Consider the following 1,072,500-nt stretch of genomic DNA (forward strand, 5'->3'; position numbering starts at 1 on the left):
GAACCCTAACCTAAACCTCAACTCCAACCCCAACCCAACCACCCCAATGGGTTGGGGTTTTGGGTTACAGTTGGACTTGGGGGTTAGTGTTCAGGTTCAAGTTGGGGTTAGGGGTTTAGGGATGGGGTATAGGGTTATGGCTTAGGGTTGAGTTTGAGGTTAGGGTCACATCAGGATGTGCCATTATGTGCTGGTGTGATAGGATGATGTGAACTGTTTTTCTGCAGCATACCTAAAAACTTAATTGTAAGTTGCACCCTGAGTCTTAACACCCAACCTAACCCTAACCTTAACATCGACAATCCTATGCTTAAGCCGTAATTGCACTCATACCAACACTGAAAACAATCGCCTTGAAACCTGAGAACACCTACCTCTAACCACAGATACCTAACAACCCAATTCCTTACACTAAGGCCCAGCCCAACCCCATACGTGACTTACCATCATTCTGCATTCTTGGAGGTAAGTGGCCTTCTTTCGTCAAACATGCTTAAGGGGTGTCCAAGGTTACAAAGAAATACACAGCACTCAATCCCCAACCCACACCCTCACATGTGTAGGCATAGCACGTGCAAGAACACAGTGAAAGCACAGCTGACCATTTATTCCAGTCTCCATTTTCACCCAAAGTTAGGCACACCAAGAACACACAATCATGAAAGACAAGGGAAGGACTCAGATCAAACATCCACACAAAAGCTGAAAGCCATCGGAGGGGCCTCACAAACATTATAAACAAGTTTGGAATTAGGAATGGTTAACATGTACGTCAAATGTAAAATGTATGGAGAAAAGAGAGAACAAAAGGAGCAGAAGGGAGGAAGTGGAGGAGGTGGGGGTGGAGGGGGCAGGGCGGAATAATGGGAGGCAGGGGCAGATAAGAGAAGAGACAAAGTTTTCAAATCAAAATGGGAAGGAAATCCCATTATATTTCATTCTACAGGTAAGTCTCTGGGTACTAAAACAAAACTAAAAAAGCTCCTTTTCAGGACCTGAGCTAGGTAGGGTGGCAAATTCAGGTAAACCCCACAGTTGCTAGGCTTGAGGCAGGAAGATTGAGAGTTCACAACCGGCCTGGTCTAATGTAGAAATACAATGTCTGCAGGAAAAAGAAAAAAAGATAGAAACGAGAAGGACGGGTAGGGAGGATGAGGAGGAGGGGAGGCACAAGAGGGGGAGGAGAGGGGTAGAGGAAAGGAGGGGAGTGGGACAAAGGGGAAGGGGGAGTAAGCTGAGGCAGTTTTCAAGTGAAAAGGGAAATGATATATGTTGTGATGTGACGTGACGTGATTTGAAGATGTGATGTGAAGATGTGACTTGTAATGTGCCATGATATCATGATGATATGATGGAATCCTGTGAGATGGTGACATGATGTGATGATGTGATGTGAAGTGACCTGGCGATATTAAGTAATAGTATGATATGATGTGATGTGATGATGGAACAACTGTATGTGAAGTGGTGATGTAAGGTGATGCAATGATGTGATGTGATAATGTGATGGGAAGATGTAACCTAATTTTCTGAGGCATAAATAAAAATTGTAACTCACACCATTACCTTTAACACCTTAACCATAGCCTTAATATCGACAACCCCATATCTGAGACATAATCGCAATCATACCAACACTGAAAAAAGGAGCCCTAAGACCAGAAACCCTGACCTCTAACCACAAATACCTAACAACCCAATTTGTTAAACGTAAGCACAACCGAAACCATTCCGTGACTTATCAGACAATGTTCTGCATCCTTGGTGGTTGGTGGCCTTTTTTTGTCAAGCATGCTTAAGGGGTTTCCAAATTTACAAAGATAGACAGCACTCGATCCCCCACCAATACCATTACATGTGTGGGCATAGCAGGTACATGAACACACTGAAACCACAGCTGACCATTTATTCAAGTCTCCATTATCACCCAAAGTTAGGTGAAGCGAGAGCACACCATCAAGCATGGTATGTCAAGCTCTCTGATCAAGCAACCCCACACAGCTGAAGGCCACACAGGCTTGGAATCATGAATACTAACAAGTACTTCAAACACATATCTGGAGAAAACAGAGAAGAGAAGAGAGGCAGATGGAAGGGGAGAGGAGAGCACAAAATGACAGGAGACGAGGAGAAGACAGAAGACACTTTTCAAATGAAAAGGGGGATGAAATCCCACACTATTTTATTCTAAAGTCTGTTCCTACTAAAACAGAACTAAATAAGTACATTTGCAAAATTTTAGATCATAAATTATACTTTATAAAAATGAACCAGATAGGGTGGCACATTCAGGTAAGAATGAAGTGATGTGATGTGAGGATGTGGAGTATTCTGAGGATGTAATAGTGTTACGTGATGTGGTGATGTGATGTCATAGTGTAAAGTGCTGTGCTGATGTAATGTGATCTATCTTTCTGCAGCATAACTAAACACTTGTCATTCACACCATGAGTATCGGTAACACCCAACCTTGACATCAACGACCCTACGCCTGAACGCTAATCAAAATCCTAACAACCCTAAACACAGTAGCCCTAAGAACTCTAACCCTTACCTCTAACCTCACACACCTAACACAATTCCTTAAAGCCCAACCATAACTGACTCCATGACTTACCAGACAGTGCTCCGCATGCTTGGAGGTACATAGCCTTATTTTGTCAAACATGCTTAACATGTGTCCAAGTTTACACAGAGATACACAGCACTCAATCCCTCACCCATACCCTCACGTGTTTGCAGAGCAGGTGCATAAACACAGTGAAAGCACAACTGACCATTTGCTCAAATCTCCATGGTCACCCATAATTAGGCACAGCCAGAGCACACCATCACGCATGGTAAGGCAAGGACTCTGATCAAACAACCCCACAACTGCTGAAGGTCATCGGAGTGGCCTGACACACATTCTGAACCACACGGGTTCGTAATCATGAATACTAACATGTGCCTCAAACATAAAATAACTTAAGAAAACAAGAGAAGAGAAGGAAGGGAGGGGAGGAAGCAGAGGATGCAGGGGCGGAGGGGGCAGGTTAGAGGCAGAAAGGAGAAAATAAAGTTTTCAAATGAAAACGGGAATGAAATCCCATTCTATTTTGTTCTACAGGTCTCTTGCTACTAAAACAGAACTAAATAAGTGCCTTTTCAGTAACTTGTACATCATAAATTAAGCAAGGAAGGGTGGCAAATTCAGTTAAGCTCCACAGTTACCAGGCTGAGGCAAGAAGACTGAAAGTTCAAAACCGGCCTGGTATAGTGTATAAATACAATGTCTGGAGGAAAGATAAAAGAGAAAGATGGGAGGGTGAGAGGAGGAATAAGAGGAGAAGGATGAAAAGAGGAGAAGGGGGAGTAGGAGGGAGAGAAGAAAAGGCAGTCTTCAACTGACAAGGGGAATGATGTGATGTGACAACATATGATGGTGTGATGTGACTATGTGCCGTGATATGTTCTTGTGATGTGATTTGAGGATGTCATGTGATACTGTGATGTGAAGATGTTAATTGATATGTGATAGAGTCCTGTAAATTGGTGACGTGATGTGATTTGACGTGACGTGATCTGCTGATATGAAGTGGTGTGACTTGTGATGGTGTGACCTGAAATTATAATGTGATGAGATGATATGGTATGATATAGTCTATTGTGAGGATGTGACGTGATGTGATGTGAGGTGATGTGACGTGATGTGACGTGATGTGATGTGACATGATGTGATGTGTTTCTCTGCAACATAACTACAAATTGTAATGCACACCCTGAGTCTACTTAACAACACACAACCTTAACCCTATCCTTAACATCTACAACCCTACACCTAAACCATAATCTCCAATCATACCAACCCTGAAAACAGTAGCACTAAGACCTGAAACCCCTACCTCCAACCCTAGACACCTAACAACACAATTGCTTAAATTAAAGCCAAACCCCAACCCACTCTGTGACATACCAAACAGTGTTCTGCATCCTTGGAGGTACCTAGCCTTATTTTCGCAAACATGCTTAAGGGATTTCCAAGTTTACACAGAGATACACAGCACTCAAACCCCCACCGATACACTCACGTGTGTGCAGAGCAGGTGCATGAACACAGTGAAAGCACAGCTGACCATTTTTTCATGTCTCCATTGTCACCCATAGTTAAGCGCAGCAGTAGCACACCTCAAGGCATGGTACGTCAAGGACTCTGATCAACAACCCACACAACTCCACAATTGCTGATGGCCATCAGATTGGCCTGACACACATTATGAACCACACGGACTAGGAATCATGAATGCAAACATATACCACAAGCATAAAACGTCTGGAAAAAAGAAAGAAGAGAAGGAGCGGAGAGGATGGAAGGAGGAAGAGGATGAGGAGTGAGAGGCGGGGAGGAGAAAATACCTTTTCCAAATGAAAAGAGGAATGAAATCACATTCTATTTTATTCTATAGGTAAATCTCTTACTACTGAAACAGAACTAAAAAAGTGCCTTTTCAAGAACTTTTGAATCACAAATTGAGCAAGGTAGCGTGGCAAATTCAGGTAAGCTCCACAGTTGGTAGGCAGAGGCAGGAAGATTGAGAGTACAGAACCCACCTGGGTATAATGTAGAAATACAATGTCTAGAGGACAAAGAAAAGATAGAAAAGAGAAAGATGAGACAATAGGAGGAAGAGGAGGAATGGAGAAGAAAGAGGAGAGTGGAGGAGGGCGAGGAGGGGGAGGAAGAAGGAGAGGAGATGGGGAGAAGGGAGGGGAATGGGAGAGCAGGAGAGGGGAGGAAGGAGCAGAGAGGACAGAGGCAGCTTTCAATTGACAAGGGGAAAGATGTGATGTACTGTGATTGATGGTATGATGTGACCTGTGGGATGGTGTGATATTATGTGACAAGATATGATGGTGTGATGTGACGATGTGACGTGATATATTGAGACGTGATGTGATGTGACATGATTTGAGGATGTGACATATTGTGATATGAAAAATTATGAGAAATGATGTGTTGAAGTGATGGATATAAAATGATGTGATGATTTGCCATGATATAAGGATGTAATCTAATATTCTGCAGCATGAATAAAAATGGTAATTCACACCCTGAGTATCCTAAACAACACCCAACCTTAACCCTAACCTTAATATCGACAATCCTACACCTGAACCCTAATCTCAATCATACTAAACCTGAAAACAGTAGTCCTAAGAACACCCCAGACACCTAACAACCCAATTCCTTAAACTAAACCCAAACCACTCCATTGCTTTTTAGTCTTCTGGATCCTGGAGGGAGGTGGCCTTGTTTTGTCAAACATGCTTAAGGGGTGTCGAAGTTTACACACAGACACACAGCACTCGATCCCCCACCCATAACCTCAGATGTGTGTGCAGAGCAGGTGCATGAACACAGTGAAAACAAAGATGACCGTTTATTCAAGTCTCCATTATCACACAAAGTTAGGCATAACAGGAGCACACAATCAAGCGTGGTAGAGCAAGGACTCTGATCAAACAACCTCACAACAGCTGAAGGACATCAGAGTGGCTTGACACACACTCTAAACCATGAATGGTAACATATAACTCAAACATAAAATGTCTGCAGAAAACAAGACAAGAGAAGGAGGGGAGGGGAGGAGAGGAAGTGGAGGAGGTGGGGGTGAAGGGGGCGGGGGCAGATGAGGGGGTAACGGCGACAGAGAGGAGAGGTGAGAATAAAGTTTTCAAATGAAATCCCATTCTATTTCAATCTTCCGGTTAAGGCTTGGTACTAAAACAGGACTAAAGAAGCGCCTTTTCAGTACCTTTTAGATAATAAAATTGAGCCAGGCAAGGTGGCAAATTCAGGTAAGCCCCAGAGTTGGTAGGCTGAGACAGGAAGATTGAGGGGCCTGGTCTAATGTAGAAATACAATGTCTAGAGGAAAGAGAAAAGACAGAAAGGAGAAGGATGGGAAGGGAGGGGGAGAAGGAGGAGAAACGGAGGAGGGGGAGGAGGGGGTAGAGGAAGGGAGGGGAATGGGAGAGCAGGGGAGGTAGGGAAGGAGCTGATAGGAGAGAGGCAGTTTTCAACTGAAAAAGGAAAAGTGATGTTTTATGATGACACGTGATGTAAGGGCGTGTTGTGAAGATGTGACTTGTTATGACGTGAGGTGATGTCATGATGATATGATGGAGTCCTGTGACTTGGTGACAAGACTTGATGATGTGACGTGATCTGGTTATGTGAAGTGATGGTGTGATGTGATAATGTGGTGTGATTATGTGGCATGTGTAATTATATGATGTGATAATGTGTTGTGAGGCGATACGTTGTGTGGTGATGTGATGATGTGATGTGAGGATTTAATCTAATTTTCTAAAGCATAGCCAAAAATTGTAATTCCACCGAGTATCCTTCATAACACCCAACCTAAACCCTATCCTTAACATCGACAACCCCATACCTGAACCCTAATCTCAATCATAACAACCCAGAAAACCCCAACCCACTCCATGACTTACTAGACAGTGTTCTGTATCCCTGGAGGTAGGTGGCCTTCTTCTCTCAAGCATGCTTAAGGAGTGTCCAAGTTTACACACAGAGATACAAAGCACTTGATTCCCCCACCCATACCCTAACATGTGTGGGCATAGCAGGTACATGAACAGAGTGAAAGCACAGCTGACCATTTTTTCATGTCTCCATTGTCACCCATAGTTAAGCGCAGCAGTAGCACACCATCAAACATGGTAAGTCAATCACTCTGATCAAGCAACCCCATAACAGCTGAAGGCCATCGAAGTGGCCTGACAAACATTGTGAAACATACAGATTTTGAATCATGAATACTAACAAGTACCTCAATCATAAAATGTCTGGGCAAAACAGAGAAGAGGGGCTGGGGATATGGCCTAGTGGCAAGAGCACTTGCCTCGTATACATGAGGCCATGGGTTCAATTCCCCAACACCACACAAACAGAAAATGGCCAGAAGTGGCGCTGTGGCTCAAGCGGCAGAGTGCTAGCCTTGAGCAAAAAGAAGCCAGGGACAGTGCTCAGACCCTGAGACCAAGCCCCAGGACTGGCCAAAAAACAGAAAAAAACCGGGGAGAGGAGAGGAGAGGAGAGGGTGAGGAGAGGATAGGATAAAAGGACAGAAGAAGAGATGGAGAAGAAGAGAGAATAAAGTTTTCAAATGAAAAGGGGAATTAAATCACATACTATTTTATTCTACAGGTCTCTTGCTCCTAAAACAGAACTAAAGAAGTGCCTTTTCAAGAACTAAATTTTAGGTCATAAAATTAAACCAGGTAGGGTAGCACATTCAGGTGAGGTTGGCGTGATGTGATGATGTGGCGTGATCTGAGGATGTGACGTGATAAGAGGATGTTATGCGGTCAGTTGATGGGATGATGGGATCTTTCTGGATCATAACCAAAAACTTAATTGTAATTCACACCTCAGTATCCTTAACACCAAACCTTAACCCTATCCTGAATATAGACAATCCTACACCTGAACACTAATCTCAATCATACCAACCCTGATAACAGTAGTCCTAAGAACTCCAACCGTTACCTCTAACCCCAGACACTAACAACCCAAGTACTTAAAGCCCAACCCACTCCATTTCTTAACAGTGTTCTGCATCCTTGGAGGTAGGTGGCCTTATTTTCTCAAACATGCTTAGGGGATTTCAAAGTTTACACACAGATACATAGCACTCGATCCCCCACCCATACCCTAACATGTGTATGCAGAGCAGGTGCATGAACACAGTGAAAGCACAGCTGACCATTTTTTCATGTCTCCATTGTCACCAAAGTTAGGCGCAGCAGGAGCAAACCATCAGGCATTGTATGTCAAGGACTCTGATCAACAACCCACACAACTCCACAACTGCTGATAGCCATCGGATTGGCCTGACACACATTATGAACCACACGGACTTGGAATCATGAATGCAAACATGAACCACAAGCATAAAATGTCTGGAGAAAAGAGAGAAGGAGCGGTGGGGAGGAAGAGGAAAAGGAGTTGGAGGCGGAGAGGAGAGAATACAGTTTCCAAAGGCAAATGGGAATGAAATCACATTCTATTTTATTCTATACGTAAGACTCTTGCTACTGAAGCAGAACTAAAAAAGTGCCTTTTCAAGAACTTTTAAATCATAAATTGAGCCAGGTAGGGTGGCAAATTCAGGTAAGCTCCACAGTTGGTAGGCAGAGGCAGGAAGATTGATAATTCAGACCCCGCATGGTCTAATGTAGAAATGCATCGTATGGAGGAAAAACAAAATAAAGAGAGAAGATAGAAAAGAAAAGGGAGAGAAGGAAGAGGAGGAATGGAAAAGGGGGAAGAGGGGAGGAGGGGGGAAGAGAGAGAGGAGACGAGGAGAGGAAGGGAGCAGAATGGGAGAGCAGGGGAGGGGAGGAGGGAGCAGAGATGAGAGGCAGTTTTCAAGTGACAAGGGGAATGATGTGATGTATTATGATGATGGAGGATATGATGTGACCTGAGGTGATGGTGTGATGTGAGGTGACAAGATATGATGGTGTATTATGAAGACGGGACGTATTGTATTGTGACGTGATGTGCTGTGACATGATTTGAGGATGTGATGTGATAGTGTGATGTTAAGATGTGACTTTATATGATTATGTTAAGTGATGTCATACGATGTGAGGGAGTCCTGTGGCTTGGTGATGTGATGTGATGATGTGACATGATGTGATGAAATGAAGTGATGGTGTGTCATGATGTGCTGTGACGTGAAATGATGATGTGATGAGATGATGTGATATATGATGTTATGTGAGGATGTGACCTGTTGTGATATGACAAGGTATGAGAAATGATGTGTTGTTGTGATGATTGCAGGTTATGAAATGATGTGATGATGTGACATGACGTATGTAATCTAATTTACTGCAACATGAATAAAAATTGGAACTCACGAGTATCCTTAACACCCAACCTTAACACTATCCTTAACATCGACAGCCCTACACCTGAACCCTAATCTCAATCATACCAATCCTGAAAAGAGTAACCGTAAGACCTGAAACCCCTACCTCTAACCACAGACACCTAACAACCCAATTCCTTACAAAAGAGCCCAACCCCAACCCACTCCGTGACTTAACAGTGTTCTACATTCTTGGAGGTAGGTGGCCTTCTTTTGTCAAGCATGCTTAAGGTGTGCCCAAATTTACAGAGATACACAGCACTCGATCCCCCACCCATACTCTCACGTTTGTAGGCATAGCAGGTGCATGAACACAGTGAAAGCACAGCTGACAATTTACTCAGGTCTACATTGTCACCCAAAGTTATGTGCAGCTAGAGCACACAATTCAGCATGGTAGGTCAAGCACCCTGATCAAGCAACCCCACAACAGCTGAAGGCCATTGGAGTGGCACGACATATTCTAAACCATACAGTTTTGGAATTATGAATACTAACATGTACCTCAAACATAAAATATATGGAGAAAACAGAGAAGAGAGAAGACAAGGAGAGGGGAGAGGAGAGGACAAAAAAGAGGAGAAGGACAAGAAGAGAGAATACACTTTTCAAATGAAATCCCATTCTGTTTTATTCTACAGGTAAGTCTGTAGCTACTGAAACAGAACTAAAAAAGTGCCTTTTCAAGAACTTTTCGATCATAAAATTGAGCCAGGTAGGATGGCACATTCAGATAAGGTTGGGGTGATGTGATGTGAAAATATGACATGATGTGATGACTTGATGGGATGATGTGATATATCTTTTGGAAGCCTAACTAAAAACTTAATTGTAATTCACACACTGAGTATCCTAAACAACACCCAACTTAACCCTATCCTTAACATCGACAACCATACACCAAAACCATAATCTCAATCATAAAAACCCTGAAAACGGTAGCTCTAAGAGCTCTTAACCACTGACACCTAAAAAACAAATACCTAAAAAAAAAATACCTAAAAAACAAATACCTAAAAAACAAATACAAAAAGTCCAACCCACGCCATTGCTTAGCAGTGTTATGCATGCTTGGAGGTAGGTGGCCTCCTTTAGTCAAGCATGCTTAAAGATTGTCCAAATTTAAACAAAGAGAGATACAACACTCGACCCCCCACCCATACCCTCACATGTGTGCAGAGCAGGTGAATGAACACAGTGAAAGCACAGCTGACCATTTACTCAAGTCTCCATTGTCACCCAAGTTAGCTACAGTGGAAACACACAATAAAGCATGGTAGAGCAAAGAATGTTTTCAAACAACCCCCACAACTGCTGAAGGCCATCGAGTAGCACAAGACACATTCTAATCTATACTGGTTTGGAATCATGAATAAACATGTACCTCAAACATAAAATGTCTGGAGAAAACAGAGAAGAGAGAAAACAAAGAGGAGAGGAAGGGCAGACGGGTGGGCAGAGGACAAAAGGACAGGAGAGGAGAAGAGAGAATAAAGTTTTCAAATGAGAAGGGGAATGAAATCCCATTCTATTTTATTCTTGCTACAAAAACAAAACTAAAAAAGTGCCGTTTCAAGAACTTAATTTTAGATCATGAACCAGCTAGGGTGGCACATTCAGGGAAACCCCACAGTTGGTAGGCTGAGGCAGGAAGATTGAGAGTGCAAAACAGGCCAGGCCAAATGTAGAAATACAAATACAATGTCTGGAAAAAAAGAAAGGAAACAGATAAAAGGAGGAGGGGGTAAGGGAGGGAGGAACAGTGACAGGAAGGGGAATGAAGAAGAGATGGAAAAAGAGAAATAGCGGAATAGGGAGGAGGAGAAATGGAAGAGGCGGGGTGGAGGTGGAGGGGAGGAAAAGCAGACAAAGTTTTCATATGAAAAGGGTACTGAAATCCCATTCGATTTTATTCTTCAGGTGTCTGTAGCTACTAAAACCGAAGTGAAAAAAGTGCTATTTCAAAAACTTTTAGGTCAAAAAATTGACACAGGTAGGGTGGCAAATTCACGTAAGCCCCACCGTTGATAGGCTGAGGCTGGAAGATTAAGAGTTCAAAACCGGCCTGGTCTTATATAGAAATACAATGTCTGGAGGAAAAAGAAAAGTAAGAGAAAAAATATAAAAGAAGGATGTGAGGCGAGGAGGAGGAGGAATGGAGGCGGAGGAGGGGGAGGAGAGGGAGAGGAAAGGAAGGAGCGGAGAGGAGAGAGGCAGTTTTCAAGTGAAAAGGGGAATGATGTGATGTGTTGTCATGATGTGACATGATGATATGAAGTAATCTGGTGATGTGATGGGAGCTGGTGATGTGATGGAATCTGGTGATGTGAAGTGATGACGTGATGTGATGACGTGATGTGATTATGTGACGTGTAATTATGTGACATACTGTGGGGATGTAATCTACTTTTCTGCAGCATAACTAAAAATTATAATTCAAACCAAGTATCCTTGACATCACCTTAACCCTATCCTGAACATCGACAACCCTATACCTGAACCCTACTCTCAATCATACCAATCCTGAAAACAGCCATAAGCCCTGAAACCCCCACCTCTAACCCCAGACACCTAACAACCCAATTCCTTAAAGTAAAGCCCTATCCCAACCCATTCCGTGACTTACCAATGTTCTGCATCCCTGGAGGTAGTTGGCCTTGTTTTTGTCAAACATGCTTAAGGGGTGTCCAAGTTTACACACAGTGACACAAAGCACTCGATTCCCCACCCATACCCTCACATGTGTAGGCAGAGCAGGTGCATGAACACAGTGAAAGCACAGCTGACCATTTATTCAAGTCTCCATTATCACACAAAGTTAGGCATAACAGGAGCACACAATCAAGCGTGGTAGAGCAAGGACTCTGATCAAACAACCCCACAACTGATGAATGCCATTGGAGTGGTATGGCACACATTCTATAACACATGGGTTTGGAATCATCAATAGTAACATGTACCGCAAACATGTCTGGAGAAAAGAGGAGAAAAAAAAGAAAAGAGAAGGAGGGCAGGGGGTGGAGGAGGCAGCGACATAAGAGGAGAGGAGGAAAGGAGAGAATAAAGTATTCAAATAAAAAGGGGAATGAAATCCCATTCTATTTTGTCCTACAGATAAGTCTCTGGTTACTTAAAATTGAGCCAGTTAAGGTGGCAAATTAAGGTAAGCCCCACTGTTGGTAGGCTGAGGCAAAAAGATTGAGAGTTCAAAACAGGCCTGCTCTAGTGTAGAAATACAATCTGGAGGGAAAAAAAAAGAGAAAAGATACAAAATAGAAGGATTGGAGGACGTAGAAGAGGAGAAGGATGAATGGAGGAGGAGGAGGAGGAGGAGAGGGGAGAGGAAGGGAGGAAGAAGAGGAGAGGAGGGGAAAGAGTAGAGGAGAGAGAGGTGGAGAGGTAGGAGCAGAGGGGGAGAGGAAGGGAGAAGTGGGAAAGCAGGGGAGGGGAGGATGGAGCAGAGAGCACAGAGGCAGTTTTCAAGTGACAAGTGGAATGATGTGATGGTTTGTGATATGAAGTGTCCGAATGTTGTGATGTGATGTACTGTAATGTGACAAGTTATGATGGTGTGATGTGATGATATGACATGATTTGAGGATGTGATGTGATAGTGTTATGTGAATATGTGACTAGATATGAGATGTGATGTCATATGATGATGTGATGGAGTCCTGTGACTTGATGACATGACGTGATGATGTGACGTGATCTGGTGATATGAAGTGATGGTATGACTTGAAGTGACGGTATGACGTGATATGATGACATGATGTGATGTGATAAGTGAGGGTGTGACATGTCATACAAGATAAAACATGTGTTGATGTGACATGATTGGAGGATGAGATGTGATGTGATGATGTGACGTTATGTGATGTGATGTGAGGATGTAATGTAATTTTCTGAAGCATAACTAAAAATTGTAATTCACACCCTGAGTATCCTTAAAAACACCCAGTCTTAACCATATCCTTAACATCAACAACCCTATACCTGAACCCTAGTATCAATCATACCAACCCTGAAAACAGTAGCTCTAAGAACTGAAAACACCTACCACTAACCACAGACACCTAACAACCCGATTCCTTAAACTAAAGCTCAACCCCAACGCACTCCATGACTTACCAGACAGTGTTATGCATCCTTGGACGTAGGTGGCCTTCTTTTGTCATGCATGTTTAAGGGGTGTCCAAGTTTAAACAGAGATACACAGCACTCGGTCCCTGCCCAAACACTCACATGTGTGTGCAGAGGGAGCACATCAGCCATGATGAGACAAGCACTGATCAAAGAATGCCCACAACAGCTGAAGGCTGTCAGAGACACATTCTAAACCACAGAGAAGAGAGAAAACAGAGAGAGGGGAGGGGAGAGGAGAAGACCAAAAAAAAGGAGAAGAGAAGGTAAAGAGAGAATGAAGTTTTCAAATAAAAAATACAATGAAATCCCACTGTGTTTTATTCTACAGCTAAGTCACTTGCTACTAAAACAGAACTAATAAAGTGCCACTTCAAGAACTTTTAGGTCATAAAATTGAGCCAGGTAGGGTTGCAAATTCAGTTAAGCCCCACAGTTGGTAGGCTGAGGCAAGAAGATTGAGAGATCAAAACTAGCTGGCTTTAATGTAGAAATACAAATACAATGTCTGCAGAAAAAAGAAAGTAATGAGAAAAGACAGAAAACAGGAGAATGGCAGGAAGGAGCACAGAGGAGGGGGGAAGGAGGAAGAGGAGGAGGAGAGGGGGAGGCAGAAGGTAGGGGGAGGAGGAAAAGGAGAAATGGAGGGGGCGGGGCAGAGGTAGAGAGGAGGAGAGGAGAAGGAGAGAAAGTTTTCAAATGAAAAGGGGAATGAGGGTCTAGGCATATGGCTTAGTGGCAAGAATGCTTGCCTTGCATACATGAGGCCCTGGGTTCAATTCCCCAGTACCACATATACAGAAAACGGCCAGACATGGCGCTGTGGCTCAAGTGGCAGAGTGCTAGCCTAGAGCAAAAAGAAGCCAAGGACAGTGCTCAGGACCTGAGTTCAAGGCCCAGGACTGGCCAAAAAAAAAATGGGGTGGAGGGAATGAAATCCCATTCTATTTTATTGTTCAGGTAAGTCTGCAGCTAGTACAAAGAACTAAAAATGTGCATTTTTGAGAACTTTTAGACCATAAAATTTAGCCAGGTAGGGTGGCACATTCAGGTGAGGTTGGCGTGATGTGAAGGGATGATATAACATGCTATGATGATGTGATATGGTGTGAGGATATGCCATGATGTAGTGCTTTGATGTGATTATGTGATGTTTTTCTGCAGCATAACTAAAAACTTAATTGTAATTAACACCCTGAGTATCCTTAAAAACACCCAGTCTTAACCATATCCTTAACATCAACAACCCTATACCTGAACCCTAATCTCAATCATACCAGCTAAAGCCTGAAAACCCTCCACCTGACCCCAGACACTTATCAACCCAATTCCTTAAACTAAAGCCCAACCCCAACCCACTCTGTGACTTCCCAGACAGTGTTCTGCATCCCTGGAGGTAGGTGGCCTTCTATTGTCAAGCATGCTTAAGGGGTGTCCAAGTTGACACACAGAGACACACAGCACAGGATCTCCCACCCATACCCTAACATGTGTATACCGAGCGGGTGCATGAACACAGTGAAAGCACAGCTGACCATTTTTTCAAGTCTCCATTGTCTCCCAAAGTTAAGCCCAGAAGGAGAACACCATCAGGGATGGAAGGTCAAGGACTCTGATCAACAACCCACACAACTGCTGAAGGCCATCGGATTGGCCTGACACACATTCTAAACCACACGGGTTTGTAATCATGAATGCTAACATACCGCAAACATAAAACGTCTGGAGAGTAGAGAAGGAGCAGAGGAGAGGAAGAGGAGTGGTCAGAGGTGGAGAGGAGAGAATACAGTTTGCAAATTAAAAGGGGAATGAAATCCCATTGTATAGGTAAGTCTCTTGCTACTGAAACAGAACCAAAAAAGTGCCTTTTCAAGAACTTTTAGATCATAAAATAGAGCCAGGTAGGATGGCAAATTCAGGTATGGTTGGTGTGAAGTAATGTTGTGGTGTGATCTGAGGTTGTGATGTGATTTGAGCACATGCCATGATGTGGTGATGTGATGGGATAATGTGATCAATTTTTCTGCAACAAAACTAAAAATTTAGTTATAATTCACAGCCTGAGTCTTCTTAACACCCAACCTTAAACCTATCCTTAACATTGACAACCCTACACCTGAACCCTAATCTGAATCATACCAATCCAGAAAACAGTAGCCCTAAGAACTCTACCCTTACCTGTAACCCCAGACACCTAACAACCCAATTCCTTAAACTAAAGCCCAACCCAACCACCTCCGTGACTTACCAGTATTCTGCATCCTTGGAGGTAGGTGGCCGTGTTTTGTCAAACATCCTTAAGGGGTGTCCAACGTTTACACACGGAGATGCACAGCACTCCATTCCCCACCCATACCCTCACATGTGTGTGCAGAGCAGGTGCATGAACACAGTGAAGGCACAGCTGACCATTTATTAACGTCTCCATTGTCACCCCAAGTTAGGCACAGTGGGAGCAGACCGTCAAGCATGGCAGGGCAAGGACTCTGATCAAACAACAATGTTGTTATGATCACAACAGCTGAAGGCAATTGGAGGGGCCTGACAACCCAATTCCTTAAACTAAAGCCCACCCAACCCACTCCATGACTTACCAGAATGTGCTCTGCATCCTTGGAGGTAAGTGGCCTTCTTTTGTCAAACACACTTAAGGGGTGTCCAAGTTTACACAGAGATACACAGCACTAGGTCCCCACCCATACCCTGACATGTGTGTGCAACATGAGCACGCCATCAGGCCTGGCAAGGAAAGGACTCTGATCAAACATGCCTAGGACTGATGAAGGACATAGAAGACACATTCTAAACCACACGGGTTTTTAATCATGAATGCTAACATGTGCCTCAAACATATAATGTTGGGAGAAAACAGAGAAGAAGAGGAGTGGAGAGGAGGAGGAGATGGAAGCAGGGGCCATAGAGGCGGGGGCAGGGTGGAGAGGTCAAGGAGAAGAGGGGAGAATACCTTTCAAATAAAAAGGGAAATGAAATCACATTTTGTTGTATTCTACAGCTAAGTCTCTAACTACAAAAACAGAACTAAAAAAGTGCCTATTTAAGAACTTTTAGATCATAAAATTGAGCCACGTAGGGTGGCAAATTCAGATAAGCCCCACAGTTGGTAGGCTGATTAGAATTCAAAACCGGCCGAGTCTAAAGTAGAAATACAAATACAATGTCTGGAGAAAAAAGAAAGAGGAAAGACAGAAAAGAGGAAGATGGGAGGGGAAGGAGGAGCAGGGAGGGGAGTGGGGAGGAGAAAGAGGAGGAGCAGGAGAGGAGGAGGCAGGGAGGGGCAGGAGAAGGAGGAGAAATGGAGGAGGGATTGGGGCAGAGGTGGAGGAGGGGAGAAAAGGAGAGTTATTAAAACAACTATAAAAGTGCCTTCTCAAGAACTTTCAGATCATAGAATTGCTTATGCTATTCATATGAGGAAATGCTATATCATGTGCTCCAATCATTAATGGCACTAATCAGTTTGCGAACCCTCCAATCATAATTGGTATAACTATAAAGAAAATTATAAAAAAATGCGTGGGCGGTGACAGCTACATTGTAGCTTTCATCATCCCCTAATGGAGCTCCTGGTTGACAAAGTTCAGCTTGGATGAGGATGCATAAACGCGCACCTACTCTTCTGGCTCATGCTCCGAATATAAAGTATAGGGTTCCAATTTCTTTATTGGTTGAAAATAATCAATGAATAATGAACATAATTATTGATAGAATGGCAGAGTAAGGAATTAGACTGTAAATCTAATTACAGGGGTAGACCACTTTTTATCATAGTCCGGAGGTGACATTTCATATTGAATTGCAAATTCAAAGGAGCAGCTTCAATCCTCCCGGGACTTCTCCTGCCTTTTTTCTTGGCGGGAGAAGTACATTGAAGCCAGATGATTTAGGGTATCTAGCTGTTAACTAGTATTTTGTAGGTTTGATACCTATCAATCTAGTGAGGATTTAGCTTAAGTGATTGGTTTGCATCCAGAAGATGTACTATTCGTTCTGCAGTGCTTAAAGACGGAAATTAAATTTGAGTGTTTACTTAGGGTCTTTGGTTGACCTAAATTTCTAAAATATTGAGTTCAATAATGGGGATGGGGGAGTGAAAATGAGGATAGAAAAAGAAGAGTCAGGATGGGTCATAAGCTTTTGTGATTATTTAGTCCTCATATGAATTTATTATTTGGAAGGGGAAATAATGTAAGTGCAGATGAATAGATAAGTCGAGGATAAAAGTAAAGGTTTACTATGGCTGATATGGCTATAAATATACTTGCTATAATATTTTTGTTTGACACTATTTCTTGGATAATAAACAATTTAGGTAGAAATCCTGTTAGTGGGGGTAGTCCTCCTAATGATATGTGTGACCAGCATAATTAAAGTAATTAATAGGATAGAATTTCATGCTATGGTTAGAGATGTAGTGTTATTAGCTGATAGAAAGTTAATTGATAGAATGTTAATTGTACATATGATATAAGTAAGTTAAGGGTTATTGTGGTGGGATTATAGATTGTTATTGCTGCTATCCATCCTACATGGGCGATGCATGAATATGCTAGGCTTTTTCATATTTGAGTCTGATTAAGACCTCCTCAACCACCAATAAGAATTGCTGATATAGCTATAAATATTACATTTGTATTTAGGTTGTTGGCCATTTGGTATATAATTGAGATTAGAGCCAGTTTTTGTCATGCCTTGAGTAACTTCTAATAATCAAAGGTGGAATGGGGCTAATCCAAGTTTTATGGCTAGGGCAATTGGTAGTATATATAGGTATAGGTTGTCTTTTAGGTCAACTATGTTTCTTTGTCCAGATGAATCAAGGTTATTGAGGATATCATATATAAGGATTATTGATGCTGTTGCTTGTGTTAGGAAATATTTTGTGGCGGCTTCTGTTGAACATGGGTTACTGTTGTAAATTATTATAGGAATAATTGCTCGTATGCTAATTTCTAGTCCTATTCATATGTATATTGACTGTGAGGTTGTGAGAAATAATATGGATCCTATAAAGATAGTAAATGTAACTAGTGAATTTACAACAATATTAATTAGTATGGGAGGGGTTAAAACCAACATTTTCAGAGTATGGGCCCGAGACCTTTAATTAGCTGACATTACTAGAATTTAGTATAATAGGTAGCACGAAGAATTTTGAGTTATTAGGTTGGGTTCGAGTCCTATAATTCTAGAAATAAAAGGAATATAACCTTTATATTTTACTCTATCCAAATAACTCTTTACTCAGACATATTTCTATATTAGCGGTGGTATGCTCGTCGTACATATAGGTAGTGAAATGTGCCACATACATAGAGCAGGGTTAGGGGAAGGAAGTTTTTCATAGAAAATGCATAAGTTGGTCATATCGAAAACGATCCATAGAAATGAAGAAGTTAAAATTAATACTTTTACAACTAGGTTTGAAGTTATCATTTCTGCACTGAGTGTTGAGTATGTTGGGCCAAAAGATAAAATAGCGGTTAATGAATTTATTAGGATAATATTTATATATTCTGCCATAAAGAATAAGGCATTCGGTCCTGTTGCATATTCAACGTTGAAGCCTGAAACTACTTCAGAGTCACCTTTGGTTAGGTCAAAGGGAGCTCGGTTTGTTTCAGCTAGTGTGTAGATAAATCATATTATAGCTAGGGGCCATGCTGGGAGAATTATTCAGATATATTCTTGAGACATTGATAGGGATAATATTGACAATGGTCCAGCTAATAGTATTATTGATAGGAGGATGATTGCTAGGCTTACTTCATATGAAATGGTTTGAGCTATGGCTCGTAATGCTCCAAATATAGCGTACTTTGAATTGGATGCTCAGCCTGATCATTAAATTGAATATACTGATATGCTTGATGCTGCTAAGATGAATAGGCTCTTTAATGAACAGTTTCATAGCATCCAAGAATGGTTGAAAAACACAGTATGGACAATGTTAAGACCTTTTCGTAATTGTATATAGCCTAGGATCTTGCGTTCCAGTAGGGTTAAGAAGGCTATTGCTAATAACATTGGAATAATAAATACAAGTAAATTTAAAATAAACAAGATGTTAGGAAGAGGAGTTGAACCTCTGATAATAAAGTTTTAAATCTTATGCAATTGCCGAGCTCTGCCATCCTAACAGTTCCTTATCCTGGAACTTATTTTGGGCATGCTAATTTAATGAAGAAATAAATCATTGATTAAGCATTAAGGCGCTTTGGGAAAAGTTGTCCTTATTTCTCTGTTCCTTTCGTACTACGAAAAATAGTAAATAGATAGAAAACGACATGGATTTCTCTGGTCTGAACTCAGATCACATAGGACTTTAATCGTTGAACAAACGAACCTCTAATAGCTGCTGCACCATTTGGATGTCCTGATCCAACATCGAGAGCATAAACCTCATTATCAATATGGACTATATCATGATATTGCACTGTTATCCCTAGGGTAACTTGGTCCATTGATCAGAAATTCTGGATCAAAGGTGACGTAGCTTAACTTTGACTTGTAAGTCCAGGTCTAGGTCTTTCGGGGGATTGTTTTTTCTCCGAGGTCACGTGACCCCAACCAAAATTTTCTTTCTAGCTTGTTATGGTTTACCTCTGCAAGAGTGAGTTTAAGTTTTTAATAGAAGTTAATTTAAGGTCCATAGGGTCTTCTTGTCTTATTAATTTCCGCCTCTTCACGGAAAGGTCAATTTCATGGGCTAAATGTAAGAGACAGTTAATCCCTCATTATGCCGTTCATACTAGTCCCTAATTAAGAAACAAGTGATTATGCTACCATTGCACGGTTAGGATACCACGGCCATTTAACATTAGTCACTGGGCAGGCGGTGCCTCTAATACTTGTGATGCTAGAGGTGATGTTTTCGGTACACAGGCGGGGCTTGTGTTTGCAGAGTTCCTTTTATAATTTTTAAATCTTTCTTTGGTAACATACCTGTGTTGGATTAACATTAGTTTGTATGGGTTTAAGATTAATATGGGGTTTTTAAAATGTTAATTTTAATTATCAGTGACTTATTCGGGTGGATATACACTTATGTCAGGAGAAATTATTCTTATTACTTATACTAACATTGGTGCATCTAATATAATTGCCCCACTGTATTTGTAGGAATTGTTATTGGTTTTAGTAATATTTATATTTAACTCATGTTGAGCTTGAACGCTTTCTTAATTGGTGGCTGCTTTTAGGCCAATTATGATTATTCATTCACTAGAAAAGGTTGAATCCTAATTCTGAAGAGCTGTAACTCTTTAGATTAACATTAAAATTTACATTTAATTTATTAATATTTTAGGTAAATTTTAAGTTGAACTAAAATTCTTTGGCTGGGCAACCAGCTATCATCAGGCTCGGTAGGCTTTTCACCTCTACCTTTAAATTATCTCACTATTTTGCGACATAGACGAGTTGGCTCTGGCTAGCCATTTAAAGGTAGTGCATCTGATTTTGGGGTGTTTGGTGAAAACACTTTTTGTTAAATTTATTCTAGTTAGTCCACTATGCAAAAGGTAGAAGGTTTTATCTTTGCTTTATTATACTTTAATTATATCTTTCATCTTTCCTTTGCAGTACTGTTTCTATAAGATCTAGTAATAAAATTTCTATCTCCTATACTAGTTTAGGGGTGAATGATTTAATTTATACATTAAGAATAATTTAGTTTATGGAAGGCTAGGCTAGCAATAGTTCAAAGCATTCAAGTATTTTGAAGTATTCTGACCATAAGTCACATGATTTATTTAAGCTATACTTTGATTAATCAAGGTGCACTTTCCAGTACGCTTAGCTTGTTAAGACTTAGGTTAAGACTTATCTCCTCTTAATTCTTGTAGTTAAAAGTTATGTACTTATCTGCATCGAATATTGAGGAGGGTGACGGGCGGTGTGTGTGTGTGCTTCATTGCTCTATTCAAGTAAACACTCTATTTTTAGTTTACTGCTAAATCATCCTTTATGTTGTCTATTCCAGACAAGGTTTCCTATGTTCTGGACCAGAAAATGTAGACCATTTCATCCCGAGTTACACCTTGACCTAACTTTTTTATAAAATATAATTGGGCTTACTTGAGGGCCTTTTTAGGGTTTTCTTAAGATGTTGGTATATAGACTGAATTAGCAAGAAATAGTGAGGTTTATTGGGGTTTATTGATTACAGAACAGGCTCCTCTACATGGATATAAAGCACTACCAAGTCCTTTCAGTTTTAAGCTGTGGCTAGTTCTCTGGTGAATATGCTTGTTTTAAACCTATTTATGTTTACAACTATACGTAGTGGGGTACATAATCCCAGTGTGTGTTATAGTTTTAGTGTTTTAATTACATAAAATTTCTTTCCACATTGTTTTTCATAAATGCTAGGACTTCTTACAGCTTAGCTGTACTTTAATTTTAATGGATATTTAATTCAACACTCGTTACGCCAAACTTTATTTGGGTCATTCGTATGACTGCAGTGGCTGGCACGATGTTTACCAACCCTATGTAAGTATAACTTAAGTCGAACTTTCGTTCATAGCTTAATTTTTATCCCTGCTGTAGCCCATGGGGATGTGGTTAAACATGGCATTATGAGCTTCAATTGTTATATTGAGAACTTAAAACCTACTCCTTTTATTCTAACTTAATTTTAGGGTAAAACTCACCAGCGTACAGATATTGGCATGTATAATTTTACTGACAGCAAATAAAAAGGCCAGGACCAAACCTTTGTGTTTATTGAATTAAACAATTACATTAACCCAGTGGCCTTAGGAGTTTTGAGTGTCCACTAAGTTTTTATTGAGTTCAGATTAGGACTATGTTGGTATTTGCATCTATTAATGTTTAGGGAAATGGGTGTTAACAAAGTGCTAATCTCCTAAGGGGGGAAGAATAAATATTATTTCTGTGTATGCATTAGAGTACTATTTTAGTATAAAATTTTTTCATGTCCTCGAGCATTCATTAATATGTCAATGGCTTGATAATTATGGGGTTGGAGAATGTTAGTTAATAAATCCAGCTACAGATCAATTGACTGCGTCCATGCCCTGACGGCTTAGCTGAGTCACAGCATGCAGAAAATTAAAAAATACCAGGGGTATGACAGTTATGTTGGTCAAGGGCTGATTAGTCACTAATCCATCAAGATGTCCTAAGGAGAACGTGTGGGTGATCTTAATTTTATGGCCCTGAGGTACAAACCAGATGTCAGGTATAGTTTCACAATAGCTATCCCCAAATTTTATGGGCCTGGAGCAAGAAGGGTAGGCCGAGTAGGCGGGTTCACGGAGGATGGTAGATTAAAAGACAACAAGTAGTAGAGGATATCCACGTGTTCAAGGAATAACAAAATTTAATGGACTAATGTGGGTATGCTATTACTGTTTACAAGCATTAACTTATTATGCTGTACAAAATTCATATTGTGGAGCATTTAATGTGGATATAACAGGATGTAAACGTACTTTATGGGGGTTATTACTTGCTTATAAGCATGTATGTATTAGTTTAATGTGGCATAAGCATTTTACAGTTTATGAACGATTAATCATAATATGCATGGTAATTTTTTTTTTGGGGGGGGGGAGAGTTTAAGATTAAGCCTGATGAAACAGTTTAAATTTATTAAGTCTCCCAAGTACAGGGAATACTTTAAGAATTCCAGCTTTGGGGGTTGGAAGTAGGATTGTATTCTTTCCCTGAATGCTTTAAGAAGATAAAATCTTCGTCTTAGGTTTACAAGACCTATATAATCCTTATACTATTAAAGCAGTCTTCATTTAAGTATTTTATTATCAATTAATCCGACAATTGAGAGAAAGAGAAGGATAATAGAAAAATAGACAATGGATGCGATTTGTCCAATAATGATAAAGGGTGGTTCTACTGATTTTCCTCCAATTCAGGTTAGAATAAATAAATAGAATAAATAGAATAAATAAATCTGGGACTAAAATTCAAAATAGGATTTGGCTAATAGGTCGGAATATTAATCCACATCGGTTAGATGTATGGAGGAGTGGGAATAGGGCAAGGACTAGGATTGATAGGATCAGGGCAATTACTCCTCCTAGATTATTTGGAATGGAGCGTAGAATAGCATAGGCAAATAGTAAATATCATTCTGGTTTAATATGAGCTGTTGTATTGAGTGGGTTAGCTGGTATATAATTATCTGGATCTCCTAAGGCATCTGTGAAGAATAAAATGATCATAAAGAAGAAGGCTAGCAATGCTACACCTCCTAATAGATCTTTGAACGAGTAGTAAGGATGGAATGGAATTTTATCTAAATCAGACAGGATGCCTAGTGGATTATTAGATCCTGTTTCGTGAAGAAATAAAAGATGAACTATGGACATTGCTGCAATAATAAATGGTAGAATGAAATAGAACGTGAAGAAACGAGTTAAAGTAGCTTTATCAACTGAAAACCCCCTCAAATTCACTCTTACTAGGTCTGAGCCAATGTAAGGGATTGCAGATAATACATTGGTAATTACAGTGACTCCTCAAAATGACATCTGTCTTCATGGAAGTACATATCCTATAAAGGCTGTAGCAATTACTAGAAATAGAAGAATAATTCCGATATGTCAGGTTTCTTTGTAGAGGTATGATCCGTAATAAATACCTCGTTCAATGTGCAGATAAAGGCAAATGAAGAATAATGATGCTCCATTAGAGTGTATACATCAGAGTAATCAACTATAGTTAACATCTCGGCAAATATGCGCGACTGAAGAAAATGCTGTATCAAATGTGGAGTGCATAGATAAGAATAGGCCAGTAGAAATTGGGGTAATTAAGCATACTCCAAAAATGGATCCAAAGTTTCATCATCCTGAGACGTTAGAGGGAGTTGGAAGGTCAATGAAAGCATGGTTTACTATTTTTATGAGAGGATGAGACTTTGATATGATTGTCATTACATAAAGTGTTTTTATAGTCCAATTAACGATTTTTCATGTCATTGGTAATGGTTTAAGTACATGTGAAAATCATGACAAATTTACTTTAACTTTAATCATAATAGTTTTAGGTTTTGTTAGGGTGGCTATTAAAGCTTCACCTATTTTCGCGGGTGTAGGATTGATTGCTAGTGGGGCTGTTGGGTGTGGTCTTAATAATTCCAAATGATAGCTCTTATACTGGTATGACTGTATTTTTTATTTATTTACGAGGGATGTTAGTAGTATTTGGTTATACAAGTGCTATATCAACTGATGAATATCCTGAAACTTGAGGCTCAAATTTATGACTCTGATTTTTACTATTATTAGGAATCTTACTAGAAGTTGTTTTAGTAATTACTGTTCTGCATTTTGAGGGGTTAGAAGGTGTAGGTGGATTATATAATTAAGACAATACTTTAGCATTTGGTGAAGACAATGTATTACTAGTTATGGGAGATTCACTTGGGGTGGCGGCTATTTACAGTTATGGGAGTTGAATTATAGTAGTTGGTGGTTAAACTCTATAGCTGTTTATCTTATTATTGAAATTACTCATGGCGTTTAGCTAATAATAACTAGAAGTAGGGTGGATAAGATGAATGATGAATACATTTTTAATAGGCCTATATGATATGACACAGAGCTAGAAACAGATGTATTCATGGTAGCTAGGGTTTTAGGTATAATTTTTTCATTTCATGTATAGTCTATAGTTGATGTTGCTAATTTTTTACTAAATCTGAGACCTATATTAGGAAGGAGTCTATGTGTGATGGTTGGAAAAAATCCTAGCAGGTTAGAGAAGTTGAATGAATAGGATTTTGGATTTAATTTTAAATAAGATGATATGTTTAGTTCTACTGCAGTAATAAACCCTATAATAATTACTGTTAGAGCTGATAATTTGATTATAATAGGCATAGTTATAGTTTGGGTGTTGGTAGGATTAATAAGGTTGGAAAATAGGAAACCAGCAAAGATGCATCCTATTAGAAGGCGTTTGATCGGATTAATTAGGCTTGAATTATTTTAATTGATGGAATTAATTGGCAAAAATTGTGGATGTCCTTTTAAAATGAAGAAAATAATTTGTGAGCTGTAGATAGCTGTAAAAGATGTTGCAATTAGGGTGATGATTAGGGCCCAAGAATTAGTATATGACAGATTTATTGCTTCATTGATTAGGCCTTTTGAGTAAAATCCTGTAAGGAAGGGTGTGCCAGTTAAAGCTAGGCTACTTACAATTAGAGCAGATGTTGTAAATGGTAGACATGGGGCGATTCCTCCTATATTTCAAATGTCTTGTTCATCATTTAAGTTGTGGATAATTGAGCCAGAACATATAAGTAACATAGCTTTGAAGAATGCATGTGTACAGATGTGAAGAAATGATAAATAAGGCTGATTAATGCCTAGAGTTACTATTATCAAACCTAGTTGGCTTAAGGTAGAGAATGCAATAATTTTTCTAATATCGTTTTGGGTCAGGGCACAGATTGCTGTGAATAAGGTTGTAATGGCCCCAATACATAGAATTAGTGATATAATATTTGGGAGATTAGCTATAAAGGGATAAAAATGAATTAGCAGAAAGATTCCTGCTACAACTATAGTACTAGAGTATAGTAGACCAGATACAGGTGTAGGACCTTCTATGGCAGATGGAAGCCATGGGTGTAAGCCGAATTGAGTGGATTTACCAGTAGCTGCTAGAATTAAACCAAGTAAGGGTAAGGCAGTTTCATTAATTAAAAAAATGTGTTGAAGTTCTCATGAATTACAGGTATTATAAAATCATGCTATAGATAGAGGTAGGTCATAAATCGGTTTAGGTTTGGATCTGAATGTATATATCATGTAGAAAATTCTATGATGGACCAAGTGAGGAATAGGGCTATAGATAAAAATAAATAAATAAATAACAGCATAAAGATCTAACTTAAAGCTTATGTATAATTCTGTGGAGTGAATAGTTATTCAGTGATAATTAGAGATGACTGTCTTTTTTTTATATTGATGAATAGGAATAGTGGAATCAGACTAATAATGAAGGCTCATTTTATAGATTTTATAGATTTAGTCATTTGATCAGGATACATTACTTTTATGTATGGGTGGAGGAGTTAGGAGCTCCTCTTTACTTTTTCCGGTAATTAAAAGAACTATAATTCTTTGTTTCTAGATTCACAGTCAATTGTTTTGTTTAAACTATAATGTAAACTAGAGTTTAAACTATAATTGCAGGGCCAAGAATAAGGCTTGGTGGAATTGTAAGAAGAATGATTGGCATTAAGTGAAGAAAAATTAAGGTATGTTCTCATGTTATCAATGGAGAGGAGGAGAGGAGAAGGCGGAGGAGGAAAAGAAGGAGGCAGGGACACAGAGGAGATAAGGAGAAGAGAAGAGGGAGAATAATGTTTTCAAATGAAAAGGGGAACAAAAACCCATTCTATTTTATTCTACAGGTAAGTCTGTTATTAAAACAGAACTAAAGAGTTCCTTTGGTGGGGGGGGGGGGGGCAGTCTTGGGGCTTGGACTCAGGGCCAGAGCACTGTCTCTGGGTTCTTTTTGCTCAAGGCTAACCCTCTGCCACTTAAGCCACAGCACCATGCCTGACCCTTTCTATATATGTCGTGCTGACATATAAGAGGCAATCACTCTTGCCACTAGGTCATATTCCCTGCCCCTAGAAGAGTCCTTTTTCAGGAAATTTTAGATCATAAAATTGAGCCAGGTAGGGTAGCAAATTCAGGTAAGCCCCACAGTTGGTAGAAGATTGAGAGTTCAAAATAAACTTGGTCTAATGTAGAAATACAACATCTAGGGGACAGAGAAAAGACAGAAAAGAGGAGGGGAAGAGGAGGAGAGAGGATGGAGGGGGAGGAGGAAGGGAGGAGGGGGGAAGGATAATATTGAGACTGGTAGGGTGGTAAATGCAGGTAACCACAACAGTTGGGAGGCTGAGGCAAGAAAACAAATTTGAGACCCCCCTGGTCTAATGCAGCAATACAATGTCTGGAGAAAGAAAAAAGAGGAGAGAAGGGGAGGAGAAAAGAGAGGGAAATAGGAGAGGAGAGAGCCACTTAAATGAGACACTACGTGGCACAAGTGCAGTTTTCTTCAGTGTACTAATTCGTAAAAGCTGCTGGTCTAGAAGAATCCAACATCAACTGTATTTTGCATGTTAACAATCCAACACTTACTAAAATAAAGCCAATCCTAGAAATAATGGAACACCAAAAATGTCCCTAAGAATCACCATCAACACAGGGGATTTGCACATATGAATCTGAAAAAGAATTAACAGTCATTTGTGCCACTGTTGAACAATCAATGACATACAATTTATGGAGATTCAACAGTTAGTTGCATCTCCTTCCCTGTTCACATGTTTGGACCATGTGTCTCTCAGGTTATTCAGTGGTCTGTTCTTTTGCTGTTGTCCATCAGGGGGTGTACTTGAGCCAGTGCCACTTCTGGTTTTCTGGAATTGAATTGGAGGTAAGGGTCTCAAGCACGTTCCTGCCAGGGCTGGCTTTGAGCCATGATCCTCAGATCTCAGCCTCCTGAGTAGCGAGGATCATTGGTGTGAGCCACTGGTGCCTGGCTCTCTTCTTGATTTATTGACACTCTGTACTTAGGAATTAATGGGTGCTTTGTCTGACGAGTTTTGCACCTTACGTTTGGAATCTTAGGAGGTTTGTACTGATTTCCTTTAAAGGATTTCAATTTATCGAACTTTTCTTTTAATGGCTTGTAGATTTTCTGTCACCCATGATAGAACCTACTAATCTCTGGGCTTCAGCTTTATCCAGCCCAAGCATCATGGTGGCCTTTCCAGCCTGAGTCTAAAATGCTCAGTGCATGCCTGGGACACCCCACTCTCTACCATCAAGCAACCCTGGTGTTGATCAAGTGAGGCCCATGCTTCTGTTGCTTTAACGGCAACAATGTCTGATCCTCAGATGTGCCTAAAGTGTCATCTCAAAACCCAACACTGGGGCTGAGAATGTAGCTTAGTGGTAGAGTGCTTGCCTAGCATGCATAAAGCCTTGAGTTCGACTCCTCAGTACCACATAAACAGAAAAGGCTGGAAATGGTGCTGTCATTAAAGTGGTAGAGTGCTAGCATTAAGCAAAAAGCTCAGGGACAGCTCCCAGGCCCAGAGTTCAAGTACCAGGAGTAAACAGCCAGTCCTCATGGCATGCTTTATGGCTAAAAAGTGTGTTCTGCCAAGTCTCATTCTGCATCCTGCCTCATAGAAGCAATTGAGGCCCCAAGTATCTGTGTGGCTACTTAGATGGAGTCCCTGTCTGGAACTGCACACTAATGAGCATAAGGAATAGCTGTCAGGGTCTGAGAGGCCATTTGCCTGGTGACACCATGGCACTTTCAAATCCCTCCATCGCCCAGTATTACCTTGGAGCAGGGCCAGCCAGGGTCTGGTTGCTTCAGTCCCAGCCACACTGGTTGCTCAGCTCTTAAACTAAACCCAGTGGCCATGTTTTCATACCAGATCCTTGTCACCTTCTCCCTGATGCCTCCTCATATGATTGTGATTCAATGATTAGAGGGTCTTAGAACTTTGACGGACAGTGATGACAACTTCAGAATGTTTTTGAACGGGTGTCACTTCTTCAGGGGAGAGAGTGTCATTCAAGCCACTTTTCTACATTGGGCCATACTTCCAGATACTACACTCAAAATTCCATGTGTATGTACTCCATGGTTTCTGCTGATACTAGACACATTTTGCCATCAAAGTACTTACAGGCAGAAGAAGTCAACAGGCAACAAAGAATGGGCATGCTGGAACTACTCCCCAGGGAAGCAGGATCCTATATAGGCAACAGGAGAAGAACAAAACAAAGTCACACAGGAGGTCCTTACTAGAAAACTTGAATAAAACCAGTATAAAGGAACTGACTGGGTTATATTAAAGGGGTGAGGTTCAGTGTTGAGTTGCTTGCCTAGGTTGTGGGAGGCCCTGAAACAATTTTACATTCACCAAAAAGAAACTTATATGCTTTGCTATGCTGAACAAAATGTAAGACCTATGTAATAAAAATAAAATATTTTCCGCACAGCCCCTCAGCCCCTAACTCACAATCACAGAGCAGGACATGACCAAAAGCAGAAATGAATACATAGCAAAGAGTCAGAGGCTTGGGCAGGGGCCTAAGGTCAGTGAAATAAATTGTTCTGATCAGCACCAATATATGAAGCAGTAAAAGATAAGCTTCCCTTCCTCACACATGCCTTCAGCTCCTTCTCCAGGCCCCAGGATGGATATGAAAGTATAAATGAAAACTTGATGCAGACTTGAACATAGGCCAGGGGCCTGGGCAAGGCATGATTTTTCCAGAGCAGGTTCTAATGGAGTCCATCCACACTGTTCTACCTTGGGCTATAGAGCCAGAACCTCTATTCAGGATTCCAAGCTTCCAGGCTCTACACATTTTATTCTGACACCCTGTGCATTTTCTCTCTGAAATGCCTACAAAGGCAGCATAAAAAGAACCAGGGCTAAGAGCTGAGGTACTTGCCTAGGTTGTGGAAGGCCCTGAAACACAATACCACTGGAAATCACTAAAAAGAAAGTGAAATAGTTTTGTATGACTAATAAAATGTGGCTCGCTCCTGTCATCCTAGCTACTCAGGAGGCTGAGACAATAGGATCCAGGTTCAAAGCCAGCTCAGGCAGGCAAGTTCATAAGACTGTTATCTCCAACAACCCACTAGAAAACCAGAAGTGGTGCTGTGGCTCAGGTGGTAGAGCACTAGACTTCAACGGAAGACCTCAAGGACAGAACCCAGGCACAGAATTCATACCCCACATTCGGCAAAGAAAAAAATTTTTAAATAAATTACAGTTTAAAAATAAATGTGTAGGCGCCAGCGACCACACAGGAAGACAGCAGAACAGAGTCCAAAATCCGTAATATTCATGTGTCTAGGTAACATTTGCCAGTCACCCATCGTAGAAGCAGTTTTCAGAAAACTTGTAGCAGACCAAAATGTTTCAGATAATTGGGCCATTGACAGCGGTGCTGTTTCGGACTGGAACGTGGGTCGTGCCCCAGATCCAAGAGCTATGAGCTGCCTAAGAAATCATGACATTAGCACAGCCCATAAGGCAAGACAGGTCACCAAAGACGAAGTAATCAAGTTAAAAACTGCAAAGCTAAAATTGAACTACTTGGGAGCTATGATCCACAAAAACAACTCATTATTGAAGATCCCTATTATGGAAACTACTCCGACTTCGAGGTGGTTTATCAGCAGTGCCTCCAGTGTTGCAAGGCCTTCCTAGAGAAGGCCCACTAGGTAGGTTAGCAATGCCCACAGCCAAGCCAACAACTCACCCACTAGTCCTGTGCCTAAGTGTAGAAGCTTTCCTTAGCCCCAGCCCCTGTTGTTTCTTCAGCTGACTTACTCTTAAACATAATTGTAGGTGACAAATTAGTTTTATTCAACCAAGAAGTTAAATGATTTTCTCATGATTACCAAACAGTGGTACAAGGAAATAGGGAAGAACAAAATACAACCCTGTGAAGTAATAATGACCTGAGCTCAGGAAGACCTGGACAGTATGGTCTACCTGGCATGTTGAATGCCTAGCACTGCCCAGTGCTACTGCTTAACTTGTACCTTGCTGACCTGGGCTCTAATAGAGTCACAATAGCTCTACTGATAGCAGCTCCTCTGCTCTCAGAAACGTTTTAACGCAGTTTACTCATGGAGCACACTTGTATGTTTGAGATAGAAGCAAGGAATGGTGGTGCCTGTAAATCCAGCACTAGGGAGGCTGAAGCAGAAGGCCAGCCTGGGCTATAACATGCCTCAAAATACAAAATAAAAACACAAAGTAAGAGGAAGACGGGTGGAATAAATCTTTAATATTCTTACTGTTGGGGATTATTATGGCCTGGGAAAGGCTGCCCTTCCACCAGCCTTGGGACAATAGAAGTCCCTCCCACCTTCTGGCCTCCACCCCTTGGGAGGTGAACACGTGCGTGCCACCATGATGGGGTTGTCCCGCCCACAAAGGGAAGTTTCGTGAGGTCACTTGATGAACGTGATCCCTAGCCTATGACTGGCCCTTTGGCCAGCCCCCTTTCTTTCCCGCCATTACCTCTATATAAGTGCCCTTCCATATTAAAGTCTTTGAGACGCTTTCCACCACTGCAGAGTGTCCCTGATGCCTTCCTTTTCGCCTCCGCCCTCGGTAACATGTGGGGGGACTTGCCCATGTGAGCACGCCTTTGGCCTTCCGCTGGCGGAGGGCCAGGCTGAGTGCTCTTTCATAGAGTTTGTGGTTACCATTCTCCCCGTAGGGGGAGAAAGGGATCGTCCAGATCCCAACACTTACTACTTGTTGATTTGTATTTAGTTTATTTCATGTGAGTCAGCTTATTTGCTCCAATTTAAGCCACTTTACCTTTAAGAATAGAATTCTAGGGGCTGGGGATATGGCCTAGTGGCAAGAGAGCTTGCCTCGTATACATAAGGCCCTGGGTTCGATTCTCCAGCACCACATATACAGAAAACAGCCAGAAGTGGCGCTGTGGCGCATGTGGCTAGCCTTGAGCAAAAGGAAGCCAGGGACAGTGCTCAGGCCCTGAGTCCAAGGCCCAGGACTGGCCAAAAAAAGAATTGAATTCTATATTAAAAGTACACTTGTATGCAGGTTACCTTCCGTCAGTGGAGAGAATGTTTTCCATACACATCAACTCAAGTGTCCAACCAAACTTGACCAGTCATGAAGTTTTAAAAATTGCAGGGTGCAGTCACCAACCTCTGCCCCAGATTCAGGGAGCCTCTTCTAGCCCCTGGCTCTCTCAGCAGTCCCGCTTCCCCCTCCTACCAAACCTTCCCACTGTGCAGCACAACCTGCCCATGCAAGCAGAGAGATCTTCTGCTGAAACCAGAGAGCTGAGGGAGGCCCTGCTAAAGATCTTCCCTGACTCCAAGCAGAGGCTGAAAATCGACCAGATCCCAGATCTTGGTGGACTATCCATACATGATAGATCTGAATATCATCAATGCCATGATGTTGGACTGAAGGTTGTGCTGAGAAGCTTGAGCTCAGGGCTCACTGATAACACTCAAGCTGACTGCCACCTGCGATGGGAAAAATAATGTGAAGAAACCTTTTCTCCGGTGTAAACATTGTTATATTGCACAGGGAAAAGAAAAAAAATGTTTTGTGTATACAAAAATATGGGTTTTCAAAGACAGCTTTTATATAAAATGCTATTACAGATTTAACATTTTCTATAAAAGGAAAGTATACATTTTCTGCCTGTTCAGAACTGTTTAATAGCAGTTACTCTTCAGCGTACTTACATTCTTATGTTTTTTAAACTATTTACCTTAAAGTTGAAGATATATTAGTAAATGGATATGGTAGCCTAAAATAATAGTCATTTTCTTAAAAAAAAATTACAGGGTGCCATTAGGTTGGTGTGCTATAATAATATGTTAGTAACTATTCTTTCATCAGCATTTAGAAACTTCCTGACAAACAGGCAATTCTGGTGTACCATCAATTAGCTCACCTCAAATTATAAGGATATTTCAGAAAATACTATTTTCAAAATAAACAACTGTGGAGTTATATAAGATAAAAAATAAATAAACGTGTGTAAGACCTATATGATAAAAATGAAAATCTTTTTTCGCAAATCCTACAGCTTGAAATAAGGGTCTAGGCACTGTCCCTGAGCTTCTTTTGCTCAAAGGTAGTACTCTACCACTTGAGCCACAGCACCACTTCCTGCTTTTTCTGTGTATGTGGTACTAAGGAATCAAACGTAGGGTTTCATGAATGCTAGGCGAGCACCCTACCACTAAAACACATTCCCACCCCCAAAAATCTTTTTGAGCTGGTCCTGGGGCTTGAACTCAGGCATGAGCACTCTACCACTTGAGACAGCTCTGCTTCTACTAGAGGTTTTTGTTGTTGTTGTTGATTGGTGATAAAGAGGCTCATGGACTTTCCTACTGCAATCAACAGATCTTGGCCTCCTGAGTAGATAGGATTACAGGCATGTGGAAAAAACATTTTCCACACATACCCTCCACCCTAACCTCTGTGCCCTATGCAAGACCTAGATTGAGGTGTATATTCTCCTAACCAAGATTTGTTGGGGTCCACTGGGCCCATCCTACATTGGAATGGACACCTGGATCCAACACCTACCATTACAATCCTCAACACTTAGGCCTCTCATCTGTTCAGTGGGATCAGAGCCATGGCTGATAGAAGGAAAAACAGGAAAAGGCCATTTAGACCACACTTTCTGCTCCTGCCTTCTGCTACCTCCCTCCAGCTCCTAATGGGACAAGTCTCAGGCCAGGCCTGGGGGCAGTGATGGGACACGACTCAGTATAAAGGTGCCGGCCTGGCTGGTGAGGCATGCTCCAAAAACTAGACAAAATACCTTGGTATGCCAAGTAAAATGTGGAATAAACAAGACAGGCAGGCTGAACTTCTCCACACACTTTCACAAATACCCCCACAACCATGTCCTGAGCCTGCCCAAACTTAAAACACCATCTAAAGTCTCTGCAGTGACTGGGAGCTGGATCTAGAAGCCTGGTTTGGACCTGTTATAATATAAATGATCAGAGAAACCACATTTTGAAGGATCCAATCTTGCAGTCTATTAAAATGCTAGCAGTCTATAGGCAGCCAATTGTTACAAAGGCCTGCTGCCCCCAAATATATTAATCACTGTTAGGAAACAGGCCAGAGAAGAAAGAAAAAACTAAAGCTATACTAACAAACCAACTGAGCTCCAAGCGCTGATTTGGGACACCATATTGACCAGAGATAAGCCAGGAGACAACACAGGATGCAAACACGGAGATGTGTGGTATGGTGTAATGGCACCTGTGCTTGTCTGGGCCTAAATAAGGAAAAGTCAGGGGACAGGGTAATAGGAAGCTCCTATTCCCAAGCCCTGGACTGACAGGTTCAGTCACCTATAAGGGAAGTGCTCACCCCTGTCTCCAGAAATTCAGGCACAACCATCACCTGGAGGTCAGAATTCCCTCCCTCTACTGTGAAGACAAGATGCCAGACCCTACAATTCAACATGTGTGTGACCAAGATGCGCCAGCCAGACCTGACTTGCCTCCTGCAGGGCTTGGGCACCCTGAAGCCACCACAAGAAGAGCACAAGCAAGCAAGCAGGGAGGCGGGCCACGCTCCTCCACACACACTGTCACACCCACCCCATGCCCACGCCCCGGGCCGCACCTGACAGGATGCTCCGCTTAGTTGGCTGTGCTTGGATAGTCTCCCGGAGTCGCCTCTAGATCGGCAGGAGGTGCTCCAGGCCACTCTCCATGGGCCTTGGCTCTGCTGACTTCGGCTCTCCTCCCACCCACAAGCTCGGCTGCCCGGCCTCCATTGTCCACAGGCCCGAAGCTCCGGCCTCCTCTGTATGCAGGCCCCTGCTCTCCTCTGGTCCTCCGTCCTCAAGCCCGGCCCTGCTCTCCTCTAGCCCGCAGGCCTGCCAGTCCAGCATGCAGCACTAGGCTATCGAGGCTGCAGTGTTCCCGAGCCTCAGGTCCCTTTCCCGGAAGTCCCACTCTGGCAGGGTAGAGGGGGAGGTTCAGGTCCCCTCCCCGTGGGGTGGGGCCTCTCCCAAGCTCTGCATTGGGGCGGGGCGGGGCACAGACAATGTCAGGGGTAAGGATCTCCACATTTGGGTCTAGGACTGTCGACCCTTGACCTGTGCAAATGCACTTGTCCTCACCATCCCCAAAACCATTGCCCTCAGGGCCGCGTGTTCGGGCCGGGCGCTCACCCCGCGTGGCCTTGCTACATTGGACTGGACACCTAGATCCAACACCTACCATTCCAATCCTCAGCAATTAGGCCTCTCCTCTGTTCAGTGGGATCAGAGCCATGGCTGATGGAAGGAAAAACAGGAAAAGGCCATTTAGACCACACTTTCTGCTCCTGCCTTCTGCTATCTCCATCCAGCTCCTAATGGGACAAGTCTCAGGCCAGGCCTGGGGGCAGTGATGGTCCACTGAGACCACCAGGGGACACGACTCAATATAAATGTGCTTGCCTGGCTGGCAAAGCATGCTCCAAAAACTACACAAAATACCTTGGTATGCCAAGTAAAATGTGCAATAAACAAGACAGGCAGGCTGAACTTCTCCACACACTTTCACAAATACTCCCACAAACATGCCCTGAGCCTGCTCAGACTGAAAGCACCATCTAAAGTCTCTGCAGTGACTGGGAGTTGGATCCAGAAGCCTGGTTTGGGCATGTTATAATGTAAATTATCAGAGAAACCACATTTTGAAGGATCAAATCTTGGAGTCTTTATAAGAATGCTAGCAGTCTATAGGCAGCCAATGGTTACAAAGGCCTGCTGCCCCCAAATATATTTATCACTGTTATCAAACAGGCCAGAGAAGAAAGAAAAAACAAAAACTATACTAACAAACCAACTGAGCTCCAAGAGCTGATTTGGGACACCATATTGACCAGAGATAAGCCAGGAGACAGAACACAGGATTCAACATGGAGATGTGTGGTATGGTGTAATAGCACCAGTGCCTGTCTGGGCCTAAATAAGGTAAAGTCAGGGGACAGGGTAATAGGAAGCTCCTATTCCCAAGCACTGGACTAACAGGTTCAGTAACCTGTAAGGGAAGTGCTCACCCCTGTCTCCAGGAATTCAGGCACAACCATCACCTGGGGATCAGAATTCCCTCCCTCTAACATGAAGAAGAGATGCCAGACCCTACAATTCAACATGTGTGTGGCCAAGATGGCGCCAGCCAGACCTGACCTCCTTAATTGAGGGCTTAGCCACCCTGAAGCCACTGTAGGAAGGACACAAATGAACAAACACGAAAGGAAGGCCACACTTCTCCACACACAATCACACCCCACACCCATGTTCTGGGCCTGAAAGTGCAAGCTAAAACCTCGACAATGACTACAGCCAGCTTCAGAGGCCTGATTTGGAGACTGGCCTCACCCAAACCACTTTAGGAGAAGCAAACCGTATTTCTCCACACTGTCCCTCACCTGTATCAGCCAGACCTGACCTCCTTACTTCAGGGCTTAGGCACCCTGAAGCCACTACAAGAAGGGCACAAATGAACAGACAAGAGAGGAAGGCCACACTTCTCCATACACAACCACAAACACCCCACACCCATGTTCTGGGCCTGCATAGACTGAAAGTGCCAGCTAAAAGCTTGACAATGGCTGGGAGCTGGCTCCAGAGGCCTGGTTTGGGGACTGGCCTCACCCAAGCCACTTCAGGAGAAGCAGACCGTATTTCTCCACATTGTCCCTCACCTGTATCCATGCCCTGAGCCTGCATAGACTGAAATTGCCAGCTAAAAGCCACCTACAGAAGCCTGGTTTGGGGACGGGCCTCACCAAAGCCACTTCAGGAAGGACACAAACAAACACAGAGGGTCAGGCATGCAATAAAAACCAACACCCATGCCATGGGACTGCCAAGAATGATAGCACTGGCTAAAAGCTCTGCACTGACTGGTAGCCAGATCCAGAAGACTGGTTTGAGTCCTAGACTCACTGAAGCCAACCAGGGAGGCAGGCTGCGCTCCTTCACACACCCCACAACCATGTCTGGGCCTGCCAAGACTGAAAGCCAGCTAAATGCTGGGCACTGACTGGAAGCCGGCTCTGGAGGTCTGGTTTGAGGCCTTAGGCTCACTGAAGCCACTTCAGGAAGGGCCCAAACGAGCAAACACGAGAGGCAGGCCATGCTTCTCCACACACTTTCACAGACACCCCACACCCAAGCCCTGGGACCCACATGCCAGGAAGCTCGGCTTAGCTCTGCTTGTCTTCCTGAGTTGCTTCAAAGTCAGCTTGGTGCATCTGGGTCAGGCCTTCACACACAAGCCACATCTGTGCACGGTCAGCGTTCCTCCAGACTTCCCCACACAGAAAAGCGGTTGGTGCCAGATGGAACGGGTGTATGGGAGCCCAGACCCACAACCAAACCACGCTGAGCCTGACCAGCTTTTTAGGCCCAAACCCAGACATGGGGGCTACTGGCAGAACTGCTAGTCCTGGGCAGAACTGACCTAAACCACTCCAGTGACAGGGCCACGCCCCTTGACTTCTCACTTCCTCCTGCTTTCCACACCCCTACCCTGCTGTGATGCCCCATAAGCACCACCCCTGCACCTCTCACTTCCTCCACCTTGCCCCTCCCTCTCATGCTCTGATGCCCCATAACCCCCACCCCTGCACCACTAGCTTCCTGCCTCTGGCCCCACCACTGTAGAACTGTGATGCCCAATAAGCCACACCCCTGCACCTCTCACTTCAGGGTCAGCATTCCTCCAGGCTTCCCCACAGACAAGCAGATGGTGCCTGATGGGACGGGTGTACAGAGGCCCAGACCCACCACCAAACCACAGGGAGCCTGACCAGCTTGTAGGTCCAAACCCAAAGATGGGAGCTACTGGCAGGACTGCCAGTCCCAGGCAGAACCGACATATACCAGTCCACTGCCAAGGCCACGCCCCTTGACGACTCACTTCCTCCTGCTTTCTCTGCCCCTCTTGTGCTGTATGGCCCCATAAGGCCCACCCATGCACCTCTAGCTTCCTTGCCCTTGCCCCTCCCATCTCCAGCTGTAATGCCCCATAAGCTCCAGGCCTGCACCTTAGCTTCCTGGCTCTTGCCCCGCCTCTCTTGTGCTCTGAAGCTCCATAAGCCTCGCCCCTGAACCTCTAGCTTCCTGACGCCCCACCTGCGAACCTGCTGCCCTGCCTGCCTAGCAGAAGGCCTTTGCTCAAAACAAGGGCCTGGTGCAGGACACTCCACAAGCCTTCAGGTTCTCTCCTGCACCTAGAACTATCGAACCCACTGACACAAGCAGGCTTAAGGGAACACCAGCTAGGGACAGCGGCTAGGGGCATCACATGGCCACTTCCATTCATCCCAGATTACTGTCACAATCAGACTTGGCAGATAAGGGGGCCAGGGGAGGGAGATCAGAGAGGAGGACAGACAAGACCAGAGATCAAAACAAAACAAGAAAAAAAAAAAAAAAAAAAGAATGAGCAGGCTGGGTTTTTATTGATGTTTACTTATTATTCTGTTTTCCAGGTAGAAGGGGAAAAACCTTCTTTATCACATGGGTCTCTGTTAGACCTTTACAGCAATCTACTTGGAGAAGGATGAATTTAAATTAAAACATTCAATCTTCTCCTGACTTCATCAACCAGTATTTCTTCCCAAAAATTTAAAACAAAGAGACAGCCAAACAGCCATGGAAAACAACAGCCAGGAATTCATAGGCAACAAGTGCTATCTTCACAAAAAGCTTCCATCCAAGATTAGTTTATTTGGAGCTTCATGCTCCCTCATAAACTACAAAAATGAATGAAAAACCTGGACTCTCCCTCTCCCTCCCCGCCTTCTTCCTTCCCTCATTCTGACCTCATCCCTGCTTGCCCAAATAATACTCTAGAAACAGAGTAGGGAGATCTTTAAAGATGAAATTCGTGCTGGAAAACAGAGACAAAATAACAAATAAACACACACACTTAGACAAAATTAAGCCAGAAAACAGGCTGTGGCTCAAGCAGTGCAGCACAATCTTAAGTAGAAAAGCTAAAGAACAGCACCCAAGACCTAAATTCAATCCCTATTAACAGCACACACACACACAGAATTTTAAAAAAAAAAAAAACACTGTTTCACAAATTTATATGTCATACCTGTCATTTCCCAAGTAAACAGCACAGGGCGTCCTAGCACTTGGGACAGCACCATAGAGCCCCACTGACTCTGTATGGACAATTTCCAAAGGTTCCTACTGATATCTTCTATTGGGTGCCTTCTCATTACCACAAGCAGTGCAGCACCCACACAGAGAATTAAGAGGGAAAAAAAAAAACCACTGTTCCACACCTGTTCACATGTCACACCTGTCATTTCCCAAGTAAACAGCAGAGGGCGCCCTAGCACTTGGGACAGCGCCATAGAGCCCCACTGTGACTCTGTATTGACAATTTCCACAGGTTCCTACTGATATTCTCTTAGGTGCCTTCTCATTGGAGCACTGAGGGAGTCACTGAGCATAGGGCAGAGTCCAACAATTGGGGAAAAACCAAAAGGCAGAACGAATGGATCACAGCATAAGATATGTTTTAATTGTACAATGGCTTCCCAAATTTTAGACTGAGAATGTAGAAATTAACAAAATATAAAAGTCATTCAAGAAGACTTGGCTTGGGGCTGGGGATATGGCCTAGTGGCAAGAGTGCCTGCCTCATATACATGAGGCCCTGGGTTCGATTCCCCAGCACCACATATACAGAAAATGGCCAGAAGTGGCGCTGTGGCTCAAGTGGCAGAGTGCTATCCTTGAGCAAAAAGAAGCCAGGGACAGTGCTCAGGCCCTGAGTCCAAGCCCCAGGACTGGCAAAAAAAAAAAGACTTGGCTAGCAAGTGAGTGGCCAAGATTCAATAGCCAACCCTAAAATGTGGTTTAGAATGTAGAAATGGTAGATGAACTTGGAGAACTTGGAGAACATGAGTTCTCCAGAGCAGGTTCTAATGGGGGCCATCACCACTGTTCTACTTAGGCCTATAGAGCCAGAACCTCTATTGATGATTCCAAGCTTCCAGGCTCTACACATTTTATCCAGACACTCTGTGCATTTTCTCTCCAAAATGCCTACAAAGGCTGGAAATCATGAAAACCAAAGGAGGCATAAAAACAACCAGGGCCAAGAGCTGAGGTACTTGCCTAGCTTGTGGAAGGCCCTGGAACACAATACCACTGGAACTCACAAAAAAAAAAGTGAAATACTTTTGTATGCCTAATAAAATGTGGCTCACTCCTGTCATCCTAGCTACTCATGAGGCTGAGACCAGAGGATCCAGGTTCAAAGCCAGCTCAGGCAGGAAAGTTCATAACACTCATCTCAATGATCCACCAGAAAACCAGAAGTGGCGCTGTGGCTCAAGTGATAGAGCACTAGCGTTATGCTGAGGAGCTCAAGGACAGCACCCAGGCCCAGAGTTCAAGCCCCACAGCCAGCAAAGAAAAATATTTTAAATAAATGTGTGTAATACCGATAAATATGATGATAAAATGAAAATTTGGGTTGTTGTTGTAGTTGTTTTTGCCAGTCATGGAGCTTGAACTCAGGGTCTGTGTACTGTTCCTGAGCTTCTTTTTCTGAAGGCTAATACTCTTACCACTAGAGCCACAGACCTACTTCCTGCTTTTTCTGTGTATGTGAACTGTGTATGTGTACTGAAGAATCAAACACAGGGTTTCATGAATGCTAGGCGAGCACCCTACCACTAAGCCACATTCTGAGCCCCACAAAATCTTTTGGGGTTGGTCCTGGGGCTTGCATGGGCAATCTACCACTTGAGCCACAGCTCTGCTTCTACTGGTTGTTTCTTTGTGGTTGTTGATTGTCGATAAAGAGCCTCATGGACTTTCCTACCTGGGTTGGATTAAAACTGCAATCAACAGATTTTGGCCTCCTGAGTACATAGGATTACAGGCATCTGGAAAAAAAAAAAAAAAAAAACATTTTCCACACATTCCCTCCACCCTAAACTCCATGCCCTATGCAAGACCTGGACTGGGGTCTATGTTCTCCAAACCAAGATTTGTTGGGGTCCACTGAGCCCATCCTACATTGGACTAGACACCTAGATCTACCTACCATTCCAATCCTCAGCACTTAGGCCTCTCCTCTGCTGAGTGCGATCAGAGCCATGGCTGATGGAAGGAAAAACAGGAAAAGGCCATTTAGACCACACTTTCTGCTCCTGCCTTCTCCTACCTCCACCCAGCTCCTAATGAGACAGATCTCACGCCAGGCCTGGGGGCAGTGATGGTCCACTGAGACCACCAGGGGACAAGACTCAGTATAAAGGTGCTTGCCTGGATGGTAAGGCATGCTCCAAAAACTACACAAAATACCTTGGTATGCCAAGTAAAATGTGGAATAACCAAGAGAGGCAGGCCAAACTTCTCCACACACTTTTACAAGTACCCCCACAACCATGCCCTGAGCCTGCCTAGACTGAAAGCACCATCTAAATTCTTTGTAGTGACTGGGAGCTGGATCCGGAAGCCTGGTTTGGGCCTGTTATAATGAAAATTATCAAAGAAACCACATTTTGAAGGATCCAATCTTGGAGTCTTTATAGGAATGCTAGCAGTCTATAGGCAGCCAATTGTTACAAAGGCCTGCTGCCCCCAAATATATTTATCACTGTTATCAAACAGGCCAGAGAAGAAAGAAAAAACAAAAACTATACTAACAAACCAATTCAGCTACAACAGCTGATTTGGGACACGATGTTGACCAGAGATAAGCCAGGAGACAGGACACAGGATGCAAACACGGAGATGTGTGGCATGGTGTAATGGCACCAGTGCTTGTCTGGGCATAAATAAGGTAAAGCCAGGGGACAGGGTAATAGGAAGCTCCTATTCCAAAGCACTGGACTGACAGGTTCAGTAACCTATAAGGGAAGTGCTCACACCTGTCTCCAGGAATTCAGACACAACCATCAATAGGGGGTCAGAATTCCCTCCCTCTACCATGAAGACGAGATGACAGACCCAACAATTCAACTACAAACACCCCACACCCATGTTCTGGGCCTGCATAGACTGAAAGTGCCAGCTAAAAGCTTGACAGTGACTGGGAGCTGGCCCCGGAGGCCTGGTTTGAGGACTGGCCTCACCCAAGCCACTTCAGGAGAAGCAGGCCTTATTTCTCCACACTGTCCCTCACCTGTATCCATGCCCTGGGCCTGCATAGACTGAAAGTGCCAACTAAAAGCCACCTCCGGAAGCTTGGTTTGGGGACTGGCCTCACCAAAGCCACTTCAGGAAGGACACAAACACAGAGAGGGTCAGGCATGCAATAAAAACCAACACCTATGCCATGGGCCTGCCAAGACTGAAAGCACTGGCTAAAAGCTCTGCACTGACTGGGAGCCAGCTCCAGAAGACCGGTTTGAGGCCTAGACTCACTGAAGCCAACAGGGAGGCAGGCTGCACTCCTTCACACACCCCACAACCATGGCCTGGGCCTGCCAAGACTGAAAGCCAGCTAAATGCTGGGCACTGACTAGAAGCCGGCTCTGGAGGCCTGGTTTGAGGCCTTAGGCTCACCGAGGCCACTTCAGGAAGGGCCCAAACGAGCAAGCACCAGAGGCAGGCCATGCTTCTCCACACACTTTCACAGACACCCCACAACCGTCGCCTGGGCCTGCCAAGACTGAAAGCCACAGCTAAAGGCTCGGCACTGACTGGAAGCTGGATCCAGAGGCCTAGTTTGAGGATTAGTTCACCAGAGCCACTTCAGGAAGGGCACAAACAAGCAAACAGAAGAGACAGGCCACGCTTCTCCACACACTTTCACAAACACCCCACCACCATGCACAGTGCCACACCTGGCAGGAAGCTTGGCTAGCTCTGCTTGTCTTCCAGAGTTGCCTCAAGATCAGCCCAGTGAACCTGGGTCTGGCCTTCTCCACACACAAGCAGCATCTACACAGGGTCAGCATTGCTCCAGGCTTCCCCACACAGAAAAGCTACTGGTGCCCAATGGGATGGGTGTATGGAAGCAAAGCCCAACCACCCACCATAGTAAGCCTGACCACCTTTGTACGCCCAAAGCCAAAGATGGGACTCCCAGAAAAAGGAGCTTCTGGCATGCCTGTTTGTTCCCCCCAGAAGTGACCTAAACCAGTTCAGTGCTCAGGCCACACCCCTTGACTTCTAACTTCCTCCTCCTTGCCCCTCCCCTTTTGTGCTGTGATGCCCCATAAGCACCTCTACCTTCCTGTCTCTTTCCCTTCCTCGCTCATGCTCGGATGCCCCATAAGCCTAGCTCCTTGACCTACTCCACTTTGCCCCTCCCCTCTCGTACTGTGATGCCCAAATAAGCCCTGCAACTCTACCTTCCTTAAAAAAGGTAAAGTCAGGGGGCAGGGTAATAGAAAGCTGCTATTCCCAAGCCCTGGACTGACCGGTTCATTCACCTATAAGGGAAGTGCTCACACCTGTCTCCAGGAACTCAGGCACAACCATCACCTGGGGGTCAGAATTCCCTCCCTCGTAAGATATCACAAGAAATGTACACACTGCCCTACTATGTAACTGTACCCTTTTTGCACAACACTTTGTCAAAAAAATTAGTGTGCAATTAATAAATAAATTAAATTTAAAAAAAAAATCCCTCCCTCTACCATGAAGACAAAATGCCAGACCCTACAATTCAACATGTGTGTGGCCAAGATGGCACCGGCCACACCTGACCTCCATTCTGTGGGGTTTGGGCACCCTGAAGCCACCACAGGAAGGTCACAAGCGAGCAAGCAGGGAGGCGGGCCGCGCTCCTCCACACACTGTCACACACACCCCATGCCCCTGCTCCGGGCCACACCTGACAGTAGGTTTCACTTCGTTGGCTGCGCTCTGATCGTCTCCCGGGGTCGCCTCAAGGTCGGCAGGCGTGGTGCTCCCGGGCTGCTCTCCGAGGGCCTTGGCTCCACAGACCTCGGCTCTCCTCCTGCCCACAGCACGGCCGCCCGGCCTCCATTCTCGGCAGGCCCCGGGCTCGGGCCTTCTCTGTCCGCAGGCCCCTGCTCACCTCCTGTCCTCCATCCTCAGGCCCAGGGGCTCTCTCTCCTCCCGCCCGTGGGCTTGCAAGTGGCGCCTGTGCCAGCTCAGCTGCAGGAGGCTCCCCAGGCTGTGGCTTTCCTGCGCCTCTACTCCCTCTCCCGGAAGTCCCGCCCTCCCAGGATGGAGGCGAAGGTTCTGGTCCCCTCCATGTGAGGCAGGGCCTCTCCCAGGCTCTGCAGCGGGGCGGGGCTGTGTCGAAGGCATAGGGCCGGGCTGTGACGCCATAAGGGGAGGGGCCGTGGCAATGGCATGGGGAGGGGCCGTGACGCCACCAGGAGCAGGGCCAGGAATATGGCATGGGGCGGAGCTGTGCGGGCACTGTGGGGCAGGGCTGAGACTGTCAGGGCAGGGATCTCCACATTTGGGGCTAGGACTTTCCACCCTTGACCTGTGCAAATGCACTTGTCCACGCCATCACCATCGCCATTGTCCTCAGGGCTGCAAGCTTGGGGCAGAGCGCTCACCACGTAGGGCCTTGCTCTCAGGCCGGGCCTGGCGCTCAGACCAGGCCTTCACTGTCCCTGGCCCCGCCAGTGAGCTGCAGCTGGTCTCTGGCCTACAGTGCGGGTGCATGCACGGGGAGGTGAGGACGGGCGCATGCGTTGGAGGCCGCGCTCCACCCACAACCAGTTCAGTGTTCCGCACTTGTCACAAAAGGGGCTGGTGACCTCACGGGTGGCACCTGCGGGGAGGCATGTGCATCAGCAACGTGCCAGCAGTGCCCTGACCCCTAACACAACCCCGCCACCCTCTGCAACACAATCCGACCCCAGACCGAGGCCCCAGGATGCACATGAAAGTATAAATGAAAACTTGATGCAGACTTGAACAGAGGCCAGGGGACTGGGCAAGGCATGAGTTCTCCAGAGCAGGTTCTAATGGGGGCCATCCACAATGTCCTACCTTGGTCTATAGAGACAGAACCTCTATTGATGATTCCAAGCTTCCAGTCTCTACACATTTTATCCAGACACTCTGTGCACTTTTTTTCTCTCCAAAATGCCTACAAAGTCTGGAAATCATGAAAACCAAAGGCGGCATAAAAAGAACCAAGGCTAAGAGCTAAGGTACTTGCCTAGCTTGTGGAAGGCCCTGGAACACAATACCACTGAAAATCACAAAGAAGAAAGTGAAATACTTTTGTATGCCTAATAAAATGTGGCTCACTCCTGTCATCCTAGCTACTCAGGAGGCTGAGACAAGACAATTCAGGTTCAAAGCCAGCTATGGCAGGAAAGTTCATAAGGCTTATCTCCAATGACCCACCAGAAAACCAGAAGGCTGAGGTGGTAAAGCACTAGTCCTCAGCTGAAGACCTCAAGGACAGAACCAAGGCAAAGTTCCCACATCCAACAAGGAAAAACATTTTAAATAAAGGTTTAAAAATAAATGTGTGTAAGACCTATATGAAAATCTATTTTTTGCCAATCCTGGAGCTTGAAGTCAGGGCCTATGCACCATCCCTGAACTTCTTTTGCTCAAGGCTAGTACTCTACCACTAGAGCCACAGCACCACTTCCTGCTTTTTCTGTGTATGTGGTGCTGAGGAATCAAATACAGGGTTTCATGAATGCTAGGGGAGCACCCTACCACTAAGCCACATTCCCACCCACAAAAATATTTTTGTGCTTGTCCTGAGGTTGAACTCAGGCATGAGCACTCTACCACTAGAGACACAGCTCAGCTTCTACTAGAGGTTTGTTGTTGTTGTTGATTGGTGATAAAGAGCCTCATGGACTTTCCTACCAGGGCTGGTTTCGAACTGCAATCAACAGATTTTGGCCTCCTAGGTACATAGGATTACAGGCATCTGGAAAAAGCATTTTGCACACATTCCCTCCACCCTAAACTCCGTGCCCTATGCAAGACCTGGACTGGGGTCTATGTTCTAAATAAGATTTGTTAGGGTCCACTGAGCCCATCCTACATTGGACTAGACACCTAGATCTACCTACCATTCCAATCCTCAGCACTTAGGCCTCTCCTCTGCTGAGTGCGATCAGAGCCATGGCTGATGGAAGGAAAAACAGGAAAAGGCCATTTAGACCACACTTTCTGCTCCTGCCTTCTCCTACCTCCACCCAGCTCCTAATGAGACAGATCTCATGCCAGGCCTGGGGGCAGTGATGGTCCACTGAGACCACCAGGGGACACGACTCAGTATAAAGGTGCTTGCCTGGATGGTAAGGCATGCTCCAAAAACTACACAAAATACCTTGGTATGCCAAGTAAAATGTGGAATAACCAAGAGAGGCAGGCCAAACTTCTCCACACACTTTTACAAGTACCCCCACAACCATGCCCTGAGCCTGCCTAGACTGAAAGCACCATCTAAATTCTTTGTAGTGACTGGGAGCTGGATCCAGAAGCCTGGTTTGGGCCTGTTATAATGAAAATTACCAGAGAAACCACATTTTGAAGGATCCAATCTTGGAGTCTTTATTAGAATGCTAGCAGTCTATAGGCAGCCAATTGTTACAAAGGCCTGCTGCCCCCAAATATATTTATCACTGTTATCAAACAGGCCAGAGAAGAAAGAAAAAACAAAAACTATACTAACAAACCAATTCAGCTACAACAGCTGATTTGGGACACGATGTTGACCAGAGGTAAGCCAGGAGACAGGATACCGGATTCAAACACAGAGATGTGTGGCATGGTGTAATGGCACCAGTGCTTGTCTGGGCCTAAATTAAGTTAAAGTCAGGGGGCGGGGTAATAAGAAGCTCCTATTCCCAAGCCCTGGGCTGACAGGTTCAGTAACCTATAAGGGAAGTGCTCACACCTGTCTCCAGGAATTCAGACACAACCATCAACAGGGGGTCATAATTCCCTCCCTCTATCATGAAGACGAGATGACAGACCCAACAATTCAACATGTGGCCAAGATGGCACCAGAGAGACCTGACCTCCTTACTTCAGGGCTTAGGCACCCTGAAGCCACTACAAGAAGGGCACAAATGAACAAACAAGAGAGGAAGGCCGCACTTCTCCATACACAACTACAAACACCCCACACCCATGTTCTGGGCCTGCATAGACAAAGTGCCAGCTAAAAGCTTGACTGTGACGGAGCCAGCTCCGGAGGCCTGGTTTGGGGACTGGCCTCACCCAAGCCACTTCAGGAGAAGCAGACCGTATTTCTCCACACTGTCCCTCACCTGTATCCATGCTCTGGGCCTGCCTAGATTGAAAGTGCCAACTAAAAGCCAGCTCCAGAAGCCTGGTTTGGGGACTGGCCTCACCAAAGCCACTTCAGGAAGGACATAAACCAACACAGAGGCAGGCAGGCAGGCAATAAAAACCCATACCCATGCCATGGGCCTGCCAAGACTGAAAGCACCGGCTACAAGCTCTGTCCTGACTGGGAGCCAGCTCCAGAAGACTGGTTTGAGGCCTAGACTCACCAAAGCCACTTCAGGAAGGGCACATACAAGCAAACAGGAGAGGCAGGCCACACTGCTCCACACACTTTCACAAACACCACACAACCATGGCCTGGACCTGCAAAAACTGAAAGCCCACTAAATGCTCAGCACTGGCGAAGCCAGCTCCAGAGGCCTGGTTTGAGGGCTAGCCTCAACAAAGCCACTTCAGAAAGGGTACAAAGAAGCAAACAGGGGAGGCAGGCTGTGCTTCTCTACACACTTTCACAAGCACACCACACCCATGCCCTGGGCCCCACCTAGCAGGAAGCTCAGCTTCGCTCTGCTGGTCTTCTGGAGTTGCCTCAAGGTCAGCTCAGTGCACCTGGGTCCAGCCTTCTCCACAGACAAGCTGCATCTGTGCACTGTCCTCCAGGCATGCCCACACAAAGAATCGGCTGCTACCTGAAGAGACGAGACCCACCACCAAACCACAGTGAGTCTGACCAGCTTTGTAGGCCCAAACACAACTAGAGGACCCTCAGAGAAAGGAGCTCTTCCTAGCTACCTGGCAGGTCTGCTTGTTCAAGGCAGAACCGATCTAAACCAGTCCATAGCCCAAGCCACGCCCCTTTACATCACTTCCCCTCCCTTCTTATTCTGTGTAGCCCCATAAGCCCTGCCCCTTCACCTCTCACTTCCTCACCTTACCCCTCCCCTCTTATGTAGTGATGCCCCATAAGCCCTGCCTGTGTAACTCAGGCCCCACTCCACACACTTTCACAGCCAACCACAACCATTGCCTGGGGCTGCCAAGGCTGAAAGCACCAGCTAAAGGCTCCGAACGCCTAGTTTGAGGCCAGCCTCACCAAAGCCACTTCAGGAAGGGCACAAACGAGCAAACACGAGAGGCAGGCCGCGCTCCTCCACACATTCACACCCACCCCACAACCGTGGCCTGGGACTGCCCCAGCTAAAGGTTTGGCACTGATAAAGACAGCTCCAGAGGCCTGGTTTGGGGCCTAGCCTTACCCAAGCCACTTCAGGAAGGACACAAACAAGCAAACAAGGAGGGGCAGGTCGAGCTTCTCCATACATTTTCACACCCACCCCACAACCATGCCCTGGGCCCCACCTGACAGGAAGCTTGACTTATCTCTGCTTGTCTTCCGGAGTTGACTCAAGGTGAGATCTGTGCACCTAGGTCCAGCCTTCTCCACAAACAAGCCCCATCAGTGCAGCATTCCTTCAGGCTTCCAGACACAGAAAATCGGCTGCTGCCTGGTGGGACGGGTGTACAGAAGCCCAGAACCAACACCAAACAAGGCTGAGCCTGACCAGCTTTGTAGGACAAAATAGGACCTCACAGTAGAGCTGAGTGACTGGCTTGTCCCAGGCAAAACCGACCTAAACCAGTCCAGTGCCAGGGCAACGCCCCTTGGCCAGTCACTTCCTCCGGATTCCCCACCCCTGTCCTGCTGTGACGCCCAATATGACCTGCCCCTGCACCTCTCACTCCCGGGCCCTTGCCCCTCCCCTCTCCTGCATTGAAGCCAAATAAGCAGCGCCCCTTCACCTCTACTTCCTTGCTTTTGCCCCACCTGTCTCCTGCTGTGACGCCCCATAAGCTAAACACCATAAGCCACCCCACAACCATGGACTGGGCCTGCCAAGACTGAAAGCACCGGCTAATGCTCAACACTGACTGGAAGCCTGCCTTGAAGGCATGGTTTGAGGCCTAGCCACAACCACCTAAGCCACTTCAGAAAGGACACAGCAAACGGGAGAGGCAGGCCTCGATTCCCCACCCACTCTCACAGGCACCCAACAACTGTGGCCTGGGCCTGCCAAGAGTAAAAGCACCAGCTAAAAGCTCTGCACTGACTCCAAACCGGCTCCAGAGGCCTAGCCTCACCAAAGACACATCAGGAAGAACAGAAACAAGCAAACAGGAGGGATAGGCCGCGCTCCACCACACACTTTCACAGCCACACCACACCCATGCCCTGGGCCCCACCTGCAAGGAAGCTCCGCTTACCTCTACTTGTGTTCCAGAGTTGCCTCAAAGTCAGCTTGGTGCACCTGGGTCAGGCCTTCTCCACACACAAGCCGCATCTGTGCAGGGTCAGTGTTCCTCCAGGCTTCCCCACACAGAAAAGTGGATGGTGCCTGATAGGACAGGTGTACAGAAGCTCAGACCCACCACAAAACTACAGTGAGTGTGACCAGCTTTGTAGGCCCAAACCAAAAAATGGGGGCTACTGGCAGGACTGCCAGGACCAGGCAGAACCGACATGTGGAAATTAACAAAATATAAAAGTCATTCAAGAAGACTTGGCTAGCACGTGTGAGTGGCCAGGATTCAATAGCCAACCCTAAAATATATTTTAGAATGTAGAAATGGTAGATGAAATCAGAACTACGGGGCAGTTTCCTTACTAATACCTAAAATACACTGTAGAGATTCAACAATTAGTTACATTTCTTTCCTTCCTTGTTCACATCTTTGGACTGTGTGTCTCTCAGGTTATTCAGTGGTTTATTATAAATGTATTGAATCTCTGTTCTTAGGAATTAACGGGTGCTTTGTCTCTGGAGAGTTTGGCAGCCTATCTTGGGTGCTTTGGAGATTTGGGGAGCTTCTCTTGGAAATCTTAGAAGGTTGTACTGTGGACCAGGACCACTTCCGGTGGTGGTCTGCGTTGTGGCCTAAGTACGGTGTTTGTCTTCGGGAACTCAGGATACCGCTCTACCCATGGCTGCTTGTCCTGCTGCCCAGGCCCTGGGATGGAAGGGGTCCCTCTCCTCTTTTAGGTCAAAACCTGGGATGTCTGGGACCAAGAGCTCTCCAAGGAAGCTGGGTCTTTATTTCTACTTCACTGCATCTGAGCAACCAGAACTTAGATAAGCTTATCACGTTATTCAGATGTGCACTACAGTAAGTTTACAACAAAGTTAAGCAGATTTACTGTAAATCCATTTTCTGAGCACCTACAACTGATAATATGAAACTTTGTTATTTAGGTAACTTGTGAAGTATTTACTTGCATGTAGGCTGAGGTTTGTGTGTATCATCAAGGCACTTATTTACTAGTATTTATGTCTGGCCCTGGCCCCTGGCCCCCTCGCCCTCATCCTAAAACCCTCACCAAAAAACTCTCAACACTCACACTCACCACCCTAACCTTCACCTTAACAACCCTAGCCCTAAAACCCTAGCTCTAAACCAAGTGATGTGGCTTAGTGAAAGAGTGCTAGCAAGTACAAGGCCCTGAGTTCAGTCCACAGCTCCGAAAATACTAAAAAATTACCTACTGGGCACTGATGGCTGATGCCTATGAACCTAGCTACTCTGAAGGTGAGCTGCGCTTCACGTGATACAGCAATAGACTGGTACAAAAAAGTTTAAGGATAGGACTAATACCCAGAGTTCAGTCATTAGAGATGGGGAGAAACAGATTAAGTTAAAATATATATACTTGGCAAAGAGAAGTGAAAATTGGCTCTGGTCGGGAACTGGTGTTGTTTACAAGTTAGTGTGCAAATTATGACAGACTTTGATGAGCTTTCTCATTTAATAAACCTGGTCCCTCTCCACATAAAAAAAAAAAAAAACTCTGGGCTGGGAATATGGCCAAGTGGCAAGAGTGCTTGTTGGATTCCCCAGCACCACATATATAGAAAACGGCCAGAAGTGGCACTGTGGCTCAAGTGGCAGAGTGCTAGCCTTGAGCAAAGAGAAGCCAGGGACAGTGCTCAGGCCCTAAGTTCAAGGCCCAGGAGTGGCAACAACAAAAAAAAGCCCTGCTATTTTCTGTGCCTTTTTGAATATAACACATAGGGAGTATAAAACAGGGATCTTGGAGGTGCTACAGTTTGAAGTTTGCTTCACACACATGCTTGGTTGGCACTACACCACTTGAGACATACCCCAACACTGCTTTTTACTATTGTTTTTAGTGAACAGTCTACCACAGCTGGATTCAAAACACCGTGCTCTGGATCTCAGTCTCCTGAGACAGAGCCAATTAACCATTTATGTCAACACTTACAAATGGCCAGAGAAAGCCATGAGCAGTTGGTGGTGCTAACTTACACATGTTTAGTACATACATGTACTATGGAGCCAGTTAACACGCAGCAATTGCAACTGCAACACCCAGTCACAATACCAAGTATTTCTTTTTATTTTTCATTGTGATTATCAAGGTGATGTACAGAGGGTTTACAGTTAAACAAGTCAGGTAAAGTGTACATTTATTTTCTGGTAATGTCACTTCCTTCCTAAGTTGCCCCTAGTCCACCCTCTCATCACCACCCACAAGTTGTATAGTGTTCATTTTCAACAGTATCTAGTGAGTGCCACTGCTACATTTGTTCACCCTTTTTCCCTCCATTTCTGTGCACTCCTTTACCTCCTCCTAACACAGACACACAATACAAAAGGGGGGGGGCAACAAGGAAAATAACCTGGCTTCCATTTCCTAGAGCTCATTTTCATAAACATTTTGTATTGTCAGAGGGACATAGGTATTGTGATTTTGTGTTTCTCTACTAAGAGTTTCCTTTGATCTCTGTATAAATGCCTACAGTAGCATAGAATTTATCATTTAATGATATATATTAGACCCAGCTTGCACATCAGAGAATACATGCACCATTTATCTCTGAGTTTAGATGATTTTTTCTAGGTACATCTGTGAACTATTCTGCTTGGATTAGCTTTGAGCCCCAATCCTCAAAGCTCAGCTTCCTGTATAGCCAGTAGCACCGGTATGAGTCAGTGGCACCTGGGCTTTCCTTTACTATGTATTCATTTACACACCAGTCTCTTTAGAGTTCCCACATTGTTTACACTGATAGTTTTTTTTCTCCAGCATCACTTTCAAATACCCAAACATAGCTGAGAAATCTAAAGGTTTTTCCGCACTATTTACATTCATAGGGTGCTTCTCCATTATGTGTTCTCTCATGGACATGGAATTGACTGTTATATCTGAAGGCTTTTCCACACTGTTTACATGCATAGGGCTTTTCTCCAGCATGAGATCTTTTATGTACTGGAAGACCATGAGAACTAGCCAAAGTTTTGCCACATTGTTTACATTCATAGGGATTATCACTATGTGTTCTCTCATGTTCTTGAAAGTAACTGGCTTGCCTGAAGGCTTTTCCACACTGTTTACATTCATAGGGTTTTCCTGCAATGTGATTTTTTTCATGTACTTTAAGAGAATTAGGACAACTGAGACTTTTGCCACATTGTTTACATTCATAGGGATTATCACTATGTGTTCTCTCATGTTCTCGAAGGTAACTGGCTTTTCTGAAGGCTTTTCCACACTGTTTACACTGGTAGGGTTTTTCTCCAGTATGAGATCTTTCATGTACTCGAAGATCACAAGAATTATACCAAGTTTTGCCACATTGTTTACATTCATAGGGTTTTTCTCCAGTATGAGTTTTTTCATGTCTTCTAAGAGACCCCAAAGTAGCAAAAACTTTACCACATCGTATACATTTAGAAGGACTTTCTCCAGTATGAGTTCTTTCATGTATTTGAAAGTAACTACACCTGACTATTTTGCCACATTGTTTACATGTGGATTTCACTTCAGTATGTTTCCTTTCATGGACTAGAAGGCCTCTGAGGTCCTTGAAAGTCTTCCTACACTGCTTACATCCATAGGCACCTAAGTTAGCATGAACACATTCATGTGCTCGAAGGTAACAGATATATTGGAAGGATTCACCACACTGTTTACATTCATAGGGCTTTTCTCCAGTATGAGATCTTTTATTTGCAGGTACTTTAAGAGCATTAGGACAACTGAGACTTTTCCCACACTGCTTCTGATTATTCTCGTACAGTTGAGGTGAACTATGACAAACAAAGAACTTCTTGCTTGGCTGGCATTTGTACTGTGATTCTGCTTGGTGCGTGTGACCATGTACCTGAACCGAACTGGAGGTATCAAAGGTTTTCAGACATACATTTATAAGGTCCAGTTACATTGTGAGATGCCATGTGTTGTTGAACACTTGTGTGAGACATAAATGTTTCCCACATTTTTTACATTTATATAGCTTGCCTCTGTATTCTTTATGCTCATATTTGTACCCAGATTGAGATATTACATACCTAATAAAAAAAATGAATTATACATGAAAAAATTTTTTTGTCAGTCATGGGGCTTGAGCTCAGGGCCTGATCTTTTTTGCTCTTTTGATCTTTTGCTCTTTTGATCTTTTTACCAATTTGAACAGCTTGTGGTTTTCTACTGGTTATTTAGACGTAAGAGTCTCACAGAATTTCCTACCAAGACTGACTTTGAACCATGATCCTCAGATCTCAACCGCCTCAGTAGCTAGAATTACAGGCGTGAGCCACCAGCACCAAGCCATGAAAATCTTCACAGTATTTTCACATGCTTTTACTCACATAGTCATCACTTATATTAAGACTCAGAATCAGTTGAAGTGTCTCCACACAAACTAGAGTCTATCTGCCATATAGCTTTTATAAAAAAATATAACAAGGGCTGGGGATATAGCCTAGTGGCAAGAGTGCCTGCCTCGGATACACGAACTTTCCTGCCAGGCTGGCTATCTATGAACCACAGTCCTCATATCTCAGCTTCCTAAGTAGATAAGATTACTGGAATAAGCCACCAATGCCTGTCTGAAAGGATGATATTCTTACCTATACAGCTGAAGTTGCTAAAGGTTTCCAGCATTACATCTCTGTAGAAACTCTTCTGAGAATGATCCAGCAAAGCCCACTCCTCCTTGGTAAATTTCACAGACACATCCTGGAAGCTGAAAGGCTCCTAAAACATTCCAAATACATGTACAGAACAGGTAAGGCTTACAGTTGTATAAATCTACAACAATTCATAAATGATTCTTTGGTCTCCAAATACTTATTGACTAGCTATTCCCACATAATTCTAGAGATAGAACCATTGAGGAATAAAGATGTAGAGGATACACATAATACATATGTAAAAAATGTCTAAAGATTTTCATGTATCTTGTCTTTTAAAGCACACATACTACCTCATATGGATACAAAGTATTATGTTCCTCTCATTAATAGTCCCAGTAAATAACATGTGCTGTTAACCCTAAATTCTTCATGGAGACGATCACTAGAACCTGTTATAACCAAGTCCTGCCACCTGAGGTGCATAAGAAAATTCCTATTAGCAGTCATGACACTGCCAGTCCTTACGAACTCATGCTCTACAAGTATGACCGTGGGGCTTGGATATTGGTGAGTGGCATAGTGCTTACCGCTGAGGAACATGACATGGACCTGTTTGGAGGGGGAAATAAGCAGGGAGGGGGAATGGAGAGGCACACTATTTATGTATAAAAACATACCACAATGAAGCCCAGCAAAAAGTTAAAAAGCAGAAGGTGGAGGGAAACTGTTAGGAAAAAATGCTGATGGGATGAATTTGATTAAAGAACATTGTATGTATGTTGTAAATACCATACGAGTATGAAGATCCTTTATACAATTAATTTAAACTAATAATTGTTTAAAAATAAATTTAAGTGGGCTGGGGATATGGCCTAGTGGCAAGAGAGCTTGCCTCGTATACATGAAGCCCTGGGTTCAATTCCCCAGCACCACATATACAGAAAATGGCCAGAAGTGGCGCTGTGGCTCAAGTGGCAGAGTGCTAGCCTTGAGCAAAGAGAAGCCAGGGACAGTGCTCAGGCCCTGAGTCCAAAGCCCAGGACTGGCAAATAAATAAATAAATAAATAAATAAATAAATAAATAAATTTAAGTACAGCAATGGAACTCACTAGTAACTATGTTAGAAATGAAGTACATAAAATGTGGGTAGGGACTAGAAGGAAAAACTAAGAGAAAACAAGGTAAGGGGTCACATTGTCCAAAAAAAAAAGGAATGTGGACACCAGTGACTCATGCACATAATCCTAGCTACTCAGGAGGGTAAGATCTGAGGATGTGATTCAGTGCCAGTCTAGGCAGGAAAGTATGTGAGACTCATATCCAATGAACCACCAGAAAACTGAAAGTGTTACTGTGGCTCTAGGTGATAGAGCACTAGCTTTAACCTGACATATGTAACTGTAAGTACTATATATCACCTTTATAATAACAATATTTTTTCCTTAAATAAAAAGAAAAAGGAAAAATTTTGCCAGGCTCTAGTGGCTCATGCCTGTAATCCAAACTACTAAGAAGGATGATTACAGTTAAAAGGCAACCCAAGGGGCTGGGGATATAGCCTAGTGGCAAGAGTGCCTGCCTCGGATACACGAGGCCCTAGGTTCGATTCCCCAGCAACACATGTACAGAAAAAACGGCCAGAAGCGGCGCTGTGGCTCACGTGGCAGAGTGCTAGCCTTGAGCGGGAAGAAGCCAGGGACAGTGCTCAGGCCCTGAGTCCAAGGCCCAGGACTGGCCAAAAAAAAAAAAAAAAAAGGCAACCCAAGCAGCAAGTTCAAGACACTGACCTTCAATTAAGCACCAAAAGGATGGAGGTAGAACTGTCACTCACATGGTAAGCGTGTCAGCCTTGAGCAACAGGGAAAACACCAGGTGCTGATTTCAAGTACCAGGAACTACACCAAAGCTTTTTTAAAAACAGAAAAGTTTTGATATCATACTTAGTAAGCAGTGGGGGGGTGGGGGGGTGGAACAGGACATAGTATTGGCTAATTTGGCTCACTCAGAATCTCAGGATAGCCACTGAGAATCTTAGGAGGAATACTTTCTCATTGATTAGTTTTATTTTAACATCAGGAAGAACAACAAGTAGAAAGAGAAAGCTACTAAATTGGACAAATCCTTTAATATGAAAAACATCCTGAAATACTATAAACTGACTCAATACAAGATAGGGGAGTGGAAATCAAGTAGGATTTCCAAACAACAGTGTAAAAATCACCCTTTGAGGGCTGGGATGTAGCTCAGTGGCAAAGCACTTGCCTAATAAGTGCAACATCCTGGGTTCAATTCCCAGTACAAAAAAAGAAAAGACAAAAAATAAAGTAAAATCACCCTTTGACATGGAATTTGAAGCCACAGGCAATCATTCCGGTTTAATTCTCCAACAGGGTCACTACTTAAGTTAATTCAGGCCACAGTACCACCCTCTACTAGTCTTCTCAACAATGCTTCACAAAACACAGCACCATTCTGAAACATCTGAACAAAACACTTAGCAGTCATATTTAACATGAAAATATATGTTGTCTTGTCATGTATTTCATGGATTGTAAGGTTTTCCTCCAGTTTTTAAAATTTACAGTTTTTTCTATGTGCAAGAGATACTTTCATTTTTAACTGGCACGTCATCTTTACACAAAAGATATTAGGAGACAAAGGAAATGCACTAAGTCAATTAAAACACATTCTCTTACAAAGCATGCTCTGTTTTACAGGAAACAAAAAGCTTGCCTTGAAATTTATGGTGAATGAAGAGCTCAAGGACAGTGACTAGGCCCACAGTTAAACCCCATGACCAACCAGATTTAAAAGAAAAAATATATTGAGATTGTAAAAAACTATATGAGAATTTTTCCCAGGACATTTTCCATTCAAGAAATGTCCACATTTCTTAAAACACAAAGTATCATCAGCTCCTGAAAAATGAGTGAATGTGGGACATCTATGTTATCACAGGGTAACAAGAGTATGTGACAAGCAGGGTGCTGGTGACTCACACCTGTAATCCTAGCCAGCCCAGCTAGGAAAGGAACCACAAAAAAACTACAGGTGAAGCTGTGGCTCAAGCCATGAGCACAAAAGCACAGGAACAGCACCAGACACTGAGTTCAAGCACCAGGACTGGTAGTGCGCACGTATGCACACACGCACGCACACACACACACACACAAAATCACAATGAAGCACATTACCCTACTAGTTAAACTAAGTGGTCAGTACAGAAAATGACAGAAGGACAACACAAAAATCCGCAACAATATATATATATTAGTTGTATTTGGGTGTGCTAACTAAATCCAAGCTTCTAAAAATAGAGCCAGATACTGGTGACTCATGCTTATAATCCTAGCTACTCAAAAGGCTGAGATCCGGGGCTGGGAATGTGGCTTAGGGAGAGTGCTTGCCTAGCATGCATGAAGCCCTGGGTTCCATTCCTCAGTACCACATACACAGAAAAAGCCAGAAGTGGCACTGTGGCTCAAATGCTAGAGTGCGAACCTTGAGCAAAAGCTCAGGGACAGTGCCCAGGCTTATCCCCAATAAACTACACAGAAGAAAAAGGCAGAAGTGGCATGGTGGTTCAAGTGGTAGAACCTACCATTGACCAAAAATGTGGCTCAGGGATAGAGCCTAGCCTATGAGTTCAAGCCACAAGACCAGCCAAAAAAAGGGGGAGGGGGAATTCTGCAGACCATAAATCAAAGCTTCATGAATTTAATGTATCCTATCAACATACTGAATAAAATGTTATCATTCAAAGAATTACAGAAAAATTATACCAACAGAGAAATGGGGGCCATTTACACATGAAAATAATCCCGGAAATGCTGATGGCAAACTAAAAATTGAAGGAACTAATTCAAATAAATTGGTAGCATATGAGACTGATATACAGAAATCCATCACTTTTGGCAGTCAGCAATTACTGCATATAAAATGTAAAGCCAAAAACCAAGAATATCAAGAAAGTATTATATATAAACCTAACAAGAATCAAAACATACACTTTCTAAAGAAATTGAAAAATCAACCTTAAAAATGGATATATCTTGATTGTGGATTATAAACTTCAAGGTTAAATTGCCAGGTGTCAACCTGAACAATGACTCAACAGTCACAATAAATAACCTGTAATCCTACATTTCTCAGGAGGCTGTGCTGAGGATCACCAGCACACCAGGAAAGTCAGTGGGACTCTCATCTCCAAAAGGCAAAGAAGTGGAGCAGCACCCACACCCTGAGTTCAAGCTCTATTGTCAGCACCAAAAATAAATAAATAAGAAAGAAAGCTGGGGCTAGGAATAAGGCCTAGTGGCAGAGTACTTGCCTTGTATACATGAAGCCTTGGGTTGGATTCCTCAGCACCACATATATAGAAAAAGCCAGAAGTGGTGTGGTGGCTCAAGTGGTAGAGTACCAGCGTAAGCCTGATAGCCCCCTCTCCCATAGCTTTAGCATGCTCCCTTCCTAAGCAACAATAGGCCCATGTGGTAAGGGCGGCAACCATGTAACCCCCGACCACCCCCCCAGAGGACACTCCTTTAGTACTTTTTACCACCATGTAAGGCAAATAGATCCCCTTAACAGTGACCTCCATGGTCAAGGCAGCTGCAGGATCCCTTGCCAGCAGCTATCAATTAGAGCCCAACACGGTAAAGCCCCTGGTCTGCAGGTCCACACCCAGGTCCCCACCTCCAATACCTCCTAGCTTATATAAGTCACCCCAGACAAGAGGGTACTTCTCACTCCTACCTAGTGAGGAGTCTTGCCAGTCCCTTTGCTGGCAATAAACCTTTCCTTTGTTCTTCTGTACCTGTATGTCTGTATGTCTATGTGGTTTCTGGCAGAGTTTGATACATATTCACACAGCTAGCCTTGAGCAATAAGAAGCCAGGGACAATGCTATGGCCCCGACTTCCAGCGTGAGAACTGGCCAAAAAAAAGCTAACAATTTGTGTTTTCAAAAGCAGAAAGGTGACTCTAAGATAGGGGGGGAGGGGGGGCACAGCACAGACAGACCAGAAAAACCAACAATACTGAAAAGTAACCAGTATAGAGAGCTACTTACAATAATCAAGACAATATATTTGAATGAACAAATAGAACTAAATAAAAAACCCAAAAATAGGGCTGGGAATATGGCCTAGTGGCAAGAGTGCGTGTGTACCTCGTGTACATGAACCCTGGGTTCAATTCCCCAGCACCACATATACAGAAAATGTCCACAAGTGGTGCTGAGGCTCAAGAGGCAGAGTGCTAGCCTTGAGCAAAAAGAAGCCAGGGACAGTGCTCAGGCCCTGAGTTCAAGCCCCAGGGCTGGAAAAAAAAAAAAAGAAAACCAAAAAAATAAGACAACAGAAATAGTACATTCATCATTGACCAAAAAAGCAAGGGAAACGCAATAATGAAAAAATGTGTGGTCTTCTCAACAAACGACAATGGGCCTCCTCCTGCCCATCTATACTCAACTTAATCTGGTCTCAAAATGGATCAGGAAGGCAGGTGTGGAATGTGCAATTCAGAATGTCTGAAAGGTAAGATAGACGACCTTGAGCTTGGCAGTACGTTTCGGACGCCACACCACACAAGAATGAGCTGCAAATGTGAAAAGTGACCAAGTAGATCTCACTGGAATCACAACTTTTTTTTTCTTTTTTTTTTTTTTGCCAGTCCTGGGTCTTTAACTGTAGGCCTGGGCGTAGACTCTGAGCTAGCTCTACATCCAGCGAGCCACTAAAAGCTTTTTGGTTTTCCTGCCCGGGCTGGCTCTGAACCGCGAGCCTCAGGTCTCAGCCTGCTGAGTAGCTAGGATTACAGACCCGTCTAGGAATTGAAGCTTCTCGTGCTCGGTAACACGGTGTGGAGAAAGGCGGAGGCGTGCGGGGACGCAGGGCCGCTCTGGCGACCGCGTGGAACACGCCGGAACTGAGAGCGGGGGCAGGGCGGGAAACAGGCAACCCCGGTCCTCCGGGACATCCGGTCGGCCACGTGCGCGGAGGCCCGTCGGGACGGAGAGCGGTGGGCCAGCTGTGGGCTGGGCGTGCGGAAACGGAGAGGCCCGGGCCGGCCTCCGCCGGTTCTGAGACCAGCCAGTCAACATCCGCCAACCTGGAAGCAGGGCCCCACTCACCATTTCTCGCGCTCCAGGGCATCTAAGGGCCTCCCCGGTCTTCTCGGCGGCACCGGCAGCGCCGGAGGACACAGCAGACGGAAGTTCACGGCGGAAAAGCGAGGCCCGCGGGGCGCGCGAGGCCAGAGAAAAAGACCCGGGGCGGGGAGCGCGGAGCCCCGCCCCTCGTGACGCACGAGCCCACGATTGGACAGCGGCGCCGCCGCCCGCCGCCCCCTTCAAGGTGGAGAAGGAGAGACTCGGGCCCGCCCGGCGTCTCCCTCCCGTAATCCCGGCTCCTCTGGAAGCTGAGATCCAGGATCTCGATCCCAAATCATCCATGGCAGTCCTTGACACTGTGGTCTCCGAGTAACCAGCAAAAAGCTGGAAGTGGAGCTGTGGCCAAAGCGGTAGAGAGCTAGCCTTAAGCACAAGAGCGCAAGGACAGCACCAGGGGTTATTTATAAACAAAGACATAAATACAGACATACATAAGCAAAGTCGATTGAGAGGACTGAAGAATTATAAAGCCTTTTATATAAGCACCACATTCTTCACTGCAGAATCAAAACAAACATAAGACGGAGGAAGAATGTTGGCTTGGGAGGGCTTCTCAGCACTATACTCTGCTCCAGAGATACAATGTAATTAATAAGGATTTAATGGTTCTGTGAAGGGGGATTAAGCAATATGTATGTGCACTTGGGAATGGAGATTATTTTAATCCACTTGCATTTGATGGGTATATGTTCTTTCAGTATTTTAATGAATGGGGATATGGGATTCCTTTTGTAATCGATTGAACTTTTTATGAGAGCACCTAAATCATTCCAAAGGAACTGTGTTCAGTTGCATTTGTCTGCATAGTATCCATAACTCATAAAGCTGTCCTTGAATGCAGCCTCTGGGCAGGAAAGTCGACTCTTATCTCCAGCTAATCACCAAAAAAGCTGGAACTGGAACCACGCTTCACATGCCAGCCTTAGGGGGGATGTTAAGGGAGAGTTGAATGAGGGCTCAGGCACAGAGTTCAAGCTTAGGACCAGCACATAAAAAGGTAAAATGTGTTGCTCTTGCTCACCTTACAGATATCCACAATGGGAAACACGCTTATTTAACACTGAATTAATTGTCTGAAGAACACTATTGTCTCTGTTCATTCTTTCACATTATTCATCCAATTATAACAAATAGGCTATCTTTTGTCCTCTTTTATTTTGGCCCTTTGACTGCATGATTCTACTTGTGAATTATATATGACATCCCATTTACTGATGTGCATATTATTTCCCCAACATCACTCATAATTCCTATACATTTATAGCAAGTATTACAGGGGGAAGCTGACTTCATCAACATGGTAATAACATTGTGTGCTAGTCTAGGTTACAACAGGTAAGCCTATAACGGGTCTGTGCCCCAGGGTAGCTTTTTTATTTTGCCAGTCCTGGGGCTTAGACTCAGGGCCTGAGCAATGTCCCTGGCTTCTTTTTGCTCAAGGCTAGTGCTCTACCACTTGAGCCACAGCGCTACTTCTGGATTTTTCTGTTTATGTGGTGCTGAGGAATCGATCCCAGGGCTTCGTGCAAGCTAGGCAAGCACTCTACCACTAGGCCACATTCCCAGCCCCTCCAGGTAGCATTTTGTGAACAAACCCTGCTTATATCTCAGCAGGTTATGTTTGGGTGGTGGAAAACTTTTATCCCCCCCCCCAACTAGAATATGAGCTTCATGAGGAATGAAACTTCATTCTCATGAACACACCCTGCTTATATCTCTGCAGGTTATGTTTGGCTGGTGTAAAACTTCCCCCCCCCCCAACTAGAATATGAGCTTCATGAGGAATGAAACTTCATTCTCCTGATTGTTATTTTTTTCTCTCTTATGTCTAGCATAAAAGCTACAATGTAGTAAGTGCTCAAGGAAATATTTTAGTTAAGTGAATGAATAAAGGAGTGAAATAAAAGACATGGAGAATAACCCACAAGAGACAGGACATAAAGGCACACAGTGAGAAGGCTTGGAAGGATGTTGTGTGCTTCCTGGATGAAGATGTATGAACGGTCCTTAAGAGCTCCATCTGTCTGCTCCAGGGCAAGTGCACTGCTGAATGCCTGTCCTATCCTGCTTGCCCTGTCCTGTCAAGCACATTCTTTCTCCAGATATCTTTGTAGCTTGTCTTCCCTAGGGATGGTGGAAACACAAGAGTTTGATGACAAACTTAGGCAGATGGGCACTGGTGGTTCATGCCTGTGATCCCAGCTACTCAGGAGGCTGAGATCTGAGGATCGCACTTCAAAGCCAGCCCAGGCAGAAAAGTTCCCATAAGACTCTTATCTCTAATTAATCCCTAAGAAACCAGAAATGCTGTGGCTCAAGTGGTAGAGTGCTAGCCTTGAGCATGAAAAGGCTCACAGACAGAACCCAGGACCTGAGTTCAGGCTCCACAACCAACAACAAAAAAGGTAGAAGTTAGTGCAGACCTGAAATACCAAAACTTGAGACGCAGAATTGTGAGTTCTAGAACAGCTTGGGACATTGTAAGGCTTTGTCTCACTAAATAAATAGCCTAGGTGCAGCAACAGACATCTACAATATCAGATACTTGGAAAGCATAGATAGGGAGAACTAAGGTAAGGAAGACACAAGCTCAACAAATTAGCTGGTCAAAGGTGGTACACACAGGCAATCCCAGGAGACATAAAGGGACAGCAGTAGAATGTAGGCCCTGGGCAAAAACACAAGACTATATCTGAGGCAAGCACTCTTGCCACTAGGCCATATTCCCAGCCACACAAGACCATATCTGAAAAAAAAAAAAATAAGCTGTAGCAAGAAAGGGTTGGAGGTTTGGGTCAAGTAGTGGAGCACTTGCCTATTAAGCACAAGGCCTTGACCTTAAGACCCTGGTGCCAGAAGAGAGACCAAACATACTGACAGAGAGGGAAGACAGAGAGAGAGAGGGAGGAGGGGGGAGGGGGAGAAGGAGGGAGTAGGAGGAGGAGGGAGGAGGAGGGGGAGGAGGAGGGGGAGGAGGAGGAGAAACGAGGGAGAAGGAAGGAGGCGAGGGCAAATACATGACATGATAGACGCACAGCTATAGACATCCATTAAATCCATCAGTCCACGGATACATGTAACGTACATGGAAGGTAGGAAGCAAACCAAAATGATTCCCACGGTACCACAATCCCTGCCCGACCCCACCACGCGGTAAACTCCCCCATCGTCTGACTTGTCTTCCTTTGACACAGCCTCAGCCAGGGGGCCGCGGAAAAGGTAGGTGCATCTCCACTACCTTAGCACTGGAAGGTATCTGGGGCTGGCATTCCCGCCCACGTGGCGCGCGGGCCCTCGGCCAGAGAACCGCAGGGACCGCCCTCAGGGCGGGGACTGGTGGGGGACTGGGGAGGCGCAGGTTATTGACGTCATCGGCCACCGCCGACCTGATTCCCGCGCGCGCACAGTAGACTCCCCCCAGCTTCGGGTTGACCCAGGTAGCGTGCACCTCTGCGGGTCTCCTGCACCGGGCGGCGGCGGCGCTGGCCGGCCCGGCTCCGGCGGCCCTCATGGCGAGATGGCGCTGGCTTGGAACGAGTCCGCCTAACCATGCATACGCCATGGAGCTCTTTCTGGGCAAAATCGAGCAGGTAATAGGGGCCTGAGTGGCCCTCGCTCTGTCTCCCTCCAGTTGACCTTAGCAGGCAAGACTGGGGCAACTTAGTACAGTGCCCAAACCTGCCGGACACACACCCTTGGCTCCGAGCGCCCTTAAACTCCAGGTTCCTCGTCCCACTGGAGCCTGATCTGGAAAAGTGGACTTCTGGGGATGGGGGAGGGGAGAGCATGGTCTTGCTATGTATCAAGGACTGTTCTTGAAAGCGGGATCCTCCTGCCCCAGCTATAGAGCACCACGTACGGCTTGCAGCTATTTCTTACCATGCTAATTTGAAACGAGGTGCCAGTTCAGGTCTGGAAATGTCCTCTTCGATTTCTGAACAGAGCTCACTCCTCTGGCACCTTGCAGGGAACTCTCAGGGCCTTCTGCAGCTTCACTGTGCCATTGTGATTCCTCAGAAATCTGGCTCCAGGGCTGGGGATATAGCCTAGTGGCAAGAGTGCCTGCCTCGGATACACGAGGCCCTAGGTTCGATTCCCCAGCACCACATATACAGAAAAAAACGGCCAGAAGCGGCGCTGTGGCTCAAGTGGCAGAGTGTTAGCCTTGAGCGGGAAGAAGCCAGGGACAGTGCTCAGGCCCTGAGTCCAAGGCCCAGGACTGGCCAAAAAAAAAAAAGAAATCTGGCTCCAAGGTTCCTTTCCAATACCAACCTTTTCCAAGGTTCCAGAATTCATCCTTTAGCAGACTATAAAGCACTTATACTGGGCTGGGAATATGGCTTAGTGCCAGCCTCATATGCATGAGGCCCTGGGTTCGATTCCTCAGCACCACACATATAGAAAAAGCCAGAAGTGGCTCTGTGGCTGAAGTAGTAGAGTGCTAGCCTTTGAGTAAAAAGAAGCCAGGGACAGAGCTCAAGCCTTCAGTCCCAAGCCTCAGGACTGGCAAAAAAATAAAAACGCATTCATACTTGCACAAGATTTGGGCCTTAGTTATTTCAGCTTTTTTTTTTTTTTTTTGGCCAGTCCTGGGCCTTGGACTCAGGGCCTGAGCACTGTCCCTGGCTTCTTCCCGCTCAAGGCTAGCACTCTGCCACTTGAGCCTCAGCGCCGCTTCTGGCCATTTTCTGTATATGTGGTGCTGGGGAATCGAACCTAGGGCCTCGTGTATCCGAGGCAGGCACTCTTGCCACTAGGCTATATCCCCAGCCCAGTTATTTCAGCTTTAAAATGGAGATAATGAGCCCGGCACCGGTGGCTCACACCTCCGGTCTGAGGATCGTGGTTCAAAGCCAGCACAGTCAGAAAAGTCCCTGAGAGACTCAAAAAATGGAAGTGGTGCTATGGCTCAAAGTGGTGGAGCACTTTTGCTCAAGAAAAGCACCCATGTACTGAGTTCAAGCCCCATCACCAAAAAGAGAGAGAGTGATGTGTTTGCCACACAAATATGTTGTAGAGCCAGAGTGAAATGTATAGTGCATACAAATCTTATGTGATGTACAGTTTAAAAAAATAATGGTGGCTTCTATACTTACTAGTTTTATGATCTTACTACTTTAATCTACAAAATAGAGTAAACACCATAGTTGCCAACACATGTGCTTCCTCCTTTCAACGTGGTGGAAATGTAGACTGCTTTTGTATTTTTTGTATTTATTTTATTTATTTTTTGGGCCAGTTCTGGAGCTTGAACTCAGGGCCTCTGCATTGTCCCTGACCTTTTTGGCTCAAGTGACATTTGAGCCACAGCTTCACTTTTGGCTTTTTGCTGGTTAATTGGAGATAAGAGTCTTTCCTGGGCTGGGAATATGGCCTAGTGCCAAGAGTGGTATACATGAAGCCCTGGGTTCAATTCCCCAGCACCACATATACGGAAAATGGCCAGAAGTGGTGCTGTGGCTCAAGTGGCAGAGTTCTAGCCTTGAGCAAAAAAATAAGCAAGGGACAGTGCTCAGGCCCTGAGTCTCAGCCCCATGACTGGCAAAAAAAAAAGGAATCTTTCACAAGGCTAACACCCTGCCACTTGAGCCACAGCGCCACTTACCGCTTTTTGTTCATTGTTATAACAGTCCTTTTTCTATGCAACCAGGATCTCCCTCTATCATTCTGGTACACATTAGGTGCCAGGATGCTTCTCATCTGGACTACCCATTGGTGCCAGAATCACCTTTCTCTCACACAGCCCATTGTCAAGGGCTAGCGCTCCAGTGAGGATACAAAGATGATTGTGGTGGGGATGGGTTGAGCCTCTGTGAATTCAGTGAAGGAAACAGGTTTGTTTTGAGGAGTATCACTCTTGTTTTCCTTCTTGACCACCTTGACTATTATATGCTAAAGGATAGAAGATTAAGTCAGCCCTGGGTTCAATTCCTCAGTACCACATACACAGAAAAAAGGTAGAAGTGGTGCTGTGGCTCAAGTGGCAGAGTGCTAGCCTTGAGCAAAATAAGTTTATGGACAGTGCCCCGGCCCTGGCTTTCAAGACCCAGGACTGGCAAAATAAATAATTAAATAAATACATACATAAATAAATAAAATTCTTTGTCTTAGGAGAGGAACACAAAGGTGTGTGTCTGTGTGTTCAAGCCCCAGGACTGGAAAAAAAATAAAAATAAGAAAAAGGAACCTATTGATAATAAATACATTTGAAGGACTCAAAATCTGGAGCGGAATTGTAGTGAAACTAGTCAGTTTAGTTCATTCCCATTGCCCCTGTCCCTCCCCTGACCCTGAGCCCTAGTGTGCCACCATCCCTCACTGTAGCACTTCTCACACTTTGGTAATAGCCACCTGTTATTAAGGAGGCCAAATCTGTCCCATGCTGTCATTTCCCTGTGTGCCATTTCTACACTGTTTTCACCTGATAAAGTCTATGCTTACCGTTCCATTCTCATTTGGGAAATCTATGTAAATTCATTATCAGATATTTTTGAAATATCTGCCCAAATAATTTGCCATCCTTTCAGTGGGGGTATTTTTATTGACTCATTAAACTTTTTTTGAGACAGGCTATGGTTATGTAGCCTAGGCTGTCCTGGGGCTCAGGATCCTTCTGCCTCAGGCTCCAGTGCAGGAATTATAAGCATGTATTTTTAAAATAAAGAGTTCTAATCCTGTTCCGCATTGAAAGCATTTTGTTTCTGCTTGTGGATTGTCTTTTTATAATTTTGTGGTATCATGTTGAACAGAAGGTAGTGATTTGCGGGGGGGGGTGACATTTGTGGGGTTTGAACTCTGGGTCTGGGTGCTACCCCTGAGATTTTTTGTTCAAGGCTAGTTAGTGCTCTAATACTTGAAGCCACAGTGCCACTTCTGTTTTTCCGGTGGTTACTTGGAGATAAGAATCTCACAGACTTTCTTTCCCTGGCTGGCTTAGAACTGCAATCCTCAAACCTCAGCAGCTAGGATTACAGGGATGAGCCACGGGCAACTGGCTGGCTAGTGATTTTAAATAGCCAAATGTATTATTCTTTTTCCTTATTATTCTTATTTCGGTCTTATTCAAGATGCCTTTCTTCTGGCATCATTAATATATTCTCCTGTATTATCTAAAGTTTACTTTTCAAAAGTAGATTTTTCTGGTGAAATGTAGATCAGATCATTGCAGTCAGGTTAGTGGCATTGTGTCAACCAGTGACTCACTGCAGTTTTCACAGATGTCTCCATGGGGTAAGCTGAGCAGTGGGAATGGAAGTGGGAGTACCCCACTCCTGCATACCAAACTTCTCAGCTTAAAGCAGGGTTTTCATCTGCCTGGAATTGATTTTCATGGATCCTGTTAGGAAACACTTGTCAAATCAGGAATAGAAACTGGGAGAGAGCAAGGGAAGGAGTGACATTATCCACAAAGAAATGTACTCTGCACCTGACTTACCTAGCTGTAACACCTTTGTGCATCGCCTTTATAATAACAATAAAAATTAAATTTAAAAAGCAGTAGAGTGGAAGGCCCTTAAATTGATAAATAACATCTATAAAACTCTCCCACCTGACATTAAGGGAGAAAGACTGAATTCACTGTGCAAGTGACCAAGACAAGGCAAGATGTCTGCTCTCATCACTCACAGAAAATAGTACTGCAAGTCCTTCCCAGCACAATATGGAAACAAAGGCACACAGGGAAAGAAATCATCTCCATTTGCAAGTGATACACTATGTAGAAAAATCCCATGGAAATGCTCATTTTAGCAGCACATATAATTGGAACAATACAAGATTTTCATGGACCCAAGATGAGAACAACATGCAAATTAATGAAGAACTCCATTTTTATTTTTATTTTTGTCAGTCATGGGGCTGTTGCCTGAGCCTTTTCACTCAAGGCTAGTGCTCTATCACTTTGAGCCACAGCACCACTTCTGGTTTTCTGATGATTAATTGAAGATAACAGTATCATGGACTTTCCTAACCAGGCTGGCTTTGAACCTGATACTCAGATCTTAGCCTCCTGAGCAACTAGGATTACAGCATGAGCTACAGGCACCCAGCTAGCATTCCATATTTTTTAAAAGAGTAAAAGGAACGGCTCAAAAATTTAAAAAATGTTTATAATGACACCATACAGGGGATGACTGCTTAATACCATACCAAATTGGAGATGTTTCATCAGTCATTCTCAAGAAGAAATCCAAGCCATGTTAGAATAAGTAAACAAAAATTTGCAAGAAGAAATCAATCCCAGCTGAAATCAATCCTAGCTACTCAGGAGGCTGAGATCTGATTATTGTGGTTCAAATCCAGCCACAGCAGGGAAGTCCGTAAGACTTTTATCTCCAATTAACCACAAGAAAACTGGAAGTGGCACTGTGGCTCAAGCGGTAGAGTGCTATTCTTGAGCTGAAGAGCTCAGGGATAGTGCCAAGGCCCCCAAATCACTACCACTACCACCACCACCAACAACAACAACAACAAATCAATCCCTTGGAATCCAGAGTTGGGATCAATCCAGCAAGTGTTAGCAAATTAGAAGGTTATGTACAAAATTTGTTAGCAACATAAACTTTGAAACTGATGAAAGTTAAGCATTATATAACACTTGTATGTGATGTCAGGGGTCTTTGGGCTTGAACTCAGGCCACTGTCTCTGAGCTTCTTTGTTCTAGGCTAGAACTCTACCACTTGAGCCATACCTCCACTCTGGGCTTTCAAGCCTGGGCTGCCTTCAAACCACAATCCTCAGATCTCAGCCTCCTGAATAGTTAGGATTACAGGCATGATCTTCCAGTGCCTAGCTTATCATACAAGTAAAATTTTGTTTAATCTGGACATGGCTTTAAATAATAATTTCTCTTCTTCAAATGACATGGAAAGGAAGCTTCTTTTTGTAAACTTTTCATTTAATGAAAACTTGCCTAATTTCCTATCTTATTTTATTTATTTATTTAGCCATTCCTGGAGCTTGAATTGAGGGCCCATGCAGTGTCTCTGAGCTTCTTTTGCCCAAGGTTAGCACTCTACCATATGAGCCACAGCACCACTCCTGGCTTTTTCTGTTTCTGTGGTACCAAGGAATCAGAACCAAGACTTCATTTATGCTGGGCAAATTCCCAGCCCTATATTTTTTAAATAATACATTATTCATCCTGTGTTTAACATAATGATTATATTGAGGTTAGGTTTTAGGCCATGTAATTAAAATTGTTTACGCAATCTTTACAAAAAAAGAAAGTTTGAGGAATTTCTTTAAAAAAAAAACCTCCTTAAATCTATAAATAAAAGCCAATCACTTCTTAATAAACCTTTCATTTTTATTTCATTTTTAGTACTTATTTTGGCAGGCAAGGCTTCATTTATTCATTTTTATGGGGCTGGGAATATGGCCTAGTGGTAGAGCGCTTGCCTTATATACATGAAGCCCTAGGTTTGTTTCCTCAGCACCATATATATAGGAAAAGACAGAAGTGGCACTGTGGCTCAGGTGGTAGAGTGCTAGCGTTGAGCAAAAAGAAGCCAGGGACAGTGCTCAGGCCCTGAGTTCAAGCACTGGGACTGGCAAAAACAAAAACAAAAAACCTCCTTAAACTTATAAATGAAAGCAAATCACTTCTTAATAAACCTTTCATTATTAATACTTCTTTTGTCAGGCAAAGTTTCATTTATTCATTTTGAAATATTACAAAAAGCTCTGCTAGAGCCCTGCCTTTTTAAAAAATTTAATGTTATTGTCAAGGTGATGTACAGAGGGGTTATAGTTACATACATATGTAAGGTAATGAGTACATTTTTTGTCGAACATTGTTACCACCCTCCCTTGTTTTTCTTCCACTTTCTCTCCCCCACCCCAACTCCATTTTTTATTTTAAAAAATATTCGAGAGTGTGAGAAATTTTGGGTTGCTGATAGCCACCTTTTCTTTGTCTCCATGGACTAAAGGAAAGCCAGTGTAGGTAAAGATGCCAAAATATAGCCAGACAAAAACTAGCAAAATTAAAAATTATTGAATCTTAAACCTCTAGAAACAAACAAAGGCTGGAAGAAAATAGTATTAGTGAGCTGGAGTTGCGAGGGTAGAAAGCCCTCTGAGGTAGTGGCAGCTGCCATTGAAATTCTTCCTGGGTCTTTTTTTTTTTCCTTTTCCCTTTTTCAACTTCCCTCCTAATGACAGCCAAATCCAGAAACATTGGAGGAACAATTCTACTAAACAGAGAACACCAAACAAGCTCACCATGGAGAAAAGGAAACACAGATCTGCAGCTGTGTTCCTAGAAGAAACCAGAGGACGGAAAGACACCTCCTGTTTTATCATAACTACCAAAAACTATTTACAACAATGCAATGCCAGTCAATATCCGAATGTCATTCTTCAAAAAATGGAAAAATCAGGATAGCACCTAGGCTAGAGTTCAAGCCACACAACTGACAAAGAAAAAAGAGGAAAAAGCATAACTAAATTCATACGAAAGCATGAAAAACACTAAATAACAAAAAGCAATCATGAGCAAAAAAGCGATACTGGAAGCATCTCTTAAAATTACACTACAGTACACAATACCACCATGATGGGGATACAAAAAAAGACACAAACACTGTCAGAATAAGAAAGACAGAAATAAAACCACACAGCTACAGCCGACTAATTTTTGACAAAGAAACAAACAAAAAAAAAAGAGCATCTTCAACTGTGATGCTGAGAAACTGGTTATCCAAAAACAGAAAAATGAAACTTGCTGTCTCTGTACAAAAATCAGCTCCAAATAGATCGATGATCTTAGAGTAAAACCTGAAAATTTAAAACAATTACAATGGAAACTGGAAGATATAATAGACATAGGTAATTTTGTAAAGTAAGATTCTAATTGCCTAAGAGCTAAGCACAAGAATTGACAAATTGAATAAAATCTAATTTAAAAGTTACTGCACATGAAAAGAAACAATTACCTGAACCAAGACAAAACCCATGGAATAGGAGAAATTTTTCAGCAGCTATACAAGGAATAAATGATCAATATCCAGAATACAAAGAGCTCCTAAAAGTAAACAGCAAAAGGACAAATAATCCAACAAATACATGGGTAAGTGAATCACACAGACAATTCTCAGAAGAAAAAATACAAACAGCTAATACATACATTCAGAAATATCCAAGTCAAAAGTACACTAAGGTTCCATCTTACCTGTGTCAGAATGGAAATCGTCAAGAAAACAAACTATATGTAAGCTAACAGAACTTCAGTGGAATTCAGTATAGAGGATGCTCAAAAAACTAAAAATATGACATACGCACACGCGTGCACACACACACATACTTGTACCATGGAATATTTCTCAGCCACTAAGGAAAATGAACTTTTGTCATAGCTATGTGACTTTTGGTGCAATGAAATGGAAGTGGAGATTCAGTAAGACCTGAAACCCATATTTACACTCATTTATGGAGTATAAATGGAAAATCAATGATGATGATGACAACAGTGATGATAATGATGATGATGTTAATGACAACAATAATTATGACAATGAGATGGTAATGGGACAATAATGTAAACAGAACTGTCTAGGAGGTTGATGAGTGGGAAGAGAAAGAAAAAGAATAGTGAGTGGTGAGGTAGATTATATTGAAGAATGTTACACACACACACACACACACACCTACCAAATGATGTTTGAAAAGGGGGTGAGGAGGGAGAATGCAAGGGATGAAAATGTGGTGGACAGGATGAAATTTCTTTAAAGTACACTGTATGGATGGATGGAAATATCACAGTCACAATGAACCTCCCATTACAAATACATGCTGATTCAAAAATAAAATAATAAAAATCTCTACATGAAGCAGTCCCTGATCCCTTGAAGATGGGGGAGGGTCCTGTGTCATACTCAGAGATGGCCTGGAATAAAACTGATTCCTTCCACCAACTTCTGTCTCTCAGGACTTTAGTAGAGTGGAGACCACCACAAACCTGAGGTTCTAATAACAATTTGACAGATGGCCTTTTGTGCCTAGCTTCTTTACATAGCATAATGTTTTCAAGGTAGAGGCATGTTAAAGTGTCTCAGGACTTGAATTTTTCTGACTGAATAATAGTCTATCTTATGAATAAATCACGCATTGCTAATCCTTTGATGGACATTGGGTTGTTTCCGTTCCTGATTACCGATAATATATTATGACTCCCATGTATTATGACATTTGTGTACAAGTTTTTGTGTGTCCTGAGCACATGCCTAGACATAGGCCAGATTCCCTCTGGTACCTGTTGGCTTATCAGCAAATCAGGACAAGTCTCCACAGTGCTGACAGCCCCCTTGGGCAAAAATACTCTCTTCTAGATTCCTAGCTGCCAGCACATGTGGCTTGGGACATGTGAACTCTCAGGACAAATGAGGATTCTTCCTACTAAAGAGGGGAACCCTATTTACTCAAATGTGGGTACTTCCAAATTGTCGTGGAAAAAATTATCACACCACTAAAACTCAAGAAGGCAAGACATTTTATTTTTATGGTTTTAAAGGGTAACTTTTCTGGGTATCCAGTCTTAATTACATATATATATATATATATATATATATATATATATATATATATATATATATTCTTTGTTGCAAATATGTTTTTAACTTTGTAAACCATTAAATTTCTGTGCTTTTGAAAAAGATCAGTCAAAATGAAGTTGATGTACAATTACAAATATTTCTGTCCATACATTTTAACTTTAAAATGTTAATACTAAAATGACATTTTATAAGCAAAAGCAAAAAAATAGACAAAAATTTGCTGAGGTCTGTTTCAGGCCAAAATTTCAGTATTGAATTTCTAAGTCACTTTTTCTTAAATAAATTAACACTTCTGTGTCATTGTAGTTATGAAAAGTAATCATTATAGCAAAACTATCTTATTAAGAAAAGAAAAACAGTTCCACACATGTTCACATGTCACACATGTGATTTCCCAAGTAAACAGCAGAGGGCGCCCTAGCACTTGGGACAGCGCCATAGAGCCCCACTGACTCCCTAAGGACAATTTGCACAGGTTCCTCCTGACATTCTCTTGGGTGCCTTCTCATTGAAGCACTGAGGGAGTCACTGAGCACAGAGCAGAGTCCAACGCACAGTCCAGGCACAACGAATGGATCACAGCATAAGACATCTGTTTTAATTCTACAATGGCTTCCCAAATTTTGGACTGAGAATGTGGAAATGAACTAAATGTAAAGGTCATTCAAGAAGACTTGGCTAAAGTCTGTGAATACTGTATATGTTCTTGATAGATTGTATATTGCATATATGTCAACCTGACCTAGACAAGGGATAGAAAAACAGGTCGTAAGATATCACAAGAAATGTACACACTGCCCTACTATGTAACTGCACCCTCTTTGCACAACACCTTGTAAAAAAAAATTTATGTCCAATTAATAAAAAGAAAAACACTTGGCTAGCACATGTGAGTGGCCAGCATTCAATAGCCAACCCTAAAATGTAGTTTAAAATGTAGAAATGATAGACAAACTCATAACTACTCTGCAGTTTCCTTACTAATATCTAGAATAAACTATGGAGTTTCAACAAGTACTTACATTTTTTTCCTTGTTCACATCTTTAGACTGTGTGCCTTTCAGGTCCTTCAGTGGTTTATTATACATTTATTGAATCTCCAAACTTAGGAATTAATGGGTGCTTTGTCTCTGGAGAATTTGGCAGCTTGTCTTGGAAATGTTAAGAGGTTTGTACTAGTTGAGGAAACAAAAAAAAAAAAGGTTTGTACTGATTTCCTTTGAAGCAGTTCAACTTATCAGACTTTTCTTTGATGGCTAGTGGATCTTCTGTCTCCCACCATAGCACCTACTAATCTCCAGGCTTCAGCTTTCTCCAGCCCAAACATCACAGTGACCTTTCCTGACAACTTCTGTTTAGCCTCTCAAGCTTCAGTGCTCAGTGGGTACTGGTAGAGTATACACACTCATGAATGCACTTGTGCAGGTTGTGCTCCAGATGGACAGCATCTCCTTAGAGCCAGATACTGTGAGCCTGCACCTCCATGTCTCCTGGGATGGATTTGGAGTTCCTCTCTCCACAAAGTCAGTCGCCCTCCAACACCAGTGGCTTCACACATGCCTTCATATACCCTAGCAACCCCACAGGTGAGCAGGACTCCACAATCAAGTTGCCCCATGCTCTATTGGTTGATTGCAGCCATCTGGTGTGCCTTGAAGATCATGAGTTCAAGGCCACACAGTGAAACCCTACCAACCCCCCCCCCCAAAAAAAGTAAAAACTCATTCAACATCATTAGCCATGAGGGAAATAAGAATCAAAACCACAAGACATCACTTCAGAAAAAGAAAAAACACATAAAAATGATCAAGTATTGGTGAGAAAATATAAAGAGGTGGACATTGTTCATAGAAATGCGAAATTGTGCAGCAGGTGTGGAAAACAGTTTGGCACATGTGAAACAAATGCTAACACTTGAATTTCCATACGATCCAGCAATTCCATTCTTACATAGACTGACACAAGTGTGAAAACATTCACACATAAATGTGTGAATATATAAATGTTTAGCAGCATCATGCACAACAGCAATTCGATGGAAACAAGCCAAGTATCTAGGACAAACAGACATTCAACATGGGCAGTGTGCATTACTAAAATGTTCAAGTCCTTCTGTATCATTTGATCTTTACTTCAATCTTTGAAAAAAATTGCATTTCCAGAATACTCTTAGGATGAATTCGCTTCCCATTGTTACTCATATCTGACAAAAATGAGATTATTTCTCCCTTTACAAATTATTGAACCAATAACAAAACCAAGAGCTGATTATGCAATGATAGAGAGTTTATATTTCAGCCAGAAAATAAGGAAAATCTGTGGGAGAAACAGAGCCCCGCTTCTCATCTAAGAGATGGGGTCCTTTTAAGACTAAGGTCAAAAGAGAGATTTTAACTGAGTAGGTTTATTCATAGCCTTTTTTCAAGGAAATGAGTAAACAGGCAGTCCACGTGGCATCCTTTATGGCTAAAATGTATGTTGCCACATCTCCTTCTGCATCCTGCCTCATGGGAGCAAAGGAGGCCACAGGTGTCTGTGTGGCTGCCTAGGTGGGGATCTTGTCTGAAACAGTGCACTGGCTAACACAGGATAACTCCTGGAAGTTAAGAATTAATTTGCCTGGTGACACCATGGTGCCTCCTCAGCATAGCTTCCAAGTCCCTCCACATCCCAGTGCTACCTGGAGCACGGCCAGCCAGAGTCTGCATTTTTTTGTGTCCCAGACACCTTCTTTACTCAGCTCCTAACATAAACCCAGTGACCATCTTTTCATACCAGGTCCTTGTCACCTTCTCCCTGATGCCTCCTCAGATGACTGTGATTACAGTGCTCAGTGTGTCTGACCTACAGTGATGCCAACTTCAGAATGGTTTTTGATGGTTGTCATCTCTCAATAAATGGAAATCAGTGTTCTCTCAGCACAAACTATGAGCAAGTGTCCTGCTCAAAAAAATAAAAATCTCACAACAACCCACTATGTGTGTTTAATCCCAGGTGTAGAAGGGAAGATGAAGTCCAGGTGAAGTGACCCCTGATCCTGTAATTGCATAGCCTCTGAGTGCGTCACACTCAGATTCCCACCCAGGGTCAGAACCCCAAGAACTACTTGGGGAATCTAACAGTCCAGTGAACATAAGCCCAGGCCATATGGGATGGGTGGGGGTACTACAGCTCTGGGGGTGTCATGTGTGTCTGGCCCTGAAGTGGCACAGATTCTGTGTGAAGCATCAGGAGCCTCACCAGCCAGCGGCTCCCAGTGGCTGGTCCCAGGAAGTGGATCCACACCAGTGTCTTATACTTGGTTACATATGAGGCTGCTTGCTCCTCTCTTCTGCCCATACCTCTCCCACTCCAGATGCTAAAGACCTATTCTGGGCATGCCTTGCTCCCACTGACCAGGATCTGGCCACTGAGGTTCACCAGGAAACTCTGTAGTCTCTGCAGATCACAAGAGCAATGCCTACCTCAGCTAGGAAAGGCTTTGGCCTTAGGGAGCCTGTAGGTGCAACTACTTTCTGCCCAGGTCACAGGGAAACTTGAAGCCCCAAGGAGGTATCCCAATGTCTCAGTGCCCAGAGACAGGCTTGTCCCTGGCACTCACTGAATTATCAGTGTATCATCCAAAGTTCAGTAGTCAGGGTCAGCATGGATCTGCCTGGGTGCCCAGGAAGGGAATTAAAGGTAGGGACCACCAGCAGTGGCACTGTAATGGGTGTGTGCCCTAAATTCGTATGTGGAAGTGCTCACCACTGAGTACCTATGAATATGACCATACACAGAAATGGGCTCTTGGCAGGTGTAGTTAGGGTCATCCCTAAGCCATTTTTTGTGTACAGTGTCTTCTGTTCCCTCACTCCCACTCCCTAAACCACTATTATTGTACCCCTTAAAAGGTGGAAACTGGGGCTGGGAGTATGGCCTAGTGGCAAGAGTGCTTTTCTCTTTTTTTTTTTTTTTTTTTTTTTGGCCAGTTCTGGGGCTTGGACTCAAGGTCAGACCACTGTCCCTGGCTTCTTTTTGCTCAAGGCTAGCACTCTGCCACTTGAGCCACAGCACCACTTCTGGATGTTTTCTGTATATGTGGTGCTGGGGAATCGAACCCAGGGCCTCATGTATATGAGGCAAAGGAGTGCTTTTCTCTTATAAATGAGGCCCTGGGTTCGATTCCTCAGCACCACATATATAGATAATGGCCAGAAGTGGCACTGTGGATCAAGTGGCAGAGTGCTATCCTTGAGCAAAAAGAAGCCAGGAACAGTGCTCAGGCCCTCAGTCCAAGGCCCAGGACTGGGGGAAAAAGTTGAAACACAGTCACAGAACTGCACACAGGGGAGTTACTCTACAAACTACACTATTCCTTCACGGGTTTAGAAACCTGGACATAACATGGAACACACCATGTCCTTGCACCTCCCAAGGGAATGTGGCCTATAATATACCTTGCTTTCACTGTTGAACCTTGTTCCACCTGTTGGACTTCAGAGCTGTGAAAGAAGATCTCCATAGCTCCCGGTGGGCAGTGCCTTGTCATAGCAACCCTAGGGAAATAACACATAAATGTTCTGTTCTGTCTACAGTCTCTCCAGACCATGGGTGCCTCTCTCAAGGTCACCCAATGTGGTTTGTGGGAAGCAGGGCCCTTCACAGGCCATGGCTGCTGCCAGGGGGTCGTTTCAGTCTGTCTGCCATCCCTGGCCTCAGCTCTCAATCTCAGGGGCAGTAGGAAAATTAAGACAAGTAAGAGGTATAACTTTCAGAATCTGGCGAGCCTCTACCCTGATGATGCTGCATCAGCAGGACACAGAGCTTGGTCATCTATACTTTGGAAGAGCCAAGGCATCCCTTGTAAACTCAGTTGGGAATGTGACTCAGGAAGATGCATGAAGAGGCTGTTCCACCTGGTCATGGCATCTCACCTGTGTCCACAGAGCCCGGGCTGGGCCTTTAAAGGGGGAAGCAAAGAACAGGATGTGTATCCACATCCTTCTCAGAGAGGCCTGTGGTGGAAAGGGTGGAAAGAGGCTGGGTGCCAGGATGTTAAGGGTAGGGACCCTTCCCCACAGAACTGAGGATTTATGAGGGGCTCCTACTCCATCAACATAAGGGCTTCTGTACAGTGTACAAGTGACCCTTCTCAAGAGGCCTAGGCCCACCAATACTCAGCCACAGGGCCATTAATCCACCTTCCTCAATGTGGACATGAAGCAGCTAGCCAGGTCAGAGTTCTGGAACTTTCAGGAGAGCCTGCTGCCTGCCCAGACTGGGAGAGAACAAATGCACATTGAGTCCTCAAGCAGTCTACACCTCTGACTGTGGCCAGCTTCCTCACAAGTAGCCCTTTGCTGGGTGTCTGGGCGCTGCTGGATATAGGAAAGACCACAGGCCTGGAATGGGCTTGAGGTTCTCCATGTTTTTAGATGGAACTCAGCACAGCAGCCTAAAATGCAGTAGTCACTGCTGCTTCCCTGACTCTCGAGGAGTCGGCTTGGTGGGAGAAAGGATCCAGTCCTCCTGGGGCAGGCAGACAGAGAGCTTCCCACCTCCCCTGCCCCCCCATACCTGCCCTCTGCTGCCAACACATCATCCTCTGGGCTCAGGAACCCCTGGGTGGGCAGGCCCAGTGCCTTCTTCCTCATCCAGGCCTGAGGACTACCATGGGTACACTACCATGGGTATAGGTAAGCAGTGTGCTGGCCTCCCAGGTTCCTGGCCAGGTGTCCCTGACAGGCTGTAGAGAGGCTCTATCGGCCCCTGCCCAAGCCTGAAGCAGATGACAGGGTGCAGGTAAGGATTCAGGCAGCATGCTGGGACCCACTCTGACAACAGCAGCTTGCTCTTCTCTAGGAAGCTCTTTTCATGTCCAAATCCACTGCTCAAGTATCATCAATACCCACAAGACTCTATATCCCCAAGATGTCAGCCTGGTCTCAGTCCAGGAACTGGAGTCCCTTCAAGTCCCTCTCTGCTCCCCAGCCCTAGCTCAGTAGTCTGTACCTGGGTGCAGTCATTTACAGGTGCCAAAGACAAGGAAGACCCCGGATGGAGAGCTGCCCACAGCCTTCAAGAAGCAGCAGAAGAGAGTGGATACCTATCCCACTATACACACAGGACAGGAAACAAAGTCAGGATCCTTCTGTGGGTGCACATGAGGCCATGCCACAACAAGGAAACTGGCTCCTCAGGGTACCAGCAACTCCACCAAATGTTCCTCACAGACCGAACCCTCCCTCACTGTACTGCTCTTAAGAGGTGATCCATACAGAACCAGACCACCCAAGGGTCTGATTCACCCTAGCAGGTGCCATATTACCATCGGGAAGACTACAGGGCCTTAAAACCCAATGACACAGTCCAGGGGCAATCACAATCCTATCCCTACAGCTTTGTCCTCAACTCTCTAGCTTCCTCATAGGTACATCTGCTGCCTTGAGAGAAGAGATGGACTTTGTCCAAAGCTATGACTCTTATCTTAAGCTTTAAATTGTGTATATGTACAACAGTTCTCCAAACTAGGCTTTGCCCAGAGAGGGCATGGATTTGTTTACATAATAAGCTGGAGACACAGTAGGAAAGGAATGTCCATGCCCACAGGGAGAAGACAAACTCTGGGACACCAGGCAGGAGGGCATGGGAAAAAGCAGGGCTAGTAGACCACAACCCTGTGAGGCTGCTCACAGACCCTAACCCTAAAACGTAACCCTAACCCGATATAGGACATGATTGAAAGCACAGCTGAAGGCTGTATAAACTCACACATGAGGCTCTAGGCATACTTGGACCTGAAATCACCAAAGGAATTATGGGTTGGGTACACCAATTCCAGGGAGTCCCTAGTCACTATTCCTATCTTTTTCACTCTCCACAACTCTCTCACACACACAACACCTGCGGTAGAGGAAGTCAAAGTGCAATCAAGGCTGTGCATCCTGCAGTCTCTCCACAGCTGAGAAGAATCCTGGGCACAGATGATAGACAAAGTCACAAAGTCAAAGCCCATTAGGCACCACCTTCTGCTTTCTAATGGGCATGCTGATTGGACAGTACATATCACTGTGGACCTTAAGCAATAATTAGTCTAGTGACATATGTAGGGGGCCTGGCTCAATTTTATACTTCATACATAGCTCATGGGAGGTCCTGGAACACAGTTTGCATTCAACAAACATGTATGAGACCTATGCACTCAAAAGTGAGTTTCCCATACAACCCTTTATCCTGCAAACCTCCATATCTTGGGTGGACAAGACTGATAGCACAGCTAAAAGCTCAATGCAGACTTTGTGCTGGTGTTGGGGACATGGGTTAAGAAAAGCTACTTCTGTTGTGTCCAAAGTACCAAACTGAAAAGTAGGCCATTGTCCTTCCATCCCTATACCTTGTGCATGACTGAAGGCTCGATGCTGACTCAGGGAGGGGATGACAGGGCTTGCTTGGGGCCTAGGTTCACCAGACCTAGTTAGGACAGAGTACATTGAAAAATTGATATAATTTGTTTTATAGGAACAAGCTGCCTTATAACACATAAAGGGGTGGTGCTCAGTATTGAGGTGCTCCATTTTATAAGTGAGCAGTAAATACCTTGTTGAGAATCCATCTAAGTCTGTGGTATTGGTAATACAACTTTTTAGAATGCTGCAACAGCTTTTGCCCTTCCTAAGGATGATTTCTAATTCACCTCTGGAGCCTCTTCAGGGATGATTCATGGACACGATCCAGGATGGAAGTTCTCTGCTCGATCACATGACTCTCAAGTCTAAACAGTTTCATACCCTCTTCATCTGCCTTCTGTCCAGCAAATCTCCATTCTTCGTCACTGGTGGTGTCTTATCCTTTTGGCCTTCCCCCTTGCCCAAGTCCCTGCTAATCTACCTGATTTCTCTTAGTACTCATAGGTTGCCCCACATAAAGATTTGATCACTCATTCCCAAAGTGTGGGCCTTGTGCTGCCCACGGAAGAACAAGATCATTTAACTCCATGAAACAATGGATAGCTTTATGGACAAGAGACCAAGGAGGTCAAGGTGACCACAGCCAAACAGCCCGTAAAGTTCACTCTAAATGTTAGGTCGTTATCAATATCTTAATCACAAACCCCAGCCTGGGCTGTCAGGTGTTTGGTAGGCACAAGGAAGGGCTCTTGGAATCCAGGCTCCATAACCACAGGGACAGAACCTGTCTGGACTATTAGGCATCAGGACCTCACTCTAGGTGGCCTGCTATCCCTGCACTTGCACTGTGTGCATTACAACCTCAGTGGACTTTAGGCTCTGTGGTAAAGGATATTTTCAGTTCTAATGATCTACTGCTCATTTATTTTATTGGCTGGGTTTACATAAAGTAATATAAAACAAGATAAGCACAGTACCATGGAAATAATCACAAACATAACAATTAACCTTGGTACCATATCTAATGGAAGTTTGAAGGCCAGGCGAGCTCTCTATATAAGGAATGATTGGTCTCTTTGAATGGAATGTTTCCATCTAGGGTCAATATTCCACCTGTGTTCTCTCTCTCTCTCTCTCTCTCTCTCTCTCTCTCTCTCTCTCTCTCTCTCTCTCTCTCTCTCTTTGCTTTTCCATTGTTTGAGGGTTAGGCTTTCAGGTGTACTTTGTTTCTGCCTTCAGAGATTGCTCAGTCTCCACAGGGACCTGATTGTTTTGGGTTTTTTATTTCAAGGTTTTTTTGAGGGGGGGTGTCTTTTTTTCTTTTCCTTTTTTTTAAGCAGGGCTGAGAACTAAATAACTCGAGGAAGTCCTAAGATTCAGTACTTGTCTAGTGAACAGTAAGGGTAACAAGTCTCCAGGAGACTGAGAAAAAGGAGCATTCTTGAAACAGCTTATGCAAGAGACACTTTACAAGGAAGGCGGACAAGCAAGTTAGGAAGGAATGTAGTGTAAGTTGGACCAATCCAATTCAAACACCCCTGTTTGTCTCTGTGTGCTTCCTGCACTTGCAGGTAGAAATTGAAGCTCAGGAAGGTTGACATACCCAGGAATAGTCTCCAAGTCTGTTGGCCTTTGTGCTGTGCATGGAAGTAGTGTTTCTCACCTGAAATAAGAGTCACAGCCCTGAGGTGTAGGGACCCAAGATGGGGGAGTACTTCAAGGGGTTCCCATATTGGTCTTTCCATTGTGATGCTAACCATTCCACATGGAGTATGGAGGACTCATTTTTATAACTCTGAATTTCTACTCCAAGAATGAGGGTGAAAGCTCATCAGCAACTAGGCAAGCTAGCTCCAGCTGTCTCTTGCCTTTTACATAACTATGGCTCTACCTTGGCATCTTTGTCCACAGCCTGCACCACCTCCTAACTTTCTGGGAGCAGCTGTCCTTGCCAGCCCCTACATTTCTTTTCATTCATCGTCCTTCTCTCACTGTATTGGGAGTGTCACACTCTGGTGATCTCCTAAAGATCAGGATCCGCACTTTGTAAGACAGCATATGTCACAAAGTCCAACATGGTACTATGTAGAGTGTGAGCCTCCCTGTTCCTTACTAAGGAGTTATCACCTGTACCAGTGGTTTGGTTTATTTCTCACTAAAGTACTACAACCATGTGGAAAGAAGTGGTCTTCACAAACTTCATAAAGACACCAATAAGTCTTTATGATTCAGGCTCTAGAGAAGAGGGGAAGAATGAGCCAAGCCCATGAACCTGGAGGGGACAAAGCCGAGACTTTTCCAAGAAGTGGCTGCATAATCATATCCAGGATGCGTGGGTCCAGAACTTCCCACTATGCCAAGCTCAGTGGGCCATGGACACCAGGAGTGACTGTGCCCAGCAACCACCCCAACACTACTATAAGACTCCAGTATAGGGACAGCAGCAGGTCTGTTAGCATTTCCCTAGTCTCAGGTCCTCAGCTCCTCCTACTAGCCCCCAGATCCACCCATACCTAATGAGCCATTCCTACTCACTACCTAACTACTTCCCCTTTACCCCCTGAGAGAGAAGCTGCCACCTGGATAAGGTGCAGACACCACGTAGCTCCCTCTCCCGTGGGAACTATGGCCCCACTAATAAACCTCCTTATGAACCTTCTCCTCCTGCCTGTGATTATCTCCGCATGGTCCTCTGGGATGGCCGATAACTATGCTTTCAATGTCCTTACATACTGTCAGAGTCAGATTGATTCAAAGAAAATAAAGATATGTGACATGTTTCTTCACCTGAGCATATAGTTATCTAAATTGAATGACAGCAAGTGGGCACCTCCTCACTGCTCACCACGTCCTTTAAGCTTCTGGATGTCAGCTTCTGCATGTTCCCCAGATGCACCACAAACTTACAGAAGGCTTTTCCTGGCCCTGTGGATGTTTTATCCTCCTCCAATGGTGAAACGGAAGAGGGCATGGAACAGGTTCATCCAAGGGCAGGACTGGAGCAATAGTCAATATTTGGCAATCAGAATTGTCCTGAACCATTTCTTGGTCCTTGCTGTCACTCTGTTGTACTCTGGGATTACTTTGAGGGCCTGAAATTATTCTGGAGGTATATCTTATTTCTGCATGTAATTACCAGGAAATTCTGCATATGGTGTTACTCAATGAGATCTCTCATATCCTGAGGGTATCTTTTTTTTTTTCTTAATCTGTACAATCCTGCAGTTACTATCCTGCAGTTACTCTGAGGGGGCTCCTGAAGTTACTCTATAGAACCCTGCAGTTATTCTGTGAGTATCTATTAATACTCTGTGGAATCCTGCTATTACCCTAAAGATTCCTGCTGTTACTCTGTAGATAGCTGTTGTTACTGTGTGAACTCCTGAAGATATCTGTGGGCTCCTGGGATAACTCTATAGACTTTACTTAGTTTGCAGATACATGGCCTCCTCACAATACAACCAGAGGAACAATTTCTAACAGAACAATGAAGAAGCTATAAAATTAGATTAAAATTAATATATAGGGTCCTCACCTTACAATGATTGACTTAGGCTATTTTGACCTTAGTAGGGCACAGAGACACATTCATACAACCATTCTTTTTTTCATTTTCAGTACATTTTTCAACATTCATGAGATATTCAACTGTTTATTATAAAATACAGTTAATCATTTTACCCACATATAGGTTCATATCAAATATTTTGAGCATGTGTAAGATATTTGGTAAGTTAGGTACATTAAGTAAACTTTTGACAATTGTCTGCATTTGTGGTGAGATCTTGCCTTGGCAATATGGACCAAAATTCCAGGGGCAGTTGATCTGCAGTTTAAGTTATATGTATCACTCATTTGCAAATACCTTTGCCCATTCAATAAACAAAAATACACGATCATTGGGTATTATTTAGAAAGGACTGCCTAAATTGGAGCTGAACATGTTTATTGCCTACTAACAGTCCATGGTATATGTTGACATTACTTTAGAAAAAGTACTTCAGTATTTAGCTAATTTAGTTCATAACACTTTTATTCCATGTGAAGGATCGGATATTTCCATCATTTCTCTTTGGCTACAATTTATATTGAGTTATATCTGTACGTTCTGGTAATCTGAAATCCTTAAAAATAGTCTAATTGCCTTGAGTGACCAACTTTTTTCTTTTAAAGCACAGATATAATTGCCTAATGTTCTGATGGGACGTAACACTTACTTTTATATAAAGAGACTGAATAAACATAGAAAAAGGTGAAAAAAAAGAAAAAAAATACTTCAGATTTACACAATAGAGCCAATTTAGAATAAGCACTTAATTTTCATGTGAAGTTATCATCATGCAATGTGTTCCAAATGTAAACAATCATTTAAAAACAGCAAATACTAGAACTGAGCATGCATATAGGCTTGCTACACCGCAGGCAGTTTAAAACGTTCTGCATATGTTAACTCACTTATGCCTACAGTCACCTGGCTGGCACGGTTCTGCTGGGCAGCCCCTCTGGACTGGAACCTGGCTGACCTGCAGACACTCTTCCACCCAAGGTGGTCCCGCCAGCCTTGGGCTCTTTCCCTCCCCGTCACTCCCACTGAGCCAACACTCTGGGCCCTGGAGGGTGCCTCCCAGATCATCCCCAGGAGTCTCGGGAGAACCGAGCGATAAGCTGCTGCTGAGAAACACCGGAGCCTTGGGAACGAGTGGGCCGGAGGACCGAGGTGGCTGGGCTCGAACACCAGGCAGTGGGGTGGGGAGATCTGATGGACCGCGGGGCGTGACAGCTCCGGGATGTCGTCCGGGATGTGAGGTTCTAAACGAGCGTCTGCGCGCGGGCCACAGGGCGCTTCCGCGTTGGCAGCCACAGTCCCGCCACCCCAGACCCGCAGGCTTCCGCCAGGCTCCTCCACACCCGGACCCGCGACGAGTCCCGGGCGGGAGACCGCCCCAAGGGCGCCGCCGGGGGCGCCCGGCGGGCGCCAAGGGGAACGCCTCCACTGCGCATGCGCTCATCCAGGCCGGGTAGCAACACGGCCACGCGGCGCCACGCCAGCCAATCAGCGAGGTCGGAGGCGGGGCTTTCCCTGGCGCGCCCCCTGGGGCGGCGGGCGACTTCCGGCAATAATCTACACCACCGGTCCGGGCGCGCGAGGCCTTTGCACTTCAAGTGGGGCCGACAGGTGAAAAGGGCCAGGTGAGAGGGGCCTCGGGCTGGCCAGGTGGGAGGCGTGGGCGGACGCTCCGGGTAGGGAGCAGCGGTGGGCCGGTAGTGGGGGCGGGCCGGGCCGTTCCGGCGAGGAGGGTAGTGGACGGCTACGGCCAGGCGCGGCGGTGGGCGTCCCGCTGGGGAAGGGGCAGCGGACCGCGGGTTCCGCGACGGGCCTGCCTGCTGCTGGTCACTTGGCCGGCCCCGGGGCCGCGGAGCCTCCGCCCGCCGAGGATCCGCGTCCCCGCCGCCCTCGCGCCGCCGCACCCTTCCCGTCGTCCCCGGGACTGCCCGCTGGCCGCGGTGAGCGCCTGCCCTGCCCTGCGCTTGCAGCGGGCACTGGGACGGGAATCCCCGCACGCACCGGAGGCTCACGCTGAGCCTTCTTCCAGCTGGGCCCCCCTCCATGTCGGGGCCTGCTCAAGCTTAAGTCCACCTGGGGAGTCCAGAGACCTGCCTGCCGGGTGACCCCAGTCAGAAACACCTGCCTTCCTTCGCTTCCCCTTTCCCACTCCATTTTCCTTCCCCCCTTGCATGTTTTTTCTTGCCCTTGAAACATCTGTGGCTATCTTCTTGAGCTCAGTCCCATTTCTGACTTCCAGCCTGCTACTGGAAATTTTTGATGTCCATTCCCCCGCACAAGTAAACACACAGTTTACGCTGTTGTTTAAGATACTGTAAATACTGTAAGAAAAGAGGAGCGACAAGGAAAAAATCATTGCTTATCAAATTGAAGACTGACAATTATTTCTTTTTCCAGACAAGGACATTTTTTCCCTTCAAAATTTATAATGGAAATAACAGGAGCATAAGGTCCTAGACAAACTTTTTTTTCTGAATTCGAAGCCTGCCCTGCCATTATTTTTGTTGTTTTGTTTTTATTATTATAGCTCTTGCTTTATACCCAGATTTTATTGTTTTGAAATTCAACTTTAACTATTAAGTGCTGTTTATTTCATTTCTTTTCATGTATCTTGAAAACGAATAGTCAGACACATATAAGGCAAAATAAAAATCCTTAAAGTTTTATGTCATTGTTTTAACAAGGTGTTCTATAAACATAGAAGTTGACATGTTCTATCAACATAGAAGTTAACAGCATAGATTCAGGAGTAAAAGTCCACACTCTGAATTTTCTAAACCTGCAAAAGGAGAATGGTATTTTGTACTTTGTAGGATAGTAGGCAGACCAAACCCATACTGGGCTCTGTTAAATGTTTGTCATTAGTATTATTGATAGTAATTAAAAGGTTAATGCAAGGTTACTTTAGGTTCTTTCATGGCCAGAAGTTTCATATTGAAAAGAATATCATAAAGCCCTTACATAGCACTCAGTAAGCCCTTCCTGCCATGCAGAGTAGAAACCAAGCAGTACATAGTTATAATGTAGTTCATATGCTCTTTGACATTAGTTTTAGCATGCAATGTGTCTTAAAATTTTACATTATAAAACCTATATAATAACTCACTGACTCCCCTTGAGTGTTAGCTTACACATTTATTAATTTTTAGCCGTGATTTTCCAGTACTTTGCACTTAAATTTTTGCAACAAAACTAATTTTAAAACAAAACATTCATAAAACACTAGGAAGTCATGTCTTTAAGCAGATAAATTCTTTTAAAATGTAGCAAGCCATCCTTCTGAAAGTTAGTAACATTGTTTTCTGATTTATAAAATCAGATACTCACTTTGGGACTTTTTTTTTTTAACTTGAGACAAGGGCCTTTTCAGTTGCAATTTTTTGGGTTGCTTGTTTGTTTTTTTTTTAACTTGGTTTGGTTTACTTTTTTGAAATAAGGTTTTTCAGTGTAGCCTAGGCTAGTCTTGAACTTTCCACTCTTGCTTTACCTTACTTTGTGCTAGGATCATAGCCATGTACCATCACACCTGATGCCAATGGCTTTTTAGTTAATTTTTGAATCTTCTCTTATGGTCTGTGCCATTGTTTATGGCTTATATTTTCAGACATATACAATTATGACCCCAGATCATTCCATGACAAGTCTATGAAATATACCCATTGGCACACCATCTTTTTCTCCTTGTAGAAATCCATCTGGGATGCTGGCTTATTTCCATGGTGCATTAGCATTGCATTCCTGCCAATCATTAAGCTATATCTTACCGAATCACTTATCTAAGACCCTTTTTGGATCCCTCCTTGCTCTCAGGATGAAGCCCAATTCCACCTCCTGCAGCCATTATACCTTCTCTCAGTCTGTGAATGACAGTCTGTGCTGACTGTCACTCATGCCAACTTAGTAGCATGGTTCAAATGGTGTTGCACCTGACTTCCAGCAGAGGGTGCACAGTTTGGGCTGGTATTCCTTTACCTTTGGCAGGTGTGAACTCAGGAGTCACCTAGGATGAGCCTGTCATGATAAATGCATGATTGAATTAGAAAATCCATCTTATCACTTTAGTACTGTGTAGCCAAAGTACAGTGTTATTGTCACTGTTTTGTCACAGTGGTTAGCCAACATAAAGTCACGAGTTAAATGTTAGGTAATAACTCGTTCTATCACTCCAAAATGAAACTCCTCTCTCTGTATGCACACACACACACACACACACACACACACACACAGCCCTTTTAATGTAAACTAACATTTTACAGGAGAACAATGCCATTTCTGGGTCAGGATTGGAGATCTCCTGGATGGAGCTGGATTAAAACTGAGGATGGTTGGAAAAGATGTGACTCCTGCAGCCCTGAGCTTGGAACCGAGAATAGACAGTATACTGTCAATCATAACATGTAAGTCCTGGCCAGGCAGAGCTACCACCTGCTTGCATAGCACTTGTAGTATTCTGCTTTTCAAGTCACAGCAGAGCTCTGTAACTTTTAATTTTGCTGAGAATTGCCCACACAGAAAGCTGGCATGAGAAAGTAAGTTATTTAGTTAAGGAATGAATGCAGATTGCTTGACATCTATATATGAATGCTCTTTCTTCTTTTTATTTAAAACATGTAATATTCACATAAGACAGGATTTACTATTAACTGAATGTGAGACAATTAAAACGTTTGTCAACAAGTGTGAAGGACATGATTGTGGATTACACAGGACCAAATTTTTGTTTTCTTTTCTATTCAGAATGTGTGTTGGTATAGTGATGTTGCTAGGGCCAACTGACACACTGCTATTCTGAGTCTGCAGCCTCATCTCCACAGCCCTAGCATTGTTACCCACCACATCTGCATTCTGATTGGTGGAGTAATTAAGGCATCTTTGTACTTTGTTAACACAACCTAGATTTAATGAACCATGACTGCCCTTACCTTGTTGGCTGGGGGTGCCAGGTACAAGAAGTAAGGCTGTGGTTTTCTTAAGTGTGGACATGTGTACTGTACTGATACAGTCTTGAGATGTCATGTGCACAGGAGTGGACAGCTCTAGTATAATTACCAGCAACTCTGCTCAGTATAGATAATGTGGAGGTTTACACCTGTCTAGGGTCATCATTCTCTGGAGTGTCATGGGTGTACTGATTGATTTTATTGTAAGATTTTATGAAGCATTTCATAAATGTGCATAACTCTGGCATTGGGTAGCTTTATACCAGAGACTAATTTTTGCAGAATTTAAAGAACAAAAGAGTTTTATATTAGGTCACAGTTAGGATGGGTTATAAAATAACAGTTTTAAAAGAAGCTTTAATTGAAATACAATGTTGCATCTAGTTCTATATTAAGGGATTTGTAGGGATTCCCGTTTTTCTCCTTGTAATCCCATCATCCTAAACATGTTTTCAATGTCGGAGAATATTTTCTTTTCCTCCACATAGGACTGGAGTATACAATCCAGACATGTTAGTAGCTCAGGGTCTCATGTTTCTTTGCTGAAAACTCATCCATCTTACAAATATTAGAAAACTACATATATTCAGATGGTAAAAATGTAAGCTTCCTTCATCTAGTTCCATTAAGTGCCTTAACTTATTTAATTGACAGTTATTTTGAAAAATGCTTAGGGTAGCAATATTAACCTTAAATTAAATCCTTGAAAATGTGGATGATCATGGAAATGTTGAAAATCAAATATTTATTACATTCTCTTAATAAAAGCCAAATGAAGTTCTCCATGGGAAAACTGGTTTATAAAAGTATGTCTTTATTTTAGTATATTAAATACTGGAGAAGAAATATTCAATAATGAAGAATGTGAATATGCATCCAAAAAAAGGAAAACGGACCATTTTGGAAATGATACAAATGCTCAAAGTAAGACCATTTTCATTAATAATCTTGTATTTTACTTGTGGAATATTTCAATATGCTAAATTGTTTTGCTAGTGCTATCTTACGATATTATAAAAGGTGATACAGGTATATAAACAAGTACTGGGTCCAGTGTTGCCCACTGTGTTAATGAGTTAATAAACCACTTGAGTTGGTAAGATGTTCACAAATAGGAGATGGCAAAGCCTACACAGAACAGTCAATTTGTCATTAAAGATTGGAACATGCAGGTAGAACGGCTCAGAGTCGGGGCTGTCACAGATGCCCACTGCAGTGTGGGCTAATAACATCTGAAAAGGTGTGAAGAGGGCAGGGTCATATGGAGAACTTTTGTGATCAGAGAAGCATGAACTCTCACAAAGGGAAGTAAAAGAGCAGAATTTTCTGTTAGAGCACATAGGATGCACACATCCATTTAATTGAATTTTCTGAGCATTTATGTTTTGATATGACTTTGGTCACTAAGAACACCAATTTTCTTCTAAGTTACTAAGGTATTTTTTAACTTAAAAAATTATCTTTGACTGGGAATGTGGCTTAGTGGTAGAGTGCTGCCCTAACATGCGTGAAGCCCTGGCTTCTATTCCTCAACACCACATAAACAGAAAAAAAGCCAAAAGCGGTGCTGTGGCTCAAAAGGTAGAGTGCTAGCCTTGAGCAAAAAGAAGCCAGGAACAGTGCTCAGGCCCTGAGTCCAAGCCCCAGGACTGGCAAAAAAAAAATTATCTTTAAGTTGCCTAAAGGAATTTCAATTCAGTGTGTCAGTTTGTGGAGTATGGTGCATTTTGATACTCCTTTCATTGTTCTCCCCCATCTCTCCCAACCACAAAGGACATGATATTTTCTTAAATCATTTTTTTTCATGGTAAAGTTTGGCAGCTCTTCTTTATTGATAGCAGGATATAGGCATTTCTTCTTACATTTAGCTAAGTAAGAGCATGTCTCATTGATAAAATGTTATAATTAGCATGTCCAATTATTAAAATTCCTTTCAGTTTTCATTGTGAAATGATTTGTCATCTTTTAAAAGTAGCTCACTTTTATTCTAGGTTTTTATCGTGAAAAATGGATCTATGTCCATAAAGAAAGCACAAAAGAAGTAAGTGCTTTTTTAAATAAGAGCATATTTAAATAAGAGTCTACTGTATTGTTTCTGTTGATTATATCATGTTAAGTCATTTCTTTTACAATATCAGATCAGTCAGTGTTCACATTGTAACAGATAAATATATGTAAGCACTTTTGAAGTAATGAGTTCAACTGTGATGGGCATGTGTTTGAGTGTGTGTTATATAGGCTGTGTGCATATGTGCAGTGTATGCTGTTGATTTTTGAAGTGTGGTATTTGTAACACTGGTATGTGTGCATGATGTGATACGTGTGTGTAGTATATAGTATGTGAGGTACTTGGCATCTGTAGTGTGTTTGTATAGGGATTTGTGCATGTATGCTGTATATGGCATGTAGTGTGTGATACATATGTGCATACACATGGCATGTTTGTGGTACATGCATATGCATGGTAAATGATATGTACATATATACTATTTGGTATCATATGTTTGCATATGTATATTGTAGCTGTTTTATTTTGTGTGTATGTGATGTGCATATGTATATGGTGTGTGTTAGGTGTGTAGTGAAGGCATTAGTATGACTGCCATGTGCGTGATATGCATGTGTGTGGTATGTGGTAGATGTATGTGTGGTCTGTGCTGTGTGCGTATGTGTGGTATGTACATGCATCCAGTATATTGTGTAGATGATGTGTTTGTGTGTGTGCATATGGCCAATGTGTAGGACACATGTTGTACATGTATGTGTACTGTATGACCCATATACATCTCTTGAGTCAGCAAGTCCACTTTAGTGTGCATTCCTAGGGGGGTGATGTGTGTCAATTAGCATGAGCTGGGCAGCTGTTGGTAGGGATTTACTTTACTTGGTTTCATGTATTTTAGGGATATGTCATATGTTTTGGAGGGTCATTGAGCTCCTAATTTCCTGTGGAGTGCGGGTTATAGGAGACTGTTTATTGAGGTTGTAACTGCCTACAGAGCAGTTTGAACTGTCTCTGTCATTGATTGCCCACCTGCTTAAAGCACTTTTTTGATATCTTTGGTGAAACAAACCACTCTGTTACCCACTTTTGTGTTTGGAATCAAGGAAACCTAAGTCTTTTTAAAAGCTATGAAACTTCACATTTGCAGCTGGGGAAAATAACTTAGGGAACAGTTGTTCAGTACATATTTTTTTGGTTAGGATAAGTTACATATTCCAGGAACATTAAGTTTATATCCTTAAAGTAGCCCACTTTTCTAGAAGGGATTAGATTCTGAGAAAGAAAACTAACTTAACCATAGTTGGTGATGCATAATATGGTGAATGCAGTATAACATTAATGTGATCCTTGACATACACTCTTAAATCACCATTGAAAGATTGACAAAACAGTGTATAAAAAGCTTGAGCTTATAAAAGACTGTTCACTACTTTATTCTATGTTGCCACACAGAATGGATGGTATAAACAACATAAGGAATTTGTTGAAAAACTGAAGGAATGTCCCATGGATCCTTGCTTGGGACAGAGCACTGATGGGCTCAGTCGAGACCTAGAACTAGTACTGGTTGCTGCAAAGTCTGCATTTAATCAGAGCCTTCTTGATTGCACTTGGTATAGACCAGCTGGCCAAGGAAGTCAGACACATTTGAGTGATACACTTTGATCAATGCAGTTCTCAATGTGAGATGGTGGCTGCCTTCACTGTTAGAGAAGAAGAAATTAAACTGAGTCTTGACTGGGATGGATTTCTGAGTACCTCGGTGTCCTTTGCTTTACCACAGATCAAGAAACACACCCTGCTCATAACAGTTGTTTACTGTTTATGTTGATGTTTCATGTGAGCATGTGATGTTTGTGTGTACATTAGGACTGTTCTTGAGGTTGGACATTAAGACCAGGAAGGTGTCCCTAGTGTCTCCATGGAGGCTAGGAGATGCACTGCCACCCTTCTCTCCCTAGCCAGCCCCACTTCTTCTTCTCTGGCACCTGTTCATTGTCCTACAGATCATCTATCCCTTCAACCCTACCTTGAAAATCTGTTTATAGAGTGAAGTATTTCAGGTGCAGAAGGTGGGTCCTGAGTCTGAAGGGAATTCTGCACAAACTGGTTACAGAACAGGGATATATTGTGAAAAGAACACCTCCAAGGTAGGACAGCGTAGTAGGAGACTGGGGAAAACAGTGTTTCATCTTGGGTCCTTGGACTTGTGCCTTTTATTACCAGCTATAATACAGACTCTCTGCAGAGAAATTCTGCCCCACTATAATATAACACCAGCATTCCTGGCCTTGTGTTCACTCCACATCACTGCAGCAGAAAAATAACTTGGAATACTTCTTTTTGTCATTACATCAGCAGTAGTATAAAAAAAAAACAAACCACTGAACCATGTCTCATTTACACATAAGTGGCTGAAATCTAGTGTTTCTATAATTTTACTGGCACAATCCGGAGTAGATCTTCAGAATGGAAACAGTTGCCCTTTGTCACAATTCTAAGAAGTGTCCACATAACCTAAATGATGTCGCTGTCGACTTTGAAGGCTCCTCTGCTTCCTTTCAGAGACATGGCTACTGTACCCTGGGAGAAGCCTTCAACCGGCTGGACTTCTCCAGTGCCATTCAGGATATCCGAAGGTTCACTTATGTAGTCAAAGTAAGTATTTTATTCAAAAACTGCTTTGAAGACTTGAGAAATGTTTGAAAATTACAAATGTGAGGTATTAAGGCAGCTGTATAGAGGCCATATAGTTAAACAAACTAACAAAAAAGAACAATCAGGAAACATGTAGGAGCTGGGACAATGGTATGCCCGACTGCAGACCTCCAGGAGAGTGAGCAATGCCTACCTTGGGCTCTGCAGGAGTTGATGGTACTATGAAATATCTCACCTGGGCACACTTCCAGTCTTCCTGGCTCACAATGTCCCATGGTCTTGCCCTGCATTTTTACCTGCATTATGCACTGAGGATGACTTTTATTGCATAGAGGAAGAAGAAGGTACTAGAGAAAAGCTGTTTTACATAAAGTAGAATACTCAAAAACACCTTGTTGCATTAATGATACAGTTTTTTTAAGGAAATTTATATTTTGAGCGACATTCAGAAGGAAAAGATTGTCACCAAAGGTGCCATTTATTATTTGCTTTTGTTTTCATGGAGACTAATCACTATGTATCTCATTGAATTGTGGGTAAAAGACAAGTCATAGTTTTCCAAACATATTTTGTTTCTAATGTTGTTCGGAGACACTGGGGAATATTTTCTCTTAATGTTTATAGGCATTAGTAAGTGTTGCTGGTCAGACAGAGATGTGGGTTTAAGTAGCTGTTGGTTTCTGCTGGTTTTCATGGACAGTACTCATGGATATCTGGGACGATAATACCATGGCTCTCCACATCCACCTACACATAGCTGTTGTAGGCTGGCTTCCCACTGTTTTCTGAGTTGTCATGGAGAAAGTTACAATGTCTCCTTAGGTACCTACTTTCTTGTAATAGAACTGAGACTTTACTCTGGCTAATTGAAATGTTAGGAGTTAATAGCTAGGAAAGACTCAGTCTTTCCTAATACTTCTCCACCAGGTCTTTGATAGTTGAGACCACACTTCAGTGCCTTTTCAGTAGTAGTTCTTGGTCATCTGTCTACATATACATAAAAGGATTTGATTCTTGAGACTAGGGTAGAGGAAGCCACTACTGCCAATCTCAAAGCCTCTATCTTCTTTGCTTACTGAGTAGAATGCCCAGGTATTCAGTGCTTTGAAGAGACCAGTCCAGCATGTTATCAATTCTAGTCAGTTGAACTACATGAGTATTTTTATTTTGCTTGCATGCTGCACACCATTATTATTTGTTAAGTAGCTTTCTTTAAAATTGACTTTAAAACTGAAATGACTACCTTAGCTTCATCTTAAACTGTGATAGATCTAGTAGCTATAGAATGCTAAATGCAGAGCTGGGAATGTGGCTTAGTGGTAGAGTGTTTGCCTAGCATGCACAAAGCCCTGGGTTTGATTCCTCAGCACCACATAAACAGAAAAAAAAGCTGGAAGTGGCACTATGGCTCAAGAGGTAGAGTGATAGCCTTGAGCAAAAAGAACTCAGGCCCTGAGTTCAAGACCCAGGACTAGTTAAAAAAAACACAAAAAAAAACCACTAACTATGTTGTTTTCTAAAATATGTACATCTTAGGGAAAAACAGGGTTTAAGAATTTTAAGTTTTATGTACCTTAATTTTGGTTATTTAGAAAATTAGCTCATCTTAAATGTGTTCTCTACTGCCCATGGGTGGTCAAGGAGACCTTATATCTGGTGTCAGTCAGGTACTCCAGGATGGTGTGGTTTGGTTAGCATCTAAGCCCTCCTTGCAACATCTAATTGTGTTTTTTTTCCTTGTGTCTCACTACAGTTGTGTTGGTTATTCTTGCCTTCAGTCAAAAGTTTTTGAAGGTATTTTTTTAGAATATTTTAGTTGTAGCTGGGCACTGGTAGCTCTTACCTATAATCCTTATCCTGCAATCAGGAGGCTAGAATCTAAGGATCATGGTTTGAAGCCAGCCTGGGCAGGAAAGTCTGTGAGACTCTTACCATCAATTAGCTACCAAAAAGCCAGAAGTAAAACTATGGCTCAGGTGGTAGAGTGCTACCCTTGAGTAAAAGAAGCTCAAGGACAAAAAAAAAAAAGGTCAAGGACAAAACCAAGGCTGTGTGTGTGTGTGTGCGTGCGTGCACGCACGCACGCGCGTGTATATTAGTTATAAAGGGGTTTTATTATGACAAAGCCTGTTTGTTGCCATTTATTTCATTTCTGGGCTTTACCATTGTTGGAACCCTTTCACCCTCGTGCGTGTTCCGTCCCATCCCACGGGTGGAAAAGCTGGAGTGCAGCCCAAAGTGCAAGCCTTCGTTGTGTGTAGACGCGAGAACGCCCACCCCTCCTCTTACGCGCTTAAAATGAGGACGCTGGACACATGGACGTTCTCGGGGAAAACTTCACAGAATTCCGGTTTATTCAGGGAAAAACAACCACATTTATAGCAGTAGTGACGGCAAGAATGGGAGGGATCTGGAGTGACTAGCTAGATGCTAAGACAGGCTACCTGGGCTGTTCTTCCAAAGGCGGCGCCTTAGGACCTCCTCCATGGGCTAACGTCACTCCCCCAGGACCGCCCCTTGGGGCTCCACCCAGCGCCCTGCTTGGCCTACATGTGCTCTTGAGACGGGTCGCGCTGGTCGGCTACCTTTCTGGTTCCGGACCCGGGAGGGGGATAGGAGTGGCTAACAGCCATGCAGCCCCAGGGCAGGAGAAGTGGCCTCTCAGGACCGCCCCGCTCAATGCCAAGCCAATGCCCAACATCTCCCCCTTCTTTTTTCTTTTGAACAGCAGGAGGCGCCCTACTCCAGAGTGCGCATGTCTTAGGCTGCCCCCCCCCCCCATAGGAGGTGTACCCGTCCTGGGCTAACACCCTAGCTCTTCAGGCACACCTACCTGCAGGGCCTGCCAGCCCGGTGAGAAAACTCGGGGAGAGTGGGATTGGCATTCGAAAGAAAGTCCTGTTAATTCTGCCTCATGCCTGCAAACCCCGGTAAGCAGCGGGTCCTGGTGGGCGTTCTGACCAACCTCATGGGATTCCCAAATGGCTAAAAGCCAAAGGCCACTGTTGGCTGGACAGCCCAAGCTCCTTGCCTAAAGTATAGGAGACCTATTTGTCTAGCAAAAAGCAATGCAAACATGATGCAAATGTGAACATAAGGCAGATATAAGCATAAGTAATTGTAACACAAGGCAGATGTAAACATAAGCAGATGTAGCACAGGGCAGATGTAAACATAAGCAATTATAACACAGGGCAGATGTAAACATAAGCACAAAGCAAATGGAGGGCCTCTCATCTGGCTCAGTTCAGAGAAGGTGGGAGTTTTAGTCCGTTTCTGTGCCACTCAAGATAACGTAGACAGCATTCCCCTTCCCTGACGGTGAGGTAGAAGCAGGTTCAATCTCTGGCGACTTTGGTGGTCCACAGCAGCCAAGGTGCTGGTAACTTAACACATGTGGTTAGTAAAACATTTTATCATAAACATTGAAGTAAGGTGCTAAACCCTTACGCCTATCTTATAAACATTTTATCATAAACATTGAGGCAAGGTGTCAAAAACCTCAACTCCTATTTCCTTCCAACTGGAACCCCTAAGTTTAGCAGCAGGGGAGAGACAAAAGGGAAATGACAATGTAATAGTCCTTTCCAGTTCTTTTGCAAAGTTGCAGGCAATATTGCCACCGCAAAACATTGCGCCACAGAGACGCCAAGATGGAGTCCAGGAAGCAAGCAGGGCTGGCGCTGGTCCACCGCTGATGTACGCAGGCAGGCTTTCCGTATTTCCATGGGAGAGCATGAAGAAATCCACCACGGTCTTTGTTTTCCTAGAGAGAACAAGGAGAAGACATTTCTCCAGAGCCAATGCTCTGGACTTAGTTTCCCAATCGGGTAAGGTACATGCAAGGCTCCTTCCCACACTGATTTGGGGAAATTTAAAATCTCTTTTTTTTGTGTGTGTAAATTTAAGATATTTAATGTAAGCATAGCTGTCCTTAACTGGTCATGGGGGCTGTTCCCCCCCCTTTTTGTTTTAATTAATGACAGGGGAGTATGGGCGGAGGTCATCTCTTCTGGAACTACTTCCTGCTGAAAGGGGGTGAAGTGGTCAGGGGCCCCTGATTTGTCATTTAGCCTGGTACCATCCAGTTTGGTTGGTAAAGGTCCTCATCATTACCACAAGAATAGTTATCAAGGCCAGAGGGTGTCATGGTCTCTTTTGGCCAGCTCCTGCAGCTTGGGCACATCAGGAAGCCCCTAGGGCTGGGGCCTCCAGGGTCCAGATCTGTGCTGGGCACAGAAGTGTAGAAAGATGATGGCCTTGAACTAAACCTAACAATGCCTAAATTACCTTTGTAGGCCTAGATATTAATAAAGACATTTTCAGATCCACAGGCTTTCTTTTCTGAATAAATATGCTAGCTCAAAATTTACTACCAGTTAGGACTTTGAGTAGATGCAGGGGTTGGGATTTTTAAACTATCCCCCATTTAACAAACTTAGCTTTATTACCTGCTATTACAGATGAATGGCAAGTTCCTGTCCAGTTACAAAGTAAATAGACATGGGTAATAAAAGGCATGCTTACGAACTATTTTTCTAGGACCTCCCGGCTCTGATTAACTTTTGAAAGGCCAAAAGGAGTGACTCTAGGATCTGACACCATCTCTGCCATCCAAGCAGTTGCTTACTGCCTCTGGATGCTCCATCCTTTTTGTCCCAGGAGTGACTTTTCCATGCTGGTGTAAATGCACCTTTGGCATTTCTCTTGGTCACTGGACTTGGACTCAGGGTCACTGCACTTGGACTTGGACTGAGTGCTGTCCTTCAGCTCTCCAGCTCAAGACTAGCACCCCTACCACTTTGAGCCTCAGAGTGACTCACGACTCTATTCCCAGCACTTATGCTGGCTAACTGGACATGAAGATTCTCCCAGGGACATTTCCCTGCCCGGGCTGGCTTTGAACTGCAGATTTTAGATCAACGAGTCTTACAAGAGGCCACTTTACTCCAATTAAAGCAACAAGGTGGTCCACACAGAAGTAGTCTTTAAGCATCTCTTACCTAGAACTTGGTAAGGGCCAATGTTACATCTTGACAAACTTGTAGGGATCAACTATCCTTCTCTGTGGGCCTGCTGGAAATTGTTACCAAAAAAACCTACAGACAGACGGGGATGGCAATTAAATACTCATTTTGGTTGCCATAATTTTCCTTTTCTCACTTTGCAACAATCATTTAGGACAATTTTTATTTTCAAATCTCATATCCAGAAATCCAATTTGTTTTAATTTAAAGTCTTTAATATTTACTCTTTAGCTCTCTGGCTGCTCAAATTCTTTATCTAGAAATTCATTCTTGATTTTCAAAGCCTTTTTACTAACCTCTGTTTTAACACTAACACTTTAGCTCTTATCTGCATTGGAAAAACTCTGAAGCTTACAGGCATTCTGAAACCAGGTACTGTCCTTTGCCTCCGGGCTGCATGTTTGAAAAGAACCATTTTTTTTTTCTTCAGTCCCAGCTACTGCACAACCCTTGAACCCAAATGACAATTTTTCCTTAATGCAAGAACTACAATTACAAAATTAGAAACACTCATCCATCCAGCTTTCCAATAAATTAGTGAGAAATGTTAGCCCATTTTGCCATTTCTTCCTACATAGAGTTAATGAGAGTTTGCTTTTATCCCCATTAGTTTAATATATATACTTTACAATACTTGCCTGATTATATATAACTTAAGATAGTTAGGAGTCTTACTCATAACATCACAGTATACACATAGAATTCAGCACCCGAATCACTAAACTGATATCCAAAACAATTGTATCAAAAGTACTTTTAACAGTGTTCACCAGAATTACAAACACAAGAAAATCCAGTCTTAGCATCTTTGCTTTTTCAATACATCCAAATTGCAAAAATAGCACAGGAATCAAATCACATCAGACAAATAAACTCTTTAACCATTTGAAAAAAACCTTCAATTCTCAGTATCTCTCAAGGGGCAGTTTTAGAAATTTCAGTCAAATCATTCATTTTTACTACCATGTTTTCAAAGTTCGCCTGAAAACAAGAGACAAAAGAAAGGCCTCCATTGGCCTGTCTTACCTAACAGCCTATCTCCATCCTACTCCTCAGAACTTGATGAACTGTCTTGGTGCTGGCTTGTCCTCTTCCGCCATGAATGGACGCCCCCTTATGGCTGTCCCGCCACATGGATTCCCTCCAGGGCCTGTGCCACCGCATGGGCTGGCTAAGCTGCACCTTTGCCGGATCACCCCTCATTTCTGAGGATAGGCACACAGGTCCGTCCTAGATTTTTTTTTTTCCTTTTTGTCCTTTCCTTATTGGCCTTTGACTGAGAAACCCAAGCAGTTTGGGAACAGACTGTGGAGGCTTCCTGCCACAGTCCACGCAGCTAGCACACATGTTGACCTGTATCCTATGAAGCAAAATGTTAATCTTGGGTCAGCAAATTCTGGGTTAATAGTTACATTTGTATAAAATGACTCTGATCCCTCGATCTTAAAGAGTTTATGAGAGCACAGGAGAGAAAAATGGAAAAGCAAAATCTTAGTCTATACCAAAGAATTGTCATGAACAGATGTACACTTGACTTTTAACATAAGGAATAACACACTGGTTTTACATTATTGTACTTATACCACATGTTGTATATTAGAACCTTTTGGAGTTTTTCTTAGACACATTTGCTTGCCCCCCAAACAATCCGTTATGGTTGAAAACCTGGGATTTTTCCTTGCTGTAACCCCACCTGCAGGCTGCAAGGGAAAGTCTAAAACAGAACTTAAGCAAGTTAATGCAGTGGTTAAAGAGGCAAGTAACTTTTAAACCATGATGCTAGATTTTACATATTTTACCCACAAACAGATAAGACAGACAGACACATACATGCAGACAAACGGCTGTGCACAAGCTTTGGGCGCGCTTAGAAAAATCTATGAATTGGCCATGTAAGTTTTCTGGAATTCCAGTGGCAAAATGGTATTATTTTTTACTTTTTTTTTTTTTTTTTTTTTTTTTTTTTGGCCAGTCCTGGGCCTTGGACTCAGGGCCTGAGCACTGTCCCTGGCTTCTTCTCGCTCAAGGCTAGCACTCTGCCACTTGAGCCACAGCGCCGCTTCTGGCCATTTTCTGTGTATGTGGTGCTGGGGAATCGAACCTAGGGCCTCGTGTATCCGAGGCAGGCACTCTTGCCACTAGGCTATATCCCCAGCCCCGCAAAATGGTATTATTTTGCCCATAATTTTAGAACCACGTGGTCGTTAAACGACTTTTCAAGGAAACAGATTTTCACAGATCCAGGCTCATGTTGCAGACTGCAGACAGGCTACAGGAGTCTCACAGCCCTGCCCAGCCTCCAGGAATGCGGCACCTGGGGTGAGGGCGGAAGGAGCCCACCGGCCAAAACCTCTCCTTTGTCCACCAAAAGCTTCCGAATTTAAGTGAATCCCCAAACTTTAAGAAACATCAATAACAAAAACCTAAAACCCTATTTTTTTTCTTTCAAAGCAGATTAGCCAGCAACGTGTTAGGTAGGCCAGTAAATTAGCAGGCCTCAGAGGTGGGGGGAGGGAGCAGGGGCAGGCTAGCCCAGAAAAACGCTGGCCGGGCCACAGCCGGCCTGAGTGCCGCCAAGGGGGGGGGGGGCTGTTGGGCGCCGGCCACGGCCCCCCCCACCCCCGCAGCGCCTCTCCGCCGCACCAGCCGCGGAACCTGCATCGTCCGGGACCCGCACGCGAGCTCATCCCCCCGGGCAGTGGAAAATCTGTTCCTCTCCCTAGCAGCCAGTTTAAAAAGGCCAGCAGCATGTTTTGAAATCCCTCAGCCCTTGGCCTGAGTGTCCCAAAAGTCCAATCCGGTATTTTGGAGCGTGAATCTACTTTGGCTCTGCCCCGTCTCCCTGCCAATGAGGGGACCACACACCCAGAAAACCATCCATGATCCAAGGGTTTACTGGTAGCTCAGAGTCTACGTTTCCTGTGAGCTTTTCGCCCCACGTTGGGCGTCATATGTGTGACCCTTTCACTCTTGCGCATGTTCTGCCCCGTCCCGCGGGGGGGAAAGCTGGAGTGCAGCCCAACGTGCAAGCCTTAGACTGTGTGTGGACGCGAGACACCCCTCCCCACACACGTAAGAACGAGGATGCAGGACACGTGGGCGTTCTCGGGAATAGCTTCTTGGAACTCCAGTTTATTCAGGGAAAAACAGCCACATTTATAGCAGTAGTGAAAGCAGGAAGGGGAGGGATCTGGAGTGACTAGCTAGACACTAAGACAGGCTACCTGGGCTGTACTTTCAAAGGCAGCGTCTTAGGACCTCCTCCACGGTTCTAAGTCACATCCCACAGGACCGCCCCTTGGGGATCAGCCTGGCGCCATTCTTGGCCTACATGTGCTCTGAGATGGGAGATGGGGCTGGTCGGCTACCCTTTCTGGTTCTGGACCCGGGAGGGGGGTAGGAGTGGATAACAGCCATGCAGCCCCAGGACGGGAGGAGAGGCGGCCTCTCAGAACCACCCCCCTCAATGCCAAGCCAATGCCCAACATACCATGATAGTTTACATGTGCATGTGTTATATTCCAGTCATAGTAACCTCTTTTGCTATCTCTTTTCCTATCCCACTACAGTCCAATTTAGTATCTTTCAGTGAGTTTCTTTATTCCACCTTTTTATGTAGATACCATGTATTTGAATACGTTATTCTGCCATCTCTTTTTCCCTCTCTCATTCATTCTCATCCACCAAACATAGTAAATGGTTTATACACTGCTTACCTCTTTCTGTCATCTTTCCTTTAAGCTACTACAGCTCATTGCAAAATCCCAGTTAACGTCATTAAGTGGTGTGGCACAGAAGAATTACTTCAACATTTTGGATAAAATCGTTCAAAAGGGTAAGATGATCACTGGAATTTTTACTAATTTAAATCTTAATTGGGGGGCTGGGGATATAGCCTAGTGGCAAGAGTGCCTGCCTCGGATACACGAGGCCCTAGGTTCGATTCCCCAGCACCACATATAAAGAAAACGGCCAGAAGCGGCGCTGTGGCTCACGTGGCCGAGTGCTAGCCTTGAGCGGGAAGAAGCCAGGGACAGTGCTTAGGCCCTGAGTCCAAGGCCCAGGACTGGCCAAAAAAAAAAAAAAAAAAAATCTTAATTGGAAATTTGGCTTATCTTCTCCACCCCTCCTTATCCTCCCAGTATATATGCAATCAAAAGTAATAATGTGAGTTGTGACCACAGGCTGGAAGATGGATCTTCCAGCTCCAGAGTCTTCATGTGTCTGCTCTTTACCTTTGCATGCAGAGAGCTCACCATGATAGGAGAGGGAGCCAATCCCAAAGCTACGCAGCCCTAAGAAGCCATTTTGCCAGTCACAGTTAATGCAGCTAGATAGTTCCATAATGTGCAAGATTATGGCTTATTCGCTTAAACATGCAGTAAACAAATTATTTAATTTAGCACAGTGGTGGTGGCTTATGTGTATCATTTCAACTATTTGTGAGGATGAGATTTGAGGCCAGCCCAGGTAGAAAAGTCTGAGTGATTCTACCTCTAAAATAGCCAACAGAAAGCAAAGCTGGAGACATTGGTAGCTCAAGTAGCAGAGCACCATCCAGGCAATCAAGCCATGTAAGTACAGGGCTCTGGATTCAAGTCCTGGTACTGTAGCAAAAAGAAAAAGAAAGAAATTAGTAAGCTTGCGTCAGTTAATAAGCGGCCATCAATAAAGTTAACTACATTTTTCACAATTAGCGGACATGCATGACAAGTTCAAACTAACCAATTTAAAGAAAAAACTGTAGATCCAAGTGAAATTTACTCAGGTAAAATTAATGTTTCAAAACCTCTCATTATTTGTAAAACCTAAAAAATAATGCCACTTTTTGGTTATAGTGAAATTAGATCTTTGGTTTTCATTGAGATCAAATAAATAAAACTCACCTTTACCTCTGTTTTTAAAACTATTATTATTATTATTATTATTGGCAGTCCTGGAATTTGAATTTAGGGCCTTGTACTTGCTATGAAAGTGCTGTACCACTTGAGCCCACCCCAAAATTTATCATTATCCCCAATGTAGATGTGTGTCATAATTCCCTTTTTAATACTCCATTATATGTAGGGATAGCATTTTGTTCATCTATCAATGGACACCTGTGAAACTCTTTCAAGCCACAGCTTCATTTTTCTTTATTCCAGTTCTTGATGACCACCAGAATCCTCGCCTAATAAAAGACCTTCTCCAAGACCTGAGCTCTACTCTCTGCATCCTTGTAAGAGGGGTAGGAAAGTCAGTGTTAGTGGGAAACATCAATATTTGGATTTGCCGCTTAGAAACTGTTCTTAGTTGGCAGCAACAGCTACAGAATCTTCAGATGACAAAGGTATGGATTTCTTTCTGTTTTCAAATACATTTTATATTCAGTCAGCATGTAGTAAATTGTACACACCTACCAGGGTATAGTGTGACAGTTCAGTATATAGTATTTAATACATCAGAGTAATTAGCATATCCATCAACTTGGACATTCATCATTTCTTTGTGTTAGGTACATTCAAAATCTTCTACTGTCTTTTTTGAAATATTAAATTAACTATCAACTATAGTTTTACTACTATACTATGCAACATTAGAAGTTATTACTCATGTCCAACTGCACCTCTGAGCCCATCAACCATCCCTCTTTATCCCCCTCTCTCCGTACCCTCCCCAGGCTCTGATAACTACTATTCTACTCTCTACTTTGAGATCATCTTTTTAGCATCTATATAAGTGAGCTAATGCTGTATTTGTGTTTGTGCCTTACCTCTCTCAATATAACACCAAAAGTAATTCTGAGTAAAAAAGAACACTGCTGGAGGTATAATACTGGACTTCAAATTATACTACAGAGCCATAGTAACAAAAATAAGTTAATATAAGCACAAAAATAGATCTAAAAACCAATGGAACAGTATAGAAGATCTAGTAATAAAACCACACATTTAGGATTACAGGTGTGAGCCACTGGCACCTTACGTATGAAACTGTAAACCTCTCTGTACATCACTTTGACAATAAATAAGAAAAAAAAGTTTATTCTTTTCCTGGTAGACAAATGCATTAATTGAAATCATTACTGGGGTACAACATAATGTTCTAACATCTGTATATGTTGTGTCATTTTAATCATTAAAATATATTATTTGACGCATTAAAAAAAAATAAAGCCACACATTTACAGTCAGCTAATTTTTGACAAATTATCCAAAAATTTGCAATGGAGAAAAGACATTTTCTTCAATAAATAGTTCTGGGAAAACTGAAATAGACTCCACTTGCAAGAGCCTAAAACTGGACCCCTATCTCTCACCCTGTACAAAAATAAACTCCAGGTAGATTGAATAATTCAAAGTAAAACCTGAAACTTTAAATCTAATATAGGGAAATGTAGAGAAAACCCTGGAATTCATAGCACAGGTAAATGGTTTCCGAATAGGACTACAATTACCCAGATGATGGTAGTAAGAGTGGGAATAATCAAAAGTTTTTATACAGCAGCCATCAGCAGAATGACAGCCCACAGAATGGGAGAAAGTCCTCACCAGCTATTCAACAGATAAAGGATAAATATACAAATATACAAAAAGCTCAAAAAATTATACAGCAAAGGAACAAATCCAATTAATAAATGGACAATCGATACTGTGTGTGAAACTCTTCTCCACTGAGAACGAGGAAGCTTGGTTTCAAAAGAAATTTCAAGTGGTGAACCAGTCTTGAGTTTCTTGCAAGTTTTATTGAAGATCAGTCACTGGTTCTGCTGTGATCTTTTCAGATTTCAATATAGGATTTAAAGCATATCACCATGCTCTAGGAAGACCTTCCTTAAGCAAGGCAGTAGGAGGAAGGTGATAAAGCGGATAACCCTATTGGTATAAACTAAGTATTTAGTTACCTGAGGTGACAGTGCATGTGAGGTAAGTTAAATGGGAGGGGGTAATAAGCCTATGATAGAAAGTAAAAGTTAAAAGGTACATAGTTTATAGAAAAGAAAAGCATACAGTTAAACTCATAAATCAATCAAAACAAAAACACAACTCACATAAAATATAAATTTTCCACTGTTCTCATATGCATACCAGTTTATACACAAATTTCTCTGTATGATGCAAGAGGCTGCTTTAGTTCTGGATGTGAGGTGTTTTTGTGTGTGTGTGTGTGTCGTTTTTTTTTTCCATCAGCAGATCTTGCATTGAGTCTGGGCAAGCCCTTCATAGTTATAGCTGCCACTGATAGCTAGTGTCTTTGAGACTGATGTCTCTATTGGTTGACACTTCAGGGTACCAAGACTGTTTCACTGACACTTTTCTGGAGAGGCTGCCTTTAATGACAGATTGTGCTGGGCTTTTTGGACTGCCACTTCCTTTTCTTCTGCTGCACCAACTATGGCCACCAGCCTAAGGTAGCTGAGTTTCAGTACTGGGCTTAATGAGGTGCTACCACCTAGGTGTGTGCTGTCTGGTTGGACAAGAACTCCCAATCCTCCATCTCCCAGCACTGCCTCCCAGCTTCTTACTTCTTAGCTGGCAGTGTAGCTTCCCACAGCTTCAGTTTTTCTGCTGGTCCCTGTTGGACCTCTGCCCTCTCCTTACATACCTCTTTTAATTGATGTTTTTAACCCAAGCTCTATGACATTTCACAGGACACTATGCAATGCTAAGTTGTGATTGTGCCTTGACTCAGGGATCCCAGAGAAACATCTTCACGATGAGGCCTCTGGCAGTCTCTGGGATACAGGAGAACACAGAATGTCTTAGTTCTCCAGTGCAGCCTCTCACAGCAAATTAAAATCACCGCCTCCTAGGCTCCTGTGCTAGGGACAAGACTTGTCGCTTGTATGGCTTTTCCTTCAGCCAAAGTTGGCAATCCCTCAGTTGGCCCAGCTGATTTTTACCTGGTGTTACCATATTTTGTTTCCCTGCCCAGAGAGCCAGGAGCCAGCTCCAAATTCCTCACAGCTTTTCTTCTGTGATTTTGTTTCTGTGATTTTCTGTCTCTCCACTATCTCCTCTATGGGTTCTCTTTTCTTCCACTTTATTTCCTCAGAATTTGGTCTCTCATGTCACTGGATTCTTCTCTTTCATCTTGTTAAAGTGACAGTTATTTCCTATCTACCATATTGCTCTGCCTCTGTAATCAGTGAACATTCTTCATCCCATGTTCTTACTGAAGATGCTATTCTATTCTGGTGGCCTATGTGTCTCTCTTAAGCCATGATTATGCTGTTTTGTTATTGTTGCCTTACTGTTCAGTTCAACTTGGAGTCTTACACAGCCTCACCTCACAACTCTTGCCTTGTCCTGGAGCATTCAACCTGTTTTCACTGAGGGCCTGACAAAGTGTGCTTGTTCTCTGGCTTGCATGAGGAAGGAATAGTGTATATGGCTGAAATCATTTCAGCCAGTAGCTAGGAGTCAGGGAAGTACTGATGAAGTATGTGTAGTCTCAGTTTTGTGAGCTGAATGGGGATAGAGGTAGAACTGTACACCTCATGGCTGTGATTAGCAGTGAGACATGGACTACTTCAGACATGCTGGGAGCAGATCTTACTGTGCATGGTGATGGATGTGTTACTAAACAGGGTGATGGTGATTATGTCACTGTGTGCATGAGTATCAGATGTGCTGCTGTACACCATAAATATGTGAAGCTTTTGTCAGTTACCATAATAGAAATTTAAATTAAAAATAAAATATGAAAATACATAAAACAAGTATACATATAAATAATATAAACATAGTTTAAATATGTAAACATGTTAAAATTGTGAGAATATTTAAAGATTAAAATTAAAAATAGATATGTCAAGCTGAAAGGACCTTGAAGATGAAGGCACCACCCCCCTACTACCCCAACTTTCCAAAACCTTGACCCTTCACCCCCCCCCCCCCAATTGGGCTGACACACAGTGGTCATGGTGTCATGTATCTGGTTATGAGGCTGGATCTGGGTCTCTTGCGTTGACCCAGTGGGACCCCATCCCATGACCTTCACTCACTATACGTGTCTTTATTGCCTTGATGAAACATGGCTGATTTTGTCAGCAGATCCAAATTTTAGAGCCCACCATTCTCCAGGTGTCTGTCTTTCTAAATACTATAGTACAGCTTTTGCCTCCTTGCATTGGAGTAGAGGTGGCATGTGTGTAGGTGTTCAGCCTTCCAAGCTTGGGCAAATTGACATGTATATGTAACCCTTGAGGTCAGGGCACCTTTACCGTCGCAACACTATGAAGCATCTGTTCCATCTGGCTATCAGGTGTCTGAGTGATCCACTACCTGTGTTTCCTTTCAGCAGGTGAATACTGGCCTCACACTCAGTGACCTGCCCTTGCACATGCTAAACAACATCTTGTACCGCTTCTCAGATGGGTGGGACATTGTCACTTTGGGCCAGGTAACACCTACCCTGTACATGCTCAGTGAGGACAGGAGGCTGTGGAAGAAGCTGTGTCAGTACCACTTTGCTGAGAAGCAGGTGAGTGCCCTGCAGTGCTCTTGGGTGCAGAGCTGATGGGTCTCATGAGTGCTCAAGACAGATGAGTGCTTCTTTTCCAGCGGCACAGATTAGTCTTATACTGCTGAGGTTGCTTCAGTTCTCTCTTCTCTTTTCTGAGAGCTGCAAAGCTTACTTTTCATATTCAGAAACAACTGTGATTCTAAAAATAGCCGAGAACCAATTAGCACAGCCAGAATGGAGTCCTGCCTCACCTCCTAGTGACAGGATTGCCAGGGTTCCTTTACTTGACAACTGAGTTCCAGCTCTTTTCTCTCTGCCAGTTGTGGTCCTGGAAGAGTCTAGCTCTGCAACCTTTGGCAGCACCATTTCCAGGGTCCTCCAGAGTATATGCTGCCCACCGGTGACTTTTCTGAGTCTGCTCTCTCCTCCTCGAAGGGGAGAAGCTGATGTCCTTGTTCTTCCTACTGCTTTGCAGAACCTGGATATCCCTGACCATGCTCAGGGACAGGGAGGGCAGGTGACATGTCACATACCTCATAGACATGGGTCTGGTTAATCAGTAGGAACACTGTGAAGATGTAGATGGAAGTGTTTCACTTCCATTGTGGGCATGGCCATGGACAGGTTTAGTCACAAAGAAAACATCCTTGGTGTGTAGAGGGGAATGAGGTAGACATTAAACCATGCCATCCTTGTCCTCATCTAATGAGCTCAAAAAGAGATAACAGTGCATTCAGAACCATGCACAACTTTAAATTTTTTTAAAATTGTTATTACTATTATAAAGGGGTTACAGGTACCTGTAATGAGCACATTTCTTTGTAGACAATGTCACCCTTTCCATTGCTCTCCCACTTTATCCCTCTATTGTGCAATTTTTAAAAGATCTTCTGATGCTGCTTAAGGAATAGACTGTCATGAGTACAAGGGGGCTCATGGAATACTGTGCCGAAAAGGAAGAACGATGGACAAGGAAATTCACAGGGTCAGCTAGGAAGACCAGAAGGAGCAGTAGGATCTGCCCAGGGAAGGGGGGCTGGGAAGAGGGCCTCAAGCAGATATACAGGGGGACACCTCCAAGGACCCAGAGCATGTATGTGAGAGCTTGGGGAGAAGAGGATCCCACAGGCTTACAGAATGGCCCTGTCAGAGGGATGGATGAAGAGGACAAAGGGTGCTTTTGATGGGGCTTTGCAGAAGCTAAGGCCTGAAGACTGGTCAGTGACCTTTTAAGAGAGAAGGGAAAGAATTAGGCTACTCATCTGAACAGGAAGTACCTTTCCAAATGCATTCCTGGACATGTTGGCCATCCTCTCTCCCCACACCCTTCCCTAGTGTCTGGTAACCATTATTTGATACTCTATCTCTGAGATGAACTATGTCACATTCTAAATTTGTATTGGAAATGGTAGATTTCCTTAATAATCTCTTGAAGGGAGGATGTAGAACTGAGGAAAAGGGGATAAATAAATGTTTGTCTGGGCTAGACCCCATGTATCACATATGCCTGGGACCTCCCTCCAAGGTTATCCACAGGGAGAGGTGCCAGGGCTGTGACTAATGTACTGAGCCCAGACTAGACTGTGTATGAAGTATGTATGCTAAACCCCGGTGGCATCTTAAGGATGTCCACTGATAACTCTGAAGTCTTGAAATTCCTTAAAGAAGCTAAATACTTGTTCTGCACCAATATTTTATGTCCCAATAGAAGTTAGGTTACAAGTTGGAATTAGCACTTACAGGTGCAAACTTTTTTTGGCTGAACTACAAAATAGCATTCAAAAGATAATAATAATCACCTGATTTTTTAGGGCTTGGTGAATAACAGACCCTAAATAAAAGAAGCATCTTAGAAACAACTTCTTTGGAAACTACACAGGTTAGGCAGCCTCTCACAGTGAAAGAACAAGCACCATCCACAGTCTAAACTGACACTGGAAGGGGGCCACTCATAAGACATGACTCAAACTCCTGGTGTAGATATGAGATTCCAGTTCAGAATGATCACAAATAGATATTTTGGAGAAAATCATTGATGTGTGAGCACTCCTTCAGGACAATGATGGGGGACAGACTTAAGATGGGGGAGCTAATGTCTCAGTGATGCTTGAAGGATATAGAAGTTTATACAGCCTAGGCTGTGGCTAGTCCTCTTTATTTATCTTTTCTTGAGTCCAAGACTGGACTCAAACTTTGTGCCTAGCACTTTTCCTCATTGGCTAGTGCTCTACCAGTTGAGCCACGCCTCTACTGCCAGGTCCTCTTGATTTTTCAGACTGTCCTCTTTTAAAATTTTATTTAAAACAAGAATTCCTCATAATTTCCAAACAAAGTCCTCAAAAGGCATGAATGAGTATGAGTGTTTTTAGTTATAAAATGCAAAGCACACTTGGCAGCAGCAACCCTCATCAAGGGCATCATTTTGCAAATAAGAAAGTTATGAAAACAGTTTGTGTCTGTGTATAACATACATAAGATTTACCTAGTTGTATACTTTGCTATCCCATCACCAGACCTTGTTGCACCTTAATACCGCCAAGTTTAGGGCAGGATTATTGCCTTACAAGGAACCCCATACCCTTCCCCAGTCCCTAATCTACTTTTCATCTCTGGGTTGCTGTGGTCTTGATGATTGACATGAGTCAAAAAGTAAACTCCACTTAAGATTTTATGACTGGTTTGTTGTTCCCCTTAGCATAATGTCCTTCAGGCTGGATGTGGTAATATGAAGGAGAATGCCATTCCTTTTAGGGCAAAATTAAATTCTGCTCTGTGGATAAACCATGTTTCATTTATCCATTCACCAGGCATTTGGTTTGCTTCCACTTTGCTTCTACCTGTTTTGTTTTTGTTACCGGGAGCATGCATTGATAACCTTGTAAATAGGTGCATTATCTTTTCTCTCAGGTGGTTTCCTAGGCCTGGAAATGCAGGTCAAATAGTGACTGTTTAGCCTTGGGATAAATTCCAGTCAGTTTCTCACAGTGGCTACATTATTTTGTACTTCCCCCAGCAGTACAAGGTCCCCATTCTCCATGCCCTCCCTTGCATGTGCTGTTGTCTGACTTTCTGGCTAGGTTTTTTTTTTTGTGTTTTTTTTTCCAGTCCTGGGGCATGGACTCAGGGCCTGAGCACTGTCCCTGGCTTCTTTTTGCTCAAGGCTAGCACTCTACCACTTGAGCCACAGTGCCCCTTCTGGATTTTTCTATATATGTGGTGCTAAGGAATTGAACCCAGGGCTTCATGTATGCGAGGCAAGCACTCTACCACTAGGCCATATTCCCAGCACTGTCTGACTTTCTGATTGCAGCCGTCCTCATGGTACAAAGTGGCATCTCAGCACCATCCCTAACAAGCAAAGTGGATCTTGGTATCCTCTCTGACAGACGGTTGTTGTCTCCTCATGAGGTCATTGGCTGTGTCTGTGTCTCATCTGAAGTACATTGCTACATAGTTTACACGAATCCTTTATCAGGCATATAATACCTGTTGGTTATTTTACATATCACAGACATTATTCCACTGTGAGTCTTAAGATTTGTCTCCGAGCTGCTTGCTATCACACAAGTACTCCATGATTTATTTCACTTAGTGACTTAATCCAAGTAACTTTAATTTCAAATAATAAATGCTTCATGTACTACACTGTCTTAAAAAAAAAACAAAACTAAGGCTGGGAATGTGGCTTAGTGGCCTAACATCCATGAAGCCCTGGGTTCAATTCCTCAATTCCTAGGGCTTTGAGCAAGCCCCAGGACTGGCAAAAAACAAAAACAAGTGCCTATTATGTGTTTTGAAAATTCTGATTCTAAACAGAATTTTGTTTGTTTAGTTTTGTAGACATTTGATCCTTTCAGAAAAAGGTCATATTGAATGGAAGTTGATGTATTTTACACTTCAGAAATACTACCCAACTAAAGAACAGTATGGAGACACTTTGCATTTCTGTCGGCACTGCAGCATTCTCTTTTGGAAGGTAATGTTTTTAAATATACTCTTGGAATTAGAGGATTGGAATGTGGGGAAACATACTTTTCACCTATATTTCAAGTGGAAAAAGAGGTAAGAATTGGAAAAAGTGTTTGTAATGAGAAACTTAGATACATTTTACCAAATCTAAGGAAAGGGAAGAGGGGGCCATAAAAACACATACTTGTGCTTTGGGTCAGCAGTGAGGAAAACTAGATGCTGTACTCCTTGTTGTAAATGTGGGTACTAAGACAGGAAGGCACAGGTGAGACTCCTGCCTGCTCCTGGGAAGAGCTCTGGGAGCCACAGACCCTCTTCTGTCACCAGAGGAAGACTCATTTCCTCATCTTCATATGCTTGACCTCCGGTAACCCATCTGGAACACGGGGCCGTCATCTAAAAGGGCCAGGACAAGCCTTGATCCTCTTTTTCTCAAAGCCAAGTTTTGTTTTGGTTTGGTTTTTAGAGCAAAAGGGTCATAAGGAAATATAGTCTTGAAGTGCTTTTCTCATTAGGGGATCAAAACATAACCAGACTTGGGAACTAGAGGATCACATCTGTAATCCTAGCTACTCAGAGGCTGAGATCTGAGAATCAAGGTTCAAAACCAGCCCAAGGAGACAAACTCTTGAGATTCTTATCTCCAATTAATAAGCAAAAAAGGCAGAAGTGGATGTGTGGCTCAGGTGGTAGAGCAACCTTGAAGAAAAAAGTCAAGCAGGAGTCAGAGGCCCTGTGTGCAAGCCCCAGTACCAGCATACATACCACTTACTGGTGCTATCATTACTTATTTGTAAGGTTGACCCTCTACTGAAAAACCTACAAGCATTGTCTTTAGCAGTGTTCTTCTCCAAAGGATAAATTGAGAGCCCTTTTCCCTGTCACTTGTTATGTTTCTGATCTCACCACCTACTCTGTCTCTGATGATCACATGCTTCCCATGGTCAAAGGAACCAAAGTATACCACTTGTTAGACAATTTATTTTGTGGGCACATTAATATGAATGTACCCTTGAATCTATTCCATGGTTTGCCTGACATTTGAGACCACACTATGGGAGAAATGTTGGCTGAGAATCTCTACCCACACTGCCACTGGGAAGGGCCCCTTCATGGCTGCCCCAACACCAGCGGAGGCTTAGTTTCTCAAGGAGCCAGCTTTCTCAGCTTCTAAGTTTGGGGACATGAAGCTTTTGCCAGGTAGGAAGCATAAGATATTTTGATCTCTGATTGTTTCTTTTGCTGTATATTCTTCTTAATTTGTCATCTGATGGGTCATAAGGCACACTATAGATTGTTGGAAATGAGACAACAGCTTTTCATACTTTTCATTTCAAATTCTAGCAAATTATAATAGTGTGACTTTTATTTTTAGGCTCCTAAGCAGATAACTGAAGATACTGAGGTTTTCTTGTTTTATCAGTACCAGTGTTAAGCAGCAATTGAAAATAGTAGGTGTTGGTACCTCCAGCAAAAAACAGCTTAGGAGACCATTTCTCATATCTGATTTATTGTTCTGTGCCAGAGTGTGGCCCTTATTTTTCCTCAAAATGTTTTAGGTATGTAAACTGTCTTTGCATCAGTAGGGCTGTTCTCCAGAATGCTCTCTCAAGATCAGGAACATCCATGTTCAGATTAATTCTAAGTTCTTCAGTGTGGTAATGGATAGATGCACAGAAGATGGCCTTCCTCTACTCTCAAAACACAGGTGCCTATGGACAGAAGAGGCTCCATGTGTGGAGCCAGCTCACACTCACTTTGATATCCATTCACTTGGGCTTAGGTTGCTTTCAGCAGCTCCTTTCAGGACTAGAACATAGGACATGTCTTCTGTTATAGAGTCAAAGCAGATGATATACTCTACTGTCTAGTTTTAATTAATACTTCTAAGCAGATTATTTTATAGAAAGCTTTCAGTTTTGTATGTAATGTAAATATTTTTCTTAGAACAATTCCCAAGAACATTGGAGCACTCTGTCTACTAAGTGAAAAAACACAAACACATACTTTCTCCTCAGTTTTTATGTTGCTTGGCAGTATAAGAATATGCTGCTGCTGAAGTCTCCATAAATAATGTAAGCTCTGATTTTTTAAAATAGAGATGTTGTTTTGTGCTTTTCTGAAGAATCAGCCTGAAAACTTTTATATTTAGTGACCCATTGTATGGTCATGTCATAAAAATCAGAACAAGTCCTTCCTGATGAAGAGTCTGCTGGTTCTAAGAAATACCTCTTTTGCCTGGAGGGTGAGTGGAGCTGCACATGGCAGGTGACCATGGCCACAGAGAGTCCACGTGGCACTGCTACTTCACCCACCAACCTACCTCTGTTTTAAGTGTAAAGAAGATTGCTTTCCTACCTTAATTCCTGAAGCACTCAGATACTTCCCCTCTGCCACATTTTGCCCCACGATGCTATTCAAGGGTAGCAGCCTATGTAGAAAGCACAGATATGAATCTGTCAAGCCCAAGCCATCACAGCCTCCTTGCCTCTGTAAATGATGTAGTGGGCCTCAGGAAAGTATCTAGTTTGCCTTCCAATATAGTGTGGGACCAAAAGGCAATCAAGCCTATGAAGAAGTGGATAAACAGTAGCTAGCTCTCACTGGCCCCAGTTGGGGTCGGGAGCCACAGTGTGGCTCTATTACCATCTTGGCTTGTGCTAGGCCTGTTGCTGTGTTTGACAGTGCCCACTTGTCCTTGTGGGGCTCCTTCATCTGCTCCAAAGCTGGTTTTGCTTCTGCTCCAGCTTCACTATATTGGAGTGCTTATTGTTAACTTCCTACCTGCCTCTAAATACCAGGTCCATGGCCCCCACGCAAGCCACTGGGCACTATAAGCCTCAATGTGTGCATGTTTCCATCCTAGTCCTTGATCTCCAACTATGCAAAACCTATCAGAACATCTCTGGATTCATAGGGTAAGCTAGGGAAGCCAGGGCTAAGACATAGGGTTTCCATGCCCCTTTCTTATCTTGGTAGATCAGTTGCTAAAAGAGAGGACTGGACACCTAGCAGTGATCCTGAGGGCCATGTAGGTGCCAGGAGCCAATGTGGCTTCCTGAGTTGTCTATTTGAGATAGTTAAAGGAAATAGGAATGTTTCTTCTGACTTGAGACCGTCTTCAAATCATAAAAGGATTTGGGGTATCTCATGGTGACATGTGTTGTCATTGTTTTATAGTGGCCAGACTTAGGTACCTGGGGTTTACTTACTTACTTTCACAGACTATACCTCAAACATAAATACCTAACTACATCTGGCTCTTTCTAATGGTGATTTTCCCTTTTTCCTCCATTGGCTGCATTACTTGCTGACTCTTTCTTCACGATCTCAAAGGACTACCACCTTGCTTGGTTGTTCAAGGTACTTCCTGTTGCCATGCATGCTGTTCCACCTTGTGCATTGTCCTTACCCTGAAGATAACAGTCTTGCATAGGTCACAGTGCCCACTGGCAATGGCAGACTTGTCCCTGAAAGCTGACATGGGAGTACACACAGCCTCACCATGGTCTGGAAGGGGCCAGCGAGAGCATGGCCCACTCAGCCTCCTGAGATGGTGTCAGTTCGTGTGTGTATGTGTGTGCGTGTGTGTGTGCGTGCATGCGTTTTCCTTTTTCACTGCTATAAAAATACCATTTCTGCTCCTTAATTGTGAGTATTCTACCAGCTCCCTCACACCTATGCTAGGGGCAGTGCTTATGGGGTCCCGTCTGTCCTGTCTCTAGACAGCCCCCCCCCCCCCCACACACACACACAATCCCTGAGTCTGTGCAACAAAGGAAAGCAGGTTATCTGGGGCCAGGAGGCAGGATGCAGAGGGGTGGATTCTAGGGATCCAGAGATCATAAACTCCCGCATTTCACATAGACTGCCTCGTGATGTTGCCTCCTGTTCCATCTCAGTAGGCCCCTGGGGGCTACTGCACACTGGGGCTGGCTGCGCTTGTAACTAGTCCCAGCTGAGACATCTGTGTAGTGTAGGCCAGGGTCCACTGAATAAAATGCTGGTGAACTCTAGAAACTTGACTGACAGGGATGACAATGCATCCTAACCTGCCTCCTTCCCTCCCCACAGGACTCAGGTCACCCCTGCACTGCTGCTGACCCTGACAGCTGCTTCACGCCTGTGTCCCCACAGCACTTCATCGACCTCTTCAAGTTTTAACAGCCACCCTCAGCCCTGTTGTCTTTGTCTGAACTTGTACTTTGTGTTTGCTGTACATAGCTGGTAGTAAGTGTTCTCTGTGGCCAACAGCAATGATGGAGTCTGTGTAGCAGCATCTTTGAGGTCTGTGCTTATAGAAAGAACCAGAAAGAAGATGGGAAATGTCCCTCAGTGACTGTGCAGTGAAAATGCACTATTGTACGTTTCCATCTTTCAAGAATTGAGACACTGCAAACCATTTGTACTTTCAGGAAATTTTTTTCTAAGCTTATTAAAATTTGCAATTTTGTATATTTATAGGTATGGATCAGAAAAAGATTTTGGATATTCAGTCCCATGTTCTGTGCTGAACTGACCCAAACAACCAAGAATATGCTTCCTAATTTTCAAGTTATAATATCTCATCTGAAAGTAATTGAGGTGGAGAACTAAGTAACTAACCTTGTAAATACATTGTGCAGAATATTTATTTTTCCTATGGTATATTTTCACAGCTGCATTAGCTGTACCCACATGTGCCCTCTTTGAGTTCAAAACAACTGTAGGGAAATGGCGGGCACATTCCAGTCACTTGGCTTGTGGATGACTGTACACCAGTGGTCCATAGTCAGCAGTGTCTGGTCTCTGTTCCTTCCAGGTGCCCTGCCATAGAGCTGGGCTGTGGGGCCCAAACCACAGTAGACCCTCTGCCAAGGAATTGGAAACCATCTAGGGAGGTCTAGGCCTGACTTGTGTAGGAAACACAATAGACCATGTTTATCTGTTGATTAATCTTCATCAGGTATGATTCTTAATGAAAATATGTGTTGTCTGTGAAATATTGTTTTATTTTTAAATAGTGCATGTCCATTTTAGATTTTGAAAATAAAGTTATATAAAATAAAATTAAAATCACACTTATTTCTGTCACACAGAGATAATACGCTTGCCAGAAAGGAAAAACTATCACTCAGTTGCCATAGTATTCAAATGTATACTTCTATTTTTAACCAGATGGGAAGACCTAACCATCATTAATATTTTCTTATACAAGCATATCAAAATTTGTAGCCACATATCTATAAATAAATAGGGCAAATATTTTGGATTTCCAGCCTCACATTCTGTGCAGACCTGACATAATGGCCATGACCAGCTCCTTATTGTCAAATTAGTTTCCTTGCAGACACAATGTACACACTTGGCCTCTTTATGCTTTGGACTCAGTTTTTCATAAAACCAGAAGCTTCATGTCTGTTGCTTGATAACCAGGAGCATTTGCCTACATCTTAAACACCATTTGAAAACAGCGTTGCAAAACTTTACCCTATCAGAGCAGCCTCAGCAAGCGTCTCCGCTTTTCTGGGGAGTATTAGTGGCTGAAGAGTGCCACGTGCATTCAGACTGCATGGTTCCATTTCAGTAAGTGAAGCTTAGACACAGGCTTATTGTGAGGTTCAACATGCTGTCTGTATGGCTGTATTTTATGCATCTTTGCTTTATTTTAGTTTTGTCTTTTTTTATATTTTCTTAAAAGTTAGCTACTCAGGAGGCTGGGATCTGAAGATCGTGGTTCAAAGCCAGTCTGGGCTAGAAAGTCCTTGAGACTTATTTCCTATAAACTGCCAAAAAGCCAGTTCAAGTGGTAGTGTGCTAGGCTTGAGGGAAAAAAAGGCCCAAAGTTCAAGCCCCAGGACTGGCATGCATGCACACAAACACACACACACAAAATCATATTGTCCTCCTGAAATTGCTGTTCTTTCTCCTAAGTAGTCATAACTGAATTGTTCTGATGCTATTTGTGCTGTACAGTCACAAATAAGTGCATTAATTCATAGAAATAGCACATTCTCTCGGAAAAAAACACACACACAACGATATTGACCATATTAGGGAGGATCCCAGTCATACCATTCCATTCCATAGGCACATTTTCAGACTCCAGCAGTTCCGACAAATCCTAAGTGTGTGTCGGTGTGCCTCTAAAGGTGAGTATCAGAGACACATGTGAGAAGGTTTACTTTATGTTGCCTGAGAGAGGAGGAAACAGGCTCTTAAAATTCAAGCAGCACTGGAGCATTGGGGGCTGTTTACAGAGGTCAGCTGGCCCACTCAAAGGCATGATTGAACATAGTTTGTTAAAGGGCCTTAAGAAAGCAGGGACAACCATTCTCGTTGGGACACACTCAACATTGATCCATTTATTTACTTGTCCTGAAGTGGAGTTAACCAGACATTGAGAAAAAGACCAGAAAGTGAGAAGCTCCCTACCTGCAGTGACTTTATGTGGGGCAGGAGATTGGTGACTGCTGTCACTTGTCCTGCCTCATGGAATCAATGAAGACATGTAAGTCAGAAGGCCAGGGGTCCTCTCTGCAGCACGTCAGGGTGGACTTAACTACCAGCTTACCACATGACACCCTGTATCTGAATATGCACGGTGTAGAGACGACTCAAGTCACATACACAAGCCAGGGTGGTATTTAAGAATCTGACTACATACTTTTTGGTTTATGTGCTTCTTTTAGAATCAAACTCTTAATTAATGATTTCTGAATTTTGACCTTGTATTCTACAATCTTGATGAAATTTCTGTAGATTCCTCAGGATTTGTGGTATACAAAACCTAGCCATTTTCAAGCAATTTCACTTCTCACTCTCAGTCTAGAGACCTGTTGCTGTTATTTTCTTAGTTTGACTTCTCTGGCCAGAACCTCAACCCTATGCTGGGTAGATATGTCGAGAGCTAACTCTTTGCATTGGCATATATTAGCTTTATGGAGGATTTTTCATGTGGCCTTTTGCTATTATGGTCACTTTCTCCTATTTCTGGTTTATTGAGAGCTTTTACTATGAAAGGGCGCAAAATTTCACCAATTTTTTTTTCCTATATCCAGTGATAAGGTCGCGTGATCTTTTTCTCAATTTTGTTAGTATAGTACAGTGTGTCACATCAATTGACTTGAGCATTTCAATGTATCTTCATGTCCTTGGGATAAATTAGTGTGATATTCAGTTTTGTTTGCTAGTATATAGTTGGATATTGTTTTATATATATATATATATATATATATATATATATATATATATATATATATATATATATCTTCACCAGGGACCTGAGTATGTACTTGTAATGTCTCCATCTGGTTGGGATGCCAGGATAATGCTAATTCCATGGAATGAATTTGGACGTATCCTCAAATTTTGTTAAAGTCTGAGGAGTTTCAGCTTATTTCTTTAAATGTCAACCTTTCCTTGTTTTTTTTTTTTTTTTTTTTTGGCCAGTCCTGGGCCTTGGACTCAGGGCCTGAGCACTGTCCCTGGCTTCTTCCTGCTCAAGGCTAGCACTCTGCCACTTGAGCCACAGCGCCGCTTCTGGCCGTTTTCTGTATATGTGGTGCTGGGGAATCGAACCTAGGGCCTCGTGTATCCGAGGCAGGCACTCTTGCCACTAGGCTATATCCCCAGCCCCAACCTTTCCTTGTTTGAAGGTCACAGGCTTGCTTTGGCTGTTACCTCATGATTCAGCCTTGAAAGGATGTATTTTTTTTTTTTTTTTGGCCAGTCCTGGGGCTTGGACTCGGGGCCTGAGCACTGTCCCTGGCTTCTTTGTGCTCAAGGCTAGCACTCTGCCACTTGAGCCACACCGCCACTTCTGGCCATTTTCTGTATATGTGGTGGTGGGGAATTGAACCCAGGGCCTCATGTATACGAGGCAAGCACTCTTGCCACTAGGCCATATCCCCAGCCCCCGAAAGGATGTATTTTTAGGGATTTTTGCCAGTGTCTGCTCATGGCACCTTTCCTCTTTTGATTTCTATGTAGTTGTTCTTACACCTTCTCCTAATTTTCATCATCTGAGTCTTTGTCATTCTAGCCAGAGGTTTATTGGTTTTGTTCATCTAAACATCAACTGTTGGAAGTGGCACTTTGGCTCAGAGTGGTAGAACACTAGCTTTGAGTGAAAAAGCTCAGGGACAGTGCCCAGGTTCAAGCCCCATGCCCTACAAAAGAAAAAAGATAAACATCACCTGTTGACTTTGGTTATATTTTCGCTTTTCCATGCTGTGATGCACATCTCTGCTCCCATCTGTAATAGTTCCTCTACTCTGCTGGCGTTAGGCTGTTCTTTAAGGCATGAATGTAGATAGATGATTTGAGATCTTTGAATCTACAGCAACTCCCCTTGGACCACTGCTTTCACAGCATCCCTTATCACTAGTCTCCCTAATTTCCCTTGCGATCTCTAATTCATTTGCTAAGAGGGTGTTAATTTCCAAGGACCTAGGGATTTTTCACTTTCCTTGATACTATTTATATCAACCCACTATGACCCCCAAAACCACATTATTTCAGTTTTTTGAAATGTCTTGAGACTTTTTGTGACCCAACATTGTCGTGCACACCTGAAAACAATACATAGTGTACCTCATGCCCAGAGTATGGTGCATGCTGGTTCCCAACAATTGTCTTCAAGGCAGAAAGCTCCCTGTCTCACTGTAAAACCATGTATTTCTCTCTTCAATTCTGTCAGCATTTTGGAGTGCTGTTTGGTGCACGTGTTACCCATCAGTGGGCTGGGGACCATTGTCACTGCCTAGATGAAGTCATGAGTAGGCAAGGAGGATGCTCTTCTAGTGGCTTTTTGTAATTCTCAGGTTGTGCAGCAGAGGGCAGCAAGCAATAGTCAATAGTGCTTTTCAGTGTTACAGCTCTTCGGTGGGTCCTAGATGCTGGGATCCTTAATGCTACAGTGACAAATATTATAGCTGTATGGCCTGAAATGTCTGAATGTTCAGCCCTTGATAGTGGCAGCTAGTGTTGCATCTGACCTCAGATGTTGGGAACCTTGGTGCTTGAGGCTTACCTGCTCCGCACAACTCTTCGAGCCACCAGAGCCAGCTTTTTCTATTCTCTCGCTCTTTTACAGCCTTCTCTCTTTCGTTAGCCTTGGCTCTGTCTTCTCATATCTTCTCTCTACTTCCACTACTCCTCATTGTCTTTGTTGCTTCTGTCCTCTCATGATTATTGTGGCCCTTTTCTGTAACTCTTCCCACTGCCTCTCACTATTACTGTTGCTGTCCCCGTCTTTTCATATTACCAGATTAGTTCACTCTAAAGTAGGCAAGAAAAAGAACAATTAAGAGAGACATTTTCATAGGCTTAATGTTCAATACCATGGGCAGCACAGATGGTAGCTCCTGGCTGGAAAAGGAGTGTGGCAAAGGTGTGTTCACCAGTCACTGTTTACACTGATCATATGCCTCCTGCTGGGCCACTGGGGGAAGTAATCTCCGCCCCCCGCCCCCAGTTTTGGTGGAAATGGATCTAGGTTCACTGAGTACACCACAGCTTCAGACCGCAAAGAGTCTAGCAGTCATAGCTGGAAATGTGCCTTCAGGAACCAGAGTGGTGCTCCAGTTTCAAGCAGCTGTATTTGCTGTAGAGCTTCTTCAAGGTGTCCATGAGCTGAAGTCAAAGCAGCTAGAACACCAGAGAAGGGTCTAATGCTCTCAGTTAAGGAGTTAAGCCACCCCAGCCCCTCACAGCTTGGCTTAAAGAAAAAATAAACACTACCAGGTGTCCTTAGGAAAAAGGTTTATTATTAATAGTGCTTAGCTGCTTGCTCAAGTACTCCAGGGAGAAATAGCCTTCTTTAATCTGCTTCATATGTGTATGATTTATTTTAAACATTTGTATTTAAGGACATGAAGGTGAAATTTATTTCATGTTGTTAAATAAAAGGCAACGTGTCATGGGATTGACTTCAACATAATTCAAACAGAGGACTTTTGAAACCCTATTTGTTAAAGGAGGAAGAACAAGAGTTGTCTTTTTTTTTTTTTAAGAAGTTACTTCTGGGGGCTGGGAATATGGCCTAGTGGCAAGAGTGCTTGCCTAGTATACATGAAGCCCTGGGTTTGATTCCTCAGCACCACATATATACAAAAGGGCAAGAAGTGGCGCTGTGACTCAGGTGGCAGAGTGCTAGCCTTAAGCAGAAAGAAGCCAGGGACAGTGCTCAGGCCCGAAGTTCAAGCCCCAGGACTGGCAAAAAAAAAAGTTACTTCTGTAAAAGAATTTTTTTCTTTTAAAGCAAGTAGTATTTCATTACCTCCACCCCATCCAGATTGTTCCAGTTTTCTTGAAAATTGTCTGAACTTTGTAGCTTTTGAAATTACAAAAACATTTTTTATAAAAATACAATATAAAATTAAACTTTGTAAGAAAATTTATGGTAAATATAATTCCAAAGGGACTATTATATCATTGAAAGAAAAAAGCTAAAATTGCTCCCCATTTTTTATCACTAATTGAAAATATCTCATTGTTAACTCTGAAAAGCATGGATGAAATAGACATTTTCAAGTATATAAATTTGTGCTTTGAAGCTGGTGCCTTCCAGAAGAGTCCTTCCCTGACCTGGAGCAGTGCATACCACCTCATACAGCACGATGTGGGGGAGACCCAGAGAGTGCAAGTCTCAAGGCGGTGGAAGACATCTATGTGCCTCTGGAAGATTCTAACCCCAGACAAGTGAGATAAAGATCCTATGCTTTCAGGGAGCACCCACCAGCAAGAGGCCTCCATCCCCAGTCAACCACTGGAGTAAGTGAAAGGGGTGAGCCAGCTGCAAGTTACCACCCAGCAGACCTCAGCAAGCTGCAGGGCAGGGCAGGCATTGCTCATGGGCCAGCAGGAGGCCTCCATCTGCCTGACAATCACTGGGGTAAGAGGAGGGGATGAACTGCAAGGTGCCATCCAGCAGAGCTCAGCAAGCTGGAGGGCAGGGCAGGCACTGTTCATGGGCCAGCAGGCCAGCCTGTCACTCCAGCAGACTCTGCACAGACTGCACAAATTCAACAGTGGAAAGCTGCAGCTGAAATGCCTTTTCTTAGCCACCTAGGTAGCTTTTACAGCTTCACCATCCTTCAGGGTCACAGATTCTTCCTCAAAGTCTTTTGAAAAAGCCCCACACTACACACAGAAAGCACACTCCAAAATTTCACTGTTGAGCCCTTCCACAGCAAGCATCATGGGCTGGGCTGGGCTGAGCTGAGTGGTCTCTGAGCACCACCACTGCTCCCTTCACTCCTCACATACTAACATAACTAACAACGGGCAGAAACTGCATTGTTGCATTCCTGCTATTAGCTGAAATTGTGACTTTTTTTTTTTATTCCAGTGTTATTCCTTCCATAGTGTGAGAATTCGGGTGCTTGGTAAGAGCAGAGTCCTTTTGGTGAACGGACTGGCATCCACCTGGCTTTCCCTAACAGCCACCACTAGCAGCAGAAGAGAAAGTGGCTCTGTCTAGGCCCTGGGCTTTGAGCAACATCAAAATTTCAGAGCCATAGGCCCAGGCAGCCAGCTTGAGGGCTGGGCAATAATGGACAATCATCAGGTAAGAACTGAGCAGCAGTTCTGTTAGGTTTTAGGAAACTAGGTTTTGATAGGCAACCTGCCCCAAACAAACCAAGTGCAACTAGCACTTCTGTGGCATTTCAGCTCCATAGTGTGAACATTCCTGGAGCCCCCACATCAACCTTGGGGAAAGACTCTCAGTGTGAACCAACCAGCCCTGGAACTGACATCAGTGACCTTGGCAGGGCACTGCTCCAACAGCAAAGGTATATGGTGGCCTCCCATCTTAGTTGGGCACTATGCATCGGGTCAGCTCTTCACACTGATTAAGCAACCTCAGGACTATTTTGAACATTTTTTAAGCTATCAGAATTGGAAAAATCACTTTCTATTGCATCTTTCTTTCTTTTTTGGTCATGGGGCTTGAACTCAGGGCCGAGGCACTAGCCCTGAGCTTTTGTGCTCCAGGCTAGCACTCTACCACTTTGAGCCACAGAGTCACTGGAAAAATCACTTTCTCCCTACACCAGTCATGTAATGCATCCACAAAATCAAATGTGAGCTGAGGCAATGGCTTCACGGGCAGACAGCACGTAAATGATGAGTTAACAGTTAAAAGCCCATTGGAAGAGAGAAGGACAGAAATGGCTGCTGCTAATGAGGACAGCAGGAAGCTGCTAAGACAAGTCCATCCATGAGGGCCTGAAGAGGTGGGCCTGTAGTATTATGCAGATCCAAGGAAGGGCATGGGGCAAGTCTGACTAGGACCAAGGAGAAGGTGAGTTGACACAGTGGGCCTGTGAAGAAGGGACCTTGTGGCCCAGTTCTCTTCCTCAAAGTATCTGTTCCCAGAAGGACGGGTCCACTTCCTACAGTTGTTGATGCTCTCTCAAGAGTCTACTGTCTCTCAAAAAGGCCTGTGTCCAAGAGGTGGATAGCTTTTTAAAAGATAGCAATTAGGGTGGAAGCCTGTCTGTGGCTCATGCCTGTAATCCTAGCTACTCAGGCTGAAAATTGGAGTGCAACTCAAAGTCTGTCAGCAGTCTGTGACATGAAATCTTCAATTAACCAGCAAATTGCTACACAGGAGGTACAGCTTAAAGGCTCTGAACTCAAGCAACAGCACCACCGCCCCAACAAAACTAACAATGGAGTAAAAAATATACGACGGTATGTTCTGGTTTCATGTTTCTCAGCTGAGGCTGAGGCTGAGGCTGAGGCTGAGGCTGAGGGAAACAACCTTCTTGCAGACTGAAGTTTGCAAAAACAGAGCCAGACCCAGGTATCTAGTGCATCCAGCCACCCACTCTGATAGCTAAGCTCTGGGGAGAAGTAGGCATGGCAGCAGTGATCCCTTGACCACAGCTCAGGAAGCAGCTTGAATAGGCAAAAGACACATGGGGACAACCTGAGGTGGAACCGTTTATTTATGAAAATGTAAATATATTCTCTGCATCTTAAAATGAGATTTACAAGGTCAGGAAAGTGCTACTAGCAAAGAGTGATAAGTTATTGAAAGCAGATGTCAGTAATCACACAAACTGGTAAAAAGACAGACACAGGGGCTGGGGATATAGCCTAGTGGCAAGAGTGCCTGCCTCGGATACACGAGGCCCTAGGTTCGATTCCCCAGCACCACATATACAGAAAACGGCCAGAAGCGGCGCTGTGGCTCAAGTGGCAGAGTGTTAGCCTTGAGCGGGAAGAAGCCAGGGACAGTGCTCAGGCCCTGAGTCCAAGGCCCAGGACTGGCCAAAAAAAAGACAGACACAGTACTTCCATCTTTTAATCCTCAAGTTTAAGAAGGAACCTGTCCCTCCTGAAGCCATCTGCATTCCTATGAGGACACAGAACATAGTGCACGATGCAGCCACAGAAACCCCATGTTCTCACCACTCATTCCAGCCACATCCAATAACTGTATGTGAACACAGTAAACTCACTTTGCTATCCTTTCAGAAAATTTCCCTTGGAAGCAAACCAATAAATATTTACACTAAAAACTAGTCATTTTAATCAAAACAGAAGAGTCAATTTTTCAGTAATATTGGTAGATGAAAAAAAATCCGATTTGCCATGCAGATCTTCTGGTTCTATTTTCTGGATTTGTGGGGGAAGGGGGAGGCTGGTCTTAGGGCTTGAATTCAGAGCCTGCTGCACACTGTCCTTCAATTTTGTTTTGTTTTCCCCCTCAAGTCTAGTACTCTACCACTTGAGCCACAGTGCCACTTCTTGGTGGCTAATTGGAGTTAAGAGTCACAGAAAGCCAGGCACTGGTGGCTCATGCCTGTGATCCTAGCTACCTCAGAAGGCTGAGCAACCTGAGAATCAAAGTTTAAGCCAGCCCAGGTAGAAAAGTCTATGATATTCTTATCTCCAATAAACTACTCAGAAAAAGCTAGAAATGGTTCTATAGCTCCAGTGGTAGAGTGCTAGCCCTCAGTTCAAGCCCCAGGACCAGCAAGAAAAAAAAAGGAGAAGAGGAAGAGGAGGAGGAGGAGGAAAGAAAGGAAAGAGAGGAAGGAAGGGAGGGAGGGAGGGAGGGAGGGAGGGAGGGAGGGGAAGGAAGGGAGGGAGGGAGGGAGGGAGGGAGGGAGGGAGGGAGGGAGGAAGGAAGGAAGGAAGGAAGGAAGGAAGGAACGAAGGAAGGAAGGAAGGAAGGAAGGAAAGAAGGAAAAGAAAGGAAAGAAAGAAACAAAGAAACGAAAGAAAGAAAGAAAGGAAGGAAGGAAGGAAGGAAGGAAGGAAGGAAGGAAGGAAGGAAGGAAGGAAGGAAGGAAGAAGGAAAGAGGGCTGGGAATATGGCCTAGTGGCAAGAGTGCTTGCCTCGTATACATGAAGCCCTGGGTTCGATTCCCCAGCACCACATATATGGAAAATGGCCAGAAGTGGCACTGTGGCTCAAGTGGCAGAGTGCTAGCCTTGAGCACAGAGAGGCCAGGGACAGTGCTCAGGCCCTGAGTCCAAGCCCAGGACAGGCCAAAAAACAAACAAACAAACAAAGAGAGTCTCAGAGACTTTCCTGCCTGGTCTGGCTTCAAACCATAGTCCTTAGAGCTCAGCCTTCTGATTAGCTAGGATTACAGACGTGAACCACCAGCACCCAGCCAGTTTGCTTTTGAGGGAACAGAGTGAGGACCTCTGCCATGGCACATGACGGCTGCACCTTGGTTGTTAGCACAGCACGCATAGGCACTCGGAACAGGCACAGCAAACAGTGGCCCCTGGTTCCCAGAGCTCCATCCACAGATGCACATGTAACCCTCCCCACCCTCCCCCTGTCTCGGCACCTTCATAGTAATGGCAGAGTGGACACCCCACTCCTGCTGGGAGATAGCATTGCCTCTTCTAGGAAGACTAAGGCCTGCAACCATGTATTCGATGTTTGCCTGAGGGTATATAGGACTCCCTGACTCAGTTACTGTGCCACCAATTACAAAAGAAAATCCACACAATTTCACAACTCCAAGCTCTAAAAAAATTTTTATTTGAACACCATTAAAAGCATGTCCCCCTCTCAACACTCAGTTCATGAACTGTTTGTTCTATTTTTAAAAGACAATGGATGCATTGAAGGACAGATAGATGGACAAAAGGAAAGGTGGATGGGTGGGCACATGGGTGGATGGATAAACAGATGGATACAGAGCTATGGATGACAAGTGAATTTGTCTGCTGCTCTGTTCTAGATATGTTTTGACCCACTATGTTGCATGTTTTACCCCCAGTAGAACCTCAGGGTTGGGGGAAACACAGAAAAGGGCACAGTGAACACACTGGAGAAGTCAAGGACAGGAGAGGTTTGCTTCTAGTTCCCCTGGGAGAGGGAATGCACAGCATCATCGGAGGCTTTTGTTTTTAAACAAAACAAAAATAATATGCCTCTTCTGTCAAGCCACCCTTACCAAAGAAGTATTTGCACCACCTGCCACTAAGCACCACCCTTCATTGGGCCTGACACACGGTATCACAATGCCAAGGATCTTTCTAGAGAAACAGGACAAGCAAGAGACAGTCAAGTAGACCTGAGTCCTGCCTGTGGGAGAAAAAGGACTTCTCACTAATCCAGCTTAAGGTCAATCACAAAATGGCATTTCACAGAGAAATTCTAAACACTTAGGAATAGAGGCACTTTAGTATTTTACATAGTTTTAACCCTGCAATGAATAAGCTAGTGGTGTCTTTAAATTTTTTAAATTATCAAGTAACTAAGATTTATCCTCATTTCATAGCATCTCTTTATAACATGTAAACTAAAGTAAGAGAGCAAATTGTTGGAAGAAAATAAAGGTCAGTGTCTAAAAGTTCAAGAAAGCAAAACTAAATCCCCACTAGAACCTTGCTACCACCACCAGGGCACAGGAGAAGTGGCTCCTCAGCAGCCCAGGACCAGGCCATGACGAGGGCCTGTTGCTGTACTGCACACAACCTTTGCTGCCCAGCATTTAATTGGTTTACATGTTCTCTCATAGGAAGAGTTTAACTTCTGGATTACACAGAATGAATGTGGCCTTGGAAAATCGTCTTATGCTCTGGCAACAGGAGAGGACTCCTCTGCCACCTCATTTGCAAGTCAAGCAGCATCTGTGTCACATGCAGGGAGAAGGCCATAGGTCCAAGGCCAGCTTCACTTTCTGGAGACACCAAGTCGTTTCTCTATTTCACTCGACAGCATAAAAGACACATATGCCCTGTTTCAGCAGATATGGACAGGACCAAGGTAAGGCAACCAAAGGCCACCAGGAGCCACAGCACATGTGGTTTCCAGTGTGACTCACAGGCACTCAGTGGGCTTCTGGAATGCAGGAAGGCTGGATAACTTAATGGTATGCTAGCAGAGGGCCATCAGGCCCAGCAAACCCTAAACTAAAGGCGAGACAAGAGTAACATGGCTCCTCCGCTCACTCCATGTCCTCCACCGTGTCCGTCAGTTGGCCCTTACTGTGCCGCCGAATGCTGACCAATTTCCCTGCCGACCGGAGACTCCAGCGGGAGCTGCTGGCTGAGCTGGACAGGCTGGTGTACTTGCTAGAGGCCTTGGTGTCACCCTCCCAGCCAGGCCAGGGTGAGTAGCTACTCCCCAAGTCAGGGTGAGCAGCATCCACATCAGCCACCACATCTTCAGAACCAAGTTGGGGGGGCTCCCAACCTTCCATCTCATCTGGTTTTCGAGACTGGTTGTTCTGTTTTAAAACCAAACTGTCCCAAAATCCAGACTTCTTTTCTGCCTTCAACTCTTCTTTTAGTCGTAAGTTAGTTCTGTAGGAAGTGAAAGAGTTTACTGCTGGTCATACTGTGATCTCATGAATGTGTCGATTTTATAAAGCTCTTTCCTACAACTTTTCATTGCTTAAAAACTAACATAAGCCTCTATGTACGTTTTCAATAAATGTTACAATTATTAGGAAAATAAGGAAAAATTAGCTACTACACTCAACTGCTTCACAATCCCACTCCCTATAAGCACAGGTCAGGTCTCAGGAGTTGACTACTTGTGGCCACAGGAAGGATGGCACCCACTGGTACTCAAGCAAACCGGACATGCATGGTTTTATTTTTCTATGCAGTATAAGCACATTTGTAATTGTGTCATGAATTCCAGTGCCCATTAATGTGTGGAAACTGACCATGATTGTGACTTTCAGGAGGCTGTGAAAATGTCATCAGTTTGTTTAGATACATCCATAAGTATAAATTAATACAGATATGAAAGGAGGGAAGGAAGGGAACATGATATGTAAACCTGGGATCTAGATTATATAATAAATGGAGGGACATTCACCAGGTAGCTTTTCTGTTGGATTACTTCTATATTAAGCTACTCTCAAGTATTTAGTAGTTAATTTGCTTTACAAATATAAGAATCTAGAATACTTCCTTTAAAAAGGAAATGACCAGAAAACATGCATGAGCCAGTGACCTATGCTAACTTCCCATGAACGTCACCCAGGATTTTGTTTGGGACACTGGGGTCTGGCTGACGACTGCTAGGTCACTCAGGAGCTGCAAAGACCACTTAAACCATCCTCCCAGACCAAGAGTGAAGACGAAGCCACAGGTCCCCACAGAACAGCACAGCACAGACATGTCACCACCAAGTCCACCTGAAAATAGTAGCAGGCAAGCAGGAAGAGTATAGTTCTAAATGCACATGTCAGTTTAGATCTATTTAATTTTAAAATATTTTAGTTTTCCAATAAATCCTTAGCAATTTTATTCTGTTCTTCTTGTTTTAGATGATGTAGACCAACCCTTGGGCTTCTCACATGATAGGCAATGGATGTTGTTGTACTTAGTGCACCCCTGGCCTTAATCCTTATCTTTAGCAATGCTTTATTTTGCTATGTTTTATATGTTTCTTTCTTTCTTTCTTTCTTTATTTTTTTTTGGCCAGTCCTGGGGCTTGGACTCAGGGCCTGAGCACTGTCCCTGGCTTCTTTTTGCTCAAGGCTAGCACCCTGCCACTTGAGCCACAGCGCCACTTCTGGCCATTTTCTGTATATGTGGTGCTGGGGAATCGAACCCAGGGCCTCATGTATATGAGGCAGGCACTCTTGCCACTAGGCCATATCCCCAGCCCCTATACGTTTCTTTAAATTTTTGAGCATGATAGACTGGTTTAAGGCTAAGAAGTTCAATGTACAATTTCAAGTTCTTTTTTACTTTTCTGTAGCATTAAAAAATGTATGTCACTTACATAGCCTTTCACCAAAAGTATGTTTTATTTTCTCTTGTCTCCAGGGCATCTCAGATATGTACTCACAGGGGAAGGAAACATGAGTAGTCACGTCTCACAGGCCCACTAAGCTCTGGAGCAGCAGAGGCCACTTTAGGGCAACAGGCTACCCTGCAGTTACCCTTCCAACATCCTCCACCACAGCTTCCTCTCCACTCCCCTCTTGAGACAGATGGCTTGTGACTTACACTTTGGATTTGGGAGATTTGCATCTCTCGAGCAGATGTTGTTCGTCGTCTTTACTAAACAGAGAAGTTACTTCTTTCCAGCCTCGGAAACCTGCTCCCTGAACCTAATGAAAGGTTAGAAGAAATGTCAAACTGGCATAATGAATCTACAGATTTACTACTCCACTTAATGATGAGGATGATAATTTGAGAGAGTCACTGTCAGGTGACTGTGCCTGAGTATGGACAGACTAGAGCACTGGCACATACCTCGATGGTGGAGTTTGTGACATATCCAAGCTAAGTGGTGAGCATGACAGAATGCCTACCTGGGTCTGGGTACACTGGTGTAAGCACAACACAGCACATTCATGAGCCAATGTTACAGTCACAATCACCACTATTACTATGTGCTAAACTTGGATAATGGAAACAGTGCCTCGGACCTGCCCGTACCAGACCACCACAGACAGGTGAGTAACACAATGTACCATGAGGTTGCCATGACGACAAGGCAGCAGCTGAAGGGAATTTTTCAGCTCCATTTCACTGACCAAGATGGCTTGGTATGGCACAGCACTGAGCTATTCATGCTCTTCACATCTGCACACAACCCCATCATAATCACCCATGCCTGCTGCTGAGGAATCACAGTCAGTCATCATGCTTTGCTGACAAAAAGTTGCAAAAAAAAAAATAAATAAAGGTTTCGATCTGATGAAGCTTCTGACACGAGTAGAAATCCATCTCTGACACATGGGATCCCAACCCCAGAGAAGGAAGCCACATCAGAGACATGGCTTCTTCCATCCAGAAGAGTATTCTCAGCACCACAGTGCAGCTTAGACTCAGCACTGCAGAGGCTGTAAACTTGGCCCTGACCTCCACAAGAACCAGGTTTTCAAAAGAATGTTGATGCTGACCACATGATTTAATTGATGTTTCATTTGAGACTTCACAATATTCTACAATTAATAGCACATGAGATTTGTTAAATATAGAAACAGGAGGAAACGGCCAAAGAAACAAACTGCTGGAAGTAGCTTTGTGACACCCACCCACCATCCTTGCTCGGTTGGTTTGGAACAGGGAACTATCATGGACAGCTATCTTAAAAGTATGTTGCAAAGTAAAAAAGAAATACAGAAGAAAACAGTTCTGAATATTAAATATCAAGACAGCAACGACATTGGATCCAATATGAAGCCCAGTGACAGGTCAAAGATATTCTTGAGAGAGAGCCAGAACGACAGGCCCCAAATTTCCCTCCTCAGGCAAGAGCCCTATCCACACATCTGGACAGAGGTATGTCCTCCAACAGGCTAGCCCTTCTCAAACCTGCTGGCATTAGGATCACAGACATTACAGCCATGCCAAAGACATCAGGGTACCAGACGGCACAGGAATTACTGCCCATCTGCCACACAGGTGCTGCAGGGAGCCCAAGTCAAGTAAGTGCATGTCTAACATATCAGTTGCTCTACGAGGACCTAACCAGTGATGCGAGTCTACGAAATGGTAGTGTAGATATCATACTTCTCCGTGGAAGGTTCTTTCTGAAGTCTCTGGTATTCTCCAGGTCCGGGGCATGTGACAGGCAGCAGCATCTCCATCCAACCACACTGGGCCAGCACCGCTGCTGGAGACCAGAGGTCTGCTCCCACTCCTGCCTTCTCCATCCAGTTGTATCCAACACTTGACCTTAAGGAAGGTCAAGTGGGAATTACCATAAGGAAATCTCTATTGGGAATTTTTCAGCATCTCATACAGACTCCCACAAGGTCTGGGAGACTTGGTTCCTCTCTCATCCCAAGCCCTTCTTCAGCAAGCAAATGCTCCTCCCACCAAGTTGGTTTGCATATCTCGTGTGAAATCAAATCTGCTTAGCTAGAAGGATTTCAGAGTTCATTAAATTTACATTCTGCTAGGTTTCGGTAACAGGAGGAACAGACCTCAGGCAATGAGGCCTGATGAATGCCCACAACCTACCTAGGAGCTAGGGCCTTGCCATGGGCACAGCCCCAGTGAGCATGAGGGTGGACCACTAATCTCTGACAGTGTTTCTAGGGGACAGTTGATTCTGAGACCCAAGCTCTCTTCTCCTTGAGTCTATCTACTAAAAACAGCTTAATTTTCTTCAAACCCCCAGGAACTGAGACACTGAGGGTACTCAAAAAACAAGGAGTGAATTCAGCCATAGATCCTAATGAGGACTAATTCTAAAAATAACCAAATCACAAAAAATCACAAAATCACCAAAGTACCACCAGCAGCCCTTTTGGTCCTGTTTTCTGACCCTCTGCAAGCACCCATGTGCTACCATATGAACTTAGAACACACAGTCTGAACCCTGTACATCCATATCAATGTTTCTGTGAGACGCAATAGCTTCACTTCCTCCCTCCTAACAAGTTCACAGCTGAGCTATGCCTGTACCTGGTCTTCTGGTGGTGTGGAAAGTTCAGGATGCATCTCAGAGCTTTAACAAGCTGCACTCCACTCTCCAGCCTTTATGGGACACTTCCATTTACAGAACTGTGTACCCTTTGCCCACTGCTGGAAGCAAGGCAACTCCTTCCCACCCACCTTGCCTTAATCTCCCCACAACTTGGCCCATAGCTCAGGGTCTCTAAATGATTCCCCAGCCAACATCATGTCCTGCAAGTTTGGGAATCTCCCTCATGGCAGCACAACCACGGGCTGTCCCTACAGCCCTATCAGAGCTGCAAGGAGCCAAGACCCCACTCAGCAGGCAGGTGCTGGGTCTGCCATGATGCTCCCTCAGAAATAAAAAGGTGAAAGGGGTTCTGGGTTATACTTTCTGCCACCCTCACCACCACCCTCAGTACAGGCTGACAGCCCAGTGCAGCCTGGTCAGCAGCAAGGAATGACAGTAGATGAGTGCCTCATGCCAGACCCTTCTCCTTCATATGCCCTCCCCCATGCCTTCCCCAGGCACACCTGGCAGATGTGGCTGAGCAGGAAGCAGATCCTGACAGTCCAGAGGTGTAGTGTACCCAAGGCAGGCAAGCCTTGGAGGGGTCACACCATGACTCATCCACATGTCTCTTCTTCTGGGGGCTCTGTTCTACAGATGTGCTTTAGGGAAAGTACATAAAACTCAAACACCATCCCGGGAGCACAGCAAAAACATCTGAAAAGTAGAAAGTGGTGCCAAATAAAGATAGCAATGGTGTGCGCCCCAAGGGGATAGGCCACAGAAGTGAGAAAATAAGTCCAGCACGGATGACATAAAACTGCTTTTCTGGTAACTCTTCAGTTGCAAAAAGGGCTTTGTGCTCTATATAGAAAGCCAGGTGCCAGGGGCTCATGCCTATAATCCTAGCTATGTAGGAGACCAGGATCTGAGGACTGAGCTTCAAAACCAGCCCAGGCAAAAAGGTCCAGAAGACTTACCTCCAATTAACCAGCAAAGAGCTGGAAGGGGAGGTAGGGCTTATGTGGCTAAATGTCAGTCTTGAGTTAAGAAGCCAAAGTGAGAGTGAAAGGCCCTAGAACTGAAACAAAAAGGAAGAGACACCGATGACATGCTGGGAAGGAAGCTAGGACCATACACAGCTCTGTAGATTGTTGGAGAGGTGGCACCAAGTGTCTGGTCTCATGTATACCCTTGCCTCACACACCCCATGTATACCCTAACTGCACACACTCCATGTACTCACTGTACACTCTTCATGTACACCCTCACCTCACACACCCCACATACACACCATACATAGCCCATGTATATCCTCGCTGTACACACCCCACGTATACCCTCTCCTCAATACCCCATTATACACACCTTACATATTTACACACCCTACATATACCCTCACTGGATGCACCCATGCACGCCCTCCCTGTACACCACCCCCACATACACTCACCATACATACCCCATGTACACTCTCGCTGCACACACCATATGCACACTGCACTGTACACACACACCCATATACACCCCACATACACTCTAACCATACACACACCTTGTATATCCATACCTCACACCCCCTACATATACCCTCACTGTACCTACTACCCACCACATATTAGTCACTTGGTCACTGTCACATGTCAGATTGACTGTCATGGTGTGATACTGCTCACCATCCAGTAACCTTTATTTTACTTAATAACAACCCCAAAGTACAAGTACCTTTTTATTTCTAAGGGAGCATCATGACAGACCCAGCACCTGCCTGCTGAGTGGAGTCTTGGCTCCTTGCAGCTCTGATAGGGCTGTAGGGACAGCACATGGTTATGCTGCCTTGAGGGAGATGAAAATTTATTACGTATGACTGTTGTTGTTTATCTCTTTTCTGATTTGCACTGTTTCTGTCATTGGTGTGTATGTACGAAAAAAGTGTGTGTAGGGTTTGGTGCTATCTATTTTTGAGGCATCCACTATGGATATTAGGGGATGAGTAAATAAAGGTTAAGAAGATGAAGGGACAATGAATGTATGCCCACTATCACTGCCAGTGTCCCATTCTTTAGCATGGACATGTTGCTGTGAGCCTGTCACTGCCAGTGTGCAGTTCTTCACATGGACAGGAGTGTCACTGAGAGCCTGTCACTGCCAGCACCCCATTTTTTAGCACGGACATGTCGCCGTGAGCCTGTCACTGCCAGAGTCCGGTTCTTCACATGGACATGAGTGTCACTGAGAGCCTGTCACTGCCAGAGTCCCATTCTTTAGCATGGACGTGAGTGTCGCTGTGAGCCTGTCACTGCCAGAGTCCAGTTCTTCACATGGACATGTCACTGAGAGCCTGTCACTGCCAGCGTGTTGTTCTTTAATATGGACATGAGTGTCACTGTGAGCCCATCACTGCTAGGCAACACCCAGGCCACAGGTAAGATGTACTGTGCTGCTGAGTAGTAGCCACACTGCATTTGAAAATGGTACAAAGAAAGGCAGGGAAGTATCTGTCCAAAAGCTCTGATAACCTTTCCTTTAATCTCTGGAGTTATTGAGAAACTGGTTATTGTGGAGAGATTTGGGCATCTAGGTCAACTGTGAAGCCAAATCCAAAGCACTTGTATAAGACTGACGTATCAAACTACTGAGAAATTGCTCATGAGACTTGTTCAGCTTGTTCACACACAAGTATAAAGGATGGCAGAGTAGTGTGTCCTACAACTGACCTCACAGAGCAAGGCTTGAAGGCAGAGCTGGACCCACACAGGAGTAACTGCCGCCTCCAGCTCCTGTCCACCAATAGGAACCATTGGAGACCCTGACACACACCACAATGTGTCCAAGATCAATTAATTTCTCTCTCCCTCTCCTCACCTCTCTACCTCTCACACATACAAGCACACAACCAACTATCACTGGACTACAAATCACATATACCCTCCATGTCCCGCATCTTACACATACACATCACTACTCAGGGACACACACACAAACACACACACACACACACACACACACACAGAGAGAGAGCAACCAGTTGAAAACCTTAGAAAAACACGGGGTTGTAGGTCCTGATGTGAAACCATGGAAAGACACATGATGTCCAACAGCCCTGGTGCCTAACAGTTCACACATGGTCCTATGTGTGCACAATGGGTCACATGTGTAGTTTCATCTGACACCTCCCATGTCCACAGTATCTATGGAAGGTAAGTAAGAGACTGCCTTACAGAGAAGATCTGAAGAACTTGGGAGTCAGAGGCAAGACCCACATTGTAATGCTCATGTGTGTGCACATCAAGCACAGCAGTAGCTACAGTGCTCTTACACAAGGCCTCCCAACAGCAGAAAGAGATGGCAGATGCTTTCTCAGTCCTCCTGACAGAAAAGAAAGATCATTTCCAGTGGTAGCCTTGGCTCAGGAACATCCACATCCCAATGTCAAAAGTGCCCAGAATACCTTCACCACCACATCACCAGGCACTCCTCCCTCAGCCACTCTGGAACTGCCAGTCTATCCTGAAATGATTCTGCACCTCAGGAAGGTCCTGGTGGGGATAAACACCCATAGCAGTGTGGAGAGAGGTAGATCTTGCTCATACAGAGGCAGAGGGAGGCCAGAGGACATGAGAAGGTGGGATATCACTGAACAGACATAAGTGGATCAGAATAGGACTACAGACAGTAATTGCAAGAGGGAAGAGCATAAGCAAAGAAGACCACAGCAGATCTCAGGGAAGAGACATGGCCCCAGCCTATCAGTCCAACAAGAAGGACAAGAATGGCTGGGGGCTAAAGACAGATGTGGAGTGTGCACAGAGGCATCGCCAAGACAGAACAAAAGGTTCTCCAAGACCCACACTGCCTTTGTGCTAGGGAAGGCAGGGGACAGGTAGAGGGGAGCCCCAAGGAGAGGAATACGAGGTGTCAGTGGATATCCCCTTGAAATGGAGCATGGCACTGGTGAAAATGAGTGTCTGGAATTCTGTTCTACAGGAAAGTGTAAAGGGAAAAATGCCAACAAAATGGGAACCATGTTTTTCCAGTTCCACCTCTGTAGAAAGTAGATCAATCTCTAATCCACAGAAAGCACTTGTCCAGAACCTCCATGTAGGAGTAGGCTACACATGGCAGAGACTGCAAAGAGATTTCCTTCTGTAGAATTATTAAACAGCAGTGCGCATGCAGAGTCCTTGTTCTGTGCATGCGGAATCTGGGGCTGCAGAGTCCAGCACTGTGTATGTGGTGTCTAGGTCTGCAGAGTCCAGCACTGTGTATGTGGTGTCTAGGTCTGCAGAGTCCAGCACTGTGCTCATGGTGTCCAGGTCTGCAGAGGTCACCACTGTGCTCATGGTGTCTTGGTCTGCAGAGGCCAGCACTGTGCTCATGGTGTCTAGGTCTTTAGAGTCCAGCACTGTGTACACGGTGTCCAGGTCTGCAGAGTCCAGCACTGTGCTCATGGTGTCTAGGTCTGCAGAGGCCAGCACTGTGCACACAGTGTCCAGATCCACAGAGACCAGCACTGTGCACATGGTGTCCAGATCCACAGAGGCCAGCACTGTGCTCATGGTGTCTAGGTCTGCAGAGGCCAGCACTGTGCACACGGAGCCTAGGGCTGCAGAGGCCAGCAACTGTGCACATGGCATCCGGGTCTGTAGAGTCTAATGCCATGCACAACATCCACTTCCTGTCCCCCTCCAGTTATGTGTGCAGCACTAACATATCCAACAGCCTATTTTTATAGTACCTAGCAAACATGGACAACATAGATCTATCAAGACTTCTTCCCTGAAGGTTCTGCTGTACAGAAAGTTTCCCCTACCATGTAGAAGCTGGCTGTCAGGGTCCCAGTTTTGTCACTAATGAGGTATACAGCCCCACCCTGCAGACCTGCTACATGACCCCTCATAGGTGTCTGCTCTCCCAAGACTCCTGTAACATATGGAGAAGGCTCCACTTCCTCCTTCATGCACATAGGTCCATGTGTACACTGAGATGATATTTTCTTCTTTTCCTTTATTTTTCTCTTGTTTAACAGGAATGCAGAAGCAAGATTTAGTGCATGAATTATGAAACAAGGGTGGGGGTGGGGGTAGGTAGGCACAGGAAGGGCAAGGGTCCCTAACAACTTAACTCAGCATACAAGATCCATAAGGGATCCGTTTACATGTTGTCCAGAGGAGCCTCTGGCTCTGCCACAGACCCTGCATCAGCACGCATCATTCCACCACCTAAACAACCTGTGGACCATGTCCTCAAGGCACCAAGAGAAGCCATTGATGCAGATGGACTGCCAGCTCACAGTCCGATTTAACTGACTTCTTCATTGCTATAACTTATCTCAAAGCAGTCAATGGACACTCCATTCACAAACAGCGACAAGACAATCACTAGGATAGGCAGACTTAGTTCTCTGCTTACATACCTGTTGGACTCAGACCCAACCAAGCCACAGCGTTTGAAAGTTCTCCTCTAAGTCATTTCCCATATTACAGAGCTCTGCCTTATGTCCTCTTGAAGTAAATGTATTTGAAAACTAAATGGCCAAATGCTATTAATAATGGCAATTATTTACGTGGAGTAGTGAGGAAAACTTATTTCACATATCTATTTTGTGTGTGTGTGTTTGGGGGAGGGGTGTAATGAGGCTTGAACTCAGGTTCTCTTGCTCTTGTTTGGCTTTGTGCTTTGCCAATTGAGCTACACCTCCACTTCTGGCTTTTTACAGGTTAACTGGAGATAGGAGTGTCATAAACTTTTCTTTGCTCAGTCTCCTGAATTTGCAGGTGTGAGCCACCAGTAATGGACAACATACCAATTTTTTAAACAAAACATTTTACTGAAATAAAAATTGACCTTGAGTTGTATTATGCTTTCTTAAAAACAAAAATTAACCTTTGTGTAGGTGCCTCCAGTGGCTCATGTCTTCAATCCTAGCTACTCAAGAGGCTGAGTGAGATCTTCTGAGGATCACCATTCCAAAACAGCTGAGGCAGGAAAGTCTGTGAGAGTCTTATATCTAAGTGATTATCAAAAAAGCCAGAATCACAGTTGGGGCTCAAGTGGTAGAGTGCTAGTCTTGAGCAAAAAAGCTCGGGGACAGCGCTCAGGGCTGAGTTCAAGCCCCAGTACTAGCACCAAGAACAACAAAAAACAGACAAAGAAAAATAACTCTTCATAATTAATGACTTAATACTCAATTTATGCAACCAATACATATTATAGACCCTCACATAATCTTGAATGCCTGGTGAAAACAAACATATTAATTAATTTGGACTTACTAATACAAATCTAAAACCATAGACTGCCTGCCAACTTAGCAAATGGATGTACACACCTGAAACAGCAGTACAGACATCTTTGTACAAATATTCTTTTGTTCAACAGGCAACTGAGACGGATTAATTGCAATAAGTACAATACCTACTCTGCATAGACCACACATAATACAGTCATGGAGCATTAAGTCCACTTTAATAGCCAGTTCATTATGCTGGCCCTCATGTAACGCTAGGCTGGAGAGGTTCTCCACAAGAATGTTTCCTTAAACTACTTAAAATAGTGACAATGCTTAAAATGCCTCTTATTTAAAAAAACAAAAAACAACAACTAGGAAAAGCAATCTCACTAAAGAGACCTACTCTATTACTTTTGCCAATCAAAATCTAAAGTACCCTCAGAATGAGCTGAAGTTAAGTTCTTAGAATTCCTTGATAGGAAATTTTACCCTTGAATTTTGTTGCTCTGTATGCTAAAAAATAAGTTGGGAGATGCTCCTAAGACCATGAGTCCATCTACTGCTTCCATTTCCGGGCCCTACCCATTCTTGTTGTGGGTCTCTGTCTTTCCTAGGCCATACCCACACTTCTTGTTAAGGGTTTCTGTCCTACGTAGGCTCTCGCCCTTCCTTCATTTTAAGGAGAAAAAAGTCATTGTTGCATATGTCTCTGTAGTTCCCAGCTGCCCTTTTGTGCATGTGTGGCATTCTTGGGGATTGAACTTGGGGTTTGGGCACTGTCTCTGATCTATTTTGCTCAAGGCTAGTGCTCTACCACTTGAGCCATAGCTCCACTTCCTGCAGCTGCCCTTTTGTAAGAAACAATTTTCACAGATAAAACAGTATTTTAAAAAACAAAAAACAAACACACTAGATGTAGGGGACAAGGTGAACCTAAATATCCAAAACCATCCACCTCCCCTGCTACATAGCATCTCTTCAATCACAGCCAAGGAATGGACAAACTACTACAAACCTACATGGTCAATAGTCAAGCCTTCACGAAGCTGTACTCAATGAATAGCCTCAGACCCAAACTCAAATTCTAGGTCTATGGACTTGGAGAAGGAGCAATGGCTGGAGGCAATCACAAGACATGTAGCCAGGACTCTCCTCTCTCCCTCCATGTTTGTTCCCTCCTCACACAAGTATCGGGTTCCCAGCTTTTCCACTCCCCTATGAGGCAGAAGGAGCAGATTCAGGCCAGAACTCAAGTAACTACTACTCCATATCTCCCCTAGTTGGTTGGGAAGGAAATGAAAATTGCTCTACAACACAATGATTTTTTTTTTTATATAATGGAGGGGTGGAGGGAGACCCAGAGCCAAAGACTTAGAACTTTGGCAACTTTTAGAAGCTTACGGAAGAAAGAAGCATACCTTGATGCCAGTCTAGTCACTTTCTTAATTATATGGGGACCCTTTGAAGACAGATGATAAAGGGGCACCAACATTCTCAGCAGCAACACAAGCTTCTCTCTCTCTCTCTCTCTCTCTCTCTCTCTCTCTCTCTCTCTCTCTGCAGCCTGAACCTGTGGTTCCCAGCTATTCTAACAACTGCAAAGGCCTTGTGACTGCCCCCTTAAAGTGATGTAGTGAAGAGATGAACAACAGCCTTGAGCAAAAAGCACTGAGAGAGACTGGGGCCCTGAGTTCAAGCACCATTTTACACATGCACACACACACACACACACACATACACACACACACAGTGAATGAAGCATCTTCAGGCCAACCTTATCAATTGTTCTCTTCTCTCCCAAGGCTAGCAAGACCAACTGCTTGGCAGGCACTGTGCAAGAGACAGGGCCTCCTGGCCACCAAAAACACAATGTTCGCTGGAACTGTACCACAGGCAAAAAAAAAAAAAAAGTAAAAATAAATAATAGCCCTCTATTGAATTTGATCCTTATATTTTGGGGGAGTCTACTTGTTATACAAATTATCGTCATGCCACCACATGAAACACAAACTCTAGGAAAAGACAGCCACATTTGATTGTAGGCAGGTTGGGCCAGGACTTGAGTGTCACCCAACTCTGTGAGTCCCAGGACTAGAGCAGAGCATCTGGATGAAAAAGAGGCACCACAGTGCACTGAGGCACAGAAGGCATGGGAAGAGGCACTGATGGCCACAGCCCCCATTGCCTGTCCCCCCTGGCCAATACAAGGCCAGCACTTCAGGCTCACTAACTTTCAGTGGTTACAAACAACATATGATAAACAAAAAGCATTATAGAAATAGGCCTGGCTGATGTCAGTAAAAGATAAAACCAAAGAGGAAAAAGGATCCAGTTTCCTGGGCTTAAAATAATAAATTGAAACTGCTGGAAGGTGATGGGTTAGAGGAAGCAAAAAGAGTACGTGGTATCTCAAAGGCAGAAGCAGAGAACAGGAGCATGGGACTCATGCAGGACAGCAGCTAAAGGGTATTAAAGGGTTAGAAAAGTACAGACAGAGGGAAAAGGCCATGAGCTCTCACCAGTAAACCCCTTCAAGAGCATCCTGGAGCCCAGAGCTACTGGCAGACCACAGCTCCTGATCCCCAAGGCCCAAGTCCTGCCATCCTGACACTCCTGGGCAGAGTGCTGCACTCAGCAGAGCCAACAAACAAGGCAGCCTCAGCTTCACACTATGCTCTTTAACCCATGGTTTCCTGTACTTCTCTGGTTTTAGCACATTTGTCTAAACATTACATTGAGGGCTTTCCTTAACAGAGTAAACCACACATTGGTTATTCCAAGCAGCAGTTCAAACACTTGGCCTCAGCAGAGCCTTCTCCTGCATATGATATATGATTACTTCATTTTCTTTGTTGTTTCCACATGAGTGGAACTGCACCACTCATGTTCAAAGACCATGCCCTACAGCCATGGGTAAGGGTTGTCCAACAACTCTACATAAGACAACACCTCTATGTGACAGGAACTGGCCCCTCACCAACACAGCTCTACCAAAAAGGAACAAGCCCCTCACCAACACATCTCTACCTGACAGGAACAGACCCCTCACCAACACATCTCCACTCGACAGGCACAGGCCCCTCACCAACACAGCTCTACCTGACAGGAACAGACCCCTCCCTCACCAACACAGCTCTACCTGACAGGAACAGACCCCTCCCTCACCAACACAGCTCTACCCGACAGGAACAGGCCCCTCCCTCACCAACACATCTCCACTCGACAGGCACAAGCCCCTCTCCAACACAGCTCTACCTGACAGGAACAGACCCCTCCCTCACCAACACAGCTTTACCTGACAGGAACAGACCCCTCACCAACACATCTCCACTCGACAGGCACAGGCCCCTCACCAACACAGCTCTACCTGACAGGAACAGACCCCTCCCTCACCAACACAGCTCTACCCGACAGGAACAGGCCCCTCCCTCACCAACACAGCTCCACTTGACAGGCACAAGCCCCTCTCCAACACAGCTCTACCCGACAGGAACAGGGCCCATCCTACATCCCAACATGCAAAGGACAGAGACAATCCTCAGTACAACTCTATAGGAACAGGAACAGACTTTATCCCCAACACAGTTATACACACGTGTGTATGCATGCACACATACACATACACACACAAACACAAACACACCAGAGGAAGACAGGGTGTTACCCTGGGCATTCCCACCATCCCTGAATGAACCTCCAGTGCCAACTAAGTGGTCCATTTCCTACCCAGCACAGTTGGCCTCCATGTTCCCAAAGCACTACTTTCTCCACTGACTCCCTTCTCAATAACAGTCCCAAGAGCCAGCTTACCTTCTTATCTGCTCCTCATCCAATATAAGTAAGAAGGGAAGGGTTGGGAGTGGCATAATGCTTTATTCTCATTATGCTCTAGTGCTAGCCATTCACTAACTCATTCACTAACTTTCATTGAATCATTTACCTCCCACACTAATATCAGTCAATATAGTCATTAATGCAAATTAAGCACAATAAAAATTTCAAATATACTGGGGCTGATAGTTCAACAGAGAACACTTAGCTAGCATGCAAAAGACTCTGGGCTCACTTCCCAGCAACACACATAAAAAACTATATCATGATGATTGTTACATTAGATGCTGTACCCAAAACATAGCTTTACCAGTGCTTTTTTTTTTTTTTTGGGGGGGGGCAGTCCTGGAGCTTGAACTCAGGGCCTGGGAAAATCTCTGAGCTTCTTTTGCTCAAGGCTAACACTCTACCACTTGAGTCACAATGCCACTTCTGGTTTCTTCCCTGTGTATGTAGTACTGAGGAATGGAACCCAGGGCTTCATGCATGCTAGGCAAGCACTCTAACACTAAGCCACATTCCCAGCTCCCTACCAGCTTTTGTAAGTCAATATTTGTTGAAGCCCTGTTTTTTTTTTTAATATGAAAAAAAGAATGTTGGAAAATGAAGATAAAGATTCAGAAATGTATAAACTGTAAGAAAAACTGATGCAGCAAGGAAATTCAAGAAAAAGTATATTCAAATTTCTGTCTGTAGCTATATAACTTCATAGTTATTTACTCTCTCTGCCTTTCTCTGTTGTACAATACATTTGATTTTCACTATATGAGGTAGTAGTTTTATTGCACAAAGTTTCCAATAGCCCTCATTGGAATCTAAACCATTGTACGACACCTCCTAGCTCTTCTTTTTTTTTTTTAAACATGCCTGGACAGTATGTCTGGACCTTCAAATTTTCCTTATAGTTAAAAAAATTACCTTTAAATAGTTATACAAAGGAGGTGCCACTCAACAAAGTACTTTATGAATACAGTGTGCCTCGATCAATTTCACCTCTTTCAACATGAAATCTTATTTAAAAACAAAACAAAACAAAAATTCACCAAGGTTGTTTCTAAAGCTATCAGTTTAAAGCTTACTAAATCCTGACATAGAGCTTAGAGGCAAGGGTGAGAAACAAACTGTGCCAAAGTGGGGTGAATCTGCAGCTCTTTCTCCATTATATACATAAAACACCAAGAAAGGGAGATTTCTGTTTTTATTGGTTGTTATTTTTTAATGGCTCAGTAATCCTTATTAAATACACTTTGACATATCCATTTAATAACATTAAATCCACATTTTTTTCAGCTGGTGACATCCAAGTGAGAAGTATTCCATGAGATAAGTGTCTAAGGGAATAATCTGAGGTACAGAGAGCTATCCCCAATGAGAAAGCAAATGTACTATGGACACACACACACACACACTCAATAATGCACTTCTTGGAATTGAGGAATGAAACTATAATCTAACATTTAACATCTAGTCATATTTTACCATAAGCATTAGAAGCTGAATTTGTTTTTCAGTACTGGGGATTGAACTCAGTTTTCTACTAGCCAGGCAAAGTGTTCTAACACTTGAACCATGTCCCCAGCCCTTTGTTTATGCAATAGAGATCTCCCTGACTGCTGACTTTCCTCCATCACTCTCTAAGCTGGAATTGCTACTTATATGTCACTAGGTCCCATAACAACTTAATTTTGTAAATTAAGTGTTAAACTCATTAAAACTTGTCTGGGCCTTCAAATGTTAAACAATTGCAACAAGTTGTTCTCCTTATAAATCTCATTGTTAGCCTGGCCCTGGTGGTTCACACCTATGATACTAGCCATTCAGGAGGCTGAAATCTGAGAACCAACATTCAAAGCCTGTCCCAGCCTGGGCAGACAAATCCAAAGACTCTTTTCTCCAATAAACCAGCAAATGACTGGAAGTTGGACGTGGCTCAAGTGGTAGAGGACCAGCCTTGAGCAGAAAAAGCCAAGTGAGAGTGTGAGGCCCTGAGTTCAAGCCTAGTACTAGCACAAAATAAATAATTAAAATAAACTTGTTATATTTTAATATAAAATAATATATTTGTACCCCAAAGGGCAACTGAGTAAAAAGCAGCATAAAGACATTTACCTCTCATTTGTCTAAAACTATTTTGGAAACAGTTAAGTGTCCTTTAGTTCTGAGTGCCTCACATTTCAAACTAATTAGAAGCTAATGTTAAACTAGTTCTTTAAAAATTTTGAAAGGAGATCATAGCTGAATGAACTGATGGTAAAGAAGAGGGCAGGATGGATATGAAGTACACTGCACAGTTTCTAGAATCAGCATGGCGCTCTCAGGCACCTTGCTGAGCACACTAAACCAACCCGCCAATTCTGCTTCAAGTAAGGAGAACAGAAAGACCAAAACTTAAAACAGATTTGAGAACTTCCTTCTAGTATGACAGAAAATCTAGCAGACTCATTCTGATCCCATACTGATTTCTACCTTTCTCAACTTTAAAATAAAATTTTGTAGCAGACTTGTCATGAAATTTAAAACTTAGTTCTAATAGAAGCAAATTTTGGGATAAAGATGGATGTGTCTTGTGAATTTTTTTTCTTTGCTTTGAGACAGCATCTCCTTACATCACACAGGCTGGCCTTGAACTTGCAGTTTTGCTGCCTCCATCTAGAAGCACCCCTTAGAGTATACAACCCACTAATTTTTATAGCAACATGTTTCAGCTCATTGTACTACAGAAATCCTTAGTAAAGTAACAAAAAAGTGAAAATCTCTACTAGAAAACCATATAGGAGAAAACCTACATGATCATAGGTATGGCAGTGAAACTTTAAATGTAATAAAACCAAAGGCATGATCTATGAAAGTAATTAATGTGTAAGCTGGGTATCTTTAAAATGAAAAACTTCTCTGTTGATGACACTGTCAAGAGAATTAGAACACAAGCCACAGGCTACTTGAGATGACACAGCACATTCTCACCATACGATTTAGTAGTCACATCCTTGCTATTTACCCAAATGAATTGAAAACGTATGCCTACACAGAAACCTGCACTGGATGTTTATAGCAGATTAACTTATAATTGTCAAAACTTAGATGTCCTCCAGAATTGAATGGATGAAGAGTGGTCCATCTAGACAATGGACTATTATTTACCCCTAAAAACAAACAAGCTACCAAATATGAAATGACATGAAGAATCTTAAAATCTATCATACTTGCTGAAAGAAGTCAATCTAAATGATTTGTCACATGCAAGTTCAGGTAGTAACTACATTTCACTGACTAAGATAAGCAACCCCAATTTCTGTGAGTTGGCAATGACCTTGAATTTACATAGTTTTGAACTATGTAAGTTGAACTATGACCTTGAACTTCACAGTTTTGCAAACACAAAACTGTGAAGATGGGAGTAAGATCAGTGAGGGGTGGATGCAGAGACTAGTAGGGCAGTGCAACTATGCTGTGTGATATTTAGTGGTGTGTAAAGGTCATTCTCCATTAGTCCTGCAGAAAGTACACCGCCACTAAGAGTGAAGTCTAATGTGGACTCTTAGGATATAAACATGTGGCTATGTAGGTACATCCTGTTCTGAAGTATCTTAACAACTGGGGAGACTAGAGGAAGCCAGGAGTATATGGGAGCTGCTTTTCACAGATCAGCTTATCTAAATCTGTGTACCTTCAAATATAATCTACTAAAATAACTTGGTTTTTTAGCTGGGTGCCAGTGGCTCACACCTATAGCCCTACGATATTCAGGAGGCGGCAGAGATGGGGAGGATCATGGCTCAAAGCCAGCCCAGATAGGAAAGTTGATGGGATTCTTATCTCCAAGTAACAACAAAAAAACTGGAAGTGAAGCAAGGGCTCAAGAGCACTAGCCTTGAGCAAAAAAGCTCAGGAACACTTCCCAGGCCCTGAATCCAAGCCCCAAGATCAGTACAAAAGAAAAAAAAATTAACTCACACACAGGTATAAAAAGTACAGATGACAATCTTGTAGATGAAAAATGAGAAGAAAAGCCATAACAAATGTGCCACCAATGCCCGAAGGTAGGTAGAGGTTGTGTGGTTATTCAATCTCCTGTTTATCTAATTTTCCCAGATGTTAGAAATTTTTCAAAATGAAAACTTAAAGGGAAAACGGGGATCTACTTAAAAAATTTAACAGTTCACCTGGAAACAATATTATGAATCAGCTTCTTCAGCTTAACTTTGTAACGATATGTAAATTCTTATGACTATAATAACTTAGTTTTGAGTAACTATAAAATTTTTGTGACTTTAAAAAAGTCACCACAAAAATCATTTAGTGGTAACTAAAGGCTATAACGAAGTAATTTCTCAAAGAAAAGTTCAGACAGTAACCTCATTTACATGATTAAGATAACCAACTCCACTTGCTAGGAGTCTAGAACGGCCCTGAACTCCAGTAAGGGAACTTCAGTCCCTAAGAGAAACTGCTTTGCTCCAAACGGTGAGGGAAGATCTCAGAACGAGTCCCAAGTCCTCAGAAGAAGGACAGAGCGAGCTCGCCGCTGGCTTCCACGATCGCTTTCCAAAGAGTTAACGCGGAAAGAAAGGTCTCGCTCCTCACTTTAAAAAACAAAAGAAGAAAGCTGAGTTTCTGACCTCAATTTCGCTGCACTTGAGAAGGCGCCCTGCCTTGGGGAAGGGAGGGGAAGGAGGGGGAGGGCTACGCAGGCATACAGGATCCACCTGGGATTCTTTTTAATTAAAAAATTCTAGACATTCCAAACATATCTCCACACTTGTCGGGCCCGGGCTTTCCCAGTTAAAGAGCGCTGCCTCCTTCCTCCAGAAAGTCAAACGCTTAGGAAAAGGAAATGCGTGTTGGGCGAGCACTCAGCCCGGTGAACGTTCCGCGGCGGTCACCGCAGCCTCGTCGGTGCCGGGCACCATGATTCAGGACTGCGCGGTCTTCGCCGGGAACCGAGCATCCGGCGCGGAGCGGCTGCCCGCGTCCCGGCAGGCCCAGGCCCACCGGGTCACCTTTGCAGACCAAGGGCGGCGCGGGCCTCGGTCGGGCGCCGGGTCCCTGGCCAGCGAGGGCCCCGCGCCCCGTCCTCAGGCCGCCGGAGGGCCCCGGAGGAAACCACCCCGCGCCCCGCCAGCGGCGGGTCCGGGGTTTGACTCTGCGCTCGGGATCTGACGGGCCGAACCGACCCCCGGCCGCCCGCCCTCCCGGCCGCCCGCACGGCCCGGCTCCCCGGCTGCCCCCTCGGCGCCCCGCCTCACCTGCGCGCCCGCTGCCCGCTCCTTCACCTGCTCCGGGGCGGCGGCAGTTGCGGGCGGCGGCGCCCCCCGCGGACCGTCTTCCTCCTCCGGGGGCTCGTCCAGAAGCACCCGGCTCCGGCTCAGCTTCCACATCGCGGCGGGTCGAAGGGGGACCGCGCGTCCTCCGGTCCACGCCGCTGACCACCGGCGGACGCGGGCCAGCGAGTCCTGCCAGACACCCGGGGGGGGGCGGGGACAGAGGCCTGCTCCTTCTTAACCCGGTCCCCCGCCTGGCCCCGCCCTCCCCTGGCCCCGCCCCCACTAGCCCCGCCCTCCCTGAGCTTGCTGCTCCTAACCTCCTCCTGCCTAGGCCTGCCCTCCACTCGCCCTCCCCTAGCCCCGCCCTCCACAGCCCCGTTCTCCCGCCTGGACCCGCCCACATCCTCCACGCCCCACCCACAGCCCCGCCCACACCCCCCCTGAGCTTTCCCCTCCATAACCCCGCCCTTCTCCCCTAGCCCCACCCCATCCCATATCCGCTACCATCCCGACTACACCCCTCCTATCCCCGCCCCAACCCCACCCTCCTACCTGAGCTTGCCCCTCCCTCTTGAAGCCCCTCTAGGAACCACGCCCTCCCAGGAGTTCCGCGCCTCTTGCCTCAACCCCCGCTTCCCAGGCCTGGCCCTCGCACCCTCATTTAGGGATCCCTCCAATCAGAAATATTTCTGCCCACGTTCCCATGATGACCCCTCACCCTGCCTGCCTCCGACACCTCGCTCTGGTCTGTGGATGTGGCTCTTCCGGGGTCACCAGGGCAGTGTTTTGGGGGAAGGCGTGTTGTGCTGGCCACTAGAGCCACAAGTCAGGTGGACATCAACACTGACTCTGAAAGGTCTGTACAATATTAGGAAACTGAGACACACAAGACGGGGCCTTAAGCCACTTGGCAGAAGGAGGCTAGAGCCCCGAGGAGGAGAGAACAAGGTCCCTGCCCAGTAGAGGTCACTTGCTGGTGCTAAGGCAAGGCTGCCCTGAGCCTGGATGGACAGATGATGGACGGTGATGTCCCATCAAAGGACAAAAGGGAAGTTCGTGGATATCCATCTCAGTGTCCTAGGCCTAAGAGAAAGGAGGTGGATCACAGTTGGCTAAACCTGTAGACCTACATGTGGCAATGGAGGTCAGTCCTGAACCTTGATGTTTGGTTTCCTGTAACTGTGGACCTTAAAGTTTCTGAGATTCTTTGAGGCCTTGCCAGCCTATCATAGACCATCTAGACAGGATGCACAGCTCCCTCCCCCTGCCTCCTCTTGCAGAATCTGGTGCCACTCAGCCTGAGGTAAGGCTCTGGATGGACCTAAGGGCTTTTCAATAATGGGTATGAGTCTGCCAATGTCACCAGTACCAGAAGCTTCACACATTCCAAAGGACAAAGGACTCAGGTCCAGTCTCAGAAAGGGGCCACTGGAAAATACCCAAAAGATGACAAGCTCACCTTAAATGGGAATTGCAAATTAGCTTTTCCCAGATATCTGCAAGCACAGTAAACATTGCCAAAGGCTGTACAAGTCCGGGCATTGCTAACTTTCACCTGCCACCAGGAGTTGTAGATGTGGTACAAACTTTTGTAAGGCGATTTATTAATCTTTTGTCAAAATTTCTATGTGCATACACTTGCCACCCAGCAAATTACCTTCTACAGAGATACTTGATATACTTCCTTACTGCTTACATTTTCACACCACATATCATTTAGAAAAAGATCAGAAACTGCAAAAGCTTTCTAAGCATTTTGACTCTACTTCTGTTTAAAATAATACTAAATAAAGCACACTTAGGGGTTTTCCAGAAGTGACCAGCCGCAAAACTCTTTTAATAAGGAGTCTTGAGTTATCTTTGAGGTCAAGTAGGTAATGACCTGGCCCAAGGCTTGGAGAGGATGGTCTCTGGAACCTGGGCACAAGATATGGGAAGAGGAGCTGGGAAAACAAATATAAATATCAGCAGGTAACCCACAGAACAGGCAGAGACAGCAACCCACCATTTCCTGAAAACGATCCTTCCTGAAAACAATCCGAATTCACTAAGCTCAACAGTATAAAGTCTAATTAAAGCACAGGATACATACTAAACACTGTCATCCAGTGCTGCTAAACTTAGGAATTTCTTCACATGCCATTTAAGAACACTCCAAGTTTACGTAGTGTATAGACACCTTTTCAAGCAAGTTCAGATAGGTCTGGCCTAGCTGGGGCAGCTTAGGGATTGTAGTCCACAATAAAAGGACAGCCACAGGGTGCTGATAAAATAAATACAGTGCAAGCACAAACAGGACACAAAACAAAGCCTGGGTCCAAACACAGCCCATTCAAAGATGCTGCAAGTAAAACATGGAAACTGGCCCAGAACATTCTGAAGAGCAATGTAGAGCCCCTTTCCTGGGCAAAGCAGCACAGAACTTTCTCTCCGTGCCACTCTTAGGCACTGTCAGAATCTGCACAGTCAGTAAACTAAGCAAATCTTGCAAATCTTGGCAAATGTGGAGAAAAACAAATCTTGGGAGACACAGAGGAAGGCTAGGCCTGCTACCTCAAAGAGCTAGATTCTAGAGTACCTTAAACACCAGTATGGTGTATTCTTCAGAGGAGGTTAGAACATAAACAGCATGAGGTGAAAGCCAGTAGCCTGCTTGCCTGATACAAAGATATAAGGAAGGACAGAAGGAGCTGGCAAGAAAGCTAAGATGGAATCCTATGAACAACTTCTCCCAGGTTTCACGAGTTTGATGTAGTTCATTTAGGCTCTTCTGTTTTACACGATTAAGTCATGTTATAGTTAAAGTTTATAAGAGGCATACTTTATCTAATTAAGTGGCATAAAAACACAAATCTGGGGCCTGAGAATGTGGCTTATCAGTAGAGTGCTTGCCTAGCATGCATGAAGCCCAGGGTTCTATTCCTCAGTACCACATACACAGAAAAGAAATCAGAAGTGGGGCTGTGGCTCAAGTAGTAGAGTGCTAGCCTTGAGCAAAAGGAAGCCAGGGACAGTGAGCACAAACCTTACCCATATAAACTCATTTCCGAATCCAGTCCTGGCCAAAGGAACTTTCCTTTCCTAAACCTTCAGAGGATGCTACTAATTTTAGGCTGAGCTTTACTTATTGGCTAATTTGGCCCTTGAAAATTTCACTGGGGCAGAAACATTACTCAATAAATGTTTCTCAACAATAATAAAATGTGTCATCTCTTTAAGAATTAAAAATTCAGAAGGCTCAACTTAGAGAAAACTTTAATGGCAAAATTAATTTTAAATGAGAGTAAGTTTTGGAGTTTCTAGATCTAAAGTTTCTGGATCCTTTCCTAAATGATATGTGGTATAAAAATATAAGCAGTAAGGGAGTATGTCAAGTAAACATTCGAGTGAGTTTCTAGCAACCAAAGCTCTTTCAACATGAAATGGTCTGTCTTTGGAACAGATTTCCATTCCTGGAGAGGAAGTCTGTGTCATGCTTCCTACTTCTGGCTCTTGTTATTCTAGCAACTTGGTCCTGCTAGACCTGGGGCACAATCCTGAACTCATGTGACCCAGGAGGGCAGGTGTCCCACAGGCATGAGCTCCCCTTTCATGTCCTCCCTCAAGTGAGGCTGATGCACAAGTGGTCTCCCCACTCATACGGTTCATTCATATTTCATGTTGAAAAGCAATAATGTGTGACATCTGGATGGAATGATATGTCAGCTTTAAGACCGATGCACTTAGTGACAAGACTTTATTCCCTGACAGTAAAATTTGTATTTAATATTCCCTCCCCCAAATTTGTCTCCATATTGCTCATTTGGTATAACCTTATATATGTTACATAGCTAGTATGCTTTATATAGCAATGTGCTCAAATGTGTTTTGAATTTTAAAGAAATTTGCTGCCCCATATAACAGAAATTGTATTTTGCAACACAAGAATTTACAACAAACTGAAATATGATTGGTGTGTTCTGATTTATTCCTCTGATTTTTCACATTAAAACCCCATTACAGGCTGGGAATGTGGCTTAGTGGTAGAGTGCTTGCCTAGCATGCACGAAGCCCTACGTTCAATTCCTCAGCACCACATAAATAGAAAAAGCGGGAAGTGGCGCTGTGTTTCCAGTGGTAGAATGCTAGCCTTGAGCAAAAAGAAGCCAGCGATAGTTAGTGTTCAGGTCCTGAGTTGAAGCCCCAGGACTGGCAAAAGAAAAAAAAAAAAAGAAAAAGAAAAAATCATTACAGCTGGGTGCTGGTGACTCACACCTGTAATCCTAGCTATTAAGGAGGCTGAGATCTGAGAGTCCTGGTTCAAAGCCAGCCTGGAAAAGTCCAGGAAATTCTTATCTCCAAGTAACCACCAGAAAACTGGAAGTGGAGCTATGGCTCTCTAGCCTTGAGCAATTACTCACAGAAAAAGCCAGAAATGGCCCTGTGGCTCAAGTGGTGGAGCACTATCCTTGAGCAAAAGGAGGCTAGGGACAGCACCCAGGCCCAGAGTTTAAGCCCTAGGACTGGGAAAAAAGTTACAACCTGCTGATATCCAAATATATACACAATGATAGTATATATAAGCTCATATTCATGCAATTTGAAATAATGTATACTCTATATTTTAATAACAACTGCTTCCAGATTTAAATAAAAATTGTTTCTACTTTTGCAGTTCAGTGATAGAGCACTTGGCTAGCATGAGGAGGAGGCCCTTGGCTCCATCCCTAGTTATCTGACAAATATGAAAGTTTTTCCCCTTTTCTACTATTTAAATTTCCTATAGTCAGAAATATTGAATGGAGAGTTTCAGAAATAAACAACCCATACCTTTACAATAACTTTTAGTATAGCATACCATGACTTTTTTTTCACTATTAGCTATTGTTAATTTCTGTCTATGCATGGTGTCTAATGTATAAATTAAACTGAATTGAAGGTATAATATTTAAGTAAATTAAATAATAATTACTAGATTGGATAGTACAATAGTAGTTAGACTAGGTTAGTCCAAAGTCCAGGAATTCACATTAGGACAGAGAAAAAAGATGTTATCCATAAGACCATGGAAGACAACACTCCAATACATCTTTAGCCATCTTGAAGATATTGGTCTTAGGTTAAACAGGGAGAAATGAGATAGGTGGTAAGAATGTGATGCACAGTTAAAACAGTCCCAAGTCACAGGTATGGCCTAGTTGACTATTAATAATCTCAGTCTTTGTCCTTAGAGAAGTTGTTATCCACTAGAGAAAAGGAGCAGGACTAAGCTTCCTGGAGGGTGGTCTCCTAAGCACTTGACTGTTTTCTTTAAGATGATAAAAAGATGACCTTGCTTGTTTGAGGACAAGTTTACCCTTGTTACAAGATGATTAATGGTGAATTTTGTTTTCCTGGAGCCCAGGATGATTCTACAGTGACTGCAACAGAGACTAGGCAGATCAAAGGGCACATATGGCAAGGTGCAGGTGAAGCTGAGTGTTCAGGTCTTAGTTAATTAAAAAGACTAAAAAAAAAAAATCTTTTAGTCAAGCATTTCTCTAACACACCTGAGGCTGTGGGTTCTTCCTCAGTACCAAATATAAACTAACAGTTTGTTTCATAGGTGTGTTCATACAGGAAAACATCTTTTACACAGGATTTGGTTCTATCAGTGATTTCAGACATCCCCTCCTTCATGGAACCAGTGAGGATAATTTTGCTCTATAATTTGCCAACTTCTTTCTTAGAGCGAGTCATTCCAGCCTGTATCATCCTGTGACTAGAGTTCTAGGCCAGTGGCCAACACCTGTCAGGTTCCATCACTCACCCCAAAACACTGAATAAAGAGAGTAGTGGCGGGCAGAGAAGATGGGGCTTGTTACATGCAATGGCAAGCCATAGAAAGAGGCAATGGAAGTGTCTCAGGCCTTCCTTTAGGGTATACAGACGTGAGTTTTAGTTTTAAACAGGAAAAGATTTGGTGCTGGGGATGAGAAGTATGCATAAACAGTCTCAGGCAAAATGTAGCCTTGTTGATCATTATCTCAGTTCTGGTTCTGTGAGGGGAAGGGTTAAAGAGAGGTTATGGCTGTCCTCCTTGAGGGAAACAATCTGGTTCCCATGAGGTGATTACTCTGCTCATGGACAGGACAGCCTCTTCTTTATAGGTGCATGTGCTCATCTGAGAGGTATTCTGTGCTTCTAAGCTCTGCTGTTCCTTTCCTTGAGGCAGACTCCCTGTGTCATAAAGATGTTGTCAGTCCTGTCCTTCCTAGAAACCAAGGTGATTTTCAGGCCTGAGTTAGAGACAGATACAAAATGAAAGCAGGGGGCCAAGCTTTTATCTTGTTTCTAATTTGAGGATCCAAGCAAAGACTAAGTGCTTTTTAGCAAAAGCAGAGTTCCAAGTACCTGTTATATTCCTAATTGAGGAATAATGCTTCATAGGGTTATAGCTGAGAAATAGGAAATTCTGAAATGCCTTCATTTTAATTACCCAAGGCCAGCCAGAAGACAGAAGAGCTAGAGAGAGGTTGGATGTGGTAAGCTGCATGTTCTTTGTGTTCTTGAAATGTAGGAGACTCAAGTTCTTTCTAGTCCTAAGCCCCCATTTTAGATGTAGCCCCAACCAGCCCAGAAGGCATGGTTGATTCTCCTTAGGGAAGGCTCCCCAATGCAAAGATGGCTAGCTTTGCATAAACACCATCCCTGTTATCTATTGCCAATGTAGGTTCCCATACTACATAAGGATTCAGTGGAAATTTCACACTGCTGCTGAGCCTTGTTAGGGAAGGTTGTAGGAACTCAACCCAGGTCCCATTTCCTTCTGGCTAGCATCCATTCCAGTTCAGTAAAGTCCTTTTATTTCAAGTATCTCTTTGTCTCAAGAAATTTGTCTTAACATAGCAGTAAGCTGATGATGACTCTAAGGAAAGTAAAATAATAGCTTATTCAGAGTAACCATGGCAGGGTAACAGTTGAGCTTGCCCTGAAATACATATTCCCTTGTGGAAGAGGTGACAGGAATTTCTACAATCACGGAACAAAAGAAAGTCAGTTACATTGGTGAGAAAGTCAGTTAGGCAGCTACAACTAGGTGATAAACCTAAGGGTTTAGATGTCAGAATTATAAGTGTGAGGGTTGGCAGAGGCTAGAGGTCTGCCGAGCTCAGTGAACTTTACCTCACAGTCACCAGAATGTTAAGACTGTAAAAAAGTCAAGACCAATAACTATTAAAGGACCTAAAACAGCCCAAGATAATTTTGGTTCTCAACATGTAACACTGTTGTAATAGAGCATCTCCACTATCCAAAATACATGCCACTTCTTCAGAAAACTTCAACTCACAAGGTCAAGGATAGATAGACACATCATCAGCACAGACATAATGTGAGTCTCCTATGTTGCATTGGGAAAGTTACTCATCCTCTCTGTGCCTCCATTTTTTTTCTCTTAGTTTTTACAGGAAACCTTTGTTACCTGTAGCACACCACAAGACAGCTTGTGACCAATAGGAGGGAGGTCTGCATCCTGTGATGCTCCTGGTGTCAGGAGCTCTGCGTAGTGAAAGAACAATAGGCAGGAAATCTGGACACAGCTTGATCCTTGTACAACAGCATTCACTCTTTACGCTCTGAAGACTAACAGTGTTCTGCAGCATTATAGGCCTTCCAGGACTGGTGTTGGAGGCTGGCAAAACCCTGTTGTAGCCAGCCTCCTCTTGTCCCCAGACTGATGTTCAGGGCCTCCTCATTATTTCCCCCTTCCTCCCCAGGAAGTATATGATTATAATAAAACACTAAGAAGAACAGTAAATACACATTTCCTTTCCCAGCAAAAGCTATTTTAAAACTCCTTTCTGTCTGGTGTCTCATATGGATAATTTCCAGAATCTTAATTTACATGTGTAATATCTATTTTATTCCCTTTAAAAACTATTATTAAAGGTATTAAAAATCATTACAAACACTTCACCACCACCCCCGCCCCCCAGTCCTGGGGCCCAGGCACTGTCCCTGAGTCTCTTTGTGCTCAAGGCTAGCACTCTACTACTTGAGACACAGTGCCTCTTCTGGCTTTTTTGAGTAGTTTATTGGAGATAAGAGTCTCATTGGGATTTTTCTGCCTGGGCTGGATTTGAACCATGATCCTTAGATCTCAGCCTCCTGAGTATCTGGGATTACAAGAGGGAGCTACTCACATTTGGCTTAAAGGCACTTATTAAAATAGTAAGGAAGACTTGTATTTGGGACATGTGTAAGGGCTATTGCAATGAGTACTCACGGGGAGGGGGAGGGGGATGGAAGGGGCTGAACCCAATCATAGTGAGGGCAGGTTGGGGTTTAAAGCCAGAAAGCAGGTGGGGTGAAAATCTTAGAAAGATGGAATAGGGGGTAGGGAGAAGATCCTGGAAGTTGACCAGGTACCCAAGGTGATCAGATGTCCAGGATCATGAGGATTCTCCTTCTCCTTCTCCTCCTCCTCCTCCTCCTCCTCCTCCTCTTCCTCCTCCTTCCTCTTCTTCTTCCTCCTCCTCCTCCTCCTCTTCCTCCTCCCCCTTCCTCCTCCTCTTCCTCCTCCTCCTCCCCCTTCCTCTTCCTCCTCTTCCTCCTCTCCCTTTTCCTCCTCCTCCTTCTTTTCTTCTTCCTCTTCCTCCTCTCCCTTTTCCTCCTCCTCCTCTTCTTTTCTTCTTCCTCCTCCTCCTCTTTTCTTCTTCCTCCTCCTCCTCTTCCTCCTCCTCCTCTTCCTCCTCTTCCTCCTCCTCCTCCTCCTCCTCCTCCTCTTCTTCCTCCTCCTCCTCCTCCTCTTCCCCTCCCCCCCCAATTTTGCCACTCCTGGGGCTTGGACTCAGGGTCTGGGAGCTGTCCCTGCGCTTTTTTGATCAAAGTTAGTGCTCTACCACTTGAGCTCCAGCTCCACTTTCAGCTTTATGGTGATTCACATAGAATTTCCTGTCCAGGCTCGCTTTGAACTGCCATTCTCAGCATCTGTTTCACCAGGATTCTTTTTTCTCCTGAGCCTTGTATATGCCAAACACAGGCTCAAAGGTGTACAACTCAAGTCCTATCTAGCTATGGCACCATCATTGTTAAATATGTATTCAATGACCCATGTTAAAGGTGATCAGACATGGTCGGGGGGCAGTAGGGGCAGACTGATAGATGGAAAAGGAAGTGTTGCTGAAAGCAGGGCAGATGAAGACATTGCTTGGCTGTGTGTGTGTGTGTGTGTGTGTGTGTGTGTGTGTGTGTGTGTGTGTGACATGGACAGCCTTATGTCTTTGAGTCCTTACTTCCTGAAGCAAGCTTCTGCACTACATATATGTTCATTAAACTTGCCAGCTTTCTTCTCCCTGATATGTCTTCTACTGTAGGGATCTCAGCAACGAACTCAGTGATGTACTTTGGTATAAATGTCTTCTCTGGAAAAGACTTCAATCCTACAGCTAGCAAGAACTCTGTCAAAACCTTCAAGGTCCCAGGAAGCCTGTAGGGAATGTGCAGCTACTAGAAAGGACCCTTGGTCATTTACCAGCACTGTGTCTCCCTCTCACCTGACAAAAACGGACCAGTAGAACTATAGCTGAAAGAGTCATGCTCTGTAAAATTCTCCTTGCCCCATTCCCAAAACACAAATTAAGTTAGGAGATGATGAAAACATGATTATTTATTTTTGTGCTGGTCCTAGGGCTTGAACTCAGGGCCTAGTACTGTCCCCAAGCTTCCTTCCACTTGTACTCTTATCACTTGAGCCACACTCTATTTCTGGCTTTTTGGTAGTTAATTGAAGGTAACAGTCTCAGACTTTCCTTCCTAGGCTGGCTTTGAACAGTGACCCTTAGATCTCAGCCTCCTGAGTAGCTAGGATTACAGTCATGAGCCACCAGTACCTGGCAAAAGCATGCACATTTTTATTCTTGCTCTTGATGAGAAGTCATACATGCTAATAATGGTGGTGCTCTTCTGCTCTTCTGCCTCTATGCACCAGTTGGGCACAGCCATGGTGTGTGCAGCATTGTGAATTGTAGGACCAGTATATCTGATGTGTCTGTGGTCTCCAGGTCTCCACTATTCTGATGACCAACAAAGGAAAAGAAAGGAAGCCTGAGGCTAGGGGATGGAGGCTTCTTAATTCTTCCCTCTCCATCAGTCAGGCATGAAACAAAAAGGTACAAAGACAAAATGAAAATAATAACAGAAACCAAACTCAGAGGAGATGTAAGTCTGGAGAGAGATAGAGGTAGGGCAGGAGTCAGTACCTGGGGTGGGAGCTGTGACTGCATCAAGGCAAGGAAAGCAGGTCATTGGCAGGCGGGACCAGCTGGCTGAGTCTAATCCCTTGCAAAGTTCCAGGCCCTGGGGTGGGAGCTGTGACTGAGTGCATCAAGGCACTGGCAGCCTGGAGAGCATTGTGTCAAGCCTTGGATACCCTGGCCTAGCTGGCTGGGTGGGCCCCCCTGCAAAGTTCCCGACCCTGGGAAGCAGGGTAGTGTCTGGAGGGGCCAGCTGCCAAAGATGTGTCTACCACTAGGAAGGGTGAGGCTTATAATCTTCCACTCAGCTCTCTGAAGGATAGGCAGGAGAGGCCAGAGAATTGAACTGTCCTTTTCTGGACCAGGAAACACGTACAAACATTTGCATTTGAGAATTCCAAAAAGAAATTAGGTTGTCTGAATCACTGTAAGTGACCCCCAAATACCTCCAAGAAACTTTCAGAACCTTGATCTCACAGGTCACCCAGGGGCCACAGACAGTGAGGAGCAGGAAGACAGATCCATCAGTCAGCATCCTGGCAGGAAATAAGTGACATGGGCAAACCAGCAACTGAGAAGGTGCAATCTTCTTAAGAAGAATAATAAAGGAGGGTAGTAACAAGAAAGCACAGTAGCGCTTGGGGAAGCAACAGGAGAAAACAGTGCCCTCACTGTCACCACCCCAGGTAGGCAGGGGGGGCACTTCCAAGGAGAGATTGGGGGGTGACTTTTCATCAGGACAGAGAAGCAAGCTTCAGAGGAGCAAGGAGCAGCCAGTGAGCCCTCATGTCCTCAGGTTTCTTATGCAGCAGTTTTGGGATTAAGTAGGCTGTTAGGATCATAGCTATTCAGAGGTGTGTGGCTCATTCTAAGCTTCCCTTCCTTGGTCATTGCCTGAGTGAGGAGACGTTTGTTGAGGCAGTTATTGGCTGAACCTAGGATGCAGCTGGTTGCTGGCTTCCTTAGCAAGAAGTCTGGGATGTGTCCAGGCAAAGGGAGAGGGGAGCTCAGGTTCGAACCATGCCATCCACTCACTTGGGATTCTATCTTTCCTTCTTTTTGTTGCCTTTACACACACTGTGCAAGGCTTTTAGTTGAACTTATGTTAGGAGCAGGGAAAAGTATGTTTTTTTTCACCTTCTTATGAGTGGAAGTCCTACAGATGGATTTTTGATAGAAGCAGCGCTGCCTCCCCTCAGTTACAGACCCTTTACTATTAAGTCTGATGGGAGTGACAGTCATCTTAAAAGAAGTATAAATATTTTTATTTTCTTATTTTTCCCAGTTCTGGGAACAAATCCAAAGCCCTGAACATGCAAAGCACATGCTTCCCTCCTGAGCCATATCCCAGCCCGCTTGTTTTTGTTTTTCTGTGTTCTGTAATCCGTATCTCTTCCCTTGACATAATTTTATACAAGTTCCTGATTTTTCCCCTACATTTTATGAGGTTTCACTTTAAATTCACGGGATAGTTTTTGCCTTGTGTTTCTGGTTTGCAAATAAAGAATGCTCAGTGTTCACATGGGCATTATTATGGCAGCCACATCAGACTCCAAACACACTTGGTGACTACTGAGTTCTGCTCTGTGCCCAGCTCAGGCCCACTCAGCTGATGCTTGGTAGGTTTTGATCCAAATGGAGTTGCAAATCTACTTGATTGGAACCTTTCCTCACCTCTGTAACTTTGGCAAGCTGTATCACCATCGTTTCTTTCTGCACAGGAAGTGGTAGAGCAAGAGCTGAAGCTGCTGTCCAATGTCAGAGCACTGAATATAATCAATTACATGTACTTTGACACAAAGGAACTCAAAATTTGTTACCTCATACATGCTACGTGGGTATATTGACTAGACTGAGCTAGAAGAACTTGAGAGCCAACTAATGCAGGATAAACTTTCCATCTCAACCACTCAATAAAGTATACGTTTTCCTTTTTGTAAAGGGCACTCGTGTGAACCAGACATTCACACTGCCCTGTGGATGGCAGTAGTTCTGAACATAAAGCCCTGCCATCTGGCCATTTCTTCGAGTCTCAGATCTTTGTGGGACATCATGCCTGCATAGATAAAAGGCTTTTCTATTTATCTATCTTATAACAACTAGATCCACAGACAACCTAAGACCTTAGACCAACATAAGGAAGCAAGTTTTCCTTCTCTAAAACCCTGCATTTCCATTTTATGAGTGTTTTCCCCACCCTAGCTGTTTCAAGATCTAGTACATATAAAGAAAGAAACTTCTTAAGGTGGTATGTGGCTGGCAAGGTGCTGGCTGAGGACAAGATTCTCTCTTCACTGTGACAGAATTAAAGGGGGAATCTAGACACCACATAATAAATAAGTATGAAGCTGCTCTGTGGCAGCTCAGCACTAGACTTCAGGAATCACACCACTACCCAAAGCACAGGGACTTCTTTTAATCTGTTTGGCTAAGTTTTTGTACATTATTTTTTTTGTTTATTTTATTTTATTATTATTTATTTTTTTTGCCAGTCCTGGGCCTTGGACTCAGGGCCTGAGCACTGTCCCTGGCTTCTTTTTGCTCAAGGCTAGCACTCTGCCACTTGAGCCGCAGCGCCACTTCTGGCCATTTTCTGTATATGTGGTGCTGGGGAATGGAACCGAGGGCTTCATGTATAAGAGGCAAGTGCTCTTGCCACTAGGCCATATCCCCAGCCCTAGATAGAGGCAGATTATTATTATTATTATTATTATTATTATTATTATTATTATTTTGGCCAGTCCTGGGGCCTGGACGCAGGGCCTGAGAACTGTCCCTGGCTTCTTTTTGCTCAAGGCTAGCACTCTGCCACTTGAGCCACAGTGCCACTTCTGGCCATTTTCTGTACATGTGGTGCTGGGGAATTGAACCCAGGGCCTCATATATAAGAGGCAAGCACTTTTGCCACTAGGCCATATCCCCAGCCCCTTATTAATTTTTTTAAACATAGGGCTCTATGGTCAAAACACCAATCTGAAAACCACTGAGACAGACAACTCCTCAATTTCTGTGGGGCTCTTGAAGGGCATGGTTATACTCAAGGTCACAAAGCCAGTGGTTTGGCAGAACCAGGGCTATCCCCTGTGGTATTCATTGGGGCATCTAGATCTTTGGGCTCCAGTTGTTCTTCAGTCCTGCAGACCAGATGACATAAGCCTCTTAGATCATATGGACCAAGATCACTCCGAGGTCAATATGACTACAGACCAGAAACCTGCTTAGCCCAATTAGTCCATGGCTACATAGGAAAATCAATCTTTAGAAGTACCTAGCAGCACCCACTCTGTCTGTACATCATACTTCTGAAGGAGAAGCAGTCACTTAGAGAAATCAAAGGGCATAATAGCCATGCACCGGTAGCTCATGCCTGCAGAATCCTAGCTATTCAGGTGTCGGGCTCAGTTCGCCTCCCCTGGCGCGGGGACTAAGGCTCTGCTACGCTTCTCACAGCTCCCTTTCTCACCCTCTCCTCTGGTCACCCGACCCGCAGGCTAGGCCAGGGTGGAGTGGGGGGCCCAGGAAAGACCACAGGTGCACACGGCCAAACGAGATCGCTTTGCCTCCCTCCTTACACGTGAAGAAAGCCAGGCGTACTCGGACCTCGGAGATGCTTCGTGAGCAGTCTGATTTATTAAGGCGGGGGCAAGGGCTAATGGTAGGAATGGACGAGAGAGGGCAGATCGGCCAGGACGCTGATAGGCTACGAGCTTGTCATATGACCCCCTCATGAGCTAACGTCACTCAGAAAGTGCCAGGCCAGGGGGAGACTGGGGGCGCATGGGCTGGCGAGAAAGTTTGGGGGCTGTTCGCAAAGCCGGTTCTTCTGGTTCCGGACCCAGAGAATTGTGGCCTGCTTCCGCATTCCCCAGGGCTGGGGGAAGGGCGGCGTCTCGGGAGCTCTCCCAATGCCCATCCCCCGTCAAGTCCAAAGGCTGGACCCCAACATTCAGGAAGCTGAGATATGAGGATATTGGCTCAAAGCTAGCCTGGGCAGACAAAACCTGGAGACACCGATCTCCTACTAACCATCAAAAAGCCAGAACTGGAGGCATGGGCTCAAGTGATAAGAGTGCCAGACATTATCAAAAAAGTTGAGTAAAAGCACAAGGCCCTGAGTTTAAGCCCCATTATAGGGACTCAACGCACAGACACACACCCACAGAAACACACCCACCCACCCCGCCCCCCCCACACACACAACAAGCCCAAAGCAAAGAAACAAGATAGCAGTTGACTAAACCTCCCATTGTACCTGGAACATTTGTAAACAACAGAAACTACTTTCCCTCATAAAATTCTGACTGGTAGATGCTACAAGAACATGTGAAGTCCTGCTCCATGTAGACTATGGACAGAAAAGCAGGCACGTGATGCTGTCTCTACTCATCTACACCTGTGCCTGAAGTGTGCTCTGATTGCTGATTTCACTTTGTGTATTACGGACAGTGCAAGGTAAATAGCTGCAATGTGCTTTCTCATATCCTTTATAACTTCTGCTCTGTCAAACATCTGTTATCATTTTACTATTGCTCCTCATGGAATGTATCCCTGGCATTCTACATGATAACAGAAAACTCAGTCCCTGGATGTACTGACACAGTGACAATTTCAAAACCCAACCCTTGTGTCCCCAAAGTACAGTCACACTTGAAAGACTGTGGGTTTTATTTAAACAAAACAAAAAGAACATTTTTATACTTATTTAATGATTACATAATTATATTCTTATTGTATAAAATAAAGAAAATTGTTAAAATAAAGAATAAAATCATAACAATCTATCAGTAGAGATAAGTTCAGACTAATTTTTTTCAAATATTTATACATGTAACTGACATTAGACTCAACATGGACAATAGTTTTGTATATTTAAAATAATAGCTTTTTTTGTTTTTTAATTAATTTATTTATTATCAAAGTGATATACAGAGGGGTTTATTTTTGAGACTACGTTTCCATAAACAGTTTTGTTTTAGAAAAATGGAGTACAAAATAAGAGTTCCCACATACCTTCTCTTTTCCTCCTGGTTTCCTGTTGATTACTTCTTGCATTGGTATAGTCGCTTGTTATGGCTGACGAGCCAGTGTTGATATATCATTGTTACTGAAGTCCTGGTTTCATGTGGGTAACTTTCTCTTGGTGCTATACTTTCTATAGGTTTGGCAAAAAGTATAATGATTGCATCCACCCTTACAAATTGCAGAGTAGTCCTGCTACCAGAAAATCCTCTGCTCCACCAGCTCTTTCCTTCCTCCCCACTGCCCCTACCCCCAAGCTTCCAGTCCCTGGTAACCACTGGCATCTTCATAGCTCCATAGTTACATGGCTGGAACCATGCAGTATGCTGCCTTTTCAGATTGGCTTCTTTCACTTAGTGGCATGTACATAAATTTCCTCTGTGCATTTTCATGGATGTCTCCTTCTTGTCTATTCAACCACACTCGTGCTGATGATGTTTAATGATGTCCCTCTCATGTATAGCACCATTGTATCTTCAGTAGAGTCTGTTGTCTAACTTCTGAAGTCTCCAGTATGCTTAACAATAACCACAAAGGACACCTTTGTTTTTCCAGTGATCACACTAATGATAAATGTCTCTATTGGTTTAATAAGCTCTTGAGAGTTTATTTTCCTATGTCAGTACAATATGTATCAATGCTGTGCATGTGTTTAAGAGCTGCCATCCAAAGGATAGTATACAAAAGGCTAGAATTCTCCTAACTAGTATGATTTGCTAGCTATGTAAATGTGATCAGACCCTAGACTGAAAATGCTGGTAAAACCCAGTAATCTCTTCTAGAACAGCTCCCAACAGTCCTTTGCCTGCAGGCCATCAACTCATTGCTTTCAAGGTGGAATAATATTTTATGTTTATACTGATCACAATTTACTTATCTATTTATCTACTGAAGGATATCTTGGTTGCTTTCAAGTTTTGCAATTATGAATAAGGTTTTTTTATATACAATCCCATGTAGGTATCATTTATGTGTGTGTGCACACACACACAGTTTTCAATTTGTTTTGGGAAACAAGGAGCTCAATTGCTACATTGTTTGGTAAAGAATATGCTTGCTTTTCTTTCAAATGTAAAACTTGCACTACCTTTTTGCATTTCCACAGTAAAAACAGAGTTCCTGTTGCCCCACAACCCCATCAGCATTTGATGTTGTCAGGATCCATGGTTAGGCCATTCCAGTAAATTTGTAGTAGTTTCTCACTGCTTAAAGATCTTAGGCTCCTCTTTCATTTTCTCAACAGGGTCTTTTTTATGGAGATGGAAGAAGCAGCCAGGCCTTGTTTTGGAGCAGCTTTGAGTAGCAGAGATAACCCTAGAAATGTCTTTGGAAACCTGCAGAAGTGATGGTGGCCCTGCAGCTGCCCCTCTGGCTCTCTCACCTCAGCCTCTTGGTCCCTTGCAGTGACGATGGACAGGGTGTGTGTGGCTAGTGATGGCCACTTCTCAGATGGAGAAGCTTTGCTGTGTCAGGAGCACTGATAAGCAGCAGTGGAGCAACCCACATGATTTCATGCCACTGAAAACAAAGCATATGTTGACACCTAATCCTTGGGTGAAGTAATGGCCTTGAGTTACTGTGGCAAGGTTAACAAATACAGGTGAGTTGCTAACTCCAAATACACCAGTGCTATCAATGGAAAGCTACCATTAGGTCAACTCTCACCTGAGATGCCCATAGTTCTTGAGTTATATAGCATGTTATGTTGTTCTCTATCCCTTACTTACTTGATGTGTGTATTTATTTGTTTGTTTGTTTGTATCAGTCTTGAGGCTTGAATTCAAGGCCTAGACACTGTCTTTGAGCTTTTGTGCTCAAGAATAACACTCTACCACTTGAGCCACAGCTCCACTTTGGCTGTGTGTGTGTGTGTGTGTGTGTATTTATTGGAGATAAGAGTCTTACAGACTTTATGGGCCAGGCTGACTTTGAACCATTATTCTCAGCTCTTAGTCTCCTAAGCAGCTAGACTTACAGAGATGAGCCACTAACATCTGGAAATTTTATTTATTTTTATTATAGTAAAATATATGTCTTAGTCAATACAAGAGTGCTATAACAAAATACTACAAATTAAGGGGCTGGCAAACTACAGACATTTATGTTTCACATTCTGGTAGTGAAAATGCAAGATGAAGGCACCAGTGGTCTCCTGTCTGGGGAAGGGTGCTTCCTGTGTTCTCACAGGAACATAGTGGTGGAAGGGTAATAGAGCTCTTGTGACCCCATTCTTAAGGGCACTCATCCCATCATGAGGTTCCACCCTGTGACTTCCCAAATCAACTCCCAAAGGCTCTACATCCGAATGCCTCACTTTGAGGATTAGGGCTCAACACATGAAGTTGGGAAGGATGCAACATAAGACTATACAATATATTTACTATAAAATTTGCTGTCACACTGTGATATGTTTTTGAAGTTTGTCCCCAGTTTCTGCTAATAATTCCCAAATCCCTTGTTATTACTAAATAACCAAATAATAAGCCTATCTTTTGATAAAGAATTTGCCTTTTGTCCTTGTTCTTAGAAACAGCTTTGGAAAAGCTTCAGAGTGATCAAGGTGAAAGGCAATGTTTTGTGCTAATGTTCAGTGTGTTAGGCCTCTAGAGCAGCTTCAGAAAGCAAAATCTGTCTCTTTGACCTCCTTTAATCTGCTTCTTTCTCTCTCCAAGGCAGGCTATAGAAATTAGAACTTCTTTCCCCAGTGCAGGTCATAGACACGAAAAACATACTCTATACTTCCCTTATCTTTCTGTCATGAAACTGGCCATTAAAATTTTTTCTGACTTGGCTTGTCTGATAGCAGATCAGAAGGCTCCTGCCCCATACCCAGGAGGAAGGAATGCAACACAGAGAGGCCAAGAATCTGGACAGACTGGCCTCACTGGGTTGGCCCATTGGTTTTAGGTCGTACCCTTTTTGTACAATCACTTTTCCACATGGCTGTGAATTACTTTTGTACAATCACCTTTCCATCTTTTAATCATTCCTGCACAATAACGTAGCCATAAAACCCCTTAAGTTAGAGGTCTTGGGAGCCTCAAGACACTTAAGCATGTGGAGGCTTCCAGGAGGTGAATAAACATAAATTACTGCCTGAAGATGTAAGCTACCATACTCAGGAGCCTTCCAGATCCACCCCTTACAATCTTCCTTATCTGTTTATTTGTACCATTCAAATATCCTTTATAATAAACTAGGCAAAGTTTCCCCAAATTCCACAAGCTACTCTACCCCAAATTACTCAAACCCAAAGAAGAGTATAGGAACCCTAACTAGTAGTTGTTAGGTAAGTTGTAGAGGCCTGCGCTGGCAATAGGACATGAAGTGGGACTGCCTCGGGACTTGAACCTCCCACCTGATGGGGACTACAACTGCCTTAGAGGCCACCAGCTACTGTCAGCTGCGGAATGATTACTTGGCTTGTCATGTGGGGGAAACACACACACTTGGCATCAGGAGCCTGTGGTGAGAGCTGTGGAAGGGATTTATTTTTCTTCTGTATCCTCAGATAACCTTAGCTATGTCTCAGTGCATCGTTCTGTGACATTATATATAACAATGCAACCATTATTAATTTCTAGGACCTCTTCATTTTCTAAACTGAAGCTCTGCCACCTGTGAACCTCTGCCTTCCACTCTCTCAGGCCCTGGAACCTATAGTTTACTTTCTATCTCTATGAGTTTGACAAGCAAAACCTCAGAGATCTCCTACCTCATACTTCTCCTTGGTGATTATTCTTTTCCTCTACGAATGGACTCAGGTACATTTCTATGAAGTGACTTGCTGGGACATATGTCCTAATGTTTTTAGGAAGATGTACTGAATTTCCTGCTTTGCCTGGGAGACAAGATGATTGCAAGGGTAAATCTACATCGATTATCAAATACTAACTGATTGCCTGTATAGCAAATAGTTTAAAAAAAATAAGACCATGTTAGATGCCTGGGAAGACTATTGTAGTGGATGGATGTAGAGTATGACATTTGTGTTTCCACTGAGCACTCCTTCAGAACTGTTTTCACAGTGAGCTTTCTGTAACTAAGTGGTTACCACTGAGAATGGACACCTTGAGTTTTAGTCAGTATCCCAAAAGCCTGGCCAAGGACTTGCAGACCCATGCACACGGGAGTCAAGATGATATACTGACCAGGACAGCTGCTCACATCATAGTGAAGGCCCTGGCCAGCAGCAGCACTGGGTGGTGCCCACCTATCACAGCATTTCTGGCTTCAGGTGAGTTCTTTTTCTCTCCCTGAACACAAGAAGAACAGATTTTGATTTCACCATATTCAACACTTTACATATAATGTTATTTTCTTCTCTTCTACAATAGACAAATGCTCTTTTTGTAAGGGATAAACACAGAACCTTAAGAGAGTAAAGTATTTATAAGGATAGGCAGGGCTGGGATTATAGCCTAGTGGTAGAGTGCTTGCCTTGTATACTTGAAGCCTTGGGTTCAATTCTGCAGCACCACATATATAGAAAAAGCCGGAAGTGGCGCTGTGACTCAAGTGGTAGAGTGCTAGCCTTGAGCAAAAAGAAGCCAGGGACAGTGCTCAGGCCCTGAGTTCAAGCCCCAGGACTGGAAAGGAAAAATAAAAGGATAGGCAGGATAAAAGATGTTTGCAGTGGAGACTAAGAAGAAAAACTTTAGTCTAAAAGAAATCAAGTTTGGTGTCGCTGCAGCCATGGTTCAGAATGTATCCCAGTGCCTGGGAGCCTAGGGAGACAAGCCCTGAGCACACCCACGGGGCATATTCACAAAATAGAAGAGGGAGTTGCCTTGATGAGGCAGAATGTTTGGAAGGGAAACACAGAGAGAACGTAATACAGAGTCAAGGTGTTGCTTCAGGAAGTGGCTGCACCGGCAGAGATTAGAGTGCTCCTGGGGTGATGTGACAAGGAGGACATGGTTAGAATGGTCATCACCAAGTGAGAGCAGAGGCCTCATCCATGGAAGTTCCACATTCTCAGTATGAAAACCCACCAGCTCCACATTCTGGCAAATGCCCCCAGGAAGGTGAACAGATTGAATCCCAGAGGTAGTAGGAATTCAATAACCTGGAAACCAATCAAATGGATTAAATGTGTGCTATCAAGTCCTTGACTAGATCAGAGGCACATACATGCTGCATAGAGCCTCTGATTAGATCTTGAGAGCTGATGCTTCAAATGAACTACCCAATAATTTTAGAGCCATGTGGCAGTCTAGATTTGACAAACTTCCACACAGGATACACCCAGCAGAAACCCTACCTCAAGAATGCCTCCTCACCACTTCATTAGACCTGTTTCTAGTTAGCATTGCTTTTCCCTTTTCTTTTGCAATAGATCCTCTTTGGGGGGTAGGGTGGGGTGGGAGGGTGGTCCTGAGGTTTGAACTGAGGGCTGGGGCACTATCCCTGAGCCTTTTTTACTCATGGCTAGTATTCTACCACTTTAGCCATAATTCCACTTACGGCTTTTTGGTGGTTAATTGGAGATAAGAATTTCACAGACTTTCAAAACCTGATGTTGAATGTTCCTCTATTGTTTTCCAGCTTTCTAGCTATCCAATTAAGCTATCCAACTTCTTCCCTCCCTTTCTTTCTCCCTCTGTCCTGTCCTCCCTCCCTTCCTTCTTCCTTTAAAAAATTTCTTTTCTTTTCTTTTCTTTTTGAATGCTGGCCTTACTAGTGTATACCATCACAACAGCCTGGGTTCCTTATTTCTTGAGCCGACATTAGGAAAATGGGAAGCACTGCAGAAGGATGATGATCATTGCTTCTGTAGAGCACTGGTCCTGGGCATCTAATGGGCATTGGTAATCCTATGGGAGAGCTCTGTCATCTCTACCTCACAGATGAGGCAGTGGAGAGATCAAATAACTTGACTCAGACACATAGATTACTGGACAGAACTAGGGATTCGCACAAGAGATTCTTAGCACATCTTTAAAAAAACCAGAAACATGGTTCTATGTTTTGACTCAACCTTTTATTTCCTAATTCTTCTCTGGTACCACTAACTCACAAGTCCCAGCTCCCTCAGGCCTGAAGCACAGACCCCATGGTCTCTTAGAACTTCTGTTTCAGCCGGGCTCTCACAAGCAACAGGAAAACCTGAAGGGCTAGGGAATGCCAGAAGGCCTGCCACTCTGATGATGCCTTTACCTTCATGTAGGTCAACTCTGTTAGAGAAATACATACCCACATCCCACATGTACAGGTGTGTTGGGGATTCAGCTTGGCCTTGAAGGGGGAAGGGCAATGAGAGCAATCCGGAGACGCTGCCCTTCCCCCAGCCCTGGGGCAATGTGGAAGTAAGCCACACCTATCTCCTTCTGGGTCCGGAACCAGAAGGGGTAGCTTTGAGACCATCCCCCCTCCATCCAGCTTCAACCGGAAGAGAAGCCCCTGCCCCTGGGGGCGAGCACATGTTGTCATCATGGCGGCCGGAGACCCCAGAGGCCCAGTCCTTGGGGGGCTGTGGTCTCTGCCCATAGAGTAAGCTTCGTGACATCACCTGATGGACAGCCCATTAGCCAATCGTTAAGACCCAGTTAGTCCCTCCTCTTCCTGCTCGCCATTACTGTTATATAAACCCCTCCCTTGAATAAAACCTTTTGAGGCTGGCAGTCCATCAGACCAGCTCTCCAAGATCCTTGTGTCTGGCATCTGCTCTTATACGTGAGAGGGATTGGGACCAGGGGTATCGGCAGCCCTACCTCAGCTTGGCTTAGCCCGACAGGGACACGCTCCACCCCTCCTGCTGGTGGGAGAAGCAGAGCCGAGTGTCCTTCACAATTTGGGGCTTGGCATCTCCCTGGGAAAAGAGGGGGGACGTGGAATTTAAGCCCCACACAGGTGGGGGAAATCTCTAGTTATAGTGCTTTCCTACTTGTGACCCTACAAAATTAACAAAGCCAAGGAAGACATTTTAGTACTATTTTACTATAAAGGGGATTCATATTCATCTCACATGTAGAACCATTCAGTTCCCTTTTCAGCTCTATAAAGCGATTACTCTCTACGTTTCATTCTACACTGTCATGTGTTTTATGCTTTCACCTGTACTTTGTGTATAGGAAAGATGTGACATGATCATGAGAGAGATGTGTGCTGCAGGAGGGTGCCATGCAGGATTGGTACAACATTGGTCCTGTTACCTCCAAGTGTGTTGTGCAGGATTGGCACAGTATTGGTCCTGTGTTACACAATACTGTCAAAACATTGGTCCTGTTGCTTCCAGTGTGCCATGCAAGGACGGCACAGTATTAGTTCTGTTACCTCAAGGGTGCCATATAGGACTGGGCAGCACTTGGTCCTATTACTTCCAGAGTGCTGTGCTGGATGACACAGTACCTGGTCCAACTGCATCCAGAGTACTGTGCTGGATGACACAGTACTGGCCCCACTGGCACCAGAAAGCAGACCAGGTGATGAGTCATTACAGCAGCACCACTGCTGACAGGTCATAGACCACAACCTTCTGCCCTAACTCAAGTTTAAGATCCTTGGGGACAGACAGCATTTTTTTTCCAATAGGACTGAAAATTTTCCTATTTCATTGGGCAGAAGCCAACAGAAACTTGAAGCAGGCCATTTTTTTTTTCAATATAGGAAACATATTTTTCTTAAAAATCTGTTTTGTTTCCACCAAGACTTCAAACAAGTTCCTCTAGGTTAGTGGGTATGCAGAGAGATATGATACTCAATAAATCACTCCAGAACTGATTGTTTCACACCTTTAGTCAAGCAAGGGTTTGCCTGAACTCTGTCCCTCAGAGAACAAACCATAATCAGCATGCCCAGCGCCATACTCAAGACTTGGACATCTGAACATGCTAGCCTCTTTTCACTGACCCTGACAAGTGAAGGCAGAGACTGAATCTTTACTCCCTAATTTTACATTGCAAACAATAGTACATTTTTGGAAAATGATTAAGAACTCCTTTTGCAAATTTCCTTTAATTCTTGTGATGGCAAAGTCTTCAGCTTGGTGTGGACCTACTTGTAATTACTGCCTGGACGTGTATCATTCACACCCTGTCCACTGTCCAGGATGCTTCTCACCAGTTGAATATATTAAACCATATCAACAGGGTATCATTTTCAAAATAAAGGTAAAAGAAATCCCCAAATTCCCTTGAGCAGTAATCTTGAGGAATCAAACAGGAAGCAAAGTTACATTCACAGTACAATTAAAACTCAGGAAGGCTTTCATTAGCTTCATGAAGAATAACACCTGGTACCCTAAAGTGTTTTGTGTTTTTTTTTGGCCAGTCCTGGGCCTTGGACTCAGGGCCTGAGCACTGTCCCTGGCTTCTTCCCGCTCAAGGCTAGCACTCTGCCACTTGAGCCACAGCGCCGCTTCTGGCCGTTTTCTGTATATGTGGTGCTGGGGAATCGAACCTAGGGCCTCGTGTATCTGAGGCAGGCACTCTTGCCACTAGGCTATATCCCCAGCCCCTGTTTTTTTTTTTTTTTTTTTTTTAAGGTTTCTCATTCTAAGTCTAGAAGATCTTCTTCCAAAGATTATTTAAATTATGGTACAATAATACAGCTGGATTAACTGCACACAGAGAAAGGCAAAAGTGTCATGTCTCAGCTTGTTTAACTCTCCACCCAGTGAGTGTGGCTCTTGTACATCCATCATTCCCTCTTTAACAGCCATGTGGAACATATGCCTGCCCCTCCTTAGGCTGCAGCCACCACTGTCATGCCAGGCATGAAGTGGGGTGCTTACTGGGCTATTATGCAACTTGACTGTCTCATGCTTGTGCATATGGAAGCCCATGCCTTAGCCGCAATTCTGTCCCTTCATTCCCCCTTTTCATTATAATTGGGATGTTTTCTGAAAGTGGTTGATATATACTCTGGTATATTCACACATTCAATGAACATTCTAGGGTACCTGACATAAAGGGAACTGTTGGAATACAACACTGTCCCTTCATTCCACCTTTTCATTTGTTAGGAAGCTGTACTTCCTGAAAATTCCTTTGATATTCATTCTGGTATATTCATGCCTACAAAGGACATTCTAAGGAATGCCATCTAGAAAGGGACTTGGAAGTCAGAGATGTGAAAAACAGTGTGCAGAACCAGTACTCCAATTGAGCTGTGTCTACTTGCCTGACATTGAATATGGCGCTCTGGCCTTCAGTCAGACACAAGGCTTACATTTTCCTTCACAGGCATGAAAACCTTTGTCCTCATTGCCGCTGGAGCCCATGAATATTTGTGTGGCACAAAGAGCCAAAGCTGTGGTGCTTCACATGCTACAGCTTTTCCTTACCATTTACACTTAATCCTAGGGCCCTGGTATGGGTTTCCTACTTATTCCCAGAGTCTTCTGGGAGTAAAGGAATCAAGAGGTAATATGTGTTCCTCCTCTATGAAGTGAGCAACATATCCAGCCTGATATCACAATACCTCTTCAGGTTAAGAGAGGACAGAGGCCTTTTATGCATAGGCTCAGCTCCTCCCAAGTAGAATAGGGTGAGTGCAGGTGGCTGTGGGCCCAAGCCCTCCTCTCTCATTCTCTGGCTGGTGGGCTGAGATCTCTTCATCTCTGTCTGGACCCTGTATATAAGTAAGTGGCTGCTGAACTAGAAGCAGGGCGCTCACTTGTTGGAACCCTGGAGCCATCTCACTTGTGGGAACCCTGGAGCCATCACCATTCTCCAGCCTCACCCCAAACTCATCCATGCCTCCCCTCATGGGAAAATCTGAGAAGAAAATGATATGGTTAGTTCTGGGAGTATCCCAGAAATGAGTAAAAAAAACCCCTGCATTTGATGGGGAGCTGGATTAGAGATGACCACTAGTGGCCACACAAATGTTAGAGCCCTTTGCTTGAGAACATTCTGGTGGTTTAAACACTCCAGAGGCTTTTTTTTTAAAGCAGGATCTTCTGGGCCCCTATTGGGGTTTCTCAGACAGGAGGCCATGTGGGAAGGAGGTCTGCCTCTTGTACAGAATAGAACAGAACAGGACAGGAAGCCCACCTACGGACCCCTCCCCCACAAGGAGAAACTCAGCTCTCAAGTCTGTCCTGGGAACCTGAGGCTTGTGGAAGTGGTGTTGTGGTTCAAAGTGGTAGGGTGCTACCCTTGAGTCAAAAAGCTCAGGGATGGCAATCAGGCCCTGAGTTCAAGCCCCACAACCAACCAACCAACAACAAAACCAGAAAAAAAAAAACAAAAAACAAAAAACAAAGAACAAAAAAGACATGGGACCTGAGGTTTGTAGGCTTTCTGGGTTCTCAGTGACCGTAAAGGTGTTTTATTTTCTCAGCTGTGTCCCAACTTCATGACAGAATGACCCAGGGACAAGGCAATCAGGAGGATAGAGAACCTATTCACTGATAGGATTTGAATATTTATTACTTTTAGTTCCCAGTGTAGTTTATGGTAGTTTTGACTCTCTTAATTATACAATCCAATAATATCCAACTTGAATAATAAGGAGGACTTCCTTTATGAGATGTAACTTTGATATAATTTGAGTTAAGATATGGATGACACTTTTATGAATGCCAAGTCTGCACTTTGGTGAGATGGCTGATCTGACTTCCTTGGCATAAGGCTGCTCTACTTAAAAATTTTCCTATCTCCAGCATGTAGTAACTCCAACATTAAGATGAATGCATGTTTTGCATGTACTTAAAGCAGGAACTATTACATCTTCCTTCAAATGCTTGACATTAGCTGTTTCTAAATGGAAGCCATTATAAAAAATTATCACAACCCAATTACTTTTTAGCAGGTGTTTAATTAAGACCTTCATGAACTATTATGATATTTAACCAGGAGAATTCCATGTTGTCTTGAATTATTACCATATTACAAGCTAAAATGACTAAGAATGAATTTGATATTGTATTTAAAATGCACCAATTAAATAAAGGAAAAAAATAGAATATTTTCTTTTACCTGCAGCAACTTTATCTATTCAGGTTATGCTAACAGTAAAAAACAAACAAACAAACAAAAAAACAACTATCATATCAAAAATTACAAGGAAAGCCCTGAAAAACCTTCAGATTTCATGAAGACTAAAATTTTCCTAAATTGACATTTAAGGAAATATTTAACTAGCTTTGGATGCTGCCTTTTCATTCTGAGGTAGGAGTAGGGTGAGGGAGGTATGTGCAGTAGCCTCTCAAGAACATACAGATTGTTAGCACAGCCAGGTCAAGTCTGGGTCTGATGGAGGCCACAGGGTACAGGCTAGAATGGGCAGTTTAAATCCTAGTCTTCATGAAGGACAAAACTTATCAGGAAAGAAAACAGGGCCCTTGAGTTTCTCTATTTTCTCTATGACCACTCAGGGACTTAAGAGGACAGATGCTTAGAGATGACACCAAGTAGGAAAGGTAGATTACTGATGCTATTAATAACAGTGCAGGCAATAAATTAACTCCGCAGATCACCTCCTAAGAACTGTCAGCACTGACCAGACTACACTCCCCAGAAGCTTTGAAGCTGAGCCTGGTTCCAAACACTGCTTTGCTGGGAACACAAGCCATGGAAGCAGTAAAGCCTCTTCTCCCCCAGAATCTGAGATGATTTTACACAGCAGATCACATAAGTCAACAGTTATGAAAGACACTTATGTGCTGGGCTTTGCTCTACCTCCATCTGTGTGGAGGTCCTGGGCTTCTCTGCCTCTTCCATGTGGTCCTCTAATCGCCCTCAATGCATCCCCTGGCCAGTAGGAATTAACTGTGGGAGCGAAGGCCATGTACAGCCTCGGTTAGCGTGTGGTCGCAGGACGCCCTGTCCCCTTCCCCATCCCAAGGAAGACACGGGCACGTGGGGTCCCAGAGAACCCTCTGAGTTTAATAAGGGAGGGGCTAACAGTCTTATACTAGTAATGATAGGCGAAGGAGAGGGACTGGCCAGGGGCCCACGATAGGCAAACGAGCGTATCCATCACGGTGATGTCACAGAACTTCCCGCAGAGGCGGAGACCTCTTGGCTCCACCTCTGGCTCAACCAGCGCTATCCTGACATACATGCCTGCCCCCAGGGGCGGGGGCTAGCCTGGCTTCTCTTCCGGCTTGGGTGAGACGGGCTAGAGCCTTAAAGGCATAGCCGTCCTCCACACTTATGGAGACATCTTGACTAGATCTCCTTGGTATAGAGACCCTTCAAAGATAAAGTTGATCACTGCATGGGGAACTATGATTAATCTGTGACCAGATTCAAGCAACAATTACCCTTTCAAAGAGAAACTGATGGTTGAAGGTCACCTGACCTGGTGATGATTTAACCCAAGGCTATGATGTGCCCTCAGACACAGCAGTCCAAGTTAGATACAACAGAATGCTGGCTCTACAGTGTGAGAGTCCTATAAAACGTGTACATATGACTTAGTCACAGAGGCCACACAGCACTGATTCTTCCATGCTCTTTGCTCAAAGAGTTTCTTCTTAGTTGGAAGGACAGAGAGCTTACCTCTCAATGGAGGACAGTCAAACAAATTATGGCCATTTTCCTTAAGCTACTGTAATACCTGGAGGACTAAAGGAGAATAAAATTGTTCTTTCAAAAGATTAAAAAAAGCTTCATATAGTAATGTTTAACTCATCTATGGAAAACATTCTGAGAAAATAATAAACAAGTAATAAAAAAATCAACCTTGTAAAAGGCAATAAACTCCATAACAGATATCAATATAGATAAAAGTTTAGACCAGGAATATGACAACAGTATCTGCTGTCATTGATACTATTGAGCATAATGCTTGCTGTTCTGCCCAAAGGTATAAGATATGAAAATAAAATAACAAGTGTAAAGACTGAAAGGGAAAAAATTCTGTTATTTGTGATTGGTAAGAACTTATGCATAAAGCTTTCCCTCAATCAAATGGCTATACTTTAGAACAGAAAATTCAGCAATGCCATCAGATATAATATAAGCCAACAAAAATCATGATTATTCCTCTACTCCAGCAATAAATTACTAGAAAATATTACATAATAAAAATTATTTGAAAATTAGGCTGGGTGCCAGTGGCTCACACCTGTAATTCTAATTACTCAGGAGGCTGAGATCTGAGGATCACAATTGGAAATCAGACCAGGCAACAAAGTCTGTGAGAATCTTATTTATAATTAACCACCCCTTAAAGTCAGAAGTGAAGCTTTTGCTAAGGTGGTAGAGCAGCAGCCTTGAGCCAAAAAGCTCAGAAAAACTGCTCAAGCCCTGAGTTTAAGCCCTAGGACTGGCACACACACACACATACAACACAACACACATAAACACACACACAATATATAGAATTTACAATGCTAACACTAAATTACCTTACACTCTATATGATTATACACTCAGGCACAATCTGTTCAAAATCACAAAATATTATGTATTACATTCACATAGAATCCTGTTCCCATGGGGGCTATGATGTACTTTTCTTTTAACATTGAATTCCAGTGTTTATAATGGTGAAAAGTACTTAATAAATGTACTAAAGACTTACAAATGAAGATTCAAGAATAAGCCTAAGAATGAACACAATAGGTATTTTTGAAGAAACATCGTAAATACTATTGGGAGACAAAAAAAGATATGGGAACACATGTGCTTATGGGATCATTTGACACTATAAAAATGGCAGTTTCGCCGTTTGTAGGGTATAATGGTATGAGAAGGATATTTGTTGGGCAAAGCTATAAGGCTAGAGGTGGCCGTATCCATGAGGTCATATGCTGTTAGAGAGAATGTAAATTAGTGCAATCAAAAATAGACCTACCTCATGACTCTGCTACAGCACACTCAATATATCTGAAGGAGAGTAAATAAATATATAAGAAACATATTTGCATACCTATGTTTATTAAGCATTGTTCATAATAGCCAAATAGTGGAAGCAGCTGAGGTACTCAAGATGAATGGATAGATATAATCTATCTATCTATCTATCTATCTATCTATCTATCTATCTATCTATCTATCTATCTAACATAGCCATAAATAAAAATTAAAACATGCCATTTGCAGGAAAATGGATGGAACTGGAGAACATCATCTTGAAAAGATAAGCCAAGCTCAAAGAGCTAAATATTTTATGTCTTTGCTCTTATGTTGAAACTAGACCTAAAGACATGCATGTTCATGGACGTTACATGTGCACACATACACAGACAGTATTCACTGAGGAAGGGACAGTCTCTTTAACCATGGTGTTGAGAACCTGGACATTCACAAGTAAAACAATAAGGTGGGATCCATCATCACACCATACACAAAAGTTAACTAAATGGATTAATGCTTAAGCATCAGAATTAAAACCATAAAACTCTTAGAATTAAACACAAGATAAAACCTTTATGGCATCAAGTTGGCAATAGTTTCTGAGACCTGAAGCATAAGCAAAATGCACAAAAACTGAGTAGATATGAATTAAAAATTTCAGTATATCAAAGGATACCACCAAGCGAATGAAAAAGCAAGCCTCAGAATTGGGCGGGAATATTTCTAGATCACATATTTTATAATCTGGTAATCTAATTCTGATATACTCAGAATATGGATAGAGTCAATGTTCTCTAAGAATATAGTACCAACAGTGGACACTTAAAAAACTTGACTACTTTGATGACAAGAAGAAAGCTAAAACAGGGAAAACAGGCTATTGACATTCTCAATGTAGAGAAGAAAAAAAATGAACTTAGCTATTTTCAAGCTATGTGAACTAGACTTTTTTTAATACCAATAAGGGGTGTGTGTGTGTGTGTGTGTGTGTGTGTGTGTGTGTGTGTGTGTATGCAGTTCTGGGGCTTGAATTCAGGGCCTGGATGCTGTCACTGAGCTTTTATTTGTTCATAGTTAGCACTCCTCCACTTGAATCACAGGTCTACTTCCACCATTTTTAATGTTTAATTGGAGATAAGAATGTCATGGACATTCCTTCCCAGGCTGGCTTTGATCAGGTATCCTGAGCTCTCAGCCTCCGAGTAGCTAGGATTACAGGCATAAACCACCAGTGCCTGGTTTCTACTAAGACATTCTTTTTCTTTTTTGGCCAGTCCTGGGCCTTGGACTCAGGGCCTGAGCACTGTCCCTGGCTTCTTCCCGCTCAAGGCTAGCACTCTGCCACTTGAGCCACAGCGCCGCTTCTGGCCGTTTTCTGTATATGTGGTGCTGGGGAATCGAACCTAGGGCCTTGTGTATCCGAGGCAGGCACTCTTGCCACTAGGCTATATCCCCAGCCCTACTAAGGCATTCTTAAAACAAACATTTTTTTTAAACCACAAGGTGATTTACAATTTTATAAAAATATATGACAAGTTCAAACTAGTTTATTTAACAGAATGTCAACTTCTGATTTTTACAAGAATAAAAAAATCAAGTTTTCTGTTGTAATTCTAGATAAACACACAGGTAAAAGTAAGTGAAAAAATTTAAATGTTACCCCAAATTCTCATTTAAATATTCAGAAGACATTTTACCCATTATATACAAACACAGGAATAAACAATGTATTAAATTCTACAGGATTTAAGCTTCAAAGAAAATATTGGAAACTTAATTTTCTTTGTACATAGAATAAGCTCTCAGTCCATTTCATATCTCGTTACATCTTCAATTACATATAGCTCTTCTTAAAGAGATACACTAATTTTGTTCACTGTTTTTCTCAGGAAAGATTTGTGTGATCCAGTAATTAAAGAAAGCTGAAATTACTTTAGCATGGTCTGGAAGGCAAAATAAAACACAAGATAAAATAAAACAACAATAAATAGATATATAATAGATGGTTATTTTATAGATATTACCCTTTGGGTCTACAGTAAGCCTTGTAGTAATCTAATAAAATGCAATCTTGGCATAAAAGTAGAGTGACAGTGATGTAATACAGTGTCCTCATCACACATGATGTCACAGATATGACAAAATGTTGGATAAGTTCTGACCCTCTGCATTCCCATGCAGGCCCTTAAGTTTTACTAGGCTCATATCTCATACCATCCCCACATTAATACTACAGGTTATAAATCTGAACTGAAAGACAAGCACATGCAAATTGAAATTAAAAGGAAATAGAAGTGTGAAAGGCAGAAAAAGTAGAATAGTAAGCAAGGTGATCCAAAAGTCACACAGCACTCAGCTTTCATGAAGCCAGTGCTGTGCCATGATAGCCAGAGCAAACGACCAAGGATAACAATGTGTCCCCCAAATCATCTGTCAAATCCCCATGGCTTCCTGAGGAATTATAGTTCTAAATCAAGAGTCTCTTCAAATGTCTGGCCTTATAACATCTGGAGATATCTGGATTTAGTTTAGGATGGGTCTACTACTTCTAAGGTCCTCAGCCACAGGGTGCAAAAACTAACTCTGAGGGGCCCATCCCCCAGATCTGGGCAGATTCAGCACTGTTCCTAGAGTTGATCCATGACTGCTGATATTGACACTTCATTTCCAGATTGGATCAGATCCAGAGAACTGGTGCAAGGAGACAGGGTCTGACCTCCTGCCAACTCCACAGAAGCCCTCCAATATCCTCCTGAGACTAACATTTTTCTGGTAAGACCAAGGTGCCAGATCTATGTAAAATGCCTTTCCTCACAGGATGATGACAGTAAATACTACAAAGGCTTATAGGAGAGCTGGACACAGAAATTCCTACAGCACCCTCAGTGCATGAATGTGAGAGTGTCCAGTGAATGGCAGCCCTGCCTCAGTAACACAGGTCTGTGGCACAATGTGACATCCAAGTGTGAGGTCCACATATTTCCAAGCACCAGCCTGGTCCTAACAACTTGAAAGTATTGAGTATGTGAGAGGGGTTTACAACCTACTCAAGTGGAATGTCTCAGATTTAGAAGAATTACTGAGGCAGTAGGAGAGAAGAAACAGGGAAGACAGCATTGTACTTTTCTTTAAACACATCTCACAGAGATGAGAGACACACTACCAGTTTGAATTCACAAGCTACTTTTATGAAGAAAACTTAACTCTAATGAGTTGTATGGGCCAAATCTTGTCACTAGCTCAATTGAAACTTGCCTAGTTCTTTTCTTGATGAGGCTTGTGTTCCACTTTGTGTCTGCAGGATTTAGTGTCTTTCATGGCATACGGTCCCACACATGGCATTGGTTAGGGCTAAGCATAGCTGACCCTGCACACTATAGTATGCATAGAGTAGTATCCAATAAAGACTGAAGTAAACAAAATAATGATCACTATAAAAATCCAATATTCTGTCCTTACAGTGATTTTTGAAGAAGGTATCAAAAAAAAATCTTTGAAGGACAGAAATATTTTTCCTTTTATCAACTCAGCAGAGGAAAGGGAAAACACAAATTTTTATACTCCTTTATTTATTTATTTATTTATTTATTTTTGGCCAGTCCTGGGCCTTGGACTCAGGGCCTAAGCACTGTCCCTGGCTTCTTCCTGCTCAAGGCTAGCACTCTGCCACTTGAGCCACAGCGCCGCTTCTGGCCGTTTTCTGTATATGTGGTGCTGGGGAATCAAACCTAGGGCCTCGGGTATCCGAGGCAGGCACTCTTGCCACTAGGCTATATCCCCAGCCCTATTTATTTTAATACTGGTTCTGGGCTTGAATTTAGGGCCTGGGTCCTGTCCCTGAACTTGTTTCTTCCTCAAGGCTAGCACTCTACTAATTGAGCCACAGCTCTACTTCCAGATTTTAAGGGGGTAATTGGAGATAATAGCCTAACGGACTTTTCTGCCTGGGCTGGCTTTGAACTGTGATCCTCCAATCTCAGCCTCATGAGTAGCTAGAATTACAGGCATGAGCCATCAGTGCCCTGCATGTACTTGTATTTTAACTTAGAAAAACTAAGAGTTGATAGTCTACAGTCTGGAAAGCTAGATGATACATACCTTTCTGCATACATCAGAAGGGCTTTTTTTTTTTTTAATATATCAAGCAGATGTATAAAAGCCCCATTTCTCTGTGGGACTCTACTCTTTTAGGCCATATGTGCATTGTTTTCTAATCCTTTGGTGCTTGGAAGAATTTTCAAAGTACTGTACTTACCAGAGGGCATCATGCAATGTTCTGGGAACATATCCAGAGCCCTCTTCAGTCGTTCAGTGTCTTGCAGAAGAAGCAGTGTTTTCATGTGGTCCAGAATGAATATATCTGAGGGAGGCATGCTATGAGACTCAAGGCAGTGTAGCAGTTCCTTGGTGGTTTCCATGCACACAGTTGAATCTGGGTCTTTGGAGATACCTAAAAGAAGTCAGCATCACACAGAGATGTCTGGGATATAAAAAGCTCCAGGAGAAAGAATGACAGCAGAACTCTAAAAAGTAAACCTAGGATGGGATGCCACTGTTTGATTAACAATGGAAACCTGGCCACTGTTTACATATCTGATATTTGAATACTTTCTAAGTGTGACACAGGATATGAAGTTAGGACAGCAGCAGGAAAAACTAGATAGTGAAATCAAATTCTTCATATGTGCTGTGTATCTTTTAAAACAGAGTAAGATAGCTGGGTTCTCTTGGGTATACTGAAGGTTCACCATTAGCTGAGGAGTTGTCTTCCCAAGACCAGCACCTCAATCACATGCTGCTTTTTAAGATTTGTTTCTTTATCTCTGGTTTTCAGCAGCTTGACTGTAATGTGCTCTGGAATGATGTTATCCATATTAATCCTGGTTGAGTCCACAGGATTTGGACCTATGATGTGTATCATTTATTAAGAAATAAAATGCAATCAGGGTAATACAGTGGTAAACCCACTAGTCTCTTATCATTTCAGAAGCCTACCTCCTTAGATAAAGCTCCTGCTCTGTTTCTTCTTCTTAGATTCCTGCTGAAAGAGTACCAGACCTTTTTTTTCTGGATCCATATTGGTTAGGATTTTTTCTTTATTTTTCATTCTTTAAATTTCTCTCTCTCTCTCTCTCTCTCTTTTTTTTTTTTTTAAAGAATACTCTCCAGGGGCTGGGGATATGGCCTAGTGGCTAGAGTGCTTGCCTTGTAGACATGAGGCCCTGGGTTCGATTCCCCAGCACCACATATACAGAAAACGGCCAGAAGTGGCGCTGTGGCTCAAGTGGCAGAGTGCTAGCCTTGAGCGGGAAGAAGCCAGGGACAGTGCTCAGGCCCTGAGTTCAAGGCCCAGGACTAGCCAAAAAAAAAAAAGAATACTCTCCTGGTCATGGAGGACTGAAGTTGCAGTTAAGATGCTGGCACGGCCATTCACATTCTGAAGCCTCTACAGGTCATCTATTCTTCAACTCTTTTAGCTTTCCATTCTTTTTCTTTTACCCTTCATCTGGGAACTTTACTTTGATCCATCTTTCCAGTTGCTGCCTTTCTTCTACACTGAATGTAATCTGATGTTTAGACTCATCTTGTGAGTTCTAAATTTCAGTTATATTTCTGAGTTCTAAATTTGATTGTTATAATAGACTGTCATTGTTCTCATCTTTCCTTTAAAAAATATATCTTACCTGTAGTGTTAAAAATCCCTTTCTGGCAGCATCATTGTCTTCTGCTTGTGTTGTTTCCTTTGTGGGATTTCTTATTATATATTCCTGTCTCTTGGAGTACATGAGAAATATCTATAAAATGTGTACAACTCACCCCCCACCAAAAAAAAAAGTCTTGGATGATGCTACTTTGCTGGCCTTTTGCCTTGCTAGGCAGAACTGGAAAAGTTAACTTCACTTTCAGGGGTAACGTCTAAAGCAGGGTGGGCTGCATGTCTGGCAAAGAGTTGCTCTACTTTGGCTTGTTCTCAAGGCAGTGGAGATGGAAAGGACCTCGCCTGCTTAGTTCCCAGGCTTCTATTATCAGAGACTTTTTACTTGGCTGTTGTTCCTTCAATTCTATTCTGTGGCCACCTTTCTATTAGCTCTGCACTCTACTTACACAAATACATTGCTGATCTGTTTGCCTTGTTTATTCTTCCTCAGATCTTCATGTAAGGTTCTATAACTAGGATTAGTAAACACCTGGAAGAAAAAAGTGGCCATAGAATGTTGGCTGTCCTGGCTATGGCATTCTAGAATTTTGTCTTATTAGAGATGATGTCCTCAGTAGCTCTTACATGTATTCTGGCTTTTCTAGTTATTTTATAGTCTTCTATCATTCACAGTTTAGAAAATATACTAAACTTTCTTGAATCCTACTTCTACTCTGCAGAGTATCAGCTATATTTCCCATCTGTGGCATTTGGTTATTGCCAGGTATGTTTAAATGTGTCATTGAGACATGCTGATAAGCACGCTAAAGAAGAAAGGGTAACTGAAGGTCACTTGTAAGCACGTTGTTGGTTAAACTGACAGATTAATGGTAGCTTTGTATCAGTGTTTAAATCAGTTATATTCTCTAATATTATAAAGCCAATGCTTCTTAGTTATATCAATAAAGATGTAAATAGGAAGGTATCTGGCTGACATCTGAATCCATTCCTTTACTCTGGATCTTCAGTGGGAAAGCATCCTGCTTGCTAGGAGTAACTTTTGCTGTGATCATGTGACCATGCTGGTTCCTGATGGATACTTGCTTCTTTCTAGTTCTCAGGTCAGTTGCTAATAAAGCAAGTGATGAAAGGATAAAGCTACTTTTATTTTTAATATCCTATATCTACAAATAATTATTAAAAATACTTTGCTTTACTGCCAATTTAAATCAGGAAGTTATATGTGGGAGAGCAAAGTAAACGTCTCACAAAAACAGCACTGTGTTTCTTTTAGCTTTCTAGTGGTTTATAAAAATGTAGAGGGTCAAATCCCTAACACAATTTATCTTTATTCAGAAATATAGCCCAGAACACTGATATACTCACTCTGAAGTCTGACTTTAGAGGAATAAAGAACATGAGCCCAAACTATGCAACCAGCATAGCACTGTCCACTGACTCATCTCAAAATGCACAAAGTGCACAAGGAGCCAGGTCCCAGTCCAGCTCTCTGATGGTAGAATTTAAATAGTTTGATATGTGCCTTGAAACTATTTACTTGAAATATTTTAAGATGTTTCATATTTTAAACATTTAAGTATTTTACTGTATTTGGAGAGTTTCCAAACATTAAGAAGACACAATTATCCAAAGAAAAAACTTACCATCATAAAAATATATTTCTTGTGTTGACTTCAGAAAGTTTAGGACACTATCTGCCTTGTGGGTAATGTCACCATATTCTTGAGAGGCATGTTTGGTTGTGCCCTCCTCGCTGAGGTCCTCCTCACCCTCCTCAAAGGGGTCTTGGGCTCCTCTCAGTTCTTCCTGATCACTGCTACTCTCTTCTGGTTGGTACAAGAAACTAACACCAGAAGCCTTCTTTACCAAACCAGCTTCTTTCTTCCTCCTCATTTGCTGTTTCTTTTTCAGCTTCCGCTTTTTATTTTTGCTCATTTTTGGCCCATCTGTGTGCTGTGACTGTAGTTTTTCTTGTAAAAGACTCTGCTGTTTTTCTAATTCTGCTTGTTCTTCTAATTCTGCTTGTTCTAAATGATCATTATTAGGATTTTTAAGTTTTTTCTTTGGTTTATGCTTTCTAATTCTTCTTCTCTTTGGTTGAACAAGAGGATCCTGATCTGCTTTAAAAATTCAAATACAACAATTTTCAGTGCAATGGGACTGTAACGGCACAGGCTAAATTTTCCATCAGAATCAGTTTGGTGATTATTCACTTTACCTTAAGCAACTGCACGATCAAAGACTCTAGAACTAACCATAATGACTGAATTTGCTCATCCTTCTTCCCTCCATTCATGTATCCTTCTTCTCATTGCCCTGCCCCCATCAAAATGTTTCAGTTTCCTGGTACTCATTTCCTTAAATGGTTTATTAGTTGTTCAAAGTAGTTACACTGTTACTCTTCCTCTAAGTAGACCATCCTTTAGTCAGCCTGTTGGTGTGTATATGCACATAATCCTGTATGTACATTTATGCATGTTTAATCTAACTTCTACATATGAGAGAAAACATGTGCCATTTGTTTCTGAACATGACTTCTTTCATCTAACATAATTTTCCTAGGTCCATCCATTTCCCTGCAAATGACAACATTATTCTTTGATGAGTAAAATTTCATTATATATATATATGTACCACATTTTCTTGATCCACTCATTTCTCGTAGGGCATCTGGGCTGTTCCTCTAGCTTGGCTATTGTGTTTTTGAAGGAGAGCTCTCAGCTTTCTCTGGATACACTTAGTGACTGCATCTATGAAACCTCCTGCTTTCTTGAACTTGGCACAAATCCACAAGTAGTCTTTATAAAATCATGATATAAAATTATGGTGTAGCTCATGATTAGTGTTTTTTTTTATGGCTTTCCTTGGCCACTAGTGGATTTCTGAATACAGTATGTTCCATTTCAAGTGTGAATTGATACCAAGGATCTGCTAAGTGTGGGTAACAAATCAATGCTGATTCCAAATACCCAAATAGCTGATTCTGAAGCTATCTATAAAATATTAATGTTCAAAAAATGGTCTATGAAAAAAAGGTCTATGTTTACGAAACTTTTTATTTTTCAAGTTGTTTTGAAAATTAAAAATTATCCTCATTGGTATGTATGTGTTTCACTTCATTAATTTGGAGGAAAGAATACATAGGTATTTTATCATCCCAAGGATCCCATCTGGGAGCTAGTGTAACAGGTCATAGGGATGGTGGGGACCTTAAACCACCCATCACTAGGACGAAAGCAGAATTCTTCATCTTCTCTTCAGATTCCTTGGGAGCACCTCCCCTGTGGACAGCTTCTACCAGGCCATCTAACTAATGGCCAACTTTATTCTCAGAAGTTTATTTCTCCTTCTCCATCTACTTTTATGTGAGTCCTGGGACTTAAACTCTGGGACTAGTCCGCTATCACTGGAGCCACAGCTCTATTTCTGGCTTCTTCCTTTTTTTTTTTTTTTACTTTATTTTTAAAAAATTTACTGTCAAATTGATGTACAAAGAGGTTACAGTTAGGCCTCTTCTTCCTTTTTAAAAAGATGGTTAACTGGAGATAAGAGTCTCATGGACTTTTCTGCTCAGGCTAGCTTTGAACTGCGATTCTCAGATCTAGGATTACAGACATGAGCCATGAGCTCCCAGCAGCCTCTCTCTCTCTCTCTCTCTCTCTCTCTCTCTCTCTCTCTCTCTCTCTCTCTCTCTCTCTCTCTCTCTCTCTCCTCTCCTCTCCTCTCCCCCCCACCCCGTCTCTCATCCTGGGGCTCAAACTCTGGGCCTGGGCCTGTGCACAGTCCTTGAGCTCCTTTTTGCTCAAGGCTAGCACTCTACCACTTGAGTTATAGCACCACTCCTGGATTTTTGTTGTGATTAATTAAAAGTAGGAGTCTCACTGGCTTTCCTGCCCAGACTGAGTGGACATTAGTGTCACTAGAGCACAAAGCTCATGTATCTTATAGGTGCTGATTTTATGTTCATTTGGATCTATGTATTTCTTTTTTTTTTTTTTTTTTTTTGGCCAGTCATGGGCCTTGGACTCAGAGCCTGAGCACTGTCCCTGGCTTCTTCCCGCTCAAGGCTAGCACTCTGCCACTTGAGCCACAGCGCCGCTTCTGGCCGTTTTCAGTATATGTGGTGCTGGGGAATCGAACCTAGGGCCTCGTGTATATGAGGCAGGCACTCTTGCCACTAGGCTATATCCCCAGCCCTGTATTTCTTATAATGATGCTTTTGTTGTGCAGTTCTCTGCTAAACCAGAAAACATTCCCTAAACTTTAGTTACAAACAAATCTATGTAGATGGAAAGATGTCCATTGATCAAGATTCTTTACTTGACCAAAATGCAGTCAGGACTTTGAACACACATTGGTGCACATATTCCAAAAATCCGGTCAGCCGGAACTCTGCTAAGCCAGTTTAGACATAACTCTTCCCTTCATAACTGATTACGGTGGATACCAGACTTATTTCCTCTGGGGAGCATCTTCCATACTCCCCAGGGGATGTCTGTTCACTTGTCATCGCCCTGCCTTCAGCAAGGATCCTGTCAAGTCATTTTAGTCAGGATCCCCTCCCTACCCCTAATGTGTTTATTCTGGGTGCCAGTCCTGAGATTTAAAATTGGGGCCTAGGCCCTGTCACTGAGCTATTTTTCTCAAGGCTAGAACCCTGACACTGGAGTCATACCTTCACTTCCAGATTTTTTTGATGTTAGTTAACTGGAGACAACTGGAGATGAGACTCTCTTGGACATTCCTACCTGGGCTAGCTTCTAACCCTGATCCTCAGATCTCAGCCTTCTAAGTAGACAGGATTACGTAAAGGCACGAGCCACTGGCTCTCAGCTCTAATGTATCTTTTTACAGTTTCCATCCACCACTGCACCTTCTCCTGGCTCTAAATCCCCACCTACCTTTACAGTGTTTAGGCCGAGTCTACTCTCTCTTCCCTGTGAAGATCCAGTACAGTAGTCCCTGTACCTAATGAGATGATCCTGAGTAAAAGCATGTCATGCTATTTTAATCAGTGCTATAAATATATATTTTCCTTAACACCCTGGTGTAACTCACAGTTACAACCCTATGGTATCCTCAAAGCCTCAGCAGAGGAAGCTGACTGGGATAATGACAGGATAATGACCAGAATTATACTTATCACCAACATAAGATATTGAGGACTGTAGTACAATTAACTTTTTAAAATGTCTGCAATATAATTTTTATTTCTAAACTGTGAGTTTCTTTTTGTTATTGTTGTTAGTTGTGGGGCTTGAACTCTGAGCCTGGGTGCCATCCCTGAGCTTTTCAGCTTAAGGCTAGCTCTCTACCACTTGAGCCACATTGTCACTTCTGGTGTTCTGGTGGTTAGCTGGAGATAAGAGTCTCACGGACTTTCCTACCTGGGCTGGCTTTGAACCTCGATCCTCAGATCTCAGTCTTCTGAGTAGCTAGGATTACAGGTGTGAGCCACTGGTGCCCGCTAACTGTTAGTTTCTTTTCTTTTTAAATTTCATTTTATTGTCAATGTGATGTAGAGGGTTACAGTTACAAATGTAAGATAGTGAGTACATTTCTTGTCATACTTGTTACCCGCTCCCTCATTGTTCTAAGTTTCTTTCTTTTTTTTTTTTTTTGGCCAGTCCTGGGCCTTGGACTCAGGGCCTGAGCACTGTCCCTGGCTTCTTTCCGCTCAAGGCTAGCACTCTGCCACTTGAGCCACAGCGCTGCTTCTGGCCGTTTTCTGTATATGTGGTGCTGGGGAATCGAACCTAGGGCCTCGTGTATCCGAGGCAGGCACTCTTGCCACTAGGCTATATCCCCAGTCCCTAAGTAAGTTTCTTAAACAAAGATGCAATGCATATGTTATAGGCAGAAATCTAGCATTTACTTGTTTCAGATTTCTGTGTAGATGTAAATAACTATGGATGAACTAATTACACATGGCAAAAACACTGGTTAGCCAGGGAAAGTATTGATCTAGTTCTTCTTTATATCCCAGTCTGATTAGAATTTTTTTCTTTTCTTTTTGGGTATAGTAAGGTTTGAATTCAGAGCTTTGTGCTTGCCAGGCATATGCTGTACCACTTGAGAAAGTCACCAGTCCTGAGAATGTTTTATTCATAAGTTAACATTTTTTATAATCTTTTTATGTTTCCATAAAAAGAATGGCCAGGCTACTCTGATCACGGAGCCTAAGGAGGAGACTAGGTCACAAGTTTGCCTCCTGGGCAGTCAGTGTCCTATAAAAAGTAAAACAGTACAAAGTACACTGCAGCAGGCTCTGAAGCTCAGGAATCTGTTTTCTAAGAGCAGGCATAGATGCTGCGGGTAAGAGGGCATGACAGACATATGGCCATGAAGGAAATGATGCATACTAACATCATGGCTGATGTCCACATGACTTGCTAGACCACCAGGCATGGGCTTAGCAGCCTTCCCTACCTCCCCAGCAGGCACTCCTGGGCAAACAAACATCTCAGCTCCTACAGTCCTCAGGCCCAATGCTTGTGTTCAACTGCCAGGATTGGCTGTGGCCTATGCTGATCATTCCTGTGATTACCATGTTAACTTCTCCTCAGCCCGGAACCCTACGTGCTTTAGTGACAGACTCTCCTTGGAAGTTTACTCCAATAGTCCTGTCCATCACATTCACATTACTGCATCTGCTGCACTTTGTTGCCAGCACCCCAACACAGCTTTTTCTCCCTCTATCCTGAAACCAACAAGACATTGCTGTCCGTTTTCAATGGGGAAGGTTCTTTATGGCAGCCACTGGAACAGACACACATGTATGCATTTCAAGTGTGGTTCCAGTGACATGGAGACCAAATATTAGATCTTACTTTACTCAACTAAAATGCAAGTGCAAGAGCCACAGTGTCCAAAGTCTGCTGTTCTGGGCAGTGTGGCAGGAGTGAAAGAAGGCCCCAGGAGGTTCATCCCTGTATGATGCCAGTGGGGAAACTCAGAACCAGGTCAAATGGCAAGGTTTAGAAAGATATGTGTTCCATTCGTCAAGAAATGCATCTTCCAGGGCTGGGGATATAGCCTAGTGGCAAGAGTGCCTGCCTCGGATACACGAGGCCCTAGGTTCGATTCCCCAGCACCACATATACAGAAAACAGCCAGAAGCGGCGCTGTGGCTCAAGTGGCAGAGTGCTAGCCTTGAGCGGGAAGAAGCCAGGACAGTGCTCAGGCCCTGAGTCCAAGGCCCAGGACTGGCCAAAAAAAAAAAAAAAAAAAAAAGAAATGCATCTTCCCATAGGCTCTACTCCAAAGTTACTTGAGCTGATCCAAAACTTCAGCAAAGTAGCAGGATATAAAATAAATCCTCAAAAACGAATGGCTTTTCTTTTTTTTTTTTTGGATTTAGAACTTTGTTTTATTTAAATGTGTTCTTCATGCTACAATGCAACCCTTTAAAATCAATCAAATACATAACATTAAAATGCTTTCTCAAAACTTATTGATTTAAATGACAACCCACAACCACAGCTTCTAAACTTCTACAAGTCAGCTTCAATATCCAAAAGAACACGTTATCATAACTGGAATGAAATCCCATCGCAATGCAAATTTAAGAAAACTGAAGAATATTATCAGACTACCAAAATTTATTTAATATGTCTACTTCTTAACTCTAAACTTGTTCCCCAACACTGGGAAAGTTTGTTTTTCTGATACCTGGGTTTAAACTCAGGGCCCCCTGATTACTTGGCCGGTGCTCTACCATTTGAGCTATGCCTCCAACTTGGCTATTTGCTGATTATTTTGGAGATGAGTCTCATAGACTTCCCTGCCCAGACTGGCTTTGAACCTCAATGTTCCAGATCTCAGACTCCGGAGTAGCTAGGATTACAGGTGTAAGCCACCTGTGTCCAGGCAAGAAAAGTTTGAAAACAGAAACTAGCATTTAGGCTCTGCCCCAAGTCAATTAGATCAGAATTTCTGGGACTATTTTTTCTCAAGACCTCTCCCAGCAATTCTTTCAGTTAAAGTTGGGAATCAGAACTCCCACAAAATAGGCTACAGTGTTGTGAACAGACTGTACACACCCTTTATTCTTTTGTGCTGGTACTAGGGCTTGACCTCCAGGCCTGGGTGCTGTCCTTGAGCTTTAAACACCCAATCTTTTATAAAGCAAAGACATACATAAAAATATAAAAAAGCACAGCCTAGGAAAAGTTGAGGGACACAGATAATAGGTTAAAAAGAATCAGAATCATTAGTTTTCTCACCAATGGCTTTTCTATACACCAACAACCTGAAGAGTGAGGGTGAAATCAGGAAAGCAACACCTTTTGCAGTAGCCTCAAAAAACATAGAATATTTAGGAATAACCTTCACCTAAGAAGTGATAGACCTCTATGATGAGAACTTTAAAAACCTGAAAAAGGAAATTAAGGCAGAACTAAGGAAATGGAAAAACCTCCCATAATCCTGGATTGGGAGGAATGACATTGTGAAAATGGCAATATTGCCAAAGGCTATCTACAAGGATACTTAATCTTTGATAAAGGAACTAAAAAAATAGGATGGAAGAAAGACAGGCTATTCAACAAATGGTGCTGGCAAAACTGGTTCAACACCTGTAACAAACTAAAACTAGATCCTTATATATCACCCTGCACCAAAATCAATTCCAAATGGATCAAATGTCGGGGTCTTTGGCCCCCAGCGCTCTCCTGACCTGCGGGAGAGATGGGAAAGCTCGCCCCGACCAGGGTGGGCCAAGAAAGGAGAAGGGTCGACGGACCGCCCGCATCCAGCCCCACCTCACCGGAGGACAATCAGAAGGCTAGGGAGTCAAGTCAGCGCAAGATTTATTGGGGAAGTACGTGCCACTAATATAAGGCACAGGAACCAATCAGGTCTAAGATCGGCAGGAAGGGGAGGGATGAGCTGTCCATCAAGGGCGGAAGAGCTGGGGCATCACAGCCCATAGAACCGCCTCCGGGTTATAACCAAAGACACTTGTAGCAGCTTCCCGTTGCTGTTAGGCACTGCCATCTTAGCCACATGTGGCCCCAAGACTGAGAAACAGGCGGGGCCAGCTAGTTGACTTCCAGGTGTGCCCACAATCAAAGACCTCAAAGTAAAATCAGATGCCCTGAAAACACTACAAGAAGGAATAGGGGAAACACTTGGGCTCCTTGGCACAGGATGAAACTTCCTTAATAAAGGCCCAGAAATGCAACAAATCAAAGAAAGGTTGGACAAATGGGACTGCATCAAACTGCAGAACTTCTGCACGGCAAAGGACATAGCTTGCAAAATAAACAGAAAGCCCACAGATTGGGAGAGCTGTACTGGCCATAAAACGGACAAAGGCCTCATATCTAAAATATAAGCAGAACTAAAAACATTAAATTTCTCCAAAACAAACCCTCAAAGAACCAATGGCCCCCTCAACAAATGGGCCAAAGACCTAAAAGGAGACTTCCCTGAAGAGGAAATGAGAATGGCTAAGAGACACATGAAGAAGTGCTCTACCTCATCGGCCATAAAAGAAATACAAATCAAAACAACACTGAGATTCTACCTCACCCCAGTAAGTATGTCCATTATCAGGAAAACTAATAATAACAAATAGTGGAGGGGATGTGGCCAAAAGGAAACCCTACTACATCATTGGCGGAATATAAAGTTGTTCAACCATTCTGGAAAGCAGTGTGGAGGTTCCTCAGAAGGCTAAACATAGACTTCCCCTATGATCCAGCAGTCCCACTTTTGGGCATCTACCCAAAAGATTACAAGCAAGACCACACTAAAGCCACCAGCACAACTATGTTCATTGCAGCACAATTTGTCATTGCTAAAATATGGAGCCAACCCAGATGCCCCACAGTAGATGAGTGGATCAAGAAAATGTGGTACACAACAGAATTCTACACCTCTATCAGAAAGAATACTGCCCCATTTTTAAGGAAATGGAAGGACTTGGAAAAAATCATACTAAGTGAAGTGACCCAAAGAAACATGAACTCTATGGTTTCCCTCATAGAAAATAATTAGTACATGCCTAGGATAGTCATAGCAAAAGATCACAATAGCTCAATAGCTATGCCTGTATGAACACATTAGATAATGCTAAGCAAAATGAACTCCAAGTTATGGAAATAAGTGGTACATCATTGTTGTAGTTATTTTCAACATACCATGTGAAACCATACGTTTTCTTTCTCTCGTATTCCCTTCCTGTGGTTTTATTCCTGCTATTATTGTAACCAATCTTAGTACCTTGGATACTGTATATATGTGTATTGGAACTAGGGAAGGGAAAGGGAATACCAAAATCGAGAGACAAAAGGTAAAAAGACAAACCATTGCAATAACAATACTTACAAAATCAATTGGTGTAAGCCATCTGTACAACTCATGAGGGGAGGAGGGAAGTGGGGAGGGGGGAGATGGGGAAAAATTAGGGAGGAGGTAACAAGTTAGATAAGAAATGTACTTGCCTTACATACGAAACTGTAAACCCTCTGTACTTCACTTTGACAATAAAGAAAGAAGAAAAAAAGAAATACACCCTATCAAACAGTTAAATACTATATAATTTTGAAAGCATATCCAAAACCAAGTAAAATCTGCTCAGTCAAAAGTTATAATGCAAACTTCCAGTCCATTGTCCCAGCTCTGGGCAATGAATGTGGTCAGTCCAGACCAATAGGACAGAAAAGTCAATATGGTCTCTGCCACCTCTTTCTTGCTGAGATTTCAGGTTTGTCTCTCCTTAGCCTGGCTATGCCTAAATATCTAGAATTCCCTTCTAAACCTTTCCCCACAGTCCCTAGTCATCAACCTTCTAACTCGCCACTAATAGCACTGTCCCACCAGCCCATACCACCCTCTTCCCCAACTCTAAGCTCTACCATTTATAATCACCCAAGGTTAATTACTGTGAAATACTTCTTTATCTGCCTGGCCACAGGGGAATCAGGTAACTTACTGTTCAAAGTAGACAGTGTCAAAAGTGTGAAAGACAGGGAGAAAGAATCGTTCACACTCAAGCAGACCAGAGCATGTGACAATGAGCTGCAGTATGGTCCCAAAGTTCCAGTACCTGCTTGACATGCTGCAGCCTCAGCTTTAGCTCCCCAACTAAGTGGGAAGAGTCATTGTTGGTCCTTGCAGTGGTCTTGTGAAGCTCAGTCTTGCAATGTTCTTGGCCTGAAGCCTGAGAATTACCAATTCATTGGGCAATACCTGACAGAGGTTCCTTGGAATCATTTACCAAGTCAACAGTTTTGTTGATTGGGATGAAAGGTGGAGGCACTTCCCCTCCTACCCCCTGGGGCAGACATTCCTGACCCCTTCCCCCAGCTGACTGAGATTTGCCAATGATTCATTAAGTCAAGAAGAAAAACAGGTAAGGTGTAGCTTTTCCAGTGTTTCAAGGGTCACAGCAGACACCATAGTCAAAAGGAAAATGACAAGAAACTTTACTCAACTTTGAAAGCCTTCACAGATTCTCCCCGTATGCTGTGGAAAAGATTCAGCCCTGTTGACCACATGAAGTGCCTCCAGCTTGCCTCCTCAAGCAGCTTGCTCCAAATATCCAATCACAGCCTGCCAAGAGGCCTAAATTGACTCCAGTGACATAAGGCAAAAAAGAAGCTATAGGAAAATGTCCACAAGGGAACCAGAAACCTGATTATTTATAATTTGATTGAAAATATGCAATTACCAAAGCATACCCTAGAGACATGCAAATTAAAAAAATAATCAATTTGTGAAATTCTCCGAGCACCTACATTCTGAACTGCTGAGCAAAACTGATACCAAAAACAGCCAACACCTTTGGATAATTCTGATTCTCACAGTTATACCAGGTTACATTAAAGTAGGCTTCAGTTACAAGAATACAGTTTAGCTTCTAATTCCCAAGGACACTTGGGAATCTCACCCATGAGAGTGAGACTGACTAGAATATATTGTAAGCATGTGTACAAATGTAACAGTATAACTCCTCCCTCTGTATAACTAATATAAACTAATGAAAAAATCCCAATTACCTAAAAAAATACACAGGACTTTAATATATCAAAATGCTAGATTAACACATAATAGTTTTTTGGGGCTGGGGATATGGCCTAGTGGCAAGAGTGCTTGCCTTGTATACATGAGGCCCTGGGTTCAATTCCCCAGCACCACATATACAGAAAACGGCCAGAAGTGGCACTGTGGCTCAAGTGGCAGAGTGCTAGCCTTGAGCAAGAAGAAGCCAGGGACAGTGCTCAGGCCCTGAGTCCAAGGCCCAGGACTGGCCAAAAAAACAAAACAAAACAAAACAAAACACACACACACTCACACACAAAAAAACACACAATAGTTTAAAAACCTTGCTCTACCTATCTATCCATCTATCTATTGCTTTACTGGAGTGTAAATTCAGAACTTCATGTTTGCAAAGCAGGTGCTCTACCACTTGAACCACTTCCCCAGACCTTTCAAAAATAGCATTTGCTATTTTTGAAATAGCATCTTACTTTATGCCTGGACCAGCCTGAACTATTAGTGCTTCTCCTCATTGCTGGAGTGACAAGTATATGCTACCACTGCTAAACAGTGATGACAAGCATGCTCTGTTATGACCAGCCATTAATTATGATGAAGTCTTGTGAACCTTTCCTTTTGTTCCTGCTGGTCTTGAACTGATTGTCCCAATCTCTGTCTTCCAAGTAGAGCCATCAGCCCAGTTGCATTTTTACAATTTTAAGTGTAGATGCCTGGTGGCCATCAAATATCACCCAAGGAAAGACTGACTTTTCTCTCATAAGGATAAACATACTTATCTATCACTAAACTAAATATTTTGTCATAAATACTTATTAACTGTGCCATTAAATATACATTCTTGTATTTATTTCTGAGTTCTTCCCTAAAAGATATTTTGACATTGAAATAATCTAACTTTTCTAGCTTAGATGTGTGTGTGTGTGTGTGTGTGTATGTGCGTGTTTGTGTATGTGTTTGTGTGTGTCCTGGGGCTTGAACCCAGGGCCTTTGCACTAGCCCTAAGGTTTGTTTTTTTCCATTGTGAATCACAGCTTCACTTCTGATTTTTTTTTTTATGGTAACTAGAATTACAGACATGAGTCACTGGAGCCGGGTTCTAGCTTAGTTTTACATAGGCTTAAAGAAAATGTTTATGTATTTCAGTCTTAAGAACTGACTAAGAGACCTTTGGTAACAGGGCAGTCAGGGCCTTACTCATAAAAAATACTAAGAGGTACTTTTCAAAACATTTAGTCAGATTCATTACCTACAAAAACTTTCTATAAAGTGACCAACAAAATGTTAAACATAAGCATAAAACATAAGCAATAAAGTGGCTAAAAAAATGCCCCAAAGTGCAAAATGTCTTAAATACAACTGTTACAATCATGAAGCAGGTGATTAAATTAAATCCAAAGTTGGATAAAGAAAAATTTTTTTAGTAGAACTAGAAATGTATTAAATAGCTTAAATGAGAAAAAGACATTAAAATTATTCCACACGTTAAGACTGTATATTCCCCGTGCAGTCCGTTAGTGGCCTGCTTCTGGGGGCCGCCGCAGCTTCCTTTAACCTTTGCCTTACTGTGGAAGTGAAAGGCTACCAGGATGGCTGGGTCACTACTTGGACCTGATTGCCAGAGAACTCTGGGCGACTTTCCTAATGTTAAATTATTTGAATATTCAAATTTGAGACAGTAATGTGTAAAACAAAATTTACACGACACAAGAAACAAAGTATTAGGGCTAAATTTAAGACTATTTGTATTTATCTCTTGCCTGTATCCAGTACACAAAAACTTAAATTCAAACAAGAATGGCTTACATCTTGGTACCACAATATATTATACAGTTTTACCCCCTCCCCCCCCCAAAAAAGGACTGTATATTCCTTAAATGAAGTTAACATAACCAAACTAAAGGAGAAAATGTTAAAGATGAGTTATTGCCTTTCCAGACAGGATGCAGCTCAACAGGGTGAAGCCCTCAAAGGGATGTTAGGTCTGAAGAATTCATCCTACTTAAAAAAAAGCCAGGCTACCTCTCTTGTCCCCAAAGACACTAATCAAAGAGTATGGCGTGGTGATCAATGTACCACTAATCCACAGAGGCTTTCAGGGCATTAGCAAAAGATGAGAGAACCAATATGAATGGCCAAAAGTTCCCAGAACTGGAAAAGGAAAGGAAAAAACCAAAGCTTTCTCAAGAGAATGTGGTTCTCTAAGGGTGAAGTTGTGTGGCTACCATGTTGGATCCCTCCCCAGTACTAGAGTACTGGAAGTGAAAACATAACCACAACATGTAATTTTGTTCTTGTTTGTCAAACCCATTCTTCTATTAGACTATGACTGGCTGGCTTTCACTATACCTTTTGCTGCTGATCATAATTAGTTATATGGCTATGGACCAGGCTTAAGTAATGGCACACTTAACCAAACAACTATGAGGTTCTGACTTCAAATACTGGCAATTGCCCAAAACTTGATATTTAGGGATAAAGTGCATCCTAGTGTGTTACTTATACTAGATGTTATACTAACAAACCAAATTTTTTGTCTTGTTCCTGGGAATACAGAGCCAAGTAATTAGTGTGAAATAATAGTCAATAAAAGCTGTTTTAATACCTGCCTATTGTGTCCCATTGTCTAGTTTTTGTATAGATGTCTGATACTAGTTAATTTCCTACATATATGGCTGTTATCTTCTCATATCTACCGTGGAGACTAGGTGCTTAGAAATTATTTCTATAAGTAGAAAATTCTTTTTGTTTCCTAACTATAACATCTTAATGCTATTTGGTTTGAAGACTTTTTTTTTGTCCTGGGCTTGGACTCAGGGCCTGAGCACTGTGCCTGGCTTCATTCTGCTCAAGGCTAGCACTCTGCCGCTTGAGCAATGGCACCACTTCTGGCCGTTTTCTATATATGTGGTGCTGGGGAATTGAACCCAGGGCTTCATATATACGAGGCAAGCACTCTTGCTGCTAGGCCATATTCCCAGCCCTGAAGACTTTTTAATTAATCTACTAAGACATGATTCAATATTTCTTTAAAAAATAGTACAATAGTGGGCTGGGGATATAGCCTAGTGGCAAGAGTGCCTGCCTCGGATACACGAGGCCCTAGGTTCGATTCCCCAGCACCACATATACAGAAAACGGCCAGAAGCGGCGCTGTGGCTCAAGTGGCAGAGTGCTAGCCTTGAGCGGGAAGAAGCCAGGGACAGTGCTCAGGCCCTGAGTCCAAGGCCCAGGACTGGCCAAAAAAAATAAAAACAAAAAAAAATAAAAATAAAAAATAGTACAATAGTAATACTAATATATAGTATTCAGATCATATAGAGATCCATGCAGTTTTTCCTTTCATGTTAAATAACATGTCCAGCAAAACCTGTAGTCCATGTCTCTTAGGAAATGTCTATGTATATGTGCACATTATTTTTTTAAATGTGCAGAATACAGCTATTTAGATGAGCTACATATCTAATGAACAAGATAATTTACAGTCATGAGGACAAAAGTTTAACCCCAAACACATCAGACCTTTCCTAATCATTTGTTCTCTCTTAAACTGTGTTCCTCTTGTTCACTAGCCAACTGTTACTTACCTGTTGAGCATCAGATCAAATTTCAAGCCCAAATTCCTCAGAGTCCGTTCTTTATGCTCTTGCTTCACATATATTAATGATAAAGTCTAGTTTTCCTAAGTACTGATCTGCTAGCTCTCCTGGAGTAAGGAATTTATTATAAACAAATTTGTGTTTCCAACATCTCAATAAAGAGCCTGGGTTTTGCATGAAGCAAAGACGACAGTGCAATCTAAAAGACAAGTTTTTGTACTCTGTCAAAACCAAAAGTTGCTTGCTTATTTTCTCGACAAATATGACACAACTCTCTTTTGGAGCCCAAAGCAGTAGTAACATGTGGTCCATTAAGCCTATTGGTTTAAATGTATTTTCACTTACATGCCGGTAACTGGAAGTTACTTCCTTTCCCAATCAAAACTATTAGTGAGTCTTTTGATAGAAATATTAGGCCCTTTTGAGTCTAACTGGGATTCCTTGAGTTTTCAGTGAGTTAATTTAGGTTATACAGTCAGTCCTTTGACACCAACAGGACAAAGCAAATCCTGAGATTATTAGAAACTGAGGAACTTTAAACCAAGGCGGGCAAGGGAGACATCTGGTGGAAGTAGAGTGTAAGGTCCTCTGAACACAGTAAATGAGTGAAAAATCCTTTCCACTGAAAACTGGTTTCCCTTCCCTTTCCCGCTTTCCTTTTCCTTTGTTTGCCAGTCTTGAGGCGTGTACTCAGGGCTTTTGCATCGTCCCCAAACTTTTATTTTTTGCTCAAGGATAGTGTTCTACCACTTGAGTCACAGCTCCACTTCTGGCTTTTTGGTGGTTAACTGAAGATAAGAGTCTCACAGACTTTTTAGCTGGAATTGGCTTCTAACCACAATCATCAGATCTCAGCCTCCTGAGTAGCTAGAATCACAGGCATGATCCACTGGCACTGGGCTAACAGTAGTATTTCTTGTTAAGAGTATGAATATCTTAAGATTAAAAACTGAAAAATAAACAAATGCAGTGGAATTTACATTTGAAGCTCTCAGACTTCCCTGTTTTCCTCTTTCAGAGTACACGAATCCTCATACAAGAGTCCTGTTTCAGTACTGTGTCCACAAAGATAACTGCACATACTTTTCCCATAACCAGTGCTCTTTCCTTCCAATATTTCATGGATAATTTATAAGAATGAAGCACAGATAGTGTTAAAAATCTGCACATATTTCATGGAAATCAAAATTCAGGAACCAAATTAATGTCCTTGTATTATGAGAGAATGGGTGGGCCTGGGAACAAACACACAAACCTTTCTGTTTCAGCAAATGTAAGTCTGAGGAGTAGGCTCCTCCTCAACAGCTGAGGAAAACTACCTACAGTGTGAGGTCAGATGACACTCCTGGAGCACAAAAGGCCACTAACTCTAAGCCTTTAGAATTCCAGGTGTGCTGAGAGGCACCCATCATTATCAAGTATCTTCTTGCTTCCACTAACTTCTAGAAGAAAGAGAGAGACACAACAAAGAGGAGGACCTTGTGGATTCTGTCTTCTGAGGCTCATAGCTTCTTGAATCTTCATGCAGCCACTACCAATAGCACCTGCTGGTAGAAGGTCTGAGCCTCCATTCTGCTTCTGTTACCAGCTTTTGTTCAGCTCTTCACTCTTTCTTATTTATTCTAATCTCCCTAGGAAGGCATTCTACTGAGAAAGTACCCTTTATTATTATTTATTTACTTATTATTATTACTCTGCTGTAAGCATGTGACTTTTGGCCTTGAGTTAGCTGTTTTCACATCACAGCATCATTGCTGAGGATTAAATACGATCCTCTATCTAACACTATCTTTCACACACAGACAGACAGACAGACAGACAGACAGACACACACACACACACACACACACAATCTTAAGCTGTCAGTCTTCTTGCCTCAGGCTCCCAGGTACTGGGATTACAGGTAAACAAACACCACCACCAGCTTTGGCTGGTTTTGTCTAGTTTGGTTATGATACTGGGGAATAGAACTAGTGAAGTAAGTGTCCTACTATTACTGTAGTCTTCTTTCCTAGTAGTATTTTATATAATAATTGATTAAAAGAAATTTAAATTTACCACATTTTAAAATAAGAAGGGAATTCAGCAAATTTTCTAGCTCTAACACTTCATTATGTAGATGACAAAAATAAGACCCAGAAGGTAAACAAGATGTAAAGACACTGGAATTCTGGCATCTTTTCTCACTTTACTCCATGTCTTTCCACAGGATGAATCTCTACTTAAATCACCAGCAATTCTGTAGACTGACAAGCATAACGACCTCAGATACAAGAGAGGCCATGTGTGTGGAAGGCTCTGAAATTGAGAAGTACTATATTCCTTTGTGACATGAAAGCATAACTTCTATGTTGAAATGTTAACTCAAAATCTACTCAGCTCTAGAGTTGTCAAATTGTACCATAGAGAAGGCCAGGAGTTTTCTCATTCTTCCCCTATGATGTTTGTTCTTCCTGTGTTTCCTTAGCATCTGCTGACCTCCCATGGGTCTGTATTCTATGATGGCAGGTTTTGCAACATCTTTCCATACCTGAATCTCTTTGCAGCTTTAGGCAATGTGCATATTATTATTATTATTTTATTTTGCCAGTCCTGGGGCTTGAACTCAGGCCCTGAGAACTATTGCTGGCTTCTTTTGCTCAAGGCTAGCACTCTACCACTTGAGCCACAGTGCCACTTCTGGCTTTTTCTATGTATGTGGTGCTGAGGAATCGAGCCCAGAGCTTCATGTATACGAAGCAAGCACTCTACCACTAGGCCATATTCCCAGCCCCTGCATATTATTTTTTAACTCACCCTTTATTACTCAGTTCTGAAAGTTCTGTTAGTTGAAGAAATATTAATAAATTAGTTGAATATGGCTCAGGTTGGCAGCAAAGATATAAAGCTGAACAGTGACCCAGACAGTGTCAAGAAGGCCTAAAACACTGCCTGCATTACAATAAAGCCTGATTCTGTCAAAACATATAAAGAATGGATGTGTCTTAGAGACACAGGAACACTGCATTTAGTTCATGCTTTCAAAACCCAAATGTTGACATCTACTTCCCCTGGTGCTATCGGAATCATAACATAACAGTTTCCATACAAATAACATCAAGTTAGTGACTCTGCTGCTAGTCTGAACACAAAGACAAAGCAATGCAGTCAAATATCCTTTTGATTATGAGCTGGGAGAGAACTGACATCTGACTTAGAGGCCATTTATATTAATACTCATTTAAGTCAGTTCGCCAAATGCTGACATAAGATGTAGGGACAGCAGTCCGTAGGCCAGAGTACCTCAGAGATGAAAAGTTGCCTATCCTCACATTTGCACATTTGACTGGCACCAATAAAGTGTGAAATTCTATTGGTTCAGGACTATTTCTCCATTAGGTAGACAAGGGCACTGAGGCCTGGAGAAGAGAAACAACACAGAGAAGGTGTACTTTGTTGTAGGGAGGTTGGGTGAAGAGGGCTGACTTAGGGAAATTGATAGTTCCACAGAGGGGAGTGAGGGGAGCCAAACTACATAAGGTTGGCACACAAGGAGAAGCATAGGAAGTAGAAAGTGCAGGGCGGGATTGGCAGGAACGAAGGAGGCAAGTTTGCTAAGAAGGGTACAGATGGTGCACTGAGTCTTAGAAAGCCACAATGGTCTCTCAGCTGAGGTCACATGGGCTAGTAGAAAAGAACCCCTAAACTTCTATTAAGCAGCTACAGAGCTAGGTGAAGGGCTAATTTGGCAGCACTTGGAATAGAGTGAGGGAGTCTAGGAGTCTGAGGGAGGTACAGGGGTCCTAGGGAGCTGATCTAATGTCTGCAAGTGGTGTAGGATTCATAGGAATGGTAGTGGAAGAGATCTGGAATAACTGAAGCAGAGATAATGAGCCCTCACCACTCTCCAGATGGTCTCATAGGAAAGGGACACAGGCCTGGGAACTATGCGGAGGCCAAGAAAGTCAGAGGCAGTTCCATCTCAGTGTCCAGACATTCTTTGGAATGTCTTTGGGAGGGGGACAGTGTAGGTCAACTCTCTTTGCCCCTATCCCAGAGAGCCTGTTGTGCTCACTGCTGAAAGTTAGCCTGGGTGAGGGGACAGTGTCTCCTATGCTACCACAGCTCCAGGATTGCTGTATGGGGTGGGTTACCTCATCATGAGTGGTAGTACTACTGGGAAGGCAAAATGGCCAGAACCAGAGACATACATATGTAGTTGTGGGTAGATGCTATTATTAAAATATTTAGTTATTAGAAATAATTTACAACCACAAAAATAAAGAAAACAGGATGGAAGGAGGGATGTGTATTGACTGGGGAGGAAAGATTGATGGGTGAGGGTAAATATGAGATACATTGGGGTGTCCAGAAAGTCTGACCAAGCTCCTTGTGATATGCTCAGTAGAATAAAGAAAAGGGAATGGCTTATTCATAGCTTTGCAAATTCTCGAAGAGAAGACCCACCATGAAGTGGCTGGCACAGTAAAGTTGGTAGTGAGCTCCAGCCTGTTTTGTGCATCCACATGGGTATCAGGCTCACCCCACAGCACAGTAAGGACAGGCAGGCATCCTACAGACACAGTGATGTGGAAGCTATAGGGCCTTCTCCACTGTAAAAGCCATGCAACAGAAAAGAGCTAGCTGTACCTTATGGAATTATTTTGTTCCTGCTGAAATTGCAGACACGAAGACAAGACTCAAGATGGCCAGCCTTCCCCTACTTTGGTATCTACAAATGGCTCAAAAATATGTCAAAATAATAAAAAAAGGTCAGTACCCTCCAGAAATACTCAAGAGATTACTGAAAAAGCCATACAGAAATATAGTTACTTAAGATATCAATTATAAGTTGTTGCCAATTTATAGATTGCCAATACTATTACTAAAGATACTGGAGGGTTTTTTTTGTGTTGTTGTGTTTGTTTTTGTTCTGTTTTTCTTTTTTTAAAAAGAAAAATAGATAAAAGAATGAGGGGACAGCATGAGATTCCTAGACTCTGGCCAGGCCTAGTTCCCTGAGGGCAGATGGTTGGCCTGGCACGACCCTACCTCTGTGGCATCTCAGTATGTTGTGTCATCAACTGGGATGTGATTTTGCCCTTAACTGAAGTAAAGTCCTGCTGGAGAGATTGTCTAGCCCCAAACACCAAGAGCACAGCTGTGGAGAAGCTTGTTCCAGAAAGAAAGAAAAGCAGAGAACAAGATACAGGATAAAGCAAACAAATCTGTAAAAATAATTTCTAAGTTCAATGATGGAAATGAGTAGATAATACAATAGAAGGGGGCTTAAAACAATAACAGAATTTTAAAAAAAAGATCAATCTATACTTTGTTTTTCCTATCAAAATGTATTCAATTTCATGTGAAATATATAAAAATAAAGCACCTAGGAAGATGTGTTATACATTTAACATCAGTGACTCCTACTTGAATTTTCAGAAATAGCAACTTCAATTTGGCTCATTCTAATGGGTAACAATTTTTTCCTTATTGATTTATAATATCATGTACTCTGCAAATATTTGTTTGGTTCCTCTGTTTTTCAACTTTGTTCATAGTTTCTTTTGCTATAAGGAGATTTTAAGTTTCCTCAGAGCTAAATCTGTCAGTCACAGATGCCAGGCGTCCATAGACGTCCTTAATGAGCATTTTTTTCATATAAATATTTAAGAGCTATATATGCAAACAATTTACTAAAGTAAAAGACTGAACTTGCTTAGGCTGACTCTAGGCACATGAATTGGGAGAGCTATCTGAAAGACCCTTTGTTAACATGTCTTAAAACAGGGAACCTATGTCTACTTCTACAAAATTACATTCAGAAGCTGATCAGACATGCGTGAGCTGGTATGAAGGAAGTTGTTCTTAAAATAGATATTCTCTCTTTCTCTCTCTCCTTTCCACCCCAACCCGTCTCTTTAGTGTTACTAGGCAGGCACTCTACAACTTATGCCACATCTCCAGGCCTCTTTGCTTTAGTTATTGTTTTCAGTTAAGATCTGTGCTTTTTGCTTAGATCAGTGTAAACCACAGATCTCCTACCTTTGCCTCTGGAATAGCTGGGATTACAAGTGTATCCCATTATGCTCAGCTTGTTTTGTTGAAATGGAGCTTTTTGCCTGTTTTTTTGCTTGAGTTGCTTCAAACCATGATCCTCCTGATCTCTTCCTCCATGGGAAGAGAAGCTGGGATTATGGACATTTGCCATGCCTAACTAGACATTATTATTATTATTATTATTGTGTTTATGTGTGTATGCTGGTCTTGGGACTTCAACTCAGGGCCTGGGTGCTCTCCCTGAACTTTTTTGCTCAAGGCTAGTTTTCTACCACTTGAGCTATAGCTCCAATTCCAGTTTTTTGGTGTTTCATTGGAGATGAGTCTCAAACTTTTCTGCCTAGACTGACTTCAAACAGCAATCCTCAGACATCAGCTTCCTGAATAGCTAGGAGGACAGGCATGAGTCACCAGTGCCTAGTGACTTAATAATTTTTGAGAAATGATATACTGACATATACTGCAAAGAAAAAACTTCCACAATAAATATTGAGAGCATAATGTAATGTATAAGATAATTCATGTGCAATTTTCATAAATTCTGTATGTGTATACATAATAGGCACAGGGAGAGATTTTTATAGATGCCTACTACAAAGTCTCACTTGAGCTGAAAATGTGGCTCTCAAATGGTAGAATGCTGTGTAGCAAGTGCAAGGCCCTGGGTTTAAATCATAGTTCCCACCCTCACCCCCCAAAAAAAAATAAAATAAAAAAATAAAAAAGGAAACAGCTGTGATCTAATGTCCTGAGGTGATGTTTTACTTCCTATGCATCTTCTCTAATGCTCGACTTCCCTTTAATTAGCACTTTTGTGATCAATAGGAACACGGCGCTTTTCATTTTAGGAGAAAAACTACCAAAGATCAGAGCATGTAGAAAAGGAAGAGTCTTATTCCTGAGGACTTGATTATTTGGGGGTTTAAATCAACTGAGATTATAGTTTGGGTGTCATTTGTAAAGGTGGGATTTTTATGCAGAGGTTTCTGGATTTGGTCCGGCCCCACCACAGGCAAGGCTTGTGTCCTTATTAGCTGACTGAAGCCACTGCTATGGAGACACACCACCTGACAAATACGTGAGAAGGATATCTGAAATAAGAAAAGAGAAAGGGAAGAAGTAGCTAATAAGAATATTTACTTTAATTGGGAAAAGGAGATTAAAGTGCAGAAAGTGGTAATCATGATAGGTGCATTGCAAATCAGGTGAATATATTCCAAACCTTAGTGAATCAAACATCACTAGTGTTTTCAATAATTCACATGCAAGACATCAGGTTCTACAATTGCCTGGGGTTCACTGGAGAGCTAGAATGAAAATCAAAGACCATAGTTACGACTCTGTTTCTAAGGAGACAGAGGGAGCATCAAGGCTTGTTGCTATCTGTTGCAAAACCGAATTCTTGGTTTGGCTACTCAAGTGTTTAACAAACGCAAGGCAGAGGAATCAGCATGAGAAAAGGAAACTGAGCCAAAAAGATACACACGTGAAAGATAAATTCAAACACTGTCACCTCCCATGAGACTTTCTGCCTCACAAGGTTAGAGCTATCTTCCCACTCACACAGGGAAACACTTAACCATTGTTGCTATCTTTCCTGCTCAAGAGTAAAAACCCTGGGGCTACCAAACCTCTCCTTACCCTCATCCTAGTAAAACATTGTCAAGCCTGATGGCTTCCATCTGGGAAACATCTCCAAGGCAGCACTGCATTTCCTCCACCACTCTCTGGCTCCTCATTCACTGCCTTCCTTGAGCATGTCTGGACCAGACATATGATCCTGCTGCTCTTGGACTCACAAGGAAGAATATTAAGCAGGGCTCCTCATGACACAAAATAAGTCCAGGCTTCTGACCAAAGATCTTGAAACTCTGCCTTGAAATTACCCTCACTACCTGCTCATCAATCGCACCAACTAGCTTAGTCTCCACGGTGGGAATAGATGTTGCTTATTATTCTTAAACACATGTCCTGTTTCTGCCTGTTGGCTGGTTAAGATTTGAAAATCACTCTGCTCCTATGCCCTGTACTCTGACTTCTCCAGCATACAGGCAGGCCCAGACTCCCTCCTCAGGCCTAAAGTATTACTTCTGTAGACACCTCCCCAGCTCACTACAGTAGCTTGCACATGAAATCATTCTAATCAGGATAAGGAAAGGGACTATTTGCCACCCTCCTATCACAGGGCCTAAGCAAACTGCCTAACACAAATCTCAAAAGACCTTTAATAAAGGGACTAGTTGCTGAACTCTGATTACTATGTGTACTTCTCTAAATGGTTATGACATAGCCTAGAAAATACAATGTTTTAAGGATTTAATCTAAAAAGAGTAAGAGGTATGAGAAGCCTAATGAAAAACAACTGCAATTAAATGTATCAATAAGAAGCTGGAAGTTGAGCTTCCTAGCAGCTAAAGCACAAAAGCATCAAGAATAAGACATCTCCACTAATGTATACTAACAAAGAACAACATGTATACCTTACTCAAGAAAAGCAGTATACAGTTCATAAGATCCAAATGTTTTTCTAGCACTAAAACTCCATAGGAATATTTCATGTGAATTTTCTGTAAACACCAGTGACTATACAGTATATGAAGAATAAGATTGTATATAGGTGTATGTGCGTAAGTGTGCTGGCACTGGGGCTTGAACTCCAGGCCAGGGCACTGTATCCTAGCTAGTGTTCTACCTTTTGAGCCATAGCTCTACTTCTGGCTGTTTTTTTGTTGTTCGTTTGTTGTTGTTGTTTTTGGAGGGGCAAGAATTAACTGGAGATAAGAGATTCATAAAATCTTCTGCTTAGACCCGCTTCAAACCATGGTTCTCAGATCTTAGCCTCCTGAGTAGCTAGCATTACAGTCATGAGCCACAGTCCCAGAATGAAAAATTAAGATGTTAACAGAAAGTTGTAGCAAAGAAAAAAAATCAAACCAAAACAAAACATGAAATACTCTCCATGTCTTTAATTAATCTGCAATAAAATATAAGCATAGAAATACAATTCTTGACAATATTTTTAGGAGAGGTGCAGTGATATGAACTGAGCATATGTCTGACATGATATAAAGCAAGCACTTGCAAAATCTAATGAACTAAGGGATTTGTGTTTTCCTGGAACCAGTTACCACCTCATGTGGCCTGTGATAGGAAGTAGACAGTCCAAAGACACATAAATTGATAGAAACCTAGAGAAAGGGCATGTTGGAACCACTGAATATTTTCTTGTAGAAATTAACTGGATAGACTTGTATCTTGTCCAGCTGTTCAAGGACTGGCTTTCTAGCCCCAGGAAGGATGCATACCCTCTAGTCAGTAACCATTATCTGTTGTGTGTCTCTACCAGGTATCACCTGAAGTCCCATAATTTTGTACTCATTTCACCTTGGAAGTAACTGTGATTCAATATATTCTGGGGACAAACATTATTTATGATCTCAGCAGCACCAAAGGAATTTTAATATCACTGCAGTAGATTATATAAATCCACACAGGGCAGCATCCTACGAATGTGCCACGTCAGAGCAAAGTGCCTCTTCCAGATAACACATAACCTCAATGACAGGAGGAGGAATGGTGCCCTGTGGCGGGGAAGAGCCTCTTCTTACCCAGTATTCTACCATGATTTCACCCATATCCAGGTGAGGAGAGCCTGGAACAAATCCTACATGATGCCTTTTAAGATAAAAATTTATATTTAACAATACCATTTCCCTTTCCTACAACTCCTACCTATTCCTAAAAGAAACTGTAATCTTGGAAAAATCCACTGTTTGTGTATATTATATGCAGAGTGGGATGGATGGCTGAACTGTGGGTTCTACTTATAGCTCCTGAGCACAGAACTCTCTTCATCACAAGTACACATAGGCCCTGTAACAAATTACTTGATTTAGTTAATAAGCATTGAATTCCAACTTCTCACAAGATGCTGGGCCAGGCACCAAGGGAAAAAGGTAAATGACAGTCCCAAGCTAATGGCCTCAGGGATGACAGTTCTAAAGAGAGTGCTAGTGACTCACAGATGGCTTCCTTAAGCATAAAGGAACTGAAGGATCAGCACTGTGAGCATCAGCAGGCTTCCAAACATAAATATGAATGCTACACCTGTTGCCTTGCCAGATGGTGGAGGCTAAGTAGTTGGTATGAGCCACCAACAGTACTGGTGCTTGCAGAACAGGACTGAGCAGAGCCCTGAGTGCTAACATGTGGGATGCAGTTGGCAGAGGAGTGCATGGTAGCAACAAAAGCAGGAAATAGCCAGACTTTGTTTCCTACAGCCTTCCGGAAGCTACTGTCCAACGAGTTAGTTGGTCCTGGAAATTTAAAATCAAAGTCGAGGACTTGAAGTTTGCTTTGAAAAGGTGGGTCAACATGACCTTTTCTTCTTTTCCATCTTTAGTCTTCATGTTCTTTACCTAAAATTGCAACTGAAAATATCTAGAAACTCCTTCTCTCCCTCTGAATCTGTCTATGCAATGTTCTGATTCACGCCTGACTCTTGTAGTTAGAAAAAAAGGGATGTCCTGGACCCTGCCTCAACCTCCCCTGGACTCTATAGACCCCTTGAGACCCTGTGATCAGGCACTAGCAATAGATCAATATTTTCCCAGGAGATACAAAACAAGTTATTTCTTGATCATAAAATTTTCAAAATTTTGAAAAACTTGAAAAGAACAAAAACCTCTAAACAAAAACAAGTTCTATTAATTTGATATATTTATTTAATTCTAGACTTCCTCTAATACACTAACAAATGTGGCTACTACCATACTCCAATGTTAAGTCCCCTATCTTAAGTACTACTTGTTATTACAAATTTTGATAATTTAATGGCTGTAAAATATGTAAATATGTAACCATGTATTGGCTATATGATACTTCCTTACACCTCTCATCATAAATTTAGATGGTTATTTGTAATGTAGAAAATAATGATTTATCTGTAAAGACAGTCACCTTTCCTCCCACTAGATTTTCTACCTTCTATGTCATCAGCACTGGCAACATTCTCAGAACTTGTGCACTTGGGCTCTGGTTCACAGGGAACATAACCCTCAGGAGGCAAACTCACAGTATAGAGCCGTTGTTTAGGATGGATCTTAATGTCACCATCTGTGAAGAAAAAAGGGAGATAACATGCATTGCTAAATAGTATATAATGTAACTAGACATATACGTGGCCTGATTATGCCAATATCCTTTCTCCATTGAAATTTCAAAATGACAAAAAATTTTAAGAACTCAATAAAACCAAACTACTAACATAAATACTTATTTTAATAATTTTTTTGCAGAATAGTGAGTCAGCCATATACCTAGCCAGAAAAAAGTAAACATATATAATTATTTAATTCCACATTAGGTTACTTATAATGTAAACTTCCAGGCTTTCATAATGTGATATTAAAAACATAACTAATTCATGAATATAATAATACAATTTAGCCCACACAGTATACCCTTTATTATCACACCATAAATCCTTCACCATTTCAGCCCAGTATTCCTGAAACTTTTTCTCCATATATACTAATAAATATATAAAGAATATATGTAACTACACACATGCATGTATACATATAGCCAGAAACAGCCACAGACACACAGATGAATGTACACACATACACACATATAGTGATGCACAGACCTATATGGATAAAGATACATTCATGCTTACACACAGGCATACACAGGTAGATGTATCTGCATGCATATGAATGCACCTTCACAGATATATACCTGAATGCACACATAAACATACAAAGACATACAGAGATATCTGCATACACAGAGACCGCAGACACACATGGATACACACATGAAGATACACACAGACACATGATCATGAACATGCAGACACAGCATACACATATATAGACAAAGAGACATAAAAATCTTAGTGAGATCATGCTACAAGTACTAAACATATACATTTTAGATATCTATCACTCAAAATTAAGTATATGATAAAGTAAATAATATATTAGAATAAACAGTATTTAATTCTTCATACTCTTTTAATAGCTACATGTATTCCATGCTATGGGAACATTGTGATTTATAATTTAACTACTTTCTTAAATTCTGTAGGTGGACACTGGCTTTGAATGGTTACTGTTACAAGCAGCTGTCATGACCCTCCTTGCTACATATTCCTTTGCATAGTATATTGGTCACTTTGTTCCTTCTGATAAATCCTTTTTTTTTTGGTCAGTCCGGGGGCTTGAACTCTGGGCCTTGATGCTGTCCCTGAGCTTTTGTGCTCAAGTCTAGGGGGGTGGTGGTGGTGTGTGTGTGTGTGTGTGTGTGTGTGTGTGTGTGTGTTTAATTGGAAATAAGAGCCTCATATACTTTCCTGCCCAGGTTGGCTTCCTACCTTGATTCTCAGATCTCAGTCTCTGAAGTAGCTAGGATTATAGGTGTGAGCCACTGGCACCAGGCCTCCTTCAGATACATCCTTAGAAATGTAATTGCTGGTTTGAAGGGTATAACCTTTTGGTGGCTTTTTATAAGGGTAACTGAAAGAAGAATGTTTTCTGCTACACTCTTTAATATTGAGTAGTATCAATATTTTAATTGTTATTTTCATTTAAAATGGCAAAATGATTCTTCTATGTGACAATACATGCATATCTCAATTAGTTTGCTACGGAATAATCAGTATTTTATTTTAAACAAATAATGACAAAGATTGAATAAAATCACTATACGTATGAAAAACATGTTTTAAGACATTTAAGAGTAAAAATATTAAATGTGAAAATCTTGAAGTATTTTCAACTTCCTCTGCTATGAAGATATTTCACTTTCTTAAAGCTAAGTTGCCAGAATTCTCCTTCTTAATTTTATTCATGACAGTATTCATGATTAATTATTATGTCATTCCCTGTAGAATCAATGGCAGATGGAGACAAGTTTCTAAGTATACTATCCCTATTGGGTAATATCAACATTTGATCATTTTTCACAGAATATTTTTGGAAGCTTTTAATTGGCTAAATCTTTCTTAATAAGAAAGTTAAATAGAATTTAGAAATATACTGTTCACTTAATTATTGGGATAAGGGTAGGAGGCATCGTGAAAGTAAAGAATGAGAGATGACTCATGCAATGGAAAACATAGACTCATCTAAGGAAAAAAAAAACTTTCAAAATGCAACATGCCAGATAAAATGGTCCTTACTGGTGAGAAATCACATGTTGACTTTACCACTGGGCTAGGCTCTCGAGATGCAAGGACAATACCGTCACAGTCAGACATGAGTCAGACATGGAGTCTATGATGGGAAAATACCACCCTGAGTCTGTAAGTAAAGGAGGCCAGATAATGTGTAATAACTTCCATTCTAAATTTCTGTATTCTTCTGAGTAAAATATGGTTTGTTAGGACAACACTGATCCTTCCAAAAGTTGGTTGTAACATTCCTTGCTGAGATGTAAGCAAGAAAAAGATGATCTACAGTTTATGGAGCAGTCAGCAGCCATGTGCTTCTCTACTTCATCTTCTTCACATGTGCATGCACAGCATGCTCGTTTGTAAACATAGCTCCCTGAGATCATCAATCTTCCTGAGGGAAAGGTGGAAATGTAGAGAAGTCAGGTGGGTGTTTGTTATCTGATAAAAGTTGCAAGCATCCATACCTCTAGGAAAATATGCAGGAAATCTGGAGAAGATATAAGTTTTGAAGTATTAAGGATTGACTTTGATCAGCATTATTTGCTTGGAAGCAATTACTCAGAAAGGTTGACTTAATACTTAAGAGTCACCTAGAATTAGAACCACATCCTACTGCTCCTACCTCATTCACTATCCCAACCCTCACTTTCTATTCTTCCAGTTGTAGTACTAAGGATCCTCTATTTATGTCCATAAAACTCAAAAGCTCCTTCTTGCTGGTAGTTCCAAGAGCTAAGGAGAATCCCTTAACTACTACCTGCATGCAAATCAAGTGCAGGACAGGCATCTTGCCATCTTTAGTGTTGCCTGAAAACATACTTGCTCTCTTTTCTTTGCAAGTTGCTTTGTCTGGCAAAGCCCTTGTTTCACCATAAAAATGTACCAAGACTTCCATATGTGCCTACTCACCACAGCAGCTATAATGTAACCTTCAAAAGACAAAGCACCCTCCAACTTGCTCCTGGCCAAAGTCAGCCTGTTCCTCTCCCAAAAGTCAGCACTCTAGCAGCTCTAATAACCCCCAACATAGTGCTTTTGCCTCAGTCATAGTATGTTCTACACCTTAAAAACTACAAAACCAATTGCTTCTTTATGTGATCAACAGTTAACTAAATTACCATTACTTTTTATCCTTTTTTTGTCAGTTGTGGGGCTTGAACTCAGGGCCTGAGCACTGTCTCTGAGCCTCTTTATGCTCAAGGTTAGTGCTCTACTACTTGGGCCACAGCACCACCTCCACTTTTTTTTTAACCAATTTTTGACCTCATTGTTCTCTCCAATCGTCTCTACCTCCTAGTCTAAGACAATTTTAGTTTTGCTAAAACACACTGATTATTTTCTTAGTTGGGGTCTATAGTTGGTCAAACTCTTAGCTCTTCAGGCATGAAAATACCTTCACTTGGCCCCTTTTAGATTTGTCTTTTCTACATTCACTTCTCTGGTAGTACAACTGCCCATTTAGACATATACAAGCCAGACAAGTCCCTTCCCATCTCTGTTCCAGACATGTGGCTTCCTTCCTAAAAAGCAGCAAATGCTTTTGTGTGCTGTGGATTCTTGAAGGACAATCAGTAAACTTGTAAACAAGGAAACATAGTGCTACTTCTTTTTTCTTTGCTTTGGCAAATCCAGTGGCACACTCATTGCCTCTTGCCTTTTCCACCTATTCTGTGTCTTGGTGGCCCATGAAGATAATCACATGTCTTCTGATGACCACATATGCTTCTAGGGGACTTATGAGCCTACCAGTGTAAAGTTAGACTTTTCACAATTTCTCTTTATTCTGAACAGTGTCATGATAAATACCCTTAAACCAGACCACTCCTAGTCCATGCAAGTTAATCCACACAATACCTTGCTGGAAGTAGAACTACTATGTGTAAGTAGATGGAGCAGGCCACATCCTTAGACAAACATTCCTGACATATGGCAGAGACAATGTGTTGACCTGTGATAGAATACCTGAATCTGTGATTCTAATATACTTTTAAAAGTTATATTTTGATTATATTTAAGTAGTTGTATAAAGGGGTTATATTTCAACATGTCAGTTTATGAGTACAATGCATCTTGACCAGCATCACTGCCTTCATCATTCAATATTGTCGGGGTCTCTAGCCCCCTGGCGCACTCCCCCAACCCGAGGGAGAGACAAGGAAGGCACGCCCCGACCTGGACGAGCCAAGCAAGGAAAGGGTGGGCAGGCAGCCCACACTCAGCCCTCCCTCACCGGAGGACAATCAGATGGCCTGGGAGTCAAGTCGGAGCAAGATCTCATTTATTGGGGAAGTACGTGCCACTAATATACGGCACAGGAGCCAATCAGGTCTAAGATCCATAGGAAGGGGAGGGATGAGCTGTCCATCAAGGGCGGAAGAGCCGGGGCATCACAGCCCACAGAACTGCCTCCGGGTTATCACCAAAGACACTTGCAGCAGCTGCACGTTGTTGTTAGGTGCCACCATCTTAACCACACGTGGCCCTAAGACTGAGAACAGGTGGGGCCAGCTAGTTGACTTCCAGGTGTGCCCCACACAATATAGTCTTGATTTGTGCTTATATTACCAGAGGCTGAGCCTCATTTAGTGTTGAGAGATTTGTCTACCTATTCTGTGAATTGTCTCCCATCTTGCTCTGCCCCTCCTCTCCTGAGCTACTTGTCATTTTCTTACTAACACCTAATTCTTTATATATTAAGAATATGAACCCTTTGTCTATACTAGTAGTTGTAATATTTTCTACTTTATTATTTACTTTCTATCTTTGGCTGTGTCATTTTGGCATGTGTTGGGGTCCATCTTTCTCGCCTTGATGGAAGGGGCTTGATGCACCTCCCCCAGCCATGGGGAATGCGGCCCTGCTACCCCCTCTAGATTGAAATCCAGAGAAACCGGTTGGGCAAATAGACCCCCGACTTAGCTGGCAGCCAGCCCGGCGCCTACCAGCCCCGCCCTGGTTCGGCGCGCTCAGAGTGACGGCAGCCCCTTGGGGGTCACGTGACAGCTCTTAGCCTATCGGAATCCTGGCCAACCCCCTTCCTTCAGAATCATCTCCCCTTGACCTTCCCTCAATAAAGTTAGTTCGCTCTCAGAAGCCTACTCCGTGGTCTATGTACGCTAGCTCCCAGGGAAGGATAGCGGTCACATTACCACGTAGGTCGCGTGCACGCCAGGCCGGAGTGACCCCTACGTCTCACTCTAACTTACCTGCAGGCCGAGGGTTAGGGGAGAGGACGATACGGAGGGTAATAAGAGAGAAAGAAATAAGCATCTGAGCCGGGTCAGAGAAAGAACCCCAACAGGCATGCACAATTTTGACTTCATAATTTAGAAGTAACAACTTTTTTATGACATTGGGTCATGAATGAACTCTGTGAAAGAGTTCTTCATTGGTTTCTTCTGGTAACTTTAGGGTTCCATGTCCAAATTTAAATTTTTACTTACTTTTTAATTTAGCAAAAGTAGCCTCAAATAAATTAGTATAGCTCTAATTCCATTGTTCTTAGCTATGTAAGTGGCCCCAACAAAATTATTAAATAACTCCATAGCCCCACTGTAGTCTATGGAATAGATTTCTAGTAGAATATGTTTCCATTTGAGAAATATTCTGTCCAATATCCCAGCCCCTAACCCAGGGAGGGAAGTAGGCATGTCTGACACAGTACTCATGTGACAGAAAACAGAACTCTAGATTTTAATTCAATAAAATCTAAACCGCCACACAATAGCCCTACCAGCCATAGCCAATGACTAACAATCAGAGCATAGGGAAGGTCAGAGTGGTATGTCAGGCTGTAAATTAAGACCTCGCCACTCCCTGACCTAGGTGGTAAATGTTGCTCACCCTTTCTCGCCCACTATGAACACTGCATTTCCTCTATTCAGTCTAGTACATCATGCTTCTCTGACCATGTATATGTAAACTGGTTCCTTAATAATGGTCCTAAGTTCATCTTCTCCCAAAAGGTCTGTTCCTAAACTTTCTCCTCAGTGAGCACTATTAAAAATGTTGTCTCCTTGCTGGTGGCTTATGCCTGTAATCCTAGATATTCAGGAGGCTGAGATCTGATGATCATGGTTCAAAGGCAGCCCAGGAAGAAAATTTGGTGAGATTCTTATCTCCAATAAACTGTTATCTCAGAAAAAGCCATAAGTGGTAATGTGGCTCAAGTGGTAGAGCACTAGCCTTGAGCAAAAGATGCTCAGGGACAGTGCTCAGGTCGTGGCTGAGTTCAAGTCTTAGGACAGGCACATATACATACATACATACACACACACACACGCGTTGTCTACTGTATTACAATGTCTCTTTAGTTTCTCAATGTCTCAGTAGATTCTGGAAATACCTGAAATTTACTATGTGCTGAGCATGGTTTTATTACCTATTTTATGTTTTGCAGTTATTTATTGACGAGTTTTATCAAGTTCCTGGATACAATATGAGCTTAAGATGGCAGAATTATGTTGTTTCACTTTCTATAACCACCAATCATCATCCAATAAGTTTAGTAGATTAATGGTTGTTAGCTTGTTAATTCCCAATGTTATATTGAGTTAGGTCACCTCCTTTCTTTGTTAAGTCATATATACATCCATTTATCCATGTTGGGCTGCTTTTATTCAAGGTGAACGTTAGAAATCTGGGTAATTTCAATCTGGATAACACTTTGTTGGATATGACAACCTCTGATCCCTGCAATTACAGAGCTGTAATCTACCCAGAATTTACAAGGCCAGGACCTGAAGCATCATTTTGGGAAGATGCTTCAGTTTCATCCATACTTAGTCTTCTCTTCTCTGAAAGGCAGGTAGAAAAATGGATGGCATCATTGGTATACTACACTAAACTTAGTCCCAAGGATAGTGCCCCCAGCTGTAGCCAGCACCAGGGAACATGCCTGCAGTTGGAGCAAGGACTACATCCTAGATCGAACCATCTACTTACCAGGCTTTGGCTGGAGTAGGTGACAAGCACCACATACACAACTACAGATAGCACCAAAGACCAGAGCCTGGACGCAGCCAGCACAGAGGACCAGGATCCTAGCTGTAAACAGTACCAAAGCCACACCTCTAGCTTAGAGACAGCACCAAGTATACCTTCTGCTAGGGAGAGCACTCACTGACTAGTTCTAAACATCAATGACAGTTCCCTGAGCTGACATCGGGTCAGTCAGGACTCCACTCCACAGACCTGACCTTCTGAAGAGACAAATGGAAAACAAGTAGATGGATGAATCCATGACCTACAAAGCAAGAAGGTGACCTGATAATCTAGCAGCAGAGGATGGACAGCACCTAAATGAGACAGACTCATTATGAGAAGGTAGCAATGCAAGTCGGGTCAGAATTCAAAACCTAAGTGGTAGTAGAATCTTGGGCATATATGGGTATCCTCATGTTTCAAGTACTGAGATCTATATAAACAGAGTTCACAAATCACAGCAATTTTTCCTGCAAAGGTAAAATTAGGTTGGAAAATCCTCAAGGATATGTGCCAAAAATATTGTTCAAGAAGAGCAATGGGCTATCTTCACTCTTGAGACAAATCTCACAGCAGTCCAAGCCACTCCTGCCCCAAGACACTGCATCACCATAAGCCTCTCTAATCTTTTGGAACTCATCACAACAGGTTCTCAGAAGAGAACTGCTTTTATCTTTCTTCATTGTCATCAGTCTTAAATGAACAGAATGAAGCTCCAACTTCTCAGAATATACAATAGTACACATATACAAAAATATAAGCATAATTTCACATGTTCATGCACACCCAGGTACTGCAACTAAAATGTCGTCAACATGCCCAACAATCTAAAGATTTCCTTCTCTTTATCTTCTACCTTTACAGTTTTGCATTTTACACTCAGGTATGGCATTTTTGAGTTAATATTGGGATGTGAGATTTCTGTCTCTGAATTTTTTTTTTTTATATGTCAATGTCTAGTTGTACCAGCACCATTTGATAAAAAGCCTGTTCTTTTCCCAATAGTTGTTTTTGCTCCCCTGTCTAGGATTAACTTAACTGTGTCTACTTCACTAATGTGTTTTGTCTATTCTTTTGGCAACACCAAACTATCTTGATTATTGTAACTTTATACTAAATCTTGAAGGTAAGTAGGTTCAAACTTTTTTCTTTGTTCTCCTCAGTCTTTTCAATCTTTTGCCTATCTATATGAACTTCAGAAACAATTTAATAATACAAAATTCTGGCTTTCTAACTAAGGTTACATTTAATCTAAGATCAAGTTGGGAAGAACTGATATCACAATAGTATTGAGTCATCTATGAATATTCATAAGATATCTCCTCATTTATGCAGTTATTTGATTAGGTTATATGAATTCTATAGTTTTCTTTTTGCCAGTCATTGGGGCTTGAACTCAGGGCCTGGGCACTGTCCCTGAACTTCTAGCTCAGTGCTAGTACTCTACTACTTGAGCTACAGGGCCACTTCCAGCTTTTTCTGTTTATGTGGTACTGAGGAATTGAACCCAGGGCTTCATGCATGTTAGGCAAGCACTCTACCACTAAGCCACATTCCCAGCCTGTAGTTTGCTTTTTTTTTTAAATAGAAAAGTTGTATAAACATTGTTAGATTTGTATATAAATATATTTGTGGATGTTAATAATGTTTTCAACTTGTTCATTACTGATATACAGAAAAGTGATTGACTTTTGGACTTTATTGTTGTTTCCTACAACCCTACAATAATCCCCTATTACACCCAGGAGTTTGTCAATTCTTTCATATTTTCATTACCTGACTTTTTAAACTTTATGTTGATTGAAAACACAAATGAATTTCTAATAAGTAGAACAGACATTGTATTAGTTTTCTAGGGCTGTCATTATAAAGCAGCACAGGTTAGATGAGTTAAACAATGGAAATGTATTATCTCACAGTTCAAGAAGCAAGTCCAAGTTGTTGGTTGTGTTGGTTCCTTCTGAAGGCTGAGAGGGAAAAATCTCTCCCAGGCCTCTCTGATTAGCTTATAGACGCAGTTGTCTTCTTGTGTCACCAAAGCTTTCCATCTATACTTCGTTCAAGGGAACTAATCACATCGGATTCTTATACTTTAATAACTTCATTTAGCTTTGATCACCTTTTTAAAAAATGGTACTGGGGTACTTAAACTTGTGCCAGTTCAAGTATGAACTCAAGGCCTAGGCATTGTCTCTTACCATTTTTACTCAAGGCTGGTATTCTACCACTTGGGCCACAGCTCCACTTTTGGCTCCACTTTGGTTAACTGGTTGTGAAAGTCTCACATACTTTCCTACTAGGCTGGCTTTGAACCTCAATCATCAGATCTCAATATCCTAAGTAGCTAGGATTACAAGGCATAAGCCACCAGTGTCAGACTTTAATAATCTTTTACATGACCTTATTTTGGCTGGGTATCAGTGGCTCATGCCACTCAAGAGGCTGAGATCTGAGATTCCTGGTTGTAGCCAGCCCAGGAAGATAAACCCACAAGACTCTTCTCTCCAAATACCCAACAAATAGCCAGAAGTAGAGGTATAGCTCAAGTAGTAGAGCAACTAGCCCATTGAAAAAGTCAAGTGAGCTAGAGGCCCAGAATTCAAGCCCCAGTACCAACACACATACACACACACACACACACACACACACACACACACACACACACCCCAAAACAACCAAATGAACCAATAGATTAAAATTTAAGAAGACCCTATCTCCAAATATATTCACATTCTAAACTTTTCAGGTTAAGATTTCACATATACTTTTAGGAGCATGTCAGCCAGCAATAGGTATATTTATTAAAAAGTTAAATGAAAATACATTCAAGTAGTCATTTAATTATAAAGATTGTCAGTACAGCAATATCTATCTATCTATCTATCTATCTATCTATCTATCTATCTATCTATTTCCTTCTTGCTTATCTTATATCAGTTGATATCTAAAACCAGAATCGTACCATAGGCATTCATTATATTTTGGGTCACATAGACTTATTGGGTTTACTTGGGAAATCTAGCTTCAACGTATAAGTTATTTCCCTGGCAAATATGTTTCAAGGAAGTGGAGATCTGACCTGTGGGGCAGGAGGGTGATACACAGGGCTGCTGGACCTGTATTTGTGATCCAATTAAGGGAGCATTATAATATAACATTTATATCAGGAACCGAATCTCTTTTCTCAAGGTTATTCAGCTGAATCTGCAACAGATCCAACAGCCTTAGAAACAGAATCATGTGGAGATGAAGATTGAGTGAGAAATCATTGCTAAAGAAGTAATGAAGAAGGGCTGGGAATATGGCCTAGTGGCAAGCATGTTTGCCTCATATACATGAGGCCCTGGGTTCAATTCCCCAGCACCACATATACAGAAAATGGCCAGAAGTGGCGCTGTGGCTCAAGTGGCAGAGTGCTAGCCTTGAGCAAAAAGAAGACAGGGACAGTGCTCAGGCCCTGAGTCTAAGCCCCAGGACTGGCCAAAAAAAAAAAAAAAGAAGTAAGGAAGAGTGAATGTTGTAGTGCATACAGGTTAGAAGGCCAGTGTGGGAGAGTTTAGCCAGGTTGGTTGTATAGTGAGACTGCCTCAAAAAGAGAAAGAGAACAGAATGGTAGAAACTTAAGTTTGACTCTATGTATTTATGTATCTACTGGGAAAAAAATAAAAGCAACTCTACTCACTATGCCTGTATGCTTTGTAGCCTAGTCACATGTCTCTCACATAGTAATCTCACTAAGTTAATGTTGCTACCCTGGCTTGAGAGATGTTAGTATAACTCTTCCTTTAGACATGGACAGATATCTGCTGAAGATCAATGCACAAGGAACAATAAGTGCTGTCCTTGAGTGGACAGAAGCCAAATGGTTTCAAGGAGGCCATTAGGAGTCAGTACTATGACTGTGAATAATGTGACAGAGTTTGAAACTACTGTTCTTATTCTGGCGGAAACAAACACCTGCCCACAGTCCAATCTCTTACCCCAAAACACAACATTCAAACAAACTGAACCAGAAAAACAAAGTAGTCTAGTGTATGTCTGAGAATACTAGCTTCCCTGAACAAGTTATCTCTTTATTCATCAGAGCTTGAATGTGGAAAGACACTTGCTCTAACCAATTAAGTTCTCAAGACTTGCAAAATTCATTCAACAAGCCAGGAGCCAGTGGATCACAATTGATATCCTAGTTACTTAGGAGGCTGAGATGGGGAGGATCGTGGTTTGAGGCCAGACCAGGCATATATGAGATAACCCTTCTCAACCCATTGCCGGGCAAGGTGGTACACCTCTGTCATCCCAGCTGCATGGGAGACTGGAATTCAATCTCAATGGGAAGAAGTTGTATGTGGTGATTCATGGCTGTGCCCAGGCAGAGAGAGAGACCTTATTTTAAAAATAACCAGAGGAAAAAAACAGACTGGAGGCACAGCTTTGTGGCAGAGCATCTTGTCTAGTAAGTATAAGGGCACGGGTTTGTTTTTTTTTTTTTTAAAGAGAGGTGTAAACCTAGCTTCTCAGGAGGCTGAGGTTTGAAGATTGTGGTTTGAAGCCAGCTTAGACAGTTAAGTCCATGAGATTCTTATCTCCAATTAACCACCAAAAAGCTAGAAGTAGAGCTGTGATTCATACAGTAGAGTGCTAGCCTTGAATGGAAAGCTAAGGGACAGTGCTCAGAACCTGAATTTAAGCCCCAGTGTTAGTAATCAATCAATCAAATTCAACAAAGAGAAGCCACAGGGCAAAAGGATAGATTTTCCAGTGAGTGTAGGTTCCTGGAGAAAACTGGATCCTTGTCATCTACCCTTACCTGTTAGATGATGAACATGCTTGTGTTTCCTTTTTTCAGAGTTCACTTTCTTAGGTGGTGTTTCGGAGGTCAGAATTTGGAGTGTCTCTTTTTCTTGCCCACTTGGAACATTAGGGAAAAGTCTCTTCAGCACTTTTTCAACAAACACTAAAAGGATTAACAAGAGAAAGAAGGAATGTCTTACTGCATTTATTTAGAACACATATGGCTTTCATTTAAAACCTGATAGCAATTGGCCCCCACAATGGTCATCATTCTACAAAGAACTTCTAGATATAGACTCTCAGGCCACTACCCCAACATTGCCCAGTAGACCTGTTCCTGATAACCTTCCTTATAGTCCCTACTCCACAGTAAACTCTCCAGACCTAGCTCCTTCAAGGATGCATACACTTTGGTGCCTGCTTGCTTTCTCTGGATAGGTCAGCGCGGTGGCTAGGCCCAAGCTGGTAGTACATTCTAGGGTGCACCAGCACTGTACTGACTGTCACCAAGGGTCTATCTCCTCCTGAATTTCTCCTACAGTGCAGTTCCTAACCATTGTAGGTTGAGTTTGGCCCTAGGTACCAGGTACTGGGTAGGCTGGAGAGCCTATGTGCAGGCCACACAATCCTTAATTCCATGTGTGACAAACTATGTCTGAGATTATGGTCAGGCAACACCATCTCTTGCCATCTGTCTCTCTTCTTTGAACTGAACTGGCTGACAACTGCAAGTAATCAAGGAAATAATTTTGTGTCGTTTACATGGCTTTAGCATGTATATGAGACACTACAGTTTATTTTAGTTTTTATTTTGCTTTTACTAAAGGATGAAAATTATCCTAATGAAGTAAATATTTCCATCCTCATTTAAGTGTGGTTTATAAATAGGTATGATCTTAAAACAGCATACTAGAAAAGGAGGAGAAAGGTTAATAAAAGGAGGGCTTTTTTTAGCCTCATTAAATTAAAAAAGATAAATAAATAGCTTCCAAGTTCTGTAGTAGAAATTAGAATGCCTAATACAAGTGCTTTAGTACTTTCAGGAAGATAATAGAAGATGTAGATTTAGTATAACCTTGGATAATATAATTATTTGTGACATGAAATCTGAATAGATACATTGAGATTGGCTCATAGGTGAATTAGAAATTTCCTTGGCCTTATATAGAAGAACTCTACCTAAAACATAGATCCTTCCTAATTCTATCATATTCTCAAATATTTGTGTTAGAAGTAACTACTTTAATATGTTTCAGCTATGAAGAACAGAATGAGAAATTATTAAAAAAGAAAATTAAAGGCTCTATCCTGATTGCTACAAGTTCCCCTGGTTTCTCAGCTCATCTACGAAAACATACACAGCACTCAGCAAGAGTAATAACAAGTGAGCACTAACATTACAAACAGAGCTACTCCTAAATGAATCTCCACAGCACAGTGGCCCCAAATGAATAAAAAGCCACCTTTCAGATGGAGTAAAAAAGAAAACTCTGGCTAAGTGGAAAATGTAAATTGTATTGATATCACATAAGAACACAGGACTGATGATGCCCTAGCAATAAGATATTTCCCATTCACTATTTTAAAATATTTTTAAAATTGTCATTGTGTAAGATCCTGACATATAAGTCTTACATAAGCTGTTGAGTTGAGCAGATTCCAAGATGACACCATGCAGAATGTACCTCAGAGCACACCACTAGTCAGGAAAAAATATCTTAGGTTATCTGGACAGACAATGACAGGCAACCTGGGCAACATTCCTAAAAATGTACTGTTGTGCTCAATGGTGTTGTATTCAAAAGGAAGCTTCAAATTTTCACATAAAAGTCAAATTGGCAAGCTAGGCAATTTTGGCTCACATCTATAATCCTAGCTACTCAGGAAGCTGATATCAGGGGACTGAAGCAGCTGGGTCACACAAATCCAAGATACTTATCTTCAATTAACCAGCAAAAAGCTACAAGTAGAGTTATGGTTCCAGTTGTAGAATATCAACCTTTAGCAAAAAAGATAAGGAAGTATGTGAGGCCCTAAGTTCAAGCCCCAGTTTTGGTACACACATACACTGCACTACACATATATACATACACAAAGTCAAACTGTCACAAGTATTTCTATTAAATGGTGAAGAAGAAAAAAACCTATTCCAAGTGACCATGGTGACAATTTTTAGAGGAAACAGAAGGCAAATAAAATGTACTTTATTACAAGCTATCAATGATTAAGAACTTTTCACAAACTAGAACAAATTTTAAGTGAAAATTGTAACCAGTCCCCCTATTTCACAGAGGAGGAGAAGGGGGAAGCTCAAGGCTTAAAATATTTGCTGAACAATAGCAGTGAATACAATCATCTAGCTAAAAATCACATCTATTCCACACCTTTCTGCATATACATATGCAGGTGTACAGGCCTGAATATACTATAAAGAAATACCAGATAATGATTCAGACTCAGCAATGCTAGGCAATCCTTGTGGCTGAGCAGCTTTCCCAGGGCAGAAGATACCACAGAAAACAATCACAAGAGAGAATAATAAGCAGGTCAAAGCCTTAGGAACCAAATTATTTGACAACAGACTTTATTTCATCAAAAAAATCCATGCTTAAAAAGAAAAGCTAAATAAAATGAGTTGGACGCTGGTGGCTCATGCTGGTAATCCTTAATAAAGGAGGCTGAGACCTGCACATCGAGGTTTGAATTCACCCTAGGCAAGAAAGTCTGTGAAAGTCTTACCTCCAATTAACTACCAGAAAGTCAAAAGTGGAGATGTGGACCAAATGGTAGTGCACAAGCCTTGGGCAAAAAATGCTAAAGGATAGCACCCGGGCCCTGAGTTCAAGACCTAGTACTAGCCAAAAATAAATTTAGAAAAGGAGAATGGAAGGAGGGAGGGAGGCTGGAAGGGAAGGAATGAGGGTCAGAAATAACCAGAAAAGCAGTATGTGCTGACAGATTGACCACTGGTAAACATTTCTTTGCTAAGTACAACCAAAATGAAATAGACTACATTGGAAATCATAATTACTGCATCTAGCTACAGACTTTTCTCTCAGAAGAGATGGAAAGTATCTCAGCACCACGTCCTACAGGATCCAAAAGTCAAGAGACAACTTGCCAACACCAAGGCACCTTCTAAGGCCTTTTGGATTCTCAGCTTACTATCTTTATCTTCTCCTATATAACTGCTTTTAAAGTTGACTGTACCTTGTCTAGAGGTTTAAGACAAATGGTTCCTCCTTCTAGGATAGCCCTGCTGTGCAGGTCACATAACACTAAAGGTACTACCCAGTGGCAGAAGTTTTCTGGGGCTTCTGTCCCTCTCTCCTCCCCTCCCTTTCTCACTGCTCTTCCATCCTATTTCCCTTGTATGTACTATACTTCTCTTCACCTGACTCCCTGATCCTCTTTCTACATGTTCTGCTTGGCTCATCTCATGTTTACACACGTTTTTTTTTTGTTTTGTTTTTTTTAACTAGTTCTTCCTGGTGTGAAATCATCTCCAGGCTGCCTACCTTGCTTGAGACTCTTATTTCTAACAACTTACAGACACATCTCAAAGTCCTCTTACTGGCTGGTATTTTAACAAACAGGAATGAACTCACCTTTTCTACCTCAAATCTCATACTTTCAAACCAGTACCTACTGGCCTGAGGTCTCCAGAGACCTCAACCCACACTGTTGCCCACATCTTTGTTTGAACCCCTCCATCCAACCTACCTAAGCTCTGTTTAGGATTTTGCTCTCTACCCTGACCACACACTCCCTGATGACATCTGACATCCACATTTTTTCTTTCACTTTCCAGTTCCTTATAACTTTGAACATATAGAAAGCTCCTGTTTACCTTTCAGAAGTGTCCCCAGGTCAACACTACATGTTATTAAACTAACTCTGGCATAACATGCTAACATAATGCCAGCTTGCCGAGTCTGCTTTTTATTTTACCCTGTCTCCAGGTCTCCTCCTTGTCCTTAAACTAGCATCTGTTATCTCATTTCCTAGCTCCTTATAATCTGAATACTTTTGAAGATTACTAAAAAATAATTACTTGGCGAAATCTTCCAAATTTGAGTTTGTCTGATATTTTCTCATGATTAGAATGAGGTTATTTTATTTATTTGCTTACTACTTTGTGCTGGTCCTGGGGCTCAAACTCAGAGCCTGTCCCTGAACTTTTGTGCTCAAGGCTAGTACTCTAGCAATTGAGTCATAGCTCCACTATTCTAGCAATTGAGTCATAGCTCCACTTTTGGGTTCTTGGTGTTTAATTGGAGATAAGAGTCTCATGGACTTTCCTGCCTGGGCTGCTTTGAACTGCAACCCTCAGATCTCAGCCTCCTTAGTATCTAGGATTATAGATGTAACCCACAGTGCCTGGCAAGACTCATGGTTACGAATTGGGCAAACCATCTTTTCAGCATACCACATCAGGGTTCAGAAAAGGTACCTGTCTTCTTTCTGCTGACAGTCACCATGGGCTGAGGTGATATCTACTTGTTTCTTCTTGCACCATTACAATTCTTTGGACTAGGTGTGATGGTACAGAAAGGCAGAAATGGAATGATGTGATTCAAAGCCAGCACAGGCAAAAAGTCGATGAAACTCTAACACAAAAAAGCCAGGTGGCAGGGCCTGGGTGGCTCATGCCTGTAATCCTAGCTACTAAGGAAGCTGAGGTCTGAGGATCACAGTTCAAAGCCAGTCCAAGCAGCAAAGTCCATGAGATTCTCATATCCAATTGACCACCAAAAAGCCAGGAGTGGAGCTGTGGCTCAGTTGGTAGAGTGCTAGCCTTGGGCACAAAAACTCAGGGACAGGGCCTAAGCCCCCAGTTCAAACTGTGACACACACACAGAGACTTAAAAAAACAAACAAAAAACACCAGATGTGGTGATGCATACTTGTAATTTCAGCTATACAGGAGGTGGAAGTAGGAGGTAAGATGATCATGGTCCCACACTAGCCCCTACCTGAAAAGTAAAATAAAATAAAAATGGCTGAGGTAGTGTTCAAGTGGTAGAACAAACATTAAGGCCCTGATTTTAAACCCTAGCTCCACCATATGTGGAAGCTAGAACTGATAAATGTACAAGTAAGCACAACTGGGTTGTATGCAAGTGTACTGACTGAAATAGGGAATTTTCAGAGGACAATTCAAATGGTGTAATTCCTTAGTAAAACAAACTCACAGTCCAATAAAATAAATACCAGGAAGCTGTCACCTTAAAGTTGGGGAGATGTCAAAGAGAGGGGGGTATACAAATAAGGAGAGGAAGTAGAAGAAGAATTTAGTCATAATATTCAATGTATACCTTATAAAATAAAGAAAACTGAAGATGGGGTTGGAAGGGAAGGGAGACAATAAAGAAAGGGTGATATCAATCAAGATGCATTATTCATAAAATGACTTGTTAAATGGTAGCTTCTTTGTACTATTACTTAAAGATAATAAAAATGCAATTTTAAAACTGTTACTATTTTTCCTTTAAAAATATCTTCGGTGAGAAACTTTGAGGACAACTCTTCCTCCTCCTCTATTTTATCTACTCCTTTTAGCATATATGGCTACGGCATGTATAGTGATTTTGAAGGTGATTTTGCTTCCCTCATTCCCATGTGGGATTTTTCTGTAAGGAAGCTGCTCCCATTTGTTCATGAACCATTATTACTCATGTATTAACTTCTTTATATTTCATTTATCCTGAGGGTTATACCCTGTGCTATTTTCACAATATTTTGTTGCTCAAATTTCCCCAGGGCTGGCCAATTACCTTCATCATGGACAGTGCTTCCCTTCCCTTCTGTAAGACATAGATGCATCTGGCCATATAAGATGCTACATCCAGTACTACATTTTCTCTACTCATGCCAAGAGCACCCTGTCCTCCAAAGTCCAGTATCTAGCTAGAAAATTGGGGGACACAGTTACTCACTGTTACTACTGCTATCCTTTCAACATAGATCTAATTTTGTCCATTCTTTGCTTAATAATCACCAACTACTGTGCAGAAATGAGCCTTGAAAACAGGAACATCTTGGCCATCCATAAATACAAATTAGAAATCTGACCACAGAGCCATCACAGATGGCTAAGTGCCTAAGAATGGCCATTCACACCATGCCAAACCCCATCCAGACAGTAAGATGACAAGACTGATATGCAGAATAATGAACTGGTCACCACAAGGACCATGCATTAACTTAAAAATAGTGCTTGGCCATGCACCAGTGGCTCACATCTGTAATCATAACTACCGAGGAGGCTGAGATCCAAGAATCACATTCAAAGCCAGATCAGGCAGGAAAGTCTGAGACTTCCTTTTTTTAAGAAAAATATTCTTGTTTCCATTTCCTGGAGTTCATTTTGATAAATATTATTTTATATGACCAGAAGCAAAGGCATTGCACCTTTGTGTTTCTCCCCTAAGAGTATTCTCCTTTGGAGTCTCTGAGATGCTCTCCAATTATCACCAAAAATCCAAAAGTGGAGCTATGGTTCAAGAGGTAGAGCAATAAACTGTGTAAAAAAGCTCAGGGGTAGTGCCCAGGCCTGAGTGCCCCAGGAGTGGCACCAACAAAACTAAACTAAAATAGTGCTTAAAGCCTTAAGTAAATGTAAATAAAATTTAAGTATAAAAGTTTCAAGTCTTGAAAGCTTAAATCACAAGTTTTTATATGGAAGGTGAGAATGGGAAGAATGCCATGTAAATTCAGATGTGTACTGTTATCATTTAAATACACGTAAACAGAATAAAAGAGAAAACCTTTCACTATTCAAGCTACATTGGTTTAAGCATCTTGTAAACCCAAGTGGCTGAGTTCCATCTTATAATAGTGGTCTAAAACTTCACAAGCACTTCTCTGGCATTGATCACTTCCTTGTAGAAGTAACATGTTCCATAAGTGGAATGCTCAAAAAGTTCATCCCTGCCTGTCCTACTGCTACATTCATACATAAAAATAAACACTTAATAAACAGTTTCTCTTTGACAGGATTCAAGGCATGACTTTGTTAATAAATATTGGCAGATGGTAGTTTTATGTTATACTAACCATGGCCATGTATTATTTATAAAGCAAGCTATGAACAGGCACAAGTGCAGATGGTCTCAAGTAGATGTCAAAATGGATCTCATTAGAAAGCAGGAGTTTTATCTTTAACAAGAATTTTCATAAATATTAATACAATTTAATCCTAGTACTTGAAGATCTAAAATAATTTTGCTGATAAATATACATGTCTAAATATTTTCAGCTACTACAATATAAAGTATAAAGTACTTTCAGAAAAAAAACAATTTTTAAGTTATTTTTTTTAAAAGCAAGCTTAAATATGACCAAGTTCTACCAACTGATATTGCTGAAAAATTCATTGATAAACTCTACTTCATTCTTGAACTCGAGATTACAGGAAAACCTTAAAAATGGAGTAAGGTTTTGGGGAATATTGTACCACTTGGACCTACTATCTGAAAAATTATGCAATGAAACAAAATAAACATTTGATGGCCTGCCATCATTTCTCTCTCCCTTCCTCTGTAATAGTTAAGAACCACAGGGAAGCAAATAGTCACTGTAGGAGCTGGGGATACGGCCTAGTGGCAAAGAGTGCTTGCCTCATATACATGAAGCCCTGGGTTCAATTCCCCAGCACCACATACACAGAAAACGACCAGAAGTGGCACAGTGGCTCAAGTGGCAGAGTGCTAGCCTTGAGCAGAAAGAAGCCAGGGACAACGCTCAGACCCAAGGACTGGCAAAAGAAAGAAAGAAAAAAAAAGCCAATAGTCACTGTATAAGTCAGATATACATTTGCAATGGCTAGAGACCACTGTAAACATAAAGTCCTGATATTTTCATAAAGGAGATGCACCCCTGCAATGGTTAAAGACCATGGTAAAAAGACAATCCTTCCATATGCATAAGGAGGAATGCAACCATAGTATATCCATATAGGCACAAAGAGCCTGTTGATGTAAGATGAAAAGGACTACTTACCTGTTACTATCAGTGTTCATGCTGTCAATTTAAAAACAAATAACCATTTAGGCCAAAACATCATATAATCACTTTAACCTTCATTGCTAACTTGAAATCTCTGATTTGAGTAAAATAATTAGTCTTATAAATTGCTTGATCATTTCCTACTACAGAAGACGTGTGTGTGTGTGTGTGTGTGTGTGTATGTGTGTGCACGTGCTGGTCTAGGGACTGGAACTCAGAGCCTGAGCACTGTCCCTGAGTTTTTTTTAATTAAGGCTAGCACTATCATTTGAGCCACAGCTCTACTTCCAGCTTTTTAAAAAGTAGCTTATTAGAGAGAAGAGTTTCATGGACTTTCCTATTTGGGCTGACTCTGAACCAAGATCCTCAGATCTCAGACTCCTAAATGGCTAGGATTATAGGCATGAGCCACTGGTGCCTGGCAGATTTTCTTTCTTTTCTTTTTTTTTTTTTTTTTTGGCCAGTCCTGGGCCTTGGACTCAGGGCTTGAGCACCGTGCCTGGCTTCTTCCCGCTCAAGGCTAGCACTCTGCCACCTGAGCCACAGTGCCCCTTCTGGCCATTTTCCATATATGTGGTGCTGGGGAATCAAAACGAGAGCTTCATGTGTAGGAGGCAAGCACTCTTGCCACTAGGCCATATTCCCAGCCCCCAGATTTTCTTTTTTTGAAAATATATAAAATATATCTTCTAACTGGTCAGTTCATTTTATGATTAATTTTTAAAAGAATGTAAATGAAGGCTGGCTTTTTTTTCTCAGGATACTAGGACATAATATGTAATTCCATAATATATTAAGTATAATTTTTTTAAGTGTCTGTGATTTGGGGGTTACTAAAATACTTTCTGACTGGTTTGCAGGTGTATATGTATTCACATACTAGAATTGTAGGACTGAAAACAAGCTGAAGGTTGTTTTCTTCTTTCATTTCTAACATGCTAAAAAACCCAAACTACAACAACAGAACTGGATGATGGGATCCTGGACATCAGGCTTTTGTCATAATACCCAGCTTTTAAAGGACAAAAAACAAAAACAAAAACAAATACCCTGAAGAATAGTTACTGCAAAGACTCTGACAACTCTAGCAGAAACCTGAAGCTAGCCTGTCTTCCCATTTTTTTTCACATCTCACTGGTATTCTCCTTTTCCAAAAGTGAGAACAAGTTCCAAATCAAAACTCTAATGTCTTGCAAAAAGCAATCATGGGAAATAAAATGGGTATCTCAAGCCAATGGAAGAGAAGGGGCTGTAGATAAACAAATACAATCACCAAGGGGATCAAGCAAACAGCATCTGGAAATGACGAAAAATATCTGAGTGAAGAAAAATATTGGAGTTAAAATCAATATTTTAATATCAATGAAATTCCATAAAGTGAATTAAGTTATTTTGATGTAATTTTCAGAAACATCTGACACCTACAGAAGCCAAATAAAAGTATAATATTTCAGCAAGGCACTGGTGGCTCACATCTAAAATCTTAACTTCTCAAGAGGCAGAGATTTTAGGATTGCAGTTCAAAGCAGTGTGGGCAGGAAAGTCTGTGAGACTCTTATCTCCAATTGAATCATAAAAAAGCCAAAAGTGGTGCTTTGAATCATAAAAAGCCAAAAGTGGTGCTATGGCTCCAGTGGTAGAGTGCTAGACTTGAGCAAAAAGAGTTCAAGGTCAGAACCAAGGCCCAGAGTACAATCCTCAGGACTGGCAAAAAACAGACAACAACAACAACAAAATTCCAGTACTATCTTTCCATAAAGCATTCTGAGGATATTATTTTTATTTCATTTTTATTGTTCAGTTACTGTTTATTAGTATACATTAATTGTACGAGGGGGTTTATTATGACATTTGCACACATTGTATACAAATATATCCTGATCAATCTCACCTCCTTCTCTCTCCCCAATTAACTCCCCCTTCTTAATACAATTTTGAAAGGTTTCACTGACCTATTTTCACATAAACTGTGTTGAGCATATGCATCCTCACTCACCTTTCCTTTTATCCCTATAATGCAGCAGGTTATTTAATCTTTGCCTATAATCTAAGACTAAAGGAATAAACTGATACTAGCATCTTATTTCTCAAGAAAAGTTTGATACAGTACATTAATTCATTGAATAAGTTCCATAACAGAATTAAAAAATAATTAGTAAGATTTAAGCAAGAGTTGCTAACTTTCTGAAATATTAGTGAAAAGAAATGGGCTGGGAATATGGCCTAGTGGCAAGAGTGCTTGCCTTTCATACACAAAGCCCACGGTTCAATTCCCAGCACCACATATATAGAAAAGCCAGAAGTAGCGCTGTGGCTCAAGTGGCAGAGTGCTAGCCTGAGCAAAAAGAAGCCAGGGACAGTGCTCAGGCCCTGAGTCCAAGACCCAGGACTGGCAGAAAAAAAAAGAAAAAAAAGAAAAATAGCTCACCAAATAAGATTCAAATAGAGCATGACTAGAATCTTAAACCATGCCTCATATGATGTGATATACTCATCTAAGAAGAAAGTGGATATTCATTTTCTACTAAACTTTAAGTACTTAAGTATTTCAAGAATACCTTGTCCTTTCACTCACAGCTTTTTTAGAGGCACTTATTTTATAATACATGAACATGCCTGTACTCACATACCTCCCCTCCCACCCCCAGCCCCCAAGAAGGCTTTAGGAACACTAGAACCAGCACCACAGAAAGTACAATTCCATTCTGCATGATACTGGCAACAATTTATTCCCTCAGTACACAGAAATAACAGAACATTGGGACACGGCATGCTAGAAGCTCAGCAAGAACTCTGCCAGTTAATTTCATCTAAAGAGAGTCTCAAGATAAAGGCCCATGGCACCTGCAGCTGTAGTTGTTCCAATCTACCTGCTACATATGTATCCTGGCCTATCCTCCAGCCTCCCCAAAGGGCATACACACCAGGAAGACCAAGCCTAGCTGTCCTGGAAGAAGTGGTCACAGGAATGAAGTCTTATCAACAGGCAATTAAACCACTATATTACAGCTTTGTTCTGCAACCTGATCATCTCTCTGGCCAGCCCATGAGGCTGAGTCCCAACAAAGAGAAGAGTGGTTCCAAACATAGGCTTTGGAGTCTTTTCTAAAGAAAGATAGCAAGAAGCTTCAAGCATTCATTCAGTGTTCCTTATGACACCAGGAGTCTAGAATCATTGGTCCCATTTCAGGCTGGATGGAGCGATAGCACAGTAATACTAGTAGGCCTACAGCTACCAGACTACAGCACCAAGAATGGGTCTGTGTCCAATAATTAGTGAGTCTTGGGAGGCAGAAGTGGGGCAGGGTCCACAGGCATTCTTCCTACTGTAGAACCCAGCTCAGGATAGCTTCACATTCTGGTTCTGTGCTCTCAACAATAAAACTATATCCAAGAGAAGTAAAAAGGTAAATTTTCTATGCTTCTTCATGACAACTCTGCTCCTTCCAAGGGTGCCTAAACAGTGGACTTGGATGCCAATGGGAAAGGAAGTGACAAGAGTGCTCAACTGAACAGGCACTAGATACAAACAAGTTACTAATTTCCAGTTAACTGAAGAGCTAGGAGACCAGCACACAGGAAGCAGGACCAGAATACAACTGAGTAGAGCTCCTTTCTCAAAGAACATATATCATCCAGGTGAACTGCAGCCCCTATTAGCTTTTCCATCCCACTGTGGCAGACTGCCATTCACAGCCCTGAGTTAGCAGGCAGTAGCATTTCAGACATCCACCAATCTCCCCAACTAGAAAGGAATCCATTTGAACCACATTTGAGGCCTATCATCCTTCAATCTGGAGGTAATTCATTGTCAGACTTGCACTGTGGCTCTTAGAGGTCTAAGAGATTCTCCAGCACCTTTTAGACATTTTTTTCCTAGCATAAAATAGAACACAAGTGAACATTTTTTGCTTCTTTAGTATTACTGCTCAGAAGTAAAACATTCTTCCCCCTAATACTGGAGAGTTTTGCTATAAGTTGTCATATAAGAAATTGATATGTTAGCAGGCAACTTTCAGAAGCAATCTACTTTCAGGAAAAAAGTGAACAAAATTACAAAATCTTAGAGACACCCTTTCATACTGTTCCCCTATTTCAAACTTTCTGTGCAGGTATAGATGATGGCTTGGTGTGATTTTCACTGGCCACTTCTCTTACTGAGCTGCTGGAGGACATTGAGGCCCAGAGGTGGGGAGAGATGATGTGGCCTATGTCTTTATGAAGGAGATGAACAAGGATGCTTCTCAACTCATATGTGCTTCACAAGAGCTTTAGCACATAAGAACACTCAGTATGTTCACTCAGCCAGTAAGGTTTTAGGGTGGTGGATATTTTGTTTATCTAGGGTTTTGTCTGTTATAGTTTGAACCCAGGGCCTCCAGCATGGAAGGAACATGAACATAAGAAGGAATGAAAGAAGATGAGCAGATTGTAGAATCAACCCAGAACAAAGGAGGTGGCTTTCCAGTCAATTCTATAAACCTTAACACTTAAACCAACAGAGTACTCACTCTCATCTAGTAAAAGGTTATAAAAAGGGTTGGTATTAATTAAAATATGTTAATGTCCATTTTGAAGCCTAACATCAGACTGTTCAGGAACTGTTAAGTCATTTCTAAGGTGAGATGGTCTGTTTTGTTTTTATTGATTTATTGTCAAAGGGGGTTACAGTTTCATACCTAAGGCAGTTACTATATTTCTTATCAAACTTGTTACCTCCTCCCTCATTTTTCTCCCACCTTCCCTGGTGGTTGTTTTTTTGTAACCAAGGAAATGGGAGTCAGAACTCCCTGGGACTTAGAGAAGAGGAAGCTTAGGGCAGTTCTTCTAAGCAGGAAAACACAAATGGGGACTGCAGTAATTTCTCCATCTTCTGGTTTACTAAAATTTGTTCTATTTTTTTAAACAAACACAACTACATTTGTCAAAAGCTTTCCACTTTATAAAGGCAGAAACATGTTTATAAAAATAAAAGGACACCTAGCCACTGTGAACATACTCCTAGAACCGGGAGCCTGTACACAAGCGGAGGTGCTCAGCAGCAGCACGCGGTCACCTATGCAGCAGCTTGGTCACTGCCCACGGTGCACTGGGAGCCACCAAGGCCTCCGCCCTGGGCGTCGGGCACCAGAACTCTGGGGGCTTCTTGGCCCTCGTGAGCGCCTCGCGGCCCCTCAGACGCCGGCACCCGACCCCAGGACTCCCGACGCCCCCTCAGACGCCGGCACCCGACCCCCCGGGTCCCCGACGTCCCCTCAGACGCCGGCACCCGACCCCAGGACTCCCGACGCCCCCTCAGACGCCGGCACCCGACCCCCCGGGTCCCCGACGCCCCCTCAGACGCCGGCACCCGACCCCGGGCTCCTCCTGCTCCTCTCGGCCCTCAGGAAACCTCAAAGCCCGTCCCCTCCCGTACTCCCTTCAAGCCTCAGGATTGCCTCGTGGCTCCTCACGTCCCCGTAGTGAGAGCACTCTCACCCCGACCCCTGCCTACCGTCCCTCCGTGTGGACATGCCCGCTCACGCGGCGATCCCGCGGCCCCGGGGCTCGAGATCCAGGAGAAGGCGCTTCCTTGTTCCGCCTCCGAGGCCCGCCCACTACAACAGCAGTGTCCAATGCAAACCTCACGGCCTAGGCCCGCCCACAACAACAGCAGTGTCCAATCCAGATCTGACGTCCCTGTGGGTGTCAATTATTCTCGTTGTAGCTGTGGGTTGGCTAAAACCGAGTCTGGGCGGGTCCTCAGCCTCCACCACCCAGCTCTGGGCGAGCAACTGCGGGTAGAGCAGGCGTGCCGTTTGGGGTAGAGGCCAGGAGGCCCTGCGGCTCCTGGACCCAGGGTAGGGACAAAACCCAGGGTCAGCACCTGCTCTGAACACTCCAGGCGCCAGAATGTCTTTTGCGGGAAGGAGAGAGGGCCAGACGCTTAAGGAGAGATGGGGTTCCGCTGGCCCACCGGGTCCCAGGCAAGGGTGTCTGCCCTAACGTCCCCACCCCGCACCTTGCCTGAAAGCAGCGAGTAACCGAGGACGCCCACCGCCAGCGCCTCCACCTCTGCAGACGCCCTCGGGCCTTCTTCCTTCCCAGCGAATTGCTTTCCAGACCAAACTGTGTCCGGGCTCCGAGATTCTTTAATTTGTCTAATGAGTGAGAAGCAAGACAAATCCCAATATCTCACGGACAGCGCTTTGGAGAGGGGAAAAAAAAATCAGAGACTCTGAGATGCCTTTGGTTAGTGAACGCCGTTGGATCCCAGGTGTAAGCAGGAAGCCTTAGCGGTAACGGAGTACAAGACACACGAAGGAAGACAGATTGCAATGCAAGGTGAATACCTGCCCGAGTGTATCTGGAGATCTCTGACCACCCTGCTTGCAGTCAGCAAAAGCAAAGGCCGGACTGCTGGCGAAGAACACGGAGGAAACATGTTAACTTGTCTAGTGAGAGATGGAAAATCATTGGCTTGTTATGAACATAGAACCGAGATGATCTGATCATTACAATTTAAAGAAGCGGTTTTAGCCGCTGGACTGAGACTAGATTTGAAGGGAAGTTTGCAAAGAGTAAATGGTGGTAATGTTGAAGGTTGTGAGAAGAGGTAGACTGTGCATATATGTTTGAAGGCAATTCAAAATAACTTTTTTTCTGACTGATCAAATTGGGTTATGACAAAAAATAGGAAGTTTAGAATGATTCCAAATTCTGTGTCTAGACATTGGAAAGTTGGAGTTCTTAATTTAGGTGGAGTCCCTTTGGTAGGACTTTCCTGGGAGGTGCCGTGCAGCTTTAGAAATAAAGTTTCAACACTCACAGGTGCATAAATTTAGGAGACTGTGAAAGGAATAGTATGGGCAGAGGTCCTAACCTTGAGGGCTTTAATGTTTGGGCAGATGAGCCCCTTGCTGTGGACCATGAGAGGGACTGGCTGGAGAGAAAGGGGAAGAGCAGAAATTCATCACAAAACCAAGACACAATGAGAGAGACCATAGAGTCTATGTTTCTTTGAGTCTGGCTCACTTCCCTTAGATTTTTTCCAAGTCCTTCCATTTCCTTATTCTTTCTGATGGAGGCATAGAATTCCATTGTGTATACATACCACATTCTCTTGATCCACTCATCTACCTAGGGGCATTTAAGTTGGTTCCATATTTTAGCGATGACAAATTGTGCTGCAATAAACATAGTTGTGCTGGTGGCTTTGGTATGGTCTTGCTTGTAATCTTTTGGGTAGACGCCCAAAAGTGGGGCTGCTTGGAGTACATGTCTAGGATAATCCTAGCACTTGAAGATCACAATAACTCAATAGCTATGTCCATATGAACACATAAGATGATACTAAGTGAAATGAACTCCAAGTTACAGAAACAAGTGATTTATCATTGTTGCTGTTATTTTCAACATACCATGTGAAATTGTGCTGTTTTTCTTTTGTCTTTCTTTCCTGTGGTTTTACCCCTGATGTCACTGTAACTCATTTTGGTACCCTGGATATTGTACATATGTGTATTGAAACTAGGGAAGGGAAAGGGAATATCAAAATCGAGAGACAAGGGATAAAAAGACAAACCAATAAAATAGAAATAATTACAAAACTATATGGTATAAACCAACTGTACAACTCATGGGGGAAATAGGGAGAGGGGGCGGTGGGGAAAAATGAGGGGGGATATAACAAGTTGGATAAGAAATGTATGCACTGCCTTACATATGAAACTGTAACCCCTCTGTACAGCACTTTGACAATAAAGAAATGAGAAAAAAAAAAGAAAAAACCCAACTCACAAAATGGATCATTTGTCTCAAATGTCATGGATAGGTCAGAATAAGGGGAAATCCTTACCCTGAATCTGTCAGGGGCAGATGACTTTGATTGCAGTCAATTCAGCTGGATGGTAGATGCAACATCTTGATGGAAAGTTCATACAAATAATTGCAGAAAAAAGAATAACACTGAATATAGACCAATCTGGTGAAACTAGGTAAATGAAGCAACAGCTAGAGGAGAATGTTTACTTTTTTTCCTCTGTGGCAATTCTAGGGATTGAACATAAGTGCTAGTTAAGCACTAACCTAAATTGAAACTTGCCCCAACCTAAGCTCTTTTAAAACACAAAATTTGTGTAGCAATTTCAGCTTACCAAATTTATATTAAAAATGAGTAGTACAAGCTGGGTGCTAGTGGCTTATGCCTGCAATGTTACCTACTCAGGAGGCTGAGATCTAAGGATTTTGATTAAAAGTAACCCTCAGCAGGAAAGTCCACGAGACTGATCTCTATTAGCTACCCCCCCCCAAAAAAAGTTGGAAGTTGAACTGTGGCTCAAGTGATACAGTGTTAGCTATCCTTGTGCAAAAAAGCTCAGGGATAACACTCAGGCCCTGAGTTCAAGCTCCAGGAGAGAGAGAGAGAGAGAGAGAGAGAGAGAGAGAGAGAGAGAGAGAGAGAGAGAGAGAGAGAGAGAGCGCACTAAGAGTGGAGAGGAGAGAAGGGAATGTGTGCTAGGACAATACCTTTGATTTGGCTACTTTTGAACCTGTCATTCTCACCTGCATCATTCTCATCACTATCCAAGCCTAGCTGACACTTCTACAGTTCTTCCCAGTGACCACATGTTTTCCTCTGGCCCTGCTTCTTTCACCTCTCAGACACAAAATTCTTGAGTGGACACAGTTGACACTTTGACTTCTTCATTTGACTCGTCTTCCTTCACTACTCCTCTTTGCTCTGCTACAGTCTGGAAAGAACTTTAAGTCATTAACATGTCATTTAAATCCAATTGAATTTACAGTTTTTCTCCCCTTTCGGATTTTCTTAGGTGGTCATGGGAAATTGCACTTGTAGAATGATTCTTGAGACATGGTCATTCTTGCATCACATTCATGTCAATCACTCCCTCCCTTCTGAGGGACTTACTCAACCCTAAGCTTCAAGGAAAGCTTGTGTGGGAGTGGAAATTATTGGTGTTCTCTGGCTTTCTTCCTGAGATGACCTGCTTTCATCTCTAAGAATGTCCTTCTAATGAACTTTCTATTCACAATTATGTACCTACTTTCCTAATTTCTCCTCTCACTGGATGCAAGAATTGAAATAGCCCACTCAACTTCTGGTAACAGAGCCAGTCCAAAAGGTTCTGTGAGTTGACACCAGCAAGATCACAGAAGTGAGGCTGCTGAAGCCTGTTGGAGTTCACATTACCACATCAGGTGTCCTGGACAGTATTCTTCCCTGCTGGGTTTCAGTCTTTCTTTGGTTCCATTACTCCTTTCTCTGCCCCTCTTTTGGAATAATGATGTTTCCTTCATGCCCATTGTATATTAAAAGTAGGTAATTTTCTTTTACATTTTACAAGGGCTCACAGTTAAGACTCTGCCTAAGTCAATTTGGGCTTTTGAATAATGTTGAATTTGTTAAGACTTTAGAGACTAGTGGAGATGGGCTAAATGAATCTTGCATTATGAGGCACGTTTGAACCTTTGGGGGCCCAGGGGTGGAATGTTAAGGCATAATATGTACTGTCCTCCATAGAAGCATGTGTTAAATGACTGGTTACTACCTAGGGAGAGATACTTTGTGGGGTATCTTGCCCATAATTCCTTCTTGTGTGGTTCTCTTTGCCTCTTGTCTGTCATGAGATGAAAATGCTTCTTTGCCACAGGCTCCTGCCACCATGATGTTTTATCCAAGCACATATCCAAACAACTAGGGATGTAATCATCTGAAACTATGAGCCAAAATAAACCCTTCCTCCTTTAAGTTGTTCTGTAGCATATATTGTCACAGTAACTCAAAATATTTGATGCAAAGACTTCACCGAGAATTCTTCTTAAGAATTCTTCCCTGATAGCACAATGTTATTTGCCTTTTATTCTCCAGTAACTGCCCATATCTTTCCTTCAGACAAGCAACTGTAATTCCTGATCACATAACACTACTTCACCTTCTAACATGCCTTCTTCTCTACACTGGAACTTTCACTTGAACAATGGTCTCTTTTTCTGTCTTGCTTATATATTCAGAGCACATTACAAACATTTAGTACATTTGTATTCCTTTTTGTTGTTGTTTTGCATGACAGAACAAATACAAGATGAAAACAATCATGGGTAAGAGATGAAAGGGAAAGAACAATTTAAAAATTGGCTTAGTGTTGAGTGCCAGTAGCTCTGTAATCCTGTAATCCTACCTACTCAGGTTGAGATCCAGAGGATGGGGGCTCAAAGCCATCTTGGGCAGAAAAGTCCAGAAATTTCATCTCCAAAATAACAAAAGGTGGGCTGGAGGTAGGTTAGTCTACTGACCAAGCATGAGGCCCTGAGTTTAAACCCCAGTACCAGCAAACCAAAACAAAGAAAAAGAAAAAAAATAGAATATAGATATTTTTTAGTTTTGGCAGAGAAAATAAATTGGAAGACATTAAAAATATTAAGAAAAACATGTGGCCACATTTCTTTGATTTACCTTTATATCCCACTCACTTATTTAGCAATTTGCTTTGAAAATAAATGCAATGGATTAATACTTGGTTGACTGACTGGATGAAAAACATTGTACAGACACTTCTTTTGTGCTGATACTGAGGCTAGTACTCCAGACTACATTGTTTTCTGCTAGTTAACTGGACAAAAAAAGTCTCACAGATTTGTCTGCCTTGGCCAGCTCCTGACCATGATGTTTAGATCTCAGCCTTCTGAGTAGCTAGGAGTATAAGCATGGGCCACCAGCAACTGGATGAGCCTTTTTTTTTTTTTTTTAACTTAAAGCTCTTAGAATTTCTGAAAAAGATTGATTTATCTCATTCCAAGAGTTTTATTTTTTATTATTCTTAAGTTATTGCATAAAGCGGTTTCAAGTCAACATGTCAGTTTTTAAGTACAATATAACTTGATAAATGTTACCCCTTTCATTATTCTCCATTGATTCTATCCCCTATTTTATTCCGTAGTTGTATTTATGTAAGTACAATAATTTGTATTCATGGTTTGAAGACTTTTCCACAGTACATACAAACATTGACTATAGAAGAAAAGAACTATGTAAAAGACATTTGTCATTCCAAGAATTAAAAAAAATATTTATTATTATCATTAAGGAGTTGCCATTCAACAAAGTAGTTTATGACTACAGGTCTTTATCAATACCATTCTAAGCATCTTTGATCCCCCAATTTCCTTTAATCGAAACTCCATTCATTTTACTCCAGACGTTCATTTCAGTCCTTCAACTTTTGTTACATTTAAAAAATCTCAATTTTCAACGACTCATTTAGAGTTGTGGAAACTTCCTTTTTGGCACTTGCATTAAAATTGGGCGGAGCGATGTTCCCAAGGTTAGGTGGTAGTTACAAATATCTCCAATAGCTTCTCTTCCAGATGGGCCTACTCCCTCCAGAAGGGCATTTCCACCATTGTCACTGCTGTCTATGCAGCATGCCAAATGTTGCTGAATTTTCCAACTCAACTTCTACTGGACAAATGTGTGGACGGATTCTTGGTTCTGCGGTCACATGCTGCAGCAGCAAACGGCAGGTGGAGGACACATCTCACCCCTCCCAGGGCGCCTGGGCCAGGTTTATTAATAAAAGAGTGCTGTTCGTGGGATCTAGTAGACGCCATTTGGAAACCCTTCTTTTCCTGAGTGGCACCCAGTAGTTCCCTAGCAGGGAAGAAGCCCCTTGGAAACAGCGGGGGGTGGGACTGTGCGTGTGGTGGTGGTGGGGGGGCGCTCCCCAGCGGACAGAGCCAGGCGGTTGGAATGCCTTGCAAACAAGTGAAGGGCAAATCTTGTCCTGTGCCCTCCCTCTTCCCCACGAACTGGGCTGGGCGTGGAGAGGACTCCGTTCCGCACTTGAGTCCCACTCAGGACGATGCTGGCAGATCCGCATGTGGGTTCGGCATGGGCGTTGAGCGGTCTGCTTGGATTCCTAGGTTAACTTCCAAGCGCGCTGAGCACCGGCGGCGCCCGACACCGCCAGCACGGTCGCGCCAGTCCCCGAGTGACCCGGCTTGCCGCGCAACAGTTGGGCTGGCGGTGCGGGGCCGCTGGGGCCGGCGGGCTGAGTGCGCGCTCCCGGACCGTGCGCGCCGGCGGCCAGGGACCCGGCCGCTCGGTGCCCGCCGCGCGGAGGCCTGGGCGCTCTCCCGGGGCGCGCGGGCGCCCGGCCCTTCCCCAGATGGAGTCGCGCGCCGGCCGCCCCCCAGTGCGCCGGTGCCTCCCCCGGGCGCAGAGTGCGCAGGCGCTGGCCGTGAAAACCGACCGTGCACGGGGCTGGAGCGCGGTCGGAGCGCGCAGCGGCAGTGGAGATAGCGGCAGACGGACAGACCACGACCGACGGACAGACAGACCCACAGAGCCTAGAGCCTAAGAGCTGGCTGCGGGGCCGCGCGCGCCTGCTGGCCTAAGGAGTGGCCACCTCGCCATGTCGCCCCGCACCTGGCTGAACTAGGAGCGCCTGAGGATGTCGGCACTGAGAAAGGTGAGAGCCGCCCGGGGCGCGGGGACCGACCGGGGCGCGGCGGCCGGGGCGGCGCAGCGAGAGCCGTCGGGGCAAGGAAGAGGGCGGCGCAGCGTGACCCACACGGGGAAGGGGGGCTCCAAGAGGGCGGCTGGGTTAAGAGCGGGGGTGGGCTGGGCACGCCTGGGCCGGGCGCGGGAGACCCTGGGGGCGGCTGTGCTCGGGGTGGGGGTCCGGCGCCGTGGTCTTCGCTGGGCTGTATCGTCGTGCCCACGGCCAGGGGCGCCAAGATCCCGGGGCTGGACTCGCCGGGCGAAGGACCCGGCGTGGAGCGAGGCGCCGCGGAGGTGTGAAATTCCCCGCTCCGCCCGGCGGGGAGGGGGCACAGCTGGCTGGCACCGGCGGGCCGGGGACTGGCTGCCGGCTCGCGGATCAGGCCGGTTGAGAGTGGGCCAGCAGCTAGTGACCTGCACGGTCCTCCCAAGCCCACGATGGACACGCGGACCCGACTGGGAATGAATGAAAGGTGAGAGAAGTCCGCGCGGTGCGCGAGGGTCCGGGGCGGGCGGGGCCCCTGATGCGGGGCGCCAGGTGCGGGGTCGCAGCCGCGGCCGCGCGGAGCCCGGCGGAGAGGTGCGCGCCCGCCGGGAGGGGGCGGCCGCCGCCCCGCTCTCCCGGGGAGCGCGGGGAGCACGGGGGCTTTTTTAGGGTGGTTGCTAAGCGAAGCGCTACCCAGCGCAGGGTTTTGTAACCAAGCCTCCCCCGGCAGCGGCTGTTGCTGCGCTCGGGCTCCTTCCCTAACGATCGCGGGAGAAATAATGAGGATGTGATTATTACAGCCTGGAGCGGCGAGGGGGTGGGGGGCGGCAGGCACTGGCTCTTCCGCCAGGCTCGGGCCAGGTGGGGCCGGCAGGGCGGGGGCGCCTCTCCCACTCGGCCGCCCTCCGCGCGCCGCACGGCACGGCTGGGCGGTGGGAGAGGCACCGGCTCCGGAAGCTCTGGAGCGTTAGGAGGGGGCGAGGGCGGCCGGGGGAGCGCCTCTGTGGACCTGAGGTCGCAGGGGCAGGGAGTGCCGGGAGCGCTCGGTGCCCCGTGGGTGCCCCGTGGGCGCCCCGCCATTCATACCTGAAACTCGAAGCACCCTGCGTGGCTCTTCCGCACTTCTTGGCGAACGTTGTGGCAGTCGCTTTCTCTCAAATGAATGGCAATTGTGGCCACGGTTAGAATCGGAATGAGTGACTTATCAACGGCAGCTCTCATATTGATTAAAAATAAAGCAAAGGACAGGGAATTCATCCTCCGCCTTGTGGGTGGTTTCGGAGCTAGATTTAAAGCCCAGTGGTTTTCCCTGAGCTCTTGGACTTGGAGGCTGGAGGCTGTGACTTGGGGCCTGGGGTTTGGCTCCCAGCGCCCAGCGCCCAGCGGGGCGTATCTTGTTGCAACAGTGTATGGACTGGAACCACGCGCCCTATTAATCTATCTGTAGGCTACAGAAAACTCATATTTGCAGAGGATAAATCCCATTTGTAATCAATTCCATCTCTAATTAGAAAACAACCTGGAATCTCAACATGGCCACAGGAGTCCAGGGCCCATTCAGTATTCCTCTCAAGTCTCAGGCAGACCTAACAGTGCCCCTCCCCACCCCCTCCTCTTCAAAAGAACATGCAAATTTGAGGTTGAAGTTCATGACAACGTGACTTTCATTTTACTTCTTCATAGTCTCTGCAGAAGGTAATAGATAGCCAAGGCAAAAAATGGCAAAATGATGGAAAAGTAGTGCTTTTTGGCAGGTCAAGTTGTTACTCTGGTGTTAGAGAAATGTCATTAATCAGGACTTTCCAGTAGCCAAATCATCTTGTGCAGGCAGCTGGGTGACTCACAGCTTTGGCTCCACTGGTGATTGTGAAGCGTGCATGGTGTGTCCTTTCCAATGCTCCAGTGGTGATTGTAGAGTGTGCATGCTGTGTCCTTTTCACTGATGTGCCTTTCCATGACTTGGAAGAGAGCAAATGAGAACTTCATATACCCCTCATCTGGCTGTAAGGCTCCCAGGCCAATCACTTCTGGACATAAAGAGAGAAAACAGGAAATAGTCCTGCCTCAGCCAACCTACCCCCTCTCCTATCACACCCCAGGTCTCATCCAGTAAATGTGGGATTTGATCTCAAACAAGACCCATCAGAGCTGTTTCTTTTCTTTCTTTCTTTCTTTCTTTCTTTCTTTCTTTCTTTCTTTCTTTCTTTCTTTCTTTCTCTCTCTTTCTTTCTCTCTCTCTTTCTTTCTTCCTTCCTTCCTTCCTTCCTTCCTTTCTTTCTTTCTTTCTTTCTTTCTTTCTTTCTTTCTTTCTTTCTTTCTCTCTCTCTCTCTCTCTTTCTTTCTTTCTTTCTTTCTTTCTTTCTTTCTTTCTTTCTCTCTCTCTCTCTCTTTCTTCCTTTCTTTCTTTCTTTCTTTCTTCTTCCCCATAGCTCCTTATCCCTTCTCTCCTTGTCTCTCATCCTTTCTTCCCTTCAGCTAAGGAATCTACAAACGTGAAATCCTCATGCTTTTGATCTATCATGTAAAAATGTATGTTGCGCTCCAGTTAAAGGGTAAGCATCTAAGCAAAGTGAGCACTATGTTAAATAATTCAAAGTGATTGCTCTCACCATGGTTGTTCACAGATAGGCACTCCTGGCCAGCTTTTCATAGTGCTGAACATTGTTGTGTCTCAAAAAACATGTTTTACTCTTTTTTCATTCATGTATCCTAATTGTACAAAGGGGCTTCATTGTGACATTCCCATGCATGCACATAATATCCATTGATCAAATTTATCCCCTCGGTTACGCATTCTCATTTCCTTCACCCATTTCAAATAGTTTTAATGGGATTTATTATTCTGTTTTTATGCATATATAGAAGTATTTCATCTTGTTCACCCCAACCTTTACCTTTCCTTTCACTGTCCACTCCTGCTGGCTCATACCCCAGACTGTCACTCCCAAAGAACTTTTCAGCCATAGTACAAATTTTACCGAGCTGTGCTGGTCAAGGAAGAAGGAAGTTTTGGTGTGCCCTTGGTTACGTTTTGTGGGTTAGGTGCATGAAAAACAATATTTTTATTTTTGTAGAATTCATTTTGCATAGTGCTATTTCTCTCCAAATGACATATGTATGTTCTTCTATGGCAATCTGTTGCTTCAGGGCCTGGAACATTGTTCCTGGGCTTTTTTTTTTTTTTTTTTGCTCAAGGCTAGTGCTCTACCACTTGAACCACCGTCCACTTCTAGCTTTTTGGTGGTTAATTGGAGATATGAGTTTCACAGACTTTCCTGCTTTGGCTGGCTTTGAGCTTCAATCCTTAGATCTCAGTCTCTAGTGTAGCTAAGATTGCAGGAATGAGCCACAGGCACCTGGGAGTCAACTTTATTTTTGACTTTGCTAGAAATTCCAAATGAATTATTAAAAGCAAAACTATGCTTCCTGGAATTTAAATTACAATGGGTTCCATTTACCCAGAACCTTACCAGTTCTGAATCTGAAGGATTTTAATATTTTGCTTGTTAGAAGATTTGTTGTTTCTACTTTTTTTTTTTTTGCCACTCCTGAGCCTTGGACTCAGGGCCTAAGCACTGTCCCTGGCTTCCTTTTGCTCAAGGCTAGCACTCTGCCACTTGAGCCACAGCGCCACTTCTGGCCGTTTTCTGTATATGTGGTGCTGGGGAATCGAACCCAGGGCCTCATGTATACGAGGCTAGCTCTCTTGCCACTAGGCCATATCCCCAGCCCTGTTGTTTCTACTTTTAACACATTATCTTCTGTAAGGATGAAATTGGATAACTAAGTCTTTTATAATTATTTGAGAAAAAAACTTCAGTTGTTAAGGTGTGAAATGTTTGTTCATAGATCTTACAAGAAGCTAATTAAATATACTATTTATTGACCTTTAGAATGGATATATCTGGTCATTCATTGGCTATCATAAAAATAACCATGATTCATCATTTTATCCAGATGGGAGTTGTATTTAGAGCATTGCAGCATGTTGGCTATAAAAGAATTAGAGCCTACCACACAGGAAGTTAGTGGGCAAAACATTTCATGCAGTTAAAATTACTCTTCACCAACCATACTTTTACCTAGTGATTAGTTTTCATAATATAAGCATACTGTCTCATTACCATCACCTAAATATGTTCATTTGCTTCTAGGTACTCTGTGTACAAACCTGAGCATGGTAATTGATACACATTCATGACAAAAAAAAGTTCCAATTTTCAGGAGCCAGCAACCAGGCTTGAGGTTGTAGTATGTTGGGACTCCATTGTAAATTCCAAAATTGTTCTTGGTCGCCTCTTCTTTCCAGAACTTTAGAGTGGTAGCAGAGAATAGAGAATTTTTTTTTAAATTCAGTTCAAACTGGAATTTGAACTTCAGAGTCTCATGCTTGCTAAGCAGATGCTCTACCAGTTGAGTCAAATCCCCAGCTCTTTTTGCTTTAGTTATTTTAAGAACAGGTTCTTGAGGTTTTGCCTGGCTGGTCTGACTCCACATCACTAGGCTAAGGTAGTAGTTGAGGTAGCGTGTCACTAGCTTTGCCTGGTTGCCTGCGCTCTTCCCAACATCTGCCAGACTAGCTGTGATTACCAGTGTGAGCCGTTTTGCCTAGCCAGACAGCAGGTTTGGATTCTGCATTAATTCTGGAAAAGGCAGTCAGAGTTCATATGTAAAACACTGACTTCTGTTCTTCTGCTGTTGTTCTTTCTGTGCACTGACTTCATCTGATCACCAGACCTCTTCTCCATCAGTAGCTCAGTGTTTCCTCAAACTATCTTTCATGTAGACCCACAAGAGTGGCTAACCAGCTACCGTTTCCTTTGCCTGTTTGTTCCCCATCTCTTTCCCAGAGGCCATGGGTGGCCATGGCTATTAAGAGCACACATTCCAATGCTGCTTCTGGCCAAGTGGCCTGCTGGACTTTAGAAACCAGTTCTTGAACAGAAGACATTTCTCATCTGACCTTCCAGTGAGGCTCCCTGAGGACTGTAGGATTTCCTGTGTAGCTGTCATGCAGTGTGAATGCATTCCCCCTACCTTTAGAGAAAGTCCCTCCCATACTCATCATTTGGCAGTGGTACACCCCTCCTTCACCAGTGAGCTCTGACTGGAAGTAGAAGTTATAGGGGCACATGTCGGTTATTGGAACACAGGACACTCTGCCTACGTTTTTAGATGCCTTATGAGGAAAGAAAAGCTCTAGGGTACTAGGGAAAAGATAGAGGACCCGTGGTTATTGCAGATACCTCACAGCACTGGGGAAATGGCCTGCCTGAAAAAAAAAAAGCCCTCATTAAACCAGGACCTGTTTGTACAGGAGAAAATGACTTTTTTTTTTTACTGTATTTTTTTTTTTGTCTTTTAGTTTTTGGTACTGGGATCGAACCCAGGACATTGCACTTGCTAGGCAAATGCTTTGCCACTGAGCTACCTCCCAGCCCTTAAAAAGGGCTATTTTAATGAGTGATTTTTCTCCATTGGGATAAATCATGAAAGAAATATTTCATAGTAGATCTTATATTTAAGAGTTGAGGCCATTTACTATATAGGAGTTGAATACAGAAGCATTTTTCCCATTGTGTCTTGTGGTGGACTTTAAAGGAAAAAAAACCCCACATACATAGGGTAGAATTACCTTTTATATTGGTGTGAGCAGGTGGTAAACAATGAAGCTGGATTTTCATATCTAAGCATGTTTAATAGGTCTACTACATCTTGGTTCTAAAATACATATGAGCTCATGATATATTTCCTGTGGACAACCAAAGTTTCTTGATTTTTAAGTAACAGAGTTCCTAATGTTGGTCTTGAAGTATGCAGTGAATCTATTTTAGGTTAATGTAAGTGACCATGTCCTCTTTAAGTGACTAGGTCATCTTAAATTTACAAATAATCTCTGACTTAAGATAAGGAACTCCCTGAAAACTCATCATTAATTGAAAATACTATTTAGTTATAAAAATATTAATATGAATATTACAGTTTAGCCTATCTTGTTTTAAACATTCTCTTAACAGTCAAATTAGTCTATAATTGGGCAAAACCATCAAATACAAAGCCAATTTTATAGTTCAAGGTTGAATATCATATGAATTATGAATTACTGAATACTGTATGGAAAGAGAAAAATGAAATAGCTATATGAGTATGCTTTTGTACCATCCTATAGTTGAAAAACTAAATCAAACTGTGATAAATCAGAGATCCTGACATTGTGTCTGGATGGTTTGACTTCCTCTCTGCTCTCTTCCCTCTTGCTTTTCTGGGAGAGCTCCTTTACCCAATTAGAGCTTAATGTTTGTCTTGGCAAATCTTCCCTGGCCTCAGAAGATTGAGTAGGGTAAATTTCTCTGTGTACTGTCATGTGGTGTTATTTATTCTGTACTGCTGCCATGCTTGCCTTGTCTTCCCCTTAGAAGGCAGTTGTGAAGAAGGGCCCTTTGTCCTGGTCACACTAAACGCCTAGCCCAGGAGGTCCTGTCTGACTATGAAGCACAGTGGATGAGTGCATGAGTTACATTATCCTCACCATGATGCTGAGATTCCTCCAGCTCTAGCCTGGTGTTTCTCCCTCCTCTTCTGTCACTCTTATCCTTCCATGGTGTTCTCTGTGCTCAATGCACGCTCTTCCCCTCACTTGTTGTTGCTCCTTGGCCTATAATTTGGCCACTCATCAGCAGGGCTCCATGCTTTTGTCTGTACTTAACAACTTTTTCTGTTTAATCTTTCTCCATTCTAATTATTCCAGATTAAGGTGAACATTACTTCCCTGTGGCATGTTTCCCAGGCCCAGGGCCAGATGAAGTCATCCTCACAGTCCTTGCTTTGTGATTTGGGAGGGCACAGACTGAGAAAGGCATGCTGTGCCTGGGCAGCCTCATACCTAAGGGCCAGGACCTGTCCTTGGGAGACAGCCGTGAAGGGGACAGAAGTGGAACTATGTGGTTCAACAAATGTAACAATGATAAGTAAATCTACAACACTGACTTCCTTATAAAGACCATTGAGGGCTGGGAATGTGGCTTAGTAGTAGAGTGCTTGCTTAGCATGCATGAAGCCCTGGGTTCAATTCCTCAGCACCACAAAAACAGTAAAAAGTGCTGTAGCTTAAGTGGTAGAGTGCTATCCTTGAGCAAAAATAAGCCAGGGAGAGTGCTCAGGCCCTGAGTCCAAGCCCCAGGACTAGCAAAACAAACCAAAACAAAACAAAAAACCAAACAAACCATTGCATCCTTATTCAGATCCCTATTGCCTTTCTAAGTTGTACGTACATGTAAAGCTTGTATGTATGTGTACAAGTAGGTTATAAAATCTGAAAACACATCATTGGATTTATATTTCTACTTTATTTGTCTTTAGTATGACACTTTCGGCTCTTCAAAAATAATTTCCAGCTGGGCACCAGTGACTCACACCTGTAATTTTAGCTACTCTGGAGGCTGAGATCTGAGGATTGTGGTTTGAAGCTAGTACAGGCAGGAAAGTCTGCGAGACTCTAATTTCCAATTAAATACCAAAAAGCTGGAAGTGGAGCTGTGGCTCAAGTATTTGAGGTCTAGCCTTAAGCAAAAAGTTAAGGGGCAGCTCCAAGGCTCTGAGTTCAAGCCCCAGTACCAGCACACAAGAGAATTTTATTTATGACATTCTTTGTATAGGAGTTTGACAGTTTCTGAACAAATTTGTGCACAACCTTTCTGTTAAAATGTATGCAATCTGTTGTGTAAATAATTTAAAACTTTTCATGAACAGTTAAAAGTTTCACCTTCAACATAAATTTTGTTGTGGTCGCTTTAATATCTAACATTTCTGGGTTTAAAACAAAATGTTCTGGATTGTCACTATAATTAGGTTCAAAGTTTTATTTTTGTTGTGAAAGATGGGCAACCAAACAATATATTTTTTTTTTTTTTGCCAGTCCTGGGGCTTGGACTCAAGGCCTGAGCACTGTCCCTGGCTTCTTTTTGCTCAAGGCTAGCACTCTGCCACTTGAGCCACAGCGCCACTTCTGGCCATTTTCTGTATATGTGGTGCTGGGGAATCGAACCCAGGGCCTCATGTATATGAGGCAGGCACTCTTGCCACTAGGCCATATCCCCAGCCCATTATTTCTTATTGTTCAGTTTGATCTACTCTCTGCTTCTTTAATGTGATGCTTAAGCATAGTGCTGAAGCAACAAGCAAAACAAAAGAAAACTTTCTTTGCCTATAACTAATCCTGGCAATTCATCTCTGAGAACTTATCATAAGGAAATAATAATGAATTGATAGGAAGTTAACTAAGCAAGTAATCATTCCAGCTTTGTTTCATAGTATAATATTGGAAAACAATGGTGGGAGGTTGAATAAACTTGGTATGAAACAGCCACATTGCAAAAAGTTACACATACATTGAAAAGGTGAAAGAAAAACATTTAATACCACAACAGGGTGTTCATGTCTTGTGAATTGAAGGAAATAGATTACAAGATGGTAAGCATTGTCTTCCATCTCTCTGAAGTTCTTGGAATTTAGCAGGCAGAGTGAGGATCCTGAAAGCCGGTCCTGTCCCATTGTAAAACCAGAGCCAAGGCAGCTGCCTGGATGATCTGCATGGCCCCGCACATCCTGTCTGTTCCCCTCCCTCCTTGCAGTGCGGCTTCCTTGCTTGTTCCCGTACTTCCAGCCATGTGCCAGGTCAGGGTCTTTACCCCAGTGGCTATATCTGGTAGACTACCTAATACATCTCGACTCCCTTTTATGCTCGATTCCCTAGATGTAGTGCAACTAAGCCATCCCATCACCCCTCTGCTCTCTTCCCCCTATCTCCTCATGTATGGTATGGTTTGCTTGTTTATTTTATTTTATTTATTTATTTATTTTTGCCAGTCCTGGGGCTTGAACTCAGGGCCTGAGCACTGTCCCTGGCTTCTTTTTGCTCAAGGCTAGCACTCTGCCACTTGAGCCACAGCGCCACTTCTGGCCATTTTCTGTATATGTGGTGCTGGGGAATCGAACCCAGGGCCTCATGTATACGAGGCAGGCACTCTTGCCACTAGGCCATATCCCCAGCCCTGCTTGTTTATTTTTAATGGCTCTCTAACAACAAGTAACATTATTGGGCTCTTACTCTGTGCTGGGCATTCTGATAAGCACTCATTAAATAAGTTACCCTTATTGATTCATTTAGTTCTTCAATAGCTGTGAGGTAAGCAAATCACTGCTACTCTTGGCATGTAGTGGAAGAATAAACTGAGGAAAAGAAGCTAGATGACTTGTCTGAGGTCTCAGGTGGTCTGGCAGAGCTTGGCAGGCTGCCAACCGACGGAGCTGGAATTCATACTTACTCCCTGGGTTCATTTTTGTCACTGGTATGCCCCAAGCACCAAAATCATTGCTGAGCAAGAAGCATGCAGTAAATGTGTGCTGAATGAATGATGAACTAATACAGATAAAAATCTGTATCTATGAATGCTAAGTCAGTAGTGGTTTTGTGTTTTTCCTTTTTTTTTTTTTTTTGGCCAGTCCTGGGCCTTGGACTCAGGGCCTGAGCACTGTCTCTGGTTTCTTTTTTGCTCAAGGCTAGCACTCTGCCACTTGAGCCACAGCGCCACTTCTGGCCATTTTCTATAAATGTGGTGCTGGGGAATCGAACCCAGGGCTTCATGTATAAGAGGCAAGCACTCTTGCCACTAGGCCATATTCCCAGCCCTGTTTTTCCTTTTTTTTTTTTTTTAAAAGAGTTTTTAACAAAATGTCCTTGACTTCATACAGAGAAAGTCCCATGAAAGGGATTTGGACAAGAATATCTGTCAGCTCCTGTAATAAAAGGTCAGATCACAGGGCTATCACCCAGGATCCAGGTTTTCCTGTTTGTCTCCTCTCTAGTCTCGTCTGTCTTGTGTACTAGAAGGTCTGATAACTGCCAGTAGCAGAAGGATTTTCTCTTTATGCTTTGCAAACCACTGGAACAAGCATCTGTGGTTCTACAATGCGTAAGTGATGCTCTGACTGTATTAGAGTTCAGAATAGTGTTCCTTTCTCCACCCAGGATGATTGTTTGGTATCCAGTTCTGGTTTCTGGTTGCTATGCCACTATCGGGAGGTTTTCATGGTCAGTCTGTATGTCTTCAACCAACAAGAGAAGAGAGAGCTTGGAAGATGGTGTGGGAGGGACTGTGGGCCCAGACTGCTACTCCTCCTCTGGCAGCCTTCCTCACTGCTACACTTAGCCACGAGTTCATTGGGGGTTTGCTCACCATTGTGACTAGGAAACCTTTCTGTTTCATCTTCTTAGTGATGAAACTTTCTGAAATTCTCCAGAAAACTTTACCTCACATCTCATCCTGTCCAAGCCAGGTACTGCTCACAGTGGGGCACTGGTTTGAGGCTCAGGCTAATCTTAACTTGCTGAGCTGTTCCTGGTTCTCCAGAGTCTGTGAGGAGGAGAAGGTTCTGGGAAAGTTGACCCCTCACAGACCTCAGGAGCAGGGCTGTTGTCCTCCACCAGCTCTACACTACTGCTCTGAGTTTACAATTACCTATAGCATATTATGCTTTTCTACTTTAGTAGAATCTCACCAGACACTTTTGTGTGTTAATCCAGTAAAGGGATTACAATGGTAGTATAAAGAGAACAGGAAACTCTGGAAGTCCATTAGTCCATTGTAACAATTTCATAGCTTTCCAGTTTTTTTGTATTAGCTAGCTTACACAATTGAATTCACTAGTTGTGTCAAACTAATGGTTCTCTGGCTAACATAGCAGCAGTGAAACACTTTGGAAGGACTCAGGCCAGTGACAGAACTGAGAAGCTAAAGCTCAGCTGAAGGAGGAAATGCAGCAGCCACTCCATTTCTGCCTTATTTTATCTACCACTGAACTGCAGAACTGGCTCAGCTCAGCAACAGGCTTTCTCCACTCAGCTGAGGAGTGCAGGGCTCTGGGTGGAGGGAGGAGAGCTCGCCAAGCCAAACGTGGACCAGGTAACATGCAGTTGCATCCTGAAACAGGAGAGTACCCTTCCCTGCTCTTTATTCTTCCCAGTAAAGCTTTGGGGTCTAAACCACAGCAGACACTTAAGACACCTATTTAGTATTACCTTACTGCATAGTTTAGTATTTTTAAAAGAATACTTGTATGTGTATCAGGTAAAATCCAGATCTTCAGTGTTAGGGGAAATTTACCTTATAACTAATTTCTCCTCAAGGTACTAATTATCTGAAGTATGTCCAGTTTATTCTTTTGGTTCTGCCTATGGGTATTTGCTCTGTTCCTTTTAAGCCTTTAGTCTATAGTATGTATAGGTTATTCTTTGAAATGCATTCAGTGTTTACTAAGGGAACAAGAATAGGCAAAACCCAGAGGTCAGTACTTCATTGTAAGACTTGGCAACTCATTTCCTTGGTACTAGATCTTTTCTTTCTGCTAACTTTGGTTATGCTGTTCATTTTTTCCAGACTCCTCTCTTGGGATGTATTTTATTTTCTCTCTTATCTGAGAGAGAAATTGGAGAACAGTTGGGCTTTTTCCATAATTTTTCTGATTATGTTTTCTAAATATTCAGAAATTATAGAGAAGCATAAACTAATATGCTAACAATCACCAATAATTCTGTGATCTAGAAATAGTCTGTTTCTTGTTGTACTTATTCTAGTCACCTTGATTTTTAAACCAAAGTTGGTAATTATACTGTTTTTATTTTTTATATCATTTTCTAAGAATATGACCACATATTCAATATATTTCTTGACTGTTATGCCAAGTCGTGAGACCACCACCAAGAAGACCACCCAGACTCAGACATTCCAAAATGCAATAGCAAGGCAAGACTTTATTCAAGCGGGGCCGCGGCTCGGGCCTTGTCCTACCCACCAACACAGCGGAGGTTAGGAGGCAGCCCCGAGCTATGATTACACAGGGCTTATAAAGGCAAAAAACAAAGTTACAACAATCAGGTGTTCAAGCAAGCAAGATTAGGACACAGGTACAAATCTGATTGGCTCAGGGTTCGAGGCATTCTAGGGGTGGTCAGAGTTAAGCATTCCCAGCGGTTAGAGTTCTAGACCAACTGGGCCCTAATGGGCTTGTCCCGGGTCTGCTCACAGGGCCTGCTTATCTCAGGTTCACATGGTAAAGTGGGATTCACGTGGCAAAGTGAGGTTCGCGTGGTAAAGTGGGGTTCACGTGGTAAAGTGGGACCTGACTTCAAAGTCTGGCACTTCATGACAAGTTTAATTGATCTAATATTCCAGTATGCAATGCATCAGAATTACCTCAGTGCTTAATATTGTTACTTTTTTGTTATTAATCTGTGATGAATATCCTTCTTGTTTGTGTAAAATTGGCAAAGGGTATAAGCAGGCAGTAATAAAGAAGTTACTATTTTGGTCAATAAGCATTTGAGAATGGTCCAGATTATTTAGGAATAGAGGAAAGGAGGTAAATTTAAATGCTACTTTTTCTGAACTCTCAAACAGGTTATTTTAATAGCCATGCACATTTGACATTTGATTTCCAAGCTGACTGGAGTTGGAGTACCCAGGCTCTGGTTGTGGTCTCTGCATCTGCCAAGCATGTACACTGCGCAGGCCCAGCTCCTCTCCTGTCTCCAGATGATCAGAGAACGCCATGTTCTGTTCTCTTAACGAGATGTAGACTTCCTCTTTAAAAGGCTTAATGGGATAGCTTTTTTAAAAGAATTTGAAATAGCTAAATTTAGCTTCTGAAAAGTGTCCAATGTGAAAATAGATCTGTTCTGAAATATCCTTCCCAGGCCCTGATCTCCTCTGGGGAAAGGTGCCCTGACAGATGGAGGCTGGGCATCCGTCTCCTTCCTCTCTTCTGCCAGCTAACAGGTGTCCTTGGCCATACTGATCTCAAGCTACTCCTGCCACTTGCTGTAATCTGCCGCTAGATGCTCCCAGGGGCAGTTTGCCGTAGAGCCCAGCTGGCTTGCGGTTCTCTCCACCATCCTTGCTGTCTTCATTTCGGGTATCACAGAAGGCCCTCAGGAGGTTCAGTAGGGCCTAGTCTCTTCTAAGTCGTTGGGTCTTTCTTCTTCCTTCTAATAAATTTTATTCTGACCCATCTGACTTTGTCTAGGCTTACTACTTCTTCTTTTTTCATTTTTTGAATTTATCTTTAAGTAGTTAAGCAGAGGGGTTTCAATTCAGTTTATTTCAGTTCCATTCATTTTATGAGTACAACACATCTTGGTCAATGCCACCCCTTCTGTCTTTCTCCCCTATCTGTCCTGATCCCTCATTATTTTTTCTTATTAAAGTACTAGCCATTTGCTATTAGGAGAAGAGGGCCAAATCCTAGATCTTGGTACATGGCATCAGGATAGATCCTGGATGCTCACTCCTCCACTGTTTATCTGCCTGCTTCTTTGAGGCTGGTCAGGCAGGGCACCTGTGCCTTGCCTCCAGCACTGGCATCCTTGACCTGTCATTGACCCAGCCCACTGTGGACAGGCCACTCTCTGGGTGCTGTTTCAGAGTGAAGAGGAAGAGCTGAGTCTCAGGTCATTCCTGACTCCTCTTGCCATCTTCAGAGTGATGGAACATGGGTGCTTTTGCTTTGAATTCATCCTTGCACTCCTTCAAGTGCCAAAGTGTCCAGATCAGGTCACACACAGATGCTTAAAAGATGACAGCCTCCACCCCTTCCCCACAGGCTCTACAGTCGTGCAAGAAGCAAAGCACAAATCGTTGTGTGTTGTACACCGAGAAGACTTTTGTGGAAGGGGCTCTGTGCCTGGGGGCCTGAATGGTGTTAAGGCTGGGCACACCTGTCTGGAGTGGCCCTGTGGGGTTCACAGGGAGGGTGGCTGTTCTTATGTGGGAGGCAGTGCAGCCTTGTCCTTTTGTATAAAATCCTGGGGACTGTTTTCTGCGTTGAATGCAGTGGGTTCTGCTGGGGAGGGAGAGGCTTGGATTCTCTTGAAATTTATAGATAGGGAGACATAAGCAGTGGTCAGTGTTATAATAAAGCACCCAAAAGCTTTGGGTTTTGTCCACTGAGAACCACTCACACAAGCAAATGCACACAAGGATGCTGCACATAAGGAAGGTGGGGCTCCTTGTGGAAACTGAGCTTGGGATCCTCTGAACTCTAGCTTCCTAAGAGAGGATGCATTTGTTGGTTTCTACGGGAAGATTTCTTTTTAAGTGTATTGTTCTGTTCCACTAACTACAGTCATGCTTATTCCTGTTCCCAAAAGTTATTTTTAGAAATATGGCAAACATACATATTGTAGTTATTTACCCTGTATCTTATTCTTAAATGAGCAAGCATTTTACAGACTGAAAGAGCATCTTCATCTATTATATGTGGGTCAGGTGTTAGCATGTCTCTCTGGCAACCATGAAAATAGGCAGATTAGTGAGGAACCCTTCTGAAAGGGCAGGGCATATGGCTGAATATTTTCACTTGGGTGCACATTGTCATGTGGACCTGGTTACTTCTCAAGAGAGAAATGTCAGTACCTATGTTCTGAGGTCTTGCTACTCTGTATTTTATAATACTACTAGTATAGCACTAGTAATACTACTAGTAGTATTAAGGAAGTTAGGAAGTCTTGGTTTCCTATGGCAAGTATGGCCATAATTTATTTATATGTTTGCTCCTGTAGGGAAATAGCATCAATCACCAGGAGGAATGTAAGCATCTAAATCATAACTGTATTGCTAACTCCACTTTGGGGAAGAATGGAGAGGAGTGCTGTCAGGTGGGGAGGCTCTGCCAGTCTGGAACCTAGAAGCCGCCTCTAGGAATGCCATGCTGCAGGGTGGTCATAGAGAGGCAGCACAGAGTTTGCGGAAATTGGAGGGAACCACAGAAGGAGAACAGAGTGAGAAGAATGCCAGTAGGCAGACTGAGGGCCAGCCTAGAAACTTCTTGATTTTGTGAAATTCATCTGTTCTAATATCATAGGTATGAGACATGTGCCAACTCACCAGATGGAACACCATTTATCTCTTGAACATAGTTGCATGGCCTTCTCTAAGATAATAAAATGAAATAAATAATCATCATTTTCCTTGAGCTGTTTAAAATCAAATCTACACAAAGAAAGCAGGTTGCATCTTACAGCTTGCCACAGTTATGTTGAGCGGCCAGTGTCAGTGTCCTAGGAGTTACAGGTGGGGCATCAAGCTGTGGGGATCACAGTGGTGGTGCTGATGGTACCATGGCAGGGTGGGGGCCCACGAACACAGCCTTAGGACCTGGAGTTTGTGCCATTTACCTCTCTCTGGGGATGTTGATTCCTTGAGTGAAATGAATTCAAGTTAAAACAGTGGCAGTAATATTGGTATCCTCTGTCACTTTGGAATAGGTTATTAAACATGTCAGAGACAGTAAGAAGGGTGTGTGTGTGAGAGAGAGGGAGGAGAGAGAGGGAGGAGGAGAGGAGAAAGAGAGAGAGAAAGAGAGAGAAAGGTGTATAAGTAAGTCATTTGTCCAGGATTTATATTCTTTATTCATCTGGTAAATTACTGTAGCAGTTTGTAATAATCTGTGTAACTCTACCCGAGTTTCTGGAAACTGTTCTGGATTGTTCTAATAGCATGGTCCTTTAGAAGACACCTTTGGTATGTTTCTGGAAGATATGAGAGAGGATATGAAAGGAGAAATTAATTAGATGTGTGTTACTGATGGGCCACTCATTTGCTTCATGTATGTATTTATGACTTTCTAACATGCCAGCAATTACAGCCTGGCTTCGGGTGGAAGAAAGACACTGTTTCTTGGCTTATGAATCAAAGAGAGATAAGTATTGAGTATATAAAAATAAATTGCTAAGATACTTTTTATAATCATAACTGCAGCTCAGCTTTGATGATGGCTATGAAAGAGATGTGTTGTTTACAGGATGGGTTGTGAGCTCCAGAGCTTGAGAGAGATGTGCTGAAAGCAGGATCTAACCAGCAGCCAGTTGGGAGCAGGTGAAAATAAATGCCTGCCAGGGAGAGGGCAGACGAGAGGGAAGAATGGGACCCTGGAACTGGGGTGTGGAATCTGGGATGTTGGAAGCTGCACTGGCATCCTGGGCAGCAGGAGCAGGCGGTGTTGCTGTGTGTGCTGGACCTCTGGTTTGGACCTCCTATCAGGTGATCATCTCTCTCGCACCACTGGTTTTGTAGGTGCTTTCAGTGGAAGTTGTGGTTCTGAACTCAAGCACAGCTTGTGGTAAAACTGGCATAGCAGGCTTGTGCACTGCTTCTGCTGCAGCGTGTCCCTGTGACCCTGGAGGAGGATCTACTCGGAAGAGCAACATGTCCACATCACACTGTAATCCCCAAATAAGAGGAAATCCAGGGAACATCAGCAAATGTGAGTCTGATGGAGTGTGTGAGATACTAATGGCATCCACTGTGAGTGTGGTGGAATTTGCGAATTAACATACATAAACTTACCTGGAGCTGGGCCTGGTCTGGAAGGTGCTGGGCTCATCCTGTGGTTTACTCCTTTTTGGGCTTGCAAAATTAGACAGATGCTCAACTACCGAAGGCTTTTCAGGTGTTGCATATGATGTGGCCTTTTATGCCATTTTTATTTGAGGCTGTTCCTAGTCTGGGTTGTGGTGCAGGTGTGTGTGTGTGTGTGTGTGTGTGTGTGTGTGTGTGTGTGGTGTAGAATGGGCAGCACTGAGGGCCCTTGGGGTGTGTGTGTGTGTGTGTGTGTGTGTGTGTGTGTGTGTGTGTGTGTGTGTGGTGTAGAATGGGCAGCACTGAGGGCCCTTGGCTTGAGCAGTGTCTGTAGTGGGTGATGCTATGAGATCTGGGGAGAGGGTGCTGGATTCACATGATTGACGAACTGGACTAGTCAGTACATGTTCATCCAGGGCACAGGGGCAGGGCAGGGGTCCCTGCAGGGCTCTGGTGGGAGGCAGTGGAGACCCATCTTCCGACTACTTGGGAATGTTCTCCAATCTGTTCTTATTTAGTCTGAGTGCAATTTTGTCTATCTGAGAAGATTTAAAGATGTAACAAAAATGTATAAACTTTAATTTGCCCAAGTAGATCTTGGTGTTTGGATGGAAAAGGTGGGATTTATTGTTTTTTTCTTCCTGATTTGCTATTCGCACATAGCTCACTGGTAGATCCTACCCAGCACCCCCAGAACAAGTTTTTTTTTTTTTGGCCAGTCCTGGGCCTTGGACTCAGGGCCTGAGCACTGTCCCTGGCTTCTTCCCGCTCAAGGCTAGCACTCTGCCACTTGAGCCACAGCGCCGCTTCTGGCCGTTTTCTGTATATGTGGTGCTGGGGAATCGAACCTAGGGCCTCGTGTATCCGAGGCAGGCACTCTTGCCACTAGGCTATATCCCCAGCCCCCCAGAACAAGTTTTTTGAGCCAGAAAGTTCCTAAGCCAGCCTCTTGTCTGGTCAAACCCTATATTTTACAGGTGGGGAAACTGAGGACAGGCCCCAGAATTCCTTGTTCCTCTTCCCCCAGGCTGTGTGCCGACCACACCTCCCCACACTGTGCTTGAATTAGGAGAACATTCTTTTAGCAGATCTCCCCGCCTCCAGTCTCTCTCGGCTTGAAACCATCCTACACACAGCTGCTGGATAATCTCTCTAAAGCCATTTTTATCGTGTCACTTCTCTGCACGCTGTTTCTGTTGCCTTTTGTCACATCCAGATTTCTCCTTTCTGGTTCTCAAGGCTTTCTGCAAAATTTCCTCTTTCCTGGGGCTTATTGGGCGTCTTTATGGGACATTTGCTCTGTAGAGGTTCTCTGTGTGGTTCCATGTATCCATTACATTATTTCCTACCACTGGGCCCTTTGTAATCCATGATACCCACTGGAGTATTCCTTCCATTTTCTCTTTCTCCTCTCCTCTCCTCTCCTTTCCTCTCCTCTCCTTCGTTGTCACTTTCCTTTGGTTTTCCTTTTCCCTTTCCCTTCCCTCCTCCCATCCCCTCCTCTCCCCTCTCCTGGAGTTTGAATGTAGGCCCTTGTGCTTGCTGGGCAAAGATGTCACCATTTGGACAATGTTTCCATCCCATTTTGCTTTTTAGTTATGTTTCAAGTAGGATTTCTTGCTTTGTGTCTGGGCTAGCCTTAGTATGCAGTCCTTTTGCCTATGCCTTCTGAGTGGCTGGGGTGACAGGTGTGTCAGCACGTATAAGTTGTTCTTTAAAGTAGAATTTCATTCACTTTTTTGCACAGTATGGCTTTGGACTGTACTTGGCTCTGGAATTTTCTTTATCAATTTGGGTCTTGTATTATGTTTCTTTACTGATCTATTTTTCTTTTCTGTTTAACCCACAGCCTCTTTCTTTCTTGAACTTGGTCCTATCAATTCCTTCTTTCCTCCAATTATAACCATTTCTTTACTTGTTGATCCCCTTTAGCAGTTATTGAATTATAACAGCTTGTCCTTAAAATTTCTTAACCCAGTAAACATGCTGTCCGATCATGATTAATTAGGTTTATGAAAGCATACTAAGTGGACACCACTATGAGGTTTCTTTAAAAATTAGCTTCTGTCATGATTTCCTGACACTTGATGTATTTCACCACATTTTAAGGAAGGCTGCTCTGTAGATTGTCTACACCAGCTGGCTGATGAGATGCTCACCAGAGTCCAGAGCACAGCACCTTGCTGTGGTTGTTCTTCAATCAGACCATGGTGCTGAGTCACTGCGAGTGGTCCACAGGAGGAGAAGGAGCTGGGAGTCAAACAGTTCTGCATCTGAGCTCAGATGGCTCTGATTTAAAGGTCATGTTTCTTTCATTTTCCTATTTTGGATTTGTGATTTCAGCAGAACTTGGGTGGTGGTGAAGCTGTTCATGAGCCCATCCAATTCCCTAGTGCACAGCAGGCTGGTTCCTGAGAAATCAAAGGCTGAGTCTGTCCCTGGTGTGTTTGTGACTATGCCAGGTATGAGGCCCAAGCTTCCATGAATACACCTTCTGCTCTTCCATACTTTTGTGAATGCAGGTGGCAAGTATGTGGGCTTGGCTGGGCAATGTCTCAGCCTCGGTTGTTTTATTTATTATTATTTTGACATGACTGGGGGTTGAAGTCAGTCTCACACTTGTTAGGCAGGTGCTCTATCCCTTGAGCCAGGCTTTTAGCCCCTTTTTGAATTGGTTATTTTTCACCTCAGTTCTCAATTTATGCTTGTGTGGGCCTGGAATGAGATTCTCTGACTTGTCCTGCCCCATATCACTAAAGATGACAGGTATGGGCCGTAGGGCCCAGCCATTGTGCTTTCCCTACAGCTGTGGCAACAGGTATGTACCACTATGCCGTTAAGATGGTGGTCCACAAATTTCTTATTTGTTTTATTTTTATTGCCGGTCCTGGGGCGTGGACTCAGGTCCTGAGCACTGTCCCTGGCTTCTTTTTGCTCAAGGCTAGCACTCTACCTCTTGAGCCACAGCTCCACTTCTGGCCACTTTCTATATATATGGTGCTGAGGAATCGAACCCAAGGCTTCATGTATATCAGGCGAGCACTTTACCACTAGGCCATATATATTCCCGGCCCACAAATTTCTTTTTGACCAGGTTGGCTTTAAACTATGATCTCTTAATCTGTGCCTCCTGATTAGCTAGAATTATTGGCTTAAGCCCCTGCCTCTGGTGAGGAGCTCTGTTGTTTTTGTCTGTAACACATATTGAAGTTGAGATGCTGAAGCCCAGGGCACTGGCCAGGAGGGTATGTGAAGACCAGCATGGCACAGTGCCCACACTCTGTAAGGGGCTCATTCTGAGTCTCAGTGGGTGGTCTCTCCTTCTGCCTTATTTGTAGACACCATGATGAGGCTTTTCAAGGTAGGAAAGACTGTATGAGATAATCTTGAAGATCTCTTGCCCATGACAAAGCAAATTTAACTTTCCAAATATATATATATATATATATATATATATATATATATATTTTTTTTTTTTTTTGGCCAGTCCTGGGCCTTGGACTCAGGGCCTGAGCACTGTCCCTGGCTTCTTCCCGCTCAAGGCTAGCACTCTGCCACTTGAGCCACAGCGCCGCTTCTGGCCGTTTTCTGTATATGTGGTGCTGGGGAATCGAACCTAGGGCCTCGTGTATCCGAGGCAGGCACTCTTGCCACTAGGCTATATCCCCAGCCCCCAAATATTTTTGTTTAAATTCAGAAACCTCTGTGAAAGACAGGTTCTTCTATTTTGTGGATCCTGAGTATTTTGTTATTAAACAAGTTTGAACTGCTACTACATATTGAGCAACTCTTCCAAAATGCTTGGGACAGAGGGATTTTTAAATTTCAGATTTTCTGTCAGATTTTTGGATATTTACATAATATATCATTGGATATTTACATAATACATAATGAGATTTTTGTGGAGATGGACTTGTATATCTTATGATTAAAGCCTGAAGGTGATTTTATACATTTTTTGGGCCACTGCCAGGGTTTGAACTCAGGGTGAGCTCGTGTGGCTTTTTTTTTTTTTTTTTACAATGCTAGTATTCTACCACTTGAGCCATGCCTCAGGTCTGGAATTTTGTTGGTTAGTTGGAGATGGAGTCTGGAGGACTTTCCCTCAGGCTGGATTCAAACCACCATCTTTCTAGACTCAGCATTCTGAATAGCTGTGATTATAGCCATGAACAACTGATGCCCAGCTACGGCTGCATTTTGACTGTGACTTGTAATTTAGATTAGAAATACAGATTTTGACACTAGAGTTATCCATTAACCTGAACACAGATTTGTTCAGGCACTTTCCAGAAAATGCACTGTTAGAAGTCTGTGTCCTTATTAGCACTGTGGTAAGGTGTCCCTGTCTGTCAACTTTGCTCTACAGGGTCCCTTCACTGTTCCACATTCATCTCATAGCACAAGCCAGTCTGGCATCTGTGTTCAAGGGTTTGACATCTTCCTTCCCCAGGTGCACGCTCAGCCAGTTCTGACCAAGGATGTGTGCTGCCCAGCCAAGTGCCCACTGCCTGTACCGCGTGCCTTCTGTCGACATTTCCCTGCGCCTTGCTGGCCATCCTCTATGTGGTCCACAGTTGCACAGCTTTCCTAACCAATGACTGTGCTCACTTGTGTTTTCCAGGAAGAAGCTACTTTATTAAAGTACACCCATCAATTAGTATGTGGAGGGCTGATTTAATATATACACTGACATTCACATTTCCTTTTAGGATGGCTTCTTCACTCAAAGAAACATTGCTATGTCAAGTTGGCCTCATTTCTGGGCTTTGGTTCCCAGGCTACAAGCAGATGGAATTAGACTAGATAGTGTCTACATTTACTCTCTCAGTTCTAATCAATGGTTTCTTTTCTGATGTATTTTTGGGGTTTAATTGTTCAGCAAAAGTTTCTCTGGTTTCCTTTATCTTGAGATGAGTTATTTCCAAATGCCATTCTATTTCCTAAGCAAGTACACAGGCTTTGGGCTGAATGCTGCATAGATGGTGACTTTGGTCCCCATCTCTGTGAGTGTGGTAGCCAGCCTGGATGGCAGATGAGGCCCCAACCCCAGAGCCCTGACTCTGGTCCTAGCTTCTCAGGTGCTCTGCTCCTCTGCCAGGAGGCCCTGGCATGGGAGGGTGGTGACAGGAAGGGTGCTGCCGCTAAGCACTCCTGTGGGCAGGCTCTCATCACTTCCTCCTCCCAGAAGAGCTACATTTGTGCTTTCTTCATCAACTTGGAAGATAAGACTCCCCTTCCTAGGCAGAGGATAAAGCCTAATTCTTGTTTCCTTATTACTGCTTCTCAGGCTTATTTGTATAAGAAATCAAAGACAAATCATATATATATATATATATATATATATACTATACCATATAATTGTTTACATAGTGCAGAAAGAATCACAGTAGAAGGCAACAGTGTCTTGCTCTGTCTTTCCCACCCCAAGGTGAGTAGTGCCACTTTAAAAAATAACTATTTCAGCAGATGCCGATGCCATATGCTGTTCAAAAAGCTCAGACCCAGAAGGCTGTGATTCTAATGCAGCTCAGGAAGAAAATTTCATGGTAAAAAGTTGGGCTGGAGATATGGTTCAAGTGGTAGAAGGCCAGCCAAACAAGCAAGTTGAGGAAGCATGAGGGCCTGAGTTAAAACCCCACTATCACAAATAAATAAATGATAGAATAAAATAAAAGGCTTTAGATCTCACATGTCTCTCTCTCCTCCCATCAGCAGCCGCCATACCAAAGGTCTGTTTGTTACAGCACTGAGCCTGCCACATCTGTTCTGCGCTGCTTAGAATCCGTGTGTGGGTTCTCAGCCGGGCTTGGGTATGGGCACAGGATGGGCACCCCCTCTCCCCGCAAGCTCATGCAAGTGGCCTCATTCCTGCCTCACAGGTGACTTTGTGCAGGTGACCACCATGCTTCATGCCAGTCAACCTGGGATACCATTAGCTGCTTGCCATGTCCTCCCTTCTCAGTGTGATGTGCTATTGCTTCTGCTTTCTTCCTTGGCTAACTCCTTGGCTTTGAACAATCAACACCACCTTTGCTTCCTATCCCACCAACTCCACAATGCCACCTGACAGCCTGCTTTATAGTACAGGGGTGTCAGGTCCACTAAGCTCACACACTTTCTCATTCCATTTCTACTACCCAGCATTATCAAGGTAGACACCATTTAAGTTCAGTTTAGTAATCATAGTTAACTTAGGTCCTTTTGCTATAGGCTGGAAATTCAGAAATAAGTACATTATGTTCACATTATCCACAGCAGTGCTGACTGATACACACATTGATTTTCTTCTTCTTTAAACAGCTTTTGTTCTTCCTGGAGTCCATAATGATGTTGCTCCCCTCTTCCTCCCAGTTTCCCCTTCTCCCCTCTCCTTCCTCCCAGCTCTCCCTTACCCTTCTCTCCCTCCCTCCCTCCCTCCCTCCCTCCCTCCCTCCCTCCCTCCCCTTCCCTCCCTCTCTTCCCCTCCTTTCCCTTCCTCTCCTTCCCCTTCTTCTTCCTCTCCTCCCCTCCTCTCTCCTCCTCTCCCCCCTTTCCTCTCTCTCCTGCTCTTCTCCTTCATTCCTTTAGGTAATACTGGGGTTTAGACTCAGAGTCGTGTGTTTTCTAGGCAGGCACTCTACTGTTTAAGCTGCACTGCTAGTCCCCTTTTTCCTTTTAGTTATTTTCAGACAGGGTCTTGCTTTTTCCCTGTGTCAGCCTTGGACTGAGATCATTCCACCCATAATCCCTGACAGCAGGGTTTACAGGTATTCACCACTACCTCTTGTACTTCTTTATTGCCTGTTCCAAAGGCTCAAGGGATAATAATCACTTTTCACATTCATGGCTTCAGATTTTTTCCCCTCACTGGATGACTGGCAGGTCTTGGATTTTAGGGATTTTCCTGTGAGACCTTTGCTCTGGATTCAGCACCAAGCCTCCTGAGGCCTAAGCTATAACCCAGGCTCTTTTCAGCGTTTTGATTTCTCTCCTGGTCATACCTCTCACTTATTGAGAGGTTTTTGTTTTTTTCTGCCTTCATTTCTGCCCTCACTTTGTTGATGCACCCTTTCCAATAATTTTCTCCCTAGATATTGCCTATCAGAAACTGTACTCTCCTGTGTTAGAAAGTTTGTCTGGGTACAGATTCTATGATCAGAGTAATATCATCTAGGGATTTTGAAGACATCTCCCTGTTTAGTTTCTTCCGTGGAGAGTCTGGTTGTTCATCATTGTTGCAACTGATTTTTTTGGACATTTTCAGTTTCTTCATTTGTTGTGGAGGATCGTCTACCTCTCCCTCAAGGCTGAGGCTGTGTGGGTACTTCTGTTTGAAGATACATAGACCTCTGTCTTGGTGAACTCTCACAGCTGTTTTTTTTGATACTTTCTGTTTTCTGTTGAGCTCTTTTCTGTTCTTATTTGGACACAGGACTTAGTCTATCAGTTCATTTATTTTGTTGCTACTGATTTGCACTCAAGAGCCCTGTGTTTGCTAGAGACATTTTGCCATTTAAGCCATGCTTCTAGTTCTTTTTGCTTTAGATTATTTCTCAGGTAAGGTCTTTTTGTTTACGCTGCAATCCCCTGGCCTATGCCTCCCATGTAGTTAAGATAACAGGCACGAACCACCATGTTTTGCTTGTTTGTTGATATAGGGTCTTGTTAACTTTCTGCTCAGCTGACCTTGAACCAAGATCTTCCTAATCAACCCCTGAGTAGCTGGGATTATAGGCATGAGCCATGTGCTAGGCCTTTAACTGACTTTTAGGCATATGTGTTTTCCTTCCTTTTCTTTTGAATCTTTTGTCCTCTGTTTTTCTAATTATCCTCAAATAGTTGTACAAAGAAATTTCAGTTTAACATGTTCATTTATGTACAATGAACTTGATCAGTGTCACCCCTTCTATCATTCTACCCCTCCTTACAGTCACATGGCTTTTCTGTTATGTACTCTGAGCGCTTATATTTGTTCTACTTCTTGGATAATTTTGTCAATACCATCTCTCGAGACTTCTTTTCTTTCTTTACATATATATGTAATATTATATATAGTTATTTCTATTGCCAAGGTGATGTACAAACTGATTACAGTTAGATAAGTCAGGTAATGAGTACCTTTTTTTTTTTTGAAGTGTCACCCCTTCCCTGATCTCTCAGTTTTTTCCTCTTGTCCTCACCCACAAGTTGCATAGTATATTTTCCACATTGTCTAGTGAGTACCATTGCTGAATTTGTTGACCCTTTGTTCCACCTTTTCTGTGCCTCTCCCTTACCCTCCCAAAGATAGATAAACTTACAAGACAAAACAAAAGGTAAGGAAAACAAAAACAACAACAAAGAAAAAAATCTTGTTTCCATTCCTTGAGCTCACTTTGATAAATATCATTTTATATGATTACATGCACATAGCTGTTGAGCCTTTGTGATCCTCTCTTAAGGCTCTATGGTTTCCCTCATTGGTAATAATTAGTACTTGTCTAGGATTGCCCTAGCAGAAGATCACAATAGCTCAATAGCCATGTACATATGAACACATAAGATGATGCTAAGCGAAATGAAATCCAAGTAATGGAAATACGTGGTTTATCATTGTTGTTATTTTCAATGTACCATGTGAAATTATACCTTTTTCTTTTGTTTTTCTTCCCCATGATATTACCCCTGATGTCACTGTAACTGATTTTGGTACCCTGGTTATTGTATATATGCTTATTGGAACTAGGGAAGGGAAGGGGAATATCAAAATGGATAGATAAAGGGTAAAAGGTGAACCAATGCAACAGCAATACTTACAAGACAATATGCTGTAAAACAACTGTACAACTTGGGGAGGGATGAAGGGAACCAAGAAGGAGGGAAGGGGGAAGAAAAATGAGGGAGGAGGTAACAAGTTAGGTAAGAAATGTACTCACTGCCTTATGTATGAAACTGTAACCCCTCTGTACATCATTTGACAATAAATAAATAAGTAAATAAATTAAAAAAATCCTTTGGACTCACTGTGTGAATGTCTAGAGTTCTGTATAATTTATCATGTCCCAGTATATTTTTCATCTTTTGCCATTCAGTGTGTTTACTTGTAGATTTATAGGCACTTTGTAGTTACTACAAATGAGAGAAACCACACAGCATGTTTCTCTGGGTCTGGCTTACTTTGCCTAATATAATTTTTTTTCAAGTCTTTCCATTTCCTTATCTTTGTGAATTTCCTCGCAAATGGTACAAAATCATTCTTTGTATGTACACACTTTTCTTTTTTTCTTTTTTTTTTTTTTTTGGCCAGTCCTGGGCCTTGGACTCAGGGCCTGAGCACTGTCCCTGGCTTCTTCCCGCTCAAGGCTAGCACTCTGCCACTTGAGCCACAGCGCCGCTTCTGGCCGTTTTCTGTATATGTGGTGCTGGGGAATCGAACCTAGGGCCTCGTGTATCCGAGGCAGGCACTCTTGCCACTAGGCTATATCCCCAGCCCCTGTACACACTTTTCTTGACCCATTCACTCACTGAGGGCACCTGTCTTCCACCTCTGTCCAGTGTCTTTGTACTGGGCCTGGGATGGCCATCTGGTGGACTACAGTGTTTGGGGATTGGGTCCAGAGCTTGGAAGCCCCCAAGGACTCCATGTGTAGCCTTTTGAAAATCAGGCAACTCTTGATTCTTTGTTTCCAACAAAACCGAAGGGGGATCTAATCAAATTGTCATTGGAGATGAACAATTAATATTTTGTATCCTTGAACAGTATCCATTTTCTCATTCAAATTCAAGGGAGCCAAAGGCCTGAGCAACATCACTTAAATTCATGTGTCCCTACATATATGAAAATGTTTAGCATAGTTATACATAGAAAACAAAATATAAGCTGGGTAGAATGGTGCATGTCTATCATTCTAGCACTTGGAAGAAAGACAGGAGAATGATGAGTTTCAGGCTGGCCTAGAACACATACACACACGGACACACATTTACACACACACATATACTTACATACATATGTGTATATATAACAAAACTGGGAAAGGGAAAAGGAATATCAAAATTGAGAGACAAAGGACAAAAAGACAAACCATTCCAAAAGCAATACTTACAAAACCATTTGGTGTAAACTCAACTGCACAACTCTTGGGGGGAGAAGGGGAAGGGGAGGGGGGTAGGAGAAGGAAAAATGAAGGAGGAGGTAACACGTTGAAAAGAAATGTACTCACTGCCTTACATAGGAATCTGTAACCCCTCTGTACCACCACTTTGACAATAAAGAAAAAAGTTTAATAAAAAAGAAAAAATGCAGTGCTAAAAATGATGTTGAATCTATGTCAGTCCAAGAAGAAGTAATATAATAAGTTTAAGAAACAAGTGCTGTCCTCACTGAGTGGCAATATTGACCTTATATTTAATTTATTAATGCAATATGGTATATCTGTATAAACTCTTAGAAGTCTAAGGCACAGGTACTTAAAATGTAGGTTTCATTAACGTGTGTGTCATTATTGCAGAAAAGTATAAAGTGATGGTCAGTAAACAAAATTGAATGTTTAATTTTGTGATGGAAATTCTTAAGAGGAAGAGAAAGGAAATTAAGAGTGAGAAGAGAATGAGAACATCAGTGTGTGTTTCTGACTGATTGGTTCACTTGGCTTAAGGACAAGCATTCAGAGTTACTGCTTCACCCAATCCCAAGGTCAGCATCTACTTTGCTGGACACAGTATGCTCTGCTACAACTCCATGTGGACGCAGTGTACTACAACCCCACAGAGACCACTGAGTGTATGTGGACACAGGGTGCTACAACCCCCCAGAGACCATTGAGTGCATGTGGATACAGTGTGCTACAACCCCACAGAGACCATTGAGTGCATGTGGATACAGTATGCTCTGCTACAACCCCACAGAGAGCATTGAGTGCATGTGGATACAGTGTGCTACAACCCTCCAGAGAGCACTGAGTGCATGTGGACTCAGTGTGCTACAACCCTACAGAGACCACTGAGTGCATATGGATACAGTATGATATAACACCCCAGAGAGCACTGAGTGTATGTGGACACAGTATGCTACAACACCCCAGAGACCACTGAGTGCATGTGGATGCAGTGTGCTACAACCCCCCAGAGACCATTGAGTGCATGTGGATACATTGTGCTACAACCCCACAGAGACCATTGAGTGCATGTGGATACAGTATGCTACAACCCCACAGAGACCATTGAGTGCATGTGGATACATTGTGCTACAACCCCACAGAGACCACTGAGTGCATGTGGACTCAGTGTGCTATAACCCCACAGAGACCACTGAGTGTATGTGGATACAGTGTGCTCTGCTACAACCCCACAGAGACCTCTGAGTGCATGTGGACACAGTATGCTACAGCACCCCAGAGACCAGTGAGTTCATGTGGATGCAGTGTGCTACAACCCCCAGAGACCAGTGAGTGCATGTGGATACAGTGTGCTACAGCACCCCAGAGACCATTGAGTGCATATGGATACAGTGTGCTATAACCCCACAGAGACCACTGAGTGCATGTGGACACAGTGTGCTACAACCCCCCAGAGACCATTGAGTGCATGTGGATACAGTGTGCTACAACCCCACAGAGACCACTGAGTGCATGTAGACTCAGTGTGCTATATAACCCCACAGAGAGCACTGAGTGTATGTGGATACAGTGTGCTCTGCTACAACCCCACAGAGACCATTGAGTGCATGTGGATACAGTATGCTACAGCACCCCAGAGACCAGTGAGTGCATGTGGATACAGTGTGCTACAACCCCACAGAGACCACTGAGTGCATGTGGATACAGTGTGCTCTGCTACAATCCCATAGAGACTGTTGGGTGCATTTAAATAAATGAAACAACTGTTTTCTTTAAAATGTCAGTAATTCCAATGATGAGGAACTAACCTATGTGAAATGCTTTACTGGCTGTTGGACTTTTCTGTCTGTCTATAAAACTGTAAATAGTAGAATGCGCATGAAAAGATTTCTTGAGATATGTCTGGGCACCAGTAGCTCATGCCTGTTATTCTCAGCCTGCTGAGATCTTGAGGATTATGATTTGAAGCCATGCCAGGAAGCACGGTCCTTGAGATTCCATCTACAAAAAAGTCAGCAAAATGTCTGGCTAGAGAGATACCTTAAGTGGTAGAGCACCAGTCAGGTGAGCAAACTGAACAAGTGCAAGGCTCTGAGTTCAAACCCCAGTTCTGGTAAAGCAGAGCAAAGGAACACACACACACACACACACACACACACACACACACACACACCAGACTAAGAGATATGGAGTCATAATTTGTAATGATGGAAATATGTAGTGAATTACAAAGACAGTTTGAGCAGAGGACAGATATCATAACCCAGGGGTGGCCAGAAGTGGAGCTTGCTACCAAAGGCAAATGCACCTCCAGAGAGTGTACCTTGTTCTACTCAGGGCAAGCGAGATGCTCACCAAGGAAAGAATTGACTGAATACACTGCTGTGTGCATGAATGTGCCAGAGGCATGAAGAACTCAATACATATTGATAAAGGAATGGAAAAATATAGAATATAAAATCCTTCTAGCTATGGTCTTAAGTATTAGCTGATGATTCATTATTTTAAATGTTATTTAGAATGATGCAAAAATGATCCCATCACAGAGTAAATGTAGTGATGTTTGGAATGCCTGGGGTTTTGCCATATTGGACTATACTTCCTGGATTTTAATTGGAATGCTTCATTTCTGGAGCTTAGTTTGTTCCAATGGCATATTTGTGTCTTATGGCTTCCTAATCTATAACCAGATTTAGTTTTGCAGTTTAAATGTGTTGGTGAGGTACTGAGTCATGATTCCTGTATGCATATGGTGTGATGTTCTGCCAGAGTGGAGCTCCAGGGTTCATCCGACTGCATGAGTCTGCCACCCATGTTATTTCATCATGCCAAGCAGTCCCAGGTAGAGATCACAGAGTAGCAGATAGACAGGTAGATAGGTAGGCAGCGGAGGCACACATTTTCACTTCAGTTCCAATTTAGAGAAATCACTTCTATTACCATCTTTCCAAAAACCATACTCAGTAATTTTCTTACTTTGTCTGAAAGAATCCATTTATGTGGAAAGAGAGATCAAAACGTACATAAATGCTTATTGTATATCTTGGCGATTTCAACCAACCAACTAATCAGCCTTCTTTCTTTCCCCTTTTGCCTTTTCATTTCCTCGTTCCCTTCTTCTTTCTTTTTCCCTTACCTTCTCTCCCTACTCTTCCTCCCCTCCTAGTTAATTACAAACGAAGTCTTGCAGACTTTTCTGCCTGGGCTGGCTTCAAACCTCTACCCTCCAGGTCTCAGCTTCCTGAGTAGGAGTATAGGAGTGAGCCACATACCTTGCTTTCATTTGGTATTATAACAAGAAGGATTAATAACTTCTGAAACATATTCAGTTTGTTAGACTTCCTCATTGCTTTGGGCCATGTTTAAGTTCTTATTGTGTTGTTTTGTTGCTCGTTAATAAAAATTGCTCCCATAGTATGGCCTGGTTAGAGTTTTTTAATTTAATTCAAGAGTAGCCTCATTGATAGTTTCGCAGAGTGACCTGGGATTGTACTGAGTGAAGGGTACACTATGTTCCAAGGAACTTAAAGCAGTGTCCTTCACAGATCTAAATAGGGTCTGGCAGAAAGCAGCAGTTCTGAACCAAATATTGACCACAGGACAACCTGCAAATCCAGCTATTTAACCTATTTGAAGCAAAGGGGAAAGATTCTTCTTGACCAGAATGGGCTTAGTGAGTCCATGGCCAAGAATGGTGTGACACCATGGCTATAACTGATGAAAGTCCAGTGAGGCTGTGGCCACAGTTGCTGTGTGTTCAGTGAAGCCGTGGCCGTGTCTGGTATGTGTCCAGTGAGTCCATGGCCATGTCTGGTGTGTGTCCAGTGAGGTCCTGGCCATGGCTGATGTGTGTGTCCAATGAGGCCGTGGCTGTGTCTGGCGTGTGTCCAGTGAGCCTGTGGCCGTGGCTGGCATGTGTCCAGTGAAGCTGTGGCGGTGTCTGGTGTGTGTCGAGTGAGGCTATGTCTGTGTCTGGTGTGTGTCCAGTGAAGGCGTGGCCATGGCTGGCGTGTGTCCAATGAGGCCGTGGCCGTGGATGGCGTGTGTCTAATGAGACAGTGGCCGTGGCTGGTGTGTGTCCAGTGAAGCTGTGGTGGTGTCTGGTGTGTGTCCAGTGAGGCTATGTCTGTGTCTGGTGTGTGTCCAGTGAAGGCGTGGCCATGGCTGGCATGTGTCCAGTGAGGTCCTGGCCATGGCTGATGTGTGTGTGTGTTCAGTGAAGCCATGGCTGTGTCTGACGTGTGTCCAGTGAGGCTGTGGAGGTGTCTGTTGTGTGTCCAGTGAAGCCATGGAGGTGTCTAGTTGTGTGTCCAGTGAGGCTGTGGCTCTGGCTGATGTGTGTCTAGTGAGGCTGTGGCTGATGTATTGGATAGTAGCTAGTGGTGGTGAGTACTTCTGACTAGAAAGTTCCAATAGGCATTAAGAGGATGTAATAAAAGTTGAGTTCTGCAGTATGAGCTTGGAGAATCAGAATCATAGATATAGGGCACTAGCCAGTTTCTGTCAGGATTTCAATTTGGCTTCTCTGCTTTTATGTACATTTCATACTGAGGTTGGGTACATGAGTGCATTTTTTAAAATTATAGTTTTATTATTAGTTGTGCAAAGTCAAGTTGTACAATCTTTTCGTCATTCTTCTTCTTCCTCCACCCTCCCTCAATTTAATTTCATAGGGTATACCTTGAGTAGCATGACTGCATTCTCCTCCCTTATTCTCTTCATCCCTCTCCCCTCTCCCTTGGCACTCTACTTGCACCTGCCAGTTTCCTAGTATTCATTTTGTTGGATTCTATGAGTGCATTTGAAACACAATTCCATTGCAAAAATATGGCCACATGAGTTGCGCAATTTTCAAGGATCTACTTGGACTGAAATGGTTTGATAATTGATAAAATTTAAGTACTACAATCTAGATCATCTTTCCTTTCTTTTCTATGCCTGTGGTGTGTGGAAAACATTCTGTAGGTCTGTTGTAATGTGACAGGAATTCTTCACTTAGCCATTCCTACAGTGTGGGTGCCACATGCTGGCCAAGGTAGTTCCTGATAATTTGTTGTGCTAGGAAAAAATACCTATTTGCCAAATACATAGCATTTGACTTAACTGTCTTAAGTGATATTAATACATACCAGCCTTTAGGGGAAGATCAGTACCAGTCTAGAGTTCATTCTGTGCAATGTCATCAAGTCAGGCCCTGAAATATAGTGACTTAAATGAACTTTTTTGTAATGTAGACCAGGGTCAGAGCGAGGACAGTAATGGTATGTGGGCCCTTTGCCATTGGACACTGGGCTTCTTTCTCTCATTGCTCTTCCACCCTGGACTGGCCTCTTCAGCTTCTTGGGTCAAGTGCATCAGAACTCATTCCAGGTGCACGGCTGCTCACGATTTTAACAGTGCTCATCAGGCCCCTAAGTAAACTGGTCTAGATTAAATATTTCAGAGTAGACGTAGAAGGGGGAGGGAGAGTTGTGAAGCAAAGCCAGGAGAACTCCTGCTTAGTTTTCCAACCCATTCATCCCAGTGTTGGGCTATGGAGGAGGGCCACAGGGCAGCAGTGTGAAGAGCATTGTTCCTTCGCAGCAGGGGTGGGAAGTGGGCAGGAGCTGGAAGGCACTGGGTGTCTCCAGGAGGCTTGTGTAGAGGGTGTATTCTGAGTTATGTTTGGAGTCCTCTCTGTGTCAGCTGCTGCAGGGGAGGCAACTCATCTCTCCATCAAGAAAGTGACATCAAGGCTGAGTAGTGTAAACTTTGTCATAGGCATTGGTGCATGGAGGGCTATGACTTAAATTGGAGTCTCTGAGTCCAGACTGGATGCTGTTCCTGTGACCTTGTACTTAACTATTCATTTTTTTCCAGTCCTGGGCCTTGAACTCAGGGCCTGAGCACTGTCTCTGGCTTCTTTTTGCTCAAGGCTAGCACTCTGCCACTTGAGCCACAGCGCCACTTCTGGCCGTTTTCTATATATGCAGTGCTGAGGAATCGAACCCAGGGCTTCATGTATAGAAGGCAAGCACTCTTGCCACTAGGCCATATTCCCAGCCCTTAACTATTCATTCTTTTTTTTTTCCATTTAAACTCAGCCAAATGCTTTATTTATATCTCAGTGCTTGAACCAAGGGAATCCAATTCAATATGTTTATGAATATAACACATCTTGATCAATATCACCCTTTTCATAATTTTTAATGTAAGAGTTTATAGATGTTACCTATATTACAGTCTAGAGACAGTAGCAACAATATTGTCTTCCAAGATTTCAACATATTATAGCCATACTGAGACATTTTCAGTCATGTCTGATTTACAGAACAAAAGAGCACTGGACCAGAGATCAGAATATTCTGGTCATAAACCAATTCTACTGAAAAGCATTCATATAATGGGAGCCTGGTTCCTACATGGGGTTCCTAGCCAACTGAGACTTCTGAACAAACACCCCAATCCTCCTTTTGTTCACTTTGGAGATGCCCATAGATTCAAGTTTTCTGTTAATTTCTGAAATGGAACAAATGCCCTTAGGTTATCTTTGGCTTGAGTTCATCTTTTAGTATGTATTGTTTAACTATTCATTCTTAAAGAGAAACCCTGATGTTTAGATTTTGGTTTGCCATTTTATTTCTTGTGTCTCTGTGTGTATGCACACATGTGCATGTGTGTTTCTGTGCTCATGCATGTATGTTAAATCTCTCTGCTACAAATATTATTAGAAGAATATAAGGGTGGTGATAGTAGTATATTGGGAAGATGCTCACAGCCACAGAATTGTGTACTTAAAACGGTATGATTCATATCATAGATATTTTACTTCAATGAAAGTACACAAGAAGACATAAAGTGCCTAAGTTACTGAATGATAGAGCATTTTGTGCTATGAAGGCCAACATAGTGAGGATCTCTCAGTCTTTCTTGTCCTCCTCATCTGTAACCATTGAATATTATTTTGAACACTAGTGCAGTTTTTAGGAATGATATGATTGGTATACCTTACTTTTTTCTTCTGTGCCTTAGATTTTAAATGTTTAAAGCACACAGTTGCTGATGTATTAGAGTTAAAAATGTGATTTTTGCAGTTTAGTAGTACATAGCCCATTTTAGGGGACTGAGCACCTCTCACAATCAAAACAAGCAGTTAAGTGTACCCTTTGTAGTCAGCTCTAATTTTTATATGACATATTGTATACATCAGATACTCTGAGTTTGCATCAGCACATAAGGCCTTAGGGGTTCTTGCCTGGCCTGGTTCATAGATACTACGCCCCCTTCTCCCTCACCAAAGCTGATGGGAGCAGACAGTGACCATGCATATGTGACTCAGCTGAGGTATGCAGTGCAGGGGTCTGACAGTTTTAGAGCATTGTGTTTAAAGGAGATGCCTGACAGTTCAGAAGACCATTTCTAACTTGAACCATTGATAACCACCTAGGATAGTTTTCAGTCAGAAAAGATGAACCACTGATAACCACCCAGGGTAGATTTTAGTCAGCAAAGACTAACCACTTCCTGTGACTAACCTCAGATCTCAGGTGAGATTTTGCCACAATGAAAACCCATCTCAGTTGTGTTTTTGCTACATTCTCTGCAGCAGTGGCAGGCGGCTTGCTTTCTCTGGAGGTCGCAGACAGCCATTGTTGTCTATGCCATCTCTGAGGCTTTTTATGCTTCATTACCTCCTCTGCGTTTCTTTCCTTTGATAGGAAGCCAGCTCTTCCTGTTGCTTCTCAGCAGGAATCTGCTTTGCTGTCTTCCAGGTGTGGGGCTTCCTGACTGGGACAGCCCTTCATGGGCTGTGTATGAGGCTTCTGTCTGCTGAGATTGGCACAGCTGTGAACATCCAATGGACAGTGGTGAAGGGGACATAAAATGCCTTTTGGAGCCAGGTGCCAATGGCTTCACTTGTACTTCTAGCTATTTGAAAGGCAGCAACCTGGAGAGCCAGCCCTGTTAGAAAAGTCAGTGAGCCTCCATTTCTAATCCAGAAAACTGCTGGACTGGAGGAGTGACGCAAGTGGTAAGCACCAGTTGTGATCAATAAAGCTGAGTGAGTGAGGCTTGAAGTTCAAGCCTGGGTACTGGCATAGAAATACATTTTTTTTTGTAGATCTACTAAATTATGTTTCTGTATCTGTTCAGCTTCCATAGCAAAATTCCTGAGTTTGGACAGATTAAATAGCAAATATTTATGTAGCACAGCTCTGGAAACTGGAAGCTTAAGGAGGAGGTGGCGGCTGGTCTGGTCTGGCTAGGGCTCTCATTTTGGCATGCAAATGGTCCTCTTTGCTGCATCCTCCCATGGAACGGGCTGAGCTTTGCTGCTTCTCATAGGGACTGGCTTCTGGGAGTAGGCCTCCATTCACCCTCTCTCACCTTGCTCCAGCAGAGCTGCATTAGGGACAAGGGTTGCAGCTTATGAATTTTAGGAGATATAAATGAGCCTATAGCATTATCTGCTGGGAAAGTGGGGGTGCTCTCCGGTTTCTAGAACCTCTTTCAACCCATATGTACCATCCAGCCATCTGCAGAGTCACTTCCCTGGATTATTTGGTCACTGGCAGGATCCAGTCTATACCAGGAACTCCGTTGCATCTGGTCCTTGCAAGGCTCATGGGACAGGGCTGTCTCTCTCTCTTTTTTTCCCTTTTATTATTTATCTTATTGGCAAATAGTAATTGTGTGTATATTATGGGGCACAATGTGATGTTTTGCTACATGTATGTACATTGTAGAAGGATCAAGTTAGGTTAATTAACATACCCATGACCTCACATAGTTGTTTCTCTGTGGTAAGAACGTTTCCAGTCCACTCTTTCAGCAGCTGTTTTGTTTTGCTCCAGAATGACAGATAATAATTATGTGCATTTATGTGGCATAGTGTGATGCTTTGATCTATGTGAACACCACAGAAAGAGTCAGTAAAGCCAATTAACATATCTGTCACCTCACCAACTTACTGTATGTCTGTGGTTAAAAAAACCAAACATACAACAACCCTAAAAACCTAGTCTTTTAGTAATTTTGAAGTATGTAATTTATTATTAACTGTGGTCATCATAATATAATTATTAAAACATATTCCTCCAGTCTATGAGCTTTCCTGTCTTTGGTCAATATCTCTTTTCCCACCTTCTTAGTTTATATTCTTTCCTTTTTATTTATTTATTTTTTTGCCTGTACTGGCACTGAATTGAATTTAGGGCCTGGGTGCTGTTCCTTAGCTTTTTTTGCTCAAGGCTGAAGCTGGAACCATAGCTCTATTTCCAGCTTTGCTGGTTAATTGGAAGAGTTTTGTGGATTAGTTTGCTTGCTCTGTCTTTGAACTATAGTCTTCAAATCTCAGCTTCCTGAGTAGCTAGCTAGACTTACAGAGGTGAGCCACTAGCACCAGACTCTTTCTTTTCCTTAAAGTTAAAAAAATTATTTTATTTGCCTTCTAGATTTCATTATGTAGCTAGGCCTTTGAATTCAAGATCATTTTTCTCAGCTTCCTTAGTGCTGAGATTACAGATGTCTGCCACATAATATATTTTTCTAAGGATTTAAAGGACTTTCCTTAGTGCTAAGATTACAGATGTGTGCCATGTAAAATCTTTTTCTAGGAGTTAAGGGACTCTCCTTAGTGCTGAGATTACAGATGTGTACCACACAAGATCTTTTTCTAAGGATTTAAGTAATTCTCCTTTGTGCCAGAGCAGAAATTATTAAAGAAATGAGAAATGTTTAAGATATATTCACCTACAGTAGAATTTTGTGTAAGGTAATGAGATAAAGCATATCTTTCTGTATAAGATTGTATAGTATTTTGTCATATTTCGAAAGCCCTTTACAGCTGTTTCAGCTCAGACATAAAAATGTACACAGAACACTTTTATTGTTGAATACCCTTTCTAATTTTTTTTTTGCCAGTCTTGGGGCTTGAACTCAGAGCCTGAGCACTGTCCCCAGCTTCTTTTTGCTCTAGGCCAGCACTCTGCCACTTGAGCTGCAGCGCCATTTCTGGCTTTTTCTATATATATGGTGTGGAGGAATCGAACCCTGGCTTCATGAATACGAAGCAAGCGCTCTTGCCACTAGGCTATATTCCCAGCCCCACTGAATACCCTTTCTTTATATAAGTCACAGATCTGTTAAGAATTTCTAGTATTTCTGTATATTAACGCTTCATAGAGAAAAAGAGGACAAACTAAGAAACAAATTTATTTGGGCTAATCAGAGCTATGTACGGTTTGGGAGACACAAGTCCAGGCAACTCTCACTTGAAGAATTTCTGTAAAGCAGGCCTCAGGAAGGAAAGGGGAGAGCTCAGAGGCTTTCTTGGGAACAGGAGTATATTAGGACATGGTGGCCAATTGTGAAACTGAGACTGTTATACTGTGAAAACCATGACTCTTGGATTCCAAATTTAGGGGTCCAGTTTGGGCATGGTTGGGGTTCAGTGTGTTCTGGGACACTGCACAAGGTCAGAGGTTTACCTGGAGGTGGACAAGACTTTTCCTCTTACCCTGGTTTTTTGGGGTGCCTCTTTGATTTTCAGTTTTCCTAAGTCTGATACAGTATATCCACAAATTTTAAGCAAATCCAATTAACTAGGTATGAAAATTTGTGTGCTTATTTTCACCATTAGTCATTACTCTTAGCATTGTTTTCTTATTATTTTTTGAATGTTGTTAATAATGAAGTTAGATTCCTAATGATACTCATAGAAGCATAAAGAACTTCAAAGAAAATAATTGATGTCACCTCAGGGTTTAAAAAAACTCACTTTAATTGCTTAAAAGTGCAAACAGTGAGTGAAAATATGAAGCACTTGGAGATGAGCTACAGCTGTGGTTAAATGCAATTAGGGTTCTTGTATTCAGAGTCGTATGACAGCAGAGCATCGCCCAGGCCCCATCAGCCCTGTGAGTGAGGACTACACTCCTCAGGAGGACCACTCTCCTTGAGAAGACCACACACCTCAGGAGGGCCAGGCCCCATCAGGCCTGTGAGTGCGGACCATACTCCTCTGGAGGACCATATACCCTGGGAGGACCACATACCTTGAGAAGACCAGGCCTGCTGGCACAGAGGAGAAAGGAACCAGTGTGATACACGTTGAGCTGGACACACAAACTGCATGATAAGGAATTCATTGACTGCTCAGTCATTCTACACCAAGCTGCTTGGAGGCTTGCAAGAGTGTTGCTATGGGAACCACAACTTCATTTCTTGATATAAGTTTGTTAGAATTTTCTCCAACAACAATTATTGAATCCAAGGTTTGTGCTATAATTTTTTCTTTTGTTAAAAAGAAAAAGAAAATTGGAATACCTTTAGGAGATAATACTGTTATCCTTCAAAAAGATGGAAAGGGAGGATTTCTGCTCTCTGGAATAAACAGTACCCTCACAGGATTCTACCTTCAAGTTTTCTTTTATAGCATGAAGCATTCAGTCTGTCTCTGGGATTATTGGCAAATTTTACTAACAAATGCTCTGTTGCTAGACTATCAATTATTTAAGAATACCTAAGTATTATAAAGCTAGTCTGTCACTTCATGAGTCAGTATTTTAAGGATAACCATTCTCAATTACCTGTCAATCTCTGCATGCTAATTATTTTTAATACTTCATAAGCTGTCTTCTGATTCTTTAATTTTTAATTTTATTATCTTTAAGTAGTTGTACAAAGGAGTTGCCATTTTACAAAGCAGTTTATGAATACAATGCATCATGATCAGTGTCACCCCTTTCTACATTCTTACTCTTCTCTCCTAACCCACACCCCTTTCTTCACTTTTCTTAATTTTGTAGCATATACATTGAATTCTCTTCCTTTTCTCTTTTACACTCATCCCTTTTTCTCCTTGATCTCACCCCACCCTTTCAAGTACCTGCTTCCAGGTGTTTTATTTTGTTGAGCACTGATTTTGCTTTTCTAAGGAATTTCATTGTTGGAGGTCTCCCTTGAATCTACCCTACTTCATTTAATACATTTGTATACACTTGCACACCACCCAGTGTACTTACTTACAAGTTTATAAGATAATTCTAGCTTCCATATATGAGGGAAAACATGTAACCATTGTTTCTCTGGGCCCGACTTACTTCATTTAACATAACTTTTTTCAGGTCTTTCTTTTCCTTAAAAATGATACAGTATCATTCTTTCTAATGGTTGGGTAAAATTCCATTGTGTATTTATACCACATTTTCTTGATCCATTCATCCATTGAGGGGCACCTGGGGCTGTTTGTGTACCTTGGCTATGGTAAATAGTATTGCATAGAACATGGTTGTGCTAGTAGCTTTACTGTAGCCTGTTTTGCAATCTTTTCAATACATGCCCAGTGAAATTGCTGGCTCATAGAGTAGATGCATGTCTAGTATTTTTTGTTGTTGTTTTCTGTTTTGTCAGTCGTGGATCTTGAACCCTGGGTCTGGGCACTGTCCCTGAGCTCTTCAGCTCAAGGCTAGTGCTCTACCACTTGAGCCACAGTGCCACTTTCGGTTTTCTGGTGGTTAACTGGAGATAAGAGTCCCACAGACTTTCCTGTCTGGGCTGACTTTGAACTGCGATCCTCAGATCTCAGCCTCCTTAGTAGCTAGGAATACCGGCATGAGCCACCAGCACCCGGCTTGCATGCTGCTTTCCAGAGTGGATGAACACACATTCCCACCAGCAGTGTTTTAAAGTTTTCTTTTGGCTACATCCCTGCTAGCATCTGTTATTGTTTGTATTCTTTTTTTTTGGCCAGTCCTGGGCCTTGGACTCAGGGCCTAAGCACTGTCCCTGGCTTCTTCCCGCTCAAGGCTAGCACTCTGCCAATTGAGCCACAGCGCCGCTTCTGGCCGTTTTCTGTATATGTGGTGCTGGGGAATCGAACCTAGGGCCTCGGGTATACCGAGGCAGGCACTCTTGCCACTAGGCTATATCCCCAGCCCCTATTGTTTGTATTCTTGATAATGTCCATTCTAGCTGCGCTGAGGTGGAATCTCAGATGTTGGGCATTTCTTCATGTGTCTATTGGCCATTTTTAAATCTTCTTTTGAGGAGATTCTTTAACCCATTAGCCCATTTGTTAATTGGATTGTTGGTTCTTTGAGGGTTTAAAAATTTTAAGCTCTCTGTATATTCTAGATACTGGGCCATTGCCTGATGTGTCTGATGCATAGCTTGCAAAAATCTCCTCCCATTCTGTAGGCTGTCTTTTTATTTTATTTTATTTTTTCAAATTTTTATTATCAAACTGATGTACAGAGAGGTTACAGTTTCATACGTTAGGCATTGGATACATTTCTTGTACTGTTTGTTACCTTGTCCCTCATACCCCTCCTCCCCCCTCCCCCTTACCCTTTCTTTTTAGCTTGTTGGCTATGTCCTTTGCTGTGCAGAAACTGTTTCATTGATGCAATTCCATTTAGTAGGTCTTTCTGTGACATGCTGTGCTTCAGGATCTTCACTCAGAAAGTTCTTTCCTGTGCCAAGGAGTCCTATTTCTCCTTACTCCTTCCTATAATAATTTCATGGTTTCAGGTCTCACATTGTGGTCTTTGATCCATTTAAAATTAATGCTAGTGCTTTCCAATTTCTTATGTCTTGTATTTCCTTCAAATTTTTATAGGTTTCACTATAGAGGTCCTTTACATCCTGATTAAGTAATTCCTACATTTTTTTGAGACTATTGCAAATGGAGTTGCTTTCTTGATTTCAGTCTCAATCTTCTCATTCTTGGTGTTCGGAAAAGCTATTGATTTTTGTGTGCTTATTTTATACCCTGCCATCTTACCAATGTAGTTACTCAGCTCTACTACCTTCTGGGGGAAGTCTATCGGTCATAGGCTTGAACTCAGGGCCTAAGTGCTGTCCCTGTGGTTTTCTGCTTAAGGCTAGCACTCTCCCATTTGAGCCATAGCTCTACTTCTGGTGGAGATAAGAATCTGAAGGACTTTTCTGCCTATGCTGGCTTTGAACTGAGGTCCTCAAATCTCAGCCTTCTAAGTCGCTAAAATTATAGGCATGAGCCACTGGCACTTGGCTGTTTTCTGATTTCTTGATAGAATCCTGAGAGTTGTTAAGCTATGTTGTCATGAAGGATATTCCAAATGATCATATGTGAAGAGAGTTGGTGACTTAGTTTTATGTTGGGTTGAGGTGCTGGAAGCCCCACTTGCCCATCCTTGAGTACCAGCTGTGTCTGGGGCTTGTCTCCATGGATATCTCTGGCTGTCTTGTACTGTTTGCAGTGTGCTGATGTACAATAATTAATCACCTGCCAATCCCATTCCTGACACATAGCATTTTAAGATATACAAATGTTATGTTGAGCCTGTCTCTGTGCAGATTGTTGGTGGAATTCACTTTGTGGTCAGAGGATAGGAGATGAGGTGCTCACCCCAGTGTGTGGCTGTGCAGCCTGACTCTGAAGAGAGTGAACAGAGCACTGTGCCTGGCATACTTGGTGGAAGAGGAACTCTTGTTAAAGGACTGAGAGGCTGTGTGGTTCCTAAGAATCTGCCTCTTGGAGACCATTTTACAAGGAGGGAATAATCCAACTGCTGCAGTTTAAACTCTGTTTGCAAACCTCCTCACCTCATGGGATGTCCTGACTGCTAGTGAAGCGTCTGTCTGTGCCGCTGCTTGTATTTGCTTGAACACACTGGAGAGGGCGGCTGGGATGCACTCTGTTCCCTTGGAAACTTGTTTTAGAGGGAGAACAAGGTTAAGAAATTAAAACACATGCTGACATTTCTTTCATTTGTCTTGGTTTAGTGTTTTGTCTCTATTTTGTAGAAGTAATCCTGCAATATTATGTACGTTGGAAAATAATGTATGACTATATTCCAATTTTTAAAAGCTAGGCATAAAAAGCAGATGTGGTATTCTTGCTATCTTGCATATGCAAATGACTTCTAATACTTAATTTAACATCTTTAAGAATTCCAGTGCTGGGAATATGGCTTAGCAGGAGAGTGGTTGCCTTTCATGCAAGAAGCTCTGGGTTTGATTCCTCAGCACCACATAAACAGAAAAGGTGGGAAGTGGCACTGTGGATCAAGTGGTAGAGTGTTAGCCTTGAGCATAAGAAGCCAGGGACAGTGCTCAGGCCCTGAGTTCAAGTACCAGGACTAACAAGAGGAAAAAAAAGAATTCCATATTTGGTTTCTTGATACTCTTAATCTTGCTGGAAATGAAGTAACTCAGCTGTGCCAGGCTCTGGTGGCTCACACCTACCTGTAATCCTAGCTACTCAGGAGCCTGAGATCTGAGGATTGTGGTTTGAGGCCAGCCCTAGCAGGAAACTCCATGAGACTGTTATCTCCAATTAACTACCAAAAAGCTGGAAGTGGAGCTGTGGCTCAAGTGGTAGAAATCTATCTTTTCAAAGAAAATATCAGGACAGTGCCCAGGCCCTGAGTTCAACCCCCCCTCCCCCACAACCCAAACAAACTCTGACAACAAAACAGTAATCCAACTGCTCTTTCTTTTTTTTCATTTAGTCTTCACTTTGGTTAATATTGTGGTTTTATTCATTTTATTTTATATTTGTATTCATTTTCAAAATCAGTGCCAAAATAAGAATAGAGGGTCACTCAAAATAGCAAGTGCCACAAGCTATATCTATCTGATTGGACCAAGACTGATGATCTGTTTCTTCTCTTTACTTTTTATAGTGTGCTTAGATTACCTACCTGGGAAATGGACTCATTCTGGGCTCTCGCCCTTTCCTCACTCTTTCCCCTGAAGACTGCCAAGTGAAAATGATTTAGTTTTAGAAAGATATTAAATATTCCAGTTAATTCACGATCTGATATTAATTTTTTAATCTTTAAATTTCTTTCTGAGCTGCTGTTGTTTGATGAGGTCATTGTCTCTGTGTGCCCAGGAGTGTGGTTAAATATCTGTGTGTGTTGCCAGCAGGTGTGTCAGGCGCGAGTTCGGCAGAATGTGGTCTCCATGAGTTCCTCATGTGTACCTCTCTCTAATGCTTGGTACGAAAACTAGCTCTGTTCTTCCTCAATCCTTTTCTATCACTGCAGGGCGTTGATACTCAAGTGCCACTTTGAATTTTATCAACCTTTTGCTTCCACTTTCATAAAGAATTGCTGTGTATTTTTTTAATTAAAATCCTAAAGTTACTAAAGAGATTTGATATACTTACATAGTTTTGTTAGATAGTTTACATAAGAGACATTTCATAAATCACCTCTTTATATTCAGTGTCCATTTTATTGTGCTGTCTTCTCACTGAATGTACTTCAGCTGTTTGCTGGAACCCTTGTATTTTTTAAGTATATAGATTGTAAGTATGTGCCAATTTTACTTTCCCTCTCTTATATTTATACTCTTTAATTTCATGCTTTAGAAAATACAGTATTAAATTCCATGTATATGTTACAGAGTTAAGAAAAGTGAGGGAAAGGATGGGTTAGGAGGTCTGGGTGAGATTGTTGAAAGTAGAGATGTTGATCCAGATGCATTGTATTCATGAAGTGCTTTGTTGAATGGCAACTCCTTTGTACAATCACTTAGAGATAATAAAAATATTTAAAAAACAAAATACAGTATAGTTTTGAATTCTAAAATTCACTATGTCATTCATTTTGTTTATAAACTAATAACATGTATCCTCAGTGGGAGGATACATAGTGTGAATGTCCTTTCATCGAATTAGAGACATATCACTTTAATATCAGTTTATAAATAATCATAAACACCAAGTGCTTATCCAGTATTTGCCTTCTGTAAGCTTTGAATGAAATTACAGGAACATTCTTTCATTTGGTGGCACTGGTGTGATTTTTAGCATGCAGTGCTAAATTCTGGTGTTCTACCAACACCTGTCTACTTTTTGATGGGGTGGAGTGTGCTGCATCCCCACAGTCTTGATTTTGTTTCTCCGTTTCTGTATTGACAAGAGCTCACTAGGGCCACCATACCCTCCTCCTGTGTGGAGATGGTGTGGACAGCTCTGTGTGTGGCAACACTGACTTGGGTTACACCGTACTTTCTATCTCCCTCTCTGTTTTCATGTTGCCAATTCTCCCATGTCTTTCTTCTTTTCTTCTCTTTCCATTTTGCTGATGACTGTCTTCCAGAGTCTCTTTGTTAACATTTGTGGGTGGGGAAGCCTTCCGCATCTTTGGATGTCTAAAACTGTGTTATTCCCACATGAAGTCTAATTTTACTGAGCTCTGGAATTTCAATTCACTGCCTTTTCCCTCAAAACCACAGCCACCTGCAGTCAGCCAGGCCGAGTCAGGGCTACCTCTAGCCTCAGTGTCTTTCCTTGTGGGCGGCCTGCCCTCCCTCCTCCCTCAGCTTCATCTGAGCCTGGCCTGGCTGGGGTTGCTGTGCACTGTTTGCCCCTTTCAGTTGCCTGCTCCAGCATGGATGCCTTGTGCCAGCACTGCTCATCTTCCTTCAGTTTTGAGAACTGTACTTGCACTGTGTCTTCTTTCTTCTTCTCTTCTGGCTTTTCTCTTCCAGAACCTATCAGATAGGCTACAGACCTTCCTGGATGTCTTCTTCTTGTGGTCAGGTTTGTATCTGTCACTTCTTGGCATTTTCTGTGATTTTCTGCCTGCATCCTTGATCTAGCTCTGCCTCTCACTGGTCTTTTTGTGTGCTTAGCACAACCGGTTCTCACCAGGGTAGTACGTTAACTCTCAGTACTTCTACATCACTCTTTCAGAGCCCAGGACAGCATTGTCTTGGCATATCTCACAGCCTCGTTTTGTGCCTGAGGTGTTTTCTATGGATAGACGGTTTTCTTTCTGATATTGAGTGTCCTGTTGGTTTCCTTCTGACATCATGTCAGCTTGTCTCTACTGAAATCCCAAGTGACTGCAGGGTGGTCGCAGTGAGGTGTTCTACAGCATGGCCTTCACAGGCACACAGGTAATGTCCAGTTGCTGGCAGCCACCCTGTCTGGAGCACATGCTGTGACTGCACAGCTCCCCTGTGTTAGGCCCAGCTCTGTGCACATCCAGGTCCATGTCCTCACATAGTCTTCTGGCTTTGGGCCGGCTTCACCGTGAAAACTAGTTATGATTTGGAAGGTTACAAGAATTCTGTTTAAAAACAGGAACAATACCTTTCAATTTTATGGTTGATTTATTAACTTCACATTCATGGCCAGCAGCACCCCCACACATGCTGGACGGCTAATTCAATGGGTTCTTTCTGTGGGGCCACCACAGCCCGGTGCCTGGGGACACAAACTATAATTTCTCCATGTTTTGGGCTGTCTGCATGCCTAGTGGTTCATCTGGTAATGAGGCATGCTCTGTAAAAGTGCATTTTGCTAATGATGCGTATCCAATAGTCAATATTAACTGTGAACTCACTGGGATTATTAAGAGGGCTTGATTACTGAGAATTAAGACAGCAATTACAGTGCTGGGGCGAGTGTGCCCACTTGTTGTAATTCAAGCTGCCGAGCTGCCCAGGCATCATAGAGCTCCCAATCTTATATGTCATCACAAACTTCTACTTTCCAAGAATCGTTGTGCTGATGTCTCTGTCTTCTGAGATCTGTGCAGATTTGCAAGCAGTGGTGTTTTCAGAAGGACTGGGTTGTTTGATGTTTGTTCAGCATCCTGTGTGAGGGAAAGCAGGTGTGTGTTCCCTGTGTGTCATGTGTGTAGATAATTGTAAAAGAAATCCAGGTGAGATGTTGCTGCCACATGGGGTCCTGGATTCCAGCTCTCAGGTCTCCGTGGAGCAGCTTCCCTCTGTGGAAATGGTCAGGGCCCCAGCAGCTTTGGAGACAGAGGTCGATAGGCAGAGCCTGGCTGATGTCTGCAGTAGGGAGCCCCATAGGTAAGGGTTGTGGGTCTTCCTGTGTTTGGTACAGGTGAGTACATGTAAGCAAGCACATTGTGTCAGTATCTGTGGATGCCTGCGTGTGTGTGTGTGTGTGTGTGTGTGTGTGTGTGTGTGCATGTGCACCTGCATGCACCTTCTATGTAGTTTTGCATAGGAAGGGGGAACAATGGTTGGAAGGAGGCTGGGATCTATGGCCCCATCTGCTCTGTGTTATTCTCTTTCTTCCATTGTGTGGCCAGTGGCCTTGCCTCCCCAGGGAGCTGTGTATCTTCCTGGTGGCCTTCCTTGTCACCTATCTGATGTCCTTCAAAGGTTTTTGTGTGCTATGTGTTTAGATAATCATAAAAGAAAGCCAGGTGAGATGATACCACTGCCAGGGGGTCCTGGATTCAAGCCAAGGATATGGCTTTCATGAATTCCTTTGCCATTTAGCCTTTTCCACATGGCCCCTTGCTACTTTAGTGTCTGTCCACATATCACACCATGAAAACAGCTTGTATCTGGTGATTAGAGTACCTCCTTTCTGTGTATTTTCTTCTCCTGTCATAGAATTGTGGCCATATGTTGATTGTAGTAGGCATGGTTTTGGGCCATTGTATGCAGCTGCAGAACAGTAATTTTGACATAATTTTACTGAATAATGACTTGTAACAAAATAAAAAAAGATAATGTGAAGAATATGTGAATGGCTCCTGTAGTCATTTCTGCACATGAGTTATCTCCTTTGTGTAGAGGAGCTGGGGGAAGCTCTGAGGTTTATAAGACCCCATGGGGCTTGGAGTTCAAGTACTGGATGCACAAATCTTCATTCAATACTTTAGGAGAACCTGTAGCTATGCATTAAGAAACGTGAGCAATACTGGGGTCACATGCCCCTGTGCTGCTGGTGTGAGTTCTTTCTGGAGAATGTGTGCTCTGGGTGCTCCTGAGGGCAGATTGTTGGAATGGGAAAATACACATCTGCTTCTCCCAAGGGGACAGATTGTCCTCGGTGCATAAAACTTTGGCTCATGTTGGGTAGAAATAATATTCCCAGTGGCTCATTTTGTCTTCTGGTTGTCAAATATGTGACATCCTCCACTGAGAGATCAGCAGATGGCCCAGGTTTCTATTTGCTCCCTCAGTACAGCATTCGTGATCTGCAGGGCAGCTAGAACATACCTCTCACCTAGCCTCCAGGCATGGGAGTTTCCCTGGTGGTAGACTGAGCGGAGCTGCTGATCTTTGATGTCACAGTCATTTTCTTCTACTGGCGTTTGCCCACTGTAGGCTTCTCCTTTTGTGCAGTTCACTTGCACTCTTGTTTTCCCCAGCTCTCAACCTAGACCCTGTTTGTTCAGAAGCCCTACTCCCTCTACCTACTCAGTTCCCCTCTCTCACCTGGAGCTTGCTGCAAATTGATTTCTGCTCTCTTCCTAGAATTTTGATGTTTTCCTTCTGCTAAAGTTATTCTATTTCATAGTGTTGACTGTAAACCCTATAAGAATTTGATATCTGGTTTATGTAACTTTGTTTGTGGGGCTGGTATGGAGCCTAGGAATGTACACATATTAGGGAGGTGCTCTATCAATGTCACCACGCCCGTCCCCAGAAATTGTTTTTGAAAATCTCACACTTATAATCTTTTTGTTTTGATCATGATTTCAATTTATACCTTTAGTTCAATGAGATTTACTTTAGACGGATTGCCACAAAAAACAAGGAATGACATGTTATCCCTATGATTTTAGCAATTCAGCACCAGCACTTAGAAATGGGTCTGATCTACTAGTTGCTCAGGAAATACTGGCCAAGAAGATATGAGCCAGAAAATGGAGAATGGTTATTCCTCTTTATAGACTCTTCCTTTGTGCTTGGTGGTTTGAGGCAGGAATCAGGTACTTCTGTTTTTGAGACAGAATTTGCTACATAGCCCAGGCTGGCTTCAAACTCAAAATCCTCTACCTCATTGGTGGGACTATATGTATGTACCACCATGTATGGCTCTGTATATGGGATCTCTCATCTGTACTAATTTTGTTTCTTGACTAAGTTTCACTGTGTATACTTGAGGTGTGCAATATAAGTCAAGGGATATAGTAGTTACTACAGAGAGAAGAGCCAACTACTATCTATCATCTCATCCTGTCACTTCTGTGAAGAGTATATTTGATAAGTCATTATACTTAGCAAAAGTCTCTGACACCATTTGGTGGTCATGGTTTAGAGTGTAGTGATGCCTGAGGCCATTCTTTTAGGGGAGCTTCTGTCCCTAGGAGCTGGGGTCTGGGACACAGTTGCCTGGGGCCACTTGGGGTCTGAGCAGATGCTCACAGAAGACCTTCAGACAGTCTTTAGCATGTGCCCAGTCAGAGATAAAAGTTTTTAAGCTAGCAGACAGCTCTTTTGTTTTGCAACACTGAATCCACAAGCTCCAGTGTGTATACATAGGCTCTTCAATCACCAGCCTTCCCTGGAAAGTACAAACATGGGCCAAAGGGACTGTGCTCTGTTTTAGCCAGAGAAATATATTGCCCCTTTAGTTTAACAATTCTTATGCTAAAATTATGAGCACAGTGAATGAGCACATTGAATTTTGATGCACTATTGATTATAAATTAACATTTTGCTAACACCAGGATGGAAATACAATTCAAGCACTTAGGCTTTCAAGAGAAATGTGATATCATATTGTGGATAAAAAGATGCACAGGCAAACTCCAGCCCCAACATGAGATTGAGGGCACTTTTCCTACTGGGATAAGTTAAGGCACATGTCATGAATTAAGTGGAAGCAAGGAGGTTGCCAGTTCAGAAGAGAAAAACACTGCACCCAGCCAAGAGGAGGCCACCAGAGAGGCTGTACTAGTGTCTGAGACTCCCTGGGGACAGAGCTGTCCAAAACAGTTGCTCAAAGTCTATTCTAGATGAATGATTCTGGGATTTTGAGGAGACATTTATTCTTTATCTTCTTAGGTGTTCTGTCTCCAGTCCTTGCTTCTGCTCGCATCTTGTTAGCCTAGGTGGGTGCTCTGCTGACAGAGCTGCCCAAGGCCTGTGCTATCCTTTTGCGGTTTTTGATGGTGAGCTGGGCTGGTCCTGGGGTAGCCTTGTGAGTCTCCAGGTTTATTTAGTGACAGACGAAATAGTTGATGTTTCTAGTTCTGCAGTTTCCAGTTTGTGCTCATTTGAAGAATTTAACAAAGTTTCAACTTTACCAGGAAAATTCTGAAATAAGAACATGGGGAAAAAAGAAGGTAATAATTTCTTCCCCATTCCCAAATGTATTTGAAATTTTCTTAGGAGTTTTTACTCTGACTCACCTATGTCAGTTAGAAAGAGTCCCAATATTGTACACAAATTTATGTAAACTCCTCTTCTTTATAGATAGGTTCAGGTCTTCCCTGAGCAGTTTGAATGGGGGTGATTTGGCCCTGGAACAAACTGTGTCTGACTAAAAGCTTCTTACACTTTAAAATACCAAGCATAATAAAGGTTAGACGTATTGGTGGGCTCTCTCCCACACGCCTAATCTTCTCTCATTTCCTTGGGGCAGTTTCTTCTTTCCTGGAAGCCATCTTTATGATTGCTGGTGAAGTGGTTTTGGTCTGTGCTGAGGGGCATCTTTGGGGATGGGACTCTTCTCCCACAGATCCTGGGCAGATACCATCACACTCCTACATGTGTCTTGGGCTCTTGTCACTATAAAGACTGTAACCCCTCTGTGGAAAAAAAAAGACTGCCTCCAGTGCTACAGCCACACCCATGAATGGGGTTCCCTGTGCTGAGGGTGTCCCCACAACGTCAGCCACACTGATGCCCATGGTTCCCTGTGCTGAGGGTGTCCCCACAACGTCAGCCACACTGATGCCCATGGTTCCCTGTGCTGAGGGTGTCCCCACAACTACGGTCACACTGATGCCCATGGTTCCCTGTGCTGAGGGTGTCCCCACAACTACGGCCACACTGATGCCCATGGTTGGGTGTCCCCACAACGTCAGCCACACTGATGCCCATGGTTCCCTGTGCTGAGGGTGTCCCCACAACTACGGCCACACTGATGCCCATGGTTGGGTGTCCCCACAACGTCAGCCCCATGGATGCTCATGGTTCCCTGTGCTCAGGGTATCCCCACAACGTCAGCCACACTGATGCCCATGGTTCCCTGCACTCAAGGTGTCCCCACAACGTCAGCCCCATGGATGCTCATGGTTCCCTGTGCTCAGGGTGTCCCCACAACATCAGCCCCATGGATGCTCATGGTTCCCTGTGCTCAGGGTGTCCCCACAACGTCAGCCCCATGGATGCTCATGGTTCCCTGTGCTCAGCATGTCCCCACAACGTCAGCCACACTGATGCCCATGGTTCCCTGTGCTGAGGGTGTCCCCACAATGTCAGCCACACTGATGCCCATGGTTCCCTGTGCTGAGGGTGTCCCCACAATGTCAGCCACACTGATGCCCATGGTTCCCTGCACTCAAGGTGTCCCCACAACTACAGCCACACTGATGCCCATGGTTCCCTGCGCTCAAGGTGTCCCCACAACTACGGCCACACTGATGCCTATGGTTCCCTGTGCTGAGGGTGTCCCCACAACGTCAGCCACACTGATGCCCATGGTTCCCTGTGCTCAAGGTGTCCCCACAACCATGGCCACACTGATGCCCATGGTTCCCTGCACTCAAGGTGTCCCCACAACGTCAGCCACACAGATGCTCATGGTTCCCTGTGCTCAGGGTGTCCCCACAACGTCAGCCACACTGATGCCCATGGTTCCCTGTGCTCAGGGTGTCCCCACAATGTCAGCCACACTGATGCCCATGGTTCCCTGCACTCAAGGTGTCCCCACAACTACAGCCACACTGATGCCCATGGTTCCCTGCGCTCAAGGTGTCCCCACAACGTCAGCCACACTGATGCTCATGGTTCCCTGTGCTCAGGGTGTCCCCACAACGTCAGCCACACTGATGTTCATGGTTCCCTGTGCTGAGGGTGTCCCCACAACGTCAGCCACACTGATGCCCATGGTACCTTGCACTCAAGGTGTCCCCACAACGTCAGCCACACTGATGCTCATGGTTCCCTGTGCTCAGGGTGTCCCCACAATGTCAGCCACACTGATGCCCATGGTTCCCTGTGCTCAGGGTGTCCCCACAACGTCAGCCACACTGATGCCCATGGTACCTTGCACTCAAGGTGTCCCCACAACGTCAGCCACACTGATGCTCATGGTTCCCTGTGCTCAGCATGTCCCCACAACGTCAGCCACACTGATGCTCGTGGTTCCCTGTGCTCAGGGTGTCCCCAAAACGTCAGCCACACTGATGCTCATGGTTCCCTGTGCTCAGCATGTCCCCACAACGTCAGCCACACTGATGTTCATGGTTCCCTGTGCTCAGGGTGTCCCCACAATGTCAGCCCCGTGGATGCTCATGGGTCCTTATGTTCAGGGCGACCCACAACGTCAGCCACACTGATGCCCATGGCTCCCTCTGCTCAGGGTGTCCTCAGAACTACAGTCGGTTGCTATGTGTTGCTGATTTCCTTTGTGTATGGTACTTGCCAAGATCAGTTGGAAGTCCCATGGAAAGTTGGGCATGGTGATACCATAGGACTTAAAGTAGTTTTGTGTTATTATCGTGTAATAGGATTATACCTTATTTGATTAGTTAGTCAGCTCAGCTCATTGTGTTGTATGAATACAGGTGGACTGTAGAAGCAGGGCTTGAGGGCTTAAGCAATGTTCTGCAGTCATGGAGGCTCTGTTCTTCCTGGGTCCCTGCTCCAATCCTTAGGCTTCTGCTACAAGGGAGCTGTGCTGGCTACAGCCCACAGTATTCTCATAGTTGGTCCTGTCTTTCCAGTGAAAGCCAGGCTACTCCTCTCCTTGGATCAACAGGCACTGTATACACTTGGACTGGTGGCCAGAGCCAGGAGATGGCACCCTGAGTTCTCGATTCCAGGTTGTGTGCATTTATGGAAGGAGAAACAGGTAGAGACAGACAGAAACAGTGAATGATGACAGATAGTTTCTTACCTATAAAATTTAGAATGAAATACTTTATCTAGATAAAACATGTAGATAGATAAAACAAATATACATGGATAGATAGAAAAAAACATTATATATAACATATAACCCTATATATTATATAATGCCAATCTCATGAGCCCAGATATTTCTAGGAAGGCCTTTTACTCAGTATGATACCATCTAGTTTAGGTGTTTGCTTCATAGTGTGACACTGGGAAAAATAAAATTATATCTGAAATGTTTTCTTTTTGTTGTATGTTAGAATCTGTCCTTCAATCTGAATCATTTTGGCTGAAATGAATGAAATGAAATGATGTGTTCCTGGGATTGAGTCCTTACTAAGGGATATGGCCATGACCAGGTTCCTGGGATCCTGTGTCCTTAGTGAGGGCTGATGGCCATGACTGTGTTCTTGGGATCCCCTATCCTTAGTGAGGGGTAACAGATGTGTCTGTGTTCCTGGGATCCCATGTTTTTGGTGAGGGGTGACAGCCTTTATTGATTACCTCACCCTCCCTGCTGCTGGAGTACCACGAGAGGTGTGGGACCTGGTATTTTCCTAGTGTCTGCAAGCTGTCACTCATCCTTCCTTGTCTGTCCTCTGTGGTCCTCTGCTGTGGAGTCTCTCTGAAGCACTATTTCCCGGCCCTCTGCTTTGACCCCATGCCCCTGGCTCAGATATGCTCTTGGTTCACCGCACCCTGGAGAGTCTTGAGTGCTGGTCAGTTCTGCTGTGGAGTGGTCCTGAGTCTGTTGATGGACTCCACAGCTGGAGGCTGGCATGGAGGCTCTGCTCAGAGCAGGGACATCCGTAGTAAATTTGAGTGTTGAGATGGATCTGTTCCCAGACCCCTCTCAGCAATCTGCTCACCTTCTGCAAGGCTCTATCAGGCCTACCTGTTGTCTTCTCTCTGTGGAATGCACAAACTTCCTACCAGACACATGATGACAGAGACGGACTCCACCTTCAGTCCTTGTAGCCCTCTTCCATCTTCATTTATTTCTTCTAGTTTTTCTGATTCTGGAAGCCCTTATAACTTAATATTATTCTAGTGAATTTTGTACTAAAATGCTGTTTATTATACTTTTCAGTCATTAATTAAAATAATAGGCAAAACATAGAGTAGTGTGTGGTACACACCATTGCACATCTATGCTAATGGCAATACAGTAATTATAAAACAATTGCAAATATGAAGTTGTGAATGTCTAATGTACTGGTAATTGGATTTCATGCAAAGCTCCTTAATACCTATTGCTTTTGAAGTATGTCTGTAAGTGAAACTTCATTGCCCTGTAAATTGTTTTTCTATAATTCTTATTTATGAAACATACCATGATATAATTTTTCCAACCTTTGTTTACTAAATTCTATTGATATTTTAATAGGGTAATCAAGTATAAAAAAGGGCACAGTTGAGTTTTCTTTTCTAATTTGTTTTTAACTGATTTTTGAAACTGAAGAAGGGAGAAGAAGAATAGTTGCCAGTGATTTGTGCATCAGTTTTCTCATGTTATCACCTAGCTTTTCTCATGGTGCCACCACATGCCAGAGCTCACTGCCCATCTGCAACACTTCCAGTCTTTGTTAGTGCTTGTGTTGCTTAGGGACATACATTTAAATGCAGAAAATGAGGTTTCTTTTTGTTAAAGTTTTTATTATAAAACACTACAGAGAGGTTACAGTTTCATACGTTAGGCATTGGATACATTTCTTGTACTGTTTGTTACCTTGTCCCTCATACCCTCCTCCCCCCTCCCCCTTACCCTTTCCCCCCCTGAGGTGTTCAGCTCACTTACACCAAACAGTTTTGCAAGTATTGCTTTTGTTGTTGTTTCTTTTTTTACCCTTTGTCTCTCAATTTTGGTATTCCCTTTCAATTCCCTAGTTCTAATACCAGTATACACGGTTTCCAATATACTCAGATAAGATTACAGAGATAGTGTAGATACAATCACAAGAAGGTGATACAAGAACATCATCAATAGTAGAAGCTACAGATACACATGGGATGTTGAAAGTAGTTACAACTGTGATATAACAATCATTTCCATAAAATGGAGTTCGAAAATGAGGTTTCTTTGTAAATGCTGACTTCTAGGTGAGGCCGTGCATGTGGTCTCTTGCTGCTATAAAGCATGTTGGAAAGACTGTCATCTTTATGGAGCAGGTGATTTTGAAACTGGTAAGTAGAATAGCTGTGACCGTCTTGCAAGTGGTCGTCCTGCCTCTGTGGTGGTTTGCCTGATTTCCTCTGGGTTTTCTGTAGCAGCACTACCAGAGCCCATGTGTGAGCAGGTAGGGGGGCACCCCTGGTGCAAGCCTTTGAGGCTGGAGAGAAGACATCTCCTTGCAGCTTCTGGAAATCATATTGCCTTTTTAGGAGACAGCAAGACTCCCTGGAAGTCTTGGCCATCCCTCTTTCCATTCTTGGGTACAGTCAACTTTCAGATGAAGCCTTGGTCCCAGAGGGAGAGATAGAGACAAACCAAACGACATCACTAAGTTGAAGAATCAAACTGTCCAGAGGCTCAGGACTTCATAATCATGGGATCTAATAAATCAACTTTGAGTTAAGCTCGCTTGGTTTTTTTTCATTGCTTTTCACAAACCCCAGAGTGATTTTTGCCAAGGGTCCTGATGGATCATGGGTGGCGTGTCCTTCAGTGTCTGCCAAAATCCATGTGAAATTTCTTCAGAGAAAGAGATTAGGGAGCTATCCATCCATTGCTGTGCCTCTCTTGAGAGAGGGAAAACAATGTGATTCCTTCTGAGGAGCAGGCTCATAGGTGCCATGTAAAAGACTGGAAAGGTGACTGAAACTTGGAAATAGTGCCTGTTGTCACAGGAAGCCTTGCCGTCTTGTTTTTTCCCTTAGCAATCAAAGACATCCTCCATCCAGGAAAGCCAGGTGCCGCTTGGGGCAGCAAAGGTGTTGTCACTGGAGAAGGTCTTATGGAGAATGATTCTCTTGGTGGTAATGAGAGGTTTATGACACTTCAATTAAACCTATAATTATAGATTAACATGCAGGCAGAAGCAGCTGGTGGAATCACATGGACTCTAGAGCCTGACCTTCATCAGGATGAGGTCACAATCAGAAGTCAGCAGAGGTGGAGTTTTTAAGCAGGGCTGAGAAGTCAGAGAACAATTAGGATGTTCACCTTTGGAGAAGAGGACAACCGAATGGAAGGTGCAGTAGTGATTAGGTGACAGGTCTGTAGTAAAATTCCTGGTTCACACAGTGTTCCTGAATGTGTGTGCATATGTTCAGACACTTTTATCTGAGCAGCTCTTCCCCTTGGAAATAGGAGCTCGCTACAGCCTAGGGGGGTGTCTAAGGTGGTGCTTGGGAGCCAGCACTGATCTGAGAGAAGGATGCCCCACTGCCCTTACCCAGGTCACACCGTAGACAGCCGCTCACCAAGGAAGAGTCAGAGAAATTTTGCATGAGGGACAAGGCAACAAACAGTACAAGAAATGTATCCAATGCCCAACGTATGATACTGTAACCTCTCTGTACGTCAGTTTGATAATAAAAATTTGAGAAAAAAAAAAGAAATTTCATCAGGCCTTAAGTTAATCTGCAGGAATTTTTTTTTCCAGGAAACTTGAAAATTCAGATGAAATGGTTAGTTTTCTTGGTGAATAAATAAATGAAGAGTAACAACAACAGTTAGAACACTTCACTGTACCAGTAATGGAGGAGGGAAGATTTCAGAGATCTGTCTTTTCTTTTTCTTTTTTGGGAGTCATGGGTCTAGAACTGGGGGCCTGGGCATTGTCAATGAACTTTTTGCTCAAGGTTAACGCTGTATTACTTCCAACCACCATATGACTTCCATTTTTTTTTGGTGGTTAATTGGAGTTGAGTCTTACAGACTTTCCTGCCTGGGCTGCTTAGAACCACAGAGCCTCAGATCTCAGGTCTCAGCCCCTGAGTAGCAAGGATTACACGTGTGAGCCATTGGTGCCTGGCCATAGATCTGTTTTTTATAGAAGTCATTAGCAGCTCTACACAACCCTTTAGGAACTAATAATGTTGTGGACAGTCCCAGAATGATAAATAGCATTGTATTTTAATGACTAGTTCTACAGATTGGTAACGCTGTACAAAAAAGGCTAATCTCACAGAAGGATGTAATTTTTCCGTAAAATAGATGAAATCCAAAGGCTGGAGGCATGGCTTGTGTGGTAGAGCAAAAGGCCTTGAGTTCAAACTTCCATACCATTAAAAAAAAATTCAATCTAGTAAGGTGTAAAATATCATCAAGTAGGCTTTGTTCTATAAATGCAACATTATTTTAATGAACAAATCCCTGTTCTAAGAAAGAGGAAATGCGATTCCATCAACAGATGTGGAAGAACTTGAGACAATATAGTAGCCATTTCTGATAGTATTTTAGGAGGAGGAGCCAGTAGGAGGCTCTTTTGTGGACAAGAGTCTGATAAAAAAAAAATGGACAGCACACACAGTGTGGCACTTAAGAGATATTAGGATTGTCAGTGCTTACTGTATATTTTAGGTCACAAATTGTTTTGGGAAAGCATATGAGAGAGAATAAAAAACCTTATTTTCAGTGGAAAATGGAAATGGCTATATGGTAAAAAGGAACATGGATAAATATAGGATCTGCAAGTGAAGTCATTAATAGTTTTTCTTGTTTTTGTTTTTTTGCCATTCTTAGGGCTTGAACTCAGAGCCTGAGTACTGTCCCTGGCTTCCTTTTGCTCAAGGCTAGCATTCTACCTGTTGAGCAACAGCACCACTTCTTGCCTTTTCTGTTTATGTGGTGCTGAGGACCCAGGGCTTCATGCATGCTAGGCAAGCACTCTACCACTAAGCCACATTCCCAGCCAATCACTAATAGTTTTGCATGAAACAAAGATATGAGAATTGGGGTCCTGTGATGAGGAACCATGAGCTCCACAAAATGCCTTGGAGTGAAATAGGAATGTAAGATTTGTAGGAAGAGAAATGGGAAGATACTTGGAAGGAGCATAAAACAAAGCCAATACTTGTTTTGAAGAGGTGCACAAATGGCAAATTAGGAAAGTGTGTCATTTCTGAAGGCTGGACATGCATATGTGTGTGTGAGGGTCTGTGTGCATGCTGTCTCTATGTGCACATGTCTGTGCATGTGTGTTGAATGCATTGTATAACCCTTTCCTGTTTGGAATGATAGTGAGGGTGGAACAAGGAGATGATTAAGGGAAAATAAAATTAACCTGCAAGAATACATTCACAGGATTGTTAAATAAACAGTTTTAAAGAAAATCTAAATGGTGGGTTCTATACTTGAAGAAACAGGCGACGAATCCCTCTGTGGACAAGTGCATTTATATGTTGCTCAGGAAGCAGTAGGCTAGCTCCACTTCTGCCTGCCTGATCAACTGACCATCTTGAGCCCCTCTGTGGCAGAGTCCTGCCCATGGAGAGGACAGAACAGGGAAGGACCATCTACCTGCCCAGTCTCCTTTGAAAGTCCCTGGAATCACAGATGTGTCATGGGGCCTCCTAAAACTGACCCCCACCGCCCCTACCATCCACCCACCTCACCAACCCCCGAGGAGTGAAGAAATCAGAAGAGCATGGAGAAAAACCTCCAACATCACTGCTTAGGATTATGTCAGCTTGAGACCCCACTCTGTCCCAACTTAGCCCTGATTGGGCCCCTACTGTGTGCATGGCTTTGAAAAGATCCAAAGATGAAAAATAAGGACAGGAAAATGCAATATTTGTTACTCAGGAAGATATGGATTGTTTGGTAAATTTGCTGGGATAATTGGTTTCCATTGGCGTTAGAATACCATTAATATCAGGTTCATCAATAAAAAAGCACATTAAATATGTAATCATTAAAATAGTGAAAGAATTTTTTAAAGATAATTTAACATATGCTTTTACTGGAGGACTCTTTTTCTTTTGCTGGTCCCGGGCACTGTCCGTGTGCTCAAGGTTAGCGTTCTTAACATATGCTTTTTTTTGGTAATTTATTTATTAATTAAAGAAAAGTTTTTTTGACAAGGTGTTATGCAAAAAGGGTACAGTTACATAGTGGGGCAGTGTGTACATTACTTGTGATATCTTACATCCTGTTTTTCTTTCCCTTCCCTAGGTCGGTAGACATATATACAATATACAATGTACTAAGAACATATACAATAGCCACGTGGCCTACACCGAAGAAAATTCGCCTAGGGCTTTAGATGTAATGTCGACAATAGACAATATGTCAACAATAGTCTTATATGAACGTACATACATAGCTTTTGAGCTATTGTGATCCACTGAGAGGTCAATTTTTGACCTTTATATGTTGAGTAGTTGTTTGGTTTTAGTTACATAGTATAGGGTCGCTGACCCAAACCTGTGGGAAATACCATTTGACAAGAAGTTTTTGGTTTCACAGACCTGGTCTCTACTGTCTCCCCCTCCCCCAACCTTAACAGTCATATATCAGGGAGATCATGCCCCTTTGTTTTCTGTGTTCTAGGCTTGTCTCGCTCAACATTATTTGTTCAAGATCTGACCATTTCCCTGCGAATACCAATATTTCACCATCTCTAATCACTATGTAGTATTCCATTGTGTATAGGTACCATATTTTTTGGATCCATTCATCTGTGGAGGGGCATCTGGGTTGTTTCCATATTTTGGCTATTGTGAATTGTGCAGCAATAAACATGGACGTTCAGATGTCTTTTTGATATCTTGGGACCTGCTGTTCAGGATAGATGCCTAGGAGTGGTATGGCTGGGTCATAGGGTAGGTCTATATTGAGCTTTTTGAGAAACCTCCATACTGTTTTCCAAAGTGGTTGTACTAATTTGCACTCCCACCAACAGTATTTGTTGTTGCCTGAGTTCAGAGTATAGGCCATTCTAACTGGAGTGAGGTCGTATCTCAGGGTGTTTTTTTAACATATTCTTTTTAAATTGTACAACTGAGACTTTTTAAACCCACAAATCCATTAAGAAAGTGATTGATAGATTTTTGACATCCTGCTAAATAGAAGTATTCAACTCTCAGTTTATCGACAGAAACCATTCATGGAGTGAGTGGATAAAACTGGGAGAAAACATGTGCAAGGGAAAGTACATTTGAGTGGCCTAAAGGTATCCTAGCTAGTAACTAAACATTATCCTCAGAGGAAAAACTGAAGAATATAGTTTCACAGAATAAAAAAAGGAATCAATAACCATATTGAAAGACCTTCAGACTCCATGAAAACAGCTGGAAACATTCCTTTCTGCCAAGAGCAAAACCACAGGCTAATGTATGTATCATGTACATTGTTGGTATACCGGGCTGATAATGTTCATATCTTTTCCCTCTTTCTAAACATTTACACAGCGTAAAACCGCCCCTGAGAAACATCCTGAAGTTTAGTGACAGGAAACTTGGACACAGCACAGTGCCCGACGCCATGGGATTTGTAGGGTTAGCTGTTATTCCTCAGCCCCAGGGCCCCCAGCAGGTGGTAGGTGGGTGCAGCCGGTGAGTGAAGAGTAGAGTAATCCTGATGAAGGGTGGAGGGCTCCAGGGTTCCACATCTAGAAATGAGTGCAGTTCAGGTGGACAGTATAGATGATTTGTGGTCACTGCTTGTAAGAATTGAGTGGGTGCATTGTTTTCTAATGAATATTCCTCAAATGTTCTTGCTAAAATAGAAGACCAATATTTTTACCTTCTTAGGGTTGCACATTTGAAAGTAATTATTTGGTACTGAGTAGTCTGTCATGAAACTGACACATTTTCAAAGTTTTTGGTGCTGCAACACAATTTTCAGAAGATATTATGTACTGACCAGCACTCATGAACTTCATGAAAATTAATGTGATGTGATCATGGCTTTTACAGGCCACATAAAATATATGTAGGGGAGTTTATTGACCATGCTGGCTCAGTAAGAGACAAATAATAGTGTACTTTCCAGTATGCTGTTGTGGCTTTTCTCAAACAAACCAGTGCCTTGTTTCATTTTGTTCATTTTGGGGGCAGTAAAAATTTCAGTTGTTAGCATACACTGAAAAAACAAAGCAAAACATTTTATAACTTGTCAAAATTTATGTTAGCACCCTTTTAAAAACTCAGTGCCACCCTCAATGTGTCTGGGACTAGAGACCTTGCTTCCCAGAAAGAACATTGGGCTACTATTTCGGGCTGTTTATTAGAGCCTGTATCTAAGTCCTTAGTAGAGCTACTACTCTCACAAGTACTGCTGTCATTCCCATCCTGTAAGGAATGAGAACTCCCTAGTCAGAATTTTGTTTTTATTGTTTTGCTATCTTTTAATATTTTGAGGCTGTTAAATATTTTTGTGGTGGTTGTAGGGATTGAACTCAGGGCCTGGGCTCTTTCCCTGAACTTTTTTGCTCAAGGCTAGTGCTCTACCACTTTGATTCACAGCTCCATTTCTGGTTTTTTTTTGTGATTAATTGGTGATAAAAGTCTCAGGGACTTTCCTTCCCAGGCTGGCTGGGAACCACGATCCTCAGATCTCAGCCTCCTGAGCAGCTAGGATTACAGGGGTGAGCCACCATTACCTGGCTGAAGCTGTTAAACCAGTTTATCATTTCAAGCCCTATTTTAAAATTGAGGAAAAACTTCATAATTATTTATACTATCTGCACATAGCATGCTGTTCTGAGGTCTTATTATATAAAAAATCTGGTGTTATTTTATACACAGGCCTCTCTGCCTGCTTAGCTCTCTCTGTATTGTTGTTTTCAAGGGAATTAATGATTGCTTACTCTCATATTTTTATGTGCACTCCATTGTTTCCCATGGGGGAGGTTGCTTACCCCTTTTATCACATTTTCCCCATTTCTGTCCATCCTCACCCTAGGCTTTCTCACCATTTGAGGCCCGGCCATAGCCCTGTGCAGTTTTCCACCAGCTGGCAACTTCTCCGCCTGCACCCACTCTGCCACAATGGGGACAGCTCAGGTACGGTGTGATCTCCTCCCTGTGTATGTTCACTCTAGAATATGTTTGCTTGCTGCCTGCTGCACTGGGGCCTCTGCCTCAGGTGGGGGACGTGGGGAGAGGGCTGTATTCAGCCGGAGGGGCCCAGGTGCTGGCGCGAGAGAGGCTGGAGGGCTGAGGTGGTGGGTAAGGAGGGTGTGTGCCACAGAAACCTCCAGCAGCCTCAGCATACTTTTCTAGTCACATAGAAGTGCATTTATCAAGGGCTTAAAATGCAGTGTCTGTTTGTGAAAACTGAGGGAGGGGCTCCCTGGAGTCTTCCTTGATGCTGCCCGCTGGGAACCTTGTTGGAGAGGGGCTGGAAGTGAGCCCTGGAGTACCCACAGGCTTTTCCAGCCATGTGCTGATGCAGGCTGGGGTGGTGTCCTGTGGAGGATGGAGTCTGTGTCTAGCTTGCTGGATTCGCTTCCCACCACCAGACGCTGGTCCTTCCTGTTGCCAGTGACCAGAGCACCAAGAGTCTGTGGTCACCTGATGAACACTATGCAGTGCTCAGCCAGCTTCAAACATTGTTGTCTTGGGATTCAAATGTTTTCTCAATGTGCTTTTGATGACACTGGGGTTAGAACTCAGGGCTTTGCACTTGTTGGGTATGACTTCCACTTGAGCCATGACAATGCCTCTTTCCTTTAGTAATTTTTTGGACCAGGTCTTATGTTTTCCCTGGGGTCTTAAACAGTGATCCAACTATCTGAGCATGGGGTGTACCTGGAGTCACAGATGTGTACTACTACATCTGATTGTCTGTTGAAATGAGGTCTCACTAACTCTCTGCCCCAGCTGGCCTTGAACCATAATCCTCCCAGTCTGTCTCCTTGAGTCACTGGGATTTCATATGAATTATTTCCCCTCCCTGGCAGTTGGCAACAGGAATTTTGAGGGATGTTGGCTTGTCTCCTTTGTGGTTTCCGTTGCCATGTCTTCCTCTGTGCATGAGTTCCTGGGCAGGATTCTCCCCACTTCCCCCATCCTGTAGGAATAGGTTTTCAGGGGAATTTTCAGCACCCACAGCAAACCTAGCCTGAGGGTCTGCCACCACGGTCTTGACTCCCTGCGACCACAGGCAGGTGCAGTGACCTTAAGTGCCTGCCTCAGGAGTCTGAGCCAGCTGCAGGCCTGCAGTCTGGCGGTAGTCAGGGAGTGACTGATAGCATTAGAGTCTTCTTTTGTGGTGGCACTGCCTGTGGGGAAGGTGGTAACACATCCTAATTTTTTCAGGGTAAGTCTTCTTCTATCCCAATGAGAAACACAGAGTTTCAACCTCCTTGGTATAAGATTATTCAAAACATGGCTTGGCTTGGCTCTGCTCTGCTCTACTCCCTGGGGCTTCTGTGCTGTCATCCCTGGCTATGTGTAGTGTTGGTCTTCTCTGCGCACATCACCCTGAAGTTCATGGCTTTAGCCATCTCATGAACCAGGGTTTGGTTTTCATTGATTTTTTTTTCACTCTTGTTTTCATATTCTCTGTTTCACTGATGTCTGTGCTGGCCTTTATTAGTTCCTTTCTTCTGCTTCCTGTGGTTTTAATTTGTTCTTCATTTTCAATTTTCTTAAAGGTCAAAGCTGAAGTAATTGACTTGAGACTTTTCCTCTCGAAAGTCAGCATTACATGCTGTGGGGTTCCCTTTCTACCTGCCTGGGTGCTGGATATTTTTGTGTTTCCAAAATTACTCTTGAGAGGCAGCCAGGCTGCTTGGGCACAGTTTTGTCTTTTTCCATGTTGCTGGGTAGAATCTGCTGGGAAGGCTCTTTGCTTGCCACACTCCCACTGGCCCTCTTTGCAGCTGCCCATCTGGGCTCTGGGCTGGGTCCACTTGATTACTATGACCCCGCCTGGCTTCTGTATCAGGAAACTTTACTGAGTGTGTTCTGATTTTTCCAGTGATGTTTGCGATTTAGTGTTGCCCTTAAGCCTTACTCCTTTTTGTGGATTTGAGAAAGGAGAGAGAACCTCGTTAATGTTTTCCTGCTTCAACCCACCCAATCTCTCTCATTACCTTTTTTTCTGAGAATGCTCCAGTGTTTCATAACAAGGGAAAAGTTTTCCACAATTTTCCCTTGGTTTCTCTGTTGGTGATTCTCACCCAGAACCAGTTCGGCACACAGATTACCCTGACTGTGTCTGAAGACACCTGTGGGTACCGCCCCAGTGCACCGTGGTGCTTTGTGGGTCAGGCCAGGGGTGCGGAGCACCGCCGAGGTGCCCAGGAGGCACTGAAGCCAAGGCTGCCCACATGTCAGAAAGGACAAGGTCAGGAACTTTGCTTTATTGTTATGGCCTAACCTTTCAATGGATTTAGGTGTAATTAAACTGACAGTTTAACCATGTTTTTCTGGGGGGTGGTCAGGAGTGAGGTGGATGAAGAGAGCGGGTGAGGGAACAGTCACAATGCTCATTGCACAAGTGTGAAAGTGTGGTAACTTGTGAGTAGGGGTGGGAGAGGTGGGGAACAGTGGAAAGGGTGATGTTGATCATGATGTATTGTACTCATAAACTGATGAGTTGAGATAAAACTCTTTATACAACCTAAAGAGTGTATATATATATATGCATATATGTGTATGTATGAAGATTTTATATACAAACATATGCATTCATATTTACATTTATGTATATATGTACAGAAAAAATGTAGAGATTTAACAAACTATCCTTTGTGAGGGATTTCATACTGGCACTGCAGATGGTAGCAGGTTTGTGTGTTGATTCACTTTTCTGCATTTGGACTTTTGAGCTGACAACAGTGTGTCTTGAAGACATTCCTCTGAACTTACTCGAGTAGCTTCTGTGTCCAGGTGTGAAGGTCTAGGCAGCTGCCCATGGCCCCTCCCGATTGGCCTGCAAGTCACAGGGAATTTGGGTCGATATTTGTACCATGCACAGAAAGGCTGCGTTTGGTATTTTGTCTCATTCAAAGTAGAGAAATTAGGTATATGTTGGGATCGGATTTTAAGGGGCGAACTGCTTCGCCGACTCTGGACTTGTCCCATCCTCTTACCTGGAGTGGGAGGACCACGTGTCTCAGGATTTCCAACCTGTTTTCGTCAGGGTCGGTCGGGAGCCGGGCTTCCTCTCGTGGATTCAGGAACCCACGTTGGGCGCCACAATGTTGGGCTCGTTAGCCTCTCCCGGCTCGGGTACTTACTTCATTCTTTCCACCCTCCCTTTCACGCCCTCTCCCCTAGTCATCCGACCCGCAGATAAGCTAGGGTGAAGCGGGGGAGTCAGCACCGACCTGTCGCGCACGAGGCCTGGACGAGAATGTATGCCCGTCTCCTTACCACGAAGCGAACTAACTGATATATATATATATACCACCTTTCCTTGATTCGTTCATCCATTGAGGAGCATTTGGGTTGATTGCATATCTTGGCTATGGTAAATAATGTTGCAATGAACATGGTTGTGCTGGTGGCTTTAGCACAGGCTGGTTTGTGGTCATTTAAGTAAATGCCCAGTAGTGGGGTTTCTGGGCCATAGGGTGGCTCTATGTTTAGTCTTTTGAGGAATTTCCATACTGCTTTTCAAAATGGTTGAACAAATTTACAAGTTTCCACCAATAGTGTAGTAGCATTCCCTTGTGGCTACATCCCCGCCAGCATCTGCTGTTATTAATTTTCTAAATAATGGCCATTCTAACTGGGGTGAGGTGGAGTCTCAATGTTGTTTTGATTTGCATTTCTTTTATGGCCAGATATGTCTAACATTTCTTCACATGTCTACTGGCCAAATCTTACTTCTTCTTCAGAGAAGTCTCTTCTAAGTCTTTAACCCATTTATTAATTGGGTTGTTGTTTCTCTGAGGATTTGTTTTGGGGAGGTTTAATTTTTTGATCTCAGAGTGTTTTTTAGATATGAAGACCTTGTCTGTAATATAGCTAGTAAAGATCATTACCTATTTTGTGAGCTTTCTATTTATCTTGCTAGCTATGTCCTTTGCCATGCAGAAGCTCTTCAGTTTGATGCAATCCCATTTATCTAGTCTTTTCTTGATTTGTTGTGATTCTGGATCTTTACTTAGGAAGTTTCTCCCTGTGCCAAGGAGTCCTAGTGTTGCCCCTACCCCTTCCTGTAATATTTTCAGGATATTTAGTCTTCCATTGAGATCTTTGCTCCATTCGGAAATGATTCTGGTTCAGGGTGGTATATATGGATATAACTTGTTTTCTACATGTGTATCGCCAATTCTGCCAGCACCATTGGTTGAACTGGCTGCCTTTCTTCCTTCCAATGATTTTGGATCCCTTATCAAATATTAGGTAGCTATAGGTCTGTGGGTCCATTTCTGGGTCTTCTATTTCATTGACCCTCAGGCCTATTCTTATGTTAGTCCCAATTTGTTTTTATTACTACAGCTTTACACAGTTTGAAGTTTGGTATTGATATTCCTCCAGCACTGTTCTTCAGTAACATTGCTCTCTTCATAAGGAAATGGAAAGACTTGGGAAAAATTATATTAAGTGGAGTAAGCCAGACCCAAAGAAACACAGGCTGCATGATTTCCCTCATTTTTAATAATTAGAATGTACCTATAAATCTACAAGTAAACCCAATGGATAGTAAAAGACAAATAATTGCACTTAGACATGATTGATTAAACAGCACTCTAAACATTCACGCAGTAAGAACAAAGGAGGATATTCTTAGGAGAGGATCACAAGGACTCTCAATAGTTATGTGCATACATATCAGATGATGCTTATCAAAATGAACTCCAAGAAGTATAAGCAAGAAGTTTTTTATTGTACTGTTTGTACTTTTTTCTTTTCCTTTCCTTTTTACTTTGGTTTATTCCTTTCTGTTGCTGTTTTTTTATTTCTGTACCATTTGTCTTGTATATAAGTTTATCTGATTTGTGGAGGGGAAGGGGATGCACAGAAACAGTGAGACGAAGGGTGAACCAATTCAGAAGTGATACCCACTAGACATTATGTTGGAAATGAACTATGCAACTTGAGGGGGAGGGAAGTCAGGAGGGGAAAACCTGGGAGAGAATGGGGGGGGGGTGACACTGTTCGAAAGGAAATGCACTTGTTACCTGACTTATGTAACCCTCTGTACATCACCTTCACCACAAAATTTTTTTTTAAAAATACAGAAATTACAGAAGGGCTCTGTGCCTTAGAGCCAGGTCAACCCACACTAATTCTGAATGTAGAAATTTAATTTATTTTGCAAAAGAAAATTCTCTTCTTCAAGATGTCTATGAATAGATCTGTGTTGCTCAGAGACAAAGACTACATAGGAAGGAAAACTAAACAGGACTGATTATTATCCTACATGTGATGGATTCAGATGGCAGAAAAGTAGAGCACATAGTCTGGCCTTGTTCATTTCCATTGGTCAACATTACTGGGTTTTAACTAGGGTTCATGTTTACCTTTGGTCACATGATTGTTTTTTTTTTGTTGTTGTTGTTAAATTCATGTTCATTTTGGCTGTGTGTACCCCACCTGGCTGAGCCAGGAGGGAACTAGAGAGCTCAACCCTACTTCTCAGCAGCAGAGGCCTTGTGAGCCAGTGCTGGCTGTGGACTGGTCAGGAAGCTGGCATCTGGAGTTTGAGGGGAGGCGGGTAGGACTCGCTGGGTAGCTGGAATCCTGGTTCTGATTTAGAGTTCTGGTGGCCCCTGTGGCCTCACAGCTGTGTTCTCTCACCTGGGTGGTGATTGTGAGCTGTGAGTCCCGCCATGGCCTTCAGTCCCCCTGCTGTCCTGCTGCAAGGACTTCTGGGTGGTGGAAGTGAGTCGTGGCTCCCACCATGGTCTTCAGTTTCCCTGCTGCCTTGCTGCAAGGACTTCTGGATGGTAGAAGTGAGCCATGACATCCACCATAGCCTTCAGTCCCCCTGCTGCCCTGCTGCAAGGACTTCTGGGTAGTGGAAGGAGAAACACTCACCACTTCAAAATTATTTTTAAAAAGTTGGCTGTTTATATGTTATGAAATTAAGAAAATTGAGGGAAGGGGTGAGGTTGGGAGGGGTGCAGGAGAATGATGGAAGGAGTGACATCGATCACAATGCTTTGTATTCACAAACTGATTTGTTGAATGTTGACCTCTTTTATAAGTACTTACAAATAATACCATATAATTAAAATATTTCATAAGCAGATTTTTAAAAAGCATTTTAATATCTTTAAATAGTTGTACAAAGGGGTTTCAATTCAGCATGTCAGTTTTTGTGTTCAGTGCGTCTTGTTCCATGTCATCCTCCATCATTCTCCCCTAGCTCCCATCCCTCTCATCCCCACATGGCCTCTCAAGGTCCTCAGCTCCATGTTCTTATCTGCCAGTACTGTGACTATATTCACATACCACTGCTCTCTCCATTCAGCAAGACACGTTTCAGCTCCCTGGCATCCATTTTGTTGAACTATGTTAGTTGAAGGGGTTAATTATACCATGGGAATTCACAGTCTTGTGATAAAATAATTCCAATGATTTTACTTTAGCAAATTAGGAAGTACATGAATTTAAAAAGAAAGTGTACAAATTAAGTGCGTAAGTACTCCCTGCCAGACTAATTCATAGACCTACTTTTTTTTTATTATGAAAAGCTTGAAAAGCTTGATACTGACACATGAACAGACCCGAGGACCCATGGCATAGAATAGAAGACCCAGCAATGAACCCATAAACCTACAGCCACCTAATATTTGTTAAAGGAGCCCAAATCATCATATCCTATCTTCAACCAATGGTCCTAGCAGAATTGGCTTTATAAATACAGAAAACTGAAGTTAGATCCTTTCATGTCACCCTGCACCAGAATCAATTCCAAATGGATCAAAGACCTGAATGTAAGACCAAATACCCTGAAAATATCACAGGAATGGGTAGGGGAAACACTAGGGCTCCTTGGCACAGGGAGAAACTTCCTATATAAAGATCCAGAAACACAAATCAAAGAAAGGTTGGATGGATGGGATTGCATTAAACTGCAGAGCTTCTGCATGGCAAAGAACATAGCTAGCAAGATAAATAGAAAGCCCGCAGATTGGGAGGAGATCTTCACTAGCTATACAACAGACAAGGGCCTCATATCAAAAATATACTTAGAGCTCTCAAAAAAATTAAACCTCCCAAAGACAAATCCTCAAAGAAACAACCACTCCATTAATAAGTGGGCTAATGAATTAAAAAGAGACTTCTCTGGAGAGGAAATAAGAATAGCCAATAGACACATTTCTGGCCATAAAATAAATTCAGATCTAAAACTACATTGAGATTCTGCCTCACTCCACTTAGAATGGCCATTATCAAGAAAATTAACAATGAAGGATGCTGGCGGGGATGTGGCCACAAGGGAATGCTACCACACTGTTGGTGGAAAAGTAAATTTGTTCAACCACTCTGGAATGCAGTATGGAGTGTCCTCAGAAGCCTGAACATAGAGCTCCTCTATCATCCAGCAATCCTACTCCTGGGTATTTATCCAAATGAACACAAACAAGGCCACACTAAAGCCACCGGTACAACCATGTTCATTGCAGCATTATTTTCCCTAGCTAAGATATGGAACCAACCCAGATGCCCCTCAGTAGATGAATGATCAAGAAAATTTGGTATATATACACAATGGAATTCTATGCTTCCATCAGAAGGAATGGCATTGCCCCATTCGTAAGGAAATGGAAAGACCTGGAAAAAATTAAGTGAAGTAAGCCAGACCCAAAGAAACATAGGCTCCTTGGTTTCCCTCATTTGTATATAATTAGTATATGCCTAGGATTGTCCTTGCAGAGTTCCACAGTAGTTCAATAGCTATATACATATGACCACATAAAATTATGTTAATAGAATTTATGTCCACCATATGGAAACAAGAGAGTTTCTTTGTGTGTTTTTTTAAAATACTTGTTTACAGTTATTTCTTTTGTCTTTCTTTTTTCCCCTCCTCTGGTTTATTCTCCATGGTCACTGTTTCTGATTTCAATACCCATATATATGTTTATCTGACATAGGGAAGGGAAATCACAGAAAAGCTGGGGCAAAGGGTGAACTGATGCAACAGCAATACTCACTAGAAACCATGTTGGAAATGAACTTTACAACTTGGGGAGAGGTAAGGCAAAGGGAGGAAAAGTAGAAGAAAATGAAAGAGGGGTAACACTGCTCAGAAAGATATGTACTTGTTATCTGACTTATGAAACTGTAACCCCTCTGTACATCATCTTTACAATAAAAACAATGAGTATACCAATTTTAAAGTTTGTTAGTATCTATTTCTGTATGTTTCTCAGAAATATGTACCTCTTTACCCTATCCAGATTTGCACTTAGCATTTTTCTTAGAATGTCTCTGTAACTCGAGCTTTTTCTGGGGTCCAGTGCTGGAGCTCCATCATGTTGAGGACAGTGCTGAGACTCAATGCTGGTGCCCCATCACATGGGTCAGTGCTAGGGCTCAGTGCAGGAGCTCCATCACGTGGAGCAGTGTTGGGACTCAGTGCTAGGGACTCTGCGGGAGCACCATCATGTAGGGGCAGTGCTGGGACTCAGTGTGGGTGCTCTGTTATGTGGGGCAGTACTGGAAGTGTGGCTCTTGTCCTCCTTGTGCCAATTTTATAGTTAGGCTTTTTACTCATTTCAGCACTGTTGGAAATGTTTGGTTCTCAGCCATTAGAGCTTACTTTATCTTTTTATACACTTAAAAGAAGTATCTGCCCTGTGTTCACTAAAAAAAATTCATACTAAGTGAAGTGAGCCAGACCCAAGGAAACATAAACTCTATGGTTTCCCTCATTGGTAGTAATTGGTACACATCTAGGATAGACCTAGCAGATGATCACAATAGCTCAATAGCTATGTACATATGATCACATAAGATGATGCTAAGTGAAACGAATTCCAAGACAGAAACAAGAGGTTTTTCACTGTTGTTGTTACTTTTAATGCACTATGTGAAATTATTTCTTTTTTCTTTAGTTTATCTTTCCTATGGTTTAGCCCCTGTTGTCACTGTATTTTATTTTGGTACCCTGGATATTGTATATATGTTTATCTGAATTAAGGAAGGGAAAAGAAACATCAAAATGAGGAGACAAAGGGTAAAAGGCAAACCAATGCAACAGCAATATTTACAAGACAATATGCTGTAAAACAGCTGTACAACTCGGGATGGGGAGATTGGGGAGGAGGAAAGGTGGGAGGAAAATGAGGGAGGAGGTAAGAAGTTTGACAAGAAATGTACTCACTACCTTACGTATGTATCTGTAACCCCCTCTGTACATCACCTTGACAATAAAAATTAAATTAAAAATTGTAAATTTTCACATAGCCAGGTTTCTGAATTGATTCCTTTATTACTTCTGACTTTAGAGCTTTATTTTAACCCCCCTCATTGCCAAAAGCCTGCAAATATATAAACACTTAATCATCACACTTTTGCTTCCTTAAGCTTGTGGGTTTAATTTGGATAGGTGCACAGGAGGTTGGTCCTTCACTGGCATCTGCCTCTACTTGTCAGCTCTCAGAATGTCACTTACGGAGAAGTGGTGCCATTTCACTGTGCTGTCTTTGTGTTTTAGAAAATCCTAGTTGGAGTGTACTCTTCCATCCTGTTTTCTTCTACCGATACTTTTTGAGTAAATGTTTTATGTATGCACCTGTCCCCTTTGCTTTAAAGCACCTGCCCAGGTAGTACAGCCATTGTGTTGTTCTGCATGCATATTTATGTGGCCACAGCTAGAGTCTGGTCAGCACCTTGGAAGGTCAGCCACAGGGTTGATCTAGGGCAGCTGTGGACCTGGGTCTCAGAGTTTCTTGAGTGACATGTGCAGGAGTTCCGGGAAGATCAAGGAAGCCACCATGTTTTCACATCCTCCTGGACTTGGTGAGCAGGGGCAGCTGCACAACTACTCTTCTGTGCCTGCGTCCCTGGCCACACAGCCTTCGTTGCTGACCATGACACAGGTCAGATCATTGACAGGCCAAACATGCTGTCCTGTGTTTGTAGGTGAGGACCTGAGGCTCCTGGGGTACAGTAGAGTGTCTGTGGGCTGTGTCTCTCTGGGGATTCTGGGATGCAGTGGGGCATCTGTGGGCTACGTCTCTTGGGATTCTGGGTGCAGCAGGTGTCTGTGGGCTGTGTCTCTGGGGATTCTGAGGTGCAGCGGGGTGCCTGTGGGCTGTGTCTCTTTGGAGTTTCTGGGGCACAATGGGAGGTCTATGGGCTTTCTCTCTCTGGGGCTCCTGGGGTGCAGTGGGGCTCTGTAGACTGCATCTCTATGGATTCTGGGGTACAGCAAGGGGCTGTGGGCTTCATCTCTCTGGGAATTCTGGGGTATAGTGGGGGGCTGTGGACTGTATCTTTCTGGGGCTCCAGGGAGGGTCCTGTCCCCTTTGAGCATCTTCCCTCTGGGGGAGTCACAGGAGAATGGTCATCTCCTCTAGTGTTGTTTCTCTGGGCCCTGGGGAAGAACCCCTTCAGCTCCATCTCATTGTGTGCTAGGTGAGGCCTCAGGCTCAGACATGCCATGGGTACCTTTAAGGTCATTCTGCTACCTTGAGGGTTTTTTCTCATCTAAATATCTTTGAGTATTTTATTTTCACCATCAGTTTAGCAAAACTTCTTAGTTTCCTAGAAAAATAGTTACAAAGTAAGTTTCCTATCCTCCTCTATATTTCAGAACATAATAGGTAGGATCAGCTCCTTTGCCAAACTCTTTTGTGAACTTCCTTGCTTCTGTCCTCATTCTGGTACAGCCAGGACAGAGCTCACCGATGCACACTAATCACATCGATATTCATGGACATCATCTAACTGGCGATATTCTGTGTGGCATAAATAGGCCCGCGTGGTGGCTCCCACTTTCCCCTGGCTCTTGCTGCCACATTGTCCTGTCAGATTCTCCTTAATGAGGGAAGAGGGCCCTTCTGTGGAAGCAGATGGAGGGCAAGACACTAATCAAGGCGAGCAGTGAGGGCTGTAGTGGAGACCCCACCAGGAGTGGGGTCTGCGGCTGCCAGCTGAGGGGCTGCTTCCAGCCCGCTTTGAGCAGAACTTCACAGCAGCCAGGGGCTCCACACACCCGCCTGCTCATGCATTTTGCGAAGTCAAGAAAGCCTGCCTTCCACCACAGCCAGGTGCTCTCAGGCCCCAGGACAAAAGACAGCATGTGCTGCTGAGGAGGTGGGTGCACTCCTGGGGTACACATTGGTTCAGCCACTGGGAAGCGGTGTGGAGACTCCCCTGCAACAAGGAATGGAATCACCACTTGACCCAGCAATCCCAGTGATCCGCTTGGTATGTGGAGAAGATGCAGCTCTGTCTCATCATTTCAGATAGGAGTTGTTTGCATGGAGACATTGCTTTGTCTATTTCATTATCACTTGGGACAGTTTATCAAAGAATGCCTTTATTTTCCCCCTATATTTAAAAGTCATCATTCTCTAAAGGTGACCAACTTACTTTTTGAAACTGTTGTTGTGGCTGGGTGTGGATATACACTGCTGTAATCGTGGCATTTAGGAGCCTGAGGCAGAAAGATCATGGCTTTGAACTTAGGTAGGTGCTCTACCACCTGAGCCACACCCCCAGCCCTACCTTGATTTAGTTATTTTTTTGGATAGAGTTTTATATTTTTGTCCATGGCTGGCCAAGACCATTCTATCAATGACTCCCACACAGCTGGAACCACAGATGAGTACCACCATTCTTGGCTTACTGGTTGAGATGGAGTCTTGTTAACTTTTTGCCTGAGCTGGCCTTGAACCCTGGTCCTCCTGGTCTCCCCCCAGTAGCTGTGATTATAGATGTGCTCAGCTCGTCAGTTTTTGCAGCCACTTGGGTTTTCCATGAAGATGTGCTTATATCCTGGGTCACTTGCTAGCTTAGCAACATGGGATCTTTTGATCCATGAACATGACATGTCTTTCCATCTATTTGATGTTTTGGGGAATACTGTGTAGATTTCAGATTTTAAGTTTTGCACTTTTAAAAAGTTTCTTCCTGGGTGTTCCATTGTTTAGGTACTATTACAAATAAAACTGTTTTCATGATTTCATTTCATATTATTTCTTGCAAGTATATAGAAGTAAGTACAATTGATTTTCCTGTATTCATCTTGTATCCTATAACCTTATTGCACCAGTTTATTCTAATATTTAAAAATAAAGCCTTATGGATTGTCTTTATTATGCCTCCTGCTAACAGAGAAGTTTTACTACTCCCTTTCCATGCATCCCCCATTTCTTCCTTTTCTCGCTTGCTTGTCCCAGGCAGAACCTCCATGGTAATGTTGAAAGAGAGTGGCCTCCATGCCTTGTTCCCTACATGAGTCTTTTATGGTCACTGCTGGAATTGTGGTTTTTGTCGGTGTTCTCTGAATCATGCAACCTTCCTGTTGAGTATTTTTAACATAAAGAGTGCTGAATTGTGCCAAATGTGACATTTTGTGTTTCCATTCAATGAGCATGTGATATTTTGTTCCTTACTCCATTGACAGAGTTTTTCCATTAATTTAACTTTGGATATTAAAAAAAGTTTGTATTCTGAAGGTACGTCTATGTGTTATCTTTGACTTACCTTTTCCTATCAGTATTTGCACATGCATCTGTGGTGCATTTAGCAGTTTGCTACTGCTCTGAACAGTACTTTTTGTGTTACTTGACCACATTGTATCCAGTCTCTTGTTGTTGAGACTTACTGAATCGGGCAGCTGACATTTTAGCTGACAATTTGATCTGGTGTTTGCTTATGTATATACATGCATTGGTACACATGTACAATATGTTTGCTGCTTGAATAACCTGGCTAAATGTTGGCATGCCTTATTTTACTTGCATTAAAAAAAACTAGTAAAAACTAACCTACATTACTGGGCTCATATATTTGGTATTTGTGTCTGTTTTCATGCCAATACCATCCATCCATTTGTCCATCTGTCTGTCTGTCTATCTTCTTATCTATCTATCTATCTATCTATCTCTCTATCTATCTATCTATCTACCAATCTATCTATATCTCTTCATATAGTTGTACAAAGGTGTGTCCATTCAACATGTCAATTTATGAGTACAACTTGAGGTTGGGTATTATGTTGCCTCCAGCATTACTGTTTTTGTTCAGGATTGCTTGAGCTATTTGGGACATTTTGAACTTCCATATGAATTTTAGGGTTTTTTTTAATTTGGGGGAAGAATATCATTGGAATTTTGATGGGGATACACATAACTTGTAGATTGCTTCTGCATATCTTCTTTTTTTGTAGCTCTGTTTCTCTTTCCTCCCTCACTTCTCTTCTTTCTTCCTCCTTTTCTTCTGTTTCACTTTGTTTTGTTTCAGTGATGAAGTAACACGGTGGCCTTGTTGAAAGGCAGCACACCCTTACAGGAGGTGGGGGGACAGACCAGGCACCGTCCATATAGCACTGTCATCCCACATGTCTGTGGCCTTGCCTCGCCGGTGGTCCCCTACTCTCTCGTATCAGGGTCTACTGTATGGCCATTCCCATAATGTTATTTCTACTAATCGCGTACACAGGAAGTCTTTCTATTTTCTATTGCCCTTACTAATCATTTTATTTGGTATCATAGTTGTCATTGTAAAAGTCTTTCACCTCCTGGGTTTGGTTATTTCTATGTATTTTGTTGAGGCTACTGTGACTGAAATTGTTTCTCTGATTTCTTTCTCGTGGAGATTATTATTAGTACATAGAAAGCTGCTTCTTTAGTGTAGATATTATATCCTGCTACTTTGCTGAAATTTTCAAGTCTCAGAGTCTTCTTGTGGTGTCCTTATGGTTTTCTAAGTATGGAATTATACCATCTGCTAATAGGGATGTTTTCATGTCTTCCCTCCCAGTGTATCTCTCATTATTTCTATGTGATGGCTCTGGCTAAGATTCTAAGTACTATACTGAATAAAAGTGGTGAGAGTGGGCCCCTTGCCTTATTCTTACTTCAGGAGAAATGTCTTCAGTGAGTCCTAATTCAGTGTGGTGTTGGTTAGCAATCTGTTGCACGTGGCCTTTGTGATGCTGAGATAGGGCCCTTCAGTTCCTCATGTCATCAAGAATTTTTGTTCTTAGTCATGCAGTAGTGTTGCATTTTGTCCAGGCCACTTCTGTATCTGTTGGGATGATCGTGTGGTTTTATACTTGGTTCTATTTATATTTATTGGTGTGAATATGCTGCACTGACTTTGGAGCCCTAGATTGAAATCTTCTAATAGTGTATGATTTTTCCTTTCAGTAATGGAGTTTGAACTCAGGGCCTTGTGCCAAGTTTGCAAGCATTCACCCCCTGGCCCCTTGCCCCCAGTCCTGTCTGCTTTAGGTTATTTTCCATATAGGGTCATACTTGCTGCTGATGCTGGCCTTGGGCATCCCTCCTACCTGTACCTCCTGCATAGTTGGGTGACAAGAAAAATTGCCACACTTGTCTTACTGACTGAAATGGAGTCTCACTGACTTTCTGACTGGGTTAGCCTCAACCTACAGCCCTCCTGATCTCTGCCTCCTGAGTGATGGGATTACAGATGCAATCCATGTGTCCTGCTAGGCTGCGATCTTCTAATGTGATGTGGAATTTGGTTTGTAATTATCTTATCAAGGATTTTTACATCTGTACTCACAAAAAATTGGTCTCTAATTTTCTTTCAGTTTTGGTAGTGAGCTTATCCTATTTTGGTATCAGGGTAATATCGACTTCATAAAATGAATTTGGAAGCATTCCTTTCCCTTCTATTTTATGGAATAGTGTGAGTAGTACTGGTGTTAGTTCTTCTTTAAAAGCCTGGGTAAATTCTTAACTATAAATTTTCACGAATTATGAGCTTGATTCTCTCAAGTTTCAGTGGCTCATTTTTGTCTTTCTCTTGACAGCTTAATTGTCTGATTGCAGTGAATAAGCAAATCGACATCTTTCAGCCTCTTAGGCTGTAGTATAAATTGCAGACATAGTATTATGTTCTAAGCAAACAGAGTTTGCATTGATTCTATTACTGAATATCATGTTAGCCTCTTGGCTACCTTAACATTTTTGCAAAAGCAAACATTTCTATCAAAGACTGGTGAGGCTTGCTCTCTGCTTGGGGAAACCACAGACCACAGTTTTGCTGGCGTAATGCAGATCTTTAGTTGTGGGTCAAGTTTTGCTCTGAGTGCACTGAGTGGTTCAGTTATTTGTGTGACTGATATGCATGAACATGTTGGCTGTGCGCTGGACATGGTACTTGGTGCTATTTTCACAGTTGGGTTAGCGGTGGTGCCTATAAATCTGGAGATGACCTGCTCATGGCACATTAAAGACAGAATCAAATTTTAAGCACCATTAACAGGAACTTCAGTATGAAGAGCTCATCACTGTCACCTCCCTGCAGTCCCAAGACTGCCTGCTCTAGTGGTATAGCTGAGGGTCCAGGGCTCAAGGCACCATCAGGTCATGCACAGGCCATGAACCTGAGGGAAGACAGCACAGGGAAGCTGAGGCCTGGAGAGGACAGCAGAGAGAAGCTGAGGCCTGGGGAGGACTGCAAGGAGAAGCTGAGGCCTGGGGAGGACAACAGGGAGAAGCTGATGCCTGGGGAAGAGAGCAGGGAGAAGCTGATGGTTGGGGAAGACAGCAGGGAGAAGCATCCTCTGTCCCTCTCTTTGCAGTCACATGCCATCTGTGTTCTCTAGTGTTGGGTGTCATCCATCAGGGAAGCTCATGGAGACCAGGCCCATAGGCAGTGCACTGGGCCTGGCCAGTGGGCACACCTGGCAGCTGAATGCCAGGCTCCAAGATATAGCAGATGGATGGCCTTGCACATGGATTGCACAAAGGATTTGTGCTCAGGAAGCCCCTTGTTGGTGAACATTCTCTCAAAATCCACTTCCCAGATGTCCCAAGGCCAGTGGCCAGCACTTGTTGAAGGGAATAGCCCAGGCTGCTGGCTCTTTTATCTACATCAGCTGCTCATGAAATTAAATCAGAGATGTACCAATCATCCATTCAAGAGAGTGCTATAAGCACTTGGTTCCTGTAGACATTTCCGGTGGTATTGTAGGTGTGACTGTAGTTGTCATAGACATTTCCATAAGTATTGTAGGTATTAGTGCAGTTGCTGCAGACATTTCTTTAGGTGTTGTAGGTGTTACTGTAGTTGTCACAGACATTTCTGTAGGTGTTGGTATAGTTACTGTAGACATTTGTGAAGGTATCCTGAGCACAAACTGAAGGCATATTGTACAATCAATATTTTGGGCACTTTTGTAAATGTTGAATGTTGCTGCAGGCGTTATAGGCATCGTTACTGGCATTGCTGTGCAGACATTTCTACATATTTTTCAGGCAGGGATGTAGGAATTATAGCAGCTATTGTAGACATGGCTGTATGTGTTTGGGGCCTTTCAGTAGGTATTGTAGTTGCGGCTGTAGGTGTTGCAGCATTGTTGCACTTACTGCAGACATTCCTGCAGGTATTGTAGACCTCACAGTAATTATATCAGGTATTGCTGTAGGGTGCCTAGGCAGAGATTCAGGCATTGGAGTGTGTTGTTTCAGGCATTTCTGTACATATTGTAGGAGATGCTGTAGGTACTGAATTACTATAGGTACTGGAGTCATTGATGTAGGTATTATACATATTGAGGCATTTTTGTAAACATTTTGTACATTTCTGTAGGAAGTGATATTCTTTTTTTTTTTTTTTTTTGGCCAGTCCTGGGCTTTGGACTCAGGGCCTGAGCACTGTCCCTGGCTTCTTCCCGCTCAAGGCTAGCACTCTGCCACTTGAGCCACAGCACCGCTTCTGGCCGTTTTCTGTATATGTGGTGCTGGGGAATCGAACCTAGGGCCTCGTGTATCCGAGGCAGGCACTCTTGCCGCTAGGCTATATCCCCAGCCCGGAAGTGATATTCTTAAATGAGAAAATAAGTTAAAAATATAATCAAGATGAATAATAAGTATCCCACTGCAACTATATAAAGATAAATATATAAATATAAAATCAGGATAAATAATAAACAATAGATTCAAATATAGTTATTATTTTAGGCACAAATTTTGTACTAGCACATTAGTGCTAGTACAAAACCAATACCACATTTGAACCAGCTTGTGCAATATGCAGAAGAACAATAAGGATGTGTCTGACAGCTAGGGTAGTCACTGTCATTCTGAGGTGCCAGGCCTGCCCAGGGTTCTGCTGGCCATAGTTGTCACAGTGGGACACAGCTGGCTTCCAGGAGCAACTGCATTTGCTGGTGGGTACTTTGTTGTTTCTGCCAAGAGGTAATTATTTGCTGATTATTCACATGGTATTTTATCCTTCAGATAACATGTGACTCAGTGTGAACAAATGCAAATGATCTTTTTATGAAATCACTAAAAATTGATTTCAAAATATCAGCTATGTAAAAATTCCCACCCTACCAGTGGTTCAGATTACATTTATCTTGAAAGAAATGCCAGCCTCTGTTTCAGTGTTTTCAAATTCTGAAATATACATATAAAATCCTTTCATGGTTTCAAGAACTCATCATGATTATGTCTCCAAGTAGACCCAACGATAATTGCATTTGAACTTTGCAGCCTGGCTCCATCAGCAGCACAGGAGAGGCTCCTGTGTGGGCAACAGATGCCGGGCCTCCTCTGGAGCAGGCTGAGTCTTCCCCCAGGAACTCTGGAAGAGCCAGGACAGCCCCGTGGCAGGATGTCTTGGACAGACTACTGCACAACCACCGAGATGACTCTGTGGTTTTGGGAAATTTTCTGGACTCTGTCTCAGCATCAGTTTCTCCACCTTGTAAATTATTGACTTGAAACAAGTCAGGTCAAAGGTCTCTGTGACACCATAGTTTTTTTTTTTAACCTTGCTTTTTAGTTTAATGTGGAAATGACTTGATGTGAAGCCCAAGCTTTAAATTTTAAATTTTTACTTATTTTGAATGGACACATTTATGGAGACATGATGACAATGGGTACGTGTGTTCACCAATGATTAGGTGGGAGAGTTGTCATACTCACTCTGTCTTCTGTTGTGAACATTCAAAAATCTCCACCAGCTCCATGAAATAGTAGATTAATTACTATCACCTGTAGTTACTACACTGTGGTGGGCTTGTTAGAAGTTGTCTTCCTATCCAGCTGTGGCTCAGCACCCCCTGCTGTCCCCTTCCTCTCTTTCCCTCCATAGCCTTTGGGCCCTGGGAGCCAGCCTTCTACTTCTGCTTCTGAGATCAGCACAGCTTCCATGTACAGGTGGAGGCCTCAGCTTTGGAAATATCGACTTCTGTAGCTCCTCAAAGTCTCGTGCCAGTTGAGGACTCTCATAGTGATAGGAGCTAGCCTTGGCATTATTTTATATTTTACTTATTAGTGTAGGTCATTTATCTGCAAAATATTGCTGTAAAGAGCTGAATTTCTGAATCAGCATCTGTTACCATCCAGAAATGGAGATGTGTGAGTTGTGGTAGACTGACTGAGGTATAGCTCTAGGTCTCCAGGTTCTGTGAGTCACTTGGACATGTACTGTGCAGCTCTGAGGCCTTGGGTTACTAATGATCACTTGTACACGCACCTTCCTGTTTGAGTGGGAGGAACATGAGCTGGTTGTTGGTATGTCTGAGTTGACTGGACTTAGACTCTCACCTGAGCAGTGTCCACTTTAATTCATGGAGTGGACATTAACTTGATGGTGGACACTGGGTGGAGTGGGCATTAACCTGAAGGTGGACACTGGGGGCAGTAGACATTAACCTGAGGGTGGACACTGGGTGGAATGGATATTAACCTGAGGGTGTACACTGGGTGGAGTGGGCATTAACCTGAGGGTAGACACTGGAGTTAGAACCCAGTCTGCACCAGGGCTGCCTAAGTGTGTGTTTGATACCAATAGCACAGTTTCTTATGGCTTCAATGGCCTAGTGCTTAAGTAGCCTTGCCATTGATTGAGTGCCTGATTGCACTGCATTCAATAGCGATTGAATTCCTGACATTTGAGGGCTGAGGTTTTAGGCTTGGGATGAAGACTGGTTCTCAGGTCTCCTTTCTGTGAGGACAGCCACAGTCTGTCAGGCTTTAGCACCTGGCTGGCATTGGAAACTCTCTGAATTAAGTTCTGATTTTCTGAAGTATCTTTTGGCCAGAAAATCTCCCATGGCTGAGCTGGAGCTCACAGGGGAGACTTGGTGGTATTTTAACTTCCCTCGGGGTAAGCGCTCCACATCCTGGGATTTAGAGCTACAGATACAGGATTCAGCAGTCTGCACACAGGGCTGCTTTCAGAAAGCCTGGCACATTCACGGAGGTGTGGTCTATGTTCCACAAGAAGCTGTGGACTGGATGGCAGGAGGCAGGAGGCAGGAGGCTGCAGTTGGTGCCAGCTCCTGCGTTAACCCTGGCAGGTTATTTTTATGAAGGGATCATTTAAAATATTAAACTTTATGAAATAACAATGCTCATACTGGTCAATATTCTTGTCATTTATGATGATGAAACCAATCAAACACCTCTTGTCTTCTTTGAAACATGTCATATGTATTCCTGGGTATACGAAAATTGGATAGAGGGTTTAGGAATCTCAAATATAAACTTGTTTCTAAATGGACTAAATCCGTCTGCACTCTCAAATCTGGTTTTCCAGGTTTAGTTACCAGGTGAGGCTTCTCCACATATCAAAACTGGGTATTTATGGTTCTCCCTGCTGCCCCTGTTGGAGCTGGTTAATGCAGAATGTCATGAAGGGGAGTTATTGCTTTTAAACGCTGATCTCCTGCTACAGGCTAATGCTTCGGTCTTGGCCCACGGTACAAGTGATTGATTCTGAGGTTGCACTGTAGAGCTGGACTTTTGGGGACTTGTCTTAATGTGCACAATTTCTTCTGCTTTCAAACCCCTTCCAAGCTTTGTGCTGTGCTCCAAGTGGCTCTGATTCTGTCTGAAGTGCACCTACACCAAGGTTGACTTGACCTCAGCAGCCTTGTGTGAGATCAAAATCTATAACTCCTTGCCTTCCACATGGCTTGTCTTCCTGCACATATGTGTTAACATGGTATTTACTTGATAGAACAATTATTTATTTGGTATTTACTTGCTACCATATGTATTTATATGGTATTTTTTGTCAGGGAAGATAAGGCTTACAGCTAAATATGTTTTTAAGATGGTGATGACCATGCACTGGGTATCTCTCTGACACTCTCAGCAACTGGTCTAGGACCTGCTGTGTCATCAGGAGTCATCAGGCCATGAATGCTAGACCAGATCTCTGCTGAGGTCTTTTCCATGGTAGGCTTTGTACTGCTGCAGAGCCGCTGATGAGCAGAGCTTTGTGGGTCCTGTGAGGGTGGCGGGGGGGGGGGGGGGGCGGCGCGGGATAGACAGCCCTGGTATGAGGCCATTGGAGATGGTGGCAGAAGCAGTGTGTTTGCCAGTCCATGTTTAATGCCTTGTTGTTCATGCTCTGTTCACGTAAGATATTCACTGTCCTCCACTTGCATGAAACTCACTTCACAAAGGTCTCATTCAGCTGTTTGTTCTGAGCAGGTGGGCAAGGGCAAGGCCATGGTGCTGAGGGTAGGTCCTTGTTCTGAGACTGGGACTGACTGCCAACGTGGCTTGTCCTGAAAACCTAACCAGCCAGCTGTGACTGTCCTTAGTGAGCTGGTGATAGTTGCTGGTGACTGTGGTTGTGATTTCTGGTGACTGTACTTGTGATTTGTGTTGTTGCTTGTGGTGATTGTGGTTGTGGTTTCTAAGTGTCTCACCTGGATGTCTTCCACAGGGAAATCAGGAAATGAATGTCATACTTTAAAAGAATTGATGTTTCTTTCTTACAACAAATCCAGTTAGAGCTGACTGTTAGTTCTCTGTTTATTGTTCCTTTGCTTGCTTCCCTGACCTCCATAAGAAGGGCTGGAGGTCTGCTCTTCCCTGGCCTCAGCACACTTAGATCAAAGTCGCCCTTTATAACAGTGATTTTTCTAAATTTTATTACCTGATAATTTTAGCTAGCAAACAAAAACTTTTTGCTCTAATTTCCCCAGTTTGATATAAGAAGAGGAAGACTAATTGGAGGAAGATGACTTAAAATCATGTGGAAGTTTCTAATAGGTCCTGAGTCCTTGTAGTACTCAAAGCTACCTAAGACCATTTGTCTTTGTATTGTTGCTTTTCCAACATAGACCTGAGTGGATGACCACAATCTCAAGTGTATTCACAAACGGCTATAGGGCTCTAGTTGGTGCTGCGATGACTATGAATTGCATACCTTGGTACTGGTTGCCATTTGGTGTCGTCATTGAACATGAGATGTGCCTATAACCCAGTCACATACCCTCACTGTTTGGTATCATCATTGAAAGTGCCATGCGCCTGTAGCTATCATATACCATCACTGTTTGGTGTCGTCATTGAATGTGAGCTGTGCCTGTAATCCCAGTCCTGTACCCTTACTATATTTGATGCTGTTTGAGTCTTCAGGTCCTATTTTCATAGACCTTAAGAGGAAGCTTTGAGGAGTTCTGTTTTAAATAAGGCTCAAGATTCTAGGGTGTGAGTACAGTTTTACTCAAATGGTTTGTGGACTCTAGCAATTGAGGTGAACTTACCTTCTCAGCTTACTGTGGCAAGTATACTAATTTTACACTCATTTCAATAAGATTGTTAACATCTCAGAGGATAGATGATTTTTCAAAAATTTCAGGCAAGTTCAATCTCTCACTACCCATTACTTCAACTCTAAATAATTATAATTTATGTGTAGATGTCAGCTCTCAAAATGGCTGTGTGTCTTAGTTTTAATCAGTTTTAAACCATGGTTTTGTATTTTCCCCTTTTCTCTTAGACTTTTTTGTTGTTCTTGCATTACTGTGTGGCTCTGACTGCTGGCCGCTGGTGTGCTGGGCTGTGTCTTGCTCCAGCCTATACTGGCATGTCCGTATTTGTGCCTGCTGCTACATTGTCTCCTAAAACCGTGTATTCCTGTCACTTTTTTTTCTATCCAGACAGTCTAGAATCTGGAAATCTACAGAGAACCACTATGTCTCTTGGCCATTATAAGGCTCAAAGGAAAGTATTTCCTTGTGATGAGGCTGCACAGTCATGCAGACAAGCTCTTCTACAGCTCATGGCCATACGACCCAGATCCTGAAATCTGCTGGAGAGAGAGATTTGTCACCAGAGGGAGACAATACAGAGAACCCATTCATATGCTTTTCCAGGGATTTTTTTTCTTTTGTGATATACTATGGTTTGAAGTGGCTTCTCACTAGCTAGGCAAGTGCTCTACTGATGAATTATGCCTACTACCCCTTTTTGCACTGGTTATTTTGAGATAGGATTTTGCTTTTTGCCCAGGCTTGTGCTTAGGCTATTTTACATTTCCTCCCTTCATTAGGATAACATATACACTACCACACCCAGTTGCTTCCATTGTATGGACTCTTGCAAGCTTCTTTTTGCCCAGGCTGAGCTGGAGTCTTGATCCTCAATCCTCCTGATTTTCAGCCTCCCAAGTTGCTAGCAACTATAGGCATGAGCCACCATTCTTGGCCTGGGGGCACATTTTAAAGAGCTCCTGTCATTTATCAATGAGTATCAGTCTCTGGCTACTCATCTCTTCCAGTAAAGGTAAGCCATGTGGTGCATCTTCAGTCCACTGTGTCACAGTCATGTGTCACGGGGACATGGTGTCCTCTGGGGGGACTGACCACCAGTCAAGACATGCCTCCACAGTCTAGCCATGGGGACTCAGGATGCTCGTAGCCTGGAGGGATAGGGCCTTTAGATTCTGTGGTTTACAGTCATAGATTCAGGTGTTTGAGGTCCTCAGTGATGGAGTTGACCTGTAAGAATGTAAGTCAGTGAATTGCTAGCTTAAGAAAACTCCTGCCCCTAAAAGAATACAACAGAGAGGGAATCTGGCCTGCAAAGACATTTCTGTCAGCCGGTCAAGTACGAACATGAGCAGGGGCCAAGGTAGCTATACCCCCTTACTCACCCTCTCTCTCCCCAGTCTAGGTTATTACTCACCCACTTCCCATTTAAGGATTTCACTCAAAATTTATGCACCTTCATGAGCAAAAGCAGCTTTATGTGCTTTGAGTCAGTTCATTAGACTCCCCTTTTGTGGCTCCTTAGTCACCCTAACAGTTCTGTGTATCTAGAAGCAATTAATGTACCTTTTATTCTTGCTTACTGGGTTTTGGCAATACAGAATTTCAATATGATTGGCTGAATTTCAGCTTTACATTCCAAGTAACCCGGTGTTGCTTCCATCGTGGGAGTGGCATCTTCCATTCAGATCCTGTCCTGTGAAAGACTTTTGTCCAGTTCTTTTCCACTAGCTGAGAGAATTGCAGCACATTTTTTGCTTATGTATAAATTTTGAGAACTTGAATGTAGAGTAATTAAAAATAGATGTGTTTAATTTTGATCTGTGGAAAATGATAGCTACTTGAAGTTAATTGGGAAGAGGGTGCATCTCAGTAAGCACAAGTACTTTAATTACCCAGAGACCTCTGACTCTTCTCAGGCCAGGCTGGATTGAATGGAACAGGATGAACATGGTAAGACAGACAACAAGCTCCTCCATCTTTTTAATGAATATGTACATGGTGCTGCTTTGAATCCAAGCAGGGACACTTAAGAACAGAGCAAGAGAGCCCTGGATATGGAGGTTTCCCCTGAGGCCAAGTCTTTGGGTCTGTGGTGCAGTCTCTGGGGCTCGGCAGTCAGAACAGCAGGTTCTGCTCCCTGAAGGAAACAAAGGATTCAAAGAAAGGATGTGATTGTAGCATTTCCTCAGGGAAGCAGAAAGGTCACAAGCAAGCTGAGAAGGGTATCATGAGTGATTTATTTTTTAAAAATGATTTGACATAAAATTCAAATTCTAGGACCATTTTTCTGCCTCGTATACATTTTGGTTATGTTGTATCCTAGAACTATTGATTTCTTAAAAATGATTTTTCTCATTCTGTTGCTAGTTCTTAGCCTTTTTTCTCCAAAGCAAGTATTTTTAAAACTTGAGTGATTTATGTTTCACAGACAGGTGGCCCCACTGTCTTTATCTTCACGGCCTCAGATTTCACCTTTCTGCAGACAGTGGTATATGTTTACATGTAGCCTGACCCCTGTCCAACTACAGCTTCCTATTGTGCCTCTAATCCACACATTTGCTGTCTCCTTCTGTTCTTCCACCTTAGCCTCTGGGACTCTTCATAAAGTTTCTACCCTCTTGTCTGTTGTAGTTGCCTGTGTCTGGCCATCACCTGCTTCATGTGAGATTTCCAGATACACTTAATGTGTCTAGCACTACAAATGAGACTCACTGAGGGTGTGTATTTCTGTGCGTGCTCACCCTGGCATCATGGAGTATCAGAGGCAGGCACTGGGGGGGGGGGCAAGAGGGCTAGCTGTAAATGATGGGTCTGGGGCCTGTTTCCCTGTGGGGAACCCACTGGAGTCTGAAAATGGTTGTGAAGAGGCCAGTGGGCCCCTGTAGTCAGCCTGTAGTCATCTGCCCAGTCCTGTGATGGAAGCAGGCCTCTGCACACCTGAGACCATCATGCTTCCTCCCCCGATTTTCAGGATGGCCACACAGATAACCTGTGAGAAGTTTCATGGCAGCAAATACTTGACTAGAAAAAGCCCGGTCTCTCACGGTCCAGCACCACTGCACATGTGTAACAGCCTTCGTGTCATTTTGCTGTCCAGGTCATAAACACTGCCTCCCTTCCTCACTGCAGCAGCAGTCAGATCTCCAGTCCAGTCACAGTGGCGTTGGATAGTGCAGAAGGATGATTCATGAGTTGGGGGGCAAGTGCAAGGTGGGGGTCTTCTGCAGCAGGCTGGGATATGCCCCTCTTCTATCCTCAAGTGCAGGGTGGGGGTCTTCTGCAGCAGGCTGGGACAGGCCCCTCTTCTGTCCTCATTTGGATTTTGGATGTGTCCTGGCCTCCATCCAGTGTGTCCTGGCACCAGTTTTGCAAGGATGGCATTATGGGGATGTCACAATAATGAAGTGAAGAACAGTCTGCTGTTGTGGTTTGTCCCAGTCAGTCCTGGCTGGTCATGGGTTTTGCTGTTTGAGGTCACGTGATGTCATGCCGTGACACTGTCCTCCACCCACCATGCAGCCTCTCCCTGTGTCTGTCTGTCCTGCCTTGCCAGCAGCATGGGGAGTCCTGGAAGTGGTAGGTTCTGGCCCAAATCTGAGTGGGATGCATGTTAAAAGCTGTGTAGGTTTTGTAGTTTTGCCTTTTGTGTTGGCACGTGCTATCTAAAATGTTTCCGAGAACCCAGGGGTATTTGGGTCTGACTAGTTTATGTCCTGAGTATAACAACAAATACAGGCTCCTGGGGTGGGGGACACCTGGTGTTGACTTAAGGCCTCTTTGCCCACCTGCCCCACATGGGGCAGGAGCTCCAGGTTTGCTTTGTTGTCCCAGGAAGCTCCCTTCCTCCATCCACACCACTGTTTAGAGATGCTTAATGCCTGAGCAGTGTCTTGTTTGTGGATGCCTTTCATTACTTCCACCATCTGCCTCTCTTGTCCTCGGCTCTCTCTAGGGGAGCCTTGGGTGTCATTACTCCTATACTTCCCCTCTTTCTCTATCCTAATCTGTTACTTTGTTTCTTAGCAACATCCCAACTGTAGATCATTTTCATAACTGACCTTCTCCACTTTGTGCCCAAAAGAGTTGATTGCTACTAAGAAAAAACATGGGTTTATGCAGCTGATGTTGACAAAAATAAAACTCAACAGACCAGCACCACTGATCATGTTACGAATCTTCAGTCTCTTTCCCTTTTTCTGATGCCTGGGATGGAGCCCAGGGCCTGGCCCATGGTGGGCATGTGTTACCTGTGGAGCTGGCCCATGAGTGCCATTGGTACCTAGACTTTCTCCTCTGTACTCCAACACATGCGCTCACCCTCCCCTGTCTTCTCTGTAGTGGAGTTTCATGCCATAACTGTTTCCGGAGCTCTTAGCTTCCTTACCCATTCTATCAGTGACCAGTGAGATCCCTGTTCCACACTGAAAGTGGTCCTTTGGGCATAGCTGGTGTCACTGCTCCTGGCTTTAGCTGTCTGTCCTTGGATCTGGTGAGGGTGGAGGGAGCTTCTCCCTTGTCATGTGCTGTGCCCAAGACCTGCGCCACTCCTCTTTCCATGCCATCCTTCCACTCTTGGATGCATGTCTGCTCCATTTTGTGTGAGTGATGTAAGTTGTTCCTCAGGAGAATGGCCCACCATCACACACAGCATTCTGCTTCCTGGCTCCTACAGCCAGCAGGTCCGCTCTGTGGCAGCGCCTACGACCTGCCAGGTGGGTAGAGTTCCAGGTACTCCCAGAGGGAGCAACTTTGCTCACTTGTGGATGAGCACAGGGCTCCCTTCTGCTGAGAAGGCCTCTCGCTACGGACGGTGCAGAGGCTCTTCCATGTGTTACCCTAAGGCTCAGAACTAGAACACTGTAAGGGTTGTGCTCTGCCTGGCTGAGTGCGTCACTTCATGCTGACACTGTTGCCAGAACTTCACACAGCCTCTTATGCTTGGGAGGTGCTCAGTTTGGGCATGATAAATAAGTGAATGAGATCTGCCTCTATTTCACAAAGCTAAAGTGACATTTACAAGACTCAGAAATTATCCACAGAATGTCTTATAGCAATAGATCTAATCTTTCATATTTTAAAGTGAAATGTTTCTTTTCAAAGCAATTCAGGAAAGTTATGCAACCTAGTGCAGGATTTTTTTCACATTTTGGAAAACTAAGCAACAACCTTTATTTGAGCTATAAAGTATGGAGTAGCACCGGATTTCTGTGAGCTGAGTTGGGCTGTGAATCTTCTTTCTCACTCAGCTTTGTATAAGACATTTTCCCTGTAATTCAGTGCTTGCAGGGTATCTTAACCAGAGGATCTGGTTCTTATTTTGTTATTATATTATATTATATTTTGGAAGCAGAGTTGTGATTTGAACAATTCAGAACCTCAATAAAAGTGAGTGAAGAGCATGGCTTCCTGCCTCATCTTGCTTTCTCATGGGCAGCATATGCGTTGTCCTTTACACTTCCAGCAATTAACTGTGGGATGGAACGTGGAAGTATTTCATCTTCCTCCCCCCAGTCTGGCTGAGTTAATTCAGTGGGTGAGTGCTCTTACAGACAGATACACAGTGCCATGCATCACGGGGGGAGGGACGAGTCCTCATTGTCTTGTGTCCTTTCATGATGTCATGGTCACCCAGCATTCCTTGCTGGCTGCCCTGGTGGAAGAGTCCTGGACAGAGTTAATAAGGCCTGAGTGAGGCATGCTGGGAACTGTGTTATCCCAGTCTCTACAATCCCTGTCTTGGGGTGCCCCCATGAGTCTGTCCTGGGAGCCCCTGTTCTTCATCCTTTGCCACCCCTTCTCTCTGTGAAGCTTGTGTCTCCCTGGACCCTTGCCCTCTGCCCCTGTGTCATTCACGTGGACTTCCAGTGCTGGGCGCTTTATTGTGCAGCATTTCTGCTTAGCAGTGGCCCATGGGTGATTGCTCAGGAGAGTGTGTCTGTGCAGAGCTGTGGGGACCTGTGCAGAGCTGTGGGGACCTGTGCAGAGCTGTGGGGACCTCTGCAGAGCTGTGGGGGACTGTAGAGACCTGTGCAGAGCTGTGGGGACCTGTGCAGAGATGGAGACGGGTGCTGTGTGGAGTGAGAAGGGGAGATGGAGATGGATGCTGTGAACTGTATGTGTCTCCTGCCATAAGCGAGTCTTCCACGGAGGCCATGTTTCCCCTGCTTGTGGTAAGGTGTGTGGTGGCTGTGTCCATGGCCTTGAGTGACCTCCATGGAGGCCATGCAGCCCATGATGACTGATAGTTCCCTTTTCAATGAGCTCAAGAAAGCTTGGAAATAATATTACTCTTATAATCTGAATTTTTTTTTTTTTTTGCCAGTCCTGGCCCTTGGACTCAGGGCCTGAGCACCATCCCTGGCTTCCTTTTGCTCAAGGCTAGCACTCTGCCACTTGAGCTACAGCACCACTTCTGGCCATTTTCTATATATGTGGTACTTGGGAATCGAACCCAGGGCTTCATGTATATGAAGCAAGCACTCTTGCCACTAGGCCATATTCCCAGCCCTGAATTTTTATTCTTTTGCAAATCTGTGTGGGAAAATAGCCTCTCAATGGATGCTTAATGTTGTCTGCCTGTGGTCACTGAAGTTTAGGGAAGGAGAACATGGGGCCACTTGTGTGAAGAGGCTGCTCTGAACACATTGCTGCCAGTTTCTGCCCTGTCTGAGTTCAGACAAGGGCGATGCAATGTGGTGAGAGGCCCAGGGGGCCTGGTGATCTGTCAGTGGCTGTGAGAAGGCCTGGGAATAGAGGGGAGCATGTTTCTGGCTAGAGAGTGGTTGCACTCATTCGGCACTGTGTGTGCCCCTGGGCAAGAGAATGGTTTCTGGGGGGAGGGTTCAGGACCCAGAAGCGGAGGAGGTGTTAGACCAGAGGTCATCTCAAGGCCATTGCTTCACTTACATCTGTGCTGGCCGTAGGCTCCTTGCAGGTGTGGGGTTTGAATTTCAGGCCTTGTACCCTCATGCTGCTTTTCTGCTCAATGTTGGTATTCTACCACATGAGCCACACTCCAGTTACAGATTTTTGTGGTTTAATTAGAGATAAAAGTATTGTGGATTTGTCTTCCCAGACTTACTTTGAACCACAGTCTTTGGATCTTGGTCTCCTGAGTAGGTAGGAGCATAGATGTGATCCACTAGCATCCGACTCCCTGTTGTGGTTTTATGACATAAATTCCTTAAATGTGTTATGCTCCCTGTCTCCAGATTTATGTATTGAAGTGCAACCCCCTGGGGGGATGCTGCTGCACCAAGGGAAACCTAAGGAAATGACCTTCACGAAGAGATTAGAGTCCTGCTGAGAGGAGGCAAAGGCCAGGGCCCGTCCTCCACACCGGAGGACACTGGGGGAGGCCAGGGCCCGTCCTCCACACCAGAGGACACCATGGGGAGGCCAGGGCCCGTCCTCCACACCAGAGGACACCGTGGGGAGGCCAGGGCCCGTCCTCCACACAGGAGGACACTGGGGGAGGCCAGGGCCCGTCCTCCACACCAGAGGACACCGTGGGGAGGCCAGGGCCCGTCCTCCACACCAGAGGACACCGTGGGGAGGCCAGGGCCCGTCCTCCACACCAGAGGACACCGTGGGGAGGCCAGGGCCCGTCCTCCACACCAGAGGACACCGTGAGGAGGCCAGGGCCCGTCCTCCACACCAGAGGACACCATGGGGAGGCCAGGGCCCGTCCTCCACACCAGAGGACACCATGGGGAGGCCAGGGCCCGTCCTCCACACCAGAGGACACCGTGAGGAGGCCAGGGCCCATCCTCCACACCAGAGGACACCGTGGGGAGGACAGGGCCCAGGCTCTAATGGGGGAGGCATCCAGGAGTTGCTGACTACACAATGGGAACAGAACCCTCAGTGCTGCTCTTGGACACTCAGCCGCTGGGTGGCCATCACCTGAGAATGAGTCTCATGAACTTTTATGCCCAGATTGGCCTCAAACCTCAGTCACCTAATCTCTGCCTCCTAAGTTGCTAGAAATATGACCTTGAGCCACCATGCTCACATTATTCTCCCGTTTCAGTCAACTTTTTGTATTTTTAAGTATAATTTTATTCTTAAGTCAAGCAATATACACTTCTTTGGGGTGCCCTCCCCCACTTTCCTTCACTTTCCTCCTCTTTGCATTTTTTCTGAACCTTCTGGGAAATGTCTTTGAATCTAGTTTCCAACTTACTTTTCTAAAAATAGGTTCTACTGGCTCTAATTTCTGAGCATTCTTTCTTGTTCTTTGGGTTTTGTGTTTATGAGGATAGCACCCTGTTCCTGAGTCACAGATAACTCTCACATTGCCAGACTCCAGGTAGTGGCACAGGCCTGTGATCCCACCAGAGGGGGAGAGTAGAGAAGTCAAGAGCAGCTTGGGCTGAAGAGCAAGACCTTGCCTTGAGCAAACGTTCAGAAATCTTAACAATCGTTTTAAAATGTCTCTTTTTTGTTGCAGCATTTCTTTTCTTCTTGTTTTGGGTTTGTATGGTTTCTTATGAAATTGGGCTTTCTTTAAATATCTGATGATCCTCAGATATCTGTCCTAAGTACAGTAGACTTTGGGTATCTGTGAGTATTTGGTTTGGAGGAGAACGCCATTGGGAAAAGCTGACAAATGCTTAGGGTGCAGAGATCAGTATTATGGGAAAGACGAATCAAACATCATAGATAGCAGTTTCCACCAATCACAAATTTCCTTTTATTACTTACATTAAGCACATTCTTACCCTGCTCTTGGACCTGGTTTGCTTTTTACAGTCAAGAAAGCCCTTTGGAGACCACAGAGCCATTGCAGTTGGGCTGATGGCATGTGCATGGGAGTTTTTAAAAATTGTTGAAGTTTCTTTTTTTTGTTTTTTTTTTGGCCAGTCCTGGGCCTTGGACTCAGGGCCTGAGCACTGTCCCTGGCTTCTTCCCGCTCAAGGCTAGCACTCTGCCACTTGAGCCACAGCGCCGCTTCTGGCCGTTTTCTGCATATGTGGTGCTGGGGAATCGAACCTAGGGCCTCGTGTATCCGAGGCAGGCACTCTTGCCACTAGGCTATATCCCCAGCCCCGAAAAATTGTTGAAATTTCTTGATGTTTACTTAGTATTTTTTGACTGCGCTTGGTCAAAAACCATAGGTAATAAATCCATGAATAAGGCAGACTTCCTGCTGGAGGTATGGAGAATGTATGGGAGTCTTTTGTGAGCAAGTAGCTCTATCACTGCTGGCAGCTTGGGTGGAAGGCTGGTGTTAGCAGGGGGTGATCTCTATTTAAAGTCATTCCACTGCACTCTGTTAGGGGAGGTCAACAGAGGAGGTGAAGAAAATAAGAGAATAAAACCAGCTGGAATTGTTTAAGGGGGCTAACCAAGAGTGCCAGAGGAAGTGGAGCTGATGGAGTGCATTGTGTGCGTGCATGGAAACGTCAGGACTCATTATTTCACAGAGAACTTGCCAGTCCATGCTTTTAGTGGGTAAAGACTAGTTGTACAAGCCTGACATTTAGTGGAAGTCCTCAGCCTGTGTTGTGTCGGCCACTCTTGCTCATTTCTGGAGTCATCGGCAGAGGGGTTAGTGCCTGGTGCAGGGAAGGACCTGAGGCCTCCCACCCTTGCCTTTGGGACACTGTGAGCCTCGGAGCTGGAGTCCTTGCTTAGATCCCCTCCAGAGACACTCAGGCCCACATTTCCAGCTCCTCTAAGTAGGCCTCACATTGAAAAATCATGTCAAGACTATGGTCTTAAAATTTCAAAGAGATGACTGTCTTTTATGTACTCAGGAATCCTGCCCTCTTTCTAGAGTCTACAGCCAGCCGCTCTGCCATCTGGGAATGGTTCTTCTGCAGTCAGAACTCCACAGAGATGCTCATGAAGTGCATGCTGGGCACCTGTGCCCCTGGAAGTGCTGTTCCCGGGCCCTACAAGCTCAGACGAGGTTCCTGAGGGGCATGGCCTCCCTGGACCCATCGCTTCAGTTGTGCTGGGGGGAAGGGGGATGAGGTTGGTGCCCATTGCAGTGCCACTACATCAACATCCAGAGGATAGGTACAAAGCCCCCAGTGTTCCCACAGAAGACGGTCTAGTCGACAACCTCACACCCTGCTCTGGGACTGGACTCTGGGGTCCTGGCATCCATGGTGGCCTAGGCATGCTCTTATGTGAGATGAGAGCTGTGAGATAGCCTGAAACCTAACCTGGGTCTCAGTGCTCAGTGCTGGCCTCCTCTGTATTCCACGGGGGACCTGGCCCTCAGTGCTGGCCTCCTCTGTACTCCACTGGGGACCTGGCCCTCAGTGCTGGCCTCCTCTGTATTCCACTGGGGACCTGGCCCTCAGTGCTGGCCTCCTCTGTACTCCACTGGGGACCTGTCCCTCAGTGCTGGCCTCCTCTGTACTCCACTGGGGACCTGTCCCTCAGTGCTGGCCTCCTCTGTACTCCACTGAGGAACTGGCCCTCAGTGCTGGTCTCCTCTGTACTCCATTGGGGACCTGGCCCTCAGTGCTGGCCTCCTCTGTACTCCACTGGGGACCTGGCCCTCAGTGCTGGCCTCCTCTCTATTCCACTGGGGACCTGGCCCTCAGTGCTGGCCTCCTCTGTATTCCATTAGGGACACGGCCCTCAGTGCTGGCCTCCTCTGTACTCCATTGGGGACCTGGCTCTCAGTGCTGGCCTCCTCTGTCTATTCTACTAGGGACATGGCCACGAGAGTTCTTATTGAGGGTCCTGGCATGGCTGAGCATTATGGAGGATAGACATGCCCAGGGTAGGCAAGTGCCTGGGAGCAGTGAGATGCGGGTTCTGGTCCAACTCTGTGTAGCTATGGGTCTGTGGTCTAGTCCTTGCATGCTGTCAGCACCTTAATGAGAGTAAAAAGGTAGAGAATTCCACAGGAGACCTAGAGATCAGTAACTTGAGGCATCCCAGAAATGAAGACGCTATGAAGTCTCTTTCATAAGAAACGTGTGGTGCCAGATTTCAAAGGAAGCAAACCTAAGGCAGTTTTTTCAAAGTTGAATCAGTTGGGAAGAATTAATGAATACTTTACTAATATTTTTGAAACTCCATAAAGAGTGTGTCTATGGTCCAGGGGCTCATGTGCTCTAAGAAGCATATTAAACTCTGTAATGTCACTTCCTATATTAAAAAGCATGTCATGTATATATCCTAAAATCCACAGAAAGTCTTGACTGTCAGGGACATACAGGAAGAGTGTCAAGCTGGCCAAGATGAGATCAGGGATGAAAGCCAATGAGAGAGATGGGAGAGGAAGGAGCACTGCTTCCTAAGAGCTTCACATTTGGAAATAGTTTCAAGTGTAAAAGTTATAAGAGATAACACAGGACTATGGAGACAGGATGGATGCTCTTTTCTTCTGTGGTGTCCTTTCTCAAGGCTGATGCCATCTTCCTTTACCTATGAGGTTAATTCTCATCATCTCTGTGCATTGCTCATCTCTCTGATGTGTAATTTCATTCTCTATTTGGTGGCTGTGTTTGGGGAATATATTAAGCCACAGAGACTCTTGCTCCTTGTCACCTTGCTTCCACACCAGGCAACTATGGGTGTCATCCAAATTTCATGCCCACGGTGCTGGATGTAAAGTGATCATGTTTAGCCTTTGACCTTAGCCAAGCAATACCCACATTCGCTACCATGAAAATAACTGAATCAACAGAGAAGCAGGAAATTGTCCTTGCAGAGGGATGCCACCAACGACAGAGAGCCCACCACTGCTCCAGTCCTCAGGAGGGAAGGGCCATGTTGAACTCCTAAACCAAGATAGCTGCTGAACATAAAGCACTGGCAGGAAAGATAACAATGGGGTAGCAGGAGCTGAGGAATTCATTACAGGGCTGAAATGGAGGGAACTTTGTAGAAATATAACAAGACAGAACTGTACAGCCAAAGTGGGCAGTGGAAAAAATTAGGTCCAGTCATTCCAACATCTGAACAACAGAAGTTCCAGTGAAAAGGAACATGTAATAAATACTCAGAGTTTCTGAGAATTGAAGGATGTGGATTTTTATTATCAAACATACATGTTCACAGTTTGGCAGTCTATATGGTCCCTAAAGGCTTTAATTGGGGAACAATAATTTCTTACCAGCCCCAGAACAAGTACAGTATTTGAGCTTCCTACAAAGAGAATTAATACACAGACTTCTTAATAAAAGGTGTGGAAGTAATCATTGTTTGGCAGAAAAGATTGCCTAAACATAAAGGAGGGGGTGGCAGAGCATGGTCACAGGTGTTAAGTGTTAAGCTGTTGTTGATCATGTGTGTACTAGACTGTGGCATGCCGGCGGGGTTCAGGGAAGAGACACACACACATAGAATGCTGCGCAGATGTGCAGGTGAGTGTTTGCAGGGACTTAGACTATTGGAAAAATTGAGGAGAGGGCTTAGTGATGGATCCAGCTAATGTGGAAGCATCTGATGTGTCAGGGCTATTAGCAAAGTCCTGGGTGCACGGTGCCATCTGTTTGCCTGCACAATGCCATGTAATGACCATAACATGCCATGTAGTATTCCTGTGAGCATCATGCCAAGTAGGTGCTCACACCGTGCCATGTAGTGTTCCCGTGAGCATCATGTCATATGGTGCTCACACCATGCCACATAGTGCCCACACTATGCCACATAGTGTTCCTGCGAGCATCATGCCACTTAGGTGTACAGCTCTGTCCTTAGCACCGGAGAAGAGGGTATGGTGAGGTCAGCGAGAGAAGGCTGTGTAGCAACCAGAACCCTAAACCTGTCCTGGCCCTGGTTCTTCCACCAGAGAAGTGAGGCTGGATTTGAGGTTTGCACCACCCAGTGCAGACCTCTGGGGCCAGGGTGACAGGGCACGTGAATCCAAAACTTTAGCTGATTTTCTTAATGCATGTTAGCAACGGCCAGTGGGTAACCATCATAGTGCAGCTTCAGAAGCTGGTCCTGGAAAAGGAATCCAGCCTCTTTGATCCCACTATTGATCAGAAAAGGCAAACCCCACGTAGACTGGCCCCGGCAGAGGAGGTGGGATTATAGCGGAGGGAGACTGTGAAGTCTTTGTTTCGGGGACAGATCCTCAGTGGGAATCATCTGGGCTTGGGATGCACAGAGGTGATAGACGTGGCCTTGGAGTGTGAGGCTGCCTGAGCTCCAAGTCCTCGGACGGTTGATGAGGACTCTGGAGACCTTTGAGTGTGCTCTGTGTCACTGGGCTGCTCCTGGTGAGCAGAGCACAATGTCTCCGATTATCCTCAGCAGTTAAACGCTCTCATAGAATAGGCAGGTTGAGTGGAATTGAACTTTTAAAAGTGCCTTTGGGCAGGAAGGGTAATTTCATTCTCCTTTGCAGCCTCTGTAAATCCTTCAGAGAGGAAAAATAAACCCATTACGGAGCTGCCTGGCTATTCCCCTCAGCCAGAGCCTCTGCAGCAGTGATGTGTGCTTAGCATTTGCAGAGGCTGTGGCTCCATTCAAGATTTAGCACAGGTGTCTTGCCCAGGTCCATGACTAGGAGGAAATTGTCAAGATTAGATATGGCATCATTTTTGAACACCAATTGTCTGTCTTTAAGAAAGGCAAGGCGAGTTCTACCATGGGATGTTTATGACTTCTTTTGGCTCCTTCTATTTTCCTGTTGGGGGCTGAATAAAGTGCTACCTTTCGTGTGTGAAAAAAATATTTGTTTTCCTGGTAGGAGGAAATGCGATTCTCATGGGTCCGTCAAAGCACCTTGGGTTGCACAGGTAGATTTGCTCCAACTGGGGGCAGCTCTGGAGGAGCTAGAAGCTAGAATAGAGGTCACCAGGGTCAGACATCCATAGCCCAGGCACTGAACCTAGAGAGCTGGCTCTAGGAGCAAGAGTGGCTGGTCCTTAAGACCCTGTGTCTGGTAATTACTCTAGAGATTTATAGCTCTGAGCAGTTCCTCCCCTCTGGATGTGGGCATAGGACGAGGCCCCAGGCAAGGATGCCCTCTGTGAGGCCCCTGCTGGTTATGGCTCACGCAGTAGGAAATGAGCCTTAAAGGGTTGCAGCATTGTGATCTCCACTGAAGTCAAGCCTGGTTCTCTGGTCTGTGTATCTTTGAGCTCCTTTTGCTCAGGGCTAGTGCTCTACCACTTGAGCCACAGCACCACTGCTGGCTTTTTCTGTGATTAATTGGAGATGAGTCTTATGGACTTTCCTGCCCAGGCTGGCTTCAAATTGTAACCCTCAGATCTTAGCCTCTTAGGATTATAAGTGAACCACCAGTGCCCAGCTTCTTTGCTTTTGTTAATGCTGAAATTATTCTGTTCAGTGGCAAATGTTCCATCTTCATTTACTTTTTATATAATTGTTGCATGCTAATAATATTTTTATTTGTATTTTTTCATGTGGTATCTTGTCTCTCCCTCCTTCCCTCCCTCCCCCCTTATCTTCCTTCCACTCAGGGCCTAAGACTTTCACTCAGCTTTTGTGATCATAGCTGGAACTCTCTTACTTGAGTCACACTTCTAGACTTGCATTTTGCTCGTCAGTTGGAGATGGAGTTTTTCAGACTTTTCTTCCAGGACTCAGGTCTCAGGTTTTCTTCAGGTCTCAGCTTTCTGAGTTGCTAGGATTACAGGCAAGAGCTGTGTGCCAGTGGCTCTTGCCTGTGAATGCTGTCCCCTCAGTAACACTCTGTTACGCCCTTCTCCAAAGCCTTGGATGCTTGTCCCACTTGACTTTCACCTGCATGAAACATGGCTCATGTTTTGGTGGAGTCATGCAGGAATAGCTCTGTATGTCAGGTCTGTGTCCTTGAGAGGGATCTTTGGATGGTTTCCTGTTAGACTTAAGGTGTGGAGGTGTCTCCTGATGTCCTAGAGATGGATCAGGGACCAGTTACAAGGGTTCTGAGTTGTCTCCGGATGTCCTGGGGACAGGATCAGGGACCAGTTACAAGGGTTCTGAGTTGTCTCCTGATGTCCTGAGGACAGGATCAGGGACCAGTTACAAGGGTTCTGAGTTGTCTCCTGATGTCCTGAGGACAGAATCAGGGACCAGTTACAAGGGTTCTGAGTTGTCTCCGGATGTCCTGGGGACAGGATCAGGGACCAGTTACAAGGGTTCTGAGTTGTCTCCGGATGTCCTGGGGACAGGATCAGGGACTAGTTACTAGAGGTTTGAGTTGGCTGCCAGCACTTTTCTCTCTGGACATTAGTAAGTGGTGGGAACCCAACAGAGTTTCTGGGTTTTGTAGGAGACTTTTGTGGAAATGAGGTTTTATTCTCCAATCTGGCCAGTGGGGTGCACTGTTTTGGATGCACTAAATATTTTGTGTCATCTGAGGAACACTGATGTGGACCTGCAGACCTGGTGGAAGCTATACCCCCGTGATGTACAGCTGGAGTCTCCCCACCGTGTGTGTGGAGGTCACTGCTCCTCTGGCAGTGTAGCACAGGCACTGCTAGGGAAAAGAGAGACAGGAACATCCTGGCTGATGAAGAGCAGCCCTGCTATCTAACGATGATGGCGTCCTGCTCTTAGCGCTCCGTGAACAGTGGTCTCACCAATATTCACTCACGCAGTCAGCTGGGTGTGAGTGAGGAATGAGATTTCAAAACCTTCACTGCATACTTTTTTTTCACAGTATTTATCAGATACTGATTTGCTTAGTGCTTTCTTTTGTTTTGTATTCCAATGAGAGTCAGTCAGAGCTAAAGGTTGCCAGTCTGTCTTGCTTGTGATTGGTTGTACTTAGGAGAGATTTATTCTTTCCTGAAGGCAGAATAGTTGGAGGGAGCTGGAGGAGAGAGCCATAGTTACTTCAGAGGAAAATGTGTTTTTATTCATGGTGTCCACTAGGCCCTGCTTCACCTGGGCTACCCTGTGAGTCCACTCAGGGCAGATGTTACCTGGGTGGTTTGGGGGTACATGGCCCTGGTGACTGGGTCTGGCTTCCAGGCTGCCACAGGGAGTGGCAATGGTGGCACTGGGCACACATGGAAATGGGTGAGGAGGGCTCATGTTTCTCTGTGGGAGCTCAGGAGGCAGAGGCATGATGTTCTACCTCAGATTCTCCAGCTGGAGATTTTCTCCCAGGCTGAGCTTCTTAGTTGCTTTACATTGAGGAATTCTCTTGAAAATCTGTTTGCTATATTATTTTCCCTTTTTCTTCACTAATCAAGAAGGTGCTTCCTTCCATTTGTACTCCAGAGTTCTGAATGGAAGCACAGCCTTCCCCAAGTTTTCATATGTCTCATCCCTGATGAGTGCCCTGTGTAACATTCCAGTGAGACGTCAGATTCGGGCTCTAATTGCATCCAGTATTGTAAAACCCATCATGAAAATTGGGAGTCTATTTACCTGCCTGCAGCCACCCCCGGGTGCTGCTTTCTGGGTATCCCAGGGCCCCTGGGGAGCGAGCCCCACACAGCAGCCCTGTCTCAGGAGCTGCACACACACCGGCGCACTCACCCGATTAACCTATTCGATGAAAAATGTGTGTCATCAACATTTGTCCGTAGTGTTTAATTTGTTAGACCATCCTGGGTGTGATGACTTTGTGCAGCACCAAGCGACCTTATTAGAAAAATCTTCACATCAGCTAATGAGATACCTTCCTCTGCATAATAACCAAGCACATTTTATTTATCTGTTTTGAAACAGGTTCTGCCTGGCATTCTGCAGAAGCATTGCTGTATCCTACCGGATAGGAACACAGGTAAAGTACCCACTTTCTTTGGTTTGAAACGACAAGTTGTGCATTGGTGCAGTTTACACATGTGATGTCTGAGTTAGATATTTTATAGTTCAATTTTTTTTTTTTAGTTCTAGTTAGCATGTTCATTGGAAGAAGCAAAAAACAAAGATGGACTATTCTGTTCTGCAGTGAGTTACAAGCTGAGCTCAGAGGTCTGTTTTTATTGATGAAGGAAATAGATTTAGTGATGGTTATGTTGGACTTTTAAGGGAACTTGTTTGTATTGTAAAACTGAATAACTTCATTTCAAAGTTGTTTCATTTACTTAGTATATTTCTTGCTAGCAAACAGCACCACTGTTGACCAGTGTGGAGTGTGTTTGGTCTCCAATGGTGACTCAGCCTTTCCTGTCCATCAGGAGGGGTGCTGTCCAGCCCCCACATTCCCAGTGTGTCACTGGGAGCTTGGCCTTTGTGCAGCAGAAGATTTAAAAAACTCTCTGGTATTGGTCGTGTTAACATTGCGGATAACAGAGAAAGTGTGGTGCATCATGTTACAGGTCTGTGATTCAGTTACTCTCTGCGGAGCTGCTAATGTGTTTTCACCAAAGACAGAAATCTCAGAGGAAGAGGTAGAAAACGTGGCATGCCTTCTGAAAAGGGCTTGTTATGTGTTCCTTGGTATTATTGTACTCTAGCTGGGTCCTGTCAGATTCGAGCATGTATTACCGAATATTTCTGTGAGGTATGAAACAAAGGTTTGTTGGCATTTCTTCGTTTGCTTTCTAGCTAAACAAATGGATGTTGACAGACTCTTTGTGATTATCATATGGGTTTGCTCTATTGAGATTTACTCATAACTCATTGAGATTTACTCATGACCCACAGCTGGGCATTGTGGTCACTGAGGGTCACTAAAGGAATTGCTTATGTATGCCTTTCAGTGTAAAGCATGAGTAGTATAAGACACGTATATGTAAAGAATATGATATGTAAAGAGTATGCGCCCTGCTGTGTTCTTTTCAAAATGTTCATGTCATGGTTCATGTTTCATTTTTACCCATCGGAGCCCATCTCAGCTACAAAGTGAAACTGCAAATGCTGAAGCACATTTATAACATGGTTGATGTTTTTTGAACCCCTGTTTAATTTCTCAAAATCTTGGCTAGTAGTACACACACACATACACACAACCCCCCCCCCCCACACACCACATGTGCTGAAACAAAGGATGCTGCCAACAGTCCCAGATGCTAACAGTGAGTCTAAGGCAGTTAAAGAAGGACCTACTGACCAGGCTGACCAACATGGTCCAGGTTAGTCGCCCCACAGAGTCTGAGAAGTGTCTAAAGCAATAATGAGCTGCATTCAAAGCCAGACACTACCCCTGAGGGTCTCGGGGGATTGTAAGCACCATGTCTCTGTGTCTGGAGACTGTTGGTTACATGCAAACCTTCAAGATAATTTGGAAGATACTGCCACCATGAGAACCTAGGTTGTCAGACCCAGGCCCGAGAAAACTGCCTCCACTGAAACTTGAGTCTTGGAGACATTGGCCTGGTCACCCCTTAAATTAACCTGTAAACTATATCATATTGTACCTTGAAGCTGTAAGGACCCAGGCTGTGGGATTGCATCAGGGGAAGGAGTATGAGTCTAGGATTGCAGCTCTGAGTGGTACACTTGTGAATGCAATTCAGATTTGCCATAGGATTAGGTCTATATGTGTTGCCTGCCTTTGTAGCTAGGAAATCTTGTTTGGAAACATGGTGCAGAATGCCTTTGCCTTTGAGGCATGTGCAGGTTCTTAGGAACAGTGTTCTTAGGAACACAAGTATGATTAGTATTTGCTCTGATGACTTCATACAATACTTTACACAATTTCTGATTGAAGAGCTCAACTTTGGGATCAGGGCTGGCTTCAGTTCAGAGAATGAAAACCATTCTGCAGATGGTTGTTGTTGGTGGTGTAACAATAATGTAAACACACTTAATGCATTGAATTGTGCACTTAACAACAGGGCGTGGGCTGCATGCTTTTTTTAAAACCATAATGAAAAAAGAGATCACCTTCACAATGAATGACCACTTTTGTTGTCTAGTTTTATTTGTCCTTATAAGTGTTGTATTTGCCATTAACTTTATATATGGTACTTGTTTCTAGATTAAACATAACTAGTTTAGAAAGATAAATGTAACACCACTTTTTCCTGTTGTTTTGATTGCTTATGGTAACTTTGGTCACTGAGGTAAAGAGGCAGAGTGAATTCATTGATTATTTCTTCCTACTACTTGGTTTGGGAATTTTCTCAGAACTGAGGTTTTGGGGAGAGTGTGTGTTTCTTTAGTGAAAGGGACATCTGGTCTTGGGGGCTGCTCCATTCAGAAAACAGAATTGTGAAAGCTGACGTGGCTTTTAAAGAAGACACTGGGGGAGGGGGTGCTGGTGGGGGGCTGGCACATGTGATGTCCTGGCTTTCACTCAGGTCCTACTTGGAATCATTCTTCCTTTTCTCATTTTGTTCCTAATTGTGTGACCCTTACAATGTATGTGCCTGGACAGCAAGGCTGTAGAGCTGCGTGCTTGAGACGTATGGCTGTGGGTCCAAGCAGAGTGGCTGGACAGGTCAGCTTCTGCTAGTGTGCAGGCTCTCGCTGCTGTCTCTGCCAGCTTCTATTAGAATGGATATCACTGTTTCCTTCCCTCCTTCATGCTCTTTCTGCCAACCAACATGGAGCTGGGCCTGCACCTGGAGGCAGGCTACTGTGTCGGTGGACTCAGGCCCATGGCTCGCCTAGGCCCATGTGGGTTTGTAAACCTCACAGACACCATTTCAACCTGTCTTACATTTTCATTGATGATTTTCCCCTGTAGACACAGGAGTCTCTTTAACTTGATGTTAACACTTTATATCCACAATGTTGTTGGTTGATTGCTTGGTATAAACATAGCATACAACGTAAATGATCAGTCTTCTAAGCTCCCTGTTTCATAACACATCTGTTCATCAGATTTGGATGTCATTTGCATATGAAGAATATCAGGGGGGCATCAGTGGCAGCTGTCCATGAAGAACAGGGAACATGCATGTATTTCACTGGTGAGATTTGAGCCATGACAACATTGGCCGTTGTTAGCTCGTAGGAGTCTGGATTTCTGTTCTGCATCATCAGCCGTTGGCTTCAGAATCTCCAAGGCCCCTGGGGGAACAGAGCTGGGCTCTGCAGCAAGCTCTTTCATGTGGGTTGCACAAGTGGTAAGGCTTCAGCTTTGAGCTTAGAGGCCTCAACAGCATTTATCTCATGCTAGTCATGAGATGGCCTGTGTCCCTGCTGGGAGTAATGGGGGAGAGGTTGGCCTTGAGATGTGGCAGGCAGATCAGGTGCCGCACCAGTGTGAGCTGATGGCAGTGGAGAGCGAGCCACAGAGGAAGAGAACGGGATGGGGAGGCGCATTGTACTTCCAGTCCACTGTGAGTACAGCATGGCTGTGGAGTACTTTGTCCATAGAAGTTAGTGGGGAGATTTTGAACCATGTCTGTGAGTTCTTAGGTCTGATTCTTGCTTGCTTTGTGGATATGTGATGGGACTCATGGGAAACACAAGCACCCCTGCCCGAGCTTGGGTCCTGCCCTGAGGTGCGGCCAGCTTTCGGTCCAGCCAGGTGGAGAGCAGTGTCTGAGTCTCAAGGTTTGCTAGTTCCACTGGTATCAAGTTGTGTATCAGCTGATTGAAATCTTGGAATGAAAATCTAATGCGTTTAATCGGGTGCTTGATTTTACAATATCCATGTAGACTGAGCAGATGCCTTTGCAGTTTATGTATAGATATTGAGTATGCACATTGCTCTGAGGACTTTAGTAGCCTTCAGGGCAGTAGCCCTAATTATACCTCATTAAATTGTCCAACAAGTAGGAGGGCCGTTGAATAGTAGCAGCTGCTAGGACGATTTCTTATTTTTTTTTTGGAGGACAGGAAACTCATAGCAATCTTAGACTCCTCTGTACAATTGTGAACCCAAGGTTTTCAGGGTCTGCTAGGTAAGGAGAAGCCAGTGAGCCAGCTTGCCTGTATTCATTGCCCAGACACCCCGCTGGAGGTGGCTGGTAGCAGGACACGACAGGAGCACATGGGAGTGCAGGACAAAGTTTGTTCCATACCTAGCTTGCACGTGACTCAAAGCATGACACTGAGCTGTTCCTAGCATTGTGTTTAAAGTCTGGTTTGATGGTGAGTGTTGTGTACTAAATTTCTACAGTGATTTCTTTAGGACATTCTCACGCCAATGCTGGCTACTCCTGCCTGAGGCAGGGTGGAGGGTGCCCTATTTTGCGGGAGAGGAAACAGACAGCAGGATGTTACATCGTACACAGCTGCTGAGCTCACACTTCCCGCTCCTTTCTGTGTGTGATGCTATGGCGATGTCAGTGGCCTAGACATGACTTCCTGCTTCCCACTGTGATACCATGGCTATGTCAGTGGCCTGCAAGTGGCTTCCCGCTCCCTCCTGTGTGTGATCCCATGGTGACACCAATGTGTCTCAATGTGTCTTCCCGCTCCCCCCACCCCCGTGTGTGATGCCATGGTGATGTCAGTGGCCTCAGTGTGGCTTCCCGCTCCCCCCGTGATGCCACAGTGATGTCAATGGCCTCAATGTGGCCTCCTACTCCCTCCTGTGTGTGATGCCAAGGCGATGTCAGTGGCCTTGACCGTCACGTGTGGCCTGCGGACCAAGGGCAGCGCAGGCCTGAGGGTGCAGACAAAGAATCGAACTCAGGTGGGAGGTGGGAGATAGTTAATGTCCCCTGCACTCCTGGGCCGCGTGAACAGCAGGTGGGCTGTGCTGAAGGCATACATGATTTTCCTCAAAATTGATATACAATTGTGTTGCTGTTGGTTTAAAAAATGCCAAATGATGGCATTTCAACATTCTAGGTTAGAGGTAAGATTTTACTTCTCTGAGAGACCGAATATTTCAAGCCAATTTGCTTTTGCCCAGATCCTGAAATTATACTACCTTTTCCCTTCCAAAAAGGATTGATACTGTGCAAATAGAATGTTTTATGACATTATTCATAAACTAAGAATCACAGAGGCACAGCAAGAGTTGAGGTAAAGGAAGGGAGAAAGCAAATGCCTAAGCCATAGAGATTGGTTTTCTTGGTAGCCAATCCCCTAACAATCTAATGCCAGTTTGAGTGGGCAGATGCCTGCGTTCTTGCTTTCTCTGTCAACCAATAGAGAGAGATGACTTTTCAAGTGCATCAAAGAATTTTACAAACTGAAAATGACTTTATCAGAAAATCAGCCATGTTATATAATTACTGCTAGTGAGGTGTTATGGATCCATAGGTTTAGAACAATGGCGTTATTCTGTGTGGCTGAGTTTTAACTCAGGGAGTCTCCTTGCAGCTTGGGTAACATCGTAATGACTGCTCTATGTCTAGTGTCAAACCAAGTAGGAAGCTTCACTGAGGGTGCACATCCCACCCTGGAGCAGCACCTCTGGGTGGGGCCCGGTGCAGCCATGCCCGCAGCCCTCCTGCTTCACTGGAGCTTCTTGCACTGTATCCTCGGGTTCATGGTTTGCAACAGCTTGGCCTAGAGACATGAAGAGGTTACACAGCCCAAGCCTGATTGTGCTGTGATTCTTCTCTTCTGAGAGGTTTCAGGACTGGCCCTGGAGTTTGACTGACCACACAAGGGGCTGGGCCATCCTACCTGGGCCACCACAGTGCTGTGGGGTTGGGGAGGGGCCTCCACGTGCTTTTTGAGGAGGTTTCTGGCTTTGTCTGTAGTTCATGCTCATTGCATGAACTACATGAAGGGTGGATTTCCAATAAATGTCCTCATCCTTCATTGCCCCTCAGGCTGAATGAAAACACCAGGATTTGGCATTTAACAGCACATGACATACTTAGCACTCACAAGGTCAAGGTCATAGCAGCACAGGACATGCGCCAAGTTGAGGCCCCCACTCATGCTGCTCCATATTTTCCTAAAGCTCTGTATAGACCAAGAACATTTGAAACCTTGTTGGGGCGTTCTTGAATTTGATACTGAAACCTGCTACTTTACGGAGTATTCTGAGGCCAACAAGGAATGCACCCTGTTGCCTCATCCCTCTCTCCCTCCCAGCCCACCCTGTGGCCACCCAGGGGGCCTCAGTGTGGATACCACACTCTAGAAAGCTGGACACATCCTGGGTGATGCTGTGGGGCTCAGCATTGCACTGCACAGCCGGCCTGCTCTCTGCGGCTCTGGAGTCAGCACTGCACTGCACAGCCCGCCTGCTCTCTGCGGCTCTGGACTCAGCACTGCACTGCACAGCCCGCCTGCTCTCTGCGGCTCCGGAGTCAGCACTGCACTGCACAGCCCGCCTGCTCTCTGCGGCTCCGGAGTCAGCACTGCACTGTACAGCCCGCCTGCTCTCTGCGGCTCCGGACTCAGCACTGCACTGCACAGCCCGCCTGCTCTCTGCGGCTCCGGAGTCAGCACTGCACTGCACAGCCCGCCTGCTCTCTGCGGCTCCGGAGTCAGCACTGCACTGCACAGCCCGCCTGCTCTCTGCGGCTCCGGAGTCAGCACTGCACTGCACAGCCCGCCTGCTCTCTGTGGCTCCGGAGTCAGCACTGCACTGCACAGCCGGCCTGCTCTCTGCGGCTCCGGAGTCAGCACTGCACTGCACAGCCGGCCTGCTCTCTGCGGCTCCGGAGTCAGCACTGCACTGCACAGCCCGCCTGCTCTCTGCGGCTCCGGAGTCAGCACTGCACTGCACAGCCCGCCTGCTCTCTGCGGCTCCGGAGTCAGCACTGCACTGCACAGCCCGCCTGCTCTCTGCGGCTCCGGAGTCAGCACTGCACTGCACAGCCGGCCTGCTCTCTGCGGCTCCGGAGTCAGCACTGCACTGCACAGCCCGCCTGCTCTCTGCGGCTCCGGAGTCAGCACTGCACTGCACAGCCGGCCTGCTCTCTGCGGCTCCGGAGTCAGCACTGCACTGCACAGCCCGCCTGCTCTCTGCGGCTCTGGACTCAGCACTGCACTGCACAGCCGGCCTGCTCTCTGCGGCTCCGGAGTCAGCACTGCACTGCACAGCCAGCCTGCTCTCTGCGGCTCCGGAGTCAGCACTGCACTGCACAGCCGGCCTGCTCTCTGCGGCTCCGGAGTCAGCACTGCACTGCACAGCCGGCCTGCTCTCTGCGGCTCCGGAGTCAGCACTGCACTGCACAGCCGGCCTGCTCTCTGCGGCTCCGGAGTCAGCACTGCACTGCACAGCCGGCCTGCTCTCTGCGGCTCCGGAGTCAGCACTGCACTGCACAGCCCGCCTGCTCTCTGCGGCTCTGGAGTCAGCACTGCACTGCACAGCCCGCCTGCTCTCTGCGGCTCCGGAGTCAGCACTGCACTGCACAGCCCGCCTGCTCTCTGCGGCTCCGGAGTCAGCACTGCACTGCACAGCCCGCCTGCTCTCTGCGGCTCTGGACTCAGCACTGCACTGCACAGCCCGCCTGCTCTCTGCGGCTCCGGAGTCAGCACTGCACTGCACAGCCGGCCTGCTCTCTGCGGCTCCGGAGTCAGCACTGCACTGCACAGCCCGCCTGCTCTCTGCGGCTCTGGACTCAGCACTGCACTGCACAGCCGGCCTGCTCTCTGCGGCTCCTGAGTCAGCACTGCACTGCACAGCCAGCCTGCTCTCTGCGGCTCTAGAGTCAGCACTGCACTGCACAGCCCGCCTGCTCTCTGCGGCTCCGGAGTCAGCACTGCACTGCACAGCCCGCCTGCTCTCTGCGGCTCCGGAGTCAGCACTGCACTGCACAGCCGGCCTGCTCTCTGCGGCTCCGGAGTCAGCACTGCACTGCACAGCCCGCATGCTCTCTGCGGCTCCGGAGTCAGCACTGCACTGCACAGCCCGCCTGCTCTCTGCGGCTCCGGAGTCAGCACTGCACTGCACAGCCCGCCTGCTCTCTGCGGCTCCGGAGTCAGCACTGCACTGCACAGCCGGCCTGCTCTCTGCGGCTCCGGAGTCAGCACTGCACTGCACAGCCCGCCTGCTCTCTGCGGCTCCGGAGTCAGCACTGCACTGCACAGCCCGCCTGCTCTCTGCGGCTCCGGAGTCAGCACTGCACTGCACAGCCCGCCTGCTCTCTGCGGCTCCGGAGTCAGCACTGCACTGCACAGCCGGCCTGCTCTCTGCGGCTCCGGAGTCAGCACTGCACTGCACAGCCCGCCTGCTCTCTGCGGCTCCGGAGTCAGCACTGCACTGCACAGCCGGCCTGCTCTCTGCGGCTCCGGAGTCAGCACTGCACTGCACAGCCCGCCTGCTCTCTGCGGCTCTGGACTCAGCACTGCACTGCACAGCCGGCCTGCTCTCTGCGGCTCCGGAGTCAGCACTGCACTGCACAGCCGGCCTGCTCTCTGCGGCTCCGGAGTCAGCACTGCACTGCACAGCCGGCCTGCTCTCTGCGGCTCTGGAGTCAGCACTGCACTGCACAGCCCGCCTGCTCTCTGCGGCTCCGGAGTCAGCACTGCACTGCACAGCCCGCCTGCTCTCTGCGGCTCCGGAGTCAGCACTGCACTGCACAGCCCGCCTGCTCTCTGCGGCTCTGGACTCAGCACTGCACTGCACAGCCGGCCTGCTCTCTGCGGCTCCGGAGTCAGCACTGCACTGCACAGCCGGCCTGCTCTCTGCGGCTCCGGAGTCAGCACTGCACTGCACAGCCCGCCTGCTCTCTGCGGCTCTGGACTCAGCACTGCACTGCACAGCTGGCCTGCTCTCTGCGGCTCCGGAGTCAGCACTGCACTGCACAGCCAGCCTGCTCTCTGTGGCTCTGGAGTCAGCACTGCACTGCACAGCCCGCCTGCTCTCTGCGGCTCCGGAGTCAGCACTGCACTGCACAGCCCGCCTGCTCTCTGCGGCTCCGGAGTCAGCACTGCACTGCACAGCCGGCCTGCTCTCTGCGGCTCTGGAGTCAGCACTGCACTGCACAGCCCGCATGCTCTCTGCGGCTCTGGAGTCAGCACTGTACTACACCACACAGCTTGCCTGCTGCCTGTGGCTCTGGGGTAACATAGTAGATCATTGTTAAGGGTGCATCAGAATGTGCTAGTCTTTCCTCTCTCTCTCTCTCTATCCATTCATCCATAGCTCTGTTCTTGGTGTTATCTGTCCACCTGATTATAGCTGTGTCTCACTGCTCTCCATCCACCTGTCCCATGGCAGTGTTCTAGGTGCTGTCCATCCACCTGTCTTCAGCTGTGTCTCATTGTTTTCCATCTGCCTATCCTGTGACTATGTTCTTGGTGCCCTCTGTCTGCCTGTCCTTTGACTGTGTCTTGTTTCCCTGTGGCTTCCTGTACTGTGGCTGTGTTCTTGGTGCCCTGTGTCTGCCTGTCCTGTGACTCTGCTTTTTGTGCCCTCTGTCTGTGCTATGATCTTGGTGTGCCAACCACATCTAATTTGCTGTATACTTCCTACTTTCCTTTTCCTGTTTGTCCCAGTTTTCCCATTTGCTTATGTTGTAAACTGCCTTAAACTCACTCTAGTTTAAGATGCACATGCATTCATACATGTATAAAATCAGTGAGCAATCACAGGTTAATATAACAGCAATGGATGATCACTAAGCATGAAGAGGGAGAGCTCTAAGTTGCCAGTTTCTCCCTATCACAAATTAAGACACTAGCTCTTTAGGGATTGTGGTAGTGAGGGCTGGGTTTGGGTTTGGGTGAGTCTGAGGCCTGGATTGAGTTCCTGGGTTGCTGGGTTGGGGTTAGAGTGCATGGGGAAGGGTTTGTTCACTCCCAGAAATGCCCTGGCCATTTTTCTTTACTGGGAACAATAAACTGGTTTCTTCTGGGCAGGATAAAAGAATGTGAGAAAGGGTGAGGACGTACAGGCTCGGTCTCCTCCTAGCTCTCCTTTGTTGAGTAAGAGAAGGAAGCACCTGTTCAGCGCCTGTTCAGAAGTGGAAACCTGGAGTGGCAGAGTAACTTCAAGTCTCCCCACTGAGCATGCTAGTGGGTTGGGCATGAGTGTGCTTTCTAGAGATATTCCTGAGCCCCCGTGGATATCCGATGGAGGGCACATGGTTTGGTGGGCCCAAGATGACCCTGGCTCTTGTGTGCTGAGCTCTGCAGCGGCTGCAGCCCTGGACAATCCTTACTGTCTCTGTTGTATGTCTGTTGGTGTGACGCTTGAGCTGTCAGGTGATTGGCCAGGCCCACAACTTCCGAATCATTCTCCAGAGGTGTGACCTGCTTGCAGTCAGCCGAGTTTTCTTGGGTGTGTGGAGTAAGAAACCATGAGCTTTTTGTAACTTTTCCCTCAGAGAGAGGAAGGATCTGTTTTACGATCCTGGCTTGGTCTTGGGACCCACTTTGTTTTGTAGAATGGGACACAAATGCGTCCATAGACCTGCTTTAGAAGGTCGTGAGGGATGGCCTGCCATTTGGAGTCAGGTTGCTGAGGATGCGAGGGACTTCCTGCTGTGTCCTGCACTTGGACAGGCTCTGGTGTCAGTTACTAGGCCTAACCCAGGTCCAGGCTAAGGAAATTTGCTCTCCTAGAACACATTAGTTCTCACCTTGATCCTTTGTTCTTCACAAAGTCTACATGGTTTGTGTACTTTGTGAGGCAAAGGTGACAAAAATGAATAAATACAGTTCAGGCAACAGTGTGAATATATCCTGACTTTATAAGGTACCTAATCTTAGCATGCAGAGACAATTTCTGAGACACAAGCCAAAGATGAGATGCTTGGCTCTGCCATTGGGAGTAACAGATTTAAAATATAAATTTCTCTGTTAGTTTGATAGCTTTCCCAACTCTTTAATCTTAATTTCTTCTGAATTCTGAAGGTATTTTGGTTGTTCTTGCTGTGTGTGTTTCCACTCCTATAAATTCACATATGCTTATTTGAAACTCAAGCATTTTAAATGTTAGGCCCATGGTTTTGAAAGTTCAGTATTTAGTTGTAGTCAGTTTAAATTCCTTAAAATAGTGTCAGCCATTTTTAAAATTGTTATTGTAAAGGTGATGTACAGAGGGGTTACAGTTACATAAGTCAGGTAAAGAGTACATTTCTTTTTGGGCAATGTCCCCCTTCCCTCCTCTTGCTCTCTCCCAGTTTTTCCCCTCCTGTGCCACCCATGAGTTGTATAGTTCATTTTCAACAGTGTCCAATGAGCACCACTCTGGCATTTGTTCACCCTTTGTCTCTCCATTTCTGTGTCTGTGTCTCCCTTTACACTCCCAAAGACAGATAAACTAGCATACAGAATAAAAAGGAAAGAAAGTAAAAACAGCAAAAAAGAAAAAAGTCTCTTGTTTCCATTTGGTGTTGGTGATTTTTTAAGCCTTTAGTGGAAAGTAGGGATTACCATTTGTATAGCAAATGTACATTTTTAGTGACCCACGTTGTGCAGTTGGGAGGAACCTGGCTACCAGGGGGCCGGTGTCCCGTACATCTCGCTCAATGGTGAGGGGTCTCCATGCCCACAGAGCTTTTCTGCAAGTGCAGGCTGGGCAGACTTAGAGTGACATTGCAATCTCTTGGTTTGTCCACAGCTTCACTTCTTACTTGAGGTAAGATTGCTCCATCTTCTATTATAGCTTTTAGATGACTAATATTTATGTTGATTCAGCCTATTTGAACAGAAGAGGCACTAATGCAGTGCTTTTGGGAGTTATCAAAAATTTTAAAGCACATTATTTAAAAACATATTAAAATCCATCTATCCACTAAGCATTTGATGCTACATTTTGGGAGTAAAGATGTTTGGTATCTAAAAATGCATTATAACAAATATGAAATTGATGGGGTTTGATATTGGATTTGAAATTAGCTTAATGTCTTAGCAAGAAACAATCCAAATAATAATAGAGCTAGAGTAGTCACACAGGACCTGTCTCAGGTCAGCTGCTGCTGGCCTTGACCCCTGGCCCTCAGACACTGGGCTTGGTGGAGTGTTTGTCTTCTGTCTTTGCTACCTGTGAGGGACTGGCCAGTAGGGGGAAGTAGAAGAGGAAACCAAGGCCAGCTGTGTCTTCTCACCCCATTGGGCTCATCCATTGTCACCATGTGATGTCTTGGCACAGGAGTTGTGGTGGGATGGTGGAATATGAGAACAAGAGCATGCTGGGACACTGGGTGAAGGCTGGGCTCTGTGAGGGTATCTGTGGCAGGTGGGTGGAAGCTGGGCTCTGTGCAGGCAGGTGGGAGCCAGGCTCTGCGGTGGGTGGGAATGACCTGTAGACAGGCTGGCTCTGCATGACTTTGCTTGCTTGGAACCTTAAGTAAGCCATGCACACTAGTAGGTTTTAATATCCTCACTCCAGAGTTAAACTACGCGGTTGTAAAGACAGTGATTGATCTTCCAGCTCAGGCTTGCTTATTTAGCAGTGCAATCTCATTGCTCAACAGGTTTTCAGGTGGCACAAAAATCACCTTGGAAACACTTGATTTATTACAGCCATTTCCTCAGATATGAGCTGGGGTTAATTTGTAGGGATATTAAGGAGGTGATATACAAATGAAAGAAAGAAGAGCAGGAAAAGCTGGGAAGTTGTGGAGTGTCCTGTGCCCTGGGCTGGGAATGGGTGGCTGCATCTCAGTGGAATGTGATGGTGTAGGAACTGTGTGATTGTTACGTGACACTGTTCAACCTGGAAACTGTCCATCTGCATCACAGAGGTGGTGAAGAACGTGGAGGGCTCAGCTGAGTGGTGTCAGGCTTTCTCTGTGTCAACTCCCGAGACCAGAACTGTCTGGAGTAAGCCCCTGGGGATGACCAGGGTGCACGACTGACATAAACAGGTTGTGAGTGTGTTGATGTTACTGTCAACTCTGTGGGATTACTCCTTAAGTCCCTCTATTTGTTGGTTCCAGAATAAAGCCTTTCCACTTTACGTCCTTGTTACAACTATTCAGGATATTTATTGATAAGAAAAAGTGACATTTAAACAGGATTCCTCAGGGCCTGGATATGCTTACTCATTTAGGTAACCTGCAGTGCTGGGTATATCAGAAGGGCAGTGGGTGAGTTCAACTGAGCTGAACTGTATAGTTCTTGTATACGAGCCCCAGAGCCTGCTGCTGGAGTAAACTGTAGGGAAAAGCATAATTAATTATGAGAAAGTGCCTCCAAGACTGGCTTTTAAAATAATGAAACAGCTGAAGCCTGCCAGAGGTCAGATGCACACCAAGTAAGGTTGGCCGGCAAAAATGGCCTCTGTGATTTTGGGGTCAGATCAAACAGACATTATTTTCTAAAGAGAGGGACATGTCCCAGAGTAAGTGAACAGTGTTGTTAACACTGCTTTGCATTCTGTAACAACCAGATTTGTCAAATAAGATCATAATCCACATGTTGGCACCTGAGATATGAGAATGAGAATAGGAAAAGGCACACATTTGGAAGGGAGACTCTGGCAAAGGATCTCTCTCCCGGTGTTTGGTTTGTGATCATGTAGGCAGGGCCTTTCTGAGGCCACATCAGGCCTTATGTTCACAGCCAGTGTGGTGCCCAGTGTGCTGGGGAGGCAGGAAGACAGGCAGTGCACTGTCTGTGTGCTGGGGAGGCAGGAAGACAGGCAGTGTGCTGTCTGTGTGCTGGGGAGTCAGAGAGACAGGCAGTGTGCTGTGTGCTGGGGAGGCAGGAAGACAGGCAATGCGCTGTCTGTGTGCTGGGCACTCTGTGGCCATGAAAGGACAGCGCATTGCTGTGCTAGGAGAGAGTGGAGACAGAACACAAGATGTTGGGGAAAAGACCTCCACAGTGACCTCACCTGCCGGGAGATGGGTGGGCAGGCCTGGACCCTCACATGGAGACGTGTGAGATGCAGACCAGAGGAATGCACTGAGTTTGCCTGCCTCCAAGGACCTCTGTGAGTCGATGTTGGGGCTGAGGACAGGCTCCACTGGTAGCTGTGTAGGAAGAAGAGCTCTGGGGGTTGAGAGTGAGAGACACGCAAGCTGCTTGTGATCCACGAGGACCATTGGATTAAACAGTGAGGCACTGCACAAGCTGCCCTGCCAGCAGAGAACACAGGAACCCAGAGGCCTGGTGTGGTGGGGATGGGGAGAGGCTCACGTGATCCTGGGCCATGCTTGTGCGCTCATTCTAGGATGTGGAGCTGGTTCTGGAACAGGAGGTGATAGAAATGGAGGAGCTGAAGGAAGGCAGAGGCCTATGGTCCAACCCTCCCTCCTTCCATGTTTCCTCAATCCCCAGGGAAGGTGGCTCTGTGACATTTCTGCCATGTGGCTCAGCTTCACGTTGGTCACAGTCCTTCTACCAGACCTGTGTCATGATCCTTAATGAGATACTTCTGTGTGATTCTTCAGTTGATCTTTGCTCAGTTGTGTCTTCCAACAGACTTTCCTGTGAACCCAGGGGCTGGTTTATACCCTCCCCATGCAGATTGTTTCTGGTGGGATGCAGGCAACATTTCATTTGTATACCCATCTGGATTGGCCTTTTCTTTTTAGGAGAATGAACATCTGTGTGTTTCTTCCAAGCTTGTTTTTAAGTATAACTGAGTTCATATTTGACTAATGAAATACAGCCGTGTAAGAGTAGGGAGCATTTTTAAAATTAATTAATTAATCGTCAGAGTGATGTACAGAGGGGTTACAGTTTCATGCATAAGGTGGTGAGTACATTTCTTATCCAACTTGTTACCTCCTCACTCATTTTTCTCCCACCTTCTCCCCTCCCCATTCCCACCCCCCCAAGTTGTACAGATGGTTTACAGCTATGGTTTTGTAAGTATTGCTGTTGCACTGGTGTCTAGGAAGTTAGAAACATGCTAAGAATCAGGGTAGGAGTTTCTGAAAACCAGGGCCCTGCCCACCCCAGCAAATGGGTGGGGGTCACATGGGAAGGTACCACATGTGCAGGGGGAACTGGGGTGGGGCAGCCATCAGTGACTAGTTGCCTGCAGCCCAGGAGAGTGACCCAGCCAGGGCTAATCTAATCCACGTTTGTGAATTAGAAAAGTTGAGGTTGAAATACATTTTGTCTATGCATGAAGATGGAAAACTCAATGAGAGCTGTTAAATGATAGTGGTAAAGGGACTATGGAAAGAGCAAAGGAAGATACTTATCAGAGTAAAATATAATATATGCATGTGTGAAATATCATAAGGAAACCCCTTTGTGCAGGAATTAATATGTAGGAAAATCAAATGGGGGAGAAGTTGAGAAGTATCCCTTGAGAGGTGACAAGAGTGAGAGGAGAAGGATGGAAAGGGAGAATGAGGCTGAATGCATGTGTGTGTGAAGGAGAGTGAACGAGGCTGGGTGCATGCGTGTGTGAAGGAGGGTGAATGAGGCTGGGTGCATGCATGTGTGCAGGAGAGTGAACGAGGCTGGATGCATGCGTGTGTGAAGGAGGGTGAATGAGGCTGAATGCACGTGTGTGTGCAGGAGAGTGAACGAGGCTGGGTGCATGCGTGTGTGAAGGAGGGTGAATGAGGCTGGATGTATGCGTGTGTGCAGGAGAGTGAATGAGGCTGAATGCATGTGTGTGTGAAGGAGAGTGAACGAGGCTGGGTGCATGTGTGTGTGAAGGAGAGTGAACGAGGCTGGGTGCATGCATGTGTGCAGGAGAGTGAACGAGGCTGGATGCATGTGTGTGTGAAGGAGAGTGAACGAGGCTGGGTGCATGCATGTGTGCAGGAGAGTGAACAAGGCTGGATGCATGCGTGTGTGAAGGAGAGTGAACGAGGCTGGATGCATGTGTGTGTGAAGGAGAGTGAACGAGGCTGGATGCATGTGTGTGTGAAGGAGGGTGAATGAGGCTGAATGCATGCGTGTGTGAAGGAGAGTGAACGAGGCTGGTTGTATGCTTGTGTGAAGGAGGGTGAATGAGGCTGAATGCATGTGTGTGTGAAGGAGAGTGAACGAGGCTGAATGCATGCGTGTGTGAAGGAGGGTGAATGAGGCTGAATGCACGCGTGTGTGCAGGAGAGTGAACGAGGCTGGGTGCATGTGTGTGAAGGAGAGTGAATGAGGCTGGATGCATGTGTGTGTGAAGGAGAGTGAACGAGGCTAGATGCATGTGTGTGTGAAGGAGGGTGAATGAGGGTGAATGCATGTGTGTGTGAAGGAGAGTGAATGAGGCTGGATGCATGTGTGTGTGAAGGAGGGTGAACAAGGCTGGTTGCATGCATGTGTGAAGGAGAGTGAATGAGGCTTGGATGCATGTGCTGTGTGTGAAGGAGGGAGAATGAAACTGGCTATATGTGTGATCTGTTAACAGTATTTTAAGAAGCAGTAAGAAGGGAAAGAGGGAGGGTGACAGAGGGGATAAGTTTGATCCAGGGACATTGAATTAATGTATAGAAATATTACAGTGAAACTCCCTGTAGGACCAACACACGCTCATAAAAATAATGCAATTTAAAGAACTGAAAATGGAAGTGGAGTGCAGGAGATAGATGGTTCTGAGCTCTTCCTCTGCCAGGGCTCTGGCTGCGGGGCTGGCTAGAGTGGGTGCAGGTCCCCTCTGACTTGCAGCAGCCTGCCACAGAGCCCAAACATGGGGTCTTCCGGTGGTTTTCATTTTCTCAGGGGTTAAGCTCTCAGAGCAGCCTAGTGGGGAGGGAGAAGGGTGCATCAGTGAATATCTGCCACTTCTTAGAAAAAGGCTGAGAACACATCTAATCAACTTTCTCACAGACCTTCCAACAAATACAGTACTGACCAAAGAAAGTGATTCCTGTGGTGTGAGAGAGGATTCTGATCAGATGTTCTCACCTTCCTGGCCTTTCTATAGAGCCCTCCACAGGAGGGACAACTTGATCAATACCACCCTTTCTAAAGGCCTGGATTGATTTAAAATTCTCCACAGACCTGCAGTCTCCAGAGCTGGGAGCAGAGGCTGAGTGCTATGGCCTGGAGGCCCTTTCTCCCAAACAGGGCAGTGCATTTGCACAGTGGGTGTTCTGCTGCCTCTAAAATCTTCTGGGGTATGCAGCTTTCCCAGCTTTCCCAAGTGCTGCTGCAGTGTGGCTGTCACTCCAGAGCCTGGGCTGGTGGAGGGGCTGCCATCACACATGGAGCTTTCTGTCTGGTTCTCGGCCACAGAGATGCTTGGAATGTAAAGGAAGGCTGCCAAGGCTGCAGAAAGACCCCGAGATTTGCAGGCTGGAGATACATCTTACTGTTTAAGTTCTTCTTTTATGACTCTTCTGACATTTACTTAGATTCCTGGAGTTTCTCTTTGACCTTTAAACTGGGGTAAGAACATTAGCCATATCTGATGATAGCCAAGCTGCACTCGTGGGAAAATGCATACAAGCCAGGTCCCGTGCTGCGAGGGGTGTGTGGAGGCTCGGGTCCTTTGCAGTGAGGGGTCTGTCTGAGAACAACACACTTGCATGTCACCCACCCGGGAGGTATTTGTTCTACCCTGTCTCATGGTAAGGAAGGGGGTGCAGAGCTCTGCTTTTCCCTGGGCCGCATGCTGTCGTAGGGTGAGGGCTGGTCTTGTGTAAAAGGCAGACAACCCATGAAGGCCCGGTATGAAACAGGGAGGAAAGGTGAAATAGCTGATCTTTCCTAACGCAGTTGTAAGATCATGTTGGCATGAATACTGGGGTCTCCAGCACTACTGCAGTATGTTTTTTGAGACACTGGGGTTGGAAATTAGGGCCTCACTGATGCACAGGCAAGGACTCCACCACTTGAGTCACACCTCAGCCCTTTTGAATTTAGGTTACTACTTAAACATATCTCACTTTTTGCCCGAGTCTGCCTTGGAATGCTTTCTGCAGAGCTGGGATTAGAGGTGTAACGAACATAGCCCGGCCACTGCAGCTTGATATTCCATAGAGGGACTCCAGGATTTAGCACAGAGTTGCATTCATGGCTGCAATTTATCATGGTGAAGGACCAGGAACACACCAGCAAATGGGATGAAGTCAGGCAAACCAGAGAGAAGGGTTCAGTACTCTCCCCAGGAGCCACTGGGATGGAGACCCCTCCCCAAGGAGCCACCGGGGTGGGGACCCCACCTCCAGCAGTCACCAGGGACACCTGCTTGTCCTGCATGGGTGGGGGCTGTGCGTGTGAAACACTGCCCACCACAAAGCGTGCGTGGACTGAAGGCAGGGTTTCCAAGGTCTGAGTATAATGTACCTAATTCTAAACTCTCAGAAGGAAGTACTGACCCCACCTTGTAATGTTTTGTAGTGCTTACATGCTGTGAGTTCTGTGCATCAAGTAGGAGGACCTTAGTCAGAGTGGGGAGCTTTGTCACCTGCTGGTGGCCTTTCTAAGCAGCGCCCACACCCCTTCCCTCACCCACTACACACCAGCTCTTTGTCTGCACAGGAGCTGGAATCATCCAGTTAAAGGAAGGAACTGAAGTTCGTCTTGGGAGTCCCAATGTCTCCCTCCTGAATTTGATTATCACCTTTAATTTATTCACCTGGACAGAGCCATTATTTCAGGAAAAGGTTCAATTCCAGGGCCAGCCCAGGGATGATAAGAGACTTATGGACTTTCTGGAATACCTGGGAGAAATTGGCATCCAAGCATGTAGCAGACAGCCCGCTGTTCCAGGCTCCCACGCCAGGCCCAGGCCCTGCTGCAGACAGCTCAGCATTCCAGGGCCCCATGCCAGGTGTAAACTCTGCATCTGACAACCCATGTTCTAGGTCCCCATGGCAGGAATAGGCTCTGCAGCAGATGGCCTAGTGTTCCAGGCTCATGCCAGGAGTAGACGCTACAGTAGACAGCCTAGTGTGCCAGGCCCCCAAGCCAGGCCCAGGGCCTGCAGCAGGCAGCCCAGCTTTCAAGGCCACCAAGCCAGGTGTAGGTCCTGCCGCTGACAACCCAGTGTTCCAGGCCTCCATACCTGGTTTAGGCCCAGTAGCGGACAGCCCAGCAATTCAGGCCCCCATTCAAGGCCCAGGCCCTTCAGCAGATGTCCCAGCATTCCAGGCCCCCATGCCTTGCCCAGGCCCTGCAGCAGACAGCCCAGTGTTGCAGGCCCCCATGCGGCATAGGCAGAGTGTCTCAGTTTAGCTGTGTTCTTCTAAGATGGATCATAGTGTGGGGTGCAGTTGCTTTTTGAATAATAAACTGCAAGGGAACATCAGGGTGGCTCAGATGGCTTGTGGATATTAGTGGACATGTCCCGTGGACATTAGTAGACAGTAGCCAGACTGGCACCTGTCCCGCTGCTCTCGTGGACACACCACAGCAGGCACCCTGGCTCTGCTGCAGTACTGTGTCCAGGTCCTATTTGTGAGGTAGTGTTGTCTCCTCATTTTAGTTTGGCATAGTGAGTGGTGAGATAGGAACAGCTCGTGGCTGATGATTTGGGCTTTAGTTTAGTAGAGTAGCAACAGACCTTGGGTTTAGGACACATCAGCTGTGGAGCTGAGCTGCAGCAGCCCTGGGCAGCCATGGCCAGTGCAATGTGACAAGCGAGGCTTTCCTGAATTCTTCTGCTCCACATTGCCCACCCAGAGTGTACAGCAAGCTAGAAAGCCATTAACTTCTAGGATTGGATACCTCATCTCACCAGAGTTCACTAACAAGTAGACACTACTTCTGAGAAGTCCAAAGGTACAGCATCCTCATCTGGAGACAACCTCTTTTTCTCTTTCTCATTTTTTTACAGAATAAACAGGAAAAAACAGGCCAGTACCATAGTTGTGGACATTTGTTCTACTTACAGTTCTCAAAGAGTTTAGATTTCAGTATGCCACCAATGGTATAAGGCAGAAAGTTATCTCTTTTATCTGTTCACAGGATTCCTTGCTTTGGGTGATCTTTCCAGTGCCTATGAACCACAAGCATATTGCATTTTACAGAAGTTTATAATCATGTATTTGGACTAAATGCCTACAAAATACATTTTAAAACCTCTCCCTATTTATCCATCCTTGTCAGTTTGTGCCAGTTCTAGCCTTGCCTCATACGTTAAAGTTAATGCAACTGAGAGTCTGGCATGAAGCAAGCCTTGTCTGTGGTGCTTTCATTCCTTTTTTTCCTTGATTTTATTTCTCCTTGTGCTTTTTTTTCTAATTCATAGGATTTATTCTTCATACATGGTGGAGAGCAGCACACACTTTGAACACCTATGACAGACCCAAAGCTGATACTGGAAGTATTTTGGGTCCTGTTCCTCCTGCTTAAAGGAGAGCACAAAATCCAAACAATCTCACACAGGCTCGTAAGAGCCCACAGGAGGATCTGGGCAGGGACTGCAGGAGCCAACTTCACGGGCTTGTAGTTATCATCTTAAGATTCATTGATGGCTTCTTCCTCTCACTTTGGATGGGGGCCCGGTTGCTGTTCAGTATGTGGACGAGATAAGGTTGCACCCCTTTCCCTTCACTCCACCTCTCCCTTCCTCACCCATCAGGCTGAAACTTGGCTTTTGGATAAAGGCCTAAGAAATGCCTGAGGGTTTGGCAGCAAAAGCGTTCTGGCCTGAGCCCCATGTGACATGACTTAGGATTAAAGCCGGGGCAACCAAAGTGGAAAGAGTCTACTCATTTACTGAGAGGAAAAGAAGCATTCAGAGTGGAGCTTTGGAGTGTGAGAAACTAGTGTGAGAAATGGCCTGTTGGATGCTGAAGCAGGGATGTCAGCCAGGTAATTGGACATAGTCCAGCATTCAAATAGAGGCTGTGCTGGAGACAGAGATTGGAGAGTTTCTAGTGTAGAAACCAGTAGACCCATGGTTAAGCAAGACCTCCAGAGGTGGTATGGACAAAGAAGGGAAGAGGAAGAGGCGGCTCAGGTCATGGGTACTTGGTTAAAAGATGGAGAGTGTGTACCAAAGAGATTAGAAGACACAGACCAAGACCAGTGTTTATACCTGATTGGACAAACACTTATGCATAGAATTACACATGTGTTTATGAACATACATGTACACATAATGCATGTATGAGTAAACACACATGCAACCATGCACACACATCAGCACAGATGCATGAATATGAGTATTTGCATATACATGCAATAGTAATACACATCAACACATACATGTGGTCACTACACACACAATGTAGATATGCACTAAGAATGCACACATAGGAGCTTGTACACTTGCACTAACACGGACTTTTGCACAATGCATATGTTCTCATGCATATGTGCACACATATACATGCACACGCAATGTAAGGCACCAGGTATGCATCCACAAGAGAACATATACACGTGTATGCTCACATATGTGTGTACAATGCATGCTATGTGCACAAATGTACACATGTGTGCACCCCTGCAGCACAAACCCTGCATGAATGTTAGTATGGGCAAGGGCAACCATATGCTAGTGCATAAATGAACACAAATGTATGTAATATATGTGTGCCCACATGTACCAAAAATACATGTCTTGAGAGTAAACCTACGTGTATGCATGAGCACTTATATGCTAGTGTTCACATTTGCACATGCATGGATGTGCACATTTATCCATGAACATGTACACTGTACACTAGGAGGGAGAGGGCAGCCCATGAGTTTTTCTGGAGCGTCACTGGTGGCGCCTGGAGAGCACTGTTCTGGATGAACTCTTCTGGAGGGTCATGGGAGGCATCTGGAGAGCAGTTCCCTGGAGGAGCTCTTCTGGGGGGGTCCCTAGAGACATCTGGAGAGGACTAACCTGGATATCTCAGTCCATTTGAACACTATGCTCTCCTTATAAGTGAAGATGAGTGAAAATATTTTCTGCTAGGAAAAAATAGAAACTGTTAAGATTCTCACCTGGCTAACAGGATTGAACATCTTTTAAGGCCCAGGCTCCCAGATCAGGATGGCTACATAATCCTGGAGCACATTCCCCCTGGCTTTCCAGAGGACCTCTTGTCTTAGTTGTGCTCATCTTTGAAGCTTCTGCCCAGTGTAACCAGAGGTCTAGGCTCTCTATGGCTGCAGCTGAAGTTACACAGAGCTGGAAATGGCCAAACCTTGTGTCAGTGTTGAGCTTCATGTCTCATGTGATTGCAACAGTTTCTGATAACATGATACTTTAAAAAAAATGATCTGAGGGGCTGGGGATATAGCCTAGTGGCAAGAGTGCCTGCCTCGGATACACGAGGCCCTAGGTTCGATTCCCCAGCACCACATATACAGAAAATGGCCAGAAGCGGCGCTGTGGCTCAAGTGGCAGAGTGCTAGCCTTGAGCGGGAAGAAGCCAGGGACGGTGCTCAGGCCCTGAGTCCAAGGCCCAGGACTGGCCAAAAAAAAAAAAAAAAAAAAAAAAAAGATCTGAAATATGGTGAATTCTTGTCCTTGTTGTTGAGTGTGGTGTAGCTTTACAGGGACGTATAGTGGTTTAACTCATGTAGAAGGTGACTGGCAGGATGACTGTAGTGATAAAATGCCTGCCTAGCAAGGGTGAGGCGATGAGTTCAAGCCTGTTACTTCCCTTCCCTCTAAAAGCCCTAGAACACGAACAATGTGTCATCAACTATGGAAACAGACATAACTACAGTATAAGTTCAGAAAGCAGTGCAAAATATGTACATCTGTGTGGTTGGTTTGAGACTCTCAGGAGCTCGCAGGAGCTTCCCATGAATAAAGAGATGAAATTTGGGATTCACATACCCTGCCTTGCTGTCCTCACAGCCTGTCACTCTTGGCTGCTCCAGGCCAGGTGAGTCTGGCACGCGATTTCAGGAGCACTGACAGGGTTTTCCAGAGAGGAAGAAGGAAGAAGACTCACTCGAAGAATCACCAGAAAGAGCTGTCTTCATTCAGACTGGAGGGACGGGCTCCTCTAAAGGGAGGGCCAGGGTTCCTGGTGGAGCCTGGTTGGGCAGTGCCCACAGTGGGGCAAAGAGGGAGGAGCTTCCACTCACTGTGGCCCAAGACCAGAGACCTGTGCTCAGGGCTCACCTGAGGAGCGGGAGGTGGGAGCCCCGCGGTGTGGTGTCCAGCGCCCTTTGTGCATGCCTGTTCTCCATAGAAGACCTGAAAACCCACAGTGTTCCGCCGGCCATGTAGAGTCAGTTTTTATTATCAGTAATGAAAATACCCAATTTCTCAGTCTTTCAAATGTGGATTTACCAATCTTTCAAGCATGCTTGTCATTCAGATATTTTTATATTTTCTTCCAGCAGTGAACATTTTTAAAGAAGGTGTAGGCTGGTAATTACATATGTCTAGTGCATTTTCTTATTAGTGGAGGAAATTATATACACGTAGATATATATTTTCAAAATAATTTTATTGTGGTAAAATATATGTTTTATAAGATTTTCCATCTTATCCATTTTAAAGCCCATAATTCAGTGACATTACATGTGCTCAGTGTGCAGCCATCACCACGCATTGCTCCTGGACTCCCCGCCTCCCACACAAACCCCGCCTTCCTGTGGCTGTGTGCCCATGGCTCCATTACCCTGGCAGCTGCTACTCCAACTTGGGTTCTATGTATTTTAAGCAGGGATTACACACTAGTGGTATGTTTGTTTGCCTTCTTTCGGTAGTGTAGCTTTTGCAAGGTTATTTTGTGTGGTGACATATGTCAGATGTCATTCCTTCTCATGGCTGAATCTATCCCTGGAATTTACACAAAACACCCTGGTTATCCACTCATCTGTCTGTCTGTGTTCACCTTTGGTTACGTAAATAAAACATCAACGGATGTTTGCATGTGTGAACATACATGAATCCCAATTCCTCTTCCTTTGGGTCCCTCGGTGCAGGCTTGGAGAGGAACCTGCCACTGCTCATTCCTCCATTTTCCTGGAGTCATACCTGGCAAACATTCCAGTTGTCAGGCAATTATTTGAACTAAACTAATAACTTCAGAGGACTTTTTTAAGGGTGTTGATGAGGAAAACCTAAAAAGAATTCAGTCACATAAGTAGCATCATGCTTTGGTGCCATGTTCAGGCACCTTTCTGTGTCCATTCTCCTGCTGAGATTGGAACAGGGGAAGGGGTCGTACCAGCAGGTGCGGAACACATGAGCCCCAGAGCAGCAGCCTGCACAGAAGACGCTTCGGCCTGCAGGGGCTTCCTGTGCCCACTGCGAGCTGTGCAGGAGAAGAACAGGTAGCTCAATGTGCTTTACTTTGCTAAATAAAATTTAAAAATAGATCCTCTGTGCAGGCTTTTAACATATTGGTGCTGCAGATTCTGTAGCAACAAGAAAAATAAAGGGCAGGTTCTGAAACTACGTGCACTATGTTATGGTTCTCCGGGGGGATGTTTATATGTAACCTAGATTCATTGATAACACATTGATTGCTAACATTCACTGTCAGGGAAATTGGATTAAAATTGCATTTTTCATCTGTATAAACTGCCTATCCGTCTCTGAAAAGATAGGTGCAAAGTGCTTGGTAGAGGTTGCTATTACATTTGTGCAGTGTCCTGCCTGAGGAGCTCTCGGGGCTTATTTCCTGAAGTCTTATGCAAATGCCACCCCTCGGGGCTGTTTCTCCTCCAAGGTAAATCTGGGATGCCTTGAAAGGCTTGTCAAGGTATGAGTGGACTGCAGAAAGTTAGGTCACGTCCCATATGTGTGCAGAGGTGGCCTGTGCTTGCTGTATGCAGCCTCCTCACCCTGATGCCCCAGCCCATCAAACTTCAAGAGTTGTCTTCCAGTTGTTATTAGTTTGAGGAGGTAAAAGATGTGCATGCTGCTGGGGTAAACACAAGCAACTTGTTTGTGCACTTCTTAATTTTACTTTACACTACAAATTAACCTATGAATGCATCCTCACTTGTAAAACCACAGGCTGATAAGAACAGTGATTTCCATATCAATGTGTTTGTATATATATCCTATATAAATTATATAAAATTTATTTGCGTGTGTGTGTGTGTGTGTGTGTGTGTGTGTGTGTGTGTGTGTGCATGTGCCGGTCCTGGGGCTTGAACTCAGGGCCTAGTCACTGTCCTCAAGCTTTTGTGCCTCAAGGCTAGCACTCTACCACTTGAGCCTCCGTTCCAATTCCAGCTTTTCTAGTGCTTTATTAGAGATCAGAGTATGGCAAACTTTCCTGCCTAGGCTGGATTTGAACCACAATTCTCAGATCTCAGCCTCCTAAGTAGCTGGGATTTTAGGCATGAGCCCTGGTGCCCAACTGTATTGGGTTTTATTTAATTGCAGTAAGTCAGACAGCAGAGTGACCAGGTCAGACAGGATTTAATCGTGCAGGAGGGAGTACCACAGTGAGATGGACAGTGGGGGGGGAGCACCATAGTGAGGTGGACGGTGGGGGGAGCACCACAGTGAGGTGGATGGTGGGGGGAGCACTACAGTGAGGTGGATGATGGGAGGGAGCACCACAGTGGGGTGGACGGTGGGGGGAGCACCACAGTGAGGTGGATGATGGGAGGGAGCACCACAGTGGGGTGGATGGTGGGGGGAGCACCACAGTGAGGTGGGCGGTGGGGGGAGCACCACAGTGAGGTGGATGGTGGGGGGGAGCACCACAGTGAGGTGGACGGTGGGAGGGAGCACCACAGTGAGGTGGACGGTGGGTAGGGAGCACCACAGTTAAATGGACGGTGGGGACGGAGCATCACAGTGAGGTGGACGGTGGGGGGAGCACCACAGTGAGGTGGATGATGGGAGGGAGCACCACAGTGAGGTGGACGGTGGGAGGGAGCACCACAGTGAGGTGGATGATGGGAGGGAGCACCACAGTGAGGTGGACGGTGGGAGGGAGCACCACAGTGAGGTGGACGGTGGGAGGGAGCACCACAGTGAGGTGGACGGTGGGGGGGAGCGCCACAGTGAGGTGGACGGTGGGGAGGGAGCACCACAGTTAGATGGACGGTGGAGAGGGAGCACCACAGTGAGGTGGACGGTGGGGAGGGAGCACCACAGTTAAATGGACGGTGGGGACGGAGCATCACAGTGAGGTGGACGGTGGGGGGAGCACCACAGTGAGGTGGACGATGGGAGGGAGCACCACAGTGAGGTGGACGGTGGGGAGGGAGCATTAAAGTGAGGTGGACAGTGGGAGGGAGCACTATAGTGAGGTGGTTGGTTGCGTAGTAAGCTAGTATTTGGGAACTGTCTGCACCATTCCTCTTAATAGATTTCTACTTAGACTGCAGCTGTAAGCACTGAAAGTGCCTGGCCCTAACATTTGTTCTCCTGAGTTACATTTCCAAGGTCAGCCTCATGCCACTTTCCTGGTTGTTAGAAACCACTCCATTCCTGTGTGGTCTGAGAAAGTCCTGCAGGCACTGCTGATGTATTTCTGCTGTGTTGGTGTCTTCAGGTGTTCCTCTGTGATTTCAGTTCTCTGGTGATTATTCATGGTCTAAACAGCTACCCTGTAAGAGCACTGGTATGTTGTGTGGAGGGCAGGTGTTTTCCTGATGGATGGGCCCCAGGGCTTGGACATAGGTTTGATTTGGGGTGTTCATAGACTCACAGTTTCCACCAGGGACTGTGCAGCCACTGATGTGTCCCAGCACTGGTGTTCTGACTTGGAAGGACTCCTGAAGTAATAACACATGGCCAAAGCAGTTCTGTGGGTGCCTCCTCCACCCACATGAGCCTCGGCCTCAGTGTCCCATGTGTTCTGTGGGTCCCACTGGTCACACACCAGCAAGCAGCAGTTAGTGACCACAGCCTTCTGGGGTGGTCCGCACCGGCCCCTCCGCACAGGTGAGGGTGCTCATCACATGACTAGCCACATAGCACAGGGTGAAGGTGTTTCTCACATGATGGCGTGCGGCTTTTCACAGGTACTGATCTGCCACATGTATGTGCTCACAAAAATGAACGCTAAAAGTCCATTTACTGGAGCTCCATTAAATTTCAATTCCATTCATTGAAGTCTGTGTTCTACCCACCTTGCTATGACAGAGTGAGTTTGTGTCTCCGGGACCTCAACTGAGGCTCTCCTGAGGTCCCGAGGTCCTGAGGTCTGGCCCTGCAGTGGTGACAGCTACTGTTAGGTTAAACGGGAGCTAGTGCAGATGCTGGTGCTGTTTCTCAGATGTTTCTTCTGAGTGTCACTTCTGTTGTCTTTACTGTCATTTGTTAAATGAGATTTTCCTTGTTTATACAAAAACATTTTGGCTTATTAACGGAACATTAGTGACAATGCTGTCTCTAGGTAACATAATAATATCCTTGCATTCTTTGAAAAAATTAAAATTTCTCAAGATTATGCAGAACATAGGAGAAACCTTCAAATTCTGATATTGTGAAAGTTACATATTTTGTGTACCTAATGTTTTTGTTTATTCTGAGAAGAAAGAAGTTTCTCACCGAAACTAAAAAATAAATACATAAAGCCAGTGGGTGTGGTCAAGACCCTTGGTGGCCTCCGTGACACCTGTAGATCTTCCCTGGCGTCACCACGCACACCGACAGCTCGCTGCCTGCCCAAGGGTTCGGCTGGCTAGAGATAAACAGTAGTTAGAAAGAGTACAATTAGATGTGCACGTTAATGAGATTTCTAAGTTTAACATTTGCAAAAAGCATTCCTTTGAATTCTAATTATAATAGTCACCATGATATTTATGCCCCCTGAAGGTTATTATCTTATAATTTGCATCAGCTTCTTTTCATAGGGTATTTTTACAAAATTCCATGGGACTAGCAGTGGTGATCAGGTGCCAGTGAGGCACTTTCAACTTGGATTGCAAAAGTACAGCTGTAAAGACAGTAGCAGTAGATAGAGAAGTAAACAAGGGGTCCCCCTCACACGACCCCAGAAAGCAGGACATCAGTGAAGACAAACCACTCATGTTGGTTGCACGTGGACTTTACCTCTGAAGGTGGTGAAGTTAGGGCCTGAGGCCAGGCCAGCAGTCAGCTTAGGAAATGTCTAGGAATTCTTCCCCTGCCCCTGGGTACGGTGAGCGTGTGCATGTGATCAGCTGTTCATGGAGCTGCCCTTGGGCTCCCAGCTTTCATGGAGCAGTCCCCCAACCTCCTCTCTCTTTATATGTACACACGTGTGCACATGCATGCACCCCAGAGCCCAGGCAGAACCAACCTCTTGTCTCTGTACATGTACATGCTTTATGTCTATTAATTTTATTATAGCTTTTACATGTATTTTCATATACACAATAACCATGTAGTTAGATGACAATATTTCCAAGTAACAATTTGATCATCCTCGCCATATTGTGAGCAAGTAATAACATCAGTTTTATCATTTAGACTAGACCTTTGCAGAAAGAAAATTAGAGCAGTAAAATCTGTGGTTGATGATCATTTCTCTCTATGAATTCATTTAACATTGTCTAGGTAACCAAAAATTCTCATTTGTTAACTTGATTTAATTTTATTTCAAGCTCTCAATGTCTTTTAAGGACCTTAGACATTATAGTGTGTGTTACAGAAGAGACAAAGCTATCAACATGAGACAAAACTATTAGCAACTATTAGATCCTGGCAGTAATGGCATTTAACGTTTGTGCAAAAATCATTGTCTCAGTACTAGTGCTCAAAGGAGCTATGCATTCATCTGCCCATCTTTGTTAAAGTTTGGAAGGTCTTGAAATCTTAATGGTCTTATCTTTGATAGAGCTTTACTTCTTCCCATGCACTTTTCACTATTTCCTGAATGAATTTTCTGTAACGATCATGCATTTTCTGTATAATTATAATACTTACATGACTAAAAAATACTTAATTAAGAAATCTGATGAACAAGCAACCCAAGACCAGATGGAAATACCTAGAATTGTTAACATGGCTACAAGAGCCTCATTTGATTTTTCTCCAAATTTACCTTAGATGTTGGTATGAAGTAGAAGTCTCCTGAGTGTTGTAAATATCCAATACCATGATATAGTGGGCTCTGTGCTGTGTCCAGTGCCGGGGCTGGGTTGTGTGCTGCAGAGCCTATGCATTACAACAGGCCCCTGATGTGATACACAAGTTGCTCAGGACCGTTGCTGCCACTTCTTGATGACACATATGTGGACACAGCTGAAAGTAAGTACTCTTAGAGACCACAAAAACACACAGGGTGAGTCACTGTCCCAATCGGACAGTGGCAGCAGATGCCGGAGCCACAGCTTATGGGAGAGGAGTACCAGTGGATGAGGCCACAGAATGTGGACTCCTGGAGAACCCAACCTGTGCCAGCTCTGTGTCCAGGGGAAGATCAGAGGAAAATACTCTCCTGCTTCATGTAACTAGAGCACCCATCCTCTGCATAACAAGGTCTGCTCTTTAACAGAAGTCTGCATAGCCAATCCTGACAGACATATAAGAGCGAAATGTGGACTTTCCCACACTGGAGAAAAAGCCAAGAAGTAGTCATGAAGGCCATGGGGCTTCCTTATAATACTGGGGCCTAGTCATAGCATTATGGAACCGTTCCCCTTCTCCACAGCCTCTGCCATATCAGTGCCACCATCTATTGACTGGACCCTAGAACTAATGCTATTACTGCTCATTCAGACCCTATTTAAGGAGGCATCTCTAGGAAAGCACAGAGATAACTAGAGGTAGAAAGAAGAACCTCAAAGATGACTTTGGTCTCTTAAACCTATAATTAACAACATAGATTAAACATAGCTTGACTTCTAGACAGACAGAATCACACATTACATCTACCATGCAATGAAAAATTACATGTCACACTGAGAGGGTAAAGCACACCTCAGGCCCTAAGTCAAGCATCAGAACTATACTTGGATATGGCAGAGACTTGGAACGGTGAGAAATGCTGAGGAATTCAATGGTAAACGGGGCAGAGCGGGAACAGGTGGGGGGTGTAAGGAGAGAAGTGGATGTTGTAAGGAAACATCAAAGGGAAATGCTGGAAAACCACCACAACAAAAGTGAAGGATGTCTTGGAAGCCCTCATCATTAATTGGATACAGAGAGGAAATTAATAAGAGTGGAGATTGCTAAGAGATACTTTCCAAAGTGGAAAGCAAGGAAAAAATGGGATAGAATGTCCAAGAGCTATGGCAGAATTACAAATGTAATTCTGGTTATTAGAATCCAAGAGGTGAGAAAGGAGAACAGAGGAGCAGGAAATGCAGTGAAAAATGTGAATTTCTAAAATTAATGGCAGGCACCAAACTACAGTTCAAGAAATAGAGAACCAACAGGACACTTATCAACAATGATATGTCACTTTTTCATGATCTAACTAAGGAATCAAAGGCAAAGTCTCAAAAGAGTCATAGAAGTAAAGCCACCAAATGCAAAGGAGTAAGGAAAATAATTACAAAATTCTTCTCTTCAGAATCATGCAAGTGGGAAGAAAGTGGATTGAAATTCTCAGTGTGGAAAGAAGTCTGCATCTGAAATACAAGTGGGACACAGGGTTTCTCTCCAATTCTCATGAAATGTTCACCAAAGTAGACAAAATTCTAGGCCACAAAACGTACCTAAACAAATGTGGAAGAGTCAAGATCATATAATGTCTGCCTCAAACATAAAGAGGCAGGTCAGCGGAGACAGGGCAGTCTTCATAAGTGCCTGCATCCACGTGTGGACAAGAATCCAGACACAAAACTTAAACCCCTTACACAAATGAACAGCACGCCTCAGTGTAAAGTGAGGAATGGTAATTCCTGCAAGACAACGAAGGGGAGCATGGAGAGGACTCTAGTGTGGCCACAACTCTTCAAACATACCCAGAAGACACACTGTGAAAGAGAAAGTTACAAGCTAAACTTTATTAAAATTGGAAAGTTCTACTCTGTTAAGGATAGGTTCTGAGAACAGAATGACAAGCAGCAGAGCAGGGGTGGGGGTGGATATTTATATTTCAGTTATCTGATAAAAGATTGCTATCTAAAATAGGCAAAGAGCTCTTAAACTCAATAATAAGAATAAAATTTTAAATCAGAAAATAGCCTAAGAATTATGTTTTTGAAGAAAACGGGTGGAAAATAAGCATGAGGAAAGACAGCCCATATCAGTCCTAAGGGAAACGCTAATTAGGATGAGATACCACCACAGGCCTGTTATCACGGCCAGAACACAGACAGCAACCCCACCCAAGCCTGGCAAAGCTGTGGCGAGAAAGGAGCACCCACTCACCACTTACGGGAATGCAAAGTAGCTCAGCTAGAAACTTTCTTCTAACACAAAATATTTTACCATATGATCTAGTAATCTCACACATTTTTACCCAAATGCATTAAAAATTTATGTCTACATAAAATCCTTCACACAAATGTCTATGGCAGCCTTACTGTAATTGTGACAACACAGATGCCCTTCAGTAGGTGAATGGACAGCCAACGGTGGCCCATCTAGACAGTGGACCCCATTCTGAGCTGAGAACAAATGCACTGTGGAGCCATCAAGGCCATGGAGGGGCATTAAACACACGCTGCCGTGTGAGCTCAGCCAAAGTGAAGAGATTGCATGTGTACGCTTCCAACTACATACCGTCTGGAAATGGCAAACAGGGAGTCTGCAACAAGATCAGTGGTTGCCAGGAGGAGGGGGAGGAGGAGGGGGAGAAGGACTCGAGAGGAGAGGGAGGAGGGGGAGGGAATGGATGAGAAACACAGGGCTTTGTTTTGATTAGGGATGGCCAGTGTACTTTATTGAAGCAGCCCAGTACAAAACTACGTAAAAATGAAGAACAGTGAATTAAATTACACCAAGCTGAACTTCATAGCCATCAGATTAAAAGCACCAACAGGATACACATATGTGAGAAACGGTGTCCCAGATGATATGTGTGAGGCAGATGCTTTGTGTGGAGGCTTCAGAGCAGCGAGGGGGCGCTGATGTTGCACGCTGAGCCCACAGGATCAAACCATGCACACTGTGAGCCCCAGTGTTGCCTGCAGACGGTAGCAGATAGGTCACCAGCAGCTCACCAACGGTGGTAAGTATTTTCCAGTAATGCGAGATGTGCCTGAGTGGAGGCTGTAGGGATGAGTGTCAGCGGGCATTTGGGAACTCTTTTTCCTGCTCAGGTTTTCTGTGAGCCTAAGACTGCTTTGTAAAACAAACAAAAATGTAACGAAGACTGAAGAGACATCCTGAAGAAGGTATGTAGATGGCAGTGAGCATCGGATATAGCTGCTCAGAACCATTGCTCCTGGAGGATGCAAGTCAAGGCCACCGTGAGATGCTACTTTATACCCACTTGGGTGGTTAAGAAGCAAACCAACCCAGACCATTGTAGTAGTTTTTTTTTTTTTTAAGTTGAAAGACTGGCATTGGTAATAATAGGGAGAAATTTAATCTGCTGCTTATTGCTGGTGGAAGTGTCACAAGGTTTAGCCTCTGTTGAGGACAGTTGGCATTTGCTCAGTATGTTAAACATTGAGTTACCACTCCTGGTGCACATCCAAGAGGGATGTGTCATGATGTGTGCATACACACTCTTGTGTCTTCATCTTTTGTGACAGCTAAGACCTATATAAAAGCCAGATGTTCACTAAGAGAACCATCCAACTGAAGTGAGACAGTGGTGTGTCACATGGAGTGAGATGTGTCAGTGGCATGTCACGTTGAGTGGGGCATGTCAATGGTGTGTCACGTGGAGTGTGGTATGTCAGCGGTGTGTCACGTGGAGTGGGGCGTGTCAGCAGTGTGTCACAGGGAGTGTGGTGTGTCATCGGTGTGTCACAGGGAGTAGGGTGTGTCAGTGGGGTGTCATGTGGAGTGAGGTGTGTTGGTGTCATGTCATATGGAGTGTGGTGTGTCAGCAGTGTGTCACATGGAGTGAGGTGTGTCAGTGGCATGTCACATGAAGTATGGTATGTCAGTGGTGTGTCACAGGGAGTGAGGTGTGTCAGCAGTGTGTCACATGGAGCGAGGTGTGTCAGTGGCATGTCACACAGAGTAGGGTGTGTCAGTGACAATGCACGTGGAATGAGAGGGAAGCCGGGATTACACAGCTGCCAGGACAAACCTGGAAGCCTCATGCTGAGCAAAGGAGGCCACGGGGCCCCACAGGTCCCCTTCCTTTACAACATCGCAATGGGATTCTTCCGTGTGATCAGTGCCACTGGGCAATGTATGGGGATTGGTGGCCGTGGGCTTCCTTGTGGAGTGATGAAAATGTCCTCATGTCTACACAACTCTGTGGACATGCGGAAAAAAAGCACTTATCACTTTCTATGATTTAGAATCATTTGCTGCTTCTGTATAAGGCTGCCAGCTTTTGACATGGGTGAGGAGCCAGGGTTATGAGTTGTTTGGTGAGAAACTTGGCTTTCTGCAGCAGTTTCCTCCCTTTCCTCCACTCCTGCCTGACCTGCAGATCCACAGTGATCTCTGCGAAGTGGAACCCTTGTGGCCAGGGCTGCTGGCTTGCCTCCGTCCTGTACCTAGCCTGGGTCAAGTCATCTAGAGAACAAAACCATTGGCTCCTTGGGACCTGTTCTGTGCTCAGCCCCTCTCCCGGGCAGCACACTCTTCTTTTGGCCGGTGGTGCATTTTTAGGAAGTGTCCAGGACCTGGTACTAGTTGAGCCCTCAGAGAAGGCACGAGGAGGCGATAAGCTGGGTCAGAGTGCCAGGCTCTCACAGAGCAGTCTTTCTCAGATGAATTGCACTACAGCTGCTGCTTCACACTGGGAGGAGTTAGGTTTTCTTTTGGATTTGTGCCTCCTGCTGGACTATTTCAGGAGCTGTAATGGGGCATATTTTAGCCCATGCCTCATCAACTGCAAAACTGTTTCTATTTGTGAAACATAGCATTTTACATAGATTTTATTAAGAGCGCCATTGCTCTTGGTGATGTGAAGGTGGTTCAGGATGGGTGGGGGGCCCAGGCCTTGGGCCCGGTCACAAACCAGCCAGTTCATTTATTTGTTTACTCTATCTTTGAGTAATTGTACAAAGGAGGTCCCATTTAGCAAAGCAGGCTCTGAATACAATGCATCTTGATCAATATTACCCCTTCCTACATTCTCACCCATCCCTCCCCTCCCCATCCCTTCCAGTTCGGTAAAGCTTTTAAAAGTGGGATAAAATCCCACTTTTTAAATAAGAAAGCCTTAGCAAATAGCCAAACGTTTTATATATTTGATAAAGGTGGGTTTATTTACATATTACATGATAAAAACAAGGTTGCTCCCAAATCCACATGGACAACTTCTTACAAAAATAGCTGTGCAGCTTTCTCCCTAGGGGTATTCAGTTTGCTGCTCCCTTGTGAATCACTGATGTGAATTCTTCACCGACGTGGACTGTGAAAGGTCCTCTCCCAGGAGCCGAGACATAGGCCAGCGTTCCCTCACTCCTCTGGCTCTGAAGGAGTCACTGACCACCCACCTGTCAGTTTAGAAAAAAATTAAATCTAGAAGTAATGACTGTTTGGGATCCATAAGAATTTAAGCATCATTGTAACCCTTCAAAAACAGTCACAGGACTCCCCCAAGCACCCTAATGACAAGTAGAATCTGGTCTAATGGGATTATAATGACAAAATAATAAAATCATTAAGCAAATGATGATTACAGCATTAAATATGCTGATATCCAAATAGTTTGGAAATGACTTTGCCACACGAGTGTCCCAGGGAAAACCTGCCTTTTCTCCTTCAGGCGGGGACTGTGAGTCTCAGCTCTCTCCCTGTGGAGGGGACCACGTGGCTCAGCTCCACAGAGGCACAGACACAGCAGTCTCTGGTTTTGTTATTGCCCTGGAAATACCAAGGTGATGTGGCAGTGCTGTCCCTGCCAGGTGCACTGGGGTGGGGACCCAATTTCAGGACCGGATGAGTGGGTGACACAGGGAAACGGTTGCTGGGTTTCCCAGTGTGGGCAGGGGAGAAATACCTGCCAATCATGCGGCATTGGTTCTTGTTGGAGAAATGCAGTCCTGCTTTGACACACAACCTATCTACCATGAGGACCTGGGTGCACTGATCTGTCCGAGGTATGGCTGCCACTCGGCCCACCCAGAAAGGCCACCGTCTTGAAGGCAGGCTTCTGTGGACGTCTTCCGAGGCAGGACTATGCTCCATGGTGGGGAGTAGGCCTGGTCCAGGGCCACCCGCACAGTGGACTCGCAGACATCATTGGTCATCTGGGGCTCCATCCTTTTGGAGGAGTCTGCAGGGCCCTCAGGCTGGCCATGAGTCTGGGCTCCATGTGGTGGCCCAGGAGGGAAAGAGGCCAGAGAGCAGACTGGGGGCAGGGATCAGGATGGTGGAGTCCCAGAAGGGCTGCAATGCTGGTAGTGGGGAAACAGCAGTGTCCTCATGGAACGCTAGAGCTGGCTCCAGAGGGGGAAGAGCAACTGAGGGACTGGTGGTCACAGGTAAAGCTGAGCTGGGGCTGCATATGCTGAGGCAGGGCTCCTGGAGTGGGAGCGGGCTCAGTCCACACGCGCTGAGGCAGGGCTCCTGGAGTGGGAGCGGGCTCAGTCCACACGCGCTGAGGCAGGGCTCCTGGAGTGGGAGCGGGCTCAGTCCACACGTGCTGAGGCAGGGCTCCCCATGTGGGAGCGGGCTCGGTCCACACGCGCTGAGGCAGGGCTCCCCATGTGGGAGCGGGCTCAGTCACACGCGCTGAGGCAGGGCTCCTCGAGTGGGGAGCGGGCTCAGTCCACACGCGCCGAGGCAGGGCTCCTAGAGTGGGAGCGGGCTCAGTCCACACGCGCCGAGGCAGGGCTCCTGGAGTGGGAGCGGGCTCAGTCCACACGCGCCGAGGCAGGGCTCCTGGAGTGGGAGCGGGCTCAGTCCACACGCGCTGAGGCAGGGCTCCTGGAGTGGGAGCGGGCTCAGTCACACACGCTGAGGCAGGGCTCCTGGAGTGGGAGCAGGCTCAGTCCACACGCGCTGAGGCAGGGCTCCTGGAGTGGGAGCGGGCTCAGTCCACACGCGCTGAGGCAGGGCTCCTGGAGTGGGAGCGGGCTCAGTCCACACGCGCTGAGGCAGGGCTCCTCGAGTGGGGAGCGGGCTCAGTCCACACGCGCCGAGGCAGGGCTCCTGGAGTGGGAGCGGGCTCAGTCCACACGCGCCGAGGCAGGGCTCCTGGAGTGGGAGCGGGCTCAGTCCACACGCGCCGAGGCAGGGCTCCTGGAGTGGGAGCGGGCTCAGTCCACACGCGCCGAGGCAGGGCTCCTGGAGTGGGAGCGGGCTCAGTCACACACGCTGAGGCAGGGCTCCTGGAGTGGGAGCAGGCTCAGTCCACACGCGCTGAGGCAGGGCTCCTGGAGTGGGAGCGGGCTCAGTCCACACGCGCTGAGGCAGGGCTCCTGGAGTGGGAGCGGGCTCAGTCCACACGCGCTGAGGCAGGGCTCCTGGAGTGGGAGCGGGCTCAGTCCACACGCGCTGAGGCAGGGCTCCTCGAGTGGGAGCGGGCTCAGTCCACACGTGCTGAGGCAGGGCTCCCCATGTGGGAGCGGGCTCGGTCCACACGCGCTGAGGCAGGGCTCCCCATGTGGGAGCGGGCTCAGTCACACGCGCTGAGGCAGGGCTCCTCGAGTGGGGAGCGGGCTCAGTCCACACGCGCCGAGGCAGGGCTCCTGGAGTGGGAGCGGGCTCAGTCCACACGCGCCGAGGCAGGGCTCCTGGAGTGGGAGCGGGCTCAGTCCACACGCGCCGAGGCAGGGCTCCTGGAGTGGGAGCGGGCTCAGTCCACACGCGCTGAGGCAGGGCTCCTGGAGTGGGAGCGGGCTCAGTCCACACGCGCTGAGGCAGGGCTCCTGGAGTGGGAGCGGGCTCAGTCACACATGCTGAGGCAGGGCTCCTGGAGTGGGAGCAGGCTCAGTCCACACGCGCTGAGGCAGGGCTCCTGGAGTGGGAGCGGGCTCAGTCACACGCGCTGAGGCAGGGCTCCTCGAGTGGGAGCGGGCTCAGTCCACACGCGCTGAGGCAGGGCTCCCCATGTGGGAGCGGGCTCGGTCCACACGCGCTGAGGCAGGGCTCCCCATGTGGGAGCGGGCTCGGTCCACACGCGCTGAGGCAGGGCTCCCCATGTGGGAGCGGGCTCAGTCCACACGCGCTGAGGCAGGGCTCCTGGAGTGGGAGCGGGCTCAGTCCACACGCGCTGAGGCAGGGCTCCTGGAGTGGGAGCGGGCTCAGTCACACGCGCTGAGGCAGGGCTCCTCGAGTGGGAGCGGGCTCAGTCCACACGCGCTGAGGCAGGGCTCCTCGAGTGGGAGCGTGCTCAGTCCACACGCGCCGAGGCAGGGCTCCTCGAGTGGGAGCGGGCTCAGTCCACACGTGCTGAGGCAGGGCTCCCCATGTGGGAGCGGGCTCGGTCCACACGCGCTGAGGCAGGGCTCCTCGAGTGGGAGCGGGCTCAGTCCACACGCGCCGAGGCAGGGCTCCTGGAGTGGGAGCGGGTTCAGTCCACACGCGCCGAGGCAGGGCTCCCCATGTGGGAACGGGCTCAGTCCACACGCGCTGAGACAGGGCTCCTGGAGTGGGAGCGGGTTCAGTCCACACGCGCTGAGGCAGGGCTCCTGGAGTGGGAGCGGGCTCAGTCCACACGCGCTGAGGCAGGGCTCCTGGAGTGGGAGCGGGCTCAGTCTACACGCGCTGAGGCTGGGCTCCTGGAGTGGGAGTGGGCTCAGTCCACACGCGCTGAGGCAGGGCTCCTGGAGTGGGGAGCAGGTCATGCACTGAGGCAGGGCTCCTGGAGCGGCAGCCGGCTCAGTCCCTATGCCGTGACTGGGGAGTGTCAGACCTCAGATGCTGACCCAGGATCCCTTTCCGTGTGGTGGCCGTGGGGAGGATGGGAGGCTGCACCCACAGCAGAGGACCAGAAGCGAGCAGAAGACCAAAGGGTTCTTTGGGCCTTTGTGCATTTGATTTGTCACTGGGCAGGCAGGTGTTTGGGGGCGGGGTGGCAGAGAATTACTAGTGAGTGTTATAGATGTTCTTAAAACTCACCCATGATGAGGCTAAACTAGAGTATTTATCCAGGGACACCAAATTATAAATCAGCACAGCCACAAGTCTTTACTTAGTTGAAAGGGAGGATAAAATAAACATCTGTGATAACCACTACTGTTGTTTTTTGCCAGTCCTGGAACTTGAACTCAGGGCCTGGCACTGTTCCTGAGCGGTTTTATTCAAGGCTAGCCCTCTACCACTTGAGCCACAGCTCCACTTCTGGCTTTTTTGTGGCTAATTGGAGATAAGAGTCTCATGAACTTTCCTGCCCAGGCTGGCTTGGAATTGGGATCCTCGGATCTCAGCCTCCTGAGTAGCTAGGATGACAGGGGTGAGCCACGGCGCTTAGCTTAACCACCACATTTCTAAGCAAAAGTTTTTGACAGTTTGACATAGGTTTCGATGTCAAGGTTAGATAGGGTGCCTTGTGACACTCTAAGCTCCAGGGAACTGGTCAGTGAACATTGCCCTGCAAGGCCGGGTTCATGGTATCCATCATACGATGCCAAAATTTGCACCAAACCATGTTCATTCATGGACCCCTGCCATAGAGACAAAGCAGCCACATTTCTACAGGTCAGAAAACGTGGCAAAAATCCCATGGTGCTAAGCACAGAGCTGGATTCCCCCTTCCAGAGAAGGAAGAGGGTCTCACCCTCGAGGGCTGGACTTTGGTCTGGTACTACAGAGAATGTTAAAGTATGATTGAAGGTGAACGTTCAAGGTCACATGAAGGAGCAATGTGAGATCATTCGATTGCAGTCAGGAAATCCCAGAGTTGTTAGGAGTGTTTCTGTTGTCACACACAGATACAGGCCACCTACCCTAATGTGTGGGGGTGGGGGTGGGGGTGGGGGAGCCAGCCCTGCTGACCTCTCCCACCCGTCTCTGTTGGAACTGTCCAGGAGCAGTTCACCATTCTCTAGGAAGAAACATGCATTAGCACTCCCAGCAGTAACTCCCTGAGGGGGATGGATACATTATTTCATCGACCATTTTTGGTTACAATATTTATCTGGTAACCAGTTATGACTCAAGCCCACAACTGATGTGTCTTCTACTTGTACCATGCCCTGCAGTATTCTGCAAAGATTGAATCCAAGAAATAGCCATTTCATCCATTGGGAAAGTACATAGTACCTTTGAAGAGCATTTAGAAGAGCATGCCTGTAAACACTGGATGGTCTCTACACAGTGGGAAAGCTGTCAACTAGATGTTTATTTTTTAGCTCGCTGGAATAACTTATTTTTCCTACTCTTCCAATATGAAAGAAATGATTTGAAGAGATTCAGATATTTAGTGAAAACTATCAGTGATCATATATTTTTATGTTTACTTTCAGGAAAAAGCTCACTGTTTACAAACCTATTTATCTTGTGATAAAGCATTTGTACCAGTAGATTAGCACTTGCAGTAATAGTTCATTCTTATGTAAAGTCTGCTTGGTACTAAGAATTTTAAACAAGGAGGCTAACTTAAAAAGAAGAAGGAGGATGTGAACCTGTGTTGGTGCCACTTAGCACCATGCCTGCGGGGCACTAGTGCTGGGTGAGGAGTGGCATGGGGAGATGCTCTAGGCAAGGCCACACTCATCCTTGGAGTCTTCTGCCCTCCGAGGGAGCCGTTGGCCCGGACATTCCAGCCTTGCTCGCACTGACCACTGCTAAGTGGGCACCACTTGTCTCTGTGCGTTTACATCAAACGCCATCTGCAGAATCACACTGAAGAATTAATTGCCCCTGTATCTAGCAGAAAACCAGCTTAAAGAAAGGAAAGTTGCTGGTTGTGGTAGTTCAGAGGGTCATAGAACAGTTGTGAAAGGCAGTGTGTGCTTTTGCTACTCAGGACAATGTATCATTCACCTGCTCTATCTGGAATTTCCTAATTCCTTCTTTAGGTGTTCCAGGTTGTCTTGGGGGCACTGCACGTATCTTCTGGTGTCTTCCACACAGATGGGAACCATGCCCCACTCGCCTGGCTGTCTCCTTGCTCGGTGCATGTGCCGTGGGGATATGCTCACCTGCGCATGCCCTCAGTGGTCTCTGTGTGGATACGTTGGTTATCTCACTGTGCCTCAGCTTCCTAACTCATGGTGAGGTGGTGGCAGAGGGCGGCTGTATAGATTAAGGAGTTGGTGCATGGCGACCCTTCGGGAACTGTGCTCCTCATGCTACGGTGGCTTTTACTCTTTCTATTTCCAGCTGGGATGAAGTGCTCTGGCATCTCACGGTTTCTTTTATCAGGTTCCTTCCCTTTGCTAAGAGGAGCTGCTTAGCAGTCAACCCAGACTTGGAATGACTGCTGTGCGCCTGGCACCATGCAGGGGTTTTCAGGAAAGAGCGAACGAAGAGGTTTTATGAAGTGACAAAAATAGTTTCTTTGTAGGGTAAAATACAGCCTTATAAAGAAAACTACCGATACTACTGATGGATGTGAAGGTAGGGAGGTTTAAGAAAGGATCCTTTGCTATAAAACTTATCAAATAAAACTTTGAGGGTTCCTCAGTGTAAGACAGACGTGAATGCAAAGGCCCAGGGCTGTTTCGATAAGGCATTTATCATGCCTGGTGTGGTGCTTAGCATACAGCCGCACCTTCCCACCCTGTCTGCCTGATGCAGTCGTGGCAGAAGAAGTTCCACACACCCAGAGATTGTGGCTTGGTCCTTTGGCTCAGAACACCAGTGGCTTCAAGAAGTGTCTGGAAAACAGTGTTTGTGTATCTGTTCCTAACTTGTAGATGGAAATCATTTTCAGGGCTCCCAACAATGTACATTAAAAAAGCCAAAATAAGTCCCTGGATTGAGACTTGGAAGTCCTGGCTTCTCACTCAGCTCTGCCAATAGCTGACCTAGGGTGGGTGACCACTTTGTCATCTGTTTTCTCAGAATTAAGTGAGGTGCTGGATAAGATGGTTGGAGCCTCCTGACTCTTCCTCTGTCCCCATGAAATCCAAGGTTGTACCTGATTTCATTTTTACTCCCTTCGCAAAACAGTATCAGTGTGTTGGGAATGCTTTCAACCCTGTACTCCAAGAAAATACAGAGTAGTTGTCCCCTGTGGGCTGCTCTGTGATGAGGTCATGTTTCCAGGAGGTGCTGTGGACTCAGTCCCCAGTGGGCTGATCTGTGGTGAGCTCTTATTCTTAGGAGGTGCTGTGGACTCACTCTTCACAGGGGCTGGCTCAATACCAGAGAGAAACTGCTATTCTTAGACTGCATCTTGCTTACAGAGCCTGGGCAGAAGGACCAAGAACCTTAGTAAAGCAAACCTTCACCTACACAAATGCACTCCGTTCTTCCCTGGTCATAAAGCAGGGAATGGCCTGGGTCTTCCTGTGCCTGCCTTTGTCATTATTGATCATCTTAATAAGACAGAGCTAGGCTAATAGGCCATGCCTCCAAATAATTGCTTCCTGTGTGTGTTTATCTAAACGTTAAGCTTAAACAGAACAGATGCCAAAAGTCTGAGATATACTTTCAGTAATTCCTAAGAGGAATGCCATGGCAAGCATTTGTAAAGAGACTCTGGTCTGCACAGTGTTTCTGCACATTCACGTCTTGACCCTGTGTGCCGATGATAACCTGATGTCTTGCTGGTCCTCCACCAGCGCCCTGTAGGCCACAAGCTGATGCAGCAGGAGGAGAATCTTGAGTGTGGTTCAGGGTCGGGAGCCTGGTGTGACTGTCATTTCACAGTCCATCCCTGGTGTGCTCTGAACTTTGTGGGTGCAGCGCTCCCTGCTGGCCTGATGGGTCCCAAGCCTCAGTTTCAGGCAGGGCAAGGGCTCTGAGCGAACTCTGGTCGGTAGATTGCTTATCTCAGCAGAGCCTGTGTGTCTACACCCGAGAGACAGGCATCAGCCTCAACACTGCACTGTTGTCAGGATTAAGTTCAACCCCACAGGAACTCACACTTAGGTGGTCTCAACCCGTTACTTCCCCTTCTCCACCAGTTATTTAGCATTTCAATGTGATTAATGGAGAAAAAACTCTACACACAGAGAGAAATGATTTTGAAGGCGAGAAGACCAATCTAATTTACATAGGATTTTTCGCAGCATCTTGAAAATGGAATTCCAAGACATCCATCAGTATCTGAAAACAGAGCATCCTGAAATGGTAGAACATTTTGCTTTTGTGAATCTTGTCCCCTACCCCCATCCCATGACAACTCTCTCCTCTGGCCCTTTCAGTACTGTATTTCTCCACATCTGTGGAGAAGGTGTTAGCTGTGTTGGACAGGGCCAGAGGGCAGTGGTCCACCCTGGATCACCCAATGCCAGCTTCAAGGACTGAGCACCCCAGTAAGGCTCTCCCGGCCTCTCCTCTCTGAGAGTCTGCCGAACAGCCAGCTCCACACAGAAGGTGCTCATTACAGCTGCCTGGGAACATCCCATCCAGCGAGCCAAATGCTGAGCCCAGCAGGAGAGGCACAGGCCTTTGGTCTTTCTGCTGGCTGGCTCCCGGTGGAGTTCTGTTTGTGCTAAGAGCAGTATGAATTTAACTTCATCTTGGATATTTTAGTACCTTAATTTGTGTGGTTCTCAATTGTTATCTAGTCTTAAATTCTGCATAAATGATTATTTCTCACTTAAAGAAGAGCATACAACTAAAACAAATGCTCACCTGCCAAGAGGCAGGGAAGGCTGTGTTCCCAGGCTAGCTGCAGCAGATTCTCCAGGAAGGGCAGAGCAGGAAATGAGCTAACCATGTTTACGGGGTGCTGGCTACTTGCCAAACACGCAGATATTTAACAGTGTGTCATTATGCAATTGCTGCCGTAATCATAATGCATCCTGGGTCATGTCACAAATGATGATGAACTCAGGGTCAAATTCTGATCTTTCCTGGTACACAAAAACATGTCTTCCTTACACTTCTTGGGGCATTTCCTGTTGCCCAGGATTTCTCTCTGTTACCCTTCTACCCAGGTGCTATGGCTGAGGTCGGTTTGTGGTGATGATGATGGCATGCAGCCTGTGCGTGCTCGGTGCCCTGGAAGAACCACGGAGGGTGGGCCCAGGCCCCCATAAGGATGGCCACCCATGCCAGGGCACAGAGGGCTGTGGGGAGTGCCCCTGGCTCTTGCTGCTCTCTGGGGGAAGGGGAAGGGCTATGCTGTGGCCCAGCTTGCACATCTGCAGCAGTCTTGTTGAGGAGCTCTGCCTGCTCAGCCCCCTTCCTGCAGAGGTTCTGATCAGCGAATGCACAAGGAAGAGAGAGGCTGCCCCACAGACTCGTTCACACTCTGTGTCCATTTTCCAGCATCTCTTGTTGAACTCTGGACTTGTGTGGTTGCCCTGGCAACACAGCCTGCAAACAAGCAGCACAGACTGTCTATCTGTTGTGGTGTTAGTTTTCCAGAGAGCTCACCCAGCTTGTGGTGTGTCCTTGAATTCTAACTTCAGCATTCTGCCAGGAGCTTGGTGCTCAGTTCACATGGAGGATAGGCTCCGGTCCATAGGTAATGCAGCCACTGGGTATTTGGATTTAATTTGCACTTCAGAGCACTCCTAAAACTGGTTTCTTTTCCAGCTTTCACCCAATAAATAATCAGTAGGTTCCTCTTAGTTTAACATTTTTAACAGTTGATCTTCATCTCAAGTAGGATTCTCTTCTTAGCATACACAGTCAGCAGTACTCTGCATATCTTGAAGGGGCTGTGTTTTACAGTGCCTTCTGTGGTACTCGAAGCGGAACATGTTTTTTTGAAGCCAGAGAAAAGAGTTAGTGAGATCCTGTCTCAAAGAGCAAGTTGGGCATGGTGGTACTTTCCATCTTCCCCCCTATACTGGAGGCATATGTGCGAGAATTTTGGGCTAGGCCAAAAGCACTCGGCCCTTTATGAAATATAGCCCAAATTGAAAGTGCTGAAGGCATGGCTGCAGTGGTAGAGCACTTGCCTAGCACACACAGGATCCTGAGTTCAAACTCCAGCACCTCCCCCAAAAGAAAAGAACATTTGGAGCTTTGGATGTGGCTTTCAGAATCACAGAACTTCTCCCACAAGCTGGTGTCCCTTCAGCAGAGCACATGTGCAGAGAGCTGGCCTTGGAGGCCTTCCCCTCTGTTCAGCACTCACATTTCTCCTGTGCTCTTCAGAGCTTCACACTGGCACACATCATGTGGCCTTCAATGGAATACAATTTTTCTCTGTAACTGTTCTCGTCAGCATTCACCGCAGGAACTAGTTCCCAAATCACTCTAGGATGCAAAATAGGGCTTTATGAGTATATACATTTAAGAAGTATATAGATTTTAGCTCAAAGCCACTGGAATCTGGAAACACCAACTAGAGCCCTATGGTCTCTCAGCCAAGTATAATTCTTCATCTTTTCTCCAAGGCTTCAGATGATGCTTGGCCTTCAGTTCTTTTTCCTTACATTCTTTTATTACCTGCCTAACTGAGTTTTGTTAGTTATTCATTTCACAGGAAGGACAAGAAGTAATTTAACACTTCTCTGGCAGTGGTGGACTAGGCAGAAATCCCTCCCACATCTCTGTGTTGACTTTGGTCTGCATCTTAAGGAGGTCTGTGGCCATCACTTCCCCGCTGAACCCCAGGCCTGGCCACATCATGGTGCTGTCCTGGGACTGGCTGGGTGTCTCTTCTGGCACTGATGGGTTCGTGCTTCAGCCCCATTCTCGCCAGATCTGAGGCTTGCCTCTAGTCTAATGAATGCTGGGAAACAGCTATTAATACAGTTACAATATTTAATGCATATCCCATGAAACTAGGAAAATTGAGAGGAGGCGTTGGGTTGGAGGGACGGGGGGAAAGATGAAAAGGTTGACACTGATCACAATATATTATACCTATAGACTGATTTGTGGAATGTTAACCCCTTGTTGCACCTACTTAAAGATAATAAAAATATAGTAATAAGTAGTTTTGAAATTAATTTAGATACTTAAAGCAGATTTCAAGTTTAGTTTAATCTTGAGAAACATGATGTTGGGTAGTTTAGGATTCAGAAAGAGCACCCACTTAGTCCCCCACCCCATCCCTATCCATGAAAGTTGGTATTTTAGGACTCAGAATACAACACCCTCTTGTCTCCCACCAATGCATGCCCACTGGTGGAGGAGGAAATCTCTCATGACACCAAGCTGCTTATGTGAGTTTATAATTTTATCCATTATTTTCTCACACTTTTCAGTTTTAATTTGTGTGCAGTAAGGCAGCACACATGTGCGGTTTGCTGGGTGTGGAGGAATGCATTGAGTTGTCATCAGAGAGCTCCTCTCACCCCCCCCCCCCCGCTCTCTCCCAGCTTGCCACCCACAGCATTGCTCTGGGCTGGTCTCCATGGACTGTTCTCTCTACTGTAGACCTTCGTGTACATGACTGCTGATGTCTGGCTTGGCATCCACCCTCTTCTGTTGGCCTAGTGGCTTAAGGTTCATGCTGCTTGTCATCGAGTGGTACTCACCATCTTGCCCTGCTGTATTGTACCATAGTTTTGGGCTGCCTTGGTGCCCTTGGCTTCCAGCCTTCTCAGGTCTGTGTATGAATCCCCTCAGTCTGTGTGACCCATGCTCTGCCTCCTGCTGCAGGAATCCTGGGTTTCCTCCTGCTCATCACTGCCCCAGGTCTGTTTCTCCTAGTGGTAACATCTGTGGGAGTCCTTTTTTACTTGGCTCCTTCATGGGAGAATTAACACTTCCCCTGGAGGATATGAGTGCATGTTCTTGCCTCTTGGGAACATTCTCTGTTGATACATCATAGCCAAAGGAAGGGTTTTCTTACTGTGGAACTCCAGACTTGATGAACCAGCAGTCAGCCATCGTTTGGCTGAGGGCTGTCCCATGCCTTGTGTGGCCTGGATCCCAGCAGCTCCAAGACTTTTAAACTATCATGTCAGGTTTAATTCTGGCCATTTCAAAACTTATCACCCTAAAAAGACCTGTGCATATTATAATTCCAGCTGCTTGAAGTCCTGACTTTGAATGACAGGTGTGGGACTGCCTGCTCTTGACGTGGGTGGTGGAGTGGCACATCTGTCTCCTCCAGCACCCCTTGGCATCTTCCCTCTGGGCTGCAGAGTACTTGCTGAGCACACCTGGCTTGGCCTCAGGATGGAACAGGTCCTATCTGCAAGACGCTGGTCATTAGGGACCAGTACTGGAGCCTGGTGTGGTGCTGGTAGGAATCATTCTGTCCTGGGCCTTCATCCAGTGAGTTGAATCTGTAGTTGTCTTAGAGACTCGTTTTCCAGGATTCTGTGAGCCTGAAGGACAGGGCCCCACAGGTTCATGTAGCCTTCACTTCCCTCACCCAAGGATGTTGTGTGGAGCATTGCTGCATGTAGCATTCCCACCCTGGCTGCAGCTCTGCAGTACAGACGTGGCACAGTACAGCACAGGTGGCATTGGCCTTGGGAGCCGGACGATGAGTCTTTCCGGCCACTGTGATGCTGAGGTAAGCCTCAACAGTGCAATCCAGTCATACATAAGAACATAGCAAGAAGACATTCTACTCCAGTCTCTAAAGGCCAGCCCATCCCATATTCGAATGGATTTTACTTTATTTATTTATTTTTATTATCAAACTGATGTACAGAGAGGTTACAGTTTCATACGTTAAGCACTGGATACATTTCTTGTACTGTTTGTTACCTCGTCCCTCATTCCCCCCCCCTCCCCTGGATTTTACTTTAATGACCTAGGAAATAGAACATCTAACTGCATGAGACCATGCTTTATTGGAACAGTGGTTTCACAAGATGGTGTATGTTAGCACTGGAAGTGCCTAGGAACCGACTCTCAGCATCTGGAAACAAAATTTTGTTCAATTCGATAATCTCAAAGTTCACAAATGTCTGTAAATGATTTGATAAGTGAAAGGGAACACAGCATTAAAATTTGCTATTTTTTATAGTCTTACATGTGCTTTTATTTGGGGGATATAGAGAATTCAGATTTACTCTTTGAAATACCTCAACACCTACTGGTAGTGAACAGATTCATGCTTGTATAAAGTTATCTTATCTTTGTTCACAGTTGTATGATGTCATCTTATCTTTGTTCACACTGGTATGAGTCATCTTTGTTCATACTTGTATGAGTTATCTCATCTTTTGTACAGTTTTAATTTAATTTAATTTTTTGCCAGTCCTGGGGCTTGAACTCAAAGCCTGAGCACTGTCCCTGGCTTTTTTTGCTCAAGGCTAGCAATCTGCCAACTTGAGCCCAACACCACTTCTGGCCTTTTCTGTATATGTGGTGCTGAGGAATTGAACCCAGGGCTTCATGTATACGAGGCTAGCATGCTTGCCGGTAGGCCATATTCCCAGCCCATGTTTTTTTTTTTTGCCAGTCCAGGGCCTTGAACTCAGGGCCTGAGCACTGTACCTGGCTTCTCCCCCCCCCCCCCCCAAGGCTAGCACTCTGCCACTTGAGCCACAGCGCCACTTCTGGCCATTTTCTATATATGTGGTGCTGAGGAATCAAACCCAGGGCTTCATGTGTACGAGGCAAGCCCTCTTGCCATTAGGCCATATTCCCAGCCCAGTTTTTTTTTTTAAAGAAATTAAAAGATAGGGGCTGGGAATATGGCCTAGTGGCAAGAGTGTTTGCCTCATATACCCTGGGTTCTATTCCCCAGCACCACATATATAGAAAATGGCCAGAAGTGGCGCTGTGGCTCAGGTGGCAGAGTGCTAGCCTTGAGCAAAAAGAAGCCAGGGACAGTGCTCAGGCCCTGAGTCCAAGGCCCAGGACTGGCAAAAAAAAAAACACAAACCAGAAATTAACATATAGCCATAATAATCTGCTAGAATTTCTTATTAGTTATCAATTACATTTCATAGAAATTTTGAAATTAAATATTTCATTTATTAGAAGATGTTTCATATTAACAATGATGCAATTTCACACAATTGAAACCAAATCTTTGTCTAATTGTCTAGTTTTTTTATAGTCTGCATTGCTGGATTGTAGCATTCCTACCATGTTGAAGCAGTTCTTTTAAATACCATTTTAACACCAATGATAGCCATGTGCTGCTTCCTTGCACTTCTATTCAAGACTGTGATGGCAGCTCTCACAGAACCACCCTGCAGGGCATTGCTTATAAAGCCGAGGAGAACACTGCACAAAGTGGAGCCTTCTGTAAAGGGCTCCAGCGAGTGACCCTGAGCCAGGCTCTCCCCAGTTTGAGGGAACTATAACAAGCAACTTGACACCCTTTATTTCTGGGGGTGTCACAGAGACAAGCAGCAGGCAGTATGTCTCCCATCAAGGAACAAATGTCAGGAGAAAGTTGGGACTTCAGATGTGGAAGATGCAGAAAGCCACGACAAAGGGAGGACTGGGGTGTCTCTTCCTGTGATCCAGGGACCCAACATCCCTCAGGACTCAACTCACTCTCACCTCTGCTGTTCCAGGCAGGAAGGGCAAAGCCACAGTCAGGTAACTACCTGGCATTAGTCCAGGAGAACTAGCCATGCTACCATGGGAGAAGGTTCTGGCTCTTCAGGCTGAGAGACCACTCACTGCTTCTTTTGATTCAGTGGGGATGGAGCCCCAAGCAGGCAGACAACTAGGGGTAGAGCTGAATCTTCTTTCCTCTCCTCTGCTGAGAGACAGAAGCTGTGCAGTGTTGGCTCTGGGAGATCATTCCTGTGGCTTCAGAAGGTCCGATGTTGCCTTGGGGATAAACAAGAAACAGGCCCGCTCCCCTGGCTTCCCTGGCTGGAGTTCAGAACAACAGCTTGTGAGATTGTCACCCCAGGATGGAGGAATGTTCTGCTAGGATGCAGCATCCAGAAGAATGGGATTCCTCCAGGAGGTGGATGTGGTTGTGTCCAGTCAGTGCATTGCATGAATCAGTGCGTTTTCAGTGAGTTCATCAATGAGAGGAAAATGAATTCTTTTATCACCCAGAAAGAAACAAGATAGTCCTGTGCAGAAGGTTTAACTGGTTCCCAACTCTTCTGAAAATAACCTGCCTTTCAACTGTTCCCAGGGTTGGAATTTCTGCATCCTGGGGTTTGTTTACCTCTAGGTTTAGTTCTGCACCAGTGTTGTCAGTGTAACCCACAATGAAGTGAAGCTGCCAGGCAGATGTCTAGAGGAGCGGATTCGCTGGTTTCTTTTGAAATTCACCCCATTTGCATGCGACCCACACATGCTGCTGCGCCCTTTCACCTCTACAGAGATGCCCTCTGGAGCTCTTGGTAGCAATCAATCTGAAGTTCACAGACTGCCAAAAGCTATGACCGAAGTTATTAATTACTATGCTCTCCAGAAGTGGGAGAACCGCTAAGGTGTAATAGACATGTGCCAAGCTATTTTATCCATCCTAGGAAAGGAGACTGAAAATCCAGGGCAGGTATGTCGATGCTAGTCCTATTACAATTCTGACTCAGCTTGAAGTTGGTATCCGCTTTACTCAGGAAGATGCTGTGGGGAGTTATTTTTCAGATGGGAAACTTGAGTCCCTATCAATTAACACACTAAGTGAATTGAATTACCAGAGTGGAACCAGAGTCTTAGGGCCACACTCCATGAGTTCTGCATGTCAGGTCAGGCCAGTCGCCTCTGTAAGCTCAATGAAGGGATGCTTTGAAGAACAGAAAATGGAGGGGGCCTGTGGGAAGAGGTGAGGGAGAGGTGAAGTGAGCAGCCATCTGCAATACAGATGGGACTACAGGATTTACAAAGAACTGAAGACACGAGAGAGGTATAATTACCAACAGTCCCAACCAACGCACAGTCAGATCTTTATTTCATCCCCTGTTGTCAAAGAGATGGGAAGAAGTTTTGGGGAAGGGAACAAGACAGGGTTGCCTGTGGATGATCTGTCCATTCAAAGCTCTTGTTCCTTAGGAGTCATTTTGGCCCCTGGTCATAAAGATGCTATTGATCAGCCCTGTCATTTCTGTGTTTCAAGGTGATTGCAAAGTGACTGCAGAGAGAATAGCTTGGAGCAGAGATGCGTACAGAAGGGAAGCAAGGATGCCAAATGCTTCCCCAGCTTTCTGTTAATTCTTGGGGCCCAGTCAGTAGCTGGTGCTTTTTAGCAAAAGCAGATTTTGAGCACTTCTTACAAAAGTATGCCACTAAAATCAACTTATTTAAAAATTTTAAAAATATATGCTTCAATATCTAGTAAATCTGGATATTTTTACTTGGTATTTCCCTTTTTAATTTTTAAGTCACTTTAAAAAATAACTGTAATATCCATTCAATGTTTAATTATTATAGAAAACCACAAAGGGACAACAGATGACCTCAACCTTCAGGCATCAGAGCACTACCACTGAGCATTAACTACCCACACCACTGAGTACCAACCTCGCTAAGAACCCCACTACTGAGTACCCTCACAGCGAGGGTTAGAAACACCTTAATGAGCATGGGAGTCTGTGCTTGGATTTTCCATAAACCATAAATTTCATGATTTCATTATAACCAAGCATATGTGGAATGATGGGTTGTGCTGTGCTTCACACAAATGTGTCCTCACTCCAGGTAGACCTAACTCCTTAAAAGGCCTCCTGAGAATAAAGGAAAGTGACAAAATTGCAAGGGCTTGAAATATGAGATTATTGGACATTCTCCTGAATTTTCTTCTCTAATACAAAAATGTGACATATATGCTTGCATGCATGGATACATGCATACATACACATGTGCACAAAAACATGGCACACATGCATGCATACACATCCATCCATCCATGTGCAGGCATAATGTACACATACCTATACTCACAGGTTTGTGCACACACACAAATATATGCACCCTACACAGGCATGTCTGCAAGTGTGTTGCTCCAGGCTGCTCCAGCACAGTAGCCTGATCCTAGCTGGGTTCACTTTAGTTACTTGGTTTACTATTAGTTCCCACCTCTCCTTTTACTGTGGCTTTTCCATTGCAACTTCTTCATTTTGATCACTTTGCTATTGGACGTTTGTTTTATGATTTCTTCCAGGATGAGCATGCTTGCCTTTTGCTCTTGTGCTCCAAGGGAAAGTTAGCTTCTTCTAAGTTTCTGGGTTGCACACCCTCCCCCCAGGGTCTGCACGGGGCCTCAGTGCAGCACTTAGTGCTATGACTTTCCATGCCTCTTGGCGTATTAGAATGGACTGTGGTGGTGCAGGTGTCTGTGGAAGGGGCACGGGGCTGCTGCCTGTGTGACTGTGTGGGAGCCACATCCTGTCCTCCAAGCCTGCGGGTAGGTCATCCTGGGCTCACCTCACCCAGGAAGCTACTGGGAGGAATCGTGTCTGTGGCTAGCGTCACCTCCTCCCTAAGCAACACGAGTGATGGAATGTTAAAGAGTAAAGCTTAAACCTGTGCTAATTATTCCCTGTAAGGGAGGCCATGGAGTCCATGTTTCTTTGGGTCTGGTTCACTTCACTTAGTATAACTTTTTCCAAGTCCTTCCATTTCCTTACAAATGGGGCAATGTCATTATTTCTGATAGAGGCATAAAATTCCATTGTGTATATGTACCACATTTTGCAACCCAATAGCTATTATACCCTTATGAACACATAATATGATGCTAAGTAAAATGAACTCCATGTTATGGAAATGATTGTTATATCACTGTTGTAACTACTTTCAACGTGCTATGTGTAACTGTAGCTTCTATTATTGATGATCTTCTTATATCCCCTTCCTGTGGTTGTATCTACACTATCTCTGTATCTTATCTGAATATATTGGAAACTGTGTATACTGGTATTAGAACTAGGAAATTGAAAGGGAATACCAAAATCAAGAGACACAGGGTAAAAAAAGACAAACAACTACAAAAGCAATACTTGCAAAACTGTTTGGTGTAAATGAACTGAACAACTCATAGGGGGAAAGGGAAAGGGGGAGGGAGGAATGAAGGATGAGGTAACAAACAGTACAAGAAATGTATCCAATGCCTAAGGTATGAAACTGTAACCTCTCTGTACATCAGTTTGATAATAATAAAAAAGAGTGGGCTGGGGATATAACCTAGTGGCAAGAGTGCCTGCCTCGGAAACACGAGGCCCTAGGTTCGATTCCCCAGCACCACATATACAGAAAATGGCCAGAAGCGGTGCTGTGGCTCAAGTGGCAGAGTGCTAGCCTTGAGCGGGAAGAAGCCAGGGACAGTGCTCAGGCCCTGAGTCCAAGGCCCAGGACTGGCCAAAAAATAAATAAATAAATAAATAAATAAAAAATAAAAAAAAATAAAAAAGAGTAAAGCTTAATTATGTGAATGGGACATTTCTTGATACCAGCTATTATATACAAAATGGTCTGGAATATACTGTATCCTTTTTTACCTATTGTTTTAATTCTTCATCTCAGTGATACTTCTTCCTGTAATACGTTGGGCATTTCACCTTCCATCTGCTTTGTTTCTGTTTTGTCTCATTGGTGCTATTTCTTCTGTAGGTATAGTGGTTGCCTGTCTTCCACTGTGGCTGCTAACTGTTGTGAACGTCTGTCTTATTTTTCCCTTGGCCTTTGGTGCAGCTGCCTGTCCTCCCCAGGGTTGTTTCCTCCCTGGGGCTTCCATCTGGGTGCTCACCTCCGTGGTGACACCATTCACTCCTCTGTGGTGACAGTGCCGCTGTGGCTCTTTCTTGGTGCCTCCTTTACTGTCTTGTCATCCACTGGATGGGGGCCCTTGTCCAGGGTGTTCTCTGGAGAAGAGAACTTGGGTGGTGCCCACGTTGTCCCTCCACACCAGCATCCAGGTTTGATTTCGCTAGCACTGTGTTCCCTTTACTCACCGATGCTCCGTTTCTGCTCTCCTGGGCTTTGCACTCGTCACTCTCCCTGATGTGATCAGTTCTTTCTGACATCTATTGTAACTCGTGGAGTTGGCCTCTCTCCACAGAGGAGCCACTGCTCAGGATGGAGGATGTAAAGCATCAGAGGAACAGGGCAGCCGTCCAGCGCTCTCTAGCAGAGTGATCAGTCATCTGCCGATGAGCATGGGGCAGATGCATGATGGGAGGGAGGGAGGGAAGGAGGGAGGGGAAAGCTTATGAGGGCTCCTGCTTTTCTGTTTAGTGTAAGTCTGCAGACTTTATATCATGAAAATGGCCCTGCGCCCTGTTCTGGGCTGGCAAGGAGCCAACTCTCCAATGGGCCTCAACTCAGCCTGGAGCCGTCCTGACCCAGTAATCTGCTCTTAATTTTTTTTCTTTTTTGCTGGTCCTATGGCCCAAACTCAGAGCCTGGGCTTTTGTGCTTGTGGCTAGCACTCTACCACTTGAACCACAGCTCCACTTTGGGTTTTTTTCCCCCTGTGGTTAATTGGAGATAGCTCCACTTTGGGTTTTTTTCCCCCTGTGGTTAATTGGAGATAAGAGTCTCATGGACTTTCCTGCCTAGGCTGGCATCAAATCACAATCCTCATATCTCAGCCTCTTGGACAGCTAGGTTTACAGACTGATGCTGGGCAGTCTGCTCTTTTAAAAGAGGAGTTGTCAAACAGTACAAGAAATGTATCCAACGCCCAACGTATGATACTGTAACCTCTCTGTACGTCAGTTTGAAAATAAAAATTTGAGAAAAAAAAAAAATAAAAGAGGAGTTGTTGCTGACAGAGGCAGATGTCAAGCTTTGTTCATGGTCATGTGACTCATCTCTGCTCCCTGTTCCTCTTAACCTTTGGGAGGAGGGGCCAACCTCACTGCTGCCCTTTTTCTACTCTGTTGGAAACTGAGTGACTTGGCTGCATCTCGGCCTGGAATCTGCTGGGCACTTGTTGAAAAGTAAACCATGCTTTTATGTAAATGCGGTATATTTTTTATTTCTGATTTTTATCTTTTGTGGGACTATCTTTCTTTCTTTTTTTTTTTCCCAGTCCTGGACCTTGGACTCAGGGCCTGAGCACTGTCCCTGGCTTTTTTTGCTCAAGGCTAGCATTCTGCCACTTGAGCCACAGCACCACTTCTGGCTTTTTCTATATATGTGGTGCTGAGAAATTGAACCCAGGGCTTCATGTATATGAGGCAAGCACTCTTGCCAGTAGGCCATATTCCCAGCCTGGGACTATCTTTCAAAAAATTTAATGTGCATTTCCAAATTTTCATCTAAAAATGTATTAAGGTATACTACCATTGTTAATGTAAGAAAATGGTTTGGGTATGAAACACTCTCAAATACTGAACAGTTGCAAGGTGACATTGTCCAAAACAAGTTGCACAGGCAGGAAGAGAAGAAGAAACTAAAAGGACAGAGTCTCAGCATGAAGCCCAGGCTGTCCTTGAACTTGTGACCTGCTACCTTAGTCTTCAGGTGCCAAGTGCTGGGATTCCAGGCATGTGCCACCACAGCTGGCATTGAGCTATTTATGAGTGCAAGCAGAGATTGTCTTTTGGAATTAATTGAAGTTTCACTGCTTTAGCCATGGAGTTCTGAGGAACACTGAAGCTTTGCGAGTCACTGAGGCTCGTGGGTTTGTCAGCTGCAATTTATCTTTTTCTGTATTGCTGTGGAGTGTTTACAAATCGAAATTTCTCCCAGGGTTCAGGTCACTACTTCAAATGACTCAGTAAAGGAGGAAACTCTGTAATTCACAACTTCATTGGTATTGCCTTGAAGGCTGGAAATTCAGCTCAGAGAATCTAAACAGGCTTGGTTTAGAAAGTGACAATGAAAATATGAGCCCAGTAGATTTTCTGGAAGGTTCTAATTGTCCTATGTAAAAATAGGGAATGTTTAACTGTCCATGAGTAATCAAGGCACTGCCATGCTTTGGGGAGTGTGTGAGCCTTTGCTTAGATTGTGATTTTCATCATATGTTTCAGGGGTTTTATCCTTGCCCCAAATGCAGATGAAGAAACATAGGTACCAGGGCAGAAGTCATTGCTGAGGGTCCTTCGGGGACCAGGGCAGAGGTCATCGCTGAGGGTCCTTCAGGGACCAGGGCAGAGGTCATTGCTGAGGGTCCTTCAGGTAGGAGGGCAGAGGTCATCGCTGAGACCCCCTGTGGGGAACAGGAAGACTTGCCTCTGGCAGTCAGGCCTAAGCCTCTGTTGTTGGTCACCATGTTTGATCTAAGATATTCCTACACAGACAAGACTTTTCCATCTGCTTTTCAAAGGAGCTTTTCATCCTGGTCCTATGACCCATTCTATAATTAAAGTGAAAGAAATCTCATTGAGATGGCCACATTTAACTTGCTTAACTAAATGCATGCTGAGAAAATTACCTTTGAGAAATGAACAATTTTTTATTAGAAAAAGAACCAATTTCTAAAAAAAAAAAAGGCTAGATCTTGATAGAGATATTCAGTACAGTGTGCTTCCGTGATTGTTTGGGCAAAACCACTCACACAGGGCACTGTACTGTGCTGGCAACAGCAGGGCACATGGAACAGAGTTTTATCTGCTGTACCTCTTGGGTTTCAGAGGGTGTGGGGAGCTGGATTCTCCCTCGGGGGCTGCACCTGGCAGGGGGATTCTGGACCAGTCTCCAGGGGACGGTCCCCTCCAGGCCTCTGCTGCATGCTACGCTGTGGTCTCACAGCCCTAATGGGGCAGGGCAAGTCTGCAAAGCTGCACCCAGCACCCACAGATCATGTGGGGTACAGAGGCACTGCTCTGTGTGTCACATCTATGCAATGGTGACTGAAATATCACAAGTGAACACAACATTTTTGTGATCAAATAGTTATAGTTAGCTGTAAGCAAATGGTGTCAACATTTCTAGCTGGAAATTCCAGCCACTGTTTACCAAGATCAGCCATGTGCTGATCTTGGCTCAGCATGGGGTCTTCTGCTCTGTGAAGTGTTGGAGTGGCCCTAGAGGACCTTCCTGTAGGATCTCTGTGTCTTCCTGTGGACCTGTAGCTATTTCCAGTTAAAAGTATTTACTGGAACATCTGTGAGGAGTTTGTAGCATGGAGTTGCCTGCTGAAATCCCAGGTAGGTGGGTTTTTCCTTCCACATTCTGAATGATATTGGCTTTTGTGCACAAGGTGGCTCTGAGCTTGTCCTGCTGCTGTGAGTCTGGCTTCCCCTTAGGCAGGGGCTCAGAATTCTTTGGAGAATATCCTAGAAACCACCTCAGTAGGATGGCTGTTCAAATCCTCTGTCCTTTCTGTTTCCTCTAGGCAAGCAACACTAGTTTACACGCCCTTGTGATGAGGCCCAGACCATAATCAGGACAAACCTCACATCATGCTCTAGTAACCCAGATCTGGGCATGCATTCTAGGTGCCCTGTGACAGCATCACTGGGCATGCGTTCTAGGAGCCTCATGACAGTATCACTGGGCATGCGTTCTAAGAGCCTCATGACAGTATTACTGGAACCAGCTTGCACTGGGGGACCATGAAATCAAAGGGACACTGTGCTAGAGAAAGCCGATGAGCAGTCTCCATCCCCACAGTCCGACATGTCCCTGGGTCTGTGTTGTCAGTTCCCGAACCATGAACTTGACTTCCTGGGGCCCCTGTTGCAGTGCTGGAGGCCTGTGTCCTGCGCCTCTACCTGTCCTCAATAGACAGCGAGGCAGGATGAGGGGAAAATGCGCTCTCCTGTTTTCTTAGGAGAGGCAGATCACGATCCACCCTCTGTGCTTTGGCGGCAGATGCAGACAACAGGAGAGGACACTTTTCCTGAAGGGAGCCTTGTTGGGGTCTGGACAACCCCTTTCTCCCCCCACGGGGAGAATGGTAACCACAAACTATATGAAAGAGCACTCAGCCTGGCCCTCCGCCAGCGGGAGTCCAAAGGCGTGCTCACATGGGCAAGCGCTAAGTTGAGGAATGGTTGCTGAAGCCTCCCCTCCCCCCATTCCTCTCACATGTTACCAAGGGCGGAGGCGAAAAGGAAGGCATCAGGGACACGCTGCGGTGGTGGGAAGCGTCTCAAAGACTTTAATATGGAAGGGCACTTATATAGAAGTAATGGCGGGAAAGAAAGGGGGCTGGCCAAAGGGCCAGTCATAGGCTAGGGATCACGTTCATCAAGTGACATCACGAAACTTCCCTTTGTGGGCGGGACAACCCCATCATGGTGGCACGCACGTGTTCACCTCCCAAGGGGTGGAGGCCAGAAGGTGGGAGGGACTTCCATTGTCCCAAAACTGGCGGAAGGGCAGCCTTCCCAAGGCCATAATAATCCCCAACAGAGCCTGACCTCCCAGGGCCCCATGGACCCTTGCGGCCAGGGACCCCTGCGTGCCAGGGAACCCACGCTGAGGAGCTGAGGTGAGGAGAGGCTCTGCTGACTGCTAGTTTGGGCAGTGGCCATGGAAATATCCATCGGTCATTGCAGACTGTGTCTGCAATGTGTGTCTGGGTAGGAAAGCAGCAGCAGATTCAGCCATGGGCGATATATGTTTTATGTGATAGCTGGATTTGTTGTGATCTTAGAGATAAGACTCTTGTTTAAATTTGAACCCAACAAAATAAGAATTTATGTTTCCCAGGTTTTATAGCATGGGAAGTTTTATTTTATTTTATCTTTTGGTGATATGAGGGCTTGAATTCAGAGTCTTGTGTCTGCTAGGGCAGCTGCTCTACCAGGTGAGCCATGCATGCAGCTCGACAAGGGCATCATAAAGCAGAGAGAAAAGACGTTCTGTAGCCTGGGAGGGAACAGAATCACCCATGTGGCTGATGATGGAGAGGCAGTGTCTTGCTGGTGAAAAATGCCTTCCAGGGGCCTCATGGATTCCGATGGGCCCTTTGCTGGGGGCACTAGAGAGGCCGTGAACCTACCCTTCTGGGCCATCCACTGAAAGTGGCAGCAGCTCTCCAGGCTAGAACAAGTTCCAGGCATCTTCTATTTTTCATCAAAATTGATGAATGATCCAAGATCATGATCTAGCTTGACACAGTGGACATAATTCATCTTTGAAATTAAGACCTATTTTAAGAATTAAGGGTTGAGATTTTGATTTAAAAATAAATGTCAATAATTATTACTTAGAACAGTTGCTAAGATGAAAAGGTCAATTAAAATTGAATTGCTATTTTTTTTTTACTAGGAAGGCAAATCATTTCAGTTTCTCACGCTCATTTATATCAAAGCTCATATTCACTAATGCACACGAAGCCACCAAACAGTGCAAACAGACCCTGATTGCATTGTGATTTTGAACACAACTGTAATAGGCAATTCAACTTGTTAAAAATAATTTTCTTTAAAATAGAATGAAGTGAATGGCAATAAAATCATATTATCTTCTGTATTATATGAGAGAATATCTATTAAAACAGTATTTTAAGCCCTATGTATGTTAATAAGTTAGACAAAGAAAGGGGCGGGGTGGAAGGGCTTGCTCTGTGTCAGCCAGCAGACCTGAGGACCTGGGATGCTGGGCTCTCTTCGGGCCTGCATCCTGCACCTCAGGCCTTCAGAGAGCACAGCAGGTGGTGAGCAGTGCTGTGGTAGTCCTCCCAGGGCTCTGGGTACTCACACCCTGTAGCCCACGTTGCCACTTCAGTGTCCTCGGGCCTCAGGGCCTGACTGGGCCACCAACACAGTTCTGTGTCTCCCAGTCTTCTTCCTCTCTCCCTGGGACCCAGGCCATGCAGGACAAGCATTTGGAATAGGCCTTCCTTTTCCTTCACAGGCCACAAAATAACACGGGATCATACCGGCTCTTTGCATAATGTCTCCTTTGGCCTAAGGAACAAATAATGGATTTGAGGATGTCTTAGATACTGGAAATTAGATTATTTTGTAGTTACTTCTACAGAGTACATCCTTAGCTTTGCTTTGACATTTTTTAGTATAAAAAACAAGGTCTAATTTCCAGATCCAAGTGAGGGCATCAGCTTTACACACTGGCTTTTTTTCAGTTCAAATAGTATTTAGAGGAAGTGTATGTAGTAAGACAATTATATCCCATGTCAGCAGACATAGAGCCTGTGACTGAAACTCAGCAAATATCAGCCTTTGTTCTCTAGAAATTTACATTTTGAAGAGCCATAAATTTCATTCAGCTTCAATTTAAAATTTTCTGTGTAAAATGGGCCATATCTCATCATTCTTCAAAGCTCTCAATCCTTACAGACTGCAAATCCTGCAAAGAAAAAAGTAGTTGTTTTGCAGATTATTATCTAAGCTAAGGAAATCTGGGTCTAGAGAAGGAGCTCAATGTGTAGAGAATTTGCCTAGCAAGTAGAAGGCCCTGTTTCCAAATGTTTAGGCAAATACACCAAGGGGATAATCAGTGTCAGAGACCCATTTATCTTGACAAACACATCTGAGGTTGTGTTTGAAGTAGGTTTGCACCAATCAGGTACTTATTTTTGTGCTTACTTTCATGCATCTGCCTGAGTGCTAGCACAATTCTTCTTACAGAGAGATGCCAGGCGGACCTTTATGTTAAGTAAAGCATTATTACTTCACTGCCATTGCACTGTGCTTGCTGCCAATGAGCTGAGTGCTTGCTCTTGTTTAATGAACTATTTTTAAATACCCCTTAATTGCTTATAGCAGGTGATTGCAAATACACACATATACATATAATACATGTATATATGTATGTATATATATCATGCATAAATACACAGTTTGAAAAGTCAACAGTAGATAGCTGTGGTGGCAACCCTCAACACTCTTGTGCTCTGACAATGCACTGGTTTGGATGGCAGTTAGCTGTGTAGTTGGAGTGTCCCCAAGGGCTCCTAGGGATGGCGGGATTGGTCCCCAGGGCTGGGAAGTGGTGAGGGATTTGTCTCCAGGGCTGGGAGGTGGCAGCATACCTCTTAGGGGTGGCCCCTGCAGTGCAGATTTGTGTCAGGCTGGCTTTGCCATGAATGGGCATTTGCACTCAGGGCCAACATCTAGGTTCACCTATTTCATTCGTTGGTTGTTGGGCACATGAGGCGATTCCATGGTGTGGCTGTTGCCCACAGAGCTACAATGAATGCAGGTATGCCAGCATCTTCCTAGTGTGTCACACGCCACTGGACACGTGGTATGGTGGTAAGGTAGTGCAGTTTAATGAGGTTTTTGAGGAACTTCCATACTGATTTCCATGTTGTTGCACTGATTATTTTGCAATACCAACAACACTGTATAAGGCTTCCTGTTTCCACATCCTTACTAACATTGTTATTTGTTTTCTTGATGATTGCCATTTTGACTGGGCTAAGATATTTGCACTTCCTTTATGGCTAAAGATGCTGAACATTTCTTTATGTATCTATTAGTCACTTGTATTTCGTCTTCTGAGAACTGTCCAATTTTTTTGCCCATTTACTAATTGGGTTGTTTCTTCTTTTGCTGTGTTTTTTTTTAGCTCTTTGTTCATTCTGGTTATTAATCCTTTATTTATTGAATAGCTGCTGAAGGTTTTATCCCATTCTGTGAGTTGTCTCTTGATTCTGGTAATTTTTTTCTTTAGATGTATTGGAGTTGGTTTTTTAAATTTGATGTAGTGTTGTTTGTCAATTCATACTCTTATTTGCTGAACAATTGGAGTCCTAGTCAGAGAATAATTACACATGCCTTTGTTTTCCTAAGGGTGCCTGGAAAAGACATCATGACAAACCAGAAAGGTCCTAGGTGGCTGGGGGCAGGAAGGGAACCTCACTCCTCAGAGCTGCAGGGGTTGAAAAGTGCCTGGCCTAGGTGCCATATGGATTGGGGTCATGTGGGGGTATGTGGACATGTGTCTTCCCAGCCAGCCCCTTGGGCACCTGTGACCTTTCTGGTAAGTGGCCACGTGTTCTCCTCAGCCAGCCCTTGGCCACTTGTGGACTTACTGGTGTGTGGCCATGTGTCCTACCAGCCAGGCCCCTGGCCACACTGTTGAAAGGACCAGGCTTCCAGTGATACTTGTGTCTGGGTAGTCAGAAGCTGTCTGTGGGAACAGCACTGCTCCAGCAGCTGCAGAGTTGCCTTCTTGGATTTTAGAAACCCACACTCAACCACATTTTGAAAATGTTAAATGGGGAAGATTCCAGAAATAAGCAGTGTGTAAGTTTTACACTGCATGCCATTTGGGTGAGTGTGGTGATTGCCTGTGCCTCCCGGCTCCGCCCCTCCTGCAGCATGAATCTCCTCTGTCTGTCACATCATGCTGCATGTGCTAGCCACAAGGAGACTGCCTAGAATCTGGCCCAGGTGTCCCATGGGCTGTAGTGGGTCACCAAAGTCTTGCTCAAAAGATTGTCCATTTCCTTAATGCCCGAAGCATAGGAGCAGTTATGAGCATTGTGTTACAGAATATTGTTATAACTCTAGTTTATAGGTTGTTTATTTTTTGGTGCCTAACATAAACTTTTTCATAAGTACCTGTATAGGAAAAACAGCTCAAACAGGGTTGGGTGCTGCTGTCTGTGGCTGCACGGAGGTACTGGAAAGCACCCTGGGGTGGAGCTGGCTACTGTGCTTTATGGAGCACCCGCCATGTACTGTCCTTGCCTACACTTTAATAGTGCTTAGAGCCAAAATTCTTAGGCTGCTGAGATCAAGCCAGTCAACTGTTGAAGGATGAGGGAATAAGAGAAAGGGTCCCGAGCAGGGGGCTTGTTGAGACTGATTCTGCAGAACCTGGGCAGGACAGAGCAGGGTCTGATACACAAAGAGACTTTCCAGGAAGGGCCCTGGTGGGACACACATAGGAAGTCTCCATGGGGCCAGCTGCCAGGCACACAGGTGGCGGGCCTTACCCACAGGACCAGGCCCACAGGGCACAGGCGGGGGGCGGAGAGCATGGGTCTGGGTCTCACCCATAGGACCAGGACGCAGGGCATGCAGGTGGAGGGCAGAGGGCCTCATGGACAGGCAGCAGGTGGCTGCCTGCCACAGGCCACTTGGTCAGAGCTGTATTCTCTCAACAGGGATTCAGGTTGATATTCTGTGTTCAGGTAACCTGAACTGCTGCCCATAGGACATCTTCTGTTCTGTACTAAGTCAGGAAGACCTGAAAACAGACTCATTTGGTCCTCATCAGTCATTTCTCTGCTTCTGGGTGCCCTGTGCATGTGTTCACTGTCAGATTCAGTTAGGCTCTCCTCACCAAGTGCAACCATGGTCTCAGCAGCTGTGGTGCCTGGCTCACTTGGCAAGGTGCAGCTGTGGTCTCTGCAGCTCCAGTTCCTGGCTCTCCTCTCCAGGTGCAGCCATGGTCTTGGCAGCTCCAGTGCCTCACCTTGAGGGGGGCAGCCTTGTCTCAGCAGCTCTGGTGCCCAGCTCTCCTTGCCGGGTGCAACATGGTCTCTGCAGCTCCAGTTCCGGGCTCTCCTCTCCACATGCAGCCATGGTCTTGGCAGCTCCAGTGCCTGGCTCACCTCAAGGGGTGCAGCCTGGTCTTGGCAGCTGCGGTGCCTGGAAACGGCAGTGGCTTTGCTCCAGTGTTCCACAGGTGGAGACTTAGCAGCATCCAAGTTAATTTGTCTTCATAATCAAGTTGATGTCTCCTAATTGAAGAACCTAAGATATTTAAGTGATGTTTGTAATTTTCACACTTCCTTGGCCACTTTATTCTAGGTCATGTTTCTTTTTAAAATTTTGTTATATTTATTGTTTTGTTTGTTTATTTATTTATCTTTTTATTTATTTGTTTATTTTCAAAGTGATGTACAGAGGGGGTTACAGTTTCATACATAAGGCAGTACGTACATTTCTTATCCAACTTGTTAACCTCCTCCCTCATTTTCCTCCAATCTTCCCCCTCCCCATGACCTTCCCCTCATGAGTTGTACAGTTTGTTTACGGCATATAGTTTTGTAAGGATTGCTGTTGCATTGGTTTGTCTTTTATCCTTTGTCTCTCCATTTTGATATTCCCCCTCCCTTCCCTAGTGCCAATACACGTATGTACAATACCCAGGGTACCAGAATTAGTTACAGTGACATCAGGGGTAAAACCATGGGGAGGAAACACAAAAAAGGCATAATTTCACATGGTGTATTGAAAATAACAACTACAATGATAAACCACTTGTTTCCATAACTTGGAGTTCATTTGTCATGTTTCTTATCAACTGGAAATATTTTTCTAATTCAAAGAGAACACATTTCAACTGTCACTTTAACTAAAAAGCATGTGCAACTTGAGATTTATTCCTTCTGGTCTGTAATAGTGGGTGCCTATTTCCACCCCTCAAATGCAATGCATCATTGACCAGCTGGTGCCATTGAAAAATGAGAGGAAAGGCTTGGACCCCGAGCTTGCCTGGGCTTGCTGACAGTGTGAGAACTCACCTGTCATTGAAGGGAGTCATCAGTGAAGGGTGAATTCCAGTACATGCATCCATGGACTGTCCCACCGGTCTCAGTGCATGCAAACCGCTGCCATGTCCTTCCCATTCGCATGGTGTAGGCATTCTTTTATAGTGAGCACAGCAGCTTTTCCTTCCTGGGAAATTCTCTGTATCCCACACTAGACATGCAGCATGTGCCACATGTGCATGGGGGTCAGGAAGAGCTTGCTGTTGCCTCTTGATGTGGGAGGCATCCCTGGTTCCAAAGATGGGCAGTTCCCATGGGAACACAGTGGCCTTGTGTGGGGACACTCGTTGGTTTTGTGTTGGGGCCTGTGGACGTCTCTCAGAGTCAGCCTTGTGAGCACGTTTATAGGTGAGTGGAGCTCACATTCTGTCAGATCCTCCTTCCCCAGCTGTGTCCGGGTCCCAATACTTCAGCTTTGCTAAGGACATGGTAACAGGGCAGGGTACAATGAAATGAGGGAAGTGTGGGCATGCAGAAGAGCCCTGCCTTCCTGCAGAAACAAACAACTCATTGAATGTGTGTGTGAATAAATTGTGGCACGAGGGGCAGAAGTCATTTGATCAAGAGTGCAACTAAATTACTCCAGGAATTCTCATCCAGCACTTGTCTAGTGTGAGTTTACTTGATGTTTTAACTGCCAATAATGCACATGTACTCAAGGAAGTAAACTCCATTTTAAAATCTAGTGATGACAAAACAGTCTTTGTAAAACAAGTCTGTTATCTTCAGGTAAAAGATAAATTGTGCAGTTATTGAAGAGTCTGTAGAGTGGAGCAACCCTTACTGATCAGCAGATCAGGAACTTATATGTTCTGGAAAGACAGGGAAGTGACCCTGCTGCTGCAAGGTTCTGAGCTCCAGGGGACAGCGCACAGTGATGGTGAGATGCGTTCTGAGTGACCATGAACTTCTAACACTGGAGACAGCCTGTAGGCACCCTCACTGCCCAGGCTCCTGGGAGCTTGAGTGAAGCTGAAGCCTCTGTGGAGCTCATAGAGGCCAGACAGTTCTAGTTCTCACAGCTTCCCCTGGGCCAGCACACTCCATTCCTTACTGGATCAAGGATGCGTAGGAGGTCTCGGGAATGTGAATGGGATTTGACTAAGCCAGGAATTGATGGAGATTATGCTGACCACACTGGGAGATGCAGTTCACTGATCTGAAGCTTGAAGGAACCAAAACCCAGGCAAATAACTCCAAACCCTCAGCTCAGTTCTTTGATGTCCAGAGAGCCATTCAGAGCTCTGGCCATAGACTGTGAATACAGAGTTGTCTCCTGAGCCCGGTGACTCAAGGGACTGGTCTCTGGGGATGGGCCAATATGCCGCAGGCCATCTCTCCTCTTGGTCATCCACCTGGTAGCTGACCTAGGTCTTTGAGAGCAAAGTGAGCAGTCAGCATCGTATGGCAGCAGACCAGCATGTTATGCATGTTTTGATGATGAAGAAACGAAGTGGAAAAGATCCCAAATGACCTCCCACAGACCTGCTTTTGAATGCCAGGTCTGGAATGGAAACCAAAGTGCTGGCTTAGCCTTGACTTCTGCGCAAATGGTCATGTTTGTGTCTAGAGCCCCCACTGTTGTGTCCATTCCTGGAATGAGAGATGTGGTAATGTATCCTGAGTGCCTCAGGGTGCTACTCTGAGTCTGCTCATAGCCTAGATCTCCTTTTTCCAGAGTGTAAAGCTCCTAAGCTGATGGATAGAAAACACAGGCATTTTAGGAACTCTTGAGAGGTGCACAGCTGACTGATGATGTCACAGCCCCAGAAGATGGGGGGGCCACTCATTTTTGCACAGAGCTACCAGAGCCCAGCTGGCCTCTGGGGGATGGCTGTTGGAGTGACGACTCCAATAGAGACGATCACATTGTGGACAGATAGAGTGTGTCTCAGCGGCCTTGAGCTTGGGTTGCTAGGGCCTGCATGGTGGTGTGACAGGACAGGGAGGAGCTGTCTGTCCATCATCATTGGAGATTGGGAATGGCTGAGGCCATCACACCCAGTCAACATGCCAAAATGTGGACAAAGCCAGCAACCATGGAGGAAGTGAGTGGCGCAAAGTCTTAGTGCCACCGTCCCACAAAGAATCCACAGGGGCTGCTGAAGGCTGACACTGAACACCAATGGGGCTTTTGTGGCTGCTCTCCTGGCATTCCAAGGGTGCTGTGCGATACTGGGCGTGGCCATGGTGTGTACAGGTCCCTGAACAGGAGGAAGGAAACAGCCCTGCAGAAATTCCAGCCCCTGAGGGTGCAGAAGCCATATTCATGAAGGACCCCTTCCTGCGTCAGCAGCATGGTTTCAGCTGACTGTGAGGATGCCCTGGTGTCCACAGGACCTGTGGGTCTGCACGTGTCCTCTGGTGTCCACAGGACCCGTGGGTCTGCTCCCATCCCCTGGTGTCCACAGGACCCGTGGGTCTGCATGTGTCCCCTGGTGTCCACAGGACCCGTGGGTCTGCACGTGTCCCCTGGTGTCCACAGGACCTGTGGGCCTGTGGGTGGTCTTTGTCTCACAGCTGGCACCCGCCTTTCTTGGAAAGACCATGCCACCATGCTCAGCAGCAGTGTTGAAGCTGCAGCTGCTCTGCCCCCGGGCTCAGCCAGCCCCACCCACCTTCACGTCCTTGTGAGGAAGAAGTGAGCAAGTCATAGAGTGAGTCAGGAGGGACGTCCCTCTTCTCCAGGCACTGCAGGGCAGGGTCCCCCTTAGGACAGGACAGGCAGTGACCATAGCCGGGCCTATCCTTCTCTCCTCAGAAACACTGGCCACATACAAAGTTTGCTCATGGTTCTCTTCTTTTCCTTTGTAGGTTGTCTTATAGGAAAAGAAGTTTCTTCACTTAATCTGCTATTGCATTAGTCTCTGGCTCTGGAAACAAACTAAATTCACAGTAGCAGAAGAAAACAGGGATTTTATTACTGTTTAAGTGTTTATCTTGTCAGTATGAATGGAAACTATTGATAACTGAAATTAAACACACATAAAATATTGAATATGACTCATAATTTTAACTCACACAAAACATGACTTTTAGATTATTCTGTACATTAGGCAAAGTAGTTCACAACTACCCAGAAGATTAATGACAAGCTTTAATGTGGTGTTATGACTAACTCCAATAAATGTGTTCTTTTCCTTGTATGATCTTTCTGAAGCTTGTTGAAAACCCACTTTGCATGTTGTGCTTAGATATTAGCCAAATAAGGGTCACACTTGAAAAGAAGATAGTTTAATTTAGTTAAGGTTTGTTTCTTCTTAAACTACTTCCTGGAAAGGCATACCACAGGGTGGGAAATGGGAGAAATCCTAGAAACTTACAAATTCAGCAAGTTGGTAAGTTGGTAAGGTAGGCCTTCCTTAACTCAGCAAGTGTTTACCTAACGGCTGCCTGACAGAATCTCTGAGGTGGACATGTTTGGGGTAGTGAGCTGCCCCAAACAGTTGGGTACAAAGTGGTGGATGTGTGAAGAGAAAAAGACCATGAGGTTCTGTGGTCAGGGCCGTGCCCGCTTCAGAGGAGGTAGAGCTCTGAGGGTGATGCTGTCCTGAGCGGCCAGTCCTTTGATCTGACTATGTGTGGAAGGATTAAACCAGTCATGAAAACCAGTCAGTAGAGCAAACTGTGGATTTTGTCAGACCTGAGCCACTAGGGGGCCTGGGGCCATCCTGGAGGAAGAGCAGGGTCTGTGCCCTCTGGCCCTCTCAGCCACCCAGAGCCTCCAACCACCGTTACTGTCCCTTAAGAGCCATCGTTTCAGAAAAGGCCACCTCCCTCCAGCTCTGTGTCCTGACTTGTATGCGTTGCCAGGGCACAGTGGATGCTGCGGCGGTGTGCAGGCTCTGTGTGTGTGTGTGTGTGTGTGTGTGTGTGTGTGTGTGTGCGTGCGCACACACACACGCATGATGGTGCACTGCCCCTGGCCTGGTGTGCGGCACCCTTGTGTCTTGCTGTAGATACTGGTTGTAGCTGGAGTGCAAGGACCCAGGCTGCAAGAGAGGAGGGACAGATGCTCAGCAGAGCCCCGGAGCAGCCACGGGGGCTGAGGTGACGGTGGCAGTGCACGCCAGCGTCTGCCAGGGTTACAGTGCTGTGTGCAGGCGCCGGGGGAGATGGCCAGACATCTTCCCTTCAGAAAGAAGCAGAGGTTCCTTGAGATAACCTGAGGCAAGAACCTCAAGGTCCCCTCAAAGAAGCATTCATGCTGAAGATAGAAACATTTCCATATTTCAAAGGATAATCTTACTGAGAAATCATTGCGACTCCTGTATTTCTCCAGTGCATTAAGCAGAATCCGTTTAAACGGGTCCTTTACAATTAGAAGTGCATCCGCTGGTGGCTATAGTTAGTGACACTTGACTGTGTTCTCAACTTTGGGTCTTCAGCCTTAAATAAGGTAGTTGTCCTTGGATTCCGTGTTCCCCCGCACAGGTCTTAGGTTCTATCCCTGTGCTCCTGAGCCGGGGTGCTCAGCCCACAGCCAGAGATGGTGAACGTGGTGAGCGGACCCGTGTGGCCCTCCGATGCCTGACCAACCACAAGCTGGTGGGTGCTACTGTCATCTTGTCCAGCTGTGGTTTGAGCCACGTGTGGGAATGGCCTGCCTGCTGGAGGCCATGGGCCCTTCACTGGGAGGGGAGCAGGGATGATACCCCTCACGGAAGCCTCAGACAGCAGTGTCTCCTGTGTGGGAAGAGTGGCAGCAGTGGCAGTGTCAGGGCCTCCGGGCAGTGTGGGAGTCTGGGGGTGGCAATGTCAGGGCCTTGAGGACAGTGCTGGGGTCTCAGGGCAGTGTCAGGGACAGTATGCAGGGGCCTTGGGGGAAGTATGGGGTCTCAGGGCCAGTGTCAGGGCCTCGGGGGCAGTGCCTGAGCCTAAGACCCTCTACCAGTCTGTAGGTCCCCAGGGCCCTCAAAGTGTTGGGTGTGGAAGCGATTGTGTCCTCTAGGGGGAGTGCTGTGCCTGCCTTGCAAAGTCCTGCCCCCAGGATCCCCGTGGCCAGTGTCCTCAGATTGCCCTGGCTGGCAGGAAGGCTGGACATGGAACTACAAACACAAACACGTCTGCAGCAGCCTGGTCCAGGGGAGCCCAGGGCCCGGAGGCCTAGTGCCCACAACTGCAGAGAGGTCTTGTCGGCCTGATGCTCTGCAGGGGTGGGGCAGGGGAGACCATATGCCTCCTGGGTGTGTGGGGTGAGATACCAGCTGCCCTTCCCCCGAGCAGGGGCCCCGCAGACGCAGTGTCAGGCTGGACTCTGGCCTGTTTCGGGGTCCTGAGGCATATGGCTAGCTCAGAGGCCCATCAGCAGTGCGGCCCGAGAGGTTGCAGAAAGACAGCCTGCAGTTCAGGCTGCACAGCACTTGATTTGTGGCCTTGGATCTGCCAAATAACTTTCTGTCTTGTAAAAGTGACCTCACAGCTGTGGGTATGGAATTGTGTCTCTCTCGGTGTGCATAGAAAGGCATGCAGAAAGGGCTGTGGGGCTCCACTTGGTGCAGTAGGGCTGTGCTTGTGGCACTCCTACTGAGCAAGGGCACAGGCCATCTCTAGGTGCTCACTGCCAGGTGAGTGAGCGATGCACAAGAAAATGTGTCTCTTTGCCACCGCTCTTGCCAGGATGTTAGAAAATGATTCTGCATGTGGAGATGTAGAGGTCCCACAACCATGTCGTCTAGCCTTTCCAGCAGCTCCCAAGGCGTGCTTATGTCAGCGTGGGATTAGACAGGCTGGCGGCAGCTTAGGGAGGGGATCACTGTGGGGAAGTCAGGGGTGGTCTAGCGATGGCCTTGGTGGGTCTGAGTGTGAGAGGAACTGCACCAGGCACAAGCAGAAGAGGAGGTGTTGCATGTGCCGAGATGGCCAGAACTCTGTGGAAGGCTCACTGGTGCCTCAGGACCAAGGGAAGGTTGAGAAAAAACACGTGATGATGAAATAGGAGAGGCAATAGAATGATATAGTATATAGTAACTGCATGCGGAGAGGCAGAGCTGCACAGATGCATGGTTTCTTTCTGTTTTGTTTTTGTTATTTTGCCAGTCCCGGGGCTTGAACTCTGGGCCTGGCACTGTCCCTGAGCTTCTTTTGCTCAAGGCTAGCACTCTGTCATTTGAGCCACAGCGCCACTTCCAGCTTTTTCTGTTTGTGTGGTACTGAGGAATTGAACCCAGGGCTTCATGCGTGCTAGGTAAGCACTCTACCACTAAGCCAGATCCCCAGCCCTGAGGTAATTTCCTCAGTACCACACAAGCCACCTTCCCAGCCAGATGCCTGGTTTCTTAACGGGAGCCACAGCAAAGGGAAGTCCTGAGGCCAGTGGGAGAGCAGCCAGCAGGACAAGGCCAGCGGCAGGCTTCACAGCTCCTTTGAAGCACAGGCACTTCCCAGAAGACAGGACTGGCCGTGGACCCCCTCAGAGCAGTAGCCTGCCATCCACGCTTCCAGCACCCCATCTCCTTTGCCTGCTGCTGTGGGGCTTGGCAAGCCTGATGTGCCTCTGGCCTTTGATGTTGCTCATGCCCTCCGTCCTGCACAGAGCCGCCTGAGCTTGCTGAGATGAAGAGGCCATCGCAAAACCTGGCAGTAGTGAGGTAATTGTCATTTGGTACCATCCTGGATATGCCAAGTGTATGAGGTTTTAGAGGGGCAGACGTGGCCCAGGGGAAAACATTGCTGTCTCTGGGTTTACTGTGTTCATGTAGCAAACTCCAGACCCATCCTTCTGCCTCCACCCTGCACACCTCACCCTTGGGGACATAGCTGGATATGAAGCAGTGGCACAGTGTGCTGGCTTCTCCCATTGTCCTGAGTGACCTGCAGCAGTGAGTGAACTGTACAACCAGGACATGGGAAGACACAATCCCACAGCCTGCATCTTGACTGTGAAACACCTATACAAAATTAAAAATATTATTAAAATCCTCAACTTTGAAATCCTGGAAGCCCAAATGGCCAAAGATGTTCTCCCCATGGAAAAAAGAGAATGTCAAAGGGGTGGAAGGGCTGAATGGTTCCCATCCTTTACAGCACACTGAGTCACGTACTACATGGAGAGGTTGCAGTGGATGGGGGACACACAGCACTGTGTGCACTCTCTCCATCCCCCTGAGTGTCCTGGACACGGGCAGTGCTGTGCGTCCTCTCTCCCCGTCCCCCTGAGTGTCCTGGACACGGGCAGTGCTGTGCGTCCTCTCTCCCCATCCCCCTGAGTGTCCTGGAAGTGGGCAGTGCTGTGCGTCCTCTCTCCCCATCCCCCATGAGTGTCCTGGACACGGGCAGTGCTGTGCGTCCTCTCTCCCCGTCCCCCTGAGTGTCCTGGACACGGGCAGTGCTGTGCGTCCTCTCTCCCCGTCCCCTGTGAGGCCTTGGACACGGGCAGTGCTCTGTGTCCTCTCTCCCCATCCCCCATGAGTGTCCTGGACACGGGCAGTGCTGTGCGTCCTCTCTCCCCGTCCCCCTGAGTGTCCTGGACACGGGCAGTGCTGTGCGTCCTCTCTCCCCGTCCCCTGTGAGGCCTTGGACACGGGCAGTGCTCTGTGTCCTCTCTCCCCATCCCCCATGAGTGTCCTGGACACGGGCAGTGCTGTGCGTCCTCTCTCCCCATCCCCCATGAGTGTCCTGGACGCGGGCAGTGCTGTGCGTCCTCTCTCCCCGTCCCCCATGAGTGTCCTGGACGCGGGCAGTGCTGTGCGTCCTCTCTCCCCATCCCCCTGAGTGTCCTGGACACGGGCAGTGCTGTGCGTCCTCTCTCCCCGTCCCCTGTGAGGCCTTGGACACGGGCAGTGCTCTGTGTCCTCTCTCCCCATCCCCCATGAGTGTCCTGGACACGGGCAGCGCTGTGCATCCTCTCTCCCCATCCCCTGTGAGGCCTTGGACATGGGGAACACTATGCGTCCACTCTCCCTGTCCCCTGTGATGCCCTGAACATATGTCCACTCTCCCCACCCCTGTGAGGCCCTGAATGTGGGCAGTGCCGTGTGTACATTCTCCCCGGCTCCTGTGAAGCCCTGGACATGTCTCCATTCTCCCTGTCCTCTGTGAGGCCTTGGACGCGGGTGGTGCCATGCATCCACTCTCTTTGTCCCTGTGAGTACAGGGACACTCTGCTTGGCACGCCCTGTGCAGGCATGTTCTGCTGACCTATTTGATTATGGGAAGAGCCCTAATAAGGGCTCTGTTGTGTTTTGATCTGTCTCTGAAGTAAACATCTATTTAAAACACAAATAAGTATCTTTTAAATAATTTAACATATTTGCCCAGAATTACATTTCTAGGATTTTTACTTTGGGGCTGTAGATGTGGGTGACTTTGAGCATTGGAGTTTTAGCATTCAGGAATGCACCTTTATGATTAGAGCCCAAACCTTTGGGTGGGATCCTGACCTGGTTTTCCCTCTCCTGCTCTGGGTCCAGTGCTCTGATCCCACCCACACCTGCGCCCTCTAAGGGACCTGCTTCTCCTTGGAATCAGGCCACAGGCAGGGAGTTTCTGTTCCGGGCTGTCCGGCCACACCATCTCCCTGCACCCCCCATGCCCTGCCCTGGCCAGCACAGTAGCCTCCCAGCCTAATGCCCTGCAAGTGGGGCGATCTACCTGCCTGTGGACCCGGGGCTGCACCAGCCTGCAGCACCCCACAGGAGGGTACTCCTTTCCATCTCTACCATGCTCTTGCCTCACCTGGTCTTCTTTCTTCCATCCTTCTCTTTAAAGGAGCTCCTGTCCTGCCCCTCACTCCTCCCTGTCATCCTTGACCTTGTGTCAGTTCAGCTCTGGCCACACAGTGCCATGAACCTGCTCCTCAGAATCATGGTGACCCTCCCATTCCCATGCACACGCCAGGTCCTGGTTCTTGGTGTGCCTTCCATTCACACCATGGACACAGCCAGGCCTGGAGCCCTCCAGGACGTCCTGTGGCTCTGTCCTCCTCCCCCCATGCCACTCTTGTCAGGCAAGCCCAGTTCCAAGGCCCTTGGCAGGCTCCACATTGGCCTTCTCTCCTCCTGTCTGCCTCGGTTCTCACTTGGTGCAATGTGCTCAGCACCAGGTCTCTGCCAGCCATCCTCTGTGCTCCTCTCTACCCCATCTCCCCTGGGTGCACGGGAGGCGGGCCGAACAAGCCTGGAAAGTCACCATCCGCTCACCAGCACACTAGCAGTACATAGAATACAGCAGGCTGTTATTAACAGAAACATTATTTTTGAAGTATAATGTGAGTTTAATTACCTTTATTTCCCCACTGCCTTTATTTGTTCTGCTGTGAGTGCTTTCGAATTCAGCATGATGGAACCTGGACATTACAAAGGCATTTGCTTTGTGGTTTGCTATTGAGAGCATGTGTTACAAGGTGCACATTTTACTCTGCCACTGGTTTCTTCTTTGATTTGAACTAGACACTTATACCCTACCCCTGTCCCAGCATGTGATTTTGCACATGCAGACATACATTTGATGGAAATGACCAATTCAAACCTCCTCTTCTGGGGAGTGGGGAGTTTTCAATGCTTTGTTTTCTTGGCAGTACTTAGATTTAAACTCAGGGCCTATTGTATACTAGGCACTAGGCAAGTGCTATTCTGCTAGGGTCATGCCCCAGACTTTCTTTTTAGTTATTTTCCAGATAGAGTCTCCTACTTTATGCCTGTGGCTGGGCTTAGACTGCAATCCTCCTTCCTACTTCTCTGCTTAGTGGGGGACCATGGCATGTACTGCTACATCTGACTTATGTGTTGAGATGGCTATGAATGAGCTAACTTTTTGCCTGGCATGGCTTGGAAATCTTGAGTAGCTGACATTAAACACCCTCTTTTGTGCTTTTCTACATGATAGATGTGTGTCCATCTCAGTAGCCTGGGAGGCTAACTGAGATGGGTAAGCATCTGTGGGTAAATGGATAACTAGACCAGCTCTCTATTGTCTTGTTTACACATGCATAGAGAGTGTTTCCTCCACCCAACTTCCAATTACAGAAGTGCTTGGCTCATTGAACTTACTGCTGTGTTTGGAGCTCACCCCAGTCCAGCCTGCTTTTGACTGTGTCCCTGGTACTGGCGACGCTGTCTTTAGGAAGCCAAAACAGCCCTGGGTTACACTCCCAGAGTTCTCCTGCTGTAGCTTGTAAATATGGGCCTACACCCCATTCTGAATTAATTTTTATATATGGTGTGAAATTAGGATCCAACTTACTTTATCCCAGGGTGGAATTCCAGTTGTGCCAGGAGTCACATTTTTTCCCTTCAAGGCCTCTTGGTGCCACCTTGGATTATTCAGGCTGCTGTAACAGACTGTAACAGGCTTGGTGGCTTGTAGAAAGTAGCCTTTTCCTTATTTGCAGAGGCAGGAAGTTCAAGCAGGGGCATGGCTGCCTCAGGGTCTGGCAGAGGCTGCCTCCTAGTGCATGTCTCCACCTGATGGGAGGACAAAGTTTTCTGCACTCTCTTTCATTTGTACACAACCCATTCATGCATGCTTGTGGCCTCATCACACCCGGAGGCCACACCTCCTAGTGCTGTGTCTTTGGCAGTTGGTTCTCAACATATAAATGGGGGAATAAACATCCAACACATGGCAGCACCCTTGCTGAAAACCAATTTCAGTGGCTTATCTCTGAGCTCTGCTGGTCTACATGTGGTCTGTGTGACGAGGTAGAACTTACTTCTTCCTTAAAAATTTTAGACTGGAGGCATCCAGGTTGCAGACTTTGGTCATGGACCCTACAGTGTGCAAGGTCTCAGGCAGCCTGCATTGGCTTCCAACCTAGCCAGAGGCTGACAGTGGGCACCTTATGTCCAGCCTCTTGTCCTTGGCCCTTACTCAGCTACGCAAGACATCCACGATAGAATCGGCGGGAAATTTAAATGCGAACTATATGAAGACAGACAACTGCACACATGGCTGCAGATACATAAATAGAGCCCATATACATACACAGACACATGAACATGGACACTACACACAATCAGGCCTGTGCATACACACTGACACAGGTACACATGGATGTAGACCACATCTACCTGATCTCAGAGGATCCATTATTGTCAAGGAAACATTGTTTCTCTTCCATCTCTTCTCTTCCCCATGCTTTCCTTCCTTTAGTTATTTCATCTTCCTTACCAAGAAGACTACAGACTTGTTTTTCCTAAGAATCATGTCAAGACCTGTGGGATGTTCACAGTTAAATAGCCTCTGACCTAGAACATAGTAGAAGAGAAATAACTTCTACAGACAATTTTAATGTGAGTCGGTGTGGGAAAGCTTGCTATCATATTTAGAGAAGGAAACGGAGAAGACATATTTTGAGTAATTTGAGTACTTTCTGTTGTCCAGGCATTGTGTAGAAGAGGTCATGTGACTGGTGGGGTGGTGAAATGGAGGAGGAGGAAGTGGATAAGGAGAAGGATGAGGAGGGGGCAGTAAAGGGAAGGAGCAGAAGGAGTTCCTCCTACAGGGTGAGAGCTTGGGCATTTCATCACCCAGTTTGGCCTCTTCTGATTGACCTGGTAACATAGCTCACCTATGTCACTACAGGGAAGGGTTTTCTAGGCTTTCTGAGTGGTTTATAATGCAGTAAGACTCATTCCAGGGAGGTTGTAGGCATTTCAAAGAGATAGCCTGTAAAGTGCTGTGAACAGCAGAAGGATCTGGAGGCAGACTGGAGCTGCTTGTAATTAATTCATAATTGCAATATTGAAACTCATTATCTTTCTCCAAATGCCTGTCTATATAGAAAACCAAACAGTAACCAGGTTAAACAAATATATTAGTCTACTACCAAGAGAAAAGTAAATGTACTCTTAATAATCAAATTGCTAACATTTCTTATTATTGTAGAGTTATATTATGTTCATGCCTCCACTTTAATTTTTATACATTTTTATAAACACAAGAAAGTTTACCTAATGTGCATTACCCTCTTTGCAGAGTGATACCATGGGTTTTATAATTGGGGTTACTCCGAAGAAGCAAGACAGAAAGCACGTGTTGTAGACCTGAATACACTTGAGCTGGAGTCTTCTCTCTCATTTGCCCATGAGCATGTCACTCCATGTCCCCTGCCCTGAGCTTTCTAGTCTGTGAATGCCTTCCCCACCGCAGCCTGTGGACGCTTATGAGGTTTGGGGCGCATGCAGAGCTGTATGTTCGGCATAGTGCATTGTAACTTGGGATGGGAAGAGCCTGGGAAAGGCCATCCACCACTGAGGAACAATGGTAAGGGTGAGGCTGTCCTACTGGGTTCAGCCACCTTGGATGGAGCCTCGAGGCCAACTGTATTAAAATGTGGAAAGTGGAATGTGTTCATGCAACTCATGGAGAAAAAGTCTCATGACAGATAAAGATTATCTTGAAAAATACTAAGCAGGTCCTAGTGGCCACAAGGAATTCAGTGGAGGTGCCAGGTGACGGGAAATAGCTTAATTCCTGTCAGGGGCCCATCAGCTCCCTGCCCGACATACAGGGTGCTAGCAGAATGTTACCATAGCAACCCAGGGAGTAGCTATATCAGGCTGCACAGCAGCAAGAAAGCATTATAATATGTAAGAATCAAAAGTTTAGTGTTTTATTTTCATGGCCACTCCTATGTTTTACCTTTCATAACAGTAGGTTTCTGTCTTGTTTATCGAAACTTGTTCTGCAATTTTTTAGAACAAGTGCTCCTGGGTTTATGTCTTCCAAAAGATGAAAAGGGTGCTTTTGAGGAATTTAACCTCCACGTGCATCTTCTGTGCAGAGGAATTTGTAATCAGTGCAACAAGAGGTTTGATGCTGTGCTTACTTGCTTGTTTTCCTGGGCAGGTTAACGCTGGCTAATGGGAGCTGTCCCTCACCAAAATTACTGGAGTGGACCTTGACAGGGGCCACGTCATATCTGGAATGTTCTCTAATCCATTTGTTCTGTGTTTTCTTGGCTGGGGCACACACTTAATCACACACATATGTGTGCACACATAAATATACACATACATGGCTCCCAGTATTAAAAAACAACTGTGTCACTCTTTCAGTGTCTATTAAATAACACCATCTCTATTTGTTCTCAACCAGATTTATAGCTAACTGTTACTATTAGGCTTTTTAAGTTTGGGGATAAAAGCACTATTATAATGGTCTAACTCACAATATACTAGAATATATTATACTTCTGTAACGTTTTATATCTCCTATGGCATTTTTCATAAACACAAACACTGAGTAGCACACACAGTTATCATCCCTTTCTAGTGTTTTATCCTCAGAAATGATAATCATTAAACGTTTAAGTAAAACAAAGCTATAGCTTGGGAAAAATTAAAATTATTTGAAATAATTGGATTTATGAGTTTTGCATTGAGTTGATATTCTGCTTTGTATTCACCCTTCATCAAGATAAAAAAACAACCTTGAAGTTATCCAGGTGCCGATGGTTCATGATGATAATTGTGACATTCAGGAGGCTGAGATCTGAGGATTGTGGTTCAAAGCCTGGGCAGGAAAGTCTGTGAAACTTTTATTTCCAATTAACCAGTTAAAGAACCAGCCAGAAATAAAGCTGTGGCTAAAGTGGTAGAGCACTAGCCTGAGTGAAAAAGCTCAGAGTCAGTGCGCAGTCCAAGCACCAGGATGGGCACACAAAAAAAGAGGGAAGCGGGAAACTGACCAGACATTGGTGGCTCATGCCCATAATCCTAGCTGATTAGGAGGCTGAGACTTGAAGGACTATGGCTGGAGGACAACACAGGCAAAAAAGTCCACAAGACTCCATTTCAAGCTATTGGCATTCTAGCTAACAGCCATGGAATAGAGACAGGACATAAGTGGTAGAGCAACAACCGTGAGCCAACCAGAGTGAGACCCAGGGCCCTGAGTTCAAGATTAGGTATCAGCAAGAAATGACTGAGATGAAGTTCCTATCAAATAATCAAAAACTATCACTTATCTAGAAAGATTTTTCATGAGTAATTAACACATAGAGATTTCAATGTAGTGTGCTCCTATCTCAGCAAGTGTTGAGGTCACATCCTCAGGAAAAAAAGCCAGCTATACATCATGGCCTGTGTTTCAAGTGTTTATGCATACCCACTTCCCCAAAGCATTTCACCGAGAACCACGTCTGTGGAGTAAACATTTTGGTACAAGTGCATGTTCTCGGTGTGTGGTGGGCTGTGAGATGCACATTAGTGCTGGGCTAGATTCACCTCCCCTGGTGAGGGGATGCTAAGCTTACTCCCTTATCAGTGCTCCCCTTTTCACCTTCTCCCCTGGGCGCCCGACCCGCGAGCGGCCAAGGTGGAGCGAGGGACACGGGCAAGCCTAAGGTGCACGTGGCCGAACGAGATCCCCTTTTCCTCCCTCCTTACCCACCAAGGAAGCCAGGCCCAGATGGATCTCGGAGACGCTGCGGAGAGCAATCTGATTTAATCGGGAGGGGCTCGCAGTAATATAGTGATGATGACGAGGATTGAGCAGGAGCTGGCGATAGGCTGGCGAGCTTGTCCGTCCAAGAGCAGCTCCCAAGGACCTCCCTCATGGGCTAACGTCACTTCCCATAGTACCGCCCTCTGGGCAAAGCCCGCTAAAAGGGGAGCACCTGTGCTCGCTGGTGCAAGGTGGGGGATGGTCTCAAAGCTACCCCTTCTGGTTCCGGACCCAGAAGGAGATAGGTGTGGCTCACTTCCACACTGCCCCAGGGCTGGGGGAAGGGCGGTCTCGGGCGCTCTCATCGCCCTTCCCCCCTCAAGGCCAAGCTGAATCCCCAACACATTAGGACAGACAGAGGTGATGAGTTCATTGTTGTGAAGGCAGATACAGCTCTCTTTCCTGCTGAACCAGGGGGTGGGGTGGGAACCCTGCGACTGCCTCGGGTCGTGTCTTTCTGCTCTAGGTGTTCAGGTGATGAACAGTATAAACTCTCCACTATGGCAGTGGGAGGACACTATCTGACTGAATGTCTGGATGAGAAATGTTTCTTTGCATTTAAATTCTCTTCTTATCACTTGCACAAGAGTTACACAGGGGTAATTTATTTACTAGTCTCATTGACAAATATGTTCCCCCCCAAATCTCAAAGCAAAGCCCACCTGTTTCTCACAATGCTAAGAACAGCCTTCTGGCCAGGCCTCAGCCACACCCCATGGCACCATCTCTGCCTGGCAGGCTCTATGGAGGAGGTCAGTCAGCTTGCTCCATGGAGGGAACTTGCTCAGAGGGAGAAGAGCTCTAGAGTTTGCCAAATTCACTTTGAATGTTGATGCTTGTTTGGATCTGGGCAACCTGACCTGTGGGCCCTCCACCACTCAGTCCTCAAATGTGAGGCAGGAATGCCTGCTTGGCTAAAGTGAGGAGAGGTTAGAAAGTTTGGATCTCATCACATTGATGAGCCTAGAGTGTGTGGGATGCACACAGGCACCAAGGCCTGGGAGATAGAGGCTTGACCAGGTAGAGCTATCTCAGGACTTAGGAAGCAGCAGGGGCTAGCCTTCTGCTGCATGACTTCCCACAGCAGTTGTGAGTTACTTGAGAGAGTTTTAAACATGATAATCCATGCTTATGAAGATCTATACATACTGGTTATAGATTCTGACACGTTGACCTCAAATGTTTGCAGTGGAAACACTATTCTGCGCATCCTATCTGGTCTCGCTCAGGCACCTGTGGTCCTGGAGCTATGAACTCCCACATGTGGTTTACTTGATTGTTTTGCACATGTGCAAAGGCCAGATGCCTCCAGCTCAGAATGCATCATTGCTCCAGCTTACCTTGGCTTCTCCTGGTACTCTCTCATCTTTTTATCAAGCTTATTTGAAAAGGCTTTACTGTGTTTTAAGGTGTATTGCAAGGCATCATTCTTTATTCTGTGGTTAGCTGTGCACTTGTTAAAGAAGGCTAGCAAGACCACAAAACCTGACTTGGGCAGCATGTGTCCTGAGCCTGAGTCCAGGCAAAATGGGCAGGAATGTGGTCTGCCTGCCACAGGACTTGGGCATGGAGCCAGAGCCGCCCCCCCCCTCTCCCCACAGGCTGCCAGAGCCACTCCAGAACCCACTTCTCGTAGACAGACCTCTTTCTTTTTCTCTCTTTCCTTTCTTTCTCTCTGTCTCTTTTTTTTTGAGTTCTAGAATGGGAATGCCACCATCCACATCAGGGCATTGTAGTGAATGAATACTATCATGTCCCGGAGATTGCTAAGAGCCTGGTAGATAGATGGATAAATACAAATTCCCACTTGACTGTCTTCATTTTCTCATAAATCACAAAAATAAACTTTCTTGAAGAACTAAAGAGGGACAATGGCTAGTGAGCCTGAGGATGTAAGATTCCATGCCCTGAGCCTGGCAGTCACTAACCTACCACCGTTCATGGGAAGGAAATGTCTGAGCTGTGGAGTTATTGTTGCTAGTTTATCTTTAAAACTTGCAAAAAGATTCAATGTAAGGACAATTTTGGTACTGAGACACATAAAGTTTTTATCCTGTACACATGGAGTTGTGATAAAGAGAGGTTAACCACTTGTATTAACGTAGCTTATTAGGCAACAGCAGTAAATTAAAATGTATTTTCATATCTGCAGGTAAAATTGGATTCCATAGAGTCCACATAAAAAAAGATTCAAATACCACATGCATTTTCAACTTTACTATGTTGTTAATCTTTTACTTGTCTGCAAACAAGGGTATAAATCCTTAATTGTCTAATTATCCATTCTTCCCTCTATAGATAAAATGGTGCTTTTCTAAGAACTCTGCAGTTTGTTATGGTGCCTATAATTTACAGGATGTGCTCTCTCTTGATTTCTATGACTATCTCTAAGAGAAGATGAGCAATCTCCATTGTGAACACCAGCATAGTCTTGCTGGAGGCCATCAGTCGGGATCAGGGGAAACAGAGACCCTCAGCTGCAGTTTGCTCTGGGTTGAGATTTATTTGCAAACAGCTTGTGGTCTTTCATCTTTGAGAATTATGACTATGTTCATTGATAGCAATACTAGAGGTTAAAATGTGTTCCTTGGAAAACAAGGGGAAGATAATCTTTAATTTAATATCACAAAACAAAGCACTTGTTGAGGCCTTGATGTTTAAGGCTTCAGAAATAAGAAATATGTTGACATTAAGTCTGTCCTGTTTACCAATCTGCAAATCCTTCCTTCTGGATTAGGAACCAGACACAGGCTTGTATAAAACATGAGCACATGCTTTGCTTTACTTGTGGTTTTGAATAATTCTATGATTGTAGAAAAAAAAGATATGTACTGGTACTGAGCTCCAGAGGACCAAATGGTTTTGAGGGTGATTGCTACAGGCTATGCTGTGTCCCCAAACAAGGGTCCTGTGGACCCATCGTATGCAGGGTGGCTCCGTGTGTGGCTTTGCGGGGTGGCTCCGTGTGTGGCTTTGTGGGGTGGCTCCGTGTGTGGCTTTGCGGGGTGGCTCCGTGTGTGGCTTTGCGGGGTGGCTCTGGTGGGTCCTGGGGAGCCATCGCGCACGGTTGGCTCCGTGTGTGGCTTTGCGGGGTGGCTCCGTGTGTGGCTTTGCGGGTGGCTCTGGTGGGTCCTGGGGAGCCATCGTGCACGGTTGGCTCTGTGTGTGGCTTTGTGGGGTAGCTACTGCTGGTCCTAGGGAGCCATCGCATGGGGGTGGCTCCTGTATGTGGCTTTGTGGGGTGCTCCAATGGGTTTTAGGGAGCCATCGTGTGTGCAGACTGGCGTACAGGTGGCTTCACTGAGTGTAGCGGCCTCATTTTTGCATATTGCTCCAGTTCCGCCCTTGTGGACTCAGAGGCCCCTTGGTTGCATCATAAGGAATTGTCTAAGAACAAGCTAGATTCCTGAACAAGCACATGCCTCATCCTTGTCAGTGTGGCAGGGGGCCTGTGTTACAGCATGAAGCGCCATAGAACCTAAGCTCTGAACTTTGCTCTGAACCATAAAAATCTGTCCATGTATTCACAGCCAGCTTCAGTATCTGCAGTCCTTAAACAGCCCATGTGCCAACCTTACCGAACTCTAAGCCCTGGTCCCTGACACTGCTGGTCACTCTCTGGCCTGTTTTCTGTGAAAGGCACAAAATGTACTCCTTAGATATAGGCTCCTGAGCCACTTCCTGGCCTGGATGGTCCAGTGCTCAGCTGTGCTTTTGTCTCTGCCTCTGTGAATGATGGTACGGACTCCACTGACCTCAGCCAACCCTGCCAGGGAACAGATGAATGAAAAACTTACTCTGTGGGGTCTCTGGGTACAAACTGTTTTCACAATTCACTGCTGTCCTCTCCCTGGAGGGACTGAGGGTCCATGAGAGGAGGCTGAACCCCCTCTGTGTACTCAGCACCAGTTGAGTTGATAGACGGCCCTTCCATGGCACACTGTCCTGGCTGCCCTCCTGTGGCACTGTGCCCCTAGCCTTGCTCTTCTATGGTGCCCTGCCTACCACCCTCCCAGGGAAGTGGTAGAGAATGCAGCAAACCGCCACCATGTAGGAATCTGAGTCTCTGGCTTGAAGAGTTTCTCTGTAGTGCAGTAGTAAAGGTTTAAGAATCAGCTCTGAACCAGAGTCAGCTTGTGGATGTGGTTCACAAAGCTACCATCACTAAGGCACAGGCCAGCAGTGAGCTCTCCTAGCTCTGCAGGCAGGAAGTTTGGACTCGAGCTCTCTGTGGGCTGACTTCCACTGGAGGTTCTGGGAGCACCCTCGCTCTGGTTGCTGGTGCCCCTGGCATTGGTCCTGTCTGTGCTGGCATTTTCATGTGTTCACTATAAGTTCACACCTTCCTTTTGGATACCTGCCATGTATTTATTTAGTCTCCCCTAAATCCTGATCTCATCTCGAGATCACTAGTTACATCCACAATCTGTATTATTTCTGAATAACACCATATTCTAAGGGTCCAGGAAGATGACATACCTGTTGGGGGACCTGTCCACTAGACTCCAGCGGCCCTGGTACTGTCCTCATACTTCCACATGTACTGGAAGGCAGCCTGCTTTCCAGCGAGAGATCGACGTTCCCTCAAAGTAGGGCTAAGTGCAAATCTTCTCAAAGTAGTGGGAGCCCAGTGCCCCTTTGCAGCCTGGATAATTGAGCTACAAGATAAGTTAGTCTTCCAGGACACTAGTCTAAGTCTGTGAGCTGAGCTTCAGCATACACCAGCCAGTCTCACAACTGCTGAGCTGTTCCTTGGAATCTGTCTTTTCCAAGTGAGCTGTTTGGGCCCCTGGAGTAGTTGGGGGAGTTTCCAGGGGTGTTAAGATGAATGTTACTGGGTGTCGGTGGATGCTCCCAGCTGCTTCCATGTGGCGGCCAGAGACCTTCCTCTTGCATGTGGATTCCACTAGCAGTTTTCTTTGTAGGCACAGTGATGAGGATCCACAATGTCTGCAAGTAAATCTCAGTTTTTGGGCAGTTCTGCAGGTTCATTGAGATGGTCGAAGTGAGGACTCAGGTCAACGACCCCATGGCCACAAATCAGCCCTGGAAGGCTCTCTCATGTGTCCCACTTTACATACCTCCCTCCATTGGCGAATCTTCTAGTAAGGTGTATGCAGCTTTGGCTAGAGCCTCTGTTCTTCAAAGGATCTTACAAGACACCATGTTGGAAATGAACTTTACAACTTATGGGGAGGGGGGTGAGGGAAGGGAAAGGGAGAAAATGAAGGAGGGGTAACACTGTTTGACAAGATATACCATACACAACTGTAACCCCTCTGTACATCACCTTTACAATTAAATTAAATTAAAACTTAAAAAATAGCGCCAATAACCTGATCTTCATCTGAGCAGAGAGTTCCTTGGTATTTTCTCCCAAAGGCTTCCAGCGGAGGCAGGCAGGCTCTGCTAAGCACCTGCAAGCTCTCAAATGATACCTGCACCTCTCCCCACACCTAGGTTGGCCTTCAGCCCCTCTGCTGCCAGGTGGCCCAGTGGAGGACTTGATTTTTCCTCTGCTACTTTTCAGACACCAGGGGCATGCGGCACTAGGGACAGAAGTGGCTCTGGGATGGCCTGGGTGGACAAGCACCCTGCCCACCTGGGGACAGGATGGTCTCTGTGCGCACCCTGCCCACCAGGGGAAGGCCTGGGTGGACGTGTACCCTCCTCACTGGGGGAAGGCCTGGGTGGGTGTACATCCTGTCCACAGGGGGACAGGACAGTCTTTGCAAGCACCCTGCCCACTGTGGGGACAGGACAGTCTCGGCGAGCACCCTGCCCACTGGGGGACAGGATGGTCTATGTGCGCACCCTGCCCACCAGGGGAAGGCCTGGGTGGGTGTACCTCCTGTCCACTGGGGGACAGGACAGTCTATGCAAGCACCCTGTCCACCGGGGGACAGGATAGTCTCTACAAGCACCCTGTCCACCGGGGGACAGGATGGGCTCTGAGTACACCCTGCCCACTGTGGGGACAGGACAGTCTCGGCGAGCACCCTGCCCACTGGGGGACAGGACTGTCCCTGAAAGTACCCTGCCCACTGGGGGGACAGGACGGTTTCTGCGAGCACCCTGCCCGCTGGCAGATGGGACAGTCTCTGCACACACCCTGCCCACTGGGGAGCAGGACAGTCTCAGTGCATCTGCCCACTGGGGTCAGGATGGTCTCTGAGTGCCCATTGGGGGACGGCCTTAGCGAGTGCCCTGCCCACTGGGGGATGGCCTACGCGTGCACCCTGCCCACTCACTTTTACGAAGACCTGTGTCGTAGCTGCCGACGCTCCCTAGGAAGTTGCCCATTTATGGCTACTAGAGCAAATGATCTCATCACAATAGGTGGCTCCCGTCTAAACAGGGATCGTTTGTGAAATGAGATTATAGGCATTTATCTGAGAAAAACAGGAGACAGAGCACCTGCTCTCTGTAATTGATGTCCCGGGGAATAATACTGCACACTAATCAAGGCGTCCATCTCCATGGCTAATTCTGTTACCAGCACCATGCCTGCCTTATCCACGCTGTTCCAGGCAGCCCCCACATCCACATGGAATCCACTCCAGATCCGTGTTTTCTATTACGCTTGAATATATGGGACATGCACCCTATGCCTGCCACTGTGCTGCAGTGTGCTTGTTTTGCAGAGTGCTGTCTGCCTAGTCAAAGCCCTGTGGATACTCACCCGGTCAACTGGCTCTCTTCCTTTGCAACGGGGCTGACGTGCGCTGGTGTGGACGGCTCCCTATCTGTCAGGAAGCCGCCTGTGCTTGCCTGTGGACACTGCAACCCGTGCAGTGGGAGTCTCGCCTCGGTAAGTCAGGGGTGGCCGGCCTCTCACATCCATGCCTTGGATGTAGACTTGGGACTGTGTCTGCAGGGAGAGTGTGTGAGCTCAGTAGCACTTGGCCAGTTCATCCCACAGCTGCTTGCCTCTCGGTACTTTGCAGCATGGTTTTTCATTGCTCTGTCTCACAGCCCTGGTTGGACTGCTTCTATCAGTAAAATACTCATCTTCTGATAGCGGCGGCAGCCAGAGATGAGTGTGCCTGCAATCCAGGCATCTTGCGTGCCAGGAAGGGTTTGGGGAAAAGCTTTTGCCCAGCAGGCTAGAACTACAGCACTGTGATTCTAAGAAGACTGTTCAGCCTCCAATTAGCCATCATTCCCATAATCACTGAATAATGGAAGCAATTTGTAATGCAAGAACTATTCTGCCCAGTTCTGGCTTTATTATATCGGGGTGGACGTGGCAGAGTGCTGGGTTCAGTATTCCTTAGGGAAGGAGGAAGCCTGGGGACCTGCAGCTATTCAACCCATGTTTTCACATGCGAGCGGTGGAGAGAGCAGCCTGGAGAGGGCTCCTTTGTGAGGGTAGTGCAGAGAGGGGCTCTGTGCCTCTGCGTCAGCTAGGATGAAAGGAGAGGGGGGGCGCGGGTGGAGATGCCTGCTGTGCTGCTTCCCCTGCTTGCCTGCCTGCCGGCATTGGGCTTGGAATCTGGAAGCCCTGTCCGAAGCAGCAGCAGATTCAGCCTTTCGTGCTGACCAGGTCAGTCCTCTGCCTTGTGGGAGGAGACAGCGTGTCAGCATCATGGGAACTGCTGAGGTTGGATGAAGCACCCTTTAGAGTGTGCGGTTGGCCAGTGGGTCCTGGGAGATGGGTGACTGGCTCACATCATGCAAGGGAGGCTTTGGCAATGGGAACTTTGTAGCTGGCGACTGGACTTGCGCACACGGAGGCAGCTTGGCTGCATGGCTGGCATAGTCTTTCCTTTTTGCTTCTCCCTGTGCTCTTCTGACAGGCTTTTTTTTTTCAAGTTTTGCTTTTCCTTGTGCAAAAGTCACGTACCTCTCCGGACAGAGGCAGCCTGTCTAGCCCCCTCCTAGTGGAGCTCAGGGTCCACAGAGGGGCTTGTGGCTGGCTTGCCTGTCTCGGGAATTGCTGTCTCCAGTTGTAAGGAGCCCGCTGCCTTGCGGGGACGGCATACGCGCTGCGGAGACACCAGCATGTCCAGAGCGCCACTGCCATTGGCTTCTCTGTCTCCAGGTGGATATTGACTACTTCATTCATAATTTTGTCCCCGGAGCTCAGGTGCATTCCCCTGCAAGGGCTTGCCTTAAGATCGGATATTTTGTGGCCTTACATCTAGTCACATAATGGAATAAGTCTGTGAGACTCTCCGGCAGTGTGAATCATACTCATGTCTAGCAACAAGTACGTTCTTACCCAGGAGCACTGAGCCCCAGCGCCACTCACCTGAGGGAGAGCGCCCAGGACTGCGATCCTGGAGCAAGGGGAGAGGTTGGCCTCCAGCAGAGCGTGTGGCCCAAGGCAGGGGGATTTGACCAGGAGAGCTGCGTAGATGAGGAGGGGTAGGTCAGGGCACAACCAGAGCCCTGCTGGGCAGGCAGGTGACAAGCCTTAATTCTTGTCCTTGATTGGTAGATGTCATTCAATACAGTGTCTCTGAGGGATGATATTGCCTTTTTAATTATCAAATCACTTTAATTTATAGTTAAAAGTAGCCCAAAGCAAGCGATTCATAGTAACAGTGCTCACCAGGAAAACATAAAAATATGGCCACAAGAGGTGTTCACAGTTCCTTAGCATGATGAATGACAGGCCTTCCCAAGAAACCAAAGTGCCACTTGGGGAAATTATTCATTTTCTGGATAAACTTTACATTTTCTCTCCCATGTTATTAAACTGGCATTGACTTTGAAGCCCAATGCAGTTTTGTTTTCTAAAACAATATCACTTACACTTAGATGACAGCTTTCTTTTTCTTCCAAGAGTGAGTTATGCATTAATGAATTAGACTGAATTCTCGGAAAGGTTCGATCCAAGCAGGCTGACTGTGGGCTCTGAGCCCCTGGGCAGCCGTCCGTCTTGTGTTAGAACACATGTTGTCCCTGGTGGGGTCGTCTTGCTGGGCTCCCAGCCCCGGCATCACACCTCAGGGGGAGCCCAGGCAAGACCAGGAGCTGCTGGCCATGGGAGGTGGCCAGGGAAAAGCCTGTAGATGTCGGAGAAGGTGAAAGGTAGATCGGGTGCTGGCATTTTGTTGGTGTTTGAGTCCTGAGATAAAGAAGACACCCCCACGCAATGTGTTTGCAAGCAGTGTACAGCATGCAGGTATTTCTGGATCAGTCACACCTCCACATGCTAATTGTGCACTTCCCCTGTGCAGTAGCCGTCTGAAACACGGTTATTCATCCTGGGCCCTGCGCACACCCCAGCACTCAGCAGCTCTGCGTCTCACACTCTGACTCAGGAAGTTGCTTACAGAGAGCAGCTGGTGCCAGGAATTTAATTATTGGGTCATTATTTTATTCATGACTATTTCAAGATAACAACGGGTAGTAAAATTAGCATTTTTCATATGACTAGCATCAAGAAAAATGTCATAACATTCCTATTTGGGGAATGTTTTTGTGAACTACTTTCCTGTACACATTTATTTATTAAAAGTATACTCTATTCAATAGATTGAAAGCAACATATTTATGTAGGAGCCTTTAGTTTCTGTCTTTTATCATAAAGCACTTTGGTTCTAATTTTGAGGGCGTTTTTGTTTTGTTGTTGTGGTTGTTTTACTCAAGGCTAGTTTCTACCACTTGAGCCATAGCTCCACTTCTGAATCTTTGCTAGTTAATTAGAGATAAAGAGTCTCACAGACTTTTCTCCTTGGGCTTGCTTCTAGCTGTGATCCTGAGATCTCAGCCTTCCGAGTAACTAGGATTACAGACATGAGCCACTGGTGACCAGCTGTGTGTTAGGAGTTTCACATATTTTAGGCCCGAGCTCTGAAAAGCAGTCACAAACCTTGAGTAGCTCCTCATGATTGGTTATGATGGACTGTTGGGTGCACGTGTGCTTCCTTACCTGGGGACTGTCGGAAGCATCTTGTCCTTCTTCTGCTTTGATACTGTCTCAGTATTCTGTGCTTTACGTCACCATTTCATCTACGTACATTCTTTGTCGATTGCAGAATAATTCCCAGATAGTTCTATGAGGAAGGTTCACCTGGATTGCTTGGGCTCCTAGAATCCAGGACATCATCTGAGTTCTTTATACTGCAGGCCTGGGAAATGGGGGTTACCTGTACTGCAGGCAGGGGGAGATGAGGTGATCTTGAGTCACCTGTACTGCAGGCCATGGGGGGCAGGGGGAGTGATCCTGGGTGCAGTGTGCCAGGGTGCAGGACAAGTCTTGTCTCTGCCATGGAAGCATGTGGTATGGTCAGTGGACTTCTGTGGGTGGGTACGGGTGTTGGGACGCCCTCAGTAAAGAGTCCTCACAGGGGCACAGTCTCAGTCACATTCTGAGATAGCTACCAGTGTCACTCATTGTTCTAGAAGACTTCTTGGACTTCGTGGCCACAACCAACAAGCCCCATCCTGGGCCTGAGCCCAGCTCTTCTGGGACCTGCATGGACATCTTGTTCTGTTTCTTCCTGTAGGTCTGTGGTTGGGAGATGTGTGCCTCTCACCCCTTGCTTAACATTGTGGTTGATGTGATCCCAGGCATGGTGGAGGGTACTAGATGGACCCTCCTGCCATTCTGCGGGGAGGGGGTCTGTAAGGCCACTTGTCATCTTCATATCCTGGTTGGACCGTGTGCCCTCGGATCCAGTCTGACCCCTGTCCCACAGCCACTCTTTCTTGAAAGAGTTTGAGAAGAGTCAGCACCCCTGAGGCTTGCTCTATGGGACGTGGCTTATCCTGGCCGTGGGAGGTTCTCCGACCTGCTGATGACCGGAAGTGCTGCAGGCCGGCAGGTGGTGAAAGGGGATCTTGAGGAAGAACCACCGGGAGGAGCAGCCATGGGGAGGGGTACAGCCATGGCAGGTCCTGCAGTGCCATGCTCTCTCCTATGCCCACACATGGACCTGTTTACACCCAAGATCCAGCTTGTTTCAGCCCCAGCTAATGGAGAGAACCTCAAGACTTACTTGAGTGACCCATAGTTCCCTTATTGCTTTTAGGACTTTATGTTTAGAGCATTTTTTTGCTCTAAAATTTCTGGCAAAACTAAGTAACAGATACAAAAATTCCCTACATCCTTATGTCCCTTTCTGGCCTCCACACCATGAACCTTCCCATGGAGATATGAATGAGAGATGTACAACACACACCATGGCAGATCAACCTACAACACATCACAATCTATAAAACTGCAACACATATCACATCGATAAAACTACAACTCATATTATGATTGACAAAACTACAGTACACATTAAAACTGATAAAACTGCAGCACACATCACCACCGGTAAAACTGCAACTCACATCCCTTCGCCACCACCCAGAAGCCATGGCTTACACCATAGTTGACTCCTGTGGTGTATGTTACATTGGCTTGGACACATACATCCCATTGTTGATCCTTAAGTATCACAGAGCAGTTTCTCTCCCCTAAAGCCACCTTTCTGTGGCCCAGATGCACAACATGTTTCACGTGGGGAAGCATGTGTTTGGTTTCATAGGAAGTTGCCACTCTCTTCTGTGATGGCAGTACCCCCTCCCATTCCCACAGACAATGAATGGTCTCCCTTACTGCATATCCTCGCCAGCATGTACATGTCAGATTCTGGATTAGGTCAGTCTATTGTGTGTGTAGTCATTTCTAAAGCTGGTTTCTCTTTCCGTGACCAATGGTATTTCTAAGTCCTGTGCTACTGTTTCCTTCTACTGAGGGAAGGGGAGTGGGGGTGACGGGGAAGAAAGGAACCAGAAATGGGTAGAGGACGGGGGTGGGGTGGCGGAGAGAAGACCTGGGGGAGGAGGTTCCAGAGGTGAAAGGACCCAGGGGGGAGAGGACCAGGGGGAGAGGACCCAGTGGGGAGAGGACCCACAGGGAATGGAGAGGACCCAGAGGAGAGTACCCTGGGGGAGAAAACCAGGGGGAGAGGACCCAGGGGAGAAGACCAGGGGGAGAGGACCCAGAGGAGAGGACCCTGGGGGAGAAGACCAGGGGGAGAGGACCCAGGTGGGAGAGGATCCTGGGGGAGAAGACCCATTTGCATTGACTTGGGGAAAGAAGGCCCAGGTCAACTCAGCAGCCTGGCCCAGAGGAGCCCTAGCGTCCAGCCCTGGGCAAGTTGGGCTGGGACCAGTGTCCTCTCTCCAGTGTCCTCCCCTTACTCGTGATGGTCTCCTCCCTCCTCCCACACTGATCTTCAAAGACAGTGCTCCAAGAATGCATATTTTTGCAGAAGAACATGAAGGACTGAAATGGGGCTGCCCCTGGGTATGTGGGCTTGAGATGGATATTTTTTGCTTTTGGCCATCAATACCTTCATAGGTCTAGACCTTGAGAGACTCCCAAGGATGCACCTGGTTGAAATAAAGTCCTGGTAACAAAACAACATTACAGACATCTGGCTGGAGTATGATGGATAGTGCCGCCCCGCACTGCGGACACACACATTTGTTGTAGCTGACATGGTGACAACATTTTTAGTTGCTGGAAGAATGATGTAGGCCAGACAAATCTTTGCAGAGGAGTGTTTGGTCCTAGATGCTATCTGCTAAGGCAGCCCTCCGGCAAGGACCGGGCCAGGCGGCCAGGGATGCGGGGAGCAGGCTCAGCAGGGCCCACAGAGTTCATGTGGTCTTGCCTGCACTGGTGTCTGCCTGCGCACTGACCTTTGGCCAGTTGGCACTGCTTGGGAGTGGAGGGCAGAGGCCTTGCTAGGGACCTCACGGATCCCCAATCAGCTCTTCCTGATCCTGTCCCACCAAGGCTTGGCCCGTGGTGTGTAGCACCACGGCTGGCTGCGTGGAAGGTGGTGTGGGAGCCTGGCTGTGGAGTGAGGCCCTGCAGGGCTCTGGAACGCCTGCGGGGATGGCAGCCAGCACGGAACACAGGGGATGCTGATTGCCTCCCAGTCCCACCATTGCTGCTGGAGGGACGGGAAGTGATTCCTCCTCATTTGGCTGCTGCACCATTCACAGACTTTCAGCTGTCACTCTGCAATCATCCTGTGAACATTCAACAAGTTTGAATCGTTGAAATCTTTCTTTGGTGTCCTCAGATGTCAGAATGATCTCGAAAATGGGAAGCAGGAGTGTCATGAAAAATATTCCTCGGACCTTGGTGTCTGTTTAATTTCACTGCGGACTTCTCCCGCGTGTGGTTCATTCTGGCTCAGCTCCTCTTGTTCTCGGGCATTCAGAGCTTGTTGACTGGAGTGCAGTGTGATTTGACCTTGTGTTCCCTTTTGTAAATTATCAGACCAGGCTCTCCTGGGAAAGATGTGATTCTTACTTAGGGATATTCCAAATGTACATGCTAGCAGGGCCTGTTTAGAGCAGAGAAATACAGTTTCTGATGTTTGCACATTGGAAGGCAACTCACACCAGCTTGCAGGTGCCAGAGCAGAGAGCTAAGAGCCTGTGTGTATGGTGGCATTGTGCACTTGCCAGGTGCTTCATGGTGGGCAGTGTGTCTGGAATGCTTTTCACCATGAACTGAAGGTAAAGCAGTTTCCTCAAGAGGGCTGTAAATATATTTAGGGAGCATCTTCATGATGCATCAGAGTTTTAACCCCCCATGAATACATACATGTGCACACACACCTACATATACACGCACATGCACACACACACATATATATACACGCACACCGATTGTCATGCCTTACACACCCCTCTGCCTGTACCATACCTCATTATGCCCATTAGAGAAAGCACTGAGGGAGAAGCCTACAGTCAAAGTCAAGTGCTCTCTGTCTCTTGAATGAACGCAGAGTCCTGTTTAAGGCGTGCTTTCAACCTTCCAGAACAGCTTCTCTCATAGATGTGATCACTGAGGAAACTGTGTGAGATTACCTTTGTCTCTTGCTTACAGAACACACCAGTTTATATTTCCTTCTTAAGTTTACCCTAAAGACTAAAAATTTTAAAGTGAATATACTACCTGTACTACATAACAGTGTACAGTTCCATGGCTGAGATGATGATTAAGAAATGGTCATTCTAGAATATGCTTCCCTCTGACAGTAGCAGAAGCCCTGAGATCTTTGTTGAAACCACCATGAAATGGTATTTTTGTTACAATATGGACAGGGGCATAAAATTTGTGGAAACACAAGTGTGAGGTCATACACTCAGCGTGACAAGCATGCAGCATAGGCCCCTTCAGGAAGATATTGGTCTGCCCAGAACCGACCTGGTGTCTTCATTCTGAAAGTGGAGATGGGTGTGGGGTGGGGTGGCCGGCTGTGCTCGGGCCTGCGAGGAGCTGCATGTGCGATTTGTGTGCTGACCTGAGCTTGTAGGCGGAATGGCCCCTGGCACAGTGCTTTTCAGCTCCTCCATTTCCATGTATGTGGTTAGACGAGTCCTTCCATGCAGGGGCAGTGGGACATGGGTAGCATGACAGAGTGGACCCCACCCCTCAGTCCCGCTGACCAGGCTGTGGCTCCTCTTCCTGCTTCCTCCCTGGCCTGAAGTGAGCTGCATGGCCTCTGAGCCCTGAGTGGAAGAGCTGCCCCTCAGAGCTGTCCAGCCATCCTAGTCCAAGTATGGACATTTCCGTCAGCCACAGACCTCCTCACCTGTCCCTGAGACAGTCGTAGAGCTGAGGATGCCCTCTGTCAGGGTGGCCACAGAACTGTCTCCTTGTATCATACCATCACACTCCCTAGTCTGTGGTGACGCTGGTGTGTGTGAGCCCCACACTCTGCCTAGCACATCTGAGCGCAGAGTGTGCTGCTGGGTCGACCCCCTGGTACTTGGTAATAAGTGACTCAGCCACAGGCTGCTCTGACATGAATTATACTGGTTCTTCAACTGGCAGTGTTGGAGTTTTGACTCAGTACTGAGTGCTTGCCAGGCAGGCGCTCTACTACTTAAGCTATGCTCCTAGTCCTTTGTGCTTTACTTTACTTTTCAAATGGGATCCCACACTTATGCCTGGGCCTGTACTGTGATCCTATTTATACACCAAATGCAGCTAGGTGGACAGGTGTGCACTACCACATCAGCTTTTATTGGTTGACATGAGGTCTTGTTGCCTGAGCTGGCCTGGAGCTGTGATCCTACTGACTTCAACCTTCCAAGTAGTTGGTATGACAAGTGTGACCCCACACCTGGTGATGTACTCATTTCATTGCATGCCTCCTACGTATAACCATCTGGAGTGTAGTTCCAGCAGCAGCCCCATGCATCTTACTTTAGTGCAAGTACATGCATTGATGTGCACATGATGATGTACACCAAGTGATGTATGCACAATGATGTGCATGCAGTGATATGTGCACAATGATGTAAACGCAATGATGTGCATGCAGTGATATACATGCAATGATGTACACATGATGATGTACATACAAAGGCCAGATTGCCTAGTCTTGAGGTGTGGTTTACTGCTCCAGTTTTGGGAATCCCAGTGCTAGTGCACAGAGGAAGGGTCCTTGGATTTGAAGATAAGAGATTTTCTTGTTTTTGATTGCCAAAATATGTTGGGCTTTTTGTTAAAATAATCCACCATTTCCCGGTTCCGGGCTGCACTTTCCAGGATGTGCAGTTCTGTGTGAACATAGGGTCTCCAAAGGCTGCAGGAACATGAGAATAACCAAGTAGCAACAACATGGGCTCATGCTGGCTTGTGGCTGGAGGTCACATTGTCCACTTGGGATTTTTTTTAATCTACTGATTGCCACACAACATATACTGGAAAATGTGCCGGAATTCCAGGTCAGGTGTGAATGTTGTCCTGAAGTTGGTTTACAAGTCGGAGACAGGGTCCACCCAGCTGCTCCTGAGAGGAACTGGCCTCTCGGCAGCTGCCTAGGGCTTGCTGTGATTTCCTGCAAAGCTGCACACATGGCCTTCAGTGCCTTCTCCTGAGCACTGGGAGGTCCAGCCATCTCCACACACAGTGAATGCACAGGATTACCAAGGCATCTGTGCACACAACCTTGCCAGTCCCCACTCAGTGTCTTCTGCACAGATCCCCTATGCTTCTGCCCCCATCCCTGGGGCACCACTGCTAGAGGACTGGTCTGCTTCCAGATTGAGGAGGAGGGCCTTGGGTCCCTATGGTACCCGGGGTGCATTTCTCTCCCATCTTCCCAGTTCCACCCCACCTAGCTTCCTCCATCTCTAGCCCAGCACACTTTATTTGCTTATGAGAAATAGTGGTTAACCCTTAAAATTAACAGGCTCAATGTTAAGGAAAGCTTTAGATTTATCAAGATTGAGCATTGAGCACACAGTTTTCCCACACTATTCTTTCCACATGCTTTCCTTGTTTTGGTTTTGTTCTTTACTGAGTCAGGGTCTCACTATGCAACCCATGCTAGCCTGGAATTGGCAACCCTGCCCTGGGATTACAGGCATGGGTCACCACATGTGGCTGACAGCGTTTTGTTGATAATACCTTGCCTTGGTGGGGTGTGTTTGTTAAAGCTGACACAGACAGCACTGGCACACTTGTTACTCTTGTTGAGCGGACAGTGTAATTACTGCAGCCCAGGGTTTCCACGAGCTCCTGCAGTAAACATATGGGGTTGGCTACCACCATTGCTGAAGACTCACCATGCCCATAAAAACATCCCTTTCCCCCCAGTTCCTGGATACCACTGATTTTTTAAAAATACTGTCTACTGCCTTTCCTACAATGTCACATAGCTGGAAACACAGTGGGCAGCCTTTCCAGATTGGTCTGTTTCACTTAGTTGTATGCATTTAAGACTCCTCTGTGCTCTTTCATGGATCTAGCATGCATTTCTTAGCATAGACATACCGTATGACCCAGCCATACTGCTCCTAGGCATCTATTCTGAGCAACACACATTTCTTTTTAGAGCTGAAATATACTCCACTGTCCAAGTCTACCACAGCTTGTTTTCCAATTTACCTACCAAAGGGCATTCTGGTTGCTGGTAATTTTTGATGATCGTGAAAATAGAGCTGCTACAACCATCTCTATGTAGGTGCATGGTGTGTGCATGGACAAGCCTGCTTGTGTAGGTTCCACAAAGCATGGTGGTTGGGTCATCTGGTAAGAGTATGCCTCGTTTTTAGAAAGTTGGCAACTGTCTTCCAAAGTGGGTAGCAGCATTTTCAGTACTTACAGCAACACAGGAACTTCTGGGAATTCTGCTGCTCCACTGGTCCTGGCCCTTGGTGCTACTGGAGCCTAGATTTTGGTTGTTCTAATGAGTGTGAGTAGGTCTCATCTTTGTCACAACTTGTGCTTCTCATTGGTAAATTTGTGACTTCTTTACTGAGATACCTGGTAATATATTTAATTGGATTGTTTGTTTCCCTACTATTGAGTTTTAATAATTCTTTTAATATTTTGCATATCCATTTTTTCTTTTTTGTACATGTTTTTTCTGACATTTGCTTTCAAATATAATATTTTTCTCTTATTTTTATTGTCATAATCACTATTTTAATATACTTTTTGTCACAGGGCTTGAACTCAGGGCCTGGGGACTGTCCCTGAGCTCTTTTGCTCAAGGCTAGCAGTCTACCATATTGAGCCATAGTTCTACTTCCGTACGTCTGGTGGCTTATTGGAGATAAGAGTCTCAAGGTCTTTTCTGCATGGGCTGGCTTTGAACCTCTATCCTTAGATCTCAGCCTCCTGAGTAGCTAGGATTACAGGTGTGAGCCACGAGCACCTGGCCGAAATACTTTCTTTAGTATTATTTTTTGAAACCACTAATTTATTGCTTGCCTGCTGAGAAATGGATGGTATATTAAACACACATTTAGCCTGTTGTTTTATTCATGGTTTTATTTTGCATGGCTCTGGTGGTCATGAATTTATCTTCAGAGTGCTTGTCGACTGTGAACCAGGGACAGGCTTTACCATAGCAGCAGGAGAGGTGAAGACAGTTAGAACATGACTTGGGAGCTGAAAGACGCTCTCCTCCAGGCAGGGAGAGCCTTGGACATGAACTCATAACAAGAGGAAGGAAAAGGTGCTGAGAGAGGGAGGAACAGAGCTTGGGCCGGAGTGTCCTGCCTGGTCTGAGGGTTTCTCTGCATGGGCTTGAAGTATAGCTGGCATATCTATGCAGAACCAGGAGAGGGTGATGGGAGCTAGAGACCACCGTTGGTGGTGGCCCTATGCATTTGGGATCTGAGCCGCATGTGAATGCGAAACAAACAGCCAGGCACTGTCCTTCACGTGGCTCACAGGCCTTGCTGCCAGATTCCACAGATAAATAAAAGGCCTGTACGAGGGCACCTGTGCACTGCAGGGCGTGAACGTGGCCGGGAGGGAGCACACTGCAGGGTGTGAGTGTGGACCCGAGCATGTGCCCAGGGGGCCTGTGAGAGTGAGTAAACTGTAGGGCATGAACATGGACCTGAGTGTGTGCCGAGAGCCTGGATGTGGATTTGCATTTGCAGCTGGGCAGCAGGCTCCACGTGAGTGCTCACGAGGGGCGAGGACAGTGAGCCTTTGCCAGGTGTGGAATTGCACAATACAAATCTTGTGCCTTAGCTTCCTACACAGCCCCTAGCTTGCAGTTGGGCACACAGGGGGCACCTATAGAATCTCCCATCCTGGGTGCTGCCCTGCCCATTCCGCCTTCTCCTGTGGGCTCTTCTCAAGTGCCCTGATAGAGCTCGGTGGCCACGTGCCCTTTGGGGCTCTCATGAAAACCGTGCTTCGTGGGGGTAAACTAGTGGTGCTTGGAAGAAGGCCCTTGGCCCAATGTGCAAACCTGGAGAAGCAGAGCTGTGCCCTCCGAGGCGGAAGCGGGGGACTGGGCTCTGTCCCTGGTGCTGATCACCCTGGCAGGAGGGCAGGGCAGGCTCTGTCCCTGGTGCTGAATGCAGTCCGTTTTTCAGAAGTGCTTTTGACTGGCAGCGTTCACAGTTCAGTGCAGCAAGACCAAGTAGCTCCTTCTGTCTAGCTGTGAGTCAGAGAAGCCAAGGAAAATTTAAACCAGATGAAATCAAATTATACAATGCTCTGAGGAATTGTCCAGTTAGGAGTTTTGGGGGGGGGAGTTGGTTGGTTTTTTTTATTATTATTATGGAAATTTACTTAATTAAATCTTACTTTAAATGAATAACATGTTGCCTGGAACTCTAAAAACCTAGAACTAAAAAATATTTTAATGGAGATGCTACCAATATCATATGGTTTAACAATATAACATTATGTGTACGTTATTTCAACCACATACAGAGGTGTTATGTTTTCTATATTAAGATTTAAAATAAGGAGTTGCTGTGGTTGCACATACCCATAATCTCAGCTACTCAGTAGGCTGAGGTAAGAGGTGCACAAGTTTAAGACAAGGGCAAACATTAGTCAGACCCTCTCACAAATAATTATTTGTAAGGCTGGGGTACTTGCTAACACATATGACGGTCTCAATATAATGTGTTGTACTTTCAAAATAAATAAACAGTAGCTTTATTCAGGTGCTGATTGTAAATACTAATTAATTATGTACTAACTTGTTTTCTGAGTTTTTAAACAATCAGAATAGTTAGATTTGAATCTACTGAATTCTAAATGTTTGCTAGTTTCTGAAATTCTAATAATGGTATAGAGCAAAGGAGGACCTTTTTTTACCAAGGGTATTTGGGAGTGTGTAACACTATTCACAGGCCTAGATTTCCTGAATCTGGCTTTGAAAAGGCTCCTTGATTTATGGAGTTTTGGGCCCCACTTGTGGTTCCATTGGCAGGGCCCAACCCAATTGTCCACAGCCCTTGTACAGCCTGGAGGTTGGATGTCCCCTCCCTGAGCAGAGGTCAGCGTAAGGCTCCCAGGTAAGGCTGAGCATGTAATGACTATAAACTATATGTGTGTTCCTACACACAAGAAATGCCCGGGAAGCACTCATTCTTACCTTTGTTCTCTATACTACAAAAGTGTTGCCTTATGATGAGTTAATATTTGAAGGGAAAATGATTGAATGAGTGTCCTCTCTTTGGGGGAATATTTCATCCACTCACTGCTGAGTTTCTCCTGCATTCAACCTTTGTAAGCTTGACAGTATTACTACATGTTCTAAATGTAATGCCACTGATAGTGTCAGAAGGGAGAAAGGGTATCGGGCCCTGCTGGTCTATGGATGGTACTCACAAGAGGCTGCTGTGTCTTATTTCTGGTCGTTGAATGCCTGATCAGATGACAGGATGCCTACAGTTCTGAGATAGAACCAGAAGCCAAGGACTAGATGATGCTGGACCCTGCGTCTCCTCTCTCGGTGAAGGCTGGGTGCCAGGCAGCACGCTCACCCTTAGACTTGGAGCTGCTTAGTGCCCCGCTCACCCAGCTGGTGCCCACACGTCACACAAACCCAGCCTGCTCCATAGGAAACTTGTCTTTTGGAGTTAACACTGAGGAGAGGAGGGCTAGGTTGAAAACCATATGTGAAATGTGTTGTGTTCATAACTCAGAAACAATTTTCTTAGACCTTTTATAAAAATAAGACAAAAATTTCCCCATGTTTTTTCTCTCTCCCTTTCCTTTCTAGCTGTTTATATGTCAATGTCCTCTGTCAGAGTGGGGCGGTGAATGGGTGTGGCTGGTCTGGCGTTGGCTTGGTGAGGGAGTCCAGAATGCCTGTGGCAAACGGGTCATGTGGGCACCGGGCATCATGGTGCCCCGAAGCAGAATAACCATGCACTCACGGGCAATTACACTCTGAAGGAGAAACACCTGCCCGAGAATGCGCTTGCCAAAGACCGGCTTGGCACCAGCAGGCTGAGGAAGCAGCGGCTGGCTGGTGTTTCTCTGTCTCCTTCAGCAGGCATCTCCCAGAGGGGTGGTGCTTTGTCTGAGGAGCATGTGAGGGGCATTTGTGCTCTCCATCTTACCTTGATCTCAGGGTTACAAGACCAAGTACCATGAGGAGCAAAGCAGTGTAGATCAGCAATGGTGACTAACTGGATTGGGGACAAGTAGATTCAAGTCAGTCTATTCCTGAAACCATTGAGTCAGGTAGGGTAGAATTGAAGGAATCCTTTCTGACCTTAATTGGTTATTTTTTTTTTGTTGGTAAACTCTATTTTTTTAAATTTTTTATTGAACATAAATTTTTTTACAAGGTGTTGTGCAAAAAGGGTGCAGTTACATAGTAGGGCAGTGTGTACATTTCTTGTGATATCTTACGACCTGTTTTTCTATCCCTTGTCTAGGTCAGGTAGACATACATGCAATATACAATGTATCAAGAACATATACAGTATTCACAGACTTGGTCTCTACTGTCTCTCCGTCTCCCTTTGTTAACAGTCATATATCAGGGAGATCATGCCCCTTTGTTTTCTGTGTTCTAGGCTTGTCTCACTCAACATTATTTGTTCGAGTTCTGACCATTTCCCTGCGAATAACAGTATTTCACCATTCCTAATCGCTATGTAGTATTCCATTGTGTATAAGTACCATATTTTTTGGATCCATTCGTCTGTGGAGGGTCATCTGGGTTGTTTCCATATTTTGGCTATTGTGAATTGTGCCGCGATAAACATGGAAGTACAAATGTCTTTTTGATATCTTGGGTTTTGCTGTTTAGGATAGATGCCTAGGAGTAGTATGGCTGGGTCATAGGGTAGGTCTATATCGAGCTTTTTGAGAAACCTCCATACTGTTCTCCAAAGTTGACCTTAATTGTTTATTGAAAGTATTTCATAGAAATTCTTTTACAAAGTGTCTGTTGTAAGCTTATAATAAACAACATTGAAATGTTTAAATATATGTTTAAAGTCATTAGCTGTGTTGATGAATCCCTTAGCTTTGACGTTTGACTCTGAATCTCTGAATTTGACAGTGGCCAGTGACAGACCTGCAGAGGAGAGAGAAGCATTTTTCCTTCAAGAGGAGCCAGTCTGGATAGGAGCATGCTGTTTAGAAAGAACTTGCCATATAGGACCCACATGGCGGGGGGGCGATGCTGGAGGACACAGGCATTGCTCTCTAGTGCAGGCACACTGGCTCCCAGTACTTGTGCCTTCTTCTGACTGGTTGGGGCATGGGTGGTGGCATCTTCTTGGCTCCGAGGTTCCTTCTTCACACCAAGTGCAGCCCCTGGGGGCACAGGGACATGCTACCATGGCACTGTGTCTGATTCTTCCTTGCTTTATTTAGGAAATGACAGATATCACTGGGGATGTTTAAGTCATTTGGATTTTTTAAATGTTTATTTTGTGTTTATGAAGTTCAAGTTGTTAATGAACTTTTATTTTTATGAAGTTCATATTTCTTGCTCAAATTCATGCATTGAATATTTTGAATTGTGTGTGTGTGTGTGTGTGTGTGTGTGTGTGTGTGTGTGAATATTTTAGGAATGAATTTGGCAATGATCTTTCTCTCCTAATAACACTGACATCGTGGACTGTTATGAATGAGGTATTAATGGTCAACTAAACTGGGTAGTTTAGGGTGTGCTGTTCTAAAGACAAACAGAGAGAGAACTCAAGCTAGGCAGTGGTGAGTAATTCCTGTAATCCTAGTTATTCAGGTGCCAAGATCCAAGGATCATGGCTCAAAGTCAGTTAAAAGCCAGAAGAAGAGCTGTGGCTCATGTGGTAGAGCCAAGTGAGAACAGAAGACCCTGAGTTCAAGCCCCAGTATGGCAACAGAGAGAGAGAGAGAGAGAGAAAGAGAGAGAGAGAGAGAGAGAGAGAGAGAGAGAGAGAGAGAGAGAGAGAGAGAAGAGAGAGAGAGAGACAGAGAGGGAAATTGAAGCGTGACATATTTTGTACTAGCATGATTTGGCATTTATGCAGACTTCCAAATGTTAAGTATCAAACTATGACTGTGCCTCTATGAGAAAAGAAATCCCTGTTTTTCCCCAGTGGATATTTTTCTCAATGTAGAATGTGACTCATGTGTCTAGGCCTGATAGAGGGCTGTGTTGGGTCCCTGGTTAAAGGCAAAACCATGACATTTGAAGGTCTCTCCTCTTAGTCATCCCAAGCATGATTTCAGCACATGGTGAAAGTATCTTGTTCAATTGTAAAGAAAGCATCAGTTCTGCTTTCATAAAATTTTCCTGAAACCACTAAGAATGTAAATGTCTATTAAAACCCATTTTCTTCAAGGCTGAGCACTGGTGGCTCATGCCTGCATCCTAGCTTCTGAGAAGGTGAAGTAGAAGTCCAGTATGGGCAAAAAGATGCATCTCTACAGGAAAAGCTGGGTGCAGTGGTATGTGCCTGTCATCCCAACTACGTGGGACACTGGTACTGGAGGACAGTGGTTCAAGGACAACTCTGGGCAAAAATGATCCTGAGACTCCAGCTCAATAGAAAACCATCCGGGTAGAACCTGCCATCCCAGCTGTGGCAGGCAGGGTAAACAGGAGGACTGAGGTCTGGGCTGTCCTAGATAAAGAGTGACACCCCTCTCTCAAAGACAATCACAGAAAACAAGTCTAGAGGCTCGGCTCAAGCAGCTGAGTGCCTACTTAGCAAATGCAAGTCCCTGAGTTGAATCCCCAATATTAAAAGAAAGATGGGTGGAAGAAGGAAAGGAAGGAAGGAGAGAAGGAGGGAGGGATAGATAAAGGGAGGAAGACAGGGAGGGAGGGAGGGAAGGAGAGGGGAGGGAGGGAAGGAAGGAAGGAAGGAAGGAAGGAAGGAAGGAAGGAAGGAAGGAAGGAAGGAAGGAAGGAAGGAAGGAAGGAAGGAAAGAAGTCAGTTTCCAGCACCTTACGTGCAGCCCTGACTACCCTGTCATGAACAAGAAGCCACTTGGTGGCCAGTGCTCCTTCCCAGAGTCACATAGCTCTCCTTCCCTCTGCACAGCCACCCTTACCTATTCCACCTGGGCCTTGTGAAGTAGTCCACCATGCATTCTCTGCCTCCACTTCACTTCCTGTGGGCCTCTTGTTGCAAAAAAATGCAAGAGCTGCTGCCCTGGAGTTCACAATCGGACTCTGCTCTCTGCTGTGTCTTCCCTTCTTGCCTACCCTGCAAAAGATGCAGACTGAGCTCTGCTGGGCAGACACTGTCCAGCACTGTCTCATTCACACAGACTCCTGCAGTGTTTGTGGATGGTTGACAAGGAATTCAGGGCATTCAGCTTGCTTGGAAAATTCTCTACCACCGGAGTCACCCCCCTCCCAGCCCCCATTTCTTTTGTTCTTTGCTTTGCAGATAGGATTTAGTGCTACCTAACTTACAGGTGTCTACCCCCACACCCCCATTCCTTGATTCCTTGGAAGGTTCTAGAGCTATAGCACATTGCTGCTCTGCTTTTGCCAGTGTGGGTATGGGGAAGGTTCGGGAAGACATGTAGGCCTAGAAGATCATGGAAGCAGCCTTTTTCTTTCTCTCTGTGGTGCTGGCTCATCCCCACCTGTGTGGAAGTCCAGTCGCCACACTGCCAGATGAAAGCAGAACATCAAGTCATTATAAATGTTTCCCATGCCTTTGAAATGCCTGGGGAGGCAGAGTTTCTCACCAGGTTTGCCTTGTCCCAGATGGCTGGAATGACGCTCCTGAGGTCCCTGGAGCAAGCAGGAAGAGGAGCCATGAGTGACCTCACCCCTCTCCTCTACTTGCCTTAGACCCCACAGTGTGCAGCCCAGTAAGCTCGTGCCGAAGCTAACATGACCACCCCCCTGCCTTCTTGGGAGTGGCATGCCCCGGGTAGGTCTCTGCAGGAAGATGGAAGATACTGGAGATGCCTGCAGGAGCCAGCTCCCTCTTCCTTGGGAGTGACACCTCTCTGGTAGCCACAGCCATCTCGGAGGGCCAGCAGTGTCTGCCTGGAGAAGAGTGGGCTCATCTGCCTCTCAGGCCTGCCATAGAGTGCCCAGCCCCTCCTCCTGGAAAGGGCTAAGAGCGCTAAGCCATTGCTCACAAGGTGGATTAGAAGGGAGTATTTTCATATAGGCTGAAAATTCATAGATTTGTGCTGACTTCCAGGCCAAGTAATATTGTTCTTATTAATGCTGAGCTAGTGAATCAAATGAGGAACAGAGAGGAGGCAAAGGGAAGATGTGTTAAGGATTTTACTGTTTATCAAGGCAGGCTAACAGACTATCTTTTTAAAAATGGGGTTGCCTTCCCCTGGGGGAACATTAAGAACACTGTGATAGTGTGAGTGCATCACATTCATTTGCCATCCATGGATCTCCCACCTCTTGGCTGGGCATTAGCTGTTGAGCACCTGGGGGTAGAAATGGTCACTGTCACTGCACTACCTGTTTCCTGTGTGTGGTTCTGGGCATACACCACACTGGAAGTGACAGAGAGGAGAAGGAAGGCGCTTTGGGACATGGGCTGCCCTGCCCCCTGAGTCTCCTTTTCCTTTGGCTCCCACCCAGCCCCAGGGCCCTCCATCCCAGTTCCAAGCAGAGGGGACCACATTTCCATAACAGCCTAGAAACCCCTTGCTGGGCAGCAGCAGTGCCAGCTGTTCCTGCAGGAAGGCCAAGCAGGCTGGGCCCTGCTCAGAAAGTCTCGGCAAATCCGAGCCCTGAGGTAAACGTGGGCTAGTATAAAGGTGGGCTAGGACAAAGAAGAGCTGGAACAAATGCAGGCTGGCCAGGATGTCATCACATGTCTGCTGACTTCGGGCCACCCTCAAAGCTTGTTGCTTCTAGGTTTTCCCAGTTATAGGTTTGTTTAGCTGGTTAGCTTTGTACAAATGTTGAAAGGAAGAAAGACAACTCTCTCTTGGAGAGTTTTCTTTAATGGGATTTTGGTGCATGTGTTCGCACTCATCATCTCAAAGTCATCGTCTATATTTTCTTCCATTTCAGTTAGCATTGGTGTCCAATGGCTGGGCTTCTGTCCAAGCCAGCCACCTTAGCAAGCTGCCTCTCTTTCCTTGGATTCATTCACTCAGATCCAGAACCCAGTGTTTATCAGTCCCCACTTGGCAGCTCAGCTGGCCTGTTTGTCGGCTCTGGCAGAACGTTGAGGATGCAAAATTATCTTGAGTCATGGTTAGCAGAAAGCAGGACCCAGTCCTCTTTTTCTGCCAGCTGGCTTCTCTGTGCCTGGCCTTGCAAAGTCACTTTTTGAAACTCTTATGGGCCAGTCCCCTTCCCCTGGGGCCACAGAGGCTCCAGTGTAAGTGTAGAGCAGAGGGAACTGAGTGGAGCCCAGCGCAGTATCTGGAGCAGGCAGAAACCCCAGGCCTGGCTTTGGATAGAGATGGGGAGCTCAACTTTTATTGGCAGTGACTTGTTCCTTTTCTTGATGAGGTACCAAGCTAATCATTTAGAAATCCGCTACCTTAGGCACTGACAAGTAAATGGGAAGTCACCTCTCCTTCATCACCCTGACTGCTGATATTTGGTGTACTCATTTGGTGTGCTCATGTGTACATATATGGACATGGGTATGTGTATATTTGTGTATGTATGCATGTGTGTGCCTGTGTGTGTGCATACATGCACATGCCAGTACCAGGCACTTGACCTCTGGGTGCTGTTCCTTAGTCTTTTCACTCCAGGCTCATTCATGTTCTACCATTTGAGTCACAGCTCCACGTCTGACTTTCTGATGGTTAATTGGAGATAGGAATCTCACAGGCTTTCCCGCTTGGGCTGCTTTGAGCTGTGATCCTCAGATCTCAGCACCTTAAGTAGGAAGAATTCAGCTATGATCCATTGGGGCCCAGCTCCCATGCTAATCTTTTAAAATGGAAGAACTGCCCTAACATTGCACATATGTGTCTTCCATGCACTGTGTTATCTTTCCATATAAAGTGAAGGTCTGCATGTAACCTTTCAGGATTCAGAGAATCCAGATGTGGAGCCAGCTCTGAGATGGATGTTCTGGGGTTTATGTGGTCCTGCTGTGGTTAGGGCTGAGATGCCTTTGTGGGCCTCTGGACCTTCCTCTCCAGCCTTCTCCCTCTTTCTCGTTTCTCCTTGCCCTCTTACTCCAGCCTTGGCCCTCTTCCATTGCCTTTTCCTAGCTCTTTCCCTTCCCTGAAGGCACAGATGGATGAGTCAGCTGCTCAGCCCCTCCTGTACATTTCTTTCACCATTTCTGTCCCCATTTTATCTTCTAGTTGTTCAAAAAGGACCAGGGACTGAAGTAGTCTTGGGAGTGATATGTCTGGCCACAGGTGTGTGGTCTGTGCTTTCAAGTCTCCGGCTTCCCCTTGAGATGGTGCACATGGCTTGGTCACAGACATGTCTCCAAGGCCACCTGTGCCAGCTCTGTTACTTTTGCTTTGTCCTTGACCCCTGGACAGGCCGTCCAGCAGTCGTGCTGGCAAGTTCCCGTATGTGTGTGGTAGAAGGATCTGCCATCACTGTCCTAACTGGGTACTCAGTATGTTCATCATGCTCTTCCTTGTGAGTCCACAGCCTGTCCATGTCTGGTGGCCACTGGAGCAGGTGGAGCCTCCTTGGGCCCCCAGGAGGATGTGTTTTATCTGGTGTGTGTTGCAGGGCACATGGGATTCCTGGGACTGAGCTGCTGGGCAGAGGCTCTGGCAGGAGGAAGGGATGTTCACACTCAAAGGTGGCTTTAGAGAAGCCCAGGGTCATGCGGGGTGTGTGGTGGGGGCCAGGCTCTCACCAGGACGGAGCCTGTGGAGTCACGTTGATTGACTCAGGGGCTAGGTTGCACATTGGAAGGCTGGGGAGCCCCAGGTCCACACAGCACTGGCTTTCCCAGAGAGGACAGCTGCTTCGACCTGTGGTACTCAGTCTAATCTACGGCAGGGCCAAGGGGCTGCAGAGACAGGCCATGTCCCACGCTGTCATCCACAGTTCCAGAACAGGGTGAGAGGAAGGTCTCAGGCCCAAGCCTTGTCACCAAAGGTGCCGGCAGATGCTGCTCGGTGTGGGGGAAAGTTTGTGTCTCTGACTAGGGGCTCATTGTAAGAATGGGATAGGAGTATTTCCAACATGATTAAAGCTTTTGACAACTGAAGGTCAACTAATCTTAGGCATTTTAACTTCATGCACCAAAAACAATTTTTTTTCTAAAACTCTAAAGAAGTGTGGAAGTTGTAGTGTGGTTCTATCATTAACTACAGACATGGAGAATCAAGTATTTGTGGTGAAACCAAAGGTTGCTAGTAGAGAGAAATGAATAATTAATTTTGTTTTTCTGGGTAAAAAGAAAAAAAATGCCCACCTTCAAGTGCTTCTCTGTTTTCTGCTGAGCCTTTCATTTTGTTAGCTCTGACAGTGTGTCACACCTTCCAATACATCCTGTTTCTATGGAGACGCCAATGGGCTGTGACTTGCACTCTGGCTCTGTACCATATAGGACTCGCCATGAGATTTCTGAAAAGCCCTTGAAAGCGTTCTCCTGTAGGGGTCTGTGGGGTGTGCGGGAGGGCGTGGCGGTCCTTGTGTACCATTCTCCAAAACCAGACGGCCAGGTCCTGCTCTGCACAGCCGTCATCAGGTGTGGTCTGGACATTAGGACACCAGACGCACAGGCTGTGCAGCCAGCGCCCTGAGGCTGGGGGGGGGGCGGTTCGTTCTGTCAGGGGCTTGGCACATGTGGTCACATGTGGTCTCTTCTGATGCCCTGGGGTCTGAGGCACCCAGGAGGTGATTTCTGCCTGGGCCAGGGTCGTGGGCCACCTCACCTCCTAGTAAAAGTGATGAGGAGCCACTATTCTGTTTCTCTAGTGTTCTTGGGGGCCCTGGGGTCCATGTGTCTCCTTCCCCATCAGACCCTTCCTGGAGGATCCAGTTCTGGTCCCTTGGCTGCTTGGTGCCTGAGTGGAGCTTCTGGAGGAGCAGTGGCTGGGAGCACCCTTCCTGCATGCCACCATGACTCCGACTTGCTGTCAGACCAGCAATGGGGAAGCAGGGCTGGCCTCCAGATACTGTGGGGTCAGAGGAAATGACACCCACCTAGGGCAGTGCTGGATGCCTGCAGGAAGATGAGACTCAGAGTTGTCAGCTTCCTCCAGTCTTGTATCCACATAGTACTGTGCTAAAGGAGGAAATCTAGCGGGGCTCAGGGTTTATCCCCTTTTGATATGAAAAACCAGATAACTCTAGAACAAAGAAGAAAGGCGAGAAGAAGCCCTTACACATATTGATTGGAGCTAATTCACCCTGGCTGTGAATGTTGAATGAATGCCAGTCTGCCATTCTCCATTGAGAGTGCTCCCACTGGTACGAACAGTGTCTGACAATTCTATGGAACTGTATTTTGAAAAAAAGATGAGCATTCACTTTTTAGTAATCAAGATCTAGATGCTAAAAGAAGAAAACACATTTTCCTAACTGTGGGCATGTCAACATTGCCTTGCAGCTGTTGTTAGCTCTGCCTTGTGGTTGACTTTCACTGGTTGGTGTTGATGTCTCCTGGACTCATGCATAGAGCCCAGGCAACTTGTGGAAGTCACACCTTGCTCTACCCTAGCCCGGAGCTTGGAGGTTCGTGGTGGGCCCAGAAACCCCAGTGTGTGACGCATGCTCTGGGTGTCTGGAGGCAGAAATGACTACAGAGGTGAGAGGAAGAGGCCCCTCCAGGAGGGAGCCACTTAGACCAGCGCACACCCCATCAGAATGGAGCTGAGCATCCTATCAAGGGCTTTCCGGACATGACGTTTCCACGATTAACAGACTGTGCCTGCCTCTCGGGGGTTGGCTCTGGCTCTACACTGGACTCTCCATGTTTGTGCTTCTTCTCTCTCACCTTGACCCGCTTGATCTGAGGATAAACCGCTAGTGAGAGGCATTCCTTTTGGAACAAAGCTCTGGCTTTTTCTTTTAATGGCCTGAGGCTTGAACTCTGGGCCTGGACAGGACTCCTGAGCTCTTTTGCTCAAGGCTAGTGCTCTACCACTTGGGGCCCAAGCTCCATTTCCAGTTTTTGAGAGGTTAATTGTAGATAAGAGTCTTCATGCCTGGGCTGGCTTTGAACTGTGATCCATGGATTACAGCCTCCTGAGCAGCTAGGATGGCAGGTGTGAGCTGCTGGCACCTGGCAGCTCCGGCTCCTTTCAACAAGAGCAGGTGCTCTTCTGAATTGCCCCTGGCCTGACACATGCCAGCCCGGGGCTGAACATGCAGCCGCCACACCGGCATTACAGAGATATAGCCACAAAGTACCCTCATCGTTGCAACAAACTCTGATATTCCAAAGTATCCTGACGAGAGAGAGAGACTGGATGGATGTGAAACAATAAATAGGGAGCCTGGGCTGCCTGTTCACGAGGTGTTCAGGACTGTGGGTGTGCAGGCCTCGACTTCCTTCTCAGCACGTGTCTCAGGTTAGGTCAGGATGCTGTTTCACAACTTTCTGGAGTGTTAGGGTATTTGCCAAAGCAAGGGTTGACTGGCCTCCTGAGACGGTCAAGGGTAGATAGGAGGCACATGTAGTAAAGATCATGTGGACATGTGGTCCTCAGTGCACCCTGGGCAGAAGTGCCCTTGTGCCTCCCAGACTTTGGAAATTAGATCATAGAAAGAGTTTCAACAAGCTACTATGTACCAGATGTGCAGCTGTAACTGAGTCTCACAGGTGGACAGGCAGGCTTTCCAACAGTTGTTTGTGTGGAGAGAGAGTCTCAGGGCTGGCTCCTGGAAGGCCAGGGAGCATTTTAGAAAATGCCATTATTATGTCATTTCAAAGATAGCCTTTGAAGGCAGAAACACTGAAACATGACCCAAGCCTAGGCATTGCTAACATTCTTCGCTGTGCTACCTCTGCGTTTTTACCTTGTCAGAACTTGTAGTAGCTGCTGTGGATTCTGGCAGCGTGCTTCTGGGAATTAACATTTCTGTTAGCAGTTCTGGAAAACTTCACAACAGAAAAGAAAGCAAGGGACAATTTCTGTGTTATGCAGAGATCTGAAGGTGAAGATGTGTGTTTGATCACCTCAGCAGCCATTTTTCAGTTGCCTGCAAGACACATTTGTGGCCAGGTCATCCGTGCCTGAGCTGTGCTAAGGGTCACTGGCAGGAGCCAGGAGCCAGACGACCCCTCCTGAGGCCACAGCACCCCCAGTGCACCTCAGTGGCCTCTTCACAATCTGGGAGCAGCTGTGTTCCTATGGAAGGGGGCCTCATGATGGATGAAGGCAGTAGCTGCACGTGGGGTCTGGATAGCCCTCCTTCCCCCCCTCCATCCCTGTGACCTCACCCCTCCTCACATTTGACTGGAAGCGGCAAAGGAGGAGAAGCTGTGCTACTGAGAAATTACATGCTGTATAGGAATAGATTTATTTTGAAAAATGAATTTAAATCTCTTATAGGTGATAGCACTAAAAAATCAATTTCTTAAAATAATTCATGTTACCCATAGCAGACCAATTGCTTTACAGTGGTCCAAGTGGAATTCCCTTCAGTCGTAAGCACAGTCGCTTCCACTGATTTCAGTGTGTGCTGAAATTTTCTGGGCAGGATCTTCCAAGGGGGCATTCTCTACTAGTACATGCAGGCCTGCTAACCCACCAGCAACTGGTCAGCAGCTCTGATTGCCTCCGTGGACACGGAAGATGCAAATGTGAGTGAAATCCAGCCTGGACCCTGTGCCCCGTGGGCCTGGAGGTGCTCCTTAGAAGGACAAGAGGAGGGGCTCCTTGGAGTCCAGAAAAGTCCACTTGAGGCCTCTGTGTTCAAGGCCTCTCCTTGGCCACTGCAATCACTCGGCTCTCACGGATCAGCTAGCACCCAAGCAAGTGCTCTATGATCAGGGATGTTCCTAACGAGGAGCTCTCATCGCTAAGCTTCGGGGAGGGTTTTTACCAAGCATGTCATACTACTAATGTTCAGAAGTGGTTTTGTTCATTTTTTCCTGCATGATCAGGAAGGAAAATGATGTCACCACTTAGATGGGTATTGTTTGTAAAGGACTTAATCTAGTATTTATTCCCCATTGACAATAGTTCACTAGAATCCAATTTCAAGGCATTAGAATAATTTATCAGATAATGGACTGATAGTCTTAACATAGCACATTCCTTTTACTATTTCTGCTCTAGATTGAGTTGAAAAGATCAAACAACATAAACAGGCAGACTTGACATAGCATGGAATATAATTTAGCCTTAAAAAGAAGGGAGACCCCACATACTGATTATTCCACGGGTGACCTGGAAGCAGTGTGTTGAGTGGAGTCTGTCAATCACCAAAGGACGAGAATGGGCTGGTCCTGTTTGCGGGATGTTCCCAGAGTGGCTCCAGAGACTGGGGGACAAGATTTGCTGTTTCAGGTGGACGGAGTCACAGTTCAGGCTGATGGGTGGGGTGGTAACAGTTACACAATAATGTGAACGTGCTCATCACTGCTGAGCTCTGCATCTGAGCATGACTAAAACCATGACTTCTCTGCTCTCTGTATTTTATGGCAAAAAGAAGTGTTCAAATTAAGAGTAACATCATATAATATAAATAAAAAATATATGTACTACAACATGAAATAATACACATATATTTTTTAGATATATATTACTTGTACATAGTGAGAGGTTTCATCATGACCATTCCATATATACAAATAATGTAGTTTAATTGAGTTCTGCACTGTTGGGGTTTTTTCTTGCCCTTCCCGGCTCGGACTCTTTCTTCCCTCTTCCTGCCCTCCGTAACGTCCTCTCCCCCAACTCCCGACCAGCAGGTAGATTAGAGTGAGACGTGGGGGTTCGGTCCGGCCTGGCGCGTGCGTGACCTACGTGGTAATGTGGCAGTTTCCTTAAGAAGCTAGAAAGTATCATATGATCCATCAGCTCTACTACTGGGTACGTAAGCAGAAATTAAGTCAGTATGTCAAAAGACATCTGTACCTTGTGTTTATTTCAGCTCTATTCACAACGGCAAGAAATGGAGCCAACCTAAGCGTCTGTCAACTGATGAATGGATAAAAAAGGTGACATGTACAAATCGAATACTATTCAGCCATCAAAAAGAAATGAAATCCTACCATTTGCAGCCGCTTGAATGAAACTAGAGAAGTAAGCCAGCACAGAAAGACAAATACTGCATGATCTTACTCGTGTAGAAAATAGAACAGACTTGTCAAACCAGAGCAGCAGCAGTTACCAGAGGCCAAGGAGAGACAGGGAAAGGTCAATCAATGGGTAGCTGGGAAGAATAAGTTCTGGTGTGAAATTGCACAGTGTGGTAACCACAGATAATTATAATGCTCTGTTTATTTTAGCAAGGGAGAAGAGAGGGTTTTGGAAGCTTTTACCATAAAGTAAAAGGGAATGTGTTTACCCTGGTTTAAAAAATCTGTAGTAAATGCAGGCATCAAAACATGAAAGCTAAAGGTGGTGGGACAGATATTCTCCTGGGAGCAATTGAGCCCTGGGGTTTGTGGCAAGCCAGAACCACACCAGGGACACACTGTCCCAAACACTAAAAAGAAAAACTGGCATGGTACTGACAAGTAAGTACAATTTTTATGTTGGCATATACAGATTAAGTTCTTGTTGAAGGGGATAGACAGTATTGAACAAGATACAGTGTATTCATAAACTGCTTTGCTAAATGGCAACTCCTTTGTATGACTGCTTACAGATAGCGATAATAAAAATACAAAGTATCACATGCAATATATAAGATGTGATTAAGTGCTATTCAAACATGAAATTAATAAGAACTGTATTAATAGTATTTTATACATGCACCAGTGCCAAGCCACACAGAGGAGCTGGTGAGCCAGTCAAGGGACTGGGAGAGAAATTACATCCTCCTGGATGAGAAATAAAGCCACTTCCAAGATTTCAGGGTGAATCTTGTCTGCTGGTATGCACATTCATGTTTGTAGATGTACATTCCTCAGAAGGCTTGTGATGAAGTAATCAGGAAATTAGGTGCCATGATACTTTATCTGTAGAGTCTGGAACTCAGAGTGGAAATTTTCAGTTAGGTAATTGAAGTCCTTAAATCCTAGGCTCTGTCTTCCACCATTTATCCAGAGTGAGGCTCACAGAGCCCATTAGTGATGTATATGGCCCTTGCTCGTGCCCTCTGCTTTTCCCCTCCTTCCCCGGGCTAGGTGTAGGTCACTGCAGAGCTTCTATTTATTGATAAGGAGTCAAGAATTGAAAAAAGCCCACAGTAATAATAATAAAATAACAGCTGAAAAGTCTTTCGGATGCTGACCTGACTGTGTACAGGTAGAGCTGGAGCCAGGAGGAGGCAAGGGGAGCTAGAAGCAGCCCAAGGTGGACTCATGTCTGGGTCCTGGGGCGAGTGGGGGCATGTATGTGCAGTCCCCGGCCTGTCCCTTGGGCATGCACCGTCAGTAGAAGCAGCTCCAGGCCCATTGAGTTGCTTTGCTTGGTGGTGTTTGGAGACTAAAGAATGGCCTTTACCTTCCATTGTGACCAGCACCGGTCACATTCATTTCCAGAACTCTGTGCCATACTTCTGACATGCAGAGCCCTGACCAGTGGTCTTTACTGGTTTCTACAAGGGGTTAAGACAAGGAGGCAGCTCTTGGGCTGGAAACACCATGTACTGCCGAACTTTCAGTGAGGCTGCAGCTGGGAGAGGACTCAAAAAATCCAGGAACAGAACCTGTATGGCTGGCTACAGAAGGCTTTCAGTTCATGAAAGTTACACAAGGGCAGACGGGCAAATTCCTTAGGAATGAGCTCTGCACAGGCAGTGTTTCAGGATTGTGTGTGGCAGTAGCCCCAAGCCCACAGAAGCCAGCGTCCCTGCTCCTGTTGTGGCAGAGACTTGTCAGATGTGGCCTTGGGGAGCACTGGTGCCTGCTGCTGGGTTAATTACCCTTAATTAGGCTGCAGCAGCTCCAGAGGGAGCTGCAGAGAGAACTTCCTGCATCTGCAGAGCCCCCAAGGGCTGGCAGCATTCTTGAGCAGAGAGCAGGGCCTGCTTGTCCCCAGCTGTGCTGGCCTGGTACCCGGTGTCTGGCCCACAGTCCACCTGGGAGCATTGGTGGTGCCGTGGGGTTGGGGGTCCTGTGACCTCCCAGCGTGAAGCATAGATAAGCAGCCGTGCCATGCTGTGGCACTGCCACATGCAGTGCTTACACCCAGTGACACTGGCTCATGGTGATCTCATGTCCACTCACCTTCCATGCCATGGTTGATCTGCTGTACACAGGAAGAAGCAGGTGCTTAGAGAGATGGCTATGGTGCCGGCAAGGATGAGAGTTTGGAAATAGAGACTGATCACTGGTGTCAGTCAGCACCGAGACTACCACTCAGTCTTGGGGGTCCAGAGGATAGCTCTAGAACCATGGGCAAGGAACATGAAGACAGTGACCGCCTTGCTGAGCAGAGTGCAATAGAGCATGAAGCTCTAGAGCTGGGACCACCTCCCCGGGTAGAGGCCCGGCATGGAGACCCACTGTGTGCTAGGGCCACTGAGGAAAACAAGAAAGTGGGTTTTGCAGTAAATCATTTTAAACACCCTTTCTACACCAAGCTGAAGCAAAGTGAGATTATATAAATATTGCATAAATATGTAAGACCCAGACCAGACATCAGCAGTGCTGATTTCCTGCACAGCACTTGGGGTATGCCTGGGTGGTAGGGGCTGTGTACCACCTGGTATACAGGCAGGGGATGGGGGCTGGAAGGATGCAGAGAGGCTCCTACATCTTGGTGAACCCACACTGAGGGACCAGTGAGGATGTAGTCCACAAAATGTTGCCTTTAGCCATAAGCCCCAGATGCATGGCCAGCATCATGAATTATCCTGAGTGTGTCTGAAGAAAGTCACCAGGCCAAGAGTGTGTTGGGATGTCTGTTCTTGTTTTGGAGGAAATGGTCCTGATTTCTGGGCTATCTTCGGCTGTGTTTGGGTGGATGCTGCCACCACGGGCCCTTTGCGGAGCCAGGGTTGTGCTTGGGAGGAAGGGTTTGTTGAACCTCTCCTTCTTCCTGGGACAGGGGCACATGCGTGACAGAAAGTCCTGCAGGCACCTGGGGTGCGAGGGGTGGGGTAACAGAAAGAAAGTGAGCTGGCTCTGAATCCCACCATGAAGACGTGAGGCAGAAGCTGAGGTGAGGCTCTTCCGTGGAGACAGCTCCTGCCGCATATGCCAGGGGACCTCAGAGTTCTTTCTGCCAAAGGAAAGCTGAGAAAGAAACCTAGGGCGTAGGCCTCAGATGAACATCTTTGCCATCCGGAAGTCTCCACGGGTTTCTAATGGGGTGCATATCACTTCACTTCACAAGTGTTTGGTTTCTGGAGGAGAGTCCAGAACCTCTGCTTTCCCTGTGCATGATCCAGGCCTATGTCCTAGGCTCAGGGCCCACAGTACCGCTGGGCTGGTTGTCTGTCCTTAGGCCTTCAGCATGACATCCCATCCTATGGATACCCCACACCGAGCTAGGAGAGGAAGTCCAGGTGGGAAATGTGGAGTGAATTAGGGTTGCCAAGCATTGTGCCAGGGAAAACCAGCACAGACACACACGGAGAAAGGTCAAAGAAGACACACACCGAAAGAGGACAAAGACACATGGGGAGAAAGGTCACAGAAGACACACATGGAGAAAGATCGCAGTGCCAGGAGTTGGGTGAGGACTCGGGGAGTGGAGAGCTCCTGCCGGGGAGCCTGTGAACCCAGTTTGATCTGAGAGGACTTCTGCCTCCCAGGGAGTGGCTGGGATTCAGCCTGTTCTTCAGGGATGGGATGTGGGTAAGACAGACCCCCAGGGACACTAGGGGGAGGGCCACCACCATTTTGGGATCATTCTTGGACTTAAAACCTTCCACCTTCACCAATGAGTAGAGTTTGTTCCCTGAGACTTGCTGTTTATTTTGCTTTAGAAAACCAGACTTATCAGCTAGGCAAGCATGGCAAACATTTAAAAACAATCATTGAATACATACTCTTTTCCAGCTGGAACATGCCAAGTGGAATTACCAAGCAAATGTTCTAATCTTGATAGACTGTGAGTTGTCTTAAGGATTAATTTGTTGGAGTGCTTTTTCCTAAGTGCTGGACACCCAACTCAGTAGCCCCAGCCAGCAGGCGGGGAGGGGGGGAGGGTCTCAGCTGCAATCCAAAAGGGCATCTATACCTTTTCCCAGAAGGAAAACACTACCAGCCTGTCCTGTCTGCAGACCCTGGGAACACTGTCCCCCAGAGTGCTCAAATCAGGGCTGGAGTGGTCAGAATACTTGTGGTGGCAGCAACCAGGGGCACAGCCCCCAGCCCACTGTGAGCACAGACTTGTGGACTGGTCTCTGCAGCATGCTGCTTCTCCTTGCCTCCTACACCAGCACTGGCCTGAAATTCATCCAGTGCCAAGGAAGCCAAAGCCTTTCCTGGGCTGGCTGATATTTTCAGTGGGCAAAGGCTTTCTGATCCTGAGTCGCTGTCAGGAAGAAAAGCTGATCCTGTCCCTGCAAGCAAGGGATATCATGTCTCTGGGATTCCTTTTGTCATTTAATCTGGACAGATGTAATTCTGAGTCACAAATGAAGTCCAGGAGCATCTGCTGAGACATGTATCAATGTTCAGAGTGACCTTCAAAATAACCGCTGTACCTGGGAATGGAGAAGACCCAGAGATACCTGTACATGTACATTAAGTAGGGAGGCCCCTTCCAATCTGAACTAATGTGAATGGAGGAACACAATCCTCATGTGAGCTCATTATGGTCATACTTGCTAGATGAAGTCTTCCAAGCAATTTGTTTCCTTGAAATGACACCAATATCTGTAGTATGCTGAGATTTATATAAATAGTTCCAGCTTGTAAGGAAGAAATCATTGATTGGGTGATATGATAATTATTTTATCTAAGCATAAATGGAACCCCCCCCCCGTGGTGCTACTATTCTTTAATAATGGTACAGAACAATCTGGATGGGGTGGTGTGTGCCATAGTCCCAGAATTCAGAAGGCTAATGAAGGATCATGAGTTCAAGGCTAGACTAGACTACATAGTGAGACTCTGTCTCAAAAAAAATTAAACAAAAAATGTGGAAACAATTTTAATACACAATAAATAATTTTTTTCCATAGCTAGTTACTTACCATTTAAAAATATGTGTGACTTCTTTCAATTAAGTACTAATTTTTCAAGTACAGGCTCCTCTGGCCTGGCTTGAAGCCCTTCCACTCCAGACTTTCACTGACCTGCAGCCTGTGACAGGTGCTAAGTGGCTCCTTGTCTTTGGGAGGATTTTTGTTTCAAGCCCATTTTTGAAGCAATACAAGGCTGTTGGTTCATGTAAAAAGAATGTTTGTGTCAGGGACGTTTCACTAGAGAAATCCGTATTCCTTGGCCCATGCGTGGGGTGGCAGCACGAAAGCCCTTCCACAGGACCAGGAGCACTTCTTCTTTTTGTGTAGGTGTACATCATTTATTTATACAAAGTGGTGTGTATTCGTGTGTTTGTAACAGGGTCATGCTCTGTAGCTCATTCTGGCCTTGAACTTGAGGTCCTCCTGTATCTGCCTATTGAGTGCTAGGACTATAGGCATCTAGTGCATACGTGGCTTCAAAATAATATTGGGCTATGACATTTCATGGTTATGTATAATGATTTCTTACTGCCTATGGTCTCCTTCTCCCTCCTTGACTTCCAAATCTTCAGTTGTTTTACTTCCATGTCCTTTGCTTCCAAAGCGCTACAACTAGAGAAATCATATAATTTTTGTCTTTGTGAGTTTGACTTATTTCACTTAACATGATGAGTTCCAGTTCTATCCACTCTCTACAAATAACATAATTTCATTCTTCTTCATAGCTGAATTATACTGGATAGTGCATATGTGCCATGTTTTCTTCATTTGTTCACTCACTGCTGAGCATGTGGCTGGTTCACACTTGTGAACAGTGCCATAGGAAGCATGGTCTACAGTGACCATAGATTTCTGCCTGGTTCCTTGATGTGCAGGCCCAGGAGTGGAACCACTGGCTCACATAGCCTTTGCATTGTAGCTCCTTTATGGAGACTCCATACTACCTCCCACAGTGGCTACACTAATTTACATTCTCATAAGCAGTGTATTCCTGTTGCTTTTTCCCTCATCCTCACCAGCATTTGTTGGTGTGTGTGTGTGTGTGTGTGTGTGTGTGTGTGTGTGTGTGTATGTGTGTGTGTGTGTGTGTGTGAGAGAGAGAGAGAGAGAGAGAGCCATTCTGACTGGGGTGAAATAGAATCTCAATGTTGTTTTCATTTGTATTTCCTTGGTGGTTAAAGATGTTGAAACTTTTTTTTGGCTGGTCCTAGGGATTGAACTCAGGCCCTGGGCACTGTCCCTGAGTCTCTGTGCTCAAGGCTAGCCCCTTAACACTTGAGCAACAGTGCCACTTCCAGTTTTTGCTGAGTAGTTAATTGGAGATGAGTCCCATGGACTTTTCTTCCCAGGCTAGCTTTGAACTGCAATCCTCAGATCTCAGCCCGTTGAGTAGCTAGGATTATAGGCATGAGCCACTAGGGACCCAGCTTGTTGAAACCTTTGAAAGTATTTATTGGCCATTTATACTTCATTTGGAAAAAAAGATCATTTTAGTTCATCTGTCCATTTATTGGCTGGATAATTTGTTCTCTTGGTGTCTAGTTATTTACTGTCTTTCTGCCTTCTGGATTTTAATCTCTTGTTAGATGATTAGCAGGAAAAGTCTTTCCCCCATTCTGCATGCTGTTTTGTAGCTGTCTTGATTGTTTCCGTTGCTGTACAGAGCTTTTTAATTTGATGCAATCTCATTTGTTAATCTTTGCTCTTATTTCCTGAGCTTGTACATTTTATTCAAAATGTCATTGTCTGTACCTAGGTCTTGAAGTATTTCCTCTATATTTTCCCATTGAAGTTTCAAAATTTCTTATCTTACACAGGTCATGATCCACTCAGGTTTTTTTTTCTAAGTTCTTTTAAAAAATTATCATTACATAAGTTTTTCAAAGGAGTTTTATTCAGCACAGCAGGTTATGAATACCATGTGTCTTGGTCAGTATGCTGGTCCGTTTTGAACTGATTCGTTGTGCATGGTGAGAGATAGAGATTTCATTTCAGTCTCCCACGGCTGGCTGTCTAGTTTCCTAGTACTGTGTGCTAGAAGCTGCCTTCTATGGTGTTTATCTCATGTATGTTTATCCAGAACCAGATGGTAGTGTGGGCTTATTTGGGGGTTTTCTGCCCTATTCTGTTGGTCTCTGTGTCTTTTCGTGAGGATCATTTCTAAGTGTGTCCACTAACTGGAGCAGACACCAACAGTCAACCCATTGCTTTGGAGTCCAGCTCTCTAATCTGCTCCACACACTGGGCTCAGCACTGGGCAGGACAGCAGCATGAGGAAATGTCGGTAGCCCCTGGTAATGAATCTGCTTGGTGGCACAGCGTTGTAGCATGTGGCATCATCATAGTACCCAATGACCTTCCCCTTGTGACTGGCTGAGAACAAGAACACATCACTAGGGAGAGTCACTGATGACACAATGCTAAGGTCTCCCTGGGCACTTCCAATGGCTTATGTCTTCTGAAGATTTCACCTTCGGTTGAGCAACACTGTCTCCATGGTTGGCAGAATCTGCAGGAGCTGATATTGCACCAGCCTTTCTCAGGAAGGTCATTGGCACCGAGGACTTACCTGAAGTGTGGTTGAAGTGTCATCCCAGGCTGGGGGCTTCTACTCAGCACTGCTCTTGCCTGGCACCCGACTCCTGCAGCGTTCTGGACAGATGCTCTGGAGATGGTTGAGGTGGGGTAGAAGGGCCTGTTCTCCAAGCACATGCAGGCTGCGAATGAGGCACCTGCCCAAGCCCTGCACCCTTAGACAATCCCCATCTACACCACAGGACGACACCCCTCTATACCACAGGACAACCTGCATCTACACCACAGGACGATCCCTGTCTACACCACAGGACGACACCCCTCTATACCACAGGACAACCTGCATCTACACCACAGGACGATCCCTGTCTACACCACAGGACGACACCCCTCTATACCACAGGACAACCTGCATCTACACCACAGGACGATCCCTGTCTACACCACAGGACGACACCCCTCTATACCACAGGACAACCTGCTTCTACACCACAGGACGATCCCCGTCTACACCACAGGACGACACCCCTCTATACCACAGGACAACCTGCTTCTACACCACAGGACGATCCCCGTCTACACCACAGGATGACACCTCTCTATATCAAAGGACAATCCCCGTCTACACCACAGGAGGATATCCCTCTGTACCATAGGATGACCCCCGTCTACACCACAGGACCATCCCCTTCTATACCACATAACGACACCCCTCTATACCACAGGACAACCCCCATCTACACCACAAGATGACACCCCTCTATACCACAGGATGACCCCTGTCTACACCACAAGATGACGACACCCCTCTATACCACAGGACGACCCCCATCTACACCACAGGACGATCCCCGTCTACACCACAGGACCATCCCCTTCTATACCACATAACGACACCCCTCTATACCACAGGACAACCCCCATCTACACCACAAGATGACACCCCTCTATACCACAGGACAACCCCCATCTACACCACAAGATGACACCCCTCTATATCACAGGATGACCCCCATCTACACCACAAGATGACACCCCTCTATACCACAGGACGACCCCCATCTACACCACAAGATGACACCCCTCTATACCACAGGACAACCTGCATCTACACCACAGGACGATCCCTGTCTACACCACAGGACGACACCCCTCTATACCATAGGATGACCCCCGTCTACACCACAGGACCATCCCCATCTACACCACAAGATGACGACACCCCTCTATACCACAGGACGACCCCCATCTACACCACAAGATGACACCCCTCTATACCACAGGATGACCCCTGTCTACACCACAGGATGATTTCTGTCTACACTACAGGATCACCTCCATCTATACCACAGGACAACCCTTGTCTATACCACTGCACAATCCCAACAAGGTTGAGATGGAATGGCTTGCATAGGCAGAGACTCCATGGCCTGTGCTGTTTGTACAAGCCCTCTGAGAGCCAGCCTGGGTTCTTCCCTGTCTCTTTTCTACTCTCCTCACAGGGGAGGCAGTTGTGGTTGTGTTGTTCGGGCCTGGGAGCAACTAGGGGAGATGAAGAATGCAATGCACACACATTAGGCATCGTACCTCTGTCTGACAGGCTTCTGCTCTTGACTAGGGGGACATGATGGGCATGCGACCTGCAGAGCCTGGGTCACCTCCAGCCCCACAGAAGCCTCATCATCTCCCAGTCCACTGGCAGCATCCAGTCCCCGCCTGGTCTCTGTAGAGCCCCAGGCACCAGCTAGGATCCCCTCCTAAGCACAAAGGAACTCAGGTCACTGACTCGTGTCCACAGCCCAGCTCATCTCCCAGTCCCACGGAGCCCAGAGCACAGGGTTCCCTCAAGCTCCTACATTTTCTGGGCCATCTCCTTAACCCTCAAGAGTCAGCTGCACACTCAGGATGATGCCCTCCTTGGGGCCAGTTCAGCTTTCTCGTGTGGTCACCAGGCTGCTGATGTGGAGCCTGGACCGTGATGACCTTCCCCAGTCAGCACCACGGTGACCTTCCCCAGGGTCAGGACCACAGTAACCTCTGCTCCCCCAGGTCAGGACCGAAATGACCTTCCCCCTGGCTCAAGACCAGGGTGACCTTGCCCCTGGGTCAGGACCACAGTGACCTTTCACAGAGGATTCTGCTTATGATGAGGATGAAATGAGATGTCCTTGGGCAAACCGTTGCTTTCCCTCCATTTAAGACTTCCAAGTTTTCCTGAAACATAGCTTGAGTACATCAGGTTCTAAGGTTGGGGCTCAAGGACCTTCGAGCTCTGGTGACAACAGAGATTTTAACCTTTCCCAGGACAGCCTGAGCTTCTCTGATGAGCTGTTTCAATAAGGTCTAACATCTAACAGAGGGTGTAGTCAACAGGAGAGAGCTTGAAGATCACATTCTTCCCCACATGGACTGCTTATTTGAATTGCAATTAAGAAAAAAATCTCATTTTCCTGACATCCAAAACAGCTTTATCCTATAAACATGCTTCCCTTTGGTGAATATATGTGTGTATGCTTTTCCTACCTCAAATATATAAACCTTATTTTTCAAAAATACCCAATTGTTTCCAACTCAAGTCAAAACTTAAGGAATCTTTTTGGAGGCAAGTCCTTTTCCCCATCCCTCCTTCCCTTTGTTCTTCTTTATGAGGAGCTCTCTTTCTAGGCCTTGTTCAATCTCCCAAACAGCCTTTCTCTGATTTCCCCTGACCGGCAGTTTCTCTCATATTTGGTGGTAAAGATTTGTCAGGTTCTAAATTGACTTGGATGAGCCCAGGGACGCATTCAGTACCAACTATTGAGAACATGGCTCCACGGGGAGCTTTCACTGAGGTTGGCAAGACAGATGTCGACCTGCAGATATGTTTAACATGATTCCATGCCTTAAAATCTTTATGCAAGCTGGGCTGGGGGTGGTGGTCACTAAATGTTCAAATGTTATTAAGTAACTATGCATAGTTTTCTGTCTGAGATGTCTCCTAGTTCAGGCGAGAAGGCATTGCTGGAAGCTTTGCATGATCACTTGTGACTGTTCTGTAAACTCCAAACTCAAAGGCATCTCCATTAATCTACTTCTACAGCCATTTCAATTCCACATGGCTTTTGCATTCCCTGGTGTGAAGAAAATAATACCAAACTGCAGTTTTTGTTGACGTAAGATTCACATGGTCACCCTTAAGTCTCTCCTATCAGTTCTCGTGAGGTGAGGTGGATGAGGTGAGGTTGCTGATGCACACGCTGTCTTACCCCTTGTGGCCCCCTGGCTGCCGGTCTGGCCCTGCGAGGCCCCTCACTGCCTGTCCCATCCTGTGCGGACCCTTGCTCTCAGGCGGAGCAGGCCTGTGTGCCACCAGTCTGGAATGTGTTCAGGAAAACCTCACTTCTCACACTGTGTCACACAGACAAACAGCACAGGAGATAACTTTTATCATCAGAAACAAGTAAGTATAAGTATTAACACAGATCCTAGCTGTTTGGGAGGCAGAGAGCAAATGGGTCATAATGTGATGTCAGCTCACACAAAAGGTTAGTGTAAGCAATCTCAGTCACCTAGGGACATGCCTGTGATCCCAGCCAGATGGAAAGCAAAGATAGATTGGGGGTCAGAGGCCAGCACTGGGAGAAAATGCAAGACCCTACTGATAAATAACCAAAGCCAAAATAGCGCTCTCCGTGTTCTCATAGCAAGTGGTACAATGTCTGCCTAGAAAACCCCAATGCAATCAGACAAAAAGAAAGAAGCAGACATTTAGACAGACATCTATGGAAACAATATGCATAACCCTGAGATGGCATTGGGAGAAATTGGTCCTGCTCCTCTTTGCCCTAAGGCAGAGATCAGAATGAAACAATGCAGCCTCTTTCTTCTTACATTTGTGTCTTTTGAGAAAAGACTAATAAAAAATTTAACATCTAGAGATTGGCTAAATACATCAGAAATCTTGACGTGCCAGAATCTAGTGACATTTTCCTATGGTCATTAAACACTGATCATGCCAAACCACCCTTCCATGCAGTGGCAAGGATTGGCAGGTTAAAGTGAGGAACAAATGGGTTAGATGTGCTGATGGACTGATGGGTTAGACTTGGCAGTGCACCCTGCAGTCTCTTCTGCACCGAAGGGGAAGATGGGGGGACTATGTTTGAGCCTGGGGGACAGTCAGTGGCACCTCATCTTGCACAGATGGTGCGTGTCTGTCATTCTTGCCACACAGGAGGTACAGGTAAGAAGATCATCGTCAGAGAGCTCTAGGCAAGACCACGAGGCCCAGAAGACAAGGCCCAAACAGTCCCAAGGCTGCAGGTCTGCCAGGAGCCTGCTGTCTGGTCACCTCCACCTCACACTGGGGCCTGGCCTCCCACAGGGGCCTCACCTCACACTGGGGTCTGGCCTCCGGCATGGCCTCGTCCTGCCTGCAGGTGGCACCCGCTCCAGAGGCACTTTGTTGGTAGCTGCGTGGATGGAGGTGAGCTCTGGACTCACCCGCCCCTTGGAGGGTATCAGAGCCTGCCTGTGCTGCAGCAGCCCTGTCACCTCTCCCTGCCCCAGGTCCTTAGCTGACCCTGTGACCGCTCCCTGAGGCATCATCCCACATGCTCCACATGTGGAGCCTCTGCCTGTGTGTTTGGGCAGGTTACAAGAATCCCATTCCTGATCTGACACTCAGTGAATGCTGCCAGGACCTCACTGAATTCTTGCTGTCTGCTGACAGCGATTTCCTCATGTCACAGATGTTCATAAGAAATGTTTCGAACTTTATGCTTTCTGGAAGACTCATTTCTCCTCCATTCATCAACGAGATAGGCACATTTCTGTCACCCTCTGTACTGGAGAGGGTCCTTAATATTCCACCGAGTTTGACTGACAAATACTGTGTTTAGGTTCTTTTGTGTCTTTCGTCAGACTTGGGTCACTGGAATCTGAGAGTATCCATGGTCAGTTATTACGTAGGATGGGCAGTGTTTAACTGTCAGCATTGGTCCTGCAGGATGGAAGGGATGTTCCCAGCAGTGCTGGCTGTTGGTACAGCAGCAGTATCTTATTAGGCATGGCTATTCACTTCTTCCTCACACAAGCTGATTATACCAACAAGCAAACATGACTTGTCTCAGAATAGAAAGCTTCTATAGCATCTAACAGAGATAAGGTTCAAAACTAAAATGTTTTTGACAGTTGGCTATGTTTTTTGGGTAGTGCTGGGTTTGAACTCAAGGCCTTGCACTTGTTAAGAATTGTATCATTTGAGCCATGCCTTCAACCTTTTTCACTTTGGTTACTTTTGCCTGGACAGGCCTGGACTGTAACCTTTCTACTTATATTCCTACTGGAGCTGATGACATGTATATCTACCACTCTCAGCTCCTAGTTCAAGGGAGAGCTCGGGAACCTTTCACCTGAGCTGAACCTTGAACTGTGATCTGCCCCTACCTCACCCCCTTTACAAGCTAGGACTATAAGTCTGAGCCAGCTGGCAATTGGCTCTGTGTGTGTGTGTGTGTGTGTGTGTGTGTGTGTGTGTGTGGTGTGCATGTACGCACGCGTACGCACGTGTGCACACACCAGTCCTGGGGCTTGAACTTAGGGCCTGGGCACTGGTCCGTGGGCTTTTTTACCTTTAATTTAAGGATCTGAGGATCTTTGAGGGTTTGGGAAGTTGCTAAATAGACTTCATGTTTGTTGACTGGATCACAAAATTAAGGTTGCATGGTGTTTCAACAGCTAATTGATGAGTTTTATACCAAGTTTTCCTTCTGTTTTGAAGAAGAAAGGCTGTACTTACATCTTGAGTTCCTCATAATTTTCAGTCTAATAAAACGCATTCACAGCTTAGGCAGCAAACCCCTTGGATCTAGAGCTTGACAAGAAAGTGATGAGATGAAATATCTGTGCAGAGAGAGAAAAAAGCACTTTGATAGATAAGTACTTGTGAATTATTTGGGGCTAGTGTAGAATGCCTTTTGTACAAGGACCATAAGAAGATAAGACGTGGCATTTCTACCTCTCAGAACTGAAAAGGGCAAATGTTAGGCCATGCTTTTCTCCCAGCTCTGGTGTAAAAGGACTTTGGGGTGAAGTGCAGCTTTTGAAGCAAGGCACACCGCACGCCATTGAAATCCGTCACCAGCAGGAGGGTAAGGAATGCCTAGACCATGGCGTCTGTGGGCTGGGGATGTGGGTATGGCAGCAGGCAGGATGCTGAAGAGGACAAAGGTCAGAGTCACAGGGCGGCGTTGTGAGTCAGGATGGTGCAGCTGTAGGGCTGGTTTCCTGATTCCAAGGGTGCCACGCATCATCATTCCCCTTCCCCGGCTCAACGAGGGCACACAGCGCTGACCTCCCACATCTGAGCCCACCAGTGCTCAGGTCCCACGCATTCATTCATTGGGCCCCTTAGTGCTCAGGGTTGCGTTAGGGAGCTGTTCCCCTCCGTACTCGGTGTCCATGCTCTGGGTCTCACCGTATGGCTGCGTCGGCTGGGCACTGGCTTCAGGGAGCTCCCAGGCCTGTCTCGTCCATGCTCTGGGTCTCACTGGAACACGGAGTCACTTCGGCCCTGGCTTCAGGGAGCTCCCAGGGTTCTGCATTAACCAGAACACTTGTCACAGGTCCCCTGTGCATCATTTATCAGGTTAAGAAAACATCTCTGTACTTCTTGTTGTGTTTCAAGTTTTTAATCATAAATTGAATGTCACCTAATGCATTTTCTTGTAAAGATAATTGTTTAATTTTTATTCTTTAATATAGTGCAGTATCGATTAATATTTTTGTGCCAGTACTGAGGCTTGAACTGAGGGCATCAAGCTCTCACATTGCTTTTTACTGTTTTTTCGTTTTTTTGCCCAAGGATAGCATCCCATCATTTGAGTCGTTCTTTCACTTCTGGCTTTTTTTGCTGGTTAGTTGGATTTGCTGCCTGGCTGGCTTCAAATCTCAATCCTGATTTTAGCTTCCTGAGTAACTAGGATTAGCACTGTTAGCCAGTGGTCTGGATCAATATCGGTTAATCTTTGAGTGATAAACAAATTTGCACTCCTGAAATACATACCCAGTGTTTTAGTACTATTATCCTGTTGCATGATTTCTGCTAATATTTTATTTAGTTCTTTGGCATGTCGCTAAGACTTCCTTGTTCCTTCCTTCAAGTCCCCAGTGTGGCTTGGAACGAAGTTGCTATGGCCTTAGAGCATTTGCAGGAAGCTGCTGTCCTCACTTAGAGAGTTTATATAATTAGGGCCATTCTTCTGGATGCAGACAAGTATTTCTGGGAAGCTGTCTGCTTCTTGTCATTCTCCATGTGAAGGTTCACACTTACACACTTACACACTGGATTCCTTGCTGGCCACTGAGAACTGTTATTTCCTTCCTGGGTCAGGTTTTATAAGGTGTGTTTATAAATTTGTAGTACAAAATAGCTGATCGTATCCTCTTAAATCCTTTATTCCCTCTTTCAGATCTGTAAGGTATTCACTCTACTTCTAAAATCAATGTTTTGTTGTTGGTGGTTAGTTTTTATAAGGATTTATCAACTGTATTAATCTTTCAAAGAACAATTTTTTGAGGCTTTCTTGATTTTTTTGTACAATGTTTTGCTAGTTATTTTCCACTTTATTTTTATTTTTTTTCAAATTTTTATTATCAAACTGATGTACAGAGAGGTTACAGTTTCATACGTTAGGCATTGGATACATTTCTTGTACTGTTTGTTACCTTGTCCCTCATGCTATTTTCCACTTTAATTTTTCCTATGTCTTCATCAGCTTGTCACTTTCTACTTGTTTTCTATTCTTACTCTAACTTTTCTGTGATTGACGTTGGCTTTTGTATTTTTTCATATATGCATTTAAACCTAAATTTTTTTCTTATGATCGCATTTAGCTACAACTCTACATTTCGATATGCAATGCTTTCATGAATGCTTTGTTCCTGAATCCAGTTCACTTCTACTGAGGTCTGGGAGTGTGCTCTGAACACCTTTGTGGTGAAGTGTGTCCGTTGGGCACATGCACACCAGCATGGAGGAAACCCTTCCTGCCAGGCAGCTGAGCTGTGTGTGCTTTGGCTGCTCGGTGTCATGCCTCTTGCGTAGATATTCTAAATTCTGTCCTGGCTTTTCTACTGCATCTGAGCAATCCATAAAGTGTAACTAGATTTATTTTTCTTTTGTCTTCGTCAGGTTTTGCTCTTAAGTTTTGAAGTCATGTTTTAGGATGTGTAAATTCATATTGTTACATCTTCTGAAAAAAATTATCTTACTACCCTTACTTTGCCTTGGACATTGGCTTTAAAATTTATTATGTCTAACACTATAAGGAGTCAGTTTTCTTTGGATTATCATTTATATAGTGTTTATTGTTCCATCACTTTACCTTCAAATTTCTTTGTTATAATATTTAGGCTAAATTCTTTATGCATATGATTCTTTGTTTTTATTTTAACATAGTCATGACATGTATTTTAAATGTAATTCTTCCTAATCCCATTATTTAAATCCACAATCTTATGAGTCACACTATATTTTCTGCCTATTTTATTCCACTGTTTTCCTTTCCTTTATGGGTTCCAGCCGTCTTCCATGGTGGTAGAAGCTCAGTTCAGCACACATCCCTGGCAGCTTTGTGCTCCTCCACACACTGTCCATAACTGTCATTATCCAGGCTGGCCTGCACTGGCTTAAGCTCAGCAACACACTTCTGTTGTGGCTCTGCAGCCCTGGCATTTGTGCAGGCTGTTTATCCTATGTCCACCTTTCAGCACTCTTCATTCATTCATTCCCTTGTTCAGATCCCCTTTTCCTCCCAAGTCTTGCTGCTGTGGATCTCTTAGCAGTCAGTCAGATCACTGTTGGTTTGCCTAGAATTATCTTTATTTTGACCCTCCTTTTAGAAAAGAATTTCTCAGGTAACAAGGTGTTTTCTTTTACCCTTTTAAAGAGGTGGCTCCCTCATCTTTCAGCGTCCTCCTCAGAAAGTCAGTGTTGACTACCATCGCTGAATTGCCAAGTTCCTCTGCTTAGGTTGGCATCGGATGTTTGCCTTTGGTTTTTGGAATCTACCAGCTGTTCTCAGGCATTGCTTTGAATAATCTGCGTAGGACAAAGCTGAGGACTCCTCTCATCTTGTCCAGTTAAATTCCCTTGTGGGCCAGAAACAGGGCTGGAGCCTCTGGTTCTCCAGGTCCCCAGAAGACCCAGGCTTCCAGAAGACCAAGGGGGCTGGCAGCCCGACGCTGGCCGTGCACAGTCAGCAGGCCCCATGCCACTCGACCAGGACATTCTCACTGGGAAAGGAGGATGAAGCTACGGATGCACTGACCCGGTCCTCTCTGAGTCGTTCCTGAGCCGGATGGAGGGCACGGTGGAAGACTCTACATCCCAGCACCCTGGTTCTAGGTTTTAAAATCCACAGCTAGCACTGCTGTGCCAATCTCCTTCGCACACAGGTCTTTGGCTTCACTTCTGTTTATTTCATTAGAATAAACTCTTTGAAGCAAACTTGTAGGGTCAGATGTTATGGGCATTTTCATAGTCTTGATATATAAAGGCTAATTTTGTGTTCATTGGAATAAATTTATATTCCCATGAGAAATTTGAGCAATTTCCTCCCTCTGACCTCACTGGCATTAAATTATAATTCATTTTTCATGTATCCCAAATTAAAAGGCAGTGATGTATCTTGTTTTAATTTGCATTTCTCTATATGCTAGAGGGGCATAGTGTACTACATTCAAGTGTTTACTTGCCCTTTATATCTTTGCAGATTTGGTCTGTAGGCACTTGTCCATGTTTCTTGGGAAGTCTAGTGATTTTTTTGCTTTCTAGGAATTCTCTGTACGTTGTTGATTCTAGCATTTCTCTTTTCCTTTAGAAATATGTTACCAGTTGGACTCTGGCTTTTATTATGTAAAAACTGTTTTGGCATGCATCCATTGTGGTATATTATTAACTTACCCTCTGGAACACAATATTCACTTGCTAAATACTCAGAATGCAGGGAACACATTCTGTCAATGAAATGACATTACATGTTCATATTCGATAAAATAATCCCAAAGCTATGAGGGACAGCATTATTTTGTTGGGCGGTTACCTGGTAATAGTGAAATTACAAACTATATATTAATCTTTCTGCTGAACATGACTTTTCAAATATCAAGCAAGGTCAGGTAAGGCTGATCTAGGGTTACCACTGAGGGCTTGGTACCTGGAGCTTCTCGGTGATGTAAGGGCTTCTTGAGGTACCTGCAAGCACTTCTCCCATGTGTCACATCCCCTCAGTGTCCCCATGTGTCACGTCCCCTCGGTGTCCCCATGTGTCACGTCCCCTCAGTGGCCCCATGTGTCAGGTCCCCTCAGTGTCCCCATGTGTCACGTCCCCTCAGTGTCCCTATGTGTCACGTCCCCTCAGTGTCCCTATGTGTCACGTCCCCTCAGTGGCCCCATGTGTCAGGTCCCCTCAGTGGCCCCATGTGTCACGTCCCCTCGGTGTCCCCATGTGTCACGTCCCCTCAGTGTTCCCATGTGTCACGTCCCCTCAGTGTCCCTATGTGTCACGTCCACTCAGTGGCCCCATGTGTCACCTCCCCTCAGTGTCCCTACGTGTCACGTCCCCTCGGTGTCCCCATGTGTCACGTCCCCTCGGTGTCCCTACGTGTCACTTCCCCTCAGTGGCCCCATGTGTCACTTCCCCTCAGTGGCCCCATGTGTCACTTCCCCTCAGTGGCCCCATGTGTCACGTCCCCTCAGTGGCTCCATGTATCACGTCCCCTCGGTGTCCCCATGTGTCACGTCCCCTCGGTGTCCCTATGTGTCACGTCCCCTCGGTGTCCCTACGTGTCACTTCCCCTCAGTGTCCCTACGTGTCACTTCCCCTCAGTGGCCCCATGTGTCACGTCCCCTCAGTGGCTCCATGTATCACGTCCCCTCGGTGTCCCCACGTGTCACTTCCCCTCGGTGTCCCTATGTGTCACGTCCCCTCGGTGTCCCTATGTGTCACTTCCCCTCAGTGTCCCTATGTGTCACGTCCACTCAGTGGCCCCATGTGTCACCTCCCCTCAGTGTCCCTACGTGTCACTTCCCCTCGGTGGCCCCACGTGTCACGTCCCCTCGGTGTCCCCATGTGTCACGTCCCCTCGGTGGCCCCACGTGTCACGTCCCCTCGGTGTCCCCATGTGTCACGTCCCCTCGGTGTCCCCATGTGTCACTTCCCCTCGGTGGCCCCACGTGTCACGTCCCCTCGGTGGCCCCACGTGTCACGTCCCCTCGGTGTCCCCATGTGTCACGTCCCCTCGGTGTCCCCATGTGTCACGTCCCCTCGGTGGCCCCACGTGTCACGTCCCCTCGGTGTCCCTATGTGTCACGTCCACTCAGTGGCCCCATGTGTCACGTCCCCTCAGTGGCTCCATGTGTCATGTCCCCTCAGTGTCCCTATGTGTCACGTCCACTCAGTGGCCCCCTGTGTCACCTCCTCTCAGTGTCCCTACGTGTCACTTCCCCTCGGTGGCCCCACGTGTCACGTCCCCTCAGTGGCCCCACGTGTCACGTCCCCTCGGTGTCCCCATGTGTCACGTCCCCTCAGTGTCCCCATGTGTCCCGTCCCTTCGGTGGCCCCTTGTGTCACGTCCCCTGGTATCTCCATGTGTCATGGCCCCACACATCATGCTGGCATTCAGTGAAGCCACCAGCAGCCTTCAGAAAAGGCCTCACCGTGTTGTTGATGGGAACTTCAGGGACGCATCAGGTAGACTTCCAGTGGGATGGTCCTCAGAGGATCTTCCCCGACCGTTCCCAGTGTTTTCAGATCTTTCGTTCTTCTTGCAGGAGGAGGCTGTGTCGTTATTGTCTAGAACCCAGGGCCATGTTTACAGACCCCATTTCAGTGATGGCTTCATCCATGCACTCAAGAGCCTTTGACGAAGCACCGGTGACGTGGGGACGGTGGAGCTCTGGAGGTGTGGGGATAGCAGGGCACAGGTGATGCAGGATGAATTCTGTCAGGCCACGCAAGGCCACTGTGGCTCACACATGCACACACACAGCTGGAGCCACACATGCAGACCCTCTGTTTCCTAGCCCTTTCTCCTTTTCTTTCCAATGCAATTTTGTTAAGGGAAAGTAATCAACAGGAAGAAGGGAAGAAACATGCAGAAAGGAGAAAGAAGGTTGTATACTGCGTGTTTACCTTGTATCAAAGCAAGGAGTATTTTAGATTTTGTGTATTTTAAGTTGCAGGGATCAGGAACTGTAAGACATGATTTTAGATGACTGTGAAAGTCATTTAAGAAAGGCAGAAGACACAAAACAAAGCAAACGGTGTCGATATTGGTTTCAGAGACAGTGTTTCACTGGAGGCTGAGTTCTTGACTTCCTATAACACAGAGACCTAAAGCCGAAGAGGGAGCTGGTAATTTCTTTTTCTTTTTCTTTTTTTTTTTTCAAATTTTTATTATCAAACTGATGTACAGAAAGGTTACAGTTTCATACGTTAGGCACTGGATACATTTCTTGTACAGTTTGTTACCTTGTCTGGTAATTTCTTTAGACACATTTACCAGAACATTTTTTATTTGTGTGCCGCTCTGTAGTGACTGACCAGGGAGCTGGCACCAGTCACTTCTAGTGTAAATAATTTTCATGGTAAGGTACTTCAAGTGTAAATAATCTGTGTCAAGAATCTCCCTTATTCATCGACAGAGCAGAGAAGATGAGTCAGAATAGCACCGTGCTACCCAGTGAAAGGCATTTTAAAGTTTTTTTTAATCTTTCTCTTCTTGCTGGCTTGCTTCTTTCTGTCCTTCATCACCATCAATAGCAGAGACAGAAATAGACTCACCAGCTCAGGAGCTCTCAGCAGCTGCTCACATGCCTGCACGCACACGGACGTTGCTCTTGTGATTGCAATTTGCTTTTAAATATGTGGTAATAACCTGCTGATTTTCAAACCCCAAGAAGCCAGTGCAATTTAATCCTATCCATTATTATTATTATCATCATTGAGAAATGCTCCTTTCTGTTGAGGGAGATAAACTAAGCTCAAAAAGCCAACTATCACATTTCACTCATATGTGAAACCTAGACTTAAAATGATAATAATAGCAATAATAATGGGGTATTAACCCCAAAGAGGACTGTCTGGGAGAGACAAGCCAGCAGGAGCATGCATGTATGTGCATGTGTTTGTGTGTGTATAGGAAACCCACTGGTTTCTGTTTGACTGAAAGGGGGAGGTGGGAGGGGCAAAGGAGTAGAATAGAGGGAGTGAATTTCATCACAGAACTTTGTATTCATCATTGGCAATATCACAATGAAACCCTTTTGTGCAATTAATTCACAGAAATAACAAATTTTAAAGGAAATTTCTACCTTAAATCCTAAGGCGGCATCTTTGGTATTTAAGTTTTGAACACAGTGTTTAGTTAGTCTGAACACGAGGCTTTATGTTATGAAAGGGAAGCAGTAACTCTGGGCCTGCAGGTGGAGGGGACAGGTCTCAGGAGTGACATGTCAGTTCCAGCCATCCCTTGGTCAGCTCCGGCCCCTTTCTCCCAGCTGGGTCTTGGGGCCAGGTCTCCAGGCCTGTGTGGTCTCGGCACCATGGTGCCTCTGGGACAGCAGGCCCAGGCCCATACCATGTATCCCTTCCCAGCCCGACGCCCAGCAGAGAGGCCTCGTCTCCCAAATCTCTGCCCTTAAAACATTTGTTTTGTGACCTGGTCCTGGGGGCCCTGGGTGCCGGTTCGTACTTGTCCCAGTCTTCCTTGAGGAGTGAGTGAGGGCACCTGCCAGCCCTAGGCACTGTGTGCACAGACTTGCGTACACCGGGATGCGGCCAGCCCTGCTGACCACAGTGTGCCAAGCTCTGAGACCCACATTTTCCTCCCCATGCCTCTGTTTCCTCCTCTTCTGAGGCTGGGCCATGGGAACTCTCATCTCCCACCCAGAACAGCAGGCCTATTGCAGGAGGAGAAGGAGAGGAGTTTTCAGTGCAGTTAGGAGACATTTGCTGACCCATCAAAATCACCCCCAATGACACTAAGAACAGTAAGGACAATAAGGTTGCGTTTTCTAGAAGCGTCTTTGGGAGGAGTGGCCTTGTCCTCGGGAGGAGACAGGTCTTCTACCAGTGCTTTCTGGAGCCAAGCCATCCCAGCCTCCTTCCTCCCTTAGGGGCTCTCAAGCCTTTCCCTTTAGGAGTAGTGCTGACAGGGGACAAGAGCTCCCTCCATGGCCCCACACGCCTGCCTCCCCCTCTGCCCTGGTCCAGTCCCCCGTTCTCTGGCCCTGCCCTGGGCTGAGCACAAGGCCTGGACCCCTTGCTGGCCCCAGGTCTGCTGTCAGAGCCCCTGTCAGAGCCGCTACCGTCCACAACACAGGCTGCTTTTCCACTTCTGGGAGTGTGTGACACTGCTGGTTCTGGGTGGGGCTGGCTTCGCCAGGGGCTTCCCCACCCCGTCCAGCAGGGTTGGCACGTGCTGAGCTTTCCACAAACTCTGCTTGAAGAAGTCTGTGGCCAGACGCTCAGGTCTCCTCTAGCCCCCCACCCTGTCAGCTCAGCCAGCCCCACCCATACTCCTGGGGAGTTGTTCCTCCTCCCCTCTCTGGAGAGTCTGCAGGCCGAGGGGCCCAGTCCGGCTGCGGAGTACAACACGAGGGAGCCATCCAGCTCACCAGCTTCCCGTGTTCACTTGGCAACCTCAAGAAGTTCATTCTAAAAATGTTCAACCGAACTTTCCAAAACAGCCTTCATGGCAGCCTGATATTTAAGGGCACAGATCCGAGAGGCAGTGTGGGCAGGTTGCTAGGCAACTGCGGCTCCTATAGGCCCAGCCTTGTACTGCTCGCCCAGACACAAGAAGAGCTGGGCCTGGTTGTGGGACCCCTCCCCCAGGTGGTGGTGGGGGGCATCTGATGTAAGGAGGGGGTTCTCAGTGTGCAGATAGTGAAAAGCCCCAGGCTGTAAATTTTCTCGGTTAGAAGTGATGCTCAACTTGAAAACTTTGGCTAGGTCCTTTGGGTTCTCTGCTGTAAAGAGCTTGAGAATTCACCATCATTCTGTGGACAGCATGCTGGCCCTGCCCACTGAAGGCTGTCGGTCTCCTCCGCTGTGTTCCTCCTTCCTGGCTTGAGTTCATCTCTGTGCCTGTTGCTGCTCTAGACCAGGTGCAGCATGGCCTCCAGTGCCCTCACCCACCCCCCTGTGACCCCTTCCCCCCCCACACCTCCTGGGAGAGTGCCTGGCTTTGGACAGACTTGGCCCTGTAGGAAGAGGACACAGAGCACCTACACCAGGACACCTGGGAGAAGATCAGCCAGGGACAATGAGCAGAGCTGTAGACATGGACAGCAGAGGGTCTCTGAGCGCTGGGCTCCCCACACCTCTCCCCAGTTCCCTCTGTCCTCTGGCTTGGCTCTTGTTTGTCCTGCTTGGCTCTTGACCCTAGCGTCAGTAACTAGAGAGGTCTCCTGTGGAAGTCCTCTGGGAAAGTCACTGCCTTCTTGTTGGCCTCCTCCTGCACTTCTGAGGCCCCTTTGCCTGCTAAGATTGTATGTGTGAGGGTGTGTGGTCTCTCTCCCTCCTTCCACCTCCCCTGGAGGGCAGTGCTTGGCCTACCCTCCCATGTCCACCTATTCTCCAGCTTTCTTATTGGCTCAGGTGGGCACCTTCACAGAACACTGAATTCCCAAGGCCACTTTAAATCTATCTTGCTAAGTTGCAGGTCATCCCATCTGAATCCTCATCAGAAAGGCTGGCCTTCCCTGCAGCCTGGGTCCTTCACACTGCCTTCTGCAGAGGCTGCTCCAGGGGCCTGTGCCACTGGCCCTGGGGTGTGGCTGTCCGGCATGGACTGTTCCACTGGCCCTCAGGGCATGGCTGCCCCACACACCTGTGCCACTGGCCCTGAGAGCCAGGGCATGGGCTGGGTCTCCTTCTAGCTGTTGGAAGACTGGGAAATTCTTTTGGTAAGGGTTAACTATTCTTATGAAGGCCTATGTTGGTTACTTGTTTCATTTGCCCTCTTAATTCTCTGTTTTCCGGCTCCTCTCGAGCCCAGCCTATGGCTGAATGGGGGCAGTAGCATGGGGTGGGGGGAGCTTCTGAGGAACTGAGTAGCATGCCACAGTCATTGGCATTCTGGTCCTTGTCACATGTACTTCGGCACCTTGGTTTTGGATGGGCCTCTGGGAGCTGCCCTGGCTCCCAGTGGCTAGAGAGCAGGCCTCTTTGGGGCCGTTCTCTGCCATACTTCTTCTTTGACAGATGTGTGCTGCAAGAATAAGGTTTAAAAATAATAGTTGTTTATAAAATTTGCTTTTCTTGATATGTAGCCCAGGCTGCCTTTAAATTTGAGATCTTCCTTCCTCTGCTTCTTGAGTGCTGGGGTTACAGGCATAGCCTCAACACCTGCTGGCAATAATGCCTTCTTAGTGAAAACAAAACAGGGCCAGGTATAGTGAATGCAACCAGTCAACATGTGCACAGCACATTTAAATCACATGGTTTCTTAGGTCATATTAACATTTGGTCTGAGAGGAAGGAAGAAGGACAGATGTCCCAGGGCTCAGCAGGTACCCAGTATCACGTTCCATTGAAAAAGAATTACCCGATCTGTGCAAAAGGTAGAGTCTCACTTGGTTCATGCTGAACAATACAGGAGGCAGATTCTAGTTTGTAGATTCTGAGTTCTATGAGAGGGAGATTTCCACTTTGTAGATGAGGGCAGTGATGTCAAGGACATCGAATCACTCTCCAAGCTCTTGGAGCTACGATGTGTGGCCTAGTCCATGCTGAGTTCACCGTCTTCTTGCTTTTTCCTGATGGGCAGTGCTGCCGACCATGAGTAGCCACCTACAGAAAGCTCCTGCAACTTCAACCACATTTGGTCAGCCAAAAGTTGCCCAACTATATAATTTACTTTGTGGCTACTACATAAATGTCTGAAATTTTTAAAAATAAAACAATGTAAAAAATTGACATTATCATGCTGCATTACACTGAGAGAAGAAGCAGACATCCCCATTATATATATATATATATATATGCATCCTGTGTGTATATATGCATATATGTATGTTGTATGTATATGTACATATATGTGATCTATCATTTCAATGATACGTGTGTTAAGATCGTTCATTTATTGTATTTGAGAATGCCAGCTTTTACTGTATACTTGGCTTGCAGTTAGTATGTCTTGACTTATTTTGAATGTTTAATCAAATGCGTAATTACACATTTCCGGGGGTGTGTATGAAGCGACTCTAAAAATGGTATGTCCATGTGAAGAAATTGCTCCCTTCCCATGACTTGGGACAGTGACAGCCCACGGCTGGCTTTACCAAGGAGCTCCTCTGTGTCGCCATGTTGTTACAACGACAGATTGTCACTTGTCTTCTCTGCCCTGCCCCACGTGGGTGAGGCCAGTTGCCCGTGGGGAGTGGCCCAGAGTGGACCGCCCCAGTGCCATGGCCCAGACTCATACAAACCCCCGTGTCTCTGTGCATGACTCGGCACCTCGACAACTCTGCTGCTTACATTCTTGTGTGTTAATCACTTTAGGGATCACTTTAGTGGGACCCTTGAATCTCATTTCCCAAAGGACATGTGTAGAAGGTTGTGACTGACCCATGGAACTGAGGCTGACTAAGCTCAAAGGGACCTTGCACGGACTGACTCTGTTCAAAGGTAGGCAACTGTCTGTGAATGTCGCTCCCCTTGTTTGTCTGTGCAAACCTGGAACACACACACATCAGTGCTGATGCCAAGGGCTCGCTCTGCGCAGTGCCCTCCTGTATCCCTCTACACCCCTCCCCTGGGGGTGCAGCCCCTTCCACCCACTTCACAGGGGCAGGGTCAGGGGAGGCCTGCCAGTGGACACTGTTAGGATTTTTTTTTTTTTATAAAAAGAGATCAAGTATAAAAAGTATACAGGAAAAATTGAGGGTCCTACATTTAGGTGAAACTTGAGGACTTTTGCATTTTCTAGTCTTATCTGTGGGATCAGGTTGCGATTTGACACGTCTCAGGAAACTCCTGCTCCCTCATGCTGTAAGGAGGTTGTTGCACTTGATGTGTGGACAGTGCTTGGAATAACAAAAGGTTCCTGCTTCTGGAATTCTCTGAGAGATCTGAAGCTGGCAGGTGCTGGGTTCCTGAGCCGAGCCCCTGTCTGCGGCTCCACGGGCACAGTCCCTGCCCGGTGCACAGAGCACCGGGATGGTTTCTACAAGACTCAGAGTTGTGAGTTACTTGAGTTTATAGTAAGTAGTCACCGACAATCCGCGAGCCAGTCTTCACCTCTGTGCGTTTATGTTCCGTGTCTAGATTTGTGTGAGAGATAAGAAATACCGCCTTTAATTGCAGCGCCTCACAGCAGGGGTGGTCAGAGCCAGCACGGCAGGTGGGGCTTGGGGTTCTGAGAGCTTGGTCACAGATGGAGTGCTCCAGGAACCAGGCACCCAGCTCTGTGGATACTGATGAGTTCCATGGACGAAGCTTGGCCCCAGGGGTGCCCATGAATCTCTGTAGATACTTTTGTCCCATACATGATAAGTGTCATCCGCGTTACTGCCCAGCCTACCGAAGATGGGGATGCATCACAGGGGCACCGAGCCTCAGAATGCTGGGAACACTTTAAGTGTCGAATGGCTTGGGTCAGCCCTACTCCTCCGACACTTCTGACAGCTGTGGTACAAAAGCCAGCCTTGGCCCTGGTCCCCTTAGGCAGCTCTCCTCTGGGGGCCCAAGCTCAGCAGGTGCTGAGCAACATGAGATGGAGGCTGTGGTTTCATCCAGAAAATGCTGGTGTGGAGGCTGTAGGTTCCACCCTGGGGCTCCACCTGCACTGGGGTTGTGGTGGCTTCTGGTGGCCCCCATGCAGCAGTCACACCCTCCAAGGGGACCACCCATAAGCCCCGGTTAGGAGGGAGCTGCCTTCTGCCTGCCAACTCTCTCTGTTGGAGAACGTGGAATTTTGTCTGTTCTCGGAGGGTTTTGATCAAGGAGATGTGTCTTTGTGGCCGTTTCTGAAGCTGTTTGAGAAAGATGAGGTGCATAGTTTTGCAACAGACATTTCTGTTTTATGCCTGTTTGTTTTGCAATTTCATGGTAACAGCTCAGCTCTTATGCAGAACCTGGAACTGCTTTCTCCACCTGGCACCACTAGTTTTTACTTAAATTTGTGGGCTCAATAAGGCTCACTGCAGAAGAAGGAGGATCATAAAGCCAGCGTGGTGCAAATTAAGCATCACAAAGCCCTGTGGAGCACGGGCTTCCCCACAGGGTCTCCAGGGGTGCCATTGTGGGCACAGTTCCTCCGCCATCTTGAAGACTCATTGTCACTGTGGTTGTATAGGTCATTTGAATCTAATCCTAGCAGTCAGGTAAGCGAAGATTACTACTATTTTTTTTTTCAGTGAATGAATTACTGGCTTTGTTGGTTCGTTTGCTTTCCTAGAGCTACAGCCAAAATAGCCAACCAACTATTGGTGAATATTCTGTAATTGTATAGTATATGAAAACATTGTTTTTTGTGCATTTTTTCCCAAAGTACTTAAAGAAATGGTAAATGTTGTGCATAGCCTGTTATGGTAGGTTTCATTTTATGACTGTTACTGTAACAAGTAAGGAAGGTCCTAATTATTAACAGTTTGCTTCTATAAGCAAACCCCTCTATGCCTCACTTGGCAGAGAGTTCATGGGCCGAGCCATCATTGGGATTTTAAGAATATAAACTGACCATCACCAGCCCAAGGCTGGACCTCGTGGGAACTTGCCAAGAACATAGGAGAGTAAAGAGTAGGTAGAAAATGAGTCTACATTTCCTCAGAGAGAGAGAGAAAGTGTAACTGGGCCTCCAACTTCCTCACCAAAGATGATGTTAGGCGAGGAGGATGCTCAAAGGCCTTCAAGTCCCCATGTCTCACCAGTGCCCTGGGTGTACTCCGTGCACAGGAGCTGGGCACATTCATGTAACGAAACCCAAGCTTTAGACCCGGGCCCCAAACTCCCAGCAGCCATGTGTCAGATCCAGCTGCTTGCTTCTGCACCCACCAAGTCCTGGTGAAGGGCAGAGGGAGGAGACCAGTCCATGTGATGGGCGGTCATGGGCAGAGGTGGAGTAAGCTCTGCAGCCCACGGTCAGCTGCCTTTGGGATGCAGACTCGAGCTCCAGTAGTTTTTCTAGACAAAGAACTGGAGCTTGGGGTGGGGGCGAATGAGATGTACATAGTCAGTGAACAGTCCCAGACAAAGTATGGCCCGATGGTCCATTATTTTAGTTATTTCAGAGGGGCCCCAGAGACGCGGTCACTGCAATGGTTGGTCAGGACAAGCGGGTCATCATTTCTGCTTTGAAAAGGCTCTGCTGTCCTTCGGGGCATTTGGGGTTCTTTGTCATAAAGATGTTATCTTCAGTCCTGTCCTTTCTGTATTCCAAGGTGATTGCAAAGTGACTGCAGAAAGACACACAAATTGAAGGCGGTGTGCCGGCTTTGCTCCTGCTTTTAGTGAATCATGGGCCCCCTAAGTAGGGACTGTCTTTCGGCAGAAGCAGCTTTCAAGCTCCTCTGCCATAACTTCTGTGTAAGGGCCTGGCTACCTGCGCTGGGCAAACCCGCTCACTTCTGCTGCATGGAACGAATTGTGCAGTGGTTCTGTACCAGCACCTGGAGCCCAGCAAGCTGTGGAGGCCGGGGAGATGTAGACGCTGTCCCATGGGCCACAGAGCCCTCTGCCTGCCCGTGGGGACGCCCGTGCCCTCTGCCTGCCCGTGGGGACGCCCGTGCCGTGCCCTCTGCCTGCCCGTGGGGACGCCCGTGCCCTCTGCCTGCCCGTGGGGACGCCCGTGCCGTGCCCTCTGCCTGCCCGTGGGGACGCCCGTGCCCTCTGCCTGCCCGTGGGGACGCCCGTGCCCTCTGCCTGCCCGTGGGGACGCCCGTGCCCTCTGCCTGCCCGTGGGGACGCCCGTGCCCTCTGCCTGCCCGTGGGGACGCCCGTGCCCTCTGCCTGCCCGTGGGGACGCCCGTGCCCTCTGCCTGCCCGTGGGGACGCCCGTGCCCTCTGTCTGCCCGTGGGGACGCCCGTGCCCTCTGCCTGCCCATGGGGACGCCCGTGCCGTGCCCTCTGCCTGCCCGTGGGGACGCCCGTGCCCTCTGTCTGCCCGTGGGGACGCCTGTGCCCTGCCTGCCCGTAGGGACGCCCGTGCCATGCCCTCTGTCTGCCCGTGGGGACGCCCGTGCCCTCTGCCTGCCCATGCGGGCATCTCTACAGTGGAATCCCTGCCCAGCTTTGTCCCTGGAGATGCTTACATGGGTAGACGCGTTGTCTCCTCCAAAGCCCTATTCTGGACCTGCCAGAGCACACGGCCGTCCACTAGATGTTTCTTTCCCAAGACTGGGAAAGCTAGAAGAAATAGGCCACATTACTAGTGCCTCAAATTGCCTTCTTTCGGCCCTCCGAAGGTAGCAGATGGCATCCTTCAGGGGAGACCCAGAGCCTGCCTGTGGCCCCAGGCCTGAGCTGGCTCTTCTGCACACTGGAGCTCACAGCAGGGGAGGGGAGGCTGGGCAAGGACGAAGCTCTTGAGCAGAAAGCACGGCAGTGATTCACCCATGGTGAATGAAGAGCACCCTCGCTTGTCTGCTCACTTAGCGAGAACTTGTGCACTATCCACGTATATGGCATCTGTGTAGGTTTGTCTAAATGCCTGAAATACAGCAGACACTGATGATGGAGATGTCTTAGACAGAAAGGAAGAACTTTTTTCTCCATAAAGCAAAGCAAATCAATTCTAGCAATCCACTTCCACCTGGAGAAAAACATACAGTTCACTCACTTGTGTCATTCGGAGCAGAGACCGTAGAATACAGAAAAACAACCAGGTTTTAGAAGTATGAGAATGTAAATGACATAATAATTTAGTAACATAAATGGCATTTTGCATACATAATCTGAGGTGAGAGTACACACATTTAAATCCTACATCAGGCCCCAGAAGGCTTACACTGATTCTTTGTGTGTGCACTTCTTTATTTGCTGATCTTGGGTCCATAATTCAGTTTAGGAGCCAGAGACCATGTGGAGTGGCTCAGGGGAGCAGGCTCAGAACTGGAGGCCAGCCTGCCCCTGTCTGCAGCCCCACCTTCAGCTGGGGGGCCGACTCAGACACGGCTGGTTCTTTACCTCTTGCTTTGATTTGCTTCTGCCTGTCAGAACTTTCTCTCTGATAATCAAGGGTGGAACCAACTTTTATTGGGGAACACTCAGTTTGACAGGTAGGGAGAGGTCCGATAATTTACTAATCCTAATTCAGAAAGTGAATTGCCAACCATGATGCTATTTTTATAGAAGAGCACTCTCTGCAGTTGGATGGTCTTTGTCCCTTAATTATTTTATCCTTTCTGATAACATTGAGTTTTCCATCAACATCAACTATTTATCTTTCAGATAAAAAATTCCACATTATAAACATATACCAAGTCATCACATTACACCTCATAAATACCTATTAGTTGTTAATTAAAAAATAAAATGTGGGGGCTGGGAATATGGCCTAGTGGCAAGAGTGCTTGCCTCCTACACATGAAGCTCTAGGTTCGATTCCCCAGCACCACATATATAAAAAACGCCCAGAAGGGGCGCTGTGGCTCAGGTGGCAGAGTGCTGGCCTTGAGCGGGAAGAAGCCAGGGATGCTGCTCAGGCCCTGAGTTCAAGGCCCAGGACTGGCCAAACAAAAACAAAAACAAACAAAAAATAAAATGTGGAAAATAAACTCATATACAAGACATATGCTGTTACCACTTTTTAAAAATATGGATAGTTCAGTAGTTTTCCATGAGTGGATAAGATACTGATATTTAAGTAGACCATGAGTTTTAAAGACAAAAAGGGAAAGAAGGGGAAAGAAAAAAAGCAGTGGGATCAAACGCATGAGAATAAATTACTCAAAGGCTTTGCTTTATGAGATTTATCACAAACCACTTGGTGAGAACAATTTCAAAGGGAGGAGAGCAGTGATTGGCTGGCTCCTCTCAGGTCAGATGGGCCCTGGGCAGACAGTGAGCTTCAACTGAAGTCACCATGCACGAAGGAGAGGCAGGAAGTGTCTCACTGTCAGGGCCGAGGCAGAGCAGGAGCCCTTCGCTGAGCAGGATTTGGTGTCAAACTCAGGATTCTGTGTCAATGGATAAAATTACAGTATGTCACATCATTGTTTCCTAATTAGAAGGTGCTTATAAATGGCATATATATCATATTTATCATGTAAAACTCATCAAATACATCCTAGCTTTATTTTAATGACTGTGACAGTGGACTGCTCTGGAGTCCACGGTGTGAAATCCAGTAGGAGATGGGATGGGAAGTTAATGAGAGGGTAGCGGCGCTGGGAATGCCTGACCGCTAGCCCCCAAGGCTGCTGTGGGAGTACAGGAGGGCTCCGCAGCACCGGTTGAGGCTTGAGCGTCAGTGGGCTCTGAATGGGGACTAGAGCACAAATACAGTTCAACCTTTCAGGAAAAGCCCCGTGCTCCTTTGATACCTTCTGTCTCCAGATCTGAGAGTGCCCATCTTGTTACATGTTGAATGTGTGCAGTGATGCTTGCTCGCTAGTAACCCCTGCCCTGAGAGCAGATGAGGTGCCTGGGCTTGGTTCTCTACAAGCTGAGGAGCGGTGCAGCATTGGCTCCGCTGAGTGTCTCACGAGGGAGTGCACGCGGTGAGTGTGAGCACAGGACTTGGCCTCCTCTGACACTCTGGGGCACTCTCACCCAAGAGACCACGAGGGTGAATCCCAGCAGCTATAAGGACAGTATCACAACCACATTTGTGAGCTAAAGTACTCTTCACTCATGAGAAGGAACTTTACTCTAAAAACCTTCACTTGATTACCTGATAGACCTGGACTGATAACAGTTATTTATCGTGTGACATGTAGTAAAGATGCTGTGTCCGTGTTAAGTGTGAGTCCGTTGAGATGGCATTGGTACTGGGATGTCTTTGAGAAGCTCAGGGGTCATTACAATAGATACGTCTCTCACATGGCACATTGGTTGAGTTTTATCAAACTTCAGGGGATGTGTGTTGTTAGAAGTTAGCACCTTTAAGAATGCAATTCAAGATTCCCTTGGTGTAAAGGAAGATCTAGATCTGCAACCATTTGCTCTGTGCCTTATCATAGAAGTAAATCTTAATAGTGGTTTGAGGCCACTGTCCAGTGAAAAGCACATGGACTTGGGCTTAAGGAAACAAACTGAGTGGGTTTCAACACTCATCCCGTGGCCACCCTTTCAGTGCCAAGTTCCCCCATGCATGTGAGGATGAGTCAGTCATTTGTGGAAGCCCTGGCATGGCATCAGTTACAGCTCAGCCACTCAGGAAAGCTATTTCAGTCTGTGTTCCTCCAGTGTTTGTGAGCCATCTTCCAGCTACACCCTAGACAACTCCCCCTGTTAATTAAAGGAGATGGGGAGCCATGACTAACACAGTTATCATTGCCACTGGGAAGGGTCCTTCTTAGAGATCTGGGTGCCCAGCTACAATCTGGGTAGTTATTCTGTGGCTGCATTCAGCTCAGGTTCCAGAAGCTTCTCGTGCAGGTGCCAGGAGGGAATTGAGACCTTGAAAGAGCAGGTGGGGCAAAAAAGCAGTTCAGCAGCTGGAGGTCCCCAAGGAGAGATAGCACCTCAGTTACCAAGTGCCCAGACTCTGCTCCAAGGAGCAAGTTGCCTCACCCCTGCAGGAAGCCTCTCCCTCCCCACTCTGCTCCAGGCAGGAAGTTGCCTCACCCCTGTAGTGTGAGCAAGGCATGGAATGACCCAGCAGGGAATGGGAGAGGGCTCAACCCTTCTAGGATCTGGGACAGGCCATGACAAGACTTGCTCATGAGTGTCAGTGTGGTGGACCCAATGTCTCTCAGGACAGAGCAGGCACTTAGCAATTCTCAGACCTCAGAAAATGGATATAAATCAAGATCTGAGTTCAGAAATCAGAAAATTATCTAAGCCCTAAACACCATTGTTAATATGACACTAATGTCTTCTGGATTTCCACCTTTCTTGATAAAAATCAATATAATCTAATCACCTATTGTCCATACCATTTGAGAGTCTCCCATTCTGAGTAGACAGCTGTGGCCAAGGATCCCCAGTAAAGAATTTTGAGGGGTGCCTTTAGACCCTTTCTCAAGCATACTGTGACTTTTCTTACAGTTGTGCTTTAGATTTTTTGCCAAAGCCACATGTTTACTTACGTTTTCTCTGTGTGTTTCTGGAAGATTTTGTGCTCAGGGGAGACATTGTATCATAAGCTTCATGTTTTATCAAGTTTTCCAGATTGAAAATGGCAAGGTCCCAGGATGGGACCCACCATCCATTCTCAGATCCTCCTGACTCTCCTGATCTTCTGTGCAAAGTGGAGTCAAGCAGGACACACGACCCACTTCTAGCACGGAGTCATCACTGTCTGATGTGGCCAGTATGCATTGCCTTGTCATAAAAATGCTACGTGTCTGTGTGTCATAGCTAACACTCACCTCTACAGTTCAGTCTCTAACAGAGAAAACAGACAAAGCCTGTTTTGTTTGGTTTTTTCCATCCAGGCTGCTCTCACAAAGTTCCTTTGGCAGGGTAACTCATAAATCGTGGACACCGCCGTGCACCCGCGTACTGTACCTGACACTATCTCCCGGCTGTGTCCTCATGGCGGAGGCTCAGGGAGCTCTCTGGGCCCCTTTGTGAGGGCCTGGCCACCATGCCACAGCCTCATCGCTGACTGGCAGCCTGGGGACCAGGCTTCAGCCTCTGGGTCTTGAGATGACGCAAGCATTGTGACCACAGAACCCTACAAGGCGCATAGTGACGTCTGGGGGACAAAGGCTGGGATCAGCATCCTCACAGAGCTGTGGCCCTGCTCACCTCCCTAGACTGAGCACATTGAGCCCACGGGGCTCAGTGTGGGGAGACCACGGGGCCCATGGCCTTGGGGGGAATTGCCAGGGCCCAGGGGCATTGACAGACTGATCTCAGGAGGCTATTTTTCACTCCAATGTGTGCAAGCAGGTTGTTTCTCGGTGGTGATTTATGAGTTAGCATTTTTCTTGCAGTTGGTAGTGAGGTGGGCAGGCTGCTGACTGTTTTTTCTCATTAGGAAGAAGTGTGTGTAGGCCAGTGGGGGTTTTCTTAAGGTTAGTATTAGCAATTTCAGGACCTGGGTCTCATCTCCATCCTCTACCATGCCTTTGCTAGAATAACTGACATTCTCATCCATGCAGCTAAACCTCAGCACCAGCCGTGCTGGTGGATACAGGGCTTGGCTGTCCGTGGGGTGTGATGTGGGGCTGGGCATTTCATTTGTTGCTCCTAAAGTAAACATAGCTGCCAGTCAGCTTCAACCCCCTTTGAGTAGTTCTGGGGAAAGCACAGGAAGTCAATGTTCTGGCAACTTTGGGTGTCTATTTGGTTGCACCTGGGAGTCATGCTGGTGACAGTTCTGTGTGGATTCCGGGGACAATCCCAGCTACCTCCTTCCGCCCTTGGCTTCCCCTCTGCTGTGGGGTTTGGCAGGAAGGCTTCATGGAGGGCCCAGCACCCTGTTAGTGATGAGCCCCTTCTGTTGTAAGCAAGAGGTGGCCAGCCACTTCCCTTGGCCCTTCCTCAGACACCATTGTTCTGCTCCTGGTTTAGAGACTGGTCTGACTTGGAGCCAACACCTGCCTGGGCCCCCATTTCATTTCACTCTCTTACCAGAGAAGCTTATCTGCTTGCACCATGAGAGCCCAGATTCTTTGAGGAGTTAAGTTTTATGCACTGCATGAGCATGTGCGTGTACAGGTGTGCATACACACACACACTTTTCCACTGATTTAACTAAGGTGGCTTTCCCCTGTAGTCTTTACTCAGGAGGCAGAGACCAGGAGCTCATGGTTTAAGGACCAGTGTTTGTAAGGTCCCATCTCATCCCAGAACAGCAGGGTGGTTTGCATCAGTCAGCCCAGCCATGCAGGAAGTTTAGATGGAGATATGGTGGCCTATGATGGAGGCCAGCCTGGGCATAATTGTGAGACTTTATTTAAAAGTAACTAAAACAAAAAGGGCTGGAACCATGGCTCAGAAGGCAGAGTTACTGACTTTGTAAGTGCAACGTGCTCCAACCCCAATCCTGTCAAGAAAAAAAAGAAGGAATAGTGATTTTCTACACCTCGGGGTAATGTGCGAGAGCCAAGAGCGGTTTATGGACTTAATCTCTGTGGTCCTCCAAGCACCCACAGAAAGTCAGGGCGACGTGTGTTGTGGAGCTTTGCAGACTGTGGAGGCTCAGAGCTGGCTCAGTGTGAGACACAGAGGCTGAGACAAGCCGCCGGCACGGCCCGGGCTCCTGCAGGCTGTGCCCAGGGAGAGTATGCCAGGGAAGATGGTGAGGACCAGAGAGCCTGCCGAGGCAGAGCTGCACCTGCATCTTCCTGGGTGAGGGAGGAGGTGAAGATGCCTGTGTTTCCCACGTTCCACGAAGACTCCACACTTTATTTTCACACCTCCCCTAGAAGCCCAACTGGGACCTTCCAAGCCTGGCTGCTAACCACAGGCCTGGTGCCTAGCGAGTTTCTTCCAAGTTTCTTCTTACTCAGGAAGGTGAAATAAATATGTGATTGCATCATTAGATGAACTTCAAGTTGCTTGTGCAGCATAGCTGTAAGTAAAGCTGTTCTATGTTTTCTACAATCACCATTTATGTTTAAAAATATATTAAATGACACCGGCACATCAGGCACTACGTCAATATACATATACACACCTAAAATGTTATCATACCTTTACATTTATGCCCAATTATTGCCAAGCATATATCAGAAAATCAATATGCAATAGGCGGAATGCACAAGTAACTATGAAAGCAAAATGACTAGTAGATGGAAAATTAAACCATTCCCTTAGATACAAACTGCAATCTCGTTTGAATAGATGCAATTAAAGTTTAAAGTATCTGGTGTTGTATACTAGCCAATTAAAATGAAAACCTAATCTAATTTGTTTTCATTTGAATGGAGGAATGCTTGCAAAGGGTCACAGGGTGCTCATCTTATGTTCATATCAGTTCCACAAAAGTGAATAAACAAATCAAAACTGAGGCATCTCTGCGGTGACACCAGTTCTTCCTCCATTTTTTCCAAACCACTGGTGACCTGTGTTACAGGTAGCCCACAACACTGACTCTGCCAAGTCCAGCCCTTCCTGCAGCCCTTCCTGGGCTACCAGAGCCATCTTCTGAGTTCTGTGTGCATAGAGGAACCAGCTTGTGCCTTGATTTACCATAAGTGATATGCGTGGCAGGAGTCTGTGGTGTCTGCTGTGGTCTGTAAGGAAATAGCATTGAAGCTGGTCATACTGGTAGACTCTTAGCAAGGGAAATACCTGAATGCACAATACTGAAGCAAAAACAAAGCCCGTGCAACTCAAAGTGTCATGAACAGCTTCAGGAGGGCAGACGCCCCACAGGGCCTCTAGTCTCCCAGGACACTTTTGCCAAGTACGTTCCATGTATTCCCTATGCATTTTAAAAATCAAGGCTGACGGTGATAGGATTCCGTGCCTGCTTGGTATTTGTCATGGGGTGTCGGGATGCAGATACCAGAACAAATGGGGACCTGTTTGTGGCTGTGTGTCCACCTAGGTGAGACACTGGCTCACTGAATCGAGGGGCAGAACTGGGGATGTCTGCTGAGAACACGGCACTACAGACAGCCCTCTGGCTGGCTTCCTGAACACACCAGGGATGCACTGGGAAGAAGCGATAGAATTCCAAAAGTATGGGAGCAAGGGACACTGTGGGTCAGGAGCACCACAGAGGAGCAGAGGGGCTCGAAGGTGGAGGGTGTGAGGGGCAGGAAGGGAGGGCTCTGGAGTTACTGTATGTTCCAGGAGAAATAGCTGCAAGGAAAGACAGCAAGTATGTGAGCCTAGGAACTACTTATTTTTTGGTGATAGGTTTGGCAGCACTTTGAATGTGCCCATACTTGCTAATGTTGATATCTGATTCAGTGGGATGACATCACAGTCTGCAGTGCACATGGCTCAAGGCAGCTGTGGTGCCTGTCTGCCAGGAAGGCTCCTGCCCTGGGCTCGTCTTCTCTCACAGTGCAGATAACCCAGAAACCTCCTAGCAGATGCCCCCAGCTGCATACGAAGACTGAGGCACAGAGGGCTACAGGCTCTCAAGCTGAAGGCAGTACATTGGTGCAGGAGGTGGTGCATTGGAGCCAGAGGTGGTGCGTTGGAGCCAGAGGTGGTGTTTTGGAGCTGAGGGTGGCATGTTGGAGCTGGAGGTGGTACGTTGGAGCCAGGGGTGGTGTGTTAGAGCTGGAGGGCTGCAGATGTAGACATTGGGCTCCCTGAGTCCCAGTCCTCATTTGTGTGAATGCAACTCCCATTGCTTCTTTATGAATGACGTTTGCTCTTTTAGAGTTGTAATTACAAACACAGCACAGAATCGTTTGCAGAGCCCTGCCTCTGCCATTCAGTGTACTTGTACCTTGGATAAATTGCTGAATATTTCTGAACCCCCATTCACTTGCTCATAAAATAGAAATAATAATGACTAACTTGTATTATTTTGGGATCATTAAATATGTACGTGGAGAATATTTGGTGTGTAAAAAGATTTCTTTAGATTTCAGTTGTTAGTATGAGCATTCTCACAATTAAGACTCAGACACCGAAACCCTCTGGAAGTCCTACAGGCTTGCATTTTGCTTGCATCTCACAGCTGTCTTCTGGGCGGTCCCCTCTGATCAGCTGCCCAGTGCTCAGTGTTCCAAACCTTCCCCACAGCATTCTGTTTTAAACTTAAGATGCACTGGGAAGGACATGGCAGAGCAGGTGTAAGGCACACGTGGCTCTCTGTTTTTTGTGCAATTGGCAGGAAGTACATGTGGTAAATGTAAGTTGGACTGTGGAGCTCTACCATATCTGGATGGAATGATTATAGCCTAACAACTCACTTTCTTAAAGTAATGACTGAATATGGGACACGCTGGAGAAAGATGCAGGAAGTTGAGGTCTTTGTCCCTCTGAACCTGGGGACTCAAGACCCTTCTCCAAGTGGTGGAGGGAATCAGGTGGCCCACCTGCATCTTGAAATGTAAAGGAGTTTCTAGGAAGATTCCAGGCTGGGGATGGGCAGGCAGCACAGTGTGGTGAGCACTGGGCGCTGGACAGGAAGCATAATAGAACAGCACTGTGTGCTATGAGTCGCATGGGGGATGTGTGCAAAGCAGGGCCACGGGCAGCACAACTGAATGTGCAGGGTGCTAGGTGAGCTTCTGGGCCAGCACAGAGCTACCACATGTCCACAGGGAGGTGTCCCAGCACAGAACCACTGAACTACCAAGTGTCCACGGGGAGGCCTCCCAGCACAGAACCACAGAGCTGCCACGTGTCCACAGGAAGACATCGCAGCACAGAACCACAGAACTGCCACGTGTCCACAGGAAGACATCGCAGCACAGAACCACAGAACTGCCACGTGTCCACAGGAAGACATCGCAGCACAGAACCACAGAACTGCCATGTGTCCACGGTGAGGCCTCCCAGCACAGAACCACAGAACTTCCATGTGTCCACAGGGAGGCCTCCCAGCACAGAACCACAGAACTTCCATGTGTCCACGGGGAGGCCTCCAAGCACAGAACCACAGAACCACCACGTGTCCACGGTGAGGCCTCCCAGCACAGAACCACAGAACCACCATGTGTCCACGGTGAGGCCTCCCAGCACAGAACCACAGAACTGCCAAAAGACCATGGGGAAGCACCCAAGCACAGAACCACAGAACTTCCAGGGGTGCACAGGGAGGCCTCCCAGCACAGGTCATTTGGGAGCTAGAAAGGTCACCTCCATTTACCACATTGTGTGAAAGTGATGGGCTTCAAACCTCTGAGCTCGGATCCCTCAGCTGCTCCTGGCTTCCATAGCCTCCTGGTCAGAGCTCTTCCTGGAGCTGCCCAGATGTGCTGTGGCAGGAGAGAGAACATGCTCTCGGGGCACAGCGTGAGGGCTGCAGAGAGGCTGCCGGAAGGCCCGTGTCCAGGACTCCCCTGGGGTGACTCAGCAGGCACTGCCGAGGGACGGCTCCTGGCCGTGTCCACTGTTTGGCATGGTCCTAGAAGAGGAGGGCCTCCTTTCTTGTTAGCTCAGCAGGCAGAGCTGTGAGGCCTTCCTGCCGCGGTGGAGGCCTGAGCCCCTGGTCATGGACAGTGCACTTGATGACATTGTTCACAGTGGCTTGGGAAAAGGGGCTCATGTTAGAATCATCACTGTGCTGACCTCCGAAGGGCGCACCCCCAGCCCGCCCCAGGACCCTTCTCCTGCAGCTGCCTTGACTTCTGCCACTTGGCTTGTTTTCCCACCATCCTCTGGTAATGCTCATCTTCCCACCGTGGCCCCATTGTCGGAGATTGTCAAAATCCACCCTGAATGCACATGGCGTTGGAGAAGGGTTGGTGGTGAGGAGAGGCCTGGTGCCTCATTCATTCCTCGTGCTCCCAACCAGATGGGAATCCAGGACCCCCAAGACTGACACAGGGGTCCCCCCGAGTCCCGCATCGAGGAGGGGCTCTTCCAGCTGCCCATGAGGGGGCAGGACCTGCTCAGCCCCACAGATGCCTTGGTGTTACCAGAATAGCATGGGCTGTGCCGACTGTAATATAAAAATAGGCATAATAACAGCCTCGCTGGGATGTACGTAGTGTTTTTCCTCAAGAAATCTCACAGCGCTTCCCACCGGCATGGTGACTCACCGGCGAGCAGTCTCTAGGGAGTGAAGCAGATGCTGCTTCCATTTTGGGCAGGTGGCTGGACCGTTATCTTCGTCAGCACAGAGGCTGAGGCCCTGTATCTGGAAACACCCCCCATTTCCATGGAAGAGGTGCACAGGCCAGCTTCCCTTCATCCTCGGGAGGTGATGTCCTGGAGCTAACTGGCTGCTCCAGATGCCAGGAGAGACAGCGGCTCCCAAGATGGGTGACAACACACGCCTTCAGTACCCGGTTCACCCGGCTTCTCTCCAGAACAGGTCTAGCTGTGCAGATAAACCTGACTTGTGCTCAAACCCAGCTAGTGTTTTCCTAATCTGCACTGAAAACAAGGACAACACATCACAAAACCAACCTGATTGCAAAGAAAGACCGTAGTGCCGATTCTGACCTGCGGGTGGAGGAGGAAGACGGTGGCCCTTCCATGAGAATGGCCCACGGAGGCCCTCACCCCTACAGCGCACGAGGTCTCCCACAGAGGAGACCCCTCCCCGGCATGGCAACCCTGCCTCCTCCTGCCTGGCAGCTGGGCCTCCCATGGCATGGTGCCCGGGGCCTCATGCTTGGGCCTCGCCTCCTTGAAGTCACCCCGCCCCCCTGAGGGGGGCTGTGTCTCACTCATCTGCGTTTAATCTCCTACAGCTTCAGGGGTCACACCTAGCACACAGTGGTTCATAGGTCAAAGTTATTATATATGTGGCCTCTAGCCTAGCAGTAGGACAGAGGTAGGGACAGCAAGACAGAGGGACAGAGGAACAGTGAGACAGAGGGCCAATGGGGCAGAGGGCCAGTGGGACAGAGGGCAGGCGGGGCAGAGGGCCAGTGGGACAGAGGGCAGGCGGGGCAGAGGGCAGGTGGGGCAGAGGGCAGGTGGGACAGAGGGCCGGTGGGGCAGAGGGACAGTGGGACAGAGGGACAGTGGGAGAGAGGGCAGGCGGGGCAGAGGGCCAGTGGGACAGAGGGCCAGTGGGGCAGAGGGCCGGTGGGACAGAGGGCCGGTGGGGCAGAGGGCCGGTGGGGCAGAGGGACAATGGGACAGAGGGCAGGCGGGGCAGAGGGACAATGGGACAGAGGGCCGGTGGGGCAGAGGGACAATAGGACAGAGGGCAGGCAGGGCAGAGGGCTGGTGGGGCAGAGGGCCAGTGGGACAGAGGGACAATGGGACAGAGGGACGGTGGGGTAGAGGGCCGGTGGGACAGAGGGCCGGTGGGACAGAGGGATGGTGGGATAGAGGAACGGTGGGGTAGAGGGACGGTGGGACAGAGGGACGGTGGGACAGAGGGCAGGTGGGATAGAGGGACGGTGGGATAGAGGGAGAGTGGGGTAGAGGGACAGTGGGACAGAGGGACGGTGGGACAGAGGGACGGTGGGGTAGAGGGACGGTGGGGTAGAGGGACGGTGGGACAGAGGGCCAGTGGGGTAGAGGGACGGTGGGGTAGAGGGATGGTGGGGTAGAGGGACAGTGGGACAGAGGGACGGTGGGGTAGAGGGACAGTGGGGTAGAGGGACAGTGGGGTAGAGGGACAGTGGGACAGAGGGACGGTGGGACAGAGGGACGGTGGGGTAGAGGGACGGTGGGGTAGAGGGACAGTGGGGTAGAGGGATGGTGGGAAAGAGGGATGGTCAGACAGGAAGGACCCCAGGGGTTGGGGGGGCCACAGTTGCCGTTTCCCAGCTGCGCACTCAGCCCTGAGGCATCTCATGTGGGACACTTCTCCCTGCTAGCCTGGCAGGCAGCCCAGAGCACAGGAGGTGCTGGACGGCTGGGGAGCACAGGTCACCTGCTTTCCAGAGCGCACGTGCAGGAAGAGACAGCAACGCCTGGCTCTGGGTGTCCTCGGTGGGGGAGAGAACAGAGAGTCCACGCAGCCTTAACAGGGAAGGAAATCTTGCTCTTTGTGACAATGTGGACTTAGAGGACATTGCACTGTGTGCAAGATAAGGACTGAAAAATGTTGCTGATATGTGGAGTCCACACAGCCAACTCTGAGGACAGGCTGGAATGGGAACGGGGTGCCAGGAGACGGGCGGGGGGGGTGCTGGGCAGAGCGCACCAACGGGAACAGGCCAACACATTCTGTACGGCGTGGCGAGGGGACATTCTGTTCTTGAAAATTGCGGGGAGTAGATTTCAAGTGTTCTCCCCACGAAAGGACAAAAATGTGTGACGGTGTGTATATAGGAAAATTGATTTACTCATGACACAATATGTGTTTCAAAACATCACGTGGTGTGGAGTAAATATATAAATTCTTATTTATCAATTTAAAAGATAATGGGTGTGTCAGTCCTGTGACAATGGGGTGACACCTCGCTGGCTCAGTTGGCTTCTGGGAAACGGCGGCTTCAGGGCCGTGGCTGGCCACAGCCGCGCTTGGCCGCCGTCGGCAGCTCTGACCTTGGCCCCCAGGTCACAGCCCCCCCCCAGGAAGGAAGGGGAAGCACACTCAAGCAGTGCAGGGCGGAGCGGGGGGCCCTGCACACAAGCCAGCTGCAGCCACAGAGCCTCCAGACGTCCTCACGCCCGCGGATGGCGAGGGGCAGACAGGGCAGCTGCTGAGCCGCAAGAGAGCAGGAGGAGACAGGCTGCCGTCAAGGTCCACTCAAGTTCAAGGTGCACCCCGGTGACGGCCGTGCTGTGAGCGGGTGGGTGGCCCCTCCTGCGACCCGTTTGTGTGCACTCCGTCTTTAGATGACGCTGGGATCGTGAGCATGGTGCCGGGGGGGGGGGGGGGAGGGAGGGGAGCTCACAATCATGTGTGATTTGAAATGGCTAAGGGTTTGTCCACTAGAGCATGAGTGGGAGTGTTTCAAGCACAATGCCATTGCACCTTATCGCGCCTTTGAGCAAACCATTGAAACAGGGTGGTTACGGTGCTAGGAAAGTGGAGGAAATGTGCCTGTCATAGGAACCGCTTCTGTTCAGGAAGCTTCCAGGATGGAAGAGACCTAGAAATGAACTCACACCTCACGGAACCTGTGGTAATTAGATCAGTCTGCAGGGCAGCGCATCTTCTCTGGCTCTGCTGGCTGCATCTGTCTGGAGACGGCATTCATGTTGTTAGGTCTGTTTTGTAAGATATCAAATCTTCCTGTATATAGACACGTTGCTTTTGTGTGCATGCATACAAATCTAGCTACACAGATTTCTGTGGACCAGAAATCTCTCGAGACTATCCATGGTGAAGTACTGTTGTGTTTAGTTCTGTCCGCTGCATATGCGCATATGTGTGTCATGTCTGTACGCACAAGCACACACACACACTCCAGGGGGGACTAGGTCACAGCCACGGAAGCAGCGTATTCTATGTAGTGCTGGCTTTACATCATCCAGTGAAGCAGTTGAGCAAGGAAATAAGGACAGCAATGACTGTGAGCATCTGTGCAGCAGGTCAGCCTGGCCGTGGTTCTGTGGCTCTGTGGTTCCAGCTGAAGCTCAGGACTTAGAGTTGTGTGTTCTGGGTACCCACGTTTGAGATTGGCCTGTGAGATGCCAGGCAGGCAGCCCCCCACTTCTGTGGCCGGTGGTGCTGCTGCGCCCCTCTGGGGTGGCTGTGACAATCACTATCGGGGAATGGAGTGCAGAGCAGGGTCAGGGTGCCCGGGCATGGGAGACTCTCCAGCCCTCTTCCTCACTCACTCTGCCTTGTGGGAGGGGAGGCACTGAGGTTGTTCAAACCTCAGGATTTCACACTTGCCTTACCATTGGAGCCATGCTCCCATTTTTGCTTTAGTTGTTCTGGGGCTGGGTCTTGGACTTTTGCCTGGGCCAGCCTCACTGCATTTTAAACTGGGAGTACAGACGTACACCACCCCACCTAGCTTGGTCTTGAGCAGGGTCTCACTAACTTTGCTTAGGCTGGCTCAAACCACCATCCTTGTAATCTCCACTTCCCTTGTAGCTAGGAGTATAGGTGTGTGCCAGGGTCCCTGCCTGAATCTTGCCGTCTTGTGTCCACCAGTACACTGGTTGCATCTCACTTCCAGTTCTTGACACAAGAACAACCACCACCGCAGTCCATCTGATAAGGTCTGGATTGACGACTTTTCAGCTGTCTGATAGAAACACATTCACATATGTAAAGTTCAGCTTGCTCACTATTGAATCCTGCAAAAATAATCTTAATTAGAGGCCCACCTATTCCATCTGGATGAGTCAATCAATTAATGTCAACAAATCAATTGAAGTTTACATGGAAATTACTCTGGTGGCCACCGAGGGCACTGGGGAATTCTAGCAGAGCTGGTTGTTAACACACAGTCAGCAGAGTGAGCGTAAGTGTAGGAGCGGTGACAGTAGGCTTGAGGAGGCCCTCACGTCAGCATGCATGCACACGCACATTCACACACATGCACATACATACATGCACACATGCATACACACACACACACGTTCACACATGTGCCCACACAGTCAGTGGATTGAGTGTAAGTACAGGAGTGGTGACAGTAGGCTTGAGGAGGCCCTCACGTCAGCATGCATGCACACGCACATTCACACACATGCACATACATACATGCACACATGCATACACACACACACGTTCACACATGTGCCCACACAGTCAGTGGATTGAGTGTAAGTACAGGAGTGGTGACAGTAGGCTTGATGGTGGTCTCACATCAGCATGCATGCACATACATGCACACACATGTGCACATGCACGCACATACATACACACACAAGCCAAAAGAGCTAAAAATGCTGGATATTAAATAACATCACAGAACTGTAACTGTGATATCTTCACCTTACGTGAGAGTAATTGAAAGCCTGGCTGCATAGCTATCATTTAGGAATTCACTTTAATGAATAAATAAGTATGTTGTAAGATTCAAGCAGATTTAGCTTTTCTCTTGTAATACAGTTTGGCTATCAATTTGTACAGCAATTTCCTTTTTCATGCTATTAGGAAGAAAGATTCTAGGGCTACAGAGTGAGTACACATTAGTAGATGTGTAGACATGCTGGCCTTTTGGTTGAAGGAGAGGTTTGAGACAGGAGTTGGGGGTGCACTCTGGCATGATGGTCAGGGTAAGGAGGGGAACCCTCAGGAAAACACCTGCTCCAGCTTGGTCGGGGTTTCTGTGGCTGGCTTCAGAGAGGATTGAGATAGTGCCCGTGGCCACACAACGCTCCTATGAGGTCAGCCCCTGGGTGTGGTGGCCATGCGTCACCACAGAGAATGCCAATTCCTGTGCATGCCTGAGAGCTCTAGTAGGTGAAGAGCTTGCATCTAGAGCGCCTCGGCTCCGGAACTCTGTAGGCACTGAGAACATGCACGGGTGCAAAGTAAATTATCATGGTAAACACACTGGTGGAGAGATACCTCAGAGTCACACCTGGCTCTACCAATCACTACCCAAAGGCCAGCCTGGAAGGTGCTGTCTGCCTGCGCAGGTCTTAGTTTTGTGCTACAGGGGAGGCTCCATTAACTGGAATAAACATGGAGAGGTAGAGGTGACCCTGAGGGGAGCAGTGTAATGACTTACAAGGTCCTTGGTCCTGGTGAGGAAAGTAAGGGCTGGGACATGGGAAGGGAATGGACATGCTGACCAGTGCTGACCGGTACTAATGGTTCTCTGGTGTGTCAAGGGACAGACTGGCTTGAATTGGCCTTCATTCTCAGTTCTCTGCCACAGTCCCTTGTTTTAATTTCCTCTTTGGGTATTTCGGTGCCTTCCTTTTGTATGCCTCAGATCCAAGGAGGATTTATTCTTGTCTCTAGCCTCTTGCTCTGGATTCTGCATGCCCTTTTATCATTGAGCACAGCCCCGGGCCTTGTCCCTGGCTCTCCTTTACTGCCTTCAGACCTTGTGAGAACTCTGCTGCCATTTTATCTCCTCAAGGACAGTCTCTAACAGTTGTTTGAAAATGATTTATGGCATTTCCATCTGAGCTGCAGTGCGTATTCATCATCAAAATGTTCGTCTAGGTTTTTGTTCCTTGGGGTGGGGGGGGGGGGTGATGTCCACAGGACGGTGGAATTGTCCTGAGCTCTCTTGCTGACTTTGTGCTGCTGCCTCCTCTGGCACTGGGGAGAGCAGCCCTGCCCTGGCCCAGCCCTGGCCCAGCCCTGGCCTCTCCCACCCCTGCCCTCATGTCATTCCACAGGGACCCTCGGTGGCATGAGCCAAGTTGACAGAGCCTGAGAAGAGCCCTGATCTGTGCAAGCCAATCCTACGATTTGATGAAACTGTAAACAGAGCAAAACGCAGGAGTTGTGCTCAGATCCACAGAGCTTTTGCTTGTATCTGCAGCAGCTGGTTTGACTAGATGAGCCTAGGGAAGAGCTGAGCATGCCGTGGCATTGCTTTTCTGTTCATTGGGGTTGAGTAATGACCACTTTTGGTTCTCAATTGTTATTCCTATTGCGTCCCATCCATAGACCATGCGGCTGTCAGCTCAGTGGTTGTACTGAGCTCTGGTGCTGTGTGATTGTCCACATCTGTACCTGTCTCTGCTTGAGAAGGGAGGGGGAGAAGGAGACAGTAGTCAGAGCCCAGTGGAGGCACAGACCCTAAAGGAAGACTCTGTTGTCCAGGGCTGTTCTGATGGTAGAGATGCATGTATGGGTACATGCAGGTACATATGTGTGCATGCATGTGCCTGTGTACACGTGTTAAGGAAGAATCGACAGCAGGACAGAGGCTTGGCATGTCTTGGAATTTGGTGCAAATTGTACCACTTCAGGGTGAGGCTCAGGCAATGTTGTATCTGAAAGCCATTCAGAGGAGTCACTCTGTGCTGTTCAGGAAAGGGAAGCCTTGTGTCTGTTCACAGCTCTGTCAGGTTCCACAGCTCTCATTCAGCAATGCAGCCCGCTGCATGGAGGGCACTCCAGCTCACATCCCATGAACTCCAGTCAGCACAGTTTTATCAGCTGATCAGTATGCATCTTGGCTTCTTAGAGACACTCTATTTAATATCCATTGCTGATTCCCTGGCATTGAACTCAGCACCAACACTACCATAACCCATGCTCAAGGAAGCCTCTTCGGCCCCCTGCTTTCTCCACAAGGCTCGCTGCACTCTTCTTATGTGTAGGAACACTGCGTGGGGCCGCTAGTGAAAGTGGCCAGCCGAGGCAAGGAGCACCAGGCGTGGAGCAGAGTAGCCAACGATGGCATGTGTACTGTGGGGCTGGGCCAGGGCGGAGCACTCAGGTTCCCCGGAGTGTGGCCTCGGGCCCACAGGAACCCACCACCACGGGAGCAGAGGCCTAAGTGCAAGTGGAGGCTAGTTAGCAGCACATTTATAAAGACAGAATCTGCAACTGAGGAGGCCCAGTTTACAGGTGAACATAGTGAGTGTGTCACAGAGAGCTAGACAGTGCAGGAGAGCAGGGCATGGACTGCGTGGTGGCAACATGGTATGTGCAGGGGAAGTGTACCTTGCACCAAGTGTGAACACCTGCTAGACACTCAGCATCATCAGAGCCTGGACAAGTGAGTCCTAGTGTGGGAAAACCAGGCATGAGAGGCTCCAACCCTCACCCTACAGGCCTGGGATCAAGCCCTGGCTGCAAGTCCTAAGGTGAATGCACACATATGTGTATGTCTGTGCATGTGTGTCTCTGTGTGTACACATATATGTGTTTCCCTGCACTGTACACGTGTCCCTGTCCCTACACATGTGCATATGCATGCACGTATATGTGTGCACACACATGCCCCTGTGCTTGTGCCTGTGTGCATGTGTGTATATGTGTGTCCCTGTGTGTAAGTTCATGCATGTGTGTGTCCCTGTCCCTACACATGCATGTGTGCATGTGTGTGCTCACATGTTCCTGTGCATATACGTGCATATGTGTATATGTGCACACATGTATGTCCCTCTCCCTGTGTGTATTATGTTCCTGTGTCTACATGTGCACACATAAGTGTGCATGTGTTCCTGTGTGCATGTGTGTGCATGTGCCCTTGGGTGGACATGAGCTAGGGAAACACAGTCACGTCCTATGGGTTTTTTGCTGCCTCACTGTCAGTCATCTTGCTGGAGGGGAGTGCCAACTTTGCACACATTTGTGAGGGCATTGCTGTGGCTATACAGGCCCAGCTCCTGGGCTGGGCAAGTGCAGTGAACACTCCCCCTTCACTCTGCCCAGCTCTCTGGACTCAATGTCCCCTTGCTGCTGGCCTGACCTAGAGCTCCCTCTCCAGTGTCACCTGGGCAGAGTGCTAGCCCCTGAATTCCAGATTCACCCTCCAATGGCAAGGGCGTGTATCCTGCAGACCTGCAGACACAGTCCTATCCTGATCTGTCTGTCTCGATCTGACCCCAGGAGCACAGCAGTTGGCGCGAGGTGCTCAGAGCAGGCTCTTCCCCCACAGAGACCCTGTTTAACCAGCCAAAGATGATGGGGGCACACTTGTGTAAGCATGGAGATCATTGAACCTTTATCTGCCCTTGCTGACTTGCAGACAAGATGCCTAGAATAAAATTCAAGCTGAAGTGGGCAACAAGCTTTCTGAGAAATAGCCAAAAAGCTGTCACCTGGTTTGTTCAGGGAGCATTTGCTGCCACAGCTATAGAATAGAAATGAGCACCGAAGAGTCAGTTGTGCCAGGACGACCTCCCTTCTCTCCCTTAGAAGGCCCAGAGCCAGTTGCATGCAGGGCCTCCCTTCTCCAGTAGCATTAAATACAAGTAAGCTCCAGCTGGTCGAATGTGTTGGGAAGGGCAGGGTCTCCAGGAACAGGTCATTTGGGGTTTCCTTTCTGAAGCCATCCCCAGGGAGAAGTGCTGAGTGAGGGGCTCGGCCCTCCCTCCCCCGTCCTCCCTCCTTTCCTCCCTTCTTCTTCCCTCCCTTGTTCTCTCCATCCTTCTGTAGTAGTCACCCCTCCTTCATTCCATGGCGGCCACCCCTCCTTCTCCTCCCTGGCTCTGTGCTGGTCGCCCTGGCCACCTCTGGCAATGGCGTTAGTGTCTGGTTTCTCCTGACATCACTCTTCACTGTGCAGCACACTGCTCAGGGCACACGTGGAACAAGAGCGTCTCTTTCTCTGGCCCCTCGGGCACCGGCACTCTCTGTCTCTGCGCCTGGTTGCTGGGCTGCCCGTTCCTCTGGGCTGCCCATCAGGGCCTTCGGAACCATCTCAGTCCCCTCCCCTGTGGCACTGGCAGACCCCAGAGGCGGGCTCTCTTCCTGGCTTCCTTCCTCCACTGATGCGGCTCACTGTGCACCCCAGTCCTGTGTGAGGCCCAGGCAGGTGCTTCCTGTGACAGCGAGCAAGGATTTTGACCCAGGATGTGGGTGTACTGTTGTGTGGACATTTTCGCTTTCATTCTGAAAGGTATAATTTCATCTTCCTTCCTGAATTATGGATGGATTTTAAGACACACTGTATTTTAGGGGTGTCTGTAATGGCTGATTATAACATCATAATCATTAACTCACCCACCTCCTGCAACTAATGAGCTACATATTTTATATCCTCATTAATCAGATGTGGTTTAGCGAAATCAGAACCTGAATCAAACGCAGTGCTGAGGTACTTCTGAGGGAGGGGGCCGCGTGCTGCCGCGCCTGGCTCATCGCAAAGCTTAGGCAGCGTTCTCCCTTCCCAAGGCCAGGCCTGAGCGTCCGGGAAGCCAAGGGACAAAGCTGACTGGATGCGCAGCACGGAGGCCCAGTCCAGTGATGGAGGAAAGGGGATTGATTTCCTGCCCTTGTGCTCAGCTCTGAGTCACTGTGCTGAGCACTGGGATGTGGGAATGGCATCCTAAGATGCTCTTCAGGAACTGAGACTCATCCCCGAGTCCTAAGTCCTGGAGAAGGGTTTGGGATGCCCATGCTGCCCCCCATATCTCTGTGCTCCCAGAGGGCCCTGGACAGTACTTGTCACACAGCAGCACCTTGCTGGCTGTTGCAGTGAGTCTCCAGATCACCACCAGGAGTGGCCTGCAGGCCTTGGGGCCACAGGACACACAGGCCTGGTTCTCCTGTGTCTGTGGTGTGTAGATCTGAATTGGACTGAGCATGGCCTCACTCTTCCTCTCACTGCAGAGTCTCAGATCAGAGTGCTGGGAGCAGATGGCTTGAGGAGCTGCCCTGCCCTGCCCAGGTGCCCAGGTGCCCAGGTCCAGGGGCAGCTGAGGCTACATCTGGGGTACCCCAGACTCTGTCACTGAAAGCCTACAGGGGAGCAGCCTTTCATACCCACCCGAGGGAAGGGCCAGATCCTTTTCAGGTTTGTCTTTCCTTGGTGAGTCTCGACACATGGGGAGATCCAGACACTGGAGGAGACGTGGTTCTGGGCTTCCAGCTGAGTTCCTCAGGTCTAGGGAAAAGCCAGGACGCAGCAGGCACACCACACCCAGGCCTTCTCCTGCAGTGGGGGAGACCCACTTGGGTGCCACGGGGTGCTTTGGTGCTGGTTGCCTGATCAGTGAAGGACATGTGAGCTGGGTGGTGTGGGGTTCAGGTGTGGGTGGTCTGGTGTGATTGGGGTGGTGTGGGGTTCGGGGTGTGGATGGTCCTGGTGTGATTGGGGTGGTGTGGGGTTCAGGGTGTGGATGGTCCTGGTGTGATTGGGGTGGCGTGGGGTGTGAGGTGTGGGTGGTCCTGGTGTGATTGGGGTGGTGTGGGGTTCAGGGTATGGATGGTCCTGGTGTGATTGGGGTGGTGTGGGGTTCGGGGTGTGGATGGTCCTGGTATGATTGGGATGGTGTGGGGTGTGGGTGGTCCTGGTGTGATTGGGGTGGTGTGGGGTTCGGGGTGTGGGTGGTCCTGGTGTGATTGGGGTGGTGTGGGGTTCGGGATGTGGATGGTCCTGGTGTGATTGGGATGGTGTGGGGTGTGGGTGGTCCTGGTGTGATTGGGGTGGCGTGGGGTGTGAGGTATGGGTGGTCCTGGTGTGATTGGGATGGTGTGGGGTGTGGGGTGTGGGTGGTCCTGGTGTGATTGGGATGGTGTGGGGTGTGGGTGGTCCTGGTGTGATTGGGATGGTGTGGGGTGTGGGTGGTCCTGGTGTGATTGGGATGGTGTGGGGTGTGGGTGGTCCTGGTGTGATTGGGATGGTGTGGGGAGTGGGGTGTGGGTGGTCCTGGTTCTGATGGGGGTGGCATGGGGTGCAGGATGTGGCAGTCCTGGTCCTAATGTGGGGAGTGCGGGGTACAAGGCATGAGGTGTCCTGGATGTCCTCAGCCTCTGCTGACCATTCAGTTTGTAACCCAATGTCAGGCAGCATGATCTGGAGGGTGCAGTGGGAGGAAGCCACTGTTTCTCAAGCACTGACATTCATCTCACCCACAGGAACTGTGTATGTGCACACACGTGTGTGTATGGGCCCGGGTAGGTCTGTGCATGTGTGTGTACGGCTCTGGGTTGGTCTGTGTACCTGTGTGTATGCACATGTGTATCTTGCAGTGATGCAGCCATATGCCATGGTAATGAAGCTGTCAGATTTATCCCGAGGGTTCCGGCATTCGCGCGGGAGGCCTCGCTGTGGCCTCTTCCTGCCTGAGCTCACCCCGGTGGGACCTGGCTCCGTTCTCCCCATGCTGCCAGTCCTGGTGCACTTTCATCCCAGAGCCTCCCTGATCTTTCTGTGACTTTCATGTTCTCATTTGAAAGCACACCTTGCATGTAAGGAGAATTGTATTCATATCAAAGAAGGAAAGAGTAACAGAGCTAAGAGTTAAGACTATATAAAATAAAAAACTTATTTTTGGCCATGTTCCCAACTACATCTACAAATTATCTTTGTTCTCATGTCACAGTGATAAAATACATGTTATTCTCACATAGCCTAAGAGTTGTCTTCTCAGCATGTCACCAGGCATGTCTCTGGGGGAACCACAGACTGGCGTGAGGTGCTCTCCGCGGGTGGGGGGTGGGGGCCCGTGCCCTCCTCTCTGGCAGCGGCAGGTGTGTCTGTTTCCCCTGCCTGGGGAAAGGTCTGGTCTCAAAGGCCTCCCTATGTCTATGCTTCTTGGGCCTGGTGTGCCGCGGACGGGCTTGGGGCAGAGCCTGTCCGGTGGGCCCAGTGTGGCCACAGGCTCTGCATCTTGAGCCAGTACCTGGTTGATGACAGTGCTGTGGCCCACAGACCAGATTCCAAACCGGGAGGAGCTGATGACGCCACCTAGATCAACATGCTCAGCAAGCCTCCCCATGTGCCACGTGCCGTGCCACACGCAGTAGGAATACACAACAAGGTGTGGAACCTCCACCTCTGTGGGCAGAGGTCCCCCGGAGAGAGCAGCTCAGATGGGGAAGGGACGCAGGTCTGGGGACCGAATCAGTGATGGCAGTGGTGCTGGGCCCTTGAAGATGAAACGTTCCTTACCCGGCAGCTTTGAGGACAGAATATGTGGAAATACGTGGGGCCTGTGTCATGTACTGGATGGAAATGAAGCTCCTTCAAGGGCAGTTTATCTCTCCATTTCTGTCTCCTTGATACAGATCGTTACATCTGCTCAGGAACATGGGGACCGTGGAGGATGAGGTGGGGGAGAGAGAAAGCAGTTGAAGTGGGAGTGGGAATGAGAATGAGGGGCTCCTGTGGCAAGAGAATGCAGAGAGAAATAACTGTAGATTTATGAGGCTGAGCTGAGTTGTGAATGACCCTGAATGTCAGCCTGCTCCTCAGGCTGGACTTGGTCTGTGTTTGCCTGGAACAGGAGCAACAGACGCAAAGGGAGGATTAATCCCACAAGGTGGCAGGTCCAGCGTCGTCTGGTTGTTTGTTTCTTAAATGAAGTCATAATTGCAGTCATTAGGTCTGTGATGCATCATGGGGCTTCAGACTTCCTCCGACTCACGTGTTCCCTGGTCCGTCCTGGCGAGAGCGAGATCGGCGCTTCCACTTGCATGCTCCCTCTGTCCTGGAAAGAGGCTTTGGCCGTGGGGCATGGCTGCTCCTCCTAAGATGGGCACCCTGTATCTTTGTTTTTAAACGGGTGCTGTAGAAGTCAATTCCCTGCCATCGGCCTGGCCTTGAAGTTGACATGGGTGCGTCCACAGCAGAGCCGATGCAGCAGAGTTGGGCACAGGACTGTCATCAGCCTCTGGCCTCCTGGGGAAGGCACAGCCCAGGGTTGGGCTGGGAGGAGCACCTCCTGGGGACGGCACAGCCTAGTCCAGATGAAAGAGACCCTCGGAGGCCCCACGACCTCCCAGAGACCCTGTGGAATCCCAGAGCCGTTGCTGGCATGCAAACACCATTGAGCCCGGGAACCTGGTGAGCCCGCTCTCACACCATCAGAGAGGCTGGGGGCCCAGGGGACAGGAGCCCTGGTCTTCACAGTTTTTTCAGTGTCGCCATTTCCAAGTAGTTTCCACTGTTCTGGGTGGGCATGGAATCCAGGGGCCTCACTAAGCCAGCAAAGGATAAATAAAATCCTGGGCAGATATTCTTTTCTCTTCAGAAACACAGGAAGATCTTGGAACTTCGTCAACAATGTAAGCAAGCCGATGAGTCCTCCTCAATCACGTTTTCCACCGCAGTTTTTAACCTCCTCTAGGCCACTGTCCTTGCAGAGTGTGTTGGTTTGAGTCTCTATGGCTCACAGCAGGGAGATGTGTCCTGCAGATGACTCCATGGGGGTGAGGACCCCTGTCTTGCTGAAGCATCTCAGGCAGCACTTTGGGCCCCTTGCTGAGTGACACTGGGTCGAGCTGTGCGTTCACCTCTGTGCCCACCCGTGTCCCTGCTCTGGCTCAGCTGCAGCTGTTCCTCCCTCTCCAGCTCGGGCTCGTGTTGGTCTTGGCCAGATGAACCCTGGACACCTGGCCTACCACCTGTCCTGGAACACCACAGGCTATGCCAGTTCCAACTTCTTCCTTGCCTGTCCCAACATTCCTCACTCTTGCCAGCATCATCACCAGCATCACCAGCCTAGCCTTCCTTGTTCCTCTCCAAACAGAGCTCAGCACCCAGCCGCACCACGGCTTCTTCTACTGTCAGACTTGCCCTTGGTTCATTCATGGGCTTGGTTATTTCCTTATTGGCTCCTTCCCGACCCAAAGTTCAAATTCTGAAGAGACAAGTGGACTGTCATCAAATTCTGAAGAGATAAGGCTGACTGTCTATTCCTCATGGTATACAGCACCCAGTCCTGTGCTTGGCCCATGGCAAGCAGATATTTAGCCAGTGTTTCTCTGATGAGGATCTTGGTGAATTCAGGTCGCCAGGGCATTTCTGTAGGGCTTGGTGAGCCCCTCTGTGAAGCCAGACCCCACTGCAAGGTGCTGGGAGGGAATGTGGGCAGGGATACGTTAAATGAGACCCTAAGGGTGGGTGCCTGCGCCATCCGTCCATCAGGGGAGAGGCTGGAGAGCAGGGCACAGCAAGAAGTCATTTGTCCACGCCCAGGAAGTGAGCCCTCACCTGAGTCCGGACTGGTGGTCCTGACCTCAGACGCAGCCTCCAGAGCCGTGGATGTCTGGTGTCTAAGACATGTAGCCTATGGTAGTTGTATTTCACCTAACTCACACAAAGAAGCAGTGGGAAATGCAGGTAGGTGACAACCATTGCAAGCCTCTCAGTCCCAGAACCCACTTCCCCCAAGCCCTCATGGCTCCATCTTCCCAAAGATCATTTGCCACGGGCATTGTGTCTGTAAGTCTAGTGTGCCTTATTGATCTTATGATTTATAAAAAACAGCACCCTGACACAGACAGGCATATGGAACTGACATTCCTAATTCAAAATTGTCTTTCTGAAGTTCACCCATATTTTGCATCTAAGACCATGTTTCCTTTCTAATCTCTTATTATTTGTGCCTATTTTCTATTGGTTTTACCCCGACTTTGTAATTGTAATTTCAAATATGGAGCCTTTGATGTTGGTGTTGCTTTATCCTATATTTTAGTTTTCTACTTTATTTGTTAACCTCTAGTCAGTGCTACATCCCCAGGCCAGTGTCAGAGTAGCATTGCCCAGACAAGGGGGCAGGTGCAGGGGCCAGGGAGGGAGCTGTCCTCAGAGCTGAAGGTCCAGGGACCAAGGAGGGGGGAGCTGTCCTCAGAGCTGGAGGTCCAGGGGCCAGGGGAGAGCCTTCCTCAGAGCTGGAGGCTCGGGGGCTGGGGTAGAGAGCTGTCCTCAGAGCTGAAGGCCCAGGGACCAGGGGAGAGCTATCCTCAGAGCTGGAGGCCCAGGGGCCACAGGGAGTGGGGATCTGTCCTCAGAGCTGAGGCCTGGAAGTCCTTTCTGAAAGGCATCTCAGCTCTGATGGAGTCTGTCCACTCCCATGGCTGGCTGGCCTCTACCTTGGCCTTTCATGTGCTCATGAGCTGGTGTCAGCAGACCCCTGACTGGACCCATGAGGCCCTGGACATCCAGCAGAGCATAGGAGGTGAAGAAATCTAGACACCACTTAAGTAATTGAGAAAATTTCAGGACAACTCACTTTTTTTTTTTTTTTGGCCAGTCCTAGGCCGTGAACTCAGCGCCTGAGCACTGTCCCTGGCTTCTTTTTTGCTCAAGGCTAGCACTCTACCACTTGAGCCACAGCACCACTTCTGGCCATTTTCTGTATATGTGGTGCTGAGGAATCAAACCCAGGGCCTCATGTATAGGAGGCAAGCACTCTTGCCACTAGGCCATATCCCCAGCCCCAGGACAACTCACTTTTGTGGTTTTTTTTTTTTTTTTGGCCAGTCCTGGTCCTTGGACTCAGGGCCTGAGCACTGTCCCTGACTTCTTATTGCTCAAGGCTAGCACTCTGCCACTTGAGCCACAGCTCCACTTCTGGCCGTTTTCTGTATATGTGGTGCTGGGGAATCGAACCCAGGGCCTCATGTATACAAGGCAAGCTCTCTTGCCACTAGGCCATATCCCCAGCCCCAGGACAACTCACTTTTAATCCCTACCCCAGTAACACAGGACCTTAGAAATTTTTACTTATAATTCTTCCCTCCTGGCCAGATAACTTAGTTCAGCTTTTACAGCCTATTGTCAGTTTAATGTCCTTATTCTTTTTATAGTAACTTTGATTCCAAAATCACCTACTGAGTTTCCATGTCCTTTCTCCATCTTTTCTTGAATCTCAGGCTGTCCTTCCTGAGGCCCATTCTTTCCAACTCCTGCAGCAAAAGTCCCTTGCTGGTACAAATGCTCGTTTAGTTTACACAGAAATAATTACAACTTATTCTCTTCTTCCTCTTCTTCTTCTTTTGGCCAATCCTTGGGCTTGAACTCTGGGACTGAGAGCTGTCCCTGAGCCTCTTTGGGCTGAAGGTTAGAGCTCTACCCCTTAAGCCACAGCACCACTTCCAGCTTTTGCTGAGTAGTTTATTGGAGATAAGAATCTCACAGACTTTTCTGCCTGAACTGGCTTCACACCACGATCCTCAGATCTCAGCCTCCCAAGTAGCCAGGATTAGAGCGTGAGCCACAGGCACCTGGCTTCATCCCCAGTTTTAAGAGATTTCTTCTTCTGGGTGCTTCTCTCTGGGTTGGCCTTTATTTTCCCCTCAATATTTTAAAGACAACAGTTTATCATGTTTGGGTGTTGGTGGCTGCTGTAGGGGTTTGGACAGACTAGTGTGCGTGTGTGTGTGTGTGTGTGTGTGTGTCTTATATGTGTGTCTTATATGTGTGTCTATGCATGTGTGTGTGTGTGTGCTGGTACTGGGGTTTGAACTTAGAGCCTAGGCACTGTTTTTTAGCTTTTTTGTTCAAGGCTTGCCCTCCAGTTCTGGCTTCTAGGTGATCAGTTGGAGGTTAGACTTGCCTTCCCTGACCGACTTCAAACTGCAACCCTCAGATCTCAGCCTCTGAGGAGCAAGGATTACAGGTGTGAGCTACTAGTGCCACCTGCCAGTCCCCAGTTGTGTTCTTTATAAAGGTGAGGTCTTTCAATAGGAGTCTTTCCCACTGCTTTGTTACTAAGGTCTGCATGTGTAATTATTTCTGCTTTTCCATTTGGTAAAAAATTCTGCTTCTCCAGATGGGGAACTTCTGTCTTTCAAAGGTTCTGAAAATTTCTGGGATATTTTTTCTTAACTATGAAGCCTTCAGGACATTTCCACTCTCCTATAAGGACCTTGATTGGATTTCCATTAGGTCTTTTCATTCTATTCAAAGTGTATTTTAATATCTCCTTTATTCACCAGGCATTTCTGGGCTGCATTTTTCATGTTCTTTAAATCTCCTGACTCTAATTCTTTCTCCAGCTGTGTCTAACGGATGCCCACAATCTGTATGAACTTCACATTCCATTACTAAAAAGTCCACACACATAAACCTACTTCCACTGCAAACATTTTTTAAATTATTTTGAGCAGATTCTTTTCCTTAACCACTGCTGAATCTGTTTTATTGATTACACATCTCATTTCTAATTATTTACATTCACTTTCTTATTATTATTCTAGTAGCTGAAGTCCAGAATTCGAAATCAGGTGCTTTAGGTGCAACTGGATTTTACTTTGGGTGGACTTATTTTATCGTATATTTGTCATTGCAACTTTTTGCATTATTTTGATACATGAGGATTCTAAGATCCTAAATTTGGGTTTGGGGATATCTGCTTGCCTGCTTGCCCAGCCCATGTGGGGGACGGGGAGAGGAGGGCTAGGGCGGGGCACCCTGGGGAATGATAGCCGTAGCACCGGGACCGGAGGCAGGAGGGCCTCCCCAGAGGCTGCAGGTGCAACCATCAATTTTGTTTTCTTTTAACTTATTCTCGCCATTCCTTCTTCCCTTTGTGACCAGGTATGTGGTCATTGTAATGCTCAGCATTCTGAGCAATGCTTCAGGACACACCTCTCCTCACAGTTCTGGCCATGGAAAGAGTTTGTCCTTAAAACACCTTGCCTCTAGGCAAGGGCAGGCAGCACGGTGCTTCTCACGTGGGCCCCTGAGATAGTGCAGGCAGTACCAGGCTTCTCACGTGGCACTCTGCAACACCCTGAGACAGTGCAGGCAGCAACAGAACTGCAGCCCACCCTGGCCGGCTGCCTGGAACTTAGGTGAATGATTTCCAGGGAAGGCAGATAGATGGCCTGTTCTCCGTGCTGGGCCATGGAGGAAGTCAGGATAGAGAATGCAGCCTGGGCCTTGGGCTATGCTCAGAAGACAAAGGCCCCTGTCTGCTGCTGTGGCCGCCAGGGCGGGGTGACTCTGGCTTCCTCCCAGTCTCCAGGCCCCTCCCACAGAGGCAGTGCGCTTTGCAGAGCCCTGGCCTGGGGTCATATGACCACAGGATGGCACAGGGCCCGCCCATTGAACTGATGACAGTCCAGAAAGGATGAAGGGCTGAAACTGGACATACCTCATTCCGAGATCAGTAAGGCGCATGTGCGCAGGTTAAGTGCCATGTAGGGCTGCTGTGATTTTGGGTTCCCCATGAGGCCCTTTCTGGGGTGTGCACATGGGCTAGGGTGACCCTGGCTGAGAGCCAGGGTTCCCATTGGAGCTCTGTGGCATGATGGGTAGTTGAATTGTGGGAAGAGGATTGGGCCACATCTGCAGCCTTCCTTTTCCTATCTGGGCGGACTCAGAGCTCCCACCTGGCTGTCTGCTCACGCTGTGAGCACCTTCTTCTAAAGAGTTTTCACAAGTCAACTCATGAGTGAAACAGACAGGCCTATCACTCAGGAAATCCCTGAGTCCTTCCATCAGTGGGGGGCCAGCACAGCAGTCTACAGCGCTGGTGGCTAAGCCTTGCGGGTCCGCGTCTCTACAGTTCTGGAGGCAGCACTCGGCCAAGACCAGCGTGGTGGCTGGATTGTCCTAGGCCAGCTTCCTTGGCATGGTCACCCCATTCTGTGTCTTCTTCCTTGCCTGTATGCGCACTGCCTCCTCTTCCTCTTCTTTTTTTTTTTTTTTTTTTTTTGCTGGTCCTGGGGTTTAAACTCTGGGCCTGGAAGCTGTCCCAGAGCTCTTTTTTCTCAAGGCTAGCGCTCTACCACTTGAGCCACAGCCCTACGTCTGGCTTCTCCTGTGATTAATTGGAGATAAGAGTCTCACAGACTTTTCTGCCCAGGGTGGCTTGGAACCATGATCCTCAGGTCTCAGCCTCCTGAGTATCTAGGATGACAGGTGTGAGCCACTAGCACCTGGCTTAGATGAAGTATTTTTATAATCAAAGGAAAGCATTTCCAATATTTTCCCAGAGGTGAGCTGTTCAGCACATTTACTTTGCACAGTGTTGACGATCTGGTTCCTTGGCTCCGGAGTGGTCAGGGTGCACTGGGATGTCCTTCATGTGAGAGTGTGCCACGCCACGCAGGGTGTGCAGCTTTCCCAGTTTGGGCCCCTGCCGAGCTCCGCCGGGCCTGTCCATGCCTCTGTGCATGGGAACATGCACTTAAGCAGGTAGCACAGCCCAGCTCACTCCGTTCTCAACGTCTCATGGAAATTGCAATCATAACAAAATGAAGAGGAGGGGAAATCCAGCAAAAAACATCAAATTTAGAACTTTGAGGCATTAACACAACATGATGCAAAACATGAACTTGTAGGTAGGGAGTCATTACTGAAGATTGTGTTTTAGAAAACTATCATAAATTGAGTTGAAACATGAGATGAAGGATTTGTGAGTAGGAAGGGGGAAATTCAAATGACAATTGCGTATAGTTCTGTCTGTGCGGGACCGGATGGGAGGTCATTTGTGCGTGGACATGCTGCCTGGGGACAGGTCCTGGGCAGAGCCTGGAGGAGGCTGCGTGCTGTCCCGTCCCCTCTCACGGGGAGGGTCGGCCACCCTTTCTCCTGTGGGAAGAGCATGCTCGGGGGAAGAGGGGTGCGCCTGAATCTCCAGGGAACTAGCGTAGCAGCTGAGCGACCCCGGTTACAGGGCAGATGACCAATGCAAAGTCTCCTTCACCCCTTGCGGAGGTGAGGTGACTGCCACAGTGTCCCCTCCTCCCCACGTCCTCGCCCTCTGCGTCCGGTGTCCTTGCCTGTGTGAGTTAGGCTTGCACCCTAGTTCTGGTTGTTGGTTTAGAGACAGAGTCGTAGCAGAAGAGGCCAGGCTGGCCTTGGATTCCTTTTGTTGCCCTGTCTTTGAATTCTGGGCACCCTAATTGTTCTTCTTTTAGCTACCAGTGTTGCTCATTAACTTTCTCCTCCAACTGTACTTCACAAACGTTGTTATCACACAGTCAGTCGCCTTCTTTCTCCTTGCTGGGTGTATGCTGGCCTCCTCTCTCACCAAAATCGTATTGTTCTGAACTTGATGAAAAGTAGTGGTGTTATTAAAGAATACATACTATTCTGTCTCAGTTGACAGGAAGTTATTTTAAAAAATCGAAGTAAATAGCAGGTCTTGATCGCACATGGTACAGTGAAATGACATGGAGTGGCACTTCTTCATTTTTAACCAGCGACTATTCCAAAGAATTACTTCCACTCAATTAGTGGGTGGATGACATTTCTCTTTCCTCTTCAAGATGACTAAAAGTTTTAAAAAATTAAAGAAAAAAACCCATTACATAAGAAGGGCTGCTCTACGTGGCTTAAATGCCTGAGACAGGCAGAGAGATGAGGCACTGGTATTTTGGGGTTACCCCAATAAGTTTACAGAAGTAGAAAAAGTTGTTTTGCATATAAGTCCCAAAGGTTAAATGACCCCCAACCTTCTTTCTGGGGTTTTTTGTAAGATGCTTGTTTTCTCCAAGTAGAACAGAAAAACAGTTCGCTCACCTGCGGAGGGTGAGAGGCTGACTGAGCCCAGCACGCTCCTGCTTGCACTGGTTCACATCTTCCCCAGCACGCTCCTGCTTGCACGCTTGTTCACATCTTCCCCAGCACGCTCCTGCTTGCACGCTTGTTCACATCTTCCCCAGCACGCTCCTGCTTGCACTGGTTCACATCTTCCCCAGCACGCTCCTGCTTGCACGCTTGTTCACATCTTCCCCAGCACGCTCCTGCTTGCATGCTTGTTCACATCTTCCCCAGCACGCTCCTGCTTGCATGCTTGTTCACATCTTCCCCAGCACGCTCCTGCTTGCATGCTTGTTCACATCTTCCCCAGCACGCTCCTGCTTGCACTGGTTCACATCTTCCCCAGCACGCTCCTGCTTGCACGCTTGTTCACATCTTCCCCAGCACGCTCCTGCTTGCATGCTTGTTCACATCTTCCCCAGCACGCTCCTGCTTGCATGCTTGTTCACATCTGCCCCAGCACGCTCCTGCTTGCACGCTTGTTCACATCTTCCCCAGCACGCTCCTGCTTGCACACTTGTTCACATCTGCTCGGTGCTCAGCAGCCAGCCCTGAGTGAGATAGCCAAAAAAACCCACGAATGCAGAGGTGGGCTTTAAGATGCAAATGGCATGGGCTTCTGGGGGCCACGCTCAGGAGTTTCTGAGGCCCTCCCAATCTCTGTCAACATCGTGGCACTTTCCTTGGTCGGTGCACGTCTGCCACGGGTCTGAGTACTTCACACAACTCCTAATCCCACTTACTCTTTTGAATGTCTTTACTGAAAGACATATCATGTGATCTGACTTGCCTGTTTAGAATGTTCAAGGCAATGGATTCTAGTGTATTCAGCATTCTGCAGCCATTACCACAATCTAATTTCAGAGCATGTCAATACCTTCAGAAGAGGCCTTCTGTCCACTGACCCCGTCTCAGGACCTCACTCCTGGGTCTCTCTGTCTCTGTGGCATCACCACGTGGACATGGATGCACGTAGGCTGTGCGGTGCAGTGGTTCCATGGCTGGCGTCTCACTCCACAGCTCGCCGGCCACCCCTGAGTGGCATGTGCCGGCACGTTGGGCACACTGCGCCGTCTTGTGCAGTGAAGGTGTGCAAGGTTCCATTTATCTGTGCTGGCTGGTGGACCTGAGACCATTTCTACCTTTTGATGAGTTGTGCCGCTGTGGCTGCTAAGCACTTCGTACCTGCCGAGATGAAGCAGGTCTCCACTGTGCTCTGAGCACCAGCAGGCTCCTGTGTAGAGAGAGGCTTTGATGTATGAACTCTGTCAATGACAGACCTGGTGCCTCTCAATCCATTCTCTGAACAGCACAGGGAAATATAAACATGGGAACACAAGGCTCCCACAAGGAGCCCTCTGTGGTTTTAGACATATAGGGTCTGCTTAAATAACTCAGGAAGACGTGAAAGTGACGTGGGATACTTGTCTTCCATGCTGAATGCTGCGCCTGCATGCCTGTGTGGATGATGACGATCATAACAAGTGCATGTGTGCGTGGATGATGACGATTATGACAAGTGTGTGTGCATGCCTGTGTGGATGATGACGATCATAACAAGTGCCTATGTGCGTGCATGGATGATGACGATTATAACAAGTGCATATGTGTGTGCATGGATGATGACGATTATAACAAGTGCATATGTGCGTGCATGGATGATGACGATTATAACAAGTGTGTGCATCTGTGTGTTCACAATTATAACAAGTGCATGCATGGATGATGACGATCATAACAAGTGCATGTGTGCGTGGATGATGACGATTATGACAAGTGTGTGTGTGCATGCCTGTGTGGATGATGACGATTATAACAAGTGCAGGTGTGCGTGGATGATGACGATTATGACAAGTGTGTGTGTGCATGCCTGTGTGGATGATGACGATTATAACAAGTGCAGGTGTGCGTGGATGATGACGATTATGACAAGTGTGTGTATGCATGCCTGTGTGGATGATGATGATCATAACAAGTGCATATGTGCGTGCATGGATGATGATGATCATAACAAGTGCATATGTGCGTGCATGGATGATGATCATAACAAGTGCATATGTGCGTGCATGGATGATGACGATTATAACAAGTGTGTGTGTATGCCTGTGTGGATGATGATGATCATAACAAGTGCATGTGTGCGTGCATGGATGATGACGATTATAACGAGTGTGTGTATGCATGCCTGTGTAGATGATGATGATCATAACAAGTGCATATGTGCGTGCATGGATGATGACAATCATAACAAGTGCATATGTGCGTGCATGGATGATGACGATTATAACAAGTGTGTGCATCTGTGTGTTCACAATTATAACAAGTGCATGCATGGATGATGACAATCATAACAAGTGCGTGCGTGTGTGCGTGTGTGTGTATGATTATAACAAGTGCATGTGTGCGTGCATGGATGATGACGATTAAAACAAATGTGTGCATCTGTGTGTTCACGATTATAACAAGTGCATGTGTGGATGATGACGATTATAACAAGTGTGTGCGTGCATGCGTGTGTGGATGATGACGATCATAACAAGTGCATGCATGCGTGTGTGGAGAGGTAACCATTATGAGACTGGTGGTGTAGAAGAGCTTCCTGTATGACAGGATGGAGGGTCTGTGCCATTAGAGGGATCTCTGCAGCTACTAAGTCTCGAAGTATTTCACATTTTAGGCTGAAACTTTAAAGCATCCTTCATGACTGCCTCACTGTGGGAAAGGCCTTGAGACACCCCGAGTTTCTCCTGCAGGGAGGCCTCCTCTCATCCTGCAGCACTGAGATGCTCATGCTCTTAAGTCTGAGGAGTCAATGTCGCAAGGAGAAACAGAAAGAACACAGTGCTGCCTGCTAACGTGGCACTGCTGACAGATCTCCTGGAAGGCCTCATAGGACCAGTGCATACATAGATCATACACACCATCTCTTCCTGAGATGAGGCTATGTCTGGGGGCGACTTCAGAAGACTCCATCCAGACAGTTTGTGTGATTGGCATTTCTGTGTAATTTGGCCTAATGGGACTTAATTTGTTTGTAAATAAACTTTTCTAAAGGGAACATCACAAGCTTGTCGCTTGTCACTTACATAAGGAATTGAAAATTAATTAACTCGGGAGCTCTAATTAGTTTATCCAATTTGCAGTGCTGTGGGAGTGCATAAGGTTGGGGGGAGGGCTGGAGATCAGGGGTGGAGATCAACATAGGTGGGGCTGTGCTAGGTGTCCCAAGCAGCCGCTCGGCCTCTCCCACCTAGGAGACCCATGCCCAGGCCTGGGGCTCTTCGCCTAGGGCCCCCTGTGCCCAGGAAACTTGAGACACCCGGCGTTTCTCCTGCACGGAGGCCTCCTCTCATCCTGCAGCACTGAGATGCTCATGCTCTTAAGTCTGAGGAGTCAATGTCGCAAGGAGAAACAGAAAGAACACGGTGGTGCCTGCTAACGTGACACTGCTAACAGATCTCCTGGAAGGTGTTTCCTCCCCATTTTCCGTGCCCTGTTTTATCCTGTTCTCCTTTTCCTGTCTCTTGGATGTTCTTCTCTCGGGGAGGTGTGCAGAGCACACACCAAGGTCAAGGCAGTAGGTGCCCAGACGCTGAGGCCCTGTGAAAGCCAGAAGGGAGGGTGGGCCAGAGATCCTCTGGCTCAGCTCCTCCCTCCATGGTCCAGCTTCCCCTGGGAAGCCTTTCCCAGCAGAGCTTGTGCCAAGCGTGCAATTCTATTCTTCTATGTCCTGGCACCCCTGTATGTGAACACTATGTTGTGCCTACACACACAAATGCATACCAGTGCACTGTGGCTGTTTACTGTGCTTATCCCTGATCTCTGAACTTCTGCCCTAGAAGGCTTGAGACCATAAACCCAGATGGTGGGGCCCAGCTGCTCTTAGATCTAGGCTGAGGGGGCGTTTCCAGATGGTGTGGTCACCTGGCCTGGCCTCTTCAAAGAGAAAGGCCAGGGCTTTGGCAGTGGGGAACCGCCATGTCCTGAGGCAGAGCTCTCTAGCCTTATCATCCCGTCCCCAGAAAGACTATGGTTATCTTGTGTTTATTTAAGACAGAGTCTCTCTACAGAGCCCAGGCTGCCCTGACTCTGTCCACCTTCCTGTTCCAGATGCCCAGGCGCTGAGATTACATGCATGCACAGTGTGATCAGCGTGATGGGTCTCTTATTTGGCATTCGTTTGCTTTGAAAAGACTTGCTGGACAGGATTGTCCTGTGCGTGTGTGTGCACACGCGTGCACATTCTGTGCGCGCGTGTGTGTGCTCGCATGTGCACTCTCATCCCACTCATTCCAGCAATCATGTTCTTTTATCCTCATAACCTTTTATTTTTCTTCTCTCTTGACAAATTGTGAAGTTATTCATTTTCTATTTATTTGCTTATTTTGCAAACCAGAATAATTGAGTCGCTCTTTGAATTTTCTTTGCATGCGCTTCTCTGTTTTAAAACCAATTTACATGCCGTGTCTCCCGCCTGCCTGGAGATTGTCCATTCCCACAGTCGTGGCCAAGGTCACCCCAAGGCCTTATGCTGAAATCATCTCACCTGCTCCTCTCTTGGGCCCCATTGCCTGTCCCATCCTGCTTAATTAAGCCACACTGCTGGACATTGATTTTTGTTTAAACACACTGACCCCACCCTGCAGGCTTCTCACCCAGCACTGCATTGCACCACCCACGCTGGGTGCTGGGGTGTGGTGAGGAGTATATGTATTATGTATGTGTGCATACCTGTCTATCCTCCAGATAGCACGTGTCCGTTCATGCCTCAGCCCTGCAGCAGCCCGTGGGGCTCTAGCTGCGCAGGCAGGAGCTAGCAGATGAGAGAGGCACTGCGACCCATCTTGAGTCTCATGTGACTGAAAGGCAGCAGACACACACAGATAGAATCTCTTGGGGGAGAAAGACTTAGAAATATGATGCAATAAAATTTTATTGTAAAAAGTGCTGCAGGAATATAATGTATCACAGTGGAGTTAGAGATGACTTTCTGAAAGAAGTGGTTTTAAAAACAAATCTTAAGGAACGGATAGGAGTTGAACCAATTGTGTTGGGACCACTGGAAAGCTACATGCAAGTGAATGAAGCACAACGGCTGTCTCCTGCCATGCACAAAATGAACTCACAATGGCAGAGGACACAAGCCTAAGGGTGGAGAGGAGGGGTCTCAAAGGCTTTAATCTCTGTGGCCCTCCAGTGAGTCCTGGTTTCTTAGTTTTGAGACCAAAAGTGTAAGTAACGAAGGGAAATCATAAACCAACTGATCTCAAAGTAAGACTTTGGTGTTTGTGTTTACCATCAACAAAATGAGATAAAACCCCGTAGAATGAGGAAAATTTTTCAAATCGTGTGTCTACAGAAGTTTTATACCTAGAGATTCCCAAGTATTCCTGTAACTGTCGATCATAAAAAGACAACAAGTGAGCAGAAGGTTTCAGCTGGTGTTCCTCCAAATAGGGCACAAGCATGGTTTATTGTGAGGGTGCGGGATGCAGCTGGCTGTGAGGGTGCGGGATGCAGCGGGCTGTCAGGAAAACGAGGGTGGGAGCCCACATTTCTCATCTCACTCACACCGCACAGCAGGACAGTCACACTGTGAGTGCAGGTCACCAACACAGAGAAGGGCAGAGAAGGGCACCTGTGTGGCCGGCGGGAGGACTTCGCAGCAGGGCGGCCTCAGAGCCGGGCCAGGAGGGGGAGGAAGAGCCCCCAGTCCCTGGCCTGTGGTCCCTGACCCTCCATCTGCAGTAAGAAGGAAGGCTTTGTCTTTGAGGATGCAGCTCCATTGACACGATGGAAGCAAGGGGGAGTCAGCACTTCCACTCCTATGGGAACCTTGCCTGAGAACTGGCTTACTAAGAATCAGAAAGGTGTCATGACTCCTTAAAGATGTAGCACTCCCTCCTGTGGGCATCTTCCACACACTTTGTCACTACCCCAGAGCACGTGGTCAACTTCATATTCAACATGAGAATAACTTGCCCAATAACTGTTGAATTCAAGAGAAACTCTCCACAGCTGTGGAATCAAACCTGGCCTTACACTGTGCCCAGGGCCACTCAGAGAACTCAAAGGCACTATGTCTTTGAGCACATTAACAGCGCCACCCCACCCCACACTTCCTGGGTCTTTCCACTCCCCGATGGTGGCTGCAGAATCCTGGGGATCCCCACCAGTTTCTTGCCAGCTCCTCTCTCAAGGGCAGCACAGCAGAACCCCCAAATTTAGGGATCAGGTTGCAAGATGAAGCATGTTTTCAGGAGTCTGTGTTTTTAATTACTGTCAGCTTTCACTATAGCTCTATTTCTGGCTCCATGTGGAATATTTTGTACCATCTAGAGCCATTGCAAAAACTCTAAAACATTAATTCAAAATTGTTTCAAAAACTCGACCCTTTCTCAAAGAGGTTTAACTGCTATTCATGTTTATGCTCTGCCTACTTGTGCCAGAAATGCAACAAGAAAGGTTGCAGTAGGTTAAGAAATAGAAAATACCAATTCAAGTGAAATTGAAGGATGACAGCCACCGCCTGGTGAGTGCTGCTTTAACTTTGTCTGCAAGAGCCTCTGACGAGCCCGGAGCCTGACAGATAAATAACAGCTGCCTCGCAGGACACTCCGTCGCGTGGGGTCCCCATCCGGTGAGCCCGGCTGTAATAAATGAGTACCTTGTCACAACCGAGAAAGAGGCTTAGGAATAAGTGGTGTTTTGCTGACACTGTGGAACAAGTGAAGGACACACTGACGTCAGGAAGGGCGCCGGGGCCGATCCGGGAGAAAGGTGGCTCTGGGACGTGAAATGATCAGAGTGTCTCTCAGGCTCCTTTCCTCCAGGCTGGCCAGGGCTGGCCCGGCTCACAGCAGGCAGTCTCCTTGGTGCTTCTCACAAGTCTCCCTTTTCTGACAAAATAGGAGAATTAGGTCCAGTCTCCGGCATGTGATCAGATAGAGACGTGAAAATAACAGAACATCTTTATAAAGCACAAACACTGACACGTTGTGAATGCCCCATCCATGTCGGGGGGCACTCTGCATACCCACACGTTTTGTTTTTATCTGTGCACACATCTGTATCTGTGCCAGTCTGCTTCAGGCATGTAGGAGAATGTTACATGTGTATGTGTTTGCACCTATGTCCACTACATGTTTATATATGCGTATCAACAGACAACATGGCACACACAGAACACATGCGTAAACCTGCTATGTGGCTGCCTGCACACCCGTGTTTCCACACATGCCTATTGGTAGGATTCAGATGAGCGACGAGCGCCTGTGAGCGTCTTTGGGACAGCACAAAGTGCAGGTGCCCTGCCAGCATTCTAGCACCCAATGAGCAGACAGGAGCTGGCTGTGGTAAGCCTACGTATGTTCAGTGGGTACTTCTTCCTGAACAGGAGACTCCTCTTATGCAAACGTGTCTGCAGTGCTGAGTCTGCCTGGCAGAAGGGCCCAGCCTGTCCTTGGCACATCCATTGGAAGGGTGGGGACCCTTTATCCTCTGGCCACAGTCCGGCAAATCATAGGACCCGTCCATCTTGAGCACAGCCCACCCTGTCCCACTGAGCACTGCAGCTGTGGCCCAGCCCGCATCCTGTGTGTCTCCCTATCCTGACTCTACCTCGTGCCAGTATCCCAGAGTTCCTTTAATGGATGCTCTGCCTGGTTGGGTGTTGGAAAATTCAGCACTCACAAATGGTGGGGGATCCAGGTATTTGTGGCCATGTGAAGTTTGTGAGTTGGGGGTGAGAAGTGAGTGTTCTGGGTTCATGTAACACACATTTATGCAGGTCTCAGATCCGAAGCAGAAAGGTATTGCCCGCAAGGCCTGGGTTCTCACAAAGCTCCTCCCCTACAGTGCCAGCTCATTCGAACAAACACATAAAACACTCAACCGGAAATATAAGGTACAAATCGTTCATGGTGGCAGGCTGAGTGTGAGATGGAGAGAAGGGATAGCAAAGAAGAGAGGTTGGTGCAGGACAGTTTTCCATTGAAGAGAAAGATGCTGAATCAAGCATCTGGGGAGGAGCAGCAAGCACAGATCCTCTCCAAAGGGAGAGCCTGAGGCTTCTCTGCTGGGTCCACTGAGACACAGGCCCTGCAGGTACAAATCCATGGCTCATGGCATCATGGAGCACCAGCCAGCTGGTCCAACACTGGAAGGAGGAAGGGCCCAGGCATGCAGATTCCTGACCACAGTGTTTAGGGCACCTCCCTGGCCACGACACCAGCTGACAGTGGGGCCCAGGCATGTGGCGCTTCCCGATGTGATTCTTATGTGATCTCCTCATGGCTCTGACCTCTCTGGAAAGTGGGAACACAAGTCCCTTGAGTTTTACTCGTTTTCTTATTTCAGTGTGTCAAAGAGAACTTTTCCATAAACATATCTCCCCAAGAAGACGATGCTTACCTGCCTTGCACACCTACCAGCCCCCCGGGGCTCAGCCCATGCCCTCACGCCTGCCGCTCACAAACCCAGCCCCACCCAGTGCCACCAGAAGGTGCCGGGCTCAAGCTCCTGCAGGCCACTGCGGTCCTAGTGAGTCCTCGTTGCATTGTTCTATCTCTCCCATCATCTCTGCCAAGTCGAGTGAATTATCTTTAGAGTCATAGTGAACGAAAGCCATATTTAGATTGAGAACATGTGCCAGTTGGTCAGGATGTGTTAAGTTTGCTACAGAGACGCTTACATGATTATCTAGTCCTGGAATGACTCTCTGGGCAAAATCTATTTCTATTCCTTAGGTAATAAAATTAAGTTTTCTTTTTATTTTGAAATTAGAACAAAGTAAATCGGGATGGTGGTGATATTGGCAGCCAATACTTGCTTTGTTCCAGAAATACTTTTCCTTTGTACATAAACTATGTGCAGCATAAAATTGCTTTTCAAATTAAGAATTAACATATGTTTACTGGAATTTTCACCTCATTTTCAGTTTCTCCTAATGATTCATGTTCCCCTTCATACTGTTATGGCCATTCCTTCCTAGAAATAAGTCCTCACCCCTCCTGCTTATCATGCTAGGCCCTTGCTTATGCATCTATGAATATACATCACCCGGTATCCTAATGCAGCATTAGCAAATGCGCCCCTAGCACAATGCCCAGCTCTCTGTAAATATTTATTGCGTCAACATGAAAGAGTACCTGCGTGCAATGAAAGTCAGATGCAGTGTTCTGCATCTGAATTTTGTGTTCTGATTTGCTCTTTCTCTGTATTTTAATGTCTGATGTGTTTCCATTTGGACTCAGGAGATTTCCAGGCAGTGTGAACTATGATTTATTTAATTCCCCCCAGCTGTGAACAGCCAGGGTCTTGACCTGTTGCATCAAGTTATGTGGTTGCAGTCACATGTTGTCATGTGCTCAAACTACCGTGCCATGCCACAGCCATTGTGTGCCTTCCTATTGAACGGTCCTGCTGCTGGGTTGTCTGCCATACAGCCGCGTTGCCAGCTGGACGCATTGTGTGCTTGATGTGGCACGCGCCATGCCGTCCCATGCTCATTGTGGTATGCTTGTCTTGGGTGGTCCTGCTGACATAAAACCACATGCCCGACAGCTTTCCTGTGGCCACACGCCACGCTGTCTGTGACTGCATGGGCAGCGATGCCTGTCCCATCTCCGCAAAGGCTGCCTGGTTGTAGAGCACTGGTGATGCCACTGGCCTGGGCCCAATGGCGCCAGCACAGCCCCTGGCTCCTGGTCAGAGCTGGCTTGGTCTGTGCTGCTGTTGGTTGGAGATGCCGCCAGGGGTGAGCAGATGGCTATGCTTGAGGATCAGAGTGATACAGGGCCTTCCGGGCTGCTGCGAGGCAGGGGAGGGAGGAGGCACTGGGTGCTGCAGGGGGCGGGGAGGTGGGGGATGGTGGATTCGTGCCATGGTCCCACAGTTCAGGGCAGGCCTCACACATCATGCCTTGCAAACCTCTCCGATGTCTCACTCCTGGTGCCTCTGCCTTGAGACACCTGTGCAGACCAGCACAGGGCTTCCTCTGCATGCCACCGGGCCAATGGAGCCTCAGGAACACGGCTCCCTCCTGGTGTTCCAGGTTGGACTGGCCACAGCCCCGGCACTGCCTCTGCCGAGGCTTCTCATGTACAGCCCAGGGGAGCTGCCTCCTCACTCTCCCCTTCGCTGCCACCACCCGAACCCTCCTGGTCCTTGGCTGGAAGACAGTGCCGGGCTGTCACCAGGACAGAGCAGGACCTGGCCTCCCGTACAGAGGAGTACTGTATATGCCCTTGTGCTCAGTCCCTCCATAGACAGATGCTTGGAGGTTCATGTTGAAAGTGGCCGCCCCTCCTTCCAGAGATCAGAATGTGACGTGGCCTGTGTGCCACAGAGGAACGGGTTCCGTGTGGCTGTGGGGATGAGCGGCTACTGTGGACCTGCGCCTGGTGCTCCGTGCACTATACACGTCTGCGCCCTCAGGGATTCCTCTGTCCTGAATCAATTAGCACATCCGTGTCCTACCTCCTACGTCACACAGAAGGCTACACTGGAGCTCAGGAGCCGCAGGGGTCCTGGTCAATGCTGCACACTTCAATGAAGTTCCTTCCCAAGGAGCAAAGTGGTGACGGGCCAAACCCTGTCCTGCTGGTTCCGAGGCTGGGACAAAGCAGAGTCCACGTCAAGCTGCCATTGACTCATGCCAGTACCATGCTGAGCACCGTGTCTCACTCAGTTCTGCATTCATAGCTCCGGGGAGAATTAGAGGTTGGAATCAAGTGGAGAGGGCTCAGCATCGCTAAAGTTTGGGTTTATGGCTGTGTGTTTGCTGCTTGGGTGCTCTACCACTCGAACCACCCCCTTGATACTTCAGTTATTTTTTAAAAATAAGTACTCATTTATTTTCTGGGCTGGGCTAGAATTCAATCCTCCTATTTTACACTTCCTGCCCAGCTGAATAGCAAAGGTGTACTGCCACGCCCGGCTGTTTCTGTTGAGATGGGGTCTTCTGGACATTTTTGCAAGGCTTGCTTGGAATTGATATCCCCCCGGATAGCCAGGATAATGGGCACAGTCATGGGGCCAGGTTGGGTTCATCATCAGGATCTCATAATCTATTGGGAAGCTGGGAACCTCAGTCTTTGAGTGGCCAGTGTCTTGTCCTCTTGCTACAAGTTCATAAGCAGCATGCTCCCAGTATTTACTTCCCCAGTAGGTCACAACAGAAGCAGACTCACAGTACGACTGTCAGAGCTGACGCTGTGTGTGCATTCTGTGGACACTGGGCCCCAGCCTTCCTTCCTGGTCAGGAGGCTGCACCGGCCCCTTTCACCTCTCTCACAGTCCTCCATCTCAAACCCCAGGCCTTCTCAGGGCCCCTAGGACTTGGGATGTCATGTGACAAAATAGCTGTGATCTTCAGCTTCAAAAGGAGAGATTTGGGCTGGGAAGGTGGCTTAGCAGTAGAGTGCTTGCCTAGCCGGTACGAAGCCCTGGGTTCGATTCCCCAGCACCACATACACAGAAAAAGCCGGAAGTGGGGCTGGGAATATGGCCTAGTGGCAAGAGTGCTTGCCTCCTACACATGAAGCCCTCGGTTCGATTCCCCAGCACCACATATATGGAAAACGGCCAGAAGGGGCGCTGTGGCTCAGGTGGCAGAGTACTAGCCTTGAGCAGGAAGAAAAAGCCGGAAGTGGTGCTGTGGCTCAAGAGGTAGAGTGCTATCCTTGAGCAAAAAGAAGCCAAGGACTGTGCTCAGGCCCTGAGTTCAAGCCCCAGGACTGGCAAAATAAAAAGAGAAAGGGGTTTGATTTTGGCTCCTAGATTCAAATGTTTCAGTCTGTGGTCACTTTGGTAGGACCTGTGGCAACCCAGGACGCCATGGAAGAAGCATGGGGTAGAGGAAACTGCCCACTGCATGGTGGCTGGAGTCAGAGAGAATCAGGAAGGGGCCAGGACCCCCACTGTTCCTTCAAGGAGAGTTACTGACTGATGCTGATCTGACCTCTTCCCCCTCTGGCCCGCCCCTGGAAACTCTGCCTCCATCAGACCACACCCTCAACATGGGTGGGGGGTACACTTGGGGGTCACGTCTGGTCAGACCACGCCCCCCTGTCCTCCTGCATCCGTCTTACAGCCATGGAAGGTTCTCCTCACCCATATCCAGAACCCTCTCCTGTGATGACCAGGGCTTCCCCATTTGGGGGTGCTCCAGAGTTGTCATTTGGTGCTGGGCTTAGGGCCTGGGTATCCTGCCTTTCCTGTGGCTCTTCCTGGGCGACCCCTCCTCCTCCCAGCTAGCAAGAGCAGGGACCAGTCAAGGAATGAAACAGTGTGAATTCTCAGAAGATTCTCAGTGGATGGCTTTAGAGAACAGCTTGCTTTCTGGGGCTCCTGTCATAACCCCTCTCCCATGGCCCCTCTTCCCGCTGCTGGGGCCTGTGAGGTGCTCTCTGCTCATTCCTCTGCCAGCAGCCTGCCTGGCTCCCTCTGGCCTCAGGGTGACCCCTGTAGAGCGTGAGACGCCACTCCTCGCACTTAATCCTCACCAGAGGGGACACCTTGGCATCCAGCTCCTTCTTGGGCCACCCGGGCATCCTGGATGCTCACACAATAGCCTCTTCCTTCTCAGGGCTGTCTCCAAAAGCCCACTCTCCTCCCTCCTCAGCCAAGATGGCTCTGTCCCTGGGGTCATGTAGTCCTCTCCTAGGCTCCTGCCACCCTGCCCACCCCTGCCATTGTAAGAGCATAGGGGCCAGGTCCACTGGCCAAAGCCCCCCCAGCTGAGGGGCCAGTGGCTTGCGCAGAGCCCAGGTCTACCTGGCCCAATGCCTGGATTGTTTGCCAAGCACGCCTGGCAGGGTGTCTCCCCATAACTCCTCTGCATGCCACAAGGTTGCAGAGGCCATTGTCCTCTACCCTCTCCCATCTGCAGAGCCATGTGCAGAGTCACAGGTCTCATGCAAGAGTCTGTAGGCCCTGATGTTTCTCTAAATCGTAATCCACTTTTGCTTGTACTTTATTGTGCCTGAAGGAGATGTAACAGAGTAGTAGCCAATGTAAAGTTTTAAGTACTAAAATTAAGTGATAAACAACTCTTATTTTGTCTAAGTACCTTGAACGTGTTGAGCCAAACATAATTATGAAAAAGTATCTGATGTGTGTCTGTGCATATGACAAAACAGAGATCATTATTTCAACAGACTGTACTATGTAAGGCATTTACCAGTGGTATTTTTAAGCGAAGCACTGAAGGGCAAAGTCAGCTGGCTGTAAGCTCTATGGGCTGTGGACAGGCTGTAGCTACAGCCCTTGCTGTTGTCTGTTTGCAGTACCACCCGCATCCAGGGACCGACTGACGCCTCTCTCTGTATCTTCTGTTTTCAGAATCGCAGTGCACCCTCTGTGGAGAGCCGGAAGGTGAGTACTCGCTTTCCTCAGGCCGGCCCGCATGGGTGGCCTACGGGTTCCATTGATGGCTACAGACGGCGGGAGAATGCTGCAGAGTGGGAAAGTTGAAAGTGTATACTTTATGGTGTTTGATGGAAAAAAAAGTGAGGAAAAGTAATGTGAGCATTGAGAGGAGGAGTTCATCTCTAAAGAGAAATTGCAACCAAATTGCAATATTGGCTCTTGCTTTTGTTTTGGATTTATAAAATTTAGCCAGCTTTCAACAGATGATAGATATCAATACATATCTACTGGTTTTAAATGTATTACCCAAAGGTGCCAATAAACTTCACATTAAATGACACCTGGAAAAACTATTCCTATTTGTTAGTAACTGGACATCAAAAGATGCATAGGAAGGTCTGGCTGGCCTCAGTGAGAGTAAGTAGCCCTTAATAATTTAGATTCCAGAACAAGCCTCCTCTCTAAGTCACATTTAGAAGTAGAACTCCAGAGTGGAGCTCTGTTACTACATTTCAAAATAGTTGCAGCCAAAGTGACAAGTTGTAAGAAGCACAGAGGAGAGCTAAGAGCGTGGGTCCCATCAGCTGGGACTCGGGAGGCCGGGTTTTGATTATGTGGCTTGCTTTCATGAACCATTTGACTAGAAAACCAGCTAGCCTCAGAGTCTGGGAAGCCAGCCCAGCCCAGTGGCCGCTTTGGGGTAAGAGGGCAGCTTGTCCTGCCTCCCTGGCGCTGGATACCCGCATGAGTCAATTCCTGGGCCTGGGTGTGAGCGATGTGAGTCCACACTCACTGCTGCCACACCGTCCCTGGCATAGTCACCCCAAACTGGACCGCAGTGACCACAAGGCAACTGGAAAATTCCATCAAGCACTCGGTCTCCTTGCTTTGGTAGTAGGCTGGGGTGGTTGGGCTAAGTTTCCTGAATTTGTTCTGTCACTGGGTAAGTGTCGTGCATAGATGGAACCACTTCGATGGTGAAGTCTTGAGCTTTACGGTCCTGTGGAGCATCCGGCTCTGGCCCTGCTGTTTTAGGGGCAGAAGGAAGGTCTGTCTTGCTGAGGGTGTGGGAAATGTTCTCCTCACATGAAGGTCCTTGCCCTGGGTGCTGAGGTTGCCACCCCGGCGGTCCCCTGACTCGCCTTGTGTCCTTCAGGGATGATTTGCTTTCCGGTGCTGCTCCCATTCTGGCACGGTCCTGTGTGCCTGGGCTTTATGTTCACTGTCTCTGTGCCCCCGTCCATTGGGGGTTTCTAGTGTGCCGTGCAGAGAATTTGTGGAATATAAACCTTGTGCAGTGTTTGAAAAGATCCACCACGTTTCCTGTCTCCTTGTTTCTGTATCAGCTGTCTGTTTTCTGCGAAGGACCATGCACTGGCTGAAGCTGCCACCAGCTGCTGGTGCCATGGGCAGTCCGGCTGAGCTGGAGGAGGAGGAGGGCTGGGTGGGGGTGGCCAGCAGCTGGTTGGTTACCTATGGATGGATGCCAGCCCTTCCTGTGAATGTCCTGCTCAATGGTAGTGGGCCTAGGAGAGGCCCAGGTAGATCAGACCCACTTGAAATGGCCATGGTTTCTGCGTGGTGATTGGGGTGCCCGCACCCACACATGGTGGCCTCAGGTCAGAGCCCTTGGAGTCCTGGAGGCCCGAGAGTTCTCTCCACACAGCCTTTGTGAAGTTCCACATGACGAAGGCCAGCCCGTTTAGATATGGCAAAGGAGAGGGAAGGAGCAGGGTGGTCACTGCTCCAGAGGAAGGAACATCCTGTAGACAATAAACCCGGGCGGCAGGGCTCTGGGCAAGAGTCCCCCGAGCTGTGCAGCCAGAGGATAGGCTGAGGCTGGAAGGACTTCCCAGGGAGCTGTGGCGGGTGGTCTGTGGTTGCTGGGTGTGAGGTGAGAGTGCAGGGTGGAAGGGGAAGAGGGGAGGGGAGGGAAGAGGAGGGAAGGAACAGGAGTGGGATGGGCTGGTCTTCCTTCCCCCTCCACTCCAGGTTCTCTGATTCGGATATGCAAGGGGAACTGCTTCAAAAGACAGAGGAGGGGAAAGGCTGGTACCAGGTCTCAGCTGTGCTTTATTTGTTAGAAGCACCAGCATATGAATATTCATACATTTTTAAATCATTTAAGTAATTAGTCTAAGTGAGAGCTGGCAGGGTGCAGTGAGTGGAATCTGAAATCAGCATTTTTGTTCAGTAATTTCTTTGGCAGCATCTATGCGTTAACTCATAAATGCCACTGCACCGCAGTGCTCAGGGCCTGGGGCGAGGCTGCTTGGGTGCTGTGGAGTCCAGCCCCACACCCCTCCACGCCCCCTCCACGCCCCCTCCACACCAGACACACCTCCCTGGCGCAGCCAGGCCAACCACCCCACGACCCTTGTAGCTTCTTGACGCCCCCTCCACGCCCCCTCCACACCAGACACACCTCCCTGGCGCAGCCAGGCCAACCACCCCACCACTCTTGTAGCTTCTTGCTCTTGTCTGAAGGCTGTTAACAACCTCCCGTCGCTAAATCGGTGGGGTGGGGAGCACCTGTTTATCTGCTGGTGGTTAGCTCTCTTAGAGAGAGCAGCTTTGGATACAGATGGAGTAATTAGCATCATCTCAGACAATAATATCTGTCGAGCAAATGAAACTAGCTGCAAAGGTTACCAGGACCAAAGACCTTGGAATCCTACAGCTGTGTGTCCCTGTAATTGCATGGCCTGTTTTTCAGAGAGCCTGAAATTTTAATTGTCTATAAAATGTACATCATAACCCCTCCGTGAAAATTGCCCTCTCAGTCTATATCATGAGCTCCTGGGAACAGAGCCCAATGTACTCATGAGGGGGAACTAGTGGCATGGCCGCATCTGTGACATCTAGAGAGACCCCAGCGTGGCCTGCCGGGGCTCCTGGGGACAGGGTCTCTCACCCGTCACCTGTCCTGCACAAGAGGGAAGTCACTGCAGACTTCTACTGCATAGAGAACGTTCCTAGAACAAGTAACAAATTCACCAAAAGCAATCCATTGGCATAATAACTTGCCAACTTATGCCAAAATTGCTCAATCGGTATTCTTTTCTTAGGAGGCCAACTACCTTTAGACAGCCGAAGTGCCTGATAGTGGGAGCACCAATTCTAGTTCATCTTGACATAGCAACAATGCCTGCATGAAGTAAGCTGTCAACTTCAGATAGGAAAATAATTAAGACTGTATCATCCTTTTTAAACTTTGTTGACCGATACATGATGTTATTTTCTTTATAACAAGAGCTCAGGGGAAAAAATATACAGATATTGGGTGGGGCTGCAGATGCTGGTTCATGGATTTGTCTATTTGTTTACAATCTGCAGTTCGATTTGCCCTCATAGTACATAGATCTTCTGATGTGGGAAGATGGATAGCCATGCTGGCTGAGAGGATAACCGTTTAGAAATCCACTGGAATTTGCTAGCAGTGTCCTAGCTCTGGGCTGCTTAGACCAATTAAAACAAATGAAAAGGAGCTATTATGACAGGAATTTGGCTTGCAGGAATACCATCACAATGTACTAGGGCACATTTGACATGGAACACGTTCACCCCCAAAAGGAATCTTGGTATTATAACCCTAAGAGGCAATGAGCATTGGTAGTGGCATAAACTCATATTTGGGAAATATTGCTTGTAGAAATGCCAATCAAAAGGCAAAATTCAAGTTGAAAGAAATCATTTAAAGTATAAAGCAAAAAATTTTTCTCTCTAAATCTTTTTCTTTCCTTAACTTGTATCATCCAAACACAAACTTCATGATGCTTGGGACAACTAGACAGACAGAATCTTGTATTTTATTAAAAATAGGGAGAATCTGAAGAACCTCTTCTGTAACAAGATGATGTTCTTGTTCTTAGTTGATTATGTTCTTGGTGTTTTTAGAACAAGAAATTTAAGATTTTCTCCAGAAGTGACTCTGAACAATGAAATATCTCCCCACGGCTTTGTGCATATTCAGTGTGTGTCATCTGGAAATTTTAAGACCTCTAAATCTTGTAGGGGGGGCAATGGAGCAGATATTCACCAAATGAATGCAGAACCCTTTCTATCCACCCACAGCGGTACCTGGCCTGCCTCTGTCTGGAGACACAGGGCATGGCTGCCATATGCTCTGGTTGAGAATATGCCTTTTAATTGTGTGCCATGGATAATGGCAGCCTTTGCTGATTGTTGTTCTTGTATGGTGAGTGGAAGATAACCAGCTTTGATTAAGTTCTCCACATGCGCTGGACACTCCAGAAAAAATAATGTTGCCTAGGAGCTATACCTAGGCTCAGCCAACCTGTCTTCCTGGAGTTGGGAAGGCTTGTATTTAGTGGGAACATGACAGAGTCCTCTTGGGTGAGAGAGGATTCTGTCCCTAGTAAAATTTTATGATGGAGATGAAGTCTAAAATGGTGCAGACACTCTTTATCTTCCCAGGAAACCACATAAAAGTGTTGTAGAGTAGTTCATGAAACTCGTTACAATGCATGCCTGTGCTTAAGTGGAAAAGGAAAAAGAAGAGGAAAGGAAGTAAAGGAAGAAGGAAAGAAGGGAGGGAGGGAGAGAGGGAGAGAGGGAGAGAGGGAGGGAGGAAAAAGTAATTATCTTGAACCCAAGAATAAGAATAAAATTAAGGCTGAGGAAAGAAATGCAGAGAGGCCCAAGTGGGGCTGGGATTTCAGTGCTGGAGCAGATGGGAGGTTGTCTTGCGCCTTGTGAGACTGGATGTTGGAGACAGCAGAACTGAGCTTCTCAAATTAAAACCAGACAGTTGGCAAACTTCTCCATCTATGAGGAAAGAGGTAGGAAACCACTGACTAGGCACAGATAGAGACCACAAGCCCAGGATCATGGGTAAAACACATCACCCATGGCAAACACGCAGCCCAGGCATGGACAGGGTGGGACCCAGCACCTTCCTTTGGAGGAAGGACAGGGAAGTTCATGTGGAAATAGCTAAGGCCCTGTCAGGACCTGAGTGCTCTGCAGGCGAGACCAGATGCCATCCACACTGAATCCCTGACACACCAGGGCTGCTCTGCCCTTACACAAATACACAGACCACAGGACCATAACCCATAGAAGGAAAGCTCAAAGGAATGGGAAGATAGGAGGGGAGAACAGTGAAGAGCAAAGCACCAAGAACTGCAGACCTGCATGTATACTGTGTATGTTAAAATTATTCAGTAGATTTTCAAAGGGAAAAGGAACCCTAATGTAAGAAATAGCAGTGTGAAAAATACAGGTTAAAAACAAATGGAGGGAGGAGTTAGAAACATTTAATTGGTTTAGAAAATGGTATAGATGGGGCTGGAAGGAGCATTAGCAATCCAGAAAACAGGTCGGAGGACAATTTCTTCTAGAAGCATAGGGATTCTATTCACTGTGACTCTGGATGAAGAGCTGGGACAGGGACACTACATGTGTCTGCAATCACATGACAAGTTGAGATGAATGGGAAGAGGAAGGAGGCAAAGGAGCCAGGACAGATCTGAAGATCCAACAGAGCTGAAGGACCTCAGGACTGAGACCAAGTGAGGGGAACAAATCCATACCTGGAAGAGCAAAATCACACCTCCAAGAGCAAACTCACACCTCAGAAAAGAGCAGAATCACACCTCAAAGAGAAAATGCACACCTCCAAGATCAAATCAACACTTGGAAGAGCAAATCTACACCTCGAAGAACAAAATCACAACTTTAAGACCAAATCAACACCTGGAAGAGCAAACCTGTAGAATGCAGTGGATATTCACACCTCAAAGAGATGAAACATATTCACACCTCAAAACACATTCCCACCTTGAAGAACTGAAACATATCCACAGCTCAAAGAGCAAATTCACACCTCAAAACTCAAATCCACACCTGGAAGAGCAAAGCTGTAGAATGCGGTGCAGACAGGCAGTCTTGGCATAACGTAGCCAGGCAGCAGGCACCAGCAGGGGCCCTGCAGGGCCATGATTCCTGGGGAATCTTGTCACCAGCCCACTGCCAGAGAACACCGAGTGGAGTCGAAAGCTTGCGGGACAGTGAGAGCTTAATAAAGGCTTGATTGATTGATTGATTGATTGATTTTTTAGTGGTGGTAGGATTGAATTGAGGGCCTCACATTTGCTAGGTGGAAGTGCTATACTACTTAAGCCACATCCCCAGCCTCAGGCTTGATTTTTGATCAAAGTAGAGGCTGTGGCAGTTGGACAATTTACGATAGACTCAATAGCACAAGAGAGAATTACGTGGAAAAGAAAGACAAATCTGAAGTTCCTATGGGATGCCCCCTGAGGGCACGGGGCCTCAGGGAGGGAGCTGGCGACCAGAGCAGAGGCGGGTGATCTGCAGACTTCCTGCCCAGCCTTCCAGCCCTCAGTCCACGCAGGGACACGTGCTAGGTCCAGGCACTCCAGTTTTCTGCTAGGCATCACTCTTTATACTTGAGGGTCATGTGAGATTAGCAAGTGACCAAGCCATCACCCTTATACTGAAAATGTTTGCAAAGACTCAGGCTGCACGGCTTCCACATGAACTCAGGCTCCCTGGAGGGCACTCTCATGGCAAGGGGGAGGCGGCATCTTCGCTGCCCCCTCCCTCTGCCCTCACCCTGGCCTCTGTGGCCAGCTCGGAGTCATTACCACTGATGGCCACTTCCCTCCTCGAGGAGAGTCGTGGTCTTCATCATCCGTGGGATCACAGCCACAATACCGCATGCCCAGGGCCCTGGCCGTGGTGTGGTGGCGTGGCTCCTGGGCGCAGCCTCCACGTCACAGCTTCAGCGATGAAGCAACCAGAATGCAGGCCATTAGGATACCTGGTAATTTTGTAAATTTGTAAATGCTACAGTTTGAATTTGAGGTAAAGCCTTAGGGATTAAATATAAGATGGTGAAAGCAGAGATGAATTACACACACCATCTGGTGTCTGAAGCTGGGACAATTATGCATTTATGCAAAATGACATAAACCACTCAAATGAGCTCTAACTTGCAAGTTTCTTTCTGTTAAATGTGATACCCAGGCTGGGAATATGGCCTAGTGGTAGAGTGCTTGCCTCGTATACATGAAGCCCTGGGTTCAATTCCTCAGCACCACATATATACAAAAAGGCCAGAAGTGGTGCTGTGGCTCAAGTGGCAGAGTGCCAGCCTTAAGCAAAAAAGAAAAAAAAAGTGATACCCAATATCTGAGAGTCAGGCATTTAGCTGGCATTGTTTTACTAAGAGATAAATACTTAATTTTTGGTCTCTAGGTAATTTAAATATGAAGTATCAGGTTTAATGTGCTTAAGGGACTGTCTAGCTTTTTGTTGCTAAAGTTACATTTATTTGTTGCATTTTGAAGCATATTTCAAAAATAAGCAAACAGACATGGTTGAATACTGAGGAAGATTAATGTTAGATTTACTTTCAGATATTCAGAATAAGCTCCTTTATAATATTGTAAACAATGATCCAAGCGAGAAGCAGGTTAACCGCTGGAACATCTGCCTGCCTGCCTGCCAGAGGTCCCACTTTGAAGGAACTGTCACCTGTATCAGACAGAGTCCACGAGGGGCCTTGCTGGAGAGATGGAGGCACGGGAAGAGCCTGAAGTGACAGAGACAATGAGAAGTTTCTAGAAACTGAAGGTAAAACAGTGTACAATATGAGCGTGGAGCTGGGTGCCGGTGGCTCACACTGTGATCCTAGCTACTCAGGAGGCTAAGAGCTGAGGATTGCAGTTCAAAGGCAGCCTACGCAGGAATGTCTGTGAGACGCTTATCTTCAATTAACCAGCAGAAAAAAGGAGCTGAACAGCTCCTTGAGCTGAACAGCGGAAGGACAGTGCCCAGGCCCAGAGTTCAAGCCCCATGACTGACAAAAATAACAAGAGTATGAGCAAGGAAAGTCTGAACGTGATTACAGAGAATCTCCTATCTCTTCTTGATATCCACGGTCATCGCCTTCCTAGGAGGAAACATAGGCTTTGTGTCTGTGGAGAGAGGTGGGTGAGGAGCTGGGCTGGCGTTCCAGCTTCTCTTCATTCTCTAGAAGAGGGGGCTTTGGTGAAAGCACTCTGGACCTCATTTTCTTATCTCGGCATTTCTAGCCAAGATTTTTCTATGCATTTATGTATCCACAGGGCTTTGAGGATTGGGGGAATGTTTTTCTTATTGTTTATTCCTTTGTTTATTTACTTTTGAGGCAGAATTTTGCTATGTAGCTGAGGCTGGCCACAGACTTGCTGTATGATTCGTGCTGGTCTTATATTTGCAATCTTCCTGCTTCAGCCTCTGAGTGTGCATTTCTTTATTTACTTCTGTGTTTTGCATGGGTATAAATCCATGGCATGATGCACTACTGACTTGGTCTTTAGGAAACCTGTATCTTATGATCAGACATGCGACAGAGGGGGCCAGCAGGAGATGACTTTCTGAATTCTAAATTACATTGCATTGAAGGGTGACTCATTCCTATGATTCCAGTTCATGGGATTTGCCATGACATTGATGGTAGTTAACTTTGAAAGGTTAGCCACTACCAAAGGGGTAACTTATTAATCAAATAAACAAACTCATAAATCCACAAAACATAAACTATGTGAATGTGGAAAAAGAGTGGGAGATCTGGCACAAACCCCAGCCTTCGCCTTCCCTACCTGTATAGTTGGGGGCCAGTTCTGTGACTTGGCCAACACGGAAGTCCTCTCCAGGTGGGCCACGGAACTGGGGGCCATGGCTCTCAGGGCAGGGCTGGTCCTTGAGGCCTGCCATGTCTGGGCCTCCCCTTCTACATACTCCTTTCTTGTTTCTTGTCCATCTAGTTGCTGTATTGTCATTAAGTCTGTTTTTCAGGCATTATTCTAGATGATAGAGGAAAACAGAGATGAATGAAATAGTTTATTCATCTGTATCTATAAATCTATAAATCAATTGGAATAAAAAGCCATCAGTGACTTTCCAGCCTCCAACTCTACTTTAATGTTTCTAATACGCTATTGTTGCATTGTTTTTCTGTTTTATAGACCGTTTTTGTTTGCTTTAAGTGTAGTGTTTACTGCAAATATAGAGTTGTTCCATTGATAGAGTTTTTATTGGTAAAAATTGTGTCTCTTAGATTGCAAGGAAACAATTTTCTCACCAAAATTAAAAAGATTAAGTGTTTTGTTTTATGGCTTTCCACACTATAGTGGAGTTTTCAGTTTTCCTTTCATAAGGAGGAGTGAATGTACTTGTCATTGTGTCTTAACTCACATCTTCCCTTGTCATCTTCACTGCTGTCCTGTTTGTGGATTGTAAACTCCATTCCACAGCACCACAGAATCTTCTGGAAGTCACTTTTAGTGATTATGCATTATTTCACTATGGGCATCTCCTGTGAGTTATTAAATTAATCCCCTTTTAATAAAAATACAAGCTGATTCCAATCTTTTAGCTAGTATAAGTTTTACCTTTATGAATATATTCATGGCGTTATCTGTGCGCACACCTGTGATTGTTTCCCTAGGCTAAGTTCTAGAGATCTCAGGAATGTGGTTGTTTAGGTGACCTGTGCTGCTTTTCTGATGAATTCCCAGCACAGCCAGTGCTTTGGGCTCTTCCTGAAGACAAGGTGGGTCTGTCAACCTGTGGCCACCCCTGTGGGTGTGGGAGCCCTGGCCCCAGGTTCTATTATGTCAAACACCTCTAAACAGCTCACTTTGCATAGGCTGTGCAAGAGCATAGCAACAAAGAAATAGGAAATGCATGTTTGGATGCCTAGGGAGAAGAGTAGGAGAAAGGAAGTACATGCGGTAGTGGGTGTGTGCGGTCAGAGGGAGCAACCAGGGTTACCAGAAGGCAGCTGCACGAGAAAGCAATTGCACCAGGGGCCACGCTTGAGCTGGGCCTGGTGTCTGCAGGTCAGGAAGCCCTCGCCCCTAGTGAGCAGCCAGCAGGGCATGATTATGGTGGCCACCCCTGACCAGCAGCGGGGCCCAGTCTCCCACAGTGGATGGCCCTCCACAAACCAATTTGACCAATTTGACCTCTCCATCTGCCCTATGTGGTGGTGTGAATAATGTGTGTGGGGCATTAAAAAGAGGTGTTCTGTGTACACACCCACCTTGGGGAAGTCCCTGCATACTCAGCTGATTTAGCCTAGCTCTGGAGGCACAAGGCAAGGGTGGGAGATAGTTCATTACATTGCCTATTGCCCAACAATAACTTCTCAATGCTGGAACAAGATCCAGGACTGAGGACTGCTCAGACAGAACATGAATGTGGGTCAGAAGAGCTGTATGGTGTTTCTTCCTCTGCAAAGAGCTGGGAAGACTGGATTCGCCACTTAGGCCTTGAGTTCTCGATTTATGCGCAGGAGAGGAGAAAGAGGAAAACGTAAATTCTGCCTGCAGTCTGGGGAACAGAACTGAAGGGGAACCCTGGGGCCCCAGGCCACAGCCTTCGGTGGCTCTTACATCATTTGCATAATTTCACACATCAGTGGGTGTGTCTTTCAGGTCATTTGCATAATCTTGTAATCCACGCTCAGTTACTTTTCTTATTGGATGAAGGAATGGTTGCCAGAAGAATAAAGTAACTCCAGATCGACCAAATTTTTATGCTCACTTTAAAAACGTAACACCATCATATTTGATACCAGAGTTATGACTTGATGAATCTTTAAAACTCATGTTTGATAAAAGTCAGGCTTTAATTTTCCAGTGAAACCAAGGTTTATTGAGCAGGGCGACCCTGAGCAGAGGCTTGTTTGGGGACGGCCCTGTCTGTGCGCTACAGAATGAGAGGTCTGACCACATCTTGGTGTTTGTGTACATGCAGTTATAGCATCAGTGTCCCGTGTGCCTGGGGTTATGGCACTGGGTAAGTGGATTGGAGATGAAGACCCTGGAACAATAAAGCCGAAAGCCAGGTACCCTGCGCGTCTCAAGCCACCAGGAACACAAGGGCACATGCTGGTCTTTCTGGGGAGAGGAAGCTGAGTGTGCAAGTCCCCAGCTGTTGTCTGGCTCCACATGAATGAGAAGAAATGAATGTTTGCTCCAAGAGGGAGTGGCGTTCCTGTGTGAACGGGCCTTTGTCAGCTCTCTCCTTGTGTGGCTGCTGTTCTCTCTCCATCACTGCTTTCTGTTCATCCAAAAATAACCATTCTCCAATCCCTCCGCATTCTTCACCAGATCCGTTTTCATTCATCTTTTGTCTTACCATGTTCTAAGGGCTCAGCAAACAGCTAACCACCAGGGCCTTGCCTACATTCTGCTAGAACCTTGCCTGATGGAGTTGTTCTTGTGATAAGCTGTGTATAGTACAGATTCTAGAAGGTTTTATTTATAATTGAGTGCCATGAGGAACTGGATAGCTGGAGTTGGCACATGCTCCTATTTGGTGGGCAGGGTTCTCTGTGGTGGAGTATGAATCTTCATAGATACCAAAACCCATACATGGCAGTTTGCCACCATTCACTGCGGAGAAAATAGGACATTTACAAAGGTCTGATTCATTCTTCTCAATAACCCCAATCATACTTCAGAGCAGACATTAACAGATGTATCCAGCATTATGCATACAGCATAATCTTAGAAGGTATCTGAAGGAATGTGCCTGGAAATAGAAGTTGTCCCCAAGGTGAGGTAAGGCTCACCCTCCCTCGACTGCACAGGATGGGGGGGGGCTTGTGCTGCAGGCTCTAAGCCCCTGCGACCCCGGTGGTGACAATGAGACCACCCTAGGAGGGGGAGAGTCTGTCCAGGAACACAAAAATGACTATGTTTCAAGCAGAGGAAAGTATCTTGCAAACAGAGATTTATTTATTATTTGTTTATTTTTGGTGTGAGTCCTGGGACTTGAACTCCAGGAAAGCCTGGGCTCTGTCCCTGAGCACATTTCTGTGCCTAAGGCTAGCACTCTACCACTTGAGCTACCACTCCACTTCTGGATTTTTGGTGGTTAATTGGAGATAGGAGCCTCACAGACTTTCCTGCCTGGGCTGGCTTCAAACCACAATCCTCAGATCTCAGCTCCCTGATTAGCTAGGATTACAGGTGTGAACCACTGGCACCCAGCTAACAGGTTTTTGTTTATTAATGAAGTGATAAGTCATAAGCATGTTTTAACATGCCCAATTTGGCTTGTCCACCCACACTTTTAAAATAATTTACCAACAAACATAAGACATAGAAATCAAAATGGGAAGAGAGTTTCAGAAGGAGACACAGGCTCAACATGAAGCTGGGCTTGCTTTCTCTTGCTTTGTAAAATGAGATGATAGCACATGCCGAGCTTGAACTGTGCCTGGACAAAGACCTCCGCCACGGGCGTCCTCCGCCACGGGAGACCTCCGTCACGGGCGTCCTCCGCCACGGGAGACCTCCTCCATGGGCGACCTCCGCCACGGGAGACCTCCGTCACGGGCGTCCTCCGCCACGGGAGACCTCCTCCATGGGCGACCTCCACCACGGGAGACCTCCACCACGGGCGTCCTCTGCCACGGGAGACCTCCTCCATGGGCGACCTCTGCCACGGGCGACCTCCGCCACGGGAGACCTCCGCCACGGGTGACCTCCGCCACGGGAGACCTCCACCACGGGAGACCTCCATCACGGGAGACCTCCTCCATGGGCGACCTCCTCCATGGGCGACCTCCTCCATGGGCGACCTCTGCCACGGGTGACCTCCGCCACGGGAGACCTCCACCACGGGCGTCCTCCGCCACGGGCGACCTCCTCCATGGGCGACCTCCTCCATGGGCGACCTCTGCCATGGGAGACCTCCGCCACGGGCGTCCTCCGCCATGGGCGACCTCCGCCACGGGAGACCTCCGCCACGGGTGACCTCTGCCACGGGAGACCTCCGCCACGGGAGACCTCTGCCACGGGAGACCTCCAACATGGGCGACCTCTGCCACGGGCGTCCTCCGCCACAGGAGACCACCAACATGGGCGACCTCTGCCACAGGAGACCTCCGCCACGGGCATCCTCCGCCACGGGAGACCTCCGCCACGGGAGACCTCCGCCACGGGAGACCTCAACATGGGCGACCTCCACCACGGGAGACCTCAACATGGGCGACCTCCACCATGGGCAACCTCTGCCACGGGCGGTCTCCACCACGGGCGACCTCCACCATGGGAGACCTCCGCCACGGGAGACCTCCACCACAGGCACCCCTGCCTGAGAGGACTGAGCTCTCGTGGAAGGCTGCCCTGCGTTCCTCTCTCCTTCCCTGAGCTCCTCTCCCCTGCTCTCCTCTCCCCTGCCCTGAGCTCCTCTCCCCTGCGCTGCGCTCCGCTCCCCTGCCCTGAGCTCCACTCCCCTGCCCTGAGCTCCTCTCCCCTGCCCTGAGCTCCTCTCCCCTGCCCTGAGCTCCTCTCCCCTGCCCTGAGCTCCTCTCCCCTGCACTGTGCTCCGCTCCCCTGAGCTCCGCTCCCCTGCCCTGAACTCCTCTCCCCTGCCCTGCTCTCCTCTCCCCTGCCCTGAGCTCCTCTCCCCTGCCCTGAGCTCCTCTCCCCTGCCCTGAGCTCCTCTCCCCTTCACTGCTCTCCTCTCCCCTGCCCTGAGCTCCTCTCCCCTTCCCTGAGCTCCTCTTCCCTGCCCTGAGCTCCTCTCCCCTGCCCTGAGCTCCTCTCCCCTGCCCTGAGCTCCTCTCCCCTGCGCTGCTCTCCGCTCCCCTGCCCTCCATCTCTCTGGTTGGAGGAGAGTCACATGTTTCAATTATGCTCCATCCCAGTCTGAGGACTAAATCTGTGATCCACACAAGTGACTCCCCAGGGGCCTCTGAGGACCAGACTCTGTCCCTGAGGAAGTGGGCCTCCTAGACACTGCTGGAAAGTGCCAGAACCTGCCAAGTGCATTTGGGGAGAAAACCTACTTCAAGCATGATGAAGATGTTAACTATTTCGCCATAGTGCTTCTGTTCAAATTGAGAACCATAATTGGACTCAGTTAATTATCTTCTAGAGAGAAAAAGGCCAGTTGTATAATTTCATCCACACATGGAGGCAGGGGAGCCCAAAGGAGCATTTTCCAACCCACCCGTATCTTGGCACATCTGTCCGTGTCTCTCTCCTTTCCTCTCTTTCTGTTTCTGTCTTTCCCATGTCAGCCACAGCCTCTCTACCTCCATCCCTCTCACACACGTGCCCACACACCTCCCTCCACGTCACGTGAGGACTCGATTCAGGGATGCAGTGCTCCTACCTATGCCCTGTTCTCTGTGGGAGCATATGAACAGTGCTTGCTCCTCGGTATTCTTCTGCTTTGTTCTCTTTTTGTGACACTCAAGTTGAACTCGGGGCCTTATGCCCTTGAGATGCCCTGCGCTGTGAGCCCATCTCAGCCCGTTTTGCTTGGGCCTCACATTTGTGTTCAGGGCCAGCCTGGGACTGTGGTCCCCTGAAGTTAGCCTCCTATGGAGTTGGGACCTGGAATTAGAGGCATGCACGGCTGAGCCACATCTCTCTTCTACCGTTGTGCAGTTCAGCAGTTTATCTTCGTGGCATTTGTGTTATCAGAAATCTTCCCATTTTCTTCCTTTGGCTGTAGAGTTATTCCTGAAACAATCTATGCATTTTTCCACTTCATTGTGTGCTAAAATTTATCTGTCGCTTCCTCAGCCACTAACCTCCAATTTGAACTGAAAATAATCCTCGGGCAGGCTGTCTCTGGAATTTCTGACAAAGAGGAGAGCTGAGGGCCAGCCACTGGCCGCCCCCTCCCCCTCCAGGCAGCAGTGGCAGGTGCCAGGGTGGCTCACCATCTCCATCCCCTTCGTCCAGGGACGCCTCACTGGGCACTGCCCATACTTCACCCTGCAGGTGGTGTTGGCCAGCGTGTCCTTAGATAGTTTATTCCTGCAGAAACAGATTCACAAGGACCTGAATCTGACCAATACTGATACACAAACACCAGGCCAAGAAGCTGTGAAGTCCATGCAGGGCTGGCCCAGGCTTGGGTCCTGAGGACAGTGGGTACCCAGGGCTTCTTTGTGGACAAAGGGAGATTTCATGGTCCCACCACACAGGAGAGCAAGCCCTGCTTGTGGAAGAGCACTTCATGTTCAAGTCAGAACTCCGCAGAAGCCCGACTGGCTCACGTTCCCTGTGCTGCCAAAGTGAAGAAGCAAGAGTCTTGAGAGAGTTCAGACCTCACGCCAAGTGTATCCACTGTCACCCCTCAGCATCCTGTTTCGAATGCACACAGCCTCACGAGACCGTGTGCACCCTGGTGCACAGGGCCTGTGTCCTCCCCCTGTGGTTGGAGTGGGCTGGGCTTGTGAAACCAAGAGCAAGCTGGGGTGGCTGGGTGTAGGACCCCACCTGGCATGGGAGGAGGCTGGGCATGACGCCCAGCATGCAGGAATAAGGCAAGAAAGGAAGCTGCAAGGGAGCGGCAGGAAGACAAAACAGCGAAGAAGCTATCTACTACCTGTTACTGAATTTGCAATGTAGACAGCCCACCACCTGATGCAGTGCTGGGCAGGGAGAGTAAGAGAGATGGTGGAAGCTTATTTTTATTTTAAGTTACTGAGTTTAGGGGTAATTTGCTATTTAGTAGCATCTACTAAAGATAATAAAATAATGAATAGCATTTACTAGATATAAAACAAATCAAGATTTTTTTTTTTCCATGAGAGACTTAGCCTAATCCATCGGAGGAAGAACAGAAGGCAGATAAAATCGGTAAATGGAAGCCGATGAAAAAGAAAGGCAAACCTCAAGCAGCCAGGGGGATGAGCGCCAACTGCCCTCATATGGTATGGCCAGCACAGCCTGACAGTAAACACCGGATTCAGCTCTGCCTCTCCCCTGTCACCCACGTTCAGCTCTGTCCCTCAGCCCCATCACCCATGTTCATCTCTGCCTCTCCCCTGTCACCCACGTTCATCTCTGCCCCTCCCCCCGTCACCCACATTCAGCTCTGCCCCTCCCCCCGTCACCCACATTCAGCTCTGCCCCTCCCCCCGTCACCCACATTCAGCTCTGCCCCTCGCCCCGTCACCCACGTTCAGCCCTGTCCCTCAGCCCCATCACCCACGTTCATCTCTGCCCCTCCCCCCGTCACCCACGTTCAGCTCTGTCCCTCAGCCCCGTCACCCACATTCGGCTCTGGGCCTCAGCTCCCATTGTCCTTATACTCTTCGGTCTTGTTGGATTCTTCCTAGACCTTCAGTGTTAAATTTATAACTTTATAAATAAATGGAGTGTGCTTTAAAGAGATTTTCATAGTGCCTTTAATCTCCTATAGAATATCTGATTGCTCCTCCTTCGTGAGCCCACAAAACAAGACTTCCCATGAGAGTCAGGATCAAGTGAAGGCACTAGCATTTGGCATCTTGCTGGCACTTTGGGAAGTCTTGGGGAAGGAGCCTGCACTAATCTACCACGCCCCGTCTTGACAGCATTCTTGCTGTTAAGTCCTCAGAGAGTCTACATAAATATGCATTAGCCTGGAGCAGCACAGAAGCAGCATCTAATCTGAGTGAATTCTGAATCTGGACAAAACCTGTGAAGAACAAATATCATCTTCTGTTCTCCTTTAAATGGAAAAATGAGAGTAAGGAAGAAATGTGTTGCAGAGGAGATGGAGTGGAGGGGTGGGCGTGTGGTGTTATGGAGAGATGGAGTGGAGGGGTGAGGGGTAAGCCTCTCAGTGCCACACTGGGATGGGATTCACCGGCACCTAGGGACACTGAGCCCCAGGCTCTGCCTAGACTCCGCAGGGTTGGTAGATGCTGTAGCGGGTGTCCAGGTGGAGTGTCGCCCTGTCTGGCTGCAGTGTCAAGACCACCAGGGCAGCAGAGGGATGAAGCAAAAGGAGCCCGTGCAGGACACTGTTTGCAAGATAGCACATCCCTCCCTCCATCCTGAGTGAGTTCAAGGAGAAAGAGATACTTTAACAGGAAGGCAAAAGGAAGAACCCACAGGAGCTAGAGCCCCAGGCACCTATAGTAGCTAGAAGCTCCTGAACGTGTCTGTCCAGTGAAAGGAAAGCTTTGCACCCACAGCCATCTTTACTCTTACAGATGAGCAGATGACAGGAAACTCATCCCAGGTGGAGGGTGAGGACATTCTGGGATCAGCTTCAGTCTAAGGGTCAGTCCGGGGTATCCTAAATCTCAAGTGGCACTCAGGGAAAGTATGGTGTGGATTGGTGGACACATGGAGACCCAATGCTAATGAGACCCTCAGGGATCATTTTATGTCAACATCTTTATAAATATTGAAGAAGAAATAATATAGTCTTAAGTTCCTAAATCCTAAATTTGCCAAGTCAGGTCTCCGCTCATCCTGGGGTTGATTTCCCCCTTCCCCCTCTCCCTCCCTCCCTTCTTCCCACCACTTCCCCTCCCTTGCTCTCTCCCTGTCCTCTGTTCTTCTCTGACTCTCCCTCCCCATGCCCTCCTTCTTCTCTCTTGCCGTTTCCCTCTACTCCACGCCCCCCCACCACAGTGCCTTGTCCTCTGATGTGCAGTTCTGCAGAAAATCCTGTCTTGAACTGTGTTAAAGTGAAGATCCAGGAAACCAGAATTAGTCATGAAAATATTCTATAGGAAAGGCAGACAGGGAGACAGAGAGGAGGGAACTGAGCACAGGGGGTGCTGATTCCCTCCTGCAGGAGGAGGGAATGGAGACCATCTGTGTCTGCATAGGAGCAATTCCTGGATCTGTAGGGTGTTCTGCCCCAATCCGTTATTTGTGGTCCTGTGGGGCAATCCGCCCCACCCTCTGTTTGCGGGCCCATAGGACAGTCAACCCCAGTCCACTGTTTGTGGATCTGTGGGGCAGCCCACCTGATTTATTTTTTGTAGGCCTGTGGGGAAGTCTGCCCTGATTTATGGTTTGTGGGCCCACGGGACAGTCTACCCCGATCCACAGGTCATACTGGGGAGCTCAGGCCCAGTAGGGTACAGCTGACTCCAGAAGGGCCAGGGGAGCAAAGTGGGCTGGGAAATGCTTGGGCTGTCAGCAGAGAGAGGGCATGTGGCCAGTGACAACTGTACATTTTCCAGTAGCTATACATAGGAACAGCATAAAGTAATAGACAGACCAAGTTGAGTTTTGAGTAGCCACCCAGCGTGGCAGATAGCCACCTTATTGAACATCACAGCTCTACATGATGTATGGCCACAGGTCAGTGAACCATGCCCCCCCAGACGCCTGTGGGCACTGCAGGCCCACCCCTACCCCCACAGTTCACAGGGCACCTACTGTGGCTCTGTGGGGTCCCAGCCTGTACCTCACTTCAAGGAAGCCATGTGGGAGCTGAGGTGGTGACTTCCAATGTGTGGCTTTCATCTAGTGTTCTGTGAAAGTGCAATGAGGCTTCATAATGCTCCCTTCTGGTAATCTCCAACGCACAAAGGTAGACAAGTTTAACATAAAAGCAGGTGGGAAACATTCCATAACCACACCAACCATGGCAGGAAATAGCCTGCGCCTCCATTAAGACTCACAGGTTACTTGATGCCACAACAGGCACTGTAAGAGCTACCTCTGATCTCGGTAGCAAATTAGAAGTAATAATGCTCTTCCCTGCCTGATGTTTTAAATTATGTTTGAAAAAGTGCCATGTGCTCCTCTGAAGAAAAGTGCAGCACAAAACCAAAGCAGCACCGTGATGGCTCCATGCCAGACCCTGCTGGACTGCACTGCACAGCAGGTCAGGAGCTGACCCCAGTAACTTCCAGGTGTGAGGGAAGTTCTAGAGAACTGAACCTTTTCCCATCCCACTGGGACAAGCAGGAGAAACCCTAGACTGAGGGCTTCAGCAACAGGAACGGATTACCTACCATTGTGGAGAATGGATGCTCAGATCAGAGGGCAGCGTGTACCCAGGACTGTCAGAAGAGAGCAGAGGGCAGCGTGTACCCAGGACCGTCAGAAGGGAGCAGAGGTCAGCGTGTACCCAGGACCGTCAGAAGGGAGCAGAGGTCAGCGTGTACCCAGGACCGTCAGAAGGGAGCAGAGGTCAGCGTGTACCCAGGACAGTCAGAAGGGAGCAGAGGTCAGCGTGTACCCAGGACAGTCAGAAGGGAGCAGAGGTCAGCGTGTACCCAGGACCTTCAGAAGGGAGCAGAGGTCAGCGTGTACCCAGGACAGTCAGAAGGGAGCAGAGGACAGTGTGTACCCAGGACAGCCGGAAGGGAGCAGAGGTCAGTGTGTACCCAGGACAGTCAGAAGGGAGCAGAGGACAGTGTGTAACCAGGACAGTCAGAAGGGGTCAGAGGTCAGCGTGTACCCAGGACAGTCAGAAGGGAGCAGAGGTCAGCGTGTACCCAGGACAGTCAGAAGGGAGCAGAGGACAGCATGTACCCAGGACAGTCAGAAGGGAGCAGAGGACAGCGTGTACCCAGGACAGTCAGAAGGGAGCAGAGGACAGTGTGTACCCAGGACAGTCAGAAGGGAGCAGAGGACAGTGTGTACCCAGGACAGTCAGAAGGGGTCAGAGGTCAGCATGTACCCAGGACAGCCAGAAGGGAGCAGAGGTCAGTGTGTACCCAGGACAGTCAGAAGGGAGCAGAGGTCAGCGTGTACCCAGGACAGTCAGAAGGGAGCAGAGGACAGTGTGTAACCAGGACAGTCAGAAGGGGTCAGAGGTCAGCGTGTACCCAGGACAGTCAGAAGGGAGCAGAGGTCAGCATGTACCCAGGACAGTCAGAAGGGAGCAGAGGTCAGCGTGTACCCAGGACAGTCAGAAGGGAACAGAGGTCAGCGTGTACCCAGAACAGTCAGAAGGGAGCAGAGGTCAGCGTGTACCCAAGACAGTCAGAAGGGAACAGAGGTCAGCGTGTACCCAGAACAGTCAGAAGGGAGCAGAGGTCAGCGTGTACCCAGGGCATTCAGAAGGGAGCAGAGGTCAGCGTGTACCCAGGACATTCAGAAGGGGTCAGAGGGCAGTGTGTACCCAGGACCGTCAGAAAGGAGCAGAGGGCATTGTGTACCGAGGACAGTCAGAAGGGGTCAGAGGTCAGCATGTACCCAGGACAGTCAGAAGGGAGGGGAGGTCAGCGTGTACCCAGGACAGTCAGAAGGGGTCAGAAGTCAGCGTGTACCCAGGACAGTCAGAAGGGAGCAGAGGTCAGCGTCTACCCAGGATAGTCAGAACTCTCTGTGGTCTCGTCTTCCTGTCTGACCAAGGCAGCTCATATAAACTCACTTCTTTACTTGGGACTTATGTTTGAAGTTAGCCCATAGCAACATTCAGCACCAGTTACAGGCAGCACATGCTGCTGGAATGGACAGTATTTGGCCCCTTCAGGCAACCTAGAGAAAAAGTGTGAAAGGGACTGGGCTGGATTTTCCGCCTGGACACTCTTGCCCTGTAACTGGCACTGGTTCCAGTTCCTGCCTCCTCTGTACCAGATACACAACCTAACTTTAGCCAGCCTACCACTGCTGAACGTCTGGAAAACACAGAGCCATTCCACCCGCCTCTGTCCTGACCATCCAGTGACATCATACATCAGATTCCTCTCTTGTTGTTGCCTGAAACCACAAAAATCAAAGATGGGGAGATCAGAAGTAATTTCTTTCTGAGAAACAGAGACCAGCTTGTGATACCTCTGCCTCCATCCAGCATGTCCCGCTGGCTGAACCATGAGGCAGAGGGCCCGTGGGGGTGGAGGAGGCTGTGTGCCAGGGAGGCCTGGAGGTGGCTGTGCACGAGTTCGAGTGTGAGGGGAGCCACTGCCCCAATGATGGGACACCTGGGTCCGTGTGGCAGAATCTCTGCCCAGACTGAGCCAGGAGGAAGCTAGGCTCCATGGCGTTCACTGAGGACTAAAAGTAATACCAGCTGCACATGAGCCATAGAAAGATCATAGTTCATGGCCAGACCCAAGCAAAAACACAAGATCCTGTCAGAAAAGAAGCAGAAAAGGGCTTGTGGTATGGCTTTCAAGGAGCAGAGAACCTTCATACCAATTGTGAGGACTTAGGTCCAAGTTCTAGTAATACCAAGAGAGAGACAAGCAGGAGAAGGAGAAAGACATGGAGGGAGAGAGGAAGGAAGGAGGGCACAAAAATCACTGGTACTAGTTCCATCCTTGCATGACTGTCTTCAAAGATAGATGAAATGTAAGGCATTCAGAAGCGCACTTAGATAGAATAGAGCAAGACAAGTGTGGAAGTCAGCAAGAGACCGACCGATGGAGAGCCAAAATCGCTGTAAGCCTCAAGGAGCCCATGGGCAGAGCCTTTGCAAATGACAGTCACTGCAGACTGACTTCCACTCACACCTTACACCACAGTGCAGACGGTGGTCACTGGAGACTGACCTCTACCAGACACTTGCCTAGCAGGGGGAAGACCCTGGGTTCAATCTCGAGCCCCACAGATAAATAAGGAACAAGAATAAAATACTTGGGAATAAACGTACTAAGGAGAAAAGGCATGACTTGTAGGCTTGTTCTCCAAAAACAATACAACTTCGCTGTGAGAAATCCAAAGAGACATCGCACATGGACACCTGTGTTGACTGGAAGATGATCTTGTTAAAAATGTCCCGGCTACCCAAAGCTATCTATATGTTCACTCAAAATCCTAATGGCATTTTCTTTAGGAAAGCCATTCTCAATTCACATGAGCTCTCAAGAGATCTCACCAGACAAAGCGGTCTTACAGAAGAGCACAATTGGAGTCTCTCGCTCCCTCATGGCAAAGCTCAGCACAGGGCTGTGGTGACCAGGCAGCAACCACTGTGTGGGAGGACGGGGGAGAGCTCCTGAGAGAGGCTCTCGGAGTAGGAGCCATCCAAGGACCGTCGTTTCAGTACGGAATCCTGGGGAAACTGCCTCCACAGGAAATGATGAATCTGGCCCTGGCTTTATGGATTTGGCAATGGCTTCTTGAAAATAAAAAGGTACATGAAAATTAAAAATGGTTAAACTTTACGCATGACAGGACATTGTCAACGTAGTGAAAAATCATGGAGTGGGAGAAAATATAAATCAACCTGAATGGACTGGTATACAGAATCTGTAAGAAATGCAATTCAACAACAAAACTAATAGCTAATTCAACAGTAGGCCAAGACTTGAATAGATATTTTTTTCAAAGAAGTTTTACCAATGTCCAATAAAGATGTGAAAAATACTCAACATCACATGTCATTCATGTGTTTTAAAGATACCAATTCACACACATAAGAATAGCTTTGTGAAACAAAAGCAATTAAAAAAACAGAAAATAGGAAGTTGGCAAGGAAAGGATAAGGAGAAATTAAAACACTGGTGTATTTCTGTATGAAGGTGTATGAGTATGGAATACAAGTTGGCTGTTCTATGAAAGAAAAAATTAAGACCTAAATGATGTCTGATGTAGCCATACAACTTCTGGGCCTATCAAAGGCAGTGAAGGCAGAGATTCAGCAATATAATTGTAGCCCCATGTCCAAAGCAAGGAGGAAAAGCCTGCAGAGACCAGCAGAAAGACATACTATATTCAGACGAACGAAAAGCAAAGGGAAACTCCTGACAGCCGCAGGCCAGAAGGTCCTCACCAAAGGCAAGCTACCTCTGGCAAAATTCTCCCTCCAGCTGAAGAGAAATGAACATATTCCAGATAAGCAGAAAACAAGCCCCGTCCTGTAGGACATGCTCCGGGGAGTGGGGCCCCAATCTTGAAGGAAGCAGTCCAGGCAGGGGAGGGACAGTTGTCTTCCTGATGCGTGCACACTGCCGGTGGGAAACCAACACTCCTGTGCTTTTTGTTAGCGGCTCTCTTTCCATTGCTATGGGAATTAACAAGACAAATGCATAACAGGCTATGATAAATCTATTGCTCAGCATTCAGGGTGTTATGCCATGAACACTGAAAACAGAAAAGGAGAAATGGAGCTATGTGGGAGCTGAGTCCTTATGCTGCTGAAGTTAAGTCTCATGACATGAAAGAAAAATGGAAACAGTTCACTACAAAGCAACCACCAAACACAGTAAGGCAGCATTTGTTATATTGCATTATTATTAGAAAAGGCATTTATTCAGGAAGGAGGATTGAAACCACCAAGAAGAGGAGTCATTGTAAGTCTCTATGCACCAAACAACCTAAAAATGTGTGCATTAAGTATTGAGAAGAGGACAGAATGGATTGGTCTGTGGTGACTGCTTTTGAGACTGGAGGGGCATCCGGACCAGGGCCAACAGAGAGACGGAGGCCAGGCCCTCACCGAGCCCCTGTGGGCTGGGTCCCTGTGGGCCATGGGCCGGGCCCTCACTGAGCCCCTGTGTGCTGTGGCCTGGATTGAACTCTGTCCTTTCCAGACCAGAGAATCTCTCCAGGGCCGCCAACTCCTCCAGGATTGCCTGCATGCCCAGCAAATCACCGCTCGGTGTACGCTGAAGATGGAAGACACACAATGAAACAGAGCTAGAAGTCAGTAAGAGGAAACGGAAATGCCTAAGTGTGTAGAAGTTAACACTGTGGCAGGTGGGAAACTGGAAAATTGACTAGTGAGAGAACAAATCACAAGGGACACTGAAAATACTTAGAAATGGATGAAAACAGAACATAACATACCAAAACAAAGACTGTTACAAAGGCTGTGCTCAGAGGAAAAAAATGACTAACCTACATTAAAAGGGAAGAAAGATCACAAATAAATAACCTAACTTTATACCCTAGGTAATTAGAAGATGAAACTAGCAGAAGAAAGTCCTAAAAAACAAAGCAGGCACCGGTAGTATATACCATACAGAAATAAAACATATGAAGACAATATTATGGACACTTTGTAAATAACACACATTGTAATGGCATAAATGAGTACCAAGGTTAAAATGATCAGGATTACTTTGTACAACTATTTAAAAAATTATCAAAAAAGAAAGAAACCTGTTAAACCAGGAAGTGGAGAGTGACAGACAGGATTAGTTTTATAAAGATACATTCTGTAGGGCTGAGAATGTGGCTTAGTGGTAGAGTGCTTGCCTAGTGTGCGTGAAGCCCTGGGTTTGATTTCTCAGTACCACATAAACAGAAACAGCTGGAAGTGGCCCTGTGGCTCAAGTAGTAGGGTGCTAGCCTTGAGCAAAACAAGCTCAAAAGAAGCTCAGGGACAGTGCCCAGGCCCTGAGTTCAAACTCCAGGACTGGCAAAAAGAAAAAAATGCATTGCATACACATGAGGAAATGTCACACGAAACCCCCTCCTTGCACAGCTAATGTATGCTTGTTAAAAAAGAATATTTGGAGTTCAAATTTATTAGAAGTTTTTACCTTGGGGGCTGAGGATGTAGCTCAAGTGGAAGACCACTTGCTTAGAAGTGTGTATGCCTTCAGTTTGAGCCTCAGTACTCAGCACTCAGTACTCAGCACTCAGTACTCAGCAACTAAAAATAAAATAAATTACCTTGTTCAGACCAAAAAAATTTAGTTAAGATTTCACAGGCAACTTTTTTATTCACCCTGCCCACTATAGATGCTTGATGTGGAGGCTCACAAGCCACAAAGGAAAAATGTTGATGCAAATTTTAAAGTGCATTCTACCATTATTAGTCTGAGCAGGAGAACCAATGTTATCTTGAAGAACAAAGCTCTCCCACAAGACAGTATCAGCCAACCAGCACTACTTTTGCCATTGACCACACTTTCACTGTCATTAATTGTCACTGTCATTAATGGTTTTCTGCTGATTGCGAAGTTCCAAATAAATGATGAAGAATTGTAAAAAAAAAAAAAAATTATCAGGATTACTAAAGAAGCAAAAGAAGTGGTGGCAGGAAGCTGGGGACCTGGCAGCCTCACTGGTTGAATTCACCTGGCAAACCAAGAGTAAAGGCTAGTCCTTCTCAGACTCTCCCAAGAGAGCAGAGCAGATAGGGGCCCTTTCTAGCACATTCTGGGAGGCCAGCATCACCCTTACTAAAGCCAGAAAGCAGGCTACGGGACGCATTCTGCAGTCCTCAACAGAGCATTAGCAGACCTACTCCAGCTGTGCCTTAGTAGGGGTGGATTGTGGCCTTTCCCCAGCAGTGCAGAGATTCGGTGTGAGCAGCCATGCATCAACACCACAATCGAAGGTGAGAAAGAACACCTGAGCTGCTGAAAGACAAGCATGCCATGCCTTTCTCGGGAAGTCAGTAGAAGGAAAAACTCCTCGTTGTGCTGAAGGGTGTGAACGTGAAAGCCGCAGCTGAGAGCTCCGTTCTCAGGCCCAGCATCACACAGTGACAAGGATCAAGAGAACATGGGGATGGCCATGCTGGAGGTCAGAGGTCACCATGCATAAAGAAAAGCTACAGGAGGTAAAGAGAAGTGACCAAGTCCTACCGAGGCTCGAGGCCACCGTGCCCTGCGCCGAAGTGCGAGATGTCCTGACACGCACCCCGGGGCTTGAAGGACTTCTGCAGACAGTGCCACTCCGAACTGCGAGCTTACATCTTGCTCAGACTCACCAGGAGAGACCTCAGCCCAGCCAACAGTCCAGACACAGCTAAAGACAAACTCAAAGTGGATCCAGGCACACACGTACATACAAACCTCACAGCTTAGCAAAGAATCCAGGTGCTTTCAGGACGGACCATGTCTGCTTTTTCTTTTTTCACACAACACAAGAGATGACACAGGGAAGAAAGCTTGGGCCAACTGAATTTCATTACATTTAGCATCTTGCATGCAGTGAAATAAATGCACTCTTAGGAGAATGAAATGGCAAGCTGCAGACTTGACCGAACCATGTAGCCAACAAGGGACTGGCACCAAGACGTGTGAAGAGGTCAAACTCAGCAGGCAAAGATGACTGCAGAGCTGGAGGGAGAGGCCTGAGTGTGTGGGGCAGGAGCTGTGCCCGGTCCTCACGGTGTCTTCCCAACATGCAGCTGGTGGGAACGGGGTGAGGTGGGGCAGCCTTGCGGGGGCATTTAGTGCCATTGCTTTCTCACTCAAAATGGGCCGTGGAGTCTTACCTTACTCCCATTTTACTAAATACAACATATGGACAAAGAGTAAAATGAAAGCGTGCGGCTTTTGCCCTGACTTGCTAGCTTGGAATTTCCTCTGTCACAGCACACACACTCTCCAGGAGTGGAGCCCCTTCTCACAGGCGGGTTTACAGGAACGGAAGACAGGATAAGAGCAAAGTCCAGCTGTAGGGAAATGACCACTGGGCTCTGTGTCTGTCCAGTCGATGCCTGCGGCGCCCAGGGAGCCTGGGCACAGCCACCGACCTCACACTTGAGAAGAGCCAGAGGCAGGCTCGCCCTCCCCCTCCTTAGGTACAAACAGGGCAGAGGCCAGTCCCGGGGTGTGGTACCCTGGGTTTCCTGCAGGAGCCTCCAAGGCCAAATGCTGAATGTTACCCTGGAGATATTTGTATGCACAGAGCCTGTGCAGAGAACTCTGAGAATGAGACGCCCCAGCCAGGCCTGAAAGTGCCCGGTGATGTTGTATGAGGAAAGCAGTTTCTGTTTCTTTCAGATGCGCTGTGCGTTCTTAATGTTTACTTAACAGGGAGGCAAGGAGCCAGCACTTTAGAATAAGATATAATTGACTCCTCGGGACTCCATGAATAGGTAAATATAAAACCACTCATCAGGCCTGGTGTAGTGGCACATGCCTGTAATTCCAGCATTCAGGAAGCAGACGCAGAAGATCTTGCATTTAAGGCCAGCCTGTACTACACCACAGAAAAACCTGGTCTCAAAAGAAAAAAGAATAAATAAATAAATCTCCCAAAACAAAATCTCTCACTCTCCAGGCAGCTGCAGCTGCCAGGACCCAGCCTGGACTGGGAAGAATCATAGGCCCAAAGTTAATAAAAATATTTTGTGGAAAATGAGGAGGGAGCAGAGAGTGGTGAGACTAGATCTCCTGGGAAAGCTCTGTTTCTCGAAACACTGGGGTCCAGGCAGGAATCGCTCCCCATCCACCCTGTCACTCCCGAGCCCCCACTTCAGTCCCAGGCCAATCACACAGATCCTGTCAACCAGAGAAAAAAGAGGTTAGTTTTTTTTTTTTTTAAGAAGAAGAGTATAAGGCTGGGTCATGTGGGCGGTGGGTGATGTCCAGCAGAGCAAAGGATGAGACCCAGCTTTGGTGATCCTCTCTCCCACATCCAGTAGACACCATAGACCACGGGTTCAAATTCACCCCCCTTCCAAAACATACCAACAGCTGGCTTTGCACATAAGATAACCAAGTTGACTGCCAGCTTTTAGATTGTGGAAATGAAATCACACCTGTGGAAGTGTGGGATGGAGCCACGTTGTCTGCTTGGCATCTGTTAGCCTTTGCAGCAGCTGCCATCTGAATCCAGTCACTGCCTAGCTGGTTCACTGGCAATGCCCTTGCTGGGTGGGGTTTCTTCCTCCTCGGAGGCGGGGTGCACAGAGCCGCTCTCCATGGGGTCACTGCAGGAGCAAGGAAATTAAAGCCATTCAGCATTTTCAGAATCCATTAAGGTAATCGCCCCGTGGACCTGTCTGTCTGAGCCTGTGGGGAATTCTCCATCGGGCTCCATCTTCGGTGATGCAGCCTTCCCTGCTGCCCTTCTGTGCACTTTTCCTCGTTGACTTGGCTCTTAGTTTGCACCACTGCCTCCAGCATTACATTGAGGGAGACCGTGAGTGCATGCGTGTGTGCGTGTGTGCAAATGTGTGTGCGTGCGTGTGCGTAGGAGAGGCTTCACCTGCCTGAGCCCCGGCTGCTTGAGAACCCCTGCCTGTACTGACCACCGTCCCACCTCCTTCCCTCCCTGAGTTCTGGAGGCTGCCCCGCTAGCTCTGCGGAGGACATTCGAGATGGGACCTGTTGTCCCCGCTGACTGTTTCCTGCAGTTTCCCGGTAACTTCTGAACCTTCTGCTCTCGGTGCTTCCGGCCGCATCTCCACATTCCGCTGAGCCTGGTGCTAGGCACCTGCTGGAAGGAAAGGGCAGCAGGCAGCCAGGGACGCTGCTCTCAGACATTAACGGGACTGCTCAACATCGCTTCATGATGACGTCTCCTACGTAATCCTTTATTTTCTCAAAACCACAGCACAGAGGAGAAAGATTGGCGTGTAGGTTGTTACGTGAGCATAAGACGCTATCGCTTCTGCATTACTCTTGCGGGTTTGCATCAAACACATTTTGATATTTTGTTTTCCCCTGGTATGACCCATCCATTGCGTATGTCTGGCACACTGAATCGCTGGTGACCTTTCATCCCTGTGGCTGGCACGGGTCCCTTGGCAGAATGGCAGCAGTCCGTGTCTGGTCAGACCCCAAAGCCGAGCTCATGGAGGATAGGGGGCCGCTGAGCCCTGGCGGGTGTGCAGGAGGTCCCTCCTGGCCCCAACGCAGGCTCCGAGCTGTCAACGAAGCCCTGCAGAGCAACACGTAGACTTGACAGATGAAGCCCTATGGCTAGGTGGATGCCCCCTGTAAAACCATGCCTTTGAGCTACATCAGCATGTGGATGAGCAGAGGGCAGTGGGAGGCGGAGAGGGGCTTGCCTGCTTATGTGTGCTTCCACATATCCCACACTAAACGTTCTAATTACTGCCCATCAATCTGATCTGAACTCTCCATGCTGATCCTAGCTAGACACCGAGGAAGCTGCTGTGACCAGGGTGGTGCTATGGTGAACTCTCTGCTCTCTCTCTGGGCTGTGTGTGTGGGGTGAGTAGCTGTGACCAGGGGTGGTGTCATGGTGAACTCTCTGCTCTCTCTCTGGGCTGTGTGTGTGAGGTGAGTAGCTGTGACCAGGGGTGGTGTCGTGGTGAACTCTCTGCTCTCTCTCTGGGCTGTGTGTGTGAGGTGAGTAGCTGTGACCAGGGGTGGTGTCATGGTGAACTCTCCCCTCTGGCTCTGGGCTGTGTGTGATGTGAGTAGCTGTGACCAGGGGTGGTGTCGTGGTGAACTCTCTGCTCTCTCTCTGGGCTGTGTGTGTGAGGTGAGTAGCTGTGACCCAGGGGTGGTGTCATGGTGAACTCTCCCCTCTGGCTCTGGGCTGTGTGTGTGTGGTGAGTTGCTGTGACCAGGGGTGGTGTCATGGTGAACTCTCTGTTCTGGCTCTGGGCTGTGTGTGTGGTGAGTTGCTGTGACCAGGGGTGGTGTCATGGTGAACTCTCCGCTCTGGCTCTCGGTGTGTGGTGAGTAGCTGTGACCAGGGGTGGTGTCATGGTGAACTCTCTGCTCTGGCTCTGGGTGTGTGTGTGTGGTGAGTAGCTGTGACCAGGGGTGGTGTCATGGTGAACTCTCTGCTCTCTCTCTGGGCTGTGTGTGTGTGGTGAGTAGCTGTGAAGGGGTGGTGTCATGGTGAACTCTCCCCTCTGGCTCTGGGCTGTGTGTGTGAGGTGAGTAGCTGTGACCAGGGGTGGTGTCGTGGTGAACTCTCTGCTCTGGCTCTGGGCTGTGTGTGTGAGGTGAGTAGCTGTGAAGGGGTGGTGTCATGGTGAACTCTCCGCTCTCTCTCTGGGCTGTGTGTGTGAGGTGAGTAGCTGTGACCCAGGGGTGGTGTCATGGTGAACTCTCCGCTCTCTCTCTGGGCTGTGTGTGTGAGGTGAGTAGCTGTGACCCAGGGGTGGTGTCATGGTGAACTCTCTGCTCTCTCTCTGGGCTGTGTGTGTGTGGTGAGTAGCTGTGAAGGGGTGGTGTCATGGTGAACTCTCCCCTCTGGCTCTGGGCTGTGTGTGTGAGGTGAGTAGCTGTGACCAGGGGTGGTGTCGTGGTGAACTCTCTGCTCTGGCTCTGGGCTGTGTGTGTGAGGTGAGTAGCTGTGAAGGGGTGGTGTCATGGTGAACTCTCCGCTCTCTCTCTGGGCTGTGTGTGTGAGGTGAGTAGCTGTGACCCAGGGGTGGTGTCATGGTGAACTCTCCGCTCTCTCTCTGGGCTGTGTGTGTGAGGTGAGTAGCTGTGACCCAGGGGTGGTGTCATGGTGAACTTTCCCCTCTGGCTCTCGGTGTGTGGTGAGTAGGTTTTGCACATTCACCTGTGGGATTATGGCAGGAATGGCTGGCTCTTTGCAGAAAGATTAAAAACATAGATGAAGTAACCGTTTCTCTGTGATGCAGTGGCTCATCTCTAGCATTCCAAATGTAGTGATTCCCTGATGTAATGCTGGGGTGGAGAGTGCAATTATTCTTGCTTATGGTTGACTTTGGTTCTTTATTTCAATTAGTAGAATTAATTTTCTCAGTCCCATTTTTAATTTTCATAGCTGCTGCTCAAACAATGTGATAAATACAGGCATCATAATTTTATTTTATAAGGACTAGCGTAAACCCTGAGCCATACTTAATTCCATAAATTACACTTTATAATGTCTGGTGGGTTCCATCTTTGAGTCAGCCTCGTGGCTGGCTGGGACCCCAGCTAACATGATACCAACTGTAACAACTAAAGGCCTGACTTTAATAGTCGGGGCACACTCAGTTTTTCACCATTAAGTATTTAACATGGGCAATATGTAACAGAAATTTAGACTGCTTCATATTTTCTAAAACATTTTTGGTAAAAGATAGATATATTGAAAGTTTAGAAATGTTAAACTTGAAGTGTTTTTTTTTTTACTATGACAAATACAACCAAGCTAGATGAAGAACCTTAATTATGAAGAAATGTCCTGCAGAAATACTGTGCTCGCTCAGCATGCTGGGCAGTGGGCGCTGGGATTGCACAAGCTCTTCCCTCAACCGAGCAGTTCCCACCTCTGCCCTGAGAATACGATGGGTCCTGCCTTGCTGCCCTGACCGGCCATGGAATCCCTCCCTCTTCAGCTTTCAACCCGTGCACACGCGCCTGCCCTAGCTTCCCCGGGCACCCCGGGCAGGGGCCCCTTCCCCCGGCACCCTGGGCAGGCACCCTCATCTCCCTGTGCACCCCGGGCAGGTGCCCTCACTTCCCCCACGCAGCCTGAATATGCTGTGGGTTCTACACCGATGCATTCACTTTCATCTGGCACCTAAAGAGTGGGTCCGTTATGTGCCCCACGGGAAGGTCAGGAGGGTGCCTTTGATTATTTGGCTCCTCGGCTTAATTAAGAGGTGGTTATTGAGGAAGGAAGAATTCAACTCATCTCTGTAGTTTAAGCAGCTGCTGTTTGCTGTCCGAGCATTGTTTAACCTATTCTAAGTTAGGACAAACCTGACTCAGTAACTAGGTTGGATGAGTTGGAGGTCTCGTTCCAGAGAATGCTGGGGAGCCCCTCCTGACACTCCCAATGGCTCCTCCTCCCCGGCTCTCTCTTTAGGGAACTGCAGGCAGTCACCTTGAGGGGAAAGTTGCCCTTTTACTACTGGATATAATGCTACACCTACAGTATTGTCTACGTAGCATGTCCTGGCATACTCTAGTACTTGTGGCAGATATGTTCTCCTGATATAATCGAATCACGAGCTTATTGTGTCAATTTTCTGTAAATGTTTTATACAAGTTTCATGATGTGAGTAACAGGTATCAAAAGTTCCAGTGGACCAGGATTCATCTTGCTGCCTTCCCGGCTGTTGGTCAGCGCTTTCACTCCTGAGGGTTTAATACACACGGCTGCTCAGGCAGGCCTCTGCGGTCCACTCTCTCAAATGCTGGAGAGGTTGGAGCGATGGTGACACCAGTGTGCTTCCGTCTCCAGAGAGCAGTGTGTGCAGAGCCATTCTCAGAGATACTGCTGATCCGTCCCCTGCTGGACAAGGGGTGCTGGATTCGCAAGTGCAGGAGACTGTGCTGCTCTCTGTGGGCGAATGGCCAGGTGTGCCCCTCGGCTTCCCCTGAAGTTTCCTGGAGCGCCGTGTCCTCCACAGTGCTCATACCTCCTCACATTCCATTCTCAGTGTAAAACTTCTCCTCAGAGACCCACGCTCCAGGCCTCCATCTCAGCCTTCAGCCAGACCACCTTCACATGCTTGCAATGCATGCAGGTGTCTGTTCAGGTGCATTGGAGCCATCCGTGTCGACATCCTCATCGCCTCTCTTCCCTTGTTTTAGTGATTCTCTGTAAGTGTGTGAAGAATTGATCTACAGAACTTGAACTTGACCTTTTTAATCAGTCTCCTAGTGGTGGAAAGAAATGAGAAGAGAAACAGAAGGACCTTTAACAGACGTATCCTCGAACACTTAGAGAAGCCACGTGTGTGCATACATGTGTGTATATAGCCCCAGAGATACTCTGTGTGCACACACATGTGTATACAGCCCCAGAGATGTTGCGTGTGCACACACATGCATATACACCCCCAGGGATACCATGTGTGCATGCAGATACAACCCCAGAGATGCCGCGTGCGCACACACACATATACAGCCCCAGAGAAGCTGTGTGTGCACACACATGTATATACAGCCCCAGAGAAGCAGTGTGTGCACATACATGCTTGTATACAGCCCCAGAGATGCTGTGTGTGTGTGTACACTTGTATTTGCAGTGTGAACTCGTCCCGGTCCCACAGCCAGCTACAGTCTCTGTGTCCTTGCTGCTGGGTGCAGGAGTGTGCCCAGGGGGTGCAGATAGCCTGCACTGCGTGTGGCCCATGTCTGGCCTAGCACGTCCCACACGCGAGGGGTGGTGTCCCTGCTGGCCATGCTGGGTGGTTTGGGGCAGTCAGGTTTCTCACTCAAGGGTTACATGGCGTGTTTGGAACCCGGTGTGGCAACCTGATGGACTTGAGAGAGGCCAGAACCTTCTATTACCTCTGGGAAGAAATTCTCCATTCTCAACATGAGGAAGTACAGGAAATACATGTTTCAGTAAATTCTAGTAACTACAAGGCAAGCCAAATATAGAATAAAATTGATTCCTGCATGATAGCTTTAGGCAAAACAAAATTATCGGTGGGAGACAGAAAAGAAAATCACAATGAATCTGAATGGGTGTTTCTGCATGTTCTGCAGTGCTCTGTAATCTACGGTGTCACACACACAGGGAGATAACGCACTGGGTACTAGCGGGATGTCACGCACATGCTGCTGGTGAAGGCAGGGGTTTCTCTGCACTGGAACACCATCTTTGCATTTTGTGGGAACCGGCTTGGACCTTTTATGAGAACCAGGAAGCGGGGGCTTTCGCATGTGAGTTGGTCCCAAGATGCATTTGCCTCACTGTAGTGTGAGGGGATGTTGTATTGAATGACAGCTGTGGCTGGAGTCTTCACTGTGACAATCTGCCATCCACACTCCTAGGCAGAGTCCAGATGCTAATGACGGGCCCAGGACAGGCGGGGAGTCAGGCTGGGCAGGCCCTGTGGCCTGAAGCTTGTGCTGTGCAAAAAAAGGCACACAAAGGCACTTTGCTATGTCTGATGCTTGGTGGCTGCTGTCTTGAAATTCTTGGTTTTGGACACCAGGGCTTGCATGTAACTGTTCACTGAGCTCTGAAAATGAGGGCCAGTGTGCAGACAGGTGCAGTCCAACCAGACGACTGTTACAGTTTTAATTTTTGAAGGAATGAGACTCCTGGTCATGTGTATACTGCTTATATAATTGCATACTTGTAAATCCATTTCCATTCACTAACTCTGGCTGATTCCTCCTTGGGGCCCCACAGGGTGGGGACAGGCAGCCTCAGGCTCTGGGGAAAGCCATGCTACTTGCACAAGAGGAAGTCTGTGGTCTACCGGGGTGTCAGACATAGACACAGACACTGCACACACATTGCTGTGATTTGCCCATTCTCTGAAGGGTGTGATGGAATCTCCAGGAAGCTCATGAGTGTCTGCCTCTCCCAGTATCAGCAGGTGCAGTTGGCAGCCTTATAGAAAACAAGAGGAAGCCAAGAGCAGGGGAAGGAGGGAGGGGGAAGGAGAGACAGGAGGAAGGGTGGGGGCAGAGGGGAGAAAGGGGCAGGGGAAGGAGGACCTCTGGGAGGCCAGTGTGTTTCTCTGATATCTTGGTCAAGCATATAATCACAAGAAGTCAATCAACTTGGACAAATATGCAATGACAGGAAGGGAGAAAAGTCCAGACTGGTATAACAAAATACAGTGAGGACCTGGCTGGCAGATGTGCAAACAGGGCTTTATCAGCATGAGGCCACTGGAGACTGTTGAGAAACCACTGTGGATCAAAAGGAGTTTTCCATCTGACCAAGGCAGGGATGTCCGGCATGCTTCCCTCCAAGGTTCTGGCCATTGGGACCAAGTGACAGTTCATTTAGAATCCACAGGTACTCGCTGTGTTTCACCTGTTTAGATTAAGCCATACATATTTTTGAAAGGTCATTCTAGAACAAAACACAATGATGATTTCTGAAAGTTGATGTTTCTGTCCTTCCTAAATTGTTTCATTTGTGTATATATGTTTAAAGAGCAAGTAAATTCTAGTTTGGACATTTGGGGAAATTCAGTTCTGGGCAAGGCCCTGGGGAGACAGCTGCTCTGCGGTGGTAACTTCTGTTCCCTCCTGGGCTCTGTGAGTGCAAGTCTGCCCTCTGCAGTACTCCCCCCGGGGCTGTACTAAGACATTGCACCAGCAGAGAGATGTCGGGGGGTCTCTCACAGTGGTTTTTGCATCCCTGACACCCTAAGCAACACTGAACTTTGTACCTGAAATTCAGCTTAAGTAAATTTAAGCAGCGTCACCTCAGTGAGTTCTAAGACAGGTCAGCGGCACCGGCCATGGCCATTTAGGAGGCTCAGACAGGATGTCTAAAGAGCAGGGAAAGGTTGGGCATGATGTAAAGTGGTTGCACACTGGCTTCAGGCCTGAGCTGCTAAAGCTGAGAAGCCAGGCTGATGGATTGTAAGGCCTTCATACCTTGGGCTCCAAAGGCCTTCCCACCACCCTGGCTCCAGCCTTCTTCTGCTCATCCCTTCCTCAAGGCAAACCCGCCACGGAGCCCGGGAACTTCTTCCCCCGGCACACTATGCTGTGATTTCTCATTTTTATTTCATTGTTGGACTACATCTTTAAAAGCCGACCGTCCTGTTCATAAAGCTGCTCCCGGTGAAGAAAGCTCCAGTCTGAGTGTGCTGGCGTTTCTGCCCTCCCTTCGCCCCAGTACACCAGAGAGCAGGCCATGCACCACACGGTGAGCCGACAGCAGGACCGTGCAGTGTTTGGCTCCAGATCAAGGTTTCCACAGCAACCTCGCCGCTGCAGCAATTTCCCTTGCTGTCCATAGGCAGGGCTATAAAATAGAAGATATGCTGACAAGGTGGAAGGAAAGGCCACCGCCTCACCTCGCGAGCCCACGCTGTCTGGCCCCGGTGGTGCCTGGCGCCTCCACGCTCCTCCTGCCCCAGCTCCCCACACTGCTGCAGGGCTGGGTGCTACCCCGAGACAGGACCCCGGCCCAGAGCTCTGCAGGGCTTTGATGAGCTGTGGAGATACAGGCCTCCACATGTGGCCAGGTGAACTGTGACCAGAGCCAGCTGTGGGCAGCTCGGAAGCCAGCAGAGGCTGGAAGAGCAGAGGCCGGCAGGAACAGCTGGGCTCCATGGTGTCTGCAGATGCCCATGAGACGAGCTGAGACGCTGCTGCCCAGAGAAGGAGGGACAGTTGCCCCTGTGCTAATCACGGCCTGAAATAAGAGCGTTTAGAAACTCTTGGAGGAAGCAGTGGCCAGGAACATGGACCCTTGGGGTGGTAGCTTCAGTAAAGTACCGTGCTGGGCTCAGAACACGCGTCTGTATCACAACCTCTGCTGGCCACACACAGCGGGCATGGCTGGCTCTGAAGGTCCACGATGGGTGAACCACGATGCTGCCTCTGCCTGGAGGGGAGACGAAGACCTCAGTGACCACAGGATACGACGGCACGGCAGATGACAAGGTGGTGTGAGGCGACCGGAAAGGAGCAGAGCAAGGACCATGGAGACATCGGTCTGTGTGGATGAGGAGTGTCTCCCGGCTGGAGAAAGAGCTGACCTCAGTCCAGAAAGGAGACAGGCTGTGGTGAAGAGTGCACAGATTCAGGCCTTACTTGTTCCAGAAGGATGTATTAGGATACAAGCAAACAAGCCTCAAATGACCAGGAACACTCAGGCGGGCCACAGGAAAGCACCGTGGCTCGCAGTGCCTGGACTCCTTCGGGGCTGGGCCTCTGTGTGGCTTCTCCAGTGCCATTCCGGTTTCTTGGCAGAGCCTGAGATGTAGCAAGCACACAGCAAGGATTGACAGATGACTTACGCCCCCCACTCCCATGGGCGGGCAGCATCTCCTGGAGGAGAACACTCACTTCATCACAAGATTTACAGCCCTTACAGAGGAAAGAAAGACTTGCTAAGACAATGTAAACTGAGGAAGAGAAGGAAGCCCTGTGTTCTGGCTCAGCCATGTGACAGCACAGTCAGCATCTCTGTGGAGCCTCAGGACACTGGGCCCCAGACAGCCACAGTGCCCCCCGCAACGCCCCCCCCCCAGCAAGCCCCCACGGGCCCCTAATACCGACTGCCATGCTGACTGTGGATCTGTTTTCACAGTAGCCTGGGGATTCCATGAGCGGTGTTGGATACCGTTATTTGTATCCGCTAGATTGAAAAGGGAGTGAATCCTGAGGTCTGAGATGCTTGGTGGCTCGTGGAAGGAGAACTAGGGAGAAGGAGAGGGAGCCAGGTGAAAGTGAGGGAGAGACGTCTGGAGGAGAAACAGCAAAGAGGAGCAGAGGCCCCGGAGTGCCGAGGCCCCAGGGACTCAGGGACAGAGGGCCAGCTCCCTTCTCCCCTGTCTTCAGGGACATGTGTTAGGGTGGTTTTCTATTGGCCACTCAAACAGCATCCATTGCTCCGATGCTTCCTACCTTCAGGCTGCCCAGGGAGGCCGCAGTTCAGCTTGGCCCATCCCCACGAGCCTTCCTCCCACATCGGCATCACCTCTCCCTAGGACTTCTCCTCCAACACCCTTCTTTCCCACCCCTGTCCTGCCTCCAGCAGGCCCTCCGGGCATAGCGAGCGGCAGTGATGGTCCTGGCCCTGGCCCAGAAGGCGAGCTGCGGCCCAGGGACCACATCACATGTGCCCAGGAAGAGATGGCACTGCCTGTCCCCATGTCTCTGGGGTTCCTTGTGCCCCGCGCTCATCTCCCTCTCCCTGGGGTTCCGCGTCATCCGTGGTGTCCCCCACTTGTCTCCCTGGGGTTCCACGTTGTTCCTGGTGTCCCCTGCTTGTCCTCCCACTGATTCTGCCTTTGATGACTGACCGTGATGACTCTCAGGGTCACTCTCAGCTGGAACGCTGAGGGATTCTAAGAGACTCTGCAGGGGACAGAGCTGGTCAGTGTCTTGTTCCCACCACCATGCTGAGCGACCCCATCCTGACTTCTGAGGCAGCAGGAGGGTCACGCACATTCTCGGGGCTTTCCCTACACTCTTGGCAGCAGGAATGGCATCACCTCCTCAAGATGCTGGCAAGCCTGGACTAAAGGAGGCACATCTGCTAGTCATTAGTTCATTAAATAGGGATGGCAACATACATGCACACACACATGCATACACACACACACACACACACACACACACACACACACACACAACTTTTACCTACCTGGATTTTCTGTCCTAAACTCTCTAAAACCTAGATTTAAACACATCACAGATATAATCAGTGTGGATGCTATACTTCTTTATGTTCTTGAATATATTTATGCAAGAAATAAGAATCCAAAGCTCTGATGTGTATCTGTTTATGAGTAATTCAGCATAAGAATCAAAGGGGTTCCACTTCATAGTGCAAGCAAAAATTAACTCAAAACAGATCAGAGCCCAGGCACAAGAGATACAACAATAAAACTCTACATGAAAAGAGGTGGAAATCTCCAGGACCTTGAAACACCAATGGTTTCTTAGATGTGATATCAAAAGAGCAAGCAACACAAGGAAAAATAACAGACAAATTGGCTTCATTACCTTTTGTTCTTCAAAGGAAACAGTGTACCTGGTGAGAAGACAGCACTGCGTGGGGAGGAGTTCTTGCACATCATGTATTTGGTGAAAGTCGGGTCTGTTGTCCTAAGTATATGATGAACTCTTACAGCTGTACAAGGAAAACTAATTAAAAATGTATGTTGCTGGCAGGAAAATAAAATGGTGCAGTCACTTTGGGAAAACAGTCCTGCAGTTGTTCAAAGAGTTAAACATAAAATAATGGTGTGACCAGAAATTTGACTCAGGTCTGTGCCCACGAGAAGTGAGGATATGTGTCCACACAGAATCTTGCAACAAATGTCATCAGTAGTAACCTCCTAGCTCTGTGGAGAAGGCTCCTGTAGAAGTGCCGGTAACAGACAAAGGTCACACCGGTCGTCCTGCATCTGGGGTCCTCAGAGCTGGGCCGCTGTGCAGAGGGGCACACCATGCACATACGTGTTCCACTCCCCTCCTCTGTTCAAAACATGAAGTGCATTTTACATCTGCCAGCATTTCCCACTGAGCTGTGTTTAATTCTTTGAACACTCTTTCTTTTCATAAAACGTTTAATTGTGTTAGCTCGTCCTTGCCCAGAAGTACTTAGTAGCCAGATTGCAACAGAGCGTTGTCTCCGTGCCTCACCCCTGAGCGCAGGAGGTCTCTGACAGAGCCGTTTGCTCAGCCGCTCTGCCCACCGTTGGGCCTGCTGCGCTAGCTGAGGCGATGTCTTGGAAAAATCAAAGATGGGAGAGGTAGATTCTGCCGAGTTTGTACAAAACTTGCTCTGCCTGCTCTTCCACAGGAGAGGTGAGCTTGCAAGCTGACCTGGAGTCCACTAGTGTGGGGGCCCAGGGCAGGTGAGGCATGGGCCTGTGTTGCCACCTTGCTGCCTCCCCAGGGCGGTGCACCACACACAGAGTGCCACAGGACACTCACTAGCCCAGCACGTGCCACGAGAATTTGCCACAAGACCATTCGCTAAACTAGCACGTGCCACAGGACCACTCACTTACCCAGCATGTGCCACGGAAACACTCACTGACCCAGCACGTGCCACGGGAACACTCACTGACCCAGCACGTGCCACGGGACCACTCACTGACCCAGCACGTGCCACGGGAACACTCACTGACCCAGCACGTGCCACAGGAACACTCACTGACCCAGCACATGCCAGTGCCACAGGACACTAAATGACCCATCACGTGCCACAGGGCCACTACTATCCCAGCACATGCCACGGGAACACTCACTGACCCAGCACGTGCCACGGGAACACTCACTGACCCAGCACGTGCCACGGGACCACTCACTGACCTAGCCCGTGCCACGGGACCACTCACTGACCCAGCACGTGCCACGGGACCACTCACTGACCCAGCACGTGCCACGGGAACACTCACTGACCCAGCACGTGCCACGGGAACACTCACTGACCCAGCACGTGCCACGGGAACACTCACTGACCCAGCACGTGCCATGGGAACACTCACTGACCTAGCCTGTGCCACGGGAACACTCACTGACCTAGCCTGTGCCACGGGACCACTCACTGACCCAGCACGTGCCACGGGACCACTCACTGACCCAGCACGTGCCACGGGAACACTCACTGACCCAGCACGTGCCACGGGACCACTCACTGACCCAGCACGTGCCACGGGAACACTCACTGACCCAGCACGTGCCACGGGAACACTCACTGACCCAGCACGTGCCACGGGAACACTCACTGACCCAGCACGTGCCATGGGAACACTCACTGACCTAGCCTGTGCCACGGGAACACTCACTGACCCAGCACATGCCAGTGCCACAGGACACTAACTGACCCATCACGTGCCACAGGGCCACTACTATCACAGCATGTGCCATGACCACATGCTGACCCGGCACATGTTATAGGAGACTCATTGACCCAGCATGCACCACGTAACTACTTGCTAACCCAGCATGTGCCACGGGCCACTCGCTGACCCCAGCATGCATGCTATTCCCAGGGGCGCTCCCATGGTGGTCCTGAATGTGGCTGGTGTCATGGGCTGCAGGAAGCAGGCATTGTGTTGTCATTATTTATGGCAGACCTAAAATCAGTGGGCAGACCCAGAAGTCTCACCGGATGGGAGGCCACTTCTTCCACTGTGCCCAAGGCTAGATTGCAAAATTCCTAACCTGAGCATTCCTTCTACCCATTCAGCAAATTGCTATGCACCAAAACTGATGAGTTTAATGAATGTCAAGTCGTAAGACATCTGGTTTTGCTCAAAGGGTAAAAAGTGAGTAGCATGAGTGAGGGCTGAACTACACTGTTGCCTTGAACTGGTGTGGAGTACACTTGACACCCATGGGGTAGGAGGCCGCAGGTGATGTTAGCTTGGGAAATATCTCTCCTGTCATACCTGCTCACTTGGCTTTCATAACCTGGAAACAGCTATGCGATGCGTAAGTGAACCAGCAGAACTGGCTACCAACGAAATTTAATTTAAAAATAACAAATAGTGTTCCACATTTGGCTTATAGGATGTCACGATTTGCCCACCTCTAATAGGAAGGCTTACTGTATAAAGGTCATCTATATTGTTGCATTATAAATATACTGTGATGTGTTGTGTGTGTAGGGTCAGAAATGGACCATATTAAATATTTCCTGCCCAACAAAGTGGAAGAATAATATTATTAGATAGGCAGCTTCAAGTTTTCATTTTGATACATTCAAAAGAAAAAAAAACACCTGAAGGGAACTTTTAGTTCAGGGTCAGCTGTGTGTGTATTTTATGGGTGAACAAGCAAGTGTTGCTTGGTCATTAGTAATGCTCACACTAATAAAACCTTTACACTTCCTTTAGTTGTACCTCAATCTATCATGACATATGTTTGAATTCTCTATTGTAAGGACCCACTGCCCATCAGATACTGTCTATCAAACCATATTCCTATTAACAGGTAGTGCTTGCGGTTAGCCCACATCAGCCAAGCACACTGCCAGAGGCATAGAAAAGGCAGAGCTTACGGGGGGTTGGGGGGGAACCCCAGCTGTCTGTCCTGGCATGCAGCAGAGAGCCCTCAAGAAGAGGAGGCTTTCTGGGCTGGTGGGTATCCCCTGAGCAGCTGAGCAGCTGTGCATATCCAGCCGGGCCCTTGCCAAGGTCTCAGCGGCCCTGCTCAGGCCAGGTCGTGGGATGCCTTTCAGGAGGAGAGACACACAATGGAGACATGAATGAGGAAATGGTATGAAACCACTGCCACAAAGCAGATAAGACAGGAAAGGGAGCCTGAAATGGGCAAGTTTCAGGAAGGCCTGAGGGTAGCCTGGACATGGGAGAGTCACAGCAGAACAGCGACAGTGCCCAGAGCCATGCAGAGGAGAGAGAGGAGAGAGCCATGTGAGGAGAAATGGAGAGGGTGGGCAAGGGTTTGAGGTAGCATGACCAAGGAGGAGGGTCCACCAGGCTGGTTTGATGCCGGCCACCTCTGATGCAAGGGACACTTGAATCGGGTAACACTGGGTCCTGAGGACCAGAAGGTGCAGAATGAGACTGGCCGGCGACAGAGGCCATCTGAAGGCTGGCTTGTCATGCATGGGCCTCAGCGTGCAGGTGTGTATTCCCAACATGCCCATGTACAGAAAGATGCATTTGCGAGCAGTGCTGGAATTGCAGCAGGAGCCTCACTTACAAATGCCAGATTTCTGATGAGCCTCTCACCTCTAGCTTTACATCCTCCTCTTAACATTAATTGAAAGTGACTAAAGAGAACTTCAGAATGAAAATTAATGAACTTGTAAAGTATGGCATATTTGTCAAAATGCCAGGTAGAGTCATGTGCCGTGTATTTGGCATTTTCCCTCCATTGACTAAGGTAACACAATATTTTTAAATACCTCGTCACAATGCTTTCCCTTACTTTCTACAGAAAACCTAAGCTGCTTTCTGTGACCCTAGCTAGACAAGTGAGTGTGAACCTGAGCGGAGGGCCAGCCTCTTCCTTTGCCTTAGAGTGAGGCTCTGGGAGATGGCGAGGTGGAGCTGAGAGTGTTGGAAAATCGCCTCCTGCCACATTTACTGTTCTTCTGCGTGCAGAAGCATAAGGGGTGAGGGCATGGCTCAAGTGGTAGAGAGCCTGTCTAGCAAGCATATGACCCTGAGTTCAACCCCAGTATCACCAAAATTTAAAAAAGAGGATGGCAATGTTATGGGTGGAAGTGTCTATTCATATCTTATTATTTATTGTAAAGGTGATGAACAGGGCCTTTACAGTTATATCAGTAAAGTGATGAGTACATTTCTTTTTGAACACTGTTGCTCCCTCCCTCATTCCCCGCCCTTCCCCTCCTCGCTCCCCTTCCCCCCTAACTTGTAGAGTTTATTGCCAGCATAGTGTCTAGTATCATTGTTGCATTAATGATTTGTCCTGCTGTTTCTGTGATTCCTTTCCCTTCTGTGGATCAGGTAAATTTATTTATGTACAAGACAAAGGGTACAGAAAACTAAAAAATAAAATAGAAATAACTACAAAAAGTCTATATTAAAAACTTCTTGCTTCCAATTCTTGAAGTTCATTTTGATATGCTTTATTACCTATGGTCATATGCACCTAGTGATTGGGTTATTGTGATCCCCTGTGAAGAACATCATAGACATATTCTAGTTATTACAAATGAGGGAAACCATGCAGCCTACATTTCTTTGGGCTTGGACTGCTTCAATTAATATGATTTTTTTCCGGGTCTATCTCCCATGTCATTTTTTTTCACATGGAAGCATAGAATTCCATTGTGCATATATACCACATTTTCTTGATCCACTCCATCTTGGTTGGTTCTATAGCTTAGCTATGGTAAATAACAATGACCACAAACAAGGCCATACTAAAGCTACCTGCACAACCATTCATAGTTTAAATGAATAAAAACAAAGTAGAAAGTAGGTCACATTTTTATAAAAATGATTATGGCACGGACAGAGAGCCTGTGTTGTAGTGTATCAGGTATGGACCCAAAGGGTCTTGTCTCTATGTTAGGAGAGTCATTTTGTTTAAGCATATATAATATTTAAAATGAAAAGAGGTGGTTGTGCTAAATGGCTTTTCATCACTGAAAAATACCCAAGAGAAATAATTTTGGAAAAGGAAGGATTTCTTTAAACTCCTGGCTTTAACGTTTTCAATCCAGGGTTGGCTGGATCCATTGCTTTGTGCCTGAGGCAAGGCAGAGCAAGGCTTTGGGAGTGGGAAGAGGAGACTGCTCACCTTGTAGAGGCACAGAAGCTGAGATATGGAGAAGGAGGGGAGAGGGGGAATTGGGAGGGAGGAGGAGAGTAACAGAGGAGGAAGGAGATGGAGAGGAAGCAGAGAGATGGAGAGGGAGGGGAGAGGGGAAGAAGGGGGTGGAGGAGTGAGGAGAAGGGGAGAGAGGAGGACAGAGATTGGGAGGAAGCAGGGGCAAAGGTGTGTTCCAGTGAGCCACTGCCTCACACTAGACTCTGCCTGGTCCGTGACTGACACGGCTCTGGTGGCTTCTCCCGGGAGCTCTGGGTCCTTCCACAGTGGAAAGCTTCTTCACTGTGTGGACAGCCACCAGCTGTCAGCTGTCAGTTTGAATTTTTACCAACAGTAAAATTCTCTTTTCCTAGATTTGGAAACTTTATTATATTCAGAATATTACCACCCCCCCTAAAAAAAAAACCACAAAGAACCAGCCACAATAAAAAGCAAATGAGCATTTGAAGCCATGTCTTCAGGGACCTGGGCTGAGGGACTCCGGTTCTGCATCGGGCTGTGCTGGGGCCACAGCGCCCACTCTCCACCTGGCTGTGGTTCCCAGCACAGCAAGGAAGGGAGGCACGCAGCCAGGCGTGTTAGGAGCCACGGCAGGACAGACGCTCTTACAGAGCATCACCAAATGAAGGTGCCATGCCATGCCACGCCGCAGCACTGAGACCACCGAAGGATGGTGCCACGTGACACGGTAGCGCCAAGGCCAGCACGATGACAGATCTTATATTTAGGGTGAATTCATGTCCACAGCCCCTCATCTACACCTTGCTCAGAGAGCTCCTTTGATGATGGCTCTTCACCGTGTGGCGTCACAGGGATGCTGGGGCTCCTCACAGCTGGACCACGCCCAGACTCCACTGGGAGAAATATAATGATTTCCAGATTCGTTCTCTCTATAGAGTTTGATCCTCTGACATTAAAAGCAATGAACAATCTCAAATAGCACAGAGTACTCCACGCTCAGAAACATTCTCTGTTTTCCATTTAGTGGCCTCAAGGCCAAGACATCACCAGGCCCTGCCTGGATCTTGTGTGGTTGGTGGTCCTGGCCTAGACCTGGGTGTCCAGGCGTGGGGGCCGCAGCCCTCCTGGGAGGATGTCCCCAGGACACCTGTGTCCCTTTCAGGACAAGGCACTGGGCACGTGTGCCACCATTCATCCACAACACCAAATTCACAAAGTAAGGAAGGAGTCTTCAGTGTGACGTTTCCATACACGCACACAATGTATTTTATCATCGTCACCTGCTCTGTTAGTCCTTATTACCTTCCCTCCCCATTCTTACAATGTAAAATAATTTCCTTATGACATTGCCATCCACACATGATGGTCCCGACCTCTCCTTTCACTGGGTGCTGTGCATTAGTCCCGGTGAGGTCCGGCACCCCGTGGGGCACCGCTACCACCACCGCGCTGGCCAAGGTGTGGGAGTGAAGCAAGGCAAGACTCTTGTGCCGTGGACCCATGCACCCTGGCATGCCTTCTCAGAAAGCACACTTGATAAACTCGTGCCCCTGCAAAATAACTGGAAGGGAAACTCTCAGGCTCAGCCCCTCCCAGCTCGTGCAGCCCGCTGGCCTTTCCAGCAGTTCCCAGAGCATCTCCTGCACACCAGTGGGCACCAGAGGGACTGTGTGCCCTTTGTGGTGATCCTTCCTCCACTCACCACCCATCTTCTCAAGAGCTTTGTAAGGATCTGTGGAGCCCCAGATGCTAGCCTTCCTGGAAACCACAGTGAATGGTCAGAAGTTTCTAGAAGCTACTTACCCAAGTACTGTGTGCACAGAAGATGCCTGCCCGGGGTCAGGCTGGCCAGGAGAACAAGGGCGTTGTCGGGTCGCCTACACCCCAAGTACAGTGAGATCCACCATAGGGGCCAGGTGAAGCCTCGGGACTCCATACTTCTATAAGGGCATTTCATTGGAATATATTTATTGTGTGCAATAACATGTCCTTAGATCAATCTTATGAGTATCCAGGATTACAGGATTGTGTAGCCGATCGCTGGTGTGTCCTCTAACTCTCTCAGATCTCTTATTTCTCAGATGGGTGGCTTGGGAAGCCATCATCATCTTCCTCTTGCCCTGGACGTCCGTGCCACCCTGGTCCCGCTCTCAGACCTTGTCCCGCCCCATCCGTTGCATCGCCCACCTGTGTCCAGATGCTGCTGGACGTCTCCCCAGGACTCTGTAACGGTGGTAGGAAGAAGCCCCCAGTGAAGCAAGCAGCACTGCAGTCAGGATCACACTCAACAGAGGCCTTACCCTGGGACTCACTGAGCAAGATGTGTGTGGCCTTTCTGCAAGTGCCCAACACCCAAGTGTAGACCAGCTGTGGAAAGGCAGCTGACGCTGAGGACAGTACAGCCCCTCCTGTCAGCTGACATCCCGCCTCCCCCACAGCGCCAGGAGCACCACGCGATCTTCGCTCAGCCAACACCCCCAAACCACATTATGCTATATATATATAGCACATTTATTGTAGAGGCTTACAAAAGAGAAAACAAATGGAAATAGACGTGTGGCCTTTAGAAATTACTTTTATCTCTATGTTTCCCCTTTGTCATTTCAGAATTAATTTTAGCACCCGACCTTTGTCGTCCGATGTGGTCGTCAGATGTCTGGTGCTATGGAGATGCATGGATGTTACTTCAGGTTCCTTCTGTCACAACCACTTTAGGTGAATGGCATTGAATGAATTATTTTATTTGGCTTGATATACTCCTGACTTGCTACATCATTCAAGTAGAAATGAGAATCGGTTTAGACGCTGCCTGTGGCTGAATATTCTTTCTGTGGACTCTCAGCATCTGCTTTTGCATCAGTAGTAGCTGAGCTGTAGGAATGGAGACCATGATTCAGTTGGCAAGCATATTTCTCCCCAAAAAGATCTAGTGCAAGACAGGATATTCTCCCAGGATTTGCCTCCTGAAATAAAAAGCCCATGTGTTATTTCAAGAGGCACTCCCTGTGGAAGTGTGAGTCCAGGCTGGGCATCTGTTCTGTTTTTTTGTGGATTTCCCTTCGTGAGCCTGCAGTCCCTGGTCTGTTCTGCCTCAGGTCCTGTGGGAATCAGAGGAGGGTGGATCCTAGGTGGACAACTGAGCAATTTAGGTTGGAACTAGGAGAGGGAGGAGAAGCCCTACGTCAAGATGAAGTCAGGATTATGGTGGCTAAGTTTGACTACATCCAGGTGTGTTTCTGAATGTTCTGATGGGCGTGTGGCTGGCCAGGAGCCCAGCGCTCAGCCGGTGGTGAGCAATAACCCTGACGAGGCATACATCTGTGGTGGAGCAGATCCCACCACAGGAAATGTGACCCTGTCCCGGATCTCAGAGACGGCCAGGGAGGTGTGGCCGCCTTCACCACCTGGGGTCATCCACACCACTGCTCTGAGCTGCCTGTGTTCTCCTGTCTTGAAGGCTGGAACAATCCTGATCCTCCTTCCTGTCCTGAGGAGGTAGGCGAGGGGCAGTGCAGGACCCATGTCATGTGTAGGACATTATTGGACACCGATCCCGGTGCAGGGCCCGTGTTTAGGAGCTGAGGGGCCTGAATCCCTGTGAATCTCCTCTGTACTGGTCACTGAGGGAGCCCTGGCTGGAGCGTCTCTCTCGTGCGAGCCCTAGGGTGGTCACAGTGGTGACCTTTGACACTGAAGGAATTCACCTCAGTTCCCTATCAACTTATGTTTTAATTAGGAAAGCAAAGGCCCTAGGTTCGATCAACAACATCCATTTCCTCCCTGATTTTTGTGCATGACTTTACAAAATTCAGAGCTTCTTGTAGCTTAGCATGACGTTGCAGAGTACGTAGCTTCTCCTGCCTCTGCCCCTTCCTCTTGCTTCTGGAATCTTCTTTGCTGTGCTAGCTTCCTCTGACTTGAGGATTTGGGGACCCCCACCAGCAGGCGAGCGACAGGTAGAAGGAGCCCACCCACACTGCAACCTCACCTCCCAGCACACCCGGCATCTCCAGATTCTACAAAACTCAAAGGAAGCCAAAAATCTGGATTCTGTGCGGAGTGTTCTCATTTTTAGATTTTGGCAAGTAATGAAGAAAAGAGAAAAGAAAGAAAACACATGGGTCTAAATCCATCCACAGGCAGAACTGGTTGCCAGCCTAGATGTTTCCAACCTTTCTCTGCAGAAGGGGAGATGAGACTGAAAGCATCCAACCCGAGGCCACCCAGGAAGTCCCGCCTATGCCTGCTCCTGTCACCACCTTGTTTGTCTAAAGCCAAGGTCAAGGCAGAGCATCTCAGAGCCCGGCCCTGCTCTCTGCCTAGACGACCTTCCTCTGCTGCCTGCGGCTACCTAGGATACACACGGTCCTGTGCAGACTCAGTTGCTTTATCCCACCAAGCCAGCCGAAGGACATCAACCCTGTCAGGAGAGGCTTGGCCAGGCCTGGGAAGAACAAGGGGACTCCAGGGTCGGTTGCTCCATCCCTTGTGTGTCATGGTCTGTGCTGGCCAGGTGAGGGAAGCTTATCCTGAGCCAGGGAAGACGGATGGGAGGAAGGAGCCTCCCTGAGGGACCTCTAAGAGTGCTTCTTGCAGGGCTGCTGGCAGGGCCTTGTGTGGGCTCCAAGGCCTGCGAGGTGCACTGGCCTGGCCGCACCCTACTTCTGCAGTGCCCGGGGCTCTGCCCCCACCAATGGAAGAGACTTGTCCTGAGACTGGATGAGAACTGGGCCCTGATGGGAGCCCTGCAAGGAGGCCTCCCTGCCCCAGGAGTCCAGGAACACCTGCACCTGCCTGCTGACCCTCCAGCACGAGGTTTCTCCTTGGGCAGGGCACCAGCAGAAGCCTGTAAAGGAAGGCCACCTTCAGTCAGAGCAGGAGACAGGTTACACGGGCCCGCTGGGGCTGGCCCTCGGCTAAACAGTCGCCTGTGACCAGGTGAGGATGGCGCTGGATGAAGGTGAACACATAAGGAAGACGATGTTCCAGACTGTCGCCACAGGAGATTGGGCAGACCTGAGTGGGCCCAGCTTGTCACAGCATTCACCATGGGGGCCGAGTGGGGGGGCACAGGGCATGTAGGCGAGAGGCCTGGCCCAAGGGCATTAGCTGTCCAATACCATGACTGGAGTCGCCTCACCACCTGGAGAAGAGAATGAGGACCACAGGGACCTCTCCCTCAGTGGGTGGCTCTGGTCTTCAGAGACCCCAGGTTGCATGGGACCAAGAGCCCAGGGGCATCTCACATCTGTGAGGACCAGAGGAAAAATGTCAAGGACAATATTGTGTTCCAAGCAAGGGAGGCAGCCAGCCAGGAAGATGACCTGGTTGGGTCCGGTGCCACTGCCAGTGTGCTTCTAACAGACGCTCCGGAGCCTCTATCCTCAGGGCAGGAGGTCTGGGTGCAGGTGGGGAGGCCTGGGGGACTGGAGGGCACATCAGGCATCCGAGCCTTGTATGGCCACAGGGACCCTGGTGCTGGGAAGCAGCTGGCCCTAGGGGGCACCTGGGCAGTTAGGGGACACACGCTGACCCCTGTGCCTGCAGCATTTCCGTCCGAGGAGGAGGTGGGTGGAGCTGGTTGGCAGCCATCTGCTTCTTCACAAAGCAGAAAGCACGTTACTGAGAAGATGCTTTGCCAGCATCCAAGGCCGGTGCGTCAGAGCACAAGTGCGTTTAGCTTGGGAAGTTTGCTCACTCAGATAAAATAATTCTTGCTACACTAAAAGCTGCTGCCTGAATGTCCTCCAGCTATTAACGGCATTGACCTGTCTCCAAAACCAACTATCCATGCAGCCAAGCCCAGCAAAATCAATCTCCGTTCCCTGCAGACGGAACCGCGTGGCCAGTGCTGCTGAATTTCTCCTGGAGCTGGAAGGCACGAGGAAGGAGGAGCCTGCAGAGAGGCCCCAGAGGACACCAGGGAGCAGAAGTGGGGCACGGGGCTCAGATATAAATGTGCATGCCACTTTCCTCTCAGTGCCCAGAACAAATGTTTGCCCCCGAGGAAAAATAGGTGGCAGCAGGCCACGCTGGCTGGTGCTTAGCGTCTCCTGCACCCGGAGCTTGTCCAGCGCTGTGCCCTTGTGGGTCCCTGCCCACCTGGGTGGTGCTAGCCCCCCACACTGAGGCCCACCCAAAGGCACAGGGCCAGATTCTGTGCCAGGACTTCATCATGTTTTATGGCTTCAGTATTTCTTTTCTTCCCCTCCTTTTCCCCTTAGAAAGAATTTGGGCTGTTGTCTGGATTGTCAATACCTGTGCATGTGTTCCTTCATATGGTAGAAATGGCCACACCCTGCCAGACCCAGGGCCAAGAGTGGAGCTATAGGTGAAGAAGATAGATTTCCTGTCCGCTGGGGGTTCCTAGGCTAGCAGGGGCCACCCTGAGAGAGCCAGGGCATAATTCTGCCAGAGCACCCAAGGGAGCCGGGTCACAGTTCTGCAGGGTGTCCCAGGCCCATGCAGCTGCAGAGGTGAAGCTCTGGAGGCCAGTCTGCAGGAAGAGCATCCAGGAAGGCCTCACAGGAGAAGAGCCCCACCTGAAGCAGGGGACAGACAGAGGCTGGCCATGGGCAGGGTGGAGCAGAGACAGGACACAGAGTCTCAAGGGGTGGGCACAGACCACAGGAAAGAGCAGAGTGGGAGGGAGGAGGAGACAGAGGGACGTGGCTGGTCTCCAGGAGGGCGGCTGCATTGTGTGGGCCTGACAGTGCGCCAGGAGCCAGAATCCCCGGGGGCATGCAGGGAAGGAGGTGGGGAGGCCCCGGAGGGCAGCCAGGGCAGGGCGGGGCCCCAGAGCAAAGGTGAGCATGCCTCCTGAGCTCTGGGTTTCCTTGCACATTTTCTCAAAATGCAAAAGGAGTAACCAGCAAGGGCGAGTAAGCTTTCGAGAGGGAAGACATTCTGAGTCAGTGGCTGTGTTGACGTCCATGTGTCCTGTGCACACAGTTGACCATGGACCCTAGTTATCAGTGGAGTTTGTCAAATACAGGCCCATTTGGAGGAGGGCTCACCATGGAGTGAAGCACCAGCGTGGAAACAAAAACCAAAGGACTGGGACCATTCTTGGTGGCTGTGTACCCATCACTAGGCAATACAGTGCAGAGTTTATTTAAAACGTCCCCTGTAGGAGTTCCAGTCTATAGGCTACGCCAGGATTCTCTTCTGCATGCTTTAAGAATCCAGCAAAGAGATGAGGAAACTCACAGATCAGCAAGCACACAGACACTAGCGCACCCTCTGTGGCTTCCAGAGCCCAGATGTGCCAACTCCTGGGGGAGCAGTGGGCTGCGCAGAGCAAGACCTCTGCCCCCTCCCCAGAGCCGTCCTTGTGGTCCTGACAAGTCACAAAAGGCACAGCACTCCCTGGGCTGAAGAAAAGCATCTCGGAAGGTAATTCTGGTTGCTATGCTCTATCTTAGTCTTGTAAGAGGGAATGTAATGCATGTCTCATTTAACACTGCTTTTTAAAAATAGGCTTGCTATTATGTGTACATTCTTCACTGTGATTCAGAAAATTACTCGGTTGTACAAGTGCTTACAGTGTATTTGGATTAAATGTCACATTTTGATCAGAAATAGTAACTTGCTTGCTGAGGCTGTGTTCAGATGTGACGCACACATAAACCAGCAAGAAAGGAAAGAGGGGGCGGCAACCCCAGAGGCACAGACCACGCGTGGGCACAGGGCTGGGGGGTCTCAGGAGTGACAGGTCATGACCTCTGGGAGCCGTGACCTCTGGGGAGCTGTGACCTCTGGGGAGCCGTGAATTCTGGGAACAACCCCCACCTCCACTCCAGGAGTGACAGCCTCTATTTAGAGAAGTTATTGATTGAGAACAAGTAAATGCAAGTCTCTCGAGATGAGTAATATGTTCACAGGTCTGCTCATTTTTCTGATGCCAAATGCCAATTTTTGTGTTTACTTTTGGCATAAACCAAGTGATATGTGATGGCATCATCTCATCATTGAGTGATAACAGTCAGTGAGTAACCATGCAGCTGCACAGACCACCAGAATGTTCCAGAAACTAACAACTGCTCGTCACAGATGCCTAAATATTCCAGTAACCCACGCCTGCTCCTCACAGACCCTACAGCACTCCCGAGGCCCACGCCTGCTCCCCACAAACCCCACAGCACTCCCGAGACCCACGCCTGCTCCCCACACACCCCACAGCACTCCCGAGACCCACGCCTGCTCCCCACAAACCCCACAACACTCCCGAGACCCACGCCTGCTCCCCACACCCCCCACAGCACTCCAATAACCCACGCCTGCTCCCCACACCCCCCACAGCACTCCCAAGGCCCACGCCTGCTCCCCACACCCCCCACAACACTCCCGAGGCCCACGCCTGCTCGCCAGTGTTTAGCTGAACTTTTCCTCTGAATGTAACCAGAGACCTAGACCATGGGCCCATCTCCAACGGCTGGGCTGGGAAGGTCTATTCGGGCAGAACTGAAGCCTGGGAGAGGTGGCAGGCTGTCCCTGCCAGCTGTGGGGTATGGATTTATGGGAGAACGGGGTCACAGGCCAGGCAAGGTGGGACCTGGTTGTTCAGAATCTCAGCTCTGGTTCAGCAGGAGTTCTGGAGAAGTCATTGTTCTGTCCAGCCAGGCTCCCGAGATGACTCCTGCTTGACTGCAGCCTCCTCCTTGCAGGCAGTTGTCCTGTTTGGCCTGCTCTGCTGACTTCCCTTGAGCTTCGTGTCAGCTCTGCTTACGAAGCTGTTAGGGCCAGTCCAGTTCTTCCTGAGACTTAGAGTGAAGGAGACAGAGGTGAAATGCAGGCAGGTATGCCACACGTTTGTCCTGCTCATGATTCATGGGCACAAGCAAGGAGCTAGTGCTTTTTAGTAAAAGCACTTTTCTAAGCACCTGTTGTAAAGACTCATATATTCCTAGCGACTTACAATGCAAGGCTGAATCACTACCTTCCGTGGCTGCAGTGACCTCTTCCCAGATATATCATCCATTCATTTCCCAAATGCTGTCTGCCTCATCCTGTGTCACCACAGCCCAGTGGCAGTGTCCCTGGGATGCCCAGAGTCAGTGTGAAAGCACAGATGCTCTCCTGTGCACCGCATAGCTCATTGTACAGTGCTCTCCTGTGCACCGCATAGCTCCTTGTACAGTGTTCTCCTGTGTACCACATAGCTCCTTGCACAGGTGCTCTTCTGTGCACTATATAGCTGCTTGTACAGGTGCTCCCCTATGCACCCAGTGGCTCCTTGCACAGGTGCTCCCCTGTGTACCCAGTGACTCCTTGCACAGGTGCTCCCCTGTGTACCCAGTGGCTCCTTGCACAGGTGTTCCTCTATGCACCTAGTGGCTCCTTGCACAGGTGCTCCCCTGTGTACCCAGTGGCTCCTTGCACAGGTGCTCCCCTGTGTACCCAGTGGCTCCTTGCACAGGTGCTCCCCTGTGTACCCAGTGGCTCCTTGCACAGGTGCTCCCCTATGCACCCAGTGGCTCCTTGCACAGGTGCTCCCCTGTGTACCCAGTGGCTCCTTGCACAGGTGCTCCCCTGTGTACCCAGTGGCTCCTTGCACAGGTGCTCCTCTATGCACCTAGTGGCCCCTTGGACAGGTTCTCCTCTGTGCACCACATAGCTCCTTGTACAGTGCTCTTGTATGCACTACATAGCTCCTTGCACAGGTGCTCCCCTGTGCACCCAGTGGCTCCTTGCACAGTGCTCTCCTATGCACCGTGGGTATGACCCTGACGGGACCAGCCACACCTCCTGCTGGCACGGCCCCTTGGCTTCTTGGGTGCCTTTGGCCCTGCAGCAGTCACAGCCACAGGGTGAGAGCTTTGCACCTCCCTTCATGAGCCCCTGGGGCGGGGACTGGCTGCTGCTTTGCTCTTCTTTGGGCTCTCAGCTCTGCCACTGCCATCTTGAACTTGGCCCAGCTACAAGATGGCATGAAGAGAACACTGTGGAGGATCTCTGTGCAGGCCTGGCGTGCGAATCACTTCTGGAATTAAAGGGGGTCTCCAGACTCTGCTCAGATACTTCAAATGTTCTATCTCAACTACTCACCTGTGTTAGTTTCCATCACTATGGCAGAATACCCAAGAAAGGCAAAAGAGGAGAGGTGAGCTGGGTTCCAGAGGTGTCCGTCTGTGGTTGCTAGTTCCATCTCTCTGACCCTGAGGCGAGGCCAAGCATCACTGCCTGAGAAGCAGATGACAGAGGAGGGCAGGACCTCCCAGGGCAGTGGAGGAGGCTGGGACTTCCAGGGGGAGAAGAGGCTGGGACCCTACAAGCACATCATGGCAGCCAGGAAGTACAGAAAGCATTCTGGAAGAGGCCAGAACAAGCTGCAGCCTCCAAAGGTGTTCCCCATTACCTACTCTTCCACTAAGCCCTACCTGTGAGCGCACTCAGCTGTGAATAATGCAATGACAACACAGCCCCGGGGTCTAATACCGCTCACAAGCCATCAGCCAGCAACCCGGCCTTTGGGGGAGCACCTTAATCCACGCCATAACAACATCATCCCTCTGAAGTGATAGCTACTGAGCATGAAATGGAACCAAGGCAAAGCTGCTTGGGGAAAAAAACATGACTGTGTTCCGAACATCTTAAGTGAAATTCCAGGGGGATTACAACTTTAAAGTTAATAAAATAAAGGAAAGACAATGTGGGACTTGTCACCTTGGGCTTATCAGGACATCTCAAGTGTTATTCCAGAGGCAAAAGAGGCTATTATCCTTGAGCTAATAAATAATACTAATGAAATAGAGGCTATTATACTCAGTGAACAAAATAATGCTAATGAAAGACTTTCTCATCAAAACCAGATTTAAAAGACAAATACAAGAGCCATTAGCACATATTGGGGAAGAGTTGTTTTCTTAACCTGAAGACGGTGGGAAGGGAGCAGACAGAGCAGTGGTAGTTCACCACAATCCACTGAAAATGAGCATGCACAGCCGAGGTTCTGAGAAAGACAATCAGCTTCTCTACAGATTACAGCTGCTCACCACAATGAGGTTCTATTGTTTGCCTATCAGACTGGCAAAGACTAATAATAGACAGTGTTAGCAGTCATAGGAAAATGAGCTGTCTTATAGTTAATGTGTATGTATTAAACATGCCTGCAAGTCACTTGGGCCGTTTAAACTGAGCCATAACTTCTCGAGAAGTGTATTATGGATGGTTTGATATATGTGTGCTTATTGTGATGGCCACACTCAAGTTGATTAACTCTTCCATCACTGCGCCTCTGTCCCATTCACCCCAGACTTGTCCTGCTTGTGTCTGGCAGTCAGGCCCTTCCCACCCTGGCTTTCTGTGCCTGGCTTCCTTCACTTGGTCCTCCAGGTCTGTCCAGGTGGTTGCGGGTGGCAGGCTTTCCCTTTCTTATGGCTGAATGATAGTACACTGTAGACACTGGCATTCACGTGAGCATTACTCTCCATGTAGGAATCCCACTTCAACAGGTTTATCCTGTGAACCTCTGAGGCACACACTTCTGCAGTACCCAAAGTCAGCACTCAGAAAACCGAAAGACAGAGCAGAGTCATCATGGAAAAATGATACGCATAGATGCATGTGCAGAAATAGGTACAATGAATGTTCACAACTGCAAAAAATCAGGGGCCACAGGTAATGTTTTATGAATAAGACCTGGTTAAATAAAATTAATGGAGCTCCATAGGCAATTTAAACATGCAGGAGGTGTGTGTGTGTGTGTGTGTGTGTGTGTGTGTGTGTGTGTGTACACACACTGAACAAGGTATTGCCCTTGACGTGCCGTGCTGACTAACCAATGACAGGCGTAACAGGCTGTGCTGATCAAGTGGCAAAGGGCAGACCTGGTGTCAGGTTTGGCAAAGCATGAGCCCAAGCACCCACGCAGGACAGGAACACATCGAGAACCACAAGAGGCATGAAGGCAGGAGCTCATCCAACCGGAACCCTGTCCCATCTGGGTTAGGAGATCCTACAGGCCACAGCCGCCATTTATTATAGCAGATTTAAAATGGCATAACTGTCAATCTTGTAACCTTAAAATAAACTATTTTGATTTTGAAAAAAATTAGTGCTTTTTGAGTTATCCTCAGGTACTTAAAATTCTCAGCTCTGGAAAAGGTGTGTTAGGAAGTCTGTTGCCACGTGTGCTAGATGCAACAACACACCGGGTGTGAGCAACAAGGACAAGCTTGTGTGAGCCCCAGGCCTTTGGTGCCTACGCTGCCCCTGCCTCCCCTCGGAGCCAGGGCGCCGATGGCCCAGTGAGTGGGGCGGTGTGGGACGTGAAGCGGCCCCAGAGGGCGTGGCTTGCCTGCGTTCACGGAGCTGCTCCGAAAGCTAAGCGCTGCCTGCTAGTCATCGCTGAAATCTGGTTTCTGCCCCCCGTGGGCGCTGCACTCCTGGGCCCGCTCGGGGCAGGCTCTCTTAAACGTGGGCACGACGTTTATCTGGTCCACCGGAGCCCTGCTAACCGTGTAGGGATTGCGAGTGTGAGTTAAACCCCAGTCAGAGGACGGCTGGCGGCTCCCAGCCACCATTTCCAGCTGAGTGAACTGATACACCGGTTGACCCTCGTGGCTGGCAGAGCCCATGAGCCGCAGACGCTTTGGGCAGTGGCATCTGCGGGACAAACGGTCACTCTCGTCCTGCTCTCCTCCGGTGTGTGTGTTCTGAAGGAAGAGTCCTTGTCCCACCCGAGATGCCAAGTCTACAGCTAGTGGTAAAATAGAGGCTGCCTGTGTGGAGGGGCTTTCACCACTCAGTGGCTCATTCAAACGTTGAGTAAGAATATAGTCTTATTTAAGCCTCCATTGGTAAAAGATCGGATACTAAAACATGAAGTCCAGTGCTGAGTCCACTAGACTGGTGTTCTAATTCTGTGTGCAGCACCGGAGGTTACTGCAGAGAAGGACTCACGGAAGAGAGCTGTGCTGGGCTCTCCGAGGAAGATCTTCTTTCCTGGGGCAGGACGGTGACCGAGCTGCACTGTGCTTCCTGCAGACGGTGGAGCTGAGCGATGGAGTCACCTGCACCGGCTGCACAGCGGGCCCACTGCGCTCCGCTAGCCGGAGCCACTGTGATACCCGAGACCTCTTGTTCCTTGACGAGATTATAAAGATAATAATCCCAACTATTTCCAGGCAAAAACTCCTAGAAATTAAATATGTGATTGCAAAACAGTATGTTTAACTCACGTACAACTAGGAGATAAAACTGGAAGTCAAAAACGGTCCACCCAGGTAGGGGGAAGATGGAAACAGGAACTAGGGCAAATGATGGTGGGCTTCTGGTGACTTTTCAAGACCTCATACAACTCAAAAGCTCTCAGAAGCAGAGCAGAAAGTCATTATAACCAAGTCTAGAACTATCACCAGAGCGGCCACGCGGAGGGTTCTAGAGGGCCAGGCACATCCGACGTGCCAGCAGGTCCCCAGGCCGCTGCCCACAGCACCGGGAGAGGAGTGTCAGGCGCGAGCCTGGCTGGCGGCAGGCCTTCCCCAGCCGCTGCAGAACTCAGAAACAGTGAGGCCAGAGGGCCACTCGACACCCCCGAGCAGGCGTGGGCAGAGGTCAGCCCGGGGTGCCTTCCGGAACTCCCCGTCTCAGGAAGACCAGACGACGTGCTGACCCAGTCGTGAGAGAGGAAGACAGAAAGAGGAAGACGGGGGGGGGGGTGGGGGACAGGGCACCGTCCCCACAGGTGAGAGGCAGAGGCCAGCCCAGATGCAGGGGACCCACACGGCAGGATGGAGGGACAGACGTAGACCGCACGTGGTTATGACCGTGCTGAGAATTTTGGAGAGGATCAATAACAGGACCCCAGAGGCGACACACAATAGTAAGTAAATCATATCTCAGAGGGAGCAAGGTTGCATAAGAAAGAAAGTATAACAATCGCCAATGGCATGAATTTGCAGTGAGCAGTATTTACCTAGAAATAATCTTAGACATCACTTTAGTACTCCACATTAATTTTAACAAGTGCCAGGCTCTTTGGCAAGTTTCAGATGGCGGGAAATTGGGATAAGTATGCATTGCAAGGGTAAACTCTCAAATTCATCAGTACCAGAATGTTGGTACAATCACAGTCCTAAGAGGTAAAGTAGAGGAAAAAACAGGAATTGGAGAAAATGGCTGCCAGTCCCTGATTCAGTCTCGTGGGGAGGCTGAGACACATGGACTGTTGATTTTTTTTTTAACAAACCTTCTATTATTACATTTCTATAAAAGGCTACACATGAAAAATAGGATAAAACTAAAAATAATCGTTTCAAACGAGGTGGTAGAGTTGGAGGCATGGCTGACATGGTACAACAGCAGCCAGCCAGGCAAGCCAGGCGAACACAAGAACCAGAGTTCAAACCCCACATCCTCAAACTAAGTTTTTAAAGTAATAATAGACGTTTTGCTGAGCACTGGTAGCTCATGCACTTAATCCTATCTGCTCAAGGGGCTGAGATCCAGAGGGCTACAGTTTGAAGACAGAAAAACTGGAGGCATGTCTCGGCAGGACAAACAAAATGAGCAAGTGTGAGGCCTAACGTTCAACCCTCAGCCCCAGAAAGAGGGAGGAGAGAGTGTGCTGGGGGAGAGGGCGCGCGTGCATGAGTGAGTTTGGAGGCGGTGGCTGCAGGCTGCCGTGGAGGGGTGGGTTCGTATCGGGAAGATGGACGCTGGGAAATCTGTCGGTGTCGGGGCCCATGATGCAGTGGTGCAGCGTGCTCCTCGAGGAGACGGGAATGTTCTGGAGACACACAGTTGTCATGGGGGCATCCAGTGTGATGTGCTTATGCCAGTGAACACTTACAAGTGGCTGGAACCGTGAATTTGGGGTTCTTGATGCTTTACCACACATGAGGAAATTTGCCTCGGGAGAGAGCAGAGGCGCAGAGCTGGGTGTGCGCTGAGCGTGGCTCCTTGGCGTGGCAGGAGGTTGAGAAGCCTCAGGCTGTGCGGGTGGGGCAGCATGAAGACAGGCCACTTAAAATGAAGCCGATGGCTGTGGTGCACCCACAGAATCAGGGTGAGCCCCAGGGCCGCACTTGGGAGACCCGATCCCGCCTGGTGCACCGTGCTCACACCAGCGCCCGGTTTGCTTGAGGTATGGACGTCTTCCCTGTAATCATGGCCTCACCACCTCCCCTTGACCTGGACACATTCGGCTGCATCAGAGGCTCTGTGTGGAGAGCAGAGAGAGCAGGGCTGAGTGTGGAGAGCAGAGAGAGCAGGGCTGAGTGTGGAGAGCAGGGCTGAGTGTGGAGAGCAGGGCCGAGCATGGAGAGCAGGGCTGAGCGTGGAGAGCAGGGCTGAGTGTGGACAGCAGGGCTGAGTGTGGAGAGCAGGGCTGAGTGTGGAGAGCAAGGCTGAGTGTGGAGAGCAGGGCTGAGCGTGGAGAGCAGGGCCGAGTGTGGACAGCAGGGCCGAGTGTGGACAGCAGGGCCGAGTGTGGAGAGCAGGGCTGGGCGTGGAGAGCAGGGCTGAGTGTGGAGAGCATGGCCGGGCGTGGAGAGCAGGGCTGAGTGTGGAGAGCAGGGCCGAGTGTGGAGAGCAGGGCCGAGTGTGGAGAGCAGGGCTGAGTGTGGAGAGCAGGGCTGAGTGTGGAGAGCAGGAAGAGCAGGGCCGAGCGTGGAGAGCAGGGCTGAGTGTGGAGAGCAGGGCTGAGTGTGGAGAGCAGGAAGAGCAGGGCCGAGCGTGGAGAGCAGGGCTGAGTGTGGAGAGCAGGAAGAGCAGGGCCGAGCGTGGAGAGCAGGGCTGAGTGTGGAGAGCAGGGCCGAGTGTGGAGAGCATGGCTGAGCGTGGAGAGCAGGGCTGAGCGTGGAGAGAAGGGCCATGCGTGGAGAGCAGGGCTGAGTGTGGAGAGCAAGAAGAGCAGGGCCAAGCGTGGAGAGCAGGGCTGAGTGTGGAGAGCAGGGCTGAGCGTGGAGAGCATGGCCGGGCGTGGAGAGCAGGACTGAGTGTGGAGAGCAGGGCCAGGCGTGGAGAGCAGGGCCGGGGGTGGAGAGCAGGGCTGAGTGTGGAGAGCAGGGCCAGGCGTGGAGAGCAGGGCCGGGCGTGGAGAGCAGGGCTGTGTGTGGAGAGCAGGGCTGAGTGTGGAGAGCATGGCCGGGCGTGGAGAGCAGGGCTGAGCGTGGAGAGCAGGGCCGAGCGTGGAGAGCAGGGCTGAGTGTGGACAGCAGGGCTGAGCATGGCGAGCAGGGCTGGGCGTGGAGAGCAGGGCCGAGTGTGGAGAGCAGGGCCGGGCGTGGAGAGCAGGGCTGAGTGTGGAGAGCAGGGCTGAGTGTGGCGAGCAGGGCCGGGCGTGGAGAGCAGGGCCGAGCGTGGAGAGCAGGGCTGTGTATGGAGAGCAGGGCCGAGCATGGAGAGCAGGGCCGAGCATGGAGAGCAGGGCTGAGTGTGGAGAGCAGGGCCGGGCGTGGAGAGCAGGGCCGGGCGTGGAGAGCAGGGCCGGGCGTGGAGAGCAGGGCCGGGTGTGGAGAGCAGGGCTGAGTGTGGAGAGCAGGGCCAGGTGTGGAGAGCAGGGCTGAGTGTGGCGAGCAGGGCTGTGTGTGGAGAGCAGGGCTGAGTGTGGAGAGCAGGGCCAGGTGTGGAGAGCAGGGCTGAGTGTGGACAGCAGGGCCGAGTGTGGAGAGCAGGGCCGAGCGTGGAGAGCAGGGCTGAGCATGGAGAGCAGGGCTGAGTGTGGAGAGCAGGGCTGAGTGTGGAGAGCAGGGCCGGGCGTGGAGAGCAGGGCTGAGCATGGCGAGCAGGGCTGTGTATGCAGAGCAGGGCTGTGTATGGAGAGCAGGGCCGAGCGTGGAGAGCAGGGCTGTGTATGGAGAGCAGGGCCGAGCATGGAGAGCAGGGCCAGGCGTGGAGAGCAGGGCTGAGTGTGGAGAGCAGGGCTGAGTGTGGCGAGCAGGGCTGAGTGTGGAGAGCAGGGCTGAGTGTGGAGAGCAGGGCTGAGTGTGGCGAGCAGGGCTGAGTGTGGACAGCAGGGCTGAGTGTGGAGAGCAGGGCCGAGTGTGGAGAGCAGGGCTGAGCGTGGAGAGCAGGGCTGAGCGTGGAGAGCAGGGCTGAGTGTGGAGAGCAGGGCTGAGCGTGGAGAGCAGGGCCGAGTATGGACAGCAGGGCCGAGTGTGGAGAGCAGGGCCGAGCGTGGAGAGCATGGCCGGGCGTGGAGAGCAGGGCTGAGTGTGGAGAGCAGGGCTGAGTGTGGAGAGCAGGGCTGAGTGTGGAGAGCAGGAAGAGCAGGGCCGAGCGTGGAGAGCAGGGCTGAGTGTGGAGAGCAGGGCTGAGTGTGGAGAGCAGGAAGAGCAGGGCCGAGCGTGGAGAGCAGGGCTGAGTGTGGAGAGCAGGAAGAGCAGGGCCGAGCATGGAGAGCAGGGCTGAGTGTGGACAGCAGGGCCGAGTGTGGAGAGCAGGGCCGAGCGTGGAGAGCATGGCCGGGCGTGGAGAGCAGGGCTGAGTGTGGAGAGCAGGGCCGGGCGTGGAGAGCAGGGCTGTGTGTGGAGAGCAGGGCCGGGCGTGGAGAGCAGGGCTGAGGCTCTCCGTACAGGACCCCAGGGAGGCCTGAGCACAGAGCTCCCGTGTGGCATTGGTATCCACACCGTAGTGCACAGAGGCAGCCCAGAGGCTGTGGGTCCTGTGCTGTGGGAGGTCGAAGGTCCTCACAGGAAACCAGGGCGGGGGCCTGTGGCAGGTTCAGACCGAAGTCACCGGCAGAGCTGCCCGTGGTGGTGAGGCCGGCGGGCCCGGGCAGGGCGGTGCCTGGCAGGACCCACGGGCAGGGCGGTGCCTGGCAGGACCCACGGGCAGGGCGGTGCCTGGCAGGACCCACGGGCAGGGCGGTGCCTGGCAGGACCCACGGGCAGGGCTGTGCACCGGAGCACCGTTGGGCCCCGGCAGGGCGGCATCCACACCGTTTTCTTCTCTGAGTGTGTGGGATCCTACAGGACGGTCTTTCCCTGCCTGGCCCTCCCTCCAGGCCTGGCGTCCCTCAGTGCCGCCATGACGTGACAGACAGCAGAGCTCCCCCTCTAAGGGCTGGGTGGCGTCATGCGAGCGCCACGCGCTCTTTGTCCACTTGTCTGTGGGTGGCAGTTAGGTCATTTCTGCACCTTGGCTGAAGCCAGAGGCCGGCGGGCGGGAGATGGATGCCTTGAACGCCGATTTCGGCCCTCTGGGTTCACGGTGGGAAGCAGGTTGGGGGATGCGTGCTCTGCTCTTTATTCATTTGGGGTCCTCCACGCTGTCTCCCGTGATGGTTGCCCTCATTCATAGCCCACCCACAGTGCTCCCCATGGCCTGGAGCTCTGCCATCCCTGACCCTGAAAGGCCCAGAGGTGAGGAGTTACTGCAGGGCCAAGATGGTCTCCACGGAAGCCGCTCTCTCGAGCTGTAGGGCTAGACGACTGTGCCTTCCTGGCGTGGGCTCCGTGCAAGCAGGCCAGTGAGGAGCCGCTCCAGTGGCAGGCATGGATCTCGTGGCCTGGACCGGGACCTGGCCGGGGCCACCTGCCCTGTATCCTTGGAGAAAGGCTCCTCCATGTTCCTGAAAGCACGCAGAAGCGCTTGGGAGACTCTCTGCTGGAGCCAGCCTCCCTCTGCTGGGCCCTGGCACCACACGCTGCTCTAGCATCCAGGAGGTCTGCTTTTATGTGTCACTTCCCAGCTAGGCTCCGGCCCGTTGTGAGGTGATAGAGTGAGAACAAACCAAAACCAGTCTTGTCCGGAATTGCCTGAGGTATGCCGGTTATTTTCATATTAGCTTTGGCTTTTAATTGTGACCTTCCACATTTGTGGAAACCAACTGGGAGTCACGCAGGCTTGCTAATGAACTGCTAAGTCCTCCGGACTCTCGGGAGCCTCTCAGCAAAGCCTGGTCAGCACACCTCCCTCATGGCACACGTCCACGTGAGCAGGGTAGCTGTACAGTACGAGCCTCCTGCTCCCTGCTCTGTCTTGTGGATAATTGCAGTTGGAGCCACGGGGCAAACTGACTCTGCCAGGGCATATGTCTGTGTGTGTGCGTAGTGGCACATGCTCCTTTGTTAAATATGACTCTACTTTCTACAACACTTCTCCAGTAGGCACTGTGTTTCCAAACAGATAACAAAAAGGCCCAGCTACACGGGTGCATTGTTCAGTGAAAACTAGGTGACTTGTCTGGAAATAGCCCTACAACCTCCCTCATGTTGCTGTGTTGCAGGAATTCATTGGGGATTCTGCAAAGCTGGAGGCAGCCAAGAGAAAGTAGGCACTTCACGGCTGGAGTTCTACACTGTCTGTTGAGAGAAAGATAGAGGCAAAGAAAAGATGGAAATCAAGGGTGGACCTGGCTTTGCTCCAAGGCAGGGTTCTGAGCTTGCAGTTGGAGGTGGTGCTCTTCAGTCATCAACACAATCAAAAGATAGTGCACCTTCCAAAACTCAGAGCCAGAGTCAGGTCAGGTGTCATAGAGTCAGGTCTGGTGTCATAGAGTCAGGTCAGATGTCATAGGGTCAGGTCAGGTGTCATAGAGTCAGATCAGGTGTCATAGAGTCAGATCAGGTGTCATAGAGTCTAGTCAGGTATCATAGAGTCAGACCAGACATCATAGGGTCAGGTAAGGCATCATAGAGTCAGACCAGACATCATAGGGTCAGGTAAGGCATCATTGAGTCAGATCAGGTGTCATAGAGTCAGGTCAGGCATCATAGGTCCAGGCCTGGTGTCACTGAGTCGGGTCAGGTCAGACATCAGAGGGTCAGGTCAGACATCAGGGGGTCAGGTCAGGCATCAGAGGGTCAGGTCAGGTATCAGGTGGTCAGGTCAGGTATCAGGGAGTCAGGTCAGACATCAGAGGGTCAGGTCAGACATCAGGGGGTCAGGTCAGACATCAGAGGGTCAGGTCAGACATCAGAGGGTCAGGTCAGACATGAGGGGGTCAGGTCAGGTATCAGGGGTTCAGGTCAGACATCAGAGGGTCAGGTCAGACATCAGGGTGTCAGGTCAGACATGAGGGGGTCAGGTCAGACATGAGGGGGTCAGGTCAGGTATCAGGGGTTCAGGTCAGACATCAGAGGGTCAGGTCAGACATCAGGGGGTCAGGTCAGACATCAGAGGGTCAGGTCAGACATCAGGGGGTCAGGTCAGGTATCAGGGGTTCAGGTCAGACATCAGAGGGTCAGGTCAGACATCAGGGGGTCAGGTCAGACATCAGGGGGTCAGGTCAGGTATCAGGGGGTCAGGTCAGGTATCAGGGGTTCAGGTCAGACATCAGAGGGTCAGGTCAGACATCAGGGGGTCAGGTCAGACATCAGGGGGTCAGGTCAGGTATCAGGGGGTCAGGTCAGACATCAGAGGGTCTGGTCAGACATCAGGGGGTCAGGTCAGACATGAGGGGGTCAGGTCAGGTATCAGGGGGTCAGGTCAGACATCAGAGGGTCAGGTTAGACATCAGGGGGTCAGGTCAGACATCAGAGGGTCAGGTTAGACATCAGGGGGTCAGGTCAGACATCAGGGGGTCAGGTCAGGTATCAGGGGGTCAGGTCAGACATCAGAGGGTCTGGTCAGACATCAGGGGGTCAGGTCAGACATCAGGGGGTCAGGTCAGACATCAGGGGGTCAGGTCAGGTATCAGGGGGTCAGGTCAGACATCAGAGGGTCAGGTCAGACATCAGAGGGTCAGGTCAGACATCAGGGGGTCAGGTCAGGTATCAGAGGGTCAGGTCAGGTATCAGGGGTTCAGGTCAGACATCAGAGGGTCAGGTCAGACATCAGGGGGTCAGGTCAGACATCAGGGGGTCAGGTCAGACATGAGGGGTTCAGGTCAGGTATCAGGGGTTCAGGTCAGACATCAGAGGGTCAGGTCAGACATCAGGGGGTCAGGTCAGACATCAGGGGGTCAGGTCAGACATCAGGGGGTCAGGTCAGGTATCAGGGGTTCAGGTCAGACATCAGAGGGTCAGGTCAGACATCAGGGGGTCAGGTCAGACATCAGGGGGTCAGGTCAGGTATCAGGGGGTCAGGTCAGGTATCAGGGGTTCAGGTCAGACATCAGAGGGTCAGGTCAGACATCAGGGGGTCAGGTCAGACATCAGGGGGTCAGGTCAGGTATCAGGGGGTCAGGTCAGACATCAGAGGGTCTGGTCAGACATCAGGGGGTCAGGTCAGACATGAGGGGGTCAGGTCAGGTATCAGGGGGTCAGGTCAGACATCAGAGGGTCAGGTTAGACATCAGGGGGTCAGGTCAGACATCAGAGGGTCAGGTCAGACATCAGGGGGTCAGGTCAGACATCAGAGGGTCAGGTCAGACATCAGGGGGTCAGGTCAGGTATCAGGGGTTCAGGTCAGACATCAGAGGGTCAGGTCAGACATCAGGGGGTCAGGTCAGACATCAGAGGGTCAGGTTAGACATCAGGGGGTCAGGTCAGGTATCAGGGGGTCAGGTCAGACATCAGAGGGTCAGGTCAGACATCAGAGGGTCAGGTCAGACATCAGGGGGTCAGGTCAGGTATCAGGGGGTCAGGTCAGACATCAGAGGGTCAGGTCAGACATCAGGGGGTCAGGTCAGACATCAGGGGGTCAGGTCAGGTATCAGGGGGTCAGGTCAGACATCAGAGGGACAGGTCAGACATGAGGGGGTCAGGTCAGACATGAGGGGTTCAGGTCAGGTATCAGGGGGTCAGGTCAGACATCAGGGGGTCAGGTCAGGTGTCAGGGGGTCAGGTCAGGTGTCAGGGGGTCAGGTCAGGCATCAGAGGGTCAGATCAGGTATCAGGGGGTCAGGTCAGGCATCAGGAGGGTCAGGTCAGGCATCAGGGGGTCAGGTCAGTCATCAGGGGGTCAGGTCAGACATCAGGGGGTCAGGTCAGGCATCACAGGGTCAGGTCAGGCATCATTAAGTCCAGTCAGGCTCCACAGAGCCCACCAAGGTTGACAACAACCATAGAAGGATAGTGCAGGTCCGGTTGGACAGCCTTGGCCCACAGTGGTAACTATTAATTGATGTCTTATCAGGATTTCCGTTATTTATTCAAGTCCCAATGGCCTTGCTCTCAGGAGAGCTTGACTCAAAGTCACTACACAACTGTGAAACAATCACTATGATTCTTGATTACTGTGTCTATTTGGTTATGGTGTGTGCGTGTGCACATGTTTGAATGCGCATGTGTGCGCACATATGCATGAATGTGAGTAAACATGTTTGTGGGGGGGAATGTGAGTGTGGGAATGTATGCACAGGTGTCAATGTGTGTGCATGTGTGATTGCACACGTGTGGGCAAGCATGTGTGTGTACATACGTGTGATCTGTGTGTACACAGGTGATCACGGGACTGAGTCACGTCATCTGTACCTCACTCTCCGATCATATCTTTAGCACAGGCAGTCATAAATTGGTTCTAAGATACTTAACTTCCGTTTATTTTTTCATTTTTAATGCTCTTCTATGGCTTTTTCTTTCTCTGGTTGTTTAAGAGAGTAATTTAATAAAAAAAAATAATGCTTGAAAGATTTCTATAAACTGAGTTTGTAGACGGGAAAAAGAAATGTGGTAAAAACTGAGTGCCAGATTGACAGGGCCAAAACTTCAGAAGAACTTGAGGTTTTTTGATGATGGAAATAGAAGGAATCTTTCATAATGTATGTCAGGAGTGCTAGCAATACTTTTGAGAATCTTCTAGATGCTCACTTTGAATGTCACCACTCCGTTGTCCCCAGTCTTCCCTCACTGCCGACAGCAGACGCAGTCGGCTGTCTACACGGCTGTTGTGAGAGGGCCTCTGCCGGATGTGGTGGGCCTGGGAAGCCAGTTCAAACAGAAGTCTACCCTTTGTGAAAACTGTTGGTATGAATGCTTAGTGAAGAGAGGAAGGGCGGCTTGCGTTCCAAGCACTGACAGGTCCACCCGCTTAGAAAGCCTCGGGTCTGCAGTGCTGCAAGGCTCCTGGCCCCCAGGCCTGCGCAAACATGCGAGGCCTGAGAGCAGGGACTCATGGCCTCGGTCTTGGCTTTCACTGCTCACGAGCCTGCCACCACTGACCCTGGTCTCAGCTAGCTCCTTGGTGACAGCCTTTGCTTTTTGGGGAGCCGGGGTGGCTCCCTGCCTTGGTGACAGCCCTTGCTTTTTGGGGAGCCGGGGTGGCTCCCTGCCTTGGTGACAGCCCTTGCTTTTTGGGGAGCTGGGGTGGCTCCCTGCCTTGGTGAAAGCCCTTGCTTTTTGGGGAGCCGGGGTGGCTCCCTGCCTTGGTGGCAGCCCTTGCTTTTTGGGGAGCCGGGGTGGCTCCCTGCCTTGGTGGCAGCCCTTGCTTTTGCGGGGAGCCGGGGTGGCTCCCTGCCTTGGTGGCAGCCCTTGCTTTTGCGGGGAGCCGGGGTGGCTCCCTGCCATCTGGATCTCCCAGAGCAAGTCCTGTCATTCAGACTCCGCACTGCCAGTACTGTAGGCATGATCCAAATCTTTTCCGTTTTGTATCCTGGCATTTTAACGTCTGTTGGAATGCCGTGGCAGATGTCAGCTTCCCAAACAGACGTCTGCTCCACTCACCGCTGTGCCTCTTCCAGGGGAGAGACAAGCAGCAATACAACGCTGCCTGTGGAGAAAACGGACATCACTCCAAGAAGGGGCAAGTTGAAAATCATAGAAACAACCTATTCAAAAAAATGCTTCTCAGATATTTGGAATCCTACCTAGTCATTTTCCCTGAAAGCAACCTGGCGTCTGAGCTTGTCTGAGCTGGGTGTGAGGCCTGTTATAACCTCTGAGCGGCACCTGCCTTCTCTCCCCTTTCGCTTGTGTGGCCCATGCTTTTTTAACCTGAAAAGCATGCATACGTGTCCCGCATGCACTAGAATCGCGCGTCAGTGTTTTGAATAATGTTGGCAGTGACTCATCAATCAGCATCGAGTCCTGGGGCTCCCAGGATGACAACACCTCAGCCAGCCACACGGCCACAGTGGGCAGACACCTGAGCCTACAGGACCGGCGTCAGGTTCTTCACCAGGACGCTAGTAACACTCGTGAGCGGTGTGCTGCGGCATGTATCCCGCGGGGAACGTTTCTTAGGGTGACTGCAGCTGGGGTTTGGCCGCGTGGGCCTTGTGTAGGGTGGAGCGCACTGGGCTTGGTGAGCTCCTGATGCCGGTTCCTCCGGTTCCTCCTGGCTCCCTGCTCACTGGTGAGCAGCCCCCTGCGTGAGGATGGACACAGTGCCCACTTGTGCGGAAATGATGGGAGGTTTAGAGAAGAATGCAAAGAGGCATGGCTGTGACGAGGGCATGCTTCCTGGACAAGCTCCCAGGACAAGCCGGGAATGCCCCCCACCCCCACCCCCCACACACCCCAGGGAGGGAGGGAGGCTCTGGGAGGGAGGCCATTGGGAAAGGAATCAGGCAAGTTCCCTTGCAAGGCTTAGGGAAGGGAGGCTCCCTGCTGTGGAAATGCAGAGCAGTGGAGCAGGCTCAGCTCTCCATGGGGAGGCTCTGGGGGGGAGGCCCTGGGGGACCAGCCAGGCCACCCGCACCTGAGGCAGAGCCTGGGGCGGGCTGAGGAGGAAACATCTCTGCAACGTCCAGACTGCCCTACAAGGAGTCCTGGCTCCATCCGCCAGCCGCCACACACCGAGCTTCTCAGCAGCGCCCACAGCCCCCGCGCTGCAGCCGCCACACAACTGAAACCAGCCATTTTCCTAATTAAAACATTTCCCGTCGACTTCCTAGCCATCTTCTGCCAAGGAGAGAGTCCCTTTGTTTTATCCTCTTCTTTTTGTATTGTGGGAACTGAAAGCCCGAGTACCAGGTTTTTTTTTATTGCTAAAGCATTTGTTGTTGTCTTTTATTTTTTGCATAAAGTGAGTCGCCTTTTGTCTCCTTTTCTGATCATGTCAGTTAAATGCGCTGTTGTACGCTTTATTATGACAGGAAATGCAAACTCTAATTCCCACTGGAGTAGCTGGGAAGTGGAGCCCCATCCGCACGGGGCGCTCACTGGAAAAGCAGTGCGCGCCCGACTCCAGGGTTGAGTGAGGACACACATCCACGCCCCGGGGACTCAGGCTGCAGAGGCGGGGTGCACGCTGGGCCCCAGGGATGGGCGGAGCTGAGCCCCCATCCTCAGTCCTCCTCCTCCAGCCTCTGTCCTCCTCCTCCTCCCACCCCATCTGAGAGGATGACCCCTGATGACTTTTCACGGCCTCGTTTGTAGTGCGTCAGTGCAAGTGCTATTCCTTCGTTTGTAGTGCGTCAGCGCAAGCGCTGTTCCTAACGTGAATGTGAGGCCCTGACCCAGAGGCGGCGGAGGAGCCCCTGGCAATGAGGACCACCTGAAGGTCTTGGGGGACTCTGCTTTAGGGTGGAGAATGACTCAGGAAGCCTCGGCCACTAGAGCAGGCGGCCCTGGAGGCTTCCCCTCCGTCTTGGAGCCTGGCCCAGATGAGTTTCGTGTCTTCGTGGACACGTGAGTGTACAGTGTGTGTAACTGCTGGTTAACCCTGGGTCTCTGCTTTCCTGTCTTTCGTCAGGGCTACCCAGGGAGGGCGTGGTGACCCCGTGGCCACCCAGGCGAGCCCTAGGTAGGGTCCGTCACAGCCGCTGCCTGCTCCGTCTCGCCGTGGCTCTCCTGCGCCTCCTGTGGCCTGTCCAGGCCCTGCAGCTCTCAGGCCTTGCCCTGGCCCTGAGCTGCCCGGGAGCTCAGCCCTCCGAGTGACTGATCGTAATCTGGGGTGGTTGACCGGAGAGACCTGCTTCCCTCTCATCGAACACTCAGGAAAATCGAGTTCAAGTGGCCATAAATATTGCCAGCAAGTACACAGGAAACATTCAGAGGGAAGGAGGCGCGGGTGGGGAGACTCTGAGGGGGACCGGCTGCAGCAGCCACCAGCCATGTTCTGTGCAGCTGCCTGTGACTGACAGACCGACGGACTGTGCAGATTCTCCCCCTCCCCCTCCCTTCACCCCTCCCACACGGGCACGCATGCACGCACCTGCGTGCACACGCACAAGCACGCGCGGGCACGCACTTCTTATGCGTGCATCTCCTAGAGGCAGGACGTTAGGAAGCAGAAATACAGCGGGCAGCACTGGGAACACATGCTTGTGATGCACACACGATCTGAGCGAGGTTTGTGGGAACGGCGACTGAGCAATCCCACGTTCCCCTGCCTCAGCCAGTGGGCCGAGGCTGCCCTTTATTCATACCAGGCATCACCACCAATGTCCTTGTTGATTGACGGGGTTTCTGTCTCCAGAAAGGATGCTTGAGGGCAGCCTGCAGACATGTCTTTCTTTTGTCCACACTGAGAGACTTCTGGAAGGGCTGAGCACTGGCAGAGAGAAGAAGAGGTACTGTGCCAACAAGGGTGTCTTCTCTAAGCTATGTGCCCTGAGTCAAGGAGACAAAGTCTCTTGAACACGTGTGCCCAGTTCCAGTATGTGTAGGACCCTCGCTAGACACTCGGTCTTCTTTTCATACACCCAGAGGTCTATTTTTTTTCTTCTCTGTGGTGCTGGGTTGGAGCCCAGGCCCCTGAGCCAGGAATGCCCACCACTGAGCTACATCCAACAGCCCTGGCAGCACAGACAGACACTCAAGACGTGGAGGAAGTGCCATTGCAATACCTAACTGAAGCCTCAGCGTTGACCTAGTGGTGAATTCGACCTTACACTGACTCTGGTCGCAAGGTCACCACGGGAGCGTGGGTGGGACCAGGCCAGGAGTCCTACAGTGCAAGGTCCTGAGAGTAAGTCACGTATCAGTAGCATAAGAAAGAGGGGGGGAAGAGAGAAAGTGAAAAATGAGAAATCAAGGAATTTGAGACCACTGACCTTGAGACTCAAGCAGCCCACTGGGCCTTGGCGCAATCAATGTCTACGTGATGGAAATTACAAGTTTCCCAGTAGAACAGAACCGAAAAACATAAAGAAAGGCATCCTATGGAGCCATAACTAAAAGAAGGGAAAAGGCTGAGGAGAGATGGCAGAGATGGAGAGAGAAGCAGCTTCCGGGCAGCACAGCAGGAAGGAGCTCGGGTGTCCTCCTACATGAGGATAAAAATGCCCAGCCAAGGCCTAGGAGGACCTGAAGATCATCAGAAATGGGAAGAAGCCTCCGGCAGCCGTGGGCTGAAAGATTTGTATCCACAGAGGGCCGGGAGCTGGCCAGCCACAAATTTTTCCCAGCAAGGCTCAAGTAAGAAGAGTACCAGGAAACAGCTCCCAAGGGCTGTAAAACAAACGTCTTACTTAAGAGTTTATGTCTGAGTGAAAAATCAGTTATTGGAGAGAAATTCAGGGTCAGGTTTACAGAAATTCAACCTTTAATATACTTGAAAAACTGCTAACATGCATATTTTAGCAAGAAGAAAGTAAAATGGGAATGTAAGAAACTATGAACAGAGAAATCAGTGAAAATATTTGATAAGTAGAATTACAGAGAATTAAACATTAACTTTCTGTGTATCTGAATAAATGAAGTGACATGAAGGCATGAAAGATATTTTTAAAAGCATAGGAAGAGAGAAGAAATATAAAAGAGAAAACAGAGAACATGAACAGACATGCCTCTTGAAATACTGTAAATACTGTAATAAAGGGAAAGTGATATATGGATAATTGCATGTTTTAATATATTTTCTCAGATGCAAATATCTCTAAAAATACAAAAATAATGAGATGCTTTGGAAAAGTCAATAACAAATATATGACAACTTCATATCAGGAAACACAGAATGAGTGTTGCATGAGGTGTTCACAGAGGCAAGGTAAAAATGACTTGGTTGGACCGGAACGTCTTAGTCAGAGGGTAGTCAGCAGCTGCTGGTTGCCAGAGCCCCAAGTCAGAGGGTGGTTGGCGGTTTGCCATTGTCAGAGACCCTGCTTGGGGGTGGTTGGAGATTTCTGGTTGTCAGAGAGATATTGGTGGTTTCTGGTTTCCCTTTGGCTGTGATTCCTTGGTGAGCATCCCACACTCCGGAGACTCCCCTGCCAAATGCATCTGAGTAACATTTCCAAGCCATGGCAGTATGGTGTCTCTCACCATGGTGGTCTCCTGGGCTGAGACGATCTGTCACTGCTTTCTGTCAGGCCAGGCCCACTACTGAAGACAGATGGTACCCAACGAATGCCTGGGGAAGGAAGTCACATTAACTAATTGACAACCTTGAACTCAAACAACTCAATGGTGAGAAACCCTGCCCTTATGGGAAATCCTCAGAAAAAAAAACAACAAAAAACCTTTCTTAAGACAAATTCCTAAAGGCAATCTTAAAGCATGCAAACAGCCCGTTTGTCCAGAGCCGTCCCACCGTGGTGGAGAGGGGGGAGCCGGCGGTCAGGCCGCACGGTATCTTGTAGTCAGCCCTCTTTATGATTTCCAGAGACACGGGACAGCCCTGCTGCCGACGCCGCAGACAGCCACGGGAAGATGTAATTCGTTTTTAATGAGAACAGTTATACTACAGTAGGCAAAACAAACCACACAATGGAACTTTGCCTTTTGGGGAAATGTTATAGCTCATTAAGACATTTCGGTGCTCACTTTAAAAATGACATTCTTGGCAAAAAAGATTTTAATCCGTATACATTATCAATGATCTGTGATTCTTTTGGTTAGATTTTAATTTAGATTCTAAATAAGCTTCTGAAATCGTCCTTCCTGAAAATGAGAAGGAAATAATAATGCGGATTAAAGGTGAAGAGGCTCGTTCCTGCCAGCAGAGGCCCTGATGGCACTCGTCCCTGCCTTGCATGCCAGCCTTCGTGTGTGAGGTCACGGGAATGGCCAGCAGACACGTTCCCCGAGGCCACCTTGCATTCGTGAGGCCTGGGACTGGATTGGAGGGCAGCATTCCGGTGGACAGAACCTGGACCGACCGGCCGGTGCTCAGGAAACCTGGGTCTGTGTGCCTCGAAGACAGCTGTGGTTGCTGGCCTGTTACTTGCGGGCCCCGTGTCCCTGTGGTGAGCATTCTCCCGCAGAACGCGGTGTAGAGTTCCTCTTCCCTAGACATGAGGAAGACTGTGATCAGCCTCCCCTAGCTGCCAAAGAAACACTGCATTCATCATTCAAAGTGTATTTCTCTATTATTATAGTTCACATCTATGCAGAAATGGTTTTTAATTGCAAGATCCAGTAATGAACAATAATGGTTTTTCAATGGCTCTTTGTTGTTCTTTCACATGAAAAGCAGTGAACCACGGCTGGAATGTCAACTTCTTGCACTCTGGATGAGGGGACTAGCAAGCGGAGGGTGGCCTCAGTTCTGGTTGTCACTGCTGGCTGGGCTCAGGGCTGAGCAAGTCTCCGTGTTTCCCGTGGCTGCTACCACAGTATTACACATCAGTATCAGTGCGTTCCTCAGCCTCTGGGCAACGGGGGAAGGAGAAGCAAGGGAGGAGGCGCCTGACCCCCCTCGGCGCCCCCAGGCCCACCCTATGCGGGGCTCAGCAATGGCCTCGCCCCCTGAGCCTGTCCGTGGTCACCCAGCCCTCTGGCCTGTTCAGAGCCGAGAAGTCAGGGCCAGCAGGGAAAGCTCCAGTCGGATGGCTGAGGGAGAAGTTCTAGAGAATGTGGGCCCATTTGTGCAACCTTTCTCTCTTGGCATGGTATCTGCAAAATGAAGATACTGTGACACTCACCCCAAGGGCCGTCCACGACCAGCTGACCACACCAACACCACTGACCACCAAGCTCCGGACAGGACTGGCACAGAAGCTGCCAGTGAGCCGGTCAGCTCTGCGTGGAGGGAACTCCAGCCAGCACGCTGGTCCCTCGCAGGCTGGCCATGGCGCAGGCGCACTTTGGCATAGTCTCTCTGACTCCCCGTGTTCCCTTGGCATAGATAGTTTGCAAAGGCCCGCTTCAGGATGAAGACTGTAGCATTTGGCCATTCTTCATTGATTTGTTTTGCTTTCTTTACAAAAGCAGCTGCCAAATTTAGTCTGAGAAATGCCCTTTGCATTCAAGAACTGCTACAAGACTCAAACACACACACACACACACACACACACACACACACACACACAAAACAAAACAAAACAAAACAAAACAAAAAAAACCAACCCACCAAGCAGACAGTCTGACACATCTGCTTAATTCCACGGGCCAGAGTCCAGGGCTCCCATCTAGGAGGCCGGCCTTGTCTAAGTGTTTATGTTCACCTGTCTCATGGAGGTGTGTGGGTCCAATCACAAGGTGGACAGTGAGGGTGAACTTGTGACATCACACCCCTCTTTTCTTCCCATGTCTAGAACTTCAGGGACATTATCATTATGGAGAACACAGAAGTGATCACCTCCAACACACTTGAACTATACACGTGAACCAGGCCGTTCTTTTCTGTGTCTGCCAGGCTGCCATGTTATGGACTTTGGAGGGGTGGTCAGGGCTGGGCACTGCAGTGATGGGGGAGGGGTGGTGAGGGATGGACACTGCATTGATGGGGGAGGGGGTGGTCAGGGCTGGGCACTGCAGTGATGGGGGAGGGGTGGTGAGGGATGGACACTGCATTGATGGGGGAGGGGGTGGTCAGGGCTGGACACTGCAGTGATGGGGGAGGGGTGGTGAGGGATGGACACTGCATTGATGGGGGAGGGGGTGGTCAGGGCTGGGCACTGCAGTGATGGGGGAGGGGGTGGTCAGGGCTGGGCACTGCAGTGATGGGGAGGGGGTGGTCAGGGCTGGGCACTGAAGTGATGGGGAGGGATGGTCGGGGCTGGGCACTGCAGTGATGGGGGAGGGGTGGTCAGGGCTGGGCACTGCAGTGATGGGGGAGGGGGTGGTCAGGGCTGGGCACTGCAGTGATGGGGGAGGGGGTGGTCAGGGCTGGGCACTGCAGTGATGGGGGAGGGGGTGGTCAGGGCTGGGCACTGCAGTGATGGGGGAGGGGGTGGTGAGGGATGGACACTGCAGTGATCGGGGAGGGGTGATGAGGGATGGACACTGCAGTGATGGGGAAGGGGGTGGTGAGGGATGGACACTGCAGTGATCGGGGAGGGGTGATGAGGGATGGACACTGCAGTGATGGGGGAGGGGTGGTCAGGGATGGACACTACAGTGATGGGGGAGGGGTGGTCAGGGATGGACACTACAGTGATGGGGAGGGGTGGTGAGGGATGGACACTGCAGTGATGGGGGAGGGGTGGTGAGGGATGGACACTGCAGTGATGGGGAGGGGTGATCAGGGATGGACACTGCAGTGATGAGGGAGGGGTGGTCAGGGATGGACACTGCAGTGATGGGGAGGGGTGATCAGGGATGGACACTACAGTGATGGGGGAGGGGTGGTGAGGGATGGACACTGCAGTGCTGGGGAAGGGGGTGGTCAGGGCTAGGCACTGCAGTGATGGGGGAGGGGTGGTCAGGGCTGGGCACTGCAGTGATGGGGAGGGGTGGTGAGGGATGGACACTGCAGTGCTGGGGAAGGGGGTGGTCAGGGCTAGGCACTGCAGTGATGGGGGAGGGGTGGTCAGGGCTGGGCACTGCAGTGATGGGGAGGGGTGGTGAGGGATGGACACTGCAGTGGTGGGGAAGGGGATGGTCAGGGCTGGGCACTGCAGTGATGGGGGAGGGGTGGTGAGGGATGGACACTGCAGTGATGGGGGAGGGGTGGTCAGGGCTGGGCACTGCAGTGATGGGGAGGGGGTGGTCAGGGCTGGGCACTGCAGTGATGGGGAGGGGTGGTGAGGGATGGACACTGCAGTGATGGGGAGGGGGTGGTCAGGGCTGGGCACTGCAGTGATGGGGAGGGGGTGGTCAGGGCTAGGCACTGCAGTGATGGGGAGGGGGTGGTCAGGGCTAGGCACTGCAGTGATGGGGAGGGGGTGGTCAGGGCTGGGCACTGCAGTGATGGGGAGGGGGTGGTCAGGGCTGGGCACTGCAGTGATGGGGAGGGATGGTCAGGGCTGGGCACTGCAGTGATGGGGGAGGGGTGGTGAGGGATGGACACTGCAGTGATGGGGGAGGGGTGGTCAGGGCTGGGCACTGCAGTGATGGGGAGGGGGTGGTCAGGGCTGGGCACTGCAGTGATGGGGAGGGGTGGTGAGGGATGGACACTGCAGTGATGGGGGAGGGGGTGGTCAGGGCTGGACACTGAAGTGATGGGGAGGGGGTGGTCAGGGCTAGGCACTGCAGTGATGGGGGAGGGGTGGCCAGGGCTGGGCACTGCAGTGATGGGGAGGGGGTGGTCAGGGCTGGGCACTGAAGTGAAGGGGAGGGATGATCGGGGCTGGGCACTGCAGTGATGGGGGAGGGGTGGTGAGGGATGGACACTGCAGTGATGGGGAAGGGGATGGTCGGGGCTGGACACTGCTGTGATGAGAACAGAGGGGACAGTCAGGGTTTGGTTCTTTGTCCTGGGTCTTCAGATGTTTCCACTGTAGTGAGCAGAACAAGTCACACTTGTAAGAACCAGGCTCGTGTTTGTGTGTGCCAGAACATAAACTCGGAGTCTCACACCTTTTGCTCAGCTTTCTGGCTCATGGCTAGAATTCTACCGCTTGAGCCATACCTCCAGGCTGGCGCTTTGCTAGTTAATTGGAGACGGGGTCTCTCAGACTTTTCTTCCTGGGCTGGCTTTTGAGCTGTAGGTCTCTGGGTCTCAGCCACATGAGTAACTGGGATTGTAGGCATGAGACCATAGGGGTCTGCTCAGGGATCCAGATTTTATCACATTCTATGAACACTTGTGCGCTTGCTTTCTCCACAGTCTAATCTAGTCTTTTCTCCCTTCCCTGGAGGGGCTGAGACTCTTAAAACCTGCGGGCACAAACCAAGATCCATCATGCAAACACTGTTGGAGATTAATGTTGAACTGGGAACTCATCAAGCTCTTCTGTTTCTTTCAACAAATGGTCTCACAGACAGTTGGTGCAGCAGCCCCTGACTAGGACTTGGTGCCAGAATGCTGGTCTGGCTTTGAGTATCAACCGTTCACAGCCCTGAGGAGCTTGCCTGGAGCAGGGACAGCCCCTGCAGGAGGCCTGAGAAGGCCGACTCCATCCGCGGGCAGCCTCAGTCCCCAGAGTGGGCAGGGGAGACCCGGATAGACACCCCAAGACCTGCGAAGTTGAAAGGCAAGCTTTCTACCTGCCCAGTTGTCCCTGTTCTGGAAGAGGGGCTCATGATCCATCCCCCGCCCACCACAAGCTGTGCAAACACCGCCCAGGACGGTGAGGCACCGTGGAGATGCTCTGGAAACGTGGCCTGCGTGTGCAGCCCTCACCTGCCCACCCTCGTCTTTGTGTAATCAGGTGATTCCTAGTGGGCACATGGACCCCGGCGTCCCCTCCACCCAGGCCACCGCAGCCAGGTTCTCTGCGCTGTGCCTGCCCAGCACACACACAGCATGCTCCCTCTTCCTTCTGAAACTGTAGTTTTGCCAACAGTTCGACATCCACATTGAGCTCATCTTCCCCATTGCTGTGGGACGCTTGGGTCTTTCCAATCTGGACTGCTGCGTCCTTCAGGCCTGGGTTAGGGCTCTGTCTTCCATACTGAGGGAGGAGTTCGCTGTGGGCAGTAAGGCTTCGGCTTCAGTGTCTTTGTTAGCTGTGCGTCTTACACCAGCTACATGGATTTGGGGTCACAGAGCAGTGTGGAAGGCACCGCCTGCTCTACAATGCACAGGGCTTAGGTAAGCAGTCTCTAAAATCGGTGCTGTTCATACTGATTCCTTCTGATGAGAAATAGAATCCCTCAGTGTCATAGCAGAGGTCTCTGTCTTAGTGCCACACTGAGTTACCAAGTTTCTGTGCAGGTTCAGAACAGACTAGACCCAACTAATCAGAATTCTCTTAGGTCATGGGGCCTGGCACCCTAGCAGACAGACTCCACTCTGGGCCTGGACTCGCTTTGCAGTTCCTGATTATTTGAGGAAAGATTACTTCATTCCCATCAACTTTTCCTATGAACAAGCACCTAGTTTATACATTAAAAGTGAGTATTAGAGGGCTGAGAATATGGTCCAGTGGTAAAGTGCTTGCCTTGCATACATGAAGCCCTGGGTTCGATTCCTCAGCACCACATCTATAGGAAAAAGCCAGAAGTGGCGCTGTGGCTCAGGTGGTAGAGTGCTAGCCTTGAGCAAAAAGAAGCCAGGGACGGTGCTAGGGCCCTGAGTTCAAGCCCCAGGACTGGAAAAATAAAAAACAAAAACAAATAAAAGTGAGTAGTATTGCCATGAATGGAGACCGTGACTGTGAAAACACTACTGTGTGTGGAAGATTTGTCAAATTGCAGATGACTCCACTAAGACACCAGAGCTCTCTCTCCCAGTCATGGCCTCCTTCACACACCCTGGGCCATGACGGGAATTTGGTTCCAACTAGAGGCGTGGTCAGGAGCTGAACCCCCCGCCCCCCCACCCCGCCCCCGAACAGTGCCCTCAGGCCATTGAGTTCCACACTTCCTCCTCTCCGTCCTCCTGGGTCCCACCTGAGAAAGGGGGCTAGCCTTTCCATTTCCGGGAAATTAAGTGAGCTCTCGGCCTCCTCCTCCTACCAGATCTGCTGTAGAAATCGGGGCCATTTTAATGGGTTGCTAAGGAGTTGGGTGTTTTTTTTTTTTCCTTTTCTTTTTTTCCCCTGCCAGTCCTGGGGCTTGAACTCAGGGCCTGAGCACTGTCCCTGGCTTCTTTTTCTCAAGGCCAGCACTCTAGCACTTGAACCACAGCGCCACTTCTGGCTTTTTCTGTTTATGTGGTACTGAGGAATTGAACTGAGGGTTTCATGCATGCGAGGCAAGCACTCTACCACTAAGCCACATTCCCAGCCCCAGTTCTGTGGTTTTTGGGTTTTTTTAAAGAATAAAACCATTGATCTAACTTAACAATAACAAGACCCAAAGAGCCATAGGCTGTTAGGAAACCTAGAGTCCATATGTAAATGGTGACTCACCATTAGCTTTTGACTAAGAATTTTTATTTTTTTTAAAGAATTAATCATGTCTAAAACATTTTAGGGAAAATAGCAAAGGAGGAAATGAAAAATGTATTTTCATGGGGAACAAAAATGGCAATGCTACCCAGAGCTTTAGCTCAAAGGGTATGGACACCTCACAAAACAAGCTTCTTCAGAAAATCACGTCTCCGGGTGTGGACCTCGAAAACAATGGGTCCCTCCCGATGCAAGGCACAGCATCCTCTAAGGATGCATGCTTGTTGCCATGGGAACTGTGTTCACAGCCGCCTGCGCTGAGTCTGGCTGGATCTGAATGGGGCCCAATACCAATATCCTGGTATTAATGGCCTCCCAGGCATTTTTATTAAAAAATAACTTCATTTTCGTAATTATTAGACATAAGCATGAAAATAGGAATGCTTTGTTAAAATGTGCTTGGCCATTTGAACATGGCTTTTAGTTACAAAGAAATCACAGCTTCAGTTTAGAGTTAATGAGTGCGAATGGGTGAAATGGGGAATTACGGCCCAAGCTAATCTTAAAACTTAGCAGCTTCGTCTCCTGTAATAATTTATTATGCCTCAGCAGAGTGTGGCTAGGTAGAATTTAAACAAATACATGTAAAAGTGAACTGTGCACAGGTTGTGCCCCGGAGAGCCGGGGCGCCCAGCAGTAGGAGAGGATGGCACTGGATAGCAGCGCGCAGCACCGTGTCTGCAATAGAGGGGCCGGGGGGTGCAGAGACTTGGGTTGGGGCCACTGCGGTGTCGTGCGGGTGACGCTGGTGGCGTGGCATGTTCAGTGCCTGTGCTGCCTGCGGCCCTCCGGATCCAATTCCCCTCTCTTCACAGCTGTTGGGTGCCATTGCCTCTCCTCACAGAGGAGGCACCGGATACAGTGGGCTTCAGCCCCTTGCTCGGGGCCACACAGGCGTTATATCATCAGTGGGTCCAAAGCAGGCCTGTTTTCAAGAGTCCTTTAGGACGCTTTCTCTGAGAGAGTGCAGGACCAGCGCAGGCAGAAGAATGGCACAAGGCAGGCCTGGGAGCGTGGCGCAGCACAGGTGGGTTCTGGCTGCAAGGGCTGCCCTTCTGAGATGGCTCTGGACTTGATGCCCATCATGCACCACAGCCTGGATGTGTGTGTGTGCAGGGAAGGAGGCTGGGGCCGGCGCTGGGGGGTGGAGCTGGGAAGAGCGTGAGGCTGTGTGCCGCTCTCCATCAAGGGCCAGGAATTCCAAGTTGGTCGTGTGTGGGATGGATTATTCTTGAATGTGAGCAAATCACTTCTCTGAGTGCTTGATAGACCTTAACCTCTCCTCACCCATACTTGTACCACCTCAATGATTACTCCCAAGTCAGAGGGGGCTGGGGCCTGGAGAGGCCAGCCATGCTCAGAGCCAGGGGGCACCAGTTGGTGACAGAGGGTTCTTAGAAGGATGAGGTGACTCTGCTCACAGCCATGTGGTGGGAAGTGGAAATGTGGAGCTTCTCTTCGGTGAGCTATAACAGTGTTAGAGGCCAAGGGCAGAGGCCTGGGCGCAAATGCCAAGCACAGACAGGGTCCAAAATGCAACATAAATTAGGTGCCTATTTTTTTTTTTTTGGCCAGTCCTGGGGCTTGGACTCTGGGCCTGAGCACTGTCCCTGGCTTCTTTTTGCTCAAGGCCAGCACTCTGCCACTTGAGCCACAGCACCACTTCTGGCCATTTTTTTTCTGTATATGTGGTGCTGGGGAATCGAACCCAGGGCCTCATGTATATGAGGCAGGCACTCTTGCCACTAGGCCATATCCCCAGCCCCCTATTTTTTTATTTTAGCATCCTTTTCAATTCTGAGCATTAAAGTTTGTTGAATTTAACTTTAAAATGGACTGAATGTTGAATGCATTGAACTTCGCATGAAAATTGACTTTTCAAAAATAAACAGACCACATATGCTAAGCCCAGACACCTAAAGCACAGGACTCTGGGCAGGAACAGGCCTGCCCAATGCCTGGTGGAGAATCACTCCACGCTGTTCATCCAGCAGAAGGAATACAAGGTGTGCCTGGGAGAAAACAGTTAACTTTACACCCACAGCATGATGCACCAATGCCAAGAACATGTAGATGGAGCAGGAGGAAATAGCAGAGCCTTGGGGGACCTGGGGGGCCCTGAGGCCCACAGGCCAATGATGGCCTGCTACTCCTTTACACGGTCCTCCCAGTGGTGGCCCTGTGCCTGTCAGCTTTCTGTCACTTGGAACTGCCTGTGGGGAAAAGGTTGGCTGCACTCAGACTGGAGCGTCAGCTCGTGGCCAGTTGATCCCAGTGCTCTGGGCCTGATGGAGCACAATGGCTTCCAAACCCATTACTTGTGTCACTTGCAGAAAATGGATGGGTGGGACTGGAGACTATCAGGTTAAGCAAAGTAAGCCCAGCTCACAAAGACAAAAACCATGTGTTTTCTCTCATATGCAGAAAATAGTTTAAGAAACCAGACAGGAAAGCCAAAGTGGGAGTGTCTAGAAGGAGGAAGTGATTAGTAGGAAAGGAAGTGGCCCAAGGAAGGAAGGAAGGGGATAATGCGGCCAAAGGCAATTGGGCGCATGTATAAATTTTCACAATGTAACCCATTATTTTGCACAGTAGGCATTTATGATTTTTTTTTTGCCAGTCCTGGGTCTTGAACTCAGGGCCCTAGCACTGTCCCTGGCTTCTTTTGGCTCAAGGCTAGCACTCTACCACTTGAGCCACAGCGCCCTTCTGGCCTTTTCTATATATGTGGTGCTGAGGAATGGAACCCAGGGCTTCATGTATGCAAGGCGAGCACTTTACCACTAGGCCATATTCCCAGCCCCCACTTATGATTTCTTTTACAAATAAAGAAACAGACCTAAAGCTGGGGTTTTATAATCTCATAATGGCCTAATGTCCTCTCCTTAGGCCACGCCTCCCTGACAACTTCCTCCCATTAGACCATGCCTCTTCTGACCTAGCTAACTCCATTAGGCCACACCCCCAGTGAACTACCCCGTTCCCAGTAAGCTATGGCCTTCCCACAGCGTGGAGCTGGGAGGGAGCATTTTCCATGGTGGCCTCTGGGACACTTCAGTTCCTATCAGAGGCCATCACAGGTTCCTGGTGCACTTTCCTGTCTGTCCACACCGCAGTGGCTCTGACCATGAGGGCAGGAGGCAGCTGAGCCAGCAACCACAGATCAGGTGGTAGGATTCTATCACTTCACACTGACAAAAGACTCTGATTTTTATGACTGAGGAATTCATTGCCGTGCCAGTACTATTCTATAACAGTTTTTTAAAACAACTTTCACTTAATTACTCATCTAAACTGCTAGTTCTGTGCTCAGTTTGTAGGGCCACTTTCTGTCTAGAGTATCTATGAAGTCCAAAATGTCCTAAAAGCACCTAAGACTACATCAAACCCTGGGATTTTCTAACCAAATGGGTGCAACTTAGGAGACAGATGAAATAAACACAGGGGTTATGGTTTAAAAAATATATAGTATATTCATAAACTGCTTTGTTAAATGGCAACTCCTTTGTACAACTACTTAAAGATAATAATAAAAATAAATTGTTTTTAAAAGTAAAAGCCTCTGAAAAGGGACGTATATTAGCAATGCAATCCCAGAGTCAAACGAGGCTCGAGGAAATGCCATTCTAAGGGAGGAATGTTAAATGAAGAGCTGTACTAATAAAATTGATAAGTAATGTTTATTCAGCATTAATCTCTTCATTAAAATGTATTCTGGGTTTTTGTAGAGTCTGGAAGATTTAATTATGTATGCACTATTTATAATTGTATTTAAAATTTGCATAAAATGACATTAGTTATGTCTATGCTTATTAAATAATGGAAATGTCTTCGAGCCTGTGCTTTTGTTAAATGTTCGCTCTTTCAGAGATTTGTTAACTTAAGATACCACTTAGAGTAGAAGTGTTCAGGTCCCTGTTCTGATTGCAATTTTTTTCCCCAAACGCATAGCACATGGCCACCATAGGCCCAGTTTCCACAGACAGCTGTCCCCAGAGCAGATAGATACACAGGCTATGAAATCTGGAGCTGTTAAGTGAGCATGTAAACACAGGATCAGCCCATGGCTCTGGGCCAGGGACCCAGAACCCTGGCACTCAACTGAATACTCCTACCTGCACTGGTCGACTTGTGGGAACAAGGGTCTTACTTGCATATTTGCTTGGGGAGGTTGCCCAAGTTGTTGCGATTTAAAATTAACTTCCTTTATCATTCGCTTAACGTTTAATGAATTTCGCGTTGTTGGACAACCATTAATTATATGATCATTCTAATAAAACAAATGTATGGGTAGCTCTAGTGTGTAGTTTAAAAGTAACTTAAAGCACTTTTCATAAGCTTCACAGAAAAGCTTAGTGAGCATAGGTGAACATGAAAAGACGTGAAAATAGACTCCCAAAGATAATCGGAGTTCCCACGGGATGTTGAAGCCACCCCTCCTCCCTCTGACCTCTGTTTACAGTCCCCCTCCTCCTTCCAGTCTGTGGTCACCACTTTGTGCTCGATGGCAGTCTTTTCGTGTCACTAAGCCTTTTTCCTGCAACATAGGGAAGTATGTCTGCAATATTCAGATTACTTGGGAGTGGAACTGATAAAAATCGAAATACATCTTGATTGTTTGGGATTTTAAAATAATTTGGTTTTTATCATCTTTCAGTCATTGTGAAACGGCCTTTTAATTCTAATTTATGAGCACAGTGCATCTTGATCAGAGTCACTCCTCCATCCTTCTCCCACTCAGGCCCTCTATCCCACCCATCCACCCTCTCAAGTTTCACGTTTGTATAGGGAGTCTTCCGGCTGTATTCTCCCTGTCTCGATCGCTTTAAACATGAGTTTTCGTTCTAGAACAAAGCAGCTGGAGCTGTGGCTTAGGCTGAGTGATTGACTGCTCTGTGACTTTCACACTTTCCTCCACGCACACTAAAAGCCAAGACCCTCTCTGCCTCCCTCTGCCCTGACCTCCAGGGCCCCTCTAAGCACCACAACACACAGTGGGCTGTGTTAACCAAGACTACATGATGGGGTAACCATTAGCACCATCCATGAGGGTCTTTTTGCTGTGGAAGGATGCAGGCCTCGTTGTTGGATGGGGTGACAACACTGTCCATGCAGGTCTCATTGTTGGATAGGGTGACAACACTGTCCATGCAGGTCTTGTTGCTATAGATGGGGTAATCATTAGCACTATGGAAGGTTGACTGTCTATGCAGGTCTCATTGCTGTGGATGAGGTAACAACACTGTCTATGCTGGTCTCGTTGCTGTGGATGGGGTAAAAACACCATCTATGTGGGTCTCATTGCTGTGGATGGGGTAAAACACCGTCTATGTGGGTCTTGTTGCTATGGATGGGGTAACAACACCATCTGTACCGGACTCATTGTTAACTGGGGTAACAACATTGTCTATGTGGGTCTTGTTGCTTGTGGAAGGGTGACAACACAGTCTATGTGGGTCTTGTTGGATGGGGTAACAGTACCAACTATGGGGGTCTCGTTGCTGTGGATGGATTGGCTGTCAGCACTGTCTATGTGGGTTTCAGCACTGTCTATGAGAATCTCATTGGTTTTGTGGAGGGGGTAACTGACTTTCAGCACTGTTGGTGTGGGTCTCATTGGTGCTGTGGATGGGGAGACTGTCAGCACTGTCTATGTGGGTCTCGTTGTGGATGGGGTGACTGTCAGCACTGTCTATGTGGGTCTCATTGGTGTTGTGGATGGGGTGGCTGTCGGCACTGTCTATGTGGGTCTCATTGGTGTTGTGGATGGGGTGGCTGTCGGCACTGTCTATGTGGGTCTCATTGGTGTTGTGGATGGGGTGGCTGTTGGCACTGTCTATGTGGGTCTCATTGGTGTTGTGGATGGGGTGACTGTCGGCACTGTCTATGTGGGTCTCATTGGTGTTGTGGATGGGGTGACTGTCAGCACTGTCTATGTGGGTCTCGTTGTGGATGGGGTGACTGTCAGCACTGTCTATGTGGGTCTCGTTGTGGATGGGGTGACTGTCAGCACTATGTGGGTCTCGTTGTGGATGGGTGACTGTCAGCACTGTCTATGTGGGTCTCGTTGTGGATGGGGTGACTGTCAGCACTATGTGGGTCTCGTTGTGGATGGCGTGACTGTCAGCACTGTCTATGTGGGTCTCGTTGTGGATGGGGTGACTGTCGGCACTGTCTATGTGGGTCTCGTTGTGGATGGGTGACTGTCGGCACTGTCTATGTGGGTCTCATTGGTGTTGTGGATGGGGTGACTGTCAGCACTGTCTATGTGGGTCTCGTTGTGGATGGGGTGACTGTCAGCACTGTCTATGTGGGTCTCATTGGTGTTGTGGATGGGGTGGCTGTCGGCAATGTCTATGTGGGTCTCATTGGTGTTGTGGATGGGGTGACTGTCGGCACTGTCTATGTGGGTCTCGTTGGTGTTGTGGATGGGGTGACTGTCAGCACTGTCTATGTGGGTCTTGTTGTGGATGGGGTGACTGTCAGCACTGTCTATGTGGGTCTCATTGGTGTTGTGGATGGGGTGGCTGTCGGCACTGTCTATGTGGGTCTCATTGGTGTTGTGGATGGGGTGACTGTCAGCACTGTCTATGTGGGTCTCATTGGTGTTGTGGATGGGGTGGCTGTCGGCACTGTCTATGTGGGTCTCATTGGTGTTGTGGATGGGGTGACTGTCGGCACTGTCTATGTGGGTCTCATTGTGGATGGGGGTGACTGTCGGCACTGTCTATGTGGGTCTCGTTGTGGATGGGGTGACTGTCAGCACTGTCTATGTGGGTCTCGTTGTGGATGGGGTGACTGTCGGCACTGTCTATGTGGGTCTCGTTGTGGATGGGGTGACTGTCGGCACTGTCTATGTGGGTCTCATTGGTGCTGTGGATGGGGTGACTGTCGGCACTGTCTATGTGGGTCTCATTGGTGTTGTGGATGGGGTGGCTGTCGGCACTGTCTATGTGGGTCTCGTTGTGGATGGGGTGACTGTCAGCACTGTCTATGTGGGTCTCGTTGTGGATGGGGTGGCTGTCAGCACTATGTGGGTCTCGTTGTGGATGGGGTGACTGTCAGCACTGTCTATGTGGGTCTCGTTGTGGATGGGGTGACTGTCGGCACTGTCTATGTGGGTCTCGTTGTGGATGGGGTGACTGTCGGCACTGTCTATGTGGGTCTCGTTGTGGATGGGGTGACTGTCGGCACTGTCTATGTGGGTCTCATTGGTGTTGTGGATGGGGTGGCTGTCGGCACTGTCTATGTGGGTCTCATTGGTGTTGTGGATGGGGTGGCTGTCGGCACTGTCTATGTGGGTCTCATTGGTGTTGTGGATGGGGTGACTGTCGGCACTGTCTATGTGGGTCTCGTTGTGGATGGGGTGACTGTCAGCACTGTCTATGTGGGTCTCGTTGTGGATGGGGTGACTGTCGGCACTGTCTATGTGGGTCTCGTTGTGGATGGGGTGACTGTCAGCACTGTCTATGTGGGTCTCGTTGTGGATGGGGTGACTGTCAGCACTGTCTATGTGGGTCTCGTTGTGGATGGGGTGGCTGTCGGCACTGTCTATGTGGGTCTCATTGGTGTTGTGGATGGGGTGACTGTCGGCACTGTCTATGTGGGTCTCATTGGTGTTGTGGATGGGGTGGCTGTCGGCACTGTCTATGTGGGTCTCGTTGTGGATGGGGTGACTGTCAGCACTATGTGGGTCTCGTTGTGGATGGGGTGACTGTCGGCACTGTCTATGTGGGTCTCGTTGTGGATGGGGTGACTGTCAGCACTGTCTATGTGGGTCTCGTTGTGGATGGGGTGACTGTCGGCACTGTCTATGTGGGTCTCGTTGTGGATGGGGTGACTGTCAGCACTGTCTATGTGGGTCTCGTTGTGGATGGGGTGACTGTCGGCACTGTCTATGTGGGTCTCGTTGTGGATGGGGTGACTGTCGGCACTGTCTATGTGGGTCTCGTTGTGGATGGGGTGACTGTCGGCACTGTCTATGTGGGTCTCATTGGTGCTGTGGATGGGGTGACTGTCGGCACTGTCTATGTGGGTCTCATTGGTGTTGTGGATGGGGTGGCTGTCGGCACTGTCTATGTGGGTCTCGTTGTGGATGGGGTGACTGTCAGCACTGTCTATGTGGGTCTCGTTGTGGATGGGGTGGCTGTCAGCACTATGTGGGTCTCGTTGTGGATGGGGTGACTGTCAGCACTGTCTATGTGGGTCTCGTTGTGGATGGGGTGACTGTCGGCACTGTCTATGTGGGTCTCGTTGTGGATGGGGTGACTGTCGGCACTGTCTATGTGGGTCTCGTTGTGGATGGGGTGACTGTCGGCACTGTCTATGTGGGTCTCATTGGTGTTGTGGATGGGGTGGCTGTCGGCACTGTCTATGTGGGTCTCATTGGTGTTGTGGATGGGGTGACTGTCGGCACTGTCTATGTGGGTCTCGTTGTGGATGGGGTGACTGTCGGCACTGTCTATGTGGGTCTCGTTGTGGATGGGGTGGCTGTCAGCACTATGTGGGTCTCGTTGTGGATGGGGTGACTGTCAGCACTGTCTATGTGGGTCTCGTTGTGGATGGGGTGACTGTCGGCACTGTCTATGTGGGTCTCATTGGTGTTGTGGATGGGGTGGCTGTCGGCACTGTCCATGTGGGTCTCGTTGTGGATGGGGTGACTGTCAGCACTATGTGGGTCTCGTTGTGGATGGGGTGACTGTCGGCACTGTCTATGTGGGTCTCGTTGTGGATGGGGTGACTGTCGGCACTGTCTATGTGGGTCTCGTTGTGGATGGGGTGACTGTCGGCACTGTCTATGTGGGTCTCGTTGTGGATGGGGTGGCTGTCAGCACTATGTGGGTCTCGTTGTGGATGGGGTGACTGTCAGCACTGTCTATGTGGGTCTCATTGGTGTTGTGGATGGGGTGGCTGTCGGCACTGTCTATGTGGGTCTCGTTGTGGATGGGGTGACTGTCAGCACTATGTGGGTCTCGTTGTGGATGGGGTGACTGTCGGCACTGTCTATGTGGGTCTCGTTGTGGATGGGGTGACTGTCGGCACTGTCTATGTGGGTCTCGTTGTGGATGGGGTGACTGTCAGCACTGTCTATGTGGGTCTCGTTGTGGATGGGGTGACTGTCGGCACTGTCTATGTGGGTCTTGTTGTGGATGGGGTGACTGTCGGCACTGTCTATGTGGGTCTTGTTGTGGATGGGGTGACTGTCGGCACTGTCTATGTGGGTCTCATTGGTGTTGTGGATGGGGTGGCTGTCGGCACTGTCTATGTGGGTCTCATTGGTGTTGTGGATGGGGTGGCTGTCGGCACTGTCTATGTGGGTCTCGTTGTGGATGGGGTGACTGTCGGCACTGTCTATGTGGGTCTCGTTGTGGATGGGGTGACTGTCAGCACTGTCTATGTGGGTCTCGTTGTGGATGGGGTGACTGTCGGCACTGTCTATGTGGGTCTCGTTGTGGATGGGGTGACTGTCAGCACTGTCTATGTGGGTCTCGTTGTGGATGGGGTGACTGTCGGCACTGTCTATGTGGGTCTCGTTGTGGATGGGGTGACTGTCAGCACTGTCTATGTGGGTCTCGTTGTGGATGGGGTGACTGTCAGCACTGTCTATGTGGGTCTCGTTGTGGATGGGGTGGCTGTCGGCACTGTCTATGTGGGTCTCATTGGTGTTGCGGATGGGGTGACTGTCGGCACTGTCTATGTGGGTCTCATTGGTGTTGTGGATGGGGTGACTGTCGGCACTGTCTATGTGGGTCTCATTGGTGTTGTGGATGGGGTGGCTGTCGGCACTGTCTATGTGGGTCTCGTTGTGGATGGGGTGACTGTCAGCACTATGTGGGTCTCGTTGTGGATGGGGTGACTGTCGGCACTGTCTATGTGGGTCTCGTTGTGGATGGGGTGACTGTCGGCACTGTCTATGTGGGTCTCGTTGTGGATGGGGTGACTGTCAGCACTGTCTATGTGGGTCTCGTTGTGGATGGGGTGACTGTCGGCACTGTCTATGTGGGTCTCGTTGTGGATGGGGTGACTGTCGGCACTGTCTATGTGGGTCTCATTGGTGCTGTGGATGGGGTGACTGTCGGCACTGTCTATGTGGGTCTCATTGGTGTTGTGGATGGGGTGGCTGTCGGCACTGTCTATGTGGGTCTCGTTGTGGATGGGGTGACTGTCAGCACTGTCTATGTGGGTCTCGTTGTGGATGGGGTGGCTGTCAGCACTATGTGGGTCTCGTTGTGGATGGGGTGACTGTCAGCACTGTCTATGTGGGTCTCGTTGTGGATGGGGTGACTGTCGGCACTGTCTATGTGGGTCTCGTTGTGGATGGGGTGACTGTCGGCACTGTCTATGTGGGTCTCGTTGTGGATGGGGTGACTGTCGGCACTGTCTATGTGGGTCTCGTTGTGGATGGGGTGACTGTCGGCACTGTCTATGTGGGTCTCGTTGTGGATGGGGTGGCTGTCAGCACTATGTGGGTCTCGTTGTGGATGGGGTGACTGTCAGCACTGTCTATGTGGGTCTCATTGGTGTTGTGGATGGGGTGGCTGTCGGCACTGTCTATGTGGGTCTCATTGGTGTTGTGGATGGGGTGGCTGTCGGCACTGTCTATGTGGGTCTCGTTGTGGATGGGGTGACTGTCGGCACTGTCTATGTGGGTCTCGTTGTGGATGGGGGTGACTGTCGGCACTGTCTATGTGGGTCTCGTTGTGGATGGGGTGACTGTCAGCACTGTCTATGTGGGTCTCGTTGTGGATGGGGTGACTGTCGGCACTGTCTATGTGGGTCTCATTGGTGTTGTGGATGGGGTGGCTGTCGGCACTGTCTATGTGGGTCTCGTTGTGGATGGGGTGACTGTCAGCACTATGTGGGTCTCGTTGTGGATGGGGTGACTGTCGGCACTGTCTATGTGGGTCTCGTTGTGGATGGGGTGACTGTCGGCACTGTCTATGTGGGTCTCGTTGTGGATGGGGTGACTGTCAGCACTGTCTATGTGGGTCTCGTTGTGGATGGGGTGACTGTCGGCACTGTCTATGTGGGTCTCGTTGTGGATGGGGTGACTGTCGGCACTGTCTATGTGGGTCTCGTTGTGGATGGGGTGACTGTCAGCACTGTCTATGTGGGTCTCGTTGTGGATGGGGTGACTGTCGGCACTGTCTATGTGGGTCTTGTTGTGGATGGGGTGACTGTCGGCACTGTCTATGTGGGTCTTGTTGTGGATGGGGTGACTGTCGGCACTGTCTATGTGGGTCTCATTGGTGTTGTGGATGGGGTGGCTGTCAGCACTGTCTATGTGGGTCTCGTTGTGGATGGGGTGACTGTCAGCACTGTCTATGTGGGTCTCGTTGTGGATGGGGTGACTGTCGGCACTGTCTATGTGGGTCTCGTTGTGGATGGGGTGACTGTCGGCACTGTCTATGTGGGTCTCGTTGTGGATGGGGTGGCTGTCAGCACTATGTGGGTCTCGTTGTGGATGGGGTGACTGTCAGCACTGTCTATGTGGGTCTCGTTGTGGATGGGGTGACTGTCGGCACTGTCTATGTGGGTCTCGTTGTGGATGGGGTGACTGTCGGCACTGTCTATGTGGGTCTCGTTGTGGATGGGGTGGCTGTCAGCACCATCTATGGTAGTCTCATTGTTTTTATGGATGAGGTGACCGGGCCTGTTCTCCCGGGAAGAGACTGTCACATGTTTCACAACTACTATCATCCTCAATTTAATCTTTAATGTCTGTCTTTCTTCTGGTATCATGTACAGGGTGGTACTCTGTATTTCTTATAAAACTAGCAAGAGAAAGCCTCAGGGACCCAGTCTCCACGCTATCTCCTCAGGCTCCATCTCTTCCTCCTCACACCCTTTTCTGATGGGTAGGCATTGTTTTGTAATCACATGACCACCTCCAACTAGGGGGACTCACACATGGTCACCTGTGCCCTGTGAGGACTTACCCAACGTAAGTACTCAGAATGGAGTGGGCAGATAAATACAGCACTGCTAGTCTTGTGTCATGAGAACTATAGTCTTTCTTGGCTATTCTCTTGCATGTGAGACTCCATCTTCCTTTGGCTTTGCTGCTCTCTCAGGCTGAGCCTGACAGGGATGTAGCTTGAGCAAGGCTCAGCAAAGCTGGGTCCCTGTGCTGGCTGACTTCCTGGCTGTCCCTGGTGTTCGCTACAGGCCAAGCCTGGGGTTCCTGCCCGTTGTCCAGGGAACGGTCTGTGTCCTCTCATGCTGCTTGGTTAGGAGGGGACCCACCTTCAGACCACAGACAAGGTCTAGCTCTGCAGCACAGGACCCAGCTTTTCCAGATGGTTTGCTGTGGTGCTGACTGTGCAGAGCTCGCCCTTCTGCCTTCTCAGAATCCTGTGATTGGGCAAGAAACTCACGGGGTCACCTGACTGTCATCAGCCAGGGTTCACTCTGAGGCCCTCTGACAGTCAGTGCTCACGTCTACCCTGGCGTCTTCCTCATGCCCACCATGTCTGAGGACATCTGGGGACTTCCTCTGTCTGTCTTTCCCATAGTCCCCCTTTTGTTCTTTCCAAACTTCCTCCTCCACCACCAGTCCCAGTGCTGTAATTATTGGACAACATGGCTCTGAATAATAGATGTGCCGAGTGCTGTAGGAGGAGAGGGTGCCAGCTGTCCCTGTGCTGAATGGCAGCGGATTTCTCTCATCTGATGTTTGTGTCTCTTGCTCAAATGCCTGAGAGACAGAAAAGTGCTGTTTGGCAGTTTCTGAGAGGAGAGAGTCTGGCAGAACCTGTGAAGTACCAAAGAAAGTGTTTATTCCAAAAGAGACTGTAGCAAGCAGTCCTTTCAAAGTTGCTTAGCAACACATTTTCATGACTTTTAATTTAAAGGACTGATTTATACTTGTGTAATTAATATCTGTATATGAAATCCTACCCTGCCTTCACGTTATTAATGTTGAGTTTCCATGGATCTGGGGCCCTCCTTGGTCTCCTTGGCGCTCGAGATGCATGCCTGTGTAGCCTCGCCCAGAGCTGGGCACTGTGAGCGAAGTCGACGTTTGCACCGGTCCTTCTGTCCACAAACACGTGTGTGCTTGCGAAGAGATCCCGGGAGCTGCAGGTGGGCGCTCGGCGGGCGTGCTCCACCCCACGTGGGGCTTTACACATGTGACAGCACACGATGGTCCCCGGGAAGACGAGGGCGGCTCACAAAGGACCCACCAGCACTCCAGCAACAAGTTGTGTGCTAGGGAAGAGGTGCGAGGCAGTGCGATGACAACCAGGCTCACATAAAGCTGCAGCCTCAACAACGGGCACAGGAGCCTCACCTCCCTGACTAGAACCTGACCTGTGGTGGGGCAACGGGAGGGCGGCCGGCTGCGCGGGCAGATGCGCTGGCGGATAGACAGCGAGAGGGCAGCCGGCTGCGCTGGCGGTTGCATTGGTGCATAGATGGCGAGAGGGCAGCCGGCTGCGCGGGCGGATGCGCTGGCGGATAGACAGCGAGAGGGCGGCCGGCTGCCGGCTCTTAAGTGGGAGCCCCACCACACTGGGAAGCACCCGTGGCATTGCTTTCCCCAACACTGGAGCTGTGTAACTGCCTTGTCTGTGTTGGAGTTGCCTCCTGCCTCCTTCTGCCCCCCCCCCCCCGCTGTGGGCTGTCAAGAGGGTGCCCCAGCACCCCGATGCCTGCATCCCTCGTGTCCACGTGTGGAAGGCCTCTGCTTGTGTACGTGGAGAGGCAGTTCTTGCCACTGCTGACTCCTGGGAAGGAGATGAAGACAGACAGACCCAAGGTGGAAGGACCCTCCTCTGTCCTTCCAGTGCCACAAGCCACAGCTGAGGCATTGGACCCAGCAGCTGATGCCAGCAACCTCAGCCCGACCTCTCAGCCCAGAGCTGTGGAAGTTGCCTTCGGGAGCTGCTAGAGCGGGGTCCCCATGGACAGCAGCAGCTACCCGCCTGGGCCCCTGCCACACGGTCTGTGAGGTTCCGCCCAGGGCCTCTGGGAGCTCTGGGCGCCCTAAACCTCCAGGTCACATGCGTTCCTCCCTCGAGAGGAACTGCCGCACCTCACTCGGCCCCAGTTCCCATTTTAAAAGCACCTACGGTGCAGTGGTCAGTGAGCGGTTAAGTGTTACATGCATGAGAAGGAAGGAAAAGATTCACACTTCAAGATTGCAGGCCACAGGTCTGGACAGTAGGACTCAGCGAGGCAGTGAGAGGCAGGGCCAGGTGCGCATGGATGTGCAGAGCTGGGACTTGCGTCTTAACCGTGCTCAGAATGGCCCCCCAACTCCAGGCTGGAAAGGGCTGGCTGCTCTAGGGCTCTGTGGCATTCATTCTGTGTCTCTGTGATGGTACCCCATGGAGCAGGACTGATCTGAGGGTGGTGCTGAGTGTCCTGGTCCTCACCTGACATCCTGGGGCCTCCTGGGGCCGTGGGGCTGCTTATCCTCCTGCCGTGCACCTCCTTTATGCCTCCAGCCACCACTGCGAGCAGGCAGAGCACCAGCGTCTCCAGGCTGCTCCCGCTGCACCCCACACCCGCCCTGCACACGGAGGCAGAGAGGACCCAGGGCTTTGTCCTGGATGGGTGGAGATGCTGGATCCCTTGGGAAGACGAAGAACTCTTCATTTGCACAGCAGGATTGTAAGTGAGGAACGAACTGCAGTGTTAATTATTTTTAGAGTGTTGTTTATTCAAATGTGGGTAAATAGAACCGTTAGGTATCCTCTCCGCGTTGTATAAGTGTCGTTATACTCTTTCACCCATCACAAAACTAAGGAGGTCGGCATTCATAGACCCGTGAAGCAGCAGTTCGTCCCTCTTGTAAAGCTGAGGTCAGAAATAACCAAGCAAAGCTGGGGACTCACAGGTGCATAGCTATGTGATGAGGGCCCCCCAGCGCAGTCACCAAAAAGAGGCCCCCCAACAGCGCACAGTCACATGACAGAAGCCCCCTCTTCTCCCCCAGGACACAGTCATGTGATGAGCTCGCCTCCCAGGGGGAGGGGGCTGCTGTCCCCACATGCCACAGCCCTGCCCCGGGATGGGGTCAGCCCTGGGTCCCGCTGCCCACCCATCTGGAGAGGAGGCGGCCTTCTCCCCCTCTCAGCTGGGAGATCTGCAGCGATGTGGGCTTTGACTCTGCGTGGGCCTCAGCCTCTCACCTTCACAGCATGGGTAAATCACATGGAACCCACAAAACCTGGGTTCTGCTTCCATGGCCTTGAGTGCGGCTGAGGAGACACAGGTCTAGCAGATTCCATCTCTAGCCCTTCAGGAATGCTGGCTCACAAACTACGCGTTGTGCCTGTTTTATGGTGTTTTTTTTTTTTTCCAAAACCTAAATCCAGCCAGCTGCAGAACCAAGGATAGACTAATTGTTCCTAGCTCATCACCAAGCAATGAGGCCAGAACCCTCCTCTGCCTCTTCTATCACCTTGTAACAGCATAGACAGGAGCCCTTTTGTAGTGCCCGAGCCTTTGTTCACCTCACCCTATCATTCCATCATTCCAGATCTCCTCACCCTCTCCATCATTCCAGATCTCCTCACCCCCTCCATCATTCCAGATGTCCTAAACGCCATCATTCCAGATCACCTCAAATCCATCATTCCAGATCTCCTCACCCCCTCCATCATTCCAGATCTCCTCACCTCTATCATTCTGCCTCAGGGATCTGAAGTGAGGGCATACTGGGCAGAGAGGCAAGGGAAGCCAATGACCTAAGAACAGAGGCTACCGCTAGTCACTCTGGGCTGGAAGTCAGAGCACTGTTGGGGCAGAGGAGAAGCCGAGGGGAGGGGAACGGAGCACCAGCTAGGGGAGAGGCTCTTGGTCCCCGTCCCACTGAGCTCGGCATAAGGACAGCCTTCCACTTCTCACAAGTATCTCGAGAGCAGCCGTAATGAAATTTACTTTTCTAACTAGGTTATTGTCAGGGTCAATTCAATTCCTCCATGCACAAGTGACAAAATTGAGTGTATGCCAGTGTTCATGGGTTGTTTTGAGGATCATTATGTATTCTGAATGGAGCGCCCAGAGATTAAGTGGATTATTCTTGACTGCAGTCATTTGCGAACTGAATTTGGTGACATCTTACAAAACATCTCTCAAGCCCCTTGAAAGAAGTAAGCATAATTTAATCTGTGCTGACTCTCCACCCTGACTCGCACAGCGTCCAGGAGGCGTGAATGTGGGAAGGCCTCCTCGGAGTGCCCGAGCTTGGAACCAGAGCCTATCTGTGTAATCAGAGGGTCACCAGGGCTACAGCAGTGGGCATTAGCTGTCATCGACTGTCCTCATTTCAATACATGATTTCATATTAGCAAAGTGTGTTTGGAATAATAACTAGCAGGCATTTCAACATACTTTAGAACTGAGGCATCCGGCAGGAATTCTGGAAACAAGAAAGCCTCTCATCTGATAGTCTGCTTTGATTCAGTCTCCATAGAAACGGGATATTCGGATGCATGGAGATATTTTGGTCTTTGGAATCATAGCAGGTCTTGGAATTTGAACCTGTGAGTGTGCAGAGAAGAAGCCAGATGCTGCATACAGCATATGAGATGCCAGTGAGACCAGCCCGGTCCCAGGCAATGGAGTTCGTTCGCCCCAGAGCAGAACCAGATTCAAAAGCGGGATTGTGAGGGAGGAAACGCACGGAAACTTCCAGAGGACAGACTGCACAGACTGTGGGGTCTCCTCCCATGGGCCAGAATCCCTCTGCCCTGGGCAGGGGGAGGGGGTGGGGACAGAGTTTGACTTTTCTCTGTGAAATGTTTATTCTTTGACCCTAGGGAGACCTGTTCCCCTTAGCGTGTGTACAGCCAGATAGAGGATCCGTCTGTCCTCAAAAGCGATTCCTTACTCGCATTGATGGACAGTGGCTGCGGGCTGCTGTCCCTGCAGGAGGCTCCGCTCGCCATCCTCACGGGCTGTTTGGAGAACACGGGCCCGAATCCCACCTAGACAAGAAACAGCTTCACAGTTCATTCTCATAGCTGGAAGGGGGCAGAGGTTGAGAGCTGGGAAAGTGAGGGAAAAGGAAGTCTAGCTCAGATCCCTCCTCCTGAGCTCCGCCCCAGGGCTGCGGGGGAGCAGGTGCAGTGTGGGGCTCCCACGCTCACCGTCCGGCATTGACCCACTCCCCTCCGTGTTCGGAAGGAGAGCACGGCGTTCTCAGACAGCCTCTTCAGTCGTGGGAAAGAGTGGAACCAACCCAGGGGGACTGCGGCTGTCCCTGCGGTGTGCCAGGGGCTCCGGTGCCCACTGCAGCTGGTGTCGGTTGAAGAGATGGTGTAGACGAGGTGGGAAGATCGTGTGGACTGAGTGGTGTGTCTGGACTCGGCCCTCTGCGCCAGTGAGACACAGAGCCGCCAGCCTTCCTCTCCCCAGGGCGCCACTGAGGCACTGAGGCAGGATGAACTCTGTCCTCTGATGACACCCCTGCAGCCTCCCCACAGGCCTCCCAGAAGCACAGGTGGGGCCTTCCTCTGAAATCCAAAGGCCTCTCTCTCCTGCCCCTGTTCTCAACTGAATGAGGCTCCCTTCCCAGGGCCTCTCCTGTGTGATCCAGGCCCACCAAGAGCTGGTGAAGGCAGGGGTCCTGCTCATTCACGGTGACAGCCAGACTGGTCTGAGGTCAGTACTTATGGCTGAGAACTTCAACTCGGGTTTCCACGCCTGTTGGCAGCCCGTCATCTCCTCTTCAGAAAGAGCCATGCGTGTGTGGATACTAACCGCTATGGTACTTCCTGCCTTCGTTCCGACGAATCTTATTGACTGCCTTGTAGGATTTATTTACTAGTGTTTCTGATGAACAAAACCCCTATCTCCAGTTTGCACTTACTTTAGAAGTGACCTTCTTGCTGGCATTTTGAGCATCCTCTTTCCTAAGAGAGCGGACACTGCTGTATTTTCTAGGCAGGAAGCTTTCTGCTCTCTTTGAGCCTTAGTGCTCAGCCTCTGGCATCGCTGAAGGACGTGTCTTTTAATCGGTGTGGAGTGACTGGGCGGCCACTCTGCTGAGCTGTGCGCTGTCTGTGTCCGCTGCATCCGCTACATCCTCTTAATGAGGACTGAGGTTCTGTCAGTGCTGCTAAAGAGGGGCACACATGGGTCAGCGCAGTCAGGACTCTTCCATCAGCTGTGATGGCTCTTTGGCTGCTGGCAATGGAGGACTCGTGGGGTTGGTGGTCTCAGAAACCACCAATTTAATGGCTGAACCATTTTTTAAATCTTTAAATGCTTTTAAATGGGTCACCTTTTGCAGCAAACCAAGGTTTTTAATCACAAAACGTGGCACCAAAGAAACACCGTGTGCATCCATTAAAAAACAAACACAAGACAGATTGTTGATGAATTATCTTGAATGCTTATGTGCTTAATAAATGCCAAGTCCTGAATGTTTATAATTGAGCTCCGGGGAACTGTTGTTGGAGAAATTGCTTTTAAAAGGGGCCCTGTGTGAGGCTGATGAGCCTGATTCTGCATACAGGTCCAGGAAGCTGGGGTGACACACCCCACAGAGAATTAACCAGCACTTCCCTACAGGCTGCAGTGAGTCCTCCTGAGCTCAGGGGGCAGTGCACCCTGGACCCTGGCTTTATCAGACGGGCTCTTTGATGTTCCTGCGCCCTGCCTATTCCATCCGTTGGTACTGTAAGATGTTTTGAAGGCATTCAGGCAGACTGAACACATTTAATTAGGTGGTACTGTGAATCCTTTCCCTTCGTTTTATCTTTTTTTGCTTATTTAAATTTTTTAACAAGCTCTAAGTTGGAATGCTTGTTCCTAATAGTCACAGACTATAAACACATTCCCTGACTGACAACCACAAAAATAATTGCAGATAGGAAATCAGAAAGTCAGTTCAAGTTTTTACAATATTTCTATCCAGAAATGGTACTCCAAACTTCCATGGAGGCTGTGTATACCCTGAGAAAAGATTTAATGAGAAATGTATGCTGCCCATCTCCTAGCAACATGGTTTCTATCCTTAATTAGTAGCTCTAACATTCATTTTCAAGACTTAATGAGACAAGCCAGTGGCACCAAATCAAAACTTAAATTCTGATGAGACAGGTGGTCCCTTACAATGACAGTTTAAACCCACTTCGTTTGTAGGAAAACTGGTGTCTGATAGTTACCAAAGATGACATGTTGTAGGCAGTGCTACTCCTTTTCTGCCCGTGTGCTTCTACTGCTCTAGCTCCCCACCCCTAGGTAACTCCCCTCCCCTAGGTGGAAGCAGAAGCTCAGAGACCCCACTGTGTGTTTGCTTCACTATTCCTAGGTGGGGTTTGTTGTTCTGTTGTTGGAGGTGGGGAAGAATACGCATTTCTGCAGCTTATAAAACTGCTTCAAACTGTGGTGCAGGGAAGTCAGGAGAGCAGAGTTCTTGTAAATTGTATTCATCCTCTGGACTTAATGAACGTATGTACTGTCTCCCCATCATGTGTCTGGAAAATGAATTTTTTTTGAATTTTTAGTAACTCAGCCATTTAGGTGAAGTGAATGCTTTCACAGGCTAGCCATTTCCCCACACTACGAATCAAGCCTTTTACCGGGTTTTGTGACTTCAGGTAAAGGTTGTTTCGATGCATCTGTACCTTTCTCTTTTTCTATATACACTGAACCAGATGCCGTGATTGGTCTTTCCTTGTCCTTGACCTCCAGAAACCATGGCGGTGTGTCCTTTCACCTGATCCATGTAGACCAGGGCTGCTCCTGGCATTGTGGACGGCAGCTGGGCTTCAGGGAGCTGAGAATCCCCGCAGAGCTGTGTGGTGAGCCTGGGCACTCCTCGTCTCGGAGGTCTCTGCCTCACTGGAGTGTGCCAGAACGCCACCTGGGCTGCACATCTCCCAGGGACCCTGCGGCAAGGCAGAGCTGTCACCTGTCACTTGGCCTTAAGGGTGTAGCCCAGAGGCTTGGGGTTGGCAAAGGAGAGTGTTCGGGGTCCGGAGGTGTGAATGAGAGAAGCCTGAAAAGGGCCAGGACAAAGCCCAGGATCTCTTGCAGTGCCTAAGTGCTCTGCGTGGCACAAGCACAGCCCTGTGGTGCAGACTGCCCTCCTAGGACCTTGATATCCGAACACCGAGGTGATGGTGACTTCCGGATTCTCTTGCAGCCCCGATGTTGCCTGTGATCACCATGGCAGCCGAGGAGTGCTTGAAAGATGCTGCTTTCATTCTGTGGTGTACTTGTTTATCACTGTCAGGAAAACCTTAAATGAGCTTGAAGTCATATCTTCCTCAAATTAACTGCAATGCCAGGCATGCCTAGCCTGTAAGAGTGATTAATTACATGTGCACATGAAATACGAGCCAGCCAAGGCAGTGACGAAACCTGCCAGTCTGTCTCACTAACGGCCTCTCTCTTCTGGCATTTCGCAATTCCGTTGTCTTTCTGGGAGCACAGTGGGTGGCCAGAGGTCAGCGCTGGGAGACCCGTGTGTGGTTAGAGGAATGGAGTCAGCAAAGGCGCCCACCCCGTGGCGTTGCTGCGGGGACCCAGCTCTGCCTCCTGATCCCACTCCTGTCTCCTTTGAGCAAGGAGCTCAAACTTAAGAAGGGAGTCTTGTCATTTGAGATCTGTGTGACACTCAAGGCCACTCATAACTCACCAATCATTTTCCCTGTGCCCCACTGGCTTCCTTCTGAACTCCCAGTCTTGTCATGAAATGTTTTGATTAACTATGAGCAAACTCAACTACTAATTCTTATTTGTTTATATTTTTTATTGGTGGCGCCTCCGTGTAAACTCAGGACCACAAGCGCCTGCTCTACCCCTTGAGTCACGCTTCTGGTTCTTTTATCGCCATGTCAGAAACTTTCTGGTCTTCTGTCATCTTCCTGCACAGCGACCCTTGAAAAGCACAGTGGCTCACTGACAGAGCCACGAAGGACCAGCAGCGTTAAGTGGCCTGCCTTGCAAGTGCCACAGCTGCAGGGCCCTGTGTCATGACAGGACTGAGAGCCTCTCCTCCTGCAAGCCGTGGCTCCGGAGCCACCGTGGCTCCATAGTCATCTCCTTAAGGTTTGTACAGCAGAGCTTTAGTGTTAAGGAATGTGTTAAGCCACATTTGACTGTTTTTACTGATGCTGCCTTCTGTAGATAATTTTGTGGGCATTTCTCAATACGTTAGATCGGGACAATGTTTCCTCAACTTTCAAGAGAGAGATCTCCTAGCTTCCTGTGTTTTTAGGCTCTTCGGGAAATCTGAGGTGGGAGTGGGGTGACGTGTGACTACTTTGTGAGTGAAGATTCTGACGTCCTCACGCAGGACCCGCCTCCCCCGCCACGCTGTGCCCAGCACAGCTGCCTCTGAACCTCTCCACACTGCCAGCCTTGAGTTGACAGGAATGCAGAGAGCGGAGCTCCAGTTGCGCAAGCGGTTAGCGCGCAGTCCCTACAAGAAATGCAGAGAGCGCATCCTCTGTGGAGCACCAGCAGCAGGATGAGATGGGGAGAAACCAGGCTTGGACAATGAGTCTGGGTTTTCAGTCTCATAAACCCAAATAACTGGTAGCTGTGGGCCTGAGGGTCCTGCTGTAGATGAGGCTCGGTGGAGGAGGGACGGTGTGGGCCTTGGGAAGAACAAGACCAAGATGTCCCTGGGGCTGCGGCGGGGCAGCAGGTGGGAGGGCGTCCCCGGGCCCTCCTGTTCAGCACACTGTCACTGGGCTCCGAGGCTCACGTTGCCTGGCAACAGTGGCTGGGAGGAGGAGGAGGCCCGATGAGCCATAGCCAGCCACGGTGCTGGCTGTGTTCCGAGGAGGCCTCACCTCTGTGGAACGTCCACGTGCAGTGGCGTGGTGTGAGGTACCTGGGGTTCATGAAAACAATGTGACCTCTCTGATGGCTCGTCATCCCCCCGAGAGACATCTTAGTCAGTGTCCAGCTGTGACCCGGGCAGAGGGTGGCCTTCAATGTCTGATCTATTTGTTCCAGTAACAGACATAGGTCTGTATGTTGAAGTGGCTGTCTGTGCTTCTCGAGAAAGCCTCCCAGGGCCCCCTGCTCCGGTTCAGCATCCTGTGCCGTTCTACGTGTGGGTTCTGCAGCCTCCCAAGGGCTTGTGCCCGCTAGGGGTCTGCAGACACCGCTGTGTGGTGCCAGGCCCGATGCAGCTCTAGGGTGGGCTGGGCGAGGTCTGTGGCCCCAGAGACAAGCATGACGTCACAGCATCAAGTCCTGCCAAGTTCTCTTGGAAACAGACTTGCTGAGCAGGCGCCAGCAGCACTGCCCATGGTGTGAGCACTGGCCGTAGGACTTCATTAAGAGCAGCTCTGCCAGGGTGGCCAGGCCCACGGGGATGGGCACGCCGGAGACGGGGCCAGCTGTGGTTCCAGTGGTGCTGTGTGAGTTGCTGCAATCTGGTCTTGGGCTTTCCTTCTGTTTGCGCTCTAGGGACCTCAAGAAGCTACCAAGACTTCCCAGGACATTGGGTAGTTTTAGGAATTGTTGTGAGAGAATTTTTAAAGGAAAACTTTCTGGCTGCATTCTAATAGGGGAAAAAGCCAAAATCCTATAGGAAGAGTCCGCACTGACGCACCCAATCTGTGAACTTCCCACGAGGGCAGGCGAACACCAGCCACGCAGGGCCCTGTCCCCGGATAGAGAAGAATAGGAGTGCCAGGTAGGGCCCAGGGCTTCTAGAAAAAAAACACCCCATTTCCCTTTGCTGCAAAAACTCATGTGCTCTGTTCCTAGTACTTTGTGGGCCTCTGGAGAGAGAGTGAGGCCTAGCAAGGCCCCTAGAGTCTCATACTCGGAGCTGAGCAATAATTCCAGTGGAGACAGTGAATCACTCTTTCAGCAATTAAAACAAAAATCAGTGTCCTCATGCTTATATGCACTGGCTTGAGATACATTTCCAGCAATGGATGAGCCCTCTTCAACTGTGTTGGGATTTAAGCTAGCATGCATTCTGTGAGCCATATGGAAAGTAGGCAGAGGGTCAATTCGATAGTAAAAAATACATCACAGATGTGTTTGTATACTAATTCACAGAATGGCCTTTACCATCTTGACTTGAGTAGTTTACAATAACGACCATGATGCAAACAGCTAACTCCATCAGTAACAAAGCTGGGCTTGGCCTGGCTTCCAGTGTAGTAACCTGGGTAGGGAGATAGCACCTTACTCTCCACCAGAGATGGGCCATTCAAGCTCTGCCATCTGACCCTGTGGCTGTAACAGGCCCAAGATGCAGTGGCTCATAAGGATTTTTTTTGGCATAATTGATCATAAACCAGGGAATTACAGCTCAAAATTGGCTTTTTCCTGCCCAGTGTCTGATGAAATCTTTGTTTTGATACTTTCCAGAATGTGGCACTGAAACAGAGTGATAACATTTCAAATTCATGAGCCCCTGTTCTTTCTGTTGATTTGTGTCTGTGCTGGATGGAGAAGCTGCAAATGACAGGGATGCATCAATGAGAGGAAAAAGCCGCCATATCTCACAGAAAAACAGTGACCAACGGCCAGCTTAGGCACCGTAGTAATTGCTGTTTTCCCTAATGCGGTCATAGTCCCCTAGCACAAGCCTGATACTAGAGGAAGAAAAGCCATCTCATGTCTGGCTTCTGATTTCTTTTTAAATTACAGTCTAAACCTCTGTTTTAGAAATTATTTTGAAATAGAGCTGATTACGGAAATGGCTTTTAGACTTTTCTAAAAAGTAGCTGAAAGGTTAAAATGTCTTAAGTTTCAATAAGCTAATGCTGTACTCTGCTGGCAGTGAGGGTATCCCTGGGTCTGAAGTGAGGTCACTGGGAGCAGAGCCCCCTCCCCCTGACAGGCTGTGGGGGGAAGGGGGTGGGCAGAGGCTGCGGGGGGGGGGGCAGAGGCTGCGGGGGCCAGAGGCTGCGGGAGCCTCCCCCCTGCCCCCCCCATAGTAGGCACACCTTGCCAAACACATACACACACACACACACACACACGCACGCGCGCGCACGCTGCACCAGTGGCCTTCCCATGCTACGCTTGTTTTTCAGAGCGATCTAAGGGAATGACCTGGGCTGGGAGCTCTCACCGCACAACTGTCTTTCCTCTCGGTTCTGAAAATCCAACAGCCAAGTGTTGGCAGACTGTGGCCCGAGCGGCCCGAGCGTGCTGAGGCGTCTCTCCTCCCACCGCCTCTCTGCGCTCCAGGCAAACGTTGCGTCTCCTTGGCTATGCACCCGTCCCCCACCCCTGTCTCCTTGTGCGGACCCTGCCACTGTACGAGGGCCCCCCCTGCCGTGTGCCCCCTCATCTGGACTCCATTTCTGCTTGTCCACCCCACAAGAGAGGCAAATGAGGCTGCAGGGTGAGGCCCGCCCAGGCCGGCCTGCGCATCCTCTGGTCGAGCTCCAGTCCTCGCTGCAGCGGACATCTGCCTGCTGACAGCCAGCAGCTGCTGGCTCCCACGAATCGAGTGCCCTCCGCTCTCTGCACAGGGTGCCCGGAGAGCCTGTCCAGGTGGCATAGTTCCAGTCCTGCAGGCAGGACTGCGGAGCCGCGCCACCTTCCCGCAGCCTCACCCTGGCCATTCAGACAGGCGTTGTCTCCATTCGGAAGGGTGTTTGGGGTTCGGTTTTAATCTGCACGTGGATGGGACTGATCAGAGACAAGAGCCCACTGCTGAGGCTTTCTCCTGGCCTCTCACGGCCAGTGCGCCTGGCTCGGATGAGCCTGACTGGCTTGCTGGAGCCGTCATGTGCAGACTCCACTGCCTGCCCATGGCGGCCTCCAAGGTCAGAACGCCTGCAGTGTGTGGCCTGGACGATCTTTACCGCCCTAAAGAAAACTAACCCAGTGCCGGGCCTCACAGAAGAGGCCCAGGTCTGAGGGAGCTCACCAAATGATCGGTGCTGGCCCTCCCCACCCACTGTCGGCCCTGCAGGGTTCTGTCTCCACGAGTTGCGTAAGAACCCCACAGTACTCAACCATGGTCAGTGTTGCTCATGCCTGTGTTGCAGACATGGACCCCAGCTGGCAGATTTCCTGTCCCCCACGCCCCTCCTCCAATGGCAGTCTGGAAGGGGCCTTGCCAGGCCAGGCAGGGACTGGTCTCTCTCTAGCGGGGATGGGAGTTGGAATTCATCCCACAAGCTAACACTGTGGCATCACAGTTGACAAATACTTTTAATATCAACTCTGCTGAGATGACGCTCTGTGTCACAGGCTCCCTTCTTGGTGCTTTCACGGAGAACTGCAGCCTCATGTGTTGGACTTGCGGCACTTTCCCTTCAATATTTGATGTGCAAGTAAATCCCAAGCCACTGGGTGATAGAGTTTAGCAGAATAAATGTGGGAGTGATGGATGGTCAGCCAGTGCCTCCCAAACACTTGGTGAGCTGTCTGTCCCACCCACACTCATGCTCTAGGAGAAGGACCGCCTCCTGACCATCCTTCCCCTCTCCCGCTCCTTGACCAGACTGAACGGATGCCAACGTCGGCACTGTCATCGGCACAGCCTACTGTGCCAGGCCCACATTCACCTCAGGGCCACCTGGCACCTCCTGTTGGCAGCATTCCCCATCCTCCCTTCCCTCTGTCTCTAACAAAGGAACCTGAGATGACCTCCACAGACCCTGCCAGAGCCTATCCTTCAAGGTCCTGCAGTGACCTCCTACAAGGACTGCCTCTTTCTCTTCCTGGAGACCAGGAAGGGATCTGTGCGTATCAGCTAGATGTGGCAGTGACAGGCCACTGCCTGGCATCTCCTCCCAGGAACCAACACTGTGGTCCAACACTACATGGGCTTAGCTCAGTATCCATGTCTTGCTCCTCTTCTGACCTGTGCGCTGCTGTGATGTCAAGTCAGGTTGTATGCACCCTTCCACTTCTGAGTGGCTCTGATCTCAGCCTTGGTTGTGTCCAGTACCAGCTTACTTAGCAAATGCACCTTCAGCAGCCGCCTCTATGTACGGGAGTGAGTCAGACCGGATGAGCCGTGTGCACCCCGTGTCTGTGGAATGTGCTGGCCGTGGGCGTGAGGGGCCTCAGCCAGGTGACTAGGCAGCCACTGCCAAGGCCCAGGGACTCTTAGATCTTAGCAAGCATAACCCAGGCAGAGGATGTGGCAGAGGTGAGGGGTAGACCGGGGCAACAGATCAGAGGTGAGGGAAGATCCTGAGCTGGATGTAAGAGGAGATGCGTTGATGGTGAAGGGTGGGAAGAGATGGGATGATGAGACAGAGGTGAGGAGAGATGGAGTGAGAGGAGACAAGAGGAAGGGGTGAGTGGAAAGGGGCATGATGGGGGGGTGGGGGGATAATAGAATGATTAAGAGCTTGCTGACTTCTTTCCTCTGAGGCTATTTTTACTCCTCATGGCACCTTACAGGCCAGGAGGTTGTTTGGTATTAGGGGGAGGTTTATGTGACTTCACTTGACTGTCACGATCCGACATATTCCATCAGACTCACTCGCGAGTGAATAAGAACAGTAGCTGGAGGAAGTCAGGAGGAAAACAGGTAGGAAACGGTGGAGTCTTATCTAAAAGTGTCATCTGCTGGGGCACTGACAGGCAGCCAGAGGGCGGCCAGGGTGGGGGAGGCCGTGGTGAGGGCGGCCGTGGCAGAGGGGAGCCGTGGCGGAGGGAGGCTGTGGCGGAGGGCGGCTGTGGTGAGGGAGGCCGTGGTGAGGGAGGCCGTGGTGAGGGAGGCCGTGGCAGAGGGGAGCCGTGGCGGAGGGAGGCCGTGGCGGAGGGCGGCCATGGTGGAGGGAGGCCATGGCGGAGGGAGGCTCTGGTGGGGGAGGTCATGGCGGAGGGAGGCCGTGGCGGGGGAGGCTGTGGCAGAGGACGGCATGGCAAGGGGAGGCCATGGTGGGGGAGGCCGTGGCAGAGGGAGGCCATGGCAAGGGAGGAAGTGGTGGGGGAGGCCGTGGCAGGAGGTGAGCAGAGAAGGGAACCAGAGGAGTGGCTGCTCAATTTCATGACAGCCGATTCAGACTCCACAAGCTCCTCTCCTCGCGAGGCCCAGGAAAGCAGTCAAGGGCCCAAGCAGAACATGGAACCTGTTGTGACTGGAATTGGAAGAGCAGACCCTGCTGGGCACTGCCAAGAGTGGCCAGCGAGTGCCAGGGAATGCGGAATGAAAACCGCTTCACAAGTGGATTGGTATGGCTAAGAAGGCACAGGGCCCAGCATCCCATTCCTGATGCCAATTCTCCATAACTGGAAATGGATGGCCACACCACCCCCTTTATCCAAACGCTCACAACCATTCTAGTCACAGCAGCAGCAACAACGACAAACAGTGCAATACCTTCCGTGGGTGAGTGAGAGACCAAACGTGGTGTGTCCCCTCCCCCACAGGACACTCCTTGGAGTAAGAGTGAGCCATGGACCCAGTGGACATGGGATAGAACCAGACTGGAAATCTGGGTGCTGTGCTGTCCTGGCTTACATTCTCAACAAGATAGAGCCAAAGTAATGAAATCTGTGTGGCTTCTGGGGCCTGGAGTTCAATCCAGAGGAGCTCAGGGAGACTTCTGGGCAGCCTCCACAGTGATGTGGTTACACAGCCACATGCATGGGTTCAAATCTCATCACCCCTGGGGCTGAGAAGGACCCGTGTGCTCGGGCGTAGAGGAAGCACACAAGAAGTCCTTGTCTTGTCACCTAGGCCACAGCTCCAGCTCACAGTGGGAGCTGGCCGTCATGGGCTCTAGGGTGGCCACAGGACCCATGTCTGGGTAACATTCTCTTTCCTGATACCTCACCTGAGATCTGCTGCCACCGCCGTATGAATTTGGTTTCCTCTACCGAGCTGTAAGCCACAGCTGCCTGCTGGCCTGCTTGTCCAGGCCCCTGCTCTGCTGTGCCCAAGCTACGCCTCTGACACAACAGCAGCTGTGTGTAAATCAGACAGCGGAGCCCTGTGTGTGAAAAACGGTGTGCCATGGTGATCATGAGTGACATGAGAGGACTTTGTTCCCAACACTTTGCTCTGTTGTTCCATCACCTCTGAGGACCCACAAAGGGCCAGATGAGGCATCCTTCGTGTGGCTGGGTTCATCATCACTCCACGTTACAAGGTTGCTGCCCCACAGAGCAAAGCCAGGGCCAAGGGGACCAGAGCCTCCCATGGCCTCAGCCTCAGCCTTGGGCCCAGGTGAGGTGGGGCAGAATGCAGGTGGCCCTCCCACATGGAATGACCCTCCTGGAGCGTGGCCCGTGGCCCTCCCACATGGAATGACCCGGAGCGTGGCCTGTGGCCCTCCCACATGGAATGACCCTCCCGGAGCGTGGCCCTCCCCCATGGAATGACCCTCCCGGAGCGTGGCCCGTGGCCCTCCCACATGGAATGACCCTCCCGGAGCGTGGCCCTTGGCCCTCCCACATGGAATGACCCTCCCGGAGCGTGGCCCGTGGCCCTCCCACATGGAATGACCCGGAGCGTGGCTCGTGGCCCTCCCACATGGAATGACCCTCCCGGAGCGTGGCCCGTAGCCCTCCCACATGGAATGACCCGGAGCGTGGCTCGTGGCCCTCCCACATGGAATGACCCTCCCAGAGCGTGGCCCTTGGCCCTCCCACATGGAATGACCCTCCTGGAGTGTGGCCCGTGGCCCTCCCACATGGAATGACCCTCCCGGAGTGTGGCCCGTGGCCCTCCCACATGGAATGACCCTCCCGGAGTGTGGCCCGTGGCCCTCCCACATGGAATGACCCTCCCGGAGCGTGGCCTGTGGCCCTCCCACATGGAATGACCTGGAGCGTGGCCTGTGGCCCTCCCACATGGAATGACCTGGAGCGTGGCCCGTGGCCCTCCCACATGGAATGACCCTCCCGGAGCGTGGCTCGTGGCCCTCCCACATGGAATGACCCGGAGCGTGGCCTGTGGCCCTCCAACATGGAATGACCTGGAACGTGGCCCGTGGCCCTCCCACATGGAATGACCCTCCCGGAGCGTGGCTCGTGGCCCTCCCACATGGAATGACCCTCCCGGAGCATGGCCTGTGGCCCTCCCACATGGAATGACCTGGAGCGTGGCCCGTGGCCCTCCCACATGGAATGACCCTCCCGGAGCGTGGCTCGTGGCCCTCCCACATGGAATGACCCGGAGCGTGGCCTGTGGCCCTCCCACATGGAATGACCTGGAACGTGGCCCGTGGCCCTCCCACATGGAATGACCCTCCCGGAGCGTGGCTCGTGGCCCTCCCACATGGAATGACCCTCCCGGAGCGTGGCTCGTGGCCCTCCCACATGGAATGACCTGGAGCGTGGCCTGTGGCCCTCCCACATGGAATGACCTGGAGCGTGGCCCGTGGCCCTCCCACATGGAATGACCCTCCCGGAGCGTGGCTCGTGGCCCTCCCACATGGAATGACCCGGAGCGTGGCCCGTGGCCCTCCCACATGGAATGACCCTCCTGGAGCGTGGCCCGTGGCCCTCCCACATGGAATGACCTGGAGCGTGGCCCATGGCCCTCCCACATGGAATGACCCTCCTGGAGCGTGGCCCGTGGCCCTCTTCCACTCTTCAAACCAAGAAGAAGGATTGGATTTTTACGTTTCCTCTGTGTACATTTTTTCTGTACCTTTTACTCATTTAAAAAGAAAAGCATTTTACAGCTGTTCTTCCTATGTGTGATCTCTGCAGGAGGAAGGGCTGGCTGGCTCTCCTTTAGAGAAAGGAAATATGAATCTGGGGGGTGAGTATCCTTTCAAAGAAGCCGCGACTGGGATGGAGCTTAGCAGAAAAGTGTTTGCCCAGCAAGTGCCGTGCCCTGGGTTCAATTTCTACTTCCAAAGAGGAAAAGACACACACAAAGAGCCTGCCGCGCCGTTGGGATTAGCGGAAGTGACTGGAGAGCAGCACCGAGTGAGAAGCTGCCGCTCGCTGTCATGTGGAAATCGAGGCAAACGACAAACTTTGGGAGTGAAGGTGCTTTGGGGCTGATGGCTGTCCTGAGTCTTAGCTTTGTGTCCAGTTCCAGTAGCTCCTTGAAGAGGTCCTCGAACGCGGCTTTAAAATCTCTCCAGAGCCGAGGCACAAAGCCGTGTGCCATCCTAGTTGCTCACAGGATGTGGATGGCACCCTCTCTCCCTCTGCTCCCGGACGCGGCACCGATCTATTCCCCTATGTTCTCACTCATCTTCTATAGTTCGGCTGAGCACAGCATGTGTATTATGAGCTGAGTCAAGCTAATTTCCGCCGAGAGCAGCTTGGGTATTTTCACTGCATATTTCCTCCATTGCAAATTTTAGTGAGTGGTATTGTTCTCACCCCATGACATTCCTAAGCAGCTGGTGTCCGCCCTTGGTAACATCCTCCTCACCGTGCCCCTGTGGCCCTCACCCACATAGCACCCTGAACTCAGCTGGCCATCCACCATGCTCTGGGGACCTGCGCATCTGTGAGGATAGGCCTCCCTGCGGTCATTCCACTGCAGACTGCACTGCCCATCTAGACAGATCCTTTGTTTCTGGAGACTTCCCCGGGGAACCTGAGAGGTGGATGCATGCTGAATGGACCACAGAGAGAGGCGCAAGGAACACCTGTCCTCCCGTAGCCCAGGGCTGGGCAAATGCAGGTCTCAAGGTGAAGCCATGGTCTTTGGTTAAGTGCCGGCAGGTCAGGCTTGTGAGACAGTTGCCTGGAGGGATGGAGTAAATATGACCTGGCCACATGTTGGCAACAGAGCTTCCCGGCAAGCTGCTCACCCCGTGTGCAAAGCAGCCAGGCTGCTGGGCTTCTGAGAGTGCTTTCCCTCTCCCTCCAGATCTCTACCCACTCACCCTGGCCCCGAGCAAGAAAACTGGCTCCAGTGAGTTCCATGAGGGCTCTTCCTCCCGTGCTGAAATCCTGGTTCTCGGACATGTTCAGCCTCCTGGGAGCTGTGATTCCTGTTCTTGCTCCTCAGAGCGTCTGTCTCCCGTCACCTGTCTGCGGTGGCGGTGAGCAGCACCCGCCACCATCTGCTCTGAGGAAGGTGTATTCCAAAGCTGCTAGCTATTTTCTTTCCCGACATTTATTTCCTCATGTTTAAACATATGGATTATTACAGGTTCAAAGACTCAGAGTCCACAAGAAATTAAATTACATGGCCCAGAATATTTCAAAATGTAGAAAGGAAACACAATGCCAAGTGAAATGATAAACAAACCAGTTGAGTAAACCTGGCTCAGGACACAGCTATCAGAGAGCGGGCCAGCCCTCGGGAATCTTGAGCTGGTATCAGCTTTGGTAGTTCGCCTCTGTTGGTGTGGTTTTGTTATTTTCGTTCCTGTCTATGTAAAAGGCTAAGGTGACCTTCAGAAACCACCCGCATTCTTCCTTCCTCATCAGTTTGTCTTTCACTATAACCCGCATGATTTAGCCTGTTACTGACAATGGCAGTGGCCACTTGCAGGGGACCCACGTGGAGGCTCACCAGAGATCTTCTGTGTTTGACGGCTGCTGGGACCTCCAGTCTGAGGAAGTGGCGGAGGCTCTGGCCTGCTGTCTCACTGGAATCTGCTGCTACTCTACAGATCAGACTGGACAAGCTGTGGTAACCCAAGAAATTCAACACTTGGTTTTCCAAAACCCATGTTAATAGCTTGACACAGCCTCCAATGCTGTGCGTTCAGCTCCCCTCTCTCTTCTTCACATTGACATCTGTTTATTTTCCTCCATTTGCCTCATCAAAGAGCAACCTACTTCCCTTGCTTATTTCTTCTTTACATTGAGACCTCTGGGTGTCACCTGCACACTTTCTGCCATTTCTTCTGGAAATTTGTACCCAACGGGACAAATGGGCATCAGAGAGTACGGGGACTTCCCGACTCACATGAAGAGAGTGGAGTTGGCATGGCTGGTTTCCAGAATCTTCTGCTGGATTTCCCCTGTGATCACAGCTGCCCCATGCCTACCCACTCTGGGCCTCATGGACATCCTGGTTGTGTCTACTGACACTGCCGCTTGTCTGTGGCTGGCCTAGCTCTTCCATGCAGGAGCCGGTGTTGTTTGGTCTGGAATTCAGAAGGTGATGTATGGAGGGCTGATACTAGCACCTGAGCCTTGATGACAGTTGCTCAGTACGTGGCACAAAGGGAGAAGGGACAGGCCATAGCACAGGCAGGGGAGGAGCCAGCATGGAGCAGAACAAACCAGGAAGGTTCCAGCATGCCCTTTCTCAGCCACAGAAAACAGTATTAGTCATTAGAACAGTAGTAAGCCATTAACGTGCCATGAAGGGTACTGACACTCTTCGATTGGATAAAGAAGGGTGGCAGTGCCACAGGGCAGCACAAAGAGCTCCAACTGGAGAGACACAAGGGGACCCTCGCCGGGACCCTGAGCACGGCACACAGGAGGAACTTCCAGGTCTTCTCCATAGGATAAGCATTATCCTCTGCTTGGTTGGGAACAAAGTGAGCTTTGTGTATTTTACAAGAGGAAGCTTGTGTATTTTTACAAGAGGAGAACCTGAAAATTGGACTCATTTCTAAGAGGAACAAGATACAGGTGTTTACTTGACAAAAGACCTTTGGAAAAGGAAAAGAAAAGACTGAACATTTCATCTCCTGTTACCTATTGATTCTTGAATGTAGTGAATGGTACAGTCCTGTTTCATTTTGGTAAGTCATTGATTTCTCTCTTCCCTATCATTCCTATTATGCAAAGGGTTTGCCAACTCCATGGTGGAGAAAACAGTTAAATTTGAGATCGTCTTTTCCCTGGCATCATCAAAAGCCCCCCCACCCCCCGTGGTCTGTGCTGGTTGTTAATTTTTTGGTATCTGTACTCCACACTGCTTTTCAACAAAGCAATATGAATAGCAAGCAGAATTTTGGCACGAAGGTTGTGTTGGGATGGAAAATTTGAATGCTATAATTATTTACCCAGTAGGATTTATTGTGAAAACATCTCAGTTTTGTATCTAAATTGGGTTGTGCTGGTATGCCTTCAATATTTGTAAGAGCCCCAGCCTCTGCTGTACATATTCTGCATGTTAATCTCACAAGAATGTTATAAGACAGGTGTAAAGATTACTGTCCTTACTGAGAGACAAGTGGGTGCCCAGAGGGGATGACAACTCCCCAGGCTCTGGAGATCCAGTTGAGTTGGTCCCTGTGGTTGGCTGTGGGGACTGGGCCCTGTGATTGGCTGTGGGAACTGCCCTGTGGTTGGTCTTATGATTGGCTGTGGGAACTGGGCTGTGGGAACTGGGCCCTGTGGTTGGCTGTGGGGACTGGGCCCTGTGGTTGGCTGTGGGAACTGGGCCCTGTGGTTGGCTGTGGGGACTGCCCTGTGGTTGGTCTTATGATTGGCTGTGGGAACTGGGCTGTGGGAACTGGGCCCTGTGGTTGGCTGTGGGGACTGGGCCCTGTGGTTGGCTGTGGGAACTGGGCCCTGTGGTTGGCTGTGGGGACTGCCCTGTGGTTGGTCTTATGATTGGCTGTGGGAACTGGGCCCTGTGGTTGGCTGTGGGGACTGCCCTGTGGTTGGTCTTATGATTGGCTGTGGGAACTGGACCCTGTGGTTGGCTGTGGGGACTGGGTCCTGTGGTTGGCTGTGGGAACTGGGCCCTGTGGTTGGCTGTGGGAACTGGGCCCTGTGGTTGGCTGTGGGGACTGCCCTGTGGTTGGTCTTATGATTGGCTGTGGGAACTGGACCCTGTGGTTGGCTGTGGGGACTGGACCCTGTGGTTGGCTGTGGGGACTGTGCCTTTAACCACGGTCATCCTCGCCACCCCCTCTACTGCCTAATTTTTGATAGGGACCCATTCCCTGGAATCTCCAGGTGCCAGCTCCATGCCTCCTCTCTGCAGAGCCCACCAGGACTGGGGATCATTTCCCTCTGGGTTCCTGGAGGCTGGAGAGGATGGGCCCAGGGTCAGATCCAGGCTGGTTCAGTCCAATGCGAGGTCAAGATCGTCTTTTCACTCAGCAGTGATTGTGCAGAATACCAGGCCATATGTGTACAAACCTTTGTATTTAAAGACTACTTAAACTTAGAACGAGAAATCACATTTGAGTAAATAGCCAAGATTTGCCAGTCCTTTCACTTGTTCATTAAATTATTTGAACATGATTTCCCAAAATAAAGTATAAGTTAACAAAAGGAAGGCAGGCTGAAGAATGTGTTTAAAGTCTTCAGGAGTTAGTTGTATGTTCTTCACAGTGACTGATACACAGAGTCGTGAAATGGGCACTGTCTGACCACTGAGAGACAAGGACCTGTGGCAGAGAAAAGTCATGGTTTCTTTCTGTAAAAATCTTAGGAAGCTCGAGGCCTGTAATCCCAGTGACGCCAAAGGCTGAGATCTGAGGACCGTAGTTGGAAGGCATTCTAGTCAGGAAAGTTCACGAGAGTCCAATTAACCAGCAAAAAGCTGGAAATAGAGCTGTGGCTCAAGTGCTAACCTTGAGCAAAAAAATTCAGAAACAGTGCCTAAGTCCTGAGTTCAAGCCCCAGAACCAGAAAATACATATGGCAGACAAGCTAGAGATACTTTACAAAGGAAAGAGAAATTAGAAATCCAGTTGGTTAGAGCTACAGCCAGAAGGTTTTTCCCGGAAGCCGTATCAGGTAGCTTTGGGGTCATTTTGTGGCACCTTAATGTTGGAGTTAGGAGGGAAGAATTCTTTCATGACGGTCCAGAGACCCAGAGGAGAAAGTTTCAGGAGGTGCGAAGGGTCTGGAGCCACCCACAGGGGTGAACTGGCCGAGACTAGAGCTGTGAGCTGGAGAGGGATTTCTGGTCAAAGTGGCTGTGGTACCTGACAGGAGAAAGAGTTTGTGGTTTTCGTCCATAACTCTTACAGGAGATGTGGGAACTATTCCGCCAATCTGAAGTTGCCTGACGTTGGCAGAGATGTAGAGTGTGGTTCCTCCCGCTCTCCCTGAGACCGGGCTGCACTGAGGTCCTCCCTGGGGCGGGGCCCACAGCAGCCATTTTTGTCCCCGTGGCTACAGGATCACACGGAGACAGCACCCCACCTTCTCAAGAGAGTGAACACACTGAGGGTGAAAATGCACGGTGAACACGGGCATTTCTCACAGAGCTGGAGAGAATTGTGTAGACACTCAGGGATACACCTTGACGGAGAGTTTCAGAAACAAGCTGGAAATTGGAATGACTTCAGTGCCCTGCCTGTCATTTTTCTGTGAAATTATTTTTGCCTTCCTTTCCTCTCTTCTTGCAAGATAATTACAATAAGTTTTCTTGTATAATTGAGATGAGGTTGATTGGCCAGACCTGTTCTCCACTAATAAACACAGTTAATGAATTGCGGATTTTTTTATATCACTTTCCCACCTTAGAGGCCAGCAGGCTGTATCTGTTATTCAAATGCAGAAAATGTTTTTGAGAGTGATTGTGCATCGTCACTGTTAGACCCAGATGCCAAGACCCTGTGTTTGAAGAAGAGGCGGGCAGGCAGGCACATTTTTAAGTAACCCGTCCCAAGAGCGAAGGTCCATGGTGCTCACAGCCGGTGGCACGTGGCAGAGGCGGTGGCCTCCCATCAGGGTGCTCTGAGGGCTCTTCTTAGAGCTCAGGAATGGAGCTCTGGGCCGCTGGAAAGAGTTCACTGTGCTTTGAGCTCTCTTACCATGGGGCAGGGCGGCCCTCAGGCCAGGGTTGGAGCAGATTGGTCATGGGCATCGTGTGTTGCCCAGACCTTGGTCCCACATGCTCAGCCCCTCGCTTTCTGTCTCAGGGGCCACATCCCTGGCCAAGGCCAGCAGTGCTGTGGAGCCCAGGAAGGTGTGGTAAGCAGTGGAACTCTGGGAGCATCCCAGACCCGGGAAGTCCGGATGGGGAGGAGGGAATCCTGCACCACATGTGTGCCAGATGTGCAGGTCTGCCAAAGCCACCTCCGTTTCCCTCACTTTGTCTTCAAAGCCCTGTGACATGCATGGTATTGCTCCATTTTACTGTGATGACAATTACAGGTTAGGTCACTTGCCTCAATCACACAGCTGGTACTTCCTGCTCCTGGATTTGAGCTCATGGCAGGCAGGACCCTGTGCCCATCTCCTGCTGTCGGAGCACCAGAGGCCACTGTGAGGACAGGCACAGCAGGGTGTCCTGGAGGCTGCAGGGGTGGGAGCTGAGCCCTGTGCTCTGTGACAGCTCTACGCACCACGACACTGCACGTGGCCTGCTGCACCCCAGACGACTCCAGGAGAGAGAGGGTGACAGGCTGCGGAAGGTCTGCCTGCCTGACACACTCGGGATCAGGACTGGGGAAGGACTGCCTGCCTGACACACTCGGGATCAGGACTGGGGAAGGACTGAGCGCCTGCCTGACACACTCGGGATCAGGACTGCGGAAGGTCTGCCTGCCTGACACACTCGGGATCAGGACTGGGGAAGGACTGAGAGCCTGCCTGACACACTCGGGATCAGGACTGGGGAAGGACTGCCTGCCTGACACACTCGGGATCAGGACTGGGGAAGGACTGAGCGCCTGCCTGACACACTCGGGATCAGGACTGGGGAAGGACTGAGCGCCTGCCTGACACACTCGGGATCAGGACTGCGGAAGGTCTGCCTGCCTGACACACTCGGGATCAGGACTGGGGAAGGACTGCCTGCCTGACACACTCGGGATCAGGACTGGGGAAGGACTGAGCGCCTGCCTGACACACTCGGGATCAGGACTGCGGAAGGTCTGCCTGCCTGACACACTCGGGATCAGGACTGGGGAAGGACTGAGAGCCTGCCTGACACACTCGGGATCAGGACTGGGGAAGGACTGCCTGCCTGACACACTCGGGATCAGGACTGGGGAAGGACTGAGCGCCTGCCTGACACACTCGGGATCAGGACTGGGGAAGGACTGAGAGCCTGACACACTCGGGATCAGGACTGGGGAAGGACTGAGCGCCTGCCTGACACACTCGGGATCAGGACTGGGGAAGGACTGAGCGCCTGCCTGACACACTCGGGATCAGGACTGCGGAAAGTCTGCCTGCCTGACACACTCAGGATCAGGACTGGGGAAGAACTGAGCGCCTGCCTGACACACTCGGGATCAGGACTGGGGAAGGACTGCCTGCCTGACACACTCGGGATCAGGACTAGGGAAGGACTGAGCGCCTGCCTGACACACTCGGGATCAGGACTGCGGAAGGTCTGCCTGCCTGACACACTCGGGATCAGGACTGGGGAAGGACTGAGCGCCTGCCTGACACACTCGGGATCAGGACTGGGGAAGGTCTGCCTGCCTGACACACTCAGGATCAGGACTGGGGAAGGACTGAGCGCCTGCCTGACACACTCGGGATCAGGACTGGGGAAGGACTGCCTGCCTGACACACTCGGAATCAGGACTGGGGAAGGACTGAGTGCCTGCCTGACACACTCGGGATCAGGACTGGGGAAGGACTGAGCGCCTGCCTGACACACTCGGGATCAGGACTGCGGAAAGTCTGCCTGCCTAACACACTCAGGATCAGGACTGGGGAAGAACTGAGCGCCTGCCTGACACACTCGGGATCAGGACTGGGGAAGGACTGCCTGCCTGACACACTCGGGATCAGGACTGCGGAAGGACTGAGCGCCTGCCTGACACACTCGGGATCAGGACTGGGGAAGGACTGCCTGCCTGACACACTCGGGATCAGGACTGGGGAAGGACTGCCTGCCTGACACACTCGGGATCGGGACTGGGGAAGGATTGCCTGCCTGACACACTCGGGATCAGGACTGGGGAAGGACTGCCTGCCTGACACACTCGGGATCAGGACTGGGGAAGGACTGAGCGCCTGCCTGACACACTCGGGATCAGGACTGGGGAAGGACTGAGCGCCTGCCTGACACACTCGGGATCAGGACTGGGGAAGGACTGAGCGCCTGCCTGACACACTCGGGATCAGGACTGGGGAAGGACTGCCTGCCTGACACACTCGGGATCAGGACTGGGGAAGGACTGCCTGCCTGACACACTCGGGATCAGGACTGGGGAAGGACTGCCTGCCTGACACACTCGGGATCGGGACTAGGGAAGGACTGAGTGCCTGCCTATCACACTCGGGATCAGGACTGGGGAAGGACTGTCTGCCTGACACACTCGGGATCGGGACTGGGGAAGGACTGAGCGCCTGCCTGACACACTCAGGATCAGGACTGCGGAAGGACTGAGCGCCTGCCTGACACACTCGGGATCAGGACTGGGGAAGGACTGCCTGCCTGACACACTCGGGATCAGGACTGGGGAAGGACTGAGCGCCTGCCTGACACACTCGGGATCAGGACTGGGGAAGGACTGCCTGCCTGACACACTCGGGATCAGGACTGGGGAAGGACTGCCTGCCTGACACACTCGGGATCGGGACTGGGGAAGGACTGAGAGCCTGCCTGACACACTCGGGCCCAGCTCCCATACCTGGGCTCACCAGGTGTGGGGTTTCTCTTCTGCTCTTGCAGCTCTGAGCACCCTCTGACAGCCTCTCGCCCAATGGGGTGAACTTGCCAGCGTTTCCCAGTGTGGAACGCAGGAGCTGGGAAAGGTGTGGCGATTGCTGGTGAACGTGTCCGTGTCAGTGCCACCCATGTGTCGTCACCGTGTGCCAACAGAAAGCATCTCTGTGTTGGGCAGCCAGGCTCCAAGGCCCAGGAGGTGGCCTGCAGGCCCAGCCTCCTCCTCCGTCATTCATCTTCCCTATTCCCTGATGTGAGGTGACCCGCCAGACCAGCCACGGGGGAGGCTGACAAAGATCGCGCTGGCCGCACAGTCTCTTTTGGTTTAGTTTCAGGTCAAGAAGTACTACATTTGCTAAACTGAAATCAATCCGGAATCTAAGGACTTTAAAAATGAGTTGCTACCTCAGAGCTGCTATAAAACCTTGTACTTATTTGGTTTCCTGCAAGTCAACTTGTGTGTGAGGTATTTTTTTTAAAGGAAGAAGAATGATGCCTTAGGCATGATTTGCCAATGAATAATAGGGAACCAGTTTCGCCTGTCATTTGTTAACAAATGTTATTCCCTTTATTAATATCCAAAGTGAAATAGATGAATAATGGCTCGGCCTGGGGGTATAGATCAAAATTCAGCTTTACAAACTAAGCAGCACTGAGAATGGACATTTATGAAGATTTGGGGCATGGCCCGCCTGCCACAAATCACATTTCTGAAGTTGCTTTCTTTAAAAAAAAAAGAGACAAAATAGAAAGATTTTCACTAAGAACTAATTTAATGTCAAGATTCCTACATTGAATTCCGTGTGTAATTGAGTAAGTTCATTCAGTTCTGTATAACTGAGTGTGTTTTTAGATGAGTGCTCTAAAGTTGAATGCATAGCTTTAAAACCAGTTCACTCCAGGGGGCATCAACCTGCCCTAGATAACACAAAGGCTCCAGTGATCAGGTCCAGGTAAGGTAAGGTCAGGGGGAGACCCCACCTGGGTGCCAGGCTCTGACGAGTCACAGAGGAGAGTCAGGGGAGATGGCCCCCACCACTGGGTGCCAGGCTGTGATGTGTCACAGAGGAGAGTCAGGGGAGACAATGAGCGTGCCAAGCTTGTGACATCACAGAGGAGAGTCAGGGGACAGTCCCCACCTTGGTGCTAGTCTGTGACATCACAGAGGAGACTCAGGAGGAGTGGGCCCCCACTGGGTGCCAGGCTTGTGACATCACAGAGGAGAGTCAGGGGACAGTCCCCACCTAGGTGCCTGGCTGTGACATCAGAGAGGAGAGTCCTGGAACACTGAGCAATGGCTGGATGAGCAGGATGAGCAGGGCAAAGCAGAGGACAATGCACCAGGCTTGGGGTGCAGGCACATGAGGGAAGGCACACAAAGTGTTCCAACCTCAGAGTACTGATGCTAGCTGAACCAAAGTGGTGGTGCTTTTCATTCCCTGCCAGGGCATCTCTGTCCCCTCGGGTCAGCTGCTCCTGCCACCCTAGCCTCCTGTCATCATTACAGGTTCTGCCTGGAGGCGGGAAGCCCGAGAAGATGGTCAGCTCACAGTCCCTGCAGCAGGAGTGGTGAGACTTGCAATGACATTTGCGATTAAACTCGGGGGTGAACCAGGCAGTCTGTGTGCTTGACTGCTGGGGCTCAGCACCTTGAAAGCAAGGCTAGGGGAAGGAGAGGTCACCCTTTGCTTTTCAGTGAGGAAGCACAATGCTTAGAGAAGAGGGAGCACTGGGCTGTTCTTCTATACGCAGGTTGAGTGTTCAGATTGTGTTTGTTTCTGGGTTCCTGGCTCCCTGTCCTTACTCTGACTTGATTCATGCCGAGGGTGAATGGACCTCACTGTTCAGAAATCACCTGAGGAGCCCTGGAAAAGAGACTGTAGGAACACTTTCCCTTCCCCAACTGCCATAACAGGTCCTGTGCCACATTTGGTCCCTAAGGCTGTAGCTCCCGTGGTAGAGGCCCGGTATTGAGCAACAAAGCTAAGGGACAGGGCTGTAGGCCTGAGTTCACATTCCAGAACTGGCATGAGAAAAAAGGCTATGGGTACCTGAAAAGAATGAGAAAGAGAAGGCAGAGCAGCTGCAGGTCCACCTGTTCCTCCCACCATCTGTCAAGAAAGGGACTTGCCAGGGCCCTGTGTGGCCTACGTGGCAGCCACCCTGCTGGGAATATCAGGTCCCCAAGTGGCCCGCGTGGCTGCAGTAGTGCTAGGAATGCCAGGTCCCCGCGTGGTCCCGTGGCCACAGCAGTGCCAGCCGTGCGGAGCCATGAATGCGGGCTGCAGCTCAGGAACAAGTGTAGCTTGGAGCCAGAGAGAACTGTAGGGCCGGGTTCTCATCTCAATCTGCTGGGCAGCCGTGGGAGTTTAGGCCGACGGCAGCTCGGAAATACACTTTCCTTACTTGCCACTGAATGCCATACTGTGTCTTTCAGAAAATGCAGTTCTCTTCTCTAAGGTTAGGTAGCTGAAATTCATGGCAGGAAGTAGAGGAGGCCTGAGGGCCAAGACTGAGGGGGAGGTCAGTGGGGCCCAGAGTGCCATCACCACCTAGCACCTCCTCCCCTGTCATGGCTCTAGGAAGGCTCCTGGTAGGTAGGCTCCTGCTGCCAGGCCCTCTGCCCAGTGCTCTGAAGGCGCTGACCCCCCACACTGACCTCAGCCCCCCTCGTCCCTTCCTGTAGGTGACTCCCCCCGTGTCCTGAAGACCGAGATCTTCAAGCGGGAGCCGCCCGGCTGAGTGGCTGGTGTCCCGGGGGAAAGGGCGGGACAGGGGACGGCCGAGGTCCTGCCGAGTCTGCGCCGGGCCCTCGTGGGCCACACCCGCAGCACCAGCACCCGGCACCGCGGGAGCAGCAGCTTCCGAGAGGGCTTTCTCGCTCTGTCTCGTCTCCGTCACTAACTGCCTAGAGGAGGAGGCAAACAACCACCATCTTTGCTGGAAGGAGGAGAAACCACAATTTACCACAATCTGCTTTCACCCCAGGCCATCAGATTCCAACAGCAAGGACACTTCAGATGGGGTGTTACAGGCAACTGTTGAGCCCAAGTGTTTTATAACTTACTGTGCACTTTGTGAGAGGTACACAGGCTAGTTGCAGAAATTTTGGAAATCACAAAATGCTGAAAGGGAAAAATAAAATTTCCACAACCAGACACAATTGCTGCCAGCACCTTGGTAAACTGCCTACAGTTTTCTTTTAAAAGAAAAGCGTAGATCCTGAAGTACACAGAGTTCGCCCTGCTTGCTTCATATTACACTAGGAATTTCTGAAATGCTTAAAAGCTCTAAATTGTTTTAATATTTTATTGTCATTATAAAGATGATGTAAAGAGTGTTACAGTTTCACAAAGTCAGGTAATGAGTGCCTTTCTTTTTGGACAATGTCACCCCTTCCTTTGCTCTATCCCAGTTTTTCCGTCCTGCCCAAAAATTCTAAATTATATACTACAATCATACCATAATTTATTTAACCACTCTTCTATAATTGGGCCTTTGAAAATCAAGGCTTATCACTGATCTTAAAGAAAAACAAATGGAGCATTACAAACGCATTGTCACACAATCCAGGGAGATGGACCGGCAGAGCCCTGGGTACTGCCCCACGCCTGCACCCAGCCCAGCCTGGACCGGCAGAGCCCTGGGTACTGCCCCACGCCTGCACCCAGCCCGGCCTGGATGTCATCCTGGGAGAGAAAGCAGCAGGGTAGATGCCAGACATTCATCGGGTAGAAAACGAAGTCAACATGTCAAATGAAGAATTTAAAAGGTTTCAGACCCATTTCGATCAGAATGTTCTAAACTTTGATTAGTTACTTTTTGTTAGAGGTTTAAAGTTAGCATTGCTGTTTCTTGTGTTACCGTGCCTGAGCAATTGCTGCCCGGATAGTGTGCTGTGCATCACAGAACCTGAGGGGCCCCTGGCAGGCAGACTAGCACCTGCTTTCCACACAAGGCTGGTCACTCCAGGGAGGGCTGGCATGGCCGACAGCACCTGACTCAATGCAGGCAGCCAGCACCGCCCTCCAGGGCGCCTGAACACCCAAGGCGGGGAGGGACAAAGGAGGAGAGGCACTACCCTAGCCTGCCCTGAGGCAGAAATTCTGCAGACGGCAAAAGGAGGACTTCAGTTGACAGACATCTTGGTTCATGGCACAGGGCTGACCGCTCTTCTGGCCCATGCTTGGAACCCTGAAAGGTGTAGCCTGGTTCCCCTGGGGAGAGGCAGAGGCCCCTCATCTGCATGGTCCCAGAGGAGACAAGCTAGGTTTAACAATCACAAGTACAGGGTGCCTAGGTGCATTTGAACTTTAGAAAACGGTTGGCGTCGGTGATAGGAACATCCCAAAACCATTCCCAGTGCCTCTGAGACACAACATAACCGGAGGCCCACGCAGCCTGGCTGCCGAGCCGGGGTGTCCTGAGGTGCGGGAAGCTGCACCCGGAGCCGGCTCCCTCGGTGCCGCTCGCTGTGTCCGGAGACCTGAGCGTGGCATCGGGGTCCTGTGAGCAGCCTGGTTTGGAAGGCCAGGTTTTCAGACTCTTCATCTTCAGGGTGGGATTTCCTGTGCAAACATCAGCTGACACCGCTAGGGTGGCTTTAGTCGAAAACTTTATTAAATGCCAATGATAGTGCAAAGGATTTAGAGCTGTGTGCATGTGGAATTCAGATGTAAAACATGTTATATAAAATATAATTGTGTCACTTTTCTACTGAATAATGTTCAAATTTAACTGTAGACAGATATAATCTTGTTTCAAAGCTTTAGACATTTAAATAAGAAACAGTCTGCTTTTTCTCTTCAGTACTTTTTAAGTTTTAGTCCAAAGACATTCAAAATGAAGTACATGTTTCTGGAATAAAATTCTCTTAAAAAAAAGCTAGGCCCTCGTGGTCCACACCTGTCATCATGGCCACTCTGGAGGCTGGAGACGGGAGGTGAGAGGGTGGCAGGAACTAACGGGACGATCACGGCAGGCATCCAGCAAGAGGTGCGATCCCATCTCCTATCTCCAGAAAACGGAAGACATGGTTCTGTGGCTCCAGTGGTAGAGCACTGGCCTTGAGCATAAAGAGGCTCAGAGACAGTGCCCAGGCCCTGAGTTCAAACCTCAGGACTGGCAAAAACAAAGTGTAAAAAAAGGGTTCGGTGATAGTGCCTAGTTACTGTGAGGCCCTGAGTTCAAATCCCAGTGCCACAAAAGAAAAGGTTCTTTTGGAAGAATGTGGATGCACACTGGTGACATCGACTTGATTTGAAGCTGGGAATCTGGAGGGAGGATTTGATCACACATCAGTGGGCAGGCAGGCACTGGGCCCACATGGACAGTGGCTACCATGGGGGCCAGGAGAGGCCACTGGTCAGAAACCTCAGTGGAGGGGCCAGCCTCATTGGGGCCTTGTCCACTTTGCTTCGCCTGGTTTAGATGACATTGAAGTACTGGTGAAATTCTGCAGACTTTAGGGGCAGTTTCTGCTGAGACACAGTCCTTGGTCCAAAATAGAATTATGAGCATCTCTGTGTTTTCAAAGGAAAGCCACCAGTTCTGATTAGAGCTGTGGCTGACTGCAGGCTGGTGGAACAGCTGTGGCTGAAACCGGAGAGGAAGCCAGCATTAAGACTCATCAGTCCCATTGTCCTAGCTAGCGACATGAATCCTTAATTTAAGCAGCCTTCAATCCTGTCATTAGAGCAGCAGCCAGAATGTAGACTGCATGTGCTTTCTTTAGAGGAAGCTTCTAAAGAATGCAGAGAAGGTGCAAAGAAGGGACTCACAGCACAGAATTTGTTGGAAGATGAAGCAATCAGGGCTCCAGTGTCTATGCAAGCCCTGAGCCCATTGCAGTGGATACCAATGACCAGCAGGGTGCAATGACCAGGACAGGAAGCCTCCACACCACCCCCACCCCCACCCCCACCACCCCCCGGCATGGTGCAGTGACAGGACACGAAGCCTATCCTCTACCTCCTGCATGGTGCAGTGACCAGGACACAAAGACCCCTGCAGCGTACAGTAATCACGACATGAAGCCTCACCCCTGCAGGTGATCTCCCAGAGAACCGCCCCCCCCAAAGGCTCCCATAGACCACAGAGGGCCTCGGAAGTCTGACCACCGATGCGGGTGGCCTTGCTGTGTGCAGAGCGTCTCCAGCACCCTCCCTCCCAGGCTCCCCGTGCCCTTGGAGAGCTAGGTGCACAGGTGACCAAGGGTGGCAGCTAGCCACTGGTCAGTCACCCAGGAAGGGCTGGAAGAGGCACCTAGCCCTCATTCCCACACCTCTCATAGGAGAACCTTTGGCCTTGGGGTCAGAGGCTGAGCTCCACTGAGACCACAGGGAAGTCACTTGACCCCTGAGACTTCCATTTCTGCCTCCGTGGGAGAAGAGAGAAAAATTCCTAGTGTGACTGTGGAGAGCTTGGGCCACAAATGAAGTCATGTGCAAATGGGTGCATGGTTGAACTCATGGACACCTTGTTCGCTGACCCTCCAAAAGTGCTGAGCTGTAATAGTCAGCTTTCTGTGGTTGTGTCAAAATACCCGAGAGAGACCAGAGAGGAAGGCTTTGTCTGGCTCCATTTCAGTTTTCAGGCTATGGCCAGCTGGCTCCATTGCTGTGGCTCTGTAACCAGGCAGAGGACCACGGCCGGGGAGAGAGGGGAGGGAGAAGGAGGGGCTGGCACGCGTGGCAGCCCCCCGTGTGGGGTATCATCGGGCGTGTTCTGCCTGAGAGGCTCGTGCTCTGGTGCAGCCTTGTGTTCTGTGTGCGCTGTCTGTCCACATCCTCCGTAACGTTGTCATCTGAGCACCTGTGATTAGAACCATGTAAGGTGAACCCAAGCTCAAAGGCACTGCTTACACCTTGTGTGTGCATAGTGTGTTTGTCTGAGGGCAACGGTTTGGCCTGCCCTTGGATTCAGGTCGCTGTGTGGTGGAGGCCACTTCTAACACACCCAAATGAACCCCAGGGGCGGAGGCTCTCGGACGGTGCTGCCCACGCTGGTGCCCAGATGGAGATGAACCTGCCGGGGTCACGCGCAGGTCATGGGCACAACATGCTTCTCTCGTTGCAGTGACATTGGGATGGATGCCGGGTGTCGAGTGTGGGAGCCCCACTGGCAGCCGCGTGTCCCGCAAGTGTGACATCTTCCGCCGCTGCACAGGACCTGTACTAAGAATGGCTTTGTTTCTGTCTTGCAGAGGAAGAAGGTGGAGACTTGGCCCAGCCGGGCCTCAGCTTCTCGGGGCCGGCAGACGAGGACCTAGGTAGAGTATGGATGAGCACGGGTCTCAGGGCCCAGCCACAGCCCGGAGCCTCCAGGAGCCGGGACAAGCATGCTCACATGAAGATAATGGCCTGGGGCCGGGGGGGGGGGGGGGCAAGTGAACTGGGGCCATATTTTCCCAAGGATGATAGCTGAGGCACTTCGCAAAGCTCTCATGACAAAGGCCACTCCCCCAGCACCCCACAAGCAGTGCACTGGCTGGCATGAGAGACACAGTGTCCACAGGCCCTCAGAATGGCCCGCCCTCGCCCTGGCTGGGATTGCACTCAGCCTGACCGTGCAGGGGTGAGGGGGTGGCCCTGAGGGTGCAGGGGTGAGGGGGACCGTCAGCTGCATTTTCCCACAATGCTCTGTACTTGAGGCAGAGCAGCTGACACCCTCCCTCACCCCTCCCCCCCCCACACCCGGGGCTGGTCCCGCCCCCTGACCTGAGCCTGGGCCGCGGTGAACGATCCCTGCCCACAGAGGCTCCGTGACTGTCACCATCGCCCTCCAGTGCGGGCTGGCGTCCTGTGGGAGTGGCAGTGGCAGGCAGCCCCAGGCATGAGTGACACACGAGGCTGGAGTCACTCGGTGTGGTGGCGTTCTGCGGGCACACAGGAGGGTACACTCTGTGCCGGTGACGTGAACGCTGGGCAGATCCACCCAGGAGCAGGGGCGGATGAGGCTCTGTGTGTGGACGTGGGGTCCTCCTCAGCATGCCCCCCACTGCAGACGGTGCCAACAGCCTTAGGATGTGAGGCGCTGGTTGGTTCTTGTTTATTTCAGACCTTGGTGAGCAATGGATTCATTTCTCACTAGAAATAGTGAGAATTAAAGGGGCATTCTGCATATAACCATGGTTTTTTTAAGGAATGTCATAACGTAAATGAGTTTGGAATGGTGAGGAGGGTGGAGTCTGAAGGCTCTGGGGTCACCTCATCCCCAGCCACGGGTGCACAACGATCTCCCGCCTGGTGCATGTCCCAGCCTCGTTCCCTGGGAAACGTGCACAGGTCAGCATCTCCCTCCTGTCAAGGGTATGTGGATGGAGGACTTAGTGTCCGCGTGTCCACCGCACATGTGTGTTGGGGTGCTGTGCGGGACCTGCTGTAAGCAGTGGTCTGTGAGCTTGCACTGTCTGCACTTGGGAGAAGAGTACATGCACCTCTTGTGGGAAGGAATAATGTCCATCCCATTTAAATAACTGCATACCTTTAGAACGTGAACATTTCTCTGCAGAATTCTCTGGCACTGTAACTACTTGCACCAGGCAAACATCGTGACTCATAAGCTTTGCCCAGTGCACCGTGCTGTCCAGTGTCTGAAAGTGGTTCTAAGGTCATGCCATCTCTCTGTGGCAGTGTTAGAGTAAGGGATGCAGACCAGATGGAAACCGTCCACCCAAAGCCAGGCTCGGAGGCCCCAGGAGCCCGGAGATCGGCAGCGGTCTCCACAGGCCACCCCCCCCACAGGCTGCAGGTCTTCATGGACACTTCCTCACTTGGACCTCAGCTACGGGGTCCTCTCCAGATGACCCACCGCTCCTGGGCACAGCTAGTGCCACAATGCTGAAATCTTAGAAGGACAACCAAGGCATGGCTGCCATGACTGGGAGAAAACAAGCCACAGAGCATAGGCAGCCCTCTCTGCAGTGCAACCAGAAATCAAGTTAGAGCAAGCAGAGTACACTGCCCGCAGAGAGGCTGCAGAGGCAGGGCCAGGGATGAGCAGGGCCCTGCAGGAGCAGCCAGATGCCCCAGCCCCACCGGGGCCGCACCTGCAGAGGCAGACCAGGGATGAGGGACGGGCCTGTTCTGCATGGACAGGCATGGGGAGGGTGACGTGAACATCCAGAGCATCACTCAAGTCCTGACAGCCCACAGTGTGCAGACAGCCTCAGACATGGAAGAAGGAATTCAGAAGAAGCAGGCACTGGTTACAGTGTGAACAAATTCAGAAGAAGCAGGCACTGGTTACAGTATATCTGTGAACCTGTCAGAAGAAGCAGGCACTGGTTACAGTGTGAACAAATTCAGAAGAAGCAGGCACTGGTTACAGTGAGAACAAATTCAGAAGAAGCAGGCACTGGTTACAGTGAGAACGAATTCAGAAGAAGCAGGCACTGGTTACAGTGTATCTGTGAGCCTGCCGCCAGCCCCTTGGGAAGGAGAGAGCTGACCAGATGCTGCCCAGGCCCCGCTGGGGTCCTGCAAGCCGGAGCTGAGCAGGTGGCCACGTGCACGCTGCACTCCAGGACAGACAGGCCGGGCAGAGGTGTGTGACTCGTCGGGTTTTCCTCGGCACCAGCCAGACGTACTCTCCTCTCTCAGGCTCAAGCGAATGAAGAGAGAAACAAACTCCTTCTGTGAGTCTCCTGGAGACCTCTCAGAAGACTTAGGAATGAAGTGCTCCAGCGGGAAAAGGCTACGCGCTTCAAGTGGAGAAGTGCTGACAGGTTTGATAAGCAGAACCAAGGAGTCCACAGAGCAGCGATGATATCTGAGTCACTGTCCTCAAAGGCAGCGAGGCAGGGAGGAGACAGAAGGGCGTACAGGGGCTCACTGGGCTCAGGGTGCCCCGCAGAGTCTCCGGCAGACAGGCGGCTTGGGTCCTCACCACATAGTCTCAGAGGACCCATCATCACCAGCTGAGAACCAGACATACTTCCAACATTCCCCCCACCCCATTGAGGGCAAGGCCACCTGGCTCGACAGTTTCCATGCTGTCCCCGCAACTCCTACGAAAATTGGGGGAAGGTCCTGTCCAAGAAAAATTCACAGGAGACAAAGGAGATGAATTAACACGCACGATTCTGTTTTCATTTTTTAAACTTTGACCAAAAAAAGGTTTCAAGTAAAATATCAAAGTACTGACCGAGAGGTAGCTGGAGAAATGAATGGCTGTGGTTAGGGTCCCGGCTTGTCTGAGCTCCGTGGAGGCTGGATCTGGACACAGGGTCAGCGGGTGCCGCAGGGAGGGACCAGGAGCTGTGGAGAGGTGCTCGGGTGGCCAGCTGCTGGGGTCTGTGGGCTGCAGGTGGGGACAGCAGGGCACTGCCCCTCCCGGCAGGTGTCAGCCCTGGGACCCGCCTTCCTTAGGGGCCGGGGGCTGTGCCAGAGGGGTCTCCACACAGGGTGTCTGCCTTCTCACATCTGAGGTGCCGCTCCCTGCTCTCCTGACCGGTGCAACCTGGGTGGACAGAGCCACAAGTTTCTGAACACTGACTCCAAGTCCCAAGCCACATGCTCTGATGTCTGTCTCCTCTGCCCAAGGCCTCGCCACGGGAAAGGCACCTATCCCGGAGGAAGACCGATGCACGTGTATGTGCAGCTGTTCACGCACGAGCACACACACATGCATACACACACACTGGGCAGATGTGCACGTAGGTGTAGCTGTGCACACACAGGAATCTAAACCTGCTAAACCTGTTATCTCACGTTTCAAGCATGATCTTCCAGAAATGGCTCTGTGCCTACCCTCGTGAGTCTAACTGGCAACCTCTGAAACAAATGGTTTTTACACTGGTGAACTGATCTTGGTCAGAAACAAGGGACAGCAGGAAATGCTGCTTATGTGCTTGTTTGATAAGCGACACTGCCTATATCACTAATTTCCTCCCTAACTCAGAAAGTAGTTTTCATTTCACTTTACTCTTCTGTGTTTTATATTTTTATGGCTTAGAATACTAACTTTTAAACTCTTGGTGGCAGCTCATGAATGGACCATGAATTCTTGTTACTGGTCATTTGCAGCATCATTTTAAGTGGGAAAAGGAATAAGATGGGGGAGGTAGCAGGCCCACGGTGTGCGAGTGCACCACACACAGGAAGGGCAGGCCCTGTCTCTGCGAGTGGGCCTGGGGTCTGACATGGAAGGCATATCGTAGTGTGGAACACCGTCGGGAGGTGTGCAAAGCCCCTGGCGGACAGCGTGTCCCGAACACAGGCCCCACGGCTGCAGTTCTCAAGCTTCCCAGCGACTCGCAGGAACAAGCGGTCCTGTCCGGCGGGACGGTGAAGGCGATGCCTCTGAGGGCGCAGACCTCAGGACGAGGCGTGCCCCGCAGCCTCAGGCGAGTGCCAGCGGCCACCCCGGGGCGCCACCGTCCTCTCCGCGGCCCCCGTGCAGGTGCACGGCCGTCAGAGCCACGGGAAGGGGAACGGCCCACCGTGGGGAGCATGCCCACCGTGCTTCCGACAGACGTGAGCTTCACGCGGCATCACTTCTGAACAGGATCTCCATGGCAACCGGTCCATTTGCAAATTGCAGCTACTGAAAAGGAGACTTCCAAGATTGGATTTAGATTCCGCAGACCTCTGTGGCCAGCTGCTCGTCCCCTGGCGGCGTGCATGGAGACCATCAGCAGGCTCCGGTGTAGGTGGGCATCTTAGCCTGATCCCAGATTCTGCGGGGAGGCTCTGTGCATGGATGCAGACGGCTGCCTCCAGAGGCCAGTGGCTTCGGTCTCCTGCGTGAAGCCTTCGTGTGCTTGGAAGGGAGGCTTTTGGGCCCAGAGAAGGAAAGGTCACCCACCAAGGGAGGACGTTGGGATTAACCACCAAAGGATAGGCATACAAGGGACCTTGGGGTTGGAGGAAAAGAAGAGACAGGCTACCCTGATGCTGAGTCTGGGGTGTGGGAGCCTGTTCTACCTCTGCTGCTTACACCCTCCAGGACGGTACTGTGCACGCACAGCAGAGCCAAGCTCATGCAGGAGAACCGCCAGCAGCATACTCAGTCTTGGACACGCGTGAGGACAGAGTGTTCCCTCCCAGGAACGTGGACAGGGCTGGAGTGAGGACCAAGGGTTCCCTCCCAGAGGCACGGACAGGGCTGGAGCACAGGAGCTTGGCAGATCCACCCACAGTCAGCACCGGATGAGTGGCAGTTCCACCTGTGACTAAGCCAGGCCCTGTGTTCTCCCCTCGTACCTGCTGCTTCTCCAGGAAACCAAAGAACGGCCCCCCTGGGTCCAGCATATCCAACTTATGTACAAAACGCAAATATTATGCTAAATGAAATGATGTGTTCCGTAACTAAGAAGAACTTGTAGCTGAACAGCCAAACAGAACTGACATGCACGCTTGCATATGTTTGCTTGCTTAATTGATTTGGCACACCCCTGTGAGCTACATTTGACTTCTCCACATAAATCTGTCAGGACACCTCATCTTCTCAGTCAACATGTATGCTCTCTCCGAGCTTTCTCCTAATACAAGTGTCACCATTTTCTTTGCTGTCATGTAGCTGGGAGATAACTTTTCCCTATGGATGGCTGCCTTTCAAGAAACAAGAGCCCACATCCATGACCATCGATGTCACAGAGACAAAATGAAACCCAGCTCTGTTTAGGAACTGAAAAGAGAAACATTAGACTCCAGGTTTCTTCAAAGCATGATGAAAACCATGCACATTTTATGGAAACATCACTACCAAGCCCCACACTTGGTATGAGATTGAGCATTTAATAATTAAATGCATTAATGAAGCATTTAACTCACATCTTTAAAGTGTCTCCCTGCGCTCAGAGCCCTCAGGCTGGCTGAGTGTCAGCCGCAGTCAGGGCCCGGGTCTCCATTTCCTCCTGATGCACGTCGCGGGGCCAGAAACACTGAGGGAGCAACTGGCAGAATGTCTGGGGGCCGATGGACTTGGTGGCCTCGTGGCAGGATCTGCCTGCTGCACACAGCTGCAAATTGAATAATAGAAGCCTTCACCGTGGATTTTGCTACACCTACGTGACAACACAGTCATAAGCAAAACACCACCAGTTAAATGTCAACGATCACACTGCACTGGACAAGGTACCAGCCCGTGAGGGGCGGGGTGTTGCATGACTCGGCACTGAGCATTTAGGCTGTGCCATGTCCCTTGACACTTTCCCGAAGGCTAATGGGTAATGCAAAGCCCCTGAGCCCTCAAGTGGCACTCTGAGTTGTGCATACTCGTGGGTGAGGCTGTAGCACGCAGCAGTGTATCAAGACAGCAAAAACCCCACACCAATGTTATTTAAAGAAAATCACATAGCAACTGGTATCGCCAGGCACTTCTCTTCTGTTCTAACCATGGAGGCCTGCACAGCTGAACTCTCTTCTCTGTGCATGATGTAGAGACCTCAGTAAGCTCCACCACCCTGGAGCCTGGAGGGAAGCAGACAGAGGTGGACTGTCAGCGATGTTTTATGAAGAGAAGTCAACATCCTCAACTGGCTCCCAACGACCTGAATCTTGACAGTGGGACCTGGGAAGTACATGCTTGGCCATCGTGCATTCTCTGGGGTGTGCTGGCATTCCAGAGACACAGCACAGTCCAGCATCCCAGGCCCCACCTGGAGCACACAGGAGCAAGCATCTGCAGCTCCCAGCCAAGCAGGTGAAGACCATGGGGTCCTTGGAGCACCAGTGGTCTGTGTGCCACTGGCCACGCCAGTCTCTCAGAGAGGGACATGGACTGGAAACTGACAAAGTAAAACTCCTGGAGCAAGGATCAAGGTAAGAGCAGTGCAGACTCATGTATTAAGGTCTGCATAACAGATTGTGTACAAAGGCCACCCCATCAGCCACAGATCAGATCTGGTCATGCCTGATCACCCACCAGAATAGCACAGGGTTCGTCCAGAGAGCATGGAGTCACATACTACAAGCACTGAAGGAGAATAACTGCCAACCAACAAGGTTATCCTTCCAAATCAGAGGAGAAATAAAGTCCTTCCATGTAAAGCTTTATGACCACGAAGCTACCAGCAAGGCAGAAGATGCATAAAAGAAACCCTGCACACAGAAAGAAAGGTAAACATAACCATGAAAGTATGAGAAAGAATAAATCTCACTGAAAGAATAGAAAGCAATTAGAGATTAAGAAAGAATCAAACATTAACAAAAATGGGGAAAATGCCAGGAATTGCAACGTAACTTGCAATACTTACCCTGAATGTTAACAGCCTCAATTCTCCAAAGACATAGACAGGAAGACTGGGCTAGAAACCTAAGACCAAAGTATTTGCTGCCTGCAAAAAAGGAGCCTAACAGACAACACCATCCACAGACTGAAAGTGAAAGGAAGGAAAAAGCAAAGGGAAACCAGAGCACATGGCAGCGCCAGGACTCACAGCTGACAAAGCAGACTTCAGAGCAAAATGAGTCAGAAGAGACAAAGAGGGCCACTCCACTCTGATAAAGGGAATCATCCATCAGGATGACATGACAGTTGTAAACATCGATACCCAACATCATTGCAGCCAGAGTCAGAGTCACAAAACACGCTGCTGAACAAAAGGTCTCAGATGGATGCAATAGGTGTGTAACTTCACGGACACACTCCACCAACAGACAAAAAATCAAGAAAGAAGCCACAGTTCAATGAAAAGGTATATCAAAAGGACTTAATAATCATCTGCAGATTATTCCATCCAACAGTTATGGAATATTCCTTTTTAGCATCTAATGAGCCTTTCTCCAAAGTAGATTCTATTTTAGGACATTAAGTAAATTTAAATCAATACAAGAAAGTTTAAATCACTTTTTGTATTCATCAGATCAGTCAAGTAACACTGGAAAGCAAGAGCAAGAGAAGCAACAGAATATCATAACTACATGGAAACTGAGAGATTCTCTTTTGAATGATCACTGGGGTCACCATACAAATTAGAGGGGCTCACAAACTTCTAGAATCAAATGAAAATGAAAACTCCTAGCCAAACTAACCGAGAGAGACAGAGACAGAGACAGAGAGACAGAGACAGAGAGAGGGAGAGAGAGAGATGACACTTAGGAAATTTAAGATAGAAAATGTGGCATTATAACAGAAACCACCAAAATCCAGAGGATCACAAGGAAATGCTTTGGAATTTAGAATCCAATCATTTGGAAACCCTAGATGAAATTGTTCATTTCCCCTCAAGTACCTCCACAGAAGGCTCTGGGAGTGTGGCGTTCTAGGGACTGGATGATGTGGTGGCACAAGGCCAGTGCAATGAGGCCCTGGCCACCACTGTGTGACAATTATCTGTCTCCAGATGATGGCTGTTTTGGCCTTTGGTGCATTTTGTCTGGCCTGTGCAATATTCTTTACACCACCAATTGAGAAAAGGTGCAAGGAACCTTCTTTGGCATCCGGGATTCCTGGCTTCCTGGGAAGAGGCAGGAGCTAGTGGCATTGAGGGCCATCCCTAACAAAGGCTGTGGCCTCTCCTGGGGTGGACACCAGAGCCGCTGTGGCCTCTCCTGGGATGGATGCTTGAGCCCCCCCGACATGAACCACGTCACGAGGAAGGAAGGAAGGAAGGAAGGAGGGAGGGAGGGAGGGAGGGAGGGAGGGAGGGAGGGAGGGAGGGAAGGAAGGAGGGAAGGAAGGAAGGAAGGAAGAAAGGAAGGAAGGAAGGAAGGAAGGAAGGAAGGAAGGAAGGAAGGAAGGAAGGGCCACCTACCAGCACAGGTCCAAAGACAAATGAGACAAATGACAGACCCCAGTGTTCTGCCTGTAAGGAGAATCAGGACAGTAGAGGAATTCTCAGTCTGGAGGTGGATGAAGCAGTTGTGAGGTCTAGAGGCAGAAGGAACCACTCCAGAGTGGCCTTGGCGCAGGGCAGGGACAGGAGAGAGGACCCAGTGCCACCCGGAGTGCAGGGGATGTGGAGCCGCAGCCGCACAGTGCCTCCGTGGGACATGGGTCCCTCTTTCTGTGTTTTTTGTGTCTACAGCTGTGCTCTTCCGTGGGCCTTCCACCCCCTGCAGCCCTGACTCCACAGCCTTCCTTTGTGTCTAAGCCTGTGTCATCCCAAAAGGAGAGAGGGGGAGAGGAGCCACTGGTCTTTGGGAAGCTACTGACAAGCTCTTGTCTCCATCAGTGCCCTCCCTGTCCACTATTAAGGGACCCCCTCAAGGCAAACACCTGCACGTACCTGCTAAAATCACTACGATCTAACATAGATCACTGCATCTGCCTGGACGTGACGGCTTTTGCTGCAGCAGAAGACTCTTGGGCAGGACATGGGAGGTACACTTAGAGTTTTGGTGTCAGAAAAAATAGGTTCAATATTGATATCCTGCTGGTGATTGAACCCAAAGTAGCATAAAGGAAATGTGTGTTTACTTTTTGAAAACAAGACTCCAGTGGTATTCAGTGGTGTCTATGATATTCATGGTGGTGTGTGACATTAGGTGGCGTCTGAGGCATTCATGGTGATCTGTGGTATCTGTGGTATTTGTGTCATTTGGTGGTACCTGTGGTATTGTGGCATTCAGTGGTATCAGTGGCATTCGTGGTGGTGTGTGGCATTAGATGGTACCTGTGGTGTTCTGTGATGTTCAGTGGCCATTCAGAGCACTTGACACCTGGGAAGTTGTAGACAGAATGCCCACCCAGTGTAACAATACAGTAACTGAATTTCACCCAAGGCAGATTTGCAGGCTCTTTTGCTGAAGTGGCGTCTGTAGGGAAATTTAAAAGTGATTCATCTGGGAGCCTGGGTGGGCAGTAGAGCCTGGCACATCTCAGATGGCCCTGATTGGGACCAGCCCTGCAGTGCTCCTGGGTCATGGAGCACTGTGCTCTTGCGTTACGAGATTTGTCAGTACCATTTAGCCTTCCAATTAGGCACAAAATTGGATTTGCTAGTGTTCAGTCCTCACTGGAATGCTCTCTGTTCCCAGACTGCATTTCTATCATAATGAGATCCGTCTGCCTCACCCTTCTTGGTGTGGGGACACAGCATGTGGGCCCCCTCCTGGGTGAGGTGCAGTGTGGGGGCCCCCTCCTGGGTGAGGTGCAGTGTGGGGGCCCCCTCCTGGGTGAGGTGCAGTGTGGGGGCCCCCTCCTGGGTGAGGTGCAGTGTGGGGGCCCCCTCCTGGGTGAGGTGCAGTGTGGGGGCCCCCTCCTGGGTGAGGTGCAGTGTGGGGGCCCCCTCCTGGGTGAGGTGCAGTGTGGGGGCCCCTCCTGGGTGAGGTGCAGTGTGGGGGCCCCCTCCTGGGTGAGGTGCAGTGTGGGGGCCCCCTCCTGGGTGAGGTGCAGTGTGGGGGCCCCCTCCTGGGTGAGGTGCAGTATGGGGGCCCCTCCTGGGTGAGGTGCAGTGTGGGGGCCCCCTCCTGGGTGAGGTGCAGTGTGGCCCCCTCCTCGATGGGGGAACACAGAGTGTGGGCTCCTCCTTGCTGGGGCACAGCGTATGAGCTCTGGGGAGTTGGCTTGTTGGGGCGTCCTTGTCTGGCCTCTGGTAGACTGGATCTGATTTTTAAATGGACTTTTAAGTATAGATTACAAAAATCAAGTTGCCATGTACACGTTTGGGGGTAGCAGGTTAGACGAGGCAGGAAGACCAGAGCTTTCGTTGATGAACACTCATGCACTGTGACAGCACAGGCACACTCATTAACCTCATTTTAGATAGACACTGAATCTCAAATGAAGGTTGGACTGACTTGTCAAACATCCATCAGCTAATAAATAACTGTGCTAGGATTCACATCCAGGTCCGACAGCTGCTTTGGTGTTTGTCATGAATTTGAGCTCAAATCATGCATACTTCTTTCCTCTATGCCATTTACCACCGTTGTTATTAAGTAAATTATTGAATCTAATACTTGCGTCCTCTCTGAATACTGTCTCAATATCCTAATTGTATAATGATTCTGGAGAATCAAGTTAGACCCACATTAGATATTTCTCCTTTAGTTATTGTCATTGGCCATTAGAAATAATTCTAAGGAATTACACACACACATATATATATATATATACATACATATACATATATACCCATCCATACGTGTGTACATACATGTATGCTGACCATGTGGGTGGTGAGTGAACTCTGGTTGAGATGAATTCCCACCCAGCACCCATGGCTTCCTCGTTTCTCTAAGAAAGGGGTGGCTCAGGTGGTCTCTGTGCCTGAAGCCATACTACGTCATCCTATATCTGAAGGAGGAAAATTCATACACTATTTGTCTATATGGAAATTCTTTTTAAATCAGACACATTGTACTCCAAAGCTCCAGGTTTTCTTTCTGCCTGAATTTAGGTCTTTATATATAACAAGTATGTTGTATCTCCCATATATTGATTTACACTCCTTCAAATATTTACCCAAATTGGTATATAGAAGTCACAGAGTCGGTCTATTTTTAAGTTTTTGAGGACCCTCCATACTCATTTCCATGGTGGTTACACTAATGACAGCCTCACCAGTCATGTAAAAGGGCTTCTTTGTCTTCAAAGCCTTACCAGTTGTCTAGTTTTTATGATGATGGCCATTCTGACATGGAAATGGAATCTCAGGGTAACTTTGATTTGCATTTCTTTATGACTAAGAATATTTAACATTTCTTCATTATTTATTAGCCATTTGTACTTCTGAAAATTGCTCAATTAGTTGGCTCATTTATTAATTAGGTTACTGTTTTTGCCATTTAATTTTTGAGCTATTCGATATCCATTGCATAGCAGGCAAAGATTTTCTTCCATCTGTGAATTGTCTCTTGATTCTAGTAATTGTTTCTGTTGAAGTGCAGAAACATCTTAATTTGATTTGTCAATTGTTGCTCTTATTTCCTGCGCAATTAGAGTCCTATTCAAAACTAACCATTCCTCTGTCTTCTAGAGTTTTCTCCATGCATACCTGAAGTAGTTTCAAAGTTTCAGATCTTACATTAAGAACTTAGATGCATCTGGAATTGGTTTGTGGATGGAGCAAGAGACAGGGCTCTGGTGTCGGCCTCCTGCACTCTGAGGACTATTTTCGGGGCACCACTTAGTTGAAGAAGCTGTTTTCTCTCCAGTGTCTGGTGTTGGCTCTCTGGTTAAAGGTCAGGTGGCTGTAGGTAACTGGTGTGGGTTCTGGATCTTCAAATCTCTTCTCTTGGTCTTCATGCCTGTTTCAGGTACCTTGACTGCGGCACAGTGTGAAGTATGGATCGTGACATTTACCACACGGTTCTTCTCAGTGTGGCATGTATGCTGTCAGTTACTTCCTGTGCCGACATTCACCTGACCTTCACCACGCCCCTGTGACCCTGAAAGGCAGGAAGTGAGAGGACTCTGCCAGACCACCAGCCCACAGCATCTGCCTCTCAGATTCCCAGAGGGAATTAAAATGTCCTACCTTAAGTGAATTTTTTAGAATTGCATTTTGATATTTTTTCACTTGCTGCAACTGTCTATTTGAGAGACTTTTAACTGATTTTAGAAAATTACATTTACCAATTTTTGTGCACATATAATCAGTATTTTAAGCAACATAGGCAGATCTTCTTTGGAAGCAAAATCATGTAGCAATGGGAACATTTCCAAATTTCCCTTTACAAAGAGCCCTTTCCCACACACAGGCATATTTATGAGTCACAGTGACTTTGTTGCATAAGCTTCGCCTTCACCTCAATGGAGAAGGCACTGTAGGCCTAAAATCTGCTAGTGTATGTGCTCTCGAAGACTCCCAGAAACTCAACTCCTAACTCTTCCCTTTGGAACAGGACAATACACAACCCATCTTCACGTTCAAGTCTGCTTTTAGGTATTTCAAAATGCCTTTTCTTTTTATTGTAAAGATGGTGTACAGAGGGGTTACACTTACATAAGGAAATGAATACAATTCTTGCTGAACATTGTCACCCACTCCCTGGTTTCTCCTCTTTTCCCTCCCCCCACCCACCCACCCCCCCTCCCCAAGTTGTAAAGTTCATTTCCAGCATAGTGTCTGGTGAATGTCATTGTTCCATTGGTTCACCCTTTGTCCTTTGTCACACCATTTCTGTGGTTCTCCTTCCCAACCCCAAGTCAGATAAACTTATATACAAGACACAACTTATATACAATGACAACAGGGGTATACCAAAGGGAAAAATTAAACACGAAAAGAAGAAATAACTGCATACAGTACACTAAAAAAAACCCTCATTTCCATATCTTGGTGTTCATTTTGCTTAGCATCATCTTATGTGACCATATGTACATAGCTATTGAGCTATGGTGCTCCTCTGTATATGTCTATCCTAGACATATACTGTTTATTACAAGTGAGGGAAACTGTGGAGTCTATGTTTCTTTGGGTCTGGCTCTCTTCACTTAGTATTTATTCCATTTCTTTATGAATGGGGAATGGGTGATGTCATTCTTTCTTATTGAAGCGTTGAGTCCCATTGTGTATAGTGCACACACTTCCCATGGGCGTTTTCTGGATGCTGACAATGCTTCAGCTTAACAGTAGCCTTCCTAACATCTCTTGCAATGTCCAGGGCAGAAGGCTTGGCTCCCTCTGGGCTGTCCTCCCGTGTGGATGCCAGATGACCTGTTCAGACCCAGAGAGACCCTCAGAGGCACCCCCTCCATGTTCACCCATAGGACACAGACTCCTGCCAAGTCTCCTTCTGGGGCCTGCTGGCTCGGCTGAGGCCAGATCAATGGTGATCATAGCCTAGGCCTGGAGTGGGTAGGAAGTGCCCCGCCCCTCCAGCCCAGGGTCCAAAATGCTGCAGTGGTGAGGGTGAGGAAGGTAGTGGAGCTGTCCTGAGCTCTGGGCCCAGTCAGTGTATGGGAAAGTCCTGTCCACCCCGTCCTGCCCCTCTCAGCATGCTCTCCTCCCAGCCTGGCCACAGCAACCAAATCTGGAACCGGAGAGCCTCCAGGAGCCACCGGCCCTTCCAGGTGAGTTTGAGAGCAAGGGCTTTGCAGCTGGACCCTCACCAACCTGACCCCCCCCCCGCAACTCCCCCTACAGCTTTGCCATTCCCTGCTGTTAATGTGTAAAGCACTGCTGAAGTTATATTCAGTGGGCACTTACCAATGTTCTGACGGGCTCTGGAGAGACTTGAGTATAATTATGAGAGAAGAGGCAACTGTGAGGTCTCTGGGTGGTTGGTTTGTATCTGAAAACTGCCCCGAGAGGCAAAAAGGTGGGAATTCAAGGGGCTAAGATTTCCAGCAAGTGCTAGCAGTGTGAGCACTTAAAATGAATGGAAGCTAAGTGTATATGGTATGAAAAAATGGTGATTAATTGCTATTTGGACAGATCGTAGAAATTTCCAATACCTGCTGTGCAGTCTGAGACCACTCATGGCTCTTGCAATAATCAAGGATTTGAAGCACACATTCTTTCTCCAGTCCAATGTGAGGATTGGGCGGAGCAGTGGGAAGGTCAGCAGAGGGGAATACCCTCAGCTAGAGATCCACTAGGCTGAAGGTCCAACTTCAAGAAACTTTTATGAATTTCAAATATGATTCACTAGGTACAAAAACCTTATCTGCTTTGTTTTTAAAAAGAAAACACTGCTTACATTCAAACTTTATTTCAAATGTTTGTGTTTAATAAAGTTTGAACGATCAAGTTTATTCTGCACTCTGTCCTCGGTGCGTTAAAACTTGAAGTTTTTTTCAGTTCATTATTGAAGCAGTTTCAGTTCATCCCCATAGCCCTCCTCTACCACCACACACCACCACCCCCCCAAAAAAACCCAAAACAGGCAAAGCCGTATTCAGCACTAAGAAGCCATCAGACAATAGGGATGTGCATTCTCAGCCTAGGTCAATTTTACAAAATATAATGATCAGATTAGAACTTTTTCCAGGTGAAATAGTTTTGCAAAAGGATGAGTCACTCTGAAAGGCACACCATTTTATTGTGTGTCTTGCTAATAGGGCTGGATTTTTTCATGTACTCATTGGTAATTTGTATTTCCATGTCTATGAAATCGTTTTTGTTTTATTTATTAACTTTTTCAAGGAAAAAGTTTGTCTTTTTTCTTTTTACCTTTAAGTATCTGTACAAAGGAGTTGCCATTGGGCAAAGCGGTTTATGAATACAATACGTCTTGATCAATGTCACCTCTTTCAACATTCTCCCCAGTCCTCCCAACCCCACTTCTTTCCTGGAGTTCCTTAATCTAGTAGAATATACACTGTACTACATTCTCCCCCTTCCTCTCTTCATTCATCCATCTCCCTCTCCATGGTTCCATCCCCCACTTTCAAGTACCTTATTCCCGATGTTCTTCTTATTCTCCTGACTTTCTTACATGTTAAAGATACTGCAGTGTGGCATGGGTCTTTCCTTTATCTGCACTTTCCTGTTCTCTAAGTGGGAAATTCCCTTCTGGCTTGGAGATGGCATTTCCTGACCCCGTTGATATGAGGCTCCGGGCTGGGGTCTCACCTTTCCTCCTGGCTGTGGACAGATGAGGGTCACCTGGGAATTGCAGCTGAGGATTCCCCTCCCCCACTCCACTGCTGCTTTCTCTGGCTTTAACATGAAAACACTTAAATGCTAAAGTCTATCTTAATTTCTTAGTTGTATTTGCAATATCAGTTTAAATCCTTCCTTTTGTAATGTGCTGGTAAATAAACAGATAAGTAACAGAAGATTGCTTTCCTAACATTACCAGCAACATCTTGTGCAAAAGAGCTTTCTTCAATTAGGAACATTTTTTGTGTAGAATTTTCTAATTGTCTTGCCAAGGGCAGGAACGTTTTTATGACCACTAAGACTGTGCCTAATTTATTTCCCAGGTCACACTAATTTATACATGCCCTCCAGGAATGAGAGATTCGAGCTTTTGCACAGACTGACCATGCAGCACATTTTAATTTTAATAGGTCCATTTGATTCCAAGAAATGTGCAGAAATAGTTTTACCGCAATTTACAGTTGAACATTTTTCAAAGCGTAGACAAGAGAGACTGGTTCACAGAACCTCTCTGGCTCCTCCAGATGGGTTGAGCGGCTCTTCTATGTTTCGCTGTTTTGGAGCATTTCCAAGGTGTCTAACGCACAAGGGGTCTTCCTAGTAGGGGATCACAAGTCACGCCCAGAGCACTGGGCCCGTACCTTATAAGCATAAGTGCCCGTGTGATTTCCCGTCCAACCCCTCTGCACACAGCGCCCCTATGCCCAGGTCTGCCTCGCTGAGGCCCTGAGGAGGTTGCTTTGTGCTCTGCCCTCCCTGTTTTCCACATAAATTATTTGCAGACGAGTTATTCAAATTAATAGGCCTGATTTAAAGATTCCCAAGTGAGGTGTTACCACCCACAGAAGTTTTCTGTGTTAAAGTATTTGGTTAGTGATCAATACCAAGAGAACTAAGATTAATCCAGAAGTAGGTACCTTGCACTGTCTGGCGACCACCAGGCTTGGCAGAGAGCTGCCTGTCCACAAGTGAACATCTGGCTGCGTAGGCCGGCAGCTGGGATTTTACTTTTAGTTTAGCTTACTTTCTACTGCTTTGGTTATTTTTAATATATTTTATTACCTTTAAGCAGTTTTTTGAAGGGATTCCAATTCAGCGTATCAATTTATGGGTACTATGAATCTTGACCAGTGTCACCCCTTCTGGAGTTCTCCCTCAAATCTCCCAACCCCATTCACCCCTAAATTTCTGGGTCCCATCTCCACACATGCACACTGGATATTACCACACGTACTCCCCTGTTCTACTTCTCTCCATGTGCCTCTGTCCTCTCTCCTCTTTGAGCCCCTCACTCTTGCCAGTTTCAGCTTCCTGGTATTCATTTTGTTCCAGCAGTTTCATCCCTGCAATCCTCCCGTGAATACCACACTTCAGTCAATATGCTTATGTATATATGCATCTGACCCTATAAATGTTTGCAAATGATTATAATTTAAATCTAACTTCCACATAGGAGAGAAAACACGTGCCCTTTGTTCCCCTGAGCCTGGCTTACTTCACTTAACATGTTCACCCCACTCATCTATCCCTTTCCCTGAAAATTGCATGTTATTCTTCCTGATGAATAAGTAACATTCTATGATTTATGTGTAGAACATTTTCTTGGTCCACTCATCTGTTTTAGGGCGTGTGGGCTGTTTCAATATCTTCTTGGCTAATTGAGTGTGGATATGCAAGAGTCTTTACTATATTCCGACTTGTAATGTCCTGTCTAGATGCCCAAAAGTAGTGTGACTGGATTACAGGGTCATTCTGTGTTTAGTTTTCTGAGGAATCTCTAAACTGTCTTCCATAGTCAGCGGCTGCACCAGTTTACATTCCCACCAGCAGCGTATTAAGGTTCTTTTCCCCACACATCCCTGCATGTATTTGTTACTATTTAAATTCTTTGGTTTTCCCCCATTTCCTGGAGTTTGTTAAAATTCTTAATGGTGACAATTCTTGCTGGGGTGAAATGGAATCTCAGTGTTACTTTGATTTTCATTTCCTTTATGACCAGAAATTGAGCATTTCTTCCTGTGTCTATTGGCTATTTTCACTACTTCTGAGAAGTCTCTGTTTAGCACCTTTGCCCATCTGTTAGTTGGGTTATTGATTCTTTGGGGATTTCATTTTTTTTAGCTCTTTGTATGTCAGGATATTAGGCCCTTGTCAGACATACAGCTAGCAAAGATCTCCCATTCTGTAAACTGTCTTTTTAGCTTAGTAACTATGTCTTTTGCTATACAGAAACTTTTTAGCTTGACAAAATGCCATTTATCAATTCTCTCCTATTTGCTGAGTCCCTGAAATTCTACTCAGGAAGTTCCTGCCTGTACCAGTAAGTTCCAGTGTTTCTCCTATGCCTTCCAATTGTAGGTTCCTGGCTTCTGGTCTTATACTGACACTGGGCCATTACAGTGGTCTCTGGAAGGATGACATGGATCAAGATGCAATGTATGAAGAAGCTGCTTTATTACATGGCAACCTCTCAGTACAACTACTTAAAGATAATAAAAAGTACACTTTAGGGGCTGAGAATGTGGCTTAGTGGTAGAGTGCTTGCCTTGCATGCATCAAGTCCTGGGTTCAATTCCTCAGCACACCATAAACAGAAAAGGCTGGAAGTGGTGCTGTGGCTCAAGTGGTAGAGTGTTTATTCTTGGGAAAAAAGAATCTAGGGATGGTGCTCAGGCCCTGAGTTCAAGCCCCAGGACTGGCAAAAAAAGTACATTTTAAAAACAGTCTTTGGTCCATTTTGAATTGAACTCAGTACAAGGTGACAGACAGGGATCCAGTTTCAGTCTTCTTCACATGGATGTCCAGTTTCCCCAATACCATTTGTTGAAGAATCTGTCCTTTTCCCAGCATATATTTTTAGCTCCCTTGTCAAATACCAGATGGCTGTAGGTATATGGGCTTATTTCTGGGTCTTCTACCCTGTTCCACTGGACTTCCAGCCTATTTTTGTGCTGGTACCAAGCTGTTTTTGTGACTATAGCTCTGTAGTAAAATTTGAAGTCTGGAATTGTGATATCTCCAGCATTGCTTTTTTTTTGCCTAGGATTGCTTTGGCAAATAGAGGCTTTTTACAGTTCCATATGACTTTTAGGTGGTTTTCTCTGTGTCTGTGAAGAATGACATTGGGATTTTGATGGGTATTGCATTGCATTTGTGGAATGCCTTTGGCAATATGGCCATTTTCAAGATATTAATTCGGCTGAGCCAAGAACCTTGGAGGTCTTTTCACTTCCTGTTTAATTCTTCAATTTCTTTCTTCAGAGAGTCAATTTTTATTATAGAAGTCCTTCACTTCCTTGGTTAGAGTCGTGCCTAGGATTTGTTGTTGCTGTTGGCTGGAGTTTTTGTAGGCCATTGCAAACAGAATTGCTTTCTTGATGTCCCTCTCTCTCTGGTCATTATTGGTATATAGGAAAGCTGCTGATTTTTTTGTGGGTTGATTTTATATCCTGGCTGGTCTGGATTTAAAACCATGCTGTTTACACTGGATAGTATGGTGTGTCTGCCACTTTGAAATTTTAAATTAATTTAGTTTTCTTAAAATGTGAAATTTATAAAATGAGAAAGTCACTACCTACACAAATTATAACAATTCTCAAGAGACAAATGTCAATAGAATATGCATTTTTGTCAAAAACAGACATATAAGATAATCATCAAAACCATGTCAAAGAAAAGAGAAGACTGATTTAAATTAGGAGGCTCTGGTTTGTATCAAAGAGTATTCAGGTAGAAAAATGTTTGGAAAACAATTATAATTACTTTTGTGAAGCTACAGTTACATTTTATAGAGTAGATTTTCTAGTACAGAGAGAATAGGTCACGACCTTTTGGCCTCAAGAATAATGGGAGCAGGTTTATAGCTAATGGCAATTCTCCTTTGTGATTTAGAAGCAATTGTGTTTGAATGTTGCAATAAAGTCTGTTTAAAAGCTATTTATTAAGCCCATAGTAAGATGTCATTTGGTAATTAAGTGCAATTTTAAGGTGAAAATATGGTCAAGATACTGCTTAATAGAAAATATAATGAAACTCAGAAAAAGCAAACTCGTTGAGTTCACTACTTGTGACCAAGAGGCATCCATGTGCAATTCTTTAAATTGTGGTTTAAGCATTGGATAGACTCTGTAGGGATTTTCAAAAGCTCCTCATGTAACTTATAAATTATGAATAATGTTGTTGAACCTGTAGGTCAAAGAACCAAGGTAAGAGTTGTTTTGTTGGGCGAAGGTATGTACATAGATACAGATATAGGTAGGTTGGTAGGTAGGTAGATAGGCAGGCAGATAGATAATGCATGGTACACTATTGCATGAATGGGAAGGGTTAATGAAATCCTGTTAGCTGAGATTATGTTGGGTGGATGAACTTTCCCCAGAGTGGCAAGGGCTCACTCTGCTGAGGCATGTGGCTCTTGTCTCCCCAGCAGGCACTTCCCAAGCTCTTTCTGGCTGTAGACAGCGCTACCTCAGGTGCTGTCAGTAAGCAATGTACCACAGCTACTCGGGAAGAATGGGAGAGCCAGGCCTGTCTGCAGGGTGCCTGGCTGCCTGGGAGAAGTTCAGAGCATCCTTGATGTCTTGCAGTGGACGTATAGAGACATTGTCGGCCAAGGACCTAGCTGCTGAGCCCTCTCTTGGCCCTGAGGACAACTACCATGGCCCTGGGATTGGCCCTAGGCCTTTGCTGGCCAGCCAACAATTCTTCCTCAGTATGCCTGAGTTTACATTGCCAAAGGAAGGAGTACAACTCCTTCCCTTCCACCAGCACACAGAGTGTAGCTTGTTCTGTGTCAATGGCACAGGACACTAACCCCCCAGCCCTGAACGTGGGCCTGGTGTGGACCAGAATCCCAGCATCTCAGAGCTATGCATGCCTGGGCATGGCTTGATAGAAATGGGCATGGTTGGGGGGATTTGTAACCAATCTGGTATCATCAAAAACAAGCAATTTAGTGTGAGGCCTGCATCACACACAGTTCTGACGTGAGTTTATAGAGGGAGAATCTCGGCCACCTGGGCAAGATGAGCCCAGCCAACAAGGGGAGAGCTCTGACCCAAGTCTCCACCCACTCATGGAGTTGCGGTGTGCCCAAGGCCAGGACATGCCAGGCCTTGCAAGGCGCTGGGAACCGTGTGGCTGGCCCAGGGTGCATGGAGCAGGGGAGGGTCTGGGAGTTCTTGGGGAGGAAAACAAGCAGTGACACAAGATGTGGCTATGCACCCTGTGTTAGGCAAAGCAATTCTCACGATCTGCACCCGGCTCTGTGCATCTGCTAGGAGAGGCAGAGGTGCTCATGGGGGTGGCTTCGGCCATGGTGTAGCCACTGAAGCCCTCGAACCTTTGCTGGGAGCCAGGTCAGTAGGACAAGCGAGCTCTCCAGGAATCAGGAACCCTGCTCCCTGCACTGCCCGGCCTAGGCTGGAGCAGGCAGGGCTCACATTGCTCAGATAGCTGATGGGAGACATGACAGGGGAAAGCCAGACTGCAACAGAGATCTCTGAAAACTGGGAGCGCGCTGACCACAGCCCCCAGTTCTGATGCCCTATGACCTCATGAGAAGACAATAGAAAGCAAGGCTCCAGCTAAAGGCACCCTGATGCCATTCCCTCCAGACTGTGCCAGTATCAGAAGTGCCTGTGCCCACCAGGAGGGTGACCTGGAGCAATCTTGACCATGCTGTGAGACCCTCAGGCTTTGAGAAACATGGAATATGGCTCCCCCAAGCTAGCTGTGTGAAGATTGTTCCACTACTGAATGTCTGGTCCCTGGACTTAGCGCCAGATTACAAATAATGAGAGACAGGTGTGCAGAACAAGGAAATAAAGGTCCATTAACTACTTTTCCAGGCAAAAGAAGCTGGCAACCAGGTGCTGGTGGTTCACACCTGTCATCCTGACTACTCAGGAGGCTGAGGTCCAAGGATTGCAGTCCGAAGCCAGCTTGGACAGAAAGGTCCATGAGACTCTTATCGCCACTGAAAGTGGGGCTGTGACACAAAGTGGTAGATCACCAGCCTTGAGCATAGAAGCTCAGGGATGGTGCCCAAGCCCTGAGTTAAAGCCCCTTAACTGACAAAAAAAAAAGATGGTGAGGTCCAGTCTCAATGTCTGCTCTTGTGGCCCAGACAAAACGTTGGGCTTTTCAGGGAATGAAGAAGAGTTCAAATGCAGGGTAGGGGTCAGAGTGCATGTCCCAGACCGTGGTGGCATGGCCCTTCTTGTCTCCTGCTTATGGCTGCTGCATCTCTTGGCAGAGGGAGGGAGCTGGGGAGTAGGGGAACAGGTTTTTATTCATCTTGAGCTTCCCAACATGGAGAAGAAAGAAAACAAAATGTCCATTTGAATCCCTGAATGTACTTCATAGTGAAAGGCAAACTGGTTGCAAATGGAAGTGGTTTGCTGAAGTTCTGGTTCCCCAGGGCTGAGTTTCTAAAGTAGCCATCAAGGGCAGAAAGCATGGGAAAGGGTCAACACCAGACAATCTCCTCTTGTGGGTCACAGTTTGAAGCCAGCAATAGGCTTCTGCTGCCCCTGGGAAGCTGGGCCAGGCCAAGGCGAAGTAGAACCTGAATAGTTCCGACCTGGGGGTTTGGGAGTTCCCAGCGAAGTCTGGCCTGAATGCTTGGGGGTTCTCAGGGAGCTCCAGCCTGAGTGCTTGGGGTTCTCAGAAGATTCCAGCCTCAGTGCTTAGGCAGTCCTCATTACGTTCCAGCCTGAGGGTTGAGAGGTTCTCAGTAGGCTCCAGAATGAGGTTGGGGGGATTCTCGGGGTTCTTGCCTGAGGGTTGGAGAGGTTCTCAGCAGGCTCTAGCATGAGGGTTGGGGGATTCTCAGGGGGTTCCAGCCTGAAGGTTTGGGGTTTCTCAGGTGGTTCTGGCATTAAGGTTCAGGATTGGTTCTCAGGGGGGTCCAGTCTGAAGGTTTGGGGGTTTTCAGGTGGTTCTGGCATGAGGATTGGGGCTTGGTTCTCAGCGGGCTCCAACCTGAGGGTTGGGGGCTCCAGCATGACCTTTCTTGTGAATTCTTGGGGAAAGTCTTTATACAGGAACATATCCTATGAGTATAGAGGTGTTCCTGAACCACCCAGGCCTTTCCCAGTCCCCCAGCCCCAGCCCAACCCCAACGCCAGCCAGCCATGCTCCGGCCCTGGGCGTCAGCCTGTTCTAGATACTCGGCTAATGTTATCACGTCTCTGGTCCTGTGTAACAAGCTTCTTCCACTCATCATCTTTTGAAGATCCATAGCATAGTGTGCTTCTACATTGAATTGATTTTTATTGCTGAATCGTATTCCATTGTGTAGGTGTAACCTCTGATGCCTCTCATTCATCACTTGGAGAGTGTTAAGAGGTTGTTTCCACTTTCTGAGGGCTGTGAGTAATGCTACAGTGGACATCTGAATACCGGATTCTATGTGCCTGTGTTTTCATTTCTTTGGAGTGCCTACCTAGAAATAGACTTCCTGGTTCCAAGGTGACTCTGCCTATCTGAGAAATGTCCTGGCCATTTGCCAATGTGTCTGTGCCGTTTCCACTCCCAGCAGAGCTGGAAGTTCCAGGCTGTGTGTCTTCTTGGTCCTGCTAGCTTGTCTATTCTAGCCATCTTAGGGCAGACGTGGGCTTGGCCAGACTTGCTGTGGGGTTCATCAGCACTTTTCTAATGGCATCTTTTCATGCACCTGTTGACCAGCTATCTACCTCCTGGAAGGAAACTCTCTCGCCTCTGTGGTGAACTGTACTCCTTGTAGCTAATTCTTTGGATGTTATTACGAATGGAATTGTTTTCTTAATTTCCTTTGGGGACTGTTCATTGCTGTGTACAGGAATGCAGCTGTTCTTCAAGTTTTGATCTCTGTACCCTGCAATCTGATGAATTCCTTTATCGGCTATAGTAGATTTTTTGTGAATTCTTGGGGAAATTCTTTATACAGGAATATATCCTATGAGTATAAAGGCATTCCTGAATCTCCCTTTCTAATTTAGATGAGAATTATTTCCTCTTCTTGTCTAATTGCTAATATTCCAGTGTTGAATGAAATGGTCTGTGTGGTCCTTCTTGCCCTGTACTGTTCTTGAGGAAACTTCCTTTGCTACTGAGTATATTAGCTGTGGGATTTTCTAAATACCCATTTTCATGCTCAGGCAACCTTCCCCATTGGTAATTTCTGATTGCTTTCATCATTTAAAAAAAAAGTGTAGTGCAAGGTGTGCCAGTCGCTCACACCTGTAGTCCCAGCTCCAGGAGGCTGAGATCTGAGGATTGCAGTTCAAAGCCACACTTGGCAGTGAAGTCCACGAGACTCTCATCTCCAATTAACCACCAGAAAGCCAGAAGTAGAGCTGTTGCTCCAGTGGTAAAGCACTAGCCTTGTGCACCAACGCTTCCGGACAGGGCCCAGGCCCTGAGTTCAAGCCCCAGCACTGGGACACACACACACATTAATATATATATACATATATATGTGTGTGTATGTATATATATGTATGTATATATGTATATATATGATATACTTCGTCCAGTGTCTTTTATCTACCAATTGATATGAGCCTGTAGCTCTTCTTCCTTTCATTGTGTTTTTTGTTTTTGTTTTTGTTTTTGTTTTTTTTGTTTTTTCGGCCAGTCCTGGGGCTTGGACTCAGGGGCCTGAGCACTGTCCCTGGCTTCTTTTTGCTCAAGGCTAGCACTCTGCCACTTGAGCCACAGCACCACTTCTGGCCATTTTCTGTATATGTGGTGCTGGGGAATCGAACCCAGGGCCTCATGTATATGAGGCAAGCACTCTTGCCACTAGGCCATATCCCCAGCCCCTTCCTTTCATTGTGATGTATTACATTTCTTGATTTTCTTACGCTGACCTACCCTTGCATTCCTGAGATGTGTGATAGTGTGTAACTCATTTACCATGCTATGCTATTAGTTTTGGTTCATGAATGCTTTCTCGAGTACTTCTTCATCTATGCTCATAAGGTAATTTTCATGTCTTTCTTCTGGCTTTGGCCCAGGGCTGGACCGTTAGCACCGCTGTGGAGCCGACTTCAGTGCTCTCCTCTTGTGTGTCTGAGAAGGACGGGTACTGCATCCTCTGTCCTTGTCTGGTAAAATCCCCCTGTGAACCCATCTGGTCTTGGGCTTTTCTTCACTCAGTTGCCTTGATTTTTCACTCTGTTGAGGTTTTGTATTGTTCTTGAATTCATTTGTGTGTTTCTGTGAATTTGTCCCTTTCTTCTGGGTTATCCACTTTATCGGCATGCAATTGTCCATGATACTCTCCTATAATCTTATTTGTGCAGGGGTGAAACACTTTTATTTCTGATTTGGGGAACTGAATTGTCACTCTGTTTTTCAGTCTATCATACTTATTCTTCTGATTTTTTTCAAAATATGAACTTCTGGTTTTGTTTTCCGCTCTGCTATTTCTTTTCTCCATTTATGTCTGCTTTAATCTTTATTTTTTCCTGCCTTCTGCTAGCATTGGATTTAGTTTTAGTTTTCTGCTCACGTGAATTTTCAGAGTAGGTGTTTGCTTTTGTTCTATTTAACTTCCTGCTAACCTTGTAGGGGTTGTGTGGAGTCTGGAACCATTAGGGGTGTTCTGTCTTAACCTTGTGAGTTTGGGTGTCCTACTTGTGTTGTCAGGGGTTTCCTTGAACTGTGTTTGGAGCTCTCCAGATACTGACTTTGAAACTTTGTGTGAGATGCTGAGGATGTTTTATGTGTGGCTACAACAGAATCTTTTGGTCCATGGTGGCCCACCTTCACACCTTCCCAGAGACTTCAGGACAGCTTCACACCAGTGCCCAGCATGTCTGAGTACCGCACTGAGGAAGACAAGAGCTGCACAATCCAAGAGTCCTAGGAGAGGTCAGCCACCAGGCCCTGCCTGAGGACGGGAGGGGCAGGCCCTGGAGGACCAGGAGAGGTCAGCCACCAGGCTCTGCCTGAGGACAGGGGAGGGGTCAGGCCCTGGAGGACCAGGAGAGGTCAGCCACCAGGCTCTGCCTGAGGACAGGGGAGGGGTCAGGCCCTGGAGGACCAGGAGAGGTCAGCCACCAGGCTCTGCCTGAGGACAGGGGAGGGGTCAGGCCCTGGAGGAGCAGAGAAAGAGGGTGTGTGCGTCCCCAGTGACCAGTCAGTACTTCTGAAGAAATGTTGGTAAGTGTTGTTTGTGGGTGCTTGTGCCACTTCCCCTCAGACCTGATCCCCACAGCCTGTGATGAGGAGATTAACCTGGTACCTGGAAGAGCTGTGATGTGGTCAGGAGACACCAGGGGAGGCCGCGCACACAACCGGGAGGCACCACGTGCTCCCCATGCCAGAGCAGCATGGCAAAGGTTCTGTACCCCCACCCACAGAATGCATTAGCACGGGCAAGGCCTTGGTCTCACAACCCAACTGTACAAGGTACTTTTACATTTCATTTTGAACTTGGAGAGACAGTCATATATTAGTTTGTTAGTGAATAACAACCCCATTTGTTATTCTTCTCTTAATAACACAAATATTGTTATGAGGGCTGGAAACTACAAAACTAAGATGCTTTCCACAGCTATTTTCACAAAGAAGTTACTGGCTCATGCATTTTTATATGTTGCCATGCATTTTCACGTGGCCATTATTTGCGGGGTGTCATTGTCTCACTCGTTACTATGACACTGTAAAGAGATGGTGTGAGTTACCTTGCATACTTCAGGAAATTCCATCCTCTTCATTGGGAGTCAGATTGTGCTCCTGACTTGTTGCGTGATCAAATTTAATTGCTTCAGCTAATTTTTTATCGCACACACTGCTCTCTTGCATAGCTACATTCATAACACAATGCTCCAGCCAAACATAAGGCAGAAATAGGGTATGTGACTGGAGCAATAATGTGCTTGCTTCTTAATATGAAGGAAGATTAGAACTGTATTAAATTACATATTAATGGAAAAAACAAAGCAAAAGATAATAGGATGACAACTTTGGGTTGCTATTAAGCCTGGATTACAGAATATCGTTTTGCATTTATCAGTTGAATATTTAATTTCCTTTGAAAACTTACTCTTAATTACATTAAGAGTGATAGATTTTACTGTTTCCTCCTGATGTATTAGTACATGTGGCTGAACCTCGGCCATAAGGAGGGGGGCCATGGCTGAGGTCTGGCCATGGAGGGGGGGGGCACAGGAGGGGGGTTATGGCTGGGGTCTGGCCATGGAGGGGGGCACAGGAGGGGGGCCATGGCTGAGGTCTGGCCATGGAGGGGGGCCATGGCTGAGGTCTGGCCACGGAGGGGGTCATGGCTGAGGTCTGGCCATGGAGGGGGGGCACAGGAGGGGGGTCATGGCTGAGGTCTGGCCATGGAGGGGGGGGCACAGGAGGGGGGCCATGGCTGAGGTCTGGCCATGGAGGGGGGCACAGGAGGGGGGCCATGGCTGAGGTCTGGCCATGGAGGGGGGCACCGGAGGGGGGCCATGGCTGAGGTCTGGCCATGGAGGGGGGCCATGGCTGAGGTCTGGCCATGGAGGGGGGTCATGGCTGAGGTCTGGCCATGGAGGGGGGCACAGGAGGGGGGCTATGGCTGAGGTCTGGCCATGGAGGGGGGGCACAGGAGGGGGGTCATGGCTGAGGTCTGGCCATAGAGGGGGGCACAGGAGGGGGGTCATGGCTGAGGTCTGGCCATGGAGGGGGGCACAGGAGGGGGGTCATGGCTGAGGTCTGGCCATGGAGGTGGGCCATGGCTGAGGTCTAGCGATGGAGGGGGGCCATGGCTGAGGTCTGGCCATGGAGGGGGGCACAGGAGGGGGGCCATGGCTGAGGTCTAGCCATGGAGGGGGGCCACGGCTGAGGTCTAGCCATGGAGGAGGGCCATGGCTGAGGTCTGGCCATGGAGGGGGGCACAGGAGGGGGGTCATGGCTGAGGTCTGGCCATGGAGGGGGGCACAGGAGGGGGGCCATGGCTGAGGTCTGGCCATGGAGGGGGGCACAGGAGGGGGGTCATGGCTGAGGTCTGGCCATGGAGGGGGGCACAGGAGGGGGGCCATGGCTGAGGTCTGGCCATGGAGGGGGGCACAGGAGGGGGGTCATGGCTGAGGTCTGGCCATGAAGGAGGGCACAGGAGGGGGGGTCATGGCTGAGGTCTGGCCATGGAGGGGGGCACAGGAGGGGGGTCATGGCTGAGGTCTGGCCATGGAGGGGGGCACAGGAGGGGGGCTATGGCTGAGGTCTGGCCATGGAAGGGGGCACAGGAGGGGGGTCATGGCTGAGGTCTGGCCATGGAAGGGGGCACAGGAGGGGGGTCATGGCTGAGGTCTGGCCATGGAGGGGGGCACAGGAGGGGGGTCATGGCTGAGGTCTGGCCATGGAGGGGGGCCATGGCTGAGGTCTAGCCATGGAGGGGGGCCATGGCTGAGGTCTGGCCATGGAGGGGGGCACAGGAGGGGGGCCATGGCTGAGGTCTGGCCATGGAGGGGGGCACAGGAGGGGGGCCATGGCTGAGGTCTGGCCATGGAGGGGGGCACAGGAGGGGGGCCATGCGATGGGAGGCCAGACGGGGGTGGCCGAGGCTGAGGCTGTGGTGCCTGTTATACACTGCTGCTTTCCGCACAGCGTTAACACCTCAGGCCACAACAAGGAGGCTCTCTTTGCAGTTTACACACTACTCATCCTTGAGCTGGAGGCTGCCTGTCACACAGCGGTAGAAGCAGGAGCAGCCGTGGGCCCCTCTCTGTGTCCATCCCTTAACACTCCCCAGGAATGGCAGCCCTGCCGGTACAACGCTGGCCCTAACTCTGGGGGATCGTGACTTTATACCTCTTCTTTGTCACACATCCATGTTGTGTGTGCCTGGACACCAGCAAAGCCCAACAAGGGACGAAGCCCAACAAGGGCTGCCGCTCGTGCCCTTTCCTGGTCACTCAGACAGCATCTCAAGGTGGTGGTGTTCTCACCGCGGGGGCTTCTGCAGGAGGCTGGACACAGGCAAGAATCTCCCTGCTCTCTTACTTGGTGTCCACATGCACACTTTGGGGCCCAGGCCTACACACCCCAGCGGTTAATGGCAAGCCCAGAATCACTTCCAGCTGGGGAAGAGTGGTTTGAGAAAGGTCAGTGAGGAAGAGGAACTGGCAGGGTTCCTGAGTCCCTTTACATGGGTGAGGAGGGTGGGGAGGCACCCGCTGCAGGCGGGCCTGGCCCCTGTGGTCCCCCTCCCGCGGGGTGCCCGAGCACCCTTTCCCATTCTTGAAAACCCGGGTGGAGATCGGCGTCACAGCCCCCGTGGGGAGGCTGGCTACTAGATGTGTTTCTAACGTGAGTGCCGTGCTGCATGCACCCACACAGACAAAGCAAATGTCTGAAATAGAAAGACACCACGTATTCACCGTTTCCATCGGTGCCCACAAGGATCTTGCCTCCACCGGCAGCCTTTCTCTCCATGACCCCAAAGTCCCCCCACAGGAAGGGGGCTGGGGAAGCCACCTCCACCGCGCTTACCTGCAGGTGACATTAAGCAAATGACCCCATAATCAGTACATCAGTTGTAATGCACCAGCTCACCAGGCAATGCTACTGATTAAATACCAGGTGCTATTTTTCAAGCTTCTTCAGCTGAACCAAAATACTGAAATCAATCAGAAGTACTGCTAAGCTTAACAAACAAACAAAAAAAAAACAGACAAGAACTGGGTGAGAAGGGAGCAAGGAGAAAGCAGTGGATGAATGGAGAGGAGGAGAGGCGGGTAGGCCGCCAGTACTTCCAAGGGTGTCCTACAAAATCAAGGGGAGGGAGGGAGGGAGGGAGGAGTGAGCCTGTTGAAAGAATGACACGGATCACGATGCATTGTATGCATAACCTGCTTTGTTAAATTGCAATTCCTTTGTACAGCTACCTGAAGATAATTTATAAAAAGAGAAAACTGCCGCGGAACTTTCCCCCATGGAAACAAACAGCCTGTGTGTTGAGCGACCATGCCCCCCCCAGACCCTCCCAGTGGTCTGTGCAGCCACCCGGGGGAGTGCCAGTGTCCGCCCCCCGTGCGCGGCCTGATCCTCTGTGTCCGCCGAGCAGCGGCCGCGCGGGGCGCGCAGGCTCCGGGGCTCACGGTCTCTCTGTTCTGCCCGCAGACCCGCCGTGCGCATGGACGCCCACGCCGCACTTCAATGAGGACCGGTACTCGCCCGCGCCCCGCAGCATGAAGGGGTTACCCGCCGGCCGGAGCCAGACCCCGCTATGCGCGGGCCACACCTGCGGCCTGGCGCCCCCCGACGACTGCGAGCTGGCCCACGACCACCTGCACCACGGGCCGGACCCCCGGCAGCCCTACCTGCTGGGCCCCGTGGAGGGCTGCGCGCTGGACCACCGCCGCTGCTCGCCCCGGAGCTCGGTGCGCTCCGAGTGCGCGCCGGCGCCCGCGGGGCCCGGGGAGCCCATGTCCAGCAGCACCTTCCCCCGCATGCACTACAGCTCCCACTGCGACCCCCGGGACTGTGACCCCCGGGACTACGACCCGCGGGACTACGAGGGCGGCGGGGGCCGCTCGGGCGCGCGCCGCATCCCCGCCAACCTCCTGGACCAGCTGGAGAAGCAGCTGCCGCTGCACCGCGACGGCTTCCACACGCTGCAGTACCAGCGGGCCTCGGCGGCCGAGCCTCGCGGCGGGAGCCCGGGCCGCATCCGCCACCTGGTGCACTCCGTGCAGAGGCTCTTCGCCAAGTCGCACTCGCTGGAGGGCGCGTCCAAGAACGGCGTCAACGGCGGCGGCGCGCGGGGCGACGACCACCACCACGGCCACCACCCCAAGCACGGCAAGCGGAGCAAGAGCAAGGAGCGCAAGCCGGAGAGCAAGCACCGGCCCGGCCTGAGCAGCTGGTGGAGCTCCGACGACAACCTGGACAGCGACAGCACCTACCGGACGCCCAGCGTGGTCACCAGGCACCCGCTGGACCCCGGCCCCCACTGCTACCCCGACGCCCTGCAGAGCCCCTTCGGGGACCTCTCCCTGAAGACCTCCAAGAGCAACAGCGACGTGAAGTGCGCGGCCTGCGAGGGCCTGGCGCTCACGCCCGACCCCCGGTACCTGAAGCGCAGCTCCTGGTCCGCGCTCACCGTGAGCCAGGCCAAGGAGGCCTACCGCAAGAGCTCGCTGAACCTGGACAAGCCCCTGGCCCACCCGGAGATCAAGCCTGCCCTGCGGCCCTGCCACTACCTCCAGGTAAGCTCGCGTGTGCGGTGGGCAGGGGCGAGTTCTGCCCCAGAAAGGGAGGCGCGCGTTTCCGTGTGGGCTCGGGCAGAACCCAGATCCACTCTCCTGACGCTCTCTCCTGCCGACATCGTAATGTGTGCATCTTGATGGGCGTGGCTGGGGTCACATGATGTAGGCACACGTGTGTGACAAGTGGTCACTTGATGCATGTGCACGCGTGTGATGAGTGGTCACTTGATGCATGCACACGTGTGTGACAAGTGGTCATTGATGTATGCACACACGTGTGACAAGTGATCACACGTGTGATGAGTGATGATGCATGTGCACACACGTGTGATGAGCGGTCACTTGATGCATGCACACATGTGTGACACATGGCCATTGATATATGCACACACGTGTGACGAGCGGTCACTTGATATATGCGCACACGTGTGATGAGTGGAGCAGGGTAGTAAGCCCTTTTGTCTCCTCTCACTTTAATCATTTATGGGACATTCAAGCGCTTCTTTTCTAGGTATTCTGATACGTAGATCATTTTAACTAGTAGTTACCTACGGTAGTGTGTAAGCGTGCAATATGTGGTTTTTAACTACAGCCACCATGTGATACAGTAGATCTCTGGGACTTACCTGGTCTAACTGCAATGTAGTCTAGCTGAAAGCTTGTAAACTTTGGCCAACATCTCCCGACCCCCGTGCCAGCCCCGGTAACCACCTCTTCTCTCTCGTGGGTTCAGCACTTTCAGTTTCTGTGTGTGAGAGACTGAGTATTCTCCTGGTTCGTGCAGGTTTTTGCAGGTGGCAGGATGTCAGCTGTCTGGAGGGGGAACAGAATTCCATGGTGCAGAAGCACACGTTTCCTTTACCTGCTCCTCTGTTGATGGACTCTTAGGTGGATGCCCAGGTGTTGGCGGTGGTGAGCAGAGCTGGAATGACCCCACCACAGAGTCTGCAGGCAATCCCCTGCGATGGCTTTGGCCTTGGCGCCATCTAATTCCTCCAGGGAGCCATCTCCATACACAAGATCGGCCAACACCAAACATCTCCAAGGCTGGGGGATTTAGCAACAGCAACTGAAATGTTCTTGCCCACACAGATGCTTGAGCGTATGCAACTCCCGGTGACAGAGGACCTGCGCTTTCGAAGGGGGGCGGGCCTCACACCCAAGAGCGGTGTCTGAGCTGCATGGCAGGGGAGGTCTGTCTGGAAGTGCACCTGTTTCCCTGAGACTCAGATAAGATGAATTCACTAAGGCAAAAACAAACACCTTGCACACCCTGCTTTCAAGAGCTGGCGTGCTGTGGAGCTATGCGTTGTATATAACTCCCCTCTCCCTCCTACCCATGTAATCACTGAGGGAGGGAGGAAGCCAGGGGATGGATCCCTGTCAGAAAATGGGTGCAGGCCCGCAGAAGCCAGCCATAGGGCCCAGGAAATCCTGAAAGTCTCTGGTTTTTCTTTAATGTATATGTGTGTTTCGATGTAAACTCACCTCTTCTCTCCTGGTGGGGGGGGTCAAGGCACACGTGGGCTCTCCAAAATCCTCCTGGCACAGAGCACAAGGGACTAAATGTTGGCTGAGTCACCAGGCAGCCAATTAATGGAACCGATAAACAACTGGGAATCTTATCCGAAGCAAGGGGGTGGCAGAGACTTTTAGCAGAGCCAGTGCCTCCTGGTTCCTCATCCGAGACTCGATAGCTCCTTTCCACAGTCAGTGCTAAGCAAACAGCTTAGAGACAGATTTATCTGAGAAGATAAATCGCTAGTCAGATAAAGTTTTATTTTTATAGCAGTGGAAGAGATTTAAATTTTGCTTGTAGTTGGCAAACCTTAACCGTATCCAAGAACTAATGCTCACTCTGATTTCATCTTTGTTATCGATAGAAGCAAAACTCTAGGGTTGTACCTGGGAGGTCTGTAGAATGCTTGCAACCACGCTACGACTGAGGTGCTCTGTCTGCCCAGAGCCCTCTGACTCAAAAGCCGCCCTCCACCGGTGCTCCCAGCCATTCCTGTGGGCAGCAGCCTGTGTCCCCCAGGGCACGGGCTGCTCATGCTACCATGTGCGCTCCCTTCTCATGGCGCGTGCTCCTCTCTCATGGAGCACGCGCCTCCCTCACACCGTGCGTGCTCCTCTCTCTGATGATGCGTACTCCTCTCTCTGATGATGCGTGCTCCTCTCTCACAGTGTGGGCCCCCCCCGGCCCTCCCACCCACCAACATGCACATCTCATATCCTTCTTGGGAAGGACCCCGCGGAGTGATGAGGACTGAAGGAACACAGACACAATGTGCAATCTGACTTGAGCACACAGAGACTCTTCAAGGTTTTCAGATATCTAGCCACTGCTCACATTGCCCTCACAGACTCCAGCTTGTCTCAGAAGTTCATTTGAGTCTGGACCCATATAAGAGGGTACCATCGCAACAGGCGTGCTTGTGTCCTAAACATCTTTCAGTCTACAGGTTTATCCATCCTGTCTTGTTCCATCTTCACCACCCTTCCCCCTTCAGTCTTCTGTCAACGTCTTGGTTTGGAAGCAGTGCTGCCTTGTAGGCTCTGCCCTGGGCCTGTCACTCACATCATCTCTGGGGGCCCATCGTCTCCGGGGATCCTGTCCTCATGTTTCTGCAAGTCCAGAGCTGGCCACCTGCTTCCTGGCTTCGCTGGGTCTTCTTGACATCTGCCTTGGTCACCCTGTATTTTACAGCTACTCCTCAGCTAGCCGGGAGGAGCTGCAAGGGTAGGAACCCGGCCAGGCCACCCCTGCCTGTAACAGGCAGGCATAGCATGAGCACAGGTCAGGGCCCAGGCCGGTGATGTGGGTCAGGCCAACTGTGGTCTTCGCAACGTTTTCCAGACTTCAAAGCACCAAGTCTTTATGGGAAGGTGGGGAATCACAGTCTTAGCATGATGTTGTGCAGAGGTGTGGTTCACTGGGATACAACTGTAAGGTGAACCCTGGGACTGCACAGGGCCCCTGAGGACGAGAAGAAGAAGCCGCCGTGGGCCTCCCGCCTTGTCAGCACTGTCCACTCCAGGGGCCAGTGTGAGCACTGGATGGCCCTTCTACGCGCAGAACCTGCCTCAGGCACAGCCTTTTAGTGCTCAGCCTGGAAACGGAACCTGGACAGTATTCTCCTGAGGTCAGGTGGGAGGGAGGAACTCCGGGGAGCAGTGACCGCATTCCTGGGGCCTGCACCCCAATCTCACCCAGCAGGGCCTCCCTCCCACGGTACAGCAAGCTCCTTCTGCACCCACCTCAGAATGAAAGGCCCTGGCTCAGGAGGCCGGCAGCAGCCCCGGCCCCCCCCCCATCCTCCCCACCCTCCAGGGGTCGTCCTGCCCATCCTGACGTGCGTCCTCCAGCCGTCATGCCGCCTCGGTCATGGGAAGATTTATGGAGACAAATTGCAAGCGCGAGCGTGACCATGTCTCCTCTGGCTGTGTTTGTCCCCAGATTCAGCTGAATTGATCTCCAGTATTTTCAAAGACGTCCTCCTCAGGACTGTCCTGTGTCTTGATTGCATTAAACCGTCCGGTGGAAAGACACAGGATGCTAGGGTCTCGTGAGCCTAGAGCCCTTCACAGCCAGCAGACTAGAAATAAAAAAGTGCCTTAGGAGCTTGTGTAAGAATAGACCCGAAAGAGAAGGAGGGAGACGTAAGTGTCCGTAGATGCCATTCCTTTTTCTTCAAACCAAAATGAGAGGTCTGCAAGGCAAAAGGGTTCCTTTGATTCCCACTTTTGGCTTGTGCAGAATAGGTCATAAACATTCAAGGAAAACTCCTAATTTCAAAACAGATGATGAATAGAGTTGAAAGATAGCTCTGGCCCACATTCTTCTTGTTTAAGCAAGCAGTAAGCTCTTTGCTCCTATTTTCTGCAACAGCAGACAAACTAGTCACAAAGTTTGAGTGCACATCGTGGAGTGTGAGTCACGGTTCACTGGGCTTCACCTGGGCTCAAAGGGCTCCAAATCCCAGAGGACAGAGAGCGCTAGGGCCTTCCCAGGAGGGAGAGATGCTGTCCCTGAGTGTGATGGACAGCTCTGCCCATGGAAGACATGCCTGCGAACCCCAGCTATGTGCAGACCTAGACTGCTGCCCGCAGTCACGTGTGCCCACCTTCTTTGTCCCAACCTCATAACACAGGTATACAAGTTTATTCTTTTTGTTTCTATGTTAGGTATTATGACTGTGCTATGCTCTCTTGATTACTACCATTCTGTAGGATGTATGTTTTGAGATAAGATATTTTTCTACCTCCAGCCTTGTTTTTGGTGTTTTTTTTTTTTGCCAGTCCTGGGCCTTGGACTCAGGGCCTGAGCACTGTCCCTGGCTTCTTTTTTGCTCAAGGCTAGCACTCTGCCACTTGAGCCACAGCGCCGCTTCTGGCCGTTTTCTGTATATGTGGTGCTGGGAATTGAACCCAGGGCCTCATGTATATGAGGCAAGCACTCTTGCCACTAGGCCATATCCCCAGCCCTCCAGCCTTGTTTTTTATACTCAAGATAGCTTGGAGCATTCAAGGACTATTTTGCATCTGTAAATTTTTGGAATTCTTTTGTTCTCATGAAGAATGTCATGTATACTTTGATTAAATTCCATATACTTTGATTAAATTGATTAAATTCCGTCTTATAAATGCTTTGGACAGTATAGGATATTCATTTTAGCAATATTAATTCCTCCAATCTAAGAACATGAAAAGTCTTTTCATGTCTCTATGTATATGCTCAATTTCTTTCATCAATATTTTGTAATTTGCACAGTAGAGTTAATTCACCTTCTTCACATTTACTTTCTTGTAGCTATTGTGGATGGGATGGCTTTTTTTGTTTTGTCCTCGGGAAGCTGCTCTATTTTTTAATGTAGGTTTTATTGATACAAATTTCTATTTCAAAACTACTCTGCTATGTCCTATAGATATTTTGTGTTTCTGTTTTCATTTGCTTCTAGAAATTGTGTGTGTGTGTGTGTGTGTGTGTGTGTGTGTGTGTGTGTGTGTGTGTCCTGGAGCTTGAACTTAAGGACTTGTACACTCACTCAAATGTTTTGCTCATGACTGGTGCTCAACCATTTGAGCCATATCACCAGTTCTAGCTTTTTGCTGGTTAATTGATGATAGGTTCTCAAAGATTGTTCTATTCAAACTGACTTAGAGCCATGTTGCTTAGATCTCAACCTCCTGAGCGGCTAGGATTGCTGCTGTGATACAGAAACTTTTAAGTTCTTTTTGGTCTATTTGTTGACTGATTATTTAGTGGAAGTTGTCTAGCTGCCACATGCTTGTGTAAATTCTAAGGTGCCTCTCACTTTACATGATAATGATTTCAGGTTTTTTAATTGGGGTTTGTTTTGGCTCCTAACCTGTGGTCTATCCTAGAGAACATTCCATGTGCTTCTGAGAAAGGTGTATGGAAGCATGCTGGTGGGCACGTGCTGTAAATGTTCTGTAAGTGTCTATTTAACCATAGTGTAGGTGACTCTGGTGTTTCTTTGTTGATTTGTTCACTGTATGACCTGTCCCTTGCTGATTGTACTCTCCCCGTTTAGGTGTAGCCATGCTTGCTCCATATAAACACACACACACACACACACACACACACACACACACACACACACACACACATGCACCTTCCTTTTGAATGGATTCTTTCATCATTATATGGTTATTTTGTCTCTCCACAATTTTTAACCTAAGATCTTTTTTTAATGATACAATATGACTACAGTCTCCTTCACTTCTGGCCTGTGTGACCTTTTATTATTGAAGTAAGTTCCAAGGAGCAGCATGTCATTGGAGCTTTTTCAAAAAAAATTATTCAGCTGGTCTTCCAACTCAGGAATTTAATCTGTTTGTAGTCAATTTATTATTGATTTACAAGACTTGCCTGTCTCTTTTTTTGGTAGCTTTGTATGTCCTTTGTTCCTTTTCTCCTCTCTCATTTGTTTCTGTGGTGTTGTGATTTTCCATTTCTATAGGTGTTGAGTATTTTCTATACTCAACTGAGTTTTGTACAATTACAGTCCTTTTCCATGTCTACACATAGAACTCAGTCAGACATTCATGGTAAAGTGTTGACTTTCCTCAGTTATTGCTTGTCTTTGAAATGCTATTTTTCTTTCCTCTCCTAATGCCAGATTTGCTGGTTTTAGTGTTCTTAGTTGGCAGATTACCTTCTCCTTTCAGTGCAACGAACATCGCATCCAGTTCTCTCTTGGCCTGGAAAGTTCCTGCCGAGAAATCTACTGTTAGTCTAATGGGGCTTCCCCTAAATGTGAGATTTCCCTTTTACCTGCTGTTCTCAGAACTATTTCTTTGTCATGTGCCTTTTGACATTATGTCTCTTAATGGGTCTTTTTCAGTCATCTCTATTTGTGGTTCTTGGAGCCTCCTGGACCTGTACAGCTATGCAGTTGCTGATATCTGTGGACTTTTGTAACCTGTGATCTTGTTAAATATGTTTTGTATGCCTTGTCCTACTAATCTTCTTCTGGAACAGCCATAATAGAAATATCGCTTAGTGGTGCTCCGAAGTCTTGCAAGTTTTCTTCATACTTTCTGGTTCTTTTTATTTCAAAGAACTATCAATTCCTCATTCCTGTTTGATATAGCCTACTGTTGAGGATCTCAGGTGCATTTTTTATTTCATATGTCAAGTTCTTCAAGACTTCTGTTTTCTGCTTTTTTAATGATCTCTGTCTCTTTGCTGAACTCTTTATTCAAATCATGAATTGTTTTCCTAAGGTCATTAAATTATCTCTCTGTATGCTCTGTATCTCATTGCATTTCCTGAGAATTATTATTTGTCATTCTTTTTCAGGAAATCTCTGGTTTCCTTTCTCAGAGGTCTTTTGTCAGTCATGGCTCTCATTTTGTGGTGTTGATGGTTGTTCTCATTCATACTTTCTTTGTCCCTTTTTATATTTGCACATGTGGGAAATCTGTTGTCTAGAGTCATGTTACAGGATGCCTTTCATCAGAGCATTTCACCTGGTGATTGTCCTTCTGCCAGGCCCTGCTGGCTTTGGCTGGGTGGACCTGGTTCTGCCACCTCTGCACTGTGTTTGCAGCTGTAGGCAGTGGCTTTGGGCAGGTGATGGTGGGGTCAGAGAGCCCATCAGTTCTCGAGAGCTGTGCCAGGATGAGGGGCAGTGCGAATCTTGAGGCAGGCTGACTCAGACGTCCACAGCCTCTCTGAGGCCCAGAGGGGCAGGGGCTGCAGCACCAGGGTGGGCCGGAGGGTGAGGAGCCCCGGCCCAGTCAGCTTCCAGGGTTCTTGCACTTCCAGAAAGGTTGGAGCTGTAGCACACCAGAACCAGTACCCAAAGAGACAGACAGGGAGCCAAGGAAAGGGAGGAAAGAAAAATGGCACTGCGGTGTAAAGCTGTGACCGTGCTGGTCAAGAAGCTGACATCATTTTCCAAGAACTGGGCTGCCTACTTCAGGCTCCAGTGTGGGCATGGAACTGAGAGCAGAGTTGCGACACACATCTCGGAAGGCAGAGGTGGGCTGGACACGGGCCTGCCCTTCGACTGGCCTTTGTCCATTCTGCTTCTCAGCCCTCTTGGCAGCCCACCTGGTCCAGGAGACCTCCCGGCCTTCTCCTCCAGGCTGGCCAGCATCCAGCAGCTGCCCGGCCACCTGTCCACATCGCCACCTGCCCAGCAGGTGAGCCAGCGGGGCTGGGGAGGGTCTCTCATGATCAGTCCTTGGGTGCTCACACCCAGAGCAGGGCCTGTGCGCCCTACAGGATACTTGGGCTTATACCACAGTTACACGCCATCCCCTCTGCCCTCCTGCCCATACAGCAGGCTCTAAACTTCCCTGAGGGCCTGATTCATGGCCGATGCTTCCCAGTGTCTCCTATGTGTTCCAGAAGGAAATTCATATGTGACTCGCCTGCATACTCACCAGTTAGGAAGTACCCCACATGTAAACACCTGTGTACGTGCATGTGTATGTAAGTATGTGTATGCATGTATATGTAAGTATGCATGGATATGACCTAAACTCTAGCACAGCAGAGACATTTAAAAAGTAGGTTTTCACTAGCAATCTCCTAACATTAAAATGCCAATGCATGGAGCAGAGCTCCACTGAGCGGAGTGTTCGGAGGCTCCTTTCTGGGTGAAGGATCGCCATAATTGGAGACCATCAATTAGACAATAGAGGAGAATGGTAATGAGGACTCAGACACCACAAGAGACTTTGCCAACCCCAGGGGATTTCAGAAAGGGTAAACAATTCTTGGTACAGTGCCAACAAAACGAAATCCTCTCTTCCGATTTGCACGGTAGTTATGTTCCTGGAAAATCACTGCTCATTAAAACTGCAAAAGAAATGAAACAAAAGGCATTGGTTTTCATGCAAAGCAGGGTCCAGTTCAAAGCTCCAGATAGAAGTCAGGAAGAATGACTTTCCGAATCCCACAGGACGTGAACAGTTTTTTCTCGGTCCAGACTTCTGCATCCTGGAGGCAAAAATGCCCCCAGCACCATGGCGAGGGAGCTGTCCAGACAGATGCAAGGGGGCCAAGGACTGGGGGACACCCGGCTGAGACCCACAGACTCTCCACCACTGACCACAAGTGTGGCAGGTGGAGCCAGCAGACGCAGTGCTAACCCTGTTTCTGTGGAGTTAATAGGCACTTAACATGCATGCAGCTTTGCACATGCGCGCTTCTGCATGGGCACATACACACACCTGCGTGCACACATCCACCTGTGCACACACGCACCTCTGCATGGGCACATACACACACCTGCGTGCACACACACCCCTGTGCACACACGTACCTCTGCATGGGCACATACATACCTGCATGCGCACATCCACCTGTGCACACACGCACCTCTGCATAGGCACATACACACACCTGCGTGCACACATCCACCTGTGCACACACGCACCTCTGCATGGGCACATACACACACCTGCGTGCACACACACCCCTGTGCACACACGTACCTCTGCATGGGCACATACATACCTGCATGCACACATCCATACCTGCATGCACACATCCACCTGTGCACACACGTACCTCTGCATGGGCACATACATACCTGCATGCACACATCCACCTGTGCACACACGCACCTCTGCATAGGCACATACACACACCTGCGTGCACACACACCCCTGTGCACACACGTACCTCTGCATGTGCACATACATACCTGCATGCACACATCCACCTGTGCACACACGCACCTCTGCATGTGCACATACATACATACCTGCATGCACACATCCACCTGTGCACACACGCACCTCTGCATGTGCACACCTCTACATGCATGCACACACGCACGCACATACACATGTGCACACTATGGAGGATGAAGAAAAGATTTCCCAAGGAAGAGCACAGCTCTGGACTATATTTCTTTCCCTTCCTTGGTTTTGGCACACAAAAGAGAACGTTATTGTAAAGTCTGGCCCCTCTCACCTGGACCTTGCCACTTGAAGAAAAGAAAACATATTTTAACATGCAGTGTGGAGCCATCTGTAAAGCAAGATGCCTTGATGTGCGCTGGTGTCAGCCTCAGGAATTGCCCTTTTCCAGAAATGATGAGTGCTGCTCGCCCCCGCACATGGGTGGGCAATCAAGAGGATTGATCACACCGATGCAGCAGAAGCTGCGAGCACGTGGACCCGCAGAGGCTGGACGGACTCAGAGGAGACACCACCCTGCCGTGGCTTCTCCCCGTGGTGCGCGGCTGCCCCGGCGCAGCTGCACAGGACCAGCGGGGTTATTGACTGCGACACAGAAGTTCCCAGTATCCATCCTCCGTCCTCAGAGTCTTGAGACATATGCTTGGAATTGCTACTTAGTACTTGAATTCAGGCTCTGGTTTACAGCTCTTCTTGCACTGAATTTTTTTCTGTCAAAAGCTGTGATATTAGCTCCTTAAATCAGAAACCAGAAGTGTACAAGCTGGCCTCATTTGATAGTTAATTTGCAGACTGCTGAAAAAAATCTGTTTTCTTTATGGAAACAAATATATCCCAGATACCTGCAAAGTGAGGGGCTCCTTCGCTGGCCTCCGCCCATCTGTCATCTCCGATGTTCCCAGGGTGCCCGAGGGACTCGAGCTTCCCTGGCCAGTGCCCTGTCTGCTGTCTCTACTGCTGCTCCTTTCAGACTATAGCATCCAGGCATCACCTCCAGGAGGCCCTCCCAGGCTGGGTGTTCACACTGCTGGAGCCCTCGTGGACACCCTGCTAACCTCTGTACTCTCTTCTTTCACCCTCACTGCCCCAGTAATCATCTCACCTCTGCTCCCTTTCTCTCTTAAGACAGCACCATTGAAGACTGTGACTTTGTGAAATTAAGAAAAGTGCTTTTGCCAGGCACAGTCGCTCACCCTTGTAGTCTCAGCTACTCAGGAGGTAGGACAGTTCAAGGCCAGTGCAGGCCAGAGAGAGAGAGAGAGAGAGAGAGAGAGAGAGAGAGAGAGAGAGAGAGAGAGAGAGGCCCCCATCTCCACAAGTAGAGCTGTGTGCGGTGGGAAGTGACCCAGCTCTGCAGAACTAACACACAGGACAATTGTGAAGCCGTTGGCCAGTTGTGGGCTGGTCTTCTGATGAAGTACCCCCAAAGGCAGGACGCATCTTCTGCCCACTACCTGGGGGAGATGCTGCAGGAAAGCTTCCCCATGCCCCTCTGCCTCCTCCTTCTTGTGCGTGATTATTGAAAATGCCTCTAGCTAAGACGATACAGATAAGAAATGTCACATGTCCAGAGAAGTCCATTCTTCATTCATTATTCGTCATTTTTCCCCCAGAGCTCAGACGTACTTGCTGTCGGGAAATCATGTCTCTCGTGAAACTGAGCTACTCAGTGGGCGAATTGATGCCCATTTTCTCAATTGCTAATTTCTTGTTGAAGAGCCCTCTGGGTGCACCAGACTTCCAAACCATTCTGCCTGCATCTTCAGCTGCTCTGTGATGTGATCGGTATGACTTTGGCTTTGACCAGGTCATTAATATTTCATAACGCCCCTTCTGCATGGTTGTTATTCCTCCTCCAGCTCTGTAGTGTCTAGCTCAGAGACAGCATGAAGATTTTAGAACCACCCATCTGGAAGGGCCTGCAGTTAGCACCCAGCCCCTTGGGCGAGAGGGACTGCGGTCAGCACCCAGGTGGGCCATCTTCTCAACCTGGCCTACGCTTGCAGTGCCACACATTGGGTAAATCCCTGTGCCTTACCCAACTCGAGGAAGTGCTGCTTTAAAACCAACGTGGTAAATATCTCCCACCTAAGTCATACCTGCCTGTAGTTAGGCACCTGCCTGGTGCCCAGAGGTTAGGTTACTAAGCAGAGTGCCACCTGACCAGGCCACAAGTGCAGAGTGGGTAAGGAAGGTGGTCAGAGCACTTCCCTCCTCCCTTGGCCCCTGCCCCGGCTGCAACATGAGAGACTCAGGTCTGCCAAGCAGTGCACAGCAGGCTGCTAACGTGGGATCCCTGTTAGAGGTGCTAGACCAGCTGGCTCCAGTCTAAACCAGCAGGCTTCAGGCACTGTCAGGGCTGGAACGGTAGCAGCATCTTCTTTGGAGGAACAAACCTGAAACTCTACCCGTTTTATGATGAAGACACCAAGTCTGAAGACCTTCTCGGCCTGGGACTCTGCCACCTCCTTCTCTGTCGCCAGCCCAGTGCCCTCCCTTCCCTGCTCAGAGCAGGCCATGTGGGCAGAACTCCACGTGCAGGGCAGTGTTGGGAGTTCTCTGCACTCACTGTTCTGTTCTGTGAATGTGAGTTTGGCATATGGAATCCACTTTATCCATGTTGAGCCGGTAGGAGAGGAAACCAGCACCTGAGTTCACCAAGCCAGCCTTCAGTCCTGGAAACACGTCGCTCTCGGTGGCTTTGTGTGTGTCGTGGAGAAGGCATCCCAGACTCCCTGCATGGAAGGTGAACACTGGAATGTTGACCTGCAGTGGAATTAACCTAAGAATACTCTTGAAGGCGGCCATCGGGCCAGGAGGGCAGCAGAGAAGCCTGCGGAGGCCTCGCCCCGCTGCCGTGGCACAGGGCACCCAGGAGTACAGCTCCACTCCTTCTGCTAGGGCAGAGGCCTTGCCCAGGTGATAGCAATCGGCACCCAGAATGAAGCCCCCATGCTTCTATGAGCTGGAAAATAAAGGGGGGTCACAGTAAGACGATGGTCTTCTCTCCGCTTCCCTTTCTTCTTCAACTTTCTCAAGTTTCCTTTTTAAGTTCCTTTTATACCCAAAGGAACTAAGTCTACGTGATTGTAATGTTTTTTTTTCTTTTCCTGGCTGCTGAGGGTGGGAGGGGCCTTTTCCTAGCCTTTTCTTCCTTTTCCCGTCATGTCCGTCACTTTGGCGGTGAGACGGGCCTGGTGGTGCTGCACCGAGGTGCTCTGCCCTCGCGCCTGCCGCCTTGATTCTGCCTGGCCTGGGCCCAGGGAGCGCTGACGGCTGTTTCTGCCCCTCAGGTGCCTCAGGACGAGTGGGGCGGGTACCCCACGGGCGGCAAGGACGAGGAGATTCCCTGCCGGAGGATGAGGAGCGGCAGCTACATCAAAGCCATGGGGGATGAGGAGAGCGCAGAGTCTGACTCCAGCCCCAAGACGCCCCCGACGGCCCCCCTCCGCCCCGAGCCCCTGCTGAAGTCTCTGGCGGCCAGGCCCCTAGGGGACCTCCAGAGGTAAGACGCCTCTGCCTCCACCCTCTCCTCGCTTCTCGCCTCTGCCCTCCCAGAGCCACATGGCCCTAGGGAACCCTCTGCGGGCCTCGTGCCGTGGAGCCAAACTCAGTGGGAAACGCTGGGCCCTGTGGCTGCTTGGGCCTTTGGTTATTTGTCCGTTGTGTTCGTTCCGTGTTGGGGTGTGGCTTAGTCCGGGTGGCATTGGGTATTCTGCAGCACATCCGGCCATTTCATCCAGGAGGACCAGGGCTCCTGTGAGCCTGTGTGCTTACGCACTGGACAGGGGCCGCCCAAGGGCCTTGCGTGTACTGCAAGCGTTGCTAGAGACTGCAGGCCTGCCTGGCCGTGTGGAGGGATGAGTCCTAGCTTTACAAACTAAGATCCAAGTCTGCTTTGCTTATTTCTCGTAAGACACCACCTTGATCAGCTTGACTTCCTGAAGGGGAGATAAGACTGTTTGGGAAATGGGTTGTTAAGAACTGAGAGTGTGAGGACTGTGGCCAGCATCCCGGTCGATGGCAGTGCTGAGCTGAGCCCGGTCCTGCTTGGGCATCTGTGCCAAGAGCACCCTGTCCCTTCCTGCTGCCCATGGCTCTGCCAGCCCCTGTGAGTGGCGCGTGGCAGGGAAGTGGCTGCTCTGTAGACCACCTGATTGTCTAGAGCCACTGCTGCAATAACAGTGGCTTTGTGACCACGTCACGTGCTCACAAAGCCACCTTTGGGTCACCTCCTGCTCGCCTGTGCTCATCAAATCCATTACCTGGTGGACATTAGGTTGCAGGACAAAGAATAAAAATGGTGACTTGTAACGGATCTTAGCTGCGGAAGCTGGGCAGCCTGGGGTGCCCTGGAGACGAGAGGCGTCCTTGGAGCCCCTAGAATGAGCCTTTCCCCTGGCCGTCCTGCCACATGGGCTGTGTGGGGCCCTCGGGGTTCGCAGCCCACACGGTGGTGAAGCAAGGTGCAGGAACTATGTGACTCAACCTTTTCCAGTAAACTATGTACATGGACCCCGTCATCCTGGAGTTTGTTTTACACTCCAGGAGTTTTTTACGCAAAATCGATGGTTCTGAAGTGCTCCGTGAGGCGTGGCTGGGAGTGACGGCCTGAGCCTGGCTCTGAGGTCGCCGTTGCCCCCGTGAAGACCTCCTGGGATGCGGCGGTGCCGGCGACAGGACGGGAAGGAGAGCCGCTCGTGTGCATGAGCACCCCCGTCAGCGGGGCTCGGTGACAGAGGTGACGCCCGGGAGCTGGCGTGGTGACTTGGGAGGGGGGGTCCGCGTCTTGTCTTCGGCCACTGCAGCACAGCCACGTGGCCACGTCACACAGGCCTGCCACGCACCGCGGATCACAGTGGAGGCTGTTGCATCCGCCTGGCTGCGAGAGACAGGGACTGGGACTGTTGTTATCAGTCCTTTTCTCCAGCCGTGTAATGGAAACCCTCTGCGAGAGCTGCAGATCTTCTGCTTTGGAGAGCTCAACCTCTTGGACCCATGCCAGAACCCTTCTGCTGAAAGCTGTCTTGCCCCCAGCAAGGGGAGGGGAGGAGGGGAGGAGGGGGGGAGGGGAGGAGGGGAGGAGGGGAGGAGGGGAGGAGGGGAGGAGGGGAGGAGGGGAGGCGCTATCAGGACTTCCCAGAGAGAATGTCAGAGCCTTTCAAAGCAGCTGCAGGAGTTCAGAAATCATCTGGGAAGATGAATCACCAGTGTCTCCGGGCCAGTGCCCACAGGCCGCGGCTCTTTGTCTCTCCAGCCTCTGCCTGCCTTGGGGCTGAGCCCCCCAGAGCTCTCAGCCACCCCAGCCTGCAGATGCCCCAGCAGGCTTCTGAGTCACAGGCCTCTCCCTCGGGGCTGCCACTCGCTCAGCAGAGCCCGCTGGGAGTTGAGACCACAGGCGCCATGCTGCATTCCCAGGCCTCCTCTGGAAGGCAGCTCTGACGCACCCTCGCTCCGGCTCACCCTGCGGCACCCTTCCTCCAGAGGCCTCATGGGTCCAGACCCCGTGGTCTGTTCCCTGGTGCCCACCTCCTGCCACCCACGGTCTGCTGCCCTGAGAGGCCACAGGCCGGCGGTGCTGCCTCCCCCACGCAGGCCCTCGGTGCAGAGTGTTACGGGCACTCCCCACACCTTGAATAAATCTAATCCCGGTGAACCACTCAGGGTCAGTGCTAGTGAACCTAACAAGTGACACCTAAGATAATCTTTCTTACAGACTGAACAGATTAACCTACGATGCAAAAAGGGAGGAGAAAGCTGCTTTCCACCGGCCCCAGGTCCTAAGCTCTTCCAGCTCAGTGGGAGAGGAGCCTGAGCCTCACCTCCCAGAGAACACACTCACCGGAACTGTGCACGTTTCCAGTTAATGGAAACCATGCTCCCCAGAGGAGGTGTCCTGTCCCACAGGCTCCAGGACCCTCGGAGGGCAGGCGGCTTCCAATCCCATCATTTCTCTTGGAGGAGACAAGAGGAGTGTTTCAGTGCCAGGCTGAGAAGCTGTTGCCAGTACTAGAATGTGTATTTGCAGCTTGGTGTCCCCTTCCATGTCAGGCAGCTGGCAATGTCCCCAGCAGGGACACGACATCAGGACGGAAGGTGCCAGGCACCTGGCATGGTCCCTTAGGCTCCCACCATCAAGAAGCCATGCCTCGGGGCTGGGGATATAGCCTAGTGGCAAGAGTGCCTGCCTCGGATACACGAGGCCCTAGGTTCGATTCCCCAGCACCACATATACAGAAAACGGCCAGAAGTGGCGCTGTGGCTCAAGTGGCAGAGTGCTAGCCTTGAGCGGGAAGAAGCCAGGGACAGTGCTTAGGCCCTGAGTCCAAGGCCCAGGACTGGCAAAAAAAATAAAAAAGAAGAAGCCATGCCTCCACACAGCCATAGGCCACATTTGTCTGTAAGCAGTTAGCATGTAGGTGGGCAGGCGCATCGGTGGTCATGGCACAGGTGGCTGTAGATATGGGTACTCATGTGTGTAGGTAGGTGGTTGTGAGTGTTGGTGATCATGGGTGCCAGTAGTTGTGTGCAAAGTGGTGGTAATGTCTCGTGGTGGTGTGCATAGGTGTCTGTGGGCATCAGCAATTATGTGGTGGGTATCATTGTTGTGTGCTACATGGCTGTGGCATCCATGGTTCTGTGGTAGGTAGTGTGGCTGTGTGCCACATGGCTGTGGCACCCATGGTTCTGTGGTAGGTAGCGTGGTTGCGTGTCACATGACTGTGGCATGTAGCGTGGTTGCGTGTCACATGACTGTGGCACCCATGGTTCTGTGGTAGGTAGCGTAGCTGTGTGCCACATGGCTGTGGCACCCATGGTTCTGTGGCATGTAGCGTGGTTGCGTGTCACATGACTGTGGCACCCATGGTTCTGTGGTAGGTAGAGTGGCTGTGTGCCACATGGCTGTGGCACCCATGGTTCTGTGGTAGGTAGTGTGGCTGTGTGTTACATGGCTGTGGCACCCATGGTTCTGTGGTAGGTAGCGTGGTTGCATGTCACATGACTGTGGCATGTAGCGTGGTTGTGTGTTACATGACGGTGGCATCCATGGTTCTGTGGAAGGTAGCATGGTGTGGCATAGGTGGCCATGGGTATATGTGCCAGTGGTTGCATGTGTAAGTGCCATTGTTTCAGAAGTCTTAGGAAAACCAGGTCTTCTCTGAGATCTTTAGCCTATTCATCAGGCTCTCCAGGGGAAACAGAAGCGCCAAGAATAGGATGTGTGTACATGTGCGTGCATGTGCTCATGGAGGCACGTGCAGAAGTGTTTCAAGCATGAGGTAGAGTCCACCTAAGACAAGAGCCTAGAATTTAGTTCAGTGTCTTCTATGCCCGCTAGTATGTTTTTTAATAACCACACCTTGTTTAGAAGTGGATCGGTCATTTCTGCTGTAGAGTGGCCTTAGTGCAGATTTGGTGTCAACCACAAGGGTGCAGGTGCAATTTTAAGCCTGTCCATTAAAGACACAGAAGTAAGATTTGTTCCATGCACTGTGTCCCCAAGACCACTGTGTGGAGGACACGAGGTGTGTCCCCCGGGTGAGGTGGGGTGAATTCTGGAGGGCGGCGCAGGTGACGCTCCCAGGTAGCTGTGCACACTGTGGGGGCAGCCATGCGGGGTTCCTGGGACTGTGGGCATGGCACCCACGCGGGGCGTCTCACAGAGGGCCGGGGCCGGGTGTGCCGCACCATGCTTTGTCCCAGCACCCCAGGTGAGTCCCGTGCAGCAATGATTCTCAGACTCGAGAAGCCTTGTCTTTTCCAGCTGCCAGGGCTGAGGCCTGGCACCCAACCTGAGTGCCCTTGTCTGTGACCCTAGTTCCTGTGTCTGGCCCTCGTGCCCAGAGGGATGCCACCCTACAGGCCGTGAGCTCGCCTCACCGTGACCAGCCCCCGACACAGCTGGCCCCTGCAGTTCTGGGGTGACACCGCGCGACTCCTAGGCGCACACATGGTGATGGGAGCTGACAGTAGCCACCCCGCTGCCTGGGTTCGTCAGCCCCCCTTGCCTTCCCCTGCTGGGATCCGTGGCCACACCCACAGAAGTGATTCCCCAGCCCAGCGCCTGTGCCCCGTGCCGGTCAGCTACTGTGGGAGTCTTTCGCTCAGGAGAAATCCTTCTTTTCTCCTGAACTTGTTTGTCTTCCCGTTCGTTGAGTTATTGCTTATGATTCATCATGGAAACACACAGCTTCAGCTGCCTAAAGCTAAGAGAGATTAATATTCCACCCAGAAGTGCTACTTTAATTTCATAATTAATTGAGTTTATAATGATCCGCCCCCACCCCTGAAATTTGGCCGCCTGGCACCTTGTTCTGCCATCTGCCATCCTCACATAGAAATGGGAACGGGGCTGCTCCGTCCCGGGCGCTGGGGGCAGGCACTCCTCCCTGCCCCTCTGGTTACTCCACCCAACCCAACATCCAACCAGCTGCGTGCCTGGATCCCTCACCCCAGCCCTTCGACATGGCTACTGTTCCTGTCAGTCTGTTTTCAAGTCTTCCGGACCTGGCCTCAGTGTTGGGAAAGGATCAGCCAAGGCAGATGCCGGCTACCCCCGGGGTGACTCCAGGCCCGCACCAGGGGAGGGCAGAAACAAGAAGGTGTTTTGCACACACTTGCCGACGGAGCCTGGGGCCTCCCTGGCCCCACAGCGTGGCACTACGACCACGGCACAGCACTGCCCTGTCCGGACTGGCTGGCATCCATCAAGCTTCATTCTCGTTCCCGGCTCCCAGCTCTTTCCGTTGCCCCCTCTGGGGCAGCCGCGTTGGAATGGGATGCCAAGGCAGAGGAAGTGCCGCCTGGCCAGATGGAGGTGCTCCCACTAGTGGTCACTGCTGTCGTCTGCACCCCCTCCTTCCTCTGGAAGCCCCCCCTCCTTCCTCCCCTTCCTCTGCGTCTTCCCTCACACGCCATCCCCACTGTTCCACTCTGGAAAGGCTGCCCATTTGCCCACTGTGCCTCTCCACCATGGTCTCCTGAAGCAACGGCATCTGGCTCAGAAGGAGGGACACTTAGCACCTGTGCCCAGAAGTCGGTGCTTATCCACCTCTGAACTCCCTTCCTGGGCCCATTTCATTTCCAATCACCAGGCCTTTCCTAGTGAGGTTTACTCTCTGTTGTCACTCTCAGGTGTCTCTGCAAACTGATTATAACTTGGGGGGAGGGGCTTGGGGTGGGTCTTGTAATGCTCTTTGAGACAATACCTCACTAAATAGCCCAGGGGGACCTGGAAACTCCCTCTCCTTCTGTCTCCGAGTGCTGGGCATGGAGGCTGCACCACTGAGCCCAGACAGTTATTTTTTGTCTCCAATGGTTTTCTTTACTCCTTGATTCTATTACGAATGGGTCAGATGGAAGGACAGCGTACACTCTTATCTTTTTATTAACCCACGGTAGTCATTGTGCTGTGACATTTGGTGGACATTGCTAACTGACTAGAGTATCTTTATTGTTCTGCATGATACACTGTTATTTTAGCTTCAAAGGCACGCATGGCATACTAATGCATACTTCATTAGCTACAGTCAAAATCAGATGATAGATCTGCCTTTCTATTGATCCTTACATGTCTATTATAGACCACTCAAATTACTTATTAAACTCAGCATTTGTCATTAAATGTCGCAACAGTAAATAGACTCTTTCGGAGAGTCACAGCAGCAAATGAATGGAGCGGGGATACCCTGGCTGCCTTTTCCACAGACAGCCAATCTGGCAATAATGTTTGTGAGACATCTAGAAAGTCGTTGAGGGTTTGCGGAGGCCCTGGCAAATGTAAAGTGAGACTCGGAAGATGGCAGGAAAGGGTCCTGGCGTCCCCAGCCCACTGCAGAGCCCCCTGGCTTCGTGGGAGAGAAGAGGGTGGGGAGGGCCAGCATATCTGCCTCCCTGGCTTTCCCCACAGGGCCACGGAGGGCTGGTTTCTGACCTATAAGCTTTCTGTGGAGCTCAGAATGGCCTGCACAGCGTGGCTGCCTGAGGTGGGTGGACGGTGGCTTGGGCGGGCACTACGGCCTCCCTGCTCATCACAGAGCCACAGGACACCCAACACCAGGCTCTGCGGGTGCCCCGATGGCCAGCATCCACCTCCAGTCCTGGGGCTTTGATGAATCCACTGCAACCAGCCACCCGGGGAGCAGAGATGACCAGCAGAGAGCAAGCAGGATACGGCTGCCTGGTGGAGACCCTCAGCATGTCCAGCCTGCCTGGCCAGTGGTGACCATTCCATGAAGACTGGGCAACATCCCATTTCTCTAATACGCAGACATGAGCACAGAAAGTCCAATGAGATGCGAAATCAGGCAAAGATTCCCAACAGTGGAAGCAGACACATCTGCAGAAGCCAGCCCCACTGAGGGAGCGCCATGTGTGTGATCTGACAGAGAATTCCACGTGATTGTCAGAAAGATGCTCCTCACACTCAAGAGAGTGACAGGTCATCCAGGTGGGGAGCTCCAGCAAGGTGAGAGGTCCTGAGAAAGAAACTACATGCCAGTGGGAATTATAAAGAATGCAGTAACTCATGAAAAAGTGTAAGGGTCCAATCACAGTCCATCGGGAAGCCCAAGGACAAGGCTGTGGATCCAGTGGTACAGTGCTACCTTGAGCAGAAGAGCTCCGGGACAGCACCAGTCTGAGTTCAAGCCCACGAGTGACAGAAAAAGAAAAATGAAATCAGCAAAACACAAAGGGACACAGAAGGAGAGAAAAAGACAAGCAAAGGATCAGCAAACAACAAAATGTCAGCAACAGTTCTTTCCTTGAACTAATTAATAATATAGGTGGCCAAATTCCAGATCAGGAGATAGAAGGGGCCTGAGTGGTTGAAAGATGCATGAGCAAGGCCAGCCCTGAGCCTTCTATGGGATCCACTCCAGTTCCAGGAGGCGTGAGCAAGGCCAGCCCTGGGCCTTCTACGGGATCCACTCCAGTTCCGGGACGCATGAGCAAGGCCAGCCCTGGGCCTTCTACGGGATCCCCTCCAGTTCCGGGACGCGTGAGCAAGTCCAGCCCTGGGCCTTCTATGGGATCCACTCTAGTTCCGGGATGCATGAGCAAGGCCAGCCCTGGGCCTTCTACGGGATCCACTCCAGTTCCGGGATGCATGAGCAAGGCCAGCCCTGGGCCTTCTACGGGATCCACTCCAGTTCCGGGAGGCTTGAGCAAGGCCAGCCCTGGGCCTTCTACGGGATCCACTCCAGTTCCGGGATGCATGAGCAAGGCCAGCCCTGGGCCTTCTACGGGATCCACTCCAGTTCCGGGAGGCTTGAGCAAGGCCAGCCCTGGGCCTTCTACGGGATCCACTCCAGTTCCGGGAGGCTTGAGCAAGGCCAGCCCTGGGCCTTCTACGGGATCCACTCCAGTTCCAGGAGGCGTGAGCAAGGCCAGCCCTGGGCCTTCTACGGGATCCACTCCAGTTCCGGGAGGCATGAGCAAGGCCAGCCCTGGGCCTTCTACGGGATCCACTCCAGTTCCGGGAGGCATGAGCAAGGCCAGCCCTGGGCCTTCTACGGGATCCACTCCAGTTCCGGGAGGCATGAGCAAGGCCAGCCCTGGGCCTTCTACGGGATCCACTCCAGTTCCGGGAGGCATGAGCAAGGCCAGCCCTGGGCCTTCTACGGGATCCACTCCAGTTCCGGGAGGCATGAGCAAGGCCAGCCCTGGGCCTTCTACGGGATCCACTCCAGTTCCGGGAGGCTTGAGCAAGGCCAGCCCTGGGCCTTCTACGGGATCCACTCCAGTTCCGGGAGGCTTGAGCAAGGCCAGCCCTGGGCCTTCTACGGGATCCACTCCAGTTCTGGGAGGCTTGAGCAAGGCCAGCCCTGGGCCTTCTACGGGATCCACTCCAGTTCCGGGAGGCATGAGCAAGTCCAGCCCTGGGCCTTCTACGGGATCCACTCCAGTTCCAGGAGGCGTGAGCAAGGCCAGCCCTGGGCCTTCTACGGGATCCACTCCAGTTCCAGGAGGCGTGAGCAAGGCCAGCCCTGGGCCTTCTACGGGATCCACTCCAGTTCTGGGACGCATGAGCAAGTCCAGCCCTGGGCCTTCTATGGGATCCACTCTAGTTCCAGGATGCATGAGCAAGGCCAGCCCTGGGCCTTCTATGGGATCCACTCTAGTTCCGGGATGCATGAGCAAGGCCAGCCCTGGGCCTTCTACGGGATCCACTCCAGTTCCGGGAGGCATGAGCAAGTCCAGCCCTGGGCCTTCTACGGGATCCACTCCAGTTCCAGGAGGCGTGAGCAAGGCCAGCCCTGGGCCTTCTACGGGATCCACTCCAGTTCCAGGAGGCGTGAGCAAGGCCAGCCCTGGGCCTTCTACGGGATCCACTCCAGTTCCAGGAGGCATGAGCAAGTCCAGCCCTGGGCCTTCTATGGGATCCACTCTAGTTCCGGGATGCATGAGCAAGGCCAGCCCTGGGCCTTCTATGGGATCCACTCTAGTTCCGGGATGCATGAGCAAGGCCAGCCCTGGGCCTTCTATGGGATCCACTCCAGTTCCGGGAGGCATGAGCAAGGCCAGCCCTGGGCCTTCTACGGGATCCACTCCAGTTCTGGGAGGCTTGAGCAAGGCCAGCCCTGGGCCTTCTACGGGATCCATTCCAGTTCCGGGACGCATGAGCAAGTCCAGCCCTGGGCCTTCTATGGGATCCACTCTAGTTCCGGGATGCATGAGCAAGGCCAGCCCTGGGCCTTCTACGGGATCCACTCCAGTTCCAGGACGCACAGGCTAAAGACAGAAAAGCACAGTCCCTGTCCATGGGACCCAGAGCGAGTGAGGACGACTGGTTGTCATCGTATGATTTTGTCTTTTGCTTCCTTGCTCCCTGTCCTTCCAGGCTGTGTTCCTGACTGCTGCTTTGTTGTTGGTGGTGCTTTCCACTCTTAGTTGTTTTTACTTGAGTGTAGATGCAGAGCCTTGTGTTACCAGGCAGGTGCTCTACCACTTGAGCCACAGCTCCACATCAGGCTTTTTGATAGTTAATTGGAAATAAGAGTCTGATGGACGTTCCTGCCCAGGCTTGCCGCTGTGATCCTCAGATCTCAGCCTCCTCAGCAGCTCGGGTTGCAGGTAGGAGCCATAAGTGCCTGGTTTGTTTTCCATCCTTTGGTGGATAAGGTCTCACATTTTGCCCCTGCTGCCTGTAAAGTCTGTGTGGCCCTGGACCTCCGGCATCCACGTGATCTTTAGCTCTTCTGGGCCTCTGAGAACCACACTCCCACCCTGGTGGCCTGACTGTCACAACCTGAGACCTGCCTGGGTGCAGGATGATGGCTGCCCAGTGAATCACTGGCACCCGGTGGGACTTGTCCACTCCTGCACCAGGACCAGAGCAGAGACAGTCCTGGTCCCTGGGGCTCCTTGCACTGAGGGGGCCCCGGTCCTTGAGGCTGGACAGCAAATGCGTCCTGTCCTCTGGAGTCTAAGGGGCCAGCTCAGAGAGGAAATGGGATGTGTTGGGACCTGAGAAATGTCTTCATCTCTACATCTTCCCATGAGTTCTCCTGTCAGGAAACTGCTGTTCAATATTTGACCATTTAATATTTGATGAGATTCTGTGCAACTTATTAAATTGGGGTTGCCGTGGAGTGCAGTTGTTTCTGAGTTCTCTGACTCCACACCAGCGTAATTGGGTGCCCCCACCTCACCTGGCTCAGGCTCTCCGACATCTGTCCTGCCCCACCCAGTGTGCTGGAGCCAGAGCCGGCCAGGGCCTGTCACACGTGGGGTCACGTGTCATTTGTCCCGTCATGTCAGTGGCCCTCCTGTCTGTAACCTGTAACTCTGAGACCCACCATCCCCCACTAAAGGTAGGAAGTAGGGTGAGACACTACCGCAGGCCGCTCCATAAACAGACCACTCACTATCTCTGTGTTCCTCTCAATGACTGCTTTACCAAGCGGTCATGATCACCCATGATAAATATGTAAAACGTGGCATTGTGGCGGCTTGTGCTGATGTGGAAGCTGTGGTCTTTGTGCTGGGATTTCATCTCCACTGTGTGCTTGGGCCCGGACACCTCTGGGTCACGGGGGTCCCCCGAGCCCCACGGAACCAGAACTTCTCGTGTGGCTGTGCCTGTATCCAGGCAGTCAGAAGGGCGGCATGCCGTGGAGGGAGAGTTGCCATGGTTCCCAGTGGTCAGGACACCTCCCTGTGTCTGGCAGATGCTGGACTGAAGGTACCAGTGGGACCTAGCATGTTGCTGCTGCAGGGGTCAGTGGGACGGGATGTGGGCCTCGCCCTGCACACGGCGCTGGGAAGCAACATGGCTGTTGAACTGTTCACAAATGGCGTGAAGGCGAATGGAGCAGTGCTTGGAGTGGGCAGCCTTGTCCCCCACGTGACGGTCAAGGACATTGGACCAATGGACTACCTCCTTGGGTTGATGGGCTGCCCTGTGCAAGTCAACACTGATCACAGTAAAAATGGACCCAAGGGAGCCTCTTGGAGAACCAGTGGCAGAAGGCAGGACTCGGGTAGCGTAGTGCGTGTAGCAGCTACCTCCTGCAGTATCTGTTCTCTGAGGAACCAACCATCCTCGCACACGGGCCCTGAGGACCACACTCGCGTACTGCCAGGCTCTAAGCAGACTGAAAACAGGCGTGCGTAGGAGACGGTTGTGGAAGGACACAGGGCTGGAGACCGACTTTGGGGGGCTCTGCACCCAGAGGGCCGTGTGGGGAGGTTCTGGAAACCCAGAGAGGAGACTCAGATGGAGGAAGTAGTTCTGTGGGTCAGGGCCTGGGAGCACCTTGTGCCCTTCCTGTCTTTTTGTGGGGAGGGGGGTAGGGGGGATTAGCATTAAGCAATCCATCAGTCAGCCAGTCAATCCATATATAAAGGTAAAGGAAAAGGTCCTTCCGTTATTTCACATGACTTTGATTAGCATGTATCCTTATAGATGCAAATGGGACCCCGTGTGATATGTCACTGTATTTGCAGTATATTCACACTGTATGCACACCACCCCTCCTGAGTCCAGCAGCCACGGCTCTGTCTTCAGTCCCACTGGTTTGTGGTCATCCACATACCACACAGCACTTGTATTTCTCTTCCTCTGTGTGGCTTATTTTGCTTAACATAATGTCTCCTAGGCCCTTTGGTTTTGCTGAAAATGACGGGATTTAATGCCCTGTAGCAGACTAATTCTCAATTGTGTATCTATGCCAGTGTTTGCGTCCACTCATGTGTAGATAAAAGCGCCTAGGTCAATTGTGTGTCTTAGCTCTTGTGGGTCATGCCATCACAAGCATGGTCTACGGGCATGCATTCGGCCTGCTCGTTTCATTTCCTTTGGATGTGATGGACACATGGAAGTGGGGCAGGCACAGAATGTGATCATTTTGCAGATGTTTTTAAGGCACCTGCGTGTTCCCGCCTGCATGGATGGGCTCATTCACATCCTTGCAGACTGTGAACACCTTCTACCTGTATCTCATGGCATCTGTTGACGTTCACTTTCTCTGCCACAGTCAATGTGGTTTGGATTTGCATTCTCCAAATGGCTAATGATATTTCTCATGTATTTCTTGACCATCTGTACCTCTTCTTTCAAGAAGAAACACAGACCCTGTACCTACTCTTCACTGGACTGGTGTTGAGTTCCTGCCATGTCCAGATCCTGACCCTTCATCAGAGGAATGCTTGGCAGACGCTTTCCTCTATTCTGTAGGCTGTGTTCTTTGCTGAGTAGCATTTCAGTTCTATGTAATCCCTTCTGTCTCCCCTTTCCTGCCCATTTAAGGTCATAACAAAAAAGAATCTCCTGCCACAAATGTCTTCAAGTGTCTTTATGTTTTCTCCTTGTCGTTTCAGCGCTTGGGCCTCATGTGCAGATCTCTGACTCGCCCTGCCTTCCCCCTGTACCAGGCCTGGGCCTCTCCCCCCCTCCTCCAGCGCCAGGCCTGGGCCTCTCCCCCATCTCTCTTCTTCTCTCTCTCTCCTCCTCTTTCTTCCCCCCGCCTCTCTCCTTCTCTTCCTCTCTCTCTCTCTCTCTCTCTCTCTCTCTCTCTCTCTCTCTCTCTCTCTCTCTCGCTCTCCCTTTCTCTCTCTCCTCCTGTCTATTTTGAAGGGTAGTGTGTTATATATTTTCTTTTTAACAGAAATAATTTAATAATTACCAGACTTGACTTGATTGCCTTTGTAAAGTGTATTTTTCCCTCTAGCATCTCCTTCATAAAGAAGGAGGTAAAAATCAAGGCGTGCTGAGAGTGGACTGTGAGAAGATGACGTCACGCTCACCAATGGACAGGTCCCGTGTGCTTATACATAGGCTGAGGCTCAACAGGAAACCCTGCACCCTGAGCCCAAACACATTGTTCCTGTTTCTGACTGAAAAGGAAGTGAACTTTTTTTACTGCTTTTTGGAAAGATTGTCAGCAGAACTTGAAAGGAAAGGCTCCCGTTTGCTCTCGAGGTTCCCCTCCCTTGGCTCTCACCAGGCAGCCAGGGGAGCCGGAGCAGTGGGTTCCTGTCGGGAAACCGGAAATGGGGGTGCAGGGGCTGTGGTGGCCAGGGCCGACCTCCTCAGCTGTTCCTCGTGCCAGGATTGGGCAATCTGCTTGCTTTTTTCATCTAAAAAATTATTTGTTTCTTTATTGCTCACGTTTTAATAAGTGAAAACTGCAGTGGAACGTGTATCCGAATGCGTGGAGTTGCAGAAAAGCTAGCCTGCTTTCTTACGACGCTTGCACTGGAGCTGAGTTGGTATGGTGGGGTCTGAGCTGTGAGCAGTCCTGAGCTCAGCACCATGGCAGAATCAGGCTACGCAGAGATCCTGCACACAGCCGCCCCACTGCCTTCGATAAAATTCACAGCCATCGATGCAAACTTCACAATGTTTGCAAAGACGAAGTTGTCCATCAGAGACCCACATTCCCGTGGCAACCCACCCCCAGCCTCTGAGCCTGGGTTTGAACCATCGTCCTCTCCCCCAGTCCTTCCAGGAACTCACACATCACCTTTGTGCCTCCTTCTTTGTAGCCAGAGCTACCTGCAAGCTGCAAGCGAGATGCCCCTGCCCCACAGCCTGGACCCCTCTGCCAGCTACAACTCCCCGAAGTTCCGCTCCAGGAACCAGAGCTACATGCGGGCTGTGAGCACCCTGAGTCAAGCCAGCTGTGTGAGCCAGGTGGGCCCCCCCCCCCAGATCTACCATCATGCCCTGCCGGCAAGGACTGTGGGCTTAGCTCTCCAGATCAACGCCACGGCACCTCAGTCCTGAACAGATGGGAGGGCGACCACTAGGCACCCATACCTAGGCCGCCCTCCCAGCAAAGCAAACCAGGGACCAGTGTACCTGGCCTCGGGTTCACCACCATGGGTCATTTCAACCCTCACAGCCCCTAAACACCCTGCTGCAGTTAACCAGGGGGGGAAAATAAAGCTCTCTCCATGGTGGGGAGAAACTGAGAAGTGGGAAGAAGAGGGAGAGGAGGAGGGGAGAGAGGGTGATAGGAAGGAATCAGCTTTGAAGTGATAGCCACTACAAAGAGAGCAGCAAGCATTGCCCACAGAACTTCCCAGTGCTCCTGAGTGCAGATGCACCATTAGGCATGAGAGCCATTAGGCATGAGTGCCACTCGATGTGATAGAGTCACCCCTGTGTGCACATGTCACACTTGTGTGCACATGGCACCCCTGTGTGCATGGGTCATGCCTGTGTGAATAGGATCACCCCTGTGTGCATGGGTTACCCCTGTGTACATGGGTCATGCCTGTGTGACTAGGATCACCCCTATGTGGACGGGTCACCCCTGTGTGCAGGGGCTCACCCCTATGTGCACAGGTCATCCCGGTGTGCACGGATCTCCCCTGTGTGTACAGAGCATCCCTGTGTGCACAATCACCCCAGTGTGCACGGGTCACCCCAGTGTGCAAGGTCACCCCTGTGTGCATGGGTCTCCCCTGTGTGCATGGTTCTCCCCTGTGTGTACAGAGCATCCCTGTGTGCACAATCACCCCAGTGTGCACGGGTCACCCCAGTGTGCAAGGTCACCCCTGTGTGCATGGGTCTCCCCTGTGTGCATGGTTCTCCCCTGTGTGTACAGAGCATCCCTGTGTGCACAATCACCCCAGTTTGCACGGGTCACCCCAGTGTGCAAGGTCACCCCTGTGTGCATGGGCCTCCCCTATGTGCACGGGTCTCCCCTGTGTGCACGGGTCTCCCCTGTGTGTACAGAGCATCCCTGTGTGCATGATCACCCCAGTGTGCACGATCACCCCAGTATGCACGGATCACCCCAGTGTGCAAGGTCACCCCTGTGTGCATGGGTCTCCCGTGTGCATGGTTCTCCCCTGTGTGTACAGAGCATCCCTGTGTGCACAATCACCACAGTGTGCACGGGTCACCCCAGTGTGCAAGGTCACCCCTGTGTGCATGGGTCTCCCCTGTGTGCACGGGTCTCCCCTGTGTGTACAGAGCATCCCTGTGTGCACGATCACCCCAGTGTGCACGATCACCCCAGTGTGCATGGGTCACCCCAGTGTGCAAGGTCACCCCTGTGTGCATGGGTCACCCCTATGTGCAGGGGCTCACACCTATGTGCACAGGTCATCCCAGTGTGCATGGGTCTCCCCTGTGTGCATGGGTCACCCCTGTATTCATGGATCACCTCTGTATTCATGGATCACCTCTGTGTACATGGATCACCCTTATGTGCATGGGTCACCCCTGTGTGCAGGTGATCACCCCAGTGTGCAAGGTCACTCCTGTGTACATGGTTCTCCCCTGTGTGTACAGAGCATCCCTGTGTGCATGATCACCCCAGCGTGCACGGGTCACCCCAGTGTGCAAGGTCACCCCTGTGTGCATGGGTCACCCCTATGTGCAGGGGCTCACACCTATGTGCACAGATCATCTCAGTGTGCATGGGTCACCCCAGTGTGCAAGATCACCCCAGTGTGCATGGATCTCCCCTGTGTGCATGGTTCTCCCCTGTGTGTACAGAGCATCCCGGTGTGCACGATCACCCCAGTGTGCATGATCACCCCAGTGTGCACGGGTCACCCCAGTGTGCAAGGTCACCCCTGTGTGCATGGGTCACCCCTATGTGCAGGGGCTCACACCTATGTGCACAGATCATCTCGGTGTGCACAGGTCACCCCTGTGTTCATGGATCACCTCTGTGTACATGGATCACCCCTGTGTGCAGGTGATCACCCTAGTGTGCAAGGTCACCCCTGTGTGCATGGTTCTCCCCTGTGTGTACAGAGCACCCCTGTGTGCATGATCACCCCAGTGTGCACGGGTCACCCCAGTGTGCAAGGTCACCCCTGTGTGCAAGGTCTCCCCTGTGTGCATGGGTCACCCCTATGTGCAGGGGCTCACACCTATGTGCACAGATCATCTCGGTGTGCACAGGTCACCCCTGTGTTCATGGATCACCTCTGTGTACATGGATCACCCTAGTGTGCAAGGTCACCCCTGTGTGCATGGGTCTCCCCTGTGTGTACGGAGCACCCCTGTGTGCACGGGTCTCCCCTGTGTGCACTTCCAAAAGTGTCTTGAGGTGTTGGCAGAAGGAAAGGTGGGGAAAATCCTGCAGAGAGGGAAGAGCATGTTCAACTCCACAACAAGGAAGAGGGGTGGGTTGGAAGTTGCTTTCATTGGCATGACCTGAGCATGTGGTTGTCTTCAGCGGTGGAGAGGGGAGTCTACGTGGAGCTGTGGCTGGCTCCCAGACAGCCATCCTGGGGAATCTGTTCTGAGCCCAAAGGCTGGGGCTGGAGGAAATCATAGCACAGGAAAGAATATTCCAGGTGCTGAACAGGGACAGAGACACCTGGTTGCGGGCAGCTGTACAGCGGTGGCAGAAGGAAGAAGGTCAAGGTGAGGCAGGGTGGCTGGTGGTGTGGCTGGCCCACAGGACCGGCCCCAGAGTCCTGACCTTAGCCCTCGTGTCGGCCACAGCGGCAGGGGCCACAGAGGCTGGTGGCGGGCATGGGGGACACTGTTCCTTTCCACTCCCTGAGTTCTGCTCCACGTCTGGAGCTCCTGTACATCCTCAGCCCTGCTCCTCGATGCTGGTCTAGGTGTGCTGATGCAGCAAGACATGCCCATGGAGATACCCACAGGGAGGGGCTGGAGGGTCGTTTTCCAAGCTCTGGCTAAGCCCCAGCCTGTGCCCCCCCCCCCCCCCCGCTCACCTGGGACAAAATCCCAAGTCACCAGCCCCATTTCTGCTTCTTGTGTGCTTGGGACCTTCGTGCCCCTCCTACTCCCCTTTCCTGTTTTAGTTCTGCAGTTTGCTTTATTGGATTTCCACTTAAAATCTCTGCCTTGGGCTCAGGGACAGAGCACAGGTGTCACCATCAGGACACTTCAGGAAAGGCCTGGCTGTCCCCCTGAGCAGCCTGGCCTCCTACCTCAGAACGAGCATGTCCGTCACTGTATCTGCTGCACGTCTGCATGACGGCAGTCCGCTCACCACGCGCAGTGGGGGCCGGCCCTGGGCTTCAGGCTGATGCATCTTGATCCATGCAGACAGACACTGAAGTCCAGGCAGGCGTTGCTTTTCCACCAGAAGGTGGCTGTGCCGCTGTGGCACAGCAAGAAGGGCAGGAGCTGGGTTTCCATGACGATGAGCCACCACAGATTGCCATGCCCTGAAAATGAGCTAAAAGTACCTTGCGCACTTAAGTGAGTGCTCAGCCCCGTCCCCAGAGCCGCGCGAATGGCGGGAGGCTGGGGACGGCGACCGGCAGCTGGGAGCGGTGCAGACGCTGGCTCTGCACCGGGGGCTTCGCGAAGCCACCACAGGCGCCATGTCCTCGCGTGATGGCCCACAGCTCTCTCCGGTGAGCGTTCCTCGTCTTCTGCGTCCAGTGTCCCGCCAACTCCTGGAGTGGGCAGACTCCCCGCCGCTCTGTAAGAAATAGCCCCATTGGCTGTTTCTCAAGCTTCAAACTAGCTGTGCTGAAGAGCTGAGACTGTGGGTGAGCGCGGTGGGAGGCAGCCAGCTGGGGTAACTGCTCTGCTCTTGCTCGTCACAGATGAGCGAGGCCGAGGTCAATGGGCAGTTCGAGTCGGTGTGTGAGTCTGTCTTCAGCGAAGTGGAGTCTCAGGCCATGGATGCCCTGGACCTGCCCGGATGCTTCCGCACGAGGAGCCACAGTTACCTGCGAGCCATCCAAGCTGGCTACTCCCAGGACGATGAGTGTGTTCCCGTGATGACGCCCGCCAACGTGGCCGCAGCCATCCGGTCTACGGCAGGTAAGAGGTGGCTTTCCCGTGGCCCACGTGGGCTGACCGGGGGCAGGCATGCCTTCGGTGCAGGTGCATCTTACTCTGTGACATCTGGTAACTTCTCCCCAAGTGCTTGTTATACGGTCGCATGTGCAGCTGTGTGGGTTGCACACTGACATTCTGAAGAATTCCTCTCACAGGTAGTCTTTCTCTTATCTCAGAACAATGTCTACAAGGTGTCAAATTTCCCTAAGATAATCCAGTATAACCCTGGTCCCAGAGAATGGAAGTCTGGCTTTGCTGTTGTGAGGTGATTGTGTTGGAGTGTTGTGGCGGAGGTGCAGTGACCTGCCCTGCAGGGCTCAGCCTCATCTCTGCCGAGCAGGAACCACAGCCATGATTCACTACCCTAGAGCAAATCAATCGTTGATGCCAATTCCCTAATTGACTTGGTGCTGGCAGGATTCGGTGTCACGGATTCCTTCAGTTCTTGTGACAAACCACAGGCATCCCTTTGAAAATTTACCACCTAAGCCAAATATCACTGCCTAAGACTTTACTGCACTGTTATTATTTATGTAACACCATGAATATGCATGACCTGGAGAAACCCATAAAGCACAGGGAACAGTGGAAGTTTGACCCAGTACAGATGGAGGCTGAGGAGAGAGGCTGTGAAATATGTCAGTGTTAGGGTGAGATGTCCTAAATAGCCCACTGTCAGAATGCCGCATTGATATCAAAGGGATTCAAAATATGTGTTCCTAGGAGAAATAGAACAAACTTGGTTTCTGGTAAGTAGCCAGGAGGCAGGAAGGAGAGTTGGGGGGAGGAACAGAGGCATCCAGAAAGAGGCAGCCAGGGAGACCATGGTGGTTCTCATGGGCGGGGGACTTTAGAAAGCTTGCACACTGCAGATCAACAGCTGTGGGAATCTGTGTGCAGAGCCCCCCGCACCCATGGCCGTCCATCGGGGGCTGTGCTTGAAGGAGCTCGCTCCAGGCTTGCTTTGTCGCCTCCTTGGCTTTTGTGGATGTTTTTGAGGTGTTCAAAACAAGCAATATCCATGAGTCATGAAGAAAATTTGGTGAATGCTGTCCCAAGAATGCCACAGTCTTCAAAAGTGCTTTGAAACAATAATTGCCTAGTAGAAAATGACTTTTCTGTTTTTAGAGCTATCATTGTGGAGAGAATAGAAATAAAACACATTTCAAAAAGATAATACAAAAACTAAACAGAGGTTGAAATTCCAATTTATGTCCACAGTACGTCATTTCTAACCATGCACTGCATATTCCAAAATCTACACAGCAAATACATCTTTAAATGTTTCTAGTCTATGTTCACTGGGTCTTTTTTTTTTTTTTTGGCCAGTCCTGGGGCTTGGACTCAGGGCCTGAGCACTGTCCCTGGCTTCTTTTTGCTCAAGGCTAGCACTCTGCCAACTTCTGGCCGTTTTCTGTATATGTGGTGCTGGGGAATTGAATCCAGGGCTTCATGTATATGAGGCAAGCACTCTTGCCACTAGGCCATATCCCCAGCCTGTTCACTGGGTCTTGATCCAGCTACAGAGTTAGATCTCTAGCAGGGAGCGTCAGCACTGGGGTGGGGGGGATCTGTGAGTCTAATCAGCTCAGGAAGGAAAGCCAGGCACACAGCCCCAGGGGCTGTACACACTGCAGATTAACTACAATACCCCGCTGTAGTGATCATGAGACTCCACCCTTGTGACCACAAGATGTTGCCACGATAGCCACAAGACCCTGCCGCAGTGACCATGAGACCTTGCCACAGTGGCAAGACCTCACCATGATAGCCATGAGACTCTGCCTCAGCGACCACAAGGCCTCTCCACAAGAGCCAGGAGACCCTGCCACAGTCACCACGAGACTCTGCCTCAGCGACCACAAGACCTCTCCACAAGAGCCAGGAGACCCTGCCACAGTCACCACGAGACTCTGCCTCAGCAACCACAAGACCTCTCCACAAGAGCCAGGAGACCCTGCCACAGTCACCACGAGATGCCACCATCCACAGCTCACAAGTCCCCATCATGGGTACCGTGAGACCCCACCATGGTGGCCACAAGACCCTGCCACCATTACTCTGAGGATGGCCAGCAAATCATCACCATCTTTCTTCACTAAGTGCAAGTTAGATGGCACGTAACACAGCCTATTAAATGAGATTAAGAAAAATACCAAAGGAATTAAATGCCCCAACTGGAAAAGCAAGTATGAAGGGAACCCACCCAAACACATGAATGACAATGCCAGTGATGTCATGACTGGACTTCAGATTTCATCCAGAGCTGTGCCAGTGAAGCGAGCGGGATTCGGGCGTTCTGCACATGAATACTTCTTACGCTATAAAGTGAGAGTGTGTGTGTGAGTGTGTGAGTATGTGTGTATAGACAGAAGAATCAGTTTGGAAAATTGATTTTCTTTTATGGCTTTAAAAGTAGTTATCTTATGCAGTTCCAATAATATTTCATGCAAGGAAACACTTGGAAACAAATCCAAAATGTTATTTTCAAAAACATCCCAAAGTGATTGTTTTGAAGAATAAGACTCATTTAAACACATTTCTCTATGCAGGCTAGAAATGAAAGTTGGCATTATTATTAGATTGCCTTACCTTGTAACAATATACAAACATAACTTTAATGCTTATATAATAAATTAAATATCAGATGTGTGCAGAAAAGATTTACCCAGAATTCCTAGATGGGCATTAGAGAGCGTGCCCTAAACACCGCAGGTAAATGCTTCCGGCAGATGCCCCCCGCCCCCGGGGCCGAGTCTCTCAGCACCCTGCAGGGCCCCCTGGGTTGCGGCTGAGGAAGAAGCCTGTTCCTCTGCCCTCCAGGAAGCCCAGACAGGGCAGGCCACAAGACTGGACAGACAGCTGTGCGCCTCATCCCTGCTCCCCCACTGCTCCCCTCATTATGCAACGCAGTTCTCTTGATTAGTGTCCTTTCCTTCAATGAACTGGTCTAGAAAACATCTAACTTTCATTTCACACTTGGATTCCTTCTCATCTGTGGAATGATTTATCGAGTAGATTTACTTGTCTAAATATGCACTTTGCCCAATTTTTCAGGGGAAGGAATATTGATACTGTGAAGGAAACTATATAAGATTAGAATATAATGACTTTTCTCAGAGCCAGACACCCTCTCAATGTGTCACAGCTGATTCCAGACGTAAGCAAAGCACAGGGACAGTGCAGGGTGACAGGAGCCAGCGCAGACTTGCTTCCATCACGTTACCCCTATTTCCCTACTACTATATCTTTCTGGGGTGTAACCCTGTGCCCAAGACATGTCTTTGCTAACACACGCAAGATAGGTATCTCTCCAATCATGGAAGGGTCTTTAAATTTCACTTCTTTGCCAGGCTTTTCATCATTTCCCCACTAGGGCTTTACAGACCTGCACAATTGCTGGCCAAGGAGTTGTTGGTTAGGATCTGGGGAACCAGTCAAAACTCCCACAAAGATGTAGGTCACGGGGGGCCACAAACTCCCCACAAAGGTAAAGGAGAGATGTCAGCGTCTGAGTCACAGAAATCAACAAACAACATTAACAACAACAACAATTACGTGTGGATACTTCCCACTTAAGATATTAAAAAACAGCACAGAGCAAAAGCATCTTGCCAACCAAATTAAGAGCTGGAGTTCTATTTGAGCTGTGAGCCTCTGTAAGTGTTTGCTGTTTGCAGATGGCTGCACAGGCGCCTGACCCCTGCATCCTCGTCTTTGGCCTCAGACCCAGTGTCTGGTGAAGGCAGACGGAGGCTCGGGAGGCCAGAGCAGCTTCCAGAGTCCTGAAGATGCCATGAGGCCCGGCAGGACTAGCTGGTTTAGGGGGCCTGGCTCTGGCTCTGGAGGGAAAGGCAGGGACAGGGAAGGAGCCCAGCCGGCAGCTCAGGTCTGCACAGCTGGGAGCCCACCCGAGGACTTGAGACAGAATGGGGCATCACGGACTGGAGTCCCCTAGAATTCCTGTACCGAAGTCTTAAACTAACTTCCCGGTGCTTCCAGTGCGGCTTCCTGGGAACGAAGCCTTTCCAGAGGAGATGAAGGTAAACACCATCGCCCACTGGCCCTCGTCCTGCACTGGGGCCTGGGAGGAAGAGGGCTGCAGAGTGAGGACCACCAGGCAGTGGGGGGCGGGGCCCTCAGGAGGAGGCTGGAACCCGGTCTCCGAGCTCCAGCTTCCAGGGTTGCGAGAGAGGGAACAGCCTTCATCCGAGCCCCAGACTGCAGTCCCGAACCCGCTAAGCACAGAAGGTCTCATCTGCCTGCTGCTGGAGAAACTTGGCCCTGCTCCACCAAGGACCACCGGGGCCTGGTGCCTCGGCGCAGGCGACGAGGGTCAGGAGGATGGCTGGCTGGTGTGGACAGGCTAGACGGCTTTCAGAGGAAGTTCAGCGACTGAGTGGAATCCAGGGTGTCCTGAGGAGGCACAAGGAGCTGGAGGGCCGGGGTGGGGTGGACCATGCCATCAGGTGTCCCGGCAGGCAGGCCTGGGCACATTGGCCCGAGGAGCCACTGTGGAAAGCAAGAGGGCGGCAGAGAAACAACCCCGGGCCCGCAGCCTGTCTGTTCTACTTCTCTGCTCTGTCTTCAAGTCCTGATACCTGGTTTTGACTCCATGTGTTTTATTTCCTATGCTTCCAGCTGTGTTTTATAATAGGGAGCTTCCCAGCTCCTTACTAACATAATCGCTCACATCCTGCATTTTCTTCTTTTGATCTTGCTTTTTGTCCACTTCCCTTGGAATTCTTCTGGTTGTTCACAGACCTGTTCTTTCATTTGTGCTTTTATCTTGCTGGCCATTTCTCTCAGCATTGCATTAGTGATTCCTCTTCACACTCATTGGCACGCTCCTCTGTGCTGTTGATGGTTTCTGAGAGTGGCAAGTTGCCTTCTTTGCTCATGACTTTTGTGCTCTTTCACTGTGATTTACACAGCTGGGTCCAGGGCTTGTAAAGACGATTCAGTGTAGGAATTGAGTCCCGTTGTGTCAAGTTCTGTCGTGATTGAGAGCTTAACCATGGTGTTGGTGTCGCATGGCCCTGCAGCACTCTCCCTGGGGTCCCCTGCTGGCCTACTTCCTGGGGAGAGGGGAACATGGAGACCCTTTGCTAGCTGCTCCCTGCTGCCCTCGGAGAGTGGTGGGTCACAGGCCGTGGGAACTAGGCACTGTTTACATCAGGTTCTCCATTATTTTCCAGTCCTCTGAGCCTTCAGACCCAAATTGTTGCCCTTTATTGCTTTGCTGGGAAATCCTCAGGATTTTAGTTGTGTGAGCAGAAGGCCATGTGGTCAGCCCTCTGTCACCCTAATGTGCTGTGAAGATACACACTACATGGGACCACATACTCTATGAAACCACACACTGAAGATACACACACCCTGAAAAAACACACTGAGGACACGATGTAATGAAGTCAAACACCCTGTGAAAACACACATGACCTGAGAACATACGTGACCTGAAAATAGACATGATGCAAGAACACACATGACCTAAGAACACTCATGACCTGAGAACATATGTGACCTGAAAATAGACAAGACACAAGAGCACGCATGATCTGAGAACACACATGACCTGAGAACACACACTGGAAGACACAAATCATCAGAAGGCAGACATACGGTGACGAGATCCATGCTGTGAAGACAAACACTTACAAAGATGTGCACAAACGTGACATACAAATGTGAACAAGCACATGATTTTCAATACACTGTGAAATGTGCATGCTATCTTATAAAATGATATTTATCAAAATTAACTCCAAGAAATGGAAACAAGAGGTTTGTTGCTTGTTGTTTGGGTGTTTTCTCCTTTGTCACTGTTTTTGATTTCTGTACCTCTTGCCTTGGGTGTGAGTTTATCTGTTTGGGGAGGGGAAGGGGGCACAGAAATGGTGGGACAAGGGGTGAACAAATACCGCAGTGATACTCACTAGGCACTATGTAGAAAATAAACTACACCACTTGTGGGGAAAGGGGGACCAGGAGGGAAAAACTGGGAGAAAAGGAGGGAAGAGGTGACCTTGTTCCAGAGGAAATAAATCATGACCTGACTTATGTAACTGAAACCCTGTGCATCACCTTCACAATAACAATAGAAGTAAAGCCACCGTGGGGACATGCCCGCATACGTGCAAACACACACCTCACGATGACAGACCTGAAGTCGCACGACCAACGACTGTTCCCACGCTTAGGAGTGAGGCACCCTGAAGACACACGTACTTTGAGAGGCTCCCTCTGAGGACACGAGAAGGCTGCGTAGAGATGAGTGGGCTCACACTGCAAAGAGAACACACTGAGGGCACACACTCCAGGGACACGCAGGAGTTGTGAAGACACATGCGAGTGAAAACACACACGTTGTTAAAACAAACACAGTATGAGGGCACCTCCCCCCTGCCCCCCCCCCCCGCAGAATGCCCTTCTGTGACGACACACTGAAGACATGGCACATGGAGAATCTCACAGGGAGGGGTGCGTGTGCAAGGGTAGAGGGCCAGGGATGCAAGGGGTGGTGCCGATCACAGCTTGCTCTATTCCTAAGTTGACATGTTGAGTTGTAATGCCTTTGTATTACTATGTAACAAAGAAATGTTTCTAAAGAAATTTACATTGTAATACAAATACTATACTCTTTGTGTAAAACACCCCATTCTTAAAGAACTGGGGGGAAAGCTGTGTTAGCTTCTGGGCAGAATCCCCTGTGCGTGCTCCGGCAGCGCCGCCTGGGGCACTGAGCTGCTGCAAGTTCAGAGTTCTGCCCTCGGAACTTTCCATATGTAAAAGTTGGTTGGTTTTCCATTTTTCTCAGGAAAATACAAGCTCTTACTGTAGTCTGTGATCTTTAAATGTTCTGAGATGAAAATAGAAAGTGTCTCAGAGTAAAACAGCTGTCAGCACTTTATTTCACTGACTACAAGACACTAAATGGTAGTTAGACCAAAATTTCTTGCTAATTAACACATTCCAAATAGTCACTTCTGCTGCTAACCCTCAACGTGGCCTTAGAACTTGTGTGGCCACATCATGTTTTGTAACTTTGGGGAACCATTGTGTGTATGCCTGTGGAGTGTGATTTTTCTGTCCCTTTTGATTTACACTTATGTTTGGAGACTAAGATTTAATTAAAGTATCAACATGTCTGCAGTCTTTTATGTTGAGTCTTTTGCCTTCCAAGCTTGCTTTCTCTAGTGCTTGCTGTCTCATTTAGGCATTCACAGGCTTGATTACTGTAATTCCTTTTACACTGCCATCCTTGAAGTTCTAACTAAGAGAGGGCAACAGATTGGAGCACCGCTCTTACACTCCAGGAGAATAGCAGCGCTTGCCATTCAAAGTGTATTCACTCTTGATTATGTATTTGTGCTTGGTGCCACAGAAATGTCAATTTTTAAATCTGCTTGTTGGGTGGAAACTCGCATGGCCCCGGGGATGGCAGGTGCAGACTGCACATCTGCAGTCACCATCGGGGCCTGCATTGGCCAGGCAGCGGCACGTCCCGCGAGCCCTGCTCAGGGCCCGTGGAGGCAGAGACCCGGGCGGCTCCTTCCATTTCGCACACACTAACACAGTCCCTGGGAAACGTGTGGCTCCAGACTCTCCCACGGCGTCTTCGCTAAGCCCGTGCTGCGAGGACCTGAAGAACATCCCGTGGCCTCTCACTCTTCTTTCCACGCTGACCAGGCCGACGGTGAACCTGTACCATGGTGGCTGCACACACCAACCCTGGGTGTGGAGCTACCGGGGACTAAGACGCCTGACCACTGACGGAGCCAAAGGGGAGCTGAGCACTGACTGTGTCTTACAGATGCAGATATTTGATATGCGGGCTGGCATGTGTGGCGTGCTCACTGAGCCCGCGAAGGCCCAGAGCTACCAAGCGTGGGTGTACACTGAAGCACTTGGAGGCCCAGAGCCACCACCAAGCGCCCAAACCCACCAAGCGCCCAAACCCACCAAGCAGCCAAACCCACCAAGCGCCCAAACCCACCAAGCGCCCAAACCCATCAAGCCGCCAAACCCACCAAGCAGCCAAACCCACCAAGCAGCCAAACCCACCAAGCGCCCAAACCCACCAAGTGCCCAAACCCACCAAGCAGCCAAACCCACCAAGCGCCCAAACCCACCAAGCGCCCAAACCCATCAAGCCGCCAAACCCACCAAGCAGCCAAACCCACCAAGCAGCCAAACCCACCAAGCGCCCAAACCCACCAAGTGCCCAAACCCACCAAGCAGCCAAACCCACCAAGCAGCCTGAGATGCTGCCAACCCCAGGCTGTCTGCTTCACCTCTGGTGGAAAGACCCTGCTCTGTCAAGAAGCCCCCATCCACTCTGCCTCTCAAGATAAGGACAAGAATGGGCCAAGCTGGGAAGCCACTACCAGGGAGCCCAGTTCCACCGCTGCAGGGACGAGAGAAAACCCCAGACCCCTGACAGCAGCAAGACCCCAGAGATGGGCAGGACTCGCCTCTCCACAGATGGACAGGGCTCGCCTCTCCACAGATGGGAAGGACTCACCTCTCCAGAGGCGGGCTTCCTTTCCCTAACAATTGTGCAGCCATTGTGTGGACCCAGGTTCTGGGGCATGGCTGTTGCTGGCCCAGAGTGAGGCTGGTCAGTCCTGAGGCACATGGACGTGGCACTAAGTGTCACGATAGGTACCTCACACACACCAAGCAGGAGAGCTCTTGACCTTGGATGGTCGGCCCAGGAGGTCATCTTCCATGGCCTGTGGGTCAGGAGTGCCCTATTACATGTCACAGGACATTCTGTCCAGGCCAGCAGTGCGGGACGTGCTTCCTCCTCCACACGGGCCATCAGCCCAGCCCTCAGCTGTCCGCCCAGACCCAGGGTGCTGTCTGTCCTGTGGGACCTACATTGCTTATTGTGTCTCCGTGGCTGAATCGGGGGGGCTTTCATAATGTTTCCTGTTATAAATATTTCTGCGTCGTTGTCTTTGAATGTGAAATACTTAGCCCATGTCTCACGTTTTTTCTTAGGCCGGAGGTCCAGGAGTCACTGTTGAGTGGTTTGGTCATGCTGAGCCGTGGGCTCTGGGCAGGGAGTCACACGGCCTGGGTGGGGGCCAGGGAGCTCACTGCTGACCTGTCACCTCTCGCTTCCAGCCGCCACCTACGCCAACTACAAGAAGACGCCCCCACCCGTGCCCCCGCGGACCACCTCAAAGCCGCTGATCTCAGTGACGGCGCAGAGCAGCACCGAGTCCACGCAGGACGCCTACCAGGACAGCCGTGCTCAGCGGATGTCCCCGTGGCCCCAGGACGGCCGCGGCCTGTACAACTCCACAGACAGTTTGGACAGCAACAAGGCCATGAGCCTGGCTCTGGAAACGGCTGCGGCCCAGCGCCACGCCGCAGACAGCCAGGGCGGTGCCACCCGGACCAGCGACAAGGCCATCCTGGCCTCCAAGGCTGAGGAGCTGCTCAAGAGTCGCTGCTCCTCCATTGGGGTCCAGGTAACCTCCTCCCGCCACCTGCCCCGCATAGAAAGGGTCAGACCTCGAGCCACGGCCCTGGTGGGGTGCCGGGCAGGGCTCACCCCACATGGAACGAGTCAGACCTCGAGCCACGGCCCTGGTGGGGTGCCGGGCAGGGCTCACCCCACATGGAACGAGTCAGACCTCGAGCCACGGCCCTGGTGGGGTGCCGGGCAGGGCTCACCCCACATGGAACGAGTCAGACCTCGAGCCACGGCCCTGGTGGGGTGCCGGGCAGGGCTCACCCCACATGGAACGAGTCAGACCTCGAGCCACGGCCCTGGTGGGGTGCTGGGCAGGGCTCACCCCACATGGAACGAGTCAGACCTCGAGCCACGGCCCTGGGGGGTGCTGGGCACATGCCCACTTCCAGCCTGCAGAAGCCCCCCGGGTGAGATGGACCCTCACCTGACGGGGAGCCCTGGCTGACACCCAGAGGCGCCCTCTGGGATGCGCGCCCATACTGCAGCGAGAGGACGCTATCTGGGTGCACCACCGTGGGGTTGGTTTTGTTGGGTTTATTTTGTTTGTTTTTTTAGCTCTTTGGTTCCTAAAGGGGTTCTGCGGTCTGAGCTGAGGTGGGCACAGCTGGGGCAGACACTTCATGATTGCAGAGCCAGGGAGGCCGCTGTCTGGTTAGGCCCTGGACATCGATGCGTGGAGACCTGCCATGAAGCTCCCTCCTGCACACAGCAGCTGTTGGTCATGGCTCCTTTCTGTCTCCATGAACCCGCTTTAAAAGCAAGAAGTGCACTCAGTCCAGCGCCACCCCCACCCCCACCCCGTGCCATCCGCACAAGCCCTCATGGCCGGGGTTTGCGGGGCCATTCATCGAGGCCGAGGCCGGCACGGCCACCTCTTGCTCTCTCTGCTCCTCCACTCAGCTCATGTGCAGTGGGTGTTAGACGTCAGAACCCTTTGCCCCGCGGGGAGGAGGTGCCCAGAGCTGGCCCTGAGCACGGTGCACAAGGCCCCACGGGGACAGACGGTGGGGGGCATTGGCCCACTGGCCTGCGTCCCCAACCAGGTCTCCACTGTGGCTTCATTGTTTTGTTTAGGATTCTGAGTACCCAGAGCATCAGCCATACCCAAGGTCAGATGTAAGTACCAACCATCTCGAAGCCACGTGCGCATGACATCCATCCACTCCCTTCCTGGGTTCTTCGTCCAACTGCTCGGTCCACTCTGTCCCATCGCTATGTGCCAGGTTCGCTGCTGGGTGCATCGCCCTGCTGCCCAGACCCGGGTATCGCTGAGAATGCCAGTCAGCCCAGTGGAGGAGGAGAAGCCGGCACACACCCACACACGGCCCAGGGCATGCAGAGTTCTCCTTCCCAAGAAGGGAGGGGGCAGGCATCAGACACCCCTGCCCCGTCCCCCACCCCACCCCAGACCTGACGCCAGACACCCCTGCCCCCTCTCCCACCCCACACCTGAGCCCAGACGCCCCTGCCCCCTCCCCCACCCCACACCTGAGCCCAGACACCCCTGTCCCCTCCCCCACCCCACCCCACACCTGAGCCCAGACATCCCTGCCCCCTCCCCCACCCCACCCCAGACCTGAGCCCAGACACCCCTGCCCCCTCCCCCACCCCACACCTGAGCCCAGATGCCACTGCCCCCTCCCCCCACCTCCCCATCAGCTTCTGCCCCAGCCCCAGGCCCACACCTTCTCTTTCTCGCCGTCCTGTGTCTGGCCAGTACCTCCCACCCCGTGACCTGCAAAGGCCAGCATGTGCCTGGGCCTCTTTCCACCCCAGCACCTAGCACAGCACCTGGCACATAGTGAGTACATGCTCAGTACATGTTGCGTACGTGTGTAGGTGGCTGTGGGAGTGCTGAGGGTGTGGTGGAGACTCCTCTGAGTGCAAGGACACATGGGGTTCCTTATTCCGCCATCTTTAACAGTGGTTTGTTATTTGAACTCACAACCTCACAACTGTCAACATGAAGGCAGAGGAAAAGCGGGAAACAAAACGTAATTTTTTTTAAGTAGCGGAAGAAGTTAGGCAGCACTGAGAAGCTCTGTTCTTAAAGCGTGGAGAAGGAAGCCCGGTGTGAAACGGACTTTGCGGGGGACGGGCCCACAGCCCCGAGGACGGCGTGGGGCTCCCCAGACGCGGGCAGAAGGAGGCGGTGGATACGGGCGAGTGTGGCCCGGCGCGCGTCCCGCTTGCTCCGACGGGTCCCGTCCTCCCTCGCGGCGTCCCTGCGCACCGCGTACTGTTCCTGACCCGTGTGCCGGAGAGAGGGGCTCCGGAGTCGGTGCTCACCTGCTGCACAGCCGCTGGAGCCAAAGCGATGGCGGGCGGCCCGGAGGCGGCAGCTTCTGCCCTTGCTGTCCTGCTTTCTGAAGTTGCAGAGCCAGCGGTGCCCCGAGCCGGCCTGGTATCCTCAGACCCAGCAAGGAGGGAGCCCTGGCACATGCTCCATCCTGTAGCTTGAGGAGGACGGCCAGCCACTGCCCGGTGCAGCAGGACGGCTTCCTATCCAGCCGTGGCCCCTGGCCAGTGCCCATGACACGCCTCCCCGGCCGTCTCGGTGGAGCAGGGCAGGCTACGCCTACTGCTGAACACGCCCTGTGAGCCCGTGGCCCCAGGCCCCACTGGGGTGAACAAGATGTGTCGTGTAGCCTTCACCGGCTGGACTTGAATCCAGAGCAGAACCAAGCCTGCTCCGCTCGGTCCCGCATGGGGCCCAATGAGGGTCACACCTGGCCACACAGCCACCCACCTCCCTCCCTGCCCAGCCTAGACCGGTGCCGTGGGCCTCTGGTGGCCCGGCACCCGAGCCCAGCTCTGGGGAGACACATGCGGGTTCCTCGGTGCACTGTCCTTACAGGCTGCCTCTTCCTGGGAGACTAGCGGCCATGCTGGGCCCACTGGCCCGGCCCACAACCGGGAATCACAGGCACCGTCTGGTCTGACCAGAGCCACGGTGCACTGTTCATCTTGACAGAGCCACTCGGTTCTCCCCTTGGTGTGTGTGTGTGAGTGTGTATGGGGACGTGGCTTCTGTCATGGGGCAGCTCCGTTACTGTGCAGGTGTGTGTGTGTGTGTGTGTGTGTTTTATGAGGACATGGGTTCTGCTGTGGGGACAGCCCCGTTACTGTGCGGCTGTGTGTGTTGGTGAAACGGTACCCACGCCAGTTGGCCTGGTGGTAGGTTCACGGCCTGCGCACCACTCGGCAGTGAGTACAGTCGCCATGAGCTCCCAGGCAGGCTGTGCCTTGAGAAGGCTCGGGAAGCTGTGTGAGGATTTCCTGCTGAGAGGCAGACCCCACAGCCCCAAACGGCCACACCCCCAGACCCGCTCTCCTGCTAGAGCCCCAAGCCCGTTGGGCAAAGGACCCACAAAGCATACTTAACGCGTGGTCATGGACTGTGTCCCCACAGGAAACGGGGAAGTTTATCAGAAGTGCCCTGCCTGCCTTGTGCCGTTGGGGGCCATGAGACGGGCTTGTGTGGAGAGCCAAGATTTCAGACCAGCGCTTGGTTGAGGCTAGTGGGGAGTCCAACTGCTGGCCCCCGATTCACCCCTCGACCTCCTGTAAAAAGCCAGGCTCAGCTCAGGCCCCTCTGGGAACCTGGCCCATGGCTAGGATGGAACCAGGGTGCAGAGATGGCCTGTCCAGCCCTAGCTCCAACCCCATCCATGTCACCCCAAGAGTGCAGGGCCACACACCCCAGGCACCCCAAATTCCTTGTTTCCTAAACAGACTTCACAAAAGCCTCCCCACTGGTCCTCACCGCTCCAGCCCCAAAGGAGCTGCGCCACCTTCTTGCAGGGCTCTTCTGCACCTGCTGGCCTCCCCAGAACTGCTTGCTTGTGTCCGTGCCCCTCAAACTCAGCTCCGGCTTCTCAAAGGGCTCATTCGCAGTGCTCACATGGCTTCCCACACACAGTAAGCTCCGAGACATAAGTGACTGTCAAAGCTCCTAAAATCTGTCCATGCTGGTAGCCAGAATTTCCTTCAGGAAGCTCCCCGGGGCTCTGTTTCTTCGGCACAAAGCTTATTATTCTCTTAGTCCTACATTTGCTTGCTTTCCCCCTCATAGAAGACTTCTCTTCTCCAAGAATCTCTGAGATTAACAAATATTTAGCTCCTTCTGGCCACATGGAGACATGGTTTCTCACATGGAAAACTTCATTTTTCTCTGAAAAGTTCTGTCTTACAACCCTTGTAAAGCTGGCAAAACCTATCAAATGTGCTCCATTTACCATGCTTTAATGTACCTGTGCTCCCACTCACCTTGCATACGTCTACCTGTGCTCCCATTTACCTTGCATACGTGTACCTGTGCTCCCACTCACCTTGCATACGTCTACCTGTGCTCCCACTCACCATGCATTCGTGTACCTGTGCTCCCACTCACCATGCATACGTGTACCTGTGCTCCCACTCACCATGCATACGTGTACCTGTGCTCCCATTTACCTTGCATATGTGTACCTGTGCTCCCACTCACCATGCATTCGTGTACCTGTGCTCCCACTCACCATGCATACGTGTACCTGTGCTCCCATTTACCTTGCATATGTGTACCTGTGCTCCCATTTACCATGCATACGTGTACCTGTGCTCCCACTCACCATGCATACGTGTACCTGTGCTCCCACTCACCATGCATACGTGTACCTGTGCTCCCACTTACCTTGCATACATGTACCTGTGCTCCCATTTACCATGCATACGTGTACCTGTGTTCCCATTTACCATGCATACATGTACCTGTGCTCCCATTTACCTTGAGTACATGCACCTGTGCTCCCATTTACCATGCATTCGTGTACCTGTGCTCCCACTCACCATGTATACGTGTACCTGTGTTCCCATTTACCTTGCATTCGTGTACCTGTGCTCCCATTTACCTTGCATACGTGTACCTGTGCTCCCATTTACCTTGCATATGTGTACCTGTGCTCCCATTTACCATGCATACGTGTACCTGTGCTCCCATTTACCATGCATACGTGTACCTGTGCTCCCATTTACCTTGCATATGTGTACCTGTGCTCCCATTTACCTTGCATACGTGTACCTGTGCTCCCATTTACCTTGCATTCGTGTACCTGTGTTCCCATTTACCTTGCATTCGTGTACCTGTGCTCCCATTTACCATGCATTCATGTACCTGTGCTCCCATTTACCATGCATTCATGTACCTGTGTTCCCATTTACCATGCATACGTGTACCTGTGCTCCCATTTACCATGCATTCGTGTACCTGTGCTCCCATTTACCATGCATTCGTGTACCTGTGCTCCCATTCACCTTGCATACGTGTATCTGTGTTCCTATTTACCATGCATATGTGTACCTGTGCGCCCATTTACCTTGTATACGTGTACCTGTGCTCCCATTTACCTTGCATACGTGTACCTGTGCTCCCGCTCACCTTGCATACGTCTACCTGTGCTCCCACTCACCATGCATACATGTACCTGTGCTCCCATTTACCTTGCATATGTGTACCTGTGCTCCCATTTACCTTGCATACGTGTACCTGTGCTCCCATTTACCTTGCATACGTATACCTGTGCTCTCATTTACCATGCATTTGTGTACCTGTGCTCCCATTTACCATGTATTCATGTAGTTGTGCTCCCATTTACCATGCACACGTGTACCTGTGCTCCCATTTACCTTGCATACATGTACCTGTGCTCCCATTTACCTTCCATTCGTGTACCTGTGCTCCCATTTACCATGCATACGTGTACCTGTGTTCCCATTTACCATGCATACGTGTACCTGTGCTCCCATTTACCTTGAGTACATGCACCTGTGCTCCCATTTACCTTCCATTCGTGTACCTGTGCTCCCATTTACCATGCATACGTGTACCTGTGTTCCCATTTACCATGCATACGTGTACCTGTGCTCCCATTTACCTTGAGTACATGCACCTGTGCTCCCATTTACCATGCATACGTGTTCCTGTGCTCCCACTCACCATGCATACGTGTACCTGTGCTCCTATTCACCTTGCATTCGTGTACCTGTGCTCCCATTCACCTTGCATATGTGTACCTGTGCCCCCACTTACCTTGCATACGTGTACCTGTGTTCCCATTTACCATGCATTCATGTACCTGTGTTCCCATTTACCATGCATACGTGTACCTGTGTTCCCATTTACCATGCATTCATGTACCTGTGTTCCCATTTACCATGAATACGTGTACCTGTGTTCCCATTTACCTTGCATTCGTGTACCTGTGCTCCCATTTACCATGCATTCATGTACCTGTGTTCCCATTTACCATGCATTCGTGTATCTGTGTTCCCATTTACCATGCATACGTGTACCTGTGCTCCCATTTACCTTGCATACGTGTACCTGTGCTCCCATTTACCTTGCATATGTGTACCTGTGCTCCCATTTACCTTGCATACGTGTACCTGTGCTCCCATTTACCTTGCATTCGTGTACCTGTGCTTCCATTTACCATGCATTCATGTACCTGTGCTCCCATTTACCATGCATTCGTGTATCTGTGTTCCTATTTACCATGCATACGTGTACCTGTGCTCCCATTTACCTTGCATACGTGTACCTGTGCTCCCATTTACCTTGCATATGTGTACCTGTGCTCCCATTCACCTTGCATATGTGTACCTGTGCTCCCATTTACCTTGCATACGTGTACCTGTGCTCCCACTCACCATGCATTCATGTACCTGTGTTCCCATTTACCTTGCATACGTGTACCTGTGCTCCCATTTACCTTGCATACGTGTACTTGTGCTCTCATTTACCATGCATTTGTGTACCTGTGCTCCCATTTATCATGCATTCATGTAGCTGTGCTCCCGTTTACCTTGCATTCATGTAGCTGTGCTCTTATTTACCGTGCATGTGTGGCCATGATTCTCCTGAAGATGCTCAGAATGGGGAAGAAAGGGAAGGAAAATTGCATTTGCTGCAGCCAGCCCTACCTGGCCAGTCCCAGGATGTACCTTTGCTGTTTTTCCATTGACCAATCATGCAATAACATTTAAGAACTTTTCTTCTCATCATTCTACTGGCATGGAGCAGAGCCTGATGGGCCCCAAAGCTATATTCTTCTAATTCACTAGAAAAATAGAAAAAGTGTATTAGAGACCATTTGAAGACCAAAGCAAAAAGGGTTGTTATGTTTTCCTCAGCTTCTTTAGTCACTAACTTAGGGTGACACTGTCTGTGGGCATACGTGTTCATGTTCGGGAGTGATTATGCAAGGTTTCCGTGTCAGGATAAATCACCATCGAGTATGTGTTCCAGCCCTGTGTACCAACACTTTACACACGTGTCCAAATGTAAGACTCTTCCTTTAGTCTACTTTTTTACACCAGAACAAGGCCCACATCTTCAACATGTTTATACCAAACATGTTTGCTCGCTCTCTCATTAAAAGTATGCACGTGAATTGGAATTGCCCACATCATACAACCAGAGCAATACAACACGGTCACCTTTGCCAGGCTGTGTAGACGGATCGTGCACCAATACAGATATAGAGAGGAGTATGTTCACAAGTTGGCACATAAATACACGTATGGTTGTGTGTTTATAGCAGCATCAAATGACAGGAAACCAGAAGTCATCAAATCACCCCTCCACTGATGGCTGATTGATTGATCTACATGGATTACACATAATCGTGTGCAGTTAGAACACCACAAGGCAGCTCCATGTGTCCTGGCAGGGAATTTTAAATATATTGATCTTTAGAGTGATCTTCTGGTGGGAAGTATGACTAACCTCCATGTTCAAGACACAATATGCAAAGGCCAGGGCTCACTTAAACCAGAGGAGATAGTGACTCCCCTCCCCCAGGGAGCTAGGACCGCCTCTGTGGACCAATGTCCCAGATCACTACCTCGGAGCTCCCTCCCAGATCACCACCTTGAACCTTCCTGCTACATCACCACCTCGGACCTTCCTCCCAAATCCCCAACTTGGGCCTCCCTCCTGAATCACCACCTTGGACCTCCCTCCTACATCACCACCTCGGACCTTCCTCCCAAATCCCCAACTTGGGCCTCCCTCCTACATCACCACCTCACACCTCCCTCCCAGATCACCACCTCAGACCTCCCTCCCAGATCACCACCTCAGACCTCCCTCCCAGATCACCACCTCAGACCTCCCTCCTACATCACCACCTCACACCTCCCTCCCAGATCACCACCTCAGACCTCCCTCCTACATCACCACCTCAGGCCTCCCTCCTACATCACCACCTCGGACCTCCCTCCTACATCACCACCTCGGACCTCCCTCCTACATCACCACCTCGGACCTCCCTCCTACATCACCACCTCAGGCCTCCCTCCTACATCACCACCTCAGGCCTCCCTCCTACATCACCACCTCAGGCCTCCCTCCTACATCACCACCTCAGACCTCCCTCCCAGATCATCACCTCGGACCTCCCTCCTACATCACCACCTCAGACCTCCCTCCCAGATCACCACCTCAGACCTCCCTCCTACATCACCACCTCAGACCTCCCTCCTACATCACCACCTCAGACCTCCCTCCCAGATCACCACCTCAGACCTCCCTCCCAGATCACCACCTCAGACCTCCCTCCCAGATCATCACTTCGGACCTCCCTCCTACATCACCACCTCACACCTCCCTCCTACATCACCACCTCAGACCTCCCTCCTACATCACCACCTCGGACCTCCCTCCCAGATCACCACCTCGGGCCTCCCTCCCAGATCACCACCTCGGACCTCCCTCCCAGATCACCACCTCGGGCCTCCCTCCCAGATCCCACCCCTCCCAGACAGCCATCTCAGACCTCCCTCCCACCTCTGGCTGTCCAGCAAGCACCACTGATCACCCCAGCTCCATTTGTCTTTAGAACTACACCAGAGGACATGCGGTGAGGGGGTAAGAGCTCTGGGTCTTCTGTGGCCCACAGGGGTGGCAAAGAGCAGGAGTCTCTTGCTAGGGAACCTGGCAAGAATCCTGGCACAGCCCCCCAAAAGCTGGGTGCCCTTGGAAAAGTTAGGCACCTCCTCTGGTCCCCATGCTGTTAGCGAAGCTGGGCACACTGTGGGTTTGCTGTGCGGGTGGCAGCAGCATGTGTGGGGCAGCGCCAGGGCCGTGGGGCCTGCCACGCCACGTGAGAACCGCTGAGACCATCGTGACTAGGACTGTGTACACACCACACGCAGCCCAGGAGGCCGCACCCCTGCCAACACCGGAAGCACCACGCCCACCAGGCTTGCTTACTGCTTTGCAATGAGTGCCCATTCTTAATAAAGAAAAAGTGTTTGAAAACTTAGGGCGGGGGGGGGAGGAACTCACGCGGTAGAGTGCAGCAAGTGCAAGTACTGAATTCAAATCCCAGAACCACAAAAACGTAAGTTAGACTAAATTAAAAATGAGACTTTGCTATGATTTCAGTTTGGAATCAAAGTCCTGCACATAGCTTAGGCGAGATTTTTGCGGATGGAGAAAGAAGAAAGAACAGCTTTGCTGAGCTTGATTTCAGAGCCTGCCTCCAGAGACTCTTGAGGGGTTGTTTGTTTTGTTCTGTTTTGCTTCGTTTGGAAACTGTCCTACGCTAGCACTTCCTTGTGTGGGGACTTTGCATGACATGATCATTAGTGCCTTCGGATGGAGTTGGGGGGCCTTTGGGCCGACAGTGCCCCAGGGAGGGGTCTGTGGGATGGCTGGCGTCCTGCCCACCTGCCACCTGCAGGCCGTCCGGCGTCTGTGAGAGGCCCCGGGGCAGGGCTGGCCTCGGTGGCAGTGAAGGCTTCACCCTCCCGTCTCCGTCCTTGGATGCCGCCATCCATCTGTTTTCTGTGTCACGAGCTGTGCCTGGTTCCCCCTCCACTTCTCCTCCACTGTCGAGTGTGATAAGAGCTTTTACGTCCTGTGGTAATGCAGCCCGACACCGCCAGCTCCTGCCGGAGCTGAACTAGGCCACTCAATTTGCATATGTCCAAAAGGCTGGAGTCAGTCTTGAGTTCAAGTAGTTCTGTGATTTTTGACAATGCCCAGTAGCAATATACGTACACAGCTGGAGTGCATCTCCCACCCTCCCCACCCCCCCACTATCCGGACCAGGTACGACCACCATCCACTAGACAAACGCATCATTATAGCAAAAGAACACATGAGATAACACTTCCGTGCCCCTGTCCCGCATTTCACTTCTAAGCCGAGACTTTCTGTGTTGAATTAGGTGGAAACAGCCACTGATTCGGACACTGAGAGCAGAGGACTACGGGAGTACCACTCGGTCGGCGTGCAAGTGGAAGACGAAAAGCGGTAACTCACCCCCTTCCACGCGGGCAGAGCTGCTTGTGTAGATGCCCATCATTCACACCAGGGGGAGGGACAGGCCATAGGTCCACACTTTCCATTTGTATGGATCAAGCATGTCTTGTTGCAAGAGGCCAGGGAATGATTCTCCCTTAATAATTTACCACCTGGGAAAGCAGCGCAGCTCCCAGGCCTGGAAGTCCTGTCCTCCATCCAAAGGAGAAAACAGTCCAGAGGCAGAGAAACACATGCGCCTGCCTTCTAATCTAAAAGCAAAGAGGCAGACGTAGAGCCAGAGCCAGAGAGAGAGAGAGGAAAGTGAGCAAAGCGGCATTGGCTAGTTCATGGAGATGTCCTGCTTCAAAGGCAATACCTAAAAATATGAAAGACAGACCTCCATTGCAGCAGTGGTTTTCTAAGAAGGGCAGAACAGTTATTTTAGTTTGTATTTGAGGAATGCATACTACCAACCGCATAAACCAATGTCACTGAGAGTTCTGCGTCACGAGCTGCATGTGGCCCACAGGACAGCCCTCCCAAGGGTTTCAGGACCCCCGCGTCCCAAGTGACAGCCCCCCAAAGGGTTTCAGGGCTCCCGTGGCCCCCAGGGAGCCCCCTCGAAGGGATTCAGGACCCAAGTGGCCCCCAGTAAACCCCTCGGGAGGGTTTCAGGGCCCAATCTGCAAATGTGTGGATTGCAGAGACAGTCAGAACATGAGCTTACTGCTTCCCCAGGTTGCCAGGAACCTGGAAACCCCCTGCCCAGGCTCCTCGCCACTCCCTCCTGCCCGACAGCTGCACCTGTTTGTGGGTACAATGAATACAGAGCCATGAATGCAGCCATGAGCACCTCAAAACAGACACATCCACACGCGTACAACCACACAGATGCACACGGATGTGCCTGCACCTTGTACGCACGTTCCCCATCCATAGAGACGTGCCCATGTGCAGTCACCACACACATTCATGCATTTGTACACTCACTCCCTGTCCACACACACACACACATGCCCACGTGCATTCACCACGGACACTCATGTACCCTGTAGAGATGCACCACCACACACGACAGGTGGACTGTGTACACAGGCATGCTCACAGCCGCTGTGTTCCACTCGTGCACACGCACCTGCCACACGCGCACCTTAGATCACCTGCGCCCTGTGTGAGCACACATGTACACCGACGGCACACACCACACGCTTCCCACATCGAGCATGACACGTGAGCGGACACACAGGTGCCCGATGCAGGGACGCTCACAGGCACGCACTCGCTGCCCACACCTCACTCAGCACTGTCCTTGGGTCATCTCCGTGACCGACCCTGTGGGAGTGGCTGGCATTTTAATGCGTGCCATGGAAGTGTTCTAACACCTGCGGGATCAGATAACTCACCAACCTGAAGCGTGTGTCTGGAGGAAGGGCAGCTGTTGGACTTGTGACTGGTGGCTCACTCGGTGCTCAGGAACCCTTCGCGGGCGGTATCTAGACCCGACACTGAGTGTGCCATCATCTGCAGCTCCAGCCGAGTGAGGAGCGAGGAGCTGGTCCTGGGGGTTGGGGGGGGGGGGCAGGTGTGGTCCTCCTGCAGCTCCAGCCGAGTGAGGAGCGAGGAGCTGGTCCTGGGGGTTGGGGGGGGGGGGCAGGTGTGGTCCTCCTGCAGCTCCAGCCGAGTGAGGAGCGAGGAGCTGGTCCTGGGGGGCTGGGGGGGCAGGTGTGGCCCTCCTGAGCTCCTCTTCCCTCCTTTCCCAGGCACGGGCGCTTTAAGCGCTCCAACAGCGTCACGGCTGCCGTCCAGGCCGACCTGGAGCTGGAGGGCCCCCAGGACCACGTCACCATGGAAGACAAGGGCCTGCAGTTTGGCTCCTCCTTCCAGCGGCACTCAGAGCCCAGCACCCCGACGCAGTATGGAGCGGTGCGGACTGTGCGGACCCAGGGCCTCTTCAGCTACCGGGAGGACTATAGGACGCAGGTGGACGCCTCCGCCCTGCCCCCGCCCGAGCCCTGGCTGGAGCCGTCCTTGGAGCCCGGGGAAACGGGGAGACTGTCTCCGTGCCGCAGGGACGGCTCCTGGTTCTTGAAGCTCCTGCACACGGAGACGAAGAGGATGGAAGGCTGGTGCAAAGAGATGGAGAGGGAAGCAGAGGAGAACGATCTCACAGAAGAAAGTAAGCTGCTTGCGAAAGAAAACAGGCTGTCCCGTGACGCTTTTGGTGGTGATTTCCCAGAAAGGCAGATAAGCAAAGGGCAGTGTGAGCAGGGAAGACTTCGATGCGTGGTGGGAGACGCTTTCCCTCCATCTCGTGCTTTGTTTTGCTCCATTAGGTAGGGTGGCTGGGAGACTCACCGTGCTAAAGCCTTTCTTAGAAGCAGAATTCTCTCACATTCTACTTACCAAGTCTCTTGAAGTATGGCAATAACTTATTTGGGGCATTTTGACTTTGTGTCCTGTGTTTATAAAACACAGGTCTTGGTGTTGTGGCAAAGGAAAATGGCACAGACAGGAGTTGCCCAGTCAGTGGCACGCTTGTACACACACTTCCCATGCATGTGCCCTTCCCAGCCCGGGGTCCGGGGTCCTTGTGCAGACCTTCTCAGATCCTGTACGGCTGCCTCACAGGGTCTCTGCTGTTCCACAGAGAGGGGCAGTGGCTCGTGCCCCACCTGCCTTTCCTCTGCCTGAGGAAACCCACAGAGGGGAGGGAGGGAGTGAGGGAGGAAGGGGGCAGGTGGGAGAGAGAGGGAAAGAGGAAGGAAAGGCTGAGAGATTGGCTGATTCGGGGGGGGGGAGTGCTATTTGCTAGATCTCGACACCATGGCGTGTCTATAATATTTCGTTCTGACATTAAGTGAATTTATACCATTCAGACACATGCTGGTCTTCCTTGGGTAGTAAAAGTATTGAAACTCTTGTTGCTGTACTATAACACACAGAGATATTTGTGTCGTTATCATCCATATTCCATGTGTACTTTGCTTTTCATAAGGATTATGGTTCTTGAGGAACTGAGTCCTTTGCTAGCTCCATTGATGGAGGGAGGACTGTGAAAAACTCAAGGCTGCCTTAACTGAACGCTTACTATATGCTGGGTCTCTGCTAACTGCTCTACACTTGTGATTTGCCTCTCACAATTCTGAGATGGGTTACTGCCATTGTCATCAAAGCTGCTGTGGGGGTAGAGTGCTTTCCTGCTATGCACAGGGCCCTTGTTTCCATCCCCGACACCACAAAACAATCACGGAAACACTTAAGAAGGAAAGAGAAGAAACAGAGGTATGGAGAATTTAATGTCTTTCCCCACACACACAAAGCACACCAATGGGGCCAGGATTCCCTGTTGAGGGCCTGGCTGAAGGCCAAACACCTGAGCCTCACCTCTGAAGTGACTGGGAGCAAAGGGCCCAGTGCGTGGCTCCCTCCCGCGTGGCTCCCTCCCCGCGTGGCTCCCTCCTGCATGCTCACACGCCTCTTCCACTGTGGTATCCAGGGCTGACTCCCTGTCCCAAGCCACTTACTTCTGGGTCTAGTGCAGCTGGGACATCGTTCCAATTGGAGAACCCCGGCCGACAGGATGCACACTTGTGTTCCTGCGCCACGATGGCAGAATTCAGAAGTGAAAGGAAGCAATCAATTCCTTCTCCAACTAAGGAAAGGCTTCGATCCTGAAAAGTTGTCATAAATCACAATTATCTTCTCTTCAGGACTATCTGAGGAAACTCTAGAAACTGCGCCAGGTAAGTGCTGTGTGCACGTTCTCGTGTGAAGTGTGTGCTGTGTGCACATTCTCGTGTGAAGTGTGTAGGCCCTTGCCTCACCATCATCACACATCGAGGGAGCACGGCACCGTTCTTAGCCAGAAGTCAGCTGTTGCCGCCTCCAAGCTGTAGTCCCCGACGATGGCTTCTAACCTTTCTGAACCTTTGGGATCATGTTCTGGACTTTTCTACTGAGGCACACACTCAACGACCATTTACTGAGGACTTGCTCAGGGCAGACCGCTACCATCTGTAGACTCCATCTACAGACGTCTGTGGTGCACAGGAAGAAGGCACAGCACAGAACCTGTGACGGGAAAGCTGGGGCCCAGAAACCTTGCATGGGAAGCAGGGATGCCGGCAGCATGGAGAAAGGCCAGGAAGTGCTGCGGAAGGCACATGGACAAGGACGGGAAGACGTGGACAAGGCCGGGAAGACGTGGACAAGGCCGGGAAGTGCTGCGGAAGGCTTCAGCCGAGAAGACGTGGACAAGGCCGGGAAGCCGTGGACAAGGACGGGAAGCCGTGGACAAGGACGGGAAGTGCTGCGGAAGGCTTCAGCCGAGAAGACGTGGACAAGGCCGGGAAGACGTGGACAAGGACGGGAAGACGTGGACAAGGACGGGAAGTGCTGCGGAACACAAAGGCCGTGGTGGCTTCATGAAATGAGTGGATTTATGCTGTGTTCTCATGGTCCAGCCACTGGGCAAGTGGGAAGGAGGAGTCGACTCAAGGCTCAGAGCCACTGTGTCCGGCTTCTCTCTTGGAAGACAGTTGTTCAGACTTCACCCTTCACCCCAGCTTTTGGAGAAAGGCTGGCCCCGTCTCAGTTCCCGACCTGGCTCCATCACTCTCCCTTCCTGTGGGAACAGATGTTTCTCAAAGGGCAGGACAGTCCTGTCACTCCTCTTTTGCTGTCATGGGAGATCTGGGGCTCCTAGAATAGAGTGATCACATTTAATGTTTATCCCACCAATGGTGCTTGATACATTGCCTGGCACTGCTTACTCTGCAAGCAAGAGCAGGGAGGGCGGAAGAAGAGGTGGGCAACATTAATGAAGATCTCTGTACGCCTCCTCTCTGGGGCTGGGGAGCCACGGCTGTCTCCTCCGTGGCCGTCGGCCACGTTGCCTTCACTTGCAGACTTCCATTCTGCAGCTTTCAACCCCCAAGCCTAAGGGCCCAGCAGAGTAGCAGGGTACAAGGCATGTGAGCCAAAGGCACTTGGTATTCACAGGTGTCCTTAATGTATTGCGTCTCCCAGATACCTTCATCCTCTTGCTAGCAGAGGTGACAAGACTCCCAATAGGTTCTTCATCAGCACACTGTGTGCAAAACCTCACACAATATTGAGTTCAGATAGTTCCCTAATAATGCTTAAAAGGTAGCCTCCAAATCTAGTCCTAATTTTTTGCAAGAGCTAAAGTCACTGATGTCTGCACTTTTAAGAATAAAGATTAAATTTAATGGTTTATTAAGCCAAAACCCTGAGCTCTAAATACTGAAATTTCTATTACATGAAATAATTTTTGTCTAAACTGTAATTTTATAATCACAGTCCACTGAACTGATTGAACGAACCTACGCTTATTTGATTCTCTGTGGTTAATGAAAATTATCATGAGCCAAATGCAAACCGGTTCGTGGTAAGTCACACTGTGCAAGCTCCCTTCTCTCCACCAAAAGTGGAATATCCAGGAGGTGCTGTGAACCGTGGTGGGACTAGAGTTCAGGAATTTTTGTATTAATGATGTTAAGCCAAGTGGTTAAGGCATACGATGAATCCAAAGCTTAGACCAGCTCCTGAAACCAACAAATGAAGCATTGCAAAGCTGCAAAGACTTTTATTCTGTAAATGCACTGGGCCACAGCCTCAGGGAGACCTCGGCCAGGGAAGACATCCACAGACAGACCTTCAGACTGGTGTGGGGAGTGCTGGCCTGCACAGCCCCCCGCCTCAAACAGCTAACAGTCCCTGTGCACCAGGAGGCTAGAAGGAGCCTCAAAACTCCCACACCTGAGAGTCCCTCCCCAGGCAGGCTGAACCTGTGCCCTGAGTCACATCAGCACAGCAGGTGGGGTCAGCAGTGTGGCATTGGCCCTCTGGGGCCAGCGCCTGTGACGAGACATGGTCACCCTGGATTGATCGGGGCATTCCACTGGAGGGGTGCTCACACAGAGCCGGCGGCAGAGGCCAGGGTGACCCGAGAAGCGACAGGACACAGGCAGGCCAGGAGCACAAGACCACCGAGAAGCTGCCCCTCATGTCCAGTGGCTCAGGCCATCTCAGGTCGGAAGGAAAAAGACTGAGGAGTCAGAAATGAGGGTGACATCTGAGCAGGTGGATTGCTATGTGCAGCTGCAGAGCCCGGGGTGTCTGAACCTGTGAGGATCGTGGAGTGTCCCCTGCCTGCACAACTGTGACAGGAACCAGCCCAGGAACTGTCTCCAGTGCACGGCCCAACCGATAAAGCCCCCAGATGGCCCCTAGTTGTTGCTAAGAACCCAAGGAGTACCACGAAGATACTCCACCCATCTCACCCCACAGAGGAAGGGCCATGTGCTCAAAACCCATGCCAGCTCTGCGGAATTAATCACGGAGGAATCCCAAGCTTGCAAACATCCCGATGACCATTTCAAACCTGTGAATTCCGTAACAGCCCCCTTCGAATTCCAAAATATCAGAGTAGTGTAAATGCTCTCCTGGTACTTAGTAATAAAAAAAACTACAGAGTTGGAAATTATAGGAGATGCATGAGAAATAAATTAATAGAGCCAAGTAAGCTAATCAATTTTCTTTATACATCAAAGGCCAGAATTCTATCAGGTTCTTTGTAATTTTGCATTCTGATGAGCACCAGTCCTTATCTGCAGCTCTGGAGAGGAAAACCATCTAAGCTATGACAAAATTAGGGGAGTGAAGAGAATAAATTGAATTTTCACTTCACATTCCCTGCAATTATGGAAAGCTATTTACACTAGGTATCAGACAGCACCATCTCCATTCACTCAGCGGAAGAATTCTTCTGCCATTAGCCAGCATGTCAGAGCTATACTCTTTGAGATTCTTTATCTGTCCCTGACACTTTTCAATTTATAGCCTTTATAATAGCTCTCCACTACATTAAATCAATACCCAGCTTGGCCCATGTATTCATGTGTGCTAAAGATTCTAACTGAAGTCCTTTTTATTAATACTTCGGCAGAATTCCCCTTTAAGAAAAATATTAAAATTGAAAAACATTAAAATGAGGCATTAAAACTTCACATTTTATAAAAACAGATTGGGTTTTAATTAAAGCTTAAAGAAACTGTAAAATAAGTGCATCTATTCACTGTTCTTATATTTTTGCAGCAACACATTGATTAAAACAAGCCCCTTAAATATTCCTACCAGTTACTCAGGTAAAGACTAGAAAAGAAACAGGAACTCAACATTTCAGAAGCAAAGGCAGTCCCTCCCCTGGGCACCGGGGGACTGAACGCCCACCCGCCCTCCACTGGTGATGTGGGCACCCCAGCAGCTCATGTCCCTTTCTCTGCCTTCTCTTGCCACACACCCTAGCTGGGGGCTCCCTTTGGCCGCTCCCCCTCCCTGGCTCCCATCCTTCTTCCCTCTGGCTGCGTAGCTGAGCTGTGCCATGCAGGTATTGTGCTCCTAATCTGAAAACGTAAATGCCGCAAAAGTCAACATGCCGCACCAGGAAAGTCCCATGCCTTGATGCCACGTGACAGGCCCCCAAGATACCCAGCAAACTCTGGGACACGCATTCCCTCAGCCTCCACCACGCTCCGGGATGTGGTGGACCGGAGCCTGTGCTGCCGCGTTCCAGCAAACCTGGAACTATGGGAGAAACAAAAAGCCTGGCATCTCTCTGCTGTAGGGTAGTGATCTGTGCTCTGCCAAAACTCCTGAGGGGAATCCAAAGAGAGAAACTGAGCGGGCGGCTGGGTAGGCCATGCGGGGGCAGAGCCAGAGCTGAGCCGCTAGAGCAGGCCATGCTCCGCGGACAGGGCGGGCTGGCCTGTGAGTTCCTCCCGACACCCAGATGGATGAAGCGTGGGAGGCTGAGCTCTGCATGTCCTGCCACAGGCGCATCTCAGCCCATCAGCGACCAAGGGACGGAGAGTCGGGCAACCAATGAAACTCCACAGAAGCCAGGGAAAGAAATGTGGCCTTCGGGCCAGCCACGAGAAAGGAGTTGGTCAACTCCGGGGGGATTCTGAGCATGGGGTCCACAAACCTGCTGCTTCCAGTCGCTGTGTTCACAGCGGACTCAGAATGGGGCAGATCAGGGAGGGATGAGGAAAACTTCAAGAATGCTTGGAGAAAGAAGGCTTTCCTCTCCATTTCTTGGACCACCTTTCAGTGACCCAGTCTAACTCCAGAAGTGGCGTGCCTCTCTTTGCTCTGCTAGGTCTTTTGCATAATAAAAGTATAGTTGACTGCTTTTAAGTTTACTGTCTGATTCACAAAATAAACCACGACTCAGGAGTCTGCACCTGGAACTGAGTCTGCACACCTCATCTATGGGTGGCATGGCTGTCCATGGAAAACTCGAGTTACCAATCAGCATGAGCAACCGGACAGCCAGAGACCTACTGCAGTGGGAGCCTGCTGCAAGACTCTCCCCTGTCCTGAGATGGGAGCCTCCTCTTGTCGGTCACCTCCAGCCTCTGTGTGGCCCCCTCTGCATCAGAGATGCCTTCATCCAAGTGCTTTTCTCAAGTTCATAAATGAACATCTGAATCAAGTTCAGTAGGCCTCAGGAAGTCTGTGAAAATCCAGGAAGTGGATACCTGTGACTCACCATGCTTCCTGCCTTTCACACCTGAACAAAGCCCAGAAGGAGGAGCACCTTACAGACCAGCCACCTTCTGGGCTGACTGTTGCTGGTGCCCACACCGCTGGCCTTGGGTCCTCTGAGTGTCCTCGAGATCTGGGAATGAAGCTGAGGGAGATCAGCCCACCCATGAAGCTGTGTACGCCCCTCCTGCCTCCCCCCACTCCAGGAGAAGGGCTGGAGGGAGGGATGCTGGCCAACACTGTGTGGTGGCTCCCTTGAGATGGGGAGGGTCTGCTTCTGCCTGAGCCGCCCCCGTCCTGAGCCCCTCGGTCCTGAGCCTGTCCTCTTCTGTCTCACAGTTCTCGGGAAGATCAGAAGTGCCGTGGGGAGTGCCCAGCTGCTCATGTCCCAGAAGTTCCAGCAGTTTTATTGGCTCTGCCAGCAAAACATGGTAAGTGAACCTGCAGACCTGGTCATCCTGAAAGCCCCGTGGTGCCCACTGCAGCCTCCCACTGTGTCTCCAGTGGCTGACGGCCGTGCACAGGAAGATCTTGGGCAAGTTCACAAGAGTGGGGCCCCACCCCTGGCCCCGGAGGCCCGGGGCCTATAACTCCAGTCCCCAGGCCCCACAGGCCTGACCCCCAAGACTTACAGGAATGGCTCCCTGGAGAGGAAAGCCTAGCCTCCAAAGGATCCAGTCTAGACCCCAAGACCCCAGCCCGGGCCCCCAGGAGGAGACCCTCACCATGGCTCAATGAGCAATGGACTGAGGCTAGAGGGGGTGGGGGCTGAAAGGAGGGCCGCATTCTGGAGAGCAAGGAGAAGCAGGGCCTCTGCTACTGGATAGTCTCCCCCAACACCTCCAACGAGGCCAAGGTCACAAGTAAGCAAAATGATCTGCGGCAGTGCAGAACAGAGAGACGCGGACCACTCCGCGGAAGGAGATGAGGACGTTTAGAAATAATCTAGGCTGGGCTGGGAATATGGTCTAGTGGTAGAGTGCTTGCCTCACATGCATGAAGCCCTGGGTTGGATACCTCAGCACCCAGGCCCCGAGTTCAAGGCCCAGGACTGGCGCACACACAAACTCCCCTATTCATCTTTGCCTGGCTGGAGCTTTCTGCTACTTCCTTTTTCTATTGGCCTCTCTCTGGGGGAACACGGGGTGGGGGGGAGACAGGCCAGGCAGGAGAGGCTGCGGGAAGCAGAGCCAGTGCCTTGCCTCAAGCCAGACCTCCGCAGCGCGCAGGACACCGGGCAGCGAGCGGCGCGCTTTCCGCAGGTGGCTGAGCTGGAAGCCCAGGGCAGGGCCCCGGCAAACGCCGGAGGGGAGGCGGCCTGGGGGGCTCGCCAAGTCCCGCGCCGCTTCCCCCCCTCCAGCTCTCGGGGCTGCCGGGGACCCCACCGTCCAGCCCGGCCCGGCCCGGCCCGCGGGAAGGCCCGGCGGCGGCGGCACGGGGCGAGGCTGCCCCCCGGCGGCGCGCGGCGGAACTGCGCGTCCCGCGGCCGGGCGGCGCGCGCAGGGCCGGTGCGGAGCCGGGGGCCGGGGACCGGGCCCCACGCGGATGCCGGCCGAGGCGGAAGGGCTGGAAAGCCAAACACAGGCTGGCATCGCGGCCGGTGAGGGCCTCTGAGCCCGGACTGCCAACCCGGCGGGCCCAGGCGCACGGCCGGGGGCCATCCGCGGCCGCCGCGACTCGGGGCGGGAACCGGCGGGGCGGGGCCGGGCGGGGCGGGGCCGGCGGGCGGCAGCTGTGCCCCGCCCCCCCGCCAGGGCCCCGCCCACTCCCCTGCTGGCCCCGCCCCGGCGCTCGCGCGTCCCCTGAGCGTGCCGCGCACGCGCCGTGTGTGTGTCTGTGTATCTCCGCAGGACCCCGGCGCCCTGCCCCGGCCGACGCCCCAGGACCTGGCCGGCTACTGGGACATGCTGCAGCTCTCCGTGGAGGACGTCAGCATGAAGTTCGACGAGCTGCACCAGCTGAAGCTCAGCGACTGGAAAGTGATGGACTCGCCCGAGAGAAAGGTAACGCCGCCGCCGGCCGGCCGGCAGCTCCCAGCCCCGCTGCAGACCCGGGCGGCTCCAGGCGCCGCCGCGGGCGCCGGCGTCCGGCCGCTCCGGCCCGGGGCGCGCTGGGCATGCGCGGACAGCCAGGTGCGCGTGCGCGTGCGCGGAGGGGTGGCCGGCGTGCGCCCCTGCGTGGGTGCGCGCTCACCGCCGACCCGGGCGGAAGCCGCACGTGTGTCCACCTGGCTCCGGGACGCCGGCCCGTGTGTCCGGTGCTGAGGGCGCTCCCTTCCCTTCCCTTCCCTTCCCGGGGACCTCTGGCTCAGCCTGAAGGAGGCCGTGAGTGTGCACCGCGTCCCAGCCCTGGCTCCCCACTCGAGGCCGTGCCGCCCTCCACAGAGCTAGAGGGACAGCAGCGCGCGCGCATTGGGAGGCACGATCGCCGTTGTGTTCCTAAGCAGACATTATCCCGCACAGGGCAGGTGCAAGGCGGATTTAACATGTAGACAAGGATGGATGATGGGAAAGAAAGCCGGTGTGGATTGTTGCCATCCGCGCCTCCTAAAAGGTGCCATTGGCAGCTGCTAGGGCTGCGGGTCAGCAGCCATGGATGCCACCACGGAGGGCAGAGTGACGATGGGGAGCAGGGTGGAGAGGCGCAGGAGAAAGGACGCCTCAAAGGAGACAGAAGCACAGCTCCCTGGGCCACCAGCCCGTGTGTGCTATCTTCAGTGATTAGAGACTTGCAACCCCAGAGTTAGAGGCTAAGCTCACAGCTTTGGTGAGATGCCAGGGCCCCCGTGGCTGCCTGGTCCTGGCGGCCCTGACCGGGGTAAGATGGGGTAAGAATGAAGGAGAGGGTGGGAATGCGGGCAGACGTCCTTCAGGAACATGGCTGCAGTAACAGCAGTTACCGGATTGATTTCCTTATTTGTAAACATCACCCCAGTCTCCTCAGCCTCTTTTGGAGAATTTGGGGGACTTAAGAAAGTCATGCAGGGGCTGGGGATATAGCCTAGTGGCAAGAGTGCCTGCCTCGGATACACGAGGCCCTAGGTTCGATTCCCCAGCACCACATATACAGAAAACGGCCAGAAGTGGCGCTGTGGCTCAAGTGGCAGAGTGCTAGCCTTGAGCGGGAAGAAGCCAGGGACAGTGCTCAGGCCCTGAGTACAAGGCCCAGGACTAGCCAAAAAAAAAAAAAAAGAAGAAGAAAGTCATGCACCACGTAAAAGGCCAAGCTGTCAGGAGCCAGAGGGACTTAGTAGAAAATGATAGGGACCTCCAGCACCAGAGGTCTTGAGCAGGGTCTGGTGGGCGCTCGTTCTGACCTCCACTCTGACTTGTGATGCTTTACAGGAAGAAAGGAAGGTCCCCCCTCCGATACCAAAGAAGCCCCCCAAGGGGAAATTTCCCATCACGAGAGAGAAGTCCCTGGACCTACCCGACCGACAGCGCCAAGAAGCCAGGAGACGGCTCATGGCTGCCAAGAGGGCAGCCTCCTTCCGCCAGAATTCCACCACGGAGAGAGCAGACAGCATTGAGATCTACATCCCGGAGGCCCAGACCCGGCTCTGAGAACAGTGTGGGCCGCACGGCTGGCTTTGTTCTTTTTCACAGGACGCTTGTACAGTTTGTTGCCTTCCTGGTAGTTTTTGTCTCATTCCCTCCACCAAATACGCCCTGGCCCCGTGTTCTCTGCACGTCGGGCACTGTGGATGCTCCGGATCTCCTCCACGTGCGGGGCGGACTCGTGCCATGCGGACTCGCAGCCAGCCAGACAGTCAGGCTCCCCTCCTCATCCTCAGAGGACCACAGCAACGCCTCTTCAGATGGACCCCAGCTGACACTTTGTTATTTATATTTTTATAAATTGTGAGATAACTAGAGGTAAGAATAACAAATAACTACAAACGGGTGCATCTCACCACTCCCAAGAGGCATTAGACAACCCAAGTGGAAGGTGCTACAACCTGAAGGGCAGGGAAGACAGACCCATTGCTCCACAGACCTCCAGCCTCCCTCCGCCAAGTCCAGCTGGCCCTGCCGCCCATCCTGGCCCTCCATGTTGCCGCAGGAAGCACCTGGTTCCTTGTGGGGAGCTCGTGGCGATGAGAAGGGGACTCGGTAACCTTCAGATTGCCCCTCGATGGTTCTCCAAGCCGAGGAGATGGCAAGGCTCCAAAATCACCCAACACAGCATCTGCTCTTGGAAAAAGGATCTGAGAGTTCCCGCAAAGACTGATGCCTGGGAAGAATCATCTGGAACCTCAGAAAGCCTCGAGCTCAAATGTAGATGGAGAAGTTGTCCACTTCCATGAAAAAAGTCATTGCTTTTTGTGATCCCTCTGTGAGTTAAAACATCACACATAGCATTTTCTTTAAATTCTTCATTTTTGTGCTCCATGTAATTTTTCGTTTGTTTTGCCTACATTCTCAAACTGCTTTATCAGTTGACTTTTCAGGGTATCCTCCTATAAAAAAAAAAAGAGAAAGGGTTGCTTGTTGAAAATGACAGTTGTGATGTTATAAAAGTATAAGAAATATGAATGCGAGTGGTAAGTATATCTCAGTTGAAATGGTAAAGAAGATAATGTAGTTTATACCTGTATTTTTCCAGAATTATTTTGTCCTATGCAGTACTGCTAAAGTTAATATATTTCCTGCCTGGGTTAGACATGCAGGAGGGAAACACGGTCACATCTGGTGATTTCCAGCTGTGGAATGTGCAAAGGTACTTAGTGCTCGTGACTCTGGAGGCCAGCAGGGCAAGGGGAAGCTACCCTGAAGCCTGCAAAGGAAGAGGCTATGTGGTTCCCGCTGCTCCTGGCCCCAGAGTTCTCCGCCTCCCTGCAGCTCTGGCAGGTTCAGAGGTGTTCTTTCTGTACCAGGTCTTCCTTCTTGCTGCTTTAAGGAACATGATGTGCGTAGCCATGGGCGGGAAGCTCTCCACAGCCCCCTAGCACTTTGTTTTCTCTCTAGATTCGCACTTTAAGATGGGCCTGGGATGGGACAGGACATCTGGACGCTGCACTGCCCTTCCTCATAGCTGTATTCCACCACGCATGGGGCTCCCGGGGACACAGTTGATGTTGATATTGCAGCATGTCGAGCTTCGAAGTTTTACTTTTTTAAAGCTGAGTAGTTACGATTTCCCTGTTACAATAAATCCCTATAAATTGAGCCTCATACCTGGTATATATTTTACCAAACAGCCTTAAAGTATATTGGAAGCAAAAATCATACGAATGTATATCCTTAAAAAATGCAAAAAAAAAATCCCCTGAATTATTCTTCTATAACTGAATCCTATTTCCCCAGAGTGTTCAAATCATTTTTCTACCTGAATAAACACCTAAATCCTGAACAATGTACAATATGACACTTCTGTACTCACTCCACTGTGTTGAAAGCTAGTATATGTATAAGTATTGACATTTTAGACTTTGAAGTGACAAAGGAACTCCTATTTAGAACAGCCACAGGCAAGCAGAACCCATGTTAATTATAGATAAAGAAATGCAAAGTGCACATGTACGCTGGCCAAGAGATCATATGGGCTTCCTGGCAGCCGATGTGTTTATCTTGTTTCCTCAGACTTACACAAAACACACAGAAGCAAGTTATAAAATGAGACAGTAATTATTTGTCTTAGACCCCAGACTCTATAATCCAACTTGAATGAAATAGCCACTGGATTTGAATTAATTCTTTATGCTTTATATGCTCAGTTTTGTTGGTTGGTTGGTTTATAGTCCTCGGAAGTCTTGGCCTGAGCCATCCACCCCCCCCCCCACCTCCCCCCCCCCCCCCCCCCCCGTGAGCACATTCGCTTGCTAAGCACTAAGTTGCTCCGTAGGTTCTGACTTGCAGTGGAGAATGTGCTCCTGTCCTCACTAAGTTCCAAAGAAGATTGCTTCAGGGCGGACAGCTGCTGCTGCACGCAGCGGCATGTGGCCTGCACGGGCTCCTCTGTCGGGGCTCAGGCGGTGACACTGCCGCGGATGGCAGGAGCAGCCGTGTTGGCCGGTCACGCGCGTGTCGCGTGTGCTCCGGCGCTGCCGCTCCCTCCCGCTGGCTTGGCATCACACTCAGAAGTGGGGCGCGGAGTGGGGCTCTCCCGGCCTCCTCTCCACACGTCGAAACGACGCTTGAATCAAGTCCTGCGAGTAGACTTGAGAACTGGCCGGACGTGGCGGTGAGAGTCCGGTAGAGAGCGCCGTGCTGCTGGCACTGAGGCTGGTGACCGCAGAGACGAGCCGCCAGCCGCCTCTGGGACACCTTCTCTCAGGCGCTCCGCCGGCTCTCGGTGTGAAACGGGTCTCCCAGGCAGGGCCAGGTGGGGGGCCACCCTTGCCGGCCTCCCTGGGGTAGCTGCCCACCTGCTGCTGTGGGGTCTGTCGTCTGTAGTGACTGTGGCCTCATTTCTCCCCACACATCAGTATCACCGTCCTCGAACGGTGTAGAAAGCCCTCAGCTGCCATATGCCAAAAAAACAAACCCCCAAAAACTAACCACACTTTGCTTGAGGGGACAAGCGGCCCATGTTCTCAGCTCCAAACTAATCCCGAAGACTTCGAGCATTTCACAGAAAGGTTTATTCCTAGAAAAAGTAGGAATTACATTTCAAGTTGCCTCTCCAACAAAACCCACACGTAAGTAGCTGCAGAGTGAAGGGCCTCCCCCTTCTGGCTTGGATGAACCTGGCCAGATTTACGATTAGCAGACGATGTTAGAGCAACAAGCGCGTGGGCTTGGACCCTCTTGCGGGTCGATGTCTTTGTTGCCCTGTCTTGATTTTTGCCTTTTTGATTAAACCGCTGCCTTTTGTGTATTCGCTCCTCTGCTGCTGCCAGGGTCCTGCCGGGCACCCCGCCGCAGGGCGGCTCTCTGGAAAGTACACTGATACTGTAGACACGCGGTCCAAGTGCCTGTGGTAGGCGGGGGACAGCTGCCTTGGACGGGGCCTTTGGGAAGCAAGGAGGGTAGGAGAGACCAGCGCTAGTCTGCACCGGGGGTCTCCCGCCAGCCGCAGGAGGATGGCAGGCTTCAGCCAGCCCTCTGGAGCCCCCAAAGAGGCAGAGGCCGTTTCAGGGAGACACAGGTTGTGAGCAAGGTCAGCCTTGAGTTCTGATGGGTGCCCTGGGCTCCCAGGAGCAGGTGCCGCCACACTGGGCCCACGTGGCAGGTCAGCAGGATCGACCCCACGTCCTGGAGCAGGGTCGGAAAGCGCCTGAGAGGAGGTGTGCACCACCACTATGGCTGCCCGGAACAGCATGGCGTGGAGACACACCAGGCACCTCACCACAGTCCTGAAGCCCGTGGCGGCCAGCCACCGCCTGAACAGCCAAGTGCTCCTTGCCACGTGAACTCATCTCCCAGCCTTCTCCTGAGGACTGAACTTGGCTTCGCACCTCCAATGTCAACATACCAATACAGTATGTTAAGACAAACTACCTTAGCAGCTGTTTCCATGGTCTCTTCAGTTCTGAGAGTACGTGTCCTTGGATCTCCCGTAGCATTCCCTTGCTTATACCCGTGTCTTTGTGAGTCCCTCATGGTAGGTGTGTGTCACACACAGGGCTCCAAAGCTTGAAAGTTGTAAGGGAATCACGGCTCAGGAGGGCTGTTTCTGACTGGTTGGCGTCTCCGGCGCTGCTGATGGCTCTACCTCACACTTCTGTGGGATCTGCCCAGGCAGGCCTCCGCGTCTGTGTAGCATCAGGTTGTCGGCCACGCTCCCAGGTGGAAAGTGACAGTAAGCTGTGGCCAGCAAAGGCTCAGCAGGTCCTCTCTCCCATTAGGCTGGCCACCCACAGCACACAACGACTGCATGGCACTGGAGGGATTGGTGACAGGTGGCCGAGACGCCCTAGGAGGTGGACTACCCGTGTCACGCGTGCATCCACCGTCGGAGCTCCTGTCCTCCTCCCATCCCTCCCCCTCTTGTCCCCACTCTTGTCCCTCCTCTTGACCCCCTCCTGTCCTGCTCAGACACAGTGAGAGGAGTAAAGACCTACTGGCCCTGCATCTTTGCACTCCAATGTGTATGGTAAAAGTCTGTGTTGCCGTTAAAGGTTACAGTGGGCCTTGTCTCCCCCCCACACGCCCCAAATGTTGTATCGCCCCTCCCCACCACAAATGTCATCTTCCCCCCACATGTGGCACAGTGGCAGAAGTGGAGGCGGGACGTGGATGTCGCCAAGACAGGCTGGCTAGGGAGAGAGGCAGGGGGACTGGCTCTGGGGGGTCCCATCCGGCCAGGCAAGAGCTCAAACCCAGGTTCCCGGGGGCCTGGAGATGCGGTGACGGCCAGGCGGCCTCCTCTCCGGCTGTGTGTGACTTCAGTCTCCAGATGTTTCTAAGAACAAGCACCAAACCAACTAGGCGGCATTTTTGCCATCACAGCAGGTCTTGGACGAAACACGGATGTTAAAACTTCTAGGTAAAGAAGGAAGAGATCTACTCCAGAAGCAGAAGGCTGCGGGCATGGACGGCTGTCGGCACGGATGGACGGGGCTGGGCGCACCGGCTGCTGTTGCTGTTGTGACTGCCGTGGCTCCCCATCCTCCTCAGTCACGGCGTCCGGGGCCCCCGGACTCTGAGAAGTGACCCTCTTGTCATTCTGCCTCGTGGAAGGAGGCCACGGTCTCATGAGTCACTGGCTTACCCCTGGCATTTTCTTCTGGAATGAAGAGAAATCATTTCATGTTCCAGTCTAAACATCTGACGGATGATTTCTTTGCAGAGGACATATTCGTTACCTTCTATAAAACTACTAATTTTTAAAAGATTTTGTATAGCCCTAAACCAAGGTAACAGGAGTTTACCTCCCTCCTTTCTTAGGTTTCTAAGTGACTCTTCATCATTGGTGCTTTCTCTGAACCTGAAGGACTGGGTCTCCACACCTGCAGGCGAAGCGATGATGAGAGCAGGGTCTGTACGCCTTTATCTCCTTCCAGCAGCCTGTGGTCCCCATGAAGAATGCTGTGGCCCATGTCTGAATGCGGTGAAGGAATCCCGTTGGTTTGGAAAGCTGATGGAAGCCACTTGTCATGTCCTGATTTACCCAACTTAGCACCACCCATCCCGGTCTTAAAAACTCAGTCGTGTCACCTTAAAAGGGCTCTGCATGAACGTCTCCCTCACTCTACTTCAGATGGGCTGGATGGATTCAAAACGGTTTCCTCTGACAAGCAATGGGAATCGGGCTACTCTAGATTGCTTTTTTACAAATGGTTAGCCACTTCCTCCAGTACAAGCCCTTCCTGTAGGCAGGACCCTCCACCCTACTACCCCACCACCCACCCCACCCCACCACCCACACACCAAATTCCCAGGTGTGGCCTGAGGATTAAGTCAAATGCCTCCTCTATGAATTCAAGGAATGCTAGAACAGGAACCTAGCTGTTTAGTTAACAGTTAAAACAAAATTATACACATATATAAATAAATATAAATCAATATACATATGAAATTGTATCCACACTGAGGACAGAGTGCCAAAAAACTTACCCTCTGTACAGAATTACCGCCAGCAGAACCCAACTATTTTATGTAGTTCTCTTTCTCATGCTTTTATGGTTCTTTTGATAAATTCTCCTTAGTAGCATGCAGAACACCTACTCTGAATGTACAGTACGCTAAATGTCACCACTCCCAACTCCCAGGATGTTGGTCATTCTTTTAGAGCGTTTAAGGATTGCTTGGGGTTTGAGGTTGTTCGCTTTGCTTTTGGTTTGGGTTTTTTGGCGTTTTGTCTCATCACTTTTTCACTCCCAATTTGTTGTAAGAAACACATGCTCACCGTTCGCTCCAGAGCTCTCCATGTCACAGACCTCACCTCTCTCTTTCGATTTCTGTACTGCTGATGTTCACCTCCTGTAAATAGTTCTGCGATTAAATTTTTTGAGAAAAGTAATGGCTACTTTTTATTGGAGTGAATTCTTTGTGTTTTTATAAATGAAGAAAACACATCAACGCCTATGAACCGTCTCTACAAGTTTCGATGTGTTTGAAAATCATCTGACAAAGATAGCCAAAGGAAAAACTTGCCCAACCCAGGTTATTTTTAAAATATGATAGAAATTGAACCATGGGGACTCCAGGGAGCCTTAAGCAATGTTCTTTAAAACCCTGTGTAATAGCAGCTCACACTTATAATCCTACCTGTGAGGCTCTGGGACCAAGCTGTGAGGCCAGGGAAGGGTTAAGAGGCTAGAAAACTGTATCCTGTGAAGATCAAACTGACTAGCCAAAACAGATGTGGCGCTGTTTGAACATCAAAAGGCTTGAGACCTTGGGTAAGGGAATGCTTACCCTAGTCTCTGCCCACACCTGCCGTCACACCCTATACTAATCTCATGTGGCCCCTGTCTCCTTGCTCAGACCCTATAAAGCCTTTGATTCCAACTCCTCCCCCACCCCAACACAAACCTCCAAACCTGAGGGAAGGTCTGTGCCCCTCACTGGCAATAAATAGTCTCACCTGCTAACATTGAGTCCAGCCTCTTTCCTTCCTTTCTCCTCCATTTTTCTAACACTGCCTACTAGGAGGACTGCAGTTTGAAGCCACCCTGGGCAGAAAAGTCCGCAAGACCCTGGTTCCAATTAGCTGGAAAAACATACTGGAAGCATGGCTCAAATGGTAGAGCTCCCACTGTAAGAGGACAAAGCTAAAGAAGAGCATGAACTCTGAGTTCAGGCCTCTACTACACTCAAGTACCTAGTAAACCACACCAGAAAAATGAAAACCAAGATAATATTTTTTTAAGGAACCAAGTAGAAGTTCTAGTGAGAACACTTGTGCAGGTAAAAGTAAGCACTCAGAAGCCAGTTACACATTGTGGGAGGGGATGGAGCGCGTGTGTAGTAGTTAATCTGTACCAAAGGTTGCGAAATAGTAAAATATGGAAGTTAACCAAAGACAGAAATGCAGGAACAAGGGTGAACAACACAGGAGCCCCCAGGGCCTTTCTGGACCACCACCCCTCTTCTCCCTGCCCCCTTCCGCCCCCCCCCCAAAAAAATGGCTAACCCAAACCAAGATTCAGACAAATACAGTGGGCCTCCAGCTTTACCAACAAGAGTGCCAGGAGATACTGTGTTGTGAAAAACTAGTGGGACTCATTACCCTGCTGTGATGGAAAGCACTAGGTAAGAGACAGACCCTGAGAATGGGGAGTGCTAGACACTGCCAGCTCTGACCGGATGGCGGAGAAGCCATCTTGAAAGCACACTACGAAATAGAGAATGGTCACCATCAACATTTGGGCTAGAAGTTGTTCTCCATGTGTTCAGTTTTACAGATGCTCGGCGTTCCTTTCCATGGCTGGGAGTCAGAGCTTGTATCTAGGAGTCACATCAGGAGTGGCTAATGGTAAAAATAAGGTGCATGTCAACCATGCTAGCAACGCGTGCCCCTGTAGAACAGTACAGAAGTGGGGGTCACAGAAACAGAATTGGTGAGGAGGGAGGGAAATCAGACGCCACGTTAAGAACTAAAGGGTGGCTGGGCACTGGTGGCTCATACCTGTAATCCCAGCTACTCGGGAGGCTGAGATCTGAGGATCAAGGTTGGAAGCCAGCCTGGGAAGAAAAGTCTGTGAGACCCTTTTCTCCCAAATAACCACCAAAAAGCCAAAAGTAGAGCTGTGATTCAAGTAGCAGAGCACCAGCCTTGAGTGAAAAAGTTAAGAGACACCACTGGGCTTTGAGTTCAAGCCCTATTACAAGTACACATACACAAAATAAATAATCCAAGTAATTCAAGTGTGATGTAGCCTTGAACAATTATAGTATACTAATTTGATAAGTAAATACTGCAAAAGACACTGCCCTTTCACTTCTGCTTTCTAGACTTTGTGCAAATTCCTCTTCTTTCCAGCAGACGGTTGACCTGTTTGGGGAAGGGAAGTTTGAGAGAGATCATTTCAGGTCAGCAAAGCTGACCCAGGACAAACCACCATGAGAAGACAAGGAGGAGTCATCCTGACCACTCGAGGCAGTCACTCTGACAGAGCAGGGGGATGAGGTACCTGTGAAGGGGGACAGAGATGGCCGCCCCCCACCAGGGATGAGGAGGGAAATGCCGGTGCAGCCTGGCTGTGAGACACAGAAGTGACCCTGAAGGAATGAACCACAGGGCAGTGTGCCTGGGGCCACAGCACACTGCCGCAGCGACCACGGGCCAGCACTGGGCAGCCCCTCGTGCAGACAGGACAAGTGCTCCCAGGAGCTGGTCCTGGACCTTCCACTAGGTGATGGGGAGCACAGAAAGCAGGCACGGCACGAGGGCTGTGTGCAGCATGCATGCTTCCCGAGGAGAAGCCCAGGGCCCTATGGGGAGCGGACACCATGTATACCGCCCAGTGGACCGGACCTAGAGATGGACTGCACCGAGTGCTGTGCCCCTAGGTGCCCTGTGGCCCTCAACACTGACCTCGACCAGGGGCTGCAAGGACAATAAACATCTTCCCCAACGTGTGATCTCCTGGGCACCAACCTGGCAGGCTGTGAGCGCTTCGTGAGTTAGGGGGAGCAGCTTCAGGGTGGGCAGACAAACTTCTCCAGTCTTCTGCTCCCCTCTGAAGGTGGGTGTGTGGGTGCAGGCGAGGGAACAGCTTGGTCCTTGGTGCTGGCTTTGGGCGCCGGGAGGAGATGGCAACCTGGAGAGGCTGGGGGAAGACTTCAGCTTGCTGGGCGACATTCTCCCCCCTTGCCTGCCCAGCTTACTGACCGCCACTTCTGCAAGGTGTGTTCTGGGACAGAAGCAAGGCCAGGGCCAAGTGTGTAGGCTGTGGTCACCTGTTTTTCTTTTTCTTTCACTTTAGTGTATTTTGATGGATGCAGGTGTTTAGATCTTTAGTCTTGGATACTTCATATTAAAATAATATTTTTTATTCTCCCTTTAGGCCCTAGAGGTGGGGAACTTGTTTTCTTCCAGGAGCTATGTGGAGATTTGTAACATCACTGGGGACCCTGTGAAATTCTCGATATGGGCTCATGGCCACAGGGTGCCAACAAGATGCACGCAGTCCGCGAACGTGCCTGCCTTGTCGTGTCCCCAGCAATCTCATGGGCCTTCATGGCAGTGGGCCAGAGGTTCCCCTCTGCTCCTCAGGCTGGAGATGTAGCTCGGCTCTAGAGCATGCGCTCAGCATGTGCCAAGCACTGGGGTTGATTCCAAGAAACAAAAGATGTACAAACCCTTCCTACAAACCAAAGCCAAGATCAACATCTGCTCTGCCTGAATCCTGAGACTGCCGACACCGACGGGGGTGACAGCACTGGGCGCCTGTGCGTCCGCTGGCTTCCCCAGTCCCCAAGCCCTGAGCAGTCTCCCAGTGGGTGCCGCCTGCTCACCAGAGAGCTCCTGAGGGAATTTTCCCTTTGTCTTCTCAACTGTCACCGCTGTCAGAGGCCCGGGACTGAGTGAAGCCTGCAGAAACAGCCTCCAGGACGAGAGTTCGGCGGCGTAGCCAGGGGGCGCACTTCCTGCCATGTCATCGGCATTGCCAGGGAGGTAGGATAAAGAGACTGCTCTTGCTGAGTCCCCAGGGCTCGCACCTGCAATCCTAGCTACTCGGGAGGCAGAGGGATGAGGGTCACAGTTAGAATCCAGCCGAGACAGGAAAATGCTTATCTCCAACAAACTACCTAATAAAAAGCTGGGAGTGGAGGTGCGGCTCAAGTGGTAGAGTGCCAGCCTTGAGCAAAATACTCAGGGACAGCGCCCGGGTTCTGTGTTCAAGATCCAGGACTGGTACCAAACAACAACAAAAATTAGATTGCTGTGTGCCCTTGCATCAAACCTTCTAACCGATTGAATGCAGGGTCCAAGCGGACTCCAGACATTCTCACTCTCTTCCCAGTTTGCTTTTATCCTGAGCGTGGCATCTTTCCTACACAAATGGAGAGAAATACCAAGAAAATAAGGCTGCCAAGGCAAAAGTGCAAGAAAGGAAAGAAAGCACTAAGAGTCCAACAACCATGTTCCTCAACGTTTAACTAAGACACGTTGTATAGCACGTTAAGTCAAAACCTTTTGTGCAACTATTTGAAGATAGTAACAAGGAGGATGGGGTAGGCTGTATATCTTTCTTCCAATGTGCTCGATAGCACAGCTTCCAGGTGGCTCCTGTCCCAGGTCCATAGGAGTCAGCGCTAGGCCTCTGCACACAGGATTTAATTTATAAGAACTTTCACGGTAACGTGTCAAATTTACAAGTAACATTTCAGCATTAGGCAGGAAGACAGGAAACCCTCACAGGCCTTATCTATTCTTCTTCTCAATTATTTTTAATTATGCACTTCAGTTAAGAACTTAATTACTTCCACATTAACCTTCCTTCTACCCTTTTAATATAAAACACACAAAGACTGAGTATCCAATCTTCTGTAAAAACAAGAAGACGAAGAACAGCAAGCGCACATAATACACTTAGCAGTGACAGGCAGCAGGGCTCCGAGCCCTGGGTGGCGGGAGGTGGGCTCTGGGGAAAGGGCTCTTTATGAACTGGGGATACTTAACAACCAAGGACAGCCATGCTAGCACTGTTCCCCGAATTCTAGCCACCCCCCTGTTGACTTAGATCAGCTCTGTTATAAAGAAAGCTGGGCTCACACCTGTAATCCCAGCTACTCAGGAGGCTGCGATCTGAGAGTTTCAGTTCAAAGCCAGCCTGGGAAGTAAAGCTGGAGATCCTTACCCCCAACCCACCTGCAAAAAGCCAGAAATGGGTGTGTGGCTCAAGTGGTAGAGTGCCAGCTTTGAGTGAAAAGAACTAAGCAAAAGGACAAGGCCTTGACTTCAAGGCCCAGTATTACACACACAAGCTGCACAGGTGGTTTCCTATGGCCAACAGCCTAACACCACAGTCGGTAAGCTTCAAAGCAACGTTTATTTCAGCTTGACTTTCTGCCTGTGCGCCTGCCTCCTGCCTGTGTCTGCCGGTCCTTCTTCTCCTTATAAACCAGTCAGTGTTCGAGCACAGGGCCCCTGGCTGACAGCCGTGTCTAATCCTGGCCTCCTGCTGGAAGTCCCCCCTCTGACACTGTAGTGTTTCCCTACCTGGGACCTCACTACGGGGAAGAAATGTGAAGACACTGGGATCACACCCAACCACTGCAAGAGGAAGGGAGACACTGACATCCCCAGTGTGCCGGGGGCTCCCCCAGGCCACGGTGCATCGGGGTGGGGAGGGCAGGGCCTGGCTTCACACTCCCTCGAACCCTCACCCTCACCTCACGCACACTCCCCTCCCCCCCCCCACGCCCAGGCTTCCGAGCTCAGGGCTGCCGCTGCGGGGGGAGGGGCAGCAGAGGGCAGCCCCTCACCTCCCAGGCATGTGTGTCCCCATGAGAGCCAAGTGCGGCTGAGGTGTTAGTGCTGAATTCATGCCAGGTCTGAATGTGTGCCCCGCCCCCCAATTCGTGCCAAGTCTGAATGCCTGTGTCCCCTACACCTAAGTGGAAATCCTCACCCCAAGGCGACGCTGTCTACAGGCGAGGCCCCCAGGAGGCGATGGGGTCAGGAGAAGACAGCTTCGTCGTGGGCTATGGTCCTGTACGGAGGCCTAGAGCGCCCGGTCCTCTGCCCCCGGCAGGACCGAGGAGGGAGGCTCGCCAGCCTCCGGAGCCGTGAGCAGCATCGGAGGCGACCGTCCGCTCCATCCAAGTTCTTCTCACAGCAGCCTGTATGGACTACCCGCTCCCGTGGTCAACGTGGTCGAGCTGAATCTGGGTTCACCTCCTCTCCCTCGTGGCTTCCCTTCCTCTTTCTCACGGCCCTCACTCTCTCTCTCTCTCTCTCTCTCTCATGGCTCTCGCTTCCTCTCATTTGTGGTCCTCGCCCGCCCCCCCTCTTGTGGCCCTCACCTCTTCTGGCCACTGGCTGTCACCTCTCCTCACTCGTGGCCCCCTCTCCTCTCCACAGGGAAGTGGGATGCTGTCTTCCTTCCCATCCCCCCCACCGCCCGCCCTTGGTCTAGCGCTGCTCCTGCGGGGGACGCAGGGGCAGTGAACACAGTTCTCCCGTGCACTGTGCTGCTGCTGCTCCTCCTGCCTGCTGCGAGCCACAGGAGGGCGTGTGTCTCCTCAGCAAGGGCTCCCTTCCAGCCTCTCCGTGCAGATTCACTGCACCCGTGGTTTGTCTAGGAGCTGGGCAGCGCCTGCCCACCGGGGCCTCCCAGCCCCTGTGTCCTCTGACAGGCAGAAGTGAGGGTGGGACAGCCACCATCTTCGCGTGGAAACCCCACCAGGTTGCTGCTGCCGGGCAGAGGCTGCTTCCCAGTGTTGCCTGCTGCAGGACTGTGCAGGGAGCAGGGCCAGCCAGGGACCCAGGCTCCTTGTGCAGGACACTGCGTGTCTCTACCACAGGCTTCCCGCGAGTCCTTCCACTCCCCCCAATGTCGCCAGCTGCAGGACTGTGCAGGGAGCAGGGCCAGCCAGGGACCCAGGCTCCTTGTGCAGGACACTCTGCGGTGTCTCTACCACAGGCTTCCCGCGAGTCCTTCCACTCCCCCCAGTGTCGCCAGCTGCAGGACTGTGCAGGGAGCAGGGCCAGCCAGGGACCCAGGCTCCTTGTGCAGGACACTCTGCAGTGTCTCTACCACAGGCTTCCCGCGAGTCCTTCCACTCCCCCCAGTGTCGCCTGCTGCAGGACTGTGCAGGGAGCAGGGCCAGCCAGGGACCCAGGCTCCTTGTGCAGGACACTGTGTGTCTCTACCACAGGCTTCCCGCGAGTCCTTCCACTCCCCCCAGTGTCGCCTGCTGCAGGACTGTGCAGGAAGCAGGGCCAGCCAGGGACCCAGGCTCCTTGTGCAGGACTCTGCGTGTCTCTACCACAGGCTTCGCGCGAGTCCTTCCACTCCCCCCAGCAAAGGCTCATTATCCAATTTAGACGATGAGGCACACAAAATGTCACAGCGATGAGTCTAGGCACTTTTTTAAAATAACCAAAGTGTCATTCCTGACATTCCATGGCATACAACGTCGTCCACGGCACCTTGTAAATACAAAGGTTTTTGTTGACAGTGGCAGGGAAGTTCGGTTTTTAGAGGGTTTGGGGTGGGTTTTTTTTTTTTTTTGCCTTTGTTTTACTTTTCATGCATTTTTTTAAGGCCTGGAGGTGTGAAGTGTGAGCTCCAGCGGACCACTTCTTTTGTGCAGGCGTAGAGCGAACTACAGTGAAGGAAGAGGTCACTGCTCCCTGACTGAAGCAGGATAAGTTGAGGGAAGTGAGGCCTGGTGAAGGCAGCTCGGAAACCTGCTGCTCAGAATCATAAGCTACAGGAGGCGTTCCTTGAGAGATGCATTTCTCACCCCAAGAATGCACACTTTTTCTAAGAGAAATGCTGCCCCCAAACGTAAGCAACCTCCTACTCCAGATGTAGACAACAAGATTCTTTCCTTATCTCAAGGATGAGTATCGGTTTTATGACCGGATGCTTTTTACCTGGAATAAATGCCCAAAACATCCAGAAACTCAGAAAGCGTAACACCAGGAGTGACTAGAGCAAAGATAAAACCCCTATCTTTGTATAACGTTGAAGCCAGACCCCTCCTTTACCACACAAATGCCCCGGGTGCAAGGAGCAGAGCACCCATACTCGGTTAGAGGGTGCCTCTGCTTTATTGCTTGTGTATTTGTCTGCTTTGGGTCTGCTTGCTTGCTTACTCACATTTTCTTACCAAAGTGACTGGTCTAGAAATTCTTATTCTGCAACTGCAGTCAAGTGTTAGATCTGCCGGGGAAAGCCAAGCTTTCTCCATGCCAGTTTCTCTGCGGCCACATCGTGGACCGCCATGGTCACACATCCTCCCGCCTCTTCTTACTTAAACTCGAACCCTTCCCCGGGGTCTGCCCCTGGTCTCTCTGCAGACCCTCAGTGCAGGTGGGCCAGCATTTAGAACCCTGAGTGAAGAGTCCCTACGTTTAAAGGGGAACTTCACAAGGCTTTCACCTGAATCTGGAGACAGGATCACCTGGGAAAAGGACACCACACTGATCTAGTACACCATGGCATAGGGCACCACACCACACAATACAATGCCACACCTACCCAGAACCACACAGCACAGCACACTGCACCACACCACACCACACCGTTCAGGAAGCGCCCAGGCCAGCGGGGAGCAAACAGCTTCCACCTGGTTCCTGTTTGTTTTTCTTGCCAGTCCTGGGGCTTGAACGCAGGGCCTGGGCAATGTCACTGAGCTGCTTTTGCTCAAGGCTAGCACTCTACCACTTGAGCCACAGCACCACCTCTGATTTTTACTGTGTATGTGGTACTGAGGCATTGAACCCAGGGCTTCATGCATGCTGGGCAAGCACTCTACCACCAAGCCACATTCCCAGTCTCTTTCACACAGTTTCTGCAGAAAGAAGTGGGCAGGGACCAGCTGGCTAGGTCTGGATTGGCCATTTGGCAGAGGTTCAGTAGCTCCTGGAGGGAGAAGGAAGGGGTGCCTCCCAGGTGGAAGAGCCAGATAAACAAGGTAGGCCTGTGGCCCTGGCTTGGTCCTGAGTCCTAGCTATCTCCACAAGTCTGCTAGTCTGGAAGGGGCAGCCAGGCTCCAGGATGTGAAAGCAGAATAACACATGAAAACCACACTCAGGAGTGCACAGATATCCATAAACACAGAGCTTTAAACCAAAATGGTTTCCTTAGTGAAGACCTTGTGATCTCCACGCCTACTCACTCACCCGAACTCCTCCAGAGCGCACACCCAAGGTAATGTTGATGGGACTTACAGTATCAGCTAGAAGAGCTTATGCATTTGCTCATTGTTGTCTGCTGGTATCTTAACTCGGAGAGAAAAGCTTTTCTATCAAGGTGTGCTGTTTAAAGGTTCCTGCTTTCACCTGGTGGCTTGACTCTTGTTAAGGAAAAGAGGGCTACTTTGGGATAAGGAAGGGTTTTCAGAATGTGAAGTTTTGTCTTAAACTGGTTTCTTGTCAAAATGGAATTAAGACACACCCCAGACTGTTCTAGAAAGAGAAAAGGGTGTGTGTATATTTTGAGATTGCCTGTGTACTGTCAATCTTATTTAAAAGTGACTTTATGTAAATAAGTACATTTTAATCCTATTCAAACTAGCCAATCGGGCAGATTGTGAACCTGAGCTCAACCAATGGGAGCAGAGGGGTGGGGCTTGCTGCACAGGGATCAAAGCTGGCAGGACAGGAAAGCCTGTGAGACTCTTACCACTAACTAACTACAAAAAAGCCAGAAATGGAGCTGTGGCTCAAGGGTGGAGCACTAGCCTTGAGCAACAAAGCCCTGGAACAGGAAAAAAAAAAAAAAAAGAAGGTTCCTGGGATTCTCAAGTTGCTTATAAAGCCAGTGAAAGGCTGGAAGCCAAATGTCCTTGGACAGAACAAAAGCAGAGCGATAGAAAGGGCTGGCCTAGGGGGCTGTGGCAAGCTTGTGGCGAGGGTCAGGGCCTTCCGCTGGACGAGGCACCTGGACGGCATGACCTGACTCCCTCCTTACCTCATCCAGCTTACACAAGAACAGGTCTGACAACCGGGCTTGGCGCGGCCTCTCATGCCCCTGGCAGACACCAGTGATGCCCATTTCCGGTTGGGTGAGTCAAGCCTATCCTGTGATCTGGGTCCTACTCAGTCATTATTAGGATGAATGAGATGTGTAGTGACCTGGTTCCCAGCGTCAAGGGTACAGAGGGGGAGCCTCATCCCTTCCCTGCCTGACAGGCTGGAGGACTGGAATGTCACTGAGTCCTCAGCCCCGCAGGTGCCTTCTCCTGGGGTGCTCCAAAGTTAGATACCCGGGTGTCCAAATCTAAAGGGAATGCAGTGCCTGCGAGGAAAGCCAGCTCTTAGGTAACTCAGTGTGCTATTTGGTGGGTTTGTGGGCTTCACAACATTTTACTTGACACATTTAAACACTAAGTTCCATTAAATTTCTGCTATGTGCTTATTTGGTTCATGTCACTCTTATATGGAATTTGCTCAGGAGTTACAAAGAAGCCACCTTTTGAGAGGTGGATTTGGGAGTCTTTATTAGAAAGCCAGGGGCTGCAGGTGGACTCCTGTCCCAAAGACTTGCAGCCCAGAATGCTGTGAGCACAAAGCTTATAAAGGCAAAAACACACATGACTGAGGTGGGTAGTAAAGGCCAACAAAAAATGTTATACATAAGCAAAGCAAACCATCTAGGGCAACAATCTGGGCGAGCACGCCTTCCTGGGGCTGAAGAACATGACACATCCACATATTCTCTGGAGCAAACCTTCCTGGTGTTCAACAGCATGACACATCTGCAATTCCAAGAGTGGCCTCTCTCACCTCAAGGCCTTTCAGAACAGGGTGAAAAGCTAGTGGTCAGTATGGTAGCGAGGAAAAGAAACTGTTACTTAGACCCAGTATCCCTATTTCATCACCAAAGAGAAAGAGCTATCTATGAACCTAAAATTTTCTTCCTAAAATAGGGGTAACCAGTTTGAAAAGTGAATCCAGGCAGCTACCTATAACTGTGGAAATGGACTAGGAATTTCTTGAAGTCATTTCACTCTGGGAATGAGGGCACATGCCTGTGGTCTCAGGCATTTGGGAAACTGCGGAAGGAGGGTTACTTGAACCCACAAGTTTTAGGCCAGCCTGGGTAACACCAAGAACCCATCTCAAAACAATAAATGTATACATTACTTTGTGTAAGGCCAAGGGTGTGGCTCAGTGGCTGACTGATTGTCTAGCATAAGCCCTGGGTTTGGTTCCTAGCACCAAAAAAGGAGAAAGAAAAAAAAAAGAGGGAGCTCAAAAATTTCTAGGTCACTGAGTCCCAGCTGTCATCCTTCTAACTTGTGCCTGTGGGACAGCCTGAGGCCTGTCAGGCCCAGCGCTGCCCCTGACGCAGCAGATGCAGGCGTTTCCTCTTCCTGGCTGAGGTCTTCTCACTCTGGAATGCTGATGCTCCCGGCTGAGGTCCCTGCTGCAGGCTGACCTGGAGCTGGGGGGCCTCGTCGGCTGCTGCAGCGTCCCACCTTCCCCAGGAGTTAAGGACAGGTGTCCCCCAGGAGGGACAGTCTCCTCCCAGCAGGACTTGCCTGGAGGCAGAAACACAAAGCTGCCTCTGGACCTCTCACTTTGCTTTGTTCTTGTCAGGGTTTGCAACCCACTGGCCAACCTGGATTGAAGCCTATCTGCGGATCAGCCATTAGCTTCAGGCCACTCAGCTTTCCTGTCCTCTGCCTCTTACAGGTGTGGCTCAGGTTGGAAGCCAGCCTGGGCAGAAAAGTCTGCAGACTCCACTTCCAACCAGCAAATAGCAGGGCTGGGGGGTGGGGATGGTTCCAGGGGTACAGTTTCAGCCTTAAGCAGATCAAGCCTTAAACAAGCAAATCCAGTGCAAGTGCCAGTACCGGCACAAGTTAAGAAAGGAAAATACAAGAAAGTGGAGCAGAAGAGAGGGGAAGAGTCAAGAAGGAAAGGAGGGGTGGGGGGATTGAGCATTTTAGTCCAGCTCCAGGATACTGACATAAGTTGCAGGTGTTATAATGGGAAGAACTGAGGTGGAGGGGGTACATTGTCGAGTGTGGTCTGACCCTTATTCCAGCACTGGTTTTACAGTGGCCCAAAGAAGTCCTTATTGCCTGAGGGCCCAGTGATAAGCTGAATTATCCCAGATTGGAGGGTGGTGTGTCTATGAGGCTGACTGTTCCTGGAGTTCAAGGTGACTGCACATTTGGGCCATGACTGGGGACTGCCTGTCGGGCTTCTATCTTCCCAGGAGTCAGAGGACAGGTATGGAGGCAGGACGTTTCAGAGCGGACAGGATGCCTCTGTTGCTCTCTGCTTTGTGCCCTTCGCCTCCGGAACGGGTTCGGTATCACCAGTGTTGAGATGCACGGTCCTGGAAGGGTCCGCATGCCCGCGTGCAGCACTGAGATGGAAGCTGCCTGACAGCCTGGGCGGCGCCCACCGCCGGGGCCCCAGCTTCAGGAAGCCCGGGCAGGGGGACCCCAGTCCGGGCGCGCAGACCCCCCGAGCCACCGAAAACCTGGGCTGGGCCTGTGGCCCCGGCCACCTCAGGGCTCTGAGTTCAAACCCCCGCGCCACCCAGACCCGAACCGCGCAGGGCCGCTCGGAGGCCTTCAGGGCCCCGGGAGGCCGTGCGCACGCGCAGTCCCGCCCGCCGGGGAGCGGCGCCCGGCTCCCGGGAGCCGGAGGGGAGGGGGCTGGCCCGGTGGTGACGAGCCGGCTGGGGCCTGAGGACCGCAGGGGCGGGAAGGAGGCCGCCGTCGGGGCCGAGTCTCCCGCCCTCCCGGTCACTGTCAGCCGCAAGCCCGCCGGAGGCCCCAGGCTGGGCTCCCGCGGGGACGGCCGGCTGAGCTGCCCCGGCCGAGCCCGCCCGGCGGAGCGCCCGGCCCGGGTATGCTCGACGTGGGGGGACAGGCCCCGGCCGGGGCTCGAGACCGACGCTTTCCTCCCGGCCCGGCCCGGTCCTCCCAGCTCCCGCCCCCGCGCCCCGCGTGCCCCCGGCGCTGCCTGTCCGCGGGAGGCAGGAAACAGACCCCCAGACCGAACCCCCCGACGCCCAGTTGAGACGAGGAACTACCGCGGCGACCGCGCGGCGCGTCTGGAGGTGGGGGCGAGGCTCCCGGCCGGCTCCGCGGGCCGCGAGGGGCGCAGGCCCGGGCCGGCGCGGATGGTGCAGCCCGGCGTCCCCCCCCCCCCCCCCCCCGCGCCTCCCGACTTGGTCGCGCCCGCGCGGGGTGGGCGGTGCGCACGCGCGGCCCGGCGCGCGACCCGGCCGTAGGGGACGCCTGCGCCCTGCGAGGGGAGGGCGGGGCCGGGAGGGCGGGGCCCCGCTGTCCTCGGCGCCCGGCCCCGGCGGACGCGCGAGCCCGGGCCGCGTCCTGCCGTCCCGGCTGCGTGGAGCGGGCGGACGGGTCCTCGCACCGACGGCGTCCGCCACTGACCGCGACTTGGCCCGGGCCCGCCGGGGTCGAGCCGGAGGCCGGCAGAGCTGCTGTCCCAGCCCGCTGGGAGGCCACGGTGCGGGGCCCGGTCAGACCAGGTGCCGGGACGGGGCCGGGTGCGGGGCCGGGTCAGGGTCATCAGGTGCCGGGCCGGGGCCGGGTTCGGGGCCGGGTCAGGGTCATCAGGTGCCGGGCCGGGGCCGGGTCTGTATCATCAGGTGCTAGGTCGCGGGGCCTGGTACTGGGCCGGGTCAGGGTCATCAGGTGCCGGGCCGGGGCCGGGTTCGGGGCCGGGTCAGTGTCATCAGGTGCCGGGCCGGGGCCGGGTTCGGGGCCGGGTCAGTGTCATCAGGTGCCGGGCCGGGGCCGGGTTCGGGGCCGGGTCAGGGTCATCAGGTGCTAGGACTGGGCCGGGTTCTGGGCCGGGTCTGTATCATCAGGTGCCGGGCCGGGGCCGGGTCAGGGTCATCAGGTGCTAGGACTGGGCCGGGTTCTGGGCCGGGTCAGTGTCATCAGGTGCCGGGCCGGGGCCGGGTTCGGGGCCGGGTCAGGGTCATCAGGTGCCGGGCCGGGGCCGGGTCTGTATCATCAGGTGCTAGGTCGCGGGGCCTGGTACTGGGCCGGGTCAGGTGCTAGGACGGGGCGGGGTAATGAGCCCAGGCAGACCAGGAGGGGGCCGGTACGGGACCAGGTCAGTATCAGGGGTCAGGACCGGCCGAGTCCTCGGGTGGGTTAGACTTGCATGTAGACTCAGCTTTAACCCGCTTCCCAGTAGCAGATAAGAAGCACCTGTTGGAATCTGCCAGGGGTGTGAAAGCTGAAATCTGTGTCTGTTGCTCATTGTCTCCCCTCCATCCCTGTTGTTTTCATCTTAAGCTTCCCGGGAAGATCTGGGGAATGAATGCCCAGGCAGTGGTGAAGGGAAGAACACTGGACCCCCTGCCCTCTGGCTTCCAGGCCCTGGGATTGGGGAAGCTACCCGGTAGACTGGCTCTCCTGTTTCAGGCCCCAGCCAGGGACAAGCTCCCTGGACATCCATTGTCCCTGGAAAGAGCTAGAATCACAGGTTCCTGTGGAGGAGGAGGACAGAGAAGTGCAACAGCTTGTTGCAAAGGAAAGGAGCTGGCCTCTGGTAGACTTAGTTCCCTTCTTACAACAGAAAGGAAAGATTTGTATGAAGAAAATGATTTACTCAGCAGGCACTAAAAACCAGTGATGGTGCTTAGAGCTGGTTGGGTAGCAAGGTTTTACTGCTCTATTTTCATGTTTTTGTTCATTGAACATGTGTTTTTACTCTGGAAAAAAATATTTTGACCAGCTGTCCATGCATAATTCTCAAAATGTTAGAGGTATAACTCCCATGCCAGCAGCCCTCTAGCATTACATTTAACTTACCAATGAAAAACCCAGCAAAATGTGAATGCCAGTTCATGAGAGAAAACACAAATGTAGGGTTTCTGTTGTGAGTGAATAGAAGGAATGGTGAGTAAGATTATGTGTTAGACACAGAGTGGAGTGTCTGAGTGTGTGGGAAGGAAATGTGGAACTTTATCAGCCTCCTGTAGGTTAACCTCTGACTTTGCAAGTTGCAGGGTGTCTGGGCCCCATTACTGGTAAATAGACTGGTTTCTCCTGGGAAATCATGCAATCCTAGGCCTTTCTGAAACAGCCATCAGGGTTGATGAAACGGAAAGCATGCAGCCAGTATGTTTGACTTTATTGCGGGTTTGGGGTAGATGATCTAACCACAGAAAGGCTGATACCCCCAGTGAGCAACTCCTGGTCAGGTGGCATGACCACGCTGCAGCAGGACTGACGATTCTTGTTAGTTTGTTTCCGTCCCATCTTTTACAAGGCCTACCTCAGTGCAGCAGAACACTGAAACGACTGCTTGGTCCAGGAGAAAGAGTAAGGTGGATCTGGAGAGCATTTTTCTCAGAGCAAATGAAGACCTGTAGTTGTGGTGGGCCCTGGCCGGGCAGAGATGAGCGGCTGGCGTGTCCAGTGGCTGTGTGTGTGTGTGTGTGTGTGTGTGTGTGTGTGTGTGTGTGTGGCCAGGCTGGGTTTTATGTGATACCACATGCAGCAGGGGAACAGGTAAGGGGTAGAAATGGATGCAGAGGATGAGCTGGAGCTCACCTCGTCACTCAGCCACACCTCCGCGGGCGCCCACCAGCTGACTCAGGGAGAGCCATGGCTTTCCTGCAGTGACACTGCAGAGAGGCCCACAGGGCTTTGTGGGGCTTTGGGAAGGATGGCCAGTTGGCTTCCAGCACCTTCCATCTGAGTCTAGATGGCCAGCTACCCTCGAGCCTCAGGAAGTTGAATTTCTCTCATTCCCGCGTCCCCAGGTAAAGGATGCGTAGGCTAGTTCCGCTCTGCTACTGCCGGAGTACAAGTCCTGGGTTTCTCATCTGTTGCTTCTGTGCCTGGATTGCCCACGGGTGTGCCAGGCCTCCTCTCTGGCTCCCTCGCCTCTGTGTCAGTGTCTGACTAAGCTATCTGCCATGGTCCCTGTTGGTTGAGCCTATCTCTGAAAAGTGCCAGAAGGACTAAAGACCTGGACCATTCTTTTTTGTAAACGTTCAGCAAACCAGTTGAGCATCCTGGGACATGGTAGGTGCTGATCTGTATTTCTTACCCCTGCAATGAGAGAGACACCAAGGCCCAATATGCTTAAGAAGAAAACTTACTAACTCCTACGTAGTGAAACCAATGTGAGAACCACTAAGCTGGGCTTTTCCCCTTTGTTTAGGACTGGGGTTGTAACTCGAGGCTTTCTTGTTGCTGTTATTATAGTAATTTTCAGATGGCATCTCCTATGCCTACACAGAGCTGGGATTCTAGGCATCTGGCCCTTGGGCTGCTCTTGATTCTCTGGTTCTGGTGCCCTGGAGGCCCTCCCCACCCACTGGACTATAACCTTCCTGAACAGCACTGTGCTCCTCATGGTCTTCAGTCAGGGCCCGCCCTGGAGGAGGCCAGGCCTCACAGAAGCCAAGTTGTTTGGCCACGGTGCGCTGATACAATCTGGGTAAAGTGGAACAGCAGTTGGGTCTGGTGACTGTGTACAGTTTAGTGTGTCTTTCCGGAGAAGTCTGTATGCTAGCAATCTGCTGCTTTTGTGCATGAGGCCCCTGGTTTCTCACACTGAGATCACTCTCCTCTCCCAGCCCTGCACTTGGCTTTGAAGCGGCTCTGTACCTAGAACCTGGGTTCGGAGGTAAGGTGTAGGAAGGCCAGGTGTTCCTGCCAGTCCCTTGGCACAGTGTTGAACTTGGTATGAACAGAGTGATTTTCAGTGAATCTGGAGACGGGCACAGAAACTGGAGCCTCACCATGATCTCATCAGAGGTGAGAACCACGAAGGTGGGTTGTAGATGGAGCAGCCTACTGGCCATCAGAGACAACTTCCATGTGTGCCAAGAGCACACACCAGGGCAGTCACTTGGAGCCACCAGAACAGAGTGAATAGAGACGTGGTCTTTCCTTCCCCCAGTCAGCACAAGTGTTCGAAAGAGAGGAAGTCACTTCCCCGACTTGCCCTTGAGCATGTGACCACCATGGGATCCGGGAGGTTAGGGCCGTGCCTGTTTTCTCTCATTACATTACTTCTGTGTCAGAAGGAACCCTGGTCGCAGGCTTGGGAGAGCTGGAGCATGCGGTGGTCCGGCGGCCTCGCAGGCTGTGGATGGATTCTTGTAGACAGCTGGTGTGCACTGTAGAGGGCGGGCAGGGCCCTGCTCTCCCGGCCCATCCCCGAGGAAGCGCGTGCCGTGCCGGGGCACTCTGCACACTGGGACTGGGAGAACTGGCCTGCTCGCCTGCTCCTCTCCCTCTCCCCTGGGTTCCTTCCTTGCCTTATTTTTATTAGCATACGTTATCGTACAAGGAAGCCGCAATCGTCATGTGCTCATACATGCATGACACATTCCCCAGTCACACTCATCCTCAGTCAGGGCGTACCAGCACTGTGACTCGATCCCCATGCGTGACTGTGTCTTCCAGTCTTGGGATCTTGAGATCTGGTTTCCATGCTTTCACAGAGCAGCCCCAAACAGATCCATTACACCACCTGAGTGAGTGCAGTTTAGAATCTGTGTTCAGCCAGTATTTTGGGAGTGCCTGCTTCAGGCCAGGCGTTGTCAGGCCCAGCCAGTGAGGATGTGGAAGTGGACGGGGCAGGCCAGGGGCCTGTCCAGTGGTGCGCCAAGGTGGGGATGGACGTGTGTGCCAGAGGCCTGTTCAATAGTGCACTGAGGTGAGGGTGGACAGGTGTGCCAGAGGCCTGGGCAGTAGTGCACCGAGGTGTGGGTGGACAAGGTGTGTTGTTTGGCCACATGCTGGAGTACCAGGTGGTGCTTTTGTCTTGGGCCCTAGAAGCCTGGTGCTTTATGAAGTATATTGCAGGGCATGTTTAGATGCATTTTACCTCACGACCTCTGTGAATTGTGTAGCTGCTGACAGCCACAAAAGCTACAGCCTGGCTGTGCAACTCCATGTTAAAGAATTCTCAGAATCCCTGACTATTCCCGTTTGTATCTCTCCCCCTTCCTGTTTGTGATGGTGCCTCTCCACCTTCCATTCAATCTTTTACTCTCCTTTTGTTTCCTATACTTTCACTAGGTATTGCCTTGCTCCACTGATAAGTCTTTGTAAGTGCATGAGAGCAAGTCACAGAACTGAAAACATTCCCTCTGTATCTGCCTTGCTGGAACGGCGGTGTCTGTTTCTGTGAGGCCGTGGAAGGTGACTTCTCCTTTCTTCCTTAGGATGGATGTGTGAAGACCTGGAGACCGTTGGCTAGGACCAGACACAGCGGTGTGGCGCCAGCCCCAGGCTGCCCTGGTGACCCGTGCAGGAAGATGACTCCTGTGAGTGACAGGGCCATGTCGGAGAGCATCTTTGACCTGGACTATGCCTCCTGGGAAATCCGCTCCACACTGGTGGTGGCGGGCTTTGTCTTCTACCTGGGTGTCTTTGTGGTCTGCCACCAGCTCTCATCCTCTCTGAACACCACCTACCGCTCCCTGGCAGCCCGAGAGAAGGTCTTTTGGGACCTGGCAGCCACGCGTGCGGTGTTTGGCGTGCAGAGCACGGCCGCGGGCCTGTGGGCTCTGCTGGGGGACCCTGTGCTTCAGGCTGACAGAGCACTGGCCCAACAGAACTGGTGTTGGCTCCACATCACCACGGCCACCGGCTTCTTCTTCTTCGAAAATGTGGCCGTTCACCTGTCCAGCCTGTGCTTCCGCACCTTCGACCTCTTCCTGGTTGTCCATCACCTCTTTGCTTTCCTTGGATTTCTTGGCTTAGTGGTCAATCTCCGAGCGGGCCACTATCTGGCCATGTCCACCTTGCTCCTGGAGGTGAGCACCCCCTTCACCTGCGTTTCCTGGATGCTCCTAAAGGTGAGTTTCCCGGGGAAGACTGGTACTGGCGATTGTGTGCGTGCAGACCAGGGACACGGAGGGTCCTCGTTCTGTCCCCTGTGCTGTTTGTTACCCCGGGCTGGCGTGCCTCGGAGCCTGCTGCCCACCAGCAGCAGCTGACGGCCTTGTCCAGGTGGGGAGGGCTCCGGGCCCAGTGTCCTGCGTTCTGCGTCTCTTAGATGGCCTGAGAGAGGATGTGGTGCATCTTAGGACTTAGCAGATGGCCGTGTGTCCTAGAAAATGCAGTCTTCTCTCTCTTTCTATATACTTGGGAACGTTTTGAAATAAGACATTTACATACATGCTCTTTTTTCTTTTAAAATTTTTATTGTTATTGTAAAAGTGATGTACAGAGAGGTTACAGTTACATAAGTCAGGTAAAGCGTGTTTCCTTGTGGATAGTGTGACCCCTCCCCTCAGTCCATGCATTTCTAGTGTTTTTTGTTTTGATAAGGTGGGAGCGAGCATGCCCTACTCACCTCATTCCCTTCCCTCCCCAGGCACACAGTTCCCCATCCGCCATCTTACTGATGACCGGAGTGCTGGCACCTACCATCGTGATTGGTCTAAACTTTGCTTTTGTGTTAGAATTTTGTTGTTGTTGGTGGTGGTGGTGGTCAGCCTGGGTGCTGTCCCTGAGCTCTTCAGCTCAAGGCTAGAGGCTCTACCACTTGGGCCATAGCACCACTCTGGTTTTCTGGTGGTTAATTGGAGATGAGAGTCTTACAGACTATTCTGCCTGGGCTGGCTTTGAACCATGATCCTCAGATCCTGAGTAGCTAGGATTATAGGCATGAGCCACCAGTGTCCAGCTAGAAATGTTTTATAAATGTCCTCCACATACAATCATGACTCACTTTGATGTCAGAATTTCCTTTGTTATGTTTGTTGTTGTTGTTGTTTTTTGGTAGCAGCCGTGGAGCTTGAACTCAGGGCCTGGCTGCTGTCCCTGAACTTTATTTTTCCTTTCTCAAGGCTAGTGCACTACCACTTGAGCCATAGCTCCACTACGGTTAACTGGAGATGAGAGTTTCATGTACTTTCCTGCCCATGCTGGCTTCAAACCTTGATCCTCAGGTCTCAGCCTCCTGAGTAGCTAGAATCACAGGTGTGAGTCACTGGTGCCCAGCTATGTTAAACTTTTTATTTTTTTTTCTTTCCCAGCTCTATTCACACATAGAACATGGTAGCAAGAGGGCATAGGTATGGAGGGTGTGGGTGTAGAGGGTGTGGGTATGGAGAGTGGAGGTATGGAGAGTATAGGTGTGGAGGGTGTAGGTATGGAGGGTATAGGTATGGAGGGTGTGGGTGTGGAGGGTGTGGGTGTGGAGGGTATAGGTATGGAGGGTGTAGGTACGGAGGGTGGAGGTATGGAAGGTATATATATGGATGGTATAGGTATGGATGGTGTATGTATGGAGGGTATAGGTATGGAGGGTGTAGGTACGGAGGGTGGAGGTATGGAAGGTATATATATGGATGGTATAGGTATGGATGGTGTATGTATGGAGGGTATAGATATGGATGGTGTAGTTATGGAGTGTGTAGGTATGGAGGGTGTAGGTATGGAGGGTGTAGGTATGAGGGTGTAGGTATTTAGGGTATAGGTACGGAGGGTATAGATATGGAGTGTATAGGTATGGAGGGTGTAGGTATGGAGGGTATAGGTATGGAGGGTGGAGCTATGGAGGGTATAGGTATGGAGGGTGTAGGTACAGAGGGTGTTGCTACGGAGGGTATAGGTATGGTTGGTGTAGGTATGGATGGTATAGGTATGGAGGGTGTAGTTATGGAGCGTAGAGCTATGGAGGGTATAGGTGTGGAGGGTGTAGATATGGAGGGTGGAGATATGGAGAGTCGATGTATGGAGGGTGTAGGTATGGAGGATATATGTACGGAGGGTATAGGTATGGAGGGTGTAGATATGGAGGATGGAGGTGTGGAGGGTGGAGATATGGAGGGTGGAGATATGGAGAGTCGATGTATGGAGGGTGTAGGTATGGAGGATATATGTACGGAGGGTATAGGTATGGAGAGTGTAGATATGGAGGATGGAGGTGTAGAGGGTGTAGATATGGAGGGTGTAGGTATGGAGCGAGTGGGTAGGGAGGGTGTGGGTATGGAGGGGTTAGATATTGAGGGGGTAGTTATGAGAGGATATACTGTGGCAGCTTGGCTTGCATTATGTCTTGTATTAGATCAGTAGAGCCTGTTAGCTCTTGTTTGCAAATTCAGGATAAAAAGGTGGGGAAAGGATTGAATTTTGCTTTAGGAAGCAGACATCAAGGACAGGACCATCTCTCTTGCTGGCAACTCACCAGCTCTGGGCCATTCAGAAGTGATGGTCTTCTCTCACCACTGGGCTGGGGAGACCACAGCCCTGGCGAGAACGTGTGTTGCGGGGATGTGAGTTTCAAGTTGGGAGTTGAGTGTGGGGATGGCTCTTGTCCTAGGCCCGCTGGCCCAAGGCCTGCTCTGGAGTGGGAAGGCTGTGCACTGTCCACCCACTGACCGCACTTGTCTTGTCCCTAGGCCGGCTGGTCCGAGACGCTGCTCTGGAAGCTCAACCAGTGGCTGATGGTGCACATGTTCCACTGCCGTATGGTCCTCACCTACCACATGTGGTGGGTGTGTTTTTGGCACTGGGACAGTCTGGTCAGCAGCCTATACCTGCCACACTTTGCACTCTTCCTTGTTGGGCTGGCTTTGCTCACACTAATCCTTAATCCCTATTGGACCCACAAGAAGACGCAGCAGCTTCTCAACCCTGTGGACTGGAACTTTGCACAGACAGAAGCCAAGAGCAGCCCTCCAGAAAGGACCTGTGGTCAGGGGCTATGGAAAAAGAGGCTGTAGCCCCCAGGCCCTGGCCAGCCTCCATGCCGGAGGACGGAGGCACAGGGCTCTGGGAAGCTGGGAAAGTAATGACTTTCCTTACCCACAAGGTGGTAACTGAGAATCGCTGGGAGATTCTGACTCTGCTCATTAGTATTAATTCTGAAGTAGCCTCAAAGTATTATGAAGACCTTGGTTCACTTTAGGAGCATATCTTTGCCATGCAGTTTCCTTGACTGTTGTGGTGTGTTTCCACAGGAGCTGTGCTGGCCAGGTTAGCATGCAGCACCCAGTGGGTGCTGGATGCAGGCTGCGGTGAGGAGGGAAATCTGAATACTTGAAGGGACTTCCTTGTGAAGTCCCCATGTGGGTGTGGTGGGGTCCACACGCTTACACTCTGTGTGTGTCTTACTCAGAAGTCGTGTTCTTTTCACTGATAAAGAATCAGCCTAAGGAGCTTGTGGCTGGTCGCTCTGGCCTGTAATCCGAGTCTCTCAGCTACTGAGATTTGAGGATTGAGGTTCAAAAACAACCCAGGCAGAAAAGGCTGGCATGCTCCGTCACTAATTAACTATCAAAAAGCAGGACTGGAGGCATGCCTCAGGCGGGGGAAAACTCAGCCAACCAGAGCGCAAGTCACTCAGTTCATGCCTCAGAACTGGCCAAAAAAAAAAAGAAAAAGATTTTTTTTAACCCTCTTCAAAATTTCTTAGTACATACAGATACTAAATTCAGTTGCAGCACTGCCATCTGGTGGCAAGTGGCATCAAGATGGAAGGTCGTGTGGCCTTGGTGCAGACCTCCCTGCTCAGCAACCCCATGGGGGCCTGGAGACTAGTACTGCTTTTCCCGCCAGTGAAGGAATCTATTCTGTAGAATATAGATACAGCATATATGCTGTATGCTGTTTTTATTTTGTTGTGAGTGTGCTGGTACTAGGGCTTGGACTCAGGGCCTGGGCTCTGTCCCAAGCCTAGTGTTCTTAACACTTGAATGACAGTTCCATTTCCAAGAAATCTATTTTAAAATGAGAAGTTTTTATTGACATTACATTGCTTAGTTGACAAAATATGGGTAGTATTTTATCAGTCTTAATGGTCCATATTTTAGAACCATTTTAGGGCTGGCGATATGGCCTAGTGGCAAGAATGCTTGACTCATATACATGAAGCCCTGGGTTCAATTCCCCAGCACCACATATATAGAAAACGGCCAGAAGAGGCGCTGTAGCTCAAGTGGCAGAGTGCCAACTTTGAGCAAAGAGAAGCCAGGGACAGATCTCAGGCCCTGAGTCCAAGGCCCAGGACTGGCACAAAAAAAGACAAAAAAACAAAACAACAACAACAAAAAAGAACCATTTTAATTGAATGACTTACCCATAGGTTCTCAGACTGGACCCCATCTTTGGCTGGTGTCTTCTAGATTTTTTTTTTTTTTTTTGGCCAGTCCTGGGCCTTGGACTCAGGGCCTGAGCACTGTCCCTGGCTTCTTCCCGCTCAAGGCTAGCACTCTGCCACTTGAGCCACAGCGCCGCTTCTGGCTGTTTTCTGTATATGTGGTGCTGGGGAATCGAACCTAGGGCCTCGTGTATCCGAGGCAGGCACTCTTGCCGCTAGGCTATATCCCCAGCCCTGTCTTCTAGATTTTGCAGACTTTGTCCTTGTGAGCTGTGGTGTCACCTTGGACCTAGAGATGCTCAACATGGCCCTGTGGCTCCAGAACAGACCCTCAGTAGCCCCGTGCAGTGACTGCCTGTGGTTAGGTCCCCCGGCACGTCCTATCCCAGGATCTATACACCAATGTAGCGGTCATATTGACAGACACAGAATTTTCATTTGCCACAAGTGTTTAGTTAAAATTCAAAGTTTTTTTTTTATAATGGGAATTTGAACTCAGGGCCTTGCACTTGCTGGGCTGGCACTTTACCACTTGAGCCACGCCTCCAGTCCTGCTTTTCAGGGATTATTTTTGAGACAGGGTCTCACCTCTGGTTCTGGCTGGCCCCTGAGCTGTGACCCACCTGCTGTGGTCCTTCTGTCGTTGCTGGGATGCACCTGTGCGCTGCACTGCCTCCAGCTTCTCTCCGTGGAGGTGGTGACTCCTGGACTTTCCTGCCTGGGCTGGTTAGCCTGAAACTTCCATCCTCCTGATCTCAGCCTCTCAAGTGGCCAGAATCACAGGCATGAACCACTGGTACATGGCTCAAGGTTTATTTTCATCAAGAGTACCTTTGAGAAAGCACTGAAAACTATTGCCCCTGAAAATCATGTGTGACTGCTTATGATGTACCATGGAGCTTCCTGAAGAGCTATTTTGATGATCATGCTTTAACTTTATTGAATGTTTTTAGATGGTGGCACATAGTATTCAATTATCTCATTTTAGAAACTATTTAAACCGTGTCCCTGCTAACATGGCTGGCTCCTCCGGAGCCCTGCAGTGCCCTTCCCGTGGGCTGCCAGAGGCCGTGGTCTCAGCAGAGCAGGCATCTAATAAAGTAAGCACCCTTCACAGAACCTGGGTGATGTCAGTTCCTGTGGCTTGAAGCAGCGCCACCTCCGTCCTCACCCCCGGGAGTGCCTGTGCCTAAGAAATGCACACCAAAACTCTGGATCTCACTGTCTCTAAAAGTGATAGCAAGATTCAGCTGGTTTTCATCTGGGCTGCCCCAGGACTTTGACCCGAGTTCAGGCTTTACTTCCTCGTTCTTAATGGACCTTCCATCCCATGCCATAACAGGGAACCCTGCCTGCTTACTGTGCATGAGGTCCAGGGTTCGATACCCAGCACCACAGAAGGAAGGAGTTAGAGCACATGTCAACTGAGTTCACTTAAGTCGGGAGTTTGGAGTCACTGGAGTTGAGGGACTGGATAGGATTAGGCCCTAAACCTGCAGCTGATGGGCTGGTATCCCAGGTGGACAGTGGCTCTGCCCTGGGGCACAGGCTGGCTGTCTCCATGGAGGTCCTGTCCCTTAGCACTGCATTTGTTTCAGTGGAGAAAGATTTCTCTGTACCCATGTTTTATTCAAAATTGAAGGGGTTTCTATGTCCTGGCCCTCCGTGCTGAGGTGACAACAGCTGAAATGATGTCCCTGATACAGAGCAGGGTTGGCTGCTCCCCGCCCTGGAGGCCCGTGAGCAAGGAGGCAGGGTGGTCAGTGTTGGGATGGTCCAGTATCTCCTTCCAGATGGCCATTGCTGTGTCCTCATGGCAGGAGGGATGGGGGAAAGACCTAAACTAGCTCCAGCTGGTTTCTTAGAGGGCACCATCCTCTGATGAGAGGCATTCCACAGGTCAGCGACAGGTCAGCGTGCAGGGGACACGCAAACCCCACGGGGTCAGTGACGTGTCAGCATGTCCATCCAGGGGACATGTGAACCCCACGGGGTCAGTGACGTGTCAGCATGCAGGGGACACGCGAACCCCACGGGGTCAGTGATGTGTCAGCATGTCCATCCAGGGGACATGTGAACCCCACGGGGCCAGTGACGTGTCAGCGTGCAGGGGACACTCAAACTCCACAGAGTCAGTGACGTGTCAGCGTGCAGGGGACACGCGAACCCCACGGGGTCAGCGATGTGTCAGCATGCAGGGGACACTCAAACTCCACAGTCAGTGACGTGTCAGCATGCAGGGGACAATCAAACCCCACAGGGTCAGCGACAAGTCAGCGTGCAGGGGACAATCAAACCCCACAGGGTCAGCGACAAGTCAGCGTGCAGGGGACACGCGAACCCCACAGGGTCAGTGACGTGTCAGCGTGCAGGGGACAATCAAACCCCACAGGGTCAGTGACGTGTCAGCATGCAGGGGACACGCGAACCCCATGGGGTCAGTGATGTGTCAGTGTGCAGGGGACACGCAAACCCCACAGAGTCAGTGACGTGTCAGCGTGCAGGGGACACGCAAACCCCACAGGGTCAGCGACAAGTCAGCGTGCAGGGGACACGCAAACCCCATGGGGTCAGCGATGTGTCAGCATGTCCATCCAGGGGACATGTGAACCTCACGGGGTCAGTGACGTGTCAGCATGTCCATCCAGGGGACATGTGAACCCCACGGGGTCAGTGACGTGTCAGCATGCAGGGGACACTTGAACCCCACGGGGTCAGCGACGTGTCAGCATGTCCATCCAGGGGACACGCAAACCCCAAGGGGTCAGTGATGTGCCAGCATGTAGAGGATACATGTCAGTGACATGTCAGCATGGCCATTCAGGGGACACAAACCCCACAGGGTCAGCGATGTGTCAGCATGTCCATCCAGGGGACACGCAAACCCCATGGGGTCACTGACATGTCAGCATGTCCATATAGGGGACACGTGAACCCCATGGGTCAGCGATGTGTCAGCATGTCCATCCAGGGGACACATGAACCCCATGGGGTCAGCGATGTGTCAGCATGTCCGTGCAGGGGACACAAACCCCACGGGGTCAGCGATGTGTCAGCATGTCCATCCAGGGGACACACAAACCCCATGGGGTCAGTGACATGTCAGCATGTCCACGCAGGGGACACGCGAACCCCACGGGGTTAGCGACGTGTCAGCGTGGGCCATGCAGGGGGCACGTGAACCCCATGGAGTCAATGACGTGTCAGCATGCCGGTGACATGGGAACCCCATGGGATCAGTGACGTGTCAGCATAGCTGTGCAAGGGACGCGAGAACCCCAGTACCAGGTGAGTGATGGGCACCTTCTATGCTGGTAGGATTCCAGGAACTCCAGGTTGTTGGGTTCAAATCGTACCTCTTCCCTGATACCCCAGATGCCTGTCGTGCCCAGCCTAAGACAGCCACCTACGAAATGGGAGAATGAATGGCTCATCTCCACTCACCAAAGCGTGGAGTCCTGTGATGCCAAGCAGGGTCCTGTCAGAAGACAGCCCAGTGGGTCCACCAAGGTTGCCTGCCAGGGGTGTGTATCACACGGGGTACCTGGCAAGACCAGAAGTGGTGGGCAGTGCTCAGCAGAGACGGTGGGCTGAACGCTGGCCCTGCCAGAGGGGCTGGGGACACCCTGGCAAGCAGGAGGCCTGTGTGGCTCTGCCAGGCCACTGGGGTGCGGGTGCCAGCGTGCCTCTGACCCACGAACTGATTCAGGCAAGGGAAACATTTTGTCTGCTGACTGTGCCTTAGTCTTCTATGTGTGTGCCTCTGCGTGGACATCGTCTTCCAGACCAGGGAAATGGAGACTCCGTTGTGGCAGCCTTGTACGCTCACTGTGTACACCTCACCTCTTTGACATGAGCCAGGGGCTCAGCTGCTCATGATCCCCAACCCCACGGTAGCCAGAGCAAGAAGGTTGCTCCTGCCACCCGGGAGATGATGACAGGCAGGCAGGAAGGGCAGAGTCCGGACGTCCTCGGCTGCCTGTGGTGCCTGGAGGGTGACTCCAGAGGTCTGGTGCCTAAGGAGAGGCTGGGCTGGCAAGAGGTCTTCCCTCTGAGGTCAGAATACCGGGGAGCTCCAGGCTGCTGACACTATCCTGGGACTTCCTGACAGTCTGGCTTTCTGTTTAGGCCTTTGGCCTCATTCTGTGGTGCAGAATGCAGTGCTGGCCTTGGATGGTTTGCGGGGGGGGGGGGGGGGCATGGCGCGGGAGAGGGAAGGCTGAGGATGGCAGCATCCATACCCCTGTGTCTGCTCAGCTTTTCACAAGATGTGAGATCTGCACTCACCTAAGAGGAATGCAACACGATCAGCCTACTTGTCGCTCATGTACGCTGGTGCTGCTGTCCAAGCCTCTCCATCTATAATTTTCTTTTTTTTTTTTTTTTTGCCAGTCCTGGGCCTTGAACTCAGGGCCTGGGCACTGTCCTTGAGCCTCTTTATGCTCAAGGCTAGCACTCTACTACTTGAGCTACAGCTCCACTTCTGGCTTTTTCTGAGTGGTTTATTGGAGATAAGAGTCTCATGGACTTTCCTGCCCAGGCTGGCTTCGAACCATGATCCTCAGATCTCAGCCTCTTGAGAAGCTAGGATTACAGGCATGGGCCACCAATGCCCAGCTCTCTAACTTTCTTTTTTTTGGCCTGTCCTGGGCCTTGGACTCAGGGCCTGAGCACTGTCCCTGGCTTCTTCCCGCTCAAGGCTAGCACTCTGCCACTTGAGCCACAGCGCCGCTTCTGGCCGTTTTCTGTATATGTGGTGCTGGGGAATCGAACCTAGGGCCTCGTGTATCCGAGGCAGGCACTCTTGCCACTAGGCTATATCCCCAGCCCCTCTCTAACTTTCTTTATGCATTGTCCTAACAGGGGAGCTTACAGGTTCAGTGTTCCTCCTTCTGGAAAAAAAATATTAGACGTTTTAAATAACATGTTACTGAAAAGTAACACATGGAGTTCATATGTAACATAAACCATGCAATTAATAACAAAAGGCCACCTGACAGTTACTTGAAATGCAGTGATATGAAAAACATCTTTTTTTGTTCTTTCTGATGACTCAACTCCTGGCTGCTGCTGCTGTGTCTGGAGCCTGGCAGCCTTCCGTGCAGCGTCCGGAGGGAAGGGCCCTGCCCTGCCGACTTCCCTCACCCTCCCACAATTAGCCCAGAGTTACTGAAATCTTCATCGTTACAGAAGGTGATCAGGCGTCGTATTTGGAGCTGAGACGTCCCTGCCGACCACTCACACAGAAGACTGCCAGCCCGGTGAGTCTCATGCTTGCTGGTTGTTTTTCACAAGTGATGCAACATCCCAGGTGGAACACAGCAGAAGTTTCTTTTTCTTCTGTCACGGGGGACGGGTCTGCACCCTCTTTCTCCCAGACCTTGTTTCCACACAAGCAGACCGAGGGGGCAGGAAGCAGCTGCCCCACCCGAGCCCCTCTGCCATGTCTCTCTTAGCCTGTGGTTACCTAAAATGCCACATACGTGTTCTCTGGAAAGTGAATGGTGGAAAAGCTCGTTCACTCCAGGGCTGATTTTCATTCTGCTCTGGAGCAAGCGGTGGGGACCTCTGGCCAGCTCACCCTGTGCAGCACATTCCAGGCTCTGGGAGCCCTGGCGGCCACGCGTGGCCGTGCTGGCTGCAAGTGTGGAGGGGCCCCTGCGTGGTGCGCTCCCTTCACAGAGGGAGCCGAGCTTGAGAGTGGAGAGCCCCCTTCTTCCTCCATCATTTTTGCCTGAATGCAGTCAGCATGTCTGCGTGGCCACCTACTTTTGTCAGCCCAGGGGCAGGCATGAGGACCAGGGCGGGGCAGGAACAGGGTGCAGGCCTGGGCTCTGGTCTTGAGAAGGCAAACTGAGAAGAGCAACTAGAGGTGCTGACCCGGCCGGTGGCCTCTTCTATGCTGCCCAGCCGGCACCAAGCTCAGTGCAACCGATGAGCTATCCATGAGAATCGCTTCCAGTGAGGTCTGTGGACCTTTCACACCAGCTGCATGGTAAGCCAGAACCCTCGCAAGCCTTTGTGAGGACCAGCGCATTTCACCTACAATGCTGGCTTCTCAATCCCAACGTTTTGTGTTAGTCACAAATAATAACTCTATCAGTTGATAAATTATTTAACACTAGTCCTTGATGAAATCTGTTTGGCAAACTTATACCAGAGCAAGGCTCAGTGAGTGAGGCCTTGGAGGACCAGGCATACTGTAAAGAATTTCCAAAGCCAACAGCAGAACAGATGGGTCTTATCTCATGCTAGGACTTTCTGGGAAACTAAGGTTAAGATTCAGGTTTGGCATGCAGATAAAACCAAGACTGCTTTCTCGGGGGGCTGTGGTGAGGTTGGCCCGGTGGTCCTGGGTACAGGTATGGGCTGTGTGCTGGCTACGTGCACTATAGAGGAGTTATTAGATTTGTGGGTTCTGAATTTTTCTATGTGTATGTTTCATTTCACAGTAACCTAGGACATTATTTTTTAAAACTGAGCAAAGTTGGCTGGGAATATGGCCTGGTGGCAAGAGTGCTCGCCTCGTATACGTGAAGCCCTGGGTTCGATTCCTCAGCACCACCTATACAGAAAAAAGCCAGAAGCGGCGCTGTGGCTCAAGTGGCAGCGTGCTAGCCTTGAGCAAAAAGAAGCCAGGGACAGTGCTCAGGCCCGGAGTTCAAGGCCCAGGACTGGCAAAAAATAAAAAATAAAAAAAACCAATAACTAAGCAAAGTTAAGGACAAGCAGAGTATGATATCCTTGAAATTAAAAAAAAAAAGTTATGGTTCCTTAGGTGGATTTTTTATTGTGACTCTGATACTATAAATCCCCAAACGAGTGAGAGTTAGAAAGGACCACTGCTGCCTCACCTGCTAAGGCAAAAGACAAACCCTGTGAGGGTCTAGAGGGGGCCCACTGAGGAAGGACGCTCAGGGAGGCTACCGGTGTAATCATTAATTAATCAGCATTATGGAACTTCATTTTGGGAAAGTGGATCGTGTGTGTGTGTGTGTGTGTGTGTATGTGTGTTTGAACTCACACTTGCTAGGCAAGTGCTCTTTACTTGAGCCACACCCATGCCCATTTGCATTTGTCTCTCCCTTTGCCTCCCTCACTGTTGGGATTAGAGAGGGGAGAGACACCGGGCCTAGTTGGAGTGTTTTTGATCATGAATAGAGATACAGTTCCTGCTTGCACTCTGGGCACAAGATGGGGATGGGGAGGATGCTGACCCAGGCAGGTGCCGTGTGCCCCTGTGAGGTCAGAGGTCAGAGAGAGAGGCCCACCTGTGCCACCCCGGCCTTGCCTTAAGCCCCACAGGACTCGGGGACCTGACCTCTGGAAATCTCCCCTTCTTGCCCCTCCTCCTGAAAGGCCCAAAGTCCCTGACACTGGTCTGGTGCATATGAAATGGTAGGGTGCCCCAAGGGTGTGAGCCCAGAGGGCACGCTGGGACAGGGCTTCGGGGGTCACCTCCCGAGCCACAGGGAACTGGGGGTGATGGCAGGAAAGCTGCGTCTAGCAGTCCATGCACACACTGGGGAAAGGCATCTGCCTCAGTGCCGCTGGCGCCACGGCTGGGTCAGCCGCGCGAGCTCTGCCCTGCTCCAGGACTGGGTGCTCGTTCAACTCAGGATTCTCCCCTCCGCTGGCATTCCTTCCCACCCCAGCCGGGGAGGGGGAAGGGGGGTACGGGGGAGGCTGTGAGGACAGGGCAGGGTTAACATGTATGGGGGGGCTGCGCGGGAGGGGGGCAGCCCTCACGGAGGGGCCGGCCTCCTGGGCCTCCAGCAGTCGCTGCCGGTGGGAGTTCAGATGGAAACATGTCACCTGCCTGCCTGTCCCCAGTGGGAACTCATCTGGTGTGGAGAGTTGCCGTGTCTCAGACTTCAGCCTCTGCTTCTCCCTCCCATTTTGAGACCCGGCAAAGCAAGAAAACCAACACAGTTGTTGCCAGAGCTCTGGGAACAAAAAGCCACTGTTTCCTGGGGGAACAATGCGTCCTTCTGTCACTGGATTGGACAGATCGCTGACAGAGCGGCACGAGTCCTCTCTTCCTTATCTTTGCTGAGTTCCAAAGCCTCTCCTCTGTGTCTTGACTCTCTATCTCCTCCCTTTGCCTTCTGGCTGGCACCCACCCAGGGTCTTGGGTGGTAGCAGGGTGAGAAACGCATTTGGGGCTAGGAATGCCAAGGCATGGCCTGGAAAGCAGCAGTCCACACACAGCATCACCCTGGGAAAGGATTTGCAGAGGAGGGGACAGGCCTGGGCCCCAGGGGCACTGAACATGGTGGGCAGAGGTGAGGAAGACGCATTTCCAGGACCAGCTGGCACGGCCAGCTGTGTGGTGTGGAGAGGCCATTCATACAACTCCACATGGAGTCCCCTTGGTCAGGCCTAATGCTTGCTCTGCAGGAACTGCACTGTAGGTGGAGTGCCAGCCCTGCCCCATCCCCAGAAGGTCCTGCGATGGCATTGGGACACCCCATCTTACCCAGGAGACGTGGAGGTAGTGACCTGCTCTGTCTCCCAACCCTCAAGGCAGCCATGACATCTGTTCACTTGCTCTACCACAAGACAGCTCAGCGTTCCTGGATCAAGTCTGTGGGCCAGCGTGCAGAGAAACAGCCAGCAGGAGACAGGAGGCAAGAGCATTGTAGTGAGCACCAGCTGCCGTGGGTGGTGGCTACCGCAGCCTCTGGAGGGAGGCTGGGACATCGTCCAGGCTGCCCTGTCCTGCATAGTGGATGCCCTCATTCCTCGGAGTGACTGTGTAGAGGAATTCTCAGTCACCAGACCCGCTGCCCTGCACCACCACCAAACTGCGGCCAGGCTGAGGACTGGAGCCTGTTCACACGCATGCATACCAGCCAGCACCCCCCCAGAGACGGCAGGATGGAGGCCAGTACCCCTGAGCTACCGCAGGTTCTGCCCTCAGATAGCCCTGGGGCCCTGTGAAGGCTGTGCTTGGGGAAGCCCCCTGTGGGAAGCCGTCAGTCCTGGTTTCAGCAAGGAGGAATGGGAACACAGGACAGTCTGTGACAGCTGAGGTCATCAGCTAGTGATGGTGATGACAGAGTCACCCAAGGTCTGTCTCAGAAGAGAGCCCCCCCATCCCCCCACCCCCCCGCCCAGCCCTATGCCCCTTCTAGCCCCCATATGGACCTGAGGGCTGAAGCCAGTCCCCAGCGCCTCCTGATCTCCTGACCCCTCGTAGTGTGCACACATCTTGCAGGTCACTTAGTTTGTAATTAACAGTGACAGTTCATCCAATTAGTAATCATTTTAAGTGTCAGCTCAGCTTTTAACACTTGTTTTTATCAGTCATTTTTAGTCTGTTCCTACCGCTCTAACAAGCACCTTGAACTGGTTAGTGTGTGGTAGGTAAGAAACTTATTTCTCGGCATCTTCGAAGTTCCAAAGTCAAGGTGGCTTATGTGGGCCACTCTACCTACCTGTCAGAGCCTTGAACCTGTGTCCTCGGTGCCAGGAGGGAAGGAAAGTCAGAGAGGGCAGGAGGAGCTGGGCCAGTTCATGTGGGATCAGGAGCTCACCTTCAAACCCTCTGGAAGACTCTTCCTCTTAATGGCTCTGCTGGCAATGAAGCTTCAACAGGTGGATTTTGGAGAACCCTTCACACCTTAGCAGTAGCTCATGGAGTAGCTGGTTCTTGTGTTCAGCCGGGTAACACTTTATAAAGTGAACCCCTCTATGTGTCTACACACAGTCATTTTCATGACCCCCCTGATTCTTTTATGTCCTTTCCCAGTCAATCCCTGCTGCCCCGTCCCCTCCCCCCCATGCCATGTCTACCATTGCTCTATTTCCTGTTGTCATAGGCAACTTTGGCTCATCCTCATTTCCATACAACCCTGGCTCTAAGATGTGCCATTGCTCGGTTCCTTCCTGTTACCGACCGGCTGCCTGTGCTGTGGCCCTTACCCGCTACCCGCTGCTGGCACACTGAAGGTTCCGTTTTGACCTCTTTGAACCGTCTGGTCTGTTATGAACTAGCAGGTCTTGTAAAGATTTCCTTAGGGGCTTTCGTTTTTATTTATCCTGGGAGTGGGATTTTGAGGAGCTGCGCACGGTTGTGAGTAGCTGTCAGTGGGTACCCCCAAACACAGAGGGTGGGTACCCCAGCCCCAGCAGGCAGCAGTCTTGAGTCTCCACATCCTAAGCAGTGCTTGTACGGCTTCAATTTCAGGCATTCCCCTGGGGATACAGTAGCAATTCACTGTCGTTTTAATTCGGATTTTCTTGAAAATAATATGGAGCATAATTGCCTGTTTATACTGGCCATCAGTGAGCCTTTTGTAAAGTACTTTTCTATCCTTTGTTCATCTTTTCATTGTTTACCTGCAAGAGTTCTTATAAACGGTGTATGTACAAATGAAAATAAGTACACGTACAGATAAAGTACAAGTGAAGTTCATGTGTTGGAAACTTGATACCAGTACAGAGATACTGGGAGGCAGGGCCCAGTTCAGTCTTGGTCTTTGGGGAGGGGGGTGGTAGAGGGGCACTGCCCTCACTGGTGGACTCAGGCCACAGTCTCCTTAATACAGGCAAAAGGTGGGTGCTTCATAGGGCAAGTTTGGCCCTTTGGAGAATGCACACTGTCTTCCCTCAGGACTGTGAGAAATAACCATGAGAAAGAAATGTCTGTCCATTATCAACTTTCCAGTCTCAGATATTCTGCGAGAGCAGCACAAAATAGACCAAGACAACAAATCTTTTGTTGGATACTTGCTACTAACAATGTCTTCTCAGTCTGTGGCTTGCTTTTTCATTTTAATCATGTCACCAGATAAGTAGAAATTTTATTTTTGTGAAGGTCATTTAATCATTATTAAATGGTTAGTGCATTTTGGGTCATGTCTGAAGACATTTTCTTTTCTTTTAGAAACTTTGGTTTCTTACACTTAAATCTATGCTCCACCTCAGACTCCATTTTGAGTTTATTTGTAGATTGCTTTGGGTTTTGTTTTTTTTTGGTTCTGCAACTTTTAAAAAATTTATTTATTGTCAAAGTGATGTACAGAGGAGTTACAATTTCATTCGTAAGGCAGTGAGTAAATTTCTCATCCAACTTGTTACCTCCTCCCTCATTTTTCTCCCATACATATGCAATCACATTGACTCTGAGTAATCACAGCTCTTTCTTATTTTCTTAATTTCTTTTGCTAGTTAGATCCTCAGTATAATATGAATAGGTAGGGATAGTGGAGAATTTTGTACATAGCTCTCAAAACAAGCAGATAAAAACTACTAGTCTTGGGTATGACTTGACATACACAACATGGCATCGATGAGCATCAAGTGCTCCTAGAACTCTTACAAAACAGGATTCTAGATCTCAAAGCTAGTCTGCATGGATTTGAAAAGGCTGAGATTAGAAAGATTATATCCCCAGGTCACAATGGAATTGAGCTTTATTTACAATAAAAAGAAAACCGGAAAGTCCCTTTTTGATGATTAAACCTAACTTTCTCGATATCCTGTGGGCCAGAAAGGGAGTGGATGGAAACTCCCAGGAGGAGGCAGAGGAGTGGGCTGGAGCTGAGCAGGGAGTCCTACCTGAGGCCCTGCCATGGCAGGGCTTTCCCACTGTCAGTCCTCGGTCAGGAGGCCTGGGCAGAGCCTGGAAGGAAATTGTGCTTCATTCCACACAGTGCTAACTTCCTAGGCTCTCTGGCTCATTTACCAGGAAACATTTCCTGTCCTGAAGTAAACAAGTTGTGGGCCAGCCTAAAGAAGGGTCCTCGTTGTCACTTGAGGAATCACCTTTTCAACTGATTCTTAGTGTGGTTCTTCGTGTTAGGAGTTAACTCAGTCCAGTCCCATAACGTTAGCAAATGTTACTATTCTAAAAATCACCTTACCTACTGTCGTTTTCTAATCACTGCTGTCTTTATACGTTAGGTACAACTTTTGCAGTCAAAAAATTCAGAAGGTAACATTACAGAGCACACGAGGCTTAAAGGCACTATATGTTTTGTGACACAGACTTGCCAAATAGCTCTTGGTACTGACTCGTGAGTGAGTGGGATTCGACATCTCTAAGAAATTTGGCACTTGTGAAATTTTGACCTGTAGATTTGAGAGTCTGGGGCAGGCGGTAGTGGAGCTTAGTGATGGGACACCATCACCTGCACACGTTGGCTAATGGCCAGGGAGCAGGCAGCATTCCTCAGTCGTTGTGGTTTGAAATGTTTTGCCTCCTCTTCATCTCCAGTCGTAACCCTAACAACTTACTTCTCATTTAAAATTATAAAGAAGATGGGTGCTCAGGACCCGCTCTTCCTGCAGCACCCACCAAGCCCTTCCGAATTCCTCTAGGGCCTTTCTGCTCAGCTGGGGTCCCTGTGGGGTGATCCCCACTACCCACCAGGCCTCAGGCGCAGGGCTTGCACAGCTGAGCTCGGAGCTTCCCGTCCAGAGCTGCGGGACCATCTCCATGGGTTACATCAGGGACCCCCGCCCCCCCAACCCAGTTCTGCAGGCCATCAATTAGGGGGTGAGAGGTGGGATGTGGGGGTGGGGGTGAGGGCCTGGGATGGGGTGTGGGGTGAGAGGTTGGGTGGGGGTCCGGGGTGGGAACGTTGGGCGTCGGCATGGGGTGGACCCCGCTGGGATCTGCTGAGGGGGTGCTGAGGCCCAGTGGCCCCGGAGGGTGGGGACCTCAATCAGCGCGTCTGCAAGGCGGGGACGACGCGGGAGGCGGGGCCGCACATCAGCTCCACACCCCCCGACCCGAGAGACGGGCGGGTGGGGCCGGCGGGGACCTTGGGGCCCGCGGCCGGCAGGTCGCCCCCCGACTCTCCTCACCTGCGGCGGGGCGCGGCCCGCGGCGCCCGCTGCGCGCGCAGCCCCAGCCGGCGTGGGGCGAGGGGGGCGCGGGCAGCCACGTGGCCTCGCAGGAATGCGCGGGCGCGGGGCGGGGCCGAGACGCGGGCAGGCGGCCCCGCCAATAGGCTCAGGGCACGGCCCGCTCTGGCCAATCCCGTCGAGGTGGGCGGAGCCCAGCCAGCGCGGGTGGGGCCGGCGCGCCGCGGGCGGCGGCGCGGGACGGACGGCGGGTGCGGACGGGGGCCCCGGTCGGTGGGTGAGTGTGGCGGCGGGGCGCCGGGCGGCGAGGGCGGAGGGCGGCGGTCCCGGGCCGGCCGGGCGCGCGGCCTTCTCGCTTCTTTAAAACTCGCCGTTTGTCCGCGCCCCAAGTCGTGGCGCCGCCCCCGGCTCCGCGGTGCCCGGACGCCGACGAGGCGGTCGGTCGCCCCCGGCGCTAGCGGGGCCCGGCTTCTGGGGCCGCCCGGTCCCAGGCATCCCTGTCCTGAGGGTGGCTGCCAGGGCCGAGGCTTGCGGGGTCGGGGTGTGAGGAGACCCGGGGTGTGCGGGGTCGGGATGTGCGGTGCGTGGAGACCCGGGGTGTGCGGGGTGTGTGGTGGGAGGAGACCCGGGTGTGCAGGGCCGCGGGCTCCTAGGGTCTGGAGGCAGACTCCCCCTCCCAGCTCTCCTACATTAAGAGATGCCTAGGCGTCTAAGGGTGGTGCCAGGGCCCTGGGGCCCCCCGGGGTGGGAGGGCATTGCGGGGTGGGAGGGCATTGCATGGTCTTGCAGCCCATCACCCTAGGAAGATTGGAGCAAATCTGATCAGATCTGCCTCCATGGCCAGGTGACTTGCGTGTCCACTTAGCCCCACTCCTCCGTGAGACCCTAGGTGTTAGGGTCATAATGTAAGATGTCTGGGCATTTAGGAGGACAAGCTTGGCGCCCATTTGGTAACTGGGAGGTAGGGAAGCACAACCACCCACCACCTCCAACCACAGGGGCTTTCACCAGCTTCTGCCCTAAGGCCTGGGGGTAAACTGTGGAGTTTTCAGTGCTTAGCTTCTGTTCTGGGAGCTCCCTAACTGCCCTGTCTGTGCATGATACATCGGCCTGGTAACATTTTCATAGCTTGCTTTTCTTGTGGTGGTGCTGGGGATTGAACTCAGGGCTATGTACAAGGCTTACCATCTATCTGCAGTGCTGTGCCACTGAGCTACAACCTGAATGTTACTATTGGAAAGTGTCTTAGAGACCCAGAACAAATCAATTTGTTAAGTGAGGTGAGCCAAGCTTAGAGAGACAGTTTCCTCTCCTATAGGGAAGCTAGGTCTGAAATATACTGGGACATGACAAACTGTACGTGTCTAGTCATTCACACACAGTGAGACCAGCCGAGGATACTCTTAGGAGAGGACCAAAAGGCACAAAACCTATGTGCATCTGATCATACACAACAGTATTTATTGAAATGAACTTCAGGAAATGGGAATAAGAGTCTTTTCTTTGTTATTGATTTTGTGTTTTCTTTTTGTCTTGTGTGTCTTTGGGAGGGTAAGGATGCCACAGAAATGGAGGGACAAAGGGTGAACAGAAGCAGCAATGATACTCACTGACACTATGTGGAAAATGAACTATACAACTTGTGGGTGGGGTTGGGAGGGAAAAACTGGGAGAGAGTGAGAGAAGAGGTGACATTGTCCATAAAAAGTATATTCTTTACCTGACTTATATAACTGTAACTTCTCTGTACATCACCTTTACAATAACAGTAAAAAAGTATTTAACCAACAAACGTGTCTTGGGCTAGACATCTGCCACTTAGCTATTTAGGAGGCTGAAAGCTGAGGAATGAGGTTAGAAGCAGACAGGGCAGGAAAGTCCCAAGAGACTCATCTCCAATTAACCATCAAAAGTCAGAACTAGCAGCGTGGTTTAAGTGGTAGAATGCCAACTATGAGTAAAAAGGCCAAGTGTGAGGCCCTGAGTTCAAGCCTCAGTTGTTCTATCTGTCTGTCTATCTCCATCCATCCATCCAGATAGATAGATGTAGATACAGATACATCTTCAAACAAAACCCCAAATAGGGCAGGGCATAGTGGTGTATGCCTGTAATCCCATACTTGGGAGGTGAATGTAGGAGGGTTGAGAAACCGTACTAGGAAAACAGATTGAAAGCAAAAGGACTAGGGGTGTTGTTCAAGTGGTGCATTGCTCAGTTAGTGAGCTCAGTGTCTGGAACCCCAGCTCCTTGAGATTAGAGATGAGGACTGCAGTTTGAGGCCAGCCTGGACAAAAAGTGGTATTTCATCTCAACTAGTAAAGCTGGCTGTGGTAATATGTAACTATCATTCTAGCTTTGCTGGAGGCATAAATGTTGGCCAGCCCATATAAAAAATATAAGACCTTATTTGAAAAACAACTAAAGTAAAAAAGAACTCGGAAGTGGTTCAAAAGCATGAAGCACTGGGTTCAATCTCCAGTACTGAAAAGCAATAAATAAACCTGGACACCTGTTTTAGGGATATTTTGTCTCTCCAAACAGCGTCTGTTTGATTGCCTTCAGTGACTACACTGATGTCCACAGTCAGATAAGAAAGACAGTCACGACTTGTCCGAAGAGTCACTTGTAGAGGTGCTGTTTGTTGTTGCTGAGTCTCTTCATTACAGACCAGTTATTGTCAAAGGGGTTATACACAGGACGGCTAACAGTGAAATTCAGTTACTCAAATTAGCTGTCGTCTCTACCCCCTTGGCTGTGGGTAGAGCACCCCAAGCTTGCATGTGCTAAACTATATTGCCAGCCAGAATATCAGCTTGTCTTTTAAAGCTTGACTTCGTACATTTATCCTTTTGCATTTTGACCTCTTGTAAAGTTCAAAGGCAAACTCTGGGGGCTCCAGGTGGCATGGTGATGTTGTGGTGGGAAGTTGGTCTGTGGTGTCTGCCCAGCCCTCATACTGCTTGCTTGGGAACCTGGGAGGCAAGTGTCCAGCCTGCCAGAGCACAAAGCAAACACAGAAACAGTGGTTGCATTATCTGTAAATATCGGACGAAAACATTATCTTGATAAAAAAAAAAAAAAAGCAAGAGACTCACTAGGCACTGGTGGCTCCTGCCTGTAATCCTGTCTACTCAGCAGGTTGAGATCTGAGGATTATGGTTTGAAGCCAGCTTGTGCAAGAAAGTCTTTGAGACTCTTATCTCCAGTAATCACAAGAAAACCAGAGTGGAACTGTGGCTCAAAGTGATTGAGCACTAGCCTTGAGCAAAAAGCTCAGAGACAGCACCCAAAGTTCAAACCCCAGAGCTCCTGTTTATGCTTCCTGATAGAGTTAGGATGACAGGTGTGTGCCACTTCCTGCAAATATGTTAAAGGTATTTGGTTTAGTATCTCTTTCTTCTGTGTGTCACCTTCAGATACAGGAAATGATACTAGACTATAAAATATTGGTCACATGCCATGCTAAAAGCTGAGTGTGATCCTAGCATTTGAGAAACTAAGGCAAGAGGATCACGAATCTAAGGGTAGCCTAGGCTCCATAGTGAGATATTGTCTCAAGAAAAAAAAGTAACTGTGGGCTGGGAACGTGGCTTAGCGATAGAGTGCTTGCCTAGCATGCAGGAAGCCCTGGGTTCGATTCCTCAGCACCACGTAAACAGAAAAGGCCAGAAGTGATACTGTGGCTCAAGAGGTAGAGTGCTATCCTTGAGCAAAAAAAAAAAAAGATGCTAGGGAAAGTGCTTAGGCCCTAAGTCCAAGCCCCAGGACTGGCAAAAAGAAAAAAAACCTCCGTCATACGGTGGCCTTCTGAGACAACCACAAGCAAGTGTGCTAGTCTCTTTGCCACTGCAGGTAGCACTTTGGTTCTGCCACAGAGCGTAGACCTCACCTGTGCTCCAACAGATATGAAGTGCTGCTTGACTGCCTGGCTTCATAGTCCTAAACCCAGTCACAAGGTGTCCTGAGCTAGAGCTCTGCTGACTAGAATGAGGACCACACTACCCAGACATTCTGCCTAGGCCGGAGGAGCACTCAGTCCAGGAGGCCACAATCCACAAAGCCATAAGTTGTTTTTTGTGCTGACATTTGGGTCTGTGTTCTCTTCATGGCTAGTGTGTATTGTCTAGTTGTTGCTAACCTTGGAGATGTTTTTTCAAAAAAGCAATTTGGACAGTCCCTTTGTGACATAGTACCAAGAAGGAAACTTCAATCACATATCTAGCTGTTTTTTGAGCCTAGGTTGTCTCTCACTGGTGTGGGTAACTAAGATCTGACTATAAACAGGAAAGGTCAAGGAAGTGTACCAGGTGTGTGTGTATGCGTATGTAGGGATTGAACCCAAGGACTGGTGCCTTCGTGTACACTAAACCAAGTTACATCCCCTGCTCAGGCTTATATTCTGATAAAAATGGACTATGCATATTAGGCATGCTGATATGCATAGTTGATATGCAGTGTTGATTTGAGCAGAAGTTCAAAGCTAAGGGCTAACATGCAGTTGGGTTCCAGAAGTGGGCTGGTCCCATTAAGGCTGTTCAGCCTTTAACAGCAGTGGCCCTGAGATGGCTGGAAAACGTTGAGCATTCACTGGGTGGCCTGTGTGGACCACAGCCCAGGGATTCCAGAGCTGATAGCAGTCACCTCCCAGAAGCCCCAGGTTGTATGGGACTGTGGGCTGTGTGCAGACCTGAACCTAGCTAGGTCAGGCCACCCAGGTGGGATGCTAGGAGGCCCTGCTGTGGTCCTGGTGTGTGGGCCTGGCCAGCTTCCTTTCTTCCCACTCAGAGCCCTGCCCTGGCCGGCCCCCCAGCTAAAGAAGTGATAAGAAAGTTGGTTCATGATTTTTTTTTTCTCAAGCACTTGACTCAGCAGGTTTAGGAAGCAGCCCACCTGGGACACAGCCTGAGCTGCCTCATGCCAGGAACACCCTGATGTCCTCTGTGTGGACCTGAACCCAGCCACGGATACCCTTCTGCGGAACCATTGGGGAAGATGCTGGCTCTGTCTCTGGAGCCCAGTCTCAGGCTACTTTTTAGTTGAAGCTCAGGTTCAAACTCGTGCATAGGTTCTCAGGGCACACAGTTGCTCTGCATTCATGGTCCAGAATCCAGGGTGTGAAGTGGAGGAAAGTGTAGTGAAGCATCTGGCACCTGTGCGATGTGGCAGACCCTCTGCCCTGGGAATAACGTTCAGACAAGCACACCTCTCCATGACTTCATAGGAAAGAATGAAAGGTGCAGCGCTTTGCCAGGCAACACAGGCAGTTGGGAAAGTAATCATAGGTGGTTGTGGCAAGGGGGAGAGCCTTGTGTTTTCCAGGATGTGCGGTCTCTGTGGTGACTGAGCCAGCAGTGGAGAGCTGGAGGCAGCTCTTACTCCACTGTCTGGCCATAGAGGGCACAAGGACTACCAGTGACCTTGGCAGCAGAAGAGAAAGGGAGGGTATATGTGGGCTCACCTTAACTCCCAGTTTCTTATCCACCCAAGTCCGTTTGCAGATGGCTCGGGCAGTTGTCACTGGTGGGTGGTTTGCTTGGGTGCCAGCTGGCCTGTACCTAGCTGCAAAGAGCCCTGGGGAGCTCTACCTGTGCTCTTGAAGTGTTTTTCCCACATGAAAACAGATTTTCTGTCATTATTCTCATGTCTTTTTTTTTTTTTTTTGGTCAGTCAGGGAGCTTAAACTCAGGGCCTGGGCACTGACCCTGAGCTCTTTCTCTCAAGACTCGTGCTCTACCACTTTGAGCCACAGTGCTATTTCTGGAGATAAGAGTCCCATGGAGTTTCCTACTCAGGCTGGCTTTGAACAACAATTCTCAGATCTCAGCCTCCTGAGTAGCTAGGATTACAGATGTGAGCCACCAGTGCCCAGATTGTTTTCATGTCTTAATGATAACTTCCAATAGGAAGGAACACCTTTTCTCAAGTGGAGAAACTTGCGAGGTCACATAGAAGAGCAGTGGCAGAGTCTGGTGACTGTGGACTCTATGTGGCTCCTGGTGGATGCTGAGCCTGAGGAGGTGAGTAGCGTGGGCTGGAGCCCTTCTCCTGGAACCATGGAAAGCAAGCAGAATTTATGGTGCCCATGATCATGCAAGGGCTGAGAAAGAAGAGATAGGTACAAAGCAAGAAGGTCCCAGGGAAGAGACTTGCAGGTTAAATTGAGGGGCCAGGTAAGCACGCTAAAGGAATAATTGTGTGGAGAGCTAAAGGGAGGGAAGGAATAGATTGAGCTGATAGGTGAGGCTGAAGGACCAGCACTGTGTGCCAGGGAGGCCCAGTAACGGGGAGAAGGCCACTGAGCAGAGTGCAGTAGGCATGGGTGCCCAGGTGCTTGCTGGGCAGCAGAAATGAAAACCCATGAGTGACTGAAGTACACAGAGAGTCAGGGTGATGAGTTCGTAAGGGACAGTAACAGCATTTTTAACTATTAAACTTCTTTATCATAAAGGTAATATACAGAGGAGTTACTGTTTCATAAGTCAGGTGATGAGTACGTTTCTTTTTGGACAATGTCACGCCTTCCTTTACTGCCTCCCAGTTTTTCCCTCCCATCCCTGCCCATGACAGCATTGAGGGCCAGGGTGGCAGTGTAGGGACAGGGTGACAGAGGTCCCGGTGACAACTTGGAGTGAAAGGGAGATCTGCAGGTGACTCTCAGGGTTTATTTTGTTGTGAGTGAATGGAAGAATGAGGCACGTAAGGTGCTGATACCAGCTGCCCAGTCTGAGGTGTAGAGTGCTTGTAGGGCATCTTCTGGGTGTAGAGAAGGCAGTTGTGTTTGGGAGCATAGGTGCACAGGCAGCACCACCTTTGCTGGTTGTTTCTCAGGCCTGTGTGTGGAACGTGACTGGATTCAGGGGGAGAGCTAGTATAGACTGGCCAGCAGCCAGCTCAGGTCTGGCTGGAGACAGCTTTGGCTGTGTCTGTACTAACTGACTTCATCCTTTGCTTCTCCATGTGGAGTTTGTGAGCAGGTGCAAGGTGCATTTCTGGGGTTTTATTCCTTACATAGTACCAGAACAACTGGTACTAGTTTTCTGCCTTTGTAGAGATGCAGATTTGGATGACAGTATTAGCTGGAGCTTCCTGCATTGCTCTTTTGGAGCTGGTCATGCAGTGTGTAGTGCTTTTCGGGAGCATTGGGTACCCACGGCACGGATCACACCTGACTTGGGTGGAGTGGTGGGGTTCCATCCTTAGTCCTCCTCTCTGGCTTTGTGTCCACTCTATGCTATGGGCCATGGGTTTGGGGGGGGGGCACAGGGAGCAGGCAGATCAGTACTGATGAGAGCATCTCAGCTGTCCTGAGCGCTGGAAGGGCATATGTGGGTGAGTGATGTGACTCAGCCCTGAGGAGGTACTGGGCCCCCAGAGAAGGGCCAGGGCATTCTGGGAGTACAGCTGCGCAGAGGCCTGGGGCTGCAGAGCTGGGATTTTAGGTGCCTCAGCATAAGTAGCAGCCAGAAGCCAGGACACTTTCCCATGTGTCCTGGTCCATGTCACCTCCCCCACTCCCCCACGGGACAGGAAGCCTTCCCACGTGTCCTAGCCCATGGCCTTCTGGGTGTTCTCGTTTTGTGGCTTCCCTCCAGGGGTCGAAGCTACCATCCTGGGACTCATACCAGTGTCTGCCAGCTCTGTTCCTTTAGCCTTTCTTGGCTTGTGAGGATCAGTGCCACCCCTCCTTCCCGGACCTGCCATCCTCACCCCCTTGTCCTTAGTTGACTCACCTGGAAAACGGCAAGGGTTTTGTCTTCAGGGCCCATGATCTAGGCCTTATTCCTAGGAATTACCATGACTACTTTCATGTCACCAGGCCTTCCTGAGAAATGTAGACATTGCCTCACAGCTAGAAGCAGAGAACTGGAAGAGGCAGGGGAGAGACAGACACAGTAATGAACCTGGAGCATGGTTGGCACGCTGAGAAGGTTCTGCCAAGCATGCACTTGTACAGATGTGCAGCAGAGGCAGTGCTGGCCTGTCATGGGCACTGCCAGTCGCAGGGCTATGAGCTGTGTGTTCCTTCCAGGGCAGTTTCAGGAGGTGGTTCCACTCCGGTTGGCCAAACGTGGGGACTAGGAGTTGATGATCTGTGTACTTGTTCCATGTTAACAGCTGGCTCATCATGGTATGTGTCACAGGGCTCCCAGCCCTGAGGACTCCAGAGATTGTATAGCTACAAACCTGGCCATGGTGTCTCGTTCCTGTCCTGGCTTCCTGGTTTCTGGACTCTGGGGCCCCATTGTTTCCCGCCTAGAGGACAGTGGGCCCTCTGCCTCATGTGAATCCCTGCTGACACTCTAGATCAGGCCTTCTGGGGAGTGCTGGGTGCCAACTGCCTTAGATCTCTTTGTCAGGGACCACAGTACTATCTCACTGGCCTGATCTGGCATGCACTCAGGTTGATCCTGGCTGCCTCATCTCTGCAGGGCCTGGAGACTAGAGGGGCATTGGGAAACCCAGCATGAATCTCAGGACCCACAAGCCCCATGCTTCACATGAATACAGCTGAGCAAAAAGTGGAGGAGGAAATGCCCCCCACAGGTACCTCCTGCTAGCCCTGACCAGGTCCTCCTGGGGGCCTAGTCCCCCAAGCCCCAGGGCAGCTGCCAGAGGAACTATTGCTGTCCTTTTCTTCTCTCAGTTACAGTGGCATACACAGAGGCAACACAGGTTCAATGGGGGTGTACCAAAAAGGGATTCACTAAGATGGGCCCTGTGTCCAAGCTGACTTACCTTGTGCATTACACTTTTCATCGTGGCATCCTGCCTTCCTCATACCCAGAAGCTCAGAGTTTGTGCAGGAGTGTGAAGGAGGCTCCTCTCCAGTTTCCACGGGGTCCTTCCCTGTTCTACGAGCTGTTCCCAGCTTTCTTGGCAAATCCAGCCACATGATGTCACCGGAGTGAAGATGAGGATATATCTCCAGGGTGCTATGACCATGTTCCACCCCATGTGCTCTGTGATGGAGCTTGTGCATCTCTTCTGCACTCCGTGTAGTGTGAGACAGAGCTTGTGTATCCATAATGCACTTGGTGCATTGTTGAAATGGAGGTTGCGCATTCATGCTGCACTCAGTGTGTTGTGACATGGAGCTTGTGTGTCCATGTTATACTCGGTATGTTGTGAGATGGAGCTTGTATGTCCATGCTGCACATGGTGTGTTGTGTGATTGAGTTTGTGCATCCAAGCACACATTGAAGCAGCCTTTTAGTGCTCACTGTCTGGGTTTCCTTGACTGAATGTGTCATCTATTGTTTAAAACCACAGTCTAAGTGCACAATGAGATCTTTCATTATGATGCTTAAATTGGAAGATGACAGCAATGATACAAACAATGTCTGCACCCCAGGCTGCTATTATCCCATGCTACATGTCAGATCGCATGGCATTTTGAATACAGACTTTCAGGCTCTGCCTCAGGTCAGTTCTACTGTGTCTGGCAGGTAAGCTGCTATGCCAGGTGGGCCTTGAGAATGGCTTCTCCAGAATGTAGCTGAGTCGTGCCAGGCAGTGGGCATGTGGGGTGATCCTGGAGAGTACATAGAAGCCCCAGACTCCAGGCAGTAGGATACTCTGATGCAAGGCCCACCAGTGCAGGTGTGTGACCTGACCTCGGTTCTCAGAGGACCCTTGTGTGGGGCCGACAGAGGGGCTTTACAGTGGACTGAGAAGTATAGATTTGAGGGCCTCTGAGAAGACAGGAAGCAAAAGCATGTGTCTCTGCTCCCCAGAAAGTATCCTGCTCAGGATGCTACTTTCCAGGTCACTGAGTTAGACACTGTCCAGGGGCACAGCCCAGAGCCACACCCAGCCTGTGACCTTTTATTGGGCTCCCTCTTGGTTCCTAGGGAGGAACAGTGAGGATCTTTCTCTCTGGAAGTGCTGTGCTGGTTAAGTTGGATCTTGGATTTGAAGCCCTGGGACAGTTTGTGGGTGGTACTTTGAGCAAGAGCCAGCCAGTATGACCTCACAGGTCGGCTGTTGCTGGAGAGTTGAGGCAGAACTGTATTGTTTCCTTTTGTTTTGTGCTGGTTTGGCAGTGGGAAGGTGGGGAGTCAATTGGACTCTCATGTTAACCATTTTGAGACCCATTCAGAACACTGGCAACTGAGGACAAATGTGAACATCCAGGCTCAAAAGCTACCGGTCACGGGATATAGCGTGCCAACATGGGTGTGTCTGTTCTTGAACAAATTCCAGGCCCTGAGTTCCAGCCCCAGGACCAGCATACACACACACACACACACACACACACACACACACACACACACACACACACACACAAAATGTTAATTGACAGAAAAGAAAGCAAAGGCATTTTATTTATGTTTTGATTTCTCCCCTTAGAAGATGGCATGAAATTAAGCATAGGCTTTTTGGGGTTGAGATGGGTCTGGCTGTTATAAAATAAACTCTGGACTGTAATTCGAGGTGAAATCCAGGCCACACTGAGAACTTTAGTTTCATTTGCTCCTATATTTCCAGGGAGATTCACAAATATTTGCAACTAATAAGTGGCAAGTGCTTTACTCACAGCTGTGTGTGACTGACCTTTTGTTGTTGCAGGATTATTACTAGAAAGTCCTGTCTGCTGAAAGGAGAGGGCAATGCCCCTGCCAGTGGTGGCCCCTGTACCCTGCTCAACCTGAGCACCTGCCAGGGCTAAGCATGGACCAGAGAGAGCTGCTCCCTCCTGCTCCCACAGGTAGTACTCTCGCCGCTGTCCTGGGATCTGTGGTGGCTCAGGCCATGCTTCTCAGACCACTACACTGTGGTGCCGAGGTGCTCATTACGGAGAAAGATGAACTTGTTGTTAATGCTCAGAGGGGATTCGAGCTTTGAGTGGCTCCCTGGTTCTTGGGGTGACTGGTGAGACCCGTGTATCTCATGCTGACCTGTGCCCAGCGTCTGGTCCCCAGGAGGTTTCTTTCTCCTGGCTCAATCAGACTCACATCTGAAGGGGAGGTGCTCAAGAGGGGCCTTTGTACTGGAGGCCACATCCAGCCTTGAGCCCTGCCTGTAAGGGTAGTGGTCTGTCATGAGTCACCCAGTCTCTCCTGGTGCCCTGAGTAGTGCTCACGCTGTTTCCTTCCTGCTTCCTTTCCCTGTGGGCAGCGCAGGGATGAACTGGACTTCTTACCCATCTGCTCAGTCGACAGAAGCGGTGTGAAGTGAAGGGCCTTCAGTCCATTTTCACTTCATCAGAGTTAGGTCACTCCCAAAAGGCCCTGTAAAGGCTGGTCTCTGCCTGACAGTGAGCAGGTAGTTCATTTTCACAACACTTCTTTAGTGGGTCTTTTTCAGGCTTTCCTGTGGCTCTTGAGAAATGTGAACTTGTTCACAGAGTGTGCACTAGGGCTGTGGAGAGGGAATCATACGGGCAAGAATTATAGGGCTCCACTGGTCTGGGTGTTGTTCTGTGTCTAGGACATAGCAGGCAGGGGATAGAAGGGTCTGGCCTTTGTGCCTGTGGTGTTGGTCCTCCTATCCTGTCCTTGGAAGCTGGGCCTGAACTACAGGTAGTAGCTATAGGTACAGATGTTTCCTCAGTAAGTCAGGAATGGAAAGATGTCATAATCATGCTGTGAAGAGCGTACAGGTGAATAAAGCCCAGTGTGATATGAAGTGAGAACTCAGAAAGCCTGTCTATGGGGGTTAAGATAAGAATGAAGATCAGAAACCAGAACAAGGGTTCTGTTCCTGTTTCTGCTTCTGCATGTGGCTTTGGCCAGCTCTTTACCTTGAATCCCAGGTCTTTTCAGCCATGGTACATATGATGGGAGATATAATCATGGTGCTTTGAAGTGCTGAGATGTTAGGGAGAACATTAAAAATTAAAAAGCAGTTGGGTTCTGGCAATTCACACTTTAAACAACTTTTACAAAGAATGGCCCTCAAAGCCAAAGACATACAATGGAAAAAACAGCCTTTTCAACCACTGGTGCTGGGAAAACTGGGCAGCCACACGCGGAAAACTCAAAGTGGAACCTAGCCTGTCACCATGCACTAACATCAATTCAAAATGGATTAAAGACCTCAGCATCAGACCTGAAACTCTGAATCTACTGCAGGACAGAGTAGGAGAGACACTAGAACTTATAGGCACCAGATTGGAGAGAGACTTGACAAATGGGACTACATTAAAATAAAAGGTTTCTGCACAGCTAAAGACATAGATACTAAACTAGAAAGATAGCCAACCAGTTGGGAAAATGCAATAGACAAAGGCATAATATCTATCATATACAGGAAGCTCAAGAAACTAATTTCTCCCAAACCTAATAAACCAATCACTAAATGGGCAAGGGAGCTTTAAAGAGAGAAGAAGTAAAAATAGCAAAGAAACAAACACATGAGGAATGTTCAGCATCCTTGGCAGTAAAGGAAATGCAAATACAAACAACCCTGAGATACCACCTTACCCCAGCCAGAATAGCTATACTCTGAACTCAGGCAACAACAAATTCTGGAGTGGATATGGAGAAAGAGGAACCCTAATGCACTGCTGGTGGGAATGTAAACTAGTATAACCACTCTGAAAAGAAGTCTGGAGGTTCCTCAAAAAACTAAACATAGACATACCCTATGATCCAGCCATACTGCTCCTAGACATATACCCTGAGCAACAGGATCCAGGATATGACAATGACACCTGCAATTCCATGTTCATTGCTGCACTGTTCACAATAGCCATGATATGGAAACAACCCAGATGCCTCACTACAGATGAATGGATCAAAAAAATATTTTACCTGTATACAATGGAATTCTACACAGCTACTAGAAATGATAAAATAATGGCATTCACAGGGAAATGGACAGGACTAGAACAAATCATGTTGAGTGAGATGAGCCAAGAACAGAGACAAATGGTGCATGGTCTCCCTGATATGTGGGGCATTAGAATTAAATAGCAAAGAGACATGACAAAGAAAACAGGTCCCAAGATACCAATTCCCAGAGAGACCAAAAAAAAGGACAGTCTTGGGAGAAATGTACCAAAAAGTAAGACCCAAGCACTCCTTCCTATGTACCTAAAATAATATTCAGACTGAAAAGGACTCCAGAGATAAGAAAGCAAAGGACCTCTTCTTAGTCTTATAGTTTTTACAGGACCCTATATTCTTTACCTCACATAGGGTGTATACATGTGCACATCTGAGGGAAGCTGGGAGGAGGGCACAGAATGAGTGGAAAACAGGTAGGAAAAAATAGTATAGTAGAGGAGGCCCAATAGCTGCAACGGACATGGATGAAAGCAAACTAAGCAACTCAAGGGCAGCCGGGGAGAGGGAACAAATGAGAGAAAAAGAAGGAACAGATTGCACTAAGCAAAAGGAAAGAAATGTGCATATCACCTGACCTGGAAGGAATTGTTTTATTGTTAATATTCATTGAGTTCATAAGCTTTGTAGGCTAGAATGATGATGTCCATCATTAGGAAAGTTTAAAAAAATGATGAAAGTAGTGTGGGTAGGTGGATTGGGGGCAGGGAAGTTGGGAGAAAAATGAGGAAGGGGTAACAAGTATGACAAGAAATGTATTTACTAAAGTGAATACCTCTGTACATCGCTTGTCAATAAAAAAAAGAATGACCCTCAAATAATTGAGTACATAATATTACACAGAATGTACACCATTGTGTATAATGTATACCATTATACAGAACATAAATCATTCTAGTTCTTAAAAACAAATGATGGGTTTTTCCTTTTCCATGTCTGCACAAGAATTGTACTTGTTCATTCATTCACTCATTCATTCTGGGGATGGAACCCAGGGCATCACATGTGCTAGGCAGATGCCATACCACTGAGCTATACACCCCGTTCCAAATATATGTTGTAAATGTTTTTTTTTGTTTTTGCCAGTCCTGGGCCTTGGACTCAGGGCCTGAGCACTGTCCCTGGCTTCTTTTTGCTCCTAGCACTCTGCCACTTGAGTCACAGCGCCACTTCTGGCCATTTTCTGTATATGTGGTGTTGGGGAATGGAACCCAGGGCTTCAAGTATATGAGGCAAGCGCTCTTGCCACTAGGCCATATCCCCAGCCCCATTGTTTTAATTCAGCAATTTTTGTACCCCTTTCTCCTCCACCTCCAAAAAACCCCAAAAACCTCTTGGAAGGAATTCTCACTGCCAGTAAGCATCCTGCTTGCTGCAGCGTGGTGTGAGGCGCATGGTGCCAGGCACACCGGTGGTGAGCAGCACTATGATGGGGAAAGCACATGTGTCTTTCGCCTACTTACTGTGTTCTTTTTTTTTTTTTTTTTTTTTTTGGCCAGTCCTGGGCCTTGGACTCAGGGCCTGAGCACTGTCCCTGGCTTCTTTTTGCTCAAGGCTACCACTTGAGCCACAGCGCCACTTCTGGCCTTTTTGTGTATATGTGGTGCTGAGGAATCGAACCCAGGGCCTCATGTATACAAGGCAAGCACTCTTGCACTAGGCCATGCTCCCAGCCCCCTTACTGTGTTCTTAAGACCCAACTTCTCCCAGTCTATGGCATAGCTACTACTACTACTTTAAAAAAAACGAATTGACAATACTGGGCCTTGAGCTCAGGTCTGGTATTTGCAAGGCAGGCATTCCACCACATGAGCTATGCTGTAGTACTTTTTTGCTTTTAGTTTTCAGAATATCTCCAGCCATTTGCCGGGAGCTGCCCTTGGAAGGGGATCCTCCTTCTGATTCCACTTCAGATGTGAAAACATGCTTCTCGGGCTGGGGATATGGCCTAGTGGCAAGAATGCCTGCCTCATATACATGAGGCCCTGGGTTCGATTCCCGAGCACCACATATACAGAAAATGGCCAGAAGTGGCGCTGTGGCTCAAGTGGCAGAGTGCTAGCCTTGAGCAAAAGGAAGCCAGTGACGGTGCTCAGGCCCTGAGTCCAAGCCCAGGACTGGCCAAAAAAAAAAAACCATGCTTCTCCTCCTTCTTGTCTTTTCTTGTTTTTGTTTTCTTTTCCAGAGTTGTAGGATAGTTAAAAGGGAAACGGAAGGCTGCCTGCTGGTTTAGAGAGAGCTTCTGGCTCAGTGCCCATCTTTTATGTTCTTTGAGTTTATCTTTGTATAGGAAGGTACAAATGTGTTAGCAACAGACGTTAACCCTATAGTTCATATTTTCTTAAACGTTAGAAAATGAAGTGAAATATGATCCTAATAACAATGAAGAGGAAGAGGGAGAACAGTTCGATTTTGACAGTGGAGATGAAGTTCCAGAAGCTGATCGGCAGGCCCTGTCTGCCCCTGAGGCTGGAGGAGCAGAAACAGGAGGAGCTGCTGTTCCCTCAGGTGAGACCTGCTGGCCATGGTGCCTTAGTGCCTGGCTGCCTCTGCCTGCCTAGCTGATGCTTCTAGTTTCTGGGACCAGGGGCCGTGGCATCACTGTGATGTATCTGGGCATCACAGTATACCTCAGCTTTGGCTAAATTTCTTCTGTTAATCTGTACTTTCCCCCTACAATTTCCAATCTTGTCACTTTACATTCCTGCTTATGTTTTAAAGATAAAAAGATTTTCTATGTCTAATAAAAACCGCTTTGTCATTATAATACTATATTGCGTAGACTGTTAAAATCTCTATGCCATTTGAGATGAATTAACTGTAAAGGCTTATATTTTCAAATCTAGAGGTAGTTCTGAAGCTTGTTCTCACTAACCAGGTGGATTGTTTAGACATAGTTGTGGTTGAAGTGATGTCAGCTTTTCTCCTCCCCTGCCTTGCAAGGCACAGCCTATCTGTGGCTGTTTGGCTCATCTTATTGAATAAATTTCCGAGACCTGATAGGCAATGTCTGTTTCATCTGTGCCCAGAGGTGCACATGTGCCCCCACTCCACCTTGTGCTGTGAAGAGAGGGTATGGAACCCCTGAGTCTTTCCTGGCTGTAGTAGTGAGGAACCTGTGCATGCACTTGATGCTCTGTCAACAAGTGTCTTTCTGTCCTGCAGAAGGTGAAGAGACTGTCACTGTGGCTGGACCAGCCACAATTGCTGTTCCTCCGAAAGTGAACCCGTATTCTGTCATTGACATCACACCATTCCAGGAGGCCCAGCCCTCGACCCCTGATTCACATGTAGAGGAGGAGGAGGTGGGCCTGCATGTGCCCAGTGGGTACTCAGTGCCTGTGCCCTGTGGCTATGCTGTCCCATCCAGCCTCCCACTACTGCTGCCACCGGCCTACTCCAGCCCTGTCATCATCCGCACTGAGTCTGTGGAGGAGGAAGGTACATGGCTCTGTTTCCTCTCATGCTGCGGGACACCCTGGTTCCATACGTTTGGGTATAATCTTTTCCTTATTCACCCTCCAGGGTTTGGTCTGCAAGGTAGGAAAGGGGGCTAGTATTAATATTCTTGTATTGCAGGGATGCGGTTGAGGAAAGGCTTAGTGTCTGTTTTCTGACCTGTAAATTTTCTCTCCATAGTAGGGGGGACTCCATGGCCTTTACCCCCATGTTTACCAGCCCCTCCATCTCCCTGATAGTTTCTCACTGTTCAGGAGAATGATGTCACCTGTCCTAAGCCACCTGCTGTCCTCCATGTACCTCATCTCTCTTCAAAGGATCACAAGACAGACAGACTTGTTCCCATTTTTAGAACTTGCAGTAGGGCATATTACCATATAGTTGTTGTTTTTTTTAATTGGCTTTTGCCTATAGTAAAGGAAAGAAAAAGGAAATTCTTTTAAAGTCATACTAAGTTTTAAATAATGTTTAATCATTTTAGGGCTGGGAATATGGCCTAGAGGCAAGAGTACTTGCCTCTTATACATGAACCTCTGGGTTCGATTCCCCAGCACCACATATATAGAAAATGGCCAGAAGTGGCGCTGTGGCACAAGTGGCAGAGTGCTGGCCTTGAGCAAAAAGAAGCCAGGGACAGTGCTCAGGCCCTGAGTCCAAGCCCCAGGACTGGCAAAAAAAAATATAAATAAATAAATAAATAAAGTTTAATCATTTTAAATAACCAAATAAACTTAAAAAAATTAATAATAAGCAACTACCTTTAAAATGAATATATTTTCCTTAAGCACAAGACCACAAAACCTCTGTAGTCTATTCTTCCCTAACTGGCAGAGGATCCTTGCTCTGTGTTTCCTGATAAGGACAGCATAGTAAATTATGGTACAAAAAAATCTATGCAGTTAATATGAGATGTGTGAGAAAATCTACTCTAAAAACTATGAATCAAGATGAGGGGTTTTTTTTTAAGATTTTTTTCCTTGCTATTTTAACTGGAAAGAAAAGAACCTTTTACTGAACTTTTCACATCAATATAAATTACAATTCTGCCCTGAGCTGTACTTGTGTGTAGCTCTTCTTAGTAAAGGAAGTGTTTCTCACATCTGGGGAATGCCTCCCATGTGCCTGGGCACTATCCCTGTGTCCCTTGAGCCACAGCTCCGCTTTGGGCTCTTTGTTAGTTAATTGGAGATAAGAGTCTCATGATTTTCTTGTCCGGGCTGGCTTGTAACTACAGTCCTCAGAGCTCAGCTTTCTAAATAGCTGGGATTACAGGTGTGAGCTGCCAGCACACAGCAGCAAATCTGTTCTTGAAAGTTCTTTATGGACAGCTTTGTGTGCCTAGTGCATAGCATCCAGCCACAGGATGAGAATCATCCACTTACTCCTCAGTGGTTCCCAGTTCTGTCCCTGCTGATGGGCAGGGCCAGGCCATCTGAGGATTGGCAGGTCACACAAAAGCATGCCGTCTCCTGTCGACCACTGTCCTCCCTCTCAGTGCCCATTCCTTAGGATGTTCTTTGACTACTCATTGTCTTCCTTTGTGAAGCATGCATGCAGACTGAAGAAGGGGCTTTGTCATGTTCTCAGCAACTGTAAACTACAAGTAGGGGAATTGCAGTTAGACCCAAGGATGCCTGAGATAGCCTGTGAGCTTGAGAATGGGTGAGTAAAGGTTTGGCTGTGTTACATAGATTTCTCCCTTGGAAATCAGCAAAGTAGATAATGAATTACCATGTAGACTAAAAAATGGAATAGGTAGTGCTTCTCTAATTGTGGCCTGATATATCTTTGTGTCCGTGACTTTTATTTTTAGTTCATGTTATAAGACCATAGAATTTCACATTTTACTTCATTATACTCATTTATTGAATATATCTTATCTAAAAGGTAAGCACTTTTAAATCTGTCAATCCTTATGATAACAGCCTATTGAGACAAAAAGAAAAATATGAAATTATTTGAAGGATAAAGTCAGCTGCATAAACATTTTGTTAGATATAAGACAATAATATCACTTCTTTTCTCTTAGCAGAAACACCAGAAGTCACAGAAGATGGCCAGTTTACTTCTGTGAGTTCTGAGGGGCCTGCACACAGGTATCTTCATTAGTCAGTTGTGCGATATATTCTGAATCAGTGTCTTCCTCCTGGACCTTGGGACTTGCTATGCTCTCATCCCCATCCAAGCTTCCCTCACGTGCCCTCCCCCTGCTGCTGTCGCAGGCCTCTCTCTGTTGCCAGTCTTGCAGGTGTGGCCAGCTCCCTTCCACCAAGTCCCTTGGTCACTAGGTGTGCCCTTGGGGACTGCAGGGCCCGCACCAGCCTTGAGAAGGGCATGGAAGCCACGTCCTTTTGTTTTCATACCTCCTTGCTGTCTTCCCCATAGTCATTCGGGATTATAGTGTTCCGGTTGTGAAATGCTCCAGAAAAAAAGTGAGATTTCTGGAGATAGCTATTTACTTGCCACAAATTTTCCCTCCAGTGGAAACACTGAAGGAGATCACAGACCGGGTCTTCCATTATCCTTTATTAGCAACAGCAATTCTGTGCATAATTTAAAAGGTTAGTGTTTGCTGGGTATAGTGAGCCCATCTGAAATCTAGCACTCAGAAGTCTGAGATAGGAAGATTGTAAGTTTGAAGCCAGCTTGAGCCACATAGTAAGTCCCTTTCTTAAAAAAATCCAAAGAAAACAAAAGTTAACTATTGACATATTGTCATTGACCATCTAAAATTCACTGTGAAAAATAAGTCCATTGGAAGGATGAAGTTTATTTGAGGAAAATAATTTAAAATAGGGTCTGCTGATGCCTGCAATTCTAGATGCTCAGAAGACTGAGATCTGAGGATCATGGTTTGATCCAGCCTGGGCAGGAATTACCTTTAATTAGCCACCAAAATCAAGCTAGAAGTGGAGCTGTGGCTCAAGTAGTAGCGTGATACTCTTGAGTAAAAAGGCTCAGGGACAGTGCCCATACCCTCAGTTCAAGCCTAGGATATTCTCTCTCTCTCTCTCTCTCTCTCTCTCTCTCTCTCTCTCTCTCTCTCTTTTGCTTTCTTTCTTTCTCTCTCTCTGTCATTCACACAGACACACACACACACACACACACACACACACACTACAGCACATCCTACTTCATTCTCTTTTCCTCCCCATGGGTTCCTTCACACGGCTCTGAGGCCCAGCAGAACAAGTGCATCCTGGGGCCCAGTCACTCTGCATCCCTCTGTCCAGTGAATCTGTCTGGTTGTTCTGAAGAAAGCATCGTGGTGGCTTCCTTTTGCTTAGGACAGCATCTAGGTCTGTGTCTGGTTGTGACTGCAGCACTGTGGGCCAGTGTAGCCTTGTGTCTCATCCTACCAGTCTGCGCTGGAGGCAGAGAAGGCCCAAGCCTTGTACCACCAGCCTAGCATCGTGTGTGACACATTAGGGGAGATAGGAAAACAATGGAGACCTTTCAGTGCATGGACAGCAGCATTTACACTGTGCTATGGCAGCAGACAGTGTAGCATGCCTGGAGGCAAGCAAAAGCACTTGTGGGCAGAGTTGTAAATGGAAGTTTGAACTTGTGATTCTGTAGACTTATCTGGGAAAATAGACCGCTAGCAGGCTCAGTGTGCACACATGCGTAGGATAGGGCCCTTGGTTCCATGCAGTGATCGGTGTGCCTCTCCATTGTCCCATTTCATGATGTGTTTCCTTCTAGTGGTGATCATGGCAATCGAGAGGGCAGTGCCCTGGCCCAGTGGGCAGCCGACCCCGCCAACACTGCATGGATGGAAAGTGAGTACCTTTCACCAGGGGCCTGGGTCCCCATGAACTCCCATGGGCCTTGCCAGTAGGTGGCAGCAGGTTTCCTTCTCTTCCAAACTAGATCAGGTGGAAGCTTTAAGGCATAGTCACATATTAATAAAAACGGATGTGTGAGCCAGAGGCTGGTGAGTCACACTTTATAATCCTATCTACTTTAGGAACTGAGAATTCACATACTTAAACATACTAATTTTTTTTAGCTGATGTGTGGAAATTTTCCTTGGGACTCTGAGGCCATCATTTTGTTTCCCATGAATTATCCGATCACAGCCCTGCATCTGAGCCCATATACTTTCTGATTGTTTCTTTCTAGGACACATTTGGTTTTGTTGCAGGTTATATAGATTGGGAACTAATGCATTGACTTGGGTTCCCTGGTCAGCTGGTCTCTTGAGACACTGCAGAACTTCTGGTTTTTGATTCCTCATGAGACTCTTTATCATGGACTATTGTTGATGGCAGTGGGTAGGTGGTTCAGCACTCCCCAAAAATAACCAGAGCAAGAAAAGGGCTGGGATATGGCTCAAGGATTTGAGTACTTGCATAATAGACATGAAACCCTAAGCTCAAGACCAAGTTCCCTCAAAAAAAAATTGCTAGTGAGAGAGCCATATAGAAATGTGCTATTGAACAAAATCATAGAATATATTGACCTGAACTCTCAAACGGTTGGTGATACTTCACGTCCTTTATTCTGGCAATAGTGACATCCCTTGTTCTGAGAGAAATATCCTTCCCTTAAAATAAAGCTCATGCTTTAGTGAGGCTCTAGATAGTTACAGTCACAGGAACCCAGCTCTGTGAAGTTTAGACTGTACTTGGTCAGTTCTCATCAGTTTTTGGTGTTTTTTTTTTTTTTTAACAATTCTTCTCTTTAATTGCAGATCCAGAGGAAGCAATTTATGATGATGTTCCAAGGGAAAATTCGGATTCTGAACCAGGTTGGGTCTCATTTGAGACAATAGTGTGGCAGTTTTTCATCCTGCATGCAGAGTGCCCAGTGTGTATGCGTGTTCCCTGGGTGCAGAGTGCCCAGTGTGTACTCATGATCCCTGCATGCCGAGAGCCCAGTGTTTATACATGGTCCCTACATGCAGAGTGCCCCATGTGTACCTGTGGTCCCAGTGTGCAGAGTACTAGGTGTATCCACGGCGTCCTTGGTTCAGCATGCATGTTTCCATCTGCATTCCTGTGATGTGGTACAAGATTAGTGTGTGTGTGAACTACATAACACTTGAAGTAGAAAGAGGGACAGAGGACAATAAGAATAAAGAGGTAAGAAATTGGAAGGCTGCTGGGTGCTGGTGGCTCATACCTATAATCCTAGCTACTCAAAAGGCTGAGATCTGAAGATTGTGGTTCAAAGCCAGCCTGGGCAGGAAAGTCCATGAGATCCTTACCTCCAGTTAGTCACCAGAAAACCGGAAGTGGCACTGTAGCTCAAAGTGGTAGAGCATTAGCCTTGAGCAAAAGAACTCATACAGAGCCTAGGCCCTGAGTTCAAGTCCCACAGCTGACAAAACAATAAATAAAATAAATAGGCTGAGAAGTACCAATTTATGCCTACAAATTATATAAATAGGAATGTATGCAGAGTCAGGTAAGATAATATTCAAAGAAAGAGTTACTAAAATTTTTCTATAATTAAAGGAAGACATAAATTCTCAGGTTAAAGAAACAAAACTCAAAGCAGCATTTGTTAAGCATCAGTCCAGACCTAGGTAAGTGCAACTGGAACTGCAGAGCACCATGTCCATATGAAATTCTTAGAGCAGTAAGAGAAAACAAAACAACAACAACAAAAAAAAACACCAGGAAAAGCTCCTCAGTAGCTACAGGAGAGAGACTTCCTGACTGGCTGTGTTCTCAGAATGAGGAAGGAAGGTGGTGCTACCTCACCCAGATTTTTATATTCAGGACTCTATGTGAGTATATTCCTTGAAAAGGGGAAAAGACAAGCTGGGGCTTGGTAGTGTGCACCTGTAATGTTGACACTCACAAGTCTGAACCAAGAGAACTGATTGTTCATGGCCATAGTGAGACTCTGAATCAAAACAACAAAAATAAATTTGTAAAAAGGCTACCAGGCAAAGATTGGGTGATTTACCTTTGTAGGCTCTGAAAAAGTATTTGATACTATATACTCCAAGAAGCAGTGGAAACAAGAAAGAGAAGTAGGTCTCCCATGCAAAGGTCAAGATTAACTTGGGCTGAATTTGCTGTGATGTGCCCCTTTCCATACAAGCCCACATTTTCAGGAGGCTGTGGAAGTTGATTTGTTGTGCTTTATGGGTTTATTTGGCTATGACAGATTTTTTGCTAGGAGAATAGAAATATATTTAACTCTGAAACCAATAGAGCAAAACCCAACTTGTCCAAAACTAGAAAATATAAATTAAAAGAGAATGGCAAATACTATGAGAAGGAACTTCAACGTTATCTAAATACATTGGTCCTTATAGTAAACATAAATTGGATCCAACTGACAGTGAAAGCAATTCTCAGATTGCAAAACTAGTTATATTATACATTCCTTTTTGTTGTTGTTAGTGGTGGTCATCGTAGGGCTTGAACTTGGGGCCTGGGCACTGACCCTGAGCTCTTCAGCTCGAGGCTAGTGTTCTTCCACTTTGAGACACAGTGCCACTTCCAGTTTTTCCAGTGGTTAATTGGAGATAAGAGTCTCACAGACTTTCCTGCCTGGGCTGACTTTGAACTGCAATCCTCAGATCTCATCTCCTGAGTAGCTAGGATTACAGGCATGGGCCATTGGTGCCCAGCTGTATAATATATTCTTATGGAAGTACAGAATAATTCTTTAGGTAGAACAAGAAATGTAAGTCTAATTTTAACTCTAGTTGTAGCCATTTGTAGCTATAATAATAAAAGGTGTTAAGCTATAGAGCATTATTGGTAGAGCTAAGGAGTAATTGATAAGGGGGGGGGACAGGACTGTTGCACACACATCTTACTTGTGCTAGTACTTCATGATCTCTCTCCTCTGTCTGTTTAGAGAGCATCCATCCATCAGTCATAGTCCTACCATTCCTCTACCTATCATCTATTTATTATACAGCTGTGTCTATCTGCCTGTCTGCTGTCTATCTGTGTAACCTTTATTACAATGTATTTACTTATATCAAGAAAAATTTTCCTTCATGGAAGGGTACTGTTGCTCACACATTATTTGGCATAAATTTGGTGGATTCTATGACCAGTGTCCTTAGGCTGTGTTGGGGCTGAGACTTGCTGGATTATATGACAAACTTCTTCAGACCCACACCTCACTCCCCACTTTGTGGGGGGAGGGGGTTTCCTAAGCACCTGGTACCTTTCCAAGGTACATGCCCATGTACTGGCCATATCACTCTTCTGAACTACTCTGAGATTCCTCCACCTCTATACTTAAGTCAAAACAAGAAGCAAGCACGCGAACTGTGTATTGTCATTTCATCTTGGTATTTGTGCATTTAGATGAAATGATTTATGACGACGTGGAGAATGGAGATGATGGTGGAAACAGTTCTTTGGAGTATGGATGGAGTTCAAGTGAATTTGAAAGCTATGAAGAACAAAGTGACTCAGAGTGTAAGAATGGAATTCCCAGGTCTTTCCTGCGAGGCAGCCACAAAAAGCAAGTACGTGTGCAGTCTGTGCATACAGAGGGCAAGTGTTCTGTTAACTCAGAAGTAGGACAGTGAAATGTGATTTTGATTCTCACAAATCTTAAAAATTTTAAGATAATGAAAAAATCTGAAATGTGTAACATTGACAAAGGAAAAGTGTCTCTTATTTCTTGTAGTATAATCATGGAGGATTAGGTTAGATTCCAGTAACCCAATTCACTTGGAGGCTATAAGTAGACTCCTCCTGGACAATGTCAGAAGATAGGTGACCCCTCGGAATGCTAAAGAGCATGTGCAGTTACTGTTCTCTGCGTGTGCTGTTGAGCAAGGAACAGGTTCTTCATGTGATGTCTTGAACTTGAGCTCTGCACAAGAGCAGAAAGGTGGGAAAATAGGAGGGCTTGAGATGATGCTGAAGCACACCAATCCTTGGCTGCCCCAGGCTTCTTTCCCTACAAGGAACTTTTCTACTGCTTTGGTGGAAAACTTCTCAGATCAGGATCCAGGCAGGAAGGCAGAGCCGTGGAGGATGAATTCTAGCCTGGGTGGTGCAGAACTTGCCTGGTGCCGTCTCACTGGGTTGGGTCATAAAGGGGGTCGTCCAGGTGGCATCCAGGCCAGGCAATCTGTTGGAGGGTTTCTTCTGTGTAAAGAGGGATTGGCTGGTCCTCGCGTGTGTACTCACAGCAGTTCTGGCAGTGGTTGTCTTCTACTGTGTACCGAGGGATTGGCTGGTCCTTGTGTGTGTACTCCGGCAGTGACTGTGAGTGGCACTTCCTGTGGAGCAGAGTATGGTCCGTGTTTGGGATGGTCACTTAGAGCCAATGCCTCTCACTTGATATTTGGCCATAACCAGTTTTTCCCACCTGCCTCCTAGTGGTCCTCAGGAACCAGAAACCACTTTCGACCTAGTTCCCATGTTGCTAGAGTGGACAGCATGTTACAGGTTGCTTAGAATTTTCATAATCTCTAAAGTCATTTTATGATACCCAGGAAGCAGCTACAAGTTCACATGGTCAGTGCAATGTCTCAGTGTTATAAATGGGCTTTTTCTGGAATGTAGGTTTTTGTGTATAGGTACTGGTACTAGGGCCATTACTTGGCTTTTTTGCTCCTAGCTATGCTCCACCACTTGAGCCATATTTCTTGCTTTGCTGGCTAGTTGGAAATAAGAGTCTTTCAAATTAGTCTGTTTTGGCTGGCTTCGAACTGCAAACCTTAGATCTCAGCCTTCCAAGTAGCCAGAATTACAGGCATGAGCCACATGTGCCTGACAGGATTATAGATTGTTTCAGGGATTTAAGTACAGCTGTAGTTAGCAGAGCTAGTAACAAAGACTTGACAGTTTCTGGCACTCCTGACACTCTGAGGCCCTTAAGGAGTTCCTTCCACACAGAGTATTAAGGGCTGCCAGGTATTGTGTTGAGACAGTCTTCAGTTCCTGCCGGGCTAGATTTACCTCCCCTGGTGCGGGGATGCTAAGCGTACTCCCTTATCAGTGCTCCCCTTTTCACCCTCTCCCCTGGGCGCCCGACCCGCGGGAGGCCAAGGTGGAGCGAAGGGACACGGGCAAGCCTAAAGTGCACGCGGCCGAACGAGATCCCCTTTTCCTCCCTCCTTACCCACCAAGGAAGCCAGGCGCAGACGGATCTTGGAGACGCTTGGAGAGCAATCCGGTTTAATCGGGAGAGACTTACAGTAATATAATGATGAGGAGGAGGCTTGAGCAGGAGCTGGCGATAGGCTGGCGAGCTTGTCCGTCCAAGAGCAGCTCCCAAGGACCTCCCTAATTGGCTAATGTCACTTCCCATAGTACTGCCCTCTGGGCAAAGCCCTCGAAAAGGGAGCACATGTGCTCACTGGTGCAAGGTGGGGGATGGTCTCAAAGCTATCCCTTCTGGTTCCGGATCCAGAAGGAGATAGGTGTGGCTCACTTCCACACTGCCCCAGGGCTGGGGGAAGGGCAGCGTCTCCCGAGCGCTGTCATTGCCCTTCCCCTTTAAGGCCAAGATGGATCCCCAACAAGTTCTATCCTCAGGATTGAATGGGGACCAGGCATGGGTGGGGCCATGCCAGGCTATGGGTAGTTTTTCTGCCTTCCTTGCTGTCACAGTGGACCTGTATACCCCCTCAGGGTCAGGCCTCCAAAATGCCGGTGACAATGCCATATGCCTCAACAGCCACTCTCTGCGGGGAAAAGCCTGAGAACAGCCAGCAGGAAGTGGTATGTCAATGTGCAGAGCCTGAAGCCAGAGTCTTCTGCCAGGAGGATAGATTGGGTGCGTGCACGGAGGAGTATATACCCCATGGGGTGTGTACATGGTGGAAGTGTGACCAGATTAGGCTGTTATTAAATGCTGTTTAGAATGCTAGTGTTATGGTTGATGGGAGAAATGCTTCCAGGGGGACAGTGGGCTTGGTTGTACACAGCTGAGGCAGAGGTAGCTGTGGGAAAGATGGCCCAGGAAACCTCAGCCAGCCTGTCATCAAGAGCTGGTGTCATGTCACTCAGCTGCCTGTCATTAGGAGAGGGTGTTGCCTCACTCAGCTACCCTGTCATTAGGAGAAGGTGTCGCATCAGTTTGGAGATTAGCTTTTCCTAGCAAAGCTGCACTCCTGATTATAGATATCTTCCCCAAGATGCTGACATAAGAATATCAAGTGTGTCTTGTATGTTTGAAGATCCTGATCTCATCCAGATGGCACAGAGGATCTTACACAGATGTTTCTGCCTGTGTACTTGCTCAGCCTTGGCCTGTAGGAGCCTGTGGCTGCATGCATTTGCCCTGGATTGATGGGGTTGGCCATAGGGTCCTGTATCACCAGGGCCTCAAGAACCCAGCCCAGGAGGCCATTGTCATTCATGTAATGTAAGATTGCTTCTTGGTACCCAGAAGAGCGTGTTTTGAAAAGCTTTTGTCTCTTTGTACTTTAGCTCTCTCATGACCTAACCCGCTTAAAGGCGCACTGTGAGGAAAAGATGAGAGGCTTGATGGCCAGCACGGTGGGAGCCGTGGAGGTGCGGAGGCCAAGGCGAAGGCGGGAGCGGAAGGTAGTGTGGGGTCCGCCCTGTGTGTTGAACTGCCTGTGCACAGCAGGCCACTCGGAACAGTGGCAGGCAGCTGTATTGGTCACTTATGCTGGAACAGTGGTTCTCACAGTGTAGCCAGGGATCCAGGGGCCTCCTAGGTGCTTTCGGAGTTCATTCGACTCTGAGCCAGTCATTTCCCTTTTCCAGAAGCTGGTGGTGCGTGGTGTCACACCCTGTGGAGTGCAGAGCCCATTGTGTCAGAGTTCTGAACGTGCATGGCAGCAGCATTGGTTTTGTTTTGAAAATATTAATATTTAATATTAAAATTTTGAAAACTTTGTTTTAACTGAGAAATTATACATTAATAAAATTGGTTAATAAGCCTATAGATCAGTAAAACTGATAAAAGCTAATACTCAGGGGTCAAATGATTTGTAAGAGGTAGGGCATGTGCTTGGTATGCATGAGGCCTGGGTTTGATCCCCAGCACGCAATACGATTTTTAAGACTACGGGGTACTCCTAGGCTAAAATGTTTGAGAACTGCTGAGTTTGACTGTTGTGATCATCAGTTTTTGGAGATATGTATTTAAAGGGTTTTAAACACACACATTTAAAAAGGTTTAAAAGGGCACTGTCAAGTACTTTTCACCTCAGTCTGGTCTCTCTGTCCCTTGATGTGAGGTAGCTTTGGATTTTCCAAAAGCTTCTCCCTCTCTGAGGCAGGGGCTATGCCGCACAAGAGGCCATCTCATTCTAGCTTGGAAATGCACAGACCGATGGCAGCCAGTGATGAGGCCAAAGGGGCATGGCCATGTATTGGAGCAAGAGAAAAGATAGATTGGGTTCAGGATGGGCTAGACAGACAACCTTCATCGGGATGAGGCCTAGGTGGAGGATTTCATGAATGTAGCTTGTGTTGGCATCCTGTGGAGGCAGGGCATGTGCAGCCCTCCAGTTCTCACAGCCTCGCACGAGTCTCCAGTCCTCTGATTGTCACGGCCTCATGTGGAGGTGGGGCTTCCGGCCTGACTCTGCCGTCCTCCGGGGCTTGGAGCCTGAATGTACAGTCCTCTGGTTGTCACAACAAGGTCAGACTGGGCCACTGTGTAGACGCCCAGGTCTGGGGTTAGAATACAGTCAAACTTGGAAAATAGGATGTCAGAAGGAAACGAACTGGATACCTGCTCTTAAGAAGAAGATGCTCAGCAGGAGTTGGAACCAGAAGCCTGGTGGTGGGAAGATTGGTGGTGAAAGTGGCTCTGCTGCTTTTGATGTGGGGAGCGAATATCCATGCAAGGCATGGATGCTGGAACTGGGGTGAAGCTTAGATATCCATGTGAGATGGGGATGCTGGAATTGGGGTAAAGGTTTAATTCTGGTTCTTTTGAGAAGGTGGTGTGTATAGGCACTGGGACGTAAGAACAAAAGGAATGGTCAGAGCTCGAGTAAGGAATGTCTGCTGTAGTCTGAAAGCCCCTAAAGCAAGGAGCTGGGGCATCCATCGTAGGTGAGGAGGCCAAAGCTGGGAGCCTATGTGTGTCAGAGTGCACTCTTTGAGTTCCGCGTGGTAGGCTGCTGCTATCTCTTTATAGACTATTTGGATTTTTCTCTGAAAGAAGACACTGTCCACTGGCCAACATCTCAGATGTCAGGTTTTTAAGGATAAGAAATATGAGGTTGGTACGTGCTGTCTGAAGCTCTCCAGTTTCATGTACTTGTAAGTGCCCAGCTGAAGGGCACCAGGGTCAGTGATCTCCCAGCCCATGAGAAGTGCTCTTCTGAGGAGTGGCGGTAGCTGGCTCCATCTCACTCAGGCTCAACTCTGTGTGGTCTTCAGCCCCTGTGTTCTGGGCTGGCTCTGGTGATCATTGGTACCTTTCAGTTGATCATACCCATGCCTGGGGCATGTCAGGAGGGGAAGGGGCCCACAGAGAACACTCAGAGCTCTGTCAGCCCCACGACTCTACGATTAGCCACTTTGCTGTGTGACATTGTGCCCTTGATGCCAGTTATCTTACAAAACTCTTCATGTTTGTGGTTATAGTAAAGACTCCCGCATGTAGCAGTAAACTTTGTTTATATAGCCGCCCTGCTTCCTCCAACACACATAAAATATCCATGAAAGCCTCCCACATCTAAAAGCCAATTTAATTTCAGGTAATGTTTTAAGCTTAAATACTTGACAGTATTCTTTTAAAATAAACAGATTTGAATTATTAGAATCTTACTGAACATAATTCTCACTTGCTTCCTTCTGTTTGGCAGATGCAAAAGCTAATGAAGGCGGCCAAGGAGGGCACCAGAGATGGGCTTGAGAAAACCAAAGCTGCTGTGAAAAGAGGCCGCTCGTTCATCAGGACCAAGTCTTTCATTCCTCAAGGTCTGTGTGCATTCCCATGTGACAGGAGCCTCCTTCGTGGTGGCTCCTGATGGGGCTGGCAGCATGCGGGGTTCTTCTGCTGTGTGGTGGTGGGAGGGACTGGCCCCACCTAGCTGACCTGGGTTTCTGGGCAGTCACTGTTTTTGGCCAAGGGCCCCTAAGTATCTGTGATATTTATAAAGGGACATGCCCAGTGTAAGTGGAAAATTAAAGGAGTTCTCATAGGCAGCTGACCTCTTCCCACTGTCTCCATTTAGCAGCCTGATCCTTGGGCCTCTACCCGGTAGCCTTTCAAGTGCTGACCCAGGTCAGCATGGATTTATAGCTGCTTCATCCACCTTAAGCTAGGCCTGTAGGTGACATTGACTCTGTGTTAGTTCTCTATCTCTCTGCTGTCACCCTGCCAGGACTAGGGTCCTAAGTCAGGAGGTGGTCATTTAAACAGAGGTTCTAGAGATCTTTTCCCTATAGAGGGAGGGTCTGCAATGGAATTAGGATGTTCCACCTTTCCTAAATTTCACTGAGACATGGTAGACCTGTGCAGCTCAAGTATAAGAAACTATCTGAGGATGTTTGGTGTGGTCAACAATCTGTGGATGCAGGATTGGTTAAGGTTGGAGGAATCTGATGAATCTCCTTGCACCTCCAGGTTAGCACCCAGTTGTGAGGACAGTGGGTAAGAATTGCAGCTCCACCTGGTATTTGCAAAAGCCTCATTTCTTCCTTGTTTCTGATGTGCATGTTCAGTGTGGATAGTATTCACCGTGTATACATGAGAAAATACATTACAATCCTGGGTTTCTGCAGGGGATAGCCTGGGAGCACTGTATGTCACTGGAGCTAAAACTAACCCGGGCCCATACTTCCCCATGCCGATAACATCCTGAGCATTGGAGGAGGCTGTTGGGACCCCAGAGAATTTCCTTGGTGAGGCAGATGAAAGCATACTTTCTAATGACAAGTGGAATAAAACCTTTGCCTTAGTTGAGGTGGGCACTACATGAGAACAGCAGGGACTTGGGGCCATGTTCTTTGGATCCCTAGCTTGGAGTTAAGTCTGCCTCTAGCCATAGTACCACTGAAAAGGTCCTGGACTCTGAGAGCCAGTCTGAAATGCCCACTATGAGCCCTTAACCCCAGTCTTCAACTGGGACCCACTGCTGGCAAGGCCTCCAGGCTGAGTGCAGCTGTGGGAGTTGGTCAGGGTGTATCTCTGGCTTTGAATGGTTTCCATGGTTACCTGGAGAGGTACAACAATCTGTCACACAAGTCCCTAAGTCACCCCCCATCTCTATTCCCAGCACTGTAAAATGAGTGGATTAGACAAGGCTGGTGCTCGGGTCCTGGCTGTCCCAGAATTACCTGGAAACCTCCCTAAAAGTGCATTGTGCCCAGAACCGCTTTGCAAGCCAGAAATATGGGCACTGGTAGGATTTTATGTCCATGACTGTGCCTCCAGTGTTTGGGGGCAAAACTCCAGTTTCTGTTACTTGAGAATTAACTTCTTGGTTTTTGGAGAATCCTGCTTTTTGATCCTTCCAATGAGAGGCAAAGCCAAGAAATGTAGAGGTCCCATCTAAGTTTTTTCTGGTTATTTTTTCTCACCATTCCTAGCTGAATTCTTTGTGTCCTGTTGGTGGTGGTATGTAGGATAAGAAACAGAAGTATTCATTTTTCTTTCATCATCTAGCAGTCCAGTGATACTTCTGCCTTTTAATGTTGTATTTGAAGACTTTGCCATATTTGTCTTGTGGGAAGGTATTTTGTTGAGTTTGTTAAGATTTCAATTAATAGCTGAGCAGAGGATAAACTTATAAAATTAAACTTTCTGCACAAAAAGATTTATTTGGAAGCTGTTTTGCTGAGTGGTAATGTTTATAAATGTAGAATATAAAAAATGAAACTTGTTCATTCTGGATTTTTTTTCCCTTTAAGATCACAGATCTTGTCTTGAAGAAGACCAAAATGTGTTTATAGAGGTTGACTGTAAGCACCCAGAGGCTATCCTGACTCCCATGCCTGAGGGCTTGTCTCAGCAGCAGGTATGGTGAGCAGCTAATAGTCTCAACATTCAGGTGCTCGCTACTGAGGTAGCCTGGTTAGTTTCAAAACACTTGGAGGTTTTCTTGCTGTATATGTTGTCCCAAACTCCGTCCATTATCCGTGATGTCACTGTTATCTGTCCGTTAAATTGAAAAGTTACTCCGGGCTGGGAATATGGCCTAGTGGCAAGAGTGCTTGCCTCTATACATGAAGCCCTGGGTTCGATTCCCTAGCACCACATATATACAAAATGGTCAGAAGTGGCACTGTGACTCAAGTGGTAGAGTGCTAAGTAGCCTTGAGCAAAAAGAAGCCAGGGACAGCGCTCAGGCCCTGAGTCCAAGGCCTAGGACTGGCAAAAAAGTTACTCCAGGGAACAGTGGAGGTGAGGGAGGGGGTCAGTGTCTTAACTGTGATCTTAGCTCAGGCCATTCTGGGATTAACTTGAGCATACTGACCATTTGGGTTCCTTCATGTCTATAAAACCCCCATTTGTGTGAGATGAAGGTATTAATGAATAGTGCATGATACTTTGACACCATAATGAGAATTGAGTGAATTTACTGTAAACTAACAAGATGGGAACCAGGGTCTTGACTTCGCCTGTATTTAGGACTTGTGTATCCTTTCATACAGCCTTTGCCTTTTCACAATCCTAATTCACATTATTTTTTTTTCTGGCTGGAAACTGCATTTTCCGTAGGAATTTTATCTTCAAAGGTTGAACTGGTGCTGTTAATGCTTTTAGAATTCTTTTTTTCTTCCAAAATGCAAAGACATAGCTAATTAGAAGGCTATGCCTTGAGTATTCTTTTCCTGGCTTAGTTTGGAAGGGGACAAAAGACCCTACTTTGTCATTTCGTGGGGCCTGTTACTGTCTGCTCCCTCGGCAAAGGGTGCAGGCAGGGTTGACGGGGGAACCGTCTGAAGGCTCCTCTGGCCTGTTCTGGCCATAGTAAGAACTGCTCTCTTTTCCTGCCTTGGCATCTCCAGTAGACCACAGTTACCTCCTCCCTCCCTTTGTTTCCTTGGAGTGTTGGCAGAAAAGTAACCATTTGGGGTTGAATTCTCCTTCATAACCTTGACCTGTGACCTTGGATTTTATAGTCTTACCCTCTCTGGTTATGCTACTTAATATGTCAATGTTAACTGCTTGAACACACTGACCTCTTCTGCAGTAGCTATGGAATCTAGAAGGCTGGTTTCAGTTTTGTGTTTTAAATTGTCTTTCATCAGTTTTAAGGCTTGTGCCCTAAATATTAATTATTATCATTCCTATGTTTGTGACTCAGGAACCTCGTAGTGCTGTCTGGATACTGAATTTTGGGAAAATACTGTCTAGATTGGCCAAGGGGTGTGGAGGTTATTTTAAGGTGAAAAGTCTGTGCTCAGCCTACTACTGAGAACCCAGCCAAGGTCATGTAAATAACACTCAGGGGCTGTGGCTTCCTGGGTTCTGTGCCTGCAGTTTAATAACTCCAGCCACACTTTTTTTTTTCCTGTGCCATTCCTGGGGCTTGAACTCAGAACCTGGGTGCTGTCACTGTGTTCTTTCACTTAAGGCTAGTGCTCTACCACTTCGAGCTACAGCTCCACTTCCAGTTTTCTGGTAGTTAATTGGAGATAAGAGTCTCATGGATTGTCTTGCCTAGGCTGGCTTTGAATTGTGATCCTCTGATCTCAGCCTTCTGAGTAACTAGGAATACAAGTGTGAGCTCCTTTTACTCAAGGCTAGCACCCCACCACTTGACCTACAACTCTACATCTGGCTTTTTCTGAGTAGTTTACTGGGGATAAGAGTTTCGTAGACTTTCTTGCCTGGGCTGGCTTGCAAACTGCAATCCTCAGATCTCAGCCTCCTGAGTAGTTAGGATCACAGACATGAGCCACCGGCTACATACACACATATATATATATATATATATATTTTTTTTTTTTGGCCAGTCCTGGGCCTTGGACTCAGGGCCTGAGCACTGTCCCTGGCTTCCTTTTGCTCAAGGCTAGCACTCTGCCACTTGAGCCACAGCGCCACTTCTGGCCGTTTTCTGTATATGTGGTGCTGGGGAATCGAACCCAGGGCCTCATGTATACGAGGCAAGCTCTCTTGCCACTAGGCCATATCCCCAGCCCCCACACATATATTTTTTAAGACCTCTGTCCTTTGGGTATCTGAGAAGGGTTTTTTTGTTATAGTTTGTGAATTAAATATGTGGCCCTATTAGTAAAGAGTATGTAAAGAATGATATTTTATAAGTAGTAGTTTCTGAGCAATCTACTTAACTGTTTCCTCTGTAGAACATACTCTTTGCCACTAGGTGGCATTGCAGGGTCCTAAAATAGTGTTACCTACCAAGTCATTGCCTAGAACTGTTGGGTGTATGCATTTGTCTACCTGCATATTTGTGGTATGTTAGGGCCTTCTGTTTTGTGTTCATGTGTATGTACATGTGTGCTTGTGTATGTATGAGCTGGTTTAGAAGAAGTTGTTGCAGTATTATGCTTTATTTTCCATTTATTGACAGATGGATGTCTCAGGTATCTTAGAGCTACAAGTTGGGTTTTTTTTTGTGTGGTGGTGGTGGTGGTGGTGGTGGTGGTGGTATGTGTGTGTGTGTGTGTGTGTGTGTGTGTGTGTATACCTCTCATGGGGCTTGAACTCAGGGCCTGGGTGATTTTCTTGAGCTTCTTTGCTCAAGGTTAGCTCTCTCCCACTTGAGCCACAGCCCCACTTCTAGCTTTTTTCATGGTTAATTGTAGACAAGAGTTTCTGGGACTTTTCCTGTGTGGGCTGGCTTCAAACCTTCATCCTCAGATCTCAGCTTCCTGAGTAGCTAGGATTACAGGCGTGAGCCACCGGTGCCCAGCTTCACAGCTTATGCTTTATGTACTTCAGCAACACTGAACAAAATCAGAGTGGTTTTTTTTTTGTTTTTTTTTTTTTTGCCAGTCCTGGGGACTGGACTCAGGGCCTGAGCACTGTCCCTGGCTTCTTTTTGCTCAAGGCTAGCACTCTGCCACTTGAGCCACAGCGCCACTTCTGACTGTTTTCTATGTATGTGGTGCTAGGGAATTGAACCCAGGGCTTCATGTATAGGAGGCAAGCACTCTTGCCACTAGGCCATACTCCCAGCCCGAAATCAGAGTGTTTTAAATGCAACATCTCAGACATGGTGGTTTTTGTACCTTTAAATGATGAGAGATTTCACTCCTGCATCTGAGCTCTGAGCTTGGTGTGTGGATCTTTGCATGATCACAGATATTTGCAAAAAGGTCATCAAATCTTTTCCTCTACTTTTGATGAGCTTTCTGTTTTTCTATAGCAATGAATGGGAAAAAGTCTCACTAATAGCTTTCTTTGGTCAAAACTAGAACTGCAGGGGCTGGGGATATAGCCTAGTGGCAAGAGTGCCTGCCTCGGATACACGAGGCCCTAGGTTCGATTCCCCAGCACCACATATACGGAAAACGGCCAGAAGCGGCGCTGTGGCTCAAGTGGCAGAGTGCTAGCCTTGAGCGGGAAGAAGCCAGGGACAGTGCTCGGACCCTGAGTCCAAGGCCCAGGACTGGCCAAAAAAAAAAAAAAAAAAAAAAAAAAAAACTAGAACTGCTTCCTTGGACTTCTTTACTCATGAAATATCATCTGACTTCTTGCTGGTCACATAAAATATGATTGGTTAATTTCATTCATTATTTTTGCATAAATGAATTATCTTAGTGCTATAATTTTATTTTTTTCTGATATGGTTTGCAACCTGAGGTTTAACAATAATGTAATTGTATTAATGAGAGAAGTATGTATTACATCTTTATGTCAGTTTCAGTTAATTCACACACCACTTAAAACATTTTCCAGGCCTTTGGAGATTTCCTACATTTTTTGGAAGTGCTGGGATTTGAATCCAGGGCCTCGTTCTTGGTAGACAGTGCTTTACTACTTGAGTCTTACTCCTACCCACTTCCTCTGGAGGTTTCCTTTACCTACTGTTTAAAAACTGTTTGGTCAAGTCTTGACATAGAAGCTTTATCAAAGTAAAGTTTAACTATTCTATCTATTTTAAATTTCCAACAGGTTGTAAGAAGATATATACTAGGTTCAGTCGTGGAAAGTGAAAAGAACTACGCGGATGCTCTTAGGAGGCTTTTGGAGGTACCTAAATGTATTACATGTACTTGTGGCTGTTCTTTTTCATATTTATGTTTTTATTATTATATGTTCTATGTGCCTATATTTTAAATCTAAAATGCACAATTTGGAAAAATTCTCAAAGCAATATAAGTGCAGTGCCTGTATAGCGACATCAAAAGTCATATTATTTGTTTTGAAATGAATATAATTAGGTAAATGGATACGTACTCTGACATGGCTGAACTGTCTTGTTTCTGGTTCAGCAATATGAGAAGCCACTGTCTGAGATGGAGCCTCGTATTCTGAGTGAGAGGAAGCTGAAGATGGTGTTTTACCGTGTCAAGGAGATCCTGCAGTGCCACTCCATGTTCCAGATTGCCCTTGCCAGCCGTGTGTCTGAGTGGGATGCTGTGGAAACAATTGGTGACGTGTTTGTAGCTTCGGTAATCTGGCTGACACCTGAAGCTCTGTGGGCTCAGTGTGGTGCAAGGCCTTTGTTCCTCTTACAAGCCATTGTTTCTTTTGTGGGTAGATGGTGACTTCACATGGTACTAGAGTTGCTTTGCAGCCCACATCCCCACCTGCCTGTGATTCCGAAGTGATAGAGCTTTCCTGCCTGCGCTCTCAGGGAAGGGCCAGGGGAGCATTCCAGGAGACCCGGGGTCATACCTGGAAGCCCAAAGCATGTGATATATCCAGAGAGATTTAAAGGCAGGTGCTGTGTGTCCTGATGCACCATTCTATAACTTGTTAATACCTTTGTTGGTGAACTTTGGGCCCTGTCCTCCTGACCCAGGCTCCCTTTCTGTGTGTAAAATCTGTGCTTAGGAATGGTGGGAAAAGGTCTGGATGTTTTCCTCAAGCTTGCACTCTTGGACATGCAATTTTTTATTGTGTGACCAGGCTTGGGCCCTGCTCTGTGACACAGAGATACAATGTTTCCACAGCTTGCTCATGTTTTCTGGTAATAGAAGAGGCTGCCTGGAAACCCTGAGCCCGAAGTACCTTTGAGTTATTTCTGCTCTGCTCCATGTACAAGTTTTCCCTTTGGTTAGATAAATGTTTCAGTGTAGAAGATTATGATGAAACATATTTGTTGTATAATTATTTAAGGTTATCCTAGGGGTTTATAGGCTTAAAAGTTTTTTAAATAAGAGGCTCATATAATTAGATAGATACTATTTAATAGGAAACCTTTATTTTTTTGTTTGCATATTTATTTAGAGATGGGATCTTCCTGTGTAGCTCACTCTGGCCTCAAACTTGAGATCTTCCTGTGCAACCTCTAAAGTGCTGCGGTTATGGGAGTGAACTAATACATCTGCCTGAAATGTTTTCTACATAACTTGCAGAGTACTTGATAGAGTGGAGCATATGAATGGCAGGAGGCTTTCAAGCTAATGTGGGACCAACATTTTTGCTAAAATATTTACATAATATACCCCACAGGTCCTTAGGAAAAACAGAAGAAATATCAGCTATTTATTTTGCTTGCACATTTTTTTTCTGTGTTATATGTTAGCTTCACAGTATTTATCTTGGGAATGTGTTTTAAAATGGAATTCCATTTTAATTTAAGGTGTTTGCATGCCCCGGTTGGCAGCAGGCACACAGGGCTCTGCTGTGTGTGTTGTAACTGTGCTCAAGGACATACAGGTCCTCTATAGGTGAGCAAGGTCTAGCGTGTGCTCAGGAGCACGTGCCCCTGCCTCTGGAAACCTTTACGCTTTTAGGAATGTAGGTCAATAAACACACATGCCCTTGGACCTCGGCCCGACAAGTACTGTTAGTCTCTTGCCCTGCCTGTGTGGGGATGGTGATGCTGGTATCTCTAGGTATTGGAGTCCCCATGTAATGATCATTTTTGGACCCAGAGGTTGCATCCACCAGGGGAGGTTTGGCAGGAACTGAAAAGACAGTTGCAGGTCATCATTACGTTTGTATGTAGTTAGTGTCTTTCTTCAGTGGAACCTAAGTTAACAGTTTTAACCAGGACTCCTAAAAGTTCATTAGGATCTTTAAACTGAGATTCAGCCATCCTAGAGCACATCCCAGCAAGCTTGCAGTCAGAACCACCCATGCCCCCACTGGATTATTGTGTTGATGTCACAGACTGGAGTGACACTTCTAGGTCAGGTTCTGGTCTCCTGTTTTAGATTAGGAAAGGGAATGTTTATACTTACACCATTTCTCTCCATCTCCTTGTTTCAGTTTTCCAAATCCATGGTGCTGGATGCGTATAGCGAGTATGTGAATAATTTCAGCACGGCCGTGGCAATCCTCAAGAAAACATGTGCCACTAAGCCTGCTTTTCTTGAATTTTTAAAGGTAAGTCCATTTTTTTAGTTTAACATTTTCTTGATACCATTTCCATGACAAAGCACATAATAATGAAACTTGACCAAACCTTGCCTCTAAATTACTGACATTACTTCTAATAACAACTTCAGCACCAGCAGACCCTAGGTACTGGCATAGGCTTGAAATGAATATGAATTTTAGTTTTTTGAAAATAACTTTTATTTGCCCATCGTTTTTAAGTGGACAGAATGTGAGATCAGACCCAGATAACCTCCCTGCCCTCAGCTTGAGAATAAGGGAAGGCCTTATTCTAGATTCTGAGGGTCAGAGTAGTTGGCAAGGCATTGGAAATCAGACCCCTGGGTAGAGCGAGCCCTGCTGGCTGCTGGCTTTGTAGCATTACAACCATTCCCCTGGTGGATGCTGGTTTGGGGGCAAATCTCAGCCCGGGTGTTGCTGCAGGTGGAGCCCCATTGAACCCCCCTTTCAAAGCTCTGTCTTCCCCGCTCAATCTCGTTTGTATTATAAAACCTCATGGCAGTGTTGTGTTCTTGTTACTTGGACCATGTTTCTGGGAACTTCTGCTACCTGGGGTGAAATAATACAGGGCAAGCACTCCTGCCAACAGCGAGTTTTATTTAAGCTGGAATCTTCCCTCCTCCTCTCCTGTTGAGCATAGTGGTCCCTGCTGTTCCTTGGCAATGAAATCTCCATCCCGGCACTCTTGAGCACTCACAGTACTCTGTATCCTTTTGCTGCCACAGCATCTCTGTCTAGGGAGATGGAAAGCATGACAGAATTCAAGTTTTGTTCTGAAGTTGCCGAACATGTCACATGTAGCACAATGGAGACCACAGCTTCCTCGGATCAGCTTCCAAGACTGAGGTAGCTTTGGCCCAGTGCAGGTGTAATCCAGCCATGCTATTCCCTTTGCAGTGCCTTTGGCCATGCCCCAGCTGATGCTCGAGGCTGTCAGTGGTCTAGGCCAGGGACGAGCCTGGTCCTACAAGGCTGTGTAGCTAGGATGACCTGTGAGGGCCAAAAGGACCTTCTGCAGCTGTGGGGTGGCCAGCCCCTCTGGGGGCATACTGGTTGATTCAGCTACTCAGGAGTCTGCCTTGCTCAGTAGGGCCGGGGTAGCTAGGATTAGGAAGATATGTAGTCCTCCTCAGGGCAAATGGTCAAGTAAAAGGTGTTTCCCAGACACTTGCTAGTGCTTGCTTCTTGGTGGATCTGAAGGCAAGGTGTAGGTCTTGAGTAGTAGTCACTGACACCCTTGTCCTGTGTGTGGTGACAACAGGCTTGACCTGGCTATGACCCCAAGTGACCAAACATGCTTTCCCACAGCAGAGCCAGGAGTGCAGCCCTGACCGTGCCACCCTCTACAGCCTCATGATGAAGCCCATTCAGCGGTTCCCCCAGATCATCCTCCTGCTCCAGGTGTGTCTCTGCTCTGTGGCCTCGGGCAGGCCCTGCCACCGCTTCACTGCTGGAGGGTGACGGAAGGCCAGGAACTGACTAGACAGGTGTCCTGCAGGGGTTTTGCCCCTCCCTGGAGGCAGCTGCAGAGCCTCTGTGCCCCCACTAGTAGACAGACCTCACCCATGTGACAGCAGGACAGTCATCAGCTTGCACATGTGTGACTTCCCTCATAAGACCCAGCAGAGTTTGGTCTAGAAGTGTGTGGGACATGGTTTGTTCCCTGTGTCAGGAGGGCATGGCCAGTCTTAGAAAGTCAGGAACAGATTTAAGCAAATTGTGCCAGTCCTTCATTTATTCAGCAAGATACCTGGGGACTAGGGACTCCAAGATGATTAAATATGCTTTCCAGTGGATCCTGTGTTCCTGGTAGACCAAGACTTCTCGATGCACCCGTCACCTGATGCAGACCGCCTGCTCCACTTTATGTGGGGTGCTGGCACACTGCTGGCTCCTGGCCCCACCCTGAGCCCAGGTACCAAGCCACCTCTAAGTGCCTTAGCACTCACCCTGTCCACCAGGGACTTGTGTTCAAAAGGGCATTTGCAGGCCGGGGGTGCAGCTCAATGGGTGTTGCCGAGCATGGCAGGTTCAGTCCCTAACACTGCAAAAAGAAAAAAAAAGCATTTCAGAAGAATCCTCGCTGGCCTGGCCTTTACTTGCTGAGTCCCCGGTGCTGGCATGATTGGAATGGGTCACTGCCTGGCTTGCGGACTCAAAGCTGGTAGCATTGTTGCTAGGAAGGAGTTCTACTAGGCCCTCTTCCAATGTAGGAAGCTAAAATGTGCTTCTGAACAAACAGTAGTCATAAAAGCATGAAAAAAGAGTACCACTAAACTGCTAACATTGGGTATTTCTTGATTAGACTTATAAATAAACCCTTTTTGTTTTATGTTGTTTTATCTTAGTTTTCTAATATATGTACACTTACCCTGTTTTAGAATATTGATAATGCAAGCTATTGTTCACTGAATACTAAAGTTCCCAGAAAATGTGTTTTTCCCTTTTTCTTTTTCTTTATTTGTGCTGTGCTGAGGATTGAACTCATAAACTTCACACTTGCAAGGCAAGTATTTTTTACCTGCTGAGCCACACCACCACTACTCTTTGCCCATTTTGCTCCCCCACTCTTAGTTCATTTCCAAGAAGGGTCTTAAGCTAATTTTACCTATGCTTACCCAAGACCACAGGAATGAACCTTCACGCCCACCTTGTGTTTTGGATAGAGTCTCTAACTTTTGCTCAGATTAGCTTTGAACCACCATCTTCCTATTACTGTCTTCTGAGTAGCTGGGATTGCAGGCTTACACCACCATGCCAGCCTGCAGTTTAGCTTTCAGTTGGCAAATGTTTGTAACATGTTGGAACATTGTTAATTTGTAAGAGGTCAAAGTCATCATTCACATTCCCCCACATTGCAGCAGTCATCTTGCAGTGTCCCCACTTAGAGAAGTCACTGTGCACCTGCCACTCCCACATCACAGCAGTCATCCTGCACCTGTCCCCACATCACAGCCGTCACCGTGCACCTGTCCCCACATCACAGAAGTCACCGTGCACCTGTCCCCACATCACAGCAGTCACCGTGCACCTGTCCCCACATCACAGAAGTCACCATGCACCTGTCCCCACATCACAGAAGTCACCGTGCACCTGTCCCCACATCACAGAAGTCATCCTGCACCTGTCCCCACATCACAGAAGTCATCCTGCACCTGTCCCCACATCACAGCCGTCACCGTGCACCTGTCCCCACATCACAGCCGTCACTGTGCACCTGTCCCCACATCACAGCAGTCACCGTGCACCTGTCCCCACATCACAGAAGTCACCATGCACCTGTCCCCACATCACAGCAGTCACCGTGCACCTGTCCCCACATCACAGAAGTCACCATGCACCTGTCCCCACATCACAGAAGTCACCGTGCACCTGTCCCCACATCACAGAAGTCATCCTGCACCTGTCCCCACATCACAGAAGTCATCCTGCACCTGTCCCCACATCACAGCCGTCACCGTGCACCTGTCCCCACATCACAGCCGTCACTGTGCACCTGTCCCCACATCACAGAAGTCACCGTGCACCTGTCCCCACATCACAGCAGTCACCGTGCACCTGTCCCCACATCACAGAAGTCACCATGCACCTGTCCCCACATCACAGAAGTCACCGTGCACCTGTCCCCACATCACAGAAGTCATCCTGCACCTGTCCCCACATCACAGCAGTCACCATGCACCTGTCCCCACATCACAGAAGTCACCGTGCACCTGTCCCCACATCACAGCAGTCACCGTGCACCTGTCCCCACATCACAGAAGTCATCCTGCACCTGTCCCCACATCACAGCCGTCACCGTGCACCTGTCCCCACATCACAGAAGTCACCGTGCACCTGTCCCCACATCACAGAAGTCACCATGCACCTGTCCCCACATCACAGAAGTCACCGTGCACCTGTCCCCACATCACAGCAGTCACCGTGCACCTGTCCCCACATCACAGCCGTCACCGTGCACCTGTCCCCACATCACAGAAGTCACCGTGCACCTGTCCCCACATCACAGCAGTCACCGTGCACCTGTCCCCACATCACAGAAGTCACCATGCACCTGTCCCCACATCACAGAAGTCACCGTGCACCTGTCCCCACATCACAGAAGTCATCCTGCACCTGTCCCCACATCACAGAAGTCATCCTGCACCTGTCCCCACATCACAGCCGTCACCGTGCACCTGTCCCCACATCACAGCCGTCACTGTGCACCTGTCCCCACATCACAGCAGTCACCATGCACCTGTCCCCACATCACAGAAGTCACCATGCACCTGTCCCCACATCACAGAAGTCACCGTGCACCTGTCCCCACATCACAGAAGTCACCGTGCACCTGTCCCCACATCACAGCAGTCACCGTGCACCTGTCCCCACATCACAGAAGTCATCCTGCACCTGTCCCCACATCACAGAAGTCATCCTGCACCTGTCCCCACATCACAGAAGTCATCCTGCACCTGTCCCCACATCACAGCCGTCACCGTGCACCTGTCCCCACATCACAGCCGTCACTGTGCACCTGTCCCCACATCACAGCAGTCACCATGCACCTGTCCCCACATCACAGAAGTCACCATGCACCTGTCCCCACATCACAGAAGTCACCGTGCACCTGTCCCCACATCACAGAAGTCACCGTGCACCTGTCCCCACATCACAGCCGTCACCGTGCACCTGTCCCCACATCACAGAAGTCATCCTGCACCTGTCCCCACATCACAGAAGTCACCGTGCACCTGTCCCCCACATCACAGCCGTCACCGTGCACCTGTCCCCACATCACAGAAGTCATCCTGCACCTGTCCCCACATCACAGCCGTCACCGTGCACCTGTCCCCACATCACAGCCGTCACCGTGCACCTGTCCCCACATCACAGAAGTCACCGTGCACCTGTCCCCACATCACAGCAGTCACCATGCACCTGTCCCCACATCACAGAAGTCACCGTGCACCTGTCCCCACATCACAGCCGTCACCGTGCACCTGTCCCCACATCACAGAAGTCACCGTGCACCTGTCCCCACATCACAGAAGTCATCCTGCACCTGTCCCCACATCACAGAAGTCATCCTGCACCTGTCCCCACATCACAGCAGTCACCGTGCACCTGTCCCCACATCACAGCAGTCACCGTGCACCTGTCCCCACATCACAGCCGTCACCGTGCACCTGTCCCCACATCACAGAAGTCACCGTGCACCTGTCCCCACATCACAGCCGTCACCGTGCACCTGTCCCCACATCACAGAAGTCACCGTGCACCTGTCCCCACATCACAGAAGTCACCGTGCACCTGTCCCCACATCACAGCAGTCACCGTGCACCTGTCCCCACATCACAGAAGTCACCGTGCACCTGTCCCCACATCACAGCAGTCATCCTGCACCTGTCCCCACATCACAGCTGTCACCGTGCACCTGTCCCCACATCACAGCAGTCACCATGCACCTGTCCCCACATCACAGCAGTCATCGTGCACCTGTCCCCACATCACAGAAGTCATCCTGCATCTGTCCCCACATCACAGCCGTCACCGTGCACCTGTCCCCACATCACAGCCATCACCTTGCACCTGTCCCCACATCACAGCAGTCACCATGCACCTGTCCCCACATCACAGCAGTCATCGTGCACCTGTCCCCACATCACAGCAGTCATCATGCACGTGTCCTGCCCCCCTCCCTACATTATAGCACCAGCTGGGTGAAGAAGGCAGCTACCACAGCTCTTAGACTGTTGTCATTTAACCAAGTTGCTGAACTCCTCACAGCCTAGTCAGAGGGATTTGCATGTCTTACATGGGTGTGGGTTATGTATGGTGGCCCAAACAGTTACAAGGCTGACACTGAAGATCTCTGGTCCTAGACTCCTATAGCAGATAAAATCCTAATGAGAGATTTGAAATATTTCAATATTGACAGAATGTGATGCAGAGTCTGGAAGTAAGCACTAGCAGTACCTTCTGAGTACAGGTTGCTCGGGGCTCTGTGAAAGACTGTGCGAAGCACAGCAGAGCAAAGTAGAGTACATGTGTGCATATTGGTGTACATTGCACCGAGGTGGGTCCAAGGTGGCCCAGGTGTCAGGGGAGGGCACCAAGGCCGGTCTGTGTGGCAAGGAGGGTGCTGAGGTGCGTTTGCATGTCAGGGGAGAGCACCAAGGTGGCTGGTGTGTCAGGGAAGGCACCGAGATGTCTCACATGTCAGTGGAGGGCACTGAGGTGGACCGCATGGTGTGGGAGGGCACCAAGTTGGGTTCATATATCGGGAGGGCTCCAAGGTGGCTCATGTGTCAGGGGAGGGCACCCTCCCCTGAAGGTCCACATAATGGGATGGCACTGAGGTGGGCCCATGTGTCAGGGGAGGGCATCAAGGCTGACTCATGTGTCAGGAGAGGGCACCGAGGAGGACCACACAATGTTGAAGGGCACTGAAATGGGCCCACGTGTCAGGGAAGGGCATCAGGGTTGATTCATGTGTCAGGGAGGACACCAAAGAGGACCGGTTGGTATAAAATGGCACCTAGGTAGGCCTGTGTGTCATGGGAGGGCACTGAGATACACCACATGGTGTGAGGTGTCATAGAGGGGCCTGCGTGTCAGTAGAGGGCACCAAGGTGGCAGGTATGTCAGGGAAGGGCACTGAGGTGTCCCTCAGGGTGCAGGATGGCACGAGATCGGCCTGCAAGTTGGAAGGGCACTGAGGTGTATCTGAACTCAAATGAGTGATCTGTTAACCTGTGTGGTAACCACCATGCTCTGCTCTTGGCTCCCAGGACATGTTAAAGAACACCTCCAAAGGACATCCTGACCGACTGCCCCTTCAGATGGCATTAACAGAGCTCGAAACCTTAGCAGAGAAGTTAAACGAAAGAAAAAGAGATGCCGACCAACGCTGTGAGATCAAACAGATAGCAAAAGCCATAAATGAAAGATACCTGAACAAGGTTGACAGAGATTTGTTTCAACCCTACAGTCAAGTTATTTTTGCTTTGTACTAATCAGCCACTTACTACTGCTCATTTTGTTTAATGCATTTGGCCCAGAGATCACCTGGGGTGAATGAGTTCAGGGAGGCTGCTGGGGTTTGCTCCTAGCCCTAGCAGGCTGGTGCCCTTTCACGGGAAGGAACCAGGTAGCATGCCTCAGTTCCTCAGATGGATGTAGAAAGGCTTAGACCAACTCTTTGAGCTTGCCTTTGTGTCCAGAATGCCACCTCCCATTTTAGGCACTGCTCGGTTTGTACCCACCTGTGTGTGTCTAAGTTGTGTTTATCATGAAGAATCAATGCAGAACAAACAGGAAGAAAGCAGTCCTTTGCCAGCTTTGTATTAGTAAAAAATGGTTTTCTTACAGCAGCCTGCTGATGTGTGTGGGCTTACCATATTCATGTAAGGCCTAGTCATAGGGTGTGTTCCTCATTATGAGCATGTTAAATGATTGCATTCAATGTTCATTGTTGCTAAGATCTAATTTCTTTTTCTCAGTAGGAGGTATTTCCTACTTTGAGAACTTTGTGGTAATACATTTTCCAAATGGGGTATGTGGAGATTTTGTTAACTGAGGATTAGTCAGTTATGTTCTTACTGTGGATGTGGCACCTAAAGCTGTGCTTCCCTCCGTGTTTGAAGGCTTGGAAGCAGCCAGGTGTGGTGTATTGGACAGATGTGTAGGCCAGGAAAGCACTGCCCTAAGGCTGGTGTCCAGCTTATTAGTGCCAGGGCTGGCAGGCAGTGGACATTTAGGATCAGAAGTGCTTGGCCATCCAGGCTGAGGAAGCTGCATTTCCTCGTGGGTTACATTACTCTGAGCATGATGTGCCATAGCATTTTCTTTTCCTAGGAACTGGTGGTGTCCTTGTGGCTCAGGGAAACAGCATGGCAGACATACGTTTAGGTGCTGCTGATGTGCTTGCTGGTGCTGGCTTTGGGAAAGTCATTTGCAAAATAGTTCTCCAAGTGCTCATGGTTGGCTGTGTAGTGAGTGAAGGAAGGTGTGTGTTCAGAGCAACAGAGCAACAAGAGGTGAGCAGGAAGGAGCATTCTTGCCCTCTGCCCTCTGAGCAGCTCTAGGAAAACCCTATGTACAGGAGTCTTAGATCCTTCCTTGCTTAGGACAGATGCAGATGCTAATGTCTGTAAGGCATGGAGTTTACAGTTAAGTTCTGAGTCCACATTGCCTGTGCATGAAATGTGAGCTGGAACATGCAGGTTCTCCTTAGTGAAAATAATATATAAAATTTGATGCTGTAACTGATATTTTTGTTAACTTCCCTCGTCTCCACTTTGCATTTTTGGTGGGGATTGTTGGTGTTGTTTTCCTTTCAGCTCCTTGGCAGTGGAAGCCGGTACCTCATTCGCTCTGATGATGTGATAGAAACAGTTTACAATGACAGGGGAGAAATTATCAAGACCAAAGAACGCAGGCTCTTCATGTTGAATGATGTACTGATGTGTGCCACTGTCAGCTCCCGGTAAGAACAGACCTGTGGGCTGTATTAACCTCAAAGCAAGGTCCATGTGTGTCTAAGGACAAGGGAGACTTTGTTCAGGTTTCCACTCAAATTGTGCTGATCTGATGCTAAGCTTAGTTCCATAACCTAGGGAGCAAGAAAATTTATTTAAAAAAACAAACAAACTGGGGTTGGGTCTCTGAGTCTGCTGGTAGAAATTTGGTCCCTACATGTGGACTTACTTAAAACCAGGCTGGTGTGGTCCAGCTTGTGAGTTCTTCTGTCACCCAAATCAATCTTGTCCTTTTTGTTTTGTTTTGTTTTTTTAAGCTACTTCTTTGCATTTTGTTAAGTGTTTTACTTACACACACACACACACACATATATATATATTCATATTTAGTGTAAACCAAGAAAACAGTCAGTGCCCCACTGATTCTTTCACTTAACATAATTTTACCTCAAACTTGTTCTCTAGCACATAAAGACAGTAGCAAGCTGAGGATATCTGAGAGGTTAGGTATTCAAATATAGCTCGTGCATAAGTAATTTGGTTTAAAATTAAATGTGGTGTTCTTGCTGCTAACTGAAATAGTACAAATGAACTAAAGTAGAGAGCTCCTAATAGTTTTCAACTGTCAGTTGTTAGACTTCTCTGGAGGTTTGGAAGCCACTTGCCCTAGTCTTCAGACTCTTTAAGTGATTTGTGGGAGAGTGTTTACACCATGGAAGTTGGATGCAGGCCCTTTTCTGGGGAGCAGACTGGGAAACATTCCCATACACCACTGTCATGTGACCTGTCTTTCATGTCACCCTCCTTGCCCCTACTGGTAGAATCTGAGCAGAGAGGAGGCAGCCTGGTGACGTTTGGCAGTTGACACTTTGGGGATCCAATTCTGCAGTGTTGATTTCTAGCTTCGTTCCAGGCACTCCCCTCACTAGTCCCTAGAATTCTCATCTATAAGCTAAAAGGAAGGATGATGGTTCTAAAGTGACTGTAATGATGAAAAGACTGCTGGCTAAGAGCCCACAACCACAATACCCACACCTTACTGCCCACGGTGGTCATGCAGTGCCTGCAAGCATGCTACCCGCACCATCTGCCCGCGGTGGTCAGCCCTTCTGCTTCTCAGCATCTTCCTTGTTTGTAGCAGCTACAAAAATTCTGCAAAATGTACCTCTCTTTCAGTGGTCCTCCACTTTAATGAACAGGGCTTAGCTGTTACCACAGTGGCCATGGCCAAGCTCTGGGTACTGTGTGTTTTTCACTCTTGTCTGAATGTGTAGAAAGAAGTCAGTGAGGTGGACTGGGAATGTGGCCTAGTGGTAGAGTGTTTGCCTAGCATGCATGAAGCCCTGGGTTCGATTCCTCAGCACCACATATACAGAAAAAGCTGAAAGTGGTGCCTGTGGTTCAAGAGGTAGAGTGCTAGCCTTGAGCAAAAGAAGGCAGGGATAGTGCTCAGGCCCTGAGTCCAAGCTCCAGGACTGGGTTGGTGGGGGGGTGGGGAGAGATTAGATAAAAACAGAAGTCAGTGACTTTCTGGTTTGGAGAGATGACTTTTGAATGTTTCTTTGCATTGTGCTCCATATTATAATTAAAGCACATATATACAACATTTTATTCATTTAATTTCTATATACTCAGTAAATATTTTAACCATGGAGTATAATGGTATGGTTTAATTCTGTTAAAGTAATTATAATGTAAGTATATAGGAGAGAAGAACCGATTTTGCAATTAACATTACGAAGCAATCAGTATTTCTGTCTACATGGAATATTTTTCCTACTTGTTTATTTCTTCAGATTTCCTGAGTCAGGGTCCTCAGTGGTCAGTGTCAGCTCCTCTCTGAGTTTCCATTGGGAGGCCTCCTAGACACCGGCTACTGGGCACCAGTCACCAGATACTCACCGGGAACAGGGGGATACTGGTCACTGAGCTCTCTGGGGACACCTGTCACCGAGGTCTCCCAGGGGTCTGAGGACACTGGCCACCAAGTTCTCTGGGGACTTTGGTCTCCCAAGTTTTCCCCCGGGTGTCTGGGGACACCGGTCACTTGAGTTCCCCTGGGGAGTCTGGGGTCACTGGTCACCAAGTTCTGGCACATTGATCAAGTTCTCCTGGAACACTGCTCACCTAGTTTTGGGACACTGGTCATTGAGTTCTCCTGGAATACTGGTCACCAAGTTTTCTGGGGTTCCCAAGTTCTCTGGGGTCCCCAAGTTCTCTGGGGATGCTGGTCACAGAATTCTCCTAGGGGTCTGGGGATACCAGTCACTAAGTCCTCTGGGGATGCCGGTCACCAAGTTCTTCCAAGACACTGGTCACTGAGTTCTCCCAAGGGGTCTGTTGTCACTGAGTTCTATTGGGGTGTCTGGGTGAGGAGGCCCCCATGCATATTCAGCTGGAGGCCCCACTATGGAGCCCAGGCAGCCACATATAAGGAAGTCAGGGGTGCCAACTCCACAGTTGGGGTGTATCTCAGTGGCTGGGGGAAGGGTGGAAAGTGCCATTCACAAAGTCATAGACTTCTGGTTATTTCAGCACCTTGCACGAAAACCACATTGTGACCAGCCAGAGGTACCTGCTCAAGTGGAGTGTCCCTCTGGGACACGTGACTGTGATTGAGTACGGCAGCAACCCCAGCACAGGCGAGCATAGCCGATACCCCTCTGTGCACTCTCCTGAAAGCCTGGCTGTGGTGGCGAACGCGAAGCCTCGTAAGTGACCCTGTGTTAATGCTCTCACAGACCTGGCCTCTGATAGATTTGTTGGCACAGCGAGACCCAGAGCCATTTTTGCTGCCAACTGATGTGCCTAAGTCAGTCCTTATTTTGAAATAAGGACTGTTGTATAGCCTCTTTCTCAGCTGCCATCTAAGCGCTGTGCTTCACACTGACCAGGCTGGGACTCAGGGGATGTCTCTGGTCAGTGCTGAACCGCACCAATGTACAGGTGAGCATTCTGCGGTGAGTGAGATAAGTAAGAGAGATGGCAAGGTGTTTCACATTGCAGCAAATACTTTGCTCAAGGTTAGCACTCTACCATTTGAACTACAGCTCCACTCTGGATTTTTCCTGGTTCATTGGAGACAAGAGTCTCACAGCCTTTCCTGCCGGGCTGGCTTTGAACTGCAATCCTCAGACCTCAGCCTCCTGAGTAGCTAGGTTACCAGGCGTGAGCCACTGGTGCCTGGTTACATTCACGTTTTCTAAGTACTGAATCTACCCAAGGGGGAGATCTTCATCTGTCTCCTCATCAGGGATCATGCAAAGGGATGAGAGTAGTGGAGACGTGATTCTATTAGCCTTATTTGCCTTTGAAACAACTTTTATGGTGAGTTTCAGTGATCATTTCAAGCTAATTTTATTTTTTTCTGAGAAAAATGTAAAACAGATGGAAAGTCTTATTTTAATATTCTCTGACAAAATTGCCTTCTCTTGTTCTTTTAAAGAAAGCTACTCAATAAAATGATTACAGGGAGGGAGGGGATGGGGGAAGAAACGTAAGAGAAGGTCGAGGGAGATGGATATGTTTAAGGTGTGAAATCACATGTATGAAAACGTTGGAACCAGAGTTTAGACTCCCGGGCCCGACTGCACGTTTAAGGCTAGCTGTTTGCTCCTGTAAATCTGGATTTTGCACTTGAGACCTGGATGCCCCTATGAGCTTTCCATAGGAGCAGCGCCAGAGGCACCTGAGTGTGGCATAGTTCTCATCGTCTGCTGGAAGACATAGGCCGCCCGGAGAAGTGCCACTTTGGAAGTGCCAATCAGACAAATAGGCGCACAGGGAAGCAAGGCCATTGGGTGCCTGAGTCTGGGGCTCAAGGTGAAACAACCGGAGTTCCTGAGCACTTATACGGCAGGTGAAGCAAAGGCCCACATATTCCCCTGGTCCCTTGTCTCATGCCCACAATGACCCGTGGGGATCTTGGGACCTCGAATCTCTGCCTATACGCTGGGAATCAGCGGTAGATTGAGGAATGTGGAATATGTGGTCTTTATTAATATTTTTTAATTTATTTATTAATTAAGCAAAAATTTTTGACAAGGTGTTGTGCACAAGGGGTACAGTTACATAGTAGGGCAGTGTGTACATTTCTTGTGATATCTTACACCCTGTTTTTCTTTCCCTTCCCTAGGTCAGGTAGACATATATACAATACACAGTGTACCATTAATATTTTAAAATAAAATATTTTTGAAAATAAAGCATTTTTCTGGGAATGGTTTAGTTGAAATTTGCTAATTCCTGGAGGATAGAACCCAAGCCTAAGTTTTCTGGGGCTTCCCCCAGCCCACAAGAACAGGCAGTGCCCACTGGCATTTAGAATTGGTCAAGCGATGGGCTGTTTATAAGGATGAGGACATTAATGCATATACTGCACGTACCGTCCTTGCATGCAGTGGGGTCCACATCCGGCTGGCAGCTCCCTCTGTACTGCAGGTAGACCTGGGTCCACCTACAGCTCACAGGACTGCAGCCTTGCCTGTGTTCCCTCAGTCTGTACAGCCAGATCCCATTCCCCCTCAGTGCTCTGGTGCTCTTTCCCTTGCACTTGTCATGCCAGAATCATTTTGAGAAGCTAGCTAGAAGTTCCTGTTCTTGCTGTATGTTCATGTGACTTTTCTGTTGTTTGAATGACAATAACATTTGGTTTCGGAAGCGAGGGTCTGTTGCCTGGTGTTGGAGGCAGGGTGTGGGCGTCACTGCCTAGCAACCCAGCAAGTGCCACTGGGGGAGGCTGGGCTCAGCCTGAGGAATCAGCGGGGGCGGGGCCTGCAGAGTTCCTTGCTCCAGAGCAGGGTTTGGGGTCTGGTGTGCTGTGTGCATCCGCCTTTGCTGAGTTACAGCCTAAACTGTGCTCCCTTCCCAGGGCTGGGGAATGGGTGACCTGTGACCCTCCAGGGGACCTATGGGTTGGCTAAAGCTTCCAGAGCCCCTAAAGTTAATTTTGGGAAATAATTTCTATTTTGTGAATTTCACTGACTGTGAGCCATCTTGGTCCTGGTCTGGTGAGTGGCGCTGTCACTTGTTGTGTCTGTACTCCATCTTAGGGTAATGTTTTCTTCCTGCAGTCTTCCTGAAAATCCTCAAGCCTTTATTTTCAGTAAATAAACAGCACAGCACCCCTGCCTTGTAAGTTTTCTAAGCAGGGACCCCAGGGGAGACTGAGACATGTCTCAGCCTCTCTAGATAGCTAGTATTACAGATATGAGCCACTGATACCTGACTCTTTTCTCTCTCTTTCTCTCTTCTCCTCTTTCCCCTCCCCCCTTTAAGATAGAGTCTTTCTATGTGGCCTAAGCTGGCTTTAGAATTGGCTCTGGGATTACAAGCAGACACCACCATTTGTAGCCTTGCTTCAAAGTCCTTGTTTTCACCCCCTTTCTGTCCTGCAGATACCTCTGGCCCCCCCCCCCCGTGCCCCTCAGCTAGCAGAGAAGACCCTTCAAGGGTCACTGAGGGTTGCCTTGCCTCTCTGGGTCGTGGAGCTCCTGGGATGCGTGAGAACATGCGCCATCCTGGGTGCTGCAGGTGGTGTTTCTGTTGACTTGACCCCACGACCCCTTCCCCATTTGTCACATCCAATTCTATTCAGCTGACACCCTGGATTTTCCAGGCAATTGCAAGAATTTCCATGGAAACGGGCAGTGTTGGAGGGAAAAGCCAGAGAGAGATGTGGAGTCATTGTGTGCCAGCCTTGCAACAGAAAACCTGACTCATGGAATTTAAAACAATTTAAGTTGGCAACTATGTGCCTGTAAATGAGCTCTATCAAACTTTTTTTGTTTGCTTTTGGTGGTGCAAGGGTTTGAATCCAGCCTTGTATTTACCTAGGGGGTGACCTACCATGAGCCACACCCCCAACCCTGGCTTTTGCTGGTTATTTTTGAGATAGGGTCTGGATTCTTTGCCTGAGCACTTACTTGTGTGAGCACCATCCTCCCATAATGGGCTTGCCATTATGCCTAAGGTAACAGGCACACATCACCCATTTCTCCCCCGTCTCTCCCCGAACTATGTGCTCCTTCATTAGCTGGCTTGGGACGACCGTTTTCCTAATTTCAGCTGTTCAAGTAACTAGGGATACGCACATGAGCCTCTCAAATAATTAGGAATATATGGCACCCAGTTCTAACAAACATTTTGATTGCAAATTTTTTGATCATCAGTAGGTTTTTTGGGAGGGCAAAAACACCCAACACCAACTGGAATTTATTTTAGTGTTTCCCAAGCATTGAAGTAAATAGCTTTTGGTCTTTATTCTTTTCTTTCTTTTTCCTTATTTTTAGACAAAGTTTACTTGGGGCCAGGACAGTTATATCAAGATCTGCAAGACCTGCTGCATGATCTCAATGTGGTTGGTCAGATCGCTCAGCTAATAGGAAACCTTAAAGGAAACTATCAGGTAATGGCCAAAGCTTTTCCTCCTAACTCTGTGTGAGCCTATGATTAAATCTTTAAGCTTTATGAGAGGTAAGAATTCAGATGCCTTTAAGAATTGCTCTGGTGGTGGTACCTTCTTTTGCTTTGGTTAAGATGAAACTATTTCATTGTAGCTTTTCTTCATTTTCCAAATACTCTGGAGTGCCATTCTTGACTGAGAAATGTCTTGATTATATGCTGGGCACTGGTGCCTCATGCCTACAATCCTAGCTTCTCAGGAGCCTGAGATCTTAGGATCACAGTTTGAAGCCACCCTAGGTAGGAAAGTCTATGAGATCTTTACCTTCAATTAACCTACACCAGTGGCTCACACCCTTAATCCTAGCTACTCAGGAAGCTGAGATCTGAGAATTGTGGTTTGAAGCCAGCCCAGACAGGAAAGTCTTCAAGACACTTATCTCCAATTAACCACCAAAAAGCCGGAAGTGGAGCTGTGGCTCAGGTGGTAGCCAAGTGAAAGCATGAAGCCCTTAATTTAAGCCCTAGTATTGATCAGAAAGAAGGAAATATCTTGGCCAGGCATGGTGAGCCTGACCCGTAAGTGTTTCTTTTTATCATCAGATAGGAGTATTTTTGGATCTTCCTGAATTTTTCATGTTACAATTTTGCTATTTCTCCTCCTTAATGTTTTCATAAGCACTTAAATATGAATATGCATTTCTTTCGTAGAACTTAAACCAATCATTAGCCCATGATTGGACATCAGGTTTACAGAGACTGATTTTGAAGAAGGAAGATGAAATTAGAGCTGCTGATCGCTGTAGAATTCAGTTACAGCTCCCAGGGAAGCAGGACAAGTCAGTAACTTAGTGCTGTCGTGATGTGTCTTCTTCTGTTGGTGATTATATTGGGTTGCATGGCTTCTGGTGTGACTGAAGAGCACAGGCGTGGGTCCTGAAAGTTGTGGTCCTGGTCAGGAGCTCAAGGCCCTGATAGGGTCGATCTCCAGGGCACTCAGGTCACTGTGCATCTCAGCCTGTGTGCCCACCTCCTGTGGTCCCACTGTGGGGATAGGTGACTGTGTTGTAATTGTGGGATAGGCACAGTTTGTAAAATGAACGCTTGTCTATTGTTTCTGGCAGGTCTGGGAGACCGACATTTTTTACAGCTGTGTTCAACACATTCACCCCTGCTATCAAAGAGTCCTGGATCAACAACTTACAGATGGCCAAGCTTGCCCTGGGTAAGATATAGTCTGTTCAAGGTAACAGGTGCACTTCGGGATGCAGAATCCTTGGAGAGAGCTTTCTCTACATGAGGACATGGGTCCCTGTGAGGGCAAATGGGAGGCCATGTCCATTGCAGCATCCTCAGAGAGCTTTCTTCATGTGAGGATGTGGGTACCTGTAAGGGCCAAATCAAGGCTAAGGAGAAAACCCAGAATGATTCCTCCCTTCACTCATTGGAATGTTTTATTACCCTTAGTGCAAGCTTCTGAAAGTAGCTAATTTCAGCCTTGCTCTCTGCATGTCTTCACAGAGGAGGAGAACCACCTGGGCTGGTTCTGTGTGGATGATGATGGGAACCAGACTAAGAAGGAGACGCACCCTCTCCTTGTGGGACACATGCCTGTGATCGTTGCCAAGCAGCCCGAGTTCAAGGTGAGGGGCCCAAGGCAGCACCTGCTCTCTGCGTGTCTGGGGCCAAGTTACAATCTTGCCTTTCCAAAGAGTCATAGTGACAATTTTTGGAGAAGAAAACAGTTTAGGACTATTCAGGGTTGCTGCTGTCTGAAGCCCAAGGGGAGACTCCGAAGCTCCCCGATGCCTACAGGAGGCTCAGACCCTTTCTGACACCCAGGGGGGTGGCTACTATAGTTGGTGTGGCTGCAGTTCTCTGTGGTTCTACCACAGACTGGCCACACTTAAGGCAAGCTCAGCTCAGTCGCCTCTGTCATGCTTGGCCTCGACATCTGTTTCCACAAACAGGCCTCCATGCCTGGCTCTGCCTGGCACAGCATGTACACTTGGCCAAAGTGACTCCCATCTCCAGGGTGTCCTCTGTATGTCCCCAGAGCTTCCCTCTTCCTTCCTTCCTTCCTCCCTCCCTCTCTCCCTCCTTCCTTCCTTCTTTCCTTTCCCTCCCTCCCTTCCTTCCTTCCTTCCTTCCTTCCTATCCCTCCCTTCCTTTCCCTTCCTTTCTTCCTTCTTTCCTTTCTCTTCCTTCCTTCTTTCCTTCTCTTCTATCCTTCCTTCCTTCCTTCCTTCCTTCCTTCCTTCCTTCCTTCCCTCCTTCCTTCCTTCCTTCCTTCCTTCCTTCCTCTCTCCCTTCCTATTTTAGTCTGTGTTGGGCTGATACCTGAAATTTCTGGCTATATGTTAGAAACATCATTCCTTTAGGATGTTATGTAGTGTTCAAGCCCAAGTTCCATTTTATATGTGAATATTTTCTGTTTTAGATTGAATGTGCTGCTTACAATCCCGAGCCTTACATAAGTAATGATAGTCAACCAGATTCGTTTTCTGTGGCACGTGGCTTCCTGTGGGTAAGATTCTTTGCTTGCTTTTAGGGCAGGTTCACAAAGAATCGATCTGCCCTGGCAATTTCCTGATTGATTTCTGAACAGGAAACCTTCCGGTGAAAGGAAGCTGAGCACCTTTAGAAAAGGTGTGGGAAATGTTTGTGTTCTTTCTCATTGAAAACTTTTACAGATTGAATTGATTCTGAAAATGACTAACCTAACCAATATGAAGATTTTTGGAATAGTAAAGTCATATAGACTTTCCCTCTTCTGGACAGTGCTGGCTTTTTACATTGAAAACAAAAAGGGGTGCTACTAGCAGATTAACATTTTCCAAGTGTATTGATTCTCACATGAAAATCAAGTTGTGGGGGGCATGCATGTAGTCATTGTGTTTTTCTCCTCTTAACCTGTTGATTCAGATTGGAAGTTGTAGCAGTCAAATGGGCCAGATTGCCATCGTGTCATTTCACAATTCCAACCCCAAAGTCATCGAATGCTTCAATGTGGAGTCGCGCATCCTCTGCATGGTGTACATCCCCGTGGAGCAGCCCCCGGAGCATCGCGCAAGCCCAAACTCTGAGGCCACAGCCACCAGGCCTTCCGACGTGCCCACCATCTGTCTGGGCACAGAAGAAGGAAGGTAGAACATTTTCTGTGTGCCAGGGATCTCTGCCAAATCCAAAGCCACACACCCATAGAAGCAGGCAGTCCATGTGGGAATACAAGATGTTAGTGGGGGTTTAGGGTCCTCAGGCTCAGAATGATCACTTCATCCAGGCCACGGGAATTATTTCAGGAAGCCCCATGCTGTTGCTCCCAAAATGATTCACTTTTTTTTTACTGCTTCTTAAAAGTACATATTCTGCCCGACACCCATGGCTCATGCTTGTAATCTTAGTTACTCAGGAGGCTGAGATCTAATGATTATGGTTTGAAGCCAGCCTGATTACGGAAATCCCTGAGCCTCTCTTATCACCAATTGAGTACTAAAAAAGTCAGAAGTGGCGCTGTGGCTCAAATGATAGAGCACTAATCATGAGCAAAACAGCTCAGGGACAAGGCCTTGAGTTTAAGCCCCAGGACCAGCATGCACACACGAAAGTGCATTCTTTCTCAAAGCCCAGGAAACGTAGCCATTTCTATTTGATACACATGATAAAACATTGACTATTTAAAGGAAAGTTAAGGTGTTCCAGGACATATAGGAAAAACTTTTTTTATAACTCAAAATTTCTATTTAAAATATAAGAATATTCTGGGTGCTGATGACTCACAACTGTAATCCTAGCTCTAGCCCATTTGGGGGTGGGGGGCAGATCTGGAGGAGGATTGTGGTTTGTGACTATCACAGGTAGGAAGTTCCATGGATTCTAAAAGTGAAAAGCCAGGCTAGAGGTGTGGCCCATGTGCTGAGCAAGCACAAGGCCCTGAGATCAAACCCAGTACAGTAACCCCTCCAACAACAGAGAAGAAATCAGAATGGCTGCAGATATCTTTTAATATATGCAAGCATGTGTCAGAGTGGGAAAAGGAGGAGCAAGGAGAGAAGTAGGGTAAACTTTGAGTACACTGAAGACACGCTGGTCTATTCAGTGAGCAAGTGCACTGGTTAACTTATATTTTTCTTTTAAAGCATTTCCATTTATAAAAGCAGCCAAGGCTCCAAGAAAGTGAGACTTCAGCACTTTTTCACTCCTGAGAAGTCCACAGTCATGAGCTTGGCCTGCTCACCACAGGGCCTGTATGCTGGCTTGGTCAATGGGTCGGTGGTCAGCTACACCAAGGCTGCAGGTAACCGGCTGTTTCTGAGGCATGGGTGGTGTGGGTGTCAGTGTCTCCTCCTCTTAGCACTGGTTACCCAGGTTCCAGGCCTGTGTAACTTTCTCCTTCCCCAGAGCACAGGAAGTGACTTCCAGAGTCGGTCTCTAAGGACTTTACAAGGACTGAATGTTAGGCAAACTTAGCTCTGAATCTTTGGCTCTCACCCTCTTGGCCCTCTACATACTCATATGCAATCTCACTCTGCCACAGCCCTCATTGCCTTTCTCTCCCTGTGACCACCCCCCCCCCCAAACACCCTCAAGGCTTTTCTGCCCTGTTCAGAGGGGCCTGATGGCCATGACGGGCAGCTTGCCTTTGAGTTGTGCTTTATGTGGTGCAGCATGTACCAGCCTGTCCCTCCTGGGCACAATTTTCCTGAACATCTTTGCCCCCCGCCCCCCTCCGTGTAAAACAGCTCATCGCTCTTTCCAGTCCTCTCTTCACACTACCATGTATGTCTAACTGGCCATCCCAATGGCTTTCCTGATGCCAAGACTTTGTGGGCTATAGACATACAGCCTGTAGACCTGCTGTGGTGTCTCCCTGGGTTTACTCCCAGCCATGGCTCGCTGCTTCCTATCTGGTTGTCCTAGTACAGATATGGAGGCTCAGGCTGCTTGCTGTCTCTCATTGGTTGTCACAGACATGGAGGAGCTGCAGTGGTGGTGGTGGGACACTGCTGTTCTCAGTTCTTTCTTTCTTTCTTGTGAGTTTCAGTAGCCCTGCTTTGTGGATGTTTCCTTCCAGGGTCCGTCTTTCCTACTTCACGGCTGGTGGCTGCGTCTCCCCTTGTAGCTCCTCCCTGCAGATGTACTCACTGGTGACATGGGGCAGCCCCTTCTCCTGTGCATCTGACCCCTCCCCCTCGCACAGTGCTCCTCATGGGATTGCCTCAGGCCCAGCCTTACATGACTCTCACTGCCCTGAGTAGCCTAAGGCATCCTTGTGTCCTGGCTTTCAGAATGGAGTATAAAGTCATCCACCCCCCTCCTGCCACCCTCCCCTGTCATAGGAGACACGCTGCTGGGCCTCCAGGCCCCCAAGTCTATCAGCACTTTATTGTTCCCTGCTCCCATTGTTACCCCTGCCCCAATCACTCCCTCCTGCCACTAACATCTGTAATGCCCACATTTATTTCCTCTTTGCATTCCCATCTTTTCTAGCGTTCACCTTCCCCGTGAACCACCAAAGTGGCCTAAAGCAAAATCCTGTCTCCCCTGAAGCCTCTCTATCTATGCCCAGTTCACATGAATGCACCCTCTTGAGAGGTCTGTGCAGCTTACCCTTCAACCTACAGGTGCCTCTCACCCTGGACCTCCTAACCATTGAGGGCCTTCTGTACCCCTCCACAAAAGTGGCCCTGTCTTCCTCCTGGTTGTATTTCCATGGCCCTGGGAGGGACCAGGGCTTGCTCCCCACCCGGCCCCACGTGCAGCCTGTGGAAGCGTTCACACTTCCCTCTGGTCCTGATGGTCCCTAGCACTAGTGGGGATGTGTCGCTGCTTCTCTCTGTCCATCACAGGTGCCTTAGGTGTCCTGGACTTCACCTGGGCTTCGCACCCCCTTTTGCTTTACCACCTTTGCTGTTCTCTGTGGCTGGTCTTGGCTGCAGACCTCCCGTTCCAGTGGGTTATTTCTATTTACCTATTTTCAAGCCCCTTCCAACGTGCCAGCTCCCTGTGCCAGTGGCTGGTTTGTGTGAATGTCCACACACACCTCAGTGAGCAGGAGCCCCCCTCTCCTCTGTTCCTCATTCACTGTGGCTCCTGTGCATGACTCCTCACTGGACACTGTCTTACATAGTCCTTTTCCCAGGCCTAAGTTCTCACGTTTGTGGCTGGAGAGTTTCAGCACTTTCCTGGTCAGATTATATTTTAGCCAAGTGTCTTCTGACCACCCAGGGAAGAAAAGCACTCTCATTTCAAGCTTTGGGTTTTTTTCCCTTAATTTTTTGTTGTTATTGTAAAGGTGATATACACAGGGTTTACAGTTACATTTTAAGCCCTGTTAGGAACCTGGAACATTTACCTAACATATTCAGTGTGTGAGGCAAAGAGCTGGACCTCCCCTCTCTAAGCTCTTGGCCAGGCCAGGTGGATGTAGTTTCCGGACCATTCCTTCCAGGGACCCTGCAGTGCAGTCAGCTCGGGGTCTCTGTGCCGGATAGCGGGTGGCCATAGCCTAGTCCATATTAGTGTTTCTGACTGCCAGCTCCTCCCAGGTGACCCTAGTCAGTGGGGGCCAGACTGTGACCCAGACCTTGAGCAGACTGTTTATGAAAGCAGGCATCAAGATGCTCAGAAAGGCAGCCTGGAGACCTGCTCATGGACTAGGAGGTCAAAGAATTCAGTACTAGGTTTGACTTTAAGGCCTCATGTTTGCTGGTCTACCGCTCTACCACCACATCTTTTTAGGTGAGTTACTTTTCAAGCAGGGTCTCACACTTTTACCCAGGATAGCCTAGACCATGAGGCTCCTACTTATGTCTCCTGTAAAGCAGGGAATATAGGCATGTACCACCATGCTTAGCTTTTTTGTTGAGATATGGTCCTGTAACTTTTTCCCAACTTGTCTCCTTTCAGATCTTTCCCTTTTCAGTGACTTGGATTTCAGGCATGTGCCACTGAGCCTGGCCCACCAAGGACCTCATGTTTTAGAGTTTTTTGGTATACATGCACATGTGTGTATACAGATGTGTCGGTGTGTATGATAAAACCCAGGGCCTTGGTGCATGCTGAAAAAGTGCTGTATTCCTGAGCTACAACCCAGGCCCCTCAGGTCAGAGACTTAACAGACGGTTATGCGGCGTCTAGAGTCTGAGCATCTGTTGTCCTACCAAGGCAGAAAAGGGACAGGACGAAGCACACCGGAGTTCTGAATGGAGGCAGAGGCTTCTGTCCAAGAGAGAACACAGGGCAGGACATGGCAGAAGTTTCACCCCCAGCACACGGGGATATGCAGTTTGAAAACTTTGAAGGGATGAATCCACTGCAATCTGGCAAGTCGCCAAAGCAGATTCACACACCGACATCTGTTTCTGCCATTGCTATGTATGGGTTTACATGGATTTTAAGTTCTCTTTGGTGTAGTTTGCCTGAGTTGGATTAATGTTTTCATTTATCAAAGTTTAACTAGAACATATTTGTTTTAAAAAGAACTCCCAAATAGTCACCACCAGTCATTTCATTTCTTATTCCTTGTGTTTTTAATGATTTCTACATTTATTTCCTTGATTAAACTAGAAAGAATATGTACAAGCATTTTCATATAATCTGGATTTTTTTCTATTTTTCTATCTTCACGTTTATGCTCTCCCATTTATGATACCCTTTCTTTGGGGAGTGTTGCCTTTTTATTTATTTTGAGACAGCATCTCACTATGTAGATAGGCTTAGCCTTGAACTCAAAATCCTTCAGCCTCTGCCTTCCAAATGGTGGGTCAGCCACCAAACCTGGTTTCTTCTTCGGTGTTTCAGGTGATTATTTTTCAGTCTCTTGCTTAGGCAGCTCTTGCTCTACCCAGCTTTAGACCCAAATTTTCATGCCACACTGTGCCCTTAGGATCGTGCAACTGTCAAAGGAAACTTGCACATCTTTTTTCTTTTCCAAATTTTTATTATCAAACTGATGTACAGAGAGGTGACAGTTTCATACCTTAGGCATTGGATACATTTCTTGTACTGTTTGTTACCTCCTCCCTCATACCCCCCTCCCTCCTCCCTCTTTCCCTTTCCCCCATGAGTTGTTCAGTTCACTTACACCAAACAGTTTTGCAAGTATTGCTTTTGTAGTTGTTTATCTTTTTTTACCCTGTGTCTCTCAATTTTTGTATTCCCTTTCAATTTCCTAGTTCTAATACCAGTATACATGGTTTCCAATATACTCAGAAAGATTACAGAGATAGTAAAACTTGCACATCTTGAGCCTGTGCATTCCCATCACGATGGAGGCTACAGGAAGGCAAAGGGCTTTGAGAGCCAGAGGAAAGCTTCGGGTGTGTCTACATCCACACGCATGTGACTGTGAGGATGTGTGTATGTGTGTGTAGGCATGACCCTGTGTGCACATGTGTAGGTGTGCATGAAGGTATGTGTTTGTGCTTGCACTCATGTGTATATTTCTGCACGTGCATGTGTGCACATGCTTGACCCCATCATGATAAAGTAAACTCGGTGTCGATACTACGTGAAAAGCTGGTTGATGTCCATTGTGGCTGTAACATTGTTTGGCCTGATTATAACACAAAATCCCTACTAAAACTGAATTATACTGAATGACATGATTGCATTCGTTCACCATTCTCCCTTTTCTGCGCTTTCCTCTTTTCCTCCCTTGAAGAAAAAAACTGAATTAAAACCAGAAGCTTGCCACAATAGTCAAAGCTTGTAGAATGCTTTTTGGTGACTGCACATTTCCGGTTTGATTGTTCAGAAATATCTTTGTGATTCAAAACTCCAGTGTTTTCCCCCTCCTCACTTTGAGTATAGAGTATTTATTTCCACTAAGTCCATGGCTTTGGAATTCTGGTGGTCATGTTATCTTGTTAAGCATGGTAGCTGAAATAATGGTTAACTGACAGTTTGAGATTGAGTAGTTTTAGAATAATTATACTAGTTACTTTAAAATGTGTATTGGATCTTTAATTTTTGTGGTATCAAAGCTATTGACTCATACTTCATATAAAGTGATATATGTTATCGTTGTTCCTTGACAGTCTATTTAGACTATAATATTCTGTTGCTTCTTGAGTTCAAGGGAGGCAATAAGCATCAGAAGAGGAAAGAGGGAGCCTTTTCTCCAGTCTTGACTGTCACATTCCGGGAAGATATATTCCCTCCTCTCCCCCTGCCCTAGGCTGTGATCCCTAGGGGAGGTGGGCCTCCCGGCTGCCATTGTTGTATTATTGCCATGCTAGACCAACATGTTGAAATGGGATCCATTCTTTGGACCCCGTGTATGTGCACCATCAGGCTTAAGCACCAAAATTGCAGTTGATATTTTGGTTTCAATTATTTAAAGTGATCCATGATCCTGTTTCTTTGTGCATGGTTAAATGAGATTAAATTAAAAGAAATACTCTCTTTTAAGATGGATCCTGGAATGCAGAACCTCAGAAAGTGATCAAACTTGGTGTCCTGCCAGTCAGAAGTCTCCTCCTGATGGAGGACACGCTGTGGGCAGCTTCTGGAGGCCAGGTGTTCATGATCAGCTTGGAGAACCATGCCATTGAAGTAAGTCGCTTCAGGTGGCTACTTGGATTAGAGAACATGCATTTCAGAAGCAGCTGTAACCTGTGCTCTTCACCTGGAAAGTAAAGTGCCACTTTCCTCGGGTTGAGCAAAAGAGAACTACTAGGTTTACCAGAAAAATTCAGTGCAGGGTGGTCCAGCTCCTTATTTCTGGGAATCATTGCTCACTATTTGCCTAACTAGAAACACTGGAAACACTGCTTTAAGAATGGATTCATCGTGCACATAGAATCCTGAAGAACATAAGGACAATTAGCGCTTGACTGAAGTGTCGTTTCACATTATCCAGTGAGGACTCAGGAGAGGACTGGCTAGCCATTGGAAGTCCAGCGCCGCCCGCCCCCCCTTGCCCCAGGGACACTGCAGCATGGTGCGCTGAGGACATGTGGCCTTGGGTTTGGGGAAGGGCTGGTGGAATGTACCCAGAGTCACGGGGAAGAGTGGCTTCCTCCCCAGTGCCGGTGCTCCTCTTCCTCCTGCCATACTGTCTAGTGCTGTCTCCTGTGGACACTAGCTCAGCAGTCAGCTTGTAATGGGCCCCCCACACACATTTCCTCAGCTCAAAGGATAGTCGGCTGTGACAACAGCTACCATGAGTTCTGAAAACATTGATCTGTTCCAGGAGACCGTGAGGACAGTGATGCTGTGTCCTTTCCGTTCTAGAGCAGTGGCCTTGGTCCTGCTCTGCTCCCGGAGCTGGGCTTCTGCTGGACACCACGGTCCTCAGCGCAGTCTTCTGTGGCTTATCAGTCTTTGCACACAGTGCCGTGGGTGCCAGCTGTGCCTTGATGCCCCATGGCCCTCTCTTCACCCCAGAACCAGCTGGAGGCCCACCAGGAAGAAGGGATGGTCATCTCCCACATGGCAGTGGCTGGCGTTGGGATCTGGATTGCCTTCACCTCGGGCTCCACCCTCCGTCTCTTCCACACGGAAACGCTGAAGCACCTGCAGGACATCAACATTGCCGCCCCTGTGCACAGCCTGCTGCCAGGGACAGGTATGGGGGGAGCACAGCCTGTGGTCAGGGACAGGTGGGAGGAGCACAGCCTGTGGTCAGGGACAGGTATGGGGGGAGCACAGCCTGCTGCCAGGGACAGGTGGGAGGAGCACAGCCTGCTGTCAGGTATGGGGGGAGCACAGCCTGCTGCCAGGGACAGGTATTGGGGGAGCACAGCCTGTGGTCAGGGACAGGTGGGAGGAGCACAGCCTGCTGTCAGGTATGGGGGGAGCACAGCCTGCTGCCAGGGACAGGTATGGGGGGAGCACAGCCTGCTGCCAGGGACAGGTATTGGGGGAGCACAGCCTGCTGCCAGGGACAGGTATTGGGGGAGCACAGCCTGTGGTCAGGGACAGGTGGGAGGAGCACAGCCTGCTGTCAGGTATGGGGGGAGCACAGCCTGCTGCCAGGGACAGGTATGGGGGGAGCACAGCCTGCTGCCAGGGACAGGTATTGGGGGAGCACAGCCTGTGGTCAGGGACAGGTGGGAGGAGCACAGCCTGCTGTCAGGTATGGGGGGAGCACAGCCTGCTGCCAGGGACAGGTGGGAGGAGCACAGCCTGTGGTCAGGGACAGGTGGGGGGAGCACAGCCTGCTGCCAGGGACAGGTGGGAGGAGCACAGCCTGCTGTCGGGTATGGGGGGAGCACAGCCTGCTGTCAGGTCCTGGTGGAGGGAGCACAGCCTGCTGTCGGGTATGGGTGGGGGGAGCACAGCTTGCCGCTGGGTGTAGAACAAGAGGCCTACATCAGAGATGGCGTTGGCGCAGGTGCCTGGCATGCCTCTGGAGGACAGCCAGAGCAGTCTGATCACGATTGTTTCTCAGTGTCCGTCCAGTGGGGTCCTGGGGAACAAGGCTTGGCTAGACGAGTGCAGCCCAGGAGGAGGCCCCGGGGTGGGAGAGCCTGAAGGACACTGTGTGTTGGTTGGAGTTCACCAGTGGCAGGGAGGCTGCAGAGGATAGAAACAGAGATAGGGGAGGGGAAAGGATAGAGAGGACAGGAGTGGGGGGAGGGGAAGGGGTGCAGAGGATAAAAGTGGAGGTGGGGGAGGGGAAGGAGGGACAGTCCTGGCTGTTGGGTTCAGGTTGTGTCACAGGATTTCCCACAGCCTGGTCTCACCTTATTGGGGCCCAGTGCACTGGTGTGCCCGGCATGGGGGGGTCGCCCAGTCTGGGCCTGCAGGTTTGGGACAGTGGTGCAGTGGGGGCATTTCCAGACAGGAGGCCCAGCCTCCTGCTGCCCACACCCCCTTCCCTCTGCTCCGCCCCTAGGACACCAGAGGCTGTCTGTGACCAGCTTGCTTGTCTGCCATGGCTTGCTGATGGTGGGTACCAGCCTGGGTGTGGTCGTAGCCCTGCCCGTCCCTCGACTGCAGGGGATCCCCAAAGTGACAGGTGAGTGACTCGGTGGCAGGGTGACTTCCCCTGGAGCGGTTTGTGTTTGAAGTATTTGGGTGGTTTGGTTTTTTGGTTTTGTTTTTTTTTTTACTATACTACAAATCTTAGTAGAGAATGCTTATTGAATTTGAACTGTCAATTCATACTTCTTTTTTTCTGTTTCGTATATGGGTGATCTCAGGTGAATCTCATTTTGAGATTTTCTTTGTCACTTTCACTCTTGCCCGTTAGTTTCCATCAGTAGAGATGGGATTTTCCTTTGCTGCCATTGAGAGGGGGGACTCAGCTGGGCCCTCCTGGGCAGGGGCACCCTGCTGGTCTCAGCCAAAGCCATGCACCTGCAATCAGAATGTGATTGCCTTGTTCACCAGAGAGCTATCTCAAGAAGCAGCCCAATTTAGCCGCAGGCATCGTATGGAAGGGAGCTAGCCGTAGTGCCTTACAGCCTGAGACTAGAAATAGCCTGAGTGTTCAACGTTAGAGGTGGGAAGGGGCTTTAGAAGATGGTCGTAGTTCATGCCTATAATCCTAGCTACTCAGGAGGCTGAGATCTGAGGATTGCAGTTTGAAGCTAGCCTAGGCAGGAAAGTCCATTTAACCACCAAAGGCTGAAAGTGGAGCTGTGGCAAATGGTAGAGCGATAGCCTCAAGCAAAACACTCAAGGACAGCGCCCAGACCCTGAGTTCAAGCCCTAGGACTAGCCCACATGCACGTACATACTTTGTTTTTATTTTCTTTCTTCCTTTCTTCCTCTCTCTCTCTCTCTCTCTCTCTCTCTCTCTCTCTCTCCTCTCTCTCTCTCTCTCTCTCTCTCTCTCTCTCTCTCTCTCTCTCTCTCTCTCTCTCTCTCTCTCTCTCTCTCTCTCTCTCTCTCTCTCCTCTCTCTCTCTCTCTCTCTTTCCCAGTCCTGGTCCTTGTACTCAGGGCCTGAGCACTGTCCCTGGCTTTTTTTTTTTTTTTGCTCAAGGCTAGCACTCTGCCACTTGAGCCACAGCGCCACTTTTGACCGTTTTCTATATATGTGATGCTGGGGAATCAAACCCAGGGCTTCATGTATACAAGGCAGTCACTTTACCGCTAGGCTCTATTCCCAGCCCTCGTTGTGAATTTTATACAAATTATTTAGTATATTTACTGATCAGCCTTCGAATTTTCTTTCTTGCTTGCTTGCTTTTTGCCAGTCTTGGGCCTTGGACTTAGGACCTGAGCACTGTCCCTGGCTTTTTTTTTGCTCAAGGCCAGCACTCTGCCACTTGAGCCACAGCGCCACTTCTGGCCGTTGTCTGTATATGTGGTGCTGGGGAATCGAACCTAGGGCTTCATGTGTGGGAGGCCAGCGCTCTTGCCACTAGGCCATATTCCCAGCCCTCCATACTTTGTTTTCAGTAGGGAGAAGCAGGCAATCGACCAGTGCAGGAGAACCTTAAATGGCATTGACTGTGACCTTCAATCCCAGTGAGTCTCTGTCAGCTGGGAGAACACAAACAGAGATCAGGATCTGTGGGAATCTGGGCAACATGTGGGTGGGCGCATTCCCATTGCTCCCTGAGAGAACACGTCAGAACCCGGCTTTGTCTCAGCTGCTAAAAAATGACTTTTATAACTCCAGAAGCGTGGTAATGGGTACTAGAACTCACTCCTGCCGAGGAGTACATGATCACATGATCACCTTTAGGTTTTGTCGTTGTTTGTTTTTATGGCATTGGAGCACTGAGTTCAGGTCCTCACACTTACTGGTCAGGCAGCCTACCACTGACCTTTTGGCCTCAGTTATTTTATAGGGTTCCAGATTTTTGCCTGGGGCAGCCTAAGATTGCAGTCCTACCTCTGCTTTTTTTTTTAGCTGGGATTACAGGAACCACCATGCGTAGTTTGTGCTCGAGGTGTATGTGTGTGACAGGGATGGGGAGTCTTGTCTTACTTTTTTCCCCAGGATTGGCCTCAAACCTCACTCTTCAGTCTCTTCCAACTGAGTACCGGGATTATAGGCACACAAACAACCATGCTTGGCTCATGAATAATGGTTTTTAGGCCTTCTTCAAGTCAGCTGCACTCTCACAGGAGAGTTACATAGAGGTGGTATAGGTCCTAATGCTGCTGACATTGCCGCCACCCAGTTGGGCTGATGCTGGGCTTACGTCCTGTGCTTTCTACTCTTTCCGCAATATCGTCTGTTCTAAAGGACACTGTTGGCCCTCTCCTCAGGAAGAGGCATGGTCTCCTACCATGCGCATCACGGTCCGGTCAAGTTCATTGTCATGGCCACGGCTTCGCATCAGAGGGACAAAGACAGAGCCAGAGATGGCCCAGCCCCGGGCCTGGAGGCTCAGGATGAAGACCAGAATGCTCTTCCAGATGAGGGGCCCACGCCCTACCCTAGCCAGGGTGGCCCGGACACAGCCACAGCTGTTTGGTTGGGAGAGTCCCCAGGGTTGGTGACTCAGAAGAGCGACCTGTCCTCCTCCTCAGGGTCCCTGAGCCTGTCCCACGGCTCTGGCTCCCTGGAGCACAGGTCTGAGGACAGCAGCGCCTGCGACCTCCTGAGGGACGCTGCCACCTCTCTCCGGAGCGGGGTGCAGTGGTCCAAGAAGGCCAAGGCCAGCTCGGCCCTAGTGGTGTGCGGGGGCCAGGGCCACCGCCGTGTGCACAGGAAGTCCCGGCAACCCCAGGAGGAGCTGGTGTCCTCCGTGATGGTCTGGCAGATCCCGCTGCTGAGCGCGTAGGGAAAGTCGAGGAGCAGCCCCCACCCCACCCGCTGGCATCCAAGTGTGACATGAGGGGACCCTGCCTCTCAGCAGGGCACAGGCCCAAGCTGCCGAGCCCGCAGCACCGACCACCGCAACCTGTGCTTGAGGAAGAAATACATGTGCAATATGTGAGGTGGCCCTCCTGCCCACCCGCCCCCCACCTTCCCCCCCCGGAACTCCCCTGGGGACGGCGAGGGAGAGCAGAGCGGGCCTTGCTGCTCTCTGCCATGTCCTTCATGGTAAATGCAGAGGGCCCAGCGTCCGTCAGCTCAAGGCCGGCCGTGCGGGGAAATGTAACGTAGTCACTAGTGGAGGGATTTACTAACAGTTCTTTTAACAGCTTTACTTGACTCCAGTTTTCTACTTTTATTTATGTTTTATATTTTTAAATTCCAAAACAAAATGTGTAACAATTTAAGAAGCCAGGTAGCCCACAGTTGGGGATTTGCAAGTGGGCTACTGTGTGCACTCGAGATTGTAACAAAGTTGTGTTTTATATTAAAAAATTAACAGTGTTTTAGCCATGATACTATCTAGTATTTCACAAATAGTCTTTGCTTTGAACCAAATACTCAGTCAGCCTTTAGAGTCGAGTGTCAGTGCCGAGTACGCGTGCCTTCCGGTGGGTGTGAGCAGCGTCCCTGTGCACAGAGCCTCCGCCCGTTCTCCGCACCTTCCCTCTGGCTCGCCTGGCGTGCTGCCGCTGGAACGTTCATTCCAAGCGGCCCGAGGTGCTCTCCAGGGGCTGTGCTGCCGCCCGTGCCCCCCCCCCTTGCCACTCTGCGCCTCCGTGCCCCCTCCCCCCACCACCAGTGGAGGACACAGGCTGGGATCTGCAGTCGGGTCCAGGTGCCTGGGAAACTGGGGGCTCCATGTACTTAAGTTGCATCAACTTTGACGAATTGGAGGAATAGCAAGAAGGAAAAAAAGGCCTCGCACAGGCATTCACCAGAAACAAACTTCTCAGCACTTTATAGATAAATAAAAACGCTAATTTTATGACGTAGCCAACTGTTTTCCACATTACATGTATACTCTCAAGCTTTCTTACACTGTTAGCTGCCATCTTGTTCCTTAAGTAAAGCCTTTTTATCTAACAACACTGCATTACCAGTTCTTTTCCTCCATAACGCGCAAATGTGATCTCACACAGGGGCAGCCAGCCCGGGGCTCTGCCCGGTGGACACGCGACCCCACGCAGGGGGCAGCCGGCTGTGGGCTCTGCCCGGTGGACACGCGACCCCACGCAGGGGGCAGCCGGCCCGGGGCTCTGCCCGGTGGACACGCGACCCCACGCAGGGGGCAGCCGGCTGTGGGCTCTGCCCGGTGGACACGCGACCCCACGCAGGGGGCAGCCGGCTGTGGGCTCTGCCCGGTGGACACGCGACCCCACGCAGGGGGCAGCCGGCCCGGGGCTCTGCCCGGTGGACACGCGACCCCACACGGGGCAGCTGGCTGTGGGCTCTGCCTGGCTCCACTGTGGCTGGCTGGGGAGGTGACTGGGGAAGGGCCCCTTGGAGACTGTGCCCTGCCGTTCTCTACCACTCCAGCACAGGTGAGGGAAGCAGGCATGTCAGCAGATGTCACATGAGTCACAAGCTGTGCAGGCTCTGGGGGGTCCTGGGGATGGGACAGGGACACCAGCACTTGGGGGCCATGCTCGTTTGTTCACTCCCCATCTCCTAGAGCCTCTGGCACTTCCCAGCAGGTGAGCGACCCCTGACCAGAGGATGCGCACAGGGCATGGGGAGGGCGGCCTGGCCCCCAGTCTGCACAGTGAGGCAAGGTGACGGGCCACCCCTAGCTGCCCATCCTACGCTGGGGCGTGGCAGGCCTAGACACTGCTGCTCCCACAGGCCACGGCCTGCAGCCCCTGCCCAGCCCTCCTCATTTCCACGAGAGGCTTCCCAGACCTCTGCAAACTCAGGCCCAGCCGCTTCCCAAGGCCACGTCTCCCAGGGGACAGTGTCAGCTGAGGTCATCAGTGCTGGGCGATTCTTCCAGTGTCAGAAACTCCTTTCTATCTCCCCCGGCCTCTTCCTCTGTACATGTGCACACATGTACCATACACATACCACACACACTAATATTTGCTGCTCTCCTGCCGGCTGTTTGAAGTATTTATGGGCATGGAAACTGAGAGGAGACAGCTGGTGGCCCCTGTGGGTGTGGGCCTCCAGGCTCCGTTTGGCTCTGAGAAGGAATTAACGTTTGACAAGCAGGGTTTGAACACGTGTTGCTGGAGACGTGAGCATCTTAACTACATACAGCAGGGTGGATGTGTGCCCACCTGTACGAAGGGTGGGTGTGTTCCAGAGTAGATGTGTGCCCACGTGTACACTCGGGTGGACATGTGCCCACCTGTACCACAGGGTCAGACTGTGCCCACCTATACAACAGGGTGGATGTGTGCCTACCCCACAGCAATGCCACGGAGGGGCCCAGGACTGCCCCCAGGACACTCACTGCTGTGCCTTGTGTGGCTCTCATGGACTTCAAGCGAAGGATAAAGGTTACTGGGTCTTCTCTGCAGCTGGGGACACTGGGCTCATTGTCCGTGGGAACCTTGCTAAGGTGACTGTCCAGGAGCACAGAGGCCATCTCTGGCTCCACTGAGTCCCCAGTGGCTTGGGAATGAGGCCAGGGGCAGAGCTTTCTGAGCTCGCCTGCAGAGAGTGAGGTCGACACCCTTCCCCAGTTACTAGCTGGGCAGGAACAGGAGAGTCAGGATGTAGAGGGCACTGGGCTCGGCAGCAGACCATCTGCTGTGTCTGGCATCTGGCCAGGGCACAAAGCAAACAAATTGACAAGCCAAAGCAAAACCTAAGCGACACCCACAGAATCTGGTGCCATGAAATCTAGACCCTTTTAACTTCCCACCATGTACACAGGGGCCACGGGAGCCCAGGCCAGTGGGCTGAAGGGGCCACTTGACCCAGATTGTCCCTATGTAAAATCTGGGAGTGCAGACTAGAACCACTACTGGGGTGTTTGCATGGTGGAGCGTAGCCTCTGGCTCTCACAGAGGTCAAGAGGCTGGCCACTCACAGGGTTCATGGGGGCTTGGGAGCCTGGGGGGGGGCTGCAGAAGCTACTGCTGGTTTACAGTCACTGCAGGTCAGTGTGCTACAAAGGCCCCCTCAGAAACAAGCCTTGTATACGAAGCTGGGAAGACTTAGGGAGCACCAGGAGCACACAGACAGGTGGCACATATTCAAGAAGCGGGGCACTGTAGCTTATGCCTATAATCCTAGCTACTCAGGAGATTTCAGGATCACGGTTTAAAGCCAGCCTGGACAGGAAAAGTCCTTGAGACTCGTACCTGCAAATAACCAGCAAACAGCCAGAAATTGAGTGGTGGCTTAAGTAGTAAAGTACTAGCTTGGAATTTAAAAAGTTGAGTCAGAGCGCCCAGTTCCTGAGTTCAAGCCCCAGTGCTGGCAATTTAGAAAAGAGAAGTGCTGAGAATGTGGCTTAGTGGTAGGGTTCTTGCCTAGCATTCATGAAGCCCTGGTTTCGATTCCTCAGCACCACATAAACAGAAAAAGCTGGAAGTGGCGCTGTGGCTCAAGTGGTAGAGCGCTAGCCTTAATCAAAAGAAGCTCAGGGGGCTGGGGATATGGCCTAGTGGCAAGAGAGCTTGCCTCGTATACATGAGGCCCTGGGTTCAATTCCCCAGCACCACATATACAGAAAACGGCCAGAAGTGGCGCTGTGGCTCAAGTGGCAGAGTGCTAGCCTTGAGCAAAAGGAAGCCAGGGACAGTGCTCAGGCCCTGAGTCCAAGGCCCAGGACTGGCCAAGAAAAAAAAAAAAAACAAAAAGAAGCTCAGGGACAGTGCCCAGGCCCTGAGTTCAAGGCCCAGGACTAGCAAAAACACAAAAAGACAAGTAGAGGGAAAATTAAGTTCATATTTTTCTCTCTAGGTAAATAGTGGAGGGTTAATTTTTGATCTACTTATGGGGAAAACGTTGCTTTTTTAAAATACCATATTAATACCTGACATTTCTGTTCTTTGTCTAGAGGAGTGTGCCTCAACCAGGAGTGACCACCCCACGAGACAGGTGATGCTGGAGATGTTTCTGGGGGGGGCGGTCACTGCTTGTTGGGAGAGGATGGGTCCAGGGAGAGACCTGGCTGGATTACTCAGACACCTGCCCAGTGCCTCCATCAGAAACCAGTGGCCTGGCCTCCGCTCCGGGGACATGAGGGCTCCTGTGCCATTCTCAACTGTTCTCACTGTCTCCTCTTGGCACTGCTGTCCTGTGTTGAATGTTTGAAACCTGTTGTTTAGGTCACAAGGTAGAATTTTCATGCAGATGGGCAGCATTGACACACTATTCGGCCCAAACTTTGTTCTCTTATTTGTCCTCAGCAGACTCAGGAGAGAGGCAAGCTCGGCGAGGGCAGATGCAGACCTGCCAGGAAAGAGCTCCTAATGCTGGGAGATGTCTCCCTTATTTTAAGCACAATGAACATATGTACATCCAGATTTACAGAAATGGCAAAGTGGGCCTCTGTTTATCACCTCCTTTCCCAGAAGAACTTCACTGGTGAGTTCCTCAAAGGATGGTATTTCTCTAGACTTGGCATCTTGGTCCACAGCTTTTACCATCTAGCACAGACTGGGGCATATGTAAGCCAAGAGTTCTGGAGGCTGGAGCGCTCAAGACCGGGCCACCGCGTCTGTTGGGGACTGCGGAGTCGTCTGAGCAGCTAGGATTGTAGGCCCTCCTCTGGCCCCATTTAACCTCCACCTCTGCTCACAGGCCCTACCTTAAAAGGCTACAGTGGGTTGCCTCAGCCCTCAGTACTTCACGCTGCCGCACAAGGGTCCTTAGCAGACCATGTGGGGCCTGGGGGCCTGGATGGCTTCTCAGCCACACAGCCCCAAAGGCCTCTGTGATGTCCCTGTGCGCCAAGGCCCCAGAAAACTATCCGAAGCTGTCTTCCCCTCCTAGGGAATGATTCGTTGTTTCAGGAACACAAGGAAGCGTTCTGGGAGTAGGGGGAGACCAAGGGAAGCCTTCAGGAGACAGGGAAATGTGGGCGGCCAAAGCTGGAAGGGAGGGCTGGCTGCCCTGGGGTGGGGGCTGGGCCCACAGCGTGCCCGATGTGCCGGCAGGGAGCCCCGGTGGCCTGCCAGCAGGGTTGGAGCTCTGTGGGGTGCCAGCACCGGAGCGGATTTCCTGAGCCCAGCTGGGAGTGCAGGGTGCTGGAGAAGAGCCCTGGGCAGGCGGAGGTTGTCCGTTCTCCGGGCCCACAGGCCTGGATGTGGCAATGCCAGGCTGCACAGGCTGCTGGGAGCTGGCCACCTGGGGAGCCATGCTCTGGGGCCCCCAGACTCCTCGCTACCCTGGGCCTTAGAGCTGCTTTTGAGCCCCCACGGAAAGCCAGGGTTGGGGAACAGACCGGGGCGCTGGCCACATCGCGGTCCCCCCTCCTTGCCTCAGGGTCCTGGGGCAGGGAGGCGGTGATGAGGGCGGCCTCTCTCCTGGACAGCCAGTGCTGACCCACTTCCCAGGACGCTGGAAGCAGGCCAGGCTCCAGAGAATACAAAGGGTAGTGATGGTGGCAGCTCAGTGAGCTCCAAGCTGGCTCCCCCCTCCTTGAAGGTAGGTTTTCAGGAGAGGCCAGCCAAGGGTGACTCGGTGCTTTTCAAAAGCCCCACAGAGCATTGCGCTTTCCATCTTCGCAGCAGGAAAAAGCCCCACTGTTCAGAAGACAAGGTGTGCTTGCCAAGCGCTTGGGGCTCTGCTGACCATCATGGAAATCGCCGAGAGCCCCTCCAGACACCGGTTGTTCACGAGAGCTTTGCTGACTTCTTCAACAGGACCACTGTTTGGGAAGCGTGAGTGCAGGGGAGTTCCAGCTTCCTGCCACAGCGGAGATGTGGAAGCGGTGGGGAGGGCTCCTCTCCCCATTCCCACCCCACCCCCAGGGCCTGTGCTTCCGAGGTCCCCTCTCACCCCACAGGGTGCTGTTCTGAGAGCCAACTGTTAGGACAGTGAGCCGGGCTGACAGCGCCCGCCTGGCCTTGCCCTCAAGCAATGGCTCTGCTCTTCCTGTGTCTGATCTCAGTGGTGCTGGGGCACAGGTCCCGCCACGGAGCAACATCTCTGCTCTAAGAATCCGTGTGTAACACATTGCAACGGGACATTTGAGCTAGCCAGGTGCCCGTGAACTCACACCTGTCATCTTAGCTACTCAGGAGGCTGAGATCTGAGGACTGTGGTTCAAAGCTAGCCCGAGCTGAAAAGCCCCCATGAGACTCTTATTTTCCAATTACCCACTCAAAACTAAAAGTGGAGCTGTGGCTCAGGGTGGTGGCGCGCTAGCCTTGAGCAAAAGATCCAAGCCCCATAGCCAATAATAACAACAACAATTTAACCTGTGACCAGGACAGACAACTTGAAAGGATGGCTTATACAGAAAAAGGACATCCCAACACACACACACACACACACACACACACACACACACACACACACACACACGGCTGCTTGGGTGCTGCAGACAGCAGAGCACCCTCCTCGGGGTTCTGGAGGCAGAAGTCAAGTCTCAGTGCGCTCAGGCCCTGCTCCCTCTGGGAGTGGCCTTCCTTGCCAGTCCCAGTTCTGAGTTCTGTGACAAGGCCACCCAGCACGGAGCCCTGCCTCTCTTCACGGGTGAGGCTTTCTCCTTGGGCCTCTCCATGTTGTTTTCTCTGTGGGTCTGTGTTTCTTCCTTAGGGACATCAAGTGTATTAGGTTAAACACCTTGTCCTCACCTGGTCACCCCCGTGAAGGCCATGTTTCCAAGCCTGGGCATATGGGCCCATGGACACATGGAACCAGGGAGACAGGGAACCATGGAGACAGGGACCGATGGATGCATGGGCACGGGGACCCTGGACGCATGGACGCATGGATGCACAGATGCACAGACCTATGGGTGCATGGAGACGTGGATGCATTCTGAGGTATGCGCTCCGGACTTCCACTCACCTTTCTTTTTTTGCAGGGCAGAATTCAGCCCCGGATCATCTTTAAGGAATATCTTGGGGCCTGGTTCAAGTTCTAGGGTTGAGGACTTACGTGAATTAAAGAGGAATGGACAATTTCAACTTTCTGCAGTCCTTTTAGAACCGCTAGTGAGATGAGCAGCTTGTTTGGATTTTTGTTTTGTCAAGCCTCGTGTGGCATCGAGGCCACTGCTAGTGTTTTCTTGAAGAAGAGTTGTGTGACCAGGCCCCTGTGTTGCTGAAGGCCAGCGTGGTGGCCAGCGCCCGGTTTTGGTGGTCAGCATCTGCTGTGGGGGCTTCATAGCGCTGCAAGCTGTCCACCTGCACCCTCCCTGCCCGCTGCCCCTCTACTCAGGGGAGCTGCCACCCCAGGCCAAGCCGCTTTAAGAGGCCTGGCTCACTGACGCATTTAATCTCTGCCGTTAAATCTCAGTTCAAGGGCTGAGGGGGATCAGGTGGTCAAATTAAGCTGTGGACTGTGTGGGGATGCCGATTCCAGTGGTTAGCAAGATTTATGCACCTGGCGTTTGGATTTCATGCCCACAAGCACTCTCGCTTTGTGTTCTGGGGCGTGGCTTTCTTACTTAGAAAGCAGAATTTCCTTGTGAGTACAAACAAAGCTTGAGGCTGTACAGAATGAGAATCTGTGCCCGACACATGTAAAACATGACCGCGAGGGAGTTTCAGTAATTTGAGCACGTCCTCTGCTGCCCACGGAGCTGTGCCACGTGGTATTCCACACACTACAGCTGCACTACACAACATGTAAGTCCACCGCAGGCCCTGCCTCCAGCATGTTAACATCAACACTAATGAAGATGAACATAAACATTAACATTTAACTCCTTTTGAGCTTATTTTCCAGAAACAGGTTGGCTAACACTCACAAAAGTCAGTGTAATGGCTTAGATTCCTGATTTAATTCACTTGATAAGGATTTCCACCTCCCAGGCTGGAATCTGCTGCAGTCTGCTGAAGGTCAGATCTACTCAAAGCCTGAAGTTCACAGAGAGCAAGATTAAGGGCAGAGAATCGACCATTCAGTCCAAGCTGGCATTCGTTCTGCAGACATTTGTTCAGCAACTACTGAGTGTATGTTCACCATCATCACAGTGCTGGACTGTGGAGGACAGAACTACAGTCATCTCTCTTCTCTCCAGGTCAGCACAATGGAGGAACCACCACAAAACAGGGGCTGTGTGTGGCCCTGGAACATGATTGATGTAGTGTGGGCCTGTGACATGATTGGTTGGTGCAGTGTGGGCCTGGGACATGATTGGTTGGTGCAGTGTGAGCCTGGGACATGATTGATTGGTGCAGTGTGGGCCTGGGACATGATTGGTTGGTGCAGTGTGGACCTGGGACATGATTGGTTGGTGCAGTGTGGGCCTGTGACATGATTGGTTAGTGCAGTGTGGGCCTGGGACATGATTGATTGGTGCAGTGTGGGCCTGGGACATGATTGGTTGGTGCAGTGTGGACCTGGGACATGATTGGTTGGTGCAGTGTGGGCCTGGGACATGATTGGTTGGTGCAGTGTGGGCCTGGGACATGATTGGTTGGTGCAGTGTGGGCCTGGGACATGATTGGTTGGTGCAGTGTGGGCCTGGGACATGATTGGTTGGTGCAGTGTGGGCCTGGGACATGATTGGTTGGTGCTGGCTGAGCACACATATGCCCTGACAAGTGTCCTGGGTTCTCCCCGGCTTGTGGTTCATGGGGGGACGGCAGCCCATGGGAGCAGAGCTCAGGCATGCTTCCCAGAGTTTAATTCAGAGCCCCTCCACCCTGCAGGGCCAGTCCAGCAGGCACAGCCGGCTTCGGGAGGTCCCACAGGCACAACTGCACTTTTATACAACATGGACTGGATTTTCAATGAGCAAGGAATATGGCTTCAGGTCAGCACACATCTTCTAATTATTTTTTCGGTGCCAAGGAGCTGGAAGTATTTACAGCAGCTGGCTCCTCCTCTGCAAGCTGTTGGGATGTACTTGCTCCAAGGGGCAGTGCGTAAAGCCTTTAGGACTGCTGAAGGTGTTGGGGCGTTCTCTAGGGTCTCCTCCCACCGGCCCGTGTTGCAAAGCAGCACCCACATCCCTCAGGACCCAGGCCGGTTTCCTGAGAGGGTGAGGATGTGCGTGCAGCCCCAGGGCTGTGCGAGAGGAAGGTGCCGGCCACACAGGACACTCAGAGGCTGAGTGAGGTGGTGCAAACCCGTAACCTCAGCTACTGGGATGGGCGGCAGGGGGTGGGAGAATTTGCCTTAGGTTAGACAAGGCAAAGGTTAGGCCTCATCTCAGTGAAAACGGGGTCAGGGGGGTAGCCTGTGACCTCACTATTCAGGGAGCATGGATAGGAGGGTTGTCATATGGGCTGATTTGAGACAAAAATTCAAAACCCTACCAAGAAATGACTAAAGCCAAAGAGGGCTGAGGGTGTGGCTCAAGTGGTATGGTAGAGCACCTACCGAACAATCTAGAGGCCGGGTTCAAGCCCCAAGCAGAGAGGTTGGGAGTTTTGCCCAGATCAGGAGTGTGAGGGGGGACTCGTGGCTGTCTGGAGGGTTAAGGCCGGCCTTGACTGTCCCACTGCGGGGGCGGGGGGTGGTGGTGGTGGTGGCTAGTCAGTGCCATTGGTGGTACCCAGGACCATTGGTGGATCCTAGGCCCATGGACCAGGGGGTCCCGGAGTCTGGGGTGGCAGAGCAGTAGTGGCTGGCCCTAGATAGGTCTGCAGGCTTCCTTTGTGTCTTTCGGGGGGCCGTTTCACGGTATTTGCGGGCGTTAAGTCTATCCGTTCTTAGGCTCGTCTCCAGGCATGAAGATTTACTGACACATCATTGCTCCTGACACTGCGTGGCAGGGGCGGGCCTGGGCCCTTGGTCATCGCGGCCCAGGTCAGCCGAGGAAGCCGGGTCACTTGCCTGGCTGCTGAGTGAAAAGTGCTTAAAGGATGTTTAAGGATACCAGCTTTGGTGATGAAACTGGAAGGGCACCCTTGGAGAAGAGATCTACGGGGCCGGTCCTCGGCGGGTCCCGGTTGATCTGCAGGCGCCATTCGCAAGCACCAGGGGTGCGGCTGGGAGCGGGGCGCGGGCAGGACGCAGGCACCTCGCTCACACGCGTCTGGGCAGAAGGAAAGTTTCGCCGGCACCGCACTTGGGTGCGGGAACTTCCTATTCCGGGTCCGTGCGCACGCGGGCGGCGGGTGTGCGGTCCCGAAGCGCGGCCACCGAGCACCGTCTCGATTTTGACCCGAAGACCAGCGCTCCACTCCATCGCCCCGGGGGCGCCGATCGCGCGCCTCCGGACCCCGCCGAGGCCCGGGGTCTCCCGCCCAGGACCCCGGTTTTCCGCTCCCCGGGAGGCGCGGGACGGGCGCGCCCCGTCTCTCCGGCGGGATGCAGCCGGAACTGGCGGGGGAGGCGCCGTTCCCGGGGCAGGGCGGCTCCCGGGAGCGCGGGGTCCCCGGCCAGGCGAGGGTTAACGGCGCAGGCGCCAGGCCGGGCCGGCGCGGGGCGCTCGGCTCCCCAGCTCCGCGGACCCCGGCCCGGAGGCGGCGCGCTGGGCCGGCGGTGCGCGAGCGCCCGGGCCCGGGGCCGCCCCGCCCGGTTCCCGCGCCCGCCATCGGCGCACGCGGAGTGCGCACGGCGCGGCGGGCCCGGCACCGCGAGGGCGGCGGCGGCGGCGGGGAGGCCCGGAGGCCGCGGCGCTCGCACAGGTGCGCGCGGACTTCTTCCCGGAGCGCCGCGGCGCTCGCACAGGTGCGCGGGGAGCGGCGCGGCGCGTGCGCGGAGACCCCGGCCGGCCGGGCCGCGCGCTCCGGGCTCGGGTGGGCGCCGGGGCGGAGGGCGAGCGCGGAGCGGCGAGGTAGGGGCCCGGCGGACGCCGGCGCGGCGGCCGCGGAGGGCTGGAGGGATCCCGGGCGGCGGGGGCGCCGGTCCGGAGGACGCCGCGGCGGGAGGGGCCTCGGGACGACGCTGGTGGGGGCGGGCGGGGGGCCGGAGGCCGGGGGGAGGAGACGGGCGGGGGCCGGGGCCGGGAGGCCAGGCCGGGGGCGGGCGGAGTGGGGGGGGGGAAGCCCGGGGTTGGGGGGAGGGGGTCCAGAGTGGGGGGGGGGCAGGAGGCCCGGCGAGGGGGCAGGGCGTCCGGGGCGGGCGGGGGCGGGAGGGGGGAGGCCGGGGGGCCGAGGGCGGGAGGGGGGGAGGCCGGGGCGGGCGGGGTCTGCGCGGCGCGGTGCCCGCCGCCCCGGGCCGGGGAGAGGAGCGCGGGAGGGCGGCGGGCGCGGCGCAGACAATGAGCCGCCGTGGTCAGCGCGAGCCTCTGGGTCCCCGCGGCCGCCGAGGCACGCGTGGGGAGCCGAGCGTCCCGCGAGCCGGCCGGGGGCGGGCGGGCGGGCCTTAGCGGGGGAGGGCCGGGCCGGCGCGGGCTGCGCTGGGCGGGAAAGCGCGCCGCATTTGAACGGGGAGATCGCCGGGGCGCCGGGACGCCCCCTCCGCAGGCCCGCGCCGCTCCCTCCCTCCCTCCCCGCCAGGCTGCGTCCGGAGGCCTTCGCACCTCCGCCCGGGGCCCCTCCCGCACCGTCCTCAGGGCCGGTGGGGCGGGCGGCAGCAGCCCCGGTCCCCGCGTGGAGCTCCCCGCTTCGGCGCCCCCTTCCCCGCACAGCCGTCACCCGGCCTCTAAGCAGCCCAGCGGGGCCCGGGCCGGTGGAGCCCTCGGCCCGCCTTCCCGACCTGAGGGCTCCCGCCCGGCTCGCCCCGCCCCGTCCAGGAGGAGCCGGGAGCCCGGAGAGCCGGGAGCGCGGGGAGCTTTCCAGGGGCAGGGCTGCGGGGAGCCGGACGGACAGCAGGACACGGCCGCCCCTGGACTGGGGAGTCACAAGAGAAAGCGTTCAAGGGTTCCGCGTCCGCGTCGTCGAAGGCCAGGGGTTACAGGGACGTCCGCAGTTGGGTGCTGTGGATCTAGGACCAGCCAGGCCAGGTCCGCTGGCCCTCGTGGTGTCCAGCTCCGACCTGACCCTCGAGGGAGAGCACGTTTCCTGGCGTGGAACCTGGATCCCCACACCTGTTGCTCTGGCTGGACTTGCGTGGACTCCGACACAGAGCCGCCGCCCGGGGGTGGCAGCCCTGGGGTGGGGCCCCAAAGGCAGAGCCGGCTCAGTCCCGAAGCCAGGGGGCTTTCCAGGGCCGCCCGCGCTCGCGCTGGGGTCCCAGTGCAATGGGTTCCTACATGCCGGTGGCCCAAGTGGCTGCCTAGCAGTGGCTGTGCAGGTCTGGAAGTGTTTAGGTGGCTGTAATATCAGCAGACCTGGAGCCCCGCTAACCCTGCGGCCGCCGCAGCTGCCTCCAGCAGGCCCGTGCTGCCTGCCGCCCGTGGCCCGAGTCAGGCAGACCAGGTTCTGGCCTGCCTGGAGGTCTCAGCAGGGTATTGTGTCAGCAGTGGCCTTGAATTTGACTTAGCTCTGGAAATTACCGTAATTATGCTGAAATTACAGGGTTGGCATGGTGCGCACTTGCAGCATCTGTAGCAACTTTTAGAATAAAGTTAAATGAGCCAGAGTTTGCACTTGCTAGTCATTGGGCCTGAGAAACGGCAGTGTCCTCTCTCTGGAGTTGAAGCGACTGCCTGTCCTGTGCACAGATCCATTCATGGGTTGGACACACATTTCCTTTCCCTGGGAAGGCTTGTTGATACCTTGCAAGAGCCAGGCGTGGCCCTAGGTTCTGGGGACCTGGTGTTGAGTGTAACACTCGTGGCTCACAACCCTGGTACCTCAGACTGCAGCACAGAGAGGATATTGTTAGTGCGAGTGTCGTACATGGACTGGTACTGTGGAGGGAAGAAGTAAGTTCCCACCAGAGCGTAACTAGGGGTCGCAGATCTGAAGCGCAGGAGAGCGTGGCGGAGGACAGGGTGTGGGAGCGTCCTGTGCACAGGCGGGGTGAGGAGCCCGGGAGCTGACTCTGGGGTGGGGGAGCGTCCTGTGCACAGGCGGGGTGAGGAGCCCGGGAGCTGACTCTGGGGTGGGGGAGCGTCCTGTGCACAGGCGGGGTGAGGAGCCCGGGAGCTGACTCTCGGCTCTCCGTCTTAATCTAACTTGTATATATATTGGCTTTGCTTTGCACTTGAGGCCTCACAGACTAGCACATGGGTCAGCTTTACCAAACCAAGGCTCTTGAATTTGTGGCATTATTAACTTAGAGGATACAGATAGGTCCCTGTGTCAGTGAAAGGCCCCAAGCCAGCACCATCCTTAGTGTTCTGCTCTGAAGTTTGCACTTCTCTGTGCACGGCCTCCGTCTCTGCTGCCCTCCCCCCCCCCCCCCCGCCTTGCAGTTGTGGTCTCTACTCATCTGCATTTGATGGGCTTCTCTAGTAAGTGATTTAAAATTTAAAACACAAATATTACGACACAGAAGCTTCTCATGGTCATGGCTGAGTAGTTCATAGTTCTCAATATGAGCAAGACCCTCATTCTGGGTATCAGGGCCGTTTATTACCCTTGCCACAAACTTAACTAGTAGTGCACTAGAACAACAGCCTTTGTTCTGAACGCCCTCCTCCCTTCCCCCCCCTCCCCCCCCCCGCCCCCCGTGCAGTCTGAGCCGGGACAGCTTACCTGCCCTTCAGTGCCAAATGTGGTGTTTGAAGGCAGGGCTGTTGCTGGCCTGTGGGAGGTGGCCTGGGGCATGCGTGTGTGCTCTGTTCACCTGCTCTTCCTGTGGCCAGGCCTCTCCCAGGGTCCCACTCTCTCAGCCCTGCGTCCTGAGAAAGCGGGGCCAGGTGGAAGCTGGGTCACTTTCCAAGGACCCCTGCTGGGTTGAGGGGAGGACGGGGACCCTGTGCTCTACCGGCCTACAGCCGTCTTTGGGTATTGCCTGCCACTGTGCTCTCCACTGTCAAGTTCACATGCCTCCAGGTCCCAAGTCTCCCCCTTGTGGTGTCAGGGCTGGCCTCCCAGATCCGGTCCATGCTGTCAGTCAGAGCTGCGGGCACCTCCTCAGCCCGTCATCCTCAGCAGGACTGACTTAGTCCTGCCCACCGAAGGCTTCCCACCCCCACCCTCACCAGGTCAGCACGGGGCCGGTGCTGCGGACCCTGGAACTTTTCCCCAGAGAAACCACCAGCATGTGTGTGTGTAGACTTCCTCTCAGCCAGTGCTCACCAGCGTGTGTGTGTGTGGAGACTCCCTCTCAGCCAGTGCTCACCAGCGTGTGTGTGTGTGGAGACTCCCTCTCAGCCAGTGCTCACCAGCGTGTGTGTGTGTGTGGACTCCCTCTCAGCCAGTGCTCACCAGCGTGTGTGTGTGTGTGGACTCCCTCTCAGCCAGTGCTCACCAGCGTGTGTGTGTGTGTAGACTCCCTCTCAGCCAGTGCTCACCAGCGTGTGTGTGTGTGGAGACTCCCTCTCAGCCAGTGCTCACCAGCGTGTGTGTGTGTGGAGACTCCCTCTCAGCCAGTGCTCAGCAGCGTGTGTGTGTGTGGAGACTCCCTCTCAGCCAGTGCTCAGCAGCATGTGTGTGTGTGTGTGTGTGTGTACACTCCCTCTCAGCCAGTGCTCAGCAGCGTGTGTGTGTGTGTGTGTGTGTGTGGAGAGAGACTCCCTCTCAGCCAGTGCTCACCAGCGTGTGTGTGTGTGTGTGTGTGGAGACTCCCTCTCAGCCAGTGCTCAGCAGCGTGTGTGTGTGTGTGTGTGTGGAGAGAGACTCCCTCTCAGCCAGTGCTCAGCAGCATGTGTGTGTGTGTGTGTGTGTGGAGACTCCCTCTCAGCCAGTGCTCACCAGCGTGTGTGTGTGTGTGGACTCCCTCTCAGCCAGTGCTCACCAGCGTGTGTGTGTGTGTGTGTGTGGAGACTCCCTCTCAGCCAGTGCTCAGCAGCATGCGTGCGTGTGTGTGTGTGTGTGTGTGTGTGCAGACTCCCTCTCAGCCAGTGCGCAGCAGAGTGGCACATGCCCGTCGTCCCCAGCACACAGGGGCGCACTAACAGGAGGATCACGGCCCAGGCTGGCACCAGCATGTGGTCAAACTCTACCTTGAAAATAACCAATGCACAAAGGGGCTGGAGGCAAGTGTTAGGGCGCCTGCCTTGCAAGTGTGAGCTTAGTCCTCAGTACGGCCCCAGAGGGAGGACAGTAGCGGGGCCAGGGGTGGGGGCAGGAAACACGGGTCCCAGGTCTTAGTGGTCCTGAAATACAGCTGTGGCCTGGTTTCCTGGGGCTCTGGCTCTCGGGGCTGCTCTGAGTCGTTTTCTGTTCTGAGCCGAGTGTGTATGTGGGTCTGTGCCCTGCCACTGTGCCTCACAAGTGCGTGTGCAGTGGCCTGTTTGTCTCCCGTTCGGCACCATTGATTGCAGCTGAGCTGGCGGCAGGCCGCCCCTACAAGGGCCTTGCAGTGCCCTGGGCTCTCTGGGCCTCTCCTGGGACCCACAGGCCCCAGACCCACAGACCCCAGACCAGCACCCACAGATCCTGTCAGCACAGGGCCTTCCTGCAGTCACTGAGGGCTCTTGGGACCCCTGGTGTCTTGGCAGGGCCTGGTGGCCTGTTCTCACCATCCCCTGGGACCACCTCAGACGTGGGCCCCTTGGCGCTTGATGCATATTCACTGGCAGCTGCACCGAAGATGAAGCCACAGGTGAGAAAATCATCTGGTTGCAAGGGAAGACAGAGGGAACCACAGAACGACCGAGGATTCACGAAGCGACCTTTACCTCTTCCCATCATGATCTTGAATGGCAACAGAGCAAACCGTCCAATCAGAAGACAGGGTGGTTTCATAGATTATTTTTTACAATAAAATCCAACTATATGTGCTTTCAAGAGACTTCATCTTTAAGCACAAAGCCAAACTTCCTGTGGTGTTCTTTCTGTTCTGCATCTTGCCTCCAGCGGTCTGTGATAAATTTGATAGGCTCAGACGTCAGCGGTGTCCCCAGTGTGTTCTCGGGTCTGTGGAAGCTTCTGGATGAGGCTCCTACAGGAGTCACTTTATAAGACTCCCGTTCAAGGGCCAAGCCAAGCAGCGAGACCCCTTGACCAAGTGCCCAAAGAGAAGTTATCCGATGGCCGGACTGGCTGCCTGGCAGGCGAGCGTGCGCGGTGGGCATGTGGGCGTGTGGCCCTGGAAGTTGTTCCTGACAGTGGAGCCCAATGCCAAGGTGAATGTCGGGAGCCCATCGGTGATGACCGAACACGCGGTGCTGGGATGTGGTGCAGACGTGCCCGAGCTGCACCCCTAGGCCGTCCCGGCTCTACACCCTTCCCGCGGACCCAGGGGTGCCCTCCTCTCCGGGGGGCATGGTGCGGGAAGACCGTGAGGATGCCTGTTCGTCCCTGGGGGAGCCACGGCTGCTGCTCTCTGTTTGGCCAGGAAGTCTTCCTACGTGTTTGCCGGAGTGGAGCCCTGGCTTTCCAAGGCAACGGTGGATGGCTGATTGCAGGCTTTATCCGTAAATGTACTTGTCAGCCGTTAAAGCTGCTCGGGGAGTTTGTGAAGGAGGCAAATGAAGGCGTGGGCGACTCCGAGTCACGCTGAGGGCGGGCATCGGTGCAGACACACAGGGTTTGCATCTGCAGCAGTGCCGGCAGCCTCGGGGCCACAAGACCGGAACCCAGCTTCTGCCAGGCAGCTTCTCCTGGGCGTCGGCACCGGGCGCAGCTCTGCAGGCTGCCGTGAGCTCACGGGAATCAGCTGTCCTCCCTGGACCCGAGGCCCTGGGCTGCCGTGCTCACAGACAGGGCTCGCAGTCACTGTGGCTGGGGTCGGGGGTGGGGGGACCCCTGTCCTGATGTCTGCTGAGGACAGGAGTGGCTGGGTATAGGCACACGTCCAGGGTCGCTGCCCCTCACCCGGGGCTTCCTCAGGTGCACCCAGCACGGGGGAGGGCAGGAGGTGATTGGCAGCTGAGTGACACTCGGGCCAGCGGCGCAGGGCTGCACCTGTCTCCTTGGGTGACCATGATGGCTGTGTTCCAGGGACAGGCTGTAAGAGACCTGCCTGCTCCAATCCAAAACCAGTGCCTGATCCTTGTTTTGATTTTCATCCTTCATAGTTGTGCCCCCTTAGAGACAGCCCTATCTCCTCTGCTGGGGAGAGGGTGGGCCCTGGTGGAGGTTGGTAGAAGAGGGGGGTGAAGTTGATGTCTTCAAGTGAAGCTCACTGAAACTGTGTTGGGAAGTGGGTGTAGGGAAGGGTGCTGGGGAGTGGCTGGGATGTGTGGCCGACAGGCATGGGGAGGTCCCCGCCAGGGCCCCTGGATAGCTGAGGTGTGCCCATAAAAAAGCTGGCGTGAGCTATGCTGTTAAATCTACAGTTTTTATGATCTTGAAAGCAGTATATGCTTATTCCACAAAGCACAGAGGTTAGCACAGGAGGCAGGAGATGTAGGCACTGCCCTCCAGGTCAATGCAGAGATGGGCACTGGTGCGTGTAGGTGTGCGCGGCGGGTCTCCTGCGCCGCTGCCCTGCCTGAGGCAGACCCCGCAGCATCTGAATGATGTGGCTCTCTAAGAGCTTGCTTTTGCACAGTCGTTTCTGGGTGCATCCCAGGCCCTTTTTTGTTCCCCTCGTTAACATTCATTTGCTTCATCATTCATTCTCCCAGTGGGCATTCCTTGGCCTGGCCATTCATTCTCTTGTACGTCAGTGCCTCCCGGAGTAAGGGATGGAGCGGCGGACTTCATCTTTGTTTATGCGAGTCCTGTTTTGCCGCGGCACCCGTGCATACCGGCAGCTGTGCGACGGCGAACTACCATGAGATGTCGGCACTATTGGCTTCAGTGACACAGGCCAGCGGTGAGCAGGGCGGCACATGGAGCAGGACTGCGGGGGCTGTTCTGGCTCGAGGGAGGACAGGTGTATGAAGCCGCATGCTGCCTGACGGAGGCTGGAAGAAGAGACACAAGCACCCCACGCCCCAAGTGCGCCGTTGGGGGGCCCAGCCCTCCGTGTGCGCCTGCACGGAGGCAGCTGGGGGGGTGGAGGGAGACGTGGGGAGTGCTGGGAGGAGGCGGCTGGCTCTGTAACTCAGCGCGTGGCCGAAGGGACCGCGCCCAGCCTCTGCGCTCGCTGACCCGATGGATCCTGGTGGTGGGGCCAGCACTAAGGAGGCGCTGGTCCCAGGAAACGTGTGCCCCTCCGGACCGGAGGCGGGTACAGTGTGGAGACGGGAAAGCCTCCCAAGGCCACACACCAGTGAAGGAAACACACCAGGCCAAAACTACCCCAAAGCAACGTTCTCAAGCAGCCGTCCTGAGGAGCGGCGAGGCCTGAACACGGACACGCTGATGTCCTGTCTCCACCCCGGAAGGCACACGCCAACTTGCTTTTAAAGTTCACTTGAACAGGGAGGACATAGACATTGTTGTTGAGGTATTTGTAAGGTCCAGAAGAAATTTGTTTTTCTCTACAATGTGTCCTAGAGTGAAGAAAGGAGCTTCTTAGAGGGGATCCCCTGCCCTGGCCATGCTAGAACCCCCTTTCTGCCCTGGCCATGCTAGAACCCCCTTTCTGCCCTGGCCATGCTAGAACCCCCTTTCTGCCCTGGCCATGCTTTGTCCCCCCTGCCGCATTCATCCCCGCTACCCTGGCCATGCTCTCCCTCCCCCCCACGCCCTGGATATGCATATGCACGCACACACACACACACCCGCCCTGACCACACTCGGCCCCTTTGCACACTGTGCTGACTGCCCCCACCTGGCTCCGCCATGCTGCAGGACTGGGGCTCGGGAGGAAGCTTGAGGGTGCGAGGTCAGGTGTGAATGCATGGTAACCGGGTGGCGCCTGTGGGAGCCCCAGGCCTCCTAGAGCATCTCTGGATCTGAAACCAGTCACGGGTGTCACAGCGAGGAGGAAAACCCCTGGCTCCCAGAAATCCACAGACATCGGACACAAACACCGAGCCTTCAACAACAACAAGCACCATTCTCTTCATTCTGTATATCGGAAACCCTGTACAGCTTCTTAGAGCTGGTGGCTTCCGACGTTGAGTGCAGAGCTGCACATGAGAGCCGTGTGCTTCCTTGTGGTCACGCCCAGTCCTCCTGGGACCGGGCTCCAGGGAGCTGGCTTCAGGCGTGGACCCTGCTGCTGACGCCCATGCGTTTCAGGGTGAAACCACAGCCATGGGCGATGGTAGAAAAGAACACACAGAAGACGAGGCTCTGATTTTCTTCTTGGAATGCTGTCTGAAAAGGGCTTTCCCTCCTCTCAGACATGGGCATCTCATCTGCAGGGGACGGGGATGAGGGGCTGGCACCCCCGGCACAGGGCTTCTCACCCACCCGGGGTCCGGGTTTCGGGTCACCGCAGACTTTCCTCACATCCATTTCCCGAGGGGCATGCAACAATGCCCTACACGGCACAGCGAACATGCCAAAAGTCATTCCGAAGACTTTTGGCAGGGACCTGGGTATCTCGAATTCCCAACTTGAGAACTTCCACTTGGGAGGATCATGAGAAAGCACTTCTGGCGACAAAGTGGCAGGTAGCGGCATTGCACTGAGTGCTTCCGGGGGGCAGATGAGGAAGGTGTCACAGGTCAGCCTCCCCTGTCCATCTCATTGGAGAGGTGTGCTTGTCTCACCTGTACTCTTCAGGAAACTATAACGGGGGTCTCACGTCCTCAGGTCCCTCCTGTAGCTTCTGGGAAGATACTTAGAGCTAACACCCCATTTCTCAGAGATTTGGTCTGGGTTTTCTATTCTTTGTGTTTCTGAAGTTTCTCAGAGACAGGATTCCAAGGAGGCCCAATGGGTGGAGGAGGTACGGCCCTGGGTCCTCGCCCAGGAAGAGTTAGGAGAAGTGCCTGGTGCCTTCCCACACCTTAGCAGGGGCCCTGAAAATACAGAAGCAGATTGCCAATAAGGAGTGAAGCTCACAAAATGGCAGAGCCCTGCCCTGCTTTTCCTCACTATGGGTATGCCCTCTAGGTTAAGTACTTGGGGTGGCTGAAACGTGGCTACCTCTGGCCTGTATACTACCTGCTCTGCAGAGCTCAGCCTAATGAATCTAAGGCCATGTTTGGTGATGCCTCTTGGGTGAACTGGGTTTTCCTTCCTAGTTCTCCAAGTCAGGATGTTTTTGCTATTGTTGCGGATTCTGCAAATCTTGTCGACCAAACTCCCCAGCCATGGGTCTGTAATGCGAGTTGGAGGAGGGACAGGAGGAGGAGGACCTATTCATTGGAATAACCTTGCTCAGTGATGAAATTAAAATTTTCCCTCTCCATAAACAGGAACACGGAGTATGGGGAAATGGAAACGGCTGCCACCGGACGAAGGGTTCTGGGGAGGCCGCTCCGGGTGACCAGGCAGGAAGAGGAGGGCCTGCGAGGCCACCGGAAGTGTGCTTCTCATCCACCTGGCGAGTGAAGGGAGATTCTGCAGGTGAGGACGCGCGGGGGGGGGCCCCCTCCCCCAGGCCGGCGTTCACAGCCATCGCCACCCTGCAGCGGGCCCTGGATTCACCTCCCAGAGCCGCAGAGGAGACACACCTGGAGGCCGAAGCCAAGGTTCAACAGGTGGGGCTGCTCCGTGGTAAGGCGTGAGGTGCGGTGCACACCGAGGCGCAGATCTCTCGCCAGACAACGCAGTTCTGCGGCCCCACCCCAGCTCAGGAAGCAAGGGGTCCCCGGTGCCGCCCCAGCTAAGCGCTGCTAACCCAGGCTGAGCTTACGGGGACTCAACTTTCCCCGAGACCTGGGCGGCCCCTGCTGGCAGGAGAGGGCCGTGCAAAGGGCCGGAGGGGAAGAGAAAACAAGAGGGATTTATTGTGAAATCCGACCTTGTGCCAGGAAAAGGGTGTGAAGCTACAGACCCCGGGGCGACACCCATCCCCGGCTGGCGGCTCGGCCACCCTGGACTCAGCCGGCCATGGAGAGCTCGGTGGCCCCCTGCGTCCTCTACCCGGCGGATGACCAGGTCCGCGGGGCGGGGGCCGAGCCCGGGGGCGCCTTCGCCCCCGGGGAGCGAGACCCGGCCGGGGCTCCGGGGGAGGACGCCGCACCCCCGCCGCAGACGCCCTGCGGTCTGAGCGCGTCGCTGTGCTTCAGCTCCGCGGAGGACGAGGCCCCGCCGCGGGCCCGCGCCGTGCCCGCCGCCGCCGCCGCCGCCTCCCCGCCGCCCGGCCACCGCGGCGTGGTGGAGACGCAGCGGGAGCTGGGCGCGAGCGCCGCGGGCCCGCGGGAGGGGCCCGCGTCCCGGGAGGAGGCGCGCGCGTCCCCGGCCCCGTCCCCGGAGGAGGGGCCCGCATCCAGCCCGGAGCCTCCGTCCCCGGAGGAAGAGGAGCTCGTGTCCGTCGCTGACCCCGCGTCCCCGGAGCAGGAGGAGGAGGAGGAGGAGCTCGTGTCCCTCGCCGAGCCCGCGCCCCTGGATGAGGAGGAGCCCGCGTCCCTCGCCGAGCCCGCGTCCAGCCAGGAGCCCGCGTCCCCGGAGGAGGAGGAGGAGGAGGAGGAGGAGGAGCTCACGTCCCTAGCCGCGTCCCCGGAGGAGGGGCCCGCGTCCAGCCAGGAGCCCGCGTCCCCGGAGCAGGAGGAGGAGGAGGAGGAGCTGGAGCCCGCGCCCCCCGGCGCCGCGCTCGCCCTCGGGGAGCCCGACCTGGTCCTGGAGGTCGCGGGCCGGCGGCTGCGGGCGCACAAGGCGGTGCTGGCGGCGCGCAGCGACTACTTCCGCGCGCGCGCGTCGCGGGACGTGCTGCGGGTGCCGGGCGTGGGGCTGGCGGCGCTGCGCCTGCTGCTGGCCGACGCCTACAGCGGGCGCATGGCCGGCGTGCGGCCCGACAACGTGGCCGAGGTGGTGGCGGGCGCGCGCCGCCTGCAGCTGCCCGGCGCCGCGCAGCGCGCCACCGAGGCCGTGGCGCCGCAGCTGAGCCTGGACAACTGCGTGGCGGTGCTGGGCGCGGCCAAGCGGCGGCGGCTGGCGGAGCTGCGCGACGCCGCCTACCGCTTCATGAGCGACCACTACCTGGAGGTGCTGCGCCGGCCCGCCGTCTTCGGGAGCCTGTCCGGGGCCGAGCGCGACCTGCTGCTGCGCCAGCGCCTGCGCTCGGGCCGCGCCTGCCTGCTGGCCGCCGCGCTGGCGCCCGCCGCCGGGGAGCGCGCGAGCAGCCGCCCGCAGAGCCCGTCGGGGGGCGAGGCGGGGGCGCGCGGCGGGGGCGGTGGGGACGCGGCGGGGGCGCGCGGCGGGGGCGGCGGGGACGCGGCGGCCGTCCACCGCTTCTGCGCGGCGGCGGGCGCGTGGCGCGAGCTGGCCCCGCTCCCCGAGGGCGCCCCGGCGCGCGGCTGCGGCCTCTGCGTGCTCTACAACTACCTCTTCGTGGCGGGCGGCGTGGCGCCCGCGGGCCCCGACGGCCCGGCGCGCCCGTCCGACCGCGTCTTCTGCTACAACCCGGCCACGGGCCGCTGGAGCGCCGTGCGCCCGCTGCGCCAGGCGCGCTCGCAGCTGCGGCTGGTGGCCCTGGACGGGCACCTGTACGCGGTGGGCGGCGAGTGCCAGCTCGGCGTGGAGCGCTACGACCCGCGCGCCGACCGCTGGGCCGCCGCCGCCCCGCTGCCCCGCGGCGCCTTCGCCGTGGACCCCGAGGCCGCCGTCTGCCACGGCGACCTCTACCTGTCGGGCGGCTCGCTCTTCGGCCGCCTGCTCCGCTACGACCCGCGGCGCGACGAGTGGCACGAGTGCCCGGGCAGCGGCGGCCGGGGCCGCGCGGCCGGCCTGGTGGCCCTGGGCGGCTGCCTCTACCGCTTCGAGCTGTGCGGGGCGCGGGGCGACGCGCCGGCGGGCGCCGGGGTCCGCGTCTCCCGCTACCACTGCGTGGCCCGGCGCTGGAGCCGCGGCGCCGCGAGCCTGCGCCCGCCCGGCCCGCCCGGCCCGCCCCAGCCCTTCCGCTGCGCCGCCCTGGACGGCGCCGTCTACTGCGTGAGCCGCGCGGGCACCTGGCGCTTCGTGCCCGCCGCCGCCGCCGCCGACGGGGAGCCCGCGCCCGACGCGGGGCCCGACGACGGCCGCTTCGAGGCCGAGCCGCTCGGGCCCGGGCCGGACGCCCGCGGGGTGCTGGTCCCCTTCGTGCTCCGCCTGCCCGAGCGGTCAGACCCGGAGGAGCAGGGGGCGGCCTAGGCCGGGCGCCGCGGCGGGGCGGGGCGGGGACCCGGCCCGCTCCCTGAGCGCGGTGCGGGCCGTCCGGGCCCCCGTGCGGGGCCGCGCGCGGCGCTCCCGTTCAGCGCCCCTTTTTGCTGTGCTTTGCTTAGCTTAGTGGAGACCACGCATGGGACGTGCGATTGTGCAGTAGCTTTGCGGATGGGCCGCGGGATGCTTGGGGGGTCGGGGATGGGGTTCAGAGCAGGACGGGACACCCCCGGGGGGGCCTGGAGCGGGGATGGGGGTCAGAGCAGGACGGGACACCCCTGGAGGGGCCCGGGACGGGGATGGGGTTCAGAGCAGGACGGGACACCCCCGGGGGGGGGCGGAGCGGGGATGGGGGTCAGAGCAGGACGGGACACCCCTGGAGGGGGCCCAGAGCGGGGATGGGGTTCAGAGCAGGACGGGACACCCCCGGGGGGCCTGGAGAGGGGATGGGGGTCAGAGCAGGACGGGACACCCCCGGGAGGGGCGGAGTGGGGATGGGGGTCAGAGCAGGACGGGACACCCCCTGGAGGGACCTGGGGCGGGGATGGGGGTCAGAGCAGGATGGGACACCCCCGGGGGGGCGGAGCGGGGATGGGGTTCAGAGCATGACGGGACACCCCTGGAGGGGCCTGGGGCGGGGATGGGGGTCAGAGCAGGACGGGACACCCCCGGGGGGGGGCCAGGATGGGGGTGGGGGTCAGAGCAGGACGGGACACCCCTGGGAGGGGCCTGGGGCGGGGATGGGGGTCAGAGCAGGACGGGACACCCCCTGGAAGGACCTGGGGCGGGGATGGGGGTCAGAGCAGGATGGGACACCCCCGGGGGGGGCGGAGCGGGGATGGGGTTCAGAGCATGACGGGACACCCCTGGAGGGGCCTGGGGCGGGGATGGGGGTCAGAGCAGGACGGGACACCCCCGGGGGGGCCAGGATGGGGGTGGGGGTCAGAGCAGGACGGGACACCCCTGGGAGGGGCCTGGGGCGGGGATGGGGTTCAGAGCAGGACGGGACACCCCTGGAGGGGCCTCGAGCGGGGATGGGGGTCAGAGCAGGAGGGGACACCCCCGGGGGGGGCCAGGATGGGGATGGGGGTCAGAGCAGGACGGGACACCCCCGGGGGGCCCGGGACGGGGATGGGGGTCAGAGCAGGACAGGACAACCCCGGGGGGGGGCAGGATGGGGATGGAGTTCAGAGCAGGAGGGGACACCTGGGTTGAGGCCTGGGGCAGGGATGGGGTTCAGAGCAGGCAGGACACCCCTGGGGAGGCCCCGAGCGGGCATGGGGTTCAGAACAGGAAGGGACACCCCGGGGGGGCCCAGTGCGGGGATGGGGTTCAGAGCAAGACAGGACATTCTCGGAAGAGCCCAGGGCAGGGATGGGGTACAGAGCAGGACAGGACACCTGGGGAAGGGCCCAGGGCAGGGATGGAGTTCAGAGAAGGACGGACCCCTGGGGGTCTGGGGCGGGGTTGGGGTTCAGAGCAGGAGGAAACACCCGGTGAGGGGACCGGGATGGGGTTCGGGTTCAGAGGTCTGGGACAGGGATGGGGTTCAGGCTGGACGGGACACCCCGGGGGTGTTCTAGCAATGGGCCCTAGAGTGGGGCCCAGCAGTCAGCAGGGGTCCTCAGGTGGGGGTGCCTGGACCCTGACCAGAAGGCAGGGCTCTGGGTTTGTCCCAGCCACCACGTGGCTTAGAAGGTGGCGGGCCATAGCGGCTGCAGTGAGGTTGGTGTGTTTGGCTTTGCTTTGTTTCCGAGTGGTGTTTAAAGTCCTAAGGGACAGAAGGAAAGAGCTTGTGGTTCAGTTTGAAAGGTCATGCCAATTGGTTCTGTAATATCGGTAGGCCCAACTCCAAAACAAAAGTCTGTGGAGAGGTGGGATTTCTGGTCCCCTGGCGGGGTTCGCCTCTGCAGATCTGTGCCGTCTGTCGGGCAGTGGTGGATGGGCAGTGGCAGAGGCTGTCCGTCAGCTCGTGTCCTGCCTGGACTGAGCGCCAGTCTCGGAGGAATCCGTGGACATTCCAGGAAAGGCTGTCTGGGTGAGGGTGCCCGCCTACTCAGCCCGTGGCCCCGTGGGGTTTGCTCGTGATTATGCACAAATGAGCACAGTATCTTCACGCTTGCACAGTCGTTCTAGAACACCCCCACCCCGATGTGCAGCTCTGCTGGCCTCTTATAAGGAGGTACTCCCAGGGGTAGTAGAAAAACTTAGCAGCAAAAGGAAACTGTTTTTTAAAGGAACATGCGGTTTACAATGTAGTACGTTTCCTCTAGAAGTCACTAATGCTAAGATGTTTCTATGAAGTGGGTCCAGGCTAACATTTCCACTCCTTAGATACCAAACCCATAAATACGATCACTGTGATTTTTGCCTGAGAAATCATTCCTGTGGGGTTTGCTGTTGAAGTGCAGCCTCCGGCGTGAAACCTCTCCCTCCAAGGCCAGCATGCCCTGGGCAGGCCCGGCCGGGCCGCTGGGTGCTGCCTGGTGACTTTGCTTAGTCCTCCTGTGGGGACTGCCGCCGACCCCCAGGGCTTGTGGTGAGTTGTCACCCAAGCTGACCTGTCTCCTGGGATACACAGGTGGAGGCAATCCACGCATCTGTTCATCAGCACCCTTGGGTATCATTGGGTGTCATTGAAAACGGGGTCAACCCACTTTCAACCTATGTGCAGCATGGTATATCGTACTTCTGGCTTCTGGTATATTCCGTGCCGAAGGCCTTGATCTCGCCCTGGCACCGTGTGGTTTGGCTTCTGAGGGACAGCCCTTGGGATGTGAGGCAGGAGTTGGAACCCCTTGAACTCACAGGAGAGCCAGGCCCTCCAACGCGTGAGCAGGGGGCTGGCGGGGCAGTGCCCGCTGAGCCTCGTGCCCAGATGTGTGCCTTCCACACCAGCTCCGCGTGCTAAGCCTGCATCGGTGCCCTCTGGGAAAGCGAGTAGCGTGCAGACATCCAGACCGTCGTCCAGGAGAGGTGCTGCCCGCGTTCTCCCACGCGTGCCCTTCCTTGTGCCCTGCACCTGCAAGTGGGAGCTTTCGGGGCCTTGGCGGGCACTGACTTCGGTGTGGTCACCAGAGGGTCATCAGGACTCAAAGGAATGACCTTGATACTTCTGTATTTTCTTAGATTTTATTTGTGTCCTGTTGTCTCTTGGCTGCTTCATAAACTTGGACTCTGGTGATTTGACTTTGGGATCAACGGTGGCGTCATTTCGTGTGAGGCCCTGGTTGCGGCTGCGGTTGCTTGCCCTTTAGTGGCACTCCCAACCTGCAGGGCCACCCCCCCCCCCCCCGTGACCACAGGCAAGCGGTGACCCCCCCGAGCCCTCTGGCGTAATGACTCGCGTAGTTCTGATGGAGCCGTGTGGTCTGCTAGGGGGGTTGGAGACTTGCTGTCGGGGCCTTTTTGCGTTCTGCTGACATGGAGAGATGCCGGGCGGTCACGTGTGTGTCTTGTGGGCAGCCGTACTCCTCTGTTTCCATTTAGCTGCTTCTCTGGCCCGGGGAACATTTTATTCTGATGCTGTGTATCACGGGGAAAGTTTCCCTTCCTCCTGCAGTATCATTCAGGAGAAGGCTCCGGGCAGACTGTGCAAATGCTTTGGCTGCAGCAGCTGCGTCATCCCTGCTGTTTTGATTGTCCTGGAAACGGCCTGGGCCGAGCAGCGTCCAGTGCCTGGCCCAGGGCTCTGCGGGGGCTCCGCGTGGCAGTGTGGAGAGGTGGGAGGCCAACGGAAGGACCTGTGTTCTGGTGTGGGATCGAAGCTCCCCAGTGCTGAGTAAAGCACTGACTAAACTCATTAACTAGTGCTACGTGCTGCCACCTAATAAAGGCCGCTACGCCTACGGCAGGTTTCCGGACAGTGCTTACTGTATGTGTAATTAATGTGTTATCGCTTGAGTTGTCCTATCCTGTGTCCATTGATGCCGCTAGGAAATAAACCCTATGGAAAATGCCAGAGCTCCTAACGGTGCTGTGCTCACTCCTCCCTTTTTCAGAATGTGTGTGTGTGTGTGTGTGTGCGTGTGTGCATGTGCACGTGTACATGGGGGGGGGGAGACTTGGATGGAGACCCCGGCCTGGTGCCTCCCCTCTGCTAACTGAGAAGCCAGCTCTGTGGCTCCCAAGGGCCCAGCTCAGACTCCCCACGTATGGTGTCTCCCCTCAGCTTCTCTGGATGCAGTGACCCGCGCTGCTGCCTCTGTCTGGGATGTGCAGGGGGTGGGCAGATGCTGGGGCCGCATCCCCTGGGAGGAGAGTCGGGTGATGGAGCCAAGCTGAGTGACGATGGAACTGAGCTGAGTGATGGATGATGGAGCAGCTGAACCCAGTGATGGAGCCGAGCTGAGTGATGGAGCTGAGCTGAGTGATGGATGATGGAGCAGCTGAACCCAGTGATGGAGCTGAGTTGAGCTGATGGATGATGGAGCCGAGCTGAGTGATGATGGAACTGAGCTGAGTGATGGATGATGGAGCAGCTGAACCCAGTGATGGAGCTGAGCTGAGCTGATGGATGATGGAGCCGAGCTGAGCGATGGGGCTTCTGATGCCTCAGTCCCAGTGAGGGTCACCACACGGTGGTGACCTGGGCAGGGGGTGTGGGGGGGAGGGGTGGAGGGGGAGGGTCTGGGCCAGAGCCTGTGCCCAGCCTCTGTTGGGGAAGGCAGGGCAGGCTCAGTTCAGGATCTGCCGGCAGACGGTCTCTCAGCTTGGGAGGGGACGGGGAGGGAAGGACCAGCCGGGCCGGGCCAGGGGAGGGGCAGTCCTCCACAGGAAGTTCTGCAGCGTGTCAGACACCAGAAAACAGGAAACACAGTTCCTCCCGGGGCAGGCCGGTGTTTCCCGCGCAGTGGTGATGGGAGCACCCTGCAGCTTGGGCCTGAGAGCAACGCAGGGTTACGCCACCTGATGCCCCCTCGGCCTCCTCTATTCCTCCAGCCCCTCGGCCTCCATCTCCACCTCCTCGGCCTCCATCTCCACCTCTCAGCCTCCATTACCTCGGCCTTCTCCCCTCCTCCCAGCACTCTCCAGCCCCTCGGCCTTCTCTGCCTCCTCTCGGTTTCTTCCATTCTCCCCTCAGCCCCTGTGGCCTGCTAGGCAGTGCGGGTGTCAGCTTAGAGCTAAGCTAATCTTTCAGCACTGAAGAGGATGATTGGTAGTAGTGTTGTTTAGTCCTGTGCCTTCCTGGCTTCCGTGCAGTACTTGAGAATTCCTGCTTAAACGCATTTTTATTAGTTTTCCCCCCAGAAGGATGAAGACCCGTCTGGTGGATTCCGGCGCCCCCTGGTGGACAGAGCTGGATGCGCACCGTGGCCGGGCCTGAGACTTGGGGACAGGTGGTCCCCCCGCCCCCCCGCCCCCCCCCCCCGCACCCCGCATCACTGACGCGCAGCCGCTGACGGCACAGAGCTGGTGCTGCCGTCTGGGTGGCCTGGAGACTGCGTGGCGCAGGGCACTCCTGTCTCGCAGCGCCCGGGGCTGGAGAAGCATCCGGAGCGCGGGTCTCCGCCCGAGGGGGAAACCTGGGCACGTTGGAGTCACAGAGCCCGCGTGGAAGAGGCCGCCCTCCGCCCGGGCGTTGGCGTTGGCACGGCGGACGCGGACCGCCCCCCTCTCCGCCGCCTCTGCACCGGGCGGGGCTTTCCCGTGGGTCGCTGCCAGCCGTTGGACAGCAAGCGATCGCGTGCACCAGCTGTCCCTCCTAAGATCTGCAGAACTACACGTCTCCTTTGCCTTCTTCTCCTTTTCCTTTCGGCAATACGGTGTACTGTGGCTAAAAATGTCGTGGTGCTCACGTAGGATGGCTCCATCGGTATTTTAAGTGAAATAAATACTTGTGTGATTTCTCCGCCTCTGTTTCTCTGGTGGCTGGCGTTGTGTGCGGGGCTCAAGCCTGCGGTCCCAGCTGCTTGGGGGGGGGGGGTGGGGGAGAGCCCGGGCACGGCACGTGAGAGGCTCCGTCTCCACCAATGGCTGGCGCGGCTGGGCGTGCCTGTCCTCCTAGCCACCTGGGACACACAAGTCAACGCCCAGGCTGCCCAGGGACCAAGCCGGACGTCACCTGGAAAACCAAAAGGATTTTTTCCAGTCCTGGGGCTTCAACTCAGGGCCTGAGCACCGTCCCTGAGCTTCTTTTGCTCAAGGCTAGCACTCTGCCACGTGAGCCACAGCGCCACTTCCAGCTTTTTCTCTGTATGTGGTACTGAGGGATCGAACCCAGGGCTTCATGCCTGCTAGGCAAGCAGTCTACCACCAAGCCCTACTATCGAGTTTTATACAACTGCAACCTTTCTGGTATTGCACGTGACTGTGGCTCCTCATGGGCTGATGTGTGATGTCTCTCATGGAGTCCTTGACACCCTGCGAATTCTAGGTGTGGGCGTGGAGGTAAAGATCACCCAGTGCTTCCTCTGCGTTCATCAGGATTCTTGGGACTGGTAGGAACCCAGATGGAGTCATTTCCGTGGGGACAGTGTCTGCCGGGCCCACTCCCGACGCAGGTGGGGAGGTGGGCCCGGGGTGGGGGTCTTACCATTTTTGTCCTCCGCAGGCAGGCTTGCTGCAGAGGAGCCTGGGGGCGGCACTGTGGGGAGGGGGGGCAGGGCTGGGCTCAGAGAGGTGGCCTCCCCCCTGGAGAGAGGGGCAGGGGAGGGGAGGGGACCGCAGACCCCGTGGCCCTCCTCCCTAGGGGACAGAGCGCCTTCGCCCACACAGCGTGCCTGGCTCCCCAGAGGCTGACATTCAGGCTCCACGCGGCCCCACCCCGACGGTCCAGCCTATTTATAGTCCACCAGAAACCGCAGCAGAACCTGACCACAGTGGCTCCGGGCAGTCATGGTGGCGGTGATTCAAGATGGTGAAGTGACGTCGAGGGGGAGCTAGACTTTACGTCTGTGGTCTGCTAATGGGAGCAGGGAAAAACGCTCTTCCACAGTCAGGTAAGAATCAGGTGACACGGTTCTCAGCGAGCACAGCTGGGCGAGGGCCGCGGATGGCTGGGGCTCTGTCTTTCTGGTACTGAGTTTGCACCTGTCAGTTGCTGTGCCGGTTCGCGGCTGTGTTCCTGATGAGCCGCGGGTGGGGAGATGGGCTCCGGGAGTCTCCTGGGAAATCTTCACGTGTGAGGTCCTAAGCGGTGGGTAAGATGGTCGCGTCTGCTCGTGCCTCACCTCTGAGGTCGCGGGGATCCCAAGCCGGAACCTGAGCGCAGCCCGAGCCCTCCGCCCCCGGCCGCCGCCACGGGCCTCCTCGGGCCACACCAGGCCGTGTTATTTATATTTGGACACCCGCTGTGCTGAAAGGTGGACGCCCGCGGCCCCACGCGGGCCGGTGGCTGGAGGGGAGACCCCGTTCGTGGGGCAGACCAGCTCTCCCGTAAGCAGCTCCTGCCGGTTAAGCGCTAGACGGGGCAAACCCGAGTAGCTTCTGAAGGTTGCACGCACGCGCTCATTCACGCTCGGAATGTGCATAGGGCCGCCACTCCCCCATCCCTGGCCGGAGACGCGCGTCAGGCGTGCGTGGCGCGGCTGGTCCTCAAGCCCGTTCTGAGCACCGGCACTGGTGCCAGGGGCTCCCAGTGGGAAGACCTGAGGACGTGCCTGAGAAGCTGGGTCTGGAGCTGGCATGGCGTCAAGCGTGTGTGTGTGTGTGTGTGTGTGTGTGTGTGATGGAATGCCAGTGCCCCGCCTTGCCTCCCGGGCAGCAGCTGAGCCCAGCGTGGACCCTCTTCGCTTCCCAGTTTGATCCCCGTCCCTCCCCCTCCATCTGGCGTCCTCCTCCCCCGGAGAGCGGGCTGGTGATTTATGATGCAGGTACGGGTTTGGGAGAGGCAGCCCCATGTCTAAATATAGCATCTCCTCGGGCCATAAATGGGAAGGGAGGACGGCCCTGTGGAGGAAAAAGTCAGCTCTGCTGTGCTCAGGCAGCGAGGGGAGCGCGGTGACCGTGGGCCCGAGCTGCTGTCCGTCCTGCCGCGCTCCGTGCGTCTGGGTGAGTGTCTTCTGTCCTCCGCTCTGCCCGCCGTGGCCTCGCTGGGAGGAGGGGTCGTGCGCAGAGCTGGCTGCACTTCCCTGGTGGGCCAGGCTCAGGACGAAGAGTATCCTGCCTCCGCCCTCGGGGGCCCCACCTTGCTGCCGCGGGAAGGTGGCTGAGTCCGCCAGGATGGGGCTCACGGTCACTCAGTGCTCCCTCTGCTTCAGGCAGCCCCAGTCATGGCCCCCGTCTCCAGTCCCCCCGGGACCCGCCCTGGTGCTGGCCCTCCATCCCCAATCCCCTCAGGACCCGCCCTGGTGCTGGCCCCCATCCCCAGTCCCCCTGGACCCGCCCTGGTGCTGGCCCCCCATCCCCAGTCCCCTCAGGACCCGCCCTGGTGCTGGCCCCCCATCCCCAGTCCCCCTGGACCCTCCCTGGTGCTGGCCCCCCATCCCCAGTACCCCCGGACCTGCCCTGGCGCTGGACCCCCATCCCCAGTCCCCCAGGACCCGCCCTGGTGCTGGCCCTCCATCCCCAGTCCTCCCGGGACCTGCCCTGGTGCTGGCCCCCCATCCCCAGTTCCCTCAGGACCCGCCCTGGTGCTGGCCCTCCATCCCCAGTCCCCCCGGGACCCGCCTGGTACTGGCCCCCATCCACAGTCCCCCCAGACCCGCCCTGGTGCTGGCCCCCCATCCCCAGTCCCCCAGGACCTGCCCTGGTGCTGGCCCCCCATCCACAGTCCCCCCAGACCCGCCCTGGTGCCCCAGCACTGGCAGTGGTTGGGTACCTGTGCTGGATGGGGCACTGGAAATTCAAGGCAGGAGAAAGGAAGAGTGAAAAATCTAAAACCGGGATAGTTCCCGAGAGGAGGAAAGAGGAAGAAAGCAGAGTCCCCGAGCCTGGCGGTGGGAGGAAGCCCATGTCGGGCAGGAGTCCCACAGCTTGGCTGGAGGGCACAGTTCTCTCCCAGTGTGTTGGGAGGAGCTGAGGTCCATGGCTTCCACGCGCACTGCCCACAACCTGGGCTGTCTGGTGTTTCGGGGAGTAGTCCTGCCAGGAGATGGGGGTGGGGGGCTGACGGCCGTGCCCCGGGGCCAGACTAGACACGGATGGAGAGGGCGGGCGCAAGGGCTGGAGCCCTACCCTCCTTCCCGTCCTAACTGAGCAGGAGGAACATGGGTGTCAAAGAGCACGAGGAGAAAAGATCCTTTAAAGGAGGCGTTTGCTGAGCTACTCCTCAGAGAGAGCCAGGACCCGGGCTACTCCTCAGAGAGAGCCGGGACCCGGGCTGGTCCTCAGAGAGGGCCGGGACCCGGGCTGGTCCTCAGAGCCGGCGTGAGCCACCCAGGACCCGGCCCAGCCCACGCCAGGGCTGCCCTGCCCCCCCCCCCCCCAGCCCCTGTGGCTCAGTGCACCCTCACTTTGGGCATTTCTGCTGTACTAACGACAGGACTGAGAAAATCTGGGGTGAACCACAAAATGCTCTGGCAGGCTGCTGGAATATTATGTGTGTAGCGAGTCCGCAAGAAACGCACATGGGTTAGAAACATAAATGCCTGTTCTTGGTAAAACAATGGGGGCAATTGAGGGAATTTTGGTGACTTAGTGCCCAACTTGTGAAATACAGAGGTTCCGTCCTGCTGGAAGGTTTGTCCAGGCCGGGTGCGGTGTGAGATTGTTTTTCCTTCTAGTCTGACACCATCCAAACTTTAGGGGAGCCAAGCCGGGCGCCGGGGAAGGAGGCCCGGCACTCACCCTCAGGCTCCTCCCAGGAGAATTTAGCTCCCGGAAACCAGGCCGCCAGCCTCCTCGGTTGACCGTCGAAGCTCGGAGGGCCATGTTGTGTTCAGCGGCTATCGTTGGTGGAAAGTGGTATTCAGATGATAAGTAGTCAGGACAAATAGTTCCCCAAGGGAGTGATCGGGAGGAATCTGTGTCCATGTGACCCAGACATGGTCACCTGGAAGCTCTCCCGACCCCCCCACCACCCAGGGTTCTCAGTGGAGGACGTAGACTTGTTTTTACCTGCAGAAGCAGTTTCTTTCATTAAATGGAGGAAATGCTTTCAACATAGTTTTTTTCTTTTAGAGGTCTTTGTCTTCCGTGTGCGTTAATCGTGAAAGGGCTTCTCTGCCGAGTCCCCATCATGCAGACGTGGCGCTCTGATCAGCTTAGCCCCTAGCGTCCTCCTTTTCCTCCTTCCCTCGACTTCTGACTCACGTCCGGTGGATTCCATCGCACCCTCCGTTGGGTGGATTTCAGGGTGCCACCCTCGCAGGCCCCTCTGAACTTGAAACGTCTTTGGGAAGTGGAGGGGTGCTGGGCGGTGGGGAGGAGTCCCAGGGCTCTTGGCAGGAGGCTGGGGGGGGGGGGCTGGGGCCAGGCTCGAGTTTCTGCTGGCATCATAATCCCCAAGTGTGTCCGGAGGGCTGGCTGGGGCTTGGCTGCAGACTGGGGGAGGCTGCAAGGCCAGGAGGACCAGCTGCCCAGCCCTGCCTGGCTCGCGGTGACCGGGGCCAGCGCATGACACACACAACATGACTCACGGGACACCTAGGGCAGGAGAGGCCGTGGGGCCGTGGGCCTCTCTAGAGACCCCCCCCCCACGCACACGGGGTGCAGGGGGGTGTCTATGTTTCTTTCTTTTGCTTTTTGCCAGTCCTGGGCCTGGAACTCAGGGCTTGAGCACTGTCCCTGGCTTTTTTTTTGCCCAAGACTAGCACTCTGCTACTTGAGCCACAGCACCACCTCTGGCCGTTTTCTATGTATGTGGTGCTGAGGAATTGAACCCAGGGCCTCATGTATACGAGACGAGCACTTTACCAATAGGCCATATTCCCAGCCCCCGGTCTGTGTTTTTTTAGACCTGTGTCCTGTGAGTTTTGTGGTCCATCTGCAGTGCTGGGGCCTCTGGGGACCAGGGCAGCTGGAGCAGGTGGATTTCAGAGGAAACAGAAGCCCATTAGCCCTTGGGCTGCCCTGTACGTGGCTTGTGTCTGGTTTCCTGTAGGATAGGGTGTGGTGGATCCCCAACTTCCCAAGCTCTATAACTCTGTGAATCTAGAAATCACAGACTAAACAAAATTAGTCACGAGGCACGCACCAGGATAGAACTGTACAACTTTGCAGGTTTCCTTTCTTTTTTGCCAGTGCTTGGGTTTGAACTCAGGGCGAGGCAGGTGCTCACTGCCGGAGCTCTCTACGCAGCTCCTTCGCTTCACTGTCCTGGGCTTTTTGCCTGGAACCAGCCTCAGACATGATTGTCCTGTAGCTGGAACTGCAGGCGTGAGCCACCACACCCATCTGCAGTTGGGGAGATGGCTGAACAGTCTAGTTGTTTGGACAGCGTGGGCAAGAGGAAGTGGCGATGGCCTCCTCTCTGAGCAGGCCTGGACTCCATCCCGCCCTGTTCTGTTCTGTGCGCGGTCCCCCAAGCTGTGCCTGGCCGTGGCCTGAGACTTCTCTAGCTCCTGACACCTTAAACACTAAGGACACAGTGGGACTCGGGTTCAGAGCAGCTCTTCTGGTCTTACCTGGGAAGTGAATGACCCGAGAGCCCTAGGAAGCCACCTCTGTGTGACCCGTAGAGGTGGCAGGATGGTGGGGGGGGGGGCTGGGTTGGTTTCCAGGGGTGACGGGCAGAGGGACTGCTTGCTATACCATGAGTGCTGCAGATTTCCAGGGACCAGGTGGGCTACCGATGCTTTCCCAGACCCGGCTCGTTTCCCCACATCCCTGAGGCTCTGAATGCCCCCCCACCCCATGCCCCACGCCCCAGCCCACCCCACTTCCGCACCAGGGCCAGGGCAGAGCAGGCTGAGGGCTTCGCCAGCCCCGGGACAGATCTGAGCCCCTGGGCGGGTTCAGTCGCCCACAGGGCTTCTCCCTGCCCCTCTTGGGGCCCGGGGCCCACCTTCCTGCCCCATCTCCCTGCCCAGTGTCCTTCCTGTCACACCACCTTCAATCACCGGCCTCTCGAATGTCCTGCAGCCTGGGACGCTCGCTGCCCTCTCCTCTGACTTCCGGGGCATGCTCTAGCTTGCATTGCCTCTGGCTTCTATCAGACCTTCTTGTGCGTATTTGCTGTTTGTTTCCTTCTCTAATCTGTGCTGTGATTATTTTTATCCTCCCTGTTCACCTGGCTTTTCTCGTAGCTGTGAACCCACGGGACGATGCATTCTGTAAATATTATTGAGCTCGCTCTTAAGTGGAGCATATACCCTAATCTTCTGAATTTTACGGAAGCAACCAAAAAAGGAAACTGGGTCTGGGTAATTTGGTGGGCTTCCTGACTCCCAGCCCGAATGATCCTCCTTCCTCGTGCACGGGTTTGTTAACTGATAGGCGCGATTCTGCCCGTGCCACCAACGGTGCAGGTGTGGAGGCAGACGAGCCGAGCCTGGCGGCCGCTCACACCCCTCCCTCTCCTCAGAACGAACGCCGCGATGTCCCTGGTGGCGCTGCCCTTCTACCAGAAGAGACACAAGCGCTTCGACCAGTCGTACCGCAACATTCAGACACGCTACCTGCTGGATGAGTACGCGTCTCGGGAGTAAGTCGCACGCTCAGGTAGCAGAGCCGCTGCACGCAGGGCCTCTGGCGGCCAGGGCAGGAGCCCGCCGGGCCCGGGGCCCCGCTCTGCGTGGAGCTGGAGAGCCGGGCGGGCCGTGGCACCCCTGTGGGGATGGGCAGGGCCCGCTGCGTGGTCCGACCTGGGCCCCGGGGCCCCGCTCTGCGTGGAGCTGGAGAGCCGGGCGGGCCGTGGCACCCCTGTGGGGATGGGCAGGGCCCGCCGCGTGGTCCGACCTGGGCCCCGGGGCCCCGCTCTGCATGGAGCTGGAGAGCCGGGCGGGCCGTGGCACCCCTGTGGGGAGGGGCAGGGCCCGCCGCGTGGTCCGACCTGGGCGCCGTGGGCCCCGCTCTGTGTGGAGCTGGAGAGCCGGGCGGGCTGTGGCACTGTGGGGAGGGGCAGGGCCCGCCGCGTGGTCCGACCTGGGCGCCGTGGGCCCCGCTCTGCGTGGAGCTGGAGAGCCGGGCGGGCCGTGGCACCCCTGTGGGGAGGGGCAGGGCCCGCCGCGTGGTCCGACCTGGGCGCTGTGGGCCCTGCTCTGCGTGGAGCTGGAGAGCCGGGCGGGCCGTGGCACTGTGGGGATGGGCAGGGCCCGCTGCGTGGTCCGACCTGGGCCCCGGGGCCCCGCTCTGCGTGGAGCTGGAGAGCCGGGCGGGCTGTGGCACTGTGGGGAGGGGCAGGGCCCGCTGCGTGGTCTGACCTGGGCGCTGTGGGCCCTGCTCTGCGTGGAGCTGGAGAGCCGGGCGGGCCGTGGCACTGTGGGGAGGGGCAGGGCCCGCCGCGTGGTCCGACCTGGGCGCCGTGGGCCCCGCTCTGTGTGGAGCTGGAGAGCCGGGCGGGCTGTGGCACTGTGGGGAGGGGCAGGGCCCGCCGCGTGGTCCGACCTGGGCGCCGTGGGCCCCGCTCTGCGTGGAGCTGGAGAGCCGGGCGGGCCGTGGCACCCCTGTGGGGAGGGGCAGGGCCCGCCGCGTGGTCCGACCTGGGCGCTGTGGACCCTGCTCTGCGTGGAGCTGGAGAGCCGGGCGGGCCGTGGCACTGTGGGGATGGGCAGGGCCCGCTGCGTGGTCCGACCTGGGCCCCGGGGCCCCGCTCTGCGTGGAGCTGGAGAGCCGGGCGGGCTGTGGCACTGTGGGGAGGGGCAGGGCCCGCCGCGTGGTCCGACCTGGGCGCCGTGGGCCCCGCTCTGCGTGGAGCTGGAGAGCCGGGCGGGCCGTGGCACTGTGGGGAGGGGCAGGGCCCGCCGCGTGGTCCGACCTGGGCGCCGTGGGCCCCGCTCCAGGGACAAAGGTGAGGGAGGGACATGGCGGAGTTTTCTCATGCAGGACAGCGAGAAGGCGCACAGTGGGACGGGGCCGTCGGTGCTGAGATGGGGGCGGCACAGCAAAGACAGAACGCCGCCCGCGTTGGGAGGACGCGAGCCGGCGCGGCAGCCGCGGGGCGCGTGGACGAGCCACGGCCAGTGGCAGCCGGTGTCCGCTGCCGCGTCTGCCCCCGGCCTCTGTGGGCCTCATCTCCACGGAGCCCCGCGCCCGCCCACACTGCTCGCGTGGCGTGCCGGCCACGTCCACGGCTGATTAGTGGCCGTGGGGGGGAGGACGCGGCCTCCGGGCCTGCGTGCTCCGCCCGGGCGCCTGCCCCATGTCACCAGCACCTTATATTTAGAAATACCGGGGCACTCAGCTCGTTGCCATGCCTGTGACAAACAAGGCCACACATACGCGGCCCCTCCTGGGGCCCCGGGGGTGGAGACGCCTCCATTTATATATAATCGTGGCTCTGAGCCAAGAAGGACTGTGCCCAGCCCGCTGGCAGGGAGGACGGCACCCGCCGGGGGGGGGGGGCAGGAGGCAGGAAGGGGGAGGATGGGCGTCACACTCGGGGACACGGACTGTGCGTGTGCAAGTGTGCGGGCGGGTGTGCTCCCGGGGTGCACACACGTGTCCGTGTGTGCACCTGCAGGTGCCTGTGGGCACGCGTGTGCATACATTGGTATGTGTGTACGTGTGCCTGTGTACACGTGTAGACACGTGTAGTGTAGGGGCCGGTGTGTCTGTCCGTGTGCACTTGGGAGGGAGCCTAGGTTCACGTGGTTGCAGAACGCATGGAGAGCCATGTTCCTCAGGACACACGGGGGCCGTGTTCCGGCCTATCTAATGACGGTCGCCCCTCGTCAGGCGCGCGTCCTCCCAGCGTTCTCTACAGCAGCGGGCGTCCGCTCAGCGCGCGTCCAGCCAGTCCTCGGCCGGGGGCTCGACCTGCCGGCTCTGCGCGGAGAGGCTGAGCGCGTCCGAAGAGGAGGAGCGCGAGCATGAGCGCCGGTGAGCGCGGGTTCCGCCTCCGCCGGGCCCCGCCGGCCACCGGCTCACCCTGACTCACCCGCAAACCGGGCCGCGGGCGGGGGAGGGGCAGAGACCAGCGCGGCGGCGGGCCAGCGTGGGGCAAGTGTGCGCAGGGTGTGCGTCGCCATCTTTGCCATCCTGGCCCAGGCAGTCCCCGCCGGCAGAGGTTGGGGTGATTTTCCGGCCCAGGCAGTCCCCGCCGGCAGAGGTTGGGGTGATTTTCCGGCCCAGGCAGGAAAGGAGATTTGGGTGGACACGCTCGGAGGAGGAGATGCGCACACCTCCCCGTCCCCGCCCACACGCGACTCCTCGTGCCCGCAGGTACCGGTCCCAGGCCGCCTCCTACGGCGAGGCCAAGAGGCAGCGTGTCCTGGGCGAGCTGGCGCAGCTGGAGCAGAGCGTGCAGCTGGCGCGATCCCAGGCGCGCACCACGCTGGACCAGTACTCTGTGGAGCACGTGGTAGGAGGCGCCGGGTCCCGGGGCGTGAGTGGCTCGGGCGCGGGCCCCCGCCACGCCGTGACCGCCCTTGGTTCTTGGTGGCAGGCGGGGGACGCGCAGGCGGGGGAGAGGCATGCCTTTGAAGAGCGGATGAGCAGGGCCCCGGAGATCCTGGTGCGGCTGCGATCCCACACCGTCTGGGAGAAGATGTCCGTGAGGCTGTGCTTCACGGTGCAAGGCTTCCCCACCCCCGTGGTGCAGTGGTGAGGCGGGGGGCAGGGGGTGGGGGGCCGGGGGGGAGCCCCGAAGGCCACCGGGCTCAGAACTCATGGGGGCGATGTGGGCGTAGCACCGAGGAGCCCCTGCCTGGCACGGTGCTGCTGTCGTACCCGTAGGGCACGGGTTCACCCCGCTTCTCAGAACCTTTCGCAGTGTGTTTAAACGTCGGTTCTTGAGGTGATCCCTGTCCCAGACATGGCCCGCGCGTGGCACGTGGCCGGTTCTGTGTGCGAGACCCACGAGGCTGGTCTCGGGACGGTGAAAACAAGCTGGCATAACTTCTGAATTTCCAGAAAGTTCCAGCAGATGTCTGCAGGGCTTGCCGAGATGGCTTCGGCAGCGCGGGCGTCTTCTTCAGGAACCACAGGCGGAGTCTCTCGCGGGCACTGCAGCCCCAGGGCTCTGGGGAGGAGAAGGAGAGGGGCAGAGGCTTGATCCGAGGCGGAAATGGTGCCGTGACAAAGCTGCAAAGACAGACCTGCCCGTGGGTGAAAGTGTGTGTTCCCTTTGACCAGGTACAAAGACGGAAGTCTCATCTGCCAGGCGGGCGAGCCAGGCAAGTACAGGATCGAGAGCAACTACGGGGTGCACACACTGGAGATCCACAGGTAAGGCCCAGGCGCCAGCCGGGAATGCCGCCCCCCACTGACGTCAAACCCCACAGAGGGCAGAGCCAGCGTGGGGCCTGTGTCATCTGAGCACTGGAGATGCAGACAGCACGAGCCGGAGTTCAAGGCCATCTTGGGTTGCGAGGCTTCTGTACTTCTCAGAGGGGCTGGAAGAAGCACACATGCCACACAGACATAGAGGCACCCAGACCTCCACGTGTCCAGATAGACACACACCCACAGAGACGCAGACAGACACAGGCAGACTGACACCCTCAGAGACACGGACAGACACAGACAGATTCACACCCACAAAGACACGGGCTGACCGATATCCACACAGACGCAGGCACAAACATTTGTTCTCTCCATATCTTTGCCCAGATAGCTGCTGTCACGAAACGCGTTTTCTTTTTTGGTTAATTAAAAATACTTTCTGCGGGTGGGGTGGCTCGAGGCGGAGATTGAGAAGGCGTTTGAAGTCCAGCTCGGGCAGAAGGTTGGTGCAATTCCCGTGTCGGCCAGCCGCGAGGGGAGCCGACCTGCCACAGGCTGGGTTTTGTTAAGAATCCCTCTGAGGCTTCACGCCAAGGCGTTCTGTGTGGGGGAGAAGGGGACCCTGCCCCAAGCCCAGCGAGAGCCAGGGGTCCGGGATGGGGAGCAAATGGGATCGAGGAGCAGAGAAGACCTGGGGAGGGGGCCTGGGTAAGCTGACTGAGTGGGGTTCTTGCTCACCACAGGACACAGTGACTCGATTTCCCTGCAGACCAGGGGCCCTGCCGGCTGTGCGTGGGTCTGCGCTAGGGCAGCCTCACAGGTCTCCTGCCCAGGAAGGGCCTGGGTGCCTCCGGTAGCTAAGTCCGGAGCCCCCACCGCTCCATCGCAGTGGCCCGGGTCAGCTTTCCTCCGGGTTTTCTCCCCAGGCTTCCTCACCTCCTGCTTCTCCACCGCCTCGTCCGAACGCCCGCTCTTCCCTCAGGCTGGGCCTACGGCGCGGGCCAGCTCTCTCCTGGGCTCCCCGGGCAGACCGGCCCGCGGCGCCGGGCGGGTGGGGCCTCCCCCGAGTTCCGGCGCCGTGCGGCCCTCGCCACGCGTGACCCCGTCCGCCCCGGTGGCAGCGACCTGACCCCTCTCTCTTGGCCCGGGCCTCCCTGCGTACCCCATGGAGGAGGAGGTCGAAGGCAGCCCGCCGTTCAAACCCGAGAGGGGCAGTGTGCTTCTCTGGGCGGATGCCCGAGTCAAGCTCCCCAGGGTGGGCACACCGCGGGCTCCTGGAGCGTGTGTGAGGCCGCGTGTGTGAGGCGCGTGTGCGAGGCCGCGTGTGCGAGGCCACGTGTGCGAGGCCGCGTGTGCGAGGCCACGTGTGTGAGACCGTGTGTGCGAGGCCGCGTGTGCGAGGCCACGTGTGCGAGGCCACGTGTGTGAGGCCGTGTGTGCGAGGCCGCGTGTGTGAGGCCGCGTGTGCTAGTCCGCGTGTGTGAGGCTGTGTGCGAGGCCGCACGTGCGAGGCCGCGTGTGCGAGGCCGCGTGTGCGAGGCCGCGTGTGCGAGGCCGCGTGTGCGAGGCCGCGTGCGAGGCCGCGTGTGTCAGGCCGCGTGTGCGAGGCCGCGTGTGTGAGGCCGTGCGTGCGAGGCCGCCTGTGTGAGGCCGCGTGTGCGAGGCCGCGTGTGCGAGGCCGCGTGTGTCAGGCCGCGTGTGCGAGGCCGTGTGCGAGTCTGCACGTGCGAGGCCACGTGTGCGAGGCCGTGTGCGAGGCCGCGTGTGCGAGGCCGTGTGCGAGGCCGCGCGTGCGAGGCCGCGTGTGCGAGGCCGCGTGGCTGCTGGAGCCAGGCTCGGTCCCCCGCCCTTCGCGGGGTCTCCGGGCACAGCGCAGCACGCAGGGAAGTCGCCAGCAGGGCCTGACGGGGTCCAGGGCCCATGGTCCTGGGACGTCCTGGGATCAGGTGTGACAGTGAGGTGCGCCGGGCCAGCTGCGGGGTCTCCGGCAGAGGCGCCCCCCCCCCCACTGGCCAGAGGGGCTGGAGGCTGCGGGGTGGACGGGCAGTGGAAACGTGGCCCGAAACCCCAGGGCCCAGGCGGCGGGGGCTGGGCGAGGGCGGCACCTGGCTTTCATGGAGGACGATCCTCTGACATTCTGCAGCGCCAGGGCCCTGGTGAGGATGGCTGGTGAGCTGCGGGGGGTGGGGGGGGCCTCCGGGCCGTGGTGTCAGAGTCAGGCCTTCCCGGGTGAGGACGCCAGGACAGGGCGGGCGGGGGCACGCACGCGCTCTCCGGGGGGCGGGCCTCCCCTCGGTCTCTCCGTGGAGGGGAGCCGTGGGCCGCTCTCGCTCCGTCTCCGACCCTGGGCGTCCCCGTCAGTGTCTGCACCGAGGACGCGTGCCTTTGCCCACTTCCACAGCAGAGGCGCGGACATCAGGCTGAGTTAGCAAGGTGCCCGCTTCCAAAGTGTGCTGTGATCACTGGCGCAGTGCCTTTCAGCACACGGGACACTTGCGCTGGAACTGTGACATGTGCACGTCCGCATGTTGTTGGGATTGACATCACGCACACAAAGGGGATTTGTGCAGAGGCCCAGCCGGCTCCCGGGAGGCCGGGGTCGAATCTGCACGTCCCTGGGACGGGCCCACGGTTGGCCCAAGCATGCAGGCCAGGCCGAGAAACCTGGGGAAAAGCAAAGTCTCAGGAGCCATGCACGTCTCGGGATTCTCATTCCTATGAGATCGAACATGATCGTTTTTCAGGAAAGGAGCAGGGGGAAGCCCCACGAGTTCTGGTTCAGCTCAGCTGTTCATTCTGAAGTGCTGAGCCTGGGTCATCTGACCCGGCTGTGTTTGGGGTGTGGAATGTGCTAGGCTCCCCTAGCCCTGGCTGGGGTGACATTTGTTCCCATGAATATTCTTTGGCTGATGAAGCGGAATTCTTAAAGCGCCACAGAGCAAGCACTCCCTGAGGTGCCTCTGGATTTAAAAATGCATTTGACACCATTTTATGGGCCCCGAGCTTTTCTCTTGGGACCAGTGCTGGGAGCCCAGTTTCTTCAAGGAGGTTTTAGGTTGCTCTCAGACTGCTCAGGAGAGCGGATTTAGAACAGTCTGTCTGGCTTGGTTTCATTAGCAGCAGCCCCCTAGGCTACTCCTTGCAAACTGGCTTTAGGTAAACCTTTCTGGTATTTTCTTTGTGGAGTTGGCGCCGTGAGTTCTGGTTTGTGCTGCGTTGCCCCGCACACCCCGCCCACCCTGCCCACGGCACCCCGTGGGGGCACGCGTGGGAGGATGCGGTGCTGACGGCCGGTGGGGGGGGGCTCCTCCGAGCTCTCACCCCAGGCAGTGCTTCCGAGGGCTTGTGTTGGGGGAAGGTCACGCGGAGACTTTGGGAGGCGAAAGTAACCCGTGGACGTTTGAGATCAAAATGGAGACCCAAGCAATGCCGCTTCCTGTCCTGGGAACCCATCCAAGCAGAAAGCGAAACCCTGGCGGGTTCCTGCCGCCTGAAGTCAAGGCTGGAATTAGCCTGGGTTTGGCGGCCTGGGGCGGGCAGGCAGCAGGCGGAGCTGGGCGGTCTCCACGCCCGCCGGTCCGCCTCTGCTCCCCGTTCCCGCCCTGCCCCCGGCCGGGGACGCGCACCCCGCTCCTTCCCCCTCACGGGTCCGTGTGCACGTGGCGTGCAGAGCGCCGCCCCAGCGTGCTGCCTGCCGTGTGCGGGAGCCACAAGGAGAGGGGCAGGGGAAGGAGAGGCTCAGGCCAGCCCTGCCCCCACTCTGCAGACCACACCCTCCATCCGTTGGGGTGGTGGCTCTGCCCGGGCTTTCTTGCACCCCGATGGACGCGGTGGGGCATCCTCTGTGCACACGCGTGTGGCGTGCCCTGGGCGTGGAGGGCAGCGCGCTGCAGAGCCGCCTCCTGCCCATGCACAGCCCAGCGCTGAGCACCGAGTGCTAATGGGTTCACGACCAGCTAATGGGTGCTAATGCGTCAGGTGGCACCGCCCCACCTTCCTTCCCCGGGGGGGGGGCTGGGCACGGTGGGGGGGCTGTGCCGAGCCGGCCTCTGCTGCTCCGCGCTCCTCGGTGTGCCGTGGCCTCTGCCCCCCCGTCCTCGGTGTGCCGTGGCCTCTGCCCCCCGTCCTCGGTGTGCCGTGGCCTCTGCCCCCCCGTCCTCGGTGTGCCGTGGCCTCTGCCCCCTCCGTGCTCCTCGGTGTGCCGTGGCCTCTGCCCCCCCTGTCCTCGGTGTGCCGTGGCCTCTGCCCCCCCATCCTCGGTGTGCCGTGGCCTCTGCCCCCCGTCCTCGGTGTGCCGTGGCCTCTGCCCCCTCCGTCCTCGGTGTGCCGTGGCCTCTGCCCCCTCCGTGCTCCTCGGTGTGCCGTGGCCTCTGCCCCCCCGTCCTCGGTGTGCCGTGGCCTCTGCCCCCTCCGTCCTCGGTGTGCCGTGGCCTCTGCCCCCTCCGTGCTCCTCGGTGTGCCGTGGCCTCTGCCCCCCCGTCCTCGGTGTGCCGTGGCCTCTGCCCCCCCCGTCCTCGGTGTGCCGTGGCCTCTGCCCCCCGTCCTTGGTGTGCCGTGGCCTCTGCCCCCCGTCCTCGGTGTGCCGTGGCCTCTGCCCCCCCGTCCTCGGTGTGCCGTGGCCTCTGCTCTGCTGGGTGGCGGCGTTGGGCTTTCAGCAGCTCTCCGTGTCCAGAGCCTGGTGTCTGTGGCTCGTGTCCCTGAGGGGTCCAGGCCAGGTGAGCGTGATGTCGCGGTGGCTGCAGGTTGCTCTGCCTCTTGTGGGTCTGCGCTGGCTTTCCCACACGCCCAGCGACGCCCAGGGGCCCTGGGCACCCTGCTCCCCCCCACCAGCGTGGCAGGGCTGTGGTAGAGGACGGCTTAGGGCTGATCCCAGAGTGCGTTTCCCTTTGGAGAAGGCGTTTACGAAGACACGGCAGCGTCACACTGGGGGATGGAAGACAACACAGAATAGACAGACAGGGGGACAGCAGGTGGCGCTGACAGGAGCACAGAGTCCCTGTCCCCAGGGAGGCAGGTCCCCGAAGCAGCTCTGGATTCAGCAGCTCTGTCCTGGGGGTCAGGGTTTCCAGTGTGTCCTGGAGTGTGTGACTCCGTGTCCCAGTGTGTCCTGGAGTGTGTGACTCCGTGTCCCAGTGTGTCCTGGAGTGTGTGACTCCGTGTCCCAGTGTGTCCTGGAGTGTGTGACTCCATGGCCCAGGAGTGTCCTCGAGTGTGTGACTCCGTGTCCCAGTGTGTCCTGGAGTGTGTGACTCCATGGCCCAGGCGTGTCCTCGAGTGTGTGACTCTGTGTCCCAGTGTGTTCTGGAGTGTGTGACTCCATGGCCCAGGCGTGTCCTCGAGTGTGTGACTCCGTGTCCCAGGCGTGTCCTCAAGTGGGGGACTCCGTGTCCCAGGTGTTCCAGTGTGTCCTCCAGTGGGTGACTCGGTGGCCCACATGTTCCACGGCCACGGGGACGCTGAGGCCAAGTGTGTGGCACGGTCCCTGATGGAAGGTTCCAGGGCCACGGGGCTCAAGCCGTGGCCCTGGGTGTTTGGGAGCTGGCTCTTGCTCAGCTGGTAGGGATTCGGGGGCTGCGCTGACCGGGCTGGTCCGCTCTCCTTGCTCCTCATGGAGCGAGCAGGGGCTCGCGTGGCCTGTCTGTCCCACAGGAGCAGGGCGAGGCCGCGGATTCTGCGGAGGCCAAACACAGGGCCAGGGAGGCCAGGCGGCACCTGTGCTTTTATCTTCTCTTTCTCAGAGCCAGAGCCGTGGGCGGCCTGGGCTCCGGCGCTGCTCATCGGTGTCTATAATTAATGCCGCGTGCCGCCTGCCCTCCCAGGAGAGAGCTGGCATTGTTCTTGAGCGCGCCAGGCCCGCGGTGCTTTCGGGGAATGGCTTTGTTCAGGCCCAGGTCACTGGCTCTGCCAGGGCCGCCCCCACACTGGCGTTTTCTCTCCAAGGGCGGACTTCGACGACACAGCCACCTACTCGGCAGTGGCCACCAACGCCCACGGCCAAGCGTCCACCAACGCCGCGGTGGTGGTGAGACGTGCGTATCTGGCATGAGGGGGAGGCCGGGGCTGGGGAGGCCGGGGCGGGGGGCGGGAGGCCGGGGCGGGGGAGGCCGGGGCGGGGGAGGCCGGGGCCGGGGGCGGGAGGCTGGCCCTTGCCCCTTCCTCGCCGCCATGTTCACGCAGCTGTCCTACAGGGTTCCGGGGGGACGAGGAGCCCTTCCATTCCGTGGGACTCCCGATCGGACGTGAGTGGATTTGCTTCCTTTGTGTGCACAGCCACGCTTGGTGACACTGCACGCCATGAAAACATGTGTTCCAATGCCCAAGCTTCTCTTTATCTAGTTTCTGTGAGTTGAGTCCCGGGTCTTACGCCTTCTACGCTCGTGTTCTACCGTGCGAGTCACTGCCTCGCGGGCCTCATTTTTGTGTTTGAGAAGAGATCTCACTAAGTTCGCCCAGACTGGCCTCAAAATGCCAATCCCCCCCGTGTCTGCCTCCCGATGCCAGGATTACCAGTGTGTACCACCCTTCCTGGTTCAAATATTAAGGAACGGTCCACATTTTCGTAGCTGGTACTAGAAGGTGACCGTGTGTTCCCCTGTCATTTATGACGGACTGGTGCGCTGAGACGCTGGCCAAGCCACCCCTCAGGGAGACTTGGCGGGCTCCGGGCCGGCGTGGCGGTGGGCTCCACGTCTGTGGTGAGGGTGGGCGTCTCTGGAAGCCCTGGTCTTTCTCAGCGGGCGGCACTTGGTGCGCACAGGGAGGCGTCGGTGTCCTTGCGGGACCACTGCCTCCGCGTGGGACCCGCCTCCCGGGCTCCCGGCCCGCCCTCCGCTCCCCTCTGTCCACGGCTCCGCCACGCTGCCCCACGGTGGCTCTGTCCCAGGCGTGCCTCTGCGCCTGGGCCGGGGACAGGAGGAGGCCCACCATGCCGGGACCCCCGGGACCGGGGCTTGAGGACCCCCTGGTGGTGTTTGCTCGCGGTTTATGGAGTGAGCTTAGGACTGGAGAAGGGGCTGGGGGTTCCCGGGAGGCTTTGCTTTGCCTTGATGGGAGGCCCCGTGTCGCATCCTGCGCACTGCACACACGTGCGAGGGCACAGACACTCGGGGACAGCCCTCGCGTGAGTGTCACATGCCGGTGACAAGCACCGTCTGCCGGGCTCACGTCTGCCCCCGCCCCGCAGTGCCCCTGTCGTCTGTGATTCCGTACACGCACTTCGATGTTCAGTTCCTGGAGAAATTTGGGGTCACCTTCAGAAGAGAAGGGGAGACTGTTACCCTCAAGTGCACACTGTTGGTGACACCAGACCTGAAGAGACTGCAGCCAAAGGCCGAGTGGTACCGTGACGGTGAGTGCCACGGCTTCCAGGCCACGGCAGAGTGTACTGTGGTGGTGAGTGCCACGGCTTCCAGGCCACGGCAGAGTGTACTGTGGTGGTGAGTGCCACGGCCTCCCAGGCCACGCCCGAGTGTACTGTGGTGGTGAGTGCCACGGCTTCCAGGCCACACCCGAGTGTACTGTGGTGGTGAGTGCCACGGGCTTCCAGGCCACACCCGAGTGTACTGTGGTGGTGAGTGCCACGGGCTCCCAGGCCACGGCTGAGTGTACTGTGGTGGTGAGTGCCACGGCCTCCCAGGCCACGCCCGAGTGTACTGTGGTGGTGAGTGCCACGGCTTCCAGGCCACGGCAGAGTGTACTGTGGTGGTGAGTGCCACGGCTTCCAGGCCACGGCAGAGTGTACTGTGACGGTGAGTGCCACGGCTTCCAGGCCACGGCAGAGTGTACTGTGGTGGTGAGTGCCACGGGCTTCCAGGCCACACCCGAGTGTACTGTGGTGGTGAGTGCCACGGGCTTCCAGGCCACGCCCGAGTGTACTGTGGTGGTGAGTGTCATGGCCTCCCGGGCCACGCCCGAGTGTACTGTGACGGTGAGTGCCACGGGCTTCCAGGCCACGGCTGAGTGTACTGTGGTGGTGAGTGCCACGGGCTTCCAGGCCACACCCGAGTGTACCGTGGTGGTGAGTGCCACGGGCTTCCAGGCCACACCCGAGTGTACCGTGGTGGTGAGTGCCACGGGCTTCCAGGCCACGGCAGAGTGTACTGTGGTGGTGAGTGCCACGGCCGCCCAGGCCACGGCAGAGTGTACTGTGGTGGTGAGTGCCACGGGCTTCCAGGCCACACCCGAGTGTACTGTGGTGGTGAGTGCCACGGGCTTCCAGGCCACGCCCGAGTGTACTGTGGTGGTGAGTGTCATGGCCTCCCGGGCCACGCCCGAGTGTACTGTGACGGTGAGTGCCACGGGCTTCCAGGCCACGGCTGAGTGTACTGTGGTGGTGAGTGCCACGGGCTTCCAGGCCACACCCGAGTGTACCGTGGTGGTGAGTGCCACGGGCTTCCAGGCCACACCCGAGTGTACCGTGGTGGTGAGTGCCACGGGCTTCCAGGCCACGGCAGAGTGTACTGTGGTGGTGAGTGCCACGGCCGCCCAGGCCACGGCAGAGTGTACTGTGGTGGTGAGTGCCACGGGCTTCCAGGCCACGGCTGAGTGTACTGTGGTGGTGAGTGCCACGGGCTTCCAGGCCACACCCGAGTGTACCGTGGTGGTGAGTGCCACGGGCTTCCAGGCCACACCCGAGTGTACCGTGGTGGTGAGTGCCACGGGCTTCCAGGCCACGGCAGAGTGTACTGTGGTGGTGAGTGCCACGGCCGCCCAGGCCACGGCAGAGTGTACTGTGGTGGTGAGTGCCACGGCCGCCCAGGCCACGCCCGAGTGTACTGTGGTGGTGAGTGCCACGGGCTCCCAGGCCACGCCCGAGTGTACTGTGGTGGTGAGTGCCACGGGCTTCCAGGCCACGGCAGAGTGTACTGTGGTGGTGAGTGCCACGGGCTTCCAGGCCACACCCGAGTGTACTGTGGTGGTGAGTGCCACGGGCTTCCAGGCCACGGCAGAGTGTACTGTGGTGGTGAGTGCCACGGCTTCCAGGCCACGGCTGAGTGTACTGTGGTGGTGAGTGCCACGGCCGCCCAGGCCACGGCTGAGTGTACTGTGGTGGTGAGTGCCACGGCTGCTCAGGCCACGGCTGAGTGTACTGTGGTGGTGAGTGCCACGGCCGCCCAGGCCACGGCTGAGTGTACCCCAGGCCGTGGCTGCGCTGTCCTTGTGTGCCTTGTTCGTGGGTGGGCTTTGCCCGTGAAGCAGGCTTCAGACCGTGGAGGCAGCGGAGGCCGTGGTCTCTCCTGGCTGTCTGGGATGGGGTGGGCGTGGGCGCGTGGGGAGGGCGAGTGCCGCCCCAGGGGGGCGGGGTCGGTGCCGAGCAGCCCCTGGCCCCGCCTTTTCCAGACGTCCCTGTGAAGGAGTCCAAGTGGACCCGGATGTTCTTCGGGGAGGGCCAGGCCTCGCTGAGCTTCAGCCACCTGCACAAGGACGACGAGGGCCTGTACACGCTGAGGATCGTGTCTCGGGGCGGCGTCAGCGACCACAGCGCCTTCCTGTTTGTCCGAGGTGTGCTGAGCACCTGGGCGGTGCGTCGGGGCCTGGGACGGGCCTGGGCGGAGGCGGGGGGAGGCCGGGGGACCCGGGGGCCCGGTCCCGCCCCTCCCGCTTCCCTGACCGGAGCCCAGCACGGGAGCCCTGCCTGTTAATTAGGAGGGACAGGCGCCCGGCCTCCGGGCCGCTCATCCTCACCGCCACCGGGCACTGGGGTGAGGGTGACATTGTGATCGCCGTCCGCTGTGGTCACCCCACGCCCTGGCTCAGTTCCTGGCCCAGCGTGGGGACAGCGCTCTGTCCACGTGAGAAGAGAAAAACACATCACGATGTCCCAGGCAGAGTCAGGCGTTCCAGGCCTGCGTGTTATCAGTTAGCACCTGTGAAAACAGAACAGGAAATACCTATCATGCGTGTGCAAACGTGTGCATGGGTCTGAGCGTATCTAAATGCTTGCCTCACACATAATCAAGTTCTTACAGCCACCGTGTGGGAGCCCCCAGAGCCCGCCGGCTCTGCGTTTTCAGCTCAGGAAGGGCTCCCCTCCTTTCTTGGCCCCAGGGGCCCTTCTCTGCACCCCCGTTCCCCGTGCAGGCTCTTCCAGGGGTGCGGCTGATGTCACTGCGGAGGGACAGTGGGGTGTGCTGAGCCCCCTGGCTCCTGCCAGGCTGTGCCGTCTGTCCCGAGCTGTGCGTGTCGGTGTGTGTCCTCCGTGTGAGCCCGTGTGCGCCCGTGTGTGTCACGCTTCCAGCAGCCGTGGCCCTCGGATAAACACAGGTTTTAGACGTGGAAGGCACCCCGCTCCATGCATTCTCGTTCTAATGGCTCTGCGACCTCTGTGTCCCTCGCAATAAAACCTGAAGCTCAAGCCCAGTGGCATTGTGATCTTGACCGGGCTGCGATACGAGCAGACAGGTTAACCCAGACGTCTGTCCACACGTTTCAGAAAGATGTTTAATCTCCCGTCGTCGTGAGGACTCTGAAACGGGAAGGTGTCTAAGGTGACATTCCTCAGGGACTAAAAAGGCCCAGCCGTTGTCAATAGCCAATTTCCGACTGCGTGCTGTGTCGTGGTCACGTGGGACTCAGAAGTAAACTTTGATAGTTTGGGTCCAATCACGAGAAAACAACAGATCTGAGCAGCGTCCTCGAGGATTAGATGTTCAGAGTTTCCGTGCATAAATACACGCAGACCACCCGACACCCTGCTACCAGGGCACGCGAGCGGATCTGAGGGCGGCTGGAGGCCACGGAGGGAGCGTGAGCACCACAGCCGGGGGGGGGGGGCGGCCAGGCTTCCCTGGGACGTCGCGCTGTCCGTGACTGGAACACGTGTCTCCCAGACGCTGACCCGCTGGTCACCGGGGCCCCCGGGGCTCCCATGGACCTACAGTGCCACGACGCCAACCGTGACTATGTCATCGTCACCTGGAAGCCGCCCAACACGACCACCGAGAGCCCGGTCCTCGGCTACTTCATCGACCGGTGAGTGTCCGCCCGTGGCCGTCCGTCCCCGGTGCACGCCCCGTGCACGCCCTCGGGGCCGCGTGGCCCAGCATTCCTGACTGGCCCGGGGTAGGCAGGGCGGGGTGGCTGTTCACCCCTGCTGACCAGGTGCGTGGTAACTCTCACCCGGTGCACCGGCACGTCGGGGGGAGCCCCACCGGGCTGGCTTCGGCGGAATCCGGAGAGGTGTTGGCCCGTGGCATCCAGGAGCAAGTCCAGTCAGCAGCCCCAGGCAAGCTCTGGTCCAGGGGCTGCGCTCCCCCAGGCCCAGCCTGGGCCCCCTGCGTGGAGACGGCTCCCCGTGCCTCGGCCCTGGAGGTCACAGGTCACTGCGGCCACCACGCTGCGGGCCTTCCCTCCTGCCAACAGGGCTTCCGGCTTCCAGTGAAAAACATTGGAGCTCCAAAGCAAAGTACTGGAATTTACCTCTGACTTAGAGCCTAAATGCAGCTCATCGAACCCAATAGAGGTGTTTTGTTTTTTTTATTAAATAACCAATTGAGTTTTAAGTCCTTGTACTTGGTATAACTTACAGAGCCTGAAAAGAACGTTGGTCAGTACTAAGGGGTTGATTGGATGCAGAATTTATGCCTCAAATGTAAATTTCAAGCACTGGAAGGAACTGTAGTTAAAATGTGTTCAGAAGTGAGGCAGAGGGTGGTCTATGAGGCTACAGAAGAGCGGGGTCCTGGCAGCAGTGTAAGATGTTATATGTGCAACACAATACATAAAATAAGGTACTTACTTGGAAAAATATATTGGTGTCTTCTTGTTCTCTTTTGAACACCAACAAAGCTGTTGGTTTAGCTAAATGATTCACCAAGGAGATAGTATTTTCTCACATCAGAGATACGTTCAGAGTGAACTGTTCAATGTTTACCTTGACTTAAATAAAAGCAATCAACCAACCAGCCAGCCAGCCAGCCAGCCAACCAACCAACCAACCAGCCAAAAACTACCTTCTGTTGTCCATGGACATCTGTTAATATTTCCAAGTATATCGTCGAAGTTCTTTCGTGTACTGACTGCCTCAGTGAATACGTCACGGTCCTTCCCCCTCATACGAAGTGCTGAAGTAACAGAAATTTCTAGAATGTACAGGACATCTCCTGACTTCACTGTGGCCTGTGCACCGCCCGTTTCTGATTTAAGTCGAGTTCCCTGTGAGCCCTAGTTAACACGGGCCAGGGGTGTAGACAGAGGGCGTCCATCCGTCCGTCCGTCCGTCTGTCTGTCTGCCTGTGTGTCTATCACCTCTCCATCACCTGTCACCCCGCGCCCACACCATCTGTCTCCAGGAAGCCATCTGCCTAGCCCCCTGTGTCGATGCAGGTCGACACTGCCCATGCGCGTCGCTGCTCGCGCGGCGCGGCTCTCTGCGGACGCGGGGCGCACCGGGGCGCTCGGCGGGCGGCCGCGCGCGTTCCCTCATCTTTCCCGTCCTCCGTTTGAAGGTGCGAAGTGGGGACGAGTAACTGGGTCCAGTGTAACGACGCCCCCGTGAAGATCTGCAAGTACCCCGTCACGGGGCTCTTCGAAGGCAGGTCTTACGTGTTCCGGGTGCGGGCGGTCAACAGCGCGGGCGTCAGCCGCCCCTCCAGAGTCTCCGATGCCGTGGCCGCCCTCGACCCTCTTGACCTCAGAAGGTTACAAGGTAGGCGGCTGGGGTTCAAGTTCCAGGCGTGGCCCGGTCCTCTGCGATCCCAGTGTGCGTGTGTCCCAAGAGCACCGTTACCGCCGAGCGAGTGGACGACGGTCCCACTGCGGTGGCCGTCTCCCCCGGACCCCACGCCAGCGCGTGGGGGTGGCCGTCTCCCCCGGACCCCACGCCAGCGCGTGGGGGTGGCCGTCTCCCCCGGGCCCCACGCCAGCGCGTGGGGGTGGCCGTCTCCCCGGGCCCCACGCCAGCGCGTGGGGGTGGCCGTCTCCCCCGGACCCCACGCCAGCGCGTGGGGGTGGCCGTCTCCCCCGGGCCCCACGCCAGCGGCGTGGGGGTGGCCGTCTCCCCCGGGCCCCACGCCAGCGCGTGGGGGTGGCCGTCTCCCCGGGCCCCACGCCAGCGCGTGGGGGTGGCCGTCTCCCCGGGCCCCACGCCAGCGCGTGGGGGTGGCCGTCTCCCCCGGGCCCCACGCCAGCACGTGGGGGTGGCCGTCTCCCCGGGCCCCACGCCAGCGCGTGGGGGTGGCCGTCTCCCCCGGGCCCCACGCCAGCGCGTGGGGGTGGCCGTCTCCCCGGGCCCCACGCCAGCGCGTGGGGGTGGCCGTCTCCCCCGGGCCCCACGCCAGCACGTGGGGTCGGGCTGCCCCTCACGCCGCACTGATCCGGCGCGGAGGCACGGAAGGGAGCCTCCTCCGTGTGCGGTGACGGAATTCCACGGTGAGCTCAGGAGGCCACCGCGGCGGTTGTGTGTCTGCGTCTTAACTTCGCCTGACACTGGGTCCTTACTGGGGTCGGGCCTCCACGTGGACGACTCTATTTCCCTTGCCCCTGTGGTTCCTGGAAACCACGGTGAAGAGCAGAGGCGTGCCGAGCAGGGACGGGAACGCAACCAAACCCCAACTCCGCTCTCCCGAGGGCTCTTGGACAGACCCGGTGCAGAGCCGGCTCCAACCTTTCCCCAGATCAGGAGAACTGTCTCCTTTCGGGAGTGTTGGCCCTCAAGTTCAGCATCACCTTTTCCCCCGGCAGCTATTCGTCTGGAGGGAGAGAAAGAGATCGTGATCTACCAGGATGACCTTGAAGGTGAGCAGCTCTCCTGCTCCATTCGGGACTGGGGACGGTGGCTCCAGAGGAGAGGCGGACGTGGGCTTAACCTCACCACGTAGGGAGGACCGGGGATGGCTAGAAGACCTGCCGCGTTGGTCTGCTCCCCTTTGTCATTTTAAAGCAGGGTCTCCTTGGGTCTCTTTTAAAAGATCTTTAGAGAGAGAATGAGATCTTACGCTATGTTTTTAAGAAAACGGTGTCTGGGTTCAAGGGCTTGCTACGAAGGAGTCCCTTTTTCTACATTTTTAGTTTTAATTTTTAAACATAAGCTGTTTTTTTGCTTTAGCTATTAAGTGAGTTAGAAGTTATTTTTTTTGCAGTATGAATGCTTTAATGAAATATGACCTCATTACCTTGGCTACTTATGAACTTTAGATATACCAATATTTTTAACCGCCTGGATAGATTCAAATAAAACCATCTTGGAACAGAGGCTGGAACATTTGCTTAAAAATCTAACAAGTAGAAAGGGAACAAACAGTTTTTTAAAAGTACTTTCTTGTGAAGCACACAGTTCGATCTTTGAGTGAAGGCGGAACTGTTAGGAAGTCAGTCCATCTCGCGGCCATTCTCATAAACAACTGAGAGCTCACCGCTGGTCGCCGCTAAGTGGTGAGCTCCCTCCTCACCCTGGGTCTGTGGTCCAAAGGCAACGGTCCTCCTTCCAGGTGGAAACCTGTTCCTTTTGTCTGTTAAGAATTGTTCCCCAGCCGTTTTGGACTTTTTACTGTCTTTGTACTCATTTAGTTCTTGGTTGCCCAGTGCCTTCCTTCAAACAAACGTTTTAATTCTCATCAGTGTCCCGCCCCCCACCCCTTCCCTCTCCCGTGGTCCGGGGCTTGAACTCAGGGCCGGGACACCGTCCCTGACTGACCGTTAATGCGCAGGGCTAGCGCTTTTTCTCCGGAGCCACTGCTCCAGTTCTGGCTTTTGGGTGGTTAATTGGTGGTAAGAGTCTCACAGACTTCCTTGCCTGGGCTGGCTTTGAACCTTGATCCTCAGGTCTTAGTCTCCTGAGTAGCTAGGATTCCGGGGGTGAGCCACCAGCACCTGGCTCAATGCTCTTTTTTTTTTTTTTTTTTAAATGCTGTCTACTCTTCCTGGTATTTCTTGAATTACTTTCCTGAAAGATGGACACAGAATACTTGGAAAGGCCCCTATCCCCCCTCTGCCCGCCTCCGTGAGCCCCCCGTGGCCCCGGGCCTTTCCAGGCCTCAGCTCCGGCTCTCCTGTCAGGGTTGGGCTGTCTGCAGATCTTCCAGAGCCCTGGCCTTGCAGAGTGGCCCCCACTGCAGCGGAGCTGTCTGCACTTTCCTGGACACAAGCCGACTCCCTGCTTGAAATTCAACCCGCTGGCCAGGCTGATCCTAGATCAGGCCTCAATCCCTCTAAAGTCCCCGTGTTCTGCAACGGGACTCATGAGACGAAACCCAATCTTGTTTTGTGCTGTTTCCCTGTGGCCGTTAGTCCCGCCGGGGCAACTGGATAATGTGAAGGGCACAGAGACGTCCCGGGAATGGCTCAAACCATGTTAATCATGTGCTAATCCAATTCGAAGCTCGTAACGTTTTGTATCACAATGAAGGGACCGTGGCTCTGGAGACCTCTTCCATATGAGACTCTCCCATAAACCAAACACAATCTCTGTTACCTCGCATCCTATAAGAAGAATGTAGCGCCAAGAGAGCAGGGGTACTGGGTGTCTTGGATTGTGAAAGCCCATCCCTGCTACCCGCAGAGGGCTCAACGGCCCTGCCGGAGTTCAGGCCCAGGCCTGCCGCTGGGGCAGGTCTCTCAGGGAGGGCGGAGCAGCTGTGGTGCTGAGGAAGCTGATGCAGAATGGAAGTGCTCTGGGCCACAGATTGGAGGCGGCAGCTAGGGGCCACCAGTGCGCGTGGCCCTCCACAGAGCCCGGAGCTGGTCCCTGCACGGCCCCCAGTGCAGTGTGTGTGGGGGTCTCCCGGGAAAATTCTTCCCCCTGCCTGCAGAAACTCTGAAGGCCATTTGGACGGGGCTGTGATGACCTAGCTGATCTTGGAATAAAAATAAGCGGTACTCTTTTCCTGAGCCTTAGACTCGGGTTCTGAGGAGCAGTCCTTGGTGCTGTGGGCCTTCTCTGAGTAGAAGCAGCTCAGGGCAGCCTGGGGTCTGGGCCTGGGCCGGGCTGTGGGGGGCACAGGGTCCCTGGGACGTCTTTACGGGGGGCTGGGCTGCGGGGGGCACAGGGCCCCTGGGACGTCTTCACGGAGGGGGGGGCTGGGCCGGGCTGCGGGGGGCACAGGGTCCCTGGGATGTCTTCACAGGGGCTGGGGCGGGGCCTGGGCCGGGCTGCAGGGGGCACAGGGCCCCTGGGACGTCTTCACTGGGGCTGGGGTGGGCTGCGGCGGTCACAGGGTCCCTGGGACGTCTTCACGGGGGGCTGGGCCGGGCTGCGGGGGCACAGGGCCCCTGGGACGTCTTCACTGGGGCTGGGGTGGGCTGCGGCGGTCACAGGGTCCCTGGGACGTCTTCGTGGGGGGCTGGGGTGGGCTTCGGGGGGCACAGGGTCACTGGGATGTCTTCACGGGGGGCTGGGCCGGGCTGCGGGGGCACAGGGTCCCTGGGACGTCTTCACGGGGGGCTGGGCCGGGCTGCGGGGGGCACAGGGTCCCTGGGACGTCTTCACGGGGGGCTGGGCCGGGCTGCGGGGGGCACAGGGTCCCTGGGACGTCTTCACGGGGGCTGGGGCAGGGCCTGGGCCGGGCTGCGGGGGCACAGGGTCCCTGGGACGTCTTCACGGGGGGCTGGGCCGGGCTGCGGGGGGCACAGGGTCCCGCGCTCACTGCATCCATGGCTCCCGCAGGCGATGTTCAGATCCCGGGCCCTCCCACGAACGTGCAGGCCGCAGAGATCAGCCGGAACTATGTGGTCCTCAGCTGGGAGCCCCCGAGCCCCCGCGGGAAGGAGCCCTTGATGTACTTCATCGAGAAGGTGAGGGCGGGCGGGCTCGCGGGCTCTGCGCAGCGGATCTTAGGCCGCCCTGTTTTCTGGGCTTGACCCAGGCGCCCTGACCCCGTCAGCCACTGCAGTCCGCGGGGAGCACGGTTGCTCAGGGGGAGGGGGAGCTGTGGGAGGAGCTGTGGGGTAGGCCTGGGGCGGAGTCAGGGCGGATCGGGGGTGGAGCCAGGGGGACGACCCAGGTAGGAGCTGGGAGGGGTGGGAGGAGGGGGGCGGAATCGGGCGAGGCTGGGCAGGGGCGGAGCCAGGGCGGATCCAGGGGGGGGGCCTGGGAGGATAGGGGCGGATCTGGGGTGGGGATGGGGCGGGGCCTGGGGCAGGGGCGGAGCCTGGGAGGATCTGGGGTGGAGCTGGGCCGGGGCGGGGCCTGGGAGGATGGTGGGGGATCCAGGGCAGAGCTGGGGTGGGGATGGGGCGGGGCCTTGGACGGGGCGGGGGCCGGGGAGGAGCCAGAGGGCAGAGCCAGGCCAGGGACAGGGCGGGTTCGGGGGCGGAGCTGAGGTGGGGATGGGGCGGGGCCTTGGACGGGGCGGGGCCGGGGAGGAGCCAGAGGGCAGAGCCAGGGTATGGTCGGGCGGGGCCGGGGGCGGGGCCGGGGCGGGGCCGGGGCGGGGCCGGGGGCGGGGCGGGGCCGGGGGCGGGGCCGGGGGCGGGGCCGGGGCCTGGGCCGCGTGTCTAGGGCCAGCCATCTCCCCATGGCGGCGCTCTCTGTGCGGCGGGCGCCGCCGCGTGCCCCGTGCCGCGTGCGAGGTGCCCTGGGCCGGCGGCCGCCGCCCTCAAGTCCGAGGCCCCTGCACGCGGCCCTGCGGGCCTGGAGGACGCGGCTCTGGCCTGGGCTCTCGGAGGGAGCGTGGGGACGGCAGGCTGGGGTCCCCTGCTCCGGAGGGAGCGCCCGCTCCGCGTGTCCAGCCCGCCCCTGCGGCCTGCGCCCGGCTGCCCGAGCCCGCCCGCCCCGGCGCCCAGGGCCGTCCAGGGCCGTCCGCGGGCCCCGCTCGCACTGCGTGGCCCCGGCCGTCAGTGGCCGGGTGTCCCCCCGCCCCGCCCACGGCGCGAGCTGTGCCCTCCTGCCCTCCTGTCCTCCCCGCAGTCCGCCGTGGGGAGCGGCAGCTGGCAGCGCGTCAACGCCCAGACGGCCGTGCGCTCTCCCCGGTTCGCCGTCTTCGACCTGGCCGAGGGAAAGCCCTACGTGTTCCGCGTTCTCTCGGCCAACAAGCACGGCCTGAGCGACCCGTCGGAGATCACAGCCCCCGTCCAGGCGCAGGACACCATCGGTAAGCCTCGCCGGGGTCTCGCGGGGGGGGGGGGGGGACGGGGTCCCAGCGTGGGCCCCGAGTTCCGTCACCTCGCCACGCTAGCAGAGAGCGTGAGACTTCTGACCCGGCCCTGGCCGAGGTGACGCCCCGGGGCTCCCCAGAGCCCTTCGTCCCCGAGTAACACGCCCGATGCCAGGAGCCCCGCTCTGAGCGCCCGCAGACCTCGCCCATCTCCCTCACTCGCCCATCTCCCTCGCGCTGGATTTTGCAAGAAAGTCAGCCGCCTCGATGAACAGGTGGCAAGCCGGCCCTCGGGATGGAGGCACTGGCTGCTCCCTGTTCATCTGGGTCTAATCCAGCTGGGATCAGTGGCTCACACCCATCATCCCAGCCATTGGAGAGATGGAGATTGGAAGGATCACCGTTCAAGGCCAACCTGGGCCCGCTACCCACGCAGATCAGGCCCAGGGCAGGGGTGCTCGCCTGCCGTCTGGCTAGGTGGGAGGCGTGAATGGGAGGATTTGGGTGATCCAGCCCAGCCAGAGCGTACGCGTGAGACACTCACCGAAAGATAATGAACCCAAAGAGGGCCCGGCTCAAACGGCAGACCACCCACCTGACACAAACAACCCCGACCAGAGCGCAGGCGGACGCGGCTCTCACACTGAGCCCAGGACCTGGCCAGGCTCCTGGCCAAGGCGGCGGGTGACGCGGGCGGCAGGACCTGAGTCCACAGCCTGTCACCCTGGCGTGCGGGAGGGACATAGGACGGTCAGGTCGTGATTTCGTTCCGAGTCCCCTTATTCCCCGTTCTCCCAAGTGGGGGTGGGCATCTCGAGCAAGGCTGTTTCCCAGTGCGGCAAGTTCTTCCTGGGGCCGATTTCCTCCCATCCCTTCAGAGTCTGGCGGGCCGCAGGGAGACCCCCTGCAGCTCCTCCTGGCCGCTCCCCGCGCCCCAGCGTAAGCCGCGTCTGCAGCCTCCAGCTGGGCTGGCACCTGCCGGGGAGGGGAGGCGGCCGTCGGCTCTGACCACCCGCCCCGCCCTCCTGCTGCCCTGCAGCTGTCCCTTCTGCCCCTGGCCGCGTGCTGGCATCCCGGAACACCAAGACGTCGGTCGTGGTGCAGTGGGACAGACCCAAGCAGGAGGAGGACCTCCTGGGCTACTACGTGGACTGCTGCGTGGCCGGAACCAACCTGTGGGAGCCGTGCAACCACAAGCCAATCAGCTACAACAGGTGCCTCTCCCCCCAGCCTGCCCCTGCCAGGGCTCTGCCGGGGACAGAGGTCGAGCCTAGGCCCTGGGTGACACCCGCAGTGACAGGCCCCGTCCACGGCACCCTAGGTGACGCCCGCAGTGACAGGCCCCGTCCACAGTGACAGACCCCACCCATAGCACCCTGGGTGACACCGCAGTGGCAGGCCTCCACCCACGGGGCCCTGTAGACACATCAGCTGGCTGGGGCCCTCGAGGGGCAGGGGGCACTCAGAGCTGGGCACAGGGGGGTCAGGCCTGCTCCCCAGCCTGGAGTGCGGGTTTTACCCTGGCACCCTCCTGTCCGCCTCTGTGCCTCCTGTGTGATGTGCTTCATAGGAAAGCGTGGAGTTGGCGGAGTCACCCTGTGCAGGGGTGGGTGCCGAGAGCTGTGCCCCTTTTTCTTCTCTTAACCCCCCCCCATGCATTATAAAAGGCCACGCCTAGGAGAGAAGGGCGGCTGCTGAGGGGGTGGCCGCTGGACAGCTCACGGTGGATGGCTGGGACGCAGCAGGGTTGCTCCGGCTCAGGCTGGGTGGTGTTCTTGAGCAGGAGTGTGCAAGTGGGCAGTGAATACCGTTGACTGTGAGAGATCCGCGGCGATGGCCCCGCTTTGCTGAGTTTCTGCCGCGTGCAAAGCACAGGCGCGAGTTCTTCCCGCACCGCCTCCTGTTTGCCACCCGCAAGGGGCGCGGGGAGGCTCTGTTTGCTCTCTGATTCTCCAGGTGGGATGGGACATCGTAGGTCCGGGGGGTGCCAGAGCCCGCACTCCCCGCTGGCCTGTGGCCCTGCTTCCACGGCAGGCAGGGTGATGGCCCCCCCTCAACCCCCGGTGGTAGATCACCAGGTCCTGTAGACCAGGCGCGCAAGTGGAGCAATTCCCGGACAGGGGCGCTGAACATGGCGGACTGGGTGCTCTTGCGTTTCAGCTCGCGCTCTGGGCGAGCAAAGCACACTCGAGTCACACCGCGCCACCGTTCCTCGTTCTTCAGGTTCGTGGTGCACGGCCTGAGCACGGGCGAGCGGTACATCTTCCGGGTCAAGGCCGTCAACGCGGTGGGGGCCAGCGAGAACTCGCAGGAGTCGGAGGTCATCAAGGTCCAGGCTGCCCTCGGTACGTAGCTCAGGGGCCGGTGGCTGGGTGGTGTTTCTCTAGACTCTGTCCTCTGCGTGAGGAGCTGTGGCACTGTCCGGGCCTGTGCAGCTCTGGCGGAACGTCTCACTAGCGGGCCGCTCGTCTCTGAAGTGCCGGAGGGGGGAATGATCGTAGGCTCACGATACCCAAATTAAAGATGGCCAGCTTTGCTGCCACCGCGCGTGCCCAACCCCCAGCCCTGGCACGGGCTCGCCTGCCGCAGGACATCGTTTCCCTCTCAGAACCCCGGCCGAGGTGCTCACGATGACCTTCACGGGTGCGTGTGCGTGTGTCAGTGTGGGCCTGTCGTTGTGATCTGAGATACTGAAAATGCCTGCTTTTAAGTTAAGGTTTTTAATCTGCCTATGTTAGTGGCACAGGTAGTTGTTCATCCACCCCTTCTGCACACACACCCCCTGATCAACCCCCTCCACCTCACTCCCTCGCCCTCCCAGCCCCTAGGGCGTTTTCAGGGGCGTTCCTGTCCTATTTTCACAAATCACGTGAAGCACATCAGCCCTATTCACCTGAGAAGCTGCTCGTTGGGTCAAGCCGGGCCACAGGGCTCATCGCCACCCCTCTGTCACGCGTGCTGTGCCATTGCACGTGTGCAGGCGCGACCCGAAACGCAGATGCGAGTCACAGCGTTGTCTTCTCACTCCCTCCGTGCTCTTCGGCCCCCGTTGAATGCGTGGACGTCCTCGGAGTTAAGAGTCCCCCCCCCTCCGCGGTGCCGTCCGTGCTCGGGCTTGGGCACCGGGGGCTGGGAGCTCCCGGCGGGGCCCGGGAGGGCCCAGGAGCCCACTTGCTGGTGCAGTGCCGCGTCTCCCCTCCCTCTCCTCAGGAGCGGTGTGCGGGCATTCCCATTCACCACTCCTGCCGCGGAGAGCCAGCGGTGTGCTCCTTCCGTGGGGAGCACTGTTCATTTGTGTCCCCCCTCACGCCTCAGAGTCAGGGGACTTAACCGTTAGGAGCAAACACCTTCGCCCTCTCCGCCTCCTCCCACCCCGACACGGTGTTCGGTGCGAGGCGCGGCCAGGCCCGCCTGCATCGCTCCAGGCGGGAGGTCAGGACGCGGGCAAGGCTGACTTACCGGGATGGGGCCAGGGAAGATTGGGAAGCTCCTCTCAGAGGGCCCTTCACGGGCCAGGGAGGCAGCCTCGCCTCACCTCGCCTCTCCTCTCCTCTCCTCTCCTCTCCTCCCCCCTCCCCTCCCCCGTTCCCTCCCCTCCCCTCCTCCTCCCCCTCCCTTCCCCCTCCCCCCGTCCCCTCCCCTCCCCTCCCCTCCCCTCCCCTCCCCTCCCCCTCCCCCTCCCTTCCCCCTCCCCCCGTCCCCTCCCCTCCCCTCCCCTCCCCTCCCCTCCCCTCCCCCTCCCCCTCCCTTCCCCCTCCCCCCGTCCCCTCCCCTCCCCTCCCCTCCCCTCCTCGCTCCCCTCAGTGCCCGGGAGGCGGCCTCTCCTCTCCTCTCCTCCCCTCCCCCTCCCCTCCCCCTCCCCCTCCCCCTTCCCCCTCCCCTCCCCTCCTCTCCTCGCTCCCCTCAGTGCCCGGGAGGCGGCCTCTCCTCTCTAGGGTGCAGAGCAGAGTCCAGCAGCCGCTAACCTCGTTTCATCCACACGCTGGCAGGTGCATGTAGGGTGACCAATGACTGTATTTTCCTCAGGTTTTTTTTTTTATCATGAAGGTGCTGTCATGGGGGGTCAGGGTGACACGAGTCAGGCAGGGTGTGTTTCCCCTTCCCGACTGCACCGTGAAGAAGCTGCTTTCCACGCACCCCCTTGAAGGAGAGCCCTGAGCAGGCGCACGGGCGCAGGCTGTCGGGGGTGGGTGGGTGGGTGGGTGGGGCCACCGACGGGGGCGCAGGCTGTCGGGGGTGGGTGGGTGGGTGGGTGGGGCCACCGACGGGGCGCCGGGGGCAGCTTGCTGGGGACCGGCGCCCTCCCCTCTGCTGCCCCTGTGGCTCTGGGGCGGGAGCTCCGGGGGCACAGATGCGGTGCGGGGCTCGGACCTGGCTCACTCTCGTCCCCCCCCACCCCTGCCCGGCAGCCGCCCCGTCCCACCCCTACGGGATCACCCTGCTGAGCTGCGACGGCCAGTCCATGACGCTCGGCTGGAAGGTGCCGAGATTCAGCGGCGGCTCCGCCATCCTGGGCTACTACCTGGACAAGCGCGAGGCTCTTCACCGGAACTGGCACGAGGCCAGCGCCTCACCTGTCCAGGACAGGATCTTCACGGTTGGTCGCCCTCTGTTTGTTTGCTTTCGCCTGGGTGACGGCGGCCTGGCAGACCCCGTCCCTGCTTTGGAGGGCGCGGCGCTGGGTTGTTTACTTCTGCCTGGGTGACGGCGGCCCCTGGCAGGCTCTGTCCCTGGTTTAGAGTGCAGGGGTGTTAGGTAGTTGGATATGGAAACAGAAGTGGATTAGAAGCCCAGGCGCCGTGAGAGCATGCCACTGGAAGGATCTTAGGAAACTTTTCTCCCCTTGAGAAGCCCTGAAGGGACAGGGAGACAGTGACTAAGTGGATCTGACTGCACACCAGCCCCAGGTCCCAGCCTCAGGCCCCTATTCTAAACTGGGGCCCCAGCCCCGGGCCCTCGTTCTGAGCTGGGCCCTGAAAGGCAGAGGCCGAGCCAGGAGGGTTCCTGTCCCTGGTGCAGAGCCCGTGCCTGGGTGGAGAGCCGCGTGGGAGGGAAGGGAGAAGCTCTGCTTGCTTCCGGTTCACTTGTCTGAGCCTCGGTTGCTCACCTGGACAAGGAGCTGAGCTGAGCGCAGCAGGCCTGGATCCCAGTGCACCGACAGCTCAGTGCACCCATAGCTCAGCTCACCTGGATCTCAGTGCACCCATAGCTCAGTGCACCCATAGCTCAGTGCACCCATAGCTCAGTGCACCCATAGCTCAGTGCACCCATAGCTCAGCTCACCTGGATCTCAGTGCACCCATAGCTCAGTGCACCCATAGCTCAGTGCACCCATAGCTCAGCTCACTTGGATCTCAGTGCACCCATAGCTCAGCTCACCTGGATCTCAGTGCACCCATAGCTCAGTGCACCCATAGCTCAGTGCACCCATAGCTCAGCTCACCTGGATCTCAGTGCACCCATAGCTCAGCTCACCTGGATCTCAGTGCACCGACAGCTCAGCTCACCTGGATCTCAGTGCACCCATAGCTCAGTGCACCCATAGCTCAGCTCACCTGGATCTCAGTGCACCCATAGCTCAGCCCACCTGGATCTCAGTGCACCCATAGCTCAGTGCACCGACAGCTCAGCTCACCTGGATCTCAGTGCACCCATAGCTCAGCTCACCTGGATCTCAGTGCACCCATAGCTCAGCTCACCTGGATCTCAGTGCACCCATAGCTCAGCTCACCTGGATCTCAGTGCACCCATAGCTCAGCTCACCTGGATCTCAGTGCACCCATAGCTCAGCTCACCTGGATCTCAGTGCACCCATAGCTCAGCTCACCTGGATCTCAGTGCACCCATAGCTCAGTGCACCGACAGCTCAGCTCACCTGGATCTCAGTGCACCCATAGCTCAGTGCACCGACAGCTCAGTGCACCCATAGCTCAGCTCACCTGGATCTCAGTGCACCCATAGCTCAGCTCACCTGGATCTCAGTGCACCCATAGCTCAGCTCACCTGGATCTCAGTGCACCCATAGCTCAGCTCACCTGGATCTCAGTGCACCCATAGCTCAGCTCACCTGGATCTCAGTGCACCGACAGCTCAGCTCACCTGGATCTCAGTGCACCCATAGCTCAGTGCACCCATAGCTCAGCTCACCTGGATCTCAGTGCACCCATAGCTCAGCTCACCTGGATCTCAGTGCACCCATAGCTCAGCTCACCTGGATCTCAGTGCACCCATAGCTCAGTGCACCGACAGCTCAGCTCACCTGGATCTCAGTGCACCCATAGCTCAGCTCACCTGGATCTCAGTGCACCCATAGCTCAGCTCACCTGGATCTCAGTGCACCCATAGCTCAGTGCACCGACAGCTCAGCTCACCTGGATCTCAGTGCACCCATAGCTCAGCTCACCTGGATCTCAGTGCACCCATAGCTCAGCTCACCTGGATCTCAGTGCACCCATAGCTCAGTGCACCCATAGCTCAGTGCACCGACAGCTCAGCTCACCTGGATCTCAGTGCACCCATAGCTCAGTGCACCCATAGCTCAGCTCACCTAGATCTCAGTGCACCCATAGCTCAGTGCACCCATAGCTCAGCTCACTTGGATCTCAGTGCACCCATAGCTCAGCTCACCTGGATCTCAGTGCACCCATAGCTCAGCTCACCTGGATCTCAGTGCACCCATAGCTCAGCTCACCTGGATCTCAGTGCACCCATAGCTCAGCTCACTTGGATCTCAGTGCACCCATAGCTCAGCTCACCTGGATCTCAGTGCACCCATAGCTCAGTGCACCTGGATCTCAGTGCACCCATAGCTCAGCTCACCTGGATCTCAGTGCACCCATAGCTCAGTGCACCCATAGCTCAGCTCACCTGGATCTCAGTGCACCCATAGCTCAGCTCACCTGGATCTCAGTGCACCCATAGCTCAGCTCACCTGGATCTCAGTGCACCCATAGCTCAGTGCACCGACAGCTCAGCTCACCTGGATCTCAGTGCACCCATAGCTCAGCTCACCTGGATCTCAGTGCACCCATAGCTCAGCTCACCTGGATCTCAGTGCACCCATAGCTCAGTGCACCGACAGCTCAGCTCACCTGGATCTCAGTGCACCCATAGCTCAGCTCACCTGGATCTCAGTGCACCCATAGCTCAGCTCACCTGGATCTCAGTGCACCCATAGCTCAGCTCACCTGGATCTCAGTGCACCCATAGCTCAGTGCACCCATAGCTCAGTGCACCGACAGCTCAGCTCACCTGGATCTCAGTGCACCCATAGCTCAGTGCACCCATAGCTCAGCTCACCTGGATCTCGGTGCACCGACAGCTCAGTGCACCCATAGCTCAGCTCACCTGGATCTCAGTGCACCCATAGCTCAGCTCACCTGGATCTCAGTGCACCCATAGCTCAGTGCACCGACAGCTCAGCTCACCTGGATCTCAGTGCACCCATAGCTCAGTGCACCGACAGCTCAGCTCACCTGGATCTCAGTGCACCCATAGCTCAGCTCACTTGGATCTCAGTGCACCCATAGCTCAGCTCACCTGGATCTCAGTGCACCCATAGCTCAGCTCACCTGGATCTCGGTGCACCGACAGCTCAGTGCACCCATAGCTCAGCTCACCTGGATCTCAGTGCACCCATAGCTCAGCTCACCTGGATCTCAGTGCACCCATAGCTCAGCTCACCTGGATCTCAGTGCACCCATAGCTCAGCTCACTTGGATCTCAGTGCACCCATAGCTCAGCTCACCTGGATCTCAGTGCACCCATAGCTCAGTGCACCCATAGCTCAGCTCACTTGGATCTCAGTGCACCCATAGCTGAGCTCACTTGGATCTCAGTGCACCCATAGCTCAGCTCACCTGGATCTCAGTGCACCCATAGCTCAGCTCACCTGGATCTCAGTGCACCCATAGCTCAGCTCACCTGGATCTCAGTGCACCCATAGCTCAGCTCACCTGGATCTCAGTGCACCCATAGCTCAGTGCACTGACAGCTCAGCTCACCTGGATCTCAGTGCACCCATAGCTCAGCTCACTTGGATCTCAGTGCACCCATAGCTCAGCTCACCTGGATCTCAGTGCACCCATAGCTCAGTGCACCTGGATCTCAGTGCACCCATAGCTCAGCTCACCTGGATCTCAGTGCACCCATAGCTCAGTGCACCGACAGCTCAGCTCACCTGGATCTCAGTGCACCCATAGCTCAGTGCACCTGGATCTCAGTGCACCCATAGCTCAGCTCACCTGGATCTCAGTGCACCCATAGCTCAGTGCACTGACAGCTCAGCTCACCTGGATCTCAGTGCACCCATAGCTCAGCTCACTTGGATCTCAGTGCACCCATAGCTCAGCTCACCTGGATCTCAGTGCACCCATAGCTCAGTGCACCGACAGCTCAGTGCACCCATAGCTCAGTGCACCGACAGCTCAGTGCGCCTCATGGCTGCAGTGGACCACTGGTCTCACAAGAGGCTGGAATGAGGGACTTAGGAGGTCTTTGGGTCCCAGCCTCGGTCTCTCAGGGAATTCTGCTTTACAATGTAGCACCTGTCACCCAGTTTGGATCTGGTGAAGGCAACGGGACACCTGCACGTCCAGCCCCGACCTCTGGCCTGACTGGGCCCCGATTTTGGTGGGAGTGCATTGGCTTTCTGGGTGTGAGTTGCCTCGGTGAGGCCAGCCCAAGGCTAGCCTGTACAAGGACGCGGCATGGATAGAAAGTTGGGCTGTCTGCACCTCAAAGCCCTTGCCTTTTGTGGGTGTCGCCCCTCAGCCACTTCCCAACCCCACCATGGTGTCACCCTGGCACCCAGGGTGGGCAGGTGACAGGACAAATGTGGGGATGGGCGTGACCGGTGGGCCTGGTGATGGCCCTCCTCGCTGACCGAGTCCCCTCGCGGACACGGCCCAGCACTGCCACTCTGGTCCCCATCGAATGTGACTCGCTTTCTACTTCCTGAAGCCAAAAATCACGCTCAAAATCTGCACAGGTGGAGGGCTTGACAGAAGGCTCGCTCTACGAGTTCAAAATCGCCGCCTTCAACCTGGCCGGGATTGGGCAGCCATCCGACCCCAGCGAGCACTTCAAGTGTGAAGCCTGGACTGCACCAGAGCCCGGTGAGCCACCGTGCCAGGCGACGCCACTCCTCTGTGGGCTGGGCACGCTCTCCGTGGGCTGGGCACCTCCTCTGTGGGCTGGGCACGCTCTCCGTGGGCTGGGCCCGCCCTCTGTGGGCTGGGCACACCCTCTGTGGGCTGAGCACGCCCTCTGTGGGTTGGGCACCTCCTCTGTGGGCTGGGCACACTCTCTGTGGGCTGGGCACCTCCTCTGTGGGCCGGGCACCTCCTCTGTGGGTCGGGCACCTCCTCTGTGGGTTGGGCACCTCCTCTGTGGGCCGGGCACACCCTCTGTGGGCCGGGCACCTCCTCTGTGGGCCGGGCACCTCCTCTGTGGGCCGGGCACCTCCTCTGTGGGCCGGGCACCTCCTCTGTGGGCCGGGCACACCCTCTGTGGGCCGGGCACCTCCTCTGTGGGCCGGGCACACCCTCTGTGGGCCGGGCACCTCCTCTGTGGGCCGGGCACGCTCTCTGTGGGCCGGGCACGCCCTCCGTGGGCTGGGCACCTCCTCTGTGGGCCGAGCACACTCTCTGTGGGCCGGGCACCTCCTCTGTGGGCCGGGCACCTCCTCTGTGGGCCGGGCACGCCCTCCGTGGGCTGGGCACCTCCTCTGTGGGCCGGGCACCTCCTCTGTGGGCCGGGCACACCCTCTGTGGGTTGGGCACCTCCTCTGTGGGCCGGGCACCTCCTCTGTGGGCCGGGCACACCCTCTGTGGGCCGGGCACCTCCTCTGTGGGCCGGGCACCTCCTCTGTGGGCTGGGCACGCCCTCCGTGGGCTGGGCACCTCCTCTGTGGGCTGGGCACCTCCTCTGTGGGCCGGGCACACCCTCTGTGGGTCGGGCACCTCCTCCGTGGGCTGGGCACACCCTCTGTGGGTCGGGCACCTCCTCCGTGGGCTGGGCACCTCCTCTGTGGGCTGGCTGCCTCCTCTGTGGGCTGGCCGCCTCCTCTGTGGGCCAGGCACACCCTCTGTGGGCTGGCTGCCTCCTCTGTGGGTTGTGCACCTCCTCCGTGGGCTGGGCACCTCCTCTGTGGGCTGTGCACCTCCTCCGTGGGCTGTGCACCTCCTCCGTGGGCTGGCTGCCTTCTCCGTGGGCTGGCCAGAGGGGCTCTGGGGTGGGCTGGACACTTCTTGTCTTTCCTCTGAGCAGGCTACCATCCATTTATTTTGAACTCTGAACCATAAAATGGCTTTCACAAACTCCCTAATAGGGGGCACCTGCTTTCTCTGTTCCTAGTTGTTCAGAAAACAAATAGAAAAGGCAGTGTGTTCGAGAGAGAAAATCCAAAAGTTGAAGCTGAAGAAACTCCTAGCTCAGGCTGTACTGTAGGTCCCTCAGCCTTCCCTCCCTTCCTCCCTTCCCTTCCCTTCCCTCCCTTCTTCCCTCCCTTCCCTTCCCTTCCCCCCCACATCTCTTCTCTCTTTCCCTCCCTTCTCCACACCCTTCTTTCTCTCTCTCTCTCTCCTCAGCTCTTTTCTTTTCCTACTTACCTTCAATTATTTTGGGCCCCTTAGGAAAGGAGCCAGATTGGAGGAGTCGGTGGGGTGTCCTGCGCCTCCCGCAGGCCCAGTGCAGAGTGGGCGCAGCACGCGTGGGCCCTGGTGTGCTCTAGTTGACCTGGTGGCCACGGGCCCCCTCCCTTACGTCACCATGCTCGTCTAGACCAGTGGGCTTTGTGGGTTCTGGAGCCCAGCACTGTGGCTGTGGTATCTGGCTGGGGTGGCATCGGAGAGCTCGGGGGGGGGGGGTTGGGGAGCCCCCAGCCTCTGCAGCATTTCTCTTTGATGTCTGCCGGGCCAAGAAGTGAGCCCTGAATTACTCTGGGCACACCACCATCATCCAGATGCCCAGTGGGGCTGCAGGAGCTCAAGCTGGCTCCCGGCGGCCCAGGGTCAGGCGGGAGGCCTCTGCCAGGCTGCAGTGGGCTCCGAGAAGTTGGGGTCTGGCGCGGCAAGTGCACGGTCCTGTGTTCTGTGTGGCCGTCAGGTCCCGCCTACGACCTGACCTTCTGTGAGGTGCGGGACACCTCGCTCGTGATGCTGTGGAAGGCCCCCGTGTACACAGGCAGCAGCCCCGTCTCGGGGTACCTCGTGGACTTCAAGGAGGAGGGTGCCGGTGAATGGACAACCGTGAACGAGGCAGCGACTCCCAACCGCTATTTGAAGGTGACTCGCTCCTCTGTGTGTGTTTTTAATCTGAAAGTGTTTTTGGTTCATGTAGCACAGGAGCGCACGTCCCCAGGTTCACGGTTGTGGTGGTACTGCAGAGCGGCCTTCCCACCAGGCCCCATGCTGAACGCACCCAGCTCCTGAGATTGCTAACACGAGCCTACTTGTGATGCACCACACACACACACACACACACACACACACGCATGTACCCACACCACATACGATACATGTTGTTCTATCCTCCTTTCACACATTTCTATTTTAACTCTTGCAACTTGCAAGCCACCGCGTCCCTTGTCTGTGTGCTGGGGGTTTGCTGGGCTGCCCGGGCTCTGACCCTCCTTGCGGTGTGTGCTGAGGTGTACTTTGCATGGAGAAGCCTGCTCTCCTGTCCTTCGAGGGAGGCTGCAGCGGGGCCACGCCCTGCTTCCCAGGGCCGGGACAGACCGCGCCGCAGCAGAGTGGTTGCACAATGGGAGGGAGGTCCTTTGGAGGACTCCAGCCATGACACAGATGCCCGTGTGCCCACACAAACACACAAGGAGAGATTTAATTCTGATGTGGCCACAGGATGCTTTTCCAGGTAACAGTCGTATTTAAATATTATTTAGTCCCACAGGACTATGTTAAGCATGGACACCAAACTGCAGCTAGTCAATAGGATTTAACCTTGCATTTTCTTCAGAGAACAAAGAGCGAACAAAGGAGACTCCTAGATCCGTTTGTTCCTGCAGGCGAGGCCCTGCATGGGTCTCCTTTGTTCCCTGTTGCTCCGGCTTTCTCCGTCTAGCTCTTCAACCAGAAACCCAAGCTTGTTCAGAGGAAAGGCGTGTTCCTCACGCAGCGTGGACGGTGTTCTCCCTCCTCATTTTCCTCTGTTGTTTCAAGGTGTGTGACCTGAAGCAGGGTCAGACCTACGTCTTCAGAGTCCGGGCGGTGAATGCCAGCGGGCCCGGGAAGCCCTCCGACGTGTCGGAGCCAGTGTTAGTGGAGGCCCGGCCAGGTGAGCCTGGGCCTTCCGCGCGGATGACAGAGATTACTGCGCGGCACTAATGGCGGGCAGTGAGCATGTGTGTGTGTGCAGCTTCGCTGGACGGCCGAGCTGAGCAGTGCCTCTTCCAGCCCCTGCTTTCTAAGAGACAGATTCTGACGGGCAGGTGCTGGGTCAGGTGACAGCAAACAGGGCAAACACCTCCATCTGAGCAGAAACCAAACAGCTGCCGTGGCGAGGGAGGCGCTGGTGCGGGCCCATTGCAGTGGCGGAGCCTGGCCGTGAGCGGATGGTCAGCCGAGCAGCTCCGGGCTTTCTAAGTGTGACGGACAGGCCAGGAGGCAGGCAGAGGCGTGATGACTGAACACAGCTGGCCAGGCCACCGTGCGTCCGCTGGCCCCGGGGAGTGTCTGGTCCTCTCATGGCTGTCATGGACAGACATGGTGGACATTGAAGTAGAAGTGATGATTCAACGAAAAATAAGCTCTCTGCCTGGGCCACCTCCTGTCCAAAAATAAACTCAGACGGAGGACGCGGTGTGCCTGAGGTTCCCGGCTTCTCATCCGCAGGTACCAAGGAGATCAGCGCTGGTGTGGACGAGCAGGGTGACATCTACCTGGAGTTTGACTGCCAGGAAATGACCGACGCCTCCCTGTTCACGTGGTGCAAGTCCTACGAGGAGATCGCCGACCAGGACAGGTTCAGGGTCCACACGGAGGGCGATCAGTAAGTCACCCCGGAACTGGGCGCCGCGAACCCCAGGGAGCAGCAGACAGAAGCGACTAACCCCTCCTCTCTTCTTCGTTTTCAGCTCACGGCTGTACTTTAAGACTCCAGATAAAGTGGACGTGGGGACATACTCTGTGTCTGTGAGCGACACGGAGGGGGTGTCCTCCAGCTTTGTGTTGGATGAAGAAGGTGAGAGCATCCGGGCACTCGCCCATCGGCGTTACCGCTTCCATGCCCACCTCTTCAGTCGCACCTCTTCCACACAAGCTTTTAACCCAAGCTTTTGGCCACGCACAGTGAACAGTCTGGGGACTGCTGTGCTGTGGTCTGCAGCAAGTGGTATATTAACAACAACAACAACAATGAAAACAGAACCCTGGACCCACCGTGGGGCACACACAGGCCTCCCCCAGCAAGGTGGCCCTGGGACGATGTGGAGTGCAGAGGTGTTTGATGGAGCTGGGGAGGCTGGGACGCCCGCTCGGGCGGGTGCACAGATCTGAGCTCACGGGCACATGGTGTGAGGTAGGGGGCGGGTCCTGGAACCACAGAGTCTCGTGGCGTCTCTCCAGCCTGCCTGGCCCCTCTGCTCTTCCTGTCAGCCCGGTGAGAGGTCTGAGGTAGGGAGGAACCAGAAGCCGAGTTCCCGCAGAGGAGGTGAGAGTCGTGTGGAGCCATGCCCGGCTGTGGTTGAGATGGGGTCTCGTGAGCTTTTGGCTAGAGTTGAACCGTGTTCTCCTGATATTTGCCCCCTCGATTAGTTGGAATTATGGGCATGAGCCACCAGGAAATCTAACTGGGAAAGCCATTTCTCACAGCCAAACCAAACCCCAGGGGGAGTTTACACTTGGTTAGAAAGAAATCTGTCTTCCTTTTTCAGTTCTGAGAAGTATGTTCACACCTGCCGTTATAACCATCACCTAATTTCTGAGTTCTAATGCTAGGAGGGGAAACGTGAAGGAGGGAAGGAAGGAAGGGAAAGAAGAAAGGGAAGGAAGACATAAGGAAGTTACTAAGGAGAGAAGAACGCGAAGGAAGGAAGCACAGAAGGAACGGGGGAGGAACTGAGGCATGGCTTAGAGCTCTAGCTTTTCTCAGCTGGCTGAGAACTTTCTCCGGTTTTCCATTTCCCGGTGGGAAGGAGCCACAGCGAGGGCTGGGGTGGTGAGCGGAATGTGGTTTTACTCTAACAAAACCGAAGGAGGACGGGTGGAAGGGAAGGACGCTCCGGCAGGCAGGCCAGCTTTCGTAAAGAACTCCGAGGAGTGGCTGAGGGACCGGCTGGCCTCGCTCGGGGAGAGGAGCCCTTGACGGGTGGCTGAAGACCCCCGGGTTCCAGGGCTGTGCGGCCCCGCCTGCCCCAGCCCCAGCCCTGCCTTGCTCTGCCCTCCTTCCTTCCTTCCTGGGCTCTGTCTCCACCATGTTCCCTTATCATATGGGCCAACGATATGGTGGTGCTGCCGCCAAACACCTCTCTTTCTATTCATTTATTTAGTAGTCATGATTACTGTAAGGTTCGCTGAGAAGGAAGCCTGCCACGTGGTCCGGGAGAAAGGAGTCCATTGGGGGGAGAGCAAACTGCCAGCCCACGCAAGATGGAGGCATGGGGAGACGGGGGGGGGGGGGAGGAAGAAGGGAAGAAGGAAAGGGAGAAAGGCAGGAGAGAGGGCCGGGCGGATGGGATGTGACCCCAGAGAGGGAGGAGGTGACCGGCATCCGCACGGAGCCCTCCCGGGGTGGGCCTTACAATCACCTTTCGTTACACAAAGGACTTGCTTGTTCACAAAGCCGCTTGTGAATACAGTAAATCTTGGTGTCACCGCTTTCAACCCCGCTCTTGTTCAGCTTTGCTGTTGTTCACACACTTTTGAACGTCCAGCTCAAAACCCACCAAAGCACTGTTTTTCCCTTTAATTTTAGAGCTTGAGCGTCTGATGGCGCTGAGCCACGAGATAAAGAACCCCAGTAAGTATGCACGGCACAGGCGCACTAAGGCCTTGGGGGGGGGGGGTGCTCTGCAGGGCTTTGGGGGAGGAGGGTGGCCTCCCTCGGGCCCGTACCTGCCCATCGCGGCACCTGCGAGCTCACACCTGGACCCGGGGACCTGCACCCCATCCAGGAGAAGCACCTGTCGGGCATGATGCCCAGCTGCTGAACTGCACCGAGCTTGGGAAAAGCACGCCCATCTCCAGCGGCTGACTGGGTCCAGAAAGCTCCCGGAGAGCCAGGGCTGTGGGGCTTTGAACAAAGCGACCGGCTGACTCAAGCCGGTTTCTGTAATGCAGCAAGTGCCCCCCGACTTTCATGTTCCCCGAGAGCTTAGCAGGCGGGCCTGGGGCCTGGGGCCTGGGGCCTGGGGCCTGGGGCCTACTATCTGTGGCCTGGGGTCTGGGGCCTGGGGCCTACTATCTGGGGCCTGGGGCCTGGGGCCTGGCGTGCCCCTGCAGGACCCAGCCCTTCTTCCTCCCAAGCTTTCCGCACCACTGAGTGGCGGCTTCTTTCCCCACAGCCATCCCTCTCAAGTCCGAGTTAGCCTATGAGATCTTCGAGAAGGGCCAGGTTCGCTTCTGGCTCCAGGCCGAGCACCTGTCCCCGGACGCCAGCTTCCGCTTCGTTATTAATGACAGGGAAGTCTCTGACAGCGAGGTGAGTTGTGACTGAGCTGGGAGTGCTGGGCGGGCCGGGCCCCCAGGTGGGCGGCACCCCGTGAGAGATTTAAGGGTGCGGAAGGCGGTGGGTTCTGGCGGTGTTCCGCGGGGCGGGAGGGTCAGGAGTCCCCGGGGGCCACTGACGCAGGGACCCGCGGAGGCATGAGGAGTGGCTAGCTGTGGTTTGGTGACCCCGAGCCCGACTCGGGGCAGCCTTCGGGTGAAGGGGGATGTGCCCTGGGCCGGTCAGGCTGTGTGTTCTTGTAGTGGGCTTAAGGCTGGCGTGGCTCTGTTGTGGGGAACTCTGCTCTGTCCGTAGCCCCAGAGCCAGGTGGGGAGAAAATACCTGCAGACCCCTGGGCCTCCCGGTGCCCCCTGGGGTGGTGGATGGGACCTACAGGAAGGAAGCAGTAGAGCCGAAAAAATGCATAATATTCCGTGGCCCAGCACTTCCACTCTCGTTCCACTTTTAGTACTTTTTTCCTTCAGACAAGCTCTTGCTAGGTGGCCTCGGCTGGCTTTGATCTCACAGTTCTCCTGTCTGGGTCTCGCAGTGCCGGCACTGCAGCCAGTACCCACGGGGCGCGCATTCTGCATCTCACTGTGTACGATGAACCCCCAGATAACCGCCAACCTCCCCTGGGGGCTGTGGGATGTTTGGGAGGGCGCTGCCTATATTTATGTAGCTATGCGTCCTGTTGATCAATGATCGCACCCCGAGGGGGACTCCGCACGCCACCCCGAGCGGCCTGGGGGGTCTTCCAGCCTCGAGTGTCTCTCCCTGTTGTGTTCACTTGCCCTCGATGCCCAGGGGTGCTGCCGGCCTAGGTCGCCCGCCTCGGTCCTGATCACATACACGTAGCTGGAGCTCGGACCGGCGGGGCTGCTCTGGGAGAGCCACCCGCCCCCGGTCAGCGCCGACGGCCTGTGCTCAGCCCAGCCCTTGGTCCGGGAGGACGTGGCGGAGCTCGGCGGGTGGACCCTGCCCGTCACAGTCAGTGCGCGTGCGGGGCAGGGTGAGGTGGACATCCCGTGGAAATCACGGCACGCTCCAGTCCTGCACAGGGGTGGGCCGTCCTGAGGAGGAAAGGGTGCGTCTCTCCGGGGTGAGAGGTCGTGGTGTGCACGCAGGGTGAGAGGTCGTGGTGTGCACGCAGGGTGGGGGCCGGCATCGATCGTGGCGTCGCTCCGAGACATCTCTGAGCAGAGGTCGTGCTGTGAAATGCGTTGGAGTTTAAAGTGGTGGTATCTTATTTGCAGAGCACCTTGTCACGGCCATTCCCCACCTGCTGTGGTAAAAGATCTTGCTTTAGAAACGGTGTCATCACGAATCTTTTGGAATATGGCCACTCTGTTTCACGTGTGTAATTGGCAGTCCGCGGGTGACTTTCACACGTGAAGGTTGACGCTGCTCTGTGAAAGTCACGCGAAAGTTGGCTGTGACGGCAGTCGTGAGATCGCCGGGCTTCATCTGGCTGCATCGCATCGTATCGGGAAGACTAATTATTTTCTAAAACCTCCCCAGACGCTGCCGTGCAGTGGCAATGGCAAGGCTTGCGGTGCGGGACTGCGGGGCTCTGGGCCGGGGAGGACCGCGTCTTTGGTTTCCGGGAGCCGATGAGAGTCAGGTCCTGTGGCTTCTCCTCTGCGTATTCTGAAGTGAGCACCGAGGCCCGTGAACGAGGACAGGGCGTTTGTCTGGAAGTTTCTCTGACTATTCTCGGAACCAGAGGCAGCTGGGGACCGGCTCTGGCTCGTTCACTCGCGGGGGGTCGGCCCCCTGCCTGGGGGCTGGGGCGGGAGGATTGACGGAGCGTCTGGGGAGGGGGCGCGTGGCTGCCGCTGATTCCGCTGGGGAAGGGAAGGTTCTGTTCTCCACGCGCGCCCCCGGCCCTGCGCTGCCCAACCTTCTCCGTGGCAGCCACCCCAGTTCCCTCTCCCAAGCCCGAGATCTTACGCAAGTCACGGGCTGGAGTACGTGGACAAACACTGGGATTTCTTTTTACACGTTATCTTTAAGTAGCTGTGCGAGGGGTTTTAATTTGACATGCTGGTTTACGAGTACAAAGCATTTTGATCGTCCCGCCTTTTATCCTTCAATACCAGATTTCTAGCTAAAATGAGGTGTGTGTGTGTGTGTGTGTGTGTGTGTGTGTGTGTGTGTGTGTGTGTGTGTGAGAGTCTGGGGAGAGTAGGGCAGGCTTCATTCACTTAAAGCTGGAAGTCATAGAGATTTCCAGACACTGAGACTCTCTGGGAAGCCCTGGGGACGTGGCTTCCGTCTTGTCTTCCTCTCCGTGCACAGCGGCAGTGATTCCGCGTCGTGCTTGGTGAATTTGTACCACAGCCACGAGACTCCGGGGCAGAAAGGCACAGCACGAGCCCTGCCCCAGATGGGGCATCGGAGAGCTGGAGAGAGACAACCTCAGTCAGAAGCCGAAGGGAAGAATACGGGATGGAGGGCACGTTAGGACAGTCGGGGAATCCTTTCAGGAGAAGCAGAGGTTTGGAAAAGGTGCTATGGGGATATCACCCACAGCAGAGCAAGCCGGCCGCTCCTGGGCTTCCTCTCCGAGCCTGGCAGCGTGTGTGGTCATGGGTATTTATTGCTAGTTCAGGTGCTCTGTTAGGCACCTGGTGGTCGCAGAGATGAGGAAGGCTCGGCCCCGCTTTCCTGCGTCTGGCGGGAAAGGAAGTCGATGAGGGTGCCTGGCCCCCGCGGAGCGTCGACGTGGGCCCTGCTCAGCTGTGGGCCCTGCTCAGCTGACTTCCCTTCCCGGCGCCCTCCCGGGCTGGGTCTGAGTTCGGGATCGATCGGGCGGGGCCGGTGTGGCTCACGTTCGTCTGCCCCGGGACGGCCCGCTGTCGGCTCCGAGCTCCCCGCCGCTCGGGACAGACGGGCTGTGGGGTCGCCAGCCGGCTGCTCTCCCGGTAGCGCCTCGCACCAGCCGGCCCTCGGTTCCTGCTCGGGCTGTGTCCCACGCACGCTGACGCCTGACGCCCGTCCTCCGCAGCGTGTGTTCTGCTGGGAGCGTCCTGGGGCTCGTGCTCCCCACGCGGGCCCAGTGCTGCACACAATGGAGTTTGCAAGTTTGTGTTCGGTGGTGGCGTCACTCAGTGTTTTAGGTGACTGAATTTCGGCTGTCTGTGTACCACCATTCCTTAAGATACGGTCGCAGATTCAGCCGTTACATGGGGAGGAAAAAAATCATTATTTACTTGTCCATGTCCTCCCTCTCTTGCAGACACACAGAATTAAATGTGACAAATCAACCGGCCTTATTGAGATGGTAATGGATCGCTTTACTATCGAAAACGAAGGCACCTACACTGTGCAGATTCAAGACGGGAATGCGAAAAATCAATCTTCGCTAGTCCTTATCGGAGATGGTATGCTGGACCGAACTATTTACGTGCCCATAAAAATAATTAGAAGAAACTTCTCTTGACTGGAGAGAAGCAGATGTATTTCCTCTCTTCTTTTTTTTTTTTTGAATGTTGCATTTAGCATTCAAGGCTGTTCTAGAAGAGGCGGAATTTCAAAGGAAAGAATTCCTCAGGAAGCAAGGTGAGAACCCCACTTGCCGTGCTCTGCTACCGTGACACACAGAGTTGCTTGGATATTTGTTGGAAGCAGACCCTGCAGCACCCTGGTGACTTAGAAAGCATGTAAAATGGTCCAACGCGTTGCCATTTCCAGCGGGGGGGGGTGTTGCTCTTTCTGTTCCCACTATGTTCTAGTCTTGCGTCTGACTTCAGTAGCTTCTCGCCCTATAGTTTTACATTCACATTTCCTGTCATTGTCTCATCAAGGCGGTGACCCACTGGCCGGCTCTGAGCAGATGGCTGAGTAACTGGACTCTTTCGAGAGACAGCTCTTCCCAAACACACATTTCTTCCAGTTCTCCCTTACTGAACACACTTGGAGAATTCCACGAAGTGTACCAGACGTATTTGTGCATTCCCCGTTTGCAGTCATTCAGCTCCACCAGACCTTGTCTCCCGCCGGGCATGGCGGTGTGGGCTGGGCACGTCTTTGCCTCCACGCTCCCAGTGCCCGGGCTGCTCCTCTGAGCTCTCCCGGCCCCCGCCAGGGGAATTCCACGCGCTACCCAAGCCCACCTTGTGGAATGTATTCATGCCACAGAAAGCACTACATACGTTCTCCGTATGTTTGTGTTGAATGAGATAGTGGTATTACTATGGCTTCCCTTTACATTTATCATAAATACAAATGATAAAGCTTTTTGAGAATCACTAATCCATTTCCTAAAAGTGGCTAGGTTGAGCTGTCCTTTCTTCTTCTTCTTCTTTCTATTAATGCTCTTTCTTTAGAGGCCTCTATGTACCGTCTGGTGGATGTTGGGTTAGACACATATGCCTTGGGAAAGAATACAATGGTTTCAGTGGACTTTTAGCTGGAGAGCAGTGGCCCAGATATGCGCTAGCAGGAGAAGCAGGCCCGGCGGGAGAAGCAGGCCCGGCGGGAGAAGCAGGCCCGGTGGGAGAAGCAGGCCCAGCAGGAAACTGGTGTCGATGTCATTGTCATTGTGGCCATGATGTGTATCTCAGTTTCATCCTGCAGAGCATAAGGAAATGACGAATGCGTATACGCACATCATCACGCGTGTGCGTGTCTTTCACATCTAGGCGGTGTGGACCTCTCCATTCATGTCACTTCAGACCCCGTTTCCCTCCCTAGGCCCTCACTTTGCTGAGTATTTGCGCTGGGATGTCACAGACGAATGTGAAGTCCGTCTCGTCTGTAAGGTGAGGGACCCGTTCCCGGGGGGGGGGGGAGGTGGGGGAGGGGGGAGGGACCAGAGGCCTCGCTGTGTCAGGGCGGGGGCTGCAGGGCCGCGGTGCTCGGGCCGCGCGCACGTGATGAGGGTGCTGTTCCCTGGGCACGACCCAGGCACCAGAGCGGCTTTTGGGTTGAGGGAACTTGGTATCGTCAGGCATTCGTTGCTTGTCCATCCTTTAGGAAGTGATTGCAGCGTTGGACGTGTTCAGGGAGATCCAAAGGTGGCTTAGTTTATAAAGATAAATGCTTAGCATCTTAGCAAGTGGATTCTTGAGAAGTTGTGCCAAATAAAATGATGAGAAGGCCTCCCTGGGAGATTAAGGGGTGTTTGGGGAAAAGGACACACCCCGAGCTCTGTTTTAGTAATTCAGCAGTGAGATCAGCTTTGATCATCGCTAAGCTGCAGTGGAAGTGACAAACCTTTCGTTTACCGAGACGCGGCTCCGTGCCTGTCCCCCCACGTCCCCGCAGGGGAGACTGGCCCGAGCAGGGATCACCAGGGCAGCCCCAGTGGACGGGAGGGCGTGGAAGGGCTGGGCCGTGTCCCCCAGGGGAGGAGAGCAGGGCCCAGGGGGCCGGGCCACTGCCAACGCCAGCTCCGAGGGGCCCAGGCGACCCACGAAGGGCGCGCGGAGCCTGCTGGCTGAGCTGGGGGCTGCAGCGGCGGCCGGGGCGAAGCCCCAGGGGTGGGGCAGGGCGGTGCGGCACTGGCTGAGTACTGACCGTGTCTCGCGTGGGTCCCAGGGCGGCACGGGGCGTTTACAGGATGAAAGGAACCTTCCCCCGGCTCCCCCGGCCATCGTCAGCGCTGGAAATTCACTTGTGATCTCCTGTTCACGCCCTTCCTTTTAGTGAGCGCTTAGGGATAAAGCTTTGACTCGTAAAATCCCCATCGTTGTCATACATTAATTATGGAAAAATGCTTAGATTTGTTTTTTGGTAGTGAGTAGTTCATTTCTGTGTTCCTATGTTCAGAAGGAAGATGGAGGAATGCTTGTGAGAGGAGAGAAGTTTCCTTGCAGAGGGGTTAGGAAGTGAGAGACTCGAGCAGGTCTCGGCTCCGCAGACGAGGCGCAGTGGGGTTCACGGGGGAGGGAGCGCCCGGGCTGAGGAGGGAGGCTGCCTGCGGGCTCTGCCTGTGCGTCGGGAGAAGAGCCGTTTTCTCAAGCGATGCGCGTGCAGGTCTCCAGTCGGGGGAGCACCGCAGACAGGGGAGCACCGCAGAGCTGGGTTTGCTGGGGGGCTGCGTCTTGGAGCTCAGGCGAAGGGCGGCTCTTGGGTTTTCCTCTTTCCTGACTCTGGCACCAGGCACCCGGACCCCAGGGTGGGGTGAGAGGTTAGCGTGTGGCCTCTGGGGACCTGATGGCCCCCCAGGGGTGCAGAACTACGTATAAGCACTCAAAGGAACCCCGGATTCCCTGACTTCTGGTGCTCATAAATCCTTGGACACAAGTATTAGAGAGATTAGATAAGTAGGACCTGAGATGCAAATATTTTGCAATTTATTACTCTCGTCAGTCCTGCGATTCTGATTCTGTCTTCTGACATCACTTTCTTTAAATTTAAGGATACTGGGGTAGATGAGCATTTTAAGGTTTATTATTTACATGGAAAAATATCTGGAGAATAACATATGAGGGAATATATTCATGTTACCACTTTATGGAAAGCCATTTTGAAAAAAAGAAACGTGCAAGAGAAACCTTGGTCATAGAGAGAGAGAGAGAATAGAAACGGGCGCGACGCCAGGCCTGGGGTCTGCGTCCTGAGGGTTTTCCTCGTCCAGGAGCCTGAATGACGCCCACAGTGCACTTGGGATTTCTGCTCTGCAGGTCGCGAACACCAAGAGAGAGACGGTCTTCAAGTGGCTCAAGGATGACGTTCTGCATGACACAGAGACACCGCCCGACCTGGAGCGAGGGGTCTGCGAGCTGCTCATACCGAAGGTACGGCGCGCGGGGGGGGGGGGGGGGCGCGGCCACGCAGCCCCACGAGGAAGTGGCTGCCTTGCTTGCGGGGAAGAGGGCGTCAGTGCCGGGGGCCCGTTGCGGCACAGCACCCAGCTCACGCAGATGGGCCCTGTGCCTTATTTGTAGCTGTCCAAGAAGGACCACGGTGAATACAAGGCGACCTTGAAAGACGACAGAGGTCAAGATGTGTCTGTCCTTGAAATAGCAGGCCAAGGTAAATGCGGCCTTCTTTGTCCTCCTGCACACAGTTCCCCAGTGTGGGCCACACCGCGAGCTCCATGACTGACCCACGGGCTCTACATCCGTGGCCCACGCCCATTGGTTTTTTCCTCCTTTGTGCGGGTCCTGGGGCCAGAACTCAAGACCAGGGCAGGGTTCGGTTCAACACCATTGCTCTACCGCTTGAGCCGCAGCTCCACTTCCAGCTTCTTGGTGGTTAGTTGAAGACAAAGAGTCTCACAGACTTTCCTTCCCGGGCTGGCTTTGAACCACAGTCCTCAGATCTCAGCCTCCTGAAATAGCTGCGATCACGGGCGTGCACCGCCGGTGCCTGGTCTTGCACATATTTTTATAGCCCACGTTGTGGAAGAAACTACCTTGCCCTCCGCGTGCGTTGCGCGCTATCTCAGTTCCTCGTCAGAAGCCAAGCCCCTCCCCTCACGGATGCCGCTGAAGTCGGTGAACGGTCGACGTTCCGTCCAGTGCACGGGTGGATGGGCGCGGGGCAAAGCCTCCCCACCCCACAGTCGGGAAGGGTTTATGGGGCGCAGGGCCTTTCGCCGACAGTGATGGCCGACTCGGCGTCTCAGTCTTCAGCTTTAATGAAACACCGGAAGGGAGAATTCCTGTTATAATTGCGCCTGTGACGGCACCTTTCCGCTTTCTCTTCCAGTGTACGAGGACATGATCTTGGCGATGAGTCGAGTCTGTGGTAAGCCATGCCCTCCGACCAGCCAGCCCTTCTGAGCACTGCATTTGCATTGCGGGGGGGGGCGGGGGTGTGCTTAATCCTGGAGGGCGAGGTGGCATGAGGTGGCATCAGGACCTCCCGGAAGCCGCTTCCCTTCGCCCCAGCTCCCATCCGCCCTCGGCAGGCCTGGGACGATGCCTTTACTTTTCATTGCTTCTTCAAAACAGCCCCGGGAGGCAGACCGTCCCTCCGCTGTGACCGCCTCGCTCACTCCGACTTTCTTCACCCTCTGATTGTTCTACCGCTCTCAGTTTTGCTGTCTTCATTCACAGACCTAATGTACTCGGGCATTCTTTATTTATGGCTGAATAGTATTCCATGGGACATAGGAACCTTGACTTCTTTATTCGTGCGTCTGTTGTCGGGCCCCTCTGCAGATTCCACGTTTGGGGAATCTGCAGGTGTCTCTCTTGTATGCTGGTTTACACTCCTTTGGAGGTGTGTTCAAGAGCGCTAGGGTGGGATTGTGAGGTAGGCCGATTTTCAGTTTTTTGAGGGACCTCTGTAATGGTTTCCACTGTCTTTGCACTAGTTTATACCCCCACCAACCGTCTGTGACGGTTCCCTTTCCTCGGCACCCTTGCCAGCCATTGCTGTTCCTGTTCCTGATTGCCCTTCTGCCCGGGGTGAGATGGGATCTTAGCGTGGTTCTGACTTAGTATAGTGTAGTTTTGGTTTGCATTTCCTTCATGGCTAAGGGCCATTTCTTCATGTCTCTGTTAGCCATTTGTATTTCCCTTTCTGAGAGATGTCTCTTTGATTCACTTACCCATTTTTCATTGGGATATAACTCAGGAACATATATATATATATATATATATATACATATATGTATATATATATTTTGTAGGTTCTAGACATTAATCTTCTACATATTGAACAGCTAGAACTGGAAGCGATTTTTTTCCCCATTCTGTGGATTGTCTCTCGGTTCCGGTAACTGGTTTTTGTTTTCTTTGTTGTTGCTATCGTGTTATTAAGAAACGTTTTAATTTGATGCAGCCCCTCTTGCCCATTCCTGCCTTTCCTTTTGGGTGGTCTTGGCTGGATTTTCCCAACACTCGGTCGGCCGGGAGCCGTCAGGATGATGTTGACCTCCGTTCGTCGGCACTGTTACCCCCTCCTCCCCCTCCTCCTCAGCTCAGCTCGGAGGGGCGCGGGGCGGTTCTTCCTGGAAAAGGATGCGTTTCTCCCGGTGTTCGGCCAAGGGCTTTTCAGATCCTTCTGGCTGGCAAAGGCCGACTTCCTGAACAAGTGTGGTGGGGGATGCGACACGAGACCGTGGCTGCGGACTCGAGCACGAGGACGTCTGTGCAGACAGACACACCTGCTCTGTTGCACGCGCGCGTGTGTGTGGCCCGCTCCGCCCCGCGAACTGTGGTGGCTTGACTCGGCACGCGGCACAGCCTCCCTCTTCAAGATCTCACACCTGTTGCCATCTGCAGGAATGTCTGCCTCCCCACTGAAAGTCCTCTGCACGCCGGAAGGAATCAGACTGCAGTGTTTCATGAAGTATTTCACGGAAGAAATGAAAATCAACTGGTATCACAAGTAAGTGTGAGGTCAAGTGGGAGGGGAAGCTCGCAGGCGCCGGCTTCCTGCTGTTCCGGGTTCCCCCCCCCCCATGTTCCGGGTCCCCCTGCCCCTCCCCCTCTGCCGTTCCGGGCTCCCCCCCGCCGCCCCGCCCGCCTCTGGAGCGCACAGCGCAGCCCTACCTGGCCTGAAGAAGGTGCGGTTCTGAGGAATCGAAACCGTCCTCAGCCAGAGCCCTGCCTGCTCCGCGGGTCCGCGGGGCCGCGGGGCCGCGCATCCACGCACGAGATCCAGACACAGAGCCAAGCGTGTCCTCGTGGTTTCCTCACAGAGATGCGAAGATTTCCTCCAGCGAGCACATGCGGGTGGGCGGGAGTGAGGAGGTGGCCTGGCTGCAGATCTGCGAGCCCTCGGAGAAGGACAAGGGGAAGTACACCTTCGAGATTTCCGATGGCAAAGACAACCACCAACGCTCCCTCGACCTGTCTGGGCAGGGTAAGAGAGCCCACCACGCCAGCACCTGACACGCCGTGTCGGTGGTCACGTGACAGGGTGGGAGAGCCCACCACGCCAGCACCTGACACACCGTGTCGGTGGTCATGTGACAGGGTGGAAGAGCCCACCACGTCAGCACCTGACACACCGTGTCGGTGGTCATGTGACAGGGTAAGAGAGCCCACCACGTCAGCACCTGGCACACTGTGTCGGTGGTCACGTGACAGGGTGGGAGAGCCCACCACGTCAGCACTGACACACTGTGTCGGTGGTCACGTGACAGGGTAAGAGAGCCCACCACATCAGCACCTGACACACTGTGTCGGTGGTCACGTGACAGGGTAAGAGAGCCCACCACGTCAGCACCTGACACACTGGGTTGGTGGTCACGTGACAGGGTGGGAGAGGCCATCACATTAGCACCTGACACAGTGTTGGTGGTCACGTGACAGGGTGGGAGAGCCCACCACGCCAGCACCTGACACGACGTGTCGGTGGTCACGTGACAGGGTAGGAGAGCCCACCACATTAGCACCTGACACACCGTGTCGGTGGTCACGTGACAGGGTGGGAGAGCCCACCACACCAGCACCTGACACACCGTGACGGTGGTCACGTGACAGGGTGGGAGAGCCCACCACGTCAGCACTGACACACTGTTTCGGTGGTCATGTGACAGGGTAAGAGAGCCCACCACGCCAGCACCTGACACGGTGTCGGTGGTCACGTGACAGGGTAAGAGAGCCCACCACATCAGCACCCGACACACTGTGCCAGTGGTCACATGACAGGGTGGGAGAATCTAGCATGTTATCACCTGACATACTGTGCCAGTGGTCACATGACAGGGTGGGAGGACCTAGCACATTAACACCTGACACACTGTCAGTGGTCACGTGACAGGGTAAGAGAACCCACCACGTTAGCACCTGAAACAGTGTTGGTGGTCATGTGACAGGGTAAGAGAGCCCACCACATCAGCACCCAACACACTGTGTCAGTGGTCACGTGACAGGGTGGGAGAACTTAGCACATTAGCACCTGACACACTGTGTCGGCGATTCAGTGATGCTGACAGAATGGCAACAATTCAAATAAAGAATGAGTCCCGAAAATCAGTGTGTTCACTTGGCTGTTTATCACTTTTCTATTAATGGACCTGTCTAGTGGCTAGACACACAAAGCGGCTCCTAATGTCTGCACTGTTCTCTTCCAGCCTTTGATGAAGCCTTTGCCGAATTCCAGCAACTCAAGTAAGGACGGCTTGCTTGCTAGGCTGTCAGATAGAGCCGCGGTCCCTTCTGGGTCTGGGGGCTGGGACTCCTGTAGGAACGCTTTGGTCTCCTCGGGAATGTGCTGCTCCCGGGACACAAAGGAACCTACGGTTCCATAAGAGCAGTTGCAAACCGCTTTTCTAGGATAACTGGAACCTTCAGTGATCGAAACGATACATTCCTAAATCATTACGACCTCAGTGACATGGGGCAGAGAGCAGCTTTTTAAAAGAAAGGCTTGGTCATGTCACATCAGTCTGTCTGGGTGCGGGTGGAGGAGGGCAGCCCCGGGCACTTGCTGGGTCACGGGCACATCTGTGTTGAGTGGCCAGATGAACCAGAAACCAACAATTAAGAAAATACCTAAGGTCTCCAGGGCACTGTGCTGAGCTTGGCAGAGAGCAGCGCTCTCACCTTTGGGTTTGGGTGCTCGCCTTCCCTGTGGGCCTCAGCGCCCTGATGACTGGCCTTTCCCAGCTCAAAGTGCACGGTGTAGGTTTTAGGAAGAGCACCTGCCAGCCCTCTACTCGGGCAGATTCTGCGCCCAGAGATCTGCCTGGCGGTGGTCAGGAGCGTGGGCAAATAGCTTGCATGTGGGCCGGGTTATCACGTCTTAAGCAATGCAATGTACTGAGTACTTGTACTTCATTGATGTTCTAGTAGGCATTTTAAGTGGTTTGGGCGAGGACTAAGTATTCAGGAGGAAGTACGTAGATCTCGGGCCCTGGGGGCCCCACCTCAACCCTAGGGGCCCCACTGCAGACCAGCACTTTCCCTCTTGCGTTGCTCTTGAGCTCAGGGCCTCGGGCCCCGGCAGAGCTTCTCAGTGCTCTCTGTGTTCTCTCCTTCCCCTCCCCTGTCTCCCCCCCCCCCGTCCCTCCCAGGGCTGCCGCGTTTGCGGAGAAGAGTAAGTATGCTCGCGTGACGGCGGGAGGGGGAAGGAGCCAAATTCCACCCGACGCATTGTGTGCCTCTAAGCCGCGTTCCCCCGTCCCAGACCCGTCCTATGACCTTGGCCTCAGTTTCCAGCCTTTCTCTTCCTTGCTCACCTGTTTCTCCTCCCCCCCACCTACCCTTGTAAGACTGTGCCCCCCACATGCTGAGACCGCCCCTCCCAACCCAGTCAGGAATCGGGCCTCCCTCCCCTGCACGTGGCCCTGCTCCTTGTCTGGGCGCCAAGGCCTCCGGGCTGGGTCCCCCACCCTGTCTCCTGGGGGCGTGAGCGCTCCCTGTGGCCCCCTGGGGTTTCCCGGGCGTCGCGGGGCTCCCGTCGTAGTGGCCGAGGCACCCGGGCTGCCTTCACCTGGTCTTTCCCACTGCAGATCGTGGCAAGGTGATTGGCGGCCTACCCGACGTGGTGACCATAATGGAAGGCAAGGTGAGCGCACAGGCGGTGCAGTGCCGGGATGGACGCAGCGACGCAGGGCGCAGTGCAGCCTGAGTGTGTCCTGCGGGGATGGACACAGCGAAGCAGGAAGCAGTGCAGCCCTTGTGCGCGGTGCTGGGAAGGATGCAGTGACGCATGGCGCAGTGTAGACCTTGTGTGTGGTGCTGGGATGGATGCAGTGATGCAGGGTGCAGTGCAGCCCTCGTGTGTGGTGCCAGGGTGGACGCAGTGATGCAGGGCGCAGTGCAGCCCTCATGTGTGGTGCCAGGGTGGATGCAGTGATGCAGGGCCCAGTGCAGCCCTCGTGTGTGTAGCTGGGATAGACACAGTGATGCAGGGCGCAGTGCAGGCCTCGTGTGCGGTGTGAGGATGGATGCAGTGATGCAGGGCACAGTGCAGCCCTACTGTGTTGTGCAGGGATGGATGCAGTGACGTGGGGTGCAGTGCAGCCCTCGTGCGTGTATCTGTGATGGATGCAGCGACGCAGGGCGCAGTGCAGCCCTCGTGTGGTGCTGGGATAGATGCAGTGATGCAGCGGGCAGTGCAGCCCACATGGGTGTAGCTGGGATGGATGCAGTGACGCGGGGTGGAGTGCAGCCCTCGTGTGTGGTGCAGGGATGGATGCAGTAACACGGGGCGCAGTGCAGCCCTCGTGCGTGTAGCAGGAATGGATGCAGTGATGCGGGGCACAGTGCAGCCCTCGTGTGTGGTGCAGGGATTGATGCAGTGACGCGGGGCGCAGTGCAGCCCTCGTGCGTGTAGCTGGGATGGATGCAGCGACGCAGGGCGCAGTGCAGTCCTCGTGTGTGGTGCTGGGATGGATGCAGTGACGCAGGGCTCAGTGCAGCCCTCGTGTGTGGTGCTGGGATGGATGCAGTGACGTGGGGTTCAGTGCAGCCCTCGTGTGTGAAGCTGCGATGGATGCAGTGACACAGGCGCAGTGCAGCCCTCGTGCGTGTAGCTGAGATGGATGCAGTGACGCAGGCGCAGTGCAGCCCTCGTGCGCGTAGCTGGGATGGATGCAGTAACGCAGGGCGCAGTGCAGCCCTCGTGCTTGTAGCTGAGATGGATGCAGTAACGCGGGGCGCAGTGCAGCCCTCGTGTGTGGTGCTGGGATGGATGCAGCGACGCAGGGCGCTGTGCAGCCCTCGTGTGTGGTGCTGCGATGGATGCAGTGATGCAGGGCGCAGTGCAGCCCTCGTGCGTGATGCTGGGATGGATGCAGTGTTGCGGGGTGCAGTGCAGCCCTTGTGTGTGGTGCTGTGATGGATGCAGTGACGCGGGGTGCAGTGCAGCCCTCGTGCGTGGTGCTGGGATGGATGCAGTGACGCAGGGCGCAGTGCAGCCCTCGTGTGTGGTGCTGGGATGGATGCAGTGACGCAGGGCGCAGTGCAGCCCTCGTGTGTGGTGCTGGGATGGATGCAGTGACGCAGGGCCCAGTGCAGCCCTCGTGTGCGGTGCTGGGATGGATGCAGTGATGCAGGGCGCAGTGCAGCCCTCTTGTGTGGTGCTGGGATGGATGCAGTGAAGCAGGGCGCAGTGCAGCCCTCGTGCGTGATGCTGGGATGGATGCAGTGATGCGGGGTGCAGTGCAGCCCTCGTGTGTGGTGCTGGGATGGATGCAGCGACGCAGGGCTCAGTGCAGCCCTCGTGTGTGGTGCTGGGATGGATGCAGTGACGTGGGGTTCAGTGCAGCCCTCGTGTGTGAAGCTGCGATGGATGCAGTGACACAGGCGCAGTGCAGCCCTCGTGCGTGTAGCTGAGATGGATGCAGTGACGCAGGCGCAGTGCAGCCCTCGTGCGCGTAGCTGGGATGGATGCAGTAACGCAGGGCGCAGTGCAGCCCTCGTGCTTGTAGCTGAGATGGATGCAGTAACGCGGGGCGCAGTGCAGCCCTCGTGTGTGGTGCTGGGATGGATGCAGCGACGCAGGGCGCTGTGCAGCCCTCGTGTGTGGTGCTGCGATGGATGCAGTGATGCAGGGCGCAGTGCAGCCCTCGTGCGTGATGCTGGGATGGATGCAGTGTTGCGGGGTGCAGTGCAGCCCTTGTGTGTGGTGCTGTGATGGATGCAGTGACGCGGGGTGCAGTGCAGCCCTCGTGCGTGGTGCTGGGATGGATGCAGTGACGCAGGGCGCAGTGCAGCCCTCGTGTGTGGTGCTGGGATGGATGCAGTGACGCAGGGCGCAGTGCAGCCCTCGTGTGTGGTGCTGGGATGGATGCAGTGACGCAGGGCGCAGTGCAGCCCTCGTGTGCGGTGCTGGGATGGATGCAGTGATGCAGGGCGCAGTGCAGCCCTCTTGTGTGGTGCTGGGATGGATGCAGTGATGCAGGGCGCAGTGCAGCCCTCGTGCGTGATGCTGGGATGGATGCAGTGATGCGGGGTGCAGTGCAGCCCTCGTGTGTGGTGCTGGGATGGATGCAGCGACGCAGGGCTCAGTGCAGCCCTCGTGTGTGGTGCTGGGATGGATGCAGTGACGCAGGGCTCAGTGCAGCCCTCGTGTGTGGTGCTGGGATGGATGCAGTGATGCAGGGCTCAGTGCAGCCCTCGTGTGTGGTGCTGGGATGGATGCAGTGACATGGGGTGCAGTGCAGCCCTCGTGCGTGTAGCTGGGATGGATGCAGTGACATGGGGTGCAGTGCAGCCCTCGTGCGTGTAGCTGGGATGGATGCAGTGACATGGGGTGCAGTTCAGCCCTCGTGCGTGTAGCTGGGATGGATGCAGTGACGCAGGGCTCAGTGCAGCCCTCGTGTGTGGTGCTGGGATGGATGCAGTGATGCGGGGCACAGTGCAGCCCTCGTGTGTGGTGCTGGGATGGATGCAGTGATGCAGGGCGCAGTGCAGCCCTCGTGCGTGATGCTGGGATGGATGCAGTGACGTGGGGTTCAGTGCAGCCCTCGTGTGTGAAGCTGCGATGGATGCAGTGACGCAGGCGCAGTGCAGCCCTCGTGCGTGTAGCTGGGATGGATGCAGTGATGCAGGGCGCAGTGCAGCCCTCGTGCGTGTAGCTGGGATGGATGCAGTGACGTTGGGTTCAGTGCAGCCCTCGTGTGTGAAGCTGCGATGGATGCAGTGACGCAGGCGCAGTGCAGCCCTCGTGCGTGTAGCTGGGATGGATGCAGTGATGCGGGGCGCAGTGCAGCCCTCGTGCACGTAGCTGGGATGGATGCAGCGACGCGGGGCGCAGTGCAGCTCTCTTTCTGGAGCAGGGTAAGGAGGACGTGGAGCTGGTTGGACTTCGCTGCTCAGCCTGCAGGGCAGCCATGCGCTTCCTGTCCTCTGTCAGCTAGCTTGCATCCCCTCTGAGGTCCGAGGACCCGGCGCTGCAGGCTGGGAACGCGGCGCAGCGGGAGAGCATTTGCTCGGCCCGTGTGAGGCGCTGGCTTCCATCCCCAGCACAGGAAAATCCCGAGACAGGTGCTGCAGGGACACGGGCTCGGGGCCTCCCGTGGCGATAGCGCGGCGTCTGGTTCGCGTAGTGTCTGCGTTTCTGAAGCGCAGTGGAGGAGGACATGTGAAGCCACAGCACCGGGTGTGACTGGCGGGGCCTGTCCTCACTAACCCCCTCCCTTTGCAGACCTTGAATCTGACCTGCACAGTGTTTGGGAACCCCGACCCTGAGGTGGTCTGGTTCAAGAACGACAAGGACATTGAGCTGAGCGAGCACTTCTCGGTGAAGGTGGAGCAGTCCAAGTACGTCAGCCTCACCATCACCGGGGTGACCGCCGAGGACTCCGGCAAGTACAGCATCAACGTCAAGAACAAGTACGGAGGGGAGAAAATCGATGTCACCGTCAGCGTGTACAAGCACGGAGAGAAGATTCCAGAGCTCTCTGTACCCCAGCAGGCCAAGCCCAAGCTCATCCCCGCCTCCACCTCTGCCTCTGAATGAGGGGGGTTCGTGGGGGGGTGTCTAGGCGTGGTCGGAATGCAGTGTCCTGGCCCTGGAGGCCAGGAGCAGAGTGACGTCATGTGTGTCAGATAGTCCCCGAGTGACACAATGTGTTAGATAGTCCCCGAGTGACATCACACGTGTCAGACCATCCCTGAGTGATGTCACGCATGTCCAAAAGTCCCTGAGTGATGTCACGAGTGTCAGTCCCCAAGTGACATCACACATCAGACCATGCCCGAGTGATGTCACGCATGTCAAAAAGTCCCTGAGTGATGTCACGTGTGTCATAGTCCCTGAGTGATGTCATGCATGTCAGGCAGTCCCCGAGTGATGTCACGCGTGTCAGGCAGTCCCCGAGTGATGTCCCACCTGGCTTGTACTCCTCGGGTGACATGACAGGTGTCAGACGGTCCGTCATGGCATGTGAGGCTTGTGAGTTTTCATTGGTGATTGTGGCTTTCTGTCCACAGGCTGAACGGCTTGCACGCACGTGAGGGTGGATGGCAGGTAGCTGGTGGGAGCAGGAGGCCAGGGCCCGCGTGTGGTTGCAGGCGTGGGAACGTGGCTGTGGTCTCAGTCCCGGGAACGTAGCTGTGGTCTCGGGCGTGGGAACATGGCTGTGGTCTCAGTGGTGGGAACGTGGCTGTGGTCTCGGTCCCGGGAATGTGGCTGTGGTCTTGGTCCCGGGAACATGGCTGTGGTCTTGGTCCCGGGAACATGGCTGTGGTCTCAGTGGTGGGAACGTAGCTGTGGGCTCGGTCCCGGGAACATGGGTGTGGCCTCAGTGGTGGGAACATGGCTGTGGTCTCAGTGGTGGGAACGTGGCTGTGGTCTCAGTGGTGGGAACGTGGCTGTGGTCTCAGTGGTGGGAACGTGGCTGTGGCCTCAGTGGTAGGAACGTGGCTGTGGCCTCAGTGGTGGAAGGAGTCGTCTCCGGTGTCCAGAGCCGTTTCTGTCTTGGGGGCCACGCGGGTGGCTGCAGCCCTGGAAGTTCCAGGACCTTGCTGGAGATCTGATATTGCCTGGGGCCACTGTTTTAGTTTCATGCCAATAAAGCATTAAAATTCACCTTGTGTGGTTTTCTGAAGCTAAATTCTGCCCAGCCCTTCTGTCCTGGCTTGTTCAGTTATGGATTTTCACGCGATTTCACAGCTGCACGTGTATGGACGGTGAACTGAGGACACTGAGAGCCAAGTGTGTCTGTCTGGCTTCCGGAAAGCTCCTGCGGCCCCCTGCGCTGTCCCCTGCTGCCCCCTGCTGGCCGGCGGGGGTCAGGGCCTCCACGTCACCGTTCCACCGTACAAGAGTCAGAGAGGTGGCCTGGTACTCAGGCTGGGGTGGGGGAACCTGTGTGGGGAGTGCGTGCCTGCGTGTGCGCGTGCGTGTGCGTGTGCGCGTGCGCGTGCGCGTGCACCGTGTGTGTGAGGGCGAGGGCTGGGTTCTGCTCTAGTGGTTGGCGCATCAGGAGGGGATTCCGGAGGGAGCAGAGGAGCGTGCGTGAGCCTCGCGGTAGCGTCCTCCTCTGAGTGCGGCCGGAAGTCCCCTTGCCGTCCCTGCGGCTGTCGCTTTGCAGCACCAAGGCGCTTCCGGGCTGAGGACCACGTCTCTCGCTCTCTCTCCGGGTCATTAAGGCCAAACCAAGTTTTACGCTATCTTGTTATATTTTTTTGCAGGTGGCCACAGGTGTCCTGAAGTCTGAATATGTCCTAATAACACAAGGCCTGTCCTTAGTCACGCAGTCAGGGTCCCCCCGAAGCAAGCCGGGGTGGGGGGGCAGTAGGTCTTCCTGGGTCAGGAAGCAGGCTGTTCCGGCCGGTGGCAGCCGCGGTGCCCGAGGTATGGCGGGCACGGCAGATGTGTTTCCCACATCGAGTTTGACAAGCAGACATTGCTTTTCTTCAAGGTTAGCCTTTTCGCTGTGGATGTTTCGCAACTGTGGTTCACGGGAAGGAATCGAGACGGTTAGGAGTTCCGCAGCTTCAGGTTCACAGCAGACTTGAGAGGAAGGAGCAGCAAGTGTCCGTAGAGTCCGGTCCCCACACATGCGCAGTCTCCCTCCAATTAAAGTCCCCACAGAGCCAGGTGAGGTGGGCGTGCCTGTACTCCAGGTACCCGCCCCTGCCGGGTGGGGACTCGGGGATGGCCTCGCATGGGGGACGGGTGTGGAAGGAGAGAGCAGGTCTGGTCCTCCCCTTCCCGCCTTCTCCGTCCCTCACAGGTGTTTCTGGGGAGGAGCGGGGTTTTCCTGTCTCCTGGACAGGCTGGGGGGCGGGTGGGAGGGGGGCAGAGCCCAGCTCCAAGAAGTGACAGCAGCCAGAGCAGCCCTGCCACCCATCCTCCAGGGCAGCCAGAGCAGCCCATTAAAATCTAGTTTAGGCTCAGGGTACCTGTGGCATCGTGGCCCTATTTTTTTTTTTTTTTTGCCAGTCCTGGGCCTTGGACTCAGGGCCTGAGCACTGTCCCTGGCTTCTTTTTGCTCAAGGCTAGCACTCTGCCACTTGAGCCACAGCGCCGCTTCTGGCCGTTTTCTGTGTATGTGGTGCTGGGGAATCGAACCCAGGGCCTCGTGTATCCGAGGCAGGCACTCTTGCCACTAGGCCATATCCCCAGCCCCTCGTGGCCCTATTTTTAAACAAGTGGATTCCATCAGAAAGGCATATGACAGGGGTATATTAAAAGAGCACATTAACAGGGCCTATTAATGATCAAAATTAAAGCAGAGTTCCAGATCAGCTTAACCTTTTGGCCTCAGGAAACTCCGGGCAGCCAGCCCGGGGCTTCATCCTGACAGCGTCATTTCCCCTTCCGCCGCAGCCCCCATTCCTGCGACTCGCCTGCTTGTATTTTATTGAAATAGCCACCTGCTTCCCCAGCAAGCATCATTGGTTCACTGGGTCCGTGCCATGCCGTAGAAACCCAGCTAACCTCGAGGGTGGGGGAAGAACTCCGCGTAGCCCTGGCTCCGTCTGAGCCTCCGGGGGCAGCCTCGGCAGACGGCCTTTCTTCTGTGTGCCTCAGTTTCCTTACATGCAGAAATGAGTCAGCAGTCCTCGAGTTGGGCCTCAGCCACGTGTTTGCAGACTCCAGGGCAGCCAGAGCAGGTTCTGGAACAGTCTCCCGCAGTGCCGGTGGCGAGCCCTCCCAGGGGAGGGCGACATCCCAACCCATCCCATCCCACAGCCCACAGAGAGGGAGGACGCGCAGAGAGAGAGAGGGGAGGGCGGAGGGGGGGAGACACTGAGGAGCTCACATTAGCCAGCTGAGAGAGGGAGGACGCGGAGAGAGAGAGAGGAGGGGGTGTGGGGGGAGGACAGCCACACTCTGGCTCTTGTGTCCTCTTCTCCCTAGTTTCCTGGCCCACGGGCAGTGCCGCCACCTCGAGGCAGCCCCCACTCTCAGTCCTGTGTGGCTGCCCTCCACAGACGTGCCCCGGGTGGGCTGTGGGGTCTCGGGGGGCTTCCCCCCACTCTCAGATCTGTGTGGCCGCCCCCCACAGACGTGCCCCGGGTGGGCTGTGGGGTCTCGGGGGGGCTTCTCCCCGCTCTCAGTCCTGTGTGGCCGCCCCCCACAGACGTGCCCCGCGTGGGCTGTGGGGTCTCAGGGGGCTTCCCCCCGCTCTCAGTCCTGTGTGGCCGCCCCCCACAGACGTGCCCCGCGTGGGCTGTGGGGTCTCGGGGGGCTTCCCCCCGCTCTCAGTCCTGTGTGGCCGCCCCCCACAGACGTGCCCCGCGTGGGCTGTGGGGTCTCGGGGGGCTTCCCCCCGCTCTCAGTCCTGTGTGGCTGCCCCCCACAGACGTGCCCCGGGTGGGCTGTGGGGTCTCGGGGGGCTTCCCCCCGCTCTCAGTCCTGTGTGGACGCCCCCCACAGACGTGCCCCGGGTGGGCTGTGGGGTCTCGGGGGGGCTTCTCCCCGCTCTCAGTCCTGTGTGGCCACCCCCCACAGACGTGCCCCGGGTGGGCTGTGGGGTCTCGGGGGGCTTCCCCCCGCTCTCAGTCCTGTGTGGCCGCCCCCCACAGACGTGCCCCGGGTGGGCTGTGGGGTCTCGGGGGGCTTCCCCCCGCTCTCAGTCCTGTGTGGACGCCCCCCCCGCAGACGTGCCCCGCGTGGGCTGTGGGGTCTCGGGGGGCTTCCCCCCGCTCTCAGTCCTGTGTGGCTGCCCCCCACAGACGTGCCCCGGGTGGGCTGTGGGGTCTCGGGGGGGCTTCTCCCCGCTCTCAGTCCTGTGTGGACGCCCCCCGCAGACGTGCCCCGCGTGGGCTGTGGGGTCTCGGGGGGCTTCCCCCCGCTCTCAGTCCTGTGTGGACGCCCCCCACAGACGTGCCCCGCGTGGGCTGTGGGGTCTCGGGGGGCTTCCCCCCGCTCTCAGTCCTGTGTGGACGCCCCCCCCGCAGACGTGCCCCGCGTGGGCTGTGGGGTCTCGGGGGGCTTCCCCCCGCTCTCAGTCCTGTGTGGCTGCCCCCCACAGACGTGCCCCGGGTGGGCTGTGGGGTCTCGGGGGGGCTTCTCCCCGCTCTCAGTCCTGTGTGGACGCCCCCCGCAGACGTGCCCCGCGTGGGCTGTGGGGTCTCGGGGGGCTTCCCCCCGCTCTCAGTCCTGTGTGGACGCCCCCCACAGACGTGCCCCGCGTGGGCTGTGGGGTCTCGGGGGGCTTCCCCCCGCTCTCAGTCCTGTGTGGCCGCCCCCCGCAGACGTGCCCCGGGTGGGCTGTGGGGTCTCGGGGGGCTTCCCCCCGCTCTCAGTCCTGTGTGGACGCCCCCCACAGACGTGCCCCGCGTGGGCTGTGGGGTCTCGGGGGGCTTCCCCCCGCTCTCAGTCCTGTGTGGCCGCCCCCCGCAGACGTGCCCCGCGTGGGCTGTGGGGTCTCGGGGGGCTTCCCCCAGGCCAGGCTGCCACGGGGGACTCGGTCTCACGCGGTGTGTCCCGCAGGACAGGGTGCTGGCGGGGGAGGAGTGTGATCACGGGTTTCCCCTGCCGGAGACGCCCTCAAGTGTGCCAAGAGGACGGAGCATTGCTGCGGGGTCGGGGTCGGGGTTGTTGTAGCAGGGTGGAGATCGGAGCGGGGCTCCCGTGCCGTCAGGGGGCGCGGTCCTGCGGGCGCCCGGCTCTCCGGGCCAGTGGGGCGGGGAGCTTCCCGTCACCGCAGGGGGGGCTGCGTCCTTCCCTCCCGGGCGCCCCGCCGTCTGAGCTGGCCGGGCAGCTCTGAAGGCGCCCCCCCCCCCCCCGCAGCCCAGGGCCCGCTGGGGGAGGGGCGGGGCCCCCACGGCCTGCGCGCGCCTCAGCCGCTTCTGCGGAGGTTCCCGGCCCCGCGGGGGTGCCCGTCGCCAAACGCCCCCACCGGAGCCAGCGTGGGCTCCCCGGCCTGCGGTCCCCCGTCCCCGCGGGCCCCGAGGCGGCCGTGCGGGGGGGGAGGTTGAAGGCGGCCGGGCGTGGCGGGTGCCCGCTCCCCGTGCCCGCTCCCCGTCCTCCGGCCCTCGGCGCCCGCAGGCGTGGCGCGGGGTCTCGCGTGTCAGGAGCGGGTCCGGATCCCTCTTGGCGGAAGGGAGTGGATTCCGTGGGGTTCCGTGGGGTTCCCCGCCGGCGTTCCCCGTCCTCACTGACCGTGTGACCGCGGGGCAGTGCCGTTGCACAACGCGGGGGGCGGGGGAGACACACGATTTCTAGGGTGCAGTGCGGGGCTGGGGGGGGGAAGATGGCTGGGCCCGGGGTGGGGGTGGGGCGGCTGGGGGTCAGCGGAGGCCACGGCCCTGGACACGCGGTCCCGGCTCCAGCCCCGCGCCCCACCCGCCTCGGCCTCGTCAGCGCGCTCCCCACGTGGCGCTGCTGTCGCCTGTCTCAGTAATTACACCTGCTACACATGCGCCCGCGGCCACAGCAACGTAGAAGAGCCGCAGCCACCCAGCACCAGCACCCCGGAGCCGCAGTCACCCAGCACCCCAGAGCCGCAGTCACCCGGCACCCCAGAGCCGCAGTCATCCAGCACCAGCACCCCGGAGCCGCAGCCACCCAGCACCAGCACCCCGGAGCCGCAGTCACCCGGCACCCCAGAGCCGCAGTCACCCGGCACCCCAGAGCCGCAGTCACCCGGCACCCCAGAGCCGCAGTCACCCGGCACCCCAGAGCCAGAGTCACCCGGCACCCCAGAGCCGCAGTCACCCAGCACCCCAGAGCCGCAGTCACCCAGCACCAGCACCCCAGAGCCGCAGTCACCCAGCACCAGCACCCCAGAGCCGCAGTCACCCGGCACCCCAGAGCCGCAGTCACCCGGCACCCCAGAGCCAGAGTCACCCAGCACCCCAGAGCCAGAGTCACCCAGCACCCCAGAGCCAGAGTCACCCAGCACCCCAGAGCCGCAGTCACCCAGCACCCCAGAGCCGCAGTCACCCAGCACCAGCACCCCAGAGCCGCAGTCACCCGGCACCCCAGAGCCGCAGTCACCCAGCACCCCAGAGCCAGAGTCACCCAGCACCCCAGAGCCAGAGTCACCCAGCACCCCAGAGCCGCAGTCACCCGGCACCCCAGAGCCAGAGTCACCCAGCACCCCAGAGCCAGAGTCACCCAGCACCAGCACCCCGGAGCCGCAGTCACCCAGAACCAGCACCCCGGAGCCGCAGTCACCCAGCACCCCAGAGCCGCAGTCACCCGGCACCCCAGAGCCAGAGTCACCCAGCACCCCAGAGCCAGAGTCACCCAGCACCCCAGAGCCGCAGTCACCCGGCACCCCAGAGCCAGAGTCACCCAGCACCCCAGAGCCGCAGTCACCCAGCACCCCGGAGCCGCAGTCACCCAGCACCCCGGAGCCGCAGTAACCCGGCACCCCAGAGCCGCAGTCACCCGGCACCCCAGAGCCGCAGTCACCCGGCACCCCAGAGCTGAGCTGTAGTCACCCGGCACCCCAGAGCCGCAGTCACCCAGCACCCCAGAGCTGAGCTGTAGTCACCCGGCACCCCAGAGCCGCAGTCACCCAGCACCCCAGAGCTGAGCTGCAGTCACCCAGCACCCCAGAGCCGCAGTCACCCGGCACCCCAGCCGCCCAGCCGCTGCCGAGGCCGCGGCTCTGCCCAGCTCCGTGCTGTAAAGCACCAGCGCTGCTCCTGCCTGTCTGTTCCCAACGCAGGCGAGTTCCGGTGTCGCTGTTGTACTTTATTCTCAACACATTTCCACGAGTGGAATTTGTACAAAAGTATGTGAAAACGAGAAGCCCGCATGAAGGTGAGAAAGGAGCCAGGCGCGTGTGCGTGTGCGCCATTATCTATTAGGTTCTCCCTGGTTTTCTGCGTGGGGCCGGGGGTTCGTTGGCCGGGCACCAGGCTAGGCCAGGGCTCCGGCACCGAGCCGCCCGCCCGGCTCACCACGGCTACACTCGAAGACTTGTTTTGTGGATCCAATTCCCCAATGATCTCTCATTGTTTAAAAATAAACCAGATACCCCTGCACCCATGTTTATAGCTGTGCTGTTCTCAGAAGCCGAATCATCAGCCCAGGGGCCCATCAGCCGAGGGAAGGATCAAGAAAATGTACTTGACATACGCCATGGAGTATTCTAGATGATTCTATATTATTCAGCAATAAAGGAGAGTGGAATCATCACCATCCACTGCGGGGGAAAACGATGGGACTGGAAGTCTCAGGCGAGGCAACGTAAGCCAGACTGGAAAACACCAACGCGGTGCGCTTTCCTTCCTGCGCAGAACGTAGGCCTGGCAGAGTAGGGAAGGAGACGAGGGTAAGGTGGGGGCCGTCTGGGGCAGGTGATGGCGAGGAGGGGGAAGGAGACGGTGATGGGCGGATGTCTCCAGAGCAGGGGTGACTGCAAGCCGGGATCTCGGCAAAAGGGAAGAGGAGTCAGAGTCTGTCCACTGCCTCCCCTCCCCCATCCACTGCCTCCCCCTCCCTCCTCATCCACTCCCCCCTCCCACTCAGGTGCCTTCCTCTTCCTTCCTCTTCCTGATGCTCGGGCAGAGCGTCCTCCAAACCCTCTCTGCATGCTGGCAGTGGTTTGGCGTCTCTTAGCGTCTACCGACTTGATCTCATACCCCAGAGGCTCCTTCCCCCCTCCTCCCTGCCTCCCTCCGTCCCCCTCCTCTTTCCCTGCTTGCTTGGTTGGTGAATTTTTCCACACTCTTCAAAACCCAAGCAGGCCCCGGGCACTCGGGGAGCTCGCTCCTGGGCTGCGGGGGACAACACAGGGAGAGGCGGTAGGTCGGGGCTTCTCTGGGTCTCCTCTCCTCCTCCTCCTCCTCCTCACGGACAAAGAGCAGTGTGTCACCATGGCCCTCCTCCGCCAGCCGCTCACCCAGCAGCCCCCGCCTTGAGCTGTGGAGTGCTCCACGTCAGACGCACATACATCAAGTCCCGTCTTCCCCACTGTCCTAGGCGTCTTGATGAATAACGGCAGGGGCTGGCTTTGTGTTTTTTTCTGAAAGTTCGCAGAGACCTTGAACGCTGCTGCTGCGTCTCTGCAAATTAATATGCTGAATTAAAAAAAAAAACAACAACACCCAGATTGTAATGATTAAAATGCCATTACGATGTTCTACACATCTTTCATTTTACGAAAGGGCGCCGTCCGTAGTCTATCACCTTCCCAGTGGGAGCGGGACCCATCGGCGTCACTCCGATGAGCGCCCGCGTCAGGCGTACCCTGCGCCTGATGTCCCGGGCCCGGCCCGCGCGGGGGGTGGGCAGCTCCCTTCCTCGCCGCTCTCTGCAGAGGTCTTTGCGGTAGGAGAGACGGGCAACGTGCGGTGAGCTCGGGAGGGCTGGGGCTCCCGGGGCCGTGGACGAGTCAGAGCCTTTGGGCTTCGTGTCCGTCCTCACAGGCGACTGAGCGTCCACCCCGCAGAGCGCGGTTTCGAGGGCACTCGCACCGGTCGGTCTTGAGTGGGGCCAGGCGGCTTCTGACGCGCGTCTCCCAACGCCGGAGGACCCAGCGACCGTCCGGGTGCCTCCACTTTCCAGAAATGCGGAGCCGGGCCCCACCCGTGCCCCGGGGGGTGGGGTGGGGGAGCCACAGGTGCTCTGGCCGAGGCCAGGCGCAAGAGCAGAGGCTGAGACGCTGCTGGCTGGGCCCACAGACCCACGCGCCCCTGTGGGCGTCGGCACGGAGCCCCCCGCTTCTCCCCGTGGTCTCGGTCCTGGGAGGGTGGGGAACTGCTCTCCCCTGCCCGCTTCCCCTCGAGCTCCCGTGTGTCCTCCCGGGAAGAATGTGGGGGACCCGGGGACCCGGGCGGCCGACGCCATGCCTCACGGCCCTCTGCGGGGGAGGCTCCGCCGTGCTGCCGTCGGATCTGAGCTCAGGCCTGCTCCTGCCTGACTCGACGCTGGCCGGATGCCTTCCGGCTGAGGAGGGAGGTTCAAGGCCGTCCGGAGCCAATCCACCACGCGCGCTCCGCACCCGGTGTCAGCACGCGCGGTGGGGCCCGGTGGTGCGGATTTTTCAAAACCTCATTAAAGCCCTGGCACTCTGATGGAGACGGAAGGCCCGCGCCTTCTCCTGGTTGCTTAGATTGACGAGGCTACCTTGTTTTGGGCCTCTCTGGAGTCATAAACGGGCTGTCAGTTTTCATCTAGAATTAGCTGTTGTGGCACTTTAATTCATAGATACCGACCTTATTATCTAGTCTGCCTTGAGGTAATGAAACGCCCATGTTGCCTGGAACAACATTCATGTTTTGTGCCTCCAGGGGGGTCACTGCTGGCCCGTGGAGGGGGTGCCCTAAGTCTCCTGGGGGCAAAAACACCTTCCTTCCTGTGCACTCGGGGCCTGAATCTCCCCATGAAAAGCAGGGGGCTGGGCCCAAGGGCAGGGCGGGAGGTGGGGGCGGGGGCGGGGGCAGGGGCAGAGGGCAGGGGCAGGGGTGGGGGCGGGGGGCAGGGGCAAGGGCAGGGCGGGAGGTGGAGGTGGGGGCAGGGGCAGGGGTGAGGGCGGGGGGCAGGGGCAAGGGCAGGGCGGGAGGTGGAGGTGGGGGCGGGGGCGGGGGCGGGGGGGGGGCAGGAAGATGCCCTGGATGCTCTGCCGAGAGCCAGCCGCAGTGTTGCTGGGGAGAACGGCAGCTGCCCATTAGCCGATTTGGTTCGATTCACTGACTTGTGTGCCGGCGGCCGTGTCCTTCCCCGCTCTGTTTACGCCTCTGGAAAGCCTTTATGCTTCAGAACACAAGTCTTCACAGCAAATCGAGCAGGAAGTGCGGTGGGGCTCCTCGGGCTGCCGCCAGGGCCTCTGGGGGGGACACGGGGGCCCGGCCCTGTCCCCACGCAGTGCTGTGGCCCACAGTCACTCACGTGGCCCCCGCCGGTGTGGCCGCCTGCTCCCCGGGGGGGCAAAGACCGTGCTCGACGGCCCGGGGCAGGAGCAGGCTGCCGGGAGCGGCCCTCGGCGGGCAGGGAATGTCGCAGGGCAGGTAGACGGGCGTCTGGGCCACGGTGCGCGCGGGCACGCGGAACGCAGGGCCGCCGGCTTGGCCGCCACCCGGCAGGTTGTGGGCGGTCCACGCCGTGTGTCGCGCGCTGGTGACTTTCCGTGGAGCATTTTGGGAGCCCAGAGACTCAGAAGGGGCTGGAATTAAGATCACTTTCTCTCCGGAGTGGCTGCCACTTCAGGATTTGACTGTCTGTGGACACCAGGACGTTTCTCTGTGGTTGTAGCCCCAGGATGCAGACTGTTGACCGCGCGGACAAACTCAGGCTGAGGACTTACGGGGCGTCCTGTCGGTGGCGTCTCCCGCTCACCCTGGGAGCGGCCGAGAGTGAGGAGGCGCTCCGTGGGGACCCCGCTGCGCACGGCGGCGGTGGGCAGGCTGGAGCGGGCGGGTCTAGGGAGTGGGCACGCCCGTCGGTCTCTGGCATCCTCTGTGGTGCTGCAGGTGTTGGCACTCTCTGTCCGGTGGTCCTGCCCACCGAGGAGGACCCAGCGCCCGGGCTTGGTGGGGGTCCGGCCTGGTGAATGGCAGGGCTGGGCCCGAGCGGAGCCCTCTCCAGAGTGGACCCCGCTTCAGTGCCCTGCCGCGCGGAGCTGTGTGGACGTGGCCGAACCCCGTCCCCTCCCCCCAGCTTCAGTGGCCGTCCCCTCCCCCCCAGCTTCAGTGGCCGCACCCCTCCGCCCCCCAGCTTCAGTGGCCGCACCCCTCCGCCCCCCAGCTTCAGGTTTCAGGTACTTTTGCTTGAGACAGTCTGCATTTGCCGGCGCAGCCTCCGCCTCTCCAGTGTCGGCCTGCGGCGTCGGGACTCCGGGGGCGGGAATCTGGGATCCCTGTCATATTAAAGATTCTGGCGCAGGCTGTGAATGAGCTGCACACTTAATTTTCGCCTTTAAGGTTTCTGTGGTTAGATTCCAACGCGTTTCTCGTCCTCCTGGGGTCTTCTCTGAGGCCAGGGAAATCGCCTCCTCTCAATGCTCCGACAGTCGAGCTCCTCCCAGAACGAGCTGACGATGATCTCCGTTAGTGCGTCTCCTTCCGCTCCTCACTGGCTCAGAGCCTGGGAGACGCCCTGGGGGCGCGGGGCGGGCGCTCGCGGGGCGCGGGGCGGGCGTTCCTCGGGGCCCTGGGCGGGCGTTCCTCGGGGCGCGGGGCGGGCGTTCCTCGGGGCCCTGGGCGGGCGTTCCTCGGGGCGCGGGGCGGGCGCTCCTCGGGGCGCGGGGCGGGCGCACCTCGGGGCGCGGGGCGGGCGCACCTCGGGGCGCGGGGCGGGCGCTCCTCGGGGCGCGGGGCGGGCGCACCTCGGGGCGCGGGGCGGGCGTTCCTCGGGGCGCGGGGCGGGCGCTCCTCGGGGCGCGGGGCGGGCGCACCTCGGGGCGCGGGGCGGGCGCTCCTCGGGGCGCGGGGCGGGCGCTCCTCGGGGCGCGGGGCGGGCGCACCTCGGGGCGCGGGGCGGGCGCTCCTCGGGGCGCGGGGCGGGCGTTCCTCGGGGCCCTGGGCGGGCGTTCCTCGGGGCGCGGGGCGGGCGCTCCTCGGGGCGCGGGGCGGGCGCACCTCGGGGCGCGGGGCGGGCGCACCTCGGGGCGCGGGGCGGGCGTTCCTCGGGGCCCTGGGCGGGCGTTCCTCGGGGCCCTGGGCGGGCGTTCCTCGGGGCCCTGGGCGGGCGTTCCTCGGGGCGCGGGGCGGGCGCTCCTCGGGGCGCGGGGCGGGCGCACCTCGGGGCGCGGGGCGGGCGTTCCTCGGGGCGCGGGGCGGGCGCTCCTCGGGGCGCGGGGCGGGCGCACCTCGGGGCGCGGGGCGGGCACTCCTGGGGCGCGGGGCGGGCGTTCCTCGGGGCGCGGGGCGGGCGCTCGCGGGGCGCGGGGCGGGCGTTCCTCGGGGCGCGGGGCGGGCGCTCGCGGGGCGCGGGGCGGGCGCTCCGAGGGGCGGGCTGGCTCCCACAGGGAGGCTGGTGAACAGGACGAGCCGCCGCCTCCCTCCTGCGGTTCCGGGCACAGATTGCGGGGCAGGGGGTGCGCGCGAGCCGCGGAGGGCTCCACACGGCTCCACACCGCCCCACGGCTCCACCGCTCCACGGGGAAGCGCGGGCACAGGGACGGGCTCCGAGTCCACCCTCTCCCCGTTCTTTCCCACCACGGTATCCAGACCCCAAGCAGGAGGTGGAGGAAGCCATAGCGCAGGTCAACCCCGGGGGGACGGGCCGCTGGGCGCGCGCCCAGCCTCTCAGCAGGCCGGGTGGCCACCCAGGCTGGACGGACTCCCAGCCCCCCAGACAGGCATCCGCTGGAGGGGCCGTGGGTGAGGAGCCTGCGCCGGCCCCACGACGCCCTGCAAACCGAGTTTCGAACGCGCCAGGGAAAAGAACGCCCACCACGCCAGTACTGGAGGTGGCGGCTCAGGTCAGGATGGGGAAAGGCAGGGGAGAGAGCTAGGCAAGGGGGCCAGGAGCCGGAGGGGCCGGAGGAGCCGGAGGAGCCGGAGGAGCCGTGTTTGGTTCTCTGGTCAAGGCTGGTCACGCACATCCGTTTTCCCCAGCCAGGGTGCTTGTCACGCAGTCTGCCTTCCCCAGCCAGGGTGCTCATTGCACAGTGCCCTAGGCCCACAGCCACATGCTGGAACTTCAAGGCTCCCTCTGCTGTCCTGTGGCCTCCTGGCCCTCTCCTCCTCCCCCCTGTGGGTGGACCTGCTCCGTCGGCTGCCTGTGTGCTCGGCGTCCACCGCCAAGGCACCTGTAAATCAGGCCGCGCCAGGCGGCACTGGAGGTGGGAGGTGATTTGCTCCTTTGTTGTTTTTGATCCATGTGTGTCGCCCTCCCTGGGCTGAAGTTATTTATCCAAACAGAGCGAGGAGAGAATGGGAGGAAAGGAGATTAAAATAAGAAGGATGTTTCTGCTTTGAAGCGCAGCCCCGGGAGAGGAGCCATGCGCGGGAGAGGCCCGGCCCAGGGGGAGGAGGGAGCGATTAAAATGCACGGCGAGATGGGGATTTAGAGCCCGTTTGTAAACTGCGAGGCTGTGTTTTCTTTTCTTAAATAATTATTAGCAGGCAATGAAGTGGAAAGAACAAATAAAGAACTTATCTCGAACTAATCCTTACTTAGACCGACCTGGAAACAGTCATGGGCTCCGAGGGCCTACCACGGGCTTTTTAATTTCATAGATGAACGTGGGTGTATTTTTTAGGGGGCTCATCGGTAGTTTTAGGGTCAGACTGGGAGAAGGTTTTTTGGAGGAAACAGAAAGGCGCATCTGCTGGTTACTGACAACAGAACCTTCCGGAGCTGCTCACGGGAGCCCAGCGCCTGCTCGTGTCCGGGTCCCTGGCTCCCGTAAACGCAGTTCCAGCCGCCGGCGTGTGGCGGTGGAGAGGGGCGAGGTTCTCAGACAGCAGAGTGGCGCCCGCGCCTCGCCCCCCGGGCCGGTCCACGTCCCCGCTCGACTTGGGCAGTGAGGGATGCCGTAGTAGTCTCCATTCCCTTGTCTCTGCTCCTTTTCCCCCCTGAGATGAACCGGAAAAGGCACAGGGCTTATTTATTCTTTGTCGATAGTCGATGCCGTCGTTCCCTGTGCCCACAGCTTCAGTGAGATGGTTGACGTGTGTTCCTGAATGCACTGAGTAGTGACAGATTGTGAGTGACAGGCGGCAACTCTGATACACACGCAGACATAGACACACAGACACACATAGACACTTGCACAGACACACAGCGTATGCACATACACGTGTATACACAGCATACACACACAGACAGACACACACTTGCTGCTTTGCCTAGGTCAGGGTAAATAACCAACCCAGTCCCCAGGAGTCCCAGTGACATCGTGCTGTCGCGATGACACCGTGCTATCACAGGGAGGCTGTACGGTCACGATGGCATGGCGCTGTCATGGGATCGTGCTGTCACCATGCGGTCACGGTGTCGTAATGACGTCATGCTGTCCCGAGGAGCAGACTTCGGTCGGGCTGACGGGAGAGCCAGGTGCTGGGTTAAAGATCTTCCAGCACACCGTTGAAGTTGGCTAAATGTGGATGAGGTTCACGTTTGTAGATGGGTGAGATTTGCCCATAATTAACATATTAATTGCGTTTATGTAAATTAAACTTTAAAAAAAGTGTTGGAAGGCCCTTTAGAAGGCAAATTTGTTGTTTCCTGCTACCGTTTGTTAGAGGAATTGATGATTTTTTTTTTTTTTTTTGCCAGTCCTGGGCCTTGGACCCAGGGCCTGAGCACTGTCCCTGGCTTCTTTCTGCTCCAGGCTAGCACTCTACCACTTGAGCCACAGCCATTTTCTATATATGTGGTGCTGGGGAATTTGAACCCAGGGCTTCGTGTATAGGAGGCGAGCACTCTACCACTAGGCCATGTTCCCAGCCCGATGATTATTTTTTTCCATATTAAAAATCATTAGTTGCTGGGCACTGTGGGTCATGCCAGTAATCGTAGCTGCTCAGGAGGCTGAGAGCGGAGGACTGCAGTCCGAAGCCAGCCCAGGCGGGAAAGGCCATGAAACGCTCGTCTCCAATGAAACAACAGGAAACCGGAAGAGGCGCTGCGGCTCCAGCGGTAGAGCGCCAGCCTTGAGCTGAAACGCTCAGGAACAGCGCCCGGGCCCACGTTCAAGCCCCACAACGAAGTAAATAAATAACAGATCAAAAAATAAAGTAACCGGTCCTTTAAAGCCGAAGTTGACTGGTGTTCCTTGTTTGTATTCATTATGGGCTCCATTCCAGTGTGAAAATAATTTCTTGAAGAGCTGTTCAGAAAAGAACAACTGGAAGTCTTCTAGGCACATCTGGGGAAACAGCAGGGTTATGACGACTTGATGTGACCGCGGGTACATGGCGTTGTCACCTCTGATTTTAAAGGGGGGGGGTTACCCCAGCAAGTATGTAACAAAATCAGCCTGCTTATTATGTTTGAGCTGAACGTCTCTGAATGCTTAGTGTGTGTGTGTGTGTGTGTGTGTGTGTGTGTGTCCTTTAATTTGCTTTTCTTTTCTTAGTCAGTGCTGGGGCTTGAACTCAGGGCCTGGGCGCTGACCCTGAGCTCTTCAGCTCAAGGCTGGCGCTCTACCCCTTTGAGCCACAGCACCCTGGTGGTTCACTGGAGATACGCATCTCGGGGACTTTCCTGCCCTGGCTGGCTTGGGACCGAGAGCCTCCGATCTCAGTCTCCTGAGTGGCTAGGATTGCAGGCGTGAGCCGCTGTGCCCAGCTCGTTTTCCTTTCTCAATTGGTCCTCCACAACCTGTTTTCTGGATTTCATACCAACTGACGATGCACCTGAACCATTCTGGTTAAAAGGTATGTGCTTGCTCTAGTATGTTGAGGTCATAAAAGCGACAAAGGAGGTTTCGTTTATTTTAGTTAAATTATTCTGTAGTGCAGTCACTTCCGGCATGCGTGGCACCCCTGGAAGCTCACGAGGGGTGCGGTGAGAAGGTTCCCCTTCAGTGGGCGGCAAAACGCCCGTGAGGAGCCAGCCCAACGGAGCCACCATGAGCCTCCCACCCAGGCCTCTGTTACCGATGCCCCCCGAAGTGTGAGGGCCCTCACCCCATTGCGGGGCCCAGTCCCCGGGGGCCGGCGAGGGGGCGTCCGCCCCTCCTCCCCTGCCCCTTCTCCACCGCTTCAACCAGGCAGGGCGGGAGGAGGGGAAACCGTGACGCAGGAGCTGCGGCCAGAGGACGCCCTGGCGTCTGCCCAGCGGAACCCCTGTTCCTGAGGCCAAGGGAGGGGCCCTGGAAGAGGCCATCAGAGGAAGGTCCTGGTGCTGCTGGCCTGCAGGGTGGGTGGGGACGGACCCGAGACCTACGAGGCTCCGCGTCCTGCACGGCGTGAGCCCGCCACGGCGGTCCAGGACTGGAGAGGTTCTGGTCTGCCTGGGGTGGGGGCGGAAGGAAGGACTTTGAGGAGTCCTCAGATCCTGGCCCTCAACGCGCCAACGGGACTTAGCTTGAAGGCATGTGTGTCTCATTTTCCTATGAAGTTTCCATATGAAAAAGGCGATCTGCTGCCGCAAAGCAGCTTCTGGAAACTGTCAGAGTGCCCAGGCCTCCCTCGCACAGCACAGAACCACCTGCCGCCCTCTGACAACAGAGAACCACCTGCTGCCCCCTCACACCCCAGAACCACCTGCCGCCCCTGACACCACAGAACCACCTGCCGCCCCCTGACACCCCAGAACCACCTGCCGCCCCCTGACACCCCAGAACCACCTGCTGCCCTCTGACAACAGAGAACCACCTGCTGCCCCCTCACACCCCAGAACCACCTGCTGCCCTCTGACACCCCAGAACCACCTGCCGCCCTCTGACACCCCAGAAACACCTGCCGCCCTCTGACACCCCAGAACTACCTGCCTCCCTCTGACACCCCAGAAACACCTGCCGCCCCCTGACACCCCAGAACCACCTGCCGCCCCTGACACCACAGAACCACCTGCCGCCCTCTCTGTCTTGTTACACCGGTGGGGAGGACGTCTGAACTGGGTATTCTTTGCTGTGGCTGTGTCCCTGTGTGTGGCTGAGCCCCCACCCCCTGTGGTCCTAAGGAATTGAGACTCAGCCTTTCCCTGTTCACACTCTGTGGCAAGCACACCTTTCCCTGTTCACACTCTGTGGCAAGCACACCTTTCCCTGTTCACACTCTGGCAAGCACACCTTTCCCTGTTCACACTCTGGCAAGCACACCTTTCTCTGTTCACACTCTGGCAAGCACACCTTTCCCTGTTCACACTCTGTGGCAAGCACACCTTTCCCTGTTCACACTCTGGCAAGCACACCTTTCCCTGTTCACACTCTGGCAAGCACACCTTTCCCTGTTCACACTCTGCGGGATTCTCAGAAGGTGGTTTTACAGTTCTAGACATCCTCCGTAGCTTGAAATTCCTCTCTTCCTGATTCACGAAATGTGGAAAAAAATAGCCATTACGAAGATATCGGAATAATACCCACAATCTCAACACAGCCACGAATTGCCCCGTTCTGAAGCGACCCCTTTCCTAGCTCTTGTACGCGGTCCTGAAGGCAGGAAGATGAACATGTTAACAAAGGGAGCAACACGAAGACCATTACCTTTAGTGAGAATTCTTGGGATGAAGACTTATCGCTGTATTGGCTAAGAGGATGGGTGGGTGTTCATTGAGTAGTTGAAGTGAAAGGCACCTGTGGTTTCTCATCAAGGGCAGCCGCGCCTTGTGAGGCTGGCGCTGGGTCCTGGCTGGCGGAGGTGACTACGGATTGGGTCCCTGACCTGGGCTCCCTGCCCTTGGCTCTAGAACGGCGGATGGGCTGAGGTCAGGGATGAGCCCACACCCCTGCAAGAGGAAGGAGTCGGCTCGGGCATCTGCACACCCGGGCTCTGAGACGGTGTGAGAGCCCAGCGACCTCAGGTTGTGTGTGCTGTCAGGTCTGATTCGCCACACAGTGTAGCCCTCCAGCCTGCTTTTGGATTGCATTCGTTTACAATGTATCATCTCCCATCCCTGCAGACAGCAATGTGCTGGGTGCTGCGCGCGCTCTCCCCCCCCCCTCTCTCTGTCAAATCCAATCCACCATCTGCCTCTCAATTGGAGAGTTAAGACCATTTACATTTGGGGTTACTGTGGAGCATTGTGCCAATTCCTCAAACGTTGAGGTTGTTTTTCCTGGTCAATTCAAGTGTTCTTTATTCCTTTCTCTCTACCCTATTCCCCTCAAAGGTTGACTTGTTCACTGAGTTGAAAATATCTGAGTCTTTTCTAGTTTTCATTCCTTTACCTGTTCTTCTAGTGCGACTTACTTATTTCCAGACTCTGCAGATATGAAATCACATTTTTCCTCAGGGTATCAGAACCATCCACGCAGCGCACTTCCATCCTTTCTTGGGCGCCTTATGTGTCAGAATCCTTTGTTTCCGTCAGAAGTGGATGGTCCAGCACTCCGGGGCTTTGCCCGGGCTCTGGCTGCCCGTCCTGTGCCCTCCCAGGCCGTGGCCGAGAGGCGATCTCGCCTCCCATGCGGGAAGCTTGGTGAACCTTTCCTTCTGGCTGTTCCTTTTGCTATCATTTTTCTTGTAGCTATTGATTTTTGCCTTCTCAGGAACTTTGTACTGGTGTTGGATGTTTTAGTTGCTTTTGTTTTTATGTTCTAAATGGCACACCAGGGAGTACTCTTGGCTCTTGGTGCTCTCCAGAGGCTGTTTTGAGGGGCTAGCCTTAGGACAGAAAAACGGACAGACCCCTGGTCATGTCTGCTGGTGACGTCAGCAGTGCTCGGCCCCCCACTGCCTGCTCTCCCGTGGGATCTCGGGCTGCCGACCCCGTGGCCCCCCCCCTCCCGGTCCAGGGGGCTGGCCTGGTGCGGGGGTGGTGGGCTAGGGCTCGGCGTTGCCACGGAGACGCGCTCCCTCCTGGGGTGGGGCTGCCGCCCGTGGCTTTGGCCTCACGGTGTTTTCTGCCTGGACATCTCCTGACAGCCGCACGGCAGTCCTTCTCCGTACCCTGTGTTTCCGGATTGCAGGGGTTTTTTTATTTCCTCATCTCTCATCCGCGTGCAAAGCCCTCAGCTCATGATCCGAGTCCCCGTGAACAGGATTTTGCCGAGTTTCTGGCAGATTCTCAGGCGGCGTGCCTCGCTTCGGGGAGGAAGCTCGTTTCTGCGTCTTGGGCCGTGGAGGGCTGGTTCACTACCACCAGGTAGGCCTTGGCCTGTGGCCTCTGCACTCTCAGGGAATCTTACGGAGTGGCATCTTCAAGGACAGAAGCAAAGGCACAAGGGCTGTGCCCGGGCGTGACGGCAAGTCCACGGCCAGAGAGCCACTTCCCCTCCGAGCCTCGCCCCCCTCCTGCCGCCCCCCCCCCCCCCGCAGTGTGGGGCTCTGAGGGGAGGAGCTGTGCGGGCCTGCCGCCGCCTCCCGTGCCAGTCTAGAGGAGGAAGCGCTCTGCCCCAAGACAAAGAAAGGGGGAAAAGCTCAGGAAGGGAAAGTCGAAGAGAAAGGACAATGGAGCGCGAGGGCGCGAGTCCTTGTTCAAGAGGGAGGGAATGCCCGAGGGAGGACGCAGACTCTGGGGCGGCGCGCCTGGTCCAATACCCTGCTCATGACAAGACGCGCGGTGTCCCCGAGGATTGGCGACTCCACGGTGTGAGCTTCTCAGAGGATCAGGAACCCTAAGTCACAGAACGGAAGAGCAACAGGCGCCCCAAGTTCCAGGAGATCGAAACTTCCCTGGACGTGAACTGTCCCTGTCCTTCTTCTCCTTGCTCTTCACCGGTCAGTGCAGGTGGAGACGGACACGCAGAGGGGCCGGGGGAGGGGGCCTGGGCCAGAGGGGGCGGGGAGGGGGCCTGGGCCAGAGGGGCTGGTGGGAGGGGGCCGGGGGGAGGGGGCCTGGGCTAGAGGGGGCGGGGAGGGGGCCTGGGCCAGAGGGGCTGGGGGGAGGGGTCCTGGGCCAGAGGGCCCGGGGGGAGGGGTCCTGGGCTAGAGGGGCCGGGGGGAGGGGGCCTGGGCTAGAGGGGCCGGGGGGAGGGGGCCTGGGCCAGAGGGGCCGGGGGGAGGGGGCCTGGGACAGAGGGGCCGGGGGGAGGGGGCCTGGAACAGAGGGGCCGGGGGGAGGGGGCCTGGGCCAGAGGGGCTGGGGGAGGGGGCCTGGGACAGAGGGGCCGGGGGGAGGGGGCCTGGGCCAGAGGGGCTGGGGGAGGGGGCCTGGGCCAGAGGGGCCGTGGGGAGGGGGCCGAGGGGAGGGGGCCTGGGCTAGAGATGGGCGAGAAGGCCCGGTCAGGCGGGGCCAGGCGAGGGGCCCTGGTCTGGGGAGAGGCTGGGCTAGAAGGCCTGGTCCAGGCAGGGCAGGGGCTCGACAGGGCTTCAGAGGCAGAGAACCCACACCCTCCCCCCCCCCCCCCCCCCCCCGGATCCTCAGATCTGCCCCCTTCCCCCCGGCCCCGGCCTCTAACCCTTGCAGGGTTTCCTTCTGCATCTCCACGCATCCCTGTCTCACGGGAGGAAATCTGGAGTCTGCCGCGGCTGCCTGCCACGTCCCCTCCTCGGCACAGGCCGGTCGGGAGTGTCCGCTGATGTCCGAGGACCCCGAGCCTCCTCACAGACAGTGGCAGCCAGGGCTCCTCCTGGACTCGCTTCTCCTGCTGCGCTCAGCAGCGCGCGTCTCGGGCGGCCCTGTGTTCGGAGCGGCCACGTGGGGGTAGCGCAGCGGCAGCCGTGTGCCTGGGTGGCGCCTGGTCCCCGCTAGCGGCGGCAGCGAAGGCCCTGTCACGATTAGCCGACCCTTGCCGCGCGAGAAGCACAGAGGCCAGGCCCGGCTCCCATCGCTCCCAGCTCTGTCTCCGTCGGCGGTCGAGCGTGCGTTCAGCAGCGTCCGGAGGCGGAGGCTGCTCCGGCCTGCGAGCGCCGCCCGTGTCCCCACGGGCTCCCCGCACGGGCCTTCCGCAGCGGAGACGCCCCGTTCATTTGCCACGCCGGTGCCCCCGGCCGTACCCTCATTTTCCTCGGTTCCGTGCGTGTGTCTATACGGGCGCATTTCGTGCACAGGCTTGCACGTGCACACACGCACCTATACACGCACGTGTGCGTGTGACGGGGTCCTGCTGCGGGGATGGGTGCGTTCTCGGGACACGTCAATGCTGGTGGGGGGGCCCAGGACCCCTTTGTGCCGAGGCCACACAGCGTGGAAGGATCTGCAGGACGCCCCGAGGTCCACCCGCGGGGGCCCCAGTCGGCACCAGCAGTACTTCCTTCCCAAGTCCTGCGCCCCCACGTTCCCAAGTTTAACTTAATTCCCAGCCCCCCAACGCAGAGCTGATCCGTGACAGTCAAGCGGGGAGGCTCCATTCACTCCCGGCGGGGGCGTAAGGGACGCGCAGGGCGGAGATGAAATGACCAAAGACCGTACTTAACTTTCCATCTCGTCAGAACTCGGGAACAGATGGCCCATTTGAATGGAAATGTTATATCTCTCAGGAAAACAAAACTTCACCGCGGGCCAGTTCTGCCGCCCTGGAAATCCACGCGGTGTGCTGGTGAACGGCACAGCCCCGGCGTGGGCATAGGAAACGAAGCTTGGGGTTGAAGCGTGGCGAGCTCTTTCCACAGATCCAGGCACGTATTTATTCATTAGGGAGGGGTAGAGAGTTTGTATCCGTGTGGTGGTGGCTGCCACAGGCAGTGTGCGTCTACGAGGCTCAGGCTGTGTAACGTGGAATCTGGGCTCTCCATTTTCCGTGAATGTCACCATGGCCACACGCAGCGACACAAGTCCCCAGTTCCTCTCGTCCTCGTCCAAGTGGCAAATCAGCGACACGGACCCCCCCCCCCCCGGGATTGGGTGCGGGGCTTATGATTCATGGACTCTGCGGCTGTATCCTCAGGTACTGAACAGAGAGACTCCTTGAGGAGTTTGCTGGATGTCTTAAGCCTACAAGTGTGTTTCCACGAGAGTTTCCACTCTCAACTCTACTTTGACTTTCCCTTCAAGTTAGAGCTGACTATTTTCTGTATGAAGTCTTAGTCAGTATATGCATATATGTAAATGTGTGTACACACACACATATGTATATACTTGCCAGTTGTGAATTAGCCGATGGCATGGTGATCAATGCTGATTGATGATTATCCTTCACAAGCTGGCTGTAATGACAAGGGTCACCGGGGGGACCCGGCCAGCACCCGGACCTCAGGGACCCTTGTCCTGGGGATCTCCTGGGACCTCACGCTCTCCCTGGAGCTCCTGGCTGCTCTCTGAGGCCTCCCGGTGCTCTGCTGCTTTACTGTATCCCGGAGCAAGGTTAGATAAGGCACACAATCTGGTCTTGTTTATCTGAGCAAATTTTATTTTAGTGTTTAAAGTCCTGCATTAATCATGTTCGAATTTGCCAAAGGATTGCTGAGATAAACTTTACCAGCAATGGGATCTTATCTCTTGGTCAGTCATTGTGTCTGTGTTAGAGGAGGTAAGCCAGAGCCTTACCCTCCTCCCCCATGTCCTCTACAGGCCTGCGCACGCGCGCGTGCACACACACACACAGACACTCTCTTCTGGAGAATAATTAACACAGTTTTAATTTTTTCTCCTCACACACTTGCTGTTTCCTACTTCCAGACAGAGCTGGCGTGGGCAGTGGCATCTCTTTCTTTGGAGTTACTGGGAGACGATCACAACTCTGTCCTTTGTTGCCTGGGCCCATAGCCACGCGCAGTGAAGGGAAGTCTTGGTGTTCGAGAGCAGGTCTTGGTGTCTTCTGGCTCGGGTTCCACAAGCCCTGTGCCAGTCTGGCTCAGGCACGGGACCTGCTTGTCGCCCCTGGAGCATGCAGGTCCGCGCACACTCGTGTGAGGCCTGGCGCTGTCCGGGGTGTCCCGGCGGATGCTTCTGCGACGCGTTCATTAGCTTGGGATCGGCTGCGCTGAGCACGTCTGCACGAGGACGCAACGCGAGTGGTGTGGGCTCTCGTGTGGAGAGACGCAAACGGCCAGCGTGGTCCTTGCGCCTCCCCGTCCACATCCGGGCTGGAGACCCATCGCCCAACTCCCAGGCCATGGCCGCCCTGAGCCTCAGCCAGTGGGGAACGGGCACCCCGAGTCCTGGCCTCCCTGGGCGATGGCCGTGGGCACCGGCCAGACCAACGGGCTGCGGCCAAGCCGGGCGCGCTGCGGCCCCACGGCTCGGGGGTCATTGCGGATATGGGGAGGAGGCCTTCGGGCCCCCCGGGGGCCGCCGCAGAGGCACGCAGGGGCGTGGTGAGGCGTGGGGGCCCGCGCGGACTCGGGGGGGGGGCTCTTAGGCCTGCGCGTTCCCACAGCCCGCCACCCGCCGTTCACGGGAAGCGCGCCCCTCTGCGTCGGGAGCTGGGCCCCCACGGGAGGCCCGCGTGGCTGGTGTCCTGCACGCCTCCCGCGGGGCTGGCGCCGTGCCCCCCTCTCCTGGGCCCCGGGCAGCGGGTGGCGCCGTGCCCCCCTCTCCTGCACCCCTCCCGCGGGGCTGGCGCCGTGCCCCCCTCTCCTGTGCCCCGGGCAGCGGGTGGCGCCGTGCCCCCCCTCTCCTGGGCCCCGGGCAGCGGGTGGCGCCGTGCCCCCCTCTCCTGGGCCCCGGGCAGCGGGTGGCGCTGGCTGCGAGCCGCGGGCCCTCGCCCCCCCTCCTCCCTCGGGGCGCCTCCGGAGCACGGGGGGCCCCGCTGGAGAAGCTGTGCCGACGCGGGTGGGCGGACGGCCACCGCCCCCTGGACACGCGGCGGATGGCGCCGTCCCGAGCCCGCCACGCCAGTCGCTCCCCCGTGGGGTCGCCACTGGTGTTTCCGTCCTCGCCACGGGTGCGAGGGTGCGCCGTCTGGGCCTCCCTCCCCGAGTCCTCACACGTGGGACGTGCTCCCATCTGCACTGAGTCCTCCTGCTGGGCGAGCTCGAGGACACACAAGCCGAACCGTGAGTGACACAGGCAGAGACGCCACCGAGACAGCACCTGCTCCCTCCACACTGGAGGGCTGCGCACCCCGGGGAAAGGCACCTCCTTGGGCCCCTCTCCCCTCCCCCGCCGTCATCTCCTCTCTGGAGACCCTCTCCCACCCCCGTCAGCTCCTCTCTGGAGCCCCCCTCCCCTGGGTCAGCTCCTCTCTGGAGCCCCCTCCCCCGGGTCAGCTCCTCTCTGGAGCCCCCCCCCCCCCGTCAGCTCCTCTCTGGAGACCCTCCCCCTCCCCCGGGTCAGCTCCTCTCTGGAGCCCCCTCCCCCTCCCCCGTCAGATCAGTGCTGGGCCCGGCTCTGGTCAAGCTTGGTAGAATTAAACATCATAAAAAGAACACGGAAAGTAGCAAAGCCAACACAGGGACGCCGGGACAGCCGTTTCGGGGAACTCAGGGAACTCAGCTCTGGTGCTGCGGGGTTCAGCGAAACGTCACGGCCACGGGACGCTCGCATCAACACGAGATCCTGCGATTGCTGCGCCTGACTCAATTGTCGGTGCCACCGTCTAATTAGTGCATTTTTCTTCCCTAATAACCAAGGCTACTTTAATTAAACCCTAAATGGGGGAAAATGCTACATAAACGAGGAAATGCAGCCTGCAATTATGTTTTGGGGCGTTTCACTCACCTATATGGCTTGCGTCTTTATTGTGCTCATTAGCCAGCTGTCCTGTGAGTCGGACTGGAAAGCTCTAGAATAAACACGCACGGAGGCTACGGTTGCCATTTTGTATTTAAAGGTCAGGTGTATGTAAAAGGTCAGATGAAATACTTGGTCCTTTACACTAGTAGATGATAGAGCATTGGGAGACACAAGGCAGACATTAGCTACATTTACACGCTGGAAAACGCAGTGTCGGTGTGATTTCTTTCGCAGACACCAGCAGGCTGGGAGGCTGCGGAAGAGCCCGGAGTCAGGGGTGGGGTGGGGGCGCGGTGTGTCCGTCCTGAGAGAGGAGGCGGAGGTGTCTGGTGGGCCAGGGAGGCTCCTTCTGGGTGTGCAGAGAGCGGGGGAGGGGGCTCGGGGGGACCCCGGCTGTCACCTGTGGTCAATGAACTCCTCAGGGGGAGGGAACAAAGCCAGACCGGGGAGCAAACGCTGCGGGTGGGGGGGCTGAGGGGAGTCCCGGCCTTGCCTGTGAGCATGGTGGTGGTGGGGAGCACCGGGCCCGGGTGGGAAATGGAGGGGACAGGGACACCTTCCTCCTGAAACGCGGGCTCACGCTTGGTGAGCGCCGGCTTGCTCACGGGGCACCGAGTTTGGAGGACAGGCCCGGATGGTGGCCGTGAAGAGGACCGGCCCCCCCACGGCAGGCGCGTCGGGGGCTGGGGGGCGGTACTCGCGGGGGAACACGGTGGGGGAAGGCCTCGGGGGGAGCGCAAGGCCTCGTGCAGCCGATCTGAGAGTCTCTGGGAGGAGCCAGGTGAGCCCGTCCTGCGGGGTCACAGCCTCAGAGACCAGCAGAAGGATCTGGAAGGTCCTGACGGCTGTGGCGTGCAGACCCGGGGCAGGGAGGACCGCGGTGAGGGCCGCGGCTGGAGCAGAGCGGGGCCCTGTGTGGGTACAGCGTGGCTGCACCCTGGAAGGGCTGCCCCTCTCCGGATGCGGGTGCGCTGTGGCCCGGACAAAGTCCCTTTCAGTCTTTGTTTAAGAATCTCCTTACAGTCTACGGCCATACCACCCTGAACGCGCCCCATCTCGTCTGACCTCGGAAGAATCTCCTTACAGACCTTAAGGTATGTGATTAAACACCTTTCCCTTAGAATGCGTTGGAAACAACGCCGTTCTGCTTATTTACTTGCCGCTGTAAACTACTGCTTGCTGAGTTTAAAAGTCTAACTGATGACAGCCGCTGTTTGAGGTGGTGACTTCTGGAGACTCCCGGTCTTCTAAGGATGTGTTAGGTGGCGACCTCCTCATCTCCCTTTCAACTCCAATCTTTTCCGTACAGCATGTTGAGGATGATGTAGTGGAACTGGGCTCCGAGGAAGCTGCCCAGTGGGCAGGCAGAGCGGGGCCCCTCTCTTATCGTGGGAGAAGAGTGGGGTCCCTCTCCTGCCCTCCCCCACTCTGTGACCCCTCAAACCGAGACAGATCAGAAAGCGGGGCCTTGTCCTTACGTTCGGTCCACGTGAGTGGAGGCCAGGGGACCAAGCACCACCTCTCTGTCGGGCAGGGGTCTGACCTCAAGGCCATCTGGTCATTCCAAACGCTCAACAGGCCCCCGAGGAAGCTACACCTCAACCTCAGGTGCTCGCTGTCCAAGTACAACGCTGGTCCTGGGAACTGCCCCACCATGACTGCTAAAACAGCTTGCACCAGACTTTTTGCCATCCTACACCAAACCAAACTGTACATTTCTCTGTAGCCATAGGGGTGGCATTTCCCCTGGTGTCCTAGCAGAAGGCCTGTGACTGGGGCAGACACAGCCCTTCATTTGCATGAAAGGTCCTGCTGTGATTGGTGCAAACACAGTTCTTCATTTGCATGAAAGGTCCTGCTGTGACTGGTGCAGACACAGCCCTTCATTTGCACGAAAGGTTCTGCTGTGATTGGTGCAGACACAGCCCTTCATTTGCACGAAAGGTCCTGCTGTGATTGGTGCAGACACAGCCCTTCATTTGCATGAAAGGTCCTGCTGTGATTGGTGGAAATCACTTTCTTGCGATGTAACCACTCAGGCGTCTCCTGAGTGGTCTTCTTTTAAGCAGATATGGCAGAGACCATGAGGGATGACACCAATTTAGAAAGGAAAGAATGAAGGAAGATAGAGATCAGAAGAGCCAGGGAAGAGAAGCTGAGAACCCCATGGGATCGCTAAGCCGTACAGTCCGGGGTCCTGACATCCCGGCCAGGAGCTGCAATGCCAGCGGCCGTTAGGGCTGAAGATCTCCATGCCCAACCGTCACGCTAGCAGATGCTGCCTGTTGCTTCCCACTGCTGCTGTCACCAGCTGCTGCCCAGAGCCAAGGCTTCCCCGGCTGCTGGCCACGGGAACCCAGAGCAGCGGGCCTCTAACCGCAGCCCTCAGTGTTTGTCTTCTGAGGCCGGGAGCCGCAGGCAGGCTGGTTCTCAGGGCTTAGAACTCTCAGCCCGGCCCTCAGCCCTCGGCCTGCTTCATGGGCCCACTTCAGGGGCCGAGGGCTGTCAGCCTTCGAAGGGTTCTCCTTGCCGACTTAGCAACAGCCAAAGCCCCCCACAATCCCACGGGTAGCAGAACTATCCGCTCTGAGTGCATTGTTCCAATTCAGCATCTCTTTAACCCGATGTGGCATTCTCCACGTTGCGCTCGTGCAGAGGGTGAGGGCAGCCCTTCTTGCTTCCTCCCCACCGCGTGGCTTTGCCCCGGTTCCTCCTGGAGGCCGGGGTGCTGCCCTCCTCCTTCCCGAGGGAGCAGGGCCTGCGGCACTTCCTTGTACTGCGTTTCCGGGACTCGGCTGTCTGTCTCAGGATCACTGTAGTCCCGCCATCCTCCCACTACACACGGAAAACAGTCGGTTTTATAGGAGGAAGTCATCTCATTTTATCACCATTTTTTTCATTTGCTCCTCGTTTGATCCCTGGGCCCTAACGAGTTATGAGATGCTCAGCACTTATTGAGCAAGGAGCAGCCTGACGCCCGCACGAGGTGTGGAAACACAGTGTGGGGTCTGTCCTGGAGGACCTCTGTCCGTCTCAGGGTGAAGCAAGAGACTGCTGTGTGTGTGTGTGTGTGTGTGTGTGTGTGTGTCTGCAGCATAAGCCCAGGAAGTAAAGTGACCACACACACTTTGTTTCTCATGGAGCAGCACAGTCTGGCATGTGGTGGGAGCCACTTTTACCCAGAAGCCGAGGAAGGGTTGTGGTGGACGGGCAGAGGCCATTGGAGAGTGAGGGGCCAGGGTCGCAGGTCTGAGTCAAGGACTGGGTGGGTGTGGGTTGCGGGGGTAAAAGGCCCCCACGACGTGGCGGTGGTGGGGATGTGCTCAGGCCTCCGGTGGGACAGGAGCCCTGCTGGCCACGGAAGGGGGCGGGACCAGCGCACTGCCCGGGACGGCCGCCCCCTGCTGGCCACGGAAGGGGCGGGGCCAGCGCACTGCCCGGGCCGGCTGCCCCCTGCTGGCCACGGAAGGGGGCGGGGCCAGCGCACTGCCCGGGACGGCCACCCCCTGCTGGCCACGGAAGGGGGCGGAGCCAGCGCACTGCCCGGGACGGCTGCCCCCTGCTGGCCACGGAAGGGGGCGGAGCCAGCGCACTGCCCGGGACGGCCGCCCCCTGCTGGCCACGGAAGGGGGCGGAGCCAGCGCACTGCCCGGGACGGCTGCCCCCTGCTGGCCACGGAAGAGGGCGGGGCCAGCGCACTGCCCGGGACGGCCGCCCCCTGCTGGCCACGGAAGGGGGCGGGGCCAGCGCACTGCCCAGGGTGGCCTCCCCCTGCTGGCCACGGAAGGGGGCGGGGCCAGCACACTGCCCGGGACGGCCGCCCCCTGCTGGCCACGGAAGGGGCGGGGCCAGCGCACTGCCCGGGACGGCTGCCCCTGCTGGCCACGGAAGGGGGCGGGGCCAGCGCACTGCCCGGGACGGCTGCCCCTGCTGGCCACGGAAGGGGGCGGGGCCAGCGCACTGCCCGGGACGGCTGCCCCTGCTGGCCACGGAAGGGGGCGGGGCCAGCGCACTGCCCGGGACGGCTGCCCCTGCTGGCCACGGAAGGGGGCGGGGCCAGCGCACTGCCCGGGACGGCCGCCCCTGCTGGCCACGGAAGGGGCGGGGCCAGCGCACTGCCCGGGACGGCTGCCCCTGCTGGCCAGCAGCCGCACGGCGCCCGTTGCTTCAGAGCCAGTGGCGGCAGACGCCCTGCGGGCACACCACGGTGCGATGCCGCAGGGACCCCGGGGCAGGCAGGGAAACGCACGGCTCCGGCCCAGGAGCACACGCGCACGTGCCCACGGTGTGCACACAGTGCGGCGCATCCCACCCAGCGTTTGTGCCGGGGCCTTTCCTGTTGCCCTGTGAGTGGATTCCAGTGCAGGAGACGGCAGGATGAGAGGCCAGGCCCCCGGGGCAGCCACGTCTGGAGGCGGCCCACCCTAGGTTTATATGTGTTCATAGTTGATACATTCGATCCGGATATCTTGATATTAGAGAAAAGGAAGTTGCTAGCACCCTGCAGAAGTGATAAGACAAGGGGTAGCGGAAGGCCCAGGGGATGCGGTTACGATGGTCACGGGACGGCCGGGTCAGGCTTGCCGGCTGTGCCATTCCCTGGGGGAGCAGCCGCCTCTGGTGACGACAGATCCACCCCTTCCCATATCTCCAGACAGAGGAAGAGAAGGGGAGACAAGGAACGCAAAGGAACAACCCTCAAATCTTGTCAAAAACAACCCCCCGCAAAACCCAGCCACACCAGCGCACTGGCCACTAGGTGGTGGCGTTGGTCTACGTTTGGGGCTGAGCCTGTCCCTTCGGGGGCCGCTGGAGACTCCTCCATCCTCTGACCGTTCTGCCTGTCGCCGACGTAGGCTTAGCAGGCAGGCGAAGACAGAGAGCCGCTTCCTGCGGGGGGCAGCCGCGGACCTCAGCCCCTCAGCCGGTGGGATGCGAAGAGCCCAGGTGTGGGAGGCAGGCGCAGTGGTTTGCTCTGTGCATGTTAAGTGGCAAGCGCCCCGTCCGCTTTATCTATGAATCCATCCCCTTATCTATCCGACGCCTGCAAGAAAGAGCCTTCGGTGGCGACAGCGGGGAGAGGGCCTGAGAATCGGAAGACCCCCCAAACCTCCAGAGGCCCTCGGATTTGTGAACAGTGACCCCTGGGACCCGGGGAGAGAAGGACGCTCCGTGACAGCTGACTGCAGGACAGGCGGCCGGCTCCCGAGGAGAGGAGAGAAAGGAGAGGAAACATTGCCCATTCGGAGCCGGCGAAGGCGGACGTCCCGGATCGACCAGCGGAACACATGGAAGGGGGAAGTTACAGCTGGCATACGAAACCATCTTTCTGGCTAGAAAACCCTCCACGTGGGTAAGTTTTAATAAAAGTAAAAAAATAAAAATAAAAAGCCAGCGGCTTGCCCCCGTCACCTCAGCTACTCAGGAGGCCGAGGCCGGAGAGCTGTGCTTCAAAGCCGCCCCGGGGGGGGGGGGGAGCCTGTGAGCCTCTGATCTCCAGCAAGCCAGGAGTGGACCCGTGACTCGGGGGTAGGGCGCCAGGCTTGAGCAGAAAGCTCAGCGACAACGCCCAGGCCCGGAGTTCAATTCCTAGGATCGGCACAACACGAAGAAACACAGAGACACGTGTGCGTGCGGCTCTTGCTGCCTCCGCTCTGCCGGCGGCCCGGGAGCTGGCCTGGAGAGTCTGAGTGGTGACGTTGACCCCTGACCCGCGTGTCCACAGGAAGCGCTGCGTCCTGCGGTGCTTGGATGTCGGGCAGGGACCCCAGTGGGGTGCCCAGGTCTGGCTTTTGGGGCAGAGGCCCAGGAACGGCCACGGGGACCTTGTGCTCCAGGGCTTTCTCCAGGTCCCGCCAGGCTCCTGGCCTGGGGTTGGACGGCTGGGGGCGCCAGCCCGCCGCGCCCCAGCCTCCCCGGAGGCTAGTGGAGGGACAAACACCGAGGCAGCAGGCGCCCTCCCCGCCCCTGCCGCCGCCGCTCAGAGGCCGGCCGGCCCACGCGTGCCCGCGGCGGCTGGACACGGCCCGGCGTCCGGGCTAGCTCAGGCCGCACGCGGGGGGCAGGGGGGTCCCGTGGCGGCCCCGGGTTCTGCCGGCCACAGGCCGCGGGTCCCGGGGTCTCGCAGGGGCGGCCCGGGAGTCCGCGGAGCAGGCTGAGCCCCTCCTCACAGGCCCGGAATCGGCCCTGGTGCGTGCACGCTCGGAGCAGGTGCCGAATCTGTGCGGGCGAGGGGGGGAGCGCTGCCGCGGGGATCGAGGTCAGCGCGGCGGAAGGCTCAGCCCGGCCACGGCTCAGCCATACCGGGGCCGGGCATGGAGTGCGGCTCCTAATCCCTTCTCTGCCCAGCCGTGTAGAACGCTTGATGCTGTTACCCAGGTCTGCTGAGGAGAGCTGCTCAGTCTGCATTCCTCGGGGAGGGGGGAGGGGGAGGGGGGAGGGGAAGGGGGCGGGCCCCAGGGCACCCGGCCCTGCACGCGGCTCAGCGCAGCCCCCCCCCCCCCCACCCGGCCGTGCACGCGGCTCAGCGCAGCCCCCCCATCCTGGGACCCGGCCGTGCACGCGGCTCAGCGCAGCCCCCCCATCCTGGGACCTGGCCGTGCACGCGGCTCAGCGCAGCCCCCCAGCCCGGGAACGTGAGCACAGGAGCTGGAACAGCAGCTTCCAGCGCCCCCTTCTCGAGTGCACGCCACAGGCCGGGCGCGTGGCCGGCTCCGGGCCTCAGGCTGCCCTCCGGGAAGCCGCGTCACCCCGGTTTCGACACTCCCCCGGACAGCACGCACGTGGCTGGAAAGGCCCCGCGGGTCCCCTCGCTCGCTCGGAGGGGGCCCTCCGCTCAGGACAGCCGCAGGGCGGCTCGGAGCCGGCGGCCCCGCTCCAGGGCCCGCAGCCCCAGGTCCCGCTGGCCTTCGCGGACGGGCTTCACAGAGGGGGACCGCTGTCCCCTCAAGGTTGAGTTGGGGCAGAGGTCACGGTCTGACCCTGGGGCAGTGAGGCCCGGCCCCTCCCTGACCCGACCGCCGGGTCGGCCCTGGCAAACAGCGGCAGACGCTTCCGCCCAAGTTCCCACCGCATGCCTTTGCACTCGCGTGCGAGACTCCCCGGTGGCCGCAGGCGCTTGGCGGTGCTGCGTGGCAGAGATCCCGGTGGATCCGCGGAGGCCCAGCCCTACACAGGCTGGAGAAGCGGTTCGGAACAACTTCCTCTTGCGATCTTCGGTGCTACCTGGGTTTGAGTGCAGGAATTCCTGTTTGCTCAGCAAGTGCACTCTACAACTTGAGCCCTAGTTATTGACATAGATTCCTGCAGTTTGCCCCAGAAGGGCTGGACGGGGGTCTTCCGACTCACACTTGTTGTAACAACGGGCTCGTGCCATTGCGCCCGGCTTTTTACTGATTGAGATGGGGTCTGGCCGTCTTCTTTGCCTGGGCTGGTCTCCAAGTGCAGTCCTCCCAAAGCTGACCTCCGGAGGAGACGGGTTCCAAGTGTGGGCCACTGCACCGGCCCCGCCGTGCCTTAATTCTGATGGTCAGCTGGAGGGGGGTTGGAGGCCAGCAGCTGCTCTGTCCCGGTCGCCGCGGCCCTGTCCTGATGCCAGGCCGGCACTGGCGCTTCTTCTCTTTGTCACCGTGAGTGGGGGACGAAGTGCGATCTGTGTGTGGACAGGGGGGTCGGCTCCTCTCTGGAGGAAGGCGGAGAGGAGGGACGCTTCCCCCCCCCCCCCGGGGAGCAGCCAGCTCCAGCCCCAGCCGTGTTTCTTTCCCCCACCGAGGTGCACACCCCTGTACCGTGACTCACCTCCGTGGCTGCCTCCGCTCCCACATTTCCATTCCCCCCAAAGATGGGGGAAACGTCCCATTTCCCCCAACAGATTCAAAGCAGACAGTGACCGCGCCACGAGAAATCACTCAGCGCCGGAGGCAGCGGGGGGGGGGGGGGATGCGCGTGGCCGGTGGCACTGTGGGTTCCTGAAGTGGAGCTGGATGGGGGCTTCCTGGCGGGCGCCCCACAAAGCACCAGGCCCCCCCCCATGCTGGGAGTCCTTTGTAGCTGCGGTGCCACAGCCTTTCCTGCGAGCGGCCCGCGCGGCGTGGGCCAGACGCTCAGCTGGGAATGTTCCCGTGAGCCACCGAGGGCTGGCCCCCGCCGCAGAACCCAGCAAGATGCCACCCTGCCTGAGCTCAGAAGCCGGGACGTCGCGTGCGGTGACGGCTCGGTGGCGTCCCCTGGCCGGAGTGGCTCGGGCTCATGGGAACCCCGGTGCTCTGCCGCCTCCGCGCCGGGCTGCCACCGCCGTCCGCCGCGGCCCCTCCGCCCCCGAGGACCCTGGTTCCTGGACGGAGGGCGCCTGGGCTGGTTGTATCCAGGTGGACTCGCTGGCGTGAGGAGGGACCTGCCCACTGTGGACCAGGCTTCCTTCTCGAGGCGGGGGAAAAGGTGTGTGCACGCGCGCGCACACACACACACACACACACGTACACACATGCCTGTGCACGCGTGAGGATGTCAACGAGTAAAGAAGTCCCCATCACAGGGCTTTGCTCTAGGTGCAGGATGACTGTGTCCAGCGAGAAGACATGGGTAGAATTCCGCTCCTTCTCTGACTCCTCTGTCTGTTGTTGACCCGATGAGGTCCTAATGAGGTGCAAATGCTGCATGCGTTTCTTTTTCAACCGAGAGCAGCACTCTGTAGGACCTCTCAGGACTAGTTAAATGGGAGCCTCACTCCTTCGAGCGAGCCTTCTTCTGTCCACTGAGGAGACAAGCGCTGCGTGCAATTCTCTCCTGTGCTTCCCGGGTCCCGTGGCTACGGCAGCGTGCGTGTGCGGAGAGGAAATGTAACCAGGAATGGAAGGTGGACTTGCCCTGGCGGCTCCCTTGTCAGTGGCGTCCCAATGTCCAGTCACCTGCTCTGAGTCCTGGGGTTCCGGGAGAAAGGCCTCGGAGGAAAAGGGTCCCCTTTCCTGAGTTCCTGCTGAGGGCGAGGTGCTGGACAGTGCAACCCTCATTGTGTCAGAGCACTGCCTGGACAGCCTGCGTGTTAGGAAGGGAGGATTGCTCCAAGGCAGGGGTGTGTGTGCAAGAGAGGATTGCTCCAAGGCAGGGGTGTGTGTGCAAGAGAGGATTGCTCCAAGGCAGGGGTGTGTGTGCAAGAGAGGATTGCTCCAAGGCAGGGGTGTGTGTGCAAGAGAGGATTGCTCCAAGGCAGGGGTGTGTGTGCGCACGTGCACGCACGCTCACGGGAGGAGCTGGTCCGGAATCTGCGGGACTTGGTGAATCGAGGGGTACAGGGGTGGTCTCTCAGACTTGTCTTTTCTAAAATCTCTTAGTTCTGGGCCCTGGAGCCCGCCTGTTTCCCAGCGGGACGTCCCAGGCCTGCCCCTTCGAGTCTTCGAGCCACAGCTCTGAGATCAGGGTTCTTCATTAGAAGGCCTGTATTCCCTGCAACATTTTTCTTTTAAAATGTGTTTTCATTTCTGTGACAGTCCAAGTGAATCTTTCGCCAGTCATGGAGACTAATTACTTTGGAAGGAAGTGATTTGCAATGCAAATGTGCTCCGGGCCCTGGCACGTGCAGCTTCTCAGGTCAGCGTTCCTCACACGGGGACCTAAACATACATTCTGGGAACGCGGTCTGCGCTCTCTGTAGGGCCGCAGTGCGCGCTCACTCGGCCCGGAAGGCCCGGAGCGCCGCGCCCGCCGCCCGCACTGCTCAGAGCTCGGCCCCGCCGGAGCCGGCCTCTCTCGGGGGCCTGGAGGCCCCCACGCCCCCCGGCCACGGGCCCAGGGCCACCGGGGCCGCCCTGCCTTCCCTCCCGGCCCGGTCCGGTGCCGGCTCCTCCGCAGGGCCCCTGCCGTCGCTCTGGCCTGCAATCACGCACTCGGGGAGTGGGGAGACCCATCAGGTACCCCCCAAACAGGGGCCATTCCTTCAGGACGTTGGTCAGCGTGGAGGAGCTGTCTGAAGGACGGCAGCTTCCCCGAGAGGCTCAGGCACACCACGCACCCCAACCCAAGAGGCAAGGGCCCCCGAAGGCCGCCGGCTCTGCCGGTGCAGCGGTGCGGGGGCCGCGGCCCTCAGCCCCCCGCCCCCCGGAGAGCTGCGAGTGTCCCGGACCCCCGGCCGCTGCTCCTCGTCCCCTGCGCACGCGGCAGAGGTGAGTCTCCCGGGGGCCCCGCAGAGGCGAGCAGGAAGCCCCCCGCCGCCCGCGGAGCTCCGTCTCTCCTTCCCCCGGCCGCGGAGCGTGGCCGTGGATGACTGAGACGCCGGCACCCGCGCCCCGCTCTCCTCCCCGACCGCGCGGAGCACGGGGCTCATGCAGCCGCCCCGCGGGGGAGCGCCGGCCCCAGCCGGAGCCCCTCCCGCCCTCGCAGCTCTCCTCTGAGCGCGTCAGGGACCGGCTCCCGGCTCCGGGGCCGCCGCTCATCCACCACGCCGTCCCTGGGCCCCCACTCCCGGCCGGGGGGCCGTCGGCTCAGAGGCCGGCCCCGGGACCCGAGGGCTGCGGCGACGGCCCACGCCGGGCCGAAGGTCGCACGGCTGCGCGTGTTTGAAAGCGACAGCCACGCCGGGGGCAGCGGAGCGCACTTTGGCAAACGTGTGCACACAGATTCCGGAAGCGGAGCGGGGCTCTCTGGTCTGAACCTTGTGGCACCAGCCACGTGGACCCCCATGGAGCTGCGTGGACCACAGTGCCGATCCTGTCCAGTTATCTGTGGAAGGACTTTGCCAACCGCAGAGCGACGCCAGATCTTCGCCTAGAATTCTTGCTTCTTCAGAGCTTGCTCCAAGCCGGTGGGTTGGGGGAAGGCCTCGTCACTGCCCCCTGAGAGGGTCCTCAGTGTAAGTGTTGGGTACCCCACACAAGACCATGCATGCAAGCTCTTCACAGTTCTCTAAACCGCTGGGCCCTGGGCCCTGGGTGTGCAGCCTGGAGAGGGCCCTGGGGCTCCTTGCTCCCTGGCCTCCAAGGTTCTTCTGCTCAGTGAGGCTACAGGAAGGCAGCTCGGGGTCTACAGACTCAGCACCGCCCCCTGCACCAGAGGCAACAGGATAGAACCCGGAGAGGCCCCCGCACAGGCCCTGGGAGGGCTCTGAGGATGTGTGTGGGGATCTACGGATGGTGGGCACCCGCTGTTGCCATGTGACTATCCAGGCTGTGCTGTTCAGGCGGTCACCCCTTCTTCCTCCACCTGACTCCGAGGCCCCTTTGGGAACGCCTTTTCAGGGGGCTGAACCTGCCCAACAGTCAGCTCCTTCAGGGCTCTGCTGTGGTTGTCCATTTCTTGTTGCATTTTTTTTACCTTTTTTTTTTTTTTTGGCCAGTCCTGGGCTTGGACTCAGGGCCTGAGCACTGTCCCTGGCTTCTTCTTGCTCAAGGCCAGCACTCTGCCACTTGAGCCACAGCGCCACTTCTGGCCATTTTCTATATATGTGGTGCTGGGGAATCGAACCGAGAGCTTCATGTGTAGGAGGCAAGCACTCTACCACTAGGCCATATCCCCAGCCCCATCTTGCATTTTTTTTTAAAGAGTTATGATTGAGGTTTCATGCAGCATTTACAGGATGGAAACCTTTGCACTCGGGTTCCATATCCTGGAGCTCTTGGATCCATTTCCTTCCTCTGTATTTTGAATATATCTGCTGTTAAATCATTTATGTTGCAATCTACCAAGGATTCTCTTTTCAGCACTTGGTACCAAGCTCTTTCCTCTGCCGACTGTCTGAGACAATTGCTCCGTGTTGGTTGCCAGCGACTGAGCTTTCCTACCCCGTGCTCTCCTCGCATCTCTGAACCTTTGCCCTGCGATGGAGCCATCGGGACGGTGGAGCAGAGCCGCGCTGTCTGTCTCCCGAGTCTTCTGGAGACCGGGGGCTTGGAGCTGCTCTGCCCGCTCCCTCCCTCGTGGGATTAATCGTTGGTGCTCCCGAGCACTTGAATGCTATGGTACTCCGCTCAGGTATTGTGTTGTTTCGGGGTGATTTCATCTTCCACTACTGTGATTTACAAGCTATGCGGTTGATCCTATTTGGGAAGAGGACCTGTATTCCGCCTGCCGGAGCCATGCTTTGTAAGAGTTGTGAAAACACGGAGAGAAGAACATTGGACTAAAATTATCGCATTTCCTAACAATGTCTGTTTTGACTGGAAGCTCTGCTGCATAATTTCATGTCAAGTAGAATAAAATTATCTTTTCTTCCTGTGGTGCTTTGTAGTTAGATGGTAGAGGATCTTCATAAAATATGCCAGCGATGCATCTTTGATTCAATATTCATATATTCTCCACACACTGAATTTCAAAGCCACGTGGGAGGGGGAAAGTAGAAAAGTCCCCACAAAGAGTGGCGGCCCTGTGCAGCTCGCGTTCACGATGAGGCTAGGACAAACTTTGGACCTCCAACTGTTCAACCGCAAACCCGTCGGAGCCCAAATGCTGTTCTGTGTGTGTGTGTGTGTGTGTGTGTGTGTGGTCTCTGCTTTGTGGTAGCTTACCTCGCCTGGGTGCTGAGCAACCGCCCCACACATCCCCTAGGTGAGCTCCTTCTGATCTGGACGGCGGACGGCGACGTGTCTCCCGTCCCCATTGTAGGACTTCGTGACCACCCTGGGAACACTTCAGAAGATGAGCAGGTGTCTGCGGAGTTTGCAAAGATCAGCAGAAAGGACTGGGTTTCCGGTGGTGGACATGGATGCATTTGCAAGAGTTCTGTCTATTGGACCTAAAAGGGGTGTGTGTGTGTGTGTGTGTGTGTGTGTGTGTGTGTGTGTGTGTGTATTTTATTTTTTTCAGAGACCAGGCAAACCCACCAAGTGAGTGGTAATTTCTGTGAAATAAGGTCACTTTTTAATAAATCCCCCCTAAAGCCTTCCTTATCCCTCTGACGGACAGAGAGGGAGTCTTGTCAGTGAATTCGGAAGCCAGGTTCTGAGCCGCAGGTTCGGGACCCGGCCATTCTGATTTGGTTTGGAGTGAACCAAGCTGTCAGTCTCTCTTTCTTGTCAAGAACACTCCATCTCGGGCGTGTGTCCCGGGCAAGGGCAGGAGCAGAGGTGACACCGCGGGGTCACCCCGGGGGTGTGGGCCCGGGGGGGGCATGAAGGGCAGGGCAGGGGTGCGTGGGGTCCTGCTCTGTGGGCCGCTTTGTTGCACTGCCTATTGCTAGTGTTTATGAGGAGCGGCCTGGGCACAGCCTGGACGAGAGCCGGTGGTGGTGCCCGCGGCAGCAAGCCGGGAGCCTGCGGGGCGGGGGGAGGCTGGGCACCGCACAATCATCAAGAGCCACAATCAATGCCTAGGAGTCTGAGGACTTCCAGCCATGACTTCATGGCATTGGCGACAGACTCACTTAGTGTCAAGTACTGACGCACCTAGGGTCAAGCACTGACTCACCCCGCGTCAAGTGTGTGCTGAACGCTTCTCAGGCGGGGCTGGGGGTCTGAGGACTGCACGTCCTCGCCGAGGCCTGGACTCCTGCGCCATCCTCCGCGGAGCTTAGACAGTGTCGTGATCAGAAGCCCACAGTCACCTCGCAGTCATGATGACTGATTCCGTCACCCGAACCCCTCGTGTCCACAACCCGTGGACACACTCGAATTGTTCCCCCGAGGGAAGCGGTGTGATCGAAAGCCTGGCTCTGGGGCCCCACGACTGCAAGGGCAGATACGCAATCATCCTAGGAAAAGGACGCTTGGAGAACGACCTCCCCCCTATATTTTCAGGTGAAAAATAATGACTGCGTTCTTGTCTCCTTTGGAACTCAATGGACTGAATAGAAAAATCCCAGCAGACTAAGCTTGTGCGACAGGCACTGTCATTTGCTTCTCTAAAAGCACCCTTCACATGGATACCAAGAGGAGGGACACTGTTCCCACAGCTCACACTTGCTGTTCTTCTGTTCATGGTAGAGCTGGATGCAAAGAGAGATGGTGATGGATAGACAGGGAGATTATATGTATATAAAGACGATGGATATCTCAATCTAGACGGAGGATAGAAGGAGAGATGATGGATGAATTCAGAGATGACGGATAATGGAGTAGACACAGAAGCAGATGCCTGCTAGGCGATAGAGGTATCTATGCATGTACCCGCATGCGTGTCTATGCATGTGTGCATAAGTGTATGCACGCGTGCTTGCACGTGTCTGTGCGTGCATGTGCCTGTATGTGTGTGAGGTCCATGTAAAACTGCAAGCATGTGTATGTGTGTGTGCATGCAGGCATGCGTGTGTGTGCGTGTGCGTGTGCGTGTGTGTGTCTGCTCCCTGCCATGCATGATGCCGCAGCTGGGTGATCTCACGGGGTATCAGAACCCTGGCGAGGGGCAAAGGATGGCAGGGGGAAGGGGAGAGAGGGGGGAGAGGGGCAAAGGATGGCAGGGGGAGGGGGAGAGAGAGGGGGGCCACATTCCACAGTGGAGATGTGGAGAACGCACGTGATCCTGAATGATATGTCAATACAGTGCACAACGCCCAGAAGGGCGATCACTGTCCCAGGGGATAAAGTTTACCCTGTTCTGGGCCTCAGTGCACGGATTGGATTGCCACCTCGCTGAAGGAGCTCAAGCTCTGCTAGCAGCACGATCCCATGGCGGAACGCCTCACCTTCCCCAGGAGGAAGAGTGTCCTTATTCAAGACGCGTGTCGCCGGAGCCAAACACCCAGAGGAGCGGGGAAGGGAGGAAGATTGCCAGGCTTCTTAAGAAAGGATTTGTTGTAACGAGTGTCCTAAATCACTGGCAGTTATCTGTGCCAAAATACAGGGAAGTGTTAGACATTTTGGATGCTGTTTACAAGCACTTCATAAATCTCAGGCTGAATATATATGTATATATACACACACACACACACACACACACACACACACACACACATATTTCTGAGAATTAGGCTAAACAGAAAATGTCCAGGAGGAAGATTCATTCTCACCCCCATCGACTTCCTCTGAAAGCCACAAGAGGTCATGGCGTGTTCCGCTCCCGAGCTTCCAGAGCATTCCAGGGGGTCGGCTCATCCGAGACCTCGGGTGGCCCGGGCTGTCCGCGCGCCCTGGGCTGGGCGGCAGAGGGGCCCGGGTGGGGCGGCGTGGCTGCCGGGGAGGCCCGGCCCTCGGAGGAGGCCCGGCGCCGCCCCCCGGCCTTTCCCACCGTGAGGGTCGTAAGAGCCGGCGTGACGCGGAATCCTCAGCCTCGAGGGCGGCTCAGCCCGCGTGCTGCTTCCCCCGAGGGCCGGAGACGGAGCCCTCGCACCGGGTCCCTCCCGTGGCTCTGTGGTGCTGTGGTCGTCGGGCCGACGGCCAGCCGCGCCCGGGCGACACGAGGCTCACTTCCCAGCCAGGGCAGGGCAGGTCTCGGGATCGGCAAAGCCCTCTTCCCGTCCCGACGCACCTGTCCGTTACGCGTCCCTCGGAGCCCCGCGAGCCCGCCCGCATCTCTGTCTTGTTTGGGTTGGCAAGGCTGACATGTTGGGGTGGCTTGTTCCAAAACACGCAGAGGGATAATTTCTCTCTCTCTCTCTCTCTCTCTCTCTCTCTCTCTCTCTCTCTCTCTCTCTTTTTTGTTCAGAGTATCTACAGAATTGTAGCTGTGGAGAACAGGAACATTCTAGTCCTTGAAAGCAGCCCTTCTTTCAATCAAACAGGAAGGCTGTCGCCGTCGGCTTCCCCTCCGTGCAGAGCCCGTCTCACCTTGAGGCAGAGATGAGACTTGGCTTAAAAGCCCTCGCCCGAACGACGACGGTGGGTGTCAGGCAGAAAGATGGATGAACAGTTCCCGGGCAGGCGATGCTGCTCGCGTCGGGAGCGAGCTTCCTCCCGACAAATGCTTCTTGGGTTTACTTTTCCACACCAAGAAGCGCGCGACAGTCTATGAAGAGATCCCCGTTTCCCTTTCCTTCCCCGAGGTCCGCGCGCGGGCCGGCTTCGTGGTTCCCGGGCCCTCGGTGGGCGTGGAGGGTGTGGGGCGGAAGGCGCGTGGGGAAGGCAGGTTTGGGGTTCAACCCCGAGCCCAGCCCTTGCTGGCGGTGTGACGGGGGAGGAGACGCCCTTCTGGACCCGGACGGGAGTCCGGATGGGAGCGGCTGGCAGGGTCCCGGTTAGGACTGCAGGAGGGGTGCCTGGAGCCGAGCGGTGGTGGTTAGCGGGGTTCCATGGCCCACGGCCCAGCCTCCACCCTTCGCTAACACCCCTCTGGATCCCCTCTGGGTGGTGCTCCTGAGCCCAAGGGACCCTCAGGTTCCGGGAAGGCTGCGCGGACCGGGAACCCAGGGCCTTTCCAGCCAGCCAGGAGCTGTCCGAGCTGCTCTCTGCCTGAGACACTTGGCTAGGTGGCCGGCGTTGGTTACACGGCACGGTGTGCGTCCATTCATTCGTTTCTATCAATTTGGTGTCGGTCCCGAGGCTGGAACACGGGGCCTTGGTGCTGTTCCTGAGCCTTTTCAGTCAAGACAGGTGCTCTACCACTTGAGCCAGAGCTCTGCTTTTGCCTTCTTGCTGGCTAATTGGAGATAAGAGTCTCATGGACGTTCCTGCCTGGGCTGCTTCAAACCGCAGTCCTCCGATCTCAGCCTAGCAGGATTACCGGGTGCCTGGTGGCAAATGTTTCCAGACGTGGTTTCACGGTGTGCAGGGCACACCGTCGGCCCCAGTGTCCCGGTTGCGGCTGAGCTTGCAGGCTGGAGCCCTGGTGTTAGGTGACGGGGCTCAGGGTCGCATGGTCTGGGCCCCACCCTGGGCCCTCAGACACCTTGATCCTGGCACTCACTCCTGGCTGCCCTGAGGCTGGAGGCTATGCGGATGACCACCGTGTGGGGATCTAGCTTGGGGGTCACAGTCCTGGCAGAGGAGACCTGCTAAATTGACGACTCCAATTCGAAAACAGCAAGCAGACACGCGCATCCCTCCAAAATGTCCCCGCGAGTCCAGAGATAACCTCCTCCTCGCCCAAGGGCCTGGGCTCCTCAGGACACAGGATTTGCATGGCACTCGGTGGAGACCCGGGCCGGATGAGGCGGAGAGTTCTGACCTGCAGGAAACGTGGGTGTTTGAGGGCGCAGCCTGCTCTGCGGGGTACTCCTCTGACGTGGGGTCTTCCTCGTGCAGGGCCGGACGTTCTATCTCCAGAGCTCGCACGCCACGGCCACACGGCATGGTTCTCAACCGCGTCCCCGCCGCCCTCTCTCCCGCCCAATGCTCCGCTCCCTGCTCCAGCCCGCCCTGGTTTTCTTTTCCTTTTACCCCAGCTGGCTACACTGCCCTGCGGGTTAGAAAGTGTTAATTATTCCTCAACACCTCCAGAGGTTCACTCTGAGCACTAATAGTTCCGGGCCCCCGGCCTCTCTGAGCGCAGCGCTTGCTGGGCGGGGAGACACTGTTGCTATTACCACTGTCAGGCATTTAAAAATACGAAGATGGGGGCTGGGGATATGGCCTAGTGGCAAGAGTGCTCGCCTTGTATACATGAAGCTCTCGGTTCGATTCCCCAGCACCACATATACAGAAAACGGCCAGAAGTGGCGCTGTGGCTCAAGTGGCAGAGTGCTAGCCTTGAGCGGGAAGAAGCCAGGGACAGTGCTCAGGCCCTGAGTCCAAGGCCCAGGACTGGCCAAAAAAAACTAAAAAAACCCCGAAGGTGGTAGGGTAATAGTCTCACAGTCCAGAGAAGTCTTCAGTCACAGCCGAAGCCGCCATCCGGACCCTGGTGTCTCCCTTGAACAGGTTATCCAAGACTTAACACTTAAGCAAGGTGACAGACAAGGATTGTTCCTGTTACCATTAGTTGTTTTCTACGTGTTCACCAGATCACGGCTCGTGGGCAGCTGAGCGGCCCGGGCATGGTGTGAGTTAATCCTTTCCGTGTGGGCCGGCTCTGTGTTCCCAGGGACGGACCTCTCCGTTGAGAACGTCTCCCCTGTGACTCTGTCTCTTCCCTCGCCCTGCGCGTCTTCCCTCCACCAACACCTTTCACCGTGCAAGTTCAGAAAACTCCAGTCGACCGCTTGTGACGTCTTGGCCAACATATTCTTAAGAAGGACTTTGGAGGGTCGGAGCTCTGGAGGGATGAACGTTACCCTTGCTGGGAACTCAAGTGAAGACCGGGGTGCCTTGCCCGCGTGGGTTCCCGTGCAGAACGTCTGGCCAGTCGCGGGGCTCCGGCGGGCTAGCGACACATCGGGGGGTCTCTGGTCGATGTCCTCACCCAGGCTGATGCGCGAGGAAAGCTGTGGACTGGGCTTCTTCGCGGTGAGCAGGAAGGTTTTGCTGTGCTCACGGGCCGGCGTGGGCCGATTCTTTCACAACCATTGCATCTGAATAGGCCTTGAAGAGGAAGCCGTGTAGCCCCAGGTATTTACCAAGGCAAACAGTGGTTCCCAGCTCGGATGTGGTAAGTCAATTAGCATTTTTGAAGTGAGTGGGTGCTCATTTCTGCAGCTCATCTCAAGCCAGCGTCTTCATTGCCGTCAGGGGTGGCTTGGAGTCCATTGGGGTTCTGCTGCTCCTTTCCTGTCTGTGACACCAGCCGGGACACCCCTCAGCCTGACACTGTGTCCCCCGGGTCCCCGGAGCGGCGGCCCCTCCTGACTCCCTGCCGCGCAGCCCTCCGTGGCCGTGGAGAAGCGGTGTCTGGCGCTGGCTGCCGCGTGCAAGGTGAGGGGGTGCTCAGAGAGTGGCCACAGTGAGGTACACGCACATGTGCGCACACACACACACACTGTACACTCAGTGATACATGCACATGGATACTCACGTGCACACTATACACATGCACACACAGCAATACACACAGTGATACAGACACATCTGCACATGCATACACACACAACACCCACGTGCACACACTGACAGCACATACATGTAAATGTACGCACACACGTGCACAACATACATGCGCGCACTGCAACACATTCATGCACAGTGACACCCACGCACACACAGCAATGCACACATACATACAAGCACACACACAGTGACCAATACCCATACACGCACGATCACACAGTCGTACAAACACGTCTCACACACGTTCAGATTTCAATGAACCCCTTCATAACTATGGTCTGCTCATGGTCTGTTCTCTTCAGAGCTCTGTGGCAGCTGAGATCACAGTGCGCTTGCCGTGTTAGACCCCCTCCTGGTGTGAGCGGGTTCCGGTGACCTCTGCCTCGTCTCTCTCCACCCCCCCACCCCCGGCAGCCCTGCCCCCCTCTGACACGGAGGGGGGCCATCCCCAGAGGCCACTTGCGGGGAATTGGATGGGGGTGCGATGCTCAGCGAGCGTCTCTGACAGACGCGTCCCGTGCTGGGTTCGAGAGCTGGATGGGATTCTCAATGTGAGTTCAGTAATGGAATCCAGATTTATGGGCTCTTTCCCCCGGTGTTTGGTAAAAACAAACGCGGCGCCTCCGATTCCCTGTCTGAGATCTGTTGTCATTTGTCCCCTAAGAGCCTCAGCTCAATGCCGCGTTTCTCAGAACACAGAAGATGGTAGATATCCATCAGAAAGTCAAACAGCGACGGAGGCTCAATATGGTTTTCTCTGCCTTATGAAGTTTACGCTTATCAGGATTGGCATCACATAAAATTTACGAAGCCCCCGCGGCCCGAGGCCCGGCGCGGGCTTCTCCTCTCCCCTCCTCGCCCTCCGGCTTTCAACGCACCCGGCCACTTCCGGCCCGAAATCAATTTCTTTCTTGTTAACAAAATAGGTTATTTTTTTTTGCGCTAATTACGATCCCGAGGTAATTGAATTTGTTTGCCATTTCGGTGGAAGCGTTTCAACGGCTCCGAAGGGTGCTGGGGTTAAGTGTCCCCGCTTCAGAGGTGGGGCACCCAGGGGCCCCCGTCTCGGCACCCGCGGCTCCGCCAGCCCCACTGGGAGCGCACGAAGGAGCGCGGCTGAAACGCAGAGGCCTGGAGAGCAGCGTCTGACTTCCACCAAGACCGTCCCTAGCTGCTATTCATCGTGGATACTTTCGTCATTTTTGTTTTCTCATCAAGTTTTCCCAAATGATAGGCTAAAAAGAAAAGCGACTTCCGATGCAGGGAACGTGCTGAGGGTAGATGGGGGAGCAGCCCCGAGTGCTCGCAGTTCGCCTCTGGCTCCCCGTGTCTGGGTGACAGGCGTCCACTCTGGAGATGGCGTGCGGCCCGTGACCGGGCTCTGGCCGGCAGCTCCGCACAGCCTGAAAGCCCAAGCGAGCCCCGTGCCGGTCAACGCTGCGTGCTCAGGAGGCCGAGAGGCGGAGGACGCTGGCTGGAAGCGAGTGCAGTGCAGGCAGAGAGGCCTGAAGGACTACACATAACCAGCAAAACGTCAGGCCGGAGACCTGTTCCTGCGGCAGAGTGCCAGCTTTGCAAGAGGGAGGCCCTCAGTTCAAGCCTCCGTACCCGCAAAAGACGCAAACAAACAGCAGAAACAGTAACAAGAAGCACACATCAGTGGCTACCCGTTGTTCAAGTTTGCTTCAGGCAGCCTTTACTACAACAGCCTTCCGTCAGCCCCGGGTGTGTGTATGGGGGGGAAGGGGGTACAGGGTTAGGTGATGACGGGGATTGGCTTAATTTCACCAAGAAAGGAAGGAAGGCAGGCAGGAAGGAAGGAAGGCAGGAAGGCGGGAAGGCAGGAAGGAAGGAAGGAAGGAAGGAAGGAAGGAAGGAAGGAAGGAAGGAAGAAAGGAAGGGAAGGAAGGAAGGAAGGAAAAGGAAGGAAGGAAGGAAGGAAGGAAGGAAGGAAGAAAGGAAGGGAAGGAAGGAAGGAAGGAAGGAAGGAAGGAAGGAAGGAAGAAAGGAAGGGAAGGAAGGAAGGAAGGAAGGAAAAGGAAGGAAGGAAGGAAAAGGAAGGAAGGAAGGAAGGAAGGAAGGAAGGAAGGAAAAGGAAGCAAGCACATCTGCGGTTGTCCTTGTGCCCTTCCAACTCAAAGGGGTGCCTGGGGCAGCACCCTGGGTGACCATGAGACCGGCCAGTACCCAGGGGCTTCTGACCACGAGAAGCGGCAGAACGCAAGGGAAAGAGGGTGACAGCGTGCTGCATGGCGCTCACTGGACATTGGTGCAAGTGAACTATACAACCCGTGGGTGGAGACGGGAGGGAGGGAATGGGAGAGACTGAGGCGACCGAGGGCGGTGTGGGGAAGGTGTGTACTCATTACCTGACCGGTGTAATTGTAATCCCTCTAGAATAACAATCAAGTCAGTTAAGGAGAATCAACCCTGTGTGGCTCCCCCTCCTTCCCATCTTCCACTGGGTCACAGAGCGCAGTGCAGACCCGGGCACACCTGCTTCTCATTGGGGTCCGCTGGCTGAGTTCTGGAGCCTTCTGAGACCACTCCCTCCCTACCGACCCCTGTGGGTGGATGACCTTCCTGCGCGCCAGAGAACCCCAGAGAACTGCACTGGCTGGTTTACGCGTCAGCACTCTCTGCTGGTGACTCAGCTCTGTGGAGCCATGGCCACCTAGATCTTGTCCCGATGTCGGCCTTTGGCAGTGATCGCAAAGCCCGGAACCCAATCCATCATGTCGGGGGTCACAGCCCCGGAGTCTGGGGCTCCAGGGTGCCAGGGACATCACCTCTGCAGAGGAACAACACTTAAAGGTACACGTGCTTCTTAGCCACCAGCTCAGGGGCGCTGTGGTAAGGCTGCAGGGTGGGGAGGGACGGCCAGGCAAGGGGGCCCCGTCCAGCCTGTAGGCCTCCCCTTCAGTGATGCAGAGACAGTGCCCACGCGAGCCTCGCTGGAGGCCGGGCAGTACCGGCAGGAGGCCCTGCCCCCATCTAGTCACGGGCACCGACCTCGCCCCTGGAAAGGGTGTGCGCCGCTCTCCCTGGAAGCTGGAGAGGGAGCTGGGAAACCAAGCTGTTCGAGGTTCCAGTCACATCGAAGGCAATCAGGTTCTGCTTGGACTCATTGTCCCGGTTACCTCATGGATGTGTCACGTGCCTCGTTATCGATTACCTGAGCAAGTGTCGAGGATGCTGACTTCCTGGCCAGGAATCAGGGGGCAGATCCCAAGTCTGCTGGTGCAACGAGCCACGTGTGCGTGCGTGCGTGCGTGCGTGTGCCTGTGTGTGTGTGTGAAGGAATGCCCAGTAGACCCAGGCGCCGTTTCTTTGAAGTGGCAGGGGAGGCAGGGAGAAGGGCAGGGCCTGGGGGTCGGGTCGGGGGGGGGGGGCAGATGGAGGTCAGGGATCAGAGGGCTTTGGCACACCCTGGTGCGCCTGGGCGTGGCTGACGTTGGAGAGGAACAGGGCAGACTTGGGGGGCATAGGAAGCCTGGCTGTGGACGGCGTGGGAGTTCCTGGAGCGGAACGCGGGAGCCGTGCGCGGTTCTGATCAGGTGGAGATAGGAAAGTATTGTCTAAGATCAACCCAGAGAACAAGCGTGGCTTCTTTATACTGCTGCATTTACTTGTGCATTTGTGTAGTTAGCGTGTCTGTGTGCTTGCTCCAGGTTATCCGCGGGATCCTTAGCCTTTCTTTCCCTGCCACGGTGGCTTTCTCCCGGCGGAGAGCTGGCCTCAGCCCCGCCCGGCGGTGACAAGCCGCGGGCGGTGCCGACCGCCGTGACTGAGGAGCCTCTGCCAGGCGGGTCGGGCGCGGCGGGGCCGGGGACGACGCCGAGGCCGGCATCACCAGGGTGTGGTTCGTATCAGGCACGCGTTTCGACGTTCAAGCCAGCCGGGGGATCGCGGATCTCAAGGGAAGGGAGCTCGCAGGAGAATTGGGTTGCGCAGCTAGGCGAAAGCATCATTTTCCTGGGATGTGAGTCGGCGCGGGTGTTTATAATATGTAAAGACCATTTTTATGGCTTTTAAGCAAAACAACAACACCAAAAAGAAGATTTAAGGATTGAGTGACAAGCTAGCCCAGTGGCACAGGGAGAGCGCGGAGGCTGGTTTTGAATTCTAACTGACCCCAGACCACCACAAAGCAGTAGGTTCCTTTTCTTCTCTAACACCAAGTGAGGCTTTCCTTTTCACACTTGGCAGAAGATGCTCCACATCTTTGACCCAGAGCAAGCTGCAGCCAGGAGTGCATTTTCAGAACTGATTTATCAACCCCAGAAGGCTACCTGGGAAAGAGCTCCGTGTTCCCAATGTCCTATTTTTCCTGGATTGCTTTGTCTCTGATGTAGACAGTTAACAGTTTTAGCGTGGGATTTTGCATACAGATTGAGTACTACTTTGAAACTTCTCTCAGGATGCATATTTCAAAACTAGTATCTGCAAACCCCAAAACCTCTGCAGAAAAAAAAGATTTCCGGTACCTTTTTGGTTTGCTTATTAAACCAGAAATGGACAAGTTAAAGGGGCCTCCCCTCCATTTAATGACAAAGTATTTTTAAATGAAAACCTGGGCATAATTAGAAATGTCATCGAGTGAAGAATACAATAAGGAGATTTAATTTTTAACTACGGACTTTGTCGTGAGACCATTTCAGAGAGAACAACTTTATAAACTACCATTAAAAGAATCCTCTTACGTCGTGAGAGAGGGCAGATTTCTCTGGCTGACATCCGGACTGTCACTCAGAAGTCATTTGTAAAAAGCTTTGTCTTCGGCCGCCGGTGTCTCTGGGGGTGGTGGAACCTTGAGGAGGCGGGACCTAGCGGGAGGAAGTTAGGTCACTGGGGGTGGAGCCTAGCAGGAGGAAGTTAGGTCATTGGGGGTGGGGTCTAGAGGGAGGAAGTTAGGTGGTTGTGGGGGTGTGGCCCGAGAGCATGCCTGGCCCCTGCCCATCATTTCTGCTGGCCTCCCAGCCCCCTACGAGAACGGCTCCTCCCTTCCTCCCCCTGTGCAGTGCTTCCTCCTCCCAGGCCCAATCCAAGGAGGCCAACCAGGAGCCAAAACAAACCTTCCCCCCCCTTTTATTTTGGCCAGTCCTGGGCCTTGGACTCAGGGCCTGAGCACCGTCCCTGGCTTCTTTCTGCTCAAGGCTAGCACTCTGCCACCTGAGCCACAGCGCCTCTTCTGGCCGTTTTCTGTACATGTGGTGCTGGGGAATCGAACCCGGGGCTTCGAGCCGACGAGGCGAGCGCTCTACCACGAGGCCACGTTCCCAGCCCAGACCTTCCCTCTTTTTAAGTGGGTTATCTTGGGTATTCCGTCATGACACTGGGAAACTGACCGACCCCGCAGGCTCGCACGTGTTCTCTTTGTGTTGAAGGCAGAAAACTCCCGTGGAATCAGGCAGCTCCTGTGACCGCGAGGCCTCGCCTCAGGGTCGGTGACAGGCTGGACGCGGGGGCCGGTGTCCGGGAGGCCGGGTCCCCGCAGGTGGGGCGGGGGAGACTCCACGGTGGCTTTCGGCGCCAAAGCCGTTCTGTGCAATGCCGATTCGGACCCCACGGTCGGCAGCGCATCTCGGTCGGGTTCATTTCAGGCCGTTTCGTTCCATGAAAGCCTCTGCCATGCCCTCTGCAAAGGATCAGAAAAGGAGGTCAGTGCTGACCTGTCCACCCCTGGCCGGCGAGAGGTGGGCTCCGCGGGCTGAGGTGGGTACCTGCGTGCGCGTCCGCGTGAAGGGCGCCGACCTGCGTGCGCGTCCGCGTGAAGGGCCCCGACTGCGTGTGCGTCCGCGTGAAGGGCCCCGACCTGCGTGCGCGTCCGCGTGAAGGCCCCCGACCTGCGTGGGCGTCCGCGTGAAGGACCCCGACTGCGTGCGCGTCCTCGTGAAGGGCCCCGACCTGCGTGCGCGTCCGCGTGAAGGGCCCTGGCCTGCGTGGGCTTGCTCACCGTGGCGGACGGGCCGGCGTGAGCCCGGCCAACGCGCCCTCCCTGCGCCCACAGCGCCCGGGTGGATCGGCGGGGAGAGGCCGCGTTCGCTTGCCCGGTCGGCCGCGTCTCGCGTGGCGTGATCTCCTCGTGGGCCTCCCTGAGCTCTGGCTGGACCGCGAGCGTGACGCCAGGGACCGGCCGCGGGCGCCGCCCTCCGTCCCGGGTTCCCGCGGCCTGCACCGGCTCCGCGCGGCCTCCAGGTGGCGCCATGAGCACGCGGAGGCCGCGGCCGGCCCGGCCCCCGAAGCTCTGCGTGTCAAGGCTGCGGTCGTCGCCTAACTCGGGGTGCCGGCTGGCGGGGACACGGGGGCCCCCGAAGCTCTGCGTGTCAAGGCTGCGGTCGTCGCCTAACTCGGGGTGCTGGCGGGGACACGGAGCCCCCCGAAGCTCTGCGTGTCAAGGCTGCGGTCGTCGCCTAACTCGGGGTGCTGGCGGGGACACGGCGCCCCCCCGGGGCCAGGCTGTGCAGGGCCAGGGCGCCGGCGCGGAGACGGCACCGACGGTAGTTTATTACAACAACTCCCGCAGCAGGCCGTTCGGGTCTGGGGGGGACGGAGCGTGGGCGCCCCGTCCATTCCCGTGTGCCGGGCCTCCGGACCCAGACCCGGGGTGGAACGTGACTGCGGGCGGAGCGGACGCCCCGCCGCCCAGGAGAGACCAGGCTCCCGCGCTCCAACTGGCTGGCGGTGGGCGCGGTGCGGGTGGGCGCGGCTGCGGGTGGGCGCGGCTGCGGGTGGGCGCGGCTGCGGGTGGGCGCAGTGCGGGTGGGCGCGGCTGCGGGTGGGCACAGTGCGGGTGGGCGCAGTGCGGGTGGGCGCAGTGCGGGTGGGCGCGGCTGCGGGTGGGCACAGTGCGGGTGGGCACAGTGCGGGTGGGCGCGGCTGCGGGTGGGCGTGGCTGCGGGTGGGCACAGTACGGGTGGGCGCGGCTGCGGGTGGGCGCAGTGCGGGTGGGCACAGTGCGGGTGGGCGCGGCTGCGGGTGGGCACAGTGCGGGTGGGCGCAGTGCGGGTGGGCACAGTGCGGGTGGGCACAGTGCGGGTGGGCGCGGCTGCGGGTGGGCACAGTGCGGGTGGGCGCGGCTGCGGGTGGGCACAGTGCGGGTGGGCACAGTGCGGGTGGGCACAGTGCGGGTGGGCGCGGCTGCGGGTGGGCACAGTGCGGGTGGGCACAGTGCGGGTGGGCACAGTGCGGGTGGGCACGGCTGCGGGTGGGCGTGGCTGCGGGTGGGCACAGTACGGGTGGGCGCGGCTGTGGGTGGGCGCGGCTGCGGGTGGGCACAGTGCGGGTGGGCGCGGCTGCGGGTGGGCACAGTGCGGGTGGGCGTGGCTGCGGGTGGGCACAGTGCGGGTGGGCGTGGCTGCGGGTGGGCACAGTGCGGGTGGGCGCAGTGCGGGTGGGCGCGGCTGCGGGTGGGCACAGTGCGGGTGGGCGTGGCTGCGGGTGGGCACAGTGCGGGTGGGCACAGTGCGGGTGGGCACGGCTGCGGGTGGGCGCGGCTGCGGGTGGGCGCGGCTGCGGATGGGCGCGGCTGCGGGTGGGCGTGGCTGCGGGTGGGCACAGTGCGGGTGGGCGCGGCTGCGGGTGGGCACGGCTGCGGGTGGGCGCGGCTGCGGGTGGGCACAGTGCGGGTGGGCACGGCTGCGGGTGGGCGTGGCTGCGGGTGGGCCTGGCTGCGGGTGGGCGTGGCTGCGGGTGGGCCTGGCTGCGGGTGGGCGCGGCTGCGGGTGGGCGTGGCTGCGGGTGGGCACAGTGCGGGTGGGCACAGTTGCGGGTGGGCACAGTGCAGGTGGGCACGGCTGCGGGTGGGCGTGGCTGCGGGTGGGCGCGGCTGCGGGTGGGCGCAGTGCGGGTGGGCGTGGCTGCGGGTGGGCGCGGCTGCGCACAGTGCGGGTGGGCACAGTACGGGTGGGCACGGCTGCGGGTGGGCCTGGCTGCGGGTGGGCACAGTGCGGGTGGGCGTGGCTGCGGGTGGGCGTGGCTGCGGGTGGGCGCAGTGCGGGTGGGCACAGTTGCGGGTGGGCACAGTGCGGGTGGGCACAGTTGCGGGTGGGCACAGTGCGGGTGGGCACAGTTGCGGGTAGGCACAGTGCGGGTGGGCGCGGCTGGCTGGCAGCCAAGCCGCAGCCCACCCTGGGCCTCCCTCCGCCGAAGGGCTCGGCTCTAGAACCTCACAAGAGATGAGAATTCAGGGAGCTCCCGCAGCCGCCCGGCCTTCCCGCACCTCACCCACCGCGCCCCTTCCTTCCACAGAGCTGGCGGGCTGCAGAGCGCACACCGGTGGCCCCAGAACTGCTGGGATCTTGAGGGTGATCCGTGCCACGGAACCCGCCCCCGCCCAGACCGTCACCAGGCCGGGTCCCTGCACGAGCGGCGGGGGCCGCCCTCCTCCGCAGCGTGCGGATCCTCCACACCCAGCGCAGGGTGGAAGCCACTTGCAAGACCACAGCCCGCGGCGCCCACCTCTCACCGGATTAACCCAGCGGCCGCGCGGGGCGGCAGCGTCCCTGCAAAGCTGATTGACCCAGTGCGCCATTCATCTTCCCTCACAGGTGCCATCCGGCCTACCTGCCATCAGTCCACTGTCCACCCAAAACCAAAACGCTGGCGTAGAACACAGACATGAAAACTCAGAGAATGCTGCAAATCATTGTGTCGTACTTACAACTTAGGAAAAGGCAATGTTTTAAAGTGTCAGATAAAGTACAAATCTTAGATAAAAGTGCAGAAGTTATGGATTGAAATGCCTTGCCAAAAGCGATTTAAGAAAGTGGAGGTCTAAATAATGTTATTAAGGAAATGGAGTTCGTGGTTTAAAACACTCCCAAAGGAACCTTACAGTGCTGGATAATTTTACAGACGAGCGCCACAACGTTATGGTCGAGTTGTACTAAGATTTCAAACAGCATTTCAAAGTTTTACTAACAGACAAGAAAAGAGGAGACGTTTGACTCGCCTAGTTCATGGAGCCAGGACAAGCCCGGCGTCCAAAATGACGGGGACAGTGCCAAAAAAGAAAACGGCAGGGCAATCTCAACTCTATATTGATAGTTTCACAACTCGTAAGCAAAACCTGAGAAGAAGGAAGTCAGCCTTGTACTAAAACATACAGATGTCCAAATTTCTTAATGGAAAGACGGGTAAATAGCAGGAAAGAGGAAGAAGTTATTGAATTTTATAATGTAGGCAAATCGTTTTTCCTAAAAGCAAATGGTTGTTGCTTTCGATCCATATGGCCAATAAGGCCAATAAGGAAGGACATCAAGAAGTGACCAAGGAAAAGTGAAATGACCTACCACAAAATAACGGCAAAGACAGGCTCACAGGCCAGCAGTCAGGAGGCTAGCCAGCCTATGAAAACGGCTCAACTTTCTCAACAGCCAAGAGCATAAGAATAGGAAGTGTATTTAAATAGTGTACCATGTCAAGTACACTTCAAAAATTAAACTCCAGATAGTACATTAAGCTGTCTAGATTTGGGTCATCAAACACACAGCTTAAGAGAGAGCAAGGATTATTCCACAAAAAAATACTTGACTCTATATAAATTATCTACGTGCACAGGCAAAAATGCAGACGCAACCCAAATAGTCTTCAGAGAAAGAATGGATAAATCGTGATACCCCTATGAAGGAGGGAACAACCACACACAGCCAAAAGTACACATACAGATAGGTCTGAGAAAAATAATACTGAGTAAACTAAAGCGTGTGCTAAGAGCCCATTTATGTAAACTTCATGCTCGGTGAGACTTCCGAGAACGCCCGGAATGCAACCCCCTCCCCGTCCCGGGAATTACCCAAAGGCCCTCGGGGCCAAGGAGCGGGTGAAACGCGGCACACCGTGTGGTGGAATGCTGGCTGCCCAGACACGGGGGCAGGGGGCGATGCTGCCGTCCGGAGGACCCACGAAGGCTGCGGGCGTGGCAGCCCCGGGGCGCGTCCTCCACCACGTGCAAATCTGCGAGACGGAAGGGAGGCCGGTGCTCACCCAGCCCTGCGTTGGGAACCGGGGCGGGGACTGGGGGGCCGAGGAGCCCAGCACTTACTTTCCAGGCAGGGAGAGGAAATGTGTGCAAGGGAGAGTTGGGTCAGCCCGGCCCCCGCTGCTGCAGGGGTGAGGCAGGGGTGAGGGAGAGTTGGGTCAGGAGGCCCCCGCTGCAGGGGTGAGGGAGAGTTGGGTCAGCATGGCCCCCGCTGCTGCAGGGGTGAGGCAGGGGTGAGGGAGAGTTGGGTCGGGAGGCCCCCGCTGCAGGGGTGAGGGAGAGTTGGGTCAGCCTGGCCCCCACTGCAGGGGTGAGGGAGAGTTGGGTCAGGAGGCCCCCGCTGCAGGGGTGAGGGAGAGTTGGGTCAGGAGGCCCCCGCTGCAGGGGTGAGGGAGAGTTGGGTCAGGAGGCCCCCGCTGCAGGGGTGAGGGAGAGTTGGGTCAGCCTGGCCCCCGCTGCAGGGGTGAGGGAGAGTTGGGTCAGGAGGCCCCCGCTGCAGGGGTGAGGGAGAGTTGGGTCAGGAGGCCCCCGCTGCAGGGGTGAGGGAGAGTTGGGTCAGGAGGCCCCCGCTGCAGGGGTGAGGGAGAGTTGGGTCAGGGGGCCCCCGCTGCAGGGGTGAGGGAGAGTTGGGTCAGGGGGCCCCCGCTGCAGGGGTGAGGCACCCTCACAGGAAGGCCGGGAGGAGGAGACAGGCCATTCCCTCACAGTGTGGCTTGACTTCAGCAAATCCTTACGCAGTCGTGAATAACTCTTTTCCCTAATTCTTGCTAAATCTGTGAGTTTTTTAAAAATATCATCCTAGAGAGTGAGTTGTACAATCTCTTATGGTTTTAACTTTTAAACTATTTTAATGCCAGAGGAAGTGAAGCCTATTCTGCATCTTATTGAACCTCACCCAGTAACAAGTCTCTACCGTATATATCACACACACACGTAATGTTATCTAGCTACCCATCACCACCGTTTACTCTCTGGACTTTGGGGAGACAAGGGACTCTTATAAGATGTGCTATTCGTTCTCTTTGGATCCAGGAGTCACAGCAAATACATTTTGTAGTTTGGTTCAAAACCGCCTCGTCCCAGGCTTCCCAAAAAGGATGGCGTGAAAACAAACATCTATTTACATGTACAACTTACTTTTTCTTTGGCAGGAAGGGAAAACGCATTGGCAGCTGGGGGATTTATCTGGTACTTTAAAGGGTGTCACCTGTCTTTGTGGGTGTCCCGATCATTACGGGTTTGTCCTCACAGTTAAACCCTCTGACAGGCGCCGAGACGAAGATATTAAAATAGCACGAGGTTGGACAGTCGTTCTCAGACCAGAGACGATCAGATCTTAAGATGGTTTGGTTGTTAGAACGGGATGGTCGGCGGTGCATCTCCTGCCCTGCGGGGTCTCTGTGCGGCCGAACGCCCTGCTCCGGCCCCTGCTCCGGCCCCGAGACCGTGCGAAAGCGTGAGCAGCGTGAGGCGCCACGGAGCCGAGCGAGCGGGCCCGGGGCAGCCAGGGTTTCGGGGTGAAGGACCCCAAGAAAACACAGAAGGAAGGCGGCTCGCATGTCCGCTCCCGCACCTGCCCGTCGCCATGCGGGGACCCGGTCCCCGAGAGCCGGGGGGGGGGGGCGCCTGGGTGGTGCCCGCTGTGGGCAGAGCGGGCGGAAGTGGGGACCTAACAGCTGAAGATTCGGGGTACAGGGGCGTAACAGCTGAAGATTCGGGGTACAGGGGCGTAACAGCTGAAGATTCGGGGTACAGGGGCGTAACAGCTGAAGATTCGGGGTACAGGGGCGTAACAGCTGAAGATTCGGGGTACAGGGGCGTAACAGCTGAAGATTCGGGGTACAGGGGCGTAACAGCTGAAGATTCGGGGTACAGGGATGGGTGAATGGGGGCTGAAAGCCATCGGGGGTTTCGACTGGAGACGATCTACCAAGCTGTGCACCTGCAGTGCCGAAGGACGGCGGCCCCAAGCCGGCCCAAGGGCTCGCGGGACAGCGCGTCATCGCGGGACAGCGCGTCATCGCGGGGCGGCGTCATCGCGGGGCGGCGTCATCGTCATCGCGGGGCGGCGTCATCGCGGGATGGCGTCATCGTCATCGTCATCGCGGGATGGCGTCATCGTCATCGCGGGGCGGCGTCATCGTCATCGTCATCGCGGGGCGGCGTCATCGTCATCGCGGGGCGGCGTCATCGTCATCGTCATCGCGGGGCGGCGTCATCGTCATCGCGGGGCGGCGTCGTCGTCATCGCGGGGCGGCGTCATCGTCATCGCGGGGCGGCGTCGTCGTCATCGCGGGGCGGCGTCATCGTCATGGCGGGGCGGCGTCATCGTCATCGTCATCGCGGGATGGCGTCATCGTCATCGCGGGGCGGCGTCATCGTCATCGTCATCGCGGGGCGGCGTCATCGTCATCGTCATCGCGGGGCGGCGTCATCGTCATGGCGGGGCGGCGTCATCGTCATCGCGGGGCGGCGTCATCGTCATCGCGGGGCGGCGTCATCGTCATGGCGGGGCGGCGTCATCGTCATCGCGGGGCGGCGTCATCGTCATCGCGGGGCGGCGTCATCGTCAGGGCGTTGCGCGGCAGACAGCGCGGGCGGCAGCGCGACCTGCAGCAGCGACGCCGTCACCAGCCGCGGTGCCCGCCGGGGAGGCCGGAAGCCGCGAGGAGGGCGGGGCGGGAGGAGGGGAGGGCGGGGCGGGGCGGGGCGGGAGGAGGGGAGGGCGGGGCGGGGCGGGGCAGGAGGAGGGGAGGGCGGGGCGGGGCGGGGCGGGAGGAGGGTAGGGCGGGGCGGGAGGAGGGGAGGGCGGGGCGGGGCGGGGCGGGAGGAGGGGAGGGCGGGGCGGGGCGGGGCGGGAGGAGGGGAGGGCGGGGCGGGGCGGGGCGGGGCAGGAGGAGGGGAGGGCGGGGTGGGGCGGGGCAGGAGGAGGGGAGGGCGGGGTGGGGCGGGGCAGGAGGAGGGGAGGGCGGGGCGGGGCGGGGCAGGAGGAGGGGAGGGCGGGGCGGGGCGGGGCAGGAGGAGGGGAGGGTGGGGCGGGGCAGGAGGAGGGGAGGGCGGGGCAGGGCGGGGCAGGGCAGGGCGGGGTGGGGCGGGGCAGGAGGAGGGGAGGGCGGGGCAGGGCGGGGCAGGGCAGGGCGGGGCCCTTTGCAGTGCCGCGCTGCCAGAGTCACTGTAGGTAAAAACCAAAGCAAAGGAAAAATGAGCTCCCACACTCACCCGCAGAAGCTCCCAGGAGGTGGACGCCGGGGCGGAGGGAGGTGGACGCCCGGGCGGAGGGAGGTGGACGCCGGGGCGGAGGGAGGTGGACGCCCGGGCGGAGGGAGGTGGACGCCGGGGCGGAGGGAGGTGGACGCCCGGGCGGAGGGAGGTGGACGCCCGGGCGGAGGGAGGTGGACGCCCGCGGCTGTTCCGGAAGAGGCCGCCTCGCAGGCTGCTGTCACCGGGTCCCTGCTCTCTGTGTGGGCTGGGGGTTTAGCTGTGGCGGGGCGTGGACTCGGTTCCCAGTACCACACACGCTCACGCACACGCACATGCAGACACACACGCAGACACACGCAGGCACACACATGCACACGCACAGAAGCAGGTATACACACATGCACACACACGCAGACACACGCAGACACACACATGCACTTACACAGAAGCACGTATACAGACATGCACACAAGCACACACGCAGACACACACGCACACACACACATGCACACGCACAGAAGCACGTATACACACATGTACACGCACGCACACGCGCACACACACATGCACTTACACAGAAGCACGTATACACACATGCACACGTCAATCAATTTTTACGGAAGAGGTACTGCTTATGTGCTAAGATACACACTGTTGTGTTTAGATACCAATGTTTTCTCTCTATATCATTAAATACACTTTCTTCTCTGTTATATCGTATTATAATATTTTGTAAAAATATCCACTCCTTTTTTGTGTACAAGTGTGTTTTTTTCTTGGTTGTAACCCTTTTTCTGGCTGTGCTCTGTGTCACTAACGCAGGAAGACCTGTCCCGCTCTCGTTCCTTTTCTCTCTTACTTTTTCTTGCTCTCTTTTTCTCTTCGTCCTTCCCCTCTGTCTCCCCGCCTCCATCTTGTGCGTGCAGGCTGGAAGTCTGCCCTCCCCCTCTCTGCCTCAACCATGGCGTGGGTTTCCTTTCCGGGGAACCTTACAATGACGAGGGAGAGAAATTCAAGGCAAAAAATAATGTGTTCTGCTGGAAGTACACTTTTACCATTTCTCTGTTTTCTTTTTGTGTTTACAATGCTGTGAAAGAAAACTTGAATATCCATTTTTTACGTCATCTTGACAATAAAAAAATGATTAAAAAAATGAATAGGTTTAGAAAAGAATCAGTAGCCGGAAAGTAAGTGAAAAACTTCCTATGTCACTGACTCATATTCTAGTTAGATTCCCCAAAATATTGAAAGTTGTGGCATCTGTTATTAAGAATGTGAAGGATGATAAATAGCAGTTTATTTAAAAGCATGAAGTAGAGTTGTCAACTTTATACCGTTCCTTTCAAATACAATATGGAATGGGAATTTACCCTTTTAGGCTGATAGCTATAATCTTTTTCTCACTGTGAAACAACAAACTTATAACTGTGAAAGCGTTCTATTAAAATGTGCAAAAAAAGATACATAAATTAAAAAATCAAATATATAATTTCAAAGGAACTAAATCCCATTTGCCCTCAAACATGGTTAAATAAGGACTTTTTAAGTGTATTTTGATGATAGGCTACACAGAGTTAAGCCAGCCCTAGCTCTGTGACACTGGACAAGAAGCATAAAATAAGCGGAGTCATAACAAGGGCACAATTCGTTTCCTGACGCATTTGATGTCCGTCAACAGCTTGGATGTGAATTTCTGACAGAGCTTACGGTCCACCCGCTGCTCATCCCTTCAGTCTTGCTCAAGGACCTTCGGAATGGCTGGGGGATTTCTCTGTGTATGCTTGGGAGCTTGGCACGGAAAGACGCCAGGCCATCTTCTGTGCTCGGGGATTGTGCCCGTGAGCGCACTGTGGGCAGGGCCCGCGCGGATTGCTAAAGCCAGCGACCTGAGCCTGGTGTTTCTCCCCCGCTTGCCCAGGCTGTCTCCGAGAGCAAGGAGGGCTGTGGCAGATTATCTGTTCTGGCGGAGCCGGGGCCTCCCCAGGAGAGCCGGCAAGAGCTGCTCGACACACGCGGGTGGTCAAACCAAAGCCAGGCGCTAGCACTTGGAGAGGACGGGAATGCCGGGCGTCCATCCTTGTGGATACTTCAGACCGTAATAATCTGCAACAAGGAAAGAGCCGTCTTATCTCAGAAGTGGGTGTGTTCGCTGCAGAGCATCCCGGCCAGGAGAGTGCTCCTGAAAAAGGGAAAATTCTTTCCATCGCAAGCCCCTCGTCTGCTGCGACTCAGGAGACTTCCAGGCGTGAGGTTTCTGCTGCATCAAACGCGCTGCTTGCCCTGCAGAGGGCAAGGTTTTCCTGATCGCAAACGCCAGCTGAGGAAAATAGAGATCTTCTCTACTTCACAGATGGAAGACCTGGAAAAATAACTAAAATGCTCAGTGTATTCATGTGCAAATTTATTCACACATCGAACAGGAATCTAATTTCAAAGATTAGCTTACAAATTAGAGGAATTTTTACCCCCTGAACGTTTTAACCTGCAGTCGAAAAACTCAAGCTGTGTTCTCTCAGACTTCAAAACTAATGACAGTGATTCTGCAGCCTGAATTTGGTTGACAATTCTCAGGATGATTGATGCAACCCTTTGCAGCCCCAAGCAACATCTTCCCTTATTTGATGTATACCATTACGAGGTCAAATGAGTATGGCACTTTTAAAAAAGAAAAGTTTAAAAGATGACATTTTTCCCTCATTGCTACTTTCTCTGACATCGGGTTTTAAGAGTCTTCAAGAATATTCTGTTTCTTCACCATCATTGTCATGACTTAGATAGATGGGCCATTGCTCTTAATGCTATTCAAAAATATGGCAGTGAGATGCGAGCAGAGCGGCCATCTTCCCGAGCCTTTTAAGTGATCCCATAAAAGAAGAACAATGGGTCTCGAAATTTCCAACATTCTGATAGGAAAGGTTACACCATTCACACTCAAGGTTAATGATGAGGCATTGGGTTATTTAATTCATGCCGGATTGGCTTGTGACGTTTCAAATCGTCTATAAATAATGGGTGGACAAGAGGACTGTGCACCAGAAGTTATTTATGAGCTACCTCAGTGATCAATCTTATAAAATGTTTGTATAAATGACTCATCCTATTTTTCAAAGTCAAAGAAAGACTTAATCACTTGGATGTTTGTAGCATAAAAAAGACAAAAATAAGTTAGAAGTTAAATGGAAGAGGAATGGGAGACGGCTTGCAGATAAACTACGCTTACCAATAGCATATGGCACTAATACAATTTGCCAGAGCTCATCTACATTATCTTTTACATTTTTTACGATATTACGAGCAGCATACGCTGGCCCTCTTCCTCAGGTAGTGAGTCACGCTCAGAGAGCCTTGTGCCGCTGGCCCGCGAGGCAGCTGGGATTCGACCGCAGAGAGGCAACGGCAGAACCCGCGACACCTTCTGTCTGTGACCTCCCGCTCTTCCGGTCCCTGTCTCTGCCTCTCTCCTTTCTCCTCTACACGAGTCCACACACACAGGGAAGAGACCTGGGCACGTGGCCACCGGAGATGCAGGGCTGCAAGAGTCGCTCAGATGGGGAAGTGCTTGACCAAGTTAAAATCCCAGTACTGCCCAAAAGAAAATAATGAAACCACAAAACCCTTTGATGACCCTGTGTGAGTGTGTGCGTGCGTGCGTGTGTTATGGCCGTGTGTGTGCACATCTTGGAAATGTGGGATTTTCATGGCTAACAGGATTCAGCGTGCCCTCTGCCCTTCTACCTTCCACCCCTCAGAGACGGGGCCTCCGTGGCGCCATCTTGGAATCAGAGGCCGGGCCAGCCTGGATCTTGGCAGTCTCAGGCCAGAACTGTGAGACATAAATACGTATTTATTGTTAATGTTCAGTCTCAGGAAGTTTGCTGCTGTGGCACAAGCAGATCAACGCAGGTGGAGAAATAAGTATCGCAAACCTTGGGGTTGAATATCGTTTGTGGAAGACACGCAGGTGGCAGGCCATGGAGAGAGGCGGGTGCGGTCACGTCCCCAGAGGTGGGTGCCGTCACGTCCCCAGAGGTGGGTGCAGTCACATCCCCAGAGGTGGGCGCGGTCAGGTCCCCAGAGGTGGGTGCAGTCACGTCACGTCCCCAGAGGCGGGCGCCGTCACGTCCCCAGAGGCGGGCGCGGTCACGTCCCCAGAGGTGGGCGCGGTCACGTCCCCAGAGGTGGGCGTCGTCACGTCCCCAGAGGTGGGTGCGGTCACGTCCCCAGAGGTGGGTGCAGTCACGTCACATCCCCAGAGGTGGGCGTGGTCACGTCCCCAGAGGTGGGCGCGGTCACGTCCCCAGAGGTGGGCACGGTCACGTCCCCAGAGGTGGGCGCCGTCAGGTCCCCAGAGGTGGGTGTCGTCATGTCCCCAGAGGTGGGCGTCGTCACGTCCCCAGAGGTGGGTGCGCTCAGGTCCCCAGAGGTGGGCGTCGTCACGTCCCCAGAGGTGGGTGCGGTCAGGTCCCCAGAGGTTGGTGCAGTCACATCACATCCCCAGAGGTGGGCGCGGTCACGTCCCGAGGTGGGTGCGGTCACGTCCCCAGAGGTGGGCGCGGTCAGGTCCCCAGAGGTGGGTGCGCTCAGGTCCCCAGAGGTGGGTGCCGTCAGGTCCCCAGAGGTGGGTGCGGTCACGTCCCCAGAGGTGGGTGCGGTCACGTCACGTCCCCAGAGGTGGGTGCGCTCAGGTCCCCAGAGGTGGGTGCAGTCACATCCCCAGAGGTGGGTGCTGTCACGTCCCCAGAGGTGGGTGCCGTCACGTCCCCAGAGGTGGGCGCCGTCACGTCACGTCCCCAGAGGTGGGTGCGCTCAGGTCCCCAGAGGTGGGTGTGCTCACGTCCCCAGAGGTGGGTGCGCTCAGGTCCCCAGAGGTGGGCGTGGTCACGTCCCCAGAGGTGGGTGCGGTCAGGTCCCCAGAGGTGGGTGCCGTCACGTCCCCAGAGGTGGGTGTGCTCACGTCCCCAGAGGTGGGTGCCGTCACGTCCCCAGAGGTGGGTGCGGTCACGTCCCCAGAGGTGGGTGTGCTCAGGTCCCCAGAGGTGGGTGTGCTCAGGTCCCCAGAGGTGGGTGCCGTCACGTCCCCAGAGGTGGGTGCGGTCACGTCCCCAGAGGTGGGTGCGCTCAGGTCCCCAGAGGTGGGTGCGGTCACGTCCCCAGAGGTGGGTGCGGTCAGGTCCCCAGAGGTGGGTGTGCTCAGGTCCCCAGAGGTGGGCGCGGTCAGGTCCCCAGAGGTGGGCGCCGTCACGTCCCCAGAGGTGGGTGCGCTCAGGTCCCCAGAGGTGGGCGTGGTCACGTCCCCAGAGGTGGGCGTGGTCACGTCCCCAGAGGTGGGCGCGCTCAGGTCCCCAGAGGTGGGTGTCGTCATGTCCCCAGAGGTGGGCGTGGTCACGTCCCCAGAGGTGGGTGCGCTCAGGTCCCCAGAGGTGGGTGCGGTCACGTCCCCAGAGGTGGGCGTGGTCACGTCCCCAGAGGTGGGCGCGCTCAGGTCCCCAGAGGTGGGTGCCGTCACGTCCCCAGAGGTGGGTGTGCTCACGTCCCCAGAGGTGGGTGTGCTCAGGTCCCCAGAGGTGGGTGTGCTCAGGTCCCCAGAGGTGGGTGCGGTCACGTCCCCAGAGGTGGGTGTGCTCAGGTCCCCAGAGGTGGGTGTGCTCACGTCCCCAGAGGTGGGTGCGGTCACGTCCCCAGAGGTGGGTGCGCTCAGGTCCCCAGAGGTGGGTGCGCTCACGTCCCCAGAGGTGGGCGCGCTCACGTCCCCAGAGGTGGGTGCCGTCAGGTCCCCAGAGGTGGGCGCGCTCACGTCCCCAGAGGTGGGTGCCGTCAGGTCCCCAGAGGTGGGCGCCGTCACGTCCCCAGAGGTGGGTGCCGTCACGTCCCCAGAGGTGGGTGCGGTCAGGTCCCCAGAGGTGGGTGCGGTCACGTCCCCAGAGGTGGGCGTGGTCACGTCCCCAGAGGTGGGTGCGCTCAGGTCCCCAGAGGTGGGTGCGGTCACGTTCCCAGAGGTGGGTGCGCTCACGTCCCCAGAGGTGGGCGCGGTCAGGTCCCCAGAGGTGGGTGCAGTCACGTCCCCAGAGGTGGGTGCGCTCAGGTCCCCAGAGGTGGGTGCCGTCACGTCCCCAGAGGTGGGCGCGCTCACGTCCCCAGAGGTGGGCGCGGTCAGGTCCCCAGAGGTGGGTGCGCTCAGGTCCCCAGGCCCAGGCCCAGGTGAAATGGAGGTTTCACGGGCAGCCATTTTATTTTTACTCTTTGAAACAAAGCCTGCGTGTACCGTGTGCTTTTGCACCCCAAGCCGCCTGCTAGACGTCAAGGACGTGATTCCCCTTCCGGGACGGCTCCTCCCTTGTCACCCCGTCCCCTGCGCTGCTCCGGTCGCTCCCTCGGGTTGGGAACATCCCGTAGTCGGTCCCCTTGCCATGGCTTCTCGCATTTCCTTGGGGTAGGTGCGATGGCAGTCGTGGCCTGCTAACGGCCGAGTGCCCGGAGCCCCCACCGCGCGAGAGCGTCCGTGGCCGCGCCGCCCCTCCACGCTGCCCTGCTAAGTGACGCCTTGAGAGGGGGCGCTCTGCAAGGTGGCGCGGCCCACGGGGGTCAGAAGGGCCGGCCCTCCAGGGCCCTCGCCGGCCCTCGCCCTCGCCGTCTGACCACCCAGCCTCCAGGGGCCATTTTGGAAGAGGGCAGCCTTCCCCGGGCGCCATCTTGGCCAGGGGCAGCCGCACTAGGTCCTCTCTCCACCAGCGGGTTGGCTTTCACCTCCGGAACGACTCAGGAGCGACTCAGTTGAAGGTGTGTTGCCTCAGCAGTGGGAATGGGCTGGGAGGACATGCAGCGATTATTTTCTGAGTGAGTCGTCGGTATTGTTTTCTATGTTAATCTGGCCATACAATTATATCATTGGCAGGATAGTTTAAACCTGAAGTTCATGTTCACCCTTTGTAACCATTCGAGCAGTCCTTTCATGATATAAAGATTGGCTGCTTCTAAAATGTTTCTATCGTACTCATAAACAGACACGTCGAATTGAAAATTATTTGTGCAACTACTTAAAAGATAATAAAAATTCATAAAGATAAAGCAAAAATGCTTCGATAAGGAAATATGACGTCTGGGATGCTTTTCTGTGAGTTTATAAGTAAGTGATGTTATTTTTTATCCATGGATCAAGAAGTCAGAGTCTTGGCTGGACTGGCCTAGTCCTTGAGCCCTTTTCTTTTTTCTGTTTTGAGAGCTCTCCCATTGTTTTTCCCTGGGATAATTAGTACTTCTCTTTGATGGCAAACCTTATGTCTAAAGTGATCGACTTCTTTTTCCTTCAGGGAAGGACCGGGGCTGGCTAAGCGTGTGAGGGGAGTGTGAGCCCGTGGCTCGCCTCCGCACGCCCGGTTCCCACGCCCGCGGGGCAGCGTGCACGGAGCTCCTGAAGCAGAGACCAGCCTGGCCGGCAGGCCGCCGGTCCTGTGCGGGTCGGATCGGCACAACTGGTGTTTGGGGACTTGACACGCAGAAGGTTTCGGGTCAAAAAATGGCTGAATGTAAGACAAAGCTTAAGCCCTTGGCAGCCCCCTTTGTGTTAGAGGGCGGAGAACAGTCTCACCTAGCTAGCTCTAAGTAAGTTATCATTTAACATTTTTAGGGCGCAGTAGACAAGCCATCAACAGTTTGGATATAGCATTTCCATTTCAGAGTTATTGATCAAAATCGTAGCCAGAACCTTGCCCTGCAATGTGTTTTTCTCTTTTGAAAGAATGGAAAGGTGATCTCCGCCGTACTCCCGTCCCGGGTGGGACCAGGGAGAAGGCGCAGGGTGGGTATGGTCTGAGTAGCACGTGAAGGGAATTAGGCCACCAGGTCGCAGCCGCACCTCCTGCGGCCGACTGCGCTGTCGATTCCCGCCACTGTGTATTCATTAACCTTTATTTGAAAAGTTGCTGTCGACGGTGATGAAAACAACATGAGCGATGAGGAGAGGGACTTAGAAACCATGGCACAATTAGATCGTATTCCTTGTGGAAACAGGTTTGTTCAGACTCCGAAGGAACCGCGAAGCTCATTTGGAAGACCCACCTCCGGTGCACATCATGGCGCTTCTGGCCAAGTGGAGGGGCTTTCAAGCTTCAGTCTCTCTCTCCTGGCAGGGGCAGGGAGAGGAAGCCATTCACTCGCAGTGACTGACAGCTGTCACTCAATCCTGCTGTTCAGGCAAAAGGGAGACAACAGACCCCACGTTCTGTGACCAAGGCCTCACCTGCTCCAGAGAGTTTTTAGAATTTCTTACCACCATGCTTTCCATTTAAAAGAGACTTATTTTGTTCCCACTGATAACGTTTTCACGGCAAGATGTTTTCCTAGAGTATGAAATGGGTTTGTCAAATCCCTCTTTTACATAACAGTTGTCCTGAGCTATCTTTATGATCAAAGACAAGAGCGAAAAACTAATGAAATCAATAAGAAATGTTTAAGAAAAGACAACCCAGGTAAACAAAGCATTCTGTGAATGCTTTTGAACCATTTTGCAAACATAGAAAGTTCATAATACAGATTCGCTTTCTTTAATTTTTCAAGCTTTGGTTAGTATATGTTAGCTGCGTAAGGCATCTTTATTGTAACGTTTTCACAAACTCACACAATGTATTCTGATCAAGTCCACCCTCTCTCTGTCATCTCAAAAGGCCTCATTGTTCTATTTGCACCTGTGCATATAAATCTCTTAGACCACCTTTACTCTCATTTAAACTCTCCCTTGACCTCCCACTGTTATTTACTTACCAAGAGAGATTGTATTATTCTCCTCTCATGTATGTCCCAATTTTTAGTGTATTTCAATTGTACAGAAAGGTTTCTTCATGGTATTTCACCCATGCATGCATATATTAGAATTTATTAACCTCTTCTCTCACGCTCCTTCCTTTTCTATTGTTCAGCAGCTTTCACTGAGCTTCCTTTTTTCTTAACAAATACCTTAATTGGAATATCTGACTATGAATTCTTAGTGTAGGATGCATTTAAATTCTTTAGTTGTTCTCTCTCCTCTAAAGCATGGACAGAAGTGAAGTAAAAACATTAATCATGTGACTTAGAGTATAATTAAGAGATGACAGGATAATTTTGTACACGGTGCATGGTGTATAATTAATATGACCTGAGATCATTGTTATTGGAGCAAGTTATTCACTGGGCACAACACATCACACTCAAGTTGAATATCTGACTTCACTGTCAAGAACTCCTGAGTATTTCTGATCTTGGAGTATTTCCCTTTAGTTTTAGAGTTTCTCTAGACCAAACTTTAGGTCATCTTTGAGCTCTGTATTATGCTGAGATTCCATAACCAAAATGCTAGGCACATTCTACATTCTCTATCTTGAAAGGGGCAGAGGGAAGACAGAGATGGAGGAGCAGAAGATTTTCTCTCTTTCCGAAAATCTGAAGGAGAAAGAGCCCGGCTCCATGAATTCCTCTTAAACGTGGAGTCGGCCAACGTGAAGACACGGACAGTAGAATGCTGGTAAGTGGAAGAGAGGGTGAAATGTTGGGCAAAGCATAAAGAATTTTAAACAGAGAGAAGGAGTTCGAGACCTCTGTTTTGTAATGTGTTAACCGGAGTCAATCAGGAACCATTGGATTCTTAAAAGCTGCTGAGAGGGGAGTTGGAGAGTTCTTACCACACACAACGACAAATATGCCAGGTAATTAATGCAAAGATCAGACCCAGTTAGGCATTCCACAGTGTGTGTGTGTGTGTGCGCGCGCGCGCGTGCAGATCATAAACTCGTTGGACATGTTAAAATGTTTTGGGGAAAAATTTCAAGTTTGGGAAAAAAATAAAATCACCTGGACAGACTCCTCTCCCCTATTTCTGTTTGTTATTGTCAGCATCCACGGCGCTGGACGAAGAGACGGAACTGTCTTTTCTGTGTGGCAAAAGGCTTGTAATCTAAAGGGGGGTGTGTATTGTGAGGGGCGGGGTGGATGGGTGGAGCTGGGTGGACCTTGACCTTCGGGTGACGACCGTCACGACGCAGTCACGGCAGCTACACGCAGAAATCAAATAAGAAGACGCTTAGAAGCCAGCCAGAGACCACTCCCCCGAGCTTGGAGGAAACAAGGAGTTTTTTCAAGGAGACACGGGAAATGCAATCAGCCAAGTGAGGACGTGGATGGACGAACCTGGCTTTTTAAGAGCAGGGTTTGTTGGCAGTCTTTGCCGTCTTTCTCTCTTCACTCGGACCTTTGAAAGGTCTGAAAGTCAGAAGAGGAGAGGCGGAGGAGATGTGTGACGCACACGTGTCTATTTGCTAAGGACCCAGTGTCTGGAATGTTTAAAGAGCATGTATTCTCATAACCCGATGGGAAGGTCACTGTTGTTGACGCTCTTGAAACTCTCCCCCTTCCCCTTCGTGAACTCCGTCTCCAGGGCTCCCCGTGCCGCGTTCCCCCGCCTCCAGGCACGCACAGTGTCCGGCCTGGGTTGACACAAAAACCTCCCCTCCCCTGTCTCTCTCACACCTGCGTTGCTGTGGAAGTTTCTGGATTAATCAAATTCTAAAGGAATTTGTGGAAAATCTCCCGTGTGGCCAACAAACCGGTCACGCTGCTCCTTCATTAATTAAACATTCTTTCCTGGGCTCGGATGATTTTCAAGTTAGCCCTGCCGCCTCGTTTTGAAAGACCGTGCCTTTCCTTACCCGATCTTCCGTTCCGTCATTCACTCGGCAGCAGCAGTGTCGCCTGCCCCGGGTGCAGGATGAGCCAATCTGTCTCCGAGGACACAGGGTGAGGAAACCTGTCTCCAAACTTCCAGGAGACGCACGCAGGGGCCGGGCACTGGTGCGTGGAGCTGGCGTGACTGGGCGTGTGGCGAACTTGGGGGTGGCGGGGGCCGATCCTAGCGGCGCCTCCGAGGCCCAGCTCAGCCACGGGCTGTGCGCCCGGAGTCGGGAGCAGGAAGATGAAGAGGCCGAAGGCCAGGCGTGGCGAGGCTATCTTCCCGTGGAGATGCCCGCTTAGTGCCCCAGGGCCCCCCGTTGTGAGTCGGGGTGCTGGTGGGGAGGAAGGCCGGGAGGCTGGGGCGCAGAGTGCTCACTCTTGTTATTTTAAAGAAAAAAATTACCCCATGCAAATTAGAAAGCGCAAAGAGGGCTTCTGGTTTCCCAGGAAGAGACCCTGGAATGTTCCCTACTAGGTTTGGTGCACATCCGTACTGTAATTACAGACAGGGCCGGAACAGCCCTTCATGGAGCTCCACAGACACCCCACCTCTCCCTTCTAAAGCCATACTTGGAAAAACGCTGGCGAATCTCACTTAAATCCTCAGTGAAATATCTCAGGAGGAAAATTTACATCATTTAACCTTAAGGAAATGAATAAATCAATGAAGAATTAGTTGGTGACCTGCCTAACAGTTTTTTTTTTTTTTAGGAAATGCATACGTTTCCACTCTTAAAAGGAAGGAGGAACTCGGGTTGTGAGTGTTTTTGCTGTTGGAGAACCTGGAGACTCATCTATCGGCTACCGAGCTTCCCCTGGGCTGAGGAGCTCTCCTCAGAGCCCTTCCTCCCCCAGAGGGGGGGCCCCCCCGCAACTCAGGGCAGAACCACACCCCACTGCACCCCGGGGTTTGTCCTCCGAGACGGGCAGGGGGTGGGTGGCGGGGCGGGTGAGCCCTGGTTCTCGTTGGTTCTTGCAGGAGCCCGTCATGTTCATGGCGCTGTGTCACCTCAGGTGTCTACACAGAAAATAGCCAGCACACAGCAGGCAGCAAGCAGACAAGAAGTATTACATTGTTACTTTAAATAACTAAACTTAATGGACACTCAGGACTTCTTATTTGAGTTATTCACAAACGTTTCCAGCATCTCATTAGGATCAGATGTAATATCAAGCCTCAAAAATCAGTGACTGTGATAGCTAACATTTTATAAACGTTGTCCATGAATTCTATCCGTTTCCCCCCGCCAGATTCTCCGCTTCGGGCCTCAGGTTCTCGTGGCGACTTCGGTGCGGCCTTAGACTTAGTGAGGAACGCCTCCTTCGGAGCGCCGCGCTCACGCCTCACCTCTGGGCGTCTGTTGAGAGGCGCAGCGCAGAGGAGACCGGCGGGGCTCACAGTCCCGGCCGACAGCCCGGCCCGGAGACCCCAGCTGCCCCCGCCCGGGGTCTGTCGAGCGAGCCCAGGGCGCCCCACCCTCCGGGAGGGGGCGTCCACCCGCCTCCGCCCACCACCGGCCCTTGGGGCAGCTTCGGGCCAGCATCAGCCCGCGTCCAGACGCCGGCTCTCCGCGTCGAGGTCTGCAGCCATCGTCCACCGGTCGCTCAGCGTCCCTTACTTTCCCCAGGCAGGCCGTGCGTTCTGACGCGGTCGGAGGGCAGCGTGGTGGCGCGTGGCGTGTGCGGGGTGGCCGGTGTGTCTGTCTCCTCCTCTGGCTCCTCTCTCCCTGGCTGTACCCCCTCATGGCGCTGGGTGGCAGGTGTGTCTGTCTCCTCCTCTCTCCCTGGCTGTACCCCCGCATGGCGCTGGGTGGCCGGTGTGTCTGTCTCCTCCTCTCTCCCTGGCTGTACCCCCTCATGGCGCTGGGTGGCCGGTGTGTCTGTCTCCTCCTCTCTCCCTGGCTGTACCCCCTCATGGCGCTGGGTGGCCGGTGTGTCTGTCTCCTCCTCTGGCTCCTCTCTCCCTGGCTGTACCCCCCGCATGGCGCTGGGTGGCAGGTGTGTCTGTCTCCTCCTCTGGCTCCTCTCTCCCAGGCTGTACCCCCTCATGGCGCTGGGTGGCAGGTGTGTCTGTCTCCTCCTCTCTCCCTGGCTGTACCCCCTCATGGTGCTGGGTGGCAGGTGTGTCTGTCTCCTCCTCTCTCCCTGGCTGTACCCCCGCATGGCGCTGGGTGGCCAGTGTGTCTGTCTCCTCCTCTGGCTCCTCTCTCCCTGGCTGTACCCCTCATGGCGCTGGGTGGCCGGTGTGTCTGTCTCCTCCTCTCTCCCTGGCTGTACCCCCTCATGGTGCTGGGTGGCAGGTGTGTCTGTCTCCTCCTCTGGCTCCTCTCTCCCTGGCTGTACCCCCTCATGGCGCTGGGTCCCTGCGGGGTGGGGGCTGGCGGACAATGCCCCCCACGCCCCCGTTTCCGGCGCTGTGGATGGGGTTGCCCGCGGGCTCGGGAGCTTGCTTGCATGTTTCTCTCTTCACCGAAGCAAAGGGAAGAAGAGCCTGGGTCACGTGGCTTGCGGCCAGTGTCTTCCTGCAGGACTCGGTGGGCAGCCACGATCGGGACAAACACAACCAGCAGGAAGGACTCCCTGGTGACCTGTGTGGGCAGGGGTTCCAACCCGTCCCCTGCCAAGGCCCCTCGGGGGAGAGCAGAGCCCCGGGAGCCTCACAGAGCAGCCGGCGGCTGCCAGTTGGAATCTGGGCCCGGTTTCAACAGAAACTACAATGACGGATTCTCATGTGATGCCAGCTCATTTTAAGACATTGTCTGCGAAGTGAAATTGTTTTCTAAACAATGTGCAGATAAAATGAAATATTTGCGCAAACCAGATGTGGCATGAATGCAACTCCGGTCTCAAATTTTTGGTGTCGACAAACATAATGACACAAAGAATACAACAGATGAAATTGAGAGAACTTGTAATGCGATTTCAAAAGACCATGGGAATAAGGGAAGGCAAGTTTAAATGGTCTCTGTTTCCTTTTCTAATAAATCCAGAGCGAGGGGCTGGGACCCCCTGGGACCCGTAGCGGGGAAGGGCCTCGAGGGGGGCTTCTGAGGGAGGCCCCTGGTGTCTGTCACATTTCACAGCTCGTGTGCCGAGCTGGTTTCTCTGCATCGCTCGGCTCCAGCCCTGGTAGCAGCGAGTGGATCAGGCAATCACCGAAACTCCTGTCTCTTCCTAGCTCACTCCATTTTCTGGCCCCGGGGTGAGCGCCAAGTTCAAGTCCCTGGTCTTCGGTGAGGGGCGTCCTTGTGCTTTCCAGTGGAATTCAGCTTTAGATTTCAAGTGCAGGAGGAAAGACGTGGCTGTCATTGCACCGGCGGGTCTGGTCTTCCTGTGCGTTCCGTGAGTGTTCCCGCTGGACGCGCATTGCCGGCTGTGTCTTCACAAACGTCCATGAGCGTGCTATCTGCGGCAGAAATCTCTGTGTCTCTTCACGGACGCAGCCGGGAGAAGGTTCTCTCACACAGCTCCGGCTACGTCCTGTGCCCCCGCCCCGGGGAATGTGTCCTGGAGGCCGGGCCCAGTCTGCGAACACTGGACACGACAAACACGGCACACTGTGTGTCCACGGGGCTCAGCTGAAAGAGTGAGCTGGCCTCTTCTCCAAGCTTTCCTTCATGGAGCGCGCTGGCGTCCTACGAGACACCGGGACTAGGGAATTAGGAAGCGGAGGGGCTCTTGTGCCTCCCAAGATGGCTTCTAAACTCCGAGTTATTCTTAGTTACGACTTGCGTGTGAGAAACTGGTCATTGTTCCTTTCTATGGCCGTTTTCTGGAGTTCCCTCCGGCGACCGGGTCACCGCCCGCTGTCCGGTCGTTTCTTGGTCCGCTGCGGGCCTTGGTTGACCTTGGCCTTGCCATTTCCTGCTCCCTCTCCGTTTCAAACTCTTGGCCTTTACTGATTAGACTTTTCGGTGCCTCGGATGGCTTCTTTTCCTTCGCCACCAATGAACTGAATCAAAATGAACGTGGGAAGCTCTGACCGGGCTCTGGGCGTGCGAAGCGCCAGGAGCAGGGGCGGGGGTGGCGTTTTCTGTGCTTGGACCCGAGGGAGGTGGAGCGAGGGAGAAGCACGAGGCGGCGTGGGGAGAGGCTGCGGCCACGGACCGGAGCTCGGGTGACCCGAGTTGCCCCGCGCGCACAGCCCGAGTGTCTTCAGTGCTTCGTGCGGGGTGTCGGGCCCCCGGCGGTGCTGGTGGAGGAGGAAATCGCGAGCCGGCGGGCGGTGAGGGCATCCCTCCGCTGCTGCTCTGGGGGGAGGGCGGGGAGGAGGGGCTGGGCGCTCCGGAGCACGTGCGCCCCTCAGGGCCGCCACCTGTGGGTCACAGGCAGGCGGAGGCGATCCCGGGGTGCCCGTCCTCCCTCCGGCGGACCGGACGTCATGGAGATGGCCTTGGTGCGTTCGCTCTGCTGCCCTAGCCCCCTGCAGGCCGGGCCACGCGTCCTGCGGCTAGCCCTCCATGCCCCTATTCTCTTCCTTCAAGATCGCCTTTCCCCCCTTCCGGTTTCTCTTGCCCCGGCCTGGGCCACAGAGGGTAAAAGCGGATCCTAAACTGCCACTCGGCAGGCTGGTTTTGCAGCAAGGTGATTAGGAGGAATTAGACGATTACTTTTCTAAACAGAATGCTTTATGCAACTCCTTCCTAAGCTCACTTAGAGACGGGGCTCAGTGGCTTTGTGTTCCTTTTCTATTTTCTTCTTATTTCATGAAGTAAAGTTTAATATTTTAAGAACACGTCTACTGAAATATTCATATAAAGGAGCAAATTTCCATATAAAGCAGAAAAATCCAATCCAAGTCTTTTTCCTTCATAATGCATTTTCTAAGTCAATGTTTGCCAAGAAACCGGCTCTTCTTCCTTTGTGTTTTGCGCTGGCAGCTCCGTCTGAGGGCAGAGTCTGTGTGAGTGGGCTCCCCCTGCCCCCCCGCGCCTCAGCCCTGAGTCCTGCTAGGGGGTAGCAGGCAGCCGGGCTGCGTGTTTGCACAAAGAGCTTTGGACTCGAATACTTCCATCTCAACCGCCCGAGTGGCTGGGCCCCTGGGCTTGAGCCGCCGTGCCTGGGCTGCTTCTGAACAGGGTCTTGCTGACAGTCGCCTTAGCCGGCCTCAGACCAAGCCCCCTGCTTCCCAGGTGTGAGCCAGCGCGCCCGGATCCTCCCTCCACTCTCTGAAAGTGGTTTTGCAGCTCGTTTCCTAACCACTTGAAAGAGCTTTACTGGTGGGCCTTGGGCACCTTCTGTCTCTTTGGGACTTGCCCTGGGGGTGGGAAAATGCAGGGGGACTCGTGGACAGGCACCCTCAGGATGGACTGACCGCCCCACCACGCCCCGCGGCTTCCTTCACACATCCCTGTTAGGCCGGAGCTAGGAGTTCACGGGGCTTCAGGGGATCCTGAGGCACCTGACAGCAGCCTGCGGCTCTGCTCTGGCCAAGACAGCCACACTGCTCACCCACGTTGCTAGGTTGCTGCGCCCTCTTGGCCAACTACACAGCCCTGGATTGTAGGAGAAGGAGGGTTTGAACTAGAGACTTCACTGTGGCTCTTCTCTCCAGAGACGCGACGTGGGATGGTTTCTCCAAGAGTGATTTTTCAGCTCACGAGGTAGCTAAGTGTGTACTTAGTACAAGTTTCCTGTCAAAGAAAGCTTAGCCGTCACGGAGAACATAAATGGAAGTGAACAACATATGTAATAACACTTTTGCATATGATTATTTTTAAATTGCACATGAGGTTTAATATTCATGGCATTCTTAGAAAGACACCAGACATTGCATGGAGAGAATGCAGTTTAGCAAGACTAATCTAGTATGACTTTATCTGAAACAAGAAAGAGTAATAGAATGGGTGATATGGTTAAAGTATACTATATGCAAATGTGGAGAGATCACAATGAAATTTCCCAAATTGTGCAATTAATATGCACTAATAAAAATACAGGAGGAATTTTAGAAATCAAATTTAATTAAATATGCATAATGATATAATAGGTTCAGTTAAATACAGCATATAATTTTTAAAGGAGACTATATTAAGCATCTGAATTATTTAAAAGATTTCCCTCCGTGAAAAACGGTAGCGGGTCTTTGTAGATTTCCTCTGGGATTGATATCCGTGGCGACCATTTATACTCTGGACTGCTGTGCCGCTTTCTCAAATTTCCTGATCCTTTCAGGTGTGTGAGTATCCGGCCCGAAGTGGGGTTGCCTGCCATCTCACCGACAGGTGGGAGTGTCTGTGTGTCAGGGAATGTGGGTCACGAGGGGCCTTTGTGTTCACTGCTGAGTGTGTCCTGACACGAAATGGACCCGGTGTGTCTGAGCCCCAGGGAGCAGCCTGACACACTCGCTGGGTGTGTGAAATCCACAGGGCATGCGTGGCGTCGGCTAGGTTCCCAGGTCACCTGCTCCAGCGGGCTCCTTGCAGTTTGTTTTGAGTACAGTTTGAAACGGTGATGAAGTGCTTCCATTTTCCCACAACTATGAGTTTGCATGTGTAAATAATCCAGATGTAGAGAATAGAGACCATTTATGTAACTTCTTAATGAATTCGTGTAAGACTTTAATGAAGACCATACATCACGGTGACGTCGTCAGCTGCCATTGCTTCTTGGATCTCCTGCTTCGGAGCTGCGGTGACTGATCTGAGTAAAGCGCGTCTGTGCCCTTGACCCCTCCTCGGTGCCCTTCGTTCCTCTGTTCACACCCCTGGGCGTGGAGGGGCGGGAAACCCACACGGGGACCACGAGCGCGTCTGACAGCAGCCGCGCACACAGCAAGGCTCAGCGACGACAGAGTTCCCACGCCTTCCCCGGCTGAGAGAAAGCAAACCAGGCCCTGTCCCCCACCTGGAGCTTCGTGGAGACGGAGAGTAAGACCAGGCCCTGTCCCCCACCTGGAGCTTCGTGGAGACGGAGAGTAAGACCAGGCCCTGTCCCCCACCTGGAGCTTCGTGGAGATGGAGAGTAAGACCAGGCCTTGTCCTGTCCTCAGGAAGCCGGCGATTCACAGAAGGAGCCCAGCTTCAAGCCGCGGGAGAGGCTGAGCGCGTCGGGGCGCGAGGCGAGCTTCCTCCGCCTCTGAAGGGCTGCGCGGGGCCCCGAAGGAGGAGCCCTGGAAGGCAGCGAGCGGCTGCTGTTTCCCGCAAGCCCTTCCAGGTCCGTCGGAGAGCACGAGCAGGAGAGAGCTCCCGTGGGCACTGCCGATGGCGTCCGTCTACGAACACACACGGGGCCCAGGCTTTGCGCGTGCGGGGGAGCGTGGCTTTTCATGAACACATGGCTGTCTGTGAATCGACGGCTCTTGAGGAGTGTGCTTCCCCCCTCAGGCGCCCGGCACCCTGGGGCAGGTGGCCTTTCTTCCTCGGGGACGGGCAGAGGAAGGGATCAGAAGCCCCCCCGGCCTCCACACCCACGGTTGGGACCCCGGGGGTCCCTCGTGGGATGAGGCCATTCCTTAATTACCCGAGCTCGAACGTGACCCCACCTTTCCACGGGCAGTGAGGCTCCCCGGTACCCGGAGAAGCCGTGGTGCGTGCGCTGCTTTCATGGGCACAGCTGCTGTTTTAAACAATTCCACATCATATCGTGAATTAGAGATCGTGGGGAAGGATAAGAGCGTTCAGGCTCCTTACCCGCCTCTCCCTCATTACTATCCCGCGGACCTGTGCGGCGGTAGCTGGTTCACGCGAGGGTGAGCTGTGATTGTGGCGTCTGAAGGACACGGGCCGGTCGTTAGCAGGAAGCAAGCCTGCTACCATGCGCTGTTTGTTACACGCAGACTTTTTATATTTCTTATTTGTGTTTTCTGCACAAAACCGGCTTGCCAGCTGTCAGGCAAACCGCCGAGAGTCAGAATCCACAGATCTGCGTTCAAATCCCCTCCCTCGACAGCTCAGGCCCCCGACTTCCGCGCAGACACCTGTGTGTGGGCAGAGGACGGAACGCCAAGGCAGCTCCGTTCCTCAACTTCGCAAAACTAGACCCTACGAGCAGGTGCTTAGCTGTGGCCCGACGACAGTCTTCACCGAGGGCCCTCTCGCTCGCCCCCCCATGGCCACACTCTCCAAGGCGGAGGGTGTGTTTGCACGTCTAGAGTTCTCTGTGAATACGGGTGTGCCCACAGGCACAGGGCGGACAGCAGAGTTTACAGCAGAAAGGTGTCCGTGGGGAGCTTCCGTTTCAGATGCGGGAGTAGAGCTGGGGACGGAGCCGGGACGCGCCCGCCGCCCAGGGCCGCCCTGCTGGGAGGGAGGCGGGCAGGGGGCTCGCAGGCTGGGCCGGGCAGGGGGCCCCGCAGCTCCGACCGCGTCCATGGAGATGGCGAGGACCCCCCAGTGCCGTCACAGGACGCAAGTGAGTCCAACTCGACGAAGCCACGGGGAGGCCCCCAAACACGGAGGCAGAGCGGCCGGGGCCCAGGCTCCTCTCCCCCGGTGCTCACCCTCAGGAAACGGGGCCAGTGGGAGGACGCGACGGGCCGCGCCGTTCACGCCAGATTACCTGTCAGCGCAATGGCGGTGCAGCGACTTCAGTGTCCGTGGACAGAAACACGGACAGGGAAAGGGGACGGGGGAGGAGGAGGACTTGGGGAGGAGGCGGCTCACGGTGGAGCACTTGGGGAGGAGGAGGCTCACGGTGGAGCCCTTGGGGAGGAGGAGGCTCACGGTGGAGCACTTGGGGAGGAGGAGGCTCGGTGGTGGAGCACTTGGGGAGGAGGAGGCTCGGTGGTGGAGCACTTGGGGAGGAGGAGGCTCGGTGGTGGAGCACTTGGGGAGGAGGAGGCTCGGTGGTGGAGCACTTGGGGAGGAGGAGGCTCGGTGGTGGAGCACTTGGGGAGGAGGAGGCTCGGTGGTGGAGCACTTGGGGAGGAGGAGGCTCACGATGGAGCACTTGGGGAGGAGGAGGCTCACGGTGGAGCACTTGGGGAGGAGGAGGCTCACGGTGGAGCACTTGGGGAGGAGGAGGCTCGGTGGTGGAGCACTTGGGGAGGAGGAGGCTCGGTGGTGGAGCACTTGGGGAGGAGGAGGCTCGGTGGTGGAGCACTTGGGGAGGAGGAGGCTCGGTGGTGGAGCACTTTTGCCTCAAACACGTCTGGTTTGATCCTCAGAATGACAAAAATAAATGCCGTCGTACTACAATGCCATCCATAAATCAATCCATTGATGAGCTCGGGGCTGTCCGGATACAATCATTTCCAGAAACTTCCTCGCACGGGTAGCCCAGCCTTTCGCAGAAGAGCCCCAGAGGGACATTTCAAACGTAAACCTTAGCAGGAGACATACATAGGAAGACATCATTTAACGTGCTTTATGAATCCTCACACGGTCCATTTTGCTAGAAAAAGCTAGAACACCGGAAGGCGCTCCCTGACAGCAGGTTTGGGGCCAGAACGCGGCGATCCGAATGACGAGCGGAACAGCAGACCATGACAGCTGCGTCCCATCTCTGCGGTCGCCGGTGTCTCCTCCGCTGGGAAGACGGCGCGCGCTGGGAGGCCCGGCGCGGAGCGCGGCCGCTCTGCTTCCCTGCCGTCCTGCCCTTCCTGAGGAGCGCTCGCGGGTCTGCCGCGTCCCTGCATGTTTAGGGCAGTCCTGTCCTGATCACGCTGCGGCGCGTCCAGCCTGCCTTCCGTGGTCTCCCCGTGTGCAGCACTGCATTCTCAAGGCTCCGGCGTGGGAGGCGGGCCTCCGGAAGGTGACGGAGTCACAGGCTCTCGGCCGGGCTGGCGAGCAGGCGCTGGGCTCCTGGCTGCGGGCCCTGCCCTGCCCCTCCGCCGTCCATCGTGGGGTGACCTAGCAAGAAGGCCCTCGCCGGGGCAGATGCTCAGAAAGGCAGTTCCACGTGGGCCTCACCCCAGAGCCTCCTTTCCCTGAGCACAAACTGGACGCGTGGCGCCTCGGGCTGCAATCCTGCTTGCCTGCCCTGTAGGGTGCCCGAGCGGCCCCCGGGGTCCCCCTCGCCCCAGGGAGGTCGTCTGCGGAGGCCAGAGCCGGCGTGGGCAGGACCACGGTGGCGCCTGGTCTGGGGCTGGGACCGCACCTCTGTGGCCATGGAGCCGTGACTTCCTCCCCCCTCGTTCAGAGACAGCGAGTGCCGGGGGCCTTCGGGCTGTTTCTGCGTCACTTGTGTCTTCCGGCAGCGCGGCGTCTCTGTCTCTACAGAGCTCTGCGTCGTGCAGAAAGCGTCTCGGTGGCAGGCAGGGGCACGGAGATGCAGACGCCCAGGTCCGCCTGCCATCTCCGTGCGCCTGCCCGTCGTCCTCCAGGGCCGTCACGCTTGGCACCTGAAGCGTGTGTGCCACCTTCTCCTTCCTGGTGTGTGAACATTTGGAGTTGCGTGTTTGAAGCGTGTGTGCCACCTTCTCCTTCCTGGTGTGTGAACATTTGGAGTTGCGTGTTTGAAGCGTGTGTGCCACCTTCTCCTTCCTGGTGTGTGAACATTTGGAGTTGCGTGTTTGAAGCGTGTGTGCCACCTTCTCCTTCCTGGTGTGTGAACATTTGGAGTTGCGTGTTTGAGTAGAACAAGCTTCACTAAACTCCCGAGCTCTTGGGTTCGTTTCCTTCGGCGTCTGACTTCCTTCACTGCCCTCTGCCTTTCAGTGAGGGCTGTACCCTGGCCCCAGCTGGCAGGGGTGGGCGCGTTCCCTCGGATTTACCCCCGTCTTCCCGGGGCGGGGGGGAGGGAGGGGCAGAGACGGCAGGGGCTTTGGCACAAAAGCGCGCTGGTGTCTTACATTGTCATGCTACTCGCCGGCGGCGCCGCGGCGTTTTATTTCTGGAACGGCGACCTCTGACTTCCTTCCACGCGGCCGATGCATAATTAAAAACCATTTGCATGCGGCCTGCAGCCCTGTCCTTTCCCTGCGGGCATGGAGTGTGCGCTGGAATCAGGGGATTTGGCACAAAATAAGATGTAAAGCACCTCATTAATTTTTTGCAATGAATATACAATGAAACAATAATTTGGACAGGTTGGTGTATGTAAATCAAATTAGTTTTGCCTGCCTGCTTCTGTCCACCTTCTCCGGGTGTCTCCTGGAACATTTCACGCCGTGTTCATTGCGCTCACGTTTCCACCCGGCCAGGACCCCCCCCCCCCAGGGATCCCACGTCATGTGGAGGCCCTGGCGGGACCCGAAGCCCTCGCAGCGCTCGGGGTCACCGAGGTTTGGGGCGGAGGGACACGCCCAGTGCGGCCTCTGAGGAGTCTCACTCTGGCTGAGGCCTTGGCCAGGCACCAAGGGGACGCGGCCAGGACGTGTCCTCTGGCGACAGTGCTGACCGGACGTGGTCAGGACGTGTCCTCTGGCGACAGTGCTGACCGGACGTGGTCAGGACGTGTCCTCTGGTGACAGTGCTGACCGGACGTGGCCGGGGCGTGTCCTCTGGTGACAGTGCTGACCGGACGTGGCCGGGACGTGTCCTCTGGTGACAGTGCTGACCGGACGTGGCTGGGACGTGTCCTCTGGTGACAGTGCTGACCGGACGTGGCTGGGGCGTGTCCTCTGGTGACAGTGCTGACCGGACGTGGCCGGGGCGTGTCCTCTGGTGACAGTGCTGACTGGACGTGGCCGGGGCGTGTCCTCTGGTGACAGTGCTGACTGGACGTGGCCGGGGCGTGTCCTCTGGTGACAGTGCTGACTGGGCGTGGCCGGGGCGTGACCTCTGGTGACAGTGCTGACTGGGCGTGGCCGGGGTGTGTCCTCTGGTGACAGTGCTGACTGGACGTGGCCGGGGCGTGTCCTCTGGTGACAGTGCTGACCAGATGTGGCTGGGGCGTGTCCTCTGGTGACAGTGCTGACTGGAGACAGTGCTGACTGGACGTGGCCGGGGCGTGTCCTCTGGTGACAGTGCTGACCGGATGTGGCTGGGACGTGTCCTCTGGTGACAGTGCTGACTGGACGTGGCCGGGGCGTGTCCTCTGGTGACAGTGCTGACTGGACGTGGCCGGGGCGTGTCCTCTGGTGACAGTGCTGACTGGACGTGGCCGGGGCGTGTCCTCTGGTGACAATGCTGACTGGACGTGGTCAGGACGTGTCCTCTGGTGACGGTGCTGACTGGACGTGGTCAGGACGTGTCCTCTGGTGACAGTGCTGACTGGGCGTGGCCGGGGCGTGACCTCTGGTGACAGTGCTGACTGGGCGTGGCCGGGGCGTGTCCTCTGGTGACAGTGCTGACTGGACGTGGCCGGGGCGTGTCCTCTGGTGACAGTGCTGACCGGATGTGGCTGGGGCGTGTCCTCTGGTGACAGTGCTGACTGGACGTGGCCGGGGCGTGTCCTCTGGTGACAATGCTGACTGGACGTGGTCAGGACGTGTCCTCTGGTGACAGTGCTGACCGGACGTGGTCAGGGCGTGTCCTCTGGTGACAGTGCTGACTGGACGTGGTCGTGGCGTGTCCTCTGGCGACGATGCTGTCCAGATGGGAGGCTGTACGTGTCTGGAGAGCCCGTCCACCCTGGGCACATGTTGAAGGTGTTTGTGGAAGGATTTAGTGTTCCACAGACGCCCCCAGATGCTCTATCGCACTCTGAGGAGCTTCGGCCCTCTCCTTCCAATCTGCGCTCACGGGGCTGGGAGGGCCACAGGGATTCCGCGGAGCTCAGTGAGGCAGGGCTAGCCTAGGCCGTGTGAGAGAGAGCCTGGCTCCACCCGAGCGAGCGAGCGAGCGAGCGAGCGAGCCCCAGAGAGGCAGAGAGGCAGAGTGCAGAAGGCCAGTCCTCCTTCCTGGGAGAGGTTGGAGGCGTTCCGCCGGAGCCGCGGTCTCCCGGCACTGCCTGCCTGAGGTTGGCCCCTCCTCAGCCGCAGGCCCTGGGCGCCAGCTGCCGTCCCTCCCCTCACGGCCACCGGACGGAGTCCCTGAGGCGTGGTTGAAATCCGCCCTCCCCTCGTTAGAGAACCCGCCCCCCGAGCGTGGGGGCTCTGCAGGGCCTCCGGGCTCCTCTCCCGCGAGGCCGGGGGAGGTTTGTACCGTGCTGCATCGCGTGGCGTGGGCTGGGGAAGTGGCGGGGGGGCCTCTGGGGGACGGGGGGGGGGCTGCCAGAGGGGAAGCAGCAGTGTCTACGGCCGCCGTGGGCTCAGATGACCCCAGAGCTCGCAATGAGCACGCGTGTGTCCTGTGCTCACCGGGCGCGTGTGATCACCGTGCAACAGACCCCGCGTGCGTCCCCAGCTCGCAGACCAGGTGAGCCCCACAGCCCTGCGCTCGGTGAGGCGTTTGAGCCGAGAGCTGCTGGCTTCCCGCCCGGGGGCGTCAGGAATGAAGGTGGGCCTCAGAGTTCTGGTTTGGGGGTGGGGGAGGCCTTGGGCTTCCTCTTCCGTGGGTTTTCCAGCCTGCAGGGCAGGTGGGAGGCCGTCTCCCAGCCCCTGTAAGCTCCCAGCTCCGGCCGAGCCGACCTGGTCCCTATCGCTCGCTCACTGTGGAGAACACACACAAAAAAAACCCGAAACAAAGCAGAACGCGAGGAGAGCATGACCCGATCGCGTCACTGACGTCTTCCACTGATCCGCGGCTTGTTCTTGGTCTCGCTGTGTCCATTCAACAGACTATGTGATGTGGCTAGATGGAGAATAGGTGGACAATAAGGTAGATAGAGAGGTGAAAGAAAGGAAATGAAAAGAAAGGAATAGAGCCAGGAAGTGAGGAAGGAGGGAAGGAGGGAGGGAAGGGGGGAGGGAAGAAACACAGACCGTGGATGTGAATACAGACCCTGTGGTAACCGCAGGGCCCTCTGAATTCAGGGAAGGATGCTTAACTGTGTGCCCCCAACTATCCAACATTCTGAACACACCGCGTCTACTTGGGATTGTTCCGCAGATGCAAAGCCAGGCTCGTTCAGAGTCTGTTTGTTGTTAATATTCTGCCCTCAAGCATAGTGAACGCTGGAAAGCTCATCCTCATCCGTGTTGGGCCTCCTTATGCAGGCTCTTTGCTTCCTGCGACTTTCAATCACACCTCAGTGTCACGGTCGGTGTACGCAGCTTCATTTAAACAATACGTCAAATGTTTGACGTAGATGGGTCGGGAACTTGGGCTGAATTTCTCCCAGCTACCGTGCGTGCGGTGGGCAGACTTTCACTGCACGATCGGAAATGTGACCTCACAGACGCGGGGCCGCAGGCCTCACCACGTTGAATTACTGTCCTCGCGTCTCCCGAAACCCCCTGTGGAGCCTTCGTCTGTGACAGGCCGGGCCCGCCTGGGGCCTGGCCCCCAGCCGAGGGCAGAGTGTGCGTCTCTTGCCATCCACGTGCACACGTGGCCCGCGTGCCCTTCCCGCCGCTCGCTGGGGCAAGCCTCCTGCTCCGCTGGAGCGTTCGGGTTCAAACCACGCCGAGCACAGTGGGTGTGGCCCACGCGGGTGGCCAGGGAAAGGCCCCTCTCTACGAAGTGGCGCGCACCGAGCCACGGGGCCGTCTCCCCCGTCTCCTCGCCCCCGGCGTGTCTGCTCTTTTGGAGGCTGGCGTCGGCTCCGTCCAGCAGGGCCTGGCTTTCCCTCGCGGGCCTCGGCCTGGGCTCCGTCCAGCAGGGCCTGGCTTTCCCTCGCGGGCCTCGGCCTGGGCTCCGTCCAGCAGGGCCTGGCTTTCCCTCGCGGGCCTGGGCGTCGGCTCCGTCCAGCAGGGCCTGGCCTCGGCCTGGGCTCCGTCCAGCAGGGCCTGGCTTTTCCTCGCGGGCCTCGGCGTCGGCTCCGTCCAGCAGGGCCTGGCTTTCCCTCGCGGGCCTCGGCCTGGGCTCCGTCCAGCAGGGCCTGGCTTTCCCTCGCGGGCCTGGGCGTCGGCTCCGTCCAGCAGGGCCTGGCCTCGGCCTGGGCTCCGTCCAGCAGGGCCTGGCTTTCCCTCGCGGGCCTGGGCGTCGGCTCCGTCCAGCAGGGCCTGGCTTTCCCTCGCGGGCCTCGGCCTGGGCTCCGTCCAGCAGGGCCTGGCTTTCCCTCGCGGGCCCCGTCCCTGGCAACAGAGGGTGTCCTGGTTATGGTTGCCCCACATTTCCGGTTGTGAGTAGAGGAGGTGTGTCAGGGCTTGGACCGAGTGTGAGATAACAACCCCACCCCCCGAGTTTGCCGAGTGGTTTGTCCTGGGCATGTGGCCCCCCCTCCCCCCGAGTTTGCCGAGTGGTGCATCCTGGGCAGGTGGCCCCCTCCCCCCGAGTTTGCCGAGTGGTGCATCCTGGGCAGGTGGCCCCTCCCCCCGAGTTTGCCGAGTGGTGCGTCCTGGGCAGGTGCCCCCCCCGAGTTTGCCGAGTGGTGCATCCTGGGCAGGTGGCCCCCTCCCCCCGAGTTGGCCGAGTGGTGCATCCTGGGCAGGTGGCCCCCTCCCCCCGAGTTGGCCGAGTGGTGCGTCCTGGGCAGGTGCCCCCCCTCCCCCCGAGTTTGCCGAGTGGTTTGTTCTGGGCATGTGGCCCCATCCCCCCGAGTTTGCCGAGTGGTTTGTCCTGGGCAGGTGCCCCCCCATCCCCCCGAGTTGGCCGAGCGGTGCGTCCTGGGCAGGTGGCTGGCGGATTGAGAAGCAGCAGCCTGGCTCATTCATGGCGAGCCCCAAGTGGGAATTAATTATAAGGGGATTGCAGGGAGACGTTTTCCCTTTTATTGTTCTGGAAGTGGAGGGAGATGATCAATACAAATGCGCTGAAAGCATTCCTGTAAGTTAAAAAACTGTTTAATATTAAATGATGTGAGACTAAATTATAAATTTGGCAAAAAAAGACTTTAATGACAGCCTGGAACAAAAAGACTCAGTAATTATATTTTTTTTTGAGGAAAATAAGCTCTGGAAAAGAGTGAATTTTAAAAATTAATTTGCTTATAAGAAGTATATTGTATGAAAATGGGCATTATCTTTTTAATTAGAAAGAACCTGATTGTTGAAGACGGCCTAGCCAAATTACTGTGCGGTGTTGGGTGAGACGGGCATGCTCTCTGCAACAGGAGAGAGTCGGGGTTTGACCGGTGGGGTACGCGCTGGTCGCCCCGGCCGCGTGGGAGCCACGGCGGGGGGCCTCGGCTTGGGGCCCCCCCCGGGCGGAACCGCAGACCCTCTCCTAGAGCGCCCACCCCAAGGGCCGGGGCTGCGGGTCAAACGCTAGGGCCCGTGTGGAGCCGTGAGTGCAAGCCCGGGTACCGCAAAACCCAGCGCGCGGGAACGCGAGCCCATCAGCCCCGACGGGGGCCAGGGCCACTCGGCTGGCTTCGCCTGGTCTCCGCGCGTGACCCAGGAAGGCAGAGTGACCGTCGCGGGGACGTCCGGCCCGCCTCCGCCCAGGGGGGCCCGGACCGTGGCCGGCGGCGGGTTCACCGCCGTCCGGGGCTCCCCGCGCCACGGCTCGGAGGCCCGGTCCACCGCCGTGTCGTCTCCGTGGTGCTCACGATGACTCCGCGTCCCTTGAGGAATCCCACGCGGCCGAGGAGGACGCTCCCCGGGACCGGGCTTCGGCCGGGGCGGCGGCTTCGGATGCGACCCCTCCGACGAGTGGACGCAGAGCGCCAGTGACCCGGGACGGAGGCCGGCTCAGCCACGGCCTTGGCAGCTCGCTGTGGGGAAGGCCGACGTCTCCCGACCGGCAGGGACGTCCGACAGAGCCAATCCTATTCTGATCTTGCTTTTGTTTTTGATGGAAACACTAAGCTCAGCGTCGTTAAGCATTCTCCCCAGCCACTCCCTCCGTGTGTGAATACCTGGCGCACTTCCTTGTCACATACAGCGAGGAAAGTGTCTGTCTCTCACGGCGTGCAGTGGGAGAGGGAAAGCAGCTCTGACATCTCCGGACTGTCTCAAAAGCTTGCCCTGGGGACCAAACAAAGGAAGATTTTTCTAATGAAACCTAAATATTAAATCTGTGGTATATTTTCCAAGGAACGAGCAAAAGAAATCTGGGAATTAGAACAAAGCGTGGCGCGGTTTCTCCTTTCCTTTTTAAGACGAATAAGACAGGGAATTGCTTCGGCCTTTACTGGCAAAGTTTGGAAACTTACCCAGGTGGCTGACTCCCTGGTCCAAGAAAACAAGTCTTGTTGTTTTTTTTTTCCTGCTTTATCATTTTCTATGAAGCGCACAGTGTTCTTGTAGTTCTCACGTACCGCAGAGTTAAAACACCCTCTGAGGCTCAGGGCGATGCTACGAGACAGTAGTTACAGAAAATATAAAGCCCCTTGAAAACCTCTATGTTTGAATTTTAAATAGACATGATTTAAAAAATAAGTAGAGCAATCCCCATGAGGCCCTCCATCCTTTAATCTCGAGTGGGAGTTCTAACTCTCCCAAACCATTTTCTTGTGGCTGGATATAGCTCCCTCACAGGTAGTCGTTACCAGATTATAGAAAGATCACGATGACACGTTCTGCCTGCGATCACCTCGCCTTTGATCAGCGCCCCCTCCCCCCCCACACACACACCAGTGAGACCTCCAAGGAGCAGGGGCAAAGGGGAGAATCGTCAGTGAGGACCAGGTGTGTTTTCTGTATGAAAACCCAAGGGCTAGCGCGGCAGAAGCAAACCGGGACGGACATACCAGACGCGCCCGAGGAAGACCTTCGTGACGGGGGACGAGTGGAGGCGGTCACGACGGAGCGGGGCGCGCGGGTCTGCGGCCTGACCCTCCCCCAGGACCTGGTGCCCGGCCCCGGCGCCCGGCCTCTGCGGGGAGAGTTATACCCGCAATCCCGGGCAATCCCTGGGAGAGCGGGCCACACGGAACCGTGGAGCTCGTGACGGGGCCCGTGGGGTCCAAGCGGCCGGCAGGCTGGCGCTCGGCCTAAGCGCTCGTCAGAGCCTGGCGTGCTGGCAGCGCGGTCTCCGAACAGCGGCTCCCAGGAACCCCGATCGGGATTTAATTACTGTTGGCACCACTGAAGGTGGGCTGGAAAATCTTTGTGGCACGTGCTCAATTGAGTCTTTTATTTCCTCTGCAGCGTGGAATTCCAATCATGACTCCCGGTCCTCTCGGGGTCTCACGCCGGCCGAGGGAAAGCTGGCAGGAAGCTCCCCAAATAACAAAAGTAGTGGGCTGTTTTTTGGGGAAAGACTCTGGTTGGGAACTAGCTTGTCCAGAAGGGATGTGTGTGGAGGCAGCCTTGACTGGCCTGGGCTTGCAGCTCACCCCAACACAGAAGGCACCCAGGGGGCGGAGGGCACCAGGGGGCGGAAGACACCCAGGGGGTGAGCCACGGCCCAAGGGGGCGACTTGCCCACATCAGCGAGAATGTAAGGACCCCAAGAAACCAGTACCCAGCGTCCTAACCGGCATCACCTTAGGCCTCCTTCCCCGGCCTTCCAGTCCTCTCTCCTTGACCAGTGAGATCATTGGTGAAGTTCCTGTTTCTGGCTTTTTTGAAGGGGTCGGAGAGCACTTAGGTTGGGATATTGGAATTATAGGACAAACGTGGATGGAAAGAAGGTAGGACAGAGAAAACAAGAGACATGCAACCACGCTCTAGCTTATTCCTGCCCTATAGTACTTTATATGCGGTCACAGTAGCTGTGTCCCAAGAATCGTCTGGGTCTCCAGCCTGAATCACAGAACACGGGGATATTTATACCGCCATCATAAATCTCCCCCAACTATTTTAATTGACAGCTGTTAAAGATGCAGTATTCATGGAAGCCATCAGACCACGAGGAAATGTTTTATTTTACTAAATTATGCTTAAACTGGCTTGGCCAACTTTGATTTAGAGTTACTAAAAGCCAGGAAAATCAGCCTTTTATCACATGTGAAGAGGCAGAGTAAAATTCTGGGTAATTTTAACAAACGAAATACATCCCAACCAGCATCACCGTCCCCGCGTCTTGGTGTTTGGAAAGGCAGGGCCATGTGTTTGGAAAATGGCCTGGGCAGCCTCTCTTCCCCTGGCGCCGGGTCCTGCCCCCGGTCCTGTCCCCCTCCCTCGCCCACACTTTGCCTCCCCCATGCCTGCGGTGGCCCCGAGTCACGTGCACGCCGCAAGCACACCGGCATGTCTTTGTGACTCCACTGAGCTCTTATTATGAATAGTTATCCCGGTGCAGCCCAGTTTCATTTCAGTGAAATTTATGATGACAAATGGGAAACACCAGTGCGATCTAGAGCTTTAGGCGAGGAATCAGAGCTTGGCAGGGAGGGAGGTCTGACTGAGTGACAGGGTGACACACACACGCACACGCACACGCACACACACGCACACGCACACGCACACACACGCACACGCACGCACACACACACACACACACACACACACACACTGCTGTTTCTTGACATCGGCTCTTTGCTGTCATTCCTACTGAAATTATGAATCCTAACCCAGGCTGCTGATTCCTCCGCTATGTTGCATTCCAGTGAAAATGTCTGCCTTCGGAACTAGGTATGAGAAAGAAAGGCCGCTGGGGGTGGGGGTCCTGTCTGCCAGGTGGTCACTCTGGTCCAGAGCTGGCATTCGCTGTTCTCAGCACAGAGCCCCGTTAGGTGGTGTGCACTGCACTGGGTGGGAACAACGCGTGCCCTTCTGACTTCCTGTTAGGAGCTCTGGGTTTTAGCATGCCTAACTGTTTCGCTTTTATTTCATTAAAATTGAACTTTGCTCGTGAGATTTCCATCGGAGACGCAGGCGCCATTCATTTCCATATATTTCCATGCAGGTATGTACTAGAGCTACGCACACCAGAACGCGTGTCTGCAGCTCGCCGTCTCCATCTCTGGGGGGCGCCGGCTGGGTTCCAGCCTTTCCCCGATTTCTCCCGTGCCATGAGGTGAGGCTGAGCAGAGGCCCCGGGGGCAGGCCTGACGGAGGCGGGCTGAGCAGTCACCGAGCGGCTTTAGAATGGACGGCGTGGTGCGTATCATTGCTTTCCCGTCTCATTCCCTAAAGCACTAGGGCTGCCTGCTCCAGAACACGGGGGGACTTGGCGGCTTGTGAAATGAGGAAGCGCAGAGCCTTGTCATCTCCTGAACAGCGCTCCGGTGATGGGAGAGGGAGGGAGGGAGGGAGGGAGGGAGAGAGAGAGAGAGAGAGAGAGAGAGAGAGAGAGGTTGGAAACCCAGCAAGGAGAAGCCAAAGCGTGCAAAGGGCGAAGGAGACAGGCAAAGGGCGATGGAGACAGGCAAGCGTGGGCCGAGTGTCAGGCCGTGGAAGGCCCGGGCAGCCCCTCCAGGCCTCCGCCTCCGTGCCGTGGGGCACGGCACACGAGTCACTGGACTGTGGATGGTTCTCAGGCATCCTCCATAAAGGGAAATTGCGCTGCCTATTGCTGATGGGAATGAGGACACGGGGAAGCAAGTGAGCCACCGGGGTGCAGACTCAACGGCGAAGCGAGGAAACCTGGCCGTGATGAGGCCGCCAGCGGCACCTCTGGGGGCTGGTTTGGGGCGCTCTTGGAGCCCGGCCCCGGGGACTCACTGCGCTTCTTTCCATTCAAGGCAAGCCATGGCGATGAGAACCGGGTGTAACTCAAGCCATCGTCACGAACCTGGCCTTCCTCAGGCCTTGTCCTCGCAGAAAACGCTGGAACACGTTTCCTGCCCGGAGGGGCACCGGTTCGACTCCATTCACGCACGGAGGGCACCTTGGTTGTTTCCGTGATTTGGAGTCTCCAGTTCTTCACTAGCGTCGGCTTGCTCGCCGCAACTCCTTTTGAGAATCCCGGAGCAGGTCCTCCCTTCGGAAAGCGAGTCTAGCTGGAGCTAGAGACGCGTCCAGCCGCTGGCTTCCATTCATGCGTGTCTTGCGATATTTATCCCAGAGAATTGGTTGTAATCTCACAACTTCTCGTAACAATTGAGGTAATGAACTCCTGGCTTCTGCCGCTCCTTGTTTTGCCCAGCGCAGCGCTTGCCGCCTAAGCCTTGGCGATACCTATTCAATGCTCCAATTACCGGGTGGCAGCTGTCTCCGGTGAATGAGTACTGCGAAGATTAATGTCTGCTCCGTAATTTAAATTTGTAATATGATTTGAGTTCCTTCAGGAAAAGTTTTATGTAAACATTTTATAATGATTACAATGAACATCACAATAAGGAAGAGGCCAAGTGGTGATAAAGAAAAATTAAAATGAGTCAAGGAAAGCCATTTTCTTTGTAAAACCTAAGCGTGGCAGAGAAAGCAGAATCCCTGCACGAAGGGAAAACACTGGAGCCGAGTCTCGAGGGTGGGGTGGGCATCTCGATGCGCGTGCGAGCACAGAGAGGGTGTGTAAAGATGGCTCAGGGATTCCCATCTCCTCCCTGGCCTTGGCTCCTTGGCGCAATGCTTAATCTTGGTTGTTAATTTCACTGGAGGGAGAAACGCCCGGTTGTGACAAATGCCGCAGTCTGCTGGGGACGGGGCTCCCTTGGGCTCCTGGGGGTGGCGGTCCCGGGGGGAGGCCCTCGGGGCGGGCGAGGAGGCGCGGGGCGGTGGCAGCTCCGCACCCCAGAGGCAGCAGAGGCAGCCCCAGAAGGCCGGTGCCGGGCACCAGACCCCCGCCTTGCTCTTTATTCCCTCCCGGCCCCGGCGGGGGGGAGACAGGAATCCCCCTGTCTATGTGAGCAGAGCAATGCCCGGCTCAGCTACCCCCGGGCACCAGAGCTTCCCCGAGAGGCTGCGAGGGTCCTGGGCCCACCTCGCGGTCAGGCACAGAGACGGGGCAGCGTCACCCAGGCCGAGAGTGTCACAGCTGCGTCCGAAGTGCCCCAGCGTCCTGGCGAAACCCTTCCCCAGGCAGGCTGGAAACCTCGCCCGTCCTCTTCACGCTCGGCCCACGCCAGCTCTGCCTCCCGGAGAACCCGCGGCGGGTGTGGGCTTGGAGCAAGAGCGCGCCTGTCTATTAAATCCGAGAACCCCTCAGAAGGCATGGTGACTTGACAGCTACCGTCAACGGTGGACTCCAAGTGGGACTGGATCGTCGGCCTTGCTAGAAGGCCCCTGCCGAGGAGGCGGGCCCCTCGTTTGGAGGTGGTGACTCGCACCCCTTCTTTAGTGCGTCCGTCGGTCCACGCTCTCGAGCTTCGCGTTGGGTGGGAAGTTCATTTCGAAGGCGGTCCTGGCCTGCAGTCGTGGTCTGGCTCCCTCGCGGTGCCGTGGCGCTGGCTGGATCGTGGTTGCGTTGTTGAAGTGAGGATTGTTTTTAAAAGACGACCCGTCTTCTGACACCCACTCACGGGGGGGGTTTCACAGGGGCCTCGTGCGCGCCTCCTCCACGCCACACCTCCCTCGTAGCGGACGTCAAGTTTCTGGGTGTTTGTTTTCCTGCCTGGCCAGGCCCCCAGAGGCAGAATTTCCCGTACCTGCCATCCAGGAACCGTGACTGATGGAAGGGCAGTGCCGGAAGCCAGGGGGAGGAGGGTCTGTGGTGTGGTAGGGAGGCAGGGAGGCCCTGGTGCTTTCTGTGGTGTGGGGCAGAGTTTTCCAGGGCGGTGACACCAGGGAGCCCTCCCCGCCCCACCCCCCAATGACCGAAGGGCTCTGGCGGGGCTGAGGAGGACGAGCCCCGAGGAGCTCGCCGCTCCGCCCAGGGCCCATCCCCAGGCCTCGGAGGGTCTACGTGAGAGGAGAAGGGGGAGCTGGCTGTTCCAAGAGTTCCTCTAGACAGGGCAGGAAGGGGAGGGGCTGAGCATGTGGGCACCGGGAAGCAGTGGCCAGCAAGACCTTGGGGACTGGATGATGGCGTCTCCTCTTCTCCACAGCTCTGAAGGGGACGGCCCAGCGTGGGGACGGAAGAGCCGGCGGGCCGGCCCGGCCCGGGGCCGGCAGAAGCAAAGCCTGGACGTTGAGTCATGCACCTACTACCCAGGTCCCCATGGGCAGTTGCCTCCTCTCGGTGCCGGCGCCCCTGGGTCTTGGGGCAGTGACAGTGACCGCGGTGTCTGCTGGAAACCGGCGTTGCCATCTCTGCTTCCGGTCAGCGTGTCCTGCAGAGCTCTCCTTCCTCTCCCATCGACCCTGCTGAAATCACATAGTTAATCCCAGAAACCAGGTATAACAAGAAGAACTCTTATGTGTTAAACCACTTCATATCCTCCTCTCCCTTAGCAGTGGAATCTTCTAGACCTCTCTTTACTTTTGACTGTACACCTGGAATTAGGGGCTCGGTGGTTCCAGTAAGCAGAGAACAGAAAGAAGCCCAAAGCTGATGACAGGTTCACGTTGGAAGTCACTGCTGGAGACTTTGAAGGGCAGACTTTCATCAGAGATTGGCCTGTTGTTGTCTTTTGCTTTGTTTCACACTTTGATTTTTTTTATGCCACGAGATCATTATTGATGTGTGATGTTTCTAATTTAATATTCTTTTCACTCATTCCCTTCAGACCTTGCTTTTACAGAAGAGCTTAATAATTAATCCCCGCTTGCGAGCTTTGTTCCCGGACACGGAGGCACCGTTCTCGTTTTCATAGACGTTGACCCGCCCCAGGCTGTGCTCCAGTCGCGGGGTGGCCCCCGATTTCGGGGAGTTGTTGATTCCCGGTTCCTATTTTGATGGGGCGTTGCCTTGCCGTGCGCGGGGCTGGCCTCTTGCCTGCCAGGGCCGCTGTGGGGGGGGGGGAGGGGGCGTAGACCTGGGGCTCTCAGGAGCCCGGGGTGGGGGGCCGCCTCAGAGATGCAGGGTGCCAGGCGGGCGGCCATCTGCGGAGCCCAGGAAGGAAGCGGGGGAGAGCGGGAAAGGGCTGCCCCCGCCTGCGAGGGCGAGCCTCACCCACCATCGTCCTCCCTTCCTCCCTCAGGCCTCGGGATGCTTAGTTCCCCCCCTCTCCTCCTTGTCCTCAGCTCCTCCCACTCCTCAGGCAGAGCCACCAGGTCACGATGACCTTGGCACGTCTGGGGTGGGAGAGGTGGGGGGGGCAGTGACCATGGACGGGGGGCCAAGCACATCCCGTGTGTGACGGTCCGTCTCAGCGGCTCCCGAGGCCACGGGAGACCAGCCCGGGTCGGGATGGTTGCTGGGGTTTTATATATGTTTAATGAATGGGCCTTAAACCTCATCAGCCTCGGGGAAAGTTAGGTGATCCTTCCCAGGGGGAGTGGGCCTCCCCCGCCAGGTGAAGGGAGGGGGGCCTTCAGAAAGCACGAGGTGGCCACCGTGGACGACACCCAGCTTCTAGACTGTGTTTAGCCTCAAAAGTCTTCCAGGCTGTTCTTTGGACTTCTGGCTCATTAGCTCTCACAATCGCACGCCCTATCTCTCCATCCATCTACCATTTAGCCATGTATACCCTTGTATCTCCTATCATCCACTTTCTACATCGTCTACCTCTCATCCATTCGCCCATCTATCCACCCAACGGCCCGTCTGTCCACAGATGCCTTTGTTTCTGACTTTCTCGAGACTCCTGCCTAACAGGACTCTTGGAGTCTTGACTCTCCCCTTGCTCTCATTTGTCTACGGCGCTCGCTTCCCACCGCCTTGGCTGTCGGTGCTGCGGTGGCATAGATCCCCGCTTCTTCACCTCCTCCGTCTCTGCCCCACCGGCTTTGCACTGCAGGAGCTCAGAGCTTACAGGAAGAAAAATCAATGGACACAGAAGGAACAACGGCTTTGGAAAAGTGGGTGAAGACGGTGCCCCAGCATTTTGTTCCTGTGGTGGGACACGTTTCTTTGACGGACGATGTGCCGCAGGTCTCCTGTGGGGGGGGGGGGGAGGTCTCCTGACTGCAGGCTTCAGAGAACGACTCCGGCGCTGGGAAGAGGCTGAGCCCGCCGGTGCTGCGTAGAGAGCTCAGGATGGCAATCACCGGCCCTGCTAGTGAAGCCCCGTGGCTCCGATGCCGTCCCCCGCGGTAGACCGGGGTTACCCCGTCGTCCTCTGACCTTCCACCATTAATAAACTCGAGCCTTTACACCTGAACACACGAAACTCAAGACATTACTAGATATCTCTATGGTTCAAAATGCTTAGCTATAAAATGAGCGTAATAACAGTAATTATGTTATCGTGTGGTGAGATTGAGTAAATAAAGGTAAAACTATGATACAGAAAAGTCTCAGTGCATGTCAGTTATTTTGTTCTAATAAGTACAATTACTTGATGATAGTAACAAAAGTAATACTTTAGAAATAATGAAAGAGCTATTAATGCCATATTAATCTTTGCCACCCACAAAGTGACCAGCATGTGTGGGGAAACAGTGTTAATAGTTTAAATCTGCATTAAAAGAAGAACAAGCATTATTTTATCAGTGTCCACTATATCTTTCCTGGAAAAAATGAGAAGAGAATCATCAAGGGGGAAAGTTCCTTTCAAATAACCATTTCCTTGAGCCTATGGGTTGCTCATTTGGTTTCCATTTTACTACTGAGTGCTGATCTTTATTATTTCTTTCCTTCTATTAATTAGAAGATTGACTCGTTAGTTTTTTAAGACCTCGAGATAGATCCTTACTACCTATTTGTGGCATTTCTGAGTCATTGTTTTTTTTTTTTTTTTTTGCATAACCAAGATAGTAGTGTTTATGAATTCATGGAGAGCCAATAGAACGAGACAGCTCCAGAATCCTTGTTTCTTATTGTAACCAAGATGAAACCTATAAATGGTTCTAACCAAGTGGGAAATACCCAGTAACCTCTGACTAGGAACTTGCCACTAGTAAGTTAGCTTAACTAATCAGATGCCACTATTGAGAATTCCTAACTAAGCCACTTTAGTCAAATATTCTTTTTCCTGCTTCCTCATTTACTTACTTAGGTTTATTTGTTTGCTTTTTAAAAGTCATTTCTTCTTGCCTTTTTGATGGAACCCTGAAATTCTTTTGGTCTGAAACTGCCCAATTCATGATTGATGGGAATCTGCTTCGTTCTCCTTGTGGCTCCCTCTCAGCCCATTCTTTTTATGTATCCAAAGATCCTGTATGAAGGACTGGCCTCTCCCCTCTAGGCCCATTCTTTCTTTTTTTATATAATAATAATTACTTATTTATTGTCAAAGTGATGAACAGAGGGGTTAGTTTCTTTTGTTAGGCCATGGGTATATTTCTCCCTTTCTGAGTTTTTTAATGTAGACATTTACACACACACAAAGATATACTTAAATCTTAGACCTTCTTTCATTATGTGCCACAGATTATATTTGTGTTTTCATTTCATTTGATTTTGGGAATATCAGATTTTCTTACCTGATTTCTTCAATGGTCCAGTGACCATTTGAAAAATGGACAGAAGGAAAGTGGCTGGTCGTGATACTCAAAGAACATGCATGAATACGGAAGGAGGAAATGGGAGGAGATGGATGTGGATGGGAGAAGGCGGAGGAGACGGCGGCATCCTAAGCGTAAAGGGATGGGGGGAAGTTCAACCTTTCCGCAAAACTGAAGACAATGAAAATCACTGTCCAATCACTGTCCATGTGCTTCAATAGCTTTTGAGGTTTTCTTGCTACTGATTTCTAGTTTTATTTCTTTGTGACTTGATAAAAGAAGCGATTTGAAATTTCCTGTATTTGCTAAGATTTTCTTGGTGGTCTGAAATATGAACATTTGGAGAAAGCTCTGTGAACTGCTGAGAGTAATGTGTATTCTGCAACTATTGACAAGTACTTTTTTTGGAAGATGGGCTGTACACTGATAGTGCTCTTTAATTCTAAAGTTTCGTTATTGGGGGATGATCTAGCTATTGGCGACAGTAAAGTTTTGAAGTTACCAACTATCATTGCACTGAGATTTGTCTGAAATTTTATGTCTAGAAGATTTTATGTTTTATGAAAACGGTACACCACTATTCAGTGCGCCTATTCATAACTGTGGTACCCTCCTGATGGGCTGTTCCCTTTGCCAACATGAAGTGAAAGTTTTCTTTTAACTTTGGGCAGAAGGCTGCTTTGTCAGCTATGCACAATGCTATTCTTTTTTTTTTTTTTTTTGGCCAGTCCTGGGCCTTGGACTCAGGGCCTGAGCACTGTCCCTGGCTTCTTCCCGCTCAAGGCTAGCACTCTGCCACTTGAGCCACAGCGCCACTTCTGGCCGTTTTCTGTATATGTGGTGCTGGGGAATCGAACCTAGGGCCTCGTGTATCCGAGGCAGGCACTCTTGCCACTAGGCTATATCCCCAGCCCCCACAATGCTATTCTTGATCATTCTGGGGCTTCATTTGAAATGTATTTTCCTGTCCCATCACTACCAGACTGTGCTCACTTTAACCAGTAAAGTGCATTTTCTTTTGCAAAGAATTGAGTCTAATTTAAACATTTTGAATTTACCAGTCTTTATCCTTTGCTTTTTGAAAACTGGAATAATTTTTTTCTCATGTGTTTAATCTCTGGTGGAACATGTCGCGAAAATAAAAGAAAGTAAATAAAAGGAAGTAAAAGGAGAGAGACTGAAGGGCTCTAGGTAAGTTTTACAAGGGTGATAATGATTGCAGTTTAAAATTCCATATTAAAGCCCATACTTTGTACAATTAACACACAATAATAGAAGAAAAACTGAAAAACTACTAAACGAATTGGAAAGAAGAGGGTAAAATTGTCTTTTATTCCCAACAGTTTGCATCAGGGTGAATCAAGTGCTAATTTTTTGTGATTTGAGAAGGAAACCCACGAAAGGCAGTGAAATGTTTTTATAGCGGTATTCAAGTGTTTGCAGCCCCAGGTCTGCTCTTAGCTATAAGTCGGGCTGTGGAATGTGGGTGGCACCGATTACCACACATTTGGTGACTTCAAACAAGTGAAACCCGTGTTCCTACAGTCCTGGCCATTAGCTACCAAGCTCTCCCTAAACTCAGCATAACCCAAGATCCTTAACTGGATGTGCACAAGCCCCATTTCTCAGGGAGGACACACCCACAGGTGTGGGCATGGGTGGGAGGCATTCTACAACCCCCTGTGAGTTATTTACCTCTTCTGCGGGCGTTATGAAATTGTACATATGTCACACTTCGGGTCAACTGCCATATTTTAGTAAAATATATCTATGATTTGCATTCCAATGGTTTAAAACTGTCTTAAGAAGATTTATTTGAAAAAAGCACACTATGTCTTAGCAGCTATGATCAAAGTATAAGGAATCTCATAGAAAAGAGAAATGAAGACATTAAAATTCATGACTAAGAACACTTCGTGCAGCTGCAATGTGAGCTCTGAAATCCAGGCAAAAATGGGAGTTCGAACAAAGGAGAGAAAACTGTTTTCCTATGAAATTCAGCATCGTTAATTATAACAAAATCCAGTACCATTATCATTGGCTTAATTGTAATGGTACAATTACCATATGGATATGTTAATTTATGATCCAAGAAAATAAAATAGTCGTAAGTTCAAGAATTTTTGTCTGTATATTATCTCAGAGCACAGAGGTGATGTCTAGAGATAAATGGTGGCTACAGAGACCCAAGGCCTGGGTCTGCATGGTAGACAGGTTGTTTCCTTATGCCTCCACTGTTCCCCTAACCTCTGAGATTTACGCTGGCCCATTAAAGAGCAGAGAACCCCAGGAGAGAGCTTGTTTAAAAAAAGAAGAAGAAAAAAGAAACAATGCTAAACACACACACACACACACACACACACACACACACACACACACAAAACCCCACGGTGCTCTACCACTTGAGCCACAGTGCCACTTTTGGCTTTTTCTGAGTAGTTCACTGGCGATAAGAGTCTCCCAGACTTTCCTGCCTGGCCTGGCTTCCCACCATGATCCTCAGCCCTCAGCCTCCTGAGTCACTAGGAGTACAGGCGTGAGCCACTGGTGTCTGACGGCCATCACCTTTTGATTTACATATTGCAATGATTATGGCATAAATATGGACTGTATTGTACTTTGCCAAACCGGAATTCTCTCTCTCCTCTGTGTGTGTGTATGTGTGTATGTGTGCATGTGCGTGTGCATGTTTCTTTTTCGTATAAGTAGGTCTATGACTAATGCCTAGTTATCATTCGCCTGGAAAGACTTTATTTTTATTGAAATTCTACCACCAGATGATTAAACTGTTCCTAGTACATTTTCTGTGTTGCTGCCTAATGATCACTACTGACTGAATTCAGTAAGAGGAAATGGGCGACCCTCATGGAACTCAAAGAGGAGAGCTATAAATTTGATAAATACCTGGCAAGTGGTGTTTATCAGAGTGATTCGTAGGGAACTCTTGCTGATCAGCGTTCAGACAGCGATCCCTCTTCTCCTCAACGGCTCAGGAATCGAAACAGTTAACAGTCAATCGCTCATGCATTTTGATTGCACGCAAGCTTTCCTTTAGGTCCGATGACAACACCTCTGATAAACCAGACCCGGAAGACAGTTCTTAGCCACTAGCACCCTTCTGATCACTCCCAGACACGCTCTCACACGTGCAGAACACTTCATTTTTTTTTTAAATAAACTATCCATCTTTGTTTTAAGAGTAGAAATCAAGGACACTGGCGACAAGCTGGTGGTGGTTCAAGAATTGAAAGAGGGACAAGTGTCAGTTTAACATGTCATAGACCAGGTCTGAACAAGTCAGGTAAATAGCTGCTTAAGGCACAGACACCCTGCAGGATTGTTCGGAGTAGGTGCATTCACATGGATGCCGCATGGGCTTAAACATGAATGGCTCCTCCATTTGCTACCCATGTGTCCCCGTGCAGATGCCGTGTCGCGTGGCCACATTAGGGCTTGGAGACCGATCACATGCATACACCTCACTTTCTCTCTATTGTGCAAGTGGTATGGTATTTTACATACAGAATAAGCCCCGTCACTCAAATGGGGACTTTCTAACTTTTCACAAATACACTGTAGAGAGCAGTCTGATCATTGTCAGGATTTAGACAGCTTTAGAAGCTTTAGTATTACTTAGTCGAGATGGACATGTTGGTGCAGCGATGGAGCAGTGTAGGCAGAGGCAGGAAAACTCACTTCGCAGAGGTTCCCCAAGCCCCACCTCCAAGGGAGAAGTAGCACCGGTGGCCAGGGTGGCGGCGAGTTCATTAGGTGCCAGAGCTGTGTCTGCTCTGTTGACTGTGCATGAATGTAAAGAACTGCAAACCACACTCCTACTGATCCCATACCTGAAGCAAACGAGCCAAAGTGCATTTGTTTTGTGGTAGGGTTTTATAAAATGACTAAGGCCACAAAATGATAATATATAAGGCCTTCCATTTAGAAGTGAATCCTTTTAAAATATGATTTTGTAATTTAGAAGTAAATTTAGTTTTATTCTGCATAAAAAGCAGTGGTTTCCCGGGCTTCCTGCAGGTGGGAGAGAAAGTTGGGATGATGTTACTGAGACATGCCTTCCTCCTTCAGACCCTTGGGCTCCACTCTGCCAGAGCTAGTTTCCAGTGTTTCATTTATATTTTCATATTAATTAAATCCAATGCTTCATTTATAGGTCTTGTTAATTAACTCCAATGCCTATCCCAATTTCAAAATTTGTACTTAAGATATTAGAGTTCTTCTAATTTCTCTTGACTCATTTTTGTGAAATGAAAACAAACCACTGAGGTCCTCACCTATTTATCCTCATTATTTGAAAAGGGTCCTGATGTTCTCGCTCTGCATGGAGCGACGGGACTTCATTTTAACAGAGAAAAGCAGTCCAGCGGGAAGAGAATTTCTTTCTACATATCCTTCTGATAATTGCATCAATCTCAGGAAAAGCTCTGCGCTGTGAATAGGGAGACAAATAAATCGATTCTCATCATCAAGCTGTCCAGAGCAGAGGGATTTCTTGCTGCCATCCAAAGTAATTCTTAGAAATGTCACTTGGCAAAAGTATGAAAAGGAAGCTATAATTACTGTGTCATTGTCAGGGAGAGGTGTCCAGAGCCTGCAGGGTAGAGCAGGTGCTGGGCCTCCTGGCAGCTTGGAGGCCAGCAGTCTCCTCTCTGGTCCTGACCTGCCTATCCAGGCCTAGGATGAGGCCCAGTGATTGGACACTGCCCCGGCAGGAGCTTGGCCCTGACTGGACACTGCCCCGGCAGGAGCTTGGCCCTGATTGGACACTGCCCTGGCAGGAACTTGGCATTGATTGGAAACTGCCTGGCCTGAGCTTGGCCCTGATTGGACACTGCCCTGGCAGGAGCTTGGCTTTGATTGGATACTGCCTGGCAGGAGCTTGGCTTTGATTGGATACTGCCTGGCCCAAGCTTGGCCCTGATTGGACATTGCCTGGCAGGAGCTTGGCTTTGATTGGATACTGCCTGGCAGGAGCTTGGCTCTGATTGGACACTGCCCTGGCAGGAACTTGGCATTGATTGGAAACTGCCTGGCCCAAGCTTGGCCCTGATTGGACACTGCCCTGGCAGGAGCTTGGCTTTGATTGGATACTGCCCTGGCAGGAGCTTGGCCCTGATTGGACACTGCCCTGGCAGGAGCTTGGCCCTGATTGGACACTGCCCTGGCAGGAGCTTGGCTTTGATTGGATACTGCCTGGCAGGAGCTTGGGCTCGGTGTCCTTCCTCGGAGGACTCCAGGATTTTGAGATGCCATTTGATTTCTGCAGGGTGTCATTTTCTCTTACCTACACTTGTCCCAGCTGTAACTGATGAATAGATGAAGGGGTTTCCACACCAAGGCATCGCTAAAGGGAGAGAGGGGAGCCCTAAAATGCACCCGGTTATACCAAAGTAAAACACTATTCTTTATACATACCTATTTTCAGAGCACGATTTCCTCCTGAAGTACAGTGAGGTGGCATTGTGAACTGTGGTTTTCATTTTAATTTTCTTGTACTGGTTCTGGGGGTGGACTTGGGACCTAGGTGCTGTCCTCGAGCTGCTTTTCTCAAGGCCGGTGTCCAGCACTTGAGCCCCAACTCCACTTCTCACTTTCTTGCTGGGTCACTGGAGGTGCGATTCGCACAGACTTTCCTGCTGGCTTTGAATTGTGATGTTCAGAGCTCAGCCTCCCGAGTAGAGTATCTAGGGTTACAGGGCTGAGGCATCTATGTCTGGCTGGAACTGTGCTTTAACGTTTCATTTGAAACATCCCGCACTAACATGGTGCTAGGAACATTAGTGTCCTCTCTAGAGAAAATTTCCCTGGGAAGGAGAAAGGAGAGATGTTGAGAGGGAAGGAGATCAATGGTGCAACACATACATCTCTACATGTGTATCTGTAAGTCTCTCTCTCTCTCTCTCCCTCCCTCCCACCTCCCCCTCCCCTGCCTCCCTCTCTGAATGCAACATCAGAAAACCTAACAGACACCGTTTGAAAGATGGGAGAAGAGGGATATGATGGAGGGAGTAAATCTGCTCACATATACTGTGTGTGCGTATGGCAATACCACAGTACAAGCCCCTTACATTACAGATATACATGAACGGAAAAATAAAAAATAATCCCCCCCAAATCTAATAACAAGTGTAAATACATGGCCCAGGCCACTCCCAGCAAAGAGGATCCTATGACCAGACACAAACAACACGCACAGTGTGGAAAACAGAAAACAAACATTATTAATATGGTAACAATGATTACAATATTACAACATTGATGTTAATGTTATCATAAAGTGTGACCATAATAACATATCATCAAACTATATAAACTAGTAAACTACAACAACAATAATAAAATATAATAGTAAATAGTTAGCATTATTTAAAATTTAAATATTGTTATATGTGTAAGTATAACAATTATACATGCATATTGTATGCATAACCTTGCTCAGTATATTGACATTTATTCAGCTGTGTAGAGTTTGTATTTCCACAGGTAGTTACAAATTTATGAAGGTGTCTTTGCTTCTTCCTTTATGCCTGGTTCATAATATGCATTTGGCACCAAGGAAGTAACCAAGAGGGAATGTTAAATAGCTAATTAACATTAATAAGCCAAGGAAATATTAGATAGGAAGTGACTGTATAATCCCTTATACAATACTTGATTGGTTATAAATGCAAATGCTTTCTGTAAAATAATGGATAAACATCATTTCTCTTCTTGAGAATGAGGTATTTTGGCTATACTCTGCCCTTATTGTTGTTCTTTAGGAACCAAATGTTAACTAAGACTACCTCACTGAACCAGAACCCCTATCTCTGAGCACTCAAACCATTACCTGGCCCATCCACCTGCCGAATACTTTCCGTGATGTGGCATTGACAAAGTTCTCTTTATCGCATCCATGAAGAATCGGCTCAACCACCATGTGCAACAAACTGTATTTAGAATGCTGGGTAATTAAGCAGAGTTGATACTCAACTTCTGACTGTTTTCCCCTTGCGTTTTCTAAGTAGGACAGGATGCAGAATGTACTTGTTCACATCTAAAGCCACAGCAGGCTGGGCCTCTACTCCCACTTGCTTTTCATCAGCAAAGTGAGGTTAATGGTTCTTGAGGGATTGAGAAATCCAAGGAAAGGATTAAGTTAGATCATGGGTAGATTTCAGAAGCAATCAATACATATTAGCTCCTTTTCTTGTTTTCCTGGCCTAAATTACATTCAAAGTCTTGTAATAAGATACTTTTTGATATTTTTTTCCATAATTGAAAGAAAAAATGCCAATGGATTTCAAATCACTGAACTTTCTTTGCTTGTGAACGTGGTAGAGCAGTTCTAATTAAATACATGCACGCATCTATTCCAGCATGCAAGTATTCCAAAGTGTCTTCTGAGATCTACGACTATAATGCATATTTAAGTGATAATGGATTAAGTCAGTTGTGGGAATAAAAACTTGAACAGTTCATTTAAAAAAGATAGTAAGGAATGTTTTAATGAATTATAGATATAAAAGAAACATGTGCAGTGATATCGTTTGAGAAGGAGCAAAAATGAATTACATCAAAATTAGAAAACATACACAGATTGAGGAAATGCTTTCCAGAGAATCGCAGGGAAAGCCCTGTGGGCCACCTTAGTGTGTCCTCCGGGCCTCACACACCCCAGTCAACAGGGGCTTGCCCACCCAGACCCGACACCCAGTGCCGCCCAGCGGGGATCCCCAGGGGTGGACGGGGACGGAGGACGCGCAAAGGACGTGGCCAAGCAACCACCAGTCACGGCACAGGACACTCGGTGTGCTGTGCTGTGTTTAAGGAAGCGGGCATTCGAATGTCTCTGTGTGAGACCCAACTGGAGTACTTAGATTCAGCACTATGGAGGCTTTGTAGGAAGAAGGTGTGTGCTGGCTACAATTAGAAACTCAGAGATCAAAGACGTCATAAATATTTGAAGATCCTTCCAGGGCTGGAACAGTCGACACACGCGAGCACAGCGAGCATTCGTTTGCCTCTGGTGAAGCAGGCCGGGCGTTGGAGGAACTCGAGGGCAGCGAGCCGAGAGGAGGCCAAGCTGGGCCCCAGCACCAGGGTCAGCCATGGCCCCCTGGGGAGATGAGAAGGACAGACGCAGAGAGAGACGCAGAGCCAGCGCGGGGGAGAGAGACGAAATGGAGGCAGAGGAACACTCAGTGGCGGAGAGAAAGAAGTATAAGAAAATGAAGATAGGAACAGGTATAAGGAGACATGGCTACAGAGAAACAGACAGATGTGTCCTCTATCATATCTATAGTCTACTTATCACCTGTCTAAGTACTTATCCCCTCTCTCTAGATCTGTCATCTACCTATATCTCAGACAGCTACACACACACACACACACACACACACACACACGCACGCACGCAGAGAGAGGGATACAGGTAGATTCAGATGCATCGTTTGTTGGAAGCCCTGGGGAGTGACCGCAGGGCCTGTGCTCCAGGCAGGTGCTCTCTCTCTTGAGCCACGCCTCCTGCTTAGGTGCAGGGCTTTCTCTTTGGTCCCTCCCATCAGCTCCCATTCACATGGTCTTCTGAACTGCAGAAGACAACCTTGGCCTCACTTTCACAGGTTCTGCCTGGACCCATGAGTGGACATCTTGCACCGATGTGTGTGCGTGCGTGTGTAGGAAGTAGGAGGTCAATCCAGGCTGCCGCGTCCACAGCCCCCTGGCTGCCCTTGGCGGTTGAGATAGATCCTTACAGCACGCACAATACTGATGCAAGCCTGGCAGAGTAAGAAGAAAAGGAGGCGGGGTCTTTAGGGGGCTCCGAGCGAGGAGCCCCAGCATGGGAGGGTGGGCGGCAGACGGAAGGACGATGGGGAGGAGGGCGGGCCGGTGGTGGAGGGATGGATGGGCTGCGTCTGCCAGACTGGCAGGCATGCCGTGAGCACAGGGTCACATTAAGGAAGCGTTCTGAAAGGAGGAGCAGCAATGGGAAAAATGGGAAAAGCAACCTGTTTCTTGTCATCGCCTAAACGTTTTTCAAGTATCTGTATAAGAGCGAATCACCTGTCCTGTGTTGTGTGCAACTTCAAATCATGATACAGAATCCACTTTTAATTTCTGATGAAGAATTCTGTACACACTCTGCTTCCGATGAATGAATGGGATTTTTTTTTTTTTGCCAGTCCTGGGCCTTGGACTCAGGGCCTGAGCACTGTCCCTGGCTTCTTCTTTTTGCTCCAGGCTAGCACTCTGCCACTTGAGCCACAGCGCCACTTCTGGCCATGTTTTATATATGTGGTGCTGGGGAATCGAACCCAGGGCTTCATGTGTACGAGTCAAGCGCTCTTGCCACTAGGCTCCTCCAGCGTCAGCGTTTATTTCCCAGCTTCCGGTGCTTTGCTCAGTGTAGTGACGGGGCCTCTGCACATGCACACAGTCCTGGAATGCCGTTAGGGTTTCATCACATTTCATTTCTCCTTTACTCCTACTTTCAAGACAGCCAGAGTTTCCCGAGATAATCCATTTTGGGAAGTAGAGTAGATGTGAAAGAATTCCTTCCACATTTTAAATCTGAGGCACCTGGGAATTGCTTGCACATCTTCTGGGAGGGAGGGGTGTGAAGCGTGTGCACTTGCACACACACACACACACACAGATCTGATGCTGGCCAGGGCCTATGACGGCCAAGTCCCTAGGTCCACATGACTGAGCTGGGCGTGACAGGAGAGGGCCGCTCATGACCGCCGGCTTCGCAGGCTTTTGGGGGAGCAGGGTGGGCTGAGTATCGTAGGTGGGCATCGCCCATTCAGACCCAGGCCGGAGGAGGCAGAAGAAAGGGCAACTTGCCTTCCTCCTGGGGCGGGGGTCCTGGCTGCCCGGACCCCGTGTGTGGACAGAATCACAGCCCCAGCTCTGCGGGCCTCCAGCCTGCCGACAGAGGGCCGGCCACTCACTTCCCAGCTGCCAAGGCCCGGAAACAAATCTCCCTTCCCTGTCTGCGTATTCAGGCTCGCCGTCTTGCCCGGTGAAGGCAGGATGGAGTACCGATTGCCATCGCATTGAGCAGGACTATTTTTAGGGGGAAGAGAACGACGGGTTATTCTCCCTGACTGATTTCTGAGTGATGGATAGGTGTGGTTTTGACATTCTCCTTATTAATAGGCCTCGGAAGCAATCCAAACAGAGACACAGAGATGAGGCACAAATAAAAACCTAGGAATATTCTACCAAAATAGCCTGTGGTGGCTCCTGTCGCTCTGTGCTACGGTATGGTTTGTTTCCTTTGAGTAGTGTGAAATGGGGCTTTGACTCAACTTATGCGTGAACTACCAACTTATGCGTGAACTACCTCGTGGTCAACGTCACCTTGGCACAGATTTCCTGTAGAGATGAATCAGTATTTCCTCGTTGATGACTACTTTCAAAATTATTGAGATGATTCTTCCTTTTCCATCCCTAGCCCTTCACTCTCCAGTTCCTATTTTCCCTGATTCTGTACGAATTAATTGTTCCCCTTACAAATGCGTGCGGTCTCAGCCATGTAGAATGCGCACAGCTGCTTAGGTATGGTTGATATCAACCCGTCCTTATTTCAGAGTTCCCTTACTGACGTGGAATTAATGTGCAATAGCTCACCTGGATCGAATTATTAAACTCCTGAAGCGCAAAGAGAAAAATGTTTTAAAAAAAAGAATGTCCCTGTTTCACCTTGATTGTTGCCTTCCTTCCGCTGTAGGCTACTCAGAGTGGTATTTGGAGACTGAAAAGAACACTTGGCTCACGGGGGGTGGGGGATGAGGACATCGCATTTTAACCTTGCTGAACATCAACAGCCGGGAGGTGCAGGCAAGGGGTAGAGATTTGCAAACCTGAGGGCTTTGAACCGCCGCCGCCGCCGCCGCCATTGCTTGGTTCTGAAGGTGTTGGGAGAACAGAAGGAAAGTTTCAGGGCCACTTTTGAAATAAAAAAAAAAAGACATCCATACAACCCAATCTTCTCTACAGCATGAATCATACTTAAATACAATTTATATTTCCATCACTTTGTGATGTAAAACTTTCCAATTAACCTGTGGAACCAGGGCAGGAGTTGGGTGAGGAGAAGCTCTCTGGCTTTGACTGGCTTCCGGGGGGTGGGCGGGCCCGCGGAGCTGACCTCTAGGGGCCTGGCCGCCAGCAGCAGGGGTTGAAGCATCGAGGGAGGACCTGCTTCGCACAGCTCCCAGGTGGTCCTGGTCCCTTGCTTTCATCTCCTGACATAAAAAGGCAGCCCATTGCAGGCGCTTTCAGATAAGCGCCAGAAGTGCAGAGCAAATCACCGGTTTTTGAGGAGAATTTTATGCAGAAATTCTCAAGGCCCAAATAAAAACTGGAGTCACTGTGGGTGGCATTTATATGGAAAGGCGTTTTGTAATGTGTATGGTAATTTTTGCAAAGTAAGTGCAACGTTAAGTATTCAGTCATTATGATAAGATATAAAATATGTGCATGAAACGAAAGAGGGTTAATTCCAGGAACATTGGAGGGGACAGGAAATTGAAACGGCACTATTGGCATTTAGGATTAGTGACTGTGTAAACAGTGGTGCGTTTTGACAGTAAGTTTTATTTACCTTTCTTTCTTTGTGAAGATGTTGCTTGCTTTTGTCCTTTTCTTTCTTCTGGCTCTTTAGAATACTTATTCATTTTCCGGCTCAGCATGTGGTAGGAAAATACTGATTATTTATTGAATTTGCAAATGAATATTTTAGGACTGCTGGAGTCATGCAGCAGCGACTGAACGTCTATTATGTGCTAATTTGTGAAAACCCAGAGCAGGTGTGCTTCCTATTACACAGCCCCATCTCTAGCGGCGGAGACACAAAAGCGCACACCGGCGGCCATCTGTTCCGCCGAGCCTTGGAGTTCACGCGCACACCACAGGCTGAGCAGGGCACTCAGGCGTCACAGTGAACCCCATAACCTCAGGAGCCAGGAGGCGCTAACCGCATGGGGCACACCGAGAGGTCGCGACTGGGAGAACTCTGGCTCCAGCCCACAGGTTGTTAAAGCACAGCCCTGGACTCCTCGTGTTATCCTATGACACAGGCCTCCTCCCATCAGCCCTGTTCTTGATCCTGTCTTCTAGAGCAACCGCGTTTGCACCCAAACCGTTCAGCACCAGGAATACCTCTTCTTTCTCCTTTCCTATTTCTCTTTTCTTCCTAGCCTCCACACCGCTGACTTTTCTGAGAACCCAGACAAAGGCACGTGTGAGGGAGGGAGGTGCGCGGATCTTGGTGTGTGCCAGGAGGTGGGAGAGGAAAGGGGGTCCCGGCTGGCTCTGTGCTGGGGTGACCGTGGCCCAAGCACAGCAGCTGGCCCCCCAAGGAAGGGTCCCCCAGGATGGAGAGAGGCACCGGCGAGCGCGCTCAGGGCTTCGGGTCAAAACCCACCCGCCCCTGCCAGAACTACTGTCCTGGAGCTTCCTGTCTTCTCAGTGGAGGACAGTTTGGTGATTGGTGCCTTCCAGGTATGGAGTGTGTGTGTGTGTGTGTGCGCGTGTGCATGCGCATGTGCACACGCATGCAGGGGCTGCTTCCGCTTGTGGGATGAGACTCTCTGGCACTGATTGGCTTTGCGTGGAGTGCCTTGTTTGGCCAGATCACATGCCGGTTCTTTTCTCTTCCAGTGACCCTCAGGGCCGGAGTTTCTGCCTTCTTCCATTGACGTCTTAGTGGAATGTAATTTATCTTTATGACATTGTCACCCTCCCCGCCCCCTCCCCCCACACCGTTCTGCAATCTACACCTTCCTCTGTGGTGGTTTCTCTGTGGTCGTTTCTATGCACACAGTGACCACAAGTCACAAATCACATTTATTCAATGTCCACACAAACAGTTGTCCTGGAGACGGAAGTCAGGAGTGATGTTTTGGAAGGAAAGTTAGGCTCTCATGTGTCCAAAAGCAATGACTACCGTCCCAAGCTCCGCACGCAGCACAGAGGTGGGGGCTCGGTGCCCTGCCCGTCTCGGCTTCGTGGCGTCTGCTGGATTCCAGCTGCCTTTGGTGGACGTGGCAGGTCCGCCTCCCCCTCGCGATGGGAAGCTGCGCACCAGCCTGCCGGCCGCGGCTCCGGCCTTCCTGGGCTCCCCCTGGAGTCCGCTGGGAGCGCGCGCGGAGCCCCTTGACCTCCTGGGAGGAATGGCCAGAGCGGAGGGCGCGTGTCCTCCCAGGAGCCCCCCGGGAGGCCCGCAGGCTCGGTGGGGTCCCCTCTGCCCGCATCCCCTGGGTGGTCCTGTGTGGACCCCTAACGAGGGGCCACGATCATGGGCCACGAGGGCTGGCGCTGGCCGGCCATCTGGAAACGGCGGGGCTCCCTCTGCCCCCCGGCTGCCCGGTCAGCCAGGCGACTGGCTGGGGGGAGGGCTGGGGGGGGGACTCCACCCCGAGGCGGGGATGATCAGCCAGGTGACCGGCCGGGAGGCGGGAGGGTGGGGGGGGCTCCACCCCGAGGCGGAGATGGTCAGCCAGGCGACCGGCCGGGAGGAGGGAGGGAGGGAGGGTGGGGGGGCTCCACCCCGAGGCGGAGACAGTCAGCCAGGCGACTGGCTGGGGGGAGGGAGGGAGGGAGGGAGGGTGGGGGGGCTCCACCCCGAAGCGGAGACGGTCAGCCAGGCGACTGGCTGGGGGGAGGGCCGGGGGGGGACTCCACCCCGAGGCGGAGACGGTCAGCCAGGCGACTGACTGGCCGGGAGGAGGGCTGGCGGGGGTGGAGGGGGGACTCGACCAGAGGCGGAGAGCGCAGGCTTCTTTCCCAAGGCCCAGTGTGCTGTCCTTGGCCCTGGCACAGAGCACAGAGGACGGGATGGGGACCTAGGGCCGCGGAGCGGGCGGGGGGGGGGGGGGGCCCGGGCCTCCCTGGCGGAGTCTCCTTCCAACTTGATTCCAGAGGACTGCATTCCAGAAGGAACTTGGTAAAGCAACGCTTAGATTCTTGAATATGAAAGAACCCTCTAATTCACAAGCTATTTCTTGGGCCCCTGTTTATTTCTAAGAATAAAAATAATTAAAAACTTTAATCAGTTAGTTCAATTTACTCTTATTTTATTTCCATGCTAATATTTTGCTAAAAGCCAATTTAGCTATGCAAATACATGCACACTTTTTGTCTAGAAATCCCACTTAATTTTAATAAGTAAGTTAGTAGACAAAACTCATACATTGTTGAATTAAAAACATTATGAATTAAGGATGGAGCTGACTCTCTCAGCAAAGGAGTTTTTATTATTCAATTATTCAGTTATAAATTAAAATTAGAACTGTAGTGAAACAGAATGAGCTGATCCATTCAAATCACATATGTTGGGAGTAAAACCTGACAATTAATTTGTTCAGGAGACAGAAGCAAAAGGATAGTCACCCTCTCAGCCTTCCAGGAAAAGTTTCGAATGAGAAAGCAGCAAACAATTGTTCAGGTGGCTAATTGGTTCATTCCAGCTCTGCCCTTTCACCACTAGGCAATTTGAGAAATATGAGTTACTTAAAAACTCCTCTTTAATATTTTAGTGTTTTGGAATGAATATTAGTTAAGGGCTCATAACACGGCCATTTCTTCCAAAGCCTGTAGGATATATTTTTCCTAACATTTGCAAAGTTTTAGGTGAAAAACGTTCCAGGCTATAGAAAGCACAACCCAAGTAGTTGTTCATTTCAAGGAGCAAAAGCACGCTGCACGCTGAAGTTAGGGGTCAGTGTTTGACCCCCAAACGGGGGGCTACAGATGCACAGCCTCGCTGGGTTTACACACACAGTTGTGTATGCACAGGCTTGGTGAAAGTGTTGCTTTGTGCTACAGCGCATTGGTGAACTCTGTGCCAGGTCCGTGCTTCAAATGGCTAATTGCAAACAGCTGTGTTCTCCTTCCCTACGTATCGATGGTGAGTCGGTCACGGAAGAGGAAACCGAGGAGCTGAGAGCGGTAGCAGCATTCTGCAAGCGCTACACATCTAACTTACCCTGAGCTGCACTGGGTCAGTATGGAGGAATGAGGCACTGCTTTTGTCTTTGCCTTTACGGAGGTAGCGATGTTTCTTCGCCTTCTCTCCATGGCTTCATCGTCTGGCAAACGAATGCATACTTGAAGGAGTGACAGGAGCGTCTCTTACCCATTTCCTTTCCAACGTGATCCCTCACAGTGCCCTGGGATACATGCATCATTCTAAGATGTAATTTATTAGAGCAAATTAATTTGATGCCTGCTTTTATGAGAGATAAGGAAGGAACACTAATTAAGTCTACACATAAATTGCAAGATGTGCTGCAATGACGGGTCTGACGAGAGGACACGGGACGCAGTGGCCTGCTTGGTGTCCTCTCCCGGGGCAGCGGCTGCTGGTGCCTCTGCCGGCTCCTGGTCTGCTCACCCCACCGCACCCAGGCCTTTCCCGGTCTGGCTGCAGCGAAGGCATCTGTGCAGGTGTGTGCACGCACGTGTGGACGTGCGTGCTTGTTCTTCTCAAGTATCTAGGAGCCGTACCACTTGGGCTGAAGGCATGAGTTGATTTAAAGGGCTGGGAATTGGCCGGAACGTCCAGTTCTCCTGGGTCATGTCAGCCTGCGCTATGCTCATTGTGTTAGCTCTTGTTTCCTGTGACAGTGACTCTGGAGTAGTGTTTGTCTGTGACTTGCACTTACTTTTTCGGTAAGATTTGCCTTCCCAAATGGAGGGTCACGTGGCGCTCTGTGCAGAGGAGACAGGGCCTCAGGCAGGGCTGTGCGGGTTTGCAGAGAGCCCCGATAGTTCCGCTGTGCTTTCGTCAGTGTGTGCGTGCGTGTGTGTGTGTGTGTGTGTGTGTGTGTGTTGTAGCTCCCCTGATGGGCCGGAAGGGCGGGTCACCGGGCTCCAGGGGTGAGCAGAGCCAATCCGCCCTCACGAGATTGAAGAGCTTCATTGCTGGGGTCCGTGCGCGTGCTTGGAATGAGCAGCGTCTTAGAGATGGAGATCGGCTGAGCGTGGTTCCAGACCCTTCCAATTTGGATTTCAGAAGAAAAAGAGGCAAAAACAGACCTTTTCCAAAGAACATGTTCAGAAGGATAATCCAAACACTTACGAGATTACAGAACTCCCTAGTAGCAAAGGATGTAAGGTTTGTCATGTCTGCCGTCAAATCCACGAAGACGGAACCCAGCCCTTCGGCGTGCGTGAGGAAGGACGAAAACCCTCTGGGGATGAGGCGTGAGGTGGGCGAAGCGGTGTCGACCACAGGGGCTGGAAGCAGACCTCCTGACGGAAGCCCTGAGCTCAAGGGCCTAGAAGCAGACCTGGAAGGTGGCGTGGAGTCCGGCTGTGGCTCAGTCACAGGGCCGGGGCCATGCGCAAGGAAGGCCTGGAACTCCGTGGGGAACTCCGTGGGGAACCCCGAGTCCGAGCTGGGAAACGTGGAAAAGCTTTCAGAGGTTGGAACACCCCACCGACAGCACTCGGAACGCCGAAGAGCTGGTGATGAAGGGTTAAGGGCAGCTCTGGAGAGGGTACGGAGACCGGGACCACCGCCTCCCCCTCAGGCTGTGGGACTTCCTAGGCAGGACCAAAGACCCGGGCTGCTTCGGCTACGAAAGTGGACGTGGAGTCTGGACTTGGCCTGGGCTGCGGTCTCCGTCCCAGCAAGGAAGCCAGTGCCTCCCACAAGCCCTCTTTTGGCTGAGATTGTAATATTAGTATTTTGCATGTCTCCATGGTAACCTTCCCGATGTGAACTGAAATCAATAGGCTTGCTCATGGGAACTTGGGGTGTAAGTGCCGGTGAGGCTGGGGACCCCGGGCCTTGGTGATCCTCCTCTCTTATCTGTCTATATCTTCCTTGCATTTTCTAATTTTGTTGGGCCCGGTACCCCCTCTCTCGCTGCGTGGGTTGCCGTTAGCAACAGGCTCCAACCACGGCCCTGCAAGTCACTCAATCAACCAACCAATAATAAATAAATCGTTAAAGATCCGTGCTGTTAAGTGGTGTGCTGAAGGTATGAAATCGGTGAGGCAGGTGCGTGCAAACGGGACACTTGAAACACGCCAGCCAGCGCTCACGGCATGACAGGTGATGCGTTTGTCACGGTGAGGGAGGCGTCCAGATTTATTCCAACCCCGGTCACACCCCTCACAGCTCCCAAAGAAGTGCACGTGGGAAAGAAGCTTTCATTCACTCACGAGATGCGAAAGTGTAAACGCGCAAACAAAATTCCCGAATCCTGACTCACAATTAAAATTCCTTTTTCCCGAGCCGCAGTTTTATACTATAAAATAGATGCTTCAACAGGCGATGGGATGAAGATAGGAAGGTAAAAGAGGAAGGACACCGGAGCGGTTCCTCTGTGGCAAGTGCGGGAACTGCCTTGTGCACCGCTTCCCGTTCCCCCGGCCCCACCCACCCCCCTCCCCCCGGCTCTGGATGGCACTGGAGAACGCCCCGCCTGGCCCGGCCGTCTCTGGTTTATTATTTCAGTGTCACCGGAGGGAACATTTTGTGTTGATTTGTATGTGCAGAAAAGTTGGAAGTCTCAAACTCAGAATCAAGAAAGGCTCTCGGCGTTACTCCCCACACGCTTGAGAAATCCTTTACCCAAATTCTCATTTCCCTTCTGAGCTCGAACGCCTTCTGCATTTTCTCCTCTACCAGGCACGGCCGTCCTCCTATGCCGGGGAAGCTTCCTCCGCTCCATCTCCAGCTGCCATCCACCAGCAAAACTTACACGCCTCCTTCCCAACAGCGTCTGACGTGATCCAGAGCAGCCATGACACCGGGAAGCAGAAGACAGGTTCGACCCAGGGATGAAAGAGCTCTTTTGTATTCATAGCCTTCCTGCCTGCCAGGGAATTTTGCTGACATATCTGGAAAGATGGAGCCGCTGCCTTTGTCTCCTTAATTCATGGTCAAATATGTACAAAGCCGCTGCTTTTGCATGGTGTGCAATTTGGGTTTCAAACGCCTACATGAGCTCCTTCGTCTTTCGGGTTCTAACGCGTGGATATTGATGTTTGCTCTCTAGAATGAGACCGTCCGATCTGGGGTGAGGGAGAATGCGGCGTGTTCGTGAAGGGCGTGACCTTGGGAGAGCAGGAAGAGCGCCGGACGAAAGGCGGAACCTGCCTGAGAGCAGGAGGCCTGGCGTTTGACGGCAGCCGCCCTGGGGCGGGCCGGGGCCCTGGACGGTGCCGGGACCCTTGGCTCGGGGGGAGCGGCGCAGCGGCGGACCCGGCAGATTTCAGGCGGACTGTGGAGAGCGGCCGCTGCGGAATGGGGCGGCGGGGTCCCCCGAGGACGGCTGACGGGGCCTCGACGGAGGCGCCCGGGGGACTCTGCTCCTGCGAGGGCTCCGCTCACCCCGGAAGGTCCTCCTGCGGGCGCTGGGTCTCACCCCTCGGCGGGGCAGCAACGCCTTCGCATCTCGGCCCTGACGTTTGTGTTTACCAAGGGCCAGGGACATGGAGGCGCATTTCAGCTTCGTGATGGTCCCTCTGTCCTGCACACCCACCTGACTGGCCGCACCGACGCCCCAGTCCTTAGGGAGGGGACTCTGGGTGTCCCTCGAAATGGAGACTGGGCCTCACGGAGCCGTGGGGACCAGTGTGCTCGGTCTCCTGAGATGTGAACCCGGGTCCCCCTGCGGGCCTCGCCACCAGTCAGCCCACGGGCCTGTTCCAGCCTCGCCTTGCCTTGGTTAGGATGGCAGAGGGGGTCAGAGTGGAACGGGGTTGGAAGGCACAACACAGCCATACTCACACAGGTAAGGACATGACACCCCATCTGCAGGCTGGACCCCGTGCCCTCGGAATCACTACCCTCCCCGCACACGCGCACGTGACCCCCACCTGCAGGCTGGACCCCACAGACGTCTACACCAGCCACCACAAGCCGCCCCATGCGGTAGTTACTGGTGCGAAGGAAAAGGCCGAGCACCAGGTGTGGGGTTGCTGGCCTGGGGGTCGTTCTTGGTTTTGAAGGACCTCCGCGCTGTCTTCCACAGTGCCCTCACCGGTGTGCGTGTGCTCCATCCGCGCACACGGCTTCCTGCCGCTGCCCACGCAGGCCGCTCGCCTCTCATCGGATTCCTCGTCGCTGTGTTGGCAGCAGTGCTGGCACACGTCACCTGGGGGAGGACTCAGCAGGGCCAGCGGGGGCCTCGGCGTCAGGCCTGCGAAAGGGTGGCTTCGCTCACCGCCCTAAGTGGGGCCATTTCTATGTGCACCTGTAACGCGCACGTGGAGGTTTAACCACAACCACAGGGGTTAATAAAAGCAGTAGAGGGCTGGGGATATAGCCTAGTGGCAAGAGTGCCTGCCTCGTATACACGAGGCCCTAGGTTCGATTCCCCAGCACCACATATACAGAAAACGGCCAGAAGCGGCGCTGTGGCTCAAGTGGCAGAGTGCTAGCCTTGAGCGGGAAGAAGCCAGGGACAGTGCTCAGGCCCTGAGTCCAAGGCCCAGGACTGGCCAAAAATAAAAAATAAAAAAAAATAAAAGCAGTAGAAATTCAGTAAAAAAAAAACTGACTACCATCTACGCAATCAATCAGCAGCACAGCCTATGGACACAGGAGCTCACTGGCTCTGAACCGAGAACGCATGCGGTGCTTCGGTGGTGCAGCGATGCGGTGTTTCGGTGGTGCAGCGATGCGGAGTTTCGGTGGTGCAGCGATGCGGTGTTTCGGTGGTGCAGCGATGCGGTGTTTCGGTGGTCTGGTTCTGCAGCAATGCGATGCTTCGATGGTGCAGCGATGCGGTGTTTCGGTGGTGCGGTTCTGCAGCACAGCAGAACCACAGTGCATTGCTACTTGGCGCACAGTTCTCTCAGTTATTGTTTTTCCTACTGATTTAAGGTATAAGTAAAAGCAAGAAAGGCAGTGTGCGTCATCTAATAAACAAAAGCAGGCGCTGAGGGGCACCGTGTAAGGAGCGCATTGAACTCGCTGCTGCCATTCATCTGAGAAATGCTCCTAAAATGAACATGTAATGTATCTGAGAGCTTAATGTGGGGAAAACGCACACTGTGATTATGGCCGAGGGTTTTAGATGAAGCCGGAGAGCGTCCCTGCGCCAGTATGATTTTAGTTTTTAAAAACGATCATGCTTTTGCTAATAGTTGTTTCACAAATAACAAGATAGTCAATTCTCTTCAGATCTTTGGTTTAAAATGCCTATCATTCTAGATAATCAAAGAAATGATAGTTTTGTAGGCACATATAAGCTCCTATGACGGTCACTTGACTCTGTATATTGAAAAATGGTAATAAATGGGTACTTCTGTAGGAAAACGCAATGGTAATTAATATCCATAAATTTTTAAATGTCTAACGGCACTATACATCAAAGAAGCATTTACTGCATGCAATTCTACCCAAGTGCATTGTAAAGTGTCACTCTATGAAACATTGGCTCTATTTATAGAAGTGACATTAAACTGACTTCACTACATCAGGGCAATCACCACACATGGAAGGAACCACAACTTCTTTCTACTCCTTCCATCAAGAAGCGGATCACAAGGGGAAGGGAAAGGGGGAGGGGGGAATGAGGGACGAGGTAACAAACAATACAAGAAATGTATCCAATGCCTAAGGTATGAAACTATAACCTCTCTGAAATTCAGTTTGATTATATATATATATATATATATACATATATATATATATAAAACAAGAAATATATATATAAAACAAGGAATAAACTACAAGACTTGGAAATTAAAAAAAAAAGAAGTAGATCACATCCCTAAATTTAAGCAATGGTAGCCAATCCTAATTTAAGTTTGGGTCTACTTGCTAACCATGATCTAACATTAAATTATTTAAAACAATGACTGACTTGACTACTATTTGAAGGGGCATCTAGGGCTTTGTGCAATCTGCTCAGAGATTTGGAACTGACCCCGGAAAAGAACTGCCAGCCTTGATGGCGCTTGAAACAGCTTGCAGACCCAGGGGCTCACAGCCACCGGCAAAAATTTGGCTCATTGTCCGAATCAAGGAGGTTATGAAGAATTTTCTTTCCAGGAGGTTTTGAATAATGACACAATGGAGGAGTTTTCTTTGTTGGGATTGAAGAAAGGAACCAAATTCCACGGAGTAAAGTAGGGCCAGTGTGGCCATCAAGTATGGGCACTGAAGAGGCTCAGGGCCTCCCCTCAGAGCTGGGCCTCTGGGATGATTACCCCAGCATGGTGTGAAATAACCCACTCCCCAGTGACACCCTAGCTGCACTCATGAGCTGTCTGAACAACCGCAGAGAGCTGTGAACTGAGTCAACCTAACGCTCCTCTAAATGGGCTCAAAATCCATCCCCATCGTCCTTTGGAAGGCAGGTACAGCATAACACGAGTCCGGACTAAGTTAACAGAAGCTGTACAGTATAGCTAAGTGAGCTTTCACAGTATTTACTTGTGACACCATAGACAATAGTGCCATGTCTGGGTGAATGCCATACAGCAAGAGATGGATGTTGGCCCCATGCCACAAGGCAATGAGAGCGTGGAGAGAACTGAGAAGCAGAACAGCCAAACCCTGCCGCTGTTATCTTCTTATCCCCACTACCCAGAAGAACAATTACTAACCATATATTTTCCTTGTTTCTCAGTTTAATACATGGATGAAGTGTGTTTTTAATAATTTTTTTTTTTACTGAGTCAAAGCTATTGGCACAGGACACTAAGAGGGTACAAAAGTGCTCACTGCCAGGAAAGCATATATGTATAGCGATGAGGAGAGTGGTGTGTGGACTGTGGGCTGTGAGCTCTGGACTGTGAGCTGTGGACGGTGAGCTGTGGGCTGTGAGCTGTGAGCTCTGGACTGTGAGCTGTGGGCTGTGGGCTGTGAGCTGTGAGCTGTGGACTGTGAGCTGTGGACTGTGAGCAGTGAGCTGTGGACTGTGAGCTGTGGGCTGTGAGCTGTGGACTGTGGGCTGTGAGCTGTGGACTGTGAGCTGTGGACTCTGAGCTGTGGGCTGTGAGCTGTGGACTGTGAGCTGTGAGCTGTGGACTGTGGACTCTGAGCTGTGGACTGTGAGCTGTGGACTGTGGACTCTGAGCTGTGGACTGTGAGCTGTGAGCTGTGGGCTGTGGACTGTGAGCTGTGGACTGTGAGCTGTGAGCTGTGGACTGTGAGCTGTGGGCTGTGGACTGTGGGCTGTGGACTATGAGCTGTGGGCTGTGGACTGTGAGCTGTGGGCTGTGGACTATGAGCTGTGGGCTGTGGGCTGTGAGCTGTGGACTCTGAGCTGTGGGCTGTGAGCTGTGGACTGTGAGCTGTGGGCTGTGAGCTGTGGGCTGTGAGCTGTGGACTCTGAGCTGTGGGCTGTGAGCTGTGAGCTGAGAGCTATGGACTGTGAGCTGTGGACTGTGAGCTGTGGGCTGTGAGCTGTGAGCTGAGAGCTGTGGACTGTGAGCTGTGGGCTGTGAGCTGTGGACTCTGAGCTGTGGACTGTGAGCTGTGAGCTGTGAGCTGAGAGCTGTGGACTGTGGACTATGAGCTGTGGGCTGTGGACTGTGAGCTGTGAGCTGTGGACTGTGAGCTGTGGGCTGTGGACTGTGAGCTGTGGACTATGAGCTGTGGGCTGTGGACTGTGAGCTGTGGGCTGTGGACTATGAGCTGTGGGCTGTGGGCTGTGAGCTGTGGACTCTGAGCTGTGGGCTGTGAGCTGTGGACTGTGAGCTGTGGGCTGTGAGCTGTGAGCTGTGGGCTGTGGACTCTGAGCTGTGGGCTGTGAGCTGTGAGCTAAGAGCTGTGGACTGTGAGCTGTGGACTGTGAGCTGTGGGCTGTGAGCTGTGAGCTGAGAGCTGTGGACTGTGAGCTGTGGGCTGTGAGCTGTGGACTCTGAGCTGTGGACTGTGAGCTGTGAGCTGTGAGCTGAGAGCTGTGGACTGTGAGCTGTGGACTGTGAGCTGTGGGCTGTGAGCTGTGAGCTGAGAGCTGTGGACTGTGAGCTGTGGACTGTGGGCTGTGAGCTGTGAGCTGTGGGCTGTGAGCTGTGGGCTGTGAGCTGTGGGCTGTGAGCTGTGAGCTGTGGGCTGTGGACTCTGAGCTGTGGGCTGTGAGCTGTGAGCTGAGAGCTGTGGACTGTGAGCTGTGGACTGTGGGCTGTGAGCTGTGAGCTGTGGGCTGTGAGCTGTGGGCTGTGGACTATGAGCTGTGAGCTGTGAGCTGTGGGCTGTGAGCTGTGAGCTGTGAGCTGTGGACTATGAGCTGTGAGCTGTGAGCTGTGGGCTGTGAGCTGTGGACTGTGGACTATGAGCTGTGAGCTGTGGGCTGTGAGCTGTGGACTCTGAGCTGTGAGCTGAAGAAGAAAGGAAGTGTGCTTTGAGGATCCCCCTGTATGTTACTAAGGCAGTGCCGGTGGTTGCCCTGCAAGGCTGCAGTGTGAACATGGTGTGAACCTGGGTGTGAGCAGCATGAGCAGCGTGGCCCGGGCCCCAGGCTGCCATGTGACCCTGGATGTGAACCCAGGTGTGAACCCGGGTTTGAGCAGCGTGGCCTGGGCCCCAGGCTGCAGTGTGAACCCAGGTGTGAACGAGGGTGTGAGCAGCGTGGCCCGGGCCCCAGGCTGCAGTGTGAACCTGGGTGTGACCCTGGGTGTGAACCCGGGTGTGAGCAGCGTGGCCTGGGCCCCAGGCTGCAGTGTGACCCTGGATGTGAACCCAGGTGTGAACCCGGGTTTGAGCAGCGTGGCCTGGGCCCCAGGCTGCAGTGTGAACCCAGGTGTGAACGAGGGTGTGAGCAGCGTGGCCTGGGCCCCAGGCTGCAGTGTGACCCTGGGTGTGAACCCGGGTGTGAGCAGCGTGGCCCGGGCCGGGCCCCATGAGCCTCTCGGGAAGATAAACCCTTGGCTGACCACCGGCCCCGATGCCGAGCGTCCTGCCGAGCAGGGAGCTGCCCAAGACGTCGTCTGTGGAACACACCGGCGCACTCCGCCTCTGGACTGGCATCCATGCGTTGTACGAGGGGCGCTTATTTGGACGTGTCTGAGTGTGCACAGAAGGAGCCGCCACCTTCTCCCAGCTCACTCTCCCTGGTTCTCCCCACCCCACCCCAACCCCAGCAAGCAGGCCCCACGGGTCCTCTCCACCTGTGTTTGACGTGCTTTGACCGCCTTCCCGTCCTTTGCCGTCGCTGCCGCCTCCCTCCCCACCCGCGGCACCTTCCTGCCACTATCTGAGGTGCACGTCTGTCACTCGGAGGGCTCACACCTTGGCATTCCACACACGCATTTCAGTGTTGTCATCAGGCTGACCCCTCGGTCTCTCTCTTTTCCCATTTCCCCAGCCCGATTCTTCAAGAACTACGGAACGCTGTTGAACGCATCAGATCGTGCGGCCGGTGTTTAGTACACATTCAGATGGATGGGCCTCGCGTTGTTCTAGAATTGGGATAGGTGAGTAAGGACGCCTCCGCAGTGACCTCAAAGCTGCGGCCAGCCCCTCACTCCTCCCCCAGGACCGCCCGCGCCGTCTCTCTCATGGGGGGCAGTGTTGGAGGTGACCCCGTGGGAGCCCCCGGGCCCCTGGGTCAGGGCAGGGCCCCAGAGGACACAGTTCTGACGTGGCGGGCACGCAGCCCTGGAGACGTGTTCCCTCTCTCTGTCGATTGTGACAGTTCCCACCCCCTCTGAATTGTGCATTTGAAAACAGTCAACCTGGTGGACTTTGTGTTATGTGTTGCTGTTGTTCTTTTCATCACAATGAACAAAGTTGGGGATGCGTCTCTGGCTGGAGTCTGCGTAGACAGGAAGACCATTGATCTGTGCGGTGCCCACACTGGGAAGATCTGAGGGAGGAGACGGATGCGGGATGTCTCCAGTCACTCCCACGCGAAGACGAGTCAGGGCAGAAAGTTGTTTGCAGAGAGAAAAAAACAATTTAAATTATTTATGATACTTCAAAGATGTCTCTCAAGCCAAGTGGACTTTAAATATTGTCTACTTGCTAAAATAAAACAAAACTCTGCTCCTATTATTAATGGCACTAGTTGCCTATACTTTGAATTTACTAATAGAATTTTTTCTGGCTTGGGAAATTAACCTGCATTTGTGACAAGAAAAGACTCTGCAAACCAGCACAGGAATACACACACCATGGGAGTCTCCCCAACCCTGGCAGTTATGGGGAACTGTTTTCCAACTAACTCGTCAAAACACGCACTGATCTTCAAATGGCCTGAAAAATGTATGCTGTGCCTAGTCATAGGGCGCACCAGTAATTAGGAGGGAACTTCAAACGTCTTATGTCGGAATTGGCCTGCATTTCCTTCCTAATGATGTGTGTCGCAGTAACAAAGCAGTCACATCGCACACTTTCAGCCTCTACGGAAGGAGAGGTGGAAGGTACTTTTGTGTTTTCTGTGATTCTGAGTCAGTTTACCCGTCTGGGCTCAGCCATAAGCGCAGCTAGGATCTCACAGGCTCCCCTGTCCTCCCGGTTGCTGCGGGCTATCCTTCCTCGTGCCTGCAGACATTCTTTCTCGGTGCCCTGTTCTAGCTGAAAGCTGTTCTGTGGTTTGTATTTGTAGGTAGGGTATGAAGAGAAGTACAGACCTATCTCTTCAATGAACATTGATGCAAAACTTCTCAATAAAATGCTGGCAAGCCAAATTCCACAACTAGACAAAAAGCTCTATGCATTATAATCAGACAGGATTTGTCCCAGGGATACAAAGCAGGCTCAATATATGCAAATCAATAAATAGAATACAATGCACCCACAGAAGCAAGGACGAGAACCACATGATCATCTCAATAGATACAGTAGACGCTTTGGACGATATTCAGGACTCCTTCATGACAAACGAGTGGCTAGGAATACCGGGAACATTCCTCCGTGTCGTAAAGGCTGTGCATAACAAACCTACAGCCAGCTGTATACTGCACGGTAAAAATCGAAAGCTACGTCCTTTAAAATCAATATGATGCTGGAATTCCTAGCAAGAGCAATAAGCCAGGGAAAAACATAAAGGGGATCCAAATAGGGAAGGAAGAAGTAAAACCCTCTCTTTTTGCAGTTTCTCCATTTTATAACTTAGTGACTTCAGATTACTCACATTTAATGTAATTGTGATTAGAATAATATGGTTACAATAAAACCTACCATCTGGATCTTCTCTATATTCTGCCCTTTGTTTCTCTTTCCTTCGTTGCTGAATCTTTTATGTTAATTGAGCATGTTTTATTCATACCGTTTCTCTAGTGATTTATTTATACATCCATCATAATAATCTATGATGATATACACCATAGGAAATGACATTTATAGATTTTCATGCCGAATTGTCCACACAACTTCAACTTCCTCCTAATGGAAGACAGCCTCCATTTACACCAAGGGTGAGAGAAGATAGTGCTTCGGTGTGCCTTCTGGGAGCCTCGGCTTCACTGTTTCCCCTCATGCACAATGGCGTCACTTTACGACTTCAGACGGGACCGGCGAGGCACCGCTCAAGTTTATCTCTGTCACTGCTCCGGGTTATGTGGACGCCCCCATTCCTGGGAGCTGTCGATCAAGCTCCTTTCTGATTGTCCACTTCCACCTTGCTGGCTTGTCGTTGAGTCGAGACATGCCTCTAAAGGTGCCTAGACAAATGTGAGTCTTCCTAGCCGGGGACCTCACTGTCCTTTTGACAACTAAAACCAAAGTAGAACGTCTTATCTCCGCACCTAAGTATCACCGAGAATAAGAGTGAATTCCCCGGAAGAGGGTCCGAGGAGGCAGAAGCTAAAGGAGAGGTGTGAAGATCCCCCACCTTGAGATCCGCAGGTGACAGTCCAGCGTGGGGACACACGGTGTGTTCCTGGCATCTCCGAAGCGTCCTGTGTTCGCAGCCTTGGCTGGCGTTGTTTGGCGTTTGGAGTTTGTTCAGTTCCAAAGACATCGACGACGGAGGTAAGGAGAACCAAGCCACTACTGAAAATACTTGCCTAACGCTGAGCTCCCTGGAGACACGGCCGTGTGTATTCATTCAGAGATGACTGGATCAGGAAGGTGGAAGCCCAATGGACAGATTAACCAGGGGGGGACAGATGAACGGAGGAGAGAGGATAGATTAACCAGGGAGGGAGGGAGGGAGATGAACCGAGGAGGGAGGATAGATTAACCAGGGGGGGAGGGAGATGAACCGAGGAGAGAGGATAGATTAACCGGGGGGGGGGGGGGAGATGAACTGAGGAGGGAGGATAGATTAACCAGGGGGGGAGGGAGGGAGATGAACCGAGGAGAGAGATAGATTAACCGGGGTGGGGGAGGGAGGGAGGGAGATGAACTGAGGAGAGAGGATAGATTAACCAGGGAGGGAGGAAGGGATAGATGAACTGAGGAGGGAGGATGGATTAACCAGGGAGGAGAGAGATGGGTGAACTGAGGAGAGAGGATAGATTAACCAGGGAGGGAGGGAGGGAGATGAACCGAGGAGGGAGGATAGATTAACCAGGGGGGAAGGGAGATGAACTGAGGAGGGAGGATAGATTAACCAGGGGGGAAGGGAGATGAACTGAGGAGGGAGGATAGATTAACCAGGGAGGGAGGGAGATGAACTGAGGAGGGAGGATAGATTAACCAGGGAGGGAGGGAGATGAACCGAGGAGGGAGGATAGATTAACCAGGGGGGAAGGGAGATGAACTGAGGAGGGAGGATAGATTAACCAGAGAGGGAGGAAGGGAGATGAACTGAGGAGAGAGGATAGATTAACCAGGGAGGGAGGGAGATGAACCAAGCATAGAGGGATGGATTAACCAGGGAGGAGGGAGACGAGGGTAGATCAGCCACTGACAGATTCAGTCTTTGGGTAGACCGCTGGGAGGGCCGTGGGGGGCGGGAGCCCTTGGGAGCAGAGGGCGATGGACGGCGCCCCTGCAGCTCTGACAGGCCCTGGCTCCCGTCTGCTGTGAGCGCCACAGCGCGGTCCCGGAGTGATTCCCACCACGAGGGAGCCAAACCCCAGCCTTCCTTCCCCTCACACACTCCTCCCGGGCACTGGGCCGCAGTTGCACGGAAGTGAGCAACACAGCGACTTCCACAGTTTGAGAACGCTCACGGCACACAGCCTTGTGAAGCAAAGTGAAGTCTGTGTCGAGGAGGAGGAGGAGGAGGAGAACCTGACACTCAGCACAAACACCACGTCCTATGTATAGTAAGGTGTTCTGTCTGCACACAGTGCAATGTCTGTGGAGATTTGCAGGTATACACTATTATAGCACAGTGTGCAACCAAAGCGCTCAAGTAGGAGCGTGTCGTTACACACATCAGCTAGTTTCCTGCCCATAGTTAATCCTTCATTCATCGAAGTTAGAAATGAATTAGCATTTCAACTAGTCTATGTTTTAGTCTTTTTGCCACTGTACTGTATTTGACCTCCAAGTATCAGTGAAATTGTAGCGTTGCACAGATAAGTCCTGTGGGATTCGTGTGATTGTGAGAATGTGCTCCTGGAGTTACTGTCCAGCTCGGAGTTCACGTCTAATGTGATCCAAACGAATGGTCTCACTTCAGCAGTGATGTTGACACTTCCCCTACATCATTGGACTATTACACCTTTACACTAGATTGTATAACACCTGCTCCGTTTGCGTGGAGAGAAACTGCTATTCATGAGATCTCAGACAGTTCCAATGTTTTATTCATCTAATCCCAAAGAGCTGGTGTCTACCCCTAAACCTCTGATCTTCGGATTTCTGACTGAATCCATGTTGTTTTGCTAACTTTGCGTAATTAGTTACTTCTTATTCCAGCTAATGATTTCATTCTGTGTGTACACGATTTCATCCTTGCCTTATTGCTGTTGTGATGACTTCAAGTACTTTTTTTGTAGTAGAAAACCTCAGTGTTTAAAATACAGTTTCCATAGCATCCACCTGTGCCAATCCTGAGAGTACCTCCAAAGAACCCAGGGGCATTCTAGAGAAGTCTGCAGGCCCGTGCTTGTTGCTGCCGTATTCTCAGAATCAGCGGAGGTGCACATCCTCATATGCAGGGGTAACAAACAATCCCTGGTGCTAGAGGCGAGGAAGTGGGAAGGGGAAGGTGAGAAACAGAAAGCATCACAGACTGAATAGGGACAAAATACACAACCAGCATGTATAGAAATGCCATAATTAAACTCCTTCCCTTCCACAATTAATGCATGCAGTAAAATTAATAACAATGAAAACAAAACACATAGACAATGGATAAAGGAGCTGACTGGGCTCTTGGTGTGTGTGTGTGTGTGTGTGTGTGTGTGTGTGTGAGAGAGAGAGAGAGAGAGAGAGAGACAGGTCATCAGAAATGTCACAATAAATGCATGGATAAAGCTCCTTACTCTGCTGATCATTCTCATTCCTTTGCATTGTGTTTTCTAATTCTGTAGTATACATTCACCAGATCAATAGTGCATAATTTTATGCTGGGTCGATGGTTCTGCGTGGTGCATTGGGTTGCTGATGGTTCTGGCCAAAGCAATGAAATAGCTTTCCACGGTGCAGGCCAACCCTGGACATTTCCTCTGCGCTCTTCTCTATTTCTCCAGCACGACCTCCTTTGATTTGCTAGGTGGGAGCACAATTTCTGTCTCTGCTGGAGGAAGTACACAGCATTCATTCTGGCTACATGAGCTTCAGGTATAGCATGGGAACTGGGACAGAGAGACTAAGGAGCAGCAGGTGTACTCGGCAGAAAAAGCAGAAGATGACTTGTAAAAATTTAACAAACACTGCAATAGAGCGTCGGTGCTACTAAGGAACCCCACATACCATTTCAAAGGACTGATGAAAGCAGAGAGCTTAGCCCTATCTAAAATAATCTCTCAAGCTTAGAATGCTCTCCAATGGATGACCGGTGCTTTAGCTATGCCAAGTACTGTGTTCTGAACACTACACCTTACATGCATGTAAGTATGCTTGGTCCTAATGTTGGAATCGTTTTATATAAAACACCACACTTCCTTACGGTGTCATTTCTGAGTTCTTCCCAGGGGGCAGTACTCAGGACGAGGTGCTGCCTGGCCTCGTCGGGCTGGAGTTCACAAGGGGTTGTAGGCAGCCAGAACTGCACGGGACACCGGGAAGTCCAGGGCCTTCCCCTGGACAGCTGTGATTTTCTATGTCCATTTGTAGGCTTGGTTTTGAGTAATAATATTTCGTGCTGATCCAAATCACAATGTTTTTCGGGACGATGGTGTAGAAAGAATGTTTAACACTTACCTAGGGGATGTGGAGAAGAGTGATGTAGTTAATTGCGGGCTGCTTCAATGGCAGAAATGTACTGACGACTTCAATTACAGTATGTCTAGCAATGCTATTTGGAAAACCTGTCTATAGCAAGATGCTGTAATTCTTACATCTCGATGCGAAGACCAGCTTGAATTTTGCATCTGGAGAAACTATAGTTTCCTCCAGTTGGAATATATTATCATAGAATAATACATTTTCTTGAATTGTAATCGAGATATTTTGCTGACCTCAAAATCAAGCGAAGAAACAAGATTCAAATACAACCAGACATGGAAAAGAGATTGCGTTGCATTGGTAATGGGGAATGGGAAGTCACTGGAGTGAGACACGGGGCTATTTCCTCTAGCCAACTCTGTCACCGGTGGGAGTAAACCGGCCTCGTGTTCGATGATCGTTTGTAATACCTGGGACTCATTTGGAATCCTTCACTTTAGTTTTGAGTACACTGAGTGGAACGCAGCCCCGCGTGGACACTAACATTTGAGGTTTTGCAGTGAAAGAGTCAGAGCTGGATGCTCCGTGTGGCGGGTCTGCGTGGGGATCTCCTTGGCTCGACCTTGGTGACAAAGGTCCGCAGCACACAAGATGATTCTAGCATTCAAGCAAAGCCTGGGCACACCTCTGCCATGGTTGCTCTTTAGCTGTGACCAGCGGCTGGGAAAAACGGCATCCTGTTCAGTAGGACTTGGGTTCCCTGTGGTAAGGAGTCTAGTGCTCTCCTTTCTCTCGGGCCCTCTGGCTGCTTATTGTTCTGTCAGGTATATTAGCCTTAAGAACAGAGGCACAGACAGGAGCAAGACCACTAGTATAAGAAGCGAATGGGGCGACGTCAATCAAGACTCACTGTATTCATACACTGCTTTGTTGAATGGCAACTCCTTTGTGCAACTACTTAAAGATAATAAAAATGAGATTAAAATAAAAAATACAAATGAATTTTTTAAAAGGAACGAATGCTTAAATGCCCAGAGGGAATAAAAGGCTTTGTTCTTTCCATGATGAAATTTCCCTACTTCCATTCTTATTTTCCCACTATTATTATAACACAGTTTTACAAGTCACCATTAATGAATACTTGGAAGTACAAAAATTTTGATTCTTCATCACATCTGAATAAAAAACAAACAGAAAAGTGAGCTAGCAGAAAAAAAGAGCTATGAGTCTGTTTAGACATAATGGGCTTCATTTAGCCAGACAGACCTAGTTATTCTGTTTATAAAGTGTCCTTACCTGTCTCTGCCAGATAAATTAATAGAATTATAAGAGGAGTGCCGTTGGAATTTATGTGGGAAACACTTTGATTGATAGTAATTTAGCTTTTAAAAGTAAAGCTAAAGCAAAAGAGGGTGCGGGTGTGGGTATGATGAAAGTACATTGTATACATGTATAGAATGTCATGGTGAACTGCATTGAAACACGCACAAACCCCCCAGCATTCTGCAAGCACATGTCCAAAACGCAGCCCCTACACAGCTGTAAGCGATCGCCTCTGTTCCTCAGGAAAGCTGCACAGAGGGAGGAGGGCGAGTCATGGGGGAACTGGCAGGAAACCTCTCTCCCCTCCGTGGCCTCCCCTCCTCCATTCCTCGCTGGACAGATGCACCACACCCTGGCACAGTTTCGCACAAATCCGTTTCTACCATTCTGGTGCCAACTACCAGCAACAAGAAAAGAGAACCTGTTCATTATCGGTGACTTTTTGCTTGCCTGCTGCCTTGCTACTTGACTACTGTTTGAAACCAGACTCTCCAAAGGACAGGACTCTGAATGGGTGGCCAGGAAAGTTGCTTGCAGAGAAATCCTTACCTGTTGAACGATTTCAGGCTACGTGGAGGTTATTGACACAACAGCAAGCCCCTTTGCACCAGTCGCCATGCTGTGCAAATACTACCATTTGCACACAATGTTTTTGAATAAATATAAACGAGAGGTTAGTCTGTCTTCCAGACCCCTTCTGAGCCCGGCTCGGTACCTTGCCGTTCATCCGGCTGGCCCCTAGGTCCCCGCAGACCCGGAGCTCAGAGGCGCGGCCTGCATTCATGCTTGGCCATCCCCCGAGACGTGTGCGTTACCCAGGACGCCATGCCAGCACCCCCGTGACCAACGGGGGTTTTCAGCCGGGTGACGAGCATTGCCTGCAAGCCTGCACCGATTCTTCTGAAAGAACAAGACAGGTACACCGAGGACTCCCCGAGTAAAGCCACCGTGAAAGGAGCAATAAACGTCTTGTTTGCTAATTAAGCGGCTGTGGAATTCTTACACTCTTTTATGAGGCAATAATCCAGCCCCTGGGTGGAGAGGCGTAAGTTGAGGCCTGAGCTCCATAGCCTAAGAATTAAAACGTGCTCTGGTCCCGCAGAAGAGACCCCCCCAGCACACCCCTGCGTAGAAGAGACCCCTCAGCACACCCCTGCGTAGAAGAGACCCCTCAGCACACCCCTGCGTAGAAGAGACCCCCCAGCACACCCCTGCGTAGAAGAGACCCCCCAGCACACCCCTGCGTAGAAGAGACCCCTCAGCACACCCCTGCGTAGAAGAGACCCCTCAGCACACCCCTGCGGCGGCATCTCCCCTCCCTCCCTCCCTCTCTCCCTCCCTCCCTCCCTCGAGCTTCTCCAACACAGGAAGAGAAGAAGAAGACACACGTGCCAGCTGCGGCTCCCCGCCCTGCCCACCTGTAACCAGGCTCGCCGAAGACGGAGACCCCATCCTCCCGTACTCTCCTGAATACTGCAATCACCTTTAATTGGGGTACGGAACCTGCAGGAACAGATGATCCTGCTGGTGTTAGGATTTGCAAAATCGAGGGCACTCTGCTAGGTTAAGTGACGTGTAGTTGCAACCAAGTTGTTTGGCGTTGGATAGTGAGGCGTTCTTTTCAGTATTACTCAGCCGAAAGAAAACGATGACACCCTAAAAACTCTGTACAAGGCGGTGGAAGAGTTTAACTAATTATCGTCACCAGTTGATAACGGCGAAGATGCAGATTGGCGTCCCACGTTTGCGGGGGGCGCTAGGAGTAAGCGTCGGACACGCGTGGCCCGGCGGCGGCGGTTCTCCCCTCCCCCCGGGGCTTCCGCGCCTTGCGAATGAGAAGATCTGCGTTCAGAATGGCGCGGGGGCCGCCGGGAGCGCCCCGCCCCCGCGCGGGGGCCGCCGGGAGCGCCCCGCCCTCGCGCGGGGGCCGCCGGGAGCGCTCTGTCGCGCGGGGGCCGCAGGGAGCGCTCTGTCGCGCGGGGGCCGCCGGGAGCGCTCTGTCGCGCGGGGGCCGCCGGGAGCGCTCCGCCCCCGCGCGGGGGCCGCCGGGAGCGCTCTGTCGCGCGGGGGCCGCCGGGAGCGCTCTGTCGCGCGGGGGCCGCCGGGAGCGCTCCGCCCCCGCGCGGGGGCCGCCGGGAGCGCTCCGCCCCCGCGCGGGGGCCGCCGGGAGCGCTCCGCTCTCGCGCTGCGTGCAGCGCCGGTGGGATGATGACACGTGATGACACGGAGCGCCCGCATCCCGCCCCACGCCAGGACGGGACGCGGCGTTTCACGGCGTGGGCGCGGCTTTGTGACGGAACGCGCGAAGTGACCTCGAGACGCGCGTGTCGTCAGCCCAGCGTGAGGAACGCGGAGGCCCCGGGCCACGCCGCGGCAGCGTCTCGCGCATCCTGCCGGCAGACAGCCACGTCCCACGAGGTGCCGCGGGCCCGAAGGTTGCGCGGCCTCGGTGGCGCCCGGGGGAAGCGCAGGCGGGGCGGGGCGGGCTTCTCCGAGGCCGCGGTGACTCCGCCTCCCGCGCTCGGCATCTGACCTTGGCGCGACCTTCAGGATGAACCGCTGCACTGACGGTCTGCGGGCGGCCAAGCGGCGCGGGATCTCCTTCGCCCTCGGCACCCCTGGCTTCTCCCCCACCCCAGCCTGTTTTCTGGGTCGCCATGCTGGCTCTCGTCTTCCCTCTCTCATTCCTAGGTAGCCAGGGTAACGTCGCCGGTCTTCTTGACTCTCTCCTTTCTTTCTTCTCATTTCTTCGTAGCCTCCTGTTCATCTGTTTCCTTAACTTGGCTACAGTGCCTTTTTCTCTATAGAGTGATACTTCTATGTGAATGGAAGGTGATGTCAAATGCCATCTTCGGTTTGATATCTTAAAAGTTCTTTTCTTCTTAGTTTTTTTATTAGCATACATTGGCAGTATAAGAAGGGTTCATAAAATTCCTGCACATTCTCATTGGAGATGTGTACATAGTTTTTTCTTCTTCTTTTGGTAGTAGTGAAATTGTATTTACATAATGTATTCTAACTGCAAGTCTTCGTTGCCAATATGCTATCGTGTTAGTTCTCAAATTCCAGGAGACTTTTTGTAGCTATTGGGCTTTTCTACATAGACAATGGCACGCCATCTGCAAATAGAAGGTCTCTTCCTTTCTGATCTGGGTATCAGCAGCCGGGTCCTCTGGGAAGGGGGTGAATGTCTTTCCCTCATTGTTTTTTCCCCTTTTCCTCGCCTGTGCCGTGTTAGGAGGGAAGCAGGGCTTCCGGAGATGCGGGTGTTCTCGGTGCCTTTGGTCAAAGCCACAAATGGAGTTTTCTTCTTACCTTCAAAGCAGAGTGTCTTCATGACATACAGATTAGGGATTTTGTCAATCTGTGTATTTACACATCCATGCCATGTTTTCTTTAGAGAATTAATGTGGAAGACTGCATTGGTTGTCGAATGATCGGCGAGTCTTGCTTTCCTGGATTTGGTCCTCTAAATCATAATATGTTTTTTTCTTTTCACACATTGCTGGGGCCTGTGAGCCTCACAGAATGACGTCTTTCCTCTTTCGTTTGGGTAAGAGAGCCTACAGTGTTGGTGTTATTTCTCCTTGAAATATGTGACTACCGTAGTGCATACATAGGTTTTGTCTGGGAGAAGTTTGTGGGCACAAGTCCTGTCTGTTCAACAGATCCTGTATCACTTGTTTTCCTGAGTGGGCCTGGAAGTGGGTCTTTCAAGGAACTGGTCCATGTAGTCCAAAGCTCCACCTCGGAATTCTTGCAGACTGGACTTGTCCCAAGAATTTACCTGTTACTCTGGCTGGAATATTAAAGTGATATCCCTACTTTAACTCTTAATATTGCTAATTTGTGCAATTTTCTTGCTTCTTGTAGATTATCACTAGAGATTTATCATTTTTATTATTCTTTAGGAACAAAAAAATTTGGCTGTCTTTTCTCCTTTGACATTCTGTGTTTTTGTGCTCATAATTTTATTGTTTATTTCTTTGTACTTGCTATGAATTTAATTTGCTAAGCTTTCTAACCAGAAGATTATATTGCCCACTAGAGATCTCTCTTTTCATAAAATTTAAGAATGTCATGCTATAAAATTTCTTCTATGTAACATTTTAGTGGCATTGCATAAAATGTGATTCGTTATGGTCCCATTCTCATTTGGTTGAACATATCTCTCATTCCTTCGGGGAAACAGTGGATTGTTTACTTTCCTAAGTGTGCGGGATAGTCTGCACTTGGGATGATTTTGGGGTGGTGTCTTTCCTTCTGTGATCTCTACTGTAATCCTCTGTTATCTGGGGATGCTCCGAGATGGGTGCTGATTGCACTTTGGAGGCAGGTGACAGCCCTTCTGAAGTAAATTATTACTATTATCATGATTACTAAATTAAAACAGAGGGAGCAGGGGACAGAGAGAGCGCTAGGAGGTGACGCTGGAACGCAGGTCAGCAGCTGTGGACAGGCGACAACGAAAAACCCTCTCCGGGGGAGCAAATGTGAACTAACTAAAAAGTACAACAGGCACATTATGAAAGACATGTGCCAAGTATCAGGAGTGCAGCTTATTACCTAGGCAGTGTATTCTGGAACTTTAAAACTGTGGAAGAAGGTGAGGAAGGGAGGGAGAAGGGAGGAGGAAGGGGGCTGGGGGAGGGGAGAGAAAGGAGGCGAGGCTGATGAGGGAATTTCTAGAATCTCTTTGTATGTATTTTAAACGATGCTTCACAACATGATGTTAGCATTCGACGATGTAATGTCAGGAAAGCAAGATGCTAAGAAGGGGGGCGGGGGAGGGGAGGCCTGGCCCCACCCGGCCCCCGGGAGCCTCACAAGTCAAGCCCCGGAAAACTTAGACCCCCGTCTTCCTCTGTACCGGCCGTCTTGGGTAGAAAGAAGACGATTTTGGAAACATCATAAAGAGGATTTGCAAATGAAATGAACTTACTCTCAAAGGAAAATCACTCTTTTCCCTTGAACCGGCACCTGCTAATCTGGAACTTCATTCCAAACCAAAATGCCTTCTACTTCCCAGAGAGCTTGGACCCGCGGAGCGCCTGCCCACGCGGGGTGGGGGGGGATTAGCTTTCCCATTTGGAAGGCATGCTGGTTAGGCCGGCCTCGTTCCGATGTGCGGGAGGAGCCATTAAAGGAATGAACACCAAGCGGTGGCTCTGTCTGTTCGAGTTGGTGGTCCTGCGTTGGCACTTAGTGCCCCGGGCCCTCCAGACAGGCGCTCTGGCCCTCGAGCCCCCAGCTCCTGACCCTGTTTGCCTGTGCTTTGCGGGGAATGGTTCCGTGGCTTTGTCTGTGCTGGGCCTCAGACCGTGATCCTGCCATCTGCGTCCTCCGGGCAGCTGGGGTCGCAGGCACTCCTCACCCTGCCCGGCTTACTGAGGGAGCTGGAGTCCCGCTGGCTGTGTGTCTGGACGGTCCTCAAACCACGAGCTCCCTCACGGCCAGTGTGCACCGCCGAGGACCTGGGGTGAGGGTGCGCGTCGCCCGAGGACCTGGGGGTGAGGGTGCGCGTCGCCCGAGGACCTGGGGGTGAGGGTGCGCGTCGCCCGTCCTGGCCGACCCTGAGGACCTGGGGTGAGGGTGCGCGTCGCCCATCCTGGCCGACCCCGAGGACCTGGGGGTGAGGGTGCGCGTCGCCCGTCCTGGCCGACCCCGAGGACCTGGGGGTGAGGGTGCGCGTCGCCCGAGGACCTGGGGTGAGGGTGCGCGTCGCCCGTCCTGGCCGACCCCGTGTGTCCGTCACTCTGAGTGGCGGCCGTCTCGTCTGCACAGGCCTGGCCGGTGGCCGTTGGGACACTCTCAGAGGCAGCCGCGGGGAGGGGGGCCGCCGTCAGAGCCCCGTGTCTGCCCCCCCCTGGGGGCCAAGAGGCTCCCGGGTTTTCCTACGGCACTGTCGCACGGGCCTCGGCAACCTGGCGCCACGGCGCGAATTCTGACGCTTCGCGCAGAGCCGCCTCTCTGTCTCCCGGCCTCGGCCCTGGGGGCTACACCGGAAGCAACATCCCGGACAGGCTGGCTTTCAGCGATGAATGCCAGCCCTCTCCAGCAGCGCGTCACATTTAAACCTTGCCTTCCCCTCAAAACAAAGAACCACCACCACAAGGACCCAGCAGCAGCAACGACCAAAGCAAACCGTAGCCATCAGTAGGTGGCAAGCTTGTTACACCTAGAGGCCGAGGCTGGCTGGCTTGTTTCCTGCTAGAACTTGGCGTTTTATTCTAAAAGAGGGTGTAAATTTCTTTAAATGGATAGCAACACACTTAAAGTAACAGGAGTCCGTTCATACGATGGTTGATATCAGATCCCGAGTCCGCAGTGTGCTGGACGGAAGGCAAGCCGCCCCCCCCCCCCCCCCCCCCCCCCCCGCTCCGCTCTGCTAAGCCAAGGGCGTCAGCTTCAGTTCGGGCTCTTCTTCAAGTTTCGTCCTTTACGAAAGGCCCGAGGAGCCGGCGTGGCCCCCACGGTCCCCCTGCTGCTGGGAGAGGCCCTTCCCGATCGTCTCCTGCGGTACAGCCACGCGGGAAAGAAGAGAGCCCAGCGAGGTCACCCACGGGAAAGCCACAGGGAGGAGTTTCTTTTGAAGGACTAGGGAGTGAAATTCTTCGCGTGTTGAGGTGATCACGAAACCCAAGAGTCACAAACCCCTCTTGTTTCCATTTGACGTTTCATTCTTTCTTTTTTCCCCCTCTTCTTTATTGTCAAAGTGAAGTACTGATTTTGTGTTCCTGAACATGGAATAAAATGTCACTTGTCACCCATGGCCGATGCGGCCACTGATTTCCTAGAGTCATGGCGTGGGGTTTCGGCTTTCAGCTGGACATTGAGGTGTGGTTAGGGGTGGGACCAGCAGGGGTGACCACGGTGGGGAGCCAGCCCATTTCAGAGGACTGCGTGATGTCAGCCTCCCTCTTGTGGGAGGAGGAGGGACTCCCGGGCCTCTGTCTCCAGTCCCAGCAGCGGGGATCCACAGCTCTCTGCTGACTGCCTCCACGTGTGGTGGGGAATGCAGGCAGGGACACTGAAAGCAGAGAGTCTCCTTCGCTTTCATCTGGAACGGAAGGCTTCTTTTAAACATCAGGTACACACGTGGCATGGCATTTGCTTTTTGCTTTTTGTATTTTTGCTGTTCCTGGGCCTTGAACTCAGGGCCTGGGCACCGTCCCTAAGCTGCTTTTTGCTCAGGGCTAGTGCTCTACCACTTGAGGTGCAGCGCCTCTTCTGGCTTTTTCTGTGACTAATTGGTGACAATCTCATGGATTTTCCTGGCCTGGCTGGCTTCGAGCCACAATCCTCAGATCTTAGCCTCCTGAGCCGCCAGGTTTCGAGGCCTCAGTAATCAGAGCCTGGTGGCATTTGTATTTTACCGAAATCTTTCCCGCCTAAGTGGTGATTGCCAATAAAGCTTGTCCTGCCCAGCAAAATTCATATTCATCTGAGATTAATTTTCACAGACTGTTCTTTGAAATAATGTTGAGAACTGACAGAATTCCTCTGGTTGAAAACGACTGATTTGCCCATGGTAGTTTTAAATCCTTTGGATATAATGGTCTATTAGGGAAAATTGGAGATAGAAGTGCATGATGTTTAAAAAGATGTCCAGGACAACTATTTGAAGCTATGAAGAGCTCATTCTGAAGTCAGATTTTCTGGTGTAGACTCCACACAGTAGAGTTCAAGGGTGAGGTAAGTTCATTCAGCTCTCACAGAAGGGTTCTGCAGAAGCACCAGTCTTAACGCAGACAGTGGGACTCCAACAGACTCTGAATACTTTATACAATCTTTTCAGACATATAGCATAGAATTGCCAGGGGCTTGGTAAATCCAGAGCAAACTAAAGCACCATCATTCACTCCACAGAGCTACTGGAATTCGGGTTCGAGTCTTGTCTTCTATGGGTTTTACTTGGGCTCAGAAGGTGCACGACTTGCAAGCCAGTAAAGAAAAGGTCTCAGGTTGTGTGGACCACATTCTCCTGGTACATTTTAAGAGCTCAAAATAAAAATGAACTTGTTAGCTTCAGTATGATACAGGCACAAAGTACCTTATGCTAATGTCTCATAGGGTAACATCATCCAATTCCCATTAATTACTCCTTAGAGGTCCTGAAAGACGTCTGGTAAATGTTATGCAGTACATTTATTGAAACAGTAAGCAGTCTCTTTTTAAAGCCATGGTTCCTAATCTAATCAATTTGAAAGGATGGTGTAAGGAATAACCCAGTGGGTCTGGTGTGAAACGCCTTGCGCAGGTTTACAGTTCACTGTGAGAGCCGGTCCTGCACTCATGCCCACGCCTGCCCTGGAGGAAGCACCCTCTGCCACTTTGTGGGTGAACGCGGTGAGGGACAATGGACCCAGTCAGATTCCCTCACTACCCCCCCCCACTCCCGTCTGGACCCCACCGCGCCCGGGGCCCATGCCGAGTCCCGACGTCTCCTCCTCGCTCCAGAGGCTCTCCAGTTCCCTCCAGAGCTTCCCTTTCCTCACGCAGGGGTTGCTAGCTACCCGGTGGCCCACCTGGGTGTGGTCATCTTCGAATCTTTTTAATCCACTAGGGGGACTTGATGCACGGAGAAGGGAAGGAAAGCGATGCACGCTTGGTTTGTGGTGAGTTAGCGCTCTCGGGACGGTGTCCCATCTCCGCTCTCGTCCCGGTTCGTGGGGACGGCGCCTGACTCGGCTCTGGTTCACTGTGGAACTCTGTGACATCGCGTTCATGTTCTCACCTCCCAGGGAGGCACCGGGAGGCCCGGGATCTTCGCGTTGCCAGCGTCTAGCGTTTCCCTTCTCCAGATGCTGTTTCCTCAGGTTGGCATCCAAGAATCAGCATGAAGCCATCCGTTGTATCCACGCGAACATTTGTGGTATGGTATGAAGATACTAACTTGGCTGGGAGAAGCCCCGTGGTTGCTTAATATTTGAATCCTGTGCACGTCACTCCGCGTCGGCTGAGCCCTTGCGGTCAACCACGGTGCAGGGCCGGGACATCTGCACGCATCCCTCATTTCTCCCACCGCACGGCATCCCGAGTTCAGCGTGGTTGGGAGTCTAATTTCACAACCGAGGAAACAGCTCCACCAGTTCTCAGGCGTGAGGACCAAAGTTTGGGCTTCAACTCAGACTGACTGGTCTCCAGTGTGCCTTTGACTTGAGAGTCCCTCATGAGGTGTCCAGCACACGCTGCTTCCCGTCAGATCGCTCATCAGGAACCCGGGAAACTGTGGCATGGGCGATGGGAAACCGGCGCTCATGCCCTGAACGACAGGAGCTGGAGGGGGAGAGAGCTGAGTGCTAGAGGAGCAAGGTCCACAGCATCAATAAGCCGCCCAACGTGCACGCAGCTGGACGTAGACACCGCTGAGCTCATGGACAACACCAGCGAGGGTTTCCAGTGGAAACTGAATATGCGGTAGCTATCTCCTTATTTGTGTTTCTTCTGTTGATAATTTAGAGGATCATTTAATTCTAATTTTTTGAAAGCGGTTTCATTTTCTCCTACATGATAGAGGCAGGAGAGAAGAAGACTTTTGGCTGCAAAATATTTTAATTTGGATACATAAAAATAGAAATACAGTATGTATACTCAACTCTAATATGCATGATCTACAAATGGGAAAATCTATTCACGTTACCATAGTAACTAGGAGTCTCTTTCAATAAGTGTATATTTTAATACAGGGGTGAAGAATAGCAGCGATTTTCCAACAGGTTTCTCAGTCACGTAGGCTCTCTTCCCACCTGTATTTGTGATTATGTAGTTCTGCTCGAAAGGCCACAGGCGCTGGGTCGTGCTCTGACACGGGTTGGTGTCTGTTGAAGTGCGCGTGGCCTGCGTGGCCTGCGCGCG

The 1,072,500-nt window shown here is 50.3% G+C and overlaps 8 protein-coding genes and 2 long non-coding RNA genes across 14 annotated transcripts; 7 read left to right on the top strand and 3 right to left on the bottom strand.

The window, feature by feature from the left end:
- The first annotated feature begins 84,947 nt into the window (after positions 1 to 84,947).
- On the top strand, positions 84,948 to 116,490 carry Fbxo25 (F-box protein 25). 3 transcript variants are annotated; one of them, XM_048331000.1, is made up of 11 exons: positions 84,948 to 85,138; positions 87,770 to 87,910; positions 89,277 to 89,377; positions 90,445 to 90,494; positions 93,024 to 93,116; positions 101,885 to 101,978; positions 103,288 to 103,472; positions 107,429 to 107,608; positions 111,423 to 111,566; positions 114,896 to 114,922; positions 115,634 to 116,490. In XM_048331000.1, exons 1-11 carry the CDS (start codon positions 84,948 to 84,950, stop codon positions 115,721 to 115,723), a joined length of 1,296 nt encoding a protein of 431 aa, XP_048186957.1. In that variant the 3' UTR covers positions 115,724 to 116,490. The 3 variants fall into 3 exon arrangements, with proteins under 3 accessions (XP_048186957.1, XP_048186956.1, XP_048186959.1); XM_048330999.1 differs by having other exon boundaries at positions 84,951 to 85,138; positions 107,426 to 107,608; XM_048331002.1 differs by lacking the exon at positions 114,896 to 114,922 and having other exon boundaries at positions 84,957 to 85,138; positions 107,426 to 107,608.
- LOC125339738 lies at positions 110,476 to 111,482 on the bottom strand. Its single transcript, XR_007208591.1, has 3 exons — positions 111,366 to 111,482; positions 110,888 to 111,257; positions 110,476 to 110,659 (listed from the first exon to the last, which is right to left on the bottom strand). It is a non-coding gene; the product is annotated as an uncharacterized LOC125339738 (long non-coding RNA).
- A 9,688-nt stretch (positions 116,491 to 126,178) lies between the features above and the next one.
- Positions 126,179 to 147,921, bottom strand: LOC125339737 (testis development related protein). Its single transcript, XM_048331003.1, has 3 exons — positions 147,720 to 147,921; positions 129,995 to 130,098; positions 126,179 to 128,329 (listed from the first exon to the last, which is right to left on the bottom strand). The coding sequence occupies exons 1-3, from the start codon at positions 147,849 to 147,851 to the stop codon at positions 127,972 to 127,974; spliced, it is 594 nt and encodes a 197-aa protein (XP_048186960.1). The 5' UTR covers positions 147,852 to 147,921; the 3' UTR covers positions 126,179 to 127,971.
- A 29,999-nt stretch (positions 147,922 to 177,920) lies between these two features.
- Erich1 (glutamate rich 1) lies at positions 177,921 to 234,569 on the bottom strand. 2 transcript variants are annotated; one of them, XM_048330458.1, is made up of 7 exons: positions 234,486 to 234,569; positions 220,998 to 221,144; positions 209,011 to 209,142; positions 184,027 to 184,500; positions 180,980 to 181,174; positions 178,188 to 178,667; positions 177,921 to 177,969 (listed from the first exon to the last, which is right to left on the bottom strand). In XM_048330458.1, the coding sequence occupies exons 1-6, from the start codon at positions 234,502 to 234,504 to the stop codon at positions 178,588 to 178,590; spliced, it is 1,047 nt and encodes a 348-aa protein (XP_048186415.1). In that variant the 5' UTR covers positions 234,505 to 234,569; the 3' UTR covers positions 177,921 to 177,969; positions 178,188 to 178,587. The 2 variants fall into 2 exon arrangements, with proteins under 2 accessions (XP_048186415.1, XP_048186414.1); XM_048330457.1 differs by having other exon boundaries at positions 184,027 to 184,503.
- Positions 234,570 to 241,324: 6,755 nt separating this feature from the next.
- On the top strand, positions 241,325 to 741,571 carry Dlgap2 (DLG associated protein 2). Its single transcript, XM_048330769.1, has 15 exons — positions 241,325 to 241,461; positions 339,939 to 339,993; positions 523,400 to 523,432; positions 646,794 to 646,859; positions 676,131 to 677,218; positions 689,698 to 689,909; positions 703,397 to 703,544; positions 707,408 to 707,627; positions 716,781 to 717,130; positions 718,210 to 718,251; positions 727,350 to 727,435; positions 729,187 to 729,602; positions 736,337 to 736,428; positions 737,848 to 738,000; positions 739,342 to 741,571. The coding sequence occupies exons 1-15, from the start codon at positions 241,444 to 241,446 to the stop codon at positions 739,558 to 739,560; spliced, it is 3,198 nt and encodes a 1,065-aa protein (XP_048186726.1). The 5' UTR covers positions 241,325 to 241,443; the 3' UTR covers positions 739,561 to 741,571.
- Positions 741,572 to 749,375: 7,804 nt separating this feature from the next.
- On the top strand, positions 749,376 to 769,708 carry LOC125339527. The gene is made up of 4 exons (XR_007208553.1): positions 749,376 to 749,387; positions 749,652 to 749,657; positions 754,387 to 754,394; positions 768,979 to 769,708. It is a non-coding gene; the product is annotated as an uncharacterized LOC125339527 (long non-coding RNA).
- On the top strand, positions 758,821 to 768,305 carry Cln8 (CLN8 transmembrane ER and ERGIC protein). Its single transcript, XM_048330721.1, has 3 exons — positions 758,821 to 759,026; positions 763,701 to 764,336; positions 766,890 to 768,305. Exons 2-3 carry the CDS (start codon positions 763,794 to 763,796, stop codon positions 767,211 to 767,213), a joined length of 867 nt encoding a protein of 288 aa, XP_048186678.1. The 5' UTR covers positions 758,821 to 759,026; positions 763,701 to 763,793; the 3' UTR covers positions 767,214 to 768,305.
- Positions 769,709 to 787,214: 17,506 nt separating the features above from the next.
- On the top strand, positions 787,215 to 849,699 carry Arhgef10 (Rho guanine nucleotide exchange factor 10). Its single transcript, XM_048330387.1, has 29 exons — positions 787,215 to 787,423; positions 791,976 to 792,114; positions 796,547 to 796,702; positions 797,360 to 797,635; positions 799,683 to 799,749; positions 801,359 to 801,435; positions 802,350 to 802,406; positions 804,940 to 805,103; positions 808,027 to 808,143; positions 810,390 to 810,504; positions 812,440 to 812,546; positions 816,617 to 816,694; positions 816,937 to 817,116; positions 818,885 to 819,001; positions 820,322 to 820,414; positions 825,790 to 825,960; positions 827,341 to 827,486; positions 830,014 to 830,189; positions 833,769 to 833,884; positions 834,592 to 834,719; positions 835,005 to 835,105; positions 835,402 to 835,523; positions 836,321 to 836,407; positions 836,806 to 837,026; positions 838,020 to 838,177; positions 843,296 to 843,438; positions 844,273 to 844,453; positions 845,726 to 845,848; positions 848,058 to 849,699. The coding sequence occupies exons 2-29, from the start codon at positions 792,078 to 792,080 to the stop codon at positions 848,573 to 848,575; spliced, it is 4,032 nt and encodes a 1,343-aa protein (XP_048186344.1). The 5' UTR covers positions 787,215 to 787,423; positions 791,976 to 792,077; the 3' UTR covers positions 848,576 to 849,699.
- Positions 849,700 to 869,246: 19,547 nt separating this feature from the next.
- Positions 869,247 to 871,920, top strand: Kbtbd11 (kelch repeat and BTB domain containing 11). The gene is made up of 2 exons (XM_048330653.1): positions 869,247 to 869,774; positions 870,018 to 871,920. Exons 1-2 carry the CDS (start codon positions 869,475 to 869,477, stop codon positions 871,710 to 871,712), a joined length of 1,995 nt encoding a protein of 664 aa, XP_048186610.1. The 5' UTR covers positions 869,247 to 869,474; the 3' UTR covers positions 871,713 to 871,920.
- A 6,627-nt stretch (positions 871,921 to 878,547) lies between these two features.
- Positions 878,548 to 939,010, top strand: Myom2 (myomesin 2). Of its 2 annotated transcripts, none has more exons than XM_048330705.1 (37): positions 878,548 to 878,662; positions 884,128 to 884,247; positions 886,440 to 886,583; positions 886,926 to 887,064; positions 887,149 to 887,306; positions 887,838 to 887,930; positions 893,868 to 893,956; positions 894,116 to 894,166; positions 895,111 to 895,275; positions 897,267 to 897,428; positions 898,757 to 898,898; positions 900,374 to 900,573; positions 901,608 to 901,661; positions 904,528 to 904,655; positions 905,770 to 905,953; positions 906,996 to 907,170; positions 908,180 to 908,301; positions 910,366 to 910,553; positions 914,946 to 915,072; positions 917,063 to 917,241; positions 918,136 to 918,250; positions 918,808 to 918,964; positions 919,050 to 919,156; positions 920,888 to 920,932; positions 921,477 to 921,613; positions 924,861 to 925,005; positions 925,124 to 925,183; positions 926,318 to 926,385; positions 928,252 to 928,365; positions 928,516 to 928,603; positions 929,282 to 929,320; positions 930,805 to 930,910; positions 931,224 to 931,387; positions 932,604 to 932,640; positions 933,546 to 933,568; positions 933,984 to 934,039; positions 937,625 to 939,010. In XM_048330705.1, exons 2-37 carry the CDS (start codon positions 884,141 to 884,143, stop codon positions 937,937 to 937,939), a joined length of 4,383 nt encoding a protein of 1,460 aa, XP_048186662.1. In that variant the 5' UTR covers positions 878,548 to 878,662; positions 884,128 to 884,140; the 3' UTR covers positions 937,940 to 939,010. The 2 variants fall into 2 exon arrangements, with proteins under 2 accessions (XP_048186662.1, XP_048186661.1); XM_048330704.1 differs by lacking the exon at positions 878,548 to 878,662 and adding an exon at positions 879,619 to 879,713.
- Positions 939,011 to 1,072,500: the final 133,490 nt, after the last annotated feature.

This window comes from Perognathus longimembris, chromosome 21 (assembly GCF_023159225.1).
Source record: "Perognathus longimembris pacificus isolate PPM17 chromosome 21, ASM2315922v1, whole genome shotgun sequence".
NCBI lineage: Eukaryota > Metazoa > Chordata > Mammalia > Rodentia > Heteromyidae > Perognathus > Perognathus longimembris.

Coding starts and splice junctions, on each gene's coding strand:
- Arhgef10 (XM_048330387.1), top strand. CDS start 792,078: ATGGACCAGAGAGAGCTGCTCCCTCCTGCTCCCACAG. Junction 797,636..799,682: donor TGAGTCTGTGGAGGAGGAAG/GTACATGGCTCT, acceptor CTTTTCTCTTAG/CAGAAACACCAGAAGTCACA. Junction 817,117..818,884: donor GTGACGTGTTTGTAGCTTCG/GTAATCTGGCTG, acceptor TCCTTGTTTCAG/TTTTCCAAATCCATGGTGCT.
- Cln8 (XM_048330721.1), top strand. CDS start 763,794: ATGACTCCTGTGAGTGACAGGGCCATGTCGGAGAGCATCTTTGACCTG. Junction 764,337..766,889: donor TTTCCTGGATGCTCCTAAAG/GTGAGTTTCCCG, acceptor TCTTGTCCCTAG/GCCGGCTGGTCCGAGACGCT.
- Kbtbd11 (XM_048330653.1), top strand. CDS start 869,475: ATGGAGAGCTCGGTGGCCCCCTGCGTCCTCTACCCGGCGGATGACCAG. Junction 869,775..870,017: donor GGGAGCTGGGCGCGAGCGCC/GCGGGCCCGCGG, acceptor GCGTCCAGCCAG/GAGCCCGCGTCCCCGGAGGA.
- Erich1 (XM_048330457.1), bottom strand. Junction 184,504..209,010: donor CAGTGCTGATGACATAGAAG/GTAGAAAATCTA, acceptor GAATTTTTAAAG/CAGATCAGGATCCTCTTGTT. Junction 181,175..184,026: donor AGAAATATATTTTTATGATG/GTAAGTTTTTTC, acceptor GACTTCTTTTAG/GTATCTCCAAAGACCCAGAT.
- LOC125339737 (XM_048331003.1), bottom strand. CDS start 147,851: ATGTGGAAGCTGAGCCGGAGCCGGGTGCTTCTGGACGAGCCCCCGGAG. Junction 130,099..147,719: donor AGCGGGCAGCGGGCGCGCAG/GTGAGGCGGGGC, acceptor ACCTTTCATTAG/GTTCAGGGAGCAGGTTTCCG. Junction 128,330..129,994: donor AAATCTCCCAAATCCAAAGT/GTAAGTCACAAG, acceptor CACTTCCTACAG/AACTAACTTACGACTAAAAG.
- Myom2 (XM_048330705.1), top strand. CDS start 884,141: ATGTCCCTGGTGGCGCTGCCCTTCTACCAGAAGAGACACAAGCGCTTC. Junction 887,931..893,867: donor CACACACTGGAGATCCACAG/GTAAGGCCCAGG, acceptor TTTCTCTCCAAG/GGCGGACTTCGACGACACAG. Junction 919,157..920,887: donor CTTTGTGTTGGATGAAGAAG/GTGAGAGCATCC, acceptor CTTTAATTTTAG/AGCTTGAGCGTCTGATGGCG.
- Fbxo25 (XM_048331000.1), top strand. CDS start 84,948: ATGCGCTCATCCAGGCCGGGTAGCAACACGGCCACGCGGCGCCACGCC. Junction 89,378..90,444: donor AAATGATACAAATGCTCAAA/GTAAGACCATTT, acceptor CTTTTATTCTAG/GTTTTTATCGTGAAAAATGG. Junction 93,117..101,884: donor GGTTCACTTATGTAGTCAAA/GTAAGTATTTTA, acceptor CTTTCCTTTAAG/CTACTACAGCTCATTGCAAA.
- Dlgap2 (XM_048330769.1), top strand. Junction 339,994..523,399: donor CCTACCGGATAGGAACACAG/GTAAAGTACCCA, acceptor TTCTGTTTTCAG/AATCGCAGTGCACCCTCTGT. Junction 718,252..727,349: donor AGCCATACCCAAGGTCAGAT/GTAAGTACCAAC, acceptor GTGTTGAATTAG/GTGGAAACAGCCACTGATTC.